Source organism: Podarcis gaigeae, assembly GCF_964106915.1.
Source record: "Podarcis gaigeae genome assembly, chromosome: 9".
Classification (NCBI taxonomy): domain Eukaryota; kingdom Metazoa; phylum Chordata; class Lepidosauria; order Squamata; family Lacertidae; genus Podarcis; species Podarcis gaigeae.
This window is the reverse complement of record NC_139685.1, coordinates 57414347-58548459: the sequence shown is the minus strand read 5'-3', so window position 1 is coordinate 58548459 and position 1134113 is coordinate 57414347. Positions and strand designations below refer to the sequence as shown.

General features: G+C 43.0%; 13 protein-coding genes, 7 long non-coding RNA genes and 1 pseudogene across 41 annotated transcripts; 5 read left to right on the top strand and 16 right to left on the bottom strand.

Annotated features, from left to right (window-relative positions):
• Positions 1-12269: 12269 nt before the first annotated feature.
• On the top strand, positions 12270-85988 carry NFKB1 (nuclear factor kappa B subunit 1). Its single transcript, XM_083756407.1, has 24 exons — positions 12270-12822; positions 27856-27908; positions 30718-30802; positions 32670-32710; positions 38007-38105; positions 46515-46663; positions 48121-48284; positions 50158-50316; positions 51644-51748; positions 54521-54612; positions 55206-55344; positions 62029-62172; positions 63454-63546; positions 64205-64381; positions 64746-64887; positions 70421-70535; positions 71486-71687; positions 76065-76234; positions 77430-77532; positions 79429-79553; positions 80105-80171; positions 81989-82161; positions 83275-83455; positions 85294-85988. The coding sequence occupies exons 2-24, from the start codon at positions 27864-27866 to the stop codon at positions 85470-85472; spliced, it is 2949 nt and encodes a 982-aa protein (XP_083612533.1). The 5' UTR covers positions 12270-12822; positions 27856-27863; the 3' UTR covers positions 85473-85988.
• MANBA (mannosidase beta) lies at positions 85932-143597 on the bottom strand. Its single transcript, XM_083756450.1, has 17 exons — positions 142447-143597; positions 131681-131775; positions 131071-131176; positions 128983-129153; positions 123466-123589; positions 115437-115612; positions 110753-110863; positions 106121-106272; positions 104228-104345; positions 100935-101021; positions 99192-99359; positions 97023-97241; positions 93899-94063; positions 92328-92472; positions 89539-89681; positions 88903-89160; positions 85932-87907 (listed from the first exon to the last, which is right to left on the bottom strand). Exons 1-17 carry the CDS (start codon positions 142642-142644, stop codon positions 87683-87685), a joined length of 2661 nt encoding a protein of 886 aa, XP_083612576.1. The 5' UTR covers positions 142645-143597; the 3' UTR covers positions 85932-87682.
• On the bottom strand, positions 136827-141780 carry LOC310852950. The gene is made up of 2 exons (XR_014568475.1): positions 137468-141780; positions 136827-137256 (listed from the first exon to the last, which is right to left on the bottom strand). It is a non-coding gene; the product is annotated as an uncharacterized lncRNA (long non-coding RNA).
• A 17666-nt stretch (positions 143598-161263) lies between the features above and the next one.
• Positions 161264-188463, bottom strand: UBE2D3 (ubiquitin conjugating enzyme E2 D3). 2 transcript variants are annotated; one of them, XM_083756999.1, is made up of 8 exons: positions 186732-187382; positions 168348-168411; positions 168195-168226; positions 167259-167336; positions 165810-165915; positions 164400-164493; positions 163933-163982; positions 161264-162733 (listed from the first exon to the last, which is right to left on the bottom strand). In XM_083756999.1, exons 1-7 carry the CDS (start codon positions 186753-186755, stop codon positions 163934-163936), a joined length of 447 nt encoding a protein of 148 aa, XP_083613125.1. In that variant the 5' UTR covers positions 186756-187382; the 3' UTR covers positions 161264-162733; position 163933. The 2 variants fall into 2 exon arrangements, with proteins under 2 accessions (XP_083613125.1, XP_083613126.1); XM_083757000.1 differs by lacking the exon at positions 163933-163982 and having other exon boundaries at positions 186732-188463.
• On the bottom strand, positions 180516-184726 carry LOC310852970. Its single transcript, XR_014568494.1, has 2 exons — positions 184498-184726; positions 180516-184332 (listed from the first exon to the last, which is right to left on the bottom strand). It is a non-coding gene; the product is annotated as an uncharacterized lncRNA (long non-coding RNA).
• A 1714-nt stretch (positions 188464-190177) lies between the features above and the next one.
• LOC310852943 lies at positions 190178-203742 on the bottom strand. Its single transcript, XR_014568466.1, has 3 exons — positions 202702-203742; positions 192533-192639; positions 190178-190262 (listed from the first exon to the last, which is right to left on the bottom strand). It is a non-coding gene; the product is annotated as an uncharacterized lncRNA (long non-coding RNA).
• Positions 201935-220915, top strand: CISD2 (CDGSH iron sulfur domain 2). The gene is made up of 3 exons (XM_083757005.1): positions 201935-202468; positions 219345-219559; positions 220539-220915. The coding sequence occupies exons 1-3, from the start codon at positions 202366-202368 to the stop codon at positions 220626-220628; spliced, it is 408 nt and encodes a 135-aa protein (XP_083613131.1). The 5' UTR covers positions 201935-202365; the 3' UTR covers positions 220629-220915.
• Positions 220916-227150: 6235 nt separating this feature from the next.
• On the bottom strand, positions 227151-255085 carry LOC310852728 (sodium/hydrogen exchanger 9B2-like). Of its 3 annotated transcripts, none has more exons than XM_083756650.1 (12): positions 254789-255085; positions 246234-246331; positions 245056-245197; positions 243287-243412; positions 241695-241837; positions 240277-240404; positions 239064-239239; positions 232250-232356; positions 231756-231905; positions 230687-230795; positions 229487-229623; positions 227151-228714 (listed from the first exon to the last, which is right to left on the bottom strand). In XM_083756650.1, exons 2-12 carry the CDS (start codon positions 246288-246290, stop codon positions 228499-228501), a joined length of 1491 nt encoding a protein of 496 aa, XP_083612776.1. In that variant the 5' UTR covers positions 246291-246331; positions 254789-255085; the 3' UTR covers positions 227151-228498. The 3 variants fall into 3 exon arrangements, with proteins under 3 accessions (XP_083612776.1, XP_083612775.1, XP_083612774.1); XM_083756649.1 differs by having other exon boundaries at positions 243287-243457; positions 254825-255085; XM_083756648.1 differs by having other exon boundaries at positions 243287-243457; positions 254789-255084.
• Positions 255086-255784: 699 nt separating this feature from the next.
• Positions 255785-278051, bottom strand: LOC310852715 (sodium/hydrogen exchanger 9B2-like). Of its 2 annotated transcripts, XM_083756605.1 has the most exons (16): positions 277836-278040; positions 275926-276025; positions 274537-274717; positions 274256-274426; positions 273014-273156; positions 271868-271995; positions 270613-270788; positions 268515-268621; positions 268126-268275; positions 266365-266473; positions 264936-265072; positions 263175-264011; positions 262657-263076; positions 261486-262292; positions 256133-256340; positions 255785-256088 (listed from the first exon to the last, which is right to left on the bottom strand). In XM_083756605.1, exons 2-12 carry the CDS (start codon positions 276013-276015, stop codon positions 263772-263774), a joined length of 1632 nt encoding a protein of 543 aa, XP_083612731.1. In that variant the 5' UTR covers positions 276016-276025; positions 277836-278040; the 3' UTR covers positions 255785-256088; positions 256133-256340; positions 261486-262292; positions 262657-263076; positions 263175-263771. The 2 variants fall into 2 exon arrangements, with proteins under 2 accessions (XP_083612731.1, XP_083612730.1); XM_083756604.1 differs by having other exon boundaries at positions 255785-256076; positions 262657-264011; positions 277836-278051.
• A 7242-nt stretch (positions 278052-285293) lies between these two features.
• On the bottom strand, positions 285294-298042 carry BDH2 (3-hydroxybutyrate dehydrogenase 2). 2 transcript variants are annotated; one of them, XM_083756948.1, is made up of 10 exons: positions 297944-298042; positions 297005-297146; positions 295161-295239; positions 293003-293099; positions 292464-292572; positions 290901-290961; positions 288852-288965; positions 288435-288493; positions 287381-287473; positions 285294-285554 (listed from the first exon to the last, which is right to left on the bottom strand). In XM_083756948.1, exons 2-10 carry the CDS (start codon positions 297074-297076, stop codon positions 285501-285503), a joined length of 738 nt encoding a protein of 245 aa, XP_083613074.1. In that variant the 5' UTR covers positions 297077-297146; positions 297944-298042; the 3' UTR covers positions 285294-285500. The 2 variants fall into 2 exon arrangements, with proteins under 2 accessions (XP_083613074.1, XP_083613075.1); XM_083756949.1 differs by having other exon boundaries at positions 297005-297084; positions 297944-298041.
• Positions 285503-776115, top strand: LOC310852910. The gene is made up of 3 exons (XR_014568424.1): positions 285503-285639; positions 285975-286104; positions 776028-776115. It is a non-coding gene; the product is annotated as an uncharacterized lncRNA (long non-coding RNA).
• On the bottom strand, positions 300648-337453 carry CENPE (centromere protein E). Of its 14 annotated transcripts, none has more exons than XM_083756238.1 (37): positions 337256-337409; positions 334689-334783; positions 334361-334450; positions 334162-334280; positions 333354-333476; positions 332987-333068; positions 332415-332482; positions 331736-331801; positions 330098-330149; positions 328975-329062; positions 328557-328686; positions 327031-327150; positions 326153-326287; positions 325280-325415; positions 324101-324198; positions 323358-323414; positions 323116-323271; positions 322145-322219; positions 321801-321935; positions 321532-321663; positions 320690-320867; positions 319300-319451; positions 318203-318511; positions 316255-316566; positions 315726-315884; positions 314753-314971; positions 312858-313415; positions 311984-312286; positions 311298-311600; positions 310451-310609; positions 309891-310109; positions 308250-308450; positions 306563-306675; positions 305784-305881; positions 304507-304669; positions 302483-302838; positions 300648-300874 (listed from the first exon to the last, which is right to left on the bottom strand). In XM_083756238.1, exons 1-37 carry the CDS (start codon positions 337309-337311, stop codon positions 300756-300758), a joined length of 5934 nt encoding a protein of 1977 aa, XP_083612364.1. In that variant the 5' UTR covers positions 337312-337409; the 3' UTR covers positions 300648-300755. The 14 variants fall into 14 exon arrangements, with proteins under 14 accessions (XP_083612364.1, XP_083612368.1, XP_083612366.1 ...); XM_083756242.1 differs by having other exon boundaries at positions 309891-310073; XM_083756240.1 differs by having other exon boundaries at positions 311984-312271.
• LOC310852689 (radial spoke head protein 6 homolog A-like) lies at positions 339211-349210 on the bottom strand. The gene is made up of 6 exons (XM_083756507.1): positions 348456-349210; positions 346837-347071; positions 344729-345487; positions 343194-343332; positions 341252-341369; positions 339211-339572 (listed from the first exon to the last, which is right to left on the bottom strand). The coding sequence occupies exons 1-6, from the start codon at positions 349112-349114 to the stop codon at positions 339341-339343; spliced, it is 2142 nt and encodes a 713-aa protein (XP_083612633.1). The 5' UTR covers positions 349115-349210; the 3' UTR covers positions 339211-339340.
• Positions 465897-501044, bottom strand: TACR3 (tachykinin receptor 3). The gene is made up of 5 exons (XM_083756698.1): positions 500104-501044; positions 490039-490227; positions 489082-489232; positions 471713-471909; positions 465897-467425 (listed from the first exon to the last, which is right to left on the bottom strand). Exons 1-5 carry the CDS (start codon positions 500586-500588, stop codon positions 467110-467112), a joined length of 1338 nt encoding a protein of 445 aa, XP_083612824.1. The 5' UTR covers positions 500589-501044; the 3' UTR covers positions 465897-467109.
• Positions 653603-655982, bottom strand: LOC310853057 (bax inhibitor 1 pseudogene; annotated as a pseudogene). The gene has a single exon. The product of its transcript is annotated as a bax inhibitor 1 pseudogene (transcript).
• Positions 776116-808075: 31960 nt separating the features above from the next.
• Positions 808076-861854, bottom strand: CXXC4 (CXXC finger protein 4). The gene is made up of 2 exons (XM_083756741.1): positions 860654-861854; positions 808076-813796 (listed from the first exon to the last, which is right to left on the bottom strand). Exons 1-2 carry the CDS (start codon positions 861830-861832, stop codon positions 813752-813754), a joined length of 1224 nt encoding a protein of 407 aa, XP_083612867.1. The 5' UTR covers positions 861833-861854; the 3' UTR covers positions 808076-813751.
• A 127-nt stretch (positions 861855-861981) lies between these two features.
• LOC310852897 lies at positions 861982-874907 on the bottom strand. Its single transcript, XR_014568396.1, has 4 exons — positions 874669-874907; positions 871514-871601; positions 864810-864895; positions 861982-862202 (listed from the first exon to the last, which is right to left on the bottom strand). It is a non-coding gene; the product is annotated as an uncharacterized lncRNA (long non-coding RNA).
• Positions 874908-904362: 29455 nt separating this feature from the next.
• On the top strand, positions 904363-907607 carry LOC310852945. Of its 2 annotated transcripts, none has more exons than XR_014568468.1 (3): positions 904363-904546; positions 906643-906777; positions 907080-907607. It is a non-coding gene; the product is annotated as an uncharacterized lncRNA (long non-coding RNA). The 2 variants fall into 2 exon arrangements; XR_014568469.1 differs by having other exon boundaries at positions 904363-904734.
• A 114162-nt stretch (positions 907608-1021769) lies between these two features.
• TET2 (tet methylcytosine dioxygenase 2) lies at positions 1021770-1091162 on the top strand. Of its 2 annotated transcripts, none has more exons than XM_083756247.1 (10): positions 1021770-1022033; positions 1068167-1071470; positions 1073502-1073592; positions 1075490-1075583; positions 1076225-1076433; positions 1078495-1078645; positions 1079598-1079687; positions 1083341-1083478; positions 1084917-1085277; positions 1088338-1091162. In XM_083756247.1, the coding sequence occupies exons 2-10, from the start codon at positions 1068275-1068277 to the stop codon at positions 1089708-1089710; spliced, it is 5703 nt and encodes a 1900-aa protein (XP_083612373.1). In that variant the 5' UTR covers positions 1021770-1022033; positions 1068167-1068274; the 3' UTR covers positions 1089711-1091162. The 2 variants fall into 2 exon arrangements, with proteins under 2 accessions (XP_083612373.1, XP_083612372.1); XM_083756246.1 differs by having other exon boundaries at positions 1068041-1071470.
• LOC310852958 lies at positions 1038523-1048000 on the bottom strand. The gene is made up of 3 exons (XR_014568483.1): positions 1047537-1048000; positions 1047150-1047232; positions 1038523-1038700 (listed from the first exon to the last, which is right to left on the bottom strand). It is a non-coding gene; the product is annotated as an uncharacterized lncRNA (long non-coding RNA).
• A 15993-nt stretch (positions 1091163-1107155) lies between the features above and the next one.
• PPA2 (inorganic pyrophosphatase 2) lies at positions 1107156-1129694 on the bottom strand. The gene is made up of 12 exons (XM_083756778.1): positions 1128787-1129694; positions 1125761-1125825; positions 1124346-1124390; positions 1122069-1122122; positions 1121525-1121644; positions 1120129-1120215; positions 1119532-1119658; positions 1114953-1115080; positions 1112412-1112497; positions 1110886-1110955; positions 1108066-1108105; positions 1107156-1107388 (listed from the first exon to the last, which is right to left on the bottom strand). Exons 1-12 carry the CDS (start codon positions 1128986-1128988, stop codon positions 1107360-1107362), a joined length of 1053 nt encoding a protein of 350 aa, XP_083612904.1. The 5' UTR covers positions 1128989-1129694; the 3' UTR covers positions 1107156-1107359.
• Positions 1129695-1134113: the final 4419 nt, after the last annotated feature.

Sequence of the window (1134113 nt, the reverse complement as noted above, 5' to 3'; positions counted from 1 at the left end):
TTCCAGTAAGTTTCACCATTTCTGCATATTCCGCAAGTTTTTGTATCCATTCTTCCTTTGCTGGGACTTCTGCTTCTTTCCATTTTGGGGCAAGTAACATTCTTGCTGCTGTAGTAGTTCTGTCACTATAATTCCCAAAAGAAAAGCTTCTGTTTTTTGTTTTTTTTACAAAGGATATTTTAAACATCCTTTTCATTTCATTATTTATCATTTCCCAGTAAGCTTTAACCTTACTACAGGACCACCACATAAAAAAAGAACCTTCTTTCTCTTTACATTTCCAACACTTATTTGATTTAGATTTATACATTTTTGCCAACTTACTCAGTGTTAGATACCATTGATATATCATTTTCATATAATTTTCTCTTAGACCATAACTAAAACCGGTTTCAAGTCTATATCGTGATATTGGTTTCATAATTTATGACCTGGCAATATATCACAAATCATGGTGTGTGTGTGTATGTTTAAAGAGGTTTAAAGACTGTCTAAGAGGTTTAAAGACTGTCTCAAGGCAAATCTTTAAAAATGTAGTATAAACACTGACAACTGGGAAACACTGGCCTGCGAGCGCTCCAGTTGGAAAACAGCCTTTACCAAAGGTGTCATGGGCTTTGAAGACACTCGAACTCAAGACACAAGAGAGAAACATGCTAAGAGGAAGGCACACTTGGCAAATCCACACCGTGATCAACTCCCGCCCAGAAACCAATGTCCCCACTGTGGAAGGACATGTGGATCCAGAATTGGCCTCCACAGTCACTTACGGACTCATTGTTAAAACTGTGTTTATGGAAGACAATCTTACTGGCTACGAGTGATCACCAAAGAAGAAGAAGAAGGGTGGGTGGGTGTGGGTGTGTTATGCAAGAATCCCAATGTGGGGGGAACTGTGAAGCCAGCCAATTGCCTCTACATAGCTCCAGCCTCATTTCAGACACTGTGATATGTCAGTATATCGTGATGTTTAGCTGCTGATAAATTGTGATGTTGAAAATGTTCTCCTGAGGACATTTTTCTTTCCTCACCCAAGGACCCCACTGCCTTTGGAGGTGGTAGGAGCAGCAGATTTTCAAGTTTAAGTAGAGACAGCACTGTGATCCAGGAAGAGATTTAAACATATCTGCCCAGCCCACTGCTCAGATGGGCATAGGAATTCATTTAAAGGTAAAGGTAATGGACCCCTGGATGGTTAAGTCCAGTCAAAGGCGACTATGGGGTTGTGGTGCTCATCTCGCTTTCAGGCCGAGGGAGCTGGCGTTTGTCCACAGACAGTTTTCTGGGTCATGTGACCAGCATGACTAAACCGCTACTGGCGCACGGAGGACTGTGACGAGTGCCAGAGCGCATGGAAACGCCATTTACCTCCCCCCTGCAGTGGTACCTATTTATCTACTTGCACTGGCATGCTTTCAAACTGCTAGGTTGGCAAGAGCTGGGACAGAGCACCATTTGTCCGAAAATAAATGTTGGAAATGTAAGGAAAGTGAAGGAACATTCTTTCACCTCTGGTGGACTTGCCCTAAAGTGAAGGCCTTCTGGGAAATGATATATAATGAGCTGAAAAAAGTATTTAAGTATACCTTTACTAAGAAACCAGAGGCCTTCCTCTTGGGTATTGTCGGCCAGAAGGTGTTAAAGAAGGACCGAACATTCTTTATGTACGCAACAACGGCAGCAAGGATACTCATTGCTAAGAATTGGAAAACTCAAGATTTACCCACACTGGAAGAATGGCAGATGCAGCTGATGGACTATATGCAACTGGCGGAAATGACTGGCAGAATCCGAGACCTGGGTGAAGAAAGGATTGAAGAAGATTGGAGGAAATTCAAGACTTATTTACAAAAATATTGTAATTTGGTGGAATGTTAAGAAGGGTGCTTGACTATAAAAAATTGGCCATCACTAAACTGGATTCGAATTGAAAGATAAGTGAGATTTTAGAAAACAAAAATTGCTGAAGAATTGTTATTTAATACTTAAATGAGTGGCTACAAATTGCATGATAATTTGCTTGGGAAAATGTATTAATAATGCAAGTGCGAGCGGGAAACGTGAGGAAGTCCAAGAAGGTTGGAAAATTTGTTAAGACAAAAGGAACGTTGTTGATTATTTTTGTATTTTTTATAAAAAAAAACCCTAATAAACATCTTTATAAAAAAAAAAAAAGAGCTGGGACAGAGCAACGGGAGCTCACCCCGTCGCGGGGATTCGAACTGCCAATCAGCAAGCCCAAGAGGCTCAGTGGTTTAGACCACAGCACCACCCACGTCCACATAGGAATTCATTTAAAGGTGAATTTACCTAATTTGCACTTTATGAAACAACACATGGACCTAAACATAGCCATCCTTTGAAATTCACTCTTCTCTGAACTTTACAATGCAGTTCTCCAGTCTAACATTGTGTGCAATGCATATAGTACAGTAATGTAATGCCTGCGTACAAATGCATATGCTGGTGTAGAATCTGTGCATGGAGCTCTTGCAGGGCTCCCAATCTCTGATGTAGCTCAGGAGCCTCCAGACGTTGTTGGACTACAGCTTCCATAATCTCTACTTTTTGGCCCTGCATATAATAGGGTGATGTGTGCCTCTAAACACATATATATTGAAAATAACATATAAAATGTATTTGATAGGAAAAATTGCTATGCAAAAGTGTGTATAGTATACTATGCAAATTTACATACAAATGTATGTATATTAGGAGAAAATTGCACTAAAGTGCTGATGAATTCCCATGAGGACTTCATTTTTTTAAAGTTAATTGATGTGGAAGTATGGAGAACTAAATTTAAGAATGGAAAAAATAGGAAACTGAATGATACCTAAACTGACTGATTGGCCCATGCATAGATTTATCAACCAGTTTAACGATAAACCCTTTGTTATACTTCTTGCTTACCAGCAGGTGGAGATGTAAGCACTCTGAAAAGAACATTGAAGGCACAGTTAAGTTACCATTCTCATTATTATTTATTTCCTATAGCTTTTTCCATGTTGAAGATTGTCTTTACAAATCATGGATTCTGCTCAAATTCCAGGACAAAAAAATTATGAATTTTGTTACTTTTGGTATCAGGAGAGAAAAAAGACGTGAGGTGGGGGGAAAACATTAATTTAGAGGCTTAGAAATGTCCTTATAAATGGTGAGGGGCAGATATAATACCATGCCTGAAGAGCAAGTGGAGTTGAGATGGTAATCTTATGGCTGCAGAAATCTTCAGTCACGTCCAATCGTGACAGGACATTTGATTCCTATTGTTCCAAAAGAGGGGGAACTCCACAAAAAATATGGGAAAATTAATCAGCTGTGTATTCACCCTGGTTGGAAGTATTATCCCATGACACAAAATGCAGAGAAAACCAGAGAACGTGCCAACTTCAAAACCAGCCTCCTTCTGTTTCAGCAAGGCTCTGTTCCGCTATTGGATTGAATGACAGCCGAGAAATGCCATTCATCTGCCTGCCCCCTCCCCCCAAAGCCATGCACTGTTTGGGTTACAACATATTGCAGTGAGTAGTTTTCTAGTTCCTGTTTAAGGGCACACAAGAGGTCTCAGTCACTATGTTGTTTTCTCATGGAGTAATCTACATTAGAAACAACATGAGTGGCACCTGGGGAAAAACAAATAAACAAGTGGCTGTGTGGAATGCTCCAGTTCAGGATTCCAAACATTCCACTCCATCTGTCATGTATTATCTAGTTTAGATTCTGGCATTGCAGGGGGTTGATGGTTCTATTTCCCCTGCATCCTACTCTGGAGGGATGCAGAACGGGAGTGCACAGATTTCATGGGAATGTTCTCCACTTGCACCCAAATGTCACAGTTGAATTTCGGATTAGTTTTAAGACTAATTAAAGTATTATTTTAAACGAGGCACCCCCAGTCCACCACCTGTGAGTTTTGAAAATGCTTAATGTTATGTACTGAGTTGAATAGGATCCAAAATGCAGCAGTCTGATTGGTCCTAGAACAATAGGATCCAGAATGCCCCAGTCTGATTGGTCCTAGAACAATAGGATCCAGAATGCAGCAGTCTGATTGGTCCGCAGGAGCCACCCAATCCAACTCCTGGTGGAAGTGAATCCGCAACCTGATTGGCCTACGGGAGAATCCCAGAATTAGCCAGTCATGTGGAGCCCATTGTGTAAATAATGTATATAAAGCAGACATTTCGGGGGAACTTCCATTCCTAACTACTCTGAGCTGAATAAAGAGCATGAAATCCACACTCGACTCTGAGTATATTTCACTTAAATTACGGCAACATCATTTCTTATTGTTGATCTTAAAATTTTAGAGCCTATATGAAGAAGTTTCAAATCCTATACCCACTTACATGAGAGCAAGTCTCACTTAACTGTGGGAGTCACTTCTGAACAGATGGGCATAGAAGCTGCGCAAGACAGGTCTCTGCCCTGAGGAAATTACAGCTGAATGCAACAAAGAGGACACCAAGGGAAGGAGATTCAACAAGAATTTTGCCTTCAGTTCTGTGCCCATTTACCTGGGAATAAAACCCACTGAACTCAATGGGATTGTTTCACAATGGACATGTACAGAGTTGCACTGTTGGCCTTAATTCATTCCAACATGAATATTTCAACCTTGGCACAGTCATTATGTCTCAGATGAATTTACCTCAGAGGGTTGTTGCAAGGATAAAATGTGAGCGCTTCCTCTCCCATTTCCTTGAAGGTCCCAAGCCACAGAGAGGTTAGGCTGGCCTCAACTAGAGCCAGGGCTTTTTCGGCTGCGGCTCCAACCTGGTGGAACGCTCTGTCACAAGAGACAAGGGCCCTGCAGGACTTGACATCTTTCCGCAGGGCCTGCAAGACAGAGCTGTTCCACCTGGCCTTTGGTCAGGGCGCAGCCTGACTCCCTCCTTTGGCAATCTTTACAAGACTTTAGTTTATGGTTGCCATTAATTTTTATTTTAATTCATTTTTATAATGTTTTATAATGTTGTACTGTTTTAGTGTTGTTAGCCGCCCTGAGCCCGGCTTTGGCTGGGGAGGGCGGGATATAAATAAATTTTTTTATTATTATTATTATTCCTTGGGGTATTGCTGCCCTGAATTCCTTGTGGACAATATGCTTGGCATCCGTCTGTCTTAAGAGACAATGGTGCACCTCTGGAGGTGAAGTCCAACTGCTGTGTTAACGGCACTGAAGTGACCTCCCTGGTGCACAAGCCTGGGCAGTGTGCATGGAGGTCCTGGGCTGCCCAGAGGACAATACTCCCCTCTCATCCTTTCTGATGTGGTCCAAAGGAAAGCAGAGCAATACATCTGGTACCAGTTTGGCTGCCAGAGTTGCTAGAAGGAGGTATACTGTCTTATGGACTCCACTCTGAATTTGAGTAGGGGTTTCTCCTTAGCCTTTTCTGCTCTTGAAGATATCCCACACAGCAGTGGAGGTTTCGGGTCAGAGTTTTTCTTCTCCTAGATGGGCTACCTTTCCCAGGTTGATCATCCCCATCTCCTCCTCATTTCCCTCTACGGCACGTGCAGAAACCACCTTCTTGACCATTGCACCCGCTGCTGGTCTCTTTTGCTTGATCTGCCAGAGCCTGTCTTTGCATGTGGGAGAATAATAATAATAATAATAATAATAATAATAATAATAATAAATTTCTACCCCGCCCATCTGGCTGGGTTTCCCCAGCCACTCTCGGTAGCTTCCAACAAAAGATTAAAAATACATTAAAACATCAGTCATTAAGAACTTCCCTAACTCACCAAATACCCCATTTACACACAACCGGTTTCATCCGCACCCTCTCTAAATTCTTCTCTTTCCCTCCCATCCATTCTTAGACATCTAAAACTGTCAAAATGACTCGTCTTCACTCACTTCTCTCACCACCACCCCATTGTCACATTGCTGTCCCACCTCTGCCTTCAGAAGTTTGGGGGAAAGTCAATTAAAATAAAGTGATAACACAATTTTGTTTTGTTGTTGTTTTTAAATATTTTTATTTGATTTTACAACTGTAGAATTATAATAATGCAAAATACATATTCATATTTAGATATTTCTCTGAATTACCTGACTTCCCACCCACACCTCCCTGGGTCTTACCTTTTCAACTGCATATTCAGCTGCATAATCCATTACAAGTGTTATTAAAATCCTGCTAATGTTTCCATCTGCTTACAGTGGTCTCCTAGATAAATTATAAATTTTCCCCATTCTTTATTGAAGTTTTGGTCTTCTTGGTTCTTAAGCAACCCGGTCATTTTTGCCATTTCAGCATATGCCAACACAATTTTCTTTTGATGGTTCTTGGCTGTTTAACTAATGCACATTCTTTAGATATAGCTATTTAATTATGTGGAATTGAGATTAGTAGTAGTAGTAATAGTAGTAGTAATATTGTTGGGTTCTGAATGTGGAATTTGTATTGTATCTCTTCTACTGATTCCTTTCTGCTGTGATTTGTAAACCACTTAGATGTTTTTGTTAAAACATATGGTGGTATATAAACTAACTAACTAACTAACTAACTAACTAACTAACTAACTAACAATTTAACTAAATAACTAAATAACTAAATAAATAAATGCATTACCTTCAGTATCGGAGGCAGTATGGTCACTGAAGGACCATAAGTGAGGAGGGTGGTGTTTGTGGGTTTCCCACAGGTATCTGGTTGGTCACCGTGAGAACAGAATGCTGGACTAGATGGGCCTTTGCTCTGATTCAGTGGGGTCCTTCTTATTGTTACACTCTGTCTAATTCTCCAAGCATTGAAAACACCTTTGCATGTGGGAGAATAATAGTTATAAGCTCAGTTTCTGATCACTTTGGAACGAGATCACTGGAGGATGACTTCCATTTTGTGATATGGGGCTTGCTTACGCATACATACAAGTTGCACAAAGCAGAAGATGCAGCTTACCTCCAGCAGATATCCCAGATTCACTGCTGATTGCAAGGGAGACAAAGCTGCCCCAACCCCAAAGTGCTGTTAGCTTTCAGAGTCTTTCTTTCGCTTACTATGTGTCTTTAGAATTTGTTAGCCTGGAGTTCTTTCACCCAGAACACCAGCAGTACCTTTTCCCACTAGGGGAGGGAGAGGAGGAACACCTGCCCACTTTGGCAATACTTCCAGAAGTGTCTCCAGGTTGCAGCATTTTGCCCCTAGCTTAAATAATAAATAGGGGAAGGACCATAACTCGGTGGTAGAGCATCTGATTTACATGTGGAAGGTCCCAGGTTCAATTCCTAGCATCTCCAGACTAGGAATTTCCCCATCTTGGAGCTTGGAAATCTGTTGCCAGTCAGCATGGACAGTACTGAGCTACATGGATTAATGGTCTGATCCAGTTTCCTAAGTGTGTCTGTAAAGGGAGTCCTTAGGCACTCTTGCCAGGTCTATTGGCTTACCCAAAGAAACTGGTTTAATCATTTCGGCAGCCTGCCTCTTCGCCCGACCTCAGTTCTAAAACTACAGGATCACAGGTCTCAAAGGGACTGTGAGATAACATCTAGCCTGACCCAAAACTTCACGTTCTTATGTGGGATCTGTAATCTGTTGATAGAAAGGCAATGTCTGGGTCACTGAAATATCTGGTTGTTCAGAGCTGTATTCCTGCAGTGCATAAAAGGTAAAGGGACCCCTGACCATTAGGTCCAGTCGTGACCGACTCTGGGGTTGCGGCGCTCATCTTGCTTTATTGGCCGAGGGAGCCATGTGGCCAGCATGACTAAGCCACTTCTGGTGAACCAGAGCAGTGCATGGAAACGCCGTTTACCTTCCCACTGGAGCGGTACCTATTTATCTACTTGCACTTTGATATGCTTTCGAACTGCTAAGTTGGCAGGAGCAGGGACCGAGCAATGGGAGCTCACCCCGTTGCGGGGATTCAAACCGCTGACCTTCTGATCGGCAATTCCTGGGCTCTGTGGTTTGCTGATGTTTCACCCAGCTGAAGAGGCAAAGCAGTGCTATGCAGCATCACATGTGCTACTATGGGTGGTTTGGCTGAGATGAAGAATTACCAATACATCTGCTTCCTTGGGGATTCAAGTGTTCTCCAACCTGAGCTGTGTACACACATCATTTCCATAGATCTATGCTGAGTGTGACTTTGGCTGCATGCACACAATACCTTTAAAGCACATTTGGAGCACATTATTTCCCTCAAAGAATTTCTAGGTTTAGAAAAGGCATTGGGAATTGTATCTCTCAGGAGTAAACCGCAGAGCCCATAATTCTTGGGGGGGGGGGGGATGTGCTTTGAAGGTATAGTTGTGTACACAGTCCTGGTTTATGATGTTGTAATTAATGTGCATCTTCTCTGAAAGAGAGACATGCTGATTTAACTGCATTGCATTTCAACCTCATTGTATTGTGTATTATTGTATTGTGCACGTGGCCAAAATACTATCATAAAAGCAGCCCACTGTGTGTGGCATCCTACTGATATATTTCAAAAGTTGCAAATGAATCAGTCGTGACTCACAAACAGGGGGACCTTGGTGGGATAGTAGCAGTGAGGACTTCAGCTTAATGAGGATGTGTGCATTACATGCTAAACTGCCTAAAACTTCTTCATCGTGGGCATCTAAACTCAGTGACCTGTGTAATTTTTTTAATTTTTTTTTGCATAACTTCTATTGTTTTATATAATCTACATCTTTTGCTATTTTGCATGGCTTATTCTGGTTTTATTATAGACATTGGAAAGAGCCAGGGCCTTTGCAAAGCAATGAAGGACCACTCCCAATCACAGAAATCTTGCAGCACAATATTAATCATGCCTGCTCAGTTGAATGTCCCCTTGATTTCCGAGTAAGTATATTTAAGATTTCTGTTTTACAGTTACCTCTCTGTTTTCTTTCTGTAATTGTTGCCTGCATATTTTCAACCACATCTTGACATCCTAGAGCAGTGTTTCCAAAACTAGGGCCTCCAGCTGTTTTTGGACTACAATTCTCATCATCCCTGACCACTGGTCCTGCTAGCTAGGGATGATGGGAGTTGCAGTTCAAAAACAGCTGGGAGACCCAAGTTTGAGAAACACTGTCCTAGGGGTCAGGCTGGATCAGGATGAAGCGTGTTAGGAGCCTGAGGAGTTGGAGGTCTAGAGTTCAAGGGAGGGATCTAGCATTTTGCATTTTAAAGTAAATGAATGAATGAATGAACATTGCCATCTGAAAGCTAGGGTGAGGAACCAGATGTGGCTGCCAAGCTGGATTTCTAAATCCCATCACCACCCCTGTGGGCCAGCTTTAACAGGTGGTTGGTTTTGTAAATTAATACAAGAACCAATAAAATATGGACAGGCAGTGCAAGCTTTTGATCCACAGTGGCAAGGACCAGCAGGTGCTGCCTTTCCTCTTCTTCTGGGTGCTTGGTTGGGTGAGTAATTGGAGCAGTGTTACCCAAACTTTGGTCTCCAGCTGTTTCTGGACTACAATTCCCATCATCCCCGACCACTGGTCTTGCTAGCTAGGGATGATGGGAGTTGTAGTCCAAAAACAGCTGGACGCCCAAGTTGGGGAAACACTGAATTGGAGGCATGGGGTGGCAGCGGTGAGGCACTGCAAAATAGGGGCTCAAAAGGGGCCCTTTGCTGAGGGTTCCTCAACAACTGGAGCCAGCGTAGAAAATCAATGCCAGTAAGTGCAGTCATTATTTTTATTGTCGAGCTGCTTAATACAGGCAAAGGTTTTCATACAGTCAAACTTTTGTACGGGAAGATGCTCTTTGCATTTCCTCTGTTAGGTGTGGGCGTATGAAAAGGCTTCCTTACGCAGAGGTCTTGTTCAAACGAAGGCCAACATTATTTGCACATTTTCAAGCACTCTAATGATCTCAGGGGCATAATTTCCTTCAGTCCACCCACTATTTAGTCTGGCAAGATTGAGGAAAAGTTTGCTGATGTCACCACTCGCCAGTTGCTCTTCAGTCCCGCCTGCCCCTTTAATCAAAGTATTACTAGTGTTCCAATGCTAACTGCTTTTCGAAGAATTTGCCAGAGAAGCTGGGGAGGCTCTCTTCCAGACTTGTCAACAGGGTGGTGGTGAAGAAGAAAGTCACCATGACTCACACATTTATAATCATGGAAGAGAAGAAGCAAAGGAATATGGTAAGGTACTCCTGTCATGCCTATCAATCATGATCAAAGGTCACTGCTAAATCACATCTTTCTTTCATCCTCATTTGTTTGCACAAAGTTTGCAAGGTGGGTAGATCTTTGCTGGGCAGTTAGATGACAGAACTTGCAGCAAGTAATTGCTATTCCACATTTTCCACTCCTAGTCTACACAACTATGAAAGGTACAAGAGTCTTGTCCTCTTTTTCATCCGGTCACCCTAGCTAGGAAGTACACTGGGTGGCTTTGGACCAGTATATTTTCTCCCTGGGAGGATGCTGCTGCTTGGCCCTGGGGAGGTGGAGGGTAGCTCTTAATTTAGCACAGCTGATTTGCTCTTCCTCAGTTTCTTTACCACCTTGATCCATTTCCAGCGCTCACACTGCTGCACATTTACCCCAGAGATCAAGGGCCACTGATTTAAGCAGGGCTTACTTCTTAGTAAAGTGTGCACTGGAGCACAACCTCCAAGTTAGTGTCTTTTTGCTGGCACCTTGTCAGAGGTAAGGAAAGGCAAGTGAGTCAGAAGTCCCTGCCGTCGCGGTGGCGCTGTGGGTTAAACCATAGAGCCTAGGACTTGTGGATCAGAAGGTCACGGTTCGAATCCCCGCGATGGGGTGAGCTCCCATTGTTCGGTCCCTGCTCCTGCAAACCTAGCAGTTCGAAAGCACGTCAAAGTGCAAGTAGATAAATAGGTACCGCTTCAGCGGGAAGGTAAACAGCGTTTCTGTGCGCTGCTCTGGTTCTCCAGAAGCGGCTTAGTCATGCTTGCCACATGCTAGCTGTACGCCGGCTCCCTCAGCTAATAAAGCGAGATGAGCACCGCGACCCCAGAGTCGGTCATGACTGGACCTAATGGTCAAGGGTCCCTTTACCCGTGTATCCACTTTCCTGGCTGTAAGGCCCATTGAATCTGGAGATGGCGAGAGGGGGTACCAATAATTTCTTTGCCAAGGGTGCAAGGCAGAGGTGCCAACTTGAAAAAATGGGGGGGGAGATAAGTCCCACCCTGCATGATTGATCACATGATGTGGAACACATACCCCATTTGAATTACAATGCCCATCAACTTGGGGGGGGGGAGGTGGCCCCCTCAAAAAAATTATAGGTGTGCTGAAGAACCCCTAGGAGTTGGCTCCTATAGTGCAAGGGAACCTAGGTCCGTCTCTGGTCATGACTGTTAAAGTGGCATGAGAGTGCTTCAGTGGCGTAGCGTGGGTTGTCAGCACCCGGGGCAAGGCAAGTAATTTGCGCCCCCTAACCCGTGGGTTTGCGCCCCCTAACCCTAACCCCCAGATGTTGTGCCCGGTACGGCCGCCCCCCCCCCTGCACTACGCCACTGGAGTGCTTTAAATGTTTGTTGCAAATTTTGCCATATTTAAGCACTTGGGCCATGGGTGTAGCCAATGGGGGCAGGGCGGCAGCTACCCCCTCAAGTCAATAAAATCAATAAAAATATATAACTATCTGAGGCTCTGCCCCCCTAACAAAAGCCTGCCCCCACAACAAAAATCCAAACATACATCTGACCAGTGCTTTCTTTTTTCTTCTAAAAAAAATGTTTAGGGGTACTCTCATTTTCCTACTAATATTGAACTTAGATCCACAAAATGTTTAGGGGTATGCGCACCCCTGCACCCCCCCCCCAGAAAAAAGCACTGCATGGACCCTGTCTTATACATTTTTGCTAATTTACTGGGAGCTAAATACCAACGGTGCATCATTTTCATATAATATTCTTTCAGCGTGTATCATGCTGTGAATTTAAAAGCCCAATTCCAGCATCTGCCACCTGAAGTGGTCATCTTTGATCTGCCTAGTTCCCCAAAGTGGCTGGGGAAACCCAACCAGATGGGCGGGGTACAAATAATAAATTATTATTATTATTATTATTATTATTATTATTATTATTATTATTAACTGCCCCTTTCCCCAGCAGCTAGGATGCCTCTCTGAAAAGAAAACAAGCTAAAGAAGCGTTGTTGTTGTTGTTAATAATAATAATAATAATAATAATAATAATAATAATAATAATGGCAGCGGGCTGTGCAGTTGCACATCTCAGGCGCCTCCCTCCCTCCCTGCCCTGCCCTCAACCCAGCCCTCCGGGTTGCTGCAAGCTCTCCGCTTCTTCCCGCGCGCGCACGCGCACACACACACACCCCTCCCTCGGGCGCCTGTTTCTTTTTCACCCGCGCTACTCTCACGACGTCGGTGGGAATTTCCAGCTAGGAAGTGAGAAGGAGGCGGAGGTGCGGGCGGGCGGGCGCAGGAAGGGAGGCAGCGAGAAAGGCGGGAGTCAAGCCCGGGGGCGCGTGCAAAGTCTTGTCAGCGTGTGCGGGCGGGCGGGAGAGAGGAGAGGGGCGTGCGCGCTTCTGGAAACCGACGAGAGAAAAAAACACCACATCGCCAAAGGAGGGGAGGGGAAAAGCCTCGACAGTGACAGCAGCAGCAGCAGCGCAGGGCTTCCTTTTTCTCTGCTTTCCCCCTTCTCAGCCTCGCGGGCAGCGAAGTGACTACTTCTTCCTCCTCCTCGTCGACGACAACAACAAGGAACCGCCAGGCTCCTTCGACCCATGGCGCTCTGGTGAAGCGGGACTCCTCTTGCTCGCCTCGGCTCTCTCTCCCTCAGAACTGCCGGCTCCTCCTCGCCTTTCCCCTCGCAGTGTGAGGCGACGTCGGCGTCAGGAATCCCGCTCGAGGTGAGCCCCGAGGGGAGGGGCGGGAAGGCGGGAAGCGGCTGCCGCGTTCCCACGAGACAAGACGGCTGCTCGCTCGCTGGCACACGCGCGCGCTCTCTCGCTCTCCCCATTGCCACGCGGGAATGTTTATGGATGCGGCAACCAGAGGGACGCAGGACGGGGAAGGGGGGGTCCAGTATGGCTCCTTCCAGGCGGTGGGGGCCCCGGGACCAGATTTGAAAGGAGGAGTCTGCTGCTGGTGGGCAGAGGAGGTTTTCGAGGTGCTTCTGTGTGGACAGAACGGCCTCGGTCCGTATACCTGAAGGAGCGTCTCCACCCCCATTGTTCAGCCTGGACACTGAGGTCCAAGGCTGAGGCCTTCTGGCAGTTCCCTCACTGTGAGAAGTGAGGTTACAGGGAACCAGGCAGAGGGCCTTCTCGGTAGTGGCTCCCGCCTTGTGGAACGCCCTCCCACCAGATGTCAAAGACAAAAACAACTACCAGACTTTTAGAAGACATCTGAAGGCAGCCCTGATTAGGGAAGCTTTTAATGTTTGATGGATTACAGTATTTTAATATTTTTTGGAAGCCGCCCAGAGTGGCTGGGGAAGCCCAGTCAGATGGGCGGGGTATAAATAATAAATTATTATTATTATTATTACAGATCAAGTGGCGCTAGTCTGTGGAAACTTGTGCCTCAGTAAACCCGCTTGTCCCTCAGGTGCCATAATAAGACTCTCTGTTTCCCTGCGGAGCGGCAGGGAGAGAGACGGCCTTTTTATTTTTATTCTGATTTCCAACAAGTCATCATGTGCAAGTGATTTAAGGGAGGAAGGAGGGGTGAGTCGATTCCAGTTTCCAGGTGTGGACATTTTCAGAGCTGGCCTGAAGCCCTTTGAGTTATGGGTTAGCTGGGGTGGACCTCTCTGGAGAATTACATTTGTAGAGGGGAGTTCTGCATTTTACACATTTCTTCTTCTTCGTGCTGCTTGTACTCAACAGCTCTCTCTACTTCCTCATTCTTGGGCAAAGCGAACATAACACGCCGCTCCTCGTGCTCAGGAAAGCGGTGCTGGGACTCTGGGAGAGAGGCGCACATGGTAAGGCCTTCTCCCAACCCAGAGCTCGGAGTTGCCTCTTTTCTTTTTGGGCAAGGTTTTCCTGTGCCTTTGGCACTGGTGTCGAAGGCTGGTGTTCAACCGGGCAAGCCTCTTCCTCCCCCGCCCCTCATCACTTCCTCTTTGTCCCAAGAACAGTCTCACTTGCTAGCTACACAGCACAGCTGTTGCAGACGCAAGAGCTCTGCTGCTGGGTCGGGAGAGAGAGGTGACAGCAGCAAAGCCATCTCTTTTACGGTGGACCTTAGGGGAGGGAACAGAACTGTGGAACATCTTCTTTGCATTTATTAACGTCACAAAAAGGTGCACGCTGCCTGATTGTCTCAAACAAACAGACCTCAAAGCAGGTTGCCCAAAAGATAAAACAAGAAGAAGAACTGCAACAATAATTTAAGACATTTGAAAAGTTGAAATAGCAAGAGATTGAAATTCGCGCCAGCTTTCTCAGCAGTTGGGTAGGCTAAACAAAAAATGTTTCTTAGCAGAATGTTTTGTGTGCAGAAGGTACCATGTTCAATCGCAAGTGTTCCCAGGTAGGGTTTGGAGAGACCAATGTCTGAAATCATAGAGAGATGCTGCCAGTCAGTGTGGACAGCACTAATCTAGATGAGCCAATGGTCTGATTCATTAAAAGGCAGTTTCCAATGTTACCGTTGGGGCAGAAAGGAAAAGAAAAGGTGATTTCATACTGAAAAGATGGGGGGGCAATATACTCACCCCCTGCTGCCATTCTGGAATTTGTACAATATTTCAGCGAGTCTCTTTCATGCTATTGAAAGTGTGTTTTTGTGATGAAGCTGGTTTTCCCCACAGTTAAGTTTATAGTCACTCAGCAATGCCAGGGCTCAGCCTTGAATTGAGGTATACTCCTAAAATAAATAGATCTAAAGCATGTGCAGAGTGCATCCCTCCCTCCACTACTAGGTTATCTGTTTCACAGTAATCTGGGATGAGGGGGCAGGATTTTCCTGCTGAAAGTTGTGATTTCCATATTTCCTTTTTTCATTGTTATTAGGAACCTAAGAGAGCCTGTGTGGTGTAGTGGTATTGTGTGTTGGCCTGGGGGACCAGGGTTCAAGTTTCCACTTGGCCACGAAGATCATTGGGTGACCTTGAGCCATTCACTGCCTCTTGGGCTAACCTAACAGGGTTGTTGGGATTGAATGAGGGGGAGAAGAACCATGTATCTCACCTTGAGCTCTTGCGAGAAAAAGGTAGGATAAACATGCAATAAATTAAAGCAGCCTTAGAAAGGAATACAGGAAGCCACCTTATATTGTGTCAGTCTTTAACACTGTTCATTCCTGCAAGAGTTTCGGGGCAGACACCCTACTTCCATTGCCAATATGTTAATGCCCCATAGCTTTCTGCTGAAATTCTCTTAATCGTTCGTATCACAGATATTTCAGGTGTGCGTTTTTGTCCCGATTTTGTTTCCCCACTTTTGTTGCAAGCAAGAGTGTGCCTCCAGATGGCAATAATGTAGTGACACTGGAGAAACATTGCAGAACAACTAATACAGTGGAATGATGTGTGGTATAAACCCACCACTGACACACTATTATTGCATCAGTGACATATTGCAGAATGCATCTGCTAAAAATACCATTCTGGAGAGGCCACTGATTTTGTTACCTTCCCCACTGCATCCTCTGCCATCCTCTATGTATGTTGCTTTTTCTTCACTTGGGTGTGTAATGTTTCTCAATGTTGATATGGTATCTCCCATATGTAAGGCTGAGTTCAGCTGCCCCTGTTTGTCCCCCACTTGCCACCCAGTGATCTGTTCTCAGACATATCTGAACGTGGAACAGTGGGAGAGGAGAAGGCAGCAGTACCCACCAGGATATGAGCCTAGGATCTCTTTCAGCACCAAAGTTTTGCATTGGAATATGTTAATAAGATTTCTGCATGTGCAGAGTGCAGCTTATTAGGTGGAATGAAGAAGGTATTTCTCTTCCAAGGCTATGATGGACTTGAGTCCCAACAACTTTCACATTAAGAAGTAATCACTAGTGGGTAGGAGTGCTTGCAACGTGTGTGTTCGTAGAGCCAATGAAGCACCAATGGCTGATGTGTGTGTGATTTTCTGTGAAATGTAAACACAGGGAGTTGTTTGAGATCCTTTTGTTTTCAGTACCTAGACTGTGTGTTGCTTGATTGTTTTGGTTTAATTATTTCAGTTCCAATTTTAACTTGTGCCATTCATGCACAAATTGAAAACCAAGATGATGCAGGTGCAGGGGAAATAGATTTTACTATAGACAGATTATTATTAGATTTCTAGACATTTTGTTGCGACTCACCACGGGAATGCTTTTGTCACAGAAAAGAAGAGCTGGACTTTGGGCTAGAGAAAGTGGGTTTTCTAAATGACTCACTTATGAACATGCAGGTTGAATTTCCTCAGAAATAAGCTGGATTTCCTCAGAATAAGGCCTTTTTCAAGGGAAGGGAGGGGATGTTAGGTTGTGACAGTAATTTTCTCAGGAAGAAAGGTGTAATACAGTGTAGCACTTTGCCCCATGAAAATTTGTTGCTTCTAATAGCAGGTTTGTTTGTTTTTTCATTATATGCAGACCTTATCAATGCAGCGAATTCTTCACTTTCCTTCCTCTTCAGCTGCTCCCTGCAGAATTGGCAAGATTGAGTTCTAAAGGTGTTTTTAGCTGCCTTTCATAGAATGCATAGCTGTCAACTTTTCCCTTTTCTTGTGAGGAATCCTATTCGGAATAAGGGAATTTCCCTTTAAAAAAGGGAAACGTTGACAGCTATGATAGAATGGTAGAGTTGGAAAGGACCTTGAGGGTCATCTAGTCCAACCCCTTGCAATTCAGGAATCTCAACTAAAGCATCCATGTATTTTTCCTGAGTAAGGATGCTCAGTAAAAATAAACAACCCTAATTATTAGTGGCAGATTTTGTTAACTTCCACATGAAATGTTATGCAATTGTAGAATTTCCCCATTTCTGCTTGCTCACTATTAGCAGGCAGTATAATTTTGGTTAATAAAAGCCTTCTGTTGATACTTCTTAGATCTCTTCTAGGAGTAAGAAGCAGACTGCAAGGTTCAGTCTAGGGATGAGTGAATCAGTCAGTTTCTGGTTTCATTCAGTTTCTCATTTTTCCAATGAAAATTCAGTATTTTTGTGTGAATTTATGTTTGTCGTTTTTATCTAATATGCACATTTTTTTGCAGTCAATGTCCCATAATTTGTGTATGTTATTTTGATTAATATATGCATTCATATGAACCCTAGTTTGTGCATTTTTGTACTCATTACTTGGTTTGAGAACAGCACTGCAAAACGTGGAGCTGCATGATTTTCAAAGGATGGTTGTGTTTCAGTTTGCATATTATTTTAGAAAGTGCAGATTGGATAGGGTCACCTTTAAATGCAAAGTGAATTGAATGTCATCCCCATCCTGAGCTTCAGACATCTACAAGCCAGGTAAAAACCGTAGAATAAAGTGTTTGCTAACCCAGTGGCGTAGCGTGGGTTGTCAGCACCCGGGGCAAGGGAAGTAATTTGCACCCCCTAACCCGTGGATTTGCGCCCCCTAACCCTAACCCCCAGATGTTGCGCCCGGTGCGGCCGGCCCCCCCTGCACCCCCCACGCTACGCCACTGTGCTAACTTTAGACACAGATTATTGCTTTGCAGTGATGTGGGTTTTTAACAACACCTTTCTGCCCTTCCTAAAAAGAAACCCACAGCCTAATCCTAAAATGGTTTTTCTTCTTTTTTAAAGCTGAAGAGTAAAACAAACAGTGTGGAGCTGTTACTGTTATGTGAAGTAAGACTTGTGCCAAGATCTTAACCGCTTAACTCATTCTTCTACTTGGCATCTAGAGTATTTTGTTTTACAACCCTAATTTGCAGGAGCATATGGGATGGAGCTGTTTATAAAGGCCTCTTCACTCATTGTAGTGTTCCACTCAGGAAATGGTACATAGTGCCCTGGGTACATTGCACTGCCATGATTTACCTTTACTGCATAAGCACAACGCCAGCTGGAGCATCCTGCCTTAGTTATGTATGAACAGTGAAATAAACAAGGTGCATTCATGGTTTATTATGGACACATTAGAACAGTGTTGCAAGGGTAAACCAAGGCCCAGCATCTTGTTCTTTTTTTAAAAAAAAGCAGCCAGTAAGATCCTTCTCTAAGTTCTCACAAGCAAAGTATGAATGTGTGGCCTTCCTTAGTTTCTAGTCCTCAAGGCCTCGCCCTTCAATGTATTCTGCCTCCATACATTACTTATAATGGTTAATAGCCATTGATAGGCCTATCCTCTATGAATCTGTGTCATGCATTTTTAACATGAGGGTGCATTGTACATACTAGGTGGTTTGTGGGGAAATAATGGGGCAACACAGATGCCTTCATGCCCTGTTTGCAGGTTTCCTTGGAACACCTAGCTAGCCACTGCTGATACTGGTATCTAGGTAGAAAATTCTCCTTATACCAAATGCCCTTACGTGCTTGTCAGCACTGTGGCTTCTGCAAGGTTGTATACATATCCAGTTACTATCCAGCCCCTGCAGTCAACATATCCGAGGATCTTTTGCCTCTTCATTATGCGGTAACCCACCAAGTATGTTATGCATACACCATGTTGTATCTGAACTTTTGTGTGTACACATGTGCACTTTTTCTACTATTTTTTACTACTATGGTAGTAGATTTGACAAACACTTGATAAATTATCCATTTTAAGTGTAGGAGTTTAAGAAGCTGCAAATTGCCTCATGTGCAAAATACGATACATGTAATAACTACTAATAGTTAGAAATAGGGCCAGCCTGCCCATGAGGTGGAGTGAAGCAGCCAACCTTGGGCAGTGGAATTCTTTGAGGGGTCGTGTGGCTGCAGTGGCTGCAGCTGTTTTCAGCAAGATCTCATGGAGCTCACAAAATATCTTGCAAAATCTCTGCAAGATCTCATGAGATCTTGCCAGAAGCTGCCACCACGTGATCCCAGTAAGCACTGCTTGGGCAGGAGGGACAGCACTTTTCAGTTTTGCCTCAGGCAACGAAACAGGACAGGCCTCCCCCGTTATACGGTACATAGAGCTTTTGCCACTGTAAGCTCTAGGCTTCGCAATACTCTTTTCTCTATCCTCCTTTCAATAAGCCCTGCTTATTGAACATTCACAAAGTTTCCTGGGAGGTTCTATGAAGCCAGCAGTTTATTGAGCATTCATTTGGATCTGCTTGCAGGGAGGTTATATGAAGACATGCTGAGGAATCGCTATCCCACACTTTCCAGCACATTTCCCCATCACTTTCCTTGCTGCAAAAAGTATTGATTTTCTTTAAGCAGGTTTGTTGTGCAAGAGCCCAAATCCATATTAATTGTGCAAACTGAATTTGCTGTCATGCATTCAATCCCATCTGTAAAAATATCAAGAAGTGCCCTGAGCACAGCATCTGTTGTAGGTGTTCCTTTGCAGAAGGATAGGATGAGCTTCATTGGATAGAGTATAGAATGTAGGTATTATAGTCAGCTCCAAAACATACCTTTGCCCTTCCAGTTCTATATTAACAACATGCAGAGAAATAACAGGAGAGAAGCTCAAGAGTGCTTAATGCAACATGGGACTATAGACTTGTCCACATTTGAGCATTTTTTAGCTATTAATCAACCATTTCTCTATTCAAATTAGACTGGAGTAGTCCACACCCACACATACTTGAATTTGTATACTGAAGAGCAAGCTTGGGCTTTCCCATTCATTACCGGCATTTTCTTTTGTGTTTGTTCCTGCCTTCTAATTTGTTGCTTCTGTAATGCCAGTTAAGTACTAGCAGGGATGCATGCAGATAGCTGTGTGCTCTTCTGCAGTGTGGAAAATAATAATACTGATTTCACCTTGTAGTGATTATTGAGGCAAGGATCAGTTTCACACATAATGCTAAACTATGGTTCATTTTGTTGAAATGTGGCTCCACCTCAGCAAACAAACTATTGCTTATTTCTGGGCAACAAACCACGATATGAAACCATGGTTTCTTCTTGGCTTATGACCCATGGGTTGTTATAACTGTGGTATGGTGTTATATCTGAAACCAACAGCCTTGCTTAACCACAGTTTGCTTGACCACCCCACCCCAGATGGTCACCAAGCTACAGAGAAATGGGGTAAGAGCAGCTTAAAACAAGCCAAGATTTGGAGAAACAAAAAGTGGTTCGTCAGTTCAATGGTGAGACAGCTCATGTTTTGCTGAACAAATAATCATGGTTGCATTCACAAATAATGTGAAATCACATTTGAAATGTGATATCACAAATGCTTATTATTTGGTTGTATTTGAAGAGGCATTAGCACGTTTATCCCTGCCATAACTTGTTTTGTTTTATTGACTCATAGATAAGTAACTGCCAGAAAAAAAAAGTATTGAGCTGAAGAACTAGTTATTGTCCCTTGAAAGCATTTTACCCCCTCCGTAGATAATCTTTTGCAGTATGCTTGGCACAATTATGGCCATTTCCCTTTAACCCAGCAAGAGCAATTCTGGGCAGAATTTGTTAGTTTTAAGTGATTGGATAATCACTTCTTCTATACAGGCTGAGGTTTCTTGCATGGAACTGGGAATAATTCATTTTTCTTTTTGCACAGATTTTAATGTTTTGGCATTCTTTGGCTTAGGGAAGCCCGAGCAACTCTAAAACTACGTGATTCCCTTGGGAAGTTTTACAAAACATGAAGTGAATGGTTTTGATTGAGAACTGGGTGCATAAAGTCTTCCTTTCCCTATGTTCTACATGATTTTAGACTGCATTATTTTAATAAGAACATAGGAAGCTGCCTTGATACCAAGTCAGATCACTCAGTACTGTTGACACCAATTGACAGCAGCTCCCAGGGATTTCCGGCTTGAAGGAGTCTCTTCCAAACTTACCTGGAGATGCCAGAGTTCGAACCTGACACCTTTTTCCATGCAAAGTATGTACTGTACCTCTGAGCTATGGCTTTCCCCCAATATTGTATGGGGATTCATTTTTGAAATGGGAGACTGCCTTCCCAATCTTACAACAGGTAAATTCTCAGGTGAACAAACTCAAGTTTCTCTTTCTATTATGTCCTCTTTGCATATATGCCTCATTTGCAAACAAAACTTCTTAAATGCAATTCCCAATTGCTGCGAGTGTTACACACCTTAGGGTTGTTTCTCTTTTAAGGGGGGTGTTGAAATACTTTTATTAAAGATAATCTAAACGTCTTTCAGCTTTCAATTAGTGTTACATTTTATGACTTCCTTGATATACATTCTAAGCTTTAAAGTTGCACAAAAAGGATACACTGAATCGCTTTTTTTTACTTGCTGTTCATGAGATATTAAGAAGTTGTTTCACCCAGTGTCTGCAACACTGTTTAAACTAGGCTTTGCTTATATAAGCATAGTATCATGCAACATGTATTACAGGCAATTAATATAATTTAGGAAGGATAGTTTCATAGTGATACCTACTCCCATTTCTTTTGCTTGCTCCATTAGATGGTGATATAACTATTATTTACACCCAGAAATTACTATATTAAGCAATTCCTGATTTCTTAATGGTCTTTACAATTGTTTTTTGTACCTAATGTTTCAGTGCCAATATGTGTGCAGAAAAGCCACCTAGCAAATACTGCATTCCTGAAAGCACATTCTCATAACAACTGTATATTGTTGTTGTTTTCTGCATGCAAACTGAATTACTGGATTTTCCCCACAGTTTTGTGACTGTGCTGAATGTAAGTTTAGACTGTGGTATTGGATGAAAAAGTCACCATCCTAATAGTGGGTAGTTCTAACCACTAAAAGCCTTTAAAGCTGTGCTAGTCATTCAATGCCTTGTGTAATCTTAGGAGCTGGGAAGTGCAGGTGGCTGGATTTCAGCGTGCAGGATTTCCCCAGAACAAGTCTTTGGTGCTCTGCCTAATTCTCTTCCCAAATGACTAACAGAGCAGGAGGAGAATAAATTATGTAAATAAGCAAATATTTGCACAAAATGCTTTTATTTGCATCATCTGCATGGGTTTTAAAAATGAATACTATATGGGAAGTTTGCCTTTCCTATAACTGGCACTGTCTGATACACAGGCTGAGGCAATTCCTGAAATGCTCCAGAACAGGCTTCCTCAACCTCGGCCCTCCAGATGTTTTTGGCCTACAACTCCCATGATTCCTAGCTAGCAGGACCAGTGGTCAGGGATGATGGGAATTGTAGTCTCAAAACATCTGAAGGGCCGAGGTTGAGGAAGCCTGCTCCAGAATTTGCTTTTTCTGGAACAGAATTGGAGTTACCTCCATTCATAAGTTTTATTTCATTCCTCTCTCATTCTCTAACCCAGGCATTCAGCTGTAAACTTCCCCTCCGGGTTGGGGTTGCTATATTTCAAAAAGTAACAATACAGACACATAAGATGTGGTTTAAGCTATTTTTAAGGGAAATTTGGCAAAAACAACATTGCCAACATGGGTTGTCATACGTCCGGATTTTCCTGAACATTCTGCCAATTTCCTCCCAGACGCTGTTTCCGACTGCAGTATTCCAGGTATGTCTGGAAAATTCCTCATGTATGGCAAACCTACCTACCCCAGGTGCACTTTTCATTGTAGGATTTACACAGATGTAGACCTATAATGCAATTCTCATGAAGCATTTCTTGTAAACCATGTCCCCAATTTCAGCCATTTACAGTTTTCCTTCTTTGCAGAACAAACACCCAAGTATCCCAAGAAAGCCAACTGAATTTTATATGTGGTGTGCTGTTTTGTCCCAGCTAGTGAAATGTGCCAGAGTGTTTCTTTGTTCAAAACAACAACACAAAACTTAGCAATTGACAGAGGTTTAAGTGCCCAGACAGAGTTCATACTAAGATAAACCATAGGTTAGTGCAGGCATAGGCAAACTCGGCCCTCCAGATGTTTTGAGACTACAATTCCCATCATCCCTGACCACTGGTCCTGTTAGTTAGGGATGATGGGAGTTGTAGTCCCAAAACATCTGGAGGGTTGAGTTTGCCTATGCCTGGGTTAGTGTGACTGTGCTGGATCCTGATGAAAAGCAAAGTTGGTGCAAGTCTTTGCTGGACACAGCACTTTGTTGCAGGTGAACCAGGCCATTTAATAGCTTGGGATGAAAAAAAGATGCACAGACTCCTATACAGGTTTTTTTTTACAAATCTTGTCTTGATCCGGTGGCCCAAAGGAGGGCTTGGAGTAGTTGGGTGCAGGTATACCAAAGGATGCCAAACATGCCAAAGCGATCAGTTGCAGTGCTTTATTAAAGAAGGTGTAGACTTACAGCAAATCAGCCTGCCAATTCTCCTAGCCTTTGCAGATGCAGGATGGACTCTGCAGCAAGGAGATGGCTTGCCCATGCCTAAGCAAATGTTTATGTGTTCTTTATACAGCAAAGCAGCACGTGTCATTTATCTGACTAGATGAGGGCATAGATGACAAATACCCAAACCTTACAGACAGTTCCCCTTTCTGGGCTCAGAACCCAGCACCCCAAGCCCCACAGATAAGGGTAACATCAAAGCAAGTGAGTATAAGCGTATATGAATTTATTACTACAACCACTACCAGTTAATTGTGGGGTTATCTTGACTAGCAAGATGGCATTAGCAAAGTTTCCAGAACAGTTCCTTTGGTTCAGCACAGGTCTGTAATAAATAAAAAGATTGCTCAACAAGAAATAAAACCAGTGTTACTTGTTTTTAGCATTAAAATATAATATTAAATCTCAGGGGTGAACCACCCATCTTTGTTCCAAATCTAGCCCTCTCTGGGCTAGAGGTTACAGTGAATGTCACATTGGGAATGAATAATACACATAGCGCTTAGTGAACATTTGTGCACTTTTGTAATCTGTTAGGCTTTCTGAGCTTTGTCTCATATTTTTATTTGCTGTACTTGAACAAGAAAAAGGGGGTAGGTCTAATATGCCAAATGTTGTTTTATAGATCCAGTATAGTCACGATAAAAATCTGAGCATGATAGACAATCTTTTGCTGGAGTTCCGCTGTTTATCAACTCCTTTAATGACCTAGGAACTGAATGTTTGTAAAGGAGCCAAATTACTAGACTTCAGATAGCTTAATTCTTGAGGTTTATGGGGCTGTATGTAAATTAGCGTTGGGAAATATGTCAGAATAGCCTTGGATCATTGGAGATCATATCCACTGGATAGGGAACCTCAGTATTGCACAGAAACTTGCAGGCCAGAACTTTAGGAGACTGCCTAAAGGTAATCAGCTATATTCAATGTCTTGCTATTCAGGGCTGGAGGAATGAAGAGCACTCAGGATTTCAGTATATTAACAAAGTTCTGAGAGAATAATAGAATAAGGGGTGGGGGGTGGGACAAAAGTTAGACCATGCAGCCACTAGTCTCTCATAGATTATCCATAAAGTCTAGGCCACAGCTGTTCCACAGAGGGCAAGAGGTTTGCATGATTGTACCTACAAGCACTGGATAATAAAGAGGCAAGGTACTTCATTCTACCTTTGCCTTCTTCTGCTTCAGTCAGTTTCTAGAATAGTGTTGCACCAAAACTTTCTCCTGCTTTCCCCTCTCTGTGAGAAATGGAGAAAATAAAATATTTTTTAAGAATTATCAAAAGCAAGAGAAAAATACAATTAAATAATCATGGGTCAGGTGTAGGATCATAGATGCACTCACCTTAATTTAAGGTTGCCATGGGGGTTTCAACATATCATTTTGCCAGTGATCTGCTGTCTGCAGTCTTCCTGGGTGCTGGCACTTCAAATTTAAAAAATCCAGGGTAAGGCATCATTTGGTAACTCCCCCTATTGGGCTTTTTCAGCCAGGAAGCGTGAGCAGCCACGAAATCTACATTAATCCACGCAAGGATAACTCAGAACCCTGCATTGACCAAAATTCTAAATAAATTCTCAATTGCCTTGAGAATTTGGGGAGAACCAAGGAAGCTTTTTTCATAGATTAATGGTTTTCACACAAGTAGCTGGAGGGTGGATTGCAGCGCAGTCCTAGTTTAGCACTTTTGAAATGATGAAAAATTGAAACTGAAATGTAAAGAAATACATACTCGACAACCTTTTGATAGGTTTGCTTGCTTGAACTGTGAAATATCCTTATTTGAAAATATAAGGCTATTTTAGTCATTTAATCTGGTGCTGTGAATCATCGACAAATGCATGAAACTGCAGCTTGCATGCCTTTGTTCTTAGCTGGGGGATTTTTTTTGCATGTGATAACACTGTGGGAGTCCTGTTACTTTCCTCCTGGATATGAAGGAATTTTGCATATGCCCTGTGGAATATTAAAATTTCCCCTCAGCATTAGCCACCTAAACTGATTGTGGTAGCCTTAGGTTTGCAAAGCAATTAGTGGCTTGGTTGAGGTAGTGGCCTGTGTTTTATCTTAACTATTGATTCAGGCTTCACACAGGTGTTTGTAATGTAATTGGGTTATAGCACCCACCCACACCTGGCAGGGCTCTAAAACATGCCTACCTCAGAGTTTTATTGAATGCCAGAGGAGGAAGAAGTTTGATCACTGTCTGCATTTAACAGTACTGCTCACTGTTAATTCACTGTGCCCTGAGTACAGCCCAGAGATGAAATAAAAGTAAGTGGGTTTGCACAGTTATTGATATGCTGGATTGTGGTCTGGGTGTATTTGATAGACAAAGGTTGTGATACAGTTCTGCAAGGTTTAATCAGTATTATCAGCTCTGGTGGATCGGTGACAGGAAATACGAATCTGTGAGGGCATATTTATTTGTTTTTTAATGCTGTGTTGATTCTAAAGAATTGAAAATAAAATATTTTAAAAGAACCCTTCCCTTCTAACAAGAAGTGGTAACTTTTGGTAATATAAGTTCACCTTAAACTTTTACTAATGTTTGAGATCAACCAGACACTATACTCTTAAAGCACATTAAAGTGCATGGGTTCCCCAGAATGTTTGACATTGTAATTTGCTAAGGTTGCTGGGAATTGTAGCTCTGTGAGGGGTAAACTACACTTCCTTTAGAAGCATGATATAGATGTGACCTTTTGCATCATTCTGTTTTGCATCAACCAATATAAATAAAACGATGCACAGGTCAGATATGTATGATGCAAAGTTCAATTATGTATTTCAGATCACATTTACCATAGCAAGCAAAAGTCTGTTTCTAAGTAGCTGTCATTGGAAAATCTAGTAACAACCAAACCTTCCTTTTTCTGAGTCACATTTGATACATTCAAAATATAGTTTCCTCATATCATACATGCTCAATAGAAGCTAAAAGGGCTGTGAGTTCCTCCAGAAAAAATAATGTTGTTGTACATCATCATCATCATCATCATCATCATCATCAAAAATGAGGTTCCAGTACTCATATATTGATAAAAGCACCATGGGTTCCAGCAGAAAATGCCTGACATGGCCATAAAAAAAGTACCAGTGAGTACTATCACACACAAAAGAAAGCCCTGAGTAAAGGGGGGGGGGGAGAGAGAGAGAGAGAGAGAGAGAGAGAGAGAGAGAGATTGATTATTGGTAAATCTGTTTTGCAAAGGAGCTGCGAACCTTGCTTGACAGGTTTCTCTAGACAATTGACAATATAGTTAAGAGGAGGGTCCCCTTAGCTCATAAGTCATAAGGGAACGACAAAGAAAATTTAGCGATGCTTTTTATACCTCTGCTAACTAGCTTGCATCTTGCATTCCTGGTCAGCTGATATTTTGCTAAAAAGGGAATGTTGCTGATATCTAGCAATTAAAGGATTTTGCTAGGGATGTATGAAACCTCTACCTCTCCAGTATTCCAACTACAGTAATGAAAGTTTGGGTGGAGGAGGGGGAGGGGGAGGGTGGGAATAAAGCTTCAAAATATGGTGGTTGATTATTTGTTTATTTAAAAGCATTTCTAAACCCCTGGATATTTTAAATCTCTGTACAAAAACAGAAACTCAAAACTAGTAAAAGAACAGTTTAAAAAAAGCACCCCCAGAAATCTAGCAATAACAGGGTCCGCTCTTATGGGACAGGGGAGAAAACATGGAAAACGATTTGTCTTTGCAAGATGTCTGAACTAACTGGTGAATGATGCTTCACATATGCCTACTAAATTATTGGTATTGGTGATCATACAAAAGACAAAGCTCTGCTTACCCTCACATTGCCTTTTCTGAAGACAAGCAAAAGTATAGCAGCCCATCGTTTTGTTTTTTAAAGTTGATCGTACAATGTCTTCAGACTTTTTTTAAGCAAAAAAAACCCATTATATAAATGTATTTTATTTATATAAATAAATGAACATTATATACCGGTAAATAAAATTATAAAACAGTTGAGCAGCATGAGTTCTGCAGGCATTATGAGAATGACACCCCAGCTTCCAGCTTGCCAGATCGGTTGTGTGAATCACTTCGGAGCTGGTTTATTTAGAAACATTTCCAAAAAAAAATCAATCAACTTCATCCCTGATTATTATAACAATAAAGGACTGAACTTGATATAGAGATAGTTACAGATAGGTAGCTGTGTTGGTCTGCCATAGTCAAAACAAAAAAAATTCCTTCCAGTAGCACCTTAAAGACCAACTAAGTTAGTTCTAGGTATGAGCTTTCGTGTGCATGCACACTTCTTCAGATACACTGGATACTAGCAGTGTATCTGAAGAAGTGTGCATGCACACGAAAGCTCATACCAAGAACTAACTTAGTTGGTCTTTAAGGTGCTACTGGAAGGAATTTTTTTTGTTTTGATATAGAGTTGTCATCCTTTCTAAAACTTTAAAAATAGTGCAGTATAAAATAGTATCTGAAACATTTTGTATCTCACATAGTCAGATTATTTTCCTTAGAGATTTCCGTTTGACTTTATTGGATGGCTTTATGGACTCAGTAGCTGTTGTAACTATGCATTGACTTGCAATATATGGTTAATTGTTTCAGTTCTCGGAATGGCAGATGACAATGCATATCTCTTGGGAGTTTCGGACCCTCAGGTGAGCATTTTCTGTACCCTATAATTGTAACATGCTGCTGAAATGTGTGTAAAGCATTATGTGAAGTTGTGTTTCCTACTTTAAAAACTAAGGGATGTTTGAGCCTATAAAACAAATAGGAGGGGGGAGAACCCCACCTCATATTGAGGACTTCATCCCCGTCATTTCTGAATTCAATTCAAAGTGGTGATTCTGATCTTTTAAGAGCCCTTCACAGTGCATAACCATTGTTTCAAAGATTGCCACTTTCCCCAGGTACTTACCTAAACCTTGAGATCATAATCTCTGCACCTGCTACTTTGTAAGGTGAGGTATAGTAGCTACAAGAAAAAAGGCATCTCCAGTAGTGGTATGGTTACCACCCCGAGACAGGCTCTCCTGGTGCTTCCTGTAATTTCTTTTTTGGCACCTTAGTTTATTTTCCCAGGCATTTTAAACCGTTGTGGATTTAAGATTGTTTTGCTCTTAATTTGTTTTTATTCCTCTGCTCTGCTTTAAAGTGCTCTGGTTCTGCGGTTTTATTTCTCTTCTCTCTGTTTTGAATTGACTGTTTTGAATGTATTATTAGGCTCTTTGTTGTTGTCGTCATGTGTTGTTTCCAAGAGTACTGTTGTTGTATGTAGGGCAACATATAAAGATTGCAAATAAATAAATAAATAAATAAATAAATAAAGATTTGTTGTGCTTAATTCAGCTGGAAGTCATCAACCTTGAGTGAATTCAGGGTGGGACTGTAAAATTGTATTAGCGGTTGTTATTCAGCTGCTCTTCATTCTCTCTGTTGATTGAATATGTTATTTGAGGGCAGAGTACTTCTAATATTGCTGTGTTACTTTATTTTTAAGATAACTTTCCCTTGGACGTATTCCTTTATATGAGGTATATGCATATGATCCTGTTCTCCAGTTTCTGTTTCAAAATAATTGCAGATCTATGTAAGAAAGTGCTAGAAATAGGCAGTGAAAGGAAACTAGATTTTGGACACAAATAATAATCTATTTTCTGTCCAGATTGCTAAGAAAATGCAAAGTAAGCTTTGCGAATGAGAGACCCATTAAAAAAGTTTACTTGCTATTTCATTTTTAGGTTAGTGTATCCTGTATGAGTCATAACTATGGTTTAGTTGTTGCTTCATTTGCTTTTAATGAGTGGGTGTTGCAACTTTTTGACATTCACGTCTTTGTATTACGCCCATGTTCAAATTAGCAAAAAGTAAAATTTCCAAATATGATCATCCACCCACTGCAAATGGTGAAGCATGAACAACTTTACATTTTTATTTTTTAAAAAAATATATACTGGTCTGGTTGGACTGGCAATTCTACAGATGTTAGCACTGTGTGTTCATTAGTCACTTATTAGGTCTTCTGTGAAAACCCTTATACGGTTGAAATAGTTCAGATGTTGGGAACTACAACTCCTATCATCCCTGACTATTGGCCATGCTTGGTTGTGTATGATAAGAGTTTGCCATCTGGAGGGTACCACATTGGATGCGCCTGAGATATGGTATAGGAACTAGAAGTTTGCCCTAATGTCATCTTTTCAAAAGTGGGCTATGTGATAGTTTTGAAGGAAGAGATCACACACGTGATCTGGGAGACTTCTTGCAATGAATGTGTGCAATATTATGTATTATTGCAATTCCATATACCCATGCTTGTGCGTCGCCTATGGACTGCAATCCTCTACCACGTTCTTAGCACCCTTGAAGTCTATATGTAACAGGATATAGAACTTCAGCTACTGATTGCAGTCCTGAGCCTTCCAGTATATTTGTGGCTCTCATCATTTTATAGATGGAGCTCTTCTTTTCCTTGCATGAGAAGCAGAGAGGAATCTCTGTTGCTGAACAAGGCTACCTTCCTATGAAGAAACGTTAGCCTAACATTTAGGCCTTTTTTTGTTTAGGAAAAAAGCGAGTAAGCGGGAATATTTATATATGTGTATAAAATTGTACACATGATGTGGAGAAAGTGAGTAGAAAGGTTTCCTCCCTCTCTCCAATAAAACTGAATATTGGAAGAATCAGAACAGATGAAAGCACTTATTCACACAGCACATAGAAAACCATGGAATTTGTTCCCGCTAGATGTACATGACGGCCACCAACTTGGATGGCTTCATTTATTTACGTACTTATTAAATTTATATCCCACCCTTCCTCCCAAAGGAGCTGCAAGGCAATACAAATTAGAAAGCAAGCAAGTGAAACACCTCAGAGGTAATTAAAGGCTTTTGGCAAATTCATGGAGGACAAAGCTATATTTTTCCTCCACTGTGTGGAGGCAGTATGCCTCTGAATACTTGTTCTTGAGAATCACAAGTGAATACCATTGCACTTCACGTAGGTATCTGGTTGGCCAGTGTCAGACTAGGATGCTGGCCTAGATGAGCCTTTGGCCTAATCTAGCAGGGATCTAGCATGAGTTTGACCAAACTGCGGGAGGCAATGGAAGACAGGAGTGCCTGGTGTGCTCTGGTCCATGGGGTCATGAAGAGTCGGACATGACTAAACGACTAAACAACAACAACAGCAGGGATCACATTGGGTTCTCACGTACCTTATTAGGGTCACAGACATTGGATGCAATATGGAGAAAGCGGGATACACATTTGCTGGTAGTTCATCAAATAGTATACTGATTCAACCCAGCTATTGAAAAGAGTTCACATACTTATGGTAACTCTGCAGAACAAAATTGGGTGAGCAAGCAAGAGCTGTAAAATTAGTATTTTTGTTACTAGAGCCTGAAATAAGTTACTAGAGCCTGAAATCTATTAAGAAGCACAGATATTCTCAATGCAGGTGTATGGAATGGACCACATCATGGGAATGAATCAGCTGCTCAATAGTACAAGCATGATTACATCTGATCTTCACCTGCACACAGGTAAAAATCATTTATGCTTGACTGAGATGGTTTGTAAAATTGCTTCATATTCAGAAACTTCTATTTGTCTAAAACAGTTATAATTTATAGTTACCAAAAAAAAAAAAATCCTTCTCTGACAACTTCTCCCATTATGGTATTGTAGTAATGTGAGAATGTGTTTGTGCTCAAATTTTCCATTCTAAATAGCTTTGAAGAGCACAAGACCCTTGTCCCATATTGAACTGGGAAATGCCAGCTTCAGAGTTTTGACAATCAGATGTTGTGTTTTTACGGAACATGCTAGCATAAAAAGGATTAGTGCAGTACAGTTGATTCTTCTTTTCATTATATGGATGTGAAATGTTTGGAAAGTCTGGGGACTTTCTGTCAATAAATGCCGTTTGTTTCTTGCAACTTTTCAAATATGAAAAGAGTTTTGTTGATACAGTCTTATAAAGGACTTAAGCTGCCTTGTGCTTTTTCCTTCTTACACATCATGGATGATTCATTACAAAGTTTGACATCATAAATAAGTAGGGAAAGGGGAAGTACAAATGACCTGCTCTCCCTTTTACTGTGCTTCCTAAACTATGTGCAAAGGAGATCTCTCTTTCTCTGCTATGATGTGTGTGAACTTGGCACGCACCACAACTCCCACTTTAATTGACATGCATTCCCCCTCACTGCTACATTTGAAGCTGCTGCTGAAAGTTGGCTGTTAGTTATTCTGTATATTTACCCTGGTCCTAGGAAGCACAAGTGGGTGCACACATCACTCACATCCCCACACTATCTGTGGAGCACATTTAACATACATTTAAAGCACATGGCTTCCTCCCCAAAGTATCTTGGGAAGTGTAGTTTATCCCTCTCAGAGCTACACTTGGCAGCACCCTTAACCAGTGATGGTTCCCAGGATTCTTTGGGGGAAGTCATGTGTGTTAACTGTGTTATAAATTCATGGCGTGAATGTGACCGTCATTCCCAAGGACTCATGAGAAGGGTTCCTGATTTTCCCTTCTGGTGACAATCACACTGGAGGGTCTGCCAACATTTTTTGGCCACTTTTCATTGTGCACAGGGAGCTAAGGTAGGGCGAGGTGGCTGAAGTGTACATGTGGAAAACTGTCTGAGGACTTTTAGATCCCCCACCCTTATTTTAAAGCTATTTTCCCTTAAAGTTGAAGAAGTAAATTATCAAAAAGCAGTTTGAAATCACTACTACAAACAGTTAATAAAACACAGTGAATCTTAAAACTGAGCAAGCTTGCCCAACTCTTAACCAAAAGACACACATGAACAAAATTGTCTCTCATTATTTGACAAGGGACAACCTTATTATGTACTTTGATAATCATTGCAGAATTGTTTTAGATAACTTATTTGCAGAAAATTGTGCTTTTTATAATCAGGGAACTCAAGGCTATTCTCTGCTGATCTTGATGCTCCTTGGATTAATTAAGATTCTTCTTTGATAGTTGAGCAGGATTAAAGGAATACAATATAAGTATAATCAAAAAGGTTTTCAGATCAAAGTCGTACATGAGCCCTCATTTTCTTAAGGCATCATATGCAAAATTGTGGCTTTGCAAATATAACATTTTATTTTTATAAATATAAATATTGAGGCAATAACACCTCTACTTTTACTAACTCCTTGTGCTATTTTTGGATATATAGATTATTCAATCCTAACTTATACTTTTTCTCTGACCAGAATGTGCCCACCTGATTATACTTGAAGGGGAAGGGGAAATTCTGCTGGGGGGGGGAGTGACAAAGGGGAGAAATTGTAAAGTGAACTGTTATCCTAAAAAAAGCAAAATAGGAAAATCTTAGATTTTTTTTTAAAAAAACCTATCTTCCTTTCATTTTTTGTAACAAGGTGATGGGCCATACCTTCAAATTGTTGAACAACCTAAGCAGGTAAGAGAAGACTATTGATGTTTTGAAATTACCACAACAATCTCTCAGTTAACCGCTGTAATGCTAGATTTAGAAATGTCGAACAACATTTTGTACTCAGGTTCCATATCTAGTCTGTCTTGTTATGGGTGATTTGATATTGTTGCTTTTGGTTTGTTTGAACCTGTTGGGCATCTAAATGACAGGAATAAAAATATATTCCTTTAAACAAGAAGAGACTCAATGAGGATGCCTTGTTTTGGCAGGGTAGCTGTAAGTAAATACAGTGGTGCCCCGCAAGACGAATGCCTCGCTAAACGAAAAACCCACAAGACGAAAGGGTTTTCCGATTTTTTAGCGGCTTCGCAAGACGAATTTCCCTATGGGCTTGCTTCGCAAGACGAAAGCCCATAGGGAAATCTCCGGGACAGCGGGGAACCCTCCTCCCACCGCAAGCCCTGGGAAGAGAGAGAAGCTGCGTGTCTTCCCCTCTGTTCCCGGACCTGTCCTGAAGGCTTGCGGCGGGAGGAGGGCTATCCTCCCCACATCCAACATTCAGAATGCTGTTCTGAATGTTGGCGGTGGGGAGGAAAAACCCTCCTCCCACCGCAAGCCCCGGGAAGAGAGGAGAAGCTGCGCGCCTTCCCCTCTGTTCCCGGACTTGTCCTGAAGGCTTGAGGTGGGAGGTCCGGGAACAGAGGAGAAGGCGCACAGCTTCTCCTCTCTTCCCGGGGCTTGCGGTGGGAGGAGGGTTTTTCCTCCCCACCGCCAACATTCAGAAGGCTGTTCTGAAGGCTGGCGGTGGGAAGAAAAGCCCTTCTCCCGCCTCCAGCCTTCAGAAGAGTTCCCCGCAGGGCTCCCCAAGCTGTGAATGTCTGCCGCGCGTGAGGGGCGCTCTGCTTAAGAGCGCCCCTCGTGCGAGGCAGCAGGCTGCTATCCGCAGCTTGGAGAGCCCTGTGGGGAAGTCCTGCAGGGCTCCCCAAGCTGCAGATGTCTGCCCCGCACGAGGGGCGCTCTGCTTCAGAGCGTCCCTCGCACCGGGCAGCAGGCTGCTATTCGCAGCCTAGGCAGCCCTGCAGGAACTCTTCTGAAGGCTGGTGCCGGGAAAAGGGCTTTTCTTCCCACCGCCAGCCTTCAGAAGGCTGTTCTGAAGCCTGGCGGTGGGGAGAAAAGTCCTCCCCCCCCCCCACCAGCCTTCAGAAGAGGTCCGGGGACAGACTGTCCCCGGACCTGGTCTGAAGGCGGTCTCCCTAGGAACGCATTAATTGATTTTCAATGCATTCCTATGGGAAACCGTGCTTCGCAAGACGAAAAACTCGCAAGACGAAAAAACTTGCGGAACGAATTAATTTCGTCTTGCGAGGCACCACTGTATAAGGCATAAGGGAGCCCACATCTGTGTGGTACTTCTACAGTGGGGAGTAGCCCATGTGATGCCCTCCAGATGTTGGACTGTGACTCCCAGAATCTCTGTCAATTGGCCATGCTAGCTTGGGCTAATGTACAACAATACCTGAAATTTCCATATTGACCATTCCATATTGACCATCACTACAATGTAGAATACATGTTTTCCCCAAAGGAGTGTAAAATAGTGTACAAAGGAAAACTGGAACAAAATATCCTTAAATAGGAGCAAGTCAAGAACCTCTGAATATTCTAGGGCTCAAGTCTTTGTTTTTTGACTTTATTTCAGCATTGATTAGCCACCTAGATCTTTATCATTCATACCTTCTCTTGTTATGCAAATATGCCCCCCCCCTTCAGCAACTTCGGAAAGTACGTTGTTATGATTCTCTTTTTCTTTCTTTTTGAACAGGTGGCTAGTTGATCTTAAGAACAATAGTGGTTCCAAACTTCCATGCCCCGCTTTTTTCTGGTGCCCCCTACCCTATAGCAAGGTTCTCAGCACAGCTCACACAGCCTGGCTCCCTACTTTTGATTTTCCTTTTAGACAAACCAGCTTACCATCAAAGCAGCTTATGGATGGCTTCTCCTGCAAACCAGGATCAAATCTTGTTATTCAGTCCTGATCTACAGGACAGATATGAACCATACTTTGCCTGAAACCAGGAATAGTGGCAGAAAATTATCAGAGAAGAGGAAGACAGGTGCTAAAGACATCTGGCCACTTGCTCTTCTATTGTCAAAACAGAGCTTGACATTTTTGTAACATTTTAGGAAGCTGTCTCAGGCTTCTTGTCCATCTAGCCCAGGCTTCCTCAACCTCGGCCCTTTGAGACTACAATTCCCATCATCCCTGACCACTGGTCCTGCTAGCTAGAGATCATGGGAGTTGTAGGCCAAAGGTTGAGGAAGCCTGATGTAGCCCCATGAAATATTCAATGACTGCTCTCTGCAGTCTCAGGAAAAGCTTTTTCCTATCACCTGCCATCCGCTGCTTTTAACTGGAGATGCCTGGAACCTTCTGTATTCAAAGTATGCTTCTTTGCTACTAAGCTCTGGTCCCTCCTAATAATAATGTCTGAACCACTATACTGATGTAGGTTGAACATGGACATTTAAAGCACATGGGTTCCTCCAAAGAATCCTGGGGACTATAGTTTACTGCTCACAGATACTATTCCCAGCAGTCTACAGTTCCCAGGATCGTGGGGGGGGGGGTGAGCTTTTAATCTGACTTAATACAATCATCAGTGGTGCATGAGCCAGCTATAAGTAAGGCAAGCACTGTTTGAGCAAATCCAGCACTGCAGGAATGAATTAAGCTATGCACCATGTAAGCCCTGCATCATAGACTCAATGCCTACAATATAAACTGTATCTTAAGAATTGCCCCAGTGCTGCTTCTTGCGTGAGCGAAGTATGGTTTCCTCTCCTGAGAATTTTGAAGCATTTGCAGCAAATTTGGAGTGAAAGTCGAACATCCGTTGTAGTGTTAAAATGGAAAAAGATCTGGACAGAATAGCTGTGCGGTTGCTTACTCATTTTGAGAGCTATTGTTTTGAGTAGGATGGCTAGCTGTGGGCTGAAGATGATTAGAATTTGAGACAGCCTCTAAATGTTGGAAACGTGTGGCCTGCTTACTTGTTTGTTTTAGATTTCTTGCTTCATGACATCAAGGGCTATGGGTACGATAAGGTTATGTATTCTTGTATCAGTGCAGCAGTTTGGGGAGGTATGTTACACTGAAAGCAAGTGTCTTCCTGAAGGCCGACTTTGCAATGGCCATGTTAGTGTGTTACAGCAAAAATCATGGTGCTTCCACAGTTTGGGCTTGTCCACACTTCCACTTGTTCCATGCCAAGAAAGCACTGGTGCAAAAAACACTTTCTGTGTGTCCCATTCTTTCTAGGCACAGGTCTGAGCAGTTTGAACTTTGCCTCACCACTTTTCCCAGGAAAACCTGCTCTTTAATGGTAAATCAGAACAAACAGCAATCTGTAGAAAATCCAATTGCTGTTTTTCTGGATTCAGCACTAAACCATAGTTTTTCTGGGGGAAAGTGGCAGGGCAAACAGAGCTGTGGACAAGCCCTTTGTCGCCCAATTCTTTATAATGGGCAAAATATCCTGCTGGTTTATGTAACAACCAGTTCCTATTTAACTTACAGCCTTGAGTGTATTTACCATTGTAAACTGCTTAGAGGTGTCACTATAATCAGGCAGTATGTGAAATAAATAAATAAATAAACAAATAAAATTCCATATATATATATATAGAGAGAGAGAGAGAGAGAGAAAGAAAGAAAGAAAGAAAGAAAGAAAGAAAGAAAGAGATGGACCAGTAAAAGGACTGGCTCCAAGTATCTCATTTTCTGAGTTTAACAGGGCTGTGACTCTGTTCGAGATTTCTCACACTGGAAGGGAATGCCGTTCAGGCAGGGTTGCCATCTGCATGAAAGTGATGTTTGAAATATGCTCCTATTATTTTGGGAGCATGTTTCCATGGATTGGACATGCAGTTTTTGTGGAGTGTTCAGGCTTTGGTTATCATGGCAGTCTGTGAGTTTATCTCCCCAATATCCCAAACTTATCTTTAAGTTTGGTTCATGATTGTTATGGATAGTAAAGAAATAAAGACTAACACAGTAACAAAATTTATTTTTCCATGTATACTGTTAGATAACAGTATAATTTTTAAATATTAGTTGTGTTAATGTGATATATGAGGTGACTTATTACAGTGTATGGTCAGCTGTAGTTGTATCTTAACATTTTAGGGAGGCACAAACCGAGTGAATATATCATTATAACTTTAGCCTTGTTCCGTTGTAGTTTTAAAACTTTATTTTTTATATCGAGATCTACAACTATCAAAAGAGAATACAGATTCATGACACATCAATTACTCTTAATATACAACAGGCATTATACAATAAATTAGATATGGGTTTCCCAAACCTGGGTCTCCAACTGTTTTGAGCTACAACTCCCATCACCCTAGCAGGAAAGTGGTCAGGGATTATGGGAATTGTAGTCCAAGAACAACTGGAAGTTTGGCAAACTCTAAATTAGATTCACTAGCATAAAGCTTTCCATCCGCACAATGCCCCCCCAAATATCCGCCAGATATTTGGGGGAAGACCCAGATCAGATTTGCAGGGTGCAAGGAGAGGAGAGGAGAGGAGAGGAGAGGAGAGGAGAGGAGAGGAGAGGAGAGGAGAGGAAAGTTCCATTGCATAGCCAAAAGTCTTTGCACTAGCGGATCTACTTTGTTGGAAACCACCCAATGTTCATAATAGCTATATTTAAAATGCCACTCATTCTAACAGCTCCTCCCTAACACATCATGTAATTCCATTTCCTTTTAGGCCTACTTAAGAAATATCTCCTCGTTCTCTCTGTTTTATGCAATCCACAATTTATTGCATTTTAAGGAAGATTTATTGTACATTCGTACCTTGGTTCTTGAAGGGACTCTGTTCAGGAAGTCCGTTCGACTTCCGAAAATGTTCGAAAACCAAGATGTTGTTTCCGATTGGCTGCAGGAGCTTCCTGCAGCCAACCGGAAGCTGCACAAGCCACATCTGACATTTGGCTTCCAAAAAACATTTGCAAACCAGAGCACTCGTTTCTGGGTTTGCAGCATTCGGGAGCCAAAACGTTCAAGTCGCAAGGCTTTCAGGAACCAAGGTACAACTGTATTGCCTTTCTTTTATTGTGTTACTCGCTCTGGGGTCACTATGTGATGAAGTGTGGCACAGAAATTCAATAAGCAACATAAAATTAGTATAGGGGCAGAGAAAAGTGAAGAAGTAAAAATTAATGCATTCTCTTTACTCACCAGTGCAGTAAAGAAGCTGGCATTGTGTGAGAAGTTAATTCATTAACCTTTTAAAAACTGATCTCCTCAGAGGGGTTTTCGCTTCCGGTACGTTTGTGAAGGACCATCGCATGGTGGACTTCCTGGAGCTTCTAGCGAGAAGAACAAAAAGTCATATCCACAAGTTAAAGTAAGTTCATAATTTACTTGCCATTTATTATTTTGGTTATGATTATTAAACCATCAATTTGCTTGTCACTTTACAGCAGCCTTCCCCAGCCTGATACTCTCCAGGTGTTGTTGGACTGAAACTCCCATCAGCCCCTGTCACCATGTCCAATGGTCAGGAATGGTGTGACCTGTGGTCAAAATATCTAGAGGGCACCAGAGCTAGGATGGTACTCACTTTTTAAAAAAATTGTATGTACTACTGCTGCTTGCTTTGGATATACAGTGGTACCTCCGGTTGCACATGGGATTCACTCCGGAGCTCCGGTTGGATCCCAAGGAATTCGCACACGGAGGTGCCTGTTCTGTGCATGTGCATGGCGTGGTAGAGCATTTCTGCACATGCACGTGGTGTGTAGAGTGCTTCTGCGCATGCACGTGCGGCAAAACCCAGAAAAATACTTCCAGGTTTGCCGCATTTGCATCCTGAAGGATACGCAACCAGAGGTGTGCATATCCAGAGGTACCACTGTAACAGGAATGGAGGTTGCAATAGAAAGAGGAAAGTCTTGCTTAGACACTTCCCAACCAAAGCAGCGTGAGAATGACTGAAACAGTATAATCTGTTACTGGAAGGTTTGGGCAAAGGGGTATTTATAAAGTGTCAATTGTACAGTTATACAAGCAGTTTTGTTTCGTTCCACATTGGTTCATAAATTTTACTTTTTGAAAGAATTGTAGTAGCAGCAGCAGCTCTACTTCGCTCCACCTTCTGATGATAAAATGGGGAGGAGGAGAGCCATGTGCACCACATTGAGCTCCTTGGAGGAAAGGTGGGGTAGAAATGCAGCAAATAAAGAAATAACCAAACCCTTGGGTGGGGTTCCCTAAGAATTTTGATTAGAAAAATGAAAAGTGTACTATGGTTGTACGCTTATGTGAAAGGTCTAAAGGGCTAATTCAGTTAGTTTGTTTTTATAAAAGGGACTATTGTATATTCAAGGCTGCCATTTTTTTATTTATATGTGCAGGTCAATGGGGACAGAATGCACAAAGCAATAGGTAGCAAATTGCTAATTATTATTTAGCGTCAAGCTTGTATTTTGCCAAGTAGAGATTTGTAGTCGCCTCGAACTCCCCAAGCAATGTTAAGTTCCAGGGTAGAACTACAAAGCAAGTTTCATTTGAAGGAGAAACTGTGAAGGCTTATGGTGTTTGCAGTATTTGTTCATTTAAAAATCTATAGTTTGAACAAGTGCTGAGCAAACTTGCACAAGTAGGCAATGGCGTTTCCAAAGTAATAGTGGTAGCCTGTTTGAAAGCCAGTTCTGAAAACTTAAGACTGCTTTCTTTCTGCATGAATTAAAAAATGGCTCCTTGGAAACTCCTGGCACACATCCTTTTTTTCCCAACAGCAAAGACCAGTCTGGACTTTTTCAGCCCTTCCCCACCCTACCAATAGACATAATATTCCAAGCAGGCTTTTTAGACAAATGGCAGCTTTAAAGCTCATGTCCCACTTTGCATGAATAAAGTACATCTGCAACACTACAATCTTTATTGTCAACTTCTTTCTAAAATGCAGTTCCAGTTGCATTTTGATTCTGCAAAGACCAAAGCCCTAGGCTGACCATTGAGACTATGGCCTCATTTTCACTGAGGTGGCAAACCTATGTCTGGGCTGCACCCCTTCCGACTACATTATTTAATATTGTTCCTAAAATCTTTTATCCATGCAAAAACAAGGCCAGAACCCTTCTCCCTTAAAACTAGTAGTCTTTTATGTGCAGGGATTATTTATAAATTTTTGGTATGGAGGAACATTTAGTTATCTCAGTCCCTGCTTGCATTCTGAAACGTTAAAAGCTAGACAAGGGTTTAACATCTCCACTGAGAACTGGGCATGTGATGAGTCTAGATTTGAAGCGTGTATTCTGTGGTAGGTCAAAGGTTGATTTGGAGTGCACACCCAATTTTCTTGTTTCTACGTATTTTGGCAGTTATTGGCATGGGAGTGCCATGTTTCATAGTGTCATGTGTCAAAATGAAGAACTGGGCCAGATGCAATTCACTTCCATCTTGTAGAGGACATTCTCCCCTGAAGCACAGAGGGATGGGACTATGAGATCTGGGACCTGCCCCCATCCATTTACCTTATCATTGCACTCTGTTGCTGCAGAAACATTTCTCTCCAGTCTGGCTCCAGTGTGGGAAGTGAACCAGGCTAGAGAGGCAAGTGCCTCAAGTGGAAGGAAGGGAGCAGGTCCCAACTTTATATCTGAACAGAGCTGATGCACAGCAAACGAATGTGATTGTCCCTGTCACATCTAGTTTGACCTCTAGAGCTCACCGGCAAATAAACTATATTTATTTAAATGAATTTTGAAAATATGACATCAAAAGTGTTCCCATGATGTTTGTGGAAAGGGTAAGGTATGGCGCGCCCCCCTTTATTAACATTTCACTCATTTCATATTTTGTCATACTTTCATTCCTTAAGCTGCAATTCTATATTTGCTTACCTGAGAGTCCCATTGAACTAGGTAGGATTTGCTTCAGAGTGGACAGGTGTAGAATTCTACTGCCACCCTTTCTTTAAGTGCGTTTTTTATTGACTTAGTGTTTTGCTTTGTATAAATCTTCCTATGGCAACACCTGTTAGGAGAGGCTGGCAGATAAATATAGGGAAGTTCCTCAAGGCTACTTCACTGACTTGTTAGTGCCTGTTCATGATTTTAAGTTTAGCCAAAAGGAAAGAGAAATATTTTGCATTCAATTACCCTTCTGTCAGCCTACCCTAGCTCCAGGTGCCTCCTTTTCATGAATGGCAAAATTCTCAGTATGTTTTAACAGATTGTTCTAACAAATGATTTGTCAGAATGGACCTTGTGGCAAAATATATTTCACTCCATGGGTAATTGAAGATTTCCTACACCCCCCACCCCCACCCCATTTATTGTTATATTTCTGAATAGCAGTCCTATTTATCCACCAGGCTCCCAGAACAGATTTAGATGACATCACTTCAGCTAGTAACTCAGAGCAGATATATTTTCATTACGGAGTTGAGGGGGAGAGGCAACTTGCCGCCAGCTCCTTCATCTTGTTAGGATTCAGTTTATTGGCCCTTGTCCAGCCCATTACTGAGTCAGGCACTGTTTCAGCACCAACACAACTCCACCTTGTTCAGATAGTATGGAGGGATGACTCCAGACTCCAAAGCCCCTGATGAACATAACCAGTGGCTTATATCACATGTTAAATAGCAATGGGGATGGAATAGAACTGTGCAGGACTTGACAGCACAAGTGTCATGCTAAGCAAATGCCACCAATGCTGTTTTTTGGGAATGGCACAGAACAGAACCACTGTGGTCACTTCAGAAGGATACCATGGTTGATGGTATGAAAGGAGATAAAGGAGAGCCACGTGCCTGTCCTCCTCCCAAAGCAAGTCATCAAGCAGAGTGACCAAAGCTGGTACTGGTGCTGATTTGGAATTGGTCCAGATAATCAGCCTCATCCAAGCATGTCTAAGCCATACAACCATAAGAACTTGTGGAGTGAAGCCTAAGCCCACCTGTCTCTACGGGGCATGTTTGATGTGTAGCTACCCATGCAATATCCAGTCTACATAGTCCAAGCACACAGTTGATTCTCTAATATTTTCCAATGGATCATATGTCAGGTGACACTTATAGGCCAACTTCAGATTTTGGTGTTCTGTGTGATTATCTAGATCCGCCTGATGATCTCACCTGAACTGGCCACACCATCTACATCTGGCAGGACCTTACTCCTTGGCCAGCCTAGCACTCATTGATCATGTTATGGAACTTAATTGATGGTTATCAATTCCCTGTGGCATCTGAATAGCCTTATTTATAATTTCTGTGCTAGGACTGCTTTGTGTCTATGCTTGAGTGCACTCACAAGGCAATTATAAGAACAGTCACTGTCTGGTGGGTACAACAATCCCAGAAATACTCAGTTAGGAAGGAAATGGGAATTCGGCCTTTGATTTAAGCAGAATGTGAATTTAGTATCTATTCACCGCTATAGGACCCATGTTGGTCAAATTATAAGGCTTTTGGTAAACAACTTTTACTTTGTGATATGGAATGGCTGAGCTGGCCAATGGCTTAGAATATCTAGTTCTTCAATGAACAAAGCAGTTTTCTCTCAGGGTTCTGTAATGCAAGGGGAACTTGGCAGTTTGGTTACGATTAGAGCCTCACACAGGAAATGTCTGAGGACTGGTAAGAAGCCCCAGAGACTCAGGAGTCTTAAAGAACAGGAAGCCTAGGGGCAAGGACTGTGAAGAAAAAGTGTAGGGTCAGCAGCTGACCGATAAAGAGGAATCTGAAAGAAGGGTAGGTGGATCATGAAACTGAGGGAATAGTCCAAGAGAAGTAAGACCAAATAAAAGGGTAACATGACTCTGAAGGAACTTCACAGCACTTAAGCTCAAGAGGGGACTTACTATAGGGCAAAGGAGCACCGGTGGGCTGAAGATGGCAAGCAAAGTAGTCAGTGGCCTAAGCACTAGGTAGCAGACCCAAGAAGTTGAAGGAAGCAAGTGCCAAGATGAAAGCAGCATTGGACCAAAACTACCCACCATGTTAAGGACAGGAGGGTCTATATTATATGGACATGATATCAGGAACAATAATAGTAATAATAATAATAATAATTTATTATTTATAACCCGCCCATCTGGCTGGGTTTCCCCAGCCACTCTGGGCAGCTCCCAACAAAATATTACCGTATTTTTCGCCCTATAGGACGCACTGGCCCATAGGACGCACCTAGATTTTTTGGGGGGGGGGGGGAAATAAAGGGGAAAAAAATATTTTCCCCACCCCCCGCCCCCATAGCAGGTCCGAGAGCGATGGCGAAGGTGCGCGCACGTTCGCCATTGCTCTCGGAACTTGCGAGGCTGCGGGCGGGGGAAGCCGGAGCTTCCCCCAACCCCAGCCCCCAGAACGGGTCGGAGAGCAATGGCGAAGGTGCACGCACCTTCGGCATCGCTCTGGGAGCTTGCTGGGCTGGGGGGATAGTTTCCTGAAGCCTGGAGAGCCAGAGGGATGACTCAAGGCTACTTCACTGACTTGTTAGTGCCTGTTCATGATTTAAGTTTAGCCAAAACCGATCCCTCTCGCTCTCCAGGCTTCAGCGAAAGCCTGCATTTGCCCCATAAGACGCACACACATTTCCCCTTCATTTTTGGAGGTGAAAAAGTGCGTCCTATAGGGTGAAAAATACGGTAACTAGAATAAAACATCAAACATTAAAAACTTCCCTAAACAGGGCTGCCTTCAGATGTCTTCTAAAAGCTAGGTAGTTGTTTATTTCCTTGACATCTGATGGGAGGGCATTCCACAGGGCGGGCGCCACCAACGAGAAGACCCTCAGCCTGGTTCCCTCTAGCTTCACTTCCTGCGGTGAGGGAACAGCCAGAAAGCCCTCGGAGCTGGACCTCAGTGTCCAGGCTGAACGATGGGGATGGAGACGCTCCTTCAGGTATACTGGAAGCAAGCAATCAGGCAAGTGAGAGAGAAAGGGTGCATAGAGTAATTAGGCAAAAGCTTTGATAGGGAATGACTACCTAAAAGCTGCAGAACCAATCCTATGAAACGAAAGAACGGGGAGTGAGAAAGGTGCGAGTGGGGAAAGTTCAAATTGAAATCTAAGCTGGAGAAGAAGTTTTGGATCATAATATTTGAGGCAGACATCACAATCCTTCCGTCTCTTATTTCCTAGCTGGAAAATCCAAGTCTTGGTGACTTCCAAGTAAGCATGCCTGGGCTCAGCCTGTAAAGGAGCAATGCATACGAGGTGAATGCAAAACATTGGGTGAAAGGCTGGCTGAGTTTGTGGGAAGCATGCATGGGCCTCCTATTCCTCTTAACACAGTGTTTTGCTGCCTGAATGCATGCCCATACCTGCTCATGAGTGGCAGAACAAGGGAAATGGGGCTTTAATTTAATGTCATAGTGGATTGTGCTCATACTGTGTGCGGTCAGTTCATTTTGTCATCTATTGGCCACTTATTTCCTTTTTCTTCTCTAGGTTTCGATTTTACTATCTGTATGCATAAATGGAGAAACAATGGTGGATTTGAAATGAAGTTGATTGCATGTATTGCAGGCTGCCCAAAATTGATGGGGTTTTTTTGTTTGTTTGCTTGTTTCGTTTCATTTTTCAAATCTCAGTATAATTCAAACTTAAGTTACCTCTCTAATTAGTATTACCAAACTTTCTCTCAACTGGGATGGAGTAAATAGGTCAGCTAAATGTTAAAGAAAGGTTGGAGTAGGGGCTCTGAATACTACTTCAGCTTCTTGGCTGTGTTGTAAAAAAATGTCACAATATGATCCTTCCCACCATCTCTTCAAAGGCTGCTTACTGTATTTCCTTATTCCTTGTATTATTTCCATGGGATGATTATGTTCCCAAACATATTTGACCTACTACCCCCTTTTCAGGGGGAAAAAAATACTCACTGCCCCCCTGGAAATCTACCTTCTTTAAGCAAAGGGGCAGGTCCAGTGCCACAGCCTGTATGCCTTTGGCCAAATAAGCAGGCAAGCTGAGACCCATTTTCTGGGCCTGGGTGAAGCCAAGAAGGGTCTACCCAAGCTTGGGAAAATCCCTCACCTCCAGCATGACTGCTGGATCCAGGAGGAGGTGTTGTCACCATGCTGCAACAATGCCTGGCCTGGCGATAAGTGTCATTACAGCTGGGCCATCTTTAGCATATGCGCCGCCAGGGTGCAAAGATCCGGCCAGCACCCCCCCATTTAGTTTAGCCCCCCAATTAACTTTGATTATGCTTATGTCAGAAACCACGCTTACTCCTTATCTCTTGTTTACGTAAGTAGGAAGGAAAAAGAAACAAACTTTTTCATTTGCTCGTTTATACGCTTAGCATTCATCGTAAAATGAAGAAAAATGCAGCTCGTGAAATTCATAGTGTGTGCTCTAGGCGCATTTTTGGAAAACTAAAATCACGTGCTGAAAAACACATGTGTATTAGAGCCCTAAGTACTAAGTAGTTAGTCAAAGAAAATGCTGACAATTAGCGAAAATAAACATTATTCTTTTAACGATTTTTCTAAACAAATTTGAACTGTGAGTGATGAAATTAAAATGCAGTTTGCAATGTTTCACTCACAGCACCTTTGACACGACTGATCTTGCACCACCTGCCTGCCGCTGTCGCGAGTTCAGTCGTGTCAAAGGTGCTTCTGACCCTGCTGCTGCATAGCAGCTCAATACAAAACATAACATAATCTTAGGCAGCTTCAGCAGCAAGTGCCTGGTGCCCCCCCAGAATTCAGCACCCGGGTGCCCCGCACCCCTTGCACCCCCAGCTAAAGACGGCGCTACATTACAGAACAGGTGAAACATATACGAATGATTTTTCAAATTTTTCTTTTTTCTTTATGTTTCCACTGCCCCCTTATTTTTATTCAACGTCCCCCAATTGCACCTGAGGCTACCACCCCCTGGATCATTCCAGCACCCCCCATCTCCCACATTGGGAAACAGTGATATAGACGTACATCTGTGTTCAAGAAAATACACAGGCCACAACCCAGCGGATTAGAACAATGGATGTGGGCATGCAACTAGGCTTCAGCTTTGGAAAATGAACCAAAGAAGCAAACTTCTGTGTTCATGGATCACAACTGGCTGAGTTAGAAGCACCTGTGCAGTGCAGAACTACAAACCTGACACCCACCTCTGCTCAAATGTCACATGGGCCCAAAGGGGAATCTTTGCATTAGCAAACAAATCTGAGTAAACCCAGAGAGTTCCTGTCCTTGGCCCCATTTAAGATGCAACTCTTACACAGTAACATCTGGACAGCACTTCATTGGCTATGATGAGGCCGAATCCTCCATGTTTGCTCTTCAAATGTCATTACTTAATCCATAGCCTAGGGTAGGTGGTACCCAAGAGGTGGGGGATTACCAGCTTCCACTATTTTCTGTTCAGGATGGAGAGGAGAAGTTAGCCTGCTATGCCCAAGGGCCTGATACCTGCAGCTGGTTGCCTAGTCTAATGAACAGTTGTGGACAAGTTAGAAGTTTAGTCACTTACACAGACCAAGACTTTTTAACCCGCTTTTGTGCTACTTGGGAACAGTTTTCAGTTGGATAATCCAAAATCTGCTCTAGGGCTGAGGGGAGCTGAACAAGCCATTGGTTCTTTTTGTGTTTTTAGTGTGATGCCTGCCATAGTTATGCTCTTCCATTATTTTCAAATTTCAAATTAATACTGTATCTTATTATGTATTTGCACTTTTGAAGACCTAAAATAGCTCCTACAGCCACACTACGGAATGCATTGCAAACAACCTATGTCAGAGTCACAACAAATGCATCATGGCTCAGTAGTGAGAGTATTTGTTTTGCTTATTACAGATTTGCAATTATGCTGGGCCTGCAAAAGTCATTGTGCAATTAGTCACAAATGGAAAGCATGCTCACCTGCATGCTCACAGCTTGGTGGGGAAGCACTGTGAAAATGGAGTATGCACTGTTAATGCAGGACCAAAAGACATGGTTGTAGGGTAAGTGCATCTGTGTATTTGTAATTGCAACTGAGATTCCCCCTGTGCTACCTTTTCACACTCTGACTAGGGACAAACCATCCTGTCTTGATGTAGTTTCTTGAAACTGGGTATAGTGGCAACCTATGGCTTCTTTCAAGACAGGAAAATTTAGACCATTTCAGAAGGAGTGGGAAGAGTGCAAACAGAGGGCTCATCCAAATAGTGTCAAAGCGTTCTTGAGTGTTAACTCTGAACTGGGGATAGGGGAAGAAGTTTGGTTCATATTTTGGGAATCTGCCCTTCCCAAAACAAGATGCTAAGGGAATTATAGCTCTGTGAGGAGCACCCTCAACCAACTACTGTTCCCAGGATCCTTTGGGAGAAGCCATGACTATTTAAAGTGGTACAAAAGTGCTTTCAGTGTTTCGATGTGACTGTGATGTAGCAATGAGAATGCTAAATCCTAGTTAATCTACTTCCTATTTTAAAGAGATTGTTCAGATAAAGTACACATTATATTGTTTGCAGTTAGATCCAGTTTCAAAAAACTGCTGGTTTGATGTCTTTAATCTACTTTTTGGAACATATATGCCAGTCTTGAAAGAATTCCAAGACAGGCTGCTTTTAACACCTGAAGGTTTTTGGCTTTTGATGTTGAGACCCAACTTGCCAGCAACTTGAATTCAAAAATTCAGATTTGCTCTGTTGAGATTTTGCTGTGAATCTTGAAAGGTTTGTCACGCTACCTGTTATGTATTTTTTTTATCCAAATACTGAAACAATACATTTGCCCCGAGGACTCAAAACTTTTATTTGGAATGTAGGCATATTGCTTGCTTACATTTGTGAGAATGTGTTGGTTTTTTAAAAAAAAAAAGATCTGGAACTTCCCCTTAAATTCAGGGTGTATAATTCTCAGCTATTTGTTCAACAATGCATATTGTTTAATGTCCTATTGCTGTTAAAACTAAAACCTTCATAACCTTTCCCATACAGTATTACAAAAAAAGTATTGAGTGAGTTAATCAGAGCTGTGTTTACCATTTATTTGCTGTTAAATTTTCTCCAAAGAGCATAAGACATATATGGTTATTCCTTATTGCATGTTATTCACACCGTAGCCCATTGACATGGGTTAAGCAAAGAGAGAGAGAGAGAGAGAGAGAGAGAGAGAGAGAGAGATCAACGTCACCTTAGATCAGTCATGAAGTAGGCTTCAGGACCAGTTGGGGATTTGAATACAGGTCTCTGTGGTCTTAGACACTCAAACCACTTTAACATGCCGAGCCATGGGTATTCTAAAAAACAAAGAGAGCACGGGCAGTAGAAACATTTTAATTCCATTGCCTAAGCTGTGTTGACTAGGGCCAAGGGACCAGAAAACATAAGTAGCAATGAAAAATTGTACTGTACTCCCTTTTACGTGAACAAATTCAAAGACCTACTGCAGATAATTATCTTGTACTTCTGTGTAGATTTCCAAACCTGGGGATACTGCACGTTACAAAGAAGAGAGTCTTAGACACACTGGAAGCACGTATGATTGATTCCTGTAAAAAAGGGTATAACCCAGGACTCCTAGTACATCCTGATCTCAGCTATATACAAGTGGAAGGTGGAGGGGAGAGACAGCTAACAGGTGGGTGATAACTGACTGTGGTTTGGGATCTCTCTTAACACAGGAAACGATTTCTTGCTGTGCCTGTCAACTCCTTATTTTCTGTTCCTGAAAATAAGTATCCCCCAGTTTAAATATAGTTGGTCCCTCTCACTTGAATTTCTTAAAGGAGAAGAATGATACCACTTGTGATGTTTTTAGAAGAAATAAAATACCGTACAATGGGAAAGGAAAGCAAAAGCTGCTTTGTGCTGTGATGTGTGTTAAAAACATTTTCAAAGTTCATTTCTGCATTAATAAGTCCCACAGTCTTGAAGGTCATCCATCCATAATTAATTAGTAGAAGGTTAACTAATTTTAGCCTAATTTCCATCATCACATGGGAAAACTTGGAGGTAGGGCTTAGCTATATGTTCCGCGTAGTCCCATAGTCCTTACCCTCCCTCCCAAAGGGAGCTCTCTCATCAAGTAAAGCAGCTGTGGGTGACTTCAAGTTGATCAGAAGAGCAGCAGAACTTCCCATATCACTTAAGGAGAAAGGCAGTGGGAGGTTTGTGCATGCAGTATTGCACATGCAAAAGGCTTGACAACCCTTTTTTGCCCTGCCACCAATCATCTTCTTGCCTTAAAGCCACCTACACCTAAGGGAACATAGGAAAGTAATGCATCAGTCCATCAAGCTCAGTACTGGTTACACTAACTAATGGTAGCTCTCCAGAGTTTCAAGCAAAGGTCTCTCCCAGCCCTCTGGAGAAATGCCAGAGATTGAACCTAGGACCTTCTCTGTGCAAAGGAGATGCTTTTGCTGCTGACCTACAGTGGGGATGGGGTGGTGGGTAAGAGAACTTTTAATATAATTCCACATTTACTTGATAATACCAGTTGGCCCTTTTCTGTGTTGCAGTCATGTTAAAAAGACTTTGTTCTTAGGCAAGCTACATACACAAACAAAAAACAAACCTATACAAATACATTTTATGTCCCTGCTACATTCATATTTGACTGCACAAAGGAAAAACAGTATCTACAAAGTCTGTAAAATGTTCATACTCCATGGAAGTTGCTCTTCCTGTGTCTCTTCTACTGGTATAGTCAATAAAGTTTCACTAGGTTCTAATAAAAGTATATGGTTGACCTTGGCCTCTTAATAGTTTCATTTTGCTTTTGTGACCGTTTGATACCAAAATTCCAGTGTAGCAGCACTGAAGTTCTTCTGATGTCTGGCAATAATGTTTGAAGCAAGTCCCCATGTGCTTCCTTAAGCATAGAAATGTATTCCAAGTGCATTTATTGGGGAATGCCCAACATAAATAAAGTTAGTTTTATTTGCAAAGTTGCTGGGCTCTGAGTCAACTTTATGTTGAATGCCACCAATCTATCTGTAATGGAAAGTTTCAACTTTTTCCACCAGAGAACATCCTTTCCTTTGGTTTGCCAAAATTTGCCTTGCATGGTTTATTTAAATTTCTAGTTATTGGGATGTCTAAATAGTGACAGTTATGATAATGTGTAGAAATTAAAATAATATCACATAATGCTGATTGAAGCTTCAGTAGAATGTTAAAATAGGCCTAGATGTAGTGATCACCATTACGTCTGCATACATTAAGAATATTGTTTCCCTTAATGGTGATTCCATGAATTGGTTGGCTCCACTTTAAGCCTTCTTGCTAGTAGTTCTAATGCCATGATAAGTGCAGTTAAGGAGCACTTTTGCTTCATCACTTTTTGCATATGGCAGTTTCATGATTGGGTTGGCTATTTGGCGGCATAGGATGAAGCCTTTACTTTGCCTTCTGAATCTTCTCTTCTCCCACCCTCACCCTCCTTTGCCGGTACTACCGTTACAGACATAAGGCTACAATAATTCAGTTCCTTTCTTCCTTGATTGCAGAGAGAGAGAGAGAAATCATTCATCAGTCAGCTCTTCAACAGACAAAAGAAATGGACCTCAGCGTAGTACGGCTCATGTTTACAGCGTTTCTTCCTGACAGCACTGGCAGCTTTACAAGAAGACTCCAACCTGTCTTGTCCGATCCTATATATGATAGCAGTGAGTGTCTTGCCTATCTTCATTCATACTGCTATGGCCAAATCCCAGTCCAGTGTTTATTTTGATTTATGATTGTTTATTCTTGTAGGGTTAGAGAGGCTGACCCCCATCGCTTTTAACATTCACTGAAAGTTTGAGAAAGTTTTAAAAAATTGAAAAATACCATGTAATGTCTGAGAAACACACTACGACAGTATACACTGTGCATGCAATGCAGTAAGACAAAGGAGAACCTAGGACATGTTTGCTTGTGATGCATAACTAGTGTTCCTTTTAGTGTCTCCCTTGATGCACCCAAAGATGTCAGTCAAGTTCTAAGGTTATGACTTATAGATCTACAAATTAATGACATGCTGTCAACTAAACTGCCTGTAAAATGTCTGTTGTTTCGAAGAGCTTTGATATTCGGTGTTTTCTTTGCCACACAGTTAAAATGCTTGAAGAGTAAAGCATACAGGGCATAATCCATACAACTCCCAAGGGTTTCTGGGTGGCATGTTGCAAAGGCTTGAGAATATGGTTCAGCTAGGACCTGGGTGCTACTTGGCAAACCTTATAGCTGGGTGGTAGATTGGCGGTGGTAAGCAGTGTGGGGGGCATCTCAGCTCTGATAGTCCTGAATGCATTGTGGACAAAGCAGGTAATATATTGGAGACTTCGAAGACATCTTGGGTATAAACAGGAAACTGAATTCTCCTCCACCTCCATCCCAGACTTTCCAAACCTGCTATGAGCCACAGTCTAGTGAATCCACTTTGTCCTTGAAACCTTCAGCCCCCACCTCTCACTATAAAATGGCTTATTCCCTGTGGTCTGAGTCTCGGGGCCTGGCATCCTGTTGTACATCTGAATTTCCAGTCCTCGTGTGTAAGGAATTGTTCTTATATCTGTTTAATTATCAAGCAAAAAAAAGTTGTTGGCAATACTTTTTGTGGGGGTGGGGAGTAAGGCCTGCTAAAGAAAGCCTTCTGTGTGGAACCTGCAGCAACCTTCTCCTTTGGAAATGGTATGAATCACAATAACGATGATCTCTGTTTTGTGGTTGCATTTCATTTCCCCCCTATCCTTTCTTCAACTCAGTTCCGTAAACTGTAACCTGCCTTAAAACTATCTTGCCAATTCTTCAGTGTATTGTAACTCTTATTATGGCCGTATTATAATACTAAAAGATGGATCAGATGTTCCTCCACTTACTACCTTTAGTGTCGATTCAGTACAGTTATGAATATTGTGTAGATGTATTTCATTTTAACTTTGAAAATAAAACATGGCTAGAGGAGGCTCTTGCAGGAGTAAACTTCATAGACTCCCTGTTTTTACCAAACAGAAGCCCCCAATGCATCTAACTTAAAAATTGTACGAATGGATCGGACAGCAGGCTGTGTGACAGGAGGAGAAGAGATTTATCTTCTTTGTGACAAGGTTCAGAAAGGTAAGAACTCAGGATGCTTTATCGTATTTGAGCATGATTCTATGATAATCACTAGGACTTCATAACAACCACTGTTCTAAATGTGTCAAACTATGGCCATAATCACACTATACATTTTTTTTTTTTAATGTGTTTATGCCAGGGGGGTTATTGGTTTTTTCTGTTTTATTCTGTATTTTGTGTTGTCATTTCATGTGTGTATGTTGTGATCTTCATACTGATATACTGGTATACTGATTAAATAAATTAAATAATAATACATTAAAACACTATGATACCACTTTAAACAGTCACAGCTTCCCCCAAAGAATTCTAGGTTTTTGAGAGTTGTTAAGAGGCCTTTATTCCCCTTGCAGAGTTACAATTCCCATAATTTTCTGAAAAGAAGGATTGTTTTTTTAAAAGCATACTTGAAATTCATGGTGTCAATGTGACATGTAACTGTGGAGACTCAGACTTCATTTCAGCCATGAAATTTATTGAGTGCCTCTAGGTCAGTTCCTATTTGTCAGCCTGACCTGACTTGGGGGTTTATAATGTGGATAAAATGGGGGTGGAAGGACTACTCCTAGCACCCTGAGCTCCTTGGAGGGTGGGTGGGATTAAAAAAGGAATAAATAAGTCAAACAGCCTTTTCCAATACCATAATGTTTTATTTTGTATGAAAGTGCCAGGCTGGGTTGGGGGTTTTTTCATACTATTAAATTGCAGTAATAAAGCAATGGCCCATATACTGGGCATATGCAAGGTTGACCCACTGACAATATTTAAACAATCATTGTTTCTGAGATAAAGAAAATGGAAAAATCCTTAGAGCTCAGTGCTTTATACCATGGTTCTGTGGCACTATTCATAGTCAGAGAAGTAGACTGGTGCCTGTGTAACAGAAATGTCCAAACTTCACATGGTTGTTGGACTTTTACTTGATGTTTCTATATCAGTTTAAAATGGATGCCCTGAAACTGAAATATTTTTAAATTTTGACTGGTGTGTTGGTGTGGGATTTTGTTCAGTTTTTAAAATGTCTTCAGTGTTTTTTATTATTATTACGGAGTTTTATCAAATTGCAAAATGTAATTATGCTATGCTTGTTTTATACATAATAATAAAGTGTAAATTTGCCTTGAGTTTAATTTGGCAAAAAGATAGCCTAAAAATTCCAATTAAAAAAAAAAATTCCAGCCTATTTCCTGCTATTCCAAATCACAATAAATGTCCACAGTAGGGAAAGTTTTCTCCCTTGTTTTGACATTTTATGAGTAACTTTTCTGAAGTCTCAGAAAGTCATTTCTAATCTAAGGAAGGGAAGTGAAAAATGTGTGTGTTAAAAGCTGCTTTTGAAAAAAAAAGTCTGACTAAATGGAAACCCCAAAATGGGGTTTTCCCTTAACATGAACATAGTTTTCCCTTATGACATCATTTGTTGAAATCTCTCAGTCCTTGAGAATTGAAATGTATAAAGAGAAAGTTAGTAGGGTTTTTCACAGTAAAGGCTTCCAGATTAAAGAATGGGAGATAAACACCCATCTACTGCCCCCTTGATTTAGAAAGGAACAAACCTCTTTGGCCAACACCAAAAGATGGAAAATACAGGCTTTTTGGGGGTAAAATTGCAGTCTGGAAATGATACCTCCAGTCCTGTAGGGATTCCAGTGTACTCACTGAGCTCCTCCACAAGTCTGTATTCCAGGGCTTGGGAACCTGTGGCTATCTGGTTGTGATTGGATTACAACTCCCACCATCACTGACTGTTAGCTGAGGCTGATGGGAGCTGGAGTCCAGACAACATTTGGAGAGCCACAGGTACCAACGACCTGCTGTATGTCTTCTATGATGTGCATCACCTACAACTTAGAGATAATAGATTCCAAATGTTGTGCAATTGGAGGGTGCTGAAGGCTGACAACAGCCAAGGAAGAACTTTTCTGCCTATGTCCCATTTTACCCCCTACCCACCCACACCCCAGGTAGAGAGGACAGTCCTAATCTGCAGCCTAGGATGAATTGACCTGAAGGGGTTTCATTTTGTCTTGCATGCCACTCTGGTTTAGCTGTACTTGGAAGTGAATTTTAATAAAATGGTGTTCCGGTTAATCCAAATGGTCCAGTTTCATACAGCATAGTAGGAACTAATTTTTTGTTATCTTCAAAGCCCTCTGGAGGAGCAGAGTTTTAACCTGCCACATGAATGAAGGGATCAGGCAAGTTAGTAAAGCACCTCTGCTGAGAAAGTCCTGTTTCATGTTGCCACCAAACCCACCACATATCAGTCGGCTGGATTTGGGATGGCGTTGTAGAGCAAGGCCTCAGGAGATGACCTGAGCCACAAAGGCAGGTCTGCATGAGATGAGATGATCCTTAAATGGCTCTAGACCATTTTAGGATTTAAAGATAAAAACCAGCATTTTGAACAGGGTGTAGAAACCAAGAAAGGGCTAGTGAAAGTGTATTAGAGTAGTACAGTGGTACCTCGGTTTAAGAACAGCCCTGTTTATGAACTCTGCAAAACCGGAAGTAGTGTCCTGGTTTGCAAACATTACCTCAGTCTAAGAATGGAAGCCAAAGGGTGGAAGGGCACCAGTGGTGGGAGACCTCATTAGGTAAAGTGCACCTCGGTTTAAGAACGGACTTCCGGAACGGATTAAGTTCATAAACCAAGATACCACTGTAATATGCTCCATGCCATGAAGCCTGCCTAAGAAAATCCTTACTGTCCCAATTCTGGACCAGTGCTATATCTTGACCAGTTATTAACTTGTGTCTGCAATACAGATGATATTCAGATCCGTTTTTATGAAGAGGATGAAAATGGCGGTGTCTGGGAAGGGTTTGGAGATTTCTCGCCTACTGATGTGCACAGACAGGTATGCCAACATTGTCAAGATGCATTAGTAGTAACTTTTGTGAACCTGTTTTGTGATCAGATATGATCAATTTCACCATTTTGTTGACTTGAGGTGGACTTGGCAAAATGGCTATCCTTAGGCAAGAAGTTTTTTCCCCCTCCCTCTCCCTTATGCAGGGGTCAGCAAACTTTTTCAGCAGAGAGCCAGTCCACTATCCCTCAGAGCTTGTCGTGGGCCGGACTAGATTTTGAAAAAAAAGTGAAGGAATTCCTATGCCCCACAAATAACTCAGAGATGCATTTTAAATAAAAGGACACATTCTACTCATGTAAAAACACGCTGATTCCTGGACCATCCGCAAGCCAGATTTAGAAGGTGATTGGGCCAGATCCGGCCCCCGGGCCTTAGTTTGCCTACCCATGCCCTTATGTCTGTGAACAATTTGGGAGCTACCAAACACAGCTATGGCCACAATAGGAGTAAGGAGGAAGCCTCCAATTGCTCCACAGAAATAATAGATGCTGTGTACACAGACGTTGCTCTTGGAAAAAAGGCCAGAATGACAAATTGTATAAACTGCCCCTGACCACCTATTCAATGTTCACTTACAGTTTGCCATAGTATTCAAAACCCCGAAGTACCGAGATGTCAATATCACGAAACCTGCATCTGTTTTTGTCCAGTTACGGCGAAAATCGGATCTAGAGACGAGTGAACCAAAGCCCTTTTTATACTATCCTGAAATCAAAGGTAAATGATTAAGCTTATGTGGATTGTTGATGTCAGAAAGCATCCACCTTCTTAGAAAGCTTCCCGTTATTGAAATTATTGTACAGTGGTACCTTGGGTTACATACACTTCAGGTTACATACACTTCAGGTTACAGACTCCGCTAACCCAGAAATAGTACCTCAGGTTAAGAACTTTGCTTCAGGATGAGAACAGAAATCGTGCTCCAGTGGCGCGTCAGCAGCAGGAGGCCCCATTAGCTAAAGTGGTGCTTCAGGTTAAGAACAGTTTCAGGTTAAGAACAGACCTCCAGAATGAATTAAGTACTTAACCCGAGGTACCACTGTATATTTCAAAACGTGGTGTAGTGATCATCCTTAGGTAATTACCTGTAGTGTTGTGGATTCTAGATGACAATGTTGTCCAGAAATAATGGCTGAATTCAGATAACACTGTACATAATCAATCCAACCATCAGTTAGTATGGTCTGACATTAATACTTTCAAGCCCAGTGACCCTCTGTAATGAAAGGAATATTCCTGCATTGTGACCAGTGGATTCTGGAAAGCACAATTTTTATAATGTGTCAGGGGTGGGTTGTGGGCAGCAGTCTGTGGTGAGATGGAACCAGGTGCCAATGGATGAAGCTTAGTAGCCAGGGACAAAGTATAATTGATCAAAGACAAACCGGGAAGGAAGGGTCTTGTTACTCAGTCAAAGCTTAATTGCAACAGGAAGCTGTCTCATAGCACTTCCTGTCCAAGATGAAACAATGCTTACCCTGGGTAGGCCAGATCAGTCTACAGCAGGAATGGGGAACCATTTTGAGCCTTAGGGTTGTATTCCATTCTGGGTATCCTTCCATTCACTGGCTACCAGTCAGTTAACGGGCACAATTCACAATTCAAAGAGCTGGTTATGACCTGTAGAGAGCCCTAAATGCTTAGGATGAGAACATCTGAAGAACCACCTTCTCCCGTATGAAGCTCCATGGATGTTCTGATCTGCTGGAGCTGCTCTTCTCATTCCTATGAGCTCTGACACATAGGATGGCTGAAAGGGCCTTTTTAGGGGCTGCAACCAACCTTTTATGGGCAGCACTCCCCCAAAAGATACGTTTAGGGTCCTCATTGATGGTCTTTCTACCACAAATTAAAAGGTTTTATTCAGACTTCATTCATGTATTGCAAAGTTGTTGCTTTGCTTCTTTTTGTTTAATTGTTTCAATTGGCCATGGTGGAAGGTTTTTTTAAAATGTCTAAAAGGAGACTGGTTCTTATATGCTCCATATAATCTGTTAGATTTTAATTTATGTAAGTTGTTTTTAGTGGTTAATATAAGCTACCTCGAGCACTGTGGTAGAACAGCATCTATAAATTGATTAATTTATAGATTAATTTATAGTGTTCAGAAAGTGGGGGGGGATGAGTGTTCAGACCCCTGGGCTCTCACTTGTGGGGTGCCTCAGGGTTCTGTCCTCTCCCCCATGCTTTTCAACATCTACATGCAGCCGCTGGGAGAGATCATCAGGGGGTTTGGGCTGAGTGTTCATCAGTATGCGGATGATACCCAGCTCTACCTCTCTTTCAAATCAGAACCAGTGAAGGCAGTGACGGTCCTGTGTGAGTGTCTGGAGGCGGTTGGAGGATGGATGGCGGCTAACAGATTAAGATTGAATCCTGACAAGACAGAAGTACTGTTTCTGGGGGACAGGAGGCGGGCAGGTGTGAAGGATTCCCTGGTCCTGAATGGGGTAACTGTGCCCCTGAAGGACCAGGTGCGCAGCCTGGGAGTCATTTTGGACTCACAGCTGTCCATGGAGGCACAGGTTAAATCCGTGTCCAGGGCAGCTGTGTACCAGCTCCATCTGGTACGCAGGCTGAGACCCTATCTGCCTGCGGACTGCCTCGCCAGAGTGGTGCATGCTCTGGTTATCTCCCGCTTGGACTACTGCAATGCGCTCTACCAGAAAGTGACCCGGAAACTACAACTAATCCAGAACGCAGCAGCCAGACTGGTGACTGGGAGTGGCCGCCGAGACCATATAACACCGGTCTTGAAAGACCTACATTGGCTCCCAGTACGTTTCCGAGCACAATTCAAAGTGTTGGTGCTGACCTTTAAAGCCCTAAATGGCTTCGGTCCATTATACCTAAAGGAGCGTCTCCACCCCCATCGTTCTACCCGGGCACTGAGGTCCAGCACCGAGGGCCTTCTGGCGGTTCCCTCACTGCGAGAAGCCAAGTTACAGGGAACCAGGCAGAGGGCCTTCTCAGTAGTGGCGCCCTCCCTGTGGAATGCCCTCCAACCAGATGTCAAAGAGAACAACAACTACCAGACTTTTAGAAGACATCTGAAGGCAGCCCTGTTTAGGAATGCTTTTAATGTTTGATGTATCACAGTATTTTAATATTCTTTTGGAAGCCGCCCAGAGTGGCTGGGGAGGCCCAGCCAGATGGGCGGGGTATAAATATTATTATTATTATTAAATACATAGTTTTAAATTATACATTTTAATGTGTTTCTCGTGACATTATAGTTGATCCTTCAAGTTGTACTTAAGTGCTCCTAGTGTGTAAATGACTATATTTGTCAAATGTACCATTAGATTAGCATTAGAATTGCATTTCCACCTGTATGTAATACCAAATGCAAAAAAACTTCCATCTGGCTTACTTTTTAATTTGTGGAAGAAAGTAAAAGTATTTCCATACCTAAAAGTTCAATTAGATCCTCTTCTTTCTAACACTGACATGCCAGGTTGATCTGAGGACAACACCTGTGTTTGAAAATTGTCAAACATGCTATAACCTTTAAAGGCTTGAAAACTTTGGCACATGAGAAGCATTTGCATGTAGATGAGGCAGACAGATGAGGGAAGAACAAAGTTCGTAGTTGATGACGTTATCATAACTGGCAGGAAGTGATGTGTTGTCAGGTAATTTCCAGGTTTAATTGATGAACTCTGTGCACTTCTTTTTTTGGATTTTGTGGTGTATGCTTGAACTTTAAAGAAACTTTCAAAAACTCCCTTGACACCTCCAGATCTATCCTGGGACTAGCTTATTATTTTCAGGGGAAATGCCCAGATGATAATGATCTACTCTAAGGCAGGGCATGTCTTTTCTTCATCCCACTGTAAATATCCATGCGGTATTCTTTTAATTTAACAGTTCCATACTATGCTAGCTGGATGTTGTCCAAGGGCAGAAATATGTATTCATTTTGTGCAATTCTTGCTTCTTAGTATGTGACTATATACTTCAGTGTTTTGTGTATTTGGAGTATATACAAATACTCAGTAGTTGTGGTTTTGCAAGTCACTGAAAAGGCATGGAGATTCCTTTAAGGAAGTACCACTTTGAGGAAAAGTAGCTGCAAGCAAATAGTTATTACTTCTGCTCTCATACATCTAGTACAGAAGCCTAGGAATTTGCTGCATACCGTTTGTGCATCTGGCCCCATACTGTTTGCTCTGACTGGCAGTGACGCTTCAGGAGGTGGTTATTTGCACCCACTGCTACCTGATCCTTGATTAAGGATGCCAGGAATTGGATCTGGGACATTCTGCAGACAAAAACATGTGCTTTCCCATGAACATATTACCCCTTCCTAAGGGTAGGATAAGAAATAAATAATTGTACATGCAATTTACATTGCAAAATGAGAGAAATCCCATTGAAATGAAGGAAAGTTTCTCTCTGTGTGTTTTTTGCAATGCAAATCGTAGACATTTGGGAGCGGGGGTAGAGTAGACTGTGTCTGCAATGTGGTTCAAAGAGTGAAAGTGCCTTCCCGTCTTCAGTGGTAGTGTCCTGATCTGGACCCTTTGCTAGCAATTTGTAAGCAGGAAAACTGCACTCCCTGGCAGAACTATGCAATTGAGAAAAACATGTAGTTTGGCCCTTAGGTTAAGATTAATGGGTTGTATGCAAAATAATGGTACGTAGCAGCACCTTGTGCTATGGGGCTTTCCCCCTCCTTTCCCCAACCCTCTGGAGCAGATTTGGGGAGGTGGGGAGGGGAAGCAAATTAAAGTAGTTTTGCTCACACATTTATTTAGCTAAATACCACCCAGTCATAATTGGTAAAAGCTGCAGGAGGAATGGTACAATAAATTGGATTATATATCACGTTCTGTTTCAGCATTTTACTTGCTTCTAGCTAAAAAAAAAAAAACAAAAAACCACAAACCTAACGTGGATTACCTAATGCCTTTTAATTAGCTGAGCAACTGTATGTATACAGGATTAGCTTTTGAATTTGTCTGAGGTTTGCCTTGGCTGCCACTGTAGTTCCCTGACTTACCATACGCCTTGATTGCATCCTGGTATGCTCCCAGTTAGGTTAACTGGAGGTTCTGCAAGCAGGTGAAAGGCCCCTTGGGGGGACAGGGACTTGTGCATGCACAGGAGAACGTGGTACCTTCTCATCAGCCCCAGTCAACATGGTCAGTGGTCAGGACAGAGGAGAGCTGCAGTACGTCTCCCACCTAACCAATACCTCCCAGTGCATTCAGTGTTATCCTTCCGATTATGTCCCTCTCAGTATCGCTGTGCAGGGCAGTATTTCTTACCTGGTGTTATGTACTGAATTGAATAGGATCCAAACTGCAGCAGTCTGATTGGTCCTAGAACAATAGGATCCAAAAGGCAGCAGTCTGATTTGTCCTAGAACAATAGAATTCAGAATGCAGCAGTCTGATTGGTCCTAGAACAATGCAGCAGTATGATTGGTTGGCAGGAACCACCCAATCATGCTCCAGATAGAAGTGAATCAACAACCTGATTGGCTTACAGTAGAATTCTGGAATTAGCCAATCATGTGCAGCCCATTGTGTAAATAATGTATATAAAGCAGATACTTTGAGGGGACTTTCATTCATTCCTCCTCACCACTATGAGCTGAATAAAGAGCATGAAATCACTTTGCGACTCTGAGTATATTTCACCTGGCTTTCTTTCCATCCCCATGCATTTCTCCTGGTCATTGAGCAGGGCAAGGCAGCAGAGAGCTTGGCGCAGAGGCAAGCAGAGCAGACAGTTGACTCTACTGCTGCACCTACACCTTGCTGAGCTCTCCACTGCAATGCCCATATTCCTCTTAGTAACTAGCAATAGGAAGCCAGGGGAGCAGCGGTGCACAGAAAGCCAGCTGGTACTGGTCCCCTGTGCGACATTCATTTTATAATTAGGTTTTTCACACACTTTCATCTAGCAAATAATCCTCTCTGTTTTTCTTTATGAAATTGAACCTTTTAAACTGTGGGCACCCAATGCCAAATGCAGTAAATGAAAGTGAATTTTGTAGATTTCAAGAAAACTTACCTTCACTTGCATATTACGGGGTCCCCGCCGTGGGATCACATTCACCCAGTGCTATACCAGCTGCACTGGCTGCTGGTGGAGTACAGGATCAGGTTTAAGGTTCTGGTTTTAACCTTTAAAGACCTATATGGCCTAGGACCCTCGTACCTACAGGTCCACCTCTTCTGGTATGCCCTATGGAGGACCTTATGGTCTGCTAACAACACCACCTTGAAGATCCCGGGCCCCAGGGATATTAGACTGGCCTCGACTAGAGCCAGGGCCTTTTCAGCCATGGCCCCAGCTGGGCGGAACGCTCTCCCATAAGAGACCAGGGCCCTGCGGGATTTGACATCATTCTGCAGGGCCTGCAAGACGGAGCTGTTCTGCCAGGCCTTTGGGCAGGATGCAGTTTGACTTACTTGCCTTTGTATAAAACAAGCCCCCAACCCGCTCACAGGTCCTTGTATGATCGGTGGAAACAGTTGGCCCTGGCAAGTATTAACCACTCTCACTTCCAACCTGATAGTTGCCACCTGCCCAGATTTTAACTTGTCTGAATTAATTTTAAGATGTAGTTTAATTAATTGATGTCTGTTTTTATGCATATTGTGTTGTTTTTATGATGTTAGCCGCCCTGAGCCCAGCCTTGGCTGGGGAGGGAGGGATACAAATAAATTATTATTATTATTATTATTATTATTATTATTATTATTATTATTTTATTTATTGCATTAGGGTTTCTGGTTTGGACTGTGGTCATCTCAAAGCTTGTGCGTGTGCATGTGCATGCATGCTTTTTCACAGTAGAGTTTCTCTGCCGTGGTTCTTTCCCCTGACTTAGGCATTCAAAGCTTTATTGGTGGCTGTAAGAAGGCGCCAGTCACAGGCAAAGGAAGAGGTGCCATTTCAAACCAAATTATTTTCCTCAAATGGTTATTGTTCACTTGGTAGCAAACCACTGTTCCATTTGCATTGCAGCAAGGATGAGGAATCTGTGGCCTTTCAGATGATGCCGGACTATAAATCCCATTTTCCCCAACCATTGGCCATACTCACTGGAGCTGATGGGACTTGTAGTCCAGCAATATCTGGAAAGCTACAGGTTCTCCACACCTGTATTATAGGCTGTGTCTAAGTTAGGGATGGGGGAGAACTTGGATTCAGCCTGCATTTAAAGATACCCGATTCACACTTTCTGAAACAAGACGCAAACTGAAAGACAACCATCTTTTGAAATTCGCACTTCGCCGAATACTACAACTCCACTCAGTAGTTTGCAGTAGGAGATTTTGTTCCCCATTTGTTAACCTGTTAGGAGCCTATTGCCTCGAAAACAAAAGCAGACACACCTTAATTTTTTTGGTTAAATCTCTCTTGCTTAAAAAAAAAATGCAGATAAAGAAGAAGTCCAAAGAAAACGACAAAAGCTCATGCCTAACTTCTCAGATGGTTATGGCGGAAGTGGTGCAGGTGCAGGAGGTGGTGGAATGTATGGAGGAGGAGGAGGAGGAGGAGGTGTTGGAGGCGGTGCCGGATCAGGTAAAAATGAATGACAGCTGAAGTGACCAATGAGATGCACATTTTTGAGATGTTCTCCTTGACTATTGAAATGCCCTTCATTATGAGTTGTATAAGGACGCAGGTGGCGCTGTGGGTTAAACCACAGAGCCTTGGGCTTGCCGATCAGAAGGTCATGGTTCGAATCACCGCAACAGGGTGAACTCCTGTTGTTCATTCCCTGCTCCTGCCAACCTAGCAGTTCAAAAGCATGCAGTGCAAGTAGATAAATAGGTACCACTCCAATGGGAAAGTAAATGGCGTTTCTGTGCACTGCTCTGGTTCGCCAGAAGCAGTTTAGTCATGCTGGCCACATGACCCGAAAACTGTACACTGGCTCCCTCAGGCAGTAAAGCGAGATGAGCACCGCAACCCCAGAGCCATCTGCGACTGGACCTAATAGTCGGGGGGTCCCCTTTACCTTTACCTTTATGAGTTGTATAAGGCAGGTGACTTTATATGCTGCAAGGATTCTTGGTGGGTGCTGTGTATCTCCTGTGTTTCTGCATACAGAAACACATGGTGCTCTCTCCCTTATGTTCCTTGATCCCTGTATGATCCTTTTCTAATCCAGGCCAATATTGGGATTAGGGGAAGAGGAAAAAAAGCTCCTGCTCTCATCACCGGTTTCCCCAAGTGCCAGGCTTTCTTCTTGTAGAGGATGGTTAAGCCCTAAATTGGCTGTGATCCACAGGATAAATCCATGCTTGCAAATGGGGGTTCCGGTATTGTCTGCTGCTCACAGATACAGTGGGGTGGATTATTTAATATCTTTTGATGGAAGTATATTCCTGACATGATTGCTGGTATGACCAATTCCTAAGAGAAGAGATTGGCTCCCATTCTTAAAGTTGCATTACAAGCACATGTGGTTAGTTGCAATCGTTGTATGCTTGCACTGTATATTATTGTAAAATACATTGAAGGGGCATTTTCTAGGCATTTGAACATGTTAGCTGCCTTGAGAAAAGAGTTAAGAAAAATTTAATGGAGCTGTTCAGTTGTTGTTGTTTTTTTTAAAAAAGACTGTTATTTATATCCTACCTTTTTATCCATGGAATGGAAAGAGATGCGTGTAAGAAGACCTTCCAAGCCGCCTATTTAAAACTGGGCATTTTATTGGTTGTTGGCTAGTGAATACTTTTTGTGTATTTATCTGGGAAGCTTCAGTTAATGACTGATCTCTCTCTCTCTCTCTCTCTCTCTCTCTCTCTCTCTGTGTGTGTGTGTGTGTGTGTGTGTGTGTTTTCTTACTGTTTTTAGGGTATGGATACCCATCCTATGGGTTTTCTGGTTATGGGCATTCAATGCACTTCCATTCCAGCACAAACAAGACTGGTGCAGGAATGAAGCATGGTAAGCATCAAATAATGTGGCGTTTTTTATTTTAAAAATATGTTGAATTTAATTAATTTAATTTAATGCATGCTTTAATATCAACAAAATAAGCATCACTGCTATGTAGTATTTAAACAACATAAACTGGATTTCTCATACAATGATTGGTTTTATATATTTTATTACTACTACTACTATTTAGTTGCATCCATCTACATTGTCCTTTAGAAAGAACTGGTTTGATAGGTCTCTACCACAAGTGGCTTCAAATCTAAAAATATAGACAATGGAAACCAAGAAGGGGTGGAATGGAGACAGAAGAGACGGGAAGAGTGTGCAAAGATTGCAACTACATGTGCTAGACTTCATTACATGAGAGTATTAGGGTGGGTGGACACAAAGTGTTTCACAGATTGATAAATTCCAGTTGTGTGAATTTCCAAGAGTTGGGAAATATTATCAGATGCCTTTTGCTTGTACATGAGTTTGCTCCCAATTTTAAGCCTGGGCAGGTTGAAGCTGTTTGCAAATACATACTCTGATACTGAATTCTGTTTTATTGTTGTTATTATTATTATTAATAATAATAATAATACATTTTTTTGTTTTAATTTTGTTTTACTTTACTTAATTGGTATAGGAGGGGTAAGCTAATACTGATTACTTCTCTTTTAAGGACTGTCAAATGGCATGCCAAAAAATGATGGTGAAATCTGCTGCAACAAAAAACGCAGTGTGAAATTCAAGGAGAAAGTAGAGGATGACGAGAAAAGCAAAACCAGGACTAGCACAACTCCCAAAGAAGTTGAAGAAGATGCCTTACCATGTTATGATGCAGACATTTGTTTACAAGGTAACTGGCTTGATTTTGTACTAAGCTAGGAAGGAGAAATTTGGGTCAGGCTTGAACTCTTATGTACTTCAAAAGTGGCCATGTTTGATCTGTTTTGGAGCTACAGGGAGAGTAGAGCTACTTCTGAAGCTCCCCATCATTCTTCTCTTGCTCAGATTAAAATCTGAGCTGAAGAAGGATTCCTAGCCGGGAGGTAATCCTGGAATCTTGTAGTTCATGAGTTAGCTCTAAGGCTATCTTGGAAGTGAATTGCTTGGAATTGAAACTTCTCTGTTCTCTAGCAGCAAAGTTCTGATCAGTGGTTGTGACTGAACTGTGCCTGATTGGTGCCCTGATACATTTTGTGTGTTTTCACCCCCAATAGATGGTTTGTTTTTGGAGAAGGCCATGGAGTTAGCTAAGCGTCATGCAAATGCCCTTTTTGACTATGCAGTAACTGGAGATGTGAAGATGCTACTGGCTGTTCAGCGCCACCTTACAGCTGCCCAGGATGAAAATGGTGACAAGTAAGTCTGGGACACCAAAACCCTCTTTAACACGATGGAGGACAATTTTGCATCTGATAAGAAATTCACTTCCAAGTTCCTGAAAGTGTTGGGGGGGGGTCCTCTCTTTAGTCTACAGTTCTGTGCATGCTTAGCTTAGAGTAAATCTTACTGAATTCAGTGAGATTTCCAAGTAAACATGTGCACTGTTGTTTTTAACAATTCTTCCTGTGTGATAAATGTCATATTCTACTCATGAGATGATGCAAGAATGGAAAGTAGAAGTTCCAAAATGAGGATGCATTCCAGTGATTCATTGTAGGTGTTTCTCATTTAGAAACAGAAGCAAAATGACTCCCTTTTGACTTCTGAAGCAGATAAAATCCATCCTGGCCCTTTTCCAGCATTCCTCAAGAATTTAGGTTCTTGGAGTTCCTTCCCTTACGATTGATTCCAGCCGACTTCTCTTGCAGAATATCTGTTTGGAGAAGGGGTGAGGAATACAAAGAGAAGGTGGGACTCTCACAAAAACAGCTGTCCAAGGGGAGTGTTGAGACTTGCTTTTACTATCACCATCCTTTGAAAATTCAGGGGGTTCACTCTTCAGGAGGCCTGCCAAGTCCTGTGATGAAGAGCTCCGACTTCCCAGGCTACTCCATTAAAGTCATATCACGTGATGTGGTCTTAGAAGTAGGGTGACTTGCCACAGGGATCTTTGTCTGAGCCTCTAGAGCAGGAATGGGGGCCAATTTTGTGGGCCAAATGCAGTCCTCCAGGCCTCCTTACCTGGCCTCCAGGCCACACTCTTCCTGAGCTTACACCCTTTACCAGCTCTGCTCCATACTGACCTCTGCAATGAGTTGGATGCTCTTACTTGACTTCATGGAGGCTAGAAAAGGGTGCATGTGTATAGGAAGTAACCTACTGTACAAAGATAAAATCCACATTTATTGCGCTGCAGACTTTGACCTCTGGCCCTGGCCGCCAATGACATTTGCCTCCCTAGAGTTAAACAAGTCCATCACCCCTTCTAATGTATCCCCACTACCCCACCCTCCCCTGTCATAATTTATTCCTTGTACCAGCCTTCTACAATTATGCTTGCCATGGCAAGCATGACAACACCATCCAGTGAGTGTGATGGGCAGCAAACCTTGTTTGCAGTTTTTTGAAGCTGCAGGATCTTCACATCAGCTTCCTACCATTCCCCACCCCATTCTTAGCTTCAAAGTTGGCCTGACCCTTGGCCAAACTTCTTGGCTTCTGCTCAATGGCCATTCTCTTAAGAACTGCTGCCATGTATCTGCTAAAGCCAGCACAGTCCCTGCTGATCTATTTCCTGTGGGAAAGAGAAGTGGGGCAGATTCTCTTTTAGCTGCTGCTCCACAGAGGAACCAGTAGTTCCATGGCTGTGCAGTGGCTGATGCCTGCACATTCCCCACCTCTTTTCTGTGGGAAGAAGGGGGGAGACTACTTCAGAAGACAAACAGGATAGCTCAGTTGGTTAGAGCGTGGTGCTGATAACGCCAAGGTTGCAGGTTCAGTCTCCAGACAGCTGCATATTCCTGCATTGCATACAGTTGGACTAGATGACTAGATGAATTCCATCTCTACAGTTTTATGAAATCTGAGCCCCTTTCGTGAGCAGCGTCCGAAGCTGGAATTCCTCCACTTGCCTTTGCAAGGGCTTCCTTTGCTGTTTGTGGGAAGCACTTGCACCCACCAAGAAGAAACTGGCTGTCACAGTTTTTTGCTTGGATAGCAAAGAGCAGCCCCAAATTGCATGTCCCTGTTGTCTATTCCATGCTTTGGTCCACCCGATTGCAATGCTCTGGGGAGGCAGTTCCCTCCCCTAAGATCCAATGAAATGTATTCCAGGGGAAGGCAAAGTGCTTAGGGGCAGGGTTTAATTATCTATGGCAGAGGTTTTCAAACTTCCTGTTTTCAGGGATTGCTTTCCAGACTGATTCATCTGCTGAGGGACCCCTGTGTGTAGGTAGAGGATGCTGCAGACTGATGAGTGTGCTAGGATGCACACTTAGTTCATGTAGGTTGGGCCTCACTGTTTTACCCCATTTGAACTGAGAGTGCACTCGAGAATGACCACTTCTGTGTGGCAAGGGGATCGTGGCAAGCTTGCTGCCTTTCATGCTGTCTGCCATAACTGTGTTCATTCCTTGATACACTTTCATGGAACCTATGGGCTTCCCAGTACATAGTTTTCAGAAAATCAGTGGTCTAAACTGAAACTTCACAATAAATTTCCAATGGGGCCCATAGCTCATGATGTGCATGTAAAAGTCCTGGAATGTCCAGATAGAGGAGATCCTTTTTCTGAGAGAGAGAGCTACTGCTAATTAGAGTAAACAGTAGAGAAGGCAAGCAAGAAGTCTCTGACCAGCCCACTTCCTTGCTTTGATTCAGAATCTTGCACAATCCTGGGTTGGCTGCTACCCTGGGTTTCTGCTCAAGCCTTATCCCAATGACTTCCCTGGGTCCATCCCTGTAATATCCATCCAATAAACTGCCAGTGAATCTCACCACTTGCAGCGTGGGTTTCTTCCCTGAACACACTCTGGGACAAGGACGGGATGGGAAATTCCCTTCTCTGAGGAAGTATTAGTATTACTCAGCGCATCTCCGCCTAGAGGGATATGTTGCAATACAACTGTGGCTCTGTAGAGCAAGGAGGAAAGCATTTGGTAATAGGTTTCAGCATATCTATTCTCCAAATTAAAATCTAGCACATTGTCCAAGCTCAACCTCTATGTTCCAAGGTTGTATTAAATTTTCACGGAAGCTGTGTTACATTCCTGAAATTTCCTTTCACCCTGAAGACTCAACAAAGTATAAACCTACCTAAGCATTTTCCAGAGGCAGTGCAGGACATTTTTAAAAGTTGTCTTGTGTCTTGTGTGTGTGTGTGTGTGTGTGCTTAAGTTATTACAAGTATTTAAATCAATTTACAAGTCATACAAATACTGTTGCTGACAAAATTGAATTTATCACAGCCCTGATCTAAAAATATCAAATAACTAAAACTTACAAATGGTATCGAACTCTATGCTATTCAGTACTGATTGGGAAATAAAGAAAGCATGCAGGATACAGATGTAGACACGGGCTTACAATGAAAAGCAATGTAAAATAAATGCTGCTGTATTTCATAGTGGGGGCCTTGGTTTCTAAGCTCCTAACGTAATTGCTGACCAAATTAAGGCAGCATTCTGCTGGCCAGTCTTTATGATACTCACTGGTGTCCCAATTGGCTGTAAAATAACCTGTTACAGGGAAAGGGTTTTTGCAATTTATAATGCAACTTATATTAGCTGAATGACTTCCACCTAAAAAAATAAGTGAATTGCTTTAAGGTGCCAGATCATTTCTAGCCGCTTCTGAGCAATTGCAGTGCCAATAGAAGACGGGTTCAGCTCTGCCAGCTGTAATATAAGCTGACCCACCCCAATAATTTTAGCAGCATGAGTCCTAGTCACATTGTGGCGATGAAATAGGAAGTTCTTTCAAGGCAGATTTCTCTTGTTGCTGTTCAGAACGAAATGCAAAAGCTCCAAATTAATTGTGTCCACGCAGGCCAAATTCATACATTATCCATAAATGCCAGTTGAGCTGTTACAGTTCAGCTAATTTCAGCGCTACTTGGGTACCTTTCTAATAGAAGAGATTGTGTGAGTTGGGCCACACAATAGCCTCCATGGCTATTGCCCGTTGTGAACAAATGGAACTTTCATGTTCAAAGGAAGCTTAGCTGAGTATGAGATTGCCAAACGGCAAACAACATGGAATTGTTACCATCTTCATCCCCTGCTTGAAAACTGCCAGGTATCTGCCCGGCTGCTATTGGGGACAGAATGCTAGTGTAGTCATATCTGACTCTGATCCAACAAGACAGCTTTTTATAATTCAATTATTTATTTAATTGCGGCATTTGCATTCGAGTTCTCTGGGTGGCGTGCTTCAAATTGCTAACATTCTGTGTGTAAATATACACACACACAGAAGCGTGCAGGCACACAGCACAGATTAAGTGATAAAATTAAACAAAAGACAAGTTTAAATCCTTTTAAAAAGCCAAAACTCGACAGTCCAATTAAAAAGCCCTTATGGGGCCCCTAAAAAGCCACAAAGAATGGGTCAAAAAGACTTTGCCCGAAACTGATAAGAATGCAAAGGAGGTGCCAGGTGAGTGTGCCTGAGGAAGGCATCTCACAACTAGGATGCTATCACACCAAAAGACTTCTCCTGTAGCCGCCTGCCAGGTTTCGCTGGCAGGTGAGTCATTGTAAAATGGAAAGGCACCGATCCTGCCCTCCATAAATATGGGAAAGGGAAACAAACCATTTACAGTTTTTTCCTCTTGAAAACTCATGGTTTTGATTTGATTCCTGCTTCATGGGGACGGATTTTACCTCTTGATGCTGACTGCCTAAAGAAAAAGAAGTTTTAAAAGTATTTAGCATCAAGGGTGGTCTGCGATAGGTTTCACAAAGGAGGTGGTCAGCTTCAGACTAAATCTTAAAATCAGAAACATCAAGGGGTCAAATTGTTGGGTGTTCCCATAGTTTTTTTTTAACCACCTTTTTTGCATCCTGAAATAATGGATATATTGTGCAGTCAGATTGTGGTCACAATACTGAAAACCAGAGAAGCTGGATTTTGTAATGATTCCATTTACATACCAAGTGTGCACAGAGTGGGGGGTGTCCCCTTTTACATATCACATTTTCCCACTGAATCTTGTGGTTTTGAATCACATTCGGTATAAAAATGGAGAAAGCTTCATGTTGAGCCCAAAATTAGTGAATTCCTTGGGGGGAAAACAATTCCTCTGGTACTGTTTAGGAACAGCCATGAGACTTATTAAACATGTTTCACTCTAAAACCATGATGCATTGAACACTTTGCAAACCAAAATTGTTTATTATTAAAACTCTGTTTTATTATTATTAAAACTCTCAGTTTACAAGGCTTACAGTGGTTTTTGATATACAGTGGTACCTCGGGTTACAGACACTTCAGTTTACAGACTCTTCAGGTTATAGACTCCGCTAACCCAGAAATAGTAGCTCGGGTTAAGTACTTTGCTTCAGGATGAGAACAGAAATCGCGCAGTGGCGCCACTGCAACAGCGGGAGACCCCATTAGCTAAAGTGGTGCTTCAGATTAAGAACAGTTAAAGGTTAAGTACGGACTTCCAGAATGAATTAAGTTCTTAACCGAAGGTACAACTGTCCACACATACACATTCATTTCACAGAGTTTTGATAACATGCACAAATGTTAGCCACATGTCCAGTAATGAAATAGATTTGAAACAGAATTGGTGAGAGCATATAGCCCTCCAGCTTGTTGGTGGACTTCAGTTCCCATCATCCCTGATCCATTGGCCTTGCTGGCTGAGGCTGATGGAAAATGGAGTAAAGCAGCACCAATACCGTTCCCCATGCATGCCATAAATACCTCTTTCCCTATCTGTTTTACATTGTGTAGCTTAATATGTGTATTTCTTTCCCCATCCCCCTTTGTTCAATATCAGCGTACTTCACTTAGCAATTATTCATCTTCATAAGGAGCTGGTGAGGAACCTCTTAGAAGTGGTAGCAGATTTGAATGCTGATGATGTCCTCAATGTGAGAAATGACCTTTATCAGGTATGGAAACCATGGGGAGGACGATCTCTGCTTCAGCATCTTTTGCTCTCACTTATGACTCTTCAAGAACCACGCAATATATTGCAAAATTCAGAGAACGGCAAATTTCAATGGATGCACATGAACCTTGTTTTGGAAAGAGCGAATTAGGTCGATTCGCCTTTGCACACATGCTGAATTCAGTTTCTCCTCCCTCCCTACCTGTGGAATGCTTTGACAGACACTGCAGGGAGGCAATGCCATGTCAAATGACATGGGTGCCAAAAAGTCTAATGAAAGATGCCTCACTATTTAATCTCTCTGACTGCTCAACTCGTGTGAACCAACCCAAGTTACCTTTTGTACTCATTGTAAAACAGAGATGAGGAAAATGTGTATTTTTGCCCCACCCAACTTGGGTGATGATCAGGGATTATCCTTGTTTTAAGTAAGACAAGGGCGTATTGAACATTGATCAGGTTAATCTGGGGAAATCCTTTTTTCCCCTATTTGTATTGCATTTGTTTGTTACATTTAAGTCAGCCTTTCTATAAAAAGATGCCCTGGGTGGCTTACAAGGTCCAATAAATAAGTAACACTATAATAAATATCAAAAGGAAAATATCAAAAGGAAAGTGTAAGAATTGGGTTAGGGCAAAAAAAATATTAATTAAAATTATCAACTAGTTGGGTAGCACTCAACTAAGTTCTACTCAGAGTATACCCACTGAAATGAATGTTCATGAGTAAATTAGGTTCATTAATTGCAATAGATCTGCTGAGTAAAACTTACCTGAATACCAGCCAATGAAAGTAAAAAATGCAGATTAAAATGCATAGCACATTGTTTTGTGGACGTTTTGCTTGGTACTGGGATTTTTCTTTTTCTTTTTTAACAGATTCAGTTGCATAAATGGTGTTTATGATTATCACTGCATTTGGGTGATTCCTATTTTCTTTTCTTTTTGCAGACTCCCTTGCACTTGGCTGTTATCACAAAGCAGGCAGGAGTGGTGAAGGACTTGCTTAGAGCTGGGGCAGATGTGAGCCTCTTGGACCGCTATGGCAATTCGGTCTTGCATCTAGCAGCGAAGCAAGGAGACGAGAAGGTGTTGAGTATGCTGCTTAGCCACAAAGAGACCTCTCTGATGAGAGACCTTCCTAATGGGGAAGGTAGGCAAATGACACAGAGCAATTTTGGCTATACATCTCTCAAACTCTGTAGGATCATGCAGAACATAGCATTTTATCAGTCACTTCTTCAGGACAGATGTCTGATTCAGTCCCAGTGTTGTCAATCAACAGATGGGCTGTTGCATCAAAACACATGCAAATTTCTTCCAGATGCATGTTTTATATACTGTGTCATCGGCATAAATGGTGATTTTCCGAGTTTTGTACATAAACAGCAGCAGCAAACCAAAACTATAACAGGAAGTCAGGCTTCTGCCCTAAAGCAGCTTGCAACCTAAAGTCAACAGTGGAGAAGAGTAACTGCAGGAAGGGAGTGGCAGAATCTTTATGTCAGTCTCCCACACAAATAACCAGGCAGAAGCTGCAGAAAGCCACGTAACACTGCCTCTCAACTTATCTCCCCTGCCCCTATTACTTTTTGAAAGAGAAAGCATAAGGGTTTTTTCATTTTAAAAATGTTGCATTCATAGTCCTTGTTTCCAAAAAAATGTTTATTTATTAAACTTAGAATTGTAAAGTTGGAAGGGACCCCAAGGGACTAGTCCAGCCCCCAGCAATGCAGGAATCTCAGCTAAAGCATCAATGACAGATGGCCATCCAACCTCTGCTTTAAAACCTCCAAGGAAGGAGAGACCACAACATCTCGAGGGAGTCTGTTCCACTGTCGAACAGCTGTCAGAAAGCTTTTCCTAATGTTTAGACGGCACCTCCTTTCTTGTAACTTGAAGCCATTGATTCGAGTCCTACCCACCAGAGCAGGAGAGAACAAGCTTGTTCTTCCATGTGACAGCTCTTGAGATATTTGAAGATGGCTATCATATCTCCTCTCAGTCTCCTCTTTTCCAGGCTGAACATACCCAACTCCCTCAACCGTTCCTCATAAGGCTTGGTTTCCAGACCCTTGATCATTGGTTGCCCTAGTCACTTGTCACTCAAAGGTCTCCAAGCAACTTGGAGAAAAATATGCAATACTTAATACCGTAGGGGGAAAGCGGAGGGGGTGGAATTCTATACTATGTTAATGTTTCGTATAACATCCATGGGGGGGGGGGAGAACCAAGCTGTATAAAATATTGTGAACAACATTAACAATACTCAAATGATAAACAAAGCAATACTCTGACCCACTAATTTAGCAAATAAACAAAACCTCCGCTTCCCCCCTAGTCCATAAAACATGCCCAAAGCAGTAAAATTCGGATGGTCCGCCCCCGCCACTTAATGGATCCAGTTGGCTTCCAGAGAGTGGTAGGGGATGCTTTATCCCAAGTTGATGGCCTTTCAACTGATTCCCTGGTGGCACGCTGGAATGCGGAGTTAACCAGGGCTATTGACTGTCTGGCTCCGAAGCGCCCTCTCCGATTGCATGGAGCCCGGACAGCCCCGTGGTTTTCCCCGGAGCTGAGGGTGATGAAACAATCGTTGAGACGGCTAGAGCGCCGGTGGCGGAAAACTCATTCTGAATCAGACCGGACACGGGTTAGAGCTCAACATCGAGCCTACCAAGTGGCAATGGCGGCGGCGAAGAGGGCCTTCTTCGCCGCCTCCATTGCATCTGCAGAAAACAGCAGCAGGAGACTTTTTCAGGTGGTTCACAATCTATCAGAACCACCTGTACCACCGGGGCCTGGTAGGGACCCCAAGATCTCCTGCAATGCTTTTGCAAAGTTTTTTGCAGATAAAATCGCTCAGATTCAGAAGGAGGTAGACTCCACTGTGGGAGCAGGGCCAGGGCGGGAGAGTGCTAGAGTTCTGTCTGGTCCTGTTACATGGGATCAATTCCAATCTGTTACCTCCGAGGATGTGGACAGGCTGCTTGGACGAGTGAAACCGACCACCTGTCTCCTTGATCCTTGCCCATCCTGGCTGATAAAAGCGAGCCGGGAAGGGCTGGGCGATGGGCTCTGCGGGGTGGTGAATGCTTCCCTCTGTGAGGGAGCCTTCCCAGACCCGCTGAAAGAGGCGGTCATTAAACCGCTTCTTAAAAAAACATCTTTAGACCCGGCCAATTTGCCATTCTTGGGCAAGGTGATTGAGCGGGTGGTTGCTGAACAACTCCAAGCACGCCTGGAGGAAACGGACCATTTGGATCCCTTCCAATCGGGATTCAGGCCTCACCATGGGACTGAAACTGCCTTGGTCGCGCTGGTTGATGATCTCCGGCGGGCTAGGGACAAAGGTGAGAGCTGTTTCCTAGTTCTGCTGGATCTCTCAGCGGCCTTTGACACCATCGACCATAACATCCTTCTGGACCGTCTAGAGGGGCTGGGAGCTGGGGGCACTGTCATACAGTGGTTCCGCTCCTTCCTCCTGGGCCGTGTCCAGAAAGTGGTGGGGGGGTGAGTGTTCAGACCCCTGGGCTCTCACTTGTGGGGTGCCTCAGGGTTCTGTCCTCTCCCCCATGCTTTTTAATATCTATATGAAGCCGCTGGGAGAGATCATCAGGGGGGTTGGACTGGGTGTTCATCAGTATGCAGATGACACCCAGCTCTACCTCTCCTTTAAATCAGAACCAGTGAAGGCGGTGAAGGTCCTGTGTGAGTGCCTGGAGGCGGTTGGAGGTTGGATGGCGGCTAACAGATTGAGGTTGAATCCTGACAAGACAGAAGTACTGTTTTTGGGGGACAGGAGGCGGCCAGGTGTGGAGGATTCCCTGGTCCTGAATGGGGTAACTGTGCCCCTGAAGGACCAGGTGCGCAGCCTGGGAGTCATTTTGGACTCACAGCTGTCAATGGAGGTGCAGGTTAACTCTGTGTCCAGGGCAGCTGTCTACCAGCTCCACCTGGTACGCAGGCTAAGACCCTACCTCCCCGCGGACTGTCTCGCCAGAGTGGTGCATGCTCTAGTTATCTCACGCTTGGACTACTGCAACGCGCTCTACGTGGGGCTACCTTTGAAGGTGACCCGGAAACTGCAATTAATCCAGAATGCGGCAGCTAGACTGGTGACTGGGAGTGGCCGCCGGGACCACATAACACCGGTTCTGAGAGATCTGCATTGGCTCCCAGTACATTTCCGAGCACGATTCAAAGTGTTGGTGCTGACCTTTAAAGCCCTAAACGGCCTCGGTCCTGTATACCTGAAGGAGCGTCTCCACCCCCATCGTTCAGCCCGGACACTGAGATCCAGCGCCGAGGGCCTTCTGGCGGTTCCCTCATTGCGAGAAGTGAGGCTACAGGGAACCAGACAGAGGGCCTTCTCGGTAGTGGCGCCCGCCCTGTGGAATGCCCTCCCATCAGATGTCAAAGAGATAAAGAATTACCTGACGTTCAGAAGACATCTTAAGGCAGCCCTGTTCAGGGAAGTTTTTAATATGTAATGCTGTACTGTTTTTAACACTGATTGGGAGCCACCCAGAGTGGCTGGGGAAACTCAGCCAGATGGGCGGGGTATAAATAATAAATTATTATTATTATTATTATTATTATTATTATTATTATTATTATTATTATAAAATCCACAGTAGAAAGCACAAAATAAGCAACAGAAACATATAAAAATTAAGATCCATTAAAAAGTAAAAATACAAGGCTGTTTGAAAACATAATTTATATTAAATGTACAGATTGCAACACAGAGCACCAGAGAAATATGGTTCAGAAAGGTTTGCCTCTCCACCCCGCCAAGTACCATGCTGCCTGATATTTGGAGGGTGCTATTTGAATCACTGTTATCTGCCATTCCCATTTACAGGTGTCATGGCATTTCAGCTGAAACTTCAGTGTTTTTCAGTTACTCACTAAGAATGTTCTTTTTATGGGTGTTTGGGGACATGGAAACACTTGCAAACAGAGCTTAGCTCCACCCACTTCCCCCAATGACACATGTAGTTTTTCAAACTTAATACCTACATGTTAATAAACTTAAACATGGAGGAGGGGGCTTTCGAGGTGCTTCAAGCCATGATGGCTATGCTTAGTCTCCACAGCAACACCAGTTGCTGGAAATCACAGGAGGGGAGAATGCAAGAGTTCAAATCCTGCTCTCGGGTTTCTTACAGGCATCTGTCTGGCCACTGTGAGAATAGGAGGCTGGACTAGATGGACCATTGACCATGGATCACCAGTTGGCTCTTCTTGGGTTCTTAATATTCACTTATTTTTTGCTGTCACTGTACAAAACAAGTTTTAAAAGGAAATGAAACCAGCTGCTATGGTAATCTCTCTTCCCCCTACTTTTCTGACATGCATCCCAAAACTGTAGGTCTTCTCCTTTCATGAATTACCGCTCCCAAATCATGAGAAGCCGAAACCCAGCCTCCCTTTATTGCCCACGTTTAGCTTTTCTGCAGCTACTTTTCGGAGCTTGAGATCTCGTCGCACTATTCAGCTGCTGTACTGTGCTTCTTCATTGCAGGGCTGGCTGTTATTCACCTAGCCGTGATGGCAAATAGCGTGTCTTGTCTCCGGCTGCTCATAGCTGCTGGTGCTGATGTCAACGCCCAAGAACAGAAATCTGGCAGAACTGCCTTGCACCTGGCTGTCGAACAAGGAAATATATCCTTGGCAGGTTGCCTTCTGCTTGAGGTGAGCTTCATGGGGGCCAGAACCACGTTGTTTTCCTGGCCAATTTTCCTTGCTTCCTAGGTCATAGTTGGCAATGTGCAGCCCACAGGTCATGCGTGGCAATAATGTCACAGAAGCATTTTCTGTCGTCCCAAATGTTCATTGATGGCTGCTCTCCCACCCCTGTACATTGAGCAATTAAAAAAAACCCCAAGATAATTCTGCTTTTTCGAATGAGACGAATGTAGTATAACTGCATAATTATTTTATACATTTTTAATTAAACAAAAGGTCTCTCTGACCTGTCTTTAAGCTCAAGGTTTGTAGACACGACCCACTGAAAGTTTTCCCTCCTCTGATCTTGGATACATGCAGTGAAATCCTACATATAGCTACTCAGAAGCCCCATTGAGTTCATCAGTACTTACTCCCTGGTAACTGGGAATAGGATTGCAGCTTTAAATGGATTTGACTGATGCATTCTAAAGCTATTATTAAGAGCCTGTGGCGGGGCTAAGAAGCCCGAACCTTTAGAATACAATAAAGTTTTACAATCTAAAAACTGAGTTTTAGATTCTGTGGTGACCTTTCATTTGTTTACTTATTTTGTTAGCAGTTACTGACATTCACTTTCATCTAGTAAGACATGGAGAGCAATGTATATTCTGATGGACCTGGTTTTTTTGCAATTTGATATCAATTTATATTTATACTGGCCTTTTACCAGTTAAAAACAGTAAAACCTGCATAAATGTGTGATCATATTTCACTAATAATTTAGTGTTGTATTAAATCTGGAATGGGTGTGTGCATGTATGTATGTATTTATTTTATTTTTATTTTTGCAAAACATTTATTTTTACAGCTTACCATCCAAGGTATTTTTTGGGACCATTCTGTTAAATATTTTTTCCACATTATTTATCTTTGCTTAATGTACATTTTTTTAAAATAAATGTGAGTAAACACTTAACTCAATATTTAATTATCAGAGTTCATCCGATGCTCTTTTTGTTCGCTTATTTGTTTACAAATGGCTTCATTTTGGCTCTAAATTCAGCACTCTTAAGTATCATTCTCACACAAGTCCATATACAAAAGTAAATGTTCATCCAAGGTCAAGCTGACCCAAAATTGTGTAGAGGCATCAAGGTATGGTCCCAGTGTGCATGTAAGTAGCTAAACCAGCATTTCTTTCTTTCCTCTTTTTTAAAAGGGTGATGCATTTGTTGACAGCACTACATATGATGGAACGACTCCACTTCACATAGCAGCTGGAAGGGGGTCTACAAAAATGACAGCTCTTCTCAAAGCAGCAGGTAAGAAAATAACATTAAACTCTTCCTGATGCTTTAGTGCTGTGAAATATTTTTTCCCCAGACTCTCCTTGATTATCGCCTTTTTCTCTTAATTTCCCAGCGGTATTCGCAAGTTACATTCAGTGAGTGTACAGTCTTTGTACACAAGTAGTAAAGCTATACAGTTGCTGACATGCAGTGTAGAGTTTGTGTGCCTGTGTGCACAGTGGTTGAACTATACAAATGACCAAGTCACATTGTTTCACACAAACTTGCGTAGACATGTTCTTGTGTTCAGTGTACTGTTAGGCATTGTGGTCTAAACCACCGAGCCTCTTGGGCTTGCCAATCAAAAGGTCGGCAGTTCGATTCCCCGCGATGGGATGAGCTCCCGTTGCTCTGTCCCAGCTCCTGCCAACCTAGCAGTTCAAAAGCACGCCAGTGCAAGTAGATAAATAGGGAAGGTAAACGGCATTTCCATGCGCTCTGGCACTCGTCACGGTGTCCCGTTGCGCCAGAAGCACTTTAGTCATGCTGGCCACATGACCTGGAAAGCTGTCTGTAGACAAACTCCGGCTCCCTCAGCCTAAAATCGAGATGGGCGCCACAACCCCAGTTTCCTTTGACTGGACTTAACCATCCAGAGGTCCTTTACCTTTACCTTACGTTTACCTTAGCTGTTATTATTATTATTATTATTATTATTATTATTATTATTATTACTTCTATACTGCCTTCATCCAAAGATTACAGGGCAGTTTACAATACTGTATGCACAATGCATACAATAACAACAGACAAAAGCAATACTCAACCCCAACACAATTTATAAGACCCTAGATTGTTTAATTAGCCAAAGGCCTGGGAGAAGAGGAATGTTTTTGCCTGGTGCCTAAATATATGTGACAAAGGTGCCAGGTGAGCCTCACTGGGGAGAGCATTCCACAGGTGGGGAGCCACTGCAGAAAAGCCCATTCTTGTGTGCTACCCTCTGAACCTCTCGTATAATGTGTGAGGAAGACTCCTGTCCCCTATGCTGCTTTTCCATCACCAGTGTTGAAAGTAAGATTTAATGACTAGCCTTTGTATGTGGAATGTGGTGGGAGTTGCCTCAGGTAGCAAAATGACCCCAGCCAAATCAGTAATTTTCCCTTCCCTCCCAGAAGTTGGACTGCAAACCATTTTGTTCTCTCAGCAACTCCAAGCCATTGCACTGTAGCAAAGAGGCATCTCATCACCACAAGCATAATACAGTATTAATAACTGGTGTATTTGAATGGATTTAGAAACTGTCATGAAGCACTTGAGCTCCCCCTTCTGGAAAAACATTTGTAGCAGCATTGAATAAGTTGAAGGACAATGCCCTAAGATATTGTTCTAATCGTGTAACACTAAATTCTTAAAAAATGAGAAGTTTTTAAATAAGAGAAGGAAATGGTGAAGAAGAAAAATGAGAATCCTAAACAAAACAAAGACTTATGTCCAAAAGCACGCATCTTTTTGATAGGCGTGACGAACAAAAAGGTTCATTTTTTTACCCAGTCCAGCATTTTAAACCTATTGTTCTTGGATAAAAGTAAAGTAGGCTTTATATATGGCAACCTTTGGTGAGCGACAGATCTATCCCATTCTGCATATAGAAGCCAAACAGACTGGCAGTGGAGTCTTACTTCAACACTGGTGATGCTTAGGCAGGTCAGATTAGGGGGCCTAGGGCAGGCAGTGTGGGGGCAGAGAGGATCAGGAGGAACAACCAGAGGCTTCTACTGCCACCCAAGATGGTTGCCTCATAATGTTAGGGCTGGCCCTACACACCGGAATTCCTTTTGCGTATTTACTTGACTGAATATTAGAGAAGGGTTTACTGATGCGAAGGTGTTACAATCTTTCACCGTAGTGCTTTGCTTCACCTCGCAGGCGCAGATCCCCACATTGAGAACTTTGAACCATTGTTTGAACAAGATGATGAGAAAGACAAAGATGGTGAAGATGAAGGGGTCATACCTGGAACAACACCTTTGGACATGGCAACTAGCTGGGAGGCAAGTGGTTAGGATGAAGGCATCTCAAGAGCCAGTACATCTTTCATTTAAGGCCTGTTTGAGAATATGGACCAGGCCCTTTTTTCCAATCTGTGTACAGGAATGTGGGGAGTGGGAAGAACTAGTCTTTAGTATTAAAAACTACAAGAATACCCATATATATTGCAGTTTGGGGTGACAATCAAAGATGCAGCAGTTGACTTGGTTGCAGCTGCAATTTGATTTACATTTAAAAAATAATTCTCTTTTCTTTAAAGTATGGCTGAGAAGAAGCAGAAGGGCTTTTTTGTGACGGTACTCACCTGTACAGAGTACTGGCACCTCATTACTTTAAAAATGGAAGAAGTCACTTCCATTTTTTTCTTTGCAGTTATGCTGGAAGAGGTAGGAAAGTGTGACCTTCCTCCAGCACTAAAATACAGATATGCATTATGCTACCAGCTGACCACTTGAAGACTTTAAATGCCAGACTTGAAACTTAAATGTACAGGTTGCAGCTGGATGCTTTCACTTTGCGTTTTCACTAATTAGCTAGCTGTTCTTCCTAACAGGTGTACGATATCTTGAATGGTAAACCCTCCAAATCAAAGGTAGCTTCCGAAGATCTATTGACACAAGGTAAGGGTGTGTATAAGCAGTGGGGGGGGACGGGATTGGCTGAGATTTCTTTCTTCTCCAGCTTAGCTTGATTGCTCAGTATTATTTTGCAGCAGGTTTGCTGTAGGGCACTTATTCTTTGCTAAATAATACTGCTAAAAGCACACTTGAGATCTGAATTGTACAGTCTGACCTAGGAGGCAGCACTTTTTGCCTTCAGCCATCTCAAGGTTTCTTAAACAACACTGTCTATTCTCCCTGGAAACCTCTCTCAGAACAGCCATGTGATGCCTCCTCTCTCTCATCCATCAAATCCTTATAAAAGCCCTTTCCTGTGCAGCCTTTGTCTTGGGCTGCAATTCTAAACTCACTTACCTGGGAGTAAGCCTTGTTGACCTCTTCAGGACGTGTACAGTATTTCACGCCTCACCTCCTAGATTTTATTTCCCAGCTGCAACAAAGACTTACCCAAGCATCCTAACTACACTGACTTAAATTATCCCTAATCCATACTCTGTTTTGAAGGAAGCCTGATACACACACACTCTGTTACCCATGAAGCTTGGTCCCCCCCCCCAACTCCTTGTCAGAATTTTAGTCAGTAAGCTCTTCAGGTCAGAGATGTTTCTCTTTTGCTATCACTCTGTAAAGTTCCATATTTGATAGTGGATGTGCAATGTTTAACTCTTAATCAGAGTAATCCATTTTAATAGGCTAAAAAAAAGGTGATCTCAGCTAATTAGGCAGCAGGGTTTTCAAAAACGTTTATTAATAATATAAATACATATTTAAAAAGTGCATGTCATCCAAAAACAAAGCATTGTTTCTGTTTCAGAACTAATTTGTACCCACTTGAAAACTTTTATAATCTACAGTTGCTCAACTCGTTGCAATTCTATACATGTTTACTTTAGAAGTAACTCATGCCAAGTGGGTTTAGGATTGCAACCTAACATTTCTTTTGTCATTTGATAGTCCTAGTTATATTGATGAAAGGATCTTTTTATAGTGCCTTTCCCTGTGAAAAAATGGTTTCATTTCAGCAGCTAAGAGATTTTGCACATCCAAACTCAGCTCCTTAGCTTTTGTCCCATCCAGTCCCTGGCAAGAGAAAGAGCTCTTTGGCAGCAACCTGGGAAAATTAATTTACTCCCCATATCTAGGCCAGGTAGTGGACAAATGGCACTAGGATCACTGTGAACAGATGATGAATTTTAACACACCTTGAAACTTTAAAAAAGCATTGTCCTATTGAAGTGTTATACTTGTGCTGTCTCTTAAAAAAGACGGGTTATGATCAGCATATGGTCTCACTCTACCCACAGTGGGAATATTATTGCTGTGTTTAGTTCATGGGTAGGCAAACTAAGGCCCGGGGCTGAATCCGGCCCAATCACCTTCTAAATCCGGCCCGCGGCCAGTCTGGGAATCAGCGTGTTTTTACATGAGTAGAATGTGTCCTTTTGTTTAAAATGCATCTCTGGGTTATTTGTGGGGCATAGGAATTCATTTTTTCCTTCAAAATATAGTCTAGCCCCACACATGGTCTGAGAGACAGTGTAGCAGCCCCCTGCTGAAAAGGTTTGCTGACCCCTGGGTTGAGTTGAAACAGACTAGCATGCCTGGAAGGAAAAAGGAGGCTCACATCCAGCTTTCAAATTTGCACTGGAGACTTTGGGATGGCCAAGTTCATGCTCAGTTCTGGCTGTGGTCAACAGTGGGTTTTTAAATGCTTGTGTATTTAAAACGAGCATTTGCTTCTGCTTGAGAAGCAAGGGTTGAAGTATAGCTAGTGGATTGTAAATACACATTCGGCTTTGTTTTTCACCTTCTTCCAGGAAACATGAAAGAGCTGAAGGAGGATGTCAAGTTACAGCTTTACAAGTTACTTGAAGTGCCTGATCTGAACAAAAACTGGTCCATGCTGGCGCAAAAGCTTGGCCTAGGGATACTTAACAATGCCTTCCGGTTGAGCCCCTCTCCATCAAAAACCCTGCTTGATAATTATGAGGTAACTTGAATAATGGGCCTAATGGGCCAGCCCAATGGCCCATTTAGCCTTGCATCCTGTCTTTAATGTCTATAAGCACCTACCTAGAAAGATCCCTCAATAATTCCTTGTCACAACAACCCTGAGGGTGCCTGTGCGTATGACAATGTTTCTATTGATTATAGAACAGGAGACAGCCTATCATTTGCACATGGCGAGTTAGTCATTCCAGTGAACTTAACGAGAGGCCTGCAAATGCACAAGTTCTGTGCATTTATCGGTGTGCATATTGGGCTTGGACTGGGGAATTTGGGACCTTTAGGCCCTGTTGATCATTTCCAACCATACAATGGTAATACCCCTTTGCAGGAGGATGTATGAAAGATCCAACCCCTTTTTAGGCTGCTGCAATATTTAGAAACTCACTGTAAGCTGAGAGATTCTCTCAGTTAATCGCAGAAAAAGTTTGTGTAGTCGTGCCATGCACATGGCAAGACGCAATCATATAGGTCTTTCATTTGTAAATTAAACAATGCTCTCCAACTATTACATATTTTATTCTGCCATGTGGCTGCATGTTTATAAGAATTCTAGGAATATCTTGTGTTTGTTTCTGGGCCCAACTGAAGAGGTTCACGTTAAAGAGTTTACTACAGGCTCCCCTTGGGTCAGACTGGCAGAAAAAGGCCCCTTGTTAGTTCCAGCACCCTCAGAAGCTGTGGGGTGGCAGCCCTTAAAGCTAGCTGTGGAATGTTACTGGCACCATCATTGTAGTTTTGTCACATGCTAATGATGCACCTTGACTTTGACACCTGAAATATATCTATTTTAGGACCCACCTATTCTTTTGATGGTGAATTATTTTAACTGATTGTGACCTACTCCAGGACCTTATTATTATCACCTGCCTAATAATAATAATAATAATAATAATAATAATAATAATAATATACTCACCTTCAGTCAATAAGTGTTGATATTTCTGTTCTTTGAAGGAAAACCAAAGCCAATTGTCAGGTTACCTGCTGCGAAGTTTTTTATAGATCTGCACTTCCATAGAAAGCTAATGATCCTCTTTTAATTGGGTGGAAAGCCTGCCTCAGTTTGTTTACCTTTATTTTAATATCTATGCAGGTTTCTGGTGGCACTGTAAGGGAGCTGGTTGATGCCTTGATAGAAATGGATTGTACAGAGGCTGCAGAAATAATTCAGAACTCATTATCCATCTCATCGAGCCAGTCCAGCAAAGAGCAGGCAAAGGATGCAAGACCTCCATTATGCGAATCGCCTTCCCCTTCCATGATAGCACAAACAGGTAAACTGCTCTATGCCAATCAATGCTCCTGCAATAAAACAAACATTTTGCAGCTCCACCCCACCCCACCCCTGTGGCAGAGATGTAATAAGGACAGAACAATGAGGTGTCTAAATTGTTTGATTTGCATGTGGCAAACCTAGATTCAAATCCTTTCGCAGCTGCAGAACCCACTGGGTGAGGTTAGGAATTCCCTAACTCTTGTAGGGTTCTTCTTAGCCTAAAACTTTGCTGTGAAGTTCCTAGAGAAAAGGGCAAGACACACATATCCATTCAACTGCAGAACTAGACAGCTCCTGAGTTGATGCGTCTCAAAGAGTATTCAGACTAGGTGTCCTTGACAAATTCCCATAAATTTCAGTGCAAAGTTACTTGATGCATACTTCCAGACTAAAGTTGTCGATCAGAACATATATTATCCCTTTGTGCTTCACACTACTCTGAGCCCACAACTGTATTGCAAAATTTAAAGAAACCTACCAAAATGTGTTTTAAAAACTGTTGGTTTGGAATAAAACACATTTTGAATTGTATACATATTTGAATAGATATTTTGTAATAACCTATGTATTTAAATATTAATGGGATGTAGAAGAGAGTTAGGAATGAAAACATGCAGAACTGACATGGACGAGGAAGGGATTGATCTATATTTTAGTCCTCTGCATTTAAAGGTTTTGGAAGGGAAGTGCCATGAATTAAGACTGAGGACACACCTTGCTGAAGTTAAGCAGGTTTGTTGGGTTAGTGATGATGTGGAGAACCTTTCGCACTCCAGGTTTTGCTGAACTATAGCTCCCACCATCCTTGACCATTGGCCATGCTTGCTGGGGCTGAAGGGAGTTGTCGTTTGGCAACATCTGGAGGGCCAAAAGCTCCCCATACCTTGGTTAGTACCTTCATAGGACAGTCATTACACCCATATATGATGCTCTGAGCAACAGGGAGGAAAAGATGTAATAGTAAAATAATAGCTTTGCTTAAAACACCCCACTAGTTTACTAAGAAAAGAGTAAAAAACAAACATGCATTTGAAATGCAATCCTTAACACAAGTACTGGCAAGAAAGTCCTATTGAAATCAACTTGTTTCTGAACCAACTTGCTGAGGATTTCACTGTTACTTTGTTCTCTCATTGTCTGCAAACACATTCATTGGTTTTTTTTAATTGTTTGGCCTGGCAGTAGTGCATTTAAGGGAAGCAACAGAGCAATCTATAGTTACGATTCTTAAAGGAGCAGTTCAGTAAATCTGAACCCATACTTATCTAGGTGACGGCTTCTTTTGCCAGATCTCAATAATTCCAAGATGATTTTTTAAAATAGTGCTGGAACCTTAGAAAACACAGGTCACCTTCCCAATGTTCTTGCAGCTGGTGCAGCCTTGGCATTTAGTAGCATGGTAGGAAAAACAAGCTTAGCACAAGGGCTTAGCAAAAGGACAACCCATGGCTTCAGGACATGTGAAGCTGCCTTATCATATAAATACTGCTTGGCCATCTATCCCAGCATTTTCTGGATTAGCCATGTTCTTAGGCAGAAATCCTTCCTAGTTTTGCCAACAAAGCTCTTAATTGGAAGTGCCAAGGATTCAGCCAGCCAGAGACCTTGAGTGTGCAAAACATGTTGCCTGGAAACACTCAGATTCATAAAGCTTCTGCCCTGGACTCCTTCTGCAGCTGCTAGTAATTTTTGTTTTATTTTCACCATTGTCTGGGGAGCAAAGAGGCCTTTGCATTGCTCTTTTGATTTATTTCCTGAACTGGATATATTGCATTGTATTAGCATTTTCTCAAAACCCTATGAATTATGCAACATGTTCCTTTTCCCCTCTGCCAGGTGATCTCAAATTCCAGGATGCTGAAAGTATTTGTGACAGCGGTGTAGAGATTTCCCTCCGCAAACTCAGCTTCACATATTCAGAGTCTTTTACCAGCAAGTCACCAGTAACACTTAAGAAACTAACCACAGGCTACGGCCAGGACAACTTGCCACAAGGCAAAATTGAAGCCACTTAGAAGTGTGGAATGGTTTGGTAAAGTTTCCTGCAGAGGGAGGAAGTTGCTAACAATTCAAAGTGCACTGGAAGAAAAAGCTCTTTAAAATGTACATCGACTGTTCAAGAAACAGGAATCAGGTCCCGGTAAAGTGGGAAGCTCAGGACCAGCAGCATGAAGATGGAGTGGCCTTCTTTCTTCCTAAGATCTTCACCTATAGAAGAAATGGACTACCAACATGATGTATGGTAAAAATTACAAGAGAGACATTGGCTGTGGAGCGCGGAACAGGGTCATAAGCAGTGATCAGATAGATACTTAAGTCAAAAGAATATAATGTATATTTCAGTAAGTATATTTAAATTTTCATCTGGTGTCTATAAAAATCATCCATGCTTCAGACTGTTTTCCCCATCCTGTTTTACCAGCTTTCTGCTGTAAATATTCTTGTTTAGATGAAATTACTCAAGGAAAATAATGTGCTTTTTAAATGCTTGGTTTTTTTTATTTTACTTTTATAATAAAAGACAAAATTCACATTTTCTGTATTTTTGTGCTGAAGCACACATGGAAAGCAGCTAAGGTCCTGGAGGCAAACTGCTCCCATTAGCCTGATGACAAAGCACTCAAATCAGAAGGTGAATCAATAGGGTGAGGCATTTTTCCATTATGAGATCACCTGAGTAAGGCCTAAGGTCCTGCTAAAAATTTTCAGTAACTTCTCTCAAGGGCGGCTTACCTCCTAAACTCCTTAAGAGGTAAAGAAGGTGAGAACACAGAAGGCCACTGTATGTGTCCATAGAAACCCCCCTTAAACTCTCTTGAACTATAGGAAGAAACTATTCACACCTTTTTCCACTTGTGTGTCAGATAGCTGTGAGCTGGACACTTAAGTAAACAGGTAAGGGTGCTGAAAAAACATACTGGAAGTGAAAAGACAGGTGAACCAAGATCAACAAGTCCTTGTGGAAAATTAACATTGACCTTATGAAATAAGCATTCATGGACTAGCACCCACTTCATCGAAAGAATAGTGTGTGATCCTCAGTCAACCATTATGTGGGTTTGAAGGGGGATGTACAGTCGTACCTTAGTTGATGGACGCCTTGCAACTCAAACGTTTTGGCTCCCGAACACTGCAAACCCAGAAGTGAGTGTTCTGGTTAGCGAACGTTCTTTGGAACCTGAACATCCGACACGGCTTCCAATTGAGTGTAGGAAGCTCCTGCAGCCAATCGGAAGCCGCACCTTGGTTTTCAAATGTCAGACGGACTTCTGGAACGCATTCCATTCGTCAACCAAGGTACGACTGTAAAAGTTGATTGGCAATGGTACAGCCTGTGACAAGATTCAGAGCTTAAATGTATAAAAATGACCACCCTTCACAGCCACAGATGATAAAGAAAACCAACTGTTAGGTCTTTTTAAGATGACACAATACTTAGCTGTCACTCTGTTGCAGCTAAAACAACCACCACCCCTCAAAGAAGGAATCCTTAGCTGAGAAGTGCCACAGTTCAAGCCAACCAAAACAATAGCAGCCAGTGATTATAAAGAGCTCCTTCCAATGAGTAGCTGCTGACTGAGAATATGCAGTGGTAAAGGAAAAAATACTCTTGTTTATGCCTGCAGCCACTCCTATTATCTTTTTTCCTGCCATCTTTAGCAGCACACATATCAGGCCTAATTTGCAAGTGGTTCCTGGACTTTTGCACCTAGCACCTATAAGTGAGATCTGTGTGCAGCCTCTCCACCTTGCAACTTTAAGCATGCCTTGGGGGCACTGCTCTAACTATCTGGGGAGTGAGACCCTTAGGGAAGTCCCACATTGACTAGCCCCAATAACTAAGACTTCCACTACCACCCATCTTCCCTATAATCTGAGACGTACATCAGTATGGCTCCGTAGTCTAATACTGGAGCAGCACATCCTTCCATCTTAAATAAAAAGCCCTGATGCCAGAATACAGAGGAAAGTAAATGAGGGCACTAAAGCATCATTCTATGCACTTCATTTCACTGTTTTCATTAAGCTCTCTTAGCATACGTGGTCACCTTGTTCTGTAGCTGTGCTGATTTGCTCTGGGCTCCAGTCCGCTGAACAAAAGGGTCTCAAGTGTGGAAGATGCTGGCACAAGAACGATGTTTAATGGTCCAACTTTGTGCCTCTCTTGCTGCAGCGTTTCATTCCCGTTTCCCTTCAGCTTCCTCTCCCTCCTTCAGGCCTTTCCTCAGGAAATGTCTGTCAATGATGTTAAGCTGAGCGACTTCTCCAGCTCTTTGGCGCTAGTGGTTTCCCAAGGGTAGAACAGTACGACTCTTCGTTTCTCAGTGAGAAGGAAACCATTGTCACTGAATCTTCCTGGGATGTTTCCGGCATCCAACCAAACATAAGGAGCGATGGCTGTGGCTTCCAGGATAATCTGAAACTGATCTCCTTCTTGGGAAACAGAAGCCTGAAGGGGAGGGGGCAAAGGATTATTATCTGTGCAGTTTGCCTAGTAGAAATTCCCTATTATAAACAATGTGCTTTAATAATTTATTCCTCCTCACAACAAGCTTGTCTGAAGAAAAGGAAATAATGGCATCTGGAGCCGCTTGTTACTTGAAACCTGAATTATAAACATTATTTTTATACCGGTTTAATACTATGGTAAGGATCGCTAGCATAACTCCAGATGTACAACTGCCATCAGTCCCAGCTGGTATGAACAATGGTCAGGGTTAATGGGAGTTGTAGTCTCCAAACACCTGGAGGGACCCTACATTGGTTACCACTGTACTATGGTTTCCTCTTCAGCAATTCCAGGAGATGGAGGAAATTACTCTTCCCCAGAACTGCGCCAGTTAAGTCTTGGTTTGCCAAGATGACACACGTGTGCCCACCATTACTTCTTATGGAACCCACAAAAGGTCTCAGGAAATACTGCCTCATAAATCCATACTGCAGAAGGACTGACTGCTCTTCTTGTTCACAGTTCCTATTTGCGCTGGCTCAGCCTGATTTTGCAGACATGCTGAAGACATGGAGCCTTGGCAGGACCTGCAATCAGCATTAAGCAGGAATGCCATTTTATTTAGACATGAAGCACTTTCTGTGTTCCAAAGTAACTGCTCCATTTTAAGGCAAAACCACCAAGAAACGGCAATAAAAGTTCAATTCCATGACATCTATAAATGATGGGAATTAGAGTTTTGCATATGGCATCTGAGGCTCCGTCCTTACCTTTTGTAAGGATCAGAACATAATGCTTCCATAAGAGTGAAATCACAGGTCCTTTGGTACTATGCACAGAGTTCAGTATCCTGACTTCATACACAGCTTCTGAGTATTACTCAGGGCCAAGACATCTCACCACAGTTATTCTATACCCTCTGTGGTTCTATGAACTGCTACTTGTGTGCCAAGGAACGAATGTTATTACTTGAACAAAATAATTTTGTTGCTTACAAGAAGTTGTGGATTCTTTAATCCCACTGCATCCTTCAATGAGGACAGGAAGTGGTAATTGCTTGGGCTGGACAGCTCCTCTTCACCCTCAAGGGAAAAGGTAACAACACAGCTTTGCCTGGTACAATTTCCACATTGTTTCAGAAGGTCACTGATGGGCTCCTTGTAGATGGGGACAGCTGCTCCTCCCTTGATGAGCACACCCTCTTTTGCCAAGGTACACACTGGCTCTGTCAAACCCCAATCATGCAGACTGACCTACAAGGCAGGTTAAGAGTTCAAGACAATAAAGGCTTCCTTGCCATTAATAAAACACAAATAACTCAATCTAGATTGAGCACATGTTTACATTTCTCTTATTAAAATTAATAGCCTTCAAAAGATTTTAACTTTGACAGGAGGATGCCTTTATTCAGGCAATAATCCTACAACATTAGCTTGCAAAATTCAAATATTTACACCTCACTTAAAAACTCAAAACGCAGCATTATTTCGTAGCTGGGAGTATTTCTTTAGAGCTAGTCTCCTTAAGGTTTTGCTTTGGGTTGAATAGAAGGGTTGGGGGAAAGCCCTCACCGCCCAACCCCAAAATTCTTTCCAGACCCAGCTTCAGAGACTGGGCAAAGTGGAACTTACTCTGAGTGTCAGCTCATAATCTGTGTGAAGATCTGAGATTCCATATATGTAGAGAACATCTTTATCTTCATATGCCACAGGCAATAAAGGAGCAAAAAAGCGCTGTGCAAAATAATGGAGCATCTTCCACTTGCCACCATATTCTGAGAAGGTTCCAAAGGAGAAAATATATTAACCATACCCTGAAATGACCTGCAGCTTACCTTACTATGCAAGCATTCAGATTAAGAGGCCTTTTTTTTTATTTTCTCGAGTCGGAGGAAGGCTGGTTCATAAATGACTTGCGGGGAATGAGTGGGTATCACTTACATATATTTATTTATTGCTTCACCCCTGGAGCTAACTCTTTCCCCTTATTAATATTTTGCTTGTATCAAAGCAGACCATACACTAATTCCTGTTCACATGTTAAAAACCTTCTACTGTCTCTATTGCTGCTGTTCAAAATGGAAGCCATATCAGGCATGCAGTGGGGTTGTTGCAGGACGACCACAGTGAATGTGATGACGCATGCTACATAGGGCATATACAGATATGTATATGCACTCAACAAATGTGACATCTTATCTGAAAAGCAGGTGATGGGGCCACTGGAATTCAAGCAACTGCACTGCAGAGAAAGAGCTGGCTGAAACCACCAGATGCAGAGGAAATAGCAGACCGTCTGTTGTGCTTACATCCAGCTTCATTAATTGCTACCAGCTAAACTTTGTAACTAGAAATGCGGCCTTGATTGTCCTTCTCCCTCCCAGTTCCTTTTCCTTTTGTGTTGTGTCCTTTAAGATTTATCAGCCTGAATGCAGGGACTGTCTTGTCATTTTTGTACACTGCTCTGGCAGCCTTTTTATTCTGAAGGGTATATAGTATAAATGCTTTAACAAATCAACAAATAATAAGGGTGACATGGGATAGAGAAACAGAATAAAGGAGGGTGTCAGCAGTAGGTTCCTGGTTTTTAAGTTTTCCCTGAAGTTCTTCTCACCAACAGTCAGAGTAGGCAGCCTGCTCCTCTCTGGGACCAGTGCTAAATTAATCAACTGCAAACCCCAAAGGCATCATTTCCTTGGTCTGTACCATAATCATGCATCCAAAAGCTATTATTCTGTCTAATAGCTGCTGGTTTCAGCTCACTGGATGATGTAACTGCTAGATGTGATGAGACTAAAACTGAGTCATCCCTTCCAAGTAAAATGTGTGATTTGAATCAGGTATGTCAAGGTGACATTACACAAGACCTGAGGCTCAGCAAACAGTGGTTGCAATTTGCTTTCCTCCCCTAAAGATGAAACTTCACACCGTGGCTACAGCTGTCCCATGTGGATGACTAAGGCCCTAACTGCACTATACATTTAAAACAGCATCATGCCACTTTAAATCATCATTAACCTAAATCTTTCTTTTTCTCCCTTGTAGTTTGAACCCTATTCAATGAAAATTTGCTCCTGCCCCCTTTATACCCATATATCTGACCACTGATGCATATTTCAGCTTCCTAAGCCAAGACATGGTTGTGGGAACTGACCACCGTTACCACTCAAATCCACTACGATGGAATTGGGGGAGCCAAGAGCTCAGAAATATACATCTTGCTATTCATACTACAAAATCCTGAAAGTCTGTTAACAGTCTCTGAGAGAGTCAAGTGCTAATTTAAACAGATGTCTCTTTAATTTTTCAACAACGATTGAAACATGCCCAGAGAGGAAGAGACTGTTCAGACTAAATCATGACATCCTGTATAGCAGCAAAGGCTAATCCTACGACATAATTAAAGGCTCTAGTTTTAATATCTCCTAACTTCTTTCCTCTGCAAATCAAAGTTATCTACCAGAACGACATGCAGATTATATTCGCTCTTCCTGGGACATACCCCAGGTAAAACTGGGGATGGGAAGACATGCACACACACCCTTGGGAACTGCTGACATTGTAGGAACCAGACTTTAATGTCAAGCCTTATCCCAAAGGTAGCCAGTGTGATGCTCCTCCGATGTTTTGCACTCCGACTCCTCTCAGCCAGTGACGAGGGGAGTTGTGGTCCACAACACCTGGAGGGAACCACGTTGGTTATCACTGCATGCCTGAAATAGCTACAAAGCTTGGTGCTTTAAGGCATTTGACAAAATTTGTGGTAACCTGGACAGTACCCAACAAAGTAGTTCTTGCCAGCACAAGAACATCTGGCTGTGCAACAGAACCTCCCCTCCTTCTCCCCTTTTCCTGTGTCCCTCCTAAATCTGTTCTGGGTTTCCCCCTCCAGGACAGATCTGGAGATGGTGCAGCCCAAGGAGAGGGTGGGGAAGTTCAATCGTGGAAATGGAAATCCTTGCATGATCAGAACTATTTTGTCCAAATTCCCACTTGGCCATGAAGCTCACTAGGTGACCTTGGCCATGGACTTTCTCCCAGCCTATACAACCTCGCAGGGATGGTGTGAAGATGCAATTGAGGGGGAGAATCACATTCACCACCTTAAGCTCCTCACAGCAAAGGTGAAATATAAATACAGTGGTACCTCGGGTTAAGTACTTAATTCGTTCTGGAGGTCCGTTCTTAACCTGAAACTGTTCTTAACCTGAAGAACCACTTTAGCTAATGTGGCTTCCCGCTGCTGCCTGAAGCAAAGTTCTTAACCCGAGATACTATTTCTGGGTTAGCGGAGTCTGTAACCTGAAGCGTATGTAACCTGAGGTACCACTGTAAATAAAATAGGCGTGCAAAGACAGTAAGAAAGCATGCACATTAAAGCAGCCCAATTCCTAATTTTGCTTTGGCTGGAGAAGACTTACCCAGAGAAGCCCATGAAGGAGCCTGCCAGATATCATTGAGTTGCCAATATAGTGCCCCCATGGTGTGCCCCTCCCCATTGATTATCTCGCTTTGGCTGCGACGATAGAACTCCGTTTGCGACTTTATGCACTGGGCCTGCATAATCTAATTCAGCGAAACCCAAAACAGAAAGAAAAATATATCATTACTAAGTGCTCGTGTAATGATAGAACTGCGAAAGATACAGACGATAATGCAGATCCCCGAGACTGGACTGCAGAGAACAGCAGATCACATGGTAAAACCCTTTCTGTGCTGTACCACTTTGATTTGGAAGCGGTATTTATTTATTGAATTTATATACCGCCCTATACCCGCAGGTAGGTTGTGTATTTCAAACAATGTTCTAAAAAATTCCTAAAATATACAGTCAAACCTCACAAGAGTCCCCCCGTTGTGTTTTATCATTTTCTAAACTATATGCAAAATTAATAATGAGCATTTAAAAAACAAACAAACCTCGAAAGAGTGTTGTGGCACCTTAAAGGCTTAACAAATGCTCTCCTGGCACAAACTTTCGCGCATTAGAGCCTACTTCATGAGATGCATGGAATGTTACCCTCAGTCTACCAGCCATGTTTTTCAGTGGTGTATAAGCACATAAAAGGGAGCAGGGAATGTAAATGTTGCAGCTGAAAGGCGGCGGCATGCAAAATTACAGCCTGTGACAAATCAACAATAGCTTGAACGTATGCAAAATTACCTTTCACAGCAAAATGTATGAATACATTTAGTCTCTAATTCTATTATCACCTTACTCAGAAATGCTATAGTGACTGTGTAATCGCCAACCAATGTTGCTGTAAAATGTCATTTTGCATCCACAAACAATCCTTTGGCATCCCATTTCCCCCCTTCCCTTGCTCCCTTTATATCTGAGACTCATACCCCTTGCATCTGACATAGTGGGCTCTAGCCCAAAGTAGTTTGTGCCATAACATAAACAATGCTGGCCTTTTATGTGCCAAAAGGCTTTTGGTTGTTTTTGCTGCAGCAAACTAATGTGGCTACCCTTGCAGATATTGAAAACTGCCCATCAGAGTCTTTCCAAAACTCTTACGAGGTTGTCAGTTGTTGCAGATAAGCACAAGTGGTTTCTAGACCTGTTTCCAAAAAACAACTTCATACCCCATGTTTTCAGTGCACCGTCATAATCCCTGGATAGGAAAAGACAAGTCTAACATTGTGCCTACAGGGCTGAGTTAATGTTTCACCATACAGAGAGACACAGACCTGACAACCAGTATATACACAGCCTGTAATCACAAAGCAAACAGCCGGGCGACACTTTATACACAACGGTACACAACGGTACATGTGTATTTCTCTGTACGGTGTGTGGGGAGAAGCCCATCGATAATTTAAAACGATGTCACTGGACCCAAGATTTCACCCACTGTGTAATTCAAACACTTGACACAATTATCATAATTTTGTACCAGGTTCTCTGCAATACATGTTGCATTATGCAACCACACTTATGGCTTCTTTAACAAACAAGAAACCTCTTAAGATTTTGACAAATACTCACCTGAGTGAGGTAGATGGATTGCTTAAAGTTGTTGAGGGGGTCTCCTTCCTGCGGCAGCTTAAAATGGAGGCCTGCCTGATGAAGCATTTGGTCATTGCCATTAGCATGGTGTTGCCGATGCAAGGAGAAATTGCTCGTGTAAGACCAGTCCTCCTCAGATGACACCTGTGGTTTAAAAACAAAATAAGATTTGTAAACATTTGCAACCACTCACTTGCATATATTTACTTTTTTCTAAAAAGCAGTCATCTCAAAAATTCAAACATAGCATAAGGTGTCTCCCAGCAAACTGGACCCCCGTGTTGTACAATGACATTCTGTCTAATCCATTGGGCTGCTAAAGCCAAAAGAGGAACCTTATGTGTGATGCGATCCCTGAGCAAATAACAATTTTTCTCCCTAATATTCAAGCAGGAAACTGTCTGAAGAATCCTTTTGAGAAATATGTCCCTCAGAGAATTACGCAGATTGCAATACAGTTTGCAGTGAGCAATATTTTCCACCACTCTCTGGCTACAAATACATGAATGTTTTACACATATTCTAGCATATTTCACCTAAGTATGCTTTGTGCAAAGTTTGTACAGTGGTACCTTGGTTTTCGAACAGAATGCGTTCTGAGAGTCCGTTCGACTGCCGGAACCATTCGAAAACCAAAGCATGGCTTCCAGTTGGCTGCAGGAGCATCCTGCAGCCAATCAGAAGCCAAGCTGAATGTTTGGCTTCTGAAAATCGTTCGAAAACTGGAACACTCACTTCTGGGTTTCGTTCGTTCGGGAGCTGATCTGTTTGGGAGCCAAGATGTTCGGCTTCCAAGGTACGACTGTAATCTTAAAGCTGTAACTACCTCCATACAGAAAATGTATACATGTACAGATCAGAAAAGAACATGGGAAATAGCAGTGTTTACACAATGGGTGGGGGATCATAGGACTAGGGGCCAAATACCTCTCCGCCTGCCCCCCAGAAATCTTCCCAGGCTACACTGTGCCCCAAATGCTTTTCCTGGCTGCATTGTCCTTGAACCCCGATAAGGTAAAACCTTTTATCCTCGTGAGGATAAAATGGGAGACGAGACTCATGTACACTGCCTTAAGCTCCTTGGCAGAATATCAGCATAAAACAACAGCAACGTAACAAATACAGGAAGTTGCTGGTGGTGCAACTTCCCAAGGCCTGTAGAAAAGAATTTTGGGCAGGCCTTTATGCATCTATCCAAGGGAAAACCATAAAAATAAGTGAAAGGCAGAAGTACCTGGTGATGAGAGACACAATCCCCAGAAAAGTGGTGCTTAACCTCTTAAGTGCTTTGCTACAGGTTTGTGTCTTGTTTCTTTCAGTGAAATAAAAGTGCTCCCATTGTTCTCTGCATTGTGCCCAGAGCCAAGAATGGGAATTCTTGTCGTCTGATCAAACATGCTCTTTCTTCAACTAATTGCGCTCCCATTGTTTAGCACCCTTAAATGATACTTTTCCTTCCAGGAAGGGAAATTCCCCAAATTGACCCTGGCTTTAAATGCCTTAATACACATGGGGAACGTGATTCGCAGGCAGGCTTGTAAAAAGCACTGTACACAATTACAAACCCACACACCTCATTTCAAACTGGGAGATTCCTGCCAGCATTTGAACTCTTCTAAGTCTCGTTGATGTCGACTGGAGAAAGTTACGCCTTGTTCAGACTTGTCAACAGCCCTGTGCTCACTAAGAACTACCTCCAGGCAACCAGAGAGGAAAGCTTTGCAGAATTCATTTATGACATTGATCTTTTTGCCTTTCAGGCCACACACGGCACACACAGTTATGCCTGGGCAAGCAAACAGATGACTACACACTTTTTTACAGGGCGGGATCTTCTGTGGCTTTGCCAGCAGTGCTGAGCACGTGCATCATTCTCCCACTGGAATCAACATTTAGGGAAATCTTTGCACACAGGCCCTCTCCAAACATCCTTTTTATTGCACATTTGTGATTATTTGTGCTCATGATGCTATCGGGGCAATCCTACACAATCCTACTTTCAATACCATTTGTGAATGCAAAAGGTCACACTGCTTCGCTTACAACTAGTAGTAGTAGCAGTACTAGTAGTAACAACAACAACAATAATTTGTACCCTGTCCATCTGGCTGGGTTTCCCCAGCCACTCTGGGCGGCTCCCAACAGAATATTAAACAGAATAAAACATCAAACATTAAAAACTTCTCTAAACAGGTCTAGTGCACGTCTTGTAACTTCCACTGGCTTTTCATACCACAAATGTCCTGTGTTGTTGTTGTTTGGGGGGGGTGTTGTCCCACTTTTGTTGCACTATAACCCTTCCGGACAGCAATAATGTAGCATTGAGGAAGCATCAGAGAACAACAAACAAAGCAAAATAAATTGATCACTATTTTTGTGCCAAGGACATGTTGCAAAATATACCTACAATAAAACACCAGTTTAGAGGGGTCCTTGATGTTTAGCGGTTGCTTTAAAATGCAAATTGAATTGTCTTTTAATAATAATAATAATGCAAAGTTACTGGGAGGGAGACAGTGGTAAGTGAAGGGTCAGAGCAGACAGAGAGAGAGGAATGTAATGCTCTCAAAGCCTACATTGGTCCCAAGGAAAACATGTCCTCTTTTTATTTATTTAGAAAAATTTATAAACCACTTGAGCAAGGAGCTCCCTAAACAGTGTACTAACAAAATTATAAATAAAATCCACAAACAAATTAAAAATAAAGATACATAAAACCGCCATCACTGTACACAAAGACAAAACCAATACGACTTTTAAAACAAATATAGGTAACTAAATTATATGTATGGGCAAACTCACCAAAACAAGTGAAATTTTCAGCAAGCATTTAAAACAATTTGCTGCCAATAGGCAACCTGTCGATAGGTAAAGTTCCAAAGCACAGGTGTTGCCACACTAAAGTCAACTCCTCACACATGTAGAAACAGACATGATGTGTCTCTTGTAAAAGTGCAATTAAATAGGCACATAGGGAGCAAGATTATTTCTTTAAGTAAGCTGGTCCCAAGAGCTAACATTTGCATTGGGAGGAAATCATCAACTGGCTTTTCTTATGCTCGCAGAGTTTGCAAGGGAGGGAAAGGCTCAAAATGAGACTTACCTGTGCCAGGGCACTGAAGGAAGGCCAGGACTGAAAGCCATACTCCGAGGCAAATCGTGTTCTGGGGAAGGTGGTCCAATCCCAGCAGTCACTCACATAGTTGTAGTAATGATTATCTCCGAAATGAGTGTCGTAAGGAGCATGGGCTAGCCAGCCTTCCTTGGCTGACTCCAGACCATTGGTAGGGCTGGAGGTAATGAAAGGACGAGTCTCGTCTTCCTGGGTTTATAAAAACACAATGCAAGACAATAAATGGAGCTAAGGGCTAATAAAGCATTTCTTTCTTTTTCAAACTAGCTAAACATCTATGATTTCAAAAGCAAAAAAATAAAGCCAGGTTCTGAATTGGTGAATGAGTCATGGCTTCATTTCTCACTAGGCTGGATGAGTTCTGCTCTGCTTATCACACAAATGAATATCTGCTTCCTGGAGTCAGATGCTTGGCTGCAAAGAAACAAATTCAGCATTCAAAGGAAAGCAATCTGCTCTGAAAAATATTGCCTTCAGACTGCGAGACAAATACTAAGGAAAGCATTGTGCGTGGTCCATTTATTTTCGTATGAGTAAAAATGTGTGCATTTTAGGGGGAAATTGTATAGTCAGCTTCCATCTGAAGGCAAAACTGATTCTTTGGACAAATGCTCAAGGTCTTTACAGGCAACGGGCACACAACTGTTTCCCATCTGTTAGGGAGAGTCTAGAGGCCCTTCCTCCAGGTTACATGTATGTTCCCTGAATGGTTTTTAAAAAAATTAAATAAATCAATCTAGAGAACAAAACAAAAGCACAAATAGTACAAAGAACTAGAAGATTTTTAAGGCTGAAAATATTTTAGAATTAAAGGAACTGGGAAAATAAAAAGTTCTTCAACTGATACAAAACATTTTTAAAAATCAAAATCCATAAAATAGGATTATGAACAGATTGCCCACCTACTGAGAGACCCATGGCTCAATGCGCTTCCACATGTGCACATTCACCCACACTCATCAGCCCTCAACAGCATGGCCAATGGCCGGGGGTGATGGGAGCTACAACATCTGGATCTCCAACATCTGGAGACCAACATCTGGAGGCCGCAGGCTTCCCATACCATATGTGGCAATTTCCAGTCTTAACACGGAGCCCCTGAAATGCTCCACTTGAATGTTGATTGATTTCCCACTGCAGATACCGTCTTCTGCCTAGGGCCTACACGGTTCTGTGCTGGAGCAGTTATGCTGAACTGGTCTGCAGAGACTCTCCTGCATTTTAGACAGGAATCTGCCCCAGCCCTATCTAGAGATGCCTGGGATTGAATCTGGGACCTTTTGAATGCAAATGAGATGCTCTACAGCCCTTTCCCAAAAAAGAAGTTTGTAAGAAAAGAGGGTATGTGAATATGTACTTCTTATTTGATAGTGGGTGGCATCAGGCTTCAGCCAGAGAGCAGTACTTAAGTGGATACACTATCTGCTGACTATAAATGCTGCATAAACGGAATGAGAGAGAGAGAGAGAGAGAGAGAGAGAGAGAGACAGAGACATTAGACTTCTCAGTTCTCAACATTTCAGTCTGTCCATTAAGGGTAGTTAATATTTACCTTGCAGGAATGCTTGCCACTTACAAAGCTGGTATGCACAGAGCTAAACGCTGCAAAGTGTGATGGGGGAGACCTGCATCTTCAGCAGTCAAAGATACAGGACAGAGTTACAGGTACACAAGCCAGAATTACAGGCCAGTTGAGGTTTCCTGGCACATTAACCCTGCCCTTTATTAACTGCAGCATTTAGCACAGCAAACACCAGTGGACACACAACAAGCTTGGTCCTTACTTATCACTCTCATTTTCCCCAAAGCAAGTACTTTTTATCTGTAAATAAATAACCAGGCACTTTAAAAAAAATAGAGTATGTTAATACACATTGCAGGGATATCAAAAACACAGGTGAAATTCAGAAGATAAAATGGTTGTTAGGGCTGATTTGAGCCCATCAATGGATATACAGAGAAAACAGATGTTTCCAGATTGTGCCTGATGCATCTTTAATGATAAAGATTTGCCTGCAATGTATGCAAGACTACAGACACGGTTGCAAACAAGAAGAGTAAAATAAGCAATTCAGCAGAACTTTCAAAGCCTGCTATCAAAGCTCAACCCTTCTTAGCCTTCTGCAAAGCTGTACTTACAGCAAGAACAATCTCTCGGATATTCTTTACATAAAGTGTGACATAATCGTCGGCATAAACGCTCTTCTTTGAGCTTGGAATAGAGAACCAGTTGTATGCAATTGCTGCTTCATTTTCATTGTTCCCGCTCCATAAAATGATACATGGGTGAGATTTTAACCGCTTTACCTGAAACAAAAAGCAGAGCTTTTAACATGTAAGTGCTAAAAAAAGAGTAAAGTCAGAAGTGTTAATGATTAAAGTCCGTGGTATAAAAGGGACATGGTTTTACCAAACGTCTTAATGAATCTGCAAATCAGACACAACTTAAAATAATGTCAGCTTCAGGTGTGTTTTCAATTTTCCAAAGGATTCAAGGTTAGATTTACATGACGTGGCTCTAGGGCTGGTTAAAAATGGCTTTCCTAGCTCTATATTTGGAAGGGGAAAACAGAAGAGGGCGCTCTCAGTGCAGCCATCAAAAATCACAGTGTTTACGCAAGGAAGAGGCAAAGGGGGATTTCAAACCTCCTTCTGATAAGCCTAACTTGAAATTCTTGAATTACTTTCAAGTTAGGCTTATCAGACACAAATATGAGCTCCTTCTTGTTCTGAAGGAATTCCTTCAGGACGCAACACTTGAGCGTGAGGGTATTTTATGGTCCGATTCTATGATTCTAAACTAAGTGTGTTCCTGTCCCAGAGCCTGCCTTTGCTGGATGGGATTTCCATCCATGTTGCACTTGGACCCAGCACAACAGCAGAGGAAGGATGGGGTGGGAACTTTCCTCTCCACAACGCATTTAAAGTGCCCTGGCAGCCAGTCGTCCCATTGGGTTGCATACTCATTGCTTGTCAAGCTGTGCAAACCAGAAGGGAAGATGGAGAGAAGGAAGTGAACAGCAATGGCACTGGCCCTACTCCAGGGATGGTTCTGAATTATACTGGCATACTTTGGACAGCCAAACTGTTCAATGTTCAGTCATACAAATTAATCAGCAGGCATTCTTCTATTGTGCATGTGCACCTGTATTATCATCATCATCATCATCATCATTATTATTATATTTTTATTTATACCTTGCCTTTTTCCCTGACAGGGACTCAAGCCGACTTACAAATAAAAATAAGAACAGCTAGTAACATAGAAAAAAATCATTTAAAGCACCTGTATTATTATTATTATTATTATTATTATTATTATTATTATTATTATTATATTTTTATTTATACCTTGCCTTTTTCCCTGACAGGGACTCAAGACAACTTACAGATAAAAATAAGAACAGCTAGAAACATAGGAAAAATCATTTAAAAACAATTCAACATTGATATAATCCATTAAAACCATGCCAATAATTACAACGAAAATAGTACGGCACCAGCCCTTTTATTAAAAAGCAGTCAGTTCCCAAAAGCCTGTTGGAAGAAGAAAGTCTTCACCTGCCAGTGGAAGGACAACAAGGAGGGAGCCAGTCTAGCCTCTCCAGGGAAGTAATTCCAAAATCGAGGAGCAGCCACCGAGAAGGCCCTCTCTCACTTCCTTACTTAAGCATGCCTGTGAGGGTGGCACAGTTTGGTGCATCCTGTTTGCATCCCACCAGCCCCCTGCCACTTCTGTTTGATTGGATGGACTTAGGAGAATGTCACCGTTCACACGAGTGTGACACAACAGAAAGCCAGCGGAAAAACGGTGCAATTATTAGTCATGACTAGGCTTGTATACAGTTTAGGAGCTTGGCCCTACTGGACTGAATACCATACCTGATGAGTAATTTCGGCTCTTACTGAATCTAGGAAGCTGTGGTCAGTTGGGTAAAGAGCAACAGCAAACATAAAGTCCTGCCAAATCTAGAGAATTAAGAGAAAAATGAAAGAACTCAACAAGTAGCCAGTTGACAAACAGTCATGTAAACAGAGTGCATATTTTCTAGCTTGCATCACTTAAAAGATTGTGGAGTACTCATTAATACCGCAAACCTATGCACATTTACCTGGGAGTAAACTCCACTGAACACATGTGAGCTGAGTGAACAACTGCAGGATTGCACCACACCTAACCAGATTATTATTTTTAAAAAAGCAACACTCATAATTCATAGAAATTAGGACTTATTTACACAAGCAGTGGCACCAAAAAATGTTGTTAATATAGTTGCTATCTCAAATTAATAGTCGCTGTCCAGGTTTGTTAAAGTGCTGCAAATGACCTCATCTAACTATTTCAAACATGGGAAGCTTTTAGCCTCAAACAGCATTGAGGAAAGGGGTTTTCACACATTACATCTTCCTACCAACCACTCACAGGACTCCTGTGCCTTTTGACAGTTAAATGGCAAGCAGAAAATCAGCTCCTCCCAGCATGGAGATTCAGTAAGTAGGGAGAGAAGCTTCCCCTTCTAAATTTCCACCCGCCCTGCAGTTGCTAAAGGCACAGCAGACTTGTCTCTCCCTAGAAAGGTATCAGAAAAGGATCGTGTGGTTTTTTTTTTACTCCAGCAAAGTTCTGTTTCCAGAGGGGTTTTGCTATATGGAAGGGTGGATATGTCTTTGAAAGAACAAGCCAAATCATTGGACTTGGATGAGATCCAACAGCAAAAAAAAATCAAGCTTTACTTGTTTACATCTTTAATCAGAACTTAGGAAGGTGAGCTTATAGGTTTTATATATCTCAAGGTTATGTAGGAATTATTTCTCTGCAGTTTAAAGCAGGTGTCCCCCTCCTAGCCATGTACACAACCTCCTAAAAATGTTCCTCTGGGCCTGAAACTTTCTGTGGTTGGTATCAAGCCAAAACTGATTTTTAAGTGTTACCTGCCTTCCTAAAGCAAGAATGGCTTTAGAATAATATTAAAGTATCATTGGCCTCTGGCACCTGGACTCCTTTTTTAAAGTGTCTGGAGCTGTAACAGCTAACGGGTAGAAAGGAACAACTGCATTTACCAATTGTGAACTACACTGGTTCTAATAAAATACTTAAAAAGCAGAGACATCACCTTGCCAACAAAGGTCTGTATAGTTAAAGCTATGGTTTTCCCAGTAGTGATGTATGGAAGTGAGAGCTGGACCATAAAGTAGGCTGATCGGCGAAGAATTGATGCTTTTGAATTATGGTGCTGGAGGAGACTCTGGAGAGTCCCAAGGAATGCAAGAAGCTCAAACGTATCCATTCTTAAGGAAATCAGCCCTGAGTGCTCACTGGAAGGACAGATCCTGAAGCTGAGGCTCCAATACTTTGACCACCTCATGAGAAGAAAAGATTCTCTGGAAAAGACCTTGATGTTGGGAAAGATGGAGGGCACAAGGAGAAGGGGACGACAGAGGACGAGATGGTTGGACAGTGTTCTTGAAGCTACAAACATGAGTCTGACCAAACTGCGGGAGACAGTGGAAGACAGGAGTGCCTGGCGTGCTCTGGTCCATGGGGTCACGAAGAGTTGGACATGACTAAATAACTAAACAACAACGTTCTTTAGATCAGCCTTCGTCATTGTGGCATTCTAAAATATCCAGAGGCCAAAACTCCCAACAGCCCCCAGCTACCAAGGTACTGCTGGCTGGGATGGGAGTTGTAGCCCAAAATATTTGGAGAGCACCTGGTTGATGAAGGGGGCTTCGGACACAAATATGGCATGAGAAGTGAGTCGCTGGGTGGGGCTGAGCTAGTTTCCCAGTAGGGAGGGAGGGGGGGTCACTGCTGTCACAGCTAGTGTTTCCACCCTACCCAGGGAGTCGCTTCTGCGTGACAAGGGACAAACAGGAAGCAAAAATGCCTCACGCTTTTTTGCTCCTCCACTTTCCTTTCCTCTTTGGGCAAAATTGGTGGTGCAGGGATTACATTTCCCATAACAGGAGGATGTATAAGCTGCTATGTGAGGCAGTTCTCTATGTTGCACAATTCTGTGTCCAGGGCAGCTGTCTACCAGCTCCATCTGGTAAGTAGGCTGAAACCCTACCTGCCCGTTGACTGTCTTTCCAGAGTGGTGCATGCTCTAGTTATCTCCCGCTTAGACTACTGCAACGCGCTCTACGTGGGGCTACCTTTGAAGGTGACCAGGAAACTACAACTAATCCAGAATGAGGCAGCTAGACTGGTGACTGGGAGTGGCCGCCAAGCCTATATAACACTGGTCCTGAAAGATCAAACCGATCCATTGTTAAGGAAATCAGCCCTGAGTGCTCACTGGAAGGACAGATCCTGAAGCTGAGGCTCCAATACTTTGGCCACCTCATGAGAAGAGAAAAGACCCTGATGTTGGGAAAGATTGAGGGCATAAGGAGAAGGGGACGACAGAGGACGAGATGGTTGGGACAGTGTTCTCGAAGCTACCAGCATGAGTTTGACCAAACTGCGGGAGGCAGTGGAAGACAGGAGTGCCTGGTCCATGGGGTCACGAAGAGTCGGACACGACTAAACGACTAAACAACAACAACAATTTTCATCGGAGAAATGCTGGAAGGCGTGCTGGAAGTTAACAAGGTCTCACTGGACACACGTGGAAGAAAGAATCACGAGTCCTCCCTTTCCCCTAGGCTTACCTAGAGGAAGAAAACAAGACTGGAAATTGTATCTATACAGAGGGATACCTGCTCTCAGCATCTGAGAAGGTTCCATAACCTTTTGACAAGGCCCATTTCGGGCAAAGTAGTTGATTTCATTTCATTTCGCTTTATTTCCTGTTTACTGCTAGGAGTTGCTAGTTCTGCCCAGACTGGAACAAAAAGAAAGCATGCCTTGGTCCTAATCAAGTTTTCAACCCTATTCTACTGTTGTAAAGAGACTGCAGTATCTAACCCTCCATTTGCTATATGTTGAGCACTTCCATTATCCTCACCTATCTAAAAACAGAATGTTGCTACAACCTAAAGCCTGGAAACCTAATTTTACAGTCTGGCAGGATGCCCAAATACATGGACCTTAAGTCTGATCCAGCACATGTTTTCAAGGTTACAGGTTAATGGGGAAGGGGAAATACAATTTTCAGATTTATTTCGTATGTCAGTTTTAAATATTAAGAGTTGCAGAGTATTGCTTTTTCTTTTATTTTTTTCTTTACCATGATTCCTAGTTCATTGCACATTTCATAGAACTCTTCTTGCTCATATATGCCACCTCCCCAAACGCGGAGCATATTCATGTTGGCATCAGCCGCCGACTGCAAGAGGATCCTTAACCTGTCAAAACACAAGTGGAACTAAAAGTTAAGCAGATTTGTGGTAGGAGAGAAACTGAATTAGTTGCAGAGAGGGCTTAAGGAAACCTAGCCGGACTTCACCTGAAAGAGTGCAATACTGTAGCTTAAATGGTGTGCTCTGGATTAGCCAAAGCAAAATGAAGGGAGCCGTTCAGCAGAAGTGGAGTGCGAATATAGCTATCTTTTAATTGTGGTGTGACCTAGAAAGAATCACAGAATTGTAGAGCTGGAAGGGACCACAAGGGTCATCTATTCCAGCCCCCTGCAATGAAGGAATCTTTTGCTCAATGCAGGGCTCAAACTCATGATTAAGTGACTCATGCTCTACCAACAGAGCTACCCCACTGAGGGTAAACGTCACAAGGGCAAGACAGAGAGACTTGGAGGGCCATATTTGGGAGCGTCTGTGGGTCTCGACTTTCCTATTCATTCTCAGTGCTCCTGACTTATCAACTCTAACCTTCTCCTCGTGGGTTAAGTGAATGTGGAGCTCCACACTCTCAAGCAGGGAAGCTCCATAAGTGCATCAGAGCACCCATGCCATCACAGCTGGAAGGGGAAATGGGTCTCAAGGGTAGGTTGCAAGAAGGAAGAAACAACGGCATTAGAGGTTTTCAGCCAGCCAGCCCTACCCCAGTTTAATGTGAGAAAAAGCCTTCCAACTTTTAGAGCCTGTTTAGACATAACAACAATATCAAACATTAAAGCTTTTCCAGGACTTTAGCATTTCCAGCAGAAGTTTTGGAGCTGTCTTTTGAATGTTTCTCCATTCAAAAAAAAAATTTTAAAAAAATCCCCTACACTTTTTTTTTTTTAAAGCATCCTAGAGAAGGCTAAAGTGAACATTTTTGCTTGTTTTCTATGTGAAAGGATTTTTTAATGAATGGGAGAGTATTCAACATGCAACCTCTATACCTGCAGCTTATATAGTCCCCAGAAGGTTGCGCCATAAACTTTACTATTTGATTCTGCTGACTGTATAAAATGGCCATAAAAGTTTACTGAAACTCACAGGAAGGCATGGGGTATAGTCCTCTAACAAGCCTATTCCACATGCCACAAAGGGTTGGGGAGAATCCCTTCTTTGAAAGTAGGTCCAGGTTTAGATTTGCCTGCATGTGGAAAACTAATATTTGAGGCAGGTGGATAAGCTAAGGGCCTTCTTCCTGGCATGCTAACTGTTCATCTGCAAGGAGCTTCTGACGTGAGATCTCTTCTAAAGAAGCAATCTCCACATCAATTCTCAACTGATATAGTCCTGAATTGATGCTTTTGAATTGTGGTGCTGGAGAAAACTCTTCCATGGACTGCAAGAAGATCAAACCTCTTCATTCGTAAGGAAATCAGCCCTGAGTGCTCACTGGAAGAACAGATCCTGAAGCTGAGGCTCCAATACTTTGGCCACCTCATGAGAAGAGAAGACTCCCTGGAAAAGACCCTGATGTTGGGAAAGATAGAGGGCACAAGGAGAAGGGGACGACAGAGGACAAGATGGTTGGATAGTGTATTCAAAGCTACCAGCATGAGTTTGACCAAATTGCGGGAGGCAGTGGAAGACAGGAGTGCCTGGCGTGCTCCGGTCCATGGGGTCATGAAGAGTCGGACACGACTAAACAACAACAACAACATAGTCCTGTAAAAGAGCTGTACTCTCATAGCCAAACTCAGTTCTGGTAAGGCCTACTCAGTATTGGCAGGCAAAAATAAATCTTTTGCACGCATGTGAATGTTTGAAAACCACCCGCCCAAACTCACCTTTTAGAGGTCACTCTGTCTTGAAAAGAATCAGCTGGAATCCAGTTGGATCCCTTCATAAAAACAGGGAGTCCATTGATTCTGAAATAAAAACTCAAACCAGGTGAACCAGGAATGGGCTCTTCTACAAGTTCTACTGTTCGGAAATAAACCTGAGGAGAAATTAAAATGTGAATAGTTTTACAGCAGTCACAGACATTAAATAAACCTTTTTCATCAGGATCAGTCAGGAAACTCCTATTTCCCTGCATATTTTTGCCTTTTTTCATATATAAAATATGGGGTGGGAAATGTAACCTGTTTGCAAGATTTATGAAAGTGTTTCTTGTGTATAGAGCGAATTTATTTTAATTTGAGGACGAGATTGCTGGAAGATTTTAGTGCCTCTTCTCCAAACACTTCCCCCCCCCCCCCAACAGACAGCATGTATTAGTGCTGCAAACACCCACACAGTTTGCTTTTGATTACTGAGAGAAAAATTTAATGAAACGACAAGGCTAAACGCTGATTGTAATCAAACTCCATTTACAGAAAGAGGCTAGACGCACCCAAGGCCAGATTAAAAAGGGGCCCAAGTCTCTTCACTAATTCTGCTTCTGATAGAGATCTGCTTCACTAATTCTGCTGCTGCTTACAGAGGAGCAGACAGAAAAACAGCTATACCTATTGTGCCCATGTCCTGCTTGTGAGCATCCCTTAAACATCTGGCTTCCCCCTGTAAAAAGAAGATGCAGGAGAAGACAGGCCTTTCATCTGATCAAGCAGGCCTCTTCTTAAATTCTTATAACAAAGCAATTAAAGCAAGCTAACACACAGCAGAACGGAATCTTTTAATTTGGGAACTTTTCAAAAAAAAAACAGGTCTCAGGGATGCTGAACTCAAGACTGTATCTTGTTAAGGCTAAATAGGCACAGTCTGCTCAAATTAATTCCTTTCACACTTGATCTTTGTGAAAGCAAGGCGGTATTGAATTGGAGGCAAGGTGCCCCAATGAACTGTTGTGGGTCTCTTTTAAAGGGCAACGCTGACCAGCTTGCTGAGATATGGCCTTTTCAAAGTGTTTTCTTTGCCTGCCGTGGAAATAGGTTGTCAGGAGACAACTCTTGATAACTAGGCATGCAGCTAAAGGTGGCTCGTGTGCGGAGCTTGAGCTAAGAGCTATGCTGCAACCTCAAAAGTTTTGCTTTCTGACAAGGTGGCTCTGGAGTCCAGAAAGATATGCAGTAATGTAAGGCTTATCTCCAGTTTACACCGTCTACAATCCATCGAGCGAAAGGCAGCCTACCAATAACTCAGTAACTTTCTGTTTTTGCTGCCTGGCTAGAATTGCAAAAAAGAGACGGACTGCCAGGCATCTGGGAAACAGTGGTACAATACTGGCAAGTGCTATGTTTGCTATGCACTTCAGAAGTTCTTCCCTGGTTCATCTTGCCTTGGAGGCTACTTAATGAAGAAAAAATAAAAATAGGAAGCAAGACAAAGGTGTGCAAAATTGGATAGAGGAACATTTTTTTCTCTCTCTCTCTCTGGGCCAGGGTGGACCAGTGAAGCTGAACATTGGGAGAATTTAGGACAGACAAAAGTTAGGACTCCTTCAAACAGGACATAATGTGCTGGAGAGCCAGTGTGGTGTAGTGGTTAAGAGCGATAGACTCATAATCTGGTGAATTGGGTTTGCATCTCCGCTCCTCCACATGCAGCTGCTGGGTGACCTTGGGCTAGTCACACTTCTCTGAAGTCTCTCAGCCTCACTCACCTCACAGAGTGTTTGTTGTGGGGGAGGAAGGGAAAGGAGAATGTTAGCCGCTTTGAGACTCCTTTGGGTAGTGATAAAGCGGGATATCAAATCCAAACTCTTCTTCTACAGAATTTGCTGCCATAAGTTAGTCACCAACACGGATCACTTTAAAATGTGATTAGATAAATTAGATAAATGAATGGCCACTGGTCAAGATGAGTATAATAGCAACTCTAGTTTCAGAGGCAGTCTATCTAAATACCAGTCACTGGGGAACGATGACCAGAGAGGGCTATTCTCATCATGTCCTGTTTATGGGCTTCCCATGGGCATCTTGTTGGCCAATTTGGGAAAAAGGATGGTGGAACTATAGATATGCCTTTGGTCTCATCCAGCAGCACACGGATTATGTTCCTAAACGGGAATACTCCAGTTTTCCTGCTGAGTTTCCTTTCAAACTTACAACTTCCCCCCTTTTTAAGTCATTCGCTTTCCTTATCAGCACAAGGTCTTCGGGCATGAAGCCAAGCAGTTTCTTGGAGTTGCTAAAAAATTTCCTAGAATCCCAAGGTAAAAACTTTTGGTTCAATTGAAATGTGTTTTATTTCAAAAGAAAAAGGATTCATAAAGTGATCCATACTTTTTTAAAAGGAAACAATAAGTAGTGCTTTCCATATAGTTAAATACCGATCTGTTCAGATAGGTCTCCAATCGATGAAAATACTTTTTTTTTATTTGGTCATATATTATTCCCCAAATAGAAAGAAACACATTTTATAGTCCTGTTTTTTAAACAACAACTGCATTCAGAGGTCTTTGGCACTTGGAAGGGAGATACAACTAATACACAGAGTTGCTATTTTTAACAGCAGATGGGAACTGGTTTTTTTCCTTTTAACGCCACAACAAAGAAAGTCTATTGTTCAGGAACTCATTAACCACCAGCTTTGCTGTATAGTGAAAAAAAATGTGTATCTTATCAACTATGCCTACAGTTAGGAGAGCACAGCATTTCCTGGAACTAAAGCAAAAAAACAAAAGAGTCAAATACAGCAGACTGTTCCACTTTCCACTGTTTCCACTAAATGAAATAATATACTTATTAATTCTCTCCACTACCAGAGATGAATAGAGATTTAAGTTATCCTGTCAATTGCCATTCGCATGCACCAAAAGGACTCCTGTGTTCTGCAAAATTACTAACTAGGGCGCTTTAAGTCAGCAAACTATTATTGTTAAAGAATACTAAAGTTGACAAGAGGAGTCTCAAATTTCCTAAATCTAAAGTTTCAATGCATCACAGCTAAACACTGATGAGAATTTCCACTGCACAATTTCATATCAAAATCACTGCATTTCTGTTTGAAGATCCGTACTGCAGATACCAGCTGCTAAGAGTCCAGAAATGACATGAGCTTGAGAATTTGGAAAGCCCAGCTGTAAATGTTTTCCTCTTGAATTTCAAAGTTGTTTTTAATTTGTCTTCAAGTCTGACTGGCAGTGCACGTGCTACACAGAGAGGACAGCTAACCAGTAGAATAGTTTGTGCCATCTTCTGATAATTTAAGATCAGGACTAATCAGAGTGAGGTGGGCAGTAGGGCTGTTTGACTTGAGCCTCAAGCTCAAAAGGGGCCTCAGATTTAGACACTTATGGGGGGGTGGCATTTGCTACGTTTTGCAATCTGCTTTTATGCACATTGGACCAAAATGTGACACACTCTTAAGACCATATGAAGAGCCTGCTCAATCAGGTCAATGGCCCAACTAATCAGGTGTCCTGTTCTCACAGTGGCCCAACAAGATGCCTGAAGGAAACCCAGAAGCAGGACCCCTCTTGTGATTTCTAGCAACTGCTGTTCAGAAACACTACTGCCTCCAACTGAGGAGTCAAGAGCCCAGCCATGACGACTAGCAGCTTAGAGCCGCAAATTTAAGCAAATGAGAAACGATATTTAGTAAAAGATTGCATCATCTTAAATAGTTCGCAATATTGCACAAAAGATACGATTCTTTTCCTTAATAACTAGAGCATTTGCACAGGGGGGGAAATGCTAGAAAAGAAAAAAATATACTAACATGCTTTTTTTAATGTCTTGTTTTGTTTCCATGTGTCATCCTTTTTTTATTATGGCTAGTGGGTTTTTTATTATGGTTAGTGCTCTCCTCTTTTGAAAAAATATTTTATGGGATGCATGATAACACAGCAAAACAAACAAAATTATTGCCATGTCAGATTACCCTCATAGTTCTTTTACTCCCTCTTTTTTTTAACCTGGGATCCTCTGGACTTCTGGGAGGGCCTGTTTCAGACCTAATATAAGCATTACAGCCTTCAAGACTGCTGAAAACCACTTCCAGGCGGAGGAGCTCCATGTAGTGTTTGCTTATCACATTAACTGGCCTGATCACCTAGAGCAGGGGTCAGCAACCTTTTTCAGCCATGGGCCGATCCACCGTCCCTCAGACCATTTGGTGGGCCGGACTATATTTTTTGGGGGGAAATTAACGAATTCCTATGCCCCAGAAATAACCCAGAGATGCATTTTAAATAAAAGGACACATTCTACTCATGTAAAAACACCAGGCAGGGCCCACAAATAACCCAGAGATGCCTTTTAAATAAAAGGACACAGTCTACTCATGTAAAAACATGCTGATTCCCGGACCATCCGCAGGCCAGATTTAGAAGGCGAATGGGCCGCATCTAGCTCACGGGCCTTAGGTTGCCTACCCCTGACCTAGAGAGTTTTCACCCCAGTGGGTGCTAGGAATGTGCGTTGGTGGTCACTTGGAGACTCTGCAGAGCTGCTCCCAGTTGTGTCTAGTGTGCTAGACAGACCAATGGTCAGACTCAGCATAAGCGAGCTTCCTGTGTTCCAGATTTGACATACCTTAGAATGCTTCTCAATCTTGCAACCTCCCTCTGCAATGAATGTAGTTGTCATGTTGTACCCAGTCTGGTTCCCATGTCCTCTTGGCCACCAAGTCTCCAGTGCTGCAGCCTTGAAAAGAAAAGAAAAGAAAAGAAAAGAAAAGAAGCAAATGAAATTAAAATTTAAAGAGTCCAGAAAAGATTATGTTGATAGCACGAAGCGCTTAAGTAAGTTTTCTTCAAATAGCAAGCAAAGAGCCATCAATGGGAGCAAGAGCTTATCTGGAGCAGACAGAAATTCGCACCCACAGCCCTGCCCTTGCTGCCAACCTACACCACCCCAGCCTTCTCCAGGTAAGCTGCAATGATACCAGTGTCCAGAGGGGGGCTCTGTCCAATGCATCGGCCATTAGTGGTCTGCACCATGGAGTTATAAAAGATCTTCTCCCCACATTATTCTTCCCAGTACCCACCCAAGCCATGTAAAGCAAGGCAATGCTCAGATTCAAGGCAAGCAGCTAGCTCCGACCTTGAACCCTTTAGCATGTTAGAGAAAGAGTTCTAGGTTGGGGGGAGATATGTGCTCTTCAAGCCCCAAACAAAATAGGGAGCATGGAGCATGGAACAGGAGCATTTCTATGTGAGGCTGAAGATACACTGCAACACAGTTACCACAGGTATGGAATTCACCGCATGTAATGCCTTAAGAGAAAATTTAATGAAAATGATTTATAGGTGGTACATGACACCAGTCAAGCTTGCAAAAATTTACCATTTGCCCGAAAATAAATGTTGGAAATGTAATGAGACTGAAGGTACATTCTTTCACCTTTGGTGGACATGCCCAAGGATTAAGACATTCTGGGAGATGATTTATAACGAAATGAAAAAGGTATTCAAATATACCTTCCTGAAGAAACCAGAGGCCTTTCTCCTGGGCATGGTCGGCCAATTGGTGCCAAAGAAGGATAGAACTTTTTTTATGTATGCAACAACAGCAGCAAGAATACTTATAGCGAAGTATTGGAAGACACAAGATTTACCCACCCGGGAAGAATGGCAGATGAAGTTGATGGACTATATGAACTGGCGGAAATGACTGGCAGAATCCGAGACCAGGGAGAAGAGTCGGTGGAAGAAGATTGGAAAAAGTTTAAAGACTATTTACAGAAATATTGTAAAATTAATGAATGTTAGAAAAATGTGAGAATGAAGTTATATGGCTTTAGTAGAAATGTTATAAGGAATTAAGTATAAATAGATTATTAGAGTATTAAAAGAAAAAATTAGGTTAGAATATGTTAAGATAATTATAGGATAGAAAACAGAGGAAGATGGAAAGGAATTGCTGAAACAATTAACAGAAGTGGAATACAAAAAGGGAGGTGTGAGGAGGTCGTTGAAATAAGCGAATGAAGGATAGGATGATGAAATTGTATGATGTGTTGTAAATTGTTTTTATTTTGTTGTGTTAGTTTAATATGTTAGTGTTGTGTGGTGTTTTGTATTGTATTGTATTGTCTATTTTGTTTTGTAATGTCTCTAATGTTTAAATTGTTGGAAAAGTAATAAATATTATCTTAAAAAAAAGAAAAAGAAAAAATGAAGATACACTGCAACACGTTCTTGTTGGTTCCCACTTCTGTCACCGTCGGCAATCATTTACAGAGCATTTTTAGCATGAAAATTGCACTTTGTTTTGTAGGTTACTGTTCCAGACATGCTGTGCAACAGGCATTGACTTGCAAAGCTCCCATTCATTCCAGTGGGTCATTTTCAATGGGGCTTGAACAGATGTTCCCAGGAGATCCTCCTCAGTGCATCCAGAAGCAATATACTGTATCTGAATCTTTCACAAGGGAATCAGCCCCACCCTGTTTTATTAGCATACTACACGACTCTATAAAAATGACTGTTGAGTTTTCACAATTTGGTTGTCTTTCTGCTGCTCCATTTCTATCTAAATAAAATAAGCCGCTTATTTGTAGACAGCAGCGATAGCTCACTGTTTGCGTAAAACAAATGCTGGTGCACAATTTTTGTCAATTACTGGGTACTGCAAAATGTCTAAAAGGTAATAAGGGTGCGCAAACATCAAAACAGATGGATCAGTGTTGGACACGTTAATGCATCAAGTGAGCATTTCACAAAGAGAAAGCAAGTACAGAAGAAACAATTTAACAATATGATTTGTCATGCCTGTTACCAAGGCATGATTACATAGCTGAGCCCCTAATGTTCCACCTTTCATTCTCTGGAATTACTTCCAACGGCAGCATGCAAAATGCCCATGAATTCCTAGCGCAGGGAACGAAGCATTATTAATATGCATCTTCCACCGTGCTCTGTGAAATGCAGAATAGCTTTAGAAGCAAAGGCACTGCGGGAGGGTATTCATTGGCTGGTAGTGATGTCATATCCCCACTCACCCATTTGCTATTTCTTAGCTAGAAAACACTGTGTGCACTCAATTTTGGTGGGGGGTGGGGTGGGAATTACACATTTTTAAGAAGGCTGCAGTCAGCTCTCACAGCTTCAGCTTTGAAACACTGCCCAGAGATGACTTTTGCAGCTTCAATGGTACATTTCCTATTGTTTTAATACACAGAACGCAATCCAGCAACATAAATTAGGGACTCGAGGCTGCCTTCAGTCCACACACACACACACAACTCTTGATTGCTTTCTAATCAGAATGCAAGATCATGGGGTCAGGAAAGATAATCTGCTATGGGGCAGGCAAGCTGAAAAATACACACGGTGTTACTAGGACTCTACAGCTCATCCACTAACCATGGGCAAGTGGTTCTGAGTTCTTGGGTGGTAGATTAAGGTTCAAGGCTCATGGCTTTTTGAAGGTGTAAGGAACCTGTGGCCCTCATTGGACTCCAACTCCCATCAGCCAATGGGCAAGGATAACATATTGGGAGCAGGGGCATAGGTTCCCCACTCCTGGCTTATTGAATTAACCGGCTTGCATCTGTGCCTTCTAAATTATTATTTAGAAATTAGCAATAATCACAAGGTTTTGTTTCGGTTTGGGGTTGTTGTTTTTCTCATCACCTGTGGCCAGCTCTGAAGCCATGTGTAGAGGCAGCTGCAGAAGGAATGATGTTTGAAGCCCTCCTTTCAATTCAGAGCAAGTCCAGTGCTTAATAAAAGCTTGCACTGGCTGTCTATGTGCTACTGACCTGACTGGTTACTGACCTACAAGGTTCTTGTATTAACTTACAAGGCCTGCAACTTGGGTCTAGGCACCCACAATTCTGCTGTTTCACTATCTACTAAAAACATTTCTTTTTCATCAAGCATTTATGTTGTTGTTGTTGTTGTTGTTTAGTCGTTTAGGCATGTCCGACTCTTTGTGACCCCATGGACCCGAGCACGCCAAGCACTCCTGTCTTCCACGGCCTCCCGCAGTTTGGTCAAACTCATGTTCGTAACTTCGAGAACACTGTCCAACCATCTCATCCTCTGTCGTCCCTTTCTCCTTGTGGCCTCAGAGCTATCTGATTCCTTATCTTTCCCAACATCAGGGTCTTTTCCTTAGGGAGTCTTCTCTTCTCATGAGGTGGCCAAAGTATTGGAGCCTCAGCTTCACGATCTGTCCTTCCAGTGAGCACTCAGGGCTGATTTCCTTAAAAATGGATAGGTTTGATCTTCTTGCAGTCCATGGGACTCTCAAGAGTCTCCTCCAGCACCATAATTCAAAAGCATCAATTCTTTTGAAGGCGATCAGCCTTCTTTATGGTCCAGCTCTCACTTCCCTACACTTTACCTACACCACTACCGGGAAAACCATAGCTTTAACTATACGGACCTTTGTCGGCAAGGTGATGTCTCTGCTTTTTAAGATGCTGTCTAGGTTTGTCACTGCTCAAGCATTTACATAGAGCTAATTTGATTCAGTGCTGGTCATTTGCTTTGTATTTTACAATTACATGACATCTTGATGCTTGTATTGCACAACACCAGTTTCTTTTTGAATGAGATGTGGTTAAGAAATACTCGTATTAATTCCTTAAGAACTATCTAATTCCTTAAATACCTTCAGGGGAGCCCCAACAGTGGCATTCCATGTCTTGGGTACATGCTCCACATCCACCAGTACAAATAATGAGTGTTAAGCCAAGAACAAATCTTGGCCGCAGCTGATGGTTTGTCTGTAGTGAGGCAAACCAAAAAGTTTGGTAAGTGTTGCAGCAGCAGCAGCAGCAGGACCAGAGGAAGGAGCAAAGCAGCTGCAATGTAAGTTCACTCACAGTTAGCCAAAGTTTGCAAACCTGGCCAATGTATGTTCAGGACTGCACATTATTGCTGCATATTTGGTCACCTATGGTGAGCACCATCTTGCCTAGGCAACCAAACAGGGAAACTTTTGTAAAAACCAGAAGTCCTAGTTCCTTCCTGACCTCCTTTTCAGGATGTTGATGTGCCACAAGAGGACAACACAGGTCAAGCCAAATTAAGTTAATGAATAGGATAGGAGCACACGCTTAATTCTCCCACTGAAAACCACAGTATATTCCCTTGCGTGAATTGTGCCCACAGACCTCCCAAATATGGGTGTGCAAAACAGCAGGAGTAACATCTATGGCCTTGTGGTTGAGTAACATCTATGGCCTTATTGGTGCAGACCCATACACAGCATTGATTTTCACACCAGAGGAAATAGTTTTGCATTCAGCAGAACTTGCCCTCACCTTACTTATGTTTATGAGCAGCACGGTGCTGCCTTCACCAGGACGGAGCTCCACTGTGAATGTCTGCTGCGTCTGCAGCTCAGGAATGCTCACAGTCGCGAGAGCAGCAACTGGCTTTGAGCTGATGACATCAAAATCCAGCTCTATTTTGAGACTCCACTGCTGAGTGTTTTGCACTGAACAAAACAAAAACAAAGAAGGTTGTTGAGAGTGGACAGATTGAATGCATACCGTTAGTCACCTGTGATCTAGAAGCTTATGTCTGTCTTCACACTTAGGGAGATCTGGGTTCAAATCCCCAGACAACAATGTGACACCAACAGGGAGCCAAAGGGAAGACACATCTTGCTATCCACATCACATGGGGTTGTTTTCACGAGGATATAATTGTGATGATAAAGAGGGTGATATGCATCCCACCCAGAGCTCCCTACAGGAAGGTCAAGACATAAATGTAGTAGATCAGGCGTGGGGAACCTGTGTCTCTCTAGATCAGCGTTTCCCAAATTTGGGCCTCCAGCTATTTTTGGACTACAACTCCCATCACCCCTAGCTAGCAGCACCAGTGATCAGGAATGATGGGAATTGTAGTCCAAAAACAGCTAGAGACCTAAGTTTGGGAAACACGGGTCTAGATGCATCTGGACTACAACCTGCATCATCTCTGACCATTGGTCAAGGAGCTGATGGGTATTGGATTCCCACATCTGAAGGACACCAGCCAGTTGGACGTTATATGCAACCAGAAGCTAGTCACAGAAATTTACTCAACTGCTACTACCACAGAAGCTCCTACAGATGAACCCATGTGGTAGCTGGCTCATACTAACATTTTCCTATGCCAGCTGTATTTTGAAGATGGTTCAGAATTTCTCAAAGGGATGGTGATTATGGAACAAACTAGGCATGCTATTCAATTTCTAGCTTTTTTCTTCTTCTAAGTAGCAGCCAGGAGGGGGATTAGGTCCTTGATGCACAGAGAAGAGAGTGATCACCATGATCTCGATGAGATTTTTCTCCAAGCTGCTGCTAAGCCAAAGAAGAGAGCGCTATTCATCTCCCAGAGTGAACAGGAGCTTCAAGGAGGAGGCTATTTTCATTGGGTCTTGCATGTCATGGTCTCAGTCCCAATCGCACACCACTTATAGCTGTTCTTTAGCAGAAAAACACTAGACATGTTAAATGCAATCACCCTTGTCTGGTTTGGACCTGTGCAAACCAGGAATTGTTCTCGACAGCTTGAACATAAAACAAAAAGTGTTATAGTCATTGTGAATGTTGCTTGAAAAGATGCGGACAACAAAAGTAAGGAAGGGCCAATATCAGAAACCGGTGTTTGTAGCCAGCTGCTGAGCCCTCATATCTCCAGGAGGGATCCCTAATCAGCCACCACTGAACAGCTACAAAGAAGAGAAAGGAACCCCACCCCACCTCAGGCAAAAACAGCTAGCTAGCAATCATGGGAGTTGTAGGCCAAAAACATCTGGAGGGCTGAGGTTGAGGAAGCCTGCTCTAGGAAAAGGATGTGGATGCTGTCACCCACCAGATGTTGTTGGACCACGATTCCCGTCTTCCCTGACCATGTCAACTGGGGATGATTGGACTCAAGAGCCCAGGAACATCTGTAGGGTGATACTTTTCTGACCCTGATTTCTATACGAACACAAAGTTGAATTGGTCCAACAGGATATCCCCCAACCACCCATCCATCCATCAATTGGTCCAACACCCACCCCACCCACTCACCCATCCATCACAGACAATGTGAAGTAACTAGGCCAGTGTTGCTGGAGCAATACTAGGTAGGCTGCAAATTCGTAAGTTAATGAAGGCACCAGTTTCACAAGTCTCTCCTAAATCTTTTTTAGGAGATTATACACACACACACACAAACATATATATACATTGGGGAATGGCATCATTTGGACTTTTTGTTTCAGGGCTTGAAAATGTCACCAGGCTGGGCACAGGACCTCTCTTAATGAAGCAATTGAACAGAAAACGTGATGATGAGGTGTGGTAGCCTTCCTACCTGCTAGCCAACATTTACACAGAGGGAGTGGTCAGGCAGGTACTCCAGCTCCTCTAGCAACTGGCTTTAACTCAATAAAGAGGCCTGCCTCACACTTCAAAAACTGCTGCACAAAACTAGCCACACTTTCATAGATGGCCTCAAGTCTAGAACGTCTGTTAACACACATCAAGATGTTCAAACACAAAATTCTACAGTGGTGGTAGTTCAATGTATATAGAGAATAAGGTTTGTTTGTTTTTTGAAGTTTCACTTATGTAGCACCACTGACACAAAGTTAACCCTGGTAAAACATGTTGGGGACACTTATTTTCCCACCAGCTGCAAGAAAGTAAGATAGCCATTTTGTAACAACAAGGACTCTGGAGAAACAAGAGTGTCACGGTCGTTTACCAAGGGCTTTCCCCATCTGTTACATTTTGCTTTTATTCGATCTACATTTGAACACAGCTGTTTTGGGGAAAGATCACAATTTCTGGATAGAATAACCATTTCTGCATGTTGAACAAAGGCTTCATTCAGAGAAAATGCATGGAATTCTTCTCTGCTGTAGGCCTACAAAGTGAGTGGAATTGAGACTGGGGAATGAATTGAACCCATTGTGTCTGGATTTGGTGGGGTCTACAGTTGTTTCTCTTTGGCCACTCAAGTGTGCTCGCCACATCAACATGCCCGGTAAGAGGAGGTCTCCTGCAGGATCACAGAGCATTTCCCGGCTCAAAGAATCATGACTCTTGAAAGGGCTCCTTCAACCTTCCTACTATGCTTGAATAAACCACTTGCCTCTTGCCAAAGCTTCGCTTACCATCTCCTTGACATATAACAGGAGAATCCTGCATATCAGTAAATGCAGGAAGCCAGATGCCCTTTTTATTGCCTGAATGGCTGAACTGGTATAAGAAATACAGCAGCAGAAATACAGTCCCTCTTCTCCCACAGCGAATGCAACAAAGACATCCATGTCTCCTTGAGTTTGTCTTACGTGCGAAGCCACAGATCATGTCCCAAAAATGGTTCCCACATTCAACTCACCCAATGAAATTAAGGAATATGGCTAAGTTAGTTAGATAAATTAATTTCAGCAGGTCTACTCTTGAGTAAAATTTAGATGCCTTGTCTTAACATGCAGTAGATTGAGGCAATAGATGGGATGGTGGACCACTTCATACTGCAGGTACAGAAACACCTATTTGGGTGAGCTCCCGTTGCTCGGTCCCAGCTCCTGCCAACCTAGCACATCAAAGTGCAAGTAGATAAACAGGTACTGCTCCAGCGGGAAGGTAAACGGCATTTCCGTGCGCTGCTCTGGTTCGCCAGAAGCGGCTTAGTCACGTTGGCCACATGACCCGGAAACTGTATGCCGGGTCCCTCGGCCAGTAAAGCAAGATGAGCGCTGCAACCCCAGAGTCGTCCGTGAATGGACCTAACGGTCAGGGGTTCCTTTACCTTTACCTTTATGTTAAAAATCTTGCAAAGATAAAACCAGAACAGCTGGGCTTCTCCCTGATCTGCTAGTTTTCTGTGTGCAGGGTTCTGCTTTTTGTTATCAGGAGTAGTATTCAAAATAGGAATCCTTCCCCTCCTATAGGCTGAAATGGCACAATTCATTCTACCACTGGTACCTGAGTTTCCTAATTAATCCTAGTGGGGAATGTATAGGCTCCCAGGGAAAATCACCATTAACTTTTCTCACTGCTTGCCAAGCCAAGGTTGCTGCTCCAGCTTCTTAGTCCTCCTTGCAACTCCCCATACATTAGGGCCTTTGTGTTGCGCTACAGGGCTGCAACCCTCATCAACCCTGACCATTCGCCAAACTGGCAGGGGCTGATGGGAGTCAGAATCCAGTGACAAATGATCAGGGAGGGTGGGAGTTGGTAGTCCAACCCCATCTGGAGGGAACCAGTTTGGGAAAGACTGTGCTGTACTTTAAACTAGGAGACCTGGGAAAGAATGGTCCAGGAAATGCAAAGACCCCTTCAAGCATTCCCCTTAATGCAATTAACAATTCTGGGGTAGGGCTGTGCCTACTGACCTTATCTTCACACATGTCAAGAGGCAAGTCTGCAAAGAAGGAACCTGCCAAACACATATCTGTTATTCCTGTGACCCAGAACAATCCGTGTTCCAGTTCCAAATGGCAGAGGAAATTTGTGCGTATCCAGTAAGCTTCCCCACTGCAACATTTTTCCAATGGATGGAGAGCAAATGGGGAGGGAGTTGTGGGAATGAGACTAGTCCTCATGGTCCTGCTATCCCCCCCCCCCCGATTCCATTCTTAAGGAAATCAGCCCTGAGTGCTCACTGGAAGGACAGATCCTGAAGCTGAGGCTCCAATACTTTAGCCACCTCATGAGAAGAGAAGACTCCCTAATGTTGGGAAAGATTGAGGGCACAAGGAAAAGGGGACGACAGAGGACAAGATGGTTGGACAGTGTTCTCGAAGCTACAAACATGAGTTTGACCAAGCTGCAGGAGGCAGTGGAAGACAGGAGTGCCTGGCGTACTCTGGTCCATGGGGTCACGAAGAGTCGGACACGACTAAAAGATGTATTAGACCACCTGGGTAAATAAATAAAAAATCTGAACCACTTTAAATGGCATTCACATGACTGATTTAAAGATCAATAGGTTCAGTATTCCACGTTTGAATTTTTTTCTTCTGGATAAGCACAGCCTCGAGGCTGAGCTCCAAAAAAGAACCCCCGGCTGACTGAAGGGAAACTGTATCTGGCTGCATACCTGATTCTCAACAGGTGGAGCTGGAAGGCTACATACTAAGCAACTCCTGATGCTGTCTTGGCATTCCATGGAAATTCCAGCTGTGTTAATTTCTGCAAAGGGCTGGAGCCATTTCCAGAAGCTTCAAAGACTGCCCTTTTCCCAGTATCATCCAGCGGCAAAGTGACTGGTTTAGTAATAATAAGGGCACACTAAACACCCAAGTTTAGAACATTTAGGTCCTGTTGACTTCAATGGGAGAGCAAGAGGTTTACTTTCCCAATTAAAGTTACTGGGAGTTAGGAGCGCTTATGGAGGCTGCAATGCACTGTTACGTTTTGCTATGAGTGCTTTGGAACTTCCAGCACATCAGCTCTGTAATGCTTTCATTATTAAAACTCCACATAAAAAATGAGGGGCCAGCAAGGGGCTGTAATTTGGTCGTAAACGTTTGTTTCTTGGCATGCAAAAGTTGCCATATATGCACCAACCAATCATTTATGTGTACGCCGCCTTTCTGAAAATTCAAACCGTGTGCAAGGCAGCTTACAACATATGAAAAATTGCATTAACGACAAACAAGGCAAAACTAGGCAGAAACAATAAACAAAACGTCACAAAGTACACCGTAAAAAAACGGTGGAGGTTTTTCAATCTGGATGTGTATTTTGTGGTGTTTTGTTTATTGTTTGTGACTAGTTTTGTCTTGTTTTTTATATCTTTATTTTGGATTGTATGATTTAGCAGCAAAACTGCAACGATGCCCACCTACCCCCGCCCCCCAAAAAAACCCCTAAATGACACTCCATCCAGGAAACAAGAAACCTTAGTTCAAGGAGACATTCTGGTCAGGCAAAGGCACTCAATGAGTGTATGGAGCTGGGATGATGGGGGGTGGGGTGGGACTACAGAGGGAGGTGGCCTGAGGGCCCGAGAGAGAGATCTAGAGGGCCACATTTGCCCCCCCCAAATTTAAGGTATAGACAATAATACAACAGTAAGACAGCTTCCCATGTTCCTATTCAGATAGATTAGCTTCTGAAAGTCCACACAGTGAGTTTGGAGTGAGATTAACTTTGAATGAGGAACTTCCAAGTTTATACCTAGCTCTCTTAAAGCTACGGAACACTCCATCAACTTTCTGAATTGATTGTGTGTGACGTGTTGGGACAATGCCCATTATGAAAAGCAACTTGTCCTTTTGAGCCAGTCAACCCCAGTGCAAGCTGGACGACAAACAAGTGATTACCAGCAACAGGAACCGGTTAGGTGGCTTCAGTTCAGGACAAGCACATGATAGGAACTCCTCTCAAGTTACAGCCATCGTCATGCAGCTGCTTTTGCCCCAAACTCTTAAATCTCAACACTGGGAGAAATCCAGTGATATGGAGAGCCATTTCAGCCCTAGCAACATCCATTTCAGAAACGAAGTGACAGACAGAATGTCACAGATGTCAAGGACAAGGGGGCAGAAGGGCAGGCAGCAAAAGCTCTCTGGTTCACCCTTCCTTCAGCAGGAAAGAAATAAGAAAAGAGGGTGCTTAGACCACATCCTGTTCAGGGCTGCACACATTTAAAAGTGAACCTTGATTCACGCATTCCAAAACAACATGAGAACCCAAACAAAACCATCCTTCAAAATTCACACTTCTCTGAATTTTGCAGTGTAATTCTCCAGCATACACCAATGTAAAATGCCTATATTAATGAAAATAACATACCCAAATGCCTTATGTTAGGGAAAATACAAACATTGCAAGAAATATGCTTTTAAAAAATGCCTATGTTCAGGTAAATGACATATAAACATAAGTATATTTGGAATAAAATGAACTAAAATACTGATACATTTTCAGGAGGACTTTTTTAAAAATTGCAACCTGATTAATAGATGTGGGGAAGTGAATTTGGGATTGGGAAAACAAGAAGCAGAGAAACTGAAATCATTCATACCTACTCAGGACACACCACAGCAAAGACTGTACCACCACTCACCTTAAGAAGCAGTCTTACGCAGAGTTAGCTCCATCTAGCTGCAGAATGGAGGAACGATACCCTCCAAATGCTGTTGACTACAACAACCATCAGCCTTAGTTAGCAAGACCAATGATCAGAATTTTTTACTATATATGCTGCTTAGTTACAACTGACTCCAAGCGGAATGATGGGAGATGTTCTTCAGAAAATCCAGAGGGTGACAGGTTCCTCATCCAGATCATTAGTGCCACACTGACTGGCAGCACCTCTCTACAATTTCAAACAGAGGTGTTCCCCAGCCCTATCTGGAGATGCCAGGTGTTTCATCCGACTTTTTGCATGCAAAAACATGTGCTCTACCCCCAAGCTTTGGCCCTTTGGCAGCTTTAGCAAGGGAAGTCCAGTTTTGATTCCTGGAATCCAATGGGTCCAAGAGAATGCTTCAGACCAATTACTGCAGCTAAAGACTACTACTTCCTGGTTCTATGCAGCCCTTGCATTTACAGGGGCCTTCTGATACAGCTTCAAAAGACTGCCATAGGATAGCCAATCTTATCTGTAGTTTACTACAAGCACAGATCAGAAAAACCGTCAACAAACTATTGGACCCCTGGGAAAAGGGACCATTCAAGATAGGGGAGAGGATCTGATAAACAAAAGAAAAAGAATCGGTTCGAGACATGAGGAGCCATATGAGAGAAGGTGCACAAAGAATAGAAGATGGAGACAAAGTGCAGAGATGGTGGCCGCATTTCTATATAACAGAGGTGAGAGGGAGAAGTGTTAATTGGAAATGAGCAGGAAAAATCTTAGCCTGAGATCCCTGAAAGAGCAATATTTCTCAACCTAAGTGGATGTGGACACAAACAAGCACCTGGATAGGAAGGGACCCATGTTAACAGCAGGATATAATGTATTTAATTTTTAAAAAAAGAAATTGGGAGGACAGATGTGTTCAGGAAGAGAGTGGTACAAAGCTTCAAAATAAATAATTAGAGACTGGAAATTCACGCCCTTCATGGCACAGAGATGCAATTGTAGCAATGCAAGGAAGAGAGTGATGCAGTGAGAAAGAATAACATGTCTTGCAGAGGATTTCTGGACTAGGAAAGAACAGATGATGCCCCTGTGTCATATGCTGAAATTACTCCAGTGTGTTATTGATCAGTGCTTTTGTATCTTTTGTGGGGAGAAGAACCTAGTGCAAACCTTTCAACCATTGTTTATTACATGGAAGGATTCTCTCCTTCAGGATCATTTTTTTTCTGATTCATTCTACATTTAAAAGACAACAAGACTTACCATACTGAGGAGTCACCGAGAAATAAAGCAGGCGGCAAAGATGAGATGCTTCAATCCTGACATCCTTCCAAATGCCCTGAGTAGGGAAAGAGGGGCCCCAGTCCCAGCTAAATGAGCACTGCTCCTGGAATTAAACACAAAGGCAGGTTGCTTCATGGAAAGGTTGCTTTCCTATGCAGAGGAAACAAGATTCTAAAGCAACTTTACCCAACCTGACCCTGCCTAGATATTCCTAAAATGTATGTGTTTGTAAAATGGAGGGGCTGCAATCCTCAAAAGAGAGCACCAACGTTCAGTTGCAGGTTCTACTCATTCCAGAGGTAAAAGCCTCCTAGATGCTATTCCCTGGCCTCATCCCATATCACTGCAGTAAGGCTCAGATGTCAAAACTGCCTAAGAACAGCAAATGGTCTGTTTCATACCACTGGATCAACACCATGCTGGAAGCTAGGAGAACGGCCAGGTAGAAAAGGCCCATCTCTTTGACCTACGCCCATGTGGTTCCAGCTCCTCAACTTCGAGAAGAGAAGCTGTGTTTTCCACCAGGGGAATTGCTGTTTCCACCTGCCTTGCCCTACCCTCCAACCCTAGAAGACTCCACAGGTGAGCTACTTCCAGAGGAAGAACTGTAAGCCTTTTGGGCTGACACGTAGGGAGGGGGAGAATGTTCAACGCTGATGCTATCTGCTTTGGGGCTATTTTTTGACTTGACGTTACTGGGTACTTTTACTTGCCCTGTTGGTTAAATGAACACTTGTGGGGATTTTAGCATTTTGTTGCAGCAATATTATATTTTAATTTATGTACCAGTATTGTATATGCATCATTACTGTGTTTAGATTTTTTTGAGAGCTGGGTTCAAATCCTCACGGTCACGAAGCTCACTGTGTCCTTTGGCCAGTCACTGTCTCTCAGCCTGGCCTATTTTACAGGGTCATTGTGAGGACAAAATGGGCAGGGGGAGAAGAATCATGTGTGCTATCTTGAGCTCCTTGGAGGAAAAGTGGTAAGCACATGAAAATAATATGAATAATAACAATAACAACAAATAAAAATAAATAGATGCAGTATATAAATAAATTGACCATGATGACTGTGGCAGAATGAGCTGAAGCCATGGAAAGCAGTTTCTGTATGGCTGGGTAATGCATCAGGTTATCACAGAGTCAGTCCCACATACACCAGCAGCTTTGAGTAAAATGATATGCAAGCTATGTGGATAGCATACAACTGAGCTATGGAAGTTAGCTTTGGTTCATGTTAAGATTTCCAGGGTGGTGTCTAGGGCAAAACAAGTTGTTGACCACAGCTTGAAGACATGTCTTGACTTGACCTCAGAACTCCCCACCCTGGAGATGTACATACAATAGATCTCGTTAAAGTTTTGCATAGTGACCTACAGATCTAAATTTGTAATCCTAATAACTGGCAGCTGAGCCTTACTAATTTTGGCAACTCACACTGCACTCGCCTAGCTCCTTCCCCGTATCCCAGGGAATCGGCTTGCCTGCCAACGTATCAAGTTACAAGGAGTGTAAACCAGGCAATGCACCTATTTCTAGGTTATTAACACTAGCGACATTCATTTCTTAGAAAACAGCCCTCTCAAAATGGAAAGATCTGTTTACTTCACCACTAACACTGATGGGCAGCCATTCTTCAGGTCCAAACAAGCTATTGTTAAAGGTGAGACAAGGGCAATCTCAGACCTAATTTACAGGTTTCAGGGTAACTTAAGTTCATGAATTTAAATGGCTCTGCTCTGAGTAAAACTTAGCTGAATACAACCCAGAGACTTAAGACACCTTAAAGACTAACTGTTAAGTCTGCACATGGTGATTCTGGCATGTTCTCCATGGGGAAATTAGGTGATAAAGTCATCGTGTGCAGACTTTACAATTTCAGAAATATAAAGTGTGAAGCGAGCTCTCAAGTGCCATTAAGAAAAAGTTTCCAGAATAATATATATCTATATCCATCAAATTCCCAGGAAGTGCAAGTCCTCCAGTTTTACTCTGACACTCACCAGCTTCTGATGGATTTAAGCCATGCATTTGGGGGACCACTAACACAGACTTCCCCAGAAATCTCATTGCTAGGGCAGTAACCACCCTTGAATCTTTTTGGTGAAGAGCAGTTAAAAATATTTTTTAAATACAGTGGTACCTCGGGTTACATACACTTCAGGTTACACACTACGCTAACCCAGAAATAGTACCTTGGGTTAAGAACTTTGCTTCAGGATGAGAACAGACATCGTGCTCCAGTGGTGCAGCGGCAGCAGGAGGCCCCATTGGCTAAATTGGTGTTTCAGGTTAAGAACAGACCTCTGGAACGAATTAAGTACTTAACCCAAGGTACCACTGTAAAGTAAAATAAATAGAGGTGGTAATTTGTGAATGGGAGGGAGATAACACACCTCACAGCTCTTTTTTGTCGAAATACACTGCAGACGTCTGATCTTCCTGGAGACCAAGAGATGTGACAATAGACTGCTCTGCCTCCTTTCTTTTAGCAAATGTTTTGTGCCACTGGGGAAAAGGTAATTCTGTATTGATTTGTTTTGGATGTTGTGTGTGATGCCAATAAAAGGTTCTACGAGGCTCACAGCCCAACCCCACAAGTGAACAGGCCAGGACTGCATCATGTGCCAGTATCATGGGCAAGGGTCACCCAACTTGGTCCAATGATGTCATAGCAGGATGCTATTGGACACTGCCTCCCCAAAAGCACACAACTGAAATATCAACACAGTGCAGCCACAACACGCCTCCTTTCTTTTTCAGCTTTGCTCCCCTACTCTGGGATACAACCATAGCCAAGTGATAGAGCATCTCCTTTGCATAGCAGCGCGTCCCAGGTTCAATCCCCAACATCTCCAGATGGGGCTGGATATGCCACGTCTGAAACCTTGGAGAGACACTGCCAGTCCGTGCAGACAATACTAATCTATAGGGACTCACTCAGGATGAGGCAGCTTCCTATGTTGCTATGCCCCCTTTCAATTCTATGTACAGAAGCTGACCAGAATAGCGCTGGAATATTATTTTAATACTGGCAACAGGGCAGCATTCTGCACTGCATCCGAAGACCACAGGCTATCCTAGGGGGTGCTAGAGGAGACCACGTGGCACATACATTCTCCCACATCTTGCCACCACTGCTGCTCATCCCCTGGTATCTGCTGTCTGAGGTAGTCATCTCACTCCACCTAATGGCAAAACCGGTCCTGATGCTACCACCGAGCTATGGCCACTCTTGCATGTGTGTTGACCCACATTTCTTGCAAAAGGGACATGCAGTTGCTGTTGTGCTCCTGTGTCATTTGTGGGCTTCCCATGGGCATCTGGTTGGCCACTGGGAGGCTAGATGGGCCACTGGCCTGATCTAGCAGACTCTTCTTATGTTCTTATGATAAAAGTGTGATCTAGGGAGGGGACCATGAAGAAGAAACCTCCCAGAGGAAACATCTCGATCCATATTCCAGCATGACAGCAAATTTCCTTCAAGGATCCAACTCTCTTTTTTAAAAAAAGTTCTCGTCACAAACATGTACACAGCCCAGCACTATGCCAAAGCCATTCTCCCAGCATCTTCAGCTCTAAAAATAGGACTACAGCTGTTGCAAGTTGTTTTTCAGCCCCGCACCAATTTCTAAACAACCCAAGAGAGATACAACATTCTAGATTAGAGCAGAACGATGACCCCCACCATGTTTTAACTAACTGCTGTTACAGAAACAGCTCCTTTTTCGCAGCCTACTTAAAGATCCAATTCGGGTGTGGGCAACCTTTTCTTGTGGTTGTTGAGGGCTGAATTATTCTGCCACATCCCTTCTCCCATTTCCCCCCCCCCTTTGCCGCCCTCATGAGATGAGGCCGAGGGCTGCCAGTTGCCCACCTCTGATCTAATTTAATAGCGGCATTTATACTGTGTGGGGAACCTTTGCCCCTGCTGATGTTGCTGAACTACAACTCCCATGGGCCATGTTTGCTAGGGCTGATGGGAGTTGTAGTTCAGCAACATCTGGAAGACCACAGATTCCCCACACCTGATTTATATAATAAGGTTACATTCACAACCAAGTTTCTTTCTGTCTTATTTGTAATTACAATGTTCGCTTCCCCTGACTAACAGGGTTCATCATTGCCAAGAGAGAAGATACCATATAAGGGATGTTATATCTCAACTGTAACAGCTTAAATAACATCACAGTCAAAATAGCAGATGTTCCTTCTTAACGCAAAAGCTGTGGCCCTAAAACACATTTGCTACTGAACAGGGCTGGACTTAAAGATGCATAGGATTGCTCTGTCCAATCACCTCAGAGCGGAAAACACAACAGTAATTTGTATTAAATTCCTGGCTCCCATTATTGCGGTGCTTAAAAGCTTTCTGCTGATGTGTCCAAACAGACCCAGCTCCCCTTCACAACAGCTTAATGAGACGTGGCTTCTTATTAGCTAATGCTTCCCAGAGCTGTCAGAGCTGCACAATGTAAGTAGCTCAGCACATGAGAAACAGCAAACGCGCAGAAAGCTGCTTGGCTAAGATGCCTCATAACCCTGCCAGCATATTCTGGCACTTCTCAGAGCTAACTCTGGTTTCTCCCACTTTGCTAAATTCCCTGGATGGATGCAGCCACAGGGAACAATTGTAGCCGGAACTTCTCCTGTGAAGCTGCCAACATGGTGCCAGGTCCAGCATGGTCCAGGGGTTACTAGATTCCTGCTCCCTTCAGCCCAGTCATCACGGCCAATGGTCAGGGATGAGGGAACCTGCCAACCAGCCACATCTGTCATCCAGCAACCATGCTGGCTGCTCCTGCACCTAGATCCTTCTTGCTCAGAGACATCTATTCCAAGGAGTATTGCCTGGGACAAGTTTCCAAAGGGTGGGGTCTCACCTATTTATAGCAATTTACTTGTTCTCTAGCTATTAGTCTGTTTGCTACCACTCTTGCATAAAAACAGCTTTTAAAAGTTTATACATAGTCGTACCTTGGATCCCGAATGCCTTGGTACTCAGACGTTTTGGCTCCCAAATGCCGCAAACCCAGAAGTGAGTGTTCCGGTTTGCAAACATTCTTTGGAACCCGAGCATCTGATGGGCTTCCGCAGCTTCCAATTGGCTGTAGGAGCTTCCTGCAGCCAATCAGAAGCCGCGCTTTGGTTTCCAGATGTCTTGGAAGTCGAACGGACTTCCGGAATGGATTCTGTTCAACTTCCAAGGTACAACTGTATATATATTTCTCAATAAAATTAATCAGTCTGCTTCCTGTTTTGTATCAGTATCAATACATTACATTGCATTTTAAAATATTACAAGATTCCTCTACTCAGCAATGTAATTGTATACACACAGAAATATACATACACACACCCCGTATGTGAGAAATATATATTTTTAAAGGGGGTGGTCCAATTACCTAACAAGGCCCATGTTTCAAGATTCCCTTGATTTTATCACCATAATTTCTAACGGGATTCTTGACATTTCATGCACATAGCTATTTACCTTTCTGATGAAGTTAACGTGACATTGTCCTTTCTGTACAGGTGGAGGGCATTCCGGAGGCACCCTGTATGCTTGGTGATTTTTACTCTGCTCTGCAGCATACCAAACAGCCGAGACAAAATTAACATGAATTGCATTGACCTCCTTGATCACATCGGTAATATCAAAGCTCTGAAGCAGGGAAAGATAGGGAAAGTATGCATTATAGACTCTGTATATTTAAGAATCTGAAACGCAGCATCCTTGAGGCATTGATTCAGTCACCCTGGGCTCTGGCTCAAACATTGCTTTCTTCACTTACAGGAGCAGTCTACCTGAGTGAGAAATGTAATAAATTTATGAAGTGAGTCCTCAGGATTCACCACTATGGTCATTTCTGCAAAACTTCCAAGCTCTAAATTGTACTTCAGAGACTGTGGAAGTTCCAACAGCTGCGGAGATCCCCGAGACTGCAGGTCAACTACAGTAGTCCTCTGAACAAAGAAAGCAAGTGAAGGTATGATCAGAGCCAACCTTACCCTACTTAAACCATACATTTACAACTTGCAGCCAACCACCAAGCCAACCTCAGCCCCACCAGCCATGCATGGAGGCTTGCTCGGAAACTGATATACCACCTGAAACTGCAATAACAGACCAGTTGCCTGGAAGCCACAACACAAGGCTGATGTGCTGCATTAAGCTGTTGGGTCTCAAGTTGTGTTGACCTGGTTTTACTTAGCAGTGCATTGTGCAATGACACACAATGGCATTGTACACTATGACCTTTTGAGCCAAACTATAACTTACCATAACAAAAAAAATTCCTTCCAGTAGCACCTTAAAGACCAACTAAGTTAGTTCTTGGTATGAGCTTTCGTGTGCATGCACACTTCTTCAGATACGTATCTGAAGAAGTGTGCATGCACACGAAAGCTCATACCAAGAACTAACTTAGTTGGTCTTTAAGGTGCTACTGGAAGGAATTTTTTTTGTTTTGACTATGGCAGACCAACACGGCTACCTATCTGTAACTATAACTTACCATGACTTGCACAAACGTGCTGGTTCCAAGAGAAGACCTTGCACCCAATTTGCTCTTTCCTGGTCCTGTTAGAACAATGTGGCACAGAAGCTAAGCTAAGCCAAGCCAAAGTTTGGCTCAGCATGTCATCCGACTCCTCCATAACCACAATCTGCAACTCTGGCTTAGCTGTCGCACTATGTTAAAAAGACAAGGAAGGAGCAAAATGGGTATGAGCTCATCTCCAAGTCTCAGCAAAGTTTGGCCACTGTGAGACCTGGTTATCCCCATCAGACAGCACTTAAGAGAGCAGGGAGGTCTTGCTATGCATTTTGATTACTTATGCACATTTTTAATGACGTATGTAATCTATGCTCTTCCTGTGTCAAGTACTCATGTATGTTCTGCCTTCATCAAAAGCCTTAAATGCTTCCAAGTATAAACTCTATTCCTTTTCTTCATATGCTGCCTCTGCACTTCTACAATATTGTCCTCAAATGTATACTAGTCCTGAATGTAAGTAGTATGATCAGTCGTGAACAATGTGAATGAAGAATGATTGTTTAGCTTAGAAAAGAACACTCTGCTACTATACATATATATGCTAGAAGGCACCCAGGGTGGCTGGGGCAACCCAGTCAGATGGGTGGAGTACAAATAATAAATTATTATTGTAACAGGCAATGTCGGCTTCGCTGCAAAGTTTGGTATTTCAACAGTGGGAAACAAGCGTAACTGAACGCTGTGTGAGTGAAGTTTTACTTGCACAATGGGATTTCTCCTTCCTCCCATGAAACCCCAAAACCTCCTTTGGAGAGCACCCAAACCCTCTGGGGCAGATGTTCAGGGTGTACAGAAGGCTTGGGATAAGGGAGAGAAGAAGAGGAAAGGGAAATCCCATTGTACAAATGAAACAGCAGCACCAGATACAGCCCATACTTTTTTAAAAAGAAAAAAGGTACTACCAGATTTCAGGTGACTATGCAGGATTGCCTAGATGCTGCCAAGGCTTAAAGACAGTTGAAACTGGGAGAAATCAAATCACTTTGCCCAAACACGTAATATATACATTGGAGAATACTCACATATCTGTTGAACATGTTGTCCGTCCTCCCAACAGTGACATTATTGACCACAATCTGTGCTACTGTATCCACCCCATCAAAAACCAAATTCACTTTTTGCCATGTCCTACAAAAAGAGAACAGAATACACATTAGGGAACCCACTGTGCCTTAATGATCTGGTGCAGATGAAAAATGGCTGAAAAATCCAAAGTCATCATTAGGAACATGCATGTCCTACCTCACTCCTACAAATTCCGTCTAACCTTCCCTTCTCTTTCCTTCAGCACTGACTTGTTAACCATGATTGATACAGTGGTACCTCGGGTTACAGACGCTTCGGGTTACAGACGCTTCTGGTTACAGACTTTGCTAACCCAGAAATAGTACCTTGGGTTAAGAACTTTACCTCAGGATAAGAACAGAAATCGCACACCAGCAGCGTGGCAGCAGCAGGAGGCCCCATTAGTTAAAGTGGTACCTTAGGCACAGACCTAGACCTACAAAACCCACATTGACAAATGATTTGAGCAACATCCATTTCTAGTCTGCTCTAGGGACTAACTCCCAGGTAAGTGTGCTTAGGAGCACAACCTAAATCTTTGTATCATAACTTATGCCATTCTCATACCTGATATCAAAGGGAGTTTTGAAATCTCTGCTGTATGTCCAGTTATCCAAGGATATCCATGCGTAGGCCAGGTCATTAAATCTGTAATAAGGATCCTATTGATGGACCACACAAAATAATTAAAAAAAAAACAGAATGTTAAAAGGCACCATTGCAATATATATATATGGACACACTACTATTAAGGGTATTAGGGTTTGAAAAATGCAGGGAGGGGACTCTGAACCTCTTTGCTGAGCATCTAAGTGAAGCCACTAGATGCTCAAGCCAGAATGCTCTTTTCCTGCTTTTCCAACAGGAAATCCTCTGCTGTTCAGCAATACCAAACTTTGGAATGAAACTAACATCTATAATGGAGGCAGATTGTTACCTATAAACTTTATCAGGCTTGTACATAGCTTGTTGATTCATTCCCATGAAATGGTCCTGGGCATTTGCAGAATGTCTACCATTCATTCATATTTTTCCCCCTTCCTCTTTCTTTTCATTTTTCCATTCCAACCTCACCACAGTATTCTCTCCATCTAAGCCAACTCACAAAAGCAAGTATTAAATAAAGAAGAGTTCATCTCCCTTATCAAAGCTGAAAGGTGGGGCATTAATAAGGAAAGAGTTGGGAAATGCACACTCGGTGAATCCCAACATTTTAATCCTCATTATGCCAGCATTAGAACTCTGGAGCCTTTTGAAGGCAAACAAGTACAATTTTTGCCTGAAAACAATTAATGAAGATAGCCTGAGTTTTGAAAAAAGGGGAAGGGGAAGAAAACCTTTAGCCAACCCACGCATGTGAGAGAGTGATGCATATTTTAGTGAGCCTGTGCTAAATATAACCTCTTTACCGGAATATTTAGCACTACTGTAGGAACTAAGGAGGTAGAAATCATTCTCTTCAGTATGTGTGTTTGTGTACGGGTGTGTATTAGGGATATTTTCAGAATGACTCCACTGTCGTCTGCATAGCAAGTTAATATTTAATTGTATCTACAGCTACTTAATTCCTCCCAGACAATTCACAGGGGAATGAGGATTATATATACTAATCTTTGGGTTTGTTTTTTTGAAGGCTAAAAGGAGAGAAAGCTTTTAGAGTGTTCATTCCCCAAACCTTTTGCCAACCAGAGAGGATCACTAGTGTGCTATAAGAAACAAATTAAAATACCCACTTGGAAGACAACCGCTGAAAAGCAGGCTGTAGTTTTGCCAAAGGGGAAAATATATGAAAGGCTCTTATGAAATTTGGGGCCTGCCTCTTTCAAAACAGTAGGGCAGGTAAATCCTTCTGTCTATATCAGGAGTGATTGTGTTATCTTGCCTTCATCTCTGCAAGAGCAACTGGCTGCTCTGGGTATGCATCTTCCTACCATTTCCCTCACATTTAATTCAGAAAAGCAGTACCTCACATATGCACAATGCCGTTTTTAAATCACAGAGCCGAGAAGCTGGTAGGAACAGAATGGGCTCAATAGTCTAAAGCTCAAATCACAAAGCAGAGCAAAAACCCAGCCAGTCCCAGATCAGCGTGGATGGTGCAAGCAGAGATCAGGTATACCACAATAATAATAATGTGGGCTGGATCCTTCCTCCCCACCCCCAACCCCAATGGGCCAGCTTTGATGGGTAGGCCAGGCTGCTCACCTGTCAGCTGCCTAACGTCATCACATGCGGTCCTTTGAAAAGGCAGCTTGAGAGCTATTCCCCTCTTTTAATACAGTCGTACCTCTGGATGCGAACAGGATCCGTTCCGGAGCCCCGTTCGCATCCTGAAGCAAATGCAACCCGTGTCTGCGGGTCGTGATTCGCCGCTTCCGTGCATGCAGGTGACGTCATTTTGAGCGTCTATGCATGCGCAAGCGGCAAATCCCAGAAGTAACGCGCTCCATTACTTCCGGGTCACCGCGGAGCGTAACCTGAAAACGCTCAACCTGAAGCACATTTAACCTGAGGTATGACTGTATCTGAAGGACTATTGCATTTTTATATTTTGTTGGAAGCCACCCAGAGTAGCTGGGGAAACCCAGCCAGATGGGCAGGGTATAAGTAAGTTGTAGTTGTAGTTGTTGCTTGCTTGCAAACAGACCTCAGAGTAATGGCTCTCAGCACCCCTTAGCTGCACTAGGGAGTTCCTGATGGGGCACTCCCAGGGGCAACTGAACCCAATGGGGCTCCCTGTCAGGCCCAATCAGCTGAATGGGACTGAGGGGGAGCTCCATTTGCCAAGGAACAATCAAGAGTGCACTCCTTTGAAGCCATGTCTCTACCCAGCATCCCATATTGACGTCAGGGATGGGGAAGGTGGGCATGGACTGGGGGAAATGGCCTCATGGGCCAACTTAGGACTCTTGCTGGGCCTAGTTAGGCCTGTGAGCCCAAGGCTGACCACTGCTGGGTTAAGTAACCACATTAAGATTGCTTACTACCACATTCATAAATCGGGATAAGTACCTAATCTCTTTGTCTCGCCAACACATTACTGTGCCGCATCAAGTAAAAGAACCGAGTGCCTGTCTTGAGATCGGTGCCAACAGAGATACCACTGAGCCCAGAGCAATTCTCATGTTACCACATAGCGGCAGTTGCTGTGAGGTAAAATTTGTCGTGCTCTGGTTTGATGCCAGATCCCCCAGAGAAAGAGCTAAGGCTGAAGCCTCATGGATAGATACAAGTGAGCAACTTGTTCCAGCAGAGGACTGAGATCTTTTAGGACATAGGTATATTTCCCAGAGCCTCTGGGACTAATATTGAATGTTTACCTTTAACATATCTATACTGTCAAAATGTAACAGGAAAAAAAGGTGCTGGGGTTAGGGCTGTTACACAGCAAATGAATGTTAGTTGATTAATCAATTAGAGGGACATACATTTGCAGATGAACTGAAAAACCACAATGGGTTGTACTCAATGAAGTCTACTACCACTGGAATGAATGAATCTAAGTTAGCCATCGTGTCAATTAATTCCCATGGGTATACTCTGAGCAGGACTAGTGTTGAATGCTACCCATAGGTTCTGAAGCAAAAAGCACATTGTCATTGCTTTCGGATGATGCAAACGTTTCTTTCAGAAAGTACCATCTTACAATACAGAGGACAGAATGCCTCTTTGAATGACAAGTGCCGGCCATGGTTTTTGTAAGAAATAATTTTTGTTAAATTATTTTCCTGATAATGAAACTTTAGTGTTAAGGTAATCCAGTCCAAGTTATATGTTCCAGAGAGGACTTCGGATTTTCTCATGCCTAACGTGTTGAAAAGGGTGCCTCTCATATAGTTTTATTTTAGTCATTTATATTGAATTCTCTGCATTCCTGCTTTTATTTATTTTTAATATTCTTTTATATTCCTCCTTTTCTGTTGCATTGTTGTTTTCTTCCTTTCTGAAGAAGTGTGCATGCACACGAAAGCTCATACCAAGAACTGACTTAGTTGGTCTTTAAGGTGCTACTGGAAGGAATTTTTTTTGTTTTGACTATGGCAGACCAACACGGCTACCTATCTGTTCCTTAATATTGTTTACTGATTTATGCTATAGGACACTTAAAGAGATTTTCAAATATTAAGCAGCCTATAAATGCTTTCAATTACAGTGGTACCTCGGGTTAAGTATTTAATTCGTTCCAGAGGTCCGTTCTTAACCTGAAACTGTTCTTAACCTGAAGCACCACTTTAGCTAATGGGGCCTCCTGCTGCCACCACGCCGCCGGAACACGATTTCTGTTCTTATCCTGAAGCAAAGTTCTTAACCCAAGGTACTATTTCTGGGTTAGCAGAGTCTGTAACCTGAAGCGTATGTAACCTGAAGCGTATGTAACCCGAGGTACCACTGTAATTAATAAAAATAATAATACAATTTGTTCTAAGTAAAGTGGTTTTATTGCCACACAGCATGTAAAGATGACATCTTACAATTGTCTCGTTTCAAAAGAAAACCCCACTGTCGGGTTCACTGCAGAATCCTTTTCAGTCAACAAGAAAGGCTTCTATTTTAAGTAGCCCCTCCTTGGAGCCCTATCTCCCCTTGAGAGGCACAGTGGGGCTTTTTTTGAGGCTGTTCAGCCTCCCTGCCTAACAGCTGGTGCACAGAGTAGCGCAGCAGCTCCTCTGTCTCACAAGGAGATCCTTCCCAGAGCCCAAAGATGTCGTCCATGTCCTCTGGGGAGGGACTCCTCGTGAGCCACCAACCATTTCCAGGTTCCTGGCAGCCTGCATTCACACGGTCACGCACAAGTGGGGAGCTTCCTCATCCCAAAGCTCAAACCATGATGGGTGACTTCCATGCTTAGGCTTTTGTTTCAGAAAGCACACCCAACTTATCTTGAGGGAAGGTATTATTGGTCAGAGCAGGGGTAGAAAATCTGCTTTGCATGCGGGAAGTCTTGGGTTCCATACCTGGCAACTCCAGTTTCAGCTGAGAGACAACCAGGGGTGGAATCTTGCCAGTCCGTGCATCGACAATACAGTAGTACCTCAGGTTACATACGCTTCAGGTTACAGACTCCACTAACCCAGAAATATTACCTCAGGTTAAGAACTTTGCTTCAGGATGAGAACAGAAATCGTGCTCCGGCGGCACGGCGGCAGCGGGAAGCCCCATTAGCTAAAGTGGTGCTTCAAGTTAATAACAGTTTCAGGTTAAGAACGGTCCTCCAGAACGAATTAAGTACTTAACCCAAGGTACCACTGTACTGAGCTAGCAGGACCAATTGTCTGACTCAGGATCAGGCAGTTTCCTGTGTTCTTGTGCCATGTCCCGAGCAGAGGAAGTTTAGTGTTTCAACTATGGTATTTCATGACAGCCATCACTCACCGGAAGAACGCAAAGCATCATCTTTGCTTTCTCCCTAACAAATCACAACATACCAGAAGTGACAAAGCAGCTGCTGAAGAACACTGCTCCTTCACAACAAACCTTCATGAGTTAGATATTTTAGGTGTAATTGTGGTGTTTAGCTCATTTTTTTGTTAATAGTGCTGTATTGTTTCATAGATTGCAATAGTCTTACTGATGATTTGTTAATTACTTTATATGATCCATGCTGTATCTGCAATGTTCTATTCTATCATGTTATTGTTCTTTATTGTTTGTAAGCTGCTTTGAGATTCATTTAAATGAAAAGCGGCACAGAAAAAGAGTAGAGCAAAATCAATTCAAAATCAAAGTCTGGTTTATTGTCAAGTACCAACACAGGAAGCCTGCCTTATATTGAATCAGACAAATAGTCCATATAGCTCAGTATTCTGTATGGTGACTTGGCCACGACTCTCAGAGATTTTGGACAGGATCTCTCCCAGCCCTACCTGGAGATGGCAGGATTCGAACCTGGAACCTCCTGCATACAAAGCAGATGCTCTGCTACTGAGCTACAACCCCCTCCCTGGCCAGTGAAGTAATAGTTGTGTAGTAAGATTTCAAGCTACCACATCCTGAAAGAAAGCTAGAAAACAACACAGTTCAAAAAGGCATTTTAATGCTCTATTACCTTGAAGGTTTTGTCCTAATAAATCCTTTTGCTTTCTGACCAGTCAGCTTCCAGCTTAAGAGAACAAACTTGGCTGCCTTTATATCCAAGTGTATACCTCAGGTTACATACGCTTCAGGTTACAGACTCCGCTAACCCAGAAATAGTACCTCGGGTTAAGAGCTTTGCTTCAGGATGAGAACAGAAATTGCATGGTGGCAGTGTATTTAGCCCTATTAGCTAAAGTGGTACCTCAGGTTAAGAACAGTTTCAGGTTAAGAACAGACCTCCAGAACGAATTAAGTTCTTAACCCAAGGTACTACTGTACAGAGTAAGAAACAAAATAACCAGTAGATATAACTGGAAAATGGTTTTCATATATCATAGCATGCGAGAAATGGGGGGGGGGGAGATTCAATTCTGTGGGGGGGAACGGGACATTCCAGTTCAGTCACTAGTCTGGAAAACTTTACACGTGCCAAAAATTTGAGGAATATTGTTCTCATTAATTTTTTTTTTTAGTGGAGATGATTGCAGAGTAATCAGCACAAGATCTGTGACTTGTGCTGCTTCCTGTTATTGTGTTGCTTCTTAGTACAACCTACAGCAGGGCTGGGAAATCTCTGGCCCTCCAGATGTTGTTGCCCTCCAGTTTCCACCATTCCCAGCCAACATGACCAATGGTCAAGGGCTGGTTGGAGCTGCAAACCAGCAACATCTGGAGGGCCACAGGTCCCCCCACCTACAGCATGATAAGATGGTGAGGAGCTGGGAGAACACAATGAATTGATTGCACTATAAGAAAGTCAAGGAAAACTTGCCAATTGTCAGGTCTAAGTTGTAACAGTTTGTTTTTCATTATAAAACCTATCTTTTTTTCCAAATATGCATTTGTTCAGCAGCCAGCATTCTGTTAATGTAAAGGAGGAACTGATGTTTTGTTTAGATCACTTTTTGAGCCACTGTTTTTGTTAACTCAAAACTGACAGTTTCCCCACACTGATATGTATCAGGACTGAGCCATGGGTAGCTCTTAAATGGGGAGCCAGGGTTTCAGGAACAAGGGAATCATAGAATAATAGAATTTTAGAGTTTGCAGGGACCCTAAGAATCATCTGTTCCAACCCCCTGCAATGCAGGAATCTTTCACCCAATGCAGGGCTCAGAAACTCTATCCAAGAGTCAACATGCCTCAGGGCCTGGCAAAACTATCCTTCACTGGGAAAAGTCCTGTCTATATGGTCTCTATAGGGAGACTTTATAGTCTTAAGACAGGTGGTGAACTTGATATCATTATAATACAATTGCCAACATCCCTGGCCATTGACCATGCTGTCGGAGGGTGAAGCGTGTTGGGAGTTCAGCATCTAGAAGGCCACAGCTTCACCATTCCTCTGTGGAGAGCCAAAGGTCTTGCTGCCCAAAAAGATGCTTCAAGTTGTAATCTTGGTGTCTCACCATATAGGACAGCAGTTTTAGCAACACCAGCTCCTGGCACCATGAGCCCAAAACCATTGCTGCCAAGTGCACACCGAGCTCAGAAGAAATTTGTGACTTGTACTCACAGCTTTTAAATGAAGTCTCGGAAGCCAAAGGGAAGCGGAGCAGAATTTCCCATGGTAATACAGGTTTACTGTGCTCTAGAGAAAGTATGTATATTCATGTTTCATGGCAAGATGCTTGTTTAATGCTTTTGTTACTTTTTATATACCCTATTTACTCTAATGTAATACGCCATCAAATGCACACCTCCGTTTTCAAAACCTTGAAACCAAAAAAGGATTGGCTGGTGAATGTAAATGTGGCATCAAATCTAATGTGCACCCTAATTTCTGCAACATAATTTGCCCCCCCTCCCAAAGTGCTCATTACATTGGAGTAAATACAGTGGTAGCTTGGTGCTCAAACGGCTTAACTCCCGAACAAATAGGCTCCCAAATGCCACCAACCCTGAAGTGAGTGTTCCAGTTTGTGAACGTTTTTCGGAAGCTGAGTGCCCGACGCGGCTTCCGATTGAGAGCAGGAAGCTCCTGCAGCCAATCGGTGGCTGTGCCTTGGTTTTCAAACCATTTCAGGAGTCGAACAGACTCCCAGAATGGATAAAGTTTGAGAACTAAGGTACCACTGTACAGTATTTCATAAGGCTGCTTGCATGGGGAAAACAAGTGCAATCAGCTGGGCTGGATCTGGCAACCTGAAACACCAGACAACAATGTTGGCATTTTCCTATCACTAATAGCAGCAGGGTCTTTTAAAATTTGTTTTTCTGGTGACTTCTGTTTCAGTGTATCAGACGAAGTGTGCATGCACACAAAAGTTCATACCAATAACAAACTTATTTTGTTTTGGCTATGGCAGACCAACACGGCTACCTACTTGTAACTTGTATTTTGCAGTATATATAGACAGCTCAGCATAGGGAAGGTTTTTTTAATGTTTTATTGTGTTTTTATACTTTGCTGGAAGCTGCCAAGAGTGGCTGGGGCAACAATAAAATTATTGTTGTTGTTATGATGTAGGTCAACTAAGTTGTTGCTGTTGTTTTTCCTGGCACAGAAGTCTAATGTGTTTAGAGTTACTGCACTCTCTAGAAGGGGTGGAGCACTAGGCCTGAGGTGGTGAGGGGGTCTGAATTTGGTCCTCTGGGCCTCACTATCCAGCCCAGGCCAAGTCCTCCTTCCCAGGCCACACTCCTCACTTGCTCCACCCGAAGCCCTCCTTGAGTACTTCTGCCTAGCTGCAATGTGTCCTTGAACTGTGAAATGGTCTCCAGCTTGCCTGGATGGAGAGGTCTGTTTCTGTGGGCAGAGGCACACACCATGCTTTTAAAGCATATCCAACACACATTTAACACACATGTATTCATTTGCAAGATAAGTGATGAATTGCGAGTCATGAGAGTGCTGGAGGTGAAATAGTTAAATAGGTTACCCAATCAGAACCCAGGGGGTGGAGTCAGAGGTACTATAAAACCAGCTTTGGGAGGGGCGGAAGAGGGGAGTTTGTTGGGAGTTGGGTGGTTGGTTGGAGTGGGAGTGAATTGGGATAGAGTCTGAGGGTAGGTTGAGTTAGTGTAGCGAAATAAGCTAAGTAAGGAACAGTTAGGGGATAGGAAGACAAGTAAATATCTGAGAGGTGGTTTAGTGAGTGAGAGCAGGTAGCGGAAGTTATAGGTCTGGATAGGCACCCCATGATTGTAATTGACCGATACCGTTTATTAAACCACACGCTTGTTAAACTACAATAAATAAACAGAAGTTTATGTTCCAATTTAACCCTGACTGGACTCAGTATTGTACCAGGTAGGGCCTGGGTGGTGGCAGCGAGAAATAAAGTGGTGGCACGGGGATCAATAGAAGGTGAAATGTCCAGGGACACTGTGTGATTGCCACAATGCCTTCCATTAACCTTGAACAACACCTGCAAAAATACACTTGCATGCACTTTACATTTGTAAAAAGACCTACTAGGAAATTTAGGCAAACTAACCCTGTGTGCTATTTCTAAGTTGTACAATGTTTCCTTTAATTGTTCTTAAAGTGTTTATTCAAAATGAAGTATTAATGCTTGATTTGTATTTTTTTATATGATGTATAAATACTTCCATTTTTTTAAAAAAAAACCACAGTCTTATTCCTCTATACATCCGATTATATTACATGTTTAATACTATATATGCATTTTGATCCTAATTCCTGCTACTGTGCATTAATTAATTTGCTTAGCACTTAACACAAAGAGAGATAGCTAGAATGAAGGTTTTTATAGAAAACAACTACTTTTCTATGTGATGGGAATTTGTATGTAGATATATGGAATAGCATTGTGGGCCGTCACCTAAAGTCTAAACTGGCAGAGTCCAGTCACAGGTTGATCACCTGTGCATTGTAGGCCTACTTCAGTGACACCTGTTTTCCCCTTTGCCATTTAATGTACATGCAGAGAGAGAAAGTATTTGCACCAAAAAGGGATAAATAAAATGTGGTAATAGCAAATGATCCAAAAATAATCAAGCAGGGTTAAGCCATCTTTTTTTCTTTCAAGGGTGAGATTCCTTTTGGGGTAATCTATCCAGAGCCACAACCAGAGACAAAAGTGGAGAGGCTTGGAGGCAATACCAATCCCTTTCCTCCCATTTTCCCCTCCTAGTTGCCCAGATAAAATAAAGCTCTGGGCTGCAAGAAATGGGTGCAAGGATCACATGCAGCCCCAGGGTTTGCTCAGCTCTGCACTTAGTTATCTGAAAATATTATCATAAATGGCCATAATGGAATGAATGGAAAAGGCTTAAGTGGGAAATGGAGAATAACGATTTGACCAACCCGTTTTGCTTCACACACAGGTCTAGTGCATCACCATGCTACGGACCTACATATCCAATTGTTTTTGAGCCAGTTTTCACCCTTCTCAAATATATTGTCTTAGTTGTTGCTCCCTGCTGACCTCTGGTTGCAACACACACACACCTCCTGGGCAAGACCCACTGAAACTAATGGGAAGTGTGCAAAAACATGGTAGTGATTTTGCTCTGCTGAGCTGGTCCTGCTCTTTTCAATAAGGCTAAGACAGGCAGGAGTTCTTACTGTACTTTGGATACAGACTGTGGATAGACTTTGGAAACAGATCTGGTGGGCATTTGGTCTATGTCGGGCATAGGCAAACTCAGCCCTCCTGATGTTTTTTGGGACTACAATTCCCATCATCCCTGAGCACTGGTCCTGTTAGCTAGGGATGATGGGAGTTGTAGTCCCAAAACATCTGGAGGGCCGAGTTTACCTATGCCTGGTCTACATAACCAGCAGGGCTCTTCCTATGCTCCAGTGAAGAAGAGCATTGCACACTGCAACTTTTTGCTTCAGGTTCCACTAGACCTCCAGTAAGTGTAGTTTGCACGCACCCAGAGGCCCATTACTTGTACCTGTATTAAGTAGCAAATGCATGCATTCCTGTCGCTCGCTTCACATCACGTTTAAAACACAATGCTTTCCAGGGCAGCCGACCGAGAGCCTTGAGGAATCAAGTGAGGGGCATATGCACATGTGAACCAGTCTAAGAGGGTTGTTGCGGATCATAGACACATGCCCTTCCTCTTGAAAACAGCGTTGCAAACCGCCGTGATATTTCTTTTCTTAAAAATATAAAGCGGTCTAGAAATGAAATCAACAATAGCCAAATAAACGCGGTAACCAACCACCACCCCTCGCAGCTAATGGCCTTTCGCTGGAGCGTCCAGCAGCCGCCACTCTCACTTTCGAACCAGCGCAGCCGAAGCTGATTGGCCGGCTGATAGCGCCCGCCAGATCGTACCTGGATGAGACCGTGCTGGAGCAACGCGGTGTGCACGCACCCGGGCACATCTCCTCCCAACACCAGCGAGCCGTTCCCGTTGCTCAACCGCCAGCTCCCCTGCAGGCTGTGCACCTCCGTCGACCCGCCCCGCCACGAAGCAACCAGGAGGAGCAGGACCGAAAGCGCGCAACCAGGAGCAGGACCGAAAGCGTGCATCTTGGGCAAGAAGCAGGTGGGAGCCACGTGGGATCAAAGCCCACCGGTGCGGAGCCGGAGAAACACAAAAGCTCTGCAAGCAGTTGGATGATTCGGTCCGGGGAGCTAGGCAAGACTTGCCGGACTTTTCCCCTCCCTGAAAAGCGCGGCTGCAAGTAGTTAGCCTGGATCAGCTGAGAGGTTCTCGGAGGTGGAGACTCTCGTGCGCCCTGCAGCCTTTGCGCAGAGGGAGAAGCGCGCCTGCGTGCTGCCTTTCTCTCGATGTGTACATAAGATTACGGAAGTCATCTTCCGTCGCAGCGCGTGACCGCAGTCGATCAAGAAAAGGTGGTGTGTGATCCCATGCATTCGTTTCCCTAACTAAAGTAATAGGATTGATCTGGGCATGTTCCCGAATCGAGGAACACAGCAACCGTTTCCGTGCGCTCCAAGGCGTCCATTCCCAATCCGAGTTTACTTCTGCCTGCGCCCCACTTTGCCCAATCCCCTTGCCTGGCCCAAATCGGTTTCCTGCAAGGTTTTTCGCCCCCGCCCCATGACTCAGGCCCTCGCCCCTCCGGTGCGCACGGCTGCCCTCTACTCCACCTCTTCCATTGCTTACTGCAATTGGTCAGTTCCTGGATTCACATTCTTCTCTTGCAGAGCTTGGGTCAACTGTGATGCGGTTTGCGCGAAATGGTGTTTACGAGGAGTAGGTAATCACGCAGCTGCGATAATGTATTCCGTTTCGTGAGTGCCATCTAAGAACTGGCTTGCAATCTCCTGCTATGGACCTCCATTTTATGACACATGGGACTAGTATTTATTAAAGGAGATTTTAATCCTCTGCCTTCAGTTTCCAATTTATTGGTTGCTGCGCAAGTTCTCTTTTCTCCTGTTCGCTGGCTTAAAGTGATTTGTGATTCAATTATAGTGTAGTTCGTTATTGCCTTATACAGTAATGTTGTTTGTTTGTTTTTTAACCCTTGTAATTTTGACTATAGATAGTCGTTAAATTGCAAAAAATAAATGAAACGTGGTTTCAGGTTTGACCTCTCCTTCAAATTCTTTTGGTCCTTCACAGCTCCTTGAGGTTTTGCACCCCATAGACTCTACTGCAAATGTTTTCTGTTATTAACCAGCAAATGCTACATTTCAATAAGATCCTGAGTTAGTGAGAGTTCAGTAAAAGTACCACAGAGATGTTATCAATGCTAGCTCTGTTCTTTTACCAGCTCTTTAAAGATGAGTATAGCTGGAAATTAGACAACTAACTTAGGAAAGTTTTAAAAGAGAGAATAGGTCCCCAATCCTTTTCAAACAAATTTGATTCTATTCATTTAGAACTTAAGTGAGAAAAAGGATATTTTATCCCAGTACAGGTGTTAATGTAGTAAAGCAAAAGCTGTCATCAATTGTTACTGTGCTGCTTATCTTTAAATACACTGCATTGCAGATTAGTTATGTGCATGGGCTGTGGGCTGTGTCTCTTGCATTTCATGGGCTTTGGACTTGACCTATTTCCAAAAAAACACTTTTGGAAGGTACATATAGCAAACATTTGTGTTCAGGCCTTGTATATTGTTCGTGGGGCAATTTCCAGAAGTGTAAACCCCCGTCCAAGAGAAGGAAAACTCTGAACCTATCCTCCATTGCCTTGCAGCTATCCTCATTCATGAGAAAGACTTTGGGAGTAAACCCTGATAAATAATCCATACCCACTGCCTTGTGCGACATCTTTGGGAGAAAAGGCTATGGAGTAAGCCAAGGGTCGACAAGGCTTACTGGGCATGGGCCGGATCGCTCCCGCAGAGATCCTCCATGGACCGGGCCAGCACAGCACGATGCCAGAAATCACGTCTGTGCATGTCTGTGGCACCAGAAATCACTTCTGCGTATGCGCAGATGCCGAAAACTGCACATGTGCAGAAGCGATTTTCAGCGCTGCGGTGCACGGATGCGATTTCTGGCATCTGGACATGCACAGAAGCTATTTCTGGAGCTGTGAAAGAGCTCCCGTGCTGTGCTGGTTTAGTGCAATGCACGGGGACTCGCCGAGCGGGCGGCTCAGTTCACGGGCGTCTTGTGGGCTGGTTAAACTGCCTCCAAGGGCCACTTCCGGCCCATGAACCTTAGGTTGCCGACCCCTGGAGTAAGCCCTACACAAATCCAGAGTGGAGTCCCTAAGACTGTTAGATGCTGCCTTGTACACCTCCTTCCGGCAACTCCTACAGCCAAGCTGGTGCCAAACGTATTGCTCTGCTTTCCTTTGGATCACATCAGCAAGACCAAGATCTTGCCGTCTGGGTGGCCCAGGACCTCCATACACACTGCTCAGGCTTGCACCCTGGGAAGGTCACTTTGGTGCTGCTAATGCAGAGGTTTGACATCACTCTTGGAGGAACACTCCATTGTCTCTCGAGGCAGAAAGATGCCAACAACCCCCCATGTGTGGTCCAGCGGTACAACACCTGTTGTATATGGCAATAGTGAAGAACCTCCAGCCTTACTGGGCCACCCCTTACTGGGGGTGCTAAGCTACCCAGTTTAGCCTGCTAAGCAGTTCTGAGTAGCCACGTGACACCAGACACGGCAACCACAGTTGTCACAGAACATACAGCTTAGTGTCTACATGCCCAATTGTTCCTTTGCTAGTGGGCTTGGAGTCCGAACACAATTCCCACTGCTTTTAGCAAGGATTGGATGCATCTGATGTCATATGATGCAAAGTGATTGACAGGTGGCTATCTCCACTCATTTGTTAGATGGAAGCTTGGCAAGTTTTTGATCCAGCCTGGTGGTTGAAAATGGTTCTCCACCCTGCCATGCCCATGTCATAGGATGGATTAGAGCTAAAATGCTGATAAACACACAAACTGGTGCAAAGCAATATAAATAGGGAAGTATTTAATAATCGATACAGGTCACAGCAGTATAATAGTCAAAACGTGCCAAGCAGAAAATGTGCTGCTTTCTAAGTGATTAGGAAGGGGGATCTGCCAATTTTAAAGCTTCCCAGAGCTGTAAGGTATCTAGAATGGAACTACAGACATAAAAGGCCCATTGTGAAAGAATGAAGTGACTGGGTAAATATAAGAAAGTCAACACCATACTGTTTCATATAAATTTCAGTTTCCCTCTACAGGGATAGGATCGCCTGTACAGTTACACTTCCCCAATTCTATTTGCTAAGCTGTAAAGGAGGAGGAATGTGCCATTGCTTTAAAAAAAAATTATCCCAGCACAACCTTATCGGAAAATCCCATCTACTGTAAATTCCGACAGTATACAGCAAGTGCTTTTTGACAGCTTACATCCAAGCAACTTTATAAATGTTAAATAGTATTAAAATCAACCCAACCCATTTCAAAGTGAACACATACAGTGGGAGTAGCTTCAAAGCTGACATTTTCCATTGCCAGCACTTTCATCCATCGTCAGCCCAGATTCCTGTAGCCTTTGAATTTTTTTTTTAAATGAACCATTTCCAGGAGAAAAGAATCCTCTAGCATGTCTGTTCGGCTGCAAGCAAACCCCAAAATGGGTTGAATTTCCATTTGTACAGTACATCGTATTTACTGAGAAAGCTTCATTTAGAGGGGCTGCTCAGAATAAAATTAAAAGCATCAATACAGCCAAAAACCGTACCTATTTTTTTGGCTAACTTTGGATGGGTGTTAGATACGTACCACATTGCTGCTCTGCTTCTGTGGGAATTTGCCAATGTAAGCACAGTCCATTCAGACAAGTCAATCACAACAACACAGCATGGGTGAAAATTTAAAAAGTCCCAACTTCCTGTTGTGTGAATTGGCCAAGAGAATGTTAGAATGCTCACGGGAAACAAAGTAGAAACTTTTTACCCATGGCTTCCTACCAGCATGTGATTGCTGCAGAATTTTTCAGTTGATCAGCAGCAGTTTGGTATTAGATTACTACCAGAAAAGCCAGCACTACTTTCCCCGGCGAAGCTTGAAGGAGATGGTGCAAGTGGTTTGAGACAACTGCTACTGTCCTCCTGAACAGAAATAGATGGGTACCGCATCAACCTTTTACCCACTAGAAACAAAGCTATTACTATCATTTCCCCCTCAGTATGGAAGGCACACACAAAAAAAGCCAACAGCACCAATTTAATGCCCACTGACATATATTTTGTGGACAGAATGATAGCTCTGCTCCTGAACTAATGTGCATTTTTACACATGTAGGGAGAGATCTGGTGGTGAACGTCACACCCATAGAGCTGTGCCTGATTTCACAATTTCATTAAAGGTAAAGGGACCCCTGACCATTAGGTCCAGTCGTGGCCGACTCGGGTTGTGGTGCTCATCTCGCTTTGTTGGCCGAGGGAGCCGGCATACAGCTTCCGGGTCATGTGGCCAGCATGATTTAGCCACTTCTGGTGAACCAGAGCAGCGCACGAAAACATCATTTACCTTCCCGCCAGAGCGGTACCTATTTATACACTTGCACTTTGACGTGCTTCTGAACTGCTAGGTTGGCAGGAGCGGGACCGAGCAATGGGAGCTCACCCCGTCGCGGGGATTCGAACCGCCAACTTTCTGATCGGCAAGCCCTAGGCTCTGCGGTTTAACCCACAGCGCCACATGTAGGGAGAGATCTGGTGGTGAATGTCACATCCGTAGGACTGTGCCTGATTTCACAATTTCATTACTACCACGCCAAAGTACAGCAAGAAGAAGAAGAGTTTGGATTTGATACCCCGCTTTATCACTACCCTAAGGAGTCTCAAAGTGGCTAACAATCTCCTTTCCCTTCCTCCCCCACAACAAACACTCTGTGAGGTGAGTGGGGCTGAGAGACTTCAGAGAAGTGTGACTGGCCCAAGGTCACCCAGCAGCTGCATGTGGAGGAGCAGGGAATCAAACTGCTCTTAACCACTACACCACACTACACACAATTGGTTTGGGTTGGTGAGAATTTAGGTTCCCAAGACTCTTAGCTTTAAAAATACAGGTGATAGAGACAGTGGAGGGAAAGAGTGTATGGTTAGTTACTCAGCCACAGGGAGAGTTCAGTTTTGCAACCAGAAAGATAGATGTGACTATCAGTGATTCAAACTCTGCCCCCCCCCACCCCAGCTTCTCTGAGGTCCGAAGGAAGAGAGGGACTTTTCTACGGTGGCAGCAGTTATGGAATGTCATCCCCAGAAAAGTTCACCTGGTGTCCTTTTGACAAAGACCTTTTTAGCTTCCCAGATATTTTCAATTCATTTGTTACACTGTTTGGTGGCAATGGTTTTACCTTTTAAAATTGTGATCGTATATTTGCTAGTTTGTAATTAGGCATACAAATTGTACAGTTCGCCACCCAGAGAACATTCACATACTTGGTAGTTCACAAATGCTGTAAAATTATAAAGCTTTTAAGCCATACATGTATCCCTTCAATCATAAACTTATCTAAAAGGGGGATTTAGAGGAATAAAAAAAAAAATACAGGAAATTAGGAAAAGGTATATTGGTGGTATCATCAGTGTGGCCGATCAGAAGTATACACAGCAAAAAAGCAGATCTGGGTTTTGTGCAGCTTAACCTTGGAGATTGGCTGAAGTTATTTAAAACAGTAACTTCTGTCTTCATCATAGCTTTCTAGCCACTGTAGTTACAATACTAAGCTTCAATAGATGAAGAAAATGTTTGATGAAGTCACAGAAAGAAGATTGATAAGATTTTCATTAGCCAGAGAGAACGGGCTTTCCCCCTGCATTGCTCTTTGTCATTTCCTGCTTAGATTATTATGTGTATCATGGTATTCACTTTCTTGCTGGAGGATTTTTATTTCCCCAATAATCCATGTCTGGGCACAGTGCTATTCCACTCTGTTGGGCTGATTATCCAGATCCGTTTCAGTTGGGCATTAGACTCCATTTGATTACTTATTGCCTTGGGCTGTCCAGTGGATAGCCAATGATTATAGAACATTGGAACTGCAGCCCTGCTCATTCTTGGGGACTTTTCAGTGATTTTGATACCATTGACCAGAGGTAGTTAAGGTGGTGTCCTTACAATTTTGTTAGATAGACTACAATTCCCATCAACTTGAGATGGTCAAGGATGATGGAAGTTGTAGTCCAACACTGGCTACTCTTGCCATTGACAACAGTAAACTTCAAAATAAGTTGTCTGGGTTGGAAGCTAGGCACAAAATCTTACTGTTGGAAAATTCCATTCCACCTTAAGGAGCAGACATGGGATTGTTACGTGTCACATGTCTGTTTACATACCAGCACAGTTTGCTGGGAACTTCCATTGTGTATTGCTTTTGCTTTTGACCCTCTCTCTGAGGAGACGGAGAGACATGTTTATTTTGTCCTGATTCATCCTTAATAAATCTGTAGCTTATTAGTATGCTTCCACAAGCCTCACGCCACTTCTGTTTGCCCAGTATGCTTTGCTGATATAGTGTGCTCAGGCTTTGAAGGCTGAGTCGCTGATTTGCATCGCACCAGAGATCGGGGGATTGTCATGGCTGGAAGGGCATGATCCAGCTGGGGGCTAGCCAGCTGGCTTCCTGACCCCCGAAAGATGCCGACACTTACCATGGCTCTGTTCCTACGTGGACAGCCAATTAAGAAAGTGGTATCTGGGGGCTACGGCTCAGTTCTTCAGCATTTACGCTAAGGAGCTGTCACAGGATTCCTTCATGTAACCTATGGTTTTTAACATCTACACAAAACTGTGTTGATTTGGAGTGAAGCATCATCAATATAGAGGCATTCCTCTTTTTCATCCAATTCAAGTGTTGAACTGGTATAAGGGTTCAGTAAGACTGGATGAGAGCCAATAAACTGTATCCTAACAAGTTGAGAGATGCCATTAGGATCATATTTACAATTTTGTAGTATTCCTGGTTTGAATTTTCTCACTTGATTGGCTTCTATGGCTCAGAGTGGCTTTTTCCAACTTCAGCCAATGCACAAACTGCAATCTCTTTTAGAGCCACAGCCATGCCATGATGTTGTGGATCATCAATTTCACCGAGTAAAATGTTTTGTGTGGGGCTGCCTTTTTCTGGAAACTGCACAAAACAGCCAACTGGAGCCAAGCACTGGGAGTGAGGGATGGAAGGGGAGAAAGAGAAAGCGAGGGGCAGGCTGAGACTCCATACAATCTATCCTGAACAGCTTGAAGCAGCGCTGGCTGATGTTCAACCAGGACTAGTAGAGCAGAAGGCAGGAGAGCCATTAGCAGGGAGATGGAGCCAAAAGCCACTACAGCTTTCCTGCTGAGTTCTACAAGGGAAATATGGAAACTAAGGAGGAAGAAGCTGACAGCTGTAAGGAGTCAGACAAGTGAGGGCTGGCTGGGAGCAGACTGAGGTTAGTGGGACAGCACCCCATTCACCCTAATGGATCACTTCAAGGTACCACTGCCTTGAAGGAACAGAAGGTCTGGTTAATAGAGTTCCATTATGTTATTGAAAAGCACATGCCTAGAAAATCTTGACATCACAGTCATCTGTTTAGATGTTGTGGAGTTATTGGTTACCTTCCAATGACACCAAGTTGGCCTGGGGGAACTTCTGTAGAGAAGAGAGCAGAGAAAGCGAAACTGGCATTGCTTTTCACCTGTTCACAACAGGCAGCTGCAAGTATGATCAAGTTTTTTTCCTTGTGTGCTTTCCCATAAAGCAGTAGATAAAAGAATTTACCTAAATTTAACTGTAAATTTGTGGGAATGGGCAGCTAGGCAATACTGCCATTAGATATAAACTGTTAATTCAGTGTTCAAAATTATCCAGCCCTTTCCTCAATTAATTTCTACAATGACTGGCCCAAGGTCTCTCAGTGAGCTTCATGACTGAGTGGGGATTTGAACCCTGATCTTTCAGGTCCTAGTCCGACACTCTAACCACTACACCACACCGGCTTCCTAGAGTAATTCTGCTAAGGGGCAGCTATATTAATTAAGTAGATAAATAAATAAATAAATACAGGGAAAGCAAAATGTCGCTTAGAGAAGGATCTGAAGTATTTCCCTTGAAGCTTAAATTTGTTTTATTCTGGGTTGTTTTAATTTATGTTTTAATGTGTGGTAAACTGCTTTTAGATTTTTTTCTTTAAAATATAAAGCAGAATAGAGATGAAATTAATAATAATAAACCTCACTGCAAAAAAGGCACCTAGACATTCTGTTGTGGCAACCACAACCTAGGTTTAAGGCACCATTTGGCGATTAGCTTATATATCAGATTTTCTGGCACTGTGTTAATTGCAAGAGGGGCTACTGTTGCAGGAAAAACAAAATAGTCTTGTGGAAGATGAGCACATTTGTTGTGGCATAAGCTTTTGACCTAGTGTCCACTAAGATTTTTCAAAGTTGGCAGGTAATATATTCACACACATGGGTGTTTGGGGGAATAACAGGGAGGGCAAAACAAATTCAGAAGGCAACTGCAAACAAACCCCACTGACAGTGCATGAACCTTAAGCATTGTGCAAAATGTACAGTGAATATTCCCAAAGCAATGTGGATAAAAACACAAACACTCAGACATTGAAGTTAATAAACACCTGTCATACCTATCTTGTGGGGAACATCCTCTGCCCGCCCACCCATTTTAATTTACATAGGAGCCATGGTGGCAAGAGGCTGTCAGTGCAATGCATAAACAAGATCTCCTTGGTTGTAGGCTTATGTTTGGGCTGGGGCTGGAGACAACAGCGGCGTGGGGAAATTCTGTGGCAGAATCAGAGTTCGGTGGCAAGAACGTCTTGACTCGCAAGTTCAATCGCCAACATCTCCATTATGAAAAAAAGGATCAGGTAGTAGGGGGTGGAAAGATCTGCATCTGAAGCCTTGGAGAACAAGTGCCAGGTGAGATGAAAAAAATCAGACTTGGTATATATATAAGGTAGCTTCTTTACACTTCATTCATGTGAAGTCTTACTCTTTTGCTGAAATGTTTCTCACAAGCAGTAATGTGAAACCAGCAGGCAGCAATAGTTCTTTGCATGGTTTTGAAGCTCTTGAAAAACACATTATGAAGGTGTGGGAATTCTAGCAAACAATTCCCCCCTCCCCTATATCCAGCACTGCAGCACTGGTATTATAAGCATGTTTGATCCTTGCAACACATCCTGCTAGATCTGTAGGGACAGAGCCCATGTTGCATGAAATTGTACCAACAAAAATATCTACTTCCTTATGTTTAAATCCTGCTTTCCTTCTGTCATAGAATCCAAAGCAGCAGACTTGTGGTTCCCAGGCAGCCGTCCAACCAAGAAGCACAGAGCAAAGCAGACCCAGATGCATTAAGTGGTGGTCTCGTGTGCCTTCGGATCAGAGTTCTCAAATGGGAGTTCATCTTGGCAGTTATATCTGCAATTCTAAGAGTCTGCTTCGATGCTATCTTCTGTTAAGCTGGAAGTATTATTACTACCCACTCTTCACCACGAGGTCCCAGAACCAGTCACAACAACGCGGAAGACAACATGAAAATAGTTCAAAACAAATTACACTCTAGAGTAGGCCCTAAAAACGTATTCTCAAAAATGTCAAAGGTCAGGTGCACCTTCAGCAAACAACAAAAGGTGCATAATGAAGGTGCCAGACACAGCTCTGAGGGGCCAGAATTCCTTAATTTTGGGGTTGCCATAAAGAATACTCTCTCCTGGACCACAACCACCCTTTGAGCTTCTGACCCTCACGACCAAGAGGGCTCCCTCTGCTGATCTTAACACCTGGAAGGTGGTCTTTCAGGTATTTGGGGCCTAAGTCATTTAGTGCTTTAAACACTAGTGTTTGTGTTTATGTTCATGTTGTGAACTGCCCTGAAACCTGCGGATGAAGGGCAATATACTACTAATAATTCTAATAATAATAGTGTGGGTTTCTTGAATTGAGTCCAGAAATGAATTGGCAACCACTGCAGATGTTTCAAAACAGGGGTTATGTTAAATGGAAGCCCAGCTAATATGGAAGCCCAGCTAATATGGCCATTGCATTTTGGACCAATTGAAGTTTCTGAGTCATCTTCAAGGGTAGCCCCACAAAGAGCGCATTGCAATAATCCAATCGGAAAGCTACCACAGCGTGGAGTACAATGGCGAAGTCTACAGTCCAAAATGAGTTGTAGTTGGAAAAACCAGACATAGCTATAAAAGGGAACTTCTAGCCTCAGAGGCCACCTCATCTGGAAGCTGCCACCCCCCACCCACCCAAAGCTACAAACCTGCTCCTTCCAGGAGAGTTCAATCCCATCCAGGACAAACAGCCTCCTCACCTCCAGGACTTGAGAACTTGGAAAAGATAACACATCCATCTTTTCAGGATTCAGCTTCAGTTTATTGGCTCACAGCCAGCCCATCGCCACATCTAAGTACCCACCTAACACCCCAATCGCCTCTCCCAATTCAAATGGTAAAGAGAGAGAGAGAGCTGGGTGTCTTCCACATATTAGTGACACTTCACTCCAAACACCTAGACAAAAGCCCTCAGTCGCTTCCCAATTGATTTGAAATAGTTTGGGAGACAAGTTCCAACTCTGCAAGACACCACAGGACAACTCCCATGGAGCAACAGTAGCCTCTCATAGCTATTTTCTGGAAAATGCCCTGGAGAGCCACTGAAACACAACCCCCACCTCCATGAGATGTTCCAGAAAGATACCATGATAAAGCAGAATGACCTTTGATGTTCATTTGCATGCTATGACCCAGAATCCATTTCTAAGTCACAGCTACTTCAGTGCTTAAAGGTAAACGGACCCCTGATTATTAAGTCCAGTTGTGAACGACTCTAGGGTTGCGGTGCTCATCTCGCTTTACTGGCCAAGGGAGCCAGCGTTTGTCCGCAGACAGCAGACAGGTCATGTGGCCAGCATGACTAAGCCGCTTCTGGAGAACCAGAGCAGCGCACGGAAACATCAATTACCTTCCCGCCAGAGCGGTACCTATTTATCTACTTGCACTTTGACGTGCTTTTGAACTGCTAGGTTGGCAGGAGCTGGGACTGAGCAACGGGAACTCACCCTGTCGTGGGGATTTGAACCGCCAACCATCTGATCAGCAAGCCCTAGGCTCTGTGGTTTAGACCCGCGTCCCTCAGTGCTTACACTAAAGTACTGCCCCTTCCCTACTGCTCAGTCAGTAATAAATGAGAATGTCTTTGCTTCTTTCCCGTTTTAATGACCACAATCCAGGAGCAAACGGAATTAAAGAGCATGATATCCAGTTCACAGTCCCATCCTTGTGCTGTTCAATGCAAAATGAAACTAATGGAATGTAACTGGTTAGTTAAAAAGGTTTGCCTTGTTTGACTTTGAAACCAAAGACTCTCACACAGGAAGTGGTTTGCTCAGTTTCCCAAAAGAGCATTTCACAACAATCAAAAGGTAGCCGAGGGAGAGAGTTAAAAGCTGCAAGCTGATTTAGTGGAAACTTCTCATCCAATTCAGTATCATGACAGGATTCTCTCCCTGTCAAGGTCTTTTCACACACTACACAACAGAGTTGGCTACCAAGTGTACATACAATCGGAAACCACATGCAACCCGTGTAATACCTATGTTGCCAAACTCCTGGCATCATATTCACATTTCATAGATTTTGGGTTGTACCCAAGGATGCACTACTAAAAGTAATGGACCCAAGTTAGTTGCGTCTGTTAACTTCAATGGGTTTACTCTGAGTAGGGCCAGCATTGACTACAACCCTTTAAAGTTTTCACTTAAATATTTCATTTCTTTTTTTAAAAAAATGCAATGTGTAAAGGGGCCCCAAAGCATACATTTGAACCTAGGACTGCATAGCAGACTCTGGTTCTACAACAGAAGAGTCCTATTCAGGCCTTCCAAATATGACACACAAGAAGGGGAGGGTGTGCACCAGCACACAAACTCCTTCTGTTGCCTCAAAGCCACCCACCCCCCGCATATCCGAGGACAACTTTCTGCAACTCGGAAGCCTCCTCTGTTCATTCAAGTTGTCACACATTTTGGAATCCTGTAAAATTGGACAGGAAGCCTTCACGTGTACAATGGGTTCTCTTGTAGAAACAGATACCCTTGAAAACATGGAGGCCAATGAGGATGGAGGGGGACTCAGCACATTCAAGCACATGCTCCTCTCCTCGTGTGTTTAAGCCACATTCTGAATACTGGGATATGGCTATAGTCAGCCAGTAAAACTTTGCTTTTCTGGCAGAGGAACTATGGGTGTTATCCAAAGCATCTGTTTGCACAACAATCTGCACAACCCTCTGGATCAAGATTTGGGGAGGCTGCAGGATGCACACAGGGAAAGGAGGAGTTTCGTGGCAAATCCTTGTGCTAGCAGAACAAATGATTTGAATATCACTCTAGATTTCTTTTATCTCTCTTTCTACTTATACCCTGCCAGGAGCTGCTCCTTCTACTCTGCACACTGAACCAGCTACAGATTACCTTGATCTCCTTGACTACAGTGGGACAGAGTGACCAGGATGACTAAATAAGGCATCCCATGCCAGAACAGTTGAATAACATAATCCAGGTACTTTATGCAAGTGAGCTAAACAACATACCATAGGAAAAAGCTAGCTAGCAAAGGAACCACCCTAAGAATGAGTCACTCACAGTGACTGAAGGGAAAACTCCTTCCTGTCCCTAAATATGAATAAAGATCCATTCGCAGGCTGCTTATTAAACTTTGGATAGGCCTCAGTCTGAACTCAATTTACTCACAAGCTTTTTATGGTGTACAGAAGGATAAGCCAAACTTTCAGAGCTGCTTCAGTTGTTAGAGAGATTCTAACAGCGGGAGACTGATGTATCCTTGCTCTTGTATTTCCATAGAACTTCCAAAACAGAAACCAGTCTACCTACAATGGGATGTGTGAGTTATACATTTCTCTAGAACTTACAAATTTCAACAGGCTTTCCCCACTTCAGATACAATGGCAACCAAAGCATTCATCATCCACTGAATCATCATTTCCATTGCTGTAATGTTCAAAACCACTCTTCTCAAGCGAAGGCAATAAAACTTTATAATTCTATGGCAGAACCAAATTTACCCAAGCTGAACTCCCCAACTATTTTGGGAGGAAATTCAAAACAGCTATGTTAATGGGGGGGGGGGCTGGTGGCACACTAAATAAAAATCAAATTCCATCTATTATAGAACAAGCAATAAGCTGCTTAATTATAGCCAGCCACATGGGCAGGGTATAACTACTACTACTACTACTACTACTACTACTACTATTATTATTATTATTATTTTATTTATTATTTTATTTATTATTATTATTATTATTTTATTGTCTTTTGGTGCAACTTCAGAAAGCTACAAAGATTGCTTGCAACTTTCATCTGAGATCTATAGAATCATTTCACTCAATTGCTCCTTTACTCACAGGTCACAATTTAACCCCAGCAAAGGAAATTTAATTCTTACTGATTTTAAAATAGTTGATATTACTGGGATTTAATTGGACTTAAGTTTGGCTGGATCTTGCCCCTAGTCATCTAAATAGCTTCCTTCTCTCCGATTTACAGAGTGCAATCATTTCTATGTCTCACTCTCCATTTTATGAAGCCAGAGGTTCAAGTTTTCTAAAGTAGCAGGTGGCGTGGTTTTTTTAAGAAGTCAAATGCAAATTACAGATACAAGCTATTTTCAGAGTAAGTCATTAGTGTTCACTCTGTATTCTACAAGTAAAAAACGAACAGAGCCAATAGTTCCTGCGCTGCTCATTTCACCAGTGCTTTTGTTCCCCAATAAAACACGTTGTCCTTAAACAGTGGTATTCCATAGCACCCACCAAACATTTCCTTTAACCATTTGCCATTTCCAAGCAATGTGAATAAAGACACAGAGGTGAGCTGGAAGTAGTTCACATATCAAATATTCAGTGCTTAAATTTGGATCGAAGATTACCAGGTTTCTGCTGGAAAACCTGAACTGGATTTTAACGGCTAGCCTCAGTAACAGAGCATGTTAAATAGTAATAGAATGCCTCTGAAGATGTGCAAAAGTTCTTTATAATCCCACCCAGTGGATACCTGAGTTCACAACACTTTAGAATGAAGGACTAGGGCTCCCCAGCCATGCAGTGTCTCTTCAGAATTCAAATGCCATCTTGTAGGAGGAAGCAATAAACTAAAGTGTACAGATGGTTTGTTTGTTTTTAAACTCACTTTCTAAACAGAATTTGTTTATGCCACTAATTGAAGATTACAATGCAACTTCAGATTTGCATATGAAGGAGGTTCTTCCTTGCTATGGGATGTGTTCCCCAAGATCTCAGAAGGCCATTTCCCCTTAAATCAGTTCTGGCGTGCAATTTTCTTCCCAGTGGACATTTTAAACATTGCAGGTTTTCAGCTCCATCTTTACTCCCCCCCCCCCAACACCCACAGAGGAAGTGCATGATCTGATTAAATTATGAAGATCGAAGACAGAAATTGGATTGTTTGAATAAAAAGGTGGGCAGAGGTGGGTTTGCATTTTGGCGTTTAATTCACACAGTAGTCACTTTATAATTCAAGTAGAAAATAGAAAATGCTGGCGTGTCAAATAATCCCTTCATTGTCCTCTCCTAAAAACAGTCAATGATATAGTAGTAGTAAAAGAAAAATCAGACAGACACTACCATAAATATTAGCACTAATCCCTGATCAGTAGAAATCAAGACTATAGGGCACCACACTAGATATCACACACCCTTAATAATTATCAGTGCTCTAAGCAAATATGCCAATATGAAATGCTTAAAAGCCAGGCAGTAGTTAGCTTTAAAGGCTAAGATCAATCAAATTAATTAGTAGCTAGAGGATCGTGGCGTGCCTTTTCTTTGCAGGTAAAAGGATATAAAAGGATAAAAGGATAGCTCATTCATGTAAGTTGCATGGTTTTGGTAATTTAGGCATATCTAGAAAAAGGTTGTTGGACTCTGCCAAGCTACTTCTAGGAGACAGAACAATCAATTCACAGGATGAACCAAGACCTATGGAAATATCTAAAAAACTATTTGGTCAATTTTAAATATGAGACTGCCATCGTAGGCAAGAGAAATTCCTGCTGCCAAGATGGTAACCCTAAGGTGTGATATGTAAGGGCACCTAAACTGATGTGACCTGCCTAAGTGCAAAGAGTCAGTATGTTGCAGTGAAGCCTTCTAAATTAATCCCCACCCTATTCCTATGATATTGCTCATATGATCTTTGGAAAGCCAGTGATACTATGCAACTCCCTGTATACATGACCCTGAAATCACTGAGTAAAGAAGGCTGAGATTGCCACAAAGAGCTCCACAACCGCTGCTTACCTATTGCTTTTAGTATTTTTGTTCACTGTTCAGAGGCCTCGTCTTACACATTCAGGTAATAGTAAAGATGCAACAGGCACAGAATACCATTTTTAATATACTGTCCCTATGTAAAGGCTTGCCTGCAAATAAGATTAGAACTTCAAGTTCTAAACCAGCTAGCTTCCTTCATGCCAACTTTCAATTTCTAGAGGTGGCTGAAAAAAATAATTATTAGGGGAGCAATAAAAAATGCTATGACCACCTGCAGTGTGAAGCAGTTGTCCATCCTACCTTAGTCTCTTCAATACAGACCAGGAGAAAATAGTGCCTACATAACTGAAGCCCATAATACTAACAGAAATCTGAACCACCATTCCTTTTGCCATAGAGCTGCAGCAGAACAGCTACTTGGTACTGCTAATGGAATGATCTTGGTATAGATTCTGTGTTCTGCTACAATTAAGGCAGTTGTCAAGTGCAAAACACGTGACAGAAGCAGTTGCTAAGTTGCCAAACATGCAAATCAGACTTGGAACATCAAAAGTTCATCTAGTTCAACCCTTTGCTAAAGCAAGAAATCCACTGCTGTGGTATACCTGCTAATCAACAGTCAGTCTGTGTTTCAAATTGACTGGTACTATTTCCACTTCAAGAATGTCATATTATGGTGTTAAATGCTGTATTTGCCTTAGAGTAAGTTCCAAGTAGCAATAGCGTTCTTGGAATGCAAGTTAAGAACTCCACATAGATAAATTCTCTGAAGACATTAGTTGGGTGGCAGAAAGACATGGCGATAGGAAGTATCAATTAGGCACATTAATGAGCAAATTTCCTCCTGAGTGGGAAGTGGCTGTTTCCCAGGGTGTGGCCACTGTCGCATGCTGACAGCTTGTAGAAGCCACGGGTGAGAGCAGAGACCAGGGTGCGGACCAAAGGTGGCAAACTACCCCATAAGGAGCACAACGTGCCTCTGACCATAGGTACTACCCCACCCCATTGGGTCTCAAACCCTTGGTGAGTTAGAAACGTCCCCTACATGTGAAGACAGGATCTGGCGATCAGCGGATGAGACCAATAGGGGGTCCCCAATGGTCAAGAGGGCGGCTTCTGCACATGTTGTGTAAGAAAATGTGGAGCAGATGGGAAGGTAGCCTGTCTAGAAGGAAAACTCTGATCCTAAACCTCCAATGCCTTGCAGCTATACTCATTCGTGAAAGACTTCAGGAGTAAACTCCAGTGAACAATCCATTCCTTGCGGGACATCTTTAGGAGAAGAAAAGGCTAAGGTGTAAACCCTATACAAATCTGAGAATTGAGTCCCTAAGGCTGTTGGACGGCATCTTGTACGCCTCCTTCCGGCAACTCCTGCAGCCAAGCTGGTGCTGAACATATTGCTCTGAATTCCTTTTGAACCACATCTGCAAGGATGAGAGGGGGCCCTGTCTTTGGGCAGCTGAGACATATACACTGCCCAGGGTTGCACCCCAGAGAGTTCACTACGCAGGTTGACTTCATCTCCAGAGGTGCACTCCATTCTCTCTTGAGACAGATGGGTGCCAACAACAGGGTGGCACAGGTGCAGTCAACCACTTGAAAGTTGAACCAATAAATAGTTCTAAGTGCAATGTGATCATATGAAGCTGAAACAGAGTCAGGAAACATCTAATGTTCTTCACTAAATTCAAGTCTGCATATTGCAGACATTTCTTAGCTTGCTTAGCTCAGTGCTATTTTGGAGAAAAACACCCGTGCTCAACTTGGTCCCATCTTTCTATTCTTGCCCTTGCCAACGTATGCATACCACAAGCTTCAAAAGGGAAAGCCACACTTTCGAAATAGACATTAAAATGCATTGCATTGCTATGTGAACTGTGTGTGCACGTGCATATACATGCTGCCTGTATCGTAAGAAAAGCTCTCAGCTTCAATTAACGCACATTTCAAGCTTTTGGAGCTGCAAAAGGCAAAGAAATAGAATTTAAAAGGCTCTAGGTAGGAATTTCTGAACAACATGAATTCATAGAATCATAGAGTTGGAAGGGATCACAAGGATAATCTAGTCCAACTCTCTACAACGCAGGAATCTTCCACTTAACATGGGGCTCAAACCCCATGACCCTGAGATGCAAGAGTATCATGCTCTACCAACTGAGCTATCCCTCAGGTGATGGGTGTTATATGACTATACTTCTCCCAAGTTCCTCAATTCTAAGAACACTCAATTATGCAAACAGGTTTCTGTAAACTTCCCTAATTTAGCTACGTTCAAGATAAAAGTTTGAATTTTGCCTGCTCAATGAAGCAGTAAATACCACAACCTACCACCATGGAAGAAAAACTAGAACTCCGTAACAAACTATATAGTAAGCAATCTAGACTGGAAATGGACGCCACCAAGCGATGACATTTGGCTACATGACTAACTTTGCCTCCGATTTATGCAGATTGTACAATTATACAAATTTCAAGTACAGTTTAGAAACCAGTCTCTTGTATAGTAGCAATGCAGAATTTTAATAGCAGTAAAAAAATAGCCATGGAAAATGTGTATTGAATAAGAAGTTAATCACACATAGCTTTATACACAACTATATAATCCAGAACATGGTGTCCTCTCAACTTTACACCTCAAACCTAAATTTCATATGAAAGCTACTTGCAATGGACTTCACCTCCAGATGTGTTTAGAACCTCAGTTGCGCACAATGCGCCCATGCACAATCCAACTATATTTATGCACCTCTTCATAACTCCTGTTTATATCAATAGAATTAACCAAAAACTTCTCAGTGGATACCAGGGAAACTGTATGTTTAGCTTTAGCCGGATCATTCCACTTTTTTAAAAAAAGTATTTTGGCTAGCAGTCTGGGTTACAGAAACTGTTTAATGTAAAATTATCAGAGAAGCATCCTCTAACACCTAGTCCTGACTGGCAAGTGAACACTCATTTGCCCTCCAAGGTGACTTTTATTACTAGCGATGGAAGCTTGCTTGAAGAAGGCACAGCAATGAAGAGCTTGTCTGGAATAAGCAACCAAATGTGTAGGTTTTCATCATGTTTAAAAGTTGAAACAAACCATGGCCAAACTACATATTCCACTTTTATAAAAGTTAGTTTAACATTTATTTTACATCTAGGTTTCCACAGTTATGTGGAGACAAGGAATTAGGATGCACAGAACTATAAGCAGTGCCAGAAGTGGATCTAGAAGTCACAGAAGCACAAACTGATCATACAAGGCTAGAAAATGCTGAGCTATAGACAGGGATGGAGACAAAATCATGAGTGTAGGAAGAGAAAGGGGGAAAGATACCTTATTACCAACAAGATCAAGAATGAGTGGCACAAGACAGTGCTTCTCAAAACAAAACAAAAAACCCAGTAGCGATGACTTTATTCACTCATTTTAGCCACCAGAAATGAAAAGTGACCACTGCAACAAAAATGTTCATTAATGATATGTGGCAGCATGGTAGTCCTTTGATGGATAGCAAACATCCCACATAGAAAAGTCACTTCAACACAACCTCATGACAATTCCCACATCAAAACAGTACTTTATTTTGCAATTTTTGCCTCATTACTCCCACATAAAGATCTTTCAGCTGTCAAGTGTACACGGTGAAGAAATGCTTCTCAGTCAACAAGCTGGGTGCATCTGGACGTGTCTCTGATACACCAGTACATATATCAGCTGGGCCCCAAGTCCATATTTGAACTCTTGGCTCCCAGTACCTTGTGTAGCACACTAAAGTCTACACTACTAGATTAGCTTATTAGTTCTGCTTACTCCAGGGCTGATCAATGTGTCAACCTGAAAACAGACCAAGTATTATAACTGAACATGGCAAAAAGGTTCACTCTAACTTCACATCATTATTTGGTGTCAAACAATGAGGCAAATCCCAAAAAGTATATACAAAAACCACCTTTGCTTTTACAAAAGATTTTGTTTCCCATATTGATTAATCCAGGCAGCTAACTCATTGGTTTATGTAACTTTATTGAAGAAAATAAAATCAATTACTAGGAGAGCTATTAGTTGATCATTCATCCATTGACAACTTGCATCATTTATTCAGTGCTATATTAAACTGTTGTGGAAGATAGATTAACTAATAGCTCCAAGCATCCTAACAAAATTTAAATGAGAGTTACAAAAATGTTCTGAGACCCTATTTTGGAATACAAGAGATGTTGGACTTCCAATTTCCATTCTCTGTAGAACAAGAACTGGTCATTCCTTTATTGACATGCATAAGATACATCACGTGTTCTGTTCTGCTGATGCTACAGGTTCTGTACCAATTCTCCAGCCATACCAGTTATGAGCACAAGTATGTCATGAAACCTCAGTCTCTAACACTGGAAGGATTTAAAACAAGATGGATGATGCTACAGCAATGTTATTTCCTGTGATGTGAGCAAACTGAACATCCATCTCCCTCCCTTTGGGCGATATCTTCAGTAGAACTGTTAGAGCAGTGAGGAATGATTTCAATCTCATAACCAAGTTAGAGTGAAGACATTGGCCACAACACACATGCTCCATTTAAAGAATTCTGAATCTTGGGCAATTGTTCTTGTATAACTACTTTACAGATTCTAAAAAGCAGTTATTGTCCAAAGCTGGAAGAGCTAAAGTCTTCTCAGATGAGCATGTGCATGAATGGATAGAGGTAAATTAAAAAAAAAAAAGATGAGGTCTGATAGGGGAGCAGCCGGATAAGAAAATCAAAAAGGAACAGTAATTTAAAGTTTATTCCAGCTATAATGCAGGTTATTCTGATTTAAGGTAGCATCACATGGCATACTTCTGAGTCCATTCCCGAGATATTCTGTTGTACCTGTAAGAGGAAAACATGTTAAGCAAAATCAGCCAAACTACAATCAGCAATAAAATATTCCACACATTAAAGTCTCCTTCAGCTTCCCAGGACCATGATAATTTATACTACTTTTCTCAAAAAAAAAAAAAAAAAAACCCAACAACTATGTCGTCCTATGAAACCTAGAAAGACAAGCCTTCGATCCAACAGGCAGAAGACTCAAAATATAGTGAAGTAGTTGCTAACTTAATATGAAGAAACTACTTGACATTACTGATACAACACAGCAGCTCCGCCTAGTTTAACCTATGTAGAAATTCTTGATCTTTTATCTCTAAACAAAGCAGCCAACTTTATCCAGAAATGAAAATAGGAGAAATTGGAATTCTAAACATACAAAATCCCTATCTATGCTTCCATTTTCCTTAACTGTCCCAAACAAACCACTCCAAATAGCACAAACAAGAAGTAAAACTAGCATTAATGCCAGACAGACTGCCTTAAAATATCCCCACCCAGACACACTACTACTTCTGGTGTTGTTCTTGATCACTAACCTAAATTTGTAAGAGACACTGGGCAAAGCACACATGCCATGTTTTTATCTCATGTGTAAAACATATTACTGCATGTTAGAAAATCACATCTTAATGTGCAAGTACAGGTGGATGTTCGGTTGTGTTATGACAAGTAATGCAAAATTCCAAACTCTGACAAACAGCACGATCAAGTCATGAAGTCCTTTAGCCAGCCTCCCTCTCAAAAAGCAGGGGTGTTGAGAGAACTGTGCAGGAGCTCTACTGTGATTGAACCAGTTCTATGTTTACATGCTCAGTTATTATGTTAGTGCCTACTTATACATGCCTAGTAACTTTTTCTACTTCATAAGCTCTGAATTTCACTTACTTAACAGTTTATATTAGATGACCAAAGCCATCTTCTTTGAAGTAGTGCCAAAAATACCTACCAGATAAAGCAGCAGTTGCAGAACCAAGTAAAACAACAACTAGAAAACCTTGTTTTATGTTTGGCTCTACTTGTTTAGCCATGCAGAAATAGGTCTCTCACACTGAATACCGATCGAGCTGTTAAGCTTTGTATTTCAGTAACTGGTACAATCTTTTATTTGTTAGTTAAATCCAGTGCCTTAAGCATGCTGCACTCAAGTGCTGAAGTCCCAACATCATTAACGCACCATGAAGTGCACATAGTCTTACCCTACAGCATAGCGTATTTCTCTGTCCACTCTCTTGCTAACCTATTGTACCTAATTGGATAAGTATATTTAGTAAGAAAGACGAGCGAATAGATCCTTTAGGTCTACCTGGAAGCAGTTCTAGAACTAATGGGAAATTTGAGGCAACCACAGTTAAATCCAGAACAGAAGGCAATAGTTAAGAGCCATGGAAGTATCAGATAAGTTTGCACTCCCTCCGCCCTCCCTCAAACTCAAAACCTTGTGTGCTGTTTTTAAACTGTTCCATAACAATCAAACAACAAGTATTTTGGCCAGGGTTAGGGCTAACTTCAGTTTTAGCACTGTCCTGGAGCCGTCTGTATTTTAAAAAAAACCAGAGCATTTTAACCCAAGTCAGTCTCCAATTTGAAAAAAGGAAAAGAAACTCAATAATTTTCTAGTCACATCTCTTCACTAAGGCAATCTTTCCAAGGGAGCTATACTTACTTGTCTCTGTCTGTTTTATAGATACGTGCAATCTCTGGCACTAGGGGATCATCTGGATTTGGGTCACATAGCAGTGAACAAATGGATAACAGTACTGCAACAAAAGAGTAGCATTTATGGTGAAAATCCGAAAAGGACTATGAAATACTTCATCGAAAGACCAGCTAATTATCTCCCACTGCATGTGCATGTATGATCAGGCTCATATACTTTATTAAAAAGGTTGTCTAAAGGGTGTGACCATGTTCATTACAATCAAGGATGCTGAGATGGGGTACTACTGTACAAGGCCTAGGCCCCGTTTTCTTTTCTTTCCTTAGAAATCTTCATCCCATGTAGAATGAATGTTAAACAAAACATTCAGGTAACATGTGAAGCGATCTCAAAGATAAAATTCGGATACCCCCTTTCAGTGTTTTACAGTCAAAGTGTCAAGCCAGACCCATGATTGTACATGCTCAAGAATAACCTAACATTGTTTTAAAATGACCCAGGAAGTCCCTTCTCCAGACATTTTGAAACCTTTTGGCGGAGTCTTCCCCAGTGTGGTTCACTCAATTTTTCTCTACAGAAAATGGAGGTTCATTTGGGAATTTAAGCCCTCCATCTCACCCCGAAGAGGCAATACAAATTGCCATGTGACACTAAGCATCTGAAAAACTTAAGCAAATTTGTGCCCTCCTTTACAAGTGGGGCAGAGGGCCCAATAAAATCCTGCTGGCACCCCTGGTTGCAATGACAACTGAATGCTCATTTAAAAGTTTTATACACATGAATGCTGCAAATTGCAGAACACAAACTTCATCCTAGATTTTAATAGCTTGAGCCATATTGTCTACATTCCTCTCTGCCTATGGACAACACTGTATAAACACATAGACATGGCATGTATTAATCCAAGTTCAGGTGTAATGCTTACTGCTCCTTAGCCAAAATCACAATTCTCTACAGAAGTGCTCCTATAACCAAATCACTCTGATGACTTTCTAGGAAGTCTCGCTTATCAGTACAAGGAGACATATCAAAGAAGCAATCACATATGTGATGGTAACTGCCTGAATATTTTGACTGTAAATACATGAAAGTGTCATTCAACTCCAGCATCAACTACATCAAAATCTTACATTTTAATATGCTGCAAAGTTGGCATATTATTTAGGCTAGATTTTTTTCTCTTGCCAGTTCTAAATGAGTATTTTAAATAGCACCTAAGTTTTACATATACTGCAAATTTTAATAGTCATGGTCAGAACAATGAAGTCAAAATAACACTCAAATATCAACCAAAGATACACTGGGAGAGGTAGAAGCCATACATTCAGATATGCCTCTTTCCCACAATGGGAGTAAAAAAAATACAAGCTGTTTCATTAACCCAATGACAACATTTTTGTGAAATACTTCCCTTACCTTTAGAAATAGTTAAAGCAGGAGACCACTGTGACCTTAGAATGTCGAGACAAATGCTGCCATTACTGTTAATATTTGGATGATAAATTCTTGTTGTAAATGCAACCTAGAAGAAATGTATATCAATCTGCAGTTAGCACAAATGTCCTTTTGTTCTGGTTAAAAGATGCTGGTTGTCAGAATATTTAGAGTACACACTATTTATTTAAACATGCCATTGAGGGAATTGCTCACATGTTAGGTACTCTTTCCCACTCAAGTATTTTACTGTTTTCACTTATTTATACAAGATCAATCAATATTTTTTTAAAACCTACATAAGCACTAAATGTGATGTGACCTGTGGTACTTGACCTAAAAACACCAAAGTTCAATTTATGTGGTGTTTATGTGTGCATTATTGTAAATATTCAGAGTTTATGCATGTGAGGGGGCACATTTACAGCAAGATATTAGTGAAATAAATGCCATTTTATATATTCACATCTAAAGTATTCTAGTCAGCTACTTCCATATTTTATCTTGCCAACTTCTTAGGAAATGCGGTGAATGTATGCCCACTATGATAAAAAGATTAGGACATTTCCCAATTTTTAATCTGGAGCATTTTTTGTGTATTAAAGCAAAGTAAAATGAGTTTCTGCTTGTATAATGGAACTTCACCTTCTACTCCTCCCCAAATACGCTCCAGGTCACCCAGAAAGCCAGGGCACTCTTGTTAATTATATAAATTTTCTCCATAAACTCACAGGACACGCTTTTTTGCCAGCAGTATCCCACTCACATCATTGCCTAGCACTGTCTGGGGGTAACAGATTCAAAAGAATTACAGAAACAATAGTAAGACGTCTGCTGTGCAACACATGGAACTGTTGTTCTGAACAAAGAATTGAATTACCTTTGGAGACAAATTTAGTTGTATGGTTCATGATTTGGTTTTACAAAGATTATCACCAGTCAACATTATGGAACTAGACTGAAGGCACTTTCAATAGTTTCTGAACAAAACACTTCATATAATCACTTGAATCCAACTTAGATTCATACATATAACCAGTGCTTTTTTTAGGGGTACTCTCACTTTCCTACTCATATTGAAATACTGCCCCCTCAATGAGGTCAAACTTGGATTCACAAAATGTTTAGGGGTATGCGTACCCCTGCATCCCCCCCAGAAAAAAGCATGAAAGACAGTTATAGAACTGAATCAGAAATTATTTGATTTATGGAACCTTTTGAACACAACTCATCTATTAGCTGCAATTCAATCCAAACCTGAGCAAGATTTGCATGCAAACCAGTTATTTAATGGAAAACTAGCTGCCAAGGTAGCACTGTAAGCAAATACAGACACAAAAATACTTGTTTCTTAGACAGTGGCCTATAATTCACAAGCCCAGAGAGGTTCAATATTTTAGAAGCAAAAGACTCTTCCACATTTATGCTTACCTTGGGTGGTTTGAAAGGGTAGTCTGTAGGAAAGTGAATTGTCAGGAAGAAAACACCACCTTGATATGGACTGTCATTCTGTCAGAAGGAAATTCAGAGCCAAGTTATAATTTTAGCAGGACCCATAGAGAGTTCAGAATAGCAAAGCACAGTAACATTAAGCTGTGCTCAAATATTAAATATTAGCTTAACTATAAGCAAAAGCATCAGCAACAAGATGTTTACCAGATTTCTACCAGAGCTCAGTTTAACCAAGCACTGCATATGGCAATACAGTCTTATAAAAAGATAAGATATGGAAGTCCCCATGAAGATTCTTCCATGTCTATTGACAAGTAACTAGAGAAACAGTCTTTTGCATTACAACACATCTTTCTGTCACTAAATGAAACCTTTTTTTATTCTTTACGTTTAGGCAATTTAAATCTTGCTGACAGTCCTGTTTTATCTGCTTGCTTATTATGCAGTTTTGATGTTAAATATTGTATTTTGAGTTGTATAAAGCATTGGTCTTTAACTGATATGAGGTGGGTTGGAACATATGCACTGACACCACGCAAGTAAAAGTTTAAGAAAACAAATGCATGTTTATATTAGAAATGGGTTCTGGGTCTGAAAAGGTTGAAGATGCAGTGTAAACTATTCAGAGACTGATCTGGTGGCAGTGGTATAGAAATATTTTAATAACACAAATCTCTATTGTGTGCAATTTGAGAAAGAGGTCTACAAAGATTCTCTACTTTCAGGACAAATACTGGTAGCCTCCTTAGCCTCCCAAGAGAAGCAGAAAAATATCTGTACAAAGATAAATTAGTTGGCCCAATAAAATGTACTATAACCTCCCTACTAATACACCTTCAAAACAGATATGAGAGTAGCCTTAGAGTTTCAAACACTTCTATTTTAAATCATTGTTCAGAAAGTTGAAATACTTACAGGGCCCATAATTGTGGCTTGCCAATGAAACACTGAGAAGAGGGAGGGAAAAAAGAAAAATTCAGTATTTTTTTAGGGAAAAGAGCATATAGACAGACATAGAGCAAGTCACATTGGTTTATTAGGTTTAAACTTAGTTTGTCAGTTACTTACTGTCATCTCCAACAGGGCCTGCAGAACACTGAGCTGGTGGGTCACGAGCCAAGTCACTAAGTTCCTATAAAAAGAAATATTACCTTTAGAGCACGTCCTATATAGAGTTCATTTCTGCCCCTCCTGAAAGGTCATAGAAAGAGGATCTTATATTCTGTCCATTTCAAATTTAATTCCATACCAAATTACTGTTACAGAGTGACACAAAACAGGTACCATGTTCTCTTAAAGAATTAATGGAGGCAGGGTTCAGAGTTTGTGAACATTTACAGCTAACTTGTTTGGTACTCATGAGTCAAGGGAAGCAAGACAAAAAAGCCCATTCCTTACTAAGAATAGCTTGTTAGTGTACTTTCATGCAAGCAAGCCATAAAGAATGGGATGCGGAAGCATCCCTTGACATGTAGCTGCACTTGATACAATCACAGTGTAAAGCAAAGGTAGTATTAATACGGGGCAGGTAGGCATTGCTACCAACCTTCATCAGTTAAGAATGTGATGAACAAAGTCAAGATTTTCAGCGACGTTATTACAACCTCCTGACACCTAGCCAAGTTTCCCTTTTACCCATGCATTCATCCAATCTATACTAAACTTCAGAAGGAGTTGAGCCTGTATTTGGAAGCGTTTTAAGCAATCTTAGTTCATGACTGTACTGCAAGAATACAGCGTGGTTCACTAACTGCAACATGAACTTTCAGAAGTTACTCCTAGCTTAGAAGGAGGAGGAGGAGGAAGAAGAGTTTGGATTTGATATCCTGCTTTATCACTACCCTAAGGAGTCTCAAAGTGGCTAACAATCTCCTTTCCCTTCCTGCCCCACCAACAAACACTCTGAAGTGAGTGAGGCTGAGAGACTTCAGAGAAGTGTGACTAGCCCAAGGTCACCCAGCAGCTGCATGTGGAGGAGCGGCGACGTGAACCCAGTTCCCAGATTACAAAACTACTGCTCTTAACCACTACACCACACTGGCTCTCCTAGTTTAAGTTTTTCCAACGCACACTAGCAAGTTAGCATGCCACTTTCAAGTATTTACATCCATTTTTATGTATATACCTACAATCACTGTGTTTGTGCACTATAATTGTTGCCACAGAAAGTAGTATGTTATATTAATGGAGCAAGTCACTAACACTTTGTTGTAGAAACACACAATCAACTTCTACCATACACTTCAACCTCTATAGTGGTACCTCGGGTTACATACGCTTCAGGTTACATACGCTTCAGGTTACAGACTCCACTAACCCGGAAATAGTACCTCGGGTTAAGAACTTTGCTCCAGGTTGAGAACAGAAATTGTGCTCTGGTGGTGCAGCGGCAGCAGGAGGCCCCATTAGCTAAAGTGGTGCTTCAGGTTAAGAACAGTTACAGGTTAAGAACGGACCTCCGGAACGAATTAAGTACTTATCCCGAGGTACCACTGTATTTGAAATGAAGGAAATTCCCTGCCTTAATATTCTCTATTTTGCTATATTTTCAGAGGTTTGTACATTTCAGAGTAAAGCAAGCATTTACTGTGCAGAAGCATCCCATTACATGAAATTTAATTTAGCTTCCTTCTCAGAAGGAAACATAGCATAACCACTCAAAGAAATGGCATACATCAGAATTAAAGTCTGACCACAGATAACGACTTCACAGCACAGTACAGGGGTACCTTGGTTTGCATATGTTTTGAATTACAAACACGTCAAACCCGGAAGTGTGTGTCCCGGGTTTGCAACCTTTTTTTTTTTTTTTTTTTTTTTTTGAGGCCCCATTGGTAAAAGCGCGCCTTGGATTGCAACCTGTTTTGGTTTACAAATGGACCACTGGAACGGATTATGGTTGTAAACCAAGGTACCACTGTATCTTTGTTGCAGATTGCAATTAAGTCCACTTGAATGTGCAGGTTCCCAATCTGGGGCTGCTTCTGGATCCAGCTTAGTAACTGAAGGCACTTCCAGCCATTGAAACTACTATGGCAACTATGGCCATTCCTGGACTGGGAAAGCCTGGCCACTGTAGTTCATGCACTGGTTTCTTCAAGATTGGATTATCACAATGCACTCTATGTGGCACTTCCCTTGCACTTGATCCAGAAGCTGCAATTAGTGCATAATGCTGCAGCACAACTGCTGACAGGAGTTAGACGCTGCCAGAGACCTGCACTGGTTGCAGATTTGTTACCAGGCCAAGTTCATGGTGTGACATCATTATATAAAGGCCTTAACACCTTGGGACCAGTTTATCTGCAAGATCACCTTACCTCATTTATGCTCACTTAACAGCTTCGATCTGTAGAACTGGTAAAGTTATTGTTGCCACGTAATACTCATTCCACATTTGTGATAAATCAGTCTTTTAGTGTGGCAGAAGTGGAACTCCCTGCCTAATGACATCAGTCAGGAGCCTTCACAGTAGTCTTTTTGGCACCTGCTAAAAACATGTTTAGACAAGCCTACCCAGAGATGTTGAATGTTTACATGTGTTTTAATCTGCTTTTACCTTACCACTGTTTTTGATTATTGTTTGAATGCTTTAAATAGCTATTTTCCCCATTTTATTCTTTCCCCCCTAGACCGCTTTGAGGGTGCATTTTTTCTTACAGTCAAGTGGTATATTAAAAGTGCATGAAATAAAGTAAGAACTAGCACACTTTGAGGGATGTGTGCTACAAATTAACCTACCTACACCTTTATGAGTCATCTCCAACACTGCACAAGAAGGCAGTTCATGCAACCAACCTATCCCTTCACCTACTCCTCCCTACAGTCCCCTATGCTCCCAAATAGTGCTCTCAAATAAAAGTTGTTTTGTTCTGCCCATTTTGCACAACGTCCCTCTCCTATGGCAGGTCTACACAGCAGGGCACAACATGTTCATTAGTTCTCTGCCAACCTTCTGGAGAGCTTGTTTTGGGATGGGAAGATATAGGGATAGGGAATATCCATTGTGTCTTTCACTTACATAATGGCTCCCATCTGCATGCCTTGCTAAGCCAATCCATGACCTAGTGTGCAAGCAAATACATACATACATACATACATACATACATACATACATGCAGGTAACCAGGATGCTTAATTGTGCCCTTCAGCAATGCCCTTGGGGCTGCTTGTAATAAAACAGAGGCACTTTTTAAAAAATTACATTTTCTGCCTGTTAACAAAATGACAGAGTGGTCACTAGGCAAGCCTCACTGTAAAGAATAGCTTCAAAGGGGACATTGACAACCAAAAGGCCCTCACCCCAGTCACCACCTGCCTCGCTTCCCAAGGACCTTACGTCACAGAACGCAATTCACATCCAGTTACATTTGGTAGCAAGCAAAGATAGACCTAAGTTAGTCACATTCATTAACCTCATTGAGACTATGTCTGGATGCTTTACCTGAGATTCCTGCATTGAAGAGGGTTGGACTAGATGACCCTTGGTTCCCTTCTAACTCAAAGATTCTATGATTCTAAGTACCCAAACTCCAGGCCATAAACTGCTTTTCAAAAAGGTAAGCAACAGCACTTTGAACTGAGACTGTAAATGGGTTACAAGCCAACATAGCTATTTTGGAATGCACGTGGCATGTTCCCTAGGATGAGACCTAGTTAGAAGTCTAGCAGCTACACTGTGAGCCAACTGAAAAGAAATCTCATGTATAGTGCAAAGCAACTATAAGCTAGCTGTAGGCTATGAGAGCATGAATTACAAAAGCAAGGCCAAATCTGCCCAGGATTTAGCTGGCACACCAGCCCACAATGAAGATAGGTGATACAAACCACAGAGGCAAGCTCCCAGTGACAAAGCTGGAACAGTTAACACCCCTGAATTGTAAATTTGGTCCTTCAGAGAAAATGCAACTGTGTCCAAGTTGTTTGTGCCTAGGCAGAAAAACCACCTATCAACAGCACCACCATCTTGTTAGGATTGAGCTCTGGGTGGATGGCCCTCATCCATCACCAGACAGTGGATTCAATACTTCCACCACCTCACATCAAAGTGCACCTTCAGGAATTAAATTACACCCTTCAGGAATTAGCCGTGCAATTAGGAGAGGAACTACAACAACATGCCGTCTCTGAAGCCAGGTAACAGATATTGTTTTGGAAAGGCTGATGGCGATGGCATCAGAGGCCAACATGCAGTTCAGGAAAATTATCAGGGTTTCACTCCAACTCTCATTATCCCAACACAGTTATCCATCAGGGCAACTAAGTGTGTCAGAACCAGACTGAAAGGGATCCAGATCATTCTCATTCAGAAGAGTCACCGCCAGCTTGAGGACCTTGCTCAAGAAAAGGATATTTGCAATATGCTAATCACATGCATCTGATGAAATACAACTTTTGTAAAGTTTCCGAGAGAAACAATTTCCCAATCATAGATGAGATATACACTCACCTTATACGTATATAATGCAGCTTACACAAAAACACAGTACAACCCAACCCAAGAGCAAGTAAAACACTCTTATGATGTTGAGCGACATGCCTTCACATATCAAACTGCCTTTGCAGTTCTCAGGCAAGCAGTTTTTCCAATTTTCAAGGACAGAAGAAGCACCGAAAGGCACACAAAATTGGATCTGAGTCATGGTATTGGTTTCCTGCAGATTGCCATTTACTGGACAGTTTGTTTTATGCAGGAAAAACTTAAAACATCTGCCCAATCCATAGACTGATACATATCCTTTAAAACTAGTTCTACCAATCTTACTCTCCAGAACTCTTTATTAATGAAAGTCAAAATAGTTTGTACTACTTTAATGTCCACTGGTTTCATACACCAGAGGAAAATCCCAATTGGCATAACGTCTCAATAATTAATAATAATTAATAATAATATTTCTATACTACCCTTCAACTGTAGATCTCAGGGCGGGTCACAACATAAGATAAAAACACAATATACATTAGAAAAACAGGAAGAAACAAAAAAAAACCAAACAAATAATCCCCCCCCCATTTAAAAGAGTATATGATGTTAATGGTGCATAAAGATGCACAGTTTAATGAATGCAGCAGCCAAACCTCCATGGGGAGAGCATTCCACAAACAGGTAGCCACTGCAGAAATGGCCTATTCTTGTGTTGTCACCCTCCTGACCTTTTGGGGGGAGGCACACAAAGAAAGGCAGTCCTTGAGGTATTGAGGTCCTGAGCCGTTTATGGGTTTATAGGTCAAATCCAGCACTTTGAAGTGGGCTTGGAAACTAATCTGCAGCCAGTGCAGTAGGGCAAGGATCAGTGAATAATGCTCAAACTGTCTTGCTCCAGTGAGCAATCTGGCTACTGAATTCTGCACCAAAATATGCTTTGAAGAAAGCTCTATTATCGCTTTATATTATTACCAATGTACTTATTGATAGAGTTGAGGAAAGCTAATCTAACCAGGAAAGAAACATGCTCCTAATCTAGACTAGTTAACCCAGTGGTTCTCAACCTGTGGGTCCCCAATGTTGTTGGACTACAACTCCCATCATCCCTGAGCTCTGCTCTTGCTAGCTAGGGGTGATGGAAGTTGTAGTTCAGCAACACCTGGGGACCCACAGGTTGAGAAAGGCTGAGTTAACCCATTTCTGGATGCCCCAACAACAAATTATTTAATGACAAATACCCCATTAAGTGAAAATTCAAAGCATAAAGGGAACACAATGTTGATAACAAAAACCAGCCTTTAATTTAGCACTTGCCTAACGTGTAACAGCAATACATTCAAGTAAAGACACATGTGTGTATACCCTCCATGGCACAGCCTTAAACCCCATGTTTCGCCCCTAGATAAGCACCCACTTCCAAGGGCACATGTACACAGGAGCTAAAAAAGCAACTAGGTGGTGATGAAGTGCTGTAGGCAAGCAAATTAGAGAATAAGCGACCTGTTATCAGCAATTACTGTGCTGCATTAATAGCATGGCTTTTTAAGATGCCCCTCTCCCATTCCTAGCTTTACTATTTCACATCACTGTTTGGCATTTTGAAGAGGCTCACTTTGCTATTAGGTAGTAGCAGTGGTCAACACCAAAAACTGTCTGTAGAAAAAGCAGCATACTACTTTGATTGGCAGGATCCCTGCTTCCAGTCTTGCTTGTGAACAACTGAGTCAATTCTGCCTTCAGTAACATGGAGAACATAAGGCAGGTGTCCTACTGCTACAACTTCTGCCCTAGACACAGGCTCCTCCATGAGAACACCACTAGTATCATAGTACTAAGATTTCTAATAATGTTTTGAACCAGAATGTCAGCCCTGGCAAAAACATTTGAACTATGTACAGTGGTGCCCCGCAAGATGAAAAACCCGCAAGACGAAAGGGTTTTCCGTTTGCGAGTTGCTTCGCAAGACGAATTTCCCTATGGGCTTGCTTCGCAAGAAGGAAGCCCATAGGGAAATCTCCGGGGACCTCTTTTAAATGCTGGCGGTGGGGAGCAAAGCCTTTCCCCCCCCCCTCCGGCCTTCAGAAGAGGTCCAGGAAGGCCGACAGGGGCCGAAAGGCTTTGCTCCCCACCGCCAGCATTTTAAAAGCGGTCCAGGATAGCAGGGAAGCGCTTCCCGCTATCCCGGACGGCTTTTGAAGGCAGGCAGGGGAGCAAAGACTTTCGCCCCCCGCCGGCCTTCAGAAGAGGTCCTGGACCTCTTCTGAAGGCCAGCAGGGGGCAAAAGTCTTTGCTCCCCCCTGCCTGCCTTCCCGGGAGAGCAGAGATCCGGACGGCTTTTGAAGGCAGGCGGGGGGAGCAAAGACTTTCGCCCCCCGCCGGCCTTCAGAAGAGGTCCTGGACCTCTTCTGAAGGCTGGTGGGGGGCAAAAGTCTTTGCTCCCCCCCGCCTGCCTTCCCGGGGGCTTTAAAAGTCCTCCGCTGTCCCGGGGCGATTTTAAAATGCTGGCGGGCGGCAGCGAAGCCTTCGCTGCCGCCCGCCAGCATTTTATAAAACTCTGGGACAGCGGAGGTGGGAAGATGCTGGGGGTGGGAAGAAAAGCCCTTGTCCCCCCCCCCCCAGCCTTCAGAAGAGGTCGGGGGACAGACTGTCCCCGGACCTGGTCTGAAGGCGGTTTCCATAGGAACACATTGATTGATTTTCAATGCATTCCTATGGGAAACCGTGCTTCGCAAGACGAAAAACTCGCAAGACGAAAAAACTTGCGGAACGAATTAATTTCGTCTTGCGAGGCACCACTGTATGTCAACATGCTCCTTCCATTAAATCCTACTCAAGCCTCTGTGAATCACGTTCCCTTATGAAAATATCATGCCAGAAAGCATGTGCTTGCATTATGGAGGGCTAGAATACAGGTAGGCAAACTAAGGCCCAATTGCCTTCTAAATCTGGCCCGTGGACGGTCCGGGGATCAGAGTAGAATGTAGAATGTGTGCTTTTATTTAAAATGTATGTCTGAGTTATATGTGGGGCATAGAAATGCGTTCATTTTAAGTGTGTGTGTGTGTGTGTGTGTGTGTGTGTAGAGAGAGAGAGAGAGAGAGAGAGAGAGAGAGAGAGAGAGAGAGTCCAGCCCCCCACAAGGTCTGAGGGACAATGGAACAGCCCCCTGCTGAAAAGGTTTGCTGACCCCTGGGCTAGAAGATGCTTTCCAAGACACATTTTGAACGCGTCTGTCAGCAGTACGATCGCTTCCGAAAGATCCTCCCTCCCATCAATGAAAAAAAAAAACCCTTCACTAAGGATTTGCCATTCTGAAACCCTGCAGATGCTGTTTCTTCTATACTTACTCCATCTTCTGACCCACTCCTCCAAACCCAAATTGTTTGTTCCACAGGTGGGCAGATAGACAAATAACCTGTGTCCATATAAACTACTGCTACCTGCAAGATCTTTGGACTGAGATACTAACCCTAACACTAGCATTAGGAAAAACCAACTGACCCCAGCCCACCATCTCTGCTCTAGAAACTATGTACAGGCAAAACAGAACAATTCATTGGCTTTCCTTTGAAGAGTGGAGCAATGAGGGTTCAGTCACTCCACAGAAACCAAAGTGGTCCAGTTAAGGTCCTCTGCCAGGGGGCCTTAAATCCATCCAAACTTTAGCTAGTACAGGAAACACTGACCACCTCCATAAATATCTTATTCTTTCCAGAAACTATGTGATGCATTCCTGGCTGAGACTGGTACACACAGTTTTAGAACCAGTGCTGCAGGTAATTCAGTCCAAAAATGGTACAACCACCTTGTACTTACGATTTACAGTTGTAAAAACTGGATCATAGGCTACAGAAGTTGCAACAGCAATAATGATAGCAGAACGTTGGCGATCAGCAGTTCTCTCTACCTTGAATAATTACAAGCTAAGATAATATCAACTGTAATTACATCTAGATGACACTATTCCACTAAGTGAACTCACAACTTTGGTGCATGGCTTGCACATGAACTGAGCTTCTGATTGCTTATGTTTAGTTCATTTCCCATGATGATTTTGCTCAAGTGACAGAGGAAGAAAGGGGAAATGGTGCTCTTGCTATGCCTAGATTGAAAGAAACAAGTGGTAACTAAATCTACTGCTGTTTGCATTACAAAACAACTTAGGAGCAGGAAAAACTAGACTTGGATGAGTCTGCATTAACTAAACCTCCAAGTAGCAATTAGCAACAGGGAAGTCCAGAATATTTATAAAACTGTCTTATATGAAATCCAGCCATCTAGGCCTGGTAGTGCAATTCCTAGTCCTGCTATCAGTGATTCTTTTAATGGAAATACTGAACCTAGTACCTGTGTGCACTCTGCATCAGCGTTTTTTTGAGTAGTGAACAGCAAAACTAGTGCACTGTATTTCACCCACACATACCAAATACCAGGATCACTTCCAAAGCATATACCGTATTTTTCGCTCTAAAACACGCACCCGACCATAACACGCACATAGTTTTTACAGGAGTAAAATCCGTAGGCATGCCACCCGTAGGCATTCCCTCCATAACACGTACAGACATTTCCCCTTACTTTTTAGGAGGAAAAAAGTGAGTGTTATGGTGCAAAAAATACGGTACATAGGTTTTTAAGAAAATGTGAAAAACATGGAACTTCTTGCAAAGACATGGTACTGAACTGCTATATAATACACTGGCCAGAGTTTCTAAATTTGCTTTGTTAGATTGCACCCCAGGAGAAAGTTGTTTGTTGAAAGAAAGTTGCACTCATTTAGGACTGCTGGCTCTCAATTTGGTTTTATGGGTATTGGTTAATACAAATTTGGTTTAGAAGTTATGTATATTCTGCCATCTATCTATCCAAGCAACTGTAAGGACTCTTTCAGATACTCCAGGTGACTTGTTTGGAAACACACTAGGAGGTATTGGTCAAGTGATATTGATCATCAAAATCTATTTTATCATTACAGCTTTGTTACAAGCCAGACTAGTGTGTTTTTAGAACTTTTACTATTAGGTTAGGTAACTGGTGAACTGGTGAATACTGACAACAGTATAAATAACTCCATTAGTTACTATTTACTAGTTTCACTGGAGGCCACATGACTGCTCTCTCAAAAGATTTACTCATTCAATTATCCTCAAGAGCCACTAGGATTGTTGCCTCTTTAGATGACTCCGGATTAGTTTATTCCACCCCATAGTTCTGTGGTTCTCAAATTGTAGGACAAGTCTTCATGGTGGGGCACAACACACCTGGAGGGATAGAATCTTGAACCTGGCTATGACCTAGGTGGCATGAATGTCCTGTTGTAGAGCAGTCACACTGGATTGGTGGAGGAGAGTCACTGCTTGTTTCCAGCATATGATCAGAGCGATTCTGTCCTCTTTTGTAAAGGGTGTGTTGGGGCACCAGTCCAACATCCTTCCTTGCAGCAGGTGGTGTACTGTGTGTGATCTGTACAAAAGGATCTCTACACGCTTATAGACTAGAGAAGTTGAACATTTTGGAAATGTTTCTGGCCTCAAACTGAGAACTTTCACAATAGGATTTTACCCACTTAAATGAAATAAGGAATTAGTTTCTTCTAGGCAGCTTAGTTGAAAGGAACTTATAGGAAACAATACCAAATGTAAAGTAGGAAGTTTTGCCAATTAATGGAGAAAAAATCACTCATTTATAAAAGAAGATTTAATGGAGTGTGTTGAAGTCATACTACTGAATGTTCTTTTGAAGCCTTGCAAAAGTTACTTAAGAAAGCAAAGCATTTAAGGCTTAGGCATGTATGTCTACATGATTATCTGAAATTAGAACCCACAGTCAAAAGCAGCTTGAAGTGTTCCAACCACATTTCCTTGTTCAGCAATCTAGATCAGGAACACACTTTATTCTACATATGCTGCTCTTTTTGAGTAAAGTGCTTTTACTCAATGTTACAAATTTGTTACTTATGCATACAAGGCCCTCCAACCCAAACACTGTGCAAAATTAACATTGTATGAGTTTAGCTATAGTTTGAATCTGGTATAGTAGATAACATCAACATTTTAGGTTCTGTATCTTTTCATAGCAAATGGAAAATTTAACTATTAGCACTAAATCTGTTCCATGATCTCCTGGCAAGATTCACACATTTCTGTGCTATATTCAAAATTCCTTTAGGGACTATGATTATCACAGCCATCCTCCCAACTGGGAGAAACTGGGGGCTAATTTATGTCATTCTCTACTTTAGGGCACAAGTACTCAGAGGTACAGCATGACCCTGATAAGCTCCAGCTCTCCCCGCCTTGCCCTGAGCAATCCTGGTGCTAAACTTGACCAAACCATTCATAAAAGGCACAGATTCCTGGCAGCTAACTCAAATTTGTGGCACCCAAGGTCAAACTAAATTTGTCAGCCCCTTATCAGGTTTAATTTCCAGTGAAAAAAGAAATACAAACCTATTTTTTTAACAGTACCGAAGAAGCAGCAGCCACCTTGGGAAGCTTTTAGAAACGAGTGTAGGCAAGCAGATAGCAAAATCCTAAAGCAGCCTTCCCTGATATAGTGCCCTTCTGAAGTTTCAGGCTGTAACTGCCACCAGCCCTCACCATTTGTGATGCTGGATACAGCTGATGGATATCACCTAGAGGGCATTTTGTTGGAAAGGCTACTCTAGAGAGCCACCGTCAAACTGCAAGTCTTTACCGAGCTAGATGGATCAATGGTCTGACTTAACCCAAGGAAGCTTTCCTACGTTCATATAGTTGTGGTGGTCCGTATCCCCACTGCACCACCCTGAGAACATTTTGCAATGTTTAATTCTAAACTATGGATCTATGAAGCATATTGAGAGAATTAAAAGGTCTATAAAGCACACCTATCAGTATTGTGCACAGGTTTAAACTATAATGTATCACACAGCCAAGACCAGGTCCTTTTTTAGACTCTTGAGGGGCCCAGGGACTGAACATTTTTTGTGTGGTCCCCTCCATAAAAATACTTGCAGAAAGAACAGAATAAACATGTAATCCTTTCCAAAACCATCCATATTTGATACCAGAGGTGCCTGATCTTATTTGATTTTAATCCGATGTTAAACTGTATTTCAGTCAATTGCTGAATTTTATGTATTCATATGTTTATATTTTGATGTTAGCCTCCCTGAGCCTAGTTATGGCTGGGGAGGGTGGGATATAAATAAAATTAATTATATATTATTATTATTATGTTAAGATTCTCTCTTTCTATGCATGGCATTCCTTCAGTCTATGGAATGACCTGAGGAGATACAGAGCCTATGAGTGTGCTTTCTGAGATAAGAGGAACTGGTAAATACCATATTTTTCACTCTGTAAGATGCACCTAGTTTTTAGAGGAAAACAAAAAAACACACATTGTGAACGAAACTGGATGTATGATTTTTGTGGTTCATGCTGTGGCCACAGACATGTGATTTGACGATGAGTTTGGGGTAGCCCAATGCAAAAATCCTGAGAATCCATGTGGATCTGTGCTTTGTAACCACGTTTTTGCGCCATTGCGGCCTCAGGCAACAGTGAGTGCGTGTTTTCTTTGGTGCAGGCTGTAGCCATGGACATGCTATGTGATCTGATGGTGAATTTGGGATGACCCAATGCAAAAATCCTGAGGATCCATGGGCTTTTACCTCCCCCCTCCCAGGCAGCCTCCTTTATCGCAAGCATCCATTATCTCCCTTCCCGATCAACTGCTTCCTTTCAACACTCCCTTCCCTCATTTACCTTAGTATCTTTTCCTTAGCTGGAGCAGTTTTTTGCTCCTTCTTTTCTTCTAATTTCTCTCCTCATTGCTTTAGTCTCCCTGTCTCCTCTCCTTACAAGTTTGCTGTCTTTACCTCCCCCCTCCCAGGCAGCCTCCTATGTTGCTAGCGCCCCTTATCTCCTTCCCGATCACTTGCCGATCAGCAGCTTTGTTTCAACACCCACCTCCCTCTCACCCCCCCCCCCAAAAAAAGAGCATGATCTGCTTTTTTGCTCCTGGGCAATTTGGCTCCAGGGACCACGCATTGGCTCCATAAGACGCACAGACATTTCCCCTTACTTTTTAGGAAGAAAAAAGTGCGTCTTATGGAGCGAAAAATATTGTATGTTTCTTCACTGCTTCTTCTTGAAGTCTTGGCTTTCTTTTGGCAGCCACACTTTCAGAGTGCTGTAAATACACTGTGGACTCACTTTGGTACCTGCCAATGATAGTATCTAAAGTGTAATGTCTACAAAACAAGGCAGGGTCAATGTAAAAATAACTAAAGCACTGTAAGGCCTATTCAGGAAGATAATCAAACTCCCTTTGCTATTACTCTTCTATATCCTAATCTGGATGCCGACAAAAGAAGTAGGGCAGCTCAGTTGTTTGTCTTCAGACACTCAGGTCTGAAGAAGCAGCTGCTGCTGGCCAAGAAGAACCCAAGCAGAATCGGTGTCAGAAGGAATTGACGCCAGAGTTTATTTGGAATAATCTTTCTCCAATCAGGCCTAAGAATTTGACTTCTCCCAGCAAAGACAGAAAAAAATGAACAGGGGAACAATTGCTATCATCATTAATAGTAGACTCGTTCACATGTTGCATTAAACCAGAGTTAAATTCATTCCTCCTTCCGGTGATGACCAACCGGAAATAAGCCAAAGTGCAGCTTGTAATACCATCTGAACCTAAATAATGAGCAGTATATAGTACATTTGGAGAAACAAGCCACAGAATATGGCTTGTTTCCCAGTGGTGCAGCAGGATTAAACCAACAATTCTGTGTGTTCATATTAAATTATACTTTGTCTTTAACTATGGCTTAGTGTGTTGTGCAAACTCACCCAAATATGTGAGATAACCTATTCCACTTCTAAAACAATAAGTAACTGCAGAGTCTCCTACTAAATGGGTTTCTAATGAGTGATTAATTTAGTTAACTCATGCCAAAAGGTCATTACAGCCCTACAGTGGAGTTTATTTGGGACTTTTCTCATATTTATGGAGCTCAATTGCTTCATAAAAATTGGCAGCAATTATTACCCATGTTTATGTGCTCCCACCTCAAGGGCATGTTATCCCCCCACCCCGCCACAGGATATGACTAAGGCAGCAATAAGCTGCAGTAAGACCTTGCTAAGTTTTGCGGGCATCCAGACATCGAAGCAAAACTAAGCAGACGTGAAATTTAAGAATTACCCTGTTAAAGGTATAAAGGGTAAAGGTAAAGGTACCCCTGACCATTAGGTCTAGTCGTGACCGACTCTGGGGTTGCGGCGCTCATCTCGCTTTATTGGCCGAGGGAGCCGGCGTACAGCTTCCGGGTCATGTGGCCAGCATGGCTAAGCCGCTTCTGGCAAACCAGAGCAGCGCACGGAAACGCCGTTTACCTTCCCACCAGAGCGGTACCTATTTATCTACTTGCACTTTAACGTGCTTTCGAACTGCTAGGTTGGCAGGAGAAGGGACTGAGCAATGGGAGCTCACGCCGTCACGGGGGTTCGAACCGCCGACCTTCTGATCGGCAAGTCCTAGGCTCTGTGGTTTAACCAACAGCACCATGCACGTCCCTTTTGTTAAAGGTATAAACACATACAAATTAACTTGTGCCATCTCACACTGCAGGTGAATGACTGCAGGTCTGACTAGGCAGTATTCACAGGGGCATCACCAAACAAGAGAATACTCCGAGAAATGTAGGCTAAAAGACTTTTCCAATACCATCAGCAGAGTGATTTGATGTAAGGCATGCATTCAAACATGCAATAACCAATTGAAGCCTGATTTGATAAACTGCCAGGCATTTTGTACCATTTGTGTAGGCAACCCCTAAGTCTAACATCACTGGAAATTAGTATCATGCAAGATAGAAGAAATAAGGCAGTTAAACAATTGCCAAAATAGCCCAGAGTATGTTTTTGTGACATTTTTGGGTGGCTGTACCTGAAGACAAAAGAAAACAAAGTAAACCTAGCATCATGCAATGTTGACAGAAAAGCAGATGGTAGAGTAAGACAAAGAATGAAGACATTCTGAATGCAGCGTAACAATTGCCAGTTAAGCACCCTGATCTTAAAACTTATTTATTAGAGAGCAAAAATTCAGATGGTCTCAAATGACTAATAGTGGCCTTAAAGGAACAACATTCTACGAAATAATTGCCACCTTTTTTTTACAATGGATTTGAAAAGCAAAAGATGAGTATGATAAATATATGAATGCTACTAAGCTTCAAAATTAGTTTTCTCCCTCCATGATTTAACCAATTTATAGGAAGAATAGTCAGAACAGGATCTAGACTTCATCCCACCACTTATAACACACACTTAAATGTGGACTAACCCCCTCCCCCATAACCTGCATATGCTATTCAGAAACGACATTTTTCTGAACAAAATATTAATAATGTCAGTCTATACCATCTTGCTCACCCAAGCTGCTAAAGTTCCAGACCTTGGGATATTTTAAAAACAGATATCCCACAGGAACAAAAACAAAAATCTCACTGAGATATACATTTTAAGTGTCTCCAACTACAAAAACAAGAAAAAGCATTTCTGCATCAGTCATTAAGGGGATGAAGATATGAATGATCTGCACACGTAAAAGTCCTGCAACGGATAAATTACAGAATTAAAATTCAAGAGAATAATGGAAGCAAATAAAAGGTGATAATGGGAAAAATAAATAGTAAGAAATGTTTAATTATCAAGAACAGACAGAACTGGCTAAACATTGCATGGTGTAGCAACTAGACCATTGGTGTATAACTGGGGAAACCAGGTTATTATTAATCAATTAAATTTGTATACTGCGCTCCATCCATAGAGGTACAAATCTCCACTCATACAAATTAGTTCACTGAATGACCTTGGGCAGTCACTCCCTCTCAATAATAATAATTTAATTTTTATTATTTATATGCCACCCATCTGATTGGATTGCCCCAGCCACTCTGGGAGACTTCCAACAAAATATTAAAAGACAAAAAAAACCCTCAAACATTAAAAACCTACCTGTACAGGGCTGCCTTGCCTTCAGATGTCTCTTAAAAGTCAGATATGTGTTTATTTCCTTGACTAATTTTGGTAACCTAAACTACAAAAAAGGGGCTGCTGGGAGGATGGGGAACAGAAGAGAAAGTACCACCTACACTACCTTGAGCTCCTCTGGAGGAGGGTTACACAAAATGGAATTGTCAAGGAACTTTTAGCAGTGTTAAAGGAAGCGGGAATTGGAGGCACAGTAGTCAGCTGGTAATTTAAGAACCAGTTAATGATAGACGTTTATCATGAATGTACGGAAGCTATGGCCCACCATGTTAGAATCCAAATACCATCAACCCCAACCAGTATCACCAACGGTGAGGGATTATGCAAGTTGAAATCCATCAAATGTTAGAAGGCCACTGGATCCTCCCTGCATCCTGCGCACCACCACCACTAGGTTTAAGATACTGGCTAGTTCTGTTTTACTCAAATTACACAAAAGGCCTTAATGGTTTTCATTCCACAGGGCTGATTATTTAAACAATATTTTCTTCCACAACACAACTTTTTGAGGGGTCAAACAACACAAGGGGGGGAAATCTAGTGCATAAAAAAGCTTCCATAACAGTGCCAAACTCAAGTCCTTAAACTGGGTTAAGAAGAACATGAGCAAATTCCCAAATGTACTTCATGAACAGTGCTTTTAAAAAATCGAATCTCTTTCCACACTGAAGCTTCAATATTTATAGTTGCATTAATTGAAACAGAAACAGAATGAGTTATTTTAAGGATTCTCTTAAAGATGTAGATTTACATTTAGTAAATTTTATAAAGCCTTAGCCTACCAATGTGTAGCTTGCCTCTAGAATTGCATCAATTTAATAAACATATAAAGCTAGCAATGAACGAGTAAACAAGCATCTTGGCAAAAGATATTGTAGTTCAAGATGAAGATATACCAATTAAATATAAGTCTACATGAATTCATGGTTCTTTAGGCAAATATGAAAGCTGTCCTACAATACTTTCATTGCATATTATGGCTGCACAGCAGAAAATGTGTACTTCAAATTGTAGGACTAATAAGGGGCCTTTAGGTAGATTAAAATTGAAAATGTTATGCAAAGTTACTACTTGAAGCTAGAACAGAACTGTAAGTTCACAGTGGTCACTGCCTAGTTTAAGGTCTCCTTTAAGATCATTAACATTTTGATTTTTTGCTTGGTCTACAATACTTATCTTGAGCCTGTGTTTTGTCTAAGTAATTTTGTGTAGTTACATGACATGATAAACATGTTATGTCAAATAATCAAAATGCATATTTATTCAATCACACCCTAGGAGGACTAGGTGAAAAAGGGACATCAATTTTCATGAGTGATTCATAAGGAGTTCTAGAACAGTACATGTGCATTGATTTCAGCCAACACTGGGCAAGGTTAAATTATCAGTGTTATTTCTATTGAAGTGCTCAGTGTCCCAACTCTAGAGTATAGACTTTGGCTCCTGAAAGCATTCTTATCCAGAGAACCTGAATTTCAAAAGCTAACCTGCCACTCAATGTGATACTTTAACATGCCTTCAGAAAAACAGGTAAGAGAATACCATAGATCCAATATCCATCTTGCCATGGACTTTCTAGAGTCCACTTCCTGTTTAATTCTTTGAATTCTAAGGCATTTACACACACATTACTAATAAGCACTTGAGAGTCGGGCTGCTAAACGTTTTGCCTCTATATGTTGTTGACAAAACTAATTAAAGCTGGGCGACTCCCTTAAGAGTTGTTATTCTCTACTGCAGGGGAAACAAGTTCGAGAGCAAGCTTACCAGAAGCTGTTATTAAGATTTTATTTAATACTAATTCTGTCCAAACACACCAGTGAGCGCAGAGGGCAAGATGTGGGGCTGTGCTTTTGTGTAGCAGCGACGACGTCAGCAAATACACTGCTGGCAAAAAGGAGCCTCACACTGTTAATATAAATGGCTCAGCTTCTTAATTCATAAACAACGGGGGGGGGGAGGATTGAAAACCTCTCCCAACGCGATCCCAAGACCCAAGGAGTTTGTAGGACTTCCTTCACAGCGGACCCCCCGTCGGTTTGCAAAGAGAGAAAAGAAACCCAAAAACGTCATCAGTGAAACCAGGCGGGTGACGACGTTACCTAAGCCGCACCCTCTGCTGCTGCCACCACCAGCGAACCTTCTTCCCCTCGGAATACGGGCTGACTTCCTCCACCACGACACTCGTTTCAAATTAGCTCGTTACTCCACCCTCCTTCTAGATTGTGCAAGAACGAAATTCTCGATGCATCACACAGCCGCCGCCACATACTTCCGCCCCTTGTCAAGAGCGCAGGGAAAAAGCCGTGTATTCCGCATTTAACACCCAACCCCCTTCCCCCCCATAGAAGAGAGAAAGGGGAAAATTCAAAGAAAAAAGGGAGGGGGCGAGCAGACGGGGACTCCGAAGAGGACACGCTCGGTCGGCAGCTGCAGCGGCCGAGAATGTGGATGTGCGTGTGTCAGTCATGTTATTGCCGAAAGCTGGCGAGAGAGAGAAAGAGATCCCAGGGAAGCGCCTGAACTAGGCAAACCCGCCGCCGCCGCCATCTTACAATGCGGGAAAGAAGTTCCCGGCCAGAACAGAGGAGCTGGCTGACGGGGAGGCGGATTTCACACAGATGTAGACACACACACAAATACACACACACACGATGGTGGTGGTGCTGAGGGGGAATCGTTTCTGCCCCCTTTTCTTTTCTCCGCCCGAAGCCGGATGGGCAAATGGGGCTTTGTCATGACAATGCCTCCCCGGTCCGGAGCTTCCAGGCAGCGAGGGGCCGAAGCTGACACGGAGCGAGCGGGGTCGAGCCCCTCGCGGACCCCCGAAGGCCTCGGGGAAGGGCCAGGGCCCGGCGGGGAAGGGGAGCGGCGGTGACGGGAGACCCGTTTCCCACCACCCGCAGCCTGTCCCACCCGTCTCCGCCGCTGAGGGCTTTCTGGAGGCCGGCCGCGGCAGACCCCGCCTGGGCGCCCCCCGCTCACCTTGTTGATGCGTTTCAGCGCCATCCTTTCTCCTGCGCTGTGGGGGCGAGTGTCGCTGTGGTGGGTGGTGGTGGTGGTGGTGGCCGCCGCGGCCGGGGGTTGCTCTAGCTGCTCCTCCTCCTCCTACGCCGCCGCCGCCTCGTCGTCGTCGTCGTCGCCGGGCCCTGTCTGCGCCGCCGCTGCCGCACTCCCTCCCTGCGGGTGGGGGATGGAGCCTCTCGCTCACTCGCTGCCTGCGCTTCTCCTTCCTCCGGAAACAGCCGGGGGCGCCCGCCCGCACCGAACACCAGCCGCGACGTCACCGGCCGAGCCGCCTCCTCTCGCTGCGGCGGATTCCCCGTCAGGCAAGAAGGAAACCGAAGGTGCTGCGAGCGACCTGGCCGAGAGGAGAGTGGGGAGGAGAGCGACAGTGGAGCTCAGGCGCCACCGCCGCCGATGGCGAGGCCAAGGAAAGGGGCGGGACTAGATATAGGCCCCGCCTCCTCCCCCTCTTTCGCTGCTGCCGCCGCCGCCCTCCCTCCTGGGGGCGAAGGCGGGCTCACGGCGAAAAGCCGCGTGAGGCCACGCCCCCTAGGACGATTCCGATTGGATGAGGCCGGCAACGCTTAACTGCCGCCGTAGGGAGGGTGGCAGCGCGCGCATTCGGGGAGGAAAATGGCAGGCGGTGGGGGCGGGGGAGAGGAAAGGGTGAGCGAAAGCCGTGATGCTCGGCGCATGCGCGCTGCCGGGTGTTTGTTTCTCCGTCCCCTCCTCCACAGTTAAGTGAGAAGGGCAAAAACGAAATGTCGCGAGTCGACGTCTCGCGAGATGAGAAGCGCGTGTCCGGGGCCCTCAATAATAATATAAAAAAATTCGCGTTCGGCTCCTGTCAGGAGGCGATGAAAAGCGCGCGCGCTGTAATCCTGGTCTCTTATTTATTTATTTAATTAAAAAATAATAATAATTGTGAAATACCCTCCCACGGCGCAACAAGAACGGTCGATAGGCCCTTACAGTACAGCGCTTGACTGTGCCGCAGTTCGAATCCCGGATATAGCGCGAGCGATAGATACTTATTTATTTATTTCTCTAGCTATCTCTTTATTTATTTATATCCACTTTAGGGATCGCGCATTCGCCAAATGGCCGTCGCGACCGGATCTTTTTTTTATCAAGAGAGCGAGGCCCCAACGTATCCCTCCGCACAGCTGGCAGGGAGGGAAGGAGAAGGAGGTTGTCGAATCTCGCCTTCTCTTTCTTGCTCGCCCCCCCCCCCAACCACCGCCAAAAATAAATAAACCCACAACGGTTATCCTGTATGGGCAATATGAGGGGCAGCCTTTCAACGAGAGCCTTAGGGCGGGTAATAATAAATGGTGATGGTGATGAACCTTCAAGCACGTTTACTTGGGAGAAAACCCCACCGGGACGCGTTTCTTCCTTGTGTGTTCAGGATACGAAGCCTGGCCAGGATCAAGGCGGCCTTCTAAAAACAGGAAATGGTTTCTGTAGCCCTGACCTAAGCACATGAACTTGGGCCTGAGTCCCACTATACTTAGCCAGTTTCATTTTCCTCGTTTGGAGAAAAAAAAGCAAAGAACTCACAAGCTCAGGACGGTAACCTTTTAAGCACATTTACAGCCCAGTTCTCCACCTTTTGTTACTCACAAGTCAGTCCTGCAGTTTCTGGGACATAACTTCATGAACTTTATTTGTCCGAAATGAAGGACAAGTGCAGGATCCCAAAACTAAGGGGTGGAAAACTAGAGCAGTGTTTCCCAACCTTGTGCCTCCAGATGTTTTTGGCCTACAACTCCCATCATCCCTAGCTAGCAAGACCAGTGGTCAGGGATGATGGGAGTTGTAGGCCAAAAACATCTGGAGGCACAAGGTTGGGAAACACTGAACTAGAGCACGGTATACCCGGTGTAGTTCAGTTGTTTGCTTATAAGGTTTTAAACCTGACCCTGACTTTACCACATTTGCATTTCCTCAGGGCCTGCCCAAGACATTTAGCTGCCTTAGGTGATGGCACAATATGCTTCTTCACAACCACCATTTAATGTATTGAAACCGATTGGTCTGGTGGAACACCCTCCCTTGAGATGTCAAGGAGATAAAGAACTACAAACTGTTAGAAGACATCTGAAGGCAGTATTGTATCGGGAAGTTTTTAATGCTTTAATGTATCTTTTAGTATATATACTGTAAACTGCCCAGAGTGGCTGGGGAAACCCAGCCAGATGGGCAGGGTATAAATTATAAAATTATTATTATTATTTGATATTCCTTCATCACTGGTGACAGAACAGCATCTATCACACTTGACAGCAGTAAGTTGTGCAACAGCTGGCCGCACCTCATCCTAGCATCTTCCACCTAAGGCTGCTGCTTCACTCTGTCTAATGGTAGTGCTGGCCCTGGAGTTCCTCCATGAAACCAAAAGGCCATTTCCAACTCTATGATTCTATTGTTTTTGATGTTCAGTTACAAGAAGAGGAAGTGACCTGTGATTTCTGTTCCATGCATGTCTTTTGTAATGCCTGCAGAGGAACTAAATGAATTTCCCACCATGCTAAGATGTGCAATTTCCATGTGTAGAGAAACACACATTTTGCTTTGGTTATTGTCTAGTACGTGTGGGAAGATACAAGTATGAGTCATTTCCTCTCTTCACACATCCATAACAGTCAGCATACCTGTTTTCTGGGAACAAAAGGCTAACTATACTGGACAATAAAGGACAGTGGAAAAGCATCAGGATCCACATTGATGTACTAATATCATTTCCATTATCTTATTTTAAGATTATTATTTTTAAGCCATTGTTTTCCACTTCAGACAGTGTCAGTGAAAAGGGTTGAAACACATAGAGGGGAAAAACAACACTTGCCCAGATTAGAATTAGTGAGATGTAACAGATTCCAAAGCAAATATTCAGGCTTAAGTGGTTTGCATGTCTCATTTAAGGAGGCCAATCATGAGACTAGATGAACACTTCTGTCTCACTTCTAAGACTCGTGTTCAGATGATGCACTTTACTGAACACTTCTGTCTCATTTCTAAGACTCGTGTTCAGATGATACACTTTACTGTTAATTTCAGGTCACATTTAACAGTATGGCTTACTCAGTAGAAATGTGTTTTGTAGAACACATAATTTGGTGAAAAGGACAAATGCCGCCAACCAGCACTGCATTTTTAGCATCTGTTGCAAACATGCAAAACTGATTTCCTTTGAGCTCAGTGCTGTGGATAAATGTGCATGTTTGAACAAAAGGTGGGAAATCTGTTTCCACGGCAGCTCCATCACTCTGTACTCCCCCTACCTGTCCGTGACAAAAAGCATTATAACAATACAATACAGTTCAGAAAAGTTACAGTATTCAAATGTAGGATGAAGGAAGGCATGGGAGACAGACATTATTGTTAGTAGTACTTAACTTACCCTTACTTGCCTGTGTGGTGTGCTTTGTCCTGGCGCTCCTAGTTGTGGAAGTAGTGTGGGGGTTGCTGTTGGCTGTTTGTGTCTGGCGTCCCCGTATGAGGTACCTGTTAGAGTTATAGGCAGAGAAGTGTGAGCAATGTCTGCAGGATCTCACTGCTGTTTGTGCAGAGTGTCCCTCGCAAGCTCTAAGGGTGCAGTTGTAACCCTGGTAACTGCCCAGCAGGGCATAACGAGTGGTGGGGGCACTGTTGCATCCACAGTCTGCTGTGCACACCAGCTTGGGACATGGGCAGGGAGATACCTGTGTCAGCCTGGGTTGAGTGACAGAATCAGGATCCACCCTTGGGCCAGTTCCCCAGCCCTGGAATAGCCTGGTGGGCAGAAGGGGCAAGTCCACAGCAGTGGAGTCACTCTGCAGGCAGGTGCATATCTGAACCATTTTCACCTGGCTCAACTCCCCCAGGAAACAGGTCTTGAATTTCACCCTGAGTGGGTACCACCCGAGGCCAGATAAACATAGCCCCATGTCACATGCCTTTATCACTTAAGTTAAAATTTCCCTGCGGGGTTGTAAACTGGTGGTGGCTTGCTGTGATTGGGTGCTGAGCTCCATTACATCCTATGATTTGTCCTGTTGATGTGTCTATTTTTTAATATACCCCCCCCCCTTGAAATCAAGGGAGGAAATTCCTTACACAGGGTCCAGGGCTGTTGTAAACTTGCACCATTGCTGAGAATATGGTTGTGGTATGGATGTGGTATCATATTGTATGGAATATATGGCATAAGCAGAACCGGCCCACCCATGAGGCGAGGCAGCAGGATCCACAGAGAGAGCAGATCACAATGTAAATCTTAGTCCGCTCCCCCGCCTCCATTCCTGATGTAGATTTTCACTCTCCCCTTCTTCCCTGGTGGAGAGGGGATGCCATTTTGTAATTCACCTCAGGTGCCAAAATGACAAGACAGAAGTACTGTTTTGGGGGGATAGGGGGCGGGCAGGTGTGGGGGATTCCCTGGTCCTGAATGGGGTAACTGCCTCTGAAGGACCAGGTGCGCAGCCTGGGAGTCATTTTGGACTCACAGCTGTCCATGGAGGTGCAGGTTAATTCTGTGTCCAGGGCAGCTGTCTACCAGCTCCATCTGGTACGCAGGCTAAGACCCTACCTGCCCGCGGACTGTCTCGCCAGAGTGGTGCATGCTCTAGTTATCTCCCGCTTGGACTACTGCAATGCGCTCTACGTGGGGCTACCTTTGAAGGTGACCCAGAAACTGCACTTAATCCAGAATGCGGCAGCTAGACTGGTAACTGGGACTGGCTGCTGGGATCACATAACACTGGTCCTGAGAGATCTGCATTGGCTCCCAGTACGTTTCCGAGCACAATTCAAAGTGTTGGTGCTGACCTTTAAAGCCCTAAACGGCCTCGGTCTTGTATACCTGAAGGAGCGTCCCCACCCCCATCGTTCAGCCTGGACCCTGAGATCCAGTGCCGAGGGCCTTCTGGCGGTTCCCTCATTGCAAGAAGTGAGGTTACAGGGAACCAGAGAGAGTGCCTTCTTGGTAGTGGTGCCCACCCTGTGGAACACCCTCCCTTCAGATGTGAAGGAAATAAGCAGCTATCCTATTTTTAAAAGACATCTGAAGGCAGCCCTGTTCAGGGAAGTTTTTAAAATTTAATACTGTACTGTTTTTAACATTTGATTGGGAGCTGCCCAGAGTGGCTGGGTATTAATAATAATAATAATAATAATAATAATAATAATATGTTGTTGTTGTTGTTGTTACTGTTTGAAACGTGAAACGGCATGTTCACAATGGCAACATGAGTTAAATAAACATCTCTGAGTAAATATCCGAGACCACTGGGCCATAGTATTTTTTTAAGCACTGGAATTTTCTAGCCCACATGAAGATAGGTTGGGGTGAAATACCACACTTAATATTGCGATGCCACAATAAAACAATCTTCCTATACTGAGTAATCTCCACCCAGTGGCTAATATGAGTGTTAAAAAATACTTTACCATTCTGTAATCAAGAATCTCGCTGCTAGCAGCCAAGAACATCCATTGAAGGTGGCAATCTAAATGTTAGCTGCTAACTATTCAAACACTGTGCTATGTTGTGCTGCATAGAATGAGCGACTGCAGATGACAGGATACACCCAAAGACTATAATTTTAATCATAATTCAGTGGTGTCATAGCAGATGATTGCAAGTCAGTAGCGACAGTTGTGTTGGCAGTCTAAGATCACTCTGCATCTGGCATGATTAATGCACACCAGCTATCACCACATGATGCACAAGGCCTGGACATGCCCTGGACATGCCCACCATATGAATCAAGTAGTCACATTCATTCATGAAGTACTTGAGGGAGCTCTTCTTCTCTTGTGATTTGTGATGATGTAGAACCTCATTTTTTCACATGTCATCTTCTAGGAATGTGGTTCATTTTCTTTAGTGCTTGACTACCACCTACCAGCATTGCATAGAAGTTTGGTTAATACTGTAATCACAAGGTATACTCTGAAGATACAAAAAAAAAACTCTGATACATTTTTGGTAAAATGGGTCTAATGAATCTCCTGACAACAAATTCACCGTTTTGCCATATTTTGGTTATCTCACGTCTTAATAATTACGCTATGTGTTAGGTTTAGGAATCTGCACCAATTGGTCACTGTTTCATAATCTGACTTTTTTTCCAACTCTGAACGTTTTCATACACTTGAATTTTAACTTTTGTTGATTGAATTTGAAGTCAATGGTGTACATACATCTTTGTTAAACTTGGTGGCAGTGGAGATTGATTGATTGATTGATTTAGAAAAATGTCCTAAATTTAGTAAAGATACATATCAATATATAGTGATGTGATGCATCTTTGATGCACCAGAATTTCTTTCTTGCGTATTTCCCTACATCAATACCAAAATTAGTTACATCATTAACTGATGAAACTAGATCGTTCAGGCTGCTCAAACAGTATGCTTGCTGTTTAGTGTTCTTTTGGCAGCAAAATCCCCATGATGCCACCTTTACTCTGTTCTTCTGATAAAACTATCATTCTTCAACACTTCTATTTTTCATCAATTGTGCCTGTTTTAGTTCTATGCCCAGCTACAGCAGTAGAGAACAGAATGTACCTGCTATTTGAGAAGAAAGGGAGGGTCAAAAGCCTGGGAAGATGACAATTCTAAGAGAACAGCCAGTATTCAAAAATGAGCAACCTGAAGCTTCTCAAAGGAGAATGTCCCTTACTTTCTCCAGCTGTGTCAGGCATTTTACTTATGATCTATTTATGCAATCCACTCTAATACTAGTGTCCAGCAGAGTTACTAACATCTAGCCCAATGAACGGGATTATTATAGCCCTCGGAAGCTGACAGATTTGCTAGGCAGTTTGAGGATAAACTCCCGCCACCTCTGCAACAACTGAGATGCCATAGTTGTGAAAAGTCCTGATGATGCATCTGATGAACTGTCTAGTCTTGCTTTCTGGGATCTGTTTCAGCTTACGAGCCCCGAGGGTGCAGACAAGGCGCTTGTAGCAGTTCTGCTGACCGCATGCCCTCCTAATCTTTGCCAGCTGAGGTCAATTCAGGCTAGCTGCAATCAGGCGGGTCTAGGGTGTGATGAATGCATCACTGCATGAGGAGGTGGAACTTTTCATCTCAAAAGGGGGGGGGGTCATCTTGGGCCCATATATATATATATATATATATATATATATATATATATATATATATCACCAAGTGCTTGAGAGGGTTGAGAGTGGCTCAACTGCAAGCACACTTGGAGCAAACAGATTATTTGACCCCTTCTACACTGCGTTCAGGCATTGGTTGGGGGCTGACTCAGCCTTGGTTATTCAGATGAGTGGCCTTTATTGAGAGTAGGATTGTGGCCCTGCCACTTGACTTCCGCTTGGCAGCGTTTGATACCATCAACAAGCCCTGCGAGTCAGAGGCAGTGGTTCTGCTCCCATCTATAGGCCCAGTTTCAGAGATTGTGACTATATGGCTATATGTTGGTTCCCTGAGAGTTGTGGTCTAAGCTGTCGCTATACGGAACCACTTGAAGCAGGAATTAGGGGATTTAGAGCACTGTGTCATCACTATGCTGATGATACAGAGTTTTATTTCTCTTACATCAGGAGTCAAGTGTGGCTGCGCAAACCCTAATACACTGTCTCCATGCAGTGATAGGATAGATGAGGGCCAATATGCTGAAGCCAAATCCTGACAAGACATAAATCCTATGTGTGGGCAGTTCCTGTGGGATAACCAGCCTCATATAACCATTGTGCTCAAGTCTAATTGATGCACAAAGAGTTAAAACCGTAGAGTAAGCTGCCTGACAGGCTTGGCTCACATTGATAGGGACTAGGTCAGTGGTGGCCAAACTCAGCCCTCCAGCTGTTTTGGGACTACAACTCCCATCATCCCTAGCTAACAGGACCAGCAGTCAGGGATAATGGGAAATGTAGTCCCAAAACAGCTGGAGGGCCTAGTTTGGCCACCACTGGACTAGGTAATCAAGCATTTGTTCCCCTTCAGTATACCTCAGAAGCTGGTGGCATGTGAAGAGGCTAAGCTGGTTGTTCCAGCTTAGCTGCATGGCTCTCACAAGCCACTCTTTAGTTCCTATACCAATAATTTAGGAACTCTCAGCACTGTAACTAAGCCAGCTTTTACTGCCTATGCAACTTTTCCCTCAATGCTGTATGCAAAAGCACATGAATTAGACCTTTGAAAAGCATGTCAGTAAACCATTTTTTAACTTGCGAAATGTGTGGCCTTTTCCTATGCAGGGCGAAGAGGGAAGTTTTGGAACTCACAAGGTCATATTTTAAAGGCTTAATAGCGTATGTTTACATGCTTCACTTTGCTGCATATTTTGTGATTTTACATCTAACCATAGAGTACTTGCCCCAGACTTGGATCCTGGCATCCAGGAAGGCTCCTTTTTAATACCTCATTTGTTTCTTGCGCTGACATTTCCCAGGCCCAGAAACTGAGAAATTTGCCTGTTCTGTAGAAAGCTGCACTTCCCACAAATGAACAGGTGTGAAATCAACACCTCTTGTTTCCCACTGAGCTTTGTTGTTGCTGTTTAGTCGTTTAGTCGTGTCCGACTCTTTGTGACCCCATGGACCAGAGCACGCCAGGCACTTCTGTCTTCCACTGCCTCCCACAGTTTAGTCAAACTCATGCTGGTAGCCTCAAGAACACTATCCAACCATCTTGTCCTCTGTCGTTTCCTTCTCCTTGTTCCCTCCGTCTTTCCCAACATCAGGGTCTTTTCCAGGGAGTCTTCTCTTCTCATGAGGTGGCCAAAGTATTGGAGCCTCAGCTTCACGATCTGTCCTTCTAGTGAGCACTCAGGGCTGATTTCCTTCAGAATGGATAGGTTTGATCTTCTTGCAGTCCATGGGACTCTCAAGAGTCTCCTCCAGCACCATAATTCAAAAGCATCAATTCTTCGGCGATCAGCCTTCTTTATGGTCCAGCTCTCACTTCCGTACATTGAGAGCTGAGCTACCAGCCACATAATAGGATTCCCACTGAGCTACCCAATGAGCTACCCATTCCCACTGAGCTACCAGCCACATAATAGCATTGTCCCTCGTGCCTTTACTTTTGCAGCATCCCTGGTTCCCTGTCCATGAATTCTCGGGTCTCACAAGCTCCAATACAAGCAGTGCAGTTTGATGATCAAACTCACATCCTGGGGAAGCCTGTTACCAGTAGGCTCTACATTCAAGCCAATGAGCTGCGGATGTCTGTAATAGTAAATATGCTGTGGGATGCACCTGACAGCCCGCTTGTGAATTGCATCTGGGGGAGGGTTTGGGCAGGTTTGTCACATCACAATCTTTCCGCCTTTGTCACATAATGATTGGCGCCTTCCAGGCATGGCTGATATGTGGGAGAGTGGCATTGTGATTGGTGACTGGTAGTATAGTTGCCAGGGACTCTGTGGGTGTTGTTGCTATGTTTGGTCTTCTTTGTTTTCTCCCTTACTGCTACTGAGCTTTGACTTCGCTCCTTGCGGAATGTAAGATCATAGTTAAATCCTGGCCCAACATCAGCTCTTACACCTTGACCATAGGATTAGCCTCTGCAGCTGGGGTTCCTTTTTTATATATATAAATCTCTAAATATTAAAAAAAATAAGAACTATCTTTGGTTTCCCGATACTGAGTTCAGGGCTTCAAGATTTATCTGGGGTTGAGAATTCAGGGCACAATTTTTATTATGTTTTTATATTCTGCTGGAAGCTGCCCAGAGTGGCTGGGAAAACCCAGCCAGATGGGTGGAGTATTTATTATTATTATTATTATTATTATTATTATTAATTGCCTCACATACTGAAGCCATCAAAGTTGCTGTACAAGATAAAAAATACAAGTTCTAAAAACAATAAAAACCATTCCTACAAACTTTAGAAACAATAAAATAACTTAGACAGGTGTACAATTCATCTTTGATATAACAGGGAACAAACATAATAAAGATGACTTGCCAATGTTAATTGCCTTTTAAACTAAATCACAAGTTATATTTCCTTGAATATCTTTAAAAAAAAAAAGACAACTGTACAGGTGTTTTTGTCAAATCCTAAACAGGAATGACTAACGTTTTTAGGGCTGAAGGTTGGATTGTCTCATGGTCAACCCTCCAGGGAGGGGGGCACATATTAAAGAAGGTGTGACCAAAGTGTGAAAGTGGAAATAGCTAGTTTTATTTTGTTTTGTTTTGTTTTAATTAAAAGATGGTGGGGGTGTCACAAAAATCCTTTGAAATCATACAGTGGCGTAACGTGGGGGGTGCAGGGGGGGCCGGCCGCACCGGGAGCAACATTGGGGGGGGGGCGCTTGCACTCACAGCTCTCTGCCCCTACCTGGCTCGAGTGCTAAAATCCATGGGTTAGGGGGTGCAAATTACTTGCCTTGCCCCGGGTGCTGACAACCCACGCTACGCCACTGAAATCATACCAAGGGACACATAAGGTAGTCAGATAGATACATGATAATATTTTTAAGGGACTCATTTAGGGGCCTTGACAGCTACAGCAGTCTGTATAGGCATGCATGGGAACAGTGAGTAAAAGAAAAATGTATGGAAAAAAGGGAAATGGCTTTATGGCATCATGGCAGGGTATCAATAGGAGCAGTATATATATATATATATAACTTATTACTATTTTTTAAATCAAATGCTCAGTTCTTAAGAGCCACAAAAACCCTCTTGGGGGAACCAGATGTGGGCTACACATCAGCCACCCCTCCTCTAAAACATTTGGGGCATAATGCACCACATTCCACAGAAGAACATTGATTTTATACATATAAAACAAATTTAAAGCTGTTTTTATTACTCTGTAAATTGCTTTGAGATGCGTCATGGGAAGCAATTCATAACAACCCGTTGGATTGGGCCCTTGATTTCCAAGTTTAAGGTTGCAGCTGCTTAGCAGGAAATAAAACCAATGAGACATATTTCCAGGTAAGTGTTATTTAGGAATCAAGCAAAAAAGGATATATGAGTTGGATGAAAATGCTGAAAAGGGCAAAACCTGTTTTTGTTGTATTTGTTTGTGATTTAAATCTATATTCTTTGAAAGTTCTCCAAACATGTCTTCATGTTTTCAAATTATATCCTTAATTTAGCATTACAGTGGATTGAAGGTTACTTTTCATGGTGATGGCTTTAAAAGGAAGCTGTGATATGCATCGTTACATCTGGTAGGTAGCAAGTTATATCTCTAATCGCACCACCTGCTGGCAGTTCTTTACTAACATGTTGTTAACAAATTTGGTATGAGCATCCAAACAACAGGTAAAAACACTTTCCTAGCTGAGTGAAAAAGGCCTTGAGTAGTGGAAGTTAGTTCAGGAACTGCGGCAGAGTTCCTGGTAGTCATCAGAGACAGGATACTTGGCTGGATGGACCAGCTCAATATATTTTGCTGCTAGAGATCAATGACATGAGAAGAGGCTGAGGAATCAGGTCAATGGCCCATCAAGTCCCCTCATGAGGATACACACATAGACACATGCTGTTGTCTGTCTTCGGCTTGGACCTGGACTATTTGGCACCAGTGTTCTCAAGGGCTGGGGTGGTGACCCCTCTGCCCCATCCTTCTCTGACATATCCAAGGGCTCTTCATCCAGAGAGTCCCTCAATGGGATCTTCAGCACTCGTTCTAGAGGACTCGACCTCCTCTTCTGAGCTCCTCCAGCTGTGGGGTGTCTGGTTCATCCTCCAAGGACTTTGGGTCAGGGCTTGCTGGCTTGGCATGATACCAAGTTTGTAATACATAAGGACAGCAGTATGGATTGGTTTTAAGTAACTCAGAAGTCTCAGAAGGGTCATGGTGACCCAACAGGAATATAGCATCTCTCCTCAATATCTCAGCCCCCTGCACTTTGGGTTTCATTTTTAAAAATTCTGCTCTGACCATCCATTCACTTCCGTTTCCTTTCTTCAGCGATCACTTTCATTCAATAAAGGCTGGGATTTCATCACTGGCATCTAATGATGTTTATGTAGTGAATGGGAAAGCAATAAAAAGTCTTCTGCTCTGCTCAGCAGGTTCTGTGCATCTGTCGCTGTGCAGCCCAGATCAAAGGCGGTTTAGCAAGATTTGGTAGCTTCAGAGATACATTTCCAGTGCTTTCAGTCATGGGCAGAATTAAGAAGAGGCAAGAAACAAGGGGAAATGGAAAGCATGGACACAGGATAGCATTGATCTGAAAAGGAGCCTCACTTTTTGTTCCTAAACTGCACCATTTATATCTGTTACACAAACCTGGAGGCTCTTTTCTGCTTGCTCTGTGTATCATTCATTTACTCTGCAATACACTGCTTTTGCCTGAAGAAACTGGAGGCAAAAATCCAAAGACACTGTGAAAAAAATAGATTTATCTTTCGAAATGTATTTGATGTGTTTGGAGCTGCTGATCTTTCTTAAAGGTATTCTGCCCAATATGTTTTGTAAGGTAACAGTCAATGATGAATGGAATGTGTTATCATGTAACAATGGATCTGCTTGAACTACTGGAGGATAGCATTCCAGGTTGAAACTCAAAACACGTTAAGCAGCAATCAGGGCCGGCCCTACCATGAGTTAGATAGTGAGGCAGGTGCCTCAGGTGGCAAATATTGAAGGGCAGCAAATGGGGGAAGCTCTTTGTGTGTGTTTCATTTCAAATTTTTTTCATTTCACTTTTGATTTGTTTACCACCTTTCTATATTGCTGCACAAAAGGTGGTTACAACAACAAAATATACAGCAAAGAACACGCACCTAATAATAATCTGATCCAACACAGAAAGACATAATAAAACATAACTTTAAAATGGAACAACTTTTATCAAATAAAGTAATATTCAATAATCTATTAGAATATATGAAGAAGAAGAAGTGTGCATGCATCTGAAGAAGTGTGCATGCACACGAAAGCTCATACCAAGAACTGACTTAGTTGGTCTTTAAGGTGCTACTGGAAGGAATTTTTTTTGTTTTGACTATTAGAATATAGTACACAATAAAATTAACTCTCAGAACATCAGCAAATAATAATTAAACAGAAATTCACTCTTAACAATTACAATAAATATTAAAAAACTATGATCAATAAAAATAACTGCAAGTCACAATGCATAAAATATCACAATACATACAAAACTATGTGAAGGGATCAAATTGAGAAACAAAGACACACAACTTATAAAACTATTTTTAATAGTTTGCTATGCAACCTGCATTGGAACTGGTGAAGTGGAAAGCAGGTCGTCTAATGTGGAGCCAGAGCCACTAACAGAACTGTGGGAGGAAAATCAGATCCATGACCCATATGTGGGTAATTAAGAAAATAATTGGTTGCATACTTGGGGAGCACCCAACAAAGTTCTAAATAGTCACTGAGTTAAGCAGAGGTATAGCGTGGGAATATAGGTTGTTAGACCCCTTTCCGTATCCCATTTAGTATGTTTACAGCTCTTACCCCTCTTTCTACCCCTACGGCAATGAACATACCACACACCATTAACCAAGTTTAAAATGCTTTACTTATAAAATCCAAGGTCTGATTCATGTGTTATTCCATGCAGCAGCAAGGAGAACACAGGTAGAATACCCTTGGGTACAGAATACAGATATATAGTTTCAAACATCCTACCTGGTTGGTTACATGGAGTGAAGAGGGAGTGAGGAAAGGAAGAGAAGAAGCTTCACTTCCTCCCGCACTGGAGGTGAGGGGGCATGACCTAACTGACTCTATGAACAGAGTTCTTGGGTCATGCACTAACTTTGGCTGCACTATCCCACAAGAATGACACACACAGCCAACAAATTCCCGTTTTGTCTTCCTCCTCTTCCCTGCTGAGTTCTACAAAGGCAAGACTGAAAATGAAGAGGAGGAAGCTGACAGGCAGTGCAGCCGCCACCAAGACTGCTTGTAAGAACAAAGGCAGGCTGGTGTGGGCTGGATGGCTGAAGGCAGAATGAGGTTAAGAACACAAGAAGAGCCTGCTGGATCAGACCAGCGGTCCATGTAGTTCAGCAACCTGTGCACACAGTGCTTGTAAGACACCAGCAAGCAGGATCTGAATACAAGAGCACTCTTTCCTCCTGTGGTTTCTAGCAACTGGTATCTAGCGGCATGTCTGCCTCCAGCTGTAGGAGGTAGAGCATAGCTGATATAATAATAATAATAATAATAATAATAATAATAATAATAATAATAATTTATTATTTATACCCCGCCCATCTGGCTGAGTTTCCCCAGCCACTCTGGGCGGCTTCCAATCAAGTGTTAAAAACAACACAGCATTAAATATTAAAAACTTCCCTAAACAGGGCTGCCTTCAGATGTCTTTTAAAGAGAAGATAGCTGCTTATTTCCTTCACATCTGAAGAGAGGGCGTTCCACAGGGCGGGCGCCACTACTGAGAAGGCCCTCTGTCTGGTTCCCTGTAACCTCACTTCTGGCAATGAGGGAACTGCCAGAAGGCCCTTAGTGCTGGATCTCAGTGAGGGGCTGAACGATGGGGGGTGGAGACGCTTCTTCAGCAATACAATACAGCAATATATCATCATCATCATCACATACCACCTTTGCCTTCCAAGAATCTCAAGCTCGCCTCTTCCCCAGTTCATCCACACAACCCTGTGAAGTAGGCTAGTTGGAGAGATTCTGACTTGCCCAAGGTCATCCTTGTGACCTTCGGAGTGGCTGAGTGGGGTTTCAAACCCTGCCCTCCCAGGCCCTAGTCCAACATTTTGCCCCCCATGGACCAGCTTCCACGGATTGTCACACTGGCAACACCATTTATTTTCCCCCTTCCAACTCCATTTCGCTATGATTCTGTTTAAACGGGGGCTAAAATTATTTGAAATGCGGGCATAGCCAGGATTTTTGTTGAGGGGGGGACAGGCCTTTTGTTACGGGGGGGGAAGCGAACCTCAATTTGCTATGTGTTTTTATTGATTTGGGGGGGGGCAGCTGCCCCTCCCTGCCCTCCTTGGCTACGCCCATGTGCCGTGGGAAGGGTCGCCTGGTGTTGGAAATCTACAACTTGTATTCCCAGGTCGCCGATTTGCAGTTTCGAAGTGCTGGGCACCCGGTGGGAGAGTCTAATCATGCATGCACCAGCAACGTCGGACAAGGGCGTCCCTAACCTCTTCAGATCCAGGCGGGGCTCTCCCTTTCAACCCCCCCCCCCCCTTGCATAACAAATCTTGAATCCCCCTCCCCCTCCGGGATTCAGGGTTTGCATCGTATTGCAAGGCGGTGCCGGAGAGGGAGCCCCGTCTGCTCCGCCCTGGCTTCGCGCGCCAGCCCAGCGCAACGCCCCCTCGAGGGCAGCGAGGCCGCCGGAGAGACCCGGCTCAGGCCAGCCCCCTCCATCTCCTCCTCCTCCACCTCCCCGCTCCCTCTTTTTCCGGTCCGCGCTGGGTTGGTCGCCGGCACGGCCGCGTGCGCGCATGCTCCGTCGCCGGGAAGGGGGCCACTTGCGACGGCAGCAGCCGGAGGAGGAGGAGCAGCAGCAGGAGGGCAAAGTCGAGGCGGGCATGCAAAGTTAACCGCGGGAGCGGCAGGTAGCCCAGCAGCGAGCCCAGCGCAGCCCGCCTCTCCTTCGCTCGCTCGCCCTCGACGGCGCACCGCGCGCCTCCCCAGCCCTGCAGGGCCATGGTGTTGGATAGCTTGGCTCGCATCATTAAAGTGCAGCTGCCCGCCTACCTGAAGCGCCTCCCGCTGCCCGAGAGCGTCGGCGGCTTCCTCAGGCTGACAGGTTCGGGGGGCAGGGTTCTTGGGTAGGATGGGGGGCGGCGGTGGGGTGAGCCGGAGGGTCGGGATCTGCGCCTTCTGCTCGTCGAACTTTCGTGCGAGTCTTTGCGCATCTTCCTGGGAAGCGGGCGGTGGAGGCGTAGGAACGAAACACTCGTGTTGACTTCAACACTTTCCCCTGGAAGGTGGAAAGGGAAAGGCTGGGAACAGAGCCCCGGCAAACGCCCCGGGACTTACTTCTGAGTAGACGCGTTCTGGATCGCGCTGCAAAACTCGTTATTCCTTCCCCCCCTACCCCCGCGCGCTTTGGTTTCAACTTTCTCCCAACTGCAGATCTCAATGCTTCAGAATAACCCTTTCTTTTGAAGCGCAGTCTCTTGCAGGCTTACCTAGGAGTAAGCCCCACCGAGCATAATGGAGCTTACCGTACTTCCGCGTTAAGTTCGGTAGGACTGCGCTGTTAACTGCACGTGCGCGTTTTCCCCCATTCATCCTTCCCCTCTGATCGTCCTGCTTCAAATCCGCCCTAGTCCGCTATAGGCCCTTCAGTTCCCTTTTTTCAAATTGTGCTTTCCAGGACCGGCCCTTTCGTGAGACAAGAGCTAGGCTTGCCCACCCATGCCATGTTGAGATTCTTGCATTGCAGGGGGTTGGACTAGATGACCCTCGGGGTCCCTTCCAGCTCTACGATTCTGTAGTTCTGAGGCCAGGAAAGGCAGCCACCTTAGATGACAGGATCCACAGGGACAGCAGATTCCGATGTTAATCTTCCTTCCCCGCTTGCTCCTGGTGTAGCTCTTCCTTCCCTTGCACCATTTTGGGGTTCACCTCAGGTGCCAAAATGCCTTGGGCTGGCCCTGAGCTAGAGTGATGCTATTTGCCTCAGACAGCAAGTGCTTTTGAGGGAATTGGTGGTTGTGGTGGTGAGGTGTTGCAGGATAGAGGAGTTTGCTGGCTGTTCTCCAATGCAGATGTAGAAGATTCCGCTTCCATTCTGGTGGGCTTTTGTGCATCAAATGGCACTGCCATCTTGCCTTCCCTTCAGGCAGCAAAATGTCTTGGGCTGGTCCTATAGTGCCCGTCCCCCTTTTGCTCTCCTTTAGGACTTCAGAGGCTTTTTGACTTAAGGGGTGGGTTCTTTCACTCTCTGCTGTTTGTATGCATGTTTGAATGATGGTCACGAGGAAAAGAAAACTTCCCAGAAGAGGAGACCTGTCTCTAATTCATGTTAGTTTACTTAATATAGTGATACAGGGTATGCACACACACACACACACACACACACAGAGAGAGAGAGAGAGAGAGAGAGAGAGAGAGAGAAAGAGAGAAAGGTCTGTTTACATAAAAGTTCTGGCCAGTAAATAAGACTGCAATCCTGTGCAAAGTTAGGCGCACCAAAGCCAAATTATTTCGGTGGGCTTAGGCTCACTTAACTCTGTTTAGGACTGTGCAGTACATACGTGTCACATTATATTCTGTATGAAAATGCCCTTATCATGTACATACAATATTGTTTAATTCAAAACAGTAACCCCTTGAAACTCATTATCCTTTTGTGTTCCTAGTCATGGTGGTAAAAAAATCAGTGGGTGTTTTTAAAAAACTTTTTCCAAAATGCGTATCTTAACGCAACAAATCTGAGTAGCTCAAAACAAGAAAGCAGTTATGTATGCATGTAGGAATATTTCTAAATTAATATGCAGTACAGTTGCTTCACGTGATTATTATTTAGAGTATTAGTACCCTGTTCTTCAGCCAAAACAAGACAATCCCTACCTGCAGACTTACAATCTGAAAACAACAACACACAAGGGAAAAGGGACAGGGAGGGAAGAGGAAAATAGAAAAACTCAGGCACCAATTTCTAAACAGTTGTCCTCTTAATGTCCAGGGGCAATAGGTGCTTGATGGAGCTGGGGCTCCAGCAAAGCTGATGAAATGAGCCCTGCTTCCTATCTCTCCTACTGAGGAACTCTAATGGCTGCGCCCCAGATGACAGTTGAGGGCAGAGGAGACCTCATGGAGCTGGCTTGTAACAGCAGAGCCAACACCTTAATGCCTGACAAGTTCATTGTGGCATAAGCTTTATCGGATGAAGTGGCTTATAGTATGCAAGGAGTATTAGTGTGGCAGCACCTGTACTCTGGAACTCCCTGTTTAGTGATATTAGAAGGCAGGCACCTTCACTATACTGTTATGAACACATACTGAAAACTTCTGTTTTGGCAAGCCTAATCCAGACACATGATTTAGTTACATTTGTTTCAAGCAGTTTATTAAGTTTATATGTTTTTAAAAGGATGTTTTAAAAATTATATTTGTTTTTAACATACTTTGTATATTTTACTCATGTTTATCATCGGACTTCTACACCACTTGGATAATTTTTTTTGAGCAAGCGGTTTATAAATTGTCTAGATAAATAAATAACACAATAGTCCATGAAAACCTATGCCACAATAAATTTGCTGGTGTGCCACAGGACTCTTGGTCGTTCTCGCTACAAAAGCTTAACATGACTGCTCCTCTGGAAGAGAATAAAATTATAGTTTTAATCGGCCTGCCTGTAAGGGTCATCACTTAGTGGTAGAGATAACTTAGTAGTAGAGTGTAAGCTTCGTGTGTGAGTTCTCTAGTGAAGGATTTCAGAAAGCAGACTTGGGAAAGGCCTCATCAGCTTTGGAGCACTGCTACCAGCCAGATTGTGGAGCTGGAATATCCAGTTGCAGAGCCAAGAGATCAATGGTTTGTTTAGAATTGTGGAGTTGGAATGGGCCCGTGAGTATCATCTAGTCCATCGCCCTGCAATGCAGGATTCACAGCTAAACAGTGTCTGACAGAAGGCCATCCCAACTCTGTTTAAATACCTCCAACGAGAGAGAGTTCACCACCTTCCGAGGTAGTCTGTTCCCTCTGTTAAAGAGCTCTTGCCGTCAGAAAGTTATTCCTCATGTTTAGTCGGAATTGCCTTTGTTTTAGTTGGAATCCATTGGTTCGGGTCCTACCCTCAGAAGCAGCAGAAACAAGTCTGTTCCATCTTCCACGTGACAGCCCTTCCTTCAAATGTTTGGAGATGGCTATTATATCTCCTCCCCGTCTCCTCTTCTCCAGGCTAAACTTGCCCAGCTTCCTCAACGGTTCCTCCTAAGTCTGGGTTTCCAGACCTTTAATCATCTTAGTCACCCTCCTCTGCACATGGTTCAGTATAGGGCAAGCTTTCAGTGTCATGTGACAGCGCTTTCTCTCTTGTCTCTCACCTTCAGAGGCCTGTGCTTTGAGAAGAGGAGATGGAGTATGCCTCTGAACAGTATAGTATATACACAAAGTATCAAATGTGGTGAATATAATAATAATGCAACAAAATAACACCACCACAAACTGGCTTATAAGTATAAAACCAAATTTACTAGAATAATAAACTAGAATAGAGATAGACTTGTAACCATTCAAACAACAAACATCCGAAGGTGCCATGTGCAAGACAAAGCCTGGAGATACTGTAAACATGGAGTCGATAAATGTACAACTGTATCTTAAGAAGTTACATGCGCAGTAAATGTTATACAGACAGGATAAATGAACCGTTCCACAAGTAGCGTAAGTCCAATCACAGAACAGCAACCCCGTGCCGCCACAATGGCAAGGGTAGCATACTTTCTTTATCCTGAGCAAACTGTTTTGTATGACTGGCTTTTTGGACTGATGAAGCATGTAGCGAAACCTGTAATATATCCGGTGAACAGGTCTCCTTTTGCCTGCTTGCGTTATGCTCACCAGGGTGGTGGCTCTGATTTGCCTTCCCGTGACTGATCCATACATACGGCTTTGTGTTTCCAACTCAAGACCCATTGAAGAACATCTCATCCAGTTCAATCTTTGAAAAACAGCTTTGAAAAACTTTTTCATATTCTCCAGTGTGCTACTCTTGCCGTTATGGTGGCACAGGGTTGCCGTTCTGTGATTGGACTTACGCTACTTTTTGAACGGTTCATTTATCCAGTCTGTATAATGTTTACTGCACATGTAACTTGTTAAGATACAGTTGTGCATTTATCCACTCCATGTTTACAGCATCTCCAGGCTTTGTCTTGCACATGGCACCTTAGTATGTTTGTTGTTTGAATGGTTACAAGTCTATCTCTATTCTAGCTATTATTCTAGTAAATTTGGTTTTATACTTATAAGCCAGTTTGTGGTGGTGTTGTTTTGTTGTATGCCTCTGAACGCCAGTTTCTGGGAGTCAGAAGTGGGGAGAGTGCTATTGCGCTCAGGCCCTTCCTGCAGCCTTCCCACAGACATCTGTTTGGCCACTGTGAGAACAGGATGCTGGACTAGATGGGCCATTGGCCTGATCCGGCAGGTGCTTAGAGCTTGCAACAATTTCAGACAATCACCACAGTGAAAGTTGTTACTGTATTTCTCCCTTTGGAGAGAAGAGCAAATGCCCTCTCTCTGTTGCTACATCTGCTCCTTGTCGCCAGAGAAGCTAATCCCTACATCTGGCTCCCCAAGCCTATTTTACAGATGCAACCACGGAAATGTGAATTTGGCCACCTAAAATTGTGTGATATATATTTTTTAATCCTCTTATTTTGCTCACTAAAACCTCCCCACAAAGTTGGAGCCTTTGTAAGTCAGAGGAATTTTTCTAAGTCAACGTACAGCAGTTTCCCTGTTATCTCCGATGTTTTTACACCTCCCCTCCGGCTATGAACAATCTGCAGGTTGAACTAGCTAATAAATCTAAAGGTTCTGGAAAATAAATAGGCTTCAGGTTGCATGAATAGAGCAGCTGTAAAGGCTGTACATGGCTAATGGGGTTAAAACCAGTTCATCGGGCTGGGCACAACTCGAAGGCTGCGGGGTGGGCGGAAGGCCTTGAGTAAACAGGGAATGTTGTTTTGCATGCCCATCCTGACTTGAGCTACAGAGTCACTCCTGTAATATTATTCGTCAGTTTGGAACGCTTGAGGGACTTTTACATTGCCTCTTCTTCATAAAACACCATGTACTTGTTGTGTGTGGACATTTTGACTGCCCTTTTTTTTTTACTTTTGTCATTTATTATATCTTCTGTTTTCAATATTTTGTTGTAAGCTGTCTGGTATCGTATGAATGAATTCGCATTTTCATTGGAGCATCGTCAGAGCCATCATTTTTTCTGTATTGCCCCATTTGTTCCTCTCTATCTACTGCAACTGCTACTAATTGCAGTCATACCTTGGGTTACAGCCACTCCAGGTTGCGTTTTTTCGACTTATGCACCCGCCAAAACCCGGAAGTACCAGAACGGGTTACTTTCGGGTTTCGGCAGTCAAGCATCCGCAGAAGTGCTGAATCGCAACCCACACGTGTGCAGATGCGCCGCTGCAGGTTGCGAATGCGCATCCTGCACGGATCATGTTCGCAACCTGAGCGTCCACTGTATTGTTATTGCTACTACTACATTTCTACCCCAACTTTCATGGTGTGGTGTACATGGTTTTCCTCTCCATTTTATCCTCATTACAGCCCTTTGAGGTAGGTTAGCTTGAGAGGTTGTGACTGGCCAAAGGTCACCCAGTGAGCTTCATGACCAAATGAGGATTTGAACCCTGGTCTCCCAGGTCCTAGTCCAGCACTCTAGCCACTACAGTGGTACCTCGAGTTACAAACACCTCAGGTTACAAACGCTTCAGGTTACAAACTCCGCTAACCTGGAAGAGTTACCTCAAGTTGAGAACTTTGCCCCAGGATGAGAACAGAAATTGTGTGCCAGCAGCACAGTGGCAGCGGGAGGCCCTATTAGTGAAAGCACGCCTCTAGTTAAGAACAGTTTCAGGTTAAGAACGGACCTCCAGAACGAATTAAGTACGTAACTGGAGGTACCACTGTACACCAGTCTGGCTGTTTCTGACCACCATTCAGTTCTTGGTTGGCCTCCCTGGATATCTGCCGAAGCTCAGCTACAAACAACAGGGCCTGTCCCTGACTGGGATGCCTGGCCTGCTGAAGAGCCAACCAGCTAGAGTGCTTGCAGCTATGGTGCCAGCATAGTGAGGTGACCCTGTTGGCTATGGGAACAGGGATGGTAGCAAAGATAAACTGCAGGTAAATGCTCTTAGATAACAACAACAAGGCAGCCACAGAGAGCTAAGTTAAGCCTCCATCTGCCTCCATCCCATACAGCATGTGTGTGAGAGAGTAAGGAACAGGAAACAAGCCCTGCTTCCTCTTTGGAGAAGAGCGGATGTGACATCACTGAGCCCGCTCTACTAATTTAGAACTCAGCGGTCCTTAACCCCTTCACATACTAACTAGCATTGTTAGGTTTGACTGCAAATCTCCCACAGAGAAGACCCTCTTCCTAGTAGACACTCCCTTCACTTCAGTTTGCAGGAACACATGGGACAGAATCTCATAAGTTTCGGGCAGGTCAGCTCTTTCAGGCAAAGCTTTAAGGCAGGGATGGCCAACTCCCAGAGTTACGATCTACTCACAGAGTTAAAAACTGCAGTGATCTACCCTCTTTTGGGGGGTTCAGATCAAAGCTGTTCAGTGATCTACCACAGACGGCCAGTGATCTATGGGTAGATCACAGTCTACCTGTTCGATATGCCTGCTTTAAGGGATTTAAAGGTCAAGATGAGCACTTTAGATTGGGCCCACATGCAGACTGGCAGCCATTGCAGCTAATGGCATAATATGATCAAAATGCCTAGTCCCGGTTAACTATATTGAGGTGCCTCTAATCACACCTCATAACTCATTATTGCCAGTGCCCCTGTGGTCAGCGTAACTATGTGCTTTGGCTCCAAATTATACCAGTTTCACTCTCTTTTCCAAGAGCAATAGCTCGATAGCTGTCCTTCAATCCTCATCTCAGTAGAGCAAGAAAGTGAATAGTAACTCCATGCTTTGTCCAGAGATGTCCCTGCCTTAAGGATAACATGGTGATATGGAGATTGACTGGAGCAGAAGTACAGTAGTTTGAAAATACAGGACTGCCCTACCATGACCATAGCTTGATTTAGAGATGATGTGAGCTGCAGGAAAAGCAATTTCCAAGGCGGTACCCACATGAGTCACTTGCAGCAGAATCCATCAAAGAGTCTTGTGGCACTTTTAAAGAACAACACGTTTATCATGGCATAAGCTTTTGTGGCCAGCGATCCAACTGGATGCACTTACAGATAAATGTAAGAGTTCTGTGTGGCTTACATCTCCTTTTAAATATGCCTACTATGTGTGCTGGTCATATTCAAGCAGTATTTCGTTTCTGCATTTATTAGATACGCCATTGGCATACTAATGTTGCACGAGTGTAGTCCTGCATATAGGAAAAGCATGTTTAAACTGGACAGCAGGCACACGGAGCCCTTTCACAGGTGAGTGCTTTTCCCATGGCTCACATCATGTCTCATGAGGCTTACACAGCAAAGTATCAGAGAAATTATGTGGCACAAACTTGGGTTCTCTTTTCATGAGAAACTCAGTTTTAACCATGATCTGGTTCCATAGTACATTTTTTTCTTTTTTTAACCCTTGGAAATTGGTGCTTGGTTTCAACAGAAGGAACTTTTGGACATCCCCAAGAGATAATAATTTCCCCGAAATACTGCTGATACAAAAATGGTGAAGCAGCACTAAGTCAAGAATTTGCCAGTAATTCAGCATTGCATTCCAGTTGAGAGGTCTTCCTTCTTTCAGTTCCTGTTGTTATCCCCAGTAATTCTGCTGTAACATACACTTCAGCCTCATGATGACTGTGCCTTTTAAGGCCGGTATAATTGATTAAACTGGTGGCATTACAGCTAGAGAGTTTATCTGTTCTCTGCAGTGTGTCTGCGACTGGAGTCAGGAAAACTTAGATCTGACTCCCTGTGAAGATGTTGTGCAAAGTTCTGACACTTTGCAGACAAAGCACTAAAACCACAGTCCTTCCACTTTCTTGTCTGTATTTGCCTTAAGTTGCTAATTGACTTGCTAGGCCAGGCAAAAGGTTCATGGTCCAACTTTTCATACCAAGTGGGCTGCAAGAGTACTTTGACAGGGAACACTGCCTTGTCGTGGGAGAGAGAGCCAGGCCAGAGCCAGATAAGCAAGTTAATGGGGTTTGGGAAGGAGGTGGGAGGCTCTGGCCAGGGTCCTAGAGACCTACTTTCTTCCCATAGCTGGAAAAGCTCTAACTAGGCTTTGGGAAAGAAGATAGAGGACTCTAGGGCCCTGTCAGAGCTCTCATGCTTCCTTCCCAAAGCCCAGCACCTCACTAACTAGGCTTTGGGAAGACAAGATAAGGGCTGAAGGGGCCAGTGTGTCAAATGTTGCCAAGGGTCACCAAAAAAGGCCTTGAGGGCCACGTGCGGCCCTCAGGATGCATGTTGGACCACCCTGGCTGAGGCTATAATCCTATATTGCACTTAGTATAGCCTATATGGGACTTACTTTTGACCAAACAGAGAGATGTAGGATTGCACTGCTAATTCAATATTCGGTCTCTGACTCCAGTGCTAGCCAGCCAAGCAAAACTTGGTAATGAAATTATGAAACGGGGATTCACTGGTGATCCCCAAAAACATAGTCAGGTACCTTTGGTAGGGTACCATCATTGCAGTTTCCATAGGCCTATTAAAAGCATGTGGGATATATATGTGTAAGATCCTCTTAATTTTTTTCTTGGCATGACGTCAGCAAGATGAAAGATAACGTTTCATCATTCCCTGGCATCCTATTTTGGGAGGTTGCAAAGTGCACATCACTTTGTAGCAACGTCACCAGGTCCATCGGACTGTTGTAATGAAGGGCTTTGTAAGATAGTACTCGGCACCAGCCTCAGAGTTCAGGCAGTAGCTTTTGAATCTGCACAAAACCTGGACGTGCATATTGGATTGCTTTCTAAGTCTGTCATAGGCACATAATGCTCATTTGCTTCTGTGAACCTAGCCAGAAAGTACTAGTCTGCAACTATACAGTTGCTAGATAATGGTGCCTTTGGTTGCTGTATTCCCTCCATTTCATTAATGTGCTCTTAACTTGGAAGTTTCCACGCTAACCATTGTTCGACAGTCTTCCCACTTAAATGCCTTGTGGCTCAGTTCCGATCTTTCCTTGGAGTCCGTCTTTGTCTGATTGCCTCCGTTATCACGCTGTGCAGGTGTTGTCGACATGAAATTCTGATCACTTAACTAGTTTCCAATTGTCCTGTTTTTTTTTGGGGGGGGGTATATGATGCTGTCCAGGGATGGAAATGGAATGCTGTCATCTGCCCAGTTAATAGCTGTGCTCTAGATGCCAATTTTTTATTTCACTTCAAAAAAGCAGTTTTCAGAGATACCTATTCTTTTACCTTTTCTGCTCAGATTTGCTCTTGTGTTCCAAGGGCCTTCTTATTACCACAAAGCAATCAGGGTGGTTAATGTTTCCAGTGGCCCAAGGTAAAAATCTGAATCCCTTGTTAACCCAGAGCCTGAGCTAACAATGCAGCCTGGCTAGGATCAAAGGGGGTCTCCCTAGTCCAGCCGCCTGCTTTATCTAGCCTCTCTTAGACTATTTAACCAAGGAGGAGAAAATTACATAGGACATGATATGTTCAGGCCAACTAAGTCATTCCCCATTCTGCAGTTTTTAGAATCGAACAGGGCATGTGATTTTATGCAGGTATTGCCCTGCTCAGTGCCTGGCTGGGAGATGCCATAGGAACTCCCCAGGCTAGCAGGACCAGTAGTCAGGGATGATGGGAACTGTAGTCCAAAAACAGCTGGAGAGTCAAGTTTGGGAAACCCTGGTATAGGGACTCTAGTGACAGGTTTGAATCCAGAACACCCCAAGACTACAAACCTGTTCCAGGAAGTGCAGCTCGGCCCAGAACAAAGCACTTATCTCATTCAGTATACCTGAAGGAGCGTCTCCACCTCCATCGTTCTGCCCGGACACTGAGGTCCAGCACCAAGGGCCTTCTGGCGGTTCCCTCGCTACGAGAAGCCAAGTTACAGGGAACCAGGCAGAGGTAGTGGCACCCGCCCCGTGGAATGCCCTCCCACTAGATGTCAAAGAGAAAAATAACTATCAAACTTTTAGAAGACATCTGAAGGCAGCCCTAAACTGAAGGCAGTTTAGGGAAGCTTTTAATGTTTAATAGGTTATTGTATTTTAGTGTTCCGTTGGAAGCCACCCAGAGTGGCAGGGTATAAATAAATTATTATTATTATTATTATTATTATTATTATTATTATTATTATGTACTGGCGTACCTTGGATCCTGAACGCCCTGGAACTCAGACATTTTTACTCCCGAATCCTGCAAACCCAGAAGTGAGAGTTCCAGTTTATGAACGTTCTTTTGGAACCCGAACGTCTGATGGGGATTCCGTGGATTCTGATTGGCCACAGGAGCCTCCTGCAGCCAATCAGAAGCTGCAATTTGGTTTTTAAACTTTTTGGAATATTTTGGATTCCGTTCGACTTCCAAGGTACGGATGTATTACAAGTGGGGTCCACAATGGACTCCCAAAATGTCTGGCATAGTGTTGCTGACCATAAACTGCTACATCTTCTTGTGAGGAAACTCAGGGGTTTTTGTTTTCTCCTTGATACAGGAGTATTGGAAAGGGAATCATTTAAAGCAGAGAAGAGAAAGCTGTGTCGTCTCCCCATCCACCCTCATGTTGTTAGAGTAGAACTGCAATCTTCTTTGGCCCTTTGAAATGCTGGCTGGATCTCTGCAACATCTGGAGGCCATCAGATTCCCCCACACTTGTCATTTTATTTGGGGAGGGGGACTTAGCTGGACTTTTTAAAATTTATTTTTGTTATATTACAAGGCAGAATGCACTGAGTCAAGTCTTTCAATCCAGAGGCCAATAAAAGAGTAGCAAGCGAATAAATCTGTCATTAGGCAAAACTTTTGTGATGATTTATGCTCTCACGCCGCATTTCAAGAGCAAGCTGTATGTTATAAAGTGAAGTTGAAAAAAGTGATCTGTTTGTCTCCATGTGTGACTCTGCTGTTCAGCTATCCAGGATTATTATTTTTTTAAAATACAACACCAAACCCTACCATTTCCTTTCTGCTATATCACATTACCCTTTCTGTTTTTGTCTTTCACTATAAAACAAAGCAAGATCCTTTTGTTTTTTCCTCTCCCATTTTGGTCTAAACGCAGTTTAAAGGGGGATTTGGTTGAAATGTAAAATAAGATGAAATGGGTCAATATGTATCTTTGTACCAGGCAAATACATACTAAGTTTGAGCTTATGCACCCTACAGTGCAGTCCTATGCAGGCTTACTCTGAAGTAAGCCTTGTTTAGTTCAATTGCACCTTTTCAGGTATGTGTGTCCAGGATTGCCACCTGAGCGAATTTGCTCATGTAAAAATTGTCACCCATGTTTTCTTTTATATAGGTATATCGGTGCAAATGCTATACTTCAAAAAAGGTGTATAAACAGGAAACATGGGTGTGAAAGATAAAGTTTCACAGTATGAATAGCCATGCAGAATTAACTGCATTACCATTCTTTAGCTGCTTACTATTTTGCATTCTCAACGCTCAATACATCAGAAGTGCTTCTAATTTCTGTCCACATATGAGATGCTGTGTGCTTTTGCAAGTCCTTCCCATGGCTGAAAGAAAAATTAGGAAAGCATGGACCAGAGCCAGCCCAAGACATTTTGCTGCCTGGAGCAAATGACAAATCTCTCTCCCCGTCTACAAATTCCTAGGTACCGTTTTACAGTCATACCTCGGGTTGAAGTTGCTTCAGGTTGAGCGCTTTCGGCTTGTGCTCTGCAGTGACCCGGAAGTAACAGAACACGTTACTTCTGGGTTTCGCTGCTCGTGCATGCGCAGACGCTCAAAATGACGTCACGCGCATACGCGGAAGCGGCGAATTGTGACCCGTGCAAGCAGGTTGCATTCACTTCAGGATGCGAACGGGGCACCAGAAAGGATTCCGTTCGTATCCAGAGGTACCACTGTACTTCATCACTGGTGACACGACAACGTTCTCCACCACACCAGAGTTGCTCAGGGACTGCAGGGCAAGCTGTGTAGCACACATTACTCAGTTTTCTAGCACTTCACCCCTGCTGCCCTCTCCCCGTAATCTGCCACCTGAGGCGGCTCCCTCATTCTGACAAATGCTAGGGCCGGCTGCCGCGTGCAAAGTTCAGTATGAAAAGCCTGGTGGTTTTCTGGTCCGTGTAGCATCTTCATAGGCTCTTGGGAAGCATGCTTGGTGCAGGTAGCCTGTTCAAAGAAGATAACATTCGGAGGCCCTGGTGCCCTTTGACAGTTGTTTTCTATGGCTTCTCTCCAGTTTGTCAGAAGCGTTGCTTGGTCAGGAAAGCAGCTGTTTGGAACCCCTTGAGCTGGAAGGGGAGTCTTCCTTTCTCTCCTAGGCATGTGAACAATCAATGTAGGGTTTGCAAATTGGGCTGTTCTGCTTCCTGGGAGCAGCTGGATAATCTCTCTCTCTCTCTCTCTCTCTCTCTCTCTCTCTCTCTCTCTCTCTCTCTGTGTGTGTGTGTGTGTGTGTGTTAAAAAGGCAAGGGGCCAGATCCAGTTCACCAGTTTGGTTGAATTAATTGAACTAAATCGTTTTGATTGGGTGTTGCCATTAATTATTAGCATTCTGACTTTTTTGTATTCCATGACGGGCCGTGCAATCCACTATTCTGCTATTTATCGGGGAGGGGGAAGCGGGGATGGGTTTACGGAACCGGGGAGTGGGGTGGGGGCTGTGGCCTTAAAAAGCTTGGGATCTACCAACATGGGGACAACTGAGATTAAATGCTGTATAAATGGCCTGAAGAAATTGGGTATTGGGTAGGTGGAGGCCTGATTGGGTCAAAGCAGGCTTGCCCCCACTCATAGGCAGTGCTTGGTGGCTCATTGTAGCTTTGATTTGCCTGTATTTGAATACGCTTCCATGGGAACCGCAGGTTGTCTCTGTCCTTGTTCAGGTCAGCTTGACTTGCCATTTGGACTGCCTGTTGTTACCTTGCATAGTGCTAAGAGCTTTGCATTTGTGTCTTGCCTTTCTTATTAAAGATTTAGTTAGGTAAGGAATCCCGTTCCACCCACCCAGGAAGTGAATATTTCATACCCTGAAGTAGGCTCCCATCTGCACTATGTATTTAAAGCAGCACAGAGTGCCCTGTGAAAATGGATTTATTGTTAAACCACTCTGGAAAATTGTGGTGCTGGCAGGGGACTGGGGTCTCCTATGAGCTCCCAGCAGCATTAGCAAACTGCAGTTCCACAATTCTTCTGGGGGAAGCCATGACTATAATAATTTATTATTTATACCCCACCCATCTGGCTGAGTTTCCCCAGCCACTCTCGGCGGCTCCCAATCAAGTGTTAAAAACAACACAGCATTAAGTATTAAAAACTTCCCTAAACAGGGCTGCCTGCAGATGTCTTATTTCTTTCAAATCTGAAGGGAGGGCATTCCACAGGGCGGGTGCCACTCCCGAGAAGGCCCTCTGTCTGGTTTAAAGGAGCATGATAGTGCTTTAAATGTATAGTGCAAGAAAATTTGCAGAGCTGAAAATCCTTGGGGAGCTCAATTTGGCAGGATTACACAACCTTTTGCAAATATATCCACCCCGAAGGACGTAACTCGGTGGGCCATAGCTCAGTGACGAGCACATATTTGGATTGGAGAATGCCCCAGGTTAAATTCCCAGCACCTCCAGGTATGCCTGGGATAATTTCCTGTCCTGAAACACTGGAGAATTTGGAGTCAGCGTCAACAATACTGAGTTTGGTCGACCAAAGGTCTGACTTTGCGTAAGGCAGCTTGTTATAAAGAAGTACAATAGTAATATTATTGCTGCCTAGGTAAAAATACGCGTAAGCCCCAATACTTTATCAGCATCTTTTGCCTAAATCCTGCTGAGCCTCTTCCATTTATTTCAGTGACGCTGGGGATTTGTGTCCTGTGTTTTTAATTGTACACTAACTCATTTATATCTGCCTCGATTTAATCCCCTTTTTTGTGCATGGGGACAAGAGTGTGCTCCTGTGAGCTTTATTTTTTTTTAAGTGCCTCTGAATTATTTCACTAATTTGGCTGTATAGTAGTCAGAAGGCAAAGGGCAAGGAAAGCTGGCCATGACATGGTAATTAATCCAAAGCAAACTTTTTAACTACCTCATAATTTCATCTGCTCTTCCCTGTGTTGATGATATGGATATTCCTCATTGTGAGGACAGGCAATACTGTCTAATACGATTTGGTGGGATTGCAATTATTATTATTATTATTATTATTACTCTGCCCATCTGGCTGGGTTTCCCCAGCCACTCTGGGCAGCTCCCAATAGAATATTAAAAACACGATCAAGCATTAAAAACTTCCCTAAACAGGGTTGCTTTCAGATGTTTTCTAAAAGTCATGTAGTTGTTTATTTCCTTGACATCTGATGGGGGGGCATTCCACAGGGCGGGCGCCACTACTGAAAAGGCCTTCTGCCTGGTTCCCTGTAACCTCACCTCTTGCAGTGAGGGAACCGCCAGAAGGCCCTCGGCACTGGACCTCAGTGTCCAGGCTGAACAATGTGGGTGGAGACGCTCCTTCAGGTATACTGGACCGAGGCTGTTTAGGGCTTTAAAGGTCAGCACAACACTTTGAATTGTACTCAGAAACATAAAGACAGAAAGTATAACATATCAACCATCAGTTTTGGGAAGTCAGGCAAAGACAGTCACGTACTGTCACTGCTGGCGGCGTAGAATGTTGCCAGCATTGAAATGAAGGGAGTGAGAACAAGTTGACTAATGTCACACAGAGGTGCCTCCAAATAATTATCTACCCTCACCATGGCCTTATGGCATGCCAGTGTCCTAGCACATGGCATGGAGAGTTGCTATTATAGCTTTCCATAGGCATCTGGCTGACCACTGAGAGAATAGGATGCTGGACTAGATGGGTTGTTTATCTGATGCAGCAGGATCTTCTTACATTCTTAAAGAGTTTGCATGCTACTGCTATTGCTCTTGAGATGCAATTGCTGCTCTTCCCTAGCAACCAGAATGCAGCAATGTCTTACACTCATAGGCGCCGACTCCATGGGGCCTGAGGGGGCCCAAGCCCCCTCAAAAATTTGTTTGGAGGGGGGGCTCCGCCCCCCCAATAATTTAAGAAAATTATTACCGTAAATTTCGCTCTATAACACACAGATTTTTTCTCCTAAAAAGTAAGGGGAAATGTCTGTGCGTGTTATTGAGCGAATGTGTGGTCCCTGGAGCCGGAGCGCAGGGGCAAAAATCAGGCAAAAATAAGATCGGGCGGTCGAGCGGAGGGAAGGCAGAAGCTGCTGCTTTCCTGCATTGTGCCTCAGGGTCTTACTGCCCACCCACTTCTGTTGCTCCGTTTGCTCAAACTCAACAAAGAGCAGGGAATCCCCTGCCCTCCTGGCAAGAAGAGGGTTAAGAAAGGATCGAGTCCTTCCATCTAATTCTTTCCTAGTCACACTGCGTGCAGGCTCCAGCCCACCACCTCCTCCTCTCCATGCTCTAGGGACTCGCAGGCAGCCGAAAAACATGCAGGTGGGAGAGAGAGAGAGAGAGGGCTGGCTTCTGTACCAAAAAAATCACGCACCCACTGTTGCCTGGGGCTGCATTGGTGCAAAAACGTGGTTACAAAGCATGGATCCACAGGATCTTTGCACTGGGTCACCCCAAATTCACCATCAGATAACATAGCATGTCCATGGCTACAGCCTGCACCAAAAAAATCACGCACCCACTGTGGCCTGGGGCCACAATGGTGCAAAAACGTGGTTACAAAGCACGGATCCACATGGATCCTCAGGATTTTTGCATTGGGTCACCCCAAATTCACAATCAGATCACATAGCATGTCCATGGCTACATCTTGCACCAAAAAAATCACGCACCCACTATTGCCTAGGGTCACAGTGGTGCAAAAACGTGGTTACAAAGCATGGATCCACATGGATCCTCAGGATTTTTGCATTGGGCTACTCCAAACTCACTGTCAGATATTAAAAATCTTTATAAAATAGAAAATTAAATACATACAGAATGTTAAATTTTCAGTTTCGAAATATTAGTACTAGTTTAGTACTGTATTTCTATATTACTATAGTACTGTATTAGTTATTTTCAAATACTTAAATATTTTTAGGGTGTAAGACCCAATTAAAGCCCGTTATTTACATACAGTATTACAGTATTTACATACAGTATTAGGCATACTGTATTAACTTTATTAACTATTAAAGCATTAACTTTGAGATATTATTTTTATTTAATGAACCCTCAGCCTTATTCAAAGTAAGCTTAAATTAGCTATTTCACTTATTAATCAAAGTGCTATTACTGTGCGACAGCAATATTTTATGTTTTATTCTTTTAATGATAGTTTAGGATTTATTTAAATATCATTTCAGTCTTTTCAGAGCTATATATTCACTGCTCTGTAATAGTCTATAAGCATAATTGTTACTGTAAATTAAATTAGCTTTTTACGAAAATACCGTGCGTGTTTATGTTTTGTTTCTTTTTTCAAAGCCAAAAAGTGTTTCAGGCTTGTCGAGTTTCCCGGAGTGTGGAGTTATAGAGAGTCGAGTTTTCGGGGTTCTAATGTTGATCATATGACTCTAAAATACTTTTAAAAAACTTTAAAACTCACTAATTTTCATCTAAAATTTAGAAAACTTCCCGGGGCAGGACCCCGGTATGGGCCCCCCCAATATTTTTTATAAGTCGGCGCCCCTGCTTACACTACGTGTTGTGGCTGCCATGGGGTCAAGTCAAAATGCAGAGGCTCTTGGAAGCACTCTATAATAAAGCACTGGATAGCAGTTGATGCTGGAACTTGATGCTGGTGAGACCCTTCTATAACATTAATGTGTGTGGTATGTGCTTAGTTTCAGAATGGCTGCGGTTATTGCCTTTCCTGGGTGTCCTTGCTCTGCTCGGATACCTTGCTATTCGCCCATTCCTCCCCAAGAAGAAGCAGCAGAAGGATAGCTTGATCAATCTCAAGATCCAGAAGGAGAACCCCAAAGTAGTGAACGAAATCAACATTGAGGACCTTTGTCTCACAAAGGCAGTGTATTGCAGGTGCTGGCGCTCAAAAACGGTGAGTCATTTTATTGCTTTGAGATGTGGCTTCAAGGTTACAGTGGTACCTCGCAAGACGAATGCCTCGTAAGACGAAAAACTCGCAAGACGAAAGAGTTTTTCATTTTTTGAGTTGCTTCGCAAGACGAATTTCCCTATGGGCTTGCTTCGCAAGACGAAAACGTCTTGCAAGTTTGATTTTCAATGCATTCCTATGGGAATCCGTGCTTCACAAGACGAAAAATTCGCAAGATGAAAAAACTCGCAGAACGAATTAATTTCGTCTTGCGAGGTACCACTGTACTGTGATTTCCAGTATACCTGAAGCAGTGTCTCCACCCCCATTGTTCTGCCCAGACACTGAGGTCCAGCGCCGAGGGCCTTCTGGCGGTTCCCTCACTGCGAGAAGCCAAGTTACAGGGAACCAGGCAGAGGGCTTCTCGGTAGTGGCGCCCACCCTGTGGAATGCCCTCCTATCAGATGTCAAAAAGATAAACACTGGCAGCTTTTAAACCTCAACCAACCCACCCTGATTTTGCGGGAACCAAATCTCTGCAAAGTGCAGAAGGATCCAGCAGTTCCAGGTTTGTATGAGCTTGAGCTACAAGTGGCTGGAGTAGGCCGCGTTGTGCCCTCCCATCAGCATCAGGCAGTTTGGCCAGAGATGATGGGAGGTGTAGCCTGCAGCAACTGGCTGGCTATACCAATATTAGATTGTTCATAACCAGTGTCAAGGATGGAGCAAGTACAGAGACCATTTTAAGGCATTCATTGTTTCATTTTGGGGTATTGGGCCTAGACTACTGTCCCTCAGCCTGGATCTTTTTCTGTCCCTATACTTAAGCTTGTGGGTTGCCATCCCATTTTATCTATGCCAAATGTACTTTGTTCTAGTTATGAGTGACCCGGGCTCCTGTGGAAAAAGCTTCTCTGAATCATAATTACCACCCTACAATCAGTGCAGATATTCAGTTGCTTTTCTCTTGCCTTCTTTTCAGTTCCCTGTCTGTGATGGCTCCCACAAGAAGCACAATGAGTCGACAGGAGATAATGTGGGCCCATTAATACTCAAGAAGAAAGAAGTCTAGCAAGCCTCCCCAACTAAGCCACGACTGACGGGAAGTCCACTTGATACCCACGTGGTAGTGCTTTCAGTCTAATAGTTACTGTAGACTTGAGCTTTGATATCTCTTTAGGTTACCTTAGTTTTATAGACTGTGATAGACATGTGATGATATTTTTGTATGGTCTCAAAAGCCATGTCCAACTTAATGAAGAATGGTCCCTTTGTACGTGCGTTTTTACTCCCGTAACAAAATGATCGCTCCCAGAGTTTCAATTTAACCAGTAATAAAATGTTAAGGTGATTCGTAAAGAGCCATATATGTACCCTTTCTCTGCTTAAAATAAGCACATCTACACTACAGATTTAAATGTGTCTGAAACTAGCTTAACTGTTGTGACTTCCATAAAAGAATTATGGGAACGGAAGTTTATCTTGATCCTGTTGACATTTCGTTTTTGTTTCACCGTCGTTTTTTTTACCTTCCGCAAGTGAAGACAGCCTTGCCTATGGCATACCTGGTTTGAGGAGTATGGCAATGGTTAATAAGCCCAGTTGAAAATAATTAAATCTAAGAACAATGTAATTGCTGTCACAGTCCATTTTATGGCTGATATTGGACGAAAGGTGGCATTTTTTCCTACATAAGCAACAATGACTAAGGCTTCTGCTCACAACAAACAAAAAACCCAATTTGTCTGAAAAAAAGAGGAGTGCCTTATACTCTTATTTAAGTTTGAATAGTCCCATCTATGCCACACTCAAGAATCATTTTCCCAAAGAGACTCATGTTGTTCTGATCTCCCTGTACATCTCAACACACACTTACCGTATTTTTTGCTCTAAAAGACTCACTTTTTCCTTCCTAAAAAGTAAGGTGAAATGTGTGTGCGTCTTATGGAGTGAATGCAGGCTGCACAGCTATCACAGAAGCCAGAACAGCAAGAGGGATTGCTGCATTCACTATGTAGTGGAGATTCAGAATATTTTTTCTCTTCTTTTCCTCCTCTAAAAACTAGGTGCGTTTTGTGGTCTGGTGCGTCTTATAGAGCGAAAAATACGGTAATTCCTAATTCCATGCACAACCATATAATATAGACAGTCATGATCTGAATTCCAAACAATATTAGGTTTTATGCTCTGTTTATGCTGTGGAAAACATCTACTGCCCCAATGCCAAAGCAGTATTAGCAATTAGTAGTGGCTTTCTGGAGCTAGTTAGATACAAACTGTTTATGACAATAAGGCTCTGATAGAAGCATCCTTGGCTAACATATTGCCTATGAGAAAATAAATGGCAAAGTAAATTGACCTTTGCCACCAACTTGCTCCCAGATACTCTCACTGTGGACAGAAAGTAGATTTCTATTGAACCCCTCTGTTTTGCTTGCTACTTACGTAGTACATAAGTTGGTTTGTGAAACTGACTGTGCCTTTTATATCTGGTGCCCTAGTCCTCCCATTAGTGCCAAAAGCCCTCCCGTATTTTCTTCTGCATTACTCTGAATTATTACAAGACAACTGCTCTTGGATATGTAGCATGGTTTGTCAGCTTCCTTTTGGAAGAAAACAAAGAAATTGCTAGGTTGTTGTTTTTTTAAAAAACAACCACCACCACCACCACCACAGTGGTATATTCTTCATTGTGACCAACCTGCTTTTAGGTAAGTAATTTATGGATTTTTCCATATTACTTTCAGTCCTGGAGGCCAGAGTTCTTTCTAGTGATGTACATGCATGCATACATGAGGAAGGTGCGCACACAGACCTACACTTTCTCCACAGCGGGGAGAAACTTTGGCCAGGTGATTATGCAAGCGAGCCTTTAATTACAGCTAATGTTTGTTGGATTGGGGGAAGGGGGGAGTCCTGGCCTACCACACTTCCCACTACAGATAGCACAGATCCAGATCCAGCTCACATTATGCAGATGAGGAAAAAGCTATTGCATTTCTCAACTTCTGGTTTCAGTTTGTTTTCTTCCTTTTTCAGCAGAAAACAACTCTGCCAGAGCCAGGCAACGCATGGGTGTGGGGAGAGGCTCAGGGACGAGCTTGCAGCACCTTCAGATCTAGCACTAGGGGATTACTTGTCCTCTTATGCTTGGACTGGACCCCTGTGCCTGATCTGGACGTAGGATGCCAATTCATGCCTGCATCCCAATATACATATCTGACTGGTGGAGCTCCATAGAACTACATTTGCTACGGTGCAGTCTTCTTCCTAAGCTTGAACTCCGCCTCTGAATGTCTGGGGAGAGAAGCTAGCTCTGCCCTGTGCCAATTAGCTGGGTTTCTATTATTTTATTATTACATGTGTAGTTCCCATTTTCTCTTAAGGAATTCAAGGTGGCATAAACAAATTCCTCATTTTACCCTCACAGCAACCCTGTGAAGTAGTTTAGACTGAGAGACAATACCCAGTGAGCTTCCTGGCTCAGTGGTGATTTGAACCCCGGTCTCCCAGGTCCTAATCCCAACACATTAACCACTACGCCACCCTGGCTCTTGACAAGATGCCACGAACTCACTTCTCTTGGAGCTGTTCTACTGTGCGCTAAAACTGAGTGTGTTCCATGAGAAACAAAAAAGCGAGCAAAAAAATAAGGTGCCAAATAGATGGAATGGGGTAAATATGTAAGCAACACTGCCACTGCCCCTCCCCAAAGTGTTTGGGTGGTGGGGAAGAGCAAGACAGACGATAAGCAATTTTCTTTTAAATACAGTGGTACCTCTGGTTATGAACTTAATTCGTTCTAGAAGTCCATTCTAAACCCGAACCGTTCTTAACCTGAGGTGCGCTTTTGCTAATGGGGCCTCCTGCTGCCGCTGCACAATTTCCATTTGCATCCTGGGGCAAAGTTCTCAACCCGAGGTACTACTTGTGGGTTAGTAGAGTTTGTAACCCGAGGTACCACTGTATATATGCCAAGAGAATTACAAAAACAAGGAAAGCCAGACTCCCTACATAGGAACAAAAAGCACCGTGACCCCCTCCCCCCTTTTAAGCGAATCTCTGCATGCATCCTCCTAAAATTGGGCTCTGGATTAACTTTCATCTGCTGTTATTTATTGTTTGATGTGATAAATCATGGGATTTGAACCATGATCTAGTTGAGATAGCTAAGTTAGTAGAGCACCGGACTCCCGACCTCAGGGTCATGGGTTTGAACCCCATGTTGGGCAGAAGATTCTTGCATTGCAGGGAGTTGGACTAGATGATGCCGAGGATCCTGTCCAATTCTACAATTCTGTGATTCTCTGAACCTTCCATAAGCAAACAGGGAGATAAAATCGATGCCCACCACACTTGGAGCATGAAGATAATTTTCCTCACTACCACCAGAATGAAGCAGCTCAGTGCTAACTTGTGTTGTTTTTGAAATCTGAACTGGAGAAAACTAGAACAGGCCTCTCCTTTCCTGTGGATGAAATGCTGCTAGCCTGAGGTGCAGGCTCCGATTTCAGTTTAAGATTTCTTGTGAAGTGCCTAGCACCTCACCTACATACATTGCCTGATCCTTTTGATATATATTTCAGGCAGCTTGCCAATTTGGAATTGTGTCTAAACTTTTGTTGGGTTGGGTTTTAATTTCACGGTAATTGCTACAGACAATTCAAAGGATGTTATGGTGCACAACCAACATTGTGTGTGTGTGTGCAAGAGACAGACTTGGAAAGTTACACCATGGAGGAAGTTACATATGTAATTCTGTTACTACCAATAAAATATTCATTCTACATCGCACCTTTGTGAATTTTGCATGTCTCCAGCTTGATACACCATGGCTCACAATTAGGACATAGCCTCAACGAAGGCAGTCATAGCAATGTTTTGTTACATGTTTAAAGAGAAAGGGGGAGAATGGGCGGGGGAATGTTCCTAGGTGCTAGTGAATGCTAGGCTAAAAGGCGACAAAGATCAGGTTAGACAATTCCAACTTGAACATTTCAAAATATCCTAATTCATTATTGTAGACATCTGCCTATAATAGACAGTTCGCTTTTAAAACTGCACTTCTGTTACAGGGTTGCACCATTACACCTACAAGAATATCCTATGCTTGGCAAATTTGTAAAGTATAAGGGGAAGGATTATTTCTGTGAATTCTTCCATCCCCAGCTCCCAACTCAGCCCCCTGGCCATGCTATATCTTGCACCACGCCATGAACATATATTCTCTTCCACTCACACAGTAAGTTAGGATCCAAGCCAATGGTCCTGAAGCCTCTGGACAGAAAGCTTGAAAGAGCAAGAAAAAACCCCAGTCTTTTCACCCCGTGCCTTACATTGCTCTTCCCTGAACCATGCACTGCTCAGCTTCAAGGTCTGGAAAATAGTTCCTTGCATATGCTTAGGATATTAATTACAGCTTTTGTTTCTGGGCCTTTGGATCTACTTAAATCGTTTGTTTTAGGATCATGTGCAGTAGCTAACAGCAGGGAGCCTTTGCAAAACAAACATGGCCCACTCTATCTTCCCTCTCCTCAAACATCCTCTTGTGAAAGTTTGCATGTAACATTGAGGACAAAAGTTAGCCTGGCTAATGGTGCTACTGCCAAATATTAGGTGTACAGTTATACAGATCTAGCCGATTCCAGGATTTCTGTTAAGCTGCACTCTACATGAGTTGTTTCTGGTCTCACCCCAATGTGTCCCCCTCCTTTCCTTTTCTCTGCCAAGCAACAGCTGCACAGGGTATTATCTTACTACACATCTGGCTATTTGCTTTTACTTGCAGAGCAGAACCATATATCTGCACGCCACCCCAATCACCAAGCAGTGCAAAGTTCCAGACACTTACCCAGGGCTCGTGTTTCCTTTTGGGAATGTGGCACAGCGGAAACCATGGTGTCTGTATCATATATGGCTTATTTACACATATATACATCCTGAGCCTATGATGGAGGGGTTCACAGCACTAACAACCCAAAGGGGTCTTGTTTCTCCCATAGCCTTGCATACTAGCAGAAATCAGCCACGGCACACTCTCTGTATGTGTTCCTTTCCCAGCCTGCAACCTCATCTCTCTAGGTCACATCACAGCCCCCAAACTCTACTTCAAACTTTGTCTTCTCTGGCACAGAGCCCCCTCTCCTTGCTTTGTTAATGGCTCATCACCCCAAGCAATTACCCCATCAGGACCCTAGCCTGGATTCTAGTTTAACACTTACTGAATCCAGGAGTTCAGTGTCTGGCACCCAGTTTAACACTCCAAGCTTTGATTAAATTCTAACACTGGCACCCTCAAACTCAAAATATAGATCTACACGCACACGCACACACATATACAGGCCTCTTCCAGAATATTTTGTGTTGGGTGAGGGATTTCAATTGCATACTGGCAAACTCAAGTTCTGCAATTAAAGTGGGTTTTGCATTCTTGCACAAATATATCCCTCCTTGAGATTTTTTTTTTTTAGTAAAAAAGGTGATGGGGAAATGTCCTGGAAAGTGCAATTGTTTGATGCAACGTCATACTGCCTCCCCACAAACAAATCAAAATGCTCTATAAATAGCACACCTCCCCATAAACTTTCTGCAAGCAACGAAGGGTGAATGCTCTATAAAGAGATCTGGAAGTGATCACGTGTGATGCAAGCATATATGTAATTAGTAAAAAGGGTTACCTAAGCAATAGACCCTTGACTTTAAAAGAAACAAGAAAACCACGCTATAAAGTCATTGACATTTATTTCTTTTCTTTTTTTACATTTCCCAGTATCAAAGTGGTCATGCACTAGAAAGAAAGCAAATCCAGTTGTAACTGCTGCTGCTGTTGAGCAAAGGGTGCAAATTTGCTGTTTCAGGAATTCGCACCTGGAAGGCACTTCAAGTAAGGGACTTGAGTTCAGCTTGCTGTAGAGACATGGTGCCTTCTGTATAACTGACAGCTGAACCTCAGCCAGATGCAGCAATCTGATTCCAAAGCACTTTTCACACCTTGCCAGAGTTAAAGGTTGCTGGAAGGTGGCTTTCGGCTCTGGTTTTAGAAAATGACTACTGGACATTTGTCTTTGTTGTAAAAAATAACTCTTATGTCTACCCAAGGAACATTAAAAGACTTATTGTAGAAATCAGATCTGAGTGTGCAGGGAAGACTCAGACTCTATCTTCTAACACCAAAATGGAGGAAAACAATGCATGTCTGAGCCTTTTGCTCCCTCTGGTGAAACATTGCAGTAAAGTGCATATTTTTTAGCATTCTGTTTCTCTTTCCCAACAGATGGCAGCTCTCAGTACACTATGCCAATATTATCACCCTTGAGTATTTGTAGTGGAAATCAAAGCTAGGGATAAGGGAAAGTTCCATTTTAAAACTTTCCCCTTAAAATAATATGATTAGCAATGTGATGCAGGGGGCTCTCTTATGCTATTTGACACTCCTGCACTCCTCCATACAACAGTTTTAAAAGCACTGCTTTTGCCACAAGCGATAAAAATGCAGATAATACAGCTTTCCACACTCACCTGATCTGCATTAAAGATCCTCTGGTGTTTTGTTTTTACAAAGCAGTCAGCAAAAAAACTGTGAGCATTTAAAAAAAAAACTGGGTGTGCTGGAGGAATTGTGAGCAGTTTTGTTTAGGTAGTACAATGCCCTCAATAGTTTTCAAAGGAATTGCAGCATCTTATGAAGCAGTGACTTCATCGCCACTGGGTCTGAAGGGTTGGGGAAAACCCCAATTTCTTTCTAACCCATGCCCAACATTGCTCTTAAAAACACACACACACCCCCATGCAATATTCATGGGTATGGAGAAACTGAGAAAGGAAAAAAAGGTTTTCCTAAATGACATATGTATGGATCTGCAGAATCTTTAAAGTAATACACTCCCCACACTTGTTAAATTGGAGACAGCATTCTAAGGTTCATGTGCAGCTCTTGACTCAAGATTTGCTAGTATCTGGTTTTTAGAGTCCTAAAACCCATGTATCCTCTGAAACTTCAGCAACCCTTTCGTTTTACAGAACACACATATATGGGTGATTGCCAGCAACTGTAAAAGCCGTAAAAAAAAAAATCTGTATTCATCCCAGCAGGATCACACATCCTTCATCCAATAGCAGTCATTTCCTGCTGCCCTCCTCATTCTTCTCTCCTCTGCAAGTATATTCTTAAGAAGCCAAAAAGACTCCAACAGTTCTTCCTGGATCCAGTTCAACCCATTGGGTCAAAGAGGCCAATGTATTGCTGCAGGCTGCTCTGAAGCTACTACTTTCGCTGAGTTGTTGTTGCTGTTTTAACGTTATAACATGTAGAAAGGGAAACGATGGCGGACAATATGAATCTTTGCAATGCCAGACCAGCCAGATTAGTATCTAATACATGGACAAACTTTGATGAATTTTCTTTGTTCCATGTGCAAAATCCACAACTGTCCACTGCACCATTACAATATTTGTAACATCACTCTCCCTGGATGGTCCCAAAGATTGCATATCTATTGCCAGAACATAACTGCCTTTGGCTACTGGAAAAGCCGTTGGGAGCTTTGACCATCGGTTGTAAAGTCTGAACTTTCTCTTGATTACTTACTGATGGGATTGGTGCTTCTGGCATGTCTTTCTGCTGAGACCACTGAATAAACTTCCTGTGACACTTCATGGAGCCACCCTAAATGCTTTCTCATGCCCTGCTGGCATTTATCTCTTTGAACCAGGCCACTGATCTACTCCACTTGTGGCTGCAGTCATTCAAAATTCCTGTGTGAAGGATGAAGGAACACCTGGATGCTGATTTAATGTAACTATATTCTCCTCTACTTGGGTTGCTGTTTTAGCAGGACCTACAATGCATTCCACATGGGATTTCAGACAACTGTATGCCACTATAGGGCACTGTGATTTCTTGGAAGCTTGGAGTTCCGATTTAGGTATTCCCTGACACTTCCCTATATTGGCGAAGATGCTTTCCCCCCATCTTCTTCATCGCCCAAGTCAGTCTTGTGAAGGAGTTTGGGTCCTGTCAGGCCAATGATCAGAGCCCCAGTTGGAGCTGTTAACAGGATTGCCAGGAAAGCTATTGTCAAGATGGTCAGGCCATAATGTTCTAGGACTGGGTCCTTCAGCTCTCGGGCTGTATCTAAACCAACAGAACCAATTGCAGCCTGCAGGGAAGGGGGGGTGGAAAGGACATTGAATTGGATCACATGTTATAGTCACAGAAGGAAAGCTTCCTGTCTGCATGTCCCCCTTTCTGAAGTTACCTGCACCCCACAAAGAAGCCTTTCTGGAGAATTAGAGGGGGCCTTCCTGAACAGACAGTGCTGCTGCAGTTGCGAGGGAAAGGAAACCCCTTTCACTCCATGAACTTCATTGACTAATATTAGAGTGAAAGCAGGATTCTTTCATTTGGCCAGTTCAGGACTTACAGGAGCCAGATTTGAATAGCCTTACAATCGCAGTTCACTGTGGCCCTTCTTAAATTTGGAGACCCTGGGGCTCAATCCAGCTTGTGGGGAAATGATAATCAGCTTCTGACTTGCAAAATGGGAGGCCTGGGCTGTCGCTGCTGTATGGGTCAAGTTATCAGTATTGTTACCATTATAATTCACTGGGTTGCTGAATTTGTGTATTAGGAAGCAAAATGGCATCTCCCCAAAGTAAAAACAATGCTTTTGGGGTCAACAGAAGGGGCTTCTGTTAGTGAGATCACTTTTGAGGGCAAATCTGCATGCATGGGGAAATTGATCTCCTAAGAGAGCTGTGACAGAAAACACTTCCGAAAGAGAAAGAAATTAACCTATGGAGTAAGGAAGCCGATTATCAGGTTGCTTGCAAGAGCAATACGCCTTTCCCACCTAGAGTAGCGCACCATGGTGGGTGATTTAGCATCTTTTCTGCAGAAGAAACAGGGTCTCCTATATAGGTGTACTCTACCTGGACAGTTGCTTTGGGGATCCATGCCAGCGCGATAAATGTTTTCTCTTTGAAGTTCAAGCCAGCAAAACTCACCAACAGGAATGTAGCAGTAACTCGTATCATGAGAGCCAAACACATTGTGATCATACAAAACCCTGTAGGCAGAGGGATATATACTTTATTATTCCTCTCAGGGGGAAATCAGCCCTCATCCTCATCTTATTAGGAACAAAAGTCAAAAGCGGGGTGATGTGTCAGCAGGACAAAGCCCTAACATTAAGTGAGAGCGAGGTGGCCAACTGAGATGGTGGGGAGCAGTTGCAAGATGTTAGGGAATAGAACTGTATGGGCCATTTGGACTTGTCTGTGTCCCCTACGCTAGCAATAAAGAGCATGAAATCACTTCAGGACTCTGAGTATATTTTAAGCTGCCACAGTGAAAAATGGGGAAAGAAGCCACTCCAGCCTGCCACCTTCTGCTGTGGCTCACACAAGCAGCAGGGGCTGGGATGCAGCAGTTGACCCTCTGCTCTGTTCTCTCCGGGGTATTGCTCTGCCCATTCACTTATGGAAATGCATGCTTGTCCGGCTTTGGAGGAGATGCTCCATTAGCTGTCCTCTAAGCGCTGTGGTCTAAACCACTGAGCCTCTTGGGCTTTCCAATCAGGTCGGTGGTTCAAATCCCTGCGATGGGGTGAGCTCACATTGCTCAGTCCCAGCTCCTGCCAACCTAGTAGTTCAAAAGCACATCAAAGTGCAAGTAGATAAATAGGTACCACTCTGGCAGGAAGGTAAACAGCATTTCCGTGCGCTGCTCTGGTTTTGGCAGAAGCAGCTTAGTTATGCTGTCCACATGACCCAGAAAAACTGTCTGTGGACAAATGTCGGCTCCCTTGGCCAGTAAAGCGAGATGAGCGCCGCAACCCCAGGGTCGTCTGTGACTGGACTTAAGTGTCAGGGGTCCTTTACCTTTTTAAGGGACTATAGCCCTACTCATCAGTGCGTAGGAGCCAATTTCTAGAGGCTGAGTCCCTAATAAAATATTTGAGGGGGCCGGGCCACTCACAACTTGATGGGCATTGTCACTTAAATGGTGTGTGTGTGTGTTGCATCATGTGATCAATTATGCATGACGGGCCTTACCTGCCCCTCCTCCCGCAATGTCTTATTCAAGTTGGCACCCCTACCAACTTGAATAGGTTAGGTTAGCAGACTTACCAACCATTTTTGGTCCGAGAGAGACAACGGATATTTCGGCCCCGATTAAACCAAATAGAAAGGGTTGGAAAAATTGCCAGGCAATTCTAACAATCTCTTCCACTGCTTTCTGCAAGATGAAGAATGAACACAAAGTGTTACAAGAACTAGTATTATTCTTTTTTATTAGATCTTTAAAATATAACAATTTTTAACGTAACAAGCAATTACATAGCATAATATATTATTCTGCGGCATGTTGGTTGGTCCTGATCAATACAGGTGCTGACCGGCTGTGGATTCTGGAATTCTTTTCCCCACAAACTAGCCGTGTAATTGATCAATGTGTCCAACATTAATTTTGTTTAAGGAACCACTTTTCAATTTGTACCCATTTTCCCCAAACTTCTAGAAATTTTTAACTTCTATTCAGTTTAAGCTATGAATAACTAGCATATTGTGTAGTTGTAGTTGTTGTCATTCATAGTATTACATTTCTATCTTGCCCTTGATGCTAAAGGAGCCCAGGGGGCTACTGTAAAGCAGTCCAACTTGAGTTCTCTCCTTCACACAAATCTGTTCCTGAGTTCTCAGCTTTAAACGGCCTCGGCCTAGTATACCTGAAGGAGCGTCTCCACCCTCATCATTCTGCCCGGGCGTTGAGGTCCAGTGCTGAGGGCCTTCTGGCGGTTCCCTCACTACAAGAAGTGAAGCTACAAAGAACCAGGCAGAGGGCCTTCTCAGTAGTGGTGCCCACCCTCTGGAAAGCCCTCCCATCAGATGTCAAAGAGATAAACAACTACTTGACATTTAGAAGAGATCTGAAGGCAGCCCTGTTCAGAGAAGTTTTTAATGTGTGATATTTTAATGTATTTTTGGTCTTTGTTGGAAGCTGCCCAGAGTGGCTGGGGAAACCCAGCAGGATGGGTGGGGTAAAAATTATTATTATTATTATTATTATTATTATTATTATTATTATTATTATGTTTGCGAAGACAGGAGTGTTTGGCGTGCTCTGGTCCATGGGGTCACGAAGAGTCGGGCACGACTAAACAACTAAACAACAACATTATGTTTGCAGAATGCTCACCTTCTCCACAGACCATCTCAGCCCAGCCAGAAATGACAAGCCAATTGTGCAGAGGCCTCCAGATCCAGGAAAGCCAAAATGCTTGCAGCTCAAAAGAGTAAAAGCAGAGAGACCCAACACAAAGAATGCTCTCTTCCACACAACATATGTCTAAGACCAGGGAAGAAAATAGAAAGTATCTTTAAAATATTACTATAGCATTACTAAGAAACTGCCCTAAATTGATGGAATCATAATGTTAATTTAAAATCTACAAATGAGTCCTCCGTTTAGGACAAAATCAGCAATGACTGAAAGATCCTCACCCCCCCTCCAACAGAGTCACGGAGGATTCACATCCTTGGGAAAGAGTGATTTTGTAGCATTGACAATCTCTGGATCACATTCTCAACAGTCATAGACTAGGACATGGATAGTGTCTTTTGCATCATTCCACTACCACTTCTCCTTGATGAGATGCAAGGCTGAAAGTTTCCAGCAGCTTCCTTTCTCACCTGATCCTTGCTTGGAAAGTACCAAATAAAAATTCCCAGAAGGCCACCAGCTCCTGCGCCGATTACAACTTCTATTAAACCACGGAGGATACTCTTGAAGACAGATCCTTTTTGGACACAACAGAAGAAAAGGGTGTAAACACAGATTTTCATTTTCCTGCTTTGCTTGCATAAAGTTTATGCAGAGGATAGATTATGTCTGGCCTTTGCTGAGCATGAGTTCTAATTTGTTTGTGGTTATATGGCAATGAGCATTAATCCTTGTTTGCTTGATATTATATTATTGGGTTATATTATTCCCATTAATCATTAGTTCATCCCACACTTTTCAGTGCCTTCCCTGCCCCCTCACTTTCCTAAAGTCCTTCAAAAAAGTGGAGTTGTTGTGATAGGGCAACAGAGCTTTAATTCACTTCAAACCCACATTCCCAGTTTGTTCACACTTCTGTCTCAGCAGCGTCTACACCAGGGGTCAGCAAACTTTTTCAGCAGGGGGCCGGTCCACTGTCCCTCAGACCTTGTGGGGGGCCGGACTACATTTTGAAGAAAAAAGAGTGAATGAATTCCTATGCCCCACAAATAACCCAGGGATGCATTTTAAATAAAAGGGCACATTCTACTCATGTAAAAACACGCTGATTCCCAGACCGTCCGCAGGCTGGATTTAGAAGACAAGTGGGCCGGATCCAGCCCCCGGGCCTTAGTTTGCCTACCCATGGTCTACACCTTGCTTGGTCCTGTACACAGAATGGAACATGGCAGGATCCCAAAGGATGTGGTTTTCGGGGAGCTGGTTTCAGGCACCAGGCCTGCTGGTAAACCAACTGTGCACTATAAGGTAAAGGTAAAGGGACCCCTGACCATTAGGTCCAGTCATGACCGACTCTGGGGTTGCGGCACTCATCTTGCTTTATTGGCCGAGGGAGCCGGCGTACAGCTTCCGGGTCATGTGGCCAGCATGACTAAGCCGCTTCTGGTGAACCAGAGCAGCACACGGAAACGCCATTTACCTTCCCACCAGAGCGATACCTATTTATCTACTTGCACTCTGATGTGCTTTCGAACTGCTGGCAGGAGCAGGGACCGAGCAACGGGAGCTCACCCAGTTGCGGGGATTCGAACCGCCGACCTTCTGACTGGCAAGTCCTAGGCTCTGTGGTTTAACCCCTAGCGCCACCCGCGTCCCTCTGCACTATAAAGATGTCTGCAAATGAGACATGAAGGCTGGCAACATCAACCTTGTCATGTGGGAATCCCTTGCAGACGACTGCAGTGTCTGCAGACAGACAGCAGGTGATGCATTCACAGTAGTTACCAGAGGAGAAATGAGGAGTGCAGAGAGAAGAAATGTCCTGAAGAGTATTTTCAAGATAGAAAGCAGGCAGAGTTAAGAGTATGTCTTCCAGATAGAGGGGGGTAGTTATTTACATTAATAAACAAATTGAAGCGAAACAATTATTCAAAGACGAAGAAGGAAGGATATCAGCAGTCCAAATTAACTGGCAGGGAGAAAAGATAATAATAGTGGGAATATATGCCCCCAATGACAATAAATCAGAGTTTTACGGGAGACTTGAAGAAAAGTTATCTGACTACGCAGACCAGAAAATTATATTGTTGGGAGACATGAACGGTGTGGTGTCGTTAGAGTCAGACAGACAAAGGAATACCAAAGGTAAAGAAGGGAAGTTACCCAGAACTTTCTTTTCCCTGGTCCAAAACTGTAACTTAGTGGATATTTGGAGATATAAATACCCCCTGGAAAAACAATACACCTTCCATTCAGAACCCAACGAGTCACTATCAAGACTGGATCAGATTTGGATTTCGAAAGAATTAGTTTTAAGATCGAAAAAGGTAGAGATCCAGGCCAGAACAATCTCAGACCACAACCCAGTAAAAATGGAATTGAAAGGGCAAGAAAGCAGATTAAATAGATGGAAGTTAAAGGACTATCTGTTGGATGACCAAGAGATAGTAGAAAAGGCCCAAAATAGACTAAAAGAATATTTTGAGGACAACTTAGGCAAAGGTACAAAGCCAAGGGTGGTCTGGGATGCAGGCAAGGCGGTGATGCGGGGTTTCTTTATCCAACAGAGCGTAATTAAAAATAAAAAGAGGGAAAAAGGAAAAAAAGAAATCGCATAACAAATAATGGAGAATGAACAGAAATTAAGTCAAAACCCAAAAAATAAGAAAATAAAAGAAAATATTAAGGTACTACAAGCCCAATACGCAATGCTGATAAATAGAGAGATAGAATGGAAGGTTAAAAGATTGAGACAGAGGAATTTTGAATATGCCAACAAACCAGGGAAGCTTTTAGCGTGGCAATTGAAAAAAAGGAAAGAACAGAGTATAATAAATAAGATAGTGGTGGAAGGAGTAGAGATAAACAAGCCAAAAGAAATAAGGAGAGCCTTTACGGACTTCTATGGAGGACTCTTTAAAAATACAGGAAAAAATATGACGAGAAAAATAGAGAGATATCTAAAATCCAAAAATATTAACAAAATTACTACAGCTGCAAAAGAAGAGTTAAACGCCCCAATCGAGACAGAAGAAATTAAAGCAATAATAACAGACCTAAAAAATGGGAAAGCCCCAGGCCCAGATGGGTTAACCAGTAGATACTATAAAGAGTTGGAATCGGTATTGGTGAATCCACTACAAGAAGTGATGAACAACATTCTTAAGGAAAGAGAAATACCAGAGACGTGGAAGGAGGCATTGATTACACTAATCCCCAAACAAGATTCAGACCTAGAACAAATTAAAAATTATAGACCGATCTCCCTGTTAAACATAGATTATAAGATTTTTACAGGAGTCCTGGCAAGGAGACTAAAAACTGTATTGGTAGAAAGTATTCATAAAGACCAAGCCGGCTTTCTGCCAAGAAGGCAAATGAAAGATAACATAAGGAATGTTATCAATATTATAGAATACTTAACAGAAAGATGCGACAAAGAAGGTTTATTGTTATTTGTGGACGCTGAAAAAGCGTTCGACAATGTAAACTGGGAATTCCTGCTGAAACAACTGGAATATATGGAAGTAGGTACTGAATTTTACAATGGGATAAAAGCAATTTATACCGAACAAAGAGCAAGATTAATAATAAATAATGTGGAGTCGACCGAAATAATAGTAACCAAAGGAACAAGACAAGGATGCCCGCTGTCCCCATTATTATTTATAATGATACTAGAGGTTCTACTTAATTCCATTAGAGATAATAAAGAAATCAAAGGAATCAGGGTCGGTCAACACGAATATAAGACTAAGGCTTTCGCAGACGACCTGGTTGTAACAATGGAAGATCCACTCGACTCAATAAAAGAGGTATTGGCAGAATTTGATCAATATGGGGAAGTAACGGGCTTTAAATTAAATAAAAGGAAAACAAAAATAATAACTAAAAATATGTCGGCAGATAAAATCGAGGAACTACAAAGAGAAACAGAAATAGAAGTAACCAAAAAAGTGAAATATCTGGGCATATGGGTAACGTCTAAGAACATAGATTTATTTAAAAACAACTATGAAACAACGTGGAAAAGAGTCAAAAAAGATATAGAAACGTGGGGCAGACTTAAACTGTCATTCTGGGGTAGAATAGCCACAATTAAAATGTCGGTACTTCCAAGAATACTATTTTATTTTCAAAACATCCCGGTGATCAAAGGCACAAAAATATTCAAAACCTGGCACAGGGAGATTTCCAAATTTATCTGGCAGGGAAGGAAGCCGAGAATAAAATTTAAACTATTAACGGATATTAAAGAAAGAGGAGGCTTTGCCCTGCCAGACTTGAAATTATATTTTGAGGCATCATGCCTGTGCTGGGTCAAAACATGGATAAAACTAGAAGAGGCGGAAGTGCTAGACTTAGAAGGCCACGATAATCGATTCGGGTGGCACGCATACTTGTGGCATGAGAGGAAGAAAGTGCACAAAGAATTTGGAAATCACATCTTCAGGGGCCCTCTAATGGAAGTGTGGGAAAGGTACAGAGATGTTTTGGAACCTAAAACGCCACAATGGCTGTCACCACTAGAAGCTATGGCGGTTAAAAAGAGCGATAGGAGAGCCAAATGGGTAACTTACGAACAACTATTAATGAAGGAGGAAGGAAAGTGGAAAATGAGGCCGTACGACCAGGTTAAGTCCCAAGTGTATGACTGGCTGCATTACCATCAGATAAACGGAATGTTTAGGAAAGATGTTAAAGATAAAGGTTATGCTGACAAGAGTTCTAGATTTCAAAACGAGATTTTGGAAAATAATACAAAAACTCTGTCCAAAATGTATAAACAATTATTGGATTGGAACCTAGTTGACGAGGAAGTTAAGGCAGTAATGATACATTGGGCTAGAGATCTGGGTCGCAATATCTATTTCGAAGAGTGGGAAAAACTCTGGAACCAACACCTTAAATTCACGGCCTGTGTGTTATTAAAAGAGAACCTAATGAAAATGTTCTATCGCTGGTATCTGACCCCTGCAAAACTAGCAAGAATGTACGGATCTAGCAATAAATGTTGGAAGTGCAGGGAAAAGGAGGGAACTTTCTACCATATGTGGTGGGAATGCCAAAAGGTTAAAGGGTTTTGGGAGAGTATATACAATGAAATGAAGAAAATGTTAAAATATACCTTTGTTAAAAGACCGGAGGTGTTCCTGCTGGGTCTGGTGGGAAGGGAGATCAAGAAGAAAGATCATAAGCTATTCCAATATGCAACAACAGCAGCAAGGGTCTTAATAGCCAAAAATTGGAAATTAGAGGGTATACCGTCATTGGAGGATTGGAGATCGAAATTATTAGAATATGCGGAGATGGACAGGTTGACAGGAAAAATCAGATACATAAAGGATCAGAGGTTTGTCAAAGACTGGGAAAGTTTCACAAAATATCTGGAAAATCTAATTGATGATCAGATAACTCTGGTGGGTTTCAAAGATGCTCTGTAAGAGGTAAAGGGTAATGTCCAAAAGGAAATGTACAAATGGAAATGACTTATGGCATTACAAACAAAGAAACGCAGAAATAATGTTTATTAGTAGTATGGACGATTCGTGGTAAGACTGAAGGAAGTCATCTTCTTATAGAATATGTAGAGAATCGTTATGTTTGTTTGTATTTTGATTTTGTAAACCAATAAAAATTATGCACAAAAAAAAAAAAAAGACTATGTCTTCCAGAGATCTTTGTTTTTGTTTTAAAAAGCAACTACTGAATTGAGAGGCTTTGTGCAGACTCCCACAAGAGGTTGCGGACTCTCCTTCATTGGAGGTTTTTAAACAGAGGTTGGATGGCCATCTGTCATGGATGCTTTAGCTGAGGTTCCTGCATTGCTGGGGGTTGGACTAGATGACCCTTAGGGTCCCTTCCAACTCTAAGATTCGATGATTCTATACAAGCGTTGCAACTGGTTCTCTGTCCAGCAGGTGGCAGCCACTGTACCACAGCAGAAGTAAAAGAAAAAAAGAAATTGCGCTCATCTGCTGTGATTGTTCTACAGTTTCTAAAGTGCAAAAATGAATATAAGAGGAAAGACAAAGCTGGTGTAATTCAGCTCAGAACCAGAATTCTGGGTTCCCTCCAGACTGTCACTATAGTGAAGGATGTATTCAACTTCATACCTGCAAATTTAGGTTTTCACGTAACAAACCAACTTTTACTTCTTTTTAAAAAGCAGACTTTTTTGTAGTAAGCAAAGTGATGGGAAAGCACACTAAAAAGTCTGGGATAACAATCAGTTGATGGGAAGTCGTATAATCTCTGTGCAAACAAATTAGCTCACTCAGCAGTGGCTATTGTATAACCACTGCAGGAGATAAAAATGAGTGCTTAATAAACAGCAGACACTATATAGCTGCCACACAGGCTTTGTGCAAACAACTTAGGATGGATACTCAATAACAGGTCTTCAGAATGCTCACCTCTGTAGTGAACTACCACATAAAATAGAAAAGTTCAGCGCAGCTGTCTCGTGTGATGTACTGCTTATAGCTCAACTGGTTAGAGCATGGTGCTGATAATGCCAAGGTTGCTGGTTTGATCCCTGTATGGGACAGCCACATATTCCTGCATTGCAGGGGATTGGATGAGATGATGATTTTGCGGGACGCGGGTGGCGCTGTGGGTAAAAGCCTCAGCGCCTAGGGCTTGCCGATCGAAAGGTCGGCAGTTCGAATCCCCACGGCAGGGTGCGCTCCCGTTGCTCGGTCCCAGCGCCTGCCAACCTAGCAGTTCGAAAGCACCCCCGGGTGCAAGTAGATAAATAGGGACCGCTTACTAGCGGGAAGGTAAACGGCATTTCCCTGTGCAGCTCTGGCTCGCCAGAGCAGCGATGTCACGCTGGCCACGTGACCCGGAAGTGTCTCCGGACAGCGCTGGCCCCTGGCCTCTTAAGTGAGATGGGCGCACAACCCCAGAGTCTGTCAAGATTGGCCCGTACGGGCAGGGGTACCTTTACCTTTACCTTTCATGCATAGCACTTAGTTGGAAAGCTGCACTGCAAAAGCTGTGTGGAGTTTGAAGGATGGCCGAGCTGCAGTCTGTGTGTCATTTCAGAAAGTGCAAATTAAGTAATTTCCGCTTTAATGGGAATAGAATGGAATTCCCCTTCTCCCAATCACAGCTGTTTGACAACATATATTCTCTGTTAGAGAAGAGGTCACATCATAATGAACCGTTCCTGAAGTCAGCCTTCTCCTATCCTCAAGGGAAATAGCACCAGATTCAGCCTCCCAATTCTGCCTCCCAATTCTGCAGTGGCTTTTCATTTCTAGGGCATAGCTCCAGTACCTGTGGAAAAGGCGATGCCCAAGAAGGTGTTGAATCCTGTAATGGCCACGATATCATCCATGCTGGCAGCAGCTATTAGCAAGGTAGGAATGCCTTTATCAACACCATATCCTCTGGACTGCAACATCAGCAATGAAAGGACGACGATAGCAGGAGACACAGCACCTAGAACAAACCTGAAAGGGCACAAAATTAGCTCTTGGTGAAAGAAGGGAACATTACATTGCTTCATTCAGATAAAACTTTACAGAAGATGATGTATCAGAAATTTCTGGAAATAAATGTCTCTCCCCGCCCCTTCTCTCTAGAATCACAACAATGCACTCCATGTTGCAAAAAAGGGAAAAGAAGACACAGCTGTGTGCAGTGCCGGATTTACGTATAAGCTAAACAAGCTATAGCTTAGGGCCCCCTCTCCTGGGGGCCCCAAAAAAAATTAAAGGGGAAAAAACCTGGATGTACATTTCCAAAATGTAAGATAATAAACAAATAAAATAAAACCTACATACAGGAACAGTGTTTTGTGTTGTGTAGGCTCCTATGATGTAAGTAATGGGCCCTGCCTGCTAGTCTGCTCCCTAAAACATCACTGGTTTGCTCATTTCTATATATAGGGTGCCTACACTCTGCATGGACTGGTTGCATAGCAACATGTGCAAATGACTATTAGGTCAGGCATCCCCAACCTGCGGCCCTCCAGATATTTTGGCCTACAACTCCCATGATCCCTAGCTAACAGGACCAGTGGTCAGGGATGATGGGAATTGTAGTCCAAAACATCTGGAGGGCCGAATGTTGGGGATGCCTGCTATTAGGTCCATAAATTACCACATAGCATATATTCAACACAAAAAAACAGTGACAATTTGTTGTTGACAAAGGACAGCTGGACATATAAAGGGCCCCGTTACCTTCAGTAGCTTAGGACCTCATCAAACCTAAACCCGGCCCTGGCAGTGTGCCTTCTCTGTGTTTCTCAGTGCTGCCACTCTATGAAATGCTCAAAGCACCTTCATTATCCAGACTGGTAATGGAATGCAGGGGAAGGGAGAGATTCCATGCTTGCATATTCTTATTAATAACACTAAAGAACCCAAAAGATGCATCCCCTCAGGGCTCGGGACTTTGCGCGCTGTGTTTAAGGTTGCAGTTGTAGGTATTGCTAGAAGATATGTACCACTTGCAAGCAAGAGAAAGCAAACTTATCTCTTACCCTAACATAAACCCCCATTCCCATGGCAGGTCCATGATATAGTGAGACAGGACAGCTGCTGCACAGGCTTCCGTGAGGCAAGGACCAAAGCTTAGTCTGAAACAGATCGCTTTCAACTTATTCAGAGCCTGAAAGACAAAACACATTTTTTAAAAAAACAACAACTGTTGTCAACTTCTTTTTTACTGTTACGTAAAATCAGCTGAGATTTGCTCTGCTGTACTCAGCTTTGATTGTATGGGACAATACAATGCATTATAATAGGAGATTGGAAGTGGATTCAAGGTGTTTAGGATGAAGATAGACGTACACCTTTCAGTTCGTCTCCTGCAGTGTGAACGCAGCTCTTCAAAGTACATTACAGATATGCATTCCAGAAAACTGCATACTAGGTTGGCAGTAAGTCTCACCCTTAATTTCGAGAATTAGGGGGCTTGCAAGTTTCCCCCACATTCTTTTTTTAAGCAATGCATGCACAGGCAACACTATCTAATTTTAATTCCCTTTGGGTGAGAGAGAATTAGAGACTTGCAATGCCCTTCATTTACAAATATAAAAGCAGAGCGTAAGTGGAAGTAATTCATAAAACATAAAACAGTAATTAATTTTAAAAAAAAGGGTCTGTGGGTCAGGAGCTGTAACAATATACAGTGGTACCTCGGGTTACAGACGCTTCAGGTTACAAACGCTTCAGGTTACAGACTCTGCTAACCCAGAAATAGTACCTTGGGTTAAGAACTTTGCTTCAGGATGAGAACAGAAATCGCGCAGCGGCAGCGGGAGGCCCCAGTAACTAAAGCAGAACAATTTAAGTTCTTAACCCGAGGTACCATTGTATTCAGTAAGATGCTCAGCCTTCACCTTAAAAAATTCAGAAACTTATGTAAAAACAGTGACAGAGATTAGGGGTAGAAGTGTGTTGGATTGGTGCTAGCCAATAGTTGCCCTTCACAGATGCATTTTCCCCAACGTACATTGGCATTGCAAGAAACTTGCTCCAAAACATTTTCCAGAGCTTGCTCCAAAGGAGAAAAAACAACCCATACTTTTGTACCAAATCATACCACTACAACCGCAATAAAAAATACTGTATCTGTTTTCATTCTTCCTTAGGAATGGAAAATTTAAATAGAATGGTGCTTGAATCCAAGAGCTGTAGGTTTGGCATCTAGGTAACAACTCTGTTTTCTGGGTTCTGCAAATGTATCTGATGTTTAGAGAGAGGTGGGATAGAGAAATTATATCTAGCATATTATCTAGCGAATATTTGGAGCCGGGAAGAGTTTAAAGAATAAACAATCTTTCTGCGGGCAACATTCTTTTATTTTGCTTTTGTGTGGTGTCCAGGAAAGCTCTTTGCCACACTTCTCAGTGTCCATAAAGATTTTGCATGTGTTAAGGACCATTTGATACTTCACCTCTGGGTCGAGGCCAAGACCAGCAAGAGCCAAGATAATTGAGAGGGCAATGTTTCGCAGGGTAGCTCCCCATTTCACATTGATCTGGACTAGTTTACTAGTGTACGGGACATTCCTGATGAGAAACCCAGCGAGCAGCATCCCTAAATGGAACAGAGAAAGGCATGTCACTCATTGCTGACATCACAGGTGGCAAGCAACATTTGGAAAGCATGGGATGAAGTGGCTGCAGTGTTAAATTGTGTGCCAGAATAACAATATGGAATGGGGCTGGGATTGGGCTATATCACTGGGGGAGAGGGGCTGAATCCTTTCCCTTCTACGCTTTCACAATTTTAATCTGCTGGAAACCAGTAACAGTTGCAGGCAGCTGGGGAAGAGAGCAGCATATGAATGCCTTTTCTCCAATCTGTACCAAGTAACAACTGTGGCACGAATTTAAGTCAAGGAAACAGTTCTGTGGTCAAAGGTGAAAAGATCCCTTCTCCAGAACTGCAGGCCAGATCCTGTTCAAGCCCTTTTCTGTGGCTGCTTATAAGTCTGAAAAACAGTATCTATTTATCTAATTTACATGGAGATCTCACCCACAACTGGGAAACACTGGCCTGCGAGTGCTCCAATTGAAGACGCTCAAACTCGGGACGAAAGGGAGAACCGTGCTAAGAAGGCACGCTAAGAAGGCACTACTATGGTTAACTCCCGCCTGGAAACCTATGTCCCCATTGTGGAAGGACGTGGAGATCCAGAATTGGCCTCCACAGTCACTTGCAGACTCACTGTGAAAACTGTGTTTATAGAAGACAATCTTACTCAGCTACGAGCGATAGAAGAAGAAGAAGAAGAAGAAGAAGAAGAAGAAGAAGAAGAAGAAGAAGAAGGACATGCAGATAGGATTCTCTCTGCCCCAACCACTTTGTGTTGTCTCACATGGAGAAGGAAAACAGCCTTCCATCTTAAACTGACAGTGACTGGTAGATGCCATTCTTCCTTTTTCTATTTGACAAGACACAGAGATCCCTGGGATTGATCTTACTGTGCATTGATGGAATTCAAACTTACATACTTGATGAAGCAGGTATATGACCATCAACATACAAAGATCCTAACAGCAACTTACATATGCATGTTAAGAAACCAGCTTTTCTTAAACAAACAGCTCCTTGTCTTTTGTCACTCTCCTGCCCAAAATACAAGGGACCCAAGTCCAGCTCAGTCTGAGAGGTAGTTGAGCACATGTATTCAATGGATTTAACAAGACTGACACCTTTTCCTCTTTTGGCTGGATGGGATCGTATGTAGGGTGATGCAAATATGCTGTATATCTTACTTACACTTGAGAGTCCTCTATTACTCACTGGCTGGAGGGGTGAAATGGACAAAGAAACTCTTTAAAACTAGAAATACCCTTTGTAACATTTCAGTTACCTGAAGGAAATAAGCCTATGACTGATCTCCAATGGAAACCTCTTGAAATGATGCATAAATAAAATGGGAGCCTAAATTGACATTTGGACAACTCTGCTGTCATACTGAAAAAACCAGGTCTATGTAAAAATAAGATGATGCACGGTACCTGATAAAGCAATACTTACCAAAAAGACGAGGGAGTGGAGGGAAGCCAGGTATTCTAATGGACTCCATAATTTTACCACCAAGTAAAGAACAAAAGAAGAGGAACAAAAGTCCAAAGACATTTCCACCAGGAAGACATTCCTTGCCTATAACAGCCCAGAAAACAGCCCAGATCAGCGCGGCTGCTGCTACTGGAAAACAGGGGAAGAAATGCTTTAGCATCCTTCAGAAATCATGTTACGTTCTTCAGAGCTTCATGAAAACTGATTTTTGGTTAAAGTGATGAAAGAAACAAAAGTTGCGCTAGTAATGCACTTTTCTGTGCCTTTTTTTAAAATGTTCTTTTAATTTGATTCTTTATTTAAAGCTACTGTCAAATGCTTGTTGTCATGCAGTCAACAATGATGGGCTGTTGCAAATCAGCTATGGTGCTAAATGTGCTACTATGCAACCCAGGCCACAGATGAGCATGACTGCTTTTTTTATTGTTGTTCTGCAATCTAAATAGATTTTAGAGACGTTTCAGATCTCCTCCCAGTTACTGTTATTTGTTTGAGAACAGGGATTTCTGTTCTTTCCCGCTGCACCAGAATGGGAGCACTGTAAAGTGCAGATGCAATTTTAGAACCATTTCCTACACAGCTCTGGCGAATGAAAACGGAAGTTACAGGGAGCCAATGGCACAAAGGAGCTTCCATACTTATCCTTCTTTCTTTGTTCCTGGGAGATGAATACTATCTCCAACAAAAATCAAAAGCAATAAATACCACTGCAAATAATATAAATGGATTAATAAATAGTAAAACTTTCTCCTATGTGACCATTTCATCTAGGATCTTTAGAGATTTCACTCAGCGGCAAGGCATGAATCGTGATGTTTTCTGCAGATCAAATTATTTGGGTAATATTCTGTACACATTACAGGAGAAAGTGTCTCTTTGTGTGCTTGGTCATGACCCACTTTCAAGATAAATCTGCATAAATGTAGTGAGGATTATAGACTTTTGGGAGTTCACTTACAAGAGAGAACATTAAGACCAGGCTTAAAAGCTTACAATAATGATTGAAACAATAATAGTTAGGAATGAACTGCAGAGCTGATGGATCAAAATGGAAGGGATATCAGTTATCTTGTCTGTTTAGCAGACAAAAGAATTTCAGTGGAGTTTTGAAGGTTTTGGTTAAGGCTCCTGAAGGTTTTACTTGATTTATCACACTCTGATTTTCCTCCAAAGACCTCCGAGTGGCTAAACATATCCAGGCAGCTTAACTGAGCCAAACCTGCTGAAGAACTACACATGAAAATGTTAGAATATGTTACATGTTTCTTGCCAATTCATCTCAAGGGTGCTTGACATCCCACAATTAATTATCCTGGGATAATTAGCCTTTCAACTTCCTTAAACCTCTGGTATGTTTCTGCCTTGTAGAAGGTCAACGTCCCCACACAAATCAGAGACCATGAAAACAATCCCAGTACTGTTAGCTGTGACACTGTGCAGAATTCACAGTTCCATAGGCCAGCAGAGTGATGTCTGAATAAAAGCCAGTAATTAAGGGATCAGCTGATTGTCGGTGACTTCAATCTCCACTGGGATTAGTTACATGCTGGAGTTCTCCACCCTTGCCAAAAGGGAAATTACCATTGATCAGCTGATATTATACCTTTTTAAATATAAAACCCTGGACCTTAAGATTAGGTTAAAAAAAAGAAACCAAGACAATTATAGCCAATAGAAAACTAAAGGGTGGCTGTATTCGCTTCCCCTTTTGTATTCCCTTTGCATACCATTTGTTACTATTTCAGCAAATATGCCTTGTGGAGGGAAAATACATATTTGCCGCAGTTTTCCTGGTGGCTCCTCTTCCACTTGCGGTTCAAAATCCTTCAGTGACGCTGCCTCTTCATTTTCTACAGGAAGAATCTCCTCCTGATTTAAAACGGGGAGAGCGGGGGATGACACATGATCAACAATTGACGTACCAAATAATGCCGGAGTCCTAAGTCGTAAGTCCTCAACTCAACTGGACTTACGGTACTTCTGAAGATATACCATGACAAGACTGGGGATTTCGAAATCACAAGGTGAATAACGTCAAAAGGACCACTCCTAAATTGTCCTTTGTAAAGTTACCAGGCGCAGCTATCTTTTGTTAGTGAGATTTCACCCACTAACTGGGTCTTCTTAAAGTTCTTTTGAATGGGGCAAAGGAAGACTTTTTCCCATTCCAGCTGACATAATCTTGGTGTGCAGTGTGTGCCTGCAAAATGAGCCAAATGAGGCAGACAGGTTTTCTGGAGAGGGGCTGGAGAGAGAGCTAGAGAGGTGTAGGGCAGTAGACTTCCCTCTCTCTTGGGCAATAGGGCAGTTCATTAAAACCTTTAAAAAAAAAAAAGCCTACTCCAAAGGTCTTATCTTACTGCACTAGGGATTATATAGCTATATCTGAAATTTCATGCATATCAGTTAATATCTTGACCCTCCTCCACGAAAATAGCTGTTTTACTTGGCCGTTTTCCTCTGCCATGAGGGCTGAAATTTCAGTTCAGTGGAGCAGGGTCAAGATATTAACTGATATGCATGAAATTTCAGATATAGCTATATAATCCCTAGTGCAGTAGGATAAAAGCTCTGGAGCAGGCATTTTAAAAAAAAAAGTTTTTTATGAACTGTCCTATTGGGCATACTTAAGCTGTGCATATCCACCTATGCTCAGCCTGTATATTCAAAAAGAAACTCGAAAACACATTAAGAGCCTCCACTAGTTAGGGCTGCCATATGTCTGGAATTTCCTGGACATAGCCAGGATTCGCTATGGCATCCTGGCGGAATTGTCAGATAGCGGCTAAAATGTCCAGGGTTTGTTTTTGGCGGTTTCCCTAAAAAATAGGTAAATACTTCATGGGGGGGGTCATTTTTAACCCAAACTGTCAATATATTTATAAAATATGTAGTTGACAAATACCTGAGCTATTTCAGGCTCGGAATCAACCTTATTGGTCTTTGCAAAGTATCCTCCCATCCTTACTGTTCTTCACAACATCCTCCGACATGCTGACCAACCTATGATTTAAACAAAATGTATTTCAGGTGCCATATATTCTACCTGATTTAAATGGGTTTCCCCCCACTCCCAACAGCATTGGGATTTCTTTCTATTAATATTTAAACATTCAGCTTCCCAACCACAGGGTTACTTGCTAAATTCAGTGGATTTCGATCCAATGAACCAAGGGTAGAAGGAAAAACAATGTCAATGCTCTTTTGTAAATGTCTGTGCAAGTTCATACAGTGCTACAATAGGCAGGTTACACAGCAATACTCCAGTTTCTGCCTGAGCCTCAAGTATGTGTTTGAAGTTGCATGAACTCTTGTACTGAGTGAAAGAACATCTTTGGATTTGGGTTTCTTTTTTTCTAGTACAGTGCTCTAGCAAAATCTTGCAGATCAACTAACAATATTTACTAAACTGTGTAAAGTTTTTTTTTTCCTGACCTAGTAAAAGATTAGTAGTGTGTGCTGCCATGCTGGATGCAGAGGAGGGAAGGCTCCACAGTCAGCACGCCAATACAGTTTCTAGGCTGTGTACACCATATCTTTAAACCACATTCCTTCCCTCAAAGAACTCTGGGTACTGTAGTTTAAGAGGTGCTGTAACACTGTGAGGAGTAAGCTGCTTTAAAATTATAGTGTGTACAAAGGTAAAAGGTAAAGGACCCCTGGACAGTTAAGTCCAGTCAAAGATGACTATGGACTTCCGGAGGCGGCGCGAACGGTAATGGCTGCCCTTTCCTAACCGGGAGAGGGAAGCTCCTCTGGAAAAGGGTCGTCCGCTACGGCGAAGCGGAGACCCATTTTGGAAAACCGCAGGCAGCGGAAGCCTGCGGTCTCGGGACCCGGCGGGCGCCAGGAGCAACCCCCGAAACGTTGAGGGAACCCCGTAAGGGGCTCCGGATCGCAGAGGGGGCAGCGGCGCTGTGGGTCTATGCGCATTCAGCGGAGCGAAGCCGCGCTGCTGTTGCCGGTGAGCGCCGACCTTTCTTCCTGCAACACAAGATTCTAAAACGCAACAACCCGTGAGTAACTGAGGACTTTACTAAATTTTGGGACTAAAAATACTGAAAATAAGCTGAAAGCGGAGAGACGAGGAAAAGGAAGTCCGTCTTCCGCAGCCATTGACTTTTAAAGCAAAGAGCAGGAGGAGTGGAGGCATAGAGAGAACTTTTGACAGCTCAGATTGAGCACCCGCAGAAATTACTTTCAATCCCCTTAAAGACTGTAAGCAACTGATTTTTGGACTTTGATCAGGACTTATATATCCTCTTCTTTGTGGATTACAACTTTATTTAAGAAGCCCAGGTGTCAGAACTGCCTGAGCAGTAGAACTGTCAGACTGCAAATTTGGATACATTGTATTTAAACTTTGAGACAGTCTGAGGGAGTTCAGAATGGTTACGTTCTTGCACTATGGAACTCCAGTAAGCACAATTTGAAATATTGTGGCAAACTTAAAACCAACTCTGCTAAAACTACTTTTGTGAAGATCCCTAAGTATTGGTTCAGATTTTGTATGATTGGAATGGACTCTTCTTCTTAGGACATTTTATGCTCCCCCTAGAGGATTGAGGATTTATAACAAAAACATTGTTTTACTTTCTATTTCCCGGCCCTCTGTTTGACTGCTACCACCTGGGCCGTAGCTTTCTCATGGGAACAACTCAGCTTGACCTTGACTGCTAGATAACTTTGGAATGAGTGGCGCAAAAAGAAAGGGATTAAGAACTAGACAAACAACTCTGACAACCTTAACTGCAGCCTCACAAACACGCAGATCATCTGTGCCTACTCTGCCCTCGGAGGAAAAAGCTACCTCCCTGTCACAGGCAGGGGAGGGAGAAACTGAGGAATTACAACTAGAAGAGATGGCCTCAGGAGGATCTGGTTCTGTATTAGAGAGAATTCTTGAGAAATTGGAGTCTTTGGACAGGAAAGTTGATCAACAAACTGCGAAAATTGACCTTAATACAGAAACTTTAAACAAATTATCTGGGCAAGTTGCACAGAATGCACAAGCAATCGGACAACTGAAGGAGGCTGCAGGTGAAAATCAGAAACTGGCCGAAGAGACCAGCCAAAGAGTGGGAGAGTTGGAAAAAGAAGTAAGGCCGCTCAGCAAGCAGGTTGGGGAACACCAGACCTACCTCTCTATGTTGGAACTTCGGAACAGGGAGACCAACTTAAGGATAAGATCGATACCAGAAGTGGAAGAAGGCAATCTAGCTGAGTTTTTGACCAAAGAATTCTCCAAGTTCTGGGGTCTAGAGGAGGAAGACTTTAAAATTGTGTCAGCCTTCAGACTTGGAAGACTCATAAAGAGAGAGAAGCCCAGAGACTGTTTGATTACGTTGAGATCAAAGGAGGAAAGGGACAAGATTTTGGGCCTGCACTACGGAAGATCCCTGAACATTTCGGACAAAAGAATTGAGATTTTTAAGGACATTCCTAAACAGCTGTTAGACCTCAGATCTGAATATTTGGACTTAGTAAAACTGCTGAGAAGCAACTCAATCATCTTTAGGTGGGACTTTCCCCAAGGATTATCCTTTACCTTTAGAGGGAAGAAGATTAAAATTAGAACTTTGGAAGATAGGGATAAGTTTTTGACTGCCTACGGAGAGGACCTTCATAAAGGACTTGAACTACCCCCAGGGCCTGAACCACCACAGGTATCTGTACCACAGAACCCTGAAGACTTACAGAACAAAACACCATCCCAAGGAAACTAAACAGATCCATCCAGGATGTCTCTGCAACTTTTAAGCTGGAACATAAATGGCTGTAACAGCCCGGAAAAAAGGAAGAAAATCTTTCACATATTAAAAAAGGAGCAACTAGACATTACTTGTCTACAAGAAACACATGTGACTAGGCTCCACAGAAAAATATTGGTAAATAAAAGGTTAGGCCAAGAATTTATATCTTCGGATTCAGTTAAGAAGAGAGGAGTGGTGATATATGCAAAGGAGAGCCTCTCACCAAAATTTTTATTTAAAGATGAACATGGAAGAATTTTGGCAATTGAAATACAGCACCAAGGAGAGAAAATTTTGATATTAGGAATCTACGCTCCAAATGAAGGGAAATCAGAATTCTACAAGAAGTTGCATGAGATTATGCTGGATTATCTGGACTATGATAACATCATCATGATGGGAGATATGAATGGGATCGTTTCAACGAACATGGATAGGTCACAAAGCCAAAAGGTTACTAAAGATGGCAGACTACCAAAGACCTTTTTCGAAATGACAGACAACATGGACTGGATCGATATATGGAGGACAAAGAACCCCTTGGGGAAAGAAGGAACATTTTTCTCTGAAGCCCAACTGACTTGGACAAGAATTGACCAAATATGGATTTCTAGAGGTCTGGCTCCTAAGGTTAGGAAAGTGGAAATCTGCCCAAAGACCTGCTCCGATCATAACGCGTTGAAAATGGACATGACACTATTACCAACCGGCTCCTTTAGATGGAAGATGAATGACAACTTGTTTAGAGATCAGGAGATTATTAAGAAGGCCAAAAAAACAATAAAGGACTACTTTGAGATAAATTTGAACACTGCAGTGGAAAAAAGAACAATCTGGGACGCAAGCAAAGCTGTGATGAGAGGGTTCTTGATACAACAGAACGCCATAAAGAAAAGACTACAAAATGAGAAAAAGGATAAGATTTTGGGGAAAATTGAAGAGTTAGAGAAGAAACTAAGAGTAAACCCGAAGTCACAGCCGATCTTGAGAGAAATTAAACTTCATCAGGCACAATATTCCAAACTGATAAATCAGGAAATAGAATGGAAGATTAAATTAATGAAACAAAAAACATTTGAATCGGCTAACAAATGTGGGAAACTGCTGGCTTGGCAGTTGAAGAAGAGACAAAAGTTGAACATAGTAACAAATTTGGAAATAGAAGGAAGATATATTCAGAACCCGGTGGAAATTAGAAAATGTTTCCAGAAATATTTTAAGAAATTATACACTCAAGGGCCACAAAATGAGGAAGAGATTGCAAAATTTTTGGAGAAAAATGGACTTAAAAAACTATCACAAGAAAATAGATCACTCCTGAATAGTAAAATAACACGATTAGAGATAGAACATGCCATTCAGAATATGAAGCTGGGCAAGTCTCCAGGGCCAGATGGCTTGACCTCCAAGTACTATAAGACATTAAGTGACTATTTGATTCAACCACTGATGGAGGTCAGCAATGAAATTATGGAGGGAAAGAAGGCGCCTGAATCGTGGAAGGAAGCTTTCATCACATTGATACCAAAATCAGAAACTGAAAAGACACAACTTAAGAACTACCGTCCCATTTCCCTTTTAAATGTGGATTACAAAATATTTGCTGACGTTTTGGCAGGAAGACTCAAAAGAGTTGTAAATGAGATAATTCATAAAGACCAGGCAGGCTTTCTCCCAGGAAGACACTTGTTTGCTAATACAAGGAACATTATTGATATTTTGGAACTTTTGCAAACAAATATTAACACTAAAGCAGTTTTAATTTTTATAGACGCGGAGAAGGCCTTCGATAACATCTCTTGGAAATTTATGAAGGGGAATTTAAAAGAAATGGGAGTGGGGCGGGGTTTTGAAAATGGGATTGATGCGATTTACTCAGAACAAAAGGCAAAACTGATAGTCAACAATGTGGTTACAGAAGAGTTTAAGATTGAAAAAGGGACACGACAAGGCTGCCCGATTTCCCCCTTGCTGTTTATTTCTGTCCTGGAGGTGCTCTTGAACTTGATTAGAGGGGACCGGTTGGTGCAAGGGATTCAGATCGGAGCGAAACAATATAAACTTAAAGCTTTTGCAGATGACCTTGTTTTGACATTGCAAGAGCCAGAATCTAGCACAAAAAGAGTGTTACAATTGATTCAGGACTTTGGTCGGGTAGCGGGCTTCAAACTAAATAAACAGAAAACTAAGGTGTTGGGAAAAAACTTGACAGATGCAGAGTCAGAACGGTTTCAGAGAGAAACAGAACTAACTGTGCTTAAAAAAGTAAAGTACCTAGGGGTAAACATAACAGCAAAAAATCTGAGTCTATTTAAGGACAATTATGAAAAATGTTGGTCTGAAATTAAGAGAGACTTGGATAGTTGGTCAAAATTGAAGCTTTCTTTGCTAGGCCGAATTGCTGCTATTAAGATGAATGTATTGCCTAAGATGTTGTTTTTGTTTCAAACATTGCAAATTGTGGACAAGACGGAGTGTTTCAGGAAGTGGCAGAGAGATATTTCTAAATTTGTCTGGCAGGGCAAAAAGCCCAGAATTAAGTTTAAGATATTAACTGATGCGAAAGAAAGAGGGGGCTTTGCCCTGCCAGACTTAAGGTTGTACTATGAAGCCGCAGCTTTCTGCTGGCTAAAAGACTGGCTACTTCTAGAGGACACTGATGTGTTAGATTTAGAAGGTTTTAACAATGCATTTGGTTGGCATGCATACTTATGGTATGATAAAGTTAAGATCAATAAGGCCTTTAAGAATCATATTGTCAGGAAAGCAGTGTTTAATGTCTGGACAAAATACAAAGACCTATTGGAAAATAAAACTCCAAGATGGCTATCACCTCTGGAGGCCAAGGCCCGAAAAAGACCCAATATGGAGGCCAAATGGCCGAAATATTGGGAAATAATAGAGAAAGAGGGCAATAATTGGAAATTGCAGAGTTTGGAAAAAATGAAAGACAAAGTGCGAGACTGGTTACACTATGCTCAGATTCAAGAAATTTTTAAAAAGGATAAAAAGTTAGGATTCCAGGTGGAGAAATCGAAGTTGGAAACAGAATTGTTAGAACCTAAGACTAAAGTACTCTCAAGAATGTATAACTTGCTGTTGAAATGGAATACACAAGATGAAATGGTTAAGTCGGCCATGATAAAGTGGGCACAGGATATTGGGCACAATATTATGTTTGAGGATTGGGAAAGGTTGTGGACCACGGGGATGAACTTCACGGCATGTAATGCTCTGAAGGAAAATGTAATGAAAATGATATATAGGTGGTACATGACCCCAGTTAAACTTGCCAAAATATGCCATGTGCCAGACAATAAATGTTGGAAATGTAAGGAAAATGAAGGAACATTCTTTCACCTCTGGTGGACTTGTCCCAGGGTGAAGGTCTTCTGGGAAATGATATATAATGAGCTGAAAAAGGTATTTAAGTATACCTTCCTTAAGAAACCAGAGGCCTTCCTCTTGGGTATTGTCGGCCAGATGGTGCCAAAGAAGGATCGAACATTCTTTTTGTACGCAACAGCAGCAGCAAGGATACTTATCGCTAAGAAGTGGAAAACTCAAGATCTACCCACGCTGGAAGAATGGCAGATGCAGCTGATGGACTATATGCAACTGGCTGAGATGACTGGCAGAATTCGAGACCTGGGAGAAGAGAGGGTTGAAGAAGATTGGAGGAAATTTAAGACTTATTTACAAAAATATTGTGATTTGGTGGAAAGTTAAGTAGGATGTTTGATCATAAATAATTGGCCACCACAAAATCGGATCGGAATGGGATGTAAAGTGAGATTAAGAGAAATAAATTTGCAGAGGACTATATTTAAATAAGCGGTTATAAAATTTGCAAACTAGATGATAAATTGCATGGAAAAAATCTATGATGATGAAAATGGCAGCGGGAGATGTGAGGAAGTCCAAAGAAGTTATGAAACTCTGTTGAGATAAAAGTAAGGTTGTTTATTGTCTTTGTACTTTATTCTGTAAAAACCCCTAATAAAAATTTTATTAAAAAAACAAAGATGACTATGGGGTGTGGTGCTGATCTTGCTTTCAGGCCAAGTAAGCCGGCGTTTGTCCACAGACAGCTTTCTGGCATGACTAAACCGCTTCTGAAGCAACGGAACACTGTGATGGAAACCAGCGTGCATGGAAACGCTGTTTACCTTCCCACCACAATGGTACCTGTTTATCTACTTGCACTGGCATGCTTTTGAACTGCTAGGTTGGCAAGAACTGGGACAGAGCAACAGGAGCTCAGCCCGACACGGGGATTCGAATCACCAACATGTAAAAGAAACTGATTTCAGATGGGAACACAGTGGTTTGCCAAAGTGGCACTGTTCCACATAGCTGTCAAAGGCTGAGCAGCAATGATGACCTTAGGGTGCTAAAATAAATGAAGAGTTATAGTTGTGGTTTGGCAAGGTGGAGGGGCCAAATGTTTTTGCTTTGTTTAGAACTATGGCAAGAATGAGAAAACCTCTAGCAACCCTGGTGTATAATGTTTAGGGTTGCCATATGCTCAAAATTTCCTGGGCATATCTGGAATATTGCAGCCGCAAGCTCAACAACTTTTCTGTCCAGCTTTTCACTTTTTGAAATATGGCAACCCTGATATTGTTATGAGTTTGTGGGTGCCAGGGTTTGTAGGTACAAGACACCCACAACTCTTGTATTTAGTAAGTGTTAGAATTTAATCAATGCTTGGAGAGTTAAACTGGAAGCCAGACCCTTAATAACTGGACTCAGCTCCCCGTGTTCAAAAGATTGCCGTAAAGATTGGCCAACTGCAGAGAACAAGGGGAGATGGGTTATCAGCAAAGCAAAGACTCTGTGCCAGCCAGCCAATGCAAGGAGCCCCTCCCTGAGCTCTGAGAACATTAGAAGACAGTCCTAGAGTTTTTGTTAGGACAACATTTTAGGCTTTCAGTTGGCTGTGTTGTGATCGATGTGAAAAAGGCGTCAGTCTGTTAAACTTAGCAAGCTGGAGAAGGGGCCCAGAGTACAATGTCAGTTGCCTGCTTTGAATCAGAGGCTGAAGCAATGGGAGAGAAGGGACATTCCTGGAGGGCAATGTTTTGAACCTCTCTATCGTAGGCTCACGTTGTGTGTGTGTGTGAAAAAAACATATATCATAAGGACACCACAGTGTCTGCCTCATTTCCAAAGGAAACATGGACCCTGGGTAAGAGGGGATAAAAATTGTAAACAGCTTTTCAAAAGCTTCATATCAAGATCACCTCCTAAACACTTGCTTACTGAGACTAAGGCTGCAACAACCCTTAAGACACTTACTAGGGTGTGTAAATCAGTGGGCCTTGCTTCCAAGTAAACATGCTTGGGATTGGGGTGTAGCCAGTGCTTTTTTCCTAACAAAATGTTTAGGGATACTCTCATTTTCCTACTCATAATGAAATACTGCCCCTCAATGAGGCCAAACTTAGATTCACAAAATGTTTAGGGGTATGTGTATCCCTGGCATACCCCCAGAAAAAAGCTCTGGCTGTAGCAGTCAGTCACCTCTGCACTGACTTACATGGGAATAACTTCCAGTGAACCCAGCAGGGTTTAAGAAACCATTAACTGGGCCAAGCTGGAATATGTTTTCCGTCTCAAGCAGCTCGGCTGACCAAATGTGGGCCAGTTCAATGGCAGATCAATGTAAGTGCACATGCCAGCCCTCTCAGAGATAAATCCCTACCTGTCTTCGGAAAGTCACACAGAAGCCGTTGCTCACCCATGGAGGGCAAGAGGAGACAGAGGGCCCAGAATAGCTGACCACTGAGGCGGCTGAGCCTGATTTACACCTTCCAGTGGCCAGGCCAGGAGGGCAGCCTTGAAGAGTCAACCTCTGTCCCTCAAGCTAGGTTTCAGCGGCAGATCGCCAGGCTGGCTCTGAGGCGACCACTTCTCTGCAGGGACTTCACCAACCCTCTGTCAAGCCATGGAAACCAAGATGGCATGGATTAAATCCCATCCTCTCCAACATTCCGCTTGATTAACGGTCGCTCCTGACCTTCCGGAAGGAAGGAGAGCCTGGAGAAAGAGCGCCAGGCAGCGGGAGAGAAAGAAAGCTAACTGGCAACCGGGAGGAGCATTCCCCTCATCTGTTTGTGTGGAGAGCATGGTGGGAATTCGCTTTTCTGTTGTTTACAAAGGAAACCAACAAGCAGGTGGCTTGGACTGCTGCACCCACAAAGGGGCATTGAAGATTATCTGAAGCCACTTTCACACAGCAATACATTGAGTTTCTACTTCCCTTTTTTTCCAGCTTTAAAGCTATATATTCTATAATTGTTTGCATGTTTTACACATTATATCTAAAATAAGCCAGCCGTCATTAACGATCAAAGTGCTTAACTGCATCAAGAACTTGAAAACTTAGAATATAATAGGACGGACACACACGTGTGTGTGTGTGTATATACAGTGCTTTTTTCTGGGGGGGATGCAGGTGTACGCATACCCCTAAAGCCTGGGGGGAGGGAACCCTAAATCAATAAATACAACTCACTAACAGTGATACTGATGTAGAGCAGAACATTCTTATTTTCACCTGGGAATGCTGGAGGGCTCCAGGTGTGCTGCCCAGTGATATAGGATAGGTAGTCAATGTGGGGTAGGTACTCCAGGTGTTGTTGGACTTCAAGTCCCATCAACACATGACTACAACAGAGAACAAGATTGTCAAGGGGTAGAAAAGGGATGTTTATTTTGGGTAATTTTGTATTTTTGAATTTTCTTAACAGGATTTTTTGGGTATTTGTTTTGTTTTGTTTATAAAATACAGAATTTGTAAAATGTGAAACATATCTTCTTCAAACAAAAAGTTGTTATAAAAATATTATACCAAATACACATAGACATAAGGGTAAAAATTATATTGTTGCAAATTATTTTTCCTCTTGAACAGTAATATTTTCCAAAATGCAGATCTTTGCAAGTATCTATCTATCTATATCTATATCTATATCTATCTATCTATCTATCTATCTATCTATCTATCTATCTATCTATCATCTATCTATCTGTCTATCTCTATCACAGAACACCATTTATTTCATTAGTCCTTGTTGAAAGTATGGGTCTGGGGTCTGCAAGGTCTGAGACTGTTTGTATCTTAAGGCTATGTCTCCCTAGAGTGTAAAAAAAGTGTCAGCATTAAGGAGGGTGAGGGGCTTAAAAGATTAAAATGTGAAAGGAACATTATTATTATTATGTTTATTATTATTACTCATTTCTTTTCTATACCGCTTTATATTTTCTTTCTTTTTTTATAATATTTTTATTGAGTTTAAGAAATACAGAAAAAAGAATAAAGGATAGATATAAGAAAGTATAAAAAGAGAATAACAAATTTCCATGTTCTTTTTTCATCAAATCTAAAGGACTTCCCCGCAACCTCCAAACCCTGCATTCTCTGTACTATAAAACATCAGCAATTTGTTAACTTATTTCAAAGCTTATTGTATCTTGCATTTTATCGTGTTCCCTGATTTCAAATATACTATAACTCAATTTTTGTACGTTTTATATTTAAACACAATAAAGTTGTTTCATTATTTTACCTCTAAATTCTTGTGTCTTAATTTCCATTTCATTAACTTACATTTGCTGAAGCTAAAATTTCCTAAAAGGTGCATTTTTTTTTTAACATTCATACAGCTTATAGTATTTTTTCAAATAGTCCTTAAACTTTATCCAGTCCTCCTCGATTGTTTCTTCTCCCAAGTCTCGGATTCTGCCAGTCATTTCGGCCAATTCCATGTAGTCCATCAACTGTGATTGCCATTCCTCCAGTGTGGGTAGATCTTGTGTCTTCCAATGCCTTGCAATCAAGATCCTGGCTGCCGTGGTAGCATACATAAAAAAGATTCTATCTTTCTTAAGTACTCTCTGGTCTACAATGCCCAAAAGAAAGGCCTCCGGTTTCTTAGGTAAGGTAAATCTAAGTACCTTTTTTAGTTCATTATGGATCATCTCCCAAAAGGCCTTCACTTTCGGGCAAGTCCACCAGAGGTGAAAAAATGTCCCTTCCGCCTCTCTGCATTTCCAACATTTATTGTCAGACAGGTGGTATATCTTAGCTAGTTTGACTGGGGTCATGTACCACCGGTATACCATTTTCATAATATTTTCCTTCAAGGCACTACATGCCGTAAATTTCATTCCGGTGTTCCATAACCTTTCCCAGTCTGCAAACATAATGTTGTGCCCCACATCCTGCGCCCATTTTATCATGGCGGATTTGACTGTCTCATCCTGTGTATTCCACTTAAGCAGCAAGTTATACATTCTCGAAAGTAGTTTATTTTTTGGCTCTAACAATTCTGTCTCTAGTTTCGATTTTTCCACCTGGAATCCAACCTTTTTATCTATTTTAAAGACCTCCTGGATTTGGGCATAGTGCAACCAATCTCGCACCTTGGTTTTCAGTTTTTCCAAGCTCAACAACCTCCAATTGTCTCCAATTTTCTCAATTATTTCCCAATATTTAAGCCAGTGGGCCTCCATGTTAAGTCTCTTACGTGCCTTGGCCTCCACCAGTGAGAGCCACCTCGGAGTCTTACTCTCCAATAAGTCTTTATATTTTGTCCAGACCATCAAAATTTCTCTTCTGACAATATGGTTTTTGAACAATTTGTGCACTTTAACCTTGTCATACCACAAATATGCATGCCACCCAAACGCATTATCAAACCCTTCCAGATCTAGGACATCAGCGTTCTCCAGCAAAATCCAATCTTTCAACCAGCAGAAGGCTGCAGCTTCGTAATATAACCTCAAGTCTGGCAGGGCAAATCCCCCTCTGTCTTTCGCATCAGTTAATATCTTAAACTTTATTCGGGGCTTTTTGCCCTGCCAAACAAACTTAGAGATATCCTTCTGCCACTTTCCAAAACATTCCACCTTGTCCACGATCTGTAGGGCCTGAAACAAGAATAACATTTTCGGCAATACATTCATCTTTACAGCAGCTATTCGGCCTAACAAGGAAAGTTTTAATCTTGACCATATTTCCAAATCTCTTTTAATTTCTGACCAACATTTCTCATAGTTGTCTTTAAACAAATTCAAATTTTTGGAGGTCAAGTGCACCCCTAGGTATTTTACTTTTTTAACCACATTTAGTTCTGTTTCTTTAGAGAACTCATCTGTTTCTGTAACTGTCAAATTTTTTGCTAAAACTTTAGTTTTTTGCTTATTTAACTTAAATCCCGCCACCCGACCAAAGTCAGAAATTAATTCTAACACTCTTTTAGTGCTAGAGACTGGTTCCTGTAATGTTAATACCAGGTCATCTGCAAATGCTTTCAATTTATATTGTTTCACTCCGACCTCAATTCCCTGAACCAACCGGTCCTTTCTAATCATGTTTAGCAACACCTCCAGAACTGAAATAAACAATAGGGGGGATAGGGGGCACCCCTGGCGTGTCCCTTTTTCAATTTTAAACTCCTCTGTCACCACATTGTTTACAATCAATTTCGCTTTTTGTTCTGAATAGATTGCTTCTATACCATTTTCAAACCCCCGCCCCACTCCCATCCCTTCCAAATTTTTCTTCATAAACATCCAAAAAATATTATCAAAGGCCTTCTCTGCATCAATAAAAATTAAGACCGCTCTAGTGTTAAGATTTGTTTGTAGAAGCTCCAAAATATCAATAATGTTTCTTGTATTGTCAAACAAATGCCTACCAGGGAGAAAGCCAGCCTGGTCCTTATGGATCACTTCATTTAATACTTTTTAAAATCTATTTGCCAGGATATCCGCAAAAATTTTGTAATCCACATTTAGGAGTGAGATGGGGCGGTAGTTCTTAAGCTGAGTCTTTTCAGTTTCTAGTTTAGGTATCAATGTGATGAAAGCTTCTTTCCACGTTTCCGGTGCCTTCCTCCCCTCCATGATCTGGTTACAAACCTCCATCAAGGGTTGTATCAAATAATCCTTTAAAACCTTGTAGTATTTGGAGGTTAGTCCATCAGGGCCTGGAGATTTGCCCAATTGGAGATTCTGAATGGCACTTTCAATTTCTTGCTGTGTGATGTTACAATTCAGGATTGATCTCATTTCCTGGGATATTTTTTGTAATCCATTAGTTTTAAGAAATTGATCCACCTCGGAAGCTTTTTGCGGCCCTTGTGAGTAAAGTTCTTTGAAATATCTCTGAAAGCACTTTCTAATTTCCTCGGGTTTCTGAACCATTCTCCCTTCAATCTCTAGATTTGTAACTGTATTAAGTTTTTGTCTCTTTTTCAACTGCCATGCTAGCAGTTTCCCACACTTATTCGCCGATTCAAAGGATCTTTGTTTCATTTGTTTAATTTTCCATTCCACCTCTTGATTTATCAAATTCGAGTATTGCGCCTGGAAAAATTTCACTTCTCTTAGCACATCCTTCGACTTAGGCCTAGATCTTAATTTTTTCTCTCCTTCTCTTATTTTCTCCAATATCTTCTCCTTCTTTTCATTCCAGAGTCTTTTCTTAATCGTATTTTGTTGTATTAGAAACCCTCTCATAACTGCTTTACTTGCGTCCCAGATTATTCTTTTTTCCACAGTAGTATTCAAATTTATCTCAAAATAGTCCTTTAAAGTTTTTTGGGCCTTCTTCACAATCTCCTGATCTCTTAATATGGTGTCATTCATTTTCCATCTAAAGGATCCGGTTGTATTTAGTCTCAATTCCACTTTCAAAGCGTTATGGTCGGAGCAAGTTTTTGGGCAGATTTCCACTTTTCTAGTCTTAGGTACCAGTCCTCTAGTTGTCCATATTTGGTCGATTCGTGTCCATGTCAGATGAGCTTCAGAAAAGAAAGTTCCTTCTTTCCCTAGAGGGTTCTTAACCCTCCATATGTCAATTAAGTCCATATTGTCAGTCATTTCAAAAAAAGTTTTAGGTAGTCTGCCATCCTTCGATATGTTGACACTTTGTGACTTATCCATGTTTACAGACACAACCCCATTCATATCACCCAACATAATGATGTTATTGTAGTCCAAGTAATCCAGCATAGTCTCATGCAGCTTCCTGAAAAATTCCGATTTTCCCTCATTTGGAGCGTATATTCCTAATATCAAAAAATTTTCTCCTTGTGTCTGTATTTCAATCGCCAAAATTCGGCCATGTTCATCTTTAAATAAGAATTTCGGTGACAGGCTCTCCTTTGCATATATCACCAATCCTCTTTTCTTAACTTTATCCGAAGAAATAAATTCTTGGCCTAGTCTTTTATTAATTAGCACTTTTCTGTGGAGCCTTGTCACATGTGTTTCTTGTAGGCAAATAATGTCCAATTGTTCCTTTTTCAAGATGTGAAAAACTTTTCTTCTTTTCTCCGGGGAGTTTCTGCCATTTATATTCCAGCTAAGAAGCTGCAGAGACATCCTGGTTCAGTTGGCGGGTCCTACAATGGGGTATCTAGGTTTCCCTCCGATCCCGGAGGTGGTAGTGTTGGTCCAGATCCAGGCGGTGTAGGCTTTGGAGATGGTCCCGGTGGTGGTGGAGGCCAAGAAGCTGCAGCTCCTTTTTGCAGGTCCTCCTCGTGGTCGTATAGGAACTTCTGCTGGTCTTCAGGTGATTTAATTTTTATTTTCCTTCCTTTGTAAGTAAATGATAGTCCTTGTGGAAACTCCCACCTATAGGGAATTCCGTTGTGTCTCAACAATTTAGTCAAGTCTATATAGGCAGTCCTAAGTTCCAAGAGATATTTAGGTATATCTCTGTAAATTTCAGCCTTTTTGCCTTCTATCTCCAAAGATTTCTTGAAATGTAGGCCTATTATCTTATCCCTCTCTTCTCTTGATCTCAGAATAACTAAGCAGTCTCTGGACTTGTCTTTCTTTACAGATTTTCCCAGTCTAAAGGCTGTCACAATTTTAAAGTCCTTTTCTTCCTCAATTCCCCAGAATTTGGAGAACAAAAGTGTCAGAAATCCCTCTAGGTTGTCTTTCTCCAGTTCCGGGATAGCCCTTATCCTGAGATTATTTTCTTTACTTTTCAATTCAACCAATGACAGGTAGGCTTGTTGTTCCCCTACCTGTCTTTTCAGAGGCCTTACTTCCCCTTTAATCTCATCAACCTTTATATTCGCCTGTTCTGCTTTTTGATTGGCTTCCACAGCTAATTTGTAGTTTTCTGCCGTAGCTCCTTGCAGTTTCTCAATTGCCTGGGTATGCTGCGAAACCTGTTCAGTTAATTTGCCAATAGAGGATGTGGCTTGGTCAATTTTTGATGTTTGATTATCCACTTTTTGATTTAAAACTGCCAGTTGTTCCAAAATTTGTTTCAAAACTGTTTCAGATCCTCCAGTTGCCATGTCTTCTGCAGCAGGCTGTACAAATTCCACCTCCTGTGCTGTCAGCACAGTTGGGACGGATGATCTGCGATATACCGCTTTATATTTTCAAGGGGGGGGGGGAATCTCAGAGTGCTTCACAACCTACATGAAAAGACTGAATAAAACAAGCCAGAATAAAACATTACTGAAGTAAGTCAAGTATAAAGTATTCATTCAAAGCAACATAATTAACAAGAAACTAAACTATTATCTTAAAGATTTCAAAATAAAACATTGCTAAAGTGGTCAACTACAGAATGCACATTCAATGTAGAAAAGTTAAGAAAAATAAATCTTAAAACATTTCAAAAGAAAACATCACTAAAGGAAGCCAAATATAAAATCCCCATTTAGAACAGCAAAATTAGCAAGAGAATAAAATATTCTCAAAAGCACAGAACATACCTGCTGCTGCCGCCACCAATAGTGGTCCATAGCAGGCAGTGGCTGTGGAAGCTCAGGTTCAATGACCTGGGTCTGCACTAAGAGACAATCAATACGGTCTCTGGTCTCTTCAGCTGCATCAGCTTTTGAAGATGGAGTCAGTGCGCTGCCCTCCCAGGCCAAGTGGGAAAAGGTCTGCAAAGCAGGGAGTAGATCTTCCAGGATGGAATGATTGAGGGGATTTGACCCACAAATGCAGTTTTCCTGTGCTTTTCCTTTCAAAGCTAACTTGTGGTCTCTCATTAATCAGGTTGTGAGAAGGTTGCCACCCCAATAAAAGCTGTTAAGTTCTGTATGTCAGCAGAACACCCCACTGATCAGCTCAGAAGAGTGTCGGGCTGGTGATGAGGTCTTCTCAAACACGGTCTTGAGCAGGCTTCCACCCTAATCAAGACTTGGTTTTTCTTCCACATTGCCCTTAAAAGTAAAGGTAAAGGGACCCCTGACCATTAGGTCCAGTCGTGACCGACTCTGGGGTTGCAGCGCTCATCTCGCTTTACTGGCCGAGGAAGCCGGCGTACACCTTCTGGGTCATGTGGCCAGCATGACTAAGCCACTTCTGGAGAACCAGAGCAGCGCACGGAAACGCCATTTACCTTCCCGCCAGAACAGTACCTATTTATCTACTTGCACTTTGACATGCTTTCGAACTGCTAAGTGGGCAGGAGCAGGGACCGAGCAATGGGAGCTCACCCCGTCACAGGGATTCAAACTGCCAACCTTCCAATCGACAAGTCCTGTGGTTTAACCCACAGCGCCACCCGCATCCCCTCCACATTGCCGTTACATGACTTGTAATCCTGTCAATCAGTTTTTTTTAATAGTTAGAACAGAGCGTTACAAACTTTTCATTTTGGCGACACACTTTTTAGACATGCATAATTTTGTGCCACAATAATTCAGTTTTGCATCATTTTGCGGCACAATAATTCAGTTTTACTAGCAAATCAGAGGTTAAACTAACCCCTTTCCAGCCCTGAGATGCGACTGGGGAGCATTTGCATGACACACCTACACACTGCAGCTGACACACTAACGTGTTGCGGCACAGAGTTTGGAAAGCTCTGACTTAGAGCCTTTTCCTGGTACTAATGCTTACATTTATTATAGATTGAAAGTGTACCAAGAAGTGGCATTCTGTCTTGTGTGAGAATGGGGAATACCTGTTCTGATGCCTACTGCAGCACGTGCACTGCACCATCTAAAAAACAAAGTACATAGGCTTCTCTTGAGAACATTTGTGCAGTTTTTCAAGTAATCAAATAGATTAATTAAAGCTTGAATCATATACAGACTTACCTGCCATTAAAGCTCTGCGGGGCTTACATCTGAGGACACATGTGTCCAATTGCACGGCAATATTCTGTTATTTGGGCGAAACCTCTATTTAAAACACTTTAATATTTTAGGATATAAGAAAGGAGACTAAATATCAGGTGGTGAAAGTTTATTCCAAAGACTGGGAAAATACTGTCTACTGAACATGAATGAGCAATGGAATGCCTTTCTCAGCTGTTTGAAAAATCCAAGATCTCACTTTTGGTTATTTGTTTACATTATCAATCCTGCATATCTTCCTGCTCCAGAACTTTACTAATTCTCAGGAACCACCTCAAAAGTTTCCTTTTATTGGCACTCATATTCCCAAATCAGACTGATCATATTTCAGCAGTAAAGTGGCATGTCCAAAGGATGTACTCTGCTTGTGATAGCTCTCAAGAACTTCCAAGTCAAGGCTGAGGAGGCTGATTTAATTCAGTCATATATTATCCATTAGTCCTCTGACTGCAATGTATTCCATGGACTTTCAGACTTCTGCAAGCCACTACGGAACACTGTGATACCTAGACAGTGCAGAATACTGGTTTATATGATTCTGGGGCCATTACCTGACCCTTACACTGCTCCAGATGTTTCCATTTCTTCTCTTCCTTCATGTCCATGACCATCACTGTTTGCTTCAGTAGCCTTGTGTAGAAGTCGGGGCCCTGCCAGGCCAATGATCAGTGCTCCAATTGGAGCTGTGATCAGGATTCCCAGGAAAGCCACTGTCAAGACATCCATGCCGTATTTCATCTCTGTGTCCTTTTCACCTTGACTTCGGGCTGTATCTAAGGCAACAGAACCAATTGCAGCCTGGCAGGAGACAGAACAACAAAACCATCATTGTGAAGACTCATAGAATTGTAGAGTTGGAAGGGATCGCAAGAGCCATCTAGTTGAACCCTCTGCTATGCAGGAATCTCAGCTAAAGCATTCAAGGAAACTGTTTTTTAAAAACCCACCTTCCGGTTCAGAGTCTCCCGATGCCGGTGTTACAGGGACAAAAGTGTGAAAGAGAGTCTCATGTGGGGATCCAACAGGTCCTTTCTTGTAGTATCTTCAAAGCTTGATTACATAACAGACCAGTCTTCATTACATAACAGACCAGTCTTCAAAGGTCCCTCTCATATTCAATCGCTATGATTGATGCAGAATGCACCAACTTGCCTCCTGAGAAGTTCATTATCAAAGCAATCATTTGGGATCATCGCTGGCTTTCAAGAGCCTTAGGAGCACAATTCAAATGATCCATCTATGCTTCTAAAGTTCAGATGGATTAATCTTGACTACCTTTGGTGGCGCAGGGGCCCAATCCACCTCTAGCGATGTGCCCACCTTTATTATGCAACTCGGTTGCTTTCTTTTAATCGAGGGACAAAGAAAAAAGCACCAAGAACTGGGCCAGAATGCTCATCTTATGTTCTTCATGCTGCTGACTCCTAAGCAGGTGCCAAGACACAACCAAATGGGAGCAAACCCATAGCAGAAAGGCTATGCTAAAGCTTCAATTCCTTTTGGTGGCCATGGTGTGTTGTGGGTTTGTATTGCTGACTCCTTCAAAATATGACCCACTACCAGTTAGTTGCTGTCCAGGACTCGCTCTTGACAGTATATTAGCTGGGCTGAAAATACCTATTTGTAGTAGTATAGCATAGTGTTCCATAGCAAAAATACCTTTAAGTAATACACTAACCCCCTTGTTTGTAGAACATACAGGTCTGTTACTGCATACTGCACCTGGATGGTTGCTTTGGGGATCCATGCCAGTGAAATAAATATTTTCTCCTTGAGGTCAAAGCCGGCACAAAACATCAACAGGAATGTTGTCACAATTCGGACTATCAGTGCAACTCCCAGTGTAGCCACACAAAGCCCTGCAACAGAGAAATATGACTCATTAGCCGGGCCTTCAACTTATTAGTAAGAACAACCAAAGGCATGGGTCAATAGAGACAGGCAGATATTATTCAGATGAAGCAGCAACAGCTAGAAACCCTTTGCAATTGTTTTTGCAAACAGAGCCATCAACAGCAACACTATTTTTACTAATCTGTTGGCATCCTGTCTGCCTTAAAAATAAGAACTCAAGGTAGATGTATTTGTTCATAATAGCTAATTAATAAACTAAAACACCTAGAGTCAAACTGATGCATTTTTATCACATATGGTACCACCTCTGCCGGATTTCATCTTTGTAAGAAAACAGAAAAGGAAAATCTATGTGCATTGACTGAAGGCTGTAGGTCGCTTCCAGATCAGACAAGACAAACACGGAAACAAGATGAAGCAGTTTTGCAATGCAGAGCAAAACAAGACTGAATAGCCTGAGAACCCTGGGCCCAAATTTATATTTTACTTAAAATAATTATTGAAACATTGGAGAAATTAACCAAATTGATTAGGACATTATTAGTTTCTAGTAGCTGGGAAGTCAGTTAGAAGCAAGTGAGTTCAAAGCTGGCAAGTGCTGGCGTCAAATAGTGGTTTAGTCTCTAAGCTATGAATTGGGAAGTCTCCAGTTTGAATCTTGCACCTGCTATAAACTCCTTGGATGACCTGTTAGGGAGTTAGTCTCTCCCAAGGTCAGTTTCCCAACTACAATATGACAATAACTGCCACCGACAAACTGGACTCAGGAAAGAAGTTCATTACTCCACGGTCTCCACAGGGGAAGGGAGCTTGCTTCACTGCTCCTTTCCCTGCCAGAAAGAACAAAACTGCAACAAACACCCTGGAATCCCAATCCATCAACCAGGGGATTAAATGCTGCTGGGTTGTGTGCATTTTGAGATTATGTTTGTGTGTGCGCGCGCCCCCACGCCTGCATTGAAATCAATTCTAAACCATCTTGCTCATCATTGTACCAAATGGTTGGATTTCAGATAAATAAACCAACCTACCACGTACGGCAGATATAAAGGTTACAACATCATACCGGTAGTAACGTAAGATTTTTCACATTTTCTTACAAAAAGCTTCCAAGTTTTCCTAGCTTTGGAAGAAGGACTCTGAACTGCCCTGAGACCTACAGGTATAGGGCAGTCAGTAAGTAAGTAAGTAAGTAAGTAAGTAAGTAAGTAAGTAAGTAAGTAAATAAATAAAACCACCCCTCAAAAGGTGAGCTAGTTAGTTCACAGAATGGCGGTGATTTCTTTAGGAGACCTACCAACTGTTTCAAGTCCGAGAGATGAAATCGATATTTCAGCTCCAATTAAACCAAACAGGAACGGTTCAAAGATTTGCCAGGCAACCGCAACAATTTTTTCAACTTTCCTCTGCAGGGGGAGAGCAAAGACAGGCAGCATTGCTTCCCACACCAGTATTGGGCTGGGGGGGGGCTGGAGACACATGTAAAATTACCCCTTCAATAATCATACCAAGCATGAATTTTAAAAGTTGTTCAAACAGTGCAAGTTTGATTCTATTTTTGTTTATCAAACAGCATTAACTGACTTTCAAATATGTCCTGGAGGAACTATTCTGATAACTAGGCAACCCAGCCCCCTAAAGTGGCCTGCAAAAATGTTTATTTGCACCTGCTAAAAACATTCCTGTTTGTTGTTGTTGTTGTTGTTTAGTCATTTAGTCGTGTCCGACTCTTCGTGATCCCATGGACCAGAGCACGCCAGGCACTCCTGTCTTCCGCCATTGCTGTTTAGACAAGCCTAACCTAGATGCTTAGAAAGTTGAGGCAATTGTAATCTGCTTTTAGTATGGTTTAAAGCAGTGGATGGTAAAGTTTTTGTGGCTTGGGCTGGTTCATGGTCCCACAGACGATGCGGTGGGCCGGGGTGCGTGCGCATGCGCAAACACTATTTCCGGCGCTCCTTCTGGCACGGAGGAGGCATGCGCAGCTTCCCATTGGCTGCAGGAGCTTCCTGTAGCCAATGGGAAGCCAGCCAGCATCGCAGAAGGTGGTCCCCGCTCTGCTCCATGCTGGTTTAGCGCGGCGCATTGGAGCCGACCAAGCAGGCGGTGGGGGTCCATGGGCAGGTTAAACAACTCCAATGGGCCGCTTGTGGCTCATGGGCTTTAGGTTGCCAACCCCTGGTTTAAAGTATGGTTCTAAGTTTCTCTTCGTTTTATTGTTTTAACTTTTCTGTAAACCATTTTGAGCGTTTGGGGGGGGGGGGTTTGCAATCAAGCGGTACATACATTTTATTAAAAAGATAAATAAATAATTTCCTGGTTTTTACTCTTGAGAGGCGCCTGTCTTATGGGCAAAAAACAGACTGGAAAACCTTTTGCAGGCAGCAAGTTCTGTTCCTTTGCTTGTACTCTCACCTGTGTGGAATTCCTGGTTGCCAATGGCTACCAGGCTTGTTTTTAAACGCAGGGCTGACTTGATAAGACAACTAAGATTAAGTAAGACACACCTTTTAGAATAAATCCTGGCTGAATGGACATTTTTTTGTGATGGTTTTTAAGCTTATTTGTTCAGCAGCTTGTTCCAACATACCATTCCCTCTATTTCCAAAATTTAGAGGCCACTGCTTTATGTAGCCAGAAAACCGCATCAGCTGCACCAGCTGCAGCCTCAGGGCAACGCCAAGGTTTGCAAAAGTACTATCCTGAGCTGCTGCATTTCCTATTGCAACATTTTGCTGCAACCCCTGCTTGTAATTGTCTATTTCCCTGACTTTCAGTCTCTAGGATTCACTGGCCCTGATCTTGCTCTAGACATTTGCAACAAATAGTGGGACAGAGATGCCCATTCCCATTCTCATTGAAAGACAGACCTAGTCAGTTCAACGGGATTTGCATCTGCATCAAGAGAAGCCCACCTTCATGCACGAATCTCCTTTGCTGGCCAGGACAATTGTTTCCAGTGCCTAAGTTAATAATAACCAGCTACTGTAAGAAAATCACAACTCTCATATTTGGGAACCAGCGTGATTTTTGGACAGTGTGTTAACTGAACGCTCACCTTCTCATCAGACCACATCATACCAGCCAGAAATGCCAAGACAATTGTGCAGAGCCCACCGGATCCAGGGAAGCCAAAATACGTGCTGCCAAAAACAGCGAACACAGATAGACCCACCACAAAGAATGCTCTCTTGCATACAAGGGATGTCTAGGATCAGGAGATAAAAAATGGAAGACAGCAGAGAAAAATGTCATGCTACAGATGAGAAGAAAGCTTGAAGAGAATAAAATGTTAATAGATCTGCATGAGTGAAAAATCTGTATTATTATTATGATGATTATTAATCACTTTTAAATATTTTCAGTTAAAGCATAGAGAGTTCTTTTTAACCATTCCCTGCTTCTCATGCTCCAAAACAGAGTCTCCAAAATGTTTTTCCTCTTTACCTGATCCTTGCTTGGGAAGTAGCAAACAAAAACTCCCAAAAGGCCACCAGCTACTATACCGACAGCAACTTCCAGCACACCACGAAAGATATTTTCAAGGATGGAGCCTGTTTTGGCAAAGCGGGAGAAGGTGGCTCAAGTGGATTTTTAAATTATTATTATTAAATTTTTATTAAAGTTTTAAAGATTAAATAACAGTCAAAATAAAGAAAAAAGAAAAAACAATACACCATCAAAAAACAGAAAAAATAAAAAAGGATAAAGAACAAATCAAACCTTTACATCACTTACTTACATTCACTTATTTCCTTGACCTCCTCACACCTCCCATTTTTGTATTCTAATTCAATTTGTTATTTCAGCAAATCCTTCCAACCTTATTTTTATCTTAATAATTTGTCTTAATATACTATCATTTTACATTCTCTCTTTCACCAATTCATTTTTACTTAATCCTTTATATCTTTTCTGCTAAAACCACATAATTTTCTTTTCCCAACATCTTTCTAGCAATCCTTAATTTTGCAATATTTTTGAAGATAAACTTTAAATTTTTTCCAATCTTCTTCCACCAACTCTTCTCCTTGGTCCCAGATTCTGCCAGTCATCTCAGCCAGTTCCATGTATTCCATCACCTTCATCTGCCATTCTTCCCGGGTGGGTAGATCTTGTGTTTTCCAATACTTTGCAATGAGTATTCTTGCTGCTGTTGTGGCGTACATGAAAAAAGTTCTATCCTCCTTTCGCACCAATTGGCCGACCATGCCTAAAAGAAAGGCCTCTGGTTTCTTCTGGAAGGTATATTTAAATACCTTTTTCATTTCGTTATAGATCATCTCCCAGAAGGTCTTAATCTTTGGGCATGTCCACCAAAAGTGAAAGAATGTACCTTCAATCTCTTTACATTTCCAACATTTATTATCGGGCAAATGATAAATTTTTGCAAGCTTGACTGGTGTCAAGTACCACCTATAAATCATTTTCATTATATTCTCTCTTAAGGCATTACATGCCGTAAACTTCATACCTGTGGTCCATAACTTTTCCCAGTCAGCCAACATAATGTTATGTCCAACATCTTGTGCCCATTTGATCATAACAGATTTAACCATTTCATCCTGTGTATTCCATTTCAACAGCAAGTTATACATTCTTGACAGATTCTTAGTTTTAGGATCTAACAATTCTGTTTCCAATTTTGATTTTTCCACCTGAAAGCCAATTTTCTTGTCCAGGTTATAAACCTCCCTTATTTGATCAAATGGATTTTTGAACAATCTCCTTGCTAAGCAGGGCCGTCTTACCCATAGGTGCTAGGGGTGCGGGACACCCGGGCGTCAGGGTCTCAGGGGCGCCAGGCCGAGAGTTTGGGGCCCAAGAGTTGAGTCTGGGGAAAAGCCCACCCGTCTGTCGGAGCGCCACGGTGGGCTCTTCTGCTGTGAGTTTGGGGGCGACCGAGTCAGTGAGATGCTGAGGCAGCCGGTCAGCTCCGCCCTCCTGCACACCTGGGATGGGCAACCTGGAGGGGGCGCTGGGCGGAACTTTGCTTAAGACATATGCTTAAGACAGCCCTGTTGCTAAGGAACTACCAGAGGAAATATCCAAAGTGTTGATTAGCTTTATGCAGAAGGTAGGAGTATGGAAGAAAGGAAGAAAGCCACAGGCATTCTAATTTAACTTTTTCTGGCAGGAGTGGGCAATCTGTTGCCCTCAGCCACGTTTCATGCAGGTAGCAAGGAGGGCAAGGTGGAAAAGGAGGTGTTAGTAAGAGAGAGAGAGAGGAGGGAGATGAAAGGAAAGGAGGAGAGTGGAAGAAAGAGGAAAGGCTTCGTTGCATCCATTTTTTACTCCAGGCCAGCCTCAAAATTGGTTGCGCACTCCGGCCTTATGGCAACAGAATCAGCCTCCCACCAGCTTCCACCCTAAAGCACCAGGTTTCACAAGCAAAGGCGAGTGCCACTTCAGGTTGCAAGTGGGGTGCATTGTGGTTTTCTTATTCCATGCAAAGCACCCATGCAACTCATCATCTGTATGTAGCAAACGATCGCATCAATGAGAAAGGCAGGTGCTCATCGATTCTATGAAGTAGCCAGGATACCTGAGGAGAAGGCCATCCCTAAGCAGGTATTGAAGCCTGTAATAGCCAGGATGTCATCAAAGCTCCCAGCAGCCATGAGCAAGGTGGGGACGCCCTTGTCAACACCATAGCCTTCCGCTTGTAAAATCAGCATTGAGGGGACAACTACAGCAGGGGACACAGCACCTAAAACAAACCTGAACAAAAACACACTATCAACCCTTCATAGCTGTTTGTGGGTGCATTTCCTCCACTTCCTCTTTTGAAATACAAAAGTGGACCCCTGGATACGAACTTAATTCGTCCCAGCGGTTCATACTTACCCTAAAAAGTATACACTTCTGGGTTTGCCGCGTTCGTAACTCGAAATTACTTTACCCGAAGGTAATGTAACCCGAGGTACCACTGTACTGATTTTTGATGTGTTTTCCCACAAACTGGCTTCCATCCAAACAGAGAAGAAGAATGACCTAGCTGCGTTTCAAGCCAATAATGCATACAAAGCCTCAGCCTAAGGCAGCTTCCTATGTTTGCTAGAACTGCCAGAAGAGAGCACAGATACAGTGGTACCTTGGGTTAAGAACTTAATTCATTTTGGAGGTCCGCTCTTAACCTGAAACTGTTCTTAACCTGAGGTACCACTTTAGCTAATGGGGCCTCCTGCTGCTGCCGTGCGATTTCTGTTCTCCCCCTGAAGCAAAGTTCTTAACCCAAGGTACTATTTCTGGGTTAGCGGAGTCTGTAACCTGAAGCGCCTGTAACCCAAGGTACTACTGTACTATTTTACAATGCAGAAATTAAAGAAAACCAAAATATAAGCGGTAGGTGCACTTTCAATCAATGTTTTTCATGTAAGGTAGTTTTAGTTCAAGAAAAAGAAAAACGTAATTTCTAAGCTGGAAATGGGATGCGGGTGGCGCTGTGGGTTAAACCACAGAGCCTAGGACTTGCCGATTGGCAGGTCGGCGGTTTGAATCCCCATGACGGGGTGAGCTCCCATTGCTCGGTCCCTGCTCCTGCCAACCTAGCAGTTCGAAAGCACGTCAAAGTGCAAGTAGATAAATAGGTACTGCTCCGTGGGAAGGTAAACGGCATTTCCGGGCACTACTCTGGTTCACCAGATGCGGCTTAGTCATGCTGGCCACATGACCTGGAAGCTGTATGCCGGCTCCCTCAGCCAATAAAACGAGATGAGCGCCATAACTCCAGAGTCGGTCACAACTGGGCCTAATGGTCAGGGGTCCCCCCCCAAAAAAAGCTGGAAAAAGCTGCTCACCCTAACATAAATCCCCACTGCCAAGGCAGGTGCATGAGGAAGTGAGACAAGACAGCTGCCGCACATGCTTCCACTATGCAGGGCCCCACGCTTAATCTTAAGCAGACAGCCTTCAGTTTTCTCAGAGCCTGAAAGACAAGCATATTAACACATCAGCAGCATCAGTGCAGAAGAAAGTTTTTGCTCAGCTCAACTTTCATAATATAGGACAAAAGAAGGGTGCTTGGAGATAAGGAATGTGAAGTTCATCTCTTTCTGGGATCAACAGAGGTTCTCACTACAAGAGCAAACAGGGATGGAGAGAAGAGATCAGGATATTATCAAGCGAGCATGTAGAGTTGGAATTGGTGATGGTGAAGACTACTTCCCCCTGTGAGCTGAGCTTACAATGACCTTGTCCAGAAGCCATGCTAAACTAGGGGGCCACAGTGAGCTTATGTGACACAGCCACAAGAAGTGGAGAAGCCTTCATTTTATATTAACCACTGCTTGCTGTGTCGTCCAAACCTGGAGAAACTGTGGCTGAAACAAGCCAACTTCACTCCACAGTTCATGAAGCTGGTTTCTTGCAACAAACCATAGTTAAGACTAACCATAATCCAAGATTCGAACAATAGGTTGAACTGTGGTTAATCAAAAACAGACGCTCCCAATTTCTGCCTCACAACCACACCAGAAGAGGGCACATGAGGGATGTGTGTGAGAGTGTCTCATTCTTGCATCCAAACACAACTCATAGCTTATTAAATTCTGCCATCTGAACATGGCTTAGAAATAGATGGAAATTAGTCATAGGTTCAAAAAGGCTATGAAGTGAATAATCAGTTCTGCATGGGGGTAACAGACTTCCCCACACAGAACAACTGTTTTCTTCATGCAAAATTTACAAGAACTTAAGCTTAAACCAGGCCTTATATGAGGAAAGGTTTAGGGGATTGGATATGCTTAGCCTGGTAAAACGGAGACTGAGAGGAGATATGATAGCAATCTTCAAATATCTAAAGGGCTGTCACATGGAAGATGCAGCAAGTTTGTTTTCTCCTGCTCTGGAGGCTAAGACCTGAACCAATGGATTCAAGTTACAAGAAAGGAGATTCTAACTAAACACCTGTAAGAGATATTTAACAGTACCATTTAATGCTCTACCTTTGGGTCAAGGCCAAGGCCAGCACGAGCCAAGATAATGGAGAGGGCGATATTTTTCAGGGCAACTGCCCATTTCACTTTGATCCGGACTATGTTACTGATCAGTGGGACATTTCTAAGGAGAAATCCAACAAGCAGCATTCCTAAAAGGAACAGAGAATGGGAAAACACACTGCCTGAAAAAATTCTGGATAAAATTAGATGCCTTTGCAGGTTAAGCATTCTGTCCTCACAGAAATACAGCCTGTAGCAAAAGCGCAAGAGGAAGAATATGAGCCACTGGTTACACAGGGGGGGTAGATTAATGCAAATTCCTGAATTTGCAGATCTAATGGAAAATCCCATTTCCATACTCCCGGCATTCAGTCAAATATGCTTCCCAGCATAATTTTTTTCATATTTGTATTCCACCCTTCCTCTTAGGAACTCAGTTTAGACATACAACAGGTTCTCCCCTATTAGCTTCACAACAATCCTATGGGACAGGTTAAGCAAAAAGACAAGTGTACCTGATCTGAAAAAGTCACATCCTCAATGGAACTTAAAGTTGACATTCTGTAGATCGGGAAAGTTAGCATATCTAAAACTACCAGGTCACTCACTCATAGGACCATGACCTGATACAATCTACCTACTTTTTCAAGATGTTGCAGAGATTTTAAAAAATTAAACAACATGCTTCAATTTAACTAAAAATAGTACCTTCTCACTCCAAGAGTTTCTTCAGCACCAAGAAAATCTCTGTGAAAGATTTAAGTAGCCTAGAGGATACCTGCACTGTTAAGAGAATGGATTCACATCAAGGTTGTCAACTGATTAAAGCTGATCTTTAAGTGAGTAATCACTTGCCCTTTAGCTGATTAATCAATTCAATTTAACAGTGCAAATGGCTTCTTGAGATACTGTCAATTATTTTTGCTTATTAATTTTTACAGAAGCACCATTTCCTTTCTTTTTAGCTCCATATTAAAGAAATTCTCCAGGAATAATTTAGCCTAACCCCCCCCACCAAGAAAAAAGCCCACCCATGCCCAAGCAATTAAAATTTGCCATCACCAAATAAAACTGTTCCTCTCTAATTAATCAATTAAAGCTAGAGTTGATTAATCTAACAATTAAATTTAACACCAACAGGTTATATAATCTGACTGCAGATAAACTTCCCTGTAATCTCTGCCCTGTCATCTCCACAGATCAAACCTATGTAACAGCAAGATGATGGCAGGCTCATTGACAACTTACCAAGAAGGGGAGGGAATGGAGGTAGACCAGGAAGTTTAATGATGCCCATAAATTTACCACCAATTACAGCAGAAAAGAAGAGGAACAAAATCCCGAAGAAGTTCCCACCAGGAAGGCACTCTCGGCCTGTAATGGACCAGGCCACAGCCCAGACCAGCACCATAGCTGCCACTGGAAGAAGAAATAAAGTTGGAGAGGCATGAATATATTTCTTAGCATTTGTGGATATGTTACTAAAATAACTTCACACATTCCTGCCTCTTCCCTTTCTTTTTACATACCATTTGTCACGATTCTGGCAATTATGCCTTGTGGAGGACAGGCACATATTCGCCTCAGTTTCCCTGATGTCTTTGACTCAACCACAGGCTCTTGTGTTTGATGCTCACAGCTTTTCAGCAGAGCAGTCTCTTCAGTTTGCGTATGACCATCAACAGCTTTGGAGTCCAAAATACTGGCTTCCTGAATTAAAACGAGGAAATGCTATCAACGATAACAACCATAATTTGTAGACTTTCACCAAAGTACCAAACTGCCAAGGCTGGAGTCCTTGGCATATTTACAAGGAAACAAGCGCTGCTGAAATTGATGGGGTTTACTTCTGAGTAAATGCATTTAGGGTGGGCTGTGCATTTCTCTGAAGAAGACTCAGAATTTTAGAGCTGAAGGGGATATTGGAGGTCATCTGGGCCAACTCCCTTTTCAATGTCAGAGGTTCTTGAGTGTCAACGGAGGGATTTTCAGCATGAACCCATCTAGATCAGATGTGAGTTGGAAGGGACCCAAGGGTCATCTAGTACAGGCACCCCAACTCCAGATGTTTTGGATAATAATAATAATAATAATTTTATTTATTTATATCCCGCCCATCTGGCTGGGTTTCCCCAGCCACATCATCCCTGACCACTGGCCCTGTTAGCTAGGGATCATGGGAGTTGTAGGCCAAAACATCTGGAAGGCCACAGGTTGGGGATGCCTGATCTAGTACAACCCTCTGCAATGCAGGAATATGCAGCTGGTCCATATGGGGATCAAACCAGCGACCTTGGCGTTATCAGCATCACGCTGTAACCAACTGAGCTAACAGCCATGTTCCGGCATGGCAGATTTTTCTTCAAAAATATAAGTGGCTTGCTTAAGTATGATTTTTAATAAGCATGAATAACATAACCTAGAGCCTGCCCCTTAGCGAGAACACAATTGGGTAGAGAAGAAGACCCCAGGACTGAAAAGACAGGTATCTTGCTGTGCCTCTGGTACAGCAGGTTGAGAACTTGCAGACATCCAATGAAGCAGAATGCTTGAAGATTCAGGACAGCCAAATTAAGTGTTTATTCACACAGCACATTACTTAAACTATGGAATTCACAACTGCAGGGTGTAGTGATTGCCACCAACTTGGATGGCTTCAAAAGAGAATTAAACAAACCGATGGAAGAGAAGTCTATCAATGGCTTCTAGCCACAATATCTACGTTTTGCATCCACACCACTGGGGAGTGTGTTGTTGTACTCCGGTCCTGCTTTCAAGGTTCCCATAGACATCTGGCTGGCCACTGTGAGAACAGGATCATGGATCAGGTGGGCCATTGTCCCTATCCAGCAGGCTCTTCTTCTTACGTTCTTCTATTCAGGTCATCCATAGTTGTAAAAGATCTGAACCAGCAGTACCTGAGTTACTAGATGCATGGGAATAACATCTGAGCTTGCATTTGCAGCAGGTAGTGTTTCCTCACTCTCTGCCACCAGGTCCTCTGGCATTTTGACCAACCTAAGATAAAACAGCAGCAGCAACAACAAAAAGTAGAGTTACCTATCAATCAACAAATAGAACCTTCAGGTGTAATAAATCCTACCGGTTCCAGATTTTTTTTATCAGCATTATGACTTTCTGCTATTCAGCTTTTTGAAAGAAAGAAAGAAAGAAAGAAAGAAAGAAAGAAAGAAAGAAAGAAAATTGCCCTTTCATGCTTGAGCTTCGTCAGTGGTTGTTTGCACTAAACCAGGATTGGTGAACCTGTGGTCTTCCATATGTTGCTAGACTATATTTCCACTATCCCTGACCATTGGTCATGCTGGCTGGCCGGGGCTAAAGGGAATTGGAGTCCAAAATCATCTGGAGGGGGGACAGGTTCCCCCCAATCCTGATCACAGGGAAGGTATACACCAAACTATTCCATCTGAGGCATGGAAGGATGTCACCAGTTTTGTATCCGGGAAATTTTTGAGTCACTTCATTGGAAAAACAGCGACATACAAATACAAAAGCAAGCTGCAATAAACCCAAATTAGTAAGACCTTTCAAAGTTGTGCAAGGACTACACACTCCCAGCACACTAATGCTCTTTCAGTGGGCAAAAACAAGCTTTTCTAAGCACCAAATGCGATAAAGTAATGAAGACCGAGGGGTCTCTAAATTATATTTCATATTCCCATAATTCAATGGCAGCTCCCCCACCCAGGTTAATCGTTGCTCTAAGCAGGGGGATTTTTAAAAATCAGGATCATGCCTGGAAAGGATTAAATGCATGCTGCAGTCCTGAATAGAATTGCCCCCTTCCCTGCATCTAGAATTAAATTTTAAAAAATACTGATGTCATTGCTAGCTGTGCAAGTAAAGTCTAGGTTGACCCTAGCAGGCCTGCTATGTGGCTTATAGCATTCAGATGCCTTGATGGTGAGCATCTGAACGCACACCATAGCCCAAACTGTCAGTTTACACAACCTTGCAGGGCTGCTGCTGGATTATTTGAAATTGGGGTGATATGCAGCCATATAATGTGTTACTCAGGGTACACTCACTGAAATGAATGAGAATGACTAAGTAATGTTGATTAATTCTAATGGGTCTGAGTAAACCTTAATTGAAAACTACCCTGGGTGCACCAATGCAGTGTTGACCAGCCACATGCATACATTCTGTACTTAACTGCCTGATGAACTGTAAGCGGCTAGGGGGTCACTCTGTTCCTTTGCTAACTGGAGAGTGTTTGTCAAAAAAGACTGATGGGAGCCAGCGCCTGCCAAGCCACAAGAACGTGTGCTCATTCTCAAGAATGCCAAGCTGGTTACTGCCAACTCTCTGGGTTCTGCTTTCTGCAACTAGATGGAAACGAAAGGATTGCTTTTCCCAACAAGTCAGAGCAACTGATTCTTAGAGTTGCCAAGGAAGGATGGCACGCCTGGAGGAGCCAATCCCCTGCCTACGTAAAAAACAACCCAAAAGATAATGTAAGGCGCATCTGAGCCCACACGCCTTTCCCCCGCGCAGGGAAATCTGGTCGTCGCGTGCTCCCTCCGTCATCACGCCTAGATTGCCGCTAATACCGTGCGTCTGATGGAAAGCTTTCTTTGCCTCGATTTCGTTACATATGTGCAGACAGTATTATATTGATCAAGGTTTAAATGCTTTTAAATGATCGCTTTTTCTATGTTTTAGCGGTTCTGTAAATAGAATAGAATAGAATCGTGGGAAATAAGTCGGCCGGTTCCGCGGTGCGTGCGCTTTTGCGCACAGACCTGCTTCCAGTTCAGCTCCTGGGGGGTTGAAAGAGGAGGACGCGCGGAATAATCGTGCCTACCTAGGAAAGGAAGAGCCTCAGGCCTTCTAGAGATTGCAGGAAGGCGACGAGGGTGGCTGCTGATCCGCAGGCTGCCGGCTTTCTGCCGCTGCTAGCGGTGGGGGCCGAGAAGGCGAGCTCGCCAAGCCGTCCAAAACGCTGCAGCAAGACGCGCGGGCAGAGCGGGCTTGGAGACGCCTATTTCACCCGGGTTCCTTTGCCAAGCCTCCCTCCCAACGCTGGTGGCGCCCGCCCTTATACGGGGCCCTCCCTTTTACCCATTTGGAGGGAGCGGGCTGCCAAGCTCAGATGTAATAGCATAGCGGTAGCGCGGCGGAAGATACACCGCACCTTGGAAAGTGCTGGCAGATAAAAGGGAAGCGGACATATGCTTCCAGGAAGCAACTGGCTGGCAGAGGCCAGCCCAAGGCCACGGTGCAAATGTAGCACCGTGAGTGGCAGGATCCCAGTGGCCTATTCCACTTCACAATAAGGGTGCCCGCCAATTAAAGGTGGCCTTTCTCTTAAAGCTGCCATTGCGCTCTCCAGGCCTGTAGCGATTCCCTGCTGTTGCAGCGAGAGAGATAAACGCTAACAAGGCGCTTTGAAGTGGTTTTGCTATCATTCTTCTTTGGCGATCACTCGTAGCCGAGTAGGATTGTCTTCCATAAACATGGTTTTACCAATGAGTCCATAAGTGACTGTGGAGGCCAATTCTGGACCCACACGTCCTTCCACAGTGGGGACATTAGTTCCCGGGTGGGAGTTGATCACGGTGTGGATTTGCTAAGTGTGCCTTCCTCTTAGCACGTTTCTTCCTTTCATCCTGCGTTCGAGTGTCTTCAAAGCCCATGACACCTTTGGTAAAGGTTCTCCAACTGGAGCGCTCACCGGCCAGTGTTTCCCAGTTGTCGGTGTTTATACTACAGTACATTTTTTTAGATTTGCCTTGAGATACACTGTCACAGAACCCAGATATCTAATTCTGCTTTGTGCATCTCAAGGAGGTCCTTTTTGGCCTATTTCCAGCCAAGAGAGATGCAGTTCCTGTGTTTTTGGAGGCTGTCCAGGCTGTACTTTCAAGCAAGGCTGCTCTCTGTTGCTAAATGAATTTTGTTTTGCTTCTCTCTCTCTCTCTCTCTCTCTCTCTCTCTCTCTCTCTCTGATTGTGTTAATTGATAGCTTTAACTGCATCATGTCACACATTGGGGCCTCAGGAAACACTGTTTAGGAAAGCTTTTAATGTTTAATAGACTATTGTATTTTAATATTTTGTTGGAAACCCAGCCAGATGGGCAGGGTATAAATAATAATAATAATAATTATTTAAAAGAGGCACTCGAAGCATTTGTTGCAGGTAGAAAGCAAACGTGGCAAGGAAAGTTAAACAGTCTGCCACAGGATGCAGTGGTCGCTACTAAATTGCTTTTTAAAAGGGAGGCAGGTTAAGACAAATTCATGGAGAATAAGAGTTGCATTGTCTACCGGCCAGCAGTGTACACACTGTACCCTTAAAACATATTTGAAGCACATTCCTCCCCTCAAGGAATACTGGGCACTGTAGTTTGTTCAGGATTGTTGAGAATTGTAACTGTGAGGGAGTGAACTACAGTACCCAGAATTCTTTGAGAAATAATATGCTTTAAAGGTATAGAGTGTACACAAAAAGTAGGTTCTATCAGTTGTTTGGAATCACGTGGGTGGTGCTATTGCATTTATGTCTTGCTTGTGGCATATGGTTGCGTCTGAGAACAGGTTGCTGGACCAGATGACCATTAGGCAAATTAAGTTAGAACCTTTCACCCTAGAGTATTAGGGTTTGCTTTGTTTGCTAGGGAAGATGCATATGTTTTCATGTTTATTTGTTCTTACACATTAATAAAACAGCAAGCATCCCTTCCACTGCAGCCTTAATATATCACATTAATTTACTTAAATGTCAGAGGAGCTCTGAAAAACCTTTCCACACTGATGCTGCAGTGGCATTCCACTGCCCCCCCAAAGCAGGTCTGAAAAAGTATTGCTGCAATGATTTGACAAACACGTATAGACAGGCTTGTAAAAAGCCAGTTAGGAAATGTTGGCAAGCTCTGTGAAAAGGATTAGTATGGAAACGAAAGCTCCTTCGCAGAGTGGCAATGGGATGGACCTCTTCCCACAGTTTCATGTTATGAGATGTTGACAAAATGAATACCTGAAGTGGCCTTCCACCAACATGGGCCATTGGTCCACTTAGGTAAATATTGTTTTTTTTTTTTAAATAATTTTTATTAAGATTTTCCAAATTAAAACAAATTAAATCCAATTTATACACTTCTTCCAATAACCAGGACTTCCCCCTCCCCCCCTCTTGTGTTCCAAATCTTCTAAATAAACAATTAAATTCAACAAGTTCTTATCCCCAAATTACACTCATCGTCAATAACCCAATTTTTTCAAATTCCCATCCCCTAAGATCTGTCTTCCCTTCCACGAGTTCCCCCCTTTCAAATATAGTGCAGATGAAAAGAAAATACAAAAAGAAAGAAAAAATAATTTTACAGCCTTTGGATTCCAAATTTCCCTCCCCTCTTTCCCTGTTGCGTTCCTTATATCCCTCCAATTCTAATATCTTCCTGGTGTTCCCACATTTCACTAAACCCATATCTCTCTGATTCTTTACCAGTCATTTTTAATCACAAATGTCCAATCTTAGAAGGAGTCTATCTCAAAAAGGGGCTCATTTCTTCTATCCAGATTTTTGTATCCAGGAGTAAAAACTCCAATTTTATTTCCATAAGCTTGTCAAATCTGGATATCCCAAATGTCCCCACTTCCAGTTCTGTCCAGTTCTTGTTGTTTCCTTATTCTTGTCGGTCACTCTCCTCCTTTTTGTTTCCCTATTCTCCCGCAGAAAGGTTCTTTTCCAAAAGCTTCTAATTCCTCTGCAGAGGCTTGTTATTCAGGAGCAAAACATTACGTCATGTCCCTTTCATTTTCCAACAGATAAATCCATTGTTTCTTATAGTATGTAGACCTCTGTAGACAAAATAATGTTCCATTTCTGCAGTTTCCCAGGAGGTTGAAAGTTCTGTTCAACTGTTCAAGTTTCCTAGCAAAAACACATGCAATATCCCTCAGCTCCTCTAGATGGATTACAGTAACTGAGTTCCCTTCCAGATCACATCCACCAGTCCAAATAGCTTGTTAATCCTTATTTGAAACAATTTGTATCCAATTTATATCCAAATGTAACTGGCAAAGTCCTCAAAACACCGTCTCTATTTTGTTCTTCCGTTTTGACAGCTCTTTGACAGCTGTCAAAACCTCCATTACTCTTCTCCAGGTATTCTCGCAGATCGCTCCAGGGATTCCGGGGGGGGGGTGGGTTGCTTTTTAATGCAAATTCTCCTTTTCTCCTCCAGCTCAAACTTATAATTTTCCCTCGCGAAGTTGTTAGTTCATCAAGATAGGGTTACACTCGATCTTAGTTGTCAAGTCCTTTGTTTTGTCTTTTCTACAATAAAGGGGGGGCTGACTTCCTTTTTTCCACCTCCCCCGTTCGCATCAAATTTTAAAAATTTATCCCTCTTTTTAATCCATAGTCCAATTACTCACGGGTTTTTCTTTTGGATCCAAATTTTCAATAGAAGAAGCTAGCGCTCTCCACCGAATGGCATGCGGCTTCGCTCGGCAGGGGAAGCGGCGGACTCAAAGCACCACCCCCCCCAGGCGCCCGTTCCTTAGCCTTTAAAAAGGCTCTTTCGCGGGCCGGGGAGGGGCGCAAAGGTGCCAGCCGAGTCACCATTTCCATGGGGCTCCGTGCCCATGGCTTTTGAGGGTCCCCGCGTCACCGGCGCGGTAGAACCCAACCCCTGCCGAGCCGGCTCCCTCCGGAGCACGGAGGGAGCCCGCCATTCGGCGATGGCGCCAACCCGGAAGTCCACTTAGGTAAATATTGTCTCCTACACTGACTGCTCTCATGTAATCATTATTGCATGGGTGGGAAGCCTCTGGCCCAGGGTTCAAATGCAGCCCCTTCCAAGCTTCTCTAGCCTGTTAGATTCTCCCCAGGCCACTGCTGCTTCTGGCCTTGCTTCATGCATTTTTGCCTGGGTGGAATGTGTCCTGCAGCACTGATAATGCCTCTTGCTTCCTTTGATGGAAAGGTATACAGTGGTGCCTCGCAAGACGAAAAGAATCCGTTCCGCGAGTCTCTTTGTCTTGCTTTTTTTCCGTCTTGCGAAGCAAGCCCATTAGCGGCTTAGCGCTATTAGCGGCTTAGCGGGCTTAGCGGATCAGCTGTTTAGCGGCTTAGCGGATCAGCTGATAAGTGGCTTAGCAGATCAGCTGTTAAGTGGCTTAGTGGATCAGCTGTTAAGCGGCTTAGCAGATCAGCTGATAAGCGGCTTGGGAAAAAGGGGGGGAAGGAAAAAAAACCCGCAGGAACTCGCAAGACATTTTCGTCTTGCAAAGCGAGCCCATAGGAAATTCGTTTTGCGAAGCACCTCCAAAACGGAAAACCCTTTCGTCTAGCGGGTTTTCCGTCTTGCGAGGCACCACTGTATTTGTGTGCGTGTGGAAACTACCCTTCTATACAAAGGCGAAATTTACAATCACTGCTGTGCCCACTGTTGCCTCTGCCAAATACGGGCATGTGGCCCTGTGTAAAAAGACGCTCCCCTCTCTGAATTATAAGGTCTGCTACTAAAGCAAGGCGGCTGTTTTTCAGATGTACCCAGTTCTTTTACCCTGCACCAATCCCGGACACCAGTCTGGCACAAGCTAGCAAACTCTGCACAGTGAGACGGGAAAAACAGTTTGAGTAAATGGCAAGCCTGTGCTATCTTTTGAGGAAAAGTGAAAAGAGAGACACTGCAAGCGGCTTAAGCCTTCCTTTTGATTTCCAACCGGTAATTATTAAAAGCCTGTTTTTAGCTGTCAATTTCCATAGCCTTCCTTAATTCCGATGGCTCTCCGTGTTGTACAAGAGGAAGCCGGGTTGTACCCGCACATGCATGGAACTGAAAAGAACTACATTTAATTGGTAGTGGAATTAACTTTATTAGGCACTTTTAAGGCAATAACATGTAGCTATTCTGGAACAAAGGCACACCACGTAATTGTGAAACTGAAAGGGCCACCTAGTTCATCAAAGGAAGCTCCAGCATAAAAATGTTGAATTACAATCAAATTCTATGACTTAGAACTGCGATGAGGGTTTTTGATTCCATCTCTTGTATTAATCATTTTATTAATGCCAGGATGCTTCTGTTGCCATCACTAAAACTTTTTGCTTTATGCAATTGGCAGCGTTTGTTCTTTATGCTCCTTATTTGCCTCTGACCTCACTCTTCTGGATCCTCCCCATCCCACTATGTGCATGCATGAGTGCGCACACCTAGCAACTTAGGATTACATGCATCTGGGTCGGAGTGAAACAATATAAATTGAAAGCATTTGCAGACGACTTGGTATTAACATTACAGGAACCAGTCTCCAGTACCAAAAGAGTGTTAGAATTAATTTCTGATTTTGGTCGGGTGGCGGGGTTTAAGTTAAATAAGCAAAAAACCAAGGTTTTAGCAAAAAATCTGACAGTTACAGAAACAGATGAGTTCTCTAAAGAAACGGAGCTGAATGTGGTTAAAAAAGTAAAATACCTAGGGGTGTATCTGACCTCCAAAAATTTGAATTTGTTTAAAGATAACTATGAGAGATGTTGGTCGGAAATCAAAAGAGATCTGGAAACATGGTCAAGATTGAAACTTTCCTTGTTAGGCCGAATAGCTGCTGTAAAGATGAATGTATTGCCGAAAATGTTATTTTTGTTCCAGGCCCTACAGATCGTGGACAAGGTGGAATGTTTTGGAAAGTGGCAGAAGGATATTTCTAAGTTTGTTTGGCAGGGCAAAAAGCCCCGAATAAAGTTTAAAATATTAACTGATGCGAAAGAAAGAGGGGGATTTGCCCTGCCAGACTTGAGGTTATATTATGAGTCTGCAGCCTTCTGCTGGTTGAAAGATTGGATTTTACTGGAGAACACTGATGTCCTAGATCTGGAAGGGTTTGACAATGCGTTTGGGTGGCATGCATATTTGTGGTATGACAAGGTTAAAGTGCACAAATTGTTTAAAAATCATATTGTCAGAAGAGCAATTTTGATGGTCTGGACAAAATATAAAGACTTATTGGAGAGTAAGACTCCGAGGTGGCTCTCACCGGTGGAGGCCAAGGCACGTAAGAGACTTAACATGGAGGCCCATTGGCCTAAATACTGGGAAATAATTGAAAAAATTGGAGACAATTGGAGGTTGCTGAGCTTGGAAAAACTGAAAACTAAGGTGCGAGATTGGCTGCATTATGCGCAAATTCAGGAGGTCTTTAAAATAGATAAAAAGGTTGGATTCCAGGTGGAAAAATTGAAATTAGAGACTGAATTGTTAGAGCCAAAAAATAAACTACTTTCGAGAATGTATAACTTGCTGCTTAAGTGGAATACACAGGACGAGACAGTCAAATCCGCCATGATAAAATGGGCGCAGGATGTGGGGCATAACATTATGTTTGTAGACTGGGAAAGGTTATGGAACACCGGTTTGAAATTTACGGCATGCACTGCCTTGAAGGAAAATATTATGAAAATGGTATACCGGTGGTACATGACCCCAGTCAAACTAGCTAAGATATACCATCTGTCTGACAATAAATGTTGGAAATGTAGAGAGGCGGAAGGGACATTCTTTCATCTCTGGTGGACCTGCCCGAAAATGAAGGCCTTCTGGGAAATGATCCATAATGAACTAAAAAAGGTACTGAGATTTACCTTACCTAAGAAACCAGAGGCCTTCCTTCTGGGCATGGTGGACCAGAGAGTGCTTAAGAAGGACAGAACCTTTTTCATGTATGCTACCACAGCAGCAAGGATCCTGATTGCAAAATATTGGAAGACACAAGATTTACCCACGCTGGAGGAATGGCAATCACAGTTGATGGACTATATGGAATTGGCTGAAATGACTGGCAGAATCCGAGACTTGGGAGAAGAAACAATCGAGGAGGACTGGAAAAAATTTAAGGACTATTTGAAAAAACACTATAAGCTGTATGAATGTTTTTAAAAAAATGCACCTTTTAGGAAACTCTAGCTTCAGCAAATGTAAGTTAATGAAATGAAAATTAAGACACAAGAATTTAGAGGTAAAGTAATGAAATAACTTTATTGTGTTTAATACAAAGCATACAAGAACTGCGTTATAGTAAAATTGAAATTAGGGAACATGATAAAATGGAAGATACATTAAGTTTTGAAATAAGTTAACAAATTGCTGATGTTTTATATGACAGGGAATGCAGGGTTCGGAGGATGTGGGGAAGTCCTATAGATTGGATGGAAAAAGAATATGGAAATTTGTTATTCTTCTCTACTTTCTTATAACTATCCTTTATTCTTCTTTCTGTATTTCTTAAAATTAATAAAAATATTATAAAAAAAAAAGGATTACATGCATCTGATTGAAGTGGACACAAAAGCTGGAGTGGAGATGTCATGATAAATGAGAAACAAAATGTAAAACAAATCCATTGCGTAGAGAAAGACTGGATTAGCACCTATTAGACAGTTGATTAAATTGTTCATTTTAGGCATCAAAACCGTTGCAAGCTCTGACGTTCAGCATTTGCAAACAGAAATCTCCAGGTACCAGGTCACATGCTCCAGCCTCCATCAATGATGTACTCCCGGCCAGTCATGAATGCTGACTGAAGAAAGCAAGGACAAAGTTTGAGCATATAGCATTATTCAAGTCATTGTTTTCTCAGTAAATACAGTACTATAAATGTAGTGGTCCTGAAATATACTCAGAGTTGCAAAGTGATTTCATGCTCTTTATTCAGCTCATAGTGGTGAGGAGGAATGAATGAATGTCCCCTCAAAGTATCTGCCTTATATACATTATTTACACAATGGGCTGCACATGATTGGCTAATTCCGGAATTCTACTGTAAGCCAATCAGGTTGTGGATTCACTTCTATCTGGAGCATGATTGGGTGGTTCCTACCAACCAATCATACTGCTGCATTGTTCTAGGACCAATCAGACTGCTGCATTCTGAATCCTATTGTTCTAGGACCAATCAGACTGCTGCAGTTTGGATCCTATTCAACTCAGTACATAACAGGTCCCAACCAATATTAAATGTTTCAGAAGCTGATTGAACTCCATATGACTAAATGACCATTGTGAAAGGATTAAGGCTGCAATATAAATCCTGTTTGGGCGGGACTGGAAGTGGAGGTAGATTGCCAGCAGTAGCCTGTGAAAATCCCCAAAATGGGGCCTTGTGCAGATGGGACTGAGACAACCCAGGAGCCGCTAGATTCTGAGCAGGCTCCACTGCCTTCACTTGATAGCACTGGGCCCAGTTACGACACCAGCTTCCATTAACATCAGTGCATTGCTCATTGTATTGACACTGTCATGCTTAGTTTGGCTCTCACTGGATGGGGCAAGGCAGCAGAGGGAGGAAGAATTTGAGACAGTTGTGCAAGGATGTAAGAAGGATCTTAAATTGTAGGGATTGCAACTACAGTTTGTCCCGAGCACACCCAGCCCCGGTGGGGACAAGCGATGGAAAGCATAGTTCTTTATTGGCAAAGCACTTGGATTACATCTGTTCCTAAGGTGCAAGGAAGAGACACACCAGGGATGCAACAACACAACCACACACACCCTCATCTGGCATGGTGCACGCAAGCAACTGACGTCTCCTGTGTGGCAGCTCCAGCTGCTTCCGTCACTGTAAACCCTTCCTTGTCCTTGGAGTCAGTGAGGGAGGAGATGGAGGAACTTCTAATGGCCCATCTCTCTCTGGGGCTGCCTCTTCCACCTCTCCGGCTTCCTGCAACTCTTCCCTAACCTCCTCTCCTCCGGTCCCTGACTGCCCAGGCTCTTTCCTCTGGCTCCTTCCTCACGGGTGGCACAACCTCACAAATCGCTGACCCCTTTGTCTGGACCATCCTGTTCCACCAGCCACCTCTGCCCACCCCTCCGACTCGCTGACACAGTTTGGGATTCAAAACCCCACCTCGTTAACATTACTTGCTTCAAATTAAAGGTTCTGAGTGGCTGGAACAATAAACGGACACTTTATCTTGGTGCCATGAGTTTGCTATACAAACACCCCACTCTACCCTCTTTCTAGACAAATAAGAGTTCAAGGAACCATTCTAGCCAGTCAAAAGCACTCGAACAAGGACTGGTGAGCAATGGGGCCTGTGGCTTGTTCTGGGGGCCAGAATGAGGGGGCCTAAGGCCCCCCACCCAGTTCTATATTATTATTATTGTTGTTGTTGTTGTTGTTGTTGTTGTTACTACCGCTTGTGCTTCACCAGCAATTCCCAGGGTGGGTTGCAATAATTTAAATTTCAGAATTAGAAACAGCTGAAACCGATTACAGTCAAGGGAATAGGTGGGCCCTGAAAAAACATTATCTCAGCAAACAGAAGCCTGTTGGCACTAGCTGTTAGAGAGGCACTATTTCAGACAACCTGGTGTACTGCTATATGGCTGACCCATTGTACTTACTTCATCGGAAGCCAGGTATACAAACAGGTGGGCTACTTCTTCAGCTGTCCCAAACCTACCTATCCTTTGCCTGGCCATAAAGTCTTTCAGTGCCTGGTGATAAAAAGCATTCACTGCATCAATAAATCTAGACGTGGTTCTCATACACAGGACTTTCCCCTGGCGTTATTTTTCATCATGCGATACTTCAAATCCACACCCAGATCGTTTAGAATAGTTTGGAAGTTTCTCAAACTTCCACGCAAATGTTGTTCCCAAGATACTGTTCAAAGAAATTAGAGGGGAAAGCCAAGGCAAATTGAAACATCTAACTGCCAAGGTAAGCTGTACATGGGGTCAAGAGATGTCAATATTTATAAAGGAGGCTGCACTTCAACAGCTGCCAACAGGCAGAAGAGCATTCTGCCCCTTCTAAACGATAGGGTTGTGAGCTCAGTTGTTGCATTTAGGCAAGCCTAGCTCTGCCACAGACTCACGAACTTCCCTTATAATCCTCTTACAGACAAAAGCTTTCTTTTCTGCTTTTGAATAACCACAGCCAGTTGTGTTATCTGACAAAACAGGCTAATATTAATGATGGTTTGCTTGCAACAAGCCATTTTCACAAACCATGGTTTGAAGTTGGCTTGTTGCAAACGAATCATAGTAAAATAATTATGGTTTATTAGTGCTTAACTATAGTTAATGCAAACTGGAAACAAGAGGAGGGGGGAATGTAAGCCTTCATGTAGGCTAGGCTCATTCCCATTACAACCAACTACGGTATTGTTTATGAATAAACCATAGGTTACTATGATGGCTAAACAAAGCCAATTAATACATTCTGCAAAAAGGCTTGCGGTGAATAAGTTACCTACATTCAGAGGTGAGGAGGATCTGCTTACTTTTTACATTTTACTCTACTTTTTACTCTATTGACTTGTTATAAATCCTGGGTACAAAATGGTGAAAAATGAATGTTTTGAAGCAGCCTGTGGAGAAGAAAGGTGCTTTAAATAGCTTATCACTGCCGGATTGTGTGTCATAATGCAAAAAATGAAATTGTATAGCCCACCTGTTCTGGATTAGGGCTGCCCTGGATTCTCTCCTGCAGAGAAGGAGTGTCAATAGTGCCTAAGAAAATACCCAAACATTAAGAAGAAGAAGAGTTTGGATTTGATATCCCGCCTTTCACTCCCCTTCAGGAGTCTCAAAGCGGCTAACATTCTCCTTTCCCTTCCTCCCCCACAACAAACACTCTGTGAGGTGAGTGAGGCTGAGAGACTTCAAAGAGGTGTGACTGGCCCAAGATCACCCAGCAGCTGCATGTGGAGCAGCGGGGAAGCGAACCCGGTTCCCCACATTACGAGACTACCGCTCTTAACCACTACACCACACTGGCTCTCATGTATTAATTAAATGGCATCATGTATTTAAATGGTAACTTTGCACGAACTTGCAAACAGAACAAAGATATTGGGATGCTTCTTACCAGGACAAACACAGTTGCATCTGATTCCTTCCCCAATGAAGTCAGAAGCTATGGATTTGGTAAGTCCAATAACTGCTGCCTTTGAGGTACCATAGACACACCTCTTAACAGCTCCTGAGAAAGAGATCAGGGTGGGAATCAGGAAATCAAATCATACCAAAGAATGCAAAAGCTCATTTTGCATTTCTATATAGCCTTCATTCTGCCTTCTCATTGGCTGTCTCTAAATAGTCTTGTGATGAGCTGAACTTCTATTCCCTGTTCTCATCTAAAAACATATTGCACAAAGATCGATTTCTATAAAAGAAAGCTTGTGCGTGTGTGTGTTTGCATTCTGTGCCCCTGAGAATATTGCCATGCACTATTTAGACCCCATTTCTCCAGCTGTTCCATTTCTACCCAAGGTTTCTATTACTTGCAGATGTTGGGAGGTCACCCCAGTTTTGCCTCTTTCTGGTCAACCCATAAAAGCAAGGCTGCAAGATACCTGTGGCCCTCCACATGTGGTTGGACCACAACCCCCATCAGCCCCAGCCAGCTTGGATGATGGGCAGAGACAATGGAAGCTGGAGTGACCTGGAAACTACAACTAATCCAGAATGTGGCAGCTAGACTGGTGACTGGGAGCGGCCACCGAGATTACATAACACCAGTCTTGAAAGACCTCCATTGGCTCCCAGTACGTTTCCAAGCACAATTCAAAGTGTTGGTGCTGACCTTTAAAGCCCTAAACGGCCTCGGTCCAGTATACCTGAAGGAGCGTCTTCAACCCCATCGTTCTGCCCGGACACTGAGGTCCAGTGCCAAGAGCCTTCTGGCAGTTCCCTTGCTGTGAGAAGCCAAGTTACAGGGAACCAGGCAGAGGGCCTTCTCGGTAGTGGGACCCGCCCTGTGGAATGCCCTCCCACCAGATGTCAAAGAGAAAAACAACTACCAGACTACCAGAAGGCAGACCTGTTTAGGGAAGCTTTTAATGTTTACTAGACTATTGTATTTCAATATTCTGTTGGAAGCTGCCCAGAGTGACTGGGGAAACCCAGCCAGATGGGTGGGGTATAAATAATATATAATTATTATTATATATTATTATCTGGATGCCCAAATGTTGCCCATTCCTGCTCCAAGTCTGATGCTTCATTCTTGGCAGTTCTCATCCCACAACAAAAGGAAGCTTAAACAGACTGCCAAAAAAAGTTAGGTACACTATATTATTAGTGTTCTAGCATTTACAAGAATACATCAGCAAGGGCAACACCATCTTGGACACACCTAGTGTTGCTTGCCATGGTACAAGTGCTAAGCAGAGGCAGAGGTTTCCAAACTGCAGCCTTGGCTCTAAGAAGCCACTCTAGCCATCAAAATGTAATGGATGTGGCAGACCAAGTATTTATGGAGCTGCCCTAAAGCTGACAGCAGCTTCCTTTATAAAAGGTCAGAAATGGCACAACTCATTGTGGCTGGGTTATATAGACTCATCGGCTATATGCAACTACATCTCTGTAATTTGTTTTTTTTAATATACTGAATATGCTCTGTGTATGGTTCTGTTATTGTTTGTATGGTTAACATGTTAGTTTCTACATATGTTTATGATAAGTCAATAATATAATAGAATAAGAAATGGTATGCAATGTCCTGCATAGTGAAAACTTTGTTTTGTCATGTCAAACTTATAACCTGCTTCCCCATTCCAAGGAAGCCCATGGCAACTCACAATAATCAAATTACACAGGAACATTTTGAAACAAATCTTTAACATGCTAAAAGACAGCAAGTAGTCCCTGCAGTAATAAACCTTCATAAAATGTGGGGCTTTTTTTGCACTGGGTACCCGTCACTTGCATCTAAGAATACATAGTCCCCACCAGACAAGATGAATACAGATATTCATGTGAAATGACCCTTAGATTGGTTTTAGACCAACAGAACACCAGAAGGACATAGCCCCCAAATATCCTATATCACAGGCACCAGTCCATTTTAAAATATGTGTAAAATAAGGTAAGGATGACATGAACCTTGCTGTGCTTAAACTGCGAAGCTACTGACCTTTGATACTAGATACCACAGAAGACATGTTGATGATGTTACCAGATTTTTCCGCCAGCATCTATTTGAAAAATGCAAACACAAAATGTTTTGACGCCACAAGAACACCAAGCAGAAGACTATGAGAAAAGCTTTGCTGGATCAGGGGAAAGAAAGGCCAGTCTAGGTCAGCATCCCGTTCTCACAGTGGCCAACAAGAAGCCTATGGGAAGCCCGTAAGCAAGACATTCATGTAATACTGTGTCATTTTAAACAATTAAATTGAACTTTGGGTTCACAGATGTAGTTTATGTTTTCTTTTTTTAAAAGGTGCAATTGTACTGAAAAAGAAAGCTTTTGTCAGATGCTTTAAAACTTCACACACAAAAATCATAGAAGGATTAACATATATTTGATGGGCAAATGAAAGATCTATATGCTCTTGGTCTCATGCCACAAGTCTCGTGGCCAGCGATGGAATACGTAGTGAGGTTCTCTGCTCTCACCTTATTTCATTAAAACTGATGGTATGATAAGCTGTCCCATGACAGGATAATTCTTTAAGGCCCTCCCCCCAACATCCTTTCATTTGCACATACATTGCTCACGATAGTCCTGTGTGATTCTGTTTAATGCTCTTTGCACCCGCAAAAGTTTTGGGACGGCCACATTGCTTCATTTCCCATCAGTGCATATCCTGCAACTTCCTGCTGAAATTCTCTCACTCTTTATGTCACAAATGTCCTGAGGGATTGGGGGGGCGGGGGGCGTTTCCCACCTTGGTTGCACTATAGTCTCTCTGGACAACAATAATGTGATAGCATTGGGGGAGGATCACAACACACATCAAAGCAGAATTAATCCACCAGTAATGAACAATGGTCAAAACCATGTTGCAGAACACACCTGTGATAAAACACTAGTGTGGAGGGCCCCCAGAAGAAATGCTTCAGAAAAATTGTTAGTGGGTACATAGCAGTTTGAAAGCACATCAAAGTGCAAGTAGATAAATAGGTACCGCTCTGGCGGGAAGGTAAACGGTGTTTCTGTGCACGGTTCTGGTTCACCAGAAGCAGCTTAGTCATGCTGGCCACAGGACCTGGAAGCTGTACGCAGCCTCCCTCGGCCAATAAAGCAAGATGAGTGCCACAACCCCAGAGTCGGTCATGACTGGACCTAATGGTCAGGGGTCCCTTTACCTTTACCTTTTATGGTACAGTAAATGACTTTAAAAAATTATTAAATTATCAGGAGGAGGTTAGACTAAGGCCCCATCCGCACTATATATTTAAAGCAGAATCATACCAGGTTAAACAGTCATGGCTTTTCCCAATAAATCCTGGGAAGTATTGTTTGCTAAAGGCTCTGAGAGTTGTTAGGAGACTCATATCCCCCTCCCAAGTGCTACAATTCCCAGAGTTCCCTGGGAAGAGAGATGGATTGTGAAACCACTCTGAGAATTGTAAGTTGCAAATATTATCTCGGTCTGGCTCCTTCTCCTCTTACATCACTTTTACCAGCCCTTTACTGAGCACACAGTGAGCTATACCTCTAAAGGATAAGAGAACAGCATGTTGGCCTTACCTTAGGCAGGAATGTTTTGATCATCAGATACATACTGCGAACGTTGACGTTCATAGTGAAATCCCAGTCTTTTTCCTCACATTCCAAAATGGTCCCCGTACTGACAAATCTGGCATAAAAGACACAAGGAACAACAGGTAGTTTTCCTGTGCTTTCAGGGCTTTTCAAATATACCTTCAGCGGCTGAAGTTGTCCAGGCTTTTATTTTATTTTAGTTATTTTTATGCTGCTTCATTGTCAAAGCTTCTAAACCCATATACCTGGGTGGATATATCTTTTCCTGGTCAGTGGGCTGAACTCTCATCTCCTCACCCTTGCAGGGTCAAATTTGACAGGTGGGCCATGTTGCCCACTTTTCATAGAATTGTTGAGTTGGAAGGGACCACGAGGGTCATAGTAACATCAGGGAGTGCTGAGCTTTGAAGCTCCAATTGTTGGGACTTCAAAGCACAGTGGGGGGGAGTGTTTGAAAGCCCAGTGCTTCTGTTTTAAAAAGCACATTGAAAAGGAAAGGCAATTGACCCACGACGGCAGCTTACCCTGCAATATTACATAGAACGTCAATTCTCATCACTTCCTTGGCCAGTTTTTCAATTTGTTCTTTGTTGGTGACATCCAGCACACGAACCTGGATGCCTGTTGAGGAAATCAGATGATCAGAATAGGCAATATTGTTTCATGATAAAGGATGATTACCTTGCATGTATGTACACTTCTGTGCAGTGAGCGACTCTGCACATACAAATTAATTCATGTAAGTGTTCTGCCTGTTGCCTTTGTCCATGGAGTTTACTTGGCAGGGATACTGGAGTGGCTTGCCGGTTCCTGCTCCAGGAACCTTATAGTTAAAGCCATGGTTTTCCCAGTAGTGATGTATGGAAGTGAGAGCTGGACCATAAAGAAGGCTGATCGCCGAAGAATTGATGCTTTTGAATTATGGTGCTGGATGAGACTCTTGAGAGCCCCATGGGCTGCAAGAAGATCAAACCTCTCCATTCTTAAGGAAATCAGCCCTGAGTGCTCACTGGAAGGACAGATCGTGAAGCTGAGGCTCCAATACTTTGGCCACCTCATGAGAAGAGAAGACTCCCTGGAAAAGACCCTGATGTTGGGAAAGATGGAGGGCACAAGGAGAAGGGGACGACAGAGGACGAGATGGTTGGACAGTGTTCTCGAAGCTACAAACATGAGTCTGACCAAACTGCAGGAGGCAGTGGAAGACAGGAGTGCCTGGCGTGCTCTGGTCCATGGGGTCACAAAAAATCGGACACGACTAAATGACTAAACAACAACAAAGTGTTCTGCAGAGCTAGAAGCTCAGTTGTACAGGGTTCTCCATCACATGAAGCACTCACTTGTGTAGGGTTGTATGCAGAGAGGAGCACCCTTTTTCAGGCCCTTGGCTCTGTGCGTGAAGTGCGGTCAGTGGGCATATTCATGCCCTTCTTCTAAGACAACTTCATGAGAAGAGAAGTTGCGAAAGGAGCTAGAATGTCAATATATTTCCATTAAAGTCAACAGGACTTCCAGGGGCAGCGTGATCATGTTTCGCAGAAATTCTCCCAGCTCTACGTGGGTGGCTTTCATCCCCATCAGTGAGCTGTCCTCAAAGTATATTAAATCACTGTAAATATAGGCCTAATGCACACAGCTCCACCTGAATCTTGATGAATAATTTCCTTCAGTAGAAAAAGTGTTGTTTTTCCGCATCAGAGTTTAACAAAAGAAAATTAACACTACCCAGGTGTCAGCAGCTTAATAACTCTAATCAAACCATTATGGCTGAGTAATACAAATGACAGAAAGTGCTATTAAGCTTTATTTCTTTGCTAGAAAACTTGGATTTATCTGAAGCCAGGCAATGCTCTGAAAGGCTTCAGTTAACAACGCAGGTCAGGACTTTTATTTTTCATTTTTAGAGGCAAGGGAATTTGATTGGGAATTTGCTGGCAAGCCCAGCAGTGTTCAAAGCTATTTTTATAAGGTACCTACAACACATGTTTTACTTGGAAGCAAACCTTACAGAGTACAAAGATATTGACTCATACCCTCCAGTATTCCTCAGATGAAAGTAGGGACATTTCTCACCCCTCCGGCCCTCCTTGACCCCCACAATTTTGTCGTCGTCCCCTCCACCACAGAGCATTTCCTCCACCACTGTACCAAGGGGACACAGCACACACACCCTCCACAGCCCTGAAAACACCCCTTAATCCGATTTTATTTTTATTATTTTCTTACAAAAAGAAAAACACACACCAATAAATCAATTTTAGAAGGGGGCAAGATTAGATACAGATGCACAAAGCATTTTAAAAATAAAATAATAATTCAAAACTCCTTGAGCTCCACTCTTCCCTTTTCTAATAAAATGCATTTTTGCATGTTATTTTCACTATTATATATATTTATATGTGCACTTTACACTAGTATATGTATTTATGTACACATTACTTGGCTGGAGAACTACACTGCAAAATTCAGAGAAGCACGGATTTCAATGGACATCTTGTTTCAAATTCTGCAAATTAGGTAAGTTCACCTTTAAACGTGAAATGCATTGGATAGCCCACCCCAATTGCTCTTCAGAAGGTATATTTCTGTTCTGTTCTGTTCTGTTCTGCTCTACTCTACTCCACTCCCCAAATCCATCCAAAATCTGAAGCAGACTCAGGCTCAAAATAACTAAAGAAATACCTGGATAGGCTTCCAGTTCTCTGAGTTTGGATTCATTGATATCTGTAGCAATGACCTTGGCTCCTTCCTTTGCAAAAGCCTTTCAAAACCAAACCAAATGTAGTTAATATCTGAACAGATTAAAACATGGCCTCTGCCTCCTAGCTGCCATGGATAGTTAGCTGGTTTGATAATGTTCTGATTGTTGTGAGGAGCTGCCATCAAAACATCAAACACAGAGTTAGGTAAGACTGATTTCTCAAAGAAGTGGATTCAAATGACACATCCTCTCACTGCATTTATAGTCCAATCAAACCTCTATTGTTGTTGTCACAATCAAGTGGCATATAAATTATGTGAAATAAATAAAATATTTTTGTATTTGGAATATTCTGTTCCTAAATACGAAGGCATTTTCACAGACCATCTGTCATGGATGCTTTAACTGACATCCCTGCATTGCAAGGGGTTGAACTAGACGACCCTCAGGGTCTCTTACAACTCTACAATTCTGTGATTCTATGATTGGACAGGTTGGTTTGGGCTGATGAGAGCAGGAGTCCAATGGTGTCTGTAGCGCCACTGGTTCCCCATCCCTGGTTTACACTCTCTAGCTTTGATCGCTTGAAGATTTCCCCTTTGTGATTTCTTCCCTCCCTCAGAGCGGAGGCTTACCTAGGCTCCCTTGTGCCCTTGGCAAGCTGTACTGGCATTTGGCACCATACCCCTTGCACCCTTTCCAAGTGGGACCACTGACACTTCTAATAGTGACTGGGGAAGCTGCTGCGATGGGGAGGTTGCTGCAGAGTTGCTGCGATGGCCCACACCTGCGACTGGATGCCTCCAACGAGGAACCCAGAGGAGCCTGGATGCCTTGCCCAGAGCAGCGGAGGGGCAGCCAAGGGAGCACACTGTTAGAATTCCTGCTCCATGATTGCAGTCATGGGATTTTTGTCTTTCACATGACGTGGTATGTTTTGACTCCACAGAGTGGGAAGTGATGGAGACAGGATGTTTGTGTTACTGTGTTCCGTGAAGTGGGACTATTGTTCTTTGTTCTTTTTCTCTTTGCTGTCTGATGCTAGAGAGAGAGGGAGCCATGCCGTGTGTGTTTATATGTAAATAAAGTAGATTAGCCAAAACGCTGAATTGCTGAGGTCTGTCACGTGCATGATGTGCATACTCTGCAGATCCCTAAGGGTGCCGGTGTTGGTTGGCATCGGTCGCTGTGATGTTTGGGCTGAAGAAAGCTTATGAAGCTCCCGAACAATCGAGCAGGAGGGAGGGAACATGCCAGTCGGGCATGTGTCCAGTTCAGGGTCCTACTCGAGTGTGGGCTAAACTCCTGACACACACAGATAGATGGCCTTCTAGCCACTCCAAACTAGAGTGGAAAGGCATGATTTTTGCACCTCCATGGCCTGCGCCAACCCCTAGGTCAGGGGTAGGCAACCTAAGGCTCATGGGCCACAAGCGGCCCACGGGGGTTGTTTAACTGGCCCACAAGCCACCCACTCAGCGAGTCCCCATGCGCTGTGCTAAACTGGCACAGCGCGGCATGGGGACTCACTTCTTTGGCACCGGAAATCATGTCTGCACAGACACGGATGCCGGAAATCGCATCTGCACAGACGCAGAAAATGGCGGGCGCACACTCTCACTCCAGCCCACGGAGGGGGCTCCACGGCAGTGAACAGGCTCAGGCAAGGTAAACCTTGCCGACCCCTGCCCTAGGTACTCTCCTGCTCAAGTCCTCACCGCTATCTAAATACATTCAAGCACAAGTACATTTGTGACAGCTGTTTGCAGATGCATTTGTACAAAATCCAACCCAAAGCAAACCCAGTAAGAGTTCCCGGACTTACAATAGCTGTGGCTCGCCCAATTCCTTGTGCTGCAGCAGACATCAGTATTACCTTCCCATCCAGCCGGCCCATCGTGCCCCCTGTAGGTGATTCAAAGAGATTGTGGTATCTGATTCACCAGTGCCAACTACAGAAGGAACAGCTGCAAGAAATGCACATTATCTTTCATGCTGGTTGTAGAGCCAATCAATCACACACGTATTTCAATATATTTGCAGGGTTTCGTTTTTGCGTAACTAGGAGCTGATCAACTGCTTTTAATATATTTGTTGCATGCCACCACAAGCTCAGAGAGGTGCGAGACTCCAGGAGGTCTGGTTTCCTCGGTATCAGGGATAGCAGAGACTCCAAGGAAGGAGAGCCTCCTAAGGGAGACTCATCCACTGTCAAACAGCTCTTGCTGTCATAAAGTTATTCCTGGTGTTGAGTTGGAATCTCCTTCCTGGTAACTTGAATCCGTTGGTTTGGGTCCTACTCCAGAGCAGGAGAAAACAAGCTTGTCCCATCCTCCATGTGACAGTCCTTTAGATATATGGTTGCCCTGCTTTGCACATAACCCAACATGTCAACATCCTTCTTAAATTGTGCTGCCCAGAACTGGACACTGTACTCCAGATGTGGTCTGACCAAGGCAGAACGGAGCAGGATTAGCACTTCCCTGGTTAAGCATATGGCTAGACATTTGCTTTGAGTCCTTTATTTAACAATAACAACAATACTCTTAATATTTATATGCCACCCATATGACTGGGTTATTTTACTTATTTTCCACATGGCAAAACCTTTTTCTAAAGGCAGAGATAATTCAAGCCTACTTATGCCTGCTAATGGCACACACACAAACTGCCAGAGTGCAGACAATTCTCATCTGCCAGAATCCATTCTCAAATGAGTCTATTATTTGTAAAGAAAAGGAACAAGAATGGAGGAAAAATTTACCTCAGGAGTGCTGTGAAGACCTCTTTGGAGACCTTTGTCCAGGAGGCGGTTACTTGTGTTTTTCAAAGAGCATGCTGGGATTCAACTCGTGTGCTGGCAAATTGCTTCCGAGTTAAGATAAGTCGTTGCCGTGGTAGAAGTAAATACTGCCATCTAGTGAAGTTTAGGGTTAAGCTACTTTATGGCAATGCATAAAAGACTGTTGGCATCAGACTGCTACTTATGAACAAAGACAACTGGCAAAACGGCACTGCTTTCAATTAACCGGAGAGGAGTTTAAATATATGTCTAATATATCTCTAATTCATGCTACTGTCGAAAGGCTAAGAGCCAGAGCTTTCCAAACTGGGTGTGTCAGCTGCAGTGTGTAGATGTGTTGCGCAGACACTCCCCATGCTACTCCTGGGGCTGGAAAGGGGTTAGTTTAACCTCTAGTTTGCTAGTAAAACTGAATTACTGTGTTGCAAAATTATGCATGTCTAAAAAATGTGTCACCCACATGGAAAGTTCTGGCCAAAATGGATTGACCAAGATGCTAGGATCAGGATAGCTAACAGGTCTGATTTTTTGTGCTAGATGTAATTCATAAAAATTGTTCAGCAGAGTTGGCCATGCCACACAAATGAATTAGATAAAATTACGGTACATCTGGTTGTATTTAATACAGCACTCCCTAAATCTGTTCTCATGGCTCCCTCAACCACCTGGAACAGATTTTTTTTTTTGGGGGGGGGGGCAGGTGGAGCATGTGTAGATAGGAGTGCGAAAAATTCAAACTGAAATTGCTCCATTCACACACATTTAGTTGAATACTGCCCACTGCACTGAATGAACAGCAATAAATTACTTCTAAAAAGAAAAGATTATATGAATGTGCAAGCTCCACCATGCTGGCTTTGGGAACAAGATGACTGAGAAAGTGCTATGTCTACCTATTTTAATTTTTATTACTATTGGCAGTTGCCAGCTATACTAAGGCGAATCTCAGGGAATGCAGACCATGCTGAGGGTTGTGTTAAAAGGAAGCTTATTTCTATACCAGGCTAAACTCATTTACCTCACAAGGAAACAAGCAGATTCTGCAACTTGCATACACTTAGGCAAACATCCACATGTATTCTGCCAATGGCCATCGGCACACCAAATTAAAATCTTGCTTAGTATCTTGCTTCCGATTTTTATCAATTTACAGTCATACATTATCAACTAGAACAGAGGTTCCCAAATTGTGGTCCATGAACTTCATTCAGGTCTGCCTTAATATTCACTTAAATTTTTATTTGTAATTTTTGTTGCTTTTTTTATTTCCCATATTGTCATTTATGGTATTATTTGAGTTCTATGGAATGCAAACTGTAGTACAATGAAACACAAGAAATAAAAGCAACAATAAAAATGCAATTAAAGATCATCCATTGTCCCATCGCATCATGTTACAATTGCTACAACAGGCCGAAAAGCCATTATATGGTGCACAAAGACCCTCAGCAATTTTCAAGTGATCCATGGAAGTTTGGGAACCAGATCTAGAAACTTAAAAAAAATGCATGTTTTGTCTTATGGCAGGCTTACCAATGGGACCCTGGAAGCTAACATGTGCTCTGTAACTCACCGCTTGGTAACCTTGTGTTGCCTGTCTTATCTAGGATTTAGCCTTCACATATTTTTACTTCTTTAAAGGGAGGATGAACCAGTATCAGTGGAGCTGTAATGCCAGACAAACACTCAGCTTTCTACCACAAGTTTAGCATAAGGAAAACAGTGTTCATGGCTCAGGGGGAGTGGATCATGCTGCATAACTCAGTCCCATCTCAGCTGTGGGCCCTATGCTTTCATCAATGTGGATGCATGGAACTCCTCTTTGTGAAGGGGATGCGGGGATACTCCTTGCTGTGGCAAGTGACTGAGGCGATAACGAGGCTTTCAAAGCTAGCATAGGGGAAATGGGAAAATATTTGAGCAGAGGTTAGAGATGGGATTTCTGCTTCATGCTAACCATTTAACACTTTGCAAGACTGCTTGCTGGCTGAAGACCTTTGTTTAAAGCTCAGAGCTCTACAAACAGCCTATTTTAGTCAGAAGCAAGCACCGAGTTAAATGGCGCTAACCCCCCATGGAACAGTGCATAGGACTAGTCATGCACGAGGCTGGATTAACAACCCAAATCCAGACCATCCGATCCAAATTCCAGCATTCTGACTGCTATACCAGCTTTTGTCAGCTCAGGGATCAACTACAGCTGCCTACATTTTTGGACTCCCCTTGGAGATGTGGCTACGGAGCGGTTGTCATGATGAGCTGACACACGTCTCAATTTACCTCTGTACCATCACACTTTAGAAAGATGACTTCAGTTTCAACAACAGAAATATTTGTGCAAAGGTATTCTTTATGGACTGCAAGAAGATCAAACCATCCATTCTTAAGGAGATCAGCCCTGAGTACTCACTGGAAGGACAGATCGTGAAACTGAGGCACCAATACTTTTGGCCACCTCATGAGAAGAGAAGACTCCCTGGAAAAGACCCTGATGTTGGGAAAGATGGAGGGCACAAGGAGAAGGGGACGACAGAGGACAAGATGGTTGGACAGTGTTCTCGAAGCTACCAGCATGAGTTTGACCAAACTGCGGAAGGCAGTGGAAGACAGGAGTGCCTGGCGTGCTCTGGTTCATGGGGTCACGAAGAGTCGGACACAACTAAACAACAACAATTCTTTATTTATTCTTTTAAAAACACATTAAAAATAAGTATGATGAAGTCAAAAGAAGATGGAAATCTATTATTCTGTGTCCACAAAAATATCAAGACAGCTATTGTGTCTTGCATTTAGAAGCATCGTCATTGTTTGAGCCTGCAAACCACTGCTTATAATTTTTGTCTGTAGACTCTGCTGCTCTGTCAGTGGACGGGACACCTGAAGACTTTGTGTCTGTTAGAGAAAAGAATAGTGGACATCTGTTTAAATAAAAATGGCTGCAATCAAGAACATGTTTTCAAGACATCTGTCATTATTAGAGACAACCAGAAGGCAAAACAATTGTTCAGAAGAGAATGACCATTTGTGGGTAGAGGGTTCTGGGCCTTTGTATAAAGCGTAGCACAACACATACCATTAATCGTTGTGACAACTGAAGCTCATAAGCCGTACTAACTCAAAATGGCAATGAGCTGAACTTGTGTCATTTAAATTTGTTGGTGTGCTTTGTGTTAGATGTCCTGCAATTAAATCATGTCTCCTGTGCAGCTGAGAGCCATGCTTTGGAGGTGCGGAGATGAAAAACTGTACTAGGAGTGATGTTTAAGGAATTACACTGCCAAGGCTGGCAAACGAGGGCAGAAAGTGCACTGCAACTATGCTAAAAACGATGCTTAAATGCTTCTCAGCAGCTGCCTCTCCCAAAAGATGTTGAGATTTATACGAATCAAAACAACCCCACTATATTTCAGACCTTGAAATATTTATTTAGTACAGCTGCAGACTCAGTTTAAAGAGTCACAGGCAGATATGATTTGTACCCAGCTCAGTATTACGTTTCCAAGTTGAACTCAAGTGCCAACAAATTGCTGTACTACAATGAAGAGCAGCATAACTGAGTAAGCAACTGAAGGAGGGAACAAAGTCTGCTAGCTTTTGTGCTACAACATTCCAGAGCCTTTAAAACAGAATCAAAACTGCTCCGGCAAATGGCAAAGTGCAACACAACCATGCGCATCAGTGTACTGGGAGAACCTTACAGCTTGCTTTAACGAGAGCAGTTTTAACTACGCACACCTGCTCCTCCCAGACCCTTGCAGTGCCTTTCCTGCTTCTTGCTGTTGCATTTTGGCTATATTTTTTTATCTCCGCAGCATCTGGGGAACTGTGGGCCAAAAGGCACACTGAACACTGGAATGCAAGAGATGGTGTAACTACTATTGCCAGCTACTTTGGACCTACCAGTCACCTATTCTGAGTGCGTGTATGAGAAGTAACAGACGTTATTATTGATTATTCCTGCACTCAGGGTCATAGGCACCCTTGAAGCACTTTACATGGCTGATAGTGTGGCACTTTTCATGGGATTTGCATTTTTCTTAGAGGTTCTTCCCTTTCAGGTAGTATATTACACCAAGGGAGAGGCTTGTGAGATCTACCTCTGTAAATAATAATAAACTTATTTACATCTCTAAATAAAAACTGGGGGGGGGGTATTGTAATGAAGGGCAGTAGATATATATTAATAGAAAATAATACCACTGTGTTTTCTGAGAACCCCAACATCCACCAACTGTAACATGCATGAAAGAACATGGTGCCCCAAGAGGCTGCTAAACAAAGGGATTTGTTCTGAGTGCCAGAAACAAGCCATTCCTGTGGTTCCTGCTTCATTTCGGCAGTCTTCTTTTGTTTCAGTGGGTGGGGACAGTTGTTTCGTTACTGCAGTTGTCCAGCTGCTGGAATTCACAAATCCTTGCCAATCTGCGGCAAATCTCACAGAGGTCTCCCAGCAGATCTCAGTCTGCCTTCTGCACACCCCTGTATCACACCATTACCTACCTTTAAAATCTCCTAAGCGAGAGTTATCAAAGAAGGTTGGACAGCTCAACAACACAGGAGCGGGTGTGTCCAACGACAGAGCTGGTTGCAAGGAGCGCTCTCTACAGGGAGAAGATGGCAGCTCTGACATAGAAGGAGGAACCGTCTTCCTTGGTGATTTTAGCTGTTGCTCCTCGCTTGTGGGCTGCTGCCTCCTCAAGGACCACTCTCTACAGGGAGAAGATGGCTGCTCCGACACAGAAGGAGGAACAGTCTTCCTTGGTGATTTTAGCTGTTGCTCCTCGCTTGTGGACCGCTGCCTCCTCAAGGACCGCTCCTTCCATTTCCTAACTTCCTCCTTCCAGAGCAGCTCATTTCTGGAACACAAAGGAGACACGCTGAAGAGAAGAGTCATTTTTGTGCTCTCAGCCTACAAAACCCACCCCTTACAAGCAGAGGGAAAGGCTTGGCTTCATCTAGCACATCAGTGGGGAACCTCAGCCCTGAGGGTCAAAGGAAGCCCTCTATGTAGACCTCTCTGCCTGGCCTTTGGGGATCTCCCAGGACGCTGGCCTTCCCTCACAGCCTTCTTGAGTATTCTTGCCTGCCTGTCCTTGCACTCTGATAAAGGCTTGGATGTAGAGGGATGTGATAGTGTGTTTAGAAGTTAGTGGCCCTCAGGCTGATCTACCTGAAGATAGTCAGCTTGTTGCCACTGGAAGTCTTCTCATTCTAAATACTGCCTCGCATGAAATTCTGCACATGACTCTCAGTGGTGGCCTAGATGAGATCAGTCCTCTTGTCAGACATGTGATCGCTGCCTAAGATTTGAATTACTAGTTCCTATTTGGAGAAAGGAGGCGAGCTAGCAGTGGGAGGCCTGCTGCCAGGCCCCCTCGCTGGAGAGATCAGACTCTGCTTCAAACGTCCCATCCCCTGAAACATGGAACTTGTTTCCACCTCCTCCCCTTCTGAATAGTGGCAGCAGCACTATTTAAGAAACACCTCTAGCATGCCTTCATTCAAAACGATGCAAGCTAAGCCGCTGGGCTTTGGCCTGCTTACAAACTGACGTGTCGTGAACTGACACTGGAATAGACAAATGTATTCAATGGTACTGATTGGTTTTGTATTGTGTAGCTTGCCTTTCAACTCCAAGGCAACACAAGGCAGCAGGCATGACTCTTCTCCCACACACCTTTCCCTACTCACAACAGATCTGGGACATAGCTTGGGTCAAGAGGTCATGACTGAGCTTTGTGGCCGAGTGCAGGAATTAATGTATAGGTGGGGTGGGGTGGGGGTTGCCCCTCCAGCAGATATCATGCACATCACGCACTACCAAAATCAGCACAATCACTTTTGTGACTTGCCCCCACAAAACACTTCATCACAGTTTCTTCCTATCTATTCAAAGGGCCTCTGCAACACAATACCAAATGTAACAATTCACTGTTTTGCTCTGGTATTTCTGGCTGGTGTCCTTGTTTTTTGTCCAAGGGAGCCCTCAGATTTTTCTGTTAACAGTAGAAACACCTAAATGTAATGTGCTACACTTGTGGCCCCCAACTTGTCACTTGCGGGTACCATAGTGCCCCCTAAGACACACACAAGTGCTCACCAAGGCTGTGGATTATTCATTTGGGGTTTTTTTGGGTGGGAGCACAGAGGTGTTTTTCATACTGGGGTGAGCTCTGTAAAGTGGGTATTTTGTGGTGCGCACAACAACCTTAGACATCCATACATGTCCTGGTGGCCCAGAAAGGTTGGGGACCTCCGTGCCAAGGCATGGTACATTCTGAGAAGCCAATCCACACCATCTGTATGCAACACATCAGCCACATACTGTGGCTCACCAGGCAGCTTGCTTTTGCAGTCCAAGGCAGGCGGCAGCTTAGGATTCTGAGATTCATGGCCTACCAAACTTATGCACAAGCATATTTGTCTCAAGAGAAATGCCACTGTTAAGAGCATCACAGTTTTGAAGAACAGACATGCAACTGATAGTGGGAGAAGAACAATTCCAGATAAACTTTAGGGCTTACTTTAACATAATCTCCAGTTTTTTCTTCAGTTGAGCATGTTCCTTTTCCAGTTTCGCATGCTCAGATTTCAGCACAAGAAGCTGGGTACTTTGTACTATTCCACTTCCACCACCACAAGTAATCGCTAGTGGTACCTGAGAATTGTCTTTGTGCGATGCTATTACTGAAAAAGAGGGTTAATGAAAGGAGCCTGTTAAAAACTGAAAACATCACAGTGACTGACAGAAGCAAACAACATGAATGGATGGATCAGTCATAGGCAAACTCCGGTCCTCCAGATGACTGGGACTACAATTCCCATCATCCCTAGCTAACAGGACCAGTGGTCAGGGATGATGGGAATTGTAGTCCCAAACATCTGGAGGACCGGACTTTGCCCATGCCTGCGTTGGATGGTAACTGTATCATTTAAGAACTCTGCTATGCCTATGTGTGCCAGTTTCCCAGGTCTGCAGAGGTGCCTGGAAGGTGGGGATGCATATATCCTGAATACTGAATACACCCTTTTCCAAGACAGCAGATAGAGATTAGAAGATTAATCAAAGATACAGATTTACAAGGTGTATAGTTTCAGGCTGGGCATTTTAGCACAGAATTCTCAACTTCCAAAATTAAATAACTCTCTAAAATCCTGGATAATACAATTGTTAAGGTAAGATGCAATTTAAAAAATACTGATTTTGCAATCAAATCAACATAAGCATTGCGTCACATTTCAAGGGAAGCTTTATCAGTTGGTTGTACAGTAATTGTAAGTACTTTGGAGACACAAAGGAATCTGTGAATACTAGCCTTACAGAGATGAAATGCTTGCTTCTCTTGTTAGACATATCTTATTTATTGTGCTCCATAACTCAGAATAGTAAAAGAGGCCTTTTTATGATTGTCCATTTGGCCCTTTGCAGCATGTGCCTGCATTTCCTTGGTGGTAACTTTTTGGAGGCTGCACCCCAGTGGCAAGAAGGGCCAGTGGAAAAAATGGGCAAGATCAGAGGCGTGACTTGGAGGTTTGTACAGGAGACTACATAATAGTCACACAGAGACTTCTGCACACACATCTTTCCATCCGGCAACCAAAAGGCATTTATCACAGTTCAAAGACACTCAAAGAGCAAGTTAGTGATGGGTATGACCTGGAAAATGTCCTGAGGGCCGGATGGAGAGGCCTAGAGGGCCACATTTGATCCCCAAGCCAGAGGTTCCACCCCCTGATCTACACCTTAAAAACACAGTTGATACAGTCAGAATATGACTTTGCTCGATTGATATCTGCTTACCAGTCATATCCTGCTCTTGTTGCACTCTGCGAAGTTCTTCCTTGAGTTTTCTCAACTGCTCCTCTCTGTGCTCCGCAAGAGCTTTTGCATTAGCCATTCTGGAAAAAGAACAATAACGTGATTCTTCATTTTGCTTATAAAAAAGAAAAAGAAATCAAGGCTGCAATCCCTCCCCAACCCCAAAACTATACCTGGGAGCATGCTCCATTTAACACTCTGGGGCTTCCTTCCAAATAGGTATGCATAAGGTTGCTCTGCAAAAGTCTTGTTAAGTACCTATGAAAAGCCCAGCTGGATTGGAGGCAAAGGCCTCTCTTCCCGTTTCCCACTGTGGGAAATTTATTGACATAAAACTGGAGTCAACCAAGGACCAAGCTGTACTTCATCAAACTTTAAATACTAACTTTTCTGACATATATTTTCAGAGGCCAAAGCCTACTTTTGTCAGAGGCCATCATTTCCAATTGGCTTTTGAGGAAGAGAAGAACCAGACATCAATAACTGCTACCTCTACTCACTGCTGCTCTCACCAGCTAGATGGGGCACCTCCTCCCCATCAGTTCCATCTGCCCCTTAAAGAACAGACAAGAGGGCCACCTGCTTAGGGACCAATGGTGTCAACTAGGCTCCCCTGAGTTAAGGAGCCAGTGGAGTCCAGCTTAAGCCAAAGAAGTCCAAGCCCCAATCTTGTAAGGCTAACAATTTTCAGGAAAGTTGGATCTCCAGACTATTATTCAGGGGCCACCAAAGAAAAGCCAGCAAAGTAAAACGGGACTTACTCTTGATCAAAATATTTGCTCTGCTTCATTCTTGCCATGTCTGCTTTAGCAAGCTGAGTTTTGAGTTCCTCGATTTCATCCTTGTTCGATTCAACACCTTCATCAAGTTTGGCCTAAAATTAAGAGGGAGGCAAGAAGACGTCTAAGCAGGAGGGGGAAGAGTTGCTATGCACCCTTGGCAAGCAGGCTATTCTCGAAAGCTACAGACAATGGTTAAAAATCATCAACAGTTTAAATGCCAGATGAGATCAGGCTACCAGAGTTGCACAGTCGCAGCAGCAACTTCCTCCTACTAGCCAAGATTAAGAATTATTCATTTAAGTAAGCTTACAGAGCCTCACACTTGGGCTCTAGTGCTTTGGCTAAAGGTACCATATCTGTCAGCATATACAAGGTACAATACATTCTTGTGTTTCGCATGGATTTATGAAAAGCCAGTGTTGATTCATGGTTAGAGCAGGGGTGGGAAGCTTCTCTGTCGGATGCACAAGGCCACCTACCTGTCAATCACCTGATGGTCGTTATGAAACACTGTCCACAAAGCAAAAATGAATTCAAAACCATGGCTGAAATTGGACAAAGCCAGAGTGGTGTATGTTCTAGTTAACTCACGCTTGGGCTACTGCAATGCGCTCTACATGGGGCTACCTTTGAAGGTGACCTGGAAACTACAACTAATCCAGAATACAGCGCAACTAATCCATAATGCAGCGGCTAGACTGGTGACTGGGAGCAGCTGCCCAGACCATATAACACCGGTCCTGAAAGACCTAAATTGGCTCCCAGTATGTTTCTGAGCACAATTCAAAGTGTTGGTGTTGTCCTTTAAAGTCCCAAACAGCCTTGGCCCAGTATACCTGAAGGAGCATCTCTAGCCTCATCATTCAGTCCAGACACTGAGGTCCAGCTCTGAGGGCCTTCTGGGGGTTCCCTCAGTGCGAGAAGTGAAGCTACAGAGAACCAGGCAGAGGGCCTTCTGGGTAGTGGTGCCCGCCCTGTGGAAGACTGTCGCATCAGATGTTAAGGAAATAAGCAACTATCTGACTTTATAAGACATCTGAAGGCAGCCCTGTTTAGGGATGTTTTAAATGTTTGATCATTTTATATTATTATTATTATTATTATTATTATTATTATTATTATTATTATTATTCCTGGGTGCAGCTGATCACAGTAGGGCTTGCTGAGCAGCACTTTCAAATAACCAGGAACCCACTTTGAGCTTCTGGCTGGTCCTTTCCAGTTGCGTCTATCTGTCCCCACATCCAGCATCACATATGACATTGGGTGTGGGGCAGGTGGCAATACATTGGGGAAAGACAGCCTCGTGAACCAAACTGGGACCCCTGCTGGGTCTAATCTGGCCTGCAGGACAGAGGTTCCCAATGCCTGGGTTTGAGTGCTGGCTTTGGACCAGGGAGATCAAGGTTCAAACCCCCACTTAGCCATGAAGCTCACTGGGTCACCTTGGGCCACTTACTATCAGTGAACCTAACAGCATGAGGATAAAATGGAGGTGGAGGAAGACATGCATGCTGCCTGGAGCAGATTGGGAGAAAGGTGAGTGGAGGGAACATAAAATGTTATGAAGGTAAACCAGTATTAGGTTCTTTGGAGTAGCTTCACTTCCGTCTGTAATAGAAAGCATGAAAACAGGAAATGGCTCTCTTAGGAAGTCAGTGCATACCTTGAGAGTTTCTTGCTCTGCAAGTGCACTTCTTAGGCTGTTCTCCTTCTCCTTTAATACAGCCCCAAGACGGACCGCATCATTCTTGGCCGCTCGCACTTTCAGCTCCATTGCCAACTGGGCAGCCTTTTCCCTTTCCTGGAAATTTCTTCTCATTTCACTCATGGCATTTTCCAGCTCCTGGATTTTCAGCTTCAGACTCTAGTTAGAGAGGAATAGCAGTTGGAGGCATCACTGATGACAACTGAAAATGCCATTGAACAGAGGTGCCTAGAACAGAGGTGGGGAAGACCTGACCTAATGTCACTGTGATGTCGGGTGATGTTATGCTTTGAAGTCCTGATCTTTGGGACTTCAAAGCACAGCAAAGAACTTTCAAACAGCCCTTTGAATGCATCCCCGCACTGCTTCTTAGTTGTAGTTTCTTCAGTACAGCGGTACCTTGGGTTAAGTAATTCGTTCCGGAGGTCCGTTCTTAACCTGAAACTGTTCTTAACCTGAAGCACCACTTTAGCTAATGGGGCCTCCCGCTGCCACCAGAGCATGATTTCTGTTCTCATCCTGAAGCAAAGTTCTTAACCCGAGGTAATATTTCTGGGTTAGCGGAGTCTGTAACCTGAAGCATATGTAACCTGAAGCGTATGTAACCCGAGGTACCACTGTACTGCGTTAAGCACTTCAACTTGCAATGAAGCAGCAGCAGCATGAGGTTGGTTGAAGGCCCTTTCCCCTCAAAAAACCTCCCTGCTGCTCCTGAAACCTCTTTCAAGCAGAGACTTAGTGAGGGTCTTTGTTTGGGAATAGGCTTTGTAACAGCCCCACATTGTTCTGTAAACATCCAGTTTTCAGAGAACAGCATTAGGAGCAAAAAGTGGTATCCCCTGAATGTATGATGTAAGGCAGGTGGGCTGAGGTTCCAAAAAATGGCCTTGTGCACCACATGTGAAGTCCTGGTTGCCACATTTGGTTCACAGGCCAGAGGCTCCCAACCTGATATGAAAGGTATTTCATAGATCTCATAAAATTGGAAGGGAGTGGGAACCCAAGAATCATCTAGTCCAACCCCCTACAATGTAGGAATATGCCCTTACTGTCCCTTACACTGGGATCGAACTTGTAACCGTGGCACTGCCAGCACCACGTTCTAACCAACTGAGCCTTGATCATGGCAACTCAAAATATTTCTCAGAATGTTGGGCTTTTAAAAAGGAAGGATAACCTAACAACAATACAGGTGATTGGGGCGGGGGGACACACCCACCCACTATTTGTACCCCCAGCCTCACACAGGAGTCACATATTTCCTCTGTTTGCCCCACCAGAGTATGCATGAGAACACAGCATCCAGTTTGCCCACTTTCTCAATCAGAAGCAAACAAAAACAAAGTCGGGCAAAGAAAACAATGAGGTGGTTTTTGCATTTGGTAGACTTCAAGGGAGGTGATGCTGGGCTGCAGCAGTCACACCCCCCCTACAACATCTGGGCCTGGCACCCATCACTACGTTTAACGGGATTGGCTTCTTTCACACAAGAGCCAACCCCAGTGAAAGTCACACTAAGCAAATCCTCAAAAGATTTGCAGCAATGTGTCCTCTCACAGTCCTGAGAAAAACCAGAGTAAGATAAATAAAAAAGCACACCTTCTGTTGTTCTTCTGTTGCTTTTAATTTATCCCCCAGCTTATAGTTTTCTTCTTCCAAGGCAAGATTAGCAGCAGCCCAATGTGTTTGCTTTTCTTTCAGTGTATTCAACTCTAGGAGCAGTTCTTGGGTTTGCTCCTTAGATGCTTTCAGGGCAGCTTCAGCTTTTCGGCAGCACTCAGCCTGTTTAGTATATAGAGATTGAGATTCAAGTAAGGCCTGCAATACAATATCATTCATATGGATTATTCATGATCTGCTCCAGGCTTTTAGCTGAACAGCAGGTTAAAATGCTTTAAGAAATAATAGCTTAACTGCCATCAATAAGGGAAAGATCCCACAATAATAGCCCACGTATTTTTGTTCTGACAGATGTCAACTTATTCTGTTTTTTTTAAGCTCCCAAGCACTGAAGTTCAAAGTCAGTTATAAATGGCCCCTTCTCTCACAATGAAAAACCTACTGTGAGCTTTTATTTTTAAGTAAGAATTAATGAGAATGAATGTGGCCCATTTTGAATACTCAAGTGCTATTAAAAAAAATAGGATGCATTTTCTTACTTCTCTCGTCTGTTGATCAGTTGTCTGGTCCAGCATCTCCTGGAGTTCTGAGGCCCGAGAATTCTCATCTAAGATCCTTCCTTCCGGTTTCCCTGCCATTCCACTAGCTCCTTCCTTATGGCTAATGCTAAGCTCGAGTTGTTCTTGCAGCTTCAGATTCTTTAAAGACAGAACAACCACCGTGCACTGTTAAGCCACCAATAGTCTTCTGTGCCCATGGTTTTTCTACAATACAGTGGTACCTTGGGTTAAGTACTTAATTCGTTCTGGAGGTTCGTACTTAACCTGAAACTGTTCTTAACCTGAAGCACCACATTAGCTAATAGGGCCTCCTGCTGCTGCCGCCGCGCCGCCGGAGCACAATTTCTGTTCTCATCCTGAAGCAAAGTACTTAACCTGAAGCACCATTTCTGGGTTAGTGGAGTCTGTAACCTGAAGCGTATGTAACCTGAGGTACCACTGTATCAGAAAAGTCTCTCTCTAAAAAAAGGGGTGGGAACTTCCAGACCTCATTAGGTCTGGCAGGCCTTCCCATCTGGACCATGAGACAGTTTCAGCCACACAGTTCCCACCTGTCTTTACCTGACATAATACACATGCCAGGTGTGCAGCAGGTAGATACAGGTAGGCTGAAAGGGTTTGCAGGCACTGCTAATTTGCCCATCCAGTTTAATTTCAAACTGTGCGGGGAGAAAATGGGTCAACTGATTGATGTCAGGCAATTGACAGCTGGGCACCCCCCCCCATCAAATATATCACATACAGTGTGTGCATGTCATGGATCCAGCCCACTGACTGAATCTCATTCACTGCCGTTGGTCTAAAGGTGTTAAAAATGGCCTCTTACATTTGCAACCATCTTCTCTACGCTCTCGCCAAGGCGGTGGATGGTCCGGATCATGTTATCCTTCTCAGTTTGAAGAGCATCTACTGCGGTTTTCAAATCCTCTTTTTCCTGATTTACAGTTCTGAAGTCCTGCACGGCACTGTGAAGCTTCTGAAGCAATTCTGATTTCTCCTTCTCCATGGCTTCTGTCTTGGACTTCAATTGCTCCATCTCATTCAGATGTTCAGCAGCCGTCCGGCTCTGCTCTTCCCTCGACTCAAGCAGTTGCCTCAGGTCAAGATTCTTTTCTTCTAGCTGTTGGACCTCAGTCAGGTTTTATATAAAGAAACACTCATCAAGCAAGTTCTGCTTTCTTAGTTTTATGAAGAGTTTACCTAGAATGGTGGAACCTGGAGCTCCCTTTCCCTAATGCCCAAACCCTTCTCCAAGTTGCCTGCTGCCAGGGACACTATATGTTGGAGCAAGAAGACCCATCCCCTGCCACTAGATTTGAAGCAGAAGCCTTCCCTCAATAGCTTACAAATCCTTTAAGGCCAGCTTTAGACCACCAGTTCCATTTCCACTCCACCAGCTGTTACTTTGCCAGAATCAAACTTGCTTTCTAAGGTGGTAGGGGGCGGAATAGGCCGGCTATCTAAAGGAAGCAAATTGCTCCTTCCGCCATTTTGTGGCCCACAGCTACTTACCATTGAAGTAGTTGCTTCCAGAAGTCTCTGGAGTGACTCACTCTCAGTTTGGAGAGCTTCCCACTTCTGCTTCAGGGCATCCATCGCCTGGGTTAGGGATTTTCTTTCTTCTTCGCAGCTGCTAAGCCTTTGCGCCATTTCCAACTTCTCCATCTTTTCAGCCTCAAGATCAGATTCTCTGGCCTTAAGATCTGCATTCAGCTGCTTCATGACACTCTGTTTATGCTGGGCTTCGCAGAGCTCTTCTTTCAGTCCAAGTAGCTCCTCTAGCGCTCTCTCGTTGTCTTGCTGCTTAAGAGAAAGCTTTCATGGGTTCAATATTAACCGTTAGTTTCAGAACCCTGTCACTTTTCAAGATTAGTCTTATTTCTGACTAACCATGCATCCCTTATGGCTTCAGGGCCTGTTCACTCCTAGCCTCAAGTTTTTTTTTACTCTCACCATGGTGTGATATAAGAATTACTTTTCCCCTACAGTGAGTTGGGAGGGTGTGTGCACAACCTATAGACCTATTCCCCATTTCACCCTGGTAATATTCTGGAGACAAACATGCATCTGAACAGGCTCCTGGCCTCAAACAGGCATGCACAACATTTCCCCAGTCTTTGCACATTATTTAGTCTATGAAAATCTGCTCTCGATTCCTAGAACTGTAATTAACTTGCAATGGTAGGATATCCAACTGGTAAAGGTTTCTGGCTTACGTTCCCCTTCCATTAAGAGACCAGCACTATTATGAAAGTGCAAGCTATAAAAAAGACCAAAACATTGGGAAGGAAAGGTTGGTTGGCAGATGCACTTTTGCAATTTTACAAAAATCAATAAACATAGTAAAAATGAAAAACGAACTTAATAAAAACTAATAATATTTTACCATTGATTTTGCTGCTTGCATCTCTTCCTTGATGAGATCCCTCTCCACTTGGAGAGCATCCAATTTGTCCTTCAGGTAATCTCGCTCCTGGGTCAAGGCTCTCATTGCTTCTTCATGCTCATGAAGCACCTCTGTTTCAGCCTCTTCTTTGGCAAGCGTCCCCTGTTTTTGGAGAACATCCAGCTTCCTCCTCAAATCATCTCGTTCCTGGATTAAGACTTCCATTGCTCCTTCATGATTATGAAGCTTCTGAGCTACATCTGCTTCAATCTTTTCCTTGACGAGATCCTTCTCTATTTGGAGAGAACCCACAATGCCCTTCAAATTATCTCGTTCTTGCATTACGGCCTTCATCGCTTCCTCCTGCTCATGAAGTTTCTGAGTTACTGTCAGCTTGTCCATTACCTCCGCTTCAATTCTAGACTCACTAGCTTCTAATCGCTCCCTCAGTTGTTCCATTTCACTCAACTTCTCTAGAGCTTGGCAGAGTTCTTCTTTCATACAAAGTTTATCCTCTTCAGTGTCTCCTATCTGCAGCTCTTGGATCTTGCTTGGTGGCTTAAGAAAAGGAAAATGGGCAAGATGTCAGCGATGTGCTCTAGCTCTGCAAGTGTCAATATTCTAACTTTATCCCCAAAATGTTATAAGAACCTTTAGCACACCATGTAGTTAGTTGTTTGAATTCTTGTAAACTTGCTTGCAAAAAGCCATTTCAGCTATTTAAAGTTTATCTAAAATTATGGGCTGAAACTTTTAAAAATTCCAATTTAAATATCCAAGACTAACTTATCAGTTTCTCTCAAAGACAGACTGCAACTTGTGTCTGACCATCTGTACACATCACTGTAAGTCATGACTTACTGTAGATGAGCAAATTATGTCTTCTTTGTTCCTCTCTGCTAGTGCTTGGGTAAGGGGAAACAAACCATAATGATAAACCAAGGTTTGTTTTTGGTGTACCAATCATGGTTTTTTGTGGTTTGTTTCCAATCTCCAGTTTGTTTGTGCACAGTAAACCTTGGGTATGGGCTTGACTTGACACTAAATACACATGACAACTGTAATACACAAATACAGGTGTACCCCTGTAATACACAACTGCCTTGTGGAATATCTTTGGGAGAAGAAAAGGATAAGGAGGGACTGGCAGAAATGACTGGCAGAATCCGAGACCAGGGAAGAGAGACGGTGGAAGAAGATTGGAAGAAATTTAAGGACTATCTTGGGAAATATTGCAAAATTAATGAATGCTAGAATGATGTTGGTTTAGAAATTAAGTGGTTTTCAGCTGTAATGATTAAGTAAAAAGAAAAGAAAGGTTGAAAATTAAATGAAAACTAAGGGTGAGGATTTGCTGAATTAATAATTAGAAATTGGAATACAAAAAGGGGAGGTACGAGGAGATCTGGGAAGTAAGTTATAAGAAAATAAGGGAATGAAATTTTACTTGTTTTTAAACTGTTTTTAGTTTTGTATTTTTTATGTTTGATATGTCTTTTTTTTGTTGTGTTTTATTTTTTCTGTATAATTTTTGAAATGTTAATAAATATCTTTAAAAAAAGAAGAAGAAAAGGATAAGGAGTAAACTCTACAAAAATCTGGAGTGGCGTCCCTAAGATGGGCTGGGTGGTGCCTTGCACGCTTCCTCCTTCTGGCATGTTGGTGCTAAACGTATTGCGCTGCTTCACTTTGGACCACATCAGTGAGGTCAAGAGTGTGGGGGGGGGGTCTTGTCTTCTGGGCAGCCCAGGAGCTCCATACACACTGCCCAGGCTTGCTCCTAGGGAGGTCACTTCTGTGCTGCTAACAGTGTGATTTGACTTCACCCCTGGAGGCATACTCCATTGCCTCTCAGGACAGACTGATGCCAACAACAAGCAATACACAACAATTACCAGCTGACTGCTTTCCAGGTACCAGTTCTTTTGCTCTTGCAGACTCTCCAGTTGTTGCTTTAGCAAAGTCTTCTCTTGCTCAAGGGACAAGATTTTCTCCTTCATTGACTGAAGCTGGTTATTTTCCTCCAGCTTGATTTCCTCTGCATCCCCGTCTCCTCCAGTTAACAGATCTTTCTCTGTGTTGAAGTAGTCCAAGTGCTCTGTTAACTTTAATATCTGCAAGATGAAACACAACGTATTCTTCTACCCTAGAAAATGTTTCATTCAAGGCAGGTGAACAAACAGTGATCGACAATCCAGCGCAGAACATTCAGAGAAGTTTGGCAAGAAGAAGAGGGCAGTGCTAGAACAGCCCTGCTGAATCAGACCAAGAGGCTTCTTGAGTCCAGAATCCTCTTTTCCCGTAGCAGCCAACCAGATGCCTCTGCAGAGCAGGGGATGAGGGCATTATTGTCCAGCAACCAGCATTCAGAAAATTGGTGCCTCTGATGCTGGAGTTTAGATATACATGGAAGTCTGCACTTTCATGCCTCCATCCAATATAGCACCATTTCAACAATTATTCTACATCCCAAATTTTCTAGCAGTGTTTAACAGCCTCTGATGTCTTAACATGTTACAGGCCAGCTAAAGTACTTTAAGCTTTAGTCACCACAGAAAACAAGTGGTGTTGCCTTAAATGGGGCTTGTCTCAGAACTGAACCCCAAACATTCACACTCAAAGCAAAAAGGGCCACAGCTCAGCGACAGAACACTTGTCTTGCACTCAGAAGGTCCCATATTTAATCCCCAGCATTTGTAGAGAGGGCTGAGAATGTCCTCTGTCCCAAAACCTGGAGAGCCACTTCCAGCCAGCAAAGACAATAATGAGCTACATGGACTAAGGATCAAGATTATACAGGGCATTTCTTACGCTCCTAATTATGCTCCAACCTAGACCAATAAACTTTGCAACTGAGACAGATGTTACCTGTTGCTTCTGTTCTTTAATAGTGACCCCTAGAGATTCTTTAACACTTGAAATCTGTGATTCTCTCTCCACAATGGCTTCTTCCAGTTCTTTAATTTGCTTCTCACAATGCTTCAGAGAATTTTGTGCACTTCTCAGTTCTTCTTGTGATTCAATGTTCTTTTACATTGAAAGCAAAACAAAAGAGATACATGCATTAGAGTTCCCATGACATACACTTCCTTGCAGTAGTGCTATGTGCCTATCTGACTGGGTTGCTCTAGCCACTCTGGGAGGCTTCCAACACATATACAAACAGAATACAATATCAAACATTGAAAACTTTGGTTCCATATGAGTTTCACGTGTGCTCATGTTCCACCCCACCTCAAACTAATTGCAGCTTTTAAAGGCTAAAACCAGAACTTTGATATGGAGAAGCACTGGTGTGGTATGATCAGATAATGAAGTCCTGAAGGGTCTGAACGATTTTCAAATGCAGCATCATGTACAACACATTGCATTAATCCAAGTGGGAGATTTTGCTTACCATTGACACAGTCTCTTGGATATCTTCTTTGATCTGATCTCTCTCATGTCGGAGAGCCTCCTCCTTCTGCTTCAGGTCATCTCTTTCCAGAGTCAGCGCCTGCATCTCTTCTTCACTCTCTTGGAGCCTTTGAGCTAGGCCCAGCTTCTCCATTTCCTCAGCCTCCATTTTAGATGCCCAGGTCTTCAACTGGTCTTTGAGTTGCTCCATTTCACTCAATTTTTGATGTGCTTCATCAAGTTGTTCTCTCATACCAAGAAGCTTCTCTTGCTCCAAGTCCTTTTCTTGCATCTCTTTCATCTTGCCAGAAAGCTTCATTAGTATTTATGGAAAGACAGAAAGTACTTTGACATTAATAAGTAAGAATGAAGCTCAAGTCCAACTTAGAAACACTAAATTTTGATTCTTGTCATTAAAAGGGTCTTTGTAGTACTCATTTTCTCCCACAAAGCTTTTTGTTACCTGTGGACAATACAGTCATACCTTGGGATAATAAATATGCTTCAGGTTGAGCGCTTTCGGGTTTCGACACTCACGCATGCGGTCAAAATGACATCATGCGCAGAAGCGGTGAAACACGACCCGCACATGCGCAGATGCGCCTTACGTTCTTTTCGGGATGCGAATGGGGTTCCGGAACGGATCCCGTTCGCATCTTGAGGTACCACTGTACTGATTTCAGCGAAGTTACACAGTCCCAATTCACATCTAACACTAAGCCAATTTATGTTTACCAAGAATGAGCAAACTTGTGGGTTTCTGGAATGAAGATCATGGCCACAGCTCTCCTCCCCAGTACTGCTGCAGCTGAACCCAGGGCTAAACCATGGTTTGGCCTCGTGTTGCATGTGAACCAGGCTTTGCGGTTTGCTTCCCCCAGACAAACCACAAGCAATAAACCAAGAATATGCATTGGCTATAAGCTCATAGATTATGCAGAGCAAGACAAACCATAAACCCAGGTTTGGATTCAACAGCAGTTTAGTCCTGCGTAGCATGAGAGCAGCAGGACTGGGGGAAAGAGTGCTGCTGTCATAATCTTTACTCCCAACAACCCATATGGCATATTGCTTTTGCTAAGCCATGGTTTCGCTTCGTGTTACATGCAAACCTAGTCAGATTCAAACTAGGCTCATACTAAGTAACACAAGGGATCTAGTGTACTCAAGTAGCCTAAAAGGGCTTATCTCCTGCCAAATTGCAAAAAAAGAAATGAGAACATGTCAAAATTCTGCTAAGGAGCAGAATACCCTAGAATAGAATTTATTCCTGGAATTAGTGGTTGCTATTTTGTGCGTGCACACAGGAATATAATTATAATAACAACAATTTTGTTATTTATACCCTGCCAGTCTGGCTGGGTTTCCCCAACCACTCTGGGCAGCTTATAGCACATATAAATTATAGTAAAACCATGTTTTGTTTACAAAAGAGAAAATATATCTGCTGTAGTAGCTACCAAAAATAGCAATTCCAAGTCATATTCCCACCTTGTTTTGAGAAGCTGTTGGGGATTACATGGAACCCAGTTCCACGAGTTTGGTAGCTTCACTTTCCCATTCATTCCAAAAGTGGTAAGTTGGGCTCCTTCTAGCTTAGTAAGTAAAATGGTCATTTTTTAAGTGTGTAGAGAAAGTGAGCACGCACAATAAGACAACCAATTCCAGAATAGTGGGATTGGTTCAGGTTTCCTAAAAAAAAGTTTTAGAAGTTATTTCAGAAACTGGTTGTGATCCAAAGCAACCTTGTTAGTGTAGTAGGGTTGAGCATTTTGTGTAACAGCACATTTATGTGCCAGGCCTTGCTGCAATATAAGGAAAAACAGAAGCAAGGAGACAGTATCAAAGGCCCACTCAACTTTTCAACAAAGACTGAAGTGCAGAAATGTTTGCATCAAGAAAAGCCATCAGCTGCTGTATGGAAAGTTGGAGAACCAGGAAGGACTCACCTCTTGAGTCACTTCATGAATGGTTGCCTGAAGCTTGAGGTTTTCTTCAGATAGAAGATCTAGTTGGCATTTCATCTGCTTGTTTTCTTCTGATGCAGTCAAGAATTTCTGCTCCAGTTCATCACAGTGACATTTCAGCTCTTGAAAAGCTAGGTCATTTTGGCGCATTGCTTCAGAATTTACAAAATCTTCTTTGGATTTTAGCGCAATAGTTGCTTCGCACAGCAGTCTTTCCTTCTCAGATACTTGAGCAAGCAGCATCTCTTTTTCCGAAGCCAGAGAAGCAATCATTTCGGATTTTTCAAGCACCTACATACACATATTTATATACACAGAGTATGAGCATGTAGTAGGCAGCTACTATAATCTCAGCTGTGCTTTATAATATGCATTCTAGCTGAATGAAGGCTAAGTTTGGTTTTTAGATGTACTTTGCTCCCCTGAACTGGAAGAAAACTACCTTCTACAAGAGACTAGAGAAAAAAGCTTCAGGTTGACAGGTGATGACTGATCCAATTACATAGCCTAGTAGGGAACTGAACCCAAATATCCACAGCAATATTTCTTTATTTATAAAAATATTTAGAGGCCTCCCGTTATAAAATATCAGGGCTGTGTATAATCAACTTTACAAAAATACACCATAAAAGCAACACAGAATAATCATAAAACCGACTGGCTCATCTTAGAAAGTTTAAACCACTGAATAGGCCTATTGATAAAAAAAAAAAAGGCATCTGAAGGTTGGTAGCAGGGTTGTTGAGGAAATATTTCATGGCATGAGACTGACATCACTAATTGCCTGACCCCTAGCTAAAGCTCATTGGGTTTCTGAAGCATGGGGGACAACTAATAGAATAAGCTTTCAAAAAATTAAGAGGAATGCAAGTTCTGCAACTGCTTGCGATGCCAGAACTTATTACTGATTAGAATTATTTACAGAAGTTACTGTAGTAGAAGCACCCTAATCTTCCAGCAAGGATGATAAACTATATTCTGGGTAGAAAAAAAAATTACCCCATAAAGTTAAATGTGTTCTAAGAAAGCCCTGACTTAAGATACAGCTTCATGGCAGCCCACATTTAATTAGTTTTTACCTCTTTCTGGAAGATTTCAGTGTCAGGTCCCGAACAGGCTTCTAATGATGCAGCTGCTTCTTTCCTTAAAGTTGAGTTCTCTTCCAGAGCTTTATTCAGTTCATCTTTTAAACCCGCAATCTTCCTTTCCAGTTCCATACATGAGAGTAAGTCTGGGAGTGGGGGGAAGTGGAAAGATTTCAATGGATAAAACTGACAAAGATTCACTACCACTGTGTTGCAAGCAAACTCTAGATATATATAGTTCTTGCTCTGTAGTTCTCAGCTTCTGTGAAAATATCCTGCTAAAGCATGCACCCTTTCCACCAGTTTATACCCTGGTTTCTGACATGCAAACCTCCTTGAAAGACTCGACTTGCCTATGCACCCCTGAAGCTCAATTTCCATCTTCTCGTGGGGCTCAGCCTAAACCCACCAGTCCACTTATCCCCCTTCCCCAGTGACTCAAGAAAATCACCATTTTGTAGTTCAAATTGGGAAAAATAAATACAGAAATGGACAAAGGTACAAAGATTCACAAAATGTTTGGGGGTATGCGTCCCCCTGTATCCCCCCAGAAAAACAGCACTGCCCCTCCCACAGCCCTTGCTATGCATCTCGTTTTCAAAAGCTTACCCCCCCCTCTAATTCTCCAGCCCACCCCATAATCCTGATGTTAAGGGGCAGCAACTACTTTTATTTTAATTCCACGCAGCCACTGTCTAATGCCTGAATTGCACATCAGGAAAGCATGCCATCAGGACATAAACTGACTGAAAGCCATGAGCCTAAAGTCCCCAGTCACTAAGGTGTCTGCCAACCAAGTCCATGACTGGCTGGAAGGATGCAAGGGCAGAGAAGGATAGAGCCATAAACCTCTCCAGAGTTTTTTTGTTTTAATCCTGCTGCACTGTATCAGGAATGAATGGTCAGTTGCTTTACATCAGGACTGGCTAAACGAACCAACTAATCCCAGTTGAGATGCAGCAAATAATTAAAAAATTGCTTGTTGACCATGCCCCTTGCATTCAGCCTGCCTTTAACAGGGACCCAGACTTTGATGTGGCAAGACCTGCTATGTGGAACTTTTTGCCAGCAGAGGTTAGGCATGAGTCAACCCCTGCTTTCTCTTAGATGTCTTTTCAGAACAAACCTTTGGGATGCAAACTCTGTGCCAAACACGCCTAGATGTTTTTTCATTTACATTATTGTAGCATTATGTTTCCGTGTTGCGCACTGCCTTGTTTTTTATTAAAAGGGTGCCTTATAAATATTTAAACAAACTTTAAGGGCCTGAACATGTGTGCCACCAGTTTTAATTCATAAAAAATAATAATTCCTCAGCTATCAGGAAAAAGCCCGATTGTGCGAAGAACCTTCTTGTTCTATATCAATTCCATTAAAAAGGTACCATTTGGAACTCTTCCCTCCAAAAGCGATGCCAATTTTGAATTTTCCTGCAGGTAGTACTGCAATTCTTTCTGCAAGTCAGACTGCATTTTCTTGTAGGCGACTTTCCCAGAATCTAACTGTCTTCTGTAACTCTCAATGTCTTTTTCCATTTGCTTGTATGTATCTGAGAGCTGGTCCTACATGGGAGCAAATTAAAACGCCATTACCCTTGTCCATTTACATGCCAGGACAGTGGCAGATTTGTACACAGTGCCACGTACTTTAGTAGCACTATCCTCTCCCTCTTCCAGATTATATTAGCACTGTTATCCCAGCCCACATCACCCCAAGGAAGCATCACTGGGATTCTACTAGGAAAGTAGCAGAACTCACAGGCAAGGCCCTACTGGAAGCTTATTATTTTAATGTATTTCCTAAGCTATTGCCATACTGCCCTTCATCAAAAATGGGCCACAGGGCAGTTTACATCTGATTTAAGGCAATAAAAAGGCATATACACAAGAAAAGATAAAAAAAATCTCATAAATTGCACAAAGGATGTAATTAGCAGCAACACAACTCAGAAATTACTTCACACACCAGCCTTTTAAAACCTGACTCCAAAAGGTGAGTTTTGACCTGGTTTCTAAGCAAATATAGAGGCACACCTCAGTGGGGAATAAATTCCCCAGACATAAGCCACTAGGAAAAGATGGGATTTTTTTGGTCTCCCCCCCACCCCCATGCTTATATCAGGTACTGACAAAAGGCCACAAAAAAGAATTGTATCTGTACACTCAGACATTACATAAAAGGCAAGTAAAAACCTACGCCATCCCAAGTCCACATATACACACACACCATTTTTTCTTTTAGTGCTATGTTTTCACTTCTGAGGAATGAAGATTCTCTCTTGGAATCCAGTGCTACCGCCTCAACATCACTGAGAGACTGCTTCAATTTTTGCATTTCGTCCCCCGAGTTATTCAAAATCTGCTGAAAGTATGAGAACATGAGGGTAGTGTGTAAGTGTATGTATATGCCACCCAACCACCCTGCAAGAATCCCCAGGAATCTAGGACAAATTAAAAACAACCCTGCTTAAATAAAGAAGAAAGATTCAGACGTACTGATGACACATCGCTTTCCCCACTTTCTGTCTTTGCTTCTCTCATAAGATTTCTTAGCTCACTGACATGGTTTTCCAGTGCTTTGATTTTATTGTTTTGCTCCTCGATCTGCAAGGCTTTTGACATTACTTCCTCCTGATAAAGCAAGAAAGAGGAAAAACACCAGAAGTGCAGAGTGTTTAGGCACACTTTTCCATTTCCTAGCTTGATGGGGGGCTTAGGTGTTGCGCAGCATGACATTAAAATTGACAAACCAACCAAAGAATTCAAGGCATTTGGCTAAGACTAAACAATAGAGTTCTGTTTCATTATACATGCAAGGCCTACCACCAGCAGCAGCTCACCTGCAAATCTTGATTGCAAACTTCAGCATTTGTAATAATAGCCTTTAAGCTGGAAATTTCATGCATTAGTTGCATCTGTGGAGCAATCGAAGCAAAATGGCATAGGCTGTTAGGAAGCACCTTTCAGTCAGGTTTACCTGCAGTCACCCACCACAAAAACAAGCAGCCCCTGCATTCAGCTCCCCTCCAAACCACAGCGGAGCCAAGTTGTTACTATAGAACACATAGCAGAAAATATTGTGAGCATCCATTGCTTACAGTGGTGAGAAGCCCTGGGAAATAAAGTCTTAACGGCGCATTACTATCAGAGGGCTTTTTAAACCTTCAAAACATAAAGGGCAGAACACACTGCTAATATACGCTGACAAGTGTTTTTCAGAAGAACAGGTCCACTCTTTTTCTAGCATGCATTAGTTGGGGGCTAATTGATTTAAATAAATTCATATCCAATCCTCGCCTTTCTTCCATGCTGCAACTCAAAAGAGTGGCTGTTTTCACACGTCACAGCAAACCATGCTTTACTCTTAATGCAAGATGGTGCTTACTACACTCCTCTCATAGCACAGCCTACATACCACAATATAAGCACAAAAACAAGTGCCGTTTTGCTTGTTGTTGTTTTTTGCTTTTTTGCAGTGACAGCATTTGTTTTAATCTCATGTTGCTAAATTATCTCTAAGGGTCTCAGACTGAAAAGGGTGGAGCATAGATATTTTAACAAAATAAAATGAAATAAGAGAGAAGCCTTGGCTGCACGTTGAAAGGAGATGCCATAATCCCATTGCTTTCAATTGGAGTTCACTTAAGTCATAAAATAATGTTCTTATTAATTTAAATGAGATCTGCATGCAACAGAGTCAGGATCCAGCTAATTTTGATCTTGTTTAAATGATTTTGTCAGCCACTCAGAAAGTTGTAAACAGAAAAGATGGTCTAAAAATAGGATTATTTACACACCCACTTTGTCTTACCTCTTGTTCCTTTGCTGTCTCTCTTTCGAGAGCCACAAACTCATAAATGGACATTTTCTCCTTCAGCTCTTTGAGCTCACATGCAATCTGCTCTTTCTCCATTTGCAGGTTTTTTAGTTCTACTTTTAAGGCTTGTTGTTCAGTGACAGCATTATCCTACCCAGGAGAGAGGCAGACGGAGATTAAAAGGTTTTACCTACACTTTCAAATTAAATTCCTAGAGAACGCTGAAGCTGACTTACCCTCTCATCTACTAGGGTTTCACAAAGCATGACAGAATCTGCAAAATCTTTATGAATCTAGAAGAAAAACATTTCTGAAAGTTACAAGATGCCTCCTCTGTTACCTAGTTAAATTTCATCTCCTTACCAATATTTTATTTAAACTCATTTTTTAATGGTCGCTTTTCACACCATAAGAATCTCAAAGTGACTTACAAATATGCAAACACCTTAATACTGAAAGCACTTGCTTGTTCCTTCAGCAATATATTGGTAGCTCAAAAGTGTTGTTGCCAAAGCCCTACTGAGAGCTAGACAACATTTGTATACTAAGTTCCAGCCACACGCTGGCAAGGCTGGCAAGTTTGGGGGGGCTTGCAAAAAACCCTGAAAAGGAGGTGAGCTTTCCAAACCACAGAATTTCTCTCCCCTAATTTCTGCTGACTCAGTTCCACCCCACTGAACCAAATGTAAAACAAGTCATGTTGATCCAATATAGTTAATAGGGAGTAACTAAGAAATTGTTGTTGCAAAAAAGAATAGGGGAGGAAGCCTGCAAAGGGGATACTCTCCGCTCCCATCTTTGTTTTTGGAATAGGAGTGGGAACATTTTTCATTCCAAGGGCGACATTTGTTTCTCAGCAACCTTCTGGGGGCCATATCCATGAGGTGGGAGGGGTCAGAGAAAAATTGGGTGGCACAATGAATGTAAATTTCACCTCTGGTGCAGCAGGCTAGTTTCCACACACATAAATACCACTTACCAAACCAACCTCAGATCCTGGAATCCATTCCTCTTCAGGAATTGTAACACTGGCTGTCATCCACTGATCATCATGTTCTGAGAACTCTGAAGATACAGCTGAAAGACAACCCATTTTGCCAAAATAAAAGTGTGTATACTTAAGAGGCAGACAAGGGAAGTAACAGCACTGCTCTGTTCTGCCTTGGATAGACCACAACTGGAAAACTGTGTCCAGTTCTGGTCACCACAATTTAATAAGGCGATTGACAAACTGGAACGTGTGCAAAGGAGGGTGACCAAGATGATCAAGGGTCTGGAAACCAAGTCTTATGAGGAAAGTTTGAAGGAGCTGGGTATATTTAGCCTGGAAAAGAGGAGACTACGGGGAGATATGTTAGCAATCTTCAAATAACTCAAGGGCTGCCAACAGAGCAAGTTTGTTTTTTCCTGCTCTGGAGGTAGGACTTGAACCCATGGCTTCAAGTTACAAAAAAGGAGATTCCGACTAAACACCAGGAATAACTTTCTGACAGCAGGAGCGGTTCAACAGTGGAACTGACTCCCATGCGAGGTTGTGGACTCTCCTTCCTTGGAGGTTTCTAAGCAGAGGTTAGATGACCATCTGTCATGGATGCCTTAGCTGAGCTTCCTGCATCGCAAGGGGTTGGATGAGATGACCCTTGGGATCCCTTCCAACGCTAAGATTCCATGACTAAGTTCTTGAGACAAATGCAGAAAGATGTAGAGAAAGGAACTGAGCTTTGGTTACCTTAGGACCCAGTGGGTCTAATTCTCCCCTGCCATAAGAGAAAGAGAACATGAGCAGCCAAATGCAAGCAGCGAGAGTTAGCTACAGTAGCCTTTGCTAGCATTTGCAAGGAAGCCAGTGCCTAAAGATCGATCTCAGAATCAGATCTCTGGAGCAACCAGGAGATAAACGGAGCATGCTAAGTTATGCCAAGAGCCCTCTTGCCCTTCTCTGTCCTCTTCAGATCTAGCAATAGCATTCAATAGAATTAACATATGCAGCTTAAACACAGCCTTCAAAATAGCTGCAATAGTTTAACTATGTGCAGCTCACTGTGGATATTGGTTAAACAATGTATTATCTAAGTTCTAACGTATCCCAACCTACAATTCTTCAGCCCATATTTTATATAGCACCTTTTTAAATAGTTTCTACGCATAACAAACTTACACTCTTCCATCTCTGATAGACAAGACAAAGATGTTTTAAACTGTTTGGCTTTTGAGGGAAAGCTTCCCAGGAGACATTCCCCTCCTTCCTGGTTTATTGCTCCTGGAGCCCAGGTCACTCTCCGCTTCCTTCGAACCTTTAAAAAAAATAATCAAAAAAATCAAGGCACGTAGGAGAATTAAAGGAAGTTAGATCTTTTTATAAGCACAATCCCATTTGCTGATGTCTTGGAATTTGTACGTGGCCTAGTAACGACAAATTCAGTTGAAGCTAGCGTTTGTAGGTTCTACCAGAAGCATTTGCAAAAAAAGTTGCAAATGGAGAGGGGAAACTTTCCTAAAACATGTTTGCAAGCACCATAAGCAGCTTGAACTCGCTGTGTCTCACTAGTTGGGTGACAAGTAGCAGCTACAGAATTCTACACAAAGCTCTATTTTAAAGGCTGGGAGCCGGGGAGAGTGACTTAAGACGCAACTGCCACATGCCCTTCGATCCCAGCCCTTGGTTGGGGGCACATGGCATCCTTCTCACGCTGCCCTCCACGAGCCGCAAAGTTGCGCGGGGCCCTTGGTGGCGAGGGCTGGACTGGAGAGCAGCAGGTTCCATTCACCCTCCACCCTCCTGGCACCATTAAAGCACACTCAGTCACTGGTGCCTGTTCTTATACCAGCTTCCCAGTATGAGCTTCCTGCTTCAAGCATGCCTTAACAGAGCTATTTTAAGCTTCCACACATCGGAAGGGCCTTTTCTACAGTGGCACCCTTCTAGTCATTCCCAGGTTTCCCTCGCCCCATTTAGTTACTTAATAACAGCTGCTACAAGAACCACCAGTTTTCCACCGAAGGTCCCACAACACAAATTTTTAAATATTACCTTGAAGTCTTGCGCTGATGCAAAAGAAGGTGCCGTCACCAGCATCTCAGTGAGAGCCCTTATTTTCTCCTGCTGTTCTTTTTGAAGAGCGTTCTTCTCTTCAATGATCTGTGCCAGCTGGGATTGTGGTGAAACCTACAAAGGGAAAGCATCAATACCAAAGGTCAAAAGGCACACAGTGTTGTTCTTAGTAAGGTGTTTTCCCAAGAAATACAAAAAATACCCTTCATAACAGATTTTCCTAAGACCTGCTGAAAACTTACACACTTTTGGGAATACTTCTACTACCCCAGGCCACATTTTCAATCTATCTTGGGGTAGTAAAATCCCTCAAAACAAATCCATGTGTGTGGTGCCTGGAGAAGGTATTGAAGTTTACATTACAGAAAAATTTACCCTAGCATGCTACATTGGCTAGGATAGCTGTGTGCTTTTGTGTAGACCCCTTCTTGCTTGCGAGAATTGTGGTTGTGCGTTTGTATATTACTGTGATGGTAATAACGTACTATAAGTACTAATGGCTGTGAAGGTTAAACATCAGCATTAAACAATGAAAGCATTTAAGTTCCATGAAATTGTGCCTGCACCCCCCAGTGTGGAAAGGGTTGAAAACACGCAACGACCAATTAATGCGCATCCGAAAGACATGTGATTGCATATGGCGATGAACCTGGAAGTGACCCAAAAACGTTGCTCAGCATGTCACAAAAAGCGTGTAACAGGGCTGTGGTACACTTATATATGCTCCTCCAACATATGTGGGGGCAGGGAATGGAACCCCTGCACGAAATGGTCATCAACTTTATTAAGAGTTGCCATTGAAATTTGGCCAGACTCGACCTGTTCCAGCCTCTTAGATATCAAGGTAGACAACTTACCTCTTCTAGGCGTCGTTTCAGGTCTTCTATTTCTGAACGATATCTCTTTAGAAGGGCATCCTCAGTTAGAACTTCGTTTACTATGGGGCTATTTTTCATATTTTTAGCTGTACTGGCAAACTAGGAGAGATGGGCACATGGAGTCAGAACTGCTCTTTGAAGGTGAAGTCAGGAAAAAATTACATTTGTGCAAAATCTCTTCGAAAATTATAGAAGCATGGAATCATAAAAATCAACATTTGCTATTACAGTAAATACAAATGGGATGCATTAAATGAAATGTTGCAGCATACCTTCACCTCCCCACAGAAGGATAAGCCTAGGTTAGCCAATCTTGTGCCCTCCAGTTGTTGTTGAACTACAACTCCCATCATCTGACCATGTTGACCAAGGCTGATGGGAGCTGGAGTCCTCCAACATCTGGAGGGCAACAGATAAGCTATCAGGAGCTCAAGTAGGCCATTCCTCCGCAGTTTTTCCTTTTCCACCTGATATTCTTTTTTTTTTAAAAAAAAAATATTTATTAAAGTTTTAAAGGTTACAAAAAGAAAAAGTAAACAAAAACAAAACAACACATCACAATAAGGAAAAAAGAAAGAAAAAGAAAAAAGGGAAAAAACAGAAAAAGAAAATCCATTAAAAAACACAGCAAATCTTCCCATAACTTATCTTTCATTTGCTTGTTTCTTTGACCTCCTCATACCTCCCTTTTTTGTATTCTAGTTCGATTAACTATTTCAGCAAATCCTTTCCATCATTTCCAATTTTTGTCCTGTAATTTATCTTAATGTAATGTAACTTTACTTTCCCTCCTTTCACCAATTAACAGTCTGTTTTTTCCTAAACCTTTATAACATTTCTGCTAAAACCACATAACTTCATTCCAACATCCTTCTAACATTCATTAATTTTACAATGTTTCTGTAGATAGTCTTTAAATTTCTTCCAGTCTTCCTCCACCGACTCTTCTTCCTGGTCTCGGATTCTGTCAGTCATTTCCGCCAGTTCCATATAGTCCATCACCTTCATCTGCCATTCTTCCCGGGTGGGTAGATATTGTGTCTTCCAGTACTTTGCAATAAGTATTCTTGCTGCTGTTGTAGCATACATTAAGAAAATTCTATCCTTCTTTGGCACCAATTGACCGACCATGCCCAGGAGAAAGGCCTCTGGTTTCTTCAGAAAGGTATATTTAAATACCTTTTTCATTTCACTTTTCCACCTGATATTCAAGACTCCATGACTACCATGAAAACTTACGTCTTCACAGGCTCTCTTTTTAAAAGAGTTGAAGGGGTTGCTTCTGCAAATGTCAGTATCCATGCCAGCTATTAGAGGAAGTGCTAGACTACTTCCCATTGAAGGGGAAGTCTGATTTCTCATAGATCTATAACTGCAGTTACATATACTAGAACAAAGCATGCAAGTTTAAAGAGAAAGGGAAATAATTTCTTGCCTACTTGTCACTTTGGGCAATTTTGCCCACAAACCTTTTCGGGGAAGGAAATGGAACTGTACGGTTTTACCTGGAGTGTGCTAAGAGTTTCTTCTAAGGATGCCGGAGTGACTGTGCAGATAATAACAGTCTTAGCATTTCCACCCAGCGAATTCTGCAGAATCCGTGTCAGTTTGCTATCTCTGTAGTTAATGTAGCCTCTGGTGAAAGAGGATGATCAAAAAAGGTACAAGGAAGTTTTTACTTATTAAGTAGAGGCAAAATTGGCCCAAGAGCTGATCAATTACATAGGACAGAGACAGCCCAATGTGGTGTCTTCCAAAGGTTGTTGGATGACATCTCCCATCAAGCCCAGACCTGTGGTGGTGGGAACTGTAGTCAAACCACCTAGGGATGGTACTACATTGGCTGCCTGGTCTAGAATAAAGTGAGAACACTTTTCACTACAGCACAAACTAAAGAACCTTTCTTAACTACATTGTCCTTACCCAGCCTGATCGTCACATAGCTTCTTGATAACTTGGCCCAAGATGGAGAGGCTCCGGTTTATATTGCAACCTTCTTTGAGACGAATCCCTAGGCATCAAACATAATTTTATTTTCAGACAGCTCCTTCCACAAAATTTGTTTTGCTACCATATTGGGAGTTAACATAGTCAAGAGCTCCTGAATTTGATTGCTTTCTTCTTTGTTCTCCATTTCACCCCCTACTGTATTGTTTTTACCTGCCCATAGGCTCACAATCTTTTCAGATATGAAAATAGATTCCTATTAAGAGAAAGTTTTAGGCACTTTATAAACTGTTAAATAACAATACTGGGCAGTATCCAAAGTTGCCTGTCTCCTGACAAAAGGCAACTATCAGCAGAATGGGCATTTTTCAGCGATTCCCCGTTCCGTCATTAAATCTGCTGTAGATGATTCCTCAGTCCTCTGCAGCAGATTAAAGAGGGGCACAGGGTCCTGGGTAGGGTTCATCACAAAAAAAAAAAAATATATCTCCCCTGTTTTGCCAACCGATTCCTTCTGTCAATGAAAGGACAGCATTGGAGACACCCAATAAGATTTCAACATTATTAGTGGTGTGATGAATTATGCCATTTAACTCCGAAACATTGAATAATTTCAGCCAAAAGGAGGAAGATAATGCTAGAAGGCCTATAACCAAATATTATATTCATTAAATTTATATACTACCCTTCATCCAAGGATAGTGGTGCGGTTTACAATAGTCTCTGCAGAAGCAGGGATGAGGAACTTGTGGTCTCTCCAATGTGTTGTTCCATCATTGCTGACCACTGGTCATATTGACTAGGATTGCTAGGAGTTTGTATCCAACTTCTACAGCACCACAGATTCCTCATCCTTGCCATAGAGAAGTTAGATTTTTGTGCAAGAGTCTACCAGGAAGGAATGTTACATCTGCATCAGTCTTGTGTTCCAAATATGATGAATTTTGCTGTTAAGCTGTAAATGGCTTACATAAATAAGAGCAAGCATGCCCAGCAACAGAACCCTGGGGGTGGAAATTACTTGTTGGATTTTTTACATGTTTTACAAGTTAGTATTTAGCAGATTACCGGAAAAGCTCGATCATCATCAGCTACATACCTTCAGCACCAGTCTGGCTAGCTCTTTCGCTTCCTGCCAGATCTACAAAATTCTGAAAATTCAAGACAGACTGTGTTAGACACCAGTCTCACACAAGATCTATTCAAATCACCTATTGATTGAATGACTGAATTCCAAACAGTGGCATATAAAAGCCTGAGAAAAATGAGTTCCTGAGACTGTACATGAGCAGAAAAAGGTCCCTGGCCAGGAGTTTAAATCAAAGGAACAACAATTTTGTGCAGCACTGGTCACTACATCTGGGAGAAAATACGTTCAACTGAACAACATTTAACATTTCATGAAAGCGAAAGAACAGAGGAATTTTTAGATTGCATCTCAGATTCAGGATCGTCTGCAACAGAAGAAAAAGGTAGAAGGATGTGCATACCCTCCGATTTGATGTTTTGACCACTTTAAGAAGAACAGACATAACTGAATTTCTACTATAGTCCAAGGAACCAATGTGGCATAGTGGTGAGTGTCTGGCTAGGACCTAGGAGGCCTGGGTTCAAATCCCCACATGGCCACAAAGCTCACTGAGTCACCATGGTCTCTCAACCTAACCTACCTCGTAGGGTTGATGTAAGGCTAAAACGGAGGGGGACAAAATCAAGTAGGCCACCTTAGCTTCTTGAAGATGGGACATAAATGTAATAATAATATGGGCATTGTTTAGTCTGCACCTCTTCAGTATGTTCCCGCAATGTCAATGGAACTTGCTTTTGAATAAGCATTATGACTGCTGTGCCAAACGGACTGGAAACCCAGAGCAACTGAATTTCTGCTGCTGCTATTTCCCAGGCAGAAACAGCCCTACTAAACACTTCAGAAGTTTATTAGCCTTCCACAGTCCCAATATATATTTCGCTCTGCCGGCCAGATCTCAGACAGAAGGCACACAAGGCTGGCCCAATGTATTTCACTACCTGAGCCAAAGCAGAAGATGGCACCCCTCCCCTCCCCAACTCTTTCTGTATAGCCACGTCAACCAGACTGGTGGCAAGACAACATCCTCTACTTCGTCTTAGGGCAGCAGCCTAGCTTAGGGGGCAGAGTGGGTCATGTGGCACACAAACCTCTTTATTCCAAATGTTAAAGCATTTGGGGCTTTCAGAGGAAAGGCAAGTTAAGGAGGGATCTGCTAGAGGTGTATAAGATTATGCATGGCATTGAGAAGGCAGATAGGGCTAAGTTTCTCTCCATCTCTCGCATATAATTCTAGAACTCAGGGCCAGCCAACAAAGCTAAGATTCAGGACCGACAAGAGAGAGAACTTCTTCACATGGTACATAATTAAACTACGGAATCAAACTTGGAAGCCTTTAAAAGAGGATCAGACAAATCCACAGAGTACAAGTCTAGAAAGGACTACTAGCCATGATGGCTAAGTTCCAGCTCCACTACCAGCTGCTGTGAATCTTAAGTAGAGAAACTGCTGTTAAGCTGGGGTCCTGCTTGGCTCTTGGGCACCTGGTTCACCACTGTGAGGACCGGATGCTAGAACAAACAGGCCATTGGTCTGATACAGCAGGGCTCGTCTCATGTTCCTGTAATGCACACAAGCTGAAGCATCCTTCAATAGTTTTTTCTACCAACCCATTTACAAACCTCAGTTCTCTCTTTCAAAGAACTCACCAAGTGTGATACCATTACAGCGCCATCGTAGCTTGAACTATCAGTCTTCTCTTTGCTTTCAATTATCTTTAAAAAAAGCAAGCAAGGTTGTGAAATTGTTTTACTATCACATCACAAATTATAAACCAACAAAAATAGCCACCACGAATACCAGTTTGTGACGTGTGGGTCTATATACTGTAGCACACCTACCCTCGACCAACAGAACCTAGAACTGGCATATCTTGTGGAATGTTCTCCCCAGGGAGGCATGCCTGGTGCTTTTGTTACATATTTTAGGTGCCAGGCAAAAATATTCCTCTTCTCCTAGGCCTTTGGTTAATTAAACGATCAATGGCCTTTTGAACTATGTGTTTTATTGTTTTTGTTTATTCTTATGGCATATATTTTTGTGTTTTTATATTGTAAATTGCCCAGTGGTAGAATTGCATAACAACAACAACAACAACAACAACAATAAATATCTCCCTCTCATATCCTTCCAGACATCATAGCCAGGTACATAACCAGGAATAGGGAACCTGATGCCCTCTGGATGTTGTTGGACTCCATCTCCCATCAGTATGGCCAATGGTCAGAACTGATGGGACTTTGGCGTCCAGGAACATCAGAGAGGGCCAGAGGTTTCCGATCTCTGAACTAAAAGAAATCAGTAAAATAAAAATTCATGATCACTTACCATGCGGAAGATTGCATGCGAGCGGCTACTTCTGTCATTCATATTGGTCTCACCATAGTGTCTGTTTTCTATTCAGAACAAAACACAATAAAGTTGATGGACTTTGAAGTACAGTGGTACCTCGGGTTATGAACAGCCTAGTTAAACATTCTGGATTATGAACACTTCAAACCTGAAAATGAGTGTTCCGGGTTGCGAATTTTTTTTTTTTTTTGGTATACAAATGTACTCCGTTCGGGGGTGCACTTCCATTTTGAGTGCCACACTTGCATTGTCATCTGGTTCGTGGGCACACAACTCCCCCCCTTGCCACTATGGGAGGTGCATGCTCTAGGGAACATTTCCCGCAGCAGCTGGGTGGAGGATCTGTGTGGATCCCAGTTCAGCTACTGATTGTTTTTAAAAGTCTGGAACAAATTAATCCATTTTGCATTACTTTCTATGGGAAGGTGCACCTAGGTTTTGGAACGAACTTCCGGAACAGATTAAGTTCGTAAACCAAGGTACCACTGTATCATAGCTGTACAGGAAGCTCTGTATGCGTTTAAGTCACACCAGATATTAAGTCTTACTTTCTCCTTTCTGCAGCCAGCTCACAACTTGCTCTGGAGAAACCACCACCTCTTCGCTCAGATCTTCAACAAAGATTTGCCTCTACAAGAGATTTTAAAAAATTAAATTAAAATAAAATCACATAACATAATATTGATTCTAGGTGTTACCTCTTTGTATATAGGCAATGCAAAGCTATTAGGCAGTTAGCTAACTTTAGGTCAACTTTAAGAAAAATAGATTTTAATCAATGCAGAAGCAAAATGTGGAGAGTCCAAGTAGGCAACTGTCAACAACATGCTGACTTCCAGAATTTTACTTTCCCTGTTACAAGGCCATGTGGGAGCTTTGGCACTGTCACTTGGAAAGGTAGCGACGGTTACTTACACTGATGTCTTCACGAACAACCAAGGGTTTCTTTTTTTTTATGTTGCTGCACAGTAGGTCCTGAACTCTATCATTGTGGATTTCCATATATGATACACGGAGTAGGAACTCCCTGTCAGGATTCTAAAAAAGTAAAGAGCATGCATGCATCAGCATCCCTAATTGTAGAGAACTAATGTAACATGGCTCCCTGCGACCTCCACCCCATCCAATGCCATCACTAAAACATTCCCACCTGCCTTATGAACTATACTACAGATGGGGAACGATGGACCTCCAAATGATGCTGCACTGCAGCTCCTATCAGCCCCAGCTAGCATAGCTGATGGATGTGATGGGATCAGACTCCAACAACTTCTGAAGAACAACAGTTTCCCATTCCTGATCTCTATACAGTCATACCTCATTTTGCGGTCGGGATCCGTTCCAGAGCCCCGGCCGCTAGCTGAAAAGGATGCAGGGCAAAGCGCCGCGTCTGCGCACGCGTGCGGAACCGTTTGTGCTTCTGCACATGCGCGAGCGGCAAACCCAGAAGTAACCTGTTCCGGTACTTCGGGGTTAGCCGCAGACATTCGCCGGAATGGACGCTAGACAAGGCAGACGTTTGCGGAGGTATTACTGTATTGGTTCCACTCACAATACTTATTGGCCAACAAGATTATTATGTGGGAAATGGAAACTGCTATATAGGGGCTGCACAGCCTTTTCTCCTAAGTGGAGCTAAGAAATCATCAAAGCAGGTTCAATATGCAGCTTTGCAGCACTAATGTGGTATCTGAAACAAAGTTCATCTAGTAGAAAAACTTACTCCACAGATGCTATTGAAAACATCATTGATGGCCATCGGTATGATTCCTGGGCAATCTTTGGTGCCCAACATTGTGTAAGTTTTCCCCGAAGCAGTTTGGCCATAGGCAAAAATAGTTCCTAAAAGGAAAAGCAATGGTTAGCTCAGACCACTACCCAAATACAGTGCAAGCATTCAAATGTGTTGATCTTTAAGGTACCATTATATCCTTGAACAGCAGACTTTATAATTGAAGCAGCCACCCCTTCATAGACTTCTGTGGTATTTTCTGAAGAATGAAACACCCGATCTTCAAAAAGAAAAAAAGAAGAAAGGTTCAGTTCACAGAAATCAAACTCCATCTTCAAGATTTGTCAGATTGCCAACTTGTAAGTTAGACTGGTAGAAGCACACCTGGCTGCTTTCAAAAAAGTTGTTTGCATGTTTTTATGGTATACCAATATTTATGTACTTAATAAAATTTATACAGCACTTGATTGTAAACAAACCAACCCTCAGAGAAGTTTACAAAGTATTTCAGTGCTTACCAAAGGTGAAAGATTTTGTCCCATCAACCTGAGATATGGTGCATTCCTCAGTTTTCCACAAAATGTTCTGTTTCTCTTCATGGTCTGCATTCTCTCTTAAGGAACAAAACACTGTTAGAGATTCCAGAGTATAGAGAAATTGATGGTGTTAAAGAAATACTTAGACCCACACTGATCTTCTAATTGTCTGGTCCTGAGACTATCTCAGGGGCCCACACTCACCAGCCCTACTTAAGAGGCTCCTCATGAGGCTGAAGGAACATTGCTCGGCTGTGTGAAGGTCGCTCCCTGCAAGGCCCTTTCCACCTGGCCTAGGGGGGCAGGACCCACAGTCCCCAACCCTACTATGTTAAATATGTATTCTGTAGTTCATAATGTTTTATTTTGAAAATCTTTAAGATCATATTTTAGTTTTCTGTTATGTTGCTTTGACTGTATACTCTATATTTGACTTTCTTCAGATTGTTTTGTTTTATGGATTAAATATGCTGTAAACCGCTGTGAGATTTTTCTTAAAAATATAAAGCGATATAGAAATTTTAAAAAATCAAAAAAATCTAGAGATGTTTGCAGCTGTTGACTTAACATTATGACAATGTGCAAGTTCTATTGAATACCTTGCTGTGCAGAGCATGTGCAAAGCGCATTGTAAGCACTTATTTGTATCCAAATTTAAGGGCGGTGGAACCAGTCCTAGGAATGAAGCACCTGTGAGTGTTTGCTTTGTCCCTCTGAGAACAACTTTTAAAATCCAGCTCCTGTTTGATTAAATGCCTTTTTAAGTATGCCTGCTCTAGAGTATACCCATACCCTTCTGGAGCATTTTAGACATAATATTCACTTTCTGAAGATTATAAAACAAGTGCATCTCAGATTTACAGCACAACTCTATACATGCTAACTAAAAGACAGATAGCATTTTTAGGATATGGTTTTATTGACACATACTTGTATATACAACCCGAGCATAGGATGGGCTCACAGCATTAACACCCTGGCAGATCTTGCTTCTCCATAAATCTCTAGGGCTGCTCCCTCCCACCTGCTGCCAGAGCTTTGGGATTTAGCGCATGGAGCGTGTCAAGCCATCCTCAAGCCCACTCCAAAACTCAACACACCAACTCTAGCTATAGTTTGCCTACTGTTCTTCTGGCTATTGTTCTACTTACAAGATGATGTTGCCTCCAACCAAGTGAAGGTGGTGGGGAAATGGCTACCATTTCCTGGATAGCAGCATCACCCTAGTGTTCACTATGGAAATCCGGCTCACTCTAAGATGTTGAAGATGCCATTAGCCTCACAGATAAAGGCATAGCCCCCCCCCCCCCCCCCGCAAACAGGGAACCAAGCATTCTCAGTAGTGGCTGAAGAAGGTTCCTGGCCTTAGATGGAGAACAAAGGAGGCTTTCTGTCCACCTCATGTCACCCACCCAAAGGTAACTGGGGGCTAGAACAAGAATGCTGCAAGCAGCTGAGTTTACTTATTTAACTTATATGCCACCCTCTACAGGGAGCTAGTGGGACGCAGGTGGCGCTGTGGGTTAAAGCCTCAGCGCCTAGGACTTGCCGATCGAAAGGTCGGCGGTTCGAATCCCTGCGGCGGGGTGCGCTCCCGCTGCTCGGTCCCAGCGCCTGCCAACCTAGCAGTTCGAAAGCACCTCCGGGTGCAAGTAGATAAATAGGGACCGCTTACCAGCGGGAAGGTAAACGGCGTTTCCGTGTGCGGCTCTGGCTCGCCAGAGCAGCGATGTCACGCTGGCCACGTGACCCGGAAGTGTCTCCGGACAGCGCTGGCCCCTGGCCTCTTGAGTGAGATGGGCGCACAACCCCAGAGTCTGTCAAGACTGGCCCGTACGGGCAGGGGTACCTTTACCTTTTACAGGGAGATAAAGTGGCTTTGCACGTCTCCCCACTTCCTCACTTAATTCCGCACAATGGCCCTGCAAGGTAGGTTAGGCTGTCAGTCAAGTGACTGGCCCAAGCAAGCTACATGGCCGAGCGAGGATTTGAACCCTGGTCTCCCAGCTCCTAGTCCGATGGTTCCCAACGTGGTGCACACACCCCACAGGGGGGCAATTTGAGAATGAGTTATCAACAGCCAATGGCCTTTTAGGCTTCCTCCACGTGAATAGGAGTTCACTTTTTGAATAGTAAGAATTATATGTCATGGGGGAGGGGGGCATCAGGATTTTAGAGATGTTTAGGTGGGGCATGGTCAGACAAAGGTCGGGAACCACTGCTCTAACCACAACTAGATGGGCGGGGTATAAATAAATAAAAATTAAGGAGAGTGGGGAAGCAAGGTCGGAAGGCCTTTCATGATTATTTTCAACGGCAAATGTATTATCTGCCCTTCACCATCAAGCCGGGGTTAGAGCAATTAAAAAACCCAGATTCCTCCCCCCCCCTTTTAACCCACGTGCATTAAAAAAAATAGTGGGGGTGGGGAGAAGCATTTAAAAGTAGACCCCTTAGAAACACCGGGGAGGGGTTACTTCGGAGTAAACGCGGAGCAAGATGTGGGGGAATTATTGTGCACTCCCATTTCCCCCCACCCAGAAACTCACCTCGCAATAAGCGGGCGCACCCGCACGCAGACCGTGACGCCGCCTTCCTCAGCCATCTCTCCAAATGAAGCCGCCACCGCCCTCACCCGCCACCGGACCTCAATTTCACTTCCACAGTTTGAATTTCCCCCCGGGACCCTTTTCTATTGGTCCGTTGGTGACGTAGCCACTCAATCCCCGCCCACAGGTTGGCCCGCAGTAATATCTAAGGGCAGGGGTGGGCGGGCGAATCCATCTCAGGCGCCTGGGCGGGGGGAGGCGATGATACAAAGAGCGCTCGACCCTGTATAAAGTACCAAAGGGAATTTCGACAGATTCGAGCCTCCTTCTTGTCCCTCGGGAAATGAGTGAAAAGGGGGGCGGACTACTCCCCTGGCTTCCCCCTTTTCCTTGTTTTAAAAGGGCCGCGGTGGTGATAGGGTTAAAAAGGTTCCTTTGTTGTCCCCCCCCCTCCCCTCAGCCTCGTTGTCGCTCTTGGGTGGGGTCAGGCCAGGCAGAAAGCCGCTTGCTGATTGGCTGTATCGGATTCTCTGCCTTGCGAGCGCGTTGATTAAATGCGTCCGCTTTAAAGCGCTTATGTTGTTGCGGAAGAAGCTCCTAAGCTTTGTTCCTTTACCCCTTATGTTCCAATAGTTCCTCAAAAGCGTTTTTGGATTGAGAGGCAGAGCGGGGCATATTTTCCTGTTTATTTAGAGCGCCTCGCCCACCAACCAGCTGATTGAAAGTGCCAGCTGCCCGTAGGAAAATATTTATTGCTTTACGCCCTTGGCAAGGACTCAAGGCAGTTTAAAAATAAATAATAATAATAATAATAATAATAATAATAATAATAATAATAATAATTTATTATCTATACCCCGCCCATCTGGCTGAGTTTTCCCAGCCACTCTGGGTGGCTTCCAATCAATTGGTAAAAACAATACAGCATTAAATATTAAAAACTTCCCTAAACAGGGCTGCCTTCAGATGTCTTTACAGAAAAAATGTTTACAGAAAAAATAAGAACAGCCTCAAAACAACGGGGAACTCAAGAACGTATCACGAATGTAAATGGGCAGCGGTGTCACCCTCCTCCTGTAGAATAAATGGCAGGAAAATCATATACCCCGCCCCCTCTAGGTCGGATATGTGTGAATTTCGAGGGTTTTCGAACTTTTTTAAAAACTGCCTTGTCAGCGCGATTTTTTTTAGCAGTTAATAGTTATTATCACAAGTGGAGGGGAGGTGGCTAAGAGGTAATAGCTTAAAGCTGCTATTTTGAGTGGTCACCGCAGCTGTATATATTATGAGTTTGGCGGGGAGGAAGTAGGCTGTATGCCACACCCTTCTAATAATCCCTGGATCCAGCACGGAATCATTTGCTAGTGTTTTTAAGCCTTTTCCCCCTGCACTGTTTCCCCAATCTAAATCTCCACTCCGAAATACCTCTATCTGTTCCCTGGTGTGTCTAACAGCAGCTGTGAGGTGCTGATTTAGATTGAGAAATAAGCATGGGGAAAATGTTAAACATCCCCTTCCCTAGAACTGCTACAAAAAATTTAAAAAATGGGAACCCACAGAGCAGCTTTAAAGTTGATTTTTAAGTTGGGAGATCAAGTTACTATCCCCCCCAATGTTCTTGTTTGGGCCTGAATGCTACCAGAAAAGTACTGACCTGCCTTCATGAAGAGTAATTATGATATTTATTTATTAAAATGTTCATATCCTACCTTTCAGACCCCCTTATGGTTGACTCATAGAAAAAACCTGTGCTGTTATACAGTGTGAGAAGGATTAGGACAAAGTTTGTCTGAACATTCAGCACTCTGTTTGTTCTAATATTATTAATAATGATAACATTAATGAGATGTATTAGTTGCTTGTTGCCAAGGTCTCTAAGTGACTCCATTAACAGGTAAAGCTTTTCATCTAACTACAGTAAAAGCACCAGTCCTAAAAACAGTAAGACAAAACACTTCTTTGAAATTAATCCAACAGCTATTCATATATTTCTATATATTATACTCTGCTTATTCTAATACATTAGTAGAAAAGTTTATACATGCTTAGGAAAAAATTATTATAGCAATTCTTGCTCTTTGGAATTTAATCATCATCCTCTTCATCCTCTTCCTCATCCATCTCTTCCATTTCTTCAGCTGCCAGTGCTTCCTCTTGTGCAGCCTTGAGTGCCATCTCTTCTTCCACAGTTGGGTCTGTTGTTTCTGTGACTTCTGGCCCACTAAGGTACTCAGTTTGCACGGGCGGTGGCAACTGAGGGCTGAAATTTTCTGCACTGTATTTGTGACCCCAGCCAATGTAGATGTTATCAAATTTCCTAAAGGAAGAAGTGAAATATCATAATATTACTTGAAAGGAAAAATCCAACTGTCCTTTCTCTCCAAGGCTTGAGGCTGGATCTATATTTTATGTATGACATATGGCTACTGCCAAAAGCTTAATTGCAAGGTTTCCTCCTCTGTACCGCCTACCATTTGAAAGATTAACAGCTGGATCCTACGCATGCTTACTCAAAAGAAAGCCCTCTTGAGTTCAATGGGACTTGCTCCCAGGGAGCTCAGTATAAGATTCCCACCTTAGTAAAGAAAAATATGTGAAGTGACATTGCATTACCTTCCCCCAAAATCACAGCAAATGAAGGAAATGCATACCCTCACACCGTGATCACATCATAGTGTTGTTGTTGTTGTTTTGGGGTGTGTGTATGCGTCCCCTTCTAATTTCTGGATCCAGCATGGATTCGATTGCTGGAATATCCAGGCCAGCCTGGTAATGGCCCAGTGTATACTGTCAAGTAAACCTAGACAGCATCTTAAAAAGTAGAGACATCACCTTGCCAACAAAGGTCCGTATAGTAAAAGCTATGGTTTTCCCAGTCGTGATGTATGGAAGTGAAAGCTGGACCATATAGAAGGCTGATCACCGAAGAATTGATGCTTTTGAATTATGGTGCTGGAGGAGACTCTTGAGAGTCCCATGGACTGCAAAAAGATCAAACCGTTCCATTCTGAAGGAAACCAGCCCTGAGTTCTCACTGGAAGGACAGACCGTGAAGCTGAGGCTCCAGTACTTTGGCCACCTCATGAGAAGAGAAGACTCCCTGGAAAAGACCCTGATGTTGGGAAAGATGGAGGGCACAAGGAGAAGGGGACGACAGAGGACGAGATGGTTGGATGGTGTTTGCGAAGCTACCAGCATGAGTTTGACCAAACTGCGGGAGGCAGTGGAAGACAGAAGTGCCTGGCGTGCTCTGGTCCATGGGGTCACAAAGAGTCGGACACAACTAAACGACTAAACAACAACAACAACATACTGTCAAGTTAGTTAGAAAGACAAAAGGCCAGAGGGGAGAGTTGAGTTATGAGAGCTAGAAGCTTGATGCAAAAGCAGCAGGCTGGAAAGTCAGAAAAAAACAGGCCTAATTTCTGCCGGAATTCAAAGCTGTGGCTATAGGAAAAGCAAGAGCCTCCTGGGGTGATGTGCTGTGATCCCCTCCATTGTAGACTCAGGTTGTATAAATCACAAAGACACCACAGTCTCCACTATGGCTCATTTCCAAAATGATTGGAACAACAATATCATGCTCCTCCAATTAATAGATACAAGAATTGCACATTACAGTTCAGGTGACATACACTCACTGCTTGCTTCTCCTTCCAGATATGACGAAAAAGAAACTTAAGGCCAAATGAAAGACGAGACGTGAACGTTTAACCCTTCCGTTCCCTTCCACAGGCTTGCCAAAAATGGCTTCCCTGAAATTGCTACTAGCATTTCAAAAGAAGCCTCTACTGGCATCCGTTCCTTGGAAAACCTAATAGCAGGGTATAATCTGGAATATTTAATGTGATTTGATTGGATTGTTAAAATGGAAAACTTAATAAAAATGATTTTTTTTTAAAAAAAGGAAAACCTAATAGCAGCTTTGGAAAGATTGTACAATTAGAAGAAGAAACAACAGATTATCATGCAACGCAAGTGATTTCTGCTTCTTACCTTCCAATAGCAAAGGCGTAAGCCCCAGGCCATAAATTGGCCTGAAGAACTGCAAGGGCATATTGAGGAACTAAGTTTGTTGATGTCTCTGCTGACCATGGTGGGATGTTCTGAATGTCTGTTTAAGAAACAAATTTATTCTTGGTTACTTGAGAAAAATTAAGACATTTTGCATTTGTAAAACTTTTACCTGAGGAAAAAACATGCTACAGTACATTTTTCATTCCTACACAGTGTTCTTAAATCACCAATTTGATTTTGAAGAAAAAGCAGCATCAGGACAGTGAGGGATGTTTTCAGGAAGGATGGGAATAAACAAAAATGTTGTCTAATGTGAGGCACATACAATATTAAGTCTGCCAAGCTGGCTCAAACCCTGAACACTTCTCTTACTTACATCACACCATTTGTAACTTTATGTTGATATTAACCTAAGGAAGAAAACATGAGTATGGCTGTCTCTGAGAAAAATGCTTTCAATCTTTTTAGTTTCACTCATATTTCAATGAGAATGCCCCCATTTTCTTTGAATGGACTGAGACAAGCAATGCTAAGATAGATTGATTAAGCCAATGATTTATTGAAGATGCCCTGATGAAAATGTTCTAAACATACTGTATCTTTAAATTTCCTGAAATTTTATGTGATTCATTGCACCTGGGGATAGCCTTTAGGGTTCTGCCAACAGTATCAGTATCACGTATCAACAGGTGCAATGAATCACATAAAATTTCAGGAAATTTAAAGATACAGCATCCAACATCTAGCAAAGAGAACACAAACAGTAGCCATCTTATCAGAAAACTTAAATAAAACAATTGAAATCTAATTCAGTATTCAAACTCCCCAGGCTGCAGGGATTTAAATAAGTATATCAGTCTGGTTTTTTGTTGGCGCAGTATGTAAAATGATCTCTCCTCATCCCAAATTTTCTCTGATTAACCCATAGGACTGTGTAAAGTAGGTCTGTATCTGCATGATGGTGTTTTACAAAGTGCTCAACTAGAGGTGCCTCCATGGCTTGATCCTAATGTGGGATCGATGCTCTCCTATACAGAAATTTTGTGTGATTCATTGTACCTGTGGATAGCCTTCATAATGCTACTAGGGTTCTGCCAAAAGTATCAGCTTGCTACACTTGTAAGTGATTGCTGATCCATGGCTAATTGATGTACCTTTGGGGACAATTAATTTGGTACGTATTTATTATGGGTTGTTTATATGCAGGCCTGTCATTTCAATCTCTGTATTGTATTTGAATGTAATGTATTTCATTTTATATCATTGCCACCTGATGAAGAATTATCATTGAAATAGTTCATTATCCTGGAAGAAGTGTTCTGTTTGCTGCTGTGCTTGGAGTACCCTACTGCTACGTTCGGAGCACCTATCACCTTACATTTATAGGCTACTGACCTTGGAAAGGCATTTTGCCTCCATCTCAGTGACTTACCACGCCTACCATTCTTGTTTATGGAACACTTATTTGATACCTGTTATTTGCGACTCCATGCACATAAGCACATATCATATCTCTTCTGTTTATGAATTTTGAAACAGTGTAATATTATAAAGATTTTGTTAGTATTGCTTGTTGTTGTTGTAGCCGACGTGTTGCTTGTTGTTTAGAGTGTCCTGTTTTGCAACGCGGGATTTTCTTTGGCTGATAAAAATGTTAGCATTAATCTACATTCCAACTGAAGTCCCTGTTGTTGCCTTACTTCCGTGTTTGATTGAGGAAAAATGAGTTTCCCCTTTTTAAACTATACTACTAAAAATCACTATGAAGAGTTGATTCATTTTAGAAATACCATACACTTAATGATCTACAATCCCAAACCACCACTTGCTTTCTGCACTGCTTTCTGCCAATGCCTCCAAGTCTGTAATATCTGTAAAGGAAAGGGGGGAAAGCATCAAACATGTCTGGCCTCTGGTGTACCTGCATCTTCAGAGAGTGGCGTGAGAAGTGGGGGTCCTACTTCTTGTGATTCTTCTTGCTCATCTGGTCTCTCCTCTTCCTCATCCTCCTCTTCTTCTTCCTCTGATTTTTGATAGGGATTAACCCAAGTACAGCGTCCCTACATCCAAAATAGCATGGGTTACAAAGCAAGATTAATGTGAACTCAGCATCCAGTCAGGCAATATTCCTTTGCTAATAATATGAAGCCATGGGCATCTTACAAAAAGGAAGGAACAGAGGGAATTTATACTCGATGGGATTCTTAAAGCACTCTTTGTCCCCCCCCCCCCCGTTTCTCTTTGTGAGTGTTCATTTTTGTGTTAACCTCCATCTCTGCTATGCCTTTTGAATGTAATCCCATGCCCTGCAAAAGCAGAGCAGCCTCTCATAAGGCACATGTGGCTTTCCTCCTGTTTCTGCTGGCTTTCATGCACAGGCCCCAATATGAAATGTTGAACTTGCTTCAACTGGAGTACACTACATGCCATGGGCCAAAAGAAGGACTAAGCAGCTGGGTGCTCTAAGACAGAGTGTTATCTATCTAGAGCAGAGGTGGGGGAACCTTTCAGCCCAAGGACCAGATTCTATTGTGTATGGGCAGAGCCAGAAACAAGTGAGCAGAGCAATTAATGTAGATGTTACCTTTGTACAGTTATGTGTATTCATACATTGCTTTATTTTCTCCAACCAGATGAGCAACAGGCCTCATCAGAGTTCAAGGAGACATTCCAGTGAGGGAAGAACTTGGGGTGTGGCCTGGAGAGTGTTCCAAGGGCCAGATAGACAGATATCTGGCTCCCCAGTCTAATGTTCCTGACCATTAAAAGAGGGCTGGGCAGCAGTGGAAGATGGGGAGTGGGGAAAGATACAGTTGTACCTTGGTTGTCGAACAGAATCCATTCTGGAAGTTCGTTCAACTTCCAAAAACGTTTGACAACCAAGGTGCGGCTTCAGATTGGTTGCAGGAGCTTCCCGCACCCAATCGGAAGCCGCGTCAAACGTTCGGGTTCCCACGAACATTTGCAAACCGTAACACTCACTTCTGGGTTTGCAGCGTTCTGGAGCCAAAACGTTTGAGTTTCAAGGCGTTCGGGATCCAAGGTATGACTGCACTGATATTCTTTAACATCAGCCCCCTACCCACCCATCCCTTGTAAAAGCAGAGGCCCCTCTAAGAGGGTGTTGTTTCTGGGAGGTTACTTTTATCAGGACTAGGCACTGCTGAGCCTATATAGACCATCAGGCTGAGTTGCTGCAGCTGTTCAGGACACTCGCCAAAGCAGCCCGTCTGCATTGGTGTTGGAAAAGGGAGGATATAAGGCCATCCAGTTGAAACTGATGGGTGGTACAGAACTGTTTGGGCAAGCAAGAAGCAATGAAGACAATGTTTCATCTAAATATAGTCTTTGTATGATTGTAAGATGTATTTATCACTATTTATTGATAGACCCCTTAATAATAAAAAAGGCACTTAATGAGCCCTATGTGATGCTCTGTAAACTCCTCAAACATACCTGCATTAGAATATTCTGTACATGGTGGACCCAGTTGGCAAGGGATTCTACCAACTCTGGCACAGAAATAGGCTCAAAGTCAGGATTTTCTTCATAACTGTCTCTTCCAGCTCCGCCCTCTTCCTCTTCATCTCCTTCCTCTTCTCCAAACTGATAAAAGCCCAATGGGCTGATCTGGGTCGCTGCTGAAATGCGGGCAATCTGGGCTCGCAGGTAATTGGACTCATTGCCTGGGAAAGGTGGGTAACTCACAATGGGAGCATCTAGTCTTCCAGTGAAGTATTTCTTGATCTTCCGGGCATTCACTATCTGCGCAGGTGTCACATGGGGTAATCTCACCCAGGGTTTCCCTGGTTCATTGCAAACAAAATAAGTGTATTTATTGGCCCCGGTTCGATTATCTTCTTTTGGTATTACTGGTGGTGGCTTGTAGTTTGGCTTTGGTGGCTCATCTTTTTCTTCATCTTCCTCTTCATCCTCATCTCTGCCTTCGCTCCCCTCTTTTTGTCCCTCCTCAGCCAATTCCTCCTCCTCTGCCTCTTCCTCCTCCTCTCCCTCACGGAACTCAATTTCAGCTACAATATAGTTTGCTTCAATGCCTAGGATTTTGCCCCAGAAGCGACAAGTCTGGATGGGATGTGTGTTGACCAGCTGTTTGAGGGCCAGGAATATGTGGTAATATTCTTCTAAGCTCAAGCCAATTCCAGCCTGTTCAAAATAGAAGGCTGTCTCCATGACGTTGGGTAGAGGAGTTTCTGGCTAGCGGGGAAAAGTGCCAAAATTAGATAAGCATAATTATAAACAGCTTTTATTGTCAATAATTATTTACTTCTATACACAGAATTCATCATGCGAAAGGCTTGGCTGGATGAATCCCAAGCCGGAATTAAGATCGCCAGAAGAAATATCAACAACCTCAGATATGCAGATGACACAACCTTGATGGCAGAATGTGAGGAGGAATTAAAGAACCTTTTAATGAGGGTGAAAGAGGAGAGCGCAAAATATGGTCTGAAGCTCAACATCAAAAAAATGAAGATCATGGCCACTGGTCCCATCACCTCCTGGCAAATAGAAGGGGAAGAAATGGAGGCAGTGAGAGATTTTACTTTCTTGGGCTCCATGATCACTGCAGATGGTGACAGCAGTCACAAAATTAAAAGACGCCTGCTCCTTGGGAGGAAGGCGATGGCAAACCTAGACTGCATCTTAAAAAGCAGAGACATCACCTTGCCAACAAAGGTCCGTATAATTAAAGCCATGGTTTCCCAGTAGTGATGTATGGAAGAGCTGGACCATAAAGAAGGCTGATCGCCAAAGAATTGATGCTTTTGAATTATGGCGCTGGAGGAGACTCTTGAGAGTCCCATGGACTGCAAGAAGATCAAACGTATCCATTCTGAAGGAAATCAGCCCTGAGTGCTCACTGGAAGGACAGATCCTGAAGCTGAGGCTCCAATACTTTGGACACCTCATGAGAAGAAAAGACTCCCTGGAAAAGACCCTGATGTTGGGAAAGATGGAGGGCACAAGGAGAAGGGGACGACAGAGGACGATATGGTTGGACAGTGTTCTCGAAGCTACAAACATGAGTTTGACCAAACTGCGGGAGGCAGTGGAAGACAGGAGTGCCTGGCATGCTCTGGTCCATGGGGTCACGAAGAGTCGGACACGACTAAACGACTAGACAACAACATACACAGCGATCCTAAATTTGTGTGCAGTCCAATCCTGTGCAAGTTTACTGAGTTCAATGGGATTTACTCCCAAGTAAGTGTGAACAAAACTGCAGCCTTGCTTGTATGTATGCAAATTAATGGGCCTGAAAAATAAGCATGTTAAGGCTATGGTGAGCTTAATAATTAAGTTTAACCAGACACAAATTCCTTATGCTCTTTCTACAACAATGACTGAGCCCAGTGGTTCTGACAAGGACCTTTGAGCTTCCAAGACTTACAGAATGTTGAGAGAGAGCTGAGGGTGAGAGAAAGAAAACTGAAGAAAGCCTGTTCTAGCTTTTAACAGTTTATTGCTAGCATTCTGAATGGGGAAGAGGAGAGTTCAGCAGGTGTCAATGAGTTTTTCAGTTATTTGTTGCAGTGACTCACCAATTCCTCTTCCATTTCTTGGTCTGTTCCTTCTCCACCACCTTTCTGGAACAATGTCTTATACATTTCAGCCAGTTCAAAAGTTGGATGTTTCTCATATTCGTCTCGGAGAGTGTCCAATTTCTTCTGGAACCGAGCACACTTCACTTCCTTACTGATGTTCTCAATTATGTCAGCTGGGTTTTCAGGTCGCTCATCCAGAATCTTGGCCAGCATGTCAGCAAGATGGTCATACCTATGAAATTAGGAAAAGAGATGCCACGCCGTTCCAGAGGAGACATGTTATCAACTTACTGCAATGCATTCTGAATAGAATTGGTTTCATATATTTGCGAAAGCACAATGTGTTCTCCAAGACAGTGGTTAGGAAACTGCAGCTCTCCAAAGTTGTTGGACTCCAACTCCCAGAAGCCTCAGCTAGTATGGCCAATGGCCAGGGGTAATGGGAGCTGTAGTCCACAGGAGAGCCACAGGTCACCCACCCATGCTCTAAGCATTTTCTTTGGAGACAGCATTTCTGTTGTAGGGAAATCCTAATTGCAGTATTATATTTGGTTGCTGGATTGGTTGCAATTTCCTACTTCAGTCTAGAGAGAACTGTGTGAAATGTGCTGATCTCTCAGGCAGCTATTGGACAGTGCCCATAATGTGACTGCTGACAATTGGCACAACTTTCCCACATCAATTTGTCACATTTAAAATGAACAATTATTTATCAAGTATTGCTAAATCTCTTTAAAAGTATGCGCTCCATTGCTTTAATATTATAGTGTGAGGGCACTCAGTCCACCATTAAGAAACAGCTACATTTATGAACAATGTTATCCTCTCTGCCATAATGTCCTGCCATCTGAGAACCTCCCCCTTATTCCAGCCCTAAAGCACACAGAGGGAACAATGTCTTTGGGTTTTTTTATGGTGAATTACTGAGCATTCCTATGCATGTTTACTTGAAAGTGTCACTGTGTTTCAAAGGGGCTTACTCCTATTTAAATGTTCAGTGGATTGCAGCCTATAAATTCCATCTGCTCCCCATCTTGCTATCTCATCTACAGCAGGATGAGTCCCTTCCTATAATCAACTATATGCAATGAAAGTATAGATATATAATTTTTTCTGCTGTTCGTATGCCCATTCCACGTAAGCTGAAACATAATGGGGGGGGGGGGGTCTTTGGCACATAAGGCCAACAAGAAATTAGCGGAACCTGCAACAAAATCATGCAGTGTGCAGGGCACCTGCTTAAGCTTCCATGGCCTCTTCCAAGTTCTGCTATTAGGACTACAATTCCCATAATCAAATCACAGAATTGTGGAGTTGGAAGGGACCACAAGGGTCATCTAGTCCAACCCTTCCCAATGCAGAAATATTTTGCCCAATGTGGGGCTCAAGCCCACGTTCCTGGGATTAAGAGTCTCAAGCTCTACCGACTGAACCATCCTGGGGCTAATGATAGAGCCCACAAACACCCAGAGGGCTATAGCCATTTCCCCAGCCCCAGGATCACATCCTATGAGACACGTATTCCATTTGGGCGACTCCTTTGCTACCCACATTTTGCCCAGTCCCACTTGATTCTCGTTCTTACTTTGTTGGGTTCCATTTCTACCCATACTCACAAGCTCACACCGGTTTTGAGGCTCGTCTTCAGCAGGTAGGCTTTGGCATTCTTTATTGCCAACGCTCTGGGTCCTGGATCCGGGATCTGGTCTTCCATCAAGGTGGCCCCCAACTGGTAGAGGCCGATGCCAGGCTCGTGGGTTTGGTAAGGGCCGTGAACTAAGCTCTCCTGTTGCATGATCTGGCTGCCTCTTGACACCGGCACGTGGAAGCTGCCTCTTGTGACCGGCTGCTGCATTTGGTCCTGATACACGGCTCCCGTGGGGTCTTGAATCTGAGGGAGGCTTCCCCTGGGCAGGGTGGGCGGTTGCAGCAGCTGGGGCTGTTGCTGCTGCCAAGGCATGCCGCCCCTCGCCTGAAACAGGGCGCCCCTCGCCTGGTGAGGCTGGTACATGCCTCCTCTTCCGTCTGGCTGCTCATAGACGCTCAGCCTTGGCTCCTGGGGTTGGTACATGCTGCCTCGTGGTAACTGATCCGGGTATTCACCAGAAATGGAGCCGTCCTGGTCAGGGCCTTGGCCTCCCTCAGGTTCAGAAACCATTGGAAGGCCAGCCTCTGGCTGCAGGCCCCCGGGGTCTGGCTGGCTGGGCTGCCTGGAGGGCTCCTGCTGCTGGGGGTTCTCCCCATTCTGAGGCTGGTCGCTTGGAGGATCTGCCATGGGGAAGTGGGAGACCTGCTGCCTTCCTTAGCTTCGCCCTCTTTCTCCGTCTCTCGCTAGCAACGGCTCCCACCACCACCAGCAGCAGCACGGGCGTTGCTAAGGTAAACCTGACACCGTTGCTAGGGGGAGCGGATTGGCCGCGACGCCCAGAATGGGAGGAGCCACAAGGAGAGCAAACGGCTGCTGATGTTGGAGGTGGGAGCGGGAGCGGGAGGGCAACCCGAAGGCTCATCCTGATAGGAGGATTGATGAGGGAGGAAGGGGGAAAGGTCCCGCCTCCTTGTGCTTATCAGGAGATATGTGTGAATGAATGCTTTGCCACTCAAAGAAGCAGCTCTTTGGTCGACGTCTGGGTAGTTGTGCTGCTTGGGGACGGGAGGGAGACCCTAAAAGTAATTCCTGTTCATATTCATTCATATATGAATCCACAATAAAAGAACAATGAAACAAACACAGAGAAACATATTTATTATTATGTGTATGTGTATGTGTATATATACAGATATGTATACACACACATCTATATATATGTATATGACATATATAGAGAGAAAACACAGAGAGAAAGATTTTATTTTTTTATTGTGCTACGTAGATTAAGTTTTTATTGTTGTACACTGCTCTGGGATCTTCGGATAAAGGGTTATATAAATGGAATAAATGGCAATTTATTTCTGAGGATCATTTAGTCCAACCCCTCTGCAAGGCTGGAATCTGCAGTTGTCCCACATAGCTATCAAGCTTGCGACCTTGGCATATCAGCACTATGCTCTTCACCAACTGAGCTATTCATGCATTGGCGTAGCGTGGGTTGTCAGCATCCGGGGCAAGGCAAGTAATTTGTGCCCCCTAACCCGTGGATTTACGCCCCCTAACCCGTGGATTTGCACCCCCTAACCCCCAGATGTTGTGCCTGGTGCGGCTGGCCCCCCCTGCACCCCCACGCTACGCCACTGTATTCATGCATTCGGTTTTGTGGGTCCCAATTCTATGGAACTCCTGGCTGAGATCAAACAACCTTGTGGGATCTCAGATCAGCAGCCCTGGATTGGGAAGTTTTTAATTTGTGATGTGTAGTTGTATTTTTATATTCTGTTGGAAGCTGCCTAGAGTAGATGGGGCGACCCAGTCAGACAAGTGTAGTATTAACAACAACAACATCAATAACAACAACAACAACAACAACAACAAGAGTGATAGACTTGTAATCTGGGGAACCAGGTTCGCGTCTCCGCTCCTCCACCTGCAGCTGCTGGGTGACCTTGGGCTAGTCATACCTCGGAAGTCTCTCAGCTTCACTTACCTCACAGAGTGCTTGTTGTGGAGGAAGGAGGGAAAGGAGATTGTTGGCCGCTTTGAGACTCCTTTGGGTAGTGATAAAGCGGGATATCAAATCCAAACTCTTCTTGTTCTCATTTAAATACATTCCTGGGTAGGCCATCTTGCAAACCACGTTTTAGGACAAGGTCAGTTCATGCTACATGAATTCTACATTCCTCATAAAGAAATAGATGTCAATTTGTAAACAAAAATACTCTATACTAGCCACACAACCTGGTTCATCTGATGAACTAATGGGGAAGTGTAATCTTCTAAGTGCTAACTGCGGGCAAGACCTTTGTATCCTCTGTAGCTGCTGAGTAATATCATTTGATTGCATTTCCTTCAGGCGCTAAGACACTTGCTTGGAAGAGCCTGAAAACCCTCAACAGAGGCACAATTATTTGCCTATGAGTCTAAAAGGCTTTTAATTGGTACTTGGGAATGGCACTATTGGAAATCCTCTCCCGTGTTTAACAAGGAGGTTAATTAATTAGCTACTAGATTGGATAATTGGATTCATTACAAAGAGCATGCAGCTTGTATGGGCTCAATGGTGGATAAAAGGAATTGTCCTAAATCCCAACAGAATTACCTACAACTAAGTTAACCTGGTGCAACCAGCATGCCTCATCCATGAGTGCAGGAGGAGAAAAATAGCAGAATATATAAAATAGAAAGGTGGCATGTATGTGAACACTACCATCAGGTATGATTGTAAAACTTCTATGTGTAGAAGAGAATGAAAGCACAAGCAAGACCTCCCTGCTGAAAAGGTTCACGGTGTTTTTTCAGAAACTACTCCCATTGTGTTCAATGGGCTTACTCTTTGGTAAGTGATGTTTAGGAATGTGCTTGGCATGTATGTTTGTGTCACCATTGGGCTAGACACTCTGCAGAAGGGTGGCGAGATGTAAAAGAATAATAGAATCATATAATTGTAGATTTGGAAGGGACCACAAGAATCCTCTAGTCCAACCCCCTGGGATGCAGGAATCTTTTTGCCCTACGTGGGGCTCGAACCCATGTAATGCTCTACTACTCATAAGCTTCAATTATCATGATGGTTTAACATTCAACCCCTTTCCCTAGGAAACTCTCGAGGTTTTAGCTTTGTGAGAGGAATACAGTGGTACCTCAGGTTACCGGTAAGTACTTAATTCGTTCCGGAAGTCCGTTCTTAACCTGAAAGTGTGCTTAACCTGAAGCACCACTTTAGCTAATGGGGCCTCCTGCTGCTGCCGCCGGAGCACAATTTCTGTTCTCATCCTGAAGCAAAGTTCTTAACCCGAGGTACTATTTCTGGGTTAGCGGAGTCTGTAACCTGAAGCGTATGTAACCCGAGGTACCACTTTATAGGGTTTCCTAACAACTCTCAACGCCCTTAACTGACTACAGTTCTCGGGATTTTTTGGGAGAAGCCAAAGGGGGATGTGTTGGAAAAATGCCCTAGGGGTGCCTGCAAGCCCCCTCAAACTCTGAGTGTCCTCCAGTATGCACAGCCCTGGAAAAGGCATTTCCCCTCTTCTCCAGTGCGCTCAGCGACACATACCAGCTAGTATATGCACACTTAATCTGGCAAAACACAGCAAGAAATCTACTATTTATTTACACACTATGTACAGACAAAGGCATAATGGCGACCCTTCTCTCCTGCTCTGAGACCACAAAAAGAACAAGTAAAAGTGAAAGTACATTACCGCGGAAGAAATAAAACTGTGTTCCGTTTCTCAAGCTCTTTTCAGACAGGCATGTGATTTACAACAATCTCATCTGCAGCATCGGAGGCATGAAATACTAACAGGATGACACTGCTTTAAATGTATAGTGCAGATGAGGACTTGGCATAGATAATACTAAGCTAGATGGTCTAATGGTCTGACTCAGTATAAAGCACTTTCCTATGTTCCTATGATATAAATGTCGGTATGTATAAATTCATATATTTCTTAGCAACCTCTGTCTACCCATGAGGACAGCCAAAGGGAATGAAGACTGGGTGATTGCTACAAACAGGGACAGCTAGAGACAGATAGTGAATGTAGCAAGCCATGTGCCCAGCAGATGGCAGCTGTACACTAGAGGTGGCAATCTCTGATTCTGTAGGTCTGCAGAAATAATATTTTCTCTTGGGAGAGTTTCAGACAAGGTGCGAGGGAGGGAAGAAGTATTTTGGGGCTCATCTATAGGTGAACATTATTTTGCAGAGAACTCATTCTCTTATTTGTGAAATCAGCACTCAGTGGAAGAATCTGAAAGGACATTTTCCCCAACAGGACTAACTTTCCTATCTAGTCATATTGAGTCCCAGATTCCAAAGGATCTATCATTTCCTTTCCCCCACCCAACCCTCCCATATTTCTAGGCAATTTTTAAAAAAGCGGTAGTGGGGTGTGTGTGTTATTTTGATGCTTGGCCTCCTCTACAGATGTGCTTTCCAACGCATGGAGGAAAGGGGTGGGGCCTCAAATGTATGGGAGGAGACAGTGGATATGGCCCCATTCTCTTCCTCCATGCAGTTGTTAATCCAGTGAGGACGAATGCCTGAAACATAAATAAACTTGAAACACTGATGGCATGATAAGGCTCTTTCATGCATATGTCAATAAGTTTCTCTGGTCTGTCAGGGGAAAGCTAAATGATCAATTTTCATTGAATCATTTTAATTACCGGCACAAAAACGTTTGCATCTCAATGAGTAAAAATCCAATGTTAATGGTTCCCTGCCTTAAACAGGTTCTGTGCTGCCCCAATGGAATTAAAAATCTGACCCCTCCCAAAAAAAATCACTATAATTTATTTGCAGTATGTTTCCTAAAAATACCTGAGACCTCCACCAATTATTATCTGGGCAGACCACCTGCCATACAAAACTTGGTGATCTTATTTTATGAAGCCACCGAACCTAGATGTGGGAAATTAACATCCATCTTGAGGTCCTTTTAGTTTTTTCTCTGAATATCAAATCCTTGATGAAGAACATGTATGGCTTGAAAGCCTTCCAAACATTTTTTAAACAACCAATAAATATAAAGACCTTTCTTTTTGACATTTTCTAGGCCAACCGTGGTAACACATGACTTATTTGCTATCTATCTGAATGGGCTCCTATTGAAAAGCAAAGCTAATTTGAGTCAGAAGCAGATAGGCATGATTTCTGGAGAAATAGTTTATCTGCCAGAGAAAGCGGACCAGACACTTGGACCACAATTAGGATCTTAAACGCTGAATTGCAGCCAATTATAATGATGTATTAATGCATCACTCATTAGTTTTGACAGAATTCTGCTATGACATAGACTCACTCGCCCACTTTGTCCTCCTCCATACGGCTGACTAAGCTAGAGAATCACCCCGCTGTGACCGAAGGCGGAAAGGTTAGAGAAGGCACTCAAAGACTCTTCCCCATGTGGAAATGCTGTTGGGAAGCAAAGAGGAGGCTACTGTTCTGCAGGGGGCTGATAGGCAGCGCAGCTGTTGCTCAGAAGAGAATAACGCATTTGTAGAGCTCTTAGGGCTCCCTCTCAACTGATGACAAGAAGTGGAAGCCTTGCCATCAACGTAGGGCACCGAAACAAACCATTAGTATGCTGGTCAAGAATAGCCTGATTGCCATGTAAAATTCAGCTTTGGATATAGATTGGCATATGACTTGCATATATCAGCATCGATACTTTACCCGTGAAGCAAATTCTGCAAAATACTATCCAGACAAAAATTAAAGCACTTTCAAGTCCAATTAACTTCAGTGGAAGAATTAGACTCATGCTGAACTCTCTCCCACTGAAATCAACGGGACTTCACTTTGGTTGGATTGTATGATTATGGCTGTGGTTTTGATTGCAGAACTCCGCCCCCTCCTACATTTGGGGTATTGTAAATTGTGATGCCTGCAGATGTTCACAGCTAAGCCTTGACTATATTCCATTCCAAATGTTGCCACAACAAACTAATGTGGCAGTGGAGGCAAGAAAGACACAATTTATTAAATGCATGCTTTTTTTAAAAAAAATGTGCATATATATATATATATATATATATGCAGGTTTTGGTGTCCTCGGGTGTCTTCCCATGTAAAAGTTGGGGTGTCTAGGCGACGTTTCGACGAGGTCTCACTCGTCATCTTCAGGCTGGTGCTTTCGGCTTCTTGTTACTGGAACAGAGCGGGATCTCAATGTTTGAGTTCCTATAAATACTGTAGAGGGGGTGTGGTGTCTAGCCTCCAATGTTCTGGGCAGAGAGGAAGTTCCCAGGCTAGTGTGCCTTTTCTTCTTTTGTTCCTTAATTACTTGAGAGATACCTTGAGTGATTTCTTGAGTGATATCCTGAGTACCACTTAGGTGGGTCATTGGGTGTGGATTAGTTGCTAAAGTCTTTGTGTCTTGACCTCTTGAACTTTGTGAAGAGTTTTCCTGAGAAGATGGCTGTATTGCACTTAGTTGTGCTTTGGCTTGGCTTCGTGTATAGGGGCGAGCTGTGGTTTTGTGGCTTGTGTCAGCCAGATCTGTGTAGGGATTGCAGGGGGGTGCAGCATCCGGAGGTGCCACCATGGATTGGCTACTGGATGGTGTCAGTAATTCATCTGTGGAGAGGGTCTGGGTTTGGGTCTGGTGTGGTTGATTGGTGTTGGCGTTCTGTGTGCCTCTGGATCTGGTGTCAGTTTTTGTGGGGAGGGCTAATTTCCAGATGTCTGGCAAGCGGGATGTGTCGTCACGCTTGTTCATGTTGTGAGGGTGTTTCTCTATCTCGATGGCTTCCATGATTATTCTCTTGTGGTGATGTTCCGTGTTAAAGAGCAATTTGGAATCTGCAAAATTAATTTCGTGTCCTGTTTCTTTCATGTGTTGGAAAAGAGAGGAAGTTTTTTCTTCTTTTTTGACGGCATTCTTGTGTTCTGCGATACGTGCATTTATTCGTCTGTTTGTTTGTCCAATGTACGTGGCTGGGCAGACTTTGCAGGGTATTTCATAGATCCCTTGGTTTTCCAACTGGATTTTATCCTTGGGGTTTCTGAGGATATTGGCTATTTTTTGGTTGGTGCAAAAGGCTGTTTTGATATTGTGTTTATGGAGGATTTTGCTAATTTTATCTGTAGTGCCCTTGATATAAGGAAGGAGGGCCATGCCATTGTTTTCTTCTGTGTCTTGGTTTTTGGGGGGTGTTTCCTTTTGGATTAGCTTCGTAATCCTGTTTTGCTGGTATCCATTGGCAATTAACACATTTGAGAGATTCTGTAACTCAGTTGTCAAGTGGTCTTTGTCAGCCAGGCGTTTGGTTCTGGAGATGAGAGTCTTGGCTACGGAGTTTATTTGTGCAGGGTGGTGGTGTGATTGTGCATGTAAGTAGCGGTTGGTGTGTGTTTTTTTCTGGTAGATAGTGTGTCCTAGGGAGCCATCAGGTTTTTTGTAGATTAGGACGTCAAGGAAGATGACGAGTGAGACCTCGTCGAAACGTCGCCTAGACACCCCAACTTTTACACGGGAAGACACCCGAGGACACCAAAACCTGCATTCCTGTACCCGTGAAAATCTACGAAAGCATATATATATATATATATATATATATATATATATATATATATTCTGAATTTGTGCTTCTTTGATCTTACATAAAATTGTCCTGCCAATATCTGTGTTATTGCATGCAGAATAAGACCTCTATGCTGTAGATGTGTGGGTTTGGTGCAGCCATTCAAGAACAACCATCATTTCAAAAGTCCGACATTTTTTGTTGATTTTCTTTGACAGAGGCAGGTTGCCATATTGCTCAAGATTTGCTTTACTTTAAAGGAGGAGGAATTAAATATTCTCATCCACAGTGCTGCTGCTTTGATTGAAACCAGAGCCTCCTGCAGCTGCTTTCAAGTTGAAAGGGAGGAAAAACCCCATCAGAGTTGGTTGTATCTCCCATATTTTGGCACTTAGAGCTCTGGTTTACTGGAATTAAGGCATTGCCCATGCTAATGAAATGCATTAATTGTGAATGATCCCCTACATCTAGATCAATGGGCTGCTATTGCAAAGCATACAAAGAGGAAAGCACACCAAAGGGAACCTGTGGCTCATGTAGTCGTTATTGATGAATCAGGGTTGATGTTTGGTATGCATCTGTTATTATATTTTGCAGCAGAATTGCAAATAGGATTTTCACAAGCTGGATGTGGTCTCTTAATCTTCATTTCCAATCTAACCAAGCCTTAAGGAAGGCACTTAGTCACAGTCGTCCCTCGCCGCCTTTCCCTCTCACCCTCTGTCATTTCCCCATGATCTGTTTCACACTTCAAGCTCCTTGATGGCAGGAGCATATTGATGTTGCCTGTATTGTTTCAGCAGTGTAACTGGCACTTTTCAGGGCACTGTAGAGTTTTCTTTTACTCTGTAAGATGCCGTAAGGAACAGGTATGCAGCTTGAGGGTCCATTGCTGTTGCTTGAAGCTCAGGTGGTGGGCTGGTGACCCAGCTGTACCCCTGTCTGGAACCCTAAAGCCTGTTGTCTTTGCTCTGGTAACATCTAGGTTAGATTACTGCAACATGTTATATGTGGAGCTGTTTCTGCTGACAGTTCAGAAACTTCAGCTGCTGCAAAATTCAGCAGTCAGGTTGCTCACCAGTTTGAGAACATAACACCAATCCTGGCCCGACTGTATTGGCTGCCAATCAGTATCTGGGGCCAATTCAAAGTGCTGGTTTTGAAGTATAAAGCCTTAAATGCCTCAGGATTGCAATACCTCAAGGACCACCTCTCCCAGTGCTGGATCTACATATAAGCTAAACAAGCTACAGCTTAGAGCCCCACTCTTTTGGGGACCATAGCTGTCAACTTACAGATTTGAAAATAAAGGACCAGCAGCCTTGAAAATAAGGGATCAGCAGCCAAAATAAGGGACCTGCAGGCTCACCTTTTCCAGGCACTCCAGTCTTCCTGTCCTCCTGCAATCTGGTCAAACTCATGCTGGTAGCTTCGAGAACACTGTCCAACCAACTTTGTAACCAGAGGTTCAACTGAATAGAATCTGAATCACATGAACCACAAGGCCTATGCAGCCTCAACTTAAGATGGCTCCCCAGCCTGGCTTTGCACTGCAAAGCCTGCAGCAGCATGTGCAACAAAATGGTGTCCAGCATTCAAAAAACCCCTCAGCTTGCATTAACTAGCCACACACACACAGCCTCCCCCCCTCGCCACGAGATCGCCAGTCACCCACCATTTTAGTCATCCAGCTCCTTTCTTTCCCCCCATAAGTCAATCGAAGGAGCCTCCAAAACAAATTCAAAAGCCCCCCATGAGATCTCCTTTCCTTTCCCCCCACCATGTGCCCCCGCTCCAGACAGACCTTTTCACCGGCAAGGGTGAATGGGCAGTTGATGAAGTATCCATCCGATTCTGATCCGAGCACTCAGTACAGGTATGTTCAACTTCTGAGCCCCTCTGAGCCAAAGGCAGAAAGCCCAGCCAGCAGCCAAATGAAGCCTCAAGGAAAACCATCGTCACCTCTCCGCTGGGAAGCGCTGAGCAAAGGCGAGTCCCCAGGCAATGTAGCCCATTTGATCAGCACAAGGCATGCAAGCTCCACCCCCCAGTCGTTCTTAGACTTCTTATTGGGTGAGCAACACAGCCAAGCAACACAGTTGGAGCCTCCCTCCTCCCTGGTTGGAAGGGAGGGAGGGAGAGGAGCTGCTTCCTTCAAAATTTAAGGGACACCCATCAATAAGGGACAGCAGTGGGACATGGCGCTGGAATAAGAGACTGTCCCTTCAAATAAGGGACGCTTGACAGCTATGTTGAGGACCCCCAAAAATATGTCTGTGGCCTTTTAGATGTGGGTGGGATGCTTATTGATGTAGTTCTCTTTCCTCTTGGTTTTAATTTACTTATATGGGGTTTATTTTCTGTTTGTCTGTTTGTTTTTAAGTCGCTTTGGGTTGCCCCTGGCAAAACAAAGCAACTAACAAATTTAATAATAATAATAATCAGTGCTTTCCCCCCTAAAAAATGTTTAGGGGTACTCTCATTTTGACTCAAGAAAATCACAATTTTATAGGTCAAATGGGGAAAAATAAATACAGTAAATGGACAAAAGTACAAAGATTCACAAAATGTTTAATAATAATAATAATTTTTATTTATATCCCACCCTCCTTAGCCGAAGCCAGGCTCAGAGCAACTAACAACAGTAAAATAATACAACATTCTAAAATCATTTCATTATAAAATCAGTTCAAATCAAATTAATGGCAACCATTGGGCTAGAGTTCTGTGAGGATTGTCAAAGGAGGGGGTCAGGCTGTGCCCTGGCCAAAGGCCTGGTGGAACAGCTCTGTCTTGCAGGCCCTTCGGAAAGATGTCAAGTCCTGCAGGGCCCTAGTCTCTTGTGACAGAGCGTTCCACCAGATTGGAGCGACAGCTGAAAAAGCCCTGGCTCTGGTTGAGGCCAGCCTAACCTCTCTGTGGCCCGAGACCTCCAAGATGTTTTTGTTTGAAGACCGTAAGGGGTTTAGGGGTATGCACCCCACTGCGTCCGTCCCCCCGAAAAAAAGCACTGATAGTGCTAACAATGATAATAATATCAGAAGTGAGGAAGTGGATCCTTGCCTTCCCCCAATGCCAGGCCAACTTTGACAGGTGGGTGAGTCTTTGCATGCCTGGACAACCAGCTGATTGTGGGTGCTTGCCATGTCCTTTCTATTTGCAAGTGGCAAGAAGCATGGTGGTGATTGCAAGCAGATTATCAGGTGATTGGCAGGCCCCACACCTCAACTGGAGGGCAAGGGTGTGTAGCATGGCTAAAACAGTCTCATGGGCCAAATAGGGAAATCTGGTGGGCCGCTTCTGCTGTCATAAACACTGACAGGGCAATAGAACTGATCAGTCAATGCAATTTCCCCATTTTGTGAATATGGTGAATTTGCTCAACTTGTAAATCTGCACAGTTGGAACTTCATGGATTTCAGCTGCTGGAAAATCATTTCATTTCTCTTGCTTCTATCATCACTTAGTTGTCCATAACATCCAAGACAGCCATTTTACAGAACAGTTTTCTGAGAAGAATTTCAGTGAGAAACCACAGAAAAAAACTTTTACCTGTTGCAATAAACATTGCCCGAGGTGGATAAATGATACAGAACATCTGTTCTGTCTGTCTCTCACTCTGCAGACACTTGATTCCCTTGTGTAACGTAATTGCTGGGGGGGGGGGGGAGCTAAGACAATATACTTCATTATCCAATGTTGCATTTCAGTCTCTTGTAAAGTCTATATATGTCGAAGAATAAAGGTTTAGATTGTGCCTCATCATGATAATGTGGCCTTTTCATTTACAAAAGTCAATGCATCCGGATGAGGTTAATCATAGTAGTTTCTTAGGTGTCTAGGGACGCGGATGGCGCTGTGGGTAAAAGCCTCAGCGCCTAGGGCTTGCCGATCGAAAGGTCGGCGGTTCGAATCCTCGCGGCAGGGTGCGCTCCCGTTGCTCGGTCCCAGTGCCTGCCAACCTAGCAGTTCGAAAGCACCCTCGGGTGCAAGTAGATAAATAGGGACCGCTTTCTAGCGGGAAGGTAAACGGCGTTTCCGTGTGCAGCTCTGGCTCGCCAGAGCAGCGATGTCACGCTGGCCACGTGACCCGGAAGTGTCTTCGGACAGCGCTGGCCCCTGGCCTCTTGAGTGAGATGGGCGCACAACCCCAGAGTCTGGCAAGACTGGCCCGTACGGGCAGGAGTACCTTTACCTTTACCTTTTTCTTAGGTGTCAATTACGTTCATCAACTCTTTACAAAAGAGAAAGATATGTACATGACACCAGTCAAGCTTGCAAAGATATATCATTTGCTTGACAATAAGTGTTGGAAATGTAAGGAAACTGAGGGAACATTCTTTTACCTCTGGTGGACGTGCCCAAAGGTTAAGGCTTTCTGGGAAATGATCTATAATGAACTGAAAAAGGTATTTAAGTATACCTTCCCTAAGAAACCAGAGGCCTTCCTCTTGGGCATTGTTGGCCAGAAGGTGTTAAAGAAGGATAGAACCTTTTTTATGTATGCAACAACAGCAGCAAGAATACTTATCGCAAAGTATTGGAAGACACAAGATTTGCCCACCTTGGAAGAATGGCAGATGCAATTGATAGACTATATGAAACTGGCAGAAATGACTGGCAGAATCCGAGACATGGGAGAAGAACAAACAGAAGAAGACTGGAAGAAATTTAAAGATTTTCTGCAAAAACATTGTAAACTATTTGAATGTTAAAGTGATGCAGGATAGTGAGATAATGTGGCATTAGTGACAAAGTTGAAAGGAATGTGTAAAGATGTTTTGTAAGTAACAAGTAAAGAAACACAGATAAATTAATCAATGATGGGGGATTAGAAGATAAGTGGATAGCAGTGGGAATGGTTAATTTAAAAGAAATTAAGTAATATTAATATTAGTCAAAATAGAGGAAGAATTTGCTGAAACTAAAATGGAAATCTGAATACAGAAAAGGGAGATGTGAGGAAGTCGGGAAAGTAAGTTATATGAAATTAAGAGTTGAACTTATATATTTTTGTTTGATTTTTGTGTTTTTTACCGTTTATTGTTTGTTATTGTGTTGTTTTGTCTTGTTTGTTATTATAAAATCTGTTGAAACCTTAATAAAAATCTTTTGAAAAAACAAAAACAAAAGAGAAAGATATGTGCTGGAATCCTTAATTTTTATATTCTTGCAATGGTCTGAAATGGTATTATATTATGTAGGCTGCAATATTATGCTTTAAATCAGGTTTCCTCAAACTCGGCCCTCCAGATGTTTTTGTTTTTTTTTTTTTAATAAAATTTTTATTAGGGGTTTTTACAAAATAAAGTACAAAGATAAACAACCTTTCTTTTATCTCAACAGAGTTTCATAACTTCTTTGGACTTCCTCACATCTCCCGCTGCCATTTTCATCATCATAGATTTTTTCCATGCAATTTATCATCTAATTTGCAAATTTTATAACCACTTATTTAAATATAATCCTCTGTAAATTAATTTCTCTTAATCTCACTTTACATCCCATTCCGATCCGTTTTTGTGGTGGCCAATTATTTATGATCAAACATCCTACTTAACTTTCCACCAAATCACAATATTTTTGTAAATAAATCTTAAATTTCCTCCAATCTTCTTCAACCCTCTCTTCTCCCAGGTCTCGAATTCTGCCAGTCATCTCAGCCAGTTGCATATAGTCCATCAGCTGCATCTGCCATTCTTCCAGAGTGGGTAGATCTTGAGTTTTCCACTTCTTGGCGATGAGTATCCTTGCTGCTGCTGTTGCGTACAAAAAGAATGTTCGGTCCTTCTTTGGCACCATCTGGCCGACAATGCCCAGGAGGAAGGCCTCTGGTTTCTTAAGGAAGGTATACTTAAATACCTTTTTCAGCTCATTATATATCATTTCCCAGAAGACCTTCACCCTGGGACAAGTCCACCAGAGGTGAAAGAATGTTCCTTCATTTTCCTTACATTTCCAACACTTATTGTCTGGCACATGGCATATTTTGGCAAGTTTAACTGGGGTCATGTACCACCTATATATCATTTTCATTACATTTTCCTTCAGAGCATTACATGCCGTGAAGTTCATCCCCGTGGTCCACAACCTTTCCCAATCCTCAAACATAATATTATGCCCAATATCCTGTGCCCACTTTATCATGGCTGACTTAACCATTTCATCTTGTGTATTCCATTTCAACAGCAAGTTATACATTCTTGAGAGTACTTTAGTCTTAGGTTCTAACAATTCTGTTTCCAACTTCGATTTCTCCACCTGGAATCCTAACTTTTTATCCTTTTTAAAAATTTCTTGAATCTGAGCGTAATGTAACCAGTCTCGCACTTTGTCTTTCATTTTTTCCAAACTCTGCAATTTCCAATTATTGCCCTCTTTCTCTATTATTTCCCAATATTTCGGCCATTTGGCCTCCATATTGGGTCTTTTTCGGGCCTTAGCCTCCAGAGGTGATAGCCATCTTGGAGTTTTATTTTCCAATAGGTCTTTGTATTTTGTCCAGACATTAAACACTGCTTTCCTGACAATATGGTTCTTAAAGGCCTTATTGATCTTAACTTTGTCATACCATAAGTATGCATGCCAACCAAATGCATTGTTAAAACCTTCTAAATCTAACACATCAGTGTCCTCTAGAAGTAGCCAGTCTTTTAGCCAGCAGAAAGCTGCGGCTTCATAGTACAACCTTAAGTCTGGCAGGGCAAAGCCCCCTCTTTCTTTCGCATCAGTTAATATCTTAAACTTAATTCTGGGCTTTTTGCCCTGCCAGACAAATTTAGAGATATCTCTCTGCCACTTCCTGAAGCACTCCGTCTTATCCACAATTTGCAATGTTTAAAACAAAAACAACATCTTAGGCAATACATTCATCTTAATAGCAGCAATTCGGCCTAACAAAGAAAGCTTCAATTTTGACCAACTGTCCAAGTCTCTCTTAATTTCAGACCAACATTTTTCATAATTGTCCTTAAATAGACTCAGATTTTTTGCTGTTATGTTTACCCCTAGGTACTTTACTTTTTTAACCACAGTTAGTTCTGTTTCTCTCTGAAACCGTTCTGACTCTGCATCTGTCAAGTTTTTTCCCAACACCTTAGTTTTCTGTTTGTTTAGTTTAAAGCCCGCTACCCGACCAAAGTCCTGAATCAATTGTAACACTCTTTTTGTGCTAGATTCTGGCTCTTGCAATGTCAAAACAAGGTCATCTGCAAAAGCTTTAAGTTTATATTGTTTCGCTCCGATCTGAATCCCTTGCACCAACCGGTCCCCTCTAATCAAGTTCAAGAGCACCTCCAGGACAGAAATAAACAGCAAGGGGGAAATCGGGCAGCCTTGTCGTGTCCCTTTTTCAATCTTAAACTCTTCTGTAACCACATTGTTGACTATCAGTTTTGCCTTTTGTTCTGAGTAAATCGCGTCAATCCCATTTTCAAAACCCCGCCCCACTCCCATTTCTTTTAAATTCCCCTTCATAAATTTCCAAGAAATGTTATCAAAGGCCTTCTCCGCGTCTATAAAAATTAGAACTGCTTTAGTGTTAATATTTGTTTGCAAAAGTTCCAAAATGTCAATAATGTTCCTTGTATTAGCAAACAAATATCTTCCTGGGAGAAAGCCTGCCTGGTCTTTATGAATTATCTCATTTAAAACCCTTTTGAGTCTTCCTGCCAAAACGTCAGCAAATATTTTGTAATCCACATTTAAAAGGGAAATGGGACGGTAGTTCTTAAGTTGTGTCTTTTCAGTTTCTGATTTTGGTATCAATGTGATGAAAGCTTCCTTCCACGATTCAGGCGCCTTCTTTCCCTCCATAATTTCATTGCTGACCTCCATCAGTGGTTGAATCAAATAGTCACTTAATATCTTATAGTACTTGGAGGTCAAGCCATCTGGCCCTGGAGACTTGCCCAACTTCATATTCTGAATGGCCTGTTCTATCTCTAATCGTGTTATTTTACTATTCAGGAGTGATCTATTTTCTTGTGATAATTTTTTAAGTCCATTTTTCTCCAAAAATTTTGCAATCTCTTCCTCATTTTGTGGCCCTTGAGTGTATAATTTCTTAAAATATTTCTGGAAACATTTTCTAATTTCCACCGGGTTCTGAATATTCCTTCCTTCTATTTCCAAATTTGTTACTATGTTCAGCTTTTGTCTCTTCTTCAACTGCCAAGCCAGCAGTTTCCCACATTTATTAGCCGATTCAAATGTTTTTTGTTTCATTGATTTAATCTTCCATTCTATTTCCTGATTTATCAGTTTGGAATATTGTGCCTGATGAAGTTTAATTTCTCTCAAGATCGGCTGTGACTTCGGGTTTACTCTTAGTTTCTTCTCTAACTCTTTAATTTTCCCCAAAATCTTATCCTTTTTCTCATTTTGTAGTCTTTTCTTTATGGCGTTCTGTTGTATCAAGAACCCTCTCATCACAGCTTTGCTTGCGTCCCAGATTGTTCTTTTTTCCACAGCAGTGTTCAAATTTATCTCAAAATAGTCCTTTATTGTTTTTTTGGCCTTCTTAATAATCTCCTGATCTCTAAACAAGTTGTCATTCATCTTCCATCTAAAGGAGCCGGTTGGTAATAATGTCATGTCCATTTTCAACGCGTTATGATCGGAGCAGGTCTTTGGGCAGATTTCCACTTTCTTCACCTTAGGAGCCAGACCTCTAGAAATCCATATTTGGTCAATTCTTGTCCAAGTCAGTTGGGCTTCAGAGAAAAATGTTCCTTCTTTCCCCAAGGGGTTCTTTGTCCTCCATATATCAATCCAGTCCATGTTGTCTGTCATTTCAAAAAAGGTCTTTGGTAGTCTGCCATCTTTAATAACCTTTTGGCTTTGTGACCTATCCATGTTCGTTGAAACGATCCCATTCATATCTCCCATCATGATGATGTTATCATAGTCCAGATAATCCAGCATAATCTCATGCAACTTCTTGTAGAATTCTGATTTCCCTTCATTTGGAGCGTAAATTCCTAATATCAAAATTTTCTCTCCTTGGTGCTGTATTTCAATTGCCAAAATTCTTCCATGTTCATCTTTAAATAGAAATTTTGGTGAGAAGCTCTCCTTTGCATATATCACCACTCCTCTCTTCTTAACTGAGTCCGAAGATATAAATTCTTGGCCTAACCTTTTATTTACCAATATTTTTCTGTGGAGCCTAGTCACATGTGTTTCTTGTAAGCAAGTAATGTCTAGTTGCTCCTTTTTTAATATGTGAAAGATTTTCTTCCTTTTTTCCGGGCTGTTGCAGCCATTTATATTCCAGCTTAAAAGTTGCAGAGACATCCTGGATGGATCTGTTTAGTTTCCTTGGGATGGTATTTTGTTCTGTGAGTCTTCAGAGTTCTGAGGTACAGGCACCTGTGGTGGTTCAGGCCCTGAGGGTAGTTCAAGTCCTTTATGAAGGTCCTCTCCGTAGGCAGTCAAAAACTTATCCCTATCTTCCAAAGTTCTAATTTTAATCTTCTTCCCTCTAAAGGTAAAAGATAATCCTTGGGGAAAGTCCCACCTAAAGATGATTGAGTTGCTTCTCAGCAGTTTTACTAAGTCCAAATATTCAGATCAAAGATCCAACAGCTGTTTAGGAATGTCCTTAAAAATCTCAATTCTTTTGTCCGAAATGTTCAGGGAGCTTCCGTAGTGCAGGCCCAAAATCTTGTCCCTTTCCTCCTTTGATCTCAACGTAATCAAACAGTCTCTGGGCTTTTCTCTCTTTGTGAGTCTTCCAAGTCTGAAGGCTGACACAATTTTAAAGTCTTCCTCCTCTAGACCCCAGAACTTGGAGAATTCTTTGGTCAGAAACTCAGCTAAATTACCTTCTTCCACTTCTGGTATCGATCTTATCCTTAAATTAATCTCCCTGTTCCGAAGTTCCAACATGGAGAGGTAGGTCTGGTGTTCCCCAACCTGCTTACTGAGCGGCCTTACTTCTTTTTCCAACTCTCCCACTCTTTGGCTGGTCTCTTCGGCCAGTTTCTGATTTTCACCTGCAGCCTCCTTCAGTTGTCCGATTGCTTGTGCATTCTGTGCAACTTGCCCAGATAATTTGTTTAAAGTTTCTGTATTAAGGTCAATTTTCGCAGTTTGTTGGTCAACTTTCCTGTCCAAAGACTCCAATTTCTCAAGAATTCTCTCTAATACAGAACCAGATCCTCCTGAGGCCATCTCTTCTAGTTGTAAATCCTCAGTTTCTTCCTCCCCTGCCTGTGACAGGGAGGTAGCTTTTTCCTCCGAGGGCAAAGTAGGCACAGATGATCTGCGTGCTTGTGAGGCTGCAGTTACGGTTGTCAGAGTTGTTTGTCTAGTTCTTAATCCCTTTCTTTTTGCGCCACTCATTCCAAAGTTATCTAGCAGTCAAGGTCAAGCTGAGTTGTTCCCATGGGAAAGCTACGGCCCAGGTGGTAGCAATCAAACAGAGTCGGCCCTCCAGATGTTTTTGGCCTACAACTCCCATGATCCCTAGCTAGCAGGACCAGTGGTCAGGGATGATGGGAATTGTAGTCTCAAAAACATCTGGAGGGCCGAGTTTGAGGAAGCCTGCATTAAATAAACCCCACTGAACTCATTGTGGCTTTCAGACATGCATAGGATCCCATTTGAGGTCATAGCTCATGCATTAAAATGTGACACATTAAAATTCCAAGATTAACCCCAAAGGAGTTAACTGAAATAACCAGAAATGATATAGTACAAATATGTAAAGTGACCCCTGACGATTAGGTCCAGTCGTGACCGACTCTGGGGTTGCGGTGCTCATCTTGCTTTATTGGCCAAGGGATCCGGCGTACAGCTTCCGGGTCATGTGGCCAGCATGACTAAGCCGCTTCTGGCGAACCAGAGCAGCGCACGGAAATGCCGTTTACCTTCCCGACGGAGTGGTACCTATTTATCTACTTGCACTTTGACGTGCTTTCGAACTGCTAGGTTGGCAGGAGCAGGGACCGAGCAACGGGAGCTCACCCCGTTGTGGGGATTCAAACCGCCGACCTTCTGATCGGCAGGTCCTAGGCTCTGTTGTTTAACCCACAGCGTCACCCGTAGTAGTCCCAAAAATACAAAATACATACAAAAGGTATCTCAGATATGTATAAACTTACAATAGGAACTTTTATAACCTAATTCCTAAAACCTCAGAGTGTATGTTCACTTTAATTAAGGCATGATACATGATACTCTCCAGCTGTCTGACTTCAACACACATCATGCCTGACCTCTGACCATACTCAGAAGGCTGCTAGCAGTGGAGTCTAACAACAAATGGTGGACACAACTCTGTCAGCCACTCAGAGGTTGCCTTGTAGGAAAGAGGTTTCTGGGCTCGATAGGCTTTTGGTTTGATCCCGCAGGGCTCTTCCTATGTTCATGAACGTCGTTTTAACAGGAAAAACATAATGGCAGCATTCAAACCAACTATGAGTGAGGGTTTCAAAAATTCCAATCCAATTTGTTATACAGCTTTGCCTGAGTGGCTGACAATACCTCTCTGCCATTGTTGTTCTCCAGTAACTGGTAGGGCCACAAATCTGTCTAATCCCCTTTTAAATGCAAGTAGATGGAAGTTATATCTTGTGGAAGCAAAATTCTGTACTTTAACTGGGTGAAGACACACTTCCTTTTGTCTCTCTCAACTTCACTGGATGATAGCTAGTATGGGTGATATGGCAATTTGTCCTATCCGTGTTATAGAATCATAGAATTGTAGAGTTTGAAGGGACCCCGAGGTTAATCTAGTCCAGCCCCCTACAATGCAGGAATGTGCACTCGAATGTGCATAAGAAAGAAATAAAGGTAATAAGATTCTTCTGACTCTTTTCAGGTACATTACTGAGTTCATTTTTCTTCCTTTGTGTGCTTCACACCTTCAAAAATGGTTGCAGAAGCACAAATAGCTGTTTGAAGTTTACGAAGTGGAGACTTTGACTTAATGGTTCAGAAGCAATCACAGATATCAAAAGAACCCGTTTAAAGACTGAAATCGTGAAGTACATCGGCAGGAAAAGAAACTCAGCAGTTTTGAAACAGTAATTCTGATTCTCTTGTTGGCTGTAATAAATAGAACCAGCCACCCCACCCTTAGCACTGTGTTCAGTAAATTAAGTTGAGATTGACACGGGGCAGTAGCAAAGATTCTGCGTTTAGAAGTTATCAAAGCAAAAGGCTACTAAAACAATAATGCTTTCAGTTTAGCTTGCTTATGCAGTAGATCAGGCTTCCTCAAACTCGGCCCTCCAGATGTTTATGCCCTACAACTCCCATGATCCCTAGCTAGCAGGGCCAGTAGTCAGGGATGATGTGAATTGTAGTCTCAAAACATCTGGAGGGCCGAGTTTGAGTAAGGCTGCAGTAGATAGTCTCTACAACCACAGCAGATGCTGTATCAGTCTCTACAGGCACAGCAGATGCTGTAACCTTCTAACAGTTTGATTTTACCTACAAAGTCACACTCCTCCATTGTCTCCTGAGACAGATAGATGCCAGCAAGAATTGTGCAGGGCTGTGGAATGGACATCTGATTGAAAGGCTCTTTATTGACCGTTGGAATATCTGACTTCTATGTTCCTTCCATATTTATGCACACTTACTTTAAATGCTGGGACGTGGGTAGCGCTGTGGGTTAAACCACAGAGCCTAGGACTTGCTGATCAGAAGGTCGGCAGTTTGAATCCCCATGACGGGGTGAGCTCCCGTTGCTAGGCCCCTGCTCCTGCCAACCTAGCAGTACTTGTCAAAGTGCAAGTAAATAAATAGGTACTGCTCTGGCGGGAACATAAACGGCGTTTCCATGTGCTGCTCTGGTTTGCCAGAAGCGGCTTAGTCATGCTGGCCACATGGCCCGGAAGCTGTACACCGGCTCCCTTGGCCAATAAAGCAAGATGAGCGCCACAACCCCAGAGTCGTCCATGACTGGACCTAATGGTCAGGGGTCCCTTTAACTTTACCTTTACTTTAAATGCTACTTAGATGCTACCTACTTTTCCCTCAGCCTTTTTCTCAGCACTATTAGGGCAGGGGAAACAGTGCCCCCCCTGTTGCTGGACATGGGACCCCATCATCCTTAACGATTGGCTGTACTTTCTTTCTGGAAGGAAAAGAGCCTCCAGCTCTTATATAGACTGGGCCAACAATCTGCACCAGCATTACAACTGCCTGTGCCACATGACATCCCAGATAGCTCAGTTGGTTGGAGCATGGTGCCCATAATGCCAAGGTTGCAGGTTTGATCCCCGTATGGGACAGCTGCATATTTCTGCATTGCAGAGGGTTGGACCAGATGATAATCAGGGTTTCTTGCAATACTACAATTCTATGGTTTTATGTTTTATTGTGGAGAGGCCTAATCCAACACCGACTTATCTGCATGTGTACTTTAACTATATCAAATGTATTTGAAGAAAATTATACGGCGTACTCCAAGTGTTGTTTTGCTTGTGATAATTGTTATCCTGTTGAAAAATCATTGAATATATTGATGTAAGTCTGAGCTGCTTCAATGCTAAAGCTCCATCTCCAGCCATCCCCTCCAGCGGAAGCAGACAGTGGCATTTGACAACTAAAAGAGGGCACAGGTTCAGAAGTACGTGGCTGGACAATGACTCTCCCAAGAAGTTATAATGATGGCTGGCTGTATCATTTATATGAGCCTCAACACACGTTCCAGCTGGATGGCAAGTCACACAGATTTTAGGCAGTGTGGTCACATCGCCAGAGTTCTTCCATGAATAAAAAATAGCAGTTGATTACAGCAGATAAGTATTAGTTGCTCTGCAAAGTACTCTATCTCATGTAAACATTTGTTAGGCTAACCTCATACAAAAGGGGGCAAGCTCCCTTAAATACATGGGATGGGATTCAAATGGGGCTGCAGCTCTGCCAGAAACAATAGCTGTGCCAATTTGCAACAAGGGTTTCTCTTTATTTCATGGAGCTGTTTGCTTTCTGCTCTCTGTCCCTTCCGAATGGAGAATTGGTCAATACTGATCTCTTTCTCTCTCTCCATCCATTATCTTCTTTCCCACCCACCCAGCCCACTGCCAGTATTTCCAAAGGGAACACTTTACCAAGAAGGGATGCAGCAAGGTTTCTATATAAGCTGGGCAGCTGTTGGGCCATCTGCTAGTGAGACCAGCTGATTAGCATTCGAGGGGAGGCTCACAGTGCTGGCTAATGATACAAGAGAAGAGAGGAAATTGCAGGCATGGTACATTGTGTCAATATCCCAGTCCTTCCTGGGAGGATGCACTTTAGTTTCAGACGAAGGCCAAACCTGAATGGAGTGGTAGTTAGAATGCCCACCAGGCAGTTGAGTAGGTTTCCAAGTTCAGGCCTTGGTTGCAAGGTTAAAAATGGGAGTGGGGTGGGCTCTGAAAAGCAAAAACGAAAAGTTCCTAGCACACTTTATTTTGGCTGCATTCACACCATGTGTTCAAAATTCTATGGTGCCACTTTAAACAGCCATGGCTTCCCCTCAAGGGTTCTGGGAGCTGTAGTTTGTTAAGGGGGCTGAGAGTTCTTAGGAGACCTCTATTCTAAGGTTACCAGATTTTTTTCAATGAATCCAGGGACACTTTTATTAAGTAGTGGGTGGACATAGCAGACGAGGCAGAGATTTCTCCAAGTAGTTCTTTATAAGTAAGCTGGAACTGACTGAACAGCACACAGCTCAGCCAGCCTGCTTTTATAGGCAGCCGACTGTCAACATTGTAACAACAACAGCCCAGGGTTTCCCGTCTAAATTAACTTATGTGGACCTGAGTGAAAACTATACAGTATACACAATCCCCCCTGGTCCAGGGTGAGAACTTCAATACATAACAACTTTAATTAATTAATTAATTAATTAAATTAATACTACACATTTGGGACGTTGATGCTGCATCGATAGCGGTGGCAGAGGGGCGGCCGCCACCTTGACCTCAACTGCCACGTTTCTTCTTCCTTTGAGGCTTCTATCTCCTTTCTCCATGAGCCTGGGCAGCCCCTGAGTTGTTGGTTCTTTGGTGGTGGTAGTGGGGAAGCAGTGTGGGAAGCAGGCATGGAAAGCGGAGAAGCAAAGAGCGGCGGCGGTGAGGCTTGGGCATCACAATACCTTCCTTCCCATCGGAGCAGCCCCAATTCCACTCCTACTTGCGTGCAAGCATGAGGGGGCGGGGATCCCTCAGTTGTGAAGGGAGGCTTCCCGTTGCCTAACCGAGAGATCCCTGCCCCCTCCTGCTTGCATGCAAGCTCTGATAGGCAGTGTGAAGCCTCCCATCACAGCTGAGAGATCCCCGCCCCACTCCTGCTCGCACGCAAGTAGGAGTTGGGAGGTTGCTCTGATAGGCAGCATGAAGCCTCCCTTCACAGCTTAGTTGCTGGGGTCAGGGAAGGTGGAGTCAGCCCGGAAGCTGCATCTTAGAGCCCCTGCACCACCATCATATGGGGACTTCCAAGCAGCTCCTGAAGCCAGCCAGAGCCAACTGTTCCGGCCTGCCGAGACTGCCGCTGCTGCATTTCCCGGGGACATTAGATGAAATCAAGGGACATTCCAGGGCTGGAATTTGCCCAGGGACTTATTCGCAAATTTGGGGACTGTCCCTGGGAAACGGGGATGTCTGGTAACCCTAGTCTATTCCCCTCACAGAGATTCAATTGACAGAGTTCCCTGGGAGAAGAATTGACCACTCTGGAAATGGTAGCTCTGTGAAAGGAATAGGGGTATCACACTTTGGGCTGACTGAAGCCAATCAGAGTGAACAGAGGTGAGTCAGCCAATGAGGATTGACTCGGAGGGTCACTCTGGGGAAGGTGCAAAGGAAGAACTCCTAGGAGGATGAGTTGTTCTGTATGCTCCAAAGCTAACCATTTGGAAACACTGAAAACGTGTGCTGCTTCCGTTTCAAGGGAATTGCGTGCAAGTTCTGTTATGTACAATGGGACTTCAAGGAGAGCCCAACTTAAGTCTCCCTGAAAGAAGAAGTTGGAGTCCTCCAAATCTTTTGGCCATGTACCATATGTGCACAGAAAATAGTAGAACTAGCTGAAAGGCAACACATGCAGATCAGCATCAATCATTGCAGTGCAACCCTAATTATTATTGTTAATTTATAAGATTATTGTATAATCTTAGATGGTTAAAAGGGGCATAGCTGTGAAGAGCTGTGGTTGCTACTGCCATTTCAAGTTTGCCTTTCTGTGATTCTGCAGTTTTTCCGCCACAAGCTCCTTGGCAACCCATGGTTACCATTTACTTCTGTGTGCAAGTTCTGAGGGCTTATTCAAACAATTCTGCGAAGAGCTTTTCCAAGTTCAGCAGGGATCTGCTTTTGTTGCCATCCATTCCAATGTCTTCATGTAATTGTGTCCCCCCCCTTATGGAAGTCTAAAGTGTTGCAGAAATCTAAAAATGAAATGAAGTGTTTACCACAACACAATGGCCACATACAAGAGGGTTCTGCAGCAACATCTTGCCACAAGGAGGTCTTCCTTTTCAGGATTCCATCCACTCTCCATTCTGCTACATTCCTTCAGTTTTCTCCCCGTCTCCTCCAGTCCCTGGTCAGTCGGCATTCAGCGTCGGCTGAGCATGTTCAGTCATCATTGGGCTGTTATTGGAGTCCTGTCTCCTTAGGTTTGCCACCCACAATACTTTTCATACTTAGGGTTTCCTTAGGTCTGTTGATAACCTCCCTTTTGGCAAAACAAGGGTCAACACTTGGAGTACAGAGATCACTTTCGGTATAGACCAATGGTTCCCAATTGGTGGTTTGCAGAAACCAGAGTTCTGTGTAACCCAACTACCATAAAGATATCAAAACTTTCAGAAGTAGGGGGTCTATGGCTTGGCTTTCAAAAAAACAGGGGGGTCTGCAGTATTTAGCTAAGTGGGAATTGCTGGATAGGCAATTAGTACACTGATGTGGATCCTATTGTTAGAAACTGGTGGTTTCTAACCTTTTGTATGGTATTGGAAGAGGCATTTCCCTTAGATATTTAGTCAAATAACCAATAGTGTCAGAAAAATGTAGCTCTTGTATAAATCACTGGTTGGTTTTTTTTGTAAACCTGTATACCTTGGGGTTTTTTTTTAAAGCTTATTATACCTTAATCAGCTATGCCCACAAAACACTGTGTTTGGAAGTTTTAAACTCAACTGATGACTATCCTCTTAGAATATGGAACTACACTAATTAAAATTTCATGGGCTGTGAATTTGGTGTTAACCTGCTCGGGGACAAAAGTTTGATTTCCAACCAAGTGATGATTAAAGTACAGAAACAGCAGTGGGAATCCTGGATCTCACATCTAGGTAGCTTTTTCTTTGCAATTCCTCTAGAGGGAGTTCCTTTCCCTAGAACCCCACAGTGGATCCAACAGATCTGGCCAATTTCCCAGCTTTTTAATAGACTGAGAAATTGTGGCTTGACCCAGACGTTGAATATCAAGTGAATCTGGAAAAGCACAACAGAGGTAGCTCTAGTAATTAGTCATCTTGGAGTTGCTTTCTGTCTCAGAGGAAAGGTAGGATATGCATTACAGAATATAATAAAATTTTTATTAGGGGTTTTTACAGAATAAAGTACAAAGACAATAAACAACCTTACTTTTATCTCAACAGAGTTTCATAACTTCTTTGGACTTCCTCACATCTCCCGCTGCCATTTTCATCATCGTAGATTTTTTCCATGCAATTTATCATCTAATTTGCAAATTTTATAACCACTTATTTAAATATAGTCCTCTGCAAATTAATTTCTCTTAATCTCACTTTACATCCCATTCCGATCCGATTTTGTGGTGGCCAATTATTTATGATCAAACATCCTACTTAACTTTCCACCAAATCACAGTATTTTTGTAAATAAGTCTTAAATTTCCTCCAATCTTCTTCAACCCTCTCTTCTCCCAGGTCTCGAATTCTGCCAGTCATCTCAGCCAGTTGCATATAGTCCATCAGCTGCATCTGCCATTCTTCCAGAGTGGGTAGATCTTGAGTTTTCCACTTCTTGGCGATAAGTATCCTTGCTGCTGCTGTTGCGTACAAAAAGAATGTTCGATCCTTCTTTGACACCATCTGGCCGACAATGCCCAGGAGGAAGGCCTCTGGTTTCTTAAGGAAGGTATACTTAAATACCTTTTTCAGCTCATTATATATCATTTCCCAGAAGACCTTCACCCTGGGACAAGTCCACCAGAGGTGAAAGAATGTTCCTTCATTTTCCTTACATTTCCAACATTTATTGTCTGGCACATGGCATATTTTGGCAAGTTTGACTGGGGTCATGTACCACCTATATATCATTTTCATTACATTTTCCTTCAGAGCATTACATGCCGTGAAGTTCATCCCCGTGGTCCACAACCTTTCCCAATCCTCAAACATAATATTATGCCCAATATCCTGTGCCCACTTTATCATGGCCGACTTAACCATTTCATCTTGTGTATTCCATTTCAACAGCAAGTTATACATTCTTGAGAGTACTTTAGTCTTAGGTTCTAACAATTCTGTTTCCAACTTCGATTTCTCCACCTGGAATCCTAACTTTTTATCCTTTTTAAAAATTTCTTGAATCTGAGCGTAATGTAACCAGTCTCGCACTTTGTCTTTCATTTTTTCCAAACTCTGCAATTTCCAATTATTGCCCTCTTTCTCTATTATTTCCCAATATTTCGGCCATTTGGCCTCCATATTGGGTCTTTTTCGGGCCTTAGCCTCCAGAGGTGATAGCCATCTTGGAGTTTTATTTTCCAATAGGTCTTTGTATTTTGTCCAGACATTAAACACTGCTTTCCTGACAATATGGTTCTTAAAGGCCTTATTGATCTTAACTTTGTCATACCATAAGTATGCATGCCAACCAAATGCATTGTTAAAACCTTCTAAATCTAACACATCAGTGTCCTCTAGAAGTAGCCAGTCTTTTAGCCAGCAGAAAGCTGCGGCTTCATAGTACAACCTTAAGTCTGGCAGGGCAAAGCCCCCTCTTTCTTTCGCATCAGTTAATATCTTAAACTTAATTCTGGGCTTTTTGCCCTGCCAGACAAATTTAGAAATATCTCTCTGCCACTTCCTGAAACACTCCGTCTTGTCCACAATTTGCAATGTTTGAAACAAAAACAACATCTTAGGCAATACATTCATCTTAATAGCAGCAATTCGGCCTAGCAAAGAAAGCTTCAATTTTGACCAACTGTCCAAGTCTCTCTTAATTTCAGACCAACATTTTTCATAATTGTCCTTAAATAGACTCAGATTTTTTGCTGTTATGTTTACCCCTAGGTACTTTACTTTTTTAACCACAGTTAGTTCTGTTTCTCTCTGAAACCGTTCTGACTCTGCATCTGTCAAGTTTTTTCCCAACACCTTAGTTTTCTGTTTATTTAGTTTGAAGCCCGCTACCCGACCAAAGTCCTGAATCAATTGTAACACTCTTTTTGTGCTAGATTCTGGCTCTTGCAATGTCAAAACAAGGTCATCTGCAAAAGCTTTAAGTTTATATTGTTTCGCTCCGATCTGAATCCCTTGCACCAACCGGTCCCCTCTAATCAAGTTCAAGAGCACCTCCAGGACAGAAATAAACAGCAAGGGGGAAATCGGGCAGCCTTGTCGTGTCCCTTTTTCAATCTTAAACTCTTCTGTAACCACATTGTTGACTATCAGTTTTGCCTTTTGTTCTGAGTAAATCGCGTCAATCCCATTTTCAAAACCCCGCCCCACTCCCATTTCTTTTAAATTCCCCTTCATAAATTTCCAAGAGATGTTATCGAAGGCCTTCTCCGCGTCTATAAAAATTAAAACTGCTTTAGTGTTAATATTTGTTTGCAAAAGTTCCAAAATGTCAATAATGTTCCTTGTATTAGCAAACAAGTGTCTTCCTGGGAGAAAGCCTGCCTGGTCTTTATGAATTATCTCATTTAAAACTCTTTTGAGTCTTCCTGCCAAAACGTCAGCAAATATTTTATAATCCACGTTTAAAAGGGAAATGGGACGGTAGTTCTTAAGTTGTGTCTTTTCAGTTTCTGATTTTGGTATCAATGTGATGAAAGCTTCCTTCCACGATTCAGGCGCCTTCTTTCCCTCCATAATTTCATTGCTGACCTCCATCAGTGGTTGAATCAAATAGTCACTTAATGTCTTATAATACTTGGGGGTCAAGCCATCTGGCCCTGGAGACTTGCCCAGCTTCATATTCTGAATGGCATGTTCTATCTCTAATCGTGTTATTTTACTATTCAGGAGTGATCTATTTTCTTGTGATAGTTTTTTAAGTCCATTTTTCTCCAAAAATTTTGCAATCTCTTCCTCATTTTGTGGCCCTTGAGTGTATAATTTCTTAAAATATTTCTGGAAACATTTTCTAATTTCCACCGGGTTCTGAATATATCTTCCTTCTATTTCCAAATTTGTTACTATGTTCAACTTTTGTCTCTTCTTCAACTGCCAAGCCAGCAGTTTCCCACATTTGTTAGCCGATTCAAATGTTTTTTGTTTCATTAATTTAATCTTCCATTCTATTTCCTGATTTATCAGTTTGGAATATTGTGCCTGATGAAGTTTAATTTCTCTCAAGATCGGCTGTGACTTCGGGTTTACTCTTAGTTTCTTCTCTAACTCTTTAATTTTCCCCAAAATCTTATCCTTTTTCTCATTTTGTAGTCTTTTCTTTATGGCGTTCTGTTGTATCAAGAACCCTCTCATCACAGCTTTGCTTGCGTCCCAGATTGTTCTTTTTTCCACAGCAGTGTTCAAATTTATCTCAAAGTAGTCCTTTATTGTTTTTTTGGCCTTCTTAATAATCTCCTGATCTCTAAACAAGTTGTCATTCATCTTCCATCTAAAGGAGCCGGTTGGTAATAATGTCATGTCCATTTTCAACGCGTTATGATCGGAGCAGGTCTTTGGGCAGATTTCCACTTTCTTCACCTTAGGAGCCAGACCTCTAGAAATCCATATTTGGTCAATTCTTGTCCAAGTCAGTTGGGCTTCAGAGAAAAATGTTCCTTCTTTCCCCAAGGGGTTCTTTGTCCTCCATATATCAATCCAGTCCATGTTGTCTGTCATTTCAAAAAAGGTCTTTGGTAGTCTGCCATCTTTAGTAACCTTTTGGCTTTGTGACCTATCCATGTTCGTTGAAACGATCCCATTCATATCTCCCATCATGATGATGTTATCATAGTCCAGATAATCCAGCATAATCTCATGCAACTTCTTGTAGAATTCTGATTTCCCTTCATTTGGAGCGTAGATTCCTAATATCAAAATTTTCTCTCCTTGGTGCTGTATTTCAATTGCCAAAATTCTTCCATGTTCATCTTTAAATAGAAATTTTGGTGAGAGGCTCTCCTTTGCATATATCACCACTCCTCTCTTCTTAACTGAATCCGAAGATATAAATTCTTGGCCTAACCTTTTATTTACCAATATTTTTCTGTGGAGCCTAGTCACATGTGTTTCTTGTAGACAAGTAATGTCTAGTTGCTCCTTTTTTAATATGTGAAAGATTTTCTTCCTTTTTTCCGGGCTGTTACAGCCATTTATGTTCCAGCTTAAAAGTTGCAGAGACATCCTGGATGGATCTGTTTAGTTTCCTTGGGATGGTGTTTTGTTCTGTGAGTCTTCAGGGTTCTGAGGTACAGGTACCTGTGGTGGTTCAGGCCCTGAGGGTAGTTCAAGTCCTTTATGAAGGTCCTCTCCGTAGGCAGTCAAAAACTTATCCCTATCTTCCAAAGTTCTAATTTTAATCTTCTTCCCTCTAAAGGTAAAAGATAATCCTTGGGGAAAGTCCCACCTAAAGATGATTGAGTTGCTTCTCAGCAGTTTTACTAAGTCCAAATATTCAGATCAAGTGAATCTGGAAAAGCACAACAGAGGTAGCTCTAGTAATTAGTCATCTTGGAGTTGCTTTCTGTCTCAGAGGAAAGGTAGGATATGCATTACAGAATAAAAGCAAAATGCTTTTCAGGAGTTCCAGACCTGGTGAATGCAAAATAAATAGGGGGTTTCCCTTGTGGCTTACTGATTGATTAAAAAATAGACCTCCCCACAATCTGCTCCTGAAAATTCTATAAGGACACCCTACATTGTAACATAACCTATGGTCTATCATTGCTCTACACACCTCTTTGTAACTGGGAAAGAGCCTTCACACATATCCATAGAAACCAGAGTTATCCATACTCTCAGTCAGTGCTTTTTTCTGGGGGGTACACAGGGGTACGCATGCCCCTAAACATTTTGTGAATCTAAGTTTGGCCTCTTTGAGGGGCAGTATTTCAATACGAGTAGGAAAATGAGAGTACCCCTAAACATTTTTTTAAGAAAAAAAGCACTGCTCTCAGTGCTATTTTTCTAGAAAAAGAAGAGTCAGAATTCACCACGAACACTTCCCTTGCTCTCTTAGAATGGCAGTGGCACCGACCTGAGAGGCCTGCATACTCTGATAACCTCCAGATTAAGTTACTGCAGCTTTCTCCAACATGTTCCCTTCCAGAGTTTTGGAATACAACTCAAGTCAGCTCCATCCAGCATGGTTACTGCAATGTGCTATACATGGGATTGACTTCCAGTCCATGTTGGAAACTTCTGTTAGAACACAAGGGCTAGGCTGTCAACTGGGACCACCCTAGGGAACACATCTTGACATCCTTGTCAGGGTCCAAGTGTCCTGCCTCATGGAGACCATGTCCTCTATTTGACAGGCAGGCTGGTCCAAATCTAATTTAATTCCTTGTGGTTTGGGTCACTTCAGCAAGACGCCTCCGAGGCTGCCATGTACCCCCTGTGCTTTTAAAAACTCCTGTCTCATAGTTTATTTTTCTTCTTTCTACACTTCAACCATGTCAATAAATTCAGTCAAAAACAAACCTAGACATTTTGCAGTATCCCATATTCCGAACTTATTTTATATTCATATTTTTTGGGGGTAAATATTGTCATTCCTTTCGTGAGGTGATTTTGTCTAATGCGCATCATCATTTGACTGCATGAGGAAGAGTAAACAATGGGCATTCTTGTTTCTTTTTACAAGGTAAACAGGGATGGTCAGAAAAGAAGCCATCGATCAATACTTTAGTTTATTAATCAACTGTTGCCTATTCAGTCTTTTATATTCAGGGAAATGTATCAGTGGTGGCAAGTGGTCTAGAAAGAATGGAGGAATGAATGCTCCCCACCCCCATATTGAGCAGTTATTTACCACAAATAGTAGCCATGGCAACTTGGTTTCTATATAAAACTGAATCACCTCTGCTCTAATAGGAACAGCACAGTTTGGAAATCCCATTAAGAACATTATTCTGGTATAAAAGAAGACATTAGCCTCAAAATATAGATCAAAGTCTATTAGTTAAAGTGCTTTTAGCTGGGATAAAGTAAGAAATCATTTAAGTTTAGATAGAGGTCAAATCTCATATGTCTTTTACTGTCATATTTTAGAATTAACTCCATAATTGTTGTTAGCCGCTCTGAGCCTGGCTTCGGCTGGGAAGGGCAGGATGTAAATAATTTATTATTATTATTATTATTATTATTTTTATTATTATTATTATTATTATTAATGTAGAAATTTGCAAAAAATGCTGGGGAAAAGATTATGGAGCTCCCTGCTTTAGGATATACTCCCAAATATCTGAAAATATGTGGAAGAATGGATCCCTCTCCCTTCTTTCAATATGGCCAGGCCAGATATGACCTTCAGTTATTGCAATCGAAATAGCAGTGTGGGGGAAACTAGGAGTTTAACGGAAGTTTGAAAAATGCTGGAAATATTTTTTAAAAGAAAGGCTGAACAATTCCTGTTATGCTGGGAGAGGACTGGTGGTGGGCGGAGGGGTGAATACTGCCACTAAGCTGATGCAACAGATGCTTGGTTAGTGTGTCTGACTAGGACCTGGGAGATTAGGTTTCAAATTCCTGCTTAGCCATGAAACTCACTGAGCTACCTTGGGCCAGTGACAGTCTCTCAGCCTAGCCTAACTCGCAAGGTTATTGTGAGCATAAAATGGGGAGTTAGAGAACCTTGAGCTTCATGGAGGAAAGCTGGGACACAGTAAATTAATCACGTACATACCACTTTCTTTCTTTCTTTCTTTCTTTCTTTCTTTCTTTCTTCCTTCCTTCCTTCCTTCCTTCCTTCCTTCCTTCCTTCCTTCCTTCCTTCTGGCTACATAGCATGGTGCAATGATAAATAGCTCAGTTACACCGCAATGCTTGTTGTTGTTGTTTAGTCGTTTATTTGTGTCCAACTCTTCGTGACCCCATGGACCAGAGCACGCCAGGCACTCCTGTCTCCCACTGCCTCCCACAGTTTGGTCAAACTCATGCTGGTAGCTTCAAGAACACTATCGAACCATCTCGTCCTCTGTCATCCCTTTCTCCTTGTGTCCTACATCTTTCCCAACATCAGGGGCTTTTCCAGGGAGTCTTCTCTTCTCATGAGGTGGCCAGAGTATTGGAGCCTCAGCTTCAGGACGTGTCCTTCCAGTGAGCACTCAGGGCTGATTTCATTCAGAATGGATACGTTTGATCTTCTTGCAGTTCATGGGACTCTCAAGAGTCTCCTCCAGCACCATAATTCAAAAGCATCCATTCTTCGGCGATCAGCCTTCTTTATGGTCCAGCTCTCACTTCCATACATCACTGCCGCAAAGCTAGAAATTGCTTAAAACAGGGAAAGAGACTGAGAGTTCTTTGTTTGAGGGCTGGCTAAAAGGGGGGTTGGAACACCTGGTGAAATGTACTCACTTTTCAGGAAGGGAGGAAAAGAACAGTTGAGATTAAAAATCATTAGGAAGATTGAAATCATATTTTGTTATCCAGGGATAGACCTGCTACTGAAAACATTTAATCAGAAAGTTGGTTGTTCTGAGATTATTTTGTATGTTTGATCATTGTTTATATATCTGGATTTTTATCCCTTGAAAACCTTAAAAAATAACAGTCTGTTAGTCCAACAATGCAATCGACGTTATTGAAAGCTGGAAAAGACAAGAAACAAGATTGTTCATGATCAGCAGTGTTTGTGGACAACCAAGAAAGCTGACTGTTATAAGATTCAGGACAGATAAAAAGTGCTTATTCATGCTTAACTCACTTTTCGCAGGAGGAAGTGATAACTTGAATCCCCCCCCATCTATTTGTTGCTTCCCACTTATATTGCAAGACTACACTCTTATAAGGCTGCACAGGTAGGGACCAGAATACCATTTTTTAAAAAAAGGAAATAAATCAAGTATCCCACACTTTCGGGATGCTGTTTAAATAACTGAAACTGCTCAGGGGAGTCCTAGATGATACTTTTGAGCAGAGAGCACTGCAAATCTCCTGGTATTTCTGGTGACCCTCTTTGGTTTCCTTTCTTTTTTCCTGTTTATCCGCCTGCAATACATTGCATGTGTGTGAAATGGTCTCTCAGCAGCCCCATTTTCTTATTTCATTATCTGGGCAACAATTAATCAATCCCAATTAAAAGCAACAGCAGGCAGCTTCATTACCTTTGTTAGCAAGTTTATTAGTCTCATTCATTTTAAGGTTCTGTTTACCACCAAGCTGTCTGCATCCAGATTTTTTCAAACATACACACAGAGAGACCCTTTAAGTGTCCCTATTTTCCAGGGATGCCCCTGATTTAGAAAAGCCACCCCAGTTTCTGATTTGATACCGGAATGTCCCACTTTTCCTTAGGATGTCCCTATTTTCATTGGAGACATGTTGGAGGGTATGGAGCATAGCTGTCAATTTTCCCTTTCCTTGCGACACACCAAGCTGGCAGACACACCATACCTTTAAAGCCCATTCCATTCCTGCCCCCCCCCAACCCTGGGAACTGTAGTTGAGTGTGCTGAGAATGGTTGCTCTGTGAGAGGTAAACTATAGTTCCCAGGATTCTTTGGGGTGGGAAATGTGCTTTAAAGGTATAGTGTGTATGCGGCCATCATTGATGCAATAATAGTGGATTTATACTGGGCTGTCCACACACCATTGTCCTGTATTAGCTGTTTTGCTACGCGTTCCCAGTATGACCATATTATTGCTGTCTGGCGGTTCATTGTTGCGTTACAGTGCAGCAAAAGTGGGATAGCCACCCCGCCCCAACCATTTGTTTTTTAAATTCGTTTTTATTAAAGATTTTATTGTGTTATAAAAGTAGAAAAGACAAGAAAGCGGAGAAAAGCACAGTTGGGGGAAAACAGTGGAGAGAGAGGAAGAAGAGAGATGTGTGTGTATGTGTGTGTGTGTGTGTTGTTCTTTCATTCTATTGCTTAGCATTAGTGAAGGCGTTTGGGTCAGTGTCGCATTGGTAGGTCCTGTGTGTGTGTGTGTTTGTGTGTGTGTTTGTGTGTGTGTGTGTATATCTCCATACATTTTGGTGCCAGTGGTTTGTGTTCAAAAGCTGCAGGATTTCAGCAGGAAGCTCAAGACATGCCTCAGTTGGAAACAGAACAGTTTGTTCACCCCAAAACTTTTTTCAGGCGCAAACATTATTGAAAGAGGGATTCCATATAACTGCCCTGATACTATCACAAGCAGAAGTAATAATAATAATAATAATAATAATAATAATAATAATAATAATAGATTTATATCCCGCCTATCTGGCTGGGTTTCTCCAGCCACTCTGGGTGGCTCCCAACAGAATATTAAAAATACAATAAATCACGAGACATCTGAACAGGGCTGCCTTCAGATGTCTTCTAAAAGTCAGGTAGTTGTTCATCTCCTTGACATCTGATGGGAGGGCATTCCACAGGGCGCCACTACCGAGAAGGCCCTCTGCCTGGTTCCCTGTAACCTCACTTCTCGCAGGGAGGGAACCGCAAGAAGGCCCTTGGCACTGGACCTCAGTGTCTGGGCAGAATGATGGGGGTGGAGATACTCCTTTAGGTATACTGGGCCATTTAGGGCTTCAAAGGTCAGCACCAACACTTTGAATTGTGCTTGGAAATGTACATTCATTATGAATGTACAGCTGGTGTCTCTTCATCATCAGAAACTGGTGCAGAACATAGCATTGTTTCACTTATTTGGTGTTGATTGCAAGGTGAAACTGGCTGCGGGGGGCTAAAATTATGCTTTAAAGTAGTATCTGATTATCTTCACTTGTGTGTGATTTCCCCATGGGCAGATGAACAGCCTACTTTGTCATTCTTACTGTCAAGATTTTACTGCCCCGAAACACTAATGACAATTGCAGAGCTCATTAATGGAGGCACATTTAGCATTAAATTAGGCATTTGAAAGTGGAGCAGGGAAATAAAAAGTCAAAACAAACAATCAACAGTGCTCTAGGAAAAAAGAAAGAAAAAAGGAGCAGAGCTATGTATCAAACCAATGTAACAATACAACAGTGCCACATTGTGTTTTCTTATGCAGAGTTCATTGGTTTTGTTGGTTTTCCAAAAACAAATCTGTAATAATACTAAAAGAGCAAACATGAATGATAAAGTAAAAAAAACAAAAAACAGCAACAACACATGTCAATTCTACTGAAGACGGGTCTTGCCGCGGCGGCGACGCGGGGACCCTTAGAAACCGCAGGCGCTGAACCCTGCGGACTTGGTGACTCGGCGGGCACCTTAAGCGCCCCCCCGACCCACGAAGAGCCTTTTTAAAGGCTTTGGAGAGGGTACGGAGAGTGGCGTGGTGCTGTGAGTAGACCGCTACTTCAGTGGAGTGAAGCCGCGAGCCATGGCCGAAGAGCGCTGACTTTTTTCCTTGAACATTTGGACTCAAAAAGAAATAACCCGTGAGTAGTACGGAATGTGGATTTGAAAATTTCTTTCTCCTTGAATTTGGTACGATCGGGGGAGTGTTAAAAAGGAAGTCCGCACCCCCCCCCCCCTTTTTGCAGACACTTAAAGCAAGAACCGGATAACTAAGGTGGAGAGACTACCTTTCTCTGTGTGAGATAAAAGTTATTAATTCCACAATTGACATCAGAAGTTTTGAGCTGGAGGTTAAGAACTGAATTTCAGAAGTTGATGTGTAACCCCCCCCCCCAGACCCGGGAGCGATCCGCGAGTGAGCCTGTTGAGGAGACAGAAGGAATTTGACAGCTGTCAAACGAGCTGTCAAAGGAACTGTTTAAACTAGAAAAATCTGTTACCTATTTTGCAGACCAGATGGGTTACATTTGATTCAAAGTTGTTGGAAACAATGAAGAAATAAGTAATAGTAATTGATTGCTGGAGAAGGATTACTAAGTAACAAGAATCCCTCTGGGGGGGATTCTGAGGCACTACAATGGCTGCAGATGGAAAATTACAGGCTGAGTTGGAAAAAACGTTTTTTCTTGTGGGAAAACTTCAAGACCAGAGCACAGCTATGACTACAATGATTGTGACCTTGAATTCTAAAGTAAGCAATTCTGTTGCCTGTGTTAAGGACTTGATAAAAGAAAACTCTGCAGCTGAACCAGAAGAGATATTTTCAGAGTCAGAGGAGAGGGAAGGAGGAGCGGAGATATTTCAGGAGGAAAAGGCCAACCAAAAACCTACAAATGGGGAATACAAAGAAAATAAGATATGGACAATGAGAATCTGGCTGAAAAGCAAGGATGAAGAAGAGAGAGATCCCCTTATGGGGGGGACTGAAAGAACTATGGACTACAAATTTGTGCAAGATGAAAGAGGGAGCCCTTGGGACATTCGGATTATTTGGACTTAAAAGAAGTAAGAAACAGGATCAGGACTCCGCTTTCGAATATGGAGGGCTGGTTGGAAGAAACACTGATCTTATTGGGATAAAGCTCCTTCGAGACTTGGTGGCCAACATAAAAGATTACCAACAAAACCGACGAAGAGGGACTGATAGAGATGTGAAGGCCTCGGATGTGAGAAATCCAGGCTAAGAACTGATATTATGGACACCTCTTTGGGGGATCGAAACCTGGAAAGAGGGGGGGGGGGTGAGAATTTTCTTATAAGGTTATGATTTTTATGTCTAGTTATTATGTTTAGTAACTAATATGATAATTGAGAAATTGTGGGAAGGGAATTTAGGTCGACCTTTGGAAAGGATGTAATGATTATAATGGATCTGTGTAAGTTAAAATTGGATAATTAAGAAGAACTAAGTTTTTTTAAAAAATGATAATAATATTGTAAAGAAAGGAGATAAGAACTTGCTGAACTAACTATTGGAACTAGGATGCATGAAGGGGGGATGCGGGGAAGTCAGAGAATGGGGTTATGAAAGTAAGAATTTGAAATTGTACATGTTTGTCTGTGTCTTTGTGTGTTTGTTATGTCTATATAAAATGTGAAAGCTCAATAAAAAATTTTATTTTAAAAAAACACACATGTCAATTCATAACACCATTAGGAAAGTCTGTGAATAAAAGCCAAGAATAAAAATAAAATAAATAAAATAAAAAGAGGGGAAAATTAAACTTGGGAGTCAGAAAAAGGAGACAAAGTCATTACATTAGATTAATTTTTCCTTGGGAACAAACCATACAATTTGCCTATAAGAGAAGCAGGCAGAAAAGAGCAGCTCTATTAATAAGCATGAATCGTTTTATTTTAATTTTTATTTCACAAGAAGAATGCCCTTTGGATACATTTTTATCCCCCATGTATTCATTATCTGCAAAGATTGGCATGATTAGGTTTCCCTGGAAGAAGTGTTGGTAGAAAATGAGATTTTAATTTCCTAACTGTGAATCACCACAGCAAGCAAATTCCAAATAAGCAGAAGATGATTTTTAAGTTTGCATCAAGACAAGGATGAAAGAAGGAGCAATATGCTTTCTTCACGAATGTAAAATGTGAAATAGGTTTGATGAAACAACAAGATGTATGTATATACAGTGGTACCTCGGGTTAAGAACTTAATTTGTTCTGGAGGTCCTTTCTTCCAGAAACTGTTATTAACCTGAGGTACCACTTTAGCTAATGGGGTCTCCTGCTGCCGCTGCGCCGCCACCACACAATTTCTGTTCTCATCCTGAAGCAAAGTTCTTAACCTGAAGCACTATTTCTGGGTTAGTGGAGTCTGTAATTTGAAGTGTCTGATGGTACATCACCCCAGTGAAACTGGAGAAAATGTATAAGACCGGGGACAAAACTTGCTGGAAATGCAAAACAAAAGAGGGTGATTTCCATCATATGTGGTGGGCCTGTGAAGAAGTGAAAAGGTTTTGGGGACTTATCTACGATGAACTAAAAAAGATTTTGAGATATACCTTTCCTAAAAACCCCGAAGCCTTTAGGAATGGTTGGAGACGAGATCAGGAAAGAAGACCAAACTATGTTCCAATACGCAACGGTAGCCGCCAGGATATTGCTAGCACAAAACTGGAAAACACCTAATATCCCAACTATTAGAGAATGGCAAATTAAGTTATTTGAATATATTGAACTAGCAAAGATGACACAGAAGATCAGGCATCAAAAAAATGTAAAATTTATTAATGATTGGAATAAATTTATTACATACATAGAAACAAATTTAGGAAACATTAAAATCACAGTAGGTGTAATATAAAACCTGCGATGTATAGATAAAGGTTGTAAAAAGATACCGCAGAAGTCAATGTGGGGATATAGCTCAGATCGCGATGGAGGGAAGTCAATTTAACGTTATGCTATGAATTAATGTTTCTTTTTGTTGTTTACTTATGTACTTTTGTTCTTTTTCTTGGTATGTTCGTGGTTTTTGTTTTACTTTATGTTGTTTATCTCTTTAAAAAACAGCTTAATAAAAAGAATTATAAAAAAAAATGAAGTGTCTGTAACCTGAAGCGTCTGTAACCCAAGGTACCACTGTGTGTGTGTGTGTGTGTGTGTGTGTGTGTGTGTGTGTGTATATATATATATATATGAATGAATTATTTGATTAGATAATGGCCACCACCCACACGCTGAAGGTGGTGCTGCACATACGAGAAGGGATCAGAATGGGATTTAATGGATCCTTCACTGATTGGGCTCTGTGTTCACATGCACCACAGTCCACAGTCATTGCTCATCATTCATAAAGTGAGACCTATGTGCCCAACAGTGGAGGAAGCCTCTCAGGCGCCTGGGGTGGGGCCAGCTGCCCATGGGGCGGGGCACACTCTGGGGCCCCTGAGTCTGCCTGCCTCTTCCCACTCAGCTGCCCTACAGCCGGGGGGAGGCAGCGGTGGGCCGTTTGGGCAGTGCGAAGCCTGCACGCACCCAAGCCACCGCTTCTCTCCCAGGAGAGACATGTGGCTCAGGTGTGCTGCAGGCCCTGAGGTGAGTGCTGCCCAGCATTTTGTCACCTCCCTCAGTAGTGACACCCAGGGCAAATGCCCCCACCGTGTCAGTATGCCTTTCAACCAATGTGCAGCGACTGGGCTCAGTAACTGGTTCTGCCCCTACTGGGCTAGGCAACTGGAGTACCCGTATTTTTCGCTCTATAGGGTGCACCGGATCATAGGACGCAGCAGACCATAGGAGGGGGAGAACAGGAAAAAAAATAATTCTCCCCCCTCTGCTCAGCGCCCCTTCAGCGAAGTGGCAGGAGAAATGGAGCCCCTTCTATTTCTCTTCCCACTTCTCTGAAGGTGTGCTGCGCAGAGAGGGAAAACTGTGCAGCGCCTCTCCAGCGAAGCGAAGCCCGGAGAGCAAGAGGGATCGGTGTGCACCGACCCCTCTCGCTCTCCAGGCTTCAGGTGGCTATCCGCAAGCCTTCGGAGTGCAGCGGGAACTCCTGCTGTGCTCTGAAGGCTTGCGGATAGCTGCTTGAAGCCTCTGGAGTGTGGGGGGAGCTCTCCCTCTGTGCCTCGGAGGCTTCGTGTTGATATCGCTGAAGCCAAGGAGCCTGCATTTGCTCCATAACACACACACAGATTTCCCCTTAATTTTTGAAGGGGGAAAAGTGCTTCTTATAGAGCGAAAAATACGGTACTTTCAGAGACCTTCCAGTCCTGGAAAACAGGTCCCAGTGCACTGGATTCACAACTGTGCATTGTGAGCACCAGACTCATGCAGAGTATAAATAATGCGGAAGCTAGCTGTGAAGCATAACTCCTTTTATTTCTAATAGCTACTACAAATTAAAGAACTTGCATGAGTGTTACATCTCCCACTCAGACATCTAGTCACTACATAGATAAGACTCTCTCCACACACAGAGTCAGGCAGTCAGGCAGGAGTGGAAGAAGAGAAGAGAAGAGTAGCTTCTGCCCCCTCCTTTCTCAAAACATCAGATCAGGAGATTCTTGCAATGGGAGGAGTAAAAATATCAACACCACACACCCTTCCTCCCGCCCTGTATGTGCATTGACCTCTGTTCAGCTGGTGAATTATTCACATCTGGGAGGGAGAGGATAGAATTCCATTGAGCTGATGCACACCGACAGGGGGATGGATTGTGCTTGTTGATTTTGTACTCACTTCCAACCCGTGATTAGCTGAAAAGAATCAGACTCTGACTCCCTCATAGAGCTGGCCCTACCGGTAGGCAGACTGAGGCAGTAGGTGATGGGGGAGCATATAGCCATGCGCTGGCACCTTTTACAGGGGCTCTGGTTTCTGTGCAGACACCATTTGGTGTATAATGGCTGGCAGCAGATGGTAACACGGAACAGAGCTTTCTCCACTGTGGCCTCAAAGCTGTGGAACTCCCTCCCTAGGCAAGTTTCTCTTACTCATTCTTGTCCTTTAGACACCAATAATGTTTACAGCTTTCCAGGAAGATCTTGAGTTGATCTGATTATCCTTCCCCCCTGTTTCTGCTGTTAATTTGGCCACTAATTAGTTTTTATTGAGCATTTTTCAGCATCGGTTACCTTTCTACAGGAGATTGGCCCATGTGTTTCAATCTGTTTTGATAGCTACTCTGGAGAACTTTTATCCAAAGAGCTAAGACACACACCCCATGCAGAAGATGTGATTGGTTACCTGCAAAGCTGCAGAACACAACAACCCAGTTATTGTGGGATCTCCCCACTAGTTAGGAACATAGGAAGACAATATTGCCTATCCAGAGTCTCCAGGGGTTTGAGATAGAGATTGAGTCAGAAACCACCTGCATGCAGAGCAGGTGCTCTACTGTTGAGCTAAGGCCCCTTCCTTGTGTGTGCCAGAGGAAGAAACACAAAGAGACCTTGTTAAAATGCAGGTGCACTTGCACATGTAACATGCTACATGGATTCATATAGCACCAAGTCAAATTTGATTTGAAAAGTGCTGTTATCATCAACACCAATGACATCCCTACAATATATGCAGTGCTTATATGTTGTCTGCTATGGAATGAGATAAGAACTTAGTGGGTGCTTGTAAGAGCGAGCTAAAATCCTTATACCAAAGAAGGGTGCCTGTACAAAATGTGGGCAAGGGTAACCATTCAAGAAGAGTAATCATGACATTTTACAGATGCAGGAGATGTAAGGGGTGTGTGTGCAGTCGCAATCTCTTTTTATACTCTGATTTATACTCCCATATGCACATATGGGTAGAGCTGAAACTCTGTGCATGCCCTGGAACTGTGGGTTTGATTTGGCATTGCTCTGAACAATAAGATCATCATTGTTGTACATCAGGGGAAGCCAATATGGTGCAGGCCAGCATGTGCAAGCCACCAAGGTTGCAATTACTTCAATTAATTCTGGAGACAGCACCATACATACTGCAATCAGCACCTATGATCTGGCCATTAATCTAATGGTCCTTTGTAAATGAATGAGGCCAGCCTGCCAACTATCTCGCCTTAATTAAACCCAACTAATCTTCCTTGTATTTTCAGTGCGCCTAATGCAAAGCTCCACATAAGGCAACTTTCTACTTCGAGTCTCTCCCTTTCATCTCTGTAATTGTACCTAAACTTACAGTCCAGACAACATGTGGGTAAGTTGGGTAATGCATTATTATACCTTTTTGTTTTGTACGGTTCTGTAGTGGTGTTTCAAGTCTTCATTTATTTATTTGCTTGTGTATTGGCATGTTTTTACTTTTTAATATTTATTATTTTATAAATAAATACTGCCACTGCAACTAAGACGTGGTCGTTGCTTTTACAATCCAGTTCATGTGCACACAATCGTCTTCCAAAAGTTCCCAAGAGTTGCATTGCTAATTCCCTAATATTAGCTTTTCTGGGCAAACACATATAGGATACCTATTGACATATATGTATATGTACTTGTGCCAGGTTCTGTTGATGCACTTGATACTGGGAGACACATTTTGACTTCCATCAGGTTCTCTATGCTCAGCTGAGAAGTTTGGCTACAGTCTTTGTCATTACTGTTGATGCTGGGGAGCTGTCCAGCAAGGCAAGAGTGGCAGAACAGATGCAAGGTATACTAAATCAGCAGGGGCACTGTCTAGTCAAGGAGCTTGACGTCAGGAGCAAGGCAGAAGAAAAAGCCAGGCAGCAACTGAGAAATTTGAGAGTGAATATTTCTCCCCTGCTGCATTCAGTATGCCGGGGCTTCCTTGGTGTTATGTATTGGGTTTAACACATTTTATGTTACAAGGTGTGTTCTAACCAATCACATAAGTGTTGGTAGACAAACGTTCTAAAGGTAGTAAGCGCATGCACTTTTCAACTGTCAACGGTCAGTTCATGCTCGGCATTATTATTGTGTTGTCCAGTCAGTTTGGTTCTTGTGTTCCTATGAGTGAGATGTTGTCCCTGACAAATGTTGAATAAACTTAGCTGAGGAACTTAGACTGCCTTGGGCTTCTGACTTTTTCTGAACATTTAACACTTGGGCTGCCTCCCGTTGCCTCAGCCAATAGCGGGGAGCACAACAATGGGGTGCCATTTTCTGCTCTGCCTCAAGTGCCAAAACATCTTGGGCCAGCTTAGATATGTGTTATTGCCTTTGTGTTGCCCCTGTCTCTGTGGCTTCAGACTCTCCTGTCCACACACACATCCGAGCCTCTGCAAGTAAGTTGGGAATTCTTCAAGAATTCTCTCTCGATTCTTTTCCCCATCCCCAGTTTAGGATTCTGTGTTCCACAGATTGTCCCTTTCCACAGGCCAGTTCCAACAAAACCATCAGCGCTAGTTTGCCGAGGCCTCTGAAGGCAAATAATGTGCCTTCCCCACCATCTCACACTGAGTGGCAGGGCCTAATTGGCCATTTCAACTCATCCGCTGCTACTTAGAAGCACAGATTCATTTCTGTTTGTTTCCTCATATCATAGCAGCACAGCCAATAAATCATTGAAGCAGCTAGCTGATGCTGACAGCGTGTATCCAGGAAGGCTTTCATTAAAGGGATGCTTTCATGTATCTTTTACTCCTTCTCTGCTCAGACTGGGAAAATGCCCTATTACAGCCCGTGAGGGGTGGAGTGGGGAGACCAGCAATAACCAGCCCTTTCCCTTAAAACAGGCAAATCCCCTTTGAAGCATCAGGCATAAAGTTATACCATAGGCTATTGCCACCCATGATATTATTTTGAAACAAATTCTCCTAAATTATGCTTTTCCCTCTTTGGATCTCCTAGTGGCAAGACCCTTCTCCAGAAAGATGTGCTTCACAGCTTTTCCATTTAACACTAAAAGGCTTATGCATCTCACAAGGGCATGAGACACATGAGATAGGAACTTTTCTGAAATGAAGCAGAAAAGCACTGAGTTTGGTTAGTGGCTGGGTCGAAACCTGACAGGGAACAGCATGTACAGTCACTTTCAGTTCAAGAATGGCAGCATATGAATGAATGAATGAATTAATGAATGAATGCTGTATTATTAATATTTCAGCTGTACTGAAAAATCGTACTTCCTTTCTTGCAGAAGGAAGTGGCTTTACACAAATGAGAGCCCATCAGTGTATTAAGTGTGAGTCAGGGGAAATTCACACAACTAGCATAAGTTGTTGGGGACATTGACTCTCCATCCACTATAAGATAGTTAAGAGTGTTGTGCCATGCCAATGTCTGTAATACTGACAAATTATTCAGGTGACTGGTTTGCCTCAGCATAGTTTTCTCAGGAGTTGAAAATCTACCATACACCTGCTGTATCCAGTGGTTGTCTGTGGTGGCCCTGATCCTTTCCATTACTGCTAGAGTGGAGACAGGAAGTAAGGTCACAGTCAGAGTCCTTCTGGGGCCAAGTGAATTTCTCAGGGCCAGAGATGGCCTAAGACAGCTTGGTTCCTGAGGTGGAAATTCCAGATTGCTTCCCCCTGCCCATGGTGGTAAAAATGGAATAGATAACTAAACAATTAACTTTGCTCACATCAGGTACCATTAAACAGCAACAATCTCATATGGTAGAGCCAGTCCTTCTCAAGGCCACTAAACATATTATATGCTGGAAAATTATGAAGGGGTTCACCTAATCTCTCTCTCTCTGGTTTGTTCAGGGCACCAGAAGGAAGCAGTGAATTAATAAAGCAGATATGTATCACACTGATTAATGTCTGTATGACTTAAAAGATCTCAGGGGTGGCTAGCCTGTGAGCCTCCAGATACCGGATTACAATATCCACAATCCCTGTTCATTGGCTATGTCGGCAGGAGCTAATGGAAACTGTACACAACAACATCTAACGGGCCAAAGGTTAGTCATCTTAGATAGTTAATAGATCAATATAGATTAGGGATGGCTAACCTTTGACCTTCCAGATGTGACTGAGCTACAAGTTCCATGAGGTCCTGCTAGCATATCCACAAGATAGATCCAGCTGTGGGATTTGCTGGCAGGAACTTATGGGAATTCCTGTCCTGCCACATCTGGAGAGCCCAATGTTAGCTTTTTCTGATTACCTGTCTGTCTGTCTACATCATACTAGGACACATTTCGTTTTCAAAAGATTCCAGTGTTCAGGGCTGTTTGAATCCAACAATTAGCTAACTTGATTGCAGAGCAAACTGTTTTAACATTCAAATCCCACATAATCGCTGATCCTCTTACTAATTTCCAGGCTTATGCGAATCTCTATTCAACCAAATACCTATTAGTGTTTAATCTGTTTTTATTACAAACAAGACAGTTGGTTTTTTACCACATTCCCCAGTCTTCAGTAATTTGTTTTCTTTTTGTGCGATTCCTTCCACTTGTCCCATAAACCTTCTCCTATAGGAGGTGGTAGGAATGCTAATCTCTTCTTCATCTTTTCTATGAGACTTTGAGACTGACAGCCGATTCCTTTGTTGTTTCGATTAGGGGCAACTTCCAAGCTCTCAGCATCTGTTAAAATTTTATCATTCCCTTGAAGAGTGTTGAAAATTAAACGCGTCTCCAGAGTGCTTCACCCCAGATAAGTGTCATTGTGATAGAAATGAATGAACACAGACTTGTAAACCTACTGTGTCTAATCCCTTAATCCTGGTTTTTAACAAAACATAATTGAGTATCGTGGCTGGGTATCACAAAAGCGGAGGATGTCGGAAGATGTAAGGAGCTTTTTTTTTTTGCAAACTATATGAAAAGATGGGATTTTGCACAATGCTCTGGCTGCATCATTCAGTGCCAGCCATGCTCTGACCCCGTTGAAAGCCATATTGCATGAGATGCTCAGTCACATGTCGCTAGTTCCCAGCCTTTTAAAATATAATAAAAAAAAGATTATATATATAGAGAACTAAGCGATTAAGGCTACAATCTAAAGTTAAAAACTGGTGCAGAGGAGGTGGTAGTGAATAGGACTCTTTTCAGTCCTGTGTTCTCTCCCCCTCCTCCGTCAACGAACATACTTCCCTCAACACAGCAGATTTTTCACCCTTCTGGGGAAATGATATGGGCTTGGATCCTAATCCTTGGATCCTAATCCATCTGGGGCCGAAGACCCAGGCAACAATCTAAACCAGGGGTACATACTTCTTAACCATGTTCTCCTTGGGTGATTACCCCACTTAAAAATCCAGGCCGCCATCTTTTTTCTTCTGCTGCTGATGAGAAAAGATGCAGAGGCCCTTGGCCTGGATGCCAAGATAAATTAACTTTCTGGAGTATAGGGAAGAAAATCTTCCTTCCTCCCTCCTTCAGCTGTTGCCCCATGAACATTCTGGGCTCCTATAATATTGCTCATTAACTGTGATTTTTTTTTTAATGGCTCTGCTATGAAATTTATGCATGGGTGTTGTTACTTTTGTTCATATCAGTGGCATGGAGCCTTTTTCAGCCAAATAACTTCCTCGGCAAATCTGCATGCCTTTGGTGGCTGCGGGCAGCAGGGATTTGATTCTCTCATCTTCTTGTTTAAACAAACTCTTCAAGTTCAATTCTGCGCATGTTCACATCAGTGCATGATTTTTTGTTTATAGATCCGCATGCAAATTCACCATGATCTTAGTGTGAATTTCTCCTAACACACATTTCTGCAATGCACTTTTAATTTTTTTTTGCACGCATAGGCATTTTTATGCACACTTTAGTCTATTATATGCTCTCTTGGGGTGCATCCTTGTGCTTTTTTGAAGTTGACAGCCTAATTTTTTTCAGCTAAAGCAGCATTCCAAACCTGACCATTTTATGTTATTGTTTGGTTCTGACGTCCATGCTCTGCCAAGACTGCAGGGGCCATTTATACATGCATACAACAGGCGAAGACCATTAGACGCTTCTGCAGTTGTTACTCAAGAGCAAGTTCCCAGCTTCCGTCCCATCACAGACTATTTTAGAGGATAATATTCACTACGTTTCCTCAAGGAAGATCTGAGTTATCGATTTTAAAAGCCCATTCAAGAACCATGGCTGCCTGAAATTTCAAATATGATTCATTCAGCGTGCAGAGATCCCATTTACAACTGAATAGAGAGGGCAGATATACTTAAAGGGGGCGGGTCTGCATGAAAAGTTAAATGAATCATTATCTTCAGGTAGCTGTCCCCTTTATCAGGTGAGGCGACATAGTGCTTTGCTATGGGAGCCTGGCTTCCTTCCAGATATCTTTATCCCAATTCTCTCCATTCATTTTGGTCTCTTCATTGCTCCATAGGCAAAGCCCAGGAACAGACGTATCTGAAGCAGAAAGAAAAGCATACATAGAAAAGTATAATACTGCAGGACTAGTTTTAGTTCACGGAAAGTTATTCCTCTCTGCACAAGGAGCCAGCAGGCTTTGGCACGGGAAGCTTTCTTGCTGTGTAAAAAGCTTACATTTAGGAAGCAGATTTATTAATCTCAGCTGGGGAGCCAGCCAGCAAATCGCAGACATCATTCCTTGAAAGCCACTGCCTCTCTTGAGCTGAATGGCTTTTTATGAAATCACAGGTGATACGGCTCTGAAGATGTTCATCGATGCAGCAAGCTGTCTGGGTGGCTTTGCCGAAGGTACAGACAGGCAGCATGAATTATGAATAATGAATTATGAATTATGCAGAGCACCTCTGGCATGCATGGAAGGAATCGCAATTAACAAGGAATCTCAATTAGCATGAACTCAACTAATTGGCTTCTCCTGGCTTCCTAGAGTTTGGCTCACAATCGGCCAAAAACTCTTTGTACAATTCTTCTGAATCGCATCAAAGTTCTGAAAGGGGAACAGGCGGCTGCCCACAGATTAGGAGGCATGTGTTCATGAGACCCCATGGTAATATGGCAGCCTTTGGAAAGGGCTCCATGTGTCTATATGCTTCATAAGAACAAGAAGAGGCCTGCTGGATCAAACCAAACATCTAGTTAGTCCAGCATCCTGTTTTTCACAGTGGCTGTGCAGATGATACTGAGGAAGCTGAAAATGGAGTATGAGTGCTATAGCCCTTCCTTGCTGTTGTTCACAAGTATTAAGAGGCATGTTGCTTTTGGTCCTGGGGGTAGTATAGAGGACCATCATGTCTCCAAGCCACCAGTAGCTTTATTCTCCATACTTTATTCTCCCTTTCAGAACCATTTCCCCATGGTTTCATGCCAAAGGTGGCTATTCTAAAGATTAGCCAAGTTGCCACAACAGTTGAAGTAACACACCATATTCCATTTTTTGAACATTTCCCTAGTGGTTGATTCCTGCATTGTATTTGAGCTTTCGCACAACATAAAAGCCACTTCTGGGAATGTAACCTGAGTTTAGTGTTCACTTCCATGTTATTTGCAAAAGGGTTTTCTCAAATCAGGGCCACGAACCAGATCAAGGCCATTCTGACCATTCATCCTGATGGACCAACGTAGGAGTCTTGGTGGACCACACATTTTTCTGCTCTCTCTTCATATTTACTCTGTGGCAACTTAATTTTATGATTAATGGCAACCTGGAAGCACTATGATCCCAAAGGGTAACTGCGTATAGTATAATTCACATTTAGCACAGATGGCTTTGCTTTTACATCTTATTTATGTTTTTAAAAACCAAATTAAAGGAAAACAGGGGAGATAGTTAGTAAAAAATATAAATAATATAATACAATAATATAATATAATATAATATAATATAATATAATATAATATAATATAATATAATAATCCTCTTTGGGATAAAATAACCTACGTTGCATGGAGAATGTTGTCAAGATAATATAGCAAACCTACTGACATCTATGTTAACGAAGTTAGTTACAATGAGGTTTATTGATGCAGAATATTAAAAAACCTTCCCCTGAAAAGCACAGACACCAAAGTGCAGTGAAAAGGAGTTTTTAGCTCGAAGCTCTGTAGTTTCAGATTTGCAAAGTAATTTGACAACTGGAAGGAACAATTCAATACAAGCTTCTATTTTGTTTATGACAAACAATCTCACTGACCTCTCTAACTGCAGGTGTGTATTTCAAGAAGCAGGTTTTAATTGAAAGTGCCTGGAGTATCACAGACAGTTTAATATAAGCTACGGAGAGTGGTGTTCTTTTTTAAAGCACTCACTGCAACACGTGTAATAATGAAGAAAGTCTGTGGCAAGAAGATCAGGGCACCAGAATGCTTTTGAGAGCAAGACCTCTTGTAAGCAGGGCCAACCTAAGGCATTTTGGCACCTGAAGGGAACCACAAAATAGCATCCCCCACTTCTGGGAACAAGGGGTGAGTGAATATCTACATCAGGAACAAGGGCGGAATAAAGATCTACATAGGGGATGGGGAGAATCAAATCAACCTTACCCAATGGCTGAAGTGGGCGTTGTTGGGGGGAGGGCGGGAAAGAAGTGCACACTGAATCCATTTCAGGTGAGTGCAAAGCCTAGGAGACCCCAGAGGGCAGCCCCCACTGTTTTCTCTCTAAAGGTGGGAGGAGACAAGCACATACTTTCCAACATTTCTCTGAGGAAAATAGGGATGTCCCATTCATAGAATCATAGAATCATAGAGTTGGAAGAGACCACAAGGGCCATCGAGTCCAACCCCCTGCCAAGCAGGAAACACCATCAGAGCATTCCATAATGCTAATTTTACTATTTATACCCCACATATCTTACTGGGCTGCCCCAGCCACTCTGGGTAGCTTCCAACATATATAAAAACACAATTAAACATAAAAACCCTTCCCTGTATGAGATTGCCTTTACACGACTCAGGGGTCGGATACTACCATACCCTCTAGTATTTTTCCAATGGAAATAGGGACATCCTAAGGAAAAGCGCCTGTTGTATTTGTCCATGGAGTTTTCTTGGCAGGGATACTGGAGTGGCTTGCCGGTTCCTGCTCCAGCTGGATCATGTTTGGCCAAAACTCTCCACTATGACCTGTCCATCTTGGGTAGCCCTGCATGGCATAGTTCATAGCTTCTCTGAGTTATTCAAGCCCCTTCACCACGGCAAGGCAGTGATCTATGGAGGGGTAGTGATCCTGGAAAAGACCCTGATGTGTTGGGAAAGATGGAGGGCACAAGGAGAAGGGGACAACAGAGGACAAGATGGTTGGACAGTGTTCTCGAAGCTACCAGCATGAGTTTGACCAAACTGCGGGAGGCAGTGGAGGACAGGAGTGCCTGGCGTGCTCTGGTCCATGGGGTCAGGAAGAGTTGGACACGACTAAATGACTAAACAATAACAAACAACAACAAGGAAAAGTGGGACTTTCTGGGATTAAATCAGAAACCAGGACATCAGGGATGTCCCTGGGAAATAGGGACACTTGGAAGGTCTGCAAGCAGGCCTCCTATTTGCTGAGAGGTGACATTGGGGGGAAGACTGCCAAGGAGGAAACAGATCCAGCTTCCAAGGAGAGCACTGCAGCTGTTGCTACCACTGCAGAAGCAGCAGTTGGTGAGGCATTCCTTGGAATCGAGGCCTGCTGTTCCTGTGGATCCTGCCACCTGAGGCAGTCACCTCCCCTTGCCTTATGGGTGAGCTGGCCCTGGTGCGATGACCCTCAAGCTAAGTAGCATGCACTGTCTGACCGAGGGCTCAGAGATGGATGAGGCCATTGAGCAGGCATAGGGAAACTCGGCCCTCCTGATGTTTTGGAACTACAACTCTCATCATCCCTAGCTAACAGGACCAGTGGCCAGGGATGATGGGAACTGTAGTCTCAAAACACCTGGAGGGCCGAGTTTGCCTATGCCTGCTCTTGGGGAAAGAGTTGCCAGGACCAGGGTAGCCTTCCAGCAGCCACATGCCAGAGGTGGGTGGGGCCAGAGGCAAAAGTGGGTGGAGCAATGAATGTCAACTTTACCTTTGTACAGCAGGCTAATTTCTGCACACTTTAACAGCCCACTTTCTATCCTCCATCCAGACAAGCATTGTCAGAGTTCAATGCCACACTTCAGTCAGGCAAAAACACTTTGGGTGTGCAGCAGGGCCAATGAAGTGTATGGCCTGGGAAGAATCCAAAGGACCATTTATGCCCTCATCAGCTGCTGGGCCTGAGTTTTCCCACCTTTGCCCTAAACAGAGCTTCTGAAATGCATCTTCTGAAATTGCTGCTGTGTATCAAAAGTGAATGTCACAGGATAGCTTGGTTCTGGTACTGTGGAGAATGCTTCACCCTTTGGTAAAGAATGGACTTTGTCCATTCATTTCAAGATGAGGGAGGAGAGAGGAAAATTCACACAGTTGGAGGGAGAGGGAGCACGCATGCATTCCTTAGGCTGACTCCTGATTTGCAAATCAGGATAGACAGGGAGCCAATGTTATGTTTAGACCTCTAGCACAGCTACCCCTGCCAGTTCCTAAAAATGGATAAACTGTCAAGAGAACAAAGGTGCGCTTGGGAATCCAAGACAGTCTTTGCATAGGTCGAAGATTACCATAAGACACCAAGCCAAACATCAACACTGAAGCTCTGCTGGCACAATAGACTTCTGTGTACACAGCAGAGCTTCGTTTCCTGCCCTGGGTACCTTCAGATGTCTGCATACCCTCAAAATCAGCTCCAGAAGGTTAGGGGATGCTCCTGTGAATATTTTTTTTTTTGGGGGGGGGGTGCATAGAGGGATGAGACCAAACACAAGTTCCATTGTGCCATGGAACTTCAAACACAACAACTGGATACAACTCACAGGCTTTCCCTCCATTTTAGAAGCTTCCATTGAGTTTTGGAGACCATACAGCAGTCAGAGCACCGCACGGTGGAGCTTTATCTATTTGTTCATGTTAAGCTTGCTGGTTTCCCACAGAGTTCTGGTTGTGACAGCAGGATGCTGGACTAGATGGGTCATTGGCCCTATCCAGCAGGCTATTGTAATGTTCTTATGTTCTTATGGTGGGGAGGTTTTGCACGTCAGAATATTTGCAGAGAAAATGTGCTGATTTTGGTGTTAATGATATCAAATGTCACGTTGTCACTGAAATAATTGATCTCCCTGAAGGCTTCAGACAGCTGTCTCTTTATGAATTGCAGTGCTCTTTAAAAGTCCCTAAAATTACAAATTTTAATGGGGCTCTGTTCTTTTTTTCTTTTTTTAAAAACTGTAACATCCTTTGGCAGGTTAATTAAAGGTCTGTTCTCGAATTCAGAGACTTACTGCTGTATAATCCACAATGTACATATACATATTGATGAACAGAACATCAGTTCCTGCTTGCTCCATTCTAATTTATTTATTTTCAAAGGCCCTAATCACTGGCAGCTTAATTACATTTGAGCTGAATTGGAAATAAATGGTACCGTTTTGTAGGAGAGAGATGCCATTCATAGACAGGGAATGGAGCAACTCCCTTTTATGAGGAAAGGCTGCAGGGTTTGGGACTTCCGAGTTTAGAGAAAAGGCAAGTAAAAGGAGGCATGATAGAAATGTCTGAAATTAGGCAGGACGAGGAGAAAGTGGATAGATGAAAATCTGCCTCTCTCATAATACTAGAAGTTTGGAGGTCAGGTAAGTGCTTCTTGCCATGCTACCTGCATTTTCAGAATAGTTCCCTTTATATGTATTTGCTGCTGGAGTTTCCCTGTGGGAAACAGCAGCTACAATGATGCTGTTTAATGGGAAATAAGTATCACATATAAGTGTCACCCCATGGCTTGCTCTTTTGGTGAAAAACATCATAGAAAAGTGGTCAATGGCAAAGGAATATATTTCCCTGGGAAATGATATACAATGAAATGAAAAGGATGTTTAAAACAACATTTGTTAAAAAACAACACCAGAAGCCTTTCTCTTGGGAACTATAGGGATAGAACTACCTAAATTGTATAGAAACCTATTCATGTTTAGCGACTACAGCGGCAAGAATGCTACTTGCCCAAAAATGGAAAGAAGAAGTCCCAGCAATGAAGAATGGGTACAAAAACTTATGGAATATGCAGAAATGGCAAAACTTACTGGGAGAATAAGAACTCAAGATAACAACCTTTTTTAAAAAAGAAAAGAATGGAAATGGTTTATTGAATATTTACAGATAAATAGGAAACAGATAAAAACACTGGATGGATTATTGCGATAACCTGCAGTTACATAAGAGTATATATTTAAAGAAGATGAATAAATGAGTAAGCTACGTTAATTTGGACATGCAGAAGATATTAAAAATAAATTTAAGGAATCGCAGAAAGAGGGGGAAGGAAGTCAAGTTTTAAAATGTCAAAATGATTGTAAAATCAGTGAACTGTATATTTCTGAAAAGTATAATTTTTTTAAAAAATGGCAAAGGAATATAACACTGCGCCATTTGTATACATGGGTCAGTTGCCTATGGGCCTTCTGCTTTGTGAAGCGAGGCTGGCTCCCTTTAACATTCCGTCCATCAGCCTAGGACTTCCCCTTCACCCCTCCATAGTTTCCCCAAAATTCCAACTCTTGCTTCAAATTATAATTACTCTGTGCCTTCACACCTTCTTGTTCCAACAGGCTTTTGGGAATAACTGGCTGCTTTTAATGAAAGGGCTGGTGCTCTGATGTTTTTTTAATCGTAATTATGGGTATGTTTTAAACAGATTTTTATATGTACATAATTTTAATGTTTAATTGTTTTTTACAGATGGTCTCCCCCCCATGTTTTTAGTGATTCTCATTTTTATCTGAGTCCTGTTAGGGAAAAAGATGGGAAACTAATACTAATACTAAATTAACTTACAGAGCTTATTTCAAGGGCAGGCAGTTTTCACAGAAACCTGAGCCTTAGCACACCATTATTTTTTAAAAGCAATTTACCTGTTCCATTATATATCTATCTACCTATCTATCTGCAGAGTCTGACGTATACATTCAGTATTCCTATTCATTAGATAGCATCTTGAGAAGTAGAGACATCACCTTGCCAACAAAGGTTCGTATAGTTAAAGCTATGGTTTTCCCAGTAGTGATGTATGGAAGTGAGAGCTGGACCATAAAGAAGGCTGATCGCCGAAGAATTGATGCTTTTGAATTATGGTGCTGGAGGAGACTCTTGAGAGTCCCATGGACTGCAAGAAGATCAAACCTCTCCATACTGAAGGAAATCAACCCTGAGTGCTCACTGGAAGGACAGATTGTGAAGCTGAGGCTCCAGTACTTTGGCCACCTCATGAGAAGAGAAGACTCCCTGGAGAAGACCCTGATGTTGGGAAAGATGGAGGGCACAAGGAGAAGGGGACGGCAGAGGACGAGATGGTTGGATAGTGTTTTCGAGGTTACCAGCATGAGTTTGACCAAACTGCGGGAGGCAGTGGAGGACAGAGGTGCCTGGCGTTCTCTGGTCCATGGGGTCACGAAGAGTCGGACACGACTAAACGACTAAACAACAACAACAAATTCCTATTCATCAGTCTCAAAAGCGTGCATGGCTAAAATAAAAGGAGAGCATACATATTTTGTTTTCAGTGGCTTTGGTTTCTGCTCTTTTTTTGAATAAAGGCATATTCCTAACATGGAGTGGTATTATGGTTTTCTAAAACATGGTGTACTCTTAATCCAGTTCAAGTTTATCCATTGTTGGAGAATGCTTTGCTCTGGAAATTGGATTTGAGAAACAAAGAAATTCAGCCCATGAGTGCTATATTTAGTATGATCTAATTAAATTGCAATATATGAAGGTCAGGTTGTCCTCTCCACCCCCCCCCCCATTTTTTATTTGCAGATAACTAAACGAGTGCTCCAATTTAATGAAAGTTTTCTTCTGCAAAAAGAAGCTTCCATCTTTCTGTCCCTTTCTCAGGGCATGTTACAATTTCTTTCTAATATTGGTGGAGGTGGGGTTGAGCTTACGGTACCTTATCATTGCAGGGTGGTCACGGGGGATAGGTCTACTCATAGTTTTTGAATACAAATTCTTTTCTCATAAACTGATGGAGAAAGGTTGGCGGGGGGGGGGGCAGGAGAATGTTTTGGCACAGCACCAAAGAAAACTAAACTTGTGTAGGCAAGATAAGGAAAGGGGATTCATGGAAGGTTTCCCCAACTCCCAGAGCAGATTTGGGGAGGGTATGAGGCTCACATGGGGGGGGGGGAGAGGAGAAGTTCCATGGTGCAAGTGTAAATCTTTGCGCTGATGGAATGAGTTAGCTGGCTATCGCCTTCAATTAACTGCATTTTGAGGTAATATTTTGCAAATGTTGGGGTTACTCTGAGTCAGCTGATACCCCTTTCTTGTTTTTTCAGTGGGCTCATTTTAGCTACAATCCTGTTGACACTCACTACTTGCATTTCTGATTAGATGGAGTGTTAGATATATATCTTTTCTAAGGATAAATTAGCATGGTGGATCAAGATGCCCAAGTACAGGAGCTACTCACATTACTGTGGTTATTCTCAATTTCCACACCAAGAGACAGGGAATGTATTTTAATTAAAAGTGACGCAGATATTGGACCTTGTATAATATGAAAAATTGACCCTTGCACAGTACGAAACTTAGCACCAGGAGAATATGACTGAGCATGAGAGTGCATCATGATTTCATATCTCAAATTATACGGTTATTCCCTCTGGGGACAGAATGGCTTCCCCTCCCACTCCAAATCTGTAGCAAGGCTAGCATACTTGATTACTGGACTATTGCATTGATCGCCGAGATAATGGAAATGAGGCATGCATGAAATACGCTACCATGCATTCATCTAAATTCATAAACAATTTCCTGCCACTCGCTTGCTATGCTGCAAATTACATTCAAAACACAGTATTTGTAGATGGAACAAAGTTTGTTTTTTAAAATCCCACTAAGCAAGAGATCAAGGCTAGCCAAAATTGTAAAAATAAATTCGACTTTAGTTTTAAGGGCACCTCCCATATCTAATTTAGGAGGTTGGGCCCAAGCAGGAGTCAAGCAGAGTGGAAATAAGTATTTTTTAAAATTTATTTAAAAATCCAGACACAAATGACAGCTGCACAATTTCTGCAGGTGTAGACAGTCTATTGCAGGGGTCAGCAAACTTTTTCAGCAGGGGGCTGGTTCACTGTCCCTCAGACCTTGTGGAGGGCAGGACTATATTTTGAAGAAAAAAAAATGAACAAATTCCTATGCCCCACAAATAACCCAGAGATGCATTTTAAATAAAAGGACACATTCTACTCATGTAAAAACACGCTGATTCCCAGATCGTCCATGGGCCAGATTTAGAAGGCAATTGGGCCGGATCCGGCCCCCAGGCCTTAGTTTGCCTACCCATGATCTATTGTATACTGCCTTTTAAGCTGCTTGAAGCTATCCAGGGTTTCCATCTAAACCAAGGTTTGAAACTGCCTAAGATGGAATGTTGTTGGTTTCAACCAGTTTAGAGTTAGCACAGATGTAACTCTTAGCCATGGTTAAGGCCATTAAGATGGGATAACTTGCTTGTTGGGGGAAAAAAGGGCTGTAGGAAGGGAGCATTCAGTCCCACAATCTATCACTAACATGAATTAGAGATCAAGGGTGAAATATATGCAATATTTTCATAGTAACCCTAGTAGGAATGGGCAAATCTGTCCGCTCTGGTCTCTCTAAGTTTCTCATTTTTCCAATCTTAAATTCGGTTTTCTGTCAGCTTGTGATTTCTTTTTTAAAAAAGAAAAAAGTGCTCACGAAAATTCATCATGTCTAATACACAGACTTGTATGCAGCTTCCCCTAATATAATGCATTCTTGCATATTATTCTTATGAAGGTATACAATTTTACGAACACTTCCACGTAATATACACATCTTTGTACACATCGGTTGGAGAACTGCGTCACAGTATGTGGGGAAGAATATATGCATTCATGGTTTGTTTCAGGAAGTGCAAATTAGGGAGTTTTGGGTGAAAACACGAAGCAAAGCAAACTCCTCCTCAGAAAGGAGGAAGCAATATGTGGTTCCAGTGCCTTACTCTAGATTAGCTCGATTGACATTAAGCTTCCTAAACAATTATGTGTTCTACCTTCCCTGTGAATTTTAATTCTGGCAGCTCTGCTGGGTGCTAATAATCTTGAAGGATGCCATAAATAACACTGTCATTCACCAGCTCGTCCCATCACTCCACTTCAAGCTTATTTGCTGTGAACTATACCCATCAATTTTTCCCCTTCATGGATCACTGCCTTGCCGTGGCGAAGGGGCTTGAAGAACTCAGAGAAGCTATGAACTATGCCGAGCAGGGCACCCAAGATGAACAGGTCATAGTGGAGAGTTTTGACCAAACGTGATCCACCTGGAGGAGGAACCGGCAAGCCACTCCAGTATCCCTGCCAAGAAAACTCCATGGACAAAGACAACAGGCATATAAAAGATATGATGCTGGAAGATGAGCCCCTCAGGTCGGAAGGCGTCCAACATGCTACTGGGGAAGAGCAGAGGGCAAGTACAAGTAGATCCAGAGCTGATGAAGCGGCTGGGCCAAAGCCGAAAGGACGCTCAGTTGCGGATATGCCTGGAAGCGAAAGGAAAGTCCAATGCTGTAAAGAAAAATATTGCATAGGAACCTGGAATGTAAGAACCATGAACCTGGGTAAGTTGGATGTGGTCAAAAGTGAGATGGCAAGAATAAATATTGACATCCTGGGCATCAGTGAACTAAAATGGACGGGAATGGGTGAATTCAGTTCGGATGACCATCATATCTACTACTGTGGGCAAGAAACCCGTAAAAGAAATGGAGTGGCCCTCATAGTCAACAAAAGAGTGGTGAAAGCTGTACTGGGATGCAATCTCAAAAATGATAGAATGATCTCGATACGAATCCAAGGCAGACCTTTTAACATTACAGTAATCCAAGTTTATGCACCAACTACTTGTGCTGAAGAAACTGAAATTGACCAATTCTATGAAGACTTACAAGACCTTATAGAAGTGACACCAAAGAAGGATGTTCTTCTCATTATAGGGGATTGGAATGCTAAAGTAGGGAGTCAAGAGATAAAAGGAACAACTGGCAAGTTTGGCCTTGGAGATCAAAACGAAGCAGGGCAAAGGCTAATAGAGTTCTGTCAAGAGAACAAGCTGGTCATCACAAACACGCTTTTCCAACAACACAAGAGACGACTCTACACATGGACATCACCAGATGGGCAGCATCGAAATCAGATTGATTATATTCTCTGCAGCCAAAGATGGAGAAGCTCTATACAGTCAGCAAAAACAAGACCTGGAGCTGACTGTGGCTCAGATCATCAGCTTCTTATAGCAAAATTCAAGCTTAAAATGAAGAAAGTAGGAAAAACCACTGGGCCGGTAAGATACAATCTAAGTCAAATCCCTTATGAATACACAGTGGAAGTGAGGAACAGGTTTAAGGATTTAGATTTGGTGGACAGAATGCCTGAAGAACTATGGATGGAGGCTCGTAACATTATACAGGAGGCAGCAACGAAAACCATCCCAATGAAAAGGAAATGCAAGAAAGCAAAGTGGCTGTCCAATGAGGCCTTACAAATAGCGGGGGAGAGAAGGCAAGCAAAATGCGAGGGAGATGGTGAAAGATACAGGAAATTGAATGCAGATTTCCAAAGAATAGCAAGAAGAGACAAGAAGACCTTCTTAAACGAGCAATGCAAAGAAATAGAGGAAAGCAATAGAATGGGAAGAACCAGAGATCTGTTCAAGAAAATTGGAGATATGAAAGGAACATTTCGTACAAAGATTTCCATAATAAAGGACAAAAGTGGAAAGGACCTAACAGAAGCAGAAGACATCAAGAAGAGGTGGCAAGAATACACAGAGCAATTATACCAGAAAGAAATGGATGTCTCGTATACCCCAGGTAGTGTGGTTGCTGACCTTGAGCCAGACATCCTGGAGAGTGAAGTCAAATGGGCCTTAGAAAGCACTGCAAATAACAAGGCCAGTGGTAGTGGTGGTATTCCAGCTGAACTATTTAAAATTTTAAAAGATGATGCTGTTACGGTGCTACACTCAATATGCCAGCAAGTTTGGAAAACTCAGCAGTGGCCAGAAGATTGGAGAAGATCAGTCTACATCCCAATCCCAAAGAAGGGCAGTGCCAAAGAATGCTCCAACTACCGCACAATTGCACTCATTTCACACGCCAGTAAGGTTATGCTTAAAATTCTACAAGGAAGGCTCAAGCAGTATGTGGACCGAGAACTCCCAGAAGTGCAAGCTGGATTTAGAAGAGGCAGAGGAACCAGAGACCAAATTGCAAACATGCGCTGGATTATGGAGAAAGCTAGAGAGTTCCAGAAAGACATCTACTTCTGCTTCATTGACTATGCAAAAGCCTTTGACTGTGTCGACCACGGCAAACTATGGCAAGTTCTTAAAGAAATGGGAGTGCCAGATCACCTCATCTGTCTCCTGAGAAATCTCTATGTGGGACAAGAAGCTACAGTTAGAACTGGATATGGAACAACTGATTGGTTCAAAATTGGGAAAGGAGTACGACAAGGCTGTATTTTGTCTCCCTGCTTATTTAACTTATATGCAGAATTCATCATGCGAAAGGCTGGGCTGGATGAATCCCTAGCCGGAATTAAGATTGCCGGAAGAAATATCAACAACCTCAGATATGCAGATGACACAACCTTGATGGCAGAAAGTGAGGAGGAATTAAAGAACCTTTTAATGAGGGTGAAAGAGGAGAGCGTAAAATATGGTCTGAAGCTCAACATCAAAAAAACGAAGATCATGGCCACTGGTCCCATCACCTCCTGGCAAATAGAAGGGGAAGAAATGGAGGTAGTGAGAGATTTTACTTTCTTGGGCTCAATGATCACTGCAGATGGTGACAGCAGCCACGTAATTAAAAGACGCCTGCTTCTTGGGAGAAGGGCAATGACAGGCCTAGACAGCATCTTGAGAAGTAGAGACATCACCTTGCCAACAAAAGTTCGTATAGTTAAAGCTATGGTTTTCCCAGTAGTGATGTATGGAAGTGAGATCTGGACCATAAAGAAGGCTGATCGCCGAAGAATTGATGCTTTTGAATTATGGTGCTGGAGGAGACTCTTGAGAGTCCCATGGACTGCAAGAAGATCAAACCTCTCCATACTGAAGGAAATCAACCCTGAGTGCTCACTGGAAGGACAGATTGTGAAGCTGAGGCTCCAGTACTGAGGCTCATGAGAAGAGAAGACTCCCTGGAGAAGACCCTGATGTTGGGAAAGATGGAGGGCACAAGTAGAAGGGGGCGACAGAGGACAAGATGGTTGGATAGTGTTTTCGAGGTTACCAGCATGAGTTTGACCAAACTGCGGGAGGCAGTGGAGGACAGAGGTGCCTGGCGTTCTCTGGTCCATGGGGTCACGAAGAGTCGGACACGACTAAACGACTAAACAACAACAATACCCATCAATTTAATTTGCCACATAGGCACAGTCATTGAACAGCCATAGAGAACCACCTCTTGGTTTTCATTTGAAAGCAGGAGGAATTTTCATACTGTTGTTAAACCTTACTTCCATATACATTAATCTCTGGGCAGGAAATTTATTTGAAACATCTCTTGTTTGTTGCTAAATCTTATTAGGTATATCAGCAAAGACTCTTAGAGGCAATACGGACATACATATATATCGGACAATAATTTAGAATACTGCAACCGAAGTAATGAGATGTTTTGCCTGTTAATGCTGGCAATTCTTATGTAGCATGCGATTGTGTCTGTGACATGCACAGACAGAATCACATTTCTTCATTATTATTATTATTATTTTCAAAATTTGTATACTGCCCTTCATCCAAAGGTCACAGGGCAGTTCACAACATAAAAATACAAAATGAGAACACAAAATACATAATAAAACACAACCAAGAAACAAACCATTTTAACCCACAAACACATTTGAAAGGTCATAGAATGCTAATATGTGGTTGATTCTGACTTTTATTTTAGTTTGAGGCTGAAGCAATAAAACTTTTATCCAAAGTATTGCAATAATACACAGTCATGGCAGACACCCAAAGGGCTGGAGATGTTTTCAGGGTTTGGCTGCAGAAAAACCGCCCGGCAGAATAGAAGACTGGCTTTTCCATTATGAAAATGCCTGAAATTATTATGTGCAATACACACATTAGAAGCACCACAAGTCTCTGCCCTCAGCTGTGCAGGCTGACAGGAACCTCAGGTGCAAAACGAAATATGGCCCTCAAAACTCTTATCAGGCCTCTCCCCCTCTCACTAGGCCATGCCCCTTACTGGCGCTGCCCCATGCTTGCAGGGGCAGACGAAGGGGGGCGCTGGGGGCAGTCCGCCCTGGGTGCCGTCACTGAGGGGGGTGACAGTTGGTGCGCCGCCCGCCCGCGACTCCCAAGCCTACCCTGAGCCATCAGGGGAAGGGGCGGAGCTGCACCGTCTTGCCGGCGGACTTCCCCCCTTTGTTTTGACAGCTTGGGGGAGGCTTGGGAGTCATGGGTGGGTGGTGCGCTGTCGCCCCCTGCTCCCAGGCTGCTTCCTGAGGGGGGGAGCCTCCCCTGAGATGTCAAAAGGAAGAGGCGCAGCTCCCCCCACCTGCCCAGGAAGCAGCCCATCATGGATGGCATGCTCCCTGGGATGTTCACCCCACCCTCTGGGACACTCTCCCTGTCCCCATGGCCCCGCTCCCGGGTGCACAGCATGTGCGCCGCTCCGGGTGCCTGAGCAGCTAGCTTCGCCTCTGCATGCTTGAGTGCTATTGCCTGGCTGAAATGTGCTCTTGAACTGTGATAATGGCTCTTACTTGCTTGGATGAAGAGCTGTATGAGTGTGTTTATATACAGTGGTACCTCGGGTTACATACGCTTCAGGTTACAGACTCGGCTAACCCAGAAATAGTACCTCGGTTTAATAACTTTACCTCAGGATGAGAACAGAAATCGCGTGCCAGCGGCACGGTAGCAGCAGGAGGCCCCATTAGCTAAAGTGGTACCTCAGGTTAAGAACAGTTTCAGGTTAAGAACGGACCTCCAGAACGAATTAAGTTCTTAACCCAAGGTACCACTGTATGTGTGTGCATATACAGGAACCTTTCGTGCCTGCATGCCTGAAAGGTCAGTTTCACATTTACTGCTTTGCCCACTTTTGTTTCTGGCCCCACCCACTTTACGTGGAAGGTTGCCCACAAGGGAATATGAGTGGAAAAAAAGGTTCCCCATTCCTGCTCTGCTGGCCGCAAGATAAATGAGCAGCATCTGCACCTGGCCTGCTCAAACTAGGATTCTCTAACCAAGCATCCCACTGAATCAACATTGACCTTATCGGGGTTTTTTAAAAAATGCAAAGAAATGAATAAGCAGCACTACTGCATGGTTCTTTGGTCCTAGCAAACGATTACCCTCTATGTCATCTGGAGTTGTTCCTGCCAAGAACGATCAGCCTAACAGTGTTCCAGCCTGAATAAAAGATAGCAGATGAATCAAGTCTTTAAATGCCTGATGCGTTGTGCATCTGCTTCATTCCAGTGCCACAGACTCAGTTAGGGAGCCTAGCCCACTCTGTTCAGCCGCGGTTGTCCGCTGAAGAACAAATGTCCACACTCTTCTTTCCCATTGTAAAGTTTGCTAGGAAATGAAAGGTTTCCCTACGTGCAGCTGTAAATCAGGCTCATTTATCTGGCTGCAAGATTTTGGCCCAGTGTCTCTGCACCACAATTACCATAGCTGGCCTTGGTACTGCACAATGACAATCAATCATAGCAGCTCAGAGAGGAAGAACAGGATTAATTACAGGACAGATATTCTGTTATTATAATTCTAGTTCAAAAGGTCTGGTTCGATCAATTCCCCATTCATCAGAAAGCCAACAGCTGCAGGGAATTGGTGCCATCTTCCTCCCAGGAGGAGCTGCATTACAAAATGCCAGCTATTCAATAGGTGGCTGGCAAAGGTGGCTGCCACTGTCTATTTTTGGAGTTATTTATAGAATATTTGGGGGAAGCTAAATTACCTTTAACAAGTAAATAGAGACCTCTAGGATCAGAGACTTGAAAGGGACATGTATTAGAGATGATGACAGCGATTCCACGTGATTTAGAATTGCCTGGGGCACATATGTATCATTCAATCCATTTCCACTTGCATCTGTTAGATGCCCGTGACTTTTTATAATAAAACTACATTCGGAGAGGATCTCTTAAGGAGCGCTGCCACATGAGCTCATTTAACAGCAAGTCCCAGTCCTTAAACCTTGAAAGAGAAAGCTGACCCTATCTCTAGAGTCTCATTTGCAGTTACTGCTACATCCTACCATTTTGTAGCCAGCTTCTTAAGGTGGAGTCAAGGGGCTTTGGAACATTGGCCCTGTTGGTTATTCAAACTTGTCTGAGGTTTCACAGTTGCTGAGCTAGATCACCAGTGCCAGAAGCTTCTAATTGATCCCTGTCATTTCTCCCCTTTAGTTTTAGCAGACAGTACATTATGATGACCTTGTCAGTTTATTCAGAGCTATCAGATAGATTATTGCTTTCATACAGATAAGAAAATGACTTATGCTTCAGATCTCACTGCAAAGATGTCCCACATGATGGGAACTGTTTTAATGTAGAATTATACGCATGTAGCAACCCTGCAGTGCTATAAAAGTCCCTTGGATCACAGCTGACCAGGCAAGAGCAGCCATTTTGGTTGCCAGACAGCCACACCACCCTCGTCTTCCCTTTTAATGTGACTGATGTGCCTCCAAGGCTCTTTGGAGTTAGGTGAAACTTTTTTAGAAGTGGGGGGATAGCAGACGCAGCCATGGAGCTCACAGGGTGACCTTGGTCAGCCATTGACTTCCTGCCTAAACTACCTCACAGAGTTTTAGTAAGGATGAATTGGCAAAGGGCAAATTCTATTTTAGTAAGGATGTTTTAGTAAGGATGAATTGGCAAAGGCAAAGCCTATATGCCAGTATGGCATACAGTGGTACCTCTGGTTACACACTTAATTCGTTCTGGTGGTCCGTTCTTAATCTGAAACTGTTCTTAACCTGAAGCACCACTTTAGCTAATGGGGCCTCCCACTGCTGCTGTGCCGCCGCCATGCAATTTCTGTTCTCATCCTGAAGCAAAGTTCTTAACCCGAGGTATTATTTCTGGGTTCATGGAGTCTGTAACCTGAAGCGTCTGTAACCTGAAGCGTATGTAACCTGAGGTACCACCGTATTGAGCTCCTTGGAGAAAAATGGTGGGATATGAATGTACTAAAAACAAACTTCATATTATGAAACTCGTAATATGTTAGTTTATCTGATAATCTGTCCCAGGTCAAAACAAACAAATTGTCATTGTAAGAAAAAGGTTGATCAAATGCAGGGCAAAATAAGAATAGTCCTGACTGTCTCAGTGCCTTTCTGTGGGCTACCTGAAGGAAGCTTGCATACCACTTTTGGGAACCTTTGCTGTGTATCAATAGGTCCATTCACCCCTCCTCAGGTGGGCGGCTGTGCGGGCAGCTTTGAAGGTGGGCCCAGGGCCTCCTCTGTGAACCATCCTATTGCAGGACAGATCGTCCTCCTGCCACCAATTTGACCAACAGCGGCAGGAAGTTGAGGGCGTTCCACTGGGCACAGGCCAACTAACCAATAGCGGCACTTGGCCGCTATTGTTATTTGCACCTTAGGGAACAGGGTGGTTATGGGGCCTCAACATGCAATTGTGAGTCTGGCTTCATGTCTGAATAGCCAGGGGATCTACCATTGTTTACTGAAAACCTCTAATGGATCTGTGCCATAAAGTTCATGGCCATAGAACCACGCAATAGTAATTTTGTATAGTGAAGAGCTTGACATTTTAATAGTTTTTTTTTTTTAAGAAAAACTATTTTTCCTTTCAGGTTGTATTGTTGCTTATAATAAAAGCTTTTTGTGGGTGATAAAGATGAGCCTCATTATATAAAATGACATGCTTGGGTCCAAAGTAATCATGCATCTAGTGAGTGATGAATAATAGCACAGCTCCATCTTCGGCTTAACATGTGCTGTATTTGATTTGATACGGCAGCCACAAAATTACTCATGTGCAAAATTAATCTGCAGAAAAGATGGCAAATGCTGGCATTCTTAAAAGCGATAGCCTAAGTTTTATAACTTGTTTACTGGGCTGCTGTGATTTAGTGCCCATGGCATGGGACTTCTCATTGTGCTTAACATTAATTAACCATTGTGTTTTCTGGAGGAATAAATGATTCAGTATACAGCAACTTTCACAGTTTTCTATTACTTGTCCCCCAGTTCCACTTATTCATATGTGAAGTCAGTTACTGGCTCTATCTGCTTCCCTCCAGATAGATAAATATGTTCTTTTTACAGCATTGTGTATGTGTGAGTATGCCCACCTGCCACCCATGAGCTGATTTGCTTGTTATTTACGTAACATTTCAAAATATACCAGGCTAACCCCCAATGAAAGCATTGCAAGATGCATTTTCCCAATCATAAACTTAGAAAAACAGCTGTGCAAAAATCCCTCTAGACATTTGATTTTGGTTTACAAAGATGACAGCCTTTTTATGGGAGGAGCTCTTTTGCATCCAGGTTCCTCCTGGTAGATCCTGGAAAGACTCCTATTTGAAAACTCTGCAAAACATAGGAAGCTGCCTTATCCTGAGTCACCTTTGAAGGTGACCCGGAAACTACAACTAATCCAGAATACAGCAGCTAGACTGGCAACTGGGAGCGGTCGCAGAGACCACATAACACTGGTCCTGAAAGACCTACATTGGCTCCCAGTACGTTTCTGAGCAAAATTCAAAGTGTTGGTGCTGACCTTTAAAGCCATAAATGGCCTCAGCCCAGTATACCTGAAGGAGCATCTCTACCCCCATCGTTCAGCCCAGACACTGAAGTCCAGCTTGTTGGGATTCGCAGGATGATGAGTAAGTCTGCAGGCTTCAACAGGCTGATGCAATACTCTGTGAAGTGCTGGGTCAGAGTGACTCAGCAGGAATGTGATTGGCTATCACCTGTTTTAAAAGGAAAGCCTGTTCAACAGTGATGGTGGTTGTGGTGTGGTTGTGCTGTGGTGTGGTGGTGCTGTGGTGGAGAGTATTCGTTTGCCTTAAGGTGCAGGTACTCTGTATGAACTGCTTTTGTAAATACTTGTATATAGCTCACATTAAAAAGACTGCGACACAGCTCTGAGGGCCTTCTGGTGGTTCCCTCACTGCAAGAAGTGAAGCTACAGAGAACCAGGCAGAGGGCCTTCTTGGTAGTGGCACCCGCCCTGTGAAATGCTGCCCCCATCTGATGTCAAGGAAATAAACAACTACCTGACTTTTAGAAGACATCTGAAGGCAGCCTGTTTAGGGAAGTTTTTAATGTTTTATGTTTTATTGTGTTTTTAATATCCTGTTGGAAGCTGCCCAGAGTGGCTAGGGAAACCCAGCCAGATAGGCAGGGTGTTATTATTATTATTATTATTATTATTATTATTGGCAGTGTGGTGTAGTGGTTAAGTGTGGTACCCTTGTTATCTGGTGAACTGGGTTCGTGTCCCCGCTCCTCCACATGCTGGGTGACCTTGGGCTAGTCACACTTCTTTGAAGTCTCTCAGCCTCACTCACCTCACAGAGTGTTTATTGTGGGGGAGGAAGGGAAAGGAGATTGTTAGATGCTTTGAGACTCCTTAGGGTAGTGATAAAGCAGGATATCAAATCCAAACTATAACAACAACAACAACAACAACAACAACAACAACTACCGCTAGTCCACCTAGCTTAATATTGTCTATACAGTGGTACCTTGGGTTAAGAACTTAATTCGTTTTGGATGTCCATTCTTAACCTGAAACTGTTCTTTACCTGAAGCACCACTTTAGCTAATGGGGCCTCCCGCTGCCGCCACACTGCTGGAGCACAATTTATGTTCTTATCTTGAAGCAAAGTTCTTAACCTGAGGTACTATTTCTGGGTTAGTGGAGTCTGTAACCTGAAGCGTCTGTAACCTGAAGCGTATGTAACCCGAGGTACCACTGTACTGACTGGCAACAGCTCTCTAGGATTTCTCTTTTAGCCTTCCCTGAAGATACCAGGGATTGAACTCAGGAGCTTTTGTATGCAAGGCAAATGCTCTACCACTGAGCTCTAGCCCTTGTGAGTCGAGGACCCGCAATCCGCGTAGGGGTAAATAAGACACAAGGACACATGCATTTTACATTACTGGTTACGTTACTGGTTACAGCATGTGAGTGGTATTGGCTTAGGCATTGGATCAAAACAACCTACCGTATTTTTCGCCCTATAGGACACACTTTCTCCCCTCCAAAAATGAAGGGGAAATGTGTGTGCGTCCTATGGGGTGAATGCAGGCTTTCGCTGAAGCCTGGAGAGCGAGAGGGGTGAGTGTGCACCGACCCCTCTTGCTCTCCAGGCTTCAGGAAGCTCTGCACAGCCCTCGGGAGCCCAGCGCGAAGTCGCTGCCTGCAGCCCCTGGCTTCGCGCAGCTCCGCGCAGCCATCCGGAGCCCGGCGAGAAGTTGCGCTGGGCTCCCAACGGCTGCGTGGAGGTGCCTGCAGCCCTGGGCTTCACCCAGCTCTGCACAGCCATCTGGAGCCCGGCGAGAAGTTGCGCTGGGCTCCCAACGGCTGCACGGAGGTCCTTGCAGCCCCGGGCTTCGCGCAGTTCCGCGCAGCCATCCAGAGCCCGGCGCGAAGTTGCACCGGGCTCCCGACTGCTGCGTGGAGCTGCCTGAAGCCCCGGGCTTCACCCAGCTCTGCGCAGCCATCAGGAGCCCGACGCGAAGTCGTGCTGGGCTCCCGACTGCTGCGCGGAACTGCCTGCAGCCCCGGGCTTCGTGCAGCTCCTAGGTGCGTCCTATGGGGCGGTGCGCCCTATGGGGCAAAAGATACGGTATATATGACCCCTCCCCGCACAGCGGGGGCGGCATTTGAAGGTTAACAACCAGCGGGAGGAGCTTGTTGATGCAAATACAACTGGAAGCTTCCTCTGCTGTCACCAGGGGAGGCACGGGGGCTGCTGCGGCCACTTGAATGTGGCTAGACCCTGCCCCCAAGCCACCCCTATTGGTTGGCCTGACGGGCGAGGCGTGGCAGCCGGGAAAATGATGCAGGGGGCTGAATACGCCCCCCTGCTGATGCAGGAATCACTCCTGCTCACAACACCTCCCCTGTGAGAGGAGCAGAGGCTTTCCTGCTACTTGTCAGTGTAAGAATGTAAGGAGATCCTGCTGGATCAGGCCAATGGCCCATCTAGCTTAGCACCCTCTTCTCATGGTGGCATGAACAGATGCCAGTGGGAAACCTGCAAGCAGTATCTGAGCACAAGATCACTCTCCCCTCCTGCGGTTTCCAACTGTAGCAATACAGTGGTACTCGGGTTACATACACTTCAGGTTACAGACTCCACTAACCCAGAAATAGTGCTTCAGGTTCAGAACTTTGCTTCAGGATGGGAACAGAAATCGTGCTCCGGCGGTGCGGCAGCATCAGGAGACCCTATTAGCTAAAGTGGTGCTTCAGGTTAAGAGCAGTTTCAGGTTAAGAACGGACCTCCAGAACAAATTAAGTACTTAACCCGAGGTACCATTGTACTCAGCTAGGTGGACCAAGGTATAAGGTCACTTTCTATGTCTGCTTTCATCTCTCACATCTTGCCCCATTTGACATGTCTTGTATCATAGTACTGTACCATGAGCATGCAGCGGTTAGGGAACAGGCTTCTCATGGCACTGATTCTTCCGTTGTGGTGCTCAAAACATCTCATGGCTCGAGGGGCTTTTCGTTCAACCCTGTGCATAAGAACCATCCAAAAAACAAATGTTAAAAATTAGGTTTAATCATAGAATTGGCAAAACACACAGCAGTAAATATACACATGCTTAGTAATCACACTTGACATTTGCTTTTGAGTTTAAGCCCAAAGTACTCCATTAATCACTGGCTGCAGTTTAGTCCTGGCCTTTTGCATTTGATTTTCAAAATTCACCTTCTATTCATTTTGTTTTTAATAGTATTTCCATAGTGTTTCTATAGCTCAGTTTTATACATGTTTACTTACAAGCAAGACTCACAAGCTAAATGGTACTGACCTGCTAATACATGATACTTTGACTGCAGCTGTAGTCACAATTTTATGGCATTTAAAAATGTTCCCAGTGCTTTGCATATACTGTCTTAGAACAATTGTGTAAACTAATGCAGGCAGAAAACTAAGGCAGAGAGACAATAATGGTTCCACTGAGACTACCTAGAGAGTACATGGTATATTTCAGGCTGCCTCAACCTCGGCCCTCCAGATGTTTTTGGCCTACAACTCCCATGGTCCCTAGCTAGCAGGACCAGTGGTCAGGGATGATGGGAATTGTAGTCTCAAAACGTCTGGAGGGCTGAGTTTGAGGAAGCCTGGTATATTTGAATGGGAGAGTGTTTCCTAAGGTCACAGTATTAGGTCACAGTATAAGGTCATAGTTCTGTGGTATAGCATCTGCTTTGCATGCAGAAGGTTCAATAATGACAACAGATCATTGTCAGATATCAAGTAGCAATAAGTGTCAAATACAAAATTATGTCAGATGCAAAATACAGAGATATTTGCCCTCAGGAATCTCACCAGGCTACACCTCTCTCACCAGGCCACACCTAGTGAGGTATGTGTGTGAGAGTCACTCTGGATTATATCCCAGGTACCTTCTAATTCTTGGGATCCCTGTATCTTTAAGGGTAGAATGCATTGTGTCAGGACAGGGGTGGGAAACAGAGGGGCAGTCGTGTTACAGGGAGCCTCCGAAAATCTTGCAAAGCAGTTTTTCTTCCGGTGATGAGGAAAGCCCCATGTGATGGCCTGGGATTCGGACTCGGATGCAGGCAGGAATCCCAGCCTGCACAGGAGTCCCCGCCTCCAGAACCAGCTGAGGCCTGAGCCTGAAGGGTCCTCACCTGTGCTGAATCCTCAGGTGCAGCTGAGTCTACTCTGGCTCCTGAGGTGATGGAGGACCCATTGCCTGCAGGTGCACCACTCTCAGCCCTGTCAGGGGAAGCTGAGGTTGCCTCTGGGTCCAGTAACCTTCCAGCCTCTCCTGAGCTGCAGAGGCTCAGGGCAGAAAGGTGGAGGGAACTAAGTTCCCGCAGGAGGAGTGCTTGCCTCCAGGCCAGGAGACGTGAGTCACCTGTGGACCGGGGCTGCCCTATGCCTCGGGGCAGATAAAAGCCAGCCAACCCCAGTCCCAGGTTGCGGGAGCAACATCGTTGGTAGCCCGTTCCTGCCTGCACCCTGTCCTGCTCTTCTGCCAGAGTTCTTGACCTCACCCGACTCCCTGCCTTGGACCCCACTTCAGCTTTGATGGACAGCTTCCATACTGCACCCTTGATCTCGGACTGGACTCAGACCTCACCGCATGGTTAACCCTCGGGACCAGACACCCCGCCTCCAGTGGGGAAGAGGGAAAAAGACCTGAGGATGCTGAGGGGAGCCTCAGCACCGCTCCTGGCCATGCCAGCCAGGAGGGAAGCACTCCCTTTCCGTCACCCACCCTGCACAGAGGTCTAAAGTGCAAAGAAAGAAGGAAAAGGGTGGGAGTAACGAGACTTTTATATTGGGGGAGGTCCAGGAAACCACTCCCGGATTCTGCTAGCGATTGAGGCAGACATGAACTTGTGGCTCTGCACTGTAAATAGTTTGCACCCCAAATAAAGCCTGTAAAAGACAGGTCTGAGTCCTGCCTGGTTACTCACGAGCAACCACTACAACCATCTGACACATTGTCAAACCAGTTTCTTTGTCAAGGCAGTGGTTTTGGCTTGCTAGTTAAGTACCACAATTTGGCATAACCAAGTAAGTTGCTCTTGAGTGAGCTGGAAAGAAGGCTGCACACTGGGGACACAGAGACATGTCCTGCTTTATGCTTCTCTGTGCTGGAAAATGCTCGGGGTGTATATATATTTGTAAATAAAACCATATTTCCTAAAGACACCACAGTCTCCACTCTCATGCTAAGAAAACCAAACCTTGTAACCCCTGGAGGAGATTAGGTGGCATGCAATAATATCCCATAACAGAGTCTATGAACTGCTGTCAAATATCAGAGATAAAAATATATAGTATCACTGGAGAAAACCGTAAGAGCTGCTGTTGTGCATCAGACCAAAGGCCTGTTTACTAGGCTGTTTCAAAGAGTGCCTAGCCTTGTGTTGGATACTGACACTGAAGAGATTTGATAGATATTTAACTTATTTACTCATAACAGAGGATTTAGAGAGGCAAATTAAGATAATTTGTTGAAAACCAAACATAGCCATCAGCTTAATGGCACATTTCTAGATGTCCCAATTTTCAACACACTGGTAGTTTTATGTTTGCAAAGAACAGATAATGGTATTCTGATTTTTGAAACAACATAGGGTTCTATGATAGAAACATAAATAATAATAGTAATAAACTGAACATGGGCAAGAAATGAAATTGCCATCAGATAAGCTAACATTATTTAGGAAAGAAAATCCTCAAAGAATACTCACACCAAGATCAATGTTGTGTCAACATTATAATTGCATCGTGTTACCCTGATAGACATAGTGACTGATGTTTTTAATTTTAACATCAAAATCTGAAGTTCTTTGTCGTTTTTTCAACACAGATACTGTATGTGTGTGTGTGCACTTGACATTTATTTTCCATTGGCCAACTTGAAATCATGACTACTATGTGGAATTTGGTGAGATTAATTTCATGAACTGATTTTTATCAGTACTAATACATCATGACTTACCTAGTTGTCTTGTAATGTTAATTAGCAAATGGCCAAAGAAGACTGAGGAATGTCACTCTTTTAAAAGAAAGGGAGGGAGGGAAGTGTAGATTTACCTAAATGCAGTGTCAGTTTAAGTAATTAAAATGTCTTCCTTGCTTCCTCTGTACAAATTATCCTAATTTGGCTTCTGCCACTGCAATGTTCTTTCTTTTGAATTTTAAGTTGGGGTATCATGAAAGACAGATGAACAGTGAAGGCAAAATTATTGCTGACAAAGTTGCAGCTTACTACACTTTTAAGTGATTGCTGATCCATGGCTATTTGATGTACCTTTGGGGACAATTGATTTGCTGATGAAGAATTACTCATTGAAACAGTTCATTGTCCTGGGAGAACTGTTCTGTCTGCTGCTGTGCTCGGAGCACCCTATTGCAACGTTCGGAGCACAAATCATCTCACGTTTGTAGGATATTGACTGTGGAAAGGCATTTTGCCTCCATTTCAGTGATCTTTGACAGTGACTTACTACACCTACCATTCCTATCCATGGAACATTTGTTCGATTCTTATTAATTTGTGACTCCATGCACATATCATATGCCTTTTGTTTATGAATTTTGAAACAGTATAGTATTATAAAAATATTATCAGTATATTAAGCCGACGTGTTGCTTGTTGCTGTTCAAAGTTTCATTTCAGCCAAGGGTTAGACAAGAGGCCTGCAGCATCAGGCCAAAGGCCAAAGGCCCCTTTAGTCCCGCATCCTTTTCGCACAGTGGCCAGCCAGATGCCTATGGGAAGTGTGCAAGCAGGACCAGAATGCAATAGCACCAGGGAACAGAAAGCGCCACCTTTTCCTGCCAGCACCATACCTGTTGTGATTTGGGCTGAAATTGGCACTGATACTGGCGCTGCTTCTGCGCCATTGGTGTTGGCACAGGTGGGATGCCCATGTGGCTGCTGCCTTGGGGGTTTCTGCTACCCAAGGCAGCCGCCTCAGTCTGCCTAATAGCAGAGCCGGCTCTGAATAGCACTCTCCACCACTTGCTATTCCCAGCAAACTGATATTGTTACTATTTACCTTTATCCATCGCTTACTACCTTGAATATTTCAAAGCAACTTTGTTGTTTAGTCATTTAGTCGTGTCCGACTCTTCGTGACCCCATGGACCATAGCACGCCAGGCACCTCTGTCCTCCACTACCTCCCGCAGTTTGGTCAAACTCATGCTGGTAATCTCGAAAACACTATCCAACCATCTTGTCCTCTGTCGCCCCCTTCTCCTTGTGCCCTCCATCTTTCCCAACATCAGGGTCTTCTCCAGGGAGTCTTCTCTTCTCATGAGGTGGCCAAAGTACTGGAGCCTCAGCTTCACGATCTGTCCTTCCAGTGAGCACTCAGGGCTGATTTCCTTAAGAATGGATGCGTTTGATCTTCTTGCAGTCCATGGGACTCTCAAGTGTCTTCTCCAGCACCATAATTCAAAAGCATCAATTCTTCGGCGATCAGCCTTCTTTATGGTCCAGCTCTCACTTCCATACATCACTACTGGGAAAACCATGGCTTTAACTATACGGACCTTTGTTGGCAAGGTGACGTCTCTACTTCTCAAGATGCTGTCTAGGCCTGTCATTGCCCTTCTCCCAAGAAGCAGGCGTCTTTTAATTTCATGGCTGCTTTCACCATCTGCAGTGATCATGGAGCCCAAGAAAGTAAAATCTTTCACTGCCTCCATTTCTTCCCCTTCTATTTGCCAGGAGGTGATGGGACCAGTGGCCATGATCTTTATTTTTTTGATGTTGAGCTTCAGACCATATTTTGCGCTCTCCTCTTTCACCCTCATTAAAAGGTTATTTAATTCCTCCTCACTTTCTGCCATCAAGGTTGTGTCATCTGCATATCTGAGGTTGTTGATATTTCTTCCGGCAATCTTAATTCCAGCTTGGGATTCATCCAGCCCAGCCTTTCTCATGATGAATTCTGCATATAAGTTAAATAAGCAGGGAGACAATATACAGCCTTGTCGTACTCCTTTCCCAATTTTGAACCAATCAGTTGTTCCATATCCAGTTCTAACTGTAGCTTCTTGTCCCACATAGAGATTTCTCAGGAGACAGATGAGGTGATCAGGCACTCCCATTTCTTTAAGAACTTGCCATAGTTTGCTGTGGTCGACACAGTCAAAGGCTTTTGCATAGTCAATGAAGCAGAAGTAGATGTCTTTCTGGAACTCTCTAGCTTTCTCCATAATCCAGCGCATGTTTGCAATTTGGTCTCTGGTTCCTTTGCCCCTTCGAAATCCAGCTTGCACTTCTGGGAGTTCTCGATCCACATACTGCTTGAGCCTTCCTTGTAGAATTTTAAGCATAACCTTGCTAGCGTGTGAAATGAGTGCAATTGTGCGGTAGTTGGAGCATTCTTTGGCACTGCCCTTCTTTGGGATTGGGATGTAGACTGATCTTTTCCAATCTTCTGGCCACTGCTGAGTTTTCCAAATTTGCTGGCATATTGAGTGTAGCACCTTAACAGCATCATCTTTTAAAATTTTAAATAGTTCAGCTCGAATACCATCACTTCCACTGGCCTTGTTATTTGCAGTGCTTTCTAAGGCCCATTTGACTTCACTTTCCAGGATGTCTGGCTCAAGGTCAGCAACCACACTACCTGGGGTGTACGAGACATCCATATCTTTCTGGTATAATTGTGAAAAACATACAAATACAAAGATTTAAAACAACATCAACAGAAAAAAACAATGTTATATATTGTGTTATTTATAGTGTTCATTATTATAAAAAGATGAATTTACCCCACCTCTGATAGTGGTGGTAAAGGTTAAGGTAAAGGGACCCCTGACCATTAGGTCCAGTTGCAAACGACTCTGGGGTTGCGGTGCTCATCTTGCTTTATTGGCCAAGGGAACCAGCGTACAGCTTCTGGGTCATGTGGCCAGCATGACTAAGCCGCTTTCTGGTGAACCAGAGCAGCGCACGGAAACGCCGTTTACCTTCCCACTGGAGCGGTTCCTATTTATCTACTTGCACTTTGATGTGCTTTTGAACTGCTAGGTTGACAGGAGCAGGGACCGAGCAACGGGCGCTCACCCCATCACGGGGATTCGAACCGCCAACCTTCTGATTGGCAAGCCCTAGGCTCTGTGGCTTAGACCACAGTGCCACCCGCGTCCCTTATAGTGGTGGTAGAACATAGCAAACCTGGTTAGTAGCTCTTGATAGCCGTATCTTCCAGGAATTTTTCTAATCTTGCTTTAAAGCCACCTTACACTGGTTGGTAGGTCTTGAAGTTTTAGTAAACAACAACAACAACAATGTAGATCCAAGAAGGCTCAAGTCTGCTTGCCCAAACTCTGAACCTCACTGCACTCATGGAAGATAAAAGTCCAAAGAATTATCACTGAGGACTTCTTGGCATGCATAGATTGCACTGCTTTGGCCTTATGAAAAAGTTGGACCTTCTGTATTGTGAGAAAAGGTGGTAGAAGAAATACAGGGAAGAGACAGGACAGCACTCATTTCATTGTTGCATCACATGTGAATTCTCTGCAGAAAATGAGATAAAGGATGGTGAGGCCATTCTAAGTGCCTGGTGAGGAAAGAGCCTTCATGTTCTCCAACAATAACCCAGCAGATCTAAATTAATTTTGTATTGTATCAGACAGGGACTGCCCATTCCTATTCTTAATTCCTGGGATGGGCAACAAATTCATTGCCCACATGAGGTCTGCATCATTTGCTCCTGCAAATAACCTCCGTTAAACTTCCATCTATATCTACCTGATGCCCAGAGAGAACACAATGTATTTACTTTCTCACTCATTTCAGTTTTATTACATTATTGATTCTACCCAGCTCATTCCTCCAGGTTATTTCACACCTGGAGGAACCAATGGTGAATTTCGACATATCCACCTCCCTTTCATTTCCTGCTTATTGTATTGTGTAAATGTATGACCGCGCCCCCTCCCCCCATCCTGGTGCCTTCCAAATTTTTTGGCTCACAGCTTCCATCAGCCTGGACCAGACTGGCTATGCTGGCTGGGGTGATGGGAATTGTAGTTCAAAATTCTTTCAGTGCATCAAGTTGGAGAAGGCGAATTTAGGGATGTGGGTGGCGCTGTGGTCTAAACCACAGAGCCTAGGGCTTGCTGATCAGAAGGTTGGCAGTTCAGATCCCCGCTACGGGGTGAGCTCCCATTGCTCGGTCCCTGCTCCAGTCAACCTGGCAGTTTGAAAGCATGTAAAAGTGCAAGTAGATAAATAGGTACCGCTCTGGCGGGAAGGTAAATGGCATTTTCGTGCGCTGCTCTGGTTCTCCAGAAGTGGCTTAGTCATGCTGGCCACATGACCCGGAAGCTGTACACCAGCTCCCTCGGTCAATAAAGCGAGATGAGCGCCGCAACCCTAGAGTCATTCGCGACTGGACCTAACGGTCAGGGGTCCCTTTACCTTTACCTAATCTAGGAATACAGCCGCTGCTGTTCTTAGAAAGGGATTGCAGCACAGCTGGTTAAAAACAAGTCCTTTTCTGCAGAGGGGGAAAGGGGACAAGTTTGGTTTGATTGTTTGTACAGAATAAGATTATTTTTCTCATAGCAGTGCCACCCAAACTTGCAGTTGGGAAGAAAGTTCCCATGTTTCTGGTAATCTCCACCTCCATCCCCCAATGATAGCCAGTGTGGTGGAGTAGATAGAGTGCTAGACTAGCCCTTGGGAGACCAGGGTTCAAATCCCTAGTAGTCCATGAAGGGAAAATTAGCAGATTGTATCAAATCCCCACTTGGCCATGAAGCAAGTTATTGCCTCTCAGGAGAGAACCATGAGATCCTTTGGAGGAAAAAAAAGGGGGGATGTAAATGCAATAAATAAGCAATAAATAATGGCTGGCATTAGAGAGAATGTTGGCTGCAATCAATCTAGATCAGAGCTGGGGAACTGGATCTCCCCCCCCCCCCCAGCCATGAAAAAATAAACAACTGTATGCCTAGCGGTTGCTATATGTGTACAGACCCTCCAAGTGTCCCTATTTTCTAGGGACAGTCCCTGATTTACAGAAGCCATCCCGGTTTTTGATTTGGTCCTGGAATGTCCTGCTTTTCCTTAGGATGTCCCTATATTCATTGAAAGTTTTTCAACGTTTCAAGTTTCATTATGTTTTTGTATATGTTGGAAGCCACAATGTGTTGGGGCAATCCAGGTATCGGAACTCTCTATGAAAAACCTCCCTTGTTCTCTTATAATTCCGATGGCGCCCACCTGAGAGGTGCCGGAAGTGAGTTCCAGTGAGTTCTGCCTGGGAAAAAAGCCCTGATTATTATAATGGAATAGGATGTCCCTATTTTTGCTGGAGAAATGTTGGAGGGTTTGCACCAAATGCCATTATCCACTCCTAGAAGCTGAGAGTTGCCGTGTGTTGAGCATATGACTTTATATATATCAAAGCTGGAGCAACTTCAGCCTGTTTATTTATTTATTTACTCAATTAATACTCAGCCTTCAACCCAAAAGAGTTTCAATGCAGCTCATGATGCTGTTTTTATTTATGGTGCGTTTTTTAATAATAATAAAAAACCCCAATTCAATTGAAAAACCAAGGCTGAGAGCAAACACCAGAATCCAGTAATAAAACAGCAGCAAAACAACAATGAACCCCCCCTCCCAGAAACAAGTAGCCAGCAACTAAAAGCAGATAGGAAGAAATGTGTTTTTTAAATCTCCCTGCAGGGCTCAAGAAGGAAAGAAATCATATGAGCTACCCATGGAAGAGCCTAAATGAGATAAGCCAGTTTTAGCAATTTACCAAATGCATGTATGAAAACAACAATAGGAACAGCAACAGCAAAAACTTTGGGTGGTCTCAGAGCAGATCCATTGAAATAAATGGGTCCCATGACTATTAACTTAAGCCCATGGATTTCGGTGGGTCTACTCTGAGTATGACTAGCATTGGATTTTCCTGCATGTCTACAGAGCCACAAGGGGAAAGGGTAGTGGACTTATTAATTGGACTTATCTGTATTAAAGGTAAAGGTAAAGGTAAAGGTACCCCTGCCCGTACGGGCCAGTCTTGACAGACTCTGGGGTTGTGCGCCCATCTCACTTAAGAGGCCAGGGGCCAGCGCTGTCCGGAGACACTTCCAGGTCACGTGGCCAGCATGACATCGCTGCTCTGGCGAGCCAGAGCTGCACACAGAAACGCCGTTTACCTTCCCGCTAGTAAGCGGTCCCTATTTATCTACTTGCACCCGGGGGTGCTTTTGAACTGCTAGGTTGGCAGGTGCTGGGACCGAGCAACGGGAGCGCACCCCGCCGCGGGGATTCGAACCGCCGACCTTTCGATCGGCAAGCCCTAGGCACTGAGGCTTTTACCCACAGCGCCACCCGCGTATTACTCCAGTGGAAAAAATGAGTAATGAGGGGACATGTATATCATCCGAAGTTCCCAGGGCAGTTCACACCACCTGCCATATATTCTAAAGAGTTCTACTAGCACCAGAAGTTAGGCAATGGCACTTCTTCACCCTCTCCTATTCCTGTAGACCTGCCACACACCCCTAAATCAGTTCTGGGTTCTCCAGAGCAGATTTATGGGATGCACAGGAGGTATGTAAGGAGAGGAGAGAGTAGGAAAGTTGTACTGCATAGTGAAATCTTCTTATGATAGTAAATCTGGCCATCACCCAGACTCATTTTTCCTGGGATATATATGCATGAAAATGATAACCAAAACTTGAGTTTAATGCAACCCAGACGAATTCTAATTGTTTTCCATGTTGGACTGTAAGAATCCAAACCAAGAACTGAACTTAGCTCTCTTTTCTCAGTCTCTTTCTAAGTCTGCTTGTGTGTGAAATAAAGTAGGTAGACAATTTAGAGTTAGTGTATTAGAAGACAAATTGTAGCTTGGGAAATGAACTGAGAGGAACCACATGGCTTGACATTTCTGATGGGAACACCACCCAGCCCATTGTGGAACAGGCCTCTAGAAACATCCACCACTGACAAGTTCAATTAAACTGATGTTGGGAGTCGCTTAAGCATTTCAAGAAGATCCCTTATGGCCACCTCTACATTTGGAAGGGCTATTTGCAGAAAAATAGGAAGTCCATTAGCTTGTGACATCAGACTGATAGAAAATGGAAAGGCAGAGAAATTGCTTCGGTGACACTTTGATTGCTTCACGGGAAAACTTTTACCCTAGGTGGTGTGAAACCCAGCCACTGGAACCCACTGCCAGTAATTATTTCCCTGTGCAACTGAAGTAAAGTTTTAATATTCAGATTCCAATATTTCTCATTTGCCATAGTGGTTACAGCACACTACTAACTCCACCCACTCAACAAGACGAATTACAGCTGTAAGGAATAGATGACAAACCAAGAAATAAGATGCTTTTTCTGTCTGTCGGGCATAACAATGCACTCTAAAAACAATAACGGAGTTCTTCAAGGAATTGTCTAAAATGTATACAAGCATTAAATCTCCAGAAATTAAACTTCCAGAAGCTGGCAGCAAACATATTTCATGAAGCAACGTTTGCCGCTTCTTTACTACAGAGAATTAGGGGTGCAATCCTATACCCAGTTACCTGGGAGTTCCATTGAATCCTGTGGGACTTCGTCCTCAGTAGACCATATAGATACGATTCCACCACTGGAGCTTGCATTTGAAACTTTGAGGTAGGTATTAGTCAGCATAGATATACAGCACTGGTCGCCAGCACATAGTCTTACACAGAAGTAGTGCTCAGAAGAAGTTCTGTGTGCGCCCTACCTCTTGAATTAAGCCCTATAGCCAGGAATGGATTGATTCTGGAAAATATTGTTTCTGTGAACACAGTACAGTGGTACCTCTGGTTACAAACTTAATTCATTCCGGAGGTCCGTTCTTAACCTGAAACTGTTCTTAACCTGAGGCACCACTTTAGCTAATGGGGCCTCTCGCTGCCACTGTGCTGCTGGCATGCGATTTCCATTCTCATCCTGAGGTACAGTTCTCAACCCGAGATATTACTTCCAGGTTAGCAGAGTCTGTAACCTGAAGCGTATGTAACCCGAGGTGTCTGTAACCGAAGGTACCACTGTATAGGTTCTCCCGAGGTGCTTGGGATTAGACTGGATTATCACAATTTCTCCATATTGGATACTATACATTGCTGCCAATGAGAGGGGTTTTGTTGTTGTTTTAATGCTATTTTTTAAATTCCTCCTCTCTGTATTTTATTTTTTTCAGAGCAGCAGTGGGAGGAAAAGAAGGGTGACCCCTGATATTGGATCAAGTGCCACATAGAGCTGCACATGGGTATTGTGATCTACCCTGTGGCCCCAGGATTGGGTTGATTCACCCTGTGCCACCATGGGGTCCAGCCCCCGCCCCAGAGATGTCCCAGAATCAAGGGTTAAGGGTTTTTAAATATAACACAACAGTTAAAATAGGGTTTAAAAATATGGTTGGTCGGGGGTGCACCCTCACTGTGCAGGATTAGATCCTCCTGCTTAACAGGGCACTGATGTGTATACACTGGTGGAAGAGGAGCTGGAGTCTGACTCAGGAAATGGGCTCCGTGATTTGTGGGGAGATATTCCAGCCAGGAGGCAAGAGTCAGAGGCAGGGGAAGCTCCAGAGCTGGAGGGTTGAGCACAAGGATGGGATGGAGGAAGAGGAGGAAGAGGCAAGTCAGGCAAGTGAAGGGCCTGGTGCTTCCCCACCCTCTCCTGCACTACAGCCAGTGTGGTGTAGTGGTTAAGAGAGGTGGACTCGTTATCTGGTGAACCGGGTTTGATTCCCCGCTCCTCCACATGCAGCTGCTGGGTGACCTTGGGCTAGTCACACTTTTCTGAAGTCTCTCAGCCTCACTCACCTCACAGAGTGTTTGTTGTGGGGGAGGAAGGGAAAGGAGAATGTTAGCCGCTTTGAGACTCCTTAGGGTAGAATAAAGCGGGATAACAAATCCAAACTATTATAATAGTCTCTTGGCTGTGTGTGAGTTGGGGGGCTTGTGGAAGTGATCCCCCTGCCCTGTTGCTGCAACTGCTCCATCGAGTGTGGACCTTGGAATAGCTACCTAGACACCACATTCGTGCATGTAGATATCCAGAGTTGTAGAAGTGACTGTAAGTATTATCTTTGACAATAAAGAGTTGCCATGTGCATTTCTCTGGCTGGGAATCACCCTTGACAGCACATCTCACTTTGTGCTGTGAAGATATTCAGAAGGTTTTCCCTTTTTTGTGCTTTCACCTTATTCTTGCTTATGCCTGCCTCTCCTTCCCGCCTGACGTCCCACCCCCTGAGAACCCCAGTTGGATCTGGGCTGCTCAGCCTGACCTGCAGCGATTCAGGGCTGTCTCAACCCAACGTGAACGAGGCCTGGATCCCACCGAATAGGCCCAATTGGGCTTCGAATTCAGGTCTCAGTCAAATCTGGTGCATAGCCCTGTTTAAGATGTGTATAGTTAGGCTCTTACCAACTCTGGAATCTTCCCGTGTTAAGTGTTTTATTAGCATAAAATAAAATCAGCATCCAATTCATGACAGGAAATATTGTTGTAGACGAAAGCTTAGGTGAAATATGAATCAGTTTTAGGTGTGTGGCAGATGTAGATGGTTCCTAACTGCAGAGAACTTCATAGGAATTCTTATAATGATCTTTCCCTACTGAGTAGCTTCTACTTCAGTGAAACAAACTTCGATGTCTTTGACTTTGCATAAGCTTCAAATAAAGGGGATCCAAGTTTACCCAGCTGTCTTAATAAATTCTCAAGTAGGCATTGCTTCTTATTAATGATTCTATACCCCACAGGTGTGTGTGTGTTTGTGCAGAGGGAGGGTTTGGTGAGGAAAACTTCCCAGTGGATTTTGCCCCATGTCTTTAGGGTATGAACGGCTGTTGACCAATGGAAAAATTAAATGGGGGAGGGGGCATAGCTGACGGTGGGTGGAGCTAGAGCCACTTGTAGGCGGAGCAGAGTCAGTGCTGGTGTTTGTAACACTGCAAAATTGTGTTGGCTTTTCTCTTTCTGTGTCACCCTGTACTGTTCTCTACCCCACCCCCCAGCACCCACCAATTCATCTCTGCAGGCCACATGAAATTAGTCTGAGGTTCCCAACCTGAGCTTTAGGGTATGTGTTTAACACCACAGGCCTGGAACACAAACTATGTTTTCACTTTTGGTGTGTAGCAAGGCACTGATAAAATTGTTCGGCCAAGTAGCCTGCAAACAATACAGGGCTTTAGAAGCTGAATCACACAGAGAAACAACCCCATGTTGTTAATGAAGATTTATATCAAATGATAATCATTTCACCTGGGGGGGGGGGCACTTTTGCAATATGTGGAAAGATGCAATTATTGCACTGGTACCCAGAGATGGGGGAGGAGGAAGGAATGGAAGGAGAATGAGAGAATAGATAGATTGGAAAACAGTAATTTCAGCTGCACTTGGAGGTAAAGGCAAGGAAACAAAGCAAACTTTCTCAAACTGCTTGATGCAATTTATTTCCTCTTTGCCACAGATGGAAACCTAATGTTCGTTTACAATAGTCACTTCAGAATGAGGCTAGACAGCAATTTCCTTCAGGCGTGTGTTTGTGTGTTTATGTTTTTTATGCTCATTTCTTGGATCAGGTCCAATTTAATTTCAGAGAAAAAAATGTGGGTTTGGTATGGTTGTCTGTAATCCATATCAACATCTAAATCCCAGACTGGGTTTTTTTATGTTGAAAATAATTTTTCTAAAGATGCACTATGAACCTGTACTCTCCAGATGCTGTTGGACTCTAATTCCCATTTGTCTCAACCAAGATGGCCAGTGGTCAAAGATGATGGGAATTGTAGTCTGGCAACATCTGAAGGCCATGGTCTACCCATCCCTGATACAGAATAATAGTTCTGAGGTTGTGGGGCAGTTAGAATTCCAAAGGAGACAGAGGCATAATAGACTGTTACTATGTTTTATTCAAAATAGATCCTTTGAAATTAAGGGACCTAAGTTAGCAATGTCCATTAATTTCAGCAGGTCTCTTCTGAGTATGAATAATGCTGAATACAACTTGAACTTCTTCACCTCTTCTGATATGGTTTGGGGTAGGGAGACTGAGTGCTTGCCTAGAAATCGGTGTGTTGTGTTTTATGGAGGACTTTATAGCATAATGCTTCACGTAGAAATGGGGTGTGTGTGTGTGTGATTCCATTTGCAATTTGCACTTTTTGAAAGATGATGCATGCCAAAACACAGCCACACTCTAAAGAAAATTCATTTCGTATCATAATATTATACAAACAAATGTAAAGGAATGTAAAATTACAGTGGGTGAAATTCACAATAGTGCTTAGGAGAGTGTTCCATTAGCGTTTCTGCTTGCCTGACAGAATGAGGCAAGCCCTTTCTCCTTCCCATGCACTGTTCTCAGGGTTCTCCCAACCCCACAGAGTGGATTTATCAGAGGTACTTGACAGGGAAGTGGGGGCGGGGAGCCCCACTGCATTAGTGGAAGTCCTTGTGCTTCCACGAACGGAACCAGGTGAGTGAATTTGGCCCCATATTTCTTCTCCCCCCCCCCCGCAAACCCTACTTGAATTTGCGTTTGTGGGAGGTAACTATATTCCTGGCAATATTTTATAAAGGGCAACTAATTTTCCTAGAATTTGTTTCCATAAAGGTAAAGGTAAAGGGACCCCTGACCGTTAGGTCCAGTCATGGATGACTCTGGGGTTGCGTCGCTCATATTGCTTTATTGGCCAAGGGAGCTGGCGTACAGCTTCCGAGTCATGTAGCCAGCATGACTAAGCCACTTCTGGTGAACCAGAGCAGCACACAGAAATGCCGTTTACCTTCCCGCCAGAGTGGTACCTATTTATCTACTTGCAATTTGACATGTTTTTGAACTGCTAGGTTGGCTGGAGCAGGGACCGAGCAACGGGGATTTGAACCGCTGACCTTCCGATCGGCAAGCCCTAGGCTTTGTGGTTGCTATTCTTGCTCTTAAATAAGATGTTGTTTTTTGCCATTATTGACAAGTCCCAAACTTTATTTCCAGCCACCTCTGCTGGAAGTTCTCTATGCAGTAACCACACAGAAGGCAGAGACAGGTTGAGAAGTGGCTCTGGCGAAGCTTTGGCAGAGAATCATTGTTGAAACAGAAAGCGCTTGATCACCTTTATCTCAGAACATTGACTCGGGTTGTATTTTACCAAAATACCCTTCGAGGTGTGAAAAAAATCTTTTCTGTTCTGCTCTTGCACAACCTGTGAAGAATTATTTGGGGTCTCGACCTCTGATTAGTCATTCCTCATTTTCATTTTATTTCCACAAAGTTCTCATGAAAGCCATTGTTAAATTCATTAAATAAAAAAAAGAGTTCCGTTTATACAGGTTGACTTTTAAGAGGGCTGTTCATGGAAGAATCAATCCAGAGATGATAAAATTACATTTATCCATCTGCTTGAATAGTTAATGAGATGTTCTTCCACATTCCCCTTTCGCAGAACCAGTCCTGGCCCAAAGTACTCCCCACAAAGACCTTATCAACTCCTTTCAGCTTCCTCTGCAGAGACTGACAATTAAGATAATCACGTAATCAAAACAAGGCAAATAAAATTGCTGTAAAACTAGATGCCAGCAATTTTTTGGGAGGGGAAAGAAAGTTTTGCTTTAATAAAAGATAAGGGCCATTCCATGGCAGGTCTTGGGGTGAAAGGGCAGTGCATTAGTGATTTAATAGAAAGGAATATAAATATTGATAAAAAATTAAATGGCTATTGTAGAGACAGAGGCAAGTTCAAGCTGAACATTCAGATTTAATTCAAGTCAAGCAGTAAAATTGCTTAGATTTCAACAAGCTGATCTGAGCAGAATATTAATATTTCATGTTAAGCTGACTGAGGCAACCTTTGCCTATTGAATTTTTCACTTTCGTGCAGATAGTCAAAGTCAGAGAAAGCCTGCCTTAAGACAGAAAAGGTTATCCCTGGGTTCCATCTAAATTATGTTAGAGCTCACTAAGGGGTCCAGTTTGGCTCATGGGACCAAAGCCACACCCACCTGTCAATCAGTCGGTGGCAACAGCTTATGGGCGGGGGGCTAGGATTCAATGCACCCGCCAGTTTCCCACATGACTTAGGCCACATGACATGCTCAGCTCCCTCTTCCAACACCTCACTTCTGCTCCCTGCCTCATAAGAGCACAAGAAACACCTGTCTGGATGAGGCCAAAGGTGTCTTCAGCACAGCACCCTGTTCTCACAGTGGTCAACGTCCAGTGCCGGTGCCAGGTGTTTTGCACCCTAGGCAAGGCTAGCTACTTGCACCTCCTGTGAAAAATGGCTTACTTCAATGTTCAAATGCAGATGTTTTGTAAAAAAGAAATCTGTTTTAAATTTCAAGAATAAGTAAGACAACAATCTTTGATTACCTTTCTCAAATACAAAAGAAGCTGTTTGAGCACACAAATCATTACGAATAATCTTATGAATGGTGAGGTTAAAATTTAAGTCTCTTAAATTTTCAATTTTGGCCATGTCAAAATCTCATTTTGTGTGCCTTTTCCTTTGCAAATATACTAAACATACTAATGCCTCTCTAAGGTTGGTACTGTGTGCCCATCTAAGGTCTGCACCCCAGGCGGCTGCCTAGTTGGCCTGAAGATAGCATTGGGAAGGCAAGCAGGTGGTGGAATGAGGAGGGCAGACTAGGATTGGTGGGGGCAGTGCCCCATTCGCCCTAATAGACCAGCCTCCACTGCCTAAGGTAGTCAACAACTCCAATTAGCTGAATCATTTTGGAATCTGTTGGTTTACTACCAGCATGGCCACTGTTCTTGTGTCTAACCTGGCCAAAGAATGGCTGGCTAGAAGGACAAGTGTGCCACAAACCAGGCAGGTCCTCATGGATGTTCCACTGCAAAGGTCCACAGCATTCAGCCTTGACTGTCTTCCAGGCAATGCAATGTAGTTTTGTTCAGTTTAGCACTATGTGGGGTTTTTTTTGGTCAAAATACAAAATGTCAAAGCTTGTTCTTAGTGCAAGATTTTCCTCAGGCTAACACCACCCTTTCAGCTATCACAAGGTCAAAGCATAACAGTCTCTTGCCATTCACAGGAAACATGTATCAGATTCACATTCCACTTGCGGCGTCTCTTTCCGCACATTTCCAGTGGCTGAATGAGAACAAAAAAGAGAAATTCTTGTTTTATTTTGATTTAGTAAGATCCTGAGAACTGATTGGCACTGATGGGGAAATAAGGAGTCCAGCAACATCCAGAGACCCACGGACTCCCCATCCCTGCTTTAAAATAATCACAGCTGCTGTGGAACCTCTTACCTTACCTTTAGAAGACATCTGAAGGCAGCCCTGTTTAGGGAAGCTTTTAATATTTAATATTTAATTTAATATTTTTTTATTTTAATATTCTGTTGAAAGCTGCCCAGAGTGGCTGGGGAAACCCAGCCAGATGTGGGGGTATAAATTATTATTATTATTATTATTATTATTATTATTATTATTATTACCTATTCTACATGGCTCTCTTCCTTGCTCAGGTTTTGTTTTGCCAGCTATCTTACCCACTGTTATGCCTGCTTCCTCTTCCTAGAACCCCAGCTAGCATGACCAATGCTAAGGGTGATGGAAGTTGACATCTGAAGGGCAAAAGATTGGATGTCGTCTCATGTTGATCACATGACTGCAAACACAGCTCACATTCCTGTGCTAATATTACAGGCCTAATACACACTTACCTGGAATACTGGACTGTTTTAAAATAATTCAACTTTTTTATTTTATTGCTTTGCTCTTTTACTCATTGCCACCCTGGGCTCCTTTGTGAGGAAGGGCAGGATAGGAATTTAATACGTAACATAAATACCCTTTCAGTCACCCCCCCCCTTGATTCAGTTGCTCATGTGTCGATTTGATCCGTGAAAAGCACATAGAGGTGAAAAAGGAAGTGGGACAGCGACACTCTTCCAATTTCCTCCCTCAGATCTACGCATTTTTTCAGGTGAAAAAGAGGTAGTCACCATCACCATGTCATGACCAAGAAGGGAGTGATGGAACTGGTGCATATCCTCCAACATTTCTCCGATGAAAATAGAGAAGTCCCATTCCATAATGATAATTTTACTTTTTATACCCCACACATCTTAGAGGGTTGCCCCAGCCACTCTGGGCAGCTTCTAACATATATAAAAGCATAATTAAACATGAAACATTAAAAAAACCCACTTCCGTATATGGGATTACCTTTAGATGGCTTGGGGAGTCGGATAATTCCATAGCCTCCAACATTTCTCCAAAGAAAATAGGGACACCCTAAGGCGGGGGTCGGCAACCTGTGGCTCCAGAGCCGCATGCGGCTCTTTAACCCCTTTGCTGCGGCTCCGGGGCGGAGGCGAGGGGAGGAGGCACATTTTCTGGGCGGAAACACGCAAAAAGCCGCTTATGATTGGATCACTCCCTTATCTACTGGGGGCGCCTTGATCGCGCCGAAAACCTCTCCGTTTGGATTGCTTGCTGCCTATCCAAGTCGATTTGCTGCTGGGAGCCCAGCGCGCTACGCAAGCTAATCGCCGCATTTTACTTTTCCTGGGCGCGCCTCGGCGCGCCTGGCAGATCAGGTTGTGGGCGGATCAAGTCGCGGTCGCATGGAATTTGTGCTTTGTGACCGTTTGAAGTGGGGGTTTTTTTCTTGGGAGGCTGGGCGGCGGGAAGAGAGGGAGGCTTGTGGTAGCGTCGGGGGCTTGTCTCTAGCAAAGTAAGTCCTCGCTATTTGGTCACATGCGCAGCATTCTCCTTGTGGGGGTGAGGTGGCTTCGGTGCTCCAACGCTTGCTTTGCCGGCTGCTTTTAAAAGCGTCGGAAGCAGCTGTGCTGTTGCTGGGTAACCGGATCGCCCCAGCAGCCATCTTATCTGCCCATGTGGTCTTCTGAGGCGGCCGCCATCTTACTATAGGCAATTCCACGTGGGAGTTAGTTGCGTGGAGCCCCTTTTTAGTTGGTTGAAGCCCCCTTTTAAACTTAAGCAGGGGAAAGTTTGGTGAATAGCTAACGCTTTGCTTGGGGAACGTAATGCAACAGCTTATTGCTGGTCTTTGTCGTCCCACCTTTGTAAGCAGGCTGCATTGAAAGGGGGCATATACACTGGTCACTGTTTTGAAGGGGAGTGAAGAACACACACTCAAAAAAAGGTAACTTGTTAATGTAATGTTTATTTCTATGAGGAGGAGTAATTCTGAGGGGTCAAACAAAGAAATAATAAAAAGTGTCAAAAAAGGTATTTTTATAATGATGAGGATGACATTGGGCCCTCATTATTAATTATTATTTACATCAGGCACTGATTATGATTTATGGAACACTGGGGCCCTGATTAATTTTCTATGGCATTTTGGGGCATTGATTATTGGGTGATAAATTTGGAATATTTCAAGTCTGCAATCACCGCAATGCAAAGTTCGTTTGGGAAACGATTCTGTGGTTTCAGAGAGGAAAAAAACACATTATCCTTCCCTGTCACTCCCCTGGCGATCGATCCATCCCTATTGAATATGACTGCATTTCCAGGTGTAAGTCAACCTGATCTTGAGCTGGAACTGGCCGATATAGCCGACAAAGATATATGGGTGTCCAAGTTCAAATGCTTGACCACTACTCTTGAGGATGTTGCCCGTCAGAAGGCCATTCTGGCTCAGAATCATAAATGGAGTGATATTGAAAACCTTCCCAAACAGGACAAACTTGTATTCGAAACATGGAATGCCATCCCCAACACTTATATAAACATGAAAAAGTATGCATTTGGAGTCCTGTCGATCTTCGGTTCCACATATGTATGTGAGCAGGTCTTCTCCAACATGAACTATATTAAAAACAAACATCGATCACGCCTCACAGATGACAGCTTGCAAGCCTGTGTGAAAATGAAGGTGACGTCTTACAGCCCTGATGTGCAGACACTGAGCACTGAGGTTCAGGAGCAAAAGTCCCATTAACCTGGTTAAAGGTAAAGGTAAAGGTACCCCTGCCCGTATGGGCCAGTCTTGACAGACTCTGGGGTTGTGCGCCCATCTCACTTAAGAGGCCGGGGGCCAGCGCTGTCCGGAGACACTTCCGGGTCACATGGCCAGCGTGACAAAGCTGCATCTGGCGAGCCAGAGCCGCACACGGAAACACTGTTTACCTTCCCGCCAGAGCGGTCCCTATTTATCTACTTGCACCCGGAGGTGCTTTCGAACTGCTAGGTTGGCAGGCGCTGGGACCGAGCAGCGGGAGCGCACCCCGCCGCAGGGATTCGAACCGCCAACCTTTCGATCGGCAAGTCCTAGGCGCTGAGGCTTTAACCCACAGCGCCACCTGCGTCCCATTAACCTGGTTACCTGGTTGTAAATTAAATATTTTAATTAGCTATTAATTTGTCCTTTTTTCTTGAGATTGACAGCTGACTGCACGATCCTGTATATATAGCATTAAGGCAAGAAACAATATATACAGTGTTATATTTGTTTTAAATGTTGCAATGTTTTTGCGGCTCCCAGTTGTTGTTTTTCTTCGGAAACGGGTCCAAGTGGCTCTTTTTGTCTTAAAGGTTGCAGACCCCTGCCCTAAGGAAAAGTGGGATATTCCAGGATCAAATCAGAAACCAGGACGGCTTCTCTAAATCAGGGACATCCCTGGGAAATAGGGACACTTGGAAGGTCTGTAGGTGTGGGGCCTCAGATGATTTATGGGCACCACTGATCCCATGGGTGTCACAGGGTCTAGACTGTTTTGGAGGTCACTTCCAATTCCATGATTATATGAATGCTAAATCTAGCAGTGTCTTGAAGAAGTGGTAAAGAAGAATGTTGATTCTCATTGAGAGGTGAAGCTGATTCTATCCTATGGCACTCCCCCAGTCTTTCCACCCTGCTTAATTTTGCAACGAAACCATTTCTTTCATCTCCTGAATTGTTCTAAGGGAGTCATTCCCGCATTTCATCCTTCCAATGATTAGAAACCAGTGCCTGATCTCTAACCCCTAATGAATTCATGGACTGTTTCTACTCCATTCTTCTCTTTTAATGTAAATAGTAATGCAGTGAAAGTCACACAGCAGACGTCAAGGGCTGCTTATTATTTGTTCCTGTCTGCATTGCCTCTAGGTCTGTCTCCTGCTTAATGAGTTTGACTTGTTGAGCTCTGGGCAAGATTGTCAGTGGTTGTGAGTCGGGATAAACAGGCAGAAAATGAAAAATTTAAAGGATTCATTTTTCAAGCTCTTTCAAAAAAAAATTGGGGTGGGGGGATGGGAGAGATAATCCAGTCTCCCAGATCTGGCTGCATTAAGAGCTTTAAGCCTCTTAGACTCATTCATGATTCATGAGCCTGAACTTCCGATGTGATAAGTTGGTGCCATTTCAAACTCTCCTCTGCATCTGTCCATTTTCAGGTCAGCCCTGCCTAATATGAGCCACCTTATCAGAAATGGAGCTATGTGTCACATGCACCCATATTTTCACCCAGGGAAAAACATTTTCTTTGCCTGAGGCAAAGAAAAAGATGGAGGCCACTCTAATTTTATGTGCAGAAGCTGACCAGGCTGACTGTTGAATCTTGTTTTGACAGTACAGTGGTACCTCGGGTTGAGTACTTAATTTGTTCCGGAGGTCCGTTCTTAACCTGAAACTGTTCTTAACCTGAAGCACCACTTTAGCTAATGGGGCCGCCTCCTGCTGCTGTGCCGCCGGAGCACGATTTCTGTTCTCATCCTGAAGCAAAGTTCTTAACCTGAAGCACTATTTCTGGGTTAGCAGAGTCTGTAACCTGAAGCGTATGTAACCTGATGCGTATGTAACCCGAGGTACCACTGTACAACACTCTCCACTGCACCCAAGACAGTAGGTTAGCCTAGAGCAGGCATGGCCAAACTTGGCCCTCCAGCTGTTTTGGGACTACAACTCCCATCATCCCTAGCTAACAGCACCAGTGGTCAGGGATGATGGGAATTGTAGTCCCCAAACAGCTAGAGGGCCAAGTTTGGCCATGCCTGGCCTAGAGGAAGCAGAGCAGCTCACATGACACACACAACTCTGCCCTCCAACAGCTTGTGGTGGCTTCCCATTCCCCAGCACCACGAAGTGGAAGCTTCATGCCCCCAAAGGGTAGGACCGTCCCCAGTTCTTCTCTCTGTCTGTGTTTAATAGCTCCACTCAGGGGTGGCTTGTCCCATTTTTCTGCCTGAGGCCAACATAGAAAGGTTCTGCCCCAGTGCCACCACCCCACTGAAGGTTCTGAGGTTGTGTGGTGGCAGAAACTAGTGAGATCTTGCGAGAGTTCACCAGACGTTGCTGCAGCATGACTCCGGCGGTGATGGCAGGGGTGGCTGGGGTGGCTGTGGGGTGCTGGTCTGTGGGATTCTGCCACCCATGACAGTCCATCTCATGGAATGACCCTGGCTCCACTTGTTCTTTTTGAGACACCCTGGTCTTCTGTAGATCCTTGGCACCTATTTGTTTATTATTTGTTATACCTATTTATTGAACCAGGGCAGCACACACAAACACACTTTCTCTAATCCAGTGATTTTAGAGTTGCCAGGATCTTAGGGGTAACTCTGACAAGTGGAGTTATTTTCGCAAGAGCAGTATCATTACTGTCCAGCTTCTTGGCTGGTGTCCTCTAAGCCTTCTGTGACCTTCTATGTGGAGCCATAGACGTGGTTAGAACCAGCTCAACGGGGAGCCAGTTCAGGAAAAGGTCACTGAGAGTTAATTGAAGACTTCCATACACACTGCTCAAACTTGCTCCTTGGGGAGGTCACTTCAGGAGCTGTGATTCTTCAGCGGAGGTGCACTGCATTGTCTTCTTCTTCTTCTTCTTCTTCTTCTTCTTCTTCTTCTACTTCTTCTTCTACTTCTTCTTCTTCTTCTTCTTCTTCTTCTTCTTCCTCCTCCTCCTCCTCCTCCTCCTCTTCCTCTTCCTCTTCCTTTTCCTTTTCCTCCTCTTCTTCCTCCTCTGTGGCAGCTAGACTGGTGACTGGGAGCGGCCGCCGAGACTATATAACACCGGTCTTGAAAGACCTACATTGGCTCCCAGTACGTTTCCGAGCACAATTCAAAGTGTTGGTGCTGACCTTGAAAGCCCTAAACAGCCTCGGTCCAGTATATCTGAAGGAGCGTCTCCTCCCCCATCCTTCTGCCCGGACACTGAGGTCCAGCTCCGAGGGCCTTCTGGCGGTTCCCTCACTGCGAGAGGCCAAGTTACAGGGAACCAGGCAGAGGGCCTTCTCGGTCAGTAGTGGCGCCCACCCTGTGGAACGCCCTCCCATCAGATGTCAAAGCGATAAACATCTACCTGACATTCAGAAGACATCTGAAGGCAGCCCTGTTCAGGGAAGTTTTTAATATGTGACATTTTAGTGTTTCTTTCATCTTTGTTGGAAGCGGCCCAGAGTGGCTGGGGAAACCCAGCCAGATGGGTGGGGTACAAATAAAAAATTATTATTATTATCTTCTTATTTTTTTAAATGATATTCAGTTATATGCATTTCAATAGTTTTGCAATCATTCTAACATTTCAAAGTTTGACTTCCTTCCCCCTCTTTCTGTGGTTCCTTAAATTTATTTCTTTATATTTCCCGCATGTTCCAAATTAATTTAACTTATTCATTTATTCATCTACTTTAAATATATACTCTTATCAAACTGTAGGTTATTACAACAATCCTGCCAATGTTCTTATCTGTTTATATCCTGTTTGTAAATAGTCAATAAACCATTTCAATTCTTTTATTTAAAAGTTTGTTATCTTGATTTCTTACTTTTCTGGTAAGTTCCGCCATTTCTGCATATTCCATAAGTTTTTGGTATCCATTCTTCTTTTGTCGGGACTTCTTCTTTCCATTTTGCAGCAAATAGCATTCTTGCCACTGTAGTCGCATACATGAATAAATCTTTATACAGTTTGGGTAGCTCTGCCCCTATAATTCCCAAAAGGGAACTTGCATTGTCTTCTGAGACAGATGGATGCCAACAAAATTTATATGAAGTTGTCTTTTAAACATTGTGGCAAGTAAGTTGAGAAGGAGCACAGACTTGCTGTGGATACTGTTTGCTCTGTATGAAAGGTTAGATACTTTTATTCTGAAGTATATATATTTAGGACTGGAATGCAATACTTTCTGTTCCACTCAGATCTGGAGCCTTCTCTTACCATCATCACCACTATATTGCTTGGTATGCAAGGAATGAGAATGCATATGCCACTTCCACACTCACAGTAAGAGCAACAAGCCCATCAACTGTTCCTGCCTCAGCTATACTTGCACGTATTTGCTTGGGGACAAAGACCTGCAAGCAGAAGGGAAGGTTATTACTAGAGGTGTTCTGGAAAAAGTGTCAGAGTTCATGGAAAAGGGTGTTGGCAAGTTTTTGTGTGTATCACAGGATATTACAAAGCTTCTTCATACATTGGTCCATCTAACTCAGAACTGCCTTCACTGACAGACAGCAGCTTTCCAGGGCTCTACCTGGGATCTCTCCAAGTCCTTCCTGGAGATGCTGGGGACTGAACCTGGGACCTTCTGCATGGAAAACAGATGCTCTACCACTGAGCTACAGCCCTTCCCCAAAGTCGTATTTCAAAGTAAGCTTGGCAGCAGTGACAGCAAGCAACGTGAATCTGCCTCATTCCAGTTCAGGCTGTTTGTCCCAGTATTATCTGTTCCTGAAGTGGCTCCCCAAACTTGGGCAGATTCTTTTCCATTGTGTGCGAAGATCCCCTGACTCCGCAGTTCCCAGAGAGCAATTAACCAAACAGGACAACAGCATATAGTTTTAGGGTAAAAGAGACCACAACTTTTAACGGTTACAGATGTGAACGGTTTAGCATAGGCATTGGGTGAAGCCACATTACAGTGGTACCTCGGGTTAAGTACTTAGTTCGTTCCGGAGGTCCGTTCTTAACCTGAAACTGTTCTTAACCTGAAGCACCACTTTAGCTAACGGGGCCTCCTGCTGCTGCTGCGCCGCCAGAGCACGATTTCTGTTCTCATCCTGAAGCAAAGTTCTTAACCTGAGGTACTATTTCTGGGTTAGCAGAGTCTGTAACCTGAAGCGCATGTAACCTGAAGCGTATGTAACCTGAGGTACCACTGTATAACCTGAGTGGACTCCAGCCTGCCTTCTGGGAGTGCATCTAAGGGCAAACTCAGCTTGGGGTCCCCTCCGAGGGATCCCTGACAGAGGAGTGCTATGGCCCTGGTCATTGGACAGAAGCCACTCCTCCCAGATCTTTTTAACAGGATACCCTTACCCAAGAAGGGGCAGACAGAGGCTACAACCTCCTCTCCAGTCCAGCCAAGGCTTTCCCAATGCCTAACCTCACAAAGTTGTGATGCTTGCTATGAGGTAGGAGAAAACCAAATGGCCAGTATCAGTTTGCCAAGTGGAAAAATTCCTGCCCGGCCCTGATTACGGCAGCCAACAATGTCCATTGTCGTAGCATAAGTAAAGCCAATTAATTTAAGGGAGGGAGATCTGGTGAAAAAATGGGTGGCTGAGGGGGACAGCCATGTGGGGCCACAATTTATTCCCCTGGGAGTGGGCCTGGCTGGTGCTCATTGGCCAGCCAGGTCCACCCCCTAGCTAATGCCCCAGCGTTACCTGCTTGTGCTGGCCAATCATCTGCAAGCAGCCCAACCCTGACCCAGCCAGCTGCCAGATCACATGGTTATGTCTATTGTCTGGCCACAACACCACTTTTCTCTGAATGTGACCGGACTTAGCTTTTAACTGCAGATGCCAGGGACTGAAATCTGCCTCTTTTGCATTGCAAATCTTGTGCTCTACTGCTAAGCGAAGGTCCTTCCTCAGACCTGCTCTACTTTATGCATAAACAGATACCAAATGACTTAGTATCTGCATGATATTTTGCATACTAACAATGGCTCATTGATTGATCCAACCGTCTCTGAGATTACTGAAGGGGAAGGGGCGGAAATACTAGTCAACAATAGCCACAAATGCAAAGCTTATTATTAGGATGGCATGATTCATTTCCCACCTGAACATACTTCGGCAAACTTTGAAATGTCCAAGTTCTAAATGTAAGCTAAAAATAGACCCAATGCATATTGAGACAACATAAAGGTATTTGATGGTACATTCTTTGCAAAATGTTGTGTTCTTGTGCAAATACCATAGATGCTCATGAAGTACAGACATGTTCTTGTTCTTTGGAAATAGTTGTTTTATTTACAGTGGTGCCTCGCAAGACGAAATTAATTCGTTCCGCAAGTTGTGTCGTCTTGCGATTTTTTCGTCTTGCGGAGCGCGGATTCGCTGGGTATTAACGGCTTTAAGAAAAAGGAAGCAAACTCGCAAGACGTTTTCGTCTTGCGAAGCAAGCCCATAGGGAAAATCGCCTTGCGAAGCAACGGAAAAAACGAAAAACCCTTTCGTCTTGCGCATTTTTCGTCTTGCGAGGCATTTGTCTTGCGAGGCATTTGTCTTGCGAGGTACCACTGTATTTTTACATTCATTTTTTTTTAAAAAAAATATATTTATTAGGTTTTTACAAAAAAGAAAAGCACATAACCACCTCAAAAATAAAAGAATGTAAAAAGAAATAAAACATAATCAAAAATACACATAGAACAAATCAAAACACTAGAATATAGAATACAATAAAGAAAAGTTCCACCCAACCAAATACAAAAACATAAAACTCCAACTTTTTAGATCATACTTAGTTAACTTCCTTTCTTGACTTCCTCACGCCTCCCTTTTTTGTGTTCCTCTTTACCCAATCAGATACAGCAAATCCTTACCCTCTTTCAGATCTCATTTCTGATTATTAAGTTCATTCTATTATGTCACCAATCTTTCCTCCTCGTACTTAAACACCTTTATAATATTATTTACTTTCGACATAATATCACTTTAATCTTTCCTCCTTTTCTGTTGCATTTTGCATACTTTTTAAAGCTATATCACTAATGCCATATTATTTCCAAATCCAACATTATTTTAACATTCATAAACTTTGCAGTGTTTCTGCAGATAGTCTTTAAACTTCTTCCAGTCCTCTTCCACTGATTCTTCTCCCAGGTCTCGGATTCTGCCAGTCATTTCTGCCAACTCCATATAGTCTATCATTTGCATCTGCCATTCTTCCAAGGTGGGCAAATCTTGTGTCTTCCAATACTTTGCGATAAGTATTCTTGCTGCTGTTGTCGCGTACATAAAAAACGTTCTATCTTTCTTTAACACCAATTGTCCGACTATGCCCAAGAGAAAGGCCTCTGGTTTCTTAAGGAAGGTATATTTAAATACCTTTTTCAGTTCATTATATATCATTTCCCAGAAAGCCTTAATCTTCGGGCATGTCCACCAAAGGTGAAAGAAAGTGCCCTCAGTTTCTTTGCATTTCCAACATTTGTTATCAGGCAGGTGATAAATTTTAGGAAGCTTGACTAGGGTCATGTACCACCTCTAAATCATTTTCATAATATTCTCTCTTAGGGCATTACATGCCGTAAATTTCATACCGGTGGTCCATAACTTTTCCCAGTCAGCAAACAAAATGTTATGACCTATGTCCTGTGCCCATTTAATCATGGCTGATTTAACTGTTTCATCCTGAGTGTTCCATTTCAACAGCAAGTTATACATTCTTGAAAGAATCTTAGTTTTAGGTTCTAACAGTTCTGTTTCCAATTTTGATTTTTCCACCTGGAAACCCAACTTTTTGTCCAAATTATAGGCCTCTCTTACTTGATAATAATGAAGCCAATCTCGCACTTTGTCCTTTAATTTCTCAAAACTCTGCAATTTCAGTTTATCTCCTTCTAATTCTGGGTGTAGGTGATTTGGAGGAGAGACGCAGGATATGGGCAAAGGATGAAATGCCTTCTTGATGAGTTTATCTAAGGTGTTTCTGGACAATTTTTAAAATTTTTAATTTTTAATTTAGCCTACTTTATGGCCAGCTTTCCTGGATCACTGCAAACCAGGGTCTGTGGCTGTAAGTTGTGAGGTAAACTTGCTCGTGGCTGCTTCTGTTGTGACAAATCACACAATTCCCTTAAAAAGAACAAAACAGAACCAATTTAAAAATCAATCTCCATTGTTGTTCTTCGAGCCTTGGTGAGCTGCTGCTTTTGTTTTGAAAGGTGTCTAAATCATCTACTCTGCCCACCGGATCTTGTTTTTATGGTTTACAGGTCAGCTGAAATGTCAAGCAATCAAGCTGTTTGATAAGAGAGGGATTGAGAGCACATATTAAGGATTTATTTATTTTCCCAGCCTCCTTTCAGTCATTTCCTGGCTGTTTCTCTGTTAAGAAGCCAGCTGCGGTCATGTTTGGTGAAATGGAGAAACTGTTCATCTATGTTAGAGTTTCTAATACCAAATATCCCTTAAAATAACAACAACACACACTACCAGCACCAGTGATGGGGCAGTTAGCAGGCTCAACCCCTCCCATGTGGAATTTCCACCTTATGATAACTACTGAACAGGGCATTTGCATCTATGGAATATGGTAGTGTGCTTTGCACTAATATTTCAGAATGTTGATGTGTATTTAAATCATTTTGAATGGGTTCCTTGCTTTTTTAACACTAGATTCAAGCAGATAAGTAATAAACATGAAAAGAATGGATGGGTCCTTTTTTTTTTTTTACTTTAGCTACAGAAATCTCTCATAAATCAAGTCGGCAAGTCTCAGGATGCAGTGTTATTGCTTTCTAGCTGATTTCCCTCATTCACAATGACTTAATGTGCTGGTGCAAGCACTTTGAAAGATCAGGATGTGGGAATTATCCTGCCTGATGCTCTGAGATTTCACATTCTCTCCCCCACTCTCCTTTTTCTCACTTCCCCTAGAGAAAGCATTTGCTAGGGAGGAATCTAATGTAATAACCTCCAAGGATAATAATGTTGTTCTTCATCACTGATAACAAAATATTACCTGTTTTATTTAATGTATTCTTCACATTGCTGTCAATATTAATTTGTGTCTGTATAATTTAGCTAAAAACAGTGGCATCTAGTAAGATTAATTATTGGCCATTTTAAAGTCTATAAACTTTTGATTATTCTGTATAAATAGATGGTATATGAAGAAGGGGGGGAATTGGGAGGGACAGACTGGAGTAGAGGTGATTTATACATAGTTAAGTTGGGAGTGTTGTTCTGACCAAATTATCTTAATTAAATGTTGATTCTGCTAGACCAGGGTTTTCTTAATTGGTGGTCCATGGACCCCCAATGGCTCCATGAATGGGCTTCAGGGGGTCTGTGAACTGGGCACCAAAAATATTTTTTTCTTTGACTTCCTTCCTGTTCCTTTGACAATTTTATATTTGTGCGTTTTTCTGGGGTGAGGGTCCATAGCATTCAACAGATTCTCGAAGGGTTCCATGACCTAAAAAAGGTTGAGAACCGCTGCCAGACTCTCCAAGTGTCCCTATTTTCCAGGGACAGTCCTAAATTTACAGAAGCCATCCCAGTTTCTGATTTGATCTCTGAATGTCCTGCTTTTTCTTGGTAAAGGTAAAGGGACTCCTGACCATTAGGGGTCCAGTCATGGCCGACTCTGGGGTTGCGGCACTCATCTCGCTTTATTGGCCGAGGGAGTACAGCTTCCGGGTCATGTGGCCAGCATGACTATGCTGCTGGTGGCGAACCAGAGCAGTGCACAGAAATGCCGTTTACCTTCCCGCTGGAGAGGTACCTATTTATCTACTTGCACTTTATCTACTTGTACTTTCGAACTGCTAAGTTGGCAGGAGCAGGGACCGAGCAACGGGAGCTCACTCCGTCGTGGGGATTCGAGCTGCCGACCTTCTGATTGGCTGAATGTCCTGTTTTTTCTTAAGGTAAAGGTAAAGGTACCCCTGCCCGTACGGGCCAGTCTTGCCAGACTCTGGGGTTGGTGCGCCCATCTCACTCAAGAGGCCAGGGGCCAGCGCTGTCCGGAGACACTTCCGGGTCACGTGGCCAGCGTGACAAAGCTGCATCTGGCGAGCCAGAGCCGCACACGGAAACGCCGTTTACCTTCCCGCTAGTAAGCGGTCCCTATTTATCTACTTGCGCCCAGAGGTGCTTTCGAACTGCTAGGTTGGCAGGCGCTGGGACCGAACGACGGGAGCGCACCCCGCCGCAGGGATTCGAACCGCCGACCTTTCGATCGGCAACCCTAGGCGCTGAGGCTTTTACCCACAGTGCCACCTGTTTTCTCTTAGGATGACCCTATTTTCACTGGATAAATTTGGGAGGGTATGGTAGGACACCCCTATTTTCATCAGAAGGTATGGAACTATGCGACTCCCAAGCCAAGGAAATAAATAACTATACAGCCTTTAGAAGACATCTGAAGGTAACTCCATATACCAATTTTTTAAAAAATGTTTTATAATGCTTTTAGATAAGTCACGTGGAGTGGCTGGGGCAACCCAGCCAGATGGGAGGGGTATAAATAAAAGAAAAGAAAAATAAAAAATTCATTAATTATGGAGGATGTCCCTTTTTTCATCAGAGAAATGTTTGAGGGTATGCACTGTACTGAACATTTAGCCATATTCTTCTTTACTGGGGGTGGAAGACCCACTTTTTATTGTTTCTCCCCTCCTTTATTTGCTGCTCTGATGTTGGCTTTTTAAATAAAAATCCTCAACTTTTATTAACATTAGCTATTTGAAAAACTGTTGCTGCTAGGCATGGGGAGATATTCAGTTTGGTTCACATTTTAATGGGAACCCACCTAATTCGCACTCCCTGAAACAATATGTGGCTTGAACCTTGGCTATCCTTTAAAATTCACACTTTTCTGAAAGTTGCAATGTAGTTCACCCCCTGCCTCGCATGTGTACAGAAGTGTAAATAGTGGGGAAATGTGTGCATTAAAAAGCATCTATTCATGAAAATAGCATGCCAAAATGCACATACTAGGAGAAATTGTTAAGTAAAATTGCTTGCAAAAATGTGTATATTAGGCAACATTGAATGCACAGTTATGTAAATTTGGAGGAATGTGCAGTAAAATGCTGATGATTTTTCATGAGGACTTAAAACAAATTCGCTGACTGATTGATGGAGTATGGTAATTTGTAGAACTGAACTTAAGACCGGAAATATGAGAAACCGAGAGAAGCCGAAGTTGACGGATTTGTCAATTTCTAATGTCAACTAGAAGGGGAACCATGTTGACTTGGTGTCATCTAGCAGCAGCACATTAAGAAACGTTCTGTTTAAAGGCTAAGTTTAGCATATGTATTCATTTTAGTGTGAGCAGTGCCTGTTAAAAGCTCAATGAACCATCGGTGTGGAAATGACAAACCGCGCTTCTCCAAAAATGGTGTGAAAGAAATAGAAAGAGGTTTACATTCCCCTTGAGCAGCAACGGAAATGTGGATAGATTCCTTTTGCACAACAGAACATTTTTATTTTTATTTATTGTTGCAGTTATATCCATCCTTTTTCTCCAAGGTGCTCAAAGTGGCATAAACAGCTCTCCACCTCCTCACAACAACCCTGTGAGGTAGGTTAAGCTGAGAGGCAGTGACTGGTCCAAGATCTTGCAGTGAGTTTCATTCAGGTCTTTGTCTGACACGCAAACCGCTATACCATCTTGGCTGTAAGTCCTGGAAGACCTGCTTTTGCAGACATTTCCCATCTGCCCTGGGAGGCTGGCGCCCCGACTGACTCCAGCTACAAAAGCTAAGACACTTGGGCTGGGGTATAGTTTAGGGGATTTTATTGGGCTTTTTTAAATGTGTGCTGTTACTGATATTATTTTTTGGTATCTTTACTTTTGGTGCTTATTATGATTTCTTGAAAATTGTTTAACTTTTTCATGTACTTTTTGATGTTTTATTTATTGCTCATGACTAATTTTTATGTTTGTAATTATGTTTGGGTTTTTTTTGGACAGGGGTCAGCAAACTAAGGTCTGCGGGCCGGATCCGGCCCAATCACCCTCTGGATTCGGTCTGCGAACTGTTCTGCAATCGCCGCTTGGATCGGCCCAATCACCATTTCCCCCCAATTTGGGGGGGGGGGGCGCCATTTTTTGCAATTCCCTCCGCTCACCACAGCAGCATCTCCTCCCTCCCCCCTCTTCCTGGCTTCTCCCCGCCCTGCAGAGGAAGGGGGCTGGGCTTTGATAGGAAGTCTCGCCGCCCGCCCGCCAGCCTCTCCCCATGGCTGTGCTGTGGGCTGGAGCTTGGCACGTCTGCTGGCCCCACGCCTGGTGCCTGGGAAAGCTGGTCCGAAAAGGAGAGGTACCACTGGCTCCTAACCGCAGGCAGAGCAGAGGAGGAGGTAGGCAGGGCGAGGGGAGGGGCTGGGGGAGGGAGAGGGAGAGAGAGGGAGAGAGAGAAGCCTCATTCGTCGCATGCACACACACTTCTGCGTGCACAGTCCAGCCCGCCACTAGCTCTGGGAGATGGGAAACCAGCCCCTCCAAAAAAAGTTTGCTGACCCCTGGCCTTGGGCATGGTTTTAACTATGCAAAAGAGGCAAACACATAAATTGTTATATGATGTATGTATGTATTGCACTGGCTCTTTAGAGAACATAATTGTGGCCACAGGCCACAATTAAAGACACAATAAAGGACAGCTTATGAGGGTCTGAACAACTCCAAGGGTTTAAGAAAGAAGCTCTTCATTTCTGAGAAACACTACAAGGCATTTATTGTTGTCTAATGCAGTCCTTTTAGATATGGAAAGCATAATTGATTCTTTAGTTTATAAGTGAATGGCAATATGAAGCAATTTAGAAATAGTCCAGTGTTTCTGAAGTATCTTGTTCTTTTAGCCAGGGAAGATAATGCATCTCATTCCTTTGTTTTCTTTACAGAAATTTGCACTGAACTGTTAAAGTGTCCTTGTCTCTGAATGTGAAAATACAGCACACATCCATTCATTCATTCACACACACATCTTTCGACATGATGTATAAGCCTCATTTGTCAACAATAGCTTGCACTGTAGCTGACCTGTAGAAAGGACCTTATGAATTGAAAATGGAGACATTGTATGTACCCTTGTTAGCTATGAAAATCCATTAATGAAAACAACTTTAAAAAAATGACCTGCACTCTAACAGGACAAACCGGCCAGGCATCAGTCACCAAACTTTTTAGGCACATCTGGAATTTTGAGAAAGTGTGCATGGATACCAGTCACAAAATGGCTGCTATGTGAGTGTGGCATACCACAAAATGGATGCCTTATAGAAAAGAGCAGAAAGAGAGAGGACCCTAACATAGTATGGGCATGCCCTTCCATCGGCTGACCCTTAAGCACTGCCATGGTTGCTCATACAGTGAAGCTCCTTGTACCTAACCACTGTTCAGAACAGATGTGAAGGGGTTGTCCAGTCCTGGCATCCAAGAAAATGTGAACCCATTAAAGAGGATGTGCTCAGTATAGCAGAGGCTGAGACACTGAGCAGGAAGACCCAAGAGCATTGTTGCACACAGTTCCAATCTCTCAGTGGTTTGAGGTTTCCATTTGCTTTCCCAGGGTTTATGTTTCCTTTGGAAATGAGGCACAGCGGAGACTGTGGTGTCTTTATGATATATGGTTTATTTACACACATCTACAGCCTAAGGCTACGATGGAGGGGTTCATAGCATTAACACCTGAGAAGGGTCTTGGTTCTGTCATTGCTACAGCCTTGGATTCAAACAGAAATCCAACATTGCTGTAACTTTATACAGCCTAGGACCCTCATACCTACAGGACCGCCTCTCCTGAGGACCTTACGGTCCACAAACAATAATACTTTGGAGGTCCCAGGCCTCAAGGACGTTAGACTGGCCTCGATCAGGGCCAGAGCCTTCTCAGCCCTGGCCCCAGTCTGGTGGAACGCTCTCCCACAAGAGACCAGGGCCCTGCGGGATTTGACATCTTTCTGCAGGGCCTGCAAGAGGGAGCTGTTCCGCCAGGCCTTTGGTCCGGGCCCAGATTGACCCCCTTCTCTCTATGGGAGAGAAGTGGCCTCTTTGGCTATTTCTATCGGCCCATATGGGACCAACATGAATGTCCTGGCCTGGTGAAATTTTAATTCCTTACCCCTACGGTTATGATTCGTGGGTTCCCACTTAATTTTATTTTGATATTAAATGTGATTTGAATTGTATTTTAAACTAACTATTTGATTTTGTGTTTTTATTGTATTTTATATATTTGGTGTTATCTGCCCTGAGCCCAGTCTCAGTCACAGAGGGCAGGGTATTAATAATAATAATAATAATAATAATAATAATAATAATAATAATAATAATAAACCCGTTCTTCAGCTTTCGGCTTTCCCTCTAGCTCACATCATGGCAACTTTCCACTCTCCACTCTGGCTTTGTCTTTCTAATTACCCATGAAGTGAGACAAGGGCCTTGCCCATTTGCCATCCTGCACAAAGCACCCTTCCTTTGTTCCCCTTAATGGCCCATCACCTAGGCAATCTGTTCACCAGTTTGGCTTATATTTTAACACTTGCTGGATCCAGGCATCAGAAGGATCTCCCCCAACTCATAACAGTCTATCTTTGTGCATTGTGAATCACTGAGGGGATATTTACTGAAACCTTTTCTGTATGTGCTACTGGTGCGCATGAATACTGTTTACACAAAAGGATAAATGAACTTTCTTTCTTTCTTTTTCTTTATACATACATACATACATACATACATACATACCCCGCCCATCTGGCTGGGTTTCCCCAGCCACTCAAAAGCAACAAAACATTAAACATTAAAAACAGGGCTGCCTTCAGATGTCTTCTAAAAGTCAGATAGTTGACTTCTGGTGGTAGGGTGTTCCACAAGGCGGGTGCCATTACTGAGAAGGCCCTCTGCCTGGTTCCCTGTAGCTTCACTTCTCGCAGTGAGGGAACTGCCAGAAGGCCCTCAGAGGTGGACCTCAGTGATGGTGGTGGAGACTCCAAAACTTTGGCAACATCCAAAACTTAGTGGAGGAATATTACAACCACCCAGGATACTCTGTAACCTATCTGAAGGCAGTCATTCTTGGACAAAGGAGATTATTGGGAAGATGGCAATGTTAAGCTACTGAATTAGAATTCATTATGAGGCGGCTGTTCATCATCCCTGCACTTATGTGTATACACACCTCTGCAACCCAGGATAAGACTTCATGCATCTGTTTGCAGTCCACAAAAAACTTATGCCATAATAAGTGTGCTGGTCTTTAAGATGCCACAAGATTCTGTGTACAAGAGGGAATTTAGTCAAAGGCGGTTACATTTGTAATCAGCATCTGCCAAGGAAAGCAGAACAGAATTACCTCTGAGAAATGGTGACTTAGCTGAAGATACCCAGTAAGCCTTCTGACAGAACTGAGATTTGAACCTGTGCTTCCTAACTCCATGGCTGGATTTAGGAGCGGGGAACTGAGACAATTGTCTAGGGTACCAGGCAGTGGGGTGGGACGGGGGGTATGGAGAGGCTTGTTGCAGGCTGCTTACTCTAAATCCACTGAACAGCTGAAGCAGATTGTACCAACAGTTCAACTGCGTGACCGGGTGGTGACAGCCCCAGCCCCCTGGGATCAAAAGGAAGGAATAAAAACTCTGACAACATTATATGGAATTAAAATTAGGCCACAACTTTATTAAGCTTCTGAATGTAGGAAGACCTTGGCTTAGGCCTTGGGCGTGTATCCCTCCCAGCCCCCCAGCCGGGGGGAACTGGGGCTCATCAGGGTAAATGAGATATGGGGGTGCTCTGCAAGATGTAAGTGTAGCAGGCAGCCAAGCCCATATTCCTGCACTTAGGTAGTTCACTGATGACCTTTCAGTGTATGGCCAGTGACACCCATATATATGTATATGTGTACACACACACACACACACACACACACACACACACACACACCCTGGAATTGCTGCTGCAGGGGGGTGAGTCACTACTTCACGCCCCACCCCCAATATAGGGAAGAAAAGGCTAAAGGATTCCACCCAAGACCATAAAAGTTGTGACGAATTGCTACGGGGAAGACAAAAACCTGCCAATGCAGGAAATTTTTCCCCCGGCCCTTCAACAGCAACCAGTCAAAGGCTGTAGCAACGCCTGCTAAACAGGAAGAAAAAGTTAACCTGCAAACAAGAAACATTAAAGAAAAGGAGGGGAGGGAGGATGAATCTCCAGAGCTGAATGCCTGGCTATTGTCGGCTCCATCCTCTATTTATAAATGGGGCTGGTCCCACCTCCCATCAAGAAACTTGATTGCTGAGGCTGGGTGTGAAGCTCCAAAAATTCACACTGAGAGGCAAGCCAGCCCCTGTTTGCCAGTAAGCTCCCTGGGAACTGTAGCACCACAAGCGATCCCACAAAGGGTACCCACAATGTAAAGTGTGAGTGCTCATTCTCCCACAATGTAAAGTGAGAGCCAGTGTGGTGTAGTGGTTAAGAGCGGTAGTCTCGTAATCCTGGGGAACCAGGTTCGCGTCTCCGCTCCTCCACATGCAGCTGCTGGGTGACCTTGGGCCAGTCACACTTCCTTGAAGTCTCTGAGCCCCACTCACCTCACAGAGTGTTTGTTGTGGGGGAGGAAGGGAAAGGAGAATGTTAGCCGCTTTGAGACTCCTTAAAGGGAGTGAAAGGCGGGATATCAAATCCAAACTCTTCTACATGTACACGAGGGTTTTTTTAAATAAAAAAATAAAGCCCCTTCCTTCCTTCCTTCCTTCCTTCCTTCCTTCCTTCCTTCCTTCCTTCCTTCCTTCCTTCCTTCCTCTTTATTTGGTGTTAGGGTTGGCAAACTTTTACCTGCCTGGGTCTGTCAAGTCCCGTGGAGATCTCTCCATGGGCCGGATCATGAGTGTGTTAGGATATTTCCGTTCCACCTTAAAAGGGAGCAGGCTTGTGAGTCACAGAGTCTGCGTATTTCCTGTTCTCAGGATGTTTATGTTTTCCTATTGCTTTCGTTTTCTCTCTCTCTGCGCCAGAACACGCTAGCAGGCAGTCACGTTTGTTCTTTGTTCTGACCAACGCTGAATAAACATTCTAAATGATACCCTCCTGAGTGCAACTTTTGCTGTGTGTGAATTCTGCTGATAGAGTGTGCATCAGCCCAGGAATGCGGCAATCTATTTCTGGAGCTCATGCCGCTAATTGCTGATACTGTATCTACGGGAGATCGATGGACGTCCGGAGACGACGTGGAGGCAGTGGTGGCCTTTGTCTCCCTGGCAGTATCCCAACAGAGTGCACGTGTGATTTCTGGCATCTGGGCATGTGCAGACGTGATTTCTGGCGCCACGGAACTGAGTTCCCGTGCTGCTTTAGCACAGTGTGCAGGGACGTGCTGAGCGGGCAGCTTGGTTCGGGGGCGGCTCATGGGCCAGTTAAACTGCCCGCATGGGATGCTTGTGGCCCATGGGCCGCAGGTTGCTGATCCGTGTTAGGGGAAGGGTAGCATCTCTGGTGTGGGACACATCATGCTCCTTCTAGTGTACGTTGTCCACATTTGGTCACCCCCCCGCCACTCATCTCTCACCTGTGGCTCCTAGAAGCTGTCAGCATGCGATATGGCCACACCCTAGGAATGGATTCAACTGGCTGGCTAAACCAGGTAAGGGTAGCTGATGGCTCTCAAACCCTTAGTGACTTAGGGACTTTCCTTGCATGTGAAGACAGCCTCCAGCAGATTGAGTGGATGAGACCAACAGCAGGTCCAATGTTCAAGAAGGCAGTTTCTGCATGTGCTATAGAGGTAATTGAGGGGCAGATGAAGCTCATCAACCTGGGAAGGTAGCCCATCTAGGAGAAGGAAAACTCTGACCCAAAGCCTCAGCTGCCTTGTGGGATATATTCGGGAGAAGAAAAGGCTAAGGAGTAAACCCTACACAAACCCAAAGTTCCTAAGACGGTTGGATGGCATCTTGTATGCCTCCTTCTGGCAACTCGTGCAGCCAAGCTGGTGCCAAATGGATTGCTTTCCTTTCCTTTGGACCACACCAGCGAGACCAAGAGAGGGGTCTTGTCATGTGGGCAGCCCAGGACCTCCACACACACTGCCCACTCTTGTGCCCTGGAGAAGTTACTTCATTGACTTCACTCGCCCAGGTGCACTCCATTCTCTCTCTCGAGACAGATGGATACCAGCAACAACCTTTCGCCCAGACTCAAGTCAGCTTGCACAAATTTTTAAAAAGATGAATAAAATACAGCAAGCTAAAAGTATTTAAAAGAGAATCATTTAAAAATAACCAGACTTTTAAGTAAAACAATATGAAAAACAGATCTATTAAAGTACAGATAATTAAAACCATTAGATAGACTTGTACATGATTTTGCTTGAAACACATATTTCTGAAAGGACATTTCCTCTAATATAATATATTTTAATGCCATTTTCACCCACACATGCATTTTTATGCTAGGGTTGCCATATTTCCAAAAGTGAAAATTTGAACACAAATTTGTTGAGCTATTTTTAAGGAAATTCACACAGATTTGAAGGATAGCTGCATTTTCATTTTCATGGTGTGTATTTTTTGAAAAGAAATTGCAAATCAGGCAAGTTTGCCTTTAAATGTGAAGTGAATGAAACTTCTCCTCCATCCATGCCTTCAAGTCTATGCCTTTTACTTGGGACTAAGCTTCACTGAACTTAATATTCCATGATCAGTCACAGGCCAGTGCTGTATGTTAAACATGTGAAGGAGCCCAGGTCCCCAGAGGGAAGATTTCCAGATGAAGATATTCTTGGTTCTGTGCCTAATGAATATCGCAAAATGGATATGGTTTCGTATGCTAGGAGGCGAGAGGTTGTGAGAGCAAAGTCTGCCCATATCCTTTATAGCTGTTTTGATTTTTAAAGGCTGTTTCTCAAGTTGCTTTTCATATTTAGAAAAGCAGACCCAGAGGAGGTAATCCCTGAGCAACCCCTGGATGCAGATGAATAATTCACGGTCTAAATAAATGTATAAATATACAGTGGTACCTCGGGTTTAGTACTTAATTCGTCCCGGAGGTCCGTTCTTAACCTGAAACTGTTCTTAACCTGAAGCACCACTTTAGCTAATGGGGCCTCCTGCTGCCTCCGCACCGCTGGAGCATGGTTTCTGTTCTCATCCTGAAGCAAAGTTCTTAACCAGGGGTACTATTTCTGGGTTAGTGGAGTCTGTAACCTGAAGCGTATGTAACCTGAAGTGTGTGTAACCCGAGGTACCACTGTAATATATTTCTATCACCTAGCTATGCAATAATTCTAAAAAGTGCACACCCCCACCCCCCAGATCTACAGCTGGTGGCCAACAGAATGCCTGACAATAACCAAATAATCTTATGTGGCTTCACAACTTCCCAAAGCAGGCGCGGCTTGTTGACTTTCAAATACTAACTGCACCACAGCAGTGGAATACAAAAGTATGATTGCTCCAAACCCTGAAATCCAGAACATGAAGGCTATTTACAGATGTATTTCAGAAAACATGCCAGATGTGTTTTGACTTATAAAGTCTTCTTCAGTGGCGTATAGTTCAAGGGCGTTCTCCTGTGTGTGGTCTCACAGAGTCAATTCATATAATATGTTACTTCAGATTCACCATTTGAGAAAAAGGGTATTCTGCTTTGTAGCAATATCCAAGCCCCAATGTCTCTTAGTCTTCACTTTTGTCATAGAGGGATGCACTGTGCCTCTCTCAGATTTGGAATAGGAAATCCTGTTTGCCCACTGATGTAGCTCACTGCATATTGTCCGAAGAGATTAGCTGCTCTACTTTGCGAAACACCCCAGACCACAAGAAGTTATATTTAGGAGGCCTCAACAATTGAGCCAGCCTGATTTTAGCCAGCCAGCTGGACACAGTCTTCAGGCAATTTCAGCTTCTTCAGCCACCTCTCCTGTAAAAAATAACACCATACAGATATATTCGCCGCACAGCTTGCTGTATCGTTACGCTGTGAAGGGTCCCAAAGGGCGCTATGATGTATTTTTATCAAAAGTCCAGGACGTGACAGATTTTTGTCAAGGAAGCAGAGGTTACCTGCTGAGGTCTGACGCTTAGGCAAGCCCAAATAATCAAGATGAAGCCCAAGTTTACAGTCTAACTGCAGAAAGTGCACATTGGGTAAATTTTCTTGCAGCATAAAATTTGCTAAATGTGAACATGCTATGGGGACAAGAATGATATTTTCCAGATACAGAATAACGTTCTGGCACCTCTCATGTGAGTTCTGGCACCTCTCAGGTGGGCAACATTGCCATTCTAATAGAATGATGCAATGAATGATTGAATTCATGATGAATTCTGGCACCTCTTTTTCTAGAAAAATAGCACTCTGTAAAATCATGCAGATTCAAGAGGACCCCTTTCAATTTATTGCATCTGACTTTTACCCAAACCCTTTGGAAGAGCAAAGTGTACCAACTCAGCCTGCTATTCAAGTGCTAAAGGTGTCTTCAGGCCTCTGCTCTCCTTTCTTACAGTTTGCTATCTTTAAACTGAACTTGGGCATATACTGTATAACCAAAGTTTCCTGTCGTTGATTTCTGGGCTTGTTTCAACATGTTGATGTTTACCCGTGTAGCCTTGTGCAGTCCCAGAAAACACCTTAGGATCCCTCCTGCCCTTTAACATAACCAGTTCCATCTGCTGCACAAGTAGCATCACTAGTGGGATAGAGCAGGGAATCACAGTACTGTACTGGCTTCTATGTTATGGTGTATATGACTCAAAGAAACCCATGTCAAACAGAGACTGCCAGTTCTTTAGAAGATAATATTAGACTTTCCCATAATATTTCCCATAATATCAGACTTTCCCATTCAGAAAGGATTTGGATTGGAGTACAGTGGTAACTTGGGTTAAGTACTTAATTTGTTCCGGAGGTCTGTTCTTAACCTGAAACTGTTCTTAACCTGAAGCACAACTTTAGCTAATGGGGCCTCCTGCTGCCGCCGCACTGCTCGAGCCTGATTTCTGTTCTTATCTTGAAGCAAAGTTCTTAATCTGAAGCACTATTTCTGGGTTAGCGGAGTGTGTAACCTGAAGCATATGTAACCTGAGGTACCACTGTAGCTGGATCTGTAGTTGGATTGGAGTTCATACACACCGTACGAAGAATGCTGGGAGCTGTAGTTTACCCCCTGACAGATCTACAATTCCTAGCTCTCTTAACAAACTACAATTCCCAGTCATGTGCCTTCAGTGCGCTTTAAATGTATGATGTGTACACAGCCAAGACGTTAAATGTTCTTGTCTTTTAATATTATAACAAGCTGCAGTATTTGTTTGGGTTGCTCAGTAGTTTTAAACTCTTTCATACTGTCCTGTCCTGTGAACACACAGAAACAGACACAGACACACAGAATGTTTTGATCCATTTGGGAGCACATCACTGCAGCTTTGCCTTTTCTGTGGACTTTCCTGTGGTTCTCACCTCCTCAGAAGTGTGGATCCTGCCTGGGGATGTGCAAAAAGTAATTCCTGCTCAGTGGTGTGTTCTTACCAGGCCACCTCCATCAGAGCATCCTTTGCTGTGTGAATCCATATGTGACCCCGGAGACACTGTTTCATTCTTACTGTAAAAATATTTTCCGGAAAGCTTCAAATGGAAATTGATCTCCCTCCTTTCTCATGTTGCAAACCTGGCTTTTAAAAATCAGACTATCCCTACATAGGCTTCGCAGAGGCAAGAACTTCATTTGCTAGTGTGCAGCTTGTTGATTCTACAGTATTGTGACATTTCATTGAGTCAGTAATTATGGAAATTACTCCTAATGAAGTGTAAAAACGAGCTGACAATTGCCATGGGGGTGGAGGAAAATAACCTCCAATCTTTGATTTGTTGAACAAAGCAGCAGAGAGTGACCTTTGAAGGAAAAGGCAGGGCTGATTTGAGTTTCCCCTGTAACTTTTCCAACCTGTGTTATGAGTAAGTTAATTGCCCTATGAATTCCCTGCTCTTCAGGTACATTCAAGCTGCTTTACTGTTTGTTTCTCCATGCTAAATGGATTCTCCAGGGTCATAAAGGAGGCAAGCTCTGGCCATTAACTACCTAAGGAAGGTGGCCTAGGAGAAGGTGGAATCTTTTGGGCTCTGGGGGCCAAATCTTTATCTGGACCCCATCCCATGCATGGGGTTCCCAAGTGCCTGATAGCCTGCTGACTGTCAGGGTCTTGGGGACCGCAGTGCAAAGGGCATTGCCCAGTCTTTCATAACCTGACATTTTCTACATGTTGCAGGACCTCAGCTACCATCATCTCTGACCATTGGCCATGCTATCTTGGGATGATGGGAATTGGAGTCCAAAACTCTGGGAGGGCACAAGGTTGGAGGAAATCTGTGCTACATATTCATCGTGTTTGAATAAAATGTACTGGGACAAACCACCCTTTTATATTTTTGGGCAAATGGGCTGTTCTAGCTGTTCTTGTGGCTAGTTTCAGAACTCACAGGGTTAAGGAGTTCTGAGTGACGTCTCTCCATTCCTGAGGCGTGACTAGAAGGAGGGAGTGGCTTTATCTCACTGCCTGTTTTGTCTCTGCTTCCGAAAGAGACAGAAGCAAAATGTGCGAGCTGAGTCCAGGAAAGCTCTGTAATTGTTTAACTGCTTGAATAAAGACTGAGTTATAAACACACTGACGCCTAAGTGTGTTTGATCTGCTTAACACCGGGGAGCAACAGCACGCTGCGGGAAACTTCTGCAACAGTGGCTGGCGGAGGACTGAGAACCGGGAGTAGAGGCGCCAGGCGGAAGTGTGCCGGGCTTCCATTCAAGCAGCTGCGCCTAATTGGGGTCCAATCCAATTAGCTACACCAATTATTCCACAGGTTATGGATCGCTAATTACTGCTTTGAAGCTGTTGCGACGGTGTGCCGGTGTGTGTTTGAAGTCAGCTGAGAGGACGCTGGGGCCAGTTGGAGTCCTGCCTGTGTCTGGAGCAGAGGAACTCGCTGGGAAAAGAGCTGATCTGCTGAGCCGGGTGCCGGAAAGCTGCTGGAAACGTGCGTACGCTGGGCACCGGGGGAGAGATGGCTCAGTCCCAGAAGCATGGCTTTGAGCTTAAGCTGCCATGTGAGAAGCTGATTTGCGAAAGCTGGTTGGAGTGGAGCTTTCACGTGGAATATCTTCTCGTTGGGACAAAACTTTGGGAAGCAGTTCAGCCAACACAGAAGGCGGTTGGGAAAGCTGAAGCTGCAAAGCTAAGTGAAGCAGAGAAGCGTGTGCTTACTTTTCTGGCAGAGAATGTGAGTGCTGACCTGATGCATGTTATCCTGGATGCTAAAAGGCCTGAGGCTGCTTGGCTGGCACTCCGTGAGGCTTGTGAAGCGGGAGTGGGAAGCAAGGGCCAAGATGTGGCTGCATCCGAAGGGGAGAGGCAAGATGGCGCTGGGCACATTCTTGAGAGCCGATACACAGCTGAGGGGAGCTGTGAGCCCCCACGGGGGGACGAAGGGACTGTTGCAGGCAGCTGTATGAATGCTGCACCGTACCTGTGTGAGGAGCCAGGAGAGAGGCCAAGCGTTGGGAGCCCTTTACCCACCAGAGGGGGTGCAGGAAAACGTCCTGGGAGCCCTGAGAGCAGTGGGGGGGCAGTGAGCGGTGGAAGCTCAGAAACGGCTTGTTTTCCAAAGGCAGCCAAAAGTTGTTTTCGTCGTGACTTGGAGCCTGGGAAGCTGCAGAGAGCTAGATGCTTCAAGGCCAGCCACCTGCACAAAGTGCAGATAAGGCCTACAGAGCTGTGTGGGAATGCGGAGACAAGTCCGGTCTCCAAGGCAACGGAGGCAGTTGCATCTACGGAAGCTGCCAAGGTCCTGAGCAAGTCTTCCTGCAAGGGGGGGTTTGTTGCCGTGACAACCAAAGAGAACAGCTGCAGAGGCCCCAAGGGCGGGGGCAGCGAGACTTTGTTGCTATGGCGATGTTGAAGGACAGCTCCAAGGAGGAGAGAGTGTTACGCTTTATAATTGACTCTGCAGCTAGCAGGCATCTGATAACAGAGACACCTGCTGTCGAGATGTGGAACTGCAGATCTATTTCAGATGGGAAAAATATTGTGTTAGCTGATGGGAGACAAATGCCGGTTTCTAACATAGCAAATGTTTATGTTTCTGTTTTACAGGCGCAGCTGGAAGTTTACGTGGTGCCTGGGATGAAACATTGTCTTTTATCTGTTCCTTGTCTGTTACAGGAAGGGTATAAGGTGTGCTTTGAAAACAATGTATGCACAATTTCCAAGGGAGGAAAGCAACTGGTCAGTGTTGCAAAGGGGCAGAATAATCTCTTTGTTCTGGAAATGCCTCTGAAGGGTGAGGGGAATGCTGAGAGGGCACAAGCTATGCGTGCTACAGTTCCCACTCATGTTTCATGTGCCTGTGCTTGGCACAAAAAGATGGCACATGGTACCCTAGAAGATATCCAAATGTTGCCGGAGTGTACTGAAGGTTGCAAAATACAGAAGTGTGGCAGATCCCTAAATTGTAGGGTGTGCAAAAGGGCAAAGGTAAAAGGGTGCAGTTATCCCAGGGTGGAGAGGGTAACCACAAAACCTTTTGAGCTCGTGCACACAGACCTTTTTGGGCCCATGCCAAAGAGTCTGGGAGGGGCCAGGTTTCTGCTGACGATGCAGGACGATTTTAGCCAGGTTTTGTGGTGTTTTGCTCTCAAATTGAAAGAAGATGCACCACAACTGATCAAAGATTGGGTTGCAGAGGTGGAACTAAGGTTCTCCACCAAGGTGCAGGGGTTCAAGAGTGACCGATGTGCAGAGTTTACTGGGTCTGCTCTGCAGGAGTTCTTTTGCCAGAAAGGGATACGTCACAAGGTGACAGCTCCTCAGGAGAGGGGTGTTGCAGAGCTCAGATGTGAAGCTCTGGTCCGAGCAACAGAGGTTTTGCTGTGTGACTCTGGTTTGCCTCAGAGCTTTTGGGGGGAGGCGACGAGAACACTGACATTCACGATGAATAGGTCCTACAACTCAGTGGTAGGTGAAACCCCACATTTCGTGCTCTACGGAGAGAAACCGCAGGTGTATTTCTTCCGTGCGTGTATTTCTTCCGTGCGGCTTTGGTGCCGGTGCCAAAGACTCAACAAAAGAAGAGTGGTCCTAAGTTCCAGAAGATGATCTGTGGATATGAACCTGCAACAAAGGGATGGAGGTTTGCATATCCAGAAGGTGATCAGACCAAGCTTCTGGTCAGCAGACATGCTGAGTTCTGTGAACAAGATGGTATGTCAAATCGCAATGCTAGTCCTGACATTCTCTCAGAATGTCTGTCTGATTCTGAGGAGGAGGGAGAGCCAGGGGCTGAACCTGTTGATGAAGACCAGGTCGATGACCAGGGTCAAGAACAGGGTGGGGCATCTCCACAGGTTGCTAAAAGAGAGCCCAAGAGTGAGCCTGCGTCTCCTGTTAGCATAATGCAGAGAATTCGAAGACGCTTTAAGTCAGAGGGGGAATCCCGTGATGCAGAGGACACACTAGCTGACCACAGTGAGTCAGAGGAAGTACCTGAGTTTGTACCCAGGCGGTCCTCTCGAGCCACGAAGGGCATTCCACCTGAGAGGTATCAGGCTACAGGTGTGTGGGTTGGTTTCGCACAGTGTGAACCTGGGAGTTGTGAGGAGGTTCCACAGTTGCCTGACAAGGACGCCAGGAAGGTGCGTAAGGCATTGGAAAAGGGACTGATCTCACAGAGGTCTGTAAAAGGTAAACACCCAAGTCACCTCAGGACTGGATAGAAGAGGGGGTGTGGCTAGTTTCAGAACTCACAGGGTTAAGGAGTTCTGAGTGACGTCTCTCCATTCCTGAGGCGTGACTAGAAGGAGGGAGTGGCTTTATCTCACTGCCTGTTTTGTCTCTGCTTCCGAAAGAGACAGAAGCAAAATGTGCGAGCTGAGTCCAGGAAAGCTCTGTAATTGTTTAACTGCTTGAATAAAGACTGAGTTATAAACACACTGACGCCTAAGTGTGTTTGATCAGCTTAACACCGGGGAGCAACAGCACGCTGCGGGAAACTTCTGCAACAGTGGCTGGCGGAGGACTGAGAACCGGGAGTAGAGGCGCCAGGCGGAAGTGTGCCGGGCTTCCATTCAAGCAGCTGCGCCTAATTGGGGTCCAATCCAATTAGCTACGCCAATTATTCCACAGTTCTTAGGCAAGTGGTATAAATAATCAGTGGTGTAGCGTGGGTTGTCAGCACCCGGGGCAAGGCAAGTAATTTGCGCCCCCAACCCGTGGATTTGCACCCCCTAACCCATGGATTTGCCCCCCCTAACCCTACCCCCCAGATGTTGCGGCCGGTGCGGCCGGCCCCCCTGCACCCCCCACACTACGCCACTGTAAATAATGGACTGGATCCAGAACAAATTAGTCACACTTGTATCCCATTAAGACCAATGTGAAATGACTAACAGAAGCCCTTGAAATCAAAGGAACATCCTTGTGACCACTTGTCCTGGATCCAACCCAATATTCTTGTGATGCAAAAAGCATACTTTGCTTCTCAGTGACTAGAGTATTAGCACCAGGCATGAAGAGCTACACATTTGGGAAACCTGGGCACAATCCAAATTGAGTTTAACCCCTTTTCTCACATTTAAGCCTACTCACAGCCTTGCCTCTTCTTAGCTATTTTCTCTGTTTTCACTCTAACCTTAAAAACCAATCTCCTACTAGACTTCCACTGCTATATACTATTAGTGGATGTCAGAGGTGAGGGTCTGATGGGGTTGGTTGGTGCTGTGGAACTGGCCTCATGACAGCAACATCTGTGCTGTCATGAGGCCAGTTCCACAGGATGGTCTGGAGTAGGTGGGGCAGAGAGCTGGCACATTGGCATAGCCAACCTACTGCCCCACCAGCAGCTCATGCTTGTCTTCACACTCCTTCATGGGCATACATGGAACTGCCTCCATCTGACCTTCTCCTAAGGAATGTTTAAACATTCAATTTCCCCCCTTGTGAGTTCTTCTTTATATTCATTGTTGATTAACTTGATACTATTACCATTTGTGTGATGATTATGGTCCTGGTTTTTAACTTTTCCATTTCCATTTCTGTACGCTGAAGCCACAAAAGGTGTCTGCTATTTGCCCCTGCCTTGGTCATTTGATTGCCCTTTTTACCCATTGCTGTCTTTTTTATTTGTATATATTTTATTTGTATATATATCTTGCTTGTTTTATGTTGATATGGCCGTTGGCTAATGTGAATAAAGTTTATCTATCTATCTATCTATCTATCTATCTATCTATCTATCTATCTATCTGCCCCTGCTTCCCTGTTCTGGTCAGGGGGCCTTTCAGAATCACATGGGATTTGATGCCAGGAGGCTTCAGACCAGGTCAGCATTGCTAGAAATCAGTGCTTCTATCTGGGGACCCCAAGCTTCACACTTTGCCCTTGCATACCTAGTAACAATCTTTTCCTTTCCCACTTTTATTTCACCTTTTTTAAAAGTGTGAGCTTATGAGCAGGGATGAATTCATTTCATTCCCACACAGCGTTTAATATATACTTCAATATACCATGGCATTGAATCCAGGGAAAGTTGTTGTTGTTGTTTAGTCGTTTAGTCGTGTCCGACTCTTCGTGACCCCATGGACCAGAGAACGCCAGGCACCTCTGTCCTCCAGGGAAAGTAATACCATTTAAATTCCCAATAATTTCTCGAGCAGAGTCTTAAACATGCCAGTGGGACTTAACACGTCCTTAACATTGGCTGAATGGTGTCCCAAGGTCCTCCCCATCTTAACTGTGCATCTCTGTAACAATTAGCGCCTGGACAGCAGAACACTGGTAACTTGGTAAGTGACTTTCATGGTTACCATGACATCTGGCATTACGGATCTCTCCAAAGCAAAGCAGGGGCATTCTTCTAATAAATTTCAGCATGCAGCAGAAACACAAGGTGTTGATTCTATAATATTTCAGCAGCAAGAAAATATTTTCAAACATGGGTTTCATTTTCTCTCTCTACTTTTTTTTACATTTGCTCACGTGCCATTGCACATTTGTAAAGACATATACTTTATAAAATATTACAATATTAAACCTGTACAGACAAAACTGGTTTGAACTGAGTGGAGGAAAAAATGTCCTTGCAATGTAATGTACATTCCATTTTTTGTACAATCTTCACAGTTCCTTCTAATGTAGTGTTCCTTGGACACTGAGCACTGTTATGGGACTTCCTCTGTCAACCTCCATGTTCTGTTCAGGAGTGAACCAAAGATGAAGCTGGGCTGAAACGAAGGACTCTTTCTCTATGCTTGGACTTCTTGGCAGGTCTTGAGGTCATGAGGATCCAGAAAGCCTATTGATTGGCTCTCCAGGGAGCTAGGTTGCAATAACAGTAGAAAGGTGAAATGATTGTTAAACAAAAGGATACCAGATGAATTTTTTTTCCTATCTAAAAACCCCTGCATTGAACTCTGGAGACAAACCTCTTCCATCAACCAGAAATTGTATAGACCAGGTGGAACAATAGCATCTGCAGGCAAGGCAGCATGACTCAATATTCAACTTCCATTTCACCAGTCCCCTCATTTTGAGAAGGTTCCTCCTTTGAGGTCAACTATGACTGTGTTTCATTTCCTTAGCAATTGTCCACTTACATGTCACATGTTATACAATCTCAAAATCACCCTGAGCATTTGGGTAATGATTTATCTCCGGTATGAAAACTCTTGGAAGAAGGTTTCTGTGACATTAAATCATGAGGTATGGAATTGAGGTGAATTATTCATTTTCTTGCATCATCCTGGCTTGGATGGGGCTATGAAGTTACCGACCAATAAATCCTGGATTTTTTCAGCAAGGGTCAAAACTAAACTTAACTAACAACAACAACAACAACAACAACAACAACAACTTATTATTTATAGCTGACCCATCTGGCTGGGTTTCCCCAGCCACTCTTTGCTGTCATACAACACAGTATTTGCATGCAGAACATTGCATCTTCAATTTACAATAACTCCAAGAAGGTTGGATGAGGCCCCTGCCTGAAGTCCAGGAGAGTTACTGCCAGCCAGTGTAATTCAGAGGTGGGAAGACCCAAGAGTTAATGTGGCCCTAGAGCCATCTCTGCTTGGCCTTCAGGACTCACTAGGCCATAAAAGCTCCCCTAGCCACACCCCCCTTTTAGGCCATGCCCCTCAGCATCCCTGCCCTGCACCCTCCTTTCGCAGGTGCCTTCTGTGCCAACTTTTAAATACCTGCTGAATACTCTTCTGTTCCACCAGGCCTATGCAGGCAATTAAGAGTGCACCCCCACTTAATGTATATAATGGGTAAGATCAAGTAATATAGCATACCCTCCAAACTTCCCTATACAGGATTGCCTTTAGACGGCTCGGGGGGTCAGATAACTCCATACCCTTCAACGTTCCTCCAATGAAAATAGGGACACTCTAAGGAAAAGTGGGACATTTTGGGATCAAATCAGAAACTGAGACAGCTTCTCTAAATCAGGGACATCTCTGGAAAATAGGGACACTTGGAGGGTTTGCTATAGAAGCTTTCTATGGTATGAAAAAAACACCATGGAAGGGTGGGTGGGAAGTCAATGGATGTGAGTGCTGTTTAAAAGAATTTGTAAATTCTGAAAACTTAATGAAAAGGTTCACTTCTAATGGTTTTCTTGTTTGGATTTATGTTTTTATATTGTTGTAAACCACTGTGATATATCTTTATTATACAGTGGCATATAATTACCGTATTTTTTAAATAAATAAATAAATAAATAAATAAATAAATAAATAATGCTTTTGCCCAGCTGGAATGTGTCCCTGAACTGTGATAAGTTATCTTGCTTGTCTGGTAAGAGAGATATGCATATGTAAATGTGCACATAGAAGCCTCTGACTTCTGTATGAAATGAAGCTCAGTCCGTCCTTCCACCCTTTCTCCCTTCCGATGTAGCAAATGGGACTGATGTAGGATATCATTATTTTAGTTGTGCTTTTTGTTTTAAATGACATCGTACAGTTGCTGGACTTGTTACGCTGTTCCCCTCTCTGTCAAGAGGAATGGTGGCATAGAAATAAAATTAAACAGCATTGGCATCAACGTCATTCTCTGAAGTAGGGAGTAGGTGATGAGGTAGGAACCTGCTAGCCCTATACAGAAGCCCTTCTCTTGAAAGGTTAGCTGTCTCCCAGCTACATAGTGAAGTCTAGATCCATCCAACAATGCTAGGTGGAAGATTAGCAAAATCTGCTTCTTGAAGAAATTTAACCATTTTTTTTAAAGTTCTTGTCCATCAAATTAAATAGTAAAACTGAACCAAATGCTGGTAGAGGTTTTGTGCCATTGTAAATGGTAGCGTTTACAAGTCAGCAAGTTAGAGAAGAGCCACCAGTTGCCTTAACTGCCAATAAAATTTCTGCACGTCACACGGACTGGAACCAGATGCACTGGATTGGAACCAGAACAAGGTAGTTGCACTTTTAGCTCTCATTGAAATCAATGGGACTTAAGTTAGCTATGACTAACCGCTCACATGGATTTCAGTGGAATCCAATTTGCTCCGGATTCAGCCCATTTTTTGAAAACATTCCATTTTACAATATGGCACTGTGCCATTAGACTGATGTAAACAGGTATCATGTCAGTGTTGTATTTTCCAAAGCACAGAGACAAGTTGAGCTCAAGAAGGCTTATGATGACAACATATTTATGCACACACACATGCAATCAGTGCTCGGGATCTGTAGCTTAGTTGCCTTCCAAAAGTTTGGATGTTTAGTTCTAAGGCAGGCATGGCCAAACTTGGCCCTCCAGATGTTTTGGGACTACAATTCCCATCATCCCTGACCACTGGTCCTGTTAGCTAGGGATGATGGGAGTTGTAGTCCCAAAACAAGTGGAGGGCCAAGTTTGGCCATGCATGTTCTAAGCATTGTCCTATGAGCAATACTCCTTTCTCTCACATCCACCTAAGACTTTAGGAGTACTCGTCCACCGATGTATATGGGGAGTTGATGTAACTCGATGCTGTTGACATGGCTTTGGAGCTCCTGTGTGAGCAACCATTGAAGCTGGGTTCCTGTGAAGGAGCTCTTTTCTTGCGGCTAGACTTGGTGGTTTCTCCATCGCTGGGGTCAAATACCACCGACATGCTGGATTCCATTCTGGAAACTGTGTACAGGCTACTTTGCCTGGTAGGGTGGAACCTGGTTGTCTTGAGTTCCAGTTCATCGTAACTAGATACTTCGATGAAAGGACACCACTGGAAAGCTCTCTTGAAACCAGCTCTGAACCTGAAAGCAAAGAAACCCAGTCACTCGCAATGTATTTGTACCGCAGGAGATATCGAACAGCATAATATTGCAAGCTTAGGTGCCTAAAATGGTGGGGAGAGGTTGCGGTGTTTAAACATGTAGTACAGTTACTATGGCAGAAAATGTAATCAGGCTTGTGGAACGAAGGGGGAATGGAGAAAGGGGAACAAGCAGCACAAAGGGACATACCAGGGAACAAGGAAGTGTTTAACTGAGAAGGCACTCTTCAAATGGATGTGTGCACATTCATCAATGGGAGTTAAACATCTAGGGACCTGTTAGCATGTTTGAGAAATGAACAGAACATGTGGAGGACATCTGGGGTGTACTTGTGCAAGACATCTAGCGTGCCAGAGGTAAACACTAAGGGAAAAGAGGCAAATTAGATTAACCAATTAGATACCGAAGTGTCTATCATTAGCTTTTAAGGAACCCCAGTGTCTTAAGAACCGTATAAATATGAGGTACGTGTGATCTCTTGGACTTGGTCTCCTGCCCTTGTGCTGGACAGGAGAGCATGGGACCCCTGGCGGGCAGGTCACCTCCACTGGTCAACTGTTTTTGATTAGTCTGTAACCACAGAAAAGTCTTCAAGAAACAATTCTGTGAAGCTAACCAATTGAGTTTCTTAGCTTTAAGCTTTTAACTCGATTATTCAATTGCCTGTTTCCTGGTATAAAGTTGCAATAAGCTTTAATAAATTCAAATTGTTTTGGATGCACTATAGGAAAGCACTATACAATGTTTGGATTCGATATAAAGATTTGTTGGAAAACAAAACCCCTAGGTGGTTGTCACCAATGGAAGCTAAGGAGGTGAAAAAACTTAATATGGAATCCAAATGGCCAAAATATTGTGAAATTTTGGAGCAAGAGAGTGGAAAAATCAAATTACAGAATTATGAGAAAATGAAGTCTAAAGTACGAGATTGGCTTCACTACCATCAAATAATGGAAGTGTTCAAACAAGACAGGAAAATTGGCTTCCAGGTGGAGAGATCAAAACTAGAAACAGAACTGTTAGAACCCAATACTAAGAATTTGTCAAGAATGTATAACCTGCTGTTGAAATGGAATACATTAGATGAGACAGTTAAATCAGCCATGATTAAGTGGGCACAGGACATTGGTCATGATATTATGTTCGCTGACTGGGAACAGTTATGGACCACCGGTATAAAATTTACGGCATGTAATGCCTTAAGAGAAAATATTATGAAAATGATTTACAGGTGGTACATGACCCCAGTCAAGCTTGCAAAAAATTATCATTTGCCCAGTAATAAATGTTGGAAATGTAATGAGGCTGAAGGTACCTTCTACCACCTTTGGTGGACTTGCCCGAGGATTAAGGCCTTCTGGGAAATGATCTATAATGAAATTAAGAAGGTACTTAAATGTACATTTCATAAGAAACCAGAGGCATTTCTCCTGGGCATAGTCGGCCAAGGGGTGTCTAAGAAGGATAGGACGTTTTTTATGTATGCCACCACAGCAGCAAGGATTCTTTTAGCAAAGTACTGGAAGACGCAAGAGCTACCCACACTGGAAGAATGGCAGACGAAGGTGATTGACTACATGGGACTTGCGGAGATGACTGGCAGGATCCGTGACCAAGAAAAAGAGACGGTGGAAGAAGATTGGAAGAAATTTAAAGTATATCTTAAGAACTGTTGCAAAATTGAAGAGTGCTAAAATGTCAAGGGAAATGAAAATATAGAATTATAGCTGCAATTGATTAAGTATGAGAAGAAGCTAAAAAAAAGAAAATAAGTAATTAGACAATTGGTGTGAGGAGTTGTTGAAAAAACTTTAAAATAGGGATGCAGAAAGGGAGAGGTAAGGGGAAGTCTGGGAAGTAAGGTTTATGAAAAAGAGGTTTGAAATTATACATGTTTTATATGTTTTGTTTGTTTATGTATTGTGTGTTGTTTTGTTTTTAATGTGTGTTGGAAAACTAATAAATTTTTTTTTAAAAAAACAAAAACAAATTGTTTTGGATGCATGCCAGGGATCCAGGTGTCTGTTTGCCTAGTTATGTGACCTGGACCCTGTGATCATCATCTGAGACCCTTCTTTGTGTGCCTCCTCCACAGGAGGTCTAGAAAGTAGCAAAACAAGGACAGGCCTTTACTGTGGTGGCTCTCCACTTGTTAAATGCTCATCCACGGAAAACTTGCCTGGTGTCTTCATTACATAACTTTAAGTGCAAGGCAAAAACATTCTTTTTCTTCCAGGCCTTTGGCTAATTAAACAACCTATAGCCTTTTAAACAGAGGTATTGTTTTCATTTCTTATTATGGTATGCATTTCGGTGTTTTTATATTGTAAACCACCCTGTGATTTTTGCATAAAGTCCAGCTACAATCAGGTTAGCTTCTCCCCTGCAATAAAGGCTTAGGTTAGTTATCTGGATTTGTAAAGACCTGCTGATAAAAGCCAAAGGACTGTGTATGTTTGAGGAGACTCTTGAGAGTCCCAGGGACTGCAAGAAGATCAAACCTATCCATTCTTAAGGAAATCAGCCCTGAGGGCTCACTGGAAGGACAGATCGTGAAGCTGAGGCTCCAATACTTTGGCCACCTCTTGAGAAGAGAAGACTCCCTGGAAAAGACCCTGATGTTGGGAAAGATGGAGGGCACAAGGAGAAAGGGACGACAGAGGACGAGATGGTTGGATAGTGTCTTCGAAGCTACCAGCATGAGTTTAACCAAACTGCGGGAGGCAGTGGAAGACAGAAGTGCCTGGCGTGCTCTGGTCCATGGGGTCACGAAGAGTCGGACACGACTAAATGACTAAACAACAACAACAACATGTTTACAGATGTAGGCAATAACAGAAGCTCTGGGCAGGGACAGATGCATTTTTTCTCTATTAAAGTGCCATTCATATGTTTTGAGACTGAAACAAGGTGAGAAATGTAGTTTAACTAGTGTTCCTATAGCCACCAGAGGCAAAATGCTTTGTTTGAGTTAAAGCAGGTGAATCAAAGTCAGATGAGAATTAAAAAGCAGACCAGTGCCTAACAGATGAATCAAAAAGCATAGTTCACATTTCAGGGAGCAGAAAGTAAACAATGTTTTCTGCTACTTCATTTTGTGTTCCAAGCCCAACATCTACACATCTTGCAATCCATTGCATCTTGCATAATATGGCAGGGGTGAGGGAAGCCGTGTTAGTCTGCTACAGTAAACACAAGGCGGAATCTTGTAGCACCATATTGATGAACAGATTATTGTGGCATATGCTTGTAAATCTGTTAGTCTTTAAGGTGTAATCAGGCTCAGTCATGAAGGGTTGCTAATTAAAAAAAAATTCAATCCATTCCTCGTTGGCATTTAACAGTATCACTAAAGCAAAATGTGCTCCCGTGCCATTAAAAACCCATGGCGGGCAGGAAGTCAACTGGTGAACTGTTTCCTAGCATTTGTTTGTAACATTTCTATATTCTACCTCAGAGGAGCATTTCAGCTTCGTAACAAGCCAAGAAGTAGATCAGAGTAGAAGATACATTTCACAGCAGAAGACGAATTTGAATTTTGATTTCCCAAGTTAATACCCAATCACGCCCTGCTGCACTGCAGTGGATAGACAGCGTTTTAGGTGTCATGTTGAGCAAACCTTCATCTGCTGAATTTCCAAGTGTCAAATGTGCAGGTTCCCCCCAAAAAGATGGCAATGCCACTCCGTGTCTGAGGATTCAGCTATACAGCTGCAAATAAAATGTTTTTAGTGCAATATGCAATGTGACACTAGATGGCAATGGTGAGCCTTATGGAAAATTCAATGTATTTTAAAAATTACTTTAAAAAAGCATTTTCAGAACAGTTTTTATATGTGTCTAGATTGCACCTGAGTTCAATGAAATAGGCACGCAGTTCCTACTCATTATGTAGATAGAAGGGAAGGGATGATAGATGATGATAGTGATGATGAAACAGCATGAATCAGATTCTGTCCAGCAAATTCAAAGCTACTTTATCCTTCAGTGGGCTCCAGTGGCATCTCCTCCCTAGAATGTGCTGTATCAGGCAGAAAGAAGACTCAAGACACCAAGGTGGTCATGCGCTCTGCTTTGCAGAGGCTTGCCCTCTGTCTGAAGGAGTCTTCTGCTTGAAATATAAAGTACTGCAAGATTCAAGGGAAAGTAGGAGGGTATCTTGATTTGAAAATGTGAATAAGAGAAACGAAAATGCCCACAGTCGTCTGACAGGTTATTCCTAAATTACAGCCACAAATACCTCACGGAATTATTAGGCATTCTTACCTTTTATTGAGGCAGCAGTAGATGATCGGGTTGTACATGGTGGAGCTCATAGCAAGCCAGAAGGTGGCTAAGTAGACTTGCTGAATGTATTTCCAGCGGCCCAAGTTCTCATATATGCCAGTAGCTATAAAATAAATATGGTACGGCAACCAGCAGACTGCAAATGTCAGGACGACAACAATCATCATTTTAACCACCTGCAGAAAAGGAGAGGAGTTTTGGAAAAAAGTACGGACATGAATGTCTTTTAATCGTAGAATTTTATTTTTTGAATAGAACTAAAATACAGGGAACACACACACACGATACAAGAACACCAAAACCAATAAAGAAACTCACTAATAATAATCCTGCCTATCTGACTGGATTGCCCATGGTATATCATGTTTGTGGGATAACAAGCACACAAATGATAGCATATATGTCTTATTATATGACATGTGCATCAGATTCAGAGGTAGATATATAGGCAGAGAGATACTAAACTGGAATTTGATCAGAAGCTTCCATGTAGGAAATAGGCAGAAACCACAGTGTAATAATCTCTTTGACATAATAGCTCCTGAACATCTTTTATTCCATGCAACACCAGATTATTAATGTTGCCCATTTGCAGCTGTTAGAATTTGAGATAAATCTATCAACATTCTGGACATATGGATGATAATGGGAAGGGGCAAAGCAGAGTATTAAGCAGGGAATAACATGTGCCAATATCCACCCCCTGCCCCCCAGGCAGCACGAAGCATTCCAGCAGGGAACCAGGCCAAAGGATAGAGACTGAATTTGTTTTCATCAAGTTATTGTCCCTGCAAGGCTTAATGTGAGCAGCTGTTTTTCTGCAGGGCACTTTCTCCCTGGTGTGGCAAACATTGTTTTTTGAGAAGAGAATTGCCCACACAGAATTTACATCTGAATCAAAAGGTGCTTGATTTAGTGACCTCTGTGATTTAAGAAAAAGCAACTATCTGCATTTGGGCTTGCTGAATGGCTAGCTAGATCTCTTTTATGATTCACAGACCACAAACACATAATGAATAACATCTTCCACTTCTCCATTACTTGATCTTTATTGTGCTGTTGTGTGTGGTTTAGTTTTAGTTTTTAGTTTTAAGTTTGTTGTCTAGTCACTTTGGGGGTCAGCAGGTCAAAAAGCCAGCGACTGTATGAACGGATAAAACAAAGGACTTGACACAAGGAGCGATGAAGTGGACCCTCTTGAGAATGGTCAGATAAGGAACACTTAACTTCATTCATTTCCCTCTACTTCAAAAGTAATAACCATAAAAAGAATATGGAATTCCTTGACCAGAGGTTCTCAGTGGAGCACAAAGGATAGAACAGAAAGAAAAAGTCTAGGTCAGGGGTCAGCAAACTTTTTCAGCAGGGGACCTTGTGGGGGCCCAGACTATCTATCTATCTATCTATCTATCTATCTATCTATCTATCTATCTATCTATCTATCTATCATCTATCATTTGGGGGGAGAACAAATTCCTATGCCCCACAAATAACCCAGAGCTGCATTTTAAATAAAAGCACACATTCTGCTCATGCAAAAACACCAGACAGGCCTCACAAATAACCCAGAGATGTATTTTAAATAAAAGGACACATTCTACTCATGTAAAAACACGCTGATTCTCGGACCATCCGCGGTCTGGATTTAGAAGGCGATTGGGCCGGATCCAGCCCCCGGGCTTTAGTTTGCCTACCCATGGTCTAGGTTATGCATTAAACAAGAAGGAAAGATTAAATACTCTTTAAATGAGGAGAAACCCACAATACACTTTTTAAAAAAGATGGTTGTCAGAAAGGACACTAAAATAAGATGCTCTGGGATGGCTTTAAGGGCACCCACCTCCCCTGCAAGCTTAGAGAGGTGTAGAGGAGGCGAATGCAGAGATTTAGCAATGGGCATCCTTTTTCCCTTTGGCGTAGTTATGACTGTAGCTCCATGGTAAGAGGATCTGCCTTGTGGTGGAAGGTTCCAGGCTCAATCCACATCACAGGTAAGACTGGGGTTGTGCTTTATGTGGAACCCCGGAAAGATGCTGCCAGTCAGTGTAGACAATACTGAGTTAAATAGACCAACCTTTTGATTTGGTATAAGGCAGCTTCCTATTTCAGTGCTAATTTTTTTGCTGCCCCCGTTTCTCTCTGTTTATGCTTGGATGATGCCTGAAAGCAAAGAAGCCACAATGCCATGACACACAACATCAAAAGTGGGTTTGTTCATGTCTTGTTGTTCCCATGGGTCATGTCTTCTGGCAGCTTGTGGATGATGGAAGCCTTCTTATAATTTATAACTGAATGCTTTCCCCAGTGTTTTGACCTGCCCGCCCTGTGTCACTGCAGACTCAGAGATCTGCTTCTGTTATATGTAGAACTGACCAAAAATAAATAAATAAATAAAAAATACTCCCGCGCCCACCACTGAAATTGGTAGTGCTGAAAAAGATGATGGAGATAACTTTTACTAAAAAGCCGGAGGCATTTCTATTAAGTAATTTAGATAAAGAGATCCCAAAAAATCTAAGAGAGGTATTCTTATTCTTGTATGCATCCACAGCGGCTCGTATACTTGTGGCCAAGGGATGGATAGATCACGAGGCTCCAAAAATAACAGATTGGCAAATCAAATTACAGGAATTGGTGGAGACGGCTCAACTGACTAGTAAACTCAGAGGGAAATCAAATCAAAAATTTGCGGAAAAATGGGATGGTTATAGAAGATATGTTCAAAAATACAATAATAGTTTTGACTCCATGCTAGCATTCAAGTGATAAAGGAACTAAAAGGAGGTGGACAACAATTAAGGATTTATTATGTTTTCAGAATGTATTAGAAAAAATATATAGAAAGGTTTATTGTTTTGTGTACATTCAAATGTAAGATAAAATATATGCAAAAGGGACTTGACAGGAAGTCAAAGTTGAAGAAAAGATTTTGGAAGATAAAAGGGGAAAAATATTTACTTTCATTATTATCATTTTATGTGTGGGTGTGGGTGTCTGCACATATGTGTGTTGTTGAATGCAATGTTTGGGAGGAAATAAGACAGTAAATAACAAATAACAAACTAAAAAAGAAAAGAAAAAGAAATTGGTAGTGCTGGTGATCCAATAATTAATACTGCATTTATTTAGAGTTACCTCCATGCATTCATTAATTTTCACATTCTTTTTGACCATCTAAAGCAGTTTTCCCCAACCTTGGGTCTCCAGCTGTTTTTGGACTACAACTCCCACCATCCCTAGCTAGCAAGACCAGTGGTCAGATTGATGGGAATTGTAGTCTAAAAACAGCTGGAGACCCAAGGTTGGGAAACACTGAAGTAGGGCACCAGCAGTTGAAGGCCACTGGGCCAAATCTGTCCACCCTCTGTGATGCCATCAACACATCAATTTTCAACTGCAGCAGGGAAAGAGAGATACAGATGAGTATTATTTATGTCAAAATAAATTGGCAGTAGGCAATTTTGAGGGTGGGGCAAAGGGGAGCTTTGGCTCAGCAACCTCCAAGGTGGCTGGAGAGTAAAAAATAATTGTTCCCATCAATGAAGACATGAAAAATTAGTTATAGTGGAAAGGTTTGGTTTTGAGGGGTTACTATGTGTCAGCCAACATTCATTCTTAAATATTTATCTGGAAGTGCAGTTGCATGTCTTAAGCAGTAATATTTACATGCTGCTCAGCAACACATGCTCTCCAGGTAGTTTGCAGTAAATAATACTAATAACGACAACAACAATAACAGCAGCAGCAGCAACAACAAGAAATTGTTTAAAGCAATTTAAGCACCTCCATGAAATTAGAACTAAACAAAATCAGCAACAGCATGAAACAGTCTAAAAGCAGCAACGTCAAACAACATCAGTACAAAGATGAAAATAGTACTTCTAGATTTTAACATTTTAAATGATTCTATGGTTACAAGACATGGTAAAATAAATTAAAGTGTTGAAAGGACTCCAGCCAGGTGTGGAACCACTGAAAAGAGTTTCTATTGTTTTGATTGCTCCTGCAATTGCAATGATCAATCTATTTCCGCACAAGAAGTTTGAAGACATGCCAAATCATTGCTTCACCGCTATGAATTTGGAGGATTTGGAAAACTGCGTCTTAGAATGATAGAATCATAGAACTGTAGAGTTAGAAGGGACCCCAAGGGTCAACTTGTCTAAGTAAGGTAGGAATCTCAACACACAGTCCCCCATCCAATTTGAAACCAGACCAGACCCTGCTTAAGCTTTGCAAATATGCTAACTGCTTTATTACTGCACTCTGGGAGGAATAAAACTAGTGCTTTTCCTCAGTGCTACTTTAGCCCTATAAATATAGAAAATTGTAGTCCAGCTCTCCTCCTACTGCAATAACTACCACTTACATTTTAACAGTGTGCATTTATTTATTGCATTTTCTCCCAACACAAGAACATTTCCTTGTAAAGAGTAGGCAGCATATACTTAAAGAGAAAATATTTTGCTTTTGTTCATGGACGGCTTCTTTCCCTATCATTGAAGTCCATTTCAGATTGAAGCTGCTAAAATGGAATAGGAAACATGTCCCTCTCTAGATGTTGTCAAGACTCCCTCTTTCATCATCCCTGGGTCTGAAGGGACTGGAATATAACAAAATCTAGAGAGACATAGGTTCTCCATTCCGGCTGCTAGTCATGAAAGAGAAGAAGGAAACATGACCTCAGTACTGAGCACTCACACTTTGCTCCTCCTCTCTGCTTTGGTCACATGTTTTGCATTATTAAACATTATGGGATTGCATTATGAGTTTTCCCATCCTTCCTGCCCTTGGGGAAAGTGGGGTCTTTCAACATGATGATGTCACATCACCTTTTTTTTTTTTGCACTACTAGGAGTGCAATTCTATCTATGGGACTTACTTCCAGGTCAGTGGGTATTGGATAGCACCTAAATGCAATTGCTGCAGTAGTTGGTGGGTTGTAACTGAAAGGAAATATGAGGCAGGTAAAGAAGAATGGAAGGCAAAGATGTCTACAGCAATATCTCCAAGAGCCAACTTTGTGTGGTGACAGCAACATAGAAGAGGTTGGGATGAAAGAAGGAAGAAAGTGCGTGGCTTTGCAACACTGGGGGTGTTCTATGAGGGTATAATTTGCGTACCTATGTGTCTGTTAGCTGAGCTCTACAAATCAGCATCTGTGTGCATCTATAGAGATAGATTGTGCTTATGTTCAAAGTAACACGTGAACGAGCCTTCTGTTATACATAAAAACATATGGAAATGTTGAATTAAGGGTGAAATCCTATGGACCTCCAAAGTGTGTGAGAGAGGTCTGTTGCTGTCCAATGCTAGATCCCACAGAGAAAGCAGCAAGGCTGCTCAGGACCATGGATAGCTCCAAGTGAGCAACTTGCTCCAACTTTAGTCCAGAGCAGACTGGGAGCCTTTAAGTCACTGTTTCCTGACTATCTCCTCCAGACTCTATCTGCTAATGGAGAACTTCAGAGCTTTAAAGCACCAACCCCCTGTACTGAAGACAGGAATGCTTTGTCTATCCATAGCCTTCTGCTGGTGGGAGGCATCTGGTTCCCCATCTTAGGGGAAAGTGCCCAATAGGGTCCAGGCTCTCATCACAGAGGCCCTGGTGGCTTGGGAATTTATTCTGGGGGCTCCTGTTTGACAGCTTTGAGTGCAGTGGTTTGCTGATTTCCAGCAGTCAACTCTGACTCTGTGTCTAGATAGCTGCTGGATTCAGGGATCATGATAGTTGCACTGTCCTGGCTCCTCTGCAGGTGGTAATAGCAAAAGTGGGGCATTTCAGGATTGCAAAAGGGGAAGGTTGTGATTTCTGGATCCAAAGCCCCTCATTCCCAGATGCCTTCTCACCCTGGGAAAAAAAAGATCTGCAAGCCCTGACACTGCACAACTATTTTCTGAATCAATGATGGAGAAAATTTGAAAAAGCAAAAGAAAATCAAACAAGGATAAAAAAAAAGGAAAAGCCACCCCATTTAGTTTTTTAAAAACATTATTAATTATTTTTAAGTTGTATAACAAATGTAACCAATAAAAATAAATTAAAGAGAGGAAAGAACATTACAAAATCTGGACCTTAACCAATTGAACAAATTCAGAAACAAAAATATGAAGATGTTTCTTTGTGAAGAAAACTTTTGAATAAATGTAAAGGGTTACAAAAACAACAACAAGAAGAAGACAAACATTTAACAAATCCATATATTGGCACACACCCTAGGGACTCTCCTTTCGTTGTCTGAAATATTTGCATAAGCAATAAATTTCTACCAGTCTCCTGCAAATTTTTCTCTGCATTTACTTCCTCTAGCTATTCTTAGTGCACATGTAAGTTTCTCTGCTAGGGCTACCTGCCAAATCCTTTTACACAATGCTGTTAAATCAGCTCCATTAAGGTCCTTCCAAAAGCTGGCAATAGTCATACGCGCAGCTACAAAATTAGCCAAGCAGGGATTTATCAAGTCTGTATTATCATCTGTAAATACATTCAGTAGCACAGGCTCTGGGGTCTTCCTAATAGATGGTTAGGTGATTTTACCCATGCTGCACCTTGACTTGGACAAGCCTGGCAGGGCTTAAGAAGTGGTGACTCCTCTGCTAAAGATTCCACTCCTTTGTTACTCCAAAGTAGGGAAGACTGGGATCAGGTGGATGGTGTGCCTGCTCAGTCTGCAGTCCAGCTGCTGGTTTTGGGTTCTTTATCTTTAAATTACACCTGTAGTGGACAGCTCTTCAAAGAGAAGTCTGCCTTCTGCAGAGTAGGGCACACGGCCACACCAGCCACTCCAGACTTTGTTCTAAGCTCAGCTCTGATGCCACTGTCCCATTTTCCCTGTCCCTTTTATCTGTCTTACGTTCCAGAAATGCTGACTTGTCTATAGTATGGCATCATTAGTGGACTGAAAAACAGTACCCAGTACTACAGGCAAAATTATTATTATATTGTCATAAATCATCCAGCAATTTTCACGGCAAATTGCATTTCTCCACTCCATTTCTTCCGTTCCCAGTGGGTTAGGTTGTTCCTTGCATTGAGCTGGCAGGCATATGGCGTCAATCAATCAATATGATTAAGCACTTGGTGATCAGTCTGGCTGTTTCTCACCAGCTTCTCCCAAGTTCTGCTTTATCCTAAGGAATCAGTAGATAATTTATTTATTTTTATCCAGCAACCTGACGTGTCACTTTGAAAATATATAAAAGTGTATAAATGAGTGCACCTTTCAATCAATATTTATCCTTCCTGGAAACTGTCGTTTGTTAAAGGTGCCAAGAATTGCGAGGAGCTAAAATTCCTGGAGTGGTTCAACACTCAAGTCCTCTTAACACACAAGCCAGTGTGGTGCAGTGGATAAGAGCGGTAGACTCGTAATCTGGGGAACCGGGTTCGCTTCTCCGCTCCTCTACATGCAGCTGCTGGGTGACCTTGGGCTAGTCACACTTCTTCGAAGTCTCTCAGCCCCACTCACCTCACAGAGTGTTTGTTGTGGGGGAGGAAGGGAAAGGAGAATGTTAGCTGCTTTGAGACTCCTTAGGGTAGTGATAAAGTGGGCTATCAAATCCAAACTCCTCCTCCTCCTCTTCCTCTTCTCCTTCTTCTTCTTCTCTCCCCCAGAGAAGTCTGGGAACTGTATCCCAGGGAGTCCTCTATCAACTCAGCCCCATTAACAAAGGTGCTTTGGGTGAAGCCATGATCATTTAAAGTGCCATGATATTGTTTAAAATGTTTAGTGCAGATGGGGCCCTAGACTCAACATGCACCTTGGCAGAGGTGAGGGACCTTCTTTTCTACTGACTGTCACATTCCCTTGGAGGTCATTCCCATGGCAAGAAAGGGCAGATCCAGAACCAAAAGGACGCCCCCTTTCTCTCTCTTTCTGCCACTCCCTTCCTCTCTGTCACCCCTCCTCCTCAGATGAAATTAGGCCAAGGCCCCCATGTTGCCCACCTTCCAGCTCTATGACATCCAGTTTCTAATTCAAGGAGAATGAGGAGGTGGGGGAGGAGGAGCCGACACATAAAGCCAGTGATTGGCAAGCAGTTCCCTTTCCCCTAGTAAGGGCATTGTGCTACATAGATGCCTGAAGAAGACCTGAGGCTTCTTCATTTGCCTGGAATATAGATGGGATGCATGGTTTGCATTAGGGAACATTGTTTGACACCCCGTCAGGAGCACTGATGGGGAAATGTATTTCAGTGGTTACTACCCATGACAGCTATGTCCTGCCTCCACTGTCAGGGGCAGTATATGCACCTGAATAGCAGTTACTGGGAATCACAGGTGGGCATACTGATGTTGCCCTCATGTCCCACTTGCAGGCTTCCCACAGGCAACTGGTTGGCCACTGTGAGAACAGGATGCTGGACTAAATAGGCCATAGGTTTGATCCAGCAGGCTCTTTTTATGTTCTTATGTCACAGAACAGAATTTTCTGTTCTTAGCATAATAATGGGCAAAGTTAAGAACAACCACCACAAACCCTCTTGCAACACTGATTGAGCTATCCTTATCAAAGGGGTCTTGGTTTCAAGACTGAGGTTTGATGAGGCCCTAAGCTACTGAAGGTAATGAGGCCCTTTATATGTCCAGTTGTCCTTTGTCAACAACAAATTGTCACTGTTTTTTGTGTTGAACATAGGCTATATGGTAATTTATGGACCTAATAGGTATCTAAAGCCATTTGCACATGTAGAATGTAGGCACCCTATATATAGAAATGAGCAAACCAGTGATATTTTTGGGAGCAGGCTAGCAGGCAGGGCCCTCTACTTACATCTGGAGCCTACACAACACAAAGCACTGTTGCTGCATGTAGGTTTGGTTTTATTTGTTTTCCTATCTTATATTTGGGAAACAGACATCCAGTTGTTGTTGTTTTACATTTTTTGGGGGCCCCTAAGAGAGTGGGGTCCTAAGCTACAGCTTGTTTAGCTTATATGTAAATCTGGCACTGGCCTCAAGAGGATTACAACAAAATTGCAATGCTATCAAGTTTTCCAAGCACCTCAGCAATAAACTATTTCTTTGTCCTTTGGAGTTGCCTTTTAACAACCGCAGTAAACTTTGCACAGAAAGTGGAATTGATGGCCCAAAATACTGGATGCTTGCAAAGGTTAATGGCAGAGAAGCACCTATCTTTTTCTATTTGAAAATAACATGGATGCAGGGATATTTGAGACTCATCTCCCGCAGCCTAATTAATATTCTGCCCACTATCAATCCATGCAATTGCTAAGTGCATGAATGATGCCACCTCTAGTTTGGTTCCGAGCTGCATGAAGCAATTGTCAATAATGATAAGAGAACCCCATTAAAAAAAAATAAGAGTGAAAAGACAGAACTTGTTTGACACATAAAACACCATTTATTTGGAAGAGGCCTCTGTTCTTTGGGAGAAGTCATTTGGTTTGAATGAATCACAGGGAAAGTCAAGGTGCGGGAGCATATCTACATTGCTATGCATTAAATCCATTTATTACCAAGTTTGATATCAACAGACCTTTTGCCCTCCCAATTTTAGTGTTAAATTAAGAGCCGGAAATTGAATTAATTGCTATTCCGTTAGCAGAGTATAAGGAAATGTGTTCCATTGCCTTTAGTAGTGGGATGGTTAAATAAATAGTATGCAGTGGCAGGAAAGTTGACGTTAACAGGCTTAATTCAAATTAGAGATGCCTGTGAGAATATAGATGAGATTTCTGAAAAAATTCTCTTTCTTTCCGGATGTTTGGAACAAGAAATGGAGAGGCAGGTGGTTATTATAAATCCTAGCTCTGATCTGGGCAGAAAGATCTGTGAGCAAAAACAAGTCCTGCGTTGGGTTCTCCTCTTTCGCCAGTGTTAGGCTACTGAAAGGAGGAAAAACCCATTGCATACAGAATTCTAGAATCTGCTCAGCTAGAGGTACAGAAACTATGCCCAAGCATATGTGAAGATTGTTGGCAGCACTGCTGGAGCCAGCCAAAAGAGAATTTGCTGCCTCAGGTAAATATGGGTTTATTGCTTGTCTTGCTCCACACAAACCATGAGTGGTAACCAAAGCTTTGTTCATGGATTTACAGCTTGTGGTTTTCCTGGAGGAGACAAACTGAGCCCGAATTTGGATGACATGCTAAGCCAAACAATGGCTTCTCTTCAGAGTAGCACAGCAGCACCACCAGAGGGGGAACAAAGCATCCAAAATATCCTCTCTGGGAACCCACCGGCTTGCGATAAACCATGGTTTGGCTCTGTGATCTGAACCAGTGGTTTGCTCAAGGCAAGCCAGTGAACTTTATAAGTCTTCTTCAGGCATTACAACTAAGAAGGGGCAACTAGAGTAGAAAAGCACTCTTGGTCTGCACTTTTAGCTTGTTTCTGTCATCACATGACTTGTGCCAGCTTCCTTGTTTTCTGATGGAACTTCTGCAGCAAGGGAGCAAGCAATATTTATTTATACCCCTCCCTCCTCATCCAAGGCCAGGCTCAGGGCAGCTAACAAGCAATAATAAAAACAAGTTGAATGAATACAACTTAAAAACAAGATTAAAATACAACATTAAAATATTGAAACATTAAAATATTAAAATGCAGCCTCATCACAGGAGGAGAAAGGAAAAAGAAAGAAGAAAGAGGGGGAGGGAATCAAATTGGCTCCAAGCCAAAGGCCAGGCAGAACAACTCTGTCTTACAGGCCCTGCGGAAAGAATTCAGATCCTGCAGGGCCCTGGTCTCATGAGGCAGAGCGTTCCACCAGGTTGGAGCCAGTGTTAAAAAGGCCCTGGCTCTGGTTGAAGCTAATCTTCCTTAGGGCTCGGGACCACTAGGGTGTTGCTATTTATGGACATTGAGGCTCTCTGTGGGGCACACCGGGAGAGGCGGTCCCGTAGGTACGAGGGTCCTAGGCCGTGAAGGGCTTTAGGTGCAGCTATGGAATGGCAATAGTCTTGGTGAGTGATTTGGACAATGGAAGTGCTGCCCTGATCATTCTCCCATACCTTACAGAAGCTTTTGAAACCATCCATCATGTTATTCTTCTGGGTCACATATCAGGGTTGGGCTTAGCACGAAGTGCATTACAATGTGTTCAACGGGGCATACATCCAGCATATGCAGGATTATATCCTTAGAGATTTCTTTGTTCTGAGCATTGCTTTCAAATAAATTTTCTTCTGCACTTCTTCTTTACAGTGTCTGGCACAGCGAGTGATTTCTCACTTTATCACCACCACCAGACCTTTGACAGATCCTTAGCAGCAGAAGGACCTTTGCTAACAGAAAAGGAGATGGTGGCACGAACCTAGAAAATTGCCTTGTAAAGGATTTGGCTGTTGTTTCATTATAGCATTTAGCCTATAAGCTGAAGATAATGGGAAGCTTTTTAATGGATGACATGGTACATGGTGTTCTCATTCTCACTCTTTACAGACCATGCTAATGACCTAAACGTAGCATTCCAGAATGGTACTTTCAGCATATATTTAGCCAGTTTTGATTTCTCTCTCTCCCCCCCCCCCCCTCTCCTTGTGCTTCAATATTAAGCATAGTGATCTGCTCTTTGGGACAAATGAGTGTTGATTTACTGCATAGGTCAACAACCATTCTGAGTCCAGGGGCAGATATAGGCAACCTCTTGGCATCACAAGAGAGACACTGATGATGCTAAAAACCCACCCATCCACTGCAAAACAAGCAACACATTATAAATATCCCCCAAAACAAATAAAAAACCAAAAACACGAACAGAGCAAACAAGTCTTGCTGGGGGAGAAGGACCATAATTGAGTGGTAGAGCACCTGCTTTGTGTAATCTCTGATATCCTCAGATAGGACTGGGGAAGTCTCCTTGTCTGAAAACTTTGAGACTCACTGCCAGTCAGTGTGGATTATATTGAGCTAGATGAACCAATGTTCTGGTTTGGTATAAAGCAGCTTTTTATGTCCTTATTGCTCCAACCCCTACCCCCAAAACGAAAAGTGAGAGCAAAAGTCACATTTTATTTTAGCAGGCACAATGTCTGTGGGCAATGTGTTGGGGATCCCACATCAGTAATCTGGAGAAATGTGTAATTTCACTCATTGAAAAATTATAACTTGTATGTGGATAACTACAAGAGAATTTGGGTATTAAAATGGTTTTTCAAATTGTATATCTGAATTTGAGCTTTTGGGTCAAGCTTAAAGTTTTGAAGATGTGCTCCAAATGATTTTGTATCAATGCAATATGGATAGCTTTGACATTCAGTTACCAAAGTAGGTTTCTGCCTCTCAGATATGACATTTGACCGCTCTTAAACAGCAGAAGGTTGCAACTAAATCTTGCACACAATTAAGCTGGCATCAAGCTTCAGAAAAACTGCTGCCGAAATAGTTCTAGGGTAAAGGAGAGAGCATTTGTTTTGTACAAGGTGCTCAATGCTCCAGCAATCTCAGTTACTAGAGCAGAAATTAATCTGGCCCATAAAAATGAGTCCGTCAAACACTGCCCACCGGCAATCCTTTATCAGCACTCCAGCCCCCACTGCAAGGGGAGGAGTAGAGATTTGAATTCTAGGTAAGCTGTCACTCATGGCTTGAATTGCAATAGTGGCATCTAAACTCACAGACTGAGGGGTGCTGGGGGGGGGGAGCAGGACAGCCCTTTGCTCACCTCTCTCCTTGAGAGGCCTTCGTACAAACTGCCACAGCTGTTGGAAGAGGTGGCGCCTGACCTGGAGAAATGTGCTTGTTGTGCTCAGAAGCCAGGAGACAGTGTGATGTAGTAGTTAGAGGGCTTATCCACACATACATCTTGCCTGCTGTTTTCCAGGCACAGGTCTGAGCTCTGAAGCTCCATATCCAAGTGCTTTCCCCTCCCTGCCCCCAGAGCATTTCCTGCAAAAATAAGCCTGCTCTTTAAAGCTGAAGTGCAAAACTGGTAATTTGGGTTTTCTGTGGATTGCTCTTGGCTCCAATTCAGCTTTAAAGAGTAGATCTTCATGGGGAAAGCTCTGGAGCAAAAGAAAGAGTGCTCAGACACAGAGATCTGAGGTGTGGACCATGCCTGGGAAGCACAGAGAAAAGGTAAGTGTAGATAAACCCTAGGACCTGGGAGACCAGGGTTCAAATTCCCACTTGGCTATAAAGCTCACGGGGTGACCTTGGGTCAGTCCAATTCTCTCAGCCTAACTTACCTCGCAGGCAAAACAAAAAAAATTCCTTCCAGTTTTGACTATGGCAGACCATAGTTTTGACTATGTTTGGACTATGGCAGACCAACACGGCTACCTATCTGTAACTTACCTCACAGGATTGTTGTGAGGAAAAAATGAGGAGGATGAAAATTATGTGTATCACCTTGGACTCCATGGAGGAAAGGCAGGATAAAAATGCAATCAGAAAAACAGTAAGTAATTCTTCTGACTGGGATTCTGAAGTAGGGAATGGGTGAATATGTCAATATCACTCAAAGGTACTACTGAATTTTCACAAGGGTTTAAAAACTGGACTTAAGGCTGGAGAAGCTGAAATTTACAGGTTCTCCCATGTCTTGTCTTGTAGTTAATCCTATACTCTGCATTTTCAACCCTCTTAGTTTCACTGACAAAATGAAAAGGAGGTAGTAAAATGGCTCATCCAGTTCCCTCTTGTGCTAGGCACAGAAATACTGGTGTGACCCAATTCCTCTTTGCACACCCTGTATTGTTGTTGTTGTTGTTATTTCTATGCCACACTATACCTGAAGGTCTCAAGGCAATTCACATAAATATCAAATACATAAAATCAAGACAAAAATAACAACCCAATAACACGCCACCCCCCCCCCCGAGAGCCAGCATTTTAAAAAGGGTATAGGAAGTAGATCAAGTCAGGCAAAGGCCTGGTTAAAAAGGAACGTTTTTGCCTGGTGCGTAAAGGTGTATAATGAAGGCGCCAGGTGAACTTCCACAGATGGGGAGCAACTGCAGAGAAGGCCTGTTCTTGTGTTGCCACCCTTTGGACCTTTTGAGAAGGAGGCACACGAAGGAGGGCCTCAGAAGATGATCTCAGGGTCTGGGTGGGTTCATATGGGAAGAGGCAGTCCTTGAGGTATTGTGGTCCTGAGCCGTTTAAGGCTTTATAGGTCAAAACCAGCACTTTGAATTGGGCCCGGAAACTAATTGGTAGCCAATGCTGTTGGACCAGGATCGGTGTAATACGCTCAAACCGTCTTGCTCTGGTGAGCAACCTGGCCACTGAATTCTGCAACAACTGAAGTTTCCGAACCGACTTCAAAGGCAGTCCTATGTATAACACATTGCATCTGGTAAGCATAGACAACAGGAGTTAGGCTATCCCTGTCCAAATAGGGGTGTAGCTAAGCCACTAGTCGAAGCTGCTGGAAGGCACTCCAGGCCACTGAGACCACCTGAGCCTCAAGTAATAGCAAAGGATCCAGGAGTACCCCCAAGCTACAGACCTGCTCCTTCAGAGAAAGTGTAACCCCATCAAAAGCAGGCGATCTCCCACCCATCCGGTTTCGGAAACCACCCACTAACCCACCCTCAGTCTTATCTGGATTGAGATTCAGTTTGTTGGCTCTCATCCAGTCAATTACTGAGGCAAGACACTGGTCCAGAACTTCCACTGCCTCACCTGCAGATGTAAAGGAGAAATAGAGCTGAGTGTCATCAGCATACTGCTGACAACATACTCCAAACCTCCGGATAACCCCACCCAGCAGTTTCATGTAGATGTTAAATAATGTAGGGGATAGAATTGAGCCCTGTGTAACCCCACATTGAAGGTTCCACGGGGCTGAAAACCACCCCCCAAGTAACACCCTCTGGGAGTGACCATTCAAGTAGGACTGGGACCACTGCAAAGCAGTGCCACTCACTCCTAGTTTGGAGAGTTGCTCCAGAAGGATACCATGGTTGATGGTATCAAAAGCCACTGAGAGGTTGAAAAGAATTAACAGGGAAATGTTTCCCTTGTCTCTCTCTTGACAGAGGTCATCATACAGAACGACCAAGGCAGTTTCTGTGGCAAAACCAGGCCTAAACCCTGATTGAAATGGATCCATAAAACCAGCTTCTTCCAAGAGCACCTGGATCTGGTCTGCGACCACTCGCTCCAGAACCTTCTATAGAGATGCCAGTAACTCAGATACAGCCAATCGAGGCCACACGTCTTTTATTTATTTTAGATTGTATTCTCCCTCATCTCCCTCATCTCCGAGCTGGTAAGAATATTTTTATTAAAACAAAAAGACGGAGAGGCAGATACTGTATGTTTTTACAGCTTCCCCCCGAGAACAGGCACACACTGTCCTCTAGCCGGTCCTCAAATGCCTGTGCAATCAGAAAAGATGCTAACAGTCACACCTGAAATTGAAAGTGCCATGGTTCCTTCCAGTGTGACTGAAAAAATAAAAAGGAGGTGGGAAACCCATCAGCCAAACATTTCAGGCCATACATTATGCAAAAGGCAGCACCCGCTCAATCAGGGAGAAGCAGGACTTCATTAATGTCATGGATGAAAGTCAGGTTGATAAATGGCATCATCATTTTAACCAAGGCCATTGGGAGCTCTTTCATTAGTGCTTAGAATATTTTTTTTAAGCCATAGCAAAGACAGAACCGACAGCAGAGAAGACAGGATACTGACATCCTGTTATCATAGTGGATTTATTAGAGCCAGGCTGTTCAGTTAGCTATAAGTATAAACACACACACACACACACACACACACACACACACACACACGTATCATCTATCATCTATCTATGTATCTATCTATCATCTATCTATCTATCATCTATCATCTATCATCTAATCTATCTATCATCTATCTATCCATCTATCCATCCATCATCTATCATCTATCTATCTATCTATCATCTATCTATCTATTTATCTATCTATCTATCTATATCTATCTATCTATCTATCTATCTATCTATCATCTATCTATCATCTATCTATCTATCTATCTATCTATCTATCTATCATCTATCTATCTATCTATCTATCATCTATCTATCTATCATCTATCTCTATCTATCTATCTATCTATCTATCTATCTATCTATCTATCTATCTATCATCTCTATCATCTATCTATCTATCTATCTATCTATCTATCTATCTATCTATCTATCATCTATCTATCCATTCATCTATCATCTATCTATATCTATCCATTCATCTATCATCTATCTATCATCTGTCTATCTATCTATCTATCTATCTATCTATCTATCTATCTATCTATCTATCATCTATCTACCTACCTACCTACCTACCTATCTATATCTATCTATCTATCTATCTATCTATCTATCTATCTATCTATCTATCTATCTATCTCTATCTATCTATCTATCTATCTATCTATCTATCTATCTATCTATATCTATCTATCATCTATCTATCTCTATCTATCTATCATCTATCTATCATCTATCTATCTATCTATCTATCTATCTATCTATCTATCTATCTATCATCTATCTATCTATCTATCTATCTATCTATCTCTATCTATCATCTATCTATCTATATCTATCTATCATCTATCTATCTATCATCTATCTATCTATCTATCTATCTATCTATCTATCTATCTATCTATCTATCTATCTATATCTATCATCTATCATCTATCTATCTATCAACTACCTATCGTCTATCTTTCTATCTATCATCTCCTACTTTCCCACTTACCAGCGTAGGGCTTAAGGTACCTATAAATGTGACACACCAACTGGACAGAGACCATTTATCTACAATGATCCATGCACTGATAATATCAAGGGCGAGTTTGATTTTATGTAGGGCTGCCTTGGAGGCTGGTCCAGAAACTGTGGCTAGTGTAGAATGCTGTGGCACAGCTGTTGGGCTTTAAAAGGTGCTTTTAAACACATGGCATGTACACAGCCTTCCTCTCTCTGCTTCCCATTCCTCCAAGCAGCAGCCAACACAGAGAAGCAGAACGAAGGAAATAGGAAACCCACAACATGGAGCCATCCCATCACACGTTTTGCATTATTAAATATCCCAAGGGCAAAAGGACGAGGCAGTGCAAAAGCCATTCATTCGCTATCACTATCCTGTGCTGGTCCTTGGAGCAGCAAGGCAGCGATGCACATTGGTTGTCACACCAAGGAGAGCTGAGAGTTTCTGGGCCTCAGTGTCCTGACCACCTCTTCTATGCTCCCACTTCCTTTGGAGAGAAGGAGAGTTTCAGCCCTTTGGCCTGAAGATGGATGCTTCTCCTGTACCCCAGGACCTCACGCCTACTGTGCTGTCTGCACCATTGGAATGTGCATTACAAAACAGGCAATCACAACCATAAAGCTACAGGAATTAATCCTGTACTAACTAAGCAAGAATTAGTGGTACATTACCTTCCTCTTGGCTTTCAGCTGCTCGTGATATTTGTCAGATGTATCGCCAGGGATCTCTCCGCCCCAAAGGGTAATTCCAACGATTGTGTAAGTGATACCCATGACAAGCAGTGGGAAACAATAGACAAGGGCGATCACAATGACGTGGTACCTGCAAGAGAGCAGCACTGAACTGATGCATTCTTGGAGAAGGACCCTTCAGAAGTTAAGCATCTGGTTGTCTTGGTAAAACAACCAGGCTTCATTTGAAAGATAGGGAAACGTGGGCAGTGTGCCCATTCAACATTAGGAATAGTATACTAATTTCTTTTTCACACACAACATCCCTTCATCTTGTGTGAAGGGAACAAGAAAGGGAAAAGAACTTCCATCCAAGATAGGGGAGGTTGGTCCATTTGGGTGAATGGGACACTGCACCACCAACCTTGGTCTGCCCTCAGCCATGCCTACCTTCCTAGGGAGGCTGTTAGCTTCCTTTTCCTTAATCAGAGGCAATACCTTTAAAGCACACCTGAAGCACTTTCTCTGCACCTTCCCATAAGGCTGCCAGGAACAGATTACTCTTGTCAGAGGTCTGAGCTTCCAGAGCTGTTGAAATGTGGCTAAGGGCTGCCCAGGGTTGTATATGGACCTAGAGCAACTGTTTGCCCACCTATGATCTAAGGATATGTTTGATCCTATAGGAGCTCCTTCTTGACACCCGAGGTCTTCTGATGAGGGCCTGTGGTTGCTGGAGCCAACTTCCTAGCTGACACTGCATCCATGGCAACAGAAATGATGAAGGAAGGCCACTCATTTTCCTCCTTTACCTCTACCTCTCCACTAAGGACTTTCACTATTAATTCAAGCTACGAGCTACGCAATCTTTGCTGTGGTCCAGCACAATAGGCTATGCTCTTAGGAGGCCCACACAACATCAGCAAAGCATGCAAAAGCGCCATTTAAAGCGCGACTTACGTAAATCGCTGTTTCATGCCGCCTGGCCACGAAACGTAGCACAAAGTCCTTGCGGGCATCACATTCGTCTTGGAAAAGAGGCACTGTGGCAAGGCAAGCAGGAAGGCCAGAATCCATATGCTTGCAATTACCACTTTCGTAGCTGTGGCAGACAGTCTAGGTTTCAAGGGGTCAATAATGGCCATATATCTGTGGAAACAAAATTGGCAGAAAACGTTACAAAATCGGGAATGGTTTGAATACTTTCTCTTTCATACAATACAATGCAGGAAATGAAAATGACTCTTTTGTAACGTCTCTCGCCACTCCACAGTGGTTGGGCAATAGGATGGCTACAGTGCCGCAAGGCAGAAGATAAATAACTGAAGGCTCCCATGATCCAAAAGTAATAACCCACAGAGGAACTGCCCAGTAAGTCGCTCATTTGATTCATTGTTCAGGCCTTTCATCTTTCCGTTTCCCCTGCAGAGGAGTGATTATGTCTTGCCTTGACATTGCCTGGGACTGGATCCTCTTGACTCAGTAGAAGCCTCAACATGCTTCCTACAGACATGTCCATAGGGTCATGTGTCACACAGCTGCTCCATTCATTGGAATGTATGTGTATATGCTTGACTCATGTAATCACCCCTCTCTCACAAAAAAAGTAATGGAGGCAGAAGATGGCTCAAATCACACCCACCAATGTACAGTGGGTGTACCAATGCCCATACAATTACTAGAGGTTCCTGGGAAGAGGGAACTTCTTTTCTTAACATTCTTTTCTTCTTTTCTTTTGGCTTCACACGGTAACTTCCCAGTTTGCTATTTCAAGATCAAGATGCCTTTCTTCCTTTTTTTTTTCATTACCTCTGAACATGTGCACAACAGGCAGATTTTTATTCCAGTTCATTTTAGTGTTTTTATGTATCATTTTTTATGATGTTCATAAAGCATCAAGGCCCTTTTGTGCATTCGCTCTTGTCTACGTTGCTGTTGACAGCAGAACCGGTGTTGGTGGGGCACTAAATCTAAGCGATGGAACAGGCTGTATTATTCTCCATACTACCTTGTAAATATATATGGGGTAGATCATGATAGTTCAAAGGATGGTAATTGGTTCTGTGTTTGTAATCACAAGTGCCCGCCTATCTGGCTAGACTGTTGCAGGATTGTATAATAAACAGCTATTACCCTGATCAAACTCTAACAGAGCTGAATGTCTATTCAATGTCCATTCTAGAACCTACTGGGACATTTTTTTTTTTTAAAAAAAAAGATGAGGTGAGCAAAATTTCAGATTTTTATACAGTTAAATTAAGGGAAACCTATCAGTTTGCAATGCTGGTACAGTGGGGACTGGGACCAAGGCTTGCCCATTCATTGGAAATTTATCCAACTGCTTCAAAGTATGAGTCCTGGAAAAGATGTTGAAGAGCTTCCAATGGGGTCTGTGTTTCTCCAGAGGAGGGAATGTAGCCCATGCTTTGCAGGTGAAGGGTTGCCAGTTCAATTCCTAGCATCTCCAGCTAAAAGGGGTTCAGGTGATGGGTCCGTTTCCATCACCTCAGCTCAAGACCCTGGAAAAACAGCTGTCACTCAGGATGGACAAGATGAGCTAGATGGGTCTCTCACCTGGTGTAAGGAAGCTACCTGCAATCCTGTGGGAAGCCTTTTCCTGTCTTGTTTCTATTGTTACATTTGTGTCTCACTCTTACTCATCCACTGTCACTTACCCCACCCCATCCCATTGCTAGGCACAATGCACACTCATAAGAGTGTGAAAATGAGAACCTGGTGTGGGTTGCTGATTCCCTCTTTCCCTGGCCAGGAGATGGAAGGAGCAATGAATGAGAGGGTGCTGACTTCTAGCAACTCTAGCTCATCACAGGGCACTAGGCAAATAGCTATTATGATTATTATTTTTGCAATGCAGCCCCTCTGTTTTCTTACCCTAAGGAATATTATCACTTTTGTACATACAGTGGTACTTAATTCATTCTGGAGGTCCGTACGTAACCTGAAACTGTTCTTAACCTGAAGCACCACTTTAGCTAATAGGGTCTCCTGCTGCTGCTATACTGTTCTCATCCTGAAGCAAAGTTCTTAACCTGAAGCACTATTTCTGGGTTAGCGGAGTCTGTAACCTGAAGCGTCTGTAACCTGAAGCGTATGTAACCCGAGGTACCACTGTACTTGTTTGTGTAGTAACCTTGAATTGCAAACTGTGCTATAAGACAGGTAACAAAGAAAGATTTCAACCCTGATTACTTCACGATTGAGTTATTTGAGGCACATGGGTGAACAAGCATTTCGTTTGGATGAGATGATACACATTTGGTACATGTGCTTTAATTGGATAGATGGTTATTTCAACATTCTGTTGCTGATGCTTCAAGGAAGTTGTTCTGTATATTTAAGGAGTGGGGAAAACACATGTCCCAAGCACACACAATCTCTGTTCGCCTCTACCAGTCAGCGACCTAATCTCACAAATTAAGATTCCTATTCTTATTAGGTAGCAGAAAACAAAAGTTCCACAGACTCATTACTGTAAAGAGTGGCAGGGGAGAACCTTGTTGTGCGTTGCAGTGTGTACGCTGGAGGGAAATAAAACAAATAGTCCATAAAATGGTGTCTTGTGAAAAAAAGATTTTAAGAAGGCATATTTGAGAAAGATGATCTTTTAGTACCCATTTCTTTGGAAATATCATTTGCAGAAAACACTGTAAGACAATGACTTTCTATGGAAACCCACGAGAAATAATCAGCTCAGGTTTCCCACAGTTTTAGCAATATAAACATCAAGAACATCTGCGAAATTACATTGTTTCAGTCCCAGCATACCCACAGGACATAAAACTGTGCAAGTGTAAGAGGCTTGGATGTCATTTTAGGATAAAAATGAACATTAACTTAGGTATAGGAAGTAGAAAAATCTGGAAGAAAAATGCATGGGCAACCCCCTCTGCCCACCAAGTAGCCTGTAGCAGAACACATGTTCTGCATGCAACACATCCCAGGTTCAATCTTTGGCATCTTAGGATAGGACTGGGAAGGTCTTCTGCGTGCTATCCTGGGGAGCTGCTGCTAGTCAATGTAGGGCTGATGCAGGGTCCATCCATGCCTCCATTTGCCCTGCAGCCTTTCCCTGCAAACACCTGTGCTTTACTGCTGAATCAGACCAAAGTTTACAGTGCCTGCTGTGGCTGTAGAGACTGATATGGGAGAGATATGTTTTGTTGCAGCTGGGGTAGATGAAGGCATCCTGTTTAGCTGCTGCAGATGCAGCATGGCGTTTCTTCTCTCTCCGCTCCTCCCAGCAGTTATTCCTCCTCTGGTCACTGTTACGGATGTCTGTCTCCAGGCCCTGCAGTCGTCTGCGAGGGATTCCCACAGAGTGGGGTTGATCTTGCCAGCCATCATGTCATGTTTGCAGACCTCTTTGCAGTGCAGAGTTGGTCTGCCAATGAGCCCGGTGCCTGAAGCCAGCTCCCCATAGAGTATGTCCTTGGAGATCCTTCCGTCTTCCATTTTTGTGGACATGACCAAGCCAGTATAGATGTTGCCGAGACAGGAGTGTGAACGTGCTGGGAATGTTTGTTTGGGAGACGACATCTTTATTTGAGACTCTGGCCTGCCATGTGATGCCCAAAAGTTTCTTGACACAGCACATGTGGAAAGTGTTGAGGCATTGCTCCTGGCAGTTATATGTTGCCCCATGACCCACTTCTATAAAGCAGCGTGCTCAACATGCAAGCCTAGTAGATCTTCACCTTGATACAGTGGTACCTCGGGTTACAGACGCTTCAGATTACAGATGCTTCAGGTTACAGACTCTGCTAACCCAGAAATAGTACCTTGGGTTAAGAACTTTTTTCAGGATGAGAACAGAAATCGCGTGGCGGCAGCGGGAGGCCCCATTAGCTAAAGTGGTACCTCAGGTTAAGAATAGTTTCAGGTTAAGAATGGACCTCCAAAACAAATTAAGTTCTTAACCCAAGGTATCACTGTATTGCATGTTAGCATCACATTGTCCCATACTGTTTTGGAGAGGCGAGCCATTGCTGTAGCTGCCTTGCCAATACACTTGTCCAGGTCACTGTTGATGGAAGGGATGCTGGTTATGGTGGAACCCAGGTAGACAAAATTGTCTACCACCTCAAGCATGTGGTCACCAGTGCTGATGCATGGAGTCTTGACCCTCCAACCCCACCTCCAGGATGTCCTACAGATTCAGGAATGGGTCTAGTAGGAGGGTACCCCTTGAAACCTGCAACTGGCATTGCACAAAGTGACATATATCCATCTTCCATTTCAATGGATCTCGCTCAGGACCTTTTCCTGATCCATTTTGGCCATGGTGATCCATATGGCTTTTAGCCGTGTTCTTTTTGCTTTGATGCCAGAAACATTAAGCTCCCACTCATAAGGAAAACAGATTCATTTGCAGAAGAATTTTGATACCCTGTGCACCATGTCCTCATATTGCTATTAATACATGAACGAACTGTCAATTTAATCCTTCATAACATTTTGCTCCTTTCAGTGGCTTTTGTGGGGGAAAAGTAAGTGGCAATTATTGCTGATAAATATTAATGCCATACTCCAAGCTTCGTGGATATCCGGGATATGGGGAAATGAGCTGCTTGCAAAATAACAGCAGTAATAATAATAAAAAAATACTTAGCATTTTTCATAGTGATCACAGTGTGCTATTGACTCCAACTCAATTAAGCTTCTCAGGCTTTTTGTGAAGTAGGAAAAACAGAAAGATTGCTTCATTTGCTACTGTAATGAAAAGAAGATCTTGCATAACAACACATAGCATTTGAAAAGCTAGTTTGAACCTATGGTTTCATCTAGTCAAGGTTAGGTGGTGGGAAGAGACAGGGCGGGGGACTGATTCAATCTCCTAGATAGGAGAAGCAGGCAGTGTATTTTGGAACACCATTAAGGCTGAGGCCACCAACCTTTGGGGGCACATTGCAAATGGGAGAAACTTTTGTGAAGCCACACACACACACACACACACACACACACACACACACACCACAAGCAAACACAGCCATCTGTTCTGTGGGTTCCAATAAATGCTAGGACTTTGCAGTCAATTCAACCAAATCAGTTGTGGATTGCTCTGGAGCAAGTCAGGCCCACCCAGAATGATTTGGAGCACTCCAGAGTGCTCCAGAGCTGAAAAACACTCTGTAAGAAAGCCCTGGTAGCCTGTCTCCAAAGTGTTGTAATTAGTAATCATTAATAAATTTAATTAATTGTAATTAATTATTAATTACAACACCATTTAACATGAATGTCAGTGTGAGGAGAATAGGACTTTGCTCATGTACAACTCTAGCTTCCAATCCACAGCTAGAATCTCACAAAACACTCTGCAATCACAGTGCCTGAATTGGGGGGGGGGGGATCAAACATTAACGGTGGCTATCACAATAAAACATTGGCGCTATGCTACCTGTCTGAAACTTGGCAAGGTTTCTCTCCTCTTGGGAGGCTACCACTTCTTCAAATTTCATGCAGTTATGAGCAAAAACAAGAAAGCTACAGCTGTTTTGGTTTCCTAATGCAAATGAATCATCAGAAGGCAGAGGATCACATTTAGATGCTTTGCAAATCACTTATGAGCTTGATAGATGCCAAATCACAGAGGGGAGATATATAGCACAGATTTTCTCAGTCTCTTGAAGTTGTGGAATTCAGTCCTATGTGAGATCTGGCAAACACCATCCCTCACTCCTTTTAAACAGGCATGAAGACCCATCCCCCACCCCACCCCCACATTTTTAAAAATGAAATCTGGGATTATCAGAATTCTAATCCATCTGTGCTAGTGGCTAAGATTTACAAAATGAATTACTTTCACTTGATCTGTATTTTGATTGTATTGTCTACTAATTATTTCCCCTGGGTCTGAGAGTTTTTCTTGTTCTGTCTCTGTGCCTTGAGAAAAGAAGAAGAAGAAGAAGAAGAAGAAGAAGAAGAAGAAGAAGAAGAAGAAGAAGAAGAAGAGGAGGAGTTTGGATTTGATGTCCTGCTTTATCACTACCCGAAGGAGTCTCAAAGTGGCTAACATTCTCCTTTCCCTTTATCCACCACAACAAACACTCTGTGAGGTGAGTGGGGCTGAGAGACTTCAGAGAAGCGTGACTGGCCCAAGGTCACCCAGCAGCTGCATGTGGAGGAGCGGAGACGTGAACCCGGTCCCCCAGATTACTAATCTACCGCTCTTAACCACTACACCACACTGACTCAATCTGACTTGCTGAACTGAAGTTTGGCTAAGCAAAATCTCTCTTCAGATTTCCTGCGCATCTGATCAGATCTGATTCAGCAGGTGAGATCCACCTTTTGCAAGGCACAGCAGCAGAACACCAAGAAAAGCTACAGGACCCGGGGGAGTTAATCAGTACACAATACAATAAAAACAGAGGTCAAGCGAAAGTGTGGGTGTGCCTTTAGATCATATGCCTTGGTTGCTGCACCAGGGAGTGACTACTGTACTATATGCAGTTCAAGGAAGAAGCAATCTGCTAGACATGTGAGAATCAACCTAGGACAACTCCTTCCCACCTTTAGAAGAATATTTATTTATTTCCGACCATTTATAATGTACTCAATTACAATCATCTGTAAGCAGTGTGCAATAGGTGGACTGACAGCAACCTAACCTGTGCCACAAAATCCACCCAAATTGCCTGTGGGAACCATGTTAGCCAGTTGCAGTCAAATCAGCAAAGAGCCCTGTGGTTTTATGATGTTTTCATGGGCAACAGAACATTTCATCAGATGCATTAAGTTAGTTGGCAGAATGTGTACACACATTATATATTTAGACACACACACACACACACGTTCATACACATACTGAAGAGAACATGTAAACAGTGAGCTTCAAAGGCCATAAAATGCGAGGGAAAAAACGTATGGACATTTATATTCATATATTGTGTGTTTATACGCTGAAGGAGCGTCTCCACCCCCATCGTTCAGCCCGGACTCTGAGATCCAGCGCCGAGGGCCTTCTGGCGGTTCCCTCATTGCGAGAAGTGAGGCTACAGGGAACCAGACAGAGGGCCTTCTCGGTAGCGGCGCCCGCCCTGTGGAACGCCCTCCCATCAGATGTCAAGGAGATAAAGAATTACCTGACGTTCAGAAGACATCTTAAGGCAGCCCTGTTCAGGGAAGTTTTTAATATGTAATGCTGTATGGTTTTTAACACTGATTGGGAGCCGCCCAGAGTGGCTGGGGAAAACTCAGCCAGATGGGCGGGGTATAAATAATAAATTATTATTATTATTATTATTATTATTATTATTATTATTATGGGACGTGGGTGGCGCTGTGGGTTAAACCACAGAGCCTAGGACTTGCTGATCAGAAGGTCAGTGGTTCGAATCCCCGCGACGGGGTGAGCTCCCGTTGCTCGGTCCCTGCTACTGCCAACCTAGCAGTTCAAAAGCACATCAAAGTGCAAGTAGATAAATAGGCCTCTGGCGGGAAGGTGAGCATGGTGCTACATTGGGGAGCTTGCAGGCATCTATGTAGCTGGTCACAATGAGAAGAAGATGTTGGACTAGATGGGCTCTGCATTGCAGGATGTTGGACTAGATGACTCTTGGTGCCCTTCTATGCTCCTTCTTATGTTGGAACTACAACATCCCTCACCATTAGTCATGCTGGTTGAGGCTGACGGAAGTTGTAGTCCAGAATATCTTGAGTGCACTGTGTTGAAGAAGGCTGTCCTATGCAATAGTGAACCAAAGTTTACTGCCATGCCATGTGCCAAATGGCCCACTGGAGTTGAAAGCTGCCTTGCTGAGGTTTCACTCCAACTGTTTGTCTCCTGCTTGGTCTCTTTTATGTTCAGCTGCTCAGGGCAACTCCTGCGGGAAGCCAGCAAAGCAATTATCTGAAGAGCTATTATTGCACTTCGTCCAAGTGTACCATTGCTGATCCCACGCAGAGGAGGTTTTTCTGAGCTTTTGTTTTGACTGGAGATAACGGCTCCTTGAGGAGGAGAGAAAGGTTTTCATCATGGTAAACCTTAGCCTGATCTCAGCAGGCTCAGCAATGACTCATTGGCCAAAGAAGAATAGCACCCAGGTGACTGGCCTGTTATGGAGCACTAGCAAAATAAATAAATAAATAAATAAATAAATAAATAAATGCATGAAAAAAGAAACTTACTGAATACTGAAAATATATCAAGGATCTGCTAAAAAAAAAGAAAGAAAAAAATTAGTTGGATAGGTAAAGGGACCCCTGACCATTAGGTCCAGTCATGACTGATTCTGGGGTTGCAGCGCTCATCTCGCTTCATTGGCCGAGGGAGCTGGCGTACAGCTTCCGGGTCATGTGGCCAGCAGGACTAAGCCACTTCTGGTGAACCAGAGCAGCACACGGAAACGCCGTTTACCTTCCCGCTGGAGCGGTACCTATTTATCTACTTGCACTTTGACATGCTTTCGAACTGCTAGGTTGGCAGGAGCAGGGACTGAGCAACGGGAGCTCACCCCATCACGAGGATTTGAACCGCCAACCTTCTGATCAGCAAGCCCTAGGCTCTGTGGTTTAACCCACAGCGCCACCTGCGATACTGACCAATAAAAATAGCTTTCCTATGAGCATGTATACACAGAATGTATGCCCTCATTAGTGAATGATCACAGCCTGTTTTTGCTTGCATCAGATAATGAATTAATTCTAACACCCATCCGTGGGGCATTCTTGGAGTAATCAGGAGAGCCTGCCTCTGAGCATGCACAGAACGCACCACTCATTGCCCAATAAGCAGGCTCGTTTCCCAAGCATTTCGCCATCTTTGGAAGTAGAGTAGCTCTCCAGAACTCATTTGATTTTTTTAAAACTCATTAAAAAAAGAAAAGAAATCAAGCAATAAAAGAAGGGATCGGTGCCCTGTTGCTTCGGACTCTCCGAGAATCCGAAGTTTGTGTCCTTTACGCAGTAAATGGCAGCAACTCTCTGAACCTACAACAGCACAAAATGAAAGACAAGCGGTGATGGCTCTCTCAAGCACGCTCCCATCCACCCAAGCAAAGTGATGGAGCCGATCTCATTCATGAGCGGAACACTCCGAACGTATCCAAAAGAGACTCGCGCGTTTGTTAGAACGTTCCACAGCCGCCCTAGACACTCCCACTAGACCGCCCAGAGCCACAAGTAGCTCATTGACAAAAAAGGGAGAAAAATAGCAGGAAGCGATCAATTAACCTCAACAGTGCAGTGACGGAACAGAAAACACAATTTCTAAAATGCAGCTTTCTAAAATGCAGGGCAAAAACAACTCCTCCCATTGTCTCTGAAGAGATGGTTCTTCCCCTATGACAGTTGCGAAAACAATCATAATCGTAAGAATACAGAGAAGAGGGAGATTTGAACGGCTTGCGGAGATCGGATCGCCTGATCAGACCAGACCCTCTGGAAGCGAGGGAGGGCTGGCAAGCAACGCAGCGAGGCTAATGAAAAGGGCTGGGAAAGGGAGGGGATAATCAGGATTAAGAAAGAAAACGCGAAAATAAATACACTTTTACTACAGGATTATAGCTGACCTAGTACTGTTCACAAGCTTGATAAGGAGTGTGTACTGCGGCGGAGCGGAGCCGGGAATGGCTAAAAGGGTAAGTGATGCACGTAGGTAGCAATGACTAAAAGCCGAGATAAAGTGGAGCCTCCATGGACAAGCGCAGTAAACCCCCGAATATCAGATCATGGGGGGGGGGGGGGAGACCCAGTAGTTCCCTGCTTAGGAGAGCCTAGAAACACGTGGCCAGGCGCGCTTACAACACCCGACGTTTGGTCCAGTTAGGGCAATTGCTGTGATAACTTTCAAAGATGCTGTTAAGATACACACCACAATCCCTTTACCGTGCAGAAAAAGAGAGCAAAGGCGGGGGGGGAGGGGAAGGGGGAGGGACAACCAGATTTTCGCGGGGACTCGAGCTGAGTAGTGACACCCAAACCGAGCGAGCAACGGAGGTTCCGACGGGGCGCGCCCACCTCTCCCGCCTGCCTTCTCCTCGCCTCTCCCGCCCGCCCCTTCCTCACCTGTCCACCGCAATGACGGTCATGGAGTAGATGCTGGCGAAGACGGCGGTGATGGGGAAGAAGTTCTGGAAGCGGCAATAGGCCTCCCCGAAGTACCAGTCTCCATGGAGCGCGTAGATGAAATTGACGAGCGTGTTGAAAGCGGCCACGGAGGCGTCGGAGAAAGCCAAGTTGACCAAGAAGTAGTTGGTGACCGTCCTCATGCGCTTGTGCGCCAGGATGATCCAGATCACCACCACGTTGCCGAACACGGCCACGGCCACCACGGCGCCGTACGCCAAGGACCAGAGCGCTATGCACCACGACGGCTGCACGAAACGGTTGGAGAAGTTGGCGGCGGGCGCCAGTGGGAACGAGGCTGCCGACCAGTTCCCGGCCGTCGGGGATACGCTCTCGTTCCAGCTGCCCAGCTCCGCGCCAGCGCCGCCGCCGCCGCCGCCGCCGCCGCCGCCGCCGCTCCAGTTGGCCGCGGGAACCGAAGTCATCTCACTCCTCAGCGCCTTCCCCGGCAGAGAAACCGCGCGCCTTGCGCCCCTCCACCCTGGACAGCCCGGGAAGGAAGGCGCAAAGAAAGCGGGGGCGCGCGCCTCGAAGCAAAAGCCCCGCGGCGGTGGGGGTAAAGCCGCTTGAGGACCCGCGACGTCTCCAAGTGCGCTCCTTGCGCGCTTCTCTGGGTTGCTCAGGAATGCTGTTTGGAAAGGGGGAGCGCTCCGCTGCCGGCGCCACTTTTATAGGCGTCTGTGAATCCGGCGTCGAAGCTGCTCGGCTTCATAGGCTGGGGAGAGCTCTCTCACCCCCCTCCCCACCTTTCCATCTGCCGCGCGATCCCTCCCCTTGGCGAGCTTTGGCCAACGGCGTGCGCTTCAAGCGGTCGTCGGCGATGAAGTGGCCGCGGACCAGATCTATGGCAGAAACGGAGTCTGCGCTTAGGTAATGGGAGGCTCCGGAGTTATACGGAGGAGAATGTGCATGACCTCAGACCGTGATACTTCCAGCCCTGCCCGCGTTTGGGAAACATAGGAAGCTGCCTTATACCAAGTCAGACCATAGGTCCATTGGGCTCAGTTTTGTCTACACTGACCGGCAGCGGCTCTCCAGGGAAGACATTCCCAGTCCTCCCCGGAGAAACCAGGGACTGAGCATGGGTCCTGGGACCTTCTCTCTCCTGCTGCGTGGGGCCTCTGACCTCTGCCTTAGTCTTCTGTTGACGGCACCACTGCTGAGTTCTTTCGTTCTATATCCACTGTGCATTAGCAGATATTCTCCCGTATTCGCCCAGCTTCCATTGAAGTACATTGTAGGGCCCCGAAACACCCTGGCCATGCTGTAATTTCATGAATGCTTTAAATAAATCTCCTGTATGAGAGCAGGGGTCCTTTAAAAAACACACACACCAAATAAACAAATGCCTTCTGCGTTTCATCAAGGAGTCTCTATAATACTTTGAGGCTGCAGTCCTATTCTCACTTTACACAGGTGTAGTCAATAATATCAATGGGACTTATTTCTGAGCTGAGATTGCAGAAAATCAGATTAAGCGGTCCAGTTGCCTCTGTGCTGATCATCATAGTGTTGAGTTTGGGGAACCATTAGTTAAACCATTTCCCATTCCCTGCCATCACTCATTATGCTGAGAAGCACATAATTCATCAGATGCTTGTAAGAACATGACGGCTGTGCTCTGTTTCCATGGTCAGAGGCAGTAATGCTTCTGAATACCATATGCCTGAAATCACAGGACGGAATAGAATAGAACTGCAGAGCTGGAAGGAACCACGAGGGCCATCTAGTCTGATCCCCTGCAATTCAGGAATCTTTTGCCCAAAGTGGGAGACAGTCAACTTTATTGTATGTAGGCCTTTACAATATACAGAATTTTATTTATATTTTATACATGTATTTCAAAGCAATACATGAATTGAAGGAGAAATTTGTTATGGAAAGTCACAGGGCCACTGTGAATAGCCATGCTCCATGGTAACATAGCATTAGATTAAAATGTATAATTCATTGTAATTCTTGAGATGGTTAGAATGCAGCCCCTTGGCTGTCAGTGCAAAAATATTATTTGTGTTTTATTTATTTCATTTATAGCGCACCTTTTCCTCTGGGGAGCTCAAGGCGGCACACATGGTTCTTCCCCTCCTCATTTAATTTAGCTGCCAAATGCATAACGTACAAAGGTTTATCGGCTAGAAGTTTGATTGCCCCTTCCTGAGGTGACTGATCCAAGTACAACTGAAGAATAGAACTCAAGACAGAACAGAAAATAGTGCACAATATTGTTAAGAGTTTGTGGGTGCCAAAGCTTGTGTGTGCCAGACACTCATAATTTCTGGATTTAGTAAGTGTTAGAATTTAATCAATGCTTGGAGAGTTTAACTGGAAGCCAGACACTTAAGAACTGGACTCAGCTTCCTGTGTTCAGGAAATCACCTGAGAGATGGGGCATGAAAAGAGAAAGGAGACAGTGAGATGGGCCATCAGGAAAGGAAAGGCTCTTGAGCTCTGAGATAATTAGCAGAGGCAAAGCAGAGTGGGGAATTTGGGGTTGCCGTTGGGGACAGTGTGGGCTGGAGGGAAATAATTGCAGTCTGTAAAACATGGCAAATTGGAGAGAGGCCGAGTCATGGCTGGTGTCTTTTTGAATCCAAGGCTACTGTGGCCATAGGAGAAGGAAGAACCTCTTGGGGTGTCAATGCTGTAAGTCCCTCCATCATAGGCTCAGGTTGTATATATGTGTAAATAAACCATATATCATAAAGACACCACAGACTCCTCTGTGCCTCATTTCCAAAGGAAACATGAACCCTGGGTACAAGTGCCTGGAACCCATCGAATCTCACACCACTTGGAGACTGGGCCTGCTCCAATAGGGCTCTTCCTCTATTCTTAAATTTGCACCGTAAAAGGTATGTAAAACCCTGACGTTGCTGAGTTTCTAGTAAACATGTATAGTTCCCAATTAGTACAATGGTGCTTTACTCCCAAGTAAGTGTACATAGGATTGCAGCCCTGCAGCCAATTCAATGGTCTTCACACCAAAGTATATGTGTTTATGACATACAGCTCTTCTTATTTTGGTTGTTTTTGCTGCACACAAGACTTACAGAATTACTCATCTTGATTTAAAGATTTTTCTCTCCTTCCACACTGCTTGAGTCTATATCTCAGTGAAAAACACCCCACTAAAATCAATGGGGGAAATCCCATTGATTTTTTAAATAGGATTCATTTGCTCCCTACAGTGATGTTATTAGGGATGGGAATTGAAGGTAGCAGTGACATCCTTCTGAGACAAATTAAATAAGATTGACATTTCCCATTGCTGCCTCTCAACCTCAACCACCACAGCTTCCCTGGAGAGGAAGGTTAATTTCTTTAAACTGATTCCAGAAAAAGAAGGATTGTGGGTGTCTGGCACCTGAGCTCTGCCTTATTAGAAAGCAGACACGGTCAACACATAGTTTAAAGGTGTGCCATTTGTGCACATCATGATTTTGGAGAGCAGTAAAGTTTTGACTCATTGACTTTATCTGGTTCGTATTGTCCACAAAGATGGCATGTTAGAACATATCATAGTAGACAGGTAAAAGAGACGTGGGTAGCACTGTGGTCCAGTGGCATAGCGTTGGGGGTGCAGGGGGGGGGCTGGCTGCACTGGGCGCAACATCTGGGGGTTAGGGTTAGGGGGCGCAAATCCACGGGTTAGGGGGCGCAAATTACTTGCCTTGCCCCGGGTGCTGACAACCCACGCTACGCCACTGCTATGGTCTAAACCACTGAGCCTCTTGGGCTTTCCGATCAGAAGGTTGGCAGTTTGAATCCCCGCAATGGGGTGAGCTTCCGTTGTTCTGTCCCAGCTCCTGTCAACCTAGCAGTTCGAAAGCACATCATAAGTAGGGAAGGTAAACAACGTTTCCATGTGCTCTGGCACTCGTCAAGGTGTCCCATTGTGTCAGAAAGCTGTCTGTGGACAAACACTGGCTCCCTCAGCCTGAAAAGCGAGATGAGAGCTGCACCCCATAGTCACCTTTGACTGCACTTAACTGTCCAGGAGTCCTTTACCCCTTACCTTTGATAGACAGGTGATGGCACTATGGTTGCTAACTAACCAATGACCTGCCTCAGGGCTTTGAAAATAGGCCCAGGCCAGACTGGAAACGTAGGTCCCATTTCAATAATCTTGACCCCCTCAAAAATGTAGGCCCTTCCCAATTGGTCCACCTGTCCCCACCCTCTGTTCTGGCCTGAACACCTCCTGTGCATTTAGCAGCTGCTTGCTGTGAAGGTAATCAGCAGGTGAAGCATTTCACAGCATGGAGATAGCATGAGGATTGCAAGAACCTGTCTCAGGGGCGTAGCTAGGATTTATGTTGGGGGGCAGGGCAGGACACCCCCTTGTCATCACCCTCTGTCTAGCAGATTCAGAATGAAATGTCTCATCAGTGGTTGTTTTAAATTTCTTTTGACCCTAAGTGCTCAGAAAAATCTGTCAAAACCTTTCTACAATTTCTACTTTTAGTTACGGTAAGTAATTTAATTTATTTGCTTGATTTAGGGGGGTACAGCTGCCCCCTGCCCCCCATTACACCCATGACCTGTCTCTTTGAACTGCTTTACACATGTGCAGTCCCAGTATCATAAAAAAGCATAGCGGCCAGGACTGAGGATGCCACCAGCTGCAACAAGCAGTGACAAAAAATGCAAGGCAACTACTCTGGGCAGTGACTGCAGGAGAGACACCATGTCATAGATCAGGGTCCTTCTCCCCAGTGTCACATGGAAGATCAGAGAGTCATAGACCTTTGACCTGCCCAGGTTAAGTAAAGATCTGCTCCCCAGGGATGAAAACACTTTGTGCCACATGGCTGCAGCAGTCTAGGAGAGCGATGTTTCTTCCCTTACCATCAATATCTCAGTGATGTCATGATTCATTTTGAAGTGTACAATGTCATCACAACAGGTCCCACAGCCATGCCCAAGGACAATCCGAAAATGCAGGCAGCTGAGCTATGTTGATAATATATCAATATAACTAACAAAGCAGATATTAAACGGCAAAACATTTCAGCTTTTGCCTTCTTTAGTTGCTCTGATGTGAATCAAAGGGTCTCAGCATCTTTTGATTCATAGAAGAGTAGCTCAGGAATGGGGAAGCTGAAACATTTGCTATAAGAATTTAACATCTCTGTTTTGTTACTCACTGTAATAAACCACATCAACCACATCCTCTGAAGATTCAGAGCAATTTTTCTGTAGCTCACTCTCACCTTCTCACACAAAGGTGACATAGCCTAATTCCCCATTTATTAGGATAAGCAAGAATGCAATCCTATACAGGTTACCTGGGGGTAAACCCCATTGAGTTCAGTGGGGCTTGCTTCTGATTGCATAGGATGAACTTGTAAAACATACTGAGATTTAACAAATGCCACCTGAACGGCAACCTTTAGCATTTAATTAGAAATGCAAACAGGCTTGCAAAGAAGGGTTACTGTTTAAGCTGCTAGTGTGATGTAGCAATCACATCAAAGGAAAGGATAGAAGTACACAGCCATTGCTTGATTATTTTTTTCATTCTTAGGCTTCCTCTAGGCCAGGAGTCAGCAACCTTTTCCAGCTGTGGGCCAGTCCACCGTCCCTCAGACCATGCGGTGGGCCGGACTATATTTTTTGGGGGAAATGAACAAATTTCTATGCCCCACAAATAACCCAGAGATGCATTTTAAATAAAAGCACACATTCTACTCATGTAAAAACACGCTGATTCCCGGATTATCTGCGGGCCGGATTGAGAAGGCGATTGGGCTGAATCCTGCCTGCAGGCCTTAGGTTGCCTACCCCTGGTCTAGGCTAATCTGTCACAAAAACTTGAAAGCCTCATTATCAGCTCAGTCACCAGAGCAAAGAGGGCCCACCAGCTACTCCAACACTCTAGTGGATGATGTCATCATTTCTGCCATGAAAAAACAACTACCATAGAGCTGTGCTTCCTGCATTTCCACTCCATTGCACCACTGACCTTTAAACCTTTAAAGAGCACCAGTTGGAGCTGTAGAAGCTGTAACATCTAGCACCAGTTACCTCTGCCTTCATTTTTTAATAGACGAATTTTACAGCTTTTTTGTGTCTTAGTTTTCTTTTGTCAGCAGCTGCCTTGGAGGCCTGTTGTCAAGCAGAACGGCTTAAAATTTTGAGTCAACACCTGCTGAGGTCTTTGCATAGCATGCTGCTATTAAAAGTGGTTGAAACACTGGCTGACTTCGTTGGCATCTGAGAGGTTTAAAGAAATTCAAGGAGACAGCACAATCTGAAGCTATAACAAGAGCCACAATCAGGTCTTTTGCTTACGAGGTGTTTATGAATTAGAAGAGGAACGTTAATCAGAAGGACCTTCCAACTAATCAGTAACTAAATGGAGAGACATTTGACAAAGAAAGCCTGTCATCTGGAACGCAGAATCGTGTGCATATGAATGTGTGACAGGGATTTATTTATTCATTCAACTCTTCATAATCCACACTTTTCAAGTATATATTTATCAAGGCAGCTTATAATATAAAAATGCAGTAAATTAAGGTTATACAGGGTGAGTCCTTTAAAAAAGGGCCCCGTGGATAGAGAGTACACATGTTCCATGGGGCCTTTTTTAAAAGACTCACCCTGTATTATAACCTATAAAACATAATCAAAACATTGGTAGATACTGGTGAATCAAAACAAAACACATATCGTAAAAGCCTGTGTAAGCGGTATAGTTTTCAGAAGATGTCTGAAAGAAGGTAGGGGCGATTCCTGACAAATCTCTATTGGCAGGGAGTTCCACAGGGCAGGCTCAACAAAGGCTCGGTTTCTGGTGAAGGCCAATCGAACTTCAGGAGCATGGGGAATTCTGCCCCATCAGACTTTTTCAGTGATCAAAGTGCAGTATAAGGCAAAGGCTGTTCCTTAAGAGATGGGTGTATGTTGTACTTCACAACATTTGGTTAAATTGTGGAGCAGGGCCAGTGGTGGGCGGGGCCAGAAGTTAATGTGGGTTGAGCAGCAAATGTAAACTTTGCCTTTGTACAATAGGCTAGTTTCTACACACATTCCTCAGTGTCCTAGACAAGCAAGAGGCATTATCAGAGTTCAAGGTCAACATCTTCCAAGACAACAATGCCCACTTATACCACAAAGAACTCATAACCCACCTACTTTCAGCAGCCAGAAACACCATAACAAGACACTGGAGAGACCTGTCAGGAGTAAGCATGGACCAATGGTACCAAATAGTATGGGAAACAGCCTTACTAGAAAAATTAACCAATAAACTGAAACTGACATGGGGACAAACAGAAGACAATGCCTTTACTCAGGTATGGGTCCCCTTTATCACATACACAGCCCAACAAGACAATGACAATAACCCACCAACAGCATACAAATCAATATGGCTAACTTGATCCAAAACACCCAGCCACCCCACTCACCCACAAAAACAAAGATCACCACAGCCAATCACAAACAAACAACCACATCCTAGGCCAACCCCAACCTCTCTCACCACCAAAGGAACACAAGTGAACATCACAAGAAACGCTGACACCAAACCCTACAAACATTAAGCATATCAGAAACATTGCCACCCGACCCCACCCCCACCCATCTTCCCTCCCTCCACCCCTTCTCTTTTTTTCTCCCCCTAATGTCTCAACAAATGAAATGGATTTGTAAAAATGTTACATGGAAAAAATATGAGAGACATTACACTTACTTCTGTAAAACAAGAAAATATTTAATATAAAATAAAAAAAATCCCAGCCAGGCAAAGACACTCAAAGAGGATGCAAAGCAGGGCCACTGAGGGTTGTGGCTTGGGTAGAGTCCCAAGGACCATTTTGGGATCTACCACCAGCAGCATGACAGCTGGGACTAGATCTATGATTTAGCAGGTATACCAGGATTCTCAGCACTTGATCATCGCCAGCAGTGGCGCACTAGCAGATGAGCAATTCCACCCTAGTCAAAACCCTTTTGGACAGCATATTGATGAATAGGGTTGCTTTCTTTTAATTATTGTTTTGTTCTTTTTGGGGGGCATATGCATTTTGTGTTGTTATAGAAATGTTTATGCCAACCAGTCTGGGATCGTTTGTGCCGAAGGCTGAGATGATTATCTAAAATAAGCTGTATAAGCAAACAAACTAACAATACTGTGTGCTCTGACGCTAACCCATTATTCTACCCACTGCTGGCCTTCGTTAGTTCTGGTAGGAATTATATTTCACCAGACAGTATTTGGAGATAAAAGGACCTTCGCACATGCTGCTCATTCATTTAATGCAGGGCTTCCTTTCCTTGGCAAGAAGTGAAGATGGTGATTCTTTCTTTGGTTTTGGAGATCCATTCATAAACTAAAATCCCTCGTCTGACTTGCCAATGTGAGCTAGCTCTCTTCATCTCCCGAGGCTTTATCTCACTGCACCAGCTCTTTGTGGTTTAATTTTCTATCATAGGCACTTTGAATCTCCTTGCCACCCCCCACCCACCCCCACCCTTCAGCTGAATCGCAGGTTAGAGCGCTTGAAGGACTGTCTTTCTTGGCAGGTGTTTTGACAGATGAAAAAATTCTTGCACACTAGGGGTGCTTTCTGCCTGCTCCAGATTCGCAGTTTGCTCATCTATTTCATTCACAAATGTCCCGGTGATACCTTGTTTGCTGTGACAGCTTATTTGTGCTAAGCTATTCTCCTGGGCTTGCCAGCCGTACCTGGCTTCTGAGTCGAGATAATTTTCATTGTATTTATTTATGGAGCTCTTCTCATCAAAACTGGTTGGAGCCACAGAGTGGAAGCTTCTGCCTGCTTGTTCTTGTGTGTGAGAGTATGAATATATATATATATATATATATATATATATCCTCATCAAAAAGCCTGGGGAACCGAGATGTATGTTATTTATTTATTGTTTTCTATTATATACTATATTGTTATTCCACCTTGGCTTCCAATGAAGTCCAGGGTGGCAAACAGCAAGTGATAAAACAAGAAGCACTTCTTGAAAACAATTCCATTACAGGTGAGACTGGGAAGGGTCTCAAATTTAAAGGGTTGTTGAAACAGCTGTGTGAGAGAGAAGAGGAACTGCCACTCAGTGGTGGGAATTATTTCCTTAGGGCACATCAGAAATATGGCCAATATCTTGCCTAATAATGGGAACAACCTGCCCTGTTTGCCTGAGACTGAGGAGGTTAGCTTTGGATTCTCAGCCAAGTTCTCTTTTAATCTTGGATGTTGCTGGAGAGAGAGAGAGAGAGAGAAAGAAAGAGAAAAGGGGGAGAGAGAGATGGAGGAGGGGAAGAACCTGTGTCCCATCAGATGAAGTATCCATCACCTTTGACCATTGGTTCTGCTGGATGGGGTTGGTGGGAGATGGAGTCCAACAACAGGTCCCCACTGCTGCTCTAGATACCATAAAACCCCTTTGGGTTGCATCACAAGATGGCTGCAGTTCCTTTGGCCCCAGAGGTCCCCCCCCCCAAATTTCTCCTTTCCACTGCTGGCTTAATGTCCTCCCCAGGGAACAGTAGTTCTAAGAGGGGCACTAGAAGCAGCAAATGGAAGATTCACAGCTCCAGTCTCCACACAAGACTCTAATTTCCAGGTGTCTTTGGAGAAAGCTGATGGTTATTACATTGGTGCAAGGCAGATATGTTTGTAGTGTAGGAAAGCCCTAAGTAGAAAGGCATGATTAAATAAAAATGACTTATGTTTCTTCTGTCACTTCCAGACATCCCTTAATAAGATATATTTGGTCTGTAAGACCAACTAGATGGACATTTGGGCAGGAGAAAAGTTTATTTATGTATCTTATATATACAAATGAAGAAATGAAACGTTATTCCAGTAAGGAGAAGTCTTAAGTATGCATTGATTCTTTAAAAATTTTTTTAATTAGCTTTGTATAATAACATAACATCCTTAATCTCTCCCCACCATAACAAATATTAAATTATACTTTAACACGAGGGCTTCTTATCAGTCCATACATATTATCCCAAAGTCCAGCATATAAAGTCCTGGATACAGCACACACACAAAATCTTATCTGTCACAGACATGCATTCCCAGAAAAGAGTGGAACAGATTGTACTGTCCATGATAGCCACATCTGCAACAATGCTTTGGAGAGTTTAGACCAGTATAATTGGTACATTGAATAAATGGCCACCATACCCTGCATAAAAATTCAGTTTTTCTCTTTTTTAATTCTCTTTTAAATTATGAGTCATTTTCTCAGCAATGGCTGGTCGCATGTGTTGATTCTTAATCATGGAATCTACATGCCAGCCACAGAACCCGCCACTTCATTTCTGCTTGTCCTAGTCAGAAAGAAGCTTGGCAAGCCTTGGTCTTCAATTATGAAGATTTCCAAATGCTGCAGCCATTGCCCTTTAACATTCAAGTGAGGTAGTGATGGAGGAGGATCTCTCTTTGTCAGAACAGTAATGGTTACAAATTGCACACATTTGTGTGTGTGTATGTAGCTCTTTCATGGCAAAATATAAATCCGGCAATAACTGTTATTAAAAGATTTTTGTTACAGCTGTAACTACCGGGTTTATTACAGGGAATAGGAGGTTTCTGAAATAATAAAAAGAGGGATTAGAACAATATTTTTGGCTATGTTCGTCTGCCTTGGCTATATTAGCGCTTTCAGTCCTCTTGACTATGCAGAGAGGGAAATGTTGCACATCATCCCTTAGGCAGCAAGTCAGGAAAACCATCTTATTGCATCTGTGCATCATCCTTGTGTTGTGTTTGGGGAATCATTAGTACTGTTCAAGGCATCTGTTTTCTGTCCTGCCATTTACTGAATATTACTTATAGAAGGCAATTGGATTTCTCAGTGGAGCCGTTCAGCACATGACATGTCTCCTCCAAAGCTACTTAGTCAGGGGGAGGTTTGTTCCTTGCAACAGGCTGTTGGTTAGACGCCTCTGTTCCAAACATATTGATTGGCATACCCAGGGATTTACCCCCCCCCCCCAGCTGGAACTCACTGGAACTCATTTCTGGCACCTCTCAGGTGGGCACCATTGTCATTATAAGAGAACAAGGTTCATGGTGACTTCCACCACCTCTTTTTCTAGACAAATAGCACTGGTCATACCAATCAGTTACTGGAGTTGAATTAGCCACTGATCAGGCCAGCCAAGATATTTTGCTCCCTGTGTTGCAGGGCAGGGCAGCACTCTCCTCCATTCTGGGCCAAGAATTTGACCAGACGGGCAAATCAATCTTTGCTTAACACTGGAGATGGGACACGATCAGTAGTATAGGGGCAAATTCAGAAGAACAGGCTACCTTCATAAAAGTCACAGCCCCTTCTAACACTACATAACTTTATATGATTATGCAACCATCTTATAATTAGATGATGATGATGATGATGATGATGATAATAATAATAATAATAATAATAATAATAATAATAATAAGGGATGCATTTCAATGATCAGTGTAGCACTCCATGTACTGCTTTTCAGATAGGTCTACCATTTTCTGTGCACATACTTGGCCAGATGATTTGGAGTGCTCCAATACCTTCTTTCAGAGTGACTTAAGTGGTGCTTTCCCTGAAGTTCCACTGTATGTAACTGAACTCGCACACCATTCTCTTGAAATTGAAGCATCTGTGTTTTCAGTCTGTTCTAGGACATGAGAGAGTGGCCCTGCAGGAACCCAACTGCCAAAAGAGAAGCGGGTCTTTGACCCCACACTACAACATCATACACCATACCTGATGGCAGCAGCTACCTTGGGAGGTGAGGAACAGGTTAACTTAGGGTGCACAGAGGGAATGGTGTGGAGGACTGCAGCCACCCCTCAGCACCTGCCGCCTGAGGCAGCTGCCTCTCTTTGTCTAACAATAGGACCAGAGCTGCCTCTGATGAGGCAGACCAACTTGTTCTCACATGGCTGAGCTTATGGTTTTTTTAAAAAAAACAACAACCCAGGAGAATGTATTTAATCACTTCATGCAGCTATAAATTCTTGCTAGAGAGAATCTGGAGGTATAAAAAGCACCTTTAAATTATTTTCACCAAGGGGTCCTTACTTCATGCGGCTTTGTTCAGAAATGAGGCTGTTTTCTAAAAGGATCCTGTTATTAGAATCTTTCCCCAGCAGGAATAGCTTCCTTGAACCAAGTTCAGTTTCTGAGTGCATTTGCTATGAATCACTTTGCAGGTTTTAGTGGAAGAAAGAGAGACTGTCCCTGAGCACTTTGCTGCCTGTAGAGAAATATATTCAGGTCAGTGTCAATGCCAGGCAGTCAAATTTTGCATCAAGAAAGGTGGGTTTTGCAATCTGTCTAAACAATGTAGACTGTGTCAACCTGCATATTGTTTTCTTATTTTGTATAATTTATTCTATTCACTGTAAGTTATAGGAAAGGCCAAAAGGTTTCTGTAGAGCACTGAAACCTCATTTCTGATAACTGGAAAGCTTATTAAATCACCCATGTGACTTTTAAGATTTCAACAGATGTTGCTCACACACTTTCGAGTGTATCTTTATATAAGCAAGGACTAACAACCTTTTAAAAAACACAAGTTGAGATTCTCGATGAATCTGAATTCTGCACCCATTATTACATTGTGAACTTCTTCTGCACTTCTGAGTAATACACACCACCTTGGCCATCATATTTTATATCTGGGAATTGTTGCTCGTGTTTTCTTTCTTTGAAATGAAATGAAGACTTCATTTTTTTTTAAAAAAAATCTAATTTCACATACACCACATACCAGCATTCTGATTTCATGGTGGTTGCTCCAGGAGAAGTAGAGAGGAGAGCTATCTTATTAGTTTGGTTCTGGCAAATTAAGTAAAAAAAGTATTGAGGCATCAGTACCCACTGACACTGAAAAGACTATTGTCACTATTCATTTTAGGCATTTTGAGAATACAGGGTTTCTCTGGTTTTAAACAATGAAATGTGAGATTTGTTTTATTGTAAGAAATCTGAAAGTTGGTAGAGCCATTAACATTATTGGGGTATCACTACGCAGCAGAATTTTTCTCAGTTAGCAGAGGGTGACAAGTCATCAGTCTCAGCACAATGCATTGTTTCATCATCAATCAGTTGCTCTTTTGTTGTTGTTTAGTCGTTTAGTCGTGTCTGACTCTTCGTGACCCCATGGACCAGAGCACGCCAGGCACTCCTGTCTTCCACTGCCTCCCACAGTTTGGTCAAACTCATGCTGGTAGCTTCAAGAAGACTGTCCAAACATCTCGTCCTCTGTCGTCCCCTTCTCCTTGTGCCCTCCATCTTTCCCAGCATCAGGGTCTTTTCCAGGGAGTCTTCTCTTCTCATGAGGTGGTCAAAGTATTGGAGCCTCAGCTTCACGATCTGTCCTTCCAGTGAGCACTCAGGGCTGATTTCCTTCAGAATGGATCGGTTTGATCTTCTTGCAGTCCATGGGACTCTCAAGAGTCTCCTCCAGCACCATAATTCAAAAGTATCAATTGTTTGGCGATCAGCCTTCTTTATGGTCCAGCTCTCACTTCCATACATCACTACTGGGAAAACCATAGCCTTTACTATACGGACCTTTGTTGGCAAGGTGCTGCTAATTATTTTAAAGCTTACTTAATCCAATGTAGTTTGATAGCTCAAATCACAGTCAAGTCAATCACATGGACCGAGGACCAATCAAGGAGATCTGAGCAGCTTATTCAGAAGGAACAAACAGAATAGATGCATATTTTATCTGCACTGCGGTGCTCATCTGGACCCATTGAAATGGCTGCATGTGTCTTTTGATGCCCATCTATGAGGATGTTTGTTCTGATAGGAAGCTGTCTTGAACTGATTCAGATCATTGGTTCATCTAGCTCAGTGCTGTGTACATCAGCAGTGGTGCTCCAGAATTTCAGGCAAGGTTCTCTCCCAGCCGTACCTGGAGATGCTGGGGATTGAACCAGGAACCTTCTGTTCAATTTGACAAACAGCGCAGAAAACTAGGCAGTGTGTGTAAAAAATACTTTCCATAGTAACACTTCCCTGTCGGGGAAATTGCTGGCATGTGAGAGTGAAGCTTGGTAGGTTAGTTTTTATAGGAGCAGAGAAACTAGTGAATTCATGGTAGATATATTGAACCTGGATGGGTTCAAGGTTTAGATAGATAGATAGATAGATAGATAAATTTATTGTCATTGTCCGTATATACACAGTATACACAACAACGAAAATCAAACACCCGAGACCGGATTCACATACACATTCGCACGTATCTCCAACACTCTCATCCTATGCAGACATAATCTATTAGAACATAACATAATCCAGAATAAAGGATCAGAAATGTTTCATGGATAAGGAAGGGCAAGAGGAGAAGAAAATAGGTAGGTCGAAGGATAATGCACGTATGATGCATAATAAGGTCTTGAGATTCTTTCTCTACTGATTAAGTTTTAAATATTATAAATTGGACTCAATTCTCCAAACTGCCTTGGGAAAGGTGTCTCTTTAATTTATGGTGACCTTTAAGAAGTGGCTTGACCATACATTATGATCAGAAATTTGTAACTGGAGAGCATTTTGGGAGCATGAATGCTGCATTCATTTTACTAGTGTGGTGTGAATTATGATGCAAAGGGCCAAAACGATGATCCTGTAAAATTTTATTTGTGAGTTAATCACTCAGTTCTCTTCTGGAATCATGTTAGTGGTGGGTGGAGGGACATGCATACAAAAGACAGTGAGATTTAGGTAAAATTAATCACTTAGGCATCAGAAACTTTAGTGGTCACTTGTGATCTCTTGTGGATGGTTTTAAAAGAGGATCAGCAGATCTTGTTATTAATATATGCCCTGCTTCTTCCAGCCAGGTCTGTAGTGTCTTATTTTATGCTGTGTCTCATCAATTACAAGACCTTGTTATTGATGTAGAAATACCATCTGTAGGTCTGTAGCTGCATGACATATTTTATTTATTTATTATATTTATAGCCCACCCTTCTTCCCAAAAGAGCTCAGGGCAGTAACATATCTGTGTAAAAATACAACTAAAAATAAAATAAAAAGTATACTTTGTTAAGGATGCTGACAGTTGTTGGGCAATATGTATCTCCTCCACAGAGCCACAATTCCCAGAGTTCTCTGGGAAGAGGGATTGAGTGTTAAATCATTCTGGGAAGAGGGGTCTCCTAACAATTCTCAGTGCCCTTAAGAAACTACAGCTCCCAGGATCCTTTGGGGAAGCAAGGACAGTTTAAAGTGGCATGACACCACTTTAAATAGTGCAGATGGGGTCTATGCCTCCGCACAATTCACCTTCCATTTGGGTTTAGAGGGAACAGAGGGTAAGTGAGTTGGCCAACCCAGACAGTCAGTCAGTCAGTCAGTCAGTCAGTCAGTCAGGAGAGGAGTAAAGCCCCCTCCTTTTTGATGCCATCTTTTGCAGTTGTTCTGTTGAAAGGAATATGAGACAGAAATATTATTTGTCTCCCTGAGAGAGCAGGCTATACATTTGCCAGAAAGCAAACAACTTAATTTCCCCCAACTTAATTAGTGTTTGAAGAAACCAGTCAATAACACATCTGTGCAATAACTTACAAGGCATAACAACATGTTTATCTTTCCATGTTATTTACTCTGAGTAAAACAAGATACTAGGGAGCAGAATGAAATTAGGAAGAGGAGGGTTGAGAAGTCTGTAATCAAGATCTGCCAAACCTTTTTCCTGTTTTGCTTCACGTTCCTGACAGATACCCCAGTCATTTCAATTTGTTCTCCTAATCCTGACTAACAATTCTATACATGTCTCCTCAGATGTGCCCCATTGACTTCAATGGGAATTACCCCCACTGAGGCTCTTGGGCTTGCTGATCAGAAGGTCGGTGGTTCGAATCCTCATGATGGGGTGAGCTCCTGTTCCTCGGTCCCAGCTCCTGCCAACCTAGCAGTTTGAAAGCATGCCAAAAAGTGCAAGTAGATAAATAGGTACCACTCCAGTGGGTAGGTAAACAGCGTTTCCGTGTGCTGCTCTGGTTTCGGTGTTCCATTGCATCAGAAGCGGCTTAGTGATGCTGGCCACATGACCTGGAAAAAACTGTCTGTGGACAAACGCTGGCTCCCTCGGCCTCTAAAGCAAGATGAGCGACGCAACCCCAGAGTTGTCTGTGACTGGACCTAACTGTCAGGGATCCTTTACCTTTACCTTTTTTAAGTGTGTGCAGCTAGGATGGAGAACCTGATGCCATCCAGAAGTTGTTAGGCTCCAGCTCCCACCATGCTAGACCATTAACCATGCAGGTTGGAAGTGATGGGTGTTGGAATTCCAACAACATCTAAAGGGCTACAGGTTTCCCCTCCTTGCTGTACAGCAGCCATGTGGAAACTGTGGCCCTCCAGTTGATGTTGAACTCCAGTTCCCATCAGTCCTAGCCAACATAGCCAATGACAAAGGATGACGGGAGGATGAATCCAACAACGTCTAGTATTATAAGATACATACAGTGGTACCTCGGGTTACAGATGCTTCAGCTTACAGACTCCGCTAACCCAGAAATAGTACCTCAGGTACCTTTGCTTCAGGATGAGAACAGAAATTGTGTGGCGGTGGTACGGTGGCAGCAGGAGGCCCCATTAGCTAAAGTGGTGCTTCAGGTTAAGAACAGTTTCAGGTTAAGAACGGACCTCCGGAATGAATTAAGTTCTTAACCCAAGGTACCACAGTACTCTAAATCTGACATGGAGGGAAAGTCTCTGAGATAAACTGCCTTTCCTTGGAAGATGAACTACTCACTTTTCTCAAACTCTGGAATGCCGAGCAGCTAGACTTCAGAGACAAAGATTCTCTTAAAGTATAGCTGGCTATCTTTATATTATTTAGCTTGATCTAGAGGCAAATTAAGGGGTAGTGAGGGAAGACAAGGCAATCCATTTTGTCAGCGAAGTGATTTAATCTGTTTTCTTTTCCCTTTGAGCTTCCCATATGTCTCTGAATCGCTTTTTCTATTCAGCAGGGAAGCAAATTAACAAAAACAACAACAACACCCCCCACTAAAGTAATATAGAAATGTGGACAGACATTGCCTCTTGTGTCTTTTGTTCCATTTCTGAATGCAGTGTTGATTTGTTTGGTTGCCCAAGGCAATCAGGAAGAAAAAAGGATGTGTTTTCTTTAATGCTGAGAGTATGATGTTGTTCTGATGTGGTGTTTTTCTTCCATAAATAAATTAGGGGTTGGCTGGAGATCAATCGTCCTCCTTTGAATTTACAAATGGCAAGGGTTTGAATAAGAAAGTCACTTGCAGAAAAGATCCATAAGCATTCTTGCATATCTTTCCCACAAAGGGTTTTAAATTCTGGCATAATTTTGCACATGTATTCCTCCCTGGCTGTTGACTGGCACTTGGGTATAAAGGGTGGAGCAAGCAACTAGGCAACTACCAGACCTGTTACTATTTTGTGGTACAGTGCCATGGTATATTAGCAAATTTATGTTGTGCAACTAAATCACACTTTGTGCTCTTGGAGCCCCTCCTCAAACTGCCAAACTGGATTTTTTTGTGGGCAGAAAAGTGATGGGAAGATGCATTGGAAAGTGTGGGATAATTACGACTTTGGGTGATGACTTATAACTTCCATGCAATCAAGTCAGAATAAGTGCTCAGTAAACAGTGACATTGCATATTGACAGCCTGGCAGACATTGTTTTCCCAACCAACAGGCAGGAAAAGGGAAGGGGAAGGGGAAGGGGAAGGGGAAGGGGAAGAGGAAGAAGAAGAAGAAGAAGAAGAAGAAGAAGAAGAAGAAGAAGAAGAAGAAGAAGAAGAAGAAGAAGAAGAAGAAAAGAAGAAGCAAGAGAGAGAAAGAGAGAGAGAGAGAGAGAGGGACCCAGCTGTGAAAAGGATGAATTCCATCTTAGGGATCATTAGGAAAGGAATTGAAAGCAAAGCTGCTGGTGTCTTATGTTGGAATTCTGCCTGGGTCAGAGGAATGTGCCACAGCGTAGGCACCGGCAGATATTCCTTGTCGACCTCCCCGCTGCTACTCCCGGCAGATAAGCAGGCGAGGTCTCAGCGATTCTTCCCACAAGTGTGAGAAGAACACACCGTTCATTCTCTCTCTCCCCTTGGTATCCCCAGGGAGGGGAAAGAAGCAGACAGAAATCTATTTACATCCTTTATTTCTGTCTCTTACATCAGTACAGAGAAACATGTCTGCACTCAACAGCAGTAAGAATAAACTCCACCCATGTACTTCCAGTACGGGTCATATGACACACACACACTGAGCTAACATCCGGTGCTCAGTACAGAATGGACTGCCCCTTTGTTCCCATGGCAACAGTCACAAACATCCTGTTTGGCTTTGCAGCCACCTGCAGCTGACTGAGCTGCTAGAGCCTTTGCTTGTAGCTGCATTGCTGCTTTATGGTAACATCTTAAAGCCATTATACAAATCTGTGGTGTGAGTACATTTGAAACCCTGTGTATAGTGCTAGTCACTTCATCTCAAAAAGTGGATTGCAGATCTGGAAGAGGTTCAGAGAGGAGCAACCAAAGTGATCAAGGTGTTTGGAGCAACTCTGCTATGAGTTTCAGTGTTTGAGGCTTTTTAATTTAGAAAAAAAGGTGAGTAAGAGGAGACATGATAGGTATATAAATTTATGCATGGTATAGAGAAAGGGCACAGGGAGAAGTTTTAGTCCCTCTTTCATAATGCTACAATTCATGGACAACCAATGAAGTTGAATGCTGGAAGATTCAGGCAAACCGCTTCACAGAACACACAGTTAAACTATGGAATTTGCTGCTATGGGAATGAGTAATAGCCACCGATTTGGATAGCTTTAAAAGAGGATTAGACAAATTCCAGGAGGATAAGGGTAGAAGGAAAATGGAATGACCATGTTGGCTTTGAATCAGGCTCTACACACTTTCATGGCTTTGACTCCACCCAACACCACCATAATTTGACCTCTAACAGATCACCCACAAGGGAATGCTGCCATCCATAGAAAAAAGGTTGCTAATCCCTGCTGTACAGTGAGACCACTAGGAGACTTGAAATCAAAAGTGCTTTTGTCAGTTTTATTCTAAGCACTCGTCAAGTTTGTCGCTTGTGAACAGCCTCCCTAGAAGAGTTCTTGCCTCTTTAAAAATGTAGCAATGTTATCAGAATGCCAAATAAGCAAGGTTTGTTTCTTGTAAATAGGTGTTCCAGTTTCTAATGCGGGGGTTCTCTGGTTTATGATTGCTTTTCTAAAGAAACAGAACACCTGTCAAGCCTTCTTGAATCAAAGTGCTTTTCGGTATCGCAAACACAGCAATGAAAATACCTGTTGTGGAGACTGATAATTGCCCAGTTCAGCAGAGTAGCCCAGAATACATAATGGCATGAGATTAGTGAGAGTGTGGCATCTAAGAAGAAAGTATTGAAAGCCTTCTTACCTAAAGCTTCTTTTTTTTTGTAGGTAAAAGAGCATCAATGTGTCATAAAATCCGTATAAACTATGAACATGGGACAAAACGCAAAGATAAATCTGTGTGCTGGTACATCAGTTAAGCAAAAGCAAAACATAAGCCCATTTATTTCAACTGGAACTGTGTTGAACTTAACTTGGATCCAACTCAAAGTTTTTTTTCTCTGTACACTTCAGTACTGAGCAGCTTCTATGAGCTGTTTGGAGTCAACTTTACCCTGCTCCTATGAGCTAGTCAACATTTAATTGAGGGAGCTATTCAAATAGCTTATAACAAAAAGAGAGAGAGGAACAAATTGAATCCCATTCTGTACTCCCAGTGGCGAAGCTGCATGCTCCGGCACCGGGGGCAGAGAGCAGGCAGGGGCATGGCTGGCGCGTGTCCCAGGATCATGGTGTGCGTCCCAGGGGTGTGGCATGTCACCTGCGGGGGTGTGACGTGCGTCCTGGGGGCGTGGTGCGCCACCTGGTGTGGTGGGGATGGGTGTGCGGCGCGTCTCCAGCGGGGTGGCCGCAATGGTACCCCCTTCCCCGATGGTGCTGGGGGTGGCACACTCCCCCCATCCACCCACCAGTGTGTACTCCTATCCCTGAGAACTGAGGATGAATTTGGGGAGTGCAATGCTCACCTCATATTCAGAGTTGGCATTCTAAGCCCCTGAAAGCCATAATTCCAAGCTTGGAAATACAAATCTCAGCAACATCACTACTCAGAATCTTCTGCAATGCAGTGGTACCTCGGGTTAAGAACTGAATTCGTTCTTTAGGTCCGTTCTTAACCTGAAACTGTTCTTAACCTGAGGTACCACTTTAGCTGATTGGGACTCCCTTCTCATCCTGAAGCAAAGTTCTTAACCCAAGGTACTATTTCTGGGTTAGTGGAGTCTGTAACCTGAAGCGTCTGTAACCTGAGGTACGACAGTACACTGAATATATGTGGCAAATGTGTGAGCTGTTCCTGATCAGATAAGTCAGTGTGGAAAGTGGGGGTGGTTTGAGAATTTGAAGGGGGTGGTTGGGAACAGGTTGTGCCTTCTTTGATTGTCGTTAAATCTCTCTGCCACCAGCCCCACCCAAGGGCAGGGTAAGGCACTGGATCTGGGGGCTTTCACCCTGGTCAAAATGACAAGTGAGACACTCCCTTTTTTTTTTTTACTGGGAATGCTGGGAATGGCAGTCCCAGCCACAAAAGACACATCTTCAGGGATTGGGAGTGCCTGCCATCAGTCTCCCTGTTCTAAAATAGCTCAGTAGTTGAAATATACTCGGAATCAAGAGTGGATTTCATGCTCTTTATTTAGCTAATATTGGTGAGGAGGAATGGAAGTTGCCCCAGAATGTCTGCCTTATATACATTATTTACACAATGGGCCCCACGTGGTTGGCTAATTTCAGGATTCTCCTGTAGTCCAATCAGGTTGTGGATTCCCTTCCACCTGGAGCTGGATTGGGTAACTCCTGTGGACCAATCAAACTGCTGCATTCTGATTCCTATTGTTCTAGGACCAATCAAACTGCTGCATTCCGAATCCTATTGTTCTAGGACCAATCAGACTGCTGCATTTTGTCATTCCTGGGGGGGTGACATCACCCCCTGCCCCCCTGGGACGCTCGTCTACCATGGGTGGCACCCCCCAGGATGCTTGCGACAGGCAGCACCCCCCTGGGACACTCATCGTGGATAGCTAGCCCCTCCCTCAGAGGCGGCTAGCCCTGTGGGTGCACAGTGTGTGCCCCACTCCAAGTGCCAGAGCAGGTAGCTCTGCCTCTGGTTAAAAGCACATGTTTTGCATGCAAGATGTCCCTAGGTTCAATTCTTGGCATCTCAAGGGTGGGAAATGTTCCTGTCTGAAGCCCCAGAGAACTGCTGCCCATTGGTGGCAAGGATAACTAATGTAATGCCTTACAGATACTGATGGACTTCTGCTCCCATCAGCTCCAGCCAACAGGGCCAAAGATTGAGCATAATGGGTGTTGTAGTCCAATAGCAGCTGAAAGGCTCCACATTGACTACCCCTGATATACACAATACTGACATAGATGGACCCATGGCCTGATTTAGCATAAGGCAACTTCCTATGATCCTAAAGCAATCCCTGAACACTGATCATGCCGGGTGGGTGTTGAAATCCATTAATATCTGGAGGGCCACAGGTTGCCCTAAAGTAACGTTTAGCCTAAGAAGAAGCTGCAAGTGCAACAGAAAATCTTTGGAATGATCCATCAAATATTGGGAAAGCCTCAAGGTTTTTTGAGTGTTTGCCAAACAACAACAACAACAACAACAACAACAACAACAACAACAAAAACCCTAATAGAAGCAGCAGCTTTGATTACTTTCAGGACAGGACAAATTGGAGAACCATCGCTTGTACCTTGTGGACAAGATTTTCTGAAAGCAGAAAATATGAAAACACCCAGATACATGTTCCTTTCTGCCTTTCTCATAATTCATTTGTGAATCACTTTCTATGAAACATTGCAAAGTGATTTAACAACATGTATAAAGCAATTTTATATATAAAAGCAGTAAAAATCAATTTTGTATTACAGCTTCAGCAGGTATTCTTTAAGGTAACAGGAATTTATGCTTCTAATACATTGTGCATTCTTTTATTTGATTTTTTTAGTGTTCTCATGTACCAAGGAATTTGGTTTGTTTATGTGCTGTAATTTTTCTGCTCACAAAATTAGATTTCCCTTTTAATAAAAGTACATTTTATGAACACTCACTAATCCGTTCTCAGCCATGAGCTAGCACTTTATAATCCAGCATCCCTCATGGAACTATAACAAGATGGATGGAAGCTGGATCAGCCTGCTCTGAGCAACCATCAGTACCAACTATTACAGCCTCATTTTGAAAAAAATGTCATCATTATTAAGATAATTAAGCACTGACTATCTCTGTGGTCCATCAGTCGGTGTCTATCACACCCATTTCATTTTATTTCTTCATTTCTTGATCCCTGCGACAGGGCTTGCTGAAGAATGGCATTTTGCCATTATATTAGAAGCAGTAAGTTATTCATCTTGGATTCCCCCCTGGGTTGGATTATTTTTAAAAGTGTCCTGTGATCCAACTCTGCTCAGTGTGCCTGATGGAACTTTAATGATTCAGTGGTAAAAGTCAGTAATAATAATTGTCTGAGTTTTATTTCCCCTTGGAACAATTTCCTCCTTTATTCTGTCTTGCATCCCTCCGGTGGAAGGCAGGAAATATAATAGACGGGCTAGTGTCTACTTCTCAGTACATTGGTACCTCTACTTACGTTCACCTCCGGTTACGTATCCTTCAGAATAGTCTTTTTCCAGGTTTCCCCATGTGCGCATGTGCAGAAGCGCTCTACACGTCATGTGCATTTACATGTGCAGAAGTGGCACCTCTGGATATGCACACCTTGGGATCTGACCGGAGCTCCAGAACAGATCCCGTGCACAAACGGAGGTACCACTGTATGTGGGAATGTATTTCCCCAACATCCCCTTCATCTTCATGTTCAGTGAGTTAGAAATCCCTTGAACATGTGTAGCATTGAGAACTGGGTGCTACACATGTTCTTTATTTATTTATCTTTATTCTATAAACTTTATTTATATATTTATATATTTAAATCATTTCTATGCTTTTTAAAAACATGTAGGTCAGTGCTTTGCAACGTAGATCAGTGATGGGGAACATCTGGACCTCCAGATGTCGTTGGACTCCAGCTCTAATAATAATACAGTAGTAGTAGTAGTAGTAGTAGCAGTAATAGTAATAATTTTATTTGATATATAACTTTTATTAAATTTTCTAATTTACATTTCAAAATATTCATTTAAACAACCTTAAATCAATGAATTCCCTTATCTTTTGGTGGTTCATTTTGCATACCACACATCCCTGCATATTTTGCATAAACTAAACTATTCAGTAATCCATTGTTAAAAATTATTTTATTATTTGTACCCCATCCATCTGGTTGGACTGCCCCAGTCACTCTGAGTCATTTTCATTCTGAAAACATAATAAAATATTAAACATTTTAAAAAACTTTCGATACGGGGCAACCTTCAGATGTCTTCTAAAGGTTGTATAGTTACTTATCTCCTTGACACCTGATGGGAGAACATTCCACAGGGTGGGCATCACTACCAGGAAGACCCTCACTAGCTATTTGCTATTCTACCTGGAGGCTGATGGGAGCTCAGTGGCATCTGAAGGGCTGAGCCATAGGTCCCCCACATCTGGTTTGGGACTGTGTGTATTGTAACTCAGAGCAATCGGGATTTGTTGTTTTACATCTTCAAAACATAGAATTAATTTTGAACCAGAATACAGTGGTACCTCAGGTTAAGAACTTAATTCGTTCCGGAGGTCTGTTCTTAACCTGAAACTGTTCTTAACTTGAGGTACCACTTTAGCTAATGGGGCCTCCCGCTGCCACCGCACGATTTCTGTTCTCATTCTGAAGCAAAGTTGTTAACCCGAGGTACTATTTCTGGGTTAGCGGAGTCTGTAACCTGAAGCGTCCGTAACCTGAAGCATCTGTAACCTGAGGAACCACTGTATAAGAGAAATAGAACCCAGAGCAAAGCAAACTCCTGGAACAACAAAGGGACAAGAAAGGGAACTTGTAGCTCCAACACCCATCAGCTAAAATCAGGGTGGCTAATGGTCAAGGATGATGGTAGGGGCATATGAAGGGGAAGGTGGCTTGCCCCGGGTGCCACTCTGGGGGGGGGGGTGACAAGATGGCCCGCTGCCTCCCCCCTAGCTGTAGAGTGGCCAAGGGCGTACGTGCAGCATCCATACGGGCTGCCGCGTATGTGCAGTCCATACAGGTGCCGAGTGTGTGTGCCCCGCCCCGGGTGCCAGAGAGGTTTCCTCCACCTCTAGATGATGGGAGTGTGTAGATTATCATTCAATGGAATGGTACATTCCATTTCACTGCTTGATGAAAAGTGGGAATGGCTACCTTGTCCTGCTGCTGCTGCTGTTCCCACCACAACCTATCTGCTCCTGCCACCACATGCTTTGCTGCTGCTGCCATGTGTTCTGCTGCATCCACTGCTGGGGAAGAAGCGCTGCTGCCACTGTTCTGATTTCGGGCAAGATCTCACCCAAAATGGACATGACCTTGCCCAAAATTGGTGCTGCTTCTCTGCTGCCAGCAGAGATGGTAGGGCAGGTGGGGCACTCAGGTGTGTGGGCCTGCTCTGCTCGTTGAACACAGTGGGGAATACTTCCAAGCAAAAATGCCTAAGCTTGTTCTCTGAATCTGTTTCTTCAACACCCATGGTAAATCAAGTTTGCTTGCATTCCCAAAATAACAGAAAGGAGAGGAATTGTCCAGACAAGTCCTCTGCGATGGTTTGCCATGTTTGAAACCGCGCTACCAGAAATCAAAACCCTGGACAAAAGTGCCATATCACCTCCCATGCAACATGTAATTGAATTCACACATTTGCTTACAAGTCATGAAGCGATGTCTTTGAGCGATGAGCCGTCGGGCGACCAGTGTGACTTTGTGAAAGAGCCCTCAGTGCACAGCAGCAGCAAGGTCATAAATCACTGAATCATCCTTAGCCTTTCACAGCCCGACATGACAGGAGCCAGAACGTGAAGGAGTAGGATTTCTTAGGCAAGCCAACATTGCAGTACTAGGGACTGCACCCTCCTCTTCTAGATAAAACACACACACACACACAATTCGAAGGCATCACTAATCCAAGGGCCATGCTGTGTGGCCTTTATTATAGTGCATTCACATGCTGTGCAGCCTTTCATAATAACCCGATTGATTTTTCTTGTGTCTAGCCCTTTGTCAAGGACTGGCAGGGTGCATGCAAGGTTCCCCTGGTTGGCAGGAAACATGTGAGGGAGGGAGGGTGTCGTTCCAGGCTTGGTGGGAGCTGACCTTCTTAGCCAGGCGGTGGATCTCCACCCACCCACCCACCCACCCACCAATCAATCAATCAATCAATCAATCAGCACAGAAAACTGAATTAAGTCTGCTAGGGTGCTGGACAGCCAGTCTGGACCACTCGTTCAATATCGCCTCACTCAGCCCAAACTGCTATGTCAGTGACTAGCAGGACAACTGGATGCCCTTCCTCCCTCTTGCAGAGTTTGCATACAACAACATGCTATCCAAATCTTTTACATCTCCATTGTGTCCAGAATTCACCCTTAAACTACAAGTGATATTCCAATCCTACTAACGAGTTTAACTATTTAAATTGGTCTTTAAGATAAATGATAATTTCCCCCCCATTCCTTATTAAAATCTTGGTCTTCCTGATTTCTGATTCTTCCGGTCATTTTAGCCATTTTGGCATAGTCCATCAACTTCATTTGCCATTCTTCTCTGGTAGGGACTTTATGTTCTTTCCATCTCTGAGCCCATAATATTCATGCAGCCGTGATCCTAGTTGCATCTTCCAGACACCAGCTCCCTTCTTGGTGGTGCTGGTTGTGGTGGACTTTGTAGAGGTGCTGAAGTGGTGCAACAGCTGCTGTGGGAGCAGCTCGACTGTCAGGAATGAGCCATCTCCAAGTGGAACTTTACCGCCAGCTGCAGAATACGGGCAGGAACAGAGAGGTTTAGAGACTTGATGCAGGCTGAGCAGAGGACGGCTGGTTGCCAAAGGAACAACTGAGAGTGGGCTGGAACACAGCCAAAGCTCTCAAGAAGCTCAAACAGGCATGAACAGACACAGATACAGTCTTTCGGAACAGGAAGAGGTTGGAGTTGAGCCAATAAATCCAAAGAGTCTTGGGGAGTCCAAATGGGAGGACTGCTAGATAGGAAGGAAAACAAGAGACGTAAGGGGTGAAAGTTTAATATCTTCTATAGGAACCGGAAGGAATCTTCAGAAGGCTCATCTTGAGTGATAATGTTGGTGGCTTTGTTAGAGCCGTCTGGAGCTATCTGTTTGTTTTTGCAATAAATCCTCCTTTTTAATGACCTATGCTTACTGTGTTATCAAGCCGGGAACCTGGATTCCTGACATCAACTATGCCAAAGTGGCATACAAGAGGACAGCAGGCACCCACAGGCAAGCAGGGACCGTGTTCCAAGTGGGGGAACCATGTGTGGCTCTCAGTCCGTGATTGCCTTAGAAGGGGCAGTGCAAGAAGTGGACCCAAAGTCCCTTTGAGGTGGATGAACAGATCAACCTGGCGGTGTTCCGCCTAGGTCTTCACAAAGGTCCACCCAGTGTCCCACAGGCCATTACTTTCACCTGAGATCCTGGAACACCATTTACCACTGTGCTGTGCAGGAGGTGCAGGAGGAGGTAGAATATGAGGTGGGGCAGATTCTGGACTCCCGTCGCCAGGATTATTTCTGAGGTATTGGGGGTGATGTCAGGGATTGGCACGGCTCTGATGTGTGTGAGAGACATAGGCGGCTGGGGGGAGGGGCAGAGGCAACTCCAGGAGAGGTGGCTAGTGATTTGAGAAGTTTGGTGCCACCAGCGAGGTGGGAGCCAGGGTGGGGGAGAGGGCCCTAGCAGTCAGCAATGGAGATGTCAGTTTGTATTTCTTGGTACAGAAAGTATTGATCTGATGTGTAGAGATTTTTCCTATTCTACTTAATTCAAGATGGTTCTGGAAGCTTCTTTGTGTGAAAGAAACAAGCAGAAGGTTCATGGTGTTTGGGTTATACCTTCATAGGAGCTGAGTACAGCTGGTTTGAACTAGTTCTCTTATGTCTTCTGTCAAGGTCATGCTGACTATAAAAGTAGGGCCAGAAGGAGCCTGGGATTCACTTTCTTTTTCTATCTATTTTCCTTCTGGTGTGGTGTTCTGTACATAGTATGCTATAGTGTTAAGGTTTAGACTTATTATAAGTTTAAGTTAAGTCTGCTGCAACTGGATTTCTTATGGTCAGTGCCAATTCTGAATGTATTGGATTGGTAACCATAATGCTCATTTGCCTTCAGTAGCAGTAAAGCTCTGCTGTATTAAATATTAATTGCCTCTGGTGTATTTTTTTGTGGGGGGAATCCTGCAACATGTTTAAGTTTTTCCTCTGCTAACTATACACTGGAGTTCTGCTCTGGATCAATATTGAGTAGAATTTCAGGACAGGAGGTGGGGGTGGGGGTGCAGGTTGGAAACAGGAAAAGGTGTTTCAGGTGAGGGATGGACCAGCCAATTCCCCACTGTCTCCTAGGACCAGGAGAGGCTTGAAGAGGGAAGTGCAGTGATGACTTCTGTGCAGGTTGCATTTTCACTCTTCTTCAGGTGAGGGTATATAATCCCAGTGTCTGGTCCCACTGTTGCTTCAACTGCTCCACTGGGCATGAACCTGGAATACAGCTAAATAGACACTAGAAGTGTGTGCGCATGTGCACCCAGCGTACCTTAGGAGCTGCTGCTGTAAGTGTGTCCTTTTGTCAATAAAGAATTAACAATCTGCCGCTTGCTTTCCTTGGCTGAGTGTGCGCAGGACACCCTTGCTGTAAACAATGAACTCAAAATCAATGAATACAGTTGCTTCAGGAGCCTGTAGGAGGAATTATAGATCATTTTGGTCTTCACAGTCTTTATAATTTTAAATCCTCGGCTTCTCAATAACGGAAAAACAGCCTTTTTGTTTTTTCTTGAACGAGGCAAAACAAATACCAGTTAACTCAGTAGAAAAAGAATAATCATATGCTTTAGCAGGCAAATTTGGTGCTCACAACCTTTTTTTGGGAATAGAATCAGTAGAGCACAGATCTGTATTTGCATTTCTTTGCCTTATATTGTGAAACTTATGCACAGTCAGATCAGCGGCGGAGGAAGCCAATCAGGCTCCTGGGGTGGCGCACGTGCCCTGCACCCAGGAGCGGGGCCAGCCGCCCGCGGGGCAGGATGAGCTGGAGCAGGATGCTCTGCAGGGTCTCCAAGGAGTCTGCCTGCCTCCTTCCACCCTACAGCTGAGGGGGAGGCAGCAGGCGGACCATTTGGGGCAGCACAGAGCCTGCGGCAGTGTGTCACTCCCAGGAGAGACGTGTGGCTCGGGCATGCTGCAGGCCCCGCAGTGAGTCCTGCCCAGCATTTTGTCACCCCCCTCAGTGGTGACACCCGGGACGGTCCACTCCCACTGCACCCCCTTCCTCTGCCTCTGAGTCAGATCACTGATCATTTAGCCAATTTTAAAAAGAGGAATAGGCAAATTCATGAAGGTTAAAGCTATCAGTGGCTACTAGCCACAATGGCTATATTCCACCACTACTGCCGGAGACATTGTGCCTTTGAATACTACATACTGGAAGCTGCAGGTTGGGGAGAAATTGTTGCACTCAGGTTCTGTTGTCCAGCTTCCCCTGAACAACTGGCTGACTACTCTGCTAGCAAAGTGCTGGGCTAGATGCATGTTTGGCCTGACCCATCAGTGCTCTTCTTATGTTCCATTTCTGCCACAACCCCCCACTTCTCTCGTACATCTCCAGCAAATTTCAGAGTAGTAATTATCCATTCCAACTGAAAGTTAGATACCATTGATACATAACTTGAAAACAGTTTGCTCTTATGTTTGCATTTAATGAGAATTTATGGGCCTTCCTCCAAAGATTTTGCCAAGTTTCCATGGAAATATAAAACATCTTCCTGCCCGCTTTGTCATGTACTCTTTAGCTTGCTTTCATTCACAGTTGTATTTCAACACCAGGTGATATATTTTGGGAAAGCCAAACACATGACAAGTTCTTTTGCGATCGCTGTATCTGAATAGGTTATTTTTCTCCCAGTCTTTACAGATGTAATCTGATAGTGATATTATATTTGATATCTAAACCCTGTGTTGACTTGAATCCTCAGATTTTGACGCAAAGCCAGACATTTCTTCTATGAAAGTGAAGGATGTAACCAGTGGTGGAAGAAAGGGGGGTGCAGGGTGTGTGGTCCACACCGGGTGTCATCACTGGGTGTGTGTGACAAAATGAGTTATTTTTTTCTTTTTTAAAAAATGGGCTCACGAAACTTTTTAGGAGTGATGTGGTGGCTTAGGCGCCTGCAGGGTTCCATGCTGCCTGAAACAGCAGCATGACACATGCGTCTGCCTACTGCAGGGGTCCCCAAACTAAGGTCTGTGGGCCGCATAAGGGCTGAGGGACTTGCTTATCTGGCCCGTGGTGACCCCCGCCCCCGCTTTTACCGGCGCTGCCCTTCGCAGCTGTCCACTTCCAGGTCGGAGGAGTACCGGAAATAGCTTGTGTGCATGCACAAGTGTTATTTCATGCGCACATCTGGGTCGGAGGAGGCCCATGCACATGTGCACAAGCTATTTCCAGTGCTCCTCCAACCTGGAAGTGCACCAGAAATAGCATGTGCACACGCATATGGGCACACGCTACCCCGCCCTCCGGTCTGTTGCACGATTGGCACTGGAGACACCGGACCAAGGCATGGTAGGTTTGCTGACCCCTGGCCTACTGCCTCTCCCTCAGCCGTACTACAGCTGAGGGGGAGGTGGTGGAGAGGCTCCAAGCATTGGAGAGGCTCACCCTGCCCCCATGGGTGGATCGCCCCACCCCTGCCTGCAGGACACGCCCCTGCACCAGGCACCTGAGCGGCTAGCTACACCATTGGATGTAACCAATAACAGCAAGTTAAAAGGTAAAGGTAAAGGACCCCTAACAGTTAAGTCCAGTCGTGAACAACTGTGGGTTGTGGCACATCTCGCTTTATTGGCCGAAGGAGCTGGCGTTTGTCCGCAGTTTTTCCCAGTCATGTGGCCAGCATGACTAAGCCGCTTCTGGTGAACTCACAGAAACACCGTTTACCTTCCCGCTGGAGCGGTACCTATTTATCTGCTTGCACTTTGATGTGCTTTCGAACTGCTAGGTTGGCAGGAGCAGGGACTGAGCAACAGGAGCTCACCCCATTGTGGGGATTCGAACTGCCAGCCTTCTGATCGGCAAGCCCTAGGCTCTGTGGTTTAGACCACAGCGCCACCCGTTAGTTCGTGGCATGTTATAGGGTGAGGGGGTGAACAAAAAAAGAAGAAGCCTCCTGTGGGATACCATAACCAGCACAACACTGAAGATTTTTGGAATACTTTAGTTCAAACTATATGCTTCATGGCTTCCACAAACTTTTAAATACTTTGTTCTATGGACATTTTTAAAAATTTGGCATAGAAATGTTTATTCCCAACAGTACAATGTTCCGACAGTCTGTATTATTACCTCCACCCTACACATATAAGATACACTTGCAATATTTCTCGCTGCTATGCAGAGCAAGAAAATAGGTTTTTGCCTGTAATTATAGGCACTCTCAAGAATATGTTGCTACAAGTGAAGTGATACCTGCAATAAAATGTTGTCTTCGATATGGCCTTGCATGCAGGAATGGTCCATCACAGATCAGCCCTTTCAGATTGCTTCAGATACAATGCTTTCCAGTGGAAACAGTTCACACATTCCATGGAAGCAGTTGAGTAATCAAGGCAATGTCAGTCAGTCCTGGGGATCAGTGAAGCACTGTAGCTGAGTGGTACAACATATGTTTGTATGGTTCCAGGCTCAATTCTCAACATCTCTGGGGAAGTCTCTCTGTCTAAAAGCTTGGAGATCTGCTGTTGGTCAATGTAGAATAGGGGTGGGACCCTTGTTGGTGATTATTTGGCTCCACTGCCAATGAGACCAACTTTGACAGGTGAAATAATAATAATAATAATAATAATAATAATAATAATAATAATAATAATATATTTATACCCCACCCTTCTGTCTGGGTTGTCCCAGCCACTCTGGGCAGCTTCCAGCATATATAAAAACACAGTAAAACATTAAACCTTAAAAAGCTTCCCTATACAGGGCTGCCTTCAGATGTTTCCTAAATGTTAAATAATTACTCATCTCCTTAACATGTGACGGGAGGGCATTCCACAGGGTGGGCGCCACTACTGAGAAGGCCCTCTGCCTGGTTCCCTGTAGCTTCATTTCTTACAGTGTGGGAACTCCCAGAAGGCCCTCGGTGCTGGATTCCAGTGTCCGGACTGAACCATGGAAGCAGAGACGCTCCTTCAGGTATACAGGGCTGAGGCCGTTTAGGGCTTTAAAGGTCAGCACCAACACTTTGTGCTCGGAAATGTACTGGGAGCCAATGTAGGTCTTTCAGGACTAATGTTATATAGTCTCAGCTGCTGCTCCCGGTCACCAGTCTAGCCACTACGTTCTGGATTAATTATAGCTTCCAAATCACCTTCAAAGGTAGCCGCACATAGAATGCATTGCAGAAGTCCAAGTGGGAGATAACCAGTGCATGTACCACTCTGGTGAGAAAGTGCACAGGCAGGTAGGGTCTCAGCCGGCGTACCAGATGGAGCTGGTAGACAGGTTCCCTGGACACAGAATTGACCTGCGCCTCCATGAGTGAGTCCAAAATGACTCCCAGGCTGCACACTTGGTCCTTCAGGGGCACCATTACCCCATTCAGGACGAGGGAGTCCTCCACCCCCGCCCACCCCCTGTCCCTCGGGAACAATACTTCTGTCTTGTCGGGATTCAACTTCAATCCATTAGCCACCATCCAACCACCTCCAGACACTTACACAGGACCGCCTTCACTGGTTCCGATTTAAATGAGAGGTATGAAGCAACCTGCCTGCCCATCATCTGACAGCAGATGATTGACGGATGTCCTACCCACCTAGCAATGTCCCTTGCCCAGCACTTTCCAAGCTGAGTGCACAATCTAGCCATGTCTCTACCTGCCCTACCTATCAGGTGTGGGGCAGGTGGGTGTGGTTTGAGAAAAACAGCTTGGCCTGCCAAATTTGGCCCATGAACTAGAGGTTCCCCACCCTGGTGTAAAATCTACACTGTAGACATTATTGAGCTAGATGGACCAGTACTCAAATGTTGCATAAGACAGCTTCTTATGGGTTGTTGGAGAAAAGATCTTTTCAGGGGAAAACTTTATTTACTTGAACAGGCTGACAACTCCTTCCTCTGCTCCTCTCATGGCAATACCAAATTTCTGTTTCTTGAAGTATGATCTACTTGGAAATATAAAGCCAAAGCGATAAAGATGCCTGCAGTATCTCACAAAGAGTAGATTTTAAAAAGAAAACCCTATTCCTTTGTTCATGGTGCTACTTGACTCTTAAATAATGATAGATAGCTTCTATTCCCTGCTATGTGATACAGATATTGACTGTTGGATTTTTTTGTTTGATTTTTTTTTTTGTTTATTTGTAAAAAGTTCATTTCTGTCTGAGTTGGATTATCCATTAGGCTAAACACACTAAAAGAATCGGGCTAGAGTGGAACCCGTTGAGTGTAATTATGCAAGATTGATTCTGCCTTGAGAACAGAGACAAACAACAGAAGGGGCTAAGAAAGGACAAAATTGATCTGTGAAGAAAGTGATAGCAATATTGTGTGCACAAGCAATTGTTCATTCAGCAGCTATAATTCTACCCAGGTCTGTCCAACAGGACTGTCAACTGGTTGTGGAGGCTCTGAGCAATTTTCCCTCTGTTGGGTAGGGATGGGCAAATTGGTCCATTTTGGTTTCTTTCAGTTTTTCTCTCTCTCTCTCTCCCCTCCCCCCATCCTGAAGTTCAGTTTGTGTTAATCTGCTTAGCAAAACTTCTTGCCTGCCTGACAACAGAAGAAACTTACAGCCCTGCCACTTTCCAGAGCAGCAGAAGCCAACAGGGTACTTTCAAAAGAGACAGGAAAATACAAGCGGACATGAAAACTGGACTCCAAAAAGTAATTGTTCTACCTTGGGGTCATATAAGCCATCTCAAATAAAAATGTGCCATGAACTTTAAAAGCAGAAGGCTTCCTTAAGCGCAGCTGCAGCAGGAAAGAACAAATGGACAAACAAGAGTTTGCTATCATACGAGGTGCATTCTAGTACTGTCTTTGTGGAGGTGTCAAAGATTTTGTTTTGTGTGTGTTGATAAAAACCATGGAGCCCTGCATATCTCTTTTTATTGCTGCTTCTAGTCATTGTTCTTTTGATTAAATCTGCCCAGTCTCTTCCTCATTATTGTGTGCAAGGAAAGCCTTGGGTTTCTGACACCTAAGGATGGCATACTGTTGGGAAGTGAGCTACCCTCTCAGTGGCTGACCACAGCCAAATTGACTGAGATGGAGCAAGCTGATGATGCCAGACATAGCCAGATTCAGGCATTAATCACAAGAGAAGGTGGGAAGAGTGTGGATGAGCATGCAGCCCTGTATAAGGCTTTTAGTGTGTAATGTTTTATTATGTTTTTATATATGTTGGAAGCTGCCCAGAGTGGCTGGGAAAACCCAGTCAGATGGGCGGGGTACACTAATAATAATAATAGGTTCCCATAATCCAATTATCACATTTTGACTAAGATCTGGCAGGCAGGGCTTCCAGGAGACAGATAAATCTATCTCCAGATCCAGATCTGATCCCAAGGTTGTCATCTGGCCAACTCTAAGTTGAAGGAGCTAAATTTTCCTGAATATAACGGCCAGCTTAATACATCTCTCTGTTGACAAGGAATCATACAGGCTGAATGATACCTTCTTCAGCATCCCTGCCATTGGAACCAGCGTAAGGCTGGACGTTCACAGGATGAGCACGTGGCCCCATTAGAAACAAATATGTAGGCACATCCTTGGTGATGCTGATAAGCTGAAGTAGAACTAAAGGCTGGTTTTTTACGACCTACTCTGTGAGAAGCTAACCTGATGGGGCGGGGTGAATGCTGTTGCAATTAATGTGGCGACAGAACTCTTTATCAGTTTAACAACAGGGCATACGTTTTCTTTCATGGCTGACAGCGATTGAGCTGCCAATTTGCCGCCTTCCGCAACTTCCGCCAGTGCCCCTGTGAATTGCTGCTGATTCCCAAAAGCATGTCAGTGTTAAGTGACAGCTTCCAGAAAGCTTTATCGAAGGCATTGGGGGGTGTTACCCAAAACATTATTTTTTTGAGCGACAATGGCTTTTAAGAGCAATGGCTTTGGCAGCTCGGAATCAGAAGGAGGCTTCTGAATGGAGAGCCTGTAAAAGCATCAGTGATCAAGGAGGCAAGCAAAAAAAAAGAAAAGGAGGGGGAATGAAAAGGAAAGGGGAGAAATGAAAAAGAAGGCAATACAGTCACAAACAAAGGAGACACAAGGCTTGCATTTAAAAAATAAGAGGAAGAATAGTGCAGAACCCTGCATAAAGCATTGCATTTAAAAAATGTATATAATGTGGGACAGGGCCTTTTCCATGGTTGAACCTCTGGCTAGAGAAGAGGCTTCCCAGAGAAGTATGTGGTTTTGTATCAAATATGTTATATCTGATTGCAATATCAGTCATTCATATCTGCATCAAAATGCTGTTGGCACAGACAATCCAACCCATAGCAACTAAATATTATTAAGCCTCATATCACAAAGCAGAAAGTACAGCTTGGCCACCCAGAAACCAGCAATTGCTGGTAGCAGATACATTCTCACAGTGAGCATCTGCATGCTCGGCAATCTCACACATTGAGTGCGCCTTGTCCCATCTTTAAAAGCTGGGTGGGTGGGTATGCCATTCTGTTGGGACAGCTCCATTGCTTCAGGGCAGTTGTGACCTCCTTGTGCTGATCTCGAACTCCTTAAACTTGGAGTTCTTTGCAGCCCTGCTAGCCTTTCCTTGTGGGGACGCAGGTGGCGCTGTGGGTTAAAGCCTCAGTGCCTAGGACTTGCCGATCGAAAGGTCGGCGGTTCGAATCCCTGCGGCGGGGTGCGCTCCCGCTGCTCGGTCCCAGCGCCTGCCAACCTAGCAGTTCGAAAGCACCTCCGGGTGCAAGTAGATAAATAGGGACCCTTACCAGCGGGAAGGTAAACGGCGTTTCCGTGTGCGGCTCTGGCTCGCCAGAGCAGCGATGTCACGCTGGCCACGTGACCCAGAAGTGTCTCCGGACAGCGCTGGCCCCTGGCCTCTTGAGTGAGATGGGCGCACAACCCCAGAGTCTGTCAAGACTGGCCCGTACGGGCAGGGGTACCTTTACCTTTACCTTTAGCCTTTCCTTTCCTGCCATCTAACCTGAGTGTAGCAGCTGCTGGAGCTCATTGCCTGTTTTTGAGCTTGTTAGCTCCTCTCTGCTTCACAAAAGATTTATTCCTTTCCCTCAAGCGAAAGCTTCTGCCATCGTGGGCTGGATGGGGGCCTGGACAGCGGCTCTCTGGCAAGCAAGCAGGTGATACCAAGGTACCAAGGAGAAGGATGAGGAGCAGCTGATAATTATGGTGATGAAAAGGTAGACTCACTGGGGGAGGGGGCTCCATGGACAGTGTATTGCCTAGGGCCCTCCAAAACCTGGGGCCAGCACTAGATGGTTGGTCTTGTCATCCAAAATGGAAGGCGCCAGATTACAGAAAGCTGGTATAAATACAAAGAGCCAGTGTATTTACAAAACTGAAATGCCTTATGGATAGAGAATCTCCTCCCAATTCCTCCCAGTAATATTGTCAATGAGAAACATGGTTGTGTGCAACTTACAAAGCAGCCTGAATGTTGAGACAGCACGCACATTTAATCTATTGGTAACAATCAAGCCGAGTCACTTGATTAACTTGATTTGCTTCAGCTATCTCTTGTCTGAGAAACAAAAGCATAACTCGAACCATCTTTGATTGTATAATTGAATAGCATTGTCTCTTGAGATAAAAAAAAAAAAAGATTCAAAGTTTTGGTGCAACGACAGAATGTGTTTGGCAGAAGGAAGAACAAAACACACAAGCAGGGTTATTTGCCTGATGAATTAATAGAGCTGTTTCCCCAGGGTTAATTTCTGACTCTTGAAAGTTCTTAAAACAACAGAGGCTTGGAGAAGAAGTATCACGCCATGTTGTAACGAGGCAGCACCAGACAGAAAAAAACTGTTTGTGACATCTCCTCACTTTTCCAAATGTGGGGATACAGATAATAATTTACAGGTGCTTCACATGTACATCTTTATGCATGGCAACATAATACAGATAGCAGGTTTACCCAGTGGTTAGGTAAAGGTAAAGGTAAAGGGACCCCTGATCATTAGGTCCAGTCATGGCTGACTCTGGGGTTGCAGCGCTCATCTTGCTTTACAGGCCGAGGGAGCCAGCATACAGTTTCCGGGTTATGTGGCCTGCACAACTAAGCCGCTTCTGGAGAACTAGAGCAGCGCACAGAAATGCCATGTACCTTCCCGCCAGAGTGGTACCTATTTATCTACTTGCACTTTGACGTGCTTTTGAACTGCTAGGTGGGCAGGAGCAGGGATCGAGCAATGGGAGCTCACCCCGTCGTGGGGATTCGAACCGCCGACCTTCTGATTGGCAAGTCCTAGGCTCTGTGGTTTAACCCACAGCGCCTTGCACAATATGGAAAAGTTTACCATGCACCAGAAACTATCCCTGCCACAAATATGAAAAAGTAGGTGATTGCATCTGGCACTTGGCTGGAATTCAGCTTGCTACCAACCATGAAGCTCACTGAGTGATCTTGGGCCACTCACTGTCTGTCTCTGCCTCACATACCTCATGACAGTGTTGTCAGGATAAAATGGAGTAGGCAAGAAATGTATATATCACATTTGGAGCTCTTTGGAGAAAATATGGGATATAAATGTAGTAATAGACACATAATACATACCTTCTGGGTCCACAACTTTGCAGGTAAACCATAAAGAAATGAAAATGGGGAATCGGGTACAATCAGAACACTCTTTTGATCCATTCTTTCTTCCAGGCCAGATGAAGTAGATCCGGAACTGAGATCAAGTCAATGTGCTAATTGAATCCATCTTTTGCTATCCATTTAAAACCCCAAATCCAGTAGGGTTGACATTCTGCTCAAATCAAGACCTTCATAGTTTTACACAAGGATAGATAGAAACTGCACAATTATTAAAACCATCATAAAAGTGCTTAGAGGACATGAGAAATCATGGCAGTTTACACCAACTGTTAATAAAACTTGACTATTTTTTAAAACTGCACCTGCTCACATAACAGGAAGGCAATGAAATGTGCAACAGGGATAAACTAATTATGTGGTTCAGGCTTTTTGGTTATTCATCCCTTGTATAAATTAAGGACCTTCCATCATCGTATGTTACACTGACTATTCCAATATTTTGATTTTATTGCATGTTATTGCTTCTCCAGTGAGAAAACACAGCATTATTTCCCCATAAACATTTTTAGAAGGTTTGCACAAGAACGTCCTGGCTGAAGAATAAAAAGTGGCTTGGGCAGGCTGTTGTGCAGGCCTTAATTGATAGCATGGAAGCAATTTCCATTCCTGTTCCACCTCCAGAAACTAGTGCTAAAAAGGAGAAGGTGAGAAAAATACCAAGTCCCTGTCATGCCTGGCTCAGGCAGGTAACTTTAAATGCATTAACCATCAGAAAGAATCTTAAACTTTGCCAAAGGACGCTTTCCTAAACCAAAATAAACAAGACACACTGTTCTCACCCACAACAAACTGTCTTACTGTTTTCGTAACTTTTAAGGCACATAAAAAAGCAACTGGGGGGGATGGTTGGATGTGCATTCAAAGAGACACCCCTCCACTCACAGCATGTTTTGCAAGCACAAGGTTCTGATTTCAGCCCCTAGCTCCAGTGGTTTGCTTCAATGAATATGTTACTTCTTCTCATTGTTGACGATCTGCCCCTCAAAAGACTCCTTCCACATTCGTATCTTCATATTGCTGCCTGTCTGTGCCTAGGATCTAAAGCCTACTTTTAAAAACAACCTTCAAATCATTTCTTCCTCAGCTGCTTTTCTTCATTGTTTTGGTTTCCCTTTGTGACATTTGTGAAATGTCTTTCCACTGTGGTGGCTCAAATGGTCTGATAGTACTAATTTTGTAGGATGGATGAACAGGTGATTAGTCTTTGTTTTCCCTGGCTGACCATCTGATTTTGACATCTGCAGGGGATAGCCCTTTGTCCTGCATTTCAGGCGGTAGCATGTTTATTTCATTTCTTTAGATGGTCCTTCTTTCCCAGTGATTCTGGCTGTGTCTTCTTTTGCCTGTTCTTGTAAAGATTCTCAACTGGTTCTTTTTGAAAAAACTCAGTGTTACCAATGGTCACTTTATCTGTGTGTGGATTCAGAATTCTGTAAGCTTTGGCATGCTCACTGAAGCCAACAAGAATCTCTCCCACTGCTCTGTTTTTTTCTGTTTTCTTGTCGCGTTTTTCTTCTTGAACTTTGATGACTGTCTTGCAGCCAAATACTTTGATATGAGTGATACTGGAGTTTTTTCCATGTCATATTTTCTATGGAGTTTCCTCAACTGTCCTGGAATGCAGTCAATTTTGTAGGTAAGTAGCTGTGATTACTGTCACCAGTATTTTTTCTGGTAGTTTGGAGTCTTATCATTTCTGTAAAGACTCTCTTTTTTCTTACAGGAACCCCATTTTGCTTAGCTTTGTATGGTACTGTCTTTTGATGCTTTATTCCACAGGTTCTCAAGATGTCCTCAGCTTTCTTCCCTATAAACTCTTCTTCGTTGTCAGTTTGGATTGCAGGATTGTTGGTTGTCAAAACCACATAATCCTGTACATTTTCAAGCACTTCATCCTTCCCTTTTATGACATACGTGACTGTACCTTGAGCAGTCATTACATCATTGTGCATGCAGTGAAGAGGTTTTTTGGCTCTGGTCAGTGGTTGACCTGGCCAGTGGAGCTCTTGTAGCCATGGCTCTTATGTTGCAGTCATATCTCATGATCATGGGACATGCAAATATCTTAAAGTCCTGTATCAATAGGAGTCTCTGTGGTTCTTTTGTGCTTTTTGGGTGTCTGTGTCCCAGGTGGTGATGATCAAGGCTGTTGCTTAAGGAATCAGGTGGCCTAGTTTTTGCTGAGGTGGTAAACTTGTGTCAGAGCTAAGCTGCTAAAGATACCTACACCCTTGTGCAAATTAATTGAAACAAAGCATGCTTTCTATCTTACTCATAATACTGTACTCAAAACAAACATGAAAAGTCAGTTGATCATTATTGTGTTGGAAGCCTGCAGCCAATAGAAGGAATAATGCGCTTGCCACAATACACTGAGGTTCTACGAAAGAGAGTTTTTCTACAGCTGGAAAAGAGGTATCCTGACGGTACTGGGATATTGCAGCAGGACCTAGCCCCCTGTCACACATCAAAAGTGGTGAAGAAATTCATGACAGAGCAGCAAATACAGGTACTTGATTGGCCAGGGAATTCACAGGATGTAAATCCCATTGAGAATTCTTGGACTATATGCAAAAGTCGCCTCCGTGCTGTAGACTGTATGACTATGGAGAAGCTCATTCAGGCGCTGATTCAAGTGTGGTCCAGGGATCTGAAAACCAACAGTGACTGTTCAAAACTAGTGGACTCCATGCCAAACTGTGTTCAAATGCTGCTTAAAAAGAGCAGAGGTCATATCCGTTACTAATGTAGGTATATGTGAGTTCTGTACATGTATATGTGAGTTTTGTACAATAAACTACATTGCTTGTTTCAATTAATTTGCACAAGGGTGTACAGAACGGCCAATCAGACATCTATGGGAAGGCCACTGGGCAGTGGTGTAGCGTGGGTTGTCAGCACCCGGGGCAAGGCAAGTAATTTGCGCCCCCTAACCCGTGGATTTGCGCCCCCTAACCCTAACCCCCAGATGTTGCGCCCAGTGCGGCCGGCCCCCCCTGCACCCCCATGCTACGCCACTGCCACTGGGGGATATGAGTGCAAGAGTCCTCTCCTGCTGTTGTTCTCCGGCAACTGGTATTCAGAGACATATTGCCTCTGCTATGAGATTTAATATCAGCTAGCCTAACACTTTCCCAGCTCTGCAATGTCCTTTTAGGGGCAGGAGCAACCAGAGCTGCATTCCCAATGTGGTTGCCCCTTGTAATATTGTACAATATTACAACATTGGCAGTTTCATTTTCGATCCTTTCCCTAACCATCGCCAACATGCCAGTTTTGCTGACATTGTCAGTTAGAAATCCAAAGGACACACGTCTGAAGTCTTAAATATTTATGCATCTCTACCATCCTTTAAGTCGGGACGCGGGTGGCGCTGTGGGTAAAACCTCAGTGCCTAGGGCTTGCCCATCGCATGGTCGGCGGTTCGACTCCCCGCGGTGGGGTGAGCTCCTGTCTTTCGGTCCCAGCTCCTGCCCACCTAGCAGTTCGAAAGCACCCTTAAGTGCAAGTAGATAAATAGGTACCGCTTTATAGCGGGAAGGTAAACGGCATTTCCGTGTGCTGTGCTGGTGCTGGCTTGCCAGAGCAGCTTTGTCACGCTGGCCATGTGACCCGGAAGTGTCTCCGGACAGCGCTGGCCCCCGGCCTCTTAAGTGAGATGGGCGCACAACCCTAGAGTCGGACACGACTGGCCCGTACGGGCAGGGGTACCTTTACCTTTACTACCATCCTTTAATGTTTGTTTTCAAATCAAGGATACTGTGCAGCCAACTAGTTTTTTTATTTCACAAATGAGATGCTTTGCATAATAATAATAATAATAATAATAATGAAAACCCAGTTGCTCAGAATGTCAAGTGAGCCAAAGCATGCAGCTTTGTTGTTGCTGTTATTTCTCCCTCCACACAAAAAAGGAGAAAACCTGCAGTAATTTTGGAAATAAAGAAAGAAAGGATTGGAATATGTATAAAGTGGAGGCCAGATGCCCACATTAAAAGCTGAAATGCACAGCCATCATCTATATAGAAGTCAACTGAAGGTTTACCAATGTCTGCAGTTTATGAGAAGGAAAATTGGAAGCTAGGGTCGTAAAAGAAACACCACATGGTCCCCAGTTCTGTGCATTTGCTTATCTTCCTCAGAATGGGTTTGAGACTTTGACGCCGACAGCTGTTGCAAAAAAATCAAATGAGGGGCAGCCAGTGAATTACAGTGTATTACTGGTGAAATGACTGCTGGAGTCTTTTAAGGCCAGACATAAAAAAACCACCCATGAAGAATATGATTACTGATCATCTTCGCACCAAATTAGAGATCCCTGAAAAACTCCTGCTATGAAACTTCCTCCATTGATTCATAGTTTTTTCTAGGGGATATATGAGGTGTTATTGTAAAAATTAATGATTTTAACATGTGTATTGTTATAAAAGCTGTTGTAAAATGCCTCATGATGGATGGAACTCTAAAAAAAAGGTTAGAAATCTGTTAAATAAATGCTCCTTAAATCGTCTGTGGATCCAGAATAAGTGTCCATGTTGGTAATATGTGAGTTTAAGCAGCAGTTCTTGTCAATGGATATCAGATGGCAGGGTGGGAAATGCAGGGGTTAAAAATCCACATAAAGTGTACAGGGTTCAGGAAATCCTGTTGGCACCCCTGGAGTCGATCAACACCTGGAAGTTCACAAGTTAGCCATTGCTGCCTTAAATTTAAATGATGGGCAAACTCCCACCCCCAAATAAATCTGTAATGGGGTTCATCAAATGCACTATTTGAGACCATGTGCAGAGCTTCTTGCAGCTCATTTGCTGAAACCAATTGCAGATTCAGGAGACTCCAGTGTCCCAATTTTTATCTGAAGTCTCACTGGCACTCTGCTGCAACAGTTACACCTGCTCTGCAGTAATACTCTGGCTTGGTCATAGCTCATTTGTTTTATCGATGGTTTGCTTCATTGTTTTATCGTTCATTTGCTCTGTTGTTTCACCCCTCATTGACTTTCAGTGGACTGCTGATCTCTTCAGTAGACAGCTGCATTAGCACTTTGAAGCAAGTACCATCTTCAGGTTATATACTGCCTCAGGTCCCCTCCCCCCTTTTTAATTTATTCTTTTGCAACTATGCACAGTCCAGTGTGATTGACATCTAGTAGCTAGAGCAGGGGAGGTTCATATGGGAGTCATCTTGACTGACAGCTCCATGGAGGTGCAGGTCAAATCTGTGTCCAGATCAGCTGTCTACCAGCTCCATCTGGTATGTAACCTGAGACCCTACCTGCCGGCAGACTATCTCGCCAGAGTGGTGCATGCTCTAGTTATCTCCCGCTTGGACTACTACAATGCGTTCTACATGGGGCTACCTTCAAAGGTGACCCAGAAACTATATAATTAATCCAGAATGCAGCAGCCAGACTGGTGACTGGGAGTGGCCACCGAGACCATATTACACTGGTCTTGAAAGACCTACATTGGCACCCAGTACATTTCCGAGCACAATTCAAAGTGTTGGTGCTGACCTTTAAAGCCCTAAACGGCCTCAGCCCTGTATACCTGAAGGAGTGTCTGAGGCTGTAACAATAATAGGTAGCCTGGCTCTCAAATGTTATTAAAATGCTGTGCAGAAGACTAGGTAAATCCCCCAAGTATTGTTGCATATTCCAGTAGGCTAAGGTTCCCCCCCCCCCCCACTGAGGTAGTTAATGTATGTCAGGACTACACTGCTGACCGGATACACATATGACGCAGTACACAACAATTCCTTTTTTAAAAAATTTGGATCACATTTCTGGTCTTTAATTTCCTCTTCCACAGGTAGCAAATTACATTCCAGAAAATGCTTGTTGCAGGGGAAGAAATGAGTCAGTGACATTGGAATATAATGACTCATTAAAGCCCATTTTCTCTATAAATAGCAGGCCGTAATGCTCGTCCCTCCCTTATTAGCCATTTATCTGTCTATTCTGGCAGTGGAGAGAAATTGCATATAAAATACTGAATTGGCTGGGAAATAAATGCCAAACGCTGCTCCCATGAGAACGGTGCAAATGGAGCAGTCTAGATCACTGATGGTCGAGACAAGCCTTGCCTGTGTCCTAACATGGTGATCTAAGCATAACAGGCAAATCCGAAGCCCTTGAGTGGGTTTTATATTCAGAGCTTTAGACAACGGAGGCCCATTGCACATTGCAATGTTGCTTGCCACAGAAAAGGAAAGACAGAAGGATGCCTGGAACCACTGTATATGAAGCTGCTCCCACATGGCTTATACCTAGAGTCCAGGAGTGAGGAATCTTTCTCAGCCTGATGCCTGCATCCCCTTGTGGGGAATTTCCCATGGATCACATGGGAGAGAGGAAGAGTGGGAGGCCAAGAAAAGCACTGCTCCTTCATCCCACCATCTGCTGCACTGGGGAAAGCCTCATGCAGCCTTCTTCAACCTTGGGTCCACAAATGTCGTTGGACTACAAATCCCATCATCCCTGACCCCTGGCTAAGCTGCCTGGGGATGATAGGAGTTGTAGTCCAACAACATCTGGGGACCTAAGGAGGTGAAAGAGCTGTGGTCTAGTTCATAGTCTGTTTGTAAAGTACTTTTATTTAGGCTGTAATTGTATGCTGCCTTTTCTGTGTATACTTTTCTGGGAATAAATTGATGGGATTTACTTTTGAATAAACATGTATAGGATTGTGCTGTCAATCTCTTTCTGTTTTTTTACTCCCAATGCCTACAATGACTTACTCGTCACTGTTAACTAAGCATTTGGTAGCGTACTAATATTGACTAAAAAAAAAAAGAGAATTGTTCCGCTTTGGTCAACAGGTTTTAACAACGAGCTATTATAAATGTGCTATATGTACTTCCCTGCTACATTTTTAATGCTCCTCACACACATTTAATGACATCGATCCACAGGAAATCTCCTGGTGGCAACTGCTTCTAAGTATCCGTGGAGTAAAGGATTTCTCACCATGGCCCTCAGCAATAACAGACAAAGTGTATTAAAACGCTACATCAAGATTTAAACATTGGCATCTCGTGGCTGATAAAGAAATTTTCCCATTCTCAGTGAAACACATTAAGCGCAAATGTATTTATTGTTCTTAACAGGCTAGAGGCTTTTTTCACTGCATTACTGCATTGGTTCTTTCATTGTTTTGTTTCTGCCCTACAACACGTCCTTGAATTTTGCAATGGCAGAGGGAGGGCCAGAGGAGAATTCTCCTCCAATGGAAATTTCCTACCCCAGTGACAGCCCCTGGCCTTGTGTGCATCACACTGAACATATCATCCAAATGGATTGGATGGAAAACAAGGTCACACATGGAACAAAGCTTCTATGAGACATTTCCCAGCACGAGCAGAGATGCAAAGGAGGGAAAGCACTGGATCAGGAAAACAAAAAAGTAAAATAATAATAATAATTTATTATTTACATGCGGCCCATCTGATTGGGTTGCCCCAGCCACTCTGGGCAGTCTCCTGCAAATTAAAACATCACAAAAAGCACAATGAGCACACATTTGAAACACATACCTTCCACCTTTGGAATGGTACTTTACCCATCACAGACCTACAATTCCTAGCACCCTTAACAAAATATAGTTTGCATGATTTCTAGTGGAAGCCATGTGCTTCAAATGTGTGTTAAATGTGCTTTAAACACATGGTGTGGACTATGACCTCCCCTTTCTCGGAGGTTTGTCAGAAATGACAGAGCAGTACTGTATTTTTTGCTCTATAAGACTCACTTTTTCCCTCCTAAAAAGTAAGGGGAAATGTGTGTACTTCTTATGGAGCGAATGCAGGCTGCCCAGCTATCCCAGAAGCCAGAACAGCAAGAGGAATTGCTGCTTTCACTGCGCAGCGATCCCTCTTGCTGTTCTGCCTTCTGAGATTCAGAATATTTTTTTTCTTGTTTTCCTCCTCCAAAAACTAGGTGCTTCTTGTGGTCTGGTGCATCTTATAGAGCGAAAAATACGGTCTATTGCCGCATCTCTGTGCCAGTGCTAAACTTCACCTTCTGCTATTCAGTATGCCAGACCCAATACCAAAGCTGTTTGGGTTTTCGACAGTATTTCTGCATTTAACATGCTGCAGGTGATCTGCGAGCTCATTCGGTAATGTGGCAGCTGGAAGCTCTCCAACCCATGTGGGAGTTGTTCCCATAATTAATACAGCAGTGAAGGCAGAAGTCAATGAGCCATGCTAAAAGGGAGCTTCCAAGAGGCCATTAAGACACACAGATAAACCAGGCAGAGATTCAAAAAGCAAATACACTTTGGGATTGGAAAAGAACCTCATCAAAACGCATAACACAGACAGCAAATGGGAGTACGGTAGCTGCACACAAAATCACAAAAGGATGTGCGCCATCGAGGTAACTGGGGCACAACTTTATTTAACAACAACGTTTGCAACAGTCCTACCACTGTGCAGATGGAACTGCTGCTTTGTTTTTTGTTGCTCACAGGACTTCTCCCTGTCCTGTTTCTGACCATCCTGAGATGCATGAAGGTTGTTGCTAGACATCAAGAGAGCCAGAGACTAACATCAATGGCTTTGTTTTTAGTCCAAAGTAAAACAACAACAAAAGAGGGCAGGCAGCTCCATGAAGAACGGGACGCAGGTGGCGCTGTGGGTTAAAGCCTCAGCGCCTAGGACTTGCCGATCGAAAGGTCGGCGGTTCGAATCCCTGCGGCGGGGTGCGCTCCCGCTGCTCGGTCCCAGTGCCTGCCAACCTAGCAGTTCGAAAGCACCTCCGGGTGCAAGTAGATAAATAGGGACCGCTTACCAGCGGGAAGGTAAACGGCGTTTCCGTGTGCGGCTCTGGTTTGCCAGATGCAGCTTTGTCACGCTGGCCACGTGACCCGGAAGTGTCTCCGGACAGCGCTGGCCCCTGGCCTCTTGAGTGAGATGGGCGCACAACCCCAGAGTCTGTCAAGACTGGCCCGTACAGGCAGGGGTACCTTTACCTTTACCTTTACCTAAAACAACAACAAAAGAGGGCAGGCAGCTCCATGAAGAACTTCTCTTTCCCTGCCTCTTTTCTCAAAGCAATAGCTCTTGATTGAAATGGTATGGCATCACCATAGGGATTGGTCTACAGCCACTCTTGTTCTGATAGCAAATCAAGTAACAAGGCAAGAGAAAAATCTGTACGCGAGCCATGAGTCTACTCACCATTTTCAGATCAAGATTCCCCCTTAATTATCTTTCCTTTCCGTTTTGTTTTTTGTCCAAGAGATTTTTTTCCCCCAGAATATTCTATTTTTTTCAAATGATATTTATTACTTTTAAAAATTACAAAAAAGGAAAAGAAAAAAAGAAAAGACAAGAGAAACAAAAAAAGAGGGGGGAAAATACAATACAATATATAGACAATACAAAACACAACCTAAACACATTAACCTAAACACATTAAACTAAACTAAACAAAACCCTATCCCCAACCCTAACCCTTAATAAAGCAAAACAAAAACAATTAAAAAACATACATCACACCTTTTCAAAACTCTATCTTTCATTCCCTTGTTTCCTCGACCTCCTCACACCTCCCTTTTTGTATTCCACTTCTATTAATTGTTTCAGCAAATCCTTTCCATCTTTCTCAATTTTCTATCATATTATAAATAACTTAGCATATTTTTTAACCTTATTTTCCATTTTTTCAGAATATTCTAATTTCCCTCTGAGTCTTCAGACAAGCCATTTTTAAGGAAACACCTCAAAGCTGGTCTTCTTCATTTCAAGCAGTTTTGAAGCCTCTGTGGAAATGCTGTATATCTGACATTACAAGAAATGTACGACGAGGAAGCTGAATTTTTAAAACTATTGTCTGAAAAGGAACTTTCAAAAGGCCATTATATCTTTACCAAAAACGAACGCCATGCTAATCATCTCCAAAGGTTTTTGTGACATTTGATTAACTTGAAAGAAGATAAAGATTTTCACTTCTGACAGTTCACAAACTCTGTATTATTCCTGTAATTAATTACTCTACAGGCAGTCATTTCACATTATTAATTAATATGCCTTCTTATAATTAATATGAATGTGCTCTGTAAGATGGAGCCTTTTGATGCACTTTTATCCTATTATTTCTTTTCGAGCAGGTTTTATAAAGTTCACAGTGGGTCTTCAAATTCTCTTTGTTAGTTAAGTCCATTCAGGTGCCCCATAGCCTTTGAAAAATATAATTAACATTGCATTCAGGAATAGGTGAATGGTCACATGCTAACTATTACATTCATTCAATTACATTTGCTCATTTTAAATAATTTTTAATTTAAAATATATTATCAAGTTGTCCAAATGTGTCTTCTCTTCCCCCCTCCTTTTCGTTTTTTACCTTAGCACATTGCATGGTTGATGGTTGGCACTGGGGGACATCAGCACACTCGTGCCTTTAGCAGCTGTGTAGTAAAATTACTACAAATGAAAAGTGCACAAAACTGAACTATTTTGTTTTTTTTTTAAAAAATATGAACTTCATATAACAACAACAACAATAACAACAACTTATTTATACCCCGCCCATCTGGCTGTGTTTCCCCAGCCACTCCGGGTGGCTCCCAATTGAGTGTTAAAAAGAAGACAGCATTAAATACTAAAGACTTTCCTAAAGAGGGCTGCCTTCAGATGTCTTTTAAAGATAGGATAGCTGCTTATTTCCTTGACATCTGATGGGAGGGCGTTCCACAGGGAGGGTGCCACTACCACGAAAGCCCTCTGCCTGGTTCCCTGTAACCTCACTTCTCACAATGAGGGAACCACCAGAAGACCCTCGGTGCTGGATCTCAGTGTCTGGGCTGAACGATGGGGGTGGAGACACTCATTCAGGTATACAGGACCGAAGCCGTTTAGGGCTTTAAAGGTCAGCACCAACACTTTGAATTGTGCTCTGAAACATACTGGGAGCCAATGCAGATCTCTCAGGACCGGTGTTATATGGTCACGGCGGCCACTCACTCCCAGTCACCAGACTAGCTGCCGCATTCTGGATTAATTGCAGTTTCCGGGTCACCTTCAAAGGTAGTCCCACGTAGAGCACATTGCAGTAGTCCAAGCGGGAGATAACTAGAGAATGCACCACTCTGGCGAGACAGTCTGCGGGCAGGTAGGGTCTCAGCCTACATACCAGATGGAGCTGGTAGACAGCCGATCTGGACAGAGAATTAACCTTTCCAAGCAGAATCCTATTTATTTTATTTAGAAGTAAGCAAACCCCACTGTGTCCTGAGGAGCTTACGCATGAAAGTGAGTGTAGGACAATAGCCTTTCAAATGTGAGTTTCCAGCAAATCACTTGCTTTATGTGTCTGTGTTTTGAAGCAGGATTGAGATAGCATAACTGAATCAACATAGACCTAGGTTTCTGTTCATTCCTGAGGAAGTATGACTTAACTTTGTGTACACTCATAAGACTAAGCATAGGACTAAAGCTCTGTGAGGTGTTATATATTAATGAATCAACAGTGCCAAAATGTTCACTATTTCTTTGCAAAGGAGGAGACCAGAGAAAGAACCAGAATGAGTGGAAGCCAAGCAATTCTTCTTCCATCTGAGAAGCAACTGTGACAGCCAGTCCTGTTTTCCTAGAAAAAGAGATGCTGGAGCACACCACAAATTTCTCCCTTGTTCTCTTAGACTAGCAATGGTGATCACCTGAAAGGCACCAGAGCTGAGCTCCCGTGAGCTCTGGCTGAAAAAAAGCTCTGGTGACAGCAGCGACTCCTGTACTAAAGTTAGATGCTTTGCAGTTTTATTAGTGTTGCTTGTAAAACCACAACACTTAAATATCCACAGTACATTTGCAACAAAGAAAGATGGGAGCAAGCAGGAAGTTGACCTCATTGGCCATGCTTCTGTGACACCCTTGCAGCCCCACCAGGTTTAGTGGGCACCAGCTGTCACTGAGAAATGCCTTATATTTGCTAAATATGGCAAGGTTTTCTAATGGTAAACAAGAAAATGAACAGAAGAGAATATATAGTGAGAACCAAATGCCATCAGTAACAAAACACCACTTAATCATATGGCCTTGCCCTGGAAATCTCATTACTTGGAGGCAGAAATAAACTAGTAACTTACTCATCGCTGGGAAAGATGGAATATCACAGTGATTTAGTAGCAGACTCCAGACTATTCCACAGCTTCTCAACAGCCATCTTTGCACCTACTAATGCTTTGTGCAATTCATGTGATCATATTTAAATCAGCAACATTTAAGCAAAGCAACTGTGTCGCAATCTACCACCCTTCTGGTAGCCACCATCATTTCCCAGAAAAAATGCATGATTAGGCTAGAGCTTGAAAAAAAAAAAAGGACAATCTAGTCCAATCTCCAAGATAAGATGCTTTGGACCTGAAACATACCAATCAGAGGCCAGGCCAGGCTTTCTCTGCATTGCATCCATTCTCTGCATTGCATTGCAACTGTGACCCTCCAGACATTGTTGAAATCCAACTCCCATCAGCCAACCTGGTTAATGATCAGGGATGGTGAGAGTTGCAGTCCAATGACATCTGGAGGGCCACAGCTTCCCCAACCCTGTTATACATAGAACTGTAGCAGGACAGATGTATTTTACCGTCAAAAATGAGAGAATACAGCATTGATTCATGCAGCAATGCCAAGACAGAAATATTTAAGAAGTGTCAGTATTTTTAGAACTTGCCAGTGTTTCTCATCGGCCCAACAGAAGCTGTGTGTGATATTCGTCAATGTGTCAGTCATTTTTCTGTGGGCAATGGTAATTTTTAAAACCAATAGAGCAAGGCATTGTGCTCTATTTATATTGTGGTGAAGCTCACAGCAATTTCAGTAGAAATAACAAAATAAAAAATGGGCCGCTTTGCTGATACTTGAAAGAATGTTTCCCTAATGGAAGGCAATTGCTGGTAATATAAATCAGCAGCTTTCACTTATGGTAATTGAGAATGTCAGCCATGTAGATGCTTACCTTTGTTTTCTGGTGGAATGCAACTGTATTGTTAACGCTGTGGAAATTAGGGTTGTTTATCAAAAATTGCCTGGCAGACATCTGTGAAGGTGGTATGGAAACTTTTCAGTCATTTGGGGCAGCCTAAATATAGCCCCCTTTCTCAGACTGTTTGAAACACTAACCAAATTGCCTTTTCCAAGATGACATGTCCTCCTATGACTCCTGTTGAATTGGGTCATCTCCCTCATAATGCAGTAGTACAGGAAGGGTCATGGACCGGTAGCAGAGTATCTGCTTTGCACACAGAAGCTTCTAGATTCAATCCCTGGCAACTCCAGGGAAGGCTGGAAAAGAGCTTTGCCTGAAATCCTGGAGAACTGCTACTAGTCAGTGTGTAAAGACAATGCTAAGCCAGAAGGAGCAATGGTCTGGCTCAGCAGAAGGCAGTATGTCTATGAAGGGAGGATTTTAGACATCCCAGCTGCTACATCCTAGTTCTTAATAAAACCCATATTCTGTGCCAAGAAATTGTTAATTCTGTGCTATGAATATGTTATGCAAATAAAGCAGGCTTGCATGCCATTCTTTGACATACTACTGCTACCACTGGTGGTAGATAGGCAGATATTAGAACACTAACTGATGATGGACTCTCAACACCAAGGTAAGTAAGTGCTGGCATAAGCTCACGCTCCTCGTTTCAGCTGAATTAGTCTATAGCAGCTACCATTCACCCACTCATTTACCTTTTTCTTGTATTCCAGTCCCCACAACTGGATAAGTGAATGAGTGGGCTAGTGGTGTTTAAAAGATTGTCTCATCTTTTTTCATACCCAACCTATCACTGCACTCTTTAGGAGATGAGACAATTGATTAAAATCTTTTCTTGCATTCGCTTTCTTTTTTGGGGTGGTAGAATTTCTCATTCTTTTAAAACAATTTTTTTCATTGGTTTTACATAATTTTATACATTTTAACTTTAACCATTTTAAAACATTAAAAGAAAAGGTTCTTTCAAACCTTTGGACCTCCCCTCCCTCCATGGGTTCCATATTCAAAGAAAATATATTCTTTTTTTCTTTTTCTGCATCTTTTATCACTATCTAACTGATAGCGTGAGAAACGGGGAGCTAACTGCAAAGAAGAGAAGCAGAGGGCATCAACCATACTGACGGTAACCAACCAAACTGATTTATGGTGCCAGCCCTGTTTGTCCAGTGATATCTGGAAGCCAAGGGGTCAGTCTCAGGATATGCCAGGAAAGGCTATCATTACCCAGGCAAAATCCCAACATGAGCAAAAGCACTTCCTGTTGAGGAAAGCCAGTGGTCAGCTGTGGTGAACTGATTTAGTCCAGGGTCTGGGAATCCTTTACTGACCAGGGTAGCCTTGCCCAACCTGGCACCCTCTCCTTCAGACGTTTTGGACCACAAGTCCCATCAGGTGACTGGGGCAGATAGGTGTTGTAGTCCAAAACAGCTTGAGGGTTCCATGACAGTCTGGGGGTATGTTAAAATCTGTAGCTGCAGTGACTCCTCACATGGAGCAGCCAGGGGCTCCCAGCAGTTTTTCACCCTGCTTTACTTAAACTGGTATAGAAACATTTGCACTTTCCTGGGAATTCTGGAAACCATAGTTCTGGTAAGTGATCTCTAGTACAATTCTCAGCACCTTCCCCAAGGATTGTGGGCAGGGTAAGCCAAGATAGTGTGTGTATTTCCACACCCGCACAACCACCACAGATCTGTAGTATTGATTTGCCTATTCTCTCTTTGCTTCCTTCTTTCTATGTGGTGAACTCCTTGAAGGAAATCCCTAGGGCCTCAACTAGAGCCAGGGCTTTCTCGGCTGTGGCTCCAATCTGGTGGAATGCTCTGTCACAAGAGACTAGGGCCCTGCGGGACCTGACATCTTTCTGCAGGGCCTGCAAGATAGAGCTGTTCCACCAGGCCTTTGGTCAGGGCACAGCCTGACTCCCTCCTCTGGCAATCTGCACAGAATTTTGCTTAACGGTTGCCATCAATTTGATTTTAATTAATTTTTATAACGAAATGTTTTTAGAATGTTGGATTATTTGATTGTTGTTAGCCGCCCTGAGCCTGGCTTCAGCTGGGGAGGGCGGGATAATATATATATATATGTAAAATTATTATTATTATTATTATTATTATTATTATTGGCACATTACAGTTTCTCCCTTTTCAAAAAGTACACGTTGATATTCAGAGAAGCAAAAAGCATCTTGCCAGGAATATGACATATGTGCTATGGGATTTGAAGAAGTGAACGGGGTTCTCAAGCAAGTGTCGAACAGCCAGGATCAACAGCATTATACCATATGGTTCTCTCTCTCTCTCTTTTTTTTAATAAAATTTTTATTACATTTTCAATTTACAGAAAAGGAAAAATGAACAAACAAAAAAAGAAGAAAAAGAAAAACAATCCAATTTTCAAAATGCATTTTTACGTTACTAGCTGGACTTCCCCACATCTCCCTCACCCTGCGTTCTTTACAATAAACATATCAGCAAATTATTACCTTGTTTCGTATCTTATTTATATCTTTCAAAATATTTTACTTCTAAATTTAAAGTACTTTTTGTCAATTATTTATACCTTAAAGTAATACATAAAGTAACTTTAAATTTCAACTTTTTCTTACTTATAACTTAATCTTCTGTTTTCCCAATCTAGTTGCAGGAGCTAAAATTTCCAAATCATGCAGATTCTTAACATTCATACAACTTATAATGTTTTTGTAAATAGTCCTTAAATTTCTTCCAGTCCTCTTCCATTGTTTCTTCTCCCAAATCTCGGATTCTGCCCGTCATTTCAGCCAGTTCCATATAGTCCATCAACTGCGTCTGCCACTCTTCCAGCGTGGGAAGGTCTTGTATCTTCCAGTATTTTGCAATGAGTATTCTTGCTGCTGTAGCTGCATACATAAAAAGTGTTCTATCCTTCTTTAACACCTTTTGGTCCACAATGCCCAGGAGGAAGGCCTCTGGTTTCTTAGGAAAGGTGTACCTAAACACCTTTTTTAACTCATTGTAGATCATTTCCCAGAAGGCCTTCACTTTTGGACAAGTCCACCAAAGGTGAAAGAATGTCCCTTCAGCCTCCTTACATTTCCAACATTTATTATCAGACCGATGATATATTTTTGCAAGTTTGACTGGGGTCATGTACCACCTATATATCATTTTCATAATATTTTCCTTCAGGGCATTACATGCCGTGAATTTCATTCCAGCGGTCCATAACCTTTCCCAGTCTTCAAACATAATGTTGTACCCAATATCCTGAGCCCATTTTATCATGGCTGATTTGACTATCTCATCCTGGGTATTCCATTTAAGCAGCAAGTTATACATTCTCGAGAGTACCTTGGTCTTAGGTTCTAACAGTTCTGTCTCTAATTTCGATTTTTCCACCTGGAATCCTATTTTTTTGTCCAACTTAAAAACCTCTTGAATTTGAGCATAATGAAACCAGTCTTGCACCCTATTCTTTAATTTTTCAAAGCTCTGCAGCCTCCAATTGTCTCCAGTTTTTTCTATTATTTCCCAATATTTCGGCCATCCGACCTCCATACTGGGTCTTTTTCGAACCTTGGCCTCCGCTGGTGATAACCACCTCGGGGTCTTACCTTCTAATAAGTCTTTATATTTTGTCCAGACCATAAATATAGCTTTCCTGACAATATGGTTTTTGAACATTTTATGAACCTTTACCTTGTCGTACCACAAATATGCATGCCATCCAAAAGCGTTATTGTACCCTTCCAGATCTAGGACATCAGTGTTCTCAAGGAGTAACCAATCTTTCATCCAGCAGAAAGCCGCAGCTTCATGATATAACCTTAAATCTGGCAGGGCAAACCCCCCTCTCTCTTTTGCATCTGTTAGTATTTTAAATTTTATTCGGGGCTTTTTGCCCTGCCAGACAAACCTAGAAATATCTTTCTGCCACTTCCCAAAACACTCCACTTTGTCCACGATCTGTAGGGTCTGAAACAAAAATAACATCTTCGGCAATACATTCATCTTTATAGCTGCAATTCGACCCATCAAGGAAAGTTTCAATCTTGACCAGATCTCTAAATCTTTCTTAATTTCTGTCCAGCATTTTTCATAATTATCTTTAAATAGATTCAAATTTTTGGCAGACAGGTTTACCCCTAGGTATTTTACCTTTTTAACAACATTTAACTCTGTCTCTTTCTGAAACCCATCTATTTCCAAAGGTGTCAAATTTTTCTCCAAAACCTTAGTCTTTTGCTTGTTCAGTTTGAACCCCGCTACCCGACCAAATTCATAAATTAGTTCTAACACTCTCTTCGTACTAGATTCTGGCTCCTGTAGTGTTAAAACCAAATTATCTGCAAAAGCTTTCAATTTAAATTGTTTCACTCCGACCTGTATTCCTTGTACCAACCGGTCTTCCCTAATCATGTTCAAAAGCACCTCCAGAACAGAAATAAATAACAGAGGGGATAGAGGGCATCCTTGTCGTGTTCCTTTTTCAATTTTAAACTCTTCTGTCACCACATTGTTTACTATCAATTTAGCTTTCTGCTCTGAGTAAATTGCCTCTATTCCATTTTCAAACCCCCGTCCCACTCCCATCCCTTCCAAATTTTTCTTCATAAACCTCCAAGAAATGTTATCAAAGGCCTTCTCCGCATCAACAAAAATTAACACTGATTTTGTGTTGATGTTGGTTTGCAAAAGTTCCAGAATGTCAATAATATTCCTAGTATTATCAGACAAATGTCTTCCTGGGAGAAAGCCTGCCTGATCCTTATGGATTACTTCATTTAATACTTTTTTAAGTCTACTTGCCAAAATGTCTGCAAAAATTTTGTAATCCACATTTAGGAGTGAGATGGGACGGTAGTTGAGTCTTTTCAGTTTCCACTTTAGGGATCAATGTGATGAAAGCTTCGTTCCACGATTCCGGTGCCTTCTTCCCCTCCAAAATCTGGTTGCATACCTCCATTAATGGTTGTATCAAAAAATCTTTCAATATCTTATAATACTTGGAGGTAAGCCCATCTGGACCTGGAGATTTGCCTAGTTGCATATTCTGAATGGCACCCTCTATTTCTTGTTGTGTTATTTTATGATTCAGGATTGTTCTCTTTTCCTGAGCAAGTTTTGGTAATCCATTTGTTTTCAAAAATTGGTCTATCTCAGTCTCTTCTTGTGGCCCTTGAGTGTAAAGCTTTTTGAAATATCTCTGGAAACACTTCCTAATTTCTTCGGGTTTCTGGATATCTTTCCCTTCAATCTCTAAATTAGTAACTGTATTCAATTTTTGTCTCTTTTTCAACTGCCATGCTAGTAGTTTCCCACATTTGTTAGCTGATTCAAATGATCTTTGTTTCATTTGTTTAATTTTCCACTCAACTTCTTGGTTTATCAATTTCGCGTACTGTGCTTGGTAAAATTTGATTTCTCTCAAGATCTCCTTCGATTTTGGTTTGGATCTCAACTTTTTCTCTCCATCTCTTATCTTCTCTAAAATCTTATCTTTTTTCCCATTCCAGAATCTTTTCTTTATTGTGTTCTGTTGTATCAGAAACCCTCTCATAACTGCTTTGCTTGCGTCCCAGATTATTCTCCTTTCCACCGTGGTATTCAAATTTATTTCAAAATAATCTTTCAAAGTTTTTTTGGGCCTTCTTCACGATCTCCTGATCTCTTAATAGGGTGTCATTCATTTTCCATCTAAAGGAGCCGATTGGAGTAAGTCTTAATTCCATTTTCATAGCGTTATGGTCGGAGCAAGTTTTTGGGCAGATTTCCACTTTTCTAATCATAGGTGCCAGCCTTCTAGTTATCCATATTTGGTCTATTCTTGTCCATGACAAATGAGCCTCAGAAAAGAAAGTTCCTTCTCTACCTAAGGGGTTCTTTGTCCTCCATGTATCGATTAAGTCCATATTGTCAGTTAGTTCAAAAAAAGTTTTGGGTAGTCTGCCATCTTTTGTTAAACTTTGGTCTTGCGACTTATCCATATTTGTGGAGACCACTCCGTTCATATCATAATGATGTTGGTATAGTCCAGATAGTCCAGAATTGTCTCATGCAGTTTCCTATAAAATTCTGATTTCCCCTCGTTCGGTGCATAAATTCCTAATAGCAAAAATTTTTCTCCTTGGGCCTGTATTTCAATAGCCAAAATTCTTCCTTGCTCATCTTTGAATAAAAATTTTGGTGACAGGCTCTCCTTTGCATAAATCACCACTCCTCTTTTCTTTACTTTATCCGATGAAATAAATTCTTGGCCTAGTCTTTTATTAATTAAGACTTTTCTATGGAGCCTAGTCACATGTGTTTCCTGCAAACAAATAATGTCCAATTGTTCTTTTTTCAATATATGAAAGATTCTTCTTCTTTTCTCTGGGGAATTTCCGCCATTTATATTCCAACTAAGAAGCTGCAGAGACATCCTGGATCAGTCTATTGGTCCTGTGGTGGCGTCCCTTTCTTTTGGTCCTCTGGTCCCGAGGGTGTAGGTGCCGGTGTAGGTGTAGGTGGTGGTGGTGGCCAGGCTCCTATTGTTCCTTTCTGTAGATCCTCTTCGTGGTCGTTCAAAAACTTTTGTTGGTCTTCTGCTGTTTTGATTTTAACTTTCTTTCCTTTAAAATTAAAAGATAGTCCTTGAGGGAACTCCCACCTATAAGGAATTGAATTACCTCTCAATAATTTTGCAAGTTCTGTATACGTAGCTCTAAGATCCAAAAGCTGTTTCGGTATCTCTCTGTAAATTTCTGCTCTGTTGCCCTGGATGTCAAGTGATTTTCCAAAGTGAAGGCCTAATATTTTATCTCTCTCTTGCTTAGATCTTAAAATGATCAAACAGTCTCTGGGTCTATCCTTCCTCGTCACTCTTCCCAATCTGAAAGCAGTTACAATTTTAAAATCCTTGTCCTCTTCAATACCCCAGAACTTTGAAAATTCTAATGTCAAATAACCAATCAAATCTTCCTGCTCAAGTTCTGGAATAGCTCTAAGTCTAAGATTGCTTTCCCGGTTTCTCAGTTCAGTCATCGACAAGTAGGCCTGCTGCTCACTAATCTGTTTATGCAACAGCTTCACCTCCACCTTTATTGCCTCGGCCTTCAAGTTGGCTTCCTCTGCTTTTTGTTTGGCTTCCTCAGCCAGTTTGCGATTCTCTGCCGTTACTTCCTGAAGATTCCCAATTGCTTGTGTATGTTGGGCCACCTGGTCAGTCAATTTATTTATAGAGGATGCGGCTTGATCAATTTTAGTCGAATGTTCATCCGCCTTTTTGTTTAAAATTGCCAGTTGTTCCAGGATCTGAATTAAAACTTTTTCAGATCCTCCTGAAGCCATATCCCCTGTAGATGTCTGCTCAACTGCCCCTTTTTGTATTTCTAAGACAGCTGGGACAGATGATCTGCGTGGTTGGGAAGTCAAGGTTGTTTGTACCAATTGTTTTGCCTTTATTTTAGCCAATCTTGTTTTCCCTGTGTCACTCATTCCAATCCCGTCTGTGTATCAAGGTCAAACTGTGTGTATTCCCATGAGAAAGGCAATTCCAAAATATAAACAACAAGGCAGCAGAGGATCAAAACAAAGTGTAGTTCCCAGACAGTTATAAATCCAAAGTCCTCTAGGGGGAGTACAATATAGTTCAACCGAAAGAAAGAGGTTTTTCCTTCATTGAGGTCCCAGCAGTCTGAAAAAACTAAAGATCTAAAGAGTCTTTTAGTTTCCTTTTAGCATGGAGCTTTTCCCAAATTAATACAAAGTCTCAGAAAAGGTGCAAGAAACAGTTTCCCTATTTCTTCTATGATGTAACGTTTGCATGCAACACTTTCAACGTTAAATACAGTTTCAGCAGTTTGACAGTTCTTCTTTACCCTGGCAGCCCGCAGATTTGGTTTCCTCAATTTATTTATAAATCCCAAGGGAAGAGGGGGAATCCAATCGAAAGACCAGCATAAATACTCCGAAATTGTCTCTTTTAATTTCCCTGCCAAAAGTTCAATTGTCTGCACAATGGTCCAATCTTTTTTAAAGTTCTTTCAAAGCGCTTCCCGCTTGTCAAAACTTTACTTTGATCTCTTTAGCACGGTCGGGAGACGGACTTCCTGGTTACGTTTCCCGTTTTCAGCCGAATTAAGGTACTTTAGTCCCGATAATTTTTAAGTCCCCTTACTCACGGGTTGTAGTTGCAAATCTGATGTTCCAAGAAGAAATGTCGGCGCTCATCATCAGCAGCCGCGCGGCTTTGCTTCCCGCAGAAAGAGCGATGAACTCACAGCGCCGCTCCCCCTTTCACGTTCCGGAGCCCCTTACGGGGTTCCTTTTCCGTTTCTGGGGGGGCTTCTGGCGCCCGCCGAGTCCCACGGCCACGAGCTCACTCTGCCCGTGGTTTTTCTTGATGGGTCACCGCTATGCCGCAGCGGACGACCCTTTCCTGCGGAGCCCCTCTTCAGAGCGCGAAGAGGACCGCCATTGCTGTTTCGCGCCGCCTCCGGAAGTGACCATATGGTTCTCTTGACATATGTCAGACACCATGGGCCTGATCCTAGCTTCCAAGTGAGATATGTCACTTTCTTAGATATAGCTAACTGCCAAACATTATACCTTTCAGGGTTTTTTGTTTTGCTAATGAGACTCCGAAAGATGGGCATTCAATACCAGCACTGAATTGAAAATAAAGACAAATGTGTGAAAGGAATTAAGAAATGAGAGGAATCACAGTTGACTTCCTGTTGAGCGTAACGGAATCTGTTCATAGACTGAAGGGGTCTCATTGGGTGCCTTGATACTTCCGACTAGTCTGTTTTATAATGTTGTCATTTCTGCAATTTCCTCTCATTCCCCTTTAACGGGAATTGCCATTGCTTTGTCTGGAAGGCAAAGGCAAGCTTGAAAAAATATATTTTAAGATGCCCTGGGAATATAGGAACACCATGTCAAACTTCAGTTGCTTCCTTTTCAGTCTCTGCCTACCAAAGAAAATCAAGGGCATGTCACAGCGCAAGCCATGTAAGCAGCGGGTGGGGATGTAGGGAGATGGAGTGGTGTAGCCATTACTGGAGCTACCATAGCAATTGGTCTTGGATTTATACTTCAACCTGTTGTTCTGCCTCAGGCAGTACAATGGCTTGGGCCAGGCAAGCTCCAGGCTGGCATGTGAATTAGAATGCAATTATCCATTGGTTTTTATTTTATTTTTTTCTAACTGGCATGATATACTTAATCGTCCCCCACCCCCCAAAAAATACTGAAATATCTATACAGTGGCATTACAAAAAATATATACAAACACGACGGGGTGAGCTCCCGTTGCTCAGTCCAAGCTCCTGCCAACCTAGCAGTTCGAAAGCACGTTGAAGTGTAAGTAGATAAATAGGTACCTCTCTGGCGGGAAGGTAAACGGTGTTTCCGTGCACTTCTCTGGTTCACCAGAAGCAGCTTAGTCATGCTGGCCACATGACCTGGAAGCTGTACACTGGCTCCCTCAGCCAATAAAGCAAGATGAGCGCCACAACCCCAGAGTCGGTCACGACTGGACCTAATGGTCAGGGGTCCCTTTACCTTTACTATTTTGCCGTTCAGGCATGCTCCTGGACTCAGACTTCTGTGGTAGCCAGGAATGCATTTGAACAATTAAAGCTTGGGCACCACCTGCGCCCATTGTCCGATTTGGCCACAGTGACACACGCCTCATTTACATCCTATTTTAATTACTGTATCATGCTCTGTTTGGGGTTGCCTTTGAAAAGCGCTCAGAAACTGCAGCCAAATTGTTGACTAGAGCTGGTTACAGGGAACAGTCCCACTGGCTACCTGTCTGTTTCTGGGCACAATTCAAGGTGTTGTTTATGACCTATAAAGCCCTACATGGCTTAGGTCCAAGTTATCTGAGAGACTGTATTCCTTCATACAAACCTGCCTGGGTTTTGAAATCTTCAAGGTGGGCCCTTCTCTTGGTTCAGACACCCTCACAGGCAGGGTTGGTGAAGATGTAGAAAAGGGCTGTCTCAGAGGATGCCCCCCAAGTTCTGGAAATCTCTCCCTGGAGAAGCTAGACTGGTTCCCTCCTTGTTGTTTCCTGACTGCTTTCAATGAATGGGCTGGTGCTGTGCTGCTTTTATTACAATTCATTTTTGTGTATATAGTTTTAGTTCTATTAATGCTTAATTGTTTTTTTGTATGTTTTTTAGTCAGTCTTGTTTTTATCTGACAGCTGCCTTGAGCCCCATAAGGGAAAAATGTGGGCTACAAATAAATATATAATGATATCTAAAATAATGCATTTTTTATGTGTTTTTTAAAAATGCAGATCAATATGGAAATGGGATGGAATGGACTTATGAATATACATAAGTGAAACCAAAATAGACCAGAAATACATTAATTTGCCCATCTGTACCTTAGAGTAAGTTCTATTGCATAAAAACGCAGCTTACTTCAGAGCAGATATCTAGAGGATTGCACAGCATGTCCTCGTTTAATATTTCATATTCCAAATACTGAGAAGGCATATGAACAGAGCAGTCATGCACTGAAATGAGCCCAAAACAACTTTTGCAACCACAACCTCAACTTTCAGAGTTATTTCTGATCCAAGTACAGCTAAGCAGGTAGCAGGTGAAAGTGAGTGCCAGTCACACGATTAGTCTTCAGCTTGTGGCAGTATAGCTAAGAATACTTTTGAGGCTTAATGACTGTTTCAAGGCAAGGGTGCATCATAGCAGTTTTCTCCCACAGAAACAGTAATTAAAATGGAATGGAATGCACACAGTCACAAGCCAATGTGCTATCCAGGATAAGCAGTGACATGGATGCATCATGCTGAGCTTTGGTAGACAATTACAATCTATGCTCACTGGTTTCTATGGCCTCTTTCTTTCCCCAGCACCTGCTGAGTTCTTTCCTTGAAAATGCCAAGGGTTGAATATGGGACCTTAGGCTTGCAAACCAAGCATTCTTCCACTGAACTTTGGCCCTTCCGTGTGTGAGGTCTGAATCTCTGCTCACTGCAAAGCTCATTGGATTGTCCTAGTCAAGTTGCGATCGTTCAGTCCGTCATGTTCTCCTTCATAAGGTTAAGTGTTGCTTTCAAAAGTTCTCTGGTTTATGGCAGTATTGCCAGTTGAATAGCAGGAAGCGCAGAGATTTCTCTGCATATCTGTAAAACTCTTGCTAAAGCACCTTAAAAGCACTCAGTGGATTTCAGTGCCATTAATCTGGTGAAAGGAAAATTGGAAGCAAATGGAATAGTGACAAAGTAATGGTATACATAACCCACAACATCAAAGCTGGCAAACCGTACTTGCGCACCACTGTGAACAAATTCTAGAATTCAAAAATAATGAATTGGACACATTGGTGCCCATTCAGAAAAATCAGGTGATTAGGAATCCCACATTTAGGCAGGGAGAATTTTATAAGCACACCTTTTGGGTGACCCTGCAGCTGTTCTTGATTAAATGTCTGCATGTATGTGGTGTTTTAAGCCTTAAATGGTTTACTGTGGAGACACTTATGGTGGGAATGCATGGTGACCCTTGCTTTAAGAAGTGGAGACTGGAACTGCTGCATGAACTCAAGGAAGCAAAAGTGTGAAACACATTTTGACAAGGTATACCAAACACAGATCCTGGCAAAAGAATTAATGAGCAGAACTGTGGATTATATCTGGTCTCCAGGGAGCAAGACTGCCAGAAAGAAAAAAGAACTGGGTTAGCTCACTAGAAAATGTAAAAAGGATAAATAAATCCAATGAGAAGATTGAAAATATTAGCTACACGAGCATTAGTTTCAGAGCAAATTATAGCCCAAGATTTTGGTTATCCAAACGTAACAGCTTGGAGACAACTGAGTCATTCACAACCCACAAGGGCCACATATATTTTTTTAACAGTTGTAGTGACCAGACGAGTTTAACTAATGGCTCGGCAAAATTTATTGGGGAAGGGTGGTCCAGTCTCCACAGGACAGTGGATGATGAACTACATAGTGACCTTGTGATCTCACCATCATAGGTTTAAATGAATTGAAATGAGTGGGTGCAACTAGACTACACTCTTAAAAAATAAATTTAAAAGTTCTGGTTCTTTTCAGAGTCTGTCCAGTCTCATTCGAGCAACAAACAGACCCTTTGTTCACCTGAAAATAAAGTGGGTAGGAGTTTTATTTATATATGTTTTAATGTTCACACAAAAGGTTGTAGTGGAAGAGAAAGGCCTCTTTCATTTCCTACCTGATGCATTGCCCTACATTGAAGCCATCATGAAAGGTGGTCATGGAAACCGGGTTGTGATGTGGCTGAGTTACTCTCCCCAACGAAGACTAATTCCACCATGATAGTTCTGCTTCTATCTGAAAAAGAAGAATATCAGAGGAGCCTTCTAGATGATGCCAAAGGCCATTTAGTCCAGCATCCTGCTCTCACAGTGGCCAACCGGATGCCCATAGGAAACCCACAAGCTGAACCTAAGCACCAGAACACTCTACCCCTTCTGTAGTTTCCAGCAACTGGTTCTCAGAAGCATAGTGGAGGCACAGCATTATCATTATGGAAAGTAGTCATGCTGTTGTTGTTGTTTAGTCATTTAGTCATGTCCGACTCTTTGTGACCCCATGGACCAGAGCACGCCAGGCACTTCTGTCTTCCACTGCCTCCCACAGTTTGGCAAAACTCATGCTGGTAGCTTCACGAACACTATCCAACCATCTCATCCTCTGTCTTCCCCTTCTCCTAGTGCCCTCCTTCTTTCCCAACATCAGGGTCTTTTCCAGGGAGTCTTCTCTTCTCATAAGGTGGCCAAAGTATTAGAGCCTCAGCTTCACAATCTGTCCTTCCAGTGAGCATTCAGGGCTGATTTCCTTAAGAATGGATAGGTTTGATCTTCTTGCAGTCCATGGGACTCTCAAGAGTCTCCTCCAGCGCCATAATTCAAAAGCATCAATTCTTCGGCGATAAGCCTTCTTTATGGTCCAGCTCTCACTTCCATACATCACTACTGGGAAAATCATAGCTTTTACTATACAGACCTTTGTTGGCAAGGTGATGTCTCTACTTTTTAAGATGCTGTCTAGGTTTGTCATTGCTTTTCTCCCAAGAAGCAGGTGCCTTTAATTTCATGGGTGCTGTCGCAGATAGTAGTCACAGATAGCCTTATTCTCCATGTATTTATCTAATCCTTTTTAAAAGTCATCTCAGTGCTAGTCATGTAGCACAGCTCTAGGCTTTACAGAATTTCTTTCACTGAAGAGCATCTTGATAACACCATCAATCCATCAAGGACATATCAAACAATGTTCTCAACGGCTGCCACAAAGGATCAAGATCCCTCTCAGGGATGAAGCAGTCTCATAGCTACCAAACCCTGTTAACAGCATGCAATCCAGCCTCAGGAGGGCTACTTCCTTGCTGCTTGAGGAAAACGTGGAACTACAGGAATAACAAAGCGGAAAGAATCATTGGTTGAGAAGGGGCTCATTCATAAAGGGAAATGTGGCAAGCTGGCAATTGATTTCTCAAGGTCCAGCAGCAGAAACCTTTTGACAGAGAGAAGACGTCAAGCACGGGATAACTCAAATGCAAGTGTCTGAAAAATAAAGAAGCCGCCGTACAGCTTCCTGGTCATGTGGCCAGGATGACAAAGCCGCTTCTGGCAAACCAGAGCAGTGCACGGAAACGCCGTTTACCTTCCTGCCGGAATGGTACCTATTTATCTATTTGCACTTTGACATGCTTTCGAACTGCTAGGTTGGCAGGAGCAGGAGCCAAGTGACGGGAGCTCACCCCGTTGTGGGGATTTGAACTGCCGACCTTCTAATCGGCAAGCCCTAGGCTCTGTGGTTTAACCCACAGCGCCAAAGCAAACTGAAATCCTGGCTCTGATTCTGTGTTACATCACCAGATTACATCATAGGGCTGTCCTCCCAAGCACATTGTAAATTGGCTGAACTAGTTACTTGGCCAGCAGCACGCAGAAGCTGTGTTACCATTTGGATATGTGAGCCAAAACACAGTCATCCTTCAAAACTTGTAGTGCTGTTCTCCAGCCATGTGTACGAAACTGCATATACTAAGGTACAGTGTACATAGAATGCATAAATTCATGATACAGTGGTACCTCGGGTTACATACGCTTCAGATTACATACGCTTCAGGTTACAGACTCCGCTAACCCAGAAATAGTACCTCGGGTTAAGAACTTTGCTTCAGGATGAGAACAGAAATCGTGCTCCGGCAGCGCAGCAGCAGCAGGAGGCCCCATTAGCTAAAGTGGTGCTTCAGGTTAAGAAGAGTTTCAGGTTAAGAACAGACCTCCGGAACGAATTAAGTACTTAACCCGAGGTACCACTGTAATAGCATACAAAACTACTTTATATTAGGGAAATTGCTTCGCCAAAATCTGTATTAGGCAAAAGTGTGCCTAGCAGGAGAAATTCACACTAACATTCTGATGAATTTTCATGAGGACTTTTCAAAAATTTACAAACTGATATAGAAATGCAGAGAACTGAGTTTAAGGTTGGAAAAGTGAGAAACAGAGAAACTGAAAGTGACAAATTTGTCCAGCCCTAATGACTGGTTGGCAAGTCATCTTGTCAAAATTGTTTTACAGGTCTTTTGGGTGGGGACTCAAGTTTTGCATTTTATGAAATCACCTTGGAAACTTTGCTGAAGGCAAATAGAAATGGTTGAAGTAAATAAGCACCCTTACATAAAATAAAATCTTACCCTTACCTGTTTGGTATCTTTTTTAAAAAAGGAATTCTGTAGAAAATCCATGCAGGTATACTCAAGAAACTGAGTATATTTGCTCATCTGTAAAACTTTGAAATGTCGGCAATTCTTTTTCTCATTCTTTTTCTCATTCTTATTTACTGGTACTCTGCCGAGTTATTTTCATCAATGCTGCCAGAACACTTGCAGAGAATAGAGATAGATTTGCTTTATAGATTTGTACTCCCTAATCTAAAAACAAAATAACAACAAAACCAATGTCACTTTAATAACATTTGTGCTAGGCTAATTAAGATAACACCAAAGTTTAATTGCCAAAGTGCTTCGATAAGAACCCTGAATAATATTCCGTGCTGCAAGAATGAAATGTTCCTAACTAAATGGGAGTGGGGGAAATCTTTACCCAAATGGAATGGGCATATTAGACCTACAGCATTCTGGGAAATAAATCTGGAGTTAAACGATTTCTAGTAGTTAACCATCCAAAATCCCAATAAATCCAGTGGTAACTCTCCTATTCAATTCAGTGGTGTTTGAGATTGGACCCTAAGGGCACTTAATAGTGCTGTTTACTTTTTTTAAAAAAAGGCATCCACTTACATATTAGAAGCCATTTACAGAGGGAAATACATTTTATTGATCCGGCAAATGTCAGGGATAGGGATGCAGACTGCAATGTACAATCCATTGACAGTTTAACTACAAGCTAGCAATATGTATGTTTCTTAAGCCACTCAACCCTCCAATCCATCTTATGTTTATTCTTTTTTTAGTACATATTGAAATAGCTATAAATCCAGATTATTCTGGTTGTTAAAATGGCTTTGCTCTCGCTTTGTACTACCAGAATCTTCTAAAGAAAGAAACATTACAATGAATACAATCCAAAGACCCTCTATTCTTATTGCAATTATTTCAATGATTGGGCAACGTTTTACAAAGAACGTATCTTGCAAAGGTCATCTCTAAAAGAAGGTAGGGAAGTGGGAAATATGATAGTTGCACCACTTAATGGACTATTTTAAAATAATATGCTGTTGACTTTTCCTACAGGAATAATGTTCTGTGAATGAAGTTGGATGATGCTTAGTTTACTGGGTGCTGACAACAAAGGAGGAAATCTGTTGGGGTAAAATAGTACAGAAGTATATAAGCAGTAGGAGGGAAGACCACAAAAGCTGCTGGCTTTTCTTCTCGGTGCCATACTTTGCCTGAAGTTCAAAAGGACTTTTTATAACCAAACAAGACATTTTAAGGGAATCTGCATGTCTTATCCACTATCACCCAGTCAAAAAACATGATTTACATTGAAATAATTCAGAGGGATAGCTAGTTTAGGATTACATTGAGTTCCATATTAGGAGACAAATGGAGTTTGGGATCTTGGTAAATGACTTTGCTGAGATTGCTGCCATAGTGGCCAATATATGGTGGTCAAGGTAATAGTCATTCTTCAGTCACACAGTTTTAATAGAGTGTAACAGCAGCATTGCCATGAAATTAAAAGATGCGTGCTTCTTGGGAGAGAAGCAATGACAAACCTAGACAGCATCTTAAAAGCAGAGACATCACCTTTTAGTTAAAGCTATGGTTTTCCCAGTAGTGATGTATGGAAGTGATCGCCGAAGAATTGATGCTTTTGAATTATGGTGCTGGAGGAGACTCTTGAGAGTCCCATGGAGTCCCATTTAAAACATCTTACCATACCATTTTTATATTCTGCCTTGCAGTTGTCTTTGTTTTAAATATTTGCTTGTATCTATATTAAGTAGTGGTGTATGGAAGTGAGAGTTGGACCATAAAGAAGCTGAACAATTGATGCTTTTGAATTATGGTGCTGGAGGAGACTCTTGAGAGTCCCATGGACTGCAAGAAGATCAAACCTATCCATTCTGAAGGAAATCAGCCTGAGTGCTCACTGGAAGGACAGATCCTGAAGCTGAGGCTCCAATACTTTGGCCACCTCAAGAGAAGAGAAGACTCCCTGGAAAAGACCCTGATGTTGGGAAAGATTGAGGGCACAAGGAGAAGGGGATGATAGAGGACAAGATGGTTGGACAGTGTTCTTGAAGCTACCAGCATGAGTTTGACAAACTGCGGGAAGCAGTGGAAGACAGGAGTGCCTGGCGTGCTCTGGTCCATGAGGTCACGAAGAGTCGGACACAACTAAATGACTAAACAAGAACAGCAGCAGCAGCATTAAAAACTGCTGAATTCTAGCACTCAGTATAAGGCAGCTTCTCACATTTCTAATTTCAGTTTCAGGTAGTTTAAGGTGGAAAATTGCAACTCCTAGTCATGATGTTGTATTAATGGTGTGTCTGTTGAAATTTCATGAACATTCATTTCACAATGGACATTGTCATCAAGCCTTGGATGCCACAGCTGCCACCATCTTAATGTGAGAGGGCAGATTATGTGAGGAGCTTTCTAGGTCTGCAAATCTATGTCCTCCTCTACATCACTGATGTGCTGAGAGTACAACACATCTCTCTACATTATATTTTATCATTTCCCTATGAGGTTCAGGGTTGTATAATTAACCCCATTCTTTAGGTGAGATTGAGAGACAGCAGCTAGCAGAAACTTAGCATTTTGGCTCCATGGGGATTTGAACCCAGATCTCCCTGGTTTGAATCCAACACTATAACTACTATATCACACTACCTCTTTGCAATGGAAGGTCACAGATAGAAAGCTTTATAAATATTTATTTGCAATCTGGGATTTTAAAATAGATTCTAGTGCTGCATTTCTAATTTTCTAGATGAATAACAAAGCTGTGGGTGGGAGAGAGGATGGAGATGGGGTGGAACTTGCAACCCTGACATGTCAACTAATTTACAAAACTATGTCTCTTCAGAAGAGATGCTGCTAATTTTAGAAGCAGTTTTAAAACGCAATTAGCTGTTTGCATCCAATTAATAGCAGCTGGAACAACCAAAATCTCCCAGCCCTGCAATTTATGATGTGCAATGATTTGGGTATGAACCAAAGACATTCCATCTAATTGCGAAGGTTCAGATTCTGAAGGCTGCCTATGATGTTAACAAAACTATCAGAGGTATAGCTTTGGAAGTTTATGGAGACCAACCAATGGAAACAAGTTAGTTTAAACTCTGAAATATCATCAGTCGAGGGATGTTCAACCATACCAGGGCTACAGAACTGGCATTCTGCAAGCCAGATTTTCCCAAACAGACTGCAAGCCTCTTGCCTTCTTCCATGCCTCTCCTCACTTTCTCAGTAATCTGCCCATGGAGGAAGAGTTTACTCATTTCCTCCCTTGCCGTATGCAGATTGCTCACTTTTTGAGCTGCGGAGTGAGAATAGCTATGGGTGTCTACTTGCATCACTGAAACAGTTTTTTTTAAATTGGAAATGTGTCATCCCTACATGTTACATTGACTGGGACAAAGAAGTAGCCTATATATACATTTATTGGGATTTACTTCTTTTTCCCTAGGCATTTGTGTGTGTGTGTGTGTGTGTGCAGAAAGAAAGCTGTAAATAATAAGTGATTGAACCTTGGGGACCTTGTTTACTATTGGAAGGTGACCCGTCCTAGAAGAAGAGTTTGAAGAGTTTGGATTTGATATCCCGCTTTATTACTACCTGAAGGAGTCTCAAAGTGGCGAACATTCTCCTTTCTCTTCCTCCTCCACAATAAACACTCTGTGAGGTGAGTGGGGCTGAGAGACTTCAAAGAAGTGTGACTAGCCCAAGGTCACCCAGCAGCTGCATGTGGAGGAGCGGAGAAGCGAACCCGGTTCCCCAGATTACGAGTCTACCGCTCTTATCCACTGCACCACACTGGCTTGTGTGTTAAGAGGACTTGAGTGTTGAACCACTCCAGGAATTTTAGCTCCTTTCTCTTCCTCCTCCACAATAAACACTCTGTGAGGTGAGTGGGGCTGAGAGACTTCAAAGAAGTGTGACTAGCCCAAGGTCACCCAGCAGCTGCATGTGGAGGAGCGGGGATGTGAACCCGGTTCACCAGATTACGAGTCTACCGCTCTTAACCACTACACCACAGTGGCTCTCTAGAACAAGTGTGGTGGACCTCTGACCCTCTAGATGTTGTTGTACTACAACTCCCACAACCCCTGACCACTGGAAGTGCCTGCTAGGGCTGATGGGAGTTGTTCAGCCACACCTGGAGAGCGAAAGGCCTGCTCTAGAATGACTACACAGAAATTCTGCTACTGTGTAGATTCTGCAATGGAAAGTGCACCAAGGGGCACAATTGCACCACAAGGTCTGGGTTAAAAGAGGCATTCACTATCCCACAGGCAGGAAGCCTCTTCATGCCAGCAGCTGGCTCTGCTTTGTGTTTTGGTGAGAAATTTGTTCATGGAGTACAATTGAACACACTCCAGATGAAGTTTAGATAAGACTATGGCCTTTGATGCCACAGAGGTGGGGCATTACCTTGATATTTATTTTAATTATTTTTGAATGTTTTAAATAACTGTTTTAAACTATTTTATTGAATACTGTACTATGACCATATTATTTATACCCTGCCCATCTGGCTGGGTTTCTCCAGCCACTCTAGGCGATTTACAACACATATAAAAAATTGTAAAACACCATACATTAAAAATTATTTTATTTAGTTTTATTCTGTCTGTAAACTGCTTTGAGGTTGTTGTTGTTTTAAAAAAACCAATTGAACAATATATAAATTTTGTGATTTTTTTTTTTACACTTCAAGGTTTATACTCATTCATCCTGTCTGCAGCAAACTTTTTAACCCCCACCCCAGCCCAGTTTAGTGCTGCTCTCTTTCTCTGCATTGCTTTGTTGGATAGAAAGGCAAAGTCTGGTTTAAAAAACCAAAAGCGACATTGACCTCCCTGCCTCCACTGTGTCAGGTTCTTTGCTTGCTTGACTAAACTTCCTTTATAATCTTTTTCATAGCAAGGCTGTATCGTTTCCCCTCATTACAGCAGCATGCACTGAAAAATAGGGAATCACATGACCCTGACTCCCGGCAACTAACAGAACTGAGATTTCTGCTCCTAAGCCAAAGGCCATTAAAAAATTCTCTGGGAAAATCCAATTAAAGTAGGAAAGGAAATACTGAACACATTTTATTTCCAAAGAGGAAAGCAGAAAATACAGTTATGGCAGGACTCTAAAAAGGCTAGAACTTCTCTATACTTGTTATTGCTTCTGGTTTCAGATAAGGAACAGTCTAACCACATCCTGGTTAAGTCACTATTGCATTTAAATAAGTCTTCTGACTTACATATTATGCACAGTTGTAGTGACATGACATTCTTTGTCTTAACTCTGGTGCTAAAATACAACTAAACGGGCCTTTTTGAGGAAAACAAGGACAGCTGCTGAAAGCAGAGCAACAAAAAACTGAGCCTCAGTGGTGTGTAAGGACATTTGCAAGTTTCACATGAAGCTGACACAGAGGCTGGGAGCTGTCACAGTGCTGGAGCAATCAGATCACCACAAGCACAAGGTATAGCCACAGGAAACCATACAAGTTCATCAAAGTCCAACACCTTTGTTAGTGATGGATTGAGGATTAAATCTGTAAATTAAATTTTAAACCTCCTGTCCCATGTGTGTTGGAGAAGTATTAAACAAGCTGTGAAGCCCTTTTAGCAGAGCAACAACACATGCACTTTTGCAACTTACTGGAAGCTAGGAATTAAGCAATTACACCTTTTATCCCTGTTTATTTGTGGTCTGCTGACCTCCCCCTCTTTGTCACTGTTGCTAGGAATAAACCACACATTTTAGTAAATGCAAAAAGGTTTACTTACATTTCAATGCAGGCAGTGGTATGCATAAACGTGGTATGCAGGTAAAAATACTACTTAGTTACAAAATAATAAATTTGTTTCCAAAATGGAGTCTAGGTTCTGAGTAGAGCTCAGGCATCTTTATCTGTTCACATCGTTTGCTTGAAAGAAGAGAGAGTGTTAAAGGAAAATGTTATGAAAATGGTATACAGATGGTATATTATTCCTGTAAAACTTGCAAAAATGTATGAAATATGTAATAAGTGTTGGAAATGTAAAGAAAAAGAAGGGACATTTTATCATATGTGGTGGGAATGTAAGAAGGTGAAAGGCTTCTGGGAAATGTTGTATAATGAATTGAAAAAAATGTTGAAATATACATTTGTTAAGAAACCAGAGGCCTTTCTACTAGGAATAGTAGGAAATGAAATAAATAGAAAGGATTGTAAACTTTTTCAATATGCAGTAACAGCGGCAAGAATACTACTGGCTCAAAAATGGAAAAAGGAAGAATTACCGACGGTGGAAGAATGGAGAATGAAATTAATGGATTATACAGAACTTGACAAATTAACAGGAAAGATTCAATACCTACGGGATCATAAGTTCATTGAGGACTGGGGCAAATTTGTAGATTATTTGAAAAGTATCTGTGACGAACAGACAATGCTTGTGGGTTTGCAAGAAGCTCTGTGAAAGTATTTGGAATATTGTAAAAAACGGAATAGGGTGGGGGAGAGTATACTAAAAGGCAATATCAAATCAGGAAATGCGTAAAGAAAAAATCAAAATGGAAGATTGGCGGGGAAACTGAGGGAAGTCCAAAAGAAGATTTGTGTGATAACCTTTGATATGGTTTTATAAATTTGTATCGGAAAACAATTTTTTTTTTAAAAAAAAAGAAAGACGAGAGAGTGAGCTCAGAAAGGAAGCACATAAGATTACCTCATTTGATAGAAATTTCCACAAAGGCATTAAGGAAGTGACTTCATAAGCCCCTTCTATATTCGGGAACATTATGAATGTCTTGTGTGCTTATCTGGCAATCACACATTTGTGATTTTGACTGGAAATCCCACATTGAGAAGACAGAAGAAAGAAAAAGAATCAGTCCTGAGGAAGACTTACACATACATAAAGAGCTCCACATTAGAAGACTTGTAGCTAGAAAATACATTGTGTTTGAGGTGCTACAAATTGACATGGATAATCTGGGTCTATTCTTTGATGGCCCATTCACATTGTTCTCTCCTGCCTTACAGAAGAGGAGTAGATCTTGTGGGTTTAGTTATGGGAGAGCTGATATCAGCTGAACATTAGGAGAAATACACTGATGGTAAGAGCTGCTTGATGGTGGAGCCAATTACCTAAAGGCACGGTGGTCTTATTCTTTCTAGATATATTCATGCCAGTCATCTATTGAGGTCAACCAAGTATAAGTTCTTGTGGAACCTTCAGTTTTACAATTTTCAAAAGAAGCATTGAATGTGAGGTGTTAAATGCAGGCTATTTGACTTCACAGATCCTCAGCTCTTTTAAACGAATAACAGATGAGCCAGAAAGACCCACTCACATAAAGTAATTTGACCTTTTCATGTCATATTAGCTGTTAAGCTGTAATAATGTTTCTTTAGAAGGAATCTCAGCCTTAAAGGAAATATTTAAGTGATAGACTGAAGATTTTCCACCAACACGAGCTACTTCAATATTTAATCACATTCTCTCCCTTACCCTCCTTGTCTAGTCCCTAAGGCACCATATTTCTCTGAATATGATTTGTGGAGAAACTTATTGATGCTTTGAGTTATCCCGTTAAAGCCCATTGAACTTATCTGCCCACACCTCAGAAAAGACAGATTTCGAGGAAGAGATTGCTGAATACTTGTGCCTTCCTGTTTCCAAAGCGGAGGATTATGGTTGCCAGAGATGGGCTGGAGGCAGTTGATGGAGTAAGTTCTAATACAGGCATAGGCAAACTCAGCCCTCCAGATGTTTTGGGACTACAATTCCCATCATCCCTAGCTAACAGGACCAGTAGTTGGGGATGATGGGAACTGTAGTCTCAAAACATCTGGAGGGCCGAGTTTGCCCATGCCTGTTCTAGGAGGAATGGAACTGGTGCTGTTCTCCTGGGGGGGATCTAGGTAAATCACACCCAGTATGATTAATCTGGGACTTATTCACAGAGGTGCCAATCCAGGGCTTGAGTCAACTGCAATTCTGACTCTAGACTGAGAAGACTTATGAAAGAGGACTGGAAGATGGGTGCTTCCAGGTGGAAGGTTCCTAGTGCAACAATATCTTTGCTTTTCTGCTGCGAGCTACAAGCAATTAACCAGTCAGACTTCCTTCAGAATGTTTTTCTTTTCAGTATGTACATTATGCTGGGTTCCATTTCCAATATGGGGATGGCACAGCTGAGTGGGCAGTGTTTCCTGTTCCCCATTCCCCACACTTCATGGTCCCCACATACCCATTTCTCAGCACCCTTTTAACTCCTTTGTGTGCATGTGCAATCAGCACAAATGCACTAATTTTCTTCAAATTGTTAGTTGCACATCTGTGATTTTTCTTTTCCTCTTTTCTTTACTCCAGTCTGTATCTGCATCCGATTTGAAATTGTTTTCAGGTATTCAAATATTCAAATGGTTTAAATTTAATTTATGAAATGGTTTCAGTTGTTTTTATTGGAATCGCTTGGAGCTCTTTTATGAGAAGCAATTCAAAAATGGAATCTTGGCAATTTGCCCCATCCCAATGGGAGATTTCCACCCCCCAAGGGATCTCCAGGGAGATGGTAGTGGCAGCACTTTCTGTCCAGAAGCCCAGCTCAAGATGATAGCATCCACTAGTAGGCTGCTTGAAGAGGAACACCACAAGCAGTTCACACTGTGCTGAACTCCAACCTAAGGCTGCCCACCTCCAACTGACCACACATTGACCAGCACTCAAGTTGTTCAATCAATGGATGCATGCCACATGCCCACTCCAAACCTATTTTCTGCAATCAATAAAGTAATGGCCTTATATTAAACCACAAAATCAGGACTGTTTTTGGATTGCTGTTTCCTTTCTGCTTCGCTGCCTGTGAGCCCTCAAAATGAGAGAACATCTGGGCAAATATGTTAACAAAATAAAATAGACCAGTATATAAGAGATAAGGCTACAGGGATATTTGAACCAACTATACACTACATAAAAATGGGAAAACACAACAAATCAAAGCACTGCCAATACTGAGCCACTGATGGAATCCAATGACTACTGGAAAGGAAACAATTTTGTCAACTAACACAGCAGCCTAACATTAGCTTTTTAATTAAGAAAGGAAATCAATGGTTTTTGACATTCTCCTTGGTCTCGTGAAAAAGCATCTCCAGATTATATTGAATTAGACTAGCTAGGCAGAATACTCAAGTGTATCTAATGAGTACGACTAATTACAACTGAATTTCTTCTGATAGATATTCATCTCAATCACTTTAAACATACATACACACACATATGCATGCATAATTTTAGATATACGCCACCTTTCCACAGTTCAACCCATACCCAAGGCAGTTTACAACATGAAAAAATACCTAATTACAACGTAACAAAAGTAGTCATAAACAAATAAAACAAGAAAAAATATACAACCAAACAGTTCAATTTCCACATAAATCACAACATCTAAAATGAAGATACAAAAAAAGTGGGAATTTCAAATTTTCTCTTGACATTTTCTTTTCACCCCATTCTTGTTGGTTTGGTTTGGTGAAAGAAAAATAGAAATGGTAAAATAACATGAATCCCCTGGATGACTAAATCCAGGTTTGGGGCAAGTACGGTAAGTACTTTTAGGTGAAAGAGCTCCAGCAGATTTTTTAAAATCACAAAATATGCAGCAAATTTAAGCATGGAAATATAGGCAGTGAACACCTTTAAAATACTCCCTTCTAAGTTGCTTCCAAAGTTCCCCATTTCCCTCAGCATAGAAATACACCACAATTTGATAAGTTAAAAATGGTTTACTTACAGAATTCCTCAAAGGTCAGAATCATTAGCTTTTCTGTACAGCAGCAAGAAAAGACAGGCAGGCAGTGTAATTTAGATTCCAAAATGACAAATATTTCTAAATTATTTGTATAGGAACACAAAGATGTTTTGCTTAAGACACTTGCTCTAAGCTTGCAGCAACCAGCTTAGACTTTCTTACTGGTAGGTTTCAAATGGTGAAAAAGAGAGAACAAAGTGTTAACTTTTCTGCGAACGTGAGAGGGAATGACTTAGCTAAGCCTGGCAGGATAGTTTACATGATGGTCTTAACCCCTCCATGCATTAATTAGACTTAGGCATGTTAGTTGTATAAGGATTGGCACTGTCCATAAGAAATCCAGTTGCAGCAGACTTATATTAAACTTGCAATAACTTATAATTAGTCTAAAGTCCTAACACTAAGCATACTATGTACAGAACACCACACCAGAAGGAAAAGATATAAAAAGAGAAAGTGAAACCCAGACTCCTTCTGGCCTCTTATTATAGTCAGCATGACCTTGAAGAAGAGGTAACAGGACCAGTTTAAGCCAGCTGTACTCAGCTTCTCTGAAGGAATAACCCAAACAGCATGAACCTTCTGCTTGTTAACTTTCACACAGAGAAGCTTCCAGAACCATCTTGAATTAATTAGAATAGGAGAGAATACAACAGATCAGTATTTTCTGTACTAAGAAATGCAAACTGACATGAGCCTGCTGAGCTACAGGTTTACTGCCCTGTGTCAGGTTTAACGCCTGCATTTGTGTTGTGATGAGATTTTTTGGCACCTAAAGAGATGAGTGCTGGAGATCTGTGCACTGGGTCTTAATAGTCACATTTTTACCTAAAACAACCACCGGGATATGGTGAAGACTCTAGATTTGATCAGAGCAGCAGTGGCAGAATAGCTTCTTCCCACACTATATCCATGAGGTAAATAACCTGCTTTCTTTCTTTCTTTCTTTCTTTCTTTCTTTCTTTCTTTCTTTCTGGATCAGTATTAGAACCCGTATGAGCTTACAAACAGTTTTTCCAGATTGGAATGTAATAGGATTTTTAAAGATCAGATTGCTTCCCCCTTATAAGCAGATTACAGAATACCTGTAAATGTTTGTATACAGTCAGGGCAATCTCTTTTCTTCCATAGCATTAAAAAAAAAAAAATCACCCAGTGATATTGTTGAGGAAAGATTCCTTTAACTCGGGGGTGAGAATCTTTTTTTCTATCAAAGGGCAGATTCCCCCAGGGACTACATGCTGGTGGTGGGTAGGACCAGAGCCAAAAGTGTGTGAAGCAAGCCCCTCTCTGTGTCACCCCTTTCTCTCTATTTGCACCTCCTTCTCCTCCTCTCTCCCTCCCTCTCTTTCTACCCCTGCCCCATTCCCCACCAAACAATAGCTGCCAAGGGCGGGACAAATACCTCTTGCCAGAAGTATGTAGTTATCACTTGCAAAACACTTTTCTCCATTCCTCCTTCCATTGATGGCATTTTACCATTGCACTGTTGAGAGTGTATTAACTTATGGTCTCTGTGTGTGGTTTGGGAGCTGCACGGTCAGGGGAAAAACAAGGTTGTCCAGGGTTGTAAAGACTGTGGAGAGAAGAATTGGTCCCTACCTTGGATCAAATCTATGCTTCCAGGTGCCATAAGAAAGCTGCAGAGATAGTGCAGGATAGTGCACACCCCGGAAATGATCTCTTTCAGTTTCTGCCTTCTGGAAGAAGGTACAGGGTTATAAAGACTAGGACTAGCTGCCTGAGAAACAGTTTCTATTCAAATGCGATTTTGGTTTTAAACGCAGTGTAAGGTGGTCTCTATGGGAGTATATGGGATGCGGGTGGTGCTGTGGGTTAAACCATAGAGCCTAGGACTTGCTGATCAGAAGGGCGGTGGTTCGAATCCCCGCGATGGGGTGAGCTCCAGTTGCTCGGTCCCTGCTCCTGCCAACCTAGCAGTCCGAAAGCACGTCAAAGTGCAAGTAGATAAATAGGAACCGCTCCGGCGGGAAGGTAAACGGCGTTTCCGTGCACTGCTCTGGTTCGCCAGAAGTGGCTTAGTCATGCTGGCCACATGACCCGGAAGCTGTACGCTGGCTCCCTCGGCCAATAAAAGTCAGGGGTTCCCTTTACCTTTATGGGAGTATATTGTATTTAATTATGGGTTATCAGAGTTTTTAGGGGGCTAATCAGGCTGGTTTCTGAATGTCTGATGTAGATTTTCAGTTTCGTTGTTCTGTATGGGACAATGACAATAATGATTATCGTATTACTCCAGGGATAACCAATGTTGTGCTCTCCAGATGTAATTGGACTATAACTCCCATCATCCTTGGCTATTGGTTGTGCTGAGTGGGGCTGCTGGGAATTGGAGCCCAGTAACATCAGGAGGGCACCCCTCAGCTTCCCCACCACCACCACTGAAATTAGGTTGAGAGTTCTATGTTATTTCCCCAAACCTCCTTCCGCTGTTCAGATGAAATTATGATTGACTAATAATATATTGTTTTTTTTTGGGGGGGGCTGCTGTAAAACCCAGAAATTCATAAATGGTAGGATTTTGGTTATTAGAGCTAGGGCCACTAAGAAACAATGCAGGGTAATGGAGGGCCATTGGCAGTGCAAGGGAATTGTCTTTCCTCTTGCCCTGAGGTGTGAAGAGAGAAAGGAGAATTGGAAGGTTGCCAAGATAACTGGGCGTGATATCACAGGAAGAGCTTGGGGCCTTTGACGGGAAGCTTGGCATAGCTGGAACAAAGGGCAGATCCATCTTGGACTGTTTAGCTGAAGGCAGGCTGGAAGAGAAGACATGGACTGCAGTGCTGCACTGTTGTGGGGAATAAGCCCCTCTTGAGATGGCCATTCTGTAAGATCTATGTAGACCAAAGGTGTAAATTAAATCATATTTCTTTTTTTAAAAAAAAGATATTTATTAAAGTTTCAAAAAGGGTTGCAAAATAAGAAAAAGAAGAAAAAGAAAAAATACAAAGTACAGAAAAATAAAAAAACTGTTAAAAACAAATCAATCTTTTCATGTCTTGTTTTTCATTTGCTTGTTTCCTTGACCTCCTCACACCTCCCTTTTTTGTATTCCAGTTCAGTTAGTTAATTCAGCAAATCCTTTCCCTCCTTGTTTTTATCTTACTCCTTTATCTTGATATATTATGACTTTGCATTCTCACCTAATAACAATCCATTTTTACATACTCCTTTATAACATTGCTGCTAAAACCACTTAACTTCCTTCCGACATCATTCTAACATTCATTAATTTTGCAGTATTTATGTAAGTAGTCTTTAAATTTCTTCCAATCTTCTTCCACCGACTCTTCTCCCTGGTCTCGGATTCTGCCAGTCATTTCCGCCAGTTCCATATAGTCCATGACCTTCATCTGCCATTCTTCCAGGGAGGGTAGATCTTGTGTCAAATTAAATCATATTTCTTAAAGCTGTCACAGCACCTGCTGCTGCTTCATTCTGAAATTAACACAGACCCTAGATGAGAGCCTGGACCCCCCTGGAATCTTGCCGCCACTCGGCAGAGAGTGGGGGGTGGCACCCCACTTTTGTAACAATATTAAGCTGTGACGGAAAATCCTACAAAGCTGCAAAATGCAAATATGTGTATCCCCAAATGGCAAAAAAAAAATCTGCAGACATCTTCCCAATATGATGTGCATATGGCAACCAATTGGAATGTGAGCCTGGTTGCAAGCTTATCTTTATTTTGCCCATTTCCTTTGTGAGAGTGCTGCCTTCACAACAGCTTGCATGTGGGGGCGGTTGGTTTGTTCATCAAATGCATTCCAGCCCCCACTCAAAGCTCATCTAAGCAAGACTGATAAGAGAGCTGCCAACATCTTGATGGTGAATTATTAGAAAATGTAAGTATTTTTCTGTTGCTGAGGTGCAAACAATCTGGTAAGTGCAGTAGCAGGAGAAACTTCCAATTAATTTCACAGTTTTTTATGATGTGCCATTTTGCCTCCTCGGTAATGTGTATGCGTTGAGTAGGAGAAACTAATCTGTGAGGATGAAATACAGGCTAATTGGAAATTTGTACCTTGCAAAATAATCCCATTACTTAGTGTTTGTGTGTAGGGGGAGGCTGCTACATATACAAATTACAGCGTGCATCAGAAACTGCATTACAAGAATATTTTGTGTGGGTAATAAGTTCGGTAAATGATCATTATGCATATATATTGAAATTTGCTGAATATTTCACTGGGCTGCCTTTCTTACAGGGCGTAATTTGCTGACGGAGGGGGTTTAGGTTCCAGTGGCCTTTCCATGGGTGGAGAGGCACCTATGGAAGTGGGATGACATCTCCACTAATGGTTTCTCCATGTCCAACATGCCTATGAGGAGCTTTCCACCTGCAGGATACCTATATCAGTGATGCTCTTCTGACAGAGCATGCCATGGGGAGCATATGGGAATGCCATATTAGATCACCCGGGCAATGGGGAATCTAAAAACGATTAACTTCTTCTTTTTTCATTTTCCTTCACTTAGTGGCTCAATAAGCTTATTTTTCTACACTGTTTGCATGTGCCTTTGAAGGGACAATGATGTTCCTCAACCTTTTGTCATTTTTATTAAAATCGAAGGATGGCATTCAAAGAATTTTGCATACATACCCACCTCTTACTGAGCCTGCAGTGGGGGTTTTCTGTTCTGATAGCAGAGCTACAAGGGAAAGAAAAGCAGGTTATTGCATAACCTTCCCTGAAAGGTCTTGTGGCTGTCTGGAATCTTGAACAGGAGCTCTCAACACTGCAACGTTTTATTGCAGGTGATACTTGTCCTTCAGAAAAGCTATTTAGACTGATAAGAACCTAATTCTTATTACCTAGATCCCAGCAGCATAATCACTGGATAGTAACAATATTTTACACAGTGGCTTGAACCAGGATGTATCAAATAAAAATCTGGAGAGGGACATAATTCACGGAGCCCTTCTGACAGGACAGTCTATCAATCTCAGGATCAGAATCTATTGTATTCATTATAACATTTTTTTTAAAAGAGTTCCTTCTCACACGAACAAAATGAAAGCAGTTGCCCTTTAACATGTATGCATCTTCACTTTGTATTGCAGAAAAGCAATAATTGTGTCCCCCGCAATTAGCCTTGAAAAATGAAAGCAAATGCGCCTTCCCCTCCGCCCAATGTGTGGGAGCTGAATGATTGCTAAAGAGCAGCTCCTTCAGCAATCAATAAAGAGAAGACACAAAGAAGAAAGTTTATGGGCTCTTTCCATATTGAAATAAGCAATATAGCCATCCCTCGAGCATTTCCTAAGAGATTTGAAGGATTTGCTGCTCACGTATGATGCCAACTACATTCACTCAGCAGGAAACTTCCCTCTAAGCAAAGCACGAAGGTGATGACTACAATCTGTTTGCATACTGTGATTACCATAGAGAATTACCTGCCAATAAAAATACAATTTAAAAGACATAAAGAGTCAGAAAACGTAGGTAATAGGCACATTAGGAAGAAATTTCTCCCCCACCCGACTCCTCTTTTTTGTGTGGACTAATAAGGTTATTATGGGGAATTATGTGTGGAAATTATATTCCTGATCTAGCAGCACTCCAGAACTCCTTGCAAGCAGGAGGTAGAGCTGCTTTAAATCTCTGTGCTGTTGTTTCTGTGCCAAGTGTTCTGAATTATTGAATAATCCTGGAATATGCGCAGGGTTCCTTCAAGACTGACAGCTGTCAGCATGAACAACTGACAGCACCCCCATACCAATTTCAAAACCCACCTTTCTGCCTGCATGTTTCATATTTAGATGCTCTAAATCAGGGGTGGCCAACTCACAGAATTAAAAACTGACAGTGATCTACCCCCCCCCTTTTTAGAAAGGAAAAGAAAGCCCCATTTTGGGGGGTTCGGGGCAAGGTTGTTGAGCTTTTTTTAGGGAGGAGAGCCCCAATTATTGAGAATTCAAGCCTAAGCTCAAGGTAGAAAGGGGAAAGGCCACTCAACAGATCGCTGTGGTAAAACAAACAGCCTCACTAAGTAGACTCCATCTTCCGTTCTGCAGATCGTGCAACAATGGAGGCCAAGGTGAGGGGGCAGGGCTGGAATCTATTTTACCAACGCTAAGGAAAAGGACCGAGCAATCGACTGTGATCTACCAAAACCTCACGGGGATCTACCAGCAGATTGCAATCGACCTGTTGGACATCCCTGCTCATAATGTGTCTGTCATGTTCCATAGCATCTCATTCCTCTCCCTGCCCTATACAACCGATCTTGCCCTCTTCCAAAAATTTTATACCCTAAGAAAACACTGGAATCCCGTATGGAAGAGAGTCTGGACCTACTGGTAGACTGAACAGGTAAGATGAAAGGTGTGTATACATTTGCACCCCAAACTGGGACTGTCCCGCCTGGTGGGATTTTGCTGCAACAATAACCTCCCAGCAGCAGAGTCACTGCCACTGACCAGGAAAGGGGAGGTATGGGGAGGTGTTGAAGTTATGGCTACATGCATACACCAGCTGGATGCTTGCACAGCCTTTTCCCTTGCAGGATGCAGCAATGATGCCATTGCCAGGAGTCTATTACTGTGGCTCTGCTGTGCTATGCTGTTGTCCAAAATGATTAGTGGTGCCTCTCTAAGCGGCCCTCAAGGCTTTTGCTAAGCCATGTCCCTCATCATCCCTGGCCTGGGCCATTCTTGAGTCCTTGTTTAACCTACTGTAACCTACTGTACAAATGTAACATCTATTTCTCTGCCAACCTTTCCCTTTGGCCCTGCCTCCCACTGGCATCCATCCCCCCAGAAGGTTGCCTGGGAGGGAATGCAGCCCTTGGCCTGAAAAGCCCATTCACTTAGTCTTCTAAGAAGATTTTTTTGCCAGGTGAGAGCAGGATGAATGTGATAACCCAGATGCAGAGGGCATTGCCAGATGCAGAGGGCATTTCATCAACTGTTCCCAATTCACTGAGCTGCAGTGGGAGAGCTGATCTCTGGAATGCACTTCCATATGCCCTATACCTTGAGAAAGGATTTCCCCTTCCCTCTTTTATAGGGCTTCAAAGTGACATTTCTGAAGTGCATTTCTTTTAGTAAAGGAGAGATAAAGCCACCTTTTAAGAGGTAAAAGTGAGCAGTTTCCATCAGCTGATAAGATATGGCGTACGTATAGCCGAACTGCTTCTACTGATTGCATTGAGATCTTATCCTTTAGAAGCAGCCACAGGAATGCTGACCTATTATTTTATTATTCCAAGTTTCAATTGGATTCATGAAACAAATACAAGCAGAACTACACTTTACGTTATGTCATGTCATGGGAGTGCTGCTAACAATGACATTCCTGGGGTGGCTGTAGGTTTGACAGGGATCTCCATCATTGTCCTTCTTCCTCAGGAACCAATGCACTTGCACTCTGGGCAGCTTCCAACAAATATAAAAATATAATAAAACATTATTATTATTTTTTAAAAAAACCTTCCCTATGCAGGGCTACCTTCAAAAGTCTTTTAAAGGTTATATAGTTACTTATCTCCCTGGCTCAGGGGTCACATAACTCTATACCCTCCAACATCTCTGATGAAAATAGAGATGTCCTAAGGAAAAAAGGGACATTCCTGGATCAAATCAGAAACCAGGATGGCTTCTGTAAATCTGGGACCGTCCCTGGAAAATACAGACACTTGGAGGGTCTGCTATCAGTAAATAAAAATAAATAAATTACTGGTTGGGCTACTTGTGTAGAAGCAGCCCGTCTAACAGCTTTTTCCTGACAAAAGGATGCAACATTATGCATGCAAGTTAACCTTACTGTGAAGTTGGAGTTTCCCATACTGGCACAAATCAGTTTTTCTGGTTTGACCAGTTGCTTGCAGCTGCTTCCTGTAACTATGACAACCTTTATCCAAAAATAAGGATGAAAGCCTGTCCACCTCCAGTTTGTTGTTGATGGACATCCTTAAATTGGCCATTGATGTTTTTTTATCGTGAGTCATTTCTGTCCCACACTTAGCTCTTCAAAAAGTAGAGGTCTTGCCTTCAAACTACTAATAAATTGGTTGTTTTGGATGGGACAGGATGTCATATGAAGGTGCTATTTTTATCTCTTCAAGGGTAGACAAAGAATTCACATTAAATGTACCATTTTGTGAGGCCTGCTTCTACTGTAACTCTCATAGCATGGATGGGGAACCCATGGCCCTCTAGCCCTTTTTTTGAACTACAACTTCCATCTTCTCTGGTCATTGTCTAGATTAGCTAGGGTTGATGGAAGCTGGAATCCAACAACATCTGGAGTCACAGATCCCTGTGACTCCCCATTCCAGTCTTATAGAAAAAATCAGTGTGGCCTGGTAGCATAGCTTGTTGATTTGCTTTGCATTCCACAGCTGATAAGAGCTGCCGTTACTTGGAGACGGAATCGTGAGTACTTTTTGAGCAAAATTTATGGGCTGGTTAACTTTAAAAAGCAAAGAGAGAAAAGAAGCTTCAGAAACGAAAGCAAGGCTGGGTGTTTTTCAGCGACGCTTGTTGTAAACAAACTGTTGGAAAAGGGACTTTCCAAGCAAAGAGCTGTTGGATTGCAGTGAAGGCTTATTGCTTACAGACTCTGTGGAAGGGAAAATTCCAGGCAGCTGGGCTGACTGCCAGGTGCAAAGCAGCTAGTAAACAGGAGCTTTTTATCTCAGGGAACCAAAGACTTTTCAATTCGCGTTCACCATCCAGCCATAAATCAGCATCGCAGAGGTCCATGGATCGCTGCTTATCAGCAAAAAAAGTCTCCCATCCACCGTGCTTCAGCTTGTTGTGGCAACCATCCTCTGCTACCACTTGTTGATTTGCAATCCCCCTCCATAGAGGCTGGCCCCTCTCACTGTCCTCGGAGCTTGCTTACCGGTAACCTCCTCTGGCTGATATCCAGACAGACCAGGGAGATTTTGATAGGTGACATTTTCTCAAGCGTGGGTAAAATGCACAACCCCTCCCTCCTGCTTCCGCAGGGGAAAGAAAATAAGTCAGAAATCTATTTACGTGATGTTTATTTCTGTCATTACAGCACTAAAGGAAAACACGTCCTTTCAGTTCAGTTCTTCCAGCACGTCTGACAAACTTCCTGAACATGCGCAGTCAGAAGGTTTCAAGTTACACTCTTCACAAAGACTTATCCAGCCTGTGAACGTCCTGGGAAATTCTTCTTTCCCACAGATAGGCACATCATGTGATGTCAACAATCTGGGTGTCTGCAGCTGTGATGTTTCCATATACTGACATCACTAGCCCCAAATATAACTGGACTCTTTATTCTAGCCAGCACAGGACAAAACATGATCCAGGAATGAAATCAATAAATTGGGGAGATTGTGGTGATCCCATTGTGTTTGGTAGATAGGCTTTTCATAATCGGTTTGTCATAATCGATACTCATCTACATGTTTTTATCCTGTTTAAATTTATCAAAAACAAGAGCCAACCTAGGAATGAATCATAACCATGTGCACATTGACTCATTAGAAATGTAGGCAGCTCTGGTCAATGCAGGTAGGGATTTGCAGAGGATTATGAGTCACTAAGACAAGTTAATGCAATGTATTCCTAGCACCATGTGACAGGACCCATTGGGCATCACTTGAGGATGGTGTCAGGTTGAAGAAGGAAGTATCCACTTTCGCCTCACTGCTCCTCTCCCCTCCAATGAAATTAGGACATCTTACCTCTTGGGACGTGGGTGGCGCTGTCGGTTAAATCACAGAGCCTAGGGCTTGCTGATCAGAAGGTTGGCGGTTCGAATCCCCGCAACGGGGTGAGCTCCCATTGCTCGGCCCCTGCTCCTGCCAACCTAGCAGTTGAAAAGCACATCAAAGTGCAAATAGATAAATAGGTACCACTCTGGTGGGAAGGTAAACGGCATTTCCGTGCGCTGCTCTGGTTCGCCAGAAGTGTTTAGTCATGCTGGCCACATGACCCGGAAGCTGTATGCCGGCTCCCTCGGCCAATAAAGCGAGATGAGTGCCACAACTCCAGAGTCGGCCACGACTGGACCTAATGGTCAGGGGTCCCTTTACCTTTTTACCTGTTGGGGTAATCCTGAACAAGAAGGGCATAGACAGCACTTGCTTTTCTGCCTTGTTTGTGTCTGTTGATTTAGCGAGAAAGCAGTACACACAAAGGATGAGCAAATCTGTCTGTGTTACTTTCTCTCAGTTTTTCCTTTTTACAATCTAAAGTTCAGTTCTCTACAGGTCCATAACAGTTTGCAGAAGAAGAAGAAGAAGAAGAAGAAGAAGAAGAAGAAGAAGAAGAAGAAGAAGAAGATTCACTAGCATTTTAATGCAAATTTCTCATTCTCAGCACATGTTCATATGCAATTTCACAGCTATATGTGATGTTAAATTAAGTTTTAGTCAGTCGTGACCATCTGCTATGTATTTAAGTCAGAGCCGGGTAACCTGTGACCATTCAGGTGTTGCCCAAAATCTTGTGGGCCACATATTCGCTATGCCTGGGGTACAGGATTGAAGCCGGAAACATTATGAATTCCTCTCCAGTCAGTTTTCAACAGAACAAATTCTGCAGAGGATATTGTTGAAAGGTTTGCAGGAGATAAGAAGCAATCCCACTGAGAAATTGTAAAGAATGGAATTAAACATTCTGCAGGGGTGATGGGGTGGTGGGAAAGAACATGTGTGTTTTATATCAGCAGTGTGCTGAAGTGATTGCTGTCCCCACTTTTTAATAGACCAATATTCCACTATCTTTCAAAATCCTAGTCGCACATCCCAATATCTTTACAGCCCGGAATGTAATTTCAGAATTTCAATTATTATGTAAAAGAAACATCTATGCTGATGGCTCATTCACCTTATCATAACCAGCATCTCCAAAGTTTGAGCCAATTCAAATAAGTGTATCTTAACTGGCAGCATTCATGCTAGCTAGATAAATGGGTGTATGTGTATGCGTGTTGCATATGCATGATGGGGCTATGCACCAGATACAGCTGAGTTCTGATTTGGGCAGATTTGCGGATCTGAGTGTTGCCTGAGTAAGGTTGAGACAGCCTCAGATTGCCACAGGTTGGATGGCCCAGAGTGAATCAGGACCAACAGGGGATGAAGAATCAGGTAGGAAGGAGAGGCAGGCATTGGGTGAGAAGAAGGCAAAACTGCAAACCTTCCCACCCCACTCTACTGCCTTTCCAGATAATCAAGGAGGTATTTTAGACAGGCAAAGCAGTCAAGAAGGAGGCAAAGCAAGACCAGTGAAGGGTATGGCTTGAAGTGAAGAGGCTGTGTTGGGCAGAGCTGTAGCTGGGGGGGGGGTGTTTAGTCAGGGTTTCTGCCCCGGGTGAAGCCTCCAGAGGGGTGCCATTGGGGCTCTCAGCCTCCCAGCATGTCTGGGCTTCAGCCAAAGAGAAATGAAAAAGTGAATGACAGCTGCAAGCTCCGTCCTTCTCCTTTCCCCATGAAGCTGAAGAAGACTCATTTACAATGCGATGCAGGGAGAGTGAGAGTTGGGAAATCTGGAGAGGCTGCGTGGCTCCCAGTGAAGCAGAAGATAGGATCCCCTGTGGGTTCAATTCTGGAGAGATGAAGAGAGGGGCAGGAAGCTGAGGAAGAGAATCAGTTGGACTAGATGATCCTTGGGGTCCCTTCCGATTCTACAATTCTACGATCCCTTCAGAACTTTGAATGTGTTTACATAGCTAAGGTTGGGTACACATGAAGACTTACCTCCCTGCAGATCTGCACACATTTGTGTACAATTTGTCTTGCGTAAGCAGGTTTGCTAGCAATTCCTCCCTGACAAAATGCATTTTTTGTTTGTTATTTTCACCAATATACACATTTTTGTACGCTTGGTTTGGCTGGAGAAATTCATTGCATAATGTGGAAAAATGTGAATTGCAAAGGAGAGCTACGTTTCAGTTTCGGAAGTGCAAATTTGGGAAGCTCACATTAACATGTGCATTAAAAAAATTATGTCCTATCACCAGGCACTGCTCACATGTTGAGACAGTGCATGAGTAAAATGGCTGCTCAGGGTTATTCATATATTTTTTCCATATTACCTGGGCAGTGCTCAAGGGGCTACATATGGGCTACAGTCATACCTCATGTTGTGTCTGCTTCAGGTTATGTGTTTTCGTCTTGCGTCCCATGGCAACTCGGAAGTACTGGAACAGGTTACTTCTGGGTTTCGCCACTCATGCATGTGCAGAAGCAGTAAATTGCGCCGTGTGCAGACATAGCACTTTAACTTGGGTCAGTTCCGTGTTACGGACAGGCCTCTGGAATAGATTCCATCCGTAACATGCGGTTCCACTGTACTTCAGACCTAACTTTAGTGAGTTTCAGCTTCTGGTCTATGGTATGATGTCCTACACTCCTACATATCTAGTATTGGTTATCACCTATAATGCGTCTTTCCCCTCAATGACAGATTTGCCTGTCGAGCTATCTATACAGCTTGGAAGCATTCTAACCTTACGCAGTGTGATATTTTAAGGTTTCACTTTCCCCCTCACCCAAACATTACCATTAAAGCTAGCCAATTCCCCACAATAACCCAAACATTTTTTTTAAAAGCTCTTAAGAAATGATTAGAATAGAAACTCAACCAAAGTAGGGTGGGAGCACCATGTAATTATGCATGCTGTACACTTCAGCAAAGTAGTTATCATGCTGATAAGGATGCGTAATCAGCCATTTACAACAATTCACTTGGCCAGGACTCACTTTCCCCTATAATGTCCTTGCTGTAAGAATAGATGCATTTAAAAGAGCCAAGGAAACTAGTCATTAACACAGCACTGGACCTTTTTTGGGTTTTAGCTTTTTGTGATATAACACTGATTAGACTGCTTTGGGCCTTTCTTTCATTGTCATTTTTTCTCCATTACACCATCTTCAGATAGGCTTTCAGAAATATCAGACATCAAATACTTTTCTCAAGTCTTTTTTTCTATGGGTTACCCCCCCCCCAAAAAAAAGAAAACAAACACACAAAAGATTTGCAAAAGCAGGGATAGGTTGCTGCAGTGGGTATAATCCCATTGGGTTCCATGCTAGTCTAAGTTCTTACTACAAAGGTCTGGAACAATAAAATGATCATCAAGGTCAGCTTTCTGTTGATCTGGCAGCTCTCCAGCTGGTTGTACTTTGCTAGATATCCCTACATGAAGCTTTGCACTTTTATGCTCTCTGGGCCACCAGCCATCTGAGGTAACCAATGAACTAAAGCAGAGGTGCAAATGGGGTGCTCTCCAGATATTGGTGCCCTACAATTCCCAACATCCTGGTTTCATTGAATTCCACTATTCCAATGTATAGTTCATAGAGTATAGTTCCAATGTATAGATACTAGAGTAAAAACTTAAACATGTTGCAGGATTCCCAAAATTTGACCAGAGGCAATTGCGTTTCATCCAGCAGAGCTTTACTCCTACTGAAGACAAATGAGCATAATAATGGTCACAAATCCATTATCAAATTTAAATTTAAATCCATTTAAATCCATTATTTAAAGGTGCTGCTTTTGACCTTTAAAGCCCTTCACGGCCTAGGACCCTCGTACCTCCGGGACCGCCTCTCCTGGTATGCCCCACGGAGAGCCTCAAGGTCCATAAATAACATCACCCTAGTGGTCCCGGGCCCTAAGGAAGTTAGATTGGCTTCGACCAGAGCCAGGGCCTTTTCAACTCTGGCTCCGGCCTGGTGGAACGCTCTGCCTCATGAGACCAGGGCCCTGCAGGATCTGATTTCTTTCCGCAGGGCCTGTAAGACAGAGTTGTTCCGCCTGGCCTTTGGCTTGGAGCCAGTTTGATTCCCTCCGTCCCCCCCCTCTCTCTCTTTTCCCCTTCTTTTCCTTCTCCTCCTGCGATGAGGCTACATTTTAATATTTTAATGTTCCATTATTTTAATTGTTGTGTTTTATTTTTGTTTTTAAGTTTGTAATCATTCATCTTGTTTTTATTATTGCTTGTAAGCCGCTCTGAGCCCGGCCTTGGCTGGGGAGGGCGGGGTATAAATAAAAAAATATTATTATTATTATTATTAAATCCAATCCCTTCAGGATTGGCACTGTCCATAAGAAATCCAGTTGCAGCAGACTTAACTTAAACTTACAATAACTTAGAATAAGTCTAAACCTTAACGCTATATACAGAACACCACACCAGAAGGAAAAGATATAGTAGGAGAAAGTGAAACCCAGATTCCTGGCCTTACTTTGATAGTCAGCATGACCTTGGCAGAAAGAGAACCAGTTCAAACCAGCTGTACTCAGCTTCTCTGAAGGAATAACCCAAACATCATGAACCTTCTGCTTGTTTCTTTCACACAGAGAAGCTTCCAGAACCCTCTTGAATTAATTAGAATAGGAAAGATCTCTACACATCAAATCAATATTTTCTGCACTAAGAAATGCAAACTGACACTTGGAATATTGGTCATGCTCATAGGGTCTGATGAAAGTTGGAGTTCAACAACATCTGGAGAGTCACAGGTTCTCTATCCCTACCGTACCCCCCTATCTTAATGGTTTATCTATTTTAATCACTCTGTACCTGTTATATAGGAAGTCAGTCCATTAGTCCATCTACAGTAGCTCAGTATTGGCTGGCAATGGCTCTCTAGGTGTTCTCTCCCAGTTCTGCCAGGAGATGTCAAGGTTAGAACCTAGGATCTTCTGCACGAAAAGCAGATGCCCTTCCTCAAACTTCATTTGGTATGTCAGCTGTAACCTTTGTGGTGGTGATGGAATGTCTTGCTAACCACCCTCTAGTAACCTTCCAAACAGGTAACTACCCTGCGATCTACGTGGGGATTCCTCTGAAGACCATATCCAACCACAGTTCCTGCTGCTGGTACAATAACCATTGGCAAGGCCACCTCAAAACATTTAAGCACACGAGGAGAAAATCCAAATAGCCCAACTGTAAATAAATATGTAAATAAATAGAATCATAAATTCATTTATTCATTTATTTATTTATTTATTTGTGCTTTTCATTTTCATCTCATTACACCTCATCCCAAGACAGTTAACAGACAGCGGGGGAAATGCTAATTAGATCACAATGAAATACAAGTGAATACTTATTTAATTAAAACAAATAGCATAAAATTAACCTGCAGAAGAGCTATGTGACTGCATAGTATAGTGAGGTTGTAGTGAAAGTGCACTCTCAGAAATACCATGGGCTTGGATCTCAGTATAAATGGTTTATTGTAAAACACTGGTGTCTAATTTTACTTTTTTGGGGGGAAGAGAAAGTAGCTAACAACAAGATCCATTAAAAGATTAAAGACCAATTGCTGCTTATCAGCCAGTGTAGTGTGGCTGTTACAGTGTTGAACTAGGACCTGGGAGACTAGGACTGACATCTCCACTCAGCCATGAAGCTCACTGGGTGACCTTGGGCAGTCATGACCCTTAGTCTAACCTTAGAAGACTGAACTGAATATAAAATGGGGAAGAACCATGCATACCAGCTTGAGTTCTTTGGAGGAAAAGTGGGATCTAAATGTAATAATGAATAAAGAAAGCAGCAACCATCAAGACACCACAGCTAAGAGCAAAAGAAAGGGACAAAATTCCACCAAATAAGGCAAAACCCACCAAAGAAAGTCAAATGACAGCAGCAGGAGAAACATCAAAACAAAGCAATCAGCTGATTCCAAAGGTGTTTTCACCCTGGGTACCTAAAAACCATTATGCAGCTAAAGGTAAAGTAAAGGTAAAGGGACCCCTGACCATTGGGTCCGGTCGTGACCGACTCTGGGTTTGTGGTGCTCATCTTGGTTTATTGGCCGAGGGAGCCAGCGTACAGCTTCCCGGTCATGTGGCCAGCATGGCAAACCAGAGCAGCACACGGAAACGCCATTTACCTTCCCGCTGGAGTGGTACCTATTTCTCTACTTACACTTTGACGTGCTTTCAAACTGCTAGGTTGGCAGGAGCAGGGACTGAGCAACGGGAGCTCACCCCATCGCGGGGATTCCAACCGCCGACCTTCTGATCGGCAAGTCCTAGGCTCTGTGGTTCTGTGGCTCTGTGGTTTAAGCCACAGTGCCACCCGTGCCCCTTATTATGCAGCTAGTCTCTTTGAGGAAGGCAACCTCTCAGGGGTGTTATTGAGAAGAAGACATTTGCCCTTGTGAAGAATTAATCTGCTTCAGTTGGTGGACAGACACGGAACAAGATCTTATATAGTAAAATGTAACAAGATCTTACCTATTGCATGTGGTGTAGAAACTATAATGGGTTTAGCAATTAGTTTGGGGAAACAAACTGCAGACAGGACTTGTGCTAAGTTCTCCTATTTACACAAGATTTCTGCCTGTAGAATGGAACTTCCCTTCCCTCTCCTCCACCTATGCACCCCCCAGATGTGTTCTGGGATTTCCTCCAATTGTCTGGAGCAGTTTTTGGTTTCTTTTGCAGGATATCGGGCTGGGGGGCATATGCGGAGAAGGAGGGGAAGTTCCACTTGCAAAAATGAGACAAACTTGCTGGATTCCCCACTTTTTTAAAAAAATACTAAGAATCTTGTACCACATGTTGTGAATATAATTTAGCTAATATAAACGTGTGGTTTGTTTTACTGATCCTCATCTCCCCCCAAATGTCTAAAATAACTAACAGTGTTTTTTGTCTGTACTTTCACATGCTGTTATTCCTTTTCTTAAGACACATTTATGTTATTTGTAGAAATATGTTCAGGAAAGGCTGAGTGAATGTCACCCGCTGAATTTATCACACACAGGTTGTTTACCCCATGAGGTTGCCTGGGGTACTCGGATTACCAATTGCAAAATGGATGTGGAAGGAAACATCTTCTAGGTTTTGTGTTTTTTTAAAGAAAAAATGTTTAAAAATCATTGAGCTGATTGCAAATGTAGAGACTGGAATGACTGCATGGATTGTAGAGCATTATTAAGAGCATCCAGTTCTCTGAGGTGAAATATTGTTTAACTATCAGAGGGGGAAACCAGGAATAATTCAAATGTTTAATACTAGTCAGTCCAGTGATTCTATGGCTTATGGTTGTTAGCTGTTGGAATGGAGCCATGTATTTACAACGCCCACAAGTGTTTTTGTCTTGAAGCATCTTTTGGAATGGCTCGAAAATTCAGAATGCTGTTACTTAAAAAGTGTGGGAAGATCATAAATAGGAGACAAGAAAAAATTGCCAGCGTGAGCAAAGTGGTATGATAATATAACAACAACAACAACAACAACAACAACAACAACAACAACAATAATAATAATTTATTATTTGTACCCCACCCATCTGGCTGAGCTTCCCCAGCCACTCTCGGCAGCTTCCACAGAGACCAAAAATACACTAAAATGTCACACATTAAAAACTTCCCTGAACAGGGCTGCCTTAAGATGTCTTCTGAATGTCAGGTAGTTGTTCATCGCTTTGACATCTGATGGGAGGGCGTTCCACAGGGCGGGCGCCACTACCAAGAAGACCCTCTGCCTGGTTCCCTGTAGCTTTGCTTCTTGCAATGAGGGAACCGCCAGAAGGCCCTCGGTGCTGGACTTCAGTGTCCGAGCAGAACGATGGGGGTGGAGACGCTCCTTCAGGTATACTGGGCCGAGGCCGTTTAGGGCTTTAAAGGGCAACACCAACACTTTGAATTGTGCTCGGAAATGATGTACAGAATGCCCTCTGCACTTCAGGAAAAAGTTGGCATGGAGTAAATACTGCAGCTGCTTCACACACAGGAGAATAAGAAGAGCCTTGCTGGGTCAGGTCAAAGGCTCATCTAGTTCAGCATCCTTTTCTCACAGGGGCCAGTCAGATGCCTATGGGAAGCCTGCAACCAGAACCTGAGTGCAACAGCCCTCTCTTCCACTTGTGATTCACAGCAACTAGCACTCAGAAGCATCCTCCCTCCAACAGTGGAGGAAGAATCCAGCCATTATGGGCTAGGAGCCATTGATAGCCACTCCTCTTTTTGTCTACTTCTCTGTTAAAGTCATCCAAGTCAATGGCCCTCACTATCTTGCAGGAGCAAAATCCATGATCTTTGCCCCTTGATGCAACTCTCATATCGGTGTCAGCATTCACTGTAGCAAATTTATAAGAACTAAATGCTTATTTATGTGGCATCCAGACTGGTGACTGGAAGTGGCCGCCAAGACCACATAACACCGGTCTTGAAAGACCTACATTGGCTCCCAGTACGTTTCTGAGCACAATTCAATGTGTTGGTGCTCATCTTTAAAGCCCTAAACGGCCTCGGCCCAGTATACCTTAAGGAGCATTTCCACCCCCATCATTCAGCCCGGACACTGAGGTCTAGCGCCGAGGGCCTTCTGGCAGTTCCCTCACTGTGGGAAGTGAAGTTACAGGGAACCAGGCAGAGGGCCTTCTCAGTAGTGGCACCCGGCCTGTGGAACGACCTCCCATCAGATGTCAAAGAAATAAACAATTATTATGACTTTTAGAAGACACCTGAAGGCAGTCCTGTTTAGGGAGGTTTTTAATGACTGCTGTATTTTGAATCATTTGTTGGAAGCTGCCCAGAGTGGCTGGGCAAACCTAGCCAGATGGGTGGGATATCAATAAATTATTATTATTATTATTATTATTATTATTATTATTATTAGAGAAGTGGTACTTAAAACAAAAGCCTAATATTTGGTTATGTCTGCTTGACAGAGGTAGTTTTCAAGGCCTGAGCTCCAGACATGCAGAAATTTCTGGCTCTGCAAGACTGCATAGGCACCCAGCATATCATTTTGCTACTATTGAAATGGAGAATGTGATGATGTGGCAATATATTTTCTGTACATAACTTCAATCTCCAACTCAGGAGCATCACAATGGTAAAAGGTATTCATGTGTCCTCCTCATGTAGCACGAGAGATTGCTTTCTGCCTCCTGCTCCAGATGTAACAAAATAGAATATCTATTTATTAGTTGAGGTTGTTGTATTAATCCATTTTCCAGGAACAACTACCCAGACGACATCATCTTATTTTCCACTTCAACAAGTAGGGCTTTTTGAAAACTAGATATTATGTTTTGCCATGGCTGGGTTGGGCAGGGATAGATCAAGTTAAATGATGTGGTGAATGTGCTGGTGTAAAGGAAACAGATTCAGAGAAGTAGGGCTTTATGAAAGCCAGCTGCAATATTTTCACTAAGCCTGAAGAAAAGCTGAGAATGTTGCAGATAAGTTGCCATAACATATCAGCAATTTCCAGCTATGCATAAAATTGATGCAAAGGTAAGATCGAGGTACATGCTACTTTGAAGTGCACTTTTTAAAGCTTGCACTTTTCAAAAAAATGGGCCCAGTTTCACGTCAGTCATCATAATGCAAGGGCAGCCAACCTGGTGCCCTCCAGATGTTGTTGGACTACTTTTGCCATGTCAGCTGGGGCTGATAGGAACTGGAATCCAACAGCATCTAGAGGACATCACATTAGGTACCCCTGTTCTCTTAAGTTTGCATGCATTGGCTAGAATCTGGCAAGGTGGGAGGAGGTTTACTTGGGAGGAATACTGTCTTTTAGTTTATAACTTATATAAAAAAGGTAAAGGTAAAGGACCCCTGGATGGTTAAGTCCAGTCAAAGGTGACTATGGGGTTGTGGCGCTCATCTCGCTTTCAGGCCAAGGGAGCTGGCATTTGTCCACAGACAGCTTTCTGGGTCATGTGGCCAGCATGACTAAACCGCTTCTGGCGCACGGAGGACTGTGATGAGTGCCAGAGCGCACAGAAATGCTGTTTACCTTCCTGCATCTGCGGTGCCTATTTATCTACGTGCACTGACGTGCTTTCAAACTGCTAGGTTGGCAGGAGCTAGGACAGAGCAACAGGAGCTCACCCCATCTCAGGGATTCCAGTCAGCAAGCCCAAGGGGCTCAGTGGTTATAGAAAGACCAGACAGGGTTTTGTTTTGTTTTGTTTTGTTTTAGTAGAAAGTTTGGAAGGAGGACCTGGAATATTTTGATGGTCGCTCTAGCCCTGGATCCCTCATATTCAGGGACAGGAATACTAACAAGCATGCATGAGATAGGAAGCACAGGAAATTGGCTAATAATGAGTCAGACTGTTGGCACTTCTAGCTCAATATATTTCTACACAAATATTCTCCAGAGCCTTGAGATGCTGTGGGTTCAACCTGGGACCTTCTGCATGCAAAATAGCTGTTTTAGCAGTAGCTGCTGATAAGGTGGTGCAGGTGAGGTCGCATTTTTCTCTTGTCTATCAAACGCTGTGTGTCACTGCTGGCTAACATGAGGGAGAGGGTGGGACAAGGCCAGAGGGATCTCAGAGTAGTGTGGATGCAACATACCAAGCTACCTGCTGCCTTGCCCTGCCCCTGCCCCTCACAGTGCTGGCTGGGATGCTTGTGTCGGAACCATGGGATGGAAAGCCAGCTGGACAGGCCCCAGCCAGAGTGTCTCCCTTCTCAGCCTTGCCTCTGTGGAGATCCACCAGTCATCCTCCTGTGTGTCTGTGACTCATGCTGCTGTGCATACATGATCACACATTACTCAGCAGTGTAAACACACAACAGAGCTGGCTCTAGGCATCGATGCTAGGCTATGTTTCTTTAACATAAATCAGGACAAAGAAAAACATGGCTTCTCTCCTTGTCGTTTTCCTCGGAGAGAGAAAAAACAAAGGCAATACAGAGTGGATGTTCCGCTCATGGGACTCCAGCAATCTGTGCTGGAATGTAAACAGACAGGTAACAATCCCACATATCTGCAGCAAGGGTGGAATGGAATTCCCAATAACTTGGTGTGGGGAAGGCAGGAGAACAACACAGCCCCACCAGTGCCACCTTACTGGCCACTGAGCTACAGCCCTCTTGTATTGCCAGACAAGTTTTGAACTCCCTCAGTTAGGTAAGCACTGTTTCTAGCACAGACAGCTTCAAAGCAGTGCCCCGGGTGTGTATTTATTTCAAGGTTCAAATGAATTCAGGCCAGCCTGTTCAGAGCTAAAGTGGAAGCTATGTAAACAGACAGTACCTTCCTGTATAAGTAATTGAAATTATGTGTGGCACTTTGATTGTTCAGTCATTGTTGTTAATAGGCCACTAACATTTTTTATCATTGAATTGTTGAGACTTGATTCTCCTCTGCCATCACATAACAGTGTCTGGAAATATAATGATTATATTACACAAAGGAAGCAGAAAGATTCACAGATGGTGTGTAACTCATATTTTATTGTTAGCAGAGTACCGTATTTTTCAGTGTATAACACGCCCCCGTGTGTAAGATGCCCCATATTTTTGGGGACTCCAAATTAAGGTAATGGAGGGAGATTGCTCAGAGTTGTTGAGCTTTTTTTAGGGGGGATTGCTGAAAATAGCCACACACACATTGCAAAAGCTACCCATCGTCTCTCCCCTCACCAATAAACAACAGCCCTTGCTGCAGCAACCAATAACACGCACAATAGCCGATGAAAATCTCCGACTTGTGCTAACAACCAATCCCACGTTCCCTTGAGGATAGTCTTATTTACAGGCCTAGCTGAGAGAAGGGTGACATATTCAGCCACACATGGTGAGGTAAACCTCCTCAGAACAACTTTTCCCTCCATGTCCTCCAACTGCCAAAATCTCAGCAATCTTCCTCATTTACAACTAACTCCCAAATGACTAGAACACTCAGCCCATCAGAATCTTCAGTGAGTCAAACACAAGAATTAGCCCCTTAAATCAGACAACGAAAGATCTCAGCTGTTGCTGCTACTGTTATACTTCCAACTTTTATATTGTCAGTTTTACATTTTCACACAACAAAGTAAACATTTCTGATTGTTATTACTATTGTTATAACCACCAGCTGTCAAACAAAAATGGCAGTGTGTAGCTGTGCTTGCTAGAGATTTCCCAGTACAGATGTCTTCATGGGAGACAATTCCTCCTCAATGCATATTGACAAAGGCTTGCACATGCCACTAAAAACATTACAATACACAAATGCTTGGCACTTCTATGTTCAAAGCACTTCACAAGCTATTTATGTTCAAAGCACTTCACAAACTATTTAGCAGTGATCCTCACAAAAAGCATGAAAGGTTCTTGAGTATTTTTATTCCACCAGACAAAAGACCAGAGTTCCAACTCTTTGGTCTCTGCTAAAGAGTCTCCTCCCATGTGTGCTTTGCTTAAATGCATCTACTATGAAGCTAATGAATCTTAAGCTTCAGGGCCCTAATCCTGGAGGGCCCCCAAAAGCAACTGTTCTTAAAAATATTGGGTCCAGTAGACCCAATCCGAGCCACACAACTCAAATTAATTAATTTGTTTGTGTATATATTTTAGTAGCACAGCTGTTGTAAAGCTGGAGTGTCATGGTAACTTGAAAGCTATAAGGCATAGCCTTTTTTATTCACACCAGTGACTTTGACATGTGAAGTAATTCAGTAACAGTAATAGTAATTATTATTATTTATTTATTTATTTATTTATTTATTTATTTATTCCCTGCCCATCTGGCTGGGCTTCCCCAGCCACTCTGGGCGGCTTCCAACAAAATATTAAAATACTGTAATGCATCAAACATTAAAAGCTTCCCTAAACTAAAGTATAGCAATTTTAATCAAAATTTGAGATGAGAAGTTATTTTTTTTAAAAAAATAAATAAATCATGATCCGTCGTGGATAAGCCCAAACAGTGGTTACCCAGGCCTCGTTGCTGGTTGAGAAGGTGCCCTCATGACAGTTCAAGGTTCAGGGCTCCCAAAATGTAGGTCTGCCACTGTACACACAATAATGTTTTCTCCTGCTGTAACAAGAACTAAAGGTAGAGCCTTCTTCTAAATCAGGGGTAAGAAACCTTATTCATCCCAATGGACATACTCCCTTTAGCACAACCTTCTGGTGGCTACATGCCTGTGGTAGGTGGGACCAACAAGAAAAGTGGGCAGAGGAGACTAGTTTCTACACCCTCTCCCATCCTCCATAAACACAAGCAAGAGGCATGATCAAAGACACATTGCAGAGCAACTGAAAGAATTTGCAGGTGGTTTTCTGTTTTAAGGAAAGTGATGCAGAACCCAATTGGGGCTGCTAAGAGGTTGTGAAAAACAGCAGAAAGGGGTGAGTAGACATGTAAGAGGGGGCTGTGGTTAGGCAATGTGATAAAGCTTCCGAAAGTCTTATTTCCACATTTTCACATTCACAGCCCTGAACTTTCAATACAGCACTAGTGGGATGTATTCCCTAGTTGCTTCAGTAATGCAAGTAGGTCTCAGGTACAATGAAAATGTCAAGCTGATTCACCAGCACAGCAGGCCTGTCAGTTTCCTTCATAGTGTAGCTATTTCACTTCCCATTCTGAATATTCTAACAGTGGTTTCCTAGCGTTAACAATCAAGTTCAGATGAGCACATTACAACAAATGAAGCAAGCTACCTGAACTGTGCACTTACTGTATTAATAGAGCTAGGATTTGATAACAGCACCACAAGGAACAGCATTAAAGTTATTTTGCTAAAGCCACTGTGCTCTGTGATCTATCTATCATCTATCTATCTATCATCTATCTATCATCTATCATCTGTCTGTCTCTATCATCTATCTATCATCTATCTATCTATCTATCTATCTATCTATCTATCTATCTATCTATCTATCTATCATCATCTATCTATCATCTATCTATCTATCTATCTATCTATCTATCTATCTATCTATCATCTATCTATCTATCATCTATCATCATCTATCTATCTATCTATCATCTATCTATCTATCATCTATATCTATCTATCTATCTATCTATCTATCTATCTATCTATCTATCTATCTATCATCTATCTATCTATCATCTATCTATATCTATCTATCTATCTATCTATCTATCTATCTATCTATCTATTTATCTATCTATCATCTATCTATCTATCATCTATCTATCTATCTATCTATCATCTATATCATCTATCTATCTATCTATCATCTATCAATATCTATCTATCTATCTATCTATCTATCTATCTATCTATCATCTATCTATCATCTATGTAATCTATCTATCATCTATCTATCTATCTATCTATCTATCTATCTATCATCTATCTAGCTATCCATCTGTCTGTCTGTCTGTCTGTCTGTCTGTCTATCATCTATATAGTTGCCTTTGACTGGACTTAACTGTCCAGGGGGGTCCTTTTGTCAGTACGCCTTTCATCCGGTGTCATCGACTGGGCTCAATAACTGGTTCTTTTTTTTTTTTTTTTAATAAATTTTTATTAGGGGTTTTTACAAAATAAAGTACAAAGATAAACAACCTTTCTTTTATCTCAACAGAGTTTCATAACTTCTTTGGACTTCCTCACATCTCCCGCTGCCATTTTCATCATCATAGATTTTTTCCCAGCAATTTATCATCTAATTTGCAAATTTTATAACCACTTATTTAAATATAATCCTCTGTAAATTAATTTCTCTTAATCTCACTTTACATCCCATTCCGTTCCGATTTTGTGGTGGCCAATTATTTATGATCAAACATCCTACTTAACTTTCCACCAAATCACAATATTTTTGTAAATAAGTCTTAAATTTCCTCCAATCTTCTTCAACCCTCTCTTCTCCCAGGTCTCGAATTCTGCCAGTCATCTCAGCCAGTTGCATATAGTCCATCAGCTGCATCTGCCATGCTTCCAGAGTGGGTAGATCTTGAGTTTTCCACTTCTTGGCAATAAGTATCCTTGCTGCTGCTGTTGCGTACAAAAAGAATGTTCGGTCCTTCTTTGGCACCATCTGGCCGACAATGCCCAGGAGGAAGGCCTCTGGTTTCTTAAGGAAGGTATACTTAAATACCTTTTTCAGCTCATTATATATCATTTCCCAGAAGACCTTCACCCTGGGACAAGTCCACCAGAGGTGAAAGAATGTTCCTTCATTTTCCTTACATTTCCAACATTTATTGTCTGGCACATGGCATATTTTGGCTAGTTTAACTGGGGTCATGTACCACCTATATATCATTTTCATTACATTTTCCTTCAGAGCATTACATGCCGTGAAGTTCATCCCCGTGGTCCACAACCTTTCCCAATCCTCAAACATAATATTATGCCCAATATCCTGTGCCCACTTTATCATGGCCGACTTAACCATTTCATCTTGTGTATTCCATTTCAACAGCAAGTTATACATTCTTGAGAGTACTTTAGTCTTAGGTTCTAACAATTCTGTTTCCAACTTCGATTTCTCCACCTGGAATCCTAACTTTTTATCCTTTTTAAAAATTTCTTGAATCTGAGCGTAATGTAACCAGTCTCGCACTTTGTCTTTCATTTTTTCCAAACTCTGCAATTTCCAATTATTGCCCTCTTTCTCTATTATTTCCCAATATTTCGGCCATTTGGCCTCCATATTGGGTCTTTTTCGGGCCTTAGCCTCCAGAGGTGATAGCCATCTTGGAGTTTTATTTTCCAATAGGTCTTTGTATTTTGTCCAGACATTAAACACTGCTTTCCTGACAATATGGTTCTTAAAGGCCTTATTGATCTTAACTTTGTCATACCATAAGTATGCATGCCAACCAAATGCATTGTTAAAACCTTCTAAATCTAACACATCAGTGTCCTCTAGAAGTAGCCAGTCTTTTAGCCAGCAGAAAGCTGCGGCTTCGTAGTACAACCTTAAGTCTGGCAGGGCAAAGCCCCCTCTTTCTTTCGCATCAGTTAATATCTTAAACTTAATTCTGGGCTTTTTGCCCTGCCAGACAAATTTAGAAATATCTCTCTGCCACTTCCTGAAGCACTCCGTCTTATCCACAATTTGCAATGTTTGAAACAAAAACAACATCTTAGGCAATACATTCATCTTAATAGCAGCAATTCGGCCTAACAAAGAAAGCTTCAATTTTGACCAACTGTCCAAGTCTCTCTTAATTTCAGACCAACATTTTTCATAATTGTCCTTAAATAGACTCAGATTTTTTGCTGTTATGTTTACCCCTAGGTACTTTACTTTTTTAACCACAGTTAGTTCTGTTTCTCTCTGAAACCGTTCTGACTCTGCATCTGTCAAGTTTTTTCCTAACACCTTAGTTTTCTGTTTGTTTAGTTTAAAGCCCGCTACCCGACCAAAGTCCTGAATCAATTGTAACACTCTTTTTGTACTAGATTCTGGCTCTTGCAATGTCAAAACGAGGTCATCTGCAAAAGCTTTAAGTTTATATTGTTTCGCTCCGATCTGAATCCCTTGCACCAACCGGTCCCCTCTAATCAAGTTCAAGAGCACCTCCAGGACAGAAATAAACAGCAAGGGGGAAATCGGGCAGCCTTGTCGTGTCCCTTTTTCAATCTTAAACTCTTCTGTAACCACATTGTTGACTATCAGTTTTGCCTTTTGTTCTGAGTAAATCGCGTCAATCCCATTTTCAAAACCCCGCCCCACTCCCATTTCTTTTAAATTCCCCTTCATAAATTTCCAAGAAATGTTATCGAAGGCCTTCTCCGCGTCTATAAAAATTAGAACTGCTTTAGTGTTAATATTTGTTTGCAAAAGTTCCAAAATGTCAATAATGTTCCTTGTATTAGCAAACAAATGTCTTCCTGGGAGAAAGCCTGCCTGGTCTTTATGAATTGTCTCATTTAAAACTCTTTTGAGTCTTCCTGCCAAAACGTCAGCAAATATTTTGTAATCCACATTTAAAAGGGAAATGGGACGGTAGTTCTTAAGTTGTGTCTTTTCAGTTTCTGATTTTGGTATCAATGTGATGAAAGCTTCCTTCCACGATTCAGGCGCCTTCTTTCCCTCCATAATTTCATTGCTGACCTCCATCAGTGGTTGAATCAAATAGTCACTTAATGTCTTATAGTACTTGGAGGTCAAACCATCTGGCCCTGGAGACTTGCCCAACTTCATATTCTGAATGGCCTGTTCTATCTCTAATCGTGTTATTTTACTATTCAGGAGTGATCTATTTTCTTGTGATAGTTTTTTAAGTCCATTTTTCTCCAAAAATTTTGCAATCTCTTCCTCCTTTTGTGGCCCTTGAGTGTATAATTTCTTAAAATATTTCTGGAAACATTTTCTAATTTCCACCGGGTTCTGAATATTCCTTCCTTCTATTTCCAAATTTGTTACTATGTTCAGCTTTTGTCTCTTCTTCAACTGCCAAGCCAGCAGTTTCCCACATTTATTAGCCGATTCAAATGTTTTTTGTTTCATTGATTTAATCTTCCATTCTATTTCCTGATTTATCAGTTTGGAATATTGTGCCTGATGAAGTTTAATTTCTCTCAAGATCGGCTGTGACTTCGGGTTTACTCTTAGTTTCTTCTCTAACTCTTTAATTTTCCCCAAAATCTTATCCTTTTTCTCATTTTGTAGTCTTTTCTTTATGACGTTCTGTTGTATCAAGAACCCTCTCATCACAGCTTTGCTTGCGTCCCAAATTGTTCTTTTTTCCACAGCAGTGTTCAAATTTATCTCAAAATAGTCCTTTATTGTTTTTTTGGCCTTCTTGATAATCTCCTGATCTCTAAACAAGTTGTCATTCATCTTCCATCTAAAGGAGCCGGTTGGTAATAATGTCATGTCCATTTTCAACGCGTTATGATCGGAGCAGGTCTTTGGGCAGATTTCCACTTTCTTCACCTTAGGAGCCAGACCTCTAGAAATCCATATTTGGTCAATTCTTGTCCAAGTCAGTTGGGCTTCAGAGAAAAATGTTCCTTCTTTCCCCAAGGGGTTCTTTGTCCTCCATATATCAATCCAGTCCATGTTGTCTGTCATTTCAAAAAAGGTCTTTGGTAGTCTGCCATCTTTAGTAACCTTTTGGCTTTGTGACCTATCCATGTTCGTTGAAACGATCCCATTCATATCTCCCATCATGATGATGTTATCATAGTCCAGATAATCCAGCATAATCTCATGCAACTTCTTGTAGAATTCTGATTTCCCTTCATTTGGAGCGTAAATTCCTAATATCAAAATTTTCTCTCCTTGGTGCTGTATTTCAATTGCCAAAATTCTTCCATGTTCATCTTTAAATAGAAATTTTGGTGAGAGGCTCTCCTTTGCATATATCACCACTCCTCTCTTCTTAACTGAGTCCGAAGATATAAATTCTTGGCCTAACCTTTTATTTACCAATATTTTTCTGTGGAGCCTAGTCACATGTGTTTCTTGTAAACAAGTAATGTCTAGTTGCTCCTTTTTTAATATGTGAAAGATTTTCTTCCTTTTTTCCGGGCTGTTGCAGCCATTTATATTCCAACTTAAAAGTTGCAGAGACATCCTGGATGGATCTGTTTAGTTTCCTTGGGATGGTATTTTGTTCTGTGAGTCTTCAGGGTTCTGAGGTACAGGCACCTGTGGTGGTTCAGGCCCTGAGGGTAGTTCAAGTCCTTTATGAAGGTCCTCTCCGTAGGCAGTCAAAAACTTATCCCTATCTTCCAAAGTTCTAATTTTAATCTTCTTCCCTCTAAAGGTAAAAGATAATCCTTGGGGAAAGTCCCACCTAAAGATGATTGAGTTGCTTCTCAGCAGTTTTACTAAGTCCAAATATTCAGATCTAAGATCCAACAGCTGTTTAGGAATGTCCTTAAAAATCTCAATTCTTTTGTCCGAAATGTTCAGGGAGCTTCCGTAGTGCAGGCCCAAAATCTTGTCCCTTTCCTCCTTTGATCTCAACGTAATCAAACAGTCTCTGGGCTTTTCTCTCTTTGTGAGTCTTCCAAGTCTGAAGGCTGACACAATTTTAAAGTCTTCCTCCTCTAGACCCCAGAACTTGGAGAATTCTTTGGTCAGAAACTCAGCTAGATTACCTTCTTCCACTTCTGGTATCGATCTTATCCTTAAATTAATCTCCCTGTTCCGAAGTTCCAACATGGAGAGGTAGGTCTGGTGTTCCCCAACCTGCTTACTGAGCGGCCTTACTTCTTTTTCCAACTCTCCCACTCTTTGGCTGGTCTCTTCGGCCAGTTTCTGATTTTCACCTGCAGCCTCCTTCAGTTGTCCGATTGCTTGTGCATTCTGTGCAACTTGCCCAGATAATTTGTTTAAAGTTTCTGTATTAAGGTCAATTTTCGCAGTTTGTTGGTCAACTTTCCTGTCCAAAGACTCCAATTTCTCAAGAATTCTCTCTAATACAGAACCAGATCCTCCTGAGGCCATCTCTTCTAGTTGTAAATCCTCAGTTTCTTCCTCCCCTGCCTGTGACAGGGAGGTAGCTTTTTCCTCCGAGGGCAAAGTGGGCACAGATGATCTGCGTGCTTGTGAGGCTGCAGTTACGGTTGTCAGAGTTGTTTGTCTGGTTCTTAATCCCTTTCTTTTTGCGCCACTCATTCCAAAGTTATCTAGCAGTCAAGGTCAAGCTGAGTTGTTCCCATGGGAAAGCTACGGCCCAGGTGGTAGCAGTCAAACAGAGGGCCGGGAAATAGAAAGTAAAACAATGTTTTTGTTATAAATCCTCAATCCTCTAGGGGGAGCATAAAATGTCCTAGGAAGAAGAGTCCATTCCACATACGAAATCTGAACCAATACTTAGGGATCTTCACAAAAGTAGTTTTAGCAGAGTTGGTTTTAGGTTTGCCACAATATTTCAAGTTGTGCTTACTGGAGTTCCAAAATGCAAGAACGTAACCATTCTGAACTCCCTCAGACTGTCTCAAAGTTTAAATAGAATGTATCCAAATTTGCAGTCTGACAGTTCTACTGCTCAGGCAGTTCTGACACCTGGGCTTCTTAAATAGAATTGTAATCCACAAAGAAGAGAGTATATAAGTCCTAATAAAAGTCCAAAAATCAATTGCTTACAGTCTTTAAAGGGATTAAAAGTAATTTCTGCGGGTGCTCAATCTGAGCTGTCAAAAGTTCTCTCTATGCCTCCACTCCTCCTGCTCTTTGCTTTAAAAGTCAATGGCTGCGGAGGACGGACTTCCTTTTCCTCGTCTCTCCGCTTTCAGCTTATTTTCAATATTTTTAGTCCCGAAATTTAGTAAAGTCCTCAATTACTCACGGGTTGTTGCGTTTTAGAATCTTGTGTTGAAGGAAGAAAGGTCGGCGCTCACCGGCAACGGCAGCGCGGCTTCGCTCCGCTGAATGCGCATAGACCCACAGCGCCGCTACCCCCTCTGCGATCCGGAGCCCCTTACGGGGTTCCCTCAGCGTTTCGGGGGTAGCTCCTGGCGCCCGCCGGGTCCCGAGACCGCAGGCTTCCGCTGCCTGCGGTTTTCCAGAATGGGTCTCCGCTTCGCCGTAGCGGACGACCCTTTTCCAGCGTAGCTTCCCTCTCCCGGTTAGGAAAGGGCAGCCATTACCGTTCGCGCCGCCTCCGGAAGTTGTGAGTCCAGTGCACCGAGACCTGCTTTCCAGGAGTGGAAGGTCTCTGGAAGTGCTCCAGTCGCCTAGCCCAGTCGGGGAAGAACCAGAACCAACCAGTCAATAACTGGTTCTTCCCCGACTGGGCTAGGCGACTGGAGCACTTCCAGAGACCTTCCACTCCTGGAAAGCAGGTCTCGGTGCACTGGACTCACAACTGTGCATTGTATGCACCAGACTCAGCAGAGTATAAACAACACGGAAGCTAGCTGTGAAGCATAACTTCTTTTTATTTCTAACAGCTAGTACAAACTAAGAACTACTGGCTTGCATGAGTGTTACAGCTCCCACTCAGCCATCTAATCACCACATTGATAACATACAGAGAGAGGCAGGCATGGAAGAAGCGAAGAGCAGTTTCCGCCCCCTGCTTTTTCATAACATAGTAACAGGAGATTCTCACAGTGGGAGGGGGTGAAAATATCAGCACCTTTACCTTATCTATCATCTATCATCTGTCTATCATCTAGGCTGTACACAATGCCCTTCCAAGTGGGGGGGGGGAATACCTGATCCAGAACTGAATCATTTTGGGGGCAGAGCTAATTTTAACTGATTTGTGTGTTTTTAAAAGTCCAATTACCATAAATACATATGGCCGGGGTGAGCTATGAAGCTCACTGGTTGACCTACTCCACAGGGCTGTTGTCAGGATAAAATGGGGGGTGGGGGTGGGGGTGGAATACCACATAGTCTTTCTTGAGCTCCTTGAGAACACTGCCATCAATAGATGGGACATTAACACTCTTTTGTCAAGTCCCAGACTCTTTATCAGCCATCACTATAAAGTGAAACCACAAAGACAGAAGAATTCACAATAATGAAACCACAAAACCACAACAGTGTAATAAGATTGCACTTTTAAATGAAAATGTAGTTTTGTAATGTACTAGAGCAGAAGACAGTTCTCTTACCAGTAGAATCGGATACTGGGTCTGTTTCCAAGCAAATTAAGTCAGATACAGGAGGGGGATCTTACAGCTGTCCATTAATTAGGAGAAAGACAAAACAAATTGAGATAATGATGCAATTATTTTGCAATTAGATACTTAGTCATGAATACATGACTAGTTCACATCTGCTCATTGCATTCTTTTTCTTACCACTCACTTAGCTTGAGTAGAAGAGCAAATATTTCTAAACAAATACTGCTATGTTCAGTTTGGGAAAGCTAGTTTTTTCCTTTGTAGAGTGGATTCCCTTTTGATGTTGTCACTTGTGAAATAAATGTCATTTTGAAGAGGAGGGTACTTTGAATTTGAGGGACATTGTGGGTATGTACAGGCAGAGTGGCATACAAACATGCATATATTGGGATAAATTAATTGACGAATATTTACGATGTTTTCTTTTTAAAAAAAATGTAAACTCAGATTGACAGGTTCATCTATCCCAGGCCTAGAGCCATATTCCAATTTTTAAGAATATGCAAAAATTAATTTGGTCCTGTAATTCTTACCTAATTGAGAACCTCATCCATAAAACTCAAAATTGAGGCCTAAGACATATCCAGGAAGAAACCAAAACACATACATCACCAAAGTAATGAATTCTAGACTAGTATCCATGTAAATCTTATGCAGCAAAACCAGCTAAGTCTTATGGCACCTTGAAGACAACTTTATTATGGCATAAGCTTTCACAGACTATAGTTCATTTCATCAGATGCATGACCTTTTATCCTAAGCTACAGATACATATATTCATGGTTGGGTGTAGGATTGCAAAAAGCAAGGCTAGAGGGAAATGAAATCATGCAGAAAAGTACAGACATTAATAATTGCATGCTTAACAGTGATAGTTCATAAAACAGTTTCTAATGGCACAGACATCCTGTCTCATTCAATCCAAAAGTGACCAAAATGAATGGACTCAGTTTAGTCATGTTCATTAATTTCAGTGGGTATAGTCTGAGTAAAACTTAGCTCAATAGCATCCTTGATGCATTGTAATTTCATATTGATGTCTCCCTTTGAAGTTCCTTTGTTTCAAATGAAGCAAATTAAAAATGACGTATAATGAATGCCATGAGGAAAGCATTTTAAGCCTTAAGGAACATTTTTAGGAAGTGGATTTATAAACAAACACAACTCCCAAACCTGTGTAATTAAGAAGAGCCCCTCTGGATTGGACCAAAGACCTGTCTAGTTCAGCATACCCTTCTCACAATAGCCAGCCAGATGCCTGGGGGAAGCCTGAAAGCAGGACATGAATGAATGCAGTAGCATTCTCCTGCTCATCACTTCCAGTAATTGTTATTCAAAGGCAGACGGCCTCCGACTCTGGAGGTAGTGCATAGGCATTGAAGATAATAACAATTAGAAATTAGGGCTGAAAAATGAATGAAAATAACATGCTATCACCTTTTCTGAGACTGGCATGCTAGAGAATACAAAAGCTACCCATATGCTACCCAATGTTGGCAAATGCTAAGGTGGCTAGACCACAGAGCCTAGAGCTTGCTGATCAGAAGGTCAGCGGTTCGGATCCCCGCGACGGGGTGAGCTCCCGTTGCTCAGTCCCAGCTCCTGTCCACGTAGCAGTTTGAAAGCATTTCAAATGCAAGTAGATAAACACTCCGGTGGGAAGGTAAACTGCTCTGGTTCACCAGAAGCGGCTTAGTCATGCTGGCCACATGACCCGGAAGCTGTCTGCAGACAATCTCCGGCTCCCTCGGCCTATAGAGTGAGATGAGCGCCGCAGCTCCAGAGTCGTCAGCAACTGGACCTAATGGTCAGGGGTACCTTTACCTTTACCTTTAAGGTTAGTTGACTACCACACCCATTTTTACTGTGTGATTTTCAGACACTTTAAAGCAATCTAATCTCATCTATGAGAACAACATTTCTAGTTAACCAAATGACTGAACTCATCCTGGCTGTCCTATGCTGTTATCAACATTTTTCAGCACCATGGCCAGCTCATTCCTTTCCCATACAAAAGCAGCAGCAGCTTCCAGCCTTTCCACGTAAAACCATTTCCAGGAAACTGACCGTAATGATGACTTAGAAGCTTTGCTTTCAATAACTATCCAGGGACCTATATAAAAAAAGGTTGGGTAGTACTAATGGTTTTTTAAAGGTCAAATCAAACTTTGGGAAAGCTCTGAAGAGACATCTGCTGAAGGTCAGGGATTTCAAATACTTGATATGTGCCATTTCCCTCTGTTATTTAAAGAAAAGGGTTTTGGAGATGCCCAAAGTACAGAAAGCTGTTATTTATTTATTTGTGTGTTTTTTAATATATTTTAAAAACAGCTTTGCACTTGCCTTTCCATTTCAGTAGTTTGATACAGCTTTTACCCTACTAGAATAGAAACAGATGGCAGGACAGTATCAGGGAAATGCTATTATTTCATGTAACAAGACCACTCTTGTAAACCATAAAAGGTTTCTTGTCAGCACCATCCTCTTTAACACACTGACACTGTGTACATCACAAAGTTCATAACCTTTCTGAATGAGCATTTTTGAAATCCTTTAATTGTTTACAAAGAGTACCTGAGTGTTCTGACAGAACATTTCCCCATTTCTAGGAAGGCAGGAGACTAGATTAAGAAGGAGAAGGAGCTGAAGCCAAAAAGGTTAAATTCAGTGCAATTCCAGGACACTGAGGTTACTTCCAGATGACTCGTTTACCGACTATTTGTCATGATCTGCGTTGCACAAAGTTTGCAGGGAGGTTATTTGACGTCAGTAGTTTATTGAGCCTTCATTCTCATTTGTTTGCAGGGAAGTTATGTGTTGGCATGTTATCCCATGGTTTCCAGTGCTTTTTACCATTTCTTTCCTCACTGTAAAAAGTCTGGGATCTTTTTTGAAGGATAGGGGAGGAGGGGTTGTTATGCAGGAGTGCCAAATCCACTTTAATTGGGCAGCCTGAATTTGCCAGTGCATGACTGAATCCCATCTGGATAATAGTCTGGAAGCAGCTTGACACCTGTAACACAGCAGTATGCCTTTGTTTTGATTCAGTATGACCCATCCTCAATCATCCAAATGGGCAGGAAAATCAGACAGTCAAACACAAATAAGGCCTCACAGATGCAGCATTGTATTAAGTCGGGATATGTAGAAGGGAGCAGAAGAGTGAAGATGAATAAATGAAACTAGATAAATAATCGGGGTGTGTGACAGTGATTTGTTGAAAGAGATCCAGTTGTATGTGATACACTGACTAGATTCTTGAAGTGACTTTAAAAATGATACAAGTGCATTTCCACAATTCCAAAATATTACAATTGTGTATTAAGCATGCCACATGGAGGAGCCGCAAGGGCAAAAACACTAGCTCTGCCCCCACATGCAGGAGAGCAATATAAACATCAAGTCTACTCAAGATTTCATCACTGTTAACTCACTTATACTATCCACCTAAAAATAAAATCAATGGTATCTTTTAATAAATGATCTCAAAAGACAGAACACCCTCCCATCAGATATTCAAAGAAATAAACAACTACTGTATATGGCATTTAGAAGACATCTGAAGGCAGCCCTGTTTAGGGAAGGTTTTAATGTCTGATGTTTTACTGTATTTTTAATATTTTGTTGGAAGCCACCCAGACACTGATCAATTAAATACAAAGGGACAATTCACTACGGTGATGATCGAAGAAAAACACCTGAGCCATTAAACTGGAGTGAAGGTGTGCACACGTAAATGTTACATAAAAATCAATTCACACTTTTGAATTCTTGCCAATGTTTTCCAGCAAACACTACTTTGGAGATTCAAACATAATAAAAATAGATAAAGAAGCTAATGAGGCAACTGAATATATTCTGTTGATCAAGCAATGATTTTAAACAAAGGAAAGGGACTTCTGACATAAAAGGTTTCAATGTTAATGGATTTGACTGTATACAAGGCTTTTAAGCTTCCTTTCTGCTTGACCAGGGGATCAGAGGCTAGAACGAAACCAGATTACATTCCATTGATTAATTAATTAATTCATACATCCATTTAATGTTATAGCCTCAAAAGCCAAGCTTATAAAACATAAGGGCTTCTCTGGGGACTCAGACGTTTTTTCATTATGCAATTGATAGAGTCACCTAGGCAATCTATGCCAATGGCATTTTTTAAAAGTTGGAAGTAGTTCAGATTTCATAATTGTTCCTTGGGCTGTTACACATTACATTCCAGCGGGACTGGACAACAGATATCAGGCTGTGCCTGTTGAGAAGTACAGTATATATTATTATAGCAGACAGTCCTTTAAAGCCCTAAAATTGATGTGTGGGGGGAAAATTCAGCTCAGGGGACACATTGCATTTTGGGCAACCTTCCAGGAGCTGCAGGGGATGGGCAGGGCCAGAAATAAAAGTGGGTGGGACTACAAGACATGACTCTTCCCTTTGACTCTTATCTCTCAGTGAGCACTGGACCTTTGTTTGACATCTGTGCTTACTGTGGGACTTTAGTTATTTCGGGGAAACCCTCATACCCCTTCTTTTTTTTGAAAAAGAACTCCAAGAGGATTATAGTAATCAAATCTCAAATAATGTATCAAGGAAAAGCAATGACAACAATAATACATTAGGCAACAATCATATTAACATAACATTTGACGTGACAAACCACCTTTTTCTCCAAATAGCAAGAACAACAATTCATAAAAACAATCTTCAAAATTAAAAAGGAAACAGCATGCAGCACATAGAAAAGTAAAATCAACAGCTGAAAGATTTCTTGAACAACCAGATTTTTAACCAAATGTCTAAAAGCATACAGTACCTGCACTTGATAGATTTCACCTGGAAGGACATTATTCAAGGTGGGCACCACCACCAAGGAGGCTATGCTCCTTGTCACTACCTGCCTTCTTTTTCTTTCTTTCTTTGGCGATCCCTTGTAGCTGAGTAAGATTATTTTCCATGAAAATGGTCCTAGCAGTGAGTCCATACCTGCCATACACCAGATGGTTGAGGAATTTGGAACATAGGCTTGGGTCAGAGAACATGGGAAATGATATATAGATAAAGGAAATATAGAGGTGAGCCAGAAGGCATCCAGGTCCTAAGCTGTTTAGAGCTTCAGAGGTTAAAACTGGGACCTTGAGTTGAGCCTTAGAACCACCAGGCACCAGTGCAGATCATACAAAATGGAGATAATATGTTTCGAATGCCTTGCACCACTACAGATGCAGTCACATTTTGCACCTGTTGCAATTTCTGGACACTTTTCAAGAAGAGGCACAGACAGTGCAGGCTAGTCTAATCTGGAAGTAACTAGGGCATCCATGTACAGGGGAAGAATTCATTCCCATAAGGTCCCATAAGATGGATCATGACAGAGGCATCATTATGGGCCAAGATTATGGCCAATTACTGGACCACGTATGTCCATAAATACGAAATAATAAACTAAATGCTTTGTGTATCATTAAACAGAGTTTTCTTAAATGAAAAATCAACAATGTGCGGAAACAGCAGCTGAGTCAAGCTGAATATCAGCCATTCTTCTTATGGCAAATCTTCTCCACCAGATGCTGCCTTTTATAGTTTAATTTCCAACCAGATGTGCACTTTCCTGTCTTAGGTGGCACACCATATACTTGTTCATGGAAGAAAACTGAAAAGGAAAACAGAGAGAGCCCTGCTAAGCTGTGAACAGATTTGAATTGCAAATAGACCCCGGCTGTTGTTGTCATCCCTGCATATTTAAAAATCAAGATCAAGAGGATAACAGGTTCTCTCATAGCATGAACTGCTCTAGCTTATTTGCTGCTGGGAGTTAGGTGAGTCAAAGGAAAATCTTCCTGGGGGTGGACCCTTGTGGAATGGTTTCACTTGGAAAGGTTAGCAGAGAAGACCCTAGAGCAGCAAAGAGTTTGTTGTATGATGACATGAAAACTGACACAACTAGCAAGCTCTTTAAGCAGCACAACTACATGACAGATCAGGCTCACTGTAGAAGGATAAATACATAACCTGTAGCCAAATTGCACACACATTTCACAGTTTTATGTGGATGCCATTATACAAAATCCATTATCCAAAAATTGAGTCCTTCTTGCAGTCCCCCCCCCCCACGACTATTCCAAAAACATCACATGGCAGCTCCTGAAACCTCCAAACGCTTTGGTATGTAAGAGGATATGTAAGTAATATCGATCCTTGGACTGCATACTGTGAAAACCCAAAGTGAAACTATCCATCAATTGTTTACCTGGTAGATTAGTTCAAAAGGGGGAAAGGTGGCCTTTTAAGTAAATTGTCCCCAGGTTCTTTGGGGCTTAGTTAGACCTTGAAGAAAACTTGGTATCATAGGTAGGAACCATGGCCAATAACTGACAAAAGTATTCTGGCCAATAACTGACAAAAGTTTTCTTTCTGCATTGGCAAAGAAAACCAAGACCCCCTCTAATATTTACACTGTCTCTTGTGCCAGTGGCTGGTAATAATAATAATAATAATAATAATAATAATAATAATAATAATAATAATAATAATTTATTTGTACCCTGTCCATCTAGCTGGGTTTCCCCAGCCACTCTGGGTGGCTCCCATCATCATCATATCAATAAAATATCAAACATTAAAAACTTCCCTAAGCAGGGCTGCCTTCAGATGTCTTCTAAAAATCAGATAGTCATTTATTTCCTTGACATCTGATGGGAGGGCATTCCACAGGGTGGGTGCCACTACCAAGAAGGCCCTCTGCTTGGGACCCTTACACCTACATGCTCTGGTACAGTACTAATAAAATAGCCCTACAGAATTTTCAGTCTGTGGAGTGATTCAGACACAGAAACACACATACGTACCTGCACAAATGTGTGCAGATGTATAGATAGTGTCCTCTTATCTTACGTTCTGAAAGGCTTACTTCTGAGTGAAGCCTGTCCAAGATTGCAATATACCTCCCCTTCCTTCACCAGTCTGGCAGTCTGACTGGCTCAGCTATCAACATTACCTCACCCTTGCTTCAGCTCACTCCTGCCCCTCTTTCAACTTTACAATTGCACTAGGGCATTATGCTTATTTGATAAGCAGGTCCCATTGACTTGAAGGGACTGGGCCATCTGGAACAAGATGGAGACGGAATAAAACTGCAGAGCTTTGAAAAATTGAAAAATAAAGTGCGAGATTGGCTCCATTACTACCAAATAATGGAAGCATACAATTTGGACAAAAAAAGTTGGTTTCCAGGTGGAAAAATCAAAATTGGAAACAGAATTGTTAGACCCCAAAATTAAGAATTTGTCAAGAATGTATAACTTGCTGTTGAAATGGAACACTCAGGATGAAACGGTGAAATCTGCTATGATTAAATGGGCACAAGATGTTGGACATAACATTATGATGGCTTACTGGGAACAGTTATGGACCACAGGTATGACATTTACGGCATATACTGCCCTAAGAGAGAATTTAATTAAAATGATTTATAGGTGGTACAGGACACCAGTCAAGCTTGCAAAAATCTATAATTTATCTGATAATAAATGTTGGAAATGTAATGTGACTGAAGGTACATTTTTTCACCTTTGGTGGACATGCCCAAGGATTAAGACATTCTGGGAGATGGTTTATAACGAAATGAAAAAGATATTTAAATATAACTTCCTGAAGAAACCAGAGGCCTTTCTCCTGGGCATGGTTGGCCAATTGGTGCCAAAGAAGGACAGAACTTTTTTTATGTATGCAACAGCAGCAGCAAGAATACTCATCGCAAAGTATTGGAAGACACAAGATTTACCCACCCTGGAAGAATGGCAGATGAAGTTGATGGACTATATGGAACTGGCGGAAATGACTGGCAGAATCCAAGACCAGGGAGAAGAGTCGGTGGAAGAAGATTGGAAAAAAATTAAAGATTATTTACAGAAATACTGTAAAATTAATGAATGTTAGAAAAAATGTTGGAATGAAGTTATATGGCTTTAGCAGAAATGTTATAAGGAATTAAGTACAAATAGATTTTTAATGTATTAAAGGGAAAAAATAAGGTTAGAATAAGTTAAGATAAATTACAGGACAGAAAACAGAGGAAGATGGAAAGGAATTGCTGAAACAGTTAATTGAAGTGGAATACAAAAAAGGAGGTGCGAGGAGGTCGTGGAAACAAGTGAATGAAAGCTAAGATATTGAAATTATTGGATGTGCTCTAAATTGTGTTTGTTTTGTTTTGTTATTTTAATGTTTTGTGTTAGTGTTATGTAGTGTTTTTGTTTTTGTATTGTGTTGTATTGTTTTGTTGAATTTTCTTTTTTCTTTTATAGTCTTCAAACTGTTAATAAATATTATTATTTTTTTAAAAAATGAAGGGACCGGGCCACTTTTTTAAAAAAATCACCGTGGGATAGTTCATTACTGAAGTCTCTTCTAATATCAAGTTATGTGATATGCCATGGTATACAGGAATAAACCATGTACAAATTCCAGATGGGCACAAAGGGAGGGCTAGGAAAAGACTGTTGCCTGAAACCATGGGGAGCCACTGTGTTAGGATGGTCTACTTTGTCATAAGGCCGCTTCCTAAGTAGTTCTATATTTTCAGCATTTCATCTAAGTAGCACGAGGAGCAAAGAATCCAAACTTGAAATGTTACTTCCTGAGCTATTAAGTGGCTCTCGCTGAGTAATAACGACAGGGAAGTTAATAGGCACCCTGGAAAAAAAATGTAAAACACATTCATTGTTTAAGCTTCAGCACACATGTCACCACACATATTGACATTAAATTTTAAGCATAAAAAGAACCCCCCACCAAAGGGAACAAGCTATAACAGAACATGACTTTCTTTCAGTGCCTAATCATTAAATCCCCCTCAGATGCGGCTCACATTCTGCCTGCATAAGAAATCTTATCGCCAAGGTCATAAACACATTGAATTTTCAATTACTCCCCCCTCCATATGTATATTACTAGGGAAAGCATTCAGCTTATCAAATTGTAACATTTCTAAACTCTTCTTATAAAGACTATGACTCTATTCCCACTTATTTGGAAACAAGCTCCTCTGAACTCAAAGAGACTTGCTTCTGAGTAGACATGTCTGTACAGGATTTGCACACAGTGCTTTGCTTCTAGAAAAAATTGTGCTGGTACTGCATACCCTTAAGGACCCTCCCCCCAGGGGGGCGAAAGCACTGCTTGCATGGTGAATGACATAAACTAACTGAAAGTTAGTTTGGGAGTTTATTACGAACCTGCCCTCCCAGACCAGGTGGGAAAAGTCATGCAAGGCAGGGAGCTGGTCTTTCAGCACACACAACCAAGACGGTCCTGGAAAAAGTCAAAATTTGGAATAAAACAATCAAAATGCATGAAAAAATATTAGTCAAGTCCTAATATCCTGGTAACAGTGTGTTAAGACAGCATTATGGAAGGGCCTTTCCTAGCGACTATTACTATGTCCCCTTTGTTAGGCTGCGGCTGATCCTGAGATATTGTTGTTGCCCTGAGAAATGTACCATATTTTTTTGCACTAAGACACACTTTTTTCCTCCTAAAAAGTAAGGGGAAATGTCTGTGCGTCTTATGGAGTGAATGTGTGGTCGATCGCTGGCTCCCTTTCCGGCCCACCCCCTTGCTCAGACCTCCATTCTTGAATGTTCTGCAGATGGAGACTGTTTGTTTCTCCAGTGACATTAGATTATCTGTCTGGAAACTGTAGAAACTGCTCCCTTTCCTTTTCTAAAGAAGCTGCAGAACTGTGAGTTGAACCATAAAAACAGGATTTTTTCCCTTTGCAAAATAAGCTCAACAACTTTGAGCTGATCCTCAAAAAAGGGGGCTTTTCCCCTTTGCAAAAGAAGCTGCAAAACTTTGAGCTGATCCTCAAAAAAACGGGGCTTTTTTCCCTTTGCAAAAGAAGCTGCACAACTGTGAGCTGATCCCCCCAAAAAGGGGGCTTTCCCCCTTTCCTCCTTTAAAAGCTAGCTGCATCTTACAGTCAGGTGCGTCTTATAGAGCAAAAAATACAGTAATTCCCAGCTACTCATTCTTGCTGTTGCAAAGAAATCCCACAGGCAGGGGATGACTCATGCTTGCAGCGTTAGCAACATAGCCAATGGCAGGTGCAGATCTCCAATCAGTTTCTCCACAGAGTTTCTCTACCGAAATTGGCTTTGCTGATTCCTCACATGTAGTCTCAATTGCCCCCTTGAAGATAATGGGGTGGGATTGCGGTTGAAAGAGCCTTGATACTGTTATCACCTGCCAGGCGATTTGGGAAGATGGCATTTGTTTACTAGTTTACCTAGATAGAGGTATAGGGCAATCAAAGTTTTTTCCTGGTATGTGTCACTTTTTGCATACGCTCACCTAGAAGTCTTTTTTTGTCCTGTTTCTGCTTCAATTTCACTAGAAAAACCCCAAATTCTGCAGAATTATATGCATTGGAATTTAAATTTAATTTCATGTTTTAAAACATATGTTCTGACAAAATATACACATTCAAGCTTATTTTGAGATTATTTTAAGGGGAGAACTGGGTTGGAGCAGTCAAGAAGTACAAAAGATGGTGAATGACTTATGCCATCTTTTGCCAACATCTGATGCCTTTCAGATGATTAGCACTACAACTCCCATTAGCCCCAGCTTGGTGAAAGATGACTTACATTCCTTTTTTTAAAAAAAATAAAAAATATTTTTATTAAACCTTTTCAGTGTCTAGTAGCAGGAACTAACACTGCGGTTTTATGGAAATCTACTCTGCACTAATCCTGATTTGACTAGGTTTGCATATGGTTACAATGCAATTCAGTAACCCATGAAGTCCAAAGCCTTAATCTTTCCTGTGCCATAAATTCAAACAAATACTTAAAAGTAAGGCAATAGGCGAAAGTTTAATGTTATGCATGAATGGGGCCATTTTGTAAAATGTTTCATTCAACCCAGCAGCAATCCTGACACATTTCTCTGTCCTTGTATATTTTGCCTCCCTGTTCCTTCAGACTGTTAAGAAAGCTATAACTGTAAAATTTAATTTGTGGTTGCACTATGGAAGTGTTTGTGCATTACAAAGTGTTTTTGGAGAGTGGCGTTGAAAGGAATAATTTGTCAACTTTGCATGAAATGGTCTGTGTTTCACAGTATTTATGTACCTTTTCTATTGCTTTCCCCAACACACTAAATTGCCACACTGGCCATTCTGTGATAATCACAAAAGAGGAAATAATGATTTTCATCTGCTTAAAAAAACCCAAAAACCTTCTGAAGGCATCGTAATTGAAGTTTGCGCCAAAATCTGCGTTTGCACGTAGCTAATGTTCTATCCTCCTCAGTAAACAGGTGCAGGCAGTCCTACTAAGGCTAGATACAAACAATCCTTTTTATGTAAAATGGAGGCAAAAAGTATCATGATGTACATGGTCATTTCTTTGGGCCCATTGTCATCTGTGACCTGACACATTTTGTGGTGCTTTGAAAGGCTACAAAATCTTACATTCCCCATGAACAGAAAAATAGTGAGGTGACTGTGTCCATGTTCACCATAGCTCAAGAGGCCTCCAGCCTACCATCTCCAACTCCTCCCCCAGCCTAAGTCTTCAAAGCAGTCCTGCTTAGGTGGGAGTGAGCCACATGGTTAAGACTGCATTATAAGCCACAGATGAGAGAGGTGTGCTGCCAAAGTGTGAAGGAACTTGCCAGAGACGCACAGCTTCTTTCAAAAAAGATAAGGCTCTGAAGCATTCGCCATGCAATTGTTTCACTCAGCTTCTTAGTAAGATGCTTCATTTTCTTTCCCCTTGTATGGTTCTAGGAGTCTCAAATGAGGGATGCTAACATTTCCCACACTGCCATGTGCAACCTGTTAAGGAAATAAACTTCTATACCACCATAGCAAGGGCCAGAGGGTGGTATTACAACGGCAAACTCAACAGGTATCTGGAGGCAAAAGGGATTCCACCTTGTTCTATAAAATGATCAGCTCTGTCCTGACTCTTCCATCTGAACAAGTTGTCCTTCAGGCAAGCTTGAGTTCTTCTGTATCTCTCATTTCCGTCTAGATCACAAGCTCCGACTTTCTCATCTTGAATGTTTCAACTCAATGCTTCAACGTGAAAAACCCTTAGTAGTGACAGCTGCTTAGGAAGAGACAAAAAACCTGAAACAAACAGAATTTTTCATAAGACTAGGTAAAACTTGCATTTTCCATCACAAAAGACAAATAAGATTGGGAAGACTAACCTTCTCCCTCCTATTATTATTATTATTAATAATAATATCATTATTTTATTTAAAGTTTTTAGGCACTGTGCAAATCTTAATAAAACATTTTGAGTGGCAGCCAATGCTAGCCATGCAATGTTTGTTATCTGTGGCTTACAATCTAATAAAATGCAGAAGGAAGGAGGAAAGAGCATGGAAGCAAAAGGAACACATTTAGGTACTAATTTTGAAGCATCTTCTGAAGCCCTACCTATATTGCAGTGTAGAGAGGTCACGAGAGCATATAGAACAGAAGCTAGGCTGTCTCTATCCAGATAGAGACATAGCTGGATCACCAGTCAAAGCTGATGGAAGGTGTTTTGCACCACCAAAGCTACCTGGACTTCAAGCAACAGCAGAGGATGTTGCCCCCAAGCTATGCACTTGTTCCTTCAGTAGGAGGGAGGAACAGGCCACCCTCCACCCACAATACCTAGGGAACCACCCACAGTCTCAATCTTATTTGGATTAAAGGTAAAGGTAAAGGGACCCCTGACCATTAGGTCCAGTCGTGACCGACTCTGGGGTTGGCACTCATCTTGATTTATTGGCCGAGGGAGCCGGTGTACAGTTTCCGGGTCATGTGGCCAGCATGACTAAGCCACTTCTGGCAAATCAGAGCAGCACACAGAAATGCCATTTACCTTCCTGCTGGAGTGCTACCTATTTATCTACTTGCACTTTGACGTGCTTTCGAACTGCTAGGTAGGTAGGAGCAGGGACTGAGCAACGGGAGCTCACCCCGTCACGGGGATTCAAATTGCCAACCTTCTGATCAGCAAGTCCTAGGTTCTGTGGTTTAACCCACAGTGCCACCCGCGTCCCACTTATTTGGATTAAGGTTCAGCTAACTGACCCTCATCCATTACTGAGACCAGACATCAGCCTAGCACATCCACTACCACTCCTGCCGAAGTAAAAGAGAGTTTAGATTAGAGTTCACAATGCACTCCAAAACTCCAGACGACTCCAGTCAAGAGTTTCATATAGATGTTAAACAGGATGAAGGCTCTATGGAACTGAATAACACTCCTCAGGCACAACCCTCTGGAGATGGTAATCCAGGTAGCAAACAGTGCCACCTTCCCCCAAATCAGAGAACCACTCCAGAAGAAAACCATGGTTGATGGTATTGAAAGCTTTTGAGCAATTTTGGAGGATTAGTAGGAACACACCCATTTCTCTCCTGACATAAGTCATCATACAGGGTGACCAAGGCAGTTCCTGTGTTAAAAGTAGGAACTTCAATTGAAATAGATTTAGAAAATTACCCTTTGTGAGCTCTCTTGGGGGCTTCATTTGGCCAAGAAGGAACATCTCACCTAAATTGGGTGTGCTTTCCAAACTGAGTTAAATTCTTAATTTGAGAAATGGAGGGCAGGGGTACAAGGGTTATATATTGAGACTCTCTCTTGATATTCAGAATCAAAACCATAAGGCTGGCATTAACACATGCAACTGTTTTTCATTATTATAATATCAGTGGGATTCTTTTATTATTTCTTAGAAGAGATATTGGTTATTTGACTTGAGCTTTGGGACTCTAATATACTTCAAAAACTGTAATAAAAGCTGAATAAAAATAAAATGAACAGTCTGCTTTGTTCCAGCTGCTTCAGAATTATAGCACATTCATGCCCAGTCTAGTTATGTGAATAAAAGTTCTGAAAACTCAGCTTGACCTGAGATGATTGTCATTCCTGAAGCTTCTGGTAGATTTATTATACAAGCAGACAAAGACCCCCCTGAGAGTTTTCCACCACTGTGGAAACTGTATTTCTATTGCTGAGAGTGCTATTGATCTATTTACTCATACGAAAAGCACTCTCCCTTTGGATAGCAATGATACCCTGATACAATTCTTCAAAATTTCAAGGCAACTTCTAGCTGGAACTGAGCGCACCAAACTCATTAATTTCTAAGCAGGATAGATGTTTGTCCGTTTCCAGATTTTCTGTGTACAAAGGTGACAGCTTGTCTTTAAATGCTTCTTCCAAGGGAGAGTCATTGTCCCCCAATTCCTTTGCAACCCAGGCAAATAACCTTTGCAATTTTGGAAAACCAACCCAGTCATTTCCTTACAGAATTAGATTCACAGCAACCTAGGTCACAGCTGTGACATCTGTCTATGAATCCATAATCAGTCAAGCATTAGTTGTCCACCTCTACCTTAAGCTGTGTGTGTGTGTGTGTGTGTGTGTGTGTGTGGCAATCAACTTAAAACCTGTACTTTCATACTGTTACAGTTTTGGCATCTTTAGAATGAAGGTCAGTGTGGAGAGTGTGGAGTCTTTTGATATATGACTTTATCATATTGCTACATGCCACCCCAACCTCTACCAAGTGGCTGCATGAGATTCCAGGGGCTGCAGACATACTTACCCAGCAATAAACAAACAAACAAACAAACAAATTTTAATTATGCCCTGCCTTCCCCAGCCAAGACCGGGCTCAAGGCAACTAACACCAGGTATAAAACAATTGATTGAAATACGACTTAAAAACAAGATTAAAATACAATATTAAAATGCAGTCTCATTTCGGTAGGAACTCAAATCAAAAACTTTTTGGGGGGATAAAAACGTCAAGTCTTCACCAAGGCCATCTATCCAGACTGGTCCTATATGGGCCAGAAAAAAGCCAAATAGGAGTTCCATCACAGAAGAAGAAAGTAAAAAGGAAAGAGGGGGAAGGGGAGGGGATCAAGCTGATTCCAAGCCAAAGGCCAGGCGGAACAACTCTGTCTTACAGGCCCTGCAGAAATAAATCAGATTCTGCAGGGCATTAGTGTTTCCTTCAGGAATAAGGCTCAACAGAAGGTGTGACTTTGTGATATATGGTTTATTTACACAAACATACAACCTGGAGCTTTCAATGGAGGGGCTCACAGCAACCGCACCCCAAAATGCACCACCTTATTCCATAGCAGCAGCAACAATAAGCCCAGCACTTCTCCCCCGTAGCCTATCTTGCACCTAGCTTCCTGGATACATCAGTCCAGTCCTAACCCTATAGCTTCTGCACTAGTCTATGTTCTGGTCTCTTTTATAACCCAGAGGAAGATCCCACCTTTGATGTGCTCATTACCTCAATCAGATGAGCTTTTCAAACCTATTCACACTATTAGGGGTGAATTAAAACCGACTAAAAAGGACTACTAAATTAAAAGGGGCTTACTCCCACCTAAACATGGATAGGATTTCAACCTTAACCTTCTTTTGTTGTGGTGACTCAAGTCTCTTTGTTGTGGTAGTTCCATAAGAGGGTAACCTCTTGATATGTCAGTGATTTTCAAAAATTTCATTGTTGCACTCCTGAAGGATGACATTTTTTTAAAAAAAGGCAGAATAAGAATGCATGTTTTTGCCTGAAAGAGGAGAAAAAATGTCCTTGAAAGGTGCAACAGTTTTAGAAAAGTTACAGGTAGGTAGCCATGTTGGTCTGCCGTAGTCGAAACAAATTTTTTAAAAAGTCCTTAGTTGGTCTCTGAGTTTTAGAAAAGTGAACCCAAACAAATTGTTTCTTTGGGCCAAGCTGATGTGCAATACAGCAGGTTTCTGAGAAAACTGATTCCAAGCTAGGTTTGATTTAGGTCCTTGTAACTAGCTACCTGCAGGGAACCATTGTTCAGTTAAAACACAACAGCAAATATAATTTTGCATAATTGCAGCAAATGCGATTTCATGGGGGTCTAATGTTGCAGTGGATGCTCCTAGCTGTGAAAGCCCAGCTGGAAATCGTTCAGTGAGTGAATACTTGCTTACAGCATAGAGGAACAAATTTTCTCCTTATGCACAAAATTATTCTGGTGCATTTGTTTGCTTTGGTTTGGATTAAAGTGCATTTAACCCAATTGTGGGAAATCTACATAGGATGTGGGCAGAGGCATAGCTCCGAAAGAATAAACGTTACAGCACCCCTCCCCCTTTGAAGGCATGTGATCGAATGAGTGTTTCAATGCTCTCCCATGTAAAAGCCTCTCTGAATTTGGAAGTAAGCATGAACGGTTTTAGCATAACCTCCCTGATCTGATAGTTTTCTACGAATATAGAACATGCGGGGATCATTCAGTTATGCAATTGAAAGGGGGAGGGACTACAATAGTAAAGAAACCTACTGAAACATATAGAAAATAGATTTAACAACACAAACTGGAAAAACTAAGTGGGTTTGCCTGGTGCTGAAATGATGACCAGGTCAGACTCCCTATAGTGGCTATTCCATAAATGGGGAGCTATTACAGAGAAGGCCCATTCTTCCATCACCATCCTCTGAACCTCCCTCATAGGGGCATGTAGAGAAGAGCCTCAGGGCAGGGATGGATTGTAGGGTCTCAAATTTCAGCAGTGCCCTGTTCCATGTCAAAAATAGGTGACTCTCTGTCTCTTGAATTCAATTCTAAATCATAGTTATGGTGCCCCCAAGACTCTGCACCCAGTGCGACTGAACCGGTTGCACTCCCCTAAATTCACCTCTGCTCAGGGTCCAGATAAGTTCATATTATGCTCTCCAGATGTTCTGGACTCTCAGCTCCCATCAGCCTCAGCCAGTATGCCTATTGGCCATTCTGGATGTGATGAGAACTGTAATCTAAAATATTTGGAATGCACCAGGTTGGGGGAGACTAGATGTTAACTTTGGCACTAGAAGGTTACAAGTGGACAGAAATAGAGTCCTTCCACTGTGCTCTGTGCCGATGTCTTGTGATGTTCTTCCTTGAGGTCTTTTCTATGATGACTATTAATTGCCAGTGATGTATAGCCTTTAAACACCCAAGCAGGGCAAGGAGATGTACATAAAAAGAACAGAACGGCAGAGTCATAATTTTCCAGATTCTGGTTTTAAATATCAATTTCTCAATAAAAAGACATTTGGACCAAGGAGGCCTACCGTGGCATCAACAAAAGAGTTCCACAGCCACCGTTAATGAATGTCACATTAGCAGTTCTAACAATTGTCAAGAAGTTATTAAATTAAGAATGCAATATTGGCCCTTGATGGGTTGTTTTATAAAGCATGATGAAAAAACCTGTGACAGGAACTTCCCATAGATATTAGAAACAGTTCAGTTTGATAATTAAATGGATGCTGACTGCTGAAACAGTTGCATTTAACACAGAAGAAAGCCTTGGATAATGAAGCATGCTCTTAAAAAAGCAAAGCAGACACACTGTTTGGCTGGAAGGTGAAATAATGAAAGAAATTGAGTGGATGTAATAAGTAGCGGGAATTTCATCAAGTTATACAAAAAAGGGGGGACACATTCAGATGAACTTTAGAGAGTGCATAGACTATATTGGAATAAAAAGGTAAAGGGACCCCTGACCTTTAGGTCCAGTCGTGGACGACTCTGGGATTGCGGTGCTCATCTCGTTTTATTGGCCGAGGGAGCTGGTGTACAGCTTCCGGGTCATGTGGCCAGCATGACTAAGCCACTTCTGGTGAATCAGAGCAGCGCACGGAAACGCCGTTTACCTTCCCGCCGGAGCGGTACCTATTTATCTACTTCGAACTGCTAGGTTGGCAGGAGCAGGGACCAAGCAACAGGAACTCACCCCATCGCGGGGCTTCGAACCACCGACCTTCTGATCAGCAAGCTCTAGGGTCTGTGGTTTAGCCATCTTAGCATTTGCAAGTATTGGGTAGCATATGGGTAGCATTTGTATTCTCTAGCATGCCATTCTCAGAAAAGGTGATAGCAATGGGAGCTCACCCCATCGCGGGGATTCGAACTGCTGACCTTTTGATCAGCAAGCCCTAGGCTCAGTGGTTTAACCCACAGCGCCACCCGCGTCCCTACATAGCCATTCCTAATCGGTGCAGCAGGATGATAATGTGCGAGTTTAAAATGAGGTCTCCATGTTTGATAGCCATCATACTGCAGCTGGGAGCCTTCTCTCTGCCAAATAAAGGGACAGTTGAGCATCTTTGTGGTCACAAACCATGCCAGAAATGACAGTGCTTAGAAATGCAGAATCCTAGCCATCCCCCAGAAAGCACAGTGCCGTCCCTGAATGGAGTCAGGAATGATGGAATGCTTTATTAACTGGGCTCCCTTGGAGTTGCACGAATGGCTACCCCTTGTTCTGGGAAATGAGTGAGAAAAATGTTAATGCACCGCAAAGACAGACTATGGAACTCCCTCCCGAGGTAGGCAGTGATGGCCACCAAGGTGAGTGGCTTCAAGAGAAGATTTCAGGCAGGTGTCTCTCCCAGCCCTTCTGTTCTGAGAAGGAAAGGGGCCTTCTGGTTTTCAGAAATTCCTACCACCGCTCCAGTTCCATATCCAATTCTCATCCCTACTGGAAGGCCCTGTTCTTTGAAAGGAGTTTCAGTTCACAGAATGCAAATTAGAATCCGTGTTGTTGCTTTTAAGTCTTCCACTTTCTTTTTCTTGAATCTTGGCAATCTAAAAAAATAAAAATAAAAATGTAAAGTGGGGAGAAACACCACTATTCTCCATTTTCTTAAGTATTTCTAGATGAGAACTGTAAGGTTACTTACAAAGAAAGGTATAATGATGTTATATAAATTAAGACCCTGTGTTATAATAATATTGGCTATTAGTCCCAGCAGGTAGAAACATGCCCTATAACTGATTGAAAGCACAAATGGAAAAACAGAAAATAAAGTTCACAGCTTCTCTTTATTCATTTCTCTCCATGTAAGCTTTGCAATATATAATACACTAATGAGCAGCAGGAGCATTAAAGTGACACAAGTATCAACAACCTTTTAGTGTGGCACTATGAAGGAACTAAGAGTTTGCAAAGGCTGGCATGGTCACAAAGGCATGTTGCCCTATGTGCAGTAGGCCCTTTGCTTTCAATGAACCCTTTTATAATACTTTGTTTTCAATAAAGGCAGGATTGACCATTTGTGAAATTTTGGCTTGCAACAACATGCCTTGTTAATACTTTTTGAACTTACACTTTTTAAAAGCAACTCATTTGAACCCATCGGAAGCCAAATGTTTCCATCAAATGGCCACCAAGCACTTTATAGAAGCTGAAATGCCATGTGCAAAAGATCTGCTTAGATCTTTTGATCGCAAAGAATTGGAAGGGGGAGAAAATATTATCATTATTAGAATGGCAAAGCAAGCTCTGTGAGTTTGTGGAAATGGCAAAATTGACGGCAATCATTAGAGGCCATTCAAATAAGAGAATAATTAAAGAGTGGGATGGAGTGAAGGGATACATGGAAAAATATGGTTCCGGAACTGGAAAATTAATAGATAATGTGTAAAACATGCAGGGGTAAGCAAGGAAATAATAGAAGAATCAATTGAATAATTATTATACTACAACAACACAACAAGATAGAAGAAGTTTTAAAAAAATTGAGATCACACATGGGTGAAGGAGAGTGGGGGTATAGGGGAATTTATAAAAAATTCTAATATAATATTTCTAATTGTGTAGCATTTATATATAGCAAAGGGAAGTCTATAGCGATTAGGTATATTTTAATCTAGTCAACTATGTAACAGGCTTATGTTACAAAACGAATATGGTTTTTGAATTTGATGTTTGTAATTCTTTTTCAGTTTTGGAATAAAGTTTCAAAAGGGGGGAGAGATCTGCTTAGCTGTGCTTGATGCAGAAACTGCAGCTAGTCCCTTGGCTGTATACGCAATTCCTTGTTTTTAGCACAAAGATGTAACTTTTCTCAATGCAGAATCCTGCACGCTTATCCTCAAGATGCTGCTTTCAATCTAGATTGATTCTAGATCTTGCCCTTCAATAGAGTGGGTGTGGTTAGGGGGAGGCAGGGCACATTGATGCAAGGGGCACGTTGATACACAAACAATATTTCAATATTGAGAAATGTTATTCGTGTCATGACTTCACTAAAATGTGTCTATACATGTGTGAGTACGACAGTTGCAACTGCGCCGCCTGCCAGTTCGCCATTGGCGTTTGACGAGAGTAGGTGTGTTTTTAGCGTGGCCAACTAGAAAATTATGTGAAATGTAAAAGTGTTCCAACACTGTTTTAAGTCATTTAGTTATACCAAAGGTACGTTATCCCACTCAGAAATCAGGATTACACATGGTTTTTAAATAGGTTCAGTGGTTTTATTAATAATTGTTAGTTTTCTGAAAATGTCCGTTGGGGCACTTTGATACATTAAGACAAGAGGCACATTGATACGTATAAAAGTGCCCTGCTAGTGTACAACAATGCCCTAATATACAAGTTTGCATGAAATCTCTAAACTGATTTCCTACTCTATGTGGCCAAAGTTATTTCTAAATATAATGTGACCAATTATCAAGTGTCATATCTCAGGAAAAAACCAGGATCTTGTATGTTTGTCTTCCTCATTGTAGGAGATAAGGCAAGCACTGGTTTCAAGGATGTTGTTTTGCAGTTGCCAAAACTAAATTTCTCAAAGGGCACATCTCGAACATTATCTCTATTCTTTTTCTTTTGACTTCAGTGGATATAATATGCAATAGATGCTAAACATTAAGTAATTATCTTATTTTTAATAAGCATTTTGTTTAAACTACTATTTTTTTTGACTACCTAATGTGAGTTCTTATACAGTGGTACATCGGGTTAAGTACTTAATTCGTTCCAGAGGTCTGTACTTAACCTGAAACTGTTCTTAACCTGAAGCACCACTTTAGCTAATGGGGCCTCCTGCTGCTTCCGCGCCGCTGGAGCACGATTTCTGTTCTCACCCTGAAGCAAAGTTATTAACTTGAAGCACTATTTCTGTTCTCTTTTTTCATTAAACTTTTGTAAATAATTACCATTCTCATACAATTTATGCTTTGTATCAAAGTGCCCCATCCACTGTATCAAAGTGCCCCGTAGGTGGGGCAGAATGATACAAATCCCATTTTTTACTCAAGTCATTATATTCTCATTATCTTCTAACTTTAATGGTTCTTTTGCTTGCTATTATAATATTGATTAGTTATGCCATTCATAAAGCAAAAAAATAAATAAAATTGTCTGACTCATTTTGTTACATAAAATATGAGATTGAATTTTTCTGCATCAATCTGCCCCACTTCCCCCTACATGGTACACATTTGAAAACCCAACTCTTGATCAGGTCCTCCATGTCTCTTCCTCTACATGCCCCAGGTGACTGAAGAAGGAAGTGGCAACTGTCAATTTGGAACATACACACTTAAAACATCATTGGGGAGGTGTGTATCCGCACACACCCCATTGCTGAGACTTCCTCAATTCCTTTTCAGATTGGGGGAGTGGATAATGCAGTCTTTATTTTCAGAACAAAACTAGTTTGTGAAAAAGCACTTTTCGGGGCATACTATATGCAGGAGGTCCAGATTGTGTGTGGAATAAGTAGAAAAAGCAAGACAACTGTGTGCATTGAATGGAGGATATAATATAAAAAGAGGTGTGTATGGTGCAGGCTGCGTGCATTTGTGTGAGCGTGGGAGAGAGATAAATGACAGAGAACACCTCCCACTTTGGGAGGGCAGGATGATGATATCCCAAAGTGGAATGAATTCTTGTTTCTGTAACTGTTCAGAATATATACAACATTCGCTGGGCCATTATAGGATTGTGATGGGAGAAGGTGCATCTGCTGAACATCTGTTTCCCATGAATCATTAGAGAGACAAAACTTGTGCCTTATAGATTAGGCTTATACTCTGCTCATTTTTCTGACCACTTGCTCTCATGCTTAAAAGATACCCTCATTCAGTGCTGGAATAGTCTGTGCAGCTGTACATGATCTCAGATTGCAAAGCAGTTATGAAAAGTCCCAGGCTAATATGTATTTTATTTCTATATTCTATTATTTGAGACACACAGCATCTCAAAGCATTTCTTATTTTACTACTATTTTGCATGAGCTGGCACCCCAATGAAAATTTATTTGGTTTGTGACATATGGCAAAGCTTAGAGAGTTACTAATGTAATGAAAACAAGATGGAAATTTAATATAGGAACTGTATTGCAGCCCCACTGTGATGTTGTATTATGGCAAGAAATCTAATATTTATTCTGCACAGCAGAAATCAATGCCATGGCCACGATTCAAAGAAATCCATAGCTAGTGCTGCATGTCCAAGGCGGCTCAGGATATTAGTTTCTCAAAAGGAGCATTCCAACGTCGCAATACATGGCAGCTACTTCTAACATCAACAAGACCTTCAACATTAGGTTGTAATATGGCATGTTAAGGGCAGGGATATGCTGCTCAGGCAAAAGATAGAAAACAAACAAACAAACAAATAAAAACAAACCCTGAAGACCTATCTAAGGTAGTTTTCTGGTCCTGGTAATTGCCAGTTCATTGCAAACATCTCCTATTGTGTTCCAATAAGTAGTCCTACAGAAATCATCAATTATCTTCATTTATAATAATAAATTTATTAATAATAATTATAATACATAGTATTTGCCCCTCCCCTTTCCACTGATGCACTAATACCATTCAGGTGACATAGACAAAATTAAATTGTGCACAGAGGCCACCTTACTTTAGAAAAAATATTATTATTTTAGCCATTCTGTCCGTTTGAGTATTCCAAAGGAAAATATTGTCCAGGCCATTGGGAATGATTGAGCCAAAGTTAAGCACTCAAAAACCCTATTCTCTATTGCTTAAAGTAGTTTCACTGCATGTCATTGTCTTACAAAGAAACAATGTACTTACAAACAGAAACAGCTGGATCATGATCATATATTTTAAAGATTTTAAAGGCTCATCTCACAATTTGAGAATTACTACATGTGCAGGTGTTCTTGTTGGCTAGGAGTACCTTTTAACCAACTCCTGTTGGTAAGGCAGCTACAACTGTTCCTTGACCACAATTGACCTTGCATTGGTAACTTCATGATTGGATTATTGCAATGCACTCTATGTGGAGCTACCCTTGATGTTGGTCTGGAGGCTGCAGCTGGTGTAGAACATGTTGGTTAGATAACTTTGGGGAGCAAACTGTTGCCAGCATGTAACACCTTGCTTGAGGGATATGCTGCCAATGTGCTACTAGGTCAAGCTTAAGATGTTGGTACTAACCTGGTCCCAGGACCAGGTTACTTGAGGGATCACCTTATCCCATTATATCCCTGTGGTCTGCAAGAGAGTTTCTCCTGCACATTCCTACTACCTCTGGTTCAGTGAACCACAAATGGGCTATAGAAATACAGTGGTGCCTCGGGTTAAGAACTTAATTCATTCCGGAAGTCCGTTATTAACCTGAAACTGTTCTTAACCTGAGGCACCACTTTAGCTAATGGGGCCTCTCTCTGCTGCTGCGCAATTTCTGTTCTCATCCTGAAGCAAGGTTCTTAACCTGAGGTACTATTTCTGGGTTAGCGGAGTCTGTAACCTGAAGTGTCTGTAACCTGAGGTACCACTGTAGTAGGATTAATGGAGGCTGGTACCTTAGGCCAAATGAGACACTGACCCACCAAGTTCAGTCTGGATCCAGCCAGCACTCACCTGCCTGCCATCTTAATTACAACAAGTGAAGTGGTGGCTCTGCCACTCATGGGCTCTACCTCCGCTCACCGTTGCCCTTCCTGTTTTCAGTCCTATCAATCCCATTGGGCACCAGCCAGCACTAAGTAGCATCTCATTATCTCATAACCAATTGGTGAATGTCCTTATCCAAATGAGAACATCTTTCTCAAGCAAGCATTTATATGGTTCCAGACATGAGGACTGCAGACTGTGGAAGTTTCCCCAAAGTGTTCACACATAATTGACAATTACATAGAGATTCATTGCTATCGTTTAGTGGAGAGGCCAGCTGCCGTCATTTTCAGCACACTTCAGATAATTAGGAAATGAAATAAATGTCTTTTAGACTGCTAGTTAAAATTTCATCATAAAAAACAATGTATGTGACTTATTTCATCTTCTTTGGTGGTGGGTGGGGTGGGGGTGGAAGCGGAAAGAACAAGTCTCCAACTTGATATTCCTGCCATAGGATTTTCCCAGCAGCTCATTTATAAATATTATTTCTTTGAGCATCACAAAGGTACCAAATCTTCCAAGACAAGTTATAGTCCTTTTAAATGCAGAACTTTCTCTCCTGAATACGTTTTTGAAATCCCTCCTCTGAAAACCTCAGCCATTACTCACAGAAAGTAGAGTTTGATTTGGCTTACCAGGATTTTGTTTTAATTTTCCTTGATCTTCCAAATGCCAAGTTTCAATTAATTTAAGACTTGGATAAAATAAACTCTTAACAGATTAAGAATCCCAAGGAGCCCAGGGCAGCAAACAAATATACAATTTAAAAACCAAGCCAGAACATTCTAAAAAACAATTAAAGTTCAAAAGAAATTAAAATTATGGCATGTGTCTGGGCTTGGTTTGGAAGAAATGAGCTAGAAAGCTTCTGTACAAGATGCCACTGGTTCCTCAAACTGGTTCACAAGTGGAAGGATTATGATTTGCAGTAAATTTCAGATCTAAAGTAATTGCATTCCTTATTGCTCCTTATATAAGTCTGCAGCCCTACTGCGATATACTCACAATTAAGGCTCATTGAATTCAATGGGACTTACTTCTACCAGGTAAGTGGGTTTAGGATTGCAGCTTTAGTGTGTTAATGTTTTGCTGTTCTTCAAGATTTATATGAGAACTATCCATTTTCTGAACCACAGTTCCAGAAATCGATTGCAGATCAATTATGTCGACTTTTGTGCTAATAAAGTAATCCATCAGGCAGCATTTTTGTGTCAATGTACAATCTATGTAAATGAATTACATTAATCCCCTGATATTCTGTGGCAAATTTAGTGGTGGGGTTTTTGCTTCCCCCTTGCAGATTTCCACCCCCTTCCCTGATCTTTCCCAAGTACCCTCCAGTTAATACAGGAGAATTTCTATCTCTGCTATCCCTCAGTTTTGGAGCCCTCTTTGTTAATTTAAGTCTGTATTGTTAGAGTGGGCAAGCAGCACTATTTAATGGGTAATGAAGACTGACAATGTTCCCTAGTGCTGCTGACAGTAGCTGCCCATGTTGCTGTAGCCAACCAAAGACATCATATTTCCAGAGTGCTGTAGTCAGCATCTCAGTGAACTGAGCATTGCAACATCATTTTAGGGCTAATAAACACAGAACTATCTGCTGTGATTTGTCATCTACATATGGTCTTGTGGGGCAGGACACAGTGGATGAAGGTAAGTAATTTGGTAGGCAACAGAATGATTTTGCAGGAGAGAAAGAAAGAAGTAACTCTGCACAGAATTCAGCCAAGTCTCAAGCTGAATTGGACTAATTTGGCGCAGGGAGACTGGGGCATCACTTGAGTTGGGTAGAGACATCCCTGGGTAACCATGGGTTGGGTATCCCAGAATAATCTGAAGGTTTCCGGGGGTGGGTTGTCAGACAGCAAGGAAAGGCAGGAGTCACATGGCAAGAAGGAAAGACCGAAAAGGGAATAGAGGACACCTACCTGACGAGCTCCATCTTTAGGGCCAAACCCACTTTCCCACCTCAGCCATGTCTGCTTTTGGAAGGTAAATAAAGGTAAAGGACCCCTAGATGGTTAAGTCCAGTCAAAGGCGACTATGGGGTTGTGGCGCTCATCTTGCTTTCAGGCAGAGGGAGCTGGTATTTGTCCACAGACACCTTTCCGGGTCATGTGGCAAGCATGACTAAACCGCTTCTGGTGTAACGGGATACCAGAGCACACAGAAACACTGTTACCTCCCTGCACTGGTGTGCTTTCAGACTGCTAGGTTGGCAGGAGCTGGGACGGAGCTCACCCCGCTGCAGGGATTGGAACTGCTGACCTTCTGATTGGCAAGCCCAAGAGGCTCAGTGGTTTAGACCACAGCACCACCCGCCTTTGTATAAAGTCTCTGGTAAGTTGCCCATGGATCTATGTGGCCTGGAAAAAAAAATCCGCCCTGATTGAGAGGTTCTCTTACATTGATGAGCTTTAGATTTCTTGCAATTAAACTGTTGCCTAAACCCACAGCAGGGTGCAGATATTTCAAATTTTAATTTTTCTGGCTCTCAAAATTAAAGTGATGTGAAAGGCTTGGACAGCTGTCCCCATTGTAGTTAAGGGTTATCTTTCCTTCTGCCATGTACTGACTCCAATCCCTTGAGCCTCTTTGCAGAGACACAGCAAACATTTAATGGCTGGTGCAAACAATACAAGACAGATGAAGGAAGGAATGACAAGGTTATACCGGGTGTGTGAGTAAAGGATGGTTATTGGCCTCGTGTAATTCACAGATCCGATATGGCACCTAGAAATTACGACATCTCCTACCCCAAAGTGTCATAGAACATCCCACCTGCTCAGCCAGCATGCTCAGTGAGTGAACCTTGGGACCCCCTATACTGCCCTCAGAGCTTTTGTGAGGATAGATTGGAAGTAAGGTAAACATGAGAAAATTGTTGGAATTCTGCCTGGGTCAGAGGAATGTGCCACAACGTAGGCACCGGCAGATATTCCTTGTCGACCTCCCCGCTGCTACTCCCAGCAGATAAGCAGGCGAGGTCTCAGCGATTCTTCCCAGATATGTGAGAAGAACACACCGTTTCTGCTCTCTCCCCTTTGGTATCCCCAGGGAGGGGAAAGAAGCAGAGAGAAATCTATTTACATTCTTTATTTCTGTCTCTTACATCAGTACAGAGAAACATGTCTGCACACAACAGCAGTAAGAATAAAACTCCACCCATGTACTTCCAGTACGGGTCATATGACACACACACACTGAGCTAACATCCGGTGCTCAGTACAGAATGGACTGCCCCTTTGTTCCCATGGCAACAGTCACAAACATTCTGTTTGGCTTTGCAGCCACCTGCAGCTGACTGAGCTGCTAGAGCCTTTGCTTGCTGCTGCATTGGTGCTTTATGGTAACATACTCCCCCTAAAGTATCAATGCGTGCTGCCAACAAAGCGTCATCCAGAGAAGAAAACAAACAGTTGTTATACATATAACATTCCCCTGTTGTTTCAGTTCCACCCTTGGAACTACCCGCCACTGGTTTCACCAATGTACCTCTCTGGTTGTGTGACTTCCAAGGAATGAGTGCATTTGCATTACCTTGGTTAGCAACACTCTGTTGTGCCTTTGTCTCTGACTTAGACACAGCTTCAATTTGCCCTTGGTCGTTTACAACAGCAACAGCTAAGTTAGTAAACTCTTGTGAATACCTCTTGCTGCTTGCCTTCTATCACTGTGCCATTGAGAGTGTGCTCACTTATGGCTTATGTGTGTGGTACGGAAGCTGTACTACCCAGGACAGGATGGCGTTGTGCAGAGTTGTTAAGGCAGCAGAGAGCATTGTTGGCTGCCCACTCTCCACCTTAGAGCAGATTTATGCCACAAGGTGCCATAGGAAGGCACTGGACATAGTAAAAGATCCATCGCATCCTGGTCACTGTCTCTTCGAGCTCCTGCCGTCGGGACGGAGATACAGGATGATGAAGACAAGAACGAGCCGTCTCAAGAACAGCTTCTTCTCCAGAGCGATCTCGGCCCTGAATGGGAAACCTGGACTTTGAAAGTCATCTAATCTTCCTTGCTGTATTATACTATATTGTTTTAATTAGTGTTTTTATAGTTGTTCTGATTTTGAGTGGAGTGCCCTACCTGGGTGGATGGAGCAGCCAAGTAATTTCGTTGTCCCCGAGAGGGGGCAATGACAATAAAGATATTATTATTATTATTATTATTATTATTATTATTATTATTATTATTATTACTTTGGTGGTACACCCTTCGTTGCTCTCTCAGACCTACGTAAGAGGTGCTGCTCTTCTTTGCTTTCTGGTTCAGCCTCTGAACTCTCTGGAGAACCAGTACTAAGCTTAATCAGTGGTTCATCCTCCTCTTCTGAGGGTCTAGTCATTATGTGAGATTTCCTCTCAATGACTGTTACAACTGAGCTCCCTGAGCTATCGCTGTCATCATCAGTACTACTGAACTCAATAAGATCAACATCATCATCATCAGAATCATCAGAATCATCTCCAGTGGGAAATGTGTGAACAATCACTCTCTCCTGTTCAGGAGCACTCTCTAGAAATTTTGTGAGAATCACCTGACCAGATTCAGACAAAATTACTCTGTAGAGACCCTTTTCATAACCCACAAAAAATGCCTATGGCATTCTTTACCCCACCTGGAGTTTCTGTTCTCACATGAGACCCAAAAACCTTGAAATGGGCAACTGAAGGTTTTCTATGGAACAGTTTCTCAAAAGGAGAACATCCCAACTCTTTTGAAACCTTTCTCAACCACGTATAAGTGTATGACAATAGCGACTCCGCCCAGAATTCAGGAGAGCCAGTGTGGTGTAGTGGTTAAGAGCGGTAGTCACGTAATCTGGTGAACCGGGTTCGTGTCTCCGCTCCTCCACATGCAGCTGCTGGGTGACCTTGGGCCAGTCACACTTCTTTGAAGTCTCTCAGCCCCACTCACCTCACAGAGTGTTTGTTGTGGGGGAGGAAGGGAAAGGAGATTGTTAGCCGCTTTGAGACTCCTGAAGGGGAGTGAAAGGCGGGATATCAAATCCAAACTCTTCTTCTTCTTCTATTTACATTCTTTATTTCTGTCTCTTACATCAGTACAGAGAAACATGTCTGCACTCAACAGCAGTAAGAATAAAACTCCACCCATGTACTTCCAGTACGGGTCATATGACACACACACACTGAGCTAACATCCGGTGCTCAGTACAGAATGGACTGCCCCTTTGTTCCCATGGCAACAGTCACAAACATTCTGTTTTGTTTTGCAGCCACCTGCAGCTGACTGAGCTGCTAGAGCCTTTCCTTGCTGCTGCATTGGTGCTTTATGGTAACAAAAATACGTTTCTTTATTATACTATTGTTATTTATTGTCTGTAAGCCACTTTGAGATTCATTTGAATGAAAAGTGAAATATAAATACAATAAGCTCAATCAAATCAATAAGTAGCAAAAGCGTAGTAGTGCCTAACCTTGAGGCATGCTGAAAAGAAACCCATTCCATTCATAGTAACAGATCTGCCTTCATCCTCAGTGGACTCATGTTCATCTTTCTGTGGTCTAAATTTAACAGGATGCTACACCTTGTGACCAAAGATCCCTGGTCTGTAATCCCAGATGGTGGCTGCTGTTAGAGGTAAATCAAAACAAATCCAATCAAGACTCAGAAAGTTCAGGTAATCAGGGGAGCTGTCCAGTACAGAGCCAAGCGAGTTAAATGTAGCTTCAGAGCTAACAATTCAGAGCTTCATTGACTGAGCATCTTTATTTATTTTTAAAAATATTTTTATTAAACAATTTCAACATAACAAATCAGTCCAAATAAACAATTACATTATTTCCCCCCTCCCCCCATCCCTCCCTCTCCCTCCCCCCAAGGACTTCCCTCAGCTCCCCTCTCTGATTTCCTTGCACATATTATTATTTGCATGTTATAAAATTGTACATATCCTTGCCTTATCTATTGTGTGTTCAACTAATAAATTTGTGGATGTTTACTGAAAACCTGCCAAGGAGTCCAGTTCATTTTGTTGTCTTTTTAGGTAATTTATAAAAAGTTCCCATTCTTCCTTGAAGTCATAATTGTCCTTATCATGCAGTTTGTATGTCAATTTGGCCAATTCTGCGTAGCTCATCAGTTTTTCTTGCCACTGTTCTTTCGTTGCGATTTCCTCATTCTTTTATCCTTGCGCTAACAAGACTCTTGCCGCTGCTGTAGCATACATAAATAAGTTCTATATTTTTCTTGGCAGGTCTTATCCTACAATCCCTAACAAAAATGCTTCTGGTTTCTTTACAAATGTCATTTTAAACATTTTTTTTTCAATTCATTATATATCATTTCCCAATTTATTTATTTTTTAAAAAACATTGACTGAACATCTTTAGAGTTGATGTTATTGCCCCACTTCTTCCTGCACTTTCAGGTAGGTTACTGATGTAACCCCCCAATTCTTGTGACACTGCAGTGTATGGTGACTCTGATGGAAACAAGGCTCAGGCTGTTTCATTGAGAATCATCAGTACTCTGCCGTATTTGGGGACCTTGCAGTCCACCAGTGCCAAGGTGCTGGTACTCGCTATGAAGTTGTTATAGTAAGTGCCACACTTGTGTGTGTGTGTGTGTGTGTGTGTCGGTACTTCCTACCCTTGAGTATTCCCAGAAAAAAGCACTGCCTACCACCATCCTTGAAGTCAGAAAATGTGTCGCCTGCAGGAACTCCTTGTTCTCAGCCTCACAAATGTCAAAGACTGCAAAAATCAAAGAAGAACCTTTACAAGACCTAGCAAGCTCCTACAGACAAGTGGGAGGAACAGCACTAAGGGTTTGTCTACACTTACCTTTCCTCTTCTCTTTCCAGGCACGGTGTGCACTTTAAGCTCAGTGCTCTTCTCTGGAGCCCGTGAAAACCCACTCTTTAAAACTTGATCAGAGCAAACAGCAATCCACAGAAGACCCAAACTGACGATTGCTTCCATTGAGTGCTAAAGTGTGGGTTTTTACAGGGAAAGCTTGGGCAAAAAGCAGACACACTAGGACACAGAGCTTTTAAGAAGGGATCTGTGCCTGGCCAGGGTGGGACAAAATATAAGAGTAGATAAGCCCTAAAGGGCTTGTCAACCTATGTAAACCCCATCCCTTCCTGCTGACAGAAGATCTTCCTACAGCTGCATTAGTAGGAGACAGCTTCAGCCAGCAGGGCCCACTTGGAGCTATCCAAGGTTCTGATTTTGTCTGCCTGCTGTACAAGAGCTCCTGACTGCACGGTATCTGTGTTCTGACCTTGCCGGCCATGACTTGCCTTGACTTTACCTGCCTTGACCAGGGATTGGTGAACTAGCTGAAGCTTGTTCCATGTCAAGTTCACAGGTCCTCAATCTTAATTTTTGTAGATTTTCTATATGAAAAAAACCACATGAAAAATCTGTAGGTAAATTTAGCATGAAATTTTCCTGTAAAATATGTATTTTGTATGCATTTATCTTCACATAAAATAATTGCTTATGTGCACTCTTTGGAACGGAAGCCGACATCCTAGACACTTTTAAAATGTGACTCTTTTTTTTGGGGGGGGGTGTCTTATTGGGTTATTGTTCTTATTTTGATTTTATATATTGTGATCTTTTCTGTCAACTGCCCTGAGACCTCCAGGTATATCGTGGTATATAAATTCAATCAATCAATCAATCAATCAATCAATCAATCAATCAATTGTCTCACAGAATCCAGAGAAGTGTATAGAGTCTGATTGTTGCATTCCAACCCACATAAAGTGTGAGAACACTGAATCAGGCTACAGAAGACTAAGCTATTTCCTCCCTTTCCCTAGCCTTGACTTGACAAAACCAGACTGTACAGTGATACCTCGGGTTACATACGCTTCAGGTTACATACGCTTCAGGTTACAGACTCCGCTAACCCAGAAATAGTACCTCGGGTTAAGAACTTTGCTTCAGGATGAGAACAGAAATTGTGCTCCGGCGGCACGGCAGCAGCGAGAGGCCCCATTAGCTAAAGTGGTGCTTCAGGTTAAGAACAATTTCAGGTTAAGAACGGACCTCTGGAATGAATTAAGTACTTAACCTGAGGTACCACTGTACTTGCATCTCCTGGAAACCTGAAGCACCCACTGAACTAGTCAGCTATTGATTTTTGCTCATTCCCCTGGAACTCCATCAGCACTGGAGGAAGCTGCAGGGTCCTCCTCTTTCTCCGAAGACTCATGCCATTTGGAAGGAAGGTGCAGAAGCATGACACCATGTCACTTTTGCATTTATTCATCGAAAAGTCTGCTCTGTCTTATTTCTGCATTAAGCAAACTTTGATACATCTTTTGCGCTTGAAAACTGCTCTGGGATATTTTGAAAGTTTGGAAGTTGGTGAAGTTGATGCTGATCTAGAAGATGTAGATGTAGCTTCAGAGGCAAAATCAGGCTTCCTCAACCTCGGCCTTCCAGATGTTTTGAGGCTACAGTTCCCATTATCCCTGACCACTGGTCCTGCTAGCTAGGGATCATGGGAGTTGTAGGCCAAAAATATCTGGAGGGCCGAGGTTGAGGAAGCCTGGGCAAAATGCTTCAGAATACCAGTTGCAGAGGGTCATGACCCTGCAAGGCTTTCCTTAGGTTACCATGTTATTATGATTACGTCAATTTGCAAAGATCTCTACTTATTATCAAAGGCATCTTGTTCACGTGCTGAACAACACGTGCTGGGACTGCATCTGGTCTCAAATTTAACCATGATGCCAGGCATACTTAGAACATTTTGAAACAAAACACCTCAGCCTAGGCCTTTTTTTTTTTTTTTTGCAAAGTTAAATCATATTTTCTTATTTATTCCGCCTTCCCATTGCATACGCTTTCTTTCTTGTAAACTATAATTTAGGTTTTCAAAATACTAAAAATGTATACACCTTTTACATAAGCACTGCAATTTGGAAGCATTTGTAAAATTGGTTTTCTGTAAGACTTTAGACAGCAAAATAAAAAAAGAGATCTAATTTTAAAGCAGATATTGTGGTTTTCACTCCTCTGTATTACAGCTTTGGATAGAGTTCAACAGCTCTCTCTTTTTTTTTACTGTCCAATCTATAAGGTTCTTGGAATTCATGAGCCATCCACTAAAAATCGAGAGCGGTTGCAAAGGCTCTGATGCATTTTGTTATAGTACCTAATTGTTCTTTCTTGAGAATTTATGTTCAAAGCAAATGCATGTAGAATATGACTGTGCTCAGCAATACAAGAAGGAAAGTATTCCCAAATAAGATTTATTGTGTCAATATGTTTGTTGTAATGACATAAAATAAAATTCTACTCTTTTGCCAAAGCCTTTGAGTCCACAACTTCTCCCCTAACCAGAATCTAATTCGAGTGGTGTCTATAGACAATGGTAAAAAAATGCACAGTGTGTGGAAAGGGTAAATAATTTTCTTCCTCTCCATCCATAATACCACAACACGTAGTTACGTATCTAGTGCAATTGATCAAGTGATAACGGCTTGAGGAAGAATTTCTTCTCACAACACATAATTAACTTACTAAGTCTGCTTCTGCAAGATGCAATCATGGCCATCAGCCTAATTGAATTCATGGAGGATAGGTCAATCCATGGCTGTGAACAAAATGGAATTTCTGAATACTAGTTTCTGGGGGTAACAGCATGGGAAGAAGATAATTTGTACTTAAATCAAGAAACCTCAGAAAATTGTCTTTATACCCTGTTGCTATGTTTCCGGCGAGTGTTTGGTAGGCCACTTTGTGAATCAGGATGGTGGGCTAAATATACCTTTGTTGTAATAATAATAATAATAATAATAATTTTTATTTATACCCCGCCCTCCCCAGCCAAGGCTGGGCTCAGGGCGGCTAACAAGCAATAATAAAAACAAGTTGAATGAATACAACTTAAAAACAAGATTAAAATACAGACTTTGGCCTTCCAGATTTCAGTGGCACCCTGTGCAAGGCCAAAATCTAATGCCCTCGGCCACTTGCCTTTCATTCTGCTCGTGCATTGTGCCATAGATGTGAAACCCGGTGGTGTCCAGGGCAGGGGAACCAGTCAGACTGCCCAAAATCTGCTTGGGCAAAAGGAAGAGGAAGAAGAAGAAGAAGAGGAGGAGGAGGAGGAGGAGGAGGAGTAGTTTGGATTGGATATCCCACTTTATCACTACCTGAAGGAGTCTCAAAGAGGCTAACATTCTCCTTTCCCTCCCCCCCCCCACAACAAACACTCTGTGAGGTGAGTGGGGCTGAGAGACTTCAGAGAAGTGTGAATAGCCCAAGGTCACCCAGCAGCTGCATGTGGAGGAGCGGAGATGCAAACCCGGTTCACCAGATTACGAGTCTACCGCTCCTAACCACTACACCACAGCCCTGCTTTAAATGAATAGAAAGTGGTTTCTTAATTTTTTTTTTTAACTTCAGGATCAGAATCTGATTCCAAATAGACATCGAAATGTGAATTTGAATTTCACCAGTCAAACAGCAATCACAGTGAATGTCGCTTTTCTATCATTTATTTTCAGTGAACCGGCTCTTGTTCAAAAGATTCCAAGTAGCACCTATGTTGTGATGGTCAACATATTACTGACATCATGTGGACAGTACTGGAAATATCCTCTGCATGCTAATTTGCCTGTCATGGCTATAATGTGTAGCACAGATCAATCCTGCCCACCCAATGTAATTTTCTCAATAGCATTGGATATCAGAACCTGAATTTTTAAAAAATTGTCCACAGAAAAAGGGCGTTGTCATACAGTAAATGGCGTTTCGGTGACTGAAAATCTGGATAATGAACATGAGAAAGTGACTGGGGTATGCTGAAGGAAATATGTAGACCTGTTCTAATTTTAAAGTCCAGAGCTTTTAGGAAAGACCTCAAGGAGAACTCACTAATTCACACTTCCCTTTTCCCTCTCACACTAAAAGTCATCAGTCAAGGTGAACAAGGCAGCTTCACTGCCAAAACTAGACATGAAGCCATACTGAAATGGATCTAGATCAGTGTTTCCCAACCTTGTGCCTCCAGCTGTTTTTGAACTACAACTCCCATCATCCCTGACTAGCAAGACCAGTGGCAAGGGATGATGGGAATTGTAGTCCAAAAAACAGCTGGAGGCACAAGGTTGGGAAACACTGAGATACTCTGCTTCCTCCAGAATACCTGAAACAGACCTTTAGTATTATTATATTATTTGTGACTGGTTGAAAGTTATCTAATACCTCAGGATACTGTTGTTGGTTTTTGTTATGGCTGGAGCTTTAAATCCTAGAATAAGAGGCAGGTAGGATTTTAGAATGTAGTAATATGATTGGCCGTTGGAGCCATCCAATCTGGCTACAGAAGGGAAGTTTGAACCAGCCTATCAGGTGTGACTTAGGTGTAAATAAAGGATATATAGCCTGGGGCCTGGGTGGCAAACACAGAGACAGAGACACACCCGATGACCGACTGTTTTTCATTACAACTGAAATAAACTCCATGAAACTGATGGCTCTACTCTGAGTATATTTCAGTTTTCTTTCTTCTCAAACACACATTCTCCCATCCCACAGTTAGAATTCCAAACATTTTAATTTCTTTAGAATTGATACAAAATGCTTGCAGCTGTTTCAGATATACTGCTGAAGTCCAATGATTTGAAAAAGTTGGTCAAAAGATGGTGCAACAAGGCAGCCCCATATATATCAATGCCATTCACATCATCACAGCTCTGTACAGAACTATCCCCACTGACAACAAGTGGTTCTTCCTGTTAGAATTCCTGCTCCGTGATTGCAGTCATGGGATTTTTGTCTTTCACATGATGATATATGTTTTGACTCCACAGAGTAGGAAGTGATGGAGATGTTTGTGTTACTGTGTTCCATGAAGTGGGACTATTGTCCTTTGTTCTTTGCTGTCTGATGCTAGAGAGAGAGGGAGCCATGTTGCAGTGCTCTGTGTGTTTTTATATGTAAATAAAGTAGATTAGCCAAAATGCTGAGTTGCTGAGGTCTGTCACGCACATGATGCGCAAACTCTGCAGATCCCTAAGTGTGTCTGTATCGGTTGGCATCAGTTGCTGTGATGTTCAGGCTAAAGAAAGCTCATGAAGCTCCCAAACGAAAGACCAGGAGGAAGAGAACATGTCAGTCAGGCATGTGTCTCTGCCAGGGTCCTACTTGAGTGCAGGCTGAGCTCCTGACACCTCCTTCCTCTATTCATAATGATCAGCCATGGGGTTTCACGAAGATGCTGACCCAGCTGATCACACAGGGTGGCCAGATGCAATGGGAGATGGGTCTATGGCACCTATTAATAGCTGCGCAAAGAAGAGAGAATTTCAGCAGGCGCATTGTTCAAGCTTTGCCAGCTAAAATTCCCTCTTTCCCACAACTATTAGAAGTGCAGGAACCCTGTCTTCTGTCCCATCTGGCCACCCTACTGATCACAGCAGGGTTACTTTTAAACATCTGATTCCTTCTGCAAGTTTTAAAAGCTTATTCACATAAACTGGGAAGGGATGAGATCCGTTGCAAGGAAGCTGTTCCCAGAGAAAGAACTTGGAGGGGAAACTCTGTGGTTGCCACCAGGAGATGGTTAGTTTCATCTATGTTGCCCCACCCCTCCAGCCCTAGGAACCTTCATAAGGGAGCTGTTTAATGGATACTTTGACTACTAGACCTATTGGTAAACTGTATGCTGACTGAAATGGGTGTGTATGTTAAACAAACCCTCTTCTGCACAATTCTTAAAGGTGTATGAATCCAGTTCACTTTAGCATCTGACCACCCTAGGTGTATCAGAACCAGTGGTGGAGCTTCATGCTCTGGCACCAGAGATGGAGAACAGGCGGGGGCATGGCTGGTGCGCATCCCAGGGGCATGGTGCACCACCTGTGGGGGCTTGGTGCCCAGTGCGCGGGGGCAGCCGTGATGGCACCCCACCACTGGGATCGTGGTGCCGGGAGCGATGCGCTCCCCTTGCCTCCCTCTTCCTCCACCAGTGATCAGAACCCTGTGTTTAGATCGCTAGCTAAATCACAGACCCTCCCTTTTAATTCCCTGACCCCTAAATCTATTCCCACTGTTTATTCACTACCAGATATGTGTATCAATATAGACTGTTCAATTTCCCATAAAATGCAGAGCCCGCTACATTTCCCCATTCCTTTATCATTTTCACTGCAGTCATAACTGGCTGATATGGATTGAGATATAAATGGGATTGGCTGATATAAATCTGATATTTATAGACATTTTTCATTTGTAGCGAAACAGCATCCTCTAGAGGAAAACAGTAAAATGGAAAGTGGTTTTTTAAAAAACACACCACAAAACCAACCCTTTCATTTCATTTTCTTTTCCTCAAAGAAAACAGGCAAACCTCCGCCCCAAAGCAGAACAATAACATCTGAAATATGCAATGTCTGGCATATTTCAGTTTTGTGTCTGTGTGTGTGTGGGGGGGGGGGAATGTCAGCAAAACATGTTACATGATCTATTGGCATGAAATCTCAGGTACTTTACACACTTTGTGTAAATGCATGCAAACTCGTATTCTTTTTGGCACTTGGTAAAACCCTTTTTATTTTGCTCAGGCATTTCAGATTGCTATCTTTTCCCAGCTGGTTGGATGGTTTTATTGCAGGGGTTTTATTACATTGTAGTCCCTTCCAATTCTTTGGTTCTATGAAAATCCATAGCTGGGCTTCCCTGGGCCACCCCACAGCCGCAAATCCCCCCCTACAATGTGTTCTCTGTTGCACAGGTGTTGTAAAGGGGCTGCCCTTACAACACCCATGCAGCAGTCTTCCGATCGCTCCTGGGGTTTCACACATGCACATAAGACACAGTCTTCTGAAATGACACATATGAAGGGTCATAAATTCATATGAGACGAAAATGAAAGAAGTGAAAACAAGGAAGATTCATTGCACCATTTTGTGGAAGGTATACCAGGCCAGGAAGGGACTATTAATAAGGCTACCAATAGTAAAATTTGAAAAATCAATTTCTTTCTTTTTTGGTGGAGGGGGGATATGACTGATTCCACCCTACCCCCATATATGTATTTGAAAGTCACCCATGTTTCAGTGTTACAGTAGCTACAGTTTGAACCCTCCAACATGCTGATCCCTCTAAAGTCTTGTCCGACAGCTGATTCATTCAAAGCCTGAAATTACAGTGGTACCTTGGGTTACATATGCTTCAGGTTACATACGCTTCAGATTACAGACTCCACTAACCCAGAAATAGTACCTTGGGTTAAGAATTTTGCTTCAGGATGAGAACAGAAATCGTGCTCTGGCGGTGCAGCAGCAGGAGGAGGCCCCATTAGCTAAAGTGGTGCTTCAGGTTAAGAACAGTTTCAGGTTAAGAACAGACCTCCAGAATGAATTAAGTACTTAACCCGAGGTACCATTGTACTTAACTACATTACTAGAGCCAGAGCATAACTACAGGTAGCTTAATGTGTTTCTTCTTTGGTTCAGTCTTATAATTAGATTACCGCTTAGTAGGGTGGCCAATTACACATCAATAACATAACAGATGATGTAGATGTGTGTAAAATTTGCATAAGTTCATTTAGATGCATAGATGCACATTTAGAAACAATTGCTTTAATTTAAATAGAAATACAATACATCTCACCCAAGTGGAAAGATTGCATCCAGGTGTACCTGCAGGATGTTATTTCTAGGTGCTCACTGGTGATTGACAGCTTCAAAGCCCCTCCTGGTCTTTCTTCTTAGGGACTTGAGCAAGACAACCCTTCAAACATTTAAAGCACTATGATCCCACCTCAGCAATCATTGATTCTCCACCAAAAATCCTGGGAATGGAAGTTTATTAAGGGTGCTGAGAGTTAGGGGACCTCTCTTCCCTTTAAAGAAGCTAGAATTTCCAGAGTTCTCTGGGAAGAGAGATTGATTATTAAGCCACTCTGGAAGTTGTAGCTCTGTAAACGGAATAACAACTCTCACACCCCTTATTATGCTGAATGCTAGACACCTTGAGCATGGTTTGGTTGAAATTTAACAATAATAGGTAGCAGAAGCCAAGCAAAAGAGAGAGAAAAGGTGTCAACACAGAAGTCCCTTAACTCAGTGGTAGAAAATTTGCTTTGCAAGGGCAGTATGGTGTAATGGCTAGAGTATTACAACAGGACCTTGGAGCCCAGGGTTCAAATAATTGCTTACCTATGAAACTCACTGGGTAACTTCGGGCCAGTCATTGGACTCAGCTAGATTGGTAAAGAAAAAAGCATTTTATATGTGATATAACATTGTGACAGCAGATGGCGCTGTGGAGTGACGTCTTTCCCTGCCGGATTTCCCTGTATGAGTTTACAATGTGTTCAACTGAATCGCTTCTTTGACGTGCCTAGACCCAGCCATTATCTGCCAGCTTGACCTACTTTGAGGGGTTGTTGGGAGTATAAAATGGGGAGGGCAGAACGATGTACTCCATCTGGCACTCTTTGGAGGAAAAGTGGGATCTAAATATAACAATAAATGAAAATAAATGAAACACAAGAACTTCCAGGTTCGGTCCATAGCATCTTGAGGTAGGTTTGGGAGAGACCCCTGCCTGATACCCTGGAGAGCAGCTGCCAGTCAGTATTGTTAAAACCTGGAATGGGGGGGGGGCAGTTAAACGACTCCCCCAGAATCCCAAGTCCCCACCACAGCCTCTAACTAAGGCCAGGACAATGACCATTGACACAGGCACCATACATACACAGCAGCAAAGAGGCTCAGAAAAACAGTCTATAAAATTGCAGCAATAAGCAGATACCATCTGACAATCCTATATAGAATCAAATAATCGCCAAAACTCTTTGATGGATTTCCTTGGTTCCACCAGTTAATGACTCCTCTGGAAGAGGAGAATCCAGGTCTCTCCCTGTCTCCAAGATCCCTTAAGCGTAAGGTCACATACTCCTTCCGCCTCCACAAGGTATGAATTTAGCCACACAACAGGAGGCAGGAGGCAATCAAAGGCAGCACACATCTCAGACAGAAACCCATCAGGGTGGTATATTGAATCCCAATACTTTCAAAGGAGAAGCACAGGAAAGTCTTCAGCTAGGGGGGATGTGTAAACACTTTTATTGTTCTTTGGGGAAGAGGGTAGTTAAAAGGTGTCAGGAACTTGCTTTATTGATGGGGTGGATGATGGTCTCGTGTTTCTACATGCCAAACACTCCTACTTTGTGACATATTTGTGATGTATCGATGATGCTGTTGAAAAATGTATTATGGGAAATGGGGAGAGGTCTTAAAAGTTCACGCAACCTCATGCCCGGGATTCCTACTCTTTGTGTGTTTGAAACTTGTTGCAGTAAATAAAGTTCAGGTCTACTGACCCCTAGTTGCTTCTTTAACTTGGCTGGAGACTCCTTCTTTTGCTGACCAGAGAGACCCACGAAGAGTGGCGCTCCAACGAGCTGGGCAGCAGAGTAAATCCATACCCATTATTTTTCCTTATCAGTACAGTGGTACCTCGGGTTAAGAACTTAATTCGTTCTGGAGGTCCGTTCTTAACCTGAAACTCTTCTTAACCTGAGGTACCACGTTAGCTAATGGGGCCTCCCGCTGCCGCCACGCCACCGCCACACAATTTCTGTTCTCATCCTGAGGTAAAGTTCTTAACCCGAGGTACTGTTTCTTGGTTAGCAGAGTCTGTAACCTGAAACGTCTGTAACCCAAAGTACCACTGTATAGAGAGACAATACTGAGCTGGACGAACTTGGTATAAGGCAGCCGCGTATATTCCTAGCCCTAGTCATAGAGTTTCTTTCCATTCCTTGAAATATCACACTGGAAAGCAAGCAAGTGCAAACTCAAGCATTTAGAGGGAATTTACGGGAACGTTAGCCTGCGAGATCTGCCTCCCTACCCCCCCCCCATCTGCTGTTCCTGTGGGGGAACCACAATCTGCAGCACTCTGGTTGTGCTAATCACAGCCCCTCCAGTGCTTGGCTGAATAGAGAATGTGATTTCCTGTTAGATCAGGGCCCCGCCGTCTGGCAGCACTCACTGTTTGAGCGCAGCAGGTAGCAAAACATTCCTTGCCAGGGCTGCTTGCTCCCCACCCAAAGAGAAAAAGGAATCAGAAGATAGGACAGAGAGACAGCACTGGGGGCAGGGCTGGTGAATGGGAGGCTAACCCATCAAAGGAAGAAAGCCAGCAAACGAGAGGCAGAGGGAAAGGGACCCATACTGTTTTGGAATTAAACCAGGAAAGTGAGCAGAAAGCAAATGTTAATGCTTCCGAAAGGGGAACGAGTGCATATGTTGGAACAGAGGCAGCTCAATCCTAGCACAGAAGCATATTTGTGGTTAAGCTGCCTTCTCTCCTGCATGAACAAAAATGAATGATGCTAAAGTTGGTTTCCAGCACCTGGTTCCATATCACCTGTGCTGGAGGAATAATGTGTCAAAAGGTACATGGCACAAAAGAAGTGCTCTGAAATGGAGACAAATCTTGTTAGGACAGTCTTCAGGTCATGGGGTCATACAAACTTCATTCATGTTAAGGGTTGGCTCATGAAGCTCTGTTTCCAATAAGGAACTGGGAATTAGGAATAGGGAACCTGCATTAGCCTTGACAAAAGTGGGCATTGTAAGGTTCTCTATAGCGGCCTGTCCCAACTACAGATGTTTGGACTACAACTCCCATCAGCCCCAGTCACTACAGTAGATGATATAGGGGGATACAGTGATATTACTGATATAAATTGAGGGATCAAGTGGGAGCAGCTGGGTTACATTCCACCTGGTCATTCACCCAGGTGATTGAGGTCTATTCCAGTCCTGAACCCTGATTGAAATGGGTCTAGATAACTGGTTTTCTCCAAAAAGGTCTGCAACTGCTCCACAAAACCCCTCTTGAATACTCTGCCCAAAAATGTAGCATTTGCAACTGGGCAGTAGTTGTTCAATGCTGTCAGGTCCAGGGTGCTGGCTTTTTTTCTTTTTTCCCCAGGGGTAGCCACAATACTGACTCCTTCAAAGTGCCAGGCACCACATCCTGGACACATCCAGCAGTGCTTGCTTTAATGAGCCATGAAGGGCAAGGGGCCTGGGGTACCTTGTCAATCAGGCTGCAAAAACTGAAACTGATCCCACAAAGAAAGACACTGGAATCTTTAATCAGAGATCCATCAACTGTAGCATCAAACTTGCTATACAGTGGTACCTCGGGTTACAGATGCTTCAGGTTACAGACTCCGCTAACCCAGAAATAGTACCTTGGGTTAAGAACTTTGCTTCAGGATGAGGACAGAAATTACTCTGCTGCAGCAGCAGGAGGCCCCAGGTTAGTGCTACCTCAGGTTAAGAACAGTTTCAGGTTAAGAACAGACCTCCAGAACGAATTATGAAGAGTTTGGATTTGATATCCCGCTTTATCACTACCCGAAGGAGTCTCAAAGCGGCTAACCTTCTCCTTTCCCTTCCTCCCCCACAACAAACACTCTGTGAGGTGAGTGGGGCTGAGAGACTTCAAAGAAGTGTGACTGGCCCAAGGTCACCCAGCAGCTGCATGTGGAGGAGCAGGGATGCGAACCCGGTTCCCCAGATTACGAGTCTACCACTCTTAACCACTATACCACACTGTTCTTAACCACTGTAGAGGTGAATGACTTTGTCCTCTTAAGTGCCCAGCAAGCAAATCACAAGAGGTCTCTGTTTTGGGCTCCATCCACTGACATAGGTGTCAATTGCCTACAGACCACCCTGAGAAGCTACTCAAAGAGGTGATAGAAGTTCTCTCTCTCTCTCCTCTCCCTACACACACAGAGAGAGAAAGAAACATTATATAATGTAATACTGTATACACAGTGAGATAACACACACACAGCTGATTAGGGGGACAGCTGGATGGACACAATGGGGAACTTAAGCTGTTGGGACCTGCTCTGCTGCACCAAGTTAGTTCCCTCCCATAGCATTTAACATTTCCTTAAGAAGTCACTCCTGTCACTCAGGGATTAATGCTGATCTTTTGAAAATCCAGCCCTGTAACCTCTGGCAAATTCCAAAAAGGACCAGCAGCTAAAGAAAAGGTGAAGATTAGATTATGCTTCAAGACCAAATATTTCCTTTGAACGGATTACACAAAATGAACACCGTGGCAGTTCCATGTTTTATTGGGGGAAAGGTGACCAGTGTCTGTTGTTATATTTTAAATTAACCTGTAGTCCAATTATTCCCACCCCCATTAGACCCCCTCAGATTCCTGTGGCTTTTCCTTCACCTCTTTGCACACATTCACTCTCTTCCTGGGCTTAGATTTACATATCCATCTTGTTTTGCAGACAGAGGAGTGGACAGAAAAGATGCTTAATGCATACTTTGAAAGCAGGTGCTGATCATTTGCTGAAAGCAATTATGGATGTGCAGCCAGGCTGCAGCTGCAGTCTACGCACCTGGCGCAGTGCTTCTATGTCCCAGAAGAGGGCAGTCATGCTCGCTTGCTCACTGCAAGATGCTCTTCCAGACTGGGCAAAAGATAAGACAGTACAGCCTCTCACAGGGAATATAGCATGACAGGAGAGACGGAGAGGGAGAAGGCGGCTAGAAGATTGATATTCCAGCCTGGGAATTCTTTCTACCTATTTTTCTGCCCACCTTTTTTTCTGCCCAGATTCCTATGTAGAGTGGTACCTCAGATTAAGAACTTAATTCGTTCTGGAGGTCTGTTCTTAACATGAAACTGTTCTTAACCTGAAGTACCACTTTAGCTAATGGGGCCTCCTGCTGCCGCTGCACAATTTCAGTTCTCATCCTGAAGCAAAGTTCTTAACCTGAGGTACTATTTCTGGGTTAGCGGAGTCTGTAACTTGAAGCGTATGTAACCCGAGGTACCACTGTATTTAACAGTTCCATGTAGTCAGACATTCAATGAGGGAAGCTGTTCCATTACTGGCAAAGGTAGAAGCTCAGAGGTAGAAGCTCTCTTCATGCAGAAGATCTCGGGTTTAATCTCCAGCATCTTCAGGTAGGGCTAGGAGAGACCCCTGCCTGAAATTCTGGAGAGTCAGTATAGAAAATACTGATCTTCATGGACTCAATATAAGGTCCTATGGTCCTATGTACTTTGCTACCAGCCTGAAAAAGATAGTCAACCGATGTATTACTGGCTTCCTCAATCCAGTGCCCTCCAGATGTTTTGAACTACAACTTCTATTTTTTAAATTACTTTTTTATTGATTTTCAAAAACAAAACAAAATTAAATAAAGCTTTAACTTTAACATTCAACCATTTTTATCTCCTTATTTACCCTGCGCAATTTCGCGCCCGAACTTCCCTCCTTCCCTGCTTCGGTTTTCCCAATTTACACCCATTCCTGCAGATTCTTAATTACATTCTATATACATCACAAGATTTATGTTAGCCCTGCTACAGTTTTTAAACTGCTATAGTTATTTCGTATATACACCACAAATTTACTCCACTCCTCCTCAAACTTTGTCACTTTATGGTCTCAATTTTATAACTCATTTTTGCCAATTCAGTATACTCGAATAATTTTGTCTGCCACTCCATTAGGGTTGGTAACTCTTGGGATTTCCACTTTTGGGCCACAACTTCTAATCACATCAGCCAGAATGGCCAACGATCAAAGACGATGAGAGCTGTAGTCATTTGAAAGGCACTAAGTTGGGGGAGGCTTCTGCTAGAGAAGCATGCTGTTTCTTAAAGTAGCCAATCAGATTCTTCTGGGAAGCTGAGAAGCAAGGCTTAGGGGTCGCAACCTCCCCCTCAGCAGCTAGAATTGAAAAGATCATTTGTTCTATTCTCCCCTTCTAAGGTCATCTAAACTGGTTGTCATCATCACCAGCGTATCTTCTGGTGGCAACTTCCTTCAATTCATTATGTGCTGTGTGAAGAAACGACTTCCTTTTGGCTTCATCCAGGCAACATAAGAACCAGCCCAGTAAATCTCACCTTCTAGCCTAAAATATGGACATAATAATGCTGACCTACTTTACACAGAGGTTGTAAGTATCCGAACAATAAAGCATGCATAAAATGCTCTCAATTTTTAACTGCTATATAAATGCAAAATTCTGTTGTGATCATCTGTATGAGCACAAATAATGTCAAATGCAGGAAGGCATTTATGTTATATATCTAGGGTTGTATTCAATGTAGTGCTAAGGTGAATGTCCCATCGGCGCAAGGATGTCTCCTTGTGCAATGGAATGTGTTCCCCTCCCCTGCAACTCCTAAATCTACTTTGGATGGCTGGGGGAACTTCCAGAGTAGATCTGGAGATGCACCTGGGGGGATGGGAGGGGGGGAAATTCCATTATGCCTACGCTAATCATTGCACTAGTGCAAATATTTTGCTAAATACAATCCCCGATGTTCTAATCTATACATGTACTTCCACATCCGGCTTCCTCTGAAGCATGCTTTTCTTCAGGTTGCTGTTTCCTTGTTGCTATAACTTGTGGATCTGTCATTGATAAGATGCTTCTGATGATGTGTAGGGTGTAAATCAAATATATACAGTTTGAAGAAGAATTGTGGCTAATTGCTGACCTATTTTGCATGTATCCTGACTGACATTTAAAGACCTTTACTTTCCCTTACCAGACAACATACAATCATACTAGCTCGACAGGCAATTCCTATCGGTTCCTACAGTGCTGGAATCTCGGTTTGTTTTAACACAAATTCCTTCTGTTGGAATAGCACACCAAGGGCTGCTTGGCACATTTGCTTTTTCCCAGGTTAGTGCTTGCTTACTGCATGTTTACTGAAGACACCAGGCATGAAATCAGTCCCTGGCGACCTTCTGTTGGGCTGATTCCAGGTTTGTTCTCAACTGCATTCAAGTATGGAGAATGCTTTCAGCTTGGCATCGTGCACAGTGTCCCAGCTCTCTCTAGTTGAATTCAGTAGTCTGGCAGAATTTTTGTGTTAACTGTATTTTTGAGCTGCTTTTCTGGGCAAGCCCAGATCTTTCCATACAAGAGAGAAAGATTAAAAGAGAGCGTGTGTGAAGAAGCCCACAACACCTACCTGTCCATTCTAAGACAAGGATGAAGAACCTGTGGCCCTCCTTAAGTTCTTGGAGTACATTTTCCATAACCCATCTGAAAGCAAAGTTTGGGTACTGTTCAGACTGCTAAGAAAGATGTTTTCTACTGTGGCCTTTACTCTGTGGCTAAATAGTAGTACCTTCTCAATTTCTTTTTAACCTGTAAATGGCATGGCTCACTTATGGGAGGGCTCATGTATTTCAAAGCTGGTTACAATTGCACTGCAAAATCAAAGCAGGCTCTTTTGGCCACACAGTGAATTTTGTTCAGAATCTCAGAAGGCGTGGGGGGGGGGATGATACTCTGCAAATTGATCCATGTGGGAGAAGATAGAAAACATCTGAGACCATGCAGACTCAGCAAACAGATAATAGTTTTACTACCCAGACAGCTGGAAAATTATTTTAATTCCTTCATGTATCTTAAAGACAATTTGAGGTTATGTGAATACATCCCAAGAGTATTTTGTGTGTATATAAATTAGGAAGACCTGCCTGTTCACCTAGCCTGAGATGTCCAGTTTTTAAATCTGCGTTTTCATTTTGGGGTGCCATGAATGTTTGCTATCGCTGTATTTATATAATTTTGGATTTTGTGCTTTTATGTTTTGTTTCGAGTTTAATTTCTTTTACTAATATTGTAAACCACCCACAGAATGTCATGTTATAGGGTGACATACATACTGTATGTCATATAAAAAATACCTAGTTAATATCAGAGAGCTAAGCATCTGCCAGTGAATTCTTTTTTCTTCCCTTGTTGTAGCCAAGGTGACTTTTCAGTGCACAAACACCCCAGAACGAGGAAATTACTACGATTTTGTTCGTCACACAAACCAGAAAGCGCTAAAAATGGTTTGAGCAGGTATGGCTGTCATATGCCCTCAGCTAACATTAAAGTAACAAGGAAATCTAATTGTGCTGAATAGAAAATGTACATCTTCATCGCCGATTATGACACGGAGGAGAATTACAGTATGATTGGCATCATAATGGCCAGTGTTGAAATGTGATGACACATCAATGTGATGTACATCTCCATAAGGAATGATAAATCAAAGGTTATTCATTGGTGTTTGATTTATGCCTTGGAAATGTTACCATGGGAAATAAGAGTAAAATCTCTTCTTAGAGGCATGAAAGCCCAGGAGAGCCCTCTTCTGGTGGCATGTGAGAATTATAGGTCTTACATTTTCCCTTTCCAATTGCTAGATTTCCCGGTCGTATTATAGCCCTTTCCATTTTTAATCTTTCTTCCTCTTGGCTCAATCTACAACATATTTAATGCATCCACCTGCATGGTGGCTGCTTACTAGAGACAACCGTTTTATACTGAACAAAAACTCTTAATGATTTGCTGCACCCAGCAAAGACTAATGTTATTGTGCAGTCTCTCTTTCCTACCCCACCCCCCAAAAAAGAATAAATAAAAATGCATTTGCACTTGGGTGAAAATTGTCATCTTGAAATTGCAGCTCCATTTCACCCAAAATTTCCTGGTGAAGAAGAAATTCTCCAACAGTTCCTTGGGAAGATATCACCATGAGCAGTGGCAGGAAGAAAATGTCTCTCTCTTTTTCCTATGTTTTTTCTCCTTGCAGCAACTGTTTTGCCATGTCTGGCCCCCATTTTGTATCCTCCACAATGCCACAGACCTAGACCACATTCACACCATACGCCTTGGTCCACATGCAAGGTAGGGAGCTCTTAAGTGCTTTCCATTGCTTCCCAGGCTCTAGGGGGGTCTCTCCTGGGATCTGGAGGCTGTTGTGAAATCCTGCAGGGCCACCTGAGATCTTGCAAAAGCCTCCCAGAGCCTATGTTTGAGCTTTCCAGAGCCCAGTTAGCAGGCTGGAGAGCTCCCAGCATGGAAATAACTTTTTTTAAAAAAAAAAAAGTTTGAGGATTTTTATTTTAATATTTTTCCCGTACAAAGCAAGACAATGTAAATTTCATAGTTGAATCAAAACACCTTTGTTTGTTTCTTTAAAAACCCTGTCTCTTCACAGTAGGAGTCGAAAGAATGCCGCCAGAGCCAGCCCTCCAATGAGCGACAGAGTTTAGTCATTACTATATTAAAACCTGTTAGACAAGGTCTCTATAAAGTAGATCTGCTGAAGTTTAGTTCTTGGCACTGGTTCCAGAAAAGAAGGGGGAGGGGAGGGGAGAGGGAGAGGGAGAGGGAAGGCAAATCCTTTATCCAAAGCAAGCGGCGTTGGGAGTCTGGCTTCAGGTGCCAAAAGGGCAAGATAAACATTATCTCATTTGCTGGAAGGGAAGCTTTTTAAAAAGGCTCCTTAATGAGCTTGTAAGCTCCAATGTTAAGTGCACGGATGCCACCCTGTCCCAGCATGCAGGGGCAGCACGATTACCAAATTGACCTCCCCCGCCATTGCATAGCAGTCCACTGTGGCCCCTCTTCCAGACTTTTGACCTACAGGGCCTTGTGCCCAGATGCTCAAAGGAAATAGACAGCTACACGCATTTGATGCTGCTTCCTTTTCTTAGGCATAGCTGTCCTCGGCTGCTCTGTCCCCAATTCCAGCAAGCAAACTAGAGCAAGGGGTTTTTCCTGCTCAGCAAAACCCACACACTTTGGGATGCCAAGGCAAAAGAAAAGACGGCAATCACCTAGCTCAAAAGGACTGTGTTGGCAGTTGCTAAAAACCCAAAGGATGGGAGTTCCAGGCTAGTATTTCTCACTTACACAAATCAGCTAGTTTTAGCTACCCAGCAGCAGAAATAAATCGGATTTAGGGCGGGGAGTGAGAGAAGAAGCAGGATCAGTTAAGCGCTGGTCCTGGCCATCTCCCAGGCACCGTCCACAACAAAAGGGAGAGCTAGAGTTTGCTTTGCATCCTAACACACCCTTGTGCGTAGCTGCTTGAGCAACGCCAGTCCGGGAAGAGCCGCGCAGACTGGTTCAGTTTGTTCTCAGGCAAGTGTGGGCACCGTAATTGAAGAATTTTAAATGACAGCAGAAATGCTCCCAGGGCATCAAGGCATGTGCCGGTTATAGTGGAAGAAAGGTCAGTGAAGAGGAGGAGGGAGCATGGGCTACCAAGTAAGAAAACTTGTGGGATCACTGCCAATATGCTAGGCCTGACTAATAGTAGGGCCTGATGGATTGGGGGGGGGGGAAGCTTTTGGGTGTTTGTGTACGTTATGTACAGAAGTGGAGGAAAGCCAGACTCCAGGATTAGGATCAGCCAGTCAGCTTTTTCAAAAGGCTCCAAAACCTCGAGAAAAAACCCCAACAACAACCCAATTTCCACAAAGTATGAAAGTGTCACAGATGCTTCTCATTCACACGGAACAAACAGAGGGACACTTTTAATGCAGGTCAGATTGGAAGGAAACAAGAGAAAGAGACAAAAGGGGGGAAGGGCAAGAGAAAGGAAGCCTCACACAGGCACCTGCTGTCCCTTCACTTCTCTTTCTTCTTCTTGTTCTCGCTCATGCCCAAGATGACCATAAGCTCCCGGAAAATGTTGACAAAATCCAAGAAGAGATCCACACAATGCCAGATGTAGTCCTTATCTCCATTCTCGGCCTTCTCAATGATGAGCTGAGTGTCGAATAACACAAAGCCACACATCACCATAAGCCCAATGTAGAGGTTAGCTGTGAAGAGCCAAGTCGAGCCCACGAAAATGTTGATCAGGGAGAAGAACAGCATCAGGAACAGGCCGGAGAACAGAACACCTCCTAGGTACAGGTAGGCATGGCGCTTGGCATAGAGGGCACTCAGCGAAAAGCAGCTGAAGATCACTGCTGTCCCCATGAAAGCTGTTGGGATGATGCTTGGGTTGATGGCGATGCACATCTCCAGCAGTGGTCCTAGGTTGACTCCAGTGAGGAAGGCAAAGCCTGCCAGCATGCTCAGCCGTTTCTGTTCGGTTCCCTGGTTGTGGGGTGTAGCCATCAGCCAGATCATAAGACCTAGTGCTCCCAGGCCAGTCAGCATTCCAAACTGCACCAGCTGAGTTACCACGTTGATGTAGGCACCAGCCGCTGCTAGGAACATGCATAGCGCAAAGCTAGCATAGACCTTCTTCAGGTGCTGCTGGGTTGATGCGGAGATGTGGGAGAATTTGAAGAGGGCATCAATATTTATGTTCCTGTTGAAGACATCCATTGTGCTAGCTGGTAGACTGATGCAACTCTTGGTGTCAAAATACTCAATCTCCCGCGGAGGATCCTCTTGCCTTGGCGACGACAGCTGCTGCCGCTCCTTGGCGAGCCGTACGTGTCTCTCCCCTCGGACGCCTCCGCCCCCATGGAAATAACTTTTAAGCTCTCCACCTCCAATGTGTTTAATTGGTGAAATTTCAGCTGACGAGCTGCCAAATGTGTAAAACCACAATCATGCAAGTTAAATGTGTGCAAAGTTGCAAGTCGACTGTACTCTTTTTGGCACCTGCTAAAAACAATTTTTTTAAAAAGACAAGCCTACCTAGCTATCTTGAAAGCTGAAGTACGTGGTTGATTTTTCTTCTTTTTTAGTTTATGGTTGATTTCAATTTCTAATGTTTTAAATTGTTTCTGTATTTACCAGTAATTTTATAGTTTTATTATATTTGTAAAGCACTTTCAACTCTTTAAAATCAGGTGGCGTATACATTTTATAACATGAATCAATCAATAAATAATTTTACGCGGCACCCTGAAACAATTTGCAATATAATAAAAAATGTAATTAAGAGAAGAAGAAGAGTTTGGATTTGATATCCCGCTTTATCACTACCCTAAGGAGTCTCAAAGTGGCTAAAATTCTCCTTTCCCTTCCTCCCCCACAACAAACACTCTGTGAGGTGAGTGAGGCTGAGAGACTTCAGAGAAGTGTGACTAGCCCAAGGTCACCCAGCAGCTGCATGTGGAGGAGCGGAGACGCGAACTCAGTTCACCAGATTACGAGACTACCGCTCTTAACCACTACACCACACTGGCTCCCTTTAAAACATGTGCATCTTTAAAATTAAAACATGTGCATCTCTTTTTCTTTCTTCACATGCACACACACATTTATACTATTAAAGCAATGCATACATAATATAATATGTATACATATACATAATATATCAACCACAGCACATTCATAAAATCAATTCACATCCATACAGACAAGATGCCAAGTTGGTTGGCTGGAAAAATGAATCATAAGATGTGGCACAGCCAACCACAATGCAAGGTCCCTCAGACAGATGATCAAATTACCATTCTATCAATGATACTGAAGACTTGCGCATATATACGGCAATATCAACTCAACCTTGGGAACGAGGGGGGGGGAATCATTACATTTCTTGCATGATGGAACATATTGGCATAATTATTGCCAGTTCAGATCTAAAGATAACTTTACAGTCACTGGCAGTTTTTATTGGCTAACTTTGAGCTTTGCATCAGCATCAAAAGAAACAGAGCTAACAGCTTATCATAGTGGGGCAGCATAGATTTAATGGCCAGTAGTTTGCACGACTCTTTCGACCTCTAGCAACCAAGTCTTTTAACTAGCCTGTGCTGAGTTTTCGCCACGCTGTCATGAATTCAGCTGATCACCTCCCTGCCAGTGTCAAGTGTGGGAATAAGTGTAGTGTGGATTTTTGATGACTGATTGCAGCCAATAGCCAACTTATGCCAGGTTCCGATTATGGTGTTAGCATGGGCAGGACTCAATCAAGTTAGAAGTCAGCCACCTAAAAAAAAAGCACGACTGCCATGTGCTTAAAGAGTTGCAAGAACAGCCTCATGAATCCTTCACAAGTACCTGGATGGAATATGTGATTGCTTCATCACCTTAGTCCCCTCACCCCCATGTTGCATGAGGAGAGGACACAGTGGTAGGAGAGATTTGCTGTGTATTGCTGAAAGGTTAAAATGCAGAGGGTGTGCTTTGCCAGGTCAGGTGGGGAAGTCACGGCCATGAAATATGTCCTTAGAATAGGCTGCGACACAGGGCACATTTTTATCTCTCTCTCATGTGTCTTTTATGAAGAATAATTATTTACTGCAACAATGCATAGCACATGCATTTTCAGATGCCCTTGGAGAGGTTTTTCCTGTATTATTGCACTCTCTCAATTTAGCCTGCTAAGCTCTTCAAATTTCTGTCGACTCCTTACAGTGCAATTGTTTGCCTTTTTACACAAACGAAAAAAGATTATTTATTTGTGTAGCTGAAGCTGTTACAACCCCCCCAAAACAGAATAAAATACATTACAGAATTAAAACAATTATTAAAATCAGATGTTCTGTCACATAAGAGTTTGTTCCCTAGAAGAATGTAAATTTATCAAAATAAAACATTTTCTTCTTAAAATTGCTGCTCTAAAGGCAAAACAAGCCACTGTCAGTTTGCATTTCTTACTGCAGAAAGTATTGATCTGATTTGCAGAGATCTTTCCTATTCTAATTCATTCAAGAGGTTTCTGGAAATTTCTGGAAGCTTCTCTGTATGAAAGAAGCTTCATGATTGTTTGGGTTATACCTTCAGAGAAGCTGAGTACAGCTGGCTTGAACTAGTTCTGTTATCTCTTCCAGTTAAAATCATGCTGACTATAAATATAGGCAAGAAGGAGCCAGAGTCTTACTTTCTATTTCTATCTTTCTTCTTTCTGGTGTGGTCTTGTTATAAGTTTATAAGTTTTTGTAAGTGCTGCAACCAGATTTTTTATGGACTGTGCGAATCCTGAATATACTGGATTTGTGACCATTATGCTCATTTGCCTTCTGCACCAGTAAAGCTCTGCTGGATGAAGTACAATCGCCTCTGGTCTATTTTGGGGGGAATTCTGCTATGTGTTTAAGCTTTTTCCTTCCCAGAAGAAGCTGGGGCAACATTTTGCAGAGCTGTTTGGGAACCTACATAGATATACCATTGTGTTCAATGGGACTCACTCACTACTACATGAATAGCCACCTTGGTGCCCTCCAGATATTGTAGATTACAGCTCCCATCAACCCATGGTCAGGGATTATGAGAGTTGTAGCCCAGCAACAATTGGCACCTATCTATCTATACCTGTCCTAGTATCTAGGATTGCAGGCTAAGGCAGCTACAGTAGTGGCTTGCCCTTCCAAAAGGGTATGGGAGAAGGTGCTGATAACATTCAATACCAAGATGAAGGTATGCCAGGCTTGAAGTGTCAAACACACTTCTTTATGGAAGTGAGTCATGGGCAACTTACAACTGCCAGGAGTGATGGCTCAACATGTGCTGTATTTTAGAGTATCACATGGCAGGTAAGAGTTTCAAACAAAGATGCGCTCTTCCATGAACACATTCACAGTATTTTCACACTCCTGTCTCAGTGATGTCTAGGCTGGCTTGGTAATGTCCACAGGATGGAAGATGTCAGGCTCCTCAAGGGCATGCTCTATGGGGAACTGGCTTCAGGCACCAGACCCATTTTGTGTACAAAGCTATCTGTAATGGCCTGGGATTCGGACTCGGAGGCTGAACCTGAGGAATCCCAGCCTGCACAGGAGTCCCCGCCTCCAGAACCAGCTGAGCCAGGGCTGGGGCCTGAGCCTGAAGGCTCCTCACCTGTGCTGGATCCTCAGATGCAGGCACCAGCTGAGTCTGTTCTGGCTCCTGAGGTGATGGAGGACCCATTGCCTGCAGGTGCTCCACTCTCAGCCCCGTCAGTGGAAGGTGAGGTTGCCTCTGGGTCCAGTAACCCTCCAGCCTCTCCTGTGCTGCAGAGGCTCAGGGCAGAGAGGCGGAGGGAACTAAGTTCCCGCAGGAGGAGTGCTCACCTCCAGGCCAGGAGAGGTGAGTCACCTGTGGACCGTCACCTGCCCTATGCCTTGGGGCAGATAAAAGCCAGCCAGCCCCAGTCCCAGGTTGCGGGAGCAACATTGTTGGTAGCCTGTTCCTGCCTGTGCCCTGTCCTGCTCTTCTGCCAGAGTTCCCGACCTCAACCGACTCCCTGCCTTGGATCCTGCTTCAGCTTTGACGGACAGCCTCCATACCGCACCGTCGACCTCGGACTGGACTCGGACCTCCCTGCATGGTTAGCCCTTGGGACCAGCACACTATCTGCAAATGTGACATGAAGGTTGGCAACATCAACCCCACTCTGTGGGAATCCCTTGCAGATGATTGCAGTGCCTGGAGAAAGACAGTCAAGTCGTGTTTATCCATAGCAGGGACCAGAGGAGGAATGACCACTGGGAGGAACGCAGAGAGAGCACAGATGCCAACAACCAACCTCCAGAGACAGACAGGTGCCAACAACCAACCTAAGGTTCAATTGTCCTATTTTTCATGTGAGATGTGCAATAGCATAGATCCAATTGGAAAGGTGCAGTGGTAGAACTCATCTACATCTTTTTTCATGTGGTGGTATAACAGGAGAGGGGGTCGAATGCCAGCATGAGATACTTGAAATTAAAAGGAGACAACATTGGATTAATATTAAACATGGTGTGCCTTCTCATTCATAGTTAATATGTTTGTCTACTGGTAATCACATTCTAATTTTCTAAAATAATACATTTTTAAGATTGCATTTGGCTAGCTGACTCTGACGTTCAAAATACAGCCAGCAACATTCTTATTTGCATCAAAGGGCTGACCAATTATCTTAGAAATACACCGGATTTGTGAGTTAGCAGGAAAAACACAGCCTGCATTTGGATTACAGTCTAGCCTCCATGCTTTAGTTTATCTGAAAGATATTTATGCCACTTGAGTCATTGGTTGCACTGAAATATCTATTGATTATGAAAATTTGGGGGCTTTCCAGACATTGATGTGGGCAGCGGACCCCTGAAAAACACCCATTAGCTACTGCTCTCATCTGGACTAGCAACATAACATATTATGAGTAGTTTTGCTGGTTTCAATCCAAGCTGGTGGTGATCACTGCCTCCTGTGGGAACAAGTACGGTAAGTTCATTATCTGAAATGGAAATAGTTCAAAGGCATGGCAGAGTCTATTAGGTAAGAGGCTTCAGGGCAGTCTGTCCTTTGGAGAAACTGGGCTGCAAGGCCTTACAGCACTTGCCTCTCTTCTCCCTAGGACATTCTTTCTCCCAGCAAAAGTAGAAATCTCATAGCCAGCACCAGGTTCAATAAGAGGCTCTGTCAAGGTCTCAGCTCAGTCTGGTTTTACAGCCTTTCTATTAAAGGAAATTGAGTTTAGAATGTTGAAGTGGATGCAGACGTTCATTCTGCTGAAAGTTCATTGACTGGGAGGGAATGACAGGGAATTATTCTGCATAAAATGTTTCCCTTCTGAGAAGCATCAGCTGTACTTGCAGGAAGGAAAGTATTTTTTAGAGCAACACTGGATCTGCATGGAGGAGCCTGGTAGACGGTCACCCAGGGCAAAGGGCTTTGAGACAATGTGGTAGTGAGAGAAGTATGGGGAATCTGGACTTGCTAGGCAGGGGCTACTTCTATATCAGCCTGAGAATGCATTGTTATTGGACGGCATATATATGTTTAAAATAAAATAATAAAAATAATTTAGATATAAATGAAAAGCTTGCAAACTGTCATTATTGGCTAAGATGGCTATTTATCCATTCCCAAAAAGGAGGAACGCACATCACCAAGAAAGGGCAAAAGAAAGCATGGAATATATACTTAAATTTTAAAACAAAGGAATCCAAAATAACTTGCTACTTGTGATGGCCTGGGATTCCGATTCTGAGAGTGAACCGGAGGAATCCCAGCCGGCACAGGAGTCCCCGCCTCCAGGGCCGGCTGAACTGGGGCAAGGCCTTGATTCTGAGAAGCCTGCACCTGGGCCGGATCCTCAGGAGCAGGCACCAGGTGAATCCATTCTGGCCCCAGAGGTGGTTGAGGACTCAGTGCCTGCAGGTGAGTCTCCCCCTGGGCCCAGTAACCCTTCAGCCTCTCCTGAACTGCAGAGGCTTAGGGCAGAGAGGCGAAGGGAACTGGTTTCTCCCAGGAGGAGTGCTCACCTTAAGGCCAAGGGAGGCGGGGCTCCTGGGGGCCGGGACCGCCCCTGGCCTCAGAGAAGATAAAGGCCAGTCAGCCCGGCCCCAGGTTGCGGGAGCAACGTCATCATTGAATAGCTGTATCGGCCAGCATCCAGTCCTGTTCCTCCAGTGTTCCTGTTCCCTGCCCGGCTTCCTGCTTCTGACCTTCCAGCGTTCCTGTTCCCCGCCCGGCTTCCTGCTTCTGATCTTTGAGTGTTCCTGTCCCCGCCCGGCTCCCTGTTTCGGAGCTCACCTCTCATCTTGTGGACTATCTCCAGGCTAGTGACTCAGGACTGAACCTTGACCTACGGTAGCAGTAACCTCCCCCTGGGACCAGCACAGTTTGCTCCCGCCACACCCGCACTCCCCCTTCGTTGGGGTGCGTTCGGGAAGAGCCAGAGGCCATGGCTGACCAGGCAGCTGCGCTGGTGGCACTGGCCCAGGAGAACCAGGCCTTGACTCACACCGTTCAGCAGCTAAGTGATGTGGTTGCGGCACTTCAGCAGCGGTTGGATGCCCTACCAGATCCTGGGGCCGACGCCCCAGCTCCAGGCAAGTACCCAGTGGCCTTGCCAGAGAAATTTGATGGGGCCCTGGCCAGCTTCCCCATGTTCCTCGCCCAGGCCAAGTTGTATATTCAGGGGCGAGCCCGGAACTTCCCTGACGACCACACCAAGGTGCACTTTTTGATCAGTTTGTTAAAGGACCAGGCGGCCAAGTGGGCTTTGCCACTGCTCCGGCAAAACTCTCCTTTGCTAACAGACTATGTGGGGTTTTGTAACCACTTAGAGAATGTGTTTGGCAACCCTCTGAAGGAGAGCCAAGCCAATCGGGCGATTCGTCAGTTGAGACAGGACAAGTCCACAGCCGCCGCCTGTTCCCCGCCCAGCTTCCTGCTTCTGATCTTCGAGTGTTCCTGTCCCCGCCCGGCTCCCTGTTTCGGAGCTCGCCTCTCATCTTGTGGACTATCTCCAGGCTAGTGACTCAGGACTGAACCTTGACTACGGTAGCAGTAACCTCCCCCCCCGGGACCAGCACACTACTGTAAGGATGGCTGTAACCAAATGATGGCCTGTGTGCTTGCTCAGTCTGCTGTTCAGGAGTTACTTGCTGGTGGGCAACTTCAAGCCCTCTTCTGCTTGCGCGCTCTCTCTCTCTCTCTCTCTCTCTCTCTCTCTCTCTCTTTTTTTTTTTTGTTAAAAAATTATTTTAACTGAACTTAGACCAGAAAGCCCTTCAAACAGAGGACTCCTTCAAATAAAGGTAAAGATAAATAAGCCCTGGATGGTGAAGTCCAGTCAAAGGCAACTATGGGGTGCAGCACTCATCTCACTTCAGGCCGAGGAAGCTGGCATTTGTCCACGGACAGCTTTTCGGGTCATGTGGCCAGCATGACTAAACCACTACCAGCGCAACAGGACACTGTGACAGAAGCCTGAGCACATGGAAACACGATTTACCTTCCCACCAGAGCAGTACCTATTTATCTACTTCCACTGGTGAGCTTTAGAATTGCTAGGTTGGCAGGAGCAGGGACAGAGCAATGGAAGCTCACTCTGTCGTGAGGATTTGAACTGCCGACCTTCTGATCGGCAAGCCCAAGAGGCTCAGTGGTTTAGACCCATATTCCTTACCTTCAAATAAAGACTAGCCTCTGTGAAGTAGAGCATGTAGCCAACACAACCTGAAGTAGAAGCTGGTAGCTGAACAAAGATCCACATGTCCATGTGGTCAGTAAGATATCAGGCAGTCAATAGGAAGAGTGTATGCACTCTTTTCATGCACACTTTAAAGTTCTGTGTCCAAGTGCCCCCCCCTTTATCTCAAGAGCTTTCCCTGCGAAAAACCCACCCTTTAAAGTTCAGTTGGAGAGAACAGCAATCCCAAATTTCTGGTTGAGTGCTAAAGAGTGGGTTTTCACAGTGAAAACTCAGGGCAAAGAAAAGAAACCATGGTGGGACACAGAGCTTTTAAGCATGAACCTGTGCCTGGAAAGATTGGAGCCAGTGGTTATTACTGATACCAATGATGGGTCAGTAATATGTTGCCCCTATGACTGAGATCAGATAAAGGCCTAACTGCTTTATTGTATTCTTTCTGCCATCTTGTGAAAACATGGTTTTTAGAGAGGGAGTTTTTGGTGGCGCTGTGGGTTAAACCACAGAGCCTAGGACTTGCTGATCAGAAGGTTGGCGGTTTGAATCCCTGCGACGGGGTGAGCTCCCATTGCTTGGTCCCTGCTCCTGCTAACCTAGCAGTTCAAAAGCATGAAGTGCAAGTAGATAAATAGGTACTGCTCCGGCGGGAAGGTAAACGGTGTTTCCGTGCGCTGCTCTGGTTCGCCAGAAGCGGCTTAGTCATGCTGGCCACATGACCTGGAAGCTGTACACCGGCTCCCTCGGCCAGTAAAGTGAGATGAGCGCCACAACCCCAGAGTTGGTCACGACTGGACCTAATGTTCAGGGTCCCTTTACCTTTATTTATGTAAGTTAGTTGGCTTTGGCACATCTGGCTTTATTACTTGTGAAACACTTTCAATTTTTAGAACAGAAACATCTACAGAAATTGGAGTTTGGGACAAAGAGCATAGTCTTCAGCTGAAGGACTTTGACACAGTGGAGGCTCCTGTGGATGCTGCACCAATTTCTGCCTGCCCTTAGTCACTGTCTACCTGCATGTTTCCTTATAATTAATCCAGGGAGTAGCACTGCCAAATCGTCATCTTCCTTAGTCTCAGTTTCACCCTTTCAGAACTCAGCAGGGAGGAGAAGGAGGGCAAAACTAAAATTTGCTGGCTCTGTCATTGCCTCTGGTTCCATCTACTGTTGGTTTCCATGCCTTCTGCCCTCTGGTTCCCAATGGGCACCAGCCACCATTGCTTGTACCCCAGGTTCTGAGGAACAGAAACAAACAAGGAGCTCATTGCAGGAAATGTGAGGTTAACCTGTGCCTTGGGCAGGCCAGATTGTGGAAAATGAAAGCGGCAGAACAAAGTTCCCTGGAATGGTATAGTTTTCATTTCATGTTTGGAAACTCTGGATATAAATAACAATGGGTTGGGGGGGACAGAGGGAGAGAGAAGACTTTAAAATATCCTTACTATGCCATTTTAATAGGCCCTGGTTAAAAAGGTTAATGGCAATGCTAATAAAACAGGTTAAAAGAAAAGCAGTCAGAATGTAATATAATCTAGTTTATTCCTCATGGAAATGAACCAATAAATGCCTACCGTGAGAAGCCTCAGCCTGATTTCACAGCAGGTCACTGTGTTTAATTGAAAGTTCTAACCAGACCCATTTATCACAGGGATCACTCGGAGGAAAACTTTTTAAAGTATATAGATTAATCATGATCATTAAACCTGGGGCAAAGCACATCACACATTTCCTTAGAAGTGATTTAGTAAGAATGTTCCAGCCAAACAAATTAAAGCTTGGACATTTAAAAAATATATATGAAAGGGAATGCCTGTAAAAGACAGAGTGATTGGGAAGCACCACTGTAGCTTTGTCGTGGCAGCTCCAGCATCTTTGAGCCAAGCTACAGAAACCAGGAGTTCCTCAGGATCACCTATTCATTGAAGATTTATTCTGACTTGCTTGCACAAAGCTTATGTGGAAGTTAAGACTATATCCAGTCTTTACTGAACATTCATTTTGATTTCTTTGAGAGCTTATAAGACAGTGGACTCAGAAGAGGAAGGAGAAGAAGGGGAGGAAGGAGAGGAGAAATAAGATTTTAAGATTATAATTTAAATTAATTAGAAATCAATATGGCATTGAAAATTCGGTCATGGAATATTAATGGGATGAATGAGAGAAAAAAGAGAAATAAAATTCAACAATATTTGAAAAAGCAAAACTTGGATATCATTTGTTTACAAGAGACTCATGTGATGAGGAAACATAGAAAAATTTTAATAAACAAAAAACTGGGAAACGAATTTATTTCATCGGACAAAACTAAAAAGAGAGGAGTGGTACTATACATTAAAAATAAATTAGAAGCACAAAAATTTTTTTAAGATGAGGAGGGTAGAATTGTGGCAGTACAAGTGAAATGGCAAGGAGAAAAAATAATAATTGTCGGAGTATATGCCCCAAATGAAAATAAAATAGACTTTTTTAAAGAATTAGATAAAAATTATTTGAATATCTAGATCAAAAGATAATAATAATGGGTGATATGAATGCAGTTGTGTCAATGGAGATGGATAGACTAAGAGCAACAGGCAAATCTAAAGAAGGGAAACTACCAAAGACATTCTTCTCAATGGTAGAGAACTGCAATTTAATTGATATTTGGAAACACCCATTAGAAAAACAATTTACTTATCAATCAGAGGCAAATCAATCAATGTCAAGAATCGATCAAATATGAATAACTAATGAGCTTACAACAAAAATTACAAAGATGCAAATTCAACCAAAGGTACTCTCGGACCATAATCCAATAAAATGTATTTTAAAGGGATATGAAGAAAATTCTTTCTGATGGAGATTAAATGAAAATCTCTTCGATGATCAAAAAGTTACAGAAGAAGCACAAAAGTGCTTAAAGGACTATTTTCTAAATAATATAAATCAAGGAACTAAAATAAGTACTGTTTGGGACGCTGGTAAGGCAGTAATGAGAGGTTTCTTTATTCAATAGAACTCAATCAAAAATAAACTTAGAGAAAAAGGAAAAAAAGAAATCTTAAAACAAATAATGGAAAATGAGAAGAAATTGGTTACCAGACCTGAAGATAAAAAAAGTCAAATTGAACATCAAAGCATTACAAGCACAATTTGCAATGATAATAGAGAAGTAGAATGGAATATTAAAAGAATGAGACAAAGGAACTTTGAATTTGCAAACAAATCTGGAAAATTGTTAGCTTGGCAGATAAAAAAAAGGAAAGAGCAAAATACCATACATAAAATAATTGTAGAAGATAGAGATATTGATGATCCGAAGGGGATGAGAAAAGGATTTGTGGACTTTTATAGACAACTATACAAGAGAAAAGAAAGAGGAAATATTAAAAAAGAAGAGTATTTAAAAGAGAAAGGGGTGCAGAAGATTCTGACAAAAGAAAAATGTAAACTAAATAAGATGATAGAATTAGAGGAAATAAGAACTGCAATTAAAGAATTAAAAAGTGGAAAGACTCCAGGACTGGATGGATTTAGCGCAAGATTTTATAAAGAAATGAAGGACATCCTACTTGTACCGTTGAAAGAACTTATGAATAACATTTTAACAAAGAAAGAAATACCAGAAACGTGGAAAGAAGCATATATTACTTTGATACCGAAGCAGGATTCTGATTTAACGCAAGTCAAAAACTTTAGGCCAATCTCACTTTTGAATAATGATTATAAGTTATTTGCAAACATATTAGCAAACAGGTTGAAAAAAGTTTTGAAGGAGTTATTACATAAAGACCAGGCTGGTTTTCTTCCAGGCAGACAAATGAAAGATAATATTAGGAATGTAATTAATGTTATGGAATACTTGACTGCCAAGAATGATAAACAAGCTATGTTAATATTTGTGGATGCAGAGAAGGCCTTTGATAATATTTATTGGGATTTTATGTTAAAAAACTTTGAAATGATGGTGATGGGACAAATGTTTTTAAATGGTATTAAGGCAATATATATGGATCAAAAAGCTAAATTAATAGTCAATAATGTGTTGACAGAAAACAAAAAAATAACTAAGGGTACAAGACAAGGTTGTCCTCTATCACCACTGTTATTTATCGCGGTCCTGGAAGTCTTTTTAAGGGCAATTAGAAGTAATGATCAAATAAAAGGGGTAACGGTGGGTCGAAAAGAATATAAGGTTAAAGCTTTTGCAGATGATTTAGTATTAACTCTGGAAGACCCCTTGAATACGGTAACAGAAGTGCTGAAAGAAATTGATCAGTTTGGTCAGCTGGCAGGATTTATTTTGAATAAGAAAAAAACTAAAGCAATCACCAAAAACATAGATCAAGAGGTAATTAATAGACTACAGCAACAAACAGAGATAGAAGTGGTCAAGAAAGTTAAATACTTAGGAGTATGGTTAACTCCCAGGAGTATTGATTTGTTTCAGAATAATTATGTTCCAACTTGGAATAAGATTAAAAGAGACCTAGAGGTGTGGGGAAGAATGAAATTGTCATTTTGGGGAAGGATCGCAACAATTAAAATGAATGTGCTACCGAAGATGTTATTCTTATTTCAAACGATTCCAGTGATCAAAGGGGCAGCAATTTTTAAAAATTGGCAAAGAGAAATTTCAAGGTATATCTGGCAGGGTAAGAAGCCGAAGATAAAATTTAAGATATTGACAGATGCGAAAGCGAGAGGAGGCTTTGCCCTGCCAGATTTGAAATTGTACTATGAAGCATTCTGCCTCTGTTGGTTGAAGGATTGGATGAAATTAGAAGATACTGATTTGTTAGATCTGGAAGGTTTTGATAATAGATTTGGGTGGCATGCATATTTGTGGCATGACAAGAAACGTGTACATAAAGGATTTGAAAACCACATCATAAGAAGGTCTCTGATTGAAGTGTGGGAAAGATATAAAAACTTGTTGGAACAAAAAACTCTATATTGGTTATAGCTGTTGGAAGCAATAAGTGTGAAGAAAGTCAATATGACTGGGGGATGGGTGACATATGAGAAGCTAATAAGTAAAAGAGAAGGTAAATGGAAAATGAGACAATTTGAAGAAGTTAAGGAATATGTTAATGATTGGTTGCATTTTTTTCAGATCAATGAAACATTTAAAAAAAAAAAATGAACCAAAGGGGTTTTGCAGATAAAGAATCAAAATTTCAAACAGAAATATTGAACAATGATTTTAAAATTTTAGCAAAAATGTAGGTTTAAGATTCACTGCATGTACAACTATAAAAGAAAATGTGATGAAAATGATGTATCAATGGTATGTAACACCGGTAAAATTAGCAAAAATGTATAAGATAAGTAATAAATGCTGGAAATGTAAAGAAAAAGAAGGTACTTTCTATCATATGTGGTGGGAATGTAAGAAAGTAAAAAGCTTTTGGGAAATGATTTATAATGAATTGAAGAAAATGTTGAAATATACATTTGTTAAGAAACCAGAAGCATTTTTATTAGGCATTACAGGCAATGAGATAAACAAGAAAGAAAAGAAGTTATTTTTGTATGCAGTGACAGCAGCAAGAATATTGATGGCCCAGAAATGGAAACAAGAGGAACTAACTACGTTAGAAGAATGGAGAACAAAAATGATTGACTACGCAGAATTGGACAGAATGACAGGAAGGATCCGAAACCGACAATATCAAAGATTCACAGAAGATTGGGAAAAATTTATTGAATATTTGCAAAAATTAAGTGATAATCAGATTACGTTTGTAAGTTTCAATGAAGCATTGTGATGGGAAATATATTAAAAGGGGATGAAGTCTTACAGTAATAATATAAACAACAAAATAGAAATGTGTTGAAAGTTAAAATATGAAAGATTTACAGACAAGTTGAGGGAAGTCGAAAAAAGAGAAATAAGATGCAACTAAGATGTATGGAGTGTATAATTTTATTTTGTATTTGAAAATTTATATATATATATATATATATATATATATATATATATATATATTCAAATACAAAACAAAATTATAGATATAATTATATATAAAGAGAGCTTATAAGACAGTGAGCATTTATCTGGCATTCATCCTGATTTGCTTATGGATCAACAAGTGGATGTAGCAGCAGCAAAAAAGCGCTAATGCTATCCTAGGCTGCATCTACAGAAGTATAGTGTCCAGATCAAGGGAAGTAATAGTACCACTCTATTCTGCTAAGTCAGACCACAACTAAAATACTGCCTCCAGTTCTGGACATCACAATTTAAGAAGGGTGTTGACAAGCTGGAACATGTGTAGTGGAGGGCAACCAAGATGATCAAGGATTTGGAAACCAAGCCTTATGAGGAACAGCTGAAGGAGCTGAGCTCAGGAAACCGAGGAGATAATTCTATTCCTGTTAATATCACACTTTTCAATGCATCCCCCCCCCCACTGACAAAAAGTCAGTTTCTTTTTAAAAGTGGATTAGTTGCTCTAGTGCAACAGAGCACTTTTATCTTCTTTAAGTGAACAAATTTAGATTCCCTGTATCTATATTATTTGGGGGATCACATTCAGTTAACTTTAGTGGTGGCTGATCAACTCTACCGTGTGGGAATCCCTTGCAGTCAACCACAGTGCCTGAGGACAATCAATCAGGTTGTCCATCCACAGCAGTGACCAGAGGATCAATGACCACTGGGAGAAGTGCAGAGAGAAGAAACGCCATGGTGCATCTGCAGCAGCACAACCGGACGCCTTCATCTGCCTCACCTCAACTAAACATGTCTCTCCTGTGTTGGGCTCTACAGCCACAGCAGGCACTGTAACCTTCCAACAGTTTGACTCCACCTGCAAAGGCACACACTTCCATGGTCTCCTGAGACAGATGCCAACATTAGGTCTCATCCAGTGGTGGCTGATGACCATTGGGACTGGCTGGGCAGAAGCAGGGTGACCTACTGTTGATGGAGCCAATGTCAGGCAGAGCCAACTGGTTCTAATTTTATTTCCACCCATCTCCCTGCTAGTTCCACCTGGGCGATACTGAAATTGAGGAGAAGATGGCAGCCTCTGAACTAGTTGTAAGCAGGAAACTTTGGGGCAGGGCAGTTGAAGTTGCTGAGGCAGTCCAGTCATTCTCATGGCCCAACCTCCCCTGGTCAAGTCTTTCAGATGTTTCAGAAGAGGAAAGGGAACCAGATGCTTGCTTACCCTGATATGGAGTTGGTATTGCTGCCGGTTATTTTCCAAATCGCCAGGCTTGGAAGAGGCCTGTTCATCTCACACATCTGAGGCCAGGACGTGGAATCTGCTTTCATCTCCCAAGAGCTGTATAGAGAGACTGAGAATTTCAGCCCCCTTGACCACAGCTGAGCATTTCTCAATGTGTGAAATGGTTGCAACCTGCCCTTTCAAGGTTACTTATTTATTTTCCTTTGTGTGTGACTCGCTGAGCTACTGTATTCAGGTTATACTTAGCAGTGGAGGGAAACATAGCAGATTGTATTACCAATTAACCGAACATCCTGTGAAATAAACATTGTATTTTGTATGGGAAGAGAATGTGAAGTGAGTCACAAGTTCTGGCTAATTGTAACAGTTTTGGGGTGGGGAAGCAAGATGCAAGAAACAATAACAGTAAGGACTGAATGGTTCAGATAACCACACGCACAATGAAAGAAAGGACAGTTCATCTGTTACATTTTGGCCCATTTGAGAATGATATTCATACATTAAAAAAAGGAAAGAAATTCTGCAAGAATTAAAAACTTCACTACCTTTGAAAACACCCATTTGGATTTTGAAAGGTGGTGTATGTTGATTTAATACTTTATTTTATTTGAAGCATCTTTATCCTTCTGCAGCTGAAAAAGTCCCACAGAGCAGCTTTAGAAATGTCAGTGATAAGCTAGTGCTTGCCGTTGGGCTTACAACAACGAAGACATGGCAAAAAAGGAAAGCAGATTAGGAGGAAAGAGGAAATTCAGGTATTAGTTCTCAGCTACAGATTTTTTTGGAACAACCAGCTGGAATGGAAAGATTTCAGGGAGACAAAGTGCCAAAAGTTGCTGATCTTTCAAGCAAAGCCAACTGAGAGCTCCTGCAGCCCCACATCCAATCCAATCTAGAGTTAAAAAGGTTAAAGGGCCCCTGACAGTTAAGTCCAGTCGCAGGCGACTCTGGGGTTGCGGCGCTCATCTCGCTTTACAGGCTGAGGGAGCCAGTGTTTGTCCCCAGACAGTTTTTCCAGGTCACGTGGCCAGCATGGTTAAGCCGCTTCTGACACAACAGAACACCGAAACCAGAGCAGCACACGGAAACACCATTTACCTTCCCGCTGGAGTGGTACCTATTTATCTACTTGCACTTTGGGGCGTGCTTTCGAATTGCTAGGTTGGCAGGAGCAGGGACCGAGCAAAGGGAACTCACTCTGTCGTGGGGATTCAAACCACCAACCTTCTGATCGGCAAGCCCAAGAGGCTCAGTGGTTTAGACCACAGCACCACTAAGAAATCGCTGCATTACATCTTTTTCATCCATGTCCATGAACCATTGAATGTAGGGAAGCAAACAATAGACAGAGGGGAAGGAACAGCAAGGCTAGTAAGGGAAACATATGAGCAAATGCACTTACATGTACATTGCCTTTTTGTATCCGTTGTGGATGAGAACTTGGAAGTTAAGGCAGAGGCTTTATAGAAAATGCTGCTTTTGAGCTGGGTAGCTGAAAAGAGAAATTTTGTATTGATTGATACCAGGCAGAGGTTGCAGGCCAGGCACACTTCTGCCCATTTCTCAAATGAAATGGAACCATTCTGAAGCTGTCACAAATCCCTCTTCTAATTTCCTGGCAATAGCTTTGAACTGGTCGTCTAGAAATGGATGGTGCTACTGCCCATTACTAATTTTGTAACTCTCCAAGATAGGTGGAGGGCAGCCTTCAGATGTCATTTTTTGGTGCATTCTTGATCGTTTGTGTTTATAACGGCATGAGAGCAGTTATGTGCAATCCCAATTCAGAGGTGGATGCTGGGCTTTAAAATTTCAGCGGCACCCTGTGTGACACCAAAATGTTGTGCTTCCCCCGCCTCTCACATTCTGTTGTTTGCCATTGTTGCAGCATCCTCTGCAACACCCGCTTGGCTCAGTGCCCAGGATTGGTGAGCTCCCCTAAATCTGCCTCTGCTACTACTTGCACCTGCAAAAGTTTCAGGGCAGATCTGCTGTTCAGTCAGTACATGTGCCATAGCTTCCTGCCGAAGTCCTGTACCTTTCCAAATTTGAAATGTTCCAGGTCTTTTTTTGTTCCACTTTTACTACACGGCTCTGCAAGAGTGTCCCTCTGAATGGCAATAAGATGGTAACACTGAGGAAGCATCACAGAACTAATAAAATGGAATGATGTGCAGGCAATCCAGTTGAAATTCCTCACTAATATTGCATAAGCCATATGTTGCAGAACACCCACAGAAAACCTCCATTCTGAAATACATAATTTCATCAGAATTGGGAGCGGAAATTCCTGCATGTTGTCTGAGGTCAGGAAAGGAGTGCAAGCAAGTACCAGCTCTATTCATTATTGTTAGGGGTTTTTAGCACACGAACATAACATAAATAATTATGTTATACAATTCAATTGAAATTTTCCACTGAAGTTAATTTCATAATTGCCTATGTTTCAGCCATAACAGATAGAGAGATGAATAATGTAGGTTTTAGCGGAAACCAAACCGTAGCAGCAGAGAAACAGCGCTGATTGCAGTGAACCCAGGACCAGACAGCAATCTCTAGTCTGAAACTTACATCCCTACCCTGGAGTCCTAGTTACATCCCTGTTCTGGAGGGGCCTAGAGAGAGAGTTACACCCCAAAAGTATTTATTTTAGTTTGAAAATTGCTAGGGCTGTCAATTTCTCATTCACCACCAGATGGCCTAACTATCCTATTTGTTCACTATGAATGAAGCCTGCTTGGGGGAGCAGTGATAACTTTTAAGCCTCTGCATGTATTTGGCACTCTCAATCATATAGCTATTACTCAGCTAGTTAATAAATGAGGAAGAAGGATTAGTTCTTAAACTGACCTTCTGCTTGTAAAATAAAAGATGCTTGCAGAATGCAGATGGAGATGCAGAATACAGATGCACGATAATCCAGAGTCCAAAAACTAGTTAGCCTGTTAGTCTCTAGGTACACATATGTACACATATCAAGAAGTCCCATTAACCTCCAGCATACATGGAAGGATTAAGCTGTTCTCTGAGCCTCCTGTTTGCTCGTAGCACTAGATTTCTTGACAGTCCAATGGGAATTCTTCGTTGGCTAGTTAAAGTAGGTTTTGCTGGGCTGAGAGTCTTCCAAGCAAAACAAAGGAGATTTAGTAGGCCAGAGAGTCTGACCCATGCAGAGTCTGAGAGATGTGGCTTGTGATTTATAAGGCTTTAAATGGTTTGGGACCTAACTTCTAGACCGGTCATTCATCTCAGTGGCTGCACTGGTGATCAGTGGCTCTGCCTGAGTGAAACAGCTCCCCAGTTGAAAGCAGAGAGACATTGTTGTCAGATCTTGGTCTGTAGGGAGCTCAAAGTCACTGTGGCATTTGATTCTTTTTATGGCCAATTCATGACATTTAGAACCCTTGCCTCTGGAAACACACAGGCCGTCTCTCTCTCTCTGCTCCTGGAGACACCCAGATATCACCTTTTGTACAAGGAAGGCCATCTCTCTCACACACAAATACACCCTCCCTCAAAAAAGAGAGAGCTTAAAATGTACACATTAAAATAATCATCTGGAAAAGCTCTTGGAAAGTAATGGGTTTTTAGTTTTCAGACTACAAAGAGGAGATTGAAAATATAAACTGCATGTGCTATGACTGCTCCTATTTGTTGGGGGCAGTTTTTATTTCCTGGTGTTTTTATTTCCCCCTGGTGAATCATGTTGCCTATTGGTTTGTTTTTGGCTTTGTGGGGGCGGATGCCTTATTGCAGTGTTGAGTTGATAGAATTGTCATCCATCAGGGCTCAGCTCCCTCCCCAGGGTCTCTATCCTAGGAGTTAAATAATATCAGTGTGGAGAGAAAACATTTCATCATAATTTAATACAGCACATAGAAAAGAGGAGCTATGACAGTGAGGCAGGACACTGATCCTTGGTATGACAATTGGAATTCTGCAAGCATATATTTTTTCTTTCCTTGCTGTGGTAGGGTAAGTAACTATATACAGTGGTACCTCAGGTTACAGACGCTTCAGGTTACAGACTCCGCTAACCCAGAAATAGTACCTCGGATTAAGAACTTTGCTTCAGGATGAGAACAGAAATTGCACGGTGGCGAGGCGGCAGTGGGAGGCCCCATTAGCTAAAGTGGTACCTCAGGTTAAGAACAGTTTCAGGTTAAGAACGGAACTCCAGAACGAATTAAGTTCTTAACCTGAGGTACCACTGTATAAGGCTTAATTAGAAATGTCATTCCCAGCCCTTCCTTCCTTCCTTCCTTTGCTTTTTACTGCCAGATCCAGAAGAATGTGTGGAATTGCTGCGAAAAATGTCTGCAACATTCTGAGAAACTGAGAGAGGAATGTAAACTTTAGAAATTTATCTTTTTAGTTTGCTTAGGTACGTTTTGCATCAGTGCAGCCAACCTTGTGCTCCCTTTTAAAATTCTGGTGGCCATAAAGTATTGAGGCTGGCAGAGGGTTCATTGATATTTTGAAGTTTTTACCCACTTTCATCCTCAAGAACAGGGTGGTCCAACTTTTCACACCAGGTGGACCACAAGAGTACTTTGACATGGAACCTATGGGCCGCACCCTGTCTTGTCTCGTGGGGGAAGGCAAAATTTGATGTCCCCACCCCAAATCCCTTGTGCTGCCTTCCTAAAGCTGGCTAAGCAAGGTGCTGGGCTTTGGGAAGGAGACAAAGAGCACTGGCAGGGTCCTAGAGCCTGCCTATCTCCTTCCCAATGCTGGGGATGTGCAAACTAGGCTTTGGGAAGGAGGTTGGCGGACTGTAGGACCTCATCAGAGCTCTCACTCCTCCTTCCCAAAGCCCAGCACCTTGTGTGCCCAGCTTTGGGAAAGTAATGCAAAGGCTGAGGAGAGCATCAAATGTTGACAAGGGCTACCAAAAAAAAAAAAAAGGCTTTGAGGGCTTCATGTCACCCTCATTGGACCACCCTACTCTATAAAGTGGACTAAACCTTAAAGTGTCATATGATCTTTACTTTCCTGTTAACTAGCACTGAATGTCTATCCTTTTCATCTCTGTCTTGTTCCCTCTTTCTATCTGTTTATTTTTCAGGTACCTCTCTCTTCCTCCTTCACAGTGGGCTACCATGGGATGATCACTCTTGTGAGAGGCCTGAAATGGTCACTTGTAGAATTGGGCCTTTAAAAATTGGGTCATGGACTGAGTACAGCTCTAGGCTACAAGCTTCCCGTGCCAATCTAAAGGGCAGAAGCTTGGGAGAATCATGAAGCTGCCTTGGGTGGTGCTTCCAGGCGTTCAAAGGCAATGTTTCCCTGCGAAATAATACGGCATGTGGCTTGGCTTGCTTGCACAGGTTACCTGGGGTAGAATGCATGTTTTGTTCACTTTGCTGCTTGTAGCCTCTTGCTTCGGGGAGTGGATTCCTCAAATTTTAAAACAAGCCTTGCAGCAGAGTAGGGCAACAGTATAAAGGCTGATCTAGTTTAGGGTTGATACTTCCCCCCCAAAAGAGGCCTTGTGCCTTTAGAACAGGGAGAAATTCAACAGGCTGATTTTCTGTACATAGCTATGAATCATGGGGAAAGCTACATCTGTTGAATTACAGTTTCAATATACACTTTTTAAGATAATGAAAGACAGGTGTTTTTTAAATTAAAAAAAAATGCAAGATCCTAAACTGTGGAAGTTAAACTATGGTGAAACTGTAAAAAAAAACAAAAAACACCAAAGGTGCTGAGAGTGCTGCTGTGCTGTTTTTTAAATGATAAATATATTTTTACCATATTATCACACCATAAAAGCTAGTTAGGAGGACTTACTTTCAGGTTTTATTTTTTATTTTTTACAAAAGCACATTAACTAAAAGCTTATTAAGAAATAAACAGTCAAGAGGATAAATGGGACTAAGCTGGCTTATGCATTAATGAAGCAGAATCAGATGTCAGATCATTAATTAAATTCTACAAATCATTGTGTCACCATCGCCAACAAAGGCTATGAGCTCAATATCAAGGTGAAAATTAAACTGCATGGCTGCATTTTCATATTAAAACTCCAACTCATCCAGTCTCTCAAGCTAACAAGGTTAAAAGTAGCATCATCAAGATTTTAGCCAACAGATGGAATGTACCCATTAAAAAGTTTTTTTTGGGGGGGAGCCTGTGTTTTCCAAAATGTTTTCTCAAATTTAATTTTAAACATATTCATTTCAATGTTTCCAACAAATTCCTATTTGCATCAAAACAGCAGCAACAACCCACCCCTGCTTAAAAAGAGCCAATGATTGATTGATTGATTGGCATCTGTCCGTCTCAGAAGACAATGGAAGAGTGTGCCTTTGGGAGTAAAGTCAAACTGTTGGAAGGTTACAGTGCCTGCTGTGGCTGAAGAGCAGTGCCTGCTGTGGCTGTGGGAGAGACATGTTCATTGCAGCTGGGGATGAAGTGTGTATGGGGGTCCTAGGTTGCCCAGACAACAAGACCCCTCTCTTGGCCCCATTGATGTAGTCCAAAAGAAAGCAGAGTGATGTGTTTGGCACCAGGCTGGCTACAGGAGTTGCTGGAAGGAGACATACAAGGCTTCTCTTTATGGGAAGATGGTATTTGCATCCCACTATGTCAGTTTGGGTGAGGGAGTGGCTCTGAGGTGGTCTGGCTCTTAGCGGCAGTCTGAGGATTTTCTACCGACCTGTGCAGATTATTCCTGCCCATACCTGTGATTTTAGTTTGGTGCCAGTACTTTTTTTGTTATATTTTAATAAATAGAACCTCTTTTTTTGTTTTTTAACCAATTCCTGTTAATGAGTCTTTGTTTTGGGTGTGAGACAAAGATTCAACAAAGCTAAAAGCTCCCAATAAGCTGGACTAAAAATAAAATTCAAAGAACACTTGAAGGGAAAAAGAATCTCTGGCCACAAGCAAGCTAATAAATTCACAGTTGGTGTTTTGCTTTCATTTGCTGAAGCTGAAGCTCAGTTTTTGGGTGGGTCAGGGTTAAAGCAGCATGTGGGAGATAGGACTTTTCAGTTACAAATTACATTTTGTTGATGATGGTGCCCACAGAGTGAAATACAATGAAGACATCTTAGGAATTCTGGAATATATCACCAGTGTGCAAGTAACATCTTCCTGAGGATATCCAGCTTCATTCTGATCAGTTCCCATTTTGTTTTGTTTTCCTTTTTTAAAAAAATATATATTTTATTTGGGTTTTTAAACATAAATGCAAAAATAAAAACAGTATAACATATATCATAACATCTTTTCTTAACCTCTTTGGACTCCCTCCCGCCTCCCGCTCCCATTTGCATCATTGTCAATTCTTGCCCGCAATTTATCATCTTGTTTACACTCTTGTGTCAAATTCATTTAAATATAATCTATTAATTCTCCAATAGGTTTATAATTTTTCCTCAAAGTTACTTATCATCTTAATTCCATCTAATTTAGTGGTGCACAATTATTTATGATCTAGCATCCTTTCTTAACATTCAACCAAATTACAGTGTTTTTTTTAATAAATCTTAAATTTCTTCCAATCTTCTTCGACCCTCTCTTCTCCCAGGTCTCGGATTCTGCCAGTCATCTCGGCTAGTTCCATATAGTCCATCAGTTGCATCTGCCACTCTTCCAGTGTGGGTAGTTCTTGAGTTTTCCAATTCTTAGCGATGAGTATCCTTGCTGCCGTTGTTGCATACATAAAAAATGTTCGGTCTTTCTTTAACACCTTCTGGCCGACAATGCCCAGAAGGAAGGCCTCTGGTTTCTTGGTGAAGGTATACTTAAATACCTTTTTCAGCTCATTATATATCATTTCCCAGAAGGCCTTCACCCTAGGGCAGGTCCACCAGAGGTGAAAGAATGTTCCTTCACTTTCTTTACATTTCCAACATTTATTATCAGACAAATGGTATATCTTAGCAAGTTTAACTGGGGTCATGTACCATCTATATATCATCTTCATTACATTTTCCTTCAAAGCATTACATGCAGTGAAGTTCAACCCAGTGGTCCACAACCTTTCCCAGTCCTCAAACATAATATTATACCCAATGTCCTGTGCCCACCTTATCATAGCTGATTTAACCATTTCATCTTGTGTATTCCATTTTAACAGCAAGTTATACATTCTTGAAAGTACCTTAGTCTTTGGTTCTAACAATTCTGTTTCCAATTTCGATTTCTCCACCTGGAACCCTAACTTTTTGTCGTTTTTAAAGACTTCTTTAATCTGAGCATAATGTAACCAGTCTCGCACTTTATCCTTCATTTTCTCCAAACTCTGCAATTTCCAATTGTCTCCATCTTTTTCTAGTATTTCCCAGTATTTTGGCTACTTGGCCTCCATATTGGGTCTTTTTCGAGCCTTAGCTTCCAGAGGTGAAAGCCACCTTGGAGTTTTGTTTTCCAATAAGTCTTTGTATTTTGTCCAGACATTAAATACTGCTTTCCTGACAATATGGTTCTTAAAGGCCTTATTGATCTTAACCTTATCATACCATAAGTATGCATGCCAACCAAAAGCATTGTTAAAACCTTCCAGATCCAGTACATCAGTGTCCTCGAGAAGTAGCCAGTCTTTTAGCCAGCAGAAAGCTGCGGCTTCATAATACAGCTTTAGGTCTGGCAGGGCAAAGCCCCCTCTTTCTTTCGCATCAGTTAATATCTTAAACTTAATTCTGGGCTTTTTGCCCTGCCAGACAAATTTAGAGATATCTCTCTGCCACTTCTGGAAGCACTCCGTCTTGTCCACAATCTGTAATGTTTGAAACAAAAACAACATTTTTGGCAATACATTCATCTTAATAGCAGCAATTCGGCCTAACAAAGAAAGCTTCAATTTTGTCCAACTGTCCAAGTCTCTCTTAATTTCAGACCAACATTTTTCATAGTTATCCTTAAATAGACTCAGATTTTTTGCTGTTATATTTACCCCTAGGTACTTTACTTTTTTAACCACAGTTAGTTCTGTTTCTCTCTGAAACCGTTCTGACTCTGTATCTGTCAAATTTTCCCCCAACACCTTAGTTTTCTGTTTATTTAGTTTGAATCCCGCTACCCGACCAAAGTCTTGTATCAGTTGCAATACTCTTTTTGTACTAGATTCTGGCTCCTGCAAAGTCAAAACTAGGTCATCTGCAAAGGCTTTAAGTTTATATTGTTTCGCTCCGACCTGAATCCCTTCCACCAACTGGTCCCCTCTGATCATATTCAAGAGCACCTCCAGAACCGAAATGAATAACAGAGGGGAAATCGGGCAGCCTTGTCGTGTTCCTTTTTCAATTTTAAACTCTTCTGTAACCACATTGTTAACTATCAATTTAGCCTTTTGTTCTGAGTATATTGCATCAATCCCATTCTCAAAACCCCGTCCCACTCCCATTTCTTTTAGGTTTCCCTTCATAAATTTCCAAGAGATATTGTCAAAGGCCTTCTCCACATCTATAAAAATTAACACTGCTTTTGTGTTTATGTCTGTTTGCAAAAGTTCCAAGATGTCAATAATGTTCCTTGTGTTAGCAAACATGTGTCTACCTGGGAGAAAGCCTGCCTGGTCTTTATGAATTACTTCATTTAAAACTCTTTTAAGTCTACTTGCCAAGACGTCTGCAAATATTTTGTAATCCACATTTAAAAGGGAGATGGGACGATAGTTCTTGAGTTGTGTCTTTTCAGTTTCCGATTTTGGTATCAATGTGATGAAAGCTTCCTTCCACGATTCCGGCGCCCTCTTCCCCTCCATAATTTCGTTGCTGACCTCCATCATTGCTTGAATCAAATAGTCTTTTAATGTCTTATAATACTTGGAGGTCAGGCCATCTGGCCCTGGAGATTTGCCCAATTGCATGTTCTGAATGGCTTGTTCAATCTCTTGTGGTGTTATTTTATTATTCAGGATTGATCTGTTTTCTTGTGACAATTTTGTTAGTCCATTTTTTCCCAAAAATTGTTTAATCTCGGCCTCGTCTTGCGGCCCTTGAGTATATAATTTTTTGAAATATCTCTGGAAGCACTTTCTAATTTCCGCGGGGTTCTGAATGTTTCTTCCTTCAATTTCTAGATTTGTGACTGTGTTTAATTTTTGTCTCTTCTTCAACTGCCACGCTAGCAGTTTCCCACATTTATTTGCCGATTCAAAAGTTTTTTGTTTCATTAGTTTGATCTTCCACTCTATTTCCTGGTTTATCAATTTAGAATATTGTGCTTGGTGAAGTTTAATTTCTCTCAGAATCGGCTGTGACTTCGGATTTGATCTTAACTTCTTCTCGAGTTCTTTAATTTTTTCCAAAATCTTATCTTTCCTTTCATTTTGTGTCCTTTTCTTTACAGCGTTCTGTTGTATCAAGAACCCCCTCATCACAGCTTTGCTTGCATCCCAGATAATTCTTTTTTCCACCGTAGTGTTCATGTTTATCTCAAAATAATCCTTCAAAGCTTTTTGGGCCTTCTTAATAATCTCCTGATCTCTAAACAAATTGTCATTCATCTTCCATCTAAAGGAACCGGTTGGCAGTAGTGTCATGTCCATCTTCAGTGCATTATGGTCGGAGCAGGTCTTTGGGCAGATTTCCACTTTTCTGACCTTGGGTGCCAGACCTCTAGATATCCATATTTGGTCAATTCTTGTCCAAGTCAGCTGGGCTTCAGAGAAGAATGTTCCCTCTCTTCCCAAGGGGTTCTTGGTTCTCCAAATGTCAATCCAATCCATATTGTCTGTCATTTCAAAAAAAGTCTTTGGTAGTCTGCCGTCTTTTGTAACATTTTGGCTTTGTGACTTATCCATGTTAGTTGATACGACCCCGTTCATATCTCCCATCATAATGATGTTGTTATAGTCCAGATAATCCAGCATAATCTCATGCAACTTCTTGTAAAATTCCGATTTCCCGTCGTTTGGTGCGTAAATTCCTAATATCAAAATCTTCTCTCCTTGATGTTGTATCTCAATTGCTAAAATTCTTCCATGTTTATCTTTAAATAAAAATTTAGGTGACAGGCTCTCTTTTGCATATATCACCACCCCTCTCTTCTTTACTCTGTCCAAAGATATAAATTCTTGACCAAGTCTTTTATTTATTAACACTTTTCTGTGTAGCCTAGTCACATGTGTTTCTTGTAAGCAAATAATGTCCAATTGTTCTTTTTTTAATATGTGAAAAATTTTCCTCCTTTTTTCCGGGATATTACAGCCATTTATATTCCAGCTCAAAAGTTGCAGAGACATCCTGAATGAATCTGGTTATTTTTCTGGGGGTGGTACCTTATTTGCTGGATCTTCAGGATCCAAGGGTGCAGGTACCTCTGGTGTTTCAGGCCCTGAAGGTAGTTCAATTCCTTTTTGAAGGTCCTCTCCGTATGCAGTCAGAAATTTATCTCTATCTTCCAATGTTCTGATTTTAACCTTCTTCCCTCTAAAAGTGAAAGATAATCCTTGAGGAAATTCCCACCTGAAGATGATTGAGTTGCTCCTCAACAGTCTTGCCAGTTCCAAATAGTCAGATCTAAGGTCCAACAGTTGTTTAGGAATATCCTTGTAAATTTCAATTCTTTTGTCCGAGATGTCCAGTGACTTTCCGTAGTGTAGGCCCAGAATCTTGTCCCTTTCCTCCTTTGACCTCAGTATTATCAAACAGTCTCTGGGCTTCTCTTTCTTTATAAGTCTTCCAAGCCTAAAAGCTGATACAATTTTAAAGTCCTTTTCCTCTAGTTTCCAGAACTTGGAAAATTCTTTAGTCAAAAACTCAGCCAAGTTGCCTTCTTCCACTTCTGGTACTGACCTTATCCTTAAGTTACTCTCCCTGTTCCGCAGTTCTAACATAGAAAGATAGGTCTGGTGTTCCCCTATTTGTTTGCAGAGTGGCCTTACCTCTTGTTCTAATTTTCCAAGTTTTTGGCTGGTATCCTCAGCCAATTTCCGATTTTCACCTGTAGCCTCCTTCAATTCTCCAATTGCTTGTACATTCTGTGCTACTTGTCCAGTTAGTCTATTTAAACATTCTGTGTTTTGATCAATTTTGTATGTTTGCTCATCAGCTTTTTTATCCAAAGATTCCACTCTCTTGTCCAAAGATTCCAATTTTTCAAAGATTTTCTCTAAAATAGAAGCACTTGCTCCTGAGGCCATATCTTCCAGTTGTAATTCCTCAGTTTCTCCCTCCCCTGCCCGTGGCAGAGAAGCAGCTTCTTCCTCAGAAGGCAGGGTAGGCACAGATGATCTACGTGTCTGTGAGGCTGCGGTTAAAGTTGTTAAAGTTGTTTGTCTAGTTCTTCCCCTCTTTCTTGCGCCACTCATTCCAAAGTTATCTAAAAGTCAAGGTCAAGCTGAGTTGTTCCCATGAGAAAGCAACGGCCCAGATGGTAACAGTCAGACAGGAGGCCGGGAAAAAGAAAGTAAAATAGAAGTCACTGCTGTAAATCCCAAATCCTCTAGGGGGAGCTTAAAATGTCTTTAGGGAAGAGATCAATTCCAATAAAATTAATAAAATTAATAAAGTCAAATTCAAAGTCCAGGAACCTTCAGTAGAAAGTTTTAGCAGAGTTAGTATTTAGTATTTAACGGCCACAGTGTTTCAGATAGTGCATACTGGTGTTCCAAATGTTGCTTCAAAATAACAAGTTCAAACTCCCTCAGATTGTTTCAAAGTTCAAATTCAAAGTATCCAAATCTGCAAACTGACAGCTCAGTTACTCAGGCAGCTCCAGCACCTGGGTTTCTTACTTAGGTTGTAGTTCCAATAGAAGAAAGGTATCGCCATGCAACTAAAAAGCATAAAATCCAGCACTTAAAGTCCTTATTCCGCTTACAAGAAGATTCAATAGGTGCTCAGATCAATTAGGTTAAAAGTTCTCTCTTTGCCTCCACTCCTCCAGCTCTTTGCTTTGAAGTTCAATGAGAGCGGAAGACGGACTTCCTGTTTCTCGTCACTCCGCTTTCAGCCAAATTCAATGTTTTTAAGTCCCGAAATTATATAGAGTCCTTTATTACTCACGGGTTGTTGCTTTCCGAATCCAAAAGTTTTCAGGAAGAAAGGTCAGCGCTCACCGGCAGCAGCAGCGCGGCTTCGCTCCGATGGTTGCGAAATGACCCACAGCGCCGCTACCCCCTCCCCGTTCCGGAGCCCCTTACGGGGTTCCTTCCACGTTTCGGGGGTTGCTCCTGGCGCCCGCCGGGTCCCGAGACCACAGGCTTTCGCTGCCTGTGGATTTCCGATGTGAGTCTCCGCTTCGCCATAGCGGACGACCCGTTCTCACCGGAGCTCCCTCTCCACAGTTAGAAGAGGGCAGCATTGCCGTTCGCGCCGCCTCCGGAAGTCCATTTTGTTTTGTTTTCCTTTCCTATTTATGAAACTCCATTAGCTGCAGCACTCAACACCCCCTCCAGATTTTTGTGGTCCTACAAATAATTCTGAGCTCCAGGTGGGCTCTGCCACATAATGAAGGACCGTTGTGAGAAACCTTTCCCTTTCAAAAGAAACCCATCCATTGGGCACAGGCTCTGGCAGCTTGGGGAGAAGGAAGAGAAACTGCCAAGCTTTTTATCAGTGCACATCAGAAGCCCATTGAAACACTTAAATGAGGAGGAAGGGGACAGCAGGGCAGCATCAAAACTGGCAAATATTCCTGGTCCATGTACTCCCTACCCCCCTTCTTTGTTCCACTTTCTCTTGAAACATATATTTTTACAAAACACCAATGAGGACAAATCCAGAATGGGATGATGTGACCCCAATTGCTCTCCTATGCATGATGGAGAGCTGACTTTGACGCCAAGAGTGGTCCTTAGTTCCTCTTGCCTATATGACATGATCGACCCACCTCTGAGACTATTGGCTAACCGTGCAGGAGCATAATATTCACATAGGTCTTACACATGCAAAAGCAAAGCTATGCTCAGTGGATAATTATTTCTTCAGCCTGAGGATCACATTCTCATCTGGGCAACATTCTGAGGGCCACATGTCAGTACTTGGCAGGGCAAGAAGCAAATGTGGGTGGAGCAATTAATCTAGACCTCACCTTTGTACATGATTGTGAGAGGACTGGGAATGAAGATTGTAAAAGCATCGGACTGAAAAAGCCTAGGACCCTCATACCTATGGGACCGCCTCTCCTGGTATGTCCCACAGAGGACCTTACGGTCTTCAAATCTTGGAGATCCACAGAGAGGATCTAGGGCCACAGGGAGGTTAGGCTGGCCTCAACCAGAGCCAGGGCTTTTTCGGCCATGGCCCCGATCTAGTGGAACGCTCTGTCACAAGAGACTAGGGCCCTGCTGGACTTGACATCATTCCGCAGGGACTGCAAGACAGAGCTGTTCCACCAGGCCTTTGGCCAAGGCACAGTCTGACCCCCTCCTTCGGTAATCCTCACAGAACTCTAGCCCAGTGGTTGCCATTAATTTGATTTTGAATTGATTTTAGAATGAATTGATTTTACAATGCATTTCAATTGATTGATTGTGATTTTATGTGAACTGTGTTGCTTTTATTGTTGTTGGCCACTCTGAGCCCAGCTTTGGCTGGGGAGGGCAGGATATAAATAAATTATTATTATTATTATTATTATTATTATTATTATTATTATTATTATTATTATCATTTAGCAGATGGAGACATAGCTAGACAGTAGCAAAGCCAGATGTTATCCTGGGGTGCCTACTCTGGACATTTGGAATAATTGTTACATACATAATTGGCAGACAGAGAATTGGAAGCCCCTCTTATTTCTTTTGCTTTAGTTACTTTTCTATCTTACTTCTCTATGATTTTCCTTTTTCACCAGCTCTGTTTATACTTACATTTTATTTTGTAATTTGAAGTTCTCTATCTTGGGTTAAAGAAGATACACACAGGAAAGCGATGGATTAAAGATGAAGGGCATCCCTAGTTGGAGGGACAGGGCAGAGAGGATCTCCCAGGGTTGGAGGCTGGGGGAAGAGGGGGAGCTCCCAGATGAGAGCTGAGGGTGTTCACTCTTCTGAGTGTGGAATAAGGGTTAAGATTTAATTTCAATAGACAGCTTTGTAATTTCCCTTTCTTCTTCTCTTCTTTTTTATTTCCTTCCTTTTCTTATTCTTGTTTTTTTTTCTATTTTCCTTTCCTAGGTAAGTGTGATTTTTGTTGCATTTTATGCTGAAAATTCAAAAATATTTTTTAAAAAACGATCTTACCTCTGTACAGTTAGCTACTCACTACATAACACATAGCCCTCTGTATCCTCCATCCAGACAAAAAAAGAAATATTTTCAGAGTTTCCAGCATGAGTTTCTAGCAGAGTTTTGACTTATGGTGTGAAGAAGGATCAGGTGGTATAGCCTAGGAAGAGTTCCAAGGGCCAGACAGAGAAGTGCCACATTTAACTCCCCTACTCTGTTTTAATGTAACATGTCAAATTGGCTTCTCAATATGGCAGGAAAGTAAGCTATAGAAGTCAGCAGAAGTGGCTTGATCATGGCTTACTCTGACATAGCCTATGATGTGTTCTATTGGCAAATAGTTTCTTCATGGTTCCCTGCTTGCTGGATCAGATTTATTTTGCTTAATTTGACCAATGACCAATTTGGTTGCTGCTATTGATAAAAACAGTATCATTTTTTGAAGAGTACATAATGCATTCTTAAAATAAAACTTGATTTGCCATGCTGTTTTGACAAATTCTAGGCTTTTTCTATAAGTTGGCATTGATTCCAACTTATCATAGCATCTAAAAATTGGAAGTAGTTTTGTGTGTGTGCACGTGCCTGTGTATGCATACACACACACACACACACACACACACACTCTATAGAACTATATATATACTAGCATAGTTATGTATAAATTTATACTCTTACTAACAGAAAACTCAACTCTCCAAGTGCTAATCTATATATAACCAAATCCCCTATCCAGTGTCCAAGAGGGATGTATCATTAGTCTGGGTGGAACTCAAAGGTTTCAAAGTACAAAAACTGCACTCCTTTTAAAAAATAAAATCATGTTCAATGGGCTTGAAGTCCATACCAACTGCTGGAGGAAAACAAATGGAAAATCAGGAAGGGGGGATGTAATAGAGTACATGGAAAAGGGCAAGGTTGACTGGCTGGAACCCCAAACAGGAGCACTTTGCACTGTAACATTTTGTTGAAGGTCTAATTTGTAAAAATGATAATATGCAGCACATGGAGGGGTCTGATGGATTTGTTATATTTTATGTGTATACCAATTTTTTAATCAGCCAGCCAGCCATAGAGTCTTACATGGAACAAAGAAGATATCTGTAGTACTAACATTTCGTTTGTGTTTATGAAATAAGCCTGGCAAATGCCTATCCCTTTCTTAGCAGGTCAACTAATTGGCTGGGGGGTTACAAAAATAATGCTATTTCCCCGTTTGATTTTGACATCAGCACAAATAACCCAACTTTTCATTCTCTCCTAATACAATTGTTCTGAGGGACCTGGATAAAGTATATCTTTGGGGGGCAAATTATAGTTTGAGTCATGTCTGGAAGGCAGTGTCTACACCAGCGTTACTGCAATAAAGTGTCATTATGTTACCAAATTCAAAAGATTTTCATGATGGAGCAATGTAACACAAATGGAGTACAACGGAGTGTGCTTCTACTTTTTCAAACTCCTAACCAAGACAGAAATAGGTGGTGCAAATTTGAAAAAGAGATAGAAGAAAATGAGGGGGGAATACTCCTCCATATATATCAGAGGTGAGGAGCCTTAGCCTGGGGTCCAAATGTGGCCCTCAAGGATTCTAGGTCTGGTCTGAGGGACCAGGCCACACACACCATCAAACTTGCTCTGCACCCTCCTCATGTAATTTTTCCTGGTTGGAATGTGTCCGTGAAGAATGATAGGGCCTCTTGCCTGCCTTTACGGAGCATATCACCAATTTTAGAAATATATATATATATATAATTAAAAAATTGTCCAGTGGCACCTTAGAGACCAACTAAGTTTGTTCTTGTAGTTGTTAACAGTTGTCAACAGGTTTACCACACCTTTCAGCCAATCATCCATTCCCACCACCCTTCTGAGTAATACCCCTCCCCACCCTCTCACTGTATATAAGGGTCTGGTGACATCTGTTTCAGTGTATCTGAAGAAGTGTGTATGCACACGAAAGCTCATACCAAGAACAAACTTAGTTGGTCTCGAAGGTGCTACTGAACAATTATTTATTATATATACCATATATTTCTACTGCGTCAGACCAACACGGCTACCTACCTGAATCAAGACCCATTTTAGAGTGGGAGTGAATATGCCACACACACACAACCTTTCTTAGGAGAACCCTTGTGTGGTTATCCCAAGGAAGGGGTTGTGTTGAGGCATGTGGGCTTCTGAGCACAAAGGGAATCGTCAGTAGTAAGACTTTCTAAGCTAGATCTGCCCCAACTTCATCCTATCTTTTCTTACTTTCCTTCCTATTTAGTGTGGGCTTTGTCACCTTTAATGGGGCTAAGTAAGATTTCTTTTGGGGGGAAACCCATGATGGACCTTTAGGACTCCTAGTAGGCTATTATATAATTCCTTTGCTACTTTTTGCTTTTATGTTCCACATTTGAAAATATTTTGGAACCAAGCAAACCTTTAAATGTGGCTAGCACAGAAATCCCTGACTCTACTTGTCTGAAATTCAGCAGGATTAATATTGCTTGTGAGGCAGGGGCTACTATATCTGCAGGTTTCATGAACCTAGGTGGAAAAAACACACCCCAAGTGTTAGTTTTCAACAACAAAAAAAGTGGGAGGACTAAAGCTTTGGTATTCCAAATACTTGGGTTCTGAGGTGACTCCACCCCAAAAGAGATCCAATCTGAATAAGGGCCTCATCCAAAGCACTGAAGTGGGCCATGAAGTGAAGCTGTGTGCGTCACACAGCCTTCACATAGCACTTCTAACAGTTTTCTAGGGTATGAGAGATCAGGATTTGCTTTTTCATTTATGATGAAGCTTTAAATTCAGACCCATTTCCCAATTCTCTGTCACATTGAGACAGTTAGTAAAACATTAGTTTTTCACTTTCATTCCCAGCCCATATGTTTTCAAGATGCACTGGGGACACATCCTTTAAAGGGCAGACTCTGGAGATGCCTTCAAATATTATCAGTAATGATAATCAACAGCGCCTTTGCAGAAGCTTGTGGGATTTTCAGCAATCAGCAGCAATTTTTCTATTTTTGCGATTACTTAGTACACAACTCATGCACAAAATGCAGTTTCCAAGCCTTTTCCTTTCCTTCTTATCCTTTGCAACTCAATCTTGCAAAACCTGCTTTGTGTCTGCAAAAAGACAAAGATATTTGGCAGCATGAGCAACGTGGAACAAGGGGTACATGACAGCGAGACCCAATATCCCTGGAACAAATAATTCCTTTACAACAATGTAGGTGAGTTAAACATTTAAGGTAGTGCTTATGAATGATTAAATGAGAAAGATGGACAGCAAAAATACTAGGGGTATACAATGACCACAAGGTTTGGTTAACAACTTGAGATAGCATGCCAAGAAACAATCCACCTTGGTTGAAGCATTTCAGCTGGGATCTAAGGCCATGTCCATTTGGGTAGGGAAACTCTCCCACAACCAACTGCATTCACCAATAGGAATTCAAAAAGCATTTGACAAAAGTGGGTGAAATTTGCAGACATAGCCCATTGAGAGAGGATAATGCCTGCCAAATTGTATTCAAATAGATCTGTTTGTGTTGATACCTCTAATATGTGTTCCTCCCCTCCAAAAAGGAACCATTTATAACTTGTATCATTTTATGGAGTAACTGAATGCAATTTGCCCCTTCGGGAGAAAGGAATCCTGCCAAATTTTAGAAGGAGGGTCTCATGGGGAACATGCACCAAAAACATATATAAAACCCCTCCTGAGAGTGAAAGCACATCATTGCCTCAATGGGAGAGGGAGCTTGCTACATTGATTTCAGGGCATTTGGTGGCAAGAACTCCCTGAGCTAGCCACCCATAGCCACCTGAAATTCTGTTTTTAAACCAACAAACAAAGCAGTTAGCTTCCCTCTTTGCAGTTGTGATTATACTGATGGGCTGGAGTTGACAACAGGCTCTAGTTGCAGTGTTACAGCTGAGTTTAAATAAAATGGATCATATTAAACCCAAACATTCCTATCTTAATACGTAGACCAACATAATCTTCATGGTTTTATCAATACTGTGCTAAAGTTCCTTTCGCCTTCCATGGCACTCTCAGAGAACCCACCCTATCTTCCTTCCAATCCTTCTTCGATGCTTTCTTCCGCCTCTTCCCTGAAGCACATCAGTGGAAATGCTGTTGTTACAGTCGGGTGAATACCACACAAAAATCTCTCTGAGAACTGCCTTGAATTTTAAAATGAGTTTCCTTCGGCTGAACTCCCATCAACCTCTTAGTTTCACTTTCTCCAAACTTCAAAGTGATGGAATGTTAGTTGCATGAATGCTTCCAGAAAGCAAAAGTTAAGCTTGGTGGGAGGTGGGGGGGAGGGAATGGCATATTTTACCTTTCCATACTTTTGGACATTCTGTGTTTTGATTTTATTGCAAATTGTTTTAAAGAAATACATCAGGGGGCTTAGTTGCTATAGAAATAAACAGACACACACTACTTTATTCACTCTCATATCAATCTATCATTCCATCATTGCCTTTACTGGATTTTATTGATTCTACTTGTTACAAGAACTTGAAATTCTTCTCCAGGACTGTTGGAAACCTGATTCTTATTGACTGGAAGAAACAGAATCAGGACAGACAAAAGGAAGCTGCATATCCATATAGTAAATAATTAACTAATGGAAGCCATGGGTTTATTGTTTATTTCTCTCTTTTTTAATCTAAATAATTTATACCACCTACCATTCAAAAATATTGTGGTGGTACACAAAAAAAGGGATGCAAAATACAGAATACTAGTTAAGAAGATAAAAATGTACTACATCCATCTGTAAAACTGCACTGGGGATGAGATAGTTACTAGCATAGACAGATTGAAAGCAAATTAGACAAAGTAATGGAAGATAGGTCTACTACCAACTCATTCTCTTAAAACTGAATGTAAGCACATGGGTAGGCAAACTAAGGCCCAGGTGCTGGATCCAGCCCAATTGCTATCTAAATTCGGCCTGCGGACAGTCTGGGGATCAGCATGTTTTTACATGAGTAGAATGTATCCTTTTATTTTAAATGCATCTCTGGGCTATTTGTGGGGCCTGCCTGGTGTTTTTACATGAGTAGAATGTGTGCTTTTATTTAAAATGCATCTCTGGGTTATTTCTGGGGCATAGGAATTCATTTATTTTTTTTCCTTTTCAAAATATAGTCCGCCCCCCCCCACAAGGTCTGAGGGACAGTGGACCGGCCCCCTGGTGAAAAAGTTTGCTGCCCCTGTGTAAGCACCATGTTCAGAGGCAGTGTATATTTGGATGCTAGATGTTAGTGAAAAACATTGCCTCCCTTTCTGGACTCTGAGATCTTAGATCTAGGCCTTCCCTCTGGGCTGGCAGAGAACAGATTCTTGGCCCTCTTCTATGCAGTTCCACTTGGAATCATATGAAGAGCACCAGCAATCCTTTCTAGGATTGTGAATACACCCAGAGGGACTCTGTCTCTAATCCAGAATTCTTCATGTGCTTCGATATGTTTCAGGGCAACAAAGCATGAAGCACTGGCCTGACTATTCCTCCTCCTTTCCTCATCGTAGGGTTTTGCAACATTTTTCAGATCTTCATCCCTTTGAAATATAGACCTTCCAATGTTTATGGTCTCAGGGGAACTCTTTGATAGAAACACCCCTTTGTGTAATCATTTTACTGCAAATATTTCACCTACTGCATATTACCTGTCATTGGGGGTAGATCTGATTTACACCCTGTCAGAAGGGCAAAATAATAAGGTGTCTAGGAATGCCCTCTTGCCCCCCCCCCCAAACCCCAGCACATGTTGCTACTTAACAAGCTGAAAACATGAAGTAAAGTCAAATGAGTTCATATCCCAACCTGAACTGGCTTTTTCCCAAGCTGTGAGCTTAAAACACCCCTAAGACCATTAATTTTACTGAGTAGTTATTGGGGCTAAGGGAAAAATAGTAAAGTTTGTGTGATGTAGCAAATGACCATGGCAAAGAGTTCTAGAGACGAACACATTTGTTGTGGCATGTGCTTTAATGGGCTAGAATCTAGATTTTCAAATGCATATATGACATGACAAATTTTATAATGTACATGGGAATGAAGCGGGGGGTGGGGGGAGAGAGTCAACAGTGATGCAAAAAGTCCATGAACTGAAAAGTGTAGTAGTAATTCAGAGACATTTATTCACCAAGCCCAATTTATACAAGACTGACCTGGTTGCAACACCAGATGCTGATGATGATACAAAGACTCTCCTCCCTGAAAGAGAGGGGAGTGGTTGTGGGCAGGAGCCTGAACACCGCTCCTAGCAGGGGGCGTTGCCCCCTGCCTCCAGCTCACCTGGCTGGCACTCACGCCCCCCAGTGGCCGTCCAACCAGGTGCCATGGGGGGGCGTGTCCAGCAGCCTTTATGCTGCAGTGCCAGCCTTTCCCCGGCCTCATCAACAGGTGATGAACCCCTGGTGAATAAACCCACTTCTTTCGCGATCCAATGCCTAAGCCAATACCTTTTCATTGCTGTAATCAATAAAGTTGTGGCCTTTTCTAGCCCATTAACCTTATATCGTGTGTCCCTGTGTCTTCATTTTACTTCGCGGGGGTCGGGTCCTCGAACCACGATAACTTATTTGCCAATTTAGCTGGTGAAGATTACAGGTCTGGCACCTGAGGCAGATGTTGATGAGCAACTGCCAAGGCCCACACACCAACAAGGGGTGCATTGTGAGTCCCTGTACCTCTTCTATATGTCTGCTACCTGTTTTACCTGTTCTCTCCAATGGTATGAAGAGTGACAAGCTGGAGGAGTACTTGCCCCTCTCTCCTTCTGGGTGATGTGGTACAGATCGAGGGAGGAGAGCAATTGAATGGGTTGTAGTACTAGCAGCAAAGTGCTTGGCTCAATGTGGGAGGGGGAGGCTCACGAAACCTGAAGCCAGCATGGGACAATTATTTTTTGTAGAAGAGAAGACAACGCCAGTCTTGAGTGAGTTGAAGCTCAATAGAATCACATTTGCTTACAAATTCTAGTTCAGTGGTACTCAAACTAGAAAGCAGTTATGATTCATGAAACTGCTGAAGGTTGGAAACTACATTCTTAAAGGAAAGAATAGGTGTGGGTTTGTTTTTAATTCAACCACACAGGCATCCTCTTGGCCTTTGTGGTACTTTCTAATTGAACTCAGGATGCAAGGGAGAAATGTGATAAGAGGAAGGCATGCTTGGCAAACCCTCACCGTGATCAACTCCTGCCCCGAAACCTATGTCCCCACTGTGGAAGGATGTGTAGATCCAGAATTGGCCTCCACAGTCACTTGCAGACTCATTGTTAAAACCATGTTTGTGGAAGACAATCTTACTCGACTATGAGTGATCGCCAGAGAAGACTTTCTAATATTCTGAGCATTATGGAAAGATTAGGTCCCCTTGATTTTCCCTTTCAACTTCCTTTTGACCAGTCCTCAGATTTGACAGTATTGTGATCACTGATCCCAATCAGCTCAAAAACACTTACATCTTGCACCATATCATGGGCGCCACTTAATATTAAGTCCAGGACCAGCACCCCTCTGGTGGGTTCCATGGTCAACTGTTCTAGAACACAGTCATTTAGAGTATCTAGAAATGTTACCTCTTTGTCATGACTGGAACACCAAGTCACCCACTCTCTGTGCAGAATGTTGAACTCACCATTTTCTTGCAGGATATTTGTTTAGAGGACTGCATCACAAACTTTAGAGCAGAGCAAATCCAAAGGATTGCTGTGGTTTAGTGTGTGTATTGTTTCAGAAAGTGAAAATTAGGTTGGTTCATATTGAAATGCGAACTGAAACGAACTTCCCTCTTATGCCTGGATCCTGAACGTACTTAGAAGTTCCATGAAGACCTTTTCTGCACAATGTCAGATGGCCAGAAGTAGAATGGGGTGTGTGGACACATGTAGGGTTGCTGGGGATGGTACATGAACTTCCACAAGCTTCTTGTATTGACACTAATTGCACTAATATTGTGGCTTCCAAGTATTTAAACAAAACTGAGGCATCACCTATATGTTATGTGTTTGCAAACTAAAATAAAACATAACCTGTCTCTTGGAACTCTGGTTTCCCTGGTGACTGCAGAAATTGCCATTGCAATGCATGGGGACAGCCTTGAAGACATAACTGTGGAAGGGGGATTCCCCCTCCCCACAATTTCTCTACTATCTGCAATGTCTCAGAAAGATTACTGGGATTACCTTAGGGCAACACCAATCACCTCAACAAGCCCCATATTTGCTTCATAATCACCTGACCATTAAAAGAGCTGACAAGTGCAGATGTATCTAGCTTGACCTTTCTGCAGTGCTTCAAGGAAAGTTTTGTGAAGCTCGAGTGGGTACAGGGTATTTAAATGTGCAGCTCTTTCTGCAAGGGGCCAGGCTACAAATGCACTTCACCTGGTCAGCAAATGTTCTTCTCTTTTCTTCCTCAGTAACATTCCACACTATAGCAGGCACTAACTGACTGCATAGTGCACACACACGGGGAGGGGGTGAGTGTTTTCAAAAAGGAGACGATGACAATCGCCGTAACACAGAGATTCCACTATTGTTGTTTATGTCTGGACCCTCCGCTCTCCATCCTATCTGCTTGATCCACGACCAATAACGCTGTTACCATGGCGATGAGACGGAAATAAATCATTTCCAGAAATTAAGATGGAGTGCATTGTGTGGTGGCTTCTGCTAATCTTGAGGCTCTCTTCAAGGAAGAGTCTGAGCTTTATCCTCAGCCTTTGTATACAGTGTGTGTGTGTGTGTGTGTGTGTGTGAGAGAGAGAGAGAGAGAGAGAGAGAGAGAGAGAGAGAAGAACTTGAGCACAGAGTCATGCTGAGCTTCAAGCATAGGACTACATTATGCAGCACACTCAAATGTTCTTTGAAAGGTAGAGGGGATCCTTTTAAGACTAATACTGAGTCTTAAATCCCACAGGGTAGGTATTCAAAAAAGATGTCTAGTACTTGGGGTCTCATAATAGATACTATACTGCCGATAGGATGGAAAGCAACTTCAGAAGCAACCCTGTTGTGGAGGAACAGGAAATCTAAGAGTTGTGTGCTTCCTGTTCCCATTTCATTTGAAATTGATTTCCCACAGTTTTTGCCATTCAAAGACTGCAAGTTGCAAAGACTGCAACTTGCATATCAGGGTATAGCTCAGTGGCAAAGCACATGCTTCGTGTACAAAAGGTCCCATGTTCAAGCCCTGGCATCTCCAGGTAGGACTGAGAGACTCTGGCATGAAATTTGGAGTGCAGACAATATTTAGCTAGATTGGCTAACGGTAGGTCTTAGCATTACCAAACTGCGGGAGGTAGTGGAGGACAGAGGTGCCTGGCGTGCTCTGGTCCATGGGGTCACGAAGAGTCGGACACAACTAAACAACTAAACAACAACAGGTCTTAGCATTAGGCTGCTTCCTAGAGTCAATTCAATCTAACAGAGAGGAAGATGTTTTGATGAGGGAGAACCTGAAGTGAGGTGTTTGCACCTCTTCCTCCTGCATCAATGTATCATTCCAGCCAGCAATGCAATGCTGGAACACCTGCCAACGGTACATATTTCATTGACATAAACACTTCCTAGGTAACAAAATTTCACAGCTTCAGTGGTGCACAGTGAGTTTTCAAAGTCTGAAAAGTTTATTATTTGTGAGGAGAAGAAGCAAAATGGTGCTAAATGTACAAGCACATACCTGGGAGCTTTGGATAAGCATGCTTTTAACTTCACATGTTAAGCCTTTTTTTAGCAAATCCTATGAAATGCTTCATTTGTTTAACCAAAGGTAGTTCCAGAATCATGCATACATGCCAATCTGGTGCATCTAAAAGCTTGTACTTTATTTCTCTGCTCATGGACATTATTGTAAACTGAGGTATGGTTGCTAACATCTGTGTGTTGTGACTCTGTTATCAATTATTTGTGGAGATTGTCGTTTGTTATAGATTCATTGTTAGCTATCCTTTTAAGAAACGTAGGAATTTACAGTTGCACATTTTTGTGGCCGGTACATCTGACACTGCCAAGTACATGGGGCGAAAACATAAGGACTACCCACTTTGGATTGGAACAAAGTGTCAGCTAGCACAGCATTCAGTTTCCCAAGTGGCTGGGTCGGGGCTTCTGGGAAGCTCAAAAGCAGCGAATGAAGTAACAGGCTTCCATAGCACCTGATACCCAAAGGTATCTTTTGAAAGCAGGAGTTCCATTGAGTTACCATTGCAAATATTCATTGATAAAGAAACCAACCCCACTGTGCAAATGCCTGTGTTGACTCCTTGTTGTCCAAGTGGTACATCAGTGCAGCTGGCACAGTCCAAAGGAGAATTTGTAGCACAGAGCTTCCACACTAGTTGATCCTCCTTAGTTAATGTAGGTTTCCTCCTTATTGTCTGGTTAGCATTGTAGCGTTACATCACTCTAATTGCCAGTACCAGTAATATAGAGATGGTACCACAAAAATCCAGGGGAAGAGTGATGCCCCTATCTCCACCCATAGAACATGGTGGGCAAAGGTGTGGTACAGTGGACGCTTGAGTTGTGAACGTGATCCATGTGGGAAGCACGTTCACAACCTGTCGCATTCGCACCCCGCAGCGCCGCATCTGTGTGGGTCGCAATTTGGCGCTTCTGCACATGCACAGGCGCTGAAACCCAGAAGTAACCTTTTCCAGTACTTCTGGGTTCGGTACGGTGCGCAACCCGAAATCGCGCAACCCGAAGCGCCTGTAACCTGAGGTCTGACTGTATGCCTTTTGGTACTGAATTTTTTTATGCAGATGTGGGGAATCTTTGGTCCTCCAGATGTTGCTGAACTACAATTGCTATCATCCCTGGCAACTGCTCATGCCTGCTGATGGGAATTGTAGTTTAGCACAGCTGGGTGGCAAAGGTTCCCTACACCTGCCCTACAACATTCAGTGAAGGTTTTTGACCCTTGGATTGGGTGTCCATGGGATCTTTCATGCCAAATAGCAACTGAGATGAGGAGTGATTGCATCTGGATCCCAGCCCAGGAGGAAGAGGTTAACCCCATCCCTGTACAGCAGGGATGAAGAATCTGGACCCTCCAGATGTCGTTGGGCAACAATTCCCATCATCCCTGACCCTTGGACCATGCTGGCTGACACTGATGAGTACAACAGCATCTCGAAGACCACAGGTTCTGTACACAATGATCCTGCCCCTGGTTTTGTCCCCCAGAGGTTGACATTTACACATTCAAAATGATTCAGGCAACTTCATGTGGCACATATGTAGTCTGGCTGCTAGAAACAACCCATGTAGTCTGGCTGCTAGAAACAACCAGATGAACCAGAAAGTTGACCCTCATCTCATTCCTTTTGTATTGATGAAGCCAGCCAGGGACATAAACTAAATGCTTGTGACAAAGCCAAGTATTGTTTATTTAGGAGGAGGGAAAGCAAAATTCGCCATCCATGTACGGTTTTGTGAGCTCTCACAGCTGACTGCACATTCACAGCAATTCCAGGGCCTATGTTGAAGAATAATAATAAATCAATATCAAAAGACTCCCCTTGTACCATAGGGATCTCACAGTTCATTGATGTACATGAAGATTCTCTGTACTTCTGCTCCGAATCAGCCTGTCCTTTGCCCAAGATGAAGATTTCTCTGGAGGGAATAGGTTCCCACCCTCAACAAGATGTAAATACTCCTGCGGATTTCTGTGTGGCAGCAGCAAATTCTTTTATTGCTCTTTAAGCTCAATTTTCCATGGTCAGTTTTCCTAGGAGACTACTTTCACATGAGTTTCCTGGCTGCCTGCAAAAGAGCAAGATAAATACTAAACCAGAAAGTTAAAATGAGTCGTTTCAGCCAAATGGGAGACAATTCCATTTCCAACATAAACTGGGGGTTCACAACTTGTCAGTAGTCATAGAAAAAGAGTGAGATAGAAGACTGTAGGAGGAAAAATATTACTAAAACGTATTCCCTTACATGGCTGGCAATATTTTAAGTCCAAAACAAATAATAGAGCGGTACCTCGGGTTAAGTACTTAATTCGTTCTGGAGGTCCGTTCTTAACCTGAAACTGTTCTTACCCTGAGGTACCACTTTAGCTAATGGGGCCGCCCTGCCGCCGCTGCCACCACGTGATTTCTGTTCCCATCCTGAAGCAAAGTTCTTAACCTGAGGTACTATTTCTGGGTTAGCGGAGTCTGTAACCTGAAGTGTATGGAACCTGAAGCATATGTAACCTGAGTTACCACTGTATATGGTTTTCTCATTTTCTTACAATTGTTCATTACACTGGACAAGCACATGTGCCTGTTGATAAGAACAATCATATAGGTGAGCATGGGAGACAGGACTTACTTGGAATTCCCTTCCAATACCACCATCACCATCATCATTGCTTTCTTAACCACCCTTCACCATGAGCCTCTAGGTTAACTTAAAACAACTTAAAACACATCAAAATCAGTTAGACTTATAATCAGTCCTTACAGTGCAGCCTTTTAAGCAAGACTCGAAAAGTTGCCTGTTCAACTACTGTAGCAGTAGTGGGGTTCTTTTGGCCAAAATTGTTGAGCTTTTTTATTCGTTTTGCCCAAAGTTGTGGAGCTCTCTTTGCAAGATCTCTTTTCTGAGCCATGCTGAAGGAAATCTACACTTCCGACATGGGTTGCCGTACGTCCGGATTTTCCCAGACATTTAAGCGATTCCCACGTGGACACCGTTTCTGGTGGCCGGATCTCGGTGATGTCCAGGAAATTCCAGACATATGGCAACCCTAACCAGTGGAGCCAATCTGTTGCTCCTGATGGTGCATTTGCACCAGGCTGCCATTGCTGCCAACTCACTCCTCTTCCTCTCCACCCCTGTACGTCACAGCGACTCAGCTAGAGGAGGGCCGGCTGAGTGGTGCATTCACTGCTAGGAGTGTAAATGGCTTCTGTGATTCGGAACAGCACTCTTAAAGTAATTACACCCTTTTCTCAGGTGCCTAATGCATTATTCCTTTGAGTTTGGATTTGATATCCCGCTTTATCACTATCCTAAGGAGTCTCAAAGTGGCTAACATTCTCCTTTCCCTTCCTCCCCCACAACAAACACTCTGTGAGGTGAGTGGGGCTAAGAGACTTCAGAGGAGTGTGACTAGCCCAAGGTCACCCAGCAGCTGCATGTGGAGGAGCGGAGACATGAACCCGGTTCCCCAGATTACGAGTCCACTGCTCTTAACCACTACACCACACTGGCTCTTGGGGCATGACCCATAAAAAGCAGTTTGTAAATACGTTGAATAAACAAATAAATTACCACAGGATGAAGAAAAGTTTCCCAGTTTGGGATCACTTAAGTACGAAGGGGGCCTCAGATGACGAAGTGCCTCAGCCGCAGTGACAAAACATCAAGCCCAGGTAACAAGTGAGTTTTGTAGCTGAGTGACTAGAAGGCAAAAACCACCCATTTAATTAGTCGAACAACCAGCCAACCAATGAATCATATTATTGGAAGAAAACTAAATCCAAGGAGCTAAATCCTTTAAAAAAACTTATAGCTCAGGCACTGAATCCTATGAGGGATGAGGTTGTAGATACTTAAACTGCATTCACATGACAGTTTCCTTGATATTTCCCTAACTATTCCCGCCTTATATTTGAACTTTCACACAATGTAAAAGCCACTTTCAGAAATTGAATTGAAGTTTAGTGCTTGTTTCTGTGTTCATTACTTCCAGAAGAAATCAGTTTGCAATCCCATTAACCCAGAAAATCACGGAAGTGATGAAATTTGGGGCATTATATTGGCATGCAATTATTTCCTGCTGTTTTCATGGGTGAATCATGGGTTAATGGAAGCACACATGTGTGGTAAGCGTCAGGGAGCAGTGTGGTCCAATGATGTTTGTTGTTGTGGCTGCCACACCCACTGGTGTGAATGAAATTGTATGCGGCATGCTGGCATATTGGTAAAAAAGAAGAGAGAGCCACAGTTCAATAATGTAATAGATAGTGCAGTGTAAAAGGAACATTAAGAAATGGGGCAAAAGCACTCACATTATAATCAGGAAACCTGACACAATATTCAAACCACGCCTGAATCTACCCTTAATTTTCACCTGTAGCCTAGCAGTTTTGAGGGGACCTCAGTAAATCAAAACCAGAAACCTAGATTTAATCTCATTTTTGAGAGCATGTTAAAACACACACAAATCCTATCTTAATATATAGTTCCACACAGAAGTCTTAGATCTACCATCAAGCAGAGAAAACAAATATGTTTTTAAAACATATTCAAGAAATCCTGTCATTGATTCCACCAGAGGGCACCTTCCCTGTGGGATTCTCATATAGCAGCGTCAAACTAGCTGTCATACTAAAAAGGATTATGTTGTTTTCCTAAGCTGCTCTTCAGCCTAACCCAGTAGAAATGGTAACAGAACAGAGTGGCCACTTATGCATCACTCCACACCCCAGAAGGAAAGGAAATACATTACCAAAAGGGGGGGGTTGCATAAGCAAATTTAGAAATAATTACTATAATTATGATTATTAAAATAGAAATACAATGCACCTCATCATAGCAGGGAAGACAGTGAGCTGCCAGGGATGGGGGCGGGGGCGGGGAATGATTTAGGCATCATTTGAAGCCAACTCTATCAAACTTGCAATTTCTGTAACAGCTACCCTTTGAAATACACCCTTCTTCGAATTTTGCTATGCAGTTCGCCAACCAGTGCTCACAAAAATGCATATATCAGGGGAAAGCATCCACAAAAATGAATATATTGGGCTAAATAACAAACAAAATGCATTCTGTTCGGGGGAAATTGCAAACCAATGTACAGAACTGCATATACAGATGGGTTAGTTAAGAGAAATTCATACTGAAATGTCGATGAAACTTCGTGAATATTTTTTGTTTTGATTGCTGCAAGACAGGGAGAACTGAACCTAAGATTGGAAAAACGGGAAACTGAGAGGACCAAAATGGACAGATCCTTCCATCTCTTTGAGCACGTGGCCTGTGTGCAGGTGGTTTAGTCTGCTGTCTGAGTCATGAGTGCTGGTGGGCAGCTTCAGAGCCCCTGCTCTGCCTTTTGATCACAATTTAAGTCAGACTTCCTCTTGAACTCTCACAGCCATTAACTTCTGATGAAGCTCTGTGTGCTGTATTCCCCTCACACAGTTACAATTCCCAGAGTGCCCTGGGAAGAGGGATCGATCATTAAACCGCTCTGAGCATTGCAACTCTGGGAAGAGAATAATGGGTCTCCTAAGAACTCTCAGCATCCTTAACAAACTACAGCTCCCATCATTCCAAGGGGGAAAGTGGTACCATAGTGCTTTAGATGTATGCTGTGAACATGGTCAGGGTCACTGATTCTATACACTCAGAATCCCAGTGGTACAAATCCCATTGCTCAGAGGGATATCCCGCATTGCTGACATTACAAAATATGAAAGAGAACATAGTAACTATTTAACATGCACTCTCTTTTATTGGTAAGTTAACTTTGAATGCATTATTTCTTGCTCCTCTAGCCCCCTCTTTGCCCTCCCTCTTGAAATCTGAAATTGCACCTCTGCTATAAGACAATAAATTAAGCTCCCTGTCTCCCATCGGAGGCAGCACACCTTACAGACTAGGCTACCTTTCCCGTTAAGAAGAGCACACACCTTATCAGTGTTTTATTACCCTGTGCTTCCAGCAATATTTCCATTAACCTTTTAAAAAAAGAAAATAACAATCCCCTTCCAAATGGCACAGACTCTCAACTTACGGGGAACGTTTGTTCCATCTCAAAATCAAATGCCTGGAACTGTTGCTGATCAGGCAAGCTGCTTGAAATGGAGGCTACTGAAGCTAACTGTAGTAGGATGGCCATGACGGGCTGATCCCTGACTTTTTGCTGCCTGATGCAATGGACAAGGTGCAATCTGCCCGAATTACATGAACAGGAGCTGATTGATCCGGCAGCTGAATTTTGTTGCTGGAGTAGGGAGTCAGAGGGCTCCTCCAGATTAAGGATGGGCAAGTGCTAGGTCAATTTTGCTTTCTCTCAGTTTCTCAATTTTTTTCTCTCAATCTGACATTCAGTTCTCCAAGTTTCCTTGTCAGTTTGCAATTATTAGTTTTTTTAAAAAAAAATCACAAAAATTCAGCAGCATATCATTATCATCATTACACCATCTTCCTCCCCAAGAAGTATTAGTATGCATCAAGTACACAATTATCCTAATATACACAGTTTTGTATCCAGTTTCCCATAATAAAATGCATTTTTTGTATGCTGTTTACAGTAATATATGCATTCATAAACACACATCTTTGTACACATTACTTGTCTGGAAGACTGCATTACAAAATTCAAAGAAGGGCTCATTTGAAAAGATGGCTGTGTTTTATTTTGTGTATTGTTTCAGGCAGGGTAAATTAATTAAGTAAGTAAGTAAGTTAATTCACATGTAAATTAACACTTAGTTAGATGTGAAATTCCCCCCCCCCATCTGTACTCCGTATGACCTGGTTATGTGGAAGTTAAACTATGCTTAATGTTACTGAGCATCCCTTCTTATTCTTTTGTGGGGAGGTCCTATGACAATGAGCTTTCATCTAGATTTGTTTGCACAGGGGTTATATGCCTTCCTATCAAAAAATCATTTGTCCCACACTTTTTAGTGCATTTCCCCATTGCTTTCCTAGATGTAATTTGTCTTGTGTGTGCATGTGTGTGTTTTAAAAAGTGGCTTTCTTGCACAAGAACATTTTAATCCAGTCTAATTGCACAAACTGAAATTCCTGGTATCCTTCCTGTAAAAGGCTGGTAGTCTGGAGGTGTCTAGGGATATTCTCAGAGTTCCAGTAGGATGTTGTTGTTTAGTCATTTAGTCATGTCCGACTCTTCGTGACCCCATGGACCAGAGCACACCAGGCACTCCTGTCTTCCACTGCCTCCTGCAGTTTGGTCAAACTCATGCTGGTAGCTCTGAGAACACTGTACAACCATCTCATCCTCTGTCGTCCTCTTCTCCTTGTGCCCTCAATCTTTCCCAATATCAGGGTCTTTTCCAGGGAGTCTTCTCTTCTCATGAGGTGGCCAAAGTATTGGAGCCTCAGCTTCAGGATCTGTTCTTCCAGTGAGCCCTCAGGGCTGATTTTCTTAGGAATGGATAGGTTTGATCTTCTTGCAGTCCATGGGACTCTCAAGAGTCTCCTCCAACACCATAATTCAAAAGCATCAATTCTTTGGTGATCAGCCTTCTTTATGGTCCAGCTCTCACTTCCATACATCACTACTGGGAAAATCATAGCTTTAACTATATGGGCCTTTGTTGGCAAGGTGATGTCTCTGCTTTTTAAGCTACTGTCTAGGTTTACTGCTTCTTAAAGCTGAGCATCTGAGTACCAAAAAAATGCCTTAAAAAAAAAAAAAAGCAGGCGGAACTTTTGCAAGGGGAAAATATGGAGCTGCCTGTATGTTTGCATTTGGATTGTGTGCAAAACTTTCTTGTTCCAGCAACTGGGTCTCATGGCGTCCCCACAACCTCCGTGCTGGGGGAAACTGTGGAGCACCTGTTTTTCTTGTCGCTAGTTGAGGTGGAGGAGCTTCACAAGTGGAGAAAAATTGACAACCCTTTCTGCTCCTGGCTGCACAGTTTCAAAAGGAGAAGGGGAAGGAAGCAAGGTACAATGTGGCAAAATGTACATGCAAAAAGACCAGCCTTCCCCTCAGTTGCATTGTAACAATGTGTTTTATCACTCCCTGAGCACTGTGGAGAGGGAGGGAAGGGTTGCTAACCTTGTGAAATGTGTGTTGCTTTAAAATTTAGACAGCTACCCGGGGGGTTGGGTTTTTTATTTTATTTTTCTCCTTTATGGGTCCTTTTAGTCCCCTCTCCCCCTTACAATTAACCAATTAAATGCAGCTGTGCATGCAGGGTGGTGGTGGTCGGTATAGAAAAACAGCTGGGCTGGGAGGCGAGATCTACATTAGAAAAGGAATAAACACAGCGGAGGAAGGAGGGAGGGAATGGCTCAGCTAAAGGAGCCTACTGAGCACAAGAACTAATGGCTATGAATAGGCCATAAATAAATGGAGGATGAAGATCAGAAGAAGGTTGCTGGCAAATAGAAATGAAGGATCCGATTCTGGGGTGGCGGGGTGAATATCAATAGAAGAATTGCAGAAGCAAAGGAGTTCCTGGGTTGCAAAAGCTGGCTCCAATTAGGGATGGGGAGAAAATGGATTCAGCTCTCATTTAAGGCCGGATCTATCAAATTTGCGCATTGCAAGACAACATTCGAACCAAAATATGGCTATCCTTCATGTTAATCCAACTTCTACTACTTAGTTCGCCCACAAACAATGTTTACAGAAATGCATATGTTAGGTGGAAGTGCACATAAAAAAACTAATTGTATTGGTGAAAATAACACACAAGGATTAGGGGGAATTGCTTGCAAAAATATGTGCATTAGTCAAAACTGCATATCAAAATGTGTTTATCAGGAGAAATTCTCTCTGAAATGCTGCTGATCTCCACAATTGGTATGTTTGTGATGGGAGAAATCACCAAGTTCCCTTGCAACCAATTACAAGGTATTCCTGTGTTGTCCTCTTTTGGTCAGCCTACCCACCCTCCTTTGAATTGTAAGGGATTAACCAATCACCCAAGTGTGGAGCTGAGTAGGGGTTTTTAAAATCCACTGAAGTCCTTCTGAGGGTTCCTTCACTGCAAGAAGTGAGGTTACAGGAACCAGGCAGAGGGCCTTCTCGGTAGTGGTGCCCGCCCTGTGGAATGCCCTCCCATCAGATGTCAAGGAAATAAACAACTATCTGAGTTTCAGAAGACATCTGAAGGCAGCCCTGTTTAGGGAAGTTTTTAATGTTTGAAGTTTTATTTTGTTTTTAGTGTTCTACTGGAAGCCACCCAGAGTGGCTGGGGAAACCCAGCCAGATGGGTGGGGTACAAATAAATTATTATGATTATGATTATGATTATGATTATTATTATGCCAATTGTTATACCTTTTTTGTAGTGCAGACTAGGTGGGATATAACAACATCTGCTAGCCTGCTTCAGACATTGCTGTCCAGCCTGAGGGGTGGGCATTGGTAGAGTACTTTGTGGGCTTTACAGAGACAAAGTGATCTTGCTTAGGTTACCACTCGACTCATCTTCATGATGAGTGGGCAATGAAAGGGTCTCACCTGTCATTCGAGGCTGCTGAACCTCAAACCAGAATTATGTCATTCAGAGGAGGAAGGGGAGGAGATCTCACTCCCACCTCTTCATCCTGCTTAGACCCACACTTAGAAAAGTGTAGGTTCCATATTGCTGCAGGTCTTCTGAGAAGTCTGGTTAATAAAGCTGCTGTCATTCTTTACATCATAACCCTTTCTTCCATCTGCATTTCTGGGTGAAGGGCTACAAGCAACTCTAGCATTCAAGTAGCACCAGTTTTCTAGCACTCTGCCTGCTTTTGTTTATGCTGTATATCAGGCCATCACAACTTTTGGCCCTCAGAGCCAAATGCAGCCCATAATGGTAGCTTGCCAGGTGTTTGTCAACCCCTTTGTTTCTCTGGTCCCATTCAGGCAGCAAAGCGACAACAGCAGAAAGAAAGGAACAAAAAGTGGAGACCTGGTTTATTGTCTTATATAGCTGGGGGATGAGTTATGGGTAGCATGTTGTGTAGGCTTGTGATATATGCACACACTTACACATGCAAACACACATCCAACTTTGGAATGTAGAATTTCAGATTTAATCCTGCACACTCTTTCCTTGAGAATTCAATGCCCAATGATGTTGGTTTAGAAATTAAGTGGTTCTCAGCTGTAATGATTAAGTAAATTGGAGGGGGGGAAGAAAAGAAAGGTTGAAAATTAAATGAAAATCAATGGTGAGGATTTGCTGAATTAATAATTAGAACTGGAATACAAAAAGGGGAGGTATGAGGAGGTCTGGGAAGTAAGTTATAAGAAAATAAGGGAATGAAATTTTATTTGTTTTTTAAATTGTTTTTAGTTTTGTACTTTTCTATATCTGTTATTTTTTCTGTTTGTGTTTTGTTTTTATTATTGGTTTTTGTATAACCTTTGAAATGTTAATAAATATCTTTTAAAAAAAAGAGAGAATTCAATGCCCAGCCCTGGTCTCAGAGTCTCTGATAGATCTGCATTCTCTAACACTAGGATAACCCCAAACACAGTGACATCTCTCTCTCTCTCTCTCTCTCTCTCTCTCTCTCTCTCTCTCTCTCTCTCTCTCCTCTCTCTCTCTCTGTGAGTGTGTAAGTTGCTTTTTATGTCAGTTACTTCAAGGTCAACTTTAACCAGCAGAGTTCCTACACACCCAAAACCATGGTGAATATTTGATTCGCAACTTTGGCATCTGCCAGAGCCTTGATCTCACAAGACAGTTAGGCTGACACGAAAGCAATCTTCGCAGCCTGCATTCCTCCCCCTCCCCTTTTCTTTTTCCCCAGCACCTACAACGAGATGCCATATAAATAGGGAAATTAGTTGAAAACTGTGAGTCATTAAGGGATGTTTCCTAATTGCTTCTCCCATTCAGAATAGTGGACCTAAAGGCGGTGGCAGAAATCCTTTGAATCCTGCAAGGAGGGGGCATTGTTTGTGAAAGTCCCGCATTCAGCCCTCCCTATCCTAATGAGGGTAAAAACATAGCTTAATAGACAAAGAAAGCTGCGCCAGCTGCTTCTGTCGCACAAATCTGGCACAAGTGCAGCTGAGTTTATTAGACATTTTATAGTCCTGGGAACCAAAGCTAATGGCTCCTTTTCCCATATGTTGCCTCAACAAGAGCTGGGACTGAGTCAAGCCATTGATGGATATACGATGCAGCTATGAATAAGGCTTAGGCCCGATTACTAAAATGAATCATCAGTCCCTTGCTGTTAAAGTGACACAAGGAAAGGCATTTGTTTTTTTAATTTTCATTTTAATATCTAACTGTAGGCAACTCCTTCCCCAGAATTATATCTATAGTGCCTCATGTATGTCCATGAACTTTGTGGGGAGACTCACAAAATGAGAATTTTGAGAATCTTTTTTTCCTTCTTTTAAAAAAGTGAGACTGTGTCCTTAAGAATGTCAAACAAAATCTGCTAATATGATTAAGGTGTACTATAAAGGCCAGGAGTAAACAATATACAGCAAGCTGCATCTAGACCACTAAGGCTTTCCACCTTCAATCTACACAGCACAGTCTACATGGTTTTTCCATCATCCCTATAGAATAACTGTGTGTTTGGCTGGAAGTGCAGGGAGGCAACAGTTGAGCCTGTTTAAATATACTGGATGCAATCCATAAATCATTTGTTGCCTAAAATGCAGGTCATCCAAGGAAAAAGGAAAAACTCAAGCTCCACAGGACCTTGATCAGTTCTGTTCTCAGAAAATACCAACATTGTTTCAACATTGGCCAGAATCTACTTGAGCTTCTAAATCGGCATTCACCTTCCCCCACTTGATGACCTGGATCCCCCAATTATCAATAATAATAATAATAATAATAATAATAATAATAATAATAATTTATCATTTGTACCTCACCCATCTGGCTGGGTTTCCCCAGCCACTCTGGGCAGCTTCCAACAAAGACCAAAAATACACTAAAATGTCACACATTAAAAACTTCCCTGAACAGGGCTGCCTTCAAGATGTCTTATGAATGTCAGGTAGTTGTTTATCTCTTTGACATCTGATGGGAGGGCGTTCCACAGGGCGGGCACCACTACCAAGAAGGCCCTCTGCCTGGTTTCCTGTAGCTTTGCTTCTCACAATGAGGGAACCGCCAGAAGGCCCTCGGCGCTGGACCTCAGCGTCCGGGCAGAACGATGGGGGTGGAGATGCTCCTTCAGATATACTGGGCTGAGGCCGTTTAGGGCTTTAAAGGTCAACACCAACACTTTGAATTGTGCTCATAAACGTACTGATGAGTGGCCATATTGTCTAGGACTGATGGGAGTGGGACTGCCAAAACATGTGAAAGGGACCAAGTCGGGGAAGGCTGTTCTAAACCATAAAACAATTGATTGATCCACTTCTCAGCTCAAAGTTAGCAAGAATTTAAAGGAAAATGGTCTGTTTTGAACTTTTTGATCTTCAGTTCTTGACCTTCTAAATGGAGAGTCAGGGTCTTCTTGGTCTTCTCTGCTGAGAGTAAGAGTGAGGGACCTTGAGCAGAAACTGCTTTCATGCTCTGTCTATAGGGGTCAAAATCAGATATCAATCAAGTCCTGTTCCTCACGGTGGCTCATAAATGCTTGTTCCAAGGATCAGACTGCAAAAGGTACAGGGTTCATGAGGAATACTTCTGCCTCCCCACAGCTGTACAGGTTTTCACTCTCATTGTGTGTGATATCTAAGGACTAGAGTGCAATATGAGTGTGCACAACCGCAATTTTGGTTCTGAGCCTGATCAGTGCTTCCAAAAATTGCACACATTAGCGCTCCTAAAATCTGATCATATGTGATCTGTATTTGGAGGGGGGTGGTAGAATGACCCTTCCCCAAAGAGATTGGTGAAAAATTGCACTGAAATGCTGCTGAATTTTCATGATGATTTTTTATTGTTATTTTTAATTGGAGACTGATGTGGAAATGTGGAGAACTAAACTTAGGAGTTGAAAAATTAGAAACTGAGAGGAAGTGAAATTGACGTATTCATCCGTATCTAATGACAGCTTCCCTGTTGAGAGGCTTTCTCGTGATAAACAAAGTCAATCTCTGATATCTGACAGCATGTACTTTTAAAAGAGTGTAGCCCACTTTTAGCTACACAGAATGATTAAATTTATTAATAAAGTTTAATATAACTGAAATTGATGAAAACTTTACTCTCATGACTGTGGAATCAAATGTGAAAATGTACTAATAGAACACACACTTTGAACTTTGAGCTAGATCAGTCTTCCTCAGCTTGGCATCCTGCAAACGTTTTTCACTACAACTCCCATAATTCCTCATCACTGGTATCACAGGCTGGGGCTGATGGGAACTGAAGTCCCAGACATTTGAAGGGCACCAGGGTAGCATGAGTTAGATAAATCCAGTTCATTGCAGGCTTTCCACTGAGGCCCTAACAACTAAACGGTTTCATACGGCGCTAGGTAATACGCAAATTAAACCCAAATCGACATTAAATGCTTCAACTGCTTCAACAGGATTTATCAATGGAGACAGGCCTTGCACTTTCAAGCTTAAGCTTTCAAAAGCTGTGTTGTTGGGGTGGGCAGAGGGAGAAAGCCAAACATAATATTCCTTAAAAGAACATTTCCTCCTGCTATATGTGGAGCTCGGTGACCTTCGGAGACTGTGCGAGAATTCATTCATTTGGTTTCACATTTAATTAACAGCTTTTGTTTTGTGTTTTAATTTCCTGTAATTGAAGCACATTGCTGCCATGGCAATCAGCTCTATAGAAATTAGATAGAAATAAATAAATAAAGGTTCACAACTGTTTTGACCAAGCCCACGCTAATTAGTGTGTAAGACAAATAGACAAATGTGGGAAATGGTGTGTTTCCCCCCCACCCCCCTCTCTCCCTCCACCCTCCTTCTGGGATTTCTGTCAACTCTCTCCAAATTCCTTTGCTGTCTCTCAGATATTGGCAAAATTGTGTTCTAAGGCATTAAAAAGGAAGCAGATGGTGTTCGAAATACCTACTGGATATATTTGTGTGTGTATGTGTGTGTATATCTTCATGCACAGGCGGAGATTAGTAACAGATCATCTGACTAGCCAAGAATTATGAGCCAATGACTATTTAATGTGAGGTTAGTAGCAAAAGAACTGCAGAAATGGCTTTATTTCCCAGCTTCCATCCACATTAACATTGTGGGCATTCACCTCTCCAATTGGATGCTTATCTGTTTTCATCAAACATTCAAGACTGGCCACCAAAGAATGTTGAACCTGGAGCTTGGTGATTTGCTTCATTCCATGAGAGAGACGGTGGAAGGTGGCAGTGATTGATTAAAAACACTATAATTCTTGAGATAGAATCTCAAGTGAATCTTCACACAGTGCATCATTAAATTGTGGAATTTACTTTCATGAGCTGTAGTCATGGTCAACACTTTGGATGTCTTTAAAAGAAGACTAAACTAATTCATGGTGGAGAAGACTACTAATGTCTACTAGCTACTTGCTAGGAATCACAAGAGGGAAAGAGTGGTGTTGCTCTCAGGACTCCCATAGACTTCTAGCTGGGCACTGTGGCACAGGATCCTAAATGGAACACTGGCATGATCCAACAGGCTGCTCTTATGTTCTTAATCTGCAGGCCATAGTTTGTGCGTTATGTTCATATGAACATTCAGGCATTCAGGGAGCAGCGGCAGTTCGATGGTGCATTCAACTAGCTTAAATGCCTTCAGAAAACCTTCAGAGATGAATGCTTCTCCAACTATGGGGGGAGCATGTTTATATCCCTCCCCCCAATCTCTATGTGAGATTGAAGATATGTAGGCTGCATCTCTATGTTGGTGATATGGGTGTGGTCACAAAGGGGTCAGAGCTAAGCATGCCTTTATAAGGTCCAGTGGCTTCAAGCCAACTTATTCATTTTGCTCACCTACCTACTTTTTTTAGTGGTATATGCTGCCTGTATATCTTCTAAAATATTCCCTTTTTTTTAGTTGAGTTCGCTAGATCTGTACATAATATTCCAGTTGCGGTTGCACACCGCATTATGCTATTGTTGGTTTTATTTTCAGTCCCTTTCCTAATGATCCCTAGCAATGAATTTACCTCTTTTTTTTTTTCTTTTTACAGCGGCTGCACACTGGCTCAACATTTCCATTGAGCTATTCACTGTGACCCCATATTCTTCTTCTTGGTTCACTCACTGCCGAATCAGAAACTATTAGCATATCTGCAAGGGGGTGGGGGGAGTTGTGTGTGAGCTTGTGTGTCTGAGTTTTGCTCCAACGTGCATCACTTCATACTTACTTACACTGAACTACTGTACACCATTTACATTTCACCCAATTTGGAAATATTGTCTCGGAGCATCTCACAATCCCCATTTGTTTTTACCTGCCTGCACAATTTGTTAGCAGTGAACTTAGTCATCTCACTAGGTAAAGGTAAAGGTACCCCTGCCCGTACGGACCAGTCATGTCCGACTCTAGGGTTGTGCGACCATCTCACTTAAGAGGCCGGGGGCCAGCGCTGTCCACCGACACTTCCGGGTCACGTGGCCAGCGTGATGAAGCTGCTCTGGCGAGCCAGCACCAGAGCAGCACACAGAAACGCCGTTTACCTTCCCGCTATAAAGCGGTACCTATTTATCTACTTGCACTTAGGGGTGCTTTCGAACTGCTAGGTGGGCAGGAGCTGGGACTGAAAGACGGGAGCTCACCCCGCCACGGGGATTCGAACCGCCGACCATACGATCGGTAAGTCCTAGGCACTGAGGTTTTACCCACAGCACCACCCGCATCCCAGTCACCTCACTGGTCACCCCTAATTCCAGGTCATTTATGAACAAGTTATCAGTCACTTTCCTAATGATCACTAAAATGGAACTCACTTTTTCCTAGCTTACACACAACTTCCAGTGAAGATCCTTGGGAGGAATATATTGTATAAAAAAATCCTATTTTCATATATCCTAACTTGGAGTCCAGGAACGAGGGGAGGGCCACAAGTACCCCATTCATTGTCTTAAATAAATAAGTGAATTTCAGTTTCACTCACTTTCTCATTTTCCAATAATAACTTCAGCTGAAATACATTTCTGCATCACTGTTAGATTATTATTATTAAAGTCTACATGAAATTTCATACTCATTTTTATGTATTTTGCCTAATATTCCCATAATCTTACCCAATATACATATTATTGCATGCAATGTTTCCTACATTAATGCATTGGGTATGTTATAGGCACTAATATGCACAGATTTCTGGGCATTTCCCCCCTAACATCCCCTTTCTGTACATTTTTGTTTGTTGGAGTACTTCACCACAAAATTTGGAGAAGAATGAATTCCCCAAAATTGTTGCATTTCTGTTTTGCTTTGTTTTTAGTTATGAAAATGTGAATTACGGTTTCACACAAAAATGTGAACTGAATGGATTTTTAATTTTCTTAAATTTACTTGACACAAGCATGCACTCCATAGAAAAAACATCTATCCGTAATATATTTATAGTGGAAAGAATATTATTATCTTACCATGTATATGAGCTTCTACCCAGTTTGGTCAAAACTGTGTGTGTGTGTGTGTGTGTGTGTGTTTGTAACACACACTGGGCTCCGTATTTCATTAACAACTTCATATGCATTTGAAGATTTGTGATATGCTGTCAATTTCACTAATAAAAGAACATCCAGCCATTTTCTTAAGAACTGAATATGCAAGCAATCGTTTTGATTTTCCATAGTTGTTTCAGCAGGTGCAAAATTGGCATGCAAAATTCTAATGATGTCTGAAAGGATGTAAGACTTCTAGTAACATCTTCCTATAAATATTTGGTTGTTGTACTGACTGGCTGTTTGTATGTAAATTGCTTTAATTGCTTTTGAATAGCTTTCACTTGGTTTCATATTTTAGTTTTATAAGTGATGTTAGCACCCAAAAGATTTAGCATATTTGGCTGATTCTACTTTTTAGTATATATATGAATAAGGTTTCAAGGCTTGAGGATTCCTGGAGTAAAGTTGGAGGAGTTCAACTGAGTTCCCATTTAAAGGTGAGCTGACCCAATTGCTTTCTGAAGCAATTCACAAACAGAAAAACACAACCACACTTCAAAAATTGAAATTCTCTTAATTTTGCAGTGCAGTTCTCCTACCAAGTAATATGTAAAAAAATGCATGCACCAGTGTATAAGATGCATGGAACTTCATATATTAGTTAAAATAACATACAGAAATGCATTATATAAAGTGTGCATATTACACAAATTTACATACAAAGTTATATATAAATTTGCACTGAAATATTGATGAATTTTCACGAACAAAGGTTTTTTAATCATCATCATCATCCACTAACTAGTGTAGAAATATGGAGAACTGCATTTAGTTTGGAAAAATGAGAAACTGAAATTGACATATTCATCCATCCCTATCCTACCTTGAGTACCCTTACTGCCATTGTGCTGGTGGTAGGCTACAAATTAAAATAATAAAACACAATTTTTAAAAGATAAAACAATAAGGCAACACAATCCTCTTGGACCATTGATGGTCTCTCCATGAGCTGAAGGTATGAGCTTCTTGAACTAGACTTCTCTTCTTTCTCTCTCTTACAGCATTTAGATCTTAAGTTGCTCCTAAAAGGGTGGTGATGAATCTGTCTCAATTGAATTCTTTCAGGCATCTTTGCTGCTCCTTCCCTATTGCTTCTTCCCTATTTCTTCCATGAGTGAGCAACAGAATCACCTTCTTAAATTTCTGAAACCCTGCTTGCCTTTCGGTTCGTTTTCCCTATGCCAGTGAGAATTCATTTAACAAAGATCTGTGTTCTGAAAACATACAGTGCTCTCTAACTGTCACAAAGCAATGGAAGAGTCCTTTGAGTAGACATCTCTCTTTTTTTTCAAAACAATGGGCAAAATAATCTCATTGATTATTTCAAAGAACCTGCACTTAGAGACTGCTCCATCTCTCGCTTGTCTGACCTTCTGCAAGATTTAAAGAAACAACACACCTCTTCCCTCAAACAAGTCATTATTCATGCGTACTGGCATCAAATTTATAAGTTTGGCCCTGATGGATTATTGCATCCCAAGGAACACAGATCACAAATAAGTTGCCTTTTTCACACACACACACACACACAGAGAGAGAGAGAGAGTCTGGTTGAAAATCAAACCATTCAACTTGAGTCAACGTGAAAATAAATCAAAGAGACATGCATGGAAAGGGAACCTGTTTCTCAGACTTTTGTGCTTTGCCAGAGAATTCAATTCCAGGGTGTCTGTGGTTCTATTCAGTCATTCACTATCTGGTGTAAATGAACATACAAAGTGGAGGGGAGTGCAAGCATAAAAGTCCCGGCTCTACCCCATGTTCCCATCACCCTCTATGAGTTCAAGGCTGTCTCTCAATAACACAAAAGTCTCCTTTACTAACGGAGACTTCCAGAGTGATGTAGAAATTTGACTCTCCCGTTTTCTACGTTTGTGCAAAAAGGCATGAGGGCTCTAAATGGAGGAGGCAGGGGTACACATACAAGCCCCACCTCAACATCCCCAGGTGTGAGAACTCAGACCTTAGCAGTCTTTTCAGCACTCCTGGCTGTGGTGATGTTTCTAAACATGTTCACACAAACATACTTCAAAATCCTCTGCAGATGATTGCACTAAGTGCTTAAAAGTCTGGTTACTCCCAGGAATGTTGAGGGTGTGAGTTGCTTACACACCTCTCCCTCCTCAACTTCTCTTCTCACTCTTTAACAACTTGTGGCCCACAAGGCAGAACCCATCCTGTCAGCTTTCTGTGGTGGTACACCAGGGGTTGGGTAATCATCCTGTCTTGTGGCCTTTTTTGGACTTCAGAAATGGTGTTGGAGCTTATCGTGAACTTGGCGGGCCACAATACAATGGTCAGCATATTATGGCTTGGTGGGTACATGGTGTGAAGAATATAGAAATATAGCAAGTTCTACTTGTCTGATTATTATTATTATTATTATTATTTGAATTTATATACTGCCCTATACCCAAGGGTCTCAGGGCAGTTCACAGAATAAAATCAAGACACAAAACCCACAAAATACGTAATAAAAATAAAAAACATCAACCCAATAGCCCCCCCCCCAAGAAAACACATTTTAAAAGGACATAGGATGTAAATCAGATCAACCAAAGGCCTGGTTAAAAAAGAACGTTTTGCCTGGTGCCTAAAGGTGTATAATGAAGGCGCCAGGTGAACTTCCCTGAAGAGCATTCCACAGATAGGGAGCCATTGCAGAGAAGGCCCATTCTTGTGTTGCCACCCTCCGCACCTCTTGAGAAGGAGGCACACGAAGAAGGGCCTCAGAAGCTGATCTCAGGGTCCGGGCAGGTTCATATGGAAAGAGGCAGTCCTTGAGGTATTGTGGTCCTGAGACATTTAAGTCTTTATAGGTCAAAACCAGCACTTTGAATTGGACCTGGAAACTAATTGGTAGCCAGGGCAGTCAGACCAGGATCAGTGTAATATGCTCAAACCTTCTTGCTCTGGTGAGCAACCTGGCCTCTGAATTCTGCACCAGCTGAACCGTCTTCAGAGGCAGCCCTACATACATTTGTACACCTAGCCCAGTACTTTTCACTCTGGCAGGCAGCAGCTCTCCAGGGTCTTCCCATTACCTGCTTTCTTTTAAATACAGTGGTACCTCGGGTTAAGTACCATATTTTTCGCTCTATAAGATGCGCCAGACCACAAGACGCACCTAGTTTTTGGAGGAGGAAAGCAAGAAAAAAAATATTCTGAATCTCAGAAGCCAGAATAGCAAGAGGGATCGCTGCACAGTGAAAGCAGCAATCCATCTTGCTGTTCTGGCTTCTGGGATAGATTCACAGCCTGCATTTGCTCCATAAGAGGCACACACATTTCCCCCTTACTTTTTAGGAGGGGAAAAGTGAGTCTTATGGAGCAAAAAATACGGTACTTAATTCGGTCCGGAGGTCCGTTCTTAACCTGGAACTGTTCTTAACCTGAAGCAACACTTTAGCTAATGGGGCCTCCTGCTGCCGCCACACCGCCGGAGCACGATTTCTGTTCTCATTCTCATCCTGAAGCAAAGTTCTTAACCCGAGGTAATATTTCTGGGTTAGCGGAGTCTGTAACCTGAAGCATATGTAACCCGAGGTACCACTGTAGAGATGCCAGAGATGGAACATGGAACCTTCTGCATGCAAAGAATGTGAATTTTCAGTTAACTATGACCTTTTCTCTGCTTTGTTAAATTGTTAACTCTGCTTGAAATAGAATTAGTGTATATATTTGGGGTTTTCTATGGATTATGAATACTCTTCCTAGTTTGCCCTAGAATCCCTTTGCATAACCACAGACGTCCATTCTCATGGTATGGTATGGTAGCAGTTTCCCAGCTTTGGCTGATATGGCCTTCCTGCCTCAACAGGCTTTATTTTGTCAATGGGAAATGTTCTGTTTTCTACAGCATTAGAATCCCACTGTGTCTTTCCTCCTCCTCCTCTCCCCAGTTCTTTCAATGGCAAAGGGCCACAGAGCAGCTGTCAAGAAGAAGACAAAAAGTGACAACAGTCACCTATGGAAAGGACAATGGGCTGAGATCCGGCCTGGTTACTCACATCATTTAGTGTGCAAACAATGTTGCTTGCAGCAAAGCCATTCTCAAAGGCAGCCATTCAAGATATTCAGAACACATTAGGAAGCTGAGGACCAAAATGCATTTTGCTATGCTATGAACGCTGTGTGAGCAGACACCATACATTGAAGGATATGCATGAAAAATGCTGGTGCATTAGGAGACCACATGTAGGAGTCAAATGGTAGAAAATGGGGTTAAATTAAATACGTCTATGCTGCTGAGCTGGTGCTGAAATGATTCTTAGGAGAGTTTTGTGCTTCTTATCCATGGATTCCAATATTAATTTTCTCCCTCTGCTGCATGCCATCCATTAGACTGTTACAGAAGGTGGTAATTTACAAGATCTCCACCAACTATGTTCAGGATATTCCTCCTCCCCCCCCCCAAGAAAATCCCCAATTTCTTTCTTTTTCTCACACCCTGAAAAGGCCCATGGTGCAGAATTTTCTCTAACAAATCTCCACTATTTTTTTGTGGCTGTCACCATCTGAACCCCCAATGTCCTGGAACGACACTGAGTCTAGGGGCCCACTGGAAGGTGCAAATTGGTGGCCAGACAACCAATAGCATACCCTGCAAGTGTCCCGGGGAAACAGGGCCAGTGTGGTGTAGTGGTTAAGAGCGGTAGACTTGTAATCTGGTGAACTGGGTTCACTTCCCTGCTCCTCTACATGCAGCTGCTGAGTAACCTTGAGCTAGTCACACTTCTCTGAAGTCTCTCAGCCTCACTCACCTTACAGAGTGTTTCACTCCTTAAGGGAGTGAAAGGCGGGATATTGTCCAAACTCTTCTTCTTCTCTCTAGAGGACAGCGACCATTTGGGCCACTGTGATTTCACACAATTTAACGCTGTGATTATTCCCAGGAAAAAAGCACTTTTTCAATGCCACGATCTTGTGTGGTGCCACAAAAATGTGCATTTTGGGGCGCTGTGCCTGAAAAAGTGCTCTCTTTGTGTGTGGGGGGGGGATGATAGCATGAAATTGCTCAAGATCGCAGCACCCAAAATGGCTGTCAGCCTTTCACAGTAAAAAACAGGAAGATGGTATCCTGAAATATGGCATCCCGGTTTTTGCCGTCAATGTGTTGAAAGGTATGCAATAGAGATGTTGCTGTTGCAATGGCACCCACCAGAAGAAGAAAAAACCCGTAGGAAAAAAGAACGAAGCTGTGCTATTGCCACTGCTAATGGTGATCCCCTCTCCCAATACTTTCCCTTTGTCCTGGAGAATTTCTGTGAAATGATTCCTCCAATTCCTGTGTCTCGCACTAGAATCAATGCTTTTGTTTGAAGATGCATATGTGTGTGTGTTTAAAAAAAACTAATTGTTTTCATAAATGCAATTCTTTTCATTCTTTTTATATATGTAACTGTTTTATATAAGCTTTTATTGTGTTGTAAATTACTTTGGGATGCCTCATGGGAAGTGATACATGAATGTTGTGGTTGTTGTTGTTATTATTATTACAATCTGTTTATTGTCTTCTTAACCACTGTCTCATGGCGATTTACACATAAAATAATTTAAAACAGTTAAAAACAACATTTAAAACAAAGCTAAAACCCAACCAATGGACTCTTATGGTAAAGGCCAATTTATCCATCAGTGAAAACCCATCAATTCTTCAAATATATACTGATTAAATAATAATAATCTCTCATTATTTCAGTCACAATTCTGCAAAAACATACTTTTTACATAATAATAATAATAATAATAATAATAATAATAATAATAATAATAGCAATGTACTGAGTATGTATTTGAAGAATTGTGATTGTAATAATGAGATGCTATATATTTCATCTCATGTGAAGCGAAAAAATAGAAAAGTGAAAGGGCTCAGAATTGATCTCAGTCGTATGTTTACCTAATAGATTGCCTTACCCCATATGTTCCCACTTAACCACTTTGATTGGTACTTTTACAGCTGCACTATATCTGCAAGATCTCGATCATTGAGTTTGGAGGCACCAACACTTTGGAACTCCCTGCCAATTGATATCACTGTATTCCTTTTGGTGCTTGCTGAAGACATTCTTATCTAGACAAGCCTACCTCGAAAGTTTGTATGAGTTTTAATTTGTTTGAGTCGATTCTACTGCAGTTTTAACTTTCCTGTATATCTTACTTTATGCTTGCAAATTTTTAATGAACATTTTATTGTTTTATCTTTTCTATCAACTGCTTTGAAGCTCTTTTGTACAATCAAGGGATATATAACTTTTATGAAATAAATAAATAGGTGTTTAAATTCAATGTGGAGGTCCTGGCTCATTCAGTTGGCATGTCCCCATGACTCCACAGAAGGATCGCAAACATCACGGCAGCAGTATGTCTAGACTCATTCCATGCACATCAAGGTGTGAGTTTATACTCCATGTTACTTTATATAAGACTCAAGCCCACATATCCTCTATGGTTGATCATGTTGGGTCCAGCAAGTGTCTGGACTGGGCACTTAAGATTCAATTTGTAACAGCAGGACAAGGACTGAAGACAGAAATAAAACAGGCTTAAGTGGTCAAACGGAAATGTTATAATTACAGGAGCAAAAGCAAAAGAAAACAAGGGACCCCAAAAGCCTTCCCATTCCCATCGCTATGTGGAATGGGATAAACCAAGCACCAATATGTTTGGTATGGTTGGAAATAATCCAAGCAACCTAGGGTGCTAGCATGTGATGGATTAGGTGAACATTAGACATCCCTGCTAGCCCAACTGATTTTGTAATTATTGCATCACTAAAGCTGTTCACTCCTGCCAACCTAGCAGTTCGAAAGCATGTCAAAGTGCAAGTAGATAAATAGGTACTGCTCTGGCGGGAAAGTAAATGGCGTTCCCGTGTGCTGCTCTGGTTCACCAGAAGCGGCTTAGTCATGCTGGCCACATGACCTGGAAGCTGTACAGCAGCTCCTTCTGCCAATAAAGCAAGATGAGCTCCACAACCACAGAGTCGGTCACGACTGGACGTAATGGTCAGGGGTCCCTTTACCTTTAAAGCTGTTCAAGGGAAATGATCTGTGCAAAGTGGAGGATACCAAAGCTTTTGTGAAAGCTACTTTCCAGACTCCTGATTGATTGTACACTGAACGTGTGGGCATGAGATTGGAAAAGAAAATCAAATACTTAGGAGTATAGATTGTATCCAAAAACCTAAACCTATTCCAAGTCAACTATAACAGAGTGTGGACAGAAATTAGAAAAGGCTTTCAGAAATGGGAGCGACTCAACTTGTCTTTCCTGGGCAAGATATCAGTAATCAAAATGAATATCCTCCCCAAAATGATTTTCTTGTTTTAATTGTTACCTATAATATCTAATCTTAACTGCTTTACACAATGGGAAAAAGACATACTAAAATTTCTATGGCAAAATAAAAAAAACAAGGATCAAATATTAATAGATGAAAAACAATTTGCTCCCCCAGATCTGAAACTTTATTATGAAGCATACTGCTTCATAATAAACTGGATGAAGGAATAATATAAGCTGGATGGCTGAAGGAACAATATAAGCTGGATGAAGGAATGGATAGAACTGAAAGATGTGAATATTTTGGATTTAGAGGGGGTCGATTTGGTTTATGATTAGAAGTTGATTTAAGGTTTGGACTAGACATAGAGACATTTTAGAAAGACCCCCTGTTGGATTTCACCAGTAGAAGCAGTTGCAGTAAAAAGATTAAATATGAATTAGACTTGGGGGGAAATATAAAGACCTTCTTGACTACCAAGAGGGCAACATAAAGCTAAGAGACAGAGATTTCTAATCAGATACCTGATTGGTTTCAATATTTTGAAACAAATGAGAAGTTCAAAAAAAAGACAAGGAAAGAGGATTTATTCAAGAAGGTTCAGAATTTGAAAAAAAAAAAGATTTTGGGGCCCAATAAAAAACTAATTTCTAAAATATATAAGCTATTGCTATAATGGGAAACTAAAGACGAACTTATAAAGGAAGTGGGATTAAGTGGGCAATTGACATAGGGCATAATGTTGAAATTGACAAGTGGGAAAAATTATGGAACCAGATAATGAACTTCTCTGCATGCTACCAAATAAGAGAAAATATGCAAAAATGCAATACAGATGATATTTGACACTGGTCAAACTGGCCAAAATGTATAAAAAAGATCCACAACTCTGTTGGAAATGTCTAAAAGTCGAGGGTACATTTATTCACTTATGGTGGAGGTGTAATCGGGCAAAGGAATTTTGGGAAATGATGTACAAGGACCTAACTTTTTTTAAAAAAATACATATCCTTAAAAAGGAAGCATTCCTTCTTGGCATAACTGTAAATGAGTTATCAAAAAAAGCTCATAACTTATATGCAACAACAGCAGCAAGGGTAGTATATTGGAAACAAAGAGAGACGCCAGGGAAAGAACAATGGCTAAGTGAATATGCTGAGCTTGCAACTATGACATCCAAAATAAGAAATGTAGGTGATAAACAGACAAGGAGTGAGTGGAGGTATTTAGGGAAATGTTTACAAAATTTTGATCTTAAATACAAATTCCGGGGAGGGGATACCTTCTGACCAGCAGTTGATGATATAAAGGATATGAGAAGGCTGTAAACAAGGTCAATATGCAGCTGATTAAGATGTACAAAGAATTGTCATGGAATGCTGGGTGGGAAGTCCAAAAGAATTATTGTAGAAGAATGTAAAATGATATGACTGTATAACTGAAAACCTAATAATAATAATAATAATAATAATAATAATAATAATAATAGAAGATAAAGGACTCTCAGAAGTTGTGATGAAGAGATATATCCGTTTAAGAGCACTTTCTGTCACAGTGAGAATGCCAATACTCAGCTTGGTGTATCTTTGTCCCAGTGCCATATCTGAGATTTGGAAATGGCATCCTGGTGGAATTGCTGCAAACCGGCATAAATGTCTGCACAAATCTAGGCAACCCATGTTGGAAGTGTTGATTTTTGTTGGCGAATTTGCTTAAAAATAGCTCAAAAACTTCTTCTTTTTTGGAGATTTTGCAAAAGAAGCTCAACAACTTTGCCCTCCCCCAAAAAACTCATCAAATTTTGCAACTGGATTTTCACTTTTTGAAATGTGGCAACTCTACTAAGGCACATCACGTTCCTCATGTTGACCCATTCCCTTGCCCAGTGTGCAATGCCACCTGCCAGCATGTGCTGATATGTGCTACATGGGCTGTGCTGGGCTCCTGCTATTCTCCTTTATCAGCCATGTGGACAGATGGGGCACTTTTGGGTGGTATAATTGAAAAGCCCTAATACTGAATCCCTGAATCCTGATAAGCATAGCCCTCTCTTGTTGTTTAGTCATTTAGTCATGTCCGACTCTTCATGACCCCATGGACCAGAGCTCGCCAGGCATTTCTGTCTTCCACTGCCTCCCGCAGTTTCGTTAAACTCATACTGGTAGCTTCGAGAACACTGCCCAACCATCTCGTCCTCTGTCGTCCCCTTCTCCTTGTGCCCTCAATCTTTCCCAGCATCAGGGTCTTTTCCAAGGGAGTCTTCTCTTCTCATGAGGTGGCCAAAGTATTGGAGCCTTCTGTCTTCCACTGCCAGGCACTTCTGTCTTCCACTGCCTCCCGCAGTTTGGTCAAGCTCATGCTGGTAGATTCGAGAACAGTATCCAACCATCTCGTCTCTGTCTTCCCCTTCTCCTTGTGCCCTCAATCTTTCCCAGCATCAGGGTCTTTTCCAAGGGAGTCTTCTCTTCTCATGAGATGGCCAAAGTATTGGAGCCTCAGCTTCAGGATCTGTCCTTCCAGTGAACACTCAGGGCTGATTTCCTTAAGAATGGATAGGTTTGATCTTCTTGCAGTCCATGGGACTCACAAGAGTCTCCTCCAGCACCCCTTTAGTCATCCCAGCTTCTCAACTGCCTAGGTTGCTAACATTCTTTTCTTGTTCTTTCTCTCCCCCTCTAATAATAAGCATTCGGTTCACCTTTAAGAAAAGATGCCGCTGTTCCCTTTTCCCTGGAGCAAGCCCACATTATTACCACAGCCACAGCCCCATGATCAGCATTACAGCACTCAGAGTTGTAGATCATCGGTGCGCTGTCACACCAGTGATGTATTGCGGAAAAAGCCATCCATTAGAAAATGTGGCTCACGAAGAGAGAGGCTGCCGTAATGATATAGCAGGCTACAAGCCTGGTGTGCAAGATAGCTTGCTTTTCACGCACCCCCACCCTCCCCAATACAAATGATATAATCTTTGCAATCTGGGACTCATTATAATAAGAGGGGAAACTGGTCAAACACTTTTTCTTTAACCTCAAAGGCCTCCCAAAGCACTGGAACGTAATTGGCTTCTAGCTTTAAAAAAGATCCCTCATTAATCCTTATTGCAGAGCTTCAGGTTTGGTGCCTGCTTAACTCTTTGCTGCCTTTCGTGCCATTGCATGCAAACTTTCAAAGGTTTTTATTCCCGAGTGGCATCAGGTGTATAAACCTGCTTCAGCAGTTTTCTGGGCAAACGGGTGTAGAGCGATAGAAGGCTGGGGTGACATAAAGGGTCAGCAAACCGATGCCCTCATCTGCTCTATTTGACACTCTCTGGGATTTCTGAGAACCTCCTGAGCATCACCTTTGAGCTCTTGTCATGTGCATCCATCAGAGCAGAACAGAAAACCAAGCCGGGAAAAGCCACTCGCTGAGCAGCCCAACGCTCTGCATTATCTCAAATGCACAACTCTCCCTCCCTCCCTCTTTAATGGGAGCCCCGGCGGCTCACAGAAGTAAAAATTGCATAAAACAATTGAACACACATACACACACACTATCGCTGTCAGCAGTTAAAATCAGCACCATGAAAGCTTCACAAAACCATTGCCAAATGCCTGGACCAGTGGAAGAGGCTACAACTCTGTAGCAGAGCATCTGCTTTGCACACAAAAGGTCCCAGGTTCATCCGTCAGCATCTCCAGGTAGGACTGGGAGTGTCCCTGTCTGATATCCTGGAGAATAGCTGCCAGCCAGTATAAGGCAGCTTCCTACATTCAGGTGGCTAAAGTCTTGATATGTTTCCTGGGTGCAGGTAGCAGCAAAACCAATTTCCCTTGTGAGTTCCATAGCCACAGTGCTGCCATTGAGAATGCCTTGCCTCTGATCTCCCTTCTTTATGCTACGACTTTAATTTAGTATCCAGCTTTAGTTTTTCCAAGTCCTCCCATTTCCGCCACGCACACTATGCACCAACCAAATCTTTGCATCCATCAGAATGTTGTTGGAATCGTTCCCATCTTGTCCATCCACTGTGTGCCTCCATGCAATTTATGGCAATCCAATCCAATGAGCAAAAGGCCTTTCAGTCCAGGGCCAGCCCACCCATGAGGCAAGGTAAGATGACTGCCTCAGGTGGCAGAATCCACAGGGGCCACCGATCCAGCCTCCATGGAATGCATTGCCCACTGCTGCTGCCATGGTGGGAGCAACAGCTGCAGCATGCTTCCGGGGAGAATGGCTAATTTGTACACTGCCCTGGAATCTTTTGATGAGAGGTCAATAAATATTGCAAACAAACAAGTAAACAAATAATGTACTGTCAGGGAACTGCCATCGGAGCTAGAGGTGGAGGCAAGGCTCCAAAGCGATGCTGGAGAAGGGCCCAGCAGGGAGAGAGGCAGCTCATTGGCTGGGGAAGGAAATCAGCGTAACACCAGGGGTGAAGGGGGGCAGATGGGGGAATCGGCGAGGGGGCTCCAGGACTCCTCGCCGGAGACCAGCGGGGAGAGCACGGGTCCTCTGCTGCCCACACCCACCCTGCGCAGAAGACTTCCACGCAGGGAGAGTAGGCGGAGACTTGGCGTCAAATAACTTCTTTGCTGGAAGAGGTTCAAGAAACGCCCACTGACAGATTCTGCTAGTGACTGAAACAGACATGAAGTGAAGGGCTGTCCAGACAGAAAAGGTTTAACCAGGCAACCTAGCCAGGAGTGGCGGCAACTTACGCACGAGCAACCTCTATAACCATTACATGTACTTTCCAGGAGGGCCACTGCCCTGGCCATGACCAGTCTCCCTGCACCATGCTGATGACCTTATCTGCTTAATTGGCAGCTGGGGTCAAGAGGGCCATTGGTGGAAATCATGCACAAGCCGCCACAGAAAGTTGAGTAAGGCTATTGTCTGCACCAAATATGGGGACCCACTGGTACTCCAGGTGGTGTTGGTCTACTGTTCCAGTCATCCCTTATCATTGGCCATGCTGGATGAGGACTGAGGGGAACTGGAGTCTAAGAACATCTGTAGGGACCACAAATCCCCCATCCTCAGTCATACTGACTGGCAGTAGCTGTCCATGGTTTCTCTTCCACCCCTACCAGGAGATGCTGGGACCTTTTGCACACACAAGCGATGCTCTGCCACTGAGTCACAGCCCTTCACCTGGCTTCAGGAGACACAGCATGTGCAGCAGGTGGATTTAGAAGATGAAATTGGGAGGTTGCATTAGAGCACGTTGTCCAAAAGGGAGGTTGTCTCAAACTGCAGAATAAACATTCACTTTCCATGATTAATCCCTTTTCTGCTTAACTCCAACAGTGGGCCCTGTGCCTGGAGCAAGAATGGAAAGGAGGCAAAATTGTCCTCTGAATTTCTCCCTCCTGCAGAAATAACTCCACATGAGTCCTCCTTCCCCAGTTGAGCATGCATGATGGGACGACCTTTCACCATCCTCCTTTTTCAGCTTCTGACCTCCCTCCCTGCTCTTTCCCACCTGCATAGGTGCAATGCAAGCTGCTATAGGTATGGCTATTGGCTGGAAGTGTGTGTTAGAGGATGGCGTACCACTGCCCCTCTGCCTCCCCTCCTGGCTCTATTCTCTTTTCAATTACAGGAAAATAATTCTCTCCCAGTGCAACAGCAGTAGCTTTTAGTAGCCATCTGTTGTTCAGGGCTCCCAGCAGGAGATTGTGAAGTTGGTCCGTGAACCACACACTCTTCTGATAGCATCTCTGATTTCCCCACTATGCCAAAATATAATGCTTTTTGAGCGAGAGCATGTGCTTTTACTCCTTGATCATTAGCTGTTCTTATTAAATGTTGCGGGAGAGAGAGGGAGAGGTTCAGCTGAGGGTTTTTTCCAGGGAACTTCACAAAAAAGACAAGAGAATGGATCTGGTATATGAAAAAACCTCATTTCAAGGCCAGTCACTAACTTTTTTTTTAACCTCCCATGTAATCTGTTTCTGTTAGCTTTTTTATCATAGTGGTATGAAATAGATGTTTCTTTTTATTCTTTGCAGCAAAACAGGAGTGGGAAACCTGTGGCCCTCTAACTGTTGCAGAACTACTATTTCCATCACTATTGACCATCAACCATGCTGGTTGGAGCTGATGGGAGCTGAAATCCAAGAAAATATGGAGGGTCACAGATTCCCCATATCTGCCCTGCCCTATAGGTAATTGGTTCCTTGTCAAACTGATCTTACTAGAAAATCTGGGTTCTAAAACGGTACAGTAGCAGAGCAGGCTCCCTGCTGCACACACTTTCTTAAGTCAATGAGAACAACCGGGACGGTGCAGGCTAAAGGTTGGTTGTTGGGTTTGCATAGCTCCATGCATGGGACTTTGAAGATGCGTGACATGGCCATACCCATACACAAAGTGTATAGCCGAGCTCTAAGCATGAACACAGTGATGGGGATGTGGCTGCTTCACAATATTTTGTGGGCCTTGATCATGCCTGTGGTAGAGGTTAGGGCTAGAATGTATGGCCTCTATTCCTCTATGTGTTTTCTTTCAGTACTTTGGGGAGGGGGGCGGGTCATCTGAACTCAGTTGCTCTCCAAATGAGACAGAATCACTATGTTAGTTTTCCAGCAAGTGGGTTGCTTACTGGGTATGAGAGGGGACGCTGGTGTGTGTGTGTGTGTGTGTGTGTGTGTGTGTGTGTGTGTGAAGGTCAGCATGGTGCAAGCACACTTGCAGAATCAATCCAGAGCTCCAGCCACTGCATTTGCACCACATCAACCTCCCCTCCCCCCTTCTCGTCATGCAAAAAAAGGACTTCTTGAGCCCCTGTACTTTGTATGCTGCAGAACTCCAACATGAGTTTCTTTTTCCAGACCTATTATATAGCAATAAAGGAGCACTGTGTTTGATATGCCTCCTTTCTCCTGATACATTTCCTGCTACCCCAACACAGCACCTCTCCTTCTCAGTAAGCCACCTTCCAGGAAGCTAGCATAGCTGTTTTGCCCCTACCTGGTGAGCCACTTCTGTCTGAGCTCCCCCCGCCCCACAAAGGCATATCCTTTTAAAAGATTTTTCCTTGAGGGCCATCCTGGCAGTGGCAGAAGTGTCGGGAGTGAGTGGGTGGCTGATTGCATATCTGACTGAGGTTATGATATCACATTCAACTGATATTTCAGCTCTCTCCTCTTAAAATCCAATTGTAATTATTCAGCATATTCCAGCCCTTAGCTGGAAGCTTGAATCCTGTTTCAGTAATAATTCTGAGTTGAAGGCCATGACTGACAGCAAGGTGAAGTCCACCAAGATTAATATGCAAGTCTGTCTGTTCAAACCTGTCTCAGTCAAGCTAAGCCAGCCTATCTCCTATTTAACAAATGTGCCGTAATCATCCTTTGACATTTGGAAGCTATTTTTCCTTTTTGGATGTGTGTGTGCTTATTTAATATTTTGCTCACAGGCAGCCTCACTCATTGCAGCTGCCATTTTAGAGGGAACTTAGACCAATGCGTTCCTGTGTAGAAATCAAATAGGACTGGATAAAGTTTGTTTGTTTTTTAGTTTCTTTGTTCAGTAAAGAAGGGTACTGTCCACCGGTATATCAGTTAATGCTACTCCTTTCTCAACCTCCATAAGTCCAGTTCAAAGTGTTGGTGCTTACCAGTAAAGTCATCAATAATATTTTACATTGGTTAATGTTAAAGTGTCTAATGCACTTCAAGTACCATATCTAGCAGTAATCAGTACAACAAACCTGTAATGCAAGGGGTGGGGAGCCTTTTCCAGCTAGTGGGCTGGCTCCTGGGTTTCTCCATCCCAGGTAAAAGGGTAAAGGTAAATGACCCCTGGATGGTTAAGTCCAGGCAAAAGCAACAGGTGCGGTACTCATCTCGCTTTTGGGCTGAGGTAGCTGGTGTTTGTCCACAGACAGCTTTCAGGGTCATGTAGCCAGCATGACTAAACCACTTCTGGTGCAACAGAACACCATGATGGAAGCCACAGTGCATGAAAATGCCATTTACCTTCCCACCACAGCGATACCTACTTGCACTGGTGTGCTTTCGAACTGCTAGGTTGGCAGAAACTGGGACAGAGCACTGGAAGCTCATCCAGTCGTGGGGATTTGAACTGCCGACTTTCTGATCAGCAAGCCCGCGAGGCTCAGTGGTTTAGACCACAGGGCCACCCACGTCCCATCACAGGAGGGCCCCTTGGACATGTAGGCAGGGCTGCCTGCCTGTCCATCATCCAGTGTCAGCATAACCTCTGTTTCGCCCCTCATCTTCAGTTCAGTAATCTGAATGGGGAACTCCATAGCACAGCCGGCTACAGTGGGGTAGAAGTCATCACATATGAGCTGATTGATGCTGTCTTCAAGTCTTGCTTTCAGCAGGGGTTGGCTGCTCTATGGCGTTCTGGGTGGGAGAACTCCATAGCATAGCCAATACCAGCCAGCTTGCTGTCACACCTGATCATTAGTGACTACAAGCCTCCCTTGCCAAGGAGCAACTGGAAGCACACTTTAAGGTTCCTGTTTGCTCATTGGCAGCTGAATCTCTACCTGCTGTGCTGAAACATGTCCTCAAATCTCTTGAAGGGTTCCTTCCCCTGCAAAAGATGTTTCCATTTTTCTACCACTTTCCCAGGGCACTTTAGAATTTCACTGGATGCAGAGCTGAGCTCACCTTGTGGCGAGGTAGCCATAGGTTGGGATGCATGTGTGCTTTTCTTTCTATTCAGGGCTGGTCCATCCATGAAGTTGGCCAAGGCCTTGGGTGGTAGAACCTCAAGAGGCCCTGCTCCACTCACCCACCCTGCCTGCCCCTCCAGCTCCACCAGTGGTGAAGTGGCAGAGGCAGTGGCAGCTGATACCTGCCAGATCTCATGAGATCTTACTGAAATCTTGCCAAAATTCTATGAGATCTCACTGAAATCTCACTAGATCTTGTGAACTCCATGAGATCTTGCTACATCTCATGGGCAGTGCTGCGTGACCCAGGTAAGGGATGCTTTTCTGGTGGTGGTGGGATTCTGTAGCAGGGTGCCAGCAGCTCAGTTGCAGCTTCCAGTTTTGCCTCAGGTGGTGAAACGGGACCTCCATCTCTATGATTCTATGATCTATGTCACCCTTGTTTATAATAAACATCTTCTCCCTTGCTCTGCAGTCTCCCTGGCTGCCTGTAGTTCCAGATCCAAAAAAGCCAAATTGAGAGAAATCACCCTATAATATTATCTGCTGAGCTTTAATTGAAGCACAAAAAGCAAGGAAGGCTGGCTATTGAGCAGCTGAGTTCAGTGCAGTCACTGTTGTTGCTTTTCAGGGGAAATCCCTCCCCTTAAGAAGCATCTCTGCACTGATTTCTTTAAAAGTTGAAAGGTGTCACTTAAGAAACACAATATGCAACTGTCAGGCACACAGCAGGTAGCCTTCCCACCTTCCTTTGCTTCCAGGAAAGTACAGCTGAAGACTTTATGGGCTTTTCAGGAACTGTGGGCACCCAGGAAGGCTGCAGGATGCAAATCAGGAGAAAAATTATTTGTTAAATGAAAGAAAGGGCAAGTCACAAGCACCCACACCCCTCCACTTTGAAAGTAAGGAAAGTACAGCAAAACACCTGCACACCCATCTGTTATAATTTCACCCAAATGCTTTCTCTCTTTTTATCATTTGGAAATGCAATTTATTTTCTCGTAAATGAGTGGTAAAAAAATGCAGGAGAAAATGTTGGTAATAGTAGAAGGTAGCTTCCTATGTCCCTGTTTCTTGTTAGTTGTGTGTTATGTTGAATGCCAGAATGAGGTTAAAGTAGAAGGATGGAAACCTGTGCATTCTGGGAAAGTGCTTGCTCAATGGGTAGACCCTGTGCACCTGCTCTTTCAGGAGAATGCAACCCCACCCAGAACAGGTTGCAAATACCCCACCAGATCATCAGAACCCCTGACCAACACCTGCCTTGTCTGGATTAAATTTCAGCCTGTTCAGTAACCTTTTAGCCGCAGAAGACTACATTTCCCAAGATGCTCTTACTCTAGTAAAGCTTTCAATCCTTACAGCAGAGCTGAACGCATCTGCTGGAAATTTTCTGACAGAAAGCTTTGTTGGAGATGACATTTCCTTGTGGAAATGTCATTTCTGACAAATCAGAGTTTTCAGGTGGAAAAAGCTTCTGGTGGGTATTTCCTGACCAGTGTAAAACAGATAAAATGCCAGGCTGCACGGTGCTGCTCAAAATGATCTCTTCTTTCCTTGCTAAGATGTCCGAGAGCAGCTGGCCACTATTTGTATTCCAGGGGCTGGCAAGGAAACCTGACTGATCAGTTTTGATGGTTTGCGTGACAAGAATTATTTATCCTCGTTTTACCTACGTAAAGTGTGTTTACCTATGATCCATTACCTGTAGCTCAGTTATCAAAGAAAGGATGCTATGCTTGGGCTGGGAACCATTAAAGAGAAGAACAGACATATGTGCGGCTTAAAAGCATCTGTCAACACAACAAAATCTGAATACAGCGTAAATCAATATTTGATTTTGACTTCATGTTACAGAGAAAAAGAGGGAGAGAGTGTGTATGTGTTTTGGTCATTTTATAAACAATAGACATGGCTAACTACACATATAAGCTATAAGGAGAATTTCCTTTGCAGGTGCTCTTGCATTTACCAACAAGAAGTTCGGACATAATTGCCAAGGGTGTTGCAAATGAAAACAAACAAACAAAAACAAACAAACAAACAAACAAACAAACAACTCTACATTGTTTGCAATGTGTTAATTTATCAACCAACAAGCATCAATTTCAACTCTTATGTGAGTGGGGGGCCCCTGCATTCACTCCCCACCTCTTTTTATCACTCATTTTTCCTTTTCAGACTTTCAATTTCTGCTACGGTTGCGGCAAACATCAGATTAAAAATAACAAAAGACAAAACTCCCTTTTGGCTTCTGTGCCTTTCAGACAGCATGCTACAAACACGTTCTATTTCCTTCCCTGCGTTGAATGTCATGAAGTAGAAGTTTTCTGACAGATCTGAGAAAGGGAGAAATGTTTACCATTTGTCTTAATGACACTGTTGTAGCAGAGGGTCTAAAAGGGAATAATACAACTCTGGAAGCATGGAATCGCTTTTCATAGTCATACAAGGTTGCTCTGGTATCAGAATCTCATGCTTTTCCTCTAAAAAACCCCTTTGAGCAAAACTTCCTTTTGCGTTTATTCATCATATGGTGAATTTTTGTCATGGAATTGAAAATCTTTCTCGGGTTCCCTGATGCCTCCATATGTTAAAGGTGGCATTGTTGGCTAGTGCTAATGTTTTTGCTGTTGTTGTACATAGTGCTTTGCAGAGCCGATTAAACAAAAATAAGGTAATTTGCCCTGAGAAGATTGCAGTCTATGAGTTTTTGCCATACTCCATATCTGAACATGAATCTTGCATTTATTTCAGTGATGAAGGATTTGGGGGCACTCTCAGCCATGCATCCTCAGCGGGGAGGAGGTACGTGTAAACTGAGAATTCATGTAGACTGCACCTGATCTTTTGGGACACTCAGTGAAATGTAGAAATGGAAGCATTGTTATGGCAGTGGTTCCTCTACTGGTTGTGGGTTCCCTTTGGAGTCAGCCCTACCTATGCAATTTCAGGTAGGTCCTTCCTAATATTCCCTTTTTTGCACATGTATTTCCATTCTGAACACTGAAGGCAAGGACTATAAGCTGTGGTATGACCATGGGGGAAGGTCTGTAGAAATTTTGTGTGCTTCCACAAGAGAGAGAGAGAGAGAGAGAGAGAGAGAGAGAGAGAGAGAGAAGCTAGCTGGTTAACAGTGACCCAATTTTCTCGCTACTGAAAGAAGGTGCAGTGTAAATCTAGTCTTTATTATTAGGCCCTGAGTGCTTCCAAGGCCTCCTGAGGTGAACGCAAAAAGCTCCCTGTAGGGAAATATTCCCAAAGGAGGCAGGTAAGAAGTGTGGCATATGAGAGAGAATTGCATGGAGCAGCATGCATTTTCCCTCACAGGGAGCAGAAAGGAGTTGCCAGATTCATTTTGGCCTTCATGAGTTCAGACTTGGCATTGTGCAGTCCAACCTCTTTCATCTTCTATTCCTGAAGAGAAAGAGCTGTTGGTTTATGTGAGTGATTAGAATGTATAGTTTTCCCCATCCCCAGTTTGTGTGTGAGAGAGAGATAGAGAGAGATTCAATCATTTTTTGACTTGAGGGCCACATGCAGTGGTGGATGTGGTCAAAAGTCCATTTGATAATCTCTCATGCACACACTCAGGCACAAAACCCTGCTCCATTCAGGTGGTGATGATTTTAATTTAGTCCCTTCGCCCTAATGTCCAGGGCAGCTTACAACAATTAAAAATACAATTAGAAACAGTTTTAAAGAAAACTTACAGTAATAACATGCAATCCAAAAAGCAGGACTCCTCAGTCCAAGTAACTACATGTTATCTGGCCAAATAATATGATATATGTTGGGCTCAGTTTTTCCCAGTAGTGATGTATGGAAGTGAGAGCTGGACCATAAAGAAGGCTGATCGCCAAAGAATTGATGCTTTTGAATTATGGTGCTGGAGGAGACTCTTGAGAGTCCCATGGACTGCAAGAATATCAAACCTATCCATTCTTAAAGAAATCAGCCCTGAGTGCTCACTGGAAGGACAGATCCTGAAGCTGAGGCTCCAGTACTTTGGCCACCTCATGAGAAGAGAAAACTCCCTGGAAAAGACCCTGATGTTGGGAAAGATGGAGGGCACAAGCAGAAGGAGACAGCAGAGGACGAGATGGTTGGACAGTGTTCTCAAAGCTACCAGCATGAGTTTGACCAAACTGCAGGAGGCAGTGGAAGACAGGAGTGCCTGGCGTGCTCTGGTCCATGGGGACACGAAGAGTCAGGCATGACTAAACAACAAGAAGAATGTTGGGCTCACAGCCAAGATGGTCTCTTGCAGTGCTTTCCCCCCATGAAAAATAGGTGCTGATACAGTGGTACCTCGGGATGCGAACGGGATCTGTTCCGTAGCCCCGTTCGCATCCCGAACAGAATGTAAGACGCGACAGCGCGTCTGTGTGTGCGCAGCTCACGTTTCGCCACGGAGCACAACACGAAAGCGCTCAACCTGAAGCGTATTTATTCCAAGGTATGACTGTACTCACCATGAAGTAAGTTCCACACTTTTTAACAACAACAAAAAGTACGCATACCATTGAGTACCCCCTGGGGAAGAAAGCACTGCTCAGTCCTACAATTTGCTGAAAATGAAGTCTGATTCCTGCTGGACTTAATTTCACATGTATATGATCGTGCTGCAAACACAGAGATTGGGATGGTACAGAGGCCATGGCTTGCTGCTCTGAACTATTAATCCTGTTTCTTAGCCTATGCACCTACCACCCTTTAGCGGAGTTACTGTGGATCATTTTTAGTCCATTTCCCCAGTAACATTTGCCTAATTTTCACCACAGAATTAAACCCCCCTTGCTGTACCTCTCTGAAACTAAAGCTTTCCCAGAATCAATTTAATTTCCTAAAACACACAAAGAGACTCTGAATAAGAGAGCTATTATAGGTCGTGTGCATTTGTCCCTGGGGACTTAGACAGCAGCTGGGGCAGGAAGTAAACTGTTCACAAGATTCCTTGGTTGAAGTGATCAAATTACTCGCTGCAGATGATAGTTCTGACAAGCACTCCACTCCCGCTCTCACCCTCATCTATATGTCATGATTTTTATGAATGATCAGTGGGTTTTTTTTGTGTGTGTGCTTCTCTCTCTCTCTCTCTCTCTCTCTCTCTCTCTCTGTGTGTGTGTGTGTGTGTGTGTGTGTGTACACACACACATTCTGAGCAAACATGTTACACAAAGGCATGTTCACTTATGGGGGGGGGTGTTCTCCAGCTGGTTGCTAAGAGCATTTACTATTTGCTCCTCCATGTTTGTGCTGAGAGATTGGCATATGCTATTATTTCTTTTCCTAGATTAGATGGGCTATAGTTTAGAGAGGATGAGGGCCTGGGTGGAGCGGGGTGGAAATATGATTGAAGCTTTGTTTTTCTCAAGAAGCATGCTTACTGGGGAAAGTAGCACATTAGTTAAGCAGCAGGACAAGGAAGACTTCAAATATCCCTCTCGATATTGGAAACCAGTTCATTAAGCACAAGAAAGCACCGTATCTGACAATAAAATACATATGACATTTTCAAATGTATATATATTTCCTTTTACAGGGGGAAGACAAACGTATACTCTCCTTGCTGCTGAGAATCCTATTTCCCTTGCATTGCCCTTGAGCAGTGCTTTCCTGGGGGTACTGAAGGGTACTCAGTACTGGCACCTCTCCAGGGTCCCAAGCAATCTGAGACTACACCTGCATGTCTGCCTTTGCTCCTCCTGCTTCATGCCTCTCCTGGTCCTGGGAGCCTAGGTGGGAGGGGAGATTGTTGTAGCAGAAGAGGGAGACACCCATGCTTCTTCATCAGCCTCATTCATTTCAGCCTCTTGGCCCCTCTCATCCCACTCTCCTGCTTCAACTTCTGCTTCTGCTTCTGCTTCTGCTTCTGCTTCAGGACTCCCATATGCCACAGACTCTCCCTTCTCATTAAATACCTGTTACTTCTTCCGCTTCTGAAACTCCTCCTCCCAGTCTGCTCCCTCTTCTCCCTCTGACCACTCATTGTTGGCCCACTACCACTCTCCTGGCTCTGGGCTTTCTTCCCTTGGGGGTTCCCCAGTTGGTTTCTCCCACCATTCCTCTGCATCCAACCAGTCCTTGACACTTAGGGATGAACACATGAGAATGTTTTAATTGCTTTTTTTAAAAAAATGAATATTTTATGTGGTTTTATGTAAATTGTGTAAAATTACTTTTAAAAAGGCAGTGTATTAATTTTGCTGAATAAAAATAAATGGACACAGCTGATCCATCACTGTTCTCCATCCTAGGAAGAACATAGGAAGTGACTTTACTGGGTCAGACCATTGGTCCATAAAGCTCAATATTGTCCATGTTGACTCTCAGTGGTTCTCCAGAATTTCAGGCAAGGAGTCCCTCTATATGGAAATGCCAGGGATTGAGCCTGAAAACCTCTGCCACTAAGCTATGGCCCTTCCCTACTCTGCCCTAGCTGAAGCTCTCATCTGGACTGTAAACCCAGTGCAGTTGCTCATGTAAAGGAGCAGGGGTGGGGGTTACACTGCAGGCCCTGTTAGTTCGGGTGAAAGAGGTGACTAGCACATATAGGATTTATTAAAATCATTACCTGAGGCCCTGTTCCAGGTGCTTCAGCCTTAGAGGGTAGCAAGCAGAGACGTTGCCTCCTCTGTTGGAGGCTCCTCTGTTGGAAAAGCACTTTCCGTTTAAATATGTATCTTTCACAGCACAATTCCATGCATGTATTACTCGAATGTGCGTTCAATAGGAATGTCGCCAAGTAAGTGTGTAGAGACTGCTGCAGCTTATTCCTCCCTTGGGTTGTAAAACAGCTTGAAGACCTCATGGTGGAAAGGTGGGGCGCGAATGTTGTAAGTAAGAGAAGAGAAAATGAAGGGTGCATGCGGAAAACCATGGCTGGCTTCTCCTTGAGCTTCCCTCATTTTCACACAGTGATTTGTGGTAGTCCAGCCTTTGTGTGGAGTTTAAGCTCTTTTGTCTTCTACAAATGCTTGTTCAGGACCTTTTGCTGAGCTGTGAAAACCCTGGCATCTCATCCGGTTGAGGGCTGCCAAAGAACAAAGGGTTCACGTGATCTGAGCGTGCTGCTCACACTGCTAATTACCTGAGTGCCGCTGTCTCAAAAGTGATCCTTGCCACCAGCAGCTGTTACATGTTTACCCATCGCTTACTCTCTGCGCGTGTGGACCAGGAAGAAAACACATTGCTAGGCACACGTGAAGTATCCTCTGTGCTCTTCCTAATTTCCCGCTGTCTCCATTCTGTGTGTTCATGCGCACAGATGTGGTAACAGGACAAAGAATTAATACGGGGTGGTCATTTGTCATCAGTAAATGCCCTCTCTTTCTCCGTATTGCTATCTAATAGCACACTAGTCGTCTCAGCTGATATACAGAGGCCACTGCTCTTGGCTTTGGTTTTAACAGAAGATCCTGGTTACTTATAGGGGAGGAAAAAGCTTTTATGTTGGATAATTCCCACCCACCCCAATTCTTAAGAGCAATGAACATGGGAGCTATAGGGCAAGGGCATTTGTGTCCAATGTACCTTCACACACAAGCATGAACAGCCTGCCCATTAACTCAATCAGCCCAATGGGCCTGTAACGCTGCCACAATCTAGCTGCCTGCTGCTACGTGATCAGAAAGTGGATTCTAATTCTTGGGGGAATGATGCATCATGTCCTCCTGACTATATGCATTGATCAGTGACAACCTTGATGTCCCTCGGTCATGTACAATAACAAACCTGAGGGAGGGCTAATGATGACTTGTAATTACAAACCTGCCTTTCGTATCACGGGGTTAAGGGCATAAGAAGAGCTCTGCTGCATCAGGCCAGAGCTCTATCTAGTCCAGAATCCTATTTCCCCAATGGCCAACCAGATGTATAGGAGAAGCACGGGAGCGGGAGCTGAGTGCAACGGCATTCTCCCCACATGTGACCGACCCTCCAAGTGCCCCCAATTTCCGGTGGAATTTAGAACTCTGGATGACCAGGGATCTAACTCACACAGGGAGCCTCCTCAAGTAAAAGCTCCGCATTGCTGAGATTCAGCCACCAGCAGGGATGCAAGAGGTAGCAACAGCACCACAGCAAAGGGAGCCAGGGGCATTCTCTTACTTTCCTTCCCCATCTTCCCCTTGTGCAATGGTTGTTGGAAGTGGTATAATTCAGCTTAAGGGCCAAGAGGGGCAGACGTGAAGGTGTTGCTTAGCAACCAGTCAGAATGGCAGGTAGGTGACATGTTTTCTGATTGGCTGCATAGTTCTGAGGGAGTTTTCCTCTGTACGTTTGCTTGAACATCTTCCTGCTACATACAAGGCCTGAACAATGAAAGACAAAACCTCTCTGTTTCTTTCTTCTCGGATTATACATTGTTTTGTTCAGTTTCCTGAGGAAAGGGTTATCATGTATCTATTCTTTCTGGTCTCCATCTACATTGCTTAAGTGGTTTTGCTAACAATTGTAACAACTGAAGAGAGGTTTGTGAGATGGCTCAAACTCAAGCACTATATCCAGAACCAGTGTGGTGGGCAGCTTGCTTTATTGACAGTCCCAGATTTTTTGAATCAAGACCCTTCCTTCTGTGTGATGCTGCTCATGTTCCAGCCTGTTCATGTGGGGATTGATCATCCCCCTGTTGCTGTTGTCTGAGACCTCTAATTTATTTAATGGGCTGCACTATGTATGTAACATAATTCCTTCAGCACTACATGCCCAAGGAGGAGGGCAAGGGCTGCAGCTGTGACTGACACCTGCACAGTGTGTTAAGCTCCTCACAGCTCTTTTCCCTCTCACACCTGTATGCTTGCTCAGAGGCAGCTGCCGCTTTCTGCTTTGGGCCAAATTAGCCTTCAATTGAGCTTAATTTTCTTTATTTAAAAAAAGACAAAAACCCAAGTGAGTCAAAAAGCATGGCATCCTGAGAAGAGGTTGAGGACACAGCTACATAATAGGGTTGTTCGAGTCCTGATAAAATATGAAATGTCAGATCTTTCTCCAAAGCTCCCTGTATCTTTGTTTATGTCCCACCTATTCTCTGTGTAAAATTGAGCTGGAAACCCCAAGAGATGAAGCATAATATTTTCAGTTTATGTGGTTGGCTCAGTCAGCACTGGGTCAGTCAGCTTTTTTAAGGCTCTCTGAAGCTCACAGCAAAATCTCGAGAGCTCACAAACACCGTTTTCTTCTTCTCATGAATATCTGTAGTTTTCCAAAGGAACTAAAGCTGAAGCTAAACATTCATCAGAGTTCTGAAATTCTTTCCTCCATTTAAAACACACCCCGGCTTCAGACATGCTTTGGACAACTGGAATGGGGATGGGTTGATAAAGGCTGCTTCGCCTCTCTCCACCTCTTTTGGTCACTTTTAAGTCAAAATTGGGGGTAGGTGAAGAGAATTTTTGTTTCTTTCAGTTTCTTCTTTTTCCAATCTTAAGTTCAGTTTTCCATATTTCTATATCAGTTTAATTTTTAAAAAAAGTTATAATGAAAATTCACTGGAATTTTGGTGCAAATTTTTCCTACTTTGTAGATTTTTGTTCACAATTTTGCCTGATACAGTAGTACCTCAGGTTACATACGCTTCAGGTTACAGACTCCGCTAACCCAGAAATAGTGCTTCACGTTAAGAACTTTGCTTCAGGATGAGAACAGAAATCGTGCTCCGGCGGTGCAGCGGCAGCAGAAGGCCCCATTAGCTAAAGTGGTGCTTCAGGTTAAGAACGGACCTCCAGAACGAATTAAGTACTTAACCCGAGGTACCACTGTATACACATTTTTGCAATGCAATTTTTCCGATTAGATTTTTGTGTGCTACTTTCACCAATATATGCATTGATGTGCACACTTTACTAGAGGATGTGGATTTCTGTAAACATGACTTGGCTGCAGAACTGCATTGCGGATTTCAGAGAAGTGTGGATTTTGAAGGATGCCTGTTTTTTAGTTTGGAATTGTTTGGGGTAATGCGTGTTTGATAAGTTCAGCTTCAAAGGTGAAATGAATGAAATTTCTTGCCCAACTCTACTCAAAATCATCCTCCCTATCATGCTTGAGTCTGTGTATCTTCCCTCTTTTTCCCATAGATGAAGAACAACTGGATTGCTGTTTTTGTTGCTTTTTCTCTTTCTTTCTTTTCTTTCTTTCTTTCTTTCTTTCTTTCTTTCTTTCTTTCTTTCTTTCTTACATATTTATCCCATCTTTCCTCCAAGGAGCTCAATGTGACATTCACAATTCTCCACCTTCCCATTTCAGCCTCACAAGAAGAAGGTAGGTTGGGCTGAGAGTGAGTTTCATGGCTGAATGTCAGACTTCAGGGAATCCGATCCCCCTCCCTCATGGCTGGCAGCCAAAAATGGGGAGACAATAAGTTCTTACCATGGTATTTGACTCAATATTCACACAGAGAGATGGATGATGCTGACTCTCAGATAATGGCGTTGCTCCAAGTAAAGTCCCACTCCCTCCGTCTCCTACTCTACGCCATCCCTGCATTGTGCTTTCTGCCTCTGAGCTTTCTGTTCTCCTACTCTCAATGCCTGCCGGGTCCTGGGATGGGGAGGGTTAGAAATGCTTTCCAAAGACACTGAATTTGTCACCTATCTCTTCCCTGGTGCTTCTTCCTGCTGCTCTCCCAATATTTCCCAGCTTTTTGCCACTGCAGCCTCTGAACTATGACCTTCTGCAAAGCATTGTTCTAAATCTATACTGTCCTCCTCTTCTCGGGAAGGTGCAGGCTTCTCAGTCCAGTCCCTCACATCAAATGGGGACTAGCACCCCACACTCCCAGGTCTTAGTCCAGCACTATTCCCACTCTCCCCACTACACCACACTGGCTCTTGGTTCTGACTTGTTGCTGCCTGAGGTGAAGGAGAAGATGACACTGGAATAGCTCAGTTGGTAGAACATGGGACTCTTAATCTCAGGGCTGTGGGTTCAAGTCTCATGTTGGGCAAAAGATTCCTGCATTGCAGGGGGTTGGCCTAGATGATCCACGTGGTCCCTTTAACTCTATGATTCTGTGATTCTACTTTCTTCCATTTCACATGACACCAACTGGGCTGGCACAGTTGAATTTTACTTTAATAATAGTGACAGTTCAGCATTCTTCACTGCACCCAAGGGTAGCAAATTACCTACTGTAGGAGTGACTGTGCTGGTCCCATAGGTTAACCGAGAGGCGAGGTCCGAGTCCAGTCTGAGGTTGAGGGTCTGGTATGGAGGCTGTCTGTCAAAGCTGAAGTGGGGTCCAAGGCAGGGAGTCGGGTGAGGTCAGGAACTCTGGCAGGAGAGCAGGACAGAGTGCAGGCAGGAACAGGCAACCTACCAAGTTGCTCCTGCAACCTGGGACTGGGCTGGCTGGCTTTTATCTGCCCCGAGGCATAGGGCAGCCCCGATCCTCAGGTGACTCGCCTCTCCTGGCCTGGAGGCGAGCACTCCTCCTGCGGGAACTTAATTCCCTTCACCTCTCTGCCCTGAGCCTCTGCAGCTCAGGAGAGGCTGGAGGGTTACCGGACCCAGAGGCAACCTCAGCTTCCCCTGACGGGGCTGAGAGTGGAGCACCTTCAGGCAATGGGTCCTCCATCACCTCAGGAGCCAGAGCAGACTCAGCTGGTGCCTGCACCTGAGGATCCAGCACAGGTGAGGACCCTTCAGGCTCAACCCTCAGCCCCGGCTCAGCTGGTTCTGGAGGCGGGGAATCCTGTGCAGGCTGGGATTCCTCAGGTTCAGCATCCGGGTCCGAATCCCAGGCCATCACAGAGACATTGTCCAAAACAGCAGCTTGCAGGAAAGGCTGATATGCACTCTTTTTCTTGAACTGCCTCACATTTATCACAATACACGTTTTCTCACTTTCTTGGGGCCAATCATTTGCAAGTGATAACCGTACCCAGTGCTTTGGAGGAAGGGAGGCTTGCCCCATTTACAATCCCTGGGTGTGAGTTCCCGTGTTCATTTCTCTGAACCACAATGCTTCCAACCGGAGCTGAATGTCACGTTCCACTTCTGTCATGGAGGGTAGTTCAGAAGCCAAATGCCAAAGATATCTGAAGTCTCTCCTGCTGTTCAGCTCTGTATTTAAGGAAATTGCTCACAATTGCTTCCAACATGCATGGGGATATAATACATGGGCGCTGCATTCTGTCACGCTAAAAAAAGCTTTTCCTGTCTCCTCAGGCCCTTCCAACTTCAACCATTCCCCTCAAGTCCCCCTCCCCCCAAAAAATCAGTTGAGTTCGGCATTTTTGAATTATTTCCTTACTTCCCTGGTTCGTTTTTACTTTTATGGCCCATGTAAATATCTGACAGTTTCTTCCGTTCTTTGGAATTTTCTTTCGGCCAAGGATTTTGTGCTGCAAGAAAACTGATCTTTCTTTCATAGGCAGGAATGTCCTTCATAATTCTGCCTTATTGCGGTGCTTCCATTAAGGGAGAAAAGAAGCAACAGTTCCCATGAGGACTAAGAAAACAGGTAATGACACAGTGATGTGTGGTGAAATTGACTTTTTATAACTATACAAAAAGTCTTTTTTAAAACATCCTGTGAATTTTGCATTCTTGTATACTTTAAAGTCTAGAAACTTTAATTTCGAGGTCCTGCCACACTTTTGGAACATGACTTAAGCTTGACACGGAACATACTTTGCCTCTGGATTCCTGGCAGCCCATGAACATAATTTGCGAGACATTTTCCTCTTCTCTTCTCCCCTTTTTCTGTTGCTTCTAGTTAGGGGTGGGAAACCTGAAGGCCAGGATCCAAATGTGGTCCTCCTCCATGCCTCTCTACTTCACCCTACAGTCACTTCTCTGATTTTTGTGGTGCAGTTCCCTAACCAAGCAATGTGTACAAAAATGTGTATACTAAATAAAATGTGTGTTAAAATACACATAACTTGTGAAACTAAGATGGGGATTTTATGAGAAATTTGCTTGCAAAAATGGGCAAAATTGCATTAAAAAATGTGTGTGTAAGAGGAAAGTCATACTTAGGGAGAACTCCTATGCACAAGAAACTGGGTTAAAGCAAGCTTTCTAAATAGTGTCCTGTGCCAGGTTGTCATGTCACTCTTAGAGTTGTTCAAGAGAATCCCTGATCTGAACCTTGTGTAGAAAAGAATTCTCTCCACTGCGAGAATGAGTTTCAAAGCTTTATGGCAGAACAGTCTTAAACATTCATTCCAATAAGAATAAATGTTGCCAAATAACAAAACAACACATTGCAAACAAGCAAAGGGGTTCAGTCCTTTATGCAGCTCAGCAAACTTTCTTCTCTCTGGTCCCAGAGGGAGATCCTAAACTTGTTCATCACCTGCAAGCGTATATATGGTAAAATAGTTGGTCCTAGTACACTTATATGGAACTGAAAAAGGGGAGAAATGAAGTTCTTCCATACATGTTACATTTCTCTTCTGCATTGTGCACATTGTATTTGCACAATATGTAAAAGAGCATGTGTGGTAAAGCAGTTAGTGTTTCAGACTAGGAACTGGGAGTTGTTGTCGTTTAGTCGTTTAGTCCTCTCTGACTCTTCATGACCCCATGGACCAGAGCCTGTCAGGCACTCCTGTCTTTCACCGCCTCCCGCCTCATGCTGGTAGCTTCGAGAACACTGTCCAACCATCTTGTCCTCTGTCATCCCCTTCTCCTTGTGGCCTCCATCTTTCCCAACATCAGGGTCTTTTCCAGGGAGTCTTCTCTTCTCATGAGGTGGCCAAAGTATTGGAGCCTCAGCTTCACAATCTGTCCTTCCTGTGAGCACTCAGGACTGATTTCCGTAAGAATGGATAGGTTTGATCTTCTTGCAGTAGGAACTGGGAGACTAGGGTTCAAGTGACTACTTGGCCATGAAACTCACTGGGTAAAGTCAGGTCTGCCACTTATGGTTCCTCAACTTATTTTACCCAGTTGTTGTGAGAATAAAATGGAGAAAATCAGAACACTGTATATATGTGCATATGTCTTGCCATTCCCTGGAGGAATGGAAGGATATAAATGTAATAATATATGCATAAACAACTGGATAAATAAATTGTTCTGTGTGATCACTTGTGTGCCATAATTCTGAACCACTGACTGCAAAATGTGATTCTCTCTCACCCACCCCATTCTCATTGCCCAGAGAATTAAGTGATCGCTGAGAATTCAGCAGTTTGTGAACCCTTTCCAAGGGAAGCATGAAGGCTTCCTGTCTGAAAAGGGAATTTTAAAAGCAGTCTGAGCACACACACACACACACACACCTCAGGCCTTGTGTGTGGAGCTAGCTTCATTCTGACCTTGTATGCTAACACAAAAGACAGTTTTACACGGGACCAGAACCTGCTCCCTCCACAGAGCATGCTGGAACCTGTCTGCAGTTTTAGGTTTCACCGGTTGTATATATTTGTGACAGTAATGAATCACAGATGATGGCAGATGAGAGCTTGGCTGAGTAGGCATAATAGCATGACCACACACACGCCTGACAGGCCAAATTGGGGGAGAAAGGTAAAATAATCGGGAGAGGATTGTTTCTTTCTGAAAGCCCTGAGAAACGATTGTTAAGAAAATGGCTTTGTAAAATGGCCTTTAAAATGACGAGGGAGCGCAAACCATTTTGTATATTTTACAGTATCGTTTCTATCTTTAAAAGGCAGTGTGTAAATCCAATCGAGTCGCTATTCATAAAACGTTCAGCTAGAATAATAAAAGTAACAATTTTTCTGTAATGATACTTTATAGATTTGAATAAGACATATAAATTATTTTGATTTTTACACCCTATCGAAAGTGGCAGGGGAAGGACAGAAGAGAGAGAGAGAGAGAGAGAGAGAGAGAGAGAGAGAGGGAGATGGACTAAGGCTATGCATTAGGGATTTTTTTTTAGTCTTCCAAGGTGCTTTAGCCCAAAACACAAAGTAATGGCAGAAAGAAAGAAAGAAAGAAAGAAAGAAAGAAAGAAAGAAAGAAAGAAAGAGTATTTCTTCTGGAACCAATGATTAATGCTCTGTAGGAAGTGTATGGAATGTTTTTATAGGACAGCAGTTCCAACACTGTGGCATTTTGTAAATCTTTTGGCAATTGCCTTGCATTGTTCTCAATTAAGAGGGGAATTTGCAGGGAAACAGATTTACTTTTTAATGACCCATCATCATCTCTCTCTCTCTCTCTCCACATCATCCAGGATGTCTGGCAGAAATCACTCTTTTGCACAAACTGGCTTAAGCAGATCTCTTGCATGTGGCAAGGGCAATCTTTTAGCCATTGACAGCTATCATCAACCCATCCTCATCTTAACAGAAGCCATGGCTGACAAATATCACTGCACTCTGGAAGCCCAAGCATCTGTGTTTTTCTTGTTCTTGTTTTTCTTGTGTATTCTGTTTTTGTTTTGTATTTTTAGGCTGTGAAGAGCCCTGAAATCTTCAGATGAAGGGTGGTGTACAAACACACACACACACACACACACACACACACACACACACATTCCTTTCTAGGGATGAGCTCAGGTCAAGTGGTTGCAGTCTGGAAGCAGAAACTGACTATGGCATGCACAACATTAGCTGGCCAATGGATTTGATGCATGGTTCCACATCACAGAATACAGAGCTGGAAGAAACCTCAAAGGCAACCTATTCCAACCCCTGCCACTACAGCACTCCTGACAGTTGGCTGTCTAGCCTCTCTTTCTTTTTTCCCAAAAAACAACAACAAGAACACCAAAAAACTCCTCTTAACAAAGGAGAGCTCACCACTTTTGAAAGCAATCTGTTCCACTGTCAAACAGCTCATACTATCAAGAGGTTCACTCCACCCTCTTCCCAGAAAGGCTTTGAAACTAGAAAATAAAGTGCCATAAGGATTTTAAATTGCATAAAACCACAAGGAGCACAGGCAGGCAGCCCACCAGAAGCATGTAGAAAGAGACAAACCCAACAACTAATTTACAATAAAATCACCAGAAAATGTATCTTTCAATCTCAGTGCAAAAATTGGGGAAAGGTTGAAGTGGGGGGGGGCACACAAAATCCAGATTTTACATAAATGTGTATGCACCTTCTTTTGGCAATTCCACTGCCGCCATTACTGAACAAGGTTGCTGGTAGCAATTGGCTGCATGAGCCTGCCTTGTTTCCGTCATGCTCAACCATGGTTTAGTGTGAGGTCTGAAGAGGGACATAAAAGAACTCTCTTCTATCCGAAGCTCCTACTTGAGATGAGTGAATCTGTCAATTTGTAATTCTCTCAGTTTCTTGTTTTTCCAATCCTAACTTCAGTTTTCTACCTTTTAAAAATCAAAAATAAAAATCGATCCATCTCATTTTAAAATCTACATTTTAATGTGAATGTCCCCTAATATACACATTTTGAATGCAACCTTCCTTAATATAATGCATTTTGTATTTTCAGTAGTATCTGAAGAAGTGTGCATGTACACGAAAGCTCATACCAAGAACTGACTTAGTTGGTCTTTAAGGTGCTACTGGAAGGAATTTTTTTTGTGTTGTTGTTGTTTTGGTTTGCACATTATTCCAATAATGCAAACTGGATTGAGTTTCTCCCCAATCCCTCGCTCATGCTGATGGAAGGGTCTGGATTGTGGCCACTGTTGCAAATGCATTCCTCCCCCCCCCACCACCACCACGCAATGATTCTAGACAGGATTTTCTATTCCATCTATTTTATGTTAGTATGCCTTCAGTTTCTTTGTAATAAATTATATGTCTTTCTGCATAGCCTGCCTGTTCTGACTGCAAATTGAGCTCTCCGGCAAAAGTGCAATTAGACTAAGTGATTAAACGAAGCAATAAAATAACGTATGGGGAAGTAGCATATGTGCCTGCGTACCCAGATCTCTGCCTGTGAGCCTCACTCACGTGGATGAGAAAACAACATGCCACATAATAATAATAATAATAATAATAATAATAATAATAATAATAATAATAATCCCTGCAGAATTGCACCTTCACTGCCCAAAACGGGGGTGGGGGAGGCAAGAATACAGCTGAGGACTTGCCCTAAACTGTCCTCTATGGAATTAAAAATTGTTGACAGATCTCCTTAATGGGTTTCCCCTTCCCCTCCTCCCTCCACTCCTCTGGCTTTCATGAGGATCCGTCTGCAGGGAGGATATTGTGACTGACAAGTCCTGACATGTGTGTCTGTGCAGAGAGGCATCTTAGGAAAAGCCCAGCCAGCCAATCAGTGCCGTACTTTGGCCCAAGACGTTTCCTCATGAGCTATGTCTTACTTGTTTCCAGTTGCAATCCGGCTGCATTTCTCAGAAGCTGAACAAGCTAATGCCACGATAGCAGTCCTCTCTCTTCCTGTTCACTCAAATTGCTGCTTTACATTTGTCTCCTCTCCCCAACTCTTCCTTTTGCTTGCTCTGAATGGCAACGCTGGCCAGAAGAATAGGCATGTTTCTTTCTTTTTCAATTTTTGATATGCATAAACAGAGGTATGTGTGCAGATCAGCGTTGTTTTGTATTATTTAAATGAATATATAATTATTTATGGTCTATCTTTTTGCCCTCTGCTCACAAAGCAGCTGCTGATTGAAGGTGGATTAAGAGCAGCAGCCACAAGAATAATATACAAGGAAAATCTAAAAACCACCCTAAATATAGTGATAGAAATAGCAGCAATGTGGCAAGCTATTAATCTAATGCTCAGGGAAATAGAGGGTTTCAGCTTGGATTCCAGTTCATATTTCTGGGGAGGGCATTCCAAAACTAGGGTATCACCTCAAAGCAATATGCCTTCTGGAACCCGATGTTAGAAGGCAGCAGGATTCAGAGAATGACTCCAGAGCAAGTTTTTTTTGCAAGACATATGCATATCAGTAAATAGCAGTGGCATAGTGTGAGGAGGAAGCCCCAGGCACAAAATTGTTAGGGGCACAAAATTTCAACAATCAGTGCTGCCTTAATACAGCTGTGCTCTTCCGTCGCTGGGCTCCACTGAAAACAGCTTCTCCATGAAAACCAGGAAGTGACCTCACCAGACAACGGAACGACTCTTCCTTTCTTATTTCTGCACCTGCGATCTCCTGGGTGACGTGGATGCCATCAGCCAGTTGAATGTGCATGCATACTCCATCCATTTCCCTCCCTCCCTTCCATTCCTTTTTTTTTTTAAATAATAATAATTTTTATTAAGTTTTATTAAGTTTTCCACTTTAACAATCCAATCAAATCACATTAAATATTCCAAATTATACAAACACATATCATAAAGTCCAAATAATTTGCCCATTTTTTGTTGGGGGTTCCCATGCTTCGCGTTCAGTGGGGTCTAATCATCTCATATTTCTACTGCTTTAAGTGTCCACTAGTCCCATCTTTAAATCTTGTTATTATCCTTCTTCTTTAATAGCCTCTGAGTTGCTTCCCCAGGCGAGCTGAAATGAGCGATATTATGCTTCTGTGTGAACTTTGTACCCTTCCTCCCATTCCACGTGGCCATCAACAACCCACGCTACAGCACTAGTAAATAGAGCTTGCATTCCACAATATGAGGTATATTCCAGATTGCCTGATTTGCACTCCCTCCAGTTTTGGATTGATTTTTTTATGTGACTGCACATTCCCCCCCCCCCCGCTACCACAGCATATCTCACCTTCCCTGCAGCTGAGGATGGTCCATTAGGACAAATGGGGCCCTGCCACACCAACCACAATCATGCCCTCAGCCAGCCCCCTCCTGCCTGCCTTCTGATTTACAACCACTCCAAGAGGGTGGCTCTGTTTGTCAGCTTTCTCCTCCTGGGTCTCAGTAGAACCCAGCAGGAAGGAGAATGGGGATGTAGCTAAAATTTGTTCACTCTGCTAGTCATTGGTTCTGACTCCACCTACTGCTGGGCTCGCTGCCTTCTGCTTTACTAATTCCGATATGCACCAGCCACTGCTGCTTCCCTAATCTGGGACTAAGTTGGAACATCCATAGCCTAAGGGAAGCTTGGTTTGTTCAGTGCCAGGGTGTAGGACTCTGAAGCACCTTGACCCAAGGTGGGTTGTCTTCCAAAACTCTGGATCAGAGCCTGGACTCAATTCAGTCCAGACCTAATGCACATGCACATATGCAATGTGATTCAGAAGAAGGAACAGCTTGATACTTATCCTCAGAGAGAAGCAGTGCATTTGAGCAGAATTATGACATTTCTATGCGCATATCATGTTACAACTTAAGCAGCAGAATACAGAGTGCTAGAAAGAAACGTGTCAAATTCCACTGATTTTCTTTTGAAATTTTCAACTGACATTCTTCGTGTTTCTATTTTTTTGTTTTTATCTATAAAATACCATTTGAAGTATATACCTTTCATAAAAATATACAACATGAGAGTAATCAATATTCTATTAAAGCAAAGAAGGAGGACTGACAAAGCCAATATTGCATAGAGTTAGCTGAGAGGTTGTAAGCTGGGTATAGATCCAAGTGGGAAGCATGTGCCCTGCAGGAAATAATTGGTATATATGCCATGCCAGTTCTGTGATTCTCATCTCTTATACATGCAAGACAGGCAATACATCTTTATTTGCAGACTGAACAAAAAGATGACCCATAATCTGTGTCCTAAAGTCTTTCCCTCCATTCCTCTCTCATGACATATATAATGAAAGGGCTTCAGCACAGTGTTCGGAGCATCAGACTTGTAAGCAGAAGGTCCAAAATTTAATTATTGGTGTCTTCAGATGGAGCTGGGAATGACCTCTGCCTGGAACCCTGGAGAGACACTACCAGTCAGTAAACATTATGGAACTAGTTGGGTCAGGGGTCTGATTCAGAATAAGGCATCTTCCTGTGTTTCCATCTCATTATGCAGTTGACCTTTTTTGTGTAATTTGGATGTAACGGGAAGAAGTGAAGGGGAAAGGAGGGGTGTGGCATTTGCCCATTCCTTGTGATTTTATTTGTACAGGGGGGTGGAAATGGTTAATGTAAATTGACCAATGAGAAAGCTCAGAGGCGGAGCCTACATGGTTTTGAGGCTCAGCCCAGGGGTTTTACGATTGGGAGATAGAGTAGTCAGAGTCAGACAGAGCCAGTAAAAGACAAATACAGCGGTTGTGACAGAATGAGAGACAGGGATAGAACTGAGAGAGAAGAGTGTGACAGCGTGAGATAGTGCCACATCTAGTTAAGGGCGTGCATTTGAGAAACCTTTCTGAATATATTTTTAAAAATTTGGTCTTCAGTAAACTTTAATCTTTGTTGTTGGCTTTACAACCTGACTGAAACTCAGTATTTCACCAGAAGAAACCTGATTGGTGGCAGCAGAAGAATAAAGTAGTGGTGTACAGGTCAATAGTCTGTGAAATGACCAGGGGCGCTGTATGAACGCCACAAGGGGAAAAGAACTATGAGATCCATTTCGTCATTCTAATTGTGAAAATTATGTGTAGAAGCTGGATGGCAAAATTGCTCTCTGAAAAGCCCAGGGTAGGGATGGATATGTTCAAAAAAAAATCTCAAGTTTACGCTTAAGAACATTTCTCATCACATAATTCTAAGCGTCATACCTGCAATAACTGATTTGTCAAAGTGATCCCACTCAGATCACCCTTTCTGCACGTATATTTAACAGTCGTAGGTGTGACATTTGCTCCAACCGTAGTTGGTCACCCACCAGGTTGATGAAATGATATGTGAATTATAGGAATGACACAAGAGTCAAAACAGTCGCATTAGCATCTAGTCCATGCTATATTTCTGATGTGGCTCACAGAGCTGAACAACTTGTCCCCTTGTGATGGAGAGTATGCTGAGCCGGTAATGAAATACATGACATGATAAAGAGCTCTTCACTTCCAAGGTATGAAGAGCCCTTCATTTATCACCAGATTGTTCTTGGTGATTCAGTGTTCCCTGCCCCCAACCCCTACCTACTGTAATCACTATCTTTATATCACTCTGGTTCTGCATGATTACAATGGAAGTGGCATCTCCCCTTTAATACCTTCACACATAATTTGTAACTGGTCCACAGTAGCAGAAGTTTAGTAAAGCAAATGTTAACTCTACAAATGGTTCCAGTGGATACAGCGACTTATTGGGCCATTGGTGCCATTATTATCTGGAGCTACAGAAATGTATATCTGTCTTGCATCCGTTTGATTGCGAAGGTATTTTGGAAATCGTGGCTTTCTGAGGGTTACTAAGAATACTCTGTTAGAGGAAACCTCTTCTTCTTCACTATTGAAGCTGCATATACTGTACCTGAAACTCTGAAAGGGTAAAAGGAGGAAACCAGAATGGAACAAATGTTGTAGTGGGAAGAGGAGGAGGAGGAGGAGGAGGAGGAGGAGGAGGAGGAGGAGGAGTTTGGACTTGATATCCTGCCTTTCACTCCCCTTAAGGAGTCTCAAAGCAGCTTACAATCTCCTTTCCCTTCCTCCTCCACAACAAACACTCTGTGAGGTGAGTGGGGCTGAGAGACCTCAGAGAAGTGTGGCTAGCCCAAGGTCACCCAGCAGCTGCATGTGGAGGAGTGGGGAAGCGAACCCCATTCACCAGATTTACGAGCCCACCAATCTTAACCACTATACCATGCTGGCTCCCTGTTGCAGAGGGAAGTGTTGCTATTCAGAATTCCAGTACTCTGGCCTGTTTCCTCACTCTTCCCCCTGGTTTTGTACATACACCCCAACTCACAGTCAGTCAAAATTGCAAGACCACTGAGCATGTTCAGTCTTCATCTGCCTGTTTTGCAGGTTTCCCTACATAGTAAGGATTTCCCCTAAATATTTGTCAGCACATCTGCTAGGGTCAAGCCTGTGAATATATTCATATCACTAATGAGTGGTGCGGTTTTGGTATCTGGACCTATTTGTCTGAAATATGGCAGGTGTCTTACCAGCGGTACTTCTCTCATGTCTGCAGTTTACCAAGCAATTGCCCATAAAAAGCTAAGAAAGACTAAGCAATTCCTCTTTTACCCACCTCAAAGTTTTAATGGCTGTCCTTGTGGGGAAAGCACTGCAGGCAGGTGTAGCCCAAGATGTTTTGATGCCTGGGGCAAGATGTCCCACTGCTGCCCATACGATAGGAGGGGCTTGAGGCTCTACAAGGGCTTCCCATCAAGGAAAAGCCCTGGCAAAGTCTGGGCGCATGTATGGGGTGAGGGCAAACTCTGCAAGCATGTCCAGAAGGCCTCCCTCTTGCTAACTTGGTGAGAGTGTGGTGTTCTGGAGAGCTTTGCTGCTGGCCTCCCTCTGCCCCTAGGAATTGTGGGAGGGGGCAGGGAACCAGAGGGGGGGAATCACTTTGTAGGGGCTAGTATGACTGAAAATTCCATCAACTTCTGTCAAAACATGAGAAAGGTAATAGCTAGCTTTTTATTTTTAAATTTCCCACTGAAGTGGGGGCAGGAGGCAAAGTTGACTTGAATGGACCCTGAGCTGAATCAGGCAACCTACAAAATGCCTTGAACAGAGGCTGTTTCCTAAAGCACTAAACACAGGACGTAACAGAATCTTAGAGCAAACTCATCTTAGAAAGACCCATTGTCTATACTTTTTTTCTTTCCTTTTAAAGGCCAATGAGTTACACTAGGCACAAGGTCAACTTCATGAGCTGGATAAATTATTATTTACTAGATTCCTTACCCACCCTTCAATCCCATGCTGTCCAAAATAAATGTCACTATAGGTTCCTTCATATCTTCCATAGCAAGGATGGGGTTTCTTCTCTTGGTTTCCCCCCACCTCACACCCTTGGGGTGATAAAAGAATACTGCTGCCTTCCCTAGCACTTCTAAGATTGGATAGCTTTAGCATACTAAGGAATCAAAAGTTTTGTGTCTCTTTTGTAGGAGAAATACAACCTATCCTGACCTGCACTGGTTGGTCATTTGCTAGGAGACTGAATTCAGTGTGTTTCTTTGAGTATGTTGGTGTTTAGTCCTTTAGTCGTGTCCGACTCTTCGTGACCCCATGGACCAGAGCACACCAGGCATTCCTGTCTTCCACTGCCTCTTTGAGTATATAACGCCCTTAACAACTTGAGGCCACTTTACTTGCCCCATATAAACTGCTTTCGTGTGTGGGACTGGCACTGCTACAGCTGCCACATAATGGTCATTCTGCAATTGTAAGAAATTCTTTTAGTGTGGCAGCACCTACCCTTTGGAACTCCCTGTCTATTGAGATCCAGCAGGAACCTTCACTGTACTCTTTTCAGCACCTGTTTAAACCGTTTTTGTTTAGGCAGAAGTATCCAGGCATGGGCTGAAGGATGGATTTGAGTGTGAAGCCTCTCAAGCATAATCGTGTATGAGACCCTGGTGTTACACGACTCTTGTGTCTAATCGATGGGTTTTAGATTCTCCCCTCCCAAAGAACATTAAACACTTTTAAGCAATGTGGCTTTAAATGTGCTGGAGGCCTGTAGCTGAAAATGTTCCCAAAGCTCTTGTAATTGAAGAGGATTTAAAATCTGGGCCTTAATGACTCATTTAAAGAATTTAAAGAGAAAGGGGAATACATTACTCTGTCCATTGTGGCAATTAATGTGCTCCAAGGAGGATTATTTAAAACAGGAACTACTGTACCAAAACATAGCTGAAATCACATGGAAGCTTCTCAGCGGATTCGTAGCAGCTGCAAAAGAGAGAGAAAGACAGTCTGACCTTAAGGGACACTAGGGAAACATGGTGCGTGGCCAGTATTTATCTTCTGTTATACTATTTTCTTAATGCTTAGCATTTCTTCTTCTACCACTATTAGTAGAAAAGGTTGTAGCTGTAGTAAATGTAGTTTAGCTACAACTAAAAGGCTGAGCTATAAACCAGGAACTCCCTGGCCTCAGCTTCACAATGGTAATGACTCCCCAGGTATATTTTATTAAAGGACAGCTTGAAAAAGTATGGAAATTGTTTGCAGCAGACAAAATAGCTAGGCAAATTTGTAAATTAGGGGTGATTTGCACCCTAAATTCAAAAGGGACACATATAAGGCTTGCTAGACTCATATCTATCTTTTTAATATATTGGAAGTTATGCTTCCAATAAATATATTTAATATATTCAAAGTCATACTGATATATTTGAATATATACGCACACACATACACACACACTGATTTTCAGTGACTCTCTGAAACGAGAATACAGTGATACCTCGGGTTCCGGAGGTCCGTTCTTAAGCTGAAACTGTTCTTAACCTGAGGTACCACTTTAGCTAATGGGGCCTCCTGATGCCACCGTGCCGCCAGAACGCAATTTCTGTTCTCATTTTGAAGCAAAGTTCTTAACCCAAGGTACTATTTCTGGGTTAGCGGAGTCTGTAACCTGAAGCGGCTGTAACCTGAAGCGGCTGTAACCTGAAGCGGCTGTAACCCAAGGTACCACTGTATATAAGTAAAAATTGATTGTTTGAAATGAGTGAATAAAATATTGCGTCATGTGTCCTGCTGTGTGGTGCCCAAAATCTTCCTGACAGAGTGCATATGGAAAGCACTGAAGCATCACTCCAGGCGGTTGTAAGTTGCCCATGACTCACTTCTATAAAGCAGCATGCTCAACGTGCTGGTAGACCTTCATCTTGGTATTGTTCGTTAGCATCACGTTCTCCAATACTCTTGTAGAGAGCCGAGCCATTGCCATAGCTGCCTTGCCAATATGCTTGTCTAGCTCAACATTGTTGGGAGATTGCTAGTTATGGTGGAGCCCAGGTAGACAAAACTGTTACCACCTCAAGCGTGTGATCACCAGTGTTGATTTGTGGAGTGCTGGCAATGTCCTGACACCTGTGTTGGTCATTGCCAGGCTGGTGGTAAGACCAAACTTTCTGCAGGATTGGGCAAAATGGTTGATGAATCATAGACTTGGAGTTGGAAGAGACCCCAAGGGTCATCGAGTCCAACCACCTGCAATGCAGGAATCTCAGCTAAAGCATCCATGACAGATAGCCATCCAACCTCTGTTTTAAAACTTCCAAGGAAGGAGAGTCCACCAGCTCTCATTGGAGTCTGTTCCACTGCTGAACAGCTCTTGCTGTCAACCTCTGTAGAGCTTCCTTGGAGTGCGCAGTGTCATCTGCAAACAACATCTCTTGGGTAAGGACCCACCACACTTGTCTTGCGGTGGAGACATGCCAGGTTGAACAGACCACCGTCACTCCTTAAATGGATGTCCATACTGTTTTCCTTTGAGATGAAGGCATATGAGAGTAACAGGGAGAAGAATACGCCAAATGGAGTTAGGGTGAGAAAACAGCCCTGTTTCACACCGCTTTTTACAGGGAGGGCATCCAAGAATGAGCCCTCATATTGGATGGTGCCGCACATGTTCTTGTGGAAGTTCCCTAAACAGTGTCCCTCAAATTGGACCACCAAGAAATCAAGGTGTGATCACTAGGGAGACCCTCTTTGATACCACAATCTTGGTATCAAGATCAATACCAAGATTGACCTTCAAGAATTCATGTCTTTATGCACTTGAATTCCTGAAGAAGAATACTATCAATATGATTTAGAAAGAGAAAAGGCTCTTAAGTCAATAGTTGGACAAGAGCTTCATTTGGACCAATACTGTGTAAACTTTCAAATTATTCAGAACGCTAAATCAGGCTAGATATAACACAACGCAAGGGCAAGGGAGATGGAGAGAGGTGAGGAAATACAAAAATTAGGTTGGATGCTGAAGCCTTGAGGTTTACATTTAGACCTAGTCTGGAGATTGCAGACTTAGATTCATTGCTTGCGGGTATCAGGTTACATGTAGGCTTCTGGGATGGAGAAGCAATGCCTGATCCCCTTTTGTGAAAACATAAATGTCTGACTGTTGCCCAGATGTGTCTCATGCCTTAAGGAAATCATGGAGGTTTTTCAGTCAAGCGGAAAGCAGATGCTGAGAGAAACATAGTAGTCTTCATTTTAGCAAAGGCTGAGATCAGGTTTTGGGTGGTGTTTTCTAGGTAGAACAGTCCACACAAGCCAAATTGTGTTGTATTACCTAATGGCTAGAGAGCATGCAACCCTCAAAATGCAAAATCCCCCTTTATAGGATGAAAGCCAAATGATGACATGCCAAACGATTCCCAAGTGTAGCACTTAAAATAAAAAAAATAGTGATGATGAGTTGTGGCTTGTTTATGGAAAAATAAGGTAAAGGTGACTTGGAAAAGGACAAACAACAACAACCTTGTAGTCTTCTTAAAGCTTCTGATGATATAAAAAGTCAGAAAGGTAATTTCATTTAGTTTTTAATTTTATGCTTGCTGGTTTTACTGGTATTTTACCCTATAAACTCAGTAATGTCAAGCCCTTCATTTTATATATAGAAGTTGGTGAGCTTAGCAGGATAGACCATACTGTGTGTATATATATTGTTATAGATTTGAGGGACACCCACCCCCAAACATGAGAAATTGATATATGGTAGGATTTGGATTAGGCATGACACAGAAGTCAGAGGTTTCGACACACATGTATAGACACTGATCTCTCTATCCTGGCAAGCAAGGTGCTACATTCCAGCCAAGCAAAAGCGCTCAAAGAGGGCATGGGTAGACAGGCTGGATGGGCCGCAATTGGCCCACACACATGAGAATCCTCACCCCTGTTCTACTGGATTCCTTCTGACCAGGTAAACAGTGGTAGCTGGTCCAAGGTGGTGGTGGGGAAACCAGGCATCTGCCTGGTGTTGCCCTTGCCAGCTTCCCTTCTTTTCTTTGTCTCACCCCAGATAAATTCCTTTCAAGACCACATTTCCAAATAACAAATTCATTATGTAGCTCACTAAAAAGAGAATGATCTGAGTGTTTCCCTTACTGGGGGAACCAGACTTTGTCCTTGCAGGACTGTGTAATCGACATTGGAATAATAATAATTAATAATAATAATAATAATAATAATAATAATAATAATAATAATAAATTATTGTTTATACCCACCCATCTGGCTGGGTTTCCCCAGCCACTCTGGGTGGCTTCCAACAAAACACTAAAATACAATAACCTATTAAATATTAAAAGCTTCCCTAAACAGGGCTGCCTTCAGATGCCTTCTAAAAGTTTGGTAGTTATTTTTCTCTTTGACATCTGGTGGGAGGGCGTTCCACAGGGCGGGTGCCACTACCGAGAAGGCCCTCTGCCTGGTTCCCTGTAACTTGGCTTCTCGCAGCGAGGGAACCACCAGAAGGCCCTCGGCACTGGACCTCAGTGTCTGGGCAGAACGATATCTTATTTCTGCCATGGCGTAGAAGCGCATTGATGGCTGGCTCTGAGCAGGCAATGGGCTGCCATGAGAAAGTCCAGCAATAAAGCCTGCAAGCTCGTCACTGTAGCTTATAAAACTGGGCCTCTAGGTATTTTCAGACATCTCTCTCCACATCCCATAAATACGCCCTTGGGTTTCTCAAATGATTGGGATGCAAATAATCCATTTATTTGCCTTAAGTAGCTGTTGTGTGACTTGATAGCTCTGAAAGACCCTCAAAGTGGCCTACAAAATATTTGCAGAATACAACCACATTCGATGGCAGTATTGGCAGTAGAAATAACATGGTGTCCGTATGATGGCAGGATTTTTCAAGCAGCATTTCCCTGCACTCATCCTTGGTTTTCTCTGGTGTTGCCAACTGAGAATCTCATACCCTCTGATGAAAATAGGACATCCCATTTCATAATGATAAGTTTACTATTTATACCCCACACATCTTACTGGGGTGCCCCAGCCACTCTAGGTAGCTTCCAACATATATAAAAACATAATAAAACATTAAACATTTTTTTAAAACTTCCCTATACAGGATTGCCTTCAGATGGCTCGGGGGTCAGATAACTCCATACCCTCCAACATTTCTCCAATGAAAATAGGGGCATCCTAAGGAAAAGTGGGACACTTGGAGAGTCTGGAAGATCCATAGCTCAGTGGTAGAACATCTACCTTGCTTGCAGAAAAGTCCAGCTTCAACCCCCTGCATCTTCAGGTATGGCTAGGAGAGAATTCTATCTGAAACCCTGGAAAGCTGAGCTAAGCAGACCAGTGGTCTGACTTTGTATGTTTCTGAGGTAAGGGAGTTTAGGGGCCAAGCAGCTGGACATAACTCAACTTATGATAGAGGCAAGTCCTAGGAGTTGATAGTTGCTGGATCATTTGCTAAGCAAAGTCTCTTTCCTAGAAGTCTGTGCCTTTTGGTTCATGAGCTTATGTACCATTTTGTTTTAGAGTGGGATGACCTGCAGGGGCAGAATTTGGTAATATGACACCCTGAACAAGGACAAAATTTGGTGCCCCCCATAAATATTTCTTATTTTCACAATTATTCTTTGTGGTATAGTTTACCCATATATTTACCCATGTGTTTATCCATATAAATATAGGTCAGGTTTAAGGTGCTGGTTTTAACCTTTAAAGCCCTATACGGCCTAGGACCCTCGTACCTACGGGACCGCCTCTCCTGGTATGTCCCATGGAGAAACTTACGATCTTCAAATAAAAACATCTTGAAGGTCCCGGACCACAGAGTGGTTAGGCTGGCCTCAACCAGAGCCAGTGCTTTTTCGGCCGGGGCTCCGATCTGGTGGACCGCTCTGTCACAAGAGACTAGGCCCCTGCGGGACTTGACATCTTTCCGCAGGGCCTGCAAGAAACAGCTGTTCCACCAGGCCTTTGGCTGAGGCACAGTCTGACCCCTTCCTTTTGTGATCCTCATAGAACTCTAGCCCAATGGTTGCCATTAATTTGACTCTGAATTGATTTTAGAATGAATTGATTTTAGAATGTATTTCAATTAAATGATTATGATTTTATGTAAACTGTTATTTTTACTGTTTTTAGCCCCTCTGAGCCCGGCTTCAGCTGGGGAGGGCAAGATATAAATAAAATTTTGTTGTTGTTGTTGTTGTTGTTGTTGTTGTTGTTGTTGTTGTTGTTGTTTTGTGCTGCCTCAGTTCAGTGCCCTTTGGGGAGGAACTGCTCGTCCCACCCTAAATCTGGCACTGCCTGCATTAATATGCTTATCACAGTTACTGTGTATCTTTTTAGAGCTGTCTTCTTATTTTTTTCAAAAGAAAGATCTACTGCAGCTATTATCTTTATTACTTTTCATTTTTGCCATGTAGGTGGGTGTCTTGCTTTCGGAAGGTACTTCTATAGTATACCATATTTCTTTCTTGTAACATCAAAATTATTCTAGAGCCAGCAAACATGGAGAAACTTCGGGCTGTATAAGCAATGCCCATATGCATGTTATCAGTAGCAATTTGCACCAGAGTCGCCTGAGCGTTCATTTCCAAACAGCTCTGATTGATCAGAATAATCTAGAGTGTAGACAAACAGATGGATAACTAAAGTGGGTTCTGCAAGCTTTTATGGTGGCTAATAGAGTGATACCACAAGGCTGGAAGGAAAAATGCACACTACCCTGTGCTAGATGATGTGACAGAAGTGAAGAAAAGAAGGGCAAACACTGCGGAGCCTGGACAGGCTTAGCAAAAAAGCAAGCCCATCGACGATCACATCATCAGAGTCCCCAGCAAGTTAATCTTCAGGCCCATAATCCCTTCGTCCCATGTAACTGCACAAATATCTTTCCCAATGAGATGCCTTTCCCAATAACCCCACTTCTTGTCAACCAAAGGCCATATTCTTCCTGGTTGAGGAACGACCTTGGAAATCAATTGGCCAGAAGGTAACAGAGAGATGTGACCATAATAAAAGCTTGCTTCCATGCGGAAGAAATTGAATACAGCATAATCATGTACCTGGGGCAAAAGGGGTTAGGAGAGGGCCTTGAGGTAGAAAAGTAGGCATAAAAGGGGGTTCCAAGTAGCTGCAGAGAAAAGTGGAGTGAATCTATTTAAATCTGGTGAGGATTCGAGAGACAGAGAGAGACATCTACTGGTCTGTTTATTGCTTCTTCTGGTGGCCTCCTCCCAGTAATTAACACCAACATTTCCTCTGTCTTCCCCCCACCCCTCCCTGACAGCTACGAGCATAATTAGAGCCTAATAAAACATTGAAAAGTCACCGGATATATATATATAATGGAATCAACAATAAACAGTGCGGTGGTGGGAGGTGCAGTGAGGGAGAGGCTTCAGGAGCGTGATGGCTGAGTAATGCCTTAGATAAACTGTGGGCACATTGGCGCTGTCACGCTCTCAGCAGCCCCAAGTGTGCTGGCAGCGTGGCGCAGACAGACAGCTTGAATTAATCCCCAGAGGAGCGCATGACAGGCGAGTGAAGCAGACAATTAGAATGAAGGAGGAAATTGGAAATGGCAAAGGTGTGAACATATGTCAAATTACAACTAAATGATAAATTACAATTCTGTCATTGAAATAAGCAGTAATTAAGAAAGATTTCCACTAGCCACCCCCTCTCTTGCAAAAAAAGGGGGGAGATGAAAACAAAGAGGGGGGAAGGAGGGGGGAAAGGGTACCCCATCCCCGCATCCCTGCTCATTCAACCATCCTTTCCCCCCCAGTGGAGTTTGGCTTTGAATTTATTTGGCGAATTGTTTCTGTCTGTCTCGCATGTCGAGTCCGGTTCATCCGCTTGCCTCCTTTAGGGCTGCATTATTTGTGTGCATTATAGATAATACCTTCCTTTCCTCTTCCTCTTGTTCTCCTCTCTCTCTCTCTCTCTCTCTCCATCCCCCCATCCTCGGCTTGCTGCACGCTTCCCAGCCTTGGCAGAATGATGGTGTCAGAAATAAGCAGGAAGCCGATAGTTACTGATAAAAATCTGTACTGAGAAGGTTATTAAAAAAAAGGAAAAAGCAAAGAGAAGCCCTGGCCTGCCGAAGCTGACGCACTAATTATTTTCAACAAGCACAGCACAGTCCAGCTGACAATTAGGAAGTGCTCCTTCATAGCTTCGGGGATTCAGACGCCACCTCCTAATCACAATCTACGCATCCTTTTCATTTAGGCTGGCGACGCAGGTGGGTGGGGCTCCGTGGCAGTTTGAAACCACTTAGCTACAATTTGGTAACAGCTGTGTAATTACCATGACTTGTTGAAATCCACCAGCCAATCCCATTTTGGTGCTCTAAGCACCTGTGCCTGGTTAACACGCAGTGACAATGTCAGAAGCACCCTGGTGTCAGTATCAGTGTCAGGGTGGTCCTCTTCTCTCTTGGGGCATCAAGGGCACAGGGTGCCTGTTGCATTTGTCAGGGGAACTGGCATTCTCATGAGAAGTTTCCTGTATCTTCTATATATAGTGAAACTCCTCCTGGGATGGCAATTGCATGGTGAGATTTTCCGCAGTTCCATGAATGATCACTTGTCACACTGATGGAGTGGGCTGTGGCAGAGACCATTACTTGCACATGCAAAGGCTCGGATCCAGTTACTGGCAAATCCAGAGATCAGGTGGTATGAAAGACTCTGAAAGGGCCTGATACTCTGGGGAGCTGCTTCATTGTTGTTGTAGTTTAGGCGTTTAGTCTTGTCCAACTCTGCGTGACTCCATGGACCAGAGCACGCCAGGCACTCCTGTCTTCCACTGCCTCCCGCAGTTTGGTCAGACTCATGCTGGTAGCTTCGAGAACACTGTCCAACCATCTCGTCCTCTGTCATCACCTTCTCCTTGTGACCTCCATCTTTCCCAACATCAGTGTCTTTTCCAGGTATTGGAGCCTCAGCTTCAGGAGAGGGTCACTCCAGGCTATAATGTACTGAGCCCAAAGAGGCCTTTTTTATTTCCCCAGAACACCTCTGGGTTCCCTTGTGGGTAGATTCTGCACAGCAGAAGTGAAGATGGTTGGGAAGGCCAGGAAGCCTCAGTTGGTGGAGCACTTTGATTTGCACCACTTGTACCATAGCCACTATCACTCTGATCTGCCCCCCCTCCCAGACTAGAGGGTCCTCAGTGTTTGCCCCATAGCCCAGAGCTAATGGTCTTACAGGCAGAGGGAACCTGTGGCCCTCTAAACATTGTTTGACTCCAACTCAACCCTGCTCTAGCACCCCTATGTTGGGCTGATGCTCCTCCATATATAGAGAAATTTGTTTTAAAAACTTGGCGGAGCATTCAGTCATGTGACCTTTTATCAGCTGTCAGAAGTAGAACACTCCCAGAAGAGCATTACCACAGACAGGATTGACACTTTTGTGGTAGGTCCCTGCATCCCACTATATCATTTAGCACCACTCATCTTGTGAATCATGACTAGTGACGGACAAATCTGTCCATTGCAGCTTCTCTCTGTTTCTGATTTTTCTCAAATTCAGTTCATATTTCTACATCACAATGTAATAATAGTCCTCATGAAACCTTATCAGCATTTTAGTGCAAATTTCTCCTAAACATGCACATTTTGGTTTACAATTTTGCCCAATAGAAATTTTTAAAGCAATGTTTCCTAATATAGGGCATTTTGTTATTTTCACTATCATATGCCTTTTTATGCACACTTTACCCTAGGATGTGGATTTTTGTACGTGGATTATTTGGCTGGAGAACTGCAGTGCAAAATTCAGAGAAGTATGAATTTTTGAGCTGCATTTCGGTTGTTTTGGAAAATGCAATTTTAGGTAAATCCACCTTTAAATGTGACTAAACAGAATTTCTCCCCCATCCCAAATCAGAACCATCACATAGTGAAATACAGCTTCCCTTTGCCAGGCTTCATAGAAGCATAGGGAGCTGCCTCATAGGAGATCAGACCATTTCTTGTCCTTGCTCGGTATTTATGCAGACCTGAAGCAGCTCCCCTGTTGTCTTTGTCCATGAAGTTTTCTTGGCAGGGATACTGGAGTGGCTTGCCAGTTCCTGCTCCAGGTGGATCACATTTGGTCAAACTCTCCACTATGACTTGTCCATCTCGGGTGGTCCTGCACGGCATAGCTCATAGCTTCTCTGAGTTATTCAAGCCCCTTCACCATGGCAAGGTAGTGATCCATGAAGGATCCATAAAGAAGGCTGATCACCGAAGAATTGATTATGGTGTTGGAGGAGACTCTTGAGAGTCCCATGGACTGCAAGAATATCAACCCTATCCATTCTTAAGGAAATCAGCCCTGAGTGCTCACTGGAAGGACAGATCATGAAGCTGAGGCTCCAATACTTTGGCCACCTCATGAGAAGAGAAGACTCCCTGGAAAAGACCCTGATGTTGGGAAAGATTGAGAGCACAAGGAGAAGGGGACAAAAGAGGACGAGATGGTTGGACAGTGTTCCCGAAGCTATCAGCATGAGTTTGACCAAGCTGCGGGAGGCAGTGGAAGACAGAAGTGCCTGGCATGCTCTGGTCCATGGGGTCATGAAGCATCGGACACAACTAAACGACTAAACAACAACAACAAGGTAGTATTGCATAACTGCCTTCCCAATGCTGTGTGTCACTGCTGGTACCAAGAGGGGATGGGTCAAGGCAGAGAGGAACTCAGGACAGGCACAGGTCCTGAGTCAGTCCAACGCTCCTATTTCTGCAGCCACACTTGGGAAGATGGATTGGTTGTGAAATCACTCTGGGAATTAGAGCTCAGCAGGCGGTGGCAGTTGGGGCCTCCTAACTACTCCCAGGACCCAAAACAAATTACAGCTTCCACAATTCGTTTGGGAGAAATCATGACTGTGATGTCATAGTGCTTTAAATGTATGGCATCAAAGTGGTGCCGTAGTGCTTTAAATGTGAGGGCCAAAGAGAGAATACCATAATTGCTGGATTTTGAGGTGGACAGGGAGAACGGGGTGGGTAAGTGTGCCTGATGCCATTCCAAGTGGCCACTTTTGCCCTCTATTCCCTCCTTCTGGTCCCAACAGGTAGGAGCAGGGAATCAAATGGTGGTAGCCCTGAGGAAGAGGAAGAGAGAGCAGAAGGAAGAGCAGCCACTGCAGATGCAGCTGAGGGCTGGGTGGCAGGGCTCACTCACTCAATGCTGCTATTATTGTGCTGTTGTTGCTTTTGCTGCACACTGCCTTCTTATATTTCCTTTGAAACTGTAATTTGCAAATATTTCAATAAAGAAAATAAATGTGCACATTTGCTTTGTGTATGTTTACCCCCCTATTCAGTGGAGCTTGCTCCCAGATAGAAACCATTCTGCAGCAGCAATCATCTATAGAATCATAGAATTGAAGACTTGGAAGGGACCACGAGAGTCACCTAGTCCAACCCCCTGCAATGCAGAAATATTTTGCCCAATGTGATGCTCGAACCCAGGGATTTCAGCAAGTGTATAGTGTTATGCAGTGGTACCTCGAGTTAAGAACTTAATTCGTTCTGGAGGTCCATTCTTAACCTGAAAGTGTTCTTGACCTGAAGCACCACTTTAGCTAATGGGGCCTCCTGCTGCCGCTGCGCAATTTCTATTCTCATCCTGAAGCAAAGTTCTTAACCCGAGGTAATATTTCTGGGTTAGCGGAGTCTGTAACCTGAAGTGTCTGTAACCTGAAGTGTCTGTAACCCGAGGTACCACTGTAGTTCTCATTTCCCCCCCCCCCATGGCACAGTCCCAATCAAGCCATCTCCCCCAAACACCAGCTATCCTTGTATTATTATTTTTTAAATAAAATTAAACACACCAGGACTACCCACATAACTAACATCACATCTGTCTTAGCCTCATAAAAATTTACCAGCGTTTTTGGGTGAATTTATCCAGATACACACATTTTTGTATGCAATTTTTCCTAACAGATGCGTTTTTGCAAAGCAGTTTTCTCTGATATATCTTTGCATATTCTTTCCACTAATATATGCATTTTTATTCATGCTTTACCCTAACTAGTATATAGTGATTTGTACATTTTACTTGCCTGGAAAACGGCATTGCAAAATTCAGAGAGGTGCAACTTTCAAAGGGTGTCTGTGTTTTGATCCGTATGTTGTTTCAGAATGTGTCAATTCACCTTTAAATGCAAAGTGAAATGAATTCACACACACACACACACACACACATCCCTAGCCCTTACACATGTCAATATTTTTTAATCTAGGGAGACATTGAGTGACACACACACCAAAAAATGGTTGTCTTCACTGAAACAAATAAAGGAGGGGTGGGAAGAGATTATCCAAAGCAAAAGGGATGTGTTCTTTTCTCTGAGAACAGAGAGGTGGCTGGCAGGTATAAAAATAGATGAGGGAGGCAGCACTAACTATCATTTTGGAGCAGCTTTGGTCAGATGTGAAAGTTAAGAGTCTGAATAGCTTAATTAGGAGGCACGTTGAAAGCAAATGGGTGAGAGTCACATTAATTACATGAGACGTCTCTCCTAGCAAGGCCATGCAGTAACTGCACTGTGTGCTACTAAGGTAAGACTATGGTGCCCTTTTTATTAATCAGGGGACTCCCCAGTTGCTGGGTCTGCTAATTTGAGGTTCTTTTGTACCCCAGTTTGACTGCATGTGTCAGGGGGAAACGGGAGAAGAAATTTGGTTCGGTGCACATTTTAATGCAAACCTGCCTAATCTGCACTTCCTGAAACAACACACCAACAAAAAATACAGCTAACCTTTGAAATCCTTTGAAATTTGCACTTCCCTGAATTTTGCAGTACAATTTTACCACCAAGGAATGTGTAGGGGAAAAGGTAGTTTGGCGGGAAAGCTGCATAAAAATGCATATACTAGTGAGAATGACATACAACACGGTATTAAGTTAGGGTTAATTGCTTATAAAAATGTGTGTATTAAGCAACATTGTGTTAAGATGTATTTATTAGAGAAACGTATACTAAAATGATGATGCAGACACGTGGAGAACTGAATTTGAGTCTGGAAAATGAGAAACTGAGAGGAACAAAACCTGACAGCCTTGTCCATTCCTATAGGTAGATTGTTTCGATTAACTTCATTATTGTCAAATAACTAAATTTACAAGGCTAGATCATCAACATTTGGCAAATGTCTTCTCACCTTTAGGCTGTAGGATCTCAGTCTGGGAGTGTGATATCATAATGTTTTAACAAGTCGGTGATGCTGTAGCCATCATCTCTTTCATTCTTGGGATAATCAGAGGTAGATTCCCCCTCCCCCTCTTCCAGTTATCTAATAGGTCCATATTGTGGGAAAGGCTGATAATTTTGGAATTAAGGCTTTGAAACATTTGGTTCTTACAGTGCAGTCTTGGACCATCTAAATGCCTGCCATAACCTCTGACTGACCTTTCCTATTCCTAACGAGATTCAATCAGCCTTCACCAAGCCTTTAGTATTGCAGACCCTGCCCTGTGGAACTGCTTGCCAATAGACAGAAGAATATAGTCATCCCTGCTTTCTTTTAGTAAAGGTAAAGGTACCGTTAGGTCCAGTCGCGGATGACTCTGGGATTGCGGTGCTCATCTCGCTCTATAGGCGTTTGTCTGCAGACAGCTTCCGGGTCATGTGGCCAGCATGACTATGCCGCTTCTGGCGAACCAGAGCAGCGCACGGAAACGCCTATTTATCTACTTGCACTCTGACGTGCTTTCAAACTGCAAGGTGGGCAGGAGCTGGGAATGAGCAACAGGAGATCACCCCGTCGCAGGGATTCGAACTGCCGACCTTCTGATTGGCAAGCCACCTTTTAAAAACTGTACTATTCAGGCAAGCCTTTTGGAACACGGTTTTTTTTTTTAACCCATCAGTTTTTTTATTGATATGCTATTGATGTTTTTGCTGGTATTATTGTTGTACTGTGACATTTCATGTGAAAGTGCAGTTTATAAATATGTATATAAATAAAATAAATTTATTCAGGCCACCCTGCTTACAAAAACTCAACAAAATTATGATCATCAATCTTGTATTTCATTACAAGGTGTTTTTCCATTTTGGAAAAGCAACTTCACTTGAATGCATTTCTGTGTGCATGTTTCCAATGGCTAACATCACTGCTGCTAAGCACACTAAGCCATTCACTTAGGGCAGAGCTAGCCATTATCTTCCCCAAAGAACATGCAGTTGCTAAGATATCCAGAGTGTAAGGGAGAGTAGGGAATAACTTGCAATGGGAAGAACAAACCAGGGGAGGGTGAGATGCTTAACCTTTCTAGCTCATTCTCGTTTCCAGAGACCAATTGGGTGGAAATGATTTTAAAAAACAGCTTGTGTGGGGCAATTGCAGGGGAAAATCAGTTGGCATGGAAAGATGTATGCTTGTGCATACAGCTCACTAAGTCTCACCTAAACTCTGCCAATCACTGTGTAGATATGGACAACTGATTTACTCATTTGTTTAAATAAACAAACCACTATGAAAAGCGATGTCATCAGTAAAACAGCCTGCAGAACACCAACCCTACAGCCATACCCAGCTGCAGCAAGCATCACTTCAGCCCAGAGGCTCACATGAGCAGACAACCCTTCACCACTCATTGAAAGGCAAGTTGAAATCAGGTCAGCAGGGCCTTCCTTGAAAGGACATTCAAAGTTGCCGGACCACCACTGAAAAGGCCCTGTCTCTTCTGACCACCTACTTTACCTCTGAATTCAGAGGACATGGAGCAGGGCCTTGACTGTTACTTAAGCATATTTGTAGGCATATGTAGGATGAAGCTGTTCTTTATATTGCCTGGCCCCTGGATCATCTAGTGCTTTAAAACAGAGATGAGGAATCTGTGGCTTTACAGTAATTGTTGGCCTGTTGAGGAAAGTGTTTAATGCAGGGGTCAGCAAACTTTTTCAGCAGGGGACTGGTCCACTGTCCCTCAGACCTTGTGGGGGGCTGGACTATTTTTTGGGGGGGAGAATGAATGAATTCCTATGCCCCATAAATAACCCAGGGATGCATTTCAAATAAAGGGGTATATTCTACTCATGTAAAAATACTCTGATTACCAGACCATCCACGGGCTGGATCCGGGCCCCAGGCCTTAGTTTGCCTACCCATGATTTAATGGGTTAATTCCACACGAATTAGCAATGCTGACTCATTCCCCACAACACAACCATCTTGAATCTGATGGCTGTTTTATCTTTGTTGCTGGGCAGAATTTGCACATAGCCCCTGTGTAGATAAGAAGTGAAAGTTACAGTGTCAGTTCTGGGAAAGTGTGGGAGATCTAAGCAGTGAAGATGGGTTGGAATCATGGAAGAAACTTGAACACTTCACGAGGGGTTGCAACGCAGATGAACTCAGGAATTCCTGATCCCTCTCTGGGATCAGAGAGAGATGCCTACTTGCAACATCTACTGTATTAGTATATGTATACAGTAGTGTGTGCTTGTCTCTGCTAAGAAAACTCTGCTAAATAGCTGTTTCTTTGTGGTGAGCTTAATAGCTTGACTGAAGCTTCCATGGCGCATGCACACAGAACATACTCAACAAGGCCATGGTGGCAGGATCCAGTGGAAACTGGAGTCCAACAACATCTGTGGGGTTACAGATTCCTTCACAGCCTCAGCAGCTTCCTTATATTTTCCTTTCCATCAAAATCAAGGGTAGGAAACCTTTGGCCTTGCAGTAGTTGCTGAAACTAGAACTCTCATCATCCTTGACCAGGGATGATGGGAGTTATAGTCCAGCATCACTCAGAGAGCCCAGGATCCCTAGATAAATGACACTGAGAAACATATCCAATGTGGAAATGTCAGGAGGTGGACATGCCAATGGAATTTGAAAGGGTGCTTTCTGAGATATCTGTGTTTATAGGTTTGTCTCAAATACACTTCTCCTCTGTGTATACAATGCAAGTTTCATCTATTTAAAAGTTTTTACACCTCTGTGCCATTAAAGTTCAGCTTTACTGGCAAGAAATGTCAATAGCTGGTAGAGTACTTCAGTGACTGAAAAGGTATGATGCTACTCATGGTCAAGGGTGATGACAAATGTCACAGAGAAATTACTGTATCCATTTGAAATGTCTTTGTGGTAGATCTATCCCCGATTTGTATCCTGTCCACCTATATGGACAATCCCTGCACTGAAAACAGGAAAGTTGCCCTTCCGCACATTTCTTCATATCTTTTTTTTTTAAAAAAAAAAATACAAATACAAATCAAGTTTATAATGTAGTCACAGTTTTGGAACCCAGAGCTGAGTTGATATTCCTCAGGAGACATTGGGGGAGAGATTTCTGAAGTACCGTATTTTTCGCTCCATAAGACGCACTTTTTTCCTCCTAAAAGTAAGGGGAAATGTCTGGGCGCCCCTGGAGATGAATTGCACAGGGGCAAAAAGCAGATCATGCTTATTTTTTAGAAAGAAGGAAGGGGATGTTGAAACGAAGCCCCTGAGCAGCTGATCGGCAAGCAATCAGGAGGGAGATAAGGGATGATAGCGATAAAGGAAGCTGCCTGGGAGGGGGAGGTAAAAGCACGTGGATCCTCAAGATTTTTGCATTGGGTCACCCCAAATTCACCATCAGATCACATAGCATGTCTGTGGCCACAGTGTGAACCACAAAAATCATACATCCACTGTTTTGTACAGAATATTTTTTTTCTTGTTTTCCTCCTCTAAAGACTAGGTGAGTCTTATGGTCAGGTGCATCTTATGGAGCGAAAAATACAGTATTACTTTCTCTCTCACACACAGAAACAAACACACACATAGAAAAAGAAAGCCACTTTGCAGAAATTTCTCTGAATATTCTCCATAATTTTTAAAAATGGCAGCTGTCATTCTTCCCTTCCAACAAACACAATGTTCCAGAACAATGCTAAATCCAAGGAAGAAAGCAGAGGATACAAAATGGTGGCCAGCGTTGTAACTCCTTGCATTGCCAGGGGAGGAAGCTTTGGGGGGGGGCGGGGGAGAAGGAAACTCTGCTACTTATCTGCTAATGGAGAGTCACATCCCCAAGAAGCTGTTGTCGAATTTCTCCTCCCGCTGGAGAAAATTTGTGAACTACTCCTCCCCACCCAATTTCTCTACTCACAAATTAAATGGAGAACCTTTGAGAGGCCGTGTGCACAGTTTTACTGCAAGTGGCAGTTATTCTGAAGTATGGATGATAAATTGTGTTCAATTTGCATTTAAGTGTGGATCTATCAAATTTACACAGCCATCCTTCAAAATTCGCACATCTGAATTTTGCAGTGCAGTTCTCCAACCAATGTCTACAATAATGCAGACATTAGGTAAAAAGTGTGCACAAAATTAAGATATTGGTGAAATGAACATACAAAAATGCATATTAAGAGAGATTGCATGCAAAAAATATGTTCCAAAACCACATACACAAAATGTGTTTATTAGGAGAAATTCACACAAAAGTGTGGAATTTCCATGAGGATTTTTAAAAAGAAAATATGTCAATTGCTGCAGAAATGTGAAGAATTTATTTTTTAAAATAATTTTTTTATTAAAGTTTCCATAATTTTTATGACAACAAAAACAAAACAAAACAATACATTAGACACTACAAAAAACAACAACACAAGTATAATTTCAAAATCTTATTTTCTTATAGTTTACTTCCCCGACTTCCTCATACTTCCCCTTTCTGTATTCCAATTTTTAATCAATTATTCAGCAAATCCTTCCCTTATTTTCACCTTAAGTTTAACCTTACTTATTTTCTTCAACTTATCCTTTACCACTAGCAACTGCTTATTTTCTAATCCAACATCATTTTAACACTCATTGATTTTACAGTAGTTCTTTAAATAGTCCTTAAATTTTTTCCAATCTTCTTCCGCTGTTTCTCTTCCCTGGTTTCGGATTCTGCTTGTCATTTCTGCCAGTCCCATGTAGTCAATCACCTTCATCTGCCATTCTTCCATGGTGGGTAGATCCTGCGTCTTCCAGTACTTTGTGATGAGTATTCTTGCCACCGTTGTAGCGTACATAAAGAAAGTTCTATCCTTCTTTAACACCAATTGGCCAACTATGCCCAGGAGAAAGGCCTCTGGTTTCTTAGGGAAAGTGTACTTAAGTACCTTTTTCAGTTCATTATAGATCATTTCCCAGAAAACCTTAATCCTTGGGCACGTCCACCAAAGGTGAAAGAATGTTCCTTCAATTTCTTTACATTTCCAACATTTATTGTCGGGAAAATGATAGATTTTTGCAAGCTTGACTGGGGTCATGTACCACCTTTTCTCTTAAGGCATTACATGCCGTGAATTTCATCCCGGTGGTCCACAACTTTTCCCAGTCAGCAAACATAATGTTATGACCAATGTCCTGAGCCCATTTAATCATTGCTGATTTAACCATTTCATCTTGTGTATTCCATTTCAGCAGCAAGTTATACATTTTTGACAAATTTTTAGTACTGGCTTCGAAATGTGAAGAATTTAAGACTAGAGTCATGATAGACTAAGAGAAACTTAGATAACAAATCCTTCCATCTCCGTGTTAAGGCTTTTCAGTGGCACAAATAGATGCCAAGGATACAGTTGCTATTATAATTGCAGTTGATTAAATGCAAAGCTTGCCAGGAAATAAGATAAATGTATTGTGACAAACTGTTTCAAGCATTTTTCAAAAGAGGAATTTGAAGCAGAGCTGAGCAAATTTTCCAATTTCATTCTATTATAGCTCCCTGGGTTTGCTCTGCATCATGTTCCTCTATGGATGAGTGCATGAGTTTATTTCCAGTCCTTTTCACTCTTGCATGTGCTCACCGGTGCTCTGCTGACAATTTCTCCCAACCATTCTCCAACAAGTAACGAGAAAGGAAATGGCATTTCAAAATGTATCAAAGTGGGGGAGAAAGGTTCAATGTGTAATTCTCATGGGTGGGGTACAGAGATTTGATTGCACTTATTGTTACTTTCTAGGTGACTGAGAGTTGCTTGAGACTGTCCATCTATTACTCTACAAATCATGTCTCCAGGGAACTGCATCCTGTAGCCTTCCTGGATGTTTGCCTTTCCTGAAAACCCCATGACACCCTCGCCTGGGTTTTCCTGTAAGTACAGGAAGATGTGAGGCTTGCCTGACAGCTATTCTTTGTTATTTAAGCATTTTAGCTTTTAATTCTTAAGGAAATCAGCCCTGAGTGCTCACTGGAAGACAGATCATGAAGCTGAGGATCCAATACTTTGGCCACCTCATGAGAAGAGAAGACTCCCTGGAAAAGACCCTGATGTTGGGAAAGATGGAGGGCACAAGGAGAAGGGGACGACAGAGGATGAGATGGTTGGATAGTGTTCTTGAAGCTACCAGCATGAGTTTGACCAAACTGCGGGAGACAGTGGAAGACAGAAGTGCCTGGCGTGCTCTGGTCCATGGGGTCACGAAGAGTCGGACACGGCTAAATGACTAAACAACAACAACAAGTTTTAAAGAAATTGGGTAAAAGGAAGGATATCCCTTAGAAACTTATCAGCAACCACCCTCCTCAGATCCCCATGCTTCTCCCCTGGCTCCTGTTTGGAACATGACAACAAAGAAAAGTAAGGAAGAGATCTTTACTGAGGCAGAGCAAAGGCTCGGCAACCGGTAGTCAGTCACAGCAGGGACAGATGGGGCAGTAAAGATGAGAATAGCTAGGCTAGAAACATTGATCCAAGTTCCATACTCCTCTTTCCTCTTCTTATCTGTTTCCATCTTCTGCTCCACACCATGAGACCTGGACGAGCAGTTGGTACTGATAGGAGGCTGGGGAAAGAGATTGACCATCATTGCCCTCCCTAACATTTGTGTTTTGCTGTAGCCAGCCTCCACTGGAGTAAAGATAAGGGAGCCAGCTGTATGTCATCTAGCCTGGTGAGACGATCGTATCTCCTCTGTACTGTATCTAAACCAGGCTGCTTGGAGTGCAGGAAGACCAGTGGCAGAAACTTTGCTGTCACTTCACTCTTGTATTCCTTTGTATTTATGTACTTAAACCTAGACTGATTGATATACAGTGGTACCTTGGGTTAAGTACCTAATTCGTTCCAGAGGTCCGTTCTTGACCTGAAACTGTTCTTAACCTGAAGCACCACTTTAGCTAATGGGGCCTCCTGCTGCCACCATGCCACCAGAGCACAATTTCTGTTCTCATCCTGAAGCAAAGTTCTTAACCCGAGGTAATATTTCTGGGTTAGTGGAGTCTGTAACCTGAAGCGTCTGTAACCTGAAGCGTATGTAACCTGAGGTACCACTGTATTTTTTTTCAATATTGGATTTATTCTGTGCTGGTTGACCTGTGTAATTTTTGCCACTTTTGAATTGCTCTGTGTTTTGTATATTTGTATGTTGATGTTTTGAATGTTTGCTGTAAGCTCCTTTGGGCCAGCTCATTGTGGAAAAGAAGTATATGAGCGAATTCCATCAACCATTCAATCCACACCTGAGCCTGAAGTTATACACACACACACACACACACACACACACACACAAAATGCATTAGACAGAGCACTTCTACAGCAAGCGGGGGAGGGGAGAATCCATGGCAAAAAAGCGATCACTTCCCAAGCCCTGCCAGACTCACAGTGGTCAAGGCAGAAAAAGGTAGGTAGTTTTTTACCTTGGCATTCCCGCCCCCACCTCATTGTATTTTCTTTCACCAGCTCCAGCACTGTGAAAGGAGGTTTTGGATCAGGCAGATTCAGATAAACATTTTGAAATTCACTTGATCTCAACGTTCCTATTTTAAAGCACAGTTTGATACATTGGGTGGTATGTAAGTTTTACTCAGAAAATATCCATTGAAATTAATGGACCTAACTAAGTTAGGTCTACTCTAGCTTTGAGTACAACCGATTTTTCAGTGAGAGCCCATTTGACTGTGTTAGTGTAAAATTTGCAGTGCGATGACCATATGGGTGGGGTCCAATGTGGGTGGTTTTTCCTATTGACTTGGCACTTGGAGTAGTATTCTCAGATAATATGAGTTCTTGATTAATTTAGAGTTTGCAGTTCATTTTTAGACTCAAGCATATTTAGACAGGGGGCGGTTAATAGCATTAAGCAAAAATAGAGCAGCAATTTCCTTAAATCACAAACTGATGCATTTCCAACGGTAAATTATTTGCCAATCTGAAGGTTGTTTTCTTTCTGAATATGGGGTGTTTTTTGTTTTTTTGTTCTTCTGCTGTAGTTTCTGAACACGTTAATGAATAGAAAAGAATAAAAAGGACTTTTTTTAAAAAGCAACTCTCTAAAGGTAGATGAAGAGAACACAGAAAATAGGTCAGTAAGGAAAATGCATGTGTAATGAAGACCTTGAAAATCCATAGAAGAGGCGGGATGTGAAATTCAGGATTAGATACAATTAGCCATATTCTAGCATTGTTGCAGCACAACCTTACAAATGCTGGAGACTATAACTGTACGTGACACACTCCATTATCTCCTCAGCCAAACTCTGCTACTCAAAATGTGCCCATCTCTAGAGGAAAAGTGCCTGGGGTTAACAGTCTCTAAGGCAGAAGTGGGGAATCTATGGTCCTCCAGAAGCTGCTGAACTATAGTCCTCACCCGCCCTAGAAAGCATGGCTAATAGCCAAGAATTATGGGAGCTGTAGTTCAGCAGCATCTGACGAGCCAAAGGTTCCCCCTCAGGGAGATAATATGTGGGAGTGGTTCTCTCTCTCACCCAGCTTTTGCATTTCAGAGAGCACAACCTGGACCAGCAAGTTCAAGTTACAAGAAAGAGGGTTTCAACTATACATTAGGAAGAACTTCTTAGTGATACAAGCAGTTCAGCAGGGGAACTCTCCTTCATTGGAGGTTTTTATATAGAGGTTGGATGGTCATCTGTCAGGGATTCTTTGGCTGTGATTCCTGCATAGGAGGTGGTTGGACTAGTTGATGGTGGCGTCCCTTCCAAGCACAAACAGTCCTATGATTCTATACATTTTATGAATGTCTGCATTCCTGTTCACACTTTCACCTAGCACATGCATTTTTGTACACAGTGGCTGAATAACCGAATCCCAGAATTTGGAGGAATCACAGAATGTAGAGAAATTTCAAAGAATGGTTGTGTTTTGGTTCATGTATTGACTTGAAAAGTGTGGAACGTATGATTTTCAAGCACAATTCAAAGTGTTGGTGCTGACCTTTAAAGCCCTAAACTGCCTAGTTCCAGTATACCTGAAGGAGCATCTCCACCCCCATCGTTCTGCCCAGACACTGAGGTCCAGTGCCGAGGGCCTTCTGGCGGTTCCCTCGCTGCAACCAAGCAACCAGGCAGAGGGCCTTCTCAGTAGTAGCACCCGCCCTGTGGAACACCCTCCCACCAGATGTTAAAGAGAACAACAACTACCAGACTTTTAGAAGACATCTGAAGGCAGCCCTGTTTAGGGAAGCTTTTAATGTTTGACGGATTACTGTATTTTAATATTCTGTTGGAAGCCGCTCAGAGTGGCTGGGGAAACCCAGCCAGATGGGTGGGGTATAAATAAATAATAATGATAATAATAATAATAATAATAATAATAATAATAATAATAATTACTATTATTATTTCTCCATCAAAGAGGCTGCAGCAGGGGCTGGCAACTAGAAAAGCAACAGGTTTGTTTAAAGCCTTTCAAGAGATGAACCTGCTGGTGGTTCATTACAGTTGGACTGTAGCCATTGTGGTGTAGTGCTTCAAAGTGCTGGACTAAAACCTGGGAGATGAGGGGGTCATATTCAACTAAATGATTGCATGAGCAGAACAACTTTCACTTGTGCAACAGGACTTCCCTTCCCTCCCCATTCCCATGGGTCCCCTAAATCTGTTCTAGGGGTTTCCCCAACCCTCCAAAACAGATTTGAGGCAGTGCAGGGCATATGTAGGGAGAGGAGAAGAAAGAAAATCCAAAGATGGAGTCATTCCACACATACAGGAATCAAATCTCCGCTCAGCCATGAAGCTCTCAGGATAGCCTTGGGGCAGGGATGCAACTTGGTAATATGGCTTCCTGTGTGAGGCCAAAAATTGACAGCCCTCACACCACCTTTCTAAAGCTGGGCAAGTGAAATGCCAGGCTTTTGGAAGAAGGCACGAAGGCTCTGACAGGGTCCAAGAGCCCTCCTGTCTCCTTCCCAAAGCTGGGCAAGTAGGCTTTGGGAAGAAGTTAGGAAGGTGCTGCCTCAGCTCAGAGCCCTGTGATGGGGCTGCCCCTAATTCCACTTCTGCTTGGGGCAGCCACCTATTTTCCACCTGTTGCACAGGGTTGTTGCAAGTATAAAACGAGGAGGAGGAGGAGAATGGTGCACACCACCTTGAGCTCCTTGGAGGAAAAGTGGGATATAAATATAATTTTAAAAAATTAAAATGTAAGTGCATGTATGCCAATATACACATATTTATATGCAAATGTACACAGATGGCAGGCAAATAGACTCTTAGAAAAAGAAAACAGTGACTCTTACCTTCAAGGAACATGATGTTAAGGTCATTGTAAGTATGCTAATAAACACTCTGCCCATCTTTGCAAATCATTTTCAATACTTCTTGCTCGGCCAAGTGCTTGCATTTTGTAGATGATCTAACTATGGCCAAAATTCTCAAAGAGAGGAACATTCTTCCATAGTGGACTGCATTGAAACCCAAGTAAAAAAAAGCTGATTTTACCGGTAAAAAGACAAGAAAGAGTCTCCTAACTCACCCCTGCATTGTCAAGTGATTCTCTGGGTTGCCACTCTTGTGTCCACCTACGGCCCTCATGACATTTTCAGATCTGTGTCTCCTTTCAGACTGCAGCTAACTTTCATGGTCACAAGGGAATGGCTACCCAATGAAGTGCTGATATCAGTCAAGTGTTATTATAATGTGATGCTGTTATAGGAACATTATTCATAGTTGATGAACACATACCTTTTCTAGTGAAACGCATGCATTCCAGAAAGAATGCATAGATCATTTGCCGAAGCACATTCATTATGGCAAAATGTGTATCTCATCTAATGAAACCTATATATCATCTCATAAAATAATTGTGCTTATACTGTATATATACTCCATCGATAGGAGAGTTAGGAGGTTTTTTGTTTGTTTTTTAGGGGGGAAGGAAGTTAGTCAACCGCTTTAATACGGTAAGTGGCAACCCGAGTTGATCTCTTGTTGTTGCTGTAGTGCCTGCAGTATCTAGCACAGGATCCAATGTGGGACGAATGAGGTGAATCTGGGCCTCTCTGCACTGCTTTCTTATAAAGTTAAGATGTGATCCCCTGGCTACAGCATCTGGCAAATGCAGGTATGTGTCCTGCCAGGACAGTGAGTTTCCAAGATGCTTCGCAGAGCTCAAGTGGGAAACAAGGAGCTATGTCAGGCTTCAGGGAGTTGGCTTCCTCCACCCATGGCAGTAGATAAGCAAAACAAAGGAAAAGGAATCTTCTTACCAGTTAGAAACTTTAATAATCACAGTGAGAGAACCAAGAACACATCACCTAGAAATGGCAGTGTTCCCAATTAAGTTCACTCTCCCTCCCCCCTCCTAATCTACGTCATTTCTACGTCTTGTAATCTGAGCTTGGAGCCGCTGTGTTTTCTGTTCTGCCACTTTCTGAGCTCTCCAGGACTTTGGGGAAGAGGGGGTGAATACTATCCAGAGACTCTGAATCTGTTGTTGCTTTCGCTTCCAGTGTTTCTTCTGCTGGCTGTTCCCCATCCAGTATTTCCCAGCTTCTGCATTCTGAACTATGCCCCTCTGCAAACCACTGTTCCAAATCTACATTATCTGGATGTCATATGAATAACAAAAGACCAAAGACAATACAAACTATGCTACAATAAAACTAGAATAAATGTAAGAAAGCCAGCTAAAAAGAGATCCCATTACCCATAGTTCTGCCCCTACCATTATTTAGAAATATTTATAAACAGCCTAATAATAATAATAATAATAAACCTCTAAGCGATGTATGTAATAAGTACATTGGTAAAATATGATTATTCATTCCTTAGGGCTAAGATGAACTCCTTTTAGAAGCTAGATAAATTGTTTTTTATGCTTCTTATGCTGGACTCCTGTATTATATAAGATAGTATTGGACCAGCGTAATGAATAACCTTTTATGACTGAGGAGAAACCCATCAAGATTTCAAGTTTCTTGTCTTGAAGTCATGTGAGGATTATTGCCATGCAGTGCCATCATATACAAGGTATGGGGAACTGGATCTGGACAGAGGATGGATTCGGACTCCCCCTACCATTTGCAGGCCACTTTGCTCCATCTGATTTGGGACAACAACAACAACAACAACAACAATAAGGTAAGGTTGAAAAGCAAGCCAAAAGGCAGGAGCAAAAAGCAAGTGGGTGACTACAGAACAACCAGGAGGCAGGAGCAACAAGCAAAGTCAGGACAGAAGCCTAACCAAAGATGCAGGAGAATGCCAGGAACTCAGGAAGACCTTTTTGCTCAAGTGGGGTTCTAATGGAACAGGAAGACCTCTTGCACTCCTTCCTGTCCAGCAATATCCAATAGACAGCCTGTATGGGCACAGTCAGCGATGTGGGTGGCGCTGTGGGTTAAAGCACAGAGCCTAGAGCTTGCCGATCAGAAGGTCGGCGGTTCGAATCCCCGCAATGGGGTGAGCTCCTGTTGCTCGGTCCCTGCTCCTGCCAACCTAACAGTTCAAAAGCATGCCAAAGTGCAAGTAGATAAATAGGTACTGCTGTGGTGGGAAGGTAAACAGCTTTTCCATGCGCTGCTCTGGTTCGCCAGAAGCGGCTTAGTCATGCTGGCCACATGACTCAGAAGCTGTACGCCGGCTCCCTCGGCCAATAAAGCGAGATGAGCGCTGCAACCCAAGAGTCGGCCACCACTGGACCTAATGGTCAGGGGTCCCTTTACCTTTACCTTTATGGGCACAGTCAGCCCAGGGCATGAGGGTATTTCGCTAAGAATCTACCACCTGCAGTTCCATGGCTCACTACATGGGGCAACCATCCCCAGATCTCCAAAGCTTCTGGTGTTTGGAAAGCAGCCATGCAATTCATTGGCATGCCCTCTTTTTTGCTGCTCCCATGCCACATGTGGCACAGCCCTCACATTTTATGAGGACTGGCCCTGTCCGCTCCAACCCCTCCCAATATAGCAATCTGGCCCTTAACAGAGCTGGAGAGAATGCAGCTATAATCACTAACCCCTCTCCTTTTCCACTGAAGGTTCTCTTGCAATGTATTTGAGTTTCATGGAAATGTAGCTATTCCCTTAAGTTATGGGCGCTTGTTTCTTTTTTTCCCCAGTGAACCTTTGGGCGAACCTATGATCCCGCTATATAATTTATGTTTCCTGATATGATTCAGCAGCATAATCTTATGATTTATGTGCTTCATTTATAATTGGAGCGTTTTCGATATAATGCATGTTTTTCTCTGTGATTTATGTACTTCTGCCCAAAACGTATGTGCTTCGTTCTCTGATATGTGCATTCATCAGCTGTGCATTATGCCCCTGAAGGCACCTTTCCTGCGAAGAAGGTGGGACACCCCAGCCTGAGGCCAAGTCCTGAGGTTAATTGCAATCAATTCACCTTCCATGCAATTACACTTTCATCCACACCGCCTGTGAAGTGAGCATGCTTAACGTGGTATCAGCAGGGAAGCAAACGTGCCTAGTGCTCCTCCCTTAGAACCAATAAAGCCGGCTGTGGTGTACGATTACAGGGGGGAGGGGGGGAGGCAGGCCCTGGCTCCCTCCTTTTTAACATTTTCATTCAAAAGGCAGCGAGAATAATTAATTACATCCCCATCGAGCCGTTTAGCACATGGCTGATTGCGGCACCATTTCTGAACAATATCCAAAATACTAGTAAATACAAAGGAGGAGGCAACACAGTCATTTGAAATTGAAATGAAACCCTCTAACAAAATAGCACGTGCACGAAAGACCCGCTGATTCTTTAGTGGGGGGATCTTGGGCAGGAGGAATATTTGAGAACCGATTCCTCCATACTGTTATGTCTATTGTGGTTCTCGCCCCACCACCGCTCCTCTCTTCTACTTTTCTCTTACTGTAAGTGGCATTTGCATTAAGAAAATATCTCAGGTGCTATTGATCTTTTATTCTGTTTGCAGCTGGAAGTCGAAATTTGAAATTGCTGACTTCACAACTCCTCATCTATCACAGGAAAACCTGGGAGGGATATCGGATAACGGTTCTTGTGGCACAACTCCCATTTCTTGGCCCCCGCTCCCACCCCTGCAGACGACACGCTTCACAAACTTTCCAAGGTCTTCAGCTCTCCAGAGAATCTCAGAGCTACTAATTCAAACCACAAAACCACTAACTACATTGTCTCTTGGATTTGAAATAAAAGATATAGCAGCAAACAACTCTCCAAATGCAAAGCTCTAGGGAATGCAAAGCATTATACAGACGTAGGGATGGTCTTGGTTTCTTTCTGTTTTGATTTCATTTTTTCCAATCTTACATTCAGTTCTCCACATTTCTGTAGCAGTTCGATAAATACTTTTAAAAAATCCTTATGAAAATTCATCGGCATTTTGCTGTGAATTTCTCCTACTCTACACATTTTCAACTTATATAAACATTCATGCAAACAGTTTTGGCTCATATACATACATAATAGATACATTTTTGCTAGCCATTTCCCCATATATAATACATTTTATGTTGCTTTCACAGATGTATGCATTTTCATACACATTGTTCGACTGGAAAACTGTATTGCAAAATTCAGAGAACTGCAAATCTCAAAGGGTAATTGTGTTTTGAGTCACATACCGGTTCAAGGAGCATGGATTAGGTAGTTTATTGTCAAAATGCAAATAAAATTGAATTGTAGGGGAAGGCTTGGTAGTGAGGAGAAGGGGCATAGTAGTCTAAGATACCTTCAGCCTGTCTAATCATTTGCTGGAGCCACCAGAGTAAGCTAGTTGAGGCATCCTGCATCATGACAGAAGCCTACACCTGCCGTTTTGCAATTTTATAGGAGCTTTCATGCCACCTCTTGCTCTTCATTCAAATACCCCTTTGCTGTAAAGCTGTTGGAGTAAATACCCACCCCCATGAGCTCCCCCACCATGGCTACCAGCCATGATGGCTATGTTCTGCCTCCTTGGTTGAAAGCAGAAATGCTTCTGAATACCACTTTCTGGAAGACATAGGACTCAGCTCTTGTGCTTAGGTCCTCCTTGCCAGTTTCCCACAGGCCTCTAATTGGCCTCTGTGAGAATAGGATGCTTGACTAGATGGACCAATGGACATAACCCACAAACCTTGCTGCAACTCATCCTATGCATGTGCAGCCGAAGCAACGGCATATTGATTTCCTTTTTACCCCTACTTCCTCATCCCTCTTCTTCCTCTGATGCTTCCCCTGCGTCCAGCTTTAAGTCGGAAGCACCACAGGGCTGGAACCTGTCCTCGCATACTCTGCCCAGCACTATGTGTGGTAATAATAATAATAATAATAATAATAATAATAATAATAATAATAATACGGTGCTATATAAATGGTAACCCCTTCATGGATCACTGTCTTGCCGTGGTGAAGGGCCTTGAATAACTCAGAGAAGCTATGAACTATGCCGAGCAGGGCACCCAAGATGGACAGGTCATAGTGGAGAGTTTTGACCAAACGTGATCCACCTGGAGGTGAAAGAGGAGAGCGAAAAATATGGTTTGAAGCTCAACATCAAAAAAAATGAAGATCATGGCCACTGGTCCCATCACCTCCTGGCAAATAGAAGGGGAAGAAATGGAGGCAGTGAGAGATTTTACTTTCTTGGGCTCCATGGTGACAGCAGCCACGAAATTAAAAGATGCCTGCTTCTTGGGAGAAAAGCAATGACAAACCTAGACAGCATCTTAAAAAGCAGAGACATCACCTTGCCAGCAAAGATCCGTATAGTTAAAGCTATGGTTTTACCAGTAGTGATGTATGGAAGTGAGAGCTGGACCATAAAGAAGGCTAATCACCGAAGAATTGATGCTTTTGAATTATGGTGCTGGAGGAGACTCTTGAGAGTCCCAGGGACTGCAAGAACATCAAACCTATCCAGTCTGAAGGAAATCAGCCCTGAGTGCTCACTGGAAGGACAAATTGTGAAGCTGAGGCTCCAGTACTTTGGCCACCTCATGAGAAGAGAAGACTCCCTGGAAAAGACCCTGATGTTGAGAAAGATGGAGAAGGGGACGACAGAGGACGAGATGGTTGGACAGTGTTCTTGAAGCCACCAGCATGAGTTTGACCAAACTGCGGGTGGCAGTGGAAGACAGGAGTGCCTTGCATGCTCTGGTTCATGGGGTCACGAAGAGTCGGACACGACTAAACAACTTAACAACAACAACAACATATAAATGGTAAATGGAAATAAAAATAATAAAGGGGTGTGAGATGGTAGGTAATCCTCAGGATAACTTTTGCCAGATATTGCTACACTATCTGCAAGTACGGAAGGGGAAATCTGCTAGTTCCAGTTTTTCTTGGTTTCTCATTTTTCCGGTTATCCACATTTCCACACCAGTTTGTGGGGATTCCCCCCACCTCCGAAATTCTTATTAAAATTCATCAGAATTTTAGTATTTCTATTATTATTATTTTTAAGACATTTTGCCTTGCTCAGTGCAATCCATAGCAACTTCCAACCAGCCAAACATACAAAAAGAAAAGAAAAGAAACCCCACTCCATCTAGATACGTTAAAACCAAGAGGGAAAAGAAATACAATAAAAACTTCCTGCTCACTAATGTATACATTTTTGTATGCAGTTTTGTTTAGCATACGTAGTTTGGCAAGAGAGCATTGCAAATTTCTGTGTTCTTTTCACCAACACGTGCATCACTATATACACTTCTCGGTAATATGAGCATTTTGTACACATTATTTGGTCAGGAAATTGCATTGCAAAATTCGGGGGAATGCATTGCAAATTCAAAATAGTGCACATTTTGAAGGATCCCTGTGTTTCATGGTATATGTTGTTTTGGGAAGAGTTGATAAGTTAACACTAAAATATGAGCCATCCTGCCTTTCTCCCCACTCTAGCCTGAGTGAGGAATCTCTTTGCTTGCTGTCCTCCTCCTCCTTCTCCTCCCACCCCTGTATCCTAATTGTGCTTTGTCTCTCCAGCAAATAGTTTCCACACCCATTGGCTGTGCGGCCATCTATCATCGAGGCCACCATCCGGCACGGCCCTTGCCCAAGCAACCACTGCCTCCCCACCTCCCTTCCCTCTGGTAAACACAACACCCTGAAAACAAATCAGTCAGCAGAGCTGCATTATAGCTCAGGCAAAAAAAGAGAGAGAAGGAGTTCTGTGCAGAGCAAGCCTGAAATCTCTGCAGACTGGAGATCAGCTTCTTTGCGCTTGATGACTTGGAGATTGATTCGGTTCTCCCTTCCCCTCCACATGTCAGAAGGACTTAGTGGTATTTATTTGTTCCCTGCTCCTTCCCCTCCACCTCCTCCCTTTCCCACCAGCCCTCCCTTTTCCCTCCAGTCAGCTCGGTAAGCATGTATGAATGAATGGATGGATGAATGAATGCCGAGCCTTGTACAGGAGATACCAAGAGGGAAAAGGAAGGGAATTCTCCAAAAAGCCCAAGCAAACAAACAGTTAGCACTGTAAGCGGCTCTGTGCTCGGGCTGCTCTCTTTACATGAGACTTGGGAGGAATTTTGCCGACCTGCCTGCAAAAAGAGCCATGTCAAGCCAAGGGGTTGAGGGAGCTACGCTGAAGGAAGGCACAAAACTGTTATGTTTCCCAGAAAGGTTGAACGCTGCTCCCTCCCTCCCCCTCCCCCTCCTCCACACACACACACACACCCTTAATGAGGCCTTTTCTCAACAGCCCTGGTGCTCCTTTACCCTGCCAAAGCCACAGCATTGCAACGCTCAACGGTAGCAGAGAGCAGTGATTTCTAGTGATATATTTTTATGGCTAATAGGAGGGGGAGGTGCCTTTTGAGGCAGCTCAGCCAGGCCTTCCCTCCAACTCAGCAGGGATTTCAACATGTCGACTTCCACGGAAAGTCAATGCATGGGTGTGGGTTGGTGGGTCGTTGTTTCATTTTGTCCTCAACTAAAAAGGGGGGGGAGAAAACTCCACACCTTCAGCACAACCTCCCCTTCCTGGCTGTCCCCCCACCCACCCACCGCCACGGCCCCTTTACTAAAGGCATCTCTATATTCTCTGGTAGCTTTTTACAACATGGGCACTCTCACAATCTGGAACTGCAGACCACACAAACACACACACACACTCAAGGAGTTGTTTATGCATTTGCATTCGATTCCCACGCATACTGTACCCATTGTTCTTTCAAGCTTCTCATGAAGATAAAATGCATTTACGATCAAGGAAGGAATGTTGTCAGCCCAATATTACCATAACAAGAACGGTCATAAAAACAACAATATTTTAAAATAATAATCATAATTATATCCCATGGAAATTAACTACTTATTTACCTACACAGCTATCTAGCAGGTAGGGTATTAAATTGGCCTAATCTCATCATCTCCCTCCATGATGCAGCTTTAAGGTACATCATGAAGCAGAAAAGGACCATTTCTTCATGGGCAGCTACCTGAACACTGGTCCATTTAGTTCAGTATTGTTTGCACTGATTTTCAGCGGCTCTCCAGAGTTTCAGGCAGGGGACGGTGCAGTGCAAAGGGTTAAGCATTTGCCGAGGATTAGAAGTACACTTGTAGAGTGGAGCTGGGGGAATTTGTGACTGCCCAGATGTTGTTGGACTCCATCTCCCATCAGCCCCAGCCAGCATGGCCAATGATCAAGGATGTTGGGACTTGTAGTGCAACAAATCTTGGGGGCTATAGGTTATCCACTCCTGCTGTAGATGAAGTGATGGCTTGTACTTTTGACTTTCTTTTGCTCTTTTAACAGGCTATGTTGGCACTCCAGTGGAGAAGGGATTGCCCTTTAAAGATCAAGCGCATGACAAACCCATTTTGAAACATGTGCCACAATAATGATGGGGAGGAGCATTCTCCAGCAGGTGCCTCTGATAGTTAACTAGCCACATTACATAGCACTAGCGGAGCAAAGAACTGCCTTTCCCCAGCAACAATTATGTGCAACTAGAGAACTGAGTGGGACACGGGTGGCGCTGTGGGTTAAACCACAGAGCCTAGGACTTGCTGATCAGAAGGTCGGTGGTTCGAATCCCCACAATGGGGTGAGCTCCTGTTGCTTGGTTCCTGCTCCTGCCAACCTAATAGTTCGAAAGCACGTCAAAGTGCAAGTACAAAATAGGTACCACTCCGGTGGGAAGGTAAACGGCGTTTCCGTGCGCTGCTCTGATTCGCCAGAAGCAGCTTAGTCATGCTGGCCATATGACATGAAAGCTGTATGCTGGCTCCCTCATAAAGTGAGATGAGCGCCACAACCCCAGAGTTGGTCACGACTGGACCTAATGGTCAGGGGTCCCTTTACCTTTACCTTAGAGAACTGAGGGAAAAGGATGGAGCTTCAATGGAAGTGTAACCTGGATGGAAGATGTCTCTAGGCCGAACAGTCAAAGGATACAATGGGCACAGTCCTCTCCCCCCCTCCATAGCTGCCTGCAGGGGCGCCAACTTGAATAAAATATTGGGGGAGCCCACGTAAGGCCCCCCCCTGCATAATCAATCACATGACATGGTGTACACACACCATTTGAATGGCAATGATCATCAATATTGGGGCCTCCTGGCCTCCTCAAATATTATATTGGGGGGCAAAGACCCCTCGGCCCCTAAGAGGAGGCTTCTATGGCTGCCTGTATTTTTCTCATGAAGCAGGATGGATTGAATGTAGGGAGCTGCCTAACAGTAGAAAGAGACAAGACAAGCAGAGGAGTAACAGGAGGCAAGCTGGGATATATAGTCTGGGATGGAGAGGCAAAGTACTTCAGAAGTACTGTCAGGGATCAATATGCCCAGGGATATTGCCCAGGGAGTCCCCTACTTCAGATTCCTTCTGGTGGATCCTTAACTCTTCAGACAGTGAAAGACCCTTCTCATCACAGCATCCCCTTCCCAGATGCTGCACCTGTTGGTCCTCTTCTCTTGGTTCCTCCAGCTTGGTCCTGAGGCTGGAGCCTCATTCTTTCCTCCCAACCTGTCTCATCTTCTCTCCCAGCTGTTTCTCTCTTTCATCTGCTCCAGCAGCTTCTCCAGCAGCCAAGGTTTTCCCTCTGCGGAATCCACTTATCTCCTTTCCCCCACTTTTTTTTTTTTGTGTGTGGTTAGCACAATCTCTTCCTTCCTTCTGTTTCCTCGTCCACTTGTGCTGCTGCTGTACTCTCATGTCCCCAACAGCCACCATTTATGGAGCTGTGGGGGTGCCTACCCCACTGCAGCAATGCATATCTAGCTGAGCCATGTCTACACCTGGCTGAACTAAAAGCAAGATGCCACAAATTCTGATAATAAGTGCCATGCTTGGGTCCTCGCAATACAGCCAAGATACTTGGACTGACTCCAGAAAATGACTGCAAACAAAACAGTGCAGAGACTTACACTGCAATACAATGGTACCTTGGTACTCGGACGGCTTGGCGCCCGAACAAATCGGCTCCCACACGCCACAAACCCAGAAGTAAGTGTTCCAGTTTGCGAATGTTTTTCAGAAGCTGAACGTCCGACGTAGCTTCCACTTGAGTGCAGGAAGCTCCTGCAGCCAATCAGAAGCCATGCCTTGGTTTTCGAATGGTTTCGGGAGTCAAATGGACTCTTGGAATGGATAAAATTCGAGAACCAAGGTACCACTTTAGTATCTCCATTAGGAATGAATACAGTGGAGCTTAATTCTGAGTAAGCTTATGTAGAATTGCCCTGTTAAAGATGTGGTTGACATAATCATAGTGATGAGAGATGGAATTAAGTTTAGCGGGGGGCAGAATCTAAACCAACTGGAAACAGGTGAGAATATAGCAGGAGGCACTAGCAGGGTACAGTGGTCTGGATGATGTACAGACAAAGTTTTGGCAGTAGTTATCAAAAGGAAATAAGAGATCTTGGAGATGCAAAATTTTTTTGACTAGGGCCTGAAGGCAAAAGGTAAAGAAAATGCAAGAATCAAAGGGGGTCAATCACTATGGTCCAGACCCTTTTCAGAATATGAAGGTTAGCATGTAATTGTCCTGACTTTTCATTTGAAATCTGGGAGGAAAGAGGAGGGCAGAGGAACCATTAAGGAAAAATAAGATAGCAGTTATATGAAGATATTCATGCAGAGCAGACTAAAGGGATCTTATTTTCCCTCCCCACTTAAGCAATATCTCACTTTTGCATCAATTTTCTAAAATAGAAGTTTTGCAGCACCATAATCTAGCGTGGACACCTTCGAATTCTCCATGAAACGATATAGCAAATCAGGTGCGGTTTTAAAGGCACTATGCAGATTGCTATCACTATGGAGAAATAATATTTTTCCCTAAGAATTTAATGCTTTTTTAAAAAAAACAAAAAAACAACTTAACAGCGGCTTTTCTTGTCTACAAATTTTGCACATGCTAAATAACTCCCCCTGTTGGCCAGAGCAGATAATTCCTCCCGGATAATATTCCGTTCTTTCTCAGCCAATGCAGCTTGAGGGGTGGGGCATTATTTTGCAGCCTCCCCCTCTGATGTGTTGTGGTTTGGGTGGGATTTAAACAATCACCTGTACAGTAATAGAAAGCATGTACATTTTCTGCACTCTGGATTGCTGTCATGTGGCTACCAGTCACTCACTACAAAGTCAGGATCTCATCAGCTATTCCATCATTTAGGACACTTTGTCAAATCTTTTTCGCAGAGAAGCCAACAATCAGAAATAAAAATCAGTGTGTCAGAACCCATATCTGACTGCTCCTTGTCTCAGTATAGCTTGTTGCTTTCGTGTCACAAATGTTAGATCGTTTCGCTGAAAGTCCTCTTACTCCTCCCCCCCCCCTCTGAAATTTCAAAGTTTTGGCATTGAAGATCCACCAGAAAGAAACTGTTTTCTTACCCTTTGTCCTTTGTTGACCTTACAGGTGTCAGCAGAACTTGAACTATTGACAGGATGAGATGCAAATGGGTCTAAAAGGAAAGGGACCATTGAGAATAAGCTGAACAACCCTAAGTAAAACGTAAGGATAAGAAAATATTTCCAGATTCATATGAAACATATCCATCATTCTGGACACAACTGTTGGGTTCCTGGTGTATCTCCTTAAAGGAATCCTCTGCTAGAGGTTAACCTCCAGGAGATTTTTCCTGGAACTTGACTGATCATTATGTTGTTTTGATTAATTGCGTGATTTGTCAAAATTTGTCCCCCACAGGAACAAGACCGTGAACAAGTACCTTTCTGGGTGGCATATCTTGTATATTTATTTGCTCCTAAGACAGTGCATCTGTTGCTTTGACGTCCTTTGTTGTCTGAATATATTTCACTCTTCTGTCACAGCGTGTCAACTCTAACCTTTCCTTTTTGCTCTCGCAGCATCGCCCCACTCTTTTTTAAAAGAAAAAAAAAGTGCCTGTTTGACACTTTCCTCTGAAACAGTGGCGACAACTGTTGGCATAACAAACTGGCTTTGTAAAAAAAAATTAAAATTAATAAATCCATTACTCAGAAAGGTAATTTTAAAACTTCTCATTTGGAGGTTCTGTTGTCATTCTCTCTCAACTCAACATTTCTCAGTACAACTTCTGCTAAATTAACACAAACATTAAAATTCAGACACCAGTTTGGAGGAGGAAAGAGGTAAACCAGGTTTTTATTTCTGAGCAAGAAAACCTTAGATTTGAGCCTATTTCCTCCACCCCCTCCTCTGCCACCTTAATCTCCACAATGCCAGGAAATCTTTACTTACAGATATCTTCCTTTCAGTTTGAATATTCCCCTCCTTTGAAGAGGGTGGGTGGAATTAAGAGAAGAGAAAATCGGTTTGCCACTTTTTGTCACGCTACTGGGTGACAATCAGGTTGGCCTAATAAAGGCATTGCCCTAATATGGATTTTGGAATTGCGGCTTTATGTTAAAGGTACATTCTTCTTCCCTATTATAACAGCATTTCCACAATCTCATATGTGGGATAAAAGCGGGGTGTGGGTGGAAAGAGAGAGAAGGCATGATACGTGTGAAGAGGAGCAGTGCCTTCGCCACCCAGAGAAAGAAGAGCTAAAAGGATTATAAAAGTTTAGATTAAAATGATATAAAATCTAGCATTTGGCTCCAACACTAGTGCCTTGGTCCTCTGTAGCTAATCTGTATGCACCCTGTGACCTCCTCGCAGCGAACCCTGCTAAATATATTATTCCCACGGGGGCTTTCACTGCTGCTTGGTGTCAGAAATCAATATGTATGAGGCGCGTGGATGGGAATTTCTAATAGATCTTGCCTGGCCCTGTGCTGCTTTTCAATATCTGCCTTGGACTATTAGTGCCGGCTCGGTGCCTGTGAAATAACCGAGATAATCTTTTAAGGTGCGCTGTTAAGGTGGAACCTAAATGTTGCTGTTTCAATTATCCCTACACACACACACACACACACACACACACACACACACCAATTATATAAATCAGCTAACGTTGGACGTGTGTGTGTGTGTGTGTGTGTGTGTAGCCCCTGATTATAAAAAACAACAGCGCCGGGGATTAGCGTTTTAAAGGCAGCATTGTCTGCTTCGGTTTCCTGGGAAGGGGCGCGGGTGCTGGGGGATGGAGATGTATTTTAGTTTTTTTGGGATGTGTTTTTAATTCTTAAAGTTGGGGGAGGGGAGAAATCAGCACCTTAATGAAGGTGTAACTGTAATGAAGGGAAATGCCTTCCTCTGGAATCATAAAGGAAGCTGGGTGGGGGAAGGGAAAGAAAATCTCTGTCCCAAATCCTGTATGTCGGGGGGTGGGGGTGGTGTATAACCGGGGAGAGGGACAGCAAGATTGCCTTAATGCCCTAGATAATTCATCCATTTTACCTGGGAGCTGTGATTTTGCAGGGCTGTCCTTAAAAAAAAAAAAGTTGACTTTAATTTATGCACACTAAAATGATTGCCTGTGTGTGTGTGCGCGCGGTCCCCCCACCCCCACCCCACTCTCTCTCTCTGAAAGGTGGCGATGGAGGAGGGATTGATAACCACCCAAATTAATTTTTTATCATTATTATACCATTATGTCATGTCATCATTTATATCCTCCTATCTGCCTGGCTTTCCTGAGTGGGCAGGAGAGAGACAGAGAGAAACAGGGTCATTAACGCGCCGACCCCCCCCCCCCGCCCTGCCCCCAGTAGACGGGGGCGCGCGCGCGCACACACACACACAGGCGAATCTGCTTCTTTTTTCTTCTCCTTTTCCTTCTCGGTGTTTTTTTTTTTTTTTTAACCACCATTCAGCCCATAGCGCCGCGACGCTCAGGTCTAAAAGCCCTGTGTACACAGAGAGCGGTGCTTCGTGCTCTTTCATTTCCCCCTCCTTCCTCCCTCTCGCTCCTTCTCCTCACTCTTTGTTTTCAGTTCAATGCGCAGAGGAAGCTGTTTCAGTTCAATGCACAGAGGTGCGGCATATAAAAGCAATAACTTGCAAAGAGAGTCTCTCTCTCTCCCCCTCTTTCTCTCCCACCACCTTTATTGGGAGGAAAGGAGGGAGGTAATCACTAATCCGTGCATACTTTTATCTGCATGCATATATATATATATATATATATATATATGCATGCAGCAAAGCTGAGTTGAAATCCCTGCTAGAGATGACATAGAGAGAGCAGTCAGTCTCTCTCCCACCTCCCCCAGGATGGGTTTTCAGCTACATTTGGCTCCCATGCCCTTCTGAGGTTGTCACCCGACCAAAGGTTGATTTGGCACACACAGCCTTATGGATTCCTTCCCTTCCGCCCCCTGCCCCCACCCCACATCTCTTCTTTCTGCACACTTCACTTAGCACATCACTGTCCACCTGACAACTCTGCAAAATCCCCTTGACTGCTTGTCTGGCCTTATCTGGTGTGTGTGTGTGTGTGTGTGTGTGTGTGTGTGTGTGAAGGCTATTATCAAGGATGTGGCAAGTTAAGGACATAAGGGCTTGAAGGAAGGGGGTAGCTCAAGACGCATGGAAATAAACCTTCAAAAGTTTTAGAGGTGGGATGCTGCCCCAATGTAATTTCAGTTCAAACTGCAAGTCAAACAAGGCTCTGGTGGTTTCTCAAATTTAGCCCTTCAGTAATCCTGATGTCCCTTTGTAGAGCAATCCTGCTCAGAAGCAAGTGTACTGAGTTCATTGGAAGTGCACCAGAATACTTCATTTTGATGGAGCTCAGCCCAAACAAGCAAATAAGTGTGCTTAGTCCCCTGTTGACTCTTCTCTTGTTTCCACTTTTCTATTGAGCTGGGTGTTGCCTTTTCAGCTAGGAATAAGTAAGATATCTGGTGGGAAAGGGACTGTGAAGGCAAAGCTCCTACCACTTTCTGCTCTTCTTCCAATATGCCTAATGACCTCCAGAATTCAAGTACATAGCATACTTGGACTTTCAATGAGCTTTTGGTAAAGTATCTCATGAAGGACTCCTAAGTTTTGCAGTCCTGAAATTAGAGATGAGATCTTCTTGTGGATCGTGAATTGGCTAAGTTTCAGGAAGCAGAAATAAATTGACAGCTCTCCAAATGGAGGGGTCTAGAAAGTGGGGACCCTCAAGGATCAGTATTGGGACCTCTGCTTCTTAACTTGTTCGAAAATGATCTAAAGTGAGCAATGAAGTGGTCTGGTTTGCTGATGATAACAACATTGATCAGGGCTCTTAGAACAAAAAGAGATTGTGAAGAGCTCCAGAAAGACCTCTGCAAACAAAGTGAATGGAATGCAACTCAGTGTGAACACATGTAAAGAGATGCATGTCAAAAAAAGTCCTTAATTTCACATATGTGCTAATGGGATCTGAACTGGGAATGAATGACCAGGAATGAGACCTTGGTGTCATAATGGATAGCTCAGTGAAGATGTTGTCCCAGTGTATGACAGCTGTGAAAAAGGCAAATCCCATGCTCAGGGTCATTGGGAAAGGAATTGAAAATAAAACAACCACTATCATAATGCCATTATACAAATATATTGTGCGACCATATTTGGAATACTATGTACACTTCTAATCACCTCGCCTAAAAAAGTATATTGTAAAGTTGGTAAAGGGTGACCAAAATTATCAAAGGGATGGAACAACTTCCTTATGAGCAAAGGTTGCAGCATTTGAGACTTCTTACTTTAAAGAAAAGGTGAGTAAGTGGAGACATGACAGCAGTTTATAAAACAATGCAGAGTATGGATAAAGCGGTCAGAGAATTTTCTTTTTCTCCCTCTCTTGGAACACTAGAATCTGTGGGCATCTAAAGAAGCTTAATGTTTAAAAATGCAGGACAGAAAAAAGAAAGTACTTCTTCATGCATTACGCAGTTAAACTATGGAACATCGCCACGCCCACAACTCTCACCACGGGTGGCACACTCTCCAGACGATCACCGCAAGCAGCGCACCCCCCCGACAATCGTTGCAGGCAGCACCTCCCGATGTTCACCGCAGGTGGTACACACTCCCGACGATTGCCATAGGCAGCGCCCACCCCCGTGCGTGGCTAGCCCCACCCCGCCACTCCAGGTTGCCGGAGCAGCTAGCTCCGTGGGTTTCCGATGGGCAACCTGGCGAGAACAGGATGCTGGCCTCTGTGGGCCACTGGCCTGATCCAGAACACTCTTCTTCAAGTTTTTAAGAATCGACTTCAAGGTCCTCTTCAGCTGACTGGTTGCTCCTGTTAGAATGGAGCACTGAGACTGACATTTGAATGGTTTCTGAATACGTTGGTGTGAATGTGTGAAAGACAGCAATGGTGTTTTTAAAATGGGTTTTGTTGACTGATACCCATCCAGGAAGGTGGATTTACTACAATTCCATTTCAAATTACATTGTGTTGCCTACAAACAGATGTTTTAGTCTTCTTTCCAGTATGCCTGCCCCCATTCAGTAGGACATGTGCATGTGTTGAAGGCGATTTTCCATTCTGAGCCAGAGAAAAATTTCCAGAGAAATGGTGTGTGACGTGCAATATAGCCAAGCATTATGAACTGGTAAATTGGTGTTTCGAAACAGGTAACAGAGTCTTGTGACAGCTGTAGACACAACCAATCACACACAGCGATTGAGGTGCAATGTGGCTCTCTTGCCCGATTCCTGTTTATTTTGTATGAATGTGTCACATGGCACTTCCATTGCCACCTCCCCTTTCTGGACTCTGATGAAATTGACAATTGATACTTTCTTCCCATTGAACTGATAAGACTGAGGGAAAGTCTTATACATTTCACCAGAAGCAGGTGTTTTTTTCACCAGACGTGGTGTGCACAAACATGTATACAGTACATACTTTGTCTTGGCTGCAGAAGTAAATCCGTCTTCAGAACTGAAGCAGCATCGCCGGTTGGGAGGGGAGGAGAAATAGGCTTTGCTGCAATGGATCCCAGCACCACCTGGCTCCAGCCACCTCCTCATCCCTTGCAGCAGTGCCTTCCAGCTTGCTTATGCATCCTGAAGCTGGTGATGCAGCACAGCTGGTGCCCCTGTGCATGTCAAGAGAGCTGCAGAGGATGTGACAGATCTGGATTCCAAGGAGGATGTCACAGCTGCCGCAGCCATGAAGGTGGCAAGCAATGTGTTCCTTGGAGGCTGGATCTGCCACCCCTGTGGATCCTGCCACCCGAAGCAGTCACTTAACATTGTCTCATGGTTGGGCCGGCCCTAGATGTAAGTGCAGTTCAGACATCACAGATCTTGGGCTGTGAATGTAGTAATTAGCTATATGTGGGAAAGGACATAGGCACCATAAGGGAGCATTTCCATCTTTGCAATTACAATGACAGATTTTACTAGGCCAATAAAAAAGCCCCAAAGCCTGAAGGTAACAGATGTCTAAGGAAAATGGAGTCTACACAGAGAGAGGCTTGGATAGGGTCTGTGTTAGAAAGGCCATTCTTGATTTGTTGTATTTCAATGCTGTCACTGTTCTTAGGTTTAGGTTTTAAAATACCACATATTTTGAAGTTCCATCAAGGTCGCTGAGTAAGGATGGAGGAGAAATTCAACTTGGTTTACCTTTCAATTTGCATTTCCTGAAATGATATGGAATCTGAAACACAGTTATCTTTCAAAATTCACAGTTCTCCAAATTTTGCAGCATGTTTCTCCAACCAAAAAAAATGTGTATATCAGAAGAAAGCATGAAGCAAAATGCATATATTCGTGGAAAAAGCATACAAACATGCAATATGTTCAATGAACTTTTAAATGCAAAAATGTATATACTGGGCTCAACTGCATTCACAAATTTGTATATTTGTGGTGGGAACTAAAATGCTGGTGAATTTTCATGAGACTTTTCTTTTTGGAGGGGGAAGCAGATGGATACAGAAATGTAGTAAATGTAGTAAACTGAGAAAATGAGGAACTGAGATAAACTGAAATTGACAAATTTGTAAATGTGTTTAGGATTCATGCCAGTTTGAGGGTCAAGTCAAAGGTCTAATAGCTTTGCAAGAGCCAAGATTGAACTCATGATTTGAAGTTGGTCTGTGCTAAATTTCAGGTGTACAGTGTGTACTAATATACGCCCTCCCATCTTATAGAAAAATGTAGATGTTTACAAAATGCTCTACTGCTTATCACAAATGGAGCAAGGCAGCTTGCCAGTTAGTTCAATAGCTTTTTGAGCCCCCAGCAGTATCCATAGCACAAACAATTTTAATCAAATGCCAGTAATTTTCAGTTGCATACCTAGTCTTAAAGTTCCTTTCTACTTTCTATTTTCTTAACCTATGCCTTCTAAAATCCCATCTTTTAAAATCTAACATGGGGCAGTGATTACAATCGTGTAATTTTATGTGCATCTTAAACTCTTGGTTTTATTATTATTAATTTGCTTCCAGTTTCCCTCAATTTTCCCCCTTTAAAGATGATGATTAAAGTTATGCCTAGGGGATTCAGTGACTCTTGTTCAGCCTTCACAAACCTCCACCACTTTCATTTGACATGCTTGATGTCATCTAGGAGGGGAAGGAAACTTGGGAAGCTTATCTTAAGTATGTGCAAATCTCTCACTGGTTTCATACACTCCTGTTTATGTTTCCAGAAATTTCAGCCTACCTAGGATTAACGGAAGATGGGGACCGAACATCCAAAATTAGGTGCTGGCATAAATCCTGGTTGGTTTGTACATGGGAGAAGTATGTCAATGAAGGTACAGCAGCCATCCATCTCAGTGATGGCATAATATATAGTTGTGTAATCATTGAGATCAACGCATTGAGGAGACTGTTGACCATACTGCAACCTGCAGATTGCCCTTCTCCAGTGTGGCACCAGTTCTCTGGACCGTTTTCCTTGCTCCTATCTAGGAAACTCCAGATGTGTTTCTGAAGCTACTTGAAAATATAATGTTGGGGCTGGAGTTAAGCATAGGTCAGCAATAAAAAACACTGTGTTCATTAAGTTAACTCTTTATTCACAGAAGCTAAAACAACACACACCTAGGGATCCCAGCAACTCTTCCCGGTAGGTCTTGCCCCAGTGAGATGGTTGTGTGGACTGAAGGTCCCTCCCTTCTCACCACTCAAGGCTCCTTCTCTCCAGGGTCTTCCCTAAGCAGCTGCAAACTGCATCTGCTCACAACCAATCTCTGCTCTGCTCTTTTCATTTCTCTGTGTGTTGTAGGAGACATGGGGGGGAGAGAGAGCTGGTCGCAGCAGGAGAGAGTGATTCCCTGGATTCTTCAGCAGCCTGCCTCATCTCTGTCTCCACTCCTCTCCCGCCTCTGAATCTGGACTGCCGTCTGCCACAGCCTCTCCCTGCTCACTAAACCCTGTTGCCTCTTCAGCTTCTCACACCTCCTTTTCCAAGTCTGCTCCTTCTCCCTCTCATTATCATCTCACCACCAATCCCCTGGCTCTGAGCCTTCTTCCTTTGGGGGTTCCCCAGCTGCTTCCTCCCACCTCTCCCCTGCATCCAGCCAGTCCATTGACAGCTGGGTCATAGTGTTTGTTAATTTGAGGATTTTATAGTGTTTGCTTTATTTATTTGTTGCTGGTTATTTATATTATCTGTATTGTGGTGTTATTATGTTGGAGTCCTTGGATCTTTGGTGCTTTAGAGTTGTTGACAGTGTTGAGATATTATATACACCATATAGTAAGCCCTCTATAAGTTAAATAATTAAGTACACCCATTTCTCCAAATACCTACCCAGCACTTTGTAGCATGTTTACTTTTATGTTGCCTGGCAGGTAAAAAGAGGACAATGGCAAACACAGACAAAGTTAGTTTATTTTTTCTCAATTTATAAAGATAATAGCAAACTACCATGTTCTTAAATGAGATTTTAAGGCTGCCACTTGCCCAGCTGGTTATAAGTTTCATGTCACAAATTATTATCTGCTTACTCTTGTTTGAATGCATGGTAGATAGGCAAACCCGAGATCTAAATTAAAGCTCATATATCAATATATAAGCGCTTAAAGAAAAATGGCCTGATTCACAAAGGTGCTTGGTGCCTTTATCTTCAAATAAATGTTGAAAATTGGCTATAAAATGTCAGGCAGTGGTTGTAAACAGCTGCACCAGTAACAAAGCAGGCACCTTCTTTTGGATAAATAATGGTGATCAAGATGGGGGGGAGGGAATACACACTGCTTGGTTCCTATGAGCTGTAAGGTATGTGCTGTCTCATGAAATGCAACTGGGAAAGGCAAGACAGAATATATAGGAAAGAGTTTATAGGAACCAGGAACCCTGATGTAGAAACCTTTGTTGCAATTAATTGTTCATTGGATCTCTTTCCAGTGTTTGTGTTCTCTTGAACTGTGGCCCTGAGCTCTACAACCAAGTGTGTTCTTACCATTGCCAGATAGTATGGCAGGGCTATTTCCCAGGGGTTGGCAATGAAGTGCAGCAATCCTAATCCACGGTCCAGTCATGCATCATGACAAACCATGTCTCTGTTGCATTCAGAACAGGATACAGCCATTTTTATGGAAACATCAAGAAATGGGTATTCTTAAACCAGAAAGACAACTCTGGAAGTAAACATCCTGAACCTAAGTAAAGGTAAAGGGACTGCTGACCATTAGGTCCAGTCGTGACTGACTCTGGGGTTGAGGCGCTCATCTCGCTTTATTGGCCGAGGGAGCTGGTGTACAGCTTCCGGGTCATGTGGCCAGCATGACTAAGCCACTTCTGGTGAACCAGAGCAGCACATGGAACCGCCGTTTACCTTCCCACCGGAGCAATACCTATTTATCTACTTGCACTTTGAGGTGCTTTCGAACTGCTAGGTTGGCAGGAGCAGGGACCGAGCAACGGGAGCTCACCCCGTTGCAGGGATTTGAACGGCCGACCTTCTGATCGGCAAGTCCTAGGCTCTGTGGTTTAACCCACAGCACCACCCACATCCCATAAAGACATCCTGAACCTAAAGACATCCCATCCTGAACCTAAAGACATGTAAATGTGATGATGCACTAATATAGAGTGGCATCTTTCTTGAGGTGGGAGAGACGGAAGCCGGTTGTGCTCTGCTGGGCACGAACTACAACATTTTAAATAAGAAGTCTCTTAAAATTAGGCACATGTGGCTCATTTGGTAATGGAGGCAGGCAGTTACCACACATCCACATCCTGTCTCAAACTATAGGTGCTATCCATACACAGTGACTTCCTTTGGCCATTTGGATAGCTTAGCAAAGTCATTTATCATTCCAGTGGTGATAAATGTATGCACTGGGCATTGTGTGGACCTCGATTTCCTGGCATTTGAAAGCAAATAGTTGCTTGTTTGTTTGGTGTTTTTACCACACCTTCCCTTCCAATGTAGGCTGGTCCATTAGGGCGGTTGGGAAGCTGCACCATCATCCACAGTTGACCCCCACCTACCTGACTTCCTACATCCATTCCATGGAGGGGTCCTGGCCATCAGCTTCCTTCTCTTTAGCCTCAGTGTTGCCTTTGTAGAACTCAGCATGGAAAAGGATGGGGACAAAACCGAAATTAGTTGGCTCTGCCCATAATAGGCTCCACCTCTGCATGTGATTGGATCTGAGTCCACCTATCCTGAGGCTTCCTACCAGTCCTAATGGGAACCAGCCAGCATTGCCACCTTTGCACTTAAAAAAAGAAAACAACCCTTCAAGGCAGCTTACAAAAGAAAATCACATAAAATAGAGATTGTATAAAAATAACAGGGATATTTTTAGCAGGGGTGAGGCCTTAACCCCAGGCTTTTTGTGTTGGGCCCCATATCTCCTGCCCCTTTCCTCCTTTCTTCTTCTTCTTCTTTTTTAAAAAATATTTTATTTCATTTTTACTTTGCATGAAGAGTTTTTACTATGCAGCAAGTGGGACTCCAGTCAGCCACCATCTTAATTTGCTCAGAGGTCTAAATTTGTATCAGTACATACAAATGAGTATATGCAAATTTTGTCATGGGCCTGTGCCCTGAATCCATTAACTACTTAGCAAGGCCTTCTGAACTCCTGCCTTCAAGCAGAAGGAGGGAAGGCGGACAGGACTGGCCCTACCATTAGGCAGATTGATGAGGCTTCCTGTGTCTGATACTGAGGAACAGAAAGAGGCATGTGACTTGCTCTGTCCTCAGTTACATTAAAGGATGCTATGCTCTCACCGATGTGGAAGTAAGATGCAGTTGCTGGCCAGTCCAGTCAGTTTTTGTACCTGCAACAAGAGTGAGGTACCAGCCTGAACTTCCCTTTTGCACCTGGGGATGTGGGAGCCAATTGGCAGTTGTTCCTAGACATCTGAAGGAACCCCATCTTCCACCCTGGTGCAGCCTGAAGGAATTGATACAGATGGACAATGTTCTTTGAGGGGAGGAACTAACTGGCATCTGGTAATATGGCAGCAGAAGCAAGGACAAAATTTGGTGCCCTCCCTAAATTCACCCCTAAATGGCAACCCAATCGCCTATCTTACCTACTTTGAGTAGGTAAACATGTGAATAGATGCCTTGTTGTTGTTGTTGTTGTTGTTGTTGTTGTTGTTGTTCACCCTCTCAGCTCAGTGCCCTGTGTGAGGAAACCAGCCACATTGCCCTAAATCCAGAGCTGGTTTCAAATATTTTATTGATCCAGACCCAAGGTTCTGTCCCAAATTGATCTGGCATAAAGCTCCAGTTTGAGCGCACTGCAGCAAAAGGTAAAGTCTCCGTCGACTTCAGCCTAGAGACAACGCATAGAAGTTGTCCACTGATTTCTTCATAAAAAGGTGGGTCATTTTGTATGCATGGCCTGTATCCTACTTGATCATAAACAGGCATCTCGTAATCTGGCTCTGCCGGGTGAGGAAAAAGATATTGTAGTAAGTGGTGCACTAGATTTATCCAATATTGGAGTCACTCCTGCTATATTGCCAGGCACCATATAGAGATAGAGATGATAGAGATAGAGATAGAGATAGAGATAGAGATAGAGATAGAGATAGAGATAGAGATAGAGATAGAGAGAATTACCTCCTTGCTCCTCCTACCCAAAAATTCAGAAAGTTTCAAAATCTCTCTTCTCTCTCTCCCTTCCTCCTTGGACCAAATGTGAAATGAATTTTAAAATCAGGGTTCTATAAGCAGGCATTTCTGAGTTTACTACCAGAAGCAGCTGTAGGCACAATTACAAATATCTGGTCCCATCCAGTCAATGCTGGCTTCAGATTTATGTGCCTTATGCTTGTTTGTGCTCTTTTAGCTGCAGAAGGGAAGTGCTAGTTTTTTGCTTTTAATCCCGATCTAACCCATGTTTATTAACCTGTAAAACTCTGCATCTGCAAACTAATCACACTGCCCTCTGTCATGGATGCTTTAGTTGAGATTCCTGCACTGCAGGGGGCTGGACTAGATGAACTTTGGGGGCCCTTCCAATTTTATAATTCTTTGATTTTATAATTCTATATGTGAATAATGCTTATGGGACATGGCATCTCCCAAAGCATGCATTAAGTTAGCAGGAGGCTGGAGTTTGATGGCTCATAAGAAAGGAAGAAAGCAGTCATTGGTCCATGTGGCACTCATCAAGGAAAGGGCAAATCAGAGAAGAAGAAGAAGACCTTCAGACGATCTTATCAAAAGGGCCAGGCAGAGACTGGCTGAGTGTATGAAGGGAGCAACCAATGTCTCCTTAAAACAAGGTAGGGTTCCAGTGTGTCTAAAGGAGGCAGTTCTAAGACCTTAATTGAAAAAGCCCTCCCTGAATCCCATTGTATTGGATAATTACCAGCCAGTCTACAATATCCCATTTGAGCAAGGTACCAGATTTCAATCTGGTTTCAGGTCTGGTTATGGGACAGAGATGTCTTTGGTCACATTGATGGATGACTTATGCCAGGAACTGGACAGGGGGAGTGTGTCCCTGTTGGTTCTGCTGGACCTCTTGGTGGCTTTTGATACCATCAACCATAGCATTCTTATGGACCTTAGGATGGAACCTGGAGGCACTGTTTTATAGTTGCTCTGTTCCTTCTTAGAGGGGCAAACCCATTGGCCAGAGGGGTCCCTCTAGGGTTCGGTTCTGTCCCTCATGTATTTCACATTTACATGAAACCACTAATAGAGGTTGTCCAGAGTTTCAGGGTTTGGTGTCACCAGCATGCTGATGACACCTAGCACTAATTCTCCTTTCCACCTAAATCTAAGGATGCTGTCTCAGGAATGAACTGGATGAGGGTGAACAAACTGAAACTAGATCCAGACAAGACAGAGGTGCTCTTGGTCAGCCAGAAGGCAGAACAGGGAATAGGGATTCAGCCTGTGCTGGATGGGGTAACACTCCTGAAGATACGGGTTCACAGTTTGGGCATACTCCTGGACTGAGCCTTGAGCCTAGATGCCCAGGTCTCTGTGGTGGCCAGGAGCACATTTGCACTGTTAAAGCGAGTGTGCCAGCTGCGCTCATTCACTGAGACATCTGATTTAGCCACAGCGCCATATGCCTTAGTTACATCCCATTTGGATTACTGTAATGCACTCTTTGTGGGACTGCCTTTGAAAAGTGCTCAGAAACTTCAACTGGCTCAAAGAGCTACAGCCAGATTAGATTGCTGACTGGGGCTGGTTATAAGGAGCATATGGCTCCCTTGCCAGAACCGCTCCAATGACTACTGGTCTGTTTCTGGACAGAATTGAAAGTGCTATCTGAAAGACCACAATCCCTCATATGAACCTACTCAGGGTTTTAAGATCTTCAGGGGAGCCCCTTCTCTCAATCCCACCACCCTCACAGGCATGTTGGGTGGGGATGTGGGAAAGGGCCTTCACAGTGACTGCTCCTAGACTCTGGAACTCTCTCCCTGGGGAAGCTAGACTGGCTTCTTCTTTGTTGTCCTGGTGAAAACCTTTTTGTTCTAACAGGCTTTGGGGAACTGACTGCTTTTAATGAACGGACAAGTGCTGTGCTGTTTTTATTGTAATTATTGCTAAGTTTTAAACAGCTTTTATTCTATTTGTATATAGTTTTAATTCTATCAATGTTTAATTGTTTTTCAATTATTATTCCCCCCCCTATGTTTTTAGCCATTCTTGTTTTTATCTGTAAGCTAACTTGAATCCCTTCGGGGGGGGGAGGCGGAATATAATATATATATAGATATATAACAATATGTAACAACAACTATCAACATGTTACTATTTCTTTCGCTGATACATATTCTAGGTGAATGTGAAGATTCAAAAATTTGCTCTTCCACTTGCCTTGGAATAGTAGTTCCAGTATCACAAGTGTGTTATAAAATAAAAATGCAGACATTTCAGAGGAAGGAGTTCAAGGACTTCAGTATTTATATGTGGAGGAAACCAGGTACTTGAGTTTCTTTCTAAAGGTATCTCTTGGTTACAGATGTTGAAGAGGCTGTTTTCATTTGGCATGTCAAATGCCAGCCATAGTTTACAGGCATACAAGTAAAACTTGCAAATGAGCTGCATCTTGCTGGCCTGTGGTAGTTTTCTCATGTGTCCCCCAATTGTCAAGTTGTTGCCCTGTTGCTTAATTAATGATACCCAAAGTAATTCAGAAAAAGGGCTGGCCTGACCATATTTTCAGTTTAAAAATGTGATTCCGTGATCTCTGTTCTACTTTGTGTTGTGTGTGTGTGTGCCACATAGAGTCCCGGGTGTGCCTTTAGTCTTATGGATATTGTTGGCGCATTTGTGTCATTAAAAAGAGGAAATAAATCAACACCAAAAATGGAGCAAAGAATGGTGCAAATTTGCACCTACCTTGTATAAACTGCAAATCATGAAAATACCTGTCAGTTAGCCTTCCTGTTTATCTTCTCCAATCATGGGCCAGGAGAGCAGCCGAAGCTGCAAGCCAGGTATATCCAGGAAAGTAGATGTGTAGCAGGGCATCTGTGTCCCTCTCTCCCATCAGTTAGTGATGATTGCTATGCCTAACCTAAAGTTTCATAGCACTTCATCCTGTGCTGTCATCACCATCCCTCCATGCAGAAGTGAAATAATGGCACACTTTTTATTTTTTAAAATGTTTAGAAAGAAAGAAAAAAGTGAGAGAAATTCCAAGGGAAGGTGATAAGGGAAGTTAGAACTTTGTAGAAGAAATTGGTCCAGGACGTTATGCATACAGGAGCAGCTCACTTAGTGGGACAGGACCTCAGCAACAACCTCTTGTGATGATGTCAGCGGGAGTGAGGGAGTAACAAAATCAGGACTGCAAGGGCACACCAGTGGAGCCAATCCAGCACCGCCACTGGTGCACCTGCACAGCTCCTACCTTGATCCTTCCCTGCCCCATAAGTAACAGGGATTGTCCTGCTGGGAAGCTATTGCTACAGCTCCACTCCACCAGGCAATGCTGCTGGCTGAAGGGTCTGCTGATGAAACAGCACCCAGCAGGATTGACCTTCCTGATTTTGCAGTGAGAAAAGGGAGCAAGGTGGGGGAAAGATGCCACTCCCCCGGGCCTAATTAAACATTAGTCCTGTCTTCAAATAGATTTGTTGCTGGATCCAGGTTGGGTGTTTCCTGAGTTGGCCCGTGTTGGGTCTGGGAGCCTGTGCAGAGCCCTAGAATGCAGAATGCGTTGTGCATGCAGAAAGACCTCTCCAAAACTCTGGCATCTCTGAATAAAGGGCCATGTTGTAAATGATAGGTAAGTCTCCTGCCTGAGATTCTGGAGAGCTGCTACCAGTCGGAGTAAGTAATAGTGGGCTAGATAGATTGGTGGTCTGATTTATACGCTCATAATCGGAGATTCCAGTTGTACATATATGTGAAGAAAGAGGCCCATGTGCCATCATCACACATTTATCATTGCACATATATAAACCATGAGGGTTTTTGTGCTTTTCCCAACATGGAAATGTCCTCTATACTGAAAATTCTGGCCTAGTTTCTGGACTTCCTGTATCCCTTTTACACTCTTGCGTGGGACATCTGGTGGTGAAAAATAATGGAACTGGAGCATTAATAAGGATTACTGTCAGGTGGTTTGGATAAAGAACAGAGCCTTCTGACTTGAAATATTTTAGCCTTCGTTTGGAGAAACATCTCTGGAGCTAGCAGTTTGGTGTCGGTGTTTTCTTTTCTTCTTTCCCTTGTTCTCTCTTGGAGAGGAGCCATTTAGGATGAAGACCCGAAATTGACTTGGGGCGGGGGGCAGGGAGGCAAAGAATAAAGAGGTCAAAACTCTCTTCTCCTTTGGAATGTTTATACTTCGCAACTTAAGCCAGGCAGGCCCATACCAAATAATTAATCGTGGCTTTGTTTAACCTAACAACATCTGCACAATTTTACTGGGAAATTGTTTGGAATTCTGTTTGAGCTGAGATCCTTGACGTTAAGTGAGACCCAGCAGGTCTGTACAGTCCATCTGTTATATTTCTGTCACCCCCGACAGGAAAATAAAATAAAACTTTGGACTGGCTGCCGAGGAAGTGAATTGCCAGGATTTTGAGGGGGGGGGGGAGGTAGCTCCTAACCCAGACGTTCTTTGGAACAAAAAATTGCAAGCAAAAAGAAGCCCTTGGTTTTGCCTTAATTGTTGTTTGAAATGTTGGGAAGACTGATAGCCTTATTGTTTCACAATGAAACTTTGCTATTTTAGGAATGTTCACACAGTCCTGGAGGAATTCCATGCTTGTGGCAGGTTTCACCATGCCTCCAGGGCTGCACACTGAGAATAGTACTTTTTAGACATACTATTCAACATTTAAGGCACCATGATCCCATGTCATAGCTTCTCTCAAAGAAACCTGGATGTTGTTGTTTGTTAAGGGTGCTGAGAGTCATTAATAGATTTCCCTATTCCCCTCAAAGACCTACAACCCCCAGAGTAGATTAACAGTTAATCCTTCTTCCTTGGGAACCCTGGGAACTGTAGCTCTGTGAAGGGAAAAGGGCGTCTCCTAACAACTCTCAGCACTAACTACAGCTCCCAAAATTCTCTGGGGGAAGTTGTGACTTTTTAAAGTGGTATTGCAGTGTTTTAAATGTGTGGTGTTGATGTGGCCTATTTGGCGGTTCATTCCCAAGTGGACCATTTGTAGAATAGAACAGAGTCATTGTGATAGAATGGCAAATGTGTTCAAGTTTGGCTGGGTAAGCCTTAAGTAGGGTGGATAACTCTCTTTTTCTCCCCCAACCGAAGGGCTGCATTCCCTTTTAGGCAACCTTCTGGGAGCCACACACAGTGATGGATGGGACTGGAGGCAAAAACGGGTGAAGCAATAAAAAATGAATTTCTGCACATGCACTCTGTCCATCATCCAAGCAAGCATGATGTCGCACTTTGCAGACAGGGAAAATCACTTACAGGGCTTTAGAGCAGGGTCATGGAGGTATGTGAAAGGGTGTCCCAAGGGAAAGTACCAAAGACCAGAGAAAGATGTTTGGAGGGCCATAATTGGCTCTTTGGACCTGAGGCTCCCCATCCCTGATCTAAAGACTCAGGTATGATCCCACTGAGTTGAGAAATGTCACAGGCAAGTCATTCTCTCTCCGTCTAATGCACCTTGCAGTGTTACTGAGTGCTTCATATTTTAGTTCTTTGTTTCCACCGTTTCTCAATGGAACTCAAGGTGGCATCCACTTTTCTCCCTGTCTCCGTATAACAACCCTGTGAGGTATGTTAGGCTGAGAGACAGTGGCTGGCTCAAGGTCTCCCAGTGGGCTTCATGGCTGTGTGGGGATTCGAACCCTTCTCTCTCAGGTCCTAGTCCAAAACTCTAACCACTACACCAGACTGTCACTTTATGATAGTCTGTAGATTGTATGATGCCCTGGAAAAAGAATGGGCTACATATATAGCACCTAGAAGGTCTATGAGAAATACAATAATGAAGAGGAGACAGTTGCACATCATCAGGGCTAATGAAGACATAACATTGGATCAAAACAGCTGGTGCAGGATCAGGGCTACTGGCTACACTTATTAGGCACTGAGCACAGTCAGCCTGACTTCCGAGTAAACATGTGCATAGAATTACATAGTAAAAGTGAGAACTACAAAATCCTTTTTTTCAAATTGGACCTCCTCCACTACTGGGGAAGCCTCTGTTTTCTCAGCCTCAATCCTTCATCTGCAATGTGGCTTATTTTACAGAGTTGCGGGCATTAGTGAGATGATGTATGGGAGGCACTTTGAACTGCAGAAATGTGCTACATAAATGCCAAGCATTACAACACAGATGGACACGTAGGGTGACAGAGATGATGGGGCTCCTGCACCTTGAGTAGCTGTGCAGAAGAGGGGATTTCAGCAGCTGTCACTTCTACAAATGACACCTGCTGAAATTCTCTCTGCTGTACAATTATTAAAGGTGCAAGAGCCCTGTCGCCTTCTCTACCTGGCCACTGAATACAACAGCTGGGGGAGAGAAGCACATGGGTCTACATATTGACTGGTTTGAAAAATGTGTAGGCCACCCTTTCTTCAAGGCACTCTGGTTGGCATGCCTGATTTTATCCCCACAGGTAAATTGAGGAGAGAGGGGGGGAGAGAGAGAGGAATAAGTAGGAATAAGTAGGTATTATTATAAGGCAGCCTTTCTCAACCTGTAGGTCCCCTAGCTAACAAGTCCAGAGCTCAGGGATGATGGGAGTTGTAGTCCAACAACATCTGGGGACCCACAAGTTGAGAACCACTGTTATAGGTGATGGGATTCGACTAATGGGCCCCATCAGTGGAAGCCTGAGCAAGAGCTTCTGCTAGTCGCAACAGGGCTTCCCCCAACTCTTTCTCCCTGTTCATCCCCAAATTGACTCCAGAGTGGTCAGGAGAACTTCTAGAATGGCACCGGAGAGCCAATCGTTGCATCAAGGAAGTAGAAATGTTTGTACCAATTGAGTAATCTGCTTAGCGCTACGTTGAATTTCTCCCAAAGTTATTGTAGTTACCACTTTACAGGGTCCACAATCCTCCTGTGGTTTGGGCTTATCTGCACATCCAAACTGCAAGAGAAAATCCTTTAATCCTTTCTTCGGAAAATGAGCCCCATCTTTCCTTGTTGTTCCTTCAGCAATTGATGTAGTGATGTAGTTTAGAATGGTTCCACCAGTAGCTTGACTTCACCCCCTCCATTGTCTCCTGAGACAGACAAGATGCCAACAGAAACAACTCTAGAAGGTATCATCGAAAGAGTCAGAAGATCCGTATTCCCATTTTGTCTCCACTGATGTCTTATATTGCATGCTGGCAAATCACTTCATCACTGTTTTCCCCTCCCAAACATTCCTTATCCTGTCTCTTTAGACGACAAAGTTTTTAGACCATGGATGACCTCCACGGGGCCAGATCTTAGTTGGGTTCATTTTGGTACTTCCTTCCTCCTTATCCAAATAATTATACTAATAATTGTCTTTTAAGGAAGAGTTATGCATATAATTAGAACCTGATTAGTTTGCAAGTGAGAATTTAATGATGATCACTATCTCTGGGCAAGCATGTGGAACCTTGCAGGATCGTGACATTAATAATTGCCAAGCAGTTCCTTGGAGAAATACATCAGAAGAGGAAGTGGCTAGTGGTTAAAACAACATTGCAGCTCAGTTCTTATAATAAGACTATCTGTGCAGCCATGCTGAGTCTGTGAATCCACTGAGTTTTTCCTTATGTGAGGCTCTGAAGAATAATATTTTCTTTGTGAAGAAAAAAAAATGAGATTAAACTGAGAGCCCAGTATGATTTGATGAATAGCATGTTGGACTCAGGAAGCATCCGTTCAAATTGCAGCAGAGTCAACAAACTGGGTGGCCTTGGGCGATTCATTGGATGACAGTCCCATTTCCCGTTCTGTCAACTGGGAGTAATGGGAACCTGCCTCAAAGTTATGGAGAGGGCATAACATAAAGCTTGCTAAGGACTCTCTGCAGACTGGAGCTGAAAACACATTAAATCTGGAACAGGGAGCATGTGGTTCTCAGAGTGTGGTTGGACGTCAGCTTCCATCAACCCCAGTTAACATGGTCAGTGGTCAGGCATGACAACAACTGGAGAACCAGAGTTTTCCCAGCTGTGCTCTAAAACATGGATGGAGACAAAGATGTGCACAACTGGTTCTGTGCACCTAAGAGGGTTTGTGGGCTTGTGGTTCTTGAACAAGAGCTTCCCATACTTTGTGATAACTTACTTTTGGAAATGAGTGTTTCATGGATGAGGAGTTGCACTGTAAAGTGGATTCCAGTATTGCTGCCCTAGTCTCTCCTACTCCTCTGATCCCTAAAAACCACTAGGAGAGCGCTCAAGAACTAAGTTTCAACCTGTGATGGCCACTTTAATATCTCCCCATGGTAGGATTTAAAATGTTGTTCCTGATTTCAATGTTATTGAAGCTCCTAGAACTGGTCCCATTAACTTCCTGGTCTGGGTTCTACTAATCCTGGCGCATTTGTTCCTCTTCCCCTTGTGATCCAACTGTGTCACTTGGAGTATTTGTTAGGGAACATTGCTCCTGCAGTGTGACTTGATCCCTTTTCCTGGGGAACCCATAAGTGTTCATGACATGTTTCCTTCCCACTGGACTACATGGCCAACTAGCTCTTGTGGTTTGAAGGTCGTTACTTTGCAGTGGGCTCCTGTTGGTGGATCGTGGGGTTCTATTAAAAAGAGAGAAGGCAAACAAAGTAGATCCCACCAGCCAGACGTCTGCCCACCCCTGATAGCCATGAAGCAATTTTTAAAAAGTAATCTTTGGATTTGGTGTTATCATTACTCCACCCCACCACCAAAAATGATAAGAAGAAAACTTGAAGAAGACTCACCTTGACTGTTTACACTTTCTTAAACTGAAACCGTCATGTCAACCACAGCACATCACTGTAAAGACATGGATGAAAATCTGGGCCACTTTGAATAGCCTGACTTCAAACACCTTCATCTTTGTTGGGCATTTGAAAGCAAAAAAGCAAAGAACAATGAACTGGATGCAGCATTCCAGAGAGTGGAATGCTTCACTCATCAGGACACTATTACCAAAGGAAGTGGGGATCCCTTTTTTGACAGTTCCCTGTACTTCTTGAATATCTGCTCTGGGGATATAATGTGGGTGGTGGTGCAGCAGCAGGGAAACAGAGGTCCAGTGTGGTGTAGTGATTAGAGTCCAGGAGACCAGGATTCAAATCCCCGCTCAGCTACGAAGTTCACTGGGTGCCCTTGGGCCTGTGACTGTCTCTTAGCCTGAACTACCTCACAGGGTTGTTGAGCAGATAAAATGGGGAGAAGGAGAACTGTGTGTGACATTTTGAGCTCTTCGGAGGAAAGATAGGATATAAATGTAATAAAACTTGCCTTGCTGCTCCGGGGCAAGCCTCTGCCAGATCTCAGTCCACTCCTTGAATGGAAGGAGTGTTTCTATTCATGGAAAGCCAACTCTGGATCCAATTTGGCATGTTCACTTCAAAAGTTGTTGAAAACGGGGCGGGGAAGCAATCAAATTATCTTCTTCCTGAGCCAATTAGCATTTGATGCCGTAAGTCTAGTTACTATGGTTTCCTCGTATTTCCGTAGAATATGATTTCAAAGTTTATGTCAAAAACAATAAAAATGCAATCTGACACAAAATGAGGCATGCTCAAGATGACTGATATCATTGGGCTTAAGTGCACTTTACGCAGCGTTGGATTGAACCCAAAAACTTTAAGCTGCTTGAAGTCGTTCCAGGTGTTGGTAACCACAATATGGATTTACAAGGCAAAGGGACCTCTTTTTTCTTCCTCTTGGGAGTTTACAAGGCATCTATTGAACAGGACTTTGTACTATGAAGCAGTAAAATGGAGCTAAAATGCTTCTGCTGGTATTGAAACAGCTTCACTATCCAGAAATGTTTTAAGAGATTAACAAAATGGTGATTTCATCAGAATGACAATACTGTACAGCTTGATGTACTGTGGAATTCTCCCCCTACCTCGCCAATGCAGTTAACTCCATGAAGTCTCAGCTCTCCTTCAACCAAGAAATATGTATTTTGGAATTAATTGTATGAAGCTCTTTATATTCCCTAGGTATATGCTTCTGGGTCAGTAACCCTTTTTTAATACAAAGATTTACTTCAGATCTTTATTTTAAAAAAGGTCTACAGCTAGTCCGCCAGCTATGCCCCCTTTTGGACCGAGATGATCAGCCATGGTATTCCATGCTCTGTTGACCTCTAGATTGGGTTATTGCAGTGTGCCCTTAGAGACAAATCTGAAACTTCAGTTGGTTCAAAATGCAGCTGGGGTTGCCTTTAGAACTTCTATAACCCCTCTACTTAAATGTCTGCTAGTTTGGTTTTGGGCCCAATTCAAGTGACCCATACTAGCATTTATAGCCCTACATGACTTTGACTGCAGATATCTGAGAGACTGCCTCCTTTCCCTACAAACCTTCTCAGGTGTTTAGATCAGCAGAGAAGGGCCATTTTGGGAGTTCCACCACCCACAGATGTCGAGGGGGTGACCTAGGAGAGCTCCTCAGTTGTGGCACAGTGTTGCATCTGGCATCTTCAATATACAACTTTCACTGGATGCTGAAGATGCACCTCTTTACCTGGCCTTTGACACCTGAGATGTGTATTTTCAGGCCCCACCTTATTCTTGTGACTGTAATTGGTTTTAAATTATTGTAACCTGCCCTGGGGCCTGCTGGAGCAAGGTGGATAATAGTTCTATTCAGTGCTTTTTCTCTTTAAAAAATGTTTAGGGGTACTCTCATTTTCCTCTTACTCATATGGAAATACTGTCCCTCAGTGAGGCCAAACTTAGATTCACAAAATGTTTAGGGGTAAGTGTACCCCTGCATCCCCCCAGAAAAAAGCACTGGTTCTATTAATATTGATGATAATAATAATTGATAATGGAAGTGACGTGTGATAAGCAATTCAAGAGACTTTTGTTGAATGCTAATAAAGAAAAAAACACTGAACATATATCGTACCAAAACCTTATTGCATTTATTGGAGTAAGTATGAATTAAGAATCTGAACCTTTTCTCTCTCTTTTTGGTTATTTTTGCATGGTTGTTACCAAGCATAATCATTTTGTTATTTAAGATCCCTCAAATTTAACCTGTTCATGGAAAAAGAGAGATCTTTAGAGTACTAAATTCCTTTATTCAACAACACAGAAATATCACAAAAACAACTTTACTGGGCAGATTGAATGGGTTTATACAGTTTTGTACATGCCCCATAAGTGATTTGAAATAAATACACCATTTTCAAAAACTGCTTTTTTCATAATTGCACAAGCATACATACACTTTACACAAAGATCTATTAGAAAATTTAATAGATAACTGCACAGTTCAGAAATAGGAGAACAGTGTGAAAGGAGTACATTTTTGTGGTCTCTTTTTCTGAGGGAAAAAAAAAGTAATCCTAGCTCCCTGCAATTGTGAAAATGGAATACTTTCTCACATTTGAGCTGTCCTTTATTTGCCAGGAATCAGCAGATCTCAGTGTGAAACTGCCAAATTTAATAAAAACAAAATCTGAAACATTTAGCTGTTACATGAGAACCATCCGTTTGATATCACTATGCATCCAACTATGATCAAAGACCCACCACTGATTTTTGCTGGATGTATTCGACCCTGGATGGTATGTTCATTTAATTGCTTTCTCTCTATTTTTTCTCTTTCATTATTTGATTACAGACACAGCCCGTTTAAAGACTTCATATTCTTTAGTGTTAATTGTGTGACTTGCATACCAGGGGGTTCTGAACAAAAGGGAATATTTCCTTTCTCTTACAGAGTTGACTATTATTAAGTCCTATAATGCCTATGCATGCTTCACTTGCAACCTTACAGCTGAACAGGTTTATCTGAGGTATGGTAAAAAATAAAAATACTGCATTCAGTTTGGCAGACTTAGCGCTCAGTTCTAAAAGACATCCAAATTGCAGTCTTTTGTCCCAATCCTTCCAGTATTTTGTGAGGCACACACAGAACCTTCTGCACAGTGTGCTTTGGTTCCCCATTCACTCCAATGAAATAGGGACCTCTGCAATTGCATCCACTAGTTCACACAGAGTTGTCCGTTTGCCCAAAATGGGAGAACTTCAGCACAAAACTACTGGACCAAATTTTGTGTGTGTGCGTGTGTGTGTGTGTGTGTGTAGGAGCAGTATTAGAAGTCCATATTATATATGTTAAGGATGCAATTATATGATCCATTGGAGGGCATCAAAGTTGCTTTAGGTTGGATTGGCTCAAACCCTATGGTGTTATGAGTGGAGCTCTGATCTTGGAAAGGGAGTTTTGACAGAGCTCCAGTGTTGGAGTTTACAAGCCCTCCTGGTCCCCTGTCCTGCTCACAAGTCAGGTGGGAACTCGGACATGCTTCTGAGCATGTCTAAACTCCTCCCTCCTTTTCCCCTCCCATTGGAAACAATGGAGGTGAAATGGGGGGGGTGTAAAAAAAATTAAGATATGTATGTGTAGAGTTTTCCAATGTCTTCACTACCACCCACCAAGCCAGGAGATCCTAGCAGAATGTTGGATGAGGTGTTCAAACCACCTTTGTTCTCCCCCACCCCCATCAACACACACCGGTTAGGATTGCAGCCTAAATCGTTTGAGGAGGATTTGGGAAACACAAATGAGATTCAAACCCCTAACAATAATCAATGTTACAAATGATAACCATATACAGGAGAAAAGAGGCTAGGAGGCCAGAAAAGAGATTTCCTTCTTCAAAACACTTGCAACTAAAATACTCTAAATATATGCACTACACATCATACAAATTATGTGTCAATGAAACAAAAAATCTTGATAAGGCTGGTAGACGTAGACTAAAAGAAATTCCAATAATAATAATAATAATAATTGCGGGGATCCAAGTGAATGTATCCATGTCCTTTTTAATAATAATAATTATAATTGACAGTTTTGGAATTTTTAACCATTCGGATTTGACATGTAAAAAACATCACAATTACGATATACAAATTCATCAGTTCTTCCCAAATCAATCAAACAAAACAAAACAAAACAAAAAAAACCCAGAAATGAAACCACATTGACACATGCAACATCAGGGTATTAAGACAGTTAGTACATTGCTATGAATCATTGTACACCTAACGTAGCCTGAACTGAATTTTTCTCTCCCTACTTTTAACCGCGATCACAAAAGATCTTCCAAACAAGGCAAGCTCAACAGCCAGTTGGGTCAGTAAGGCTTCAAGCACTTGTTGTATTGATAATCAATTATCCGTTGTTTCTTAATAATAATAAAAAGTTTGGGGCTTTTTTTTCCTGGAATGAAGAAAGGCCAAATACAACTTCTTTACTCTAGAGCAGGATATGGGCTTCTTCTCCTCCCAGGCTCCCTTCAGGGAAAGCTTCTGAGGGCTACATCCCTGCAGTAGATGGGTCCAGAGGCAAAAGCCAAGAGAGCAATGAATGGAATTGTGATCTTTGTGCGATAAGCTTGTTTTTATACACCTTTGCACGCCCCTCTTTATCCTCCATTCAGGTAAACAAGAGGCACCATCAGAGTTCAAGGATACACTTCAGTGAGGCAAAAACCCTCAGGGAAGATGTGAAACAGGGCCGCTGAGAGGTGTGGCATGGGGAAGGGTCTCAGGAGGCAGGTCCTCTGGACCTGAGGTTTTCCCCACCTATGTAGATTTAAAGTAGAGAAACTTTCAAGGGCTCATCCAGGATGGCACTCAACCAGAGGTGCAGGAAGTGTCTCTGGGGAAGGGCAGCTATCTTTTCCAAAGGCATCTTGGGAAGCCAGCCCAAACTGGTCCTTGTAGATGCCTACAAGGTTCCCATGGGAAGTTACTTATAGTTCAAGAGGTGTACTTGTGTGGTGCTGCAGGAGATGCTGGGGCTTACCTCTTAGGATATGTATAGTAGCCATTTTGGACAGCAAAAACCTAGACCAGCCCTGAGAGGCATCATTGTGTGTCAAAATACCACACACCTGGGTCCAAAGTCTAGGGATTAGAAGTTTCCTGTCTCCACAGTTGAAGCTGCCTGGAAGGGCCCTTGAACACATCATTTTACAGGGACCTGGTACAAACCTATTTATTTAATTAAAAGGTGTAGCCCAACTGAGAGGTAGGTGTCTCCTACTAGGACATGGGAACATTCACACAAGCACTTCTCATACACTACAACTCTTCATAGCAAGATTGTATCCTTTCATTTGAGCTTTCCAGTAGAAAGCCATAGAGAAAATGTTCCAAAGATGTATAAAGTTGAGCTGTGAAAAGAACCTGGAACTGCACACACAGTCCTCAAAAAGTTAACCCCATGGTTCTAAGAGAAAATAATGTGCCTCAAGAGCTCCTTTTAAACCCTAAAATTCCATTGATTTCAATTAGACTAATTCTGGGAATAATATGTAAGTGTGTTGTCAGACATAACACTAAACCATAGTTTAACATTACCCAAGACAAGCCCAGTTTATCATGCTGTCAGAACATGTGGTTTAGCATGCTGTGCAATAAAGATTAACAATGGTTAGTGAAAACATCCTATCTTTATAAACCATGGTTTAAAGTTGGCTTGTTTCCACTAACTATAGTTAAGATTAACCTGAATTTGTCTGGATTTCAAGGAGAAAGCAAGTTGTATTGTACTAAAATGCAAGTGGGAGCTTTCAAACTCCTCATGGTTGCACCAGAGGAAGCTCATAGTCCTGGGGTGGAAACTAGGCTTACTGTTGTAATGCTAAACTATGGTGCAGCACTATGCCTGAGCCAGAGCTATGTCCTTGCTGTGTAGTGAGAGAGAACCAATTCACTCTTCTAGTGTTACTCCTCAAATGCTACTTTCAAGGGTTAAACAAAATTGATATGATAAAAGAAATCTTAAAAAAAAACCTCCTGGTTTTAAAGGCAGCTGAAAACAAGCTAGAGAGAGGAAGTGATTCATTGTGGTGGCCTTTTCTGCTCATCTTAAATCAAAACTCTTTGACGCTGTCCAAAACATCTTATACTCTTCAAGCCTGTGAGTTTCCCCCATGATAAAAAATGACTGCAATCCTATGCACAGTTACCTGTTCAATCTCATTGAACTCAGGGGGGCTTACTTATGAATGGGCATGTATGGGATTTTGCTATGAACGATTTAACCAGAGCCTAATCAGCAAAGCCAATGGTTTGTTGGTACAGTTAAATTTCCATGCCGAGTAATTCCACTGACTCCCAGTGGGGCCAGCAGGGCAAAATTAGGCAGAGAAAAGTATAAATCACACACCCCCACCCCAATTTTAATTGCATTAGAAGTGCTAATATTTGTGAACACCATAAAGATATTCAGGCTCTCATGACCTGCAGAGATGATGCAATGCCATCTAACCTTACAAACTATTCTAAGAAATAAATGTTGCACATAGGGCAAAAATAGTTTCAGATACATTATAAAGGGTATTTTTTTAAAAAAAAATCCTATTGAAAGGTCTATAAAACAACTTCCAGAGGGAAGGTAAAGATATTGAGTGACAAATTTCCATCTCCCCCACCCCACCCCAAAATAAGGTTTGGTACTCTTTTCATTTTGTATCCTAAAACACCTTTGATATAACTCTCTGTTAAATCCTTTCTGTATGTCCGCTTATGCTGTAAACTCTATTTTGTGGTGCAGTGCAAAATGGGTCTGCTAAATGTACATGCTTTGGACGGATCCTGTTCTGTAAAGCTTTTTCCGAAGCAACGCAATTAAGCATTTGCTACTCTAATATCGTGCTCACAAACAATTAACTTTTACATTTTATGTCTTTCCTTTTCATACAACAGTATGGTCCAAAAGGTATTTGTTGGATGCATAATAATCTTGCACATGTCTTGCACAACTTTGCATCAGGTATAAATGGTAAAAAACAGTGGTGCTACTGGACAACTGGCAGAAATAAGACTTAAAAACTTGGATTTATTGCTCCGGATTTAACTTGCAGAACCACACTGTTGTGTACAAACAGTTACGCTCCATAGACGCTCAGACGTGATTGTCTCTTTGTGTCTAAACACACAAAATACAAGCTGCTATCTGTACAGTTTACAGTACTGAAACACATATATTGGAAAATGAAGTATAGATATGGTACTTTGTAAAGATACATTATTTTATAGCAGGGGTTTACCCAAACTTTTTTTTTTTACAGCCACTTTAAAAATAGACAACAACTTCACTAGTATAGCTAAATTACATCAAAGAAAGAATTGGTGTACTGAATGTGAGTCAACTGGCCAATTCCCCCAGGGTCCCAGATGTGGTGGTCTCCTGATAAGAGAGTGGCCCTCACGAGCTGGTTAGAGTCCTCTGGTATGGCGTGTTCCCTTATTTGGAGGGGTCTTTAGAGAGGAAAACAAATGGTGGTAGCTAAAACTAGAACCAGTTGCTAAAAATGCAACTGGGTCATTTGGGGAAAGGTGGGCAGCAGTGGAGGGTGATGGACAAGTGACCGCAAGGAGGGTTTTTCTGAACAGCATGAAAACACAAGACAGTGAACGTGAACATGATGAGTTAGGAGCTCAAACAGTACTATCTTATGTTCAGGCATTTCAGTGGGGAGAAACATCTGCATTATCGCCGATGGGTTATTCAAAGTGGCTTTCCCTTCCCCTCTTACCCGGAGACCACCCTACTTCATAATTTGTTTTTTTGTTTTTGAGGAAACCCCTATACATAAATGAAAATAGTTATCTGAATATATTCTTCAGTGGTGGACTAAGCAGTTTCTTAAAACAAGACCTTAGCTTGCCATTCACTTCAGGCTGCCTTGAAAATAAGATAATACTACTGCTTAAAAGAACCATCGGAATGCTTCGGCGCTGGGAACTGGTGTTCTCTATAAAAAAAAGCAAGAAAACAAGTTAAGCTTTCTTTCCATTGTGCATTGTAAGATTTGTTCTTTCTTTTCATTCACCTGCTTTGTTTTGCTCTTGCCTTGATGTGTCAATCATGCTCTCCAGTTATCTAGGTATTATACAACACCTCGTGATGTTTTAATTAGGCAAAGAAATACCTCAGCTTAGCAAAGGTGCCATTTTAGTAATCAGGTTTTTTAAAATTTATTTTAAAAACTCCCTTTTATTTCACAACCGCTGTTGGAGGAACCGCTGGCAACCAAAGCAGGTTCCACCAACTGGAAACCAAACATCACCCTTCTGATGAATGTATATGTGATTGAGATGTATTTATTTATTTATTTAGCCATGGAAGCACATATTTGGTAACAAAAAAAATAAATGAAATAGTAATAGAGTCCCAGTATATGGTCTAAAAGCATATGAGGTTACAACCTTGCTGAAGCTAAGCAGGGCTGAGACCAACCAGTGCCTGGATGGGAATCCAAGGTGGAAGAAAGGTATGATATAAACACATTTACAGCATAGCATTTAATTTAAAAATAGCCAAAAACATCCCACTACACATCAAAACAAAGGAGTTCAGTGGCAGCTTAAAGTCTAAAGGTTGGAGCTGGACATACAGTACTATCCTGACCATGTCTACTCAGAAGGAAGTCCTATTGAACTCAATAGGGCTAACTCCCAGGTAAGTAGGGCTAGAACTGCAGCCACAGGCATGCATAGAATAAGTCAATTGAAATCCATGGGACTTCAGTTAGTCATGATGAATTTAAGTTCCCCTGATTCCAATGGGTCTTCTCTAAGTATGATTGAGATCCATCACTGAGAAACTTGTTGTAGCATGAGCTTTAGTGGACTTCAGGCTTCAAGCCTAAGGGATTGATTTTGTTACTAAAACTTCAAGGTTCACCAAGTGGAGTCAGGTACAAAACTGTAGCTTGGAGGTAAAGGCAGGTGCAACATGCTGGCTCACCAATTACCTGTTGCACCCTATGAGCTAGATACTGTGATGACCGGAACATAAATGCACAAATCTATGTTTGAGCTACCACAGGTAAAAGATTCTAATGGCCACTTGACTTACGCAAAGACATGATCAAGGCAACCAGTTAATACTCATATTTTGTAGGTAAGGAACTTGGAAGTTATGACACAGGTGATTAATCAATAGATGGTCAACCTTAGCAGAATTTTTTTAAACTTGCATTTTCACTTGCTATTGTTGAACTATTGTAAGTTAAAGTATTGGCAGTCTACTGCATATCACCTCAAGAGCTGCCATTATGTTCCAATCTTCTAGTCTGCTATAGTCTAACACAGCAACTTTCCTGCAAAGTGAATTCTCCCTTTCTCTCTTCCTGCTTTCAAAAGTTAACCCAAAGCTTTTACAAAATGATGACAGTGACAGTATTGTCATGGTATATAGACCATGATTGTTCCCTCTCTCATTCTCTCTCTCACTCTTTCCATAGCTTGAGAGATTAGGCCAGTGTATTCACAATCAGTCACCTTTATTTTGTCACCCTCTCATACAGCCATGTGTGCATTATAATGTGTACTTGGAAATGTCCATTCGCTTCTCTGGCTGGAACAGTTAAATGTTGCATCTGGAAAGGCTAGATGCTAGAGAGAGAACTGAGTTTCTGCATTATGGCAGCGGGAAACTTCTTATGTCATTGTGCTACAGGGAAAAGTAGTATCTGAAGAAAGAAAGAAAGAAAGAAAGAAAGAAAGAAAGAAAGAAAGAAAGAAAGAAAGAAAGAAACTTCTTTTGCACAACTTGATTAGCATAATCAGTAGCAATAGCACAACAACAACACACCATCCAAAATTATGAGATTGACTAAAAGGCTGTTGAACTCCCTCAGTCCCCAGAGCACTGGTCACCAAGTATGCTGGCAAACATTCTTTCAAGCCTTATCTGGTTTTAGCTCTGCTGGGGCTTGCCTACATCCAGTTCCCAATCACAGGGAGAGATCAAGTAAACATTAAGACTGCAGAACCTCAGTGAAATGAAAACAAACATCAGAGCTGGGTATAATTAACATATTGACATCCTTTCACTACAAATTGAAAGAGAGGGCATAGCTTAGTCGTACAGCACATGGCTTACAGAAGCTCCCAGGTGCAATCTCTGGCATCTTCAGCTAGGGCTGGGGAAGACCCTCTATGGAACCCTGGCGAACTGTTGCTAGACCCATTGCCTTAGCTAGGTACAGCAATGGAACTGTTTCCCTATAGCATCTAGACCAATCGACCATAAGGCACCTTCCTATGTTCCTATGATAGAATGTAGACATACCCAGAAGGTCCTGGGTAGATGACAAATAATCACACATTACTACTCTAGATATAAGCTCTTGACTTGGAATGCAATTCTGCTTATGGTTAGGCCACTTAAATCCCCTTGAGTTCAATGGGATTTAAGGAGCTTAATTGTGTGCAGGATTGCAGCCCAGGGGAATACTTCAAGTCTTAGTGACTTATGCAGTCAAAGAGTTGGATTTGTACAGGGTGGTACATGAAGCTGGTGGGATACAGGCATGCCTGAAGCAAAGCAACTGCTCATTCAGCAAACACCACCACCACCCCCGCAAAAAAAAGGGTGGGTGTGGAAAAGAAAATAGACAGTGAGTTTGTGTCCATTTCTGTTTGTTCCTGAACAAGATCACTTTGAAGCAGTGTGGCACCTGCTTGTCCAAAGAACATCACTGATAATTCCAACAAGTAACAGAGACACAGGATTGTAAGCCTTTGCTTAGAGTTCTTGTATGGATGCCTCTGTCTGCACCCCACTCTCCCCTTTCTTTTAAAACACCGGCATTAAGGCCCCTTCTGCCCTTTACAGTTGAAATATCACTTTAAATAGTAATGGTTTCCTCCCCAAAGAATCCTGGGATCTGTACTTTATTAAGGGTGCTGAACAGTGATGGATTTACGTATAAGCTAAACAAGCTATAGCTCAGGGCCGCACTCTCCTGGGGGCCTCCAAAAAAATTAAAGGAAAAAAGCCTGGATGTACATTTCCAAAATATAAGATAAAAAACAAATAAAATAAAACCTACACACAGCAACAGTGTTTTGTGTTGTGTAGGCTCCTATTTGTTATGTGCAAATGGCTTTAGATACCTATTAGGTCCATAAATTACCATATAGCATATATTCAACACAAAAAAAAACAGTGACAATTTGTTCTTGACAAAGGACAGCTGGACATATAAAGGGCCCCATTACCTTCAGTAGCTTAGGGCCTCATCAAACCTAAATCCGGCCCTGGTGCTGAAACATACACAGACCTACAATTCCCAAAGTGATTTAACAATCAATCCTACTTGCCAAGGCACTCTGGGAATTGTACCCCTATGAGGGGAATAGGGGATCTCCTAACACCTTTAAAACATCTCTAATATGATCTTGTAACATTTGAGGTGGAGCTAAGTAGAAAGCCCCAGTAAATACTTTTCAGTGTTTCCCTGAATCAGGAAAATTTTGTGGGGTAAATGCTAGCTGTCCTAACTTACTTCTAATATGTAACTCCTTACATATGGCTCTCCTTACGAGAGCCAGTGTGGTGTAGTGGTTAAGAGTGGTAGTCTCGTAATCTGGTGAACCGGGTTTGTGTCTCCGCTCCTCCACATGCAGCTGCTGGGTGACCTTGGGCCAGTGACACTTCTCTGAAGTCTCTCAGCCCCACTCACCTCACAGAGTGTTTGTTGTGGGGGAGGAAGGGAAAGAGAATGTTAGCCGCTTTGAGACTCCTTAAAGGGAGTGAAAGGCGGGATATCAAATCCAAACTCCTCTTCTTCTTCTTCTTCTTCTTCTTCTTCTTCTTCTTCTTCTTCTTCTTCTTCTTCTTCTTCTTAACTGATATGGGGGGGGGGGAATCTTCCTTAAAATGAGATATCCAGCAGTTGTTCAAACATAAGGTCAAACCATGGTTTGGTGGTACATGAATAAACCTGGAAGAACCTTGTGCCTGTGTGATCTTTCTGCCTCATGGGGAGCAATTCCCTGATACTCAGTCCTGGTTTCAGGCAAATTAGAGTTTGCCAATGTCTGATCAGTGAAACTAAGGCTTGCACTAAGCAACAAACCAGGATCAGGCAGCAGGAAATTATTGCATGGGAGGAAACAGGAGGGGAGAAGAAGTTTGTGCCTTTAGGGCTCCTCAAGGTTCGTTTGCATAGCACCAAACCATTGTTTGACATTATGTCTGAAAGCAACCAGTAGGTTAAAAGGTACATGGATCCGTAGTCCATTCTAAAATATATGTAGACTAATTAGGTATTTTTAATACTTTATGGATTACATAATTTATAGCCTCCCTTCTACCTCCAAAATTAGGGCACTCAGGTTGTCATACATCATCAGATGTCAACATAGTGCCCTCCACATGTTTTTGGTCTGCAGTTGTCATTATCCCTGACCATCTACCATCTACCCTGATCATCTACCTGGCCATGGTAAATGAGGCTGATTAGAGTTGCAGTGCAACATCTGGAGAGCATCACAGTGGCTACCTCGGGATACATAAACAGAAAATTAATTAATGATCAATAATACACTATAATTAAGTCAATAAGAAAAACAATATTTAAAAGACAGCAGATTAAATGGAACCGTCAATAATTAGAGAAACAGAGAGCATCAATGAAACAACAGATAAATTAAAAGCTTATTGGAAAAGCAAAATCTTCATCCAGCAGTGGGACACTGGGAAAGAAGGAGACAAGGAAACCTCCCAGGGAGTTCCGTAGTCTGGATGCCATGACAAAAAGGACCCGTTCTGCATCCCAAGCATACCTCAGAGTGTAACATAATGCACAGAAGGGCTGCCTCAGATAAACAGATATGGAGATTAAGACAGGGCCCAGAAGCCCATTAGGCATCATGGTATTAAGTTATTTAATGCTTTAAAGGTGACAGTAACCAGGACTTGGAATTGTGCACTGAAACAGACTGGTGGCCAATGGGGCTGGTAAAACAACGGAGTGGCAAGCTACTACAAAAGCATGGCACACACAGCATTTTGTACTGCTGACGTTTCTAGCCTTCAAAGGCAGCCCCATGTATAACATGTTATAGTAATCCAGTCTCCACATAAACAAGGCACGACTGTGGACAGGTCCACTCTTCTCAGAAACAGGAACAGTTGCCGCACCAGTCTAAGCAGAGCAAAAGAACTTCTGGCCACAGCTGTAATGTGGGAATTAAGTGCAATGCCAGTGCCAGATGCAATTCTGCGAGCCTCGTCTTTCAAGGGGAGGGCAATCATTTCCAGAAAAAGCTCACATCGCTGGTCCAGTCACCTTCCTAATCTAGAGCAGTTCTATCTTATATGGGTCTTTGTCCACTCAGATAATGGTTTAGAAGCTCTCCCCAAACTGAGATGGAAGGGAGATACAGAACTGAGGGGCATTTGCATACTGATAACAGCCAACACCAAATCTCTGAGGGATCTCTCCTAAAGTTTCTGAAGGCCAAGGCATTGAACAGATATTCTTCAGCACCAGCCTTCTGAAATCTTAACCTCCAGGAAAGAATAGAGTCACTAATACAGTATCCTCAAGCCTCATTCCAGCAAGACAAACTTGAAGGATACTGCAATTAAGGAACGGAGAACTTGTGGCCTTTCAGATGTTGTTCAATTACAACTCCCATCAGCCCCAGCCAATGGTCAGGGATGGTGGCACTTGTAGTCCAACATCTGGACTAGGACTAGGCTCCCCATACCTTCTATTGCAGGAGGCATTAAAAGCTGCTGAGAAGTCCAGCACAACCAGTAGGAATGAATTCCTCCTGTTCAATTCTTAGAGCAGATCACCCAAGAGGGCAACCGAAGGCATTTCAGTCACCAAACTGAGATGTAATACAGTGGGTCAGTATATTCTGTCTCATCAAGGGAATCCTGGAGTTGTGTCTCAAACTCTGTTCAAGTACCTCACAGAAGAATGGAATATTGGATACTGAGTAGTAATTATCCAGTAAGGTGGGATCTCAAGAGGGTTTCTTAAACAGAAGTCTAACCACTGCATTTTTAAACAGATTGTATCACTCTGTCTCTCAGGGAAGCATTAATCACTTATTACACCCACTGAGCCTGTCCTCTGTAAACTAGCCAGGATGAGCAGGGATCTAGGGCCTCATATCCTCTCCAGATTCTCAGGTTGCACAAGCTGAAAAGAATGCATAACAAAATAAGCAGCTATCAGAGGTATATTGACAATGAAGAATCCAAGTCAGAACAGTTATGAACCACTTTATCCACCAAGTGCCTCACAAATTGGTCGCAGTGGACCAATGAGAATTTTTCCCATTCTGCTCAGGTGTAGCTTACATGGAAAGGCTCCACTTAGTTTAGTACATTAGCAGATGGATGGAAGAGATCCTTTTTTAGCCTACACTACTTATGGGCACATCCCGCGCAGATGTTCTGCTGCACAACACCTTTGCAGAGCATGTCCAGAGGACAAGATTGAAACTGTGCTTAGAGGTATGGTTGAAAGAGCTGGGTATATGTAGCATGGAAAGGAGATTAAGGGATGGACTGACAGTAGGACACAACATGCAGGTGACAGAAAAGGCTTGTTCTCATTGCTGTGGCTTACCAGGAGGAAGAGGTGAAGTAATACAGTGTCAGATTGGCACAGTGCTGAATTGGTTCCGCCAGTGCCCTTGCACCATACTGACCTCACGGCCATCTTGTCCCTCCCCATCCTGGTAAGGCAGAGTGATGTCAGTGATGGGAGGTCAGATAAGTGCAACCATCCCACCGACTGCTACAGTATCCTTGACAGATGACCATCGAGCCTCTGCTTAGAAGATACCCATGAACAGTGTCACAAGACAGTCTGTCCCATGCACTCTTGAATGCTTCTTCCCTTCAGAAAGTTTTTGCTAATTACAAAATTCTGCCTCCGTGCAATTCCCACCTATTAGTTTTAGACCTCCCTCTGAAGCAACAGAGAACATCTCCGCTATGAATTACATCCTGCACTGTAGGGCCTGCATTGAGTGGAGAGTTGCACTAGATGATCTCCGAAATAATTTCCAATGCTATGATTCCATGAACAGAATGTGCTCAAGAGCCCCATCATGCTCACATGTGGCTGCCATTCATTTAGATGGCAGAAGATTGTCCCAGTATTTATTCTTGAGTTCTCTCTAAAACTACGTTACTACAGTCTACTCTGTGATACTGAATTTCAATGGTGGCTGGTAGCCACTGAAACTGGCAGGGCATCCAAGAAGGTCACTGGAGATTAAGGGTGGGCGAAATGTAGATTTTTCTCAATTTCTCAGACAGTTCTCCACTAAAATTTGCATTTTAGTGCACATTTCTCCTAATATACACTTTTTCGTATGCAATTTTATCTAATACAGTACATACATTTTTGCAAAGCACTTGTGTCTAATATAATGAACTTTTGTATGCTATTTTCAGTAATATATATATACAAATATTGTATATGCATATCAATTTTGTACACATTACTTGGCTGGAAGACTACATTGCAAAATCCAGAGAAAAGCGAATTTTGGATGTCTCAGTTTTGGTTCCCATATTGTTTCAGAAGATGCAGATTAGATAGGCTCACCTTTATATGCAAAATAAATTGAAATTCTCCCTCATTGCTTCCACAGGCAGGACCAAATTGTTTTGCTTTTCTCCCCATCTTCCTCCCTAACAAAGCCATTGTGAGCACTTAAGCAATGCAGTTGTAAAAACTGCCTGCTCCACCTTGCCCTCCAATGTTTCTATGTCTATATTAGTTAAATATGGGGGCAGGGAATCATATTTACTTTCTGAGGACTTGCAGATTTCTTTGTTTCACAAAGGTATTCTGCATTTCCTGATTTTCTTTGGTACTGGTGAATCCCAGGGTAAGAATTTATTTTCTCTATCTATCCCTGTTCTATACTGACACACACTGAGGTTGCAAGGTGTTACTAGTACTAAAGCAAAGTAAACATACTTTTCAAAGCTACCAAGAGCACGGCACATATTGCTGCCAGACCTTTTCATGCAGCAGTGCGCAGGCTGTAAGATGGCTGCTGATAGTAAACAAGCACATGGATGTATAATTTATAAAGAAGTTGAGTATAAAAGGATATTGAGTTCAGAACGATGCCAAGCAACTCACGTTTTCCCAAATCAAATTCAAAGGAACATAAAAGGGGGTACATGTAAATAACACCTTTGTTTGAGCAAGGTATCGAAAAGAACTAAAAAGCCACCTTTCCCCTGAAAATGACAGGATTTGGGTTGACTTTTTCTTCTTCTTGCTACAGCAGGTTTCATCAGACATGGCATCTCAATCGAGAGCAAATAAAGGTCAATCAGACCTTAGCTCCAAATTTGCAAAATGCTATTTTGGAAGGACTAAGATTCTCTTTAATATTTCTGTTTCTATAAACCAGATGTGGGAAATATTGATGGGAACTGGAGGGCAAAGAGCTCAGCCACCTTTCTCCATTTGTTAACCCCAGAAGCTAGAATAGGAACATCGGCATCCTGCCAAGTCCTTTGCATAAGCTCCCCTGCTTCCATTCTACCCCAATGAGAAAAGGCAGGATGAGTGGTGGGGATAATGATCAGAGTGCAGTGCCAATTTCTCTGGCAAGATCTTCATTCCCTGGTTCTCATTAATCTGCCCCAGGCTTGGATCGTACAAAACTGGGGCTTGGAGATCACAAATGACAGCTGAAAACCTCCCATGAATGTTGTCTGTCTGAGCTCTAGGAAGAGATGGGTGAGAAATTTGTTTCAGTTCTCATTTAAAGGTGAATCAATCTATCCCGAAGCACACTCATACTCCAAAATTTGCATTCCTCCAAATTCCGCAATGTAACATGTACAAGTAATGTGTACAAAAATGCACATGCTCAGTAAAGCGTGCATAAAAGTACAGATATTAGCGAAATGTGCATGGGAAATTGCATTGTTTTAGGGATAATTGATTGCAAAACGGTGTATATTAAGTAATATTGCATACAAAGATGTGTATACTAGGAGAAATTTTCACTAAAATGCTGATGAATTATTATAAGGACTTTCTTGTGGCTGGGGGAGGGCAGGTTCACAAATTTATGTTGAAATATGGAGAACTGAACTATAAATTGGAAAAAACCAAGAGAGAACCCAAAACTGACAGATTGGCCTATCTCGAGCTCTAAGGCAGAGGTGGGCATATTCAAACTTGTTACATCTACACTGCATTTCTTTTTTCTTTTTTACTAGAATCTCAAGATCCACCAACTGAAACCTAGTGCAAAAGACCTAGAATTAAATCACAAGGTGCTTCTGAGCCCATCAGGAGCCAAGAAATCAGTTTTTGACACCATAACAGAACTGTGCTCATAGTCCTGGTTAGCATTCTAAATTTAAGTAGCCTAATTTAGGTGGGAAAAGCCATTTCATTGTTGCTGTTAAACAACTGGGAGCCAGAAACCCTTGCTGATCTACTGCAGATTGAGCTACAGTTGATCTGCTGCCATTGCCTTTCTACTTTGCCCCATTGCAACCCTGATATAAATAAAATACTGTAGAAAATGAAAGCTAGAATGAACTGAGGAGGTGTGGGTTCAAGTCACCTCTTAGCCATGAAGTTCACCAAATGCCCTCACCAACTTTTTATATGGATAAAAAAGAGGGGGCCATGAGTGTTGTTGTCCTGATCTCCTCGGAGGATAAAAATGTAATTTATAAATAAATATATATCCAGATAAAGGGAAACAACTTGCTGGCTGGGGTAGAGCCGCTATGCTAGCATCAGGAGGCAGAGACACTACGTTACCTCCCTGCCTGTTGGTTACAGGAAAGGGGGCAGCAGCGGGGAGGTCAGCACTGGCAGGAGTGCCAGATTAGCTCTGCTGCTGCGTTTGCACCATGCTGACCTCTCTGCTGCCTCACCTCTCTCCTCACAAATAAACCAGATTGACCCACCTGCCAGGCAGCTAGCATAGCAGCTCTGCCCCACCCTGCAAGCAGCTTCTGTGGTGATTCCAGAAAGATTCAGCCATTAATTAATTGCCTGGGTGTCGATAATGAAGGATGAGTACAGACACTGCCAATATTGCATGGAAACTACTTTAAATCGCTCTATGGGCAACTGAACAGTTGGCATTTTCTCCAAGACAGTCCACTTAATAATAATAATAATAATTTTATTTTACCACTGCATAAAATCAGCTTACCACATGATAACAGCTGCCACACAGTGCAATTTAAAATAGCTTCCACGTGGAAGCTGTAATGCGTTGACCGAATGACCTAATTCATTCTTTCTCAGCCACACTTCTCCATGGCAATCCCAGAGATCTGCCTCACAGGGTTGCTGTTGGAAGGAACGAGTTAGGGAACATAAAGGCACACTTCTAGGGGGCATTTCCAAGGTGGGGATAAATGTTGTTGGATTGCAGAGTTGGAATGCTGGAGGAATTTGAGTTCTGTGAATTCCAGTGTGAATTGACAGACAAAAGTATGGACCAAAATGCAATTATCCCTTGGACTGCATACTACTCTGAATTTTGTGGTACCCAAAAAATTTTTAGCATATGAGTTCATTAAGAAAATACGTATTTAAATACAAATGGTTGTGCAGTGCTATTTTTTTTTTAAAAAAATATATCATATGAATACAGAAACATTATAGAGCAGACTTACGAATGAACACATGCAAAACTGATATGGGATGAAAGTAGGTTGATCAGCTCATGTCTAATACAGGGACTTGCTTCCAAGTAAAGATTGTTAGGATCTGAATGTATACTTTGCAGAATGCACAGTTAAATGCATATAAATCCCATTTATTTCCACAGGGCTTCACACATGCAATTTGAAATAGGCTTACAGCATCCAAATGCTACAGAAATTATTAATCATAATGATAATCTTTGATCCAGAGATTGGGCACTGCTATGCTTCCCCCCCACCCAAAAAAAAAAAAACCCCAATCACATTTAAAAGTAAAAACAGCAACATCAAATGCATTTAGAGTTGAAAAAATAAACCAAGATAATTTTAAACTCAGTTTGTGGAATGAAATCCTTTGGTTTTGCTTCTCTAAACAAGCAGAGTTAAAAAGCCAGAAGGAAATCTACCCATTTTAGTGGCTGAACACACACAGATGTGGGAAGCTAAAGTGCCCCAACCTCCTGGTTGTATAAATTCAACAGTCCCTGCTGGGGAATCAAAGTCTTGATGAGATTATAGTGAGTTTCTGGATTCTCGGCTATGCTTGCAGGGGGATCATTATCCTGAGTGACAGGAAAGACAGATTCCTCTGGAAGTTAGGGGGAGGGGAAGGCAGGAATAAAATTGGAATTGATCAGCATTGTTTAAGGCAACCTTCACTGCTCGTGCAGGTGCAAATACTGACAAACAGCAGCCTTGTTCCCCGGAGGAAACTCAAAAATCCTGCTGTTCCAGCTTCTGCTAACAGGTAATGCTATAAAAGCAATGGCAGCCTAGAAAATTTACCAAAACATAAGCCTGATAACCTTCAAGCCTTCAATTCTTTGTTCTGTGTGTCTTTGTTGGCAAATTTTAATAGAAAAGGGCATCCCCTCCCACAAACTAAAATAAAAGAAGGAAGTCTTACATACAATTTTCTCCTCTTATTACTGTGGCTCTAATGCTTGCTGAGTGATTTGAGGCAGGCTACTCTCTCAGCCTAGCCCTGCACAGAAGAGGTGTTTGCACATTAGATCCCACAAAATGCACAACCTGTGCATGCAATACTTGAACAGTCAAGCAAGTGTACACTCTTTCACACAAACAAGTGTAGGGGATCACAGTGAGTAGCGCCAGATACAGGTTATTGGTTCACAATATTTTGATAGATGAAGCTGGGCTAATGAGGATAAACTCTAATTACTGAATATTATTATATAATATTATGCAAGACTGAATTGTTGTGTAATGCTCTACTATCAATCGGAGTAAATAATATCGAAACACGCTCGTTGTTATTGAGGCCTACGTATTCTCATTTCGCATTTTGTTTGGCTAAATTATGTACCAGTCATATCATGATATGCATGATATCTATTTAAAAAAATGTTTAGGGGTACTCTCATTTTGACTCATGAAAACCACCATTTTATAGTTCTAATTGGGGGAAATAAATACAGTAAATGGGCAAAAGTACAAAGATTAGGGGCATGCGTACCCCCCGAAAAAAAGCATTAATGACATATGTTATGATGATATGTTAATAAAAGGTGTGGGCGTTTTTTTAAGTAAGTCTCTAACTTACATAGATTAATTTCAAAACAAGGATACACCTGGGTTTGCCCAGGAATAATTGAGTGCCCATTATTTGTTTCTGGAGGGAGGGGTCTTAAAACAGCAAATTTCCTAATTGGTCAAGGACAGATGGTGATGTGTTCAACTCAGATACAGAACTATGTCATTCTCCAAGCACACTCCCAAAGCCATTCTCTCTTCTGAGACATGTATAGTAGTGCCTAAGGCAGGAACAGGCATACTCAGCCCTCCAGATGTTTTGGGACTACGACTCCCATCATCCCTGACCACTGGTCCTGTTAGCTAGGGATGGTGGGAGTTGTAGTCCCAAAACATCTGGAGAAGGAGAAGGAGGAGGAGGATACCCCGCTTTATCACTACCCGAAGGAGTCTCAAAGCGACTAACATTCTCCTTTCCCTTCCTCCCCCACAACAAACACTCTGTGAGGTGAGTGGGGCTGAGAGACTTCAGAGAAGTGTCACAAGGTCACCCAGCAGCTGCATGTGGGGGAGCGGGGACGTGAACCCGGTTCACCAGATTACAAGTCCACCACTCTTAACCACTACACCACACTGGCTCTCTGGAGGGCCGAGTTTGCCTATGCCTGGCCTACAGTTTGGATGTATCCCATAATCATTGCACAAACTCCATCCTCTCCTGTCTCGTATCTCAAACAAAATGATCTGCAGCCAATGATTGCTATTCTTCTTCACAGACTCAGTTTAAATAACACAGCCGCTTTGTTGCAAGAATGGATATTTTAAAAAAAACCAAAGTGTTTATTTTGTGCTGCTGAGATGGGAGCTGCTCAAAAGCAGAGTTGCTATCTAAGCCCCTGGCAACTGCTAATTGCCTTTTTAGAAATAATTAACCATGACACCAGGGTAAAAAGTTCCATATTTCAAAGAAAGTATAATAGCTTATGGGGCCCATGCACCCAAAAGTGGGTAGGAGGGCAAACAAAGCTACATTGTTATGAGATAAAGATCATTTGCCCTTAAAACTTATATTATGCTGCACTTTGCAGATTCATTTTTTTGCAAACTTACATAAAAAGAAAATTGAACATCATTGTTTGCTGGCTGTATTACACATACATACGGATTGTTTTCATCCAAATACTGAGACGCTTGTATACAAAATTCTTCAGAGATCACATGAGCTAAAAGCTTATTTCCCTCTACTGCCCCAGCCAACATAGGAGAAGCATACAAAATGTATGCAGGTCATCACGTGTAACAATTTGCACAAGCACACACCTATTGAAATAGATCTACATGCAGTGGAAAGGCACAGATGCAGCTTCTGAGCTCTTGCTCACAGACACATGATCTATTCATGGCTTGCATGAATTTCTTTTTTCCCCCTCCAGTGTAGAAGTGCTGCTCTCTGCGTAGGAAACTTGACACTTGAAACTGACTCAAACAACACACACACAGCAGTACACTCAAACCAAGATTTCAATCCACAAACCTCTTTCTTTGAAATGTAACCACAGACATAAGTAAACCCAAGCAGAGTAAGCTTGTGGGGTCTATTTTGGACATGACCATCTGATCACTCCTGGAGCGACATAACATGCCATAACTTACTGGCATATTGCCCAGTGCCACCCTAAGATGATATGAAGCAATTGCTTCAGGCACCACCACATTCCCAAGGAATGCCTTTCCCCCACATTCAATTGTTAAATATATGAGCAAAGCAGAACTCTTGGCAAAATCTCAAAAGCAACAGCAAAGGGCAACCACTTCACAATAATGTGTGGCAAGGGCAAGCTGCGTAGAAGATCGTTGCCAGCAGATTCCTGAATCATGTCTTCCCATTGCTAGGGAGATTTGGACTGCAATGTGGTCTTTTGAGCCCAGGATAGAAGACACCCACCTTGCATTGCTTCCTATGTGAACATTTTGGGCTCTGCTCACTAAACATTAGTGAGACCATGGGAATCTGGTATTGTGCCAGGGAAAATACCAGGCAGAGAGATTGCAAGGGGACTACTAGCAAATCGATTTATAACAGATTTTGTCTTTCTTGTTATAGAATGGTAAAATAATGGCTCCCCTGCCCCACCCCACCCCCAAAATGTTTAACATTCTGGGGCGATAATTCAGTTATTGTGAAGAGACACACCTAATCTGATATGGGGGGATAGATTAATAAAGGATTAGGCAACCAGAAATCTGAGCGGGGAGTGGAGTCCATTGCCCCAGTACATCTTATCTCCTCCCCCAAACACTGAACAGATGGTCAGGGTGCTGATCACATGTGGTGAGGGGAAGAAAAGGGGGCTTGGAGATGGCGGAATGAGAGAGAGAGCCTCTGAAATGATCAGCTCCATCAGAGCTATGAAAGTGCTAGTAATCTGTGCGGCAGTGCAAGCTTTGTGCAGGTGCATGATACATTCAGCCCAGTGGGGGCTGGGCTATTAGGGAGAATGGGCCACCGTCCTACCAATCACCATCTGCCCATAGCCAGCCCCCACCTGCCTGCCCTCTTACAACCTGCCACTGGCTCTGTTTTGGTCCCTCTATCTGCTACCCTACCAGCCCCAATGGCCACCATCTCCAGACTTGGATGCAGGGCATTCCACACAACCAGACATAGCAACAAGTATTTGGGGGAGACACTGCAATGTTATCAGTTAATGATGAACAGGTCAGAGGAGCTGAACAATACATAGTCTTATTGGCAAACTATGTACAACTGGTCTTCTCTCAATTTGCTGCTTCCTGCTTTTGGCTTCCAGCTCTACCTTCTACTTGGGCCTAACCTCCTAAAACAGATATTCATTCATTCATTTAAATTTGTTGGTTGCTTTATCTGAGGTCCAGTGCCAAGGGCCTTCTGGCGGTTCCCTTGCTGTGAGAAGCCAAGTTACAGGGAACCAGGCAAAGGGCCTTCTCGGTAGTGGCACCCGCCCTGTGGAACGCCCTCCCACCAGATGTCAAAGACGAAAACAACTACCACACTTTTAGAAGACATCTGAAGACAGCCCTGTTTAGGGAAGCTTTTAATGTTTAATAGATTATTGTATTTTAGTGTTTTGTTGGAAGCCACCCAGAGTGGCTGGGGAAACCCAGCCAGATGGGCGGGGTATAAATAAATTTTTTTATTATTATTATTATTATTATTATTATTATTATTATTATTATTATTATCTTGCCCAGGACAAACCAAAGCAACTTACAACCAACCAAACAACAGTCAGACAAAAACCCTGCATAGATACATTAAGACCAAGAGGAAAAAGAAGTACCGTACATTAAAAGCATCCTGCACACTTCTAAAATGCCACAGATAGTTAAAGGCCAAAGGCCTGGTTATAGAGGAAAGTTTTTGACTGGTGCCTAAACACATATATAATGATGGCACCAGGTGAGCCTCCCTGGGGACAGCATTCTGCACATCAAGAGCCACCACAGAAAAAGACTGTTCTCATGTTGCCACCCTCCAGACTTCTGGTGCCTCACACATATTACAGATCTGAGCAGAGAAACTCCACATTAAGTTGCAATGGTTTATATGGGAACAGAATAGTTAATGCATATTAAGGGAAAATTACCGTAATCTTTGATCTACAATCCTGAGAATGCATCCTAAGTCATTCAGTCATTCTGAACAGGCTGACCTATGCTAATAATTGTGAGCACAGAACTATGTGGAGCTATTTCTTTTTAATTAATGCACTGTGCTGTACAATCTTCTTTATGCCTCCAAGCCATACAAAGATGCATCAAATTACTGGTCCAAAACAGCATTCTTTGAAACTTAGTTTTTCTCCTTTCTTCTAATTTAAAAAGGCAAATCTGTTCTTAAACTCAGCACCATGTACACATTGTTGACATTGTCCCTGGCCACTGGCCATGCTGGCTGGAGCTGATGGAAGCTGGAGTGATCCTAGTAACATCTGGAGGACGACATATTCCCTGTCCCTGATTTTCAGGGTTGCAACAACTCTTACAAAGTCCTTTGTGCTGTCTCTGTGGATGATAGCCAGGCACATGCAGGACAGATTCAAGGTTATCATGCAGACCTATCAGAACAGATGAGTGAACAGATGACTTAAATTGGCCGAGACCTGTGGCAAACATCCAACACAGCCTTCTAGAGATCAAGCAGGGCAGTACTTGCCATGCAAAATACAAATTTTCCTTCGTAGTACAAGGCACCTGCAACCTATGCATTACAGGAGGGCATTGTGCAGTCATCTGGGTGTGATACAGCATTAGGGGACAGAAGAGAAATGTCATCCTTGAGCGAGGAGTGGATGAGAGGCAAAGGTAGCACATGCAAGTCTATAAATGGTCCCCTTAGTTGACACTTTGGGAGCTGCTGTTCTAAGATGCTCTGGGATCCTCTGGGGAACTGGGGGTTTATGGAAGCAAGGGATACAGTACTTCATAAATCAAAGGCAGCCTTTGAACATTCTCTTCTCACTGAAAGCATCCAGGTTAGGAAGGAGCATAACATAATGGGGGAGGGCTGGAGCTTAGTGGTAGAGCATCTACTTTGCATGCAAAAGGTCCCTGGTTTAAGTCCCAGCATCTCCAGGTAAGACTGGGAGAAACCCTTGCCTGAAGTCTTGGAGAGCCACTGCCAGTCAGTGTAGACTATACTGAGCTAGATGAACCAATAGTCTGACTCTGCATAAGGCAGCTTCCTCTGTTCCTATGTTAATGCATCAGAGCATATTCTTCTCTCTCTAAAAGAGAGCAGGAATCTGACTTTCCCCTTTCTTTCTGCCCCTTGCAGTGTGGCCTACATTCAGTTCACTTTGAGAGCTGAGCTTAGCTCTGTGGGGAGAGGCCATGCGAAACTCACACCTCCACCTTCTCGTCTCTCCACTTCCTCTGCTTGAGGGAAGGTGGAAAGGTTGCCAGATCAACATTTTGAAAATAAAGCTGTAATGCGCGTTCCACACAATGCTCTGCAGGGCTGTGACATTTTGAAATATGGGGCAACCATTATGCTCCGTATTGTTCTCATTATGTGAAATAAAGGGGGATTCTTTAAATCTAGATATTTTAGGTTTTGTTTTGGGATGCAGGATAGAATCCCCCTCCAGATGTTTCCAACCATTATATGAATCAACAAATATTTATCCATGCATCCATAGGACACATGGACACACACACACACACACACACACACACACCATTTGCATCTATTCAGAAACTGTAATAAATTTAAGTCTCCACAGATTTTATTCTAGAAATCAGTAATAGGAGAGTACAACTGGATCTGATCAAGCAAACCAGTGTTTAGGAACTCCCTTATTTTTCTTTCTTTAAATTAACAGTAGCCATGGGTGGGAGGAAATGAGTGGTCACATTTGGGTCACAACAAAGAGGAAGACAATTAAAAAAGCCTCCTTGAAGTTGCTTTTTGAACTGCCAAGGAAAACATACAGGGATCCTCCTGGAGGAATCATCGCATTCCCCCTTTCCCAGTTCCATGATCCTAACTTGATTCATGCTCTGCTACAGCCCAACTTTAATAATGATAAGCAGGAGTTCATGGTCCTCTCACATCATGTCTACTTTCTCCTCAACTAAGCAATTTTGCAGCTGAGGAACTGCGTGTTCGGTTTGCTCCTCTAGTTCAGTGGCGTAGCGTGGGGGGTGCAAGGGGGGCCGGCCGCACCGGGCACAACATCTGGGGGTTAGGGTTAGGGGGCGCAAATCCACGGGTTAGGGGGCGCAAATCCACGGGTTAGGGGGTGCAAATTACTTGCCTTGCCCTGGGTGCTGACAACCCATGCTACGCCACTGCTCTAGTTCCATCACCTTCTGTTACCAAACACAAAACAACATATGAAACTGCAAGAACTGCTTTGCCAAACATCCATTTAGTCCAACAAGCCACTGTAACAGGGGTCAGTCAGCTGCCCTTGGAAGCTAACAACCAGGGCACAACAGAGATTTTCAATCCCCTGTTACAATCTACAGTGTCCAATAATAATCAGGAATACTGCCTTTGAATATGGGGGGTATCATGACCAACGTTCCTCTACAAATTTATCTTTTTCAAAGCCATCTAAGCCAGAACTCACCACTGCATCTTTTGTCAATTAATTTATACATTGTGATGAAAGCACGCTGTGGAGAGCCACTAAATATGCAGGGATCCCAGTTCAAACAAACGCCATGCGTGCTTGAGACCAATGGGGCATATTGAATGCATGACTAGCATAAATATATGGTTGGCCACTGTGAGAAGAGAATGCTGGACTAGTTGGGCTTTTTGCCTGATCCAGCAATGCGCTTCTGATGTCCTTATTCTAAGTAGTCAAAATAGAACCAGCACAGAATAAAACCAGGAGAAATCACACACACGCAAATTGCAAAATTGTTTGCCTTGGCCACCAACTGGCATAAAAGGACAGTTTACACAAACGTTTCATGGTGCTTTGCTGCAGTCGCTTCCGTGGATACTTGCTGACATGCTTCTGAGTCCCAGCCAATACTTAATTTACTTTTAGTACTGATAGATCCACATCCCAGAATACAAAAAGAGCATGTGCTGCATCAGATGTGAAGTATGTACGTGTGAATTGTGTGAGCACGGTTATCTCTTTAAAATGCACATGAGCAAGAGTCTAAGTTAAAAAAGGAAATGCACACATGTGTCCTGCACATCTGATGCAGCATGTGTTTATTTTATAACAGACTAGGCATGTCTATGTTAATAAAGCAAGACTTTGCACGCAAGCACCAATGCCATTGTATTGGAGGGTCTGCTACTTTCTCCAACTAAGATCAGAAACGAGTATGAAATCTCCACTACGATTTGCAGAACAACTCACCAGGGCAGGAATGGGAAGTGTGTGCCTCTGCCTCCACAAAAGGTTCCTGGGCTCCAGCCCCCATCATCCTTGTCTTTTGGCCATGCTGGCTGCTGGTACTGAGACTTGGGGTCCAAAACATTTGGAGGGCCGCAGGCTCCCTATATCTGTGCTGGAGGAAGCTGAATAAGCTTGGGAACCTCTGGATTTTTCTGACAGGTTGCAGATAAGACCATCAGATGCCTCTTACAAGTGGAGAAATGTGAAAATACTTTTCTAGAAAGCTGGCTAACTTTCCACATTCTTTGAGAAAAGTGGTCTTACCAGGACCCTACTACTTTCTCACTATCTTATTTGAGATTTACCTTTTTTATTTTTAAAAAAGTGAATTTTGTTTGCATCACAAGGACATGAATCTACTCTTTGGCAGCTATTTTTCCTCTTCTCTTACATATCTCCTATATTTCATTTGACAGAAACCAGAAGCTCATCTGAATCTCACACACAGAGAATAAATCATAACATTTAATTCTGCATAAAAATAGCAATGCATTTTGCTTTCAGGGTTTGGGCCTGAATGGCATTTTGCCCATACAGTGGTCCCTGGGATTGCGGTGCAAAAACCTGACACTTTCTTCCAAAAAAAAATGTTCTTATAGTTCAGGGTGGGATGAAAAGGAGTAGTAGAGTTGGAGGAGCTTTGTGAATAAATGCTGTCCTTAATTGGTAATATTTCAAGGAGTGCTTTGAAATAAGATAAAATGCTTTAGTTATTTGGGAATCATTGCTCTCCTTCTGAATACTTTGGTTTGCTCTCATTGATGTCAGCGCTAACCAAAACCAATTGTCTGTGTAACATCATGATGTCATCCCATTCATTAGCCAATCCTTAATTAGCCAGGGTCTAATGTGAGTCATCCAGGAAGCATTGCTCAATGTGTGAATGGGCCTCTATTTTCCTCGGTAACATTATGACAGCCAAATCTGACTGACTGCTTCGTATCATGATGCTATCACCTTTTCTATATGATCTCTGACTCAGAACAATCAATCTAGGAAGGAGAAAGAAGCCCTAAGCTTTAGGCTAAAAGGGCATCAGCACAGAAGCCGATAAGAGAAGCAAAAAGTAGAATTGAAGGGGGGAAAGATACTAAGGGTTTGAGGGAGAGAAAATGTTTTCAGAGGGGATTTTTAAACCCCAAAATCAAAACAGGAGAACACTGGACACAACTCTTCTTAAGATTACCTGGGCGCGCGGGATGCGATCTGAATCTAATCTCATGTAATCAGATCACTACAAAATATTAAGAATTATTATGTCAAAATCCAGTGCTGCTACTCATGTATGAGAAAATGAACCTTTTATTCTACGTTCACAATGTAAACTGCATAATCCTGTGCCTTCATTTTCTCTCCCTCTTTCACACACAAATGACTTTAAACATATAGAATCCAAAATTTTATGCAAAATATTTTTGAAGCAAGAGAAGAGATGTTGCTATAACTAGGGCCACTTCTGGGGTCCTGATCAGATGGGAGTCATCTTCAAGGAATGCGACCTTTAGCGTGTGTGCGCCACCCAACACATATGCTTTAAGGATACACCAGTGCCCTGTGCATTTGAGGTTCCACTGCCATATTTTGTTCTTAGGTATTCAAAGCTGTGTACAAAAACTCATGTAACGACTAGCCTTGTGAGATGTGTGTTTGTTTTTTTAAGTAACCCATATTCATCCAGAAGTGCTACTTAGCAGCAAAGCAATAGTGAAATCAGAGCAAACATATAAACCCGCATGTTGAGCCTCCCCAAATGATGCACCAGGGGAACAGAGAGGAAAATTTCCACCAGTTTCTCAAGGGGAAAGAGAAATTTGCCAACAGTTTCTCAGAGTTGAGGCTCACTGTTGGCAGTAACAGCTGCACAGCTTCTTTCTTTTTTCCAGAGGGTTTTGCGGAGGGAGCGATGATGCTCCCTTTGCAAAAAGTAGCAAGGGAGACAGTATTGGAGGCCTGTCACCATTTTGCACCTTTCACAATGCTCCCAACCTAGCATCATTCCTTGCCTCCCTCCCTCTCTCCCTCTCTCTCTGCATGTGTTGCAGCTATCTGCAAAAACTAGTGGGGGGGGGAGGAATCACAGAATATTCTGCAAAGTGCCCTCAGTTTTCTAGTGGGTTGGGGAAAAGACAACTATCCAACATTTTTGCAGGAGAGAAAAAAACATTTCCCCAGAATTTTCAGCTCAGCTCTCCTTTATTTTGTGCTGCAGTAACAATGTATAATCTCTGTGACTTTATGTGGTCATGAACGAGTGGTGGCAATTCAGGAGAAAGGCTCCTTGTTTTCTCTGCGGCAGTTTCCTATTCCTTGCCCTTGAAAGGATCACTGTACTTTTTACTGAAGATCCGGCCACTTCTTTTACATCTGCTGCTTTTGAGCACACTTCCTCTTTCAAGTACGCCTTCAAAATGATTTTTCATTCTCAGATTCCCTTCTTCCAGCATTACTCGTAGAGATGCCCTCTTCTTCATCTGAGTGAAATGAGGCCTTCTTCAAGTTGGGATAGCCAAAATCAGAAAGATGGCTTTGTTTGTTGCCTTCACTTAGGGTAGCCTTTACCATCCTGCTGCTCTGCAGATGTTTTGGACTACAACTCCCATCAGTCCCTGCTAGTGCAGTGTGCTGGCTGAGGCAGCTGGGAGTTGTAGTCTGAAACACACAGAGGGAGCCAGGCTTGGATTGGCTGTATTAAGGAACTGCATCTTGAAGGTTACAATCTTCCAGCAGGCTTCTGGAAAAATCAGCTTCCAGGAGCCCAAGGAGATACAAAAAAGGAAGACGTAGCAGAAGAAAGCATGCTATCTCATAGACCCACCTTCCCCAACCTGGTGCCCTCCAGAAGTTTTGAACCACAATTGCCATCATCCCTGATTGGTTGAGGATGAAGTGAGTTGAAGTCCTGAATATCTGAAGGGGCTCGAGATGGAAATGCTGATCTACTGCTTTTGCAGTGCTAGCTGGATGCACTAATTCACCAGTGCTTGGGTCCTGCTTCCCAAAGGCATCTGGTTAAGAACAGGAGGCTGGCCTGGATAGCTCAGGACTCAGCTATACAGCTGCAAATAAAATGTATTAAGTGTGTTTTAAGTGCAATATACAATGAGACACTTAGATGGCGATGGTGAGCCCTATGGAAAATTCTTTGTATTTTTAAAAACGCTTTTTTTAAAAAAGTATTTTCAGAACATTTTTTATATGTGTGTAGATTCTATGTCATTTGCTTAAAGTATGGTGCTGACATGCCAAGGTGGCAGGTTCAATCCCTGTAAGGAGCAGCTGCATATTCCTGCATTGCTGAGGGTTGGACTATTCTATTCTATTCTATTCTATTCTATTCTATTCTATTCTATTCTATTCTGAGACTAGATGGGCATCAGTCTGATTCAAAAGGCTCCTCTTATGCTCTTATTGTAAAACAATTTGCTTAAGTTTCACCAGCGGAGGTACAGAGAACAAATATCCCTGCCCAAGGGATTGTTAGGACCATGCATACCTCCCCTCTCTTTGTCCTAAGCAAGGAGTGATTTCCTAACTTTTAAAGGTCTATCCTAGGCCCAATACTTTAACTTATTCCATGGGTAGGCAAACTAAGGCCCGGGGGCCGGATCCAGCCCAATCGCCTTCTAAATTCAGCTCACGGATGGTCCGTGAATCAGCATGGTTTTACATAAGTAGAATGTGTCCTTTTATTTAAAACTCATCTCTGGGTTATTTGTGGGGCCTGCCTGGTATTTTTGCATGGGTAGAATGTGTGCTTTTATTTAAAATGCATCTCTGGGTTATTTGTGGGTCATAGGAATTTGTTCATTTATTAAAAAAATATATAGTCTGGCCCCCCACAAGTTCTGAGGGAGAGTGGACTGGCCCCCTGCTGAAAAAGTTTGCTGACCCCTGACTTATTCTATCTAGGCTTTTTTTAATCTTATGGGTTGTTGTTTATTTTAAAAATTGCCTTCTCCATCTAGCGGATAGCAGTTAACAGTTAATAACGTACTGCCTGGTCTCTAAGCAAATTACCTTTCTCCTCTGCTTGTTCTCAGTACCTCTCTTGGTGTCACCAATTATTCCCCCTTTCCCAAGACCAAAGGCATTGCCCTGGCTCAACACGGTCCTTCTGTGGCCTGTTTCTTCCCCCACCCACCCCACTGTATTGTTGGGCTGTTCCTATTCCCAGTGTTTCTCATGCTGGCCTCACAACTGCAGCTCTTGGCAAACACCATCTTTTCCTACTCCAGAAAGCTATCTATGGCAGACGTCTATTTCCTGGATAAATCCCACAGGCTCATGTTTCTGATTCCACAGTTATCCTCGGCAGCTCAAGCCTCAATTTTGTTCCAAAGATCAAAGTCTTTGGCAATAAAAGTTGTGCTCCGAGCATTTCCCCCCCCCAGATTTCGATTATCTCTCTGTTTTCCGACGCATGAGCTCCAAAATTCTTGGAGCAGCAGCTTCTGCTGAAAACTTTAGCGACACTATCACCGGGGCTCCCGTTCCCAATTCATACCTTTTATTATTTGCTTATTAATTTATTTTATAAATTTCTACCCTGTGTTCCTAACCACCATGACCATCACAATATTATACTTCCAAAATAAACCCACAAAAGCATAGTGAAACCCTAATAGAAACCATTAAAAAGAGAACACAAAAGTACAATATAAAGAACGACATGCAACGTAGAAATAGGAGGCCACCTCTAAAAACCAATTATCAGCTCCCCACAGCCTACACTTAAAGGCCTGGCAAAGGAGAGTTATCTTCAAAGCCCTTCTAAAAGCACCAATTGAGATGATCAGGTGAATTGTCCCTTGGGAAGTAATTCCATCCACCCCTCCCACCCACCCCCATTTTTAGTACAGGCCAGTTTGCCTCTTATGGTGGTAGCAGCACCATCCATTATCCTCTTTTATTATGTGGATCCCAGCAGTTAATTGGATGGCCATCAACATTTATAGGGGGGAATTAGAGGAACATGTGCCTAGCATGGAAGGCTCAGGGTCAATCCATGGCATCTCTAGCTAGGCCTGGGAAAGACACCACCACCACCCCACATATGAAGCCCTAGAGAGCAGCTCCTGGCTAGTGTAGTCCAGAGATTAGAAATCTGTGGCTTTCTAGATTTTGCTAGACTTCATCTCTCATCAACCCCAGCCAGCAAGACCAATAGGGATGACAGCAGTTGTAGTCAAACATCTGGAAAACTATAGATTCCCATCTCTGCTCTACACTGACTCATAGTATAGGTGTGGAATATTGAGTAGGATGCACTAATTGTCTGATTTGATATACAAAAACTTCCTGTGCTTTGGATGTTGCTGTTGTTGTTTTTTCTGAGTACGAAGACCTTATTTTATTTTATTTTATTTATTTATATGCTGCCCCATAAAGTTCTCTAGGTGGCATGCCTAAAGCTGTTTATTCAGTTTCACAATTGGTATATGGTAACTGATACAAAACCTTCATCTTTTCTTTTACTTCTTTTTTCTTTCAAAAAGCAAGTTCTCACGGTGGGAATTTTACACCAGGAGAGGAGTGTGCATGCCCATCCAGATGTTGTTGGATTACAACTTTCAGCATGCTTAGCCTCATGGCCATTCATGAGGAATGGTGGGAGTTGGTAGTTCAGCAACATCTGGAGGACCACAAGTTCTCCAATATACAGGTTCATTTGGCCAAAGTGATCTGAGGGTAATATTTTGGTAACTTGCATAGCTTAAAGTCCCTCCAGCATGACCTTCTCAAGCTCTTTTACCACAGATGCTCGGCTCATTCCCAACCTGCACCTCACAATGTTTGGTCTGGGTCATGTGTGCAACGCACCATCACAGGGCTTTCACATCCCCTCCAATGCAATTATTTCTTCCAGTAGAATCACTTCAAACATTTGCTTGCCTGTCATCAAGCATAGATTCACCGAGCACAGAGAATTAAAGCAACATATATACAGTGGTACCTCTGCATCCATTCCGGAGCCCCGTTCGCATCCAGAAGCGAATGCAACCTGCGGCTGCGCGTGCGCGGGTTGTGATTCACCGCTTCCATGCATGCGCGTGACATCATTTTGACCATCTGCTCGTGTGTGAGTGGCAAAACCCAGAAGTAACGTGCTCCTTTACTTCCAGGTCACCGCAGCAAGCAACCCGAAAATACTTATCCTGAAGCTACTTCAACCCAAGCTATGACTGTACATATGTCAACTAGGCTCTTATTGCAGAAGGTTCTATTTCTGATAAAGATTCAGGCACTAACTTAACACCCTTTCTGGGTATTAGGAAGCTGAAACCCTGAAGGAGGCATAGGGCTGAGAGTGCTGTTCCCCTCCTCTTTCAGCCTCGCAAGATCTAAGGGAGGCTTGTAAGAATCTTTGCCTGAATGGAATGTACGTATAAGCTTCCCTTGAGTTGGGAATCCTGATTTTGTAGGGTTCCTGATGACAGGGGTGATTGTGCTATTTACTTCTTACATTTGTATGCTGCCTTTCTTCCAAGCAGCTTAAGGTGGCACACATGGTTTTACCAACTGAGCTGTATCCCTCCCCTACCCATTTTATCCTCACAACAGCCCTAGGAGGTAGCTTAGGGTTGAGACGTGGCAACTGTCCCACGGTCACCCAGTGAGCTTCATGGCTGAATGGGGACTTGAACCTTAGTCTCCCAAGTCCTCGTCTGGGTGCAGGGAGCCTGTGTCCCTCCATATGTAGTGGGACTACAACAACTCCCATCATACCTGACCATTGGTGTTGCTGGCAATGGCTGGTAGGAGTTGGAATCCAGCTATGTCTGGAGGGTCACAGGTTCCCCATCCCTGTCCTGTTCTCTAATCACTGCACCACACTGTCTCAAGGAGGAAAGATCAGGATGGAGGGAGCAGTAACAGAACTGGCACCCAAGGTCCCGAACCTTGAGCATGCTTAGAACTTTTTAGTGCTTAATAAGAGGGTTAATAACACTGTCCAACAAGCAGCCTGGCATACAATTAAACGATCTGCATAATTTGCTTTGTGAATAGATTTTGCTTTAGTTTTAAGAAGCCAAGCTTTCTCAGTAAGGATGTTTACATTTTTCATACAGCACGTCAACTGTCCAGTCCATTCTTTAGCTTGTCATTAGTTAGCTTCAGCAGGTGCTGAATGCCAGCCAGAATTGCTGACTATGAGAAATGTTATATATATATTCCACCCAAGCCTGTCTTTCAGCTCATTTTCATCAACAGTACTGTTTCTATTACCTTTGAACCTCCTTTCTTCTTAAAATTTGCCAGGCTTGTTTTTTGTGTGTGTGTTTTTTTTGCAACCATTTAATCAGGAATGCTCTTTCATACCCTGCTCTGAATAATTTTATCCAGTTGAAATCTCTTTGTTTTCTTTAGCTGAACAATAAACTTCTTAGAAAAGTGGTTGTGCATGTCTGTAGACACACACACACACACACACACACACACATATCTACACACACATACTGGGGGCTGCATCCCTGCTCAAACCACTCACCAACCCCTCTGCCATTCCCCCCACATTAACCCTGCTACAGCTTCACATTCCTATGCCATGCAACTACAAATCCACCAATGGGGATTACGTGATGACAGCCTTACATATTTATGCATGTAGGAAGATATAGATATATTCTAAGTTTTTAGTAAACTGTAGTTAAATGTTTGATGAGGGCTATTCAAAAAGAGGAATAAAGTATAGATTTCATAAGTTTGCCAATGTTTTCTTTTCCAATATGGTGTGTGGTATGAAACTGACCAACTAATTCCTGAAAAAGGGAAACATACATTGCAATGCTATGCATGTCTAATCAGAAGTAAAACCCACTGTGTGCATAGGATTGCACCCTTAACAAGTGGAGGGGGTGGCAGAGGGGAGGGAGCATTCAATATGCTTCCCACATACGTGACTATGGATTTTTATAGCCTTAAAATAAATTAATCGGAAGCCCATGGATTCCTAGGAGGAGAAAATATTTCCCATAATGTTTCAGAGCAGAAGTTAACAAGCCTGCTGGGATCTTTTTAGCCCCTGCAGAGCTAAGGCTTCAAGATTATTAAATGGCTGTCGCATCTGAAGTATGGTGCAACATAACTCAATAAACAAGAGAAAACATATGATGCCGAGTGAGGGAGGCTTTCGATTACCCTGCAGAATAATTCAATTTGAGGACAGGTGTTTGCATGAGAGAACAAGATACAGCAATGGGGGGGGGGCGCGAGGAGCAGCTAAAAAGGAGGCTGTCACACAAACAAGGACACACAGAACTTGCCGCTCCAAAATAGCATAAATATCCAAAACTAAAACCTGCAGGAAACATGCATATTTTATATTTACACATAAGCTGGAATCTCAAAGCGACGCAGATCAACAGGGGCTTATGCTCCCTTCACACAAGCAACACATGAAGGAACAAGGCCACGGGCAAGGAACAGCCCACTGCACCGATAATGAGATGAGCAATGCTTTGCGCCTGGTGTATAAACAAAGCTGCTTTTTCCTCCTCTGCTTCAGTCCTCTGCCTAGTGCTTTTGGCTTCTTGGTTCTGATCTCACGGGGTCTGGCGTTACCCTTGCAAGTGAATCAGCTGCTTGGCCCTAGGCTTGCAAGGCCCTCTGTGACATCAAAGGACTTGATGAAAGTCCCCGTGTGCCACTGCCCTTCTGGCTGCCATTAGCGCAGCTGCTCTGATGCCACAGAGTTCGGTGTGGCACCTCAGGCAAAAAAGCTGACTGCTCAGAAGCAATGGGGACACCTCTTAAATTCCAAACGTCAAGGTCCTCTGTCAAGTTTAGGATAAATTAATTGTGGCTGGAGTTTATTTATGCCAAAGGATTTCATGGAACAACTTTGCTGCTGTTGTGGATTGGTTGTGTAGCCTTGGAGCCTTTCGTCAGGAAAAAAAGGGGGGTACTTGGGGCTTTTTAAACCTACTCTTTCTAAAGCTATGGTGAACAAATGAATAAAAACCTGCATTTTAAAAGTTAAAGATCCCATCCCATGCTAAAACATCTTTCTTGTGGCAGATTCCTAAATGCTTTAATATTCTTTTCACTAAAGTACCTCTTTTTGAAATATTTACTTGACAAATGCAGTTGATTATATAAGAGGGGAAGGGATTAGAATTTTCAGAATAAAAAATCTGAAGTGCGGAGATAAAATATTCCCAATGATACTTTGTAGATTGTTTGTAGGTGGATTGACACCTGTTTTATATTTTTAGACTCTCTATAGAGCTTTTTAGTATACAGAGAACTTTTTAGTATACAGAGAACTTTATATATTCTCACAAGTGCAGAGAAATAATGAGTTCCTCAAGGCTGTGACAGACCTACATTTTGGGGGCCTTGAAATTTGAACAGATATGGGAGGCCCTTTGCAACCAGCAACAAGGTCTGGGTAACCACTGTTATCTTCTTAATGGGGTTGTTCCATGACAGATCACCACATTAAGATATATATATATAGTGGTACCTCGGGTTACATACGGTTCAGGTTACAGACTCTGCTAACCCAGAAATAGTACCTCGGGTTAAGAACTTTGCTTCAGGATGAGAACAGAAATTGCGTGGCGGCAGCAGGAGGCCCCATTAGCTAAAGTGGTGCTTCAGGTTAAGAACAGTTTCAGGTTAAAAACAGACCTCCGGAATGAATTAAGTACTTAACCGGAGGTATCACTGTATAGCTATATCATCTCAGCTTTTGATTAAAATTGCTGCACTAGATTTTCTCACAAGCCAAAATCACTGGATGAATAAAAATTTCCTATGCCTTATAGTTTTTGAGTTATGGGAGGGGTGAACATTAGAAAAAATAGGGAAATGTTATATATGCATGATGTGCTTTTTAAAGCAAAATTGTTAAGCAATGTGGACTTTGGGGGCCCCTCCAGGATTAGAGACCCTGAAGCTTAAGTTTCATTCATTTAACAGTAGATCTGCCCTACCCCAGTTAACAGTCCTTTGCCCCCTAAATGCAATCCCAATAAGCTATCCATTGCACACAAATGCGCTTCTTATTAATTCTTGCTCCAGATACTATAAATTCACACCTGAGGAGACCCAATCACATATTCTTGCAAACTGGCATTCATTCAGTAGCACACATGTTTCTGTACACACCAATTCATACTTATTTTGGAACGAAGCAGAATTAATTCAACAAAATGCAATAACTACCTCATAGTGGAGCATAAATAAGCCCCATTGCTAAGCCCCATCTGAAACAAAAATCTGATTCAGCTCTTGCGGCACAAACAAAAGTGTGCTCATGGGATATCCGAACACATGCTCAAAGTTTCCTAGGAGGAAAATAACAAGCTGAAAGCTTCCAAGATGCCAGGCATAGCTTTGCTGGTGCATGAGCTCTATCACTCTCCAAAAACCACAACAAGGCATGAATAATGGCTGTCAGTGTCCAGACATTGAACAATAAGAACCTGTCCACATCTGTGCTTCAATATCGATTGGTTTTCTCTCATTAGTTCCCTAGGAAACTTGGGAGCTGTAGTAAGTATGGTTAGAAGAATTCTGTTGGAACAGCTGACCCTTCGCAAAGGTGTAACTCCTTGGGTTCCATTGGGGAAACGGCAACACTCAAACCTGCTCAGATTCTTGGTGCAGATATGCTCAAAGACAAAGGGGTCCATTTTCACACACAATTCTCAATCCAAATGAACCTTTGAGCCACTCTCCTGCCGTCTGTGTGAATGAGAGCCAGCTTGATGTAGTAGATAGGGTATTGGACTTGGTTCAAATCCCTGCTCAGCCATGAATCAGACAGTCACCATCACTCAGGGTGTAACGAGATGTGACAGATCTAATAACAGATTTCCCATGGTTGCTTTTAAAAAATAATAATAGGTGAGGGACAGGAGAATCAGATCAGGAGTGCAGTGCTGGGGAAGGAGGGTTTATGCACCCCCTCCTCACAACACATACAGTGCTACTTCCCCAATTATTATTTTTTAAAAGCCACCCTGAAGCTATTCTTTGCTCTGCAGGTAAATATTTATCCAGTTTCTTACAGCTCAGTAGCAGCGCATCTGCTTTGTATGCAAAAGCTTCCAGGTTCAACCCCTGCCATCTGAAGGTAGGAAAGTCTTCCTGTCTGAAACACCAGTAGGAAGCTGGGAAGATGCCTTATACAGAGTCAGACCATTGGTCCATCTAACTCAGTCCTGTCTGCACTGACTCACAGCATCTGTCTAGGATTATAGACAAGAGTTCCCTCCTGGCCCTAGCTGGAGACTTCGTGGACTGAACCTGGGACATTTGGACCTGGAAAACTACTGTTAGTCAGTGCAGACTACACGGAACTTAGAGGGAGCAGTTTTCTGACTTCGGAGCATAAGAAGCCACTTTACACTAACTATGATTCCTGAAAGTTTCCCTCTGGGTAAATGACACCTTTGGGGAGTGATTTTAACCAGTAAAATAGTGTGGGAGAAAAGGTATCTCCCACCACCACTCCCCATGTAGTGATATTTTAACAATGTGGGAGGTCCTAATTGCAGATCTCACACATTGCATCTAGTTCACTTTGCCTAATCTTGTAATAATGCCCTGTTTATAGTGTCAGCCCCTTAAAGGTAGGATGGATACAAATGTGAAAAATACATATAGAAACAGCATGCAGACTTTGCTGCTGCAGAATGGAAAGCATTAGAGAGACGTTTTTAGGCCGAACGGGCATTCTAGAAATGCCAGTCTCACATTCACCTACATTACAGACATGGAGAAACTTAAAAATAAAAAAGCACTTGCAGTATCTTTTGTAAAAACAGTTACAGACCTTCTGTTTTACTACCTCAAAAAAGAGCACACTCCATTGTAACAATATAGGGGTATAAAGCACAGTTGTGCTTATCTATATAAGGCAATAGCCATGGCTATTGTTTATAATCAGTCAAATAAGTTTGCATCACTTTACCAGCTATAAGGAAGGCACTGTGCTGAAAAAGACTTGCACCAAATGGAAAGTACTGTACTCTGACCTAAGCCTGCCCACATCTCCTTTATAAAGATGGAGAGAGCACGGTGACCTCTTTCAAACATGACTGCTAACATTACTGCAAAAAAAGAAGGGTTGGAAGTCCTCATCATTCAAAGGAATATAGCTGGTTTGCTTATTTCTGTCTAGAACACTGTTTTCTACATGCCAAAAGTGTTCTGGTGTCACCATAGTTCTGTCTAACTCACGCAAATGTGAGACTATGTCAAGTGTGCGGAACCTGTAGCTCTTCAGCTCCCATCAGCCCCAGCCTGAACATGGCCAATGGTCATGGGTGATGGGAATTGTAGTCCAACAACGTCCAAGGGCCACAGATTCCCCATCTCAGCTCTAGGCAAACCACTCATCACAGATCAAATTGTTTCTGGGCTGTGCCACTTCAGATTGCAGGCAGGGAACTGCAAGCTTGACTGTTCCTCCAACAGGGTAGGGAATCAGGGACCTGGAAAATTAATTGTGTCACATTGCCTAGGCTAAAACATTTTTTCCCTGACATCTAGGAGTTGTTTTTAATATCTGTTTGTTTCTTTTCATATGGAAGGACAGCCTGAATGGAGCAGCTTCACTACAAGATGAGCTGTTGAGAATCCCTTGACAGCACCATACTAGGCATCTTTACTCTGAAGCATGTCCCACTACATACAATGGAACTTACTCTGCTAAATACGATGTGCATAGGATTGCAGCCTGAGTCAGTTGCTTGGTTGCTCCTGGAGTAGAAGCAGGATTGCACCCAAAGCAGTTGACCCAACCCTTTGAAACAAAAAATAAATATTTAATGGATTGCACTTCTTCTGGAGATGAAGGCTGAGTTAGATGATTGAATAAACATAGCCCAAATAACCACCCCTTGGGAGATTAGGGTCCCCAGCAACATGGGCATGTAAGAAGCTTCTCTTCCAAAACTAGCTTGCTCCAGGACAAGAGAGGAAAGAAAATAGAAATAGATATTAGGACCTAAGCCCCTGCTGAGGGGGCTTAGGTATCCTGCTGAGCAGGGAGATTCCACAATCTTGGTGGAGATTACATGTTTACATTTGTCTCAGATGCTCCTTGAAAGAACTATGGGAGGGCTAGCAAATAAGAAAGCACATTGAGCTAGGATTGCCAGATCTCCAGGCCTGAGCTGAAGTCTCCAGGTTTGCCTGAACCACTCCAGGAGGCAGGAGGAGGGCTTGAATCTGCAGGTGGGCAAAAAAAAAAAATTCTCTTTTTTTATTAAGAAGACTATGTGTGTAGCTTGCAAGCTTCAGCCTGTCAGGAGCTGGCTGCAAATCATTACAGACTATCTCCCCCACTCCACTCCCTCCTGCTCTCTCCCAATTAACCTCTGTCTCCAGGACTCAGTGGTGGGAGAAAGTGCAGAGGAAGAATCACCAGGGCCAGCCCCCATGACATCAGCAAGGACTACTCCTACGTCTCAGATTTGGTCCTTGAAAGTCTGGGATTCTTCTGACCTGGCAACCCTACATTGAGCTGATGAGTTGGTGGCAATGGGGCCGGCAGCAAGACAGTGGCTCTATCTGGTCAGAATTTGCCAACACCTTTCCCTTTTTGAATTAGGGTGTAAAATACATACCAAGACTGCAAGCCAATTTCAAGCAGGCTGGATACAGCCAATGAGCCATTGAAATCCAAGACCCTCTTTATATGTACCTGTACAAATATGGATGTTGTCACCTCTGTAGTAACTCCATGCTGGTCCAAATATGTATAAAACGTTCTGGCCTGCTGGTTCATCCTGGTATGTATCACATAACACAAAGACAATGCACTTTCCAAGGGACTAGACATCCACAAATATACAGACCAACAAAACGTGTGGAAGTTTTTGTGCATACCTGGACTGGTGTAGAAGCAGGAGCTGAATACAAGTTAAGTGTAAAGAGGGACTTAATTCTACGTGAAGGATAGAAATCTTTTAAAGAATAACTCCTAATGTCCTCACCAGAAGCAGGTCATGGGGTGTGGCAGGGCTGCTACACTTCCTGACAGGTGGGTTGCTGTTGTTTACTGGAAAGACAAGGTGGTGGGGAGGTTAGCACTCCTGCCAGTGTGTTTGCACTGCACCAACTTTCCCAATGCCTTGCTTTTCCATCTCACGGTAAGCAACTGTGCCCCTATATGCCAGGATGTTGGTCTAGTGTAGGGCTGCCATACATCTGGAATTTCCGAAAGGTGGCACTTTGTCAATTGAAAAATCTCGTATTCTTTGCATTTTTGAAAAGGAAAAAAAAGCTGAACAACTTTTTAAAATCTGAGCATTTGGGGGGGGGTCCTAGAATAATCTCAACAATTTTGGGGTCTGACCCACCCCATGAACTGTTTCCTTACTACAGTTCCCATGTTTCCTTGGAGCAGTGAAATTTCTGATCCTTTACCCACCTTCAAACAATTGTAGAGACCTTTGGACCATCTCTGTTCATTAGCCCTATTCAACTCTATTCTCTACAAGTGGTAATTTGGTTTGTTATTCCACCCACAACATGTTGCAAATCAATCATGGATAAGAATGGATAATACATTGTGGCTACTTTTGTAGTGTTTCGAAGTAGCATATGTAACTGGGTGAAACAACTCCAGAAGGAACATAGCCAACAATACCTAATCATCATTGCTGTGTGTTATTGCTTATAAAGCCTTCACTGTCTTGCAGGAAGGCTTCATGTGCACACTGGAACTTTAAATTTATGCATTTGAAGTGGAATAAAGTGCTCTGTTGCCTTAACACAACAAATTCACTTTTTCTAATAAATGAACTTCTTGCAGTTTGAAAAGTGACAGTGAAATGCACTGAAAAGGGTGGGATGAACAAATGATTAACAAGAATACATGTAACCCCCCTGCAAGCAAAAAGGATGAATGAATGATTAATGCTCATTGTCATACATCTAGCCCAAAAATTCGCTTAGTGAAGACCATACACCATCTAAGCATGGCATAAGGTTAGTGCAAGCAAATCAGGATGAATGTTGAATAGGAGCCACTTGATCTATTTAGGGCCAAACCATATGGAGGTTAATTGCCAGAATGCAGCTTGTCATGCAAATAGCAACTGCAGGGGGACCTGAGCAACCTAGAGCCTAAGCAGTGGAGCCAGGGGTTAAGTCTTTCTCTCCCTGCTAAGTCCCAGACAAAAATTGTCATTCATTGATAACTTGTATCTCTGGTTTCAACGATCTTGATAAGAAGGGTTCTCTTTTGAAGCAGCCTATTGCACAGCTACAATTTACAAAATAATAACCCCCTCACATCTCAAACAACTCCAAGGCCAAGTTTAGCACATATTTTTTAAAATCCACACACTGCAATCCTATGCACACTTACCTGGAAATAAGTCTTATTGAGAACACTGGGACTTTAGTAAGTAGATCAGCTCAGAGTGCACAACTTTGAAGTGCACAACTTTATAAAAAGCCAAATATATTGCATAGTACATGGGAAGGCTTCCCAATTCACTACAGTACAGTCAAGACTTCTTTGCTTATTTAAGCAAACCATCCATTGACTTGGGGAGGAGAACTCAGTAAATTCTGCATACTGCTAAATAGATCAACCAAGTTCTGCTCTTCTATAAGTAATTAAAAGGATAGAAATGTTAAAATTCACTAGTGTTTGTGGTTCCTCAGCTGCCAGTCTCTTCCCAGTCAGCTATGTGTGAATCCCACAAATATCAGTGGGAGTTGTACATAAACTAAATCTATGGCCTTTAAAACTGGGTATTGTTTCTGTTTGTTACTATGCTATATATTTTTTGGGTTTTATATTGTAAACTGCCCTATGATCTTTGGGTGAAAGGAGGTATAGAAATTTAATAAACAAAACAAATAAATAAAACTGTGTGCAGCCTGCAAACGTTAATGAAGAAAAATAGAAAAGATAGCATTCTAAAATAACAGAAGACTCTTAAGAATTAATACTGTAACTTTCATCCAGATTAACTCAAAGAAGTAAACTAATTGGTTTAACCACTCCTAAGAACGTAGGAAACCAGTTTGGGTCCAACAAACACACACACTGATCTATCTTGCCAAATATCACATAAGGCTGCTATTGGGTTGGATCCGAAGAAACATGAATGGACAAAAGAAATATATTACTGATGTTCTATGAATGCTTGTGCAAGCTAATGGGGTACTCATAGTGCAGCATCAATACGAGAAACATGGCATATAAGGAATACACAGGTTGTAACATAGGGATGGGGAACCTGTGGTCCTCCAGATATTGCTGGATGACAACTCCCATCACTCCCTGATCACTGGTCATGCTGGTTGGGGTTGATGGGAGTTGGTGTCCAACAACTTCTGGAAGCCTCAAGTTCCCCATGCCTGCTACAACATTTTTAAAAAAATCTAGTGGCCCATTAAAAAGTCTTAAGCATTTGTGCAAAACAAATAACTTGTGCAAACTTAACAGTATGTCTGGATTTGGGGTCGTTTTTCTCATGCAACCCTCATCTGCTTGGTTGATGCTATGGCCTGTCGGCTATGCAAATAAAGTCTATTCTATTCTATTCTATTCTATTCTATTCTATTCTATTCTATTCTCATCTGCTTGGTTGGCAACATCCACAGTCCTTATATGAGCAGAAGAGATGAGTGGATCATGTTATGAGTTGCATTCAACTAACATTTACTCACAGTAGAAGAAGAGGAGGAGGAGGAGTTTGGATTTGATATCCCACTTTATCACTACCCTAAGGAGTCTCAAAGCGGCTCACAATCTCCTTTCCCTTCCTCCCCCACAACAAACACTCTGTGAGGTGAGTGGGGCTGAGAGTCTTCAAAGAAGTGTGACTAGCCCAAGGTCACCCAGCAGCTGCATGTGGAGGAGTGGGGACGCGAACCCGGTTCACCAGATTACGAGTCCACCACTCTTAACCACACTGACTCTCACAGTAGACCCATAAATATTAATGGGCTTCAGATAGTCATCACAGCTACACATTTCAATAGATCTACACTGAGTATAAATTAGTTGAATATAACCCTGTGTTTATTTCCCACATTTTATGTAGGAAAGGATGTTTACCAATGCCACTCCACTTTTTGCATCAAAGTTACAAAACCCTGACTTTGGTGGGGTTAGCACTCACTTGAACTGAAAGTGACACAGTGTTAATTATAATGTCTTATTTGTCTGTTATATCTAATTATTGGGACACATGCAGCTTCTGAAGTCCATGCACTGTCTGAAATGAATGAAACTTTTTAAAAAATATAGGTGATATGAATATTCCAAACAAACTGAAAATCTCAGTTTCTGCATCTCTGGAAAGGAAACAGTCCTAAGAATGTTAATCTGCAGAAAGAACAGTTCTCTCCATTCATACTTCTGTCTGGGGTACCTGGTGACCCTCTGGGCATTTTGGATAAAGGAAATTGTACCTAATTTACAGCAAACTCCAAATATATGTGTCACAAGCACAAAGTGAGGCAAATTCCAAACAGTAAAGGAAACAGATACAATATCACATATGCTTCACACACAGCATAGTTGTGGAATTTACTACCACAAGATAGTAACGGCCTGCAACTTGGATGGATTTTAAAGGGGCTTAGACAAATTCATACCAGCTATGAAGACTTTATTATAGGAGGCAGAGCAATTCTGAATACCAGTTGCCAGTGATCACAACTGAGGAGAGGGCTTTTGTGCTAATTTCCTGCTTATTGGCTTCTTAGAGGCTTCTGGTTGGCCTCTGTGAAAACAAATTACTGGGCTATGTGAGTGTCTGGTCTCATCCTGCTGGGCTCCTTCATGTGCTTATGTTCCTAGATTGAACACACTGAATAAAACTTGGTTTGTCTAAACTAAGGCTGCGGTCCTATGCATACTTACTTGGGAGTTTGCCCCATTGAAGTCAGTGAAACTTACTTTGAACAAAGTAAACTTACAGAAGACCAGACTGGCAAAATATAAGCAATAGAAGCACAGTGCGATTGTTCAATTTAGGTCCGTAATTTTTTCTGTAGAATGTGGCCATAGTCACTGGTCTCATTCAGACAGCACTAAAGCATAGTTTAGCCTTATAAGAAAAAGCCTCCTTCCCCTCCTTTGGTACAGTTGGAAGGATCTATTCAGAAGCTTTCACTTATTCTTAAAACTAAAAGCAACTTCTTGTGTCATGCAAAACTCAACAAACCATGGTTTATCTTTACAATGGTTTGTTGAAGCAATTCAAGGTTAGATCCTTAGCTTGCTTCAACTAACCATAGTTAAAAATTACCACAATTTAGGGTTCAGGAAACATGCTAAACTGCAGTTAATTAAAAATGGAAGTAGAAGCTTCCGATCTCGTGCTCATGGCCATAAATGGCAGAAGAAAGGGGATGCAGTGAGTGCATAGGTCCAGGATAAAATTATGTTTGCTCTTGTAATAGCTATGGTCCAGAATTATGTCTAAAGGCATTTCAGCTCTGGTGAAAAAGCTATCATCCAGGACTACAAAATGGAACCAAATGTTAAATTTATATTAAAGTTTAAGAACACAGCAACATATTTGACAAAGTTTGAATATATGCAAAGTTTGAAAATGCTTTTAAAAAAACACACAAAAAATCAAACTTGATTAAAGCTAGTCTGATATCAGTAGCTTCTTAATCTAAACTGTTTAAAATTATAATTTAAAATGTGGTGCGGGACAGAGACTCAAAACACGTAACAGCGCACCACACAGAAACTGCAAGAACAGATTGTTTTTAACAGATTTTATATTATAATATTTACTGTCTGAGTCACTAAACAATCCTCCTCAACCATCGTATTTTATAATAGTGAAGGGGCACTCTGTGTGCCATGCTGGTTCCATTGTTGAACCCTAACCCAGTCAGCTGACTGCTTAAAATAGTGTTGTGCCAGAATTTGTCCTCTGATTGCTGGAAAAGGTTTTCTTCCCCTGCAAAAGTAGCTTCCACTTTTCTGCTTCATTCTTGGGGGGGGGGCATTAAAATTCCTTTAGAATTTCAGCAGGTAAGGGATTTTGAGCATACCTGCTTGTTGCAAGGTGTATATTTTCTTCCATTAAACTTTCACCCACCCAGTGCTCTGAAGTCTTCCCAGCTGCCCACATTTCCTGACCTTAAGAGTGGTTTTCTAATGGTGTCTTCTCCTGAGCTTTGGCCGAAGTGTGGGCACCCAGGAAGATAGCATAGTAGTGCAGATCATTAGAGAACTTGCAGAAAGGACACTCACAAAAACCCCTCAGCCACCTCACACTTAAGACAAGAATTTCACCGATGTTTCATCTCTTCCTTTGACAATTTCAAAATGCAATTACTTTTCTCACTAACTGATGGAGAATGGTGGGGAACTGGACAAACATTTTGAAACAACACTAATTTATAGAGTCTTTCCTTTTTTCTAAGAATCTAAATTCATGTGTAAACTTAAACTTTGGGTAGTACATAATACATTTTCAAATTAGACATGAGCTTATAGAACAACTGAGCAGTCTCTGAAGTTTTACTGAAATGGGATGAAGGATGCTTGCAGTTTATAAAAGTAGTCTACTGAAAATCCATTTAATTTCAGCATGTATTTCAAATATTTCATGAATTGGGAGGGAGTTGTCTTCCTTCTTTCAGGGCATTTATGTACTACAGTTGATTAACAGATGTGCCAGCAGATAAGCTACTAAAAATTGTTGTGGGCTAGCAACTTTTCTGGAATTATCTACATTCATATATACCGGTATATAAATTGGATTGCCTTCTGAATGCAGAAGAAAAGAGTTTGGCATTTTTCTGTGCACAAACCCAAAGGAACTCCATCCACATTAACTGAGACTGAACAAAACAAAACAAAACTACACTCTTATAGAAATTCCTTTTCACTTCAAAGTGGTTTGTTGGGGGCAAGTTTCCATGTTGTACGCCTACTTATAATCACTAATGCATACACAGTACATGCACCCACAACTATACATGTTGCAGTGTACTTTTGTGGTTTGCTTTTATTTGTTGAAAAATATCATGCGTAGGAATTGGTGAGAAAAGAGAAAACTGAATGGAGGGGATTAAATTTCAGCTGTCTTTAAGAGGATATCAAGTCCTCTAAGGGTTTTAAAGATCAAGGGGCCATTAGAACAGCTGATCAGCAAAAAGACTCTAGATCTGATCCTGCTGCTTAATCCATTGGTCTGACATTGCCAGGTGCACAGTGACTCCCATGACAATATTTAAAACCTCTTGAATTCCCCCCCACACCAAACTCAAAAGAAATCTCAAGTTCACAAATGAAAATCCAGTGGTTCCATGAAAGATACAATAAACCTGATGAAGCTGGGTAGCAGTCAAAGTTTAGGGTGAATTCAGTTCCCATTAAAGTCAGGAGGGAGACAAACATCACATTAATTGCCACAGGCATTGCTTCATTATTTCAGAAAATATGCCTTGAAAGTAGGGAGATGCACAGCTCTACTGTGAGCTCAAATGGCTGCAGTCTGCTTATTAATTCAGGATCCACACACTATTTTAACGGACATATTGTACACAATGTCGAGGCAGAGTACAAAAATGAAATTTGGGTGGTTTATAAAACAAAACCCTGCCTCTGCTCACAATGAAATTTGTGACTACAAGTACCCAATTTAAGGGGGGGGGAGCCCAACTGTACACCAATCCATGTTTGGTTTAGCACTTGACAGACAAAACACTTAACAGCTAAGGTACATGCATTTTAGCTCATTTTAGCTTAACAGTGGCATAGCGTGGAGGGTGCAGGGGGGGCCGGCCACACCAGGCGCAACATCTGGGGGTTAGGGGGCGCAAATCCACGGGTTAGGGGGTGCAAATTACTTGCCTTGCCCCGGGTGCTGACAACCCACGCTACGCCACTGCCCCCTAAATGTTGCTGAATTCTAACACCCATCAGCCCCAGCCAGCATGGCTGATGGTCAGGGCTGATGGGAGTTGGAGTCCCACATTATCTAGAGGGCCACAGATTCACCACAACCGTTTTGAGTTATATTTTTCTATCCCATGATGAATACCAAGGGCATTTCCAGGCTGTCACTATTTCCAGGTGGTATCCAATCACAAACCAGCAAAAATCATAGAGTTGGAAGGTACATTGAGGGTCATCTAGTCCACCCCCATGCAGTGATGGCATCTTTTGCCCCATGTGGGACTTGAACCCACAACCCTGAGATTAAGAGTCTACCAGTCTACCAACTGAACTATGGGCATGCTAAACTGACTCTACCATTATAGATGACTGGGAGTTCTTACACTACCAACCTGTTTCCCAAAAATAACTTTTTGCGAGAAGAAAAATGACAGAGAAATGCTTAGACAGAACATCGTCTAGCCTCCCTGCAAACAAATCAGAGTGAATGTTCATTAAACAGGCAGTGTCATCTAAATGCCCTGCGAACAAATGAAGGTGATTCTTCAATAAACTGGTCATTTGGAAGTGCCTCCCAATTGGGTAGAATCCGGCCAATACAGCAGCACATTCTGCCATAATGAAACTTTCACTAACAAGGATTGATCTAAAAATGTTGGAATATGAGGCTGAGCAGGAGGCCCTATGTTCCAGTGACTTGCCTTTTTACATGGTTTCAAGTAGCGCAAATCAAGACAGAACACCAAACAAATACAGGTGTGTTGGCTGAATATTTTTCTCCCTGTGGCACAGCCTAGCAGCCAGAAAGCAGACCAGCTTTTCTGCTGATTTCCAGTTAGCTACCCTAATCATGTTAGCAGCCTGTTCCATTTTTGTCTCCCATAATCTCCCTGCACAGCTGATTGCCATCACAGAATGCAATCTACAGCTACGGAAAGGCAAAAGAGGGAAATATCCCCTCTGAGACTCTTCCTAATTGATCCCTATCCACAGAGCTCAGTGGAGTTGCATTAACAACCTTCCCACTCCCCAGAAAAACAAGGAGCAGACAGTGTAACACCAGCTACAGGACCTTTCCCCTCCCTAGTGGCTACAGCAGATGATGCTACATTTTTAAGGGTCAGAGACTGCTGCTACTTTCATTTCAGTCAGTAGGTCAAATTCTGGTTCTCAGTCAACTCCTTTTCAAATACCTCGTTGGTATAAATAAAAGCAGTTATGTTCCTCAGTGTTAATAAAAACAAAAAACTATGGCCCTGCACTCTGAAGTGAGGCCATATCCTAGTTTGGAAGTTCAGTCCCATTGATTCCTATGGAACATATTTGGAAGTTATCATGGAGCTTACTTTTTTAATGTGTTTAGAACTGAAGCCTTAAAAAAGATTTAATACTTGGAATAAATTGCCATAGTGAAAAATTTAATAACCAAAATTAGATATTTAACAACATGGAGGTTTAATATGACCATAGTCATTTTGTTTAAGAATCTGTTTTGAAACATTATGGCTCAATATGAGATTGCCTGTCTTAGCCCTATACTACAGGAACTGGTTTGGAAAGCAAAATGGGGCAAATGTGGGTGTCTTATTGGTAACATCAATAAGATTGGGCAAAATGTAAAATAATGGCAATCAAAACGAAGTGGAAGCAGGCCCTTTGATTTTTCAAAGTGTGAGAGAGGCAATGTTGGCCATGCCCCTTAGTCTATAATTTACAGTAGAAATTATATTAATGTACACTAATGGGAAGCAAATAAGTAGTCTCTCTGGATAAATAATGATTATGCCTTTTTAAACATACCGTAAATCTAAATGAACGCTGTGGATGGGTGTGAATACACAGGGCTCTACATGACATCCATCTTATTTTATGCATTTGCTACTATTAATTGCATGCACTGAAATTTTCATATTATTATGTTACATTTTTAAAAATCACTCAGTCACTAAGTGCTCTTTGGGTGAGATTTATGTAAGAAAAATGAAATCAGATTTGTGTGTGTGTGTGTGTGTGTGTACACACACACACACAGAGAGAGAGAGAGAGAGAGAGAGAGAGAGAGAGAGAGAGAGAGAGGCAACTCTTTCTTCAAAAGCTTATGGGTCATGCATAAAATACAAAGATCTGAAGATGGAAACTTTTTGATCTTCTTGTGGCTATAAGAAATGCCTCCAAGTGACCAACAGTATCTTTTTCTGTGAACAAGAGAGTTGATTTCTTCCACTAACACAAGTGACTTGCCCTGGTATGTGTAAACAATGGGCAAATGAATTGCCCAGGTATGTGGCTAGCAACACAAATTAAAGTGGTTACAAACTTTTGCAGACTTCTCTGCATAAGAGAGGGGTAAGAGGCTTTAAGAGATGCCCCAAGACTTGCATCTCCTGCATACCTTTAGAAGGTGTACCATAGCACAGTGTCACAAAACATGCTATATTGTCAATGTTCCCATGTCCTAGGAAAACATGCTGATGCAAACACGAAGCAGGGTTGAACTTCATTGCTCCAATTCTAAACTCAGCAAGCTTAAAGCAGGAATGGGGAATCTGTAACCCTCCAGATGTTGTGGGAATTCAACTCCCCATCAGCTCCAGCTGGCAGGGCCAACGGCCAAGGATGATGAGATTTGGAGTCCAACAACACTTGGAGGACCAGAGGTTCCCTATCCCTGCTTTAGAGCTGGGGACCATTTCATAGATGCAAAAGACTTATGTGAGCAAAATATCCAGAGTTTATTGAAGTGAATAGGAAATCCTTCCTCTCAGATAGTTCTCTTTGTACACCAAAGTCTCTGCTTGCACACCAGAGCATTTGGCTTGGAGCTGTAACTGTATTAAAATCAAGTTCTATTAATATAAAGGAGAAAAAGCAGGGGAGGAAGCAGCTTGACTGGAGGATGGAATACATTGTTTGTAGCTTCCATTTCACGCATGTCCAGGTTTTCCAGGCAAGGTAGGGTGCATTTTATGCTAACTGGGAAACACCATTCAGAGCTTTTTCAAAACACACAACAGAACTGAAGAGCCCTACTTTTTCAGCCTCCTTTCAGACAGCAACCCGTCAAGACTGCAGCAATTCACCGCTGGCCCAAGCGTTGATTGGCAGACACCATGAGCCAATCTCAGCCTGAGAAGCCAGTTCAGCGGGGAGACTATTCTCACCCACCTGCAACCGCTGTGGAGGCGTCAGTTCAGTCCTGTAGGCCCTGTCAGTCTCTGACATGCTTCCAGCTGGTTGCCTTACAACCAGACCCGTGTTGCTGCACATGAGCTTTAAGCAGTCATGCTGCCACTCTTTATTATCCAATTAAAACAAAAAGGGGGGAAGGAAGGGGAAACGAAAAATAAGGGGGGGGGATAGTGGACCTAACTCGAACAGAAAATGAGTCGATTTAAACTTCTTTCTAACTGACAAGTAATGTGCCTATATGGATATTAGTCACATGCAATGATATCCTTTGCGACTGAATGGCTACAATCCACAGAAGTGAATGACTATTGGTAACTAGTTAGAAGGGGGTGGTTCCTTTCTTCTAGTTCAGGTGTAACAGCACAGTGTGTGTGTCAATAGGAAACAAGCAACAACAACAAAAGTTAAGGAAGTACTATTAAACCCATGCATTTTTACTAGCCATAGCTATTAAGCAGTTTTAATATGCAATGATCTCATATGACATGCTTGGGCAATTTTTGAAGGTGCAGGGCTTTCTTTGTCCAGCAAACAGAGAGTCCATCAAATGTACCTAGAGACACCTGCCAAATCTTCATTCATAAATCAGTTTCCACCCACTGCCTCATTGATTGGACAGATCAATAATCCTGCAGGATTTACATCCCTAAAGCCACATTACAACCGTACTTTATGGTATAGTTTTGAGCATCGTTGCTAGGAAGCAAAGCCAACTAAATTCATTGGGGCTTATTTCTGAGTACTTGGGGTGGGGCTATAAAGTTTAGGAAAAGTTCACAAAACAAGCTGCTTTTCAAAAGATTGCAGACTTGTTGAAAGCAGACCTGGCCTTAGCCCGGCAAAAATGTTCAGCTGCGACTAAGGCATGAACGAATTCTGAAGCCCCTACCCTGTGTCTCAAACCTTGCAACACTTTTGTAGGAATGTAAGGAAAACTAGAAGATAGGAAGAAGTGCTTATGTCTTCACATTTTGCTGCCAAATCCCCTTCCATTGCATCCTAAGCAGCGTTCTCTTAACCAGGGTGAGGGTATTTGCAGGCAAAAATTTGCTGGTGCAGGAAGTGTTAAGCACCTCTTTCCCTACCTCCAACATTCCCATTATTTTAGCAAATGTGGGTTTGGAAACATGCATTTGCCAAGACAACCATGTAGTTCATTGCTAAGGCCACAATGCCTACACACACTTACTTAGGAATAAGCCCCACTGAACATAGTGGGATATACTTCGAAGTTAACATGCATAGGATTAGATTCCCTATCAGTTTAATGCAATGGGACTTCAATCATTACCAAAGTTTCCTCACTAATCTGAATGAGACATTCAGCCCTCTCTTCCCGAGGTTTACTCTAAAGTAAGTCCCATGGTTTTCAATGTTGTGTACTCCTGAGTAAATGTGCTTAGGACTGCACCCTTTCCAAAGACATAACTAAACTAACTGAATTGGGGGGGGGGCATTGTCTACAGAGAAGAATCACAGAATTGCAAAGATTACATTTACTGCCACCAGGAAGAGAAAAATAAATTATGTTTGGTTATGGTTTAGTGTTCAAATCCAGCATTTACCGTTTATTGTAAAAATCACAATATACATTCTTTGAAATGTTCTATGAAATAAACAGGAGTGCATTCGCAACCCAAAATAACAGGCAAATCTATATACAACCGATTTCTACCATCTGAAGCGTAATCCACAGAGTGTGTTGTATTGATGTGACATCCATTTATCATATATGCACAATAAGCAGCAATGGGAAATGAAGAAGGAATGACAAATGCAATCTATGCATGTTTATGCGGAGGTAAGGTCCACTGCGTTCAATGGGGCTTACTCTCAGGAAAGTGTGCACGGGATTGCAGCCTGAGTTATTAAACTTTCCAAAAGGATAGTTCAATCTTGCAAAGGGCAAAGTAAAAAAAAAAAAAAAAAAAAGATCATCATGTGTTAGTTGGTTGTTTTTTTAAATGAGAACTTTTAACTTAGTGGTAACATTTAATGCCAGTGAAATGTATCCATTTATAGAACTCCTGTTGGTCACAGTTGCGAGTCTCACCAAGTTCCTAATTTGGGTGACTTCACATCAAGACTGGGGAACCTGTGGCCTTGCAAGGTGTTGTTGAGCAACAGGTCTCCCATCTTACCTGGCCATTGACCCTGCCCAGGCCACAGGTTCCTTATCCCTGCTTTACATCCCTCAGCCTATAAAGAACTTTTGGTACCATTTCAGCTCTCCCCAGCCACACACAGTCTCTTCCGATATGTTCATCTAACCAGCAACACTATAATTTTAATAATGACAGGGGTTTAAATATGATTACAAGTCTTTCCTCTTGTTTTCCTCCATCTAAAAATAATACCATTAGTCATTTTACACATTTTTTTTTCCTTCCCACACCCCTTTCTGCTAGACTAAATACATGAACTGCAATTTCCACAACATCCCCTCTTGGCTGTTGTTTTTGTGTTGTCTACCAAACTGGGAAACTTGTCTTTTACAGCTTTGTGATACATTGTCAATTCTGAGGACAAGATTCTTTTTAAAAATAAATGTATATACATTTCAATCACACATAATAACTTCAGTCATAGATGTACTTTTATCAAATTGTAAAACATACTGCAAAAGGGTTAAATTTTTTTGGTAAGGATGCATTGCAAAAAAGTATGTTATTCTTAGCCCAATTCACCAGCTGCTTTACCTTTACCACCAAATGTTTCCTTGCATCTGATAAACACCAAGTCACCCCTAAAGAGTCATCCTAAAAAATCAGCTAGCTATTAATTTGTTCCGAACTGATGACAATGGTAAAATTGGGGGTCAACTTTAAAAAAAAGAAAAGTTTTTTGCCCTAACCTCCAAATGAAACAAAACCCACACAGCACACACACACACACACAATAGGGTGGGGGTCCCTCCAAATGGCCACAATTTAAAACTTAAAAATAAATGCTTCATGTGCATTAAAAAATATTTCAGGTTTTCAAAAGATTCACCCTTCACCATTGGTTTCACATAAGTAAAAAATAGTTTACATGTCACCAGACAGAACTCTTTATAGCAACAGAAAAAATATACAGGATTTGTTCAGATCAATTTATAGTGTAATAAGCTCAACTTGTGTAGAAGTGTTTCTCTTTTTTTTTTTAATCTCCATATAATGATTTTTTAATATATAAAAAAATCCTTTTCTCTGATGTTAAATGATTATGTCAGACTTTTCTCTTTTCATTTCCACATAACAAAAGTTAGGGGGCTTCCTGATTCCACCCGCCACCACCCTTATTTTATTTTCCCTTTTCCATAGGACCAAAAGAAAAGAAAAAAACGAAAAGCGGGATAAAGTCCCTCAAAGTCCCCTGCCATAGATTTATTCCAGGGGACCTGCCACCCTATTTTTGACAAGCTGGGTTCCTGGGCGATCCAAAAACCAGTGGCTGGAGGGAGCTGGGGGGCTGGCTTGCGCCTGTGTTGTGTGTGTGGAGAGGCCCAAGCAGGGCCGAGGGAGAGAAGGCAGGGGGGGTCTCTCTCTCTCTCTCTCTCTCTCTCTCTCTCCCCACCTCCTCACAACCTGAAGGAGGCTTCAGAGAAGGGATGCTGCATCTTGAAACTAGACAAGAAGCACTGGAGCGGCGGGGGAAGGGGGTTCACGAGGGACGGCGGCAGGCTGGGAAGAAAGAAATCATCGCCTCTGACCTCTAGCGAAGTGCCAGGTTTTTTCTTTAGCTCTTCACATTTCCTAAATTTGCAGATCTGGTGTCCCGTTTTGCGGTTCCTGCAACTGCTGCACACGCCACAGTTGATGAGCCTCTTGCAGGGCACGCACACCCCGCACCTTTTCCTCTTCTTCTTGGCAGGGTTGCCTGCCCCTCCTCCGCCTCCGCCTCCCCCACCTCCTCCTCCTCCGCCCCCGCCTCCCCCTCCGCCTCCTCCTCCTCCTCCGGCGGCTCCCAGGGAGGAGGAGGACGACGAGGAGGAGGAATGGCTCTGCGGGCAGTCTGCCAGATTGGCAATTTGAAACGCGCTGTCTGTGACGGCTGCGGAGGCTGCGGCGGGGGAGTGCAGGGCTGTCATGACGATGACCCCGGGAGGTAATGAGATGCCCCCTAAAGCCGGGATAGCGGAAAAAGTCCCCACGCGCTCGGGGAGATTCATTATCTCCGCTTCGGCGGCGCCGCATTTGAGCTTGTTCATGCATTCGCCCGCCAAAGGTCTGCAGTGCTCGGGCGCCAAGGTGGAGAGGAAGTTGTTATTGGCCATTTGCAACGAGGCCTGCTCGGCCGGCGCGCAGCCCGGCTTGCCTAGGCGCTGCTGGGAGTCGCCGCGATGGTGCAGGCCGCTGGCCCCGGCCCCGCCGCCCCCGCCGCCGCCGCTCCGGCCGGCGGCGTGCAGCGACGACGACGACGACGACACCGACGACGAGACCACGGCGGCTGCCGCGGCGGCGGCGGCTGCCGCGGAGGAGGCGGCTGCGGCGGCGGCGGCTTTGCGGGCCGCCACTCCGCCGGCCACGGCCGCCGCCGGGTTGGCGGGGCCTCCGACGCCCGCGCCGCCGCCTCCCGCGCCGCTGCCCCACAGCATGGCGGTGGCGGCGGCGGCCGTGGCCGTGTCGCAGTTCCAGGGCGACATGCCGATGCGCGCGGCGGCGGCGGCGGCGGCGCTGGGGAAGATGGGGGTGGTGATGCGCGCGATTTTGGCCGCCTGCGGAAAGGCGCCGCCGTTGGTCTTGTAGAAGGTGGCGAAGGAGCGGTACCTCTCCATCTCCGAGTTGTAATCCACAAGGCTGTTGAGGGCGCCGTCGGGCAGATGGTTCTCCTTGGGCAGGCCCGGCGCCTCGGCGGTGGGCCCCGTCTCCACGCACACGTTGGTGTTCATGGTGCCCAGGGGGTGGGGGTGGTGGGGGTGAGGGTGAGGGTGGGGGTGCGGGTGGGCCTGGGGCAACAGGGTGGGCGGGAAGGAGGAGGACGACGAGGAGGAGGAGGAGGGGGGAGGGGGCGAGGAGAGGAAGGGGGGGCCGGGGAGGGCCAGGGGAGGGAAGGGCAGGGCGGGGAGGAGGGCCACGGGAGCCGTCGGGGGGGCCGGGCCGGGTGCTGGGTAGCCCGGGGGGTCAGGGGGAGGGAAGGGGGGGAAGCGCTGCCCTCTAATCCTCTTGGGGGGGCATCTCGGCACACGGCGAAGTCTTCTCAGGCAGCCTCTTCCTTTGCATCGTCGTCGTCGTCGTCGTCCTCCCCGGGAACCGTCGCAACTGAAAGAAAGAAAGTCATTTCGGGGGGAAAGTCTACGCAGAAGGAGGGAAAGAGGATCCGCGCGCGAGAGAGAGGACTGTCTGTGCGTGCGAGGGTTTTTTGTTTTGTTGTGTTCAAAAGACACCACACAACACACGCTGCGGGGAGAGACGGGGCCCGTCAGTCACCCCAGCTCGTTTGCATAACAATCAATAAAGACATGATCCCAGCCCAGCAGCCTCCTCCGCTCTCCGGCCACCTTCCCTTCACCTCCTCCTCCTCCTCCTCCACCCCCGCCGCCGCCCCCTCCAATCCCACCCCGCGGTAAATGCTTTAATAGCTGGGGAGAGGGAGGGAGGGGAGGGCGGGCTGACAAATGCCAGGGGAGAAGGGGCAACCGGAGTGCTAAACACATGCAAATGAGGGGTGGGAAAGGGCTCCCAATCCTCTCACCAGAGGGCATCGGAGCTTTAGGAAATGTGTGAAGGAGCCGGGTTGCCAGGGCAAGACGGGGCTGGAGAGCAGCGGGCTCGGGAGGAGAAAACCAGGCGGGGGGCGGGGGGGGGATGAGCAAAGGGAGCGCGAGGAGGAGAAGAAGAAAGTCTGTTCAGGCGTTAAAAAGTAGGAGGAAGCACAATGCCGCCAAGAGTTGACCTTCCTCCGTCGGAATATCGAGATTTTGTTTTGTTTTAACCTAGTTGGTTCTTTAGAGGATTAGCAGGAACTGTTTTCTGAATCTGGGGGAGGGGGGTGTCATCAGTTTGAATCACAGCTGGCTGTGTTGCAGGGTCCCTAGATCAGGTCTCTTTGGTAGAGGGGGAGCCAAGGTCCTTGCCCAGCCCCCCAAATTAAGTAAATAATAAAGGGACTGAGTTGAGGTGGGGGATATATATTTATATACACACATGCAAGGCAATTTCACAGGTTTGGGTATGAGATCCTGCAGCTGCAAGGGGACTGAATATCCACGCAGTCACTTAACATGCTACACAACCTTCAAGCCAGGGACGCTATGTAAAAAAAATCTAGATCTCAAGGAGGCACGCACCACCTCCCAAATACACTTTATCAGTCTTATTTTAAAAAAGATTTGCAAGGTATACCCCTTGCTGTGGGTTACCTACTCGCATCTGGGTTGTGGCTTTTTTTTTTTTTTATAGGCCATCCAATATCAGAGAGGGCGTATTAGTTTGTAACACTGGGAGAAGTACACTCTTCCAACCTTTAGGAAGTGAAACAAACCAAAAACCAAACTGGACACAATATATATCTTTGTCATCCAGAATGTGGTTCCACCTCCCACCAAACAATGTTTTTACTTGCAACATTCCCGTCTTTTTCACTTGTAAACAGAATATTAGGTCCCCCAGAGACACTAAGAAAGGACCCCAGTACAGTTTTATGCCTGATTCCTACAGTTGAAAAATAGTTATCAATTATACTAATTACAGTCATAATTAGACTAATGAACCATTTCTAGCCCATCCTACTAGCTGGGGGGGGGACTTCATCATTTAACTGCTGGGATAGACTGAAAAGCAGGGTTTTTGGTAAACTAATCCAGATTATGAGAGCAAATCTAGAAAGAAAGAAAAGTCACATCAGTCTTGTCTGGCAGATAGGGACCAACATGCATCTTTTAATCAGGGAAAGACCCTAATCACACTAGAGCCAGCTCTGCATTTTTACATCAGGGGGAAAGACTGAAACCACTGCTCCTTGTAAGGATTTGGTTGCAACAAGGAGGTCTTCTCCCTATTCTGAAAACACGCACAAAAACAACCCAATCACTGAAAAATTCAGTGTATGAAATAAGGCTACTTTTTAAAAAGGAAACGAAAGTATAACTTCATTTCCATTAACAGTAACTACTTAATACAAGTAGTTTTTCTGGTTCTGCATAGGCAATGCACTCACATTGGAAAAGATAGTGATAATGTTTGAGTAATAATAATAATAATAATAATATCACATAGGCTCTCAACAGAACACACTTCTATGCCCCATTTTCGTTGCATTTTAAATGTTTTTCCCACCTCCAGGAAACCCCTGCTACAATTTCAGCCTCTTCTCTCTTACCGCCACCACCAAATCCCCTTTCAAGGTTTACTGCTACCAGAAACGAGAAAATTATGGTGCCCACCAACCAGGTCATTATTGTTTAATCGATGCATCTCTGGAGCGCGAAAGAGGTGTCTAAGACGCAGCTATTGATTTTTCTTTTTTAATTTAAAACTATCGTGCGATTTTTTAATTTTATTTTTTAATTAAAAAAACCCCGGATAATTAAAAGCAGCTAAAAAGACTGCGATCTACTCGCTGCTTAAGCCAATGTGACTGTACATGTTCAATATTGCATATCTGCTCCTGCTAGAGACAGAGAGATCAAAGGTCATATTTAACATTCAGGAGGAGGGGCTGGTGCAGATTAATTAATAAATTAATACAGCAGCGCCTTTTATTGCCCAAGCCTAGCATTCATCTACTTTAACAACCCCAGCGGACCACAAGAAGGGGGGGTGGGAAGAGGAGAGGAGAGATAACAGGAAGGGGGAAGGGAGAAAAAAGAAAGAAAAGAGAAAGAAAAGGGGGGGAGGAAGGAGAGAGATCCAAAAACAATCACTTACCAGTCTCTGTATTTTTTGGGGGGGACACTTGGATTTTGCAGACGCTTAACCCGCCTGTCTGTCTTTAATTAGTTGCACATCACTCCCTAACACAAAGAAGAAGGGGGTGGAAAAAAGAAGAAAAAAAGAAAAAAAAAGGAAGAATATCCCGATGTGTCTTTGGCAGCTCCTCAATTACAACTTTGATACTTGTAAACAAACTGTAAAAGGGCGGTGATGAGGGAGGGGGGTCGGTGGGAAAGGAATAAAGACGCCGATCCACTAAGCAAATACCTGTAAGTGGCTTTCTTTTTTTTTTCCTCCTCTCTCTCTCTCTCTCTCTCCTTGTTGCAGAGAAAGGAGGAGGGGGGAAGGGAGGGGGAGAGAGAGGAAAGAGCAGGCACTGAATGTGTGTGTGTGCGCGCGCTTGTGTGTGTGTGTATGTGCGTGCGCGCGTGAATGTGTGAGAGCGCTTGGCTGTGCTGCTCGGTGGTCTCCTCTTCCTGCGCGTTGCGCTCCGTCCGTCTCTCCAGTCGCTGTGTGCGAGGGAGGGAGGGACGCAGCCGGGGGAGAGTCTCTCTCTCTCTTTCTCCCCCTCGCTCTCCCCCTCTCTGTTTGTGTGTGTGCCTGCGTGTGTGTGGTTGCTGGGGGAGGGGAGGGAAGAGAAGAGAAGAGAGACGTGGGGGGGGGGGGAGGGAGAGGGAGAGGCTGAGGCGCGCCAGGGAGGTGAGGAGGATGCAGGGATGTGGACACCTACTGATGATTGGCTGCAAATTACACCGGGAACAAGAGGCGCGCACGGGCCACTGCTCCGCTTTCCCTCTCCAATCCCCTCCCCCACGCCTCCTCCTCCTGCGGGCTCAACGCAGCGAGAGGCCACGTTTGGCCGCCCCTCCTTCCTCGACGGAGGGGCGGGCGGCGGCGGCGGCTGCGGAGGAGCAAGGGGGGCGGTGGGTAGGTGGGTGGGTGGGAAAAGCTGCCTGGAGGCTCATTTGTAAGGAGCAGGCACTTGCCGCGGACTCCAGCCTCTTTATTCCCCATTAACTTGCCTCTGTGCGTGCGTGCGTGCCGAGAGCGCAAGGGAGGCCGGGGGAGAGAGAGGGAGGAGCGGGGGGGGGGGGAGATGGAGAGAGGGAGGGAGAAGGGAGAGCGCGCGGGGGGTGGCTGGTGTGTGCGGGAGAGAGAGGGGTGGCGTTGGAGGGTGTGCTCCAGTCGACGGCAGGGAAGGCGAAGGCGAGAGAGTTCCTCCCCCAGCCGCAGCCTGAAGTGGAAAGGTCCTTGCTCTTTGGAGAAGGGTGCTCTCCACACCAGCACCCCTCGCCTCGCTCCCCCAGGCCCAGCCCCTCGCCCAGGCGCCCTCTTAACCATTTGCAGGCGGCCGCCGGCGAAGAGAAGCCGTTGGCTCTGGAGAGGCTTTTCGAGAGGAGGCGAGAGAGGGGAGGCGCTGCACTGGGAGGTCTCCCACTCGCGCGGAAAGAGCTCTTAACAACCCTGAATCCTAGAAGTTAAAGACCCAGGCGGCTTTATTCCTCCCAGCGCCTCCCGCCAAACGCAAAAAAGAGCCTCCCTCAGACTCCAGACTTAATCTCACAGAAATAATCCTGTACACCCGGCGCTGCCTCTGTGCCAGGAGCAGCAATAATCATCGCCGTCGATGATGACGATGATTAATAATAATAATAATAGTCTCCTTCGAAGGGTTTCTAGCAGCTGCTGAGCTTCCCCTTCGGAGGTGAAATCGTCCTGCGTAATGAGAGGGTTGCTCTCATTTTAAAGCATTCAAAAGTGTGTGCAGCTACAAAGTTTCTCTTTGGCTTTTTCTTTTGGAGACAAGGATAGAGGTGGCACTTTGCCGCAATGAATAGGCTAACATGTAGCCACGTTCGTGGTGTCGAATGAGCGTGTTGTTTCCGTGTAAAGGTCTTAAATGCTTCATTGTGGCACTTTACTGATGCTTAAGGTTTTTTGTTTAAGAGGAGCGAGGGAGGGAGGACAGGATGGCTGTAATACGTAAATATGAATATCTTGCACTAGTTTTACCTTATGGAAAAATGAGGACATGAATGCACTGTTAAATAAATTTAAGCTCATGCATGCCCAATGCTACCCAAATATTTCATTTCCATGATATTTGATAAGGGAGAAGGTAATTAAAAATATAGGCAACTTTGGAATTATATGGACTGATGAATCAAATTCATTATATTCCATTTAAAAGCTTAATGGATACCCACTGATACCTAATAAAATTACTAGAAGCCTGTAGAAACCTATGAACCCAACCCCATATAAATCAAGAAATTGTGAAATAATTCCTCCACTTTGCCCCTTGCCACTTCTCTCACCCACTGCAACCCTATTATTTCCTCCTTCAGATCTCACTTCCCTCCAAGGTCCCAACTCACAAACCTATTTTTCCCTGCTCCCTCCTACTGTTAATTCTTCAAATATCATCACCCGCACCCTACTTCTTTCTCCTTCACCTGACATCTCATTTTTCACAAGATCCTAACCCCAGCCTCATTCTTGCTCTCTCTCCTTCCTAGAATTCCATTATACCCCTCCTAATTCTCAACCTCCTAATTCTCAACCCCACTTTTTCTCCTTCCTTCCTAAAACTGATATTCCTTCTTTTTATCCCAGATCTCACATTCTCCTGGAATTCCAGTAGGATTCTCCCTATTTTCCCCCTGCCTCCTACACTACACCCTTCCTCCTCCAATTTCCAGAACCTGGCAGCACTCTTTCTCCTTCTTCCTAAAACCATCCTCACAATATCACATAAAATGTACTGTGCTATATCCACTGCTTCTCTTTCTCTCTTAGAGTCCACCTTTATCTCACTGCCTCTTCCCAGAAAATACCATGCTCTTAGCAAGGCTTCACTGCTGCAATTGCAGTGTAATATATCAGCTACTTGTATAGAGCCTATTCTCATAACTTCTAGTGTTTAATCCAGAAATCCTGACATGATCAAGTGGCAACCAACTGGCTGTTCCACCTGGCCACCAAATCTATTCTATTTGGCTTCTGGTCGCCCAGCTGAGCATTGACCATTGTAAAGTATGGCTGCCCGAGAGTATGGAAGAGATTTATTCCAAGTCCCCTCACCCTGTGCCCTCCTTCTTTATGGACTTGACCCAGCAATGCAGCTACAGCTATTGATGACCATTTCAGTTCTCTTAAGTTTCTCTAAGTTTCTCATTTTTCAATCTTAAAGTCAGTTCTCTAATTTCTTCAGCAATTTGCATCTTTATTTTATTCCTAATGGAACTTTGTCAACATTTAAGCAGAGCCAAAGTTTGCGCATGCAATCCATTATCTATCCAGGTAAATTTGTGATACAGAAGCCCACTTCTGTACACAAATGGCTCCTAGCTAGTTTGGGGAAAATGTTTTTAGGCTCAAATTAATCTAGGGCATTAACCTGATTCGCACGTATGCTAACCATGGTTAGTGTTAACCATAGTTAACATGAAGCGTAGTCAATAAACCATAGTTAAAGCTGAAGCATCTGGCAGACAATCACTTATTGACTTCTTATCCCACACAGCAGCTGAACTTTGAGAGTGATTTGAATTTTTTGCTGCCCTTCCTTCACTTGTGGCTCTCTAGCCTTTTGGTGGTGATAACTCCTTAACCATGGTTAAAGAGGAGGTCTGGATTTTCTCATAACAGTAAGCTGAGGTTAAATGTTAACTATGGTTTTATAAACCAGCTGCAAACATTGGTTAAGAAGTTACCTCTAACAACAGTTAATAAAACATAGTTAAGCTACTGGGCTGGGTTCAAACACTAAGACATGGTTTAATAAACCATGGTGTAATGCCATGTGCGAACCAGGACACTTTTTCTCTGAAAGCAAAAGTAGCTTGTGTACAAGTGTCTGTTGCTCTCATGGTTCTTTGAACAGCCTTATGAGGTCAGACTAGAAGTACCAACAGTTCACCAGCTATATAGGACAGTCAGGGCAGTGGCTAAGAGCTAAGGAGACCTGAGTGATATTTGCCTATTCATTATATTTCAGCCTAACCCACCTCACATGGTTGTTGTGAAGATAAAGGAGAGGGTGAAACCAGCCCTAGCTGCTTGGAGGAAAAGTGGGGCAATAGAACACCCACGTGGAAGGTTTTCTTAGCCTGACATCTGAACCTTTGCTAAAAATAAATCACTGGATGACGTTTGCAGGACACAGCTCTTTCATCTTTATCATAAACACATTTCGTGAGAATAAATCCTATTCATTTCCTGTGGAACTTATTTTGGCATATGTGCTTAGAGGCAGCCTCAGAGGGAGTTCTCCTTGACAGCTGGTGCCAGGGCTCCAGGCTATGGATTCTGTGTAAGGAAACAGATAGCAGAACAGTGTGGAAATGAAATGTTCACTACATGGATAGGTTTAAATGTGCATTGACTTGAAATCATATTGTTTATGTAGGTGTCTCCATGTTTCTTTTGTGGTCAATAGCACTGATGGCTAGCCGAAAGGACTTTTTAAGCAAACACACTATCTGCATTTCTTGAGGTTTAAAATGCAAGTGCCCCACCCAGAAGTTCATGGACTTCTCTTGGAAACACCAGCAGGTAAAAAAGATAAAGGTAAAGGACCTCTGGACAGTTAAGTCCAGTCAAAGGCAACTGTTGGGTTGCAGCGCTCATCTCACTTTCAGGCCGAGGGAGCCGGCGTTTTCCCACAGACCACTTTCAGGGTCATATGGTCAGCATGACTAAATCTTTTCTGGTGCAACAGGATAGCTTGATAGAAACCAGAGCGCACAGAAATGCTGTTTACCTTCTCAGCACAGTGGTACCTATTTATCTACTTGCACTGGCATGCTTTCGAACTAGGTTGGCAGGAGCTGGGGCAGAGCAACGGGAGCTCACCCCACCATGGAAATTTGAACTTCCAACCTTCTGATCGGCAACCCCAAGAGGCTCAGTGGTTTAGACCACAGCACCACCCATGTCCCAGCAGGTAGATTTGTGTATGTGTGTGTGTGGATTCTGTTCTCAGATTTTTCAGAGGAAAACACCTTGAAACAGACTTTCAAGAGGTAAAAACAAAACAAAGCACATATTCGTTTAATAAAACATTAATCTCCAACCCATGAACTTGGATCCTAACTTTCCTTAGATAAATAGAACAAGAGTTTATGGTCACAGAACAATGCTTTCCCTCTGCTTTCCCCCCTCTGTGTACCTCCCTGGAGGTGGATGGACCATGGCAGAAGATCCTGATGGAAATCAACCCCCACCACTTTCAACATGGATGGAGGAGTAACTTTGGATGCAAGCCATAATGTGTTAACATTCAGAATTTCAAAGAATATTAGAAGAGTTCTGCTCTGTTTGTTTTTTTAAAATATCAGTCAAATGTAACTTACGTAAAATCTGGAAATGTACACAACTCTGAAGTTTTGTCCATTTTCAGATTATACTTTCAGATCAGTGGCCACTGGCTACAATCCAGCAAAAAATCCAAGCATCCTTAAAAACTTACTGAACTCGGTGGACTTCAGAGTGTCTTACTCTGATGATGCCTCCTAACCTATTTAGTTTGTGAATGCATTTATTTCAGTTTGGATTTTTAGCCTGCCCATTCTTCCTAGACCAGGATACAGAAAAGCAAATGAACAGATAATTAATTCAATGAATACTGTTTAACTAACAATCAAAATCAATCAAATTAAAGCCTAACAAATGTAAATTCCTCACATCTGTTTAACCCTCACTAGTTCAAATAATAATAATAATAATGAATACTTGCATCACTTCTGGAGGGGGGGAGGAATCAGATTTAAGAGATTCTTCAGAGGAAGGGAATTTCGCAGTTATGAGCCATCAAAGAGAGCTATTATAGACACTTGGTCACTGCCCAAATGGTGCATAGGTTATTAACCAAGGTTCACACTCGTGGGTATGGACGGATGGACCTATTAAAGTCCAATCCATCCAAATTCTCAGAGGAGACTAAAATGCTTACAAATCTGCCTGGAAATACACACTTAAAAAAAAAAAGAAGTACTTATGAGGTGGTCTAAGTGTTATCATTTAAAAGTCATTTAAAAGTTTTAAAATTGGGTATCCAGCCTTGTATAAGATTTCCTTTTGTAGAAATAATAATAATATCAAACTCTTGGGAGCATTGTAGATTGCCAAAAAACAGCATGAGAGAGAACTGGCTGTATATACATACTTTACGAACTTTGAATGCTGCTGTTTTTATTGCCACTTTCGTTTACTGCAGCTTCTTTGTTAAAATTAACATTCAAAAGGGGCCAGACTGAGATAAACTGCTGTTGCTCTTTTGACTTCTCTGGAAATACACATAGGAGGCGACCAGAGATTCAGGGATTTATAATTAGGGTTGCAGCATTTCACAGATTAATAAGCAAGATAATTGATTAAAAACCATTTGAACTGGCAGAAAATGTCCCCCAACTCATCATGCAAAATATTCTCTGAGCTTTTATTTTTACTTATTTACTTATATTTACTTTTACTTATTTTATTACATTTGTATATCCCAAAGTTTCTCCACTGAGCTGAGTGTATATTGTTCCCCACACACCTCATTTTTCAAATCCTTACAAGAATCCTGTGAGGTAGGTTAGGCTGAGAGATAGTGACCAACCCAAGGTCACTCAGTAAACTTGAACCTGGGTCCCTCAAATCCTACTCCAACACTGTAATCACACCACCATGCTGGTTCTGAAAGTACTTACAGAAGCTGGAGACCACAAGCACCAACCTAAAAGAAACATCTCCTCCTTCCCTCACACGCAGGATGGAATCCTTCATCAAAGAGGATGTCTAGTGTAAGAAATGGGCATCATCAAAAACCATTTCCCCCTTTCAGAAATCTTGTACTATTTAATTGATCTCTGGCTTATATAGTTAATCAAATAAGGTTTCACTAATCAGTTTAGAATTAATTAGTGCCTTTATATCCCAACTTTCCTCCATTGAGCTCAAGGTGGGGGGGGGGGTTCTAACCCCCTCCCTCATTTAAAACCCCCCCGAGAAAAAAACCCCAGTGAGGAAGGCTAGGCTGAGAGGCAGTGACTGGCTCTAGGTCACTCAGTAAGCTTCATGACTGAGTGGGGATTTGAATCTTGGTTTTCCAGGTCACAGTCTGACATACTAACCACTACACCACACTGGATTTCCACCATCACTCCTTTTTTCTGTACTATTTCCAATTCCTTCAGCTTTCCTCAACTTAGGGGTTGCCAACATGGTACCCTCCGGGCATCTTGGTCAGCTCTTTGCATTGGCTATTGCTGAATTGGGCTGATGAGAACTGTGGTCCAAAACATCTGGATGGCACCATGTTGGCTACCCCTGCCTTAAGCAATGCCTTTACCACTGCAGTCCTCAAGTTTTGAGATCCAAAGATGATGCTCCCCTACCAGTTCCATGCTTTTAGGGCAGGGATAGGCAACCGAGTGTCCTCCAGATGTTGTAGGACTCTAGCTTCCATCAGACCCAACCAGCATGGCTAACAGTGGATAGTGAGACTTGTAGTCCAACAAGAGCTGGAGGGCCACAGCTTTCCCATCTCTGATCTAGACCATTCAGAGTTTTCATATGGAAAGTGAAACTAAGTGCAGAAGTCCAATTAAAAGCTACCCAGCGCTGGGTGCAATGGAACCTCCCATGTCCTCCAGATGCAACATTTAATGCCGTCCATATGGCAAGCCCCTTTGCATTAACAGCCCATGAGCTGTTACTTAGCAGCAAATTAATAATAACTGCATTGCACTGTTCTCAGTAGTCCTTGTATGTTTCTTCCACCAGAGACTGCTCCAGATAAGAGGACGCCAACTTTGCTTCCCAAGGTATAGTCTTTTCTCAGGAGATCACATCATTTTAATATTATAATTTTTTAAAGACATAGTCTGCTTTCTGGTTCAGTAAATGCCTCTTTTTTTAATCTCTCTCGTGCACTCAGAGCCAGGAGAGGCAAGTAAGGCACTGCAGCCCCACCAGCTCACTCTGCCTTCAGTCATCTCCCAGCTGCCTACCTCCTTCCTTGCAGCCAGTCTCCTCCACCTTAGTTTCAGTGCTGCGTTTTTAGAGCTTGACAGGGAGGGATATGGGGGCATAAGCGGAGCTAGTTGGCTCTGCCTCTCATTGCCTCCAGCTCTGCTAGTTATTTGCTCTGGCGGTCTGGTGCCACCTGCTGTTTGCCTCCCTGCCTCCCGCCCTACTGGTCCTAAAAAGGTAAAGGGACCCCTGACAATTAAGTCCAGTCATGGACGACTCTGGGGTTGCAGTGCTCATCTCGTTTTACTGGCCAAGGGAGCCAGCGTTTTTGTCTGCAGACAGCATCTGGGTCATGTGGCCAGCAGGACTAAGCCACTTCTGGTGAAACCAGAGCAGCACACAGAAACACCATTTACCTTCCCGCCAGAACAGTACCTATTTATCTACTTGCACTTTGATGTGTTTTCAAACTGCTAGATTGGCAGGAGCTGGGACCGAACAATGGGTGCTCACCCCATTGTGGGGATTCGAACCGCTGACCTTCTGATCGGCAAGCCCTAGGCTCTGTGGTTTAGACCACAGTGCCACCCATGTCCTAATGAGCATTAATTTCCACTGTTCATAGCCATATTCAAGGAATATGAGAATGGGGAGGGGGGAGAGTATCCATTTAAAGAGTATCCATTTAATGGCATGCTATGAATATCATGCTTGTGAAGGGCATAGGTTAAAGTTGCAAATGCAAGCGCACTAACTTAGAACTCAGCTCCATTTAAATAAATGGAGCTAAAATGCCATTAGAACTGTGAAGTTTTATTTAGCCATTTATTTAGTCTAAAAACCATGTGCCACCAGCTAGACCAAAAGTAGCTCTCAGACTGACTGAACAGCAAAATATTTAAATATTTGGAATATTAAAACCATTTAAAATGAATTTTTAAAAACAAACAAACAAAAAACCTCACAGTGTTAAGATCAGGCAGACACATAAGGAAACATTTTTTTACTCCTTCAAAGCATCTAGTAAGGTGGCTAGATGATCCTTTCTCATCAGGGAGTCCATAGGGAGGGTTCCATCATAAAGATGAGCTCATACTCTGAACTCAAGGAGAACCAAATTTGGACCTAGGACATTCCATGCTCTTTCTGGCATCAATTCCAAATACAACGAGGCACCAGATTTGGGGAGGTGAGTAAACCTTATGGACCCAATGCACCCTCACTGAAGGATGGAGCTGAAAATCTGGGCAGAGGAGATATAGGCAAACTACATTAACTGAAATTTGCTTAATGGAGATAACAGAACCAGCCCAGCCCATAGGCATGATAAGGAAATAAATCTCACATTTTTGTTGCTGTTTCCAAATCAACTATCCCTTTCTTCCTCCACATATCCAAATTACTAACTGTCACACGCAGACGCAAGCCAGTGGCTTCCAAATGAAAATGAACAACTTGTCACCCGACAACTAACAATAAGTGTTTTAGCCTGCTGTGACACTGCCCTCCCGTTCCCTGCAAATGCTTATTAATGACAATACTGTTTTTACGGCATCCATTACTGCACCGCTGAGAGGCGCCCTAAGGCAGCAGTTTTCAAACCAACTTTTTGGTGGTCTCAGTTTGCAGCCATCAACACTTATTAACTACGCTGTTTGTTCTAACAAGGAACACAGGGCAGGTGCCTTGCAAGGTTTCTCCAGCAACGGTCAAACCCTGGGTAATCTGGTGCTTGGATCCCTGTTTTGTACGCATGTGCATATATATATAATTATTCCCTCTCCATTAGTTGAACCTTGTAAACCAGCTGCCTAATCGATTAAGGTGAAGGTTGACTTAGGGGAGAGTTGAGTGTCAACCAGCCCAGAGAATCTGAGGGCCTCTGGCATACCTGTGAAGATGGATGCTTTTATCCCAGAGAGCATCCTTGTTGTGCTCATCTTTCAGAGATTTGTGTGCCACACATTCCTTGCCACTTGGGTCAACCCTGTCTTGAACATCAACCTTTCACTTAGTGTCAGCTTTCCTTGCCTGCTCCTTGTCTGAAATGTTACTCAGGACCAAGCTACGGGCCAAATCCCACTTGCGTAGCACTGCAGGTAACTCGCTGCTTGCTGCATCGAACACATCAAGTCTGAAGGGGACACCAACACATGTATCCAAACACACAGGAAACATGGGCACCCTGTCCCATTTTGCAGGATCAGTTCCAGCGAATGATGCCTGAATATGTGGACAAAAGATTTCCACCAAGCCCTCTTTCCCTCCCTGCCCTCCCAACAATTTGCTGCCCTTTCTCATGACATCCAACTTCCTCTACCTAATGGTAGGGCAGGCTCTAACAATGGAGAATGATGTGCCTCAAGACCACAACTGTGTTTAGCGGCACTAAACTGGCATGAAGGAAATAAACAAGCAAGCCCCCGTTTCTGTCAGCTTCACAACCTGTCTAAGATCATGGGTGGGGAACTTGTAGCCCCTCAGATATTGTTGTCCTATCACTCCCATAATCCCTGAGTATTGGCCAAGTTGGCCAAGGCTATTGAGAGTCCAACATCTTGAAGGCCACATGTTCCCCATCCCAAGCTTAGATGATAGGAGCATGCTTGTCAATGCTCATGGTTGCTTACTAGAAGAGCTGCTGTCCTGTTTTCAGCTGTACTTCAGTACCACCACTGAAAATGATTAAAGGACAATATTGTAACTCAGCAGAAGTCAAGTGATTCAGTAGGTCAATAGTTTTGCACTTGGTATTATGAAGCTTCTGACTCTAGGCTGACTTCTCTCAGTCAGCTGCTCCTGACCACTTCTACCTTTGTCTGACTGCACACACATTTATTTACTAATTTACACTCTTATTTATAGATCTTAAAATTCAAAAATTTAAAACGGCATACACTAAAATAAATGTTATAACATCAACATACTGCAACATTAGGTTTGCATTTGATGTCTCTGTTCTTCACCATCTACATAGATCTAGAGCAGAGGTGAGGAACCTGGGTTCCACCAGCTGTTGTTGCACTGCAATTCCCATCATCCCTTGCCATTGCTTTGCTGGTTGGGGCTTCTGGGATTTGGAGTACAACTTCTGGAAGGTCCCAGGTTCCCCACCTCTGAACTGGGGATTAACATTATCGGTCCCAGAGCTACGTCCTTTGTTCATGAACTAACAGTCCTCATTTAAGGTTGTGGAAGTGAGCAAAATATCAGCTACTTACTTGTTTAGTTCAGTTGGTAGAAAAATGTTCAGAAACTGTTTGCCAGTGGGTGGATACTGCTAATAATTTGCTGTGCAATTGAGTAGAAAGAGTAGAAATCTTCCCCCTGCCTGGAGGAAAAGGGTTTGGTGTTTTTTGCTAGCATCTGTCTCATCTCAATCAAAATGCAAAAATCACAATAAAGAAGAGATTTTGAAAGAACTGAGGACCATGTTGTTCCGAGAATGTAGAAGTTTTTAATGACTGAATGCCACGTATCATAGCCATTACATAGTTATTTATGAGGAAAGCATTGCTGTTATTATCTCAACTAATTGAAGATAGAGTCTGTCACCTAAATTTTTATTGTTTGTGTAAAATAAATGAGACATCTTGACATTTTCCTGCCATTTAGCCTGAGTAAACATTTCTTTATTCAGAGAAAGAAAACTCACTATTTATCACTTTAGTGATTGTTCCATTGTACATCCAATTGAAACTTAGTTTACGTTGGTGTTAGAAATTAAGGCATTTGTTTTTTAAATGCTATTTTTGTGCAAATTACGCACATGAGTCTTTGTTACTGTTTAGCACCTGTTTTCCAGCAAATATAGAAAAATTAGGTGCACAAATGTTTTAAAAAGGAATTAGCAATAAAGGATATTTGTGGATGAGAAAACTTTTAAAATTAATGTCATTGGAAGAAGAAGTTAAGAATGGAAGCAAAATGCTTATTTCATACTCAGAGCCATTTTGCAATTTTCCAATTTAAATATATTATGTAAATCAGGAGATTTTTGTTGTTGTTGTTAATGTCCCTTTGGTTATACCTCCTTCATTTATTTGCTAGCTTGAAGATCGAGAGAAGCCCTCCTGCACAGTCTCATTTATTGCTCTTGCTGCTCTTGCACTACAAAATGCCAGCAATATGAAGCCTGTGCCCACGTTAGGCCATTATAATGTCTGTTTGTGTGCTATCTTCCTCACAAGTGATTTAAATGGAGCCACACCACTGGGCAGTGCTTACTGTGATGTATTCACACTTTGTGTTGTTGTCCCCTTTCCACACTCCACAAGTTCCAGACATTTGAAGTCTGCCCTAGACATGCACACAGGTATTTGTGTATCTCTGTGTGTGCACACACCTTAAAATAATAATAATGTGGAAACATGCAGCAACAAACTGCTACCAAAGCCAATGTTTTAAGCAAGGAAAAACAGCATTTTTCTCTTTAAACATCATCATCATCATTATTATTATTATTATTGGAATACAAGTTTTCAACCTGCCAGGGTTGAGCAAAAGAGCAGATTAAATGTGTGTGAGTGAGAAAGTGAGAGGCAGAGATGGCCAGCCCCAGCAGCAGCCCACTGAAGAATGATGTGCAAGGTCAAAGAACATCCAGGCAGGTAAGGAATTTGGGTACCACCCATCTTCAGCTGAAGGAAAAGGCTTCAGGGTACAATAAATGTGGCATCACTCACCACAAAAGCTGCTGAGAGAGAGAGAGAAAGAGAGAAGGCCTTGTTTTATCCCTTTTCCTTTCTTATTGCCTATACCTGCAACAACAAACTTTTGATGAAGCTGCTATGCACTAGGGCAGTTCAGCAAAAATAAAAATAATAACAGTTGTTTTTTAAAAAAAATTATCATGAGCACTACATCCTTTCCTGTGTGCTGATAGAAACAAAATCAAAGTAGCAGGCATGGTGACACATGACACTCAGAAAAATATCACCACATGCATAAAACTCTCACCAATTTAAGGACACGAACAGGTAAGCATGCAATTTTTTACGGGATTTGCTTATCACAGAATCATAAAATGGTACAATTGTAGAGTTGGAAGGGATTACGGGGGTCATCTAATCCAACACTCTGAAATGCAGGAATCTTTTGCCTGACATGGGCTTGAACTCATGACTCTCATGCTCTACTGACTGAGCTAGCTCAGCTGAATCCTTCAATCACATGCTTCCTGGATCAGGAAAATCCAAATTTAATGGGGGGAAGTGCTGGCTGCCAATTGTGTGAGGAGGGCATCATGTGGACAGCACACACAAAAACTGAGACACAAGCATCTTCAAGACCACATCAAACTCCCAGGTGGAGAGCCAAAAGACAAAAGGGTAAGAACAGGGCTTCCTCATGGGAAAAGGGTGCACCATTTCAGGCTACTTAGTTTAGGGGGGAAAGACAACTCCTCATAGAGAGTTATAAAATCATGCAAGTAGAGAAAGTAGATGCAAGATTTTTCTCAGTCTCTCCTAACTCTGGAACTCAGTGCCAATGGCGTAGCGTGGGTTGTCAGCACCCGGGGCAAGGCAAGTAATTTGCGCCCCCTAACCCGAGGAGCCAGGTAGGGGCAGAGAGCTGCGAGTGCGAACGTGCCCCTCCCAGATGTTGCGCCCGGTGCGGCCGGCCCCCCCCCTGCACCCCCACGCTACGCCACTGCTCAGTGCCACCCTATTGGTAGGAGATTCAATACAGGAGAAAAAGAATGTATGTCTTCATACAATACAATTCAATTGTAGAGTTGGAAGAGACCCAGAAATGTAGGAATCTCAACACACAGCCCTCCATTCAGTTTGAAACCATACCTGATAGTGCTTAGCTTTATCACTGATCTGTATATAAAAGCCATCATGATTACACAGAACTTCCAGATTCAGAGAGCCCATCCAGTTTGCAGGGCTGATAAACCACAGTTAATGGTTTACCGTGAATGTGGACATTGCTTCTGCTCCTTTCCTCTCCTAGTATGAGCAGGATCCACCAAGTGCAATCCCTGCTTTAGTGCTGCAGCCAATGAGGGAATATGGTTTCCTTTGCCTAAACAAACCATGCTTAATAAGCCAAAGAAGAAACACAGCCATCATGTCTCTTAATACAGTGGTACCTCAGGTTCCATACGCTTCAGGTTACAGACTCTGCTAACCCAGAAATATTACCTCGGGTTAAGAACTTTGTTTCAGGATGAGAACAGAAATCGTGCTCCGGCTGCGTGGTGGCAGCAGGAGGCCCCATTAGCTAAAGGGGTGCTTCAGGTTAAGAACAGTTTCAGGTTAAGAACAGACCTCCAGAATGAATTAAGTTCTTAACCCGAGGTACCACTGTATTGGTGCCTGTTATTGACCCTGCTGTGAAGATCAGGTGCAAGCATGCAATCATAGTACAGCCAGAAAACTTTTACCAGTCTGAGCCCCCATTTAGGAAAGGTAGAAGGCTGTACCCACCCTGGGTTTCAGACCACACCTGATTATGTCTCAGGAGTCCCAATGCCTCTATTTATTATTATGAAACATAAAACGTCATCACAGCAAATACCCTAAAAATATTCCACATTATGCAATTTAATCTTGAATATATCTAGAAATATTGAAACTGGTTGCAAATCTCTCTGTCTGTCTGTCTGTCTGTCTCTCCTCTCTCATATACACACTTTCACTCCAAAGCTAGCATTTTGCCAACTATAAGATATCAGGAGAATCGTGAGCTATGCAGTCTGTAGCATAATCTTTCTGCCACTGGCTTGATCTCTTTCTGCTGCATGCTGTTAGAAGGCTCACCCAAACTTTTTAAATGTTTTCATGATTTACTCAGAGAACTAAAAATCTACAGAAAAATTAGAAGCTGCTTATATGCTCAGGATTCTACAACATATAACACTATCCTTATTGGAGGCCATATGCCACATCCTGAAGCATCATCAGGGTTATGCAGATTTCTGGAGGAGCATTTATCGGGTATTTCCAGCACTGGTTATCCACCCCCCCCACACACTTTATGACAAAAGGACAGTCTGCCTCTGTTTGGGTTAATAGCTGCAGCTGTTCTGCTTCTAAGCAATCACCTAGTTGAAATGAATGAAGACTGTGGTGGATGGGAGACTTTTACCGGCTGCAGTCAGAAGGAAACAACCTGGAGGTCTTACGAAGGGAGAATACAAAGGATGCATAAATAATTGGTCAACTGTTTTCTTTGAAAAGGAAGATTTCTCCCTTAAGAGGGTGATCTGAAGGGCACCTTATCTGTCACAAACTCTGCAAGACAGTGGATGATCTGCACTGGGAACTATAGAAAACACCAAGACATGTTGCATAAGCAAGTACTGGTGTATAAGAAAATTTTGTGTGTGTGTGTGTGTGTGTAAATCATATAATACATTTGCAGTTGTATCTTTAAAAATCCACCTTTGTTCATATGCCGACATAAATCTGCTATCAGGAATCACAAGACAGAGAAACCAGTAGGAGAACACTTCAATCTCCCAGGACATTCTATACAAGATCTCAAAGTAGCTGTCTTATTACAAAAGAATTTCAGAAATAGACTGGAAAGAGAAGTTGCTGAATTGCAACTTATTACCAAACTTAAAACCATGGAGATACCTGTACCTGGTCTGAATAGAGACATTGGATTCTTATCTCATTATACAGTACATGATAAAGCTATTTTTAGCTATCTCACCCCTTGCTTTTTCCTGTAAGACCAACTGCAGTCGTTAACAGTTGTCAACAGGTTTACCACACCTATCAGCCAATCACCAATTCCCACACCCCTTCTGAGTAATACCCCTCCACACCCTCTCACTATATATAAGGGTCTGGTGACTTCTGTTTCAGTGTAGCTGAAAAAGTGCGCATGCACACAAAAGCTCATACCAGGAACAAACTTGGTTTCTAAGGTGCTACTGGAAGGAATTTTTATTATTTATTTAGTTTGAATGTGGATTCATCACAGGCTACAACTATAGCGTGTGGTTTACCATGTTGCTTTGCTTTTGCACAATGAAAACAAATAAATAGAAATCAACAAATCTGCATATCCAGCAAATTATTCTTTTCATTATTTCAGCATCCATCCACTGAAATTTGTCCCCATGACATAGTAAGATTTCATTTCCCACAAAACATTTATTTCTCTCCAAATAAAGCATTTAAATATTTATATAAAGAGAAAGGCCTGATAGGCTTGCTCATTCATTGGGCTCTTAGAATGGCTGGGGCTTTTTCTCACGAGATAAAAAGCTGAGATCTGCTACACACATAAACCAATTTGGCTTCATGGCTAGGAGCATGAAGACTAACTCCCACCCCCACAGATTGCGGTGTGTCCACATTGACTAGATAAAACACGTTGATGATATTTGGTACACATATAACCCAAGACATTCTGATTATTAGAAAAGCTCAGGAATGTCAGGCATTGAGCCTTAGACCTTCTGCATGCAAAGCAGTTGTTCTGCCACTGGGCCACAGCCCAGCTCTTGCTAGAGCACAGCGGATTGACGCAGTTATAGACATTGCCAGAAAGAGCATTTCAAAGTCATGGGTCTGCATTAGAGAGCCCCCAAAGACATTTCTGTTCCAGTCTGCATTTGGTTAATGGTCTGTGTCAAGAATTGTTAGCTGCTGCTGATTTTAATTTAATGATTTTCAGTTTAATGGTATGTTTGGTAACTATTTTATTTATCTGAGCTTTAAAACTGCAAATTGCCTCGGCGAGGGCAGTGTGCCATGAAAGGTGAGTTAGCAATCCCTCAGATAGATAATCTTACTGGTTCTGGATTGGCAGCCCTAATGATGGAAATGTCCTCATTACCTCCCCATTTTGCCAGTTTCTCCATCGGAGAAGGATAGAGCTCTGCGCTGTGTGTGTACATCCTTAGTGTGTACAACTAAGCAGGGATATTTCTACAATTTGAACGGAGAATTCAGCCCGTTAGTTACCTTTCCAAATGCTCCTTCTCCTCTGTCTGAGACCTTCCTTACACAGCCATTCAGCACCTTCAGACTAGCAACCAATGAAAGCATGGCAGCTATGACGACAACAATGACAATTCTGATGGTAGTAACTGTGTTGCCGGTGGCGTGCGCGCCAATCTCTTTCCCTGTGCTGGTTTGCAGAGGTGTTCAAACAGAGCTCAGAGAGTGACGGCTGAGATAGTCGTCTTTGTACCAGGCACAATGCGTGTAGCCATTTGGCAACTTATCTCTTGCCGCACCTATAACAGTGATTCCTTTCTATTTCAGTCAGGTAAGGTAGAAATAACCATAACAACCATGATGGTGTCATTCACTGAGCCATTATTATTTTTTACAGGCAACATTTCATGGTTCCAGGGAGTCTTGTAAACAATGGAATGAAGGCCAAAGTACACTTAGCTCCTTTTTAAACCATGCTTAAACCATGCTTTAAACCATGGGCTGCTTTTATTTTAAATGGAAAACAACCCTAGGGCCCCAATCTAGGATGTGCTTCCAATCTGGTATAGGAGCTCCATGCCAGTTTCCTGCCAAAAATTGCCCTCTCCTGGGTGCTCTTTACACCCAAAAGTGCTGTTTCCTGTGAGTAACACCAGAGGGGCACGGGGGGCATAGCAACTGTGGAACTATTAGCACATTGTTCCTTCCAAGTCTGGGCTACACAGCTGCTCTTTTTTCAGATAAAAGTGACTGATTTAAGCATGCTGTTTCAAAAAGTGTAAATAATGTTATGGTGTGGTTTGGCTCTGAGTGTTTCATGATCATTCACTGCTGTCATGTCATCTGTGCACATATAACAGCAAGAGGTGCCTGCCCTGATGAGCTTACCATCTTACTTTCAGTAACACAGAAGAACTAATAACTGAATCATTTCAAAAATGCAGAAGAGCAAGGGGAGAAGCCTAGACAACAGGGAGTGAATATACACAATTAATATTTGGGTCCCTCCAGACTTACTTTTTATTGGGCATTGCTGATCATGATGTTCTTAGAGTGGTTATAAGCTTTCAATACAGTTTGTGCCTGCAAAAGTTTTTAGGGGGGATATACTACTTGGTTTCCCATTGGTGCAGATCCCATAAAGGTCCAGTTGTGACCGACTCTGGGGTTGCAGCACTCATCTCACTTTATTGGCTGAGGGAGCCGACGTACAGCTTCCAGGTCATGTGGCCAGCATGACTAAGCCGCTTCTGGCGAACCAGAGCAGCGCACGGAAACGCCGTTTACATTCCTGCCGGAACGGTACCTATTTATCTACTTGTACTTTGATGTGCTTTTGAACTGCTAGGTTGGCAGGAGCAGGGACCGAGCAACAGGAGCTCACCCCATCGCGGGGATTCGAACCGCCGACCTTCTGATCGGCAAGTCCTAGGCTCTGTGGTTTAGACCACAGCGCCACCCGCATCCCATAGCTTCCTGCTAAAATCCTGTAGATTTCTATATCAGAAATGTTCCGGGGGTGTGCATGTGTCTTCCTTTGTTACACTCTACTGGAAAACTGCACCTACAGGTGGCAATCATGCAATAACATTGAGGAAGCATGAGCAGATGACTAATAAAGTGGAATGACATGTCGATGGCCCAGTATAAATTCACCACCAGATCCATTACCATTGCATCAATGATATCTTTTGGAATATACCCCACTCCCAGTCACCTGGAGAACAGGAGTCTAGAGTGGCCCTTTGTTTTGCTTTGCACTAAGGAGGAAGGAGTTAAACCAAATATTTCATTTCCAACAACTACATTCTGATTAGCAGCCGGAGTCACTTCAGGCAAATAAGGTGATTATGAATGAACCATTTGCACATCAGAAAGTTGTGGCAGTGTGGAAGCAAGAACTCCTGAGGATCGCAGTCTGCTGTAGCAACTCACAGTCAAACTATTTTTAAAGCCCATCGTTGCTGGAATCCAGTTGAGTTCAGCATTTTAGACCTCTAACTTTAAAAATAAAATAAAAAATCCATACAAATTCACTTCCAGTTTATTCAGTAAATCTAGTTTGTCATCAATTCATCTGTGATCTTCATTTGCTTATACCGCCAAATAATTTTGCAAATATTTTATTAGTTTGGGTCAGCTGATGTTAACTATAGGCTAATGCAAAAAGGAAAAAAGGGAAAATGACCAGAATAACATGTTTGTATTACAGCTCTTCCTCCATGATAGGGATGGGCAAATCTGCCCACTTCAGTTTCTCAGTTTTTCATTTTTCTAGTATTAAGTTCTCCATTTTGCCACATCAGTCTTCAATTTTTAAAAAATATGCAAATCCATCAGCATTTTAGTGTGAACTTCTCTTAATATATATCTTGCAGAACGATTTCTTCCATTGTAATGCATTTTGTTATTTTGAATAATGTGTGCATTTTTGTGCATCTTTTACCACAGTAAAGGCATTTTTATGCACTTTGTTGGCTGGAGAGTGGTGCTGCAAAATGTGTAGATATGCAGAGATTCTGAGAAATTTGATTCCCCGCACCCTGCACATATTAATGCAAAATCACCTAATTCACACTTCTTGAACCAATACGCAAACTGAAACATAGTTATCTTTTGAAAACTGCACTGGGATTCACAAATTTTGGGATGCAGTTTCCTCCAAGCAAACAATATGTACAAAAATGCAGTTGTTAGGTGAAAGTGCAAAAAAAAATAATGCAAATATAAATTAAATTAGCATACAAAAATGCATGGCATTGGGGAAATTACTTGCAAAAATGTGTATTTTCATCAAAAGGGCATACAAATATATATTGATGATGAGAAACTCACACTAAAATGCTGACAAATGTTCACAAGGATTATTTTATTATATTTTATTTGCAAATTTCTGCAGAAACATGGAGAACTGAATTCAAGACTGACGAAACACTGAGATACATTGGAATTCATCCATCCCTAGACTATAAGGCACAATAGGATTATTATGGTGGATTTCCACAGTCTAGATAGAGGGATACAAAAAGAATCTAGACCATCTGATTTTACAAAAATGCTTGGAAATTCTGCACTCTGTGGTATAATATAGCACAATGCCATTTTAAAATAGTATACGAACAAGATATCTTTCTTTGTCACTCAAATCAATTCTACTTTTTTTCCTAAAAGTGTTGAACCAAACCTCTGAACTGCTGCATAAATCATTAAGCGGCATTCACACTAACTTTTTAACAGGCATTTTAAAAGAAAGGGATGCCACATTAATTTTATATACGCTAGTAATATTTCATTGCATTCAAACTTTCCATCCTAGACTTTATCTCATAGCCAATTCTAATTTATTGCTTAAGAGAAAAAAATCTATCATGATAATGACGTATTTAGAAACAGCTGTTGGCAAAGGATTTTGTGTAGAAGAAAAAAAGAATTTCAGAGAAGAAACCACTACAAAATTCTTTTTGCCTGTTCTGGTTATGATGTTCTATGGAACATGGGAAATAGAGAATGGTAGCCATGTCTCTGGTACCTGAATGTAGACTTAGAGCAGACCTCCCCAAGGTGGCACCTTCCAAATGTTGTTGGACTTCATTTCCCATCAACCCCACCCAGCTTGGCCAATGGTCTGAGATGATGAGAGTTGTAGTCCAACATCATCTTGAAGGCATGGACTTGGGAAAGTCTGTGTTGGAGGAATGGAAAGGGAATTTGCAAAGCCTTCCTTTCTCCATCATTTGTGGCACACCAACAACTCCTTCAAAATCAAAATGACACATATGTACACACATGTTGTGCACACACACACACTTTGTGCAGAAAGTCAGCTAATTTGACTTAAACATAGGGAAAACTGCCAGATCAGGTAGCATGACAGAAAAGGTGTTCAATAACAGTATTATTAGAATATTAAAATTGAAACACCAATCTTTGAAGGGATAGCAGTTTATGATTGCAATTGTGGATAATTTAGATGGTTACCACTAAGAGGGAAAAATACTTCACATCTCTTCTTACCAATGTGCACTGGTGTTGTAGTGCTAAAATTTGAAATGCAGGATCTTATCATAACAGCCCCCAAGGCTATGGCCTAAGAAGAGTTAGTCCAAAAATGTGAGCAGTTGTGTTCATCCACACACCAAAGAGCAGCAGAACATAGCATAATGTCCAACTGATTTGAATCAGCATTCCTATGCATTAAACTTAGTGGTGCATACTTCTGATTTCGTAGGTTCAACTTGCAAAAACATTGATCTTTTAATCTAAGATCTTCGGCCAACTGAAATGCAAACTTCAACTTCTACACTGACAAGCAAACAATCTTGCAGATAAGAGTTGACTTTTAAACTACTAGCTTGAAGTAGGAACCCCGTCAAAGAAGAGGCAGGGAAGTATCTAGCCTCTACTTGATTATTTTTCCAACTTCTTCTATGCTAATCTAGAAAGAAAAAAAGAAAAAAGTCTCATTCACTTGCCAGGATGGGGGTGGGGGGGTGGGCGCTCCAACATATGAAGTCATCACTTCTGCTCTGAAAATTCCCAGATCTACACTCCTCTGCATCCCCCCCCCCACAGTACAGAGCATGACACCATTGTGTCCCAGCTTTCACACACACCCTTCCTTGACTACCAGTTTCTAATAAGTGGTTGCATGCGTCTATGCATAGATCTTCCCATAATTTTCTGCTATAATTATCATGGTATTTTTGTGTATTTATATCGTAAACCACCCTGTGATCTTTGGATGAAGGGTGATATAAAGGTAAAGGTAAAAGCTCCCCTGACTGTTAGGTCCAGTTGCGGACAACACTGGGGTTGCGGTGCTCATCTCGCTTTATTGGCCAAGGGAGCTGGCGTACAGCTTCCAGGTCATGTGGCCAGCATGACTAAGCCGCTTCTGGCGAACCAGAGCAGCACACGGAAACGCCGTCTACCTTCCCACTGGAGTGGTACCTATTTATCTACTTGCACTTTGACGTGCTTTCAAACTGCTAGGTTGGCAGGAGCTGGGACTGAGCAATGGGAGAAATTTAATAAATTATGATGATGATCATCATCATAATACTATATTAAACCCATAAAGGAAGCCATAATTACATGGAGCATCTATTGTTTAAGAGTGAAAAGTGGGTGAATGATGGAAACACATTTCCTCTCCCCCCTCTGCTACCTAGGAGAAGAGAGGGTTAAGCTGCCATGCATTAAAAGCAATGATTTTATGTTGAGGTCTCCAAGTCAGTGAATTTACATTTCATAAGAACACCCTGAGGGGCTTTCAGCTACTTTGCTTATAATGGTAGACAGATACATTTGCGGCAGAGAAGGCACAGCTTTGGGTCTGAGCATGGCCTCCCACCGTAGCCAGCCTCCTCATGGCACACGTGTGCAAAGGGTGACTTACTTTTAAGTGGATAATGTGCACAGACACTTTTATGTGTTAGCTGGGAATAGCGCTCAGTAAAAAGAATCTGACTATAATTACCGATAACGAGGATATAAATTTCGGGGCCCCGCTTTCTTGGCTGAATTGTGCTCACATTTTTAAAGCATTTACATTTTGCAGTTGCTGTATTTACAGCTTGACTGCAAGGAGCCTCGTTTTTCATCCACGCTAGATGATTTTAACTCTTTGGCCAAGGAGATGCTCCTCCTCTCTTCCCCTTCATTAGGGTTTCCAACAATTTCGATTCTATTTTTAGATGGTGAGCCCATGGGGGAGAGAGACTGGGCTCCTAGAACATCACCTAGCACATAGTAGGCATTTGACAGACAAAAAATAGCAGGATTATGATGCAGTCATAGCAATAAGGCGTATGCAGACGTTGCCCTCCCCATGTGTTCACTGAACACACAGAAGACAGATAGGTTCACCCTAAATCTCAGCATCCGCACTGACCTCTTTCCTTGACCTCTGCACATTCAATGTTAGTATGAAAGGGGCTCCATGTGTGATCAGGAACTCGGGAGATCTTAGGGTTCCTGATTTCACAGAGGTTTCAAGAACTGCTAGACCTCCCTCCATGAACCTTTTAACTGAAGGTGACCGTTTCTCTGTGAAGTACCCTGTGACTCCGCCCAGCCAGGTGGCCATTGGATTCTCTGAAACAAGAAAGAGAAGTATTTTTGTTCCACTTGGCCCTTGCTTGAGTAACTTTGTTTTACATAGCCTTGGTTGTTCATTGGTCATGACTTCTGTCTTGCTCTTGGATTCTGCCTTCTGGTTTCTCCTCCCATTTTGTTCCTGATGGTTTGTGCCTTGACCCTGCTTCCTAATTTGCCCTGTGGCTCTGATGTATTCTCCATTCATGTCTATTGGCTGGTTCCAGAGTTTTTAGCTGCCCATGACCCAGCCCTAATAAGCAAGGGTCATGTCAACAGCTCAGGACCGCAGCCCTTCAAGGATAGTCTCTCCTGATATGAATGGACCCAGACCCTGGGATCATCATCTGAAGCCTTTCTTTCAGTCCCTCAACCATGAAAGGTCTGGAGGGTAGCAACATGAAAACAGGCCTTTTCTGTGATGATTCCCTGTTTGTGGAATGCTTTCCCCAGGGAGGTTTGCCTGGCACTTTCATTACATTTTGCCAGGCTGATTACCATCCTATGGCCTTTTAAAGTGTTTGTGGGACGACAGTTATTGGGTCATTTTTGTTTTGCTATATATTTTATGTTCTCATTTTATACTCTTATGTTGTGAACAGGTCTGTGATCTTCGGATGAAAGGAAGTGTACAAATTCAATTAATAAAGAAAAAATGCAGTTCAGTGTTAGAGCATCAGCTTTGTGTGCAAGAAGCTCCTACATTAGGTTCAGTCCCCAGCATCTCCAGGTAGGACTGGGGGAGACAACAGCCAGAAGCTCTGGAGAGTCACTGTTAGTAAGTGTAGAGAATACTGACCTTGATGGACCAATGGTTTGACTGAGTGTAAGGCAGTTTCCTATGTCTGGAGGGCCAGACAGAGAAGCTTTGAGGGCCACATTCAGCCTCTGGGACTGAGGTTCCCCACTCCTACCATAGTCCACTATCCAACACAGCTTGAACGCTACACACCAATTTGTTGTCTCTTCTCCACTCCCCATACCATTATTGCAGTACATCTGACTATTCTTAGGCTTACTTCCAAGTATAGCAAAGTACTGGAAGAGTGGAATGAATGAATGAATGAATGAATGGCAGAACAGGTACCACAGAACCACAGAAGCTACAGTCTGCAGCAATAATCAGTATCTGCTACAATGCTGCGGGGACACACACACACAGAGAGAGATCCAGTTTTCACCTAAAGAAAAAATAGAGTCACTAATAGATATGAAAGTTCACAACTATCCAAGTGAGAGCTTGCCAGGGTAAAGGCGGAAATGTAAATCATCTCCCCCCCCCCCAAAAAAAAAAATCTCAAGGCAGTGGCTTTTTCATCTTTTGTTCAATCAAGATCCTGTGAAGATACTTTTATAAAGAGCACAAGAAAGGCTGTATTTTGCAGGGCCCCAGAGCTGTTTCTCCATCTTACTGCTATGCACTTTTTGACAGACTACCGGTCCCTAAGTCATTTGCATTACCCTTGTTTTAGGCTGAAGGATTTCTGATTTTTCATGCGGCAAGCCAACTGTATGTGTTCCTCAAGGAAACAGTACAAAATGGACACTCTAAAGTCCTTTGCACAGTCTTTATATTGAGGGCAACTGGGAAGGTGGTCTACAGGTGACTATTGTAATGACATTTCCTTCCATTCCCAATGATCAACAAGTCCTGATCTTTGAGTAATTTAGTTTGGGCAGCAAAACAATGCAGCGTTTTCTTTCCTGCTTGTGTTGTCGGGACCTAAACATTGACCCAATGTGCAGCAGCTGTGAAAAAGGCACTCTCCAGGCTAGGAATCATTAGGGAAGCAATAAAAATAAAAAAAAATCAGTACAATAACACCTTTAAGAAAATGGATGCCATACTTGGCATTCTGCATATAGTTCTGGTCATTGCATCTTAACAAAGGTGGTTGTTGAGCTGGTAAAAGTGCAAAAAAGGGAAGATGATTGTTGCTGAATATTCAGCAACTTGCTGAATGAAGCTGAGCATTGAAAGATGCAATGCAGATAAAAGAAAGTACTTTTTCATGCAGGACATACTGAAACTCGCTCCCATAGGATACTGTGACAGCCACCAATTTAGATAGCTTTAAAAAATGACCTCACCTTGCCAACAAAGGTCCGTATAGTTAAAGCTATGGTTTTCCCAGTAGTGATGTATGGAAGTGAGAGCTGGACCATAAAGAAGGCTGATCGCCCAAGAATTGGTGCTTTTGAATTATGGTGCTGGAGGAGACTCTTGAGAGTCCCATGGACTGCAAGAAGATCAAACCTATCCATTCTGAAGAAAATTAGCCCTGAGTGCTCACTAGAAGGACAGATCCTGAAGTTGAGGCTCCAATACTTTGGCCACCTCATGAGAAGAGTAGACTCCCTGGAAAAGACCCTGATGTTGGGAAAGATGGAGGGCACAAGGAGAAGGGGATGACAGAGGACGAGATGGTTGGATAGTGTTCTCAAAGCTACCAGCATGAGTTTGACCAAACTGCGGGAGGCAGTGGAAGACAGGAGTGCCTGGCGTGCTCTGGTCCATGGGGTCATGAAGATTCAGACACGACTAAACGACTAAACAACAACGAGTGCTCTGATGGGTTTCACAGTCTATGATTACCACTTACGGGACTGGGAAATCAAGCTACTTGTGCTGGGCAGAACTGTTAAGACAATTGTCATGCCCTGTACAATGCTGATTCTACTTCTGTGAAAGCAAATCCCTCAAAGTTAATGATTTAATTTTCCCCAATGTTAATAATACCATTTTCAGTAGTTTCATCCTGGCACAGAACAAGAATTTCCAGGATATGGGTTCTCGGCTCTTTTTATTGCATTATTCTATTTAGCAGGTCTAATGATGACATTCCATTCAAAATTAAACACTTAGGAAGATTGGCAGGAAACGCTAAAGTAGGAAATGCCTTTTTGTGCTTTCCCCCCCTCCGCCCAAAAAAGGAACGGAAATGAAGAAAACCAAATGAAAGCTTTCTTCAGCGTATTAAAAGCGCACAGCTAGATGAGGAATTGGCAAGGCCATTAAGGGTAGGAAGGAATGGGTCGTCAGTGACAAATGAAGACAGTATTACTGAGAGACTGGATGAGTATTTGTGCCCGAGTCTTTATGAAAGAAGCTTAAGGTCATGTCCCGGATATTGGGATCCATTTTTTGGAAATGTTTATGATCACGCCAGGGCAGATTGTCAAGCAATTAGAACTATTAATTAGAACTATTAAGCGCTGACAGGGCACGAGGCCCCAGATTAACTGTATTTTAGAATTGTAAAAGGAAATATCAATGAAAGCAAGAAAGTCTTTAGTAGGGGTGCTTAATAACTCATTAAAGAGAAAGCTGTTCTGCTGCATGCATATAAAGCAGCCTGGCTAGGTTAAGAGCACAAGTTCTCATATATGAAGCAACCTTAAAGAGAGTCAGATAGTTGGTCTATCCAGCCTGGTACTGGCTACTCTGACCAGCAGCCGATCTCTCACATCACAGGTAAAGGTCTTCTCCAGTCTTGTTAACCAGTATTGGTGCCATAGATTGAACCTGGGACTTTCTGCATTAAAAAAAATGGCCGGCCCATTCCCATGTGGCAACCCTCTGATGTGTACTCACATAAGCCTCCATCATGCAATACATACATGGAGGAAAGCACTGCTCCACCAACTTCAGTCTGTCCTTCAGCCAGCCACCACCTGCCTGCTTTCTTACTTACCGCCAGTCCAGGGAGTGGCACTGCCTAACAGATTCCTCTCTTTAGTCTCAGTGTTGTCCCTATAGAACTCAGCAGGGGTGAGGATGGGGACAAACCTAACTGGCTGTGCCTCTGGCGCCACCTGCTGTTGGCCTCCCTCCCTCCTGTCCCACTGGCCGCCAGCCACCACTGCCTCCAGTAAAGGGGAAATGCTGAGCAGATCCCTTTCTGATGATATTCATCGGTGATCAGACTCACGCAGAAACCGGCAATCTTTCAGGCACCCTGCAGCCAAGGGTTTAAATTATCCTAACCAGCACTTTGAATTGATCTCAGATTCCCAAACTGGAATCAGTGCACAGTGGTAGCTCGGGTTACAGACGTTTCAGGTTACAGACTCCACTAACCCAGGAATAGTACCTCGGGTTGAGAACTTTACCTCAGGCTGAGAACAGAAATCGTGCGGCGGTGTCACGGCAGTAGCGGAAGCCCCATTAGCTAAAGTTGTACCTCAGGTTAAGAACAGTTTCAGGTTAAGAATGGACCTACAGAACGAATTCAGTTCTTAACCCAAGGTACCACTATACTTGGGAAAACTTCAGAGTCACCCCTGCCACCACCCTCATGCAGTTTCTATTCTCCAAAGGCAGTCCCATGTAGAACACTTTGCAGTACAGTAATCTAGCCTACTGTGCTGGTCCAGGGGGGAGGTTACCGTTGGGCGAGGTCCAGGACCTGAGTTGAGGGTCGCCAGACAGTCCTCCTCGGGCAAAGCAGGGTCCACAGTGAGAAGCCGGGCAAGGACAGGAACTCTGGGGGAACAGGACTGGATGCTGGCTGAAACAGCTCATCAACGACGTTGCTCCCGCAACCTGGGACCGGGCTGACTGGCCTTTATCTTCTCTGAGGCCAGGGGCTGTCCTGGCCCCCAGGAGACCCGCCTCTCCTGGCCTTAAGGCGAGCACTCCTCCTGGGAGAAAACAGTTCCCTTCGCCTCTCTGCCCTGAGCCTCTGCAGTTCAGGAGAGGCTGAAGGGTTACTGGACCCAGGGGAGACTCACCTGTAGGCACTGAGTCCTCAACCACCTCCGGAGCCAGAGTGGATTCACCTGGTGCCTGCTCCTGAGGATCTGGCACAGGTGCAGGTGCTTCAGAATCAAGGCCCTGCCCCAGTTCAGCCGGCCCTGGAGGCGGGGACTCCTGTGCAGGCTTGGATTCCTCCGGTTCAGCCTCTGAATCGGATTCCCAGGCCATCACACCTACATAGAATATAGTGTAGTTGTCTCTGAAACCAAAAAGTTTTTGTTTTGTTTTTTTGTAGTACCAGAGTAATTTGCAGGCTGCTAAAGGGTAAAGGGACCCCTGACCATTAGGTCCAGTTGTGACTGACTCTGGGGTTGCGGCGCTCATCTCGCTTTTTTGGCCAAGGGAACCGGCATACAGCTTCCGGGTCATGTGGCCAGCATGACTAAGCCACTTCTGGCGAACCAGAGCAGCACACAGAAATGCCGTTTACCTTCCCGCCGGAGTGGTACCTATTTTTCTACTTGCACTTTGACGTGCTTTCGAACTGTTAGGTTGGCAGGAGCAGGGACCGAGCAACGGGAGCTCACCCCATCGCGGGGATTTGAAATGCCGACCTTCTGATCAGCAAGTCCTAGGCTCTGTGGTTTAACCCACAGCGCCACCCGCGGTTCCTGCAGGCTGCTAAGTTATAAACTAATTGATGTTTTTGAACAGTATACAGAAACCCTCCCCAAAATACATGGCAATTTTCGAGTCAGGTTGTTACATGCACTACAGTGGTCTTATGCCACATAGAGAAACAATCCTTTGTTTATTCCTACTTATATGGAAAAACTCCCCCCCCCCCCCATTTATTGAATATCTTCTCTTGGCCTAAAAAAAGTCACTTCTGGGCCACAGGCAGCTAAGTTATTATTGTAAAACAAATTTAGAAGAGATTGGGCTTTTTATTTAGAAATACAAGTTTCAAAATAAGTTTCTGATTTTATTAGAGACTAACATGAAAACATACCCTGACCATCCAAAAAACACAATTTCTACCGTCTCCCTCAAAACATGCAAAGCCATTTAAAGCGGCTTCCTCTAAAAAATGATCAAAATTGCCTCTCGCCATGAGAAATCCACTCTGCTTCCACAATATCATTGCAGCCCAGGGCCCTCCAAATTTACCATGTCCAATTAAAATCATGAAATTAAAATCTGGATTAAGCATCCAAGCAAAACCTTTCCAGATGGGTATATATATTATCTCTCTGTCATTATTGCTTAAGTATAAATCCCAAGCACTTATCTGAGCATTGCACTTACAGGCAAAACTGTACAGCGTCCATGGGCGTGAGGCAAAAGCGAAAAGCAGAATGGGTGGGGTTGGAAGCCACCCTCAACAGCTGGAGGATAAAACATATATCTCTAGGAGTGGTGAGAAACCTCAGTCCCAGGAGGGAAATGCAAGTCACCAGCCCTCTCCACCAAGCCCTCTCCCCAGGCAGTGTCCCCAATGAGGCGTCTGCTGCTCCTCTGGCTTCCCAACAGAGCAGGTCACTGGTGCCTAGAAAGTCACCTTGAGCAGTGGCGTAGCGTGGGTTGTCAGCACCCAGGGCAAGGCAAGTAATTTGCGCCCCCCTAACCCGTGGATTTGCACCCCCTAACCCGTGGATTTGCGCCCCTAACCCTAACCCCCAGATGTTGCGCCCGGTGCGGCCGGGCCCCCCCTGCACCCCCCACGCTACGCCACTGGCCTTGAGTCCCTGTCATGGAAAAAGGTGGGGTATAAATAAATATAACAATCATCCTGAGATGGTAGAAGGGGGACAAGGCAGAGGGTGCTCAGCATTGTGTGGGCAGTGGAGCCAGTCTGATGCTCCCAGGGCTGCATCTGTGCTGTGACCACACCGCTCCAAGCTCCCACTGCCTTGCCCCCTAGTTTTTCAGACCACATGCACAACATGCATTCAAAGGACTGCAATACCACTTTAAATAGCCATGGCTTCCCCAAAACAATTTTAGGAACTAGTTTGCTAAGGGTGTGGAGAGTTGTTAGGAGACCCTCCTATTTCCTGCCCAGAGCTACACTTCCTAGAGTTCCCTGGGAGGAAAAGTTGATAATAAACTACTCTAGGAATTGTAGTTCCGCCAGAAGAATAGGAGTGTCCGAATGATTCCCAACAGGACAAATGTATGGCTGCTTCTGATGTGTGAGCTCCATTCTGAAAAACTGAAACATACATGATCTTTTCTAACATATGCGTTAAAAATAATAATTAAAAATCCAATTTGGTTGAATGGATGCATTTTTGCAAGCAATTTTATCTCTTATAATGTAGTTGTGTACATTATTTTCATTAATAGAGGCATACTTGCACATGTTGGGGTTGAATGGAATCCTAACAAAATTCAGCTGAGTACAAATGTCAAAGGATTGCTGTCATTGTTTCAGGAAGTGCAAATTAAATGGGTTTGTGCAAAAGTTCAAACTGGATGGATTGCTTCCCCATCACCCCCAGTGACATCAGTAGCTGCCCTTTACTCCAGAAATAACAACCTGACAGCCCATCATGATGCAAAGAGACATTGGGAAAGAATCGCTTGGCAGGAAGAGAATAGTGTTTATACCTTTATCTTGCCAGCTTGGTGTTCCGGATTCTTGATGTCCCAGATTTTGTTCAGATACATTTAGACTTCACAGATGACCATTGCAGCCCCTTGGTTTCAAGCCTTGGTTGATAGCCAAAATGGGAAGGAGAGCGCTCTCTCTATCGGCTTCTTCCTCTTTCCAGCTATCTTTTTATTGCTTCCTTCCCTCATTATTCTTCTTAAAGACAGACTTAGAAAGAAATTTAGTATCTTTGTGACTTTAATCATTATTCATTTCATCCCCCTCCTTATTTATTAATAATCCCATACTTCTCCTGGTGATATATTTATACATTCCATTCGCATTCCTTGAGGAACCTTTTGCTTGAAAAAGAAGAAGAAAGAAAGCTTTTCATAATGCATAAAAATGCTAACTGCTTTTAAAAGATTGCTAAAGAATGTTTCCTTTGCTTAAAAAAATAGCATTCAGTGAACTTGCACGCACACACACACTGTTTTGCACAGAGACACTAAAGAATATTGTAGCACCTTAGAAGGCTATAAATAAGGGAGGGATGGAGAACCTCTGGCCCTCCAGATGTTGTGGGACTGTAGCTCTCATCATCCCCAGCCAGCATGGACAATGATCAGGGATAATGGGAGCTGTAGTCCAGCAACATCTGGGGGACTAGAGGTTTGTCTTAACATATATACAGTAAGTGTGTGTGTGTGTGTGTGTGTGTGTGTGTGTGTGTGTAAACATAGATAATGGGGCAGTCATCTGTTTAAAGAACTCTTCACTGATTGTTCATATGAGGTTTACAATCCAATTATGGATGCTTACTCAGAAGTAAGCCTTGCTGTGTTCAATGGGTCTCATTCTCTAGCTTTTACAGTTCCATCATAGTCAATTAACCAGTCAGTTAAGTTAAGTTTACATAAGTAGTTGTTGAAAGAATTTTTTAAAAAATACTTTAAATGTGCCAATTAATTCAGCAGAGGCCCCCTTTTTAGTAGTTATGCACAAACTAACTCCATTGCATTTCAGCTGCATAAACTCAGATGAAAGAATCTCTTCTACAGTTCAAGATCTCACATTCCAAATTTCGAATCAAAGCTGAATATTATCATATGTGCATTACTGAAATGCATCTTAGACAGTATACTGTGCTCACTGTTCTGGGAATTAAGCATAGTGAACTCAGTGAGATTGCTTTCTCAGCTGACGTGTACAGGATTGCCCTACTGGAAAGGTGGCGCATTAGTGACAACATTCCTCACCCACACCTGTGTGGCATAATGTCACATGTCATGACACAGTGTTCTCAAATTAGCTATTGTCACATGTGCTTTGTTTCCAAAGCGATTGACATGGAGCCACAGGTGGACAGGAGCAACAGCAATGTCACCTGCAATAAATTTCAGTTCTAATAATGAACATATTTCAATTTCAACACATCAGAGTCAAGGCATGTTATATTCACAGGTTAGATTTGTAGCATGAACTTGACTGATTATGGAATTTTGAATCAATTGAATTTAAATGTTGTTAATCTATTAATCTGGCCAGCTAATCTACCTAATGTTGCAGCCTTGAATTCTAGGTAATTAATCTTGTAAACTGCCCTGGAATCAATTTTGACAAAGGATGGTATATACAGTTTTATCTATTTATTAATTAATTACAGAAATATGGGGAGAGGGAGAAGGAAGGAGAGAATCATAGAATTGTAGCATTGGATGGAACCCAGAGGATCATCTAGTTCAACTCCCTGCAATGCTGGAACATGCAGCTGTCTCATACGGGGATTGATCCTGCAACCTTGGCATTAACAACACCACACTGTCACCAACTGAGCATGGCAAGCTTATGTGGACTGTATATGGAGGCAGGTTTCAATTCAGTGTACATGTAAAGGTGAACCTACCTAATCTGCACTTTCCAAGACAACTCAAGAACCGAAACACAGCCATCCTCTGAAATGCACACTTCCCTGAATTTTGCAATATACAGTAGTTCTCTAGCCAAGTATTGTATAAAAACATGCATGTACTAAAGTGTGCATAGAAATGCATATATTAGTGTAAATAATATTTTAAAATGAATCATATTAGGCAAAAATGCATATGAACACATGTATATTAGGATAAACAAGGAGGTGGGTGGCACTGTGGGACGTGGGTGGTGCTTCTTAGGAGGAGGGCTGTAGATCAGTGGGTAGATCATCTGCTTTGCATACAGAAGGTCTCAGGTTCAATCCCAGACATCTCCAGATAGGACAGGGAATGTCCCTTGCCTGAAACCATGAAGAGCTTCTGCCAGTCAGTGTAGAGAATACTGAGCTGGATGAACCAAAAGTCTGCCTCAGTATAAGGCAATTTCCTATGTGATAGTCCTTCAGATATTGAGATAATATTATCATGTCCTTCCCTAGCCTTTTTTTCTCCATGTGAAACAGACTCAGATCTTTGAATGTTTCCTCATCAAACCTTGATATCGTTCCCCTTTGAAATCCACTCCAAACTGTAATGTTGGATGTTATGGAATTCTCATACATAGACTCTTCATAGAACTAGAGTTTGCAGGGTTCCTTCAATTGATGCAATGAGATTTAGCAGGTGTCAATGAGTTGTGCTGCATTGACCTACATACAGCTGGTTACAGCAAATAACACTAAGCTCAATCATGGCTTAGTGGGAATGTGCAACCTGCAGAGGAGGTTGTGGCTGCTGCTTGCGTCCTTCTGCTGCTGCACTGCTGTGAGCACAGCCATGGTTTACCTTCGCATGTTGTGAGCTGCAAAGTCCAGAACAAACCTTGGTTACAGCTCACGGTTTGTCTGGAAGGAGACAAATCATGACCTCCGATTCAGGTGATGCACTAAGCCAAATATGGAGCATAGAAGCAGGAGTGCAGCAACCCTGATCTCCGCTCCAGGAACTCTCACACTGACACTTTTCATGCTAAACCATGGTATGTCTTAGCAGTAGGTGTGAACCAGATCATTGTAAAAGACATCATAATTAATTCACAAGAGGAGGGGGAGGACAACTGCTCAGAAGCTGCTTTAGGCAGCAATCTTAAGCATACTTTGAAAGCAGATCCCCTTGAACTCAGTGGGACGTAGTTCCAAGTAAACATTCATAGGTTGTGGCCACGCCTAGTATCTCCAGCTCTGTTTGTGATGCGGGACCTGTGCCTTGAACAATCCCATCACAACAGGCAAAAGTGTTTCTCCATGCTGTGGGGAGGAAACTGCAGTCACTGACATTCTGCTTGTCATGTTTTCGTTAAAGACCCAGCGCCTCCACGAGGGGGGGGGAGTGACAACCCCACTGTTTAATTATTAGAGCCTGTGGATAGGAACCTGGGAGCAACGTGACAATGTGTGCAGTAACGACACCACAATGAGAGCAAACTAATGTGCCATGAATATTCATCAGGCACAAGCGATTTGTGAGAACTGAATCTAAACAAAAGCAAAGCAAGGGCAGAGGAAGCTGGATTTCGCAAACCAAAGCCAAGGCGGTAAAAGCGTAAAAGCAGCACAGCCACCTTTGGCATTGTGATTCACATGCCCCTTCTTTGGCACCCGCCACCAAAAAAAAACCCCCACACCCTTAGTTTTCTGTGCATATGTAACCATTTTAGAACTTCAGGCTGTGTCCAGTTCTGGGCACCACAGTTTAAGAATGACATTGACCAGTTGTGATGTGTGCGGAGGGACGCTGGTGGCGCTGTGGGTTAAACCACAGAGCCTAGGACTTGCCAATCAGAAGGTCGGCAGTTTGAATCCCCGCAACGGGGTGAGCTCCCGTGGCTCGGTCCCTGCTGCTGCCAAACTAGCAGTTCCAAAGCACTTCAAAGTGCAAGTAGAAAAATAGGTACCGCTCCGGCAGGAAGGTAAACCGCGTTTCTGTGCACTGCTCTGGTTTGCCAGAAGCGGCTTAGTCATGCTGGCCACATGTATGTCTGCTCCCTCGGCCAATAGAGCGAGATGAGCACTGCAACCCCAGAGTCGGTCACGACTAGACCTAATGGTCAGGGGTCCTTTTACCTTTAATGTGTGCAGAGGAAGCAACCAAGTTGATCAAAGGTCTGGATAACTAAACCTTCAGAAGAATACTTGAGGGAGTTGGGTATGCTTAGCCTGGAGAAGAAAAGACTGTTAGGTGATAAGATAGCTACCCTCAAATATCTGAAGGGCTGGCACATGGAAGAGGGAGCAAGCTTGTTTTCCCCTGCTCCAGGGGGCAGCACTTGAACCAATGCATTCAAATTATAAGAAAGGAGACTGCAACACAATATTAGAAAGAACTTTAGGGTGGCAGTCTTGTCCTAACTCCTAACACCAGCCCTAGTTCTGGGTAACCCTGAGGATCCTTGGAAGCTTGTCAGAGGCCCATCAATGAGAACACTAAACTTGGGTAAAGGTAAAGGTACCCCTGACCATCAGGTCCAGTCACAGACGACTCTGGGGTTGTGGCATTCATCTCGCCCTATAGGCCGAAGGAGCCAGCATTTGTCCACAGACAGCTTCCGGGTCATGTGGCCAGCATGACTAAGCCACTTCTGGTGAACCAGAGCAGCGCACGGAAATGCTGTTTACCTTCCCACTGGAGTGGTACCTATTTATCTACTTGCACTTGACATACTTTCGAACTGCTAGGTGGGCAGGTGCAGGGACCAAGCAACAGGAGTGCACCCTGTTGCGGGGATTCGAACCGCCGACCTTCTGATCAGCAAGCCCTAGGCTCTGTGGTTTAGACCACAGCGTCACCTGCATCCCACTAAACTTGGGAGCAAAACTTTATTCACATGCTGTTGGGTTTGCACTTCGTAAAGTGTGCTGAGAAGTGGGATATAACTTTAAATAAATAAATAAGGGTCAGAACTGGTGAGGAACAACAGGCTTGGCTGACAACTTGCAGGAGGAGTGAGCATATTAGCACCTCCCCTACACACACACACACACAATATTGCCAGAAATGTGTTGTTGTCTCATCACAGATGGTTTGCAATTCCAGGGCAGACAGGCTGATCTCTCTGGTAGCCAGCCGTCCCGCCCCCTGAAGTTGGTCACATATGGGGAAAGAAACTGGAAACCGGAAAGCACAATTCTATATCTGATTTGTTTATGAGCTCTCTAGACACACTGTCATATGCGATGAGTGTTGTTTTATAATAATCAGTGGGTTAAGGAAATAAATACCGCTGTGTTAATTCTAAGCTGTTTTCCCCTGAATTGTTTTTTAAGCAACAATCTGACTCAATTCCTGCGACGTGCCTTTCAGCTGAGGAACAGCCTCTAAAAATATTGCACTTGTCATTTTTGTCTGAAATTTTGATCCCTGACCTTTGCCTTCCATGCTGCTGAGTTGTTGTCAAGGTCAGGTTTAAAAAATTCATGCATCAGCATGGCAGATGATGTAAACTCTTGTGCACCTGACATCTCACGCATGCATAGCTTAGCCGTGGCACGGATGAGTCAGTGCCAAATATAGAAACAAATAGGAGCTGTCCATACGCAGGCATGGAGAGTGCTGCCTGCGTTTTTAGCAATTGGAAATCTCAAGGTGTTTTTATCTCAAGTTTCCTCATTACAGAGCATTATGCTGTGAGCTATTGCAGTGGATGAACTTCTCTGGAAGGAAAGGAAACCTCAAGTTCTCTTCCAATCTACAATGTGCCATAATCTATTCCTGATGCACTTTAATTTCTTTCTCTCTCTCTCTCTCTCTCTCTCTCTCTCTCTCTCTCTCTCTCTCTCCGCGCTAGTCAGAATGCTGATTGTTCTTCATGCACTAGGCACATATAATCCTTTTCATCTTACGTCACATACAAAGGCATAATCACTGGGATGAGCCATGTTTTCTCTGCGGACTTGAAGCCTCCTAAATCAATATCATATAGAGGATTGTAGGAGACAGGAGGGAAAGGACTGAAAGATAATGCATTGGAAAGGGGGAGGGTGTGAAAAGTAGGGGTTTAAGAGGAAAATGTATCTTGACTTGAACTGAAACTGTGTTTTGTTGTTTTTCTCAATTTTAATGAAAGCACAAATTCATCTTCAGTATGAACAGAGGGAAGAAATATGGCACAATGTAACAAAAGTATTTGAGTATTGCTTTTAAATTATGATTTGCAGAAAGATTTATTGGAATGATCATTTAATGCTGTATGGTTAACTGCATAATTAAAAAGCAAACAATAAGGCTGCAGTTCTATGCCCACCTACTTGCAACTAAGCCCCACTGAACCTGGTGGGATTTAGGACCCCCTCTGCACCAGACATTACAAGCACTATGATACCCCAAAGAATCCTGGGAGCTGTAGTTTGTAAAGGATGCTGAGTAATGTTAGGAGACCCCTCTTCCTCTCCCAGACCTACAATTCCCAGAGTTCCCCAGGAAGGGTAATTGACTGTTAATCCATTTTGGGAATTATTGCTTTGCAAGGGGAATAAAACAGCAAGCCCCCCTTCCCTATCCATCCATCCATTTGTCACTGGTCTTTTCCATTGAAACTTTGGGGATAAAACATGCATCTGCAAAGCATTTTTCAACCCTCCACCAAGTAAGCTGCATGCATAGGAAGAAGGTGTTTGTGCTTGTGGTCTTAAAATATAATGTAAGGAGGAAAAAGAAGCCGCCAAATTACAGTTTAATGAAAATATTAATTAATGAAGTGCAGTTACGGAATAATTGCATAATTTCACACATCGTTGAGTGTCTTGTAAACATATTTTAAAAATTAAATTCACATGTACAAAGCATTTTTAATAAGTTCTTTTTTTTCCATGAGATCCAACCAGTTCCGTCTTTTAGAGGATGATTAAGGAGTAGCAGAGGAATGTCAATGATGGATGCAGCCACTGAAGAACAACCCCTGGTTTCAGAATACAAAGGCCAGCTCATCTACAGATTAAAATAAAATAAAAAGGTAAAGGATCCCTGGATGGTTAAGTCAAGTCAAAGGCAACCACAGGGTGCGACGCTCATTTCACTTTCAGGCCAAGGGAGTCAGTGTTTGTCTGCAGACAGCTTTCCAGGTCATGTGGCCAGCATGACTAAACCATTTCTGGTGTAATGGAACACCATGACACAGAAATGCTGTTTACCTTCCTGCCACAGTGGTACCTATTTATCTACTTGCACTGGCATGCTTTCGAACTGCTAGGTTGGCAGGAGTTGGGGCAGAGCAACGGGAGCTCACTCCATTACGGGGATACGAACCACCGACCTTCTGATCAGCAAGCCCAAGAGGCTCAGTGGTTTAGACCACAGTGCCACCCGTGTCCCTTTACCTTTACAATAAATTAAATAGATTGGGTTCAGCAAGGGACAACGTTGCTACCTTCCATCCCTGTCCCACACACCTGCTTTGGATGCTTCGGCATTTAGATTGTTTACATGTCAACAATCACATGAAGAGCAGGCATGCTTCTGTCAAGCCCCGTTTTGCACAGCAGCACCCTCTTAAAAGCCCAAATCAGTGCATCTTAGCTCAGTGTTGTCTAAATTGACTGGCAGCTGCTCTCCAGTCAGGTTTTTCCTCTCCAGGAGGTTTGCCCAGCCCTACCTGGAAATGCTGGGGCTTGAACCTGGGATGTTCTACATGCAAGGAAGACGCTCTAGCCACTGAGCTATGGCTCTTCCCAACAATAGTGCTGCACGGGGGAAATACCCCACTTCCAAAACTTAGGTATGCATGCCAGCATGGACTGCCACTACACCAGTCCCAGTTCTGGTTCATGCTCTCAGTTCTGGGGGAACTGATTCCGAGTCCTTTCCCCACTCCCCCATCTTCCTCTAGATGATGAGCATTGCCAGCAGATTTTTCAATTTCAACCATCCATTCGCAGCGGAGTTTCTTTGTGCGCGAGGTTCTCCGGATCGGGGCTGCAGTGTGCGACTCAAGTGAGATGATGAACAAGCTTTGGTCTATAGCTGTTAAAAAGTTTCAGGTTTCATTGCTGAGTGCCATCCAATCCGCCATAAGTGGTTTCTTACAGGTCATCAGAAGCCGAGAAGAGTGACTGCCTCTCCCATTCCCTTCTCTTCTTTCCTTTTGAGCTTAAGTGCCATCGAGATGGAGGCAATAATGATTTTATACATCAGTATTGAGGGTGTGTGGGTTCCTCCCCCCACCCCCCACTCTAATCTGCATGCAATCAGGTGCTCTCCTGATTTTAAAACTTTACCGTGTAATGATAGAGAAAATTATCTAGGGGCACCGGATGAAGTTTTCCAGTAGAGCTTTCTATCCACTTCAGTACTGCTGACCTGCTATTATGTTAATTTCAATGGTGTGTCTACCAAGGCAATTAAAATTCCAAGCGTTAAACTCATTATCAGCTTAATGTTCATATTTGCGTTTTAAGCTTGACTTCAGAACTCATAATCCCAGGCAAAAGCGTATACAAAATTCAAGCTGGTAAAATCCGGAATAGAATAAAAATAGGAAACAACTCAGATAAGGCTAATGAACAAAACAAGAAAAGAAGTAGGTGGCATCTGTAGGAGGCAGTCTGGGCATCAGGTCTAGAAATAAGCTGGTACAGGGTTCATCAATGCGGTGGGAAAGGAATTTCACTGCAGTGAATTCACTTGATCTGTGCATTCTAGGTTAATATGTGGCTGGGACATAGTTGTTCTCCTACTAAGTTCCATGGTGGACTAAGGACTCCTTCCTTCCTTCCTTCCTTCCTTCCTTCCTTCCTTCCTTCCTTCCTTCCTTCCTTGACCAATTGCAGCTGCTTGGATCAGCTCTTGTCTCACATCTTGGCAATATGTCTGCAATTCTCCCTTGAGAATGTTGCGATCTCATAAAGTACTATCGCTGTCAGGGTGGTTATGTAGTAGGTGTGGTTGACCTATAGTGCTGCAGGTGTTACTGGAACTCCAACTCTCATCATCCCTGACCGCTGGGCATGCTGGCTGGGGCTGGTGGGAGTTGGAGTCCAACAATATCTAGAGGGTCACAAATTAGCCACCCCTGCCTTCCCTATGGTTTCATGGTGAGAGCTATGCCCTTGCAATCAATAATAAAAAAGAAGGCACTCAGTGGCCATTAGTCTGCCCTGTAAGTATTTTTTAAGTGTTAAAACATTTTAATTACTAAATCCAATTACTAAAGTTTTTCCCCTAGATGAGGAAGCATTGCCTTCACTCCAGCTCAGACTTGTTTGCCCTTAACGATGTCAGCACATAGCTTAATCTGATTGGCTGTGTGGCATTGTGACATCATCCTATTCATTATGCGATCCTTAACTGTCTGTGATCATTCTGAGAAGGAGAGGGGAGTTTGAACCAGAAAGGTGTGCTGCTGAGGCTGTTGCAGATGGTGGAATAAATGGCAGCAGACAGGATCAAGGAAAACGAATGCTCACACGTTTAAGGGATTTGGAGAGGAAATGCCACTCTTGGGAAAGAACTACTTTCCCCAGCAAATTAAATTGGGTTCTACTCAGTACAACCTGAGCTTTAAGGTATCTATAGGCACACACACAATGTTACTAGTTGGCAGAGGTTATTGTGACCAGCATTTGAGGTAAATGTCATCTGATTATTGGAGGTGGCCATATTTTGAAATCACTCAAACTGGAAAGAGCAAGATGCCTGAGGCCGATTTGCAGGGCCCCATGCCCAGACCTCACTCCCATGCTGTCTTCTATCAGTATGTGCCAAGGATTTATGAAAGCCAGCCCCATTAGCCCTGCCTTCTGTATATTCCTTGCAGACCTCTAACCTGAGGGCTGTGCCAATTTTGCCTTCTAACACAAAACACCATTGAACACCAGTTACAGTTTGTTGTTGTCATAAGGAATTAATGCAGAGGAGCTTTGGATTGAAAAGGATTGGGAGTAGTGCCTGTAATCAGAAAACTGGCCTCTGAGGAAGGAAATATACGAGATTCCATAGCATCCATGCCATATCCCCCCCTCCCGTAAGGTTGGGGTGCAATTGTATAAAGTCAGTCAGCCATATGTCATCAGCATATTTAACTTAAATAAATCCACAGCTGAGAAAGTGATCAGTGGGTCTAAGCCAGTTCCTAAGCAGAGAGAGATTTTAATGGCTTTAAGGTTAGCGCTATTTGAAATACAAATATTTTCATGTTATCTTAACACTGTGCAACCGCCTCCAAAATGATTTCAGCGTGATTCTGCTGCGGCTGACAAGTGCGAGTTTTAATTTCTCTACTAATTAGCCCAAAGCAGGGGCAGTGTGAAATGCGAGTGATGCTTTAATTTGGTGCTGTGTTAGTTTATGTTTGCGCTCGTCGGAGTTCTCTTTTCTCACAGTTAATGAATTCCTGGCATCTCCTGGAACCAGGGAGGACTGTGAAGGCCAAATGACGTGCTGTGTAGACCTCCATGTAACTTCTGCCTCTGCCTGGGGCAACCCAATATGTTTTGCTGCCTGAGGCAAAGCAAGTATAAGGACATAAGAACTTGCCCTGCTGGATTAAGCCACCACTCTCTTCTTACAGTGGTCAACCAGATACCCATGATTATTAGCAACTGGTACTCAGAGGCACACTGCCTCTGGGAGCTGGAACAAAGCCAGCATGGCTAGTAGCCATTAATAGACGTATTCTCCACTAATTTCTCTAACCCTCTTTTTTTAAAAACAAACCTAAGGTAAAAGGTAAAGGGACCCCTGCCCATTAGGTCCAGTCATGACCAACTCTGGGGTTGCAGCGCTCATCTTATTTTATTGGCCGAGGGAGCCGGCGTACAGCTTCTGGGTCATGTGGCCAGCATGACTAAGCTGCTTCTGGAGAACCAGAGCAGCACACGGAAACGCCGTTTACCTTCCCACCAGAGCAGTACCTATTTATCTACTTGCACTTTGACGTGCTTTCGAACTGCTAGGTTGGCAGGAGCAGGGACCGAGCAACAGGAGCTCACCCCATTGTGGGGATTCAAACCGCCGACCTTCTGATCGGCAAGTCCTAGGCTCTGTGGTTTAACCCACAGCACCACCCGCGTCCCCAAACAAACCTAAGCATACACTTTATTAACAACTCTTAACACATCGAGTTCTTAGAACATTCAGTGTAACCAATGTAATCACAATGTAAATAAATAATTTAAATATATAGGTAAAAGTGAATAAATTTGCATATAAACAATATAAAAATGAAAGGGAGCGCTTTCTTCCCAATGAGCTTATTGCTCTTACTATATAGTGCTTCTCCCCCTGGGGCACTATTATTTGACAATACAAAAGTCACTATGCTCTAAACAAGCAATCTTCTTCTCATTGCAGAATTCAGCTCTGTCAATGCGGGACTTGGGGTTTTCTGTCATCTGAAGCCATTCTTGAAGTTGTCGCACCTTGACAGTAGGACCTTGGATTTGGCCTTGCACAGTGCCATAGTTAGTATTCTGCACCTAGCCAACGACACCCAACTTCTTTCTTTCAGTCTGTGTGTTTTTGCAGAAAAACACCCCTTGGACTTTTCTCTAAGGCATCCAAATTGATGGCCATTGCTGCCTTTTGTGGGAGCAAGTTCCATGGTTCAATTATGTGCTTCTTTGAAAAAAGTACCCATTTTTATAAGTCTTCCAATATTCAGCTTCATTGAATGTCCCTGAGAGGTGAAGATGATTTCCAGCAACTGGCATTCAGAGGCATACTGCCAATGAAAGAATATAGCCATGTTGGTGCTTCACCTCCTTCCCATGTGCAACAGCTGACTGACATTTGAAAGGTGGGTCTACCTTACACATCACAAACCAAAACACAACCGTGCTTTGAATTTTGCACTTCCCCAAATTTTGTAATTTCAGTTCTCCGGCCAAGTCACATGTCTGAAAAAATGCATATGGTAGAGTAAAAGGTGTCTAGAGACGCAGCTATGAATGAAATCTGCATTATGTCAGGGAACAATGTCTTGCAAAAATGTGCATAATATCGCAAAATTACATGCAAACATGTGTCTATTAGGAGCAGTTCACAGTGAAATGCTGATGAATTCTTGTGATTTTTTTTTAATTTTGAAAAAATTGCAAGCTTATGTGGAGAGCGGAAACCTTGGGAAATGAGAAACTGAAAGAAACCAAAATTAAGAGATTCACCCTTGCAACTGAGATAAAAGCTAATGTCCACAACTGACACCGGAGCTTCCTCGGCTGATTCCAGCCCCTGTTCCAACCATGTTTAGAAAACAGAGGATTATACAGCGCATTGCAAGCAACTTGCTTTTCAGTTGCTCCTTCTCGGTTGCCCTGGCAACTTCAAGGGTAAAAAGAACATTCTGACTTGGAGAATACTCTCTGTGTGTCTGTGTGACTGTGTGTGGGGGTGTGCGAGTGCACAAGCTCTCAATACAAATACACGCAGTGCCAGTGTGTGCACCTCAATGGAGAACTTTTACTACTTTGTGAAGGGAACTTTCCAAGGTTTGGTGGTTTTGTTCCCTTTCTTGGAGTGTGGGGCGGGGACTTCATGTAACGCCGTGTGTGGGAGCGAGAGCTGGGCACATAAAGGCTACTGTGCTTTCAGGGATTCCAGAAGGGGGTTCAGAGGAGCTGGGATGTGAAAGGAGGGAGCCTCCAAAGCCAAATTCTCTGCTCTGGGTTTAGAACAGGAGCTCTTTCCCACACTGTTTTTAAATGAGGCAACCGAGCAGGTGTCCCTATAGATTGCATGACATTGAGAGAAACCCGACACGCAGTCAATATTCCCGAATGAATGGGAGAAGAGAATCTTACCAGATGCAGTTGATTAGGTTGTCTTCCCACCCACTTGCCTCACCCCAGTTTTCAGGAAAATGTACATAAAAGAGGAGCCTGCTGAAAATGAAGTTTCGCACAAAATCCTTCTGCCTTCATTATATTCGCATAGCCACCAGGGCTGGATCTAGACACATCAAAGAAGCGTTTCAGTTAAACGTGTTGTAAACTTTGTATGAGAAATCGCGTTGGCAAACATGGAACTCCACAGCGCTATCTGACGTCACAGTGTTGTAATACATATACAACACATATAAAGCGCTTTTTCTTTGCAAATGTAGCTGAGTCCTGGATTGGGGCTAATGAAGTATAACACTGAAGCAAGTGCAGGGGATTTTAAAAAATGGCTAGAAAACCCTATGTATTTGTAGTTCTCAGCAGGTCCAGCCAGCAGTATTTCGTACACTCAGTTGCTCATGCAAGCGTTAAGAATGGCAGGGATGAATGTGGCAGCAATTGAGGGCCAAATGAGATGCAATGGAACACATATGACTGCCATTGGAAACAATAGCTATACAACTAGGAATATCTCGAGACACTAGAGCTCTGCAAAGGAGCCACAATTCAGTTTAGCGCCTGATTCAGCTCCAATCCTGATCAGGCCCTGATCTGAGGCAAACTGCTCCTACCCAGCCCCAAACCAAATTGGGGGCATTGTTCAGCGCTAGGTTTGGGTGGGGAGAAAGAGATGAAGATAGACAATCTTGCCCACATCATCTTCTTCCCTCCCTTCACCAACTGACTTCATCTTTAATTAGTGTTCAAAACCCTGATTAAACATGCAGTCTGACAAAAGTAGGACTCCAGGCCCATCCTTTGGGTTTTCTTCATTCTTGAAGCACTGAAGATCTTTGCCATTCACAGTTTTGCCATTAAAGTGGCATAAAGGGTTGACCTGGTAGCAAACCAACTAAAATGTGCCCATTCCTTAGTTTTCTCACTGTCCATAGTGATGTATTATGTGATGGAAGGGTTGTAGTTCAGTTGTCAAGCATCTGCTTTGCATGAAGAAAACCCGGAGTTCAATACTTGACATCTCCAGGTTGGACTGAAATTCTGGAGAGCTGCTGTCCCTCAGTGTCAATGACACTGAGCTAGCTAGATCCATGACCTGACTTCATGTACGGCGGCTTCCTCTCTTGGAAAGCTATATTCCCGTGAAACCTTTAGTTTTACTTCTGTAATGATGATAAGACCAAAAACAATCCTTCTTCCAGATGAGGGGTCCACTGCAATGAAGGATTCCCCAAAGATGTTCTCTGCTCCCCACCACCACATAAAAAAACCAAAAATAGTAGTAAATACTGGCATGACTTTGATTCAACTGCAAGTGTTCCTTTTGGGTTCACAGACATTTACAACTGATAAATTATCTTGTACAAATCTTCATTTTCCCAGACACTAAGACGTTCCCAAGGAAACTGCTTTGACATCTGTTTTGTTGCGAGGGGAGATCACTGTGAACTTGTGCTGTTTTAGTGATATGTTTATTTGCAGAAATTGTAAATTAAGCTTATTTTCTACAAATGTAGAGACCTGTTCCTGACCTTCTACTAGAAATCGCCGCCAGACTGATTCGTCAGGTCTCTGAAGTGGTGGCAGAATTCCCACAGCCCAAGATTCCATTCCATGTAGAAGATTTTGCTGAAGTAATATTGCCATCTACTATGAGATAAACTTTGCCCACAGCTTTGACTGTCAGGTGTAAAAATGGCATATTTAAAACAACAACAGTTCATTTTTTTCCAATAATTAAGATGTCTTTGTCAAGAACAAAGCTTTACTGCAGACTGAAGTTAAAGAGGAGAGAGCTAAACTTTGAACCTGGGTTCAGACTACAGATGGAGAAGAAATTTGATTCAGTTTTCAATTAATGCCAAACCTACATAACTCACACTTTTCAAAATGATCAACTGAAACACAGCCATCCTCCAAAATTCACTTCTCTGAAAATTGCTATGGAATTCTCCTGCCAAATAATGGGTACAAAAATTCACTGGGGTAAACTGTGCATAAAAAACACACATATTAGTTAAAATAACATCTAAAAATGTCATCATATGATGGGGGGTTGCTTCGCAAAGCTATGCAAGTTAGGCAGAATTGTATGAAACATGTATGTATCAGGATAAATTTTCATTAAAATGCTGGTGTGTGGTTGTTATTTTTTTAAAAAAAAAACATGCAAGCTGATGTGTAGACCTGAACCTAAGGTAATGGGAAAGTAAGAGTAAGAAAAATCAACAGATTCAGGTAGGTAGCCGTGTTGGTCTGACACAGTAAAAAATAAAATAAAATAATTGTCCAGTAGCACCTTAGAGACCAATTAAGTTTGTTCTGGGCATAAGCTTTCATGTGCATGCAGTGCCTAGGACTTGCCGATCATATGGTCGGCAGTTCGAATCCCCACAGCGGTGTGAGCTCCCGTCTTTCGGTCCCAGCTCCTGCCCACCTAGCAGTTCGAAAGCACCCCTAAGTGCAAGTAGATAAATAGGTACCGCTCTATAGCGGGAAGGTAAATGGCGTTTCCGTGTGCTGCGCTGGTGCTGGCTCACCAGAGCAGCTTCGTCACGCTGGCCACGTGACCTGGAAGTGTCTTCGGACAGCGCTGGCTCCCGGCCTCTTAAGTGAGATGAGCACACAACCCTAGAGTCGCACACGACTGGCCCGTACGGGCAGGGGTACCTTTACCTTTACCTTTTAAGGTGCTACTATGGGACACGAGTGATGCTGTGGTCTAAACCACAGAGCCTAGGACTTGCCGATCGGAAGGTCGGCACTTCAAATCCCCGCGATGGGGTGAGCTCCCATTGCTCGGTCCCAGCTCCTGCCAACCTAGCAGTTTGAAAGCACATCAAGTGCAAGTAGATAAATAGGTACTGCTCCGGCGGTAAACGGTGTTTCTGTGTGCTGCTCTGGTTCACCAGAAGCGACTTAGTCATGCTGTCTGCAGACAAATGCCGGCTCCCTCGGCTTATAGAGCGAGATGAGCGCTGCAACCCCAGAGTCGTTCGCAACTAAACCTAACGCTAAAGGGTACCTTTACCTTTAAGGTGCTACTGGGCAATTTTTAAAAAATCAGCAGATTTACTCACCTCCAATTTGGATGACATGCTACGCCAAAGGACTGGGAAGGAGCAAAATGGCTGGGACCTCCTACCAATGAGCAGGAAAATTTACACATTTGTGCTAAGCTTAGCAGTATGTGCAACTGCAGCCAGTGTCTTAGAATATGAGTGTACTCCATTTCAGCTGTCTGGGTGGGATGAAAGGCCATCTATCTGAGAGCATCCCTTGAGTCAGGCAGAGATTACACAACAGGATAGGCAGGCACTGCCCATGTGACTGTGTGTGCCTACAGGCAGACATGTTATGCTCTATGTGTGTCAGGGAATCATGCATCATTCCTGTAACTCATCATGCATACAACTTGGATGCTGGGCTGCGGTCATATGTTAACTGACCCTGAGTAATTTTTTGATCGAGTTACATGTATGCATTCATGTGTGAATGAATTCACAGATTCAGTCTCGACTAGGAATGATAATGCTTTGCGTGCAGTGTCCCAGGTTTACAATCCCTCACATTTCCAGGTAGAGCTGGAAGACCCAAAAGCCCACTGCTGCCAGCCAGTGTCAACAATGCTGGTGTGTGTGTGTGTGTGGTCTAACGGTAGAAGGCAGCTTCCTATGTTCCTCATTTGTACACTTTCCTCCTCTTCTACACATTTATCACAGATTTCTCCTTGTCTTTTCTTAAAGCCCAGAATACATCGCACCTCCAGGTCCCCCTTCTCTTTGACATGCGCTCTCTCTCTTTCTGTGTCTCTCTTCCACCCCACCCCACCCCCACCCCATCCCACCCTCTCAAAGGAGTGATCCATGCCTGAACAGTCAGGGGCAGGGCAGGATGAGATGCAGAAGCCATACAACTGCCTTGTCCTGGCAATTTTCTTGGAAAGAACTGAAGAGAATTTTCATCTGCTTTGCTGGTTGAAATAGGATTTTGTGGAGACCTATAAATTTTCTGGTCCATCCTATTCCAGTAAATATATAGCCTAGAGTTTGCAGGCAGCATTTCAAACTTCAAATGTGCATTGCACATGATATGCTTGGAATAGGGTGGCATTGTGTCCAGTTTAGCCATGCATCCATATATTTATTTACCTACTTACTTAGTTTCAACTTCCATTATAACATAAGGAAAGCCTGCCATTTTTTTTCATAATGGGAGGGAAGGGGGAATGGAATACCTGGAATGGATTTGAAATACTCCATCCTGTTCAGGCTATCAGACCCGCTATGGCTGTGTTGCTATCAGCTGAAAGTCTGAAAACTCTGAACCTGTTAAAGAATCCAGAAGATTCAAAACAATGCAAACAGCATTATGCGTAATAAAGGGATGAATATCTGTAGGGAATACCAAGTTTGAAACTGGGGAAAGAGGTGGGTGGAGGGAACCCTCTGCATTTTCCTCGACTGTCATAGATTTAATGATACATTTCATGGATTCCAGGAAATCCATCCTTTTCTAGAAATCCGATGAATTTTATTTTTTCACCTGAATCCACGTGAAATCATTTCCCCCCTCTGGGAGTCCCCATAAAATCGCCACATTTCCTTATCAGACCATGAAATTATAGAGGATATTGCAAGCTTGCCTGGTGCATCGGGAAATGATAGGCAGGGCTCCTGAATTTGTGCTGGTGTCACAAGCTGAAGTTCCCTCTCACAGCAACATTGTACTACTCAAAGATGCGAGCTCAAAGGTGAGGCAAATCAAACAGAACTTTACGAGAAAGTGTCCCTGTTCAACAGTCCAACATTTATCTTATATTCTAGATATTTTAAGATCAGACTTGCACAACAACAGGGCACACAGCTTCAGGCTGCAATCAAAATGGAGGTCCAGAGTCAAGTTTTCATCTTGCTCCATCTTGCTGCCATCATGTTGTGCTTTTCCCTGCCTCCACCACTGGGAGACAATGATATTGACTAGGATTCCATCTTCTTTTAAAGGGCCACTCTCCTGCAGTCAGTCTAGGGGATTGCTTGCATAATCCTCCTATACTCCCCACTCCAAGGGAATCCCTATCCAGTTGTTGTTGTTGTTGTTGTTGTTGTTTAGTCGTTTAGTCGTGTCCGACTCTTCGTGACCCCATGGACCAGAGCACGCCAGGCACTTCTGTTTTCCACTGCTTCCTGCAGTTTGATCAAACTCATGCTGGTAGCTTCGAGAACACTGTCCAACCATCTCATCCTCTGTCGTCCCCTTCTCCTTGTGCCCTCCATATTTCCCAACATCAGGGTCTTTTCCAGGGAGTCTTCTCTTCTCATGAGGTGGCCAAAGTATTGGAGCCTCAGCTTCACGATCTGCCCTTCCAGTGAGCACTCAGGGCTGATTTCCTTAAGAATGGATAGGTTTGATCTTCTTGCAGTCCATGGGACTCTCAAGAGTCTCCTCCAGCACCATAATTCAAAAGCATCAATTCTTCAGCAATCATCCTTCTTTATGGTCCAGCTTTCACTTCCATACACCACTACTGGGAAAACCACAGCTTTTACTATACAGACCTTTGTTGGCAAGGTGATGTCTCTGCTTTTTAAGATGCTGTCTAGGTTTGTCATTGCTTTTCTCCCAAGAAGCAGGCATCTTTTAATTTCGTGGCTGTTGTCCCTATCCAGACCCCTATGTAAATATGGCCTCTGGCTTAGATTATAGGAAAGCCTGGTTTTAAAAGCCTTCAGGAAAGGAACCCATCCATAGCAAGGACATAGGTGTTTTTTTTTAATGCAATTGCTATTTTTGATTGTGTTAACCTGCATGTAATTATGCAATTATCCACAAATATTTTATGGGCGTTTTGCATATCTAAATAATTAATTTTAACAATTGATAGGCCTCTTTGATTAGTATTTTCACAGTGCAGCATGGCACACATTTGTCATCTTTCCCGTGATTAGTTATAATTTGGTATTTGTTTTATGCAAAGTGTTTATATTGCGTGCTTGGCAAGGGGTGGGCGGAGGTGGGGGAAAGAAATATGTTTATCCACTCTGCAGACAAGCCTTCTCTCTATTGTTGTAAATAGACTTTTGCTGTATTGTGACATGTATTGTAATTTATGTCATTCCTCCTCTGATACTGGGTGTTTGAACACGCATCAAGGACACCCTTCCTCGTATGAAAGTACCCTTTGTTGCAGCTCATCTTTGATTTTCAGATCAAAAGCTAACTAAACAAATAAAATGCTAGGGCCCATTCAATAAGGCATTTAATTTTATTACTCCCAAAACAAAATGAGGTGCAGTTCAATCAGCACAGAAAGGTCAGAACATCATATAAATGCCACACACTGTTGTGTCCACTCAGCCTTCCCATTCTGAAACTATCAATATCCTAATGTAAGACGCATTCTATTAAATAGCGCTATAATTAATGATGCCATATTTGACCTACCAGTGACATGCAGTTGTCTCTTGGATGCTTGCAGGAAAGTCTCCATAAGAAAGGAGGGTCTGCCATTTTAGGTGGCAGCTCTGCTGGATGATGCTTCACACTTTCTAAGCTAGATTTTCCCAAACTAATAATAATAATAATAATAATAATAATAATAATAATAATAATAATATCTTTATTGTCATTGCCCCCTCTCAGGGACAACGAAATTACTTGGCTGCTCCATCCACCCAGACTTGGGTCTCCATCTGTTTTTGGACTACAATTCCCATCATTCCCAACAACTGGTCTGGCTAGCTAGAGATGGTGGAAGTTGTAGTCCAAAAACAGACAAAGACCCATGTATGGGGAACCCTGCTCTAAGCCATTGAAAGTCCCAGGAGATAGTTCCAGGGCCAGCCCAGATTGCTGCCAGAATAACAAGCTGAATCCCTCTCTTGTCAACTCACCCATCAACATGCAGAGTGCCCAAGTCACATTGTTATTGCGCCTCAAGCAGCTAATCTCACAAGGGGAAGGGCAGTAGTAGAGCATGTGTTATGCATGCAAAAGGTCTCAAGTTCAATTGCTGACATCTCCATGTAGTGCTGAGAAAGGGTCCTCTACCTAAAACCCCAGAGATCAGCTGCCAGTCAGTGTAAACAATATGGATTTAGATGGGTTCAATGGTATGACTTATCATCAGGCACCTTCCTATGTCCCTAAGTGTCCAATCCTCTCCCTTGCAGTAAAAATACCACAATAAGAGCTGTTGAAGTTAGTGATTTGCCACCCTTTCATAACACCCCATCTCAGCTGAAAGAGGCAGCTCCCTCACTCTGCCTAATGATAGGGTCGGCCTGGGTCAGTTGCCATTGTGAGGATAAGAGCACTGAAGGACTCCATACCCCTTTTGCAATAAAGCTGCGTATAAATGCACAGGATGGCTATTAGGGAAGGCGGCACACAGTTTTCCAGTGAAGGGGAGCAGGATGGGGAAACTCATGGGGCAGGCGTAGATAAAGGAGGAAGAGACATAGGAGTGGATCCACACTAGGATAGTTGGACTTCGTTCCCATTGAAGCCAATGGGAGTTACGTTATTGCTAACATGCCTGATTAATTTCAGTGGAGCATAAGCTCAGCTAACTTAAAACCATAGAGTTGGACTAGATGAGCTTCAGGATACCTTCCAACCCCATTCAATGCAGGAATCCTCCTCACAGCCGTTTGTGGGTGAGCTCAAACCAAAAACCTTCTAATTAACAGCCAAACACACTGAACCATTGTAGGGCTACTGTTTTGGAGGCAGTCACACATCTCTTGTAGTGCGGGCCCCACGTTAAAAAACACACACCCTTATTTGATTTAATGGTATGAGTTTTGTGTAACAAATTGATTATATCTGCTAAAGCAATTGTTCAGAAGCACAACACATATTTGCTTCGTTTGTAGAGCTGATAGTAGACTCATTTTCAGACTGTGGATCCTTATGTAGCCTAGAGGGAGGGAGTGGACCAGGGAATGGAATGGAGTATCCTGGAATGGGTCATAACTTGCTGGCTGGAATCTTGAAAAGGAACATTCCATACTGCAATGATTTTGTTGCATATCCCATTTGTCACCTTAGAAGAGGCAACCCATTCTGTATGAGAGAATGCCTCTATTACGATGTTTGTCATTTCTCGTTTTTTAAGTTTTAACCATAACAACTTTTTTTACAAATCTGTCACCCAACTTCAGAAGAATCTTTATTTGCATCAGCCACTAGCCATAGTAATAAAATAAAATGTACTGAAGATAGAGGTAAAAACTTAACTATACAAAATACATTTAGGAGGTTTACATCAATAATCAAACAATAGATCTTATTCTAATTGCCCCCACTAAAAAGCTTGCAGTTTTTGCCACCTAACTTATTGAGGGCACCTTTTCAAATGATTAAAGGCATTTTTTTTTAAAAAAAAATCTATTAACTTATTAATTGAATAGCAATTGTGGCTTGCAAAATTGCAAATTAAATATTGCAGACCTTACCTTCTGTAATGTTCAGCTCTGCCTTTAATAAAGACAAATTGGGCCCTTTCATCATAAGACATTTCTACACCACTGTATGTGAAGTATTCTTTCCCTAACAGGTATTTTAACCACTAGGAGCTATAGATCTCAGCATTCAGCACTCAATCAACACAGAAAGCTCAGTTTCAAGCCTCACTCCTGACTACGGGCATAAAATGCAGTGATTCTCCAATGGATTAAGTTGCTGCTCAGAATTCATGGTAAAAAAAACCACAAACGCTTTGTAGAGTTTGGGGAGAGGGGACTTAGCCTTTGTAGTAATTTTGGCTGCCTAACAGGGTACATCAAAAGCTGCAACAACCACCATGCAAAAAAGCCTCAGTTGCCTGAGTTTCTCCTGCCATTCACGATCCATTCCAAGAGAAGCATTTTTATCACAAAACCCAGTGGCAACTTGTGTCTCTGGAGCATATAATCGATTCTTCCTCTTTCAACGTTTTATTCTTCTAAAATTTTTATTGGTCCTGCTGCTTACAAGCACAGTGGGATCTGATGTGCATATGTTCCTTCATGCTCTGGTGGGATAGCCCAGGATTTCCTAAGGTATCCCTCAGAGCAGGTGCTGAAACCTTCTACTGTTCCTGAGCAAGCTCCAGTGTATGCACATGTCAGTACTGGACAACACCTCTCCACAGCTCTGGGACACGTTCTCTGTTACCATTGGTAACATTTGACCTTGCTTCTATCATGGGTTTCAACAGGGGTGGGGAGCCTCTGGCCCACAGGCCAAATCAGCCTGCCAGACCTCATTTGGTCCACCAAGTCATTTCAGCCAAGCCACGATGTGAGATGAGAGGCAGGTAATGACAAGACTTCCTGCTGAAAACTGATTGGCAGCACCTGCAAACATCTGTGCCTTTGCCCACATGGCTTGATTTCAACAGGTCACTTGACATCATTGTGACATCAGGTGATTGACAGGTGGGTGGCCCAGTTGTCAAGTTGGCCTACAATGGAGGATGGTTTGATTTTCTTGCTTGTTTGTTTGTTTCTGCAGTTTGTGTTAAAGTTAACACTAATCAGGACACTATAACTGTTAAGTTGTGGGTGAACATATCAGACGACACAGTGATTCTTCAAACAGCTCTTGTTTATTTACAGGCCAGGACAGAACTGAACTGAAGGGTTCAGTCAGCCTGCTTATATAGAGCTCCAGTACAATGTAACTGTAACAATTTTCTAAAACTATCCAATCACTGAACGTCACTTTCGATCCCTTATTTGCATAACTATCTACAGTATCCCCCTGCTGGCCCAGGGTGAGAACTTCAGTACATAACAATAACCGTACCCTTCTCAGTTCCCACATTGTTGATTTTTGGAATTCTCCTTGAGGCTTCTCCATATTACTACTTTTCAAGATAGCCAAACAAATGGATCGCTCTGGGAGATATAAGCCTCCCTTATCTTCGCCTCTCATCTCTTGCTTCTTAACCGTGTTTTTATCCTTTTCTACCTGGGGCTTAATATTTTTTTTCAGGATTCATCAGGGCAGAGGGAGAGAAGAGTCATTATGCTACCATCCTGGCAGGTGGGCTGCTGGTGCTTACCAGGAAGGAGAGGGGAAGGAACAAAGCCATGAGGAGGTTGAAATGGTGCAAATGCACTGGCAGGAGCACTGGATTGGCACCACTGATGTGTTTCTGCTGCCCCAGCTTCCCCGTTTCCTCATCCCCCTCCCAATAAGTAAGAGCATCCCACTTGCTTGGGAAGCTAGCATAGCATCTCTGCTTCTTCTGCTCCTGTGGGAAGCAAACACCAGTGTTATCATACAAAAAAGTGCTCTCCCTCTGCCTATATTTGAACAATAAGCCAGCATAGTAGTGGGCATCCCAATCTCACATACATCAGTGGGGTGGGACGGGAGTGATCACCTAACTGCCAGTCACCCACATCACTGCTGCATAGCAGGACATAGAGGGGGAGGCAACATGATCAGTGTGGTGCAAGGCACTGGTGAGAGTGCCTGAGTGGCACTGCCAACGTGGCTGCACTGCGCTGACCTCATCCCAGTCTGCAGCAGCAACACCAGCAACAAAGAGTCAAGAAATACAATAACTTGGAACTGTGTCTGAAAAAATTGTAGAAATAATAATACAATGAGTCTAATCGGAAGCCAAATGTGTTTGTTTTCTTTTCTTTTTCTTTTTTCCTCCCCCCCCCTTCCCCTCACTCCTTCTCTTCTTTTTTCGTGTCTCCTTTCTTGGTCTTTCTCTTTTTGTTAAGTTAAGAAAGAGATAAAGAGATAAAAGTGTAATATGAAAACTTCAGTGTTAAAAGTGATGTTACGTAATTTTTATTATTATTTATATATGGTTAAAATTGGTTAATTGTAACGAATGGATGTAGCAGCTACTGTGGTTTTTTTCCTCTCTGTTATTGTTGAATTCTAAATAAAGTATTACTGAAAGCCAAAACAAACAAACAAAAAAGAGTCAAGTTTGGTTAAGAAATGCCATAAAAAAATAATATAAATCATTGGTTACAGAGCACCATGCAATAAACTGCTGTTTGGTTGGTATCAATCTATACTATGTATCTGTCTACATACACACACACTTGATTTTCTACCATGGATTGTGAATATGTGGGCCAGCATGTTTGAAGTCCGTGGGTGCTCCCTACCACCACCTGTCAGCTTTTTCTCCTAGGCTCAGGCGAGAGAGAAAGGAAGGCTTGAATCAGGTTCTGTCACTCAATAAGCTCTCTGGCTTGGACATGATCCTTCTATGGCTGATTAAGCCAGCTTTAGGGCAGCTTTATCATGGCAGAGTCTTAAAACAGGGAGGATTTAGCTCAGAAAGTCAATTTCCTCCATTTAACTGATGAGAGTTTCATTTTACACACACACACACACACACACACACACACACAGGCCAGAATGTTAGCCATGTTATATAGTTCATTAAAGCAAGATTTAAATAATAATAATAATAATAATCCCCTAACCACTCCCTATATTTGCAAACTCAAAATTCACAATAAATCAATCAAGGTGGTGCACCAGACTTGTGCTGTATGCATCATTTCTTCATATACTGCACAACTCATTGATGGGTTTCCCTGACACAAAGCATGGAGACAGCCATTGGGTTCAATGGCTTTAAAGAAGAAGAAGACCAACAGTAGCTCAGTGTCTTCCAATGGTTCTGCCATTGGATCCTCCATATACAAAGGGCATAAGAAGGATCAGCTGGATCAAGCCAAAGGCCCATCTAGTCCAACTTTCTGTTCTTGCAGCAGCCAACCAGATGCCTATGAGAAGCCTGCAAGAAGAACCTGAACACAACGGCAATTTCCCTGCTTGCAATTTTTGGCAACTGGGATTCAGAGGCATCCTGCCTCCAAAAATGGATGTGGAACATAGCCATCACAGGGAGTAGCAACTGATAGCTTTACTCTCCCTGAATTTCTCTAATCCTCTTTTAAGGCCATCCAAGGTAGTGCCCATCAATACATCATCTTCCAGTATATCTCTGAATACCTGATACCAGGAACAGTCTTCACCTTCATATGAATTACCAGAGACAGAATGCCTTCATGGACCTCATTCTGATCCAGTACAGATAATTGTATGTTCTCATGCAAGAACTAGTCCCAATGGCTGGTCCTCTGCCCTATTTGGACTGAAAATGCATTCCTTAGGTTAATTTCCCATTGAGATTTCATCCAGATTCTTTCCCCACTCACCTCCAGAATCCATTTTCTTCCCAAATCCCTCCAAATAATTCAAGCTTTCCTAATCTTAATTTCAGTTCTTCACATTTCTACATCTATATGTGAATTATTATTTTTTAACTTTCATGAAAATTCACTAAACCCAGCATTTTACTGCAAAGATTTTCCCAACCAACACTTATTTGTATATAGTCTTGACTGTTATTCACATTATTTCTAGCAGGTTTCCCCAGTATATGAATTTTTACGCCCACTTTACCTAGTGTATGCATTTTTGTACACATTCCTTGTTTGGAGTACTGTATTACAAAATTCAGAGAAGTGTGAATGTTTGTAGATGTCTGAGTTTTGGTTTGCATATTGTTTCGTGAAGGGCAAATGAGATAAATTCACATTTATATGTGAAGTGAACCAAATTTCTCTCCCACTCCTAGCCCCATGCTGCTGTTCTAGTCCTACCAAAACAATTCCAGATTGTGGTTAAGCATTTGCGTGCAGCAGAAACCAACATGCCAAGGAAGTTGAAATCCCTGTCAATTACGTAATTTATTTGGAGTGTTCTGGGCTGTGCAAAATGTCAGAAATTTAATTTGAATTACCCGGTCTTTAAAGCAGGTTATGAATTTTTACTGGAAGATGGGGGGTTTTCAAAACAAACATCCACCATTTTTAATAAGAAAATCCACATTCTCCCCCCCCCCCCAGGAATTTTGACAGTTCCTGATAGAATACTCTCCTGATTTACAATTGGCGTTCAAGTACATTTGTATTCCAGAGTGATTGACACCTTTGATTAAACATATTTGTTTAACCTAGGTAATTATATATCCATTTTACAAAAATTACATCTCATCTGTCCATATTCTAATTTCTCTGTAAAAGGGAACAGCATTAAAGGTCTTAATAAAATTGAGATATATTATGTCTGCTTCACTTCCCTTATCCACTAAGCTTTTTATCCTTTCAAAGAACAGAAATTAAGTTGGTCTGGATGATCAGCTTTTCACAAACAAGAGGTGCCTGCTGTTTATCACCTTATTCTCCTTGCAAAGTGGCAGCTTTATTAATCGTTACAGCTATTTACTGCTTGCTGTACTAATCTTAAAATTACTCCTCTGTAACAGTGTGACTTTCCTATTTCTTGCTTCTTAAACTAAACCCCCTCTTCTTTGCCCCAACAAATGCCCACTCAATCACAAACTTGGAATTGCATTCAATAATTAAATGTAACAATTCCCCCCCCCCCAAGTATAAATGACATACTTTTCTATTCTGTACCACCTGCGGCACAGACCTGAAAGCAAATTCTTCACCATCACCAGAAGGCCTGGGCTCTGATATCTATGGCTCCAGTGGGTGGACCTGACGTCTTCAAAGCCATACCTGAAACATGCAGACCTAAACACATTTAGGTGGTGATCCAAACCACCTGTGTTCTAGGCTGGGATCTCCAACTTGCCCACTGAGCAGATGGGCAAGCTCAAGTACTGGAGAAAGTTGCAAAGCAGAGCAATGCAATCACTTGGGGGCATTAGAAATGACTCAGGCCCAAATGTTGTGCTAGCTCCAAATTGGCACAGGGATTTCCTTGCACCCAGCTTTCTACCCCAGCTGGCATGACTGCAAGAACTGGAGGTGCAGTGGTGACTGCATCATGCCCCACCACTGCCCAGTCAGGATTGGGACAGTCCTATGAGGTAACCCTACTTATGTTTACCAATAGATCTTGCAACTACATTGGAATTAACAGGGTTAATGGCTCAGCTGGACAGTAATATCTTCCCCAGTTCTTGGTTTAAAACTTAAGCAATTGCAAATATCCTTTCCCCCATGTTGCCCTTGCAGTGATGCCTCTGCAAGGCAGGGTGTTGGTTCTAGTTTTGCAGTTGGTACAATTGCCTAAATATGCCGTGAGAGTGGCTGGCGAAACTCTGGGATTTAAACCTGTAAGCTCAGTAGGTGAGTCTCAGACCTAGTCTTGTCAACTACCAGAAGTGAGTGAGTGAGTGAGTGAGTGAGTGTGTACCACTTCGACGGGAAGGTAAATGACATTTCTATGAGCTTGGCTTCCGTCACAGCATCCCATTGCACCAGAACCGGTTTAGTCACGCTGGCCACACAACCTGGAAAGCTGTCTGTGAACAAACGCCAGCTCCCTCGGCCTGAAAAGTGAGATGAGTGCCGCACTCCATAGTTGCCTTTGACCGGGCTTAACTGTCCAGGATCCTTTACCTTTTACCTAATGGACCAGCCTCCTTTCTGCACATGCTCTCAAGACTTAGAGCTCTCTTCTGACAACCAATAGTCGCTGTTTCCAGGAGCACCATTGGTGGAGTCTGCTTAGAACCTTAAACAACACAGCATTTATGAGACACATGGACCAGGAAGGGATTACAGTAAAACAGGGCACTGTCATTCTTGAGTCATTATAACTGTAAACATTGCTAAAAGTGGAACATTTAATGTGCTCCTCGGTGGATTTTAAAATGCTAAGAAATGATGTGCTGGGAGGTGTTTATGCGTCTTCAGTTAACAGGAAGCTGACAGCTGCATTCACAAGGAATTCTCAGGGTGCAGCCATCATCTACGGAACTGGGAGAGAGAAAGAGGCAGCTGGTGGAGGGAAAGTTTTGGGGTCATCTGATGTGCTAATAGGAAATTCCTTGGGTAGTTTCTGGATCCCCTGGCAACCAAAATAGCACCTTCCTTACAATACACTAGAGAGAGGTGTCAACAGATGAGCAAGCTGAAGCTTTGTAGATGCACACACACACACACACACACACACACACACACACACACACACACAATTTGGAGCAGTGGAATGTAATGGAGGAAAAGGTCCCAAAACAGCAACCACAGCTAGTCCAATCCCTTGTGATGCAGAAATATTTTGCCCAATGTGGGGCTTGAACCCATGAGGCTGAGTCTCATGACCCACCAACTGAGGTATCAATTCCATCCCATTTCTGCATTAAAGGTAAAGGTAAAGCGACCCCTGACCATTAGGTCCAGCAATGGACAACTCTGGGGTTGCGGCGCTCATCTCGCTTTACTGGCCGAGGGAGCCGGCGTACAGCTTCCGGGTCATTTGGCCAGCATGACTAAGCCACTTCTGGTGAACCAGAGCAGCGCATGGAAATGCTGTTTACCTTCCTGCCTGGAGCGGTACCTATTTGTCTACTTGCACTTTAATGTGCTTTCAAACTGCTGGCAGGATCTGGGACCGAACAATGGGAGCTCACCCCGTTGCGGGGATTCGAACCGCCAACCTTCCGATCGGCAAGTCCTAGGCTCTGTGGTTTAACCCACAGCGCCACCTGTGTCCCTTTATTTCTGCATTAGTCTGCCATTAGTCTGCATTAGTCTACATGAAATGTCATGTTTAAATACTTATTTAAATACATATTTTTAAACATACTTTCACACAAAGTGCATATTTCTAAATGCATCTTCTCTCAAACAGAGCCACTGTGCTATAGTGTTGAACCTGGTAGACCAGGGTTCAAATCCCCTCTGCCATGATGCTCACTGGATGACCTGGGACAGGTCACTGCCTCTCCGCCTAATCTACCTCACATAGTTATTGTGAGGACAAAACAGGGAGAGAAGAAACCATGTATGCCACCTTCAGCTCCTTGGGTGAAAGGTGGGATATAAATCAAATGAGCATTTAATAGTAAAATACATGTCTGTGATAGGCCCATCCAAGTCCTGTTGCCAATCAAACAGGGGCTAGGAGCCTCTGAGGAACACCTGCCTGAAAGCAGAATCCACATATGAAGTCAAGCAGTCCAGAGGTCAGGGAATCCAGATGATCACAGAGCTAAGGGTCAAGACAGAGAACAGGAAGCAGCAAGGTAGGACCAGGAACCACAGGCATTGTTTCCAGTATCTGCTGCTGATAGCTCTGTTTAAGAAGTCAGGCGACACCAACAATTGGGAAACACTTGCTTGGGAGTGATCCAATTGGAGAACAGCCTTTACCAAAGGTGTCATGGGCTCTGAAGACACTCAAACTCAGGACGAAAGGGAGAAACATGCTAAGAGGAAGAAGGCATGCTTGGCAAATCCACACCGTGAACAACTCCCACCCAGAAACCAATGTCCCCACAGTGGAAGGACGTGTGGATCTGGAATTGGCCTCCACAGTCACTTACGGACTCACTGTTAAGACTGTGTTTATGGAAGACAATCTTACTTGGCTACGAATGATCACCAAATAAGAAGAGTTGGTTCTCATTGGTGTGTTCTGCTTTGTGACCTTGAAGGCTGATCGGGTATAGGTGGAAATGCTTTCCCTTCTTCCCCTTCTGGCTGCTGCTCAGCAGGAAAAGCTGAATTCTGGCCCATTACAACATTTATGAATGCATTTTATACCCAAAGACACAGTTTTAAGTATATCTTAGTGCATTTTTGAGCTGGAAACTGTACTGCAAAAATCACGGACATGTGAAATCAAAAGGATAACTGCACTCCAAACTGCACCTTGGTCCCATCAGAACTCACATCGTTGAGCATCCCTTTTTGCATATTGGAATTATAAGCAGAACCAAGGGATTCCATCTCCCTCTCCTAGGAGTCCCAACACCAGCACAACTTTCTCTTGTGGCCTTGAAGGAAGACTCCTGACCAGCTCTGAGGATGTGCTGCCAAACTGATATGAATGCCCGTTGCAAAATACAAAGAAACTAATGAGCCTCCCTTGTTAAAGATGTGGGTCTTAATGAAGTCTGTGATCTCCTGCCTTTTGTATACATGCATCCTTTCCCCTTCAGTAACCTGCAAGGCGGCCTTCAGCCTGTTGCATGGAAGTCACCACAATTTGCTATTATTAGTGTGCATATTCATTAGGCTTGTTAATGAATGAAATGCCGCCAGAGGCAGCCTATACGTGTTCACAGGCATCTATTTCAGTCCCTGTTTGGCACATTGTTCTGCTCAGCAGGACTTGAGACCAAGCAGAGGCAGAGGGCTAGTTAGATGCTGAATACAACTCAGCTGCAAATGCAAGGAACAAGCAGCATTTTCTCAACAATATCAGCCTTAGATAGAAGGGACTAGCTATTATAATTCCATTAGAGTCCGCAAGACAGTGTTTTTTGTTAGCAACAAACGCCTGCTTTCTCCTCTTTTAGCTGGGCAGGAGATTACTAGTTTATACACCTGCTTTATTAAGAAAACTACTTTTTATCTTATCAACCCACAGCTTCTGATAAAAAAAAACCCCAACAACCCAACTCTGATAAACTAAAACATATGCTTTCATTTCCAGTTTCCTGAGTGGCAAAATAAGAGTTATTGAACCTGCTATTTCAGTTTCCTGGTATGATACTTGACCTCCAGTCAAATTAAGGTGTGGAATGAAAAAAAGCTTAGTTAAAGCTGCAGTCCATATACACACTTAGATGGGAGTGAGTCCCATTTAACACAATGGGTCTTACTTCGGAGCAGATTTGTTGAAGGTTCCATTATGAGGAAACAAAACTGGGTTTTTCAAGTTTTGATCTACAATTGATATTTGGGTGTCTTTCATTCAGTATAGTTCCAATTAAAGACAATTGTTGCCTGATATATGTAGGCTGCATTATTTGTCTTTTTCAACAAAGGCAGTGTTTTTTAGGGTAGTATAATATGGAAAGAAAGAAAAGACTCCTCCGCATATAATGTATAATGAGCATGGAATTCACTATGCAGTATTAGGTGAGGTATTGCCCCACATTTGATGTGGTGTTGTAATAAAATAGATAATGGGGGATAGCTCAATCAATGGGTCTTAGCCATGATACATTCATATTATGACCTTCACATTGACCACAGTTGTCCATGCACTGATAATCTCATGGTTAGATTACCACAATGTACTCTATATGGGGCTACCCTTAGGGTTGGTCTGGAGGCTACAGCTGGTGCAGAATACAGCAGCTAGGCTGCTTGGGGGAGCAAACTACCACGAGGATATAACACCTTACTTGCAGGATTTGCACTGGCTGCCAATTTGCTAGTACACTAAGTTTGGGGTTTTGGTAGTAACCCATAAGTCCCTGTACAACTTAGGTCACTTGAGAGACCACCATATGCCTTATACACTCTGTCGATTGCTGCAGTCTGTGGAAGAGTTTCCCCTGCAAGTTCCAAAGAACTCAGAAGCCCACTCCTCAGTAGCTTAGAGCAGGGATTTCAGTATGTCTGTCCCTGTTCTGTGGAAGAGCATTCCTGTTTAGATATGACAGGCAGCCACTATCTGTACTTTCCAGAAACACTTGAAGACGTTTCTGTTCTGACAGGCTTCCCCAGTTGGAAAAATGGGTCTTTACCTTGAGCATCTGCTTTGTGTGTTTTTTGTTTTGTTTTAAATGTATTTGTTGTTTCTGTGTTTTTAATTTTATTATATGTGTATCACCTTTAGACAGTGGTTTAGAAGGCAATCAACAAATTAACTGTAATAGTATTCAGACTCAATGGGTGGATACACAAACCAACTTACCAGTTGGTAACATAAGACTCTCTGCCCATTTTTAAAAGAATGATGACTGCCTCTGCAATATTCTGTGGTTGTGATGCTATGAACCTGTCCCTCTGTGCATGGCTATTGTTTATTGTCACCACCACCTGGTTCTTTTTTTAAAGGAAGGAGAGAGTAAATCAGTTCTTACAGACAGTTAATTCATAGTAATAATGCTATTGTTTCAGATTTGTTATTGAAACCCATTTCCTTTCCATTTCCGAATTCCGTTTCCCTTTCCCTTTGGAGTTCTCATTTTTCTCCAAGAAAAACATTCTGAATTATTTTCTTTTTTAAATATTGCGCTGCTTTTTAAACCTGTTGTATGTAATTTCACGCCGTAAAATCAAAATTAATTATCTATGCTCACACTCTATGCGGTTCCTTCATCACATAGCGTAGAGAGAACTTTACAATTCAGCAAAATGACTACAGTTCTCTGTTTTAAAAATCCTCATCCATATGGATGGAGTTAGTGTAGGATCTCATATTGTTATGGGGTGGGACAAAACATTGTCCTCAGAAGTTCCCATTCCTGTTCCCCTTAGTTTTGCCTAGTGTATTCCAGCAACGACAAGTCAATTTCCTTATGTCCCTCCCTTGACAGGCTGAAGAACACCTTCAATTCCCAGGCATGTGGGAAAGCCTCAGAAGAGGATGGAATTCCAGCAGAAGTGCTGAAAGCTGGCTTCAATTCCTCCCTCATGTTGCACTTCCCCTGCCTTCTCTTACAGTGTTGGGGGAAAGGATCTGTGCAATAAGACATGCATGACCCCAGCATTGTGGCCCTCTATAAGAACAAAGGGGACCAACATGATCGTACCAACTACTATGGAATCTCCCTGCTGAGTACATTGAGGGAAGCATTTGCCCATGTACTTCTCAACAGATTACAGTTACTTGCTGACAAGGTCTGTCCCAAGTCACAATGAGGCTTTAGAGCCCAGAGGTTAATAGTCAACATGGTTTTCTCACTGTGCCTGCTGCAGGAGACATCCTGAGAGCACAGACGCCCCTTGTACATTGCCTTCATAGAGCTGATGAAGGCCTTGCTGGTGACTTGTGGAAGACAGTTGGCAGTTCACCACACCTCAACCTGTGTGATGTATCAGCAGGCTGAGCGGAGGCCCACAAGATTCTTCAAAGATTTCCTGCTCCCCACAGAACAACTTCTACCCGAGTCCTCAGTCGAGGGGGAAACTCCTCTTCCACAAAGTAACAGTGTTTTTTGCCTCCAGATACAAGACTTCGCCCTACCTTACTGGTAGGCCTGCCTGTAACCACTCTGGGAATTGTAGGAGGGAAATAGGGGTTTCCTGTGCATTTCCCCAACATTTTTCTCATCAAAGAAAGCCCAGTTTTGGGGCAGAAGTAGGCTTGTTTTGCAAGAGCTGCAAATCAGCTTTAATTGTACAAGTTACCTTTTCTAGAAGCTGTATGCTGTGGCAGCCCTATCCTGAAATCAATTAGTATTTCTGCTAAGTATATCTGATAAAGATATGAGTATGTTTGCTCTGCGAGTGTGTATGGGTAAGTTAAGCAGTTGTGGGACTCTAAGATGATTAAGCAATGATTGTTTTGGAGCCAGTCTTGAGTATTGTCTCAGTGGCAGTCCCAAGACATAAGATGAACCTTAAGTAACAAAGCATGACACTTTGATACTGACAGATGATGATGGTTAGCTATGTCAGACATTTCATACCTATGGTTGCTGGGGAAAGCATTTGCTCACATGAGAACATGAGCAAAACACTTCCCTCTTTTATCAACTTGCAATAATTGCACCCCAGGACCTCACAAGTAGCTATGAGAGATCATTAATTACTGTTTCCCAAAGTTCATCAAAGTGCTCCTCCCACATTGAACATACTACAGAAAAACCCTTCACCATTCAGAAGTGTGCTATTTGGCTACAACAACTCACATCATCATTTAAAGAAATAACTGGAGTGTTACATTATTTGTGTGTGTACCAAGTAAGCTTCTTTCTCCTTTGCTGATCACTCCTAGCCAAGTAAGATTGTCTTCCATGAACACCGTTTTAATACAGATAGGTAGCCGTGTTGGTCTGCCATAGTCAAAACATAGTCAAAACAAACAAACAAAAAATTCCTTCCAGTAGCACCTTAAAGACCAACTAAGTTAGTTCTTGGTATGAGCTTTCGTGTGCATGCAGGTATCTGAAGAAGTGTGCATGCACACGAAAGCTCATACCAAGAACTAACTTAGTTGGTCTTTAAGGTGCTACTGGAAGGAATTTTTTGTTTGTTTGTTTTGACCGTTTTAATAGTGAGTCTGTAAGTGACTGTGGAGACCAATTCTGGATCCACACGTCCTTCCACAGTGGGGACATAGGTTTGAGGGGAGGGAGTTGATCGTGGTGAGGGTTTGCCAAGCGTGCCTTCTTCCTCTTAGCACGTTTCTCCCTTCCGTCCTGCGTTCGAGTGTCTTCAAAGCCCATGACACCTTTGTTCTCCAACTGGAGTGCTCACAGGCTAGTGTTTCCTAATTGTCAGTGTTTATACTACATTTTTAAAGATTTGCCTCGAGAGAGTCTTTAAATCTCTTTTGTTGACCACCAGCATTACGCTTTCCATTTTTAAGTTCCGAGTAAACATTGATAGGTGCATATTGCCATTTCACCTGTAGCAGCATGGACTGGCATGCACACACATGCCTTAAAAGAATATAAAGCATTCGTTTTAGCAAACATCATGATAAAGAAGGATTTTCATAAGGCACAGAAACAATCTACAAGGGACATTCCCCAATACATCCAGCCACAAGATCTCTGCACCTGGATGTAGACTATTCCACCACCATCCCACAAAGAAAATATATTTTTCTGAAATCCTGCCTACTCTAGAGGCAGCTTCTTCTAAGCCTGTCCATGTGTGTGTGGAAATTCCAATAATTTAGCATAACTTGGAGATCAGCACCTTGAGGGGTATGGATTTCTTCTAATACTTGCTCTGTACCCCATACCTCAGACTGCAGTGCGAATGTCAATTCTTTATCAGCGTGAGCTGTTGACATGGAAACAGATATGCTGAATGGGAGGCAGGAGGGACACACACACACACACACACACACACACAGATCCTCTTGAGTTATACTTGGAAGGGCTCAATATGCATGTGCTACAACTGATTTAAATACTAAATAAACTACGCAGAAGAAGGCAGCAACTATTTGGAGGGTAACAGATGCATTAGTAGTTTGCATTGTGTGTATCACCTTTACAAAGTTGCTGGTGTTACTATGGTAACTGTTTTTAGCTCACCCGAGGAGCGGATGGACATAGTATGTGCTCATTTAAGTGAAGTGAGAGATCCGAAATGGGAAGAAATTGTGAGGTGTGTGTGGGAGAGAGAGACAGAGAGAACACTTTAGCTTAACAGATCTCTCTACCTGTCCTGTGAGAACTTGGGTGTTGATTGAGTAGGAACATGAAGCAAGGTAAGAAGGAGAATTATGGCCATATTTAATCCAAGGACACGTCTCCGATCAAACCACATTTTGCATCTTGCAATGTTGACCTGCTGCTATTTTACATCCAACGTATATTGAGATGGGCAGGAAGTAGAAACTAGATCTTCCACCACACAGGGAAATGTGGCTGTTTTTAGCTTCAGATCAATAGCACTCTTTACCGTAACCTTAACATCTTTCATAAAATTCATCTTCGCTCTAGTTCTCTCTGATGATGTCAATTCTTCTGCATTCTGGAGACGAAAGGAGACTGAAACATGAATAATAATAATAATAATAATAATAATAATAATAATAATAATAAACAATTTCTAGGATCAAGTAAACTCTGGATTTCATTAACCCTCTAGTCCAGGGCTGGGGAACCATTTTCAATCCGGGGGCCAGCATTTGCTTCAGGACAACCTTCTGGTGGGGGCACATGCTAGTGGGGAGTGGAATCCCAGGTAAAAGTGGGCAGAACAGTAAATGTAAATTTTGCACAGTGGGCTAGTTTCTTCACACACTCATGCATCTTCCTTCATCCAGGCAAGTGAGCAGTATTATCAGAATTCAAGGACACTTTCCAGCCAAGTAAAAATACTCAAGGAGGGTGTGAATCAGGACCTCTGGGGGCTGTGGTCGCGGAGAGAATGTGTGGTTAGGGGAAAGTCCAGCAGGCAGACAGAGAGCCTTGGGGAGTCACATCTGGCCCTTAGACCTTGAGGTTTCCCATCCATAGTCTGATCCAACAGAAAGACAGAGCCCCCCCAAATCTACATAACCCCATTTTGTAGGGTGCAGGGCAATGAAAAGAACAAACTAATTTTAACTCTCTCCCTTTATTTTTGCTTGTCTCCCCTTTGATCCTTTTTAGTTTCTTTTCATGCCCAAAGGTGTTCTTCGTTGATGTCCCAAGGGGCCTGTGTCAGGAAAGAACTCCTGTCTATCTGCCTGGAATTGAGTAAGCTGCTCTGTTATCTTGCCTATGGTGGCCCAGGAGTGGTGATGATGTTGGAGAGAGGTAGCACTGGGGACTTCAGAAACTGGGAATGGCCTACTTTGGCTCCCAAAGCTGCATAGTTTGGGGATGGAATGTAAAGGTCTGTGTGACCTGTTGGTGAAATGTGGACCTCTGTTGTGATGATTTGTATAATCTGGGCTTGGTCATCATACACATTTATTCTAGGGGTGGATAACCTTTGTCCACCTGGTCTCATGCCAGTGATGGACAAGATCAAAACCATCAGTCAGCAGGGCCAGACTCTCTTGCTGCCACCCCCTTTCTCTATTTAGCATGCTATTCTTCTCTGAGTCTTGGTCTTGGTCTCTCCCCTCCCCCACCCCCACCTTTCTCTCCTGCTTTCTTTTCACCCAACGGGCTTCCAGGAAAGGGACGGATCATTCTTACCTATGATTTGATTACTTCCAGAGGGCCACCAGTTTCACACACCCTCAATTTATTAGAATGAAACATTGCTCGTGACAAGAAATACAGCTCCCTCTCAGTCCATGCTTTAGCCACTTTGTGACCTTTTTCATATTAAGTTAATTTTGATTTGTACCTCTTTAGAGGCTAAGTGCTTCCCCACCGTTGCAGTCAAGCATGGGAGTGATTCTGAAGTGTTGAATGCCAGGCGCTTGCCCAGAAGAGAATGTGGCCCTTGGGGTTCAAAATGGTTCCCTACTCCTGCTCTATTCTATTGAGCTCAAGAGCTAGTAGCGGTGCTGTGATGGCCTGGGATTCAGACTCAGAGGCTGAACCTGAAGAATCCCAGCCCGCACAGGAGTCCCTGCCTGCAGAACCAGCTGAGTCGGGGCTGGGGCCTCAGCCTGAAGGGTCCTCACCTGTGCTGGATCCTCAGGTGCAGGCACCAGCTGAGTCTGCTCTGGCCCCTGAGGTGATGGAGGACCCATTGCCTGCAGGTGCTCCACTCTCAGCCCCATCAGGGGAAGCTGAGGTTGCCTCTGGGTCCGGTAACCCTCCAGCCTCTCCTGAGCTGCAGAGGCTCAGGGCAGAGAGGTGAAGGGAATTAAGTTCCCGCAGGAGGAGTGCTCGCCTCCAGGCCAGGAGACGTGAGTCACCTGTGGACCGGGGCTGTCCTATGCCTTGGGGCAGATAAAAGCCAGCCAGCCCCAGTCCCAGGTTGTGGGAGCAACATTGTTGCTAGCCTGTTCCTGCCTGCACCCGGTCCTGCTCTTCTGCCAGAGTTCCTGACCCCACCCGGCTCCCTGCCTTGGACCCAGCATCAGCTTTGACGGACAGCCTCCATACCACACCAACGACCTCGGACTGGACTCGGACCTCACCTCTCGGTTAGCCCCCAGGACCAGCACAAGTGCATTGTGGGAGAGGAAGGCAGAGTGCAAAATCCATTCCATGCTGAACTGAGTTCTGAACACTTCCCAGCTGTAAATTCAGGAGTGCAGTCAGTTTGTGTTGTCTAGGATGGGCATCTTCAAGATTCTTTCATTGAAAATAAAGGTGTGGTGTTCTGCACGCACCAGGGATGAAAGAACTGGAGAACATTTCAAGATGAAACCAATCTGGAAGACTGCCATCCGTGCGGCTATTATGATATTAGAAATCGAGGCAAAATTCGCACTGTCTCACCAGCAAAAAGCCGGTGAGATAATGATTTCGATGTTTTCCCTAATCTTTGTGTAATACTGCAGAGGAGAGAAGTAGCTGTAAGAAAAGTGAGATACCCCAAACTATAGTGTTAAAGACATTTAAGTTGAGTGTGTTTTCTCACATGAGGCTTAAACTGACTTTATCTTCCTCCCACATTCACAGTACAAATGTAAAATCAAACGTACAGTCAATTCCTCACTCTATCCCATATTAACATATTTTGCAAATTCACCTGTACAGCACAAGAGATGCTCCGAATTTATTTTAGTGAGAAAACAGGGTTGTTTGGAGGAGGGCATTCCCTGGGGGAAAGTGTGGAGAGTCTGGGCCTGGACTTCCACATTCTTGAGAAACCCAGAAAGTACAGAAAGTGTGCTGAGTAAGACCTTTGGTCTCCCTGCCTCATTTTGCACTCTGACTGGCAGAAATTCTCCAGGGTTTTTATAAAGGGAGCCTCTCCCAGCCCTGCCTGAAAATGCTGGGGGTTGAACCCAAGACCTTTTGTATGCAGAGCATGTTCAAAGCAACTGGCTGGATCTCAGCATATCAAGTATTTCTTTCATTCTTAAAATTATAGCTTTTCACTGCGCTGTTGAAAAATCAATCAGCCAATGGTCAAGTGTCTAGGATATCCATTCACTGATTATTGCTTGAAACAGGAAGGTCATTTTCATTCTTAAAATAATGAGCTTATGAGAGGTCTCTCTCTCTCTCTCTCTCTCTGCCCCTCTCTCCTCTCAAGCTTATCTATTCCTCTCTGTACTTTTCAAGCCATTGTGTTTAAGGTACTTTCATTTAGGAATAAGAATGATACTGTTAAAGTTGGCGGTGCTACCACCTCCTTAACTCTGAAAATCATGGAGGAAAGCCAGTATGGCCCAGTGGACTGCGTGTTGGACTGAAAGATTCAAAGCCTTGTTCTTAAAGATTTTACAGGTGGTTTTAGGGCACAGGTGGGCAATCCACACCTTTTGTGCAGCCACCAAAACCTCCAGTTTTCTCATCACATCAGAGCTACTTGTTTTATCCTCTTTGTTTCCTTCTTATTTTTCCAGGCTTTTCCAAAAGTGTCTTTCCTCTTTCTGTGTCATGTCGGAACAACTGGAGAGGGCAATAAGGTAAAGGGACCCCTGACCATTAGGTCCAGTCGCAGACGACTCTGGGGTTGTGGCGCTCATCTTGCTTTATTGGCCGAGGGCACTGGCATACAGCTCGGTCATGTGGCCAGCATGACTAAGCCGCTTCTGGTGAAGCAGAGCAGCACATGGAAATGCCGTTTACCTTCCCACCGGAGCAGTACCTATTTATCTACTTGCACTTTGACGTGCTTTCGAACTGCTAGGTTGGCAGGAGCAGGGACCGAGCAACAGGAGCTCACCCCATTGCGGGGATTTGAACCGCCGACCTTCCGATGGGCAAGCCCTAGGCTCTGTGGTTTAACCCACAGCACCACCCATGTCCCTAAGGGAGAGGGCAAGGCAGACTTTTATTTGAAAATCTATTAAAAATCACATGAGAAGCTCAGTGACAGAGCCCCTGCATTGCAGGCAGAAGATCCCTGAAGCCGTTCCAGGTAAGGATGGAAACATTCCCTGCTGTAAATCCTGGAGAGGCACTGCCAGTCAGGGCAGACAACTCTGACCTGGATAAATCAAATGGTCCGACTCAGTGTAAGACTGCTCCCTGTGTTCCTATATATGATTATTCCTCCCACCCCATACCACCCCATGCCCAGTTCTATGGACTGCAGGAAAGATATTTCCCACCCAGTTGTCTCAGAAGAAATTGGTATGGTTTTGCTGTTTGTAGCACATCAAAGTCAGAAAGGAATTGCTTTCAATTGCTTTCCTGAACAGTAGCTGTATCAGACTAATGTGCTCTTTTAAGCTATGCCTTTTTACTTGAGAATAATTCAATAGGGTTTACTTCTGATTAGATCTGCATTTGTTGTTGTTGTTGTTGTTTAGTCGTTTAGTCATGTCCGACTCTTCGTGATCCCATGGACCAGAGCATGCCAGGCACTTCTGTCTTCCACTGCCTCCCGTAGTTTAGTCAAACTCATGCTGGTAGCTTCGAGAACACTATCCAACCATCTCATCCTCTGTCGTCCCCTTCTCCTTGTACCCTCCATCTTTCCCAACATCAGGGTCTTTTCTGCATAGGACTGAGATTTTGAGTGGGTTTGAGGAAAATTGGAGCAGGGCAATTTTTATTCCAAATTAGTTCATCCTGAACACCTTTGTATTTGACTCCACCCATCATCAGCTCAGGCTCCACCCACTGCCAGAATATGGCCTCTAACATATTACATGTGGTTCTTACAGGTAAAAAGTTTCCCATCTGTGCTTTAGGCAAATCAATGTGTTGAAGCTGCAAGATTTGTGAACTCAAAGGCAGCCCAGACATTTGCATACTCTTGGTCACCCAAGGTCAGCCTGTTACTTACTTTATGTGCTTACATGGCCCAATAAGCCAAACCAGGGTTTACCAGGATGACATAAATGTGCGGGCTCCTCTTCCAGCTACTTTGCTTTCCCCCAGTATTTTTTACTCCCATGCTGCACTGATCTAAGACAAGGTTGGCTTAGTGTGTCATTCAAACCCAAACCTCTCTGGACTAACCTCAAGCTTCAGCCAAGAACAAACATTGCTACACAACCCAGGTTCAGACTAAGACAAACCAAGGTTTGCCTGAGACAAATATTGGTTTATCTAAGCATGGCACAGGAGACACAAGCTTCTCTTCAGGAGCCTATGCATGTGCATGGTCCCAGTAAACCATAATAAGGTTTTCCATTGTCTGCGATCCTGATATTACAGCTACCACACTGAAAACAGATCTGGTCTAATAAGCAGCCATCCTACTACATATCTCAGCAAACGGCAACTCCAAATCAAGACAGAGGCACTCTGGTGAGACCTGAATTGTTTCTCCCAGTTCCAGACATATTAATGAAAAGTCAAGGGACTTTGTTCTGACTGGCTGTCAAAGCTCCCACTTTTTATTAGCTTTAGATGACTTATTTCAAATGCTCAAGACAGCTCTGAATGTTGAAGCAAATTAGATGATAATTGTTGGAGAAGCTGAACAACTGGGAAGATTTTTAAGCCCCCCAAAGCTTCTGCATTCTGCGCCAATGGTGGATATACTGTGCTTGTTGCAGGGATGACCTCTACGCAGATCGAGCAAAGAGCCGTGTGTGTAAATTGCAAAGGTGAAAATCTGCATGTGCACATATTGAAGCACAGAAGCTGCCAGTGAGTATTATGGGAATGAAGGAGGGCCTTTTAGAGTTCTGTGGATTTCTTTAATTTATTTTTATTCCAGAGGTGTAGTTTACCATGTGATTTAATAAAGGACATCTGACAAAACCTACTGCATGTATCACCTGCCACTGGTGTACCCGGATTATATGGTTCTGCTTACATACCCCCCACATAAGAGACTATGGAGTGTTTCATATATGAAAATGTATTATGACTAAAACATAAATGATGGGTTTCAGCATTAGGGAAGAATATCATAGCACATCCTTTAAGAAAGGCTTTGAACACTTAAATGTTTCAGGTGGCCTAGATGTGATGCATATTTTTTGTTGTAGTGTTGATGAGTTGGAAAACCAGATTTTCTGTTCTGGGCAGAATGAGTGTTTTATTATTGCAGGCTTATTTAGCTTTTAAAGCTGGGGTACTCATAGATTTTGTGCTTTGTTTTTATAGTGATTCTTGCCTTTTGGACATTTTTATCACGTAGGTTGCCTTGGGAGAGCTTTGCTTGGAAAGGCAGCCTATAAATATTTTAAATAAATAAGTTGAAGGCACTTAGAAGCCAGCAGGTGACATGAAAGTCCTCTGCCTGGGATGCTGGAGCTGGGTTTGATGGATGAATAGTCTGATCTGGGAGAAAGCAGATTCCTTGTTCCTGTTACATCTTCCAACAAGGGCAAGAACTCTCCTTCCACGGTCAAGAGCTAGGGCAGACCCATCTGGTGCTCTCCAGATTTTTCAGTTAACAGTTGTTCCCCCTCCTGTATCTGTTAAATCAAGTTTGGTAGGCCATGGTCCTCTAGATCAGCGGTTCTCAACCTGTGGGTCCCCAGATGTTGTTGGACCACAACTTCCATCATCCCTGAGCTCTGGCCTTGCTAGCTAGGGGTGATGGGAGTTGTAGTTCAACAACATCTGGGGACCCACAGGTTGAGAAAGGCTGCTCTAGATGCTGCAGGACCACAAATCCCATCATCCTTGGCTATTATCTCTGCCTGTGGGCATTATAGCTCTAAATATATGGAGGTCACTAGGTTGGGGAAGGCTGAGTAGCAGCACTGGGAAATGTTCCTCCAGGCATTTTGAATCAAAACACGTTGCATCAGAGTGGAATACTATAACTCTTGACACTGGAATATGACAGTGCAAAGGATGTAGGTCCCTGAAGAAGTCAAATGTCGAAATGCGTAAGGCACAGTTCATGTTGCAATAGACGTTCATCTCTTGAGCACCAGTCAGAGCCTCCAGGTCTCTTTTTCATTCTTAAGTGCTGCCCTCCTTTCCCCCCTGCTGCTTTGCCTAGGTATTCCCCTCACCTTTGCAAAATCTGACTGTCGGCATGTCTGCCACTTGAGCAGAGTTGCCGCCTTTTGTTTTACTTTTTTACTCCTGTTCCTGTTGCAACAACCTGATATACAGGAAGCGAGCAAGTGAAGCTCAGCAGGAGTGGCCATCTCATTAGTACCCTGAAACCAATACTTTTCGCAATAGGGTGAGACAACCTCATATTGTATGTAAGGTGTCAGGGACTGGCTGGGCGAGGAGGAGTGGTGGGAGACTGGAGAACGCCGCTAGAGAAGTTCTAGAAAAGGAAGGTTCAGAGCCAGGGGAGTGGTGGTGGGACACTGAAGGCAGGTCAGAGGATGAAAGGGGGGTAGAATGGTTCAATGCTGAACAAGCAACAGGCTTGAGTGAGAGAGAGGAAAAAGAGGTAGAAAGCACTGCAGACATAGGACAGGCAACTGAGGAGGAGGTGGGGGTCTGAGGCTGTTTTACCGGGGCCAGTCTTGCCCATAGGTTTCTCTGTTTGTATTCTGTTTCTTTAAATAAAGAATCAACTTTACCGCTCGTCTATAAGTCTCTGTGCTGACTTGCAATGGAACCTACCCCGACCTAAGAGTAGAGGCCGCCGTTTCCTAAACTGGCACTGATACCTCCAGAAACAGATTAATGGATTTCAATGGAACCTAACTGCAACTAAATTGCAGAGGGTCCAATCCTCTATTAATGAATGAACTTACTTGTTATAAAAATCTGTGAAGAGGGAGAATACAGTCAAGTGATTTAAAAAACAACAACAACCTAGGATCATATCTTGTTTGAGTCTTATTGGAATGGAAAACTGACATCACCATCACATGGAAGGAAAGAGAGAGAGAGAGAGAGAGAGAGAGAGAGAGAGAGAGAGCGCTGAACTGAAATTGTGCTGTGTGCGTTTGCATACTGTTATATTTCATTTTTTCCTGATTCTTTGCTGTTACTCTTTTCAACTCTGAATGTGGTATTTACTTATTACAATCTGCACATATAGTTAAAAAGGGTAGGGGTCACTCTAATGGTTGGGTGACCGCTGGTCATCCTCTGACCCTCTCTCTGTCTTCCTCTCTGTTGAGTGTAGGAGATGGCTGATCAAAAACCAGCAGGCTGGCATGCAGAAACTAAACAGGAGCAGCTTTCTTCATCATTTTCTCTCTGCATCACAGCCTCCTGTTAAAAAACACAGCAGCAAGTCAGTCACAGGAGCAGGGCCAGCAAAAAAGTTAGCAACCAAAAACTTTGGTGATGTCCACAAGACAAAAATTAAGAAAAAGAGCTTCCTATACTGTACTAGTATACTGCATTGGTGTGTGGTGTGATTCAATGGATGTTTTTAAAATAATATATAAGCAGGTAGACAGATAGACAGATGTGGGTGTTTTCTTCTCTTCACTCATCCTACATAAGTGGATTTTATTGTTTAAGGTGGAATCTCAGCCTTTGACGGCTCCAATAATCTTAAATTTTTTATGGCCAATGTTTGCACATATAACATTCAGCTTATCCTTTTGGCTAATAAAATGGCCAGTTTTAACATTTCATTATTCACTCTCTAGGAGCTGAATCCGTCGCAAATCCTCTTTTCCGTCCCCTCCCTCAAACGTTTGTTTACTAGGTCGGAAATTACTGGCATTTTAAAATGCTTTGGGTCAGTTCAATATCATCAGATTCACGGGCGTTTTACAGATTCATTTTGTGGTCAGTGTCGTTGTTGTTGTTTTGATGTCTCACCATGTACAGCTATAGCCTATTTTTTGAAGGGCTGAATTAAGCCAGGGGGTGTAATAATTCTGCATATCCCATATAGATTAACAATTAGGAGCGTGTCCTTCAGAGGGTTTGAGGAGGAAACTGTAAGAAGGCCCCTGACATTAAGCCAGTCGCCATCAAAAATAAATGACAATAGTTAGGCTTCATTTGAGAGAAGTCAGCAGAGCGGTTGCAGCCACCAGCTCACCACCCACCTCAGAATTATTATTTGAAAAGGATGTCAGAGGATTATAGAAGAACCTTGCGTCGGCTCCAATTAGGATCAACATTTTTGCTTCTCGCTTGCTGAGCTTCTGTCTTGGAATAATGAAAACATATTGACCCCTGCTGGAGCCCTTGTGTACTGCAGACTTTCCAGAAACATGCTCGTTTTTTGTTTTTTTTTAAATGCAGTCAGTGGGGTAATACAGAACTTAATGGTCACCACAACTGCTGCCAAGAATAGCGAAAGCAGATTGAAACGCAGATGGACAGATAGAGGCAAAGGTCCTCATTGGAACAGATTACACCTTTCTTTCTATTAAATCAGAACCAGTTTTTGTTTTAGTGCTGAATCAAAATTTAAAGTACTGGTCAAATTTTGACAAGTTGTCATATTCTACAATGGGGATCATACTTGTTGAAAGGTAGGGATGCAATATTCGCCAAACTTTTAAATTTGACTGATTTTATATTTTTCCCTGATTGTGGGTTGTTTCCCCCACCTTATTGGTTCAATGAATGAATCATTAGAACAAAATCTGAACACAATTTAGGGTTGGGTGAACCTCTCAGTTTCTCCCAGTCTCTCATTTTGCCAATCTTAAATTCAGTTCACCACATTTGCATTTTTTTTTTTAAAAAAAAAGTCCACATGAAAATTCATCAGGATTTTAGTGTGATCTTCTGGTATTTTACATTTTTGTGTATGTGCAATTTTTCCTAATATACACATTTTTGCAAAGCATATTTTCCCTAATATTTATGTTTACCTAGCACGATGCATTTCTGTACGTTATTTTCACTAATGTTTGCATTTTAATGCACACTTTTCATTAGTACATGCATTTTTGCATTTTTTGCTTGGCTGGAGGACTGCCCTGCAAAAATCAGAGATGTTCAAATTTTGAACAATGGCCGTGCTTCAGTTTGTGCATCATTTCAGAAAGTGCAAATTAGATAGATTCTCTTTTGAATGCCAACTGAATAAAATTCCTCTCCCTTCCCTGATGACATCAATATCTACGCAGAATTATGTCCCATTCAGCTCAATGGAGCTCCCAGGTACGAGGGTATAAGATTGTAGTCTAAATGCTACTGCATGTCAGCTATCAGATACTATCTAATATTGATTGATGTGTGTCAGAAGCTGTCAAATATTGACTAATATTGCACATCAGCAGTCAAATCATGTCAAATCTGCAGAGGGATTTTTTAAAGGAAATTTGTGGGGAAATTGTATCAGCACTAGTTCATTTAATTCCCAGGTGATTTTACCACTGGAGATGGCTTCTTGTAGTTTTGTTCTGTGAGGAAATCAAAGCATATTCAAGCAATGGTTTGAGCACCAACAACTCCTACAAACATAGTGTTGTGTCTCGGGTCTATGCAAAATTCAGAGGTTTTTCTACACCAGCCTCTGAGTTCTACACAACTCCTTTCTGAGTTGATCCTCACCAAAGCTCTGTGAAGTAGGTAAATATTGGTCTATCCATCCATCCCCCCTGCCTTTCCAAGTGGGGAAGTTAGGCCAATAGAAATTGTCCCCAATCCAACTATAATAATGGGTACATTAGTGGCACAGAAGGGTCCCAGGTGAAGATTCGCATTCCCATCCACAGCAAAAAAATAATATAAAAAAATGCTTCCAACCATGTCCACAAAGCCAGGATGGATGGTGCCATGTGCATAGACATCCAGATGTGCTTCTGCATCTGCATCAGCCATGGATGCAAAAAAGACTGCTTCCATGGGCAAATCTCCTTGGCTATTTCAGGACAAGCATCTTGTGGGACTTGGACACAAGCAGCTGAAGTCCTGCTCTGAGCTGGTGGGTCACAGTGGCTCCCCAGACGCATTAATGCTAAAATCCAGTCCTATTAAGCAAAAGAACCAGGGTGAAAGATGCTAACATGAGATTATGGTTTCTTTTGAGCCTCTTTTCAATTGATTCCATTTGTATTCCACACCCAGCTGATTTCTTCTCAGCTTGTACAGCCAGGGCTGTGCTTTGTTTCACTGTGCCGTAGCAACGCCGGTGTCCCCAAAGCTATTATTTTCCCCAGGAGAAAGTGGCGAGTAGATATGACCATTTTCTCTGCTGGGTAAGCATTTTGTGCCACCGTGCAGAGATGCTAAATGCCTTCCATTTGCTGCAGCAGCCCTTGCTACTTGTGGCGTTCTCTCGCAACTGTAAAAGTAAAGCTGTAATTAAAAGGTGCCTAGCAATGAGGAAATGAGGTGACTGTCGCCGTATTCAAGGCTGGAGACTCTAGAGTGGGACAGAGGCTTTAAAATGCAGGGCAGCCTTTTGAAAAGACATTCCCCAAAGAGTGCTTTTGCACACCATATTTTCCAAAGGAGCGGCTCAATACACCTCCACACTTACTCAAATTGCATGTTTGCGTTGGCCATTTGAACTTCAGCAATATGGAGCCGTTTGGCCTATATCATTATCAGAGCACCATAGCTCGAGTGTTTTTAAGGCAGTAGCTGGCAAAGTGTGCATCAGTTTAACCTGAAGAGAAAGTGTGTGTGGTGAAATCGGCTGGGTTGCACAGGGTCCTGCCTCAAAGACCTCTCATTTTAGGGAGATGGGGGCTCCCCCCTGCCTCTTGTCCAGCCCAGATGGCACACCTTTGGGACAGCTGAGCTATGGCTTTCGAAACCTCCAGATTGGATTATTGCAATGTGCTCTATGTGCTGCCTGTAAAGTTGGTCCAAAAGCCTCAGCTGGGGTAGAATGCTGCTGCAAGGCTGCTGAAGAACAGTGAATGGACTTATGGACAGTGAATGGCACCTGCAAGAAGAACCTCTCCCCACCTGCAGTTCACAGAAACTGTTCTTTAAAGACATGCTATTGGCATAAGTGGGACCGCGGGTGGCGCTGTGGGTTAAACCACAGTGCCTACGACTTGCTGATCGAAAGGTCGGCGGTTTGAATCCCCGCACGACAGGGTGAGATCCCGTCGTTCGGTCCCAGCTCCTGCCCACCTAGCAGTTCGAAAGCACTCCTAAGTGCAAGTAGATAAATAGGGACCTCTTTCTAGCGGGAAGGTAGACGCCATTTACGTGTGCAGCGCTGGTGCTGGCTCGTCAGATGCCGCTTCGTCACACTGGCCACGTGACCCGGAAGTGTCTTCGGACAGCGCTGGCTCCCGGCCTCTTGAGCGAGATGAGCGCGCAACCCTAGAGTCGGTCACGACTGGCCCTGACGGGCAGGGGTACCTTTACCTTTATTGGCATAAGTACAAGATTCCAGTAGGGTTCAATTTTTTTAAAAAAAACAAACCACCCAGCAAAAAGTAAAAATAAAATTAGATTCAGGTAGGTAGCTGTGTTGGTCTGACGCAGTCGAAAAAAATTAAAAAATTGTCCAGTAGCACCTTAGAGACCAACTAAGTTTGTTCTAGGTATAAGCTTTCATTATAACCCGAACAAACTTAGTTGGTCTCTAAGGTGCTACTGGACAATTGAAAAACAAAATTAGGAACCTTGCATCGGACACTTAATTTAGTGTTGTATAGCATTCACGAATCCTCATTGTGTGCTGCAGAAACCTAGCTACTATCTCCATCTTATCCCCACTCTGAGTAAACATATGGAAGGCTATCTGACATTCACCTGAATGCCACTCCCTACTAACAAACCAACTGATAATAAACTCAGATCGAATTGTCACATACCAGGAGCAGTGCAAAAGAGCATGTGAAACTGATGCTATTTGTCACCTCCATTAATTGGTCTATTGTTTGCTTCCATCAGTGAAGATAGAAAACAGTCTTATCCCCCAAGAATTTGCCTAATGCTTCTTTAAAGCGATCAGAGTTGTTGGTCATCAACACATCTTGTGGGAGCAAATGCCATAGTTTAACGATGTACTTCCTTTTGCCCGCCCGCCCTGATTCTTCCAACATTCAGCTTCATTGGATAGCCCTGAGTTCTAGTTTTAGAAGAGAGGGTAATTAGTAAGTCCCAAGTGTGATGGTTCTAGGGGTTGCTCGTGCGTAAATCGATGCCACACCTGGCTGGGTTACCTGGGTGAACCCTTTCTGTCTGGACAGCCACTCACCCGTGGCTGTCTCAATCGCTGGCAGAATCCGTCAGTGGGCGTTTCTTGAACTTCTTCCAGCAAAGAAGCTCTTTGACGCCTAGGTAAAGGTAAAGGTACCCCTGCCCGTACGGGCCAGTCTTGACAGACTCTGGGGTTGTGCGCCCATCTCACTCAAGAGGCCAGGGGCGAGCGCTGTCCGGAGACACTTCCGGGTCACGTGGCCAGCGTGACAAAGCTGCATCTGGCGAGCCAGAGCTGCACACGGAAACGCCGTTTACCTTCCCGCTGGTAAGCGGTCCCTATTTATCTACTTGCACCCGGAGGTGCTTTCGAACTGCTAGGTTGGCAGGCGCTGGGACCGAGCAGCGGGAGCGCACCCCGCCACAGGGATTCGAACCGCCGACCTTTCGATCGGCAAGTCCTAGGCGCTGAGGCTTTAACCCACAGCGCCACCTGCGTCCCCCTAGTCAACACCTAATCTCCCTGCGCGGAAGTCTTCTGCACAGGGAGGGTGTGGGCAGCGGAGGACCCGTGCTCTCCCCGCTGGTCTTCGGCGAGGAGTCATGGAGCCACCTTGCCGATTCCCCCATCTGCCCCCCTTCTCCACTGGTGCTACGCTGAATTCCTTCCCCAGCAGATGGGCTGCTTCTCTCCCTCCCGGGACGCTCTCCTGAACCCCTCTGGAGCCCTCCCTCTCCCTCTGGCTCCGATGGCAGTTCCCTGACACCCAAGTATTGTAATATTTTTTCACAGGGGAGTTTGCTCTAGGCCCTCAATCATTTCCATTGCCCTTTTGTGAATCCTTTCCAGATGTGCAATATCCATTTTGAGGTGAGGTCACCAGAACTGTACACAGTGCTCTGGGAAACACAGAGTTTTGCAGCCGCTGCAGCAAGGAACAAGCTGGAACTGAGCACTGACATGACAGTAGCAGCAGGTGCAGCCTGACTGGGAGCTGCAAGCTGCTGCATGACTTCAAGAAGCCCAGCCTTCTCCAGTAACCTTCTACTGACACAGAGCAGCTTCTGCATCTTCTCAGTGCAATTGTCTGAATCACCAGTGCCATATTCTCAAGCCTTAGTGTGACTCATGCAACACGTTGGCTGTTCGCCCCCAGTGGGGCCCTTTTACACTTTCTTGTCTTAAGAGACTGATTTGCTTAGCAAATTTCTTATAGAGTATTCTCTATAGGAGTGAATATCAATATAAGTATCAGGACTTTGAGATTAGATCACTGAAGAAGCCCGGAAAACTATCTTGGGAGTGTGCTACCTGCAAGCCCCAGTAAAAGGGCCCCATTGGGGGCAAACAGTGGCCTCTTGATTCCTTGGACTGGTGCAAAACACCGGCACCCTGTCATCTACAACATCATTAACATCTATCTACAACTCCACTAGGGACACGGGTGGTGCTGTGGGTTAAACCACAGAGCCTAGGACTTGCCAATCAAAAGGTTAGTGGTTCGAATCCCCGTGACGGGGTGAGCTCCCGTTGCTCAATCCCTGCTCCTGCCAACCTAGCAGTTCAAAAGCACATCAAATTGCAAGTAGATAAATAGGTACCGCTCCGGCGGGAAGGTAAACGGTGTTTCCGTGTGCTGCTCTGGTTCGCCAGAAGCAGCTTAGTCATGCTGGCCACATGACCCGGAAGCTGTACACCGGCTCCCTTGGCCAATAAAGCGAGATGAGTGCCGCAACCCCAGAGTCTGTCACGACTGGACCTAAGGGTCAGGGATACCTTTACCTTTAGAAATCCACTAGCATCTCTCGGTATTGTGAATAACACCAAACTTACCTTTTGTTGGTATCTTCATGAACTTATCTAAAAGACTGAGTTAAGCGTTTGAAACCAGACATTATAAGTTCATCTTAAGTTGGATAGTTCACAAGTCTCTGTGGCTTTGTTTAATGTTTTGTATTTTTCTCAGAAGGTTGATAAAGAATGTATAATTTATTATTCTATGTATATTAATCGCCAGCATGTTGCATGAGTGGCACTACTTCTTTCAGCAGCACAGGTTGCATTTTTCTAGCAATATTCTCAAGCCTGGCATAGCCGCGAAGACCCCACAGGTTCTTCTGATAGCAGCATTTCTTTGGAGTCCTCCCCACCATCCACCAGTGAAGAGAAAAACCTGACACCTAGTTCCTGGCAGAACCTCAACTATAGCTAAACTTAAAGAACTTCCTCCCCTCCCCTCGTTATCTGTCATACATCTACAGTACATGAATCAGTGGACCTTTCCCTTGACATTTGCATGCGCTTCTCGTTAGCAAATTACATCTCCTCTCCTTTTCCCCTTTCCCCCCCACCCTCCTATTGCTAAGTAAGTAATAACTGGCAACCATTGCTGCAGCAATATAAATCCACAAGAAAAGGGTTTCTAAAGTCTTTGGGGAGATGGAAAACCCAGGGCCACAGAAGCTTAAACTGTTGACTGGGCTATTAACATGGAATTTATGGGGCCATCGCTTATTTTAACTGCTGGTCATATAAAATTTGCAATGTAGAAAGAAAGATGCAAGGGATCTTCAAATTATCATTTCCATTTTATAAAATCTGTTTAGCAAATCGTAATTCTTGACCCCTTTCCCCTCAAAGTACAGATGAAGAAATCTAAAGTATTCTGGTAACTCAGGCTGCAATCCTAAGTGCACTTACTAGAAAGTAAGACGTGTTGAAAATGGCCCAGAAGCTGCAACTAATGCAGAATGCAGCAGGCAGAGTGCTGTTGGGACCCAAATAACACCTGTCTTTAAGGAACTGCACTAGTCAATTCCCTCCTGAGACCAGTTCAAGGTGCTTAAGTTGATGTATAAAGCCCTAAACGGCTTGGGCTCAAAAAATTGAAGGAACATCTCCTCTCATATTGACCTGTCTATGCATTAAGACTGGAGGGGAATCTCCTGCTTGTGGTCTCACCATCAAGAGAAATTTGTGGGGGAACAGTACATGAGATGGCCTGCTCTGTGGTGACTCCATGCCTCTGGAATGAACATCACTCTAAGCTACATCTGGTACTGACATAACTAGCCTGATGATGTGTGAAGATGAGTCTCTTTGCACAGGCCTTTCAGAAGGGATGGGGAGTGTGATGAGTCACTAATTTATAGCTCCATTTCAGTATTTAATCTGATCCCATTATGATTTTAAAAGCTGCATGTGTATGGTCTTGTTTTTAAGTGATCTAGTTTTTATGAACTTTGCTTTGATGACCTTAATGAACTTCCATCTCTCCTGGGCCTCTGGACCAACCTTCAAAGCCTGATCTAGGCTTACTAAGAAAGCCAAACTCACCCTAACCTTACTAGGTATTTTAGTGGTGGCTGGTGCTCATTGGACTAGTAGAGCAAGAAGATCTAGAGAATGTGGAGGCAGAGCCAATTAATTCTAATTCTGTCCCCATCTTTCTCCCTACTGAGTTCCACAAGAACAATACTGAGACCAGTACCCACCCCCCGGGCTGGTTACAAGTAGGAAGGTAGGCATGGGGGGGCAGTGCCTCATTTGCCCTGATGGACCAGTTTCACTGGTGAATCTGGTATTTCACAACATAACCCTCATCCAGCAATGAAGTCTTAGGGCAGGGGTCAGCAAACCTTTTGAGTAGGGGGCCGGTCCACTGTCCCTCAGACCTTGTGGGGGGGCTGGACTATATTTTGGGTAGGAAATGAACGGATTCCTATGCCCCAAAAATAACCCAGAGATGCATTTTAAATAAAATGACACATTCTACTCATGTAAAAACACACTGATTCCTGGACCATCCACAGGCCGGATTTAGAAGGTGATTGGGCCGGATCCAGCCCCCGGGCCTTAGTTGGCCTACCCATGTCTTAGGGGGTAGTATGCAACTCAGTTTTACCTAAAGTAGACCCACATAAATTAGTAAACATGACCAAGTTGGGTCCATTACTTTCAATGAGATTATTCTGAGTCAAAATGAGTTGCATATCACCCCAAGTTTCCTATAAGGAGGCAGCGACAGAAGATGCAACTCCATGATTGTGATTTCTATAAGCAGCTTACAAGCTGCCCCTGATCTATATAAACCAGTGGTTGAAAACCAGTGTCTTGGGTCTGGTTCATTCTCATTCTACTCTCCTGTGAAATGCTTTATATTATATCTATTTGTAGACTAAGAGCTTTTTTCTGATGTAATGTTTTCCTCCATGGGAATCATTTTGGAACAGTTCTCCTAGAGGAATACATATGAAAAGCATTATGTTGGGATTGAAAAAACATATATTTTCCCGAAAGAATGATACACAAAGGGACAGGAGTTTCCTGTTTTGCCCTACTCATATTTCTTTCCTGGAAAATCTGTATCAATTTTTAATCCTGATCTAACACTTTTCATGTGTTTTGCTCCATGGTAACAATTCTCACAGAAGAATATGATATACTGTATCAGACAAGGTCTTTTGTCCGCAGATAAGTATAAATAGAAACAAGAATAGCCATTAACTGATTGCTTTCAACAGAGGGTCTTAAGAACAACATCACTTGACCATAGCTGTCACCTCAAGGCTGGAATACTGCAATGCACTCTGAGCAGTGTTTACGTGAGGATGATCTAGATTTGGAGATGGCGGCTGGTGAACACAGGGGCTATGTTGCTTTGGGGTGCAAATGCTGCCAGAACATAGCACCTTATCTGCTACCAGGCCAGGTTCAAGGCTCTAGACAACCCAGGACCTCCATACACACTGCCCAGGTTTATGCCCCAGGAAGGTCACTTCAATGCTGCTAATGCAGAAGTTTGACTTCACCCCCTGGAAGCACACTCCATTGTCTCTCGAGACAGGTGAATGCCAACAACAACAATGCAAAAGAAGGTGGCCCTTCACGTACCTGGTTCCAAGCTGTTTACCTGTAGCTAAGCATCAGAAATTTGAACTATGCTATACGATACGATACAATAATCTTTATTGTCATTGTCCCATACAGAACAATGAAATTGAAAAATCTACCTAAGACCTTCAAAAACCAACAAGCCTGCTATCCCAGCCATCCCCACCTGGCTAGCCCCCTAAAAACTCTGATACCCCATTTTTAAATACAACATACTCCCATAGAGACTCCTTACACCGCGTTTAAAGCCAAAATCACATTTGGGTAGAAACTGTTTCTCAGGCGGCTAGTCCTAGTCTTTATAACCCTGTACCTTCTTCCAGAAGGCAGAAGCTGAAAGAGATCATTTCCGGGGTGTGCACTATCCTGCGCTATCTCTGCAGCTTTCTTATGGCACCTGGAAGCATAGATTTGCATTATTGTGGACATTTCCTAAAGTCCACAATAATCTCTTTTGTTTTCTTTAAGTTAAGGAGTAAGATGTTTTTCCTGCACCACTCCCCAAACTGCTCAACTTCCTTCCTATAGGCTGCTCTAGGGAGTTTCTTTTAAGGGATGGCAAGAGATGGTCCCAATAGTTACTGTAGTCTCAATTAGCAGCTTTTTGAGCTAAGTGAACTTTTCCAAAAGTCTCTGATGCTGCACCCATGAAGCTTTTATGTATGACATCCCCATGACACACATTCTTGAGGCACAATGACTGAAAGATGAGCCATGTCCAGGAAGATACTCGGAGCTGATAATTCCTTATAATTGTGTCACACTATCCCGATTTATTCTGTCCATTAGAAAAAGGGCATTCGTTTAAGATAAGGACTCACAGAGGGGAAATACTTTTAACCTGTCCAAGTTCTAGGGCAATCTTTGCCAGATCCAAATGGTTGCTAAGTTCCTCCACACAATAAATTGTAATTAAACATTTCACTGCCAGTCAGTTGTATCCATCTCTTTGCCTGTTTCAGAGCCAGGCTTTTTTCAACAATGTCCAGCGCTTGCCATACATCAAATACCAGGAAGCTGTCCCATCAAGCACAATTCCAATTTTAATAAGTGGTTTCTGGATCGGTTGCTATCTGCTGGCAACCGCAGGCAAAACCTAATGAGCTTTTTTTCCTGTTGGCTCTGATCTCCTTGTTCTTTGGAATCCTCTAGGCTTGTCCCTACTACCAGGAGAGAGGCCAGAATTCCTTAATTGAATTAAATCTATGTTGGAGGATTTCCACAGTAGGCACCCTCTCTATTCCTAGCAGACAAAATTAGATCTCATGTAAACAGCCTGGGCTCTCATTTAGAATTAAAATGGGCAAATGAAGAGATAACAGAAAAAGAGGGAGATGGGTGGTTTTCTGTGTTAATTCTAAAGATGACTCTTGCCAGTTGATATAAAAATCTGGAATCTTTCTCTTTTAGGAAATGTGGGCATTCTTATTTACATTGACAGCACTCCCTCTAACAGCAAGCTAAGGTGGTGAGCGTCAACAGAAATGGAGTCAAAATAAGGCCGCTGGGAACATGAATGAGGCATCAGCATGCTTGAGGGCACCCTAAGTTTTGCAGAAGCATGAAAACCTTTAGCAATAAAAAATTAAGGGGGCCACCTGCTAACTTCCCCTCCCAAATAAACAGTTTCAAGAGGGCTGAGCATGCTCAGTAGCTATGGAATGTTGAGTATCAGTTGGAAAGGGGAAATGGAATGCTGAGCTTATATTCAGGAGTGATTCACCAGGTGGGATGGAGCCACTACACAATTTTCCCAGCAGATGGATTGCTGTTGCCAACTTCTGTAAACATAACTTCTCTAAGCAGAGAGTCCCACATGCGGAAGAAGAAGAAACCAAGGGCAGCTGGATTGGCCCTTCATCTATTTTCTGGAACTTAATTGGCAGGAATTTCCGTTTACTCTTGCCTCTCCCATAGAGGCCATAATGTGAGCATAGGAATGCAGGAAGTTGCCTTATAATGAAATGATTTTAGAATGTTGTATTATTTTATTGTTGTTAGCCGCCCTGAGCCTGGCTTCAGCTGGGGAGGGCGGGATATAAATAAAATTATTTTATTATTATTATTATTATTATTATTATTATTATTTATAATGAGTGAGGCCTTTGGTCCATTTCTGCTCAGTGTTCTCTACAATGACTGGCAAAAGCTCTCGAGGGTTTCAGATGTGGAATATTCCCAGCCCTACCTGGAGATGCCAGGGTTGAACCTGGGACCTTTTGCATACAAAGCAGAAGCTCTACCACCAAGAAGAGCACTCTGGGAGCAAGAAGAGCTGCTGAGAATCTGGGGAGAGGTCCAGCTAGAAATGGAATCCTGGGGAGGAAAAGGTCAGTCATTATTCTCTTTTCCAGGGTAAAGGGTTCTAGAGTGAAGAACTCTGAAAGGTGCCCAGCACACAGTGCAAAATGCATTGGCTCATATTTCAAAGAGTTTGATCTATGCGTTGCACTCATTGAAGTCTTACTAAAAACAGCTGGGCACATACAAATCTATGAAGAAAGTGCATTCATATAGAGCTCAACTTGTTTGATCTGGCTGGGTGAATTGGGTTACTGGGTGAGTAACCCTCTTTTTTCACCAGAGCTTCTCAAGCAGTTGAAACTGGAAGACGTGAAACTGTCATTAGCCACAACAAAACCTCTGATCTCACCTATTTGTACTGGAAATGGAACTGTCCTCTTGAGCCTGCCTGTGCATCATCATTGCCCTTTAAAAATGATTGACATTTTGGACCAGTCAACTGTCCATCAGTCAAAGAAGAGAATAAACACTGTTTCTTACCTGCTTTGTTTTCTTTTTTAATGAACCTAAACCAGATACTTATTTGTTTTTTCAATTTCCAGGCATTCCTTTATTCTATTAGAATCATTGAGCTAAAAGGTTGGTGGGGCAGAATCAACTCATGGGCATAACCAGAAAAGCCTTTACAATGGTAAACTGGACTTTATAAGCATATGAAATAGGCACTTTGCTCTGGCACAAAAAAGAAAAGTTTGCAGCATCCTTTGCAGTGCATTTAAATATGCCCACACAAAGAAAAGAACCGGTTCAAATATAGGGAGGAACCGTCTGCAAACAATTTGGCACTGTTTCTATGGAATCCCTACTTTTCTTCCTTCCTCTCTTTCATATATATATATATATATATATATATATATATATATATATATGCAGGTTTTGGTGTCCTCGGGTGTCGGAACAGAGCGGGATCCAGTAACAAGAAGCCGAAAGCACCAGCCTGAAGATGACGAGTGAGACCTCGTCGAAACGTCGCCTAGACACCCCAACTTTTACACGGGAAGACACCCGAGGACACCAAAACCTGCATTCCTGTACCCGTGAAAATCTACGAAAGCATATATATATATATATATATATATATATATATATGCAGGTTTTGGTGTCCTCGGGTGTCTTCCCGTGTAAAAGTTGGGGTGTCTAGGCGACGTTTCGACGAGGTCTCACTCGTCATCTTCAGGCTGGTGCTTTCGGCTTCTTGTTACTGGAACAGAGCGGGATCTCAATGTTTGAGTTCCTATAAATACTGTAGAGGGGGTGTGGTGTCTAGCCTCCAATGTTCTGGGCAGAGAGGAAGTTCCCAGGCTAGAAAAGGCACACTAGCCTGGGAACTTCCTCTCTGCCCAGAACATTGGAGGCTAGACACCACACCCCCTCTACAGTATTTATAGGAACTCAAACATTGAGATCCCGCTCTGTTCCAGTAACAAGAAGCCGAAAGCACCAGCCTGAAGATGACGAGTGAGACCTCGTCGAAACGTCGCCTAGACACCCCAACTTTTACACGGGAAGACACCCGAGGACACCAAAACCTGCATTCCTGTACCCGTGAAAATCTACGAAAGCATATATATATATATATATACACACACACACCATATATTAACAAAGCACTTTTTTGAAGTTTGGTAAATGCTGTTGAAGCCAGTTAGGAGAGTCCAGAAATGTTAATATTATTTCCCTCATTTCAGATTTCAATAAAAACAGCCTCATTAACATGCCAGCTGCTAAAATGTGTGCTCTTACCAAGAGCGTCCTTCTGCCAGCCCGCAGGAAATGATCCTCACTTACAACAGTTTGCTATAAAAGGGAGTCATTGTATTTAAAAATAGCATTGGCTTCAATAGTGGGCCAGAGCAAAAGAAACAATCAGTAAGTCAGCCTTGCAAAAATTCATTTGCCCACTTGAAAGTTGTGGGGGGGAAGCGGTTGTTTTTGTGCCTTTGTGCCATTTCCTGAGAGTGTCTCACCATTATTCAATTAGCATTGTTCACCATGGCGAGGAGGGGACGAGAAGAATCTGGATGTGAGCTGTGAAGTGGTTCGTGCTAAACCTGTAAGAGTAAGACCAAAACTGCTTTTTTTTCCCAGTTGCTGAAATGGGATCCAGGAATCCTGATGCCAGTAATAGGCTAGAGTGCAAGCACTGACAGGCTACAGCGTCTAGAGTTTTATCCTATGCCTTGACAAGTGGTTGTAGGCAGCTGGCTATGCCAAACTTGCCGAGAAATCTCCACATTCACCCTGAGTCAAATGCAGGTCTCTTACCAAGCCATATTTCATGTATTTGGGCTGCGATCCCATACACCCTTACCTGGGAGTAAACCCTACGGAGCATAACGGGACTTGAAATATTGAATGAAATATTCTATATAATAACAATGTAAGAATGTCATCACAAAGACCCCATCAGAAGATTTGTACTGCCACATTATAATCCTAGATGTGCATGAAGTGAGAACACAAATTCTCCAATGGGGACTGCGTGATGGCATTCTTATATTTTTATTATATGAAGAGAAAACAATTCATTTCATTTGCAGGAACATACTCAAATCTGGGTTTGTTGCCACAGCAAGGGCCTGTTTAGACCTGGTTTCCCTCTCCTGCTCTGGAAAAAGGGTACAGCAGTAAACAAGAAAGTTCAGATGATTTAACTACAATCAAACTTATTCTAGTTATTTCTTGCTTCCTTCTGTGAAATCATTTCTGAACAGAAAAGAATTCATTCTTGAGCAGAACAACTGGCCTTGGAGTGATCACAAGAAATGGATACATTTCTTATGAAAAGGAGTGGACAGACATGTTGGATTGCTACCCCCCTCTTTAAGCAAAAGTGTAATAGTATATTTGCATATGCTAAAATATATAGAGGTGGAATGCTGCTTTATGATGTATTACTGAGGATGAACTACAAATCTGAGTGAGCTGCAAAAATGACTAAGAAGAGTTCAAAATTCACCTGAGCTAGGTCCTCCTGGGTTTCAATTCTATTATCCCCAATTCTCTTTCTGCAAAATAGAAATAAAGGGTATCCAGTTGGTATGCAGAAGATAAATAATGAGCATTTGGATCTACAAGGTGCTATAGAAGTCAAGCCTACTGCCATATTCTTGTGAAAATGAAATCTGGAGAAAATTTTGGGCTGGGAAGCGAGTCTGCCTATATCACTGTCTTCACATCATCTTCCAGATTCCGTCTGGATTTTTGTGCCATCATATATGGATGTAGTAGCCTAGGGTGCTTTCCCACAAGCATATGTCATTCACAGTTACACTGCATCATGGGCTTTGATGTGTAATTGTTGCTACATAAGTATGTGTAGACAGCACATCATATGATACCTGATGTACACAATAGGGGGTATATATATATGTAGGCCTGGTGTCCTGCCACAGGCATCTATAAATATCCAACCTGCATTTGAGTGAACTAGCCCTATGGCCACACAATACACTTCATTGCTAAGCAGGGATATTTCTCCTATCCAGACCCATTGCTCTATCCATGCATCAGACTGGTTCTCCTTACACAGTGGTACCTCGGGTTACATACGCTTCAGGTTACAGACTCCGGTAACCCAGAAATAGTGCTTCAGGTTAAGAACTTTGCTTCAGGATGAGAACAGAAACTGTGCTCCGGTGGCACAGCAGCAGCAGGAGGCCCCATTAGCTAAAGTGGTGCTTCAGGTTAAGAACAGTTTCAGGTTAAGAACGGACCTCTGGAACGAATTAAGTACTTAAACTGAGGTACCACTGTACTCAAGTTAATGTTTCATGAATCTAGAGAGAGAGAGAGAGAGAGAAGGAATACTTTCGCTTAAATTTCCTTCCCCTTTTCAGTTGCGACACTTAAAAGATATTTACATTCCTCCTTTATTCTGAAACTTCTATTCTCTGAAATGACGCTTGCCAGGGGCTTAGAATTCTTGGCGTATTACTATAGAGAGCTGCAATTATGGAATTCTTATCCTTTAGCTTCAGGCCTAGCACCATGTCTGTGTGCAAGGAAATAGCTTCAGGATTTTTTTCCCCTTCCTTCACCCCCACCCAACATTTGTTAATTATTACTTTTGTCTCAAAAGGAAGAGAAAGCAAAAAGGAAAACATTTAGCAATGAGTGCATGCAGCTGAAATGATTCATTCTCACACGCTGTAAAGTTCTGTAGGCTTCCCAGGCTTTCTTCTATCCATATCAAAAAACCTCATCCCTGGGAGGAATGCTCTACTTTCTCCTTAGCAAACACGATGGAGAAGTAGGGCTGGGGACAAAAATGAGCTGCAAATCTTGAAAGCATTTCCCCCAGCAAAACAAAAAACACCTCATCTCACACCAATCCTTGGATCAAAAGGGAGGAGTTGGTGAACATGGCAGAAAGTTGGGGAGGGTACTAAGATTGCCAACTGACCAAAAACCAAAAAAAACCTTCAGCCTGACCTGCTCCCATTTTAGTTATTTATTACATTTATATCTCACTTTTCCTCTTAGGGGAACGCGGGTGGCGCTGTGGGTTAAACCACAGAGCCTAGGACTTGCTGATCAGAAGGTCAGCTGTTCGAATCCCCGCGACAGGGTGAGCTCCCATTGCTCGGTCCCTGCTCCTGCCAACCTAGCAGTTCGAAAGCACGTCAAAGTGCAAGCAGATAAATAGGTACCACTCCAGCAGGAAGGTAAATGGCGTTTCCGTGCGCTGCTCTGGTTTGCCAGAAGTGGCTTAGTCATGCTGGCCACATGTCAGGGAACTGCCATCAGGGCCGGAGGGAGAGAGCGGGCTCCGGAGGGGTCCCAGAGAGCGTCCCGGGATGGGAAGAGGCAGCCCCTCTTCTGGGGAAGAGAATCAGCGTAGCACCAGTGGAGAAGGGGGGCAGATGGGGAAATCGGCGAGGTGGTCCCATGACTCCTTGCCAGGGACCAGCGGGGAGAGTAAGGGTCCTCCGCGGCCTACACCCTCCTTGCACAGAAGGCTTCTGCACAGGGAGGGTAGGAGGAGACTAGGCGTCAAAGCGCTTCTTTGCTGGAAGCTCAAGAAACGCCCACTGACAGATTCTGCCAGCGATTAGACAGCCACGGGTGAATGGCTGTCCGGACAGAAAAGGTTCACTCAGGCAACCCAGCCAGGTGTTGCACCGGTTTATGCACGAGCAACCCCTAGAACCATTACACCACATGACCCAGAAGCTGTACACCGGCTCCCTCGGCCAATAACGCGAGATGAGCGCCGCAACCCCAGAGTCAGCAACGACTGGACCTAATGGTCAGGGGTCCCTTTACCTTTACCTTTTCCTCTTAGGAGCTCAAGCTCCTCCATCTCCCCATTTTATTTATTTATTTTTTTTAAATAATATTTATTACTTTTAAACCTTACAAAAAAGGAAAAAAATAGAAGAAAAAAAGAAACAAAAGAAAGAAAATACAATACAATATATAAACAATACACAACGCAACATTAACACATTAGACTAAACAAAACAAAGCAAAAACAATTTAAAAACATACATCATACCATTTCAATGCCCTATCTTTCATTCCCTCGTTTCATCGGCCTCCTCTCACCTCCCTTTTTGTATTCCACTTTTGTTAATTGTTTCAGCAATTCCTTTCCATCTTTCTCTATTTTCTGTCATATAATTTTCTTATTTTAACCTTATTTTCCATTAATACTATAATACTTATTTGTGCTTAACTCCTTATAACATTTCTACTAAAGCCATATAATTTCATTCCAACATTTTTCTAACACTCATTAATTTTACAGTATTTCTATAAATAAACTTTAAACTTTTTCCAATCTTCTTCCACCATCTCTTCTCCCTGGTCTCGGATTCTGCCAGTCCTTTCCGTCAATTCCATATGGTTCATCAACCTGGTGATCTTCTGTCTGAGGCTCTTAACTCTTTTCCAAGTCCCTTCTGCAGATCTTCTTCATATTTATACATGCACTTTACTTTGTCTTCTGCTGATCTTGTTCTTAATTTCCTTCCTTTGATGCTGAAGAGTACGGCTCGGGGAATCTCCAACTTAGCAATGTTTTTATTCCTTCTTGACAGGTCAGCCAAATCTCCGTAGTTAAAACTAAAATCCAAAAGATATTTCAGGACGTGTTCAAAATCCCTCCAAATCTAAAGGTCCCCACAACTCCAATCTCCTCCTGACCCAAGTCCAGGTCCCAAATGTCAGTACATCCCTGCATGAGGAAATCTATCCAACTTTCCTTCTCCAGTCCAAGCAGGGCTCCAATCCTCAAAATCTGACTTTCTCTAAATTCAGTCATAGAAGGCAACAACTTATATTCATCAAATTGCCTCCGTAAGGCTGGGGCTCTCTCCCTCTCCACTTGTATTACTTTAGGTTCAACAACAACAGCTTTCTCCCTCGCCTTCTCCAGAATTTGCCATGTCAAAGTAGATTCCTGTATCGATCCCTGAATAGTTTCTGAATAGATGTTCACTTTTTGTCCCAAATTAGTCACTTTTTGTCCCAAGTTATCAATTTTGATAGTCATCACATCCGTCTTCTTATGGAGCTGTTCCAATAAATCACTTTTCTTGCATAATGCAATCACTAAGGCTTCTTCTGTCGACATTCTTACCGATCCAAGGTCAATTCCTGGTTCTCACAGTTTTTTATCTTGCAGCTGGAGATTCCCCCAGCTCAACTCTTGTAACAGTTTCAAAGGCTGCCTCTAGAGGGAAACAATTTCTATTTGTATCAATCCTTTTAAGCATGGTTCAAGCGATAAAATTAGTTTCAATTTTCAGTTACTTTTACTCCTTTTTAAACGCAGAAGGAAACAATGGAAACAATGTATTTCTCTTATTTAACTATCTGTCAACAAACGTTTTATTCACAGTCAATGAACCTTCCCAAAACGTCAGACTTGCTAGCAGCCCGTTTCCAGGTTCAGAGCGGTGGTAATTTAACTTTCTTCACTCTCTCTCCTGCAGGCTTACGCGGTCCAAAGTTTCCCCCCTCTTCTCCTGCCTCCAAGGGGGGTTTAATGATTTTAGCCAATGGAAGTTTAACCCTTTACAGAGGACTTTCCAAGACTTTAGCTTGCAGCCTCTTTGCTTCAGTCTATTTACAAAAGGGGAAGGCGGACTTCCTGTTTGAAACCTCCCCGTTTCGGTGCCAAATTAAGACATTTAAAAATCCAATTTTCCGTTCTACTCACGGGTAGTTGTTTTAAGATCAAATTGTCCACAGGAAAAAGTCAGCGCTCTCCGGCAACAGCAATGCGGCTTCACTCCGTGAAAGAAGCAGTCAATTCGAAGCACCGCGCCACTCACCCCACGTCGCTCCGGATCCCCGAAACCGGGTTTCCCCACGAGTAGGGGAGGCGCAAAAGGTGTCAGCCGAATCCCACGTTCATAGGCTTCTCCCGCCTGTGATTTTTAGTGGGTCCCCGCCTTCGCCGTGGCAGCCAGACCCTGATTTCCACGAAGCAAATTCCTCCCGATCAAAGGAATTCCGCCATTGCTGGAGGCGCCAACCCGGAAGTCTCCATCCCTCCATTTTATCCTAACAATAACAATGTGAGGTAGGTTAGTTTGAGAGACAGTGGCTCCCAGTCCTACCTAGAGATACCAGGGGTTGAACCTGGGACCTTCTGCATGCAAGACAGATGTTCTACCACTGAGGTACAGCCTCTTTCCCATTTTTTGGGAGAGTGGCATACAAGTATAAAAAATAAATAAGAAAGCTAATGTCAACTCAGCTATTGAGACTGTCAGCTCAGTTCAGTTCTGGTAAACCATTTCCTAGAGCTCAGAATATGCTCAGGGACAATTTGTGCTTTTAATTCTATGCATTTTGCACCTGATTCCAGTCAGTAGGTCTTTTGGGGTTTTGGCAAAACTTGAAGTCTGCCCACGCCCGTGCCCATGGGCATACCAGGTGAAAGAGATTGCTCTCATTGGCTGGCATTAAAATGCCCATTCTTTTCTGGCTGTCCCTCTTCACTCTCAAATCTTGGAGGCTTGTTGGAATGTCTGGAATGTATCATGTTGAAATTCAAAGGCATCTTCCTGGAAGGAGTTAACATACCGGGAGACACATGTGGTTTTGAAACTGAGCAAAATATGTTGATGAGGCTTTAAGTCAGACTCCTCCTTTAGCACGGTGTGAAAGATAATAAAGACCATTCATGCTGATGACACTATCATGATTGCTTGGAAAGTGGACACATTTCAAGAAATGCATGTTGGCAGCTCTGATTCTCAGTCATGGAGCTTAGCATTTATGTTTTTACAGTGGTACCTCGGTTTAAGAACAGTCCTGTTTACGAATGATTCAGTTTACAAACTCCACAAAACCAGAAGTAGTGTTCCGGTTTGCGAACTTTACCTCAGTCTACAAACGGAAATTGAACTGTGGAAGGGCACCGGCGGTGGGAGGCCACATTAGGGAAAGGGCGCCTCGGTTTAAGAACGGGTTCGGTTTAAGAACGGACTTCAGGAACGAATTAAGTTCATAAACCAAGGTGCCACTGTATATAATTTTACACTACTCCGATGTTTTGCAAGAAGGCAATAATAATAATAATAATAATAATAATAATAATAATAATAATAATAATAATAATTTATTATTTATACCCCGCCCATCTGGCTGGGCTTCCCCAGCCACTCTGGGCGGCTTCCAAAAAAAAAATTAAAATACTGTACTACATCAAACATTAAAAGCCTCCCTACACAGGGCCACCTTCAGATGTCTTCTAAAAGTCAGGTAGTTGTTCTATTTGACATCTGGTGGGAGGGTGTTCCACAGGGCGGGTGCCACTACCGAGAAGGCCCTCTGACTGGTTCCCTGTAACTTGGCTTCTCGCAGTGAGGGAACCGCCAGAAGGCCCTCGTTGCTGGACCTCAGTGTCTGGGTAGAAGGATGGGGTTGGAGACGCTCCTTCAGATATACTGGACCGAGGCCATTTAGGGCTTTAAAGGTCAGCACTAACACTTTGAATTGTGCCCAGAAATGTATTGGGAGCCAATGTAGGTCTTTCAAGACCGGTGTTATATGGTCTCGGCGGTCACTCCCAGTCACCAGTCTAGCTGCCGCGTTCTGGATTAGTTGTAGTTTCCGGGTCACCTTCAAAGGTAACCCCACATAGAGCGCATTGCAGTAGTCCAAGTGAGAGATAACCAGAGCATGCACCACTCTGGCGAGACAGTCCAGGGGCAGATAGGGTCTTAGCCTGCATACCAGATGGAGCTGGTAAACAGCTGCCCTGGACACAGATTTGACCTGTGCCTCCATGGACAGCTGTGAGTCCAAAATGACTCCCAGGCTGCGCACCTGGTCCTTCAGGGGCACAGTTACCCCATTCAGGACCAGGGAATCCTCCACACCTGCCCGCTTCCTGTCCCCCCAAAACAGTACTTCTGTCTTGTCAGGATTCAACCTCAATCTGTTAGCCGCCATCCATCCTCCAACCACCTCCAGACGGTTCAATGTAATAGAAATACATTGTAGGAGCCTACTCATTGAATTTTACATTTTTACTCTCCCCACACCAGGATTTATCCCCATGCTAACTTCCAGTGGTGGGTGTTGGCATGTTGTCCATTGGGACTAGCATGGCAGAAGGTGGAGAACTCAACAGTTGAAGGAGGCAATGAACTAATTCTAGCTTCTCCTTCCTGAGTTCTTCAGTTGCAGCACTGAGACTAAGGAGGTGAAAGCTGACAGTCAGGGCCACCTCTCTGACTAGATACTTACATCTAGGCAGGCAGCAGTGGCGGAGCTTCATGCTCCAGCAGCAGGGGGGTGGAGAGCAGGTGGGGGCGGGGCACCCAGCATGGGCGGGGGGCAGCCATGATGGCACCCTGCTGGGATCGCGCTGCTGGGGTCGGTGCGCTCCCCCCGCACTTCTCTTCCTCCACCAGTGGCAGGCAGGCAGGTGTGGGGTGGCTGAAGGCACAGTGAGGTTGGTGAGGCAATGCCCCATTTGCCCTAATGGACCAGACACCACTGCTGATTTCCTGGCCGATTCCACCCCACCCCCACCCCCAAAATCCTGCCCTTAACCAGAGTGGGGAAAATATATGGGGACCTCTGTATAGGTAATAACAGTTCCTGTTGGACCTCTCTCTCTCTCTCTCTCTCTCTCTCACACACACACACACACACACACTCCTACAGCTGCTTTTTGGTGAACAAATAATACCCCACTGACAGATTTCCAATGTAACATATAGTCTGATCCTGAGATGTCTCAGTATTTGCCCTCCTGAATGTCCAGGAGGAAGAACGTTATGCAACACAATAAATATATGAAATAACAAAATATTATAATCACAGCCATTGAAACCTCCTTCCTAGTGTGCTGTTCCTGCTTTTGCATATTGTTGCAGCCCCACTTTTGGCGAAAATTAAATAGATTGCGAAGTTTTATGGTGCTCCTTCACAGGGTTAGCATCTCAATCCTCACAGAAAGAAATCCAGGTCATCTGTATTTCACAGGAAAGGTCATAGTGTGGCAGTACAGCTGCAGGCCAACACTCCCTAAGGGAGGAAGGTAGCACACACAGGGCGTTGAAATGGCTGGCGGAAGGGGGGTGGGGGTGGAAATGACAATTAGCTTTTATGCTTTCGCTGGCGCATTTGCATTTAAAATTACTTCTCGCTTATAATTGTGCCTTGTCTTCCTTTATGCACAGGCTTCAGTGATCACTTCCTTTAAAAAAAGAAGAAGCTGGCTATAAATGCTGCATAAGCCTTTGCTTTTACAGTCTCTCCCTATCATGTAATGATATTGCATAAATCAATGTAGCATAGCCTGCGGTTCTGCATACTCTGTGGGGGGATAAGGCTGTCAGTGGCTACCAGTCACGGTGGCTATGCTAAGCTTCCGCTGTCAGAAAGTGGGTGCCTCTGAAGACCACTTGTTGGGAATCACAACTGGAGAGAGTGCTGTAGAGTAGTTCCTGCTTCCCTCAGGCATCTCATTGGCCACTGTGAGAACTGGATACTGGACTACATGGGCCTTTGGCCTCAATGAAGGATGGTCCCATCCTTCCTTCCTGCCTTCTCTCTTACATTCAGTGCAAAGGAGGCAATTCTTCCTCCAGAATCTCAGTGTTGCCCTTGCAAAGAGGAAGATAGGGGGAAGACTAGACAGGCTTTGTCTGTCATTGGCTTTGGCCCTTTCATTTGTGTGTGTGTGTGTGTTTTAACATATCATTTCCAACATTCATATAACATAACTTCTTATCTTATACAATATTTTTGACTTCCGTCAACACCTCTGATGATTTTCTGTTCTTTATCACTTATTCTGCATTTCTTAATTTCTCTATTACTCTTAATTATCATTAGCTAATAATTCTCCTCACTTGTAATATTTCAAATAGTCCTCCTTACAAAACTTCTTACAATCCTACTTGCATAGTCTGTTCATTACTATTACTTTTCAAATAGTTCATATATTTACTCTAGTCTTCTAAGAATCTCTGGTCCTGCAAGTTTTGAATCCTTCCTGTTAATTTATCTAATTCTGCATAGTCCATCAATTTCATCCTCCATTCTTCTTTCATTGGTAGTTCTTCTTGCTTCCATTTTTGTGCCAATAATATTCTTGCTGCCAGCTCTGGCCCTTTCTATGGCTGACTTGTCTACCTTCTGCTGGGAAACTCTGCTTCCAATCTCAATGGGCACCAGCCATCAAAGTTGGTCCTGATCCAGCAGGGCTCTTTTTTTGTGCCACATCTCGGTAACATTACTTGAAGAGAAGCCTTCCTGGCTTCATGTATGCATCTGAATTGGCACTAGCAGAGAGCTGCCCCAAAACAGCTTGGGCGGATGAGGGCCCAGAGCTCAAATGGACCATCAGATCTCTGAGAATGATTGACTGAGATCACCGGAACTAGTCCCATCATCTCTATCAAAGGAGGGCCTTTCTACAACCCATGAAGCTGTGGGGAATCTTTTAAAAGCAGGTAGGTAGCCGTATTGGTCTGCTGTAGTCGAAACAAAATAAAAAAATTCCTTCCAGTAGCACCTTAGAAACCAACTAAGCTTGTTATTGGTGTGAGCTTTTGTGTGCATGCACACTTCTTCAGATACCTGAAGCAGTTTACTATTCAGTGAAAGGAGTAAAAGCAGTTTATTATTCAGTGAAAGGAGCTGCTTACCAGTTGTTGTTTTTCTAAAAGTCAACACACTCATCTCTTCGGTGTGCCTGAAGTTGAATCCTGGCAAGCATATGGAATCAATTAAGTTACAACCAGTAATGAAGATGAGAAATTGTTCCGTGGCAATCTAGAGAGAAGCTTCTTGTTGCCTGGGTCCTCTGTGCACAGCATCTGCACTCAGGATCAAATTATATGTGACATGAATCACATAATTTGGTATTGAGGGAAGGGTTGTAGCTCAGTGTTAGAGCATCTGCTTTACATGCAGAAGGTCCCAGGTTCAATCCCTGGCATCTCCAGGTAGAGCTGGAAGAGCAACCCTTGATTGAAACCCTGGAGAGCCACTGGCAGTCAGTGTAGACAATACTGAGCTAGATGGACCAAGTGTAATGCAGCAGCAGCAACAACAAAAAGTGAATACAATTCTGGGCTGCATCAATAGAAGTATAGTATCCAGATCAAGGGAAGTCATCATTCTGCTCTACTCTGCCTTAGTCAGACCACACCTGGATACTGTGTCCAGTCCTGAGCACCACAATTTAAGAAAGATGTTGACAAGCTGGAACATGTGCAGAGAAAGGTGACCAAGATGATCAAGGGTCTAGAAACCAAGCCATATGAGGAATGGTTGAGGGAGTTGGGTATGTTTAACCCAGAAAAAGGAGAATGAAAGGAGATGTGATAGTAATCTTTAAATATCATGTGGAAGAGGAGCAAGCTTGTTTTCTCCTGCTCTGGAGGCTAGGACCCGAACCAATGGATTCAAGTTACGAGAAAGGAGATTTCAGCTAAACATCAGGAAGAACTTTCTGATGGTAAAAGCTATTCAGCAGTGGAATGAACTCCCTTCATTTGTGGTTTTTAAGCAGAGGTTGGATGGACATCTGTCATTGATGCTTTAGTTGAGAATCCTGCACTGCAGGAATTGGACTAGAGGACCCTCAGGGTCCCTTACAAATCTACAATTCTATGATTCCAAGTTGTTAAAAGTCAGCTTCCTACACTTCTAGCTTTTTCTTTTGCCTCCCTCCCCCCATGGGTCCAGCCTGGATCAGGGGCCCTACATATTTATTGTAGCAAATGGGAGCTCTTTTCCCCAATGCAAATTGCAAGTGCAGTGTGAGGCAAAGAGTTAAAGTCACTCACCCACTATGTCAAGTCCTCATCTCGATCAGAGCCCAGCCTTGACAATTTCTGAAAGAAAATGCTTGCCAGGGTCAACTACCTGAGGAACATCAATGTATTTGGTCCCTGTCTACCCAAATGCATGTAAGTTCCCCAAGCTGCAACCTTGAGTAAATGGGTGTGTAGGATGATTATTAATTGCATTTGTCTCTCAAACTTATTCCAAGGATCCAGAGGTAATGCTCCCAACACTCCAATCCAGTATCTAAACAGAGAGATAGTGATCAGTTAGTCACCCAGTGAGCTTGAAAGCTAAGTGGGGATTTAAACCAGGATCTCACCAGTTCTAGTCCAATATTCTAAGCATAGGTAAAAGTAAAGGACCCCTGAACAGTTAAGTCCAGTCAAAGGAGACTATGGGGTTGCGACGCTTATCTCACTTTCAGGCTGAGGGAGCCAGCGTTTGTCCACAGCTTTCTAGGTCATGGGGCCAGCATAACTAAACCGCTTCTGGCACAACGGAACACTGTGACGGAAACCAGAGCACATGGAAATGCCGTTTACCTTCCTGCCACAGTGTTACCTATTGATCTACTTGCACTGCCGTGCTTTTGAACTGCTAGGTTGGCAGGAGCTGAGACAGAGCAACGGAAGCTCACTCCGTCGTGGGGATTCAAACCTTCTGATCAGCAAGTCCAAGACCACAGCGCCACCCACGTCCCTAAGCATAACACCATTTGGGCTATGCTCAAATGGAGCCTGTTAACACATAGAATTGGGGAGCAGGGTCACTAGGCCCCAGCCGGCCTGCTCCCCTCCACATACAAACACACATTTCTACAGAAATAAGAATGAACAGAGCTCTTGGCTAATAATCAAATCAGGAAAATGCTGCAAAAATTCAAACTAATACTCTATGCAACATCATCTTCCATTAGTGGAAGACAGTGAGAGGCTCTTGCGGCATGGAGTACGTCAGATGCAAAATTAACTTAATTTGCCTCAGGTACTATGCCTCAGGCGGCAAAATACCTTGGCCAACCCTGTACTTTTCCCACTGCATGCATAATGTTTCCACACAGTGGATTTCTTGCCCCCATTTTACTCATGCTTTAGCCTTTCTTTGTAAGGGTCTTCAACCGCCTAATGATTTCTGTTTCTGCACTTTTCCCATCTCTTCAACATCTAATCTGGTATATTTTATTAGGTTTGAAGGACGAGAAGTGAGAAGAACGAGTTACAAGTTACTTTGTTGGGTCAGACCCATGGAAAGCCATCTCTCCACCCACCCAGTATCCCTTTGAAGGATGCAACATCATCACATAGCCTCATTAAAAGCTTCCCTAAACAGGGCTGCCTTCAGATGTCTTCTAAAAGTCTGGTAGTTGTTTTTCTCTTTGACATCTGATGGGAGGGCATTCCACAGGGCGGGTGCCGCTACCGAGAAGGCCCTCTGCCTGGTTCCCTGTAACTTGGTTTCTTGCAGCGAGGGAACCGCCAGAAGGCCCTCGGCACTGGACCTCAGAGTCCGGGCAGAACGATGGGGGTGGAGAAGCTCCTTCAGGTATACTGGACCAAGGCCATGTAGGGCTTTAAAGGTCAGCACCAACACTTTGAATTATGCCCAGAAATGTACTGGGAGCCAATGTAGGTCTTTCAAGACCGGTGTTATGTGGTCTTGGCGGCTGCTCCCAGTCACCAGTCTAGCTGCCGCATTCTGGATTAGTTGTAGCTTCTGGATCACCTTCAAAGGCAGCCCCACATAGAGCAGTAGTCCAAGTGAGAGATAACTAGAGTATGCACCATTCTGGTGAGACAGTCCACAGGCAGGTAGGGTCTCAGCCTGCATACCAGATGGAGCTGATAAACAGCTGCCCTGGACACAGAATTGACCTGCACCTCCATGGACAGCTGTGAGTCCAAAATGACTCCCAGGCTGCACACCTGGTCCTTCAGGGGCACAGTTACCCCATTCAGGACCAGAGAGTCCTCTACACCTGCCCGCCTCCTGTTCCCCAAAAACAGTACTTCTGTCTTGTCAGGATTCAACTTCAATCTGTTAGCCGCCATCCATCCTCCAACTGCCTCCATACACTCACGCAGGACATTCACTGCCTTCACTGGTTCTGATCTGAAAGAGAGGTAGAGCAGTAGCCTAGTATTGCTTCCATTTTTTAAAAGGTTTTGGGGTTTTTTTTGCATGCACACCTTCATTTTGGTTAAAACTGGATGTCACCTGGGTCATACCATTTTAACACTTAGCTGTTTTAAATGATGACCCCCCCTTTTGTTTAACCAATACACTGCATTCCCAAGTTAAACGTCAAGATTAAACAACTGAATTTTGAAATTAAAATTTAATACAAAAATAACAAAATGCCTGTTGGGCTGGGTGAAGTTAATACAAAATTTACTAAGTTCTATTTCAAGTAAGCTGTCACATACAGAATGCTACTGCAGGCCAGCTGTCAAGTGCTGTCAAATCCTGACTACTGCTTTGTGTCACCTGGCTAATATTGTCAAATACAAACTGTTACGTGTCAGATACCATCAGATGTAGGGCTGCCAGTCCTAGCTAGCTGACAGACAGTATCACATATAAGTTGCTACTGAGAAATCTATGCCTAAAACTTTTGGGTAGTTAGGTCTTTAAGTAGAACATTCAGAAAATAGTCACCATCTAAATCTGCAAAGCTAAAATTTCTGGGGAAATAAATAATTCTACTTCTACTTTGGACACTTATACTGAAGTCCTAGGTGCTGATTTGGGTTGTGCCTCGGCTCTCGAACGCCTTGGGAGTTGAACGTTCCAACTCCTGAACAATTGAAAACCAGAAGTGAGTGTTCCAGTTTTTGAATGTTCTTTTGGAAGCCAAATGTCCAGTGGGGCTTCCATGGCTTCTGATTGGCTTCAGGAAGCTCCTGCAGCCAATTGGAAGCCGCACCTTGAAATTTGAATGTTTTGGAAGTCAAACTGACTTCCGGAACGGATTCCATTCAGCTTCCAAAGTACGACTGTATAGAGCTTGGGACCAGGATATCTAAAAGGTTTCACCCCTTATATACCCAATCAGTCACTGGAGTCTGCAGCTGAAGTCCTTCTGCAGCTACTAGCTTGCCAGAACATCCCTTCTGCATAATGTGGGAATCAAGGCCTTTAGCTATGGAGTTGGTGTTCTGTACTCCTTCCATTAGGATTAAAAGGAGGAGGAATCATGGAGGCAGAGACTTAGAAAAGAGGGTGAAACTGAGGAGGAAGCACTCCTTATGTTCCATCCTGTCACTGTGGGTCTGTCAGGACTTTGAATGTGGTGGTTTGTTTGCCTCCAATTCTCTCCCTACCCATGTCACAATTCCACATATAAAATGTTTCAAAATAGTTCAAAATTATGATCTGTGTATATATGTCCACGGGGTGAAAGAGACACCTTAAGCTGCAGCCATACGTGTACTTAACTGGGAGTTAGTCTCACTGAACCAAGTGGGATTTACTTTCAAGTCAACATCTATAGAAGAAAGTTGCCCATAAATTAACCACCAATAGAAAAGAAGGTTGATGCTCATTTATTAATTGCATTCCACACACATGCCTCAAGATGATGTGCAAAATGAAATCAAGGCAGCTGAAAAAGCAATGTAGAAAATAACAGGTAAATTTTAAAAACAACATGAAAAAGGGGGGGGAGCCTTTGATTGCAGATAGAGCAGATAGTGGGTGCCTATCATATCTTGACAGGAATGCTTTTGCCCAGAACAGGGGCAGCCACAGTGAAAGCCCTACTCCAAGTTATTGTGCAATAGGCTTCTGATATCCACAGACTGCAGTGACCTAATGGGCATACAGTAGTACCTCATGTTACAGACGGGATCTGTTCCGGAGGCCTGCCCATAATGTGAAAAGCCCACAACTCGAAGTGCTGCATCTGCGCAGGTGCATGGTGCGATTTGGCACTTCTGCACAGGCGCAAGTGGTGAAACCCGGAAGTAACCCATTCCAGTACTACCGGGTTGCTGTGGGACGCAAGTCGAAAACACGCAACCTGAAGCGGGCATACTATGAGGTATGACTGTACAGTGGCACCTCGGTTTAAGAACAGTCCAGTTTAAGAACGATTTGGTTTACAAACTGCGCAAAACCGGAAATGGTGTCTTGGTTTAAGAGCTTTAACTCGGTCTAAGAACAGAATCCAAATGGTGGAAGGGCACCGGCAGTGGGAAGTCTCATTAGGGAAAGCACGCCTCGGTTTAAGAACGGTTTTGGTTTAAGAACAGACTTCCGGAACGGATTAAGTTTGTAAACCAAGGTACCACTGTATAAAGGATAAGGTGGTCTCTCAAGATGGGAAGGTCTCCAGCTTCCAGCATCAGCCAACAACACTCTCTCTCTCTCTCTCTCTCACTCACTCACACACACACACATACTATTGTTCTGCATCCTGGGATGATGTTGCATCCAGCCAGAAGAGGTGGGAAAAGGCCCTCCCATTTGTCTCTATGGCAACACAGCAACCTCTTGAGACATGTAAATGGAAGTACTTAACTGGCTAGCTCAGGCCATTATCTTGCAAAGACACTAATCTGACTGGTTCAACAGGTTTACTCTTATAAAGTCTAACTTCACACACACAGGATCACAACTTTGGAAGGGACCTACAGGATTCATCAAGGCTGACCCTCTAAACCGATAACAACATTCTTTTCAAGAGTCAAATAATTTTGAGCCAGTGTCTTCAGAGAAGATGTGGACCTGAAGAGGCATTGCAGAAGAGGCAACATTGAGTTCTCTGCTGACACTCTTCACGTGTTCTGGGCTTTGCCACTGAAGGGGCACCCTGCAGAACAGAACCCTGTGTTCTGTAGAGAGCAGATTGCAGTCAGTAACTGAAAAAATCAGATATCATTTTCTGTATGCAAATTGCTTTCACAGCTAATCACTGAAAAAGCAGTTGTTTCACTTCTTTCAGATGTGTTTATTTGGTCCTAATTTATTGGTTTATGTAAATACACTCTCTGCAAACAATTTTAAACAGTCGCATTCATAATAAGCTTGTTAACAGCGGTATCCCTCCCTCCCCCAATATCTCATTACCCTTTCAACACGTTAGTGTATCTTTGTTCTGTGGACCAAAACAGAGGGAGGGGGCTCCAGCATGGAGCATTCCATTGAGTGACTCATCACTGGTTCTGTTGTCCTGTATCTATCAGATGAAAGGAAGCTAAGCTGCTGGCCGACAGATAAAACTGGTTTGACATCAGCATGGTCAAGGGAGCCTCTTTGGCAGAAGCAGTTATGTTCTTGCAAGTGCAGCGGCAAGGCTGGGAGTAGCACTCAGACACTCAAAACTGCACAGCACAGTGAAGGGAAGCTTCATCCCAACTTTACAGGACACAGAGGATGCAGAATTAAGCCAGAAGCAGAGTCTTGCCTGTCACCACCCGAAAAGCTCGAAGCCCCTTGTCATCACGGCAATGTTTCAAGAAGCTGCATTTCTCCTTAAATCTCATAGTTAACCTGGACTTGTTTCTGAAGTGGAACCAATGCACCAGCTGCTTTCCCTGATCCTGCTATTGATGTTTTAATTACAAATTTTGTGCAGAGATCTGTGTGCACATAGCTCATCTTCCAGGTCCTTTCAGGTGACTTTTTTTTTGGGGGGGGAGTATTTTATTAATGAACTTGTGCTCACGTTGTGAACAAACTAAAAGCTGCAAGTTCAAATTCTGGGGTGAATTTCAGAAATTCTCCTAGATAAACTGGAATTCAAAAGAAGTGGACCTTAGCAGGGGCGAACGAAAGCTAAAGGACATCTGGGGCGGGGCAAACCGCCGGCTGCGCACACGTTGCGCCAATGTGTACGACACATGCATGGTGTCACTACATACGACGCATGTGTGGCGTTGCTACATAGTGAGTATGTGTGGCGTCACTACGTACAGCGCATGCGTGCAACACTGTGCATGTGTTGTACGTAGTGGTTTGTCACCAGCGCCGCCCAAGCACCATATGGACGGTGGTGGGATCCTCTGCTCGCAGCTGCAGCAGCAGCAGCAGCAGAGGGATCCTACGCTTGCGGCTGTAGTGGCGATGGAAGGATCTCACCACCGTCCGTATGGCGCTGGGGCAGCACTGGCAGAAAACCGTTATGTACAGCACATGTGCGGCGTTGCTAAGTACAGTGCATGAGGACGGTGCAGCTGTGGAGGATCCTCCACATGTGGCTGTGGCGGCACGATGGCTGCTTTCACTGCTGTGGCCAGGGGCGGCCAGGCAAGCACCCCACAGGGTGCCTTCTTGTCAGACACACCCCCAGACATGACACACACACCCCTTGGATCTTAGGGCAGAATAACCCAACAGGACTGAAAAATAGAATGGAGGAAATGTACCCACCCCTAATTTTTATCCTCTGCAGATGAATACCAAGCATGTAGAGAGGAAAAAATTGACTTTACAGTTCCTATCAATTCCATCTAGTATCCTGTCCAGATATCACCTTTCTTTCCCCTGGCAGCCAACCACCATGATTCCCTATAGTCCAGACCCACACCTGCAGCAGGTCTTTGTTTTCCTAGAAATACCCATTCTCCCCATATGACTCGCTGCCCAGCCAGATGAGTTTGATAGGCCATTTGTGTTAACAGGGCCCACCCAAGACATCTTGCTGCCTGAGGCAAAGAACAAAATCCTCCCCTCAGACAGAAGCCATCCAGAGTAGCGCGTGAAACTTAGCTCATTACTGGTGATTGGACAGTGCCCTCCATTGCACTGATGGCAGAAGGTAGCTGCAGAGATGCAGGGTAAAGCAGGTGGCACAAAGAGCTCTGCCCCTTGAAGCACCTGTCTCCCAGCTCTACAGTTCTATGATTCTATTATTCTGTGATTCATTCTGCCTAATGGTACAGCTGGCCCTGTATGTTCAATGCCCCTTTGATTCCTTTCTGTTTCTCCTACCCAAACAGTGCATCTCTCTCACCCTGTCAGTGGTGATGTTTAAGGCAGACAGACTCTTGAAGCAACGACTGTGACAGCAAGCCATAAACAATTTGCTCTCTCTTCTGCATGCACTCTGATGGCTTGCCAGCAGAAGGAGCTGCTGGTCGAAAAGAGGTTACTGCAGTTTACTAACGCAACCGATGTCATATGACTGAAGGGGCCAATGGGCTTTCTCCTGAGCCTATAAAACCTATGTCCCTTTGTCAAACGTGCATGCCTAACCTGCATTTTACAATCCAGTGCAGGAGCAGTAGGGAGATATGTTGTGTGAGAATATTGGTGGATGACAAAGGATGCTTAAACCTTTCATACACCAACCTATTTCCCCCTCTCTCACACAGAGAGATTTGCTACCAGTCTCTCAGTATTTATTTTGTGTCATCTATGAACTGATTCCTATAAAGCTCCTCAAAGTGATTTAACAATAAAGAATAAGGACAGTAACAAACGCAACAAAACCTATATAAAACAAGTTCATATATAAAAACAGTTTCAAATACCAACTGGGATAAAATAAAAGATCTCCACTTAGAAGACTTGTTGGAAGAGAGAGGTCTTCAATAGCCACCTCAGATATAATAGTGATGGCATTTGTCTGCTACATTCTAAAGGGAAGGAGTTCCAAAGGCATGTGCTGCCATACTAAAGGCCTGATTCCTACTCTGTGCAGAATGATCCTGCTGATAAGATAGCTTCTGCAGGATGCTCTCTCTTGCAGAGTGCAGTGATCATTTGGGTAGTCATTCCTGGAGTTTGAATAGAGAAAAGGGGACTTGAAATGTTTTGGTGGGGTATATTTACCAATGAGGAAAGAGCTAAGCACTCTTCCCTTTCATTCTCGGCATTTGCTCCTCTAAATGTCCATTTCCACACTGTCACAGTCCGGTCTATGGGCGATCGAAGTCCCAGGCTAAGGACGTCAGGACTGGGGGCAAGATGGCTGGGTGGGAGCAGGAACGAAAGTCCAGAAGCCAGGGGTCCGAGGGTCAGGAAGCAGGGAGTCACAAAGTCAAGAGTCCGAGGGTTGAGAAGCAAGGAGTCAAGAAGCCAAGGTCTGAGGATCAAGAAGCAAGGAGCCAAACGCAGCAATGCAGGAAATGTGTTTGCTGTGACAAAGAGCCGAAGGGAAATGTTGACCTTATATCCCTTCCCGGCTCTTGCCACCATAATAATGGGAGCAAAGACCAGGGCCATGCCAAATAGTTCTGCTTCTGACACCACACACTCCTTCCCTGATAGTGACATGTGCAGCCCAAATGTTGGTAGAAACTTGGAAGGAGAACTTTCTGCAAATAGTTGTATTCATGAAGCCTTCCCCAGAATATGGAACTCAGAATGACTGGGGTTCTAGATCTCTCTCACCCTGTCAGTGGTGATGTTTAAGGCAGACAGACTCTTGAAGCAACGACCACCCTACAAGTCCCAATGGGCTCCAGCCACCACTAGTGAAGGACCCCTTCCTATAAATGTTCATGTTTTGTGTGGGGGTGGTTCATGTTGTTGAGCATGGGAGGCATTAGCATCCAAATAGAAATTAAGCAACACAATTGCTCTTGAAGGAGCTTCTTTGCTTGTTTGCTTCACTGCTTCTAAGCTCACCAGTCTGTCTGCCTGCTCAGTGCCTATCTTGCTTTACCTGCCCAGCTCACCTACCTCAGCAAAGACCAGCCCTGGCCTACCTGACTTGCCAGTTGCTGTGCTTCCAATCTGCCAGCTCCTCAACTTCATGCAGAGTATATTTGTGGTTATATAGTTGCTAAATGTTCCAGGCTGTTCCTTAAAAAGAAATTATGGAACATCACCAGAGGCCATATCCAAGTATGCTGAACTGAGGAAATGCAGAACATTATGCAACACTGCTTCTGTGTTGGCTAACTGAGCATTTCCTAATATCATAGGCATGTAGGGAGACTGCAACATATGCTTGTTGTGTATGTGAAGAAGTACTTTCCTTTGTCCTGAATCTTCCATCATTCAGTTTTATGGGATGTCTCTGAGTCCTAGTGTTATAAGAAAGGGATAAAAGTTTCTCCCCATTCACATTCTCCACAACATACATTATCTTATATACCTCTAACATGTCCCCCGTTTTTCATCTTTTCACCAAACTAGAAGGCCCGAAGTTGTAATCTCTTCTCAAAGCAGAGTTGTTCCAAGCCTCTTGATCACTGTGGCCGCCCTACTTCTGAAACTTTTCCTGCTCTAAAATGACCTACTTGAGGTGAGGCAAGCAGAACTGTACACAGTATTCCAAGTGGGGTCTCACCATAGATTTTATAATGGCATTGTGCTATTGGCAGTTTTATTTTTGATTCCTTTCCTAATGACAGAAGAGTATATTCAAATCTTCATTCTGCCAGATGATGGATTAATAGCCATTATTCAGCCTAAACTACCTCGTTGTGTTGTTGGGCAGATAACTTGGGAGAAGGTGAAGAACAATGCACTTTGCCCTGAGATGAAGGACGGGGTAAAATGATGGCGTAAGATGGTCACATATTAGTTACCCAAAAAACAATCATATGTCAGCCGTTCTGTTTTTGCACATCTAAGATCAGGGCAGCACAACCAATTCCCTCACATAGAGCACCGAGCCCAGAGGGCACCTTCCTGCCTCCTTCCCAGAGCCTAGTAAGTGCTAGCTTCGGGGAAGGAGGTGTGAGGGATCTGACAGGGTCCTAGAGTCCTCCTGCCTCCTCCCAAAGGGAAGGCATTTTCATTTGACAATCACCTGTATAAAACTTGAGGTGGTACAGACCATGCATAAGGACTGTGTCATTCCATTATGTGGATCTGAAGTAGTTTTAAAAGGTCTGTCTTGGGAACCAACACCAGCTTTGTCTTGTTATTATCCTTCAGCAGAACACAAGATGATGCACAAGATGAAGGCCATTTCTTCATCTGGTTTAGTATTGTTTACTTTGACTGGCAGTGGATCTCCAAGTTCTCAAGCTGAGGTCTTTCACATCAATTGCTATCTAATCCTTCTAACTGGAGACGCCAGTTTTGACCCTGGGAGCTTCTGCTTACAAAGCATGCGGAATTCCTCTCCTTAGATTGCAAGGATCTGTCTATTTCAAGTTTGTCCTTTTCCCCATTTCAAATTCAATTCTCGTGCAGCAATTTGTGGTATGTGTGTTTTTAATACTTATGAAAATTCGCCAGCATTTAAGTGCAGATTTCTCCTAACAAACACATTTTTATATGCAATTTTGACTGATGTATACATTTTTGCAAGCAATTTCCCTTAACATAGTGCATTTCTGTTTGCAACTCTCAGTAATTTCTTCATTTTTGTGCCCACTTTCCCTTAAAATATGCATTTTTGAAAACATTGGTTTGTTGCAGAACTGAATTGCAATATTCAGATATGTGCTACTATTAATTCAGAAAGTACAGAGTTGATAGATTTGGCTTGAAATGCACCCTGAATAGAATCTCTCCTCCTTATTTATGGATAAAGATGTGTCCCCAAAAGCAACTATAGAAAAGATTTGTTGTGCTGCATTAGTTGCATGAGGTATATTTGGAAATGCACACGCAGGAACTTGACCTTGTACTGGGAATACTTAGGATGAGGGATTGGTTGACAGAAACAAAGGCTCAGCATCCTCCAACCTTTTACTTGAGTACCAGCAAACAGGCAGCTACCTGCAATTGAAATTCTAGCTTCTCAGTTGGAATTGCAAATATATTACATTAAAAAATAAAATACTGTAGGCTTTTCAGTTAGAACTGCAAATGTATATAATTACCCTGTCAGAATGGCAGAATGAAGGTCAATTGAACTTCTAGGTCCTGATGACGAATCTGATTATATTTCTATTCAAGAGAAAAGCTTGGGGAAGGTTAAGGTGACCTGACTCTTTCTCTGTGTCTCTTTAAAACAAACCCAGCAACTTCTAGTCCTGTTTATCCACAGATTCAGCCTTAAAGAGTTTCATTGCCAGAGGTGCTTTTTCACACCCTTCCTCATTAGCACAGTGAGTGACTATGCGAATATGGAATTTAAATCAATGCAACTGCTAGAAACCTTAAGGCTAAACCGATGATTAAGTAGTAATGGGTTGAGACACTATCATCCAGTCATGGAGCAAGTGGAGTGCCATGCCAAATGCCCGGCCAGTCACAGCTTTCTGCCAAAGCTCAGCAAGTACATGTGAAATTAAATCTCTTATCTCTTATCACACTCTGGAGTAGAAAAAGAATTTAACTCTCATAACAAGTCAATTTCAAAAAGACATCCCCGAATAGAAAAGAGACAACATTCATGTCATTTAAAAATAAATAAATAGATTTGTTTCCCCACATTTTGTTTACACATCTTGCCTGTGCTGAAATATTTCTGAAATTTCCAAGAATGGCAGATTCTCAAATAATAAGGTTGCAAATAGCACGCAATTGAGTCTTGTGTGTCTTGCACCATGAATAATTCCTCTACAGGCAAACTTCCCTATAAAGGGGGGGGGGTGTTGTTTGTTTGGGGAGGGCTGCATTTCCTTATTGTGAACTTGTCAGTGTCCACATGCAGGCAGTGGGTGGAGCAAAGCCAGTGGTGGGCGGGGCCAAAGTGGACAGGGCACCCCCTTCCCTCTCTCTCTTAGTGATATTCTTATAAGAACCACCCCAGCGCATCTCTTCCAGCATCCTGTTCTCACAGTGGCCAGGCAGACGCTTATTGGAATACAGTGGTACCTTGGTTCCCAAACTTAATCCGTTCCAGAAATCTGTTCCAAAACCAAAGCGTTCTAAAACCAAGGCGTGCTTTCCCATAGAAAGTAATGCAAAATGGATTAATCAGTTCCAGACTTTTTAAAAGAACCCCTAAAACAGCAATTTAACATGAATTTTACTATCTGATGAGACCATGGATCCATAAAATGAAAGCAATAATCAATGTACTGTACTATAAAATAAATAAGACAGTATTGTAGATGATAATTTATTATTATTATTATTCTTACATGCACTGATGATAGTCATTGTTTGGATGGGGGGGGCTTTTATCCATTTCTGCAGTCACACAATCAATCAATTAGTAGCTGAACTGGGTTCCACACAGTCACAAAAGCAAAGTCACAAGCCACAGTCACAAGTCAGTCCCATAAAACGAAGAACAAGTCATAGTCAAAAAAAGGAAAAAGCCACACAAACAAAAATGCAAAAAATAGCAAAAACTAAAGCTCCAAATATCACCTCTGAGTTGTGTGGGTGCTAGGGACTCAACAGCCAACAGACTCAACAGGAAGCCTCTGATTAGCAGCAGGGAATTCAATTTACACTCCATAGGAAGCAGAACATGTTCAACTTCCAAGGCAAAGTTCACAAACGGGAACACCTACTTCCGGGTTTGCAGCGTTCTATTTCCAAGTTGTTCATAAACCAAGCTGTTCTAAAACCAAGGTACCACTGTACTGAAATCAGGATCTCATTTCAATAGCACTCTCTCTGCTTGTGACTCCCAGCAACTAGCACTCAGAGACTTGCTTGTTGGTTTCTGCTTCCTTCACTGAGCAGCGAAGTGCTTGTCACAAGACAATGTTTACATTCCACAGTCAAGTGCTGTTGGGTTTTCTCACGGGAAAGGAGACTGGATGTGACGTACACTGGTTTCCTGTTTTTCACTGTTCTTTGCAGTTCAGTGTGATTCTCTCCGTGCTTTAGAGGAGAGAGGATGCCTTTCTCTGCTCCGGCAGAGGGAAGATGTTTTTCTGTAAATTACCAGCTTTGAAGTGTAAATAAAGTAATATAGAGCATGTTGGCACGTACTTTTCATCATTCCGCTGTGCACTGGACACTGCTTATCTCCAACATTTGGTTATGGGCCCAGAACAACGCAGTGTTTTGAGAATGGACTCCAGAAGTCGGGCTCCTGGCAAAGGAACAAAGGAGCAAAGAATTGGAGTGCCGGCAAAGGATCGGAATGCAGAGGGACAGATCGGAACGGATATCTCTGCACGTCAAGATGATTTGATGAGGTATGTGCTACAGCTCCGGGCAGCCTGCCAGCTTCTAATTAATGGCTTTATGGCTGGACTTTGAACTTTTATAGCCGGTTTTGCCGTGGCACAGGCAAAAGGCTAGAAGGATAAATTTTTCCTATGCTGGGGGAAATCCAAAGTAAAGCAGCTGCAGCAGTGTCGCAGCATGAATTTAAGACAGCAGAGAGAACTTTCACTTTTGAACTTGCCTTTGGAATGCGGTTTGAAGCAGCTGCAGATAAGCAAAGCAGTTAAGCAGAAAGGCACAGGTTCACAGGCAGAGGCTGTTTTGAATTTGCTTTTGGATTGAAGCAGCTGTACACAGACGCAGCATGTATAAAGCAGCCTGATTTAAAGCAGCAAAGATGACGCTAAAGGCTAATGCCAAAGTCATGATGGCCCTTCAGGATGCTTGTGGGATTCCTAAGCTCAATAGGAAGAACTATGCGGACTGGGTTCTCTATGCAGAGGCTATTCTGCGGAAAGAGGGTCTGTTTAAAGTTATTACAGAGACCCCCCCAGCTCCGGTTACAGATGAATGGAAAGCTATGGATTCCAAGGCAAGGGGAACTCTTACGTTGATAGTATCCCCAGAAGAGCTCTGTCTGTTGCGTGATAAGACCTCAGCCAGAGAAATTTGGGACGCTTTGAGAGAGGCTCACTTGAGGACAGAAGCTGGGTCCACAATGTTTTACTTTAACAAGCTGCATAATATGGCTCTTGCTGAAGGTGGAGATGTGCGTATACATCTGATGGAGATGCAGAATCTGAGATATGAGCTGCAACAGAGAGGACTCAACTTTCCAGAGGAAGTGTATTCCTTTATGATACTACAATCTTTGGGTTCAGGTTGGGAGTCTGTTGCGACTCAGATTGCTGTACAGCCAACTGCTCAGCTAACAGTGGACTATGTTACTGCCGTGATATTGAATGAAGCGGATCGCCGGGGTGCTAGCTGCATCAACAAGGGGGAGACTTCACAGACGTCATCCCATAGTGCAGTGGAACCACCAGATGGCGCCAAAGCTTTGAAGGCAGTGAAATGCTACACGTGTGGACGTCTAGGCCATATGAAGAGGGAATGCAGATATCCCAGGGCCAAGACAGAGCAGCGCAGCGAAAGCTCATCGCGTGGAAAAGGCCGAGGCAAAGGCAAAGGTCCGGTGTCCAGGACAACGCAGCACAAGGCAATGGTCTCACGCTTCACTCCAAATGTTGCAGAGGTCCAGAAGACGTCTAGATCTTTCTTCGTTGTTGATTCAGCGGCGACCCACCACATGTGCAACGATAAGCGACTGTTCGTGTCTTTTACACCGCAGGAAGGTGCGATTCACCAGGCGGATGACCACACAATCCCCAGTAAAGGCTACGGAACTGTTGTTCTTCACAGTTTGGACTTATCGATACAGGATGTGCTTTATGTGCCAGATGCCAAGCATAATCTGCTCAGCGTTGGACAGCTGAATGAGCGGAAAATTGACGTTTCCTTTAAGAACAAAAGGTGCATCATCACAAAGAAAAATGATTATGTATTGCATGCTGAATATGTTGATCGTTTGTATGTTTTGTATTTTGATGATGTTGTGCAGGATGACACTTGTTGCATTGCAGGTTCTAACAAAAGTTTGCATGCAGAATGTATTCACGATTTTCATCGAAAATTTGGTCATTTGCATTTTGAGGCAGTATCTAAAATGCCTGCCTTGGTTGAAGGTATGACTATTAAACCCTGCAGGTACCACATGAAGTGCAAGGCATGCGCAGCAAACAAGGTAAAAATGGCTGCGAAAGGTAAGGTGTCTAGTAGGCAAGCTACAGAACCATACCAGGTTGTTCATGCTGATTTGGTTGGACCACTAGCGCCCTCTTTGGGTGGAAACAGGTACTTCATGGTTCTCATTGATGCATTTTCCAGGTATATTTATGTGTACAATCTCAAGCAGAAATCAGAGGCTTTTCCAAGGTTCAAGGAATTCTGTGCTTGGTTGGAAAATGTGCATAGTAAGAAGATAAAAATTCTTTTCACTGATCGCGGGGGAGAATTCACTTCTCAGCAGTTTGAAGCTTTTCTGACTGAGAAAGGAATTCAACACGATTTGTCTAGTCCTCGCTCGCCATGGCAGAATGGACTTGCGGAACGAGCAAATCAGACATTGCTTCAAGGGTTAAAAACCTTGCTGCATGATGCCAATCTTCCAGAGAGTTACTGGGCCGAAGCTCTCTCGTGTTTTGTTTACAGTTATAACAACAGGTTATCAGGTAGATGACACTGGAAAAGCATTTTCTGATACTACACTGTACAGAAGTGTGCTAGGCAAGCTAAACTTCATTGCCAGATGTTCAAGACCAGACGTTGCTGTTAGCTGTAATTTGCTAAGCAGACAAGTCAACAATCCTACTGTTAAGGATTGGAAAGCTCTGAAACGCATAGCGCGGTATTTGAAAGGCACTATGCATTACAGACTGAGATTTAACAATCAGAAGTCTGGTGGTCTTGAGATATTTGCAGATGCAAGTTTTGGAAGTGACACTACAGACAGGAAAAGTACGTCTGGAGTTTGCTATAAGTACAATCAGGGTCTATTTGATTGGTCATGCAAGAAGCAAACAACAGTTAGCTTAAGTACTTGTGAAGCTGAACTGAATGCACTGTCTTATTCACTTAAGGATTGTGAATGGTTGTTACAATTGTGCAAAGACATGAAAATTCCTGTCAAATGTCCAATCCAGGTTTACCAGGACAACAAAGCATGTTTGGCTTTGCTGAATTCTGAAGGTTGTAAGCAAAGCACGAAGCACTTGCAATTAAAGTTGCAACATGCTAGGGAACGTATTCAAAAGGGACTCGTAACGGTGTCCTATATGCCAGGTAATGAAATTCCTGCTGATGTATTGTCCAAGATTGTATCAAGGGATCAACACTGTACCTATGTGCAGAAGTTGGGTTTGTACTGATATTGTACGAACACGCTGCCCAGTGATGTTCACAGAAAAGGGGAGGATGTTGGTTTCTGCTTCCTTCACTGAGCAGCGAAGTGCTTGTCACAAGACAATGTTTACATTCCACAGTCAAGTGCTGTTGGGTTTTCTCACGGGAAAGGAGACTGGATGTGACGTACACTGGTTTCCTGTTTTTCACTGTTCTTTGCAGTTCAGTGTGATTCTCTCCGTGCTTTAGAGGAGAGAGGATGCCTTTCTCTGCTCCGGCAGAGGGAAGATGTTTTTCTGTAAATTACCAGCTTTGAAGTGTAAATAAAGTAATATAGAGCATGTTGGCACGTACTTTTCATCATTCCGCTGTGCACTGGACACTGCTTATCTCCAACATCTCCAACAGTGGAGATAGAGCATAGCCATTGTGGCTAGAAGCCATAGAGAGCCTTCTTCTCTTTGGTATTCCTAGAGTTGGGTAGGGCAATAGCTCAGTGCAGAGCACCTGCTTCCCATGCAGAAGGTCCCAGGTAGCATTGTGAATGTCCCCTGTCTTGAATTCCAGGGGAGCTGCGGCCAATCCCTGCACTGAACTAGATGGCTCAGTGGTCTGGCTGAGTATAAGGCAACTTCTTATGCTCCAAGATGATCTAGCCAGTGCTTTATCAAGCAGGATTCTGAAGCTTAGCCAAAGCTCAATCACCACTGCATAATTTACAAATGACAGCTTAGCTTTTTCTTATTGTTCAGAGCATTGCTGCAGAAGAACTGGAGACATTGCACAGGCAGAGATGCAGCACGTCTATACATGCCTAACAGTTTAATGACCTGTAACAATGGGTGTGTCTCTTGGAATTGAGATAAGTGGCTATTTCAGGGCTTTCATTGTCGGTGACTGAACTGAAGAAAGGTGAGACGTGATTCTCTTAGAACCCTTTTCATATTTTTTAGTTTATACTCTAAATCAGGGATAGGGAAACCTGCGGCTGTCCACATATTGTTGGACTCCAGCTTCTTTCAGCCTCAGCCGGCATGGCCAACACTAAAGGATGATGAGAGTTGGAGTCTAACAACATATAGAGGGCCACAGGCTCCCAGCCCATGCTCCGCACATAGGTTCAGTTATTAAGCAACTCTGGTGTTTGTTTTGATGGTAGTAAGCAGCAAAGCTCTTGCAAAAATTCTGGAACATTTCTAGCTTAACAAATATTATTGTCCACATGTGTCCATGTGCCAGTGGAACAGACTTCTGCCTGCAGAGTCAAATTTCACCTTCCTCTTCTCTCCATATACCATCTCCTGTGCCACACAAATAGTCCCCAGAAGGTTGGGATAGCCTCCAGAGCTTCGTCAACAGTCCACCTCTGCTATAATCTACATCACCTCATAGTTGCAGTGAAGGAAGATCAGCAATGGCGCATATATATATATATATTCAGAACAGACTTAGGAGGTCTATTGCATTTACCTGCCAAAACTGTAAGGTGTTCCCTATAGAAGTATAGAGTCTAGCACAGGGGTCAGCAACCTTTTTCAGCTGTGGGCCAGTCCACCATCCCTCAGACCATGTGGTGGGCTGGACTATATATTTTTTTGGGGGGGGGGACGAACAAATTCCTATGCCCCACAAATAACTCAGAGATGCATTTTAAATAACAGCACACATTCTACTCATGTAAAAACACCAGGCAGACCCCACAAATAACCCAGAGATGCATTTTAAATAAAAGGACACATTCTACTCATGTAAAAACATGCTGATTCCCGGACCGTCCATGGGCCAGATTGAGAAGGCAATTGGGCTGGATCTGGTCCCTGGGCCATAGGTTGCCTACCCCTGGTCTAGCGGTTATAGCAATGTGATGTACCAGTGTCAGTTATAGCAACGCACTTGTCATTTGCATGGCGTAACAGGTTTGCATGTTTAACCTTTCCCTCTTAATTGGCTTCTGTGGGTGTTTTGGTTGTGGAATTATAGACAGACATCTCACAGTCATATAAGTTCTTTTCACTGCTGTCATTATAAATGCAAGGGAGAAAGGAGAAATTAAACTCTTACTGTTTAAAACCGTGAATTCCTGCCAGTCTCATATTTGATCAAAATGCCAGCACACACAAGGTGTTAGAAAACCCCCAGTCTAGAAGGAAGCCTGCCTTTCAACATTTTGGCATGGCTGTGAGCCATTCAAGAAATATTTGCACACCTTCTAAACAGCAACCATGCTTAAAATTTAAATGTCATGGTACGCTTGCATCAGCACAACCCGTCGCCTTCATCTGTCCCAGCTTTAACAAAACATGTCTCTCCTGTATCGGTCTCTACAGTCACAGCAAGGGCTATAACTCTCCAACGGTTTGATGGCACCCCAAACGTATCCCACTGTCTTCTGAGACAGATGGATGCCAACAGCAATTTTCCTCCTAATAGCTTTTGTTCCTGGTACCTGGGAGAAAAGGCTGCAAGCTTAGAGACAGAGATTCAGTGTTGGATTTTCCCTCCCCACTGCTATGAAAACTTCCATGGCTCTTGGACCTCGGGGTCAAAAAGGATGTGATCCTGGGGTGGTTTGGGGACATGTTGGAGTGTGTGAATGAGGATGGCATGGATCCAGGTTCAGCTAGGAGACATCTGGAGAACCACTGCCAGAAGGGCCAGTATATAGCAAAATGGGCCAATAGTCTGACTTAGTACAATGTTTGAAATCCAGCTACAGGAAGGGAGGGAGATTTGGATATTTGTATTTGAACAGTACAGCTCCGCCTAGAATTTATCCCCATATCTCATGAAAGTCAAAGGACTTCTGCTGGTTTCAGGAAGCATTCAATGATATCCTCATTACTCCATTGTTTTCCTCCTCCTCGGAAATGGCTTCATTTTTGCACCATGTTGTGGTTGTTGTTTAGTCGTTTAGTCGTGTCCAACTCTTCGTGACCCCATGGACCAGAGCATGCCAGGCACTTCTGTCTTCCACTGCCTCCCGCAGTTTAGTCAAACTCATGCTGGTAGCTTCGAGAACACTATCCAATCATCTCGTCCTCTGTCGTCCCCTTCTCCTTGTGCCCTCCATCTTTCCCAACATTGGGGTCTTTTCCAGGGAGTCTTCTCTTCTCATGAGGTGGCCAAAGTACTGGAGCCTCAGCTTCACGATCTGTCCTTCCAGTGAGCACTCAGGGCTGATTTCCTTCAGAATGGATAGGTTTGATCTTCTTGCAGTCCCTGGGACTCTCAAGAGTCTCCTCCAGCACCATAATTCAAAAGCATCAATTCTTCGGCGATCAGCCTTCTTTATGGTCCAGCTCTCACTTCCATACATCACTGCTGGGAAAACCATAGCTTTAACTATACGGACCTTTGTTGGCAAGGTGATGTCTCTGCTTTTTAAGATGCTGTCTAGGTTTGCCATTGCTTTTCTCCCCAGAAGCAGGCGTCTTTTAATTTTGTGGCTGCTGTCACCATCTGCAGTGATCACAGAGCCCAAGAAAGTAAAATCTCTCACTGCCTCCATTTCTTCCCCTTCTATTTGCCAGGAAATTTTGCACCATAGTGGAGCGCAAGTATCCTACATGCATGGAGGAAAATCATATTGATAATCAATAATTTAGATTTGAAAAGGGCTTTGCAAGAGTTAAGAGACACCCATCAGAAGGGGGCAGCAGAAGAATGTGTGTATGATATCACAACAGCCCCATATCAAGTGTGTGCAAATGGGATAATTTTAGAACAATCATAGCTCTGTAGGCATCGCTGCTCTCATTAGGACACGCAGATAACAACTTACTGCAAATTAAAGATGATGCTAATTCCTTTTAATACATCCCTTTCCCACAACAGCTTTCTATTAATTTTTTTTAAAGAGCATCTATTCCCCATATCAAATTTAACAAAGTTAGAAGGCAGCCATATTAATAGGAAAGTGAGCGTTGCTTTATTTGACAGTCGCACATTAATGATAATGAGAATGGGGTTCTTCACAGAGATCATTAAACAAGATGATGTTAAACTTAACTCTTGACAGTGGCGACATAAGTCACATCACATCACATAGGGTAAAAAGAAAAATCACAATTATCTAGCAATTACATGTACAACTATTAAAACCCCATGAGCCATTAAGGATATTAATGCCCCTGCTCTCTGCTCACTTTCTTTCTCAGCAGAACAGTGTGCCTGGGTGCCTCTATCAACCAGAAATTAGGAAACAATTGCTTCCAAATAAAAGGCAAGCACTCACTTAATGAGGCCAATCAGAGAGCCACGTAGCCCCTGAAATAAGGGTTCATCCATAAACATCAATGCAAATGAATAAACAAGGGCAAAATGCAAGATAATCTAGATTTTGTAGGAATTGAGCTATGCATATCATTAGGCATTGGATTAGATGGTCTGAAAGATTGCCAAACCTCCTTAATATATAAGTAATGTTTATCCCATATTTAAATGGATGTTTCATTCCAGCTAGGGATGTGGAGGAAATTCTCAATTCAGTTTAAGAGCCAGTGTAGTGGTTAGAGTGTCCGACCAAGACCAGGAAGATCAGAGTTCAAATCCCCACTTAGCCCAGTGGCATATTGTGGATTGTCAGTGCCCAGGGCCATGCAGAGAGTGGGGGAGGTAGGATGGAATACACATGTGCCTTCAACTGCCTAAGGCATCCACGTCACCCAGGAGATCGCAGCTGCAGATATAAGAAAAGTAGAGTCCATAGTCTGGAGATGTCACTTCCTAGTTATCATGGAGAAGCTGTTTTCAACAGAGCCCAGCAACAGAAGCACACAGTTGTATTGAGGCAGCACTGGGCGTTGAAACTGTGCACCCCTAACAATTTTGCGTGGGACGCAGGTGGCGCTGTGGGTAAAACCTCAGCGCCTAGGACTTGCCGATCGCATGGTCGGCGGTTCGAATCCCCGCGGCGGGGTGGGCTCCCGTCTTTCGGTCCCAGCTCCTGCCCACCTAGCAGTTCGAAAGCACCCTTAAGTGCAAGTAAGTAGGTACCGCTTTATAGCGGGAAGGTAAACGGCGTTCCGTGTGCTGCTCTGGTGCCGGTTCACCAGAGCAGCTTCGTCACGCTGGCCACGTGACCCAGAAGTGTCTGCGGACAGCGCTGGCTCCCGGCCTCTAGAGTGAGATGAGTGCACAACCCTAGAGTCTGTCAAGATTGGCCCGTACGGGCAGGGGTACCTTTACCTTTAACAATTTTGCACCCATGGCAACCGCCCCTGTTCCCCCAGCCCCCCCCCCCCCGCTACACCACTGATTTAGCCACAGAGTTCACTGGGCCAGTCACTGCCTCTCAGCCTAATGTACCCCACAGGGTTGTGGTGGGGTTTAAACTGAGGAGGGGAAGACCCATGTACTTGAATATCTTGAAGAAAAGGGTGGGGTAGGTGAAGGTAAAGGTACCCCTGACCATTAGGTCCAGTCACGGACGGCTCTGGGGTTGCACGCTCATCTCGCTCTATAGGGCGAGGGAGCCGGCGTTTGTCCACAGACAGCTTCCAGGTCATGTGGCCAGCATGACTAAGCCGCTTCTGGTGAACCAGAGCAGCACACGGAAATGTTGTTTACCTTCCCGCCAGGGTGGTACCTATTTATCTACTTGCACTTGATGTGCTTTAGAACTGCTAGGTTGGCAGGAGCAGGGACCGAGCAATGGGAGCTCACCCCATCATGGGGATTCGAGCTGCTGACCTTCCAATTGGCAAGCCCAAGAGGCTCTGTGGTTTTGACCACAGCACCACCTACGTCCCAAGGGTGGGGTACAAATGCAATAAAACACTTAAAAATAAGTCTGCATTTAAACTATCTATCAAATTCACACTTTGCAAAACAATATCAGAACTGAAACAAAGCCATCTTCAAAATCTTACCAAGTTTGCAGTGCAGTTTTTGAACCAACCATTGCTCAGAAAAATGCATATTTTAGGGGAAAGTGTGCCTAAAAATGAAGTTATTAGTGAAAATAGCACACAAAAATGCATTGTATGGGGGTAAATTGCTTGCAAAAAAAGTCTACTTCAAAATGCCATGCATAAGCTTGTTATTACTACCAGTGAATTTCATGAAATAAAAAAATGAAAGAACCAAAAGAATCCCATCCCTAATTCCAGCCTGTGGCGTCTGTTTTGGCCCAAACATATACAAAGCTGAACACTTTTGGCATCAAGCAAAGAAAAACTACCCCAAAAACCCCCACACTCAGCTTTTCCTATATTGTCTGACAGCAAAACAAAAAATAGGTTATCCCACAAAGACTGAGACCCCCCCCCCAAGTTCAAAGGAATGGAGGCAATTACCAGTGCAATTAAGTAATTAAAGAAAGAAAATCAGAACAGCCAAATTAATCTGTTCTAATTGTGCACCCTACTCAAATTATTAATCTATTGGTGGTTGTCTGCATGGCGTGGCCTGGTCACTCTTTTTTCAAGTAATAATAATAATGTCCTTATGAGAGGCTTTTCCTATCTCAAAAACAGCATGAGATGCTGAATACTCTGCAAGCATTCCTGCCCGCATATAAACAATAAACATGCATATGGCAGTATAAAATGTGAGCCTATCCGTTTAATATGAGTATTTCAAGAATGGTTCTGAGCCGTTTATGATTCAGCCTTGAAGGCAAGCTGACATCATCCAGCTGTCTTTAATTACCATTACTCTGAGACTTATTTCTTTCCTTATCTGTTACTGCCCTCCAGCATTAGGCCAGTTTGATTAGATTGGGCTCAGCAACATTATAAATCTCTGCTTCTGCACATACAAAGCAAAACCACCAAGTTTCCATTTCTTCCTTACTGCATTAGGATGTCTGTGCTCCTCCTCAAGAACTATTTGTTTATTACATTTATATTCCAACTTTTCTCCAAGGAGATCATGATGGCGTACATAGTTCTCCCTCTCCCTATTTTATCCTCACAACAACCCTGTGAGGAGGGCTGAGCGAGAGTGGCCAGTCTAAGGTCTCCTAGTGAGCTTCATAGCTGAATGGAGACTGGAATCTCCGTTTCCCAGGCATTAGTCCAACATTCTAACCACTATGCTTCATGAGCTAAGACATGTGTAGGCAAACTAAGCCCCAGGGGCCGGATCCAGCCCAATTGCCTTCTAAATCCGGCCTACAGATGGCCTGGGAATCAGCATGTTTTTACATGAGTACAATGTGTCCTTTTATTTAAAATGCATCTCTGGGTTATTTGTGGGGCATAAGAATTTGTTCATTTCCCCCCCAAAATATAGTCCAGCCCCCCCCCCACAAGGTATGAGGGACAGTGGACTGGCCCCCTGCTGAAATAGTTTGCTGACCCCTGAGCTAAGAACTAAGGGTAGTGTCATCAAATGTTGCTTGTGATAAAGTGTCATACTGCAGCACCAGACTAGGTTTCTTCAACCTGGTGCTCTCCAGATGTTTCAGACCATAATTCCCACCAGCATGGGAGCTAACTCCTAAAGGCCGAGGTCCCTTCAGCCCCACCCCCTGAACCAACAGGGTCATGCTGACTGGGGCTGATGGGAAATATAGCCCAAGACAACTGGAAAGTATCGGTTTGGAAAAGGCCATTCTTGGCATTACCAAGGGAAGGAGAAGGAAACAGGCAGAACTGCTGTTTTCAGCAGCCACCCCCAAGTGTATCCTGCAAGGTCTAGTTATGGTATGGCTGCAGTGAGGAGGATCAAAGGTCAAAACATACCGTAATAATTCCTAATTCCTACACCCAAGTTCTTCATTATGTTTGGGTGTCTTCAGAAATATACCTGGATTTAAACAGGCTTGGGTAGGCGTCCTCTTCCACTTTCAGAGATGTTTCAGCACAACAATACTCCAGCAACTACCTCTACAAACCTGTGCAGTAGTTCACAAAGAGGACTTCCAAACACCCTCTGCAATGTCCTCCAATCAGATGTCAAGAAGTATCTATACAATGTTTAGAAGACATCTGAAGGCAGCCCCTGCATAGGGAAGTGTTAAATGTTTAATGTTTTATTATGTTTTTGTATATGCTGGAAGCCTCCCAGAGTGGTTGGCGCAACTTAGTCAGATGGGCAGGATACAAATAATAAAATTATTATTTATTATTTCTTCTTTGACCAGGGATTTCCACAATAGGCTCACAAAATTCTTTGATGGTGAATGGATGTTGCTTAGCCTTTAGGTGTTGCTACATGTGCAAACATTTTTCCTTCACTAACTGTTGCTTTTGAATGCTCCAATACAGTTCCAAAGGCTTTCTGAAGCCATACAAATTGTTATTATACCTTTAGTATCAATGCGCCAAAATGCCAGAGCGTTCTGTTCCAACCAAGCCATTGCAACAGCAGCAAGAACAAGTCCAAAAGGTGTTTGGCTACAGCAGGTTCATTGTCCAACCAAAAAGGCAGAGTAGAGTAGGATCTGGGCAGTAGAAGGTCACCCCAAAAGATGCTGTGTCTTTGGATTACTCATGTAATCAGATCAATGACTTCACTGTCCTTTGATGACTGTGGCTTTCTTCCAAGAGTACTCTTGTACTTGACCACTTGAGCCCTTAGCCTTGCTCCAAGATCCTGTGTGTGGATACACACACACCACAACAAATGGTTGGGAGGTGATGGGACACGTGTCCACACTATTTTGCAGCCTGTTCTCTTTTTCTGCTGCCATTTTGTGTTATGCCCCACACCGCATGGTAGCCATTTTGTGACTGGCACCCAAGATACTTTCTAAAAATTCCAAAGGTGCCCCACTGGCCCCAAAAGCTTGGCAACCCCTGTGGCACCCAATGGCACATTGCCTCTGAGAATGAACAAGTCTCAGAACTGCAACATTCTTCATTGGTTCTTCATTCTTCTTTTCCTTTTAATCAAGCTGCAGGAGACAACTGCCTCAACAGCTTGAGACGTGATCTAGGAGCAGACATAAAGTGTGGTGGTACTGCAACATATTGAAAGAATTTCACTTATACTTGTTTAAACCTCATATTGAAGAAAATTAGGAAATTCCCCCTTTTGAATAAGAATTCTAGAGGGAATTCTTGGCTGATTAGGGAGTGTCCAGATGTTGTGCGGACCCCCCTGGTTGAAATTATCAATTTGTCCCTTGACACGGGGACATTCCCGGGGGAATTGAAGGAAGCAGTGGTGTGTCCACTCTTAAAAAAAAACTTCATTAGATCCCTTAGACCTATCCAATTACCACCCAGTTTCAAATCTTCCATACCTGGGTAAGGTAATTGAGAGAGCGGTTGCTGAACAGCTTGGTAGGTTTCTGGAGGAAACATCGGCATTAGATCCATTTCAGTCCGGTTTCCGTCCTGGTTTTGGGACGGAGACGGCTCTGGTTGCCCTAACAGATGATCTCCGTAGACAACTGGATTGAGGCGGGTCAGGACTGCTGATCCTTTTAGATTTGTCAGCAGCCTTTGACATGGTCGATCATGATCTTCTGGACCACTGCCTTGCAGACGTGGGGATACAGGGCATAGCCCGTAACTGGTTGTGCTCTTTCATCTCTGGTCGGGGACAGAGGGTGGCACTACGGAGGGAAATGTCTTCGCGCCACTCCTTGGTGTGTGGAGTGCCGCAGGGCGCAATTCTCTCCCTGATGCTTTTCAACATCTTTATGCGCCCCCTTGCCCAGATTATCCGGAGCTTTGGGCTGGGCTGTCACCAATATGCTGATGACACTCAGCTCTATCTGCTGATGGATGGCCACACTGACTCGGCCCCGAACACACTGACCAGATGCTTGGAAGCTGTGACTGGATGGTTTCGTGGGAGCCGATTGAAACTAAATCCTTCGAAGACAGAGGTCCTATGGTTAGGTTGGGATGGCATGGGGATGAGGGACCAACTCCCTTCTCTTGCGGGGGCCCAATTAGTGCCATTGCCTTAGTTAGATTGGCTTCAACCAGAGCCAGGGCCTTTTCAACTCTGGCTCCGGCCTGGTGGAACGCTCTGCCTCATGAGACCAGGGCCCTGCAGGATCTGATTTCTTTCCGCAGGGCCTGTAAGACAGAGTTGTTCCGCCTGGCCTTTGGCTTGGAGCCAATTTGATTCCCTCTCTCTCTCTCTCTCTCTCTCTCTCTCTCTTTCTTTTCCTTCTCCTCCTGCGATGAGGCTACATTTTAATATTTTAATGTTCCATTATTTTAATGTATTTTATTTTTGTTTTTAAGTTGTAATCATTCATCTTGTTTTTATTATTGCTTGTAAGCCGCTCTGAGCCCGGCCTTGGCTGGGGAGGGCGGGGTATAAATAAAAAAATTATTATTATTATTATTAAAATGCCCCTACTCATTCTTATGGACTTTGCTTTAGAAATCTGTAAAGAGTACAGTTGCACTCATGAATATAATTAGCCCAGCCATCATTTAATTTTGATTTATTAACTAATTTAATCATCCCTATTGTAGTCTTGCCTGCCCTATAAGTAATTTGCTATTTTAATGTTTTGGGTCAATACTAATTTCATAATCTGTGAAATGTTGGATTAATAACAATTAAGAATTACCATCAGGCTCTCACTGCTTTGATTAATTCTTTCCACTGTCAATTCACCCCCTTTTCATAATAGTTTAGACAGCTGATCCAATAAAAATAGGTTCTAAAAACCAGGGATGGCTAAGTTTGTTTGGTCGCATTCACCATTAGTCAACTCTTTCTGAGAATTGTATGCCAATAATGAGTGCACACTCTCACACAGGACACACAAGCAAAAAAAAAAAAACCTTCTCCACGGAGGGTAGGTTACCATTCCCATTCTGCCATTACCATCCCCACTTCTTCATTCCTTTCCCAGGGGTGTGCGATTCCATTCACACTTTTGTCAAATACGTCCTGATAGACCTGGAGTCAGTGTTAACCACTTCCAATTAGCCTCTGACTTTGCCTCCCCCACCCCCGCAGCACACAAATACACTTCTGTACTTCAAAGTCTTTGAGAAGGTGTTACAGGATAATCCTTGGCAGTTGCTTTATCTTAATCTTCCAGTTTAAAAATAATTAAATATTAAAAGGTTCTATTTAGTGCCATGTCAGGCATACGTAATAGCCTTCCTTTATCAAGCTGCTATAGTGGTAGCTAATTATTAAGTGAGTTCATGTATGTCTTGTTATTTAATCTCCCAGAACTGATAACTGATGTCAAATGCTTATTAGTAATTCATTCCCTGTTCATCTAGCTGACACACTACTGGCAACACCTGGACAAAACTACACTGGTGCTGGACAGTGTGTTGGGGTCCCATGAAATCTAGTGTAGCATAGCAGCAATAGGATGTTCTAGTGCTAGGACCTAGAAACTTGTTGCACTAGCTGTGATTCTCTCAGAGTTCCTCCACCCTGTTCTTCAGCATGGAGATAATAATACCAGCCTATCTTCCATGTCAGTTGGAAGGATTACTGAGGTAAAAAGGTAAAGGGTAAAGGACCCCTGAATGGTTAAGTCCAGTCAAAGACGACTATGGGGTTGAGGTGCTCATCTCGCTTTCAGGCCGAGAGAGCTGGTGCTTGTCCACAGAAAGCTTTCTGGGTCATGTGGCCAGCATGACTAAACTGCTTCTGGCGCAACAGAACACCGTGACAGAAACCAGAGCACACAGAAACACCATTTACCTTCCTGCCACAGCAGTACTGATTTATCTACTTGCACTGGCGTGCTTTCGAACTGATAGGATGGCAGGAGCTGGGACAGAGCAATGGGAGCTCACCCCATCATGGGGAGTCGAACCACGGACCTTCTAATCGGCAAGCCCAAGAGGCTCAGTGGTTTAGACCACAGAGCCACCCACGTCCTACTGAGGTAATAAGGTAAAGGACCCCATGACGGTTAAATCCAGTCAAAGGTGACTATGGGGTTGGACAGTTGGAAGGATTACTGAGATGATGTCAGGGAAGCACTTTAAACATAAGAAGAACCAACATCCTGTTCTCAAAGTGGCCAAACCCACAAGCCTGACCTGAGCACAACAACATGCTTCCCTGCTGTGGTTTTCAGCAACTGGTATTCAGAAGCATTGCTGCCTCCAGCTGTGGAGGCTAGAGCACAGCCAACATGGAGGCAGCTACTAGTATTAGCGGTAGAATATTGTCTGCTTTTATACAAATGCCCATGCTAGCCATGGTGGAAAATTCAAATCTTATGGGCCACAGGACATTAAAAAAGATATTGACAATGTAATTGATGGAGAAGCTGGGTGAGAGGCATTGAAGCTAAACCTCTCAATGTTTCAGGTATAGGCATAATCTGTGAGTGTGGAATCTGACTACCCTAGTTCAACTACTACTCTAGAGAACAACTCCCATAATCCCTGGTCATTGGCCATGCTTGCTGGGGCTGATGGGAGCTGTAGTCCAGTATTGAAGGTATTGAGATCTGGACCATAAAGAAGGCTGATCGCCGAAGAATTTATGCTTTTGAATTATGGTGCTGGAGGAGACTCTTGAGAGTCCCATGGACTGCAAGAAGATCCAACCTATCCATTCTTAAGGAAATCAGCCCTGAGTGCTCACTGGAAGGACAGATCATGAAGCTGAGGCTCCAATACTTTGGCCACCTCATGAGAAGAGAAGACTCCCTGGAAAAGATCCTGATGTTAGGAAAGATGGAGGGCACAAGGAGAAGGGGACTACAGAGAACGAGATGGTTGGACAGTGTTCTCGAAGCTACCAGCATGAGTTTGACCAAACTGCGGGAGGCAGTGGAAGACTGCCTGGCGTGCTCTGGTCTATGGGGTCACGAAGAGTCAGACACAACTGAATGACTAAACAACAACATTGAAGGTCAAAGGTTCCTCACACCTGACCTAGTTCATTCAACAAAATGTCCTAATAGAGGTGCCAGAGTGTATTGCTCTTTCTCAACTGGAATAATAATGAATGAGCAAAGATTCTGGCAACCAAGATGAAGGAATCAAAGGGGTAAAGCATGAAGTGTTCCTTTTAATTAAAAGTAATTGTTCACAACTGGACTCATTAATATCTGAAAAGGTTGTAAAGGCTCATGGAATCCCCGGGCATTTCTGTCCCATGCTGTTTTGTGCATGTTCAACTTGATTAATAAGGAATCTTCACAAGTTGTATGCATTGGCAAAATGATTTTTTATGTTGCTGGGCTTGAGTGGGATATTGGCAACTCAACAAATGAATATTACTATAATGCTGAATTGGCAGAGATCAAAAAGAAAAAGAAGGATAATTACAAGGAGCCAGGGAAAGAAGGTGTAGCCTGTTGCTCTCTTCCCCAACGGCCAGTGGCTCATTTCAGTTTCGGTTTCTTGTTTTCTCTGGAAAGATTCTGTGTACTTGTATCTTTGGTTAGATGGTGGTCCTACAAAAAAATGGCCTATTTTAGATCTCTTATTCTCTAGAACAGGCAACAAGCATCTATAGCAGATGAAGAAAAGGTGCTTTGCTTTGCTGAAACAGTTTTATGAGAATGTATATAACATACAATCCCATGACTCCAGTTTCTTATAATCTTCAGTGGCTACTTAGGACCACAATATCTGAAGGACCACCTCAACCTATGTGTATGACATGCCTAGCTCTGAACTGGTATCAGACACAAAGTCCTTAGAAGATGAACTGCACCCAAGAGTTTCCAAGAGTGGAAAGAGAGTGTAGCCAGCAAGTCTACTAGGCACTGATAGCCTTATCATCCAGGAATCTGTCTAATCCTCTTTTAAAGCCACCGACATTGGTGATATCACTACTTCCTGTGGGAAGTAACCACTTTGTAACCATGTGCTGTGTGGAGAAGTATTTTCTTTTGTCTGTCCTGAATCATCCAAAGTTCAGCATCACTGGATGACCTCAAGTTCTAGTGTTATGGAAGAGGGAGAAAACCCAATTTTGTATATTTATTTAATTACTCACCCACCAGCCTACTTTGCAGAAGGCAGTTGCGTTTTACTCACCTCCTAAGACCCTAGAAACCTTTGAGCAGTTTGGATGCAGTGCAAATGGGAAATAAAGCCCGCAACATTTATGTCTGTATAACATACAAAGCTATCTTAAAGTTCACACGGGAATTGATCCTGAGCAGCAGAAGCCATGATATCCAAATAAGTCCATCATGTTCATTAATTTCAACAGGTCTACTCAGAGTAAAACTTAGTTAAAGGCCACCCCAAGGATTTCATCCTGAGATGTAGTAGACTGAGCCAAATTATAAGCTATTGGTTCTAGATAGGGCAGTTTAAGTTTGTTCTGGATATAAGCTTCTGAAGAAGTGTGCATGCACACAAAAGCTTATACCCAGAACAAACTTAGTTGGTCTCTAAGGTGCTACTGGACAATTTTTAATTTTTTTAAAAAAAATATTTATTTTCACTGTGTCAGACCAACACAGCTACCTACCTGAATCTAGATAGGGCATGTGCAACTTAGGAAGACGTATAATTTGCAGCAAAACAAATTATCTGAATGTGTTAGTTAAAGCTGCTCCTGACACCATTTATATGATTAACCCATTATTTACTAGCATGCATAATTGCTTCAGGAATTATTAGCTTTATCCAGTACTATTTTCTAGAAAAAGAGGTGCCAGAACTCACCTTGAACACCTCTCTCATTCTTTTATAATGGCAATGGTCCACACCTGAGTGGTGCCGGAACTCAGTTCCTGTGAATTCCGGCTGAAAAAAGCCCTGACTTTGTCTGGCCCAAGACCCTTTGGCACCTGAGGTGAATCACAAAATGGTGCCTCCTGCTCACCAGGGAAGAAGTGGGTGAGTGAAGATCTACATCAGAAACAAAGATGGGAGGAGACCGGCAGTACCTCCTCTTCACCGAGAGGACACTGTAAAGGCAGCATTGGGGAGGCAGCCCATCCAAGGAGCACATTGCAGCTGTTGTTGCCATAACAGCAGCAGGTGATGCATTCCTTGGAGGCTGGATCTGCTGCCCCTGTGGATCGTGCTACCTGAAGCAGTCACCTAACCTTGCCCCATGGGTGGACCAGCCCTGTCTGTTACTGATAATTACCATTAGTTTTCAGGGTTTAATTTTTAAAATACACATCGCATATTCCCTTTCAATTCACCTTTCATGTCCCTGTCCTCAGTTTAGTTTCCCCACCCCCCCTGAAATCTGTAATGGGAATCAGAAATTAAATGTATATCAGTTCTAGCATGGCAAGAGAGAAGACTGTTTAGTGAAAGTTAAACCTGTAAGGAGGTAATACTCTTCCCAAATATTTGTAGCAGAGATGGGGAGCCTCCGGTTCACCATGTCCCTGAACTTCTGTCACTATCCTTGACCACGCTGGCTGGTTCTAGTTCCATAACAGGAATGGGGATATCTCTGGCTCTCCAGGACTTGTTGAACTTGAACTCCCCTCCTCCCTGACCATTGACTGTGCTAACTAAGAAAGATGGGTATTAGAGTCCAGCACCATCTAGAGGGCTACAGTTTCCCCACCCCTGTGCTAGACATGTACTGTACAGTGAAAGAACTCAAGAGGAACAAAACAAGCTCAAACTACTAAGGACATAAGAAGAGCTCTGCTGGTTCTGGCCAAAGGCCCATCTGGTCCAGCATGCCCACAGAAAACTCACTCTGCCCACCTGCAATTCCCAGAAACTGGTATTCAGAAACATATTGCCTCTGACAGTGGAGGAAGAGTACTGATAGTCCTTGATAGTCTTATCCTCCATGAATTTCTCTAATCCTCTTTGAAAGCCATCCCCGTTGATGACCATAACTACATCTTATGATAGTAAGTTCCATAGATTTAACTATGTGCTGTCTTTGTTGTAAAGAACATTGAAGTATGGTGCCAGAATTGAGCAAGTACCAAATTCAGGTACCAAATTCACAACCTTTACATCCATTTGATGATGATGATGTTGACGACGACGATGCCTGTACACAGCACTGAATATAAAATATTCTTTCTTTGAAGGCATGGGCTATTGAAATTGGCAGCGGCTGTTTTTCCTTTTCAGCTTTTGCTTGCTTTCCCTTTTGTTTTTCTCCCATACAGTCAGGAGAGTTTTAGGGAAAAGGTTTGCTTTCATGTATTTATTTTTAAAAACAGAAAACAAAAAAACCCTCCACTGATCTTTAAAAGGAAAAACACAAGACGAAGTGCCAAGCCTCGGATCGCCTGTGTGTGCGTGCATTCAAACGTGCAATTGCTTATCCAATTTTCATACAATTAACTTTTCAGAATCTGGCTGTGCATTACTTGCTCATTTGACCATGTAATAATTAATTAGCATTAATTACAATAGATTGCACCTTCACACTCTGCAGACACATTCAATTAGGAAAGCGGGGGGAGGGAGGAAGCTGGCTTTTCTGGTGGTCTTATTTTTAGATGGGGAAAGGAAAGGCACCCGCAAATTAAGAAACAGTATCTAGTGGAAGAGCACATCTGTTGGGAAAGATATTTTGAGTAATGGAGTGTTATAATGCTTTCTTAACTGTCTGTTTCGAGGCAAAGTCAAATGGGTTTTAAGAAACAAAGTGTGTTGCTTTATAAAAAAAATATGCAACCCTCTTTCTTCTAAATTAAGAGATGTAGAAAAACTAAATTAAAGTTAGTGAGGCTTGAAAAAATTAGTGAGGGAACCTGTCTATGGCTGACTGAAAAGAGAATACAATGTTTCCTCTACCCTGCCAGAATCAACGAGGGGAAAATTGTATGCCAATAGATTGTTCTAGACCTCTCCATTTGTTATGTACCTTGTATTATTAGACAGCAATCATGTCCCATGAAGCCACTCATACATACTTTTATTTAAATTAGTACATCTTATGGTTAAAATAGAGGGGGTGTTAAATGCAGCCTTATATTTAAGAGGTCAGAGTTTGGCTTGGTTTCTTATGCAAATCACATTAGTTCAGTGGGGGTTTTTAAAAAATAATTATGGGGATTACAACAGGCGTGGATGTGAAAGTGTTATGCTTTCCTCCCTTGCTGCTTTCCTGAGGAAAGCCCCTCCTTTGAAGCTGATGTTTGCTTTGGGGGGAAATCCACCGCTGGTGCTAATGGACTCCAGTGTGGGAGGAAGGGGTTAAATCCCCCCTCCATGCAGTCTGTGATACAAATCATTATCATCCCCCCCCCACCATACAGTGGTGCTATTTGCGTTTTTTAGAACCAGGTATAAAATCCAAATAAACATTTGAAAGCTGTTTGCAGATTGGGTCAAAGTTTTAACAACTTAAGCTTCACATTTGCTGCAGGGTCATGTTATGCCTGAGTGTTAGCCCCAAACTGTGGCACTCCTCATTTTTTATTTTATTATTATGGCTGAATCTGTATTCATCTCTCTGCTCTGTGGCTGCATTTTGTAGTGTGCCATTGTCTGCTCTGATTTTTTGTGATCTTAAATTGGGCCATTGCCCAAAGAAAATTGAATTATGGAGTGACTAATAAACGTAATAAATAAACCCTGGGTGAAATCCTACACTTACCAGCTCATTAACTGATGGGGGCCTTAGGAGGCTGAAGACAACGGATGCCACCAAAAGTGAAGAATCGCTAAGAACTTAAGAAGAGATCGCTGAAGTTCTGGCTGAAGAGAACACTAGCAATAGGTTATCTGGAAGTGACCTTATTGATCTTGGCTACTAACCATTGATAGGGATGCGGGGGGCGCTGTGGGTTAAACCACAGAGCCTAGGACTTGCCTATCAAAAGGTCGGCAGTTTGAATCCCCGCAACGGGGTGAGCTCCCGTTGCTCGGTCTCTGCTCCTGCCAACCTAGCAGTTCGAAAGCACATAAAAGTGCAAATAGATAAATAGGTACCACTCTGGCGGGAAGGTAAACGGCATTTCCGTGTGCTGCTGTGGTTCGCCAGAAGCGGCTTAGTCATGCTGGCCACATGACCCGGCTCCCTTGGCCAATAAAACGAGATGAGCGCCGCAACCCCAGAGTTGGTCACGACTGGACCTAATGGTCAGGGGTCCCTTTATCTTTACCTTTACTAACCATTGATAGTCTAGTCCTATATGGTGGAGTTAATTTGGCCTGGTAACTGAAACCAACTTAGATAAACATCACAGGACAGATGTACTAAGGCAAGCACCCACATACATCCTTGCTGCAACATTCATATACATATTCATGGATACCGTTGTCTGAATAGGGCTTAGATTTCTGTAAAGGGAAAAATGACATTAGTTTCCAAATTTTCTGCATTCGGTTTAAAGTATTGGTTCTTTGGAACTCTGCAGACAACATTTTGGATAGCTTTGTGTTGCAAGACCTACCCGAGGCCTATCATAGAACCCAAACAAGCACCAGAAAGGAAAGACAAGTGTGAAGCTGAAAAGTTTCTTTTAAAAATGCCCATGCAAAAATGTACACCAATTGGCTACGTCTTGATTATGTTAAAGTAAGAAAGAGCAAGAGACAACCCCTCCCTCTTCATAAGGGATTATAGAGCATATTAAAGCATATTACCCCCCACACACACACACACAAAAGCCCCTCGATGTATTTGTTTGCAGTTTGGCAGACTTAATCCAGTCTAGAGGAGATTCTGTGTAGCCTTATTAGACTTTACCAATTGGTGGGCTCTGCGTTGCTCCCAGACGGGAGGAAGGAAGTCAAGTGACACCGAGGGTTGGTTCAGAAAAAGTTATTTCTGCTCTCCGTAGCAGCAGAAAGGCACTTGTGTGGTCAGTCCACAGCAAGTCCAAAGAAATGAGGAATTTCATGCAGTATATATATCCTCCAGGCACCCTCTCCCCCTTCCCCCAGGAATCCAGCCATGCCAGCTTATACACACAGGTTGACATCACAAACGTTCCTGCTCCGGCACTCTTAACCATAAAAGGGTTTTCCTTCCTATACTCTTATCTTGGAGCAAGAGGTCACCAACTCCAAGAACACACTCCAGCGCTGTTCCCGGACTAGGTCTGTGCATCAGAGTGTGGTCAGGACGGAAGATAAGACCTAGACATGTCATCCCTAGTCTACTGGAACAGCCAAGGTCATCCATTGCCGTGACTGATAAAGGAGAGAGCGGACTTCTTTTTTTTCTTGCTCTCTCTCTTTCTCTGTATGTGTAAAAATAAAAAGATCAAACCTTTTCTTAGACAAATGTATTATAACAAAGAACAACTCAGTTCTAGATTGGAGGAAGGTTTTCAGAACCTGCAAGTGGGTGGTAGAAGTAGCTATGGCTAATAGAACAATCCACTCTTGCCACAATCTCTTTTTTGCTTTCGAACCAGTAAACAGTTTGTTGTATTGATGCCTTGCCTAATTGGGCAGGATTGGAAAGCATTACAGTTTAAAATAGAGACAGATACAGATATATTGAGATGAGACCTCCTGATTTGCTCAATGGCGATATGTTATAGAGCGTGCAAATAATTTATTACTGTTCTCTGCTGCTGATGGATTATTGCTTTCCATTTTTCACATCATTGGCTCACATACTCTGGGGAGTGAAAGAGGAAGGGAAATCTCCATATATTTCTTACAATTACACCTTAAGTGACTCCAAGCTACTCTAAGAGCTGGGTGAGGTAAAAATGGAACCCCCTCCTACCGAGATTAAGTCACAGATTAGACACAGTGCAAAGATTGCTACGTTAGGGCCATCCAAATTTTTTTAAATCTATACTGATCACAGCACTTCTGGTCTCCACTATGTGAAGATGTGTTGTTTGTATTTAAACGTTAGCAATGATTTATAAATGTGCATATAAATTGGCACATGCCAATTTCATGCAAACCTTTGTCCTCTTTTTGACTGACAATTTCAGACCCTCCAAGTGTCCCTATTTTCCAGGGACAGTCCCAGATTTATAGAAGCTGTCCTGGTTTCTTATTTGATCCTGCAATGTCTCACTTTTCCTTAAGATGTCCCTATTTTCATCAGAGGAATGTTGGATGGTATGGAGTTAACTGACCCAAGAGCTATCTGAAGGCAGCCCTGTAAAGGGAAGTTTTTTAAAAAAATGTTTAATGTTTTATTATGCTTTTATATATGTTAGATGCCACCCAGAGTGGCTAGGGCAACCCAGTCAGCAGGACAGAGTATAAATAGTAAAATTATTATGAATATTATTATTATGGAATAGGATGCCCCTATTTTCATCAGAGAAATGCTGGAGGGTATGCAATTTTACACTACAAAAAAGTGCAGGTGGTCACCTTACGTTACAACAGGCACATGCCCAAAGTCTGTTTCGGGGGCCTAATCCAGCCCGGCAGTTGGTTTAATCCAGCCCCTGTTTATTTCCTGGGTAAAATCCTAAAAAAGCTCAACAACTTCAATCCAATAAAAAGCTCAACAATTGCAATCCTAAAAAAACTTCAGCAACTTTGGTCGGCCCTCACACATGTTCACTTCATCAAATCTGGTGCTCTTTGAAAAAAAGTTTGGACACCCCTGCCCTACAACATAGGGCAATGATTCTTCAACATCAACTGCTTTGGACTGGTCATGTTGTGCAGATGCCTGATGATCGTCTTCCAAAGCAACTACTCTAATCCGAACTTAAAAATAGAAAGCGTAATGCTGGTGGTCAACAAAAGAGGTTTAAAGACTGTCTCAAGGGAAATCTAAAAAATTGTAGTATAAACACTGACAACTGGGAAACACTGGCCTGCGAGTGCTCCAGTTGTAGAACAGCCTTTACCAAAGGTGTCATGGGCTTTGAAGACACTCAAACTCAGGACACAAGGGAGAAATGTGCTAAGAGGAAGGCACGCTTGGCAAATCCACACCGTGATCAACTCTCTCCCAGAAACCAATGTCCCCACTGTGGAAGGACATGTTTATCCAGACTTGGCCTCCACAGTCATTTACGGACTCATCATTAAAACCGTGTTTATGGAAGACAATCTTACTCGGCTACGAGTGATCGCCAAAGAAGAAGACAACATAGAGGCTACATGTGCAGATGATCTGGAGCTGAGATGATGATGATATCATCCCACTTATCTTTTGGTCAGCTTCTCAGGGCTATATCCATTAACTTTCCATCCCACTTCATGCATTTGATGAACTGGGCTCATGACACGCTAAGCTGCTTGGCCTTTAAGGTGTGACCAGACCCCTTTAATTTTGCTTCACAGACTAACACAGCTATTCTTCTGACATATGAGTAGGAGTCGGCAGAAAGGGCCACAGTAGACAAAGACTCTGAGACAGTCTCTGTTACAAATGTCAGCTTACTCAGATGACTCATCTACAGCAGGGGAAATGCTAACACTTGTAACCTGAGCATCTGAGAATGGAAGTCATAATGATTCTGGAAATAATCCGCCACACCTGCTTCTAATTCAGATAAGTGATTACAATGAGCAAGACCAACCATGTGCCAACGCTTAGGCTTACAGCACATTCTACCAAGCACAGTGTAAGAGCCCATTCATGTGCGAAGCAGGGAAAGAAAGACCAGGCTGCTGGTGCTTCTGTTTTTCCGCTCTCTGCTGCAGCCTGCAAAGTGGGACTTGCCCGCATCACTCACAGGAAAACCTGTGCATTCCACAGATCAATCTGGCTGCTTTTGGATCTCACCATTAGTAAGCTTTTTGTTTTAATTCCACTCTTCCTCCAAGTTGAACAGGGAAACCATCAGGTGGGAAAATGTCTTGAGCCAGCCCTGGTTTCCACGATGCAGTTGAGAAGTGCTTCTATTAATTTCTACTTTTGACAGCTCAGCTCACCGGCTCACCATATGCTTGGATACTGAACAGTTAAATTTTCATCAGGGACAGACAGTTGCAAGCAAACGTGATAGGAGTTGGCAAGTATCTTGTTTCGATGCAACCTCAGGCCTTCCCATTCTGTACACACCGAATCCTATCTTTTCCTGTTGTTGACCTGAGTGCCATCTGTTGTTGATGTATGACGGGCCCATCTCTCTCCTGAACTGCATGGTAGTCCCTTTTCCAATGCCCTTGTTTGCTTTACTGAATGTCGCCTTGGTTCCCAACCAGTTAAAAACTACAAACCAGCCAAGGGAGATAAGGCATATTTTTTTCAGGCCTGGATACTGCCCACTACACAGTAATTCACACACGTAGTTCTTTTGTTTGAATAGAATGCACCTGGGCAGACAGAGAAGTGTTTTGGAAAGAGCTACAACATCTTTTATTCGGGTTGTCTGTTCTGCTGTCCTTATTTTTAAACCACAGGCCTGTCTTGATTGCCTGGGGAAAAACTGAAATCTAATGATCCCATTGCAGAACTGTCAAATTTACTTTCTTCTGTTCTATTTGCCATTAAAAAATTTTTTTAAGAATATATAGAATGGTTACTGGCATCCTAACTTTCAGTGGCTCTCCACTGAATTGTTAAAACCTGCCTTTTTAGGAATGCTACTGGGTCATTAATGTTTTAAGCACTTTTGATTATTTGTTTAACTTGCTGGAAACAAGTGAGCGAGTAAGTATTTAAACATTATACTATAATCGTTGTTTTACTGTTATTAACAACTTTGAGCTCAGGTGAGGAAAGGTTAAATATAAATACTTTTAAATAAAGGAGGAAATTGCTATTTGTTTGTAAATTATTATTTGTAAATCCTTCACCACCACTGCTGGAAACTACAATACATGCCATCCCAAAGGCTGCAGTTGATTTCTTGTGTTTTGTGGAGAACGGTACCCTAAGCCAGAGAAGCTCATTCCCTGTATCGTCGTGTTGCTGCCTAGGATTCTGAGCTTCTCTTCTCCACATCCCTTCCCATATATGAGATCACTCCTTTCCCATACTTTCCCACATGTGCAAACCCATCAAGGTGTTGGTCTGGGCTGAGGCTGAAGCACTGCTGCTATATTACACCAGCACTGTGAAGGTGGTGCTGTACTGTATGGGTTAAGTGGAAGTAATCAATTGTGCATCATTTCCTATTAGAAAATCACACCATGGCAGCATATGTATAATGACTCATGTGATTGCAATAAATGAACTTTTCCCATCTGCTGCAAAACATAGTGAGAGTGCTCTTCAAGGAGATGGGCTGGTGTGCCTTTTCTGCATGGGCATGGCCATTGCTGTAAAATGCAGAGAAGATTTTGCAAAGCATGGAGTAGACATCCCAGGTGGAAACTACAGGTTATCGATGGACAGCTTGCCTAATCATGGAGTTGGAATGGTCCTTGGAGGTAATCTTTCCTAACACCAGTTCAGGATCTAAAACACAGGGTGCAATGGCAGCATTCCTAGCAGATGGTTGTTCAGTCTCTGATTAAATACCTCCATTAAGGGCTTGCTTCTGCTCAAACAGGCAGAACATTGTGTATTTCAGCTGTGACATGTTCAGGACTTTGGTGGGTGGTGGGGAAGCTTCTGTGGAAAAGCAACTCCAGGAAAAGACTCAAATGGACAAGAGGACAGTCATGGCTCTGGTTAGCCCTGCTAAAAAGGTCTGAGTGGAATCTGGGCATTCCTCTCTATCAGGTGGATGTCTGACTGACTGTCTGAATGAATAATCAGAATGCCTGGGTCCCTGAAATGACCAAACCCATTGGGAAGGAAGACTCCAAACTGCAAAGAATGCTGCTTTTCTGTGTGGAATCATATGAGTGGTTGCTGTCAAAACTGGCAAGAAGTTCTAAACAAACTTCAGCATGTGGAAACAAACTTCCAGGGTAGGAATTCCAGCTCTCTGCATCCAGCTAATAGCCCAGTTTTGCAGTAATATGGCTTCTGCTCAGCTGACAAGACTCACTACTGTCCCCCCCCCCCCCTTTCCCTCTATTTTATACTGTTCTGTGTAAATCATTGGTTTCAGTGATTCATCCTTCTGGGAGCAAAGAAGCAAGTGCTCTTGGATTTTTCTAAATGAGAATTTAAATGGCTGTCAGCCTATCTGCTGATAAGAGAAAACAGATTGTCAGTGCAATGGGGATGCAATCAAGTCAAACAATTCCAGGGAGAGCAGCAGAAGGCTTAATATTAGGATAACTGGCATTCACAGTCTTTGCTAATGACTTAACAATTATTTGTGCTGGCATGATATGCAGAGAGAAACTCTTTCTATTGAATGCTAGAGGAAGGGTTGTCATCAAGGTGTGATATTTTATATATTGTGCATGCATGCATGCATACACACACATACACTACTTGGGTCTTTCTCTGTAAAGGTTAATTCAAATGCACTACTTCTATCTGTGGGTGTGGAATTGCATGTGTGAATGTGCCACCTTCTGCACATGCAAAACTAGGGTGTCAGGCAAAAAAGCATCTCATAAATTCCTCTCTGCTCTGCTATCTTTCCCCTTGCAGAAACATGGAGAAGAATTCAAACATGGCATTATCTGCCTACACTCTGAGATGACCCAGGAAGGACTGTATCACATGCTATTTTTCCATGTTTGAAATAGGACTGACTACTGGGGCCTTATAACATTAAGATAATTCCACAGCACACAGTATGCTGAGATTCGGTACATGCAGCTGAAGACACATACAAAAAAAAGTCAGAAAACTGGACAGCTGAACTGGAAAAAAATGAATAAGTATGCCAAGAGTTCTCTATTTTCTCCAACTCACTAATTGCACCCAACTGATTCATCAGCCCAAGCTACACTTGTGGTCTCACTTAATTGCTGAGAATCAAAGTTTACATGGAACCCCTCAAATGCAAACTTCATTACAAAAGAATGGGAATCACGTGAAGGCAAAATTCTTTTTTTGTCATTTCAACCTACTCTGTTCACTTGTGCATTCTTTTTGTTGTTTGTAAGCAATTACAAGGTAAACAATGAAAGATCAGCTTCCATCGTGTGTTTGCTAACAGCAGGAAAAGCACCAATCCTTGCTTCAGATTCATTCAGAAAGGAAGGCTTATTTTTAATTTAGATTTTGCATCCCTTTCGGGGGGAAAACCCCACACCAACCAATTGTGCCATTTCAAACCTGAAAAGCCAATTCAATCAATAACTTAGTGTCTGAGAAACATAGCACCGAAACCTTGCAGAAAGTAATACATCTGTCACAGTTGACAGCTTACCTATCTTGGGACTTTAGTATGAGAGATGAGTAAGACAAACCACTTACCTAGGAATAACCCCATTGAACCCAGTAAGACTTACTTCACAATTCATGTGTTGAATTGCATTATAAGTGTGCTTTTAGATATGGGAGTGATAAAAGAAGTTATGCCTTAAAGCTATGGTATTTTGCTGTACCAGTGCTATCTTAGCCTCACCTACACAGAAGTAAAACCTATTAAATGCAATGGGGCTTGCTCCCAGGTAAATGGGGTTCGAGCTGCAGCCTTAAACAATTTTAGAATCAACAGATTATCTTCTAATGCTTACTAGAGTCTGAGTAATGGCATCTTTTGATCAGTGTTGTATGATGTTCGGTTACTGTTTTAGGACTCAACATGGGTTACAAACAGTATGTTGTTATTTTTTAAGAGGCATATGAGCGTTTCACAGTCCCAGCACTGACATTTGATGCAGAAGAGACTTGCCACTTACTTTTGATTCAGACTTCCAGAGCTTGCCAGAGTACAGAACCAACAAGTGAGACAGGAACGGACAGGGCGGGGGACATTGCTGTGCAACCTCACCTCTACACAAGAGTGAACCTGCTCTGGGTTCCTGCCAGCCAGCCAGCCTCCTGGAAATTAGCTTTAAATGCCACCCTTCCATTTATTTCTTTCAAGGCCACATGCACACCATACATTTAAAGCAGTATCAGACCACTCTAAACAGCCACAACTTCTCCAAAGAAGTCTGGGAGCTGAAACTTGTTTAGGGCACAGAGAGTTGTAAGGAAAACCCCTAGTTGCCTTAGAGAGGTACAGTTCCCAGAGTGGGTTAACAATCAATCCCTCTTCACAGGGAACTCTGGGAATTGGAGCTCCGTGAAGGGAGTAGGGCACGGGTCAGCAACCTTTTTCAGCAGGGGGCCAGTCCAGTGTCCCTCAGACTATGTGGGGGGGCAGACTATATTTTGGAGGGGGGAAATAAACGAATTCCTATGCCCCACAAATAACCCAGAGAAGCGTTTTAAATAAAAGCACACATGCTATTCATGTAAAAACACCAAGCAGGCCCCACAAATAACCCAGAGATGCATTTTTTTTAAAAGGACACATTCCACTCATGTAAAAAAATGGCTGTTTAACGTGGTATCACAGTGTTTTACAGGTATGGTGTCAGGGGGCGCAACTGACATTCAACGTTCCATGACTACTGATCACGCTCAGTTCAAGTGTGTGTGTGTGTGTGTGTGTGTGTGTGTGGTGGGGTGCCTGTTCTTACCTCATCACACATTAGGCTGCATTCCTATCCAGACAGCTAAATGCACATCTGCTAAATCCTGTCATGCTGTCTCCTTTTTTGTTGACAATATGACAATTTAAGTAAAATGCACAGGATCCACTGCAGGAGGAGGATGAACAGAAGGTTGGATCTGACTGAGGAGATATGGATGAGATGAAAAGACAACAACGATCCACAGAGAGGGAGTTGGAAAGAAAGGTCCAGAGAGAAATAGAGAGTTAGAGGAGGGAGAGGCAGGAGAAGGTGGGAAAGGAAACAGTTTGGATTACCATGATATCTGAGTCAAGTCAATAGCAGGTCTTTGGTGACTAAGATCATAAGGCACACCTGCTGATCAGACCAACCCATCACAGTGTTCTCACAGTGGTGGACCAGACAACTGTGGGAAATTCTCAAGCAGGACCTGAACACATGAGCACTCTGCCCACCTGTTATTCCCAGCAACTGGTACTCAGAGGCATAACGAAGGAATGATAAATTTGTGTCTATAATTGCATGTTTGGCCTAAGCTGGAATAAATGTCCCATTGCATTGGGTATCAAACAATCCTATACTATGGTTACCAGATTTTTTTCAATGAATCCAGGGACACTTATTTTTTTATTTTTTTAGCTGAGTAGCAATAGGGAGTCAGTAGTGGGGATGGTGAGGCAAAAGACCCTGGGCCCAAGCACACATGCATATGTAAAAGGTGCAAAGCCCTTCTTTCGCACCCTGTGAAACATAAATGTGCAAAGTTTTTTAAAAACTGGGCAACGGCGCACTGCCCACCTGTGACTCCAGAGCCTCCCCTGATCAGTCAAAACAAAGGAGGAAGGGGGCAGGAGATCTCTACTGCCGGATGTCCCCAGTTCCCCTTTGGCAGTGGTGGCAGCAGCGGCCTGGAGCCAGCCTGGTAGCGCAGTTGGCTCTGGCTAGCTTCAGGAGCTGCTCGCTGCCATGGTGCCCACCATTTTTCCTTGCCAGAAGTCCCCATATGATTTGTTGTTCACAAGACACACCATATGGGGACTTTCGGTGAGGAAAAATGGTGTATGCCACCGCAGCGAGGGGACTGTCCCCGGGAACTGGGGATGTCTGGTAACCCTATCCTATACTCACTTCAGCTAAAAATAAGGCCCATAGAACCCAATGCATGTCTGCTGTATTGGGTTTGATTATTAAACTTGGGTAGTTTCTAACTTCTTGAATCTATGTGTAAATGACTATAACAGAATCACTGCTACCTTGCAGGTTGAAATGCAGAACATAATTGAATAACACTGTGTGGTTTTCCTTCTGTCTGTGTCTCTCTCTGTTGCCAGCACAGCTAGTGTTAAGAATGATTCAAAATTTCCCCTAAGGGTATGCAAAGAATGCTTTATAACCTGGGAACTATGCAATAAAGAGGCAAATGGAAAACGGCATGAAAATGGTAATAAAGTGTGGATTTTTTTTAAAAGGTCTCTTTTATAGAATAATCACGGTCCCTCTTTTCTTAAGTCTGGCTTTAAAAACCCCTCTTTAAAATGCATGACAAAGGAGTGTCCTACTTTTCTCGTCTTTCCTCTCACACACTCCAGCTTTGGCAGGATGCTAGCCAGACAAAATGGGCTTGTTGTGGGGTGTGGAAATCATGTGTTTTAATGTTATTTCTGTTTGTTCTTCCCAGTTACAGATAGGTAGCCGTGTTGGTCTGCCATAGTCAAAACAAAACAAAATCCTTCCAGTAGCACCTTAAAGAACTAACTTAGTTGGTCTTTAAGGTGCTACTGGAAGGAATTTTTTTTGTTCTTCCCAGGACATTTCTTCTTAACTTCTTCATTATTGGGGGGGGGGGAGGCAGGTTGCCAGTTGTAACCTATGGAGCAAATGATGGGTTATAACACTTACCAACCTGAGGCACTGAGGCATTTTTAGCAAAAAAAAATTTTTGTACTGCAATAAGAGCTTTTACATAGCAAAAAAAAATATGTTCTAATGATTGATGAGTTGGCTCAGTGCTAGAGCACTTTCTTTGCATGCAGAAACAAACCAAGTTCAATCCCCAGCATCTATAGGTTGGGCTGGTAAAGACCCCTGTCTGAAACCCTGGAGAGCTGCCACTGTCAGTCAATGTAGACAATATGGATCAAGAGTGGCCATTGTCCTGACTTGAAATAAGGCAGCTTGCTATGTAGTGTTCCATCAGAACAATTCAGCCAATCACTTGGAGATAAAACAGGTACCACTGGAGCCAGAAAGTTGATCCAGGGGACAACCAGAAGGCCAGAGGAGAGGCATCTGAGCATAGTGGAAAGGTGTGCATTGCTAGGAATCACAGTGATGGGAGAAGTCTTTGTCTTTATCCTGAAACAACCAGTCACATCACTGGATGTAGATCTGCCCCAAGTATGAGTATGATACACTACTTCTTGTTGTGCTCTCCACAGTTTCTTATTTATTTATTACATTTATCTCTTGCCTTTCCTGCAAGCAGCTCAGTTATGGTGCACATAATTTTCCCAGGTTCATTTTAATCCTGAAATAACCCCATCAGGTAAGCAAGGCTGCAAATGTATGTGTCTGAACTACCATGGTACCTCAGATTACATACACTTCAGGTTACACACTCCGCTAACCCAGAAATAGTGCTTCAGGTTAAGAACTTTGCTTCAGGATGAGAACAGAAATCGTGCTCTGGTGGCATGGCGGCAGCAGGAGGCCCCATTAGCTAAAGGGGTGCTTCAGGTTAAGAACAGTTTCAGGTTAAGAACGGACCTCCGGAACGAATTAAGTCACTGTAATGACATTCAGTGAGCTTCATGGCTGAGGGATGATTTGAATCTGGAGCTCCCCAGTCTTAATTTCAATGCTGTAACCGCTATACAACGCTTTATCCAGGTCTTTATCCAGGTTTGGTGTGATATTTTACAGGGGCCATCAACACTGTGCAATGGGCACAAGTGTGCCCACAGAGTCCTTCCCTTGCTCCCCATGGGCTCAAATAGGTTGGCTACCCATGCTAAAATGGGTCTCATATTCTCATTTGGAACTTTGAGGTCTGAAAGTCAACTTAAAACTAATTATAGCCTTAAACCTAAAGATGGGGCCATTGCATAATGGACTTCCTTGTGCTGTATTAGTTTTTGATGGGAAGTTTTGCTTCTGCACATGACTCTGAAAAACCGTTCTAAGCTGAAACATTCCTTCTTCACCCTAGAATGTTCAGTTCACATTGACTTCATGAAAACATTGTACCCTGACGTGTTCTTAATGCCTGGTTGACTACATCTATGGATGAAGGTTATATCAATCATTAGTAATAGTTTAAGTCTTGCTATATTAATCACTAGTAATAGTTTAACAAGAAGGTTTTCACACCTGTCCAATTTTGTGTTCCCTTTCCCAACCTTTAATCTATCCATGATTATTGCTTATATACAACCTTTGCATTGTAATTGTGTTAACCAATCAGCAACAAGCACATATGTGGCAATGCTGTAATATTCAATAAAAGGGACTCCCCGAGACGTGCTCGGGAGATGCCTCCGATATGACACTCCTCACTCGTCTGTCGTTTATTTCAACCCAACAAGTTTTCTGTTAGATTAACAGGCAATAGAACTCTGCAAATATGCAACACACCTATCCACTAATTCCAGTGATACACTGTGCCCTGTTTATTTGAATCCATTGTAGAGTAGGACCATATGTTCACTTTAAGGTTCCATAAGACTCTTCATTCAGGAAGCTAATGGAATGGCCATAGTTTACTGGTAGAGCTTCTGCTTTGCATGTAGAAGGTCTGAGCTCTGAGGTTCAATCCCTGGTATCTCCAGAGAGGGCTGGGACTGTCCTGCTGCCTCAAACCCAGGAGAGCTACTGCCAATCAGTAAACAATATTGAGCTAAATAGACCAATGGTCTAAATCAATATAAGGCAGCTTCCTATGCCCGTTGCTTTTTTCTGCAAAAGGCTAATATGGCTGCCCCTCTGAAAATAGTCATAGAATGAAAAACCTGATTTTTTGGTGAATGAAGCCTGTGGTTTGAGCTCAACCATTTTTTTTTACATAAGACAAATTTGGCATCAGAATCAGGATTCTATCTTAGTTGAACCGTTGCAAATGAAAACAATTCTGAGGAAAACAATCTGGTCTCAAAAATACATCACAGTTTAAAGGCGGGGGGTGGAATCTAGGTCCCAGAGACCCTCCCATCTAGGATTTCCCCTGTCAGTTGTCAGTTCCTTTTTTTGGTTTTGCTGAGTTTGACAGCCTTACGGAGCATCAGATATCTGTGCGAGGCCCTTCTCTTGTGGGAGCTGGGGAGTGGCAAATAAATCAAAGAGAGCAACCACAAAAAAACTAAAGATGACACAACCCTCTGCTAGACTTCACAAACACATCTGATAGAGGAAAAAGGCACACCATGTGCACACCACATGACGCCAGAGAGAACTGCTGATTATCAAAGCAACGCTGAGAAAAACACCAATTCTGAGCTGCTGGAAAACTAGGAACACAAAAAGCTGCCTTCTTGGTCCATCTAGCTCAATATTGTCTACCCTGACTGCCAGTGGCTCTCCAGGGTTTCAGGCAAGGGCTGCTCTTCCAGCTCTACCTGGAGATGCTGAGATCTAAACCTAGGATCTTCCCTATGTAAAGCAGAGGCTCTAGCACTGAGCTACAGCGCAAGGCCAATTTATGTGATCAATGTCACATATAATTTGAAGTGTCAAGCCTATGCACTGAGGACCTGGACAGAAGGAAGACTAAGGAAGACTGCAGTAGACAGAGAAAAACCACTTGGCATCTTAGTATTTCACTTGGAGCACCAATAGTGCCATCTGCACATGTCTGCTCATAAAGAAGTCCTATTTAGTTCATTGGTGCTTATTGGCAGATATAGTATTGCATTCAGAAAAGTGTGACTTTGATCCTCTCTGCCTTTCATAGTCTGCCCCAGCCCAGCTTTTCAATGTGTTCTTATGGGTGGAAAAGAGATTCTAATTTGCACTGACAACTTCTATTTATTTATTTATTTATTTATTTAATATAAAAGTCCTGCCTTTCTCTCAGTATAGGACCCACAGTGGCTCACAGCATGAATTAAAACAAATACAGTGGCACCTCGGGTTACAGACGCTTCAGGTTACAGACTCTGCTAACCCAGAAATAGTACCTCGAGTTAAGAACTTTGCTTCAGGATGAGAACAGAAATTGCGCGGTGGCGGCGGGAGGCCCCATTAGCTAAAGTGGTATCTCGGGTTAAGAACAGTTTCAGGTTAAGAACGGACCTTCAGAACGAATTAAGTTCTTAACCCAAGGTACCACTGTAGTTAAAAATAGACAATCAATATAAATATTTAAAAATTCAATAAGTTACCCTATTTAAAACAGCACTGGAAAAACTTGTGGGTTCACTAAAGGTGCCTATGAAGATGATGGGACAGAGAGAAAGGTTTTCCCAGAAGATCTCAAAGCCCCCAGGCAGGCTCCTATGGGGGCTATGGTCTTTCAGATAACCTGGACTCAAGCCATATAGGGCATCGGAAGTCATAACCAGCACTTTGAATTCTGCCCAGAAATGGATAGGTAACCAGTGGCACTGTTGTAACAAGAAGTTTCTGTTCCCCCTTTAGCCAGCTCCTTTCAGCAATCTGGCCACAGCATCTTAAACTTGCTGAAGTTTCCTAACACTTTCCAAAGGCAGCCCCACACAGCAAGTTACAGCGATCCAACTGGGATGTAACTAAGACATGCATCACCATGACCAATCCCAGATTGGGTGCAGCTGGAGCACTAGTTTTCAGTGTGCAAATGTATGTTTGAGTTTGGAGCCAGTGGGACGGCAGCTATTCCACGTTCAATTAAGTTGAAAGGTGTGATTGTGCGTAAATGGCATTTCTGATGGCATTTTCCAGTTTTATAGATGGAAACAGGTTGTGTGCAATGAGGTCATCTTTTCTATAATCGTGGCTTTGAGTCCATGGAGTTGCTCCAACATAAAATTTGTCTGTGAGCTCTTCTCATTAGGCGGCTGCTGGCAGGAGCCTGTGAGGTAAGATGAACTGAAACAGATGTATACTGTGGGTTGAAAGACCCCGTGGAAGCTGACTTTAAGCTGCTTTCTGTCATTGTGCCAGTCCTGATGCTACCCCTCCATACCAGTAGGAGCTCAGAGATCCTACACACAATCTCCTCCTCAGTGCCTTCATTTATCTCTTGACTGACTCTTAAGAATCAGCCATTTCTTCACAGGCCACTCAATATTGCTGTACAGATGTGATCAAGTGAAATTTTAGCTGGTGCAGAATATGTCAGCGAGGAAAGGACATTAGTTGAGTGGTTCAGCATCTGCTGTGCATGCAAGAAGTTCAGTTTCCAGCATCTCCAGGAGGGGCTAGAAAGGTCCCCTGTCCGAAACCCTGGAAAGCCACTGCTAAGCAGTGCAGACAATACTGAGAAAGGTAGACCAATATTCTGAATCAATAGCCTCATATGTTCCTGTGTTCAATAGCCTTTTCACTCCTTCACTGGCTTCCGATTCATTTCTGGTCTCTGTTCAAACAACTAGTTTTGACCTGCAAAGCCCTACACAGCTTGGGACCTCAGTCCAATTCAGGAGAATTGGATCCAGCTGGCAGGCCTCCCCCACCCCACTGTGTGCCAACTTTGACAGGCGGGTGACTATTACAATGGCAGGTGAACGTGTCAAAGGGACGAGTTCCATTAGCTGCACAAGAGAGTCCTCAACTGGGAATTCCATGGCGCAGCTGATCCCGGTGTAGAGCTTGCTGCCAAAGAGTCCCATCTGCCAAAGAACAATCCAGAGTGTGTTTTATGCTCCCAATTGGTCCTTTGCAGCTTTTACTTCCCCCCTCCTACACACACACACACCTGGCATCACTTATTATGCCAGGTGTGAGACAGGTGGGCAGGATTTGTGGAAGCCAGCCTCACAAGCCAAATCAGATCTGCAGGCTGGTGGTTCCCCCCTGCTAGCCTAAATAGATGCCTTTCCCTATGAGGACTTAACTGTGTCCTAAGATAATAAACTGAGATCCCTCTACAAGTCTAAAGAATGGAGTGTGGCAATATATGAGAGAGAGAGAGAGAGAGAGAGAGAGAGAGAGAGAGAGAGAGAGAACACCTTTTCAGGTGTCTACAAGTGACATTTGGAGCACCAGGAAGACCTTTCTGTTCATCCAGTCTTGTTAACATTTTAAGATTTTTAATATAAATTAAAAGAGGCACAGATTATTATTTTAGTCTCATTTTTGCAACATTTGAGCATTTAATTGAACTATTATGGTCCTTTATGTTTTTATGTACATGTTTTATGACTGCTATTTTATTTTATTTGCTATTTTAGTCTATACTTTGATTTGTGTTGTGTATTGTCTAGAGGTTAACAGGCAACTAATAAATGCAAAGAATAAATATTAGAGGGTCAGCAATGTCAGCAGTAGCCAAAGAAATGGGCTGGAGACACACAAAGGGGCAACATCACCACACTGAAGTCTTTTTCTGGATCAAGCTAACCATCACATTAAAGCTGCAGTAGCCTCCAGGAATCCAATATCAGTTCCTGGTGTTCTTGATAGCCTGCCTTGTCGCTCTCCTGTTTAGGAAGGAGAAGAGGGCATGTGGCCAAAAGACACAATGTATGTGGTGCCAGAGGAACCCTGAACTGGAATCAGTCCTACTGCCCTGTGTAATGTGTACTTTGTTAGGAAATAACTGGGGAATGCCAATTAATCCTGAAGTCCCACATATGTGGGAAAGTAAAAAAAAATATGGATGACTGCCTGAATTCAAAGAGCACAGGGCTTTGCTCACCAAAACTGGAATATATGCAGTGTTTGCAAAACACACGAAATATAGGTTGTTAGACTTTTAAATATCCCATGACTGAGCGATCATAATGTGCTTCCCACACCTCTACCCCTCTTCAAAATTGGAGTCTGGGCTGGGGAGTTCCAGGCTCATGTGTCTGGCTAGTTACGGGGGGGGGGGGGAGAGAGAGAGAGAGGGGGGGGGAAACAAGCCTTACTTCCTCCCTCCCTGAAGGTGATGGGGTGTGACCTAATAGTGCCTTATCTAGAAATTTACAGCTCTGTGGTCCTTAACCCCTTCATTTACTAACTAGCATAGACTTAGTCATGCATTTTTAGCTTTGACTGCAAAATCTCCCATAACCATGCAAAAAAGTGGAGTAGTGGACAATTACAACCCTGTACCCAGCAGCTGTACCCTCTTGGAATTATTTCAGAGCTTTTGTGCTTTACCTTGCACTGTGTTTACAAGGTAGTTTTTACTGCCAGGAAATAGCAATAGGAACCTGGAAGGGAAATTTTCAGGTTTCCACTCTAGTCTGATTCAAAAGGGGTTCTGAGAGATGAGTAATACTAGATGAGTAATACCAGGAAAACGTCATTGCTACTAGATATAAGCAAATTAACTGGAGATCACTCCCAGAACAGAAGTAGATCCTGGAAGCAGTTTTCCTAATTCACATAATGTTTTTAAATTAAGTAGTTTATAGGATGATAATTCTTGATAGGAAAATTTACCACTGTGTAGACAAAACTACATTCATTTGCAGCATCCATGCACATGATGATGAGAATTTTACTGTCACCTGCTCTTTTAATAAATCTAGAGATGTGTAGCCGTAGTGAAATTTTCACTGCATATGTAGCTGCTACAGGCAGCCAGATAGCTGATTAGCTAAGTTTGTCCTTGGTAGTTTATTGTCTGCAGCAACCCATAATAAGAAATTTAATTAAAGCATGGCAAATCAAACACAAACGTGTTTCTAACTTTCAGGTTGCTCCTTCATACTCTCTCTCTCTCTCTCTCTCTCTCTCACACACACACACACACACACACACACACAAGCTCCCTGATATGATTATAAAAAATGATGTCAAACCTGAATTTTTAATTTACATTTCTGTTTCAAGTGTGGTTTTGAGGAGAGGGGCATGGATATTTAATGCTGAAACATTGATGACATAGCTACAAGTATTTTCTATTTATTTATCTTGAAATATACCATAGATTTAACATGCACAAAATGCACATTATACGAGATACAAAAGCAATCATTACAGTCATTAAGCTAAAAATCATGTAGCAGCAGCAAGAATTATTGAAACAAAACAATTGGCAGTATTATTTATTGGATTCTAAGGAGAGCTTAAGACGTAGCAAAGAGTTGGTCTCCGTGAGGCAAGTGGCTCAGAAGTCGACAGGGATCATGTGAGAAATGGTCAATTTGTTTAACCTAAAAGACCCAGTGGCAGGGTTGAACATAACTCAAGCCATGGCTCGAATGAGTGAGACTGTGGTTGGTTACTCAGAGGAAAATCCTCTGTACTTTATTCTTCCTGCTACTGCACTAGCCAGGGCTAAGCCATTATTTAGCCTAGCGTTATGCCCAATTTATGGTTTATATTCCTCAAACAAACCACAAGTGGTAAGCAAAAAACAAGCCTCGGCTAAAGTTCACAACAAACCATAGCTTAGCTCTGGGTAACACAGCTGCAGCAGGACCAAATGAGGAGTAGCCACACGTTTCCCTCTAAAATCTTGCCCAATTACACTTAGCCAATTAAGTTTTGTGTGCAAACTGGTCTGGTCTCTTATTTTAAGCTGCAATTCTTTATGTGCTTATCTTGAAGAAAATCCCATTGAGCTCAATGGGATGGGCTTATGAGTAGACATGCACCAGACTGCACTGTTGGAGAATGTTTTTCATTGCCTAGCAAAGACCACCTTGGCAGTCATGGACAGGCAGAGAGCAAGTGCTTGAAGTTTTACTGGTTTCAAGTGCTTAAAATACATTTCAGGAAGGACATTTTCATTCACTCCCTCAGCATTTCGAAATGGTTTGAAAAAGGAAGATCAAAATTTGAACTTATAAATGATTTTGACCCAATTCACACTGTGCCACAGCATGCAGCCTCTATGCACGGTGGGCTGTGGTAATTAAAGTTTGTGAATTGCCTACAGCCTCCAATAAACCCACATCAACACCACAAGAAGATGCATACAGTCCGCACAATCACAGAAGAACTTGGAGTTGCCCATCACTGAAGCTCTGGTTGAAGGAGTAAGAATCTCGGCATAGTAATAATCTTACTAGGTTGCTTCAAGGACAATACTTAGGTAATACTGTAACCTGCCCCAAGCCCTTGTGGAGAGGGTGGGAAATAAATTTAAATATGTTAATTGAAAGCCATGGTGTCAATTAGCAGCCCTGGAGACCAAGCTAATTCAGAAAAACATAAGGCAGACATTTTGTAGCCAAGGGTTACATTCTGTGGTGAAATGATATCCCGCTGCTTTGTTCAAACTGCTGTTCTTGGTTTTATCAAGGCTGTTAAGAAATAAGATCTCTTGTTGGGCATACTGAAGTGCTTCTCAAAAATAGCCATGCCACACCTAGAAAAGTAAGCATTTCAAGAATGTCCTCATTTACTACATGCAGCTCAGAGAACAAAGCATGCTTGTGTGTCTCTTTTGCTATGCTATATAACAAGAGAAAAGGGTATCAAGTAAGCTGCATGCAAAGTATTCCTAAGAAAACATGTTTTCTTTATGATCTTCAGGCTGCTCAGGTCAGCAGCTGCCTCTTTTGGTGGGGGCTAAGAAGCACTTCTCTTTTTAAAAAAGAGAGCAACATATGTCATAGCACAGGAGGGGGAACATTGGCAAGGAAGGGGTCTAGGCTTGTTTCCAAGCTGGGCGAAAGCCAAAGAAGATTCCAGGCAGACAAGAACCACCTGTTATAACATAGAAGGACACAGATCAGGGCAGGGAGAGGCTTAAAAGATGAAATGAAAAAAGGGAGGTGACCTTATGGATCGTTTTACTAAACATAATGTGCGTAAATATAGAGACCTAGTTCCATGCATCTATAGGCACTGTGTTTTGAGTAAACTAAGGTGGCCCGCAGTCCCTGCAGAGGCAAACCAAGGTTGCTTCCTATTCAAACATGGCACTGTTGTCCATCCACTGCAAGAACAGTATAGCAGAGTGTTAGTTGTGCAGCCACCTCGTGTGAACACATTATTTTATATATTTATTCCACAGAATTCAAATACTGTTGGGTTGTAACATGAAATAAGAAACCTTTCAAAGTGGTTTACAATAAAATTATCGGTTAAAAAGAAAACAACAGCAGCAGAAACAACCGTCTAAAAAATAGTTTGAACCAACAAGAAGCTGAAAACCAGATTAAGACACTTGTCAACATTTTACATGTATGGATAGGCTTGCCTAACAAAAATGCTTTGAGTAGATACTGAAAAAAGAACAAGGAAGGCACCAGCCTGGTGCCAATAAGCAAGGAGTTCCAAAATGTGGGTGCTGCCACACTAAAAGATTGGTTTATCCCAGGAAAAGGGTATTATGTGGCACCTGTAACAGTGCCAGTTTTGCAGACAAAGCATATACGTGGTAAGATGATAAGGGTGGTTTAACCATCAAGCCCACTTCCCAGTGAACTCTGGGAATTGCAGCACTGTGAAGGGAATAGGGGGTCTCCTATCAGCTCACAGCACCCACAAGCTATAGTTCCCAGGATTCTTTAGAGGAAGTTGTGACTGTTTAAGGTGGTACCATACTGCTTTAAGTTTATAGTCCAGGTGAGGACTTAGTCATGCTGATAGACCCATTTAAACCAATGGTGCTCAAGTTGGTCATGGTTAAACCTCATTTATTTCAATGGCCTAGTGATATGTATGACTAATGGTGCAATAACCATGTCAACTCAGAGGTAAGTTCTGCTGAATTCAATGGGGCTGACTCCCCAATAACTGGGATTAGGACTGTAGCATAAATATGGAGCTAATCCATATTCTTTGATCAGGCTTCCTCCTGTATATTGTGGTAAGAGAGAATGCCTATATCTCATGTCACCACCAATTATGCCTCAGATGTTGATGGGACCAAGAAAAGATGCTCACCGAAGGATCGTAGCAGGTTTGTATAAGGAGATATAATCTTTCAGGTAGCCTGCGGCCAAGCCTGTTAGGGTTTTAGGGGCCATAAAAGTAAACCCCTGACCATTAGGTCCAGTTGTGGTCGACTCTGGAGTTGTGGTGCTCATCTCGCTTTATTGGCTGGGGGAGCTGATGCACAGCTTCCAGGTCATGTGGCTAGCATGACTAAGCCACTTCTGGCGAATCAGAGCAGCGCACGAAAACGCCATTTACCTTCCCACTGGAGTGGTACCTATTTATCTACTTGCACTTTTACATGCTTTCGAACTGCTAGGTTGGCAGGAGCAGGGACCGAGCAACGGGAGCTCACCCCGTCGTGGGGATTCGAACCGCCACCCTTCTGATCGGCAAGTCCTAGGCTCTGTGGTTTAACCCACAGTGCCACCCATGTCATAACCAGCATTTATTACAACTGTGTGGGTACTATCCTATCCACATTTGCCCCATTGCCCCATCTCAGTGGGGTTTACTTTCAAGCAAACATGCATAACATCATGGCCTGTTGGCACACATGGCCTATTTTTAAAAAGCTGAAAGAACTTAGTATATGTAGTTTAGAGAAAAGAGTGATTAAAGGATGGAGGATACCGTAACAGTTTGCAGATTTGGATAAAACAGGTTAAAACGGCACTTTTTTGCAACCCAGTTGCTCTAGATCAGGGTGATCCAACTTTTCATACTAAGCGGACTGCAGGAGTACTTTGACACAGATCCCATGAGCCACACGCTGAAATATATTTCCACAGTTTAAAGTGTTGGCAATATATTTAACATGATTTAATATACACAATATAGTTAATTAAATATATGCATAATTAACTACACATTTAATATAGTTAAATGATATTTCAAGTAATCAGACTTAATGTTTTAAGGCTTTAAGATGTAATTTCTTGAATGTTGCCAAGGTCTGCCAAAAGCAGCCTGCAAGCTGCAGATTGGACCACCCTGTTCTAGATTGTCTTGATAATCCTGTCAAGACGCTATAAGAACAGTCAGGCAGTGGAATAAATTGTCAAAGGAGGAAGTGATCATGCAACGTCTCTGAAAGTTTCTAAAGAAAGGAACAGAGGAGGTTCTGCACCTTTTAGCCATGCACAAGACTCTATGTGCAACAGCTCTGAATGAACGTCACATGGGCCTCCTTAAAGAGGGATTTCTGAGGGTTCTGTGAAAGAGAGACTTGCTCCCTATGTTCACACATTCAAAGGGCAATCCTATGGCAAGATCTGCTGGAATGAGCAGTTTAGGATTTCCAGCTCAGCTGGGATCAGCCAGCATTAACTCCCCAACCCTGGCTCAGCAGTTCAGAAGCATGCCAGTGCAAGTAAATAAATAGGTAACGCTGCACGGGAAGGTGTGCCAGTAGCGGTTTAGTCATACTGGCCCCATGGCCCCATGACCCGGAAAGCTGTCTGTGGACAAACACCGCACCACAGCCTATGGTTGCCTTTGGCTGGACGTAATCGTCCAGGGGTCCTTTGCCTTTTTTTACCTTTATGCTGGTGTAATTTGCTTACCAGCCAAAGGTGGCAGGGTTGAGGCTAATATAAATTCCCCAAAGGGGCATTCTGGGAGAGTGGCAGAGGCAGACCACAAACGGGGTACTTCGGCTGGATCCTAAATCATAGAATCATAGAATCATAGAATCATAGAGTTGGAAGAGACCACAAGGGCCATCAAATCCAACCCCCTGCCAAGCAGGAAACACCATCAGAGCACTCCTGACATATGGTTGTCAAGCCTCTGCTTATGGTTGTCAAGCCTCTGCTTAAAGACCTCCATTCTCCTCAGTTCACATCATGACCTGACAACCTGGTATGACACACTATTTTAAAAGCTTGTTACCCTCTGCCAGGTTTATGCAGAACAGCAGCAGCATCTGCTGAATGAGTCCTAGATCTGTTGCAACTTTAAACCAGATTCTGGTGTATGGGATTGCTCCCTGAAGAGTGCAGTCCTATCTATACACATCTGTTCAAAAGGAAGTACAGTGGTACCTTGGGTTAAGTACTTAAATAGTTCCGGAGGTCTGTTCTTAACCTGAAACTGTTCTTAACCTGAAGCACCACTTTACCTAATGGGGTGTCCCGCTGCTGCCGTGCCGCCATAGCACAATTTGTACAGTGGTACCTCGGGTTACATACGCTTCAGGTTACAGACTCCACTAACCCAGAAATATTACCTGGGGTTAAGAACTTTGCTTCAGGATGAGAACAGAAATCGTGCTCCGGAGGTGCGGCAGCAGCAGGAGGCCCCATTAGCTAAAGTGGTGCTTCAGGTTAAGAAGAGTTTTAGTTTAAGAACAGACCTCCAGAACGAATTAAGTTCTTAACCACTGTATCATTGTGTTCAATGGTGCTTATTCCCAGGTAAGTGGATTTAGGATTGCACCTTTAGAGTCAGCTTAGTTTATACAATCAATAGAAAAATGGTGAAGCCCAGTGTCTTTTGTAACATCTACTCTTGTGTGTTCTTCTTCTTAGTTCATAATAATAACCATTATCAAAATATATACCGTCCTATTACATATCATAAATCATATTATTATACGGGTATGTAAAACTATTCAGTATGGTTATGAAATATGGTTAAGAATGACCTGCTGTTTTTTATATATATTCTATAAGCTGCCCAAAGTGGTTGGGGAAACCCAGCCAGGTGGATGGGGTATAAATAAAAATATTATTATTATTATTGCCTGCTGTTATATTCTACAACAAAATACAAATGCTTTAAACGAAAACAATTCATCAACACAAACTGTATCACTACAAATGTGCAAAACAAGTTTCAAAGCAACAAACTATCTCCATGTGCTGCTTCAGTGTTACTCTTTTGTATCTAATGCTTGTGCGTATTTCTTTGCAATACATGTTTCAATTGTACAACGTCTGCCATGTTATCCTGTATTTCCATTCGGTGGAACTTAAGCCTATGGATTGCAATAGGTTTACTCCGAGTATGGTTTAGGAAGATATTGTTCTATATCCATCCTTTTTATTTGTGACCACACATTGACGACATTCCAAAAATGATCCAGTGGTTTGGATTAACTTTTTTCTCTTTCCTCCTTTTTTCTTTTTAAAGTGCAACAAAAGGCAGTCTGTTCTCGTTTTACAACTTCTTAAAAACAAAACGCAGGGTGGTTTTTCAATGAATATGCTGCAACATGCAGTCCAGTTAAACATGCCCGGACCCATTGATCCCACAGGACTGGGCTGATCCCCTCATGACTCTCTCTGAGCCAACGGATTCTTCTGTCTGCAGCAAAACACAAACCACCAAAGAGTGCCGACCTTGATCAGTGCCATCCACGTGCTGCTCCCCGTGCGCTCACATGCCCGGCGTAAACAGGAGGTGGGACTGGAGGAGGAGGAGGCGGCGGCGAGAGAAACCCCGCGGACTTTGGAGAACTTGGGCGCAGCAACCCTTTAAAAAGCACGGCCGAGCCCGCGCTTCCAGCCAATGGCGCCCGAGCGAGCGCTGAATATGCAAATCGAGGGGCGGGGCCTGCGCCCGAGCCGAAGTTCGCCTTGCCAAGCAAGCAAGCAAGCCATTGTCGGAGAAGCAGCCTCTTGCTGCTTAAAGGACCCGGGAGTGGGATGCGCGCGTGCGCGCGCTCGCCCTCCCTAACCAGGAAACAACATCTGTTAAGAATGACAGCTCCTTGTTTTGAGTCCTTTGTCTGCAACTGTGTCACATTATCGGGGCTGCAGTGCAGCAGCAAGGAAAAGGGCGGATGGGGGGGGCTGGGGAAACACACAAACACACACAAAAAACACGCTTTCTGGCATTTCCTGCCCTTCTGGTTTTAGAGCCGAAAAAGTGATTAAAAAAATAATAATAAAATCCACCAAACACCCCCCGCCCCCACGCGCGTTACAACACCACCCTTTCCTATCCGGCTCCCCTGTTAGAACAACCCAATAGAGATATCCCAGTCAAAAGTCTCCCACGCCTTTGTGTGGGAAAACCCCCAAAGGGGGAGAGGCTGGCGTCTCTGCCAGTAGCCAGTAGCCAGTAGCCCGAGCCCGCTCGCTCGCCCGCCCGCCCTGGCGCTGTTGGGGAGACAGCGAAGCAGCAGCAGCAGCAGCCTCCCCCTCTCCCGCCCTCGTTCGGATGGCAGTCACGTCCGCCGCTGGGAGCGACGCTGGGGCTCCGCCGAGCGAGGAGGGAGCAGACGTCAAAACGGCCTTATGAATATTGATGCGGAGGCTAGGCTGCTTTCGTAAAGGAGCAGAAGGAAGCAAGATGGCTGCCCTTTAGGATTGGTTAGCAGGGAGAGCAGATTGCTTCGGCTGGATTCGGCGAGGCGGAGGGGACTGCTGGAAAGAGGTCAGAGGCGCGCTTCTCTCTCTCTCCTTCTTCCCTCTCTCTCTCTGTCTCTCTTTCCCTTTCCCCCTGTTCCGAAACGCTCTCCTTTTTTGACCTCCTTTAGTAGCCCGTGGGGCTCCTTGGTGTGACTTTTAGGGAAAGAAACACACACACACACACAACTCTCCGCGGGTCCAAATGGAAAAGAAAATTACAGCAGCTTCGCCAACATGGCTGACAAATAGAAAAAATCGAAGCTATTTTGGGGGTTCCTTCCCCCTTCTATTTCCCCCTGTATGTGTGTAGCTTTCGCCTTGTGAACTTTGCTGTTTTAGCTACTTGGGTTTGGGGTGGGTGAGCCTCCCCCACCTTTGTGTTTGTTGGACAGAGAAGTCGATTGCTTTAAGTTTTGTTTTTTTCCCTGTCTTATAAAATTGCACTTCTTTTTCCTCCTCTTCGCTTCCACGCTACACCCCTCACCCCCAGTTGCAGCCGCCCTTTAAACGTGTGTTCTCGCTTACACACGTGCTGAGTTCTTAATCGCGTCCGGGCTTTATTCTGGAAAGAGACTCCCAAGTGGCCTTGGGGAAAGCAAGTTTGCGGAGGGTCGCTTTACAAAAAAAATAATAATCGATGGTTGGGTTTTGTGACCAAAACTTTAAGAGTATATGCCCTTATTAAAAAAAGAATAGCAATAAAGTGGAAGAGGGTTTGTGATCTCTGGGCAAAAGCAAACTCTTTCTTGAGAGGTGCCTAGCGTTAGAGGGCATGGACGTTCTGGCTGGACGCAGCGGGTTAGAGAGGCGTGCGTGCGAGATTTTTAATGTGTGAAAGTGTTTTCCCCCCCGGCTTTGTGCTTTTCATGAATCAGCCCTCATTTGGTTTACCGGTGAGTGACAAGCAGACACAAAGGCAGGCGCAGTCCAAGAGAGAGGGCGGGAGGGGGGGGGAGAGATGGGGCTGTGGAGTTTTCAGGACGGCAAGGTCAGGGGCGCAGAAGGAAAGTGAAGCCCCCCCCATCCTGGGGAAGGAAGAGAGAACTGGGGAGGACATTTGCTCCCCGGCTTCTTTTCTCTACCTTTGCAATTCTCTGTGCTTGCTATTTTGGCTTCGTAATTGCTGGATCCCGTGATGAGAGCCAGTTACTCAATGTGGGTGGTGGGCGGGGGGTGGGAGGACGACGAGGGAAGCTTCTTATGCCCTTTTAAAATAATTGCCATTTAACGAGATCAAGGCTACTAAACCATAATCTACCAGGAATGCGCCAGTCAAATGCAAAACGTTGTGCCTTCTTGTATTTATTATTTAGCATTAAACCTAATTCCAATCACTCCCATAGGTCATATGTTAGATCTGTAATGGGAGCTTTAATCGAATTGGAAGTGTTTCTTTTTTGCCACTTAGCAGGCTTTCTGCAACAGTACTTGGGTGTACGTTATATAAAATTTACCTTTGTGAACTGATTGTGGTGGGGATGGAAGGAGCTGATGTGATCTTAGCAGCTTTCCACTGAAACGTTCACTCTGATGATCTCATTTTGAGATATGTTTTTCCCCTCCATGGTGAATATGCAAATACAAAACCTGATACCATGAGATGGTAAACAATGGTAGAATAGGACTTGTCTGGCTGTTACATATTCACAAATGCATTTTTAAAACAATGAAGGAAAAGATGCCTTCCCTCTGTAGAAGAAGGTTGGTGGGTGGTTGTTTGCTAGCTAATAAGGCCATTGTATTTGCATTTTAATGGCAGGCTGACACTCCAGGAAGAGGGGTAGAGAGGAGGAATAGCAATAGCCTTACAGTCATTTGTGGAATTGCATGTGTATTCCATGATGGCACTTTCAGTTGAGATCTAAAGCCAATAGAACAGAGCTTATTTGTAAAACAAATTCAGCAGATGGGTGTTAATGGTCAAGCATAATGAGCAGGCTTCAGTTATTGGGGTGGGGGGTTGATCAGAAGGCAGAAACAACCCCATACCCAATGCATGCCTGGTCTTAAACAAAAACTAAAAAACACCAAACCTCCCTAACACAAACCTGTTGAAACTCCCTTGTGAGTTCTTGCTACTCTTATCTCTGTTAACAAATTCACTCAATTAGCTTGTGTCCAAGCTGCAGTCTGCTTTGAAAAGTAAAAGGGATGTTAGCAACAACTCCCACATTACTCCTCAAAGGTTAATGTGCTTTGTTGACTTTTTCTGGTTACCTCAGCGGAGGGTTGATTTTTTTCGTATAAGCTTAAGAAGTTCATATTTCCTCACATTGTTCTATTATTTTTCAGTAATAATAAAAATAGCAGTATGCATTGTTCTCATGCGCTGCTTGATATGTTCCCAGATAATAATTGTTGTTTTATTTAAGTTAGTGACACACGTATGAAGTACAGTGGAAAATAGCTATTTTCTTTAAACAAAACGGTATCCACCTACTAGACCTCTCTCTCTGCAATGGGAAAACTTTCTTCCATAATCATGAACTGAGCCGTTGGTGTTTTGTCAAGAATATTCAATATTCTGAAAAGCTTAAACAAAAAAATTAAATCCTTAAGTACTGCTGATGGGATTCACCTTTGAAAGCAGCTTCTGCACACAGATTCTCTTTCTCAGCTGGGAACTCCACACACAGATTGGTTGGGGATCCAGTACAGCTTCCATTCACAATATGGAAGTAGGCTCATCCTTCTCTTTCAGTGAAACTGGTCTCTATCCCAAATTACAGTCTTGGGCTGCATGCATATTGGTGCACACAAATGTATCTCGACTTAGGAGCACTGAGCATCAGCATGACACTGGTTTCTAGGAAAGCAGGTAACAAGTTAGCACAGTTCATAAAGTTCATTTGCCACATGTAGTCCATAAATATGGTAAAGGATGCAGGTGGCGCTGTGGTCTAAACCACTGAGCCTCTTGGGCCTGCTGATCAGAAGGCCTGCGGTTCGAATCTCTGCGATGGAGTGAGCTCCCATTGCTCTGTCCCAGCTCCTGCCAACCTAGCAGTTCAAAAGCACGCCAGTGCAAGTAGATAAATAGGTACCACTGCAGCAGGAGGGTACATGGCATTTCCGTGTGCTCTGGTTTCCATCATGGTGTTCCATTGTGCCAGAAGCAGTTTGGGCCACACAACCTGGAAAGCTGTCTGTGGACAAACGCCAACTCCCTCGGCCTGAAAGCGAGATGAGCACTGCAACCCTATAGTCACCTTTGACTGGACTTAACCATCCAGGGGTCATTTACCTTTACCATAAATATATTACCAATGTTCTGTGACAGATTCTGTAGCATCTTGTACTTAGTAAGGGTAAGGGTATCTAGATCCTGCCTCAAAAGTACTTAAATCTTTACTTGTGTAACTTGTAGGATAAAACCTTTAGCTTAGCAACATTATACATAATATATACTGTAGAGTTGAATGACTTTTACTCTTTAGAAGCTCCATTGTTGAACATCCTAGTGGATGCGATAAGAGTTCTAGGTTACTGCATATCATCAGAATAAACAGTGACAACTTTATCAGAATGTTGCCCTTCTAGAGATAAAGCATGTTATTGTTATTACTTCTGGGACCTTTCACTTATTGTATTGTTTTGCATACGCAAACCTCATTTTTGAAATGAGGTTCCTAGTCTTAGACTTTGTTATGCCAAAAGTGTTGTGCCCTGATAAATTGTTATGGTTGTTCAATTGTTACTCAATTTTGAATGGCAAAAGGGCAATGTGAAGTGACTGTGGCTGCAATTCTAATCTCAGTGGGGCTTGCTTCTAAGCAAACATGTTTAGAGTCATGGTGATTGTCTTGATTTCCAAAATAATGTGTAGCACTGAAATTGCCATTTGAAATCAGTACTTTATTCCTGCAGGACCAACTAAAACTGGTTGCCCTTCTCAAAAGCATCTCTGTCCTCAAGGTTTCATAAATGTACATGTGGCAAACTGCACTATTTTGTTGCAGCTTGCCTAAGTGCTTTTTCTGCTGGGGTTGCTATTTTACTTAGGATGCTACTTGATTGGCACAGTGCAGTTATAAACTTATGGGCTGGATCAACCCATAAGTTAGCTGTGCTTTATTTCTGTTAAACTTGCTGAGGTTTAACTATGGCTAACTTTTCAGACTGATTTCAGTGGAACTCAAGTTCAGCTAACAGACTGTGTTCCTAAACACAATTACCCTGAGAGTAAGTCTCATTGAACTAACTAAAGGTTATTCATGAATAGACTTCACTGCTAGTCTGGATCAAACCCACTGACTACTTAAAAAAAACAAGACAAATTTCCCCAACGTCCATGGGATGTTCACTGTCCATGCCAACTCTAGAGTATTCACATTGCTAATGAAAGATTGAGCAATAATTTCTTTCTTGATAATAAATGGGCAAAGGGAAAATGGAATCCTTAAAGTGATGGGGAGTACATTCACTTTTTAATTCCCTGCAAGGATAAGCTAACTATTGGCAAAACATTCTGTTCAGGGCAATATTGCTGATTTTGAAGAGAGCAAAGAGATCTTTTTCATGTTCCATTGGACAAATGTAAATAAGTTTTTTTTTTGTTCTACAGTTCTGTGATTCTATGATTTACCAGAGCCTCAATTTTTTTGGATTGGAATGTGTGTATGCTGCTGTCAGTGGATCTGTGGGCTAGTCGATTGTTTAAGGGCAGGTAAACATATATGAGACTCAAACAGATATTTCCCACACTCCCCAACAGGTAGATAAAGAAAAACTGTGACTTTGCTGAGCAACTTCTGAGAAGCAGTTGCTAAAAATTCCTCTCTGTGTGAGATGCTAAACTTGGTTGCTAAACTTAGTTTTCCCCATTATAGTCGAGGATCATGATAAGTTGCAGGCCTGATTCTCCCGAGCCATACATGAGACTAGGTCAAAACTATCACCTTGACTTGGGCCTGGAATCAATAGGAAGCTCATTCAGATGATGCAACATGGATATAATATACTGCTAGTGACTTTCCACCATGTAGATGTGGGCTGTATGCATGTTGTATTCACTGTACAGTCGTACGTTGGATCTCAGACATCTTGGCTCCCGAAAAAATCGGCTCCCAGATGATCAAAATCCGGAAGTGAGTCTTCTGGTTTTCAAATGTTCTTTCGGAAGCCGAATGTCCGATGGGGCTTCTGATTGGCTTCAGGAGCTTCCTGCAGCCAATCGGAAGCCATACTTTGGTTTCTGAACATTTTGGAAGTTGAACAGACTCCCGGAACGGATTCCGTTTGACTTCCAAGGTACGACTGTACTTCCTAAGAGATTGTCAATGGCATTATAGTAAAGAACACTTTGGTTACAAAGTTGTTTGGTTACATGCAAGAAGCAGAGTGGCTACTCTGTTTCAATCTTCTTGAAAGAGATTGTTATGGCCATGCCACCAAGTAGAAGAAGAAGAAGTGTTTGGATTTGATATCCTGCTTTATCACTACCCTAAGGAGTCTCAAAGCGGCTAACAAACACTCTGTGAGGTGAGTGAGGCTGAGAGAAGTGTGACGAGGTCACCCAGCAGCTGCATGTGGGGGAGCGGAGACGCGAACCCGATTCACCAAATTACGAGTCCACCGCTCTTAACCACTACACCACACTAGAGCCATTGCAACTTAAACTTCTAGGAACTGGAAATCTGTAAGGCCTGGTTGGTTCGTAGCTGCTCTGGGATGAAGATTCTCCATGTTTATTTCACTTATAACCGGCTGTTTTCTCCAGGGCACTTTTGAGCTTGGATATGTAACTAGAAAACTTCTCCATGGAATTCAAGCACCCTGAGGTATTTTTGAAAGCCTCTGTGTGTGGCAAGGTGGACCCTGGTGTTAGATTAATTCATGGAAGGTAAATGTGTCATCAGCTATTGCACATAACAACTAAATATGCATATTGTGCCATGCCCAGTGGTAAAATATCGCTGACTACTAGATACTGGGGCCAAATTATAAGGAACGGCTAATGGCTGTTCCCAGAACACCATGCTTGTGAACTTCCCCAGGGCATCTGCTTGAGAGCTCTAGGAGTCAGAAGTGGATTAGATTAGATAGACATTTAATCCAATACAGAAAGTTAGCACTTATGTCTTTATGGGCAGAGGCAGTCTGGATTTACTGTGTCTGTCACCACCCAGAAGAATTCTGTGTGATGGCATTTTGGAGCTTCCAAAGCATTATTCACAACTGCCATTGCTGCAGCATAGCCTTTTAACAATGACCAGTGCCACATCTGGGTCAGCTTTGGTACAAGATCAATGCTAACTCCATCTGTGCTGTTTTTCTCCTTTGTTTTCTTTCTCACTCTTTCTCCCCTTTGTCCACTTTTGAGCCCTTGCTAAGGTTCGAAAAGAATTGGTGGTTCTTTTGAACAATAATGGAAAACACCATCTCAAATTATTTTGCCAAACAAGATAAACTATTGATTTGTCTTGTTCTCTCTGGCTGCTGTGAAGGCATTTTGCCAATTCTTAATGTTATGACATCATCTAGAAAGGCTATTTGTTTGATCTGGTTCTGAAACGCAGTGGGATGCATTATGAATCATAAAAAACTGACTGCAGTGTGAATCAGAGATGGATAGAGGCTAAAGAGAGATTTGAGCATACCTATTATAGCTCTGTTGTAATTTTAATCTGAACTGCAGGTAACAACAAATCCACTTCAGTGGACCTCTGGAAACTTAGAAGTCTTTTAAATTTATTTGAAAAATCACTAACTGAAGATGGTACTGAAATACAAAGCATGTCACAGATACAGGTGTAGTTGTGAAGATTCTAATAATCAGTGTAAGATTTAAGAAGCCTAAATTGTAAGGGCTGGTGACTGATTTAACCCATGTCTAGTTTACTGATGAAGATACTGTGCTATGAATTGGGACCCCCTCCCCTTTAGCCGTGCTATTGTCCTAAAGCAGGGTTTCCCAAACTTGGGTCTCCAGCTGTTTTTGGACTACAGCTCCGATCATCCCTAGCTAGCAGGATCAGTGGTCAGGAATGATGGGAATTGTAGTTCAAAAACAGCTGGACACTCATATTTGGGAAACCCCACCCTAAAGTCATGAATTGGCTTCTGACAAACTACTCCCTTGGCCTCAACCCCAGCCCAAATGCATAGGATAGCTGCGTTAACGAAGTTAGACCACTGGTCCATCTAGGTTAGCATTCAACGCTGACTGGTGGTGGCTCTCCAGAGTTTAAGGCAATAATATTTCCCAGCCCTGCCCAGAATTCCTAGGGACTGAACGTGGGATTTCTGCCTGCAAATAATGTACTATACCACTGATGTGAGTCTTTCTTCCTACTCCCTTGTCTTCTGGATTCAACAGTATAGAGTGCAAGAAGAGCTTTGACCTGAACACTCTCGGTTTCAAACAGGAGTCTTTCCCAGCCCTACCTGAAGAACGTAGAGATTGAATCATGGAGCTTCAGCAAGCAAAGCACATTTCCGGTGTCCCCTGCCCTATGGTTTACCATGGTGTGTGAATGCAGCCGATATTGTAGATATATTCTAGAACAGTTGAGAACTGTTCTTGTTCTTAATCGTTGGCATTTGAAATTGTTTTCCTCTGCACAAGGAAAATGGGACTTGAAGCAGATCTGCAAGGAAATCCAGTTTTGCTGAAACTCCAGATAATATGCAACACTGGAGGTTGTGGCTGCAATCCTACGCAATAGCCCTGAATACATAAACAGCCACACCGTATACATCATGTAAATGTGGAAGGTAAAGCTCCACACATTTTGCAGAGCTCCACCACCTGCCATTGCCAGGCATGAAAAATATTTACATGAGCGGGAGACTTTGAATTATAGTTTGTAGTTCTTCTGTCAAGAAGGGTGTATCACCTGCCGTTCTTGCCCCCAAGCAAACCAAACAGATTTGCTTGGGGTTCCCCTATAGCCGTAATGGTGATAATGTCTGGACAGCTGTGACTGCTTATTCACAGAAGGAATAGAGGACATGCAGTGTGGAGATCTATGGACATGGACTCTTAGGTCTAGTTCACATGTTCAGGAGTGGTCTGACTGGCATGTGTGAATCAACCACTGATGTGTGTATCTATAGCAGTTACATACGTGTTTCTAAATGGAGTCCGTTCATACTTCATTGGCATCCCATAACCAAGTGATGTCCTTGACTTTATGAACCTGCCCTTAGAAATGTTTCGATGTATTGTTTTAATTTCTCTTTCAATTTATACCCCACCCTTCATTGTGTAATGATTCCAGTGTATGTAACATACACCGCAGATCAGGATCATAAAACCACTACAATGGAAAATTTCCTGAAATGCTAAATAAAATTCCCGATGCAGTTCTAATCCTACAGCAGGCAAGACCCTATTAGTGTCTGGCCTCACTACATTAATGTGCTCCAAATGAGATGGCCTGGTTCTTAATGCATCAGGGGCCAGCCATTATCACAGAGGGGAGGGCATTCCATGAAACTGGTGCCACCACTGAGAAGGCAGTATTCCACATCACAGTGAATTTCTGCCAGTAATGGGATGCCAAGAAGGGGTTCTCCCACAGATCCTGAAGCAGAGCTTTTAAGAGGTTTAAAGGACGAAAGCAGGAGTTGGGTCAACAGCTTTGCACCTTTTTAAAAAAGGGTTTGTGTGTGTATCCCTCCTCTATTTGAAATGATTAATTAATTCATATTATTGAAATTATCTCTGTAATGTAGAAGGGTGAGGAAGAGTACTGGCCTGGAGAGGGCTTATTACTTAACTGGATATACTGATACCCATGCATTTATTATTGTGATAGTGTACACTTGCACATTTTCTGTTCTCTGCTCTAGCATAAGAAACTCTGTGTAGAGCTTGATATTTGTTCATCTGAAAGAACTGTGCCATTAGTCTATTAAAAACGAGGTGATTGCTTTGTTGACTTGCCTGGTGAGGAACCTACAATAAATATACATCTCTTGGCTGGAATTGCCCCAAATGACAGTTTAGTTCAGGTCTTGCACAATGTATTACAGAGAATAAGTTGCCAAGCAGGCAGCAGGATATGGGAGAAAGGCATTTTGGCTGCAGCCGCAGATAATTAATTCTCTTGTCTGAAATTCTGGAATGATTCCTTTACCCTGCACATATTGTCAGCTAGAGGTCTAGATAGACTTTTAGTCTTGAGTTTCTGATTGAATTGTGAAGCTTTTGCTAGAGTCTTGTGCAGAAAGCGTGCTTTGTAAAATGAGCCTAAATGCACTTTTTTTTTGGGGGGGGGGGTGATCACACTGAGAGAATAGTTAATGGTCTATACAACCGGGGAAATCTATGGCTTTCCAGATGTTCCAGATGCAATACCCAATAGCCACAGCTAACATGGCCAGTGCTAAGGGATTATGCGTTTCAACAACATCTGGAGGAATATAGATTACTCACTCCTGTTACATCACTTCCTTTTCACTAAGCTAGTATATAGAATGGGAAGTGGTGAATAGAGTAAATGGAGATGCTGAGATAAAAAGAGAGAGTTGTAATCCAAAGAAGTAATAGTTGTGCTAGAGAAGATTGGGTAGCAATGCTAGATTGTGCATATTTCTGCTCCTATAATTAATCCCTAATTTGGTTACTTATTTATGGCAACTCTGTGCCATCACAGAACCAGAGTTCTTTGGGTGGCTTACAATGCTATATTGTTCCACAAAATCCTTGTGTTTGAAGGGACCCACTGGAAAGTTAGCTGTGGAGGCTGCATGAGCTATGTCTGAAGATGAAAGGCAATCTGGGCTCGAATGCAGTACTAACAGGGAATAATTATTGTTTGGGTTATATTTTTACCCTGTGGTTTGCACATGGGAGCTAGGGCCTGCTCCAAAGTGCTGAACTTGAAATGGAAGGAAACAGCTCTAGTTCTTGGGCACCTCTCATTATCCACTTCCCCACTGTTGACGGGTGCAAGCCTGAGTGAAATAGGAAGTGGGTAATAGAAGAGAGACCTGGTACCATGCTGGTTTGGAGCTACCATTGCTGGCATTGCACAAAGGCTGCTGGTCCCCATGAGCTAAATTTGGACTAACTGGCATTGACAAAGTATTTGTCTAGCTTATGGATATATGACGTGCTGGCTTGCCTTGCACAAGAATGCTACTATCATGGTAAAAAACTTAGCATGTGGAAGTACCATAATGTATGAGTCCATAGCTGGTCCACTGAGGTGTAAAGGAGTTTCCCTTGAAAAGTAATATGTCCACAACTCAGCTTGAAAAATATGTTGTGTTATCTCTCTCTCTCTCTCTCTCTCTCTCTCTCTCTCTCTCTCATCTATCTATCTATAGTTCTACTGCAGATTTCTAATAAGGTTAAAACTCAGTACTTACTGAAATAAGTTGTTTTAGAGGCAGAAACTGAAAGCCCAATAACTTTATACAGGAAAATAAATATTATCTGGTGACTTCCTACCCATACATGAAATCCAAATCTGTGATGCCAGGTAAACTGGCCTTAGTTCTTGAAATTAGATTTCCGTTTTAGTTCTTGCACTACAGCTTTAATTTTCATTTGTGTCTGTTATAGTTCAGTGAATAATCCCAAATATTTAACTTATTTCAGTGGGAAGGCTGCCTCAGGCCATGGCTTTTTAATGGCAGATGAATGAATGCAAGAATTGAAGCCAAAAGAATACCAAACAGATTGGGGGGGGGGGGACCCTCAGTCCAACCTGTCTTTTTCTTGAAGTGCATGCTTCTGTCAAAAATAATTGTACTATGAAATAATAACCACAATTAAAAGTAGCAGTTAGGGGATAAGGCTCTGGCATGCCACTTCAATAAACAAGGGGCTCTGGTTTCTTTTATCAAACCTACTGTATGAGCTCTTTGACTTGTATACATCACCTACCACATACAATGATGCCATTAATTAGTTCAGACTTAGCATCTGTAGGTTGCTTACCAGTTCAAAGATAGGACGAGTTCAAAGACACAATGACTTCTTGCATTGTTCAAACCATATTTACAAGTATTGACAAGTTTTGGACTGAAGTTACTTTCAAGTTTGTAGTTTGAGATTGCAATCTTTCAGGTGTCTGGGTATAGTGGACAGAGAAACAAAATATATTCAAGCAGAGCTTCATACTCGCTGTGCCCAAATTCTGCAACCATCAAGTCTATATATGTGGAAGTAAATACTCATGAACCCACAAGAGACTTCATTAGAAATTAATGCACATAGGACTGGGTATCCTGTTGGAAACCACTGAACAGTGTCTTTTGTGTGAAAGCTGAAACTTTAAAAATAATTTTCAGTATCTTCATTACAGCAAACAGTATATCAGTTCTTTATTTTCATGAGGATGCTTGTTTTAAATTTATTGCTAACGTTCCTTTGCCTGTACTTGAGTTACAGAAAGTTACATCGTAGCTTGTTCACTCCTCATACAGTTCCTTCTGATTTCTTTCCTCAATAGTTGGCACACGTTTTCATCTTGCTTTGGTGAAAGCAGCTAAGTGTTCTAGGAAATGTCTCCCACTGTGATGGGATGCACACTCCTTGCAACATTTTGCTCTCCAGGAAGGCCCCGAGATGCATGGCTCCAACTTGCTTTCCCTTCAATGCTGCAGACCGAGCTGCTCTTTCCATTCAGAGTTTCTTCCGATCCAGCCTCAGTCAGCACCACGTGGACTTTGCGCACATGTCTGACTGTTTACAAACACCCTCCCAGAATTCCCAAGAGCTGTTGCGTAACAGTCTGGCGGGTGCAACAGTTCGCGAGTCAGCAGCGTTCACCCGCAATGGTCTACTTTCCCCTCCATTTTTACTATCGCCCACAGCCATCATAACCTTGTTATAGGCTGGTTGGAGTATTCCACAATACTCAGGGTTCTTTTCCCTCCCTGCTTTTCCCCCCTTAATAATCTCCTTTTGTTTTGGCGACATTCAGCTCTGTAGCTTACAGCAAGGTCATCTGCGGTGAGCCAAAAATAGAAGCTTCACCGCTTGACAAAGAACTGGAACCGGCCAGTGCAAACCTTGTGTGCCATGGGGAGTAGACGTAGTTTCTGCTTTCCGAAAGGACTAATAGTCTGCAGACAACTGCAAACATATGAAAGTAATGCTGGGTGCGTCCTTGCTATTTGGATCTATGGGGGAAAATGCTAAACACTCCAATCAGCAGTCTTTAACCCAGGCTGCAGTCATGCACACACAAAGTAGGGCTGCATAAATCGCACAGAAGAGCATGCTGTAGCAGATTAGCTGTCCAGAATTCTAGTCTAAACATTTAAACTCTTCCAACCAAAAAGGAAGGCAAACTTTTTGCTACTGCAGTGATTTTCTTGTTACGGTTGAAGGTAAGCATGGGGTTTTAAAGTGTGTGAGGGGTGGTAAGGTGGGATGCAGGTGGTGTTGTGGTCTAAACCACTGAGGTTACCAATAAAAAAGTCGCGGTTCGAATCCCTGCAACAGAGTGAGCTCCTGTTGCTTGGTCCCTGCTCCTGCCAACCTAGCAGTTTGAAAGCACACCAGTGCAAGTAGATAGATAGGTACCGCTGTGGTGGGAAGGTAAATGGTGTTTCTGTGCGCTGCTCTGGTTTCGCCAGAAGCAGCTTAGTCATGCTGGCCACATGACCCGGAAAAACTGTCTGTGGACAAACGTCGGCTCCCTCGGCCAATAAAGCGAGATGAGCGCTGCAACCCCAGAGTTGTTCACGACTGGACTTAACTGTCAGGGATCCTTTACCTTTTTGTTTAAGGTGAGCAGGCTGCTACACATTCATAGTTGTTTGAGCAGGGTATGCTGTCACATATGGCAGCACCAACTTTCAAACACTCATTTCATGCACCCATCTCAGAACATATTCATTTTAGCCAGCCACTAGCAAATGGCTGGCTTTTCACAAGAGCAAAGACTATCATGCAGCTATCCTAAGCATGCTTACTCAGAAGAGAGATGTGGCGGCTGCAGTTCTCTTTAATTTCTTGGAGGTCTGTGGGACTGTTTTCCTGAAGCAATACCCGGTACTGTTTGGGAAGGTGATTCTCCTTTTCTCCAATAACTGCTTGGATCTCATGAGTGATCCATATCTCAAGGATGGAAGCAACTGTGAATGCTGGAGACATAGGCTCACTCATAGGATCCAAGCAGTTCTTGGATAAATGTTTGCAGTAGAAAGAAATTCTGTTACCAAAGGTGGTTTGTTGTTGTTGGGTGGTGGTGGTGGTTGTTTGCCAACCTCCTCTTGGCACCCCCTGCTTTCGCTTTCCTAGAATCTCCAAGAATTTGTGGGCAAATGAGAGTTTAATTTTGAAGTGAGTGGGGTTTTAAAAAATTTGTTTCCTTCCGCTGGTTTTGATGCATCTACGTGTGCGGGGGTTGTTTTTGTCTGGTTGGTTGGTTGGTTGGTTGTAATTCACTTTGCATTGCCTTGCACAAGATAAAACAACTAACAAATTAATTAATTAATTAATTATTACACCCTTATTCAATGGGTCTTGCTTCCAGGTAAGTGTACGCTGAGGTTGTGTCACATTATGGTTAAACCCCACACTTTTTATATCTCTTCTATTGAAACTTTATTTCTTGCTTGCTCTTTTCTCTTTATTTCTAGAAATCTCTTCTCTTTGATTTTCCAAATGACATGTTACCTTACTGCAAAAGAAAAAAAATATTGTTGTCTTTTCTAAGGCTCTCCCTTTGTTTTAGTTTGGGGCGGGCCTCGCCTATTCTTATTCCTGGCTGAAACAGTCTGAAGAAATGCAAACTCAGCAGGGCTTAGCAACGTTTTAACTCCATCCTTTTCTCTCCTCTTGCAGTAAAGGTCAAAAGCAAATGGGATTCGCAGCTGCATTTAAAATAGCTTGGCAGAGGCAAATCTATTCACTCCCCCCCCACACACACACCTTTTTCCATTTGCCTGGATACATTAGTAGAACATTTAATGTATATGATTATGAATAACATTTTCAGTGAACCCCTTGAGCTGTTTTTCAAAAGGAAAGCTTCTCTAAGAAAGAGGGGAAGTGATAGAGCTTTGTTTGTGTGTTTTCCATACAACTGTAATGAGTGGAAATAGTTAAATGTCTCCTCTTTTAAACACTGAAAGCCTGGTTCTGTGCTGCTGCATTCATACTGTTAAATGTCTGTGTATCCTTGTGGTACTCATATCATTTCTTTGCCTAGTGTATATATCAAATCAACCAATGCTGGAAGTAGAAAGCACAGCTCTTGGTCCCTGAATTGAAGAGACTTTGCCTTGAAGTTCTCTTTGGGAGAAAAATGCCTGGCAGCATGAATTGATTGACATTTGTGGGTCATTTGTGGGCACCGGTGATGAAACTTGCTAGGGAAAAATAGACTGGAACACGCTGGTCTTAGTCCTGCAGCACAGCTCGGATGTACAAACACTGTAGTGTCAGGGTTTACCTCGAAAGCAGGCGTTCCAGGTCATTCTGATGTCTCGCAACGTGGCTTCGCGCACATGGCTGTAGTGTTTACAAACACGATCCCAGAATTCCTGAGGGCAGTTATGTAACAGCTAGCAAGTGCTGTATCAGACTCACTAAAATGACCTGGATCACGGATGTTGGCGTAGACTCAACAGAGCAGTTGGGCGGGAGGTGGGGAAACACACATGCTAGGAAAATGCACGTTGGGTATGTGAGCACGTAACTTTACTCATGCAGCCGCTAACTAGCCTGAATAAGCGTTTCAGGCAACTCAGAATACATTTGATGGCGCTTTCTTCATCGTCGTAAGCTTCCGTTTCTTCAAGTGTGTAGTGACTTGGAACATTTTATAAAAGTACAAAAGGAGCTCATGTTGTGACATATTCTTCTGAAAGGACTTGTCTCAGATTCTTTATTAGAATCCGTTTGCCACTTTTACAATTCCATTTTGGAAAGAACGGGGATTGGTAGAAAATAAAAAAGACATTCATTCCACAGTTCCACATATGGATTTCATATGCAGAAGACTTTGTATGCATGGAGCCATGTAATTACCTTTGTGCAATATCAGTTGTGGATATCAGGGTTTTGCACACTTCCATTTTTAATTATGAAGACTGTGGGATCTGCTCAGGCTAATCAACCACTCAGTATGCCATACATTAAGTTTGTAAATATGCCATGAATATCTTAGAAAAGGAAGTGGTGTGCGTAGGGGGAGGGGGACAAATCCTATCACCCCACTTAAAGGGGTGAGTAAAAAAAAAAAAAAGGACACAGACTTAGCCAGTTACTCTTCCAATTAAGGATCAAAAGCCTGGGTAAATAGAAGTGGTTTTGCCAGGCCTAAAAACAAACAGTGGGGGCGTCTGTGCTGCTGTGTGTAAGATAATGATGAAACTGTTGGCCAAAATGGGTCCTTAATTAGACAAACAGTAGTTATTGAGCTTTCTCAGTGCATGCAGGATGACAATGAAGAGTGTGTGCTGAGCTATTCATGAGACTACATTTTGTTTGGATTCCCAGCCTGAAGTGATTGCAGAATTTTACTTTGCAGCTCTGTGGTACATATAGAATCCTTAAATTGATGATGCCCATGATCGAACTTCTCGTGTCCCTTGATGAATGAACAGATTTTCTTGCTTTGTTATCTACTACATTTTTATCCCATCTTTTTCTCCAAGGAGCTTAAGGTGGCCTACATAATTCTCCCCCTCCTCATTTCATCAATGATGATCACTCACTGAGCACAAGTGAGGCTGGGAGGCTTCCCATTGGGTGATTACATGAATCACCAGAAGGTTGCATGTCCAATGCAAGACATTCCCAGAAACTCTCTTGAGAGTGGGCAATTGTTAATTATACCACATCTTGGCAGTCTTTACTCTTAACAAGCCATAAAAGTAAGACTCTGGGATGTAAGCAAAGCATGATTTATTTATTTTTAAATCTGGGAACAACTGTGGCTCTGTTGTCAGAAATTGCTTCTCATTACCTATCTTTTCATTTTTCTGGATTTGTTTTGTTCAGATTCTCTAGATTTATACAGGCTTTGGAACTGCCAGTCAAATCTGTGCTGCATCTTTTTAGTTCACCTCCTGAAACTGAGTTGGCTGCTAATGTGTTTCAGTTCTTGTTTCAAAGATATCGGATAACAAGTGGCAGTTTAATTATTGCCACCCCATGGCATTTAGCTAATTTTAAATGCTGTACTCTGCTCACTACACTCTTTTTAAAAATACACTCTGACTAAAACCAGAGCCAAACCCTTATAAAAATACACCGTTTTGAAGTTTTCTTAAGAAAGAGACTGGAGGAATAAAAACAATCAACAAGCCATTGCACAGAATTGAAATTCCATGGCTGCAGTTCCCTGCCCACTTAACTGAGAGCAAGCCCCATTGAACTGAATGAGTCTTACTTCTGAGGAGACACATACAGCTTTACATTTTGGCATTAATTGGCATACAGAATTCAGTTCTGTGAAAGAATGGCATCCTTCTCAAAGTGTTTTCCACGTACAGTGGTCCCTCAGGTTAAGAACCTAATTCGTTCTGGAGGTCCGTTCTTAACCTAAAACTGTTCTTAACCTGGGGTACCACTTTAGCTAATGGGGCCTTCCGCTGCCGCTGCGCGATTTCTGTTCTCATCCTGAGGTAAATTTCTTAACCCAAGGTACTACTTCCAGGTCTATAACCTGAAGCGTCTGTAATCTGAAGTGTCTGTAACCCAAGGTACCACTGTAATCCAGTCAAGTGTGTGAAGAAACTCCTGAAGTAATTCTCCCAGGGTATGGATCTCTCTCTCTTTTTAAAAACAAAAAACAAAAACCCAAACCTTTAGCTTTAACTTTGACTCAAACAACCTGAAAACAACATCTTCATGTAATTGACAGATTTCAGTTCAAGACATATGAATGGACCCAATTACCATTCTATCCCCCACCCCATCCTTGTCTTATGTTAGGTACTACAGTTCTGACTGCCATGGTCAGACAACATGATTGCCTGAAGGGGCATCATATTCTTTTCTTTTCTTTTTCTTTATTAAAATTATTTATATATTAAATTTACATACTGCTTACTTGAGGGAGGAAAAACTCCAAGCACTTTACAAAAGCCATATAAAAACAAACATTAAAAGCAAGTTACATTAAAAAACCCCACACACCATAAAACCAGTAATTTTAAAACAATTTAGCAGTGGGACAGTGGGTCTGGCCATTAACCAGAAGGTATGTGTTTTGAATTGTGGGCAGGATTTCTGCATTTTAGGGGGTTGGATTTCCAACAGGTGTCCCTTCCAACTCTACTATTGCATTATTCTGTCAAAAACATGTGTTAACATTGCATGCTAAAATTACATATAATGTCCAGAATCTCAATGGTTTCCACAAGTTTTTGGAATGGTAAGGCTGCAGTCCTAACCCCACTTAACTGGGTGTAAACCTAATTGAATTCAATAGGACCTACTCCTGAATAGAAATGGTTAGGATTGTGCTGTAAATCTACTAAGACAGCAGTCCCCAATTGTGGGTCTGTGGACCCCGGGGGGTTTGTGAAACCCACCCAGGGGGTCCGTGACACATACCCATCAACTGTCTGTCACATCCCATTTTTCAGAGAGCATGTCTCACGTGAGAGCACAGTGCCCAGAAATGTGTGAGGTTGTGGCCAGACGCGCATCTCATGGGAGATCATGGTGCCCAAAAATATGTGTTTAGGGACCACTGTGCTCTCACATGGCTCTCATGGCTCTGGAAGACACACAACCTAGTTTTGTGCTGGGACATGCAGCATTCACATAACCAAAATTGCCACCTTTGAAAGTAGAGGGTCCATGGCTTGACTTTTGAAAAAACAGGAAGTCTACAATAGTTTGCCAATTGGGAAACACTGTGGTTAACAAGATATAGTTCCTGACAGTTCTTATCGCAAAAGTACTGCAAAAGAAATGCATGCTGTTTTGAGATGAGACGGTAAACATATTTCTGTGAGTAAATATATGTCTGTGTGTTGTGACTTGAGATACAATCTGCAGGTTGACTGGACGGCTGTTTCTGCATAAGGAAGGATATTCCCTACATGTAGAAGAGTAGCATTTTTCAGGGAGAAGGCTAGGTATGGCAACTTGTTTTCTCTGTGTGGTGTTTTAGAACAGAGAATCAAGGAAGCATGGGAGTCCTTGCTTGAAGTGTTACAGACCACTTGTTATTATTTCACCAGTATTATCATTATTGCAAAGCCTGATTAACAATGTGAGGCGGCTATAATAATAATAAGTATAAATGATTGCTCATGAGGACTTTGCCCCTTGCACTTAGCTGCCAGAGTGCTTTGGAGATTGTTGGGGATTCTGCAGAGCTTAATTTTTAGAGAATAGGATTGATAGATGTGCAGGACATTGGGAAAGAGGTTTCTGCCGGAAGGCAAGCATGATGTGTCAGTTTAGATTAATATCTCAGAATAAATACAGACGCTGTCGTGGGTTTGTCATCTAAACAGTAGAAGAAAGAGAAATCCTGAATAGCTGGTTTAGCAGAAGCCGCACCTAAGAGCTGAATTATTCTTCCGCCTTTGCTTTTGAAGAAGTGGATCTTAGGTATTTGAGGGCAGAACTGAGAGACTACTTTGTAATTTTGTATCTGTGGAAGAATGTTGCTTGAAAGTGCATCAAGGCATGGCAGGACACAGCAGTGGCCCATAGGCCTCTGAGTTGCTTGACTGATGCGAGCAAAAGTTCCTGTGCTTCAAACAGAGATTGAGTTCAAGAGGAAGAGAGGATTCCTTTTTGGAATACAGCAGTCTTGAGTTGTAAACCTCTTATTTCTGAAGTTCTTCACTGCTGAATGACTCCGGAGTAGTCCTCAAGAAGTGGTGCATCTGACTATCTGAAAAGAATGTATTGCCTTAGATAACCTTACTTCAAAAGAAAAAAGGGGGAGAACAGCAATGGAGCAGAAAAGAAGGAAAACTGAAAAAGGAACCCTTTTGCTGGACTTTGATAAACACTGTGTGTAGGGCAGGTCCCATTGCTTATGCCATTGCTTCCTGAGGGCTAGGGCAGAAATCGCTCACTGCTTCTTCCTGTTGTTGTTTAGTCATTTAGTCATGTCCGACTCTTCGTGACCCCATGGACCAGAGCACGCCAGGCACTCCTGTCTTCCACTGCCTCCCGCAGTTTGGTCAGACTCATGCTGGTAGCTTCGAGAACACTGTCCAACCATCTCGTCCTCTGTCGTCCCCTTCTCCTTGTGCCCTCCATCTTTCCCAACATCAGGGTCTTTTCCAGGGAGTCTTCTCTTCTCATGAGGTGGCCAAAGTATTGGAGCCTCAGCTTCAGGATCTGTCCTTCCAGTGAGCCCTCAGGGCTGATTTCCTTCAGAATGGATAGGTTTGATCTTCTTGCAGTCCATGGGACTCTCAAGAGTCTCCTCCAGCACCATAATTCAAAAGCATCAATTCTTCGGCGATCAGCCTTCTTTATGGTCCAGCTTTCACTTCCATACATCACTACTGGGAAAACCATAGCTTTTACTATACGGACCTTTCTTGCTTCTATGGGTATTTAAAAAACAAAACAAAACTTGATAGTACTCCTCCAATAACCAAACAGTATGAAATGTCAGTGAACAAAATGACTGCATTTAAATAGAGAAGACAAAACGCAGTGAAATAAAACTGCTCAGGACTGCAATACCTCAAGGACCGCCTCTTCCCATATGAACCTGCCCAGACCCTGAGGTCATCTTCTGAGGCCCTTCTTCATGTACCTCCTCCTGAAGAGGTCAGGAGGGTGGCAACAGGAGAACAGGCTTTCTCTGCGGTGGCTCCCCATCTGTGGAATACTCTCCCCAGGGAAGTTCACCTGGCAACTTCATTATACACCTTTAGGTGCCAGGCAAAAAACGTTCCTTTTTAACCAGACCTTTGGTTGATCTGATAGACATCCTATGACCCTTTAAAATGTGGCTCTTTTGATTATATATATTGTGGTTTTTATGTTGATCTTTTCTGTGAACCGTCCTGAGACCTCCGAGTATAGGGCGGTATATAAATTCAATATATAATAATAAAATCTAAACTTGAAGTCACCATTAAGTAAAGCAGGTTGCTATTTGAATTTGTATTGCTGCTGATAAAGTATTTAAAGGTTCCAGACCTCATACTTTATTTGGAAAGAAGACTTGACATTGTGTTGTAATTCTATCCTTCACAGATGATCTCCTAGTAAATTGATTGTGCACAATATGAGACCTTTAAAATTATTCATTATGTAACAGTGCAGGAGAGGAACACCTATCTTGTTCCCCATTGTCTCAAACACTTCTTTTGCAATGCTCATGAGATCTGGTACTTAAAAAGTGATAAAGAATGAATGATTATTAAAATGAAATATGTTTAAATTTGCTTTAAAAAAAAAACACCTCAGAAAGTCCCTACATATGTAGTTTTTGTTTGCTTGCTCTGTGAATATGCTAAAATAATAGTAATAATAGTCAGAGAGAGAGAGAGAGAGAGAGAGAGAGAGAGAGAGAGACTGCTTTTGCAGTAGGTATATTTATGGATTTGTTACACATTTACACATTTATGTTTCTAAAGAATCAGAACAAACTCCAGGATAATCCATCAGATTTTAAAATAGAATAAAATCAGGAGAAGTTCTTCTTTGCAGCCCTTTGTTCCCCGTTTTAATATTTCATGAACATGTGATATTGTTTTAAAGCCATGATGGTCTTATGAAGTTTAATATTTAAAGCAGATGGCTGCTTTAATAAGATGGTTACTATGGAAACTGTGCTGTGAATGCTGTGGTTTGTACAATGTGTGGTCTCCTTACTAAACAGCTGAAAGGCTCTTGAAGCAGATGCTCAGAGAGGTGGTATAAGAGAGAATAAAAAGATAACATGCCCACCTGAATGGAAGCTTTTATTTTAAGTGCGTTCTGCTTGAGCTGGACAGTTGATTTTTCTGTGGTTTGCTAAGGATTTCCTTGAAGCTACATGGAGTATGCGTGGAGGTAAGATTGATATTCTAAAGAAAGCTCTGTTCTGCTGCTGATGCATTACTGTATAATAGCTGGACAAATTCTTCACACGCATACACATTCCTACATCCGAGAGATGAAGGAGAGAGCAGTATATCCATTCTTCCTGTTGTTGTCATGCCCTACAAACACAGCAAAGGGGCTGGCTGGAAGAACATATGTTTTGCATGCAGAAGATCTCCGGTTTAATCCTTGGCTCCTCTTACTGCTCAAATGCCAAGACTAGGAAAGACCTCTCCAGGAAACCTTAGGACTGCAAGTCAAACAATTCAGTGCTGATGTATATATACTCTCTGGGTTCTAGGGATTATGTTAGAAGATGTGGGGGCACTTCCGTAGCAAGCAATACTGCCTGTTAACGGGCCACAAATCATGTTGGCAATCCTTACAGTAAATATGAGTGTTCAGGTTTAGTTTATGTGCACCCATAACTTCTCATTTTTAAGTCTAACAAGCAGCACTTCCAATAACTGCATTCCATTTAATCTTGTACACAGTAGTCCTGTTTGGGGGTTCAGTTCATATTTTACATGAAGACAACCGCATGAAGCAGCATGCTGACAATTCCCGTCTCCCCCAGTTTGTGTTTTTCTCCTTCGACTCAGCTACATTAGTCAAAATACAGCATTATCAATGTGTTATAACACTGTGGCACCAAATGGCAGTGTAGAGATGATATCGCAACTCAGTGATATTTTCAATTGTGAGCTTTACAATGGTTTTTTGCAGAGCATATTCAGAGTGTTTATTTATTTTTTAGTCCTTGACAGCCTTCTGTGAGTTGCAGGGCAGCATTCTGAAGCAAGGAGATTTCTGTACTTTTGGAGGTTCCTAAAGTAATTTAGGTGGAATTTACATATATATGAAAAATGCTGTGAAAATACATTTTTTAAACATGTGCTTGTGTGTGTGTCATTCGTTCACCATCGCCATCTAGTGTCACATTTGTATAATGCACTTAAAACACAGTTAAAACGTTATATTTGCAGCTCTATAGTTAAGTCCTTAGAACCTGGAGGCCAGCATGTCCTCGCTGTCCTTCATGTTTTAGTCTTCACCCAAGTGAACTGAACACCCAGACAGGGCTAACATGAAGAGGGGGACATTTGACATCTTATACTTTTTTTGGAAGGTTATGGAACACGGACGTCTGCATAGAAACTTACTATAGCACGGGTGCAAATTATTACTATGGTAGGGAAGGGACAGGGATTGCTGACTTGCCTCTGCTGTTGCTTGCTACTAGTCTGACTGTTGGATTCAATTTGACCTGATTACTCTGTCTGCAGCCTTGTATCTGCTGACAGACACCAGCTTACTTCAGATCCATGATCAAGATGCACACATCCCAGTTTCCCTGCTAGCTGCAGTTAAATCGGGTTGGGAGGCAGCATATGTGGGATGTCATGCATGCACAATGGCTCCCCCAATGTTGGGAGCAACTCGGTGCATCTGCCGACAGCCCCAAGAGCCCTCCCTCCACCTTCCCAAATGGAGAGGAGGCAGGAGGGCTCCAGCATTATGTCAGAGCCTGGGCACCTCCTTCCCAAAGCTCAGGAAGCTTCTGTCTGACTTAGGGAGACGTGATGCGTACACATGCAACATCAAGATGTCACAAGTACATCTTGTGACAGAATGCTGGAGCCCTCCTGCAGTCTACCCTCCGATTTAACTGCAGCTAGCAGGGAAACTGGGACGCGGGTAGCGCTGTGGGTTAAAGCCTCAGTGCCTAGGACTTGCCAATCGAAAGGTCGGCGGTTCGAATCCCTGCGGCGGGGTGCGCTCCCATCGCTCGGTCCCAGCGCCTGCCAACCTAGCAGTTCGAAAGCACCTCTGGGTACAAGTAGATAAATAGGGACCGCTCACCAGCGGGAAGGTAAACGGCGTTCCGTGTGCTGCGCTGGCTCGCCAGATGCAGCTTGTCACACTGGCCACGTGACCCGGAAGTGTCTGCAGACAGCGCTGGCTCCCGGCCTATAGAGTGAGATGAGCGCACAACCCTAGAGTCTGGCAAGACTGGCCCGTACGGGCAGGGGTACCTTTACCTTTTACCTTTAGCAGGGAAACTTAGTCTGGATGTTCACACATTAGAATTGGAGCATTTGCTGTAGGAATTCCATTGAATCAGCTTACAAAGGGACAGGCTTGCAGAATCTACTTTATTTCTAGAACTCCTTGATCTACCAGGAGGACGGTGTAGAAATTTTAATTTTAATTATTATTATTATTTTCAATGAAGCATATGGATTTGAATTTTCTTGCCCCTTTTTACACTGGTACATTGAATTACAGTGGTACTTCGGGTTAAGAACTTAATTCGTTCTGGAGGTCTGTTCTTAACCTGAAACTGTTCTTAACCTGAAACACCATTTTAGCTAATGGGGCCTCCTGCCGCCACCGCGCCGCCGGAGCATGATTTCTGTTCTTATCCTGAAGCAAAGTTCTTAACCTGAGGTACTGTTTCTGGGTTAGCGGAACCCTGTACCCTGAAGCGTCTGTAACCCAAGGTACCACTGTATACACGGATGCAAGTCATAATTGTTTTTATTATTTATTAGTATTTTTATTTTAAGATGTCATAGATTTGGTCTTTTTCTCTCAAAAAGCCATTGAAGATAGTGAGAATCAACGTATTTTGTGGCAATGAATGCTAGAAGTGTGAATTGCGTTAAGAAACATTTCTTTTTATTTGCTATAAACCTTCTTCCAGTCAGGTTTACTGAATTACTTGACAATCGTGGCTCCACCTTAATGACTTTATCTACCTTTCTGAATTGCTAGAAACACAGTTGTTGTTGTTGCACAAGATAGCTTAATCCAAAATCCACTGGGTGCAGAAAGGCAAGAACACCTAGTTTCAGTGGGAATGGCTTGTTAGTCTCAAGTCATGCTTGAAGGAAGAATATCAACAAGACACACACACACATATACACATGGGGGGCGGGGCGGATATGTTCTTATTGCTTAAGGCCAGTGAAGATTTTTTACAGATGACTTGAACTAAATGCCAGAATATAAATTATTTGGGACAAATTCAAAAAAGGTAGTCGTGGTTGTTGTTTTCACTGCAACAGATGAGGAATCCGATGGAGTATTATTTGGGACTCTTAATATTTCCTGCACTCGTTTTCTGGCAGTGTTTTTTCATGAAATAATAAAACAACTTACATGATGCGAGTGTCCTATCTAGAAGTTTGTTCGTAAGTCACAGTTAAAAAGCTTTTCTGACTCCTTTTGCAGCACTTATCACTTCAGGGAACAGCTAATATGAGGCAAGAATATTCACAGATATCCTAAGAATACCAATTTTGTCCTCAATGGAAAGTTGGCTCATGAATCTCAATTATCAATTAAAAAGAGTAAAATGTCCACCTTTTGGAATGAAAAGAAAAATCACATTAATATTTGTGATGTGCTGCTTAGAAAAGCAGAACCATTCAATTAAAGCAACTTTAAAGGAAATATCCAAACCACTGAAAGCACAGCTGAATCTGTTAAAATTGTACTCAGAGATGAGTAAGACTCTCCTTTACTGAGCTCTGTATGGGGGCTCAATAATCAAGTGAATTGTGACTGAAGAGTCTTTCCCACACTTCCAGGCTGACTTGTGATGTTAACTCCACCAGTTCGATCGGCATAGCTGTCAACTTTTCCCTCTTCTTGCGAGGAATCCTATTCGGAATAAGGGAATTTCCCTTAAAAAAGGGAAAACGTTGACAGCTATGTAGATCGGGGGTCCGCAAAGCATCGTGTTTTTATGAACTTAATAGCTCTATGTTTTCCCTATGTTTCTCTAGGTCCATGAGCTTTGCAAAAAGTGAGAATTTCAAAAAAAATGTTGCCCCCAGAGCACTGAAGCATTCTAATTCTTCTTGTTAAAAAACATTATTAGGTGGTTGTTTTTTTCAAAAGTTAAAAGTTTCATTATTATTTTATTTTTAATCCTATGATGCTCTGCTTTTACTACAACAACAACAGCAGCAGCAGCAGCAGCAGCAACAACAACAACAACAGTATTCATCACAACTTCATAGGCAACATTTAAGACAGCCACGTTTTAAAGCCTATTGGAGGACAAAAACAAGCATTGGAAATGCCAGTGTGAAACTGTAGAGTTTAAGAAAATAAACAAGCAGAAATGTTCTCCCTCCTCTTCTGCCTGTGTGCGGAAGGGAGATTTTATTTCACTTACTATTTTATTTCACTTACTTCAAATTATGGTAAGCCAGTTCTGCTGCGGGGCCCTGGACCTCTTCCCCAAACAGCACTCTGGTGGCATCACTGAATGGCTACTGAAATGAGAGCATTAATCTTAACTTTTGATTTCAATATAAACTTCATATAGTGTACTGTTTGGGTAAAAACATGTTGAGCCACCCCTGGGTTTTTTTGTAAATGTGCAGGAGACTAATAGTTTCCCAAATATGTTTTAGGGCAAGGAGCCATAGCTCAGTGGCAAGCTTTTCGTGCTTGTCATGGTCACTTATGACATCTTCAGCTAAAGGTTGCAGGTTATGGGGAAACACGAGCCTCTGCTCAGAGAGCTGCTGCCAGTCACAACAATAAATACTGGGCTAGACGGGCAGATAAACTGACCTGCTTTCGGGCAGCTTGAAACGCCTGCGTTTCCTTTTGCAGGAATTGGAGACTTGCAACAAAAAAGATACTTCATGAGTCGATGCTTCCAAGGATTGATTTATGCAACTGCTGACCTCCCTCTTGATAACACATGACCTCATTTATCATTTTAGTCACGACACATACTTTTCTCTGTCCTTACTTGAACCTGGCAGGCTTCTTTGTCCAAGCCACTGTTTAATAAATTAGCCTGCAGTCAGGCTTATCTGATTTTGAAGAAACTTGTGCATCAATTACAAACGGAATTGTGTTTCAACGGCTGGTCCAAGTCATGCAAATCTAGATCTGTACCTGATGCACTTCCAATTGAGCGTTCATAGGGTGGTTTCATTGGCCAACATTCCTCTCAAGGTAATGAATTATTATCCACGTTTTTACTAAAGCAACTGCCAAAAGATCTTCTATGATCAGAATACTTTCGGGGTTTTTTTTGGGGGGGGGGGGACCTGTGAATATTACCATTTACCCTGAAGGTAACTAATCTCTAAAGGTTGTTGCTGAACTCTCATCAGTCCATAGTAGTCCAACAGTATTTGCAGGACAGCAAATTAATCACTCCAAACATTTATATTCTGTGTTGTGTCCTTTATTAAAACACACACAAACACACACTTCTGTGTATCCTGTACATCAAGACAAAAGAGCAAGCATCTATTTTCAGATACCCCAATATTGCCAAACTATGAGTAGGTTTGGGCGAATCTGTTGATTTCAGTTTCCCTTGATTTTTCATTTTTCCAAACTTAAGTTCAGTTCTCCACATCTTCACATTACTTTGAGATTTTATATTTTAAAAAGTCTGTGTGGAAGTCCTCTTTCACAAGTGGTCGGGCGGGCTGTGAATGCAGCTGTACCTCAACTGCTTTACAGAGTCCTGGTGGCAGAAGTGGGGAGTTATAATTATTCTATTAGATAAATTTGATGATGATGATACATTTATTTATACTCTGCTTTTTTCCCTGTGGAACTCAAAGTAGCTTACGTATAAAAACAAGAATGGCTAAAAACATAGAAGAAACAATCAATTAAAAACCATTAAACACTGATATAATGAAAACTATATGCATATATAAAATCTTGTTTAAAATATACAAATACAGTGGACCCTCTGGATATGAATGTCATTCATTCCAGAGGTCTGTATGTACCCCCAAAAATCCGCAAGTAGAGGTGCCGCTTCTGCGTAAGTGCGCAGCGCGATAGAGCGTTTCTGCGCATGCGGCATACAGAGCACTTCTGCACACACGCGCAAGGCAAAGCCCAGAAGAATACACTTCTGGGTTTGCCGCATTCACAACTCAAAGGTTACGTTACCTGAAGGTAACGTAACCCGAGGGTCCACTGTAATTACAATAAAAACAGCATGGCACCAGTGCTTTCATTGAAAGCAGGCAGTTCCCCTAAGCCTGTCAGAGCAAGAACGTCTTCACCAGGACAACAAAGAAGGTGCCAATCTAGCTTCTCCAGGGAGAGAGTTCCAGAATCTGGGAGCAGCTCCCAAGACAGCCGTTTCCCGCATCCCCACCAAATGTGCCTGTGAGGGTGTGATTGACAGAAGAGCCTCCCGTGATAATCCCAGGTTTGTCTCCTAGATGACCTTTTAGAAATGACACCACATTCAGATTCTGCTTGTTCAGGTGAAGCTGTGCTAGTCCACTTTTTTTTTTTAATAACAAAAAGCAGAGAAAAAGACCCATGCTAAGCTGACCAGAGGCAGGGCAGATCCAGACGGCTGAGGATAGGATGGCACCTCTGTTGGTTTCTGTATGCAGAGAACACCAAGTCTAAGGACTCAGCTATGCAGCTGCAAATAAAATGTTTTAAGTGTGTTTTAAGTGCAGTATGCAATGTGACACTAGATGGCGGTGATGAGCCTTACGGAAAATTCAATGTATTTTCAGAGCGGTATTTATATGTGTCTGTTGTTGTTGTTTAGTCATTTAGTTGTGTCCGACTCTTCGTGACCTCATGGACCAGAGCACGCCAGGCACTCCTGTCTTCCACTGCCTCCCGCAGTTTGGTCAGACTCATGCTGGTAGCTTCGAGAACACTGTCCAACCATCTCATCCTCTGTTGTTTCCTTCTCCTTGTACCCTCCATCTTTCCCAACATCAGGGTCTTTTCCAGGGAGTCTTCTCTTCTCATGAGGTGGCCAAAGTATTAGAGCCTCAGCTTCAGGATCTGTCCTTCCAGTGAGCACTGATTTCCTTAAGAATGGAAATGGTTTGATCTTCTTGCAGCCCATGGGACTCTCAAGAGTCTCCTCCAGCACCAGAATTCAAAAGCATCAATTCTTCGGCGATCAGCCTTCTTTATGGTCCAGCTCTCACTTCCATATGTGTTCCATTCCACCTAAGTTTAGCCAAAGCACGCTTTGGAGAATTCTCTGTCTGGGAGAAACACAGCAATGTGCTACGGCTGTTGCTTCTGCGGTCTGCCTCCCCGCCCTTCCCATTTCTGTCTTCAACAGTGAGAGAAAAATGAAAGTGCCAGAACTGAGGTAGCCACAGAGCTCTCCCACATTTGACTGTCGGATGAGCACACACGGTGAGCGGACAGAGAGGGAAAGCAGCCATTCGTACTGAATGATGGTGATAGGTGCAGGTGACACAAGAAGTGATGGGCAAGCCATCCTTATGATATTTATTTTCCAGCCTCCTTGCTGTATCCACATGCTTTTTAGAGCATTAACGACCGCAGCATTCACTGCCTCTTGATTTAGATCTTGCTCAGAAAGCAAACCACAGGAAATGCAAAACCACATTCTCACTTTGTCATGCAGTTGGTTGAAAGTTAGCTCAGAGAAGGAAGATGATCACACAGACGTGAGTCAAACAAAACACTGTTTCTTTACTCCCACCCCCACAGTATTATGGCTGAATTCCCCCTCCATTTTCAACTGTCTGGTTCATTTACTCTGCGATCAAGAACACAGGATTTGGTGCTGAGTAAGATAAATAGGGATGCGGGTGGCGCTGTGGGTTAAACCACAGAGCCTAGGACTTGCTGATCAGAAGGTCAGCGGTTCAATTCCCTGCAATGGGGTGAGTTCCCGTTGCTCGGTCCCTGCTCCTGCCAACCTAGCAGTTCGAAAGCACATCAAAGTGTAAGTAGATAAATAGGTACCACTCCGGCAGGAAGGTAAACGGCATTTCCGTGAGCTGCTCTGGTTCGCCAGAAGCGGCTTAGTCATGCTGGCCACATGACCTGGATGCTGTACACCGGCTCCCACGGCCAATAAAGTGAGATGAACTCCACAACCCCAGAGTCGGCCACGACTGGACCTAATGGTCAGGGGTCCCTTTACCTTTAAGATAAATACTTACAGGCTGTTTTTAAACCAGCAATTATTATCTGGTGATTTCTGCATTAAAAAAAAAGTTCAGAAATGACTTTCTCTGATAATAGTGGGCACATAAATGCACAGCATGTATACACAAACATTTTCAAGAACACATTTCACTTGCACATGCAAATTGCAGTACATGTATGCCTTATCTTTCACTGTAATGTATCCACTTGTAGGTGGTCCTAAGTAATATTTTCTCTTAAATTAATCCCATTGGATTCAGTAGGGATTACTGTCAAGTTTGTAAGAACGTAAGAAGAGCCTGCTGGATCAGGCCAGTGGCACATCTAGTCCAGCATCCTGTTCTCACAGTGGCCAACCTGTGGAAGCCCCAAAGGAGGACGTGGGCACAGCAGCACATGTCCCTCTTGCGATTCACAACACCTGGTATTCAGAAGCATACTGCCTCAGGCATGGAGCCAGAGCACAGCATTCATGTTTCATAGGCTTTACCTCCATGAATTTGTCTAATCTACTTCTAATCCAAATTGGTGCCCATCGCTGCGTCATAATTTTAACTATGTCCTGAGGTGTTTTTGTCTTTCCTGAATCCGTCGACATTCTACAGTGGTATCTCAGGTTAAGTACTTAATTCGTTTCGGAGGTCCGTTCTTAACCTGAAACTGTTCTTATCCTGAAGCACTACTTTAGCTAATGGGGCCTCTTGCTGTTGCTGTGCCACCGGAGCACGATTTCTGTTCTCATCCTGAAGCAAAGTTCTTAACCCAAGGTACTATTTCCGGGTTAGCAGAGTCTGTAACCTGAAGCGTTTGTAACCCGAGGTACCACTGTACTTCATTGCATCTCCACGAGTTCTAGAGTTATGAAGGAGAATAACTTTTTTCTGTGCAGTTTTTCTGTGTCCTGAATAACTGCATTCACTTCTGTCATGTCGCCTTCTCTCAAGTACTTGGGCACACGATAGCTTCCAGACTGGCAGCTCCTAGCACTGCTAACAATTCCTATGGTGCTGTTGCTCTGTGTGGAATTGCAACTGACTCTTCGCTCTTTGGGGATAGAGTGCTCTTTTCAGTTTGTATATCCCTCTGTCTCCTGTCCATATAAGCAGTTATGGTATGGCCATGCAGTCTGGGAAGGGACACTTCACCGGAATATGCCGTTGCTTTCATCTATTTTCCTCCAGTCAATTGATATATATACCGTCATACCTCATGTTATGTCCGCTTCATGTTACGTTCTTTCAGGTTACGTCCCGCGGCGACCCGGAAGTACCGGAAAGGGTTACTTCCTGGTTTTGCTGCTTGCACATGTGCACACGTGCAAAATGACGTCACGTGCATGCACAGAAGCGATGAGTTGCAATCCGCGTGTGTGCAGACGCACAGCTGTGGGTTGCGTTCCTTTCATGTTGTGTGTGTGTGTTCAATTTCTTCTAGAGCACTTTCTAATTTGTGGTAAAGCACTTTTTATTTAGGCCATGCTCCATGATTACAATAACTTATTTAATTTTTTTTAAATAATATTTTTTATTAGTTTTATGAAATACAGAAAAAAGAATAAAGAGCATATTATAAAAGTAGAAAAAGAAAGTTACAAATTTTTCTTACTCTTTTTTCCAAATCTACTGGACTTCCCCGCGTCCTCCCAACCCTGCATTCTCTGTAATGCATAACGTCTGCAATTTGTTAACTTGTTTCAATACTTATTGTATCTTCCATTTTATCATGTTACCCAATTTCAAATATATTATGACCCAAATCATGTACGTTTTCATTTTAACACAATAAAGTTGTTTCATTATTTTATCTCTGACTTCTTGTACCTTAATTTCCATTTCTTTAATTTAACATTACTGAAGCTAGAATTTCCTAAAAGGTGTGTTTTTTAACATTCATACAACTTATAATGTTTTTCCAAATAGTCTTTAAATTTTCTCCAGTCCTCCTCGATTGTTTCTTCTCCCAAGTCTTGGATTCTGCCAGTCATTTCGGCCAGTTCCATGTAGTCCATCAACTGCGTGTGCCATTCCTCCAGTGTGGGTAAATCTTGTGTCTTCCAATGTTTTGCAATCAGGATCCTTGCTGCTGTAGTAGCATACATAAAAAAGGTTCTGTCCTTCTTAAGCACTCTCTGGTCCACCATGCCCAGGAGGAAGGCCTCTGGTTTCTTAGGTAAGGTAAATCTAAGTACCTTTTTTAGTTCATTATGAATCATTTCCCAAAAGGCCTTCACTTTCGGGCAGGTCCACCAGAGGTGAAAAAATGTCCCTTCCGCCTCTTTACATTTCCAGCATTTATTATCAGACAGGTGATATATCTTAGCAAGCTTGACTGGGGTCATGTACCACCGGTATATCATTTTCATAATGTTTTCCTTCAAGGCACTACATGCCGTAAATTTCATTCCGGTGTTCCATAACCTTTCCCAGTCTTCAAACATAATGTTATGCCCCAAATCCTGGTTTCTCTTCAGATCGTATAAATCTTTCGCCTTTTACAATAACTTATTTAAGAAGTGGGCTAAGTGTTGGCACTAATTAACAGATTGCCAGGCAGGGGGAATATGTGGTGCTAAAAGGTGCTGACTGAAAATTACCTAATTCTCAGACCTGGGAACACCATCCCAAAGGACTTACATCTTGTTGTCACTTGGTTTCAATATTGCTCAACAACCAGTCCATCACTGCATCCAGACACTGCTCTGGGGGCCTGCATGCTCTCACCTGTCTCAGGTGACATGGAGAAATAGATCTGGGATTTATCTGCATATTGACACTGAATAGCCGCTCTCTATTTGCTCACCTTTAAGGGGTGCTTGCCTGATGTCACACACCTTGCAGATTTTCCATATTCAGCTTCCTTCACCCACATCCTCAGATAATCTAACTTTTTAGTGAAATTTAACATCTGTATCATTTCCCCAGGTGTGGGCAGCCTTTCACACAGCTATTCTGTTCTATAGATTCCTGGAGAGAAATCATTTGTCAATTTCCCCTCAATCCCACCCCCCTTCAACAAGCAGCTGGACTTGCTGCAGTAATGGTGGGGGGAAGTCTTCTCGGTTTCACTTTGCAAAAATGTGCCCTGCTTCTGTCTAATATATCTGCCCTTTGGGAGAGAAAAAAAATCCCATCTTCTCCTGCACCTGGAGCAATGATGGTAGCCAGGGCTCAAGCAGGAAGGCAGCTGGAATTCCACAGCGACAGCAGGAGAACAGGAGAAGGGAGGATAAAGTTTTCTAAGAAGCCGCAGTAGCAGGCCTTGCAGTTAAGGGGTTGGCGTAGGGCTATTTGTCCAATGTAACAGTTGCTCTGTGAAGAAAGTCTATTGCACAAGGGCTGGAAATGGTACAGTTATCACCTATCAGAGCTGATAGTAGATTATTCAGAGTTAGCTGCTTTCTTAAATTTCCTGATTCATTGGTCTTCATCATAAGGGTTGGCTGGCGAAAACTTACAGGCGGGTGAAATAAATGTTTCATTTCCCCAAACATGAGAGTTTCTTTCTTTTAACTCCTTCATGAGACTGATAGTCATCGGGTACCATAAGGGAAAGTTGAAAGGGACTTTGAAGAGAGATTTCAAGAGAGAGTGAAAGCTTTGAGAGGTAAACGGGTGGGGTCCACGCAGTCCACCCAGTGAGAGCTGCTTGACAGTGGAAGACTCCCAAGAGATTGGATGGTCATCTGTCATATATTATCTAGTTTAGATTCCTGCAATGCAGGGGGTTGGACTAAATGCCCCTCAAGGGCCCTTCCAACTTTACAATGTGGTATTCTGCGATTCCCCACTCCCTTTCCTGAATGGTGAAAGAACAAGCAAACCAGAGGAAGTGTAAACTATTTCCTTTCACGAAAGCCATAAAGCTGACTCAGGGCAATCGTTTTTCTTCTTAAAATTTGAGTTCAGCAGCAGCCTGGACAACAATACCCTCCATTTTAATGTCTTCCATATCCGGTTCACATCTCTGGTGTATTATGTACAAGGATTTATTTTCTTCTAGGGATGGAGGTCTGCCTGCGAGATGCAACAACAGCAGAAGTGCTGGAAGCATCTCTGACAGCTGAGTTATGGGAGTGAGAGGATGTTAGGAAACGGGAGCAAAACAGGGGAGGTTTGAGACGGTGGGCAACCGATTAATGTATCTTAATGCAGCCCAATCAAAATGGCAGGCAATTTCTGCCAGTCGCTGATGCTTCTACACAAAAGCTAACAGATTCTCCGAAGCGCATTGAGAAAGGGGGAAGCGCTTTTCTCTCCTTTTGTTCCTTTAACAAGAGAGCCTTGGGAAGAATAGTCCCTCACTGAAAACAGATTCAGTGTTTCCAGACTTCAAAGAGCACAGGTTTCTTTAACATTAACAAGCTTCAGCTTTTGTATCTCACAGTGAAAGGACATTTTGCATCACTCAAAATCCTTTGGGGATGCAGCTGCATTTACTCAGCATGTTAATTGCAAAACAATGCAAAATTTAGATTTTTTGTGGGTGTCTTCTGTCAAAAAAAAGAGCACGGAGCAAAAAAGCAGGAGGGTGATTATTCATTCTGTGGGGAGCGAATGAGAATGTGTAAAGAACCAGGGACTTCCTTGGAATAATCTCAATCTTCCCCACCAAGAAGACCCTAATTAAAATTAGAAGAGACCAATGAAACAATCTGCATCTTTGTTCTTTTCCTGGTCTCTGAGTGCACACTTTCTCGTTTCTGTCTTCATTACAGGCAGTGCTTTAGTTTCACATCAGCCCTCTTGTAAGGGGTACCACCTGCCTGCTTTCATGAAACTGTTGAGCAACTGAAAAAATATTAGGTTCACTAGGTCAGCCTGGAGGCATAATAAAAATACTGAAAGTCATTCCCCCCCCTCATTTTTGGAAAAAGCTATCTGTAAATTAGAGCTGCACTAACTGTTCATCCATTACCGTGTTCAAAGGGTGGGGAAATTGTGCTTTTGGGTGCTTTCAGTCACTATTCTCACTGCTGTGTCTGTGGGTTTGTTCGTTTGTTAAGGACTGCTTCCTAGGGTGATCCCATCCAAAACCGATTGCCCTCATTCTGATTTTTGTTTTTAACTTGTTTTTCACCTTTTTATGTCGTTACTGATTTGTTTTATGTTCTAATTGTCGTAAGCCACTTTTGATATCTTTTTTGTGGTACAGTGGTGTGTGTGTGTGTGTGTGTGTGTGTGTGTGTGTGTGTGAATATATATAAAATCCTGAATATCCCCCCTCCAGTATTGACAGCAATAGCCCAGTTCATATGTTCAATCTAGGTACAATGAATGTGTTGAGGAGAGAAGTTTGCCTTGCCCCTGACATGGTCACATTTAGCTGGTTGTGTGAACAGACCCATCACATCATTTACTGGTTGCACAAAAGTAGGATCCATTCATGCAACAAAAATCCGACTCCCCATAATGTACCCATTCATGATACACACAGGTCCTGCTATCTGCCTGCTTGTTATGTGAAAATTCATCTATCGAAACATAAATAATTATGCCCAAACCTTTCTGTGCACACTGCAGATTCAGCCAGAGTTTGCGCACTTCTTCCAAAATAGCAGATTTTTACCCCATAGTGGTCTCTTGCTGCAAGGGCATTTTGGTCCAGCTCCAGGTGACTTCATCTCAGTAGGTAACCCATTTGGTACCAGATAAGCCAACAGGTGCAATGTTATGCAGTCAACTCTAATACTAATAGTAAGGTTGTGTAGAATGGAGACTTTCTATGTAGTCCGCACACAAAATAGATCTATTGCATATTTTTTTTGCCCCTGAAATGTGCTTAAGAGACTGGTTTCATTACAGAAATTAAAATGTGTTGTAGATTGATTACTTCAGTGTGTCCATTTGAAAATAGATGTAGGTGGTCTCAGCTACTAGCATCACAATCTTCTCTTCCTTCTTCGTGTACGTCTGGGCATGAACAGAGAGGAGAAAACATGTATGGCCTAATCAAGGGGAGAGTTGTCAAATGCATATCTTGCAACTGCACCTACCCTTCTTGGTAGCAGGCGCTGGAAACTAGATTGAAAGCAGCAGGCTGTGGAAGAGCGTGAATTATTCCAGATTGGGGGGGAACGACTGTATTTTTGTGTTATAAATTGATTAGCGTGTTTGCAGCCTAAAGTACAGCAGTTGTTGTTGTATCTGAAATATGTCCTTATTTTATTTTATTTATTTATTTCATCAGAATATTGATAAGTGCCATCTTCTTTTTCTTTTTTAAACATTTTTCATTAAAGATTTCTTGGTTTACAAAAGTATGAAGTTACATTTTCTACAGATCAGTTTCATTTGTTGAGACATTAGTGTTACATTAGGAAGAAAAGGGGGGAAAGAGGTGGAGGGGGCTGTGGTGAGTGGGGGTAGGGTGGGGTGGCAATGCTTCTGTTCTACTTAATGTATGTGTGGGGTTTGTGTCGGCGTCGCTTTACTATTCTCTTGTATTCCTTTGGTGGCGAGACAGGTTGAGGTTGGCCTAGGGCAGCCTTTCTCAACCTGTGGGTCCCCAGATGTTGTTGAACTACAACTCCCATCACCCCTAGCTAGCAAGGCCAGAGCTCAGGGATGATGGGAGTTGTAGTCCAACAACATCTGGGAACCCACAAGTTGAGAACCGCTGTCCTAGGGTATGGTTGTTTGTTTGTGATTAGCTGTGGTGAACTTTGTTTTCATGTGTGAGTGGGTTTTTTTTATCAAGTTAGCCAGATTGATTCGTTTGCTGTTAGTGGATTCTTGTCGTTGTCTTGTTGGGCTGTGTATGTGATTAAAGGGGAGCTATACCGGGGTGAAGGCGTCTTCTTTTATTTGTCCCCATGTCAGTTACAGTTTATTGGTTAGTTTTTCTAATAAGGCTGTTTTCCATACTATTTGATACCATTAGTCCATGCTTACTCCTGAAAGGTCTCTCCAGTGTTTGGCTAAGATGTTTCTGGCTGCTGAGAGTAGGTGGGTTATGAGCTCTTGAATGGGCATTATTATCTTGGAAAGTGCCATCTCCTTTCTTGATAAATTTCCTTTTCTTCTACAGCTAAATGATACTCTTTGTCTGCTAAAAAAAACCTACAGCAGCATACTTGTTTATGACCACAGTATAACCTCTTCACAGTTGTACAATTTTCTGTCGTCCACTGACATGTGGTAAGCAGACCGTGTGCTTGTCATGTGTTGGTCTGGGTTTCATGGCAAGTTTTATCATCATTATTAATAATAATTTGTATGCTGCCTTTCATCCGATGGTCTCAGGGTGGTTCACAACAGAAAAATACAAAATTACAGCACAAAATATACAATAACATAAGCACAAACCAATAACTCCCCTCCCCCCCCCTTAAAAGCCATAGAATGTTAATCACCCAAAGGCCTAGCTAATGAGAAAAATTTTCACCTGGTGCCTAAATACATGTAATGAAGGCACTAGGCACGCCTCCCTGGGGAGAGCATTTCACAAATGGGGAGCCAACACAGAAAAGGCCCATTCTCATATGGACACCCCCCCAGACCTCTCATAGAAGAGGCCCACGAAGAAGAGCCTCAGATGATTATTGCAGCATCCTCTTTGGTTCATATGGCGAGAGATAGTCCTTGAAGTATTGCTGTCCTGAGCTACTTAAGGCTTTATAGGTCCAAACATAGCACTTTGCATTGGGCCCAGAAACTAATGGGAGCCAGTGCAGTCAGGCCAGAATTGGTGTAATGTGCTCAAACCGTCTTGCCCTGGTGAGCAACTTGGCCACCAAATTCTGCACAAGCTGAAGTTTCCAAACCATCTTCAGAGGCAGTCCTATGTATAATAGGTTGTGGTAATCTAACCTAGAGGTTACTAGAGAATAGAGAACACTAGTTAGGCTACCGCTGTCCAGATAGGGATGCAGCTGAGCCACCACCCAAGGCTGATGGAAGGCACTCTGTAGCTCAAGAGACAGCAAAGTATCCACAAGTACCTGTAAGCTATGTACCTGCGCCTTCAGAGGGAGTGCTTTGCAAACAAGTCACAGTGAGCTACTGTTGGTTCTACCACCTCCTCTGGACCAGACAATGGAGGCAGCATAGTGTGCCTTCTATGCTGCCTGCACTGTCACCAGGTAGGCTCAGTCATGAGTCTCCACCAGTGTTTGTTTTATTGCTGAGTTCATCTGCAGCATAATGCAGAATATTAAAAACTAGGGCCAGAGTTAAAATCAGAGTGCCATACTTATGATACAAACCTGCTCAGCATGTCTGTACCACTGCTCACAGCAACCTCTGCTCAACACCTGTAGAAGAAAAGAGTTGGTCATATTCCAGGGATAGATACATCTCTCTCTTTTTGCCCGTAATTCCAATGGATTGATTATAACTGAAGCCCTTTATCATTATGATGTGTTTACTTCTACTTTGCGCTTTCCTAATGCAGCCTGGATGTGATCAGTCTCATTTAATGTTTTGTCCAAATACCTGCTCAGTCCAGCAGCTTCCGATGCCTGTGGCATGGTTGAATTACTGCACATTAAAGCATTAATTTAGAAGTGGAGATAGCCTCTGTGGGTGTTTCTTATCATAAGAACACCGCTGTTTTGAAGGTACATACATCTTCATGCAGTAGGCAGTTTAAAGTAAATTGGGAGAACTTAATAATTGAGTTGAACAACACACAGCAATGAATCTCTGAGCATTTTGAAATGTGGCAGGGGAAGGGTTCTTAGATGCTTCTGTAACAAAATATTAAGAGCCCTGCTGGATCAGTCCAAAGTACCAGCATCCTGTTCTCACAGTGGCCAACCAAATGCCAACGAAAAGTCCACAACCAGGATATGGGTGTAACGGTTCTCTCCACTTGTGATTCCCAGCCACTTACCGTATTTTTTGCTCTATAGGACGCACATTTTCCCCTCCAAAAATTAAGGGGAAATGTGTGTGCGTCCTATGGAGCGAATGCAGGCTCCTTGGCTTCAGCGATAGCAACGCAAAGCCTCCAAAGCATGGAGGGAGTGCTCCCTCTGTGCACCGACCCCTCTCGCTCTCCAGGCTTCAGGGATAGCTGCGCTCCGGAGGCTTCAGGTTACTTTCGCTGAAGCCAGGAGAGTCTTGCTCTCCCAGCTTCAGCAAAAGGAACCCAAAGCCTGTGGAGCACAGCGGGTACCCGCGCTGTGCTCTGAAGGCTTCAGGGATAGCTGCCGGGTTCCTTTTGCTGAAGGCTTCAGGGATAGGAAACCTTCGGAGCGCAGCGGGAGGTCCCACTGCACTCTGGAGACTCTCTCCACTTCAGCAGAGAGGAAGAGCTGCGCAGCGCCCCTTCAGCCAAGCGGGAGGAGAAATGGAAGGGGCTCCATTTCTCCTGCCGCTTTGTTGAAGGGGCGCTGAGCAGAGAGGGGGAGATTTTTTTTTTCTTGTTCTCTCCCTCTAAAACAAGGTGTGTCCTATGGTTGGGTGCGTCCTATAGAGCGAAAAATACGGTATATTCAGAGACATACTTCCTCCAACGGTAGAGACAAAGCATAGCTATTGTGGCTAGTTGCTGCTGATAGCTTTATCCTTCATGAAATGGTCTAATCCTCTTTTAAACCCATCCAAGCTGGTGCCCATCACTACATCCTGTGGGAACAAATTCCATCATTTTACTATACACTGTGGAGAAATATTTTGCCTTTTCTGAACCTTCCAAAGGATGACACTCAAGTATAGTATTATGAGATACATAACATACACCCCTATCATGTTCTCCATTATTCACCATTTCCCAAACTAAGGAAGGCCCCAGTGTTTCTTCATAGGGGAGCTGCCTCATAGGGGAATTGAGGGGATGCCAGTTGGACCAACACACAAAATGGGAGCATGAAAATTCCCTTTGATAGGGAAATCAGACATTAAGAAGGAAATAATGGAAAATATTGGGGTGCAGGGGCCAATTGGTGGAAGGTCACAGGAGGCACTACAAGGTGTTTTAGTAACCTTTTTTAAAAAAAAAAAATACCATTCACTTTGTAAGTCTGCTTTATAATGTGCACGAATGGTGTTTCTTTTCTCTTCCTCCCCAGCTAAAAAAAAAAAAAAAAGAAGAAGGAAAAAAAGATTACTTGTGAACACTGCTGTAATGAGTTGGGCCTTAGGAAACCCAGCTTCAAATCCCTACATGCTTTTGAAAGCAATGCATTTCAATTTAAAGGAGTGGCTTTTTAGATTTAATTAATAAATCTAATTTAATTAATAAATTAATTAATAAATTAAGTGTTCAGATTATTGGGTAAAAGGTAGTGTGGTGGAGTCTCCTTCTTTGGAGGTCTTTAAGCAGAGGCTTGACAACCATATGTCAGGAGTGCTCTGATGGTGTTTCCTGCTTGGCAGGGGGTTGGACTCGATGGCCCTTGTGGTCTCTTCCAACTCTATGATTCTATGAATAATTGGTCTCTGTGGCTATCTCATGTTTTTCCATCCACAGCTGTTCATTTTTCCAAAGGCTCTTCGCTACCAAATGCAGCTTGGGAGTCGTCCATTTATTTATTTATTTATTTTGTAACAGCTGCTGCTACATTTCTTTCAGGGCTGCAGCCTTAAAAGATTTCAAACTGAACATACACCTGTGGAACTTGACCAAGATTTCTTAATCTTGACATATTTCCTCGGCTTCATCAGACTCATGAAATCCCACACTAGTACATTCTTAGGCCATAGCTACCACCACAATCTATGGTAGCATTTCATTGATTTTCATACAAGTACTCCAGAGTAGGGATGAAGCAGCCATTTGTTTGCTTTTGATATTAGGAGACATATTCACGTTTCTCTGAATTTTGCAATACAGGGGTTTTTTCCCCCCAGCCAAACAATGCACTCAAAAATGTGTATGTTAGCGTAAAGTGCATGCTAAAATACGTTCTGTTATGGGTAACTTGCCTGCACAAATGCATATACTAGGGAACACTGCATACAAAAATGTGTCTATTGGAAGAGATTGCATGAAAGTGCATTCAAATATTCATGTAGACTTTAGAAAAAGAATTGTAGATGTATATGGAAATGGGATGCACTGAAAACAGGATTGGAAAAATGAGAAACCAAGGTAGACTTATTTGCCTAACACTACCCTAGGTTAGAGGGATGCAGGTGGCGCTGTGGGTTAAACCACAGAGCCTAGGACTTGCTTATCAGAAGGTCGGCGGTTCGAATCCCTGCGACGGGGTGAGCTCCCATTGCTCGGCCCCTGCTCCTGCCAACCTAGCAGTTCGAAAGCACCTCAAAGTGCAAGTAGATAAATAGGGACCACTCCGGTGGGAAGGTAAACGGCGTTTCCATGCGCTGCTCTGGTTCGCCAGAAGCGGCTTAGTCATGCTGGCCACATGACCTGGAAGCTGTCTGCGGACAAACGCCAGCTCCCTCGGCCTATAGAGCAAGATGAGCGCCGCAACCCCAGAGTCGGTCACAACTGGACCTAATGGTCAGTTTACCTTTACCTTTACCTTTACCCCAGGTTAAGTAAATGGTATGTTTAAAAAGTGCTATTCCTAGAAATGCCTCTTGATTGTGAACTATAAACTGGAAGTATCCAAAGCAGTGTTCAGATTATTGGGTGAAAGGTACAGAGTTCCTTGATGAACTCTACCTCCTGACTCCCCTTAGTTTTTAGCCAAATCATAGCCTATCTACCAATATTCTATAAATGCGTCACCACAGAGGCCTGACCCCTTATAATTCAGATATTTATCTGCAGGGTCTCAAAGCATCAAGAGTACTTCACTGCTTTCAGAGAAGCAACATCTTTTCCTCACTCCCATGGTTGAGCAAAGGTATAAGATTAATGCTTCTATTCATCCTAACATCCTTTATGAAGCTCCTTGGTGACCTGCTAAAAATGGTGGGGAGGAGCATTACTATCAGGATAGACCATAAAAGCTTCATTCAGCACCCAAACCAAAGTCAGGAAAACCCTCCTGTTTTAGAAATAATCTATTTTAGCCACACTGATGCTTTTGTGAACCAATGGTTACATCCATGCTTTGGGGAGACAATTACCAATCTGTGAAATAACATCTTGTGACTGGCTTTTGGCAGACTATGAAGGGGAACTCTGTGGAAAAATCGACAGAGGGTCATTTTTTCATTAACCTTTCGTATGTCTCCCTTAATATCTGAAAATATAGGAAGTAACTCAGTACTCCTTCAGCCATCTAAAATTATACTGAATCTAATTGGGTTTCTAGGTACTTTGGAAGATTAGGAGCTGAAACTGAATTGGCAGTAGATGGCAAACTGCCAGAACAAAGTCAAACGTGCCATTCTCAAAGCTTTGAAAACATTTTAAAAGGAAAGTGAGGGAGAGGGGTACAAAAGGCCCCTGTGGAACTGCTTGGAATTGTAGTTCCAAGCCTTAGCTGGTGAAGACTAGAACTACGGTAACCAGCAGTGAAATGTGGCTGACTGATTTCTTTCAGATGAATGCATATCGGGGGGGGGGGTGCTCCCACCCTGGATGAATAATAATTCCCAGCTTTCATTTCTTTAAAGAAAAAGTTTCTAGCATATGTGGAATGTGAGAGAAGAGTCAAAATGTACAGGTACTGTTCTTCTCATTTGTGTGTGTGAAGGAATCTAGCCTGTTCCATCTTTTTCAGTGCTTTACACACTCCCACAAAACACTTCAGATGGATGCCCATGTACAGATGTAGGCAGGGTTCCTTGCCCCCCATACCATTTTAATATAATGAGACCTTAAAGAGAGTGGACTAATAAAATGGAAAGTATAATATTTTAATCAATTGTTTTTATACCTGGTGTTAGCCGCCCTGAGCCTGGTCTTGACTGGGGAGGGTGGGGTATAAATAAAAATTATTATTATTATTATTATTATTATTATTATTATTATTACAACAACAACAATATTTATTACGGTCCAGAGACCCAACAAAACATTACAAATCAATACACAGTTCATACAGCCTACCTCCAGGTTAATTAATCATTTTGTTTAGAATATAGGGCTCATTTGTTCTTGCAACCACCGATAGAAACTTTGCCACTGCCAACGTTCTAGCTTTTGTCCGGTCTTCCAGTAGGAACCTGACATAGTGAGCCTCTGATTTTCCCGGGAAAGGCACCAGCAGAGATAGTATCAGTTCATCATCATCATCATCATCATCATCATCATCATCATCACTGTGATAAGCACTGAAAGTGTATGCATTTGCAGATACAGGCCTTTTGGAAGGAAAGGGGAGACAGACTAGAACATCAACTGGCTATGGTATTCCGGTTCATTGCTTCTTTTGTACAGTGTTGAGTTTCTATGCAGCTCTGTGCATCTGTTGCTGGACTTAGTTTTAAGATCACACTTTTGAATGGTTTCTCTATCTGCGGAAGCCATGCTTGGTATGCTGCTGTGACAATGTTTCCATAAAAAGATTAGGCACCTGTTCCCTCCAATATGTATTCCCAAGTGTGTTTTGAGCAAGCAGCTTATGCCATTCAATGCTGTCTTGGTTTCGCCAACCTTTCTGGAATGTTCCTGAGGAGAAGGGAGTTCAGTATATTTCCAGGGAGACCTTTTTCTCCCTGTGGCCATTGCAGGCCTTCAGGTAACCACTTCACCAAAACCCACCGATACCACCTTCCCAACTGCACCTACATGGTGTAAGGAATATCCAGTTTTTTAAAAGAGAGAGAGAAAAAAATTGTAGTGAAGGATCATACAGTTAAGATGTTCTAGGGTATGGACCAATTTTGCTATGCAGTCCTCTTGTAAAACCATCTGTTGAATGGCAGTATATAAATATAGCAAATGAATAATGTGTAAGAAACTCCAGACAAATAAAACACACTAGTCTGTAACAGTAGGAAAACCAAAAGGCCCCCTGTCACCATAGCAACTTCATGACATACCATGCTATACACTTTGACAGGCAACAGCCTACTTCATTAGATGAGCAGCTGGACTGAGAATTGTGGTAGATGCATAGAAGTAAAATGTCAGGGTTGTTGGCATCTGTCTGTCTTGGGCAAGCTTGCCCCCGTGATTTAGCAAGTGTCTGAGTGAGGACAGCAGCCACATAATTTTGAGGGGTCTTGGGCCCCTCCTTGAAAAGTAGTGTCTTGTATTTTTCTCAATGTGGTGCACTTGAAGGCACATTAAAAGAGATGTTGGGCATCTTTTAAAAAGCAACAGTAGCAGCATACGTCTAAATTGGCAATAGTTTATGCCCCATATGAGAAAAGTAATATATCAACATTTCCATGTTTCACAAAGTGTCAATTGGTGTGGGTGGAATTATTTAAAATTCATATTGGACAAATACGATCCCTATCCCTTTTGCACGCTAATGTGCTGTTCTAAGTCATGCATCGTGACATCTTCAAAGAGGCCAGTCATAATTATGATGGATTAGACTGCAGAATTGGTCCTAGATGCAATCATTGTTTCGCAGATGCTACTGATGTGCCATGAATTTCTAATGAACTATGGCTGGTCCTGTGTGTGTGTGTGTGTGTGTGTGTGTGTGTGTGTGTGTGTAAGTAAAGCTGATAAGTATATTGGCTGGAGTTCAGTAACTGAAGGGAGCAGGAAATACAAATTATTATACTTGGGGAAAGCCTCTGCTTTGGAAGAGGTACAATTTACTTCACACAAAAGGGGAAGGGATTTGTCCAGCTATTTACAGATTGCTAATTCACCATTTTGGAAAGAAAATAAATATATTGAGCAGTGACACAACTACTCAATATATTGGTAGTGACCCAACTCCAACAGAAATCCCTAGATGACCTTCAAGTTGGCTGTGATTTCTTCCTTGCTAAAGGACATATTATCCATGTCCCAAACTCAGTTGAATAAGCCAATTGACTTTCACATTGGCTAATTTCTCTCTCAGTTGTTCTACCATGAATGGTGGGCAGATGCTGATATAGAACTGGCACAATCCTTTCCCTTCTCAATCCCTGAATTTTATTATTTACTTGTGTGTGTGCACACGCACACATGTGTGTAAACACACACACACACACACATATGCATGCACTATAAGTAGTTTATAGACAACAAAAACATGAGACAACTTAAATACTACAAAAATACAGTTGCATTAATAAAAATATGAAACTATTAATAAATATGAAGCAAAATCAATTTTACATCCTTCTGACATGCCTTCCTTCTTGGCTGCCTGGTTTCTACTCACCCACCCAGGGCCCAAACAAACCCATAGTTCACCCACAAAAATCTCACAAAAGGTGCCTGGAAACTGTTAACATCACCCCTAGTCTCTAACTCTAGCCTTGGTGTTTGGGGTGGATGGGACTTCCTACAGCTGTGTCCTATTCAGCAGTCAGCTACACTTTCCATACCTGGGTCCTGCAGGTCTAGTGAGTTTCCCAGGGGATCCCCAAGGATGCAAAAATAACATCCCTCCATTCACTGTTCTTTCTCTGGCCTCTGCCCACTTCTCTTCCTCCAGCTGCTTTCCTGTCCCATGAAGGACAGTAAAGCGGGGATCTATTTAGGATTATTTTGGATCCCCATGCTTACCATACCATACAGATGTGCACTGTATGATTGCAATTCAGAATTTTGAACTTGTGTGGGAATTGTTGGAATGAAAGCTTGCACTTGCAGAGGGACATACTTCGATATTTACAGTTCCACCTCCACCTATGGTTTGTCTTTATGGCCCAATATTAGATAAGGGCACAAATGAAAAAAAATTAATGGGATTTTTTTGGGGTGTGGAATGCCTCACCCCAGCTCACTTATGCAGAGGTCTTATACAGAGGACTTTCTAAGACGTTTTGGTTTTTTCTTCACATGTGGTCATTCTAGATAACTGCAAAAATTTGAATTTCTGTTTTCTTTTACTTTTTACATTACAAGGCAGAAATAACCATGGAAAGTGGAGCACAGCATTCAAACATCACACAGAAAAGGGAGCAAGCAATCTTGTTCTACTGCTGCAGTCTGTGTAATAGGTGACATTTTCAAAGAGTAGCTTTGCTGCAGCAATCATTGCATGCAAATATCCTGTTTTAATAATTCAAGCAGGTGTTAATTAATCATATTGAAGCGTTCACATCCCATTTCACTAGCAGCAGTGTTTTTAATGACAAACTTCACATGATTTGAAACTCGGCTTGTCCCAAGATGGAGCTCACAGACCTCCAAATAGAAGAAGAGCTCTGCAGGATCAAGCCAAAGGTCCACTCGTCCAGCATCCTGTTCTCACAGTGACCAGTCCAATGCCTATGGGAAGCCCACACACAGGACCTGAGTGTAGCAGTGCTCCACCTCAACATCAACTGTGATTCCCAGCCACTTGTATTCAGAGACATACTTGGGACTTTGAATTCTCTGTGGGTGCTCTTGTAAGCTTTGATGTTGGAACCTCAGAATGCTCAAAGCTGTTTAGTGCTTTCTTCTCCCCTGATGAAAGAGTGAACATCTGTCCAGCTGTGTTCACTGCTTTTGAGAGTGTATATTTTTTTTGAAAAAAACCATCATCTGTTCAGTCTCAGAGCTGCTGAGTTCCATTATAGCATTGATTGTAATATATCTCTTTTGGAAAGAGAGCTTGCGATTCTTAGACCGCTACTAGAGTCTTCCCATACATGTTGCTATTCTCCAAAAAAAGATGCACATCTGTATATTTTTTGACATAATATACCATATTTTTCGCTCCATATGACACACCTTTTTCTTCCTAAAAAGTAATGGGAAATGTCTGCGCGTCTTATGGAGCAAATGTGTGGGCCCTGGATTTTTGCATTGGGTCACCCCAAATTCACCATCAGATCACATAGCATGTCCATGGCTATAGCCTGCACCAAAAAAACCACACATCCACTGTTTCGGTGGACCTCAATGGCGCAAAAACTTGGTTACAAAACATGGATCCTCAGGATTTTTGCATTGGGTCACCCCAAATTCACCATCAGATCACACAGCCTGCACCACAAAAATCATGCATCCACTGTTTCATTCAGAATATTTTTTTTTCTTGTTTTCCTCCTCTAAAAACGTGTCTTATGGCGCGAAAAATACAGTATATTGCAGCACTTTTAGACACTGTCACAATTTCTATGAGGCTCTTGATCTAGGAAGGGGAAGTGCATTAGATGAAGTGCGTAATTGCCATGTGGGGTTGTGTAGCGTGCATCAAATAAACATGGATTTCCCCCCTCCCCCATTCTCTCTTTCAGATACAATAGGAGGGCAGCCTTGTGGATGGCCCCAGAGTAGGCCAGATGGAACAGGATAGAACCAGCCATGTTGAAGGCAGTAGTTTGAGCCCATTTCTAATACCACATCCTTCTCATGTTTGCCAGGGAGAGCCTTTGTCAGTGAAGCTACAGAATGGGAGCCCACCAGCAGAGAAGGGCCAGGTTGAAGTCAATGGCGACCACACGTGGCTGCATTTCAAGGCCAACTATGGAATGAAGCACACTGTCAGAGGAAATGCAAATAACAGAATAAGCCCAGACCTTCTGCAAGAAAAGAGAGACTGTGGCAGGTATATGCAAAATGGTGGGATAAAACGCACTTTCAGCGAGCCTTCTCTGTACGGGCTTCACCAGAACAAAAAGCTTAGACAAGATGAAGAAGCAAAAGGAGGGAAAGAAACCTCTTTGGATGGCAGTGATCAACCAAGTGTTCCCAATTCATACAGCGAGGAGGACTTGGTGGGTTTTAGAATGGAAGAAGATGCAGCTTCAGTTCTCATACAGTCCTCCAAAAACAACCATGGTGCTTCAGAAACTCCTCCTGCTCCCCAGGTTCAGAATGAACAGGAGAGTGAAAACATGAATTGCCACAACAGGGACATTGCTTTGCTCTACAAGAGCAAGGCAGTGTCAATGCCTAATGGTGCTATAGTTTCTGCCTCTTCTATGGAAAACATGCACGATGAACTCCTTGAGAAAACGCTCTCTCAGTATAATCCAGATCATGTGTCCATTGCAATGCAGAAAACCACATCTCTTACAAATGCCATAAACACACAGGCTACTAACGAATCGACTTGTGGCACACCACATTCATCCCATACTTCAGGGCAGATCAACTCCCCACAAACCTCAAACTCTGAGCTGCCTCAGGTGCTAGATTCTGTGGCCACTGAAGTCCACAGCACAGAAGACGGCAGTAAGATATCCACATTGCCAGCCTGCTACACTTTTCAGAAACCAGAACTGCAATTGGAGCAGCAAAAATCTGAAAATGCATGCCAGTCCCCTACAGAGAATACTGATGTTCCAGGAAACATGGGGCAGGTTCCCAGTCAAGATTTCTCACTACCCAGTCAAGATTTCTCACAAAATCCCAACAGCAATATGAAAGCTCATAACAGTAGCTCAGAGAGACCAGCAGAGCCAGCAGAGGAAAACGGTGCTTTGTTCCAACAAGACCCCATGTTCAAGAAGAGTTATTTCAGCCCACCTCCTGTTGCAGCTTCTTCTCCTCTTCCAGAAATAAACAGCATTCTTTCCATGAGTGTTTCAGAAGTGCATAACCATTATGAGACCCAAAGTCAAGAGACTCATTTGAAGAAAGAGAAGAATGGAGAGCAGCAGCAACAGCAGGGGGACCTTGCAGCACAAATTCCTGGCCTTTGCCAGCAAGCACTTAGTTCTCAGCAGGGTCTTCAACAAGAGGTTCAGGTTTCACAACAGACTGGCAATGAAACAAGAGATCTGATGCTTTCTGCAATGGCATCAGGCATCAGGCAACAATATCCTGATGAACTGCAGTCAAAACTGGAGCCGCAGGTTCAAGACACAGAAATAGTAGGAAGCAGTAAAGAGTTGCAACAACATTATCAACATCTCCTGTGCCAAATTAACCAGGAGACCGTAACTAGCAATGAAAAAGACTTGGTGAAAAATCAGATGCATCAGTCACACCCTCACTTGCAGACATCTTGGACAGGAATATCTTCCCCTCACTTTCGCCCCAGTGAATCTCCCCAAAAATCAAATGAGGTGCTCTTAAGGACAATGCTTCAGCTTCAGTCAAATTCAGCTGATCAGACCCATCCAAAACAATATCCTGGGAGCCCCAATGCATCAAAGGAGGTTACAGGGCAAACTTGCTTCCAGAACATCACACAATGTGAGCAGATACCAGCACTGTACAAGGGTGAGGCAACACAGCTGCCACCTCATCTTACAGGTGAGAAGCAAATGCAATTCCAAAAGCACTCACCACAGCCTACAAAGGTGGATACTATGCTCAAAGCCCACGAACAGCAGCAAAATGCAAAGCACTTCCACTTTCAGCCGCAAGCTGAACACCACACTGAACAGTCCCTGGAGTCGCAGATAAAGCCACAGCACTTAAATCTTCCACCATTGGAAAATGAACAGTTCCTCCGTTCACATATATTGCAACAGATGCTCCAGACCCAGCCAACACAGTTGCCACACAGTCCACAGCTAACCATGGGCTCCCAGCAGCAATCATTGCACATGAAGAGTAGAGAACTTCCTCAGACCTTTCCTCATTCCCAAAGCAGACAAGAGCAGCAGCTAGAAGGGGCATCTTTCAGTCATCTTAAATTGGAAGAAAGTTTTGAAACTGCAAACAATTACTTCAAATCAACTGATTTCCCAATGCAAAACTCCCAGGCCAGGCCAGGACCGGTGTCCGATATGAACAGTAAAGATTCCCTTTACAATCATGCTTTCAAAGCAAATACTGTTATGAAGCATTCCTACTTGAACAACATGCACTTAGTCTCTGAGAAAAAAGAAAACCCTATGAACACTGAGCTCTTTGCAGAAAATGCAACTCATGACTTACAGCATATGCAATATTACACACATAGTATGGCCCCCAAACAAGATGTGCCCCATTGCTTTCAGGAAGAAGCTTCCCAGTCTCCACCAACTTCAGCTGGACCCTTCCAGCAAACACAGGGATATTCTAATTTGACCAGCAACATGTGTAGCCCACAACCTGCCCAGATTCAGCAAAGGTACATACCCTACAGTCAGCAATCGGCGTCCCATGCAGGAGTTGATCAGAGAGGCTGCCATCTTCCAACTCAACCTCAAAGGGATTTTCAGAAGCATGCTGCTCTCAGGTGTCACATCTTAAACAGGCAAGAACAACAAAACAAATCTGACACCTGTCACGGTGTGGGACACAAGCCTATTAAAGCTGAAGCTGGCTCCAAGTTGAATGTCTGCACCCCTCCATCAGCTGGGCAGCTGGAGAACAAAGCGTGGAAAAAAACAATTAAACAAGAGATTCAGCACTTTGGTTGTGAGAACATGCAACAAAAGAGTATAATCGAAACCATGGAGCAGCAGCTGAAACAGTTTCAGGTCAGAACGCCCTTTGATCACAAGTCCCTTACTATCAAATCACCGAAACATGTGAAAGTTGAAACTGTGGGACCCATCACTATTCTGTCAAGGAATTCCGCCGCTGCAGATTTCAACAGCCACGCAGCCTCTTTTGATCAACAGCCCATTCATTCCAGTGAAAAAACACCAACCAAAAGAACGGCTGCTGGAACAGCTCTCAATCATTTTTTAGAGTCACCTTCCAAGTTATTAGATACCCCTGTGAAAAACCTACTGGACACACCTGTCAAAACTCAGTACGATTTCCCATCATGTAGCTGCGTTGGTGAGTTGAGTTTGATGTTTCAGAGTTTGTTTTTAAATGAATATGATAATACCATTCTGCTATAATTTTCCAAGCCCAACCAGCTCCCTTCCTCAAGTCACTCCCCTTTCTACTATAGGGAAGACTTCCCTTGTCTTCTCAAATAAATGTCCCAAACTGCATTTCTCAGTTCGCAGGTTGGAATTTCTTATCCATAAAATTATAAGTATCTCAGGCTCTTGCAGTTCCAGCCACACTGTTCTTCAGTTTCCTTCATGGAAAATACTATGAGTTGAATGAGTTGAATGATGCTATACAACATGTGGTTGGCTATGGAATCATCCTGACTCCATGATCCACTCTCCACTTTTCTTTGGGAGTGATTTATGGTGTCAAATTTCCCACAATAAAAAGATGGCTGGTTTGTTACATTCTGAGCACATTATATGGGTGTGATTGGACAAGGTGAAGGCACATGTAGAGTTGAGACTCTTGCAGGTATGATTTCTCTTCTGAAAGTATTGCCTGAGCAAGGCCAGAAATGCAAGATGATTTCCTAGGCAAACAGAATGGAAAACTGTCTCTTTGAAATAACCTGTGCAAGTAAAATGAGGAAATTGCATCTAGTTTTGTCATGGTGAATTAGGACACTGGAAAAGTGTTGTTGCAGAATGACTTAAGACCAAATTGCACATAATAGAAGATAAGGTCTTCATAAAAGACCTTTGGCCTAGCGCCACAAAGGAATAGAGGTGTGATTTAATGTATTAAATAAGTGCATGGTCTGAGGGTTCTGAATCCTCCATTTGTGGTCCTTCCCTCTACAGCCGCTGCCCTTTTCTCAAGGTGGTCTCTCTCTGTACTGGCATCTGGCTATGGGGTACAGAAGAGCAGCAGGACATTTAGCACCCTCTTCTACTGTACGCCCCTTTGGTATATCCCCATGCCCCATTTTATTTGAAACATTTCAAGATGCATGCAATTTGGGCCTGAACAGTCGTCCTCCATGTATGCACCACAATAAGAATAATGGACACAGTTGCATAAGAATCATTCAATGCATAGTACAAAACTTTGCTCTGCCTTTATAGAACCGGTCACACTGAGACATTTGTATTTTCAACACATGGTTTTAAAGGAATTTATCTGAACCCCAATTTACCTTTTTAAAAAATTTAATAACTGAGCCTTGGGGTGCATATATAGATAGCAGGAACTGCTGCAAAGCTAAAAGGCTAATACTATCAATGAAAATCTAGACTCATTTCCAACCTTTATTTATGGTCGAACCAGATGTAATAAAGCAGGAATGGGGAACTTGTGGCTCTCCAGATGTTCTTCTTGGACTTGAGCTCCCATTAGCCTAAGGCGGTGTGGCCAGTGGTCAGGGAAAATGGGAGTTGTAGTTCAGCAACATATGGAGGGTCATAGGTTTCTTGCCTCTGTAATAAAGGGATTTTACCTTCCAATATTTCTGTACCAAAAAAGTAATAAGCAGAGGTGCTGACATACCAAAAGTCGAGAATATGCCCTATCTGATTTTCTTCCATTAGCTATTCCACAGCAATAACTTTCATTGATTCCTGATGGTAACAGGAACAGAGAAAATCCTAATTGACCCCTATTACAATAACTGTATTAACCATGCCTTATATAAAAAAAATACGTTCATCTGGCATTATGCATTAGAACTGCCCCAAATATTGCTCACTCTCTTGTTTGGTACAATAATTCCCTATTTGCATTTTTAATTTTTTTTAAAAAAAAACACGATTCCCAAGTGAAAACAGTAATGGTTTCCCTAGCCCTTCTACCAGTCCATGAATGATTTGGTGCACAGATGACCTACCAAGAGTCTTTGGGGTTGGTTTTACTCATATGTATAGTGCAAACAGGTCTTGTTACAGATTTCATTTAGATTTTTTTCCTGAAGTGAGTAAAATATGTATATAAGGTGAAACTATGCTTTAGTATGTAATATCTTTTAAAGACATTGTCAAAAGCATACTGCGTTAACCTTTTGTTTGTTTGTTTCTGTCTTCTTTTAAACAGAACAGATTATCGAAAAAGACGAAGGCCCTTTCTACACCCATCTAGGTGCCGGCCCTAATGTGGCTGCTATTAGAGAAATAATGGAAGAACGGTAATGAATTTGCTATGGCACACGGCAGATTAAAATTTATCCATTGTGCATGTCAGGATTTCCACACACACACACACACACATACACACACACCCTTGGTCTTTGCACACAAAGAAGACCACAACTGCAGACTCCCAAGTAATTATTTCGTAGGCTGGCTATTCCTGCTTTGCCAACACAGGGCACTGTGCTACTCACTGGAGGACGACAACATTTGACAGGTCGGCTGGCTTGCTGTCCTGATCTGCCCACTCTGAGGCAGATGCCAGCAACAGGGCCAGCCTGCCAAATTAGCGAATTGGCATTGACTGTAAAAGCAGGAAAGGACCTAGCATTCCCAGTCGGGCCACCACACATGCCAAGGTACATAGGGGAGATGGCAAAAGGCATATGCAGCTCAAGGAAAGAAAACCTCAAGCAGGCTACTCCACCAAAACAAAACAAAAACCACAACACAATTAAGAGTTCATCTTCCTTCTCTTTATTTACACTAAGGAATCTAGTACCATCCATTGAATTCCATAAAGCATGCATCCCCAGCCTGCAGCCCTCCAGATGTTTTGGCCTACAACTTCCATGATCCCTAGCTAACAGGACCAGTGGTCAGGGATGATGGGAATTGTAGTCTAAAGCATCTGGAGGGCTGAAGGTTGGGGATGCCTGCTAAAAAGGAATAAATGACCAGTTTTGGCTTCAAAAATTGGTCATTTTTTCTACAGCATAGTACTTTTTTTTTTAACAGCACATTAATCTGATATTAAGAGTATTAATCTGATATGCTGGGGTGAGGTCCCCCCCCCCCTATTCTGTGTTGTTAGAATCAAGTGGCAGCCAAACAAAAGCTATATGCAAATGAGATTTCATTGTATGTAAGGCACATATAATTGAAATTAGCTAATTTCTGGACTCTAGGTCTTGTTTCTCTTCAACACAAATTTAAGGGGGCCTTTATTCACCTAGCGGCAAATTTAAAGCACAGTCCACCTTTTTTTCAAGACGTTGCCTCCTTTTCCTCTGCACACTTACATTTCCATATATGTTTGATATGATAAAACAGTAGATTATCAGATGTAAATAACGAGCAGAATCCTTTTTCAGGTAATTAGTTCAATGTTTAAGCTCATTCTTTCTTAGAGCTGCTGTGCTAGAAATGCGATACAAATAGCTTTAGCCCTGTAGGGCAGGTGTTAATATTCTTCTAAGGACACTTCATACCTTTATTCTTTTGAGCAAAGGGATCAGATAGATATATCATAGAGTCATAGAGTTGGAAGGGACCCTGAGGGTCATCTAGTCCAACCCCCTGTAAATGCAGGAATCTCAATGAACGTATTGTCTCCTGAAAAGTATGGTGTGAGTTTCTTGAAGCATCGTGTATACACATAATAGCTACAAGTAAAGGATGTAATTTGAGGAAGAATGGATAAATAATGGCACAAGACTGACTCTGCTATATATAATCTAAACCACTGAGCCTCTTGGGCTTGCTGATCAGAAGGTCGGTGGTTTGAATCCCCACGACGGAGTGAGCTCCCGTTGCTCTGTCCCAGCTCCTGCCAACCTAGCAGTTTGAAAGCATGCCAGTGCAAGTAGATAAATAGGTAGCACTCTGGCGGGAAGGTAAACAATGTTTCCATGTGCTCTGGTTTCTGTTATGGTGTTCCGTTGCGCCAGAAGCAGTTTAGTCATGCTGGCCACATGACCCAGAAAGCTGTCTGCGGACAAACACCAGCTCCCTCGGCCTGAAAGCGAGATGAGCGCTGCAACCCCATAGTCACCTTTGACTGAACTTAACCATCCAGGGGTCCTTTACCTTTTACCTATACTTCATGTGAATCTCTGTTGCTCAGTTCAAATGTTAATACTTACTTTTATTCATTTGTTTGGATTTTTAAAGGTATGGACAGAAAGGCAAAGCCATAAGGATAGAGCGGATTGTCTATACGGGGAAAGAAGGCAAAAGTGCCCAAGGATGTCCTATAGCTAAATGGGTAAGCCTTTTTTTCCACTTGATCATATAAAAGATTTTTTTTTTAAGTTTAACAAAGAATACTAGTATTTGTTAGCTGTAAATATTCAGATCATTTTAAAAGAGAATATTACTATTTTGATTTTTTTAAGCCTCTGACCTAGGATAGATGTCAAAAGAGGTATTATAACTATGAAATGAGTTTATATATATATATAAATACCTAAACACAGACTGTATCTCAAAGTTCATGGCTGCCCAATCATGCAAAATTTGCAAAACAAAATGTATGCAAAGATGAAATGTAACCTAGTCAAAGTATTGGACTGAGCTAAGGAAAGTATAGTATTTTGAAAATGTACTTCCAATTAAAGGCCTCCCGAAGTTGGGAAATGCCTTGTATTTATTTAGGGTTCTGGTCCATCTAACCCAGTCTTGTCTGTTCTGATTGACATCTATCTAATATCTCAGGCAGGGGTCTTTCCCAGCCCTACTTTGAGATCACAGGGATTGAACCTAAAACCTTCTGCTCACAACACTGCAGTAAACTGTGCTACAGGCAGACTGGATATGAGCATAAATGTCTTCCTTAAACAGACATTCTATCATATCAAGCATCTCACTAAAAACCAGAAAACCTCGTTTGGGGGGTTGTATTTGCAGGTGATTCGTAGAAGTAGCACTGAAGAAAAACTCCTTTGTTTGGTACGGGAACGTGCAGGCCACAGCTGTGAAACAGCAGTGATAGTAGTGCTTATCTTGGTGTGGGAAGGAATTTCTCGAAGCCTAGCAGACAAGCTGTATTCCGAACTCTCCGAAACTTTAAGGAAGTATGGCACGCTAACAAACCGTCGCTGTGCTCTAAATGAAGAGTAAGTGATGTACTTGTTTCTCTCAAAATGTGATCTTGCTATAGCTTGAATGCCTAGATTTAAGGAACAATAATTCCTACTGAAGTCATGTACTCTATGTTCTCCTTTTCATGTTCTTAGCTGACATTGGTCATTGGTCTCACTGAAGTTATTGTCTTTATGTTGTCAGTAACCAAGAAAGTCATCTATGTTTAACAGAGAGCCCATTTCACCTCCCTTCTATCATTGCCACAATTCCCGTCACATTCAGTTCTGCAGCACACCCCTTTTGGGACTATGCCATGACAATATGCATGAGTGGTTGGAGTCTAGTTCCATGTCTACCATGATGCTGTTAATGTTCCTTGCTGCATCAAACTTCTTGCAACAAATTCTGCCCAGTACACGGAGTACCATATAGGGAGCAAGCTTCATTTGTGGTGCCTAGCTCAATGAAGTTACACAGTCTGCATACATGCCATACATTTAAAACACATTTCCCCCTCTACACAAAAAAGGATATTGGGAACTGTAGTTTGTTGGGGTGCTGGGAACTGCAGCTCTGGGAAGGGTAAACTGCACTTCCCAGGATTCTTTGTGGGAGGGTGTATGTTAGTGTATTGTGTCTTTGCAGCCCCAGTCATATTATGAAGACAACTTCCTGTTGGGTGTTCCCCTACCAATTTTCCTAAGGAACTCATATGGTTTCATGGAAATGTATTCCAATAGACATAATAATAATAATAATAATAATAATAATAATAATAATAATAATATTTTTTATTATTATTTATACCCCACCCATCTGGCTGGGTTTCCCCAGCCACTCTGGGTGGCTACCAAGATAATATTAAAATACAATAATCTATTAAACATTAAAAGCTTCCCTAAGACATAAATGGTCTTTCCAAATTAGCCCTCACTATGTATTTATTATACATCTTCAATGCCCTGAATAGCTACCCAGTTTTAGTGAGACAGGTGGGATTATTGTATGGCTCATCTGGCCATGTGCTTTGATGGCTTTTAACAAGACCTATTGCAATACCAACAAAGACAGAACCATAGAAGACCAATAAGAATACCCTATAGCAAAGTACCTCTTTCCAAGGCATGGTAAAAATGGTGTACTGGGTTTGCACGACTGTGCCAGGTGTATTGGAATTTTGTGAATACATAGGATTGCCTCCAGCATGGCCTTTCCACAAACAGGGGAGGTCCTTCTGTTTGCAGAAGGGTCTTTTGATCTGCAGATAGAAAGAGATGGAGGTGATTTTTGGCCATTCTTTCCCTCTGCAGCCACCCAGCAGGCTTGTGCCCAGAATGTTCTGGGTGTCTCTCAAAACCACTGGGAATAAATTTGGGGAGTGGAGGTGTTGCAGGAAGGAAAGTCAGTAGACATCACACTTTACCTCCTCCTATCAGCTGGAGCAATTCATGAGTGTCCCACCACTCATGGGATCTCTGGACCTATTCAATATAATTCAGAGCTAAGGTGCCCTCCTTTGGTTTTCATTTTTTAATAAAGTAATTGTTTACAGTGCAATACTATGTATGAATACACAGAAACAAGTCCCATTGAGCTGAGTGGTTCTTCTTCACAGTATGTATGGAATTGCAACCTTAATGTGAACTGCTGGTTTTCAGAAGCTTGTAAGGAAACCACTTTCATACGTGCACATGCACACACACCCCTACACACGTAGAAGGTTGTTGTTTTGCTTCTGTATCAAATATCTATAGATGAAGGTAGAACACAAGCAATTGACTTCACTTACAACCACTCTTGGTACTATTAAAGGCTTTTCATAGAAGATGATCAGTTGTCTGCAGTTTGCTCTGGTTGCAACAACATCATGGCCAAGACTTCCTTAGACACATGGCCAAAGGGTGGCTCTCTTTTCCTACAAACTTTTATTAGAGGCCTGTTGAAGGGTTCTTCAGGAAGTGCAGAAGTTGGGCGTAGTGCATATAGCTGCAAAAAAATTATGATGTGTAAAAAAAATTTCCAGGCAGGGATTCTTTGCAGGTGTCCACACTATGCTTTTAGGTTGCTACAAATGCAGTTCTTTCCTTTCTTAGGCGAACTTGCGCTTGCCAAGGCCTGGACCCCGAGAGTTGTGGCGCATCGTTTTCCTTTGGCTGCTCGTGGAGTATGTACTACAATGGGTGCAAGTTTGCCAGAAGCAAGATCCCAAGGAAGTTTAAACTATTGGGGGATGATCCAAGAGAGGTAGGGACTAAATAGATGGCATGTGTGGCACTCTCCAAAGCATTTCTATTCTAGTTGTGGTAGCTGCTCCCAGACTTTGGAACCCCCACCCTAGAGGTGTTAAGACTGGCTCCCTCTTTGTTGTCCTTCTGCCTGCAAGTGCAGGTGTTCTTGTTGGAACTGACTGCTTTGAATATAAAGGCTGGTGCTTTCTTATTGTAATCCTTTGCATGGTTTAAATAGATTATATATAGTTTTAATCCTATCCATGTTCAATGGTTTTTAAATTATTGGTTTCCCCACCCCCTGTGATTTTAGCAGTTCTTGTTTTAATCAGTAAACTGCCTTGAGTATTTGTCAGGGAAAAGGGTTGGGAATGAATGAATGAATGAATGATAAGACAAAACTCAATTTTTAAAAAATGACTCTTAGTGTCAGATGATGGTCTTAAGTTTTGTCAAAGTACAACATTCCACCCTAGAATGGTATTTATTTCTAAGTGTTTCCATCTACCTCTTCTGTCTGACGCAGGAAGGTGAGGAACCTTTCTGAAATCAGGGGCTGCATTCCTTTAGGGGGAAGTGGGCAGGGCCTGAATGCAGGTAATGGGTAGAGTCAAGGTCAGAAGTGAGCAGGATACCCTTTCCCTCCTTCCTTCCCCTTCTCACACACATGCACAGAAACAAATTTTTCATCTTTTCTCCATTCCCCCTTCATTCATTTTTTAGCTGCCAAGCCAGCAGTTTCCCTGGTTTATTTGCAAATTCAAAATTCCTCTGTTTTGTAACCTTAACTTTCCTCTGTGTTTGCTGATTTACTAGCATTGCATATTGTAACTGCAGTAACTTAATCTATTGCAATATCTCCATTCCATCTCCCCCTTTTGGGGCTTGTAATGGATAATTAGGGCTACAATGTAAACTTAATACAGTTGAATGTTAACACGCAAAATCACTCCTTTACTGAAAAATAGGAAGAAAAGCTGGAGTCCAATTTGCAAACTCTCTCGACTCTGATGGCCCCCACTTACAAGAAACTGGCACCTGATGCGTATAACAACCAGGTAGGCTAAAAAATGGGTGGGGTGCTAGTTATCAACACTAAAACAACCTGATTTATTTTGCAATCACATTAAGTTTCATTATAATAATAAGTCTTTGGCAGAGACCTTGGGAATCTGAAGTTTAAAAAAAGCTTGAATAACATCTTTAGAGTACATTTAAACACCACATGCTTCTTATTTTAGAGTAATTAGTTGGAAATAGCTACCACTCCTAAGATCACTCTGTGCTGTGACTAATGCAAATTAGAATTGTTGTAAATGTACTTATGATAATGGAGGAAAGTGGGATAAAAATTACTTCTAATTATGTGAAGCTGGACTTCCGGGTTGGCGCCATCGCCGAATGGCGGACTCCCTCCGAGCTCCGGAGGGAGCCTGCTCGGCAGGGGCTGGGTCCTACCGCGCCGGCGACGCGGGGACCCTCAAAAACCATGGGCGCTGAAACCCATGGACATGGTGACTCGGATGGCACCTTTTGCGCTCCCCCCCGGCCCGCGAAGGAGCCTTTTTAAAGGCTACGGAACGTGTGACGGGGGGGGGGTGCTTTGAGTCCTCTGCTTCCCCTGCCGAGCGAAGCCGCATGCCATTCGACGGAGAGCGCTGACTTCTTCTATTGAAAATCTGGACCTAAAAGAATAACCCGTGAGTAATTGGAACCTGGACTAAAAAGGGGGACAAATTTTTAAAAAATTCGGAGCGAGCGGGGGAGGCGCAAAAAGGAAGTCAGCCCCCCCCCTGTTGTAGAGGAGTTAAAGCAAAGGATTTGACATCTAAGATCGAGTGCAACCCTATTTTTACAAGGATATTAATTTCGCGACGGAAAACTATAAGACAGAGCTGGAGGAGAAAAGTGGAATTGATTTAAAAGTAAACCCCCCCCCCCGGAACCCTGGGAGCGTTTTGTGAGAGTGCCGGGAGAAGACAAAGAGATGTTTTGACAGCTGTCAAAGAGCTGTCAAAGCAGAAGAACAAAATGAGAACTTTGTTACAAGGACTTTGCCGGTTACATTTGTTATAAATTGGATACAAATTGTTTAAAACAAGGAATAACAAGCTATTTGGACTGATTGGGGTGATCTGGAAGGGAACTGAGTTATTGCAACCCACCTAGAGGAGCCGAGGGATATTACAAGTTGTTGACATGGAATTTGAATAGAACTTTCTATCTCCTGGGAAACTGCAGAAATGGAACACTATTTTGACTACAGAGGCTGACATACTAAAGAAGACAATAGACTTATCTATTGAAAAATGGAAGGGACTTGGCATTATGTTTCGTTCCTGAATAACAGAGCCTCTGTAGCTGAATTTGAAGCTTTTGGAATTAGAACATTTGTGCAGGAAAACAGGGGGGAAAAAAGAAAAGGAGAGAGATCAACAAGAACAACAAGAATAACAAGAATAACAAGAATTGGATAAAGTTGAAAGAGGGAACATTTGGGACATCCAGACCTGAAAGGTTTAAAGAAATAAAATTGGAGTTTTTACTCCTAATGTATAAAAATCTGGATGGAAAAAATGGGCCTTTTTGAGACAGACTCCTTCCAAGATTGGACATTCGAAATTAAAGATGACTGGTAAAGGACTATGGCTTAAATAAATTGTGGGAGCTCCAGGAAGACATCAGATGTTGATAAATTTTGGGAACGCAACCGGGAAAAGGGGGAGGGAAATTTGGAATCCAAAGGGTGTTAAACTACATTTTATTTCATTATATTTTAATCTGTAATGTATGCTAAAGGGGGGAACGCGTGGAAGGGAACAGGTCGATTTTAGGAGATGGGAAAATATTTTTAAATTGGGTCAATGACAATAAGTTCAAAATTTGGGATAAGAAATTGCTGAACTTATAAGTAAGAATTGGAATACAAGAGGGGGAGGGGAGGGGAAGTCCTGGAAAGATGTTATGGAAAACAAGATTTTAAATTTGGATGTTTTGTTTTTTATTTGGTTGTAATTGGAAACTTTTAATAAATATTATTTAAAAAAAAAACTAATTATGTGAAGCTGAACAATGGATGAAACATGTTAAGGAGTTATTTGGGACTTCTGATCTTGTATTGAAAGTAATGGCCAAATCCCCAAGAAAGACTTCCTCAGGACTTCCCAAGGTTCAGATCTTCCCCACACCAGAATTCCTCAGCTTCTGGCAGCAGTTGATCTTGCATGTTCTTCATGGCACTGATTGCAGTGGTGCAAAAAATTAACTCTGCTAGTAAACTTAGGCTGGGATTTTTTCATTTCACACAGTATAATGTCACTCCATGAGATGCTCCTTATATACTTTGAATTGCCCCAATACATTTGATTACAACACACATCTAATACTATCCCATAATCACTAATATATATATATATATATATATATATTTGCTTTCGTAGATTTTCACGGGTACAGGAATGCAGGTTTTGGTGTCCTCGGGTGTCTTCCCGTGTAAAAGTTTACTTTTACACGGGAAGACACCCGAGGACACCAAAACCTGCATATATATATATATATATATATATATCCACCAAATTCTGCACAAAAGTGGCATAGGAGCCACCTCCTAGAGGCCAAGATCCCTTCACCCTTCCCTAAAATATTTGAGGGGCCTGAGACCCCTGCCCCAGAGTTGATGTGCATTGCCATTCAAGTGGTGTGTGTGCACCACATCCCGTGTTCAATTATGTGAGGCAGGGCTTACCTGGGCCCCACAATATTTTATTTAAGTTGGCACCCCTGCATTGTGGGAACCCAAAGACTGGGGCTCTTTGATGCTGCTGATTCTTTCCTCCTGTACAGTCATACCTCGAGTTGAATACGCTTTGGGTTGAGCGCGTTCGAGTTGCGCTCCGCAGCAACCCGGAAGTAACGGAGCGCGTTACTTCCAGTTTTCACCGCTCGCGCATGCGCAGACACTCAAAATGACGTCATGCGCATGCATGGTAGCGGTGAAACGCAACCCGTGAACGCGCCGTCGTGTCTTGCATTCCGTTCGGGATGCAAATGGGGAATTCTTTGTCTGTTGCCGCAGTGACTGAATAAATCATACTTAAAAGCTTTTTTGTTTTCTCCTGGCTCCTTGAACCACCGGGAGGGGAGGGAGAGATTCCTCAGGCTTGACATGGCGTGTAGAAAGCCCACTAACAAAATTACAGTTTCTTGTAAGCTGCAACAAGCACCTTTTTTAAAAAAAAAGTTTGAGCAGGCTTCCTAGCTGCTACAGAAAGCAGTGCCACTGGTATTCTCCAGGTCACCTCACCCAGAATGCATTGCCAAGCCTACCTGCCCAGTAATGAGTTAAGGAGGGGGTCCAAGAAAGCCAGTTTGCCACTTCCATATGCCTGACACCATTGTCTCATTCTGCCACCTCATTGGGCCATCCCTGAGGTCTGATACTTGGTAGCTTATTAGCAGTGCTGACTTCAGGGAGTCTGGTGGTCTTCCATCACTGTCCTTGCCCTAAAAGGTTTTGACTTCAACGCTGTAATGGATTTACCCCCAAAGAGGTTACTTGGCCTCTGCACTCCACATGACAAATCAAAATAATCCAGCTAGGTCAAAAAAAATAAAAACAAACACAGCTGAGACTATGATTTCCTCTGGGATAATACAGCATTTTAAAATTAGACTTTTTCAGTAATGCGTGTGTGCGCTTGTTTTGTTTCAGATTGAATATGAACACAGAGCACCTGAGTGCCGTCTGGGTTTAAAAGAAGGTCGTCCGTTCTCAGGGGTCACTGCCTGCCTGGATTTCTGTGCTCATGCTCACAGGGACTTGCATAATATGCAGAATGGCAGCACACTGGTAAGTCAGTGATGCATGCAGCCGTACTCATGCAGAACTAATTTCCTCTATTAAGTTCATTATTTTTTTCATAATCTGTATTTCTATTAAATTGGCACATGATGGCTGTCGGGGGGGGTGTGTGAGAGAGAACGGCAAAATGCTTACATGAAGAGGAATGTGAAACCCTCCAGACTTTTAATTAAAAGATGATGGAGATTCCCAGGGTTCATTCTTAAAATCCTTGCTCCTAGCCTTGCTTTTATTACACAGCGAAACAATATAAGACTAGGAGAGCTCAAGAGCTATGTGGTTATAATCAGCTCCTGAATGGGAAGTTTAACTTGCAAAAAGTGCAAAATCTGACATCTTCATTTGAATCCTGAGACTCTAAAGTTCCCAGCTGGAGGCAGAGGGAAGCACATTCCCTTTAAAGCTGAGAAAACCAAAGGACTTTCTCAGAAAGTCGTGTGCTTCAACTCCCAACAGCATGTTTTGGGTATGCCAACTAATCCAGTGTCCCTTCTCTCCCTTTATCACGACGGGTCCTAAGTAAACCTCCTAAAGACAGCCAGGGTGGTGTAGTGGTTAGATTGTTGGACTAAGACCCAAGAGACCAGGATTCAAATCCCCACTGGCCCACTTTGGGCCAGTCACACATTCTCAGCCTGTCCTATCTCACAGGGTTGTTGTGAGGTTAAAATGAAGAGGGGGAGAACCATGAATGCCATCTTCAGCTCCTTGGAGGAAAGGTGGAATATAAATGTAATAAATAAATCCATCAATAGTTTTCAAGTGGGCACTGGAATGGCACTAGGTGGGTGTTGCTATGCTTCAGTCATTTGAAGAGGCACCCTTAACTGGATGTCAGCTCTTCCCCTTTCTTGGACGTCACTTTGTTTTCTGACTCACCTGAGGATCGGTCATTTTTCACTACTGCTGTTGTGGCCCCCACTCTCTCCGTCTAACCCAGGGGTCTGCAACCTTTAAGACAAAAAGAGCCACTTGGACCCATTTCCGAAGAAGAAAAAAAACTGGGAGCCGCAAAACCATTGCGACATTTAAAACAAATATATCTCCAGAGCCGCGATCTGACAGCGGGTGGGAAGGTGACGTCGGGACAGTGCGTGACTAACGCACGCACCGCCCCCATGCGACATCACAGCCAGTACAGCGCCCGTCACAGTGGGGAGTGTCAGGGCGCACAATGCGCCTCCTCCCCTCGCTAGTATCCGCCCCGGAGCCGCGGCAAAGGTGTAAAAGAGCCACATGCGGCTCCGGAGCCGCGGGTTGCAGACCCCTGGTCTAACCTGTTTCACAGAACTGTTGAGAGAATGCCACCTTGCCCTTATTGCAGAAAAGATGGGATAATAAAGCAAATAAGCCCATTAGAGACACATGCCATGCGACAGACCTTTGTGTTCTTGTCATGCTAAGAGGGCATTCTTTGTTTTAACAGGTCTGTACGCTCACCAGAGAAGACAACCGTGAAATTGGCCAGACGCCCGAAGATGAGCAATTGCATGTACTCCCTTTGTACAAAATCTCCAACGTGGACGAGTTTGGAAGTGCAGAAGGTCAGGAAGAGAAAAAACGGAATGGCAGCATTCAGGTCCTTAGCTCCTTCCGGAGAAAAGTAAGGATGCTTTCTGAGCCAGTTAAGACATGCCGGCAAAAAAAGTTGGAAGCTAAGAAAGCAGCCACCGAGAAGCTTGCTGCTATGGATAATGGGTCTAGCAAACACGAGAGAGAGAAGTCGAACGCAGCACGCCAAAAGCAGGCCATCTCAGAAGCATCGGGTCATGCAAAGCAGTTAGCAGGTATGGTTTGTAATGAGTACGGACCATGGTTCATGGTTCTGTTTCCTGTGCCGTTTGTATTATTTACACTCAAGATAAGGGTGAGGCAGGTTAGGTGGCAGGCAGTGCATGTGTTCAGCTTTTAGTGTCTTCTATAGCAGTGTTTCCCAACCTTGTGCCTCCAGCTGTTTTTGAACTACAACTCCCATCATCCCTGACTAGCAAGACCAGTGGCAAGGGATGATGGGAATTGTAGTCCAAAAACAGCTGGAGGCACAAGGTTGGGAAACACTGTTCTATAGGTCAGTGAACAACTTCAGAATATATGTAGACGGCGTTTCATTTACTTAAGGTATTCGTATACTGCCTTTCCTTACACCAAAGCGGTGTTTGATTCAAGCTATAGACTTCAACCCATAGTTGTTTGAACATACTTGCTTATACCAATTCAGGCAATGTGTCCCTCTCCATCGCCCAATAATGCCTGCTTTGACTGGCCGCAGCTCTTCTGAAGCATTCACCTGATGTGCAGATGGAGGCAGCCAATGGTCCACCCAGCAATTCCATTGCCTTTTCCTTGATAAAGCACGTGAAAAGTATGTTAGAAGTAAATAATTCAAGACTTTATTTAGGGCCAATCTTACTGTGATCATATATATATATATATATATATATATATATATATATATATATGCATCTAGTGGGAGCTTTCATTCCCATGTAAGTAGCGTCATTTGAGAGGGAAGCTTTTAAGGTTTATGTTGTCCATCCCCACCTATTACAGCTACCCTGGGTGCCATTTACAAATATCTAAAGTGCACAGAAGGAGGGAGAATAGCAATAAGGCATTTAACATATCTGGGTTAGCCCTTAGGCTTCTATCCGAATGGTTCTCTTGAATAAGTATGAAGACTGAACAACCTCTTAGTGCGCAGAAATGCCCTTACAGCCTTCAGGGTTCCTATTTTTTTCTGTGGGCAAACAAGACATAAGCTGTAAAAAGCTGTGTGTATACAATCTGCTAAGGATGTTCTTTCCCTAGCCATGTCAAGCACAGAGAAATACAAACAGTGGGGTTCTTGTTGTTTAACTTTTCCTTGCTTACTTTCTTACTCTCACAAGACAAACTGTACTTAACAACTTGTTAGGCAAGAGGGTTTAGGGTGGTTGTGTTGCACTTACATTGTGGAGGTCACAGACAGTTCATTCCAGAGGAAAGCAAGCTGTGGGGCTTTCTTTCTGTCCTGCAGCCTCCCTGAGTCCTTGAAAACCACCTCTGAGAACTGGGAGATGGAGGGCCCAAGCACTACCTGCAGGCTTTATATAAGCATCCAGTTGGCCATTGTGGGAACAGAATGTTGGGATAGATCAGGGGTAGGCAACCTAAGGTCTGCGGACCAGATGCGGCCCAATCGCCTTCTAAATCCAGCCCATGGATGGTCCAGGAATCAGCATGTTTTTACATGAATAGAATGTGTCCTTTTAATTAAAATGCATCTCTGGGTTATTTGTAGGGCCTGCCTGGTGTTTTTACATGAGTAGAATGTGTGTTTTTATTTAAAATGCATCTCTGGGTTATTTGTGGGGCATAGGAATGTGTTCATTTCCCCCCAAAAAATATAGTCCGGCCCACCACATGGTCTGAGGGATGGTGGACCAGCCCATGGCTGAAAAAGGTTGCTGACCCCTGGAATAGATGGTATGACATGGCAATGGGTGATCTTATGTTACTTTCTTATGGCTGTGCTGGGAAGAGGCAGCATCCCTGTTTTCTCTTCAGTGGATGGAAAAGGCACAGAAAGGGGCAGCCAAAATGATCAAGGATCTGGAACACCTATGAGAAAAGGTTGCTCATTTGGGGGACGTTTGGGGTTAGAAAGAAAGCAAGGAAAGAAAGTCAAGATTATAAGTGGTGTGGAGAAAATGATTAGGGAGACCTTCTCCCACTCTCATAATGCATTATGAGTGAAGCTGAATGTTGGGATCTTTAAGACAAACAAAAGAATGTACTTATTTACATAGCACAATGTTCCCAATTGGTGGTCCACAGACCCAGTGGGTCCACAGAACCCACCCAGGGGGTCAATGGCACCATTCGCATATCAAAAACTGCCATAGATATGTCAAAAATTTCAAAAGTAGGGGATCCGGTCCACGGCTTGGCTTTTGAAAAACAAGGGGTCCACAATACTTAATTAATTGGGAACCACTGACATAGCATATAGCTGAGTTATAGAATTAACAAATGTAAGATTTGGTGATTGCAACCACCAGCAGGTTTAAAAGGGAATTGGGCTTTGTACACACTGCTCTTTATAACCAGTGTGCTCTCATTGCTGATTTGGTAAGCAGTGTGTGCATGACATTAGCTATCCTGCTGTTTGTTATGAAATTCTGCATATTCATCCATTCTCTCTAAATCAGCTTCGATCATAATTGAGAAAAAGATGTTCAGTAGGGCCATCTTTTTCTCCCCTCCCCCTTTTCTTCCCCAACTTTATACTGCATATGACACTAATGCCTCACAACAAATGTAATTGAAATGTAGAAAGCACAACCTGAAAAAAGAGACAATGCAAGCACTTTTGTAAATGAAGAAAATCTTTAATGAAAATTGTTCTTTTAAAGAGAGAGAGAGAGCAGCCTAGCTGGCAATGCGTGCACAGCCTTAGATACACTGATAAGGCTATCAGTTGCTCCTGGTCACGATGGTGAAATGTTATCTCCAATATCCGAGACAGCATGCGCCTCTTGAATAACAGGCACCAAAGAGCACAAGTAGGAGAAAGCTTTTGTCTCCTTATTCTGCTTGTGGGATTTCCACGGGCATCTCATTGGCCACCGTGAGAATAAAATATTGGAGCAGATGGGCCTTTGGACTGACCCGTGGTGGTATTACTTATGTTCTTAATAGCAGGGGAGAACTCTCCTGTGCTGAGCTGCACCAACCTCTTTGAGGGGTTGGAGTAGCAGTGCCTCTCCTAATACACAAGAAGCCAGAAAACGATTCCTGTACCTGTGATAATTGGTGTTCTTACCTCCTAAAGCTATTTCTTCCTCTCTCTCTTTCACCTTCCACAGATCTGTTACGTCTTTCAGGACCAGCCATGTCACAGCAGAAGCTCTACCAACATCCGCACCATGCCCTCCCTACTAAACCTCAGTCAAACCACATCAACTCATACACTGCTTCAGGTCCCGCAAACCTCTACATGGGTTTGCCAAATCCAGCCAATCCCTATCCAAACTCTTCACATGCCTCAGATCCTTATGGTGGGTCCAGCCCCATGAATATCTACCCAACGTCTTCGCAACCTGCAGGAGCTTATTTGAATTCTCCTGGTCTCATGAATCCCTATTCTGTACACTTGGGTCAAAATAACCAATATCCGCATTATCAATGCAACGGAAACTTGCCTCTGGAGAACTGTTCCTCCTACTACAACTCCTATTCGCCTCAGCCTCAGCATATGGACTTGTTTAGGTATCAGAGCCAAGACTCTCTATCTAAGCTAAGTCTACCTCCAATTCATACACTATATCAGCATAGGTTTGGAAACAACCAGAACTTTGGGCCCAGGTACTTGAATTATGGAAACCAAAATGTGCAGGTAGATGCTCTCAACAGTTGCACAATTAGACCAAATATTCAGCATGCAGGTTCCTTCCCTCCTTACCCCACACATGAGGCTGATGGTCCTTTTATGGACATCGCCTCTAGACTGAAATCAAATCTAAATAATCCAAGTGTGGACTACATGAATAAAAATGGCGACCATCTCTACCCCCCTCCGCACTTAACACATGACTACCACCCTGCCGCGGGTATGTTCAGTGGCCCTGCTCATCCACTCCACCTCCAGAACAAGAATAACCAAAATGGGTTGTCAAACATGCTTCCAGGTCTTAACCACAATCGGACTGCTTCCCAAGAAGGCGCAAATAAAACTGAGGTGCTCCCGCCAGAAGATCCCGATGACGTCTGGTCAGACAATGAGCAGAGCTTTCTGGATCCAGATATAGGTGGTGTGGCGGTCGCCCCGTCGCACGGGTCAATTCTCATAGAGTGCGCGAAACGTGAGCTCCACGCGACGACCCCGCTGAAGAACCCTAACAGGAACCACCCCACAAGGATATCGCTCGTCTTCTACCAGCACAAAAGCATGAACGAGCCAAAGCACGGCCTAGCTTTGTGGGAGGCCAAGATGGCGGAGAAGGCGAGGGAGAAAGAGGAGGACTGCGAAAAGTACGGTCCGGATTATGTGCCTCAGAAAGTGCATGGCAAGAAAGTGAAGCGGGAGCCGGCTGAACTGAATGAGAATTTGGAGCCAACCTACATGCGTTTCATCAGGTCTCTTGCACAAAGGACTATGTCTCTCACCACAAACTCCATGGTTACCACATCTCCATATGCCTTTACACGGGTTACAGGGCCTTACAACAGATATATATAAACATCAGATCTTCGTTCATTACCTCATCTGTTTTTTGTTTTTGTTTATGTTGGTAGGTAGTCGTTCTTTTTAGGCTGGAGACAAGGGAAAAGGGCAAGAGACAGTTTTTTTTCCCCCCCTTTTCTTTTTAACTTGTCAATGGGAAAACCTCCTTGTACCAGCAAAAGAGGTAACATTGCCAACACATCCATTTGGTAACTGGTCACAGGTAACACGTTAACAACTAAAAACCAAAGCACCCTATGCAAATTTAACGTTGAAATACTGGCTTGACTACTTACTGGAAGACAGAGAATCTGTATGCATAACCTTTAAAATTTTTATATCTGTGACCATTTAAATGAAAGCAAGTTAATTAAGAGAAGTTTGTTTTTAAAGTAAAAATACTGTAGTATTTCAGTAGCAAAAATTTTAAATTACCAACTGGTGCTGAATCTATGATGTGCTGAAATACTGGAAATGCAGCTTTTTAACATGCAGGGGTTTGTTTGTTGCTGTAATCTTAATCTTGACTTGATTTTTATTAATCAGGATAGCGACATATATTACATAAAGAATACGAAGCAAAACACTGAATTTGTTTGGCTATTCTAAAACATGGTGCTATGTATAAGAATGGTGTCTAATGCAGCAGCTGAACAGTTTTAATGCCTTTTATAACCATGAAAACGTTAAAAAGTATGCTGTGCTCTCCTTAAACAGCAAACAGGACCTTTTTATTTTTGTGTTTGTATCCAAATTGTATTTGTTTGTAATCTGGTGCTTAAAAGAAAAAAAACACACCCAGTTTTTAAAATATGGAAATTGTGCTCAGGCAGGACCAAGATCCAGCAAAGCTTATATATGAGCAGTAGGGTGACTCTGTGTGAAGCTCTCTGGAGCTTTTCATTATGGTTGGTTGCATGGGCAAAGAAGCAAAAGCAACATTTTAAACTGAACAGCAGTCTGCCTTTTCAGCAATGGAAGTTTCAGAGACAGCATCCAAACAGCAGCCTGTTTGGGACATAACACTAAGACATTGTTTACTGTACATGAATGAGCAGAATCAAGGCTTGGGTATGCATGCTCTTCTCCTCCATGGGTATAGCCAGTGGGGCCCCTGCCCACCCCACCCCCAAATCAAGTACAGTGGTACCTTGGTTGTCAAACTTAATCTGTTCCTTCGACTCCCAGAATGGTTCAAAAACCAAGGCGTGGCTTCCGATCAGCTGAAGAAGCTTCCTGCACTCAGTCGGAAGCTGTGGAAGCCCCATCAAACATTCAGCTTCCAAAAAAGGTTTGCAAACCACAACACTCACTTCCGGGCTTGCGGTGTTCGGGAGCCAAAATATCTGAGTACCAAGGCGTTTGACAAGCAAGGTATGACTGTAAATAATACTTAACTCCAAGTAGAAAGAATCAGAATATTTGAAATTGAAATGCTCACTGAGGTGCCACTATCTCCCTCCCTAGCGAGCGTTTCCCTAGAAAAAGTCAGTGCCGGCTTTTGTTACAGTTATGCATGTAGCATATCATTTCAGCCATTCTCTACAGAACATCAGAATTTAGGATACTACTGCAGTGTGTCTAACTGGCTATCTCTCTTGCTTAGCTATACACCACTTGTACCATAGAGCGGTCATTCAGTACCTTGCGGAAAATAAAGACCTGGCTAATGTCAGGGAAGCATCTCAATGGGCTAGTTTACTGAGTGAAAAAGGAGGAATTTGAGAAGGGAGTGCTGAACAGATTTTCAGCAAATCCAATAAAACTTGTTTGAGTTTAGATTTTTTAAAAATAAATTAAGATGAAGAAAGGCATTTTCTTTGTAATTTTGCTAAATATACTTGTTAACTGCATGGAAGGTACTCCCTGGTGTTAATATTTTATTTAAATTCCTCATTTTCAATTGACTGTGAAGATTTTGACAGATTTTTCTGAGCACCCTGGGTCAAAAGAAATTTAATCCCCAGTGGTCACAATCCTAGACTTCCCTGTTTGAACCCTTGGGGAAACTACAGTAAAAAATAATAATTCAAAAAGCCTCTAGCTGGGTGCAAATTTATTTCCCATGTGCATTATGGTTGTTTGGGACTGCAGTCAGAATTGCTACCTGTGAGCAGTTCACTAAGGCTACTTTATATGCTATATGAGTAGGGTTATGTTATCAGTGCAGGGACGCAGGTGGCGCTGTGGGTTAAAGCCTCAGCGCCTAGGACTTGCCGATTGAAAGGTCGGCAGTTCGAATCCCTGCGGCGGGGTGCACTCCCGCTGCTCGGTCCCAGCGCCTGCCAACCTAGCAGTTTGAAAGCACCTCCGGGTGCAAATAGATAAATAGGGACCGCTTACCAGCAGGAAGGTAATCGGCGTTTCCGTGTGCAGCTCTGGCTCGCCAGATGCAGCTTTGTCACGCTGGCCACATGACCCGGAAGTGTCTCCGTACAGCGCTGGCCCCTGGCCTCTTAAGTGAGATGGGCGCACAACCCCAGAGTCTGTCAAGACTGGCCCGTATGGGCAGGGGTACCTTTACCTTTACCTATGTTATCAGTGCAGTACCACAGCACTGGAACATGCCATGTTGCTCCCTAAGACACCGTGAGAATGGGATGCTGAAAAATATGGCCCATTGACTTGATTTCACAGGCTCTTATGTTTCTGTGTTCTTAGTTCCCACTTTTAATACCTAGCCCATCCCTTCCTCTGGCTTGCTATATTTCTGCTGGAAATATTGGATTTTAAAAATATTTTCTTGGTGGCGCTATGCTTCAGCAAGGAGACTTACAATCTATTGTGCAGAGACGGAATAGCATACTGCTGACTAAAGTAAATAGTGTGATAAAGGCAAAAATCAAGGGTTTGAGTCCTCTAGAAAGACCCCTCAGCCCAATAGCCCTTAGGCTGCCTGCCCATATAAGCTCTGTTGGATCTCATTTGAATGCATCCATCAAGTCAAGGCCTGATTAAGGAGAAAAAATAATAGAAATGTGTGGGGTTGTTTTATTTAATGGTGCTTGAAAAGTACTTTGTCTGCCTGAAGCATTGGCAAACACCACTGGGGTACTAAAACGTGTTAGAAGCTTATTTTATCTTTGGGGCAAATCCATGTAAAAGAGCCTCAATACTATGCTTTTTCAAAAATAAAAATGGGAGGGGCAATTTCAATCTTGAGAAGTAGCAGGGGAGAGTGATTATCCCTTTCCCTGCAGCATCCTTTCCTCCCCCCGCCCCTAAAAATAGGGGTTGAGACTATGTAGATAAGCCTCTTACTTAAACATCTACTGGTGTACAAGAGGAACATCTGCTTTTAAAGGCAGAATCATGCTTGGGTTGAATGGATGCAAGGCATTGCCTTTACAACACACTCTGCCCCCCCCCCCAATCTTCCAATTCCTTGGTGCTCATCTTACACAGCTGTACTGTGAATATGTTTTTCCTTACCATTATGATGACGAGTGTATCCCTCAAATCGTATATACATTTTGTTTTTGTTTAATATTAGCTTCGGATAATTAACAGCATGGGTTAGACTTGATAATTGTGTAGTTTAGTCTACTTTTTTTTTTTTAAGGATCCATAAAAGTTCTCCAAATAGCTGGGCAGACTGAGGTGTTCAATGGATTATTTATGTTACAGTATACGTCACACTGCTCAGTGTAAGGTGCCCATCTTCGCTAGGAAGGTTTGAGTAGAATCAAGACACGAGATACAGGGTTATTCTGTGCGATTCTGTCGTGGGGGGGAAAGGATACAGAACAGGCAGCTGGCTTGCTGTGGCGGGTTTTTAAATTGGTAATTTGTATTAAACAAAATGCAAGCAAAAGAGATGTATAGTAAGTAACTTAACTTGTAAACAATTTTTTTTAATGCTTTAGTATTTTAATACTGTACAAATATATAAATATAAATCTATTATATATCTAGATATATATATACATAGATATATATATATGGGTTTGGAGCTGAATTCACATCACGGTGCTACTCAGCCTGCTATTAAAATATAATGTGATCTAAAAATACATTAAAATGTTTGAATGATGTTCCTACTTGTCATATACCTCAACACTAGTTGGCAATAGGATGTTAAACTGGGAGCGGAAGCTTATAACGTTATATCACCTTCCCTTCCGTCTCTTCCCCTCTGATTCTTTGAAAAACAAGATATTTTTTCTCTCTCATTCGCTACTTGATATTATAGCAAGTATAACTTGAACTTTGACTTTTTAATATTTTTGTTCTAAAAATTCAGGGATATATCAGCTCATGATCTCCTTTGTAAGCCAACATATCATCCAAGTGTGTGAGAGAGTAGGGGTGAGAATGAGTGTGCGAGAGAGAGAATATTGTGTGAGGGTGTGTGAATGTGTTGTGAATGTTGATCAAAATATTATCCTTGAGGGTTTTTATTTTATTCTATTCTGTTCTATTGTTTGAGGATTCAATCTTTATCTTTCTCTAATACTTGTAAATGTACTGATGGCGATTAAAGCTATATTTTGTGTAAATTCATCCGCTCCTTTATACAGTGATGAGAGTGTTTTAACGATTTAAACTCTGCTTTCTTCTGGGAGAGGTTGTATGGCCCAGTCACAAAATGGAAAGCAGAATGCACTGAGCAGTCAAAAGGGAAACTGTAAAGCAAGGGAGGGGGGAAGTTGGTTCCCCACCTGTCGCAGGACTACAACTCCCATGTGAGCTAGGGAAGATAGGAGCTGGCCACAGACTCCTCATTCCTGTTGTGAAGGCAAGGATTTGGCAACTGACCATTTGCTAGAGGGTTGTGTGTTTCCAAGGAGATTAAAAGTTAATTGGCGGGAGCAGGAGCTGCGAGTAGGGAGATTGGACAATTTTATGAAGAATAAGCGGCTACTTCTAGTCAAGGTGACTCTATGTTGCCTCCAGGCAGAAAGGGCTTTTGCAGTCATGTCCTGCTTTTAGGACTCCCAGAGGCATCCGATTGGCTAATGTTGGTCTGATCAAGCAATGTTCTTCTTAGGACATCTTGCTTTTGAAAAATGCAGACCTAATGCCTCAATGTTTGGCTGGGCAATATATTATGAGGCAAAGACCCTGACCCATGAAACAAGTTGCTGCTTCACTCTATACATTGAATTGTCCCACCGATAGCACTGTGTGTAATTGGGCAACGTAAATATTGACCATTACAGGACCAGTGCCTGAATTTGGCCTTTTAAAAGCGGCATTATAATCACGTTTGGATGTTGGAGAACTGCAGTTAGAGACATCCTCTCCTCATTCTACTGCCAACACCACACAGTAAATACAAGTCCTTTGAATATTTAACCTGGAAACAAATCTTTAACCTTTGCAACTTTAATTAATGGGCATCCTTGCAATCACCCAAAGCTGGGTGAATCTCAGAGACCTCAGTATAAGCCAAGGCTGCTCTGCTTTGCTGCATGTTGAGGAGAAAAACTTCGTCAGTGATGATTCTCAACATTACATTGAACCCAAACCAAGAAGCCTCTGCTTGTGTGGAGCTCCACATGGGAGCTGCTGAATCCAGTTAATCAAACCTATCTTCCAGTAATATCATGTTTTTCCACTTACCATTTCTTTGCTGACTTAAGGCGAGAAGTGCCAATTTAAAAACAGGTTCTAGGTTGGATTCCAAAGAACAGTAGAACAGTATCGGATTTATGTATAAGCTAAACAAGCTATAGCTTAGGGCCCCACTCTCTTGGGGGGCCCCAAAAGAATTAAAGAAAAAAACTGAAATATAAGATAAAAAACAAATAAAATAAAACCTACATACAGCAACAGTGTTTTGTGTTGCGTAGGCTCCTATGATGTAAGTAATGGGCCCCGCCTGCTAGCCTGCTCCCTAAAATATCACTGGTTTGCTCATTTCTATATCAATTACTTTGATAAAATACATGTTTGTTATGTGCAAATGGCTTTAGATGCCTATTAGGTCCATAAATTACCATATATCAACACAAAAAACAGCAACAATTTGTTGTTGACAAAGGACAGCCGGACATATAAAGGGCCCCATTACCTTCAGTAGCTTAGGGCCTCATCGAACCTAAATCCGGCCCTGCCAAAGAACCATGAGCAACATGCACATTTTTGGTAGAGCTGTTCTGCACATGTTTGTGCAGGAGAGTTCAGCACTGCGCCATGCTCGGTTCTAGAGCAGCTAGGATGCTGCTAATTCTGCAAAAAGTTGCAGGAACATTGCTCAGTTCCCTTTTTGTCTTGTGGTACTTCAGACGCAAAGTGTCAGGCATCCCTTCTGTGAGTGGAAGACCCCATCCACATGCCGAAGGGGGGGCTTGTATCCAACCCCCGTCATTTGCCAAATTGCTTGCAGGCAGAAGAAAACTTAGTTTGGGAATTTGGGAAGGGGGAGTGGGACCGGGAAGAGAAATATGTATTGTAAATAAAAGTTGTAATTTTGATGTACAGAACCCTGCCTCAGTGAACTGGGGGGAGGGGGGGAGCAGACATAACATTGCTTGTATAGGATTATCAGGTTGACTATAGCCATACTTGAAGATACTTCTGAGTGGTGTCAACTTTACTTGAATGATTTGTTCCCTTCATCTTGATTGACGCACAGTGGCGTTGAAAGTTCACTTTTAAAGCTAGTGGTTAACTTTTGTGTAGGAAACTTTAACAGTTTGACACTAAGATAATGACCTTTTTTAAAAAAAAAACGTGCATTTTCTAAGCTTATGTTCTACTGTTTGAGTTGTTTTTGTTTTTATTTTTAAAGAAACTTTCCCTCATTTTTCAAAGGGGCTTTTTTTTGGTCCATTAAAATCTGAGAATGGTTATAAATACTGTAAGTATTGTAATGTAATGAATGCAGGTTATTTGAAAAGCTGTTTTATTATATCATTCCTGATAATGCTGAAATGTGGGTGTTTTTAATAAAATTTATATTTATTTAATGCACTCTGTGCTTGTCTTGTGGAATCGTGTTGTTCGCAGAATCATAGAGTTGGAAGAGACCACGAGGGTCATCTATTCCAACCCCTTGCAATGCAGGAATCATTCACCCAATGTGGGACTTGAACCCACAACCCTGAGATTAAGAGTGTCATGCTCTGCTGACTGAGTTGTCCACCTATAGGAGGAGCTTTTTCAGCCTGGAGGGCCACTTTCCCTTCCAAGTAACTTCCTGGGGGCCACCGGCCTGTGATTGGTGAGATCAAAGCCAAAAGTGGGCAAAGCCAGAAATTTGTCCATTAGGCTAGTTTCTACGCATGCTCTCACACCCATCTTCATTATCAGAGTTGAAGGGGCTGGTGAGGAATCTGGCCTTGGGAAAGAGGTTGTGACTGGGGAGGGGTTGGCCTAGGGAGAACCCTGAGAGTCAGTAACCACATTTGGCCTCCAGGCCTGAGACTCCCTATCTTTAAGCTAGCGATCCAAGAACTTAAGACTCTTGGCTCAAGGCCACTAAAGAGCAAAAAGAGTTGTACAGTCGTACCCTACCTGCCTGCGGACAGTCTCCATGGAGGCACAGGTCCAGGGCAGCTGTTTATCAGCTCCATCTGGTACGCAGGCTGAGACCCTATCTGCTCGCGGACTCACCAGAGTGGTGCATGCTCTAGTTATCTCTCGCTTGGACTACTGCAATGCGCTCTACGTGGGGCTACCTTTGAAGGTGACCCGGAAACTGCAATTAATCCAGAATGCGGCAGCTAGACTGGTGACTGGGAGTGGCCGCCAGGACCACATAACACCGTTCCTGAGAGATCTGCATTGGCTCCCAGTACATTTCCGAGCACAATTCAAAGTGTTGGTGCTGATTAGACCTCGAGGGGTTCGGCAATAGGTTCAGCTGGCATGCCTACTTATGGCAAAATAAAAAAAAAGTACATAAAGGGTTTTCAAGTCACATTATTAGGGGGCCTCTTTATGAAGTCTGGGAGAAAAATAAAAAGCTCCTAGAAGGGAAAACACCCTGGTGGTTATCACCAATCAATATCTCAGCGATTAAAAAAACAAATATGGAAGAAAAAAGACTCACCTATGAAGACCTACTAATAAGATCAGAAAATGGATGGAAGATGAGAACATATGAGGAGTTGAAAGGTAAATTAGCAAGCTGGCCACAATTCCACCAAATAAACGCAATATGGACAGAACACAAAAAAGTAGGGATGAATGAGAAGAAATCCAAATTCCAGATAGAAATAATTGAGGGCAAATCTAAATTATTATCCAAAATGTATGATATATTATTGGAATGGGACACCAAAGATGAAGAAATAAAGGAGGTTATGACAAGATGGGCAATGGAACTGGGATATAATGTAGAGTATGATAAGTGGCGGAATTTATGGACTAGTGGAATGAAATTCACAGCATGTGTAACACTGAGGGAAAATTTAGAAAAGATGATGTATAGGTGGTACATTACCCCGGCAAACTGGGGAAAATGTATAAAACAGGTAATAAGTTTTGCTGGAAGTGTAAAATTAAAGAGGGTAACTTTTTCCACATGTGGTGGACATGCGATGTAATGAAGAAATACTGGGAACATATTTATAATGAGTTTAAAAAAATATTCAAATATACATTCCCCAAAAGACCATAGGCCTTCCTACTAGGAATAATTGGGGATGGAATTAAAAAAGAAGATAAAACACTATTTCAGTATGCCACAGCTGCCGCTAGATTATTAATTGCCCAAAATTGGAAAAGTCAAAGTACCCCAGAAATTAGAGATTGGCAAACAAAGTTATTTGAATTTGCAGAACTTGCAAAAATGACACAAAAAAATAGAAACCAAAAAAAATACAAAGTTTATTAACGATTGGAACAAATTTATGACTTACATTGAAGGGAACTATAAGAACATAAAAACTACAGCAGGACTGATATAGATCTTACGATGTGTAAACCATTATAATTATTAACTGCAAGAGAAATAAATTACTCATATTAAGAAGCCTGAAACCGGGAGGGATGGAAGTCAATAGGTGTACAAAGGAACGATTTAAGTATCTAAAGATATAAAGAGACAAATGAGAAGACAAAGAATTGTAATGGGAAATGGTCGCTATTTTTCTGTTATGCTCAGAAATTTACTTAATTTTCTTTTTGTGTTTTGGGGGTTTTATGTAATGGTTGTAACTGTTTTTTTGTTTTTCTTTTTGGTTATTTAAGCGAAAATTAATAAAAAGAATTTGGGGGGAAAAAGTGTTGGTGCTGACCTTTAAGGTCCTAAACAGCCTCAGTCCTGTATACCTGAAGGAGCATCTCCACCCCCATCGTTCAGCCCGGACACTGAGATCCAGTACCGAGGGCCTTCTGGCGGTTCCCTCATTATGAGAAGAGAGGTTACAGGGAACCAGGCAGAGGGCCTGGTTCTCGGTAGTGGCGCCCGCCCTGTGGAACATCCTCCCTTCAGATGTGAAAGAAATAAGCAACAATCTTCTCTTTAAAAGACATCTGAAGGCAGCCCTGTTTAGGGAAGTTTTTAATATTTAATGCCGTATTGTTTTTAACACTTGATTGGAAGCCGCCCAGAGTGGCTGGGAAACTCAGCCAGATGGGCGGGATATAAATAATAAATAATAATAATAATTATTATTATTATTATTATTATCATCATCATCATCATCTTGGTTCTCAAACGTAATCTGTTCCGGAAGTCCATTAAAGGGAGTTTGAATGTTGTAGCCACTGTTTCTTTCTTTTTTAAAAAATGATATTTATTAAAGTTTCAAAAAAGATTACAAAAAGAAGAAAAAGAAAGAAAAAAGAAACAAAAGATACAAAATACAGAAAAATAAAAACAATTAAAAACAAATCAATTTTTCCATGTCTTATCTTTCATTTACTTGTTTCCCTGACCTCCTCACACCTCCCTTTTTTGTATTCCAGTTCAGTTAGTTAATTCAGCAAATCCTTTTCCTCTTTGTTTTTATCTTAATCCTTTATCTTAATATATTATAACTTTACATTCTCACCTGTTAATGAGAATGTAGCCACTGTTTCTAAAACAACTACAAATTAGCCAAGAATCAGGTCATTCTGACCAAATGATACTTTTTCCACAAGTAAAGACAATGCAAAACCAACTGAGCTGCCTGCACCCCAGAGTTAAACCACCCCATGGGACACCTCACAGAGTGTTTCCTTAGAAACATAACCAAAAGTAGAAAAATATTTCAGAAATTCAAATATTCCAAAGGGTGTGTGTGTGCACACGTGCGCTAAATCAAACAGGATATGTGTATTTATTTATTTGATTTTTATACTGCTTCTCCACCCAACTGAGAGCCCAGAGAGGTACACATTCATAATTAAAACTTTCAACATAAATTCCCACAACTTTTGAAACCAAAAAACGCAACCTTCTAAAACTGCAGTGCCAAAGTATAAATAAATAAATCATGGCAAATAAAACATGTTCCTCCATAATACAACTCTGAAAGAAATAATTAACAATTAAACTTGAGCTCCCTCTACTGGGCAGCTATATAGTAAGTGGTTGTGTTGACCTGTGGAGGGTTTTTTTTTAAAAAAATAATAATGAAGTCCTCCTATATATACATCTCCCCCACCCCCCTTTGTGCATTTTGGGATCTGCCCAAGTGGGTTGTAAATGCGATCAAAAAATGTATGTCAATGTCACGGAGTACAAAATGTGGTAATTTCAAATTTTCAAAAGCCCTGAATTTTAAAACATTCCAACTTGAAATACTCTTTTTGCTCCTTAAAGACAAGAGCATGGACAGAGATCAGCATATCAACACCAAAAAAATGGGGTGGGTGGCATTCAATGCTAGTCCTACCAGGGGAGAATCACTGAAGTTAATGGATATGACTGAGGATTAGTAATTTCAATGGGTCTACTCTGAGTAGGGCTTCATCTCTCATCAAAGAAAGATATCAAAGATATGTAGATGATTGATGGACAGAAGAACTTCAGACATCAAGAGACTGGGACGAAAGTTGGCTTTCCTCTAAGACTGGCCAAGAGAGGGCTAAGACAGACAGACAGACAGACAGACAGACAGACAGACACACACAAACACACGTAAAACAAGCAAACCCTGAAGTTCTGATCAAGGCTAATTACGGTAATCAAGGCTAATTGATAAAGGAAAGGGAGATGTCCATCTCTAGGACTCAGCCCCTGACTGCAGCATCTAGCTTGCTACGCCTTGAGAGCAGAACAATGATTGAGGAACCTGTGGCTTTGTTGCACTACAATTCCCATCATCCCTGGCCATTTAGCCATGCTGGCTGGGGCTGATGGGAGCTGGAGTCTAACAACATCTGAAGGGCCACAGTTTTCCCCATCTCTCGAGCAGAGCTTTTCTGTGGAAACATAAGCTGAGCAGAGCACTATTGTGTGAAGAGAGTCAGAGGTGAGGTTGAGAGTGAAGGGGCTGCAGCTGCAACAGTCAGCCATTCTTCAGCTCCTCTGCAGAAGGATGCATTCTTATTACACTTTGAATCCTTTTGGAATTTAATAATGATCTGATTGGAACCCACCACCTTCAAAACACCTCTAGAGTTTCACGTCATATGTCAGGTTAAAACAAATAAATAAATTGTGGCATGGCATGATGTTTATGGGAAATACTGTTCTCTGCGTCGTTGAAAACTAGACTGCTTGGGTAAGACTCCTGACTGGCAGAACTTCTGAAGGTTTGCTGAAGGCTTCCTCAACCTCGGCCCTCCAGATGTTTTTGGCCTACAACTCCCATGATCCCTAGCTAGCAGGACCCAGTGGTCAGGGATGATGGGAATTGGTAGTCTCAAAACATCTGGAAGACCGAGGTTGAGGAAGCCTGATTTGGGGGGATAAACAAGGTTAGATTTTTTTTTTTTTACTCTTCCTTTATATTACTACATGCAAAATTGCCACATGTACTTTATTGTGCCATGAGCCAGCCAATACGGACCAGCAGGCACAAAATTGGTTCATAATCAACCTATTATTATTATTATTATTATTATTATTATTATTATTATTATTATTCCCAGAGGTCTCAGGGTGGTTCACAGAATATAACCAAAGTATAAAACCACAAAAATTATGGGTGTATGAAATAGCTGCAAGGGACTCTCACCAATCTCTGAATGGATGGATCTCATGTTGTAAAGATCCCAGAAAACTTGGCTGAAAATTTTCCAAGATGGAAATACTGATTTTCTGGAAAATGGAATAACCTACCATGTGAATGCAGCCCCTTGACCTGATTCAAACTTCATAATTCCTGCTACAGTCTCCCTTTGAAGTTCTATATTTGAGAACCATGTTGTTGCTAAACGTCAAGCCCTCTTTAAAGTAGGTGCCTGCTCCTGCTTGAGTTTTTCCCCTGCTCCCCCCCCTTTTGTTCCCACTGTCTACTTTATGGGGGGGGGGGCGTGAAGAGAAACACTCATATATAAAACTATTGCAGTTTTGTTTCTTGCCATTTCGGAGCAGGTATAGACGGGAACAGCCTGCACAGCATGGATGGTAAATTTGTTTTAGTCGAAGCGAAGGGAAAGAAGCATTGATTCTCGACCTCCTGAACATGAGAATCCAAAATTGCTCAGCATTGCCATTAATGCTCTTTCCACTGTGAAACCTGAAAGGAGCGGAGTAGCTGCTCATTCGGGGCCAACATAAAGGAAGCTAAAATGACTTTTCTGAATTTCCACTCTCCGCAGTTATAATTGGACACCCCGAGGTATTCAGTTCTCGGTCACAATGATCGCCGCTCACCACTGTCATTTCAGATCACCGAACTGACAGCCCAGGCAAATTTTGAATTGATTTGTTATGAGGTGGTCAATAAAGAAAATGTAATTGCGGCCTGCAAACTCCTATCCGCATCAATAAGAAATGGGGAATGTGCTTCCAAAAAGAGAGAGCAAAAGTGGCCTTGCTGACTTGGCAGTGGCAAAAGTGAGATGGCAAATTAGTTCGTCCCGACTTCTAATGATGCCACCTATCGTCGCGCTTTGGCTTGCGTGGAAGTCGAGCTCACCAGAATTACGTTCTTGCTGGCAAAGCACTAACTCAGTAAAAACAGTACTGATTCTCATCTGGGATGAGGTTTAATGCAAAGAGAGTCGCCTACGGCACAGAATAGCTATTCATTTGCCGCCTAGTCATTTGAAGCTAACTGTAGAAAGAAAGATATAGAACAAAACATCCCATTGTGTGTGTGTGTGTGTGTGCGCGCGCACACACACACACACACACCTACCCGCAATCCCTGGGTCTTCTTTCTGAATTAAGTGCCTTGATTGATGCCTTCCAGATACCAAAAAGCAAAGCTGTTTAAGATCTCTTTGGCAGCTCAACGGGACAACTCAACCAGGGGATTTCAACAACAGATATCCAACTCAAGCTGCTTCTTAGACTGTAAGCACATGTGCACTCAAAGGATCTTGGAAACCACAGATTTAAGTGTGGTCAAAGCAATTTATGAGGAGGACTTTAAGCTTGGTTTGTGGAAGAATAATGAATTATCCCAAAAGTCACAAGAGAAAGTGTAAGAAACGGTAACAATGAAAAACTTGACCACAACATCTTATTTATATGCTGCCCATCTGACTGGGTTAGCCCAGCTAGTCTGGGCCGCTTCCAACAAATTATAAAACCACAGTAAAACAACAAACATTAAAAACTTCCATATACATATATCTATTCAATAGAGATATTGAAGTGTATGTATTTTCTGAAGTGTACATCACTCTTTGGAGTATGTGGGATTCTGTACTCACATTGGGCAGTATCTAGGGTTAGTAATACTCTGAGTAAATCCATTGAAAGTCCATAGATTGCAAAGGGTCACTTGAAATGTGACTCCCATTAGATTATCACTCATTGTGAGTTGATTCCATAGAAAGTATCTGGCTGGCCATTCAAAATCTGCACAAGTAGCAAGTGGTACAGTCCGCCCTGGACTGTGCAATCTCAAATTGCCATGCCAATGGGAAAGCACATTAGTTCAGTCAAGATAGCTCTAAACCACCCTTCCTACAGGAAGGGTAGTATAGCCCAGGGTAGGTCACAATAAGAAGCTACAATAATATGCAATGGCATTATCCCAACCTCAAAACAAAACCAACCCTCCTGGCAAACTGGGAATATCCCCTCACTAGTGCAGTTTAGGGTATTCCACACCTTTCCTCAGCAGTTTCTTTTTCTTTGAGGAAAAATAAGTGGCTCATGCAAATGCCAACCCTTGTAAGCTTTAATAATTAAGATAACTGTAACAAAAATAGCGTAATGAGAGAAACTCAATACAACAATATGAGGAAAATCTGAGGCAAGAAACAAGGAGAGACAAGTTTCTTAACTGAAACTTAATGGAACACCCTAAAAGGAGGAGCCAATTCCAGAGCATAACACACAAGCCCCGCCCACTGGATACCAAACATTCCACTGACCAAATCAGGCCCCAGTGTTTTTCTTACAAGGTCCAGCAGTCAGGATACAGTTCAGAGTCAAACCTGAAGCACAGTCCCATGGAGGTCCACCAGCCTCCAAGCCAAGGTCCATCAACATGGGCAGTAAAGCAGACACGGCACCTCAGTTCTGCTTCCCTTTGTGCTTTGCCTGCTGATTGCAGCATCTGGGCTTAACGAGACATGTGACCCTCACCTGTCCTGAGCCTAATCCATCTGAGGAATCACACCCCTCCTCTCAGAGCTAGCAAGCCCCATCTGGCCAGCTTGGGAGCTGGGCTGTGGGGCCTTGCTTGCCTCAGCCTCCTGGAGCTCCCTACACCTCAAGAGCCTGCCATGTTCATGGAGACAGGGGCCCCTCTGGCTCTGGGTCCTGCTGGCAATTCTTCCTGGGATGTAAATTGGATTGATGTAATGTATCAGGAATTGAGACGCGGGTGGCGCAGTGGGTTAAACCACAGAGCCTAGGACTTGCCAATCGGAAGGTCGGTGGTTCAAATACCCGCGGCGGGATGAGCTCTTGTTGCTCGGTCCCAGCTCCTGCCAACCTAGCAGTTTGAAAGCACATCAAAGTGCAAGTAAATAGGCACCGCTCCGGCAGGAAGGTAAATGGCATTTCTGTGCGCTGCTCTGGTTCGCCAGAAGCGGCTTAGTCATGCTGGCCACATGACCCGGAAGCTGTATGCAGGCTCCCACGGCCAATAAAGCGAGATGAGCGCCGCAACCCCAGAGTCGGTCACGACTGGACCTAATGGTCCCTTTACCTTTAATGTATCAGCAGTAAATAGGGCAGGTGCTAGTGAGTGTCCATATCTCCACTTCTACTTTGCACTTCTATGAACCTTTGAACTATCATCTAGTTTATCTACACAAATCCTGTGGATGGAAGGGAAATGTCATTAACACACAGGCTGACAGTAATTCCTGGTCTCTTTGAGAACTGTGCATTTCCTGAGTTCAGGTCATTCTTTAGTTACTTATGGGCAGGGCTTGGGGAGAGAGATGATGTTCTTACACAGGGAAAAGTCAAGGGCATAGCTGGCACCAGCAGCTTGTAGCCTAGGAACAAGCCAATCTCCCCAAGTGAGTGGCTTCCTGCATGCATGTTCAGACTCAAAAACCAGAAGCAAGACCTCTGCTGAATTCATTTTTTTTTTAATAATATTTTTTATTGAGTTTATGAAATACAGAAAAAAGAATAGAGACCTCTGCTGAATTCAGACTGCCAGTCAGTGTAGACCAGCCTTCCCAATTTTGGGTCTCTAAACATTGCTGGACTACAGTTCCCATCATCCCTGACGGGGCTGGTGGGAGTTGTAGTTTGGGAAATTCTGGTGTGGAGAAAACTGAGCCAGATAGATCAACTCAGCAGACGGCAGCTTCATTTGTGGACTAAAGCAGTGTTTCCCAACCTTGTGCCTCCAGCTGTTTTTGGACTACAATTAATTCCCATCATCCCTTGCCACTGGTCTTGCTAGTCAGGGATGATGGGAGTTGTAGTTCAAAAACAGCTGGAAGCACAAGGTTGGGAAACACTGGACTAAAGCAAACACTCCCATAGTTGCATGCAGATAAGACATAACTGAACTCTGAGTCCAGTGTAACCTCCGGTTATTCTAGTTAAACAGTGGCCATTGACAGATGTTCGGAACTCCAGGTCAACGCACACATCACAAGACGTCTTACGGTTCTCCTCAGTTCTTCCTCAGGCAATTCCTCAAGTCTACTTCATTTAATTACTCACCGTTCTACAGAGAAATGCCAGCAAGTTGTTCTTTCCACCCTTTTCTGTCTTGTTTAGATGTTTGAGCCTGTAAATAACTGGCATGTACAGAACACTGGCTGCAGAGACGCCCGGCTGACTTTATTGTTGATTTAATGTAGAACACATTCCATTCACTTCGGTCAGGACCACCCAAGCACTGGTGGTCAATGAAGCCCTTCTTAGAGCAAGTATTTATTAGGTGCATACTCTGACCTAAACTGAGCCACAAATCTTTATAAGAACTTACTTTTCAACTCCAGGCTACGTAAACAAAATCAAAGTCAATTGTGCAGTCAGGAATGCACAATTGTTTTAATTGTTTGCATTAACAAAGAAAAGGTATCTGATAGGCCATATGTAGCTCTGAAGGCACATCAATTCCAATGGAAATATTTAAGAACATGTCCAACACTTCCTTTCAAATCAGTGGTTTTAAAATGCTTTTGACTGGAGAGTGCCCTTTACTTCGAACATATTTATATACTAGCTTCCCCCCCCCCAAAGCTCAAGGTGGGGTACATGGCTCCCCATTTTTACCCTCAGAACAACCCTGCGATTTAGGGTCAGGCTGAGAGACAGTGACTGGCTCAAACTGACCCAGTGAGCAACAGGGTTCGATTCCTTACTCAACCATGGCCTCTCAGGCCCAAGTCCAACACTCTTTATTACACCACACTCATTCTTTTTCACCTTCGTAGCTAAAAATTTACAAGGAATAAAAACACATTTTTATGCCACATTTGAAATGAAACTAAAATTTTAATTGCAGACAACTCCCCGTTTGCGTGTGGGGAAGGGTACGTTCCAGGTCACTGCGCACTTGCGTGAAATCGGAAACCCATTGAAAAAAGACTGAAAACACCCCGTTCTGCCCTGCCCCCATCCCACTCCTTTAGGGACATCTTTATGACATTTTCAGGTCACTTCTGGGTTCGGCGCTGTGTTCGTAATTGCACACAAATTGGTCACACCTAAAACAGGAGTTGCCTGTACTAAAGTGCAAAAATTGTGACAGGGCTGTTTCAGAGTTATTTACGCCAGCTCATTTGGGTACAACTGCTTTGTGTGGGGGGGCATGGATGTTGAACGAAGGCTCAGAGAAGGCGATGTTTGTCGATAGTCCTAACTGCTCTGTCTAAAAAATAAAATAAAAGTGGGGCAAGGCGGAAAAGGCAATCTGCTTTGTAAAGCACACATAGGTAGGTTGCAGTTATTACCTAATGGTAGACTTGGTGTAAAAGTGTATCTTGGGTAACAATATAAAATTTTACGCACACGCACACACAATACCACAAAGAGAATGTAAAATCACTGCTTTTATTTACATGATAGAAATTTGCACAGCACATGTAGACCTGTATCTTTAGAATCCATTTGGTGATATATTCTCTTGCATATTTTCAAAAAAATGTGTGTGTGAAAGAGAGAGTAAATGAATGTGTATAAAGAAGATAGATAGATGTAGATAGATGGCACAGACTGACTTCAGGGAACGCTCATGATCACTGCCTGAGAAAATGCCACTTATCAACTAAAAGAAAAAACAGAACAAATATTATTCATTACTAGACTGTTCCTTAAAAGGACAGAATAGTCAAACACAGACCACTGCTGTCTGTGCATGAATCAATACATAATCATTCGTTCAGTTTATAAATTGCTTGCTGCAGAAAGTTTCCCTGAGCAACTTAGAAAATGTTAAGAACGTAAAGCATAACATCAGGAACAAGCATAAAGGGGCAGGGAAACAGACATGTTTTGAATTTCTAGCAGAAGTCCCCCCCCCCAAAGTTTGTGCCAACCTGATCTCACAGATCTGCTAAATATTTATGCTTAACAGATGTCCAGCAGTTAGCAATGCTTACAAGTAGCAAGAAGGAGCAAAGATGCTGATATAATAATATATGTTAAGTTGCATAAAACCTACTACAAGATATTTTGAATTTCCTTTAAGAAGAATGCCAGTTCTAGAGGTGGTGTGCAAACATCTCATGCCATCATTCCAGTGTTTTGGGGATGGGGGGGTATCCTACTTGCTCAAGAATGGTCACAGAAAATAGGACCACAGGACACCATTTCACAATCAGATTGTTTTCAACTAGAACAAAACTGTATGTGACATTGAACAAGGAGTGTAAATTATCACATGTATGGCTGATAGGCAGGCTTCAGCTGTGGGATGAAGACACCTGGAAAAATGGGTCTTACCTTCTTTGGAAACAGGATAGTCTTCTGCGGGGGATGGAATCTACAGAAAGAACAGTCTGTTGTATTTACTTTGCATCACCAACATGCAAAGCGATCCAACAAGCTTATAAATCAAAAATTTGACACTAGGGGAAACTAGTGAAGGGGAGGCAGCGGTCAACAAAAGGAGAACTTGCAATTAATTCAGTTGCAAACACTTAGGGTTAATTGAAAAAGGGTGTAGCAATTTGGAGGCTGAGCTGAAGAACTCATGCACACACAAAAAGGGGCTGACTTTGCGTAGGGATTTAAAAACAAAACAAAACAAAAACAAACAAGCATACATTTCATTTAATAAAAAGGTTGCACTGAAAGGCACCATACTTTTACAGCACATTTAAACCAAGCGCTGTACATTCTGAACATGCGCGATGCATTCTGCTGTAATCAAAAGTGGGGGAAGAAGCATCTCTGAAAGCTTGGATTAGATTCTTCATAGAAAACAGAAGCTTCCTTGTATGGGCTGCATCTGTGCAACTGCCATGACTCAGTTTACAAAATGGGCACTTCAGGGCATTAATAGTTAAAAATCAGCTGGCTAAATAGCTGGGAACACTCCTGGGGGCGGCGGAAAACTCTCGATGTAACTGATGCAATCATTGCAGCTGGCAAAGCCCATTTATAAACAGATCAGAACGTGAGGCTTCATTTTTAGGATAAAAGCAGGCTCTGATATTTTTAGCTCCTTTGCTTAAGTTTTTGTGTTCTTAAAAAAGAAATTGGAAACATGTGGATGGACTGAAAATAATATTTTAAATAATTCTCTCTTTCTAACACACACACACACACACACACACACACACTTTATCTTTTCCTGCAAGATACATTGAATTACACAAGGCAATAAAGTATGCTCTTTGTGATTAAGAGTATACTGCTGCTGCTCAATGAGCTTTAAGTGCTAGTGTTGTTGTTGTTGTTGTTTAGTCGTTTAGTCGTGTCCGACTCTTCGTGACCCCATGGACCAGAGAACGCCAGGCACCTCTGTCCTCCACTGCCTCCCGCAGTTTGCTCAAACTCATGCTGGTAACCTCGAAAACACTATCCAACCATCTCGTCCTCTGCCGTCCCCTTCTCCTTGTGCCCTCCATCTTTCCCAACATCAGGGTCTTCTCCAGGGAGTCTTCTCTTCTCATGAGGTGGCCAAAGTACTGGAGCCTCAGCTTCACAATCTGTCCTTCCAGTGAGCACTCAGGGTTGATTTCCTTCAGTATGGAGAGGTTTGATCTTCTTGCAGTCCATGGGACTCTCAAGAGTCTCCTCCAGCACCATAATTCAAAAGCATCAATTCTTCGGCGATCAGCCTTCTTTATGGTCCAGCTCTCACTTCCATACATCACTACTGGGAAAACCATAGCTTTAACTATACAAACCTTTGTTGGCAAGGTGATGTCTCTACTTCTCAAGATGCTGTCTAGGCCTGTCATTGCCCTTCTCCCAAGAAGCAGGCGTCTTTTAATTTCGTGGCTGCTGTCACCATCTGCAGTGATCATTGAGCCCAAGAAAGTAAAATCTCTCACTACCTCCATTTCTTCCCCTTCTATTTGCCAGGAGGTGATGGGACCAGTGGCCATGATCTTCGTTTTTTTGATGTTGAGCTTCAGGCCATATTTTGCGCTCTCCTCTTTCACCCTCATTAAAAGGTTCTTTAATTCCTCCTCACTTTCTGCCATCAAGGTTGTGTTATCTGCATATCTGAGGTTGTTGATATTTCTTCCGGCAATCTTAATTCCGGCTAGGGATTCATCCAGCCCAGCCTTTCGCATGATGAATTCTGCATATAAGTTAAATAAGCAGGGAGACAAAATACAGCCTTGTCGTACTCCTTTCCCAATTTTGAACCAATCAGTTGTTCCATATCCAGTTCTAACTGTAGCTTCTTGTCCCACATAGAGATTTCTCAGGAGACAGATGAGGTGATCTGGCACTCCCATTTCTTTAAGAACTTGCCATAGTTTGCCGTGGTCGACACAGTCAAAAGCTTTTGCATAGTCAATGAAGCAGAAGTAGATGTCTTTCTGGAACTCTCTAGCTTTCTCCATAATCCAGCGCATGTTTGCAATTTGGTCTCTGGTTCCTCTGCCTCTTCTAAATCCAGCTTGCACTTCTGGGAGTTCTCGGTCCACATACTGCTTGAGCCTTCCTTGTAGAATTTTAAGCATAACCTTGCTAGCGTGTGAAATGAGTGCAATTGTGCGGTAGTTGGAGCATTCTTTGGCACTGCCCTTCTTTGGGATTGGGATGTAGACTGATCTTCTCCAATCCTCTGGCCACTGCTGAGTTTTCCAAACTTGCTGGCATATTGAGTGTAGCACCTTAACAGCATCATCTTTTAAAATTTTAAATCGTTCAGCTGGAGTGCTAGTAGCACATGACAACAGGGCAAATCAAAGCCAGCACACTGAGTAGGCGAGATACAAATGGTCCACCTTGCTATTATTCAGTATTAGTGAGAATGAAAATCTAGCATTATGGAGCTTTCAGAGAAATAAGTAAAGAGAGAAATGCATTCACTGCATTGAGAAGACTGGTAATGGAATTACTCCGATTGAGAAATGGTAAATAAAACAGTACTTAAAGCTGCAAAATATTTTTACCCCTTGCCACCTAGATTCCCAGTCCCCCGTTCCCTCCATCACACCCAAACACCCTACCTGTGTTCTCCATTTAATTTTCAAGTCAGGTCTTTCCTTTGTTTTACACCTCGCTGCACATTTGGAAATTTTATGCTTCAATTAATGACATACATTTAAGAATCGGGATGTAAAAAAATTCCCTTACAGACTGCACAATAGCTTGCACTTCCTCTTCGTTGCAGCAATATGGACTGGTATCCAGCTGGGTGTTGGTGCTGAAAACAGAACAGAATTACCAACAATTGGGGCATTACTGCCAAGTGCTATGACGGAAAACGTGAACAGGAAGGAACGTAAGAAGCTGGTGTTACCCAGAGTAGTTTATAACAATAACAACAACAACAACAATTTATTATTTATACTCCGCCCATCTGGATGGGTTTCCCCAGCCACTCTGGGCAGCTTCCAACAGAATATTAAAATACAATAACCTATTAAACATTAAAAGCTTCCCTAAACAGGGCTGCCTTCAGATGTCTTCTAAAAGTCTGGTAGTTATTTTTCTCTTTGACATCTGGTGGGAGGGCGTTTCACAGGGCGGGTGCCACTACCGAGAAGGCCCTCTGCCTAGTTCCCTGTAACTTGGCTTCTTGCAGCGAGGGAACCGCCAAAGGGCCCTCGGCGCTGGACCTCAGTGTCTGGGCAGAACAATGTGGGTTGAGACGCTCCTTCAGGTATACTGGGCCGAGGCCGTTTAGGGCTTTAAAGGTCAGCACCAACACTTTGAATTGTGCTCGGAATTGTACTGGGAGCCAGTGTAGGTCTTTCAAGACTAGTGTTATATGGTCTCAGCGGCCGCTCCCAGTCACCAGTCTAGCTGCCACATTCTGGATTAGTTGTAGTTTCCGGGTCACCTTCAAATGTAGCCCCACGTAGAGCGCATTGCAGTAGTCCAAGCGAGAGATAACTAGAGCATGCACCACTCTGGCAAGACAGTCCGCGGGCAGATAGGGTCTCAGCCTGTGTACCAGATGGAGCTGATAAACAGCTGCCCTGGACACAGAATTGACCTGTGCCTCCATGGACAGCTGTGAGTCTAGAATGACTCACAGGCTGCACACCTGGTCCTTCAGAGGCACAGTTACCCCATTCAGGACAAGGGAGTCCTCCACACCTGCCTGCCTCCTGTCCCCCCAAAACAGTACTTCTGTCTTGTCAGGATTCAACTTGGATTTAACTATTAACCCCACTTCCCAGAGAAGTCTGGGAATTGTGAGGGGAATAGGAGCCTTCTAACAACTCTCAGCACTCTTAACAAACTACAGTTCCCAGCATTCTTTGGGAAAAGCCATGACTATTTAAAGCAGCATCATAGTGCTTTAAACCTCTGGTGCAGATGAGGCCCTAGAATGAGCAAAGTCAAGAAACTCAATATATCCTCAAGTAAAAGCCAAGGTTTTCCTCTCACTTTTTTGTGAGCAAAATTACAAGTGGGAGATTACAGGCCAATTTATTTTTGAGCCGTTACTACGGTTTAATTACTGAATAATCTGCGGGGCTCATGCGGTTGTGACTTAATTATTTTATTTAAGTGAAATTGCCAACAAAGGCAGTACGCAGAAGTGATCTTCAGGAACAGAAAGGGAACCACTGTAATAAAAGCCATCCATGTCAATTTTGCATTAATTCACACTGGATTTCAATAGATCCGGGTGCCAGGTGAATGCTTACCATTTTATGGCGCCTCCATCAGCCTTTTTGTGAAGCAAAGCCTTCCAGTACTCATGGGTGGATTGAATGATTTCAAAAGCAAATGCCTGGTTTTTTAAAAAATGACAATAAGGCGTGATTCCACCCCCTCTTTAAAATCAATGTTACATTGTATGATTTGCAAAACAAAACAGGAACTCAAAGAACACTTAAGACTACAAGAGCTTGGAAGGTCCCAATACATTTGCTAAGCCACTTCCATTCTAAAAATAAGAAGCTGTAACCTCCCTCAATTCAGACCAAACATTGTGGAAACTTCCAAAAAAACACTGATCTGCTCCCAAAAAAGTAGAAGGGGGGTGAGACACACCAGGAATGGGAATGCGCATTTCATAAGAATGGAATGGCCTGAGCACAGCCATGCTTCATGCAGACCATGGGAACTAAGCCATATTTGGGGAAAGACTAACCCCTCTTCGCATTCCCAGAACCGTTTTGTGAAGCCTCTCCAAGTCAGTTCAAACAGAGAGTGAAATAATTCAGATCATGCCTTGGCTCTGCTCTAGGCAAAGCTTTTCAACAGATGCTTAATTTTTTAAACGCCAGCTGTTTTGGCAACGGCCCTCCCTGGACCTCAGTGAAACAGTTGGAAAGTGTCTAATTAAGGTCAGTCTGAGAATATAACTGAGACTTGGGAGCTTCCCTCAACCTCAAAGAGGGAGAACATTGCAGACCGTCAATGAGCTTACAACAATGCACTTCAGGAAAGGGAAGCTTTCAAACGACCATGCAATTATTTGGAAGTCGCAGGCACTGGGAAGACAAGGTGGGTTTTCTTCCAAAACACCCTAAGTTACAGCAGCAGAATTGTCTACCAACTGGATCTCTTTCTTATTGCTGTTGTCACAATCTTTCAAAATCTGCTGTCAGGTGGCTGTTGCGGCTGCTCAAGAGTAACCAGGCAGGACTCCAAACCTGTGTTTTGCAGGTTTTATTTTGGTGCAAACTATTTACAGTGAAGAGCTCCAAAGCTCATGTCTGGCTCAATCGCTAGCAGAATCAGGGAATGGTCTTTTTTTGGACCTCCCCCAACATAAGAGTTTCGTTACCCTCAATCTTCTCCTTCTCTCTTTGCGCCTTAGGCTACTGTGCAGTATGGCCGATGGCAAGGGCGTGTTTCCCTCCTGTCTGGCTTGCCCAGGAGTGGTGTTAAGGCTCACCCCAGCATCTTCTGGTCCTTGCACCTCTGCCCCACTAGAGGTGGGGCTTTCCTCCTCCCCGGAAGGGAACTGCTTCGCAAGATTTTTGTTGGCTCCCTGTAATACAACTGCCCTTCTATTCCTCACCTCTGAGCCGATGGCAGTTCCTTGACATCTGCTTATAACCCTGACAACTGCTGACCACAAGGGCCAGCTGCATCAAGCCAATGGCCCATTTATTTCAGCACCCTGTTCTCACAGTAGCCACCCAGGGGTTTGTGGGAAAGCTACATGCAGGACTCCTGTGGCTTCCAGCAACTGGTACTCAGAAGCACTGCCTCCTCCAACTGTGGAGGCACAGCACGGCCAACATGGGTAGAGGCCATCTTCTCCAAGAATTTGGGTCCTCCTCTAAGATAGCGGCCATCACTGTCTCCTGTGCTGTGAGAGCAAGTTCAATAGTTTAAAGAAGTCCTTTCTTTTTACCTGTCCCAAATCTTCCAGCTTTCAGCCTCACTAAATGTCCCTGAGCTCAAGGATTATGAAAGAGGCGGGGAAACCTTCTCCATGTTCTCCATGCCATCTCTATTAAGTTCCTCGCCTTGCTTGCCTTTTCCCCTAAACTAAAACATATCAAGTAATCTCCTCAAAGGTGAATTGTTCCACCCCTTTGACCTCTACGCCTGGGTATGAACACAAATACAAAGACATCTGCGCACATGCACATAGTCAAAGTCAGCATGGGTAGCCTTCCCATCACCATCAATGGATCTGTTGAAAAAGGCAGGGTTTGAACCCTCCCCACACGCCAGCACTGGAGAGGAAGAAAACACTGTCTTGTACTCTTACAGAAGATGTAGAGGGGCTTATCTCAGATCTCAGCGCTTGTGATGATGAGTGCCGAGATCGGAGACGAAAGATGACTCAGAATGTTCTTCAGAGATCCTCCATAGGGAGATAAAGAGCTCTTTTATATATAAAAAAATAACCCTCAACAAGACAGACAGGGAGATTTATTATCTGGCAAAATGGAGTGATAAAACTGGAGAGAGGGAAAGGGCTGGAGGGTCACTTCTTGTGGCTTGGCCAGCCAGATTTGGCCCGCAGCCTGTGTGTTAATTAGTTCTGCTTTAGTCCTACATGGTGAGGCTCAATACTTCTTGTTCCATAGCCGAACATGGAACTATAAAGGTGAAATATCAGGTGTACATTTTTAACACAAATAAAAGTTTACTCTATTTGGAGATTCCCACCCCTTTTTTGCATGAGATTCCAGAACTCTTCTGAAAGTTTTATTCCACAGAGTACAATTTCAACGAGAACCATAAGCAAATTTGTCATCTTTCAAAAGGAAGTACCTCACCTTGTCTTTAAAAGTGCCATTAAAAGCAAACTGATTTTCTGGTTTCCTGTCGGGAACTTTATATAATCTGAACCAGTCAACCGTAGCTTCAAGATAACCTGGCTTGAACTTCCGGACATCATCAATATCTGCAAAGGGTTAGAAAAACAGGTATCTATACTTATGCACAAAATAGCGCTATATCCCAATTTGCCCCAACTCCATAGGGTCTAAATGTACATGCAAGTAGACCACTGGCCTACAAGGTGACACCTGCAAGGTCTCCAATAAAACACACCCCATAAATAGAAGCAATTTGATTCATTTCAGTGAGTGAGTGAATGGAGGTTTCTGTAAAACTAAAGTCAATGGGTTATGGGTTAGTCCCTACTTGCAAAGTGTTCTGGATGCACAACAGATACTGTGCAATGTATATAATTTCAGTTACTGTGCCACAAATGTACACATTGATTCTGAAAACCAACACTGGAAGTCTATGTAATTTATTACACTGGTTTTGCACTCCAAATCAGGGATGTGGAACTTGTGGCCCTCCAGATGTTGTTTGACTCCAACTTCCATCAGCCCCAGACATCATAGTTGATGGCCAGGGGACATGGGAGTTGTAGTCCAACAGCATTTGGAGAGCCACAGGTTCTCCTGCCACAACCTGGTGCCTGCCAGTTGTTTTGGACTACAACTCCCATCATCCCTGGCTATTGACCATGCTGTCTGGGGCTGATGGGAGCTGGAGTCCAGAAGACTTGGAAAGGCTGAGGTCGAGACTGCTGCTTTTTGGCAGCTCAGGAGGCAGTTCCACCAATTTGCAGAGGTACAGTTGAGAGACAGAAGCTCCGTATTTTTCCTTGATTTGGCATGGTGGCTCACTAGAACACAACAGGAAGAATCTTGTAGCAAACTTTCACAGCAACTACTGCTCCACTGTTGTCAAAAGAATAAGGCATGCTTTGTACATGATGGCACAATTCTGTCTGAGGCAGCAGTGGCACAGGCATAGTGTGGGCAGGGCCAAAGGGCCGGTTGGCCTGGGTGCAAAATTCGTGGGGGAGCAAAATTTCAAGAGGAAAAAAGAGAGAAAGTAATAATAATAAAAAATAGCGCTCTTTCCTCCTCACACAGAAAATCTCCCAGTGTTTGCATGGGTAGACTGAGGAGCAGATTTGGGCACCCTCTGCATGGGTTTCAGAAAGATACCTACTCCTGACCAATCCCCATCCCGCTCTCCGCCGTGCCCAACGCTCATAAGGCGCTGTGAGCTATTGACCCTTTGTTCCAGCTTATCAGCGAGCGGTGCTGAGGATACTTACCTTGCCCCGGGCACTAGTAACCCACACTATGCCACCAAGCAGCAGGGAACTATGACTGACACACACACACACACACACACACACACACAAAACTCCCTGGCCAGCCTAAAAGTGCCTCCAAGGTGAATAATGGACTCTCTTCCTCCATAATGAGGAAGTACCGTCACTCAGCGGCAGACCACACAGGAGAGTCAAGGTTTGTGTGGACATAAGCAGCTGCCTGATACAGAGTCAAACCACTGGCTCATCTTGCTCAGTATTGTCTACAATGGATGGTAGCTGCTCTCCAGGCTTCCAGACCAGGATCTCTCCCAACCCTATCTGGAGATAGCAGGGCCTTTCGCATGCACAGCATGTCCTCTACCACTGAGCCACTGCTCTTCTCTTGTCCGGAGTTTTGGGCTGGGCTGCCATCAGTATGCTGATGACACCCAACTCTATCTGTTGATGGATGGCCATCCTGACTTGGTCCCAGGCACACTGATCAGATGTTTGGAAGCTGTGGCTGGATGGTTACGTGGGAGCCGGTTGAAGCTAAATCCTTTGAAGACAGAGGTCCTTTGGCTGGGACGGGATGATATGGGATGGGGGGGGGCAATTCCCATCTCTTGTGGGTGTGCAATTAGTGCCAGCACTGTCCGTTAAGAGTTTGGGTGTAATCTTTGACACCTCCCTTTCCATGGAGGCGCAGATTGCAGCTATAACAAAGGCGGCATTTTTCCATCTCCACCAAGCTAAGCAGTTGGCTCCTTACCTCTCTCGCCCTGACCTAGCCACTGTGATCCACGCGACGTCACCTCCAGACTGGATTATTGTAACTCGCTCTATGTGGGGCTGCCCTTGAGACTGACCCAGAGGGTCCTCGCTGCGAGATCACATTCACCCGGTGCTATACCAGCTGCACTGGCTCCCGGTGGGGTATAGGATCAGGTTTAAGGTGCTGGTTTTAACCTTTAAAGCCTATACGGCCTAGGACCCTCGTACCTATGGGACCGCCTCTCCTGGTATGTCCCACAGAGGAACATACAGTCTTCAAACAAAAACATCCTGAAGGTCCCAGGCCACAGAGAGGTTAGGCTGGCCTCAACTAGAGCCAGGGCTTTTACGGTTGTGGCTCCGATCTGGTGGAAAATTCTGTTACAAGAGACTATGGCCCTGAGGGACTTGACATCTTTCCGCAGTGCCTGCAAGACAGAGCTGTTCCACCAGGCCTTTGGTCAGGACACAGCCTGACTCCCTCCTCTGGCAATCTTCACAGAACTTTGGCCCAATGGTTGCCATCAATTTGATTTGAATTACTTTTATAATGAAATGTTTTTAGAATGTTGTACTATTTTATTGTTGTTAGCTGCCCTGAGCCCGGCTTCAGCTGGGGGTGGGTGGGATATAAATAAAAATTATTATTATTATTATTATTATTATTATTATTATTATTAACAGTTAAAGGATCGTGAAGGATTGGGGAGGGGTGTTCTGGATGTTTTGGGGCTCCTTCCCCACCCCGCTCAGACCCAGCGAGATCTTGGAGAGCTGGTGCCAGTCAAAACAGACAACGCCGGGCTAGTTGGATCACTAATGTGAATTGGCGCATGTTTCTGATGAACGCATGAAAGCAGCCTTGAGCAACTGAATGCCAATTCCCAACTCTACTGGAACTGGCACCATGAGAAACAATTTGTACATAACTACTTTGTGTGCATGTGTGTGTCTCCACATGCACGTGTGGCCATTTCCCCTCTCCCTCTCCCTTTTTCTTTTTCTAGCAAAGCTAACACACCCAATTTGCAGCATGCATTCAGGGGGAGAAAGCCTGTGGGAAGAGGACATATGTTTTTAATGACATCTTCTAAACATTTACAGGAAGCACCACTTCAGACCATATAAAGGCATTTGCAATGTTTTGAAGCGGGGGGAAGGGAGCTCACACACGTTTCAAGCTGCTTAATATTGAATGTTTATTCTAATTCACTCCAATGCATTCATAAATCTTCCTTGCTGCTCAACATATTTAAATGCTATCTGTGGAGAACCAATACAGTACGTTAATGGTTCTAGTTTCACACCTGAAAAAAACCCCTGAGAACTGAACACTTATAGCAATAAAATAGGTCCCAGAGCAGCTTACAAAGCACAGTTCAAAACAACTTGTGAACACAAAACCAGGTGGGTCCTAACAATATACACACCTTTACCCTGTCAAAAAGCCAGGGTAAAGCGGTGTGTCTTCAGCATTCACCAGAAGATGTACAATGAAGGTGCCAGACACACCTCTGAGGGAGTTCCACAATTTGGGGCTGCCATTCAGAAGGCCCTCTCCTAAGCCACCCATCCCCAGGCCTCAGAAGGTACAGGAACTATCAAGATGGTCCCTCGAGAGGGCTTTTCAGACAGGCCTAAGTCATTTAGGGCTTTAAACACTAACAAGAGCATCTTGAATTGAGCCCAAAATGAACTGGCAATAAGTGTAGCTGTTTTTAAAATAAGGGTTAGGTGAGATCTAGAGAGAAACCCATCTGAAATCTTCCTGCTGCATTCTGGACCCACTGACGTTCCCGAATCATCTTCAAGGGAAGCCCCAAATGGACCACATTGCAATAATCCAGAGCATGAAGTTCAGGGACCAAGTCATCCCTGTCCATAAAATGTCGTAACTGGTGGACCAACTGGAGTCCCTTAAAAACTTGGAGGAAGTTGCTTTCAGGTTGAAAAGAATAAAGATACGTTTTCCAAATAAAAATGGCAGCTGTTAATCTTGCGATTATCACTGTGCTTACTTTAAACGTGTCATTTCCCTCCGATTTACAATTCTGACCTGCATCCACATGTAACTCAGGCTAACACTTCGTGCATCTGAAGAAGTGGACCAGTCCATGAAAACGTATGCCATAATAAATTATCTTACTCTTTTAAGGTACCAAACGTCAACATAGTAACAATAACGATGGGTATTATATATACTGGAAAGTCATGCCATTAAAAGATTGATTAGGAATTCTATGTTATAAATTCAAATGCCTTCACACGTCACAAAGCAACTCAGATCTAATAAATACAAACTCAAGCCAATTTTTAACCTCTTTAGCTACTATGGCTTTGACCCCAAACACTACAAATTGTAGCTTGGTGGGCAAGCTGAGAAAGTTCTGCTTGCAATCTTCAATGCTCCATAGAGCCTCACAACTCTCAAGGTTCCTAACAATGACAGTGAAAACACAGGATGTTTGTAGATTAGGTGCAATGGGTGATTTAACAGGGAGGTTAAAAATACTTACTATGAATCTTCTGTGATTCTGGGTCATCCACACTGAGAGCAAGGACCTTCCAGTCAGTTTCTCCTTCATCAATAAGACCAAGAATTCCAAGGACCTTCACCGGAACCACCTCACCGAACATTCGAACCTTAAAAGCACAGAAAACGAGCTTCTGAATTAGAAAAGTACTGCAAAGAAGAAAGACTCAACAATTGTTTTTTTTCAGCTATGTCCTAGTTTCTTTCCTAGGCGTGTTAATTTTCTAGCCTGCTTCTACCGCATCAGTGGTATTGTTTCATCTCCCAAGGTCTGAGCATCGCTCCCTCTAATAGCAAACTCAGGTGGTGAGTACCAACAATACTAGAGCTAAAATGGGGTTGAGAGAGGTATTGGGGTGCTGAGGGAACCCCAGGGTTTGCAGAAATGCAAAAAAAAAACACCACCTATTCATGCTTAGTGGAAACAGAGCATGAAGCATCATCCGGAATGGAAAAATGGAAAACAGGATGGATGAAGGAATGACTTGCCGGACTTCGAGCTTTTACAGCTAGCTTATAGCTAGCTAGCTAGAACTCTGTATAGGTAAAATGAAATCTAAAGCAAGTAGTTAACACAGACCTGGGAACCAATTTCGCAGACGTCAATGGGATCATTGTCACCACAGCATCCTGTGCTATCATCTTTGTGATTGGGATCTTCCCAAGTCTGTTGAAAGCAAGGAAAGATCTCAGATTACCAGTCTGTACGGGTTACAAAGATTCCAAAAATAAAGAGCCATGCTTCTTGCGTGGACTAGGTTTAATAGTGACTCTCATTTCCCTTGAGACCATGGCACACGGGTGTCACCAACAAATAATACAGGGGAACCTGTGGCCCTCCGGATGATGTGTGGCTCCAAGTGTCAGGTATGGTAGGAGTTCAAGTCTAACAATTTCTGGGGGTGAGGATCACATTTTACAGGGTTTGGCTAGGGTAGAGATCTGGGTCAAATTTTCACTCTGCTGTAGAAAAGTAACAGCCCTCTTTTATAAGGTATTGTGAAGCTATAATCAGGATGGGTGTGTGTGTTTTGACATAAAGTCCTGGGCAAAAATATAATGAATGATATATCAGTGCTAAGGAACAGATTCATAATAGGCACAATAGGCCAGCAGTTGTCCCACCTCCACTTTGATGCTATTCACCATCTGCCCAAAGTTTTGAATATATCATAAATGCATTATGCAGAAAAACCCTGGGCATTAGCCTGGTTCACACATAACATTAAGCCATGGTTCATGTTAACCATTATTAAGGATAACCATAGTTAATAGAGTATGATTAAAACTGAAATATCTGGCAGACAATGACTTAAATCTTGGTTTATTAGGTTCACCCATTAAAGGAGGCAAAGCCAGGAAAACTGCTCTTTGTTGTGGATCTATAGTTTTGGGGACATGACAACTCCTTAACCGTAATTGAGGAGGAGGTCCAGTCTCACACAAAATGCCAAGATGAGGATAATGTAACCTAAGTTTTATAAATCGGCTACAAACGTTGGTTAATGGGCAACCTTTAACCATAGTTGATAAACCATAGTTAAGCTACTGGACCGGGTTCACACATGATGCTAAGCCATGGTTTGGTAAACCATAGTTTAATAAACCATGGTTTAGTAGTATGATAGTCTCTTAATCTGAAGTTGTGAGTTTAAGGCCCATGTTGGGCAAAAGACTCCTTCACTGATGGCCCTTGTGACTCCTTCCAACTCTATAATTCTGCATGACTCAGACCACTATGAGCCTGCATGACTATTTTCCCAGGAACACATACATTCTGCTTTTAAATATTTCTCAAAACTAATGGGCAAATATTGTTACATGATGTCTCCCCAGCCCTTTAGCCAATGCACAAGGCTCCTGAACACCTTTGTTTTCCATGCAACCACTTTGCATTCATAAAAAAGATTTATGACTAGACTTTACTGAGATGACAGAAAACTTTCACACAGAGAGAGGGGGGGAAACCACATTACCTGAGGAAAGGCCCCGTAATTCCAAATATAGCCCTTATGGGGAAAGATATTTGCCACGTATCGCAGCTTGCCCTGCTTTACATCTTGCTTAATGGGATTCAATGGCTCCTTTGTGGCAATCTGGAACATGTTGCAAAATGGAGAGGAGAGATTTGGGAAGGAAGGGGAAAGGAGGATTACTGTAGAATGATTCAACTGATTATCCCCATAGCGTACAACACAACAAAGCGTCAAGCTTTATATATTTGCCCCATCTCCCAAAGTGAGAGAAACAGTACATTGAACATATTTGTTTATGGTGATAAAATATTTGGGTGGGTTAGGGAATTCCCTTGGCATGCCAGTCCAAGTGATATTAAATGCATCTTTCCATTTAAAGGAGGCTTTATTTAAAATGCTGTTTGTGGTGTGTTCAAGCCATTGACAACTTATATATCTTATACTCTCATCAAAAGAATAGTCTTCGGGCCTGAAGATGCACTGCCACAAACTTTTGCCAAGCTCCACTTGTATTACGTTTTTGCAAGCTGCTGTCCATTGTTACCTCCATTTTAGCATTCGTCCAGCGAGGCACTTCTACAACCATGTTAAGTACAACCTTAACAGAAAAAGAAAAAGTGGGTGGAAAGGAAGAACTAAGAAATTAATGGGAAGCACACAAATCTACAGAGAATGAGCACAGAGCAACCATGGTTATTATCATACTCTTCAGGGTCAAAGGAAACACAGTGCTAGCTCTCTGCTGGCAATGGCTGGCCAGCTGGGAGCCAACCTCAAGACTTCATGCTTACTCATCGCAGTCCCTCTCCTTCCTAAACATGGTTAGAGCAGCCCATTGGCAAATATGGCCCACCTCCAAAGAAAGACCACATTCACACCATACAATATTACAATACAGTGGTACCTCGGCTTACATACGCTTCAGGTTACAGACGCTTCAGGTTACAGACTCCACTAACCCAGAAATAGTACCTCGGGTTAAGAACTTTGCTTCAGGGTGAGAACACAAATTGTGTTCCGGCGGTGCGGCGGCAGTGGGAGGCCCCATTAGCTAAAGTGGTGCTTCAGGTTAAGAACAGTTTCAGGTTAAGAACGGACCTCCGGAACGAATTAAGTACTTAACCCGAGGTACCACTGTAGTTTTAGGTAGTACCTTGGTTATCAGTATTTCCATGGGCTCTGCGAAACTTCTATAGACAGAGTGTGGTGTAAACTAATAAATTGTTTAATTTTAGGGGATGTTTACATCTGGCAAACATCAGCCATAGACCATGAAGACTGCCTTATAGGATGAAAGTGACAGGCAGATCTGAGTTGTTTGCATGGGGCATCAGTGGAAGAAACTGCTTGGTCAAATACAGCGATTCTGATGATTGCATAGATTTATACCTCTGGTTGGTAGTGTCATGGCTGTTTATGGAGAGGTAGAGGGGAAGAGGCAGCTGTGAGGGTCATGTGGTGCAGACATACTGGGAAAACTAGTCTGGTGCTCCTGCTGGTATGTTTGCACCACACCAACATCTCACAACACTTTCCCCCTCCCTCTCTACGTACCATTAACATCAGTGATGAGACCAGCCGGAGTTCAGGTGAGCATCTCTGCCCACGCCTGTGATGATAAACTAGATGAACCAGCATGGCAAATTAATCCACAAAGTTCTTGATAGCAGAATGAAGTTCCAGAAAAAAAGTCATCAATTCATGGGCAGTCCTACTTAACACGGGGGAATCTGAATCTTTGAATGGTGCTTCATGATTGCTGTAGGCAAAATGGCTGGTGCAAGGCTGTCCCACAAAACCACGAAATACAGATTTGACAGAGTAGGCCTGGTAAACTTCCTTAGGATGCACATTTCAGAATGAAGAGGAGCCATCCTTCTCCCACATGTGCAGAGTTTTTAGGTGGAAGAGCGTTCAAAAACAGAACACATGAACATAGCCACAAGCTCCCTGGCCTGTAATGGTACAGTCAACTTGAAGCGTCTGTAACCTAAAGTGTATGTAACCTGAGGTACCACTCAGGAAGATAGCTATATTCCAGAAAAGTATTGCTATAGGCCATGGATGTCCAGGTCGATCGCAATGTATTGGTTGATCCCCGGGAGGTTTTGGTAGATTGCAGTCAATCGCTAGCTCTTCCATCCATCTAGCCCCTCCCCCCCTCCAGATCGCTAGAACAGAAGTCAGAGCTCCTGCTGCGAGGCTGTTTCATTAGTGATCTCTTGTTGAGCGGCTTTTCCCATGTATTCCTTAGGCTTGTTCTCCCCCCCCCAAAAAAAACCGCGTGATTTTTCTCCCTAAGAAAAGCTCAACGACTTTGACCTGAACCCCCAAAAAGGGGTAGATCACTGCCAGTTTTTAATTGTGTAAGTAGATCACAGTCTCTTCGAAGTTGGGTGTCCCTGCTATAGGCAGACAGATTTACTATTTTAAAAAAGTTGCCCAGTTAAAGAGACACAAAAAGGGTATCTGAGAACTTTCAAGTGATGACATTTGTATCTTGAAACATTTGTCTACTGAAATATGAATTAAATTCCATCTGGAGTGGTGGCAATGACAAATACAGGCTTTGCTGAAATGTATGAATATTTAATTGAGACCATACAGTGGAGACGAGACAAGAAGTATAGCAAAATCCTCTTACTGATGCCCAGAATTATTGCACCCTAATTTTCCTCAACCCTGGCTTGAAGGCAAAGAACTGAACACATCAGAGAACAATCAGACAGCTGCCTTTAGTTTTAAAAGCCCCCCACATTTCTCCTTCCCCTGCAAAGCTAGGTACAGCAAATAATCTCAATAAAGGGCTCTGTGATCATACCTCACTTTCACTGTTCTTCGACCTCTTTGCAGGAATCTCCTTATCCTGTACAGGAAAAAAGAAAAATCGGTGAATACACATGGCTAACTCGTAAAGAGACAAGTCTAAAAAATGGGGCCAAGTGATAAAGTGACTATCGAATGCAGGTGTCAAGCTCAGCACCAGAGCGTTCAAAAATATTATGAGTTTGCTGGCTAATTACTGTGAATAGGTCTGGCACTGTGACTTTGCTAACTAGACTCAACACCTTCCTCCCCAAAAAAAGTTATTTAAAGGTTGTGGATATTTGTTGAATGAGCAACTCAACTGCAGTAGGAATGGGGAACCTGCACCCCAAATGCATCCCTCCAGGTCTCTCTATCTGGTGACCTTTAGGCCACTCCTGCTTGCACAAACCTTGAGAGATTTTGCCTGACTGGAATGCATCCCGAGGTGCCCCATCCCTGAGATGTGTTGATCTTTGAATTTGTAATGATTTGTAATCACGAGGATTGCTATAGAATGCACTATCCTGGTGTCTTGTAAAAATAAAATGCTACATAAAAAATAAAATAAAGAATGGTGCTCGCTTCGGCAGCACATATGACATACAAGCTACGGGACAAGAATAATTGTGACTTTAAAGATGAATAGTTTGAGGATCTATACAACTGTGTTACATGCAGAAAACAGCATTTTTAGAGAAATCAAAGACTGGAACTGAGGGACGTCAGGGGGTGGGGGGGTTCTGTGGGGGGACGGAGGAAAATGGGGGGGAAATAAGGATTATATGTTTCTGGATAATATGTTTTGTCTTAATTTTGAATAAAAAGTTATTAAAAATAATAAAGAATGGATCGGCAGACTGTCCTATCTTCCAGAATAGGAAATCCTCATTACTGTATTGCAATTCTTGCAAATAATTCTAGACTTGGTGCTTCTTTGATTGCTTCTGCCCCAAAACAAAAAAATACATTCTCAAAAACACACAACAGTTAAGGCGTAACGAATTTGTGTATTGAATATTCACTTTTGCTTCTCACATTTAAAATACATCAGATGACCATGAGGATGAGGATTTTAGTAACAAGTGGACCACACAAGTTAGCCCAAATAATGTCAAAAGAACCCAGAATGCAAAAAAGGATGGTACCCACACATTGCTGTGAATTTTGCTTTAGGAAGCAGGCCATTGCAATTAACGAGGTCTCCTGACCTCCACCAGTGCAAGATCACAGCTCAAATGTCACTGATAATTTCAGAATTGATGAGATGTGGATGAAATGAAACTTTGGCTGAAATGATTTTTTCCCCTGACAATAAAAAGTTATGACTATAGAACTAGTTAGGTTAAAAGTGAAAGACTCATTCTTACCTTAAAAGATCTCAACTTCCAGCAATTTCAACAAATAAAGAATGTTACATGTGTTAATTACCTCATTTGATCCAGCAAACAGAGGAATGTCATGGAATGGGGAAATGTATTTTCCCTTTGAATTCTCTACAAGATTAAACAAAACATTATAAGCACAAACACACATGCAGTGTATACAATTGCTTGTATCTCTACTGGTACAAAAAACGAGTTTGCAGTTATTCAGCTATAAACTCTGCTTGCTCAGCTAAAATACTGGCAATACAGTTTTAATCACCTCCTCTTCGAAGCACAAACAATTCACGTTATCGTGGCAGAGAACTAGTTTTCAGCTTGCTTTAAAAGCTGGGTTGCTTTCCTGCTCTACAATCAGTAAGCAATAATAGACATTCAAGCATACCTAAAACCTTGCCTCCTCTCCCAACTTAACACTCTGATTTTCAGATCTAAGAAACCAATGATAAAAAACTCAATTAATTCAATTAACTTTCTAGGTAATAGGGTAGCGCAAGGTTTCCTGGGGATAGTCCCCGGATTTACAAATCAGTCCCCATATAAAATCAATTGAAGTTGAAAAGTGTCTCCAGATTCATTGAAAAAAATCTGGTAACCTTAGGGTAGCAGGTCCTATGTTGTATGACTAGCAACCAGTGTTAGACCTTGCCCACATTTCACCATTTGATGGACCATTCCTTACAAACAGTGAGTAAATCACAAAGAACTGTACCACTAACATGCTATAGGAAGGTGTTGCTGCCGTGGTTAACCTGCTGTGTGTGCTTAAGCAGATTCATTTCATCAGATGGTAGAGGAGATTTACATATAAATGTATGAAGCTACCTTCATGGGAGGCTAGTCACTAGGTCAACACTGGGACAGTACTTGCGAGTCTATAGTACATTGCTTGCAAGTCTATAGTACCTCTGCAAGGGAGGAGATACTATAATGGAGATGTTGGTGGTTGAATGTGGGACTCTCTGCACACAACTCATGCACTCCATCCCTAAGCTATGGCTCCCCCAGTCTTCTCTTGGGACTTTTTAACCACGAGGGCTGCTGTACATCTGCTCTGCAAATGCAGCAACACTTACTGGGCACGCTTTGCAACGATGAGAAAAGTAAGCATTCCAGGTGTGCCTTCCTAGGAACTCAGTTCTATGTCTACTCAGCAGCGGGGCACACTGAATTGATTTCTGAATAAACATGCAGAGGGCTGACCTGCATAACAAGCATTTGCCAGGGGATTTTGCCCACAAAGCCAAGTTAAGAGCTTGAGTGGTGAGAACTTGTTGTTCTCAGTGGCCCCAAGCTACAAGCAGGGCCTATTATTCTCATTGCATAGTGGAAATTGTTATTAGCTGTGGCCAAGACTTCCTAGCACAGGTATACTCAGCAAAACCCATGCAAACGTCACACACGGCAATCCACATACATCATACATGGGCGAACTAATATCAGTGTACTGGAAGAAGCAAAGATCACCAGTGTTGAAGCAATGATTCTTCAACACAACTTTGTTGGACTGGTCATGTTGTGCAGATGCCTGATTATCACCTTCCAAAGCAACTACTCTATTCTGAACTTAAAAATGGAAAGCGTAACGCTGGTGGGTCAACAAAAGAGGTTTAAAGACTGTCTCAAGGCAAATCTAAAAAAATGTAGTATAAACACTGACAACTGGGAAACACTGGCCTGTCAGTGCTCCAGTTGGAGAACAGCCTTTACCAAAGGTGTCATGGGCTTTGAAGACACTCAAACTCAGGACGCAAGGGAGAAACATGCTAAGAGGAAGGCACGCTTGGCAAACCCACACTTTGTCAAATCCCGCCCGGAAACCAATGTCCCCACTGTGGAAGGACATGTGGATCCAGAATTGGCCTCCACAGTCACTTACAGACTCATTGTTAAAACCGTGTTTATGGAAGACAATCTTACTTGGCTATGAGTGATCCCCAAAGAAGAAAAAGACATGGGCAGTCCACATATGGTTTCCAAACTGGAAAAGCTGGTCCCATCTGAAGATCTCCAGTACTGTACATACTGTTGCTTCACCCCACTGCTACGGGCTGCTTCAGAATTAAGCTATCATGGAAGAATCTGCCAGATGTGTATGTGTGATTCTTGCATGCACATAAGCATACAGTTGGATCAGGCCAATGGCCCATCTAGTAGAGCATCCTATTCTCAGTGACCAACCAGACACCTGTGAGGAACTGGCAAGCAGGACCAGAGCACAAGAGCACTCCCTCGTCCTGCAGTTCCCAACAACTGATACTCAGAAGTGTACTGTCTCCAACTGCAGGAGCAGAGCAGGGCCAATATGGCTAGTAGCCAGATGGCCTTATTCTCCAATACACACTCCAGGATGCTTACAAGTGGCCTTGGCTCTACACTACTTGCACTCTTGTATGTGATATGTTTGCTATTTGCACTTTGTGGGGTTATCAGTTATTCAGATCCACACATTAGAGTTACAAACCGAGTCTCCTGTCACTGCGGCATGCGAAAAGTGATTGTAAGTGCAAGGCAGGCCACGCACCCAAATTCTGAATCAGGCTTTGATTTTTGTAATTTAATTATAACGTAAAGCTTGAGCCTCGCCAGGGCAGATTCCAGTTGGCACCCGAAAATGAATCACTGCCCCCTCCCCCACTAGGAAACGCCAACAGCGGACTAGATTAACCTCTGATCTGATCCAGCAAAGGATCTTAAATTACTGTATAACCAGTCGACACCGGGAAAGGAGTCTTTCCCTAAACGCCACTCTAGGACGCCCGGTAATTCATTACGCGTTTAGAACGACTGTACAATCAGAAGGGAAGGGGGCGGAACAACCCCGAGTCCTGCCCTAGAACCCTGTATTATTATTATTATTATTTAATTGCTCTTAAATTCCACCCATCAGAGAAGAGAGAGAGAGGGGCGGGTCTTCGCTGGGCGCTGAAGCCCCGCCCTAGATGAAAGCAAAGATGTAACAAAGATGAAAGCAAGCGAATGTGCCAGCAGCGTTCTATAGAACGCCGGCGCGTTCGAAGGAAGCGTCGCCGCTGCCGCTACCCACGCGGGTCCTGCCGAGCGGCTACTTACTAAAGTAAAGGCGGAAATCGGGCGAGTGGAGCTGCCCCCGCTGCTCCGTGCCGTACTGAGCCATGAGGCCGCCGTACGAGCGGCAGATCAGCACCCACGGCTGCAGAAGCCGCGCCGGCGTCCCTCTCCTGCACGAAGAGCGGTGGCACTGAAGCGCCCAAGGCAGCCACAGCAGCCGACCCAAGCCAGCCCCTGCACGCATGCTTCGTGCTTTCCGCTTCTCCGCGCAGTTCCTCTGGCGGCGCAGCGGGTGGAGCTCGGAGCATGCTCAGCAAACGGCCTTGAAGTCGCAGCCCGGCCGCTTTTGCCAGCAGCCTGGTTTCACCTCTTGGTTAATCAGTAGGAAACGGGCATCTAGCCAGAAACCGGGCAATGGGGCTTGTGGGTAGTCCCGCGGGGGCGGGAAACCCGCAACGAAGGGAATCTGGTTTATCAGCCTAGCCCGAGGCAAAACCCGTCCCTTCGCCGTAGCTCCGCACTTCCAGTACTTTTCAATGGCAGTATTTGCCATGGAGTTCGGAGGGAATTTACTTCCGAGTAAACATGCAGAGAGACGGGCTGCCGCCGTCCTGAGCATGTTTACCTACGAGGAAGTCCCCGGTACCTGAGTACGATTTAATTTGTGCAAAACTTAACGTTAGATCGGGTTGCACTCTGCTATTTTTCTGCATTTCCCGAGTATGAGAAACCTCGGTAAATAGCGAAATGAGTTGAAAAGCAAAAAAAAAAAAACCTATTCGCAGATACAGCCGCGGGCAGATTAAAACGGAGCGTTGTATCCACTTCCGGTACAATAATACTTTCCAAATGTAAGTTGTTTGCAGTGGGCTTCCTCCGAGGAAAGAGTGCACAGGATTGAAACCCCAGCAGGCTGGTGCGCTGAGAAGAAAGCACGTGGAGGGATTTTAAAATTTACACATGGGATCCTTGTCTCTCTACTTTCATGATCGTAAATGGAATATAATGGATTCTAGCCAGCCTTATTGAAAGGGCTGAAGTTTGACAGACTTGTGGGCAAGTTCCCAGTCTTCCTGTGTTTATTCCCTAATACATATATTGCTGTATAGTTTTGTTTTTAATTACAAGATAAGCTATTTTGATCACTATGGAAAGGTGGGATAAAAATATGTCAGATAACACAAGGTCAATAGGATTTACTTTTGTTTTCTAAGATTTTTCTGGCACTTACCATATTTTTCATTTAACAAAATGTATACACTGCTTGACTCTCAGTGGTTTTTTTTCTGGAGAGACGCAGGGGTATGCATACCCCTAAACATTTTGTGAATCTTTGTAATTTTGTCCATTTACTATTTATTTTTCCCGATTTGAACTATAAAATGGTGATTTTATTGAGCCAAAATGAGAGTATCCCTAATTTTTTTTTAAAGAAAAAAAGCACTGGTAAAACCTCTAGGCAGTTTACAAGAAATATTACAGTTGTCAACAAAAACAGTTAGAAACAACATTTAAAGATAACTAAAAGGTTAGCAAGTTTTTAAAGAAAGATTAAAACGTCAACATCTATGGTCAGATCCTGAAATGGGCTGTGGGATGCCACAAATGCACCGTCAACTTACAACAATGGCATAAGCAATAATAGTTGCGGGAAATTAACTCCATAGAAATGGCAGCTTTCCAACCGTCTTCTGTGGTTGTCTCTTTAATAGCAGCCTTGATCTGCAGAAATTGCAAATGAAGCTTTTCAGAGAAAAATGTTGCCACCTCCTAATTACTGCAGGCTAAACACATAGATCAGTGTGCAGAAGGGCAGCTGAAAAATGGACAGCGTAATATCTAACAGAAAGCATGCAATTGTGCCGATTACAAATGGGTTTAATGTCTTTCCAGGGGAAGAGGAGGGAATTCCTTTTGTTCATTTGTGCATGTTAATTAGCTTATATTCACAAATATTTAATCCTGTTAACTTAAAAGCCAAGGGAGGGTAGGCAGGAGGCGAAAAGAGAACTGGTTGTGCCAGTTCAAATCTAGCCCATTGACCTCAAATCAGGATTCTCATCTTCCAAAAAAGCTTGTAAAAATACAGCGACTCCTCCCTTTGGCCTATATATCTGCTCTAATATGTGTGTGAGAGATAGGCCTGTTTGCAGAGAAAATAACCCACACAGCATTTTAAATTCAAACATAGACCCTATAACAAATCAATGAAGCAAAAAATTGCTGGGAAGCTAAGGTGCAGAGATACTAGACCAGGTGGGCCAGTGGTTTAATCCATCAAGCTCAATCCATCAACTCCCTGTGCGGACTGAAAGTGTGAGCTTTCAGGTTGCATGCTAGGATTTAAGTCTGGATGTTTTTATTTTGTGGCTGGCCATTAAAGGTAAAGGGACCCCTGACCGTTAGGTCCAGTTGTGGCCGACTCTGGGGTTGCGGCGCTCATCTCGCTTTATTGGCCGAGGGAGCCGGCGTACATCTTCCGGGTCATGTGACCAGCATGACTAAGCCGCTTCTGGCGAACCAGAGAGGCGCACGGAAACGCCGTTTACCTTCCCGCCGGAGGGGTACCTATTTATCTACTTGCACTTTGATGTGCTTTCGAACTGCTAGGTTGTCAGGAGCAGGGACCAAGCAATGGGAGCTCACCCTGTTGCGGGGATTCGAACTGCTGACCTTCTGATCGGCAAGTCCTAGGCTCTGTGGTTTAACCCACAGCACCACCCATGTCCATGGTTTAAAAACAAAAATTGCCATTTAATTCACACAGAAGCCCTATCCTAGCCCAGAAGATTGCATGTACATATTCTTCCAGGTGCAGTTACACAGTATTTCTGAAACATAAAGTTGCATGTATGATATTTCCTAGTTACTGACTTGGCTTCTCTGTGACCCCCCTCCTCCCCCAGTATTAAATCAAATTTCAAAAATGTGTGTCCGCAAGCTCTGCTGATGAAATGCCCCATTAATTTATTGAGGTCATTTGGCTCCGCGAAACATAGAAATCTGTCCCTTTCCTTTTCTGACTGCTTATTTTGGAAATATGCTCACCTGTGTATATACGCAATACACTTGCTTTTTGTATATGTATAAACTTAAGACTCCTTGGGGGCTGTTTTTCTGAAGCAAGAACAATGTGCCTTCCTTTTCCCTGCTATTGTGGACCCTCATTTGGATTATCTCCTCTGCAAAGTCTTACAAAGATCATTAAAGGGAATAAAACTTTGTTAAACCAACGTTTTGCATAAACCTTTCAGCCATAAAATGCAATCGCAGTGGCTTCGAGAGATCAGGCCCCCTAGTAGATTTGCATTTTAAATTCCTTGCTCTTTCTTTACGCAACATGCCATAGCATCAGATCAAGGGCATTGTGTCAAATGATACAAACCACACTAAAGCCAAAGAGTTACTGATTTTCATGCCCTTTCTTTACCCCTGTTGTTTTTTTTGGGGGGGGCAACGATGTGCCAAGACTCATGTAGCCCAAACCCATAAACTGGAGGGAGATGTTAGCTGGTTAGAAGGAATCCCAGGGTTTGTAGAAGATGGGGGGGGGGGGGACCTAAAGAGGAAGGGCCTCCCAAAGACAGCCAGGGAGGACTGAGCATGCTCAGTGACCATGAAATGCTCTCTAGGTAGGGGTGGGTAATGGGGTGGTGAAGATGAATGGATAGGAGCAGCTGGAATCTTGAATGCCACACTGCAAGTTACATTCCCAGTGCATTTACTGAGCCTGTGGTTTGGCATAATCTCTGTCTGTACATATTGAGCAGATGTGAGGTCCACAGGGGGGCAACACAAGAGCAGGCCTTCTCTGTATTGGCTCCCTGTTTGTGGAATGCTCTCCCCAGTGAGTTGAGCCTGGTGCCTTCATTAAATATATTTTAGGCACCAGGCAAAAATGTTCCTCTTCAACAGCCCACCCGCCCTCTTTTTAAGCTTTGGTATGACATGACCTTGCTATGGACATATGTCGGCCGCCACATTGATGGGGCCACATAGGAAGTTTTCCCACATGGCAAATTGGCAACAGCCATTTGGTTTTCGCCTACCTTGTAGCAATCGTCATAACTTTGTGAGGTTAGGCATTGGGTAAGCCTTTGTTATGGGAAGGGTATCCCGTTAAAGGGGTCTGGGGGTGTGGATTCTGTCCAAAGCCTGCGCGTGGGCTAGGGCCATGCCACAACCCCATTGGGGACCCTGGGGGTGCTCCCCGTACTGGTGGTTGACCCATAAGAGACTTAAGAGTGCAGGAGCCAGGATATAGTCTGGTTTCATCCAGTGCCTAAGCCAAACCACTCACTATCCATGTCCTTGTGTGTTTATTATACAGTGGACGCTCGGTTTGTGAATGTGATCCGTGCGGGAGGCACGTTCGCAACCCGCAGCCTGTCTGCGGGTTGCAATTCGGCACTCATGTGCAAAGCGCTGAAACCCGGAAATAACCTGTTCTAGTGCTTCCAGGTTCAGTGTGGTGCACAACCCGAAAATGCGCACCCGAAGCACCTGTAACTCGAGGTATGACTGTATAAGGGAACTATGGGGCCCGGGGCTTTGTCATGCAAGAGCCTGTTTCTCACAGCAGATCCACCCAATGCCCCTGAAAAGCTCACAAATAGGAACATGAGTTCAATAGCCCTCTCCTAATGTGGAGGCGCCACCACTCCCCACTTTCTCCCCCAGGATAGCCTTTGTACCCATGGATAGTTTTATTTCAGTTTTATTATACCACCCTTCATCTGAAGTTCACTGGGCAGTTCACAACATGCAAAATGAAAAAACAAATTACATAATAAAAACAAAAACAACCCCCTCCACAAAACCCCCCACATAGAATGTTAATCAGCCAAAGGACTCATTAAATAGAAACATTTTCATCTGACATCTAAAAATATGTTATAATAAAGACACCAAGAGAGACTCCTCGGGGAGAGAATTCCAGAAATGGGGAGCCACTGCAGAAAAGGTCCGTTGGACCTCTTGTGGCATACGAAGAAGAGCCTCAGATGATGGTTGCATATGGAGAGAGGTGGTCCTTCAAGTCCTGAGCCATTTAAGGCTTTGTAGCTCAACACCTGCAAGTAGATAAATAGGTACAGCTCTGGCGGGAAGGTAAACGGCGTTTCCGAGCGCAGCTCTGGTTCGCCAGAAGCGGCTTAGTCATGCTGGCCACATGACTCAGAAGCTGTACGCCGGCTCCCTCGGCCAATAAAGCGAGATGAGTGCTGCAACCCCAGAGTCGGTCACGACTGGACCTGATGGTCAGGGGTCCCTTTACCTTTACCTAGGTCAAAACCAGCAATCTGAATTGGGCTCAGAAACTAATTGGCCACCAGTGCAGTTGGGCCAGGTTCAGTGTAGCTGATGGTTCC

Excerpts from the sequence above, each read along its gene's own strand:
- NFKB1 (XM_083756407.1), top strand. The coding sequence starts at position 27,864 with ATGGCAGATGACAATGCATATCTCTTGGGAGTTTCGGACCCTCAG. Across the intron at positions 62,173-63,453 it reads TGGAGGCGGTGCCGGATCAG|GGTATGGATACCCATCCTAT; the intron begins GTAAAAATGAAT and ends TACTGTTTTTAG. Across the intron at positions 80,172-81,988 it reads CGAAGATCTATTGACACAAG|GAAACATGAAAGAGCTGAAG; the intron begins GTAAGGGTGTGT and ends ACCTTCTTCCAG.
- MANBA (XM_083756450.1), bottom strand. The coding sequence starts at position 142,644 with ATGCACGCTTTCGGTCCTGCTCCTGGTTGCGCGCTTTCGGTCCTGCTC. Across the intron at positions 97,242-99,191 it reads TCCGAGAGATTGTTCTTGCT|GAAGACGAGACTCGTCCTTT; the intron begins GTAAGTACAGCT and ends TTATAAACCCAG. Across the intron at positions 92,473-93,898 it reads AATCCATCTACCTCACTCAG|ATTATGCAGGCCCAGTGCAT; the intron begins GTGAGTATTTGT and ends TCGCTGAATTAG.
- UBE2D3 (XM_083756999.1), bottom strand. The coding sequence starts at position 186,755 with ATGGCGCTGAAACGCATCAACAAG. Across the intron at positions 167,337-168,194 it reads AAGCCACAATTATGGGCCCT|AATGACAGTCCATATCAAGG; the intron begins GTAAGTATTTCA and ends TCCTTCTGACAG. Across the intron at positions 164,494-165,809 it reads TGCTTTAACTATTTCTAAAG|TACTGTTATCCATTTGTTCA; the intron begins GTAAGGGAAGTA and ends CTTTTGTTGCAG.
- CISD2 (XM_083757005.1), top strand. The coding sequence starts at position 202,366 with ATGGTGTTGGATAGCTTGGCTCGCATCATTAAAGTGCAGCTGCCCGCC. Across the intron at positions 202,469-219,344 it reads CGGCTTCCTCAGGCTGACAG|TTTCAGAATGGCTGCGGTTA; the intron begins GTTCGGGGGGCA and ends GTATGTGCTTAG. Across the intron at positions 219,560-220,538 it reads GGTGCTGGCGCTCAAAAACG|TTCCCTGTCTGTGATGGCTC; the intron begins GTGAGTCATTTT and ends CCTTCTTTTCAG.
- LOC310852728 (XM_083756649.1), bottom strand. The coding sequence starts at position 246,290 with ATGGGAGGATACTTTGCAAAGACCAATAAGGTTGATTCCGAGCCTGAA. Across the intron at positions 245,198-246,233 it reads CCGAGCCTGAAATAGCTCAG|GAGGAGATTCTTCCTGTAGA; the intron begins GTATTTGTCAAC and ends GTTTTAAATCAG. Across the intron at positions 243,458-245,055 it reads TGCTGAAATAGTAACAAATG|TAGCAGCAGCCGCGCTGATC; the intron begins GTATGCAAAGGG and ends CCTGTTTTCCAG.
- LOC310852715 (XM_083756604.1), bottom strand. The coding sequence starts at position 276,015 with ATGCCAGAGGACCTGGTGGCAGAGAGTGAGGAAACACTACCTGCTGCA. Across the intron at positions 274,427-274,536 it reads TGCCAGAATCGTGACAAATG|TGGCAGCTATGGTGCTGGTC; the intron begins GTATGTAAAAAG and ends TTCTTCTTCCAG. Across the intron at positions 266,474-268,125 it reads TGATGTGGTCTGATGAGAAG|AGGAAAGTTGAAAAAATTGT; the intron begins GTGAGCGTTCAG and ends CTCCCCCTGCAG.
- BDH2 (XM_083756948.1), bottom strand. The coding sequence starts at position 297,076 with ATGGGCCGGCTGGATGGGAAGGTAATACTGATGTCTGCTGCAGCACAA. Across the intron at positions 293,100-295,160 it reads AGAACTGGAAGCCTATCCAG|GCATCCAGGTTCGTGTGCTG; the intron begins GTATTTCTTTAG and ends TTTCCTCAACAG. Across the intron at positions 288,966-290,900 it reads TGTGGTATCTAGTATCAAAG|GAGCTGTTAAGAGGTGTGTC; the intron begins GTCAGTAGCTTC and ends TCTCTTTCTCAG.
- CENPE (XM_083756232.1), bottom strand. The coding sequence starts at position 337,311 with ATGGCTGAGGAAGGCGGCGTCACGGTCTGCGTGCGGGTGCGCCCGCTT. Across the intron at positions 319,452-320,689 it reads GGAGGGAAGAGTTCCAAATG|ACTTACTCTCATGTATGGAA; the intron begins GTACCTTTTTAA and ends CCCCACTCCCAG. Across the intron at positions 311,601-311,983 it reads TGGAAGCAACTACTTCAATG|GTCCAACAGCTAGAAGAAAA; the intron begins GTAAGTAGCTGT and ends AACCTGACTGAG.
- LOC310852689 (XM_083756507.1), bottom strand. The coding sequence starts at position 349,114 with ATGGCAGATCCTCCAAGCGACCAGCCTCAGAATGGGGAGAACCCCCAG. Across the intron at positions 341,370-343,193 it reads GCCACTCTCTGAAGATGCAG|ACATTCAGAACATCCCACCA; the intron begins GTACACCAGAGG and ends TTTCTTAAACAG. Across the intron at positions 339,573-341,251 it reads TACGCCTTTGCTATTGGAAG|GAAATTTGATAACATCTACA; the intron begins GTAAGAAGCAGA and ends TTCTTCCTTTAG.
- TACR3 (XM_083756698.1), bottom strand. The coding sequence starts at position 500,588 with ATGACTTCGGTTCCCGCGGCCAACTGGAGCGGCGGCGGCGGCGGCGGC. Across the intron at positions 490,228-500,103 it reads ACCGTCATTGCGGTGGACAG|ATATATGGCCATTATTGACC; the intron begins GTGAGGAAGGGG and ends TTGTTTCCACAG. Across the intron at positions 489,233-490,038 it reads GGCATGAAACAGCGATTTAC|GTACCACGTCATTGTGATCG; the intron begins GTAAGTCGCGCT and ends GCTCTCTTGCAG.
- CXXC4 (XM_083756741.1), bottom strand. The coding sequence starts at position 861,832 with ATGAACACCAACGTGTGCGTGGAGACGGGGCCCACCGCCGAGGCGCCG. Across the intron at positions 813,797-860,653 it reads AACCTGGCACTTCGCTAGAG|AGAACACCAGTTCCCAGCGC; the intron begins GTCAGAGGCGAT and ends TTTTTTTTATAG.
- TET2 (XM_083756246.1), top strand. The coding sequence starts at position 1,068,086 with ATGGAACAGGATAGAACCAGCCATGTTGAAGGCAGTAGTTTGAGCCCA. Across the intron at positions 1,071,471-1,073,501 it reads CCCATCATGTAGCTGCGTTG|AACAGATTATCGAAAAAGAC; the intron begins GTGAGTTGAGTT and ends TCTTTTAAACAG. Across the intron at positions 1,085,278-1,088,337 it reads TCATGCAAAGCAGTTAGCAG|ATCTGTTACGTCTTTCAGGA; the intron begins GTATGGTTTGTA and ends CACCTTCCACAG.
- PPA2 (XM_083756778.1), bottom strand. The coding sequence starts at position 1,128,988 with ATGCGTGCAGGGGCTGGCTTGGGTCGGCTGCTGTGGCTGCCTTGGGCG. Across the intron at positions 1,120,216-1,121,524 it reads ATTACGGGGCCTTTCCTCAG|ACTTGGGAAGATCCCAATCA; the intron begins GTAATGTGGTTT and ends TGCTTTCAACAG. Across the intron at positions 1,110,956-1,112,411 it reads GATGGAGGCGCCATAAAATG|CACCAACACCCAGCTGGATA; the intron begins GTAAGCATTCAC and ends TTCTGTTTTCAG.